Source organism: Triturus cristatus, chromosome 4_1, assembly GCF_964204655.1.
Source record: "Triturus cristatus chromosome 4_1, aTriCri1.1, whole genome shotgun sequence".
Lineage (NCBI taxonomy): Eukaryota > Metazoa > Chordata > Amphibia > Caudata > Salamandridae > Triturus > Triturus cristatus.
The window spans coordinates 1229587736-1230741168 of record NC_140585.1 but is presented as its reverse complement, the minus strand read 5'-3'; the positions used below and the strand labels follow the sequence as shown (position 1 = coordinate 1230741168).

At 43.8% G+C, this 1153433-nt stretch overlaps 1 long non-coding RNA gene and 1 other non-coding gene across 4 annotated transcripts; one reads left to right on the top strand and one right to left on the bottom strand.

Moving 5' to 3' along the window:
* Window positions 1-656519: 656519 nt before the first annotated feature.
* On the bottom strand, window positions 656520-1133588 carry LOC146856464 (uncharacterized). 3 transcript variants are annotated; one of them, XR_014981489.1, is made up of 9 exons: window positions 1133503-1133588; window positions 1118050-1118118; window positions 884338-884627; window positions 669366-669700; window positions 668753-668801; window positions 668044-668087; window positions 662443-662583; window positions 657013-657101; window positions 656520-656619 (listed from the first exon to the last, which is right to left on the bottom strand). It is a non-coding gene; the product is annotated as an uncharacterized LOC146856464 (long non-coding RNA). The 3 variants fall into 3 exon arrangements; XR_014981487.1 differs by lacking the exons at window positions 884338-884627; window positions 1118050-1118118; window positions 1133503-1133588 and adding an exon at window positions 670088-670320; XR_014981488.1 differs by lacking the exons at window positions 656520-656619; window positions 657013-657101; window positions 884338-884627; window positions 1118050-1118118; window positions 1133503-1133588 and adding exons at window positions 662096-662185; window positions 670088-670320.
* LOC146856465 (U6 spliceosomal RNA) lies at window positions 733948-734053 on the top strand. Its single transcript, XR_014958927.1, has one exon. It is a non-coding gene; the product is annotated as a U6 spliceosomal RNA (small nuclear RNA).
* Window positions 1133589-1153433: the final 19845 nt, after the last annotated feature.

Here is a 1153433-nt window from a genome sequence, read left to right as displayed (position 1 = left end):
AGCTCACCTGTATCCAGTATGTATTTCCAATACTAAGTGTCCCACCAGTGTAGCTCACCTGTATCCAGTATGTATTTCCAATACTAAGTGCCCCACTAGTGTAGCTCACCTGTAGCCAGTATGTATTTCCAATACTAAGTGCCCCACTAGTGTATCTCACCTGTAGCCAGTATGTATTTCCAATACTAAGTGTCCCACCAGTGTGGCTCACCTGTATCCAGTATGTATTTCCAATACTAAGTGTCACACTAGTGTAGCTCACCTGTATCCAGTATGTATTTCCAATACTAGGTGTAGCTCACCTGTATCCAGTATGTATTTCCAATACTAAGTGTCCCACACCTGTATGTATTTCCAATGCTAAGTGTCCCACTAGTGTAGCTCACCTGTATGTATTTCCAATACTAAGTGTCACACTAGTGTAGCTCACCTGTAGCCAGTATGTATTTCCAATACTAAGTGCCCCACTAGTGTATCTCACCTGTAGCCAGTATGTATTTCCAATACTAAGTGCCCCACTAGTGTAGCTCACCTGTATCCAGTATGTATTTCCAATACTAAGTGTCCCACCAGTGTAGCTCACCTGTATCCAGTATGTATTTCCAATACTAAGTGTCCCACACCTGTATCCAGTATGTATTTCCAATACTAGGTGTAGCTCACCTGTATCCAGTATGTATTTCCAATACTAAGTGCCCCACTAGTGTATCTCACCTGTAGCCAGTATGTATTTCCAATACTAAGTGTCCCACCAGTGTGGCTCACCTGTATGTATTTCCAATACTAAGTGTCCCACTAGTGTAGCTCACCTGTATGTATTTCCAATACTAAGTGCCACACTAGTGTAGCTCACCTGTATTCAGTATGTATTTTCAATACTAAGTGTCCCACACCTGTATCCAGTATGTATTTCCAATACTAGGTGTAGCTCACCTGTATCCAGTATGTATTTCCAATACTAAGTGTCCCACTAGTGTAGCTCACCTGTATCCAGTATGTATTTTCAATACTAAGTGCCCCACTAGTGTAGCTCACCTGTAGCCAGTATGTATTTCCAATACTAAGTGCCCCACTAGTGTATCTCACCTGTAGCCAGTATGTATTTCCAATACTAAGTGCCCCACTAGTGTAGCTCACCTGTATCCAGTATGTATTTCCAATACTAAGTGCCCCACTAGTGTAGCTCACCTGTAGCCAGTATGTATTTCCAATACTAAGTGTCCCACTAGTGTAGCTCACCTGTATCTAGTATGTATTTCCAAGCCTAAGTGTCCCACTAGTGTAGCTCACCTGTATCCAGTATGTATTTCCAATACTAAGTGTCCCACCAGTGTGGCTCACCTGTATGTATTTCCAATACTAAGTGTAGCTCACCTGTATTCAGTATGTATTTTCAATACTAAGTGTCCCACTAGTGTAGCTCACCTGTATCCCACCAGTGTAGCTCACCTGTATGTATTTCCAATACTAAGTGTCCCACACCTGTATCCAGTATGTATTTCCAATACTAAGTGTCCCACTAGTGTAGCTCACCTGTATCCAGTATGTATTTCCAATACTAAGTGTCCCACCAGTGTGGCTCACCTGTATGTATTTCCAATACTAAGTGTAGCTCACCTGTATCCAGTATGTATTTCCAATACTAAGTGCCCCACTAGTGTATCTCACCTGTAGCCAGTATGTATTTCCAATACTAAGTGCCCCACTAGTGTATCTCACCTGTAGCCAGTATGTATTTCCAATACTAAGTGTCCCACTAGTGTAGCTCACCTGTATCCAGTATGTATTTCCAATACTAAGTGCCCCACTAGTGTAGCTCACCTGTAGCCAGTATGTATTTCCAATACTAAGTTTCCCACTAGTGTATCTCACCTGTAGCCAGTATGTATTTCCAATACTAAGTGTCCCACCAGTGTGGCTCACCTGTATGTATTTCCAATACTAAGTGTAGCTCACCTGTAGCCAGTATGTATTTCCAATACTAAGTGTCCCACCAGTGTGGCTCACCTGTATGTATTTCCAATACTAAGTGTAGCTCACCTGTATTTTCAATACTAAGTGTCCCACTAGTGTAGCTCACCTGTATCCAGTATGTATTTCCAATACTAAGTGCCCCACTAGTGTAGCTCACCTGTAGCCAGTATGTATTTCCAATACTAAGTGCCCCACTAGTGTATCTCACCTGTAGCCAGTATGTATTTCCAATACTAAGTGTCCCACTAGTGTAGCTCACCTGTATTCAGTATGTATTTCCAAGCCTAAGTGTCCCACTAGTGTATCTCACCTGTATCCAGTATGTATTTCCAATACTAAGTGTCCCACTAGTGTAGCTCACCTGTATCCAGTATGTATTTTCAATACTAAGTGTCCCACTAGTGTAGCTCACCTGTATCCAGTATGTATTTCCAATACTAAGTGTAGCTCACCTGTATCCAGTATGTATTTCCAATACTAAGTGTAGCTAACCTGTATTCAGTATGTATTTTCAATACTAAGTGTCCCACTAGTGTAGCTCACCTGTATTCAGTATGTATTTCCAAGCCTAAGTGTCCCACTAGTGTAGCTCACCTGTATCCAGTATGTATTTCCAATACTAAGTGTCACACTAGTGTAGCTCACCTGTATCCAGTATGTATTTCCAATACTAAGTGTCCCACTAGTGTAGCTCACCTGTATCCCACCTGTATGTATTTCCAATACTAAGTGCCCCACTAGTGTATCTCACCTGTATGTATTTCCAATACTAAGTGTCCCACTAGTGTATCTCACCTGTATCCAGTATGTATTTCCAATACTAAAAGTGTCCCACTAGTGTAGCTCACCTGTATCTAGTATGTATTTCCAAGCCTAAGTGTCCCACTAGTGTATCTCACCTGTATCCAGTATGTATTTCCAATACTAAGTGCCCCACTAGTGTAGCTCACCTGTAGCCAGTATGTATTTCCAATACTAAGTGCCCCACTAGTGTATCTCACCTGTAGCCAGTATGTATTTCCAATACTAAGTGTCCCACCAGTGTGGCTCACCTGTATCCAGTATGTATTTCCAATACTAAGTGTCCCACTAGTGTAGCTCACCTGTATCCCACCAGTGTAGCTCACCTGTATCCAGTATGTATTTCCAATACTAAGTGTCCCACCAGTGTAGCTCACCTGTATCCAGTATGTATTTCCAATACTAAGTGTCCCACACCTGTATCCAGTATGTATTTCCAATACTAGGTGTAGCTCACCTGTATCCAGTATGTATTTCCAATACTAAAAGTGTCCCACTAGTGTAGCTAGTATGTATTTCCAATACTAAGTGCCCCACTAGTGTAGCTCACCTGTAGCCAGTATGTATTTCCAATACTAAGTGTCCCACCAGTATGTATTTCCAATACTAAGTGTAGCTCACCTGTATTTTCAATACTAAGTGCCCCACCAGTGTAGCTCACCTGTATCCAGTATGTATTTCCAATACTAAGTGTCCCACCAGTGTAGCTCACCTGTATCCAGTATGTATTTCCAATACAAAGTGTCCCACTAGTGTAGCTCACCTGTATCCAGTATGTATTTCCAAGCCTAAGTGTCCCACTAGTGTATCTCACCTGTATCCAGTATGTATTTCCAATACTAAGTGTCCCACTAGTGTAGCTCACCTGTATCCAGTATGTATTTCCAATACTAAGTGTCCCACCAGTGTGGCTCACCTGTATGTATTTCCAATACTAAGTGTAGCTCACCTGTATCCAGTATGTATTTCCAATACTAAGTGTCCCACTAGTGTAGCTCACCTGTATCCAGTATGTATTTCCAATACTAAGTGCCCCACTAGTGTATCTCACCTGTATGTATTTTCAATACTAAGTGTCCCACTAGTGTATCTCACCTGTATCCAGTATGTATTTCCAATACTAAGTGTCCCACCAGTGTGGCTCACCTGTATGTATTTCCAATACTAAGTGTCCCACTAGTGTAGCTCACCTGTATGTATTTCCAATACTAAGTGCCACACTAGTGTAGCTCACCTGTATTCAGTATGTATTTTCAATACTAAGTGTCCCACACCTGTATCCAGTATGTATTTCCAATACTAGGTGTAGCTCACCTGTATCCAGTATGTATTTCCAATACTAAGTGTCCCACTAGTGTAGCTCACCTGTATCCAGTATGTATTTTCAATACTAAGTGCCCCACTAGTGTAGCTCACCTGTAGCCAGTATGTATTTCCAATACTAAGTGCCCCACTAGTGTATCTCACCTGTAGCCAGTATGTATTTCCAATACTAAGTGCCCCACTAGTGTAGCTCACCTGTATCCAGTATGTATTTCCAATACTAAGTGCCCCACTAGTGTAGCTCACCTGTAGCCAGTATGTATTTCCAATACTAAGTGTCCCACTAGTGTAGCTCACCTGTATCTAGTATGTATTTCCAAGCCTAAGTGTCCCACTAGTGTAGCTCACCTGTATCCAGTATGTATTTCCAATACTAAGTGTCCCACCAGTGTGGCTCACCTGTATGTATTTCCAATACTAAGTGTAGCTCACCTGTATTCAGTATGTATTTTCAATACTAAGTGTCCCACTAGTGTAGCTCACCTGTATCCCACCAGTGTAGCTCACCTGTATGTATTTCCAATACTAAGTGTCCCACACCTGTATCCAGTATGTATTTCCAATACTAAGTGTCCCACTAGTGTAGCTCACCTGTATCCAGTATGTATTTCCAATACTAAGTGTCCCACCAGTGTGGCTCACCTGTATGTATTTCCAATACTAAGTGTAGCTCACCTGTATCCAGTATGTATTTCCAATACTAAGTGTCCCACTAGTGTAGCTCACCTGTATCCCACCAGTGTAGCTCACCTGTATCCAGTATGTATTTCCAATACTAAGTGTCCCACCAGTGTAGCTCACCTGTATCCAGTATGTATTTCCAATACTAAGTGTCCCACACCTGTATCCAGTATGTATTTCCAATACTAGGTGTAGCTCACCTGTATCCAGTATGTATTTCCAATACTAAAAGTGTCCCACTAGTGTAGCTAGTATGTATTTCCAATACTAAGTGCCCCAGTAGTGTAGCTCACCTGTAGCCAGTATGTATTTCCAATACTAAGTGTCCCACCAGTATGTATTTCCAATACTAAGTGTAGCTCACCTGTATTTTCAATACTAAGTGCCCCACCAGTGTAGCTCACCTGTATCCAGTATGTATTTCCAATACTAAGTGTCCCACCAGTGTAGCTCACCTGTATCCAGTATGTATTTCCAATACAAAGTGTCCCACTAGTGTAGCTCACCTGTATCCAGTATGTATTTCCAAGCCTAAGTGTCCCACTAGTGTATCTCACCTGTATCCAGTATGTATTTCCAATACTAAGTGTCCCACTAGTGTAGCTCACCTGTATCCAGTATGTATTTCCAATACTAAGTGTCCCACCAGTGTGGCTCACCTGTATGTATTTCCAATACTAAGTGTAGCTCACCTGTATCCAGTATGTATTTCCAATACTAAGTGTCCCACTAGTGTAGCTCACCTGTATCCAGTATGTATTTCCAATACTAAGTGCCCCACTAGTGTATCTCACCTGTATGTATTTTCAATACTAAGTGTCCCACTAGTGTATCTCACCTGTATCCAGTATGTATTTCCAATACTAAAAGTGTCCCACTAGTGTAACTCACCTGTATCCAGTATGTATTTCCAATACTAAGTGTCCCACACCTGTATGTATTTCCAATACTAAGTGTCCCACTAGTGTAGCTCACCTGTATCCCACCAGTGTAGCTCACCTGTATGTATTTCCAATACTAAGTGCCCCACTAGTGTATCTCACCTGTATCCAGTATGTATTTTCAATACTAAGTGTCCCACTAGTGTAGCTCACCTGTAGCCAGTATGTATTTCCAATACTAAGTGTCCCACTAGTGTAGCTCACCTGTAGCCAGTATGTATTTCCAATACTAAGTGTCCCACTAGTGTAGCTCACCTGTATTCAGTATGTATTTTCAATACTAAGTGTCCCACTAGTGTATCTCACCTGTATCCAGTATGTATTTCCAATACTAAAAGTGTCCCACTAGTGTAGCTCACCTGTATCCAGTATGTATTTCCAAGCCTAAGTGTCCCACTAGTGTATCTCACCTGTATCCAGTATGTATTTCCAATACTAAGTGCCCCACTAGTGTATCTCACCTGTAGCCAGTATGTATTTCCAATACTAAGTGTCCCACCAGTGTGGCTCACCTGTATGTATTTCCAATACTAAGTGTAGCTCACCTGTATTTTCAATACTAAGTGTCACACTAGTGTAGCTCACCTGTATGTATTTCCAATACTAAGTGCCCCACTAGTGTAGCTCACCTGTATCCAGTATGTATTTCCAATACTAAGTGCCCCACTAGTGTAGCTCACCTGTAGCCAGTATGTATTTTCAATACTAAGTGTCCCACACCTGTATCCAGTATGTATTTCCAATACTAGGTGTAGCTCACCTGTATCCAGTATGTATTTCCAATACTAAGTGTCCCACTAGTGTAGCTCACCTGTATCCAGTATGTATTTTCAATACTAAGTGCCCCACTAGTGTAGCTCACCTGTAGCCAGTATGTATTTCCAATACTAAGTGCCCCACTAGTGTATCTCACCTGTAGCCAGTATGTATTTCCAATACTAAGTGCCCCACTAGTGTAGCTCACCTGTATCCAGTATGTATTTCCAATACTAAGTGTCCCACACCTGTATGTATTTCCAATACTAAGTGTCCCACCAGTGTAGCTCACCTGTATCCAGTATGTATTTCCAATACAAAGTGTCCCACTAGTGTAACTCACCTGTATCCAGTATGTATTTCCAATACTAAGTGTCCCACTAGTGTGGCTCACCTGTATGTATTTCCAATACTAAGTGTAGCTCACCTGTATTCAGTATGTATTTTCAATACTAAGTGTCCCACCAGTGTAGCTCACCTGTATCCAGTATGTATTTCCAATACTAGGTGTAGCTCACCTGTATCCAGTATGTTTTTCCAATACTAAGTGTCCCACTAGTGTAGCTCACCTGTATCTAGTATGTATTTCCAAGCCTAAGTGTCCCACCAGTGTAGCTCACCTGTATCCAGTATGTATTTCCAATACTAAGTGTCCCACCAGTGTAGCTCACCTGTATCCAGTATGTATTTCCAATACAAAGTGTCCCACTAGTGTAGCTCACCTGTATGTATTTCCAATACTAAGTGTCACACTAGTGTAGCTCACCTGTATTCAGTATGTATTTCCAAGCCTAAGTGTCCCACTAGTGTATCTCACCTGTATCCAGTATGTATTTCCAATACTAAAAGTGTCCCACTAGTGTAGCTCACCTGTATCCAGTATGTATTTCCAATACTAAGTGTCCCACTAGTGTAGCTCACCTGTATCCCACCAGTGTAGCTCACCTGTATGTATTTCCAATACTAAGTGTCCCACACCTGTATCCAGTATGTATTTCCAATACTAGGTGTAGCTCACCTGTATCCAGTATGTATTTCCAATACTAAGTGTCCCACCAGTGTAGCTCACCTGTATCCAGTATGTATTTCCAATACTAAGTGCCCCACTAGTGTAGCTCACCTGTAGCCAGTATGTATTTCCAATACTAAGTGCCCCACTAGTGTATCTCACCTGTAGCCAGTATGTATTTCCAATACTAAGTGTCCCACCAGTGTGGCTCACCTGTATCCAGTATGTATTTCCAATACTAAGTGTCACACTAGTGTAGCTCACCTGTATCCAGTATGTATTTCCAATACTAGGTGTAGCTCACCTGTATCCAGTATGTATTTCCAATACTAAGTGTCCCACACCTGTATGTATTTCCAATGCTAAGTGTCCCACTAGTGTAGCTCACCTGTATGTATTTCCAATACTAAGTGTCACACTAGTGTAGCTCACCTGTAGCCAGTATGTATTTCCAATACTAAGTGCCCCACTAGTGTATCTCACCTGTAGCCAGTATGTATTTCCAATACTAAGTGCCCCACTAGTGTAGCTCACCTGTATCCAGTATGTATTTCCAATACTAAGTGTCCCACCAGTGTAGCTCACCTGTATCCAGTATGTATTTCCAATACTAAGTGTCCCACACCTGTATCCAGTATGTATTTCCAATACTAGGTGTAGCTCACCTGTATCCAGTATGTATTTCCAATACTAAGTGCCCCACTAGTGTATCTCACCTGTAGCCAGTATGTATTTCCAATACTAAGTGTCCCACCAGTGTGGCTCACCTGTATGTATTTCCAATACTAAGTGTCCCACTAGTGTAGCTCACCTGTATGTATTTCCAATACTAAGTGCCACACTAGTGTAGCTCACCTGTATTCAGTATGTATTTTCAATACTAAGTGTCCCACACCTGTATCCAGTATGTATTTCCAATACTAGGTGTAGCTCACCTGTATCCAGTATGTATTTCCAATACTAAGTGTCCCACTAGTGTAGCTCACCTGTATCCAGTATGTATTTTCAATACTAAGTGCCCCACTAGTGTAGCTCACCTGTAGCCAGTATGTATTTCCAATACTAAGTGCCCCACTAGTGTATCTCACCTGTAGCCAGTATGTATTTCCAATACTAAGTGCCCCACTAGTGTAGCTCACCTGTATCCAGTATGTATTTCCAATACTAAGTGCCCCACTAGTGTAGCTCACCTGTAGCCAGTATGTATTTCCAATACTAAGTGTCCCACTAGTGTAGCTCACCTGTATCTAGTATGTATTTCCAAGCCTAAGTGTCCCACTAGTGTAGCTCACCTGTATCCAGTATGTATTTCCAATACTAAGTGTCCCACCAGTGTGGCTCACCTGTATGTATTTCCAATACTAAGTGTAGCTCACCTGTATTCAGTATGTATTTTCAATACTAAGTGTCCCACTAGTGTAGCTCACCTGTATCCCACCAGTGTAGCTCACCTGTATGTATTTCCAATACTAAGTGTCCCACACCTGTATCCAGTATGTATTTCCAATACTAAGTGTCCCACTAGTGTAGCTCACCTGTATCCAGTATGTATTTCCAATACTAAGTGTCCCACCAGTGTGGCTCACCTGTATGTATTTCCAATACTAAGTGTAGCTCACCTGTATCCAGTATGTATTTCCAATACTAAGTGCCCCACTAGTGTATCTCACCTGTAGCCAGTATGTATTTCCAATACTAAGTGCCCCACTAGTGTATCTCACCTGTAGCCAGTATGTATTTCCAATACTAAGTGTCCCACTAGTGTAGCTCACCTGTATCCAGTATGTATTTCCAATACTAAGTGCCCCACTAGTGTAGCTCACCTGTAGCCAGTATGTATTTCCAATACTAAGTTTCCCACTAGTGTATCTCACCTGTAGCCAGTATGTATTTCCAATACTAAGTGTCCCACCAGTGTGGCTCACCTGTATGTATTTCCAATACTAAGTGTAGCTCACCTGTAGCCAGTATGTATTTCCAATACTAAGTGTCCCACCAGTGTGGCTCACCTGTATGTATTTCCAATACTAAGTGTAGCTCACCTGTATTTTCAATACTAAGTGTCCCACTAGTGTAGCTCACCTGTATCCAGTATGTATTTCCAATACTAAGTGCCCCACTAGTGTAGCTCACCTGTAGCCAGTATGTATTTCCAATACTAAGTGCCCCACTAGTGTATCTCACCTGTAGCCAGTATGTATTTCCAATACTAAGTGTCCCACTAGTGTAGCTCACCTGTATTCAGTATGTATTTCCAAGCCTAAGTGTCCCACTAGTGTATCTCACCTGTATCCAGTATGTATTTCCAATACTAAGTGTCCCACTAGTGTAGCTCACCTGTATCCAGTATGTATTTTCAATACTAAGTGTCCCACTAGTGTAGCTCACCTGTATCCAGTATGTATTTCCAATACTAAGTGTAGCTCACCTGTATCCAGTATGTATTTCCAATACTAAGTGTAGCTAACCTGTATTCAGTATGTATTTTCAATACTAAGTGTCCCACTAGTGTAGCTCACCTGTATTCAGTATGTATTTCCAAGCCTAAGTGTCCCACTAGTGTAGCTCACCTGTATCCAGTATGTATTTCCAATACTAAGTGTCACACTAGTGTAGCTCACCTGTATCCAGTATGTATTTCCAATACTAAGTGTCCCACTAGTGTAGCTCACCTGTATCCCACCTGTATGTATTTCCAATACTAAGTGCCCCACTAGTGTATCTCACCTGTATGTATTTCCAATACTAAGTGTCCCACTAGTGTATCTCACCTGTATCCAGTATGTATTTCCAATACTAAAAGTGTCCCACTAGTGTAGCTCACCTGTATCTAGTATGTATTTCCAAGCCTAAGTGTCCCACTAGTGTATCTCACCTGTATCCAGTATGTATTTCCAATACTAAGTGCCCCACTAGTGTAGCTCACCTGTAGCCAGTATGTATTTCCAATACTAAGTGCCCCACTAGTGTATCTCACCTGTAGCCAGTATGTATTTCCAATACTAAGTGTCCCACCAGTGTGGCTCACCTGTATCCAGTATGTATTTCCAATACTAAGTGTCCCACTAGTGTAGCTCACCTGTATCCCACCAGTGTAGCTCACCTGTATCCAGTATGTATTTCCAATACTAAGTGTCCCACCAGTGTAGCTCACCTGTATCCAGTATGTATTTCCAATACTAAGTGTCCCACACCTGTATCCAGTATGTATTTCCAATACTAGGTGTAGCTCACCTGTATCCAGTATGTATTTCCAATACTAAAAGTGTCCCACTAGTGTAGCTAGTATGTATTTCCAATACTAAGTGCCCCACTAGTGTAGCTCACCTGTAGCCAGTATGTATTTCCAATACTAAGTGTCCCACCAGTATGTATTTCCAATACTAAGTGTAGCTCACCTGTATTTTCAATACTAAGTGCCCCACCAGTGTAGCTCACCTGTATCCAGTATGTATTTCCAATACTAAGTGTCCCACCAGTGTAGCTCACCTGTATCCAGTATGTATTTCCAATACAAAGTGTCCCACTAGTGTAGCTCACCTGTATCCAGTATGTATTTCCAAGCCTAAGTGTCCCACTAGTGTATCTCACCTGTATCCAGTATGTATTTCCAATACTAAGTGTCCCACTAGTGTAGCTCACCTGTATCCAGTATGTATTTCCAATACTAAGTGTCCCACCAGTGTGGCTCACCTGTATGTATTTCCAATACTAAGTGTAGCTCACCTGTATCCAGTATGTATTTCCAATACTAAGTGTCCCACTAGTGTAGCTCACCTGTATCCAGTATGTATTTCCAATACTAAGTGCCCCACTAGTGTATCTCACCTGTATGTATTTTCAATACTAAGTGTCCCACTAGTGTATCTCACCTGTATCCAGTATGTATTTCCAATACTAAAAGTGTCCCACTAGTGTAACTCACCTGTATCCAGTATGTATTTCCAATACTAAGTGTCCCACACCTGTATGTATTTCCAATACTAAGTGTCCCACTAGTGTAGCTCACCTGTATCCCACCAGTGTAGCTCACCTGTATGTATTTCCAATACTAAGTGCCCCACTAGTGTATCTCACCTGTATCCAGTATGTATTTTCAATACTAAGTGTCCCACTAGTGTAGCTCACCTGTAGCCAGTATGTATTTCCAATACTAAGTGTCCCACTAGTGTAGCTCACCTGTAGCCAGTATGTATTTCCAATACTAAGTGTCCCACTAGTGTAGCTCACCTGTATTCAGTATGTATTTTCAATACTAAGTGTCCCACTAGTGTATCTCACCTGTATCCAGTATGTATTTCCAATACTAAAAGTGTCCCACTAGTGTAGCTCACCTGTATCCAGTATGTATTTCCAAGCCTAAGTGTCCCACTAGTGTATCTCACCTGTATCCAGTATGTATTTCCAATACTAAGTGCCCCACTAGTGTATCTCACCTGTAGCCAGTATGTATTTCCAATACTAAGTGTCCCACCAGTGTGGCTCACCTGTATGTATTTCCAATACTAAGTGTAGCTCACCTGTATTTTCAATACTAAGTGTCACACTAGTGTAGCTCACCTGTATGTATTTCCAATACTAAGTGCCCCACTAGTGTAGCTCACCTGTATCCAGTATGTATTTCCAATACTAAGTGCCCCACTAGTGTAGCTCACCTGTAGCCAGTATGTATTTTCAATACTAAGTGTCCCACACCTGTATCCAGTATGTATTTCCAATACTAGGTGTAGCTCACCTGTATCCAGTATGTATTTCCAATACTAAGTGTCCCACTAGTGTAGCTCACCTGTATCCAGTATGTATTTTCAATACTAAGTGCCCCACTAGTGTAGCTCACCTGTAGCCAGTATGTATTTCCAATACTAAGTGCCCCACTAGTGTATCTCACCTGTAGCCAGTATGTATTTCCAATACTAAGTGCCCCACTAGTGTAGCTCACCTGTATCCAGTATGTATTTCCAATACTAAGTGTCCCACACCTGTATGTATTTCCAATACTAAGTGCCCCACTAGTGTAGCTCACCTGTAGCCAGTATGTATTTCCAATACTAAGTGTCCCACTAGTGTAGCTCACCTGTATCTAGTATGTATTTCCAAGCCTAAGTGTCCCACTAGTGTAGCTCACCTGTATCCAGTATGTATTTCCAATACTAAGTGTCCCACCAGTGTGGCTCACCTGTATGTATTTCCAATACTAAGTGTAGCTCACCTGTATTCAGTATGTATTTTCAATACTAAGTGTCCCACCAGTGTAGCTCACCTGTATCCAGTATGTATTTCCAATACTAGGTGTAGCTCACCTGTATCCAGTATGTTTTTCCAATACTAAGTGTCCCACTAGTGTAGCTCACCTGTATCCCACCAGTGTAGCTCACCTGTATGTATTTCCAATACTAAGTGTCCCACACCTGTATCCAGTATGTATTTCCAATACTAAGTGTCCCACTAGTGTAGCTCACCTGTATCCAGTATGTATTTCCAATACTAAGTGTCCCACCAGTGTGGCTCACCTGTATGTATTTCCAATACTAAGTGTAGCTCACCTGTATCCAGTATGTATTTCCAATACTAAGTGCCCCACTAGTGTATCTCACCTGTAGCCAGTATGTATTTCCAATACTAAGTGCCCCACTAGTGTATCTCACCTGTAGCCAGTATGTATTTCCAAGCCTAAGTGTCCCACCAGTGTAGCTCACCTGTATCCAGTATGTATTTCCAATACTAAGTTTCCCACTAGTGTATCTCACCTGTAGCCAGTATGTATTTCCAATACAAAGTGTCCCACTAGTGTAGCTCACCTGTATGTATTTCCAATACTAAGTGTCACACTAGTGTAGCTCACCTGTATTCAGTATGTATTTCCAAGCCTAAGTGTCCCACTAGTGTATCTCACCTGTATCCAGTATGTATTTCCAATACTAAGTGTCCCACACCTGTATCCAGTATGTATTTCCAATACTAGGTGTAGCTCACCTGTATCCAGTATGTATTTCCAATACTAAGTGTCCCACTAGTGTAGCTCACCTGTATCCAGTATGTATTTTCAATACTAAGTGCCCCACTAGTGTATCTCACCTGTAGCCAGTATGTATTTCCAATACTAAGTGCCCCACTAGTGTATCTCACCTGTAGCCAGTATGTATTTCCAATACTAAGTGTCCCACTAGTGTAGCTCACCTGTATCCAGTATGTATTTCCAATACTAAGTGCCCCACCAGTGTGGCTCACCTGTATGTATTTCCAATACTAAGTGTAGCTCACCTGTATCCAGTATGTATTTCCAATACTAAGTGTCCCACCAGTGTGGCTCACCTGTATGTATTTCCAATACTAAGTGTCCCACCAGTGTAGCTCACCTGTATCCTTTATGTATTTCCAATACTAGGTGTAGCTCACCTGTAGCCAGTATGTATTTCCAATACTAAGTGTCCCACCAGTGTGGCTCACCTGTATGTATTTCCAATACTAAGTGTAGCTCACCTGTAGCCAGTATGTATTTCCAATACTAAGTGTCCCACCAGTGTGGCTCACCTGTATGTATTTCCAATACTAAGTGTAGCTCACCTGTATTTTCAATACTAAGTGCCCCACTAGTGTAGCTCACCTGTATCCAGTATGTATTTCCAATACTAAGTGTCCCACTAGTGTAGCTCACCTGTATCCAGTATGTATTTTCAATACTAAGTGTCCCACTAGTGTAGCTCACCTGTATCCAGTATGTATTTCCAATACTAAGTGCCCCACTAGTGTAGCTCACCTGTATGTATTTCCAATACTAGGTGTAGCTCACCTGTATCCAGTATGTATTTCCAATACTAAGTGTAGCTCACCTGTATCCCACCTGTATGTATTTCCAATACTAAGTGCCCCACTAGTGTATCTCACCTGTATGTATTTCCAATACTAAAAGTGTCCCACTAGTGTAGCTCACCTGTATCTAGTATGTATTTCCAAGCCTAAGTGTCCCACTAGTGTAGCTCACCTGTATCCAGTATGTATTTCCAATACTAAGTGCCCCACTAGTGTAGCTCACCTGTAGCCAGTATGTATTTCCAATACTAAGTGCCCCACTAGTGTATCTCACCTGTAGCCAGTATGTATTTCCAATACTAAGTGTCCCACCAGTGTGGCTCACCTGTATCCAGTATGTATTTCCAATACTAAGTGCCCCACTAGTGTATCTCACCTGTATGTATTTTCAATACTAAGTGTCCCACTAGTGTAGCTCACCTGTATCCCACCAGTGTAGCTCACCTGTATCCAGTATGTATTTCCAATACTAAGTGTCCCACCAGTGTAGCTCACCTGTATCCAGTATGTATTTCCAATACTAAGTGTCCCACACCTGTATCCAGTATGTATTTCCAATACTAAAAGTGTCCCACTAGTGTAGCTAGTATGTATTTCCAATACAAAGTGTCCCACTAGTGTAGCTCACCTGTAGCCAGTATGTATTTCCAATACTAAGTGTCCCACCAGTGTGGCTCACCTGTATGTATTTCCAATACTAAGTGTAGCTCACCTGTATCCAGTATGTATTTCCAAGCCTAAGTGTCCCACTAGTGTAGCTCACCTGTATCCAGTATGTATTTCCAATACAAAGTGTCCCACTAGTGTAGCTCACCTGTATCCAGTATGTATTTCCAAGCCTAAGTGTCCCACTAGTGTATCTCACCTGTATCCAGTATGTATTTCCAATACTAAGTGTCCCACTAGTGTAGCTCACCTGTATCCAGTATGTATTTCCAATACTAAGTGTCCCACTAGTGTAGCTCACCTGTATTCAGTATGTATTTCCAATACTAAGTGTCCCACACCTGTATTCAGTATGTATTTCCAATACTAAGTGTCCCACACCTGTATCCAGTATGTATTTCCAATACTAAGTGTCACACTAGTGTAGCTCACCTGTATCCAGTATGTATTTCCAATACTAAGTGTCCCACACCTGTATGTATTTCCAATGCTAAGTGTCCCACTAGTGTAGCTCACCTGTATCCCACCAGTGTAGCTCACCTGTATGTATTTCCAATACTAAGTGTCACACTAGTGTAGCTCACCTGTAGCCAGTATGTATTTCCAATACTAAGTGTCCCACCAGTGTGGCTCACCTGTATGTATTTCCAATACTAAGTGTAGCTCACCTGTATCCAGTATGTATTTCCAATACTAAGTGTCCCACTAGTGTAGCTCACCTGTATCCAGTATGTATTTCCAATACTAAGTGCCCCACTAGTGTATCTCACCTGTATGTATTTTCAATACTAAGTGTCCCACTAGTGTATCTCACCTGTATCCAGTATGTATTTCCAATACTAAAAGTGTCCCACTAGTGTAACTCACCTGTATCCAGTATGTATTTCCAATACTAAGTGTCCCACTAGTGTGGCTCACCTGTATGTATTTCCAATACTAAGTGTAGCTCACCTGTATTCAGTATGTATTTTCAATACTAAGTGTCCCACCAGTGTAGCTCACCTGTATCCAGTATGTATTTCCAATACAAAGTGTCCCACTAGTGTAGCTAGTATGTATTTCCAATACAAAGTGTCCCACTAGTGTAGCTCACCTGTAGCCAGTATGTATTTCCAATACTAAGTGTCCCACCAGTGTGGCTCACCTGTATCCAGTATGTATTTCCAATACTAAGTGCCCCACTAGTGTATCTCACCTGTATGTATTTTCAATACTAAGTGTCCCACTAGTGTAGCTCACCTGTATCCCACCAGTGTAGCTCACCTGTATCTAGTATGTATTTCCAAGCCTAAGTGTCCCACTAGTGTAGCTCACCTGTATCCAGTATGTATTTCCAATACTAAAAGTGTCCCACTAGTGTAGCTCACCTGTATCCAGTATGTATTTCCAAGCCTAAGTGTCCCACTAGTGTATCTCACCTGTATCCAGTATGTATTTCCAATACTAAGTGCCCCACTAGTGTATCTCACCTGTAGCCAGTATGTATTTCCAATACTAAGTGTCCCACCAGTGTGGCTCACCTGTATGTATTTCCAATACTAAGTGTAGCTCACCTGTATTTTCAATACTAAGTGTCACACTAGTGTAGCTCACCTGTATGTATTTCCAATACTAAGTGCCCCACTAGTGTAGCTCACCTGTATCCAGTATGTATTTCCAATACTAAGTGCCCCACTAGTGTAGCTCACCTGTAGCCAGTATGTATTTTCAATACTAAGTGTCCCACACCTGTATCCAGTATGTATTTCCAATACTAGGTGTAGCTCACCTGTATCCAGTATGTATTTCCAATACTAAGTGTCCCACTAGTGTAGCTCACCTGTATCCAGTATGTATTTTCAATACTAAGTGCCCCACTAGTGTAGCTCACCTGTAGCCAGTATGTATTTCCAATACTAAGTGTCCCACTAGTGTAGCTCACCTGTATCCAGTATGTATTTTCAATACTAAGTGTCCCACTAGTGTAGCTCACCTGTATCCAGTATGTATTTCCAATACTAAGTGCCCCACTAGTGTAGCTCACCTGTATCCAGTATGTATTTCCAATACTAAGTGTCCCACACCTGTATTCAGTATGTATTTCCAATACTAAGTGCCCCACCAGTGTGGCTCACCTGTATGTATTTCCAATACTAAGTGTCACACTAGTGTAGCTCACCTGTATCCTTTATGTATTTCCAATACTAGGTGTAGCTCACCTGTATCCAGTATGTATTTCCAATACTAAGTGTCCCACCAGTGTAGCTCACCTGTATCCAGTATGTATTTCCAATACTAAGTGTCCCACCAGTGTAGCTCACCTGTATCCAGTATGTATTTCCAATACTAAGTGCCCCACTAGTGTAGCTCACCTGTAGCCAGTATGTATTTCCAATACTAAGTGCCCCACTAGTGTATCTCACCTGTAGCCAGTATGTATTTCCAATACTAAGTGTCCCACCAGTGTGGCTCACCTGTATCCAGTATGTATTTCCAATACTAAGTGTCCCACACCTGTATCCAGTATGTATTTCCAATACTAAAAGTGTCCCACTAGTGTAGCTCACCTGTATCCAGTATGTATTTCCAATACTAAGTGTCCCACTAGTGTAGCTCACCTGTATCCAGTATGTATTTTCAATACTAAGTGTCCCACTAGTGTAGCTCACCTGTATCCAGTATGTATTTCCAATACTAAGTGCCCCACTAGTGTAGCTCACCTGTATCCCACCAGTGTAGCTCACCTGTATGTATTTCCAATACTAAGTGTAGCTCACCTGTATTCAGTATGTATTTTCAATACTAAGTGTCCCACTAGTGTAGCTCACCTGTATCCAGTATGTATTTCCAATACTAAGTGTCCCACCAGTGTGGCTCACCTGTATGTATTTCCAATACTAAGTGTAGCTCACCTGTATTCAGTATGTATTTCCAATACTAAGTGCCCCACTAGTGTAGCTCACCTGTATCCAGTATGCATTTCCAATACTAAGTGTCCCACACCTGTATCCAGTATGTATTTCCAATACTAGGTGTAGCTCACCTGTATCCAGTATGTATTTCCAATACTAAAAGTGTCCCACTAGTGTAGCTAGTATGTATTTCCAATACAAAGTGTCCCACTAGTGTAGCTCACCTGTAGCCAGTATGTATTTCCAATACTAAGTGTCCCACCAGTGTGGCTCACCTGTATGTATTTCCAATACTAAGTGTAGCTCACCTGTATTCAGTATGTATTTCCAATACTAAGTGCCCCACTAGTGTAGCTCACCTGTATCCAGTATGCATTTCCAATACTAAGTGTCCCACACCTGTATCCAGTATGTATTTCCAATACTAGGTGTAGCTCACCTGTATCCAGTATGTATTTCCAATACTAAAAGTGTCCCACTAGTGTAGCTAGTATGTATTTCCAATACAAAGTGTCCCACTAGTGTAGCTCACCTGTATCCAGTATGTATTTCCAATACTAAGTGTCCCACCAGTGTGGCTCACCTGTATCCAGTATGTATTTTCAATACTAAGTGTCCCACTAGTGTAGCTCACCTGTATCCAGTATGTATTTCCAATACTAAGTGTCCCACCAGTGTGGCTCACCTGTATCCAGTATGTATTTCCAATACTAAGTGTCCCACACCTGTATCCAGTATGTATTTCCAATACTAAGTGTCCCACCAGTGTGGCTCACCTGTATGTATTTCCAATACTAAGTGTAGCTCACCTGTATTTTCAATACTAAGTGTCCCACTAGTGTAGCTCACCTGTATCCCACCAGTGTAGCTCACCTGTATCTAGTATGTATTTCCAAGCCTAAGTGTCCCACTAGTGTAGCTCACCTGTATCCAGTATGTATTTCCAATACTAAAAGTGTCCCACTAGTGTAGCTCACCTGTATCCAGTATGTATTTCCAAGCCTAAGTGTCCCACTAGTGTATCTCACCTGTATCCAGTATGTATTTCCAATACTAAGTGTCCCACTAGTGTAGCTCACCTGTATTCAGTATGTATTTCCAATACTAAGTGTCCCACACCTGTATTCAGTATGTATTTCCAATACTAGGTGTAGCTCACCTGTATCCAGTATGTATTTCCAATACTAAAAGTGTCCCACTAGTGTAGCTAGTATGTATTTCCAATACAAAGTGTCCCACTAGTGTAGCTCACCTGTAGCCAGTATGTATTTCCAATACTAAGTGTCCCACCAGTGTGGCTCACCTGTATGTATTTCCAATACTAAGTGTAGCTCACCTGTATTCAGTATGTATTTCCAATACTAAGTGCCCCACTAGTGTAGCTCACCTGTATCCAGTATGCATTTCCAATACTAAGTGTCCCACACCTGTATCCAGTATGTATTTCCAATACTAGGTGTAGCTCACCTGTATCCAGTATGTATTTCCAATACTAAAAGTGTCCCACTAGTGTAGCTAGTATGTATTTCCAATACAAAGTGTCCCACTAGTGTAGCTCACCTGTATCCAGTATGTATTTCCAATACTAAGTGTCCCACCAGTGTGGCTCACCTGTATCCAGTATGTATTTTCAATACTAAGTGTCCCACTAGTGTAGCTCACCTGTATCCAGTATGTATTTCCAATACTAAGTGTCCCACTAGTGTAGCTCACCTGTAGCCAGTATGTATTTCCAATACTAAGTGCCCCACTAGTGTAGCTCACCTGTAGCCAGTATGTATTTCCAATACTAAGTGTCCCACACCTGTATGTATTTCCAATACTAAGTGTCCCACTAGTGTAGCTCACCTGTATCCCACCAGTGTAGCTCACCTGTATGTATTTCCAATACTAAGTGTAGCTCACCTGTATCTAGTATGTATTTCCAAGCCTAAGTGTCCCACTAGTGTATCTCACCTGTATCCAGTATGTATTTCCAATACTAAGTGTCCCACCAGTGTGGCTCACCTGTATGTATTTCCAATACTAAGTGTAGCTCACCTGTATTTTCAATACTAAGTGCCCCACTAGTGTAGCTCACCTGTATCCAGTATGTATTTCCAATACTAAGTGCCCCACTAGTGTATCTCACCTGTAGCCAGTATGTATTTCCAATACTAAGTGCCCCACTAGTGTATCTCACCTGTAGCCAGTATGTATTTCCAAGCCTAAGTGTCCCACCAGTGTAGCTCACCTGTATCCAGTATGTATTTCCAATACTAAGTGTCCCACCAGTGTGGCTCACCTGTATGTATTTCCAATACTAAGTGTAGCTCACCTGTATCCAGTATGTATTTCCAATACTAAGTGTCCCACCAGTGTGGCTCACCTGTATGTATTTTCAATACTAAGTGTCCCACTAGTGTATCTCACCTGTATCCAGTATGTATTTCCAATACTAAGTGTCCCACTAGTGTAGCTCACCTGTATCCAGTATGTATTTCCAATACTAAGTGCCCCACTAGTGTATCTCACCTGTATGTATTTTCAATACTAAGTGTCCCACTAGTGTATCTCACCTGTATCCAGTATGTATTTCCAATACTAAGTGCCCCACTAGTGTAGCTCACCTGTATTCAGTATGTATTTCCAAGCCTAAGTGTCCCACTAGTGTATCTCACCTGTATCCAGTATGTATTTCCAATACTAAGTGTCCCACCAGTGTGGCTCACCTGTATGTATTTCCAATACTAAGTGTAGCTCACCTGTATCCAGTATGTATTTCCAATACTAAGTGTCCCACCAGTGTGGCTCACCTGTATGTATTTCCAATACTAAGTGTAGCTCACCTGTATTTTCAATACTAAGTGCCCCACTAGTGTAGCTCACCTGTATCCAGTATGTATTTCCAATACTAAGTGCCCCACTAGTGTAGCTCACCTGTAGCCAGTATGTATTTCCAATACTAAGTGCCCCACTAGTGTATCTCACCTGTAGCCAGTATGTATTTCCAATACTAAGTGTCCCACTAGTGTAGCTCACCTGTATTCAGTATGTATTTCCAAGCCTAAGTGTCCCACTAGTGTATCTCACCTGTATCCAGTATGTATTTCCAATACTAAGTGTCCCACCAGTGTGGCTCACCTGTATCCAGTATGTATTTCCAATACTAAGTGTCACACTAGTGTAGCTCACCTGTATTCAGTATGTATTTCCAAGCCTAAGTGTCCCACTAGTGTATCTCACCTGTATCCAGTATGTATTTCCAATACTAAGTGTCCCACCAGTGTGGCTCACCTGTATGTATTTCCAATACTAAGTGTAGCTCACCTGTATCCAGTATGTATTTCCAATACTAAGTGTCCCACCAGTGTGGCTCACCTGTATGTATTTCCAATACTAAGTGTAGCTCACCTGTATTCAGTATGTATTTCCAATACTAAGTGCCCCACTAGTGTAGCTCACCTGTATCCAGTATGCATTTCCAATACTAAGTGCCCCACTAGTGTAGCTCACCTGTATCCAGTATGTATTTCCAAGCCTAAGTGTCCCACTAGTGTAGCTCACCTGTATCCAGTATGTATTTCCAATACTAAGTGTCCCACTAGTGTGGCTCACCTGTATGTATTTCCAATACTAAGTGTAGCTCACCTGTATTCAGTATGTATTTTCAATACTAAGTGTCCCACCAGTGTAGCTCACCTGTATCCAGTATGTATTTCCAATACTAGGTGTAGCTCACCTGTATCCAGTATGTATTTCCAATACTAAGTGTCCCACTAGTGTAGCTCACCTGTATCCAGTATGTATTTTCAATACTAAGTGCCCCACTAGTGTAGCTCACCTGTAGCCAGTATGTATTTCCAATACTAAGTGCCCCACTAGTGTATCTCACCTGTAGCCAGTATGTATTTCCAATACTAAGTGCCCCACTAGTGTAGCTCACCTGTATCCAGTATGTATTTCCAATACTAAGTGTCCCACACCTGTATGTATTTCCAATACTAAGTGCCCCACTAGTGTAGCTCACCTGTAGCCAGTATGTATTTCCAATACTAAGTGTCCCACTAGTGTAGCTCACCTGTATCTAGTATGTATTTCCAAGCCTAAGTGTCCCACTAGTGTAGCTCACCTGTATCCAGTATGTATTTCCAATACTAAGTGTCCCACCAGTGTGGCTCACCTGTATGTATTTCCAATACTAAGTGTAGCTCACCTGTATTCAGTATGTATTTTCAATACTAAGTGTCCCACCAGTGTAGCTCACCTGTATCCAGTATGTATTTCCAATACTAGGTGTAGCTCACCTGTATCCAGTATGTTTTTCCAATACTAAGTGTCCCACTAGTGTAGCTCACCTGTATCCCACCAGTGTAGCTCACCTGTATGTATTTCCAATACTAAGTGTCCCACACCTGTATCCAGTATGTATTTCCAATACTAAGTGTCCCACTAGTGTAGCTCACCTGTATCCAGTATGTATTTCCAATACTAAGTGTCCCACCAGTGTGGCTCACCTGTATGTATTTCCAATACTAAGTGTAGCTCACCTGTATCCAGTATGTATTTCCAATACTAAGTGCCCCACTAGTGTATCTCACCTGTAGCCAGTATGTATTTCCAATACTAAGTGCCCCACTAGTGTATCTCACCTGTAGCCAGTATGTATTTCCAAGCCTAAGTGTCCCACCAGTGTAGCTCACCTGTATCCAGTATGTATTTCCAATACTAAGTTTCCCACTAGTGTATCTCACCTGTAGCCAGTATGTATTTCCAATACAAAGTGTCCCACTAGTGTAGCTCACCTGTATGTATTTCCAATACTAAGTGTCACACTAGTGTAGCTCACCTGTATTCAGTATGTATTTCCAAGCCTAAGTGTCCCACTAGTGTATCTCACCTGTATCCAGTATGTATTTCCAATACTAAGTGTCCCACACCTGTATCCAGTATGTATTTCCAATACTAGGTGTAGCTCACCTGTATCCAGTATGTATTTCCAATACTAAGTGTCCCACTAGTGTAGCTCACCTGTATCCAGTATGTATTTTCAATACTAAGTGCCCCACTAGTGTATCTCACCTGTAGCCAGTATGTATTTCCAATACTAAGTGCCCCACTAGTGTATCTCACCTGTAGCCAGTATGTATTTCCAATACTAAGTGTCCCACTAGTGTAGCTCACCTGTATCCAGTATGTATTTCCAATACTAAGTGCCCCACCAGTGTGGCTCACCTGTATGTATTTCCAATACTAAGTGTAGCTCACCTGTATCCAGTATGTATTTCCAATACTAAGTGTCCCACCAGTGTGGCTCACCTGTATGTATTTCCAATACTAAGTGTCCCACCAGTGTAGCTCACCTGTATCCTTTATGTATTTCCAATACTAGGTGTAGCTCACCTGTAGCCAGTATGTATTTCCAATACTAAGTGTCCCACCAGTGTGGCTCACCTGTATGTATTTCCAATACTAAGTGTAGCTCACCTGTAGCCAGTATGTATTTCCAATACTAAGTGTCCCACCAGTGTGGCTCACCTGTATGTATTTCCAATACTAAGTGTAGCTCACCTGTATTTTCAATACTAAGTGCCCCACTAGTGTAGCTCACCTGTATCCAGTATGTATTTCCAATACTAAGTGTCCCACTAGTGTAGCTCACCTGTATCCAGTATGTATTTTCAATACTAAGTGTCCCACTAGTGTAGCTCACCTGTATCCAGTATGTATTTCCAATACTAAGTGCCCCACTAGTGTAGCTCACCTGTATGTATTTCCAATACTAGGTGTAGCTCACCTGTATCCAGTATGTATTTCCAATACTAAGTGTAGCTCACCTGTATCCCACCTGTATGTATTTCCAATACTAAGTGCCCCACTAGTGTATCTCACCTGTATGTATTTCCAATACTAAAAGTGTCCCACTAGTGTAGCTCACCTGTATCTAGTATGTATTTCCAAGCCTAAGTGTCCCACTAGTGTAGCTCACCTGTATCCAGTATGTATTTCCAATACTAAGTGCCCCACTAGTGTAGCTCACCTGTAGCCAGTATGTATTTCCAATACTAAGTGCCCCACTAGTGTATCTCACCTGTAGCCAGTATGTATTTCCAATACTAAGTGTCCCACCAGTGTGGCTCACCTGTATCCAGTATGTATTTCCAATACTAAGTGCCCCACTAGTGTATCTCACCTGTATGTATTTTCAATACTAAGTGTCCCACTAGTGTAGCTCACCTGTATCCCACCAGTGTAGCTCACCTGTATCCAGTATGTATTTCCAATACTAAGTGTCCCACCAGTGTAGCTCACCTGTATCCAGTATGTATTTCCAATACTAAGTGTCCCACACCTGTATCCAGTATGTATTTCCAATACTAAAAGTGTCCCACTAGTGTAGCTAGTATGTATTTCCAATACAAAGTGTCCCACTAGTGTAGCTCACCTGTAGCCAGTATGTATTTCCAATACTAAGTGTCCCACCAGTGTGGCTCACCTGTATGTATTTCCAATACTAAGTGTAGCTCACCTGTATCCAGTATGTATTTCCAAGCCTAAGTGTCCCACTAGTGTAGCTCACCTGTATCCAGTATGTATTTCCAATACAAAGTGTCCCACTAGTGTAGCTCACCTGTATCCAGTATGTATTTCCAAGCCTAAGTGTCCCACTAGTGTATCTCACCTGTATCCAGTATGTATTTCCAATACTAAGTGTCCCACTAGTGTAGCTCACCTGTATCCAGTATGTATTTCCAATACTAAGTGTCCCACTAGTGTAGCTCACCTGTATTCAGTATGTATTTCCAATACTAAGTGTCCCACACCTGTATTCAGTATGTATTTCCAATACTAAGTGTCCCACACCTGTATCCAGTATGTATTTCCAATACTAAGTGTCACACTAGTGTAGCTCACCTGTATCCAGTATGTATTTCCAATACTAAGTGTCCCACACCTGTATGTATTTCCAATGCTAAGTGTCCCACTAGTGTAGCTCACCTGTATCCCACCAGTGTAGCTCACCTGTATGTATTTCCAATACTAAGTGTCACACTAGTGTAGCTCACCTGTAGCCAGTATGTATTTCCAATACTAAGTGTCCCACCAGTGTGGCTCACCTGTATGTATTTCCAATACTAAGTGTAGCTCACCTGTATCCAGTATGTATTTCCAATACTAAGTGTCCCACTAGTGTAGCTCACCTGTATCCAGTATGTATTTCCAATACTAAGTGCCCCACTAGTGTATCTCACCTGTATGTATTTTCAATACTAAGTGTCCCACTAGTGTATCTCACCTGTATCCAGTATGTATTTCCAATACTAAAAGTGTCCCACTAGTGTAACTCACCTGTATCCAGTATGTATTTCCAATACTAAGTGTCCCACACCTGTATGTATTTCCAATACTAAGTGTCCCACTAGTGTAGCTCACCTGTATCCCACCAGTGTAGCTCACCTGTATGTATTTCCAATACTAAGTGTAGCTCACCTGTATCCAGTATGTATTTCCAATACTAAGTGCCCCACTAGTGTATCTCACCTGTATCCAGTATGTATTTCCAATACTAAGTGTCCCACTAGTGTAGCTCACCTGTAGCCAGTATGTATTTCCAATACTAAGTGTCCCACTAGTGTAGCTCACCTGTATCCAGTATGTATTTCCAATACTAAGTGCCCCACTAGTGTATCTCACCTGTATGTATTTTCAATACTAAGTGTCCCACTAGTGTATCTCACCTGTATCCAGTATGTATTTCCAATACTAAAAGTGTCCCACTAGTGTAACTCACCTGTATCCAGTATGTATTTCCAATACTAAGTGTCCCACACCTGTATGTATTTCCAATACTAAGTGCCCCACTAGTGTAGCTCACCTGTAGCCAGTATGTATTTCCAATACTAAGTGTAGCTCACCTGTATTTTCAATACTAAGTGTCCCACTAGTGTAGCTCACCTGTATCCCACCAGTGTAGCTCACCTGTATGTATTTCCAATACTAAGTGCCCCACTAGTGTATCTCACCTGTATCCAGTATGTATTTTCAATACTAAGTGTCCCACTAGTGTAGCTCACCTGTAGCCAGTATGTATTTCCAATACTAAGTGCCCCACTAGTGTAGCTCACCTGTAGCCAGTATGTATTTCCAATACTAAGTGTCCCACTAGTGTAGCTCACCTGTATTCAGTATGTATTTTCAATACTAAGTGTCCCACTAGTGTATCTCACCTGTATCCAGTATGTATTTCCAATACTAAAAGTGTCCCACTAGTGTAGCTCACCTGTATGTATTTCCAATACTAAGTGTAGCTCACCTGTATTTTCAATACTAAGTGCCCCACTAGTGTAGCTCACCTGTAGCCAGTATGTATTTCCAATACTAAGTGCCCCACTAGTGTATCTCACCTGTATCCAGTATGTATTTCCAATACTAAGTGCCCCACTAGTGTATCTCACCTGTAGCCAGTATGTATTTCCAATACTAAGTGTCCCACTAGTGTAGCTCACCTGTATCCAGTATGTATTTCCAATACTAAGTGCCCCACTAGTGTAGCTCACCTGTAGCCAGTATGTATTTCCAATACTAAGTGCCCCACTAGTGTATCTCACCTGTAGCCAGTATGTATTTCCAATACTAAGTGTCCCACCAGTGTGGCTCACCTGTATGTATTTCCAATACTAAGTGTAGCTCACCTGTATTTTCAATACTAAGTGTCACACTAGTGTAGCTCACCTGTATGTATTTCCAATACTAAGTGCCCCACTAGTGTATCTCACCTGTAGCCAGTATGTATTTCCAATACTAAGTGCCCCACTAGTGTATCTCACCTGTAGCCAGTATGTATTTCCAAGCCTAAGTGTCCCACCAGTGTAGCTCACCTGTATCCAGTATGTATTTCCAATACTAAGTGTCCCACCAGTGTAGCTCACCTGTATCCAGTATGTATTTCCAATACAAAGTGTCCCACTAGTGTAGCTCACCTGTATGTATTTCCAATACTAAGTGCCCCACTAGTGTATCTCACCTGTAGCCAGTATGTATTTCCAATACTAAGTGCCCCACTAGTGTATCTCACCTGTAGCCAGTATGTATTTCCAAGCCTAAGTGTCCCACTAGTGTATCTCACCTGTATCCAGTATGTATTTCCAATACTAAAAGTGTCCCACTAGTGTAGCTCACCTGTATCCAGTATGTATTTCCAATACTAAGTGTCCCACTAGTGTAGCTCACCTGTATCCCACCAGTGTAGCTCACCTGTATGTATTTCCAATACTAAGTGTCCCACACCTGTATCCAGTATGTATTTCCAATACTAGGTGTAGCTCACCTGTATCCAGTATGTATTTCCAATACTAAGTGCCCCACTAGTGTAGCTCACCTGTAGCCAGTATGTATTTCCAATACTAAGTGCCCCACTAGTGTATCTCACCTGTAGCCAGTATGTATTTCCAATACTAAGTGTCCCACCAGTGTGGCTCACCTGTATCCAGTATGTATTTCCAATACTAAGTGTCACACTAGTGTAGCTCACCTGTATCCAGTATGTATTTCCAATACTAGGTGTAGCTCACCTGTATCCAGTATGTATTTCCAATACTAAGTGTCCCACACCTGTATGTATTTCCAATGCTAAGTGTCCCACTAGTGTAGCTCACCTGTATGTATTTCCAATACTAAGTGTCACACTAGTGTAGCTCACCTGTAGCCAGTATGTATTTCCAATACTAAGTGCCCCACTAGTGTATCTCACCTGTAGCCAGTATGTATTTCCAATACTAAGTGTCCCACCAGTGTAGCTCACCTGTATCCAGTATGTATTTCCAATACTAGGTGTAGCTCACCTGTATCCAGTATGTTTTTCCAATACTAAGTGTCCCACTAGTGTAGCTCACCTGTATCTAGTATGTATTTCCAAGCCTAAGTGTCCCACCAGTGTAGCTCACCTGTATCCAGTATGTATTTCCAATACTAAGTGTCCCACTAGTGTAGCTCACCTGTATCCAGTATGTATTTCCAATACTAAGTGTAGCTCACCTGTATCCAGTATGTATTTCCAATACTAAGTGTCCCACACCTGTATCCAGTATGTATTTCCAATACTAGGTGTAGCTCACCTGTATCCAGTATGTATTTCCAATACTAAAAGTGTCCCACTAGTGTAGCTAGTATGTATTTCCAATACTAAGTGCCCCACTAGTGTAGCTCACCTGTAGCCAGTATGTATTTCCAATACTAAGTGTAGCTCACCTGTATTTTCAATACTAAGTGCCCCACCAGTGTAGCTCACCTGTATCCAGTATGTATTTCCAATACTAAGTGTCCCACCAGTGTAGCTCACCTGTATCCAGTATGTATTTCCAATACTAAGTGTCCCACTAGTGTAGCTCACCTGTATCCAGTATGTATTTCCAATACTAAGTGCCCCACTAGTGTATCTCACCTGTAGCCAGTATGTATTTCCAATACTAAGTGTCCCACCAGTGTGGCTCACCTGTATCCAGTATGTATTTCCAATACTAAGTGTCACACTAGTGTAGCTCACCTGTATCCAGTATGTATTTCCAATACTAGGTGTAGCTCACCTGTATCCAGTATGTATTTCCAATACTAAGTGTCCCACACCTGTATGTATTTCCAATGCTAAGTGTCCCACTAGTGTAGCTCACCTGTATGTATTTCCAATACTAAGTGTCCCACTAGTGTAGCTCACCTGTATGTATTTCCAATACTAAGTGCCACACTAGTGTAGCTCACCTGTATTCAGTATGTATTTTCAATACTAAGTGTCCCACACCTGTATCCAGTATGTATTTCCAATACTAGGTGTAGCTCACCTGTATCCAGTATGTATTTCCAATACTAAGTGTCCCACTAGTGTAGCTCACCTGTATCCAGTATGTATTTCCAATACTAAGTGTCCCACACCTGTATCCAGTATGTATTTCCAGTACTAGGTGTAGCTCACCTGTATCCAGTATGTATTTCCAATACTAAGTGCCCCACTAGTGTATCTCACCTGTATCCAGTATGTATTTCCAATACTAAGTGTCCCACCAGTGTAGCTCACCTGTATCCAGTATGTATTTCCAATACAAAGTGTCCCACTAGTGTAGCTCACCTGTATCCAGTATGTATTTCCAATACTAAGTGTCCCACTAGTGTAGCTCACCTGTATGTATTTCCAATACTAAGTGTAGCTCACCTGTATTCAGTATGTATTTCCAATACTAAGTGTCCCACCAGTGTAGCTCACCTGTATCCAGTATGTATTTCCAATACTAGGTGTAGCTCACCTGTATCCAGTATGTATTTCCAATACTAAGTGTAGCTCACCTGTATTCAGTATGTATTTTCAATACTAAGTGTCCCACTAGTGTAGCTCACCTGTATTCAGTATGTATTTCCAAGCCTAAGTGTCCCACTAGTGTAGCTCACCTGTATCCAGTATGTATTTTCAATACTAAGTGTCACACTAGTGTAGCTCACCTGTATCCAGTATGTATTTTCAATACTAAGTGTCCCACTAGTGTAGCTCACCTGTATGTATTTCCAAGCCTAAGTGTCCCACTAGTGTAGCTCACCTGTATCCAGTATGTATTTCCAATACTAAGTGTAGCTCACCTGTATCCAGTATGTATTTTCAATACTAAGTGTCCCACTAGTGTAGCTCACCTGTATCCAGTATGTATTTTCAATACTAAGTGTCCCACTAGTGTAGCTCACCTGTAGCCAGTATGTATTTCCAATACTAAGTGTAGCTCACCTGTATCCAGTATGTATTTTCAATACTAAGTGTCCCACTAGTGTAGCTCACCTGTATCCAGTATGTATTTCCAATACTAAGTGTCCCACTAGTGTAGCTCACCTGTAGCCAGTATGTATTTCCAATACTAAGTGCCCCACTAGTGTATCTCACCTGTAGCCAGTATGTATTTCCAATACTAAGTGTCCCACTAGTGTAGCTCACCTGTATCCAGTATGTATTTCCAATACTAAGTGTCCCACCAGTGTAGCTCACCTGTATGTATTTCCAATACTAAGTGTCCCACTAGTGTGGCTCACCTGTATGTATTTCCAATACTAAGTGTAGCTCACCTGTATTCAGTATGTATTTTCAATACTAAGTGTCCCACTAGTGTAGCTCACCTGTATCCCACCAGTGTAGCTCACCTGTATGTATTTCCAATACTAAGTGTAGCTCACCTGTATTCAGTATGTATTTTCAATACTAAGTGTCCCACTAGTGTAGCTCACCTGTATCCAGTATGTATTTCCAATACTAAGTGTCCCACCAGTGTGGCTCACCTGTATGTATTTCCAATACTAAGTGTAGCTCACCTGTATTCAGTATGTATTTCCAATACTAAGTGCCCCACTAGTGTAGCTCACCTGTATCCAGTATGTATTTCCAATACTAAGTGCCCCACTAGTGTAGCTCACCTGTAGCCAGTATGTATTTCCAATACTAAGTGCCCCACTAGTGTATCTCACCTGTAGCCAGTATGTATTTCCAATACTAAGTGCCCCACTAGTGTAGCTCACCTGTAGCCAGTATGTATTTCCAATACTAAGTGTCCCACCAGTGTGGCTCACCTGTATGTATTTCCAATACTAAGTGTCCCACCAGTGTGGCTCACCTGTATGTATTTCCAATACTAAGTGTCACACTAGTGTAGCTCACCTGTATGTATTTCCAATACTAAGTGTCCCACACCTGTATGTATTTCCAATACTAAGTGTCCCACCAGTGTAGCTCACCTGTATCCAGTATGTATTTCCAATACAAAGTGTCCCACACCTGTATGTATTTCCAATGCTAAGTGTCCCACTAGTGTAGCTCACCTGTATTCAGTATGTATTTCCAAGCCTAAGTGTCCCACTAGTGTATCTCACCTGTATCCAGTATGTATTTCCAATACTAAAAGTGTCCCACTAGTGTAGCTCACCTGTATCCAGTATGTATTTTCAATACTAAGTGTCCCACTAGTGTAGCTCACCTGTATCCAGTATGTATTTCCAATACTAAGTGTCCCACTAGTGTAGCTCACCTGTATCCCACCAGTGTAGCTCACCTGTATGTATTTCCAATACTAAGTGTCCCACACCTGTATCCAGTATGTATTTCCAATACTAGGTGTAGCTCACCTGTATCCAGTATGTATTTCCAATACTAAGTGTCCCACCAGTGTAGCTCACCTGTATGTATTTCCAATACTAAGTGTCCCACTAGTGTGGCTCACCTGTATGTATTTCCAATACTAAGTGTAGCTCACCTGTATTCAGTATGTATTTCCAATACTAAGTTTCCCACTAGTGTATCTCACCTGTAGCCAGTATGTATTTCCAATACTAAGTGCCCCACTAGTGTAGCTCACCTGTAGCCAGTATGTATTTCCAATACTAAGTGCCCCACTAGTGTATCTCACCTGTAGCCAGTATGTATTTCCAATACTAAGTGTCCCACTAGTGTAGCTCACCTGTATTCAGTATGTATTTCCAAGCCTAAGTGTCCCACTAGTGTATCTCACCTGTATCCAGTATGTATTTCCAATACTAAGTGTCCCACTAGTGTAGCTCACCTGTATCCAGTATGTATTTTCAATACTAAGTGTCCCACTAGTGTAGCTCACCTGTATCCAGTATGTATTTCCAATACTAAGTGTAGCTCACCTGTATCCAGTATGTATTTCCAATACTAAGTGTCCCACTGGCGTAGCTCACCTGTATGTATTTCCAATACTAAGTGTAGCTCACCTGTATTCAGTATGTATTTTCAATACTAAGTGTCCCACTAGTGTAGCTCACCTGTATCCAGTATGTATTTCCAATACTAAGTGTAGTTCACCTGTATCCAGTATGTATTTTCAATACTAAGTGTCCCACTAGTGTAGCTCACCTGTATCCAGTATGTATTTTCAATACTAAGTGTCCCACTAGTGTAGCTCACCTGTATCCAGTATGTATTTCCAATACTAAGTGTAGCTCACCTGTATCCAGTATGTATTTTCAATACTAAGTGTCCCACTAGTGTAGCTCACCTGTAGCCAGTATGTATTTCCAATACTAAGTGTCCCACCTGTATGTATTTCCAATACTAAGTGTCCCACTAGTGTAGCTCACCTGTATCCAGTATGTATTTCCAATACTAAGTGTCCCACTAGTGTAGCTCACCTGTATCCCACCAGTGTAGCTCACCTGTATGTATTTCCAATACTAAGTGCCCCACTAGTGTATCTCACCTGTATCCAGTATGTATTTCCAATACTAAGTGTCCCACTAGTGTAGCTCACCTGTATGTATTTCCAATACTAAGTTTCCCACTAGTGTATCTCACCTGTATCCAGTATGTATTTCCAATACTAAGTGTCCCACTAGTGTAGCTCACCTGTATCCAGTATGTATTTCCAATACTAAGTGTCCCACCAGTGTAGCTCACCTGTATCCCACCAGTGTAGCTCACCTGTATGTATTTCCAATACTAAGTGTCCCACACCTGTATCCAGTATGTATTTCCAATACTAAGTGTCCCACTAGTGTAGCTCACCTGTATCCAGTATGTATTTCCAATACTAAGTGTCCCACCAGTGTGGCTCACCTGTATGTATTTCCAATACTAAGTGTAGCTCACCTGTATTCAGTATGTATTTTCAATACTAAGTGTCCCACTAGTGTAGCTCACCTGTATCCCACCAGTGTAGCTCACCTGTATGTATTTCCAATACTAAGTGTCCCACACCTGTATCCAGTATGTATTTCCAATACTAAGTGTCCCACTAGTGTAGCTCACCTGTATCCAGTATGTATTTCCAATACTAAGTGTCCCACCAGTGTGGCTCACCTGTATGTATTTCCAATACTAAGTGTAGCTCACCTGTATTCAGTATGTATTTCCAATACTAAGTGCCCCACTAGTGTAGCTCACCTGTATCCAGTATGTATTTCCAATACTAAGTGCCCCACTAGTGTATCTCACCTGTAGCCAGTATGTATTTCCAATACTAAGTGCCCCACTAGTGTATCTCACCTGTAGCCAGTATGTATTTCCAATACTAAGTGTCCCACTAGTGTATCTCACCTGTATCCAGTATGTATTTCCAATACTAAGTGTCCCACTAGTGTAGCTCACCTGTAGCCAGTATGTATTTCCAATACTAAGTTTCCCACTAGTGTATCTCACCTGTATCCAGTATGTATTTCCAATACTAAGTGTCCCACTAGTGTAGCTCACCTGTATCCAGTATGTATTTCCAATACTAAGTGTCCCACCAGTGTAGCTCACCTGTATGTATTTCCAATACTAAGTGTCCCACTAGTGTGGCTCACCTGTATGTATTTCCAATACTAAGTGTAGCTCACCTGTATTCAGTATGTATTTTCAATACTAAGTGTCCCACTAGTGTAGCTCACCTGTATCCCACCAGTGTAGCTCACCTGTATGTATTTCCAATACTAAGTGTAGCTCACCTGTATTCAGTATGTATTTTCAATACTAAGTGTCCCACTAGTGTAGCTCACCTGTATCCAGTATGTATTTCCAATACTAAGTGTCCCACCAGTGTGGCTCACCTGTATGTATTTCCAATACTAAGTGTAGCTCACCTGTATTCAGTATGTATTTCCAATACTAAGTGCCCCACTAGTGTAGCTCACCTGTATCCAGTATGCATTTCCAATACTAAGTGCCCCACTAGTGTAGCTCACCTGTAGCCAGTATGTATTTCCAATACTAAGTGCCCCACTAGTGTATCTCACCTGTAGCCAGTATGTATTTCCAATACTAAGTGCCCCACTAGTGTAGCTCACCTGTAGCCAGTATGTATTTCCAATACTAAGTGTCCCACCAGTGTGGCTCACCTGTATGTATTTCCAATACTAAGTGTCCCACCAGTGTGGCTCACCTGTATGTATTTCCAATACTAAGTGTCACACTAGTGTAGCTCACCTGTATGTATTTCCAATACTAAGTGTCCCACACCTGTATGTATTTCCAATACTAAGTGTCCCACCAGTGTAGCTCACCTGTATCCAGTATGTATTTCCAATACAAAGTGTCCCACACCTGTATGTATTTCCAATGCTAAGTGTCCCACTAGTGTAGCTCACCTGTATTCAGTATGTATTTCCAAGCCTAAGTGTCCCACTAGTGTATCTCACCTGTATCCAGTATGTATTTCCAATACTAAAAGTGTCCCACTAGTGTAGCTCACCTGTATCCAGTATGTATTTTCAATACTAAGTGTCCCACTAGTGTAGCTCACCTGTATCCAGTATGTATTTCCAATACTAAGTGTCCCACTAGTGTAGCTCACCTGTATCCCACCAGTGTAGCTCACCTGTATGTATTTCCAATACTAAGTGTCCCACACCTGTATCCAGTATGTATTTCCAATACTAGGTGTAGCTCACCTGTATCCAGTATGTATTTCCAATACTAAGTGTCCCACCAGTGTAGCTCACCTGTATGTATTTCCAATACTAAGTGTCCCACTAGTGTGGCTCACCTGTATGTATTTCCAATACTAAGTGTAGCTCACCTGTATTCAGTATGTATTTCCAATACTAAGTTTCCCACTAGTGTATCTCACCTGTAGCCAGTATGTATTTCCAATACTAAGTGCCCCACTAGTGTAGCTCACCTGTAGCCAGTATGTATTTCCAATACTAAGTGCCCCACTAGTGTATCTCACCTGTAGCCAGTATGTATTTCCAATACTAAGTGTCCCACTAGTGTAGCTCACCTGTAGCCAGTATGTATTTCCAATACTAAGTGTCCCACCAGTGTGGCTCACCTGTATGTATTTCCAATACTAAGTGTAGCTCACCTGTATTTTCAATACTAAGTGTCACACTAGTGTAGCTCACCTGTATGTATTTCCAATACTAAGTGCCCCACTAGTGTAGCTCACCTGTATCCAGTATGTATTTCCAATACTAAGTGCCCCACTAGTGTAGCTCACCTGTAGCCAGTATGTATTTTCAATACTAAGTGTCCCACACCTGTATCCAGTATGTATTTCCAATACTAGGTGTAGCTCACCTGTATCCAGTATGTATTTCCAATACTAAGTGTCCCACTAGTGTAGCTCACCTGTATCCAGTATGTATTTTCAATACTAAGTGCCCCACTAGTGTAGCTCACCTGTAGCCAGTATGTATTTCCAATACTAAGTGCCCCACTAGTGTATCTCACCTGTAGCCAGTATGTATTTCCAATACTAAGTGCCCCACTAGTGTAGCTCACCTGTATCCAGTATGTATTTCCAATACTAAGTGCCCCACTAGTGTAGCTCACCTGTAGCCAGTATGTATTTCCAATACTAAGTGTCCCACTAGTGTAGCTCACCTGTATCTAGTATGTATTTCCAAGCCTAAGTGTCCCACCAGTGTAGCTCACCTGTATCCAGTATGTATTTCCAATACTAAGTGTCCCACACCTGTATGTATTTCCAATACTAAGTGTCCCACCAGTGTAGCTCACCTGTATCCAGTATGTATTTCCAATACAAAGTGTCCCACTAGTGTAACTCACCTGTATCCAGTATGTATTTCCAATACTAAGTGTAGCTCACCTGTATTCAGTATGTATTTTCAATACTAAGTGTCCCACCAGTGTAGCTCACCTGTATCCAGTATGTATTTCCAATACTAGGTGTAGCTCACCTGTATCCAGTATGTATTTTCAATACTAAGTGTCCCACCAGTGTAGCTCACCTGTATGTATTTCCAATACTAAGTGTCCCACACCTGTATCCAGTATGTATTTCCAATACTAGGTGTAGCTCACCTGTATCCAGTATGTATTTTCAATACTAAGTGTCACACTAGTGTAGCTCACCTGTATGTATTTCCAATACTAAGTGCCCCACTAGTGTAGCTCACCTGTATCTAGTATGTATTTCCAAGCCTAAGTGTCCCACTAGTGTAGCTCACCTGTATCCAGTATGTATTTCCAATACTAAGTGTCCCACCAGTGTAGCTCACCTGTATCCAGTATGTATTTCCAATACTAAGTGTCCCACCAGTGTAGCTCACCTGTATCCAGTATGTATTTCCAATACTAAGTGTCCCACACCTGTATGTATTTCCAATGCTAAGTGTCCCACTAGTGTAGCTCACCTGTATGTATTTCCAATACTAAGTGTCACACTAGTGTAGCTCACCTGTAGCCAGTATGTATTTCCAATACTAAGTGCCCCACTAGTGTATCTCACCTGTAGCCAGTATGTATTTCCAATACTAAGTGCCCCACTAGTGTAGCTCACCTGTATCCAGTATGTATTTCCAATACTAAGTGTCCCACCAGTGTAGCTCACCTGTATCCAGTATGTATTTCCAATACTAAGTGTCCCACACCTGTATCCAGTATGTATTTCCAATACTAGGTGTAGCTCACCTGTATCCAGTATGTATTTCCAATACTAAGTGCCCCACTAGTGTATCTCACCTGTAGCCAGTATGTATTTCCAATACTAAGTGTCCCACCAGTGTGGCTCACCTGTATGTATTTCCAATACTAAGTGTCCCACTAGTGTAGCTCACCTGTATGTATTTCCAATACTAAGTGCCACACTAGTGTAGCTCACCTGTATTCAGTATGTATTTTCAATACTAAGTGTCCCACACCTGTATCCAGTATGTATTTCCAATACTAGGTGTAGCTCACCTGTATCCAGTATGTATTTCCAATACTAAGTGTCCCACTAGTGTAGCTCACCTGTATCCAGTATGTATTTTCAATACTAAGTGCCCCACTAGTGTAGCTCACCTGTAGCCAGTATGTATTTCCAATACTAAGTGCCCCACTAGTGTATCTCACCTGTAGCCAGTATGTATTTCCAATACTAAGTGCCCCACTAGTGTAGCTCACCTGTATCCAGTATGTATTTCCAATACTAAGTGCCCCACTAGTGTAGCTCACCTGTAGCCAGTATGTATTTCCAATACTAAGTGTCCCACTAGTGTAGCTCACCTGTATCTAGTATGTATTTCCAAGCCTAAGTGTCCCACTAGTGTAGCTCACCTGTATCCAGTATGTATTTCCAATACTAAGTGTCCCACCAGTGTGGCTCACCTGTATGTATTTCCAATACTAAGTGTAGCTCACCTGTATTCAGTATGTATTTTCAATACTAAGTGTCCCACTAGTGTAGCTCACCTGTATCCCACCAGTGTAGCTCACCTGTATGTATTTCCAATACTAAGTGTCCCACACCTGTATCCAGTATGTATTTCCAATACTAAGTGTCCCACTAGTGTAGCTCACCTGTATCCAGTATGTATTTCCAATACTAAGTGTCCCACCAGTGTGGCTCACCTGTATGTATTTCCAATACTAAGTGTAGCTCACCTGTATCCAGTATGTATTTCCAATACTAAGTGCCCCACTAGTGTATCTCACCTGTAGCCAGTATGTATTTCCAATACTAAGTGTCCCACTAGTGTAGCTCACCTGTATCCAGTATGTATTTCCAATACTAAGTGCCCCACTAGTGTAGCTCACCTGTAGCCAGTATGTATTTCCAATACTAAGTGCCCCACTAGTGTAGCTCACCTGTATCCAGTATGTATTTCCAATACTAAGTGTCCCACCAGTGTGGCTCACCTGTATGTATTTCCAATACTAAGTGTAGCTCACCTGTATTTTCAATACTAAGTGTCACACTAGTGTAGCTCACCTGTATGTATTTCCAATACTAAGTGCCCCACTAGTGTAGCTCACCTGTATCCAGTATGTATTTCCAATACTAAGTGCCCCACTAGTGTAGCTCACCTGTAGCCAGTATGTATTTTCAATACTAAGTGTCCCACACCTGTATCCAGTATGTATTTCCAATACTAGGTGTAGCTCACCTGTATCCAGTATGTATTTCCAATACTAAGTGTCCCACTAGTGTAGCTCACCTGTATCCAGTATGTATTTTCAATACTAAGTGCCCCACTAGTGTAGCTCACCTGTAGCCAGTATGTATTTCCAATACTAAGTGCCCCACTAGTGTATCTCACCTGTAGCCAGTATGTATTTCCAATACTAAGTGCCCCACTAGTGTAGCTCACCTGTATCCAGTATGTATTTCCAATACTAAGTGTCCCACACCTGTATGTATTTCCAATACTAAGTGTCCCACCAGTGTAGCTCACCTGTATCCAGTATGTATTTCCAATACAAAGTGTCCCACTAGTGTAACTCACCTGTATCCAGTATGTATTTCCAATACTAAGTGTCCCACTAGTGTGGCTCACCTGTATGTATTTCCAATACTAAGTGTAGCTCACCTGTATTCAGTATGTATTTTCAATACTAAGTGTCCCACCAGTGTAGCTCACCTGTATCCAGTATGTATTTCCAATACTAGGTGTAGCTCACCTGTATCCAGTATGTATTTTCAATACTAAGTGTCCCACCAGTGTAGCTCACCTGTATGTATTTCCAATACTAAGTGTCCCACACCTGTATCCAGTATGTATTTCCAATACTAGGTGTAGCTCACCTGTATCCAGTATGTATTTTCAATACTAAGTGTCACACTAGTGTAGCTCACCTGTATGTATTTCCAATACTAAGTGCCCCACTAGTGTAGCTCACCTGTATCTAGTATGTATTTCCAAGCCTAAGTGTCCCACTAGTGTAGCTCACCTGTATCCAGTATGTATTTCCAATACTAAGTGTCCCACTAGTGTAGCTCACCTGTATCCAGTATGTATTTCCAATACTAAGTGTCCCACCAGTGTGGCTCACCTGTATGTATTTCCAATACTAAGTGTAGCTCACCTGTATTTCCAATACTAAGTGTCCCACTAGTGTATCTCACCTGTATCCAGTATGTATTTCCAATACTAAGTGTCCCACTAGTGTAGCTCACCTGTATCCAGTATGTATTTCCAATACTAAGTGTCCCACCAGTGTGGCTCACCTGTATGTATTTCCAATACTAAGTGTAGCTCACCTGTAGCCAGTATGTATTTCCAATACTAAGTGTCCCACCAGTGTGGCTCACCTGTATGTATTTCCAATACTAAGTGTAGCTCACCTGTATTTTCAATACTAAGTGCCCCACTAGTGTAGCTCACCTGTATCCAGTATGTTTTTCCAATACTAAGTGTCCCACTAGTGTAGCTCACCTGTATCTAGTATGTATTTCCAAGCCTAAGTGTCCCACCAGTGTAGCTCACCTGTATCCAGTATGTATTTCCAATACTAAGTGTCCCACCAGTGTAGCTCACCTGTATCCAGTATGTATTTCCAATACAAAGTGTCCCACTAGTGTAGCTCACCTGTATGTATTTCCAATACTAAGTGTCACACTAGTGTAGCTCACCTGTATTCAGTATGTATTTCCAAGCCTAAGTGTCCCACTAGTGTATCTCACCTGTATCCAGTATGTATTTCCAATACTAAAAGTGTCCCACTAGTGTAGCTCACCTGTATCCAGTATGTATTTCCAATACTAAGTGTCCCACTAGTGTAGCTCACCTGTATCCCACCAGTGTAGCTCACCTGTATGTATTTCCAATACTAAGTGTCCCACACCTGTATCCAGTATGTATTTCCAATACTAGGTGTAGCTCACCTGTATCCAGTATGTATTTCCAATACTAAGTGTCCCACCAGTGTAGCTCACCTGTATCCAGTATGTATTTCCAATACTAAGTGTCCCACCAGTGTAGCTCACCTGTATCCAGTATGTATTTCCAATACTAAGTGCCCCACTAGTGTAGCTCACCTGTAGCCAGTATGTATTTCCAATACTAAGTGCCCCACTAGTGTATCTCACCTGTAGCCAGTATGTATTTCCAATACTAAGTGTCCCACCAGTGTGGCTCACCTGTATCCAGTATGTATTTCCAATACTAAGTGTCACACTAGTGTAGCTCACCTGTATTCAGTATGTATTTCCAAGCCTAAGTGTCCCACTAGTGTATCTCACCTGTATCCAGTATGTATTTCCAATACTAAGTGTCCCACCAGTGTGGCTCACCTGTATGTATTTCCAATACTAAGTGTAGCTCACCTGTATCCAGTATGTATTTTCAATACTAAGTGTCCCACTAGTGTAGCTCACCTGTATCCAGTATGTATTTCCAATACTAAGTGCCCCACTAGTGTATCTCACCTGTATCCAGTATGTATTTTCAATACTAAGTGTCACACTAGTGTAGCTCACCTGTATGTATTTCCAATACTAAGTGCCCCACTAGTGTAGCTCACCTGTATCCAGTATGTTTTTCCAATACTAAGTGTCCCACCAGTGTAGCTCACCTGTATCCAGTATGTATTTCCAATACTAAGTGTCCCACACCTGTATGTATTTCCAATGCTAAGTGTCCCACTAGTGTAGCTCACCTGTATGTATTTCCAATACTAAGTGTCACACTAGTGTAGCTCACCTGTATCCCACCAGTGTAGCTCACCTGTATCCAGTATGTATTTCCAATACTAAGTGTCCCACCAGTGTAGCTCACCTGTATCCAGAATGTATTTCCAATACTAAGTGTCCCACACCTGTATCCAGTATGTATTTCCAATACTAGGTGTAGCTCACCTGTATCCAGTATGTATTTCCAATACTAAGTGCCCCACTAGTGTATCTCACCTGTAGCCAGTATGTATTTCCAATACTAAGTGTCCCACCAGTGTGGCTCACCTGTATGTATTTCCAATACTAAGTGTAGCTCACCTGTATTTCCAATACTAAGTGTCCCACTAGTGTATCTCACCTGTATCCAGTATGTATTTCCAATACTAAGTGTCCCACTAGTGTAGCTCACCTGTATCCAGTATGTATTTCCAATACTAAGTGTCCCACCAGTGTGGCTCACCTGTATGTATTTCCAATACTAAGTGTCCCACACCTGTATCCAGTATGTATTTCCAATACTAGGTGTAGCTCACCTGTATCCAGTATGTATTTCCAATACTAAGTGCCCCACTAGTGTATCTCACCTGTAGCCAGTATGTATTTCCAATACTAAGTGTCCCACCAGTGTGGCTCACCTGTATGTATTTCCAATACTAAGTGTAGCTCACCTGTATTTCCAATACTAAGTGTCCCACTAGTGTATCTCACCTGTATCCAGTATGTATTTCCAATACTAAGTGTCCCACTAGTGTAGCTCACCTGTATCCAGTATGTATTTCCAATACTAAGTGTCCCACCAGTGTGGCTCACCTGTATGTATTTCCAATACTAAGTGTAGCTCACCTGTAGCCAGTATGTATTTCCAATACTAAGTGTCCCACCAGTGTGGCTCACCTGTATGTATTTCCAATACTAAGTGTAGCTCACCTGTATTTTCAATACTAAGTGCCCCACTAGTGTAGCTCACCTGTATCCAGTATGTATTTCCAATACTAAGTGCCCCACTAGTGTAGCTCACCTGTAGCCAGTATGTATTTCCAATACTAAGTGCCCCACTAGTGTATCTCACCTGTAGCCAGTATGTATTTCCAATACTAAGTGTCCCACTAGTGTAGCTCACCTGTATTCAGTATGTATTTCCAAGCCTAAGTGTCCCACTAGTGTATCTCACCTGTATCCAGTATGTATTTCCAATACTAAGTGTCCCACTAGTGTAGCTCACCTGTATCCAGTATGTATTTTCAATACTAAGTGTCCCACTAGTGTAGCTCACCTGTATCCAGTATGTATTTCCAATACTAAGTGTAGCTCACCTGTATCCAGTATGTATTTCCAATACTAAGTGTAGCTCACCTGTATTCAGTATGTATTTTCAATACTAAGTGTCCCACTAGTGTAGCTCACCTGTATTCAGTATGTATTTCCAAGCCTAAGTGTCCCACTAGTGTAGCTCACCTGTATCCAGTATGTATTTCCAATACTAAGTGTCACACTAGTGTAGCTCACCTGTATCCAGTATGTATTTCCAATACTAAGTGTCCCACTAGTGTAGCTCACCTGTATCCCACCTGTATGTATTTCCAATACTAAGTGCCCCACTAGTGTATCTCACCTGTATGTATTTCCAATACTAAGTGTCCCACTAGTGTATCTCACCTGTATCCAGTATGTATTTCCAATACTAAAAGTGTCCCACTAGTGTAGCTCACCTGTATCTAGTATGTATTTCCAAGCCTAAGTGTCCCACTAGTGTATCTCACCTGTATCCAGTATGTATTTCCAATACTAAGTGCCCCACTAGTGTAGCTCACCTGTAGCCAGTATGTATTTCCAATACTAAGTGCCCCACTAGTGTATCTCACCTGTAGCCAGTATGTATTTCCAATACTAAGTGTCCCACCAGTGTGGCTCACCTGTATCCAGTATGTATTTCCAATACTAAGTGTCCCACTAGTGTAGCTCACCTGTATCCCACCAGTGTAGCTCACCTGTATCCAGTATGTATTTCCAATACTAAGTGTCCCACCAGTGTAGCTCACCTGTATCCAGTATGTATTTCCAATACTAAGTGTCCCACACCTGTATCCAGTATGTATTTCCAATACTAGGTGTAGCTCACCTGTATCCAGTATGTATTTCCAATACTAAAAGTGTCCCACTAGTGTAGCTAGTATGTATTTCCAATACTAAGTGCCCCAGTAGTGTAGCTCACCTGTAGCCAGTATGTATTTCCAATACTAAGTGTCCCACCAGTATGTATTTCCAATACTAAGTGTAGCTCACCTGTATTTTCAATACTAAGTGCCCCACCAGTGTAGCTCACCTGTATCCAGTATGTATTTCCAATACTAAGTGTCCCACCAGTGTAGCTCACCTGTATCCAGTATGTATTTCCAATACAAAGTGTCCCACTAGTGTAGCTCACCTGTATCCAGTATGTATTTCCAAGCCTAAGTGTCCCACTAGTGTATCTCACCTGTATCCAGTATGTATTTCCAATACTAAGTGTCCCACTAGTGTAGCTCACCTGTATCCAGTATGTATTTCCAATACTAAGTGTCCCACCAGTGTGGCTCACCTGTATGTATTTCCAATACTAAGTGTAGCTCACCTGTATCCAGTATGTATTTCCAATACTAAGTGTCCCACTAGTGTAGCTCACCTGTATCCAGTATGTATTTCCAATACTAAGTGCCCCACTAGTGTATCTCACCTGTATGTATTTTCAATACTAAGTGTCCCACTAGTGTATCTCACCTGTATCCAGTATGTATTTCCAATACTAAAAGTGTCCCACTAGTGTAACTCACCTGTATCCAGTATGTATTTCCAATACTAAGTGTCCCACACCTGTATGTATTTCCAATACTAAGTGTCCCACTAGTGTAGCTCACCTGTATCCCACCAGTGTAGCTCACCTGTATGTATTTCCAATACTAAGTGCCCCACTAGTGTATCTCACCTGTATCCAGTATGTATTTTCAATACTAAGTGTCCCACTAGTGTAGCTCACCTGTAGCCAGTATGTATTTCCAATACTAAGTGTCCCACTAGTGTAGCTCACCTGTAGCCAGTATGTATTTCCAATACTAAGTGTCCCACTAGTGTAGCTCACCTGTATTCAGTATGTATTTTCAATACTAAGTGTCCCACTAGTGTATCTCACCTGTATCCAGTATGTATTTCCAATACTAAAAGTGTCCCACTAGTGTAGCTCACCTGTATCCAGTATGTATTTCCAAGCCTAAGTGTCCCACTAGTGTATCTCACCTGTATCCAGTATGTATTTCCAATACTAAGTGCCCCACTAGTGTATCTCACCTGTAGCCAGTATGTATTTCCAATACTAAGTGTCCCACCAGTGTGGCTCACCTGTATGTATTTCCAATACTAAGTGTAGCTCACCTGTATTTTCAATACTAAGTGTCACACTAGTGTAGCTCACCTGTATGTATTTCCAATACTAAGTGCCCCACTAGTGTAGCTCACCTGTATCCAGTATGTATTTCCAATACTAAGTGCCCCACTAGTGTAGCTCACCTGTAGCCAGTATGTATTTTCAATACTAAGTGTCCCACACCTGTATCCAGTATGTATTTCCAATACTAGGTGTAGCTCACCTGTATCCAGTATGTATTTCCAATACTAAGTGTCCCACTAGTGTAGCTCACCTGTATCCAGTATGTATTTTCAATACTAAGTGCCCCACTAGTGTAGCTCACCTGTAGCCAGTATGTATTTCCAATACTAAGTGCCCCACTAGTGTATCTCACCTGTAGCCAGTATGTATTTCCAATACTAAGTGCCCCACTAGTGTAGCTCACCTGTATCCAGTATGTATTTCCAATACTAAGTGTCCCACACCTGTATGTATTTCCAATACTAAGTGTCCCACCAGTGTAGCTCACCTGTATCCAGTATGTATTTCCAATACAAAGTGTCCCACTAGTGTAACTCACCTGTATCCAGTATGTATTTCCAATACTAAGTGTCCCACTAGTGTGGCTCACCTGTATGTATTTCCAATACTAAGTGTAGCTCACCTGTATTCAGTATGTATTTTCAATACTAAGTGTCCCACCAGTGTAGCTCACCTGTATCCAGTATGTATTTCCAATACTAGGTGTAGCTCACCTGTATCCAGTATGTTTTTCCAATACTAAGTGTCCCACTAGTGTAGCTCACCTGTATCTAGTATGTATTTCCAAGCCTAAGTGTCCCACCAGTGTAGCTCACCTGTATCCAGTATGTATTTCCAATACTAAGTGTCCCACCAGTGTAGCTCACCTGTATCCAGTATGTATTTCCAATACAAAGTGTCCCACTAGTGTAGCTCACCTGTATGTATTTCCAATACTAAGTGTCACACTAGTGTAGCTCACCTGTATTCAGTATGTATTTCCAAGCCTAAGTGTCCCACTAGTGTATCTCACCTGTATCCAGTATGTATTTCCAATACTAAAAGTGTCCCACTAGTGTAGCTCACCTGTATCCAGTATGTATTTCCAATACTAAGTGTCCCACTAGTGTAGCTCACCTGTATCCCACCAGTGTAGCTCACCTGTATGTATTTCCAATACTAAGTGTCCCACACCTGTATCCAGTATGTATTTCCAATACTAGGTGTAGCTCACCTGTATCCAGTATGTATTTCCAATACTAAGTGTCCCACCAGTGTAGCTCACCTGTATCCAGTATGTATTTCCAATACTAAGTGCCCCACTAGTGTAGCTCACCTGTAGCCAGTATGTATTTCCAATACTAAGTGCCCCACTAGTGTATCTCACCTGTAGCCAGTATGTATTTCCAATACTAAGTGTCCCACCAGTGTGGCTCACCTGTATCCAGTATGTATTTCCAATACTAAGTGTCACACTAGTGTAGCTCACCTGTATCCAGTATGTATTTCCAATACTAGGTGTAGCTCACCTGTATCCAGTATGTATTTCCAATACTAAGTGTCCCACACCTGTATGTATTTCCAATGCTAAGTGTCCCACTAGTGTAGCTCACCTGTATGTATTTCCAATACTAAGTGTCACACTAGTGTAGCTCACCTGTAGCCAGTATGTATTTCCAATACTAAGTGCCCCACTAGTGTATCTCACCTGTAGCCAGTATGTATTTCCAATACTAAGTGCCCCACTAGTGTAGCTCACCTGTATCCAGTATGTATTTCCAATACTAAGTGTCCCACCAGTGTAGCTCACCTGTATCCAGTATGTATTTCCAATACTAAGTGTCCCACACCTGTATCCAGTATGTATTTCCAATACTAGGTGTAGCTCACCTGTATCCAGTATGTATTTCCAATACTAAGTGCCCCACTAGTGTATCTCACCTGTAGCCAGTATGTATTTCCAATACTAAGTGTCCCACCAGTGTGGCTCACCTGTATGTATTTCCAATACTAAGTGTCCCACTAGTGTAGCTCACCTGTATGTATTTCCAATACTAAGTGCCACACTAGTGTAGCTCACCTGTATTCAGTATGTATTTTCAATACTAAGTGTCCCACACCTGTATCCAGTATGTATTTCCAATACTAGGTGTAGCTCACCTGTATCCAGTATGTATTTCCAATACTAAGTGTCCCACTAGTGTAGCTCACCTGTATCCAGTATGTATTTTCAATACTAAGTGCCCCACTAGTGTAGCTCACCTGTAGCCAGTATGTATTTCCAATACTAAGTGCCCCACTAGTGTATCTCACCTGTAGCCAGTATGTATTTCCAATACTAAGTGCCCCACTAGTGTAGCTCACCTGTATCCAGTATGTATTTCCAATACTAAGTGCCCCACTAGTGTAGCTCACCTGTAGCCAGTATGTATTTCCAATACTAAGTGTCCCACTAGTGTAGCTCACCTGTATCTAGTATGTATTTCCAAGCCTAAGTGTCCCACTAGTGTAGCTAACCTGTATCCAGTATGTATTTCCAATACTAAGTGTCCCACCAGTGTGGCTCACCTGTATGTATTTCCAATACTAAGTGTAGCTCACCTGTATTCAGTATGTATTTTCAATACTAAGTGTCCCACTAGTGTAGCTCACCTGTATCCCACCAGTGTAGCTCACCTGTATGTATTTCCAATACTAAGTGTCCCACACCTGTATCCAGTATGTATTTCCAATACTAAGTGTCCCACTAGTGTAGCTCACCTGTATCCAGTATGTATTTCCAATACTAAGTGTCCCACCAGTGTGGCTCACCTGTATGTATTTCCAATACTAAGTGTAGCTCACCTGTATCCAGTATGTATTTCCAATACTAAGTGCCCCACTAGTGTATCTCACCTGTAGCCAGTATGTATTTCCAATACTAAGTGCCCCACTAGTGTATCTCACCTGTAGCCAGTATGTATTTCCAATACTAAGTGTCCCACTAGTGTAGCTCACCTGTATCCAGTATGTATTTCCAATACTAAGTGCCCCACTAGTGTAGCTCACCTGTAGCCAGTATGTATTTCCAATACTAAGTTTCCCACTAGTGTATCTCACCTGTAGCCAGTATGTATTTCCAATACTAAGTGTCCCACCAGTGTGGCTCACCTGTATGTATTTCCAATACTAAGTGTAGCTCACCTGTAGCCAGTATGTATTTCCAATACTAAGTGTCCCACCAGTGTGGCTCACCTGTATGTATTTCCAATACTAAGTGTAGCTCACCTGTATTTTCAATACTAAGTGCCCCACTAGTGTAGCTCACCTGTATCCAGTATGTATTTCCAATACTAAGTGCCCCACTAGTGTAGCTCACCTGTAGCCAGTATGTATTTCCAATACTAAGTGCCCCACTAGTGTATCTCACCTGTAGCCAGTATGTATTTCCAATACTAAGTGTCCCACTAGTGTAGCTCACCTGTATTCAGTATGTATTTCCAAGCCTAAGTGTCCCACTAGTGTATCTCACCTGTATCCAGTATGTATTTCCAATACTAAGTGTCCCACTAGTGTAGCTCACCTGTATCCAGTATGTATTTTCAATACTAAGTGTCCCACTAGTGTAGCTCACCTGTATCCAGTATGTATTTCCAATACTAAGTGTAGCTCACCTGTATCCAGTATGTATTTCCAATACTAAGTGTAGCTAACCTGTATTCAGTATGTATTTTCAATACTAAGTGTCCCACTAGTGTAGCTCACCTGTATTCAGTATGTATTTCCAAGCCTAAGTGTCCCACTAGTGTAGCTCACCTGTATCCAGTATGTATTTCCAATACTAAGTGTCACACTAGTGTAGCTCACCTGTATCCAGTATGTATTTCCAATACTAAGTGTCCCACTAGTGTAGCTCACCTGTATCCCACCTGTATGTATTTCCAATACTAAGTGCCCCACTAGTGTATCTCACCTGTATGTATTTCCAATACTAAGTGTCCCACTAGTGTATCTCACCTGTATCCAGTATGTATTTCCAATACTAAAAGTGTCCCACTAGTGTAGCTCACCTGTATCTAGTATGTATTTCCAAGCCTAAGTGTCCCACTAGTGTATCTCACCTGTATCCAGTATGTATTTCCAATACTAAGTGCCCCACTAGTGTAGCTCACCTGTAGCCAGTATGTATTTCCAATACTAAGTGCCCCACTAGTGTATCTCACCTGTAGCCAGTATGTATTTCCAATACTAAGTGTCCCACCAGTGTGGCTCACCTGTATCCAGTATGTATTTCCAATACTAAGTGTCCCACTAGTGTAGCTCACCTGTATCCCACCAGTGTAGCTCAGCTGTATCCAGTATGTATTTCCAATACTAAGTGTCCCACCAGTGTAGCTCACCTGTATCCAGTATGTATTTCCAATACTAAGTGTCCCACACCTGTATCCAGTATGTATTTCCAATACTAGGTGTAGCTCACCTGTATCCAGTATGTATTTCCAATACTAAAAGTGTCCCACTAGTGTAGCTAGTATGTATTTCCAATACTAAGTGCCCCACTAGTGTAGCTCACCTGTAGCCAGTATGTATTTCCAATACTAAGTGTCCCACCAGTATGTATTTCCAATACTAAGTGTAGCTCACCTGTATTTTCAATACTAAGTGCCCCACCAGTGTAGCTCACCTGTATCCAGTATGTATTTCCAATACTAAGTGTCCCACCAGTGTAGCTCACCTGTATCCAGTATGTATTTCCAATACAAAGTGTCCCACTAGTGTAGCTCACCTGTATCCAGTATGTATTTCCAAGCCTAAGTGTCCCACTAGTGTATCTCACCTGTATCCAGTATGTATTTCCAATACTAAGTGTCCCACTAGTGTAGCTCACCTGTATCCAGTATGTATTTCCAATACTAAGTGTCCCACCAGTGTGGCTCACCTGTATGTATTTCCAATACTAAGTGTAGCTCACCTGTATCCAGTATGTATTTCCAATACTAAGTGTCCCACTAGTGTAGCTCACCTGTATCCAGTATGTATTTCCAATACTAAGTGCCCCACTAGTGTATCTCACCTGTATGTATTTTCAATACTAAGTGTCCCACTAGTGTATCTCACCTGTATCCAGTATGTATTTCCAATACTAAAAGTGTCCCACTAGTGTAACTCACCTGTATCCAGTATGTATTTCCAATACTAAGTGTCCCACACCTGTATGTATTTCCAATACTAAGTGTCCCACTAGTGTAGCTCACCTGTATCCCACCAGTGTAGCTCACCTGTATGTATTTCCAATACTAAGTGCCCCACTAGTGTATCTCACCTGTATCCAGTATGTATTTTCAATACTAAGTGTCCCACTAGTGTAGCTCACCTGTAGCCAGTATGTATTTCCAATACTAAGTGTCCCACTAGTGTAGCTCACCTGTAGCCAGTATGTATTTCCAATACTAAGTGTCCCACTAGTGTAGCTCACCTGTATTCAGTATGTATTTTCAATACTAAGTGTCCCACTAGTGTATCTCACCTGTATCCAGTATGTATTTCCAATACTAAAAGTGTCCCACTAGTGTAGCTCACCTGTATCCAGTATGTATTTCCAAGCCTAAGTGTCCCACTAGTGTATCTCACCTGTATCCAGTATGTATTTCCAATACTAAGTGCCCCACTAGTGTATCTCACCTGTAGCCAGTATGTATTTCCAATACTAAGTGTCCCACCAGTGTGGCTCACCTGTATGTATTTCCAATACTAAGTGTAGCTCACCTGTATTTTCAATACTAAGTGTCACACTAGTGTAGCTCACCTGTATGTATTTCCAATACTAAGTGCCCCACTAGTGTAGCTCACCTGTATCCAGTATGTATTTCCAATACTAAGTGCCCCACTAGTGTAGCTCACCTGTAGCCAGTATGTATTTTCAATACTAAGTGTCCCACACCTGTATCCAGTATGTATTTCCAATACTAGGTGTAGCTCACCTGTATCCAGTATGTATTTCCAATACTAAGTGTCCCACTAGTGTAGCTCACCTGTATCCAGTATGTATTTTCAATACTAAGTGCCCCACTAGTGTAGCTCACCTGTAGCCAGTATGTATTTCCAATACTAAGTGCCCCACTAGTGTATCTCACCTGTAGCCAGTATGTATTTCCAATACTAAGTGCCCCACTAGTGTAGCTCACCTGTATCCAGTATGTATTTCCAATACTAAGTGTCCCACACCTGTATGTATTTCCAATACTAAGTGCCCCACTAGTGTAGCTCACCTGTAGCCAGTATGTATTTCCAATACTAAGTGTCCCACTAGTGTAGCTCACCTGTATCTAGTATGTATTTCCAAGCCTAAGTGTCCCACTAGTGTAGCTCACCTGTATCCAGTATGTATTTCCAATACTAAGTGTCCCACCAGTGTGGCTCACCTGTATGTATTTCCAATACTAAGTGTAGCTCACCTGTATTCAGTATGTATTTTCAATACTAAGTGTCCCACCAGTGTAGCTCACCTGTATCCAGTATGTATTTCCAATACTAGGTGTAGCTCACCTGTATCCAGTATGTTTTTCCAATACTAAGTGTCCCACTAGTGTAGCTCACCTGTATCCCACCAGTGTAGCTCACCTGTATGTATTTCCAATACTAAGTGTCCCACACCTGTATCCAGTATGTATTTCCAATACTAAGTGTCCCACTAGTGTAGCTCACCTGTATCCAGTATGTATTTCCAATACTAAGTGTCCCACCAGTGTGGCTCACCTGTATGTATTTCCAATACTAAGTGTAGCTCACCTGTATCCAGTATGTATTTCCAATACTAAGTGCCCCACTAGTGTATCTCACCTGTAGCCAGTATGTATTTCCAATACTAAGTGCCCCACTAGTGTATCTCACCTGTAGCCAGTATGTATTTCCAAGCCTAAGTGTCCCACCAGTGTAGCTCACCTGTATCCAGTATGTATTTCCAATACTAAGTTTCCCACTAGTGTATCTCACCTGTAGCCAGTATGTATTTCCAATACAAAGTGTCCCACTAGTGTAGCTCACCTGTATGTATTTCCAATACTAAGTGTCACACTAGTGTAGCTCACCTGTATTCAGTATGTATTTCCAAGCCTAAGTGTCCCACTAGTGTATCTCACCTGTATCCAGTATGTATTTCCAATACTAAGTGTCCCACACCTGTATCCAGTATGTATTTCCAATACTAGGTGTAGCTCACCTGTATCCAGTATGTATTTCCAATACTAAGTGTCCCACTAGTGTAGCTCACCTGTATCCAGTATGTATTTCCAATACTAAGTGTCCCACCAGTGTGGCTCACCTGTATGTATTTCCAATACTAAGTGTAGCTCACCTGTATCCAGTATGTATTTTCAATACTAAGTGCCCCACTAGTGTAGCTCACCTGTAGCCAGTATGTATTTCCAATACTAAGTGCCCCACTAGTGTATCTCACCTGTAGCCAGTATGTATTTCCAATACTAAGTGTCCCACTAGTGTAGCTCACCTGTATCCAGTATGTATTTCCAATACTAAGTGCCCCACCAGTGTGGCTCACCTGTATGTATTTCCAATACTAAGTGTAGCTCACCTGTATCCAGTATGTATTTCCAATACTAAGTGTCCCACCAGTGTGGCTCACCTGTATGTATTTCCAATACTAAGTGTCCCACCAGTGTAGCTCACCTGTATCCTTTATGTATTTCCAATACTAGGTGTAGCTCACCTGTAGCCAGTATGTATTTCCAATACTAAGTGTCCCACCAGTGTGGCTCACCTGTATGTATTTCCAATACTAAGTGTAGCTCACCTGTAGCCAGTATGTATTTCCAATACTAAGTGTCCCACCAGTGTGGCTCACCTGTATGTATTTCCAATACTAAGTGTAGCTCACCTGTATTTTCAATACTAAGTGCCCCACTAGTGTAGCTCACCTGTATCCAGTATGTATTTCCAATACTAAGTGTCCCACTAGTGTAGCTCACCTGTATCCAGTATGTATTTTCAATACTAAGTGTCCCACTAGTGTAGCTCACCTGTATCCAGTATGTATTTCCAATACTAAGTGCCCCACTAGTGTAGCTCACCTGTATGTATTTCCAATACTAGGTGTAGCTCACCTGTATCCAGTATGTATTTCCAATACTAAGTGTAGCTCACCTGTATCCCACCTGTATGTATTTCCAATACTAAGTGCCCCACTAGTGTATCTCACCTGTATGTATTTCCAATACTAAAAGTGTCCCACTAGTGTAGCTCACCTGTATCTAGTATGTATTTCCAAGCCTAAGTGTCCCACTAGTGTAGCTCACCTGTATCCAGTATGTATTTCCAATACTAAGTGCCCCACTAGTGTAGCTCACCTGTAGCCAGTATGTATTTCCAATACTAAGTGCCCCACTAGTGTATCTCACCTGTAGCCAGTATGTATTTCCAATACTAAGTGTCCCACCAGTGTGGCTCACCTGTATCCAGTATGTATTTCCAATACTAAGTGCCCCACTAGTGTATCTCACCTGTATGTATTTTCAATACTAAGTGTCCCACTAGTGTAGCTCACCTGTATCCCACCAGTGTAGCTCACCTGTATCCAGTATGTATTTCCAATACTAAGTGTCCCACCAGTGTAGCTCACCTGTATCCAGTATGTATTTCCAATACTAAGTGTCCCACACCTGTATCCAGTATGTATTTCCAATACTAAAAGTGTCCCACTAGTGTAGCTAGTATGTATTTCCAATACAAAGTGTCCCACTAGTGTAGCTCACCTGTAGCCAGTATGTATTTCCAATACTAAGTGTCCCACCAGTGTGGCTCACCTGTATGTATTTCCAATACTAAGTGTAGCTCACCTGTATCCAGTATGTATTTCCAAGCCTAAGTGTCCCACTAGTGTAGCTCACCTGTATCCAGTATGTATTTCCAATACAAAGTGTCCCACTAGTGTAGCTCACCTGTATCCAGTATGTATTTCCAAGCCTAAGTGTCCCACTAGTGTATCTCACCTGTATCCAGTATGTATTTCCAATACTAAGTGTCCCACTAGTGTAGCTCACCTGTATCCAGTATGTATTTCCAATACTAAGTGTCCCACTAGTGTAGCTCACCTGTATTCAGTATGTATTTCCAATACTAAGTGTCCCACACCTGTATTCAGTATGTATTTCCAATACTAAGTGTCCCACACCTGTATCCAGTATGTATTTCCAATACTAAGTGTCACACTAGTGTAGCTCACCTGTATCCAGTATGTATTTCCAATACTAAGTGTCCCACACCTGTATGTATTTCCAATGCTAAGTGTCCCACTAGTGTAGCTCACCTGTATCCCACCAGTGTAGCTCACCTGTATGTATTTCCAATACTAAGTGTCACACTAGTGTAGCTCACCTGTAGCCAGTATGTATTTCCAATACTAAGTGTCCCACCAGTGTGGCTCACCTGTATGTATTTCCAATACTAAGTGTAGCTCACCTGTATCCAGTATGTATTTCCAATACTAAGTGTCCCACTAGTGTAGCTCACCTGTATCCAGTATGTATTTCCAATACTAAGTGCCCCACTAGTGTATCTCACCTGTATGTATTTTCAATACTAAGTGTCCCACTAGTGTATCTCACCTGTATCCAGTATGTATTTCCAATACTAAAAGTGTCCCACTAGTGTAACTCACCTGTATCCAGTATGTATTTCCAATACTAAGTGTCCCACACCTGTATGTATTTCCAATACTAAGTGTCCCACTAGTGTAGCTCACCTGTATCCCACCAGTGTAGCTCACCTGTATGTATTTCCAATACTAAGTGTAGCTCACCTGTATCCAGTATGTATTTCCAATACTAAGTGCCCCACTAGTGTATCTCACCTGTATCCAGTATGTATTTCCAATACTAAGTGTCCCACTAGTGTAGCTCACCTGTAGCCAGTATGTATTTCCAATACTAAGTGTCCCACTAGTGTAGCTCACCTGTATCCAGTATGTATTTCCAATACTAAGTGCCCCACTAGTGTATCTCACCTGTATGTATTTTCAATACTAAGTGTCCCACTAGTGTATCTCACCTGTATCCAGTATGTATTTCCAATACTAAAAGTGTCCCACTAGTGTAACTCACCTGTATCCAGTATGTATTTCCAATACTAAGTGTCCCACACCTGTATGTATTTCCAATACTAAGTGCCCCACTAGTGTAGCTCACCTGTAGCCAGTATGTATTTCCAATACTAAGTGTAGCTCACCTGTATTTTCAATACTAAGTGTCCCACTAGTGTAGCTCACCTGTATCCCACCAGTGTAGCTCACCTGTATGTATTTCCAATACTAAGTGCCCCACTAGTGTATCTCACCTGTATCCAGTATGTATTTTCAATACTAAGTGTCCCACTAGTGTAGCTCACCTGTAGCCAGTATGTATTTCCAATACTAAGTGCCCCACTAGTGTAGCTCACCTGTAGCCAGTATGTATTTCCAATACTAAGTGTCCCACTAGTGTAGCTCACCTGTATTCAGTATGTATTTTCAATACTAAGTGTCCCACTAGTGTATCTCACCTGTATCCAGTATGTATTTCCAATACTAAAAGTGTCCCACTAGTGTAGCTCACCTGTATGTATTTCCAATACTAAGTGTAGCTCACCTGTATTTTCAATACTAAGTGCCCCACTAGTGTAGCTCACCTGTAGCCAGTATGTATTTCCAATACTAAGTGCCCCACTAGTGTATCTCACCTGTATCCAGTATGTATTTCCAATACTAAGTGCCCCACTAGTGTATCTCACCTGTAGCCAGTATGTATTTCCAATACTAAGTGTCCCACTAGTGTAGCTCACCTGTATCCAGTATGTATTTCCAATACTAAGTGCCCCACTAGTGTAGCTCACCTGTAGCCAGTATGTATTTCCAATACTAAGTGCCCCACTAGTGTATCTCACCTGTAGCCAGTATGTATTTCCAATACTAAGTGTCCCACCAGTGTGGCTCACCTGTATGTATTTCCAATACTAAGTGTAGCTCACCTGTATTTTCAATACTAAGTGTCACACTAGTGTAGCTCACCTGTATGTATTTCCAATACTAAGTGCCCCACTAGTGTATCTCACCTGTAGCCAGTATGTATTTCCAATACTAAGTGCCCCACTAGTGTATCTCACCTGTAGCCAGTATGTATTTCCAAGCCTAAGTGTCCCACCAGTGTAGCTCACCTGTATCCAGTATGTATTTCCAATACTAAGTGTCCCACCAGTGTAGCTCACCTGTATCCAGTATGTATTTCCAATACAAAGTGTCCCACTAGTGTAGCTCACCTGTATGTATTTCCAATACTAAGTGCCCCACTAGTGTATCTCACCTGTAGCCAGTATGTATTTCCAATACTAAGTGCCCCACTAGTGTATCTCACCTGTAGCCAGTATGTATTTCCAAGCCTAAGTGTCCCACTAGTGTATCTCACCTGTATCCAGTATGTATTTCCAATACTAAAAGTGTCCCACTAGTGTAGCTCACCTGTATCCAGTATGTATTTCCAATACTAAGTGTCCCACTAGTGTAGCTCACCTGTATCCCACCAGTGTAGCTCACCTGTATGTATTTCCAATACTAAGTGTCCCACACCTGTATCCAGTATGTATTTCCAATACTAGGTGTAGCTCACCTGTATCCAGTATGTATTTCCAATACTAAGTGCCCCACTAGTGTAGCTCACCTGTAGCCAGTATGTATTTCCAATACTAAGTGCCCCACTAGTGTATCTCACCTGTAGCCAGTATGTATTTCCAATACTAAGTGTCCCACCAGTGTGGCTCACCTGTATCCAGTATGTATTTCCAATACTAAGTGTCACACTAGTGTAGCTCACCTGTATCCAGTATGTATTTCCAATACTAGGTGTAGCTCACCTGTATCCAGTATGTATTTCCAATACTAAGTGTCCCACACCTGTATGTATTTCCAATGCTAAGTGTCCCACTAGTGTAGCTCACCTGTATGTATTTCCAATACTAAGTGTCACACTAGTGTAGCTCACCTGTAGCCAGTATGTATTTCCAATACTAAGTGCCCCACTAGTGTATCTCACCTGTAGCCAGTATGTATTTCCAATACTAAGTGTCCCACCAGTGTAGCTCACCTGTATCCAGTATGTATTTCCAATACTAGGTGTAGCTCACCTGTATCCAGTATGTTTTTCCAATACTAAGTGTCCCACTAGTGTAGCTCACCTGTATCTAGTATGTATTTCCAAGCCTAAGTGTCCCACCAGTGTAGCTCACCTGTATCCAGTATGTATTTCCAATACTAAGTGTCCCACTAGTGTAGCTCACCTGTATCCAGTATGTATTTCCAATACTAAGTGTAGCTCACCTGTATCCAGTATGTATTTCCAATACTAAGTGTCCCACACCTGTATCCAGTATGTATTTCCAATACTAGGTGTAGCTCACCTGTATCCAGTATGTATTTCCAATACTAAAAGTGTCCCACTAGTGTAGCTAGTATGTATTTCCAATACTAAGTGCCCCACTAGTGTAGCTCACCTGTAGCCAGTATGTATTTCCAATACTAAGTGTAGCTCACCTGTATTTTCAATACTAAGTGCCCCACCAGTGTAGCTCACCTGTATCCAGTATGTATTTCCAATACTAAGTGTCCCACCAGTGTAGCTCACCTGTATCCAGTATGTATTTCCAATACTAAGTGTCCCACTAGTGTAGCTCACCTGTATCCAGTATGTATTTCCAATACTAAGTGCCCCACTAGTGTATCTCACCTGTAGCCAGTATGTATTTCCAATACTAAGTGTCCCACCAGTGTGGCTCACCTGTATCCAGTATGTATTTCCAATACTAAGTGTCACACTAGTGTAGCTCACCTGTATCCAGTATGTATTTCCAATACTAGGTGTAGCTCACCTGTATCCAGTATGTATTTCCAATACTAAGTGTCCCACACCTGTATGTATTTCCAATGCTAAGTGTCCCACTAGTGTAGCTCACCTGTATGTATTTCCAATACTAAGTGTCCCACTAGTGTAGCTCACCTGTATGTATTTCCAATACTAAGTGCCACACTAGTGTAGCTCACCTGTATTCAGTATGTATTTTCAATACTAAGTGTCCCACACCTGTATCCAGTATGTATTTCCAATACTAGGTGTAGCTCACCTGTATCCAGTATGTATTTCCAATACTAAGTGTCCCACTAGTGTAGCTCACCTGTATCCAGTATGTATTTCCAATACTAAGTGTCCCACACCTGTATCCAGTATGTATTTCCAATACTAGGTGTAGCTCACCTGTATCCAGTATGTATTTCCAATACTAAGTGCCCCACTAGTGTATCTCACCTGTATCCAGTATGTATTTCCAATACTAAGTGTCCCACCAGTGTAGCTCACCTGTATCCAGTATGTATTTCCAATACAAAGTGTCCCACTAGTGTAGCTCACCTGTATCCAGTATGTATTTCCAATACTAAGTGTCCCACTAGTGTAGCTCACCTGTATGTATTTCCAATACTAAGTGTAGCTCACCTGTATTCAGTATGTATTTCCAATACTAAGTGTCCCACCAGTGTAGCTCACCTGTATCCAGTATGTATTTCCAATACTAGGTGTAGCTCACCTGTATCCAGTATGTATTTCCAATACTAAGTGTAGCTCACCTGTATTCAGTATGTATTTTCAATACTAAGTGTCCCACTAGTGTAGCTCACCTGTATTCAGTATGTATTTCCAAGCCTAAGTGTCCCACTAGTGTAGCTCACCTGTATCCAGTATGTATTTTCAATACTAAGTGTCACACTAGTGTAGCTCACCTGTATCCAGTATGTATTTTCAATACTAAGTGTCCCACTAGTGTAGCTCACCTGTATGTATTTCCAAGCCTAAGTGTCCCACTAGTGTAGCTCACCTGTATCCAGTATGTATTTCCAATACTAAGTGTAGCTCACCTGTATCCAGTATGTATTTTCAATACTAAGTGTCCCACTAGTGTAGCTCACCTGTATCCAGTATGTATTTTCAATACTAAGTGTCCCACTAGTGTAGCTCACCTGTAGCCAGTATGTATTTCCAATACTAAGTGTAGCTCACCTGTATCCAGTATGTATTTTCAATACTAAGTGTCCCACTAGTGTAGCTCACCTGTAGCCAGTATGTATTTCCAATACTAAGTGCCCCACTAGTGTAGCTCACCTGTAGCCAGTATGTATTTCCAATACTAAGTGCCCCACTAGTGTATCTCACCTGTAGCCAGTATGTATTTCCAATACTAAGTGTCCCACTAGTGTAGCTCACCTGTATCCAGTATGTATTTCCAATACTAAGTGTCCCACCAGTGTAGCTCACCTGTATGTATTTCCAATACTAAGTGTCCCACTAGTGTGGCTCACCTGTATGTATTTCCAATACTAAGTGTAGCTCACCTGTATTCAGTATGTATTTTCAATACTAAGTGTCCCACTAGTGTAGCTCACCTGTATCCCACCAGTGTAGCTCACCTGTATGTATTTCCAATACTAAGTGTAGCTCACCTGTATTCAGTATGTATTTTCAATACTAAGTGTCCCACTAGTGTAGCTCACCTGTATCCAGTATGTATTTCCAATACTAAGTGTCCCACCAGTGTGGCTCACCTGTATGTATTTCCAATACTAAGTGTAGCTCACCTGTATTCAGTATGTATTTCCAATACTAAGTGCCCCACTAGTGTAGCTCACCTGTATCCAGTATGTATTTCCAATACTAAGTGCCCCACTAGTGTAGCTCACCTGTAGCCAGTATGTATTTCCAATACTAAGTGCCCCACTAGTGTATCTCACCTGTAGCCAGTATGTATTTCCAATACTAAGTGCCCCACTAGTGTAGCTCACCTGTAGCCAGTATGTATTTCCAATACTAAGTGTCCCACCAGTGTGGCTCACCTGTATGTATTTCCAATACTAAGTGTCCCACCAGTGTGGCTCACCTGTATGTATTTCCAATACTAAGTGTCACACTAGTGTAGCTCACCTGTATGTATTTCCAATACTAAGTGTCCCACACCTGTATGTATTTCCAATACTAAGTGTCCCACCAGTGTAGCTCACCTGTATCCAGTATGTATTTCCAATACAAAGTGTCCCACACCTGTATGTATTTCCAATGCTAAGTGTCCCACTAGTGTAGCTCACCTGTATTCAGTATGTATTTCCAAGCCTAAGTGTCCCACTAGTGTATCTCACCTGTATCCAGTATGTATTTCCAATACTAAAAGTGTCCCACTAGTGTAGCTCACCTGTATCCAGTATGTATTTTCAATACTAAGTGTCCCACTAGTGTAGCTCACCTGTATCCAGTATGTATTTCCAATACTAAGTGTCCCACTAGTGTAGCTCACCTGTATCCCACCAGTGTAGCTCACCTGTATGTATTTCCAATACTAAGTGTCCCACACCTGTATCCAGTATGTATTTCCAATACTAGGTGTAGCTCACCTGTATCCAGTATGTATTTCCAATACTAAGTGTCCCACCAGTGTAGCTCACCTGTATGTATTTCCAATACTAAGTGTCCCACTAGTGTGGCTCACCTGTATGTATTTCCAATACTAAGTGTAGCTCACCTGTATTCAGTATGTATTTCCAATACTAAGTTTCCCACTAGTGTATCTCACCTGTAGCCAGTATGTATTTCCAATACTAAGTGCCCCACTAGTGTAGCTCACCTGTAGCCAGTATGTATTTCCAATACTAAGTGCCCCACTAGTGTATCTCACCTGTAGCCAGTATGTATTTCCAATACTAAGTGTCCCACTAGTGTAGCTCACCTGTATTCAGTATGTATTTCCAAGCCTAAGTGTCCCACTAGTGTATCTCACCTGTATCCAGTATGTATTTCCAATACTAAGTGTCCCACTAGTGTAGCTCACCTGTATCCAGTATGTATTTTCAATACTAAGTGTCCCACTAGTGTAGCTCACCTGTATCCAGTATGTATTTCCAATACTAAGTGTAGTTCACCTGTATCCAGTATGTATTTCCAATACTAAGTGTCCCACCAGTGTAGCTCACCTGTATCCAGTATGTATTTCCAATACTAAGTGCCCCACTAGTGTATCTCACCTGTATGTATTTTCAATACTAAGTGTCCCACTAGTGTAGCTCACCTGTATCCCACCAGTGTAGCTCACCTGTATCCAGTATGTATTTCCAATACTAAGTGTCCCACCAGTGTAGCTCACCTGTATCCAGTATGTATTTCCAATACTAAGTGTCCCACACCTGTATCCAGTATGTATTTCCAATACTAAAAGTGTCCCACTAGTGTAGCTAGTATGTATTTCCAATACAAAGTGTCCCACTAGTGTAGCTCACCTGTAGCCAGTATGTATTTCCAATACTAAGTGTCCCACTAGTGTAGCTCACCTGTATCCAGTATGTATTTTCAATACTAAGTGTCCCACTAGTGTAGCTCACCTGTATCCAGTATGTATTTCCAATACTAAGTGTAGCTCACCTGTATCCAGTATGTATTTCCAATACTAAGTGTCCCACTGGCGTAGCTCACCTGTATGTATTTCTAATACTAAGTGTAGCTCACCTGTATTCAGTATGTATTTTCAATACTAAGTGTCCCACTAGTGTATCTCACCTGTATCCAGTATGTATTTCCAATACTAGGTGTAGCTCACCTGTATCCAGTATGTATTTCCAATACTAAGTGTCCCACCAGTGTAGCTCACCTGTATGTATTTCCAATACTAAGTGTCCCACACCTGTATCCAGTATGTATTTCCAATACTAGGTGTAGCTCACCTGTATCCAGTATGTATTTCCAATACTAAGTGTCCCACCAGTGTAGCTCACCTGTATGTATTTCCAATACTAAGTGTCCCACACCTGTATCCAGTATGTATTTCCAATACTAGGTGTAGCTCACCTGTATCCAGTATGTATTTTCAATACTAAGTGTAGCTCACCTGTATTCAGTATGTATTTTCAATACTAAGTGTCCCACTAGTGTAGCTCACCTGTATTCAGTATGTATTTCCAAGCCTAAGTGTCCCACTAGTGTAGCTCACCTGTATCCAGTATGTATTTCCAATACTAAGTGTCACACTAGTGTATCTCACCTGTAGCCAGTATGTATTTCCAATACTAAGTGCCCCACTAGTGTATCTCACCTGTAGCCAGTATGTATTTCCAATACTAAGTGTAGCTCACCTGTATCCAGTATGTATTTCCAATACAAAGTGTCCCACCAGTGTAGCTCACCTGTATCCAGTATGTATTTCCAATACTAAGTGTCCCACCAGTGTAGCTCACCTGTAGCCAGTATGTATTTCCAATACTAAGTGTCCCACACCTGTATGTATTTCCAATACTAAGTGCCCCACTAGTGTATCTCACCTGTAGCCAGTATGTATTTCCAATACTAAGTGTCCCACCAGTGTGGCTCACCTGTATGTATTTTCAATACTAAGTGTCCCACTAGTGTATCTCACCTGTATCCAGTATGTATTTCCAATACTAAAAGTGTCCCACTAGTGTAGCTCACCTGTATCCAGTATGTATTTCCAAGCCTAAGTGTCCCACTAGTGTATCTCACCTGTATCCAGTATGTATTTCCAATACTAAGTGTCACACTAGTGTAGCTCACCTGTATCCAGTATGTATTTCCAATACTAAGTGCCCCACTAGTGTATCTCACCTGTATGTATTTTCAATACTAAGTGTCCCACTAGTGTAGCTCACCTGTATCCAGTATGTATTTCCAATACAAAGTGTCCCACACCTGTATGTATTTCCAATGCTAAGTGTCCCACTAGTGTAGCTCACCTGTATTCAGTATGTATTTCCAAGCCTAAGTGTCCCACTAGTGTATCTCACCTGTATCCAGTATGTATTTCCAATACTAAAAGTGTCCCACTAGTGTAGCTCACCTGTATCCAGTATGTATTTTCAATACTAAGTGTCCCACTAGTGTAGCTCACCTGTATCCAGTATGTATTTCCAATACTAAGTGTCCCACTAGTGTAGCTCACCTGTATCCCACCAGTGTAGCTCACCTGTATGTATTTCCAATACTAAGTGTCCCACACCTGTATCCAGTATGTATTTCCAATACTAGGTGTAGCTCACCTGTATCCAGTATGTATTTCCAATACTAAGTGTCCCACCAGTGTAGCTCACCTGTATGTATTTCCAATACTAAGTGTCCCACTAGTGTAGCTCACCTGTAGCCAGTATGTATTTCCAATACTAAGTGTCCCACTAGTGTAGCTCACCTGTATTCAGTATGTATTTTCAATACTAAGTGTCCCACTAGTGTATCTCACCTGTATCCAGTATGTATTTCCAATACTAAAAGTGTCCCACTAGTGTAGCTCACCTGTATCCAGTATGTATTTCCAATACTAAGTGTCCCACTAGTGTAGCTCACCTGTAGCCAGTATGTATTTCCAATACTAAGTGCCCCACTAGTGTATCTCACCTGTAGCCAGTATGTATTTCCAATACTAAGTGCCCCACTAGTGTAGCTCACCTGTATCCAGTATGTATTTCCAATACTAAGTGCCCCACTAGTGTAGCTCACCTGTAGCCAGTATGTATTTCCAATACTAAGTGTCCCACACCTGTATGTATTTCCAATACTAAGTGCCCCACTAGTGTATCTCACCTGTAGCCAGTATGTATTTCCAATACTAAGTGTCCCACCAGTGTAGCTCACCTGTATCCAGTATGTATTTCCAATACAAAGTGTCCCACTAGTGTAGCTCACCTGTAGCCAGTATGTATTTCCAATACTAAGTGCCCCACTAGTGTATCTCACCTGTAGCCAGTATGTATTTCCAATACTAAGTGTCCCACTAGTGTAGCTCACCTGTATCCAGTATGTATTTCCAATACTAAGTGTCCCACTAGTGTATCTCACCTGTATCCAGTATGTATTTCCAATACTAAGTGCCCCACTAGTGTATCTCACCTGTATGTATTTTCAATACTAAGTGTCCCACTAGTGTAGCTCACCTGTATCCAGTATGTATTTCCAATACAAAGTGTCCCACACCTGTATGTATTTCCAATGCTAAGTGTCCCACTAGTGTAGCTCACCTGTATTCAGTATGTATTTCCAAGCCTAAGTGTCCCACTAGTGTATCTCACCTGTATCCAGTATGTATTTCCAATACTAAAAGTGTCCCACTAGTGTAGCTCACCTGTATCCAGTATGTATTTCCAATACTAAGTGTCCCACCAGTGTAGCTCACCTGTATCCCACCAGTGTAGCTCACCTGTATGTATTTCCAATACTAAGTGTCCCACACCTGTATCCAGTATGTATTTCCAATACTAAGTGTCCCACTAGTGTAGCTCACCTGTATCCAGTATGTATTTCCAATACTAAGTGTCCCACCAGTGTGGCTCACCTGTATGTATTTCCAATACTAAGTGTAGCTCACCTGTATTCAGTATGTATTTTCAATACTAAGTGTCCCACTAGTGTAGCTCACCTGTATCCCACCAGTGTAGCTCACCTGTATGTATTTCCAATACTAAGTGTCCCACACCTGTATCCAGTATGTATTTCCAATACTAAGTGTCCCACTAGTGTAGCTCACCTGTATCCAGTATGTATTTCCAATACTAAGTGTCCCACCAGTGTGGCTCACCTGTATGTATTTCCAATACTAAGTGTAGCTCACCTGTATTCAGTATGTATTTCCAATACTAAGTGCCCCACTAGTGTAGCTCACCTGTATCCAGTATGTATTTCCAATACTAAGTGCCCCACTAGTGTATCTCACCTGTAGCCAGTATGTATTTCCAATACTAAGTGCCCCACTAGTGTATCTCACCTGTAGCCAGTATGTATTTCCAATACTAAGTGTCCCACTAGTGTATCTCACCTGTATCCAGTATGTATTTCCAATACTAAGTGTCCCACTAGTGTAGCTCACCTGTAGCCAGTATGTATTTCCAATACTAAGTTTCCCACTAGTGTATCTCACCTGTATCCAGTATGTATTTCCAATACTAAGTGTCCCACTAGTGTAGCTCACCTGTATCCAGTATGTATTTCCAATACTAAGTGTCCCACCAGTGTAGCTCACCTGTATGTATTTCCAATACTAAGTGTCCCACTAGTGTGGCTCACCTGTAGCCAGTATGTATTTCCAATACTAAGTGTCCCACCAGTGTAGCTCACCTGTATGTATTTCCAATACTAAGTGCCCCACTAGTGTAGCTCACCTGTAGCCAGTATGTATTTCCAATACTAAGTGTCCCACCAGTGTGGCTCACCTGTATGTATTTCCAATACTAAGTGTCCCACCAGTGTGGCTCACCTGTATGTATTTCCAATACTAAGTGTCACACTAGTGTAGCTCACCTGTATGTATTTCCAATACTAAGTGTCCCACACCTGTATGTATTTCCAATACTAAGTGTAGCTCACCTGTATTCAGTATGTATTTTCAATACTAAGTGTCCCACTAGTGTAGCTCACCTGTATCCCACCAGTGTAGCTCACCTGTATGTATTTCCAATACTAAGTGTAGCTCACCTGTATTCAGTATGTATTTTCAATACTAAGTGTCCCACTAGTGTAGCTCACCTGTATCCAGTATGTATTTCCAATACTAAGTGTCCCACCAGTGTGGCTCACCTGTATGTATTTCCAATACTAAGTGTAGCTCACCTGTATTCAGTATGTATTTCCAATACTAAGTGCCCCACTAGTGTAGCTCACCTGTATCCAGTATGTATTTCCAATACTAAGTGCCCCACTAGTGTAGCTCACCTGTAGCCAGTATGTATTTCCAATACTAAGTGCCCCACTAGTGTATCTCACCTGTAGCCAGTATGTATTTCCAATACTAAGTGCCCCACTAGTGTAGCTCACCTGTAGCCAGTATGTATTTCCAATACTAAGTGTCCCACCAGTGTGGCTCACCTGTATGTATTTCCAATACTAAGTGTCCCACCAGTGTGGCTCACCTGTATGTATTTCCAATACTAAGTGTCACACTAGTGTAGCTCACCTGTATGTATTTCCAATACTAAGTGTCCCACACCTGTATGTATTTCCAATACTAAGTGTCCCACCAGTGTAGCTCACCTGTATCCAGTATGTATTTCCAATACAAAGTGTCCCACTAGTGTAGCTCACCTGTATCCAGTATGTATTTTCAATACTAAGTGTCCCACTAGTGTAGCTCACCTGTATCCAGTATGTATTTCCAATACTAAGTGTCCCACTAGTGTAGCTCACCTGTATCCCACCAGTGTAGCTCACCTGTATGTATTTCCAATACTAAGTGTCCCACACCTGTATCCAGTATGTATTTCCAATACTAGGTGTAGCTCACCTGTATCCAGTATGTATTTCCAATACTAAGTGTCCCACCAGTGTAGCTCACCTGTATGTATTTCCAATACTAAGTGTCCCACTAGTGTGGCTCACCTGTATGTATTTCCAATACTAAGTGTAGCTCACCTGTATTCAGTATGTATTTCCAATACTAAGTTTCCCACTAGTGTATCTCACCTGTAGCCAGTATGTATTTCCAATACTAAGTGCCCCACTAGTGTAGCTCACCTGTAGCCAGTATGTATTTCCAATACTAAGTGCCCCACTAGTGTATCTCACCTGTAGCCAGTATGTATTTCCAATACTAAGTGTCCCACTAGTGTAGCTCACCTGTAGCCAGTATGTATTTCCAATACTAAGTGTCCCACCAGTGTGGCTCACCTGTATGTATTTCCAATACTAAGTGTAGCTCACCTGTATTTTCAATACTAAGTGTCACACTAGTGTAGCTCACCTGTATGTATTTCCAATACTAAGTGCCCCACTAGTGTAGCTCACCTGTATCCAGTATGTATTTCCAATACTAAGTGCCCCACTAGTGTAGCTCACCTGTAGCCAGTATGTATTTTCAATACTAAGTGTCCCACACCTGTATCCAGTATGTATTTCCAATACTAGGTGTAGCTCACCTGTATCCAGTATGTATTTCCAATACTAAGTGTCCCACTAGTGTAGCTCACCTGTATCCAGTATGTATTTTCAATACTAAGTGCCCCACTAGTGTAGCTCACCTGTAGCCAGTATGTATTTCCAATACTAAGTGCCCCACTAGTGTATCTCACCTGTAGCCAGTATGTATTTCCAATACTAAGTGCCCCACTAGTGTAGCTCACCTGTATCCAGTATGTATTTCCAATACTAAGTGCCCCACTAGTGTAGCTCACCTGTAGCCAGTATGTATTTCCAATACTAAGTGTCCCACTAGTGTAGCTCACCTGTATCTAGTATGTATTTCCAAGCCTAAGTGTCCCACCAGTGTAGCTCACCTGTATCCAGTATGTATTTCCAATACTAAGTGTCCCACACCTGTATGTATTTCCAATACTAAGTGTCCCACCAGTGTAGCTCACCTGTATCCAGTATGTATTTCCAATACAAAGTGTCCCACTAGTGTAACTCACCTGTATCCAGTATGTATTTCCAATACTAAGTGTAGCTCACCTGTATTCAGTATGTATTTTCAATACTAAGTGTCCCACCAGTGTAGCTCACCTGTATCCAGTATGTATTTCCAATACTAGGTGTAGCTCACCTGTATCCAGTATGTATTTTCAATACTAAGTGTCCCACCAGTGTAGCTCACCTGTATGTATTTCCAATACTAAGTGTCCCACACCTGTATCCAGTATGTATTTCCAATACTAGGTGTAGCTCACCTGTATCCAGTATGTATTTTCAATACTAAGTGTCACACTAGTGTAGCTCACCTGTATGTATTTCCAATACTAAGTGCCCCACTAGTGTAGCTCACCTGTATCTAGTATGTATTTCCAAGCCTAAGTGTCCCACTAGTGTAGCTCACCTGTATCCAGTATGTATTTCCAATACTAAGTGTCCCACCAGTGTAGCTCACCTGTATCCAGTATGTATTTCCAATACTAAGTGTCCCACCAGTGTAGCTCACCTGTATCCAGTATGTATTTCCAATACTAAGTGTCCCACACCTGTATGTATTTCCAATGCTAAGTGTCCCACTAGTGTAGCTCACCTGTATGTATTTCCAATACTAAGTGTCACACTAGTGTAGCTCACCTGTAGCCAGTATGTATTTCCAATACTAAGTGCCCCACTAGTGTATCTCACCTGTAGCCAGTATGTATTTCCAATACTAAGTGCCCCACTAGTGTAGCTCACCTGTATCCAGTATGTATTTCCAATACTAAGTGTCCCACCAGTGTAGCTCACCTGTATCCAGTATGTATTTCCAATACTAAGTGTCCCACACCTGTATCCAGTATGTATTTCCAATACTAGGTGTAGCTCACCTGTATCCAGTATGTATTTCCAATACTAAGTGCCCCACTAGTGTAGCTCACCTGTATCCAGTATGTATTTCCAATACTAAGTGCCCCACTAGTGTAGCTCACCTGTAGCCAGTATGTATTTTCAATACTAAGTGTCCCACACCTGTATCCAGTATGTATTTCCAATACTAGGTGTAGCTCACCTGTATCCAGTATGTATTTCCAATACTAAGTGTCCCACTAGTGTAGCTCACCTGTATCCAGTATGTATTTTCAATACTAAGTGCCCCACTAGTGTAGCTCACCTGTAGCCAGTATGTATTTCCAATACTAAGTGCCCCACTAGTGTAGCTCACCTGTAGCCAGTATGTATTTTCAATACTAAGTGTCCCACACCTGTATCCAGTATGTATTTCCAATACTAGGTGTAGCTCACCTGTATCCAGTATGTATTTCCAATACTAAAAGTGTCCCACTAGTGTAGCTCACCTGTATCCAGTATGTATTTCCAATACTAAGTGTCCCACTAGTGTAGCTCACCTGTATCCCACCAGTGTAGCTCACCTGTATGTATTTCCAATACTAAGTGTCCCACACCTGTATCCAGTATGTATTTCCAATACTAGGTGTAGCTCACCTGTATCCAGTATGTATTTCCAATACTAAGTGTCCCACCAGTGTAGCTCACCTGTATGTATTTCCAATACTAAGTGTCCCACACCTGTATCCAGTATGTATTTCCAATACTAGGTGTAGCTCACCTGTATCCAGTATGTATTTTCAATACTAAGTGTCACACTAGTGTAGCTCACCTGTATGTATTTCCAATACTAAGTGCCCCACTAGTGTAGCTCACCTGTATCTAGTATGTATTTCCAAGCCTAAGTGTCCCACTAGTGTAGCTCACCTGTATCCAGTATGTATTTCCAATACTAAGTGTCCCACCAGTGTAGCTCACCTGTATCCAGTATGTATTTCCAATACTAAGTGTCCCACCAGTGTAGCTCACCTGTATCCAGTATGTATTTCCAATACTAAGTGTCCCACACCTGTATGTATTTCCAATGCTAAGTGTCCCACTAGTGTAGCTCACCTGTATGTATTTCCAATACTAAGTGTCACACTAGTGTAGCTCACCTGTAGCCAGTATGTATTTCCAATACTAAGTGCCCCACTAGTGTATCTCACCTGTAGCCAGTATGTATTTCCAATACTAAGTGCCCCACTAGTGTAGCTCACCTGTATCCAGTATGTATTTCCAATACTAAGTGTCCCACCAGTGTAGCTCACCTGTATCCAGTATGTATTTCCAATACTAAGTGTCCCACACCTGTATCCAGTATGTATTTCCAATACTAGGTGTAGCTCACCTGTATCCAGTATGTATTTCCAATACTAAGTGCCCCACTAGTGTATCTCACCTGTAGCCAGTATGTATTTCCAATACTAAGTGTCCCACCAGTGTGGCTCACCTGTATGTATTTCCAATACTAAGTGTCCCACTAGTGTAGCTCACCTGTATGTATTTCCAATACTAAGTGCCACACTAGTGTAGCTCACCTGTATTCAGTATGTATTTTCAATACTAAGTGTCCCACACCTGTATCCAGTATGTATTTCCAATACTAGGTGTAGCTCACCTGTATCCAGTATGTATTTCCAATACTAAGTGTCCCACTAGTGTAGCTCACCTGTATCCAGTATGTATTTTCAATACTAAGTGCCCCACTAGTGTAGCTCACCTGTAGCCAGTATGTATTTCCAATACTAAGTGCCCCACTAGTGTATCTCACCTGTAGCCAGTATGTATTTCCAATACTAAGTGCCCCACTAGTGTAGCTCACCTGTATCCAGTATGTATTTCCAATACTAAGTGCCCCACTAGTGTAGCTCACCTGTAGCCAGTATGTATTTCCAATACTAAGTGTCCCACTAGTGTAGCTCACCTGTATCTAGTATGTATTTCCAAGCCTAAGTGTCCCACTAGTGTAGCTCACCTGTATCCAGTATGTATTTCCAATACTAAGTGTCCCACCAGTGTGGCTCACCTGTATGTATTTCCAATACTAAGTGTAGCTCACCTGTATTCAGTATGTATTTTCAATACTAAGTGTCCCACTAGTGTAGCTCACCTGTATCCCACCAGTGTAGCTCACCTGTATGTATTTCCAATACTAAGTGTCCCACACCTGTATCCAGTATGTATTTCCAATACTAAGTGTCCCACTAGTGTAGCTCACCTGTATCCAGTATGTATTTCCAATACTAAGTGTCCCACCAGTGTGGCTCACCTGTATGTATTTCCAATACTAAGTGTAGCTCACCTGTATCCAGTATGTATTTCCAATACTAAGTGCCCCACTAGTGTATCTCACCTGTAGCCAGTATGTATTTCCAATACTAAGTGTCCCACTAGTGTAGCTCACCTGTATCCAGTATGTATTTCCAATACTAAGTGCCCCACTAGTGTAGCTCACCTGTAGCCAGTATGTATTTCCAATACTAAGTGCCCCACTAGTGTAGCTCACCTGTATCCAGTATGTATTTCCAATACTAAGTGTCCCACCAGTGTGGCTCACCTGTATGTATTTCCAATACTAAGTGTAGCTCACCTGTATTTTCAATACTAAGTGTCACACTAGTGTAGCTCACCTGTATGTATTTCCAATACTAAGTGCCCCACTAGTGTAGCTCACCTGTATCCAGTATGTATTTCCAATACTAAGTGCCCCACTAGTGTAGCTCACCTGTAGCCAGTATGTATTTTCAATACTAAGTGTCCCACACCTGTATCCAGTATGTATTTCCAATACTAGGTGTAGCTCACCTGTATCCAGTATGTATTTCCAATACTAAGTGTCCCACTAGTGTAGCTCACCTGTATCCAGTATGTATTTTCAATACTAAGTGCCCCACTAGTGTAGCTCACCTGTAGCCAGTATGTATTTCCAATACTAAGTGCCCCACTAGTGTATCTCACCTGTAGCCAGTATGTATTTCCAATACTAAGTGCCCCACTAGTGTAGCTCACCTGTATCCAGTATGTATTTCCAATACTAAGTGTCCCACACCTGTATGTATTTCCAATACTAAGTGTCCCACCAGTGTAGCTCACCTGTATCCAGTATGTATTTCCAATACAAAGTGTCCCACTAGTGTAACTCACCTGTATCCAGTATGTATTTCCAATACTAAGTGTCCCACTAGTGTGGCTCACCTGTATGTATTTCCAATACTAAGTGTAGCTCACCTGTATTCAGTATGTATTTTCAATACTAAGTGTCCCACCAGTGTAGCTCACCTGTATCCAGTATGTATTTCCAATACTAGGTGTAGCTCACCTGTATCCAGTATGTATTTTCAATACTAAGTGTCCCACCAGTGTAGCTCACCTGTATGTATTTCCAATACTAAGTGTCCCACACCTGTATCCAGTATGTATTTCCAATACTAGGTGTAGCTCACCTGTATCCAGTATGTATTTTCAATACTAAGTGTCACACTAGTGTAGCTCACCTGTATGTATTTCCAATACTAAGTGCCCCACTAGTGTAGCTCACCTGTATCTAGTATGTATTTCCAAGCCTAAGTGTCCCACTAGTGTAGCTCACCTGTATCCAGTATGTATTTCCAATACTAAGTGTCCCACCAGTGTGGCTCACCTGTATGTATTTCCAATACTAAGTGTAGCTCACCTGTATTTCCAATACTAAGTGTCCCACTAGTGTATCTCACCTGTATCCAGTATGTATTTCCAATACTAAGTGTCCCACTAGTGTAGCTCACCTGTATCCAGTATGTATTTCCAATACTAAGTGTCCCACCAGTGTGGCTCACCTGTATGTATTTCCAATACTAAGTGTAGCTCACCTGTAGCCAGTATGTATTTCCAATACTAAGTGTCCCACCAGTGTGGCTCACCTGTATGTATTTCCAATACTAAGTGTAGCTCACCTGTATTTTCAATACTAAGTGCCCCACTAGTGTAGCTCACCTGTATCCAGTATGTTTTTCCAATACTAAGTGTCCCACTAGTGTAGCTCACCTGTATCTAGTATGTATTTCCAAGCCTAAGTGTCCCACCAGTGTAGCTCACCTGTATCCAGTATGTATTTCCAATACTAAGTGTCCCACCAGTGTAGCTCACCTGTATCCAGTATGTATTTCCAATACAAAGTGTCCCACTAGTGTAGCTCACCTGTATGTATTTCCAATACTAAGTGTCACACTAGTGTAGCTCACCTGTATTCAGTATGTATTTCCAAGCCTAAGTGTCCCACTAGTGTATCTCACCTGTATCCAGTATGTATTTCCAATACTAAAAGTGTCCCACTAGTGTAGCTCACCTGTATCCAGTATGTATTTCCAATACTAAGTGTCCCACTAGTGTAGCTCACCTGTATCCCACCAGTGTAGCTCACCTGTATGTATTTCCAATACTAAGTGTCCCACACCTGTATCCAGTATGTATTTCCAATACTAGGTGTAGCTCACCTGTATCCAGTATGTATTTCCAATACTAAGTGTCCCACCAGTGTAGCTCACCTGTATCCAGTATGTATTTCCAATACTAAGTGTCCCACCAGTGTAGCTCACCTGTATCCAGTATGTATTTCCAATACTAAGTGCCCCACTAGTGTAGCTCACCTGTAGCCAGTATGTATTTCCAATACTAAGTGCCCCACTAGTGTATCTCACCTGTAGCCAGTATGTATTTCCAATACTAAGTGTCCCACCAGTGTGGCTCACCTGTATCCAGTATGTATTTCCAATACTAAGTGTCACACTAGTGTAGCTCACCTGTATTCAGTATGTATTTCCAAGCCTAAGTGTCCCACTAGTGTATCTCACCTGTATCCAGTATGTATTTCCAATACTAAGTGTCCCACCAGTGTGGCTCACCTGTATGTATTTCCAATACTAAGTGTAGCTCACCTGTATCCAGTATGTATTTTCAATACTAAGTGTCCCACTAGTGTAGCTCACCTGTATCCAGTATGTATTTCCAATACTAAGTGCCCCACTAGTGTATCTCACCTGTATCCAGTATGTATTTTCAATACTAAGTGTCACACTAGTGTAGCTCACCTGTATGTATTTCCAATACTAAGTGCCCCACTAGTGTAGCTCACCTGTATCCAGTATGTTTTTCCAATACTAAGTGTCCCACCAGTGTAGCTCACCTGTATCCAGTATGTATTTCCAATACTAAGTGTCCCACACCTGTATGTATTTCCAATGCTAAGTGTCCCACTAGTGTAGCTCACCTGTATGTATTTCCAATACTAAGTGTCACACTAGTGTAGCTCACCTGTATCCCACCAGTGTAGCTCACCTGTATCCAGTATGTATTTCCAATACTAAGTGTCCCACCAGTGTAGCTCACCTGTATCCAGAATGTATTTCCAATACTAAGTGTCCCACACCTGTATCCAGTATGTATTTCCAATACTAGGTGTAGCTCACCTGTATCCAGTATGTATTTCCAATACTAAGTGCCCCACTAGTGTATCTCACCTGTAGCCAGTATGTATTTCCAATACTAAGTGTCCCACCAGTGTGGCTCACCTGTATGTATTTCCAATACTAAGTGTAGCTCACCTGTATTTCCAATACTAAGTGTCCCACTAGTGTATCTCACCTGTATCCAGTATGTATTTCCAATACTAAGTGTCCCACTAGTGTAGCTCACCTGTATCCAGTATGTATTTCCAATACTAAGTGTCCCACCAGTGTGGCTCACCTGTATGTATTTCCAATACTAAGTGTCCCACACCTGTATCCAGTATGTATTTCCAATACTAGGTGTAGCTCACCTGTATCCAGTATGTATTTCCAATACTAAGTGCCCCACTAGTGTATCTCACCTGTAGCCAGTATGTATTTCCAATACTAAGTGTCCCACCAGTGTGGCTCACCTGTATGTATTTCCAATACTAAGTGTAGCTCACCTGTATTTCCAATACTAAGTGTCCCACTAGTGTATCTCACCTGTATCCAGTATGTATTTCCAATACTAAGTGTCCCACTAGTGTAGCTCACCTGTATCCAGTATGTATTTCCAATACTAAGTGTCCCACCAGTGTGGCTCACCTGTATGTATTTCCAATACTAAGTGTAGCTCACCTGTAGCCAGTATGTATTTCCAATACTAAGTGTCCCACCAGTGTGGCTCACCTGTATGTATTTCCAATACTAAGTGTAGCTCACCTGTATTTTCAATACTAAGTGCCCCACTAGTGTAGCTCACCTGTATCCAGTATGTATTTCCAATACTAAGTGCCCCACTAGTGTAGCTCACCTGTAGCCAGTATGTATTTCCAATACTAAGTGCCCCACTAGTGTATCTCACCTGTAGCCAGTATGTATTTCCAATACTAAGTGTCCCACTAGTGTAGCTCACCTGTATTCAGTATGTATTTCCAAGCCTAAGTGTCCCACTAGTGTATAACACCTGTATCCAGTATGTATTTCCAATACTAAGTGTCCCACTAGTGTAGCTCACCTGTATCCAGTATGTATTTTCAATACTAAGTGTCCCACTAGTGTAGCTCACCTGTATCCAGTATGTATTTCCAATACTAAGTGTAGCTCACCTGTATCCAGTATGTATTTCCAATACTAAGTGTAGCTCACCTGTATTCAGTATGTATTTTCAATACTAAGTGTCCCACTAGTGTAGCTCACCTGTATTCAGTATGTATTTCCAAGCCTAAGTGTCCCACTAGTGTAGCTCACCTGTATCCAGTATGTATTTCCAATACTAAGTGTCACACTAGTGTAGCTCACCTGTATCCAGTATGTATTTCCAATACTAAGTGTCCCACTAGTGTAGCTCACCTGTATCCCACCTGTATGTATTTCCAATACTAAGTGCCCCACTAGTGTATCTCACCTGTATGTATTTCCAATACTAAGTGTCCCACTAGTGTATCTCACCTGTATCCAGTATGTATTTCCAATACTAAAAGTGTCCCACTAGTGTAGCTCACCTGTATCTAGTATGTATTTCCAAGCCTAAGTGTCCCACTAGTGTATCTCACCTGTATCCAGTATGTATTTCCAATACTAAGTGCCCCACTAGTGTAGCTCACCTGTAGCCAGTATGTATTTCCAATACTAAGTGCCCCACTAGTGTATCTCACCTGTAGCCAGTATGTATTTCCAATACTAAGTGTCCCACCAGTGTGGCTCACCTGTATCCAGTATGTATTTCCAATACTAAGTGTCCCACTAGTGTAGCTCACCTGTATCCCACCAGTGTAGCTCACCTGTATCCAGTATGTATTTCCAATACTAAGTGTCCCACCAGTGTAGCTCACCTGTATCCAGTATGTATTTCCAATACTAAGTGTCCCACACCTGTATCCAGTATGTATTTCCAATACTAGGTGTAGCTCACCTGTATCCAGTATGTATTTCCAATACTAAAAGTGTCCCACTAGTGTAGCTAGTATGTATTTCCAATACTAAGTGCCCCAGTAGTGTAGCTCACCTGTAGCCAGTATGTATTTCCAATACTAAGTGTCCCACCAGTATGTATTTCCAATACTAAGTGTAGCTCACCTGTATTTTCAATACTAAGTGCCCCACCAGTGTAGCTCACCTGTATCCAGTATGTATTTCCAATACTAAGTGTCCCACTAGTGTAGCTCACCTGTATCCAGTATGTATTTCCAATACTAAGTGTCCCACCAGTGTGGCTCACCTGTATGTATTTCCAATACTAAGTGTCCCACACCTGTATCCAGTATGTATTTCCAATACTAGGTGTAGCTCACCTGTATCCAGTATGTATTTCCAATACTAAGTGCCCCACTAGTGTATCTCACCTGTAGCCAGTATGTATTTCCAATACTAAGTGTCCCACCAGTGTGGCTCACCTGTATGTATTTCCAATACTAAGTGTAGCTCACCTGTATTTCCAATACTAAGTGTCCCACTAGTGTATCTCACCTGTATCCAGTATGTATTTCCAATACTAAGTGTCCCACTAGTGTAGCTCACCTGTATCCAGTATGTATTTCCAATACTAAGTGTCCCACCAGTGTGGCTCACCTGTATGTATTTCCAATACTAAGTGTAGCTCACCTGTAGCCAGTATGTATTTCCAATACTAAGTGTCCCACCAGTGTGGCTCACCTGTATGTATTTCCAATACTAAGTGTAGCTCACCTGTATTTTCAATACTAAGTGCCCCACTAGTGTAGCTCACCTGTATCCAGTATGTATTTCCAATACTAAGTGCCCCACTAGTGTAGCTCACCTGTAGCCAGTATGTATTTCCAATACTAAGTGCCCCACTAGTGTATCTCACCTGTAGCCAGTATGTATTTCCAATACTAAGTGTCCCACTAGTGTAGCTCACCTGTATTCAGTATGTATTTCCAAGCCTAAGTGTCCCACTAGTGTATAACACCTGTATCCAGTATGTATTTCCAATACTAAGTGTCCCACTAGTGTAGCTCACCTGTATCCAGTATGTATTTTCAATACTAAGTGTCCCACTAGTGTAGCTCACCTGTATCCAGTATGTATTTCCAATACTAAGTGTAGCTCACCTGTATCCAGTATGTATTTCCAATACTAAGTGTAGCTCACCTGTATTCAGTATGTATTTTCAATACTAAGTGTCCCACTAGTGTAGCTCACCTGTATTCAGTATGTATTTCCAAGCCTAAGTGTCCCACTAGTGTAGCTCACCTGTATCCAGTATGTATTTCCAATACTAAGTGTCACACTAGTGTAGCTCACCTGTATCCAGTATGTATTTCCAATACTAAGTGTCCCACTAGTGTAGCTCACCTGTATCCCACCTGTATGTATTTCCAATACTAAGTGCCCCACTAGTGTATCTCACCTGTATGTATTTCCAATACTAAGTGTCCCACTAGTGTATCTCACCTGTATCCAGTATGTATTTCCAATACTAAAAGTGTCCCACTAGTGTAGCTCACCTGTATCTAGTATGTATTTCCAAGCCTAAGTGTCCCACTAGTGTATCTCACCTGTATCCAGTATGTATTTCCAATACTAAGTGCCCCACTAGTGTAGCTCACCTGTAGCCAGTATGTATTTCCAATACTAAGTGCCCCACTAGTGTATCTCACCTGTAGCCAGTATGTATTTCCAATACTAAGTGTCCCACCAGTGTGGCTCACCTGTATCCAGTATGTATTTCCAATACTAAGTGTCCCACTAGTGTAGCTCACCTGTATCCCACCAGTGTAGCTCACCTGTATCCAGTATGTATTTCCAATACTAAGTGTCCCACCAGTGTAGCTCACCTGTATCCAGTATGTATTTCCAATACTAAGTGTCCCACACCTGTATCCAGTATGTATTTCCAATACTAGGTGTAGCTCACCTGTATCCAGTATGTATTTCCAATACTAAAAGTGTCCCACTAGTGTAGCTAGTATGTATTTCCAATACTAAGTGCCCCAGTAGTGTAGCTCACCTGTAGCCAGTATGTATTTCCAATACTAAGTGTCCCACCAGTATGTATTTCCAATACTAAGTGTAGCTCACCTGTATTTTCAATACTAAGTGCCCCACCAGTGTAGCTCACCTGTATCCAGTATGTATTTCCAATACTAAGTGTCCCACCAGTGTAGCTCACCTGTATCCAGTATGTATTTCCAATACAAAGTGTCCCACTAGTGTAGCTCACCTGTATCCAGTATGTATTTCCAAGCCTAAGTGTCCCACTAGTGTATCTCACCTGTATCCAGTATGTATTTCCAATACTAAGTGTCCCACTAGTGTAGCTCACCTGTATCCAGTATGTATTTCCAATACTAAGTGTCCCACCAGTGTGGCTCACCTGTATGTATTTCCAATACTAAGTGTAGCTCACCTGTATCCAGTATGTATTTCCAATACTAAGTGTCCCACTAGTGTAGCTCACCTGTATCCAGTATGTATTTCCAATACTAAGTGCCCCACTAGTGTATCTCACCTGTATGTATTTTCAATACTAAGTGTCCCACTAGTGTATCTCACCTGTATCCAGTATGTATTTCCAATACTAAAAGTGTCCCACTAGTGTAACTCACCTGTATCCAGTATGTATTTCCAATACTAAGTGTCCCACACCTGTATGTATTTCCAATACTAAGTGTCCCACTAGTGTAGCTCACCTGTATCCCACCAGTGTAGCTCACCTGTATGTATTTCCAATACTAAGTGCCCCACTAGTGTATCTCACCTGTATCCAGTATGTATTTTCAATACTAAGTGTCCCACTAGTGTAGCTCACCTGTAGCCAGTATGTATTTCCAATACTAAGTGTCCCACTAGTGTAGCTCACCTGTAGCCAGTATGTATTTCCAATACTAAGTGTCCCACTAGTGTAGCTCACCTGTATTCAGTATGTATTTTCAATACTAAGTGTCCCACTAGTGTATCTCACCTGTATCCAGTATGTATTTCCAATACTAAAAGTGTCCCACTAGTGTAGCTCACCTGTATCCAGTATGTATTTCCAAGCCTAAGTGTCCCACTAGTGTATCTCACCTGTATCCAGTATGTATTTCCAATACTAAGTGCCCCACTAGTGTATCTCACCTGTAGCCAGTATGTATTTCCAATACTAAGTGTCCCACCAGTGTGGCTCACCTGTATGTATTTCCAATACTAAGTGTAGCTCACCTGTATTTTCAATACTAAGTGTCACACTAGTGTAGCTCACCTGTATGTATTTCCAATACTAAGTGCCCCACTAGTGTAGCTCACCTGTATCCAGTATGTATTTCCAATACTAAGTGCCCCACTAGTGTAGCTCACCTGTAGCCAGTATGTATTTTCAATACTAAGTGTCCCACACCTGTATCCAGTATGTATTTCCAATACTAGGTGTAGCTCACCTGTATCCAGTATGTATTTCCAATACTAAGTGTCCCACTAGTGTAGCTCACCTGTATCCAGTATGTATTTTCAATACTAAGTGCCCCACTAGTGTAGCTCACCTGTAGCCAGTATGTATTTCCAATACTAAGTGCCCCACTAGTGTATCTCACCTGTAGCCAGTATGTATTTCCAATACTAAGTGCCCCACTAGTGTAGCTCACCTGTATCCAGTATGTATTTCCAATACTAAGTGTCCCACACCTGTATGTATTTCCAATACGAAGTGTCCCACCAGTGTAGCTCACCTGTATCCAGTATGTATTTCCAATACAAAGTGTCCCACTAGTGTAACTCACCTGTATCCAGTATGTATTTCCAATACTAAGTGTCCCACTAGTGTGGCTCACCTGTATGTATTTCCAATACTAAGTGTAGCTCACCTGTATTCAGTATGTATTTTCAATACTAAGTGTCCCACCAGTGTAGCTCACCTGTATCCAGTATGTATTTCCAATACTAGGTGTAGCTCACCTGTATCCAGTATGTTTTTCCAATACTAAGTGTCCCACTAGTGTAGCTCACCTGTATCTAGTATGTATTTCCAAGCCTAAGTGTCCCACCAGTGTAGCTCACCTGTATCCAGTATGTATTTCCAATACTAAGTGTCCCACCAGTGTAGCTCACCTGTATCCAGTATGTATTTCCAATACAAAGTGTCCCACTAGTGTAGCTCACCTGTATGTATTTCCAATACTAAGTGTCACACTAGTGTAGCTCACCTGTATTCAGTATGTATTTCCAAGCCTAAGTGTCCCACTAGTGTATCTCACCTGTATCCAGTATGTATTTCCAATACTAAAAGTGTCCCACTAGTGTAGCTCACCTGTATCCAGTATGTATTTCCAATACTAAGTGTCCCACTAGTGTAGCTCACCTGTATCCCACCAGTGTAGCTCACCTGTATGTATTTCCAATACTAAGTGTCCCACACCTGTATCCAGTATGTATTTCCAATACTAGGTGTAGCTCACCTGTATCCAGTATGTATTTCCAATACTAAGTGTCCCACCAGTGTAGCTCACCTGTATCCAGTATGTATTTCCAATACTAAGTGCCCCACTAGTGTAGCTCACCTGTAGCCAGTATGTATTTCCAATACTAAGTGCCCCACTAGTGTATCTCACCTGTAGCCAGTATGTATTTCCAATACTAAGTGTCCCACCAGTGTGGCTCACCTGTATCCAGTATGTATTTCCAATACTAAGTGTCACACTAGTGTAGCTCACCTGTATCCAGTATGTATTTCCAATACTAGGTGTAGCTCACCTGTATCCAGTATGTATTTCCAATACTAAGTGTCCCACACCTGTATGTATTTCCAATGCTAAGTGTCCCACTAGTGTAGCTCACCTGTATGTATTTCCAATACTAAGTGTCACACTAGTGTAGCTCACCTGTAGCCAGTATGTATTTCCAATACTAAGTGCCCCACTAGTGTATCTCACCTGTAGCCAGTATGTATTTCCAATACTAAGTGCCCCACTAGTGTAGCTCACCTGTATCCAGTATGTATTTCCAATACTAAGTGTCCCACCAGTGTAGCTCACCTGTATCCAGTATGTATTTCCAATACTAAGTGTCCCACACCTGTATCCAGTATGTATTTCCAATACTAGGTGTAGCTCACCTGTATCCAGTATGTATTTCCAATACTAAGTGCCCCACTAGTGTATCTCACCTGTAGCCAGTATGTATTTCCAATACTAAGTGTCCCACCAGTGTGGCTCACCTGTATGTATTTCCAATACTAAGTGTCCCACTAGTGTAGCTCACCTGTATGTATTTCCAATACTAAGTGCCACACTAGTGTAGCTCACCTGTATTCAGTATGTATTTTCAATACTAAGTGTCCCACACCTTTATCCAGTATGTATTTCCAATACTAGGTGTAGCTCACCTGTATCCAGTATGTATTTCCAATACTAAGTGTCCCACTAGTGTAGCTCACCTGTATCCAGTATGTATTTTCAATACTAAGTGCCCCACTAGTGTAGCTCACCTGTAGCCAGTATGTATTTCCAATACTAAGTGCCCCACTAGTGTATCTCACCTGTAGCCAGTATGTATTTCCAATACTAAGTGCCCCACTAGTGTAGCTCACCTGTATCCAGTATGTATTTCCAATACTAAGTGCCCCACTAGTGTAGCTCACCTGTAGCCAGTATGTATTTCCAATACTAAGTGTCCCACTAGTGTAGCTCACCTGTATCTAGTATGTATTTCCAAGCCTAAGTGTCCCACTAGTGTAGCTCACCTGTATCCAGTATGTATTTCCAATACTAAGTGTCCCACCAGTGTGGCTCACCTGTATGTATTTCCAATACTAAGTGTAGCTCACCTGTATTCAGTATGTATTTTCAATACTAAGTGTCCCACTAGTGTAGCTCACCTGTATCCCACCAGTGTAGCTCACCTGTATGTATTTCCAATACTAAGTGTCCCACACCTGTATCCAGTATGTATTTCCAATACTAAGTGTCCCACTAGTGTAGCTCACCTGTATCCAGTATGTATTTCCAATACTAAGTGTCCCACCAGTGTGGCTCACCTGTATGTATTTCCAATACTAAGTGTAGCTCACCTGTATCCAGTATGTATTTCCAATACTAAGTGCCCCACTAGTGTATCTCACCTGTAGCCAGTATGTATTTCCAATACTAAGTGCCCCACTAGTGTATCTCACCTGTAGCCAGTATGTATTTCCAATACTAAGTGTCCCACTAGTGTAGCTCACCTGTATCCAGTATGTATTTCCAATACTAAGTGCCCCACTAGTGTAGCTCACCTGTAGCCAGTATGTATTTCCAATACTAAGTTTCCCACTAGTGTATCTCACCTGTAGCCAGTATGTATTTCCAATACTAAGTGTCCCACCAGTGTGGCTCACCTGTATGTATTTCCAATACTAAGTGTAGCTCACCTGTAGCCAGTATGTATTTCCAATACTAAGTGTCCCACCAGTGTGGCTCACCTGTATGTATTTCCAATACTAAGTGTAGCTCACCTGTATTTTCAATACTAAGTGTCCCACTAGTGTAGCTCACCTGTATCCAGTATGTATTTCCAATACTAAGTGCCCCACTAGTGTAGCTCACCTGTAGCCAGTATGTATTTCCAATACTAAGTGCCCCACTAGTGTATCTCACCTGTAGCCAGTATGTATTTCCAATACTAAGTGTCCCACTAGTGTAGCTCACCTGTATTCAGTATGTATTTCCAAGCCTAAGTGTCCCACTAGTGTATCTCACCTGTATCCAGTATGTATTTCCAATACTAAGTGTCCCACTAGTGTAGCTCACCTGTATCCAGTATGTATTTTCAATACTAAGTGTCCCACTAGTGTAGCTCACCTGTATCCAGTATGTATTTCCAATACTAAGTGTAGCTCACCTGTATCCAGTATGTATTTCCAATACTAAGTGTAGCTAACCTGTATTCAGTATGTATTTTCAATACTAAGTGTCCCACTAGTGTAGCTCACCTGTATTCAGTATGTATTTCCAAGCCTAAGTGTCCCACTAGTGTAGCTCACCTGTATCCAGTATGTATTTCCAATACTAAGTGTCACACTAGTGTAGCTCACCTGTATCCAGTATGTATTTCCAATACTAAGTGTCCCACTAGTGTAGCTCACCTGTATCCCACCTGTATGTATTTCCAATACTAAGTGCCCCACTAGTGTATCTCACCTGTATGTATTTCCAATACTAAGTGTCCCACTAGTGTATCTCACCTGTATCCAGTATGTATTTCCAATACTAAAAGTGTCCCACTAGTGTAGCTCACCTGTATCTAGTATGTATTTCCAAGCCTAAGTGTCCCACTAGTGTATCTCACCTGTATCCAGTATGTATTTCCAATACTAAGTGCCCCACTAGTGTAGCTCACCTGTAGCCAGTATGTATTTCCAATACTAAGTGCCCCACTAGTGTATCTCACCTGTAGCCAGTATGTATTTCCAATACTAAGTGTCCCACCAGTGTGGCTCACCTGTATCCAGTATGTATTTCCAATACTAAGTGTCCCACTAGTGTAGCTCACCTGTATCCCACCAGTGTAGCTCACCTGTATCCAGTATGTATTTCCAATACTAAGTGTCCCACCAGTGTAGCTCACCTGTATCCAGTATGTATTTCCAATACTAAGTGTCCCACACCTGTATCCAGTATGTATTTCCAATACTAGGTGTAGCTCACCTGTATCCAGTATGTATTTCCAATACTAAAAGTGTCCCACTAGTGTAGCTAGTATGTATTTCCAATACTAAGTGCCCCACTAGTGTAGCTCACCTGTAGCCAGTATGTATTTCCAATACTAAGTGTCCCACCAGTATGTATTTCCAATACTAAGTGTAGCTCACCTGTATTTTCAATACTAAGTGCCCCACCAGTGTAGCTCACCTGTATCCAGTATGTATTTCCAATACTAAGTGTCCCACCAGTGTAGCTCACCTGTATCCAGTATGTATTTCCAATACAAAGTGTCCCACTAGTGTAGCTCACCTGTATCCAGTATGTATTTCCAAGCCTAAGTGTCCCACTAGTGTATCTCACCTGTATCCAGTATGTATTTCCAATACTAAGTGTCCCACTAGTGTAGCTCACCTGTATCCAGTATGTATTTCCAATACTAAGTGTCCCACCAGTGTGGCTCACCTGTATGTATTTCCAATACTAAGTGTAGCTCACCTGTATCCAGTATGTATTTCCAATACTAAGTGTCCCACTAGTGTAGCTCACCTGTATCCAGTATGTATTTCCAATACTAAGTGCCCCACTAGTGTATCTCACCTGTATGTATTTTCAATACTAAGTGTCCCACTAGTGTATCTCACCTGTATCCAGTATGTATTTCCAATACTAAAAGTGTCCCACTAGTGTAACTCACCTGTATCCAGTATGTATTTCCAATACTAAGTGTCCCACACCTGTATGTATTTCCAATACTAAGTGTCCCACTAGTGTAGCTCACCTGTATCCCACCAGTGTAGCTCACCTGTATGTATTTCCAATACTAAGTGCCCCACTAGTGTATCTCACCTGTATCCAGTATGTATTTTCAATACTAAGTGTCCCACTAGTGTAGCTCACCTGTAGCCAGTATGTATTTCCAATACTAAGTGTCCCACTAGTGTAGCTCACCTGTAGCCAGTATGTATTTCCAATACTAAGTGTCCCACTAGTGTAGCTCACCTGTATTCAGTATGTATTTTCAATACTAAGTGTCCCACTAGTGTATCTCACCTGTATCCAGTATGTATTTCCAATACTAAAAGTGTCCCACTAGTGTAGCTCACCTGTATCCAGTATGTATTTCCAAGCCTAAGTGTCCCACTAGTGTATCTCACCTGTATCCAGTATGTATTTCCAATACTAAGTGCCCCACTAGTGTATCTCACCTGTAGCCAGTATGTATTTCCAATACTAAGTGTCCCACCAGTGTGGCTCACCTGTATGTATTTCCAATACTAAGTGTAGCTCACCTGTATTTTCAATACTAAGTGTCACACTAGTGTAGCTCACCTGTATGTATTTCCAATACTAAGTGCCCCACTAGTGTAGCTCACCTGTATCCAGTATGTATTTCCAATACTAAGTGCCCCACTAGTGTAGCTCACCTGTAGCCAGTATGTATTTTCAATACTAAGTGTCCCACACCTGTATCCAGTATGTATTTCCAATACTAGGTGTAGCTCACCTGTATCCAGTATGTATTTCCAATACTAAGTGTCCCACTAGTGTAGCTCACCTGTATCCAGTATGTATTTTCAATACTAAGTGCCCCACTAGTGTAGCTCACCTGTAGCCAGTATGTATTTCCAATACTAAGTGCCCCACTAGTGTATCTCACCTGTAGCCAGTATGTATTTCCAATACTAAGTGCCCCACTAGTGTAGCTCACCTGTATCCAGTATGTATTTCCAATACTAAGTGTCCCACACCTGTATGTATTTCCAATACTAAGTGCCCCACTAGTGTAGCTCACCTGTAGCCAGTATGTATTTCCAATACTAAGTGTCCCACTAGTGTAGCTCACCTGTATCTAGTATGTATTTCCAAGCCTAAGTGTCCCACTAGTGTAGCTCACCTGTATCCAGTATGTATTTCCAATACTAAGTGTCCCACCAGTGTGGCTCACCTGTATGTATTTCCAATACTAAGTGTAGCTCACCTGTATTCAGTATGTATTTTCAATACTAAGTGTCCCACCAGTGTAGCTCACCTGTATCCAGTATGTATTTCCAATACTAGGTGTAGCTCACCTGTATCCAGTATGTTTTTCCAATACTAAGTGTCCCACTAGTGTAGCTCACCTGTATCCCACCAGTGTAGCTCACCTGTATGTATTTCCAATACTAAGTGTCCCACACCTGTATCCAGTATGTATTTCCAATACTAAGTGTCCCACTAGTGTAGCTCACCTGTATCCAGTATGTATTTCCAATACTAAGTGTCCCACCAGTGTGGCACACCTGTATGTATTTCCAATACTAAGTGTAGCTCACCTGTATCCAGTATGTATTTCCAATACTAAGTGCCCCACTAGTGTATCTCACCTGTAGCCAGTATGTATTTCCAATACTAAGTGCCCCACTAGTGTATCTCACCTGTAGCCAGTATGTATTTCCAAGCCTAAGTGTCCCACCAGTGTAGCTCACCTGTATCCAGTATGTATTTCCAATACTAAGTTTCCCACTAGTGTATCTCACCTGTAGCCAGTATGTATTTCCAATACAAAGTGTCCCACTAGTGTAGCTCACCTGTATGTATTTCCAATACTAAGTGTCACACTAGTGTAGCTCACCTGTATTCAGTATGTATTTCCAAGCCTAAGTGTCCCACTAGTGTATCTCACCTGTATCCAGTATGTATTTCCAATACTAAGTGTCCCACACCTGTATCCAGTATGTATTTCCAATACTAGGTGTAGCTCACCTGTATCCAGTATGTATTTCCAATACTAAGTGTCCCACTAGTGTAGCTCACCTGTATCCAGTATGTATTTTCAATACTAAGTGCCCCACTAGTGTATCTCACCTGTAGCCAGTATGTATTTCCAATACTAAGTGCCCCACTAGTGTATCTCACCTGTAGCCAGTATGTATTTCCAATACTAAGTGTCCCACTAGTGTAGCTCACCTGTATCCAGTATGTATTTCCAATACTAAGTGCCCCACCAGTGTGGCTCACCTGTATGTATTTCCAATACTAAGTGTAGCTCACCTGTATCCAGTATGTATTTCCAATACTAAGTGTCCCACCAGTGTGGCTCACCTGTATGTATTTCCAATACTAAGTGTCCCACCAGTGTAGCTCACCTGTATCCTTTATGTATTTCCAATACTAGGTGTAGCTCACCTGTAGCCAGTATGTATTTCCAATACTAAGTGTCCCACCAGTGTGGCTCACCTGTATGTATTTCCAATACTAAGTGTAGCTCACCTGTAGCCAGTATGTATTTCCAATACTAAGTGTCCCACCAGTGTGGCTCACCTGTATGTATTTCCAATACTAAGTGTAGCTCACCTGTATTTTCAATACTAAGTGCCCCACTAGTGTAGCTCACCTGTATCCAGTATGTATTTCCAATACTAAGTGTCCCACTAGTGTAGCTCACCTGTATCCAGTATGTATTTTCAATACTAAGTGTCCCACTAGTGTAGCTCACCTGTATCCAGTATGTATTTCCAATACTAAGTGCCCCACTAGTGTAGCTCACCTGTATGTATTTCCAATACTAGGTGTAGCTCACCTGTATCCAGTATGTATTTCCAATACTAAGTGTAGCTCACCTGTATCCCACCTGTATGTATTTCCAATACTAAGTGCCCCACTAGTGTATCTCACCTGTATGTATTTCCAATACTAAAAGTGTCCCACTAGTGTAGCTCACCTGTATCTAGTATGTATTTCCAAGCCTAAGTGTCCCACTAGTGTAGCTCACCTGTATCCAGTATGTATTTCCAATACTAAGTGCCCCACTAGTGTAGCTCACCTGTAGCCAGTATGTATTTCCAATACTAAGTGCCCCACTAGTGTATCTCACCTGTAGCCAGTATGTATTTCCAATACTAAGTGTCCCACCAGTGTGGCTCACCTGTATCCAGTATGTATTTCCAATACTAAGTGCCCCACTAGTGTATCTCACCTGTATGTATTTTCAATACTAAGTGTCCCACTAGTGTAGCTCACCTGTATCCCACCAGTGTAGCTCACCTGTATCCAGTATGTATTTCCAATACTAAGTGTCCCACCAGTGTAGCTCACCTGTATCCAGTATGTATTTCCAATACTAAGTGTCCCACACCTGTATCCAGTATGTATTTCCAATACTAAAAGTGTCCCACTAGTGTAGCTAGTATGTATTTCCAATACAAAGTGTCCCACTAGTGTAGCTCACCTGTAGCCAGTATGTATTTCCAATACTAAGTGTCCCACCAGTGTGGCTCACCTGTATGTATTTCCAATACTAAGTGTAGCTCACCTGTATCCAGTATGTATTTCCAAGCCTAAGTGTCCCACTAGTGTAGCTCACCTGTATCCAGTATGTATTTCCAATACAAAGTGTCCCACTAGTGTAGCTCACCTGTATCCAGTATGTATTTCCAAGCCTAAGTGTCCCACTAGTGTATCTCACCTGTATCCAGTATGTATTTCCAATACTAAGTGTCCCACTAGTGTAGCTCACCTGTATCCAGTATGTATTTCCAATACTAAGTGTCCCACTAGTGTAGCTCACCTGTATTCAGTATGTATTTCCAATACTAAGTGTCCCACACCTGTATTCAGTATGTATTTCCAATACTAAGTGTCCCACACCTGTATCCAGTATGTATTTCCAATACTAAGTGTCACACTAGTGTAGCTCACCTGTATCCAGTATGTATTTCCAATACTAAGTGTCCCACACCTGTATGTATTTCCAATGCTAAGTGTCCCACTAGTGTAGCTCACCTGTATCCCACCTGTATGTATTTCCAATACTAAGTGTCACACTAGTGTAGCTCACCTGTAGCCAGTATGTATTTCCAATACTAAGTGTCCCACCAGTGTGGCTCACCTGTATGTATTTCCAATACTAAGTGTAGCTCACCTGTATCCAGTATGTATTTCCAATACTAAGTGTCCCACTAGTGTAGCTCACCTGTATCCAGTATGTATTTCCAATACTAAGTGCCCCACTAGTGTATCTCACCTGTATGTATTTTCAATACTAAGTGTCCCACTAGTGTATCTCACCTGTATCCAGTATGTATTTCCAATACTAAAAGTGTCCCACTAGTGTAACTCACCTGTATCCAGTATGTATTTCCAATACTAAGTGTCCCACACCTGTATGTATTTCCAATACTAAGTGTCCCACTAGTGTAGCTCACCTGTATCCCACCAGTGTAGCTCACCTGTATGTATTTCCAATACTAAGTGTAGCTCACCTGTATCCAGTATGTATTTCCAATACTAAGTGCCCCACTAGTGTATCTCACCTGTATCCAGTATGTATTTCCAATACTAAGTGTCCCACTAGTGTAGCTCACCTGTATCCAGTATGTATTTCCAATACTAAGTGTCCCACTAGTGTAGCTCACCTGTATCCAGTATGTATTTCCAATACTAAGTGTCCCACACCTGTATCCAGTATGTATTTCCAATACTAGGTGTAGCTCACCTGTATCCAGTATGTATTTCCAATACTAAGTGCCCCACTAGTGTATCTCACCTGTATCCAGTATGTATTTCCAATACTAAGTGCCCCACTAGTGTAGCCAGTATGTATTTCCAATACTAAGTGTCCCACTAGTGTAGCTCACCTGTATGTATTTCCAATACTAAGTGTAGCTCACCTGTATTCAGTATGTATTTCCAATACTAAGTGTCCCACCAGTGTAGCTCACCTGTATCCAGTATGTATTTCCAATACTAGGTGTAGCTCACCTGTATCCAGTATGTATTTCCAATACTAAGTGTAGCTCACCTGTATTCAGTATGTATTTTCAATACTAAGTGTCCCACTAGTGTAGCTCACCTGTATTCAGTATGTATTTCCAAGCCTAAGTGTCCCACTAGTGTAGCTCACCTGTATCCAGTATGTATTTTCAATACTAAGTGTCACACTAGTGTAGCTCACCTGTATCCAGTATGTATTTTCAATACTAAGTGTCCCACTAGTGTAGCTCACCTGTATGTATTTCCAAGCCTAAGTGTCCCACTAGTGTAGCTCACCTGTATCCAGTATGTATTTCCAATACTAAGTGTAGCTCACCTGTATCCAGTATGTATTTTCAATACTAAGTGTCCCACTAGTGTAGCTCACCTGTATCCAGTATGTATTTTCAATACTAAGTGTCCCTCACCTGTAGCCAGTATGTATTTCCAATACTAAGTGTAGCTCACCTGTATCCAGTATGTATTTTCAATACTAAGTGTCCCACTAGTGTAGCTCACCTGTAGCCAGTATGTATTTCCAATACTAAGTGCCCCACTAGTGTAGCTCACCTGTAGCCAGTATGTATTTCCAATACTAAGTGCCCCACTAGTGTATCTCACCTGTAGCCAGTATGTATTTCCAATACTAAGTGTCCCACTAGTGTAGCTCACCTGTATCCAGTATGTATTTCCAATACTAAGTGTCCCACCAGTGTAGCTCACCTGTATGTATTTCCAATACTAAGTGTCCCACTAGTGTGGCTCACCTGTATGTATTTCCAATACTAAGTGTAGCTCACCTGTATTCAGTATGTATTTTCAATACTAAGTGTCCCACTAGTGTAGCTCACCTGTATCCCACCAGTGTAGCTCACCTGTATGTATTTCCAATACTAAGTGTAGCTCACCTGTATTCAGTATGTATTTTCAATACTAAGTGTCCCACTAGTGTAGCTCACCTGTATCCAGTATGTATTTCCAATACTAAGTGTCCCACCAGTGTGGCTCACCTGTATGTATTTCCAATACTAAGTGTCCCACCAGTGTGGCTCACCTGTATGTATTTCCAATACTAAGTGTCACACTAGTGTAGCTCACCTGTATGTATTTCCAATACTAAGTGTCCCACACCTGTATGTATTTCCAATACTAAGTGTCCCACCAGTGTAGCTCACCTGTATCCAGTATGTATTTCCAATACAAAGTGTCCCACACCTGTATGTATTTCCAATGCTAAGTGTCCCACTAGTGTAGCTCACCTGTATTCAGTATGTATTTCCAAGCCTAAGTGTCCCACTAGTGTATCTCACCTGTATCCAGTATGTATTTCCAATACTAAAAGTGTCCCACTAGTGTAGCTCACCTGTATCCAGTATGTATTTTCAATACTAAGTGTCCCACTAGTGTAGCTCACCTGTATCCAGTATGTATTTCCAATACTAAGTGTCCCACTAGTGTAGCTCACCTGTATCCCACCAGTGTAGCTCACCTGTATGTATTTCCAATACTAAGTGTCCCACACCTGTATCCAGTATGTATTTCCAATACTAGGTGTAGCTCACCTGTATCCAGTATGTATTTCCAATACTAAGTGTCCCACCAGTGTAGCTCACCTGTATGTATTTCCAATACTAAGTGTCCCACTAGTGTGGCTCACCTGTATGTATTTCCAATACTAAGTGTAGCTCACCTGTAGCCAGTATGTATTTCCAATACTAAGTGTCCCACTAGTGTAGCTCACCTGTATCCAGTATGTATTTCCAATACTAAGTGTCCCACCAGTGTAGCTCACCTGTATGTATTTCCAATACTAAGTGTCCCACTAGTGTGGCTCACCTGTATGTATTTCCAATACTAAGTGTAGCTCACCTGTATTCAGTATGTATTTTCAATACTAAGTGTCCCACTAGTGTAGCTCACCTGTATCCCACCAGTGTAGCTCACCTGTATGTATTTCCAATACTAAGTGTAGCTCACCTGTATTCAGTATGTATTTTCAATACTAAGTGTCCCACTAGTGTAGCTCACCTGTATCCAGTATGTATTTCCAATACTAAGTGTCCCACCAGTGTGGCTCACCTGTATGTATTTCCAATACTAAGTGTCCCACCAGTGTGGCTCACCTGTATGTATTTCCAATACTAAGTGTCACACTAGTGTAGCTCACCTGTATGTATTTCCAATACTAAGTGTCCCACACCTGTATGTATTTCCAATACTAAGTGTCCCACCAGTGTAGCTCACCTGTATCCAGTATGTATTTCCAATACAAAGTGTCCCACACCTGTATGTATTTCCAATGCTAAGTGTCCCACTAGTGTAGCTCACCTGTATTCAGTATGTATTTCCAAGCCTAAGTGTCCCACTAGTGTATCTCACCTGTATCCAGTATGTATTTCCAATACTAAAAGTGTCCCACTAGTGTAGCTCACCTGTATCCAGTATGTATTTTCAATACTAAGTGTCCCACTAGTGTAGCTCACCTGTATCCAGTATGTATTTCCAATACTAAGTGTCCCACTAGTGTAGCTCACCTGTATCCCACCAGTGTAGCTCACCTGTATGTATTTCCAATACTAAGTGTCCCACACCTGTATCCAGTATGTATTTCCAATACTAGGTGTAGCTCACCTGTATCCAGTATGTATTTCCAATACTAAGTGTCCCACCAGTGTAGCTCACCTGTATGTATTTCCAATACTAAGTGTCCCACTAGTGTGGCTCACCTGTATGTATTTCCAATACTAAGTGTAGCTCACCTGTATTCAGTATGTATTTCCAATACTAAGTTTCCCACTAGTGTATCTCACCTGTAGCCAGTATGTATTTCCAATACTAAGTGCCCCACTAGTGTAGCTCACCTGTAGCCAGTATGTATTTCCAATACTAAGTGCCCCACTAGTGTATCTCACCTGTAGCCAGTATGTATTTCCAATACTAAGTGTCCCACTAGTGTAGCTCACCTGTATTCAGTATGTATTTCCAAGCCTAAGTGTCCCACTAGTGTATCTCACCTGTATCCAGTATGTATTTCCAATACTAAGTGTCCCACTAGTGTAGCTCACCTGTATCCAGTATGTATTTTCAATACTAAGTGTCCCACTAGTGTAGCTCACCTGTATCCAGTATGTATTTCCAATACTAAGTGTAGTTCACCTGTATCCAGTATGTATTTCCAATACTAAGTGTCCCACCAGTGTAGCTCACCTGTATCCAGTATGTATTTCCAATACTAAGTGCCCCACTAGTGTATCTCACCTGTATGTATTTTCAATACTAAGTGTCCCACTAGTGTAGCTCACCTGTATCCCACCAGTGTAGCTCACCTGTATCCAGTATGTATTTCCAATACTAAGTGTCCCACCAGTGTAGCTCACCTGTATCCAGTATGTATTTCCAATACTAAGTGTCCCACACCTGTATCCAGTATGTATTTCCAATACTAAAAGTGTCCCACTAGTGTAGCTAGTATGTATTTCCAATACAAAGTGTCCCACTAGTGTAGCTCACCTGTAGCCAGTATGTATTTCCAATACTAAGTGTCCCACTAGTGTAGCTCACCTGTATCCAGTATGTATTTTCAATACTAAGTGTCCCACTAGTGTAGCTCACCTGTATCCAGTATGTATTTCCAATACTAAGTGTAGCTCACCTGTATCCAGTATGTATTTCCAATACTAAGTGTCCCACTGGCGTAGCTCACCTGTATGTATTTCCAATACTAAGTGTAGCTCACCTGTATCCAGTATGTATTTCCAATACTAAGTGTCCCACACCTGTATGTATTTCCAATACTAAGTGTCCCACTAGTGTAGCTCACCTGTATCCCACCAGTGTAGCTCACCTGTATGTATTTCCAATACTAAGTGCCCCACTAGTGTATCTCACCTGTATCCAGTATGTATTTTCAATACTAAGTGTCCCACTAGTGTAGCTCACCTGTAGCCAGTATGTATTTCCAATACTAAGTGTCCCACTAGTGTAGCTCACCTGTAGCCAGTATGTATTTCCAATACTAAGTGTCCCACTAGTGTAGCTCACCTGTATTCAGTATGTATTTTCAATACTAAGTGTCCCACTAGTGTATCTCACCTGTATCCAGTATGTATTTCCAATACTAAAAGTGTCCCACTAGTGTAGCTCACCTGTATCCAGTATGTATTTCCAAGCCTAAGTGTCCCACTAGTGTATCTCACCTGTATCCAGTATGTATTTCCAATACTAAGTGCCCCACTAGTGTATCTCACCTGTAGCCAGTATGTATTTCCAATACTAAGTGTCCCACCAGTGTGGCTCACCTGTATGTATTTCCAATACTAAGTGTAGCTCACCTGTATTTTCAATACTAAGTGTCACACTAGTGTAGCTCACCTGTATGTATTTCCAATACTAAGTGCCCCACTAGTGTAGCTCACCTGTATCCAGTATGTATTTCCAATACTAAGTGCCCCACTAGTGTAGCTCACCTGTAGCCAGTATGTATTTTCAATACTAAGTGTCCCACACCTGTATCCAGTATGTATTTCCAATACTAGGTGTAGCTCACCTGTATCCAGTATGTATTTCCAATACTAAGTGTCCCACTAGTGTAGCTCACCTGTATCCAGTATGTATTTTCAATACTAAGTGCCCCACTAGTGTAGCTCACCTGTAGCCAGTATGTATTTCCAATACTAAGTGCCCCACTAGTGTATCTCACCTGTAGCCAGTATGTATTTCCAATACTAAGTGCCCCACTAGTGTAGCTCACCTGTATCCAGTATGTATTTCCAATACTAAGTGTCCCACACCTGTATGTATTTCCAATACTAAGTGCCCCACTAGTGTAGCTCACCTGTAGCCAGTATGTATTTCCAATACTAAGTGTCCCACTAGTGTAGCTCACCTGTATCTAGTATGTATTTCCAAGCCTAAGTGTCCCACTAGTGTAGCTCACCTGTATCCAGTATGTATTTCCAATACTAAGTGTCCCACCAGTGTGGCTCACCTGTATGTATTTCCAATACTAAGTGTAGCTCACCTGTATTCAGTATGTATTTTCAATACTAAGTGTCCCACCAGTGTAGCTCACCTGTATCCAGTATGTATTTCCAATACTAGGTGTAGCTCACCTGTATCCAGTATGTTTTTCCAATACTAAGTGTCCCACTAGTGTAGCTCACCTGTATCCCACCAGTGTAGCTCACCTGTATGTATTTCCAATACTAAGTGTCCCACACCTGTATCCAGTATGTATTTCCAATACTAAGTGTCCCACTAGTGTAGCTCACCTGTATCCAGTATGTATTTCCAATACTAAGTGTCCCACCAGTGTGGCTCACCTGTATGTATTTCCAATACTAAGTGTAGCTCACCTGTATCCAGTATGTATTTCCAATACTAAGTGCCCCACTAGTGTATCTCACCTGTAGCCAGTATGTATTTCCAATACTAAGTGCCCCACTAGTGTATCTCACCTGTAGCCAGTATGTATTTCCAAGCCTAAGTGTCCCACCAGTGTAGCTCACCTGTATCCAGTATGTATTTCCAATACTAAGTTTCCCACTAGTGTATCTCACCTGTAGCCAGTATGTATTTCCAATACAAAGTGTCCCACTAGTGTAGCTCACCTGTATGTATTTCCAATACTAAGTGTCACACTAGTGTAGCTCACCTGTATTCAGTATGTATTTCCAAGCCTAAGTGTCCCACTAGTGTATCTCACCTGTATCCAGTATGTATTTCCAATACTAAGTGTCCCACACCTGTATCCAGTATGTATTTCCAATACTAGGTGTAGCTCACCTGTATCCAGTATGTATTTCCAATACTAAGTGTCCCACTAGTGTAGCTCACCTGTATCCAGTATGTATTTTCAATACTAAGTGCCCCACTAGTGTATCTCACCTGTAGCCAGTATGTATTTCCAATACTAAGTGCCCCACTAGTGTATCTCACCTGTAGCCAGTATGTATTTCCAATACTAAGTGTCCCACTAGTGTAGCTCACCTGTATCCAGTATGTATTTCCAATACTAAGTGCCCCACCAGTGTGGCTCACCTGTATGTATTTCCAATACTAAGTGTAGCTCACCTGTATCCAGTATGTATTTCCAATACTAAGTGTCCCACCAGTGTGGCTCACCTGTATGTATTTCCAATACTAAGTGTCCCACCAGTGTAGCTCACCTGTATCCTTTATGTATTTCCAATACTAGGTGTAGCTCACCTGTAGCCAGTATGTATTTCCAATACTAAGTGTCCCACCAGTGTGGCTCACCTGTATGTATTTCCAATACTAAGTGTAGCTCACCTGTAGCCAGTATGTATTTCCAATACTAAGTGTCCCACCAGTGTGGCTCACCTGTATGTATTTCCAATACTAAGTGTAGCTCACCTGTATTTTCAATACTAAGTGCCCCACTAGTGTAGCTCACCTGTATCCAGTATGTATTTCCAATACTAAGTGTCCCACTAGTGTAGCTCACCTGTATCCAGTATGTATTTTCAATACTAAGTGTCCCACTAGTGTAGCTCACCTGTATCCAGTATGTATTTCCAATACTAAGTGCCCCACTAGTGTAGCTCACCTGTATGTATTTCCAATACTAGGTGTAGCTCACCTGTATCCAGTATGTATTTCCAATACTAAGTGTAGCTCACCTGTATCCCACCTGTATGTATTTCCAATACTAAGTGCCCCACTAGTGTATCTCACCTGTATGTATTTCCAATACTAAAAGTGTCCCACTAGTGTAGCTCACCTGTATCTAGTATGTATTTCCAAGCCTAAGTGTCCCACTAGTGTAGCTCACCTGTATCCAGTATGTATTTCCAATACTAAGTGCCCCACTAGTGTAGCTCACCTGTAGCCAGTATGTATTTCCAATACTAAGTGCCCCACTAGTGTATCTCACCTGTAGCCAGTATGTATTTCCAATACTAAGTGTCCCACCAGTGTGGCTCACCTGTATCCAGTATGTATTTCCAATACTAAGTGCCCCACTAGTGTATCTCACCTGTATGTATTTTCAATACTAAGTGTCCCACTAGTGTAGCTCACCTGTATCCCACCAGTGTAGCTCACCTGTATCCAGTATGTATTTCCAATACTAAGTGTCCCACCAGTGTAGCTCACCTGTATCCAGTATGTATTTCCAATACTAAGTGTCCCACACCTGTATCCAGTATGTATTTCCAATACTAAAAGTGTCCCACTAGTGTAGCTAGTATGTATTTCCAATACAAAGTGTCCCACTAGTGTAGCTCACCTGTAGCCAGTATGTATTTCCAATACTAAGTGTCCCACCAGTGTGGCTCACCTGTATGTATTTCCAATACTAAGTGTAGCTCACCTGTATCCAGTATGTATTTCCAAGCCTAAGTGTCCCACTAGTGTAGCTCACCTGTATCCAGTATGTATTTCCAATACAAAGTGTCCCACTAGTGTAGCTCACCTGTATCCAGTATGTATTTCCAAGCCTAAGTGTCCCACTAGTGTATCTCACCTGTATCCAGTATGTATTTCCAATACTAAGTGTCCCACTAGTGTAGCTCACCTGTATCCAGTATGTATTTCCAATACTAAGTGTCCCACTAGTGTAGCTCACCTGTATTCAGTATGTATTTCCAATACTAAGTGTCCCACACCTGTATTCAGTATGTATTTCCAATACTAAGTGTCCCACACCTGTATCCAGTATGTATTTCCAATACTAAGTGTCACACTAGTGTAGCTCACCTGTATCCAGTATGTATTTCCAATACTAAGTGTCCCACACCTGTATGTATTTCCAATGCTAAGTGTCCCACTAGTGTAGCTCACCTGTATCCCACCAGTGTAGCTCACCTGTATGTATTTCCAATACTAAGTGTCACACTAGTGTAGCTCACCTGTAGCCAGTATGTATTTCCAATACTAAGTGTCCCACCAGTGTGGCTCACCTGTATGTATTTCCAATACTAAGTGTAGCTCACCTGTATCCAGTATGTATTTCCAATACTAAGTGTCCCACTAGTGTAGCTCACCTGTATCCAGTATGTATTTCCAATACTAAGTGCCCCACTAGTGTATCTCACCTGTATGTATTTTCAATACTAAGTGTCCCACTAGTGTATCTCACCTGTATCCAGTATGTATTTCCAATACTAAAAGTGTCCCACTAGTGTAACTCACCTGTATCCAGTATGTATTTCCAATACTAAGTGTCCCACACCTGTATGTATTTCCAATACTAAGTGTCCCACTAGTGTAGCTCACCTGTATCCCACCAGTGTAGCTCACCTGTATGTATTTCCAATACTAAGTGTAGCTCACCTGTATCCAGTATGTATTTCCAATACTAAGTGCCCCACTAGTGTATCTCACCTGTATCCAGTATGTATTTCCAATACTAAGTGTCCCACTAGTGTAGCTCACCTGTAGCCAGTATGTATTTCCAATACTAAGTGTCCCACTAGTGTAGCTCACCTGTATCCAGTATGTATTTCCAATACTAAGTGCCCCACTAGTGTATCTCACCTGTATGTATTTTCAATACTAAGTGTCCCACTAGTGTATCTCACCTGTATCCAGTATGTATTTCCAATACTAAAAGTGTCCCACTAGTGTAACTCACCTGTATCCAGTATGTATTTCCAATACTAAGTGTCCCACACCTGTATGTATTTCCAATACTAAGTGCCCCACTAGTGTAGCTCACCTGTAGCCAGTATGTATTTCCAATACTAAGTGTAGCTCACCTGTATTTTCAATACTAAGTGTCCCACTAGTGTAGCTCACCTGTATCCCACCAGTGTAGCTCACCTGTATGTATTTCCAATACTAAGTGCCCCACTAGTGTATCTCACCTGTATCCAGTATGTATTTTCAATACTAAGTGTCCCACTAGTGTAGCTCACCTGTAGCCAGTATGTATTTCCAATACTAAGTGCCCCACTAGTGTAGCTCACCTGTAGCCAGTATGTATTTCCAATACTAAGTGTCCCACTAGTGTAGCTCACCTGTATTCAGTATGTATTTTCAATACTAAGTGTCCCACTAGTGTATCTCACCTGTATCCAGTATGTATTTCCAATACTAAAAGTGTCCCACTAGTGTAGCTCACCTGTATGTATTTCCAATACTAAGTGTAGCTCACCTGTATTTTCAATACTAAGTGCCCCACTAGTGTAGCTCACCTGTAGCCAGTATGTATTTCCAATACTAAGTGCCCCACTAGTGTATCTCACCTGTATCCAGTATGTATTTCCAATACTAAGTGCCCCACTAGTGTATCTCACCTGTAGCCAGTATGTATTTCCAATACTAAGTGTCCCACTAGTGTAGCTCACCTGTATCCAGTATGTATTTCCAATACTAAGTGCCCCACTAGTGTAGCTCACCTGTAGCCAGTATGTATTTCCAATACTAAGTGCCCCACTAGTGTATCTCACCTGTAGCCAGTATGTATTTCCAATACTAAGTGTCCCACCAGTGTGGCTCACCTGTATGTATTTCCAATACTAAGTGTAGCTCACCTGTATTTTCAATACTAAGTGTCACACTAGTGTAGCTCACCTGTATGTATTTCCAATACTAAGTGCCCCACTAGTGTATCTCACCTGTAGCCAGTATGTATTTCCAATACTAAGTGCCCCACTAGTGTATCTCACCTGTAGCCAGTATGTATTTCCAAGCCTAAGTGTCCCACCAGTGTAGCTCACCTGTATCCAGTATGTATTTCCAATACTAAGTGTCCCACCAGTGTAGCTCACCTGTATCCAGTATGTATTTCCAATACAAAGTGTCCCACTAGTGTAGCTCACCTGTATGTATTTCCAATACTAAGTGCCCCACTAGTGTATCTCACCTGTAGCCAGTATGTATTTCCAATACTAAGTGCCCCACTAGTGTATCTCACCTGTAGCCAGTATGTATTTCCAAGCCTAAGTGTCCCACTAGTGTATCTCACCTGTATCCAGTATGTATTTCCAATACTAAAAGTGTCCCACTAGTGTAGCTCACCTGTATCCAGTATGTATTTCCAATACTAAGTGTCCCACTAGTGTAGCTCACCTGTATCCCACCAGTGTAGCTCACCTGTATGTATTTCCAATACTAAGTGTCCCACACCTGTATCCAGTATGTATTTCCAATACTAGGTGTAGCTCACCTGTATCCAGTATGTATTTCCAATACTAAGTGCCCCACTAGTGTAGCTCACCTGTAGCCAGTATGTATTTCCAATACTAAGTGCCCCACTAGTGTATCTCACCTGTAGCCAGTATGTATTTCCAATACTAAGTGTCCCACCAGTGTGGCTCACCTGTATCCAGTATGTATTTCCAATACTAAGTGTCACACTAGTGTAGCTCACCTGTATCCAGTATGTATTTCCAATACTAGGTGTAGCTCACCTGTATCCAGTATGTATTTCCAATACTAAGTGTCCCACACCTGTATGTATTTCCAATGCTAAGTGTCCCACTAGTGTAGCTCACCTGTATGTATTTCCAATACTAAGTGTCACACTAGTGTAGCTCACCTGTAGCCAGTATGTATTTCCAATACTAAGTGCCCCACTAGTGTATCTCACCTGTAGCCAGTATGTATTTCCAATACTAAGTGTCCCACCAGTGTAGCTCACCTGTATCCAGTATGTATTTCCAATACTAGGTGTAGCTCACCTGTATCCAGTATGTTTTTCCAATACTAAGTGTCCCACTAGTGTAGCTCACCTGTATCTAGTATGTATTTCCAAGCCTAAGTGTCCCACCAGTGTAGCTCACCTGTATCCAGTATGTATTTCCAATACTAAGTGTCCCACTAGTGTAGCTCACCTGTATCCAGTATGTATTTCCAATACTAAGTGTAGCTCACCTGTATCCAGTATGTATTTCCAATACTAAGTGTCCCACACCTGTATCCAGTATGTATTTCCAATACTAGGTGTAGCTCACCTGTATCCAGTATGTATTTCCAATACTAAAAGTGTCCCACTAGTGTAGCTAGTATGTATTTCCAATACTAAGTGCCCCACTAGTGTAGCTCACCTGTAGCCAGTATGTATTTCCAATACTAAGTGTAGCTCACCTGTATTTTCAATACTAAGTGCCCCACCAGTGTAGCTCACCTGTATCCAGTATGTATTTCCAATACTAAGTGTCCCACCAGTGTAGCTCACCTGTATCCAGTATGTATTTCCAATACTAAGTGTCCCACTAGTGTAGCTCACCTGTATCCAGTATGTATTTCCAATACTAAGTGCCCCACTAGTGTATCTCACCTGTAGCCAGTATGTATTTCCAATACTAAGTGTCCCACCAGTGTGGCTCACCTGTATCCAGTATGTATTTCCAATACTAAGTGTCACACTAGTGTAGCTCACCTGTATCCAGTATGTATTTCCAATACTAGGTGTAGCTCACCTGTATCCAGTATGTATTTCCAATACTAAGTGTCCCACACCTGTATGTATTTCCAATGCTAAGTGTCCCACTAGTGTAGCTCACCTGTATGTATTTCCAATACTAAGTGTCACACTAGTGTAGCTCACCTGTAGCCAGTATGTATTTCCAATACTAAGTGCCCCACTAGTGTATCTCACCTGTAGCCAGTATGTATTTCCAATACTAAGTGTCCCACCAGTGTAGCTCACCTGTATCCAGTATGTATTTCCAATACTAGGTGTAGCTCACCTGTATCCAGTATGTTTTTCCAATACTAAGTGTCCCACTAGTGTAGCTCACCTGTATCTAGTATGTATTTCCAAGCCTAAGTGTCCCACCAGTGTAGCTCACCTGTATCCAGTATGTATTTCCAATACTAAGTGTCCCACTAGTGTAGCTCACCTGTATCCAGTATGTATTTCCAATACTAAGTGTAGCTCACCTGTATCCAGTATGTATTTCCAATACTAAGTGTCCCACACCTGTATCCAGTATGTATTTCCAATACTAGGTGTAGCTCACCTGTATCCAGTATGTATTTCCAATACTAAAAGTGTCCCACTAGTGTAGCTAGTATGTATTTCCAATACTAAGTGCCCCACTAGTGTAGCTCACCTGTAGCCAGTATGTATTTCCAATACTAAGTGTAGCTCACCTGTATTTTCAATACTAAGTGCCCCACCAGTGTAGCTCACCTGTATCCAGTATGTATTTCCAATACTAAGTGTCCCACCAGTGTAGCTCACCTGTATCCAGTATGTATTTCCAATACTAAGTGTCCCACTAGTGTAGCTCACCTGTATCCAGTATGTATTTCCAATACTAAGTGCCCCACTAGTGTATCTCACCTGTAGCCAGTATGTATTTCCAATACTAAGTGTCCCACCAGTGTGGCTCACCTGTATCCAGTATGTATTTCCAATACTAAGTGTCACACTAGTGTAGCTCACCTGTATCCAGTATGTATTTCCAATACTAGGTGTAGCTCACCTGTATCCAGTATGTATTTCCAATACTAAGTGTCCCACACCTGTATGTATTTCCAATGCTAAGTGTCCCACTAGTGTAGCTCACCTGTATGTATTTCCAATACTAAGTGTCCCACTAGTGTAGCTCACCTGTATGTATTTCCAATACTAAGTGCCACACTAGTGTAGCTCACCTGTATTCAGTATGTATTTTCAATACTAAGTGTCCCACACCTGTATCCAGTATGTATTTCCAATACTAGGTGTAGCTCACCTGTATCCAGTATGTATTTCCAATACTAAGTGTCCCACTAGTGTAGCTCACCTGTATCCAGTATGTATTTCCAATACTAAGTGTCCCACACCTGTATCCAGTATGTATTTCCAATACTAGGTGTAGCTCACCTGTATCCAGTATGTATTTCCAATACTAAGTGCCCCACTAGTGTATCTCACCTGTATCCAGTATGTATTTCCAATACTAAGTGTCCCACCAGTGTAGCTCACCTGTATCCAGTATGTATTTCCAATACAAAGTGTCCCACTAGTGTAGCTCACCTGTATCCAGTATGTATTTCCAATACTAAGTGTCCCACTAGTGTAGCTCACCTGTATGTATTTCCAATACTAAGTGTAGCTCACCTGTATTCAGTATGTATTTCCAATACTAAGTGTCCCACCAGTGTAGCTCACCTGTATCCAGTATGTATTTCCAATACTAGGTGTAGCTCACCTGTATCCAGTATGTATTTCCAATACTAAGTGTAGCTCACCTGTATTCAGTATGTATTTTCAATACTAAGTGTCCCACTAGTGTAGCTCACCTGTATTCAGTATGTATTTCCAAGCCTAAGTGTCCCACTAGTGTAGCTCACCTGTATCCAGTATGTATTTTCAATACTAAGTGTCACACTAGTGTAGCTCACCTGTATCCAGTATGTATTTTCAATACTAAGTGTCCCACTAGTGTAGCTCACCTGTATGTATTTCCAAGCCTAAGTGTCCCACTAGTGTAGCTCACCTGTATCCAGTATGTATTTCCAATACTAAGTGTAGCTCACCTGTATCCAGTATGTATTTTCAATACTAAGTGTCCCACTAGTGTAGCTCACCTGTATCCAGTATGTATTTTCAATACTAAGTGTCCCACTAGTGTAGCTCACCTGTAGCCAGTATGTATTTCCAATACTAAGTGTAGCTCACCTGTATCCAGTATGTATTTTCAATACTAAGTGTCCCACTAGTGTAGCTCACCTGTATCCAGTATGTATTTCCAATACTAAGTGTCCCACTAGTGTAGCTCACCTGTAGCCAGTATGTATTTCCAATACTAAGTGCCCCACTAGTGTATCTCACCTGTAGCCAGTATGTATTTCCAATACTAAGTGTCCCACTAGTGTAGCTCACCTGTATCCAGTATGTATTTCCAATACTAAGTGTCCCACCAGTGTAGCTCACCTGTATGTATTTCCAATACTAAGTGTCCCACTAGTGTGGCTCACCTGTATGTATTTCCAATACTAAGTGTAGCTCACCTGTATTCAGTATGTATTTTCAATACTAAGTGTCCCACTAGTGTAGCTCACCTGTATCCCACCAGTGTAGCTCACCTGTATGTATTTCCAATACTAAGTGTAGCTCACCTGTATTCAGTATGTATTTTCAATACTAAGTGTCCCACTAGTGTAGCTCACCTGTATCCAGTATGTATTTCCAATACTAAGTGTCCCACCAGTGTGGCTCACCTGTATGTATTTCCAATACTAAGTGTAGCTCACCTGTATTCAGTATGTATTTCCAATACTAAGTGCCCCACTAGTGTAGCTCACCTGTATCCAGTATGTATTTCCAATACTAAGTGCCCCACTAGTGTAGCTCACCTGTAGCCAGTATGTATTTCCAATACTAAGTGCCCCACTAGTGTATCTCACCTGTAGCCAGTATGTATTTCCAATACTAAGTGCCCCACTAGTGTAGCTCACCTGTAGCCAGTATGTATTTCCAATACTAAGTGTCCCACCAGTGTGGCTCACCTGTATGTATTTCCAATACTAAGTGTCCCACCAGTGTGGCTCACCTGTATGTATTTCCAATACTAAGTGTCACACTAGTGTAGCTCACCTGTATGTATTTCCAATACTAAGTGTCCCACACCTGTATGTATTTCCAATACTAAGTGTCCCACCAGTGTAGCTCACCTGTATCCAGTATGTATTTCCAATACAAAGTGTCCCACACCTGTATGTATTTCCAATGCTAAGTGTCCCACTAGTGTAGCTCACCTGTATTCAGTATGTATTTCCAAGCCTAAGTGTCCCACTAGTGTATCTCACCTGTATCCAGTATGTATTTCCAATACTAAAAGTGTCCCACTAGTGTAGCTCACCTGTATCCAGTATGTATTTTCAATACTAAGTGTCCCACTAGTGTAGCTCACCTGTATCCAGTATGTATTTCCAATACTAAGTGTCCCACTAGTGTAGCTCACCTGTATCCCACCAGTGTAGCTCACCTGTATGTATTTCCAATACTAAGTGTCCCACACCTGTATCCAGTATGTATTTCCAATACTAGGTGTAGCTCACCTGTATCCAGTATGTATTTCCAATACTAAGTGTCCCACCAGTGTAGCTCACCTGTATGTATTTCCAATACTAAGTGTCCCACTAGTGTGGCTCACCTGTATGTATTTCCAATACTAAGTGTAGCTCACCTGTATTCAGTATGTATTTCCAATACTAAGTTTCCCACTAGTGTATCTCACCTGTAGCCAGTATGTATTTCCAATACTAAGTGCCCCACTAGTGTAGCTCACCTGTAGCCAGTATGTATTTCCAATACTAAGTGCCCCACTAGTGTATCTCACCTGTAGCCAGTATGTATTTCCAATACTAAGTGTCCCACTAGTGTAGCTCACCTGTATTCAGTATGTATTTCCAAGCCTAAGTGTCCCACTAGTGTATCTCACCTGTATCCAGTATGTATTTCCAATACTAAGTGTCCCACTAGTGTAGCTCACCTGTATCCAGTATGTATTTTCAATACTAAGTGTCCCACTAGTGTAGCTCACCTGTATCCAGTATGTATTTCCAATACTAAGTGTAGCTCACCTGTATCCAGTATGTATTTCCAATACTAAGTGTCCCACTGGCGTAGCTCACCTGTATGTATTTCCAATACTAAGTGTAGCTCACCTGTATTCAGTATGTATTTTCAATACTAAGTGTCCCACTAGTGTAGCTCACCTGTATCCAGTATGTATTTCCAATACTAAGTGTAGTTCACCTGTATCCAGTATGTATTTTCAATACTAAGTGTCCCACTAGTGTAGCTCACCTGTATCCAGTATGTATTTTCAATACTAAGTGTCCCACTAGTGTAGCTCACCTGTATCCAGTATGTATTTCCAATACTAAGTGTAGCTCACCTGTATCCAGTATGTATTTTCAATACTAAGTGTCCCACTAGTGTAGCTCACCTGTAGCCAGTATGTATTTCCAATACTAAGTGTCCCACCTGTATGTATTTCCAATACTAAGTGTCCCACTAGTGTAGCTCACCTGTATCCAGTATGTATTTCCAATACTAAGTGTCCCACTAGTGTAGCTCACCTGTATCCCACCAGTGTAGCTCACCTGTATGTATTTCCAATACTAAGTGCCCCACTAGTGTATCTCACCTGTATCCAGTATGTATTTCCAATACTAAGTGTCCCACTAGTGTAGCTCACCTGTATGTATTTCCAATACTAAGTTTCCCACTAGTGTATCTCACCTGTATCCAGTATGTATTTCCAATACTAAGTGTCCCACTAGTGTAGCTCACCTGTATCCAGTATGTATTTCCAATACTAAGTGTCCCACCAGTGTGGCTCACCTGTATGTATTTCCAATACTAAGTGTAGCTCACCTGTATTCAGTATGTATTTTCAATACTAAGTGTCCCACTAGTGTAGCTCACCTGTATCCCACCAGTGTAGCTCACCTGTATGTATTTCCAATACTAAGTGTCCCACACCTGTATCCAGTATGTATTTCCAATACTAAGTGTCCCACTAGTGTAGCTCACCTGTATCCAGTATGTATTTCCAATACTAAGTGTCCCACCAGTGTGGCTCACCTGTATGTATTTCCAATACTAAGTGTAGCTCACCTGTATTCAGTATGTATTTCCAATACTAAGTGCCCCACTAGTGTAGCTCACCTGTATCCAGTATGTATTTCCAATACTAAGTGCCCCACTAGTGTATCTCACCTGTAGCCAGTATGTATTTCCAATACTAAGTGCCCCACTAGTGTATCTCACCTGTAGCCAGTATGTATTTCCAATACTAAGTGTCCCACTAGTGTATCTCACCTGTATCCAGTATGTATTTCCAATACTAAGTGTCCCACTAGTGTAGCTCACCTGTAGCCAGTATGTATTTCCAATACTAAGTTTCCCACTAGTGTATCTCACCTGTATCCAGTATGTATTTCCAATACTAAGTGTCCCACTAGTGTAGCTCACCTGTATCCAGTATGTATTTCCAATACTAAGTGTCCCACCAGTGTAGCTCACCTGTATGTATTTCCAATACTAAGTGTCCCACTAGTGTGGCTCACCTGTATGTATTTCCAATACTAAGTGTAGCTCACCTGTATTCAGTATGTATTTTCAATACTAAGTGTCCCACTAGTGTAGCTCACCTGTATCCCACCAGTGTAGCTCACCTGTATGTATTTCCAATACTAAGTGTAGCTCACCTGTATTCAGTATGTATTTTCAATACTAAGTGTCCCACTAGTGTAGCTCACCTGTATCCAGTATGTATTTCCAATACTAAGTGTCCCACCAGTGTGGCTCACCTGTATGTATTTCCAATACTAAGTGTAGCTCACCTGTATTCAGTATGTATTTCCAATACTAAGTGCCCCACTAGTGTAGCTCACCTGTATCCAGTATGTATTTCCAATACTAAGTGCCCCACTAGTGTAGCTCACCTGTAGCCAGTATGTATTTCCAATACTAAGTGCCCCACTAGTGTATCTCACCTGTAGCCAGTATGTATTTCCAATACTAAGTGCCCCACTAGTGTAGCTCACCTGTAGCCAGTATGTATTTCCAATACTAAGTGTCCCACCAGTGTGGCTCACCTGTATGTATTTCCAATACTAAGTGTCCCACCAGTGTGGCTCACCTGTATGTATTTCCAATACTAAGTGTCACACTAGTGTAGCTCACCTGTATGTATTTCCAATACTAAGTGTCCCACACCTGTATGTATTTCCAATACTAAGTGTCCCACCAGTGTAGCTCACCTGTATCCAGTATGTATTTCCAATACAAAGTTTCCCACACCTGTATGTATTTCCAATGCTAAGTGTCCCACTAGTGTAGCTCACCTGTATTCAGTATGTATTTCCAAGCCTAAGTGTCCCACTAGTGTATCTCACCTGTATCCAGTATGTATTTCCAATACTAAAAGTGTCCCACTAGTGTAGCTCACCTGTATCCAGTATGTATTTTCAATACTAAGTGTCCCACTAGTGTAGCTCACCTGTATCCAGTATGTATTTCCAATACTAAGTGTCCCACTAGTGTAGCTCACCTGTATCCCACCAGTGTAGCTCACCTGTATGTATTTCCAATACTAAGTGTCCCACACCTGTATCCAGTATGTATTTCCAATACTAGGTGTAGCTCACCTGTATCCAGTATGTATTTCCAATACTAAGTGTCCCACCAGTGTAGCTCACCTGTATGTATTTCCAATACTAAGTGTCCCACTAGTGTGGCTCACCTGTATGTATTTCCAATACTAAGTGTAGCTCACCTGTATTCAGTATGTATTTCCAATACTAAGTTTCCCACTAGTGTATCTCACCTGTAGCCAGTATGTATTTCCAATACTAAGTGCCCCACTAGTGTAGCTCACCTGTAGCCAGTATGTATTTCCAATACTAAGTGCCCCACTAGTGTATCTCACCTGTAGCCAGTATGTATTTCCAATACTAAGTGTCCCACTAGTGTAGCTCACCTGTAGCCAGTATGTATTTCCAATACTAAGTGTCCCACCAGTGTGGCTCACCTGTATGTATTTCCAATACTAAGTGTAGCTCACCTGTATTTTCAATACTAAGTGTCACACTAGTGTAGCTCACCTGTATGTATTTCCAATACTAAGTGCCCCACTAGTGTAGCTCACCTGTATCCAGTATGTATTTCCAATACTAAGTGCCCCACTAGTGTAGCTCACCTGTAGCCAGTATGTATTTTCAATACTAAGTGTCCCACACCTGTATCCAGTATGTATTTCCAATACTAGGTGTAGCTCACCTGTATCCAGTATGTATTTCCAATACTAAGTGTCCCACTAGTGTAGCTCACCTGTATCCAGTATGTATTTTCAATACTAAGTGCCCCACTAGTGTAGCTCACCTGTAGCCAGTATGTATTTCCAATACTAAGTGCCCCACTAGTGTATCTCACCTGTAGCCAGTATGTATTTCCAATACTAAGTGTCCCACCAGTGTGGCTCACCTGTATCCAGTATGTATTTCCAATACTAAGTGTCCCACTAGTGTAGCTCACCTGTATCCAGTATGTATTTTCAATACTAAGTGTCCCACTAGTGTAGCTCACCTGTATCCAGTATGTATTTCCAATACTAAGTGTCCCACTAGTGTAGCTCACCTGTATCCCACCAGTGTAGCTCACCTGTATGTATTTCCAATACTAAGTGTCCCACACCTGTATCCAGTATGTATTTCCAATACTAGGTGTAGCTCACCTGTATCCAGTATGTATTTCCAATACTAAGTGTCCCACCAGTGTAGCTCACCTGTATGTATTTCCAATACTAAGTGTCCCACTAGTGTGGCTCACCTGTATGTATTTCCAATACTAAGTGTAGCTCACCTGTATTCAGTATGTATTTCCAATACTAAGTTTCCCACTAGTGTATCTCACCTGTAGCCAGTATGTATTTCCAATACTAAGTGCCCCACTAGTGTAGCTCACCTGTAGCCAGTATGTATTTCCAATACTAAGTGCCCCACTAGTGTATCTCACCTGTAGCCAGTATGTATTTCCAATACTAAGTGTCCCACTAGTGTAGCTCACCTGTAGCCAGTATGTATTTCCAATACTAAGTGTCCCACCAGTGTGGCTCACCTGTATGTATTTCCAATACTAAGTGTAGCTCACCTGTATTTTCAATACTAAGTGTCACACTAGTGTAGCTCACCTGTATGTATTTCCAATACTAAGTGCCCCACTAGTGTAGCTCACCTGTATCCAGTATGTATTTCCAATACTAAGTGCCCCACTAGTGTAGCTCACCTGTAGCCAGTATGTATTTTCAATACTAAGTGTCCCACACCTGTATCCAGTATGTATTTCCAATACTAGGTGTAGCTCACCTGTATCCAGTATGTATTTCCAATACTAAGTGTCCCACTAGTGTAGCTCACCTGTATCCAGTATGTATTTTCAATACTAAGTGCCCCACTAGTGTAGCTCACCTGTAGCCAGTATGTATTTCCAATACTAAGTGCCCCACTAGTGTATCTCACCTGTAGCCAGTATGTATTTCCAATACTAAGTGTCCCACCAGTGTGGCTCACCTGTATCCAGTATGTATTTCCAATACTAAGTGTCCCACTAGTGTAGCTCACCTGTATCCCACCAGTGTAGCTCACCTGTATCCAGTATGTATTTCCAATACTAAGTGTCCCACCAGTGTAGCTCACCTGTATCCAGTATGTATTTCCAATACTAAGTGTCCCACACCTGTATCCAGTATGTATTTCCAATACTAGGTGTAGCTCACCTGTATCCAGTATGTATTTCCAATACTAAAAGTGTCCCACTAGTGTAGCTAGTATGTATTTCCAATACTAAGTGCCCCACTAGTGTAGCTCACCTGTAGCCAGTATGTATTTCCAATACTAAGTGTCCCACCAGTATGTATTTCCAATACTAAGTGTAGCTCACCTGTATTTTCAATACTAAGTGCCCCACCAGTGTAGCTCACCTGTATCCAGTATGTATTTCCAATACTAAGTGTCCCACCAGTGTAGCTCACCTGTATCCAGTATGTATTTCCAATACAAAGTGTCCCACTAGTGTAGCTCACCTGTATCCAGTATGTATTTCCAAGCCTAAGTGTCCCACTAGTGTATCTCACCTGTATCCAGTATGTATTTCCAATACTAAGTGTCCCACTAGTGTAGCTCACCTGTATCCAGTATGTATTTCCAATACTAAGTGTCCCACCAGTGTGGCTCACCTGTATGTATTTCCAATACTAAGTGTAGCTCACCTGTATCCAGTATGTATTTCCAATACTAAGTGTCCCACTAGTGTAGCTCACCTGTATCCAGTATGTATTTCCAATACTAAGTGCCCCACTAGTGTATCTCACCTGTATGTATTTTCAATACTAAGTGTCCCACTAGTGTATCTCACCTGTATCCAGTATGTATTTCCAATACTAAAAGTGTCCCACTAGTGTAACTCACCTGTATCCAGTATGTATTTCCAATACTAAGTGTCCCACACCTGTATGTATTTCCAATACTAAGTGTCCCACTAGTGTAGCTCACCTGTATCCCACCAGTGTAGCTCACCTGTATGTATTTCCAATACTAAGTGCCCCACTAGTGTATCTCACCTGTATCCAGTATGTATTTTCAATACTAAGTGTCCCACTAGTGTAGCTCACCTGTAGCCAGTATGTATTTCCAATACTAAGTGTCCCACTAGTGTAGCTCACCTGTAGCCAGTATGTATTTCCAATACTAAGTGTCCCACTAGTGTAGCTCACCTGTATTCAGTATGTATTTTCAATACTAAGTGTCCCACTAGTGTATCTCACCTGTATCCAGTATGTATTTCCAATACTAAAAGTGTCCCACTAGTGTAGCTCACCTGTATCCAGTATGTATTTCCAAGCCTAAGTGTCCCACTAGTGTATCTCACCTGTATCCAGTATGTATTTCCAATACTAAGTGCCCCACTAGTGTATCTCACCTGTAGCCAGTATGTATTTCCAATACTAAGTGTCCCACCAGTGTGGCTCACCTGTATGTATTTCCAATACTAAGTGTAGCTCACCTGTATTTTCAATACTAAGTGTCACACTAGTGTAGCTCACCTGTATGTATTTCCAATACTAAGTGCCCCACTAGTGTAGCTCACCTGTATCCAGTATGTATTTCCAATACTAAGTGCCCCACTAGTGTAGCTCACCTGTAGCCAGTATGTATTTTCAATACTAAGTGTCCCACACCTGTATCCAGTATGTATTTCCAATACTAGGTGTAGCTCACCTGTATCCAGTATGTATTTCCAATACTAAGTGTCCCACTAGTGTAGCTCACCTGTATCCAGTATGTATTTTCAATACTAAGTGCCCCACTAGTGTAGCTCACCTGTAGCCAGTATGTATTTCCAATACTAAGTGCCCCACTAGTGTATCTCACCTGTAGCCAGTATGTATTTCCAATACTAAGTGCCCCACTAGTGTAGCTCACCTGTATCCAGTATGTATTTCCAATACTAAGTGTCCCACACCTGTATGTATTTCCAATACTAAGTGCCCCACTAGTGTAGCTCACCTGTAGCCAGTATGTATTTCCAATACTAAGTGTCCCACTAGTGTAGCTCACCTGTATCTAGTATGTATTTCCAAGCCTAAGTGTCCCACTAGTGTAGCTCACCTGTATCCAGTATGTATTTCCAATACTAAGTGTCCCACCAGTGTGGCTCACCTGTATGTATTTCCAATACTAAGTGTAGCTCACCTGTATTCAGTATGTATTTTCAATACTAAGTGTCCCACCAGTGTAGCTCACCTGTATCCAGTATGTATTTCCAATACTAGGTGTAGCTCACCTGTATCCAGTATGTTTTTCCAATACTAAGTGTCCCACTAGTGTAGCTCACCTGTATCCCACCAGTGTAGCTCACCTGTATGTATTTCCAATACTAAGTGTCCCACACCTGTATCCAGTATGTATTTCCAATACTAAGTGTCCCACTAGTGTAGCTCACCTGTATCCAGTATGTATTTCCAATACTAAGTGTCCCACCAGTGTGGCTCACCTGTATGTATTTCCAATACTAAGTGTAGCTCACCTGTATCCAGTATGTATTTCCAATACTAAGTGCCCCACTAGTGTATCTCACCTGTAGCCAGTATGTATTTCCAATACTAAGTGCCCCACTAGTGTATCTCACCTGTAGCCAGTATGTATTTCCAAGCCTAAGTGTCCCACCAGTGTAGCTCACCTGTATCCAGTATGTATTTCCAATACTAAGTTTCCCACTAGTGTATCTCACCTGTAGCCAGTATGTATTTCCAATACAAAGTGTCCCACTAGTGTAGCTCACCTGTATGTATTTCCAATACTAAGTGTCACACTAGTGTAGCTCACCTGTATTCAGTATGTATTTCCAAGCCTAAGTGTCCCACTAGTGTATCTCACCTGTATCCAGTATGTATTTCCAATACTAAGTGTCCCACACCTGTATCCAGTATGTATTTCCAATACTAGGTGTAGCTCACCTGTATCCAGTATGTATTTCCAATACTAAGTGTCCCACTAGTGTAGCTCACCTGTATCCAGTATGTATTTTCAATACTAAGTGCCCCACTAGTGTATCTCACCTGTAGCCAGTATGTATTTCCAATACTAAGTGCCCCACTAGTGTATCTCACCTGTAGCCAGTATGTATTTCCAATACTAAGTGTCCCACTAGTGTAGCTCACCTGTATCCAGTATGTATTTCCAATACTAAGTGCCCCACCAGTGTGGCTCACCTGTATGTATTTCCAATACTAAGTGTAGCTCACCTGTATCCAGTATGTATTTCCAATACTAAGTGTCCCACCAGTGTGGCTCACCTGTATGTATTTCCAATACTAAGTGTCCCACCAGTGTAGCTCACCTGTATCCTTTATGTATTTCCAATACTAGGTGTAGCTCACCTGTAGCCAGTATGTATTTCCAATACTAAGTGTCCCACCAGTGTGGCTCACCTGTATGTATTTCCAATACTAAGTGTAGCTCACCTGTAGCCAGTATGTATTTCCAATACTAAGTGTCCCACCAGTGTGGCTCACCTGTATGTATTTCCAATACTAAGTGTAGCTCACCTGTATTTTCAATACTAAGTGCCCCACTAGTGTAGCTCACCTGTATCCAGTATGTATTTCCAATACTAAGTGTCCCACTAGTGTAGCTCACCTGTATCCAGTATGTATTTTCAATACTAAGTGTCCCACTAGTGTAGCTCACCTGTATCCAGTATGTATTTCCAATACTAAGTGCCCCACTAGTGTAGCTCACCTGTATGTATTTCCAATACTAGGTGTAGCTCACCTGTATCCAGTATGTATTTCCAATACTAAGTGTAGCTCACCTGTATCCCACCTGTATGTATTTCCAATACTAAGTGCCCCACTAGTGTATCTCACCTGTATGTATTTCCAATACTAAAAGTGTCCCACTAGTGTAGCTCACCTGTATCTAGTATGTATTTCCAAGCCTAAGTGTCCCACTAGTGTAGCTCACCTGTATCCAGTATGTATTTCCAATACTAAGTGCCCCACTAGTGTAGCTCACCTGTAGCCAGTATGTATTTCCAATACTAAGTGCCCCACTAGTGTATCTCACCTGTAGCCAGTATGTATTTCCAATACTAAGTGTCCCACCAGTGTGGCTCACCTGTATCCAGTATGTATTTCCAATACTAAGTGCCCCACTAGTGTATCTCACCTGTATGTATTTTCAATACTAAGTGTCCCACTAGTGTAGCTCACCTGTATCCCACCAGTGTAGCTCACCTGTATCCAGTATGTATTTCCAATACTAAGTGTCCCACCAGTGTAGCTCACCTGTATCCAGTATGTATTTCCAATACTAAGTGTCCCACACCTGTATCCAGTATGTATTTCCAATACTAAAAGTGTCCCACTAGTGTAGCTAGTATGTATTTCCAATACAAAGTGTCCCACTAGTGTAGCTCACCTGTAGCCAGTATGTATTTCCAATACTAAGTGTCCCACCAGTGTGGCTCACCTGTATGTATTTCCAATACTAAGTGTAGCTCACCTGTATCCAGTATGTATTTCCAAGCCTAAGTGTCCCACTAGTGTAGCTCACCTGTATCCAGTATGTATTTCCAATACAAAGTGTCCCACTAGTGTAGCTCACCTGTATCCAGTATGTATTTCCAAGCCTAAGTGTCCCACTAGTGTATCTCACCTGTATCCAGTATGTATTTCCAATACTAAGTGCCCCACTAGTGTAGCTCACCTGTATCCAGTATGTATTTCCAATACTAAGTGTCCCACTAGTGTAGCTCACCTGTATTCAGTATGTATTTCCAATACTAAGTGTCCCACACCTGTATTCAGTATGTATTTCCAATACTAAGTGTCCCACACCTGTATCCAGTATGTATTTCCAATACTAAGTGTCACACTAGTGTAGCTCACCTGTATCCAGTATGTATTTCCAATACTAAGTGTCCCACACCTGTATGTATTTCCAATGCTAAGTGTCCCACTAGTGTAGCTCACCTGTATCCCACCAGTGTAGCTCACCTGTATGTATTTCCAATACTAAGTGTCACACTAGTGTAGCTCACCTGTAGCCAGTATGTATTTCCAATACTAAGTGTCCCACCAGTGTGGCTCACCTGTATGTATTTCCAATACTAAGTGTAGCTCACCTGTATCCAGTATGTATTTCCAATACTAAGTGTCCCACTAGTGTAGCTCACCTGTATCCAGTATGTATTTCCAATACTAAGTGCCCCACTAGTGTATCTCACCTGTATGTATTTTCAATACTAAGTGTCCCACTAGTGTATCTCACCTGTATCCAGTATGTATTTCCAATACTAAAAGTGTCCCACTAGTGTAACTCACCTGTATCCAGTATGTATTTCCAATACTAAGTGTCCCACACCTGTATGTATTTCCAATACTAATTGTCCCACTAGTGTAGCTCACCTGTATCCCACCAGTGTAGCTCACCTGTATGTATTTCCAATACTAAGTGTAGCTCACCTGTATCCAGTATGTATTTCCAATACTAAGTGCCCCACTAGTGTATCTCACCTGTATCCAGTATGTATTTCCAATACTAAGTGTCCCACTAGTGTAGCTCACCTGTAGCCAGTATGTATTTCCAATACTAAGTGTCCCACTAGTGTAGCTCACCTGTATCCAGTATGTATTTCCAATACTAAGTGCCCCACTAGTGTATCTCACCTGTATGTATTTTCAATACTAAGTGTCCCACTAGTGTATCTCACCTGTATCCAGTATGTATTTCCAATACTAAAAGTGTCCCACTAGTGTAACTCACCTGTATCCAGTATGTATTTCCAATACTAAGTGTCCCACACCTGTATGTATTTCCAATACTAAGTGCCCCACTAGTGTAGCTCACCTGTAGCCAGTATGTATTTCCAATACTAAGTGTAGCTCACCTGTATTTTCAATACTAAGTGTCCCACTAGTGTAGCTCACCTGTATCCCACCAGTGTAGCTCACCTGTATGTATTTCCAATACTAAGTGCCCCACTAGTGTATCTCACCTGTATCCAGTATGTATTTTCAATACTAAGTGTCCCACTAGTGTAGCTCACCTGTAGCCAGTATGTATTTCCAATACTAAGTGCCCCACTAGTGTAGCTCACCTGTAGCCAGTATGTATTTCCAATACTAAGTGTCCCACTAGTGTAGCTCACCTGTATTCAGTATGTATTTTCAATACTAAGTGTCCCACTAGTGTATCTCACCTGTATCCAGTATGTATTTCCAATACTAAAAGTGTCCCACTAGTGTAGCTCACCTGTATGTATTTCCAATACTAAGTGTAGCTCACCTGTATTTTCAATACTAAGTGCCCCACTAGTGTAGCTCACCTGTAGCCAGTATGTATTTCCAATACTAAGTGCCCCACTAGTGTATCTCACCTGTATCCAGTATGTATTTCCAATACTAAGTGCCCCACTAGTGTATCTCACCTGTAGCCAGTATGTATTTCCAATACTAAGTGTCCCACTAGTGTAGCTCACCTGTATCCAGTATGTATTTCCAATACTAAGTGCCCCACTAGTGTAGCTCACCTGTAGCCAGTATGTATTTCCAATACTAAGTGCCCCACTAGTGTATCTCACCTGTAGCCAGTATGTATTTCCAATACTAAGTGTCCCACCAGTGTGGCTCACCTGTATGTATTTCCAATACTAAGTGTAGCTCACCTGTATTTTCAATACTAAGTGTCACACTAGTGTAGCTCACCTGTATGTATTTCCAATACTAAGTGCCCCACTAGTGTATCTCACCTGTAGCCAGTATGTATTTCCAATACTAAGTGCCCCACTAGTGTATCTCACCTGTAGCCAGTATGTATTTCCAAGCCTAAGTGTCCCACCAGTGTAGCTCACCTGTATCCAGTATGTATTTCCAATACTAAGTGTCCCACCAGTGTAGCTCACCTGTATCCAGTATGTATTTCCAATACAAAGTGTCCCACTAGTGTAGCTCACCTGTATGTATTTCCAATACTAAGTGCCCCACTAGTGTATCTCACCTGTAGCCAGTATGTATTTCCAATACTAAGTGCCCCACTAGTGTATCTCACCTGTAGCCAGTATGTATTTCCAAGCCTAAGTGTCCCACTAGTGTATCTCACCTGTATCCAGTATGTATTTCCAATACTAAAAGTGTCCCACTAGTGTAGCTCACCTGTATCCAGTATGTATTTCCAATACTAAGTGTCCCACTAGTGTAGCTCACCTGTATCCCACCAGTGTAGCTCACCTGTATGTATTTCCAATACTAAGTGTCCCACACCTGTATCCAGTATGTATTTCCAATACTAGGTGTAGCTCACCTGTATCCAGTATGTATTTCCAATACTAAGTGCCCCACTAGTGTAGCTCACCTGTAGCCAGTATGTATTTCCAATACTAAGTGCCCCACTAGTGTATCTCACCTGTAGCCAGTATGTATTTCCAATACTAAGTGTCCCACCAGTGTGGCTCACCTGTATCCAGTATGTATTTCCAATACTAAGTGTCACACTAGTGTAGCTCACCTGTATCCAGTATGTATTTCCAATACTAGGTGTAGCTCACCTGTATCCAGTATGTATTTCCAATACTAAGTGTCCCACACCTGTATGTATTTCCAATGCTAAGTGTCCCACTAGTGTAGCTCACCTGTATGTATTTCCAATACTAAGTGTCACACTAGTGTAGCTCACCTGTAGCCAGTATGTATTTCCAATACTAAGTGCCCCACTAGTGTATCTCACCTGTAGCCAGTATGTATTTCCAATACTAAGTGTCCCACCAGTGTAGCTCACCTGTATCCAGTATGTATTTCCAATACTAGGTGTAGCTCACCTGTATCCAGTATGTTTTTCCAATACTAAGTGTCCCACTAGTGTAGCTCACCTGTATCTAGTATGTATTTCCAAGCCTAAGTGTCCCACCAGTGTAGCTCACCTGTATCCAGTATGTATTTCCAATACTAAGTGTCCCACTAGTGTAGCTCACCTGTATCCAGTATGTATTTCCAATACTAAGTGTAGCTCACCTGTATCCAGTATGTATTTCCAATACTAAGTGTCCCACACCTGTATCCAGTATGTATTTCCAATACTAGGTGTAGCTCACCTGTATCCAGTATGTATTTCCAATACTAAAAGTGTCCCACTAGTGTAGCTAGTATGTATTTCCAATACTAAGTGCCCCACTAGTGTAGCTCACCTGTAGCCAGTATGTATTTCCAATACTAAGTGTAGCTCACCTGTATTTTCAATACTAAGTGCCCCACCAGTGTAGCTCACCTGTATCCAGTATGTATTTCCAATACTAAGTGTCCCACCAGTGTAGCTCACCTGTATCCAGTATGTATTTCCAATACTAAGTGTCCCACTAGTGTAGCTCACCTGTATCCAGTATGTATTTCCAATACTAAGTGCCCCACTAGTGTATCTCACCTGTAGCCAGTATGTATTTCCAATACTAAGTGTCCCACCAGTGTGGCTCACCTGTATCCAGTATGTATTTCCAATACTAAGTGTCACACTAGTGTAGCTCACCTGTATCCAGTATGTATTTCCAATACTAGGTGTAGCTCACCTGTATCCAGTATGTATTTCCAATACTAAGTGTCCCACACCTGTATGTATTTCCAATGCTAAGTGTCCCACTAGTGTAGCTCACCTGTATGTATTTCCAATACTAAGTGTCCCACTAGTGTAGCTCACCTGTATGTATTTCCAATACTAAGTGCCACACTAGTGTAGCTCACCTGTATTCAGTATGTATTTTCAATACTAAGTGTCCCACACCTGTATCCAGTATGTATTTCCAATACTAGGTGTAGCTCACCTGTATCCAGTATGTATTTCCAATACTAAGTGTCCCACTAGTGTAGCTCACCTGTATCCAGTATGTATTTCCAATACTAAGTGTCCCACACCTGTATCCAGTATGTATTTCCAATACTAGGTGTAGCTCACCTGTATCCAGTATGTATTTCCAATACTAAGTGCCCCACTAGTGTATCTCACCTGTATCCAGTATGTATTTCCAATACTAAGTGTCCCACCAGTGTAGCTCACCTGTATCCAGTATGTATTTCCAATACAAAGTGTCCCACTAGTGTAGCTCACCTGTATCCAGTATGTATTTCCAATACTAAGTGTCCCACTAGTGTAGCTCACCTGTATGTATTTCCAATACTAAGTGTAGCTCACCTGTATTCAGTATGTATTTCCAATACTAAGTGTCCCACCAGTGTAGCTCACCTGTATCCAGTATGTATTTCCAATACTAGGTGTAGCTCACCTGTATCCAGTATGTATTTCCAATACTAAGTGTAGCTCACCTGTATTCAGTATGTATTTTCAATACTAAGTGTCCCACTAGTGTAGCTCACCTGTATTCAGTATGTATTTCCAAGCCTAAGTGTCCCACTAGTGTAGCTCACCTGTATCCAGTATGTATTTTCAATACTAAGTGTCACACTAGTGTAGCTCACCTGTATCCAGTATGTATTTTCAATACTAAGTGTCCCACTAGTGTAGCTCACCTGTATGTATTTCCAAGCCTAAGTGTCCCACTAGTGTAGCTCACCTGTATCCAGTATGTATTTCCAATACTAAGTGTAGCTCACCTGTATCCAGTATGTATTTTCAATACTAAGTGTCCCACTAGTGTAGCTCACCTGTATCCAGTATGTATTTTCAATACTAAGTGTCCCACTAGTGTAGCTCACCTGTAGCCAGTATGTATTTCCAATACTAAGTGTAGCTCACCTGTATCCAGTATGTATTTTCAATACTAAGTGTCCCACTAGTGTAGCTCACCTGTATCCAGTATGTATTTCCAATACTAAGTGTCCCACTAGTGTAGCTCACCTGTAGCCAGTATGTATTTCCAATACTAAGTGCCCCACTAGTGTATCTCACCTGTAGCCAGTATGTATTTCCAATACTAAGTGTCCCACTAGTGTAGCTCACCTGTATCCAGTATGTATTTCCAATACTAAGTGTCCCACCAGTGTAGCTCACCTGTATGTATTTCCAATACTAAGTGTCCCACTAGTGTGGCTCACCTGTATGTATTTCCAATACTAAGTGTAGCTCACCTGTATTCAGTATGTATTTTCAATACTAAGTGTCCCACTAGTGTAGCTCACCTGTATCCCACCAGTGTAGCTCACCTGTATGTATTTCCAATACTAAGTGTAGCTCACCTGTATTCAGTATGTATTTTCAATACTAAGTGTCCCACTAGTGTAGCTCACCTGTATCCAGTATGTATTTCCAATACTAAGTGTCCCACCAGTGTGGCTCACCTGTATGTATTTCCAATACTAAGTGTAGCTCACCTGTATTCAGTATGTATTTCCAATACTAAGTGCCCCACTAGTGTAGCTCACCTGTATCCAGTATGTATTTCCAATACTAAGTGCCCCACTAGTGTAGCTCACCTGTAGCCAGTATGTATTTCCAATACTAAGTGCCCCACTAGTGTATCTCACCTGTAGCCAGTATGTATTTCCAATACTAAGTGCCCCACTAGTGTAGCTCACCTGTAGCCAGTATGTATTTCCAATACTAAGTGTCCCACCAGTGTGGCTCACCTGTATGTATTTCCAATACTAAGTGTCCCACCAGTGTGGCTCACCTGTATGTATTTCCAATACTAAGTGTCACACTAGTGTAGCTCACCTGTATGTATTTCCAATACTAAGTGTCCCACACCTGTATGTATTTCCAATACTAAGTGTCCCACCAGTGTAGCTCACCTGTATCCAGTATGTATTTCCAATACAAAGTGTCCCACACCTGTATGTATTTCCAATGCTAAGTGTCCCACTAGTGTAGCTCACCTGTATTCAGTATGTATTTCCAAGCCTAAGTGTCCCACTAGTGTATCTCACCTGTATCCAGTATGTATTTCCAATACTAAAAGTGTCCCACTAGTGTAGCTCACCTGTATCCAGTATGTATTTTCAATACTAAGTGTCCCACTAGTGTAGCTCACCTGTATCCAGTATGTATTTCCAATACTAAGTGTCCCACTAGTGTAGCTCACCTGTATCCCACCAGTGTAGCTCACCTGTATGTATTTCCAATACTAAGTGTCCCACACCTGTATCCAGTATGTATTTCCAATACTAGGTGTAGCTCACCTGTATCCAGTATGTATTTCCAATACTAAGTGTCCCACCAGTGTAGCTCACCTGTATGTATTTCCAATACTAAGTGTCCCACTAGTGTGGCTCACCTGTATGTATTTCCAATACTAAGTGTAGCTCACCTGTATTCAGTATGTATTTCCAATACTAAGTTTCCCACTAGTGTATCTCACCTGTAGCCAGTATGTATTTCCAATACTAAGTGCCCCACTAGTGTAGCTCACCTGTAGCCAGTATGTATTTCCAATACTAAGTGCCCCACTAGTGTATCTCACCTGTAGCCAGTATGTATTTCCAATACTAAGTGTCCCACTAGTGTAGCTCACCTGTATTCAGTATGTATTTCCAAGCCTAAGTGTCCCACTAGTGTATCTCACCTGTATCCAGTATGTATTTCCAATACTAAGTGTCCCACTAGTGTAGCTCACCTGTATCCAGTATGTATTTTCAATACTAAGTGTCCCACTAGTGTAGCTCACCTGTATCCAGTATGTATTTCCAATACTAAGTGTAGCTCACCTGTATCCAGTATGTATTTCCAATACTAAGTGTCCCACTGGCGTAGCTCACCTGTATGTATTTCCAATACTAAGTGTAGCTCACCTGTATTCAGTATGTATTTTCAATACTAAGTGTCCCACTAGTGTAGCTCACCTGTATCCAGTATGTATTTCCAATACTAAGTGTAGTTCACCTGTATCCAGTATGTATTTTCAATACTAAGTGTCCCACTAGTGTAGCTCACCTGTATCCAGTATGTATTTTCAATACTAAGTGTCCCACTAGTGTAGCTCACCTGTATCCAGTATGTATTTCCAATACTAAGTGTAGCTCACCTGTATCCAGTATGTATTTTCAATACTAAGTGTCCCACTAGTGTAGCTCACCTGTAGCCAGTATGTATTTCCAATACTAAGTGTCCCACCTGTATGTATTTCCAATACTAAGTGTCCCACTAGTGTAGCTCACCTGTATCCAGTATGTATTTCCAATACTAAGTGTCCCACTAGTGTAGCTCACCTGTATCCCACCAGTGTAGCTCACCTGTATGTATTTCCAATACTAAGTGCCCCACTAGTGTATCTCACCTGTATCCAGTATGTATTTCCAATACTAAGTGTCCCACTAGTGTAGCTCACCTGTATGTATTTCCAATACTAAGTTTCCCACTAGTGTATCTCACCTGTATCCAGTATGTATTTCCAATACTAAGTGTCCCACTAGTGTAGCTCACCTGTATCCAGTATGTATTTCCAATACTAAGTGTCCCACCAGTGTAGCTCACCTGTATCCCACCAGTGTAGCTCACCTGTATGTATTTCCAATACTAAGTGTCCCACACCTGTATCCAGTATGTATTTCCAATACTAAGTGTCCCACTAGTGTAGCTCACCTGTATCCAGTATGTATTTCCAATACTAAGTGTCCCACCAGTGTGGCTCACCTGTATGTATTTCCAATACTAAGTGTAGCTCACCTGTATTCAGTATGTATTTTCAATACTAAGTGTCCCACTAGTGTAGCTCACCTGTATCCCACCAGTGTAGCTCACCTGTATGTATTTCCAATACTAAGTGTCCCACACCTGTATCCAGTATGTATTTCCAATACTAAGTGTCCCACTAGTGTAGCTCACCTGTATCCAGTATGTATTTCCAATACTAAGTGTCCCACCAGTGTGGCTCACCTGTATGTATTTCCAATACTAAGTGTAGCTCACCTGTATTCAGTATGTATTTCCAATACTAAGTGCCCCACTAGTGTAGCTCACCTGTATCCAGTATGTATTTCCAATACTAAGTGCCCCACTAGTGTATCTCACCTGTAGCCAGTATGTATTTCCAATACTAAGTGCCCCACTAGTGTATCTCACCTGTAGCCAGTATGTATTTCCAATACTAAGTGTCCCACTAGTGTATCTCACCTGTATCCAGTATGTATTTCCAATACTAAGTGTCCCACTAGTGTAGCTCACCTGTAGCCAGTATGTATTTCCAATACTAAGTTTCCCACTAGTGTATCTCACCTGTATCCAGTATGTATTTCCAATACTAAGTGTCCCACTAGTGTAGCTCACCTGTATCCAGTATGTATTTCCAATACTAAGTGTCCCACCAGTGTAGCTCACCTGTATGTATTTCCAATACTAAGTGTCCCACTAGTGTGGCTCACCTGTATGTATTTCCAATACTAAGTGTAGCTCACCTGTATTCAGTATGTATTTTCAATACTAAGTGTCCCACTAGTGTAGCTCACCTGTATCCCACCAGTGTAGCTCACCTGTATGTATTTCCAATACTAAGTGTAGCTCACCTGTATTCAGTATGTATTTTCAATACTAAGTGTCCCACTAGTGTAGCTCACCTGTATCCAGTATGTATTTCCAATACTAAGTGTCCCACCAGTGTGGCTCACCTGTATGTATTTCCAATACTAAGTGTAGCTCACCTGTATTCAGTATGTATTTCCAATACTAAGTGCCCCACTAGTGTAGCTCACCTGTATCCAGTATGTATTTCCAATACTAAGTGCCCCACTAGTGTAGCTCACCTGTAGCCAGTATGTATTTCCAATACTAAGTGCCCCACTAGTGTATCTCACCTGTAGCCAGTATGTATTTCCAATACTAAGTGCCCCACTAGTGTAGCTCACCTGTAGCCAGTATGTATTTCCAATACTAAGTGTCCCACCAGTGTGGCTCACCTGTATGTATTTCCAATACTAAGTGTCCCACCAGTGTGGCTCACCTGTATGTATTTCCAATACTAAGTGTCACACTAGTGTAGCTCACCTGTATGTATTTCCAATACTAAGTGTCCCACACCTGTATGTATTTCCAATACTAAGTGTCCCACCAGTGTAGCTCACCTGTATCCAGTATGTATTTCCAATACAAAGTGTCCCACACCTGTATGTATTTCCAATGCTAAGTGTCCCACTAGTGTAGCTCACCTGTATTCAGTATGTATTTCCAAGCCTAAGTGTCCCACTAGTGTATCTCACCTGTATCCAGTATGTATTTCCAATACTAAAAGTGTCCCACTAGTGTAGCTCACCTGTATCCAGTATGTATTTTCAATACTAAGTGTCCCACTAGTGTAGCTCACCTGTATCCAGTATGTATTTCCAATACTAAGTGTCCCACTAGTGTAGCTCACCTGTATCCCACCAGTGTAGCTCACCTGTATGTATTTCCAATACTAAGTGTCCCACACCTGTATCCAGTATGTATTTCCAATACTAGGTGTAGCTCACCTGTATCCAGTATGTATTTCCAATACTAAGTGTCCCACCAGTGTAGCTCACCTGTATGTATTTCCAATACTAAGTGTCCCACTAGTGTGGCTCACCTGTATGTATTTCCAATACTAAGTGTAGCTCACCTGTATTCAGTATGTATTTCCAATACTAAGTTTCCCACTAGTGTATCTCACCTGTAGCCAGTATGTATTTCCAATACTAAGTGCCCCACTAGTGTAGCTCACCTGTAGCCAGTATGTATTTCCAATACTAAGTGCCCCACTAGTGTATCTCACCTGTAGCCAGTATGTATTTCCAATACTAAGTGTCCCACTAGTGTAGCTCACCTGTAGCCAGTATGTATTTCCAATACTAAGTGTCCCACCAGTGTGGCTCACCTGTATGTATTTCCAATACTAAGTGTAGCTCACCTGTATTTTCAATACTAAGTGTCACACTAGTGTAGCTCACCTGTATGTATTTCCAATACTAAGTGCCCCACTAGTGTAGCTCACCTGTATCCAGTATGTATTTCCAATACTAAGTGCCCCACTAGTGTAGCTCACCTGTAGCCAGTATGTATTTTCAATACTAAGTGTCCCACACCTGTATCCAGTATGTATTTCCAATACTAGGTGTAGCTCACCTGTATCCAGTATGTATTTCCAATACTAAGTGTCCCACTAGTGTAGCTCACCTGTATCCAGTATGTATTTTCAATACTAAGTGCCCCACTAGTGTAGCTCACCTGTAGCCAGTATGTATTTCCAATACTAAGTGCCCCACTAGTGTATCTCACCTGTAGCCAGTATGTATTTCCAATACTAAGTGCCCCACTAGTGTAGCTCACCTGTATCCAGTATGTATTTCCAATACTAAGTGCCCCACTAGTGTAGCTCACCTGTAGCCAGTATGTATTTCCAATACTAAGTGTCCCACTAGTGTAGCTCACCTGTATCTAGTATGTATTTCCAAGCCTAAGTGTCCCACCAGTGTAGCTCACCTGTATCCAGTATGTATTTCCAATACTAAGTGTCCCACACCTGTATGTATTTCCAATACTAAGTGTCCCACCAGTGTAGCTCACCTGTATCCAGTATGTATTTCCAATACAAAGTGTCCCACTAGTGTAACTCACCTGTATCCAGTATGTATTTCCAATACTAAGTGTAGCTCACCTGTATTCAGTATGTATTTTCAATACTAAGTGTCCCACCAGTGTAGCTCACCTGTATCCAGTATGTATTTCCAATACTAGGTGTAGCTCACCTGTATCCAGTATGTATTTTCAATACTAAGTGTCCCACCAGTGTAGCTCACCTGTATGTATTTCCAATACTAAGTGTCCCACACCTGTATCCAGTATGTATTTCCAATACTAGGTGTAGCTCACCTGTATCCAGTATGTATTTTCAATACTAAGTGTCACACTAGTGTAGCTCACCTGTATGTATTTCCAATACTAAGTGCCCCACTAGTGTAGCTCACCTGTATCTAGTATGTATTTCCAAGCCTAAGTGTCCCACTAGTGTAGCTCACCTGTATCCAGTATGTATTTCCAATACTAAGTGTCCCACCAGTGTAGCTCACCTGTATCCAGTATGTATTTCCAATACTAAGTGTCCCACCAGTGTAGCTCACCTGTATCCAGTATGTATTTCCAATACTAAGTGTCCCACACCTGTATGTATTTCCAATGCTAAGTGTCCCACTAGTGTAGCTCACCTGTATGTATTTCCAATACTAAGTGTCACACTAGTGTAGCTCACCTGTAGCCAGTATATATTTCCAATACTAAGTGCCCCACTAGTGTATCTCACCTGTAGCCAGTATGTATTTCCAATACTAAGTGCCCCACTAGTGTAGCTCACCTGTATCCAGTATGTATTTCCAATACTAAGTGTCCCACCAGTGTAGCTCACCTGTATCCAGTATGTATTTCCAATACTAAGTGTCCCACACCTGTATCCAGTATGTATTTCCAATACTAGGTGTAGCTCACCTGTATCCAGTATGTATTTCCAATACTAAGTGCCCCACTAGTGTATCTCACCTGTAGCCAGTATGTATTTCCAATACTAAGTGTCCCACCAGTGTGGCTCACCTGTATGTATTTCCAATACTAAGTGTCCCACTAGTGTAGCTCACCTGTATGTATTTCCAATACTAAGTGCCACACTAGTGTAGCTCACCTGTATTCAGTATGTATTTTCAATACTAAGTGTCCCACACCTGTATCCAGTATGTATTTCCAATACTAGGTGTAGCTCACCTGTATCCAGTATGTATTTCCAATACTAAGTGTCCCACTAGTGTAGCTCACCTGTATCCAGTATGTATTTTCAATACTAAGTGCCCCACTAGTGTAGCTCACCTGTAGCCAGTATGTATTTCCAATACTAAGTGCCCCACTAGTGTATCTCACCTGTAGCCAGTATGTATTTCCAATACTAAGTGCCCCACTAGTGTAGCTCACCTGTATCCAGTATGTATTTCCAATACTAAGTGCCCCACTAGTGTAGCTCACCTGTAGCCAGTATGTATTTCCAATACTAAGTGTCCCACTAGTGTAGCTCACCTGTATCTAGTATGTATTTCCAAGCCTAAGTGTCCCACTAGTGTAGCTCACCTGTATCCAGTATGTATTTCCAATACTAAGTGTCCCACCAGTGTGGCTCACCTGTATGTATTTCCAATACTAAGTGTAGCTCACCTGTATTCAGTATGTATTTTCAATACTAAGTGTCCCACTAGTGTAGCTCACCTGTATCCCACCAGTGTAGCTCACCTGTATGTATTTCCAATACTAAGTGTCCCACACCTGTATCCAGTATGTATTTCCAATACTAAGTGTCCCACTAGTGTAGCTCACCTGTATCCAGTATGTATTTCCAATACTAAGTGTCCCACCAGTGTGGCTCACCTGTATGTATTTCCAATACTAAGTGTAGCTCACCTGTATCCAGTATGTATTTCCAATACTAAGTGCCCCACTAGTGTATCTCACCTGTAGCCAGTATGTATTTCCAATACTAAGTGTCCCACTAGTGTAGCTCACCTGTATCCAGTATGTATTTCCAATACTAAGTGCCCCACTAGTGTAGCTCACCTGTAGCCAGTATGTATTTCCAATACTAAGTGCCCCACTAGTGTAGCTCACCTGTATCCAGTATGTATTTCCAATACTAAGTGTCCCACCAGTGTGGCTCACCTGTATGTATTTCCAATACTAAGTGTAGCTCACCTGTATTTTCAATACTAAGTGTCACACTAGTGTAGCTCACCTGTATGTATTTCCAATACTAAGTGCCCCACTAGTGTAGCTCACCTGTATCCAGTATGTATTTCCAATACTAAGTGCCCCACTAGTGTAGCTCACCTGTAGCCAGTATGTATTTTCAATACTAAGTGTCCCACACCTGTATCCAGTATGTATTTCCAATACTAGGTGTAGCTCACCTGTATCCAGTATGTATTTCCAATACTAAGTGTCCCACTAGTGTAGCTCACCTGTATCCAGTATGTATTTTCAATACTAAGTGCCCCACTAGTGTAGCTCACCTGTAGCCAGTATGTATTTCCAATACTAAGTGCCCCACTAGTGTATCTCACCTGTAGCCAGTATGTATTTCCAATACTAAGTGCCCCACTAGTGTAGCTCACCTGTATCCAGTATGTATTTCCAATACTAAGTGTCCCACACCTGTATGTATTTCCAATACTAAGTGTCCCACCAGTGTAGCTCACCTGTATCCAGTATGTATTTCCAATACAAAGTGTCCCACTAGTGTAACTCACCTGTATCCAGTATGTATTTCCAATACTAAGTGTCCCACTAGTGTGGCTCACCTGTATGTATTTCCAATACTAAGTGTAGCTCACCTGTATTCAGTATGTATTTTCAATACTAAGTGTCCCACCAGTGTAGCTCACCTGTATCCAGTATGTATTTCCAATACTAGGTGTAGCTCACCTGTATCCAGTATGTATTTTCAATACTAAGTGTCCCACCAGTGTAGCTCACCTGTATGTATTTCCAATACTAAGTGTCCCACACCTGTATCCAGTATGTATTTCCAATACTAGGTGTAGCTCACCTGTATCCAGTATGTATTTCCAATACTAAGTGTCCCACCAGTGTAGCTCACCTGTATGTATTTTCAATACTAAGTGTCCCACCAGTGTAGCTCACCTGTATGTATTTCCAATACTAAGTGTCCCACACCTGTATCCAGTATGTATTTCCAATACTAGGTGTAGCTCACCTGTATCCAGTATGTATTTTCAATACTAAGTGTCACACTAGTGTAGCTCACCTGTATGTATTTCCAATACTAAGTGCCCCACTAGTGTAGCTCACCTGTATCTAGTATGTATTTCCAAGCCTAAGTGTCCCACTAGTGTAGCTCACCTGTATCCAGTATGTATTTCCAATACTAAGTGTCCCACTAGTGTAGCTCACCTGTATCCAGTATGTATTTCCAATACTAAGTGTCCCACCAGTGTGGCTCACCTGTATGTATTTCCAATACTAAGTGTAGCTCACCTGTATTTCCAATACTAAGTGTCCCACTAGTGTATCTCACCTGTATCCAGTATGTATTTCCAATACTAAGTGTCCCACTAGTGTAGCTCACCTGTATCCAGTATGTATTTCCAATACTAAGTGTCCCACCAGTGTGGCTCACCTGTATGTATTTCCAATACTAAGTGTAGCTCACCTGTAGCCAGTATGTATTTCCAATACTAAGTGTCCCACCAGTGTGGCTCACCTGTATGTATTTCCAATACTAAGTGTAGCTCACCTGTATTTTCAATACTAAGTGCCCCACTAGTGTAGCTCACCTGTATCCAGTATGTTTTTCCAATACTAAGTGTCCCACTAGTGTAGCTCACCTGTATCTAGTATGTATTTCCAAGCCTAAGTGTCCCACCAGTGTAGCTCACCTGTATCCAGTATGTATTTCCAATACTAAGTGTCCCACCAGTGTAGCTCACCTGTATCCAGTATGTATTTCCAATACAAAGTGTCCCACTAGTGTAGCTCACCTGTATGTATTTCCAATACTAAGTGTCACACTAGTGTAGCTCACCTGTATTCAGTATGTATTTCCAAGCCTAAGTGTCCCACTAGTGTATCTCACCTGTATCCAGTATGTATTTCCAATACTAAAAGTGTCCCACTAGTGTAGCTCACCTGTATCCAGTATGTATTTCCAATACTAAGTGTCCCACTAGTGTAGCTCACCTGTATCCCACCAGTGTAGCTCACCTGTATGTATTTCCAATACTAAGTGTCCCACACCTGTATCCAGTATGTATTTCCAATACTAGGTGTAGCTCACCTGTATCCAGTATGTATTTCCAATACTAAGTGTCCCACCAGTGTAGCTCACCTGTATCCAGTATGTATTTCCAATACTAAGTGTCCCACCAGTGTAGCTCACCTGTATCCAGTATGTATTTCCAATACTAAGTGCCCCACTAGTGTAGCTCACCTGTAGCCAGTATGTATTTCCAATACTAAGTGCCCCACTAGTGTATCTCACCTGTAGCCAGTATGTATTTCCAATACTAAGTGTCCCACCAGTGTGGCTCACCTGTATCCAGTATGTATTTCCAATACTAAGTGTCACACTAGTGTAGCTCACCTGTATTCAGTATGTATTTCCAAGCCTAAGTGTCCCACTAGTGTATCTCACCTGTATCCAGTATGTATTTCCAATACTAAGTGTCCCACCAGTGTGGCTCACCTGTATGTATTTCCAATACTAAGTGTAGCTCACCTGTATCCAGTATGTATTTTCAATACTAAGTGTCCCACTAGTGTAGCTCACCTGTATCCAGTATGTATTTCCAATACTAAGTGCCCCACTAGTGTATCTCACCTGTATCCAGTATGTATTTTCAATACTAAGTGTCACACTAGTGTAGCTCACCTGTATGTATTTCCAATACTAAGTGCCCCACTAGTGTAGCTCACCTGTATCCAGTATGTTTTTCCAATACTAAGTGTCCCACCAGTGTAGCTCACCTGTATCCAGTATGTATTTCCAATACTAAGTGTCCCACACCTGTATGTATTTCCAATGCTAAGTGTCCCACTAGTGTAGCTCACCTGTATGTATTTCCAATACTAAGTGTCACACTAGTGTAGCTCACCTGTATCCCACCAGTGTAGCTCACCTGTATCCAGTATGTATTTCCAATACTAAGTGTCCCACCAGTGTAGCTCACCTGTATCCAGAATGTATTTCCAATACTAAGTGTCCCACACCTGTATCCAGTATGTATTTCCAATACTAGGTGTAGCTCACCTGTATCCAGTATGTATTTCCAATACTAAGTGCCCCACTAGTGTATCTCACCTGTAGCCAGTATGTATTTCCAATACTAAGTGTCCCACCAGTGTGGCTCACCTGTATGTATTTCCAATACTAAGTGTAGCTCACCTGTATTTCCAATACTAAGTGTCCCACTAGTGTATCTCACCTGTATCCAGTATGTATTTCCAATACTAAGTGTCCCACCAGTGTGGCTCACCTGTATGTATTTCCAATACTAAGTGTAGCTCACCTGTATCCAGTATGTATTTTCAATACTAAGTGTCACACTAGTGTAGCTCACCTGTATGTATTTCCAATACTAAGTGTCCCACACCTGTATCCAGTATGTATTTCCAATACTAAGTGTCCCACTAGTGTAGCTCACCTGTATCCAGTATGTATTTCCAATACTAAGTGTCCCACCAGTGTGGCTCACCTGTATGTATTTCCAATACTAAGTGTCCCACACCTGTATCCAGTATGTATTTCCAATACTAGGTGTAGCTCACCTGTATCCAGTATGTATTTCCAATACTAAGTGCCCCACTAGTGTATCTCACCTGTAGCCAGTATGTATTTCCAATACTAAGTGTCCCACCAGTGTGGCTCACCTGTATGTATTTCCAATACTAAGTGTAGCTCACCTGTATTTCCAATACTAAGTGTCCCACTAGTGTATCTCACCTGTATCCAGTATGTATTTCCAATACTAAGTGTCCCACTAGTGTAGCTCACCTGTATCCAGTATGTATTTCCAATACTAAGTGTCCCACCAGTGTGGCTCACCTGTATGTATTTCCAATACTAAGTGTAGCTCACCTGTAGCCAGTATGTATTTCCAATACTAAGTGTCCCACCAGTGTGGCTCACCTGTATGTATTTCCAATACTAAGTGTAGCTCACCTGTATTTTCAATACTAAGTGCCCCACTAGTGTAGCTCACCTGTATCCAGTATGTATTTCCAATACTAAGTGCCCCACTAGTGTAGCTCACCTGTAGCCAGTATGTATTTCCAATACTAAGTGCCCCACTAGTGTATCTCACCTGTAGCCAGTATGTATTTCCAATACTAAGTGTCCCACTAGTGTAGCTCACCTGTATTCAGTATGTATTTCCAAGCCTAAGTGTCCCACTAGTGTATCTCACCTGTATCCAGTATGTATTTCCAATACTAAGTGTCCCACTAGTGTAGCTCACCTGTATCCAGTATGTATTTTCAATACTAAGTGTCCCACTAGTGTAGCTCACCTGTATCCAGTATGTATTTCCAATACTAAGTGTAGCTCACCTGTATCCAGTATGTATTTCCAATACTAAGTGTAGCTCACCTGTATTCAGTATGTATTTTCAATACTAAGTGTCCCACTAGTGTAGCTCACCTGTATTCAGTATGTATTTCCAAGCCTAAGTGTCCCACTAGTGTAGCTCACCTGTATCCAGTATGTATTTCCAATACTAAGTGTCACACTAGTGTAGCTCACCTGTATCCAGTATGTATTTCCAATACTAAGTGTCCCACTAGTGTAGCTCACCTGTATCCCACCTGTATGTATTTCCAATACTAAGTGCCCCACTAGTGTATCTCACCTGTATGTATTTCCAATACTAAGTGTCCCACTAGTGTATCTCACCTGTATCCAGTATGTATTTCCAATACTAAAAGTGTCCCACTAGTGTAGCTCACCTGTATCTAGTATGTATTTCCAAGCCTAAGTGTCCCACTAGTGTATCTCACCTGTATCCAGTATGTATTTCCAATACTAAGTGCCCCACTAGTGTAGCTCACCTGTAGCCAGTATGTATTTCCAATACTAAGTGCCCCACTAGTGTATCTCACCTGTAGCCAGTATGTATTTCCAATACTAAGTGTCCCACCAGTGTGGCTCACCTGTATCCAGTATGTATTTCCAATACTAAGTGTCCCACTAGTGTAGCTCACCTGTATCCCACCAGTGTAGCTCACCTGTATCCAGTATGTATTTCCAATACTAAGTGTCCCACCAGTGTAGCTCACCTGTATCCAGTATGTATTTCCAATACTAAGTGTCCCACACCTGTATCCAGTATGTATTTCCAATACTAGGTGTAGCTCACCTGTATCCAGTATGTATTTCCAATACTAAAAGTGTCCCACTAGTGTAGCTAGTATGTATTTCCAATACTAAGTGCCCCAGTAGTGTAGCTCACCTGTAGCCAGTATGTATTTCCAATACTAAGTGTCCCACCAGTATGTATTTCCAATACTAAGTGTAGCTCACCTGTATTTTCAATACTAAGTGCCCCACCAGTGTAGCTCACCTGTATCCAGTATGTATTTCCAATACTAAGTGTCCCACCAGTGTAGCTCACCTGTATCCAGTATGTATTTCCAATACAAAGTGTCCCACTAGTGTAGCTCACCTGTATCCAGTATGTATTTCCAAGCCTAAGTGTCCCACTAGTGTATCTCACCTGTATCCAGTATGTATTTCCAATACTAAGTGTCCCACTAGTGTAGCTCACCTGTATCCAGTATGTATTTCCAATACTAAGTGTCCCACCAGTGTGGCTCACCTGTATGTATTTCCAATACTAAGTGTAGCTCACCTGTATCCAGTATGTATTTCCAATACTAAGTGTCCCACTAGTGTAGCTCACCTGTATCCAGTATGTATTTCCAATACTAAGTGCCCCACTAGTGTATCTCACCTGTATGTATTTTCAATACTAAGTGTCCCACTAGTGTATCTCACCTGTATCCAGTATGTATTTCCAATACTAAAAGTGTCCCACTAGTGTAACTCACCTGTATCCAGTATGTATTTCCAATACTAAGTGTCCCACACCTGTATGTATTTCCAATACTAAGTGTCCCACTAGTGTAGCTCACCTGTATCCCACCAGTGTAGCTCACCTGTATGTATTTCCAATACTAAGTGCCCCACTAGTGTATCTCACCTGTATCCAGTATGTATTTTCAATACTAAGTGTCCCACTAGTGTAGCTCACCTGTAGCCAGTATGTATTTCCAATACTAAGTGTCCCACTAGTGTAGCTCACCTGTAGCCAGTATGTATTTCCAATACTAAGTGTCCCACTAGTGTAGCTCACCTGTATTCAGTATGTATTTTCAATACTAAGTGTCCCACTAGTGTATCTCACCTGTATCCAGTATGTATTTCCAATACTAAAAGTGTCCCACTAGTGTAGCTCACCTGTATCCAGTATGTATTTCCAAGCCTAAGTGTCCCACTAGTGTATCTCACCTGTATCCAGTATGTATTTCCAATACTAAGTGCCCCACTAGTGTATCTCACCTGTAGCCAGTATGTATTTCCAATACTAAGTGTCCCACCAGTGTGGCTCACCTGTATGTATTTCCAATACTAAGTGTAGCTCACCTGTATTTTCAATACTAAGTGTCACACTAGTGTAGCTCACCTGTATGTATTTCCAATACTAAGTGCCCCACTAGTGTAGCTCACCTGTATCCAGTATGTATTTCCAATACTAAGTGCCCCACTAGTGTAGCTCACCTGTAGCCAGTATGTATTTTCAATACTAAGTGTCCCACACCTGTATCCAGTATGTATTTCCAATACTAGGTGTAGCTCACCTGTATCCAGTATGTATTTCCAATACTAAGTGTCCCACTAGTGTAGCTCACCTGTATCCAGTATGTATTTTCAATACTAAGTGCCCCACTAGTGTAGCTCACCTGTAGCCAGTATGTATTTCCAATACTAAGTGCCCCACTAGTGTATCTCACCTGTAGCCAGTATGTATTTCCAATACTAAGTGCCCCACTAGTGTAGCTCACCTGTATCCAGTATGTATTTCCAATACTAAGTGTCCCACACCTGTATGTATTTCCAATACTAAGTGTCCCACCAGTGTAGCTCACCTGTATCCAGTATGTATTTCCAATACAAAGTGTCCCACTAGTGTAACTCACCTGTATCCAGTATGTATTTCCAATACTAAGTGTCCCACTAGTGTGGCTCACCTGTATGTATTTCCAATACTAAGTGTAGCTCACCTGTATTCAGTATGTATTTTCAATACTAAGTGTCCCACCAGTGTAGCTCACCTGTATCCAGTATGTATTTCCAATACTAGGTGTAGCTCACCTGTATCCAGTATGTTTTTCCAATACTAAGTGTCCCACTAGTGTAGCTCACCTGTATCTAGTATGTATTTCCAAGCCTAAGTGTCCCACCAGTGTAGCTCACCTGTATCCAGTATGTATTTCCAATACTAAGTGTCCCACCAGTGTAGCTCACCTGTATCCAGTATGTATTTCCAATACAAAGTGTCCCACTAGTGTAGCTCACCTGTATGTATTTCCAATACTAAGTGTCACACTAGTGTAGCTCACCTGTATTCAGTATGTATTTCCAAGCCTAAGTGTCCCACTAGTGTATCTCACCTGTATCCAGTATGTATTTCCAATACTAAAAGTGTCCCACTAGTGTAGCTCACCTGTATCCAGTATGTATTTCCAATACTAAGTGTCCCACTAGTGTAGCTCACCTGTATCCCACCAGTGTAGCTCACCTGTATGTATTTCCAATACTAAGTGTCCCACACCTGTATCCAGTATGTATTTCCAATACTAGGTGTAGCTCACCTGTATCCAGTATGTATTTCCAATACTAAGTGTCCCACCAGTGTAGCTCACCTGTATCCAGTATGTATTTCCAATACTAAGTGCCCCACTAGTGTAGCTCACCTGTAGCCAGTATGTATTTCCAATACTAAGTGCCCCACTAGTGTATCTCACCTGTAGCCAGTATGTATTTCCAATACTAAGTGTCCCACCAGTGTGGCTCACCTGTATCCAGTATGTATTTCCAATACTAAGTGTCACACTAGTGTAGCTCACCTGTATCCAGTATGTATTTCCAATACTAGGTGTAGCTCACCTGTATCCAGTATGTATTTCCAATACTAAGTGTCCCACACCTGTATGTATTTCCAATGCTAAGTGTCCCACTAGTGTAGCTCACCTGTATGTATTTCCAATACTAAGTGTCACACTAGTGTAGCTCACCTGTAGCCAGTATGTATTTCCAATACTAAGTGCCCCACTAGTGTATCTCACCTGTAGCCAGTATGTATTTCCAATACTAAGTGCCCCACTAGTGTAGCTCACCTGTATCCAGTATGTATTTCCAATACTAAGTGTCCCACCAGTGTAGCTCACCTGTATCCAGTATGTATTTCCAATACTAAGTGTCCCACACCTGTATCCAGTATGTATTTCCAATACTAGGTGTAGCTCACCTGTATCCAGTATGTATTTCCAATACTAAGTGCCCCACTAGTGTATCTCACCTGTAGCCAGTATGTATTTCCAATACTAAGTGCCCCACTAGTGTAGCTCACCTGTATCCAGTATGTATTTCCAATACTAAGTGCCCCACTAGTGTAGCTCACCTGTAGCCAGTATGTATTTCCAATACTAAGTGTCCCACTAGTGTAGCTCACCTGTATCTAGTATGTATTTCCAAGCCTAAGTGTCCCACTAGTGTAGCTCACCTGTATCCAGTATGTATTTCCAATACTAAGTGTCCCACCAGTGTGGCTCACCTGTATGTATTTCCAATACTAAGTGTAGCTCACCTGTATTCAGTATGTATTTTCAATACTAAGTGTCCCACCAGTGTAGCTCACCTGTATCCAGTATGTATTTCCAATACTAGGTGTAGCTCACCTGTATCCAGTATGTTTTTCCAATACTAAGTGTCCCACTAGTGTAGCTCACCTGTATCCCACCAGTGTAGCTCACCTGTATGTATTTCCAATACTAAGTGTCCCACACCTGTATCCAGTATGTATTTCCAATACTAAGTGTCCCACTAGTGTAGCTCACCTGTATCCAGTATGTATTTCCAATACTAAGTGTCCCACCAGTGTGGCTCACCTGTATGTATTTCCAATACTAAGTGTAGCTCACCTGTATCCAGTATGTATTTCCAATACTAAGTGCCCCACTAGTGTATCTCACCTGTAGCCAGTATGTATTTCCAATACTAAGTGCCCCACTAGTGTATCTCACCTGTAGCCAGTATGTATTTCCAAGCCTAAGTGTCCCACCAGTGTAGCTCACCTGTATCCAGTATGTATTTCCAATACTAAGTTTCCCACTAGTGTATCTCACCTGTAGCCAGTATGTATTTCCAATACAAAGTGTCCCACTAGTGTAGCTCACCTGTATGTATTTCCAATACTAAGTGTCACACTAGTGTAGCTCACCTGTATTCAGTATGTATTTCCAAGCCTAAGTGTCCCACTAGTGTATCTCACCTGTATCCAGTATGTATTTCCAATACTAAGTGTCCCACACCTGTATCCAGTATGTATTTCCAATACTAGGTGTAGCTCACCTGTATCCAGTATGTATTTCCAATACTAAGTGTCCCACTAGTGTAGCTCACCTGTATCCAGTATGTATTTCCAATACTAAGTGTCCCACCAGTGTAGCTCACCTGTATCCCACCAGTGTAGCTCACCTGTATGTATTTCCAATACTAAGTGTCCCACACCTGTATCCAGTATGTATTTCCAATACTAAGTGTCCCACTAGTGTAGCTCACCTGTATCCAGTATGTATTTCCAATACTAAGTGTCCCACCAGTGTGGCTCACCTGTATGTATTTCCAATACTAAGTGTAGCTCACCTGTATTCAGTATGTATTTCCAATACTAAGTGCCCCACTAGTGTAGCTCACCTGTATCCAGTATGTATTTCCAATACTAAGTGCCCCACTAGTGTATCTCACCTGTAGCCAGTATGTATTTCCAATACTAAGTGCCCCACTAGTGTATCTCACCTGTAGCCAGTATGTATTTCCAATACTAAGTGTCCCACTAGTGTATCTCACCTGTATCCAGTATGTATTTCCAATACTAAGTGTCCCACTAGTGTAGCTCACCTGTAGCCAGTATGTATTTCCAATACTAAGTTTCCCACTAGTGTATCTCACCTGTATCCAGTATGTATTTCCAATACTAAGTGTCCCACTAGTGTAGCTCACCTGTATCCAGTATGTATTTCCAATACTAAGTGTCCCACCAGTGTAGCTCACCTGTATGTATTTCCAATACTAAGTGTCCCACTAGTGTGGCTCACCTGTATGTATTTCCAATACTAAGTGTAGCTCACCTGTATTCAGTATGTATTTTCAATACTAAGTGTCCCACTAGTGTAGCTCACCTGTATCCCACCAGTGTAGCTCACCTGTATGTATTTCCAATACTAAGTGTAGCTCACCTGTATTCAGTATGTATTTTCAATACTAAGTGTCCCACTAGTGTAGCTCACCTGTATCCAGTATGTATTTCCAATACTAAGTGTCCCACCAGTGTGGCTCACCTGTATGTATTTCCAATACTAAGTGTAGCTCACCTGTATTCAGTATGTATTTCCAATACTAAGTGCCCCACTAGTGTAGCTCACCTGTATCCAGTATGTATTTCCAATACTAAGTGCCCCACTAGTGTAGCTCACCTGTAGCCAGTATGTATTTCCAATACTAAGTGCCCCACTAGTGTATCTCACCTGTAGCCAGTATGTATTTCCAATACTAAGTGCCCCACTAGTGTAGCTCACCTGTAGCCAGTATGTATTTCCAATACTAAGTGTCCCACCAGTGTGGCTCACCTGTATGTATTTCCAATACTAAGTGTCCCACCAGTGTGGCTCACCTGTATGTATTTCCAAAACTAAGTGTCACACTAGTGTAGCTCACCTGTATGTATTTCCAATACTAAGTGTCCCACACCTGTATGTATTTCCAATACTAAGTGTCCCACCAGTGTAGCTCACCTGTATCCAGTATGTATTTCCAATACAAAGTGTCCCACACCTGTATGTATTTCCAATGCTAAGTGTCCCACTAGTGTAGCTCACCTGTATTCAGTATGTATTTCCAAGCCTAAGTGTCCCACTAGTGTATCTCACCTGTATCCAGTATGTATTTCCAATACTAAAAGTGTCCCACTAGTGTAGCTCACCTGTATCCAGTATGTATTTTCAATACTAAGTGTCCCACTAGTGTAGCTCACCTGTATCCAGTATGTATTTCCAATACTAAGTGTCCCACTAGTGTAGCTCACCTGTATCCCACCAGTGTAGCTCACCTGTATGTATTTCCAATACTAAGTGTCCCACACCTGTATCCAGTATGTATTTCCAATACTAGGTGTAGCTCACCTGTATCCAGTATGTATTTCCAATACTAAGTGTCCCACCAGTGTAGCTCACCTGTATGTATTTCCAATACTAAGTGTCCCACTAGTGTGGCTCACCTGTATGTATTTCCAATACTAAGTGTAGCTCACCTGTATTCAGTATGTATTTCCAATACTAAGTTTCCCACTAGTGTATCTCACCTGTAGCCAGTATGTATTTCCAATACTAAGTGCCCCACTAGTGTAGCTCACCTGTAGCCAGTATGTATTTCCAATACTAAGTGCCCCACTAGTGTATCTCACCTGTAGCCAGTATGTATTTCCAATACTAAGTGTCCCACTAGTGTAGCTCACCTGTAGCCAGTATGTATTTCCAATACTAAGTGTCCCACCAGTGTGGCTCACCTGTATGTATTTCCAATACTAAGTGTAGCTCACCTGTATTTTCAATACTAAGTGTCACACTAGTGTAGCTCACCTGTATGTATTTCCAATACTAAGTGCCCCACTAGTGTAGCTCACCTGTATCCAGTATGTATTTCCAATACTAAGTGCCCCACTAGTGTAGCTCACCTGTAGCCAGTATGTATTTTCAATACTAAGTGTCCCACACCTGTATCCAGTATGTATTTCCAATACTAGGTGTAGCTCACCTGTATCCAGTATGTATTTCCAATACTAAGTGTCCCACTAGTGTAGCTCACCTGTATCCAGTATGTATTTTCAATACTAAGTGCCCCACTAGTGTAGCTCACCTGTAGCCAGTATGTATTTCCAATACTAAGTGCCCCACTAGTGTATCTCACCTGTAGCCAGTATGTATTTCCAATACTAAGTGTCCCACCAGTGTGGCTCACCTGTATCCAGTATGTATTTCCAATACTAAGTGTCCCACTAGTGTAGCTCACCTGTATCCCACCAGTGTAGCTCACCTGTATCCAGTATGTATTTCCAATACTAAGTGTCCCACCAGTGTAGCTCACCTGTATCCAGTATGTATTTCCAATACTAAGTGTCCCACACCTGTATCCAGTATGTATTTCCAATACTAGGTGTAGCTCACCTGTATCCAGTATGTATTTCCAATACTAAAAGTGTCCCACTAGTGTAGCTAGTATGTATTTCCAATACTAAGTGCCCCACTAGTGTAGCTCACCTGTAGCCAGTATGTATTTCCAATACTAAGTGTCCCACCAGTATGTATTTCCAATACTAAGTGTAGCTCACCTGTATTTTCAATACTAAGTGCCCCACCAGTGTAGCTCACCTGTATCCAGTATGTATTTCCAATACTAAGTGTCCCACCAGTGTAGCTCACCTGTATCCAGTATGTATTTCCAATACAAAGTGTCCCACTAGTGTAGCTCACCTGTATCCAGTATGTATTTCCAAGCCTAAGTGTCCCACTAGTGTATCTCACCTGTATCCAGTATGTATTTCCAATACTAAGTGTCCCACTAGTGTAGCTCACCTGTATCCAGTATGTATTTCCAATACTAAGTGTCCCACCAGTGTGGCTCACCTGTATGTATTTCCAATACTAAGTGTAGCTCACCTGTATCCAGTATGTATTTCCAATACTAAGTGTCCCACTAGTGTAGCTCACCTGTATCCAGTATGTATTTCCAATACTAAGTGCCCCACTAGTGTATCTCACCTGTATGTATTTTCAATACTAAGTGTCCCACTAGTGTATCTCACCTGTATCCAGTATGTATTTCCAATACTAAAAGTGTCCCACTAGTGTAACTCACCTGTATCCAGTATGTATTTCCAATACTAAGTGTCCCACACCTGTATGTATTTCCAATACTAAGTGTCCCACTAGTGTAGCTCACCTGTATCCCACCAGTGTAGCTCACCTGTATGTATTTCCAATACTAAGTGCCCCACTAGTGTATCTCACCTGTATCCAGTATGTATTTTCAATACTAAGTGTCCCACTAGTGTAGCTCACCTGTAGCCAGTATGTATTTCCAATACTAAGTGTCCCACTAGTGTAGCTCACCTGTAGCCAGTATGTATTTCCAATACTAAGTGTCCCACTAGTGTAGCTCACCTGTATTCAGTATGTATTTTCAATACTAAGTGTCCCACTAGTGTATCTCACCTGTATCCAGTATGTATTTCCAATACTAAAAGTGTCCCACTAGTGTAGCTCACCTGTATCCAGTATGTATTTCCAAGCCTAAGTGTCCCACTAGTGTATCTCACCTGTATCCAGTATGTATTTCCAATACTAAGTGCCCCACTAGTGTATCTCACCTGTAGCCAGTATGTATTTCCAATACTAAGTGTCCCACCAGTGTGGCTCACCTGTATGTATTTCCAATACTAAGTGTAGCTCACCTGTATTTTCAATACTAAGTGTCACACTAGTGTAGCTCACCTGTATGTATTTCCAATACTAAGTGCCCCACTAGTGTAGCTCACCTGTATCCAGTATGTATTTCCAATACTAAGTGCCCCACTAGTGTAGCTCACCTGTAGCCAGTATGTATTTTCAATACTAAGTGTCCCACACCTGTATCCAGTATGTATTTCCAATACTAGGTGTAGCTCACCTGTATCCAGTATGTATTTCCAATACTAAGTGTCCCACTAGTGTAGCTCACCTGTATCCAGTATGTATTTTCAATACTAAGTGCCCCACTAGTGTAGCTCACCTGTAGCCAGTATGTATTTCCAATACTAAGTGCCCCACTAGTGTATCTCACCTGTAGCCAGTATGTATTTCCAATACTAAGTGCCCCACTAGTGTAGCTCACCTGTATCCAGTATGTATTTCCAATACTAAGTGTCCCACACCTGTATGTATTTCCAATACTAAGTGCCCCACTAGTGTAGCTCACCTGTAGCCAGTATGTATTTCCAATACTAAGTGTCCCACTAGTGTAGCTCACCTGTATCTAGTATGTATTTCCAAGCCTAAGTGTCCCACTAGTGTAGCTCACCTGTATCCAGTATGTATTTCCAATACTAAGTGTCCCACCAGTGTGGCTCACCTGTATGTATTTCCAATACTAAGTGTAGCTCACCTGTATTCAGTATGTATTTTCAATACTAAGTGTCCCACCAGTGTAGCTCACCTGTATCCAGTATGTATTTCCAATACTAGGTGTAGCTCACCTGTATCCAGTATGTTTTTCCAATACTAAGTGTCCCACTAGTGTAGCTCACCTGTATCCCACCAGTGTAGCTCACCTGTATGTATTTCCAATACTAAGTGTCCCACACCTGTATCCAGTATGTATTTCCAATACTAAGTGTCCCACTAGTGTAGCTCACCTGTATCCAGTATGTATTTCCAATACTAAGTGTCCCACCAGTGTGGCTCACCTGTATGTATTTCCAATACTAAGTGTAGCTCACCTGTATCCAGTATGTATTTCCAATACTAAGTGCCCCACTAGTGTATCTCACCTGTAGCCAGTATGTATTTCCAATACTAAGTGCCCCACTAGTGTATCTCACCTGTAGCCAGTATGTATTTCCAAGCCTAAGTGTCCCACCAGTGTAGCTCACCTGTATCCAGTATGTATTTCCAATACTAAGTTTCCCACTAGTGTATCTCACCTGTAGCCAGTATGTATTTCCAATACAAAGTGTCCCACTAGTGTAGCTCACCTGTATGTATTTCCAATACTAAGTGTCACACTAGTGTAGCTCACCTGTATTCAGTATGTATTTCCAAGCCTAAGTGTCCCACTAGTGTATCTCACCTGTATCCAGTATGTATTTCCAATACTAAGTGTCCCACACCTGTATCCAGTATGTATTTCCAATACTAGGTGTAGCTCACCTGTATCCAGTATGTATTTCCAATACTAAGTGTCCCACTAGTGTAGCTCACCTGTATCCAGTATGTATTTTCAATACTAAGTGCCCCACTAGTGTATCTCACCTGTAGCCAGTATGTATTTCCAATACTAAGTGCCCCACTAGTGTATCTCACCTGTAGCCAGTATGTATTTCCAATACTAAGTGTCCCACTAGTGTAGCTCACCTGTATCCAGTATGTATTTCCAATACTAAGTGCCCCACCAGTGTGGCTCACCTGTATGTATTTCCAATACTAAGTGTAGCTCACCTGTATCCAGTATGTATTTCCAATACTAAGTGTCCCACCAGTGTGGCTCACCTGTATGTATTTCCAATACTAAGTGTCCCACCAGTGTAGCTCACCTGTATCCTTTATGTATTTCCAATACTAGGTGTAGCTCACCTGTAGCCAGTATGTATTTCCAATACTAAGTGTCCCACCAGTGTGGCTCACCTGTATGTATTTCCAATACTAAGTGTAGCTCACCTGTAGCCAGTATGTATTTCCAATACTAAGTGTCCCACCAGTGTGGCTCACCTGTATGTATTTCCAATACTAAGTGTAGCTCACCTGTATTTTCAATACTAAGTGCCCCACTAGTGTAGCTCACCTGTATCCAGTATGTATTTCCAATACTAAGTGTCCCACTAGTGTAGCTCACCTGTATCCAGTATGTATTTTCAATACTAAGTGTCCCACTAGTGTAGCTCACCTGTATCCAGTATGTATTTCCAATACTAAGTGCCCCACTAGTGTAGCTCACCTGTATGTATTTCCAATACTAGGTGTAGCTCACCTGTATCCAGTATGTATTTCCAATACTAAGTGTAGCTCACCTGTATCCCACCTGTATGTATTTCCAATACTAAGTGCCCCACTAGTGTATCTCACCTGTATGTATTTCCAATACTAAAAGTGTCCCACTAGTGTAGCTCACCTGTATCTAGTATGTATTTCCAAGCCTAAGTGTCCCACTAGTGTAGCTCACCTGTATCCAGTATGTATTTCCAATACTAGGTGTAGCTCACCTGTATCCAGTATGTATTTCCAATACTAAAAGTGTCCCACTAGTGTAGCTAGTATGTATTTCCAATACTAAGTGCCCCAGTAGTGTAGCTCACCTGTAGCCAGTATGTATTTCCAATACTAAGTGTCCCACCAGTATGTATTTCCAATACTAAGTGTAGCTCACCTGTATTTTCAATACTAAGTGCCCCACCAGTGTAGCTCACCTGTATCCAGTATGTATTTCCAATACTAAGTGTCCCACCAGTGTAGCTCACCTGTATCCAGTATGTATTTCCAATACAAAGTGTCCCACTAGTGTAGCTCACCTGTATCCAGTATGTATTTCCAAGCCTAAGTGTCCCACTAGTGTATCTCACCTGTATCCAGTATGTATTTCCAATACTAAGTGTCCCACTAGTGTAGCTCACCTGTATCCAGTATGTATTTCCAATACTAAGTGTCCCACCAGTGTGGCTCACCTGTATGTATTTCCAATACTAAGTGTAGCTCACCTGTATCCAGTATGTATTTCCAATACTAAGTGTCCCACTAGTGTAGCTCACCTGTATCCAGTATGTATTTCCAATACTAAGTGCCCCACTAGTGTATCTCACCTGTATGTATTTTCAATACTAAGTGTCCCACTAGTGTATCTCACCTGTATCCAGTATGTATTTCCAATACTAAAAGTGTCCCACTAGTGTAACTCACCTGTATCCAGTATGTATTTCCAATACTAAGTGTCCCACACCTGTATGTATTTCCAATACTAAGTGTCCCACTAGTGTAGCTCACCTGTATCCCACCAGTGTAGCTCACCTGTATGTATTTCCAATACTAAGTGCCCCACTAGTGTATCTCACCTGTATCCAGTATGTATTTTCAATACTAAGTGTCCCCTAGTGTAGCTCACCTGTAGCCAGTATGTATTTCCAATACTAAGTGTCCCACTAGTGTAGCTCACCTGTAGCCAGTATGTATTTCCAATACTAAGTGTCCCACTAGTGTAGCTCACCTGTATTCAGTATGTATTTTCAATACTAAGTGTCCCACTAGTGTATCTCACCTGTATCCAGTATGTATTTCCAATACTAAAAGTGTCCCACTAGTGTAGCTCACCTGTATCCAGTATGTATTTCCAAGCCTAAGTGTCCCACTAGTGTATCTCACCTGTATCCAGTATGTATTTCCAATACTAAGTGCCCCACTAGTGTATCTCACCTGTAGCCAGTATGTATTTCCAATACTAAGTGTCCCACCAGTGTGGCTCACCTGTATGTATTTCCAATACTAAGTGTAGCTCACCTGTATTTTCAATACTAAGTGTCACACTAGTGTAGCTCACCTGTATGTATTTCCAATACTAAGTGCCCCACTAGTGTAGCTCACCTGTATCCAGTATGTATTTCCAATACTAAGTGCCCCACTAGTGTAGCTCACCTGTAGCCAGTATGTATTTTCAATACTAAGTGTCCCACACCTGTATCCAGTATGTATTTCCAATACTAGGTGTAGCTCACCTGTATCCAGTATGTATTTCCAATACTAAGTGTCCCACTAGTGTAGCTCACCTGTATCCAGTATGTATTTTCAATACTAAGTGCCCCACTAGTGTAGCTCACCTGTAGCCAGTATGTATTTCCAATACTAAGTGCCCCACTAGTGTATCTCACCTGTAGCCAGTATGTATTTCCAATACTAAGTGCCCCACTAGTGTAGCTCACCTGTATCCAGTATGTATTTCCAATACTAAGTGTCCCACACCTGTATGTATTTCCAATACTAAGTGTCCCACCAGTGTAGCTCACCTGTATCCAGTATGTATTTCCAATACAAAGTGTCCCACTAGTGTAACTCACCTGTATCCAGTATGTATTTCCAATACTAAGTGTCCCACTAGTGTGGCTCACCTGTATGTATTTCCAATACTAAGTGTAGCTCACCTGTATTCAGTATGTATTTTCAATACTAAGTGTCCCACCAGTGTAGCTCACCTGTATCCAGTATGTATTTCCAATACTAGGTGTAGCTCACCTGTATCCAGTATGTTTTTCCAATACTAAGTGTCCCACTAGTGTAGCTCACCTGTATCTAGTATGTATTTCCAAGCCTAAGTGTCCCACCAGTGTAGCTCACCTGTATCCAGTATGTATTTCCAATACTAAGTGTCCCACCAGTGTAGCTCACCTGTATCCAGTATGTATTTCCAATACAAAGTGTCCCACTAGTGTAGCTCACCTGTATGTATTTCCAATACTAAGTGTCACACTAGTGTAGCTCACCTGTATTCAGTATGTATTTCCAAGCCTAAGTGTCCCACTAGTGTATCTCACCTGTATCCAGTATGTATTTCCAATACTAAAAGTGTCCCACTAGTGTAGCTCACCTGTATCCAGTATGTATTTCCAATACTAAGTGTCCCACTAGTGTAGCTCACCTGTATCCCACCAGTGTAGCTCACCTGTATGTATTTCCAATACTAAGTGTCCCACACCTGTATCCAGTATGTATTTCCAATACTAGGTGTAGCTCACCTGTATCCAGTATGTATTTCCAATACTAAGTGTCCCACCAGTGTAGCTCACCTGTATCCAGTATGTATTTCCAATACTAAGTGCCCCACTAGTGTAGCTCACCTGTAGCCAGTATGTATTTCCAATACTAAGTGCCCCACTAGTGTATCTCACCTGTAGCCAGTATGTATTTCCAATACTAAGTGTCCCACCAGTGTGGCTCACCTGTATCCAGTATGTATTTCCAATACTAAGTGTCACACTAGTGTAGCTCACCTGTATCCAGTATGTATTTCCAATACTAGGTGTAGCTCACCTGTATCCAGTATGTATTTCCAATACTAAGTGTCCCACACCTGTATGTATTTCCAATGCTAAGTGTCCCACTAGTGTAGCTCACCTGTATGTATTTCCAATACTAAGTGTCACACTAGTGTAGCTCACCTGTAGCCAGTATGTATTTCCAATACTAAGTGCCCCACTAGTGTATCTCACCTGTAGCCAGTATGTATTTCCAATACTAAGTGCCCCACTAGTGTAGCTCACCTGTATCCAGTATGTATTTCCAATACTAAGTGTCCCACCAGTGTAGCTCACCTGTATCCAGTATGTATTTCCAATACTAAGTGTCCCACACCTGTATCCAGTATGTATTTCCAATACTAGGTGTAGCTCACCTGTATCCAGTATGTATTTCCAATACTAAGTGCCCCACTAGTGTATCTCACCTGTAGCCAGTATGTATTTCCAATACTAAGTGCCCCACTAGTGTAGCTCACCTGTATCCAGTATGTATTTCCAATACTAAGTGCCCCACTAGTGTAGCTCACCTGTAGCCAGTATGTATTTCCAATACTAAGTGTCCCACTAGTGTAGCTCACCTGTATCTAGTATGTATTTCCAAGCCTAAGTGTCCCACTAGTGTAGCTCACCTGTATCCAGTATGTATTTCCAATACTAAGTGTCCCACCAGTGTGGCTCACCTGTATGTATTTCCAATACTAAGTGTAGCTCACCTGTATTCAGTATGTATTTTCAATACTAAGTGTCCCACCAGTGTAGCTCACCTGTATCCAGTATGTATTTCCAATACTAGGTGTAGCTCACCTGTATCCAGTATGTTTTTCCAATACTAAGTGTCCCACTAGTGTAGCTCACCTGTATCCCACCAGTGTAGCTCACCTGTATGTATTTCCAATACTAAGTGTCCCACACCTGTATCCAGTATGTATTTCCAATACTAAGTGTCCCACTAGTGTAGCTCACCTGTATCCAGTATGTATTTCCAATACTAAGTGTCCCACCAGTGTGGCTCACCTGTATGTATTTCCAATACTAAGTGTAGCTCACCTGTATCCAGTATGTATTTCCAATACTAAGTGCCCCACTAGTGTATCTCACCTGTAGCCAGTATGTATTTCCAATACTAAGTGCCCCACTAGTGTATCTCACCTGTAGCCAGTATGTATTTCCAAGCCTAAGTGTCCCACCAGTGTAGCTCACCTGTATCCAGTATGTATTTCCAATACTAAGTTTCCCACTAGTGTATCTCACCTGTAGCCAGTATGTATTTCCAATACAAAGTGTCCCACTAGTGTAGCTCACCTGTATGTATTTCCAATACTAAGTGTCACACTAGTGTAGCTCACCTGTATTCAGTATGTATTTCCAAGCCTAAGTGTCCCACTAGTGTATCTCACCTGTATCCAGTATGTATTTCCAATACTAAGTGTCCCACACCTGTATCCAGTATGTATTTCCAATACTAGGTGTAGCTCACCTGTATCCAGTATGTATTTCCAATACTAAGTGTCCCACTAGTGTAGCTCACCTGTATCCAGTATGTATTTCCAATACTAAGTGTCCCACCAGTGTAGCTCACCTGTATCCCACCAGTGTAGCTCACCTGTATGTATTTCCAATACTAAGTGTCCCACACCTGTATCCAGTATGTATTTCCAATACTAAGTGTCCCACTAGTGTAGCTCACCTGTATCCAGTATGTATTTCCAATACTAAGTGTCCCACCAGTGTGGCTCACCTGTATGTATTTCCAATACTAAGTGTAGCTCACCTGTATTCAGTATGTATTTCCAATACTAAGTGCCCCACTAGTGTAGCTCACCTGTATCCAGTATGTATTTCCAATACTAAGTGCCCCACTAGTGTATCTCACCTGTAGCCAGTATGTATTTCCAATACTAAGTGCCCCACTAGTGTATCTCACCTGTAGCCAGTATGTATTTCCAATACTAAGTGTCCCACTAGTGTATCTCACCTGTATCCAGTATGTATTTCCAATACTAAGTGTCCCACTAGTGTATCTCACCTGTATCCAGTATGTATTTCCAATACTAAGTTTCCCACTAGTGTATCTCACCTGTATCCAGTATGTATTTCCAATACTAAGTGTCCCACTAGTGTAGCTCACCTGTATCCAGTATGTATTTCCAATACTAAGTGTCCCACCAGTGTAGCTCACCTGTATGTATTTCCAATACTAAGTGTCCCACTAGTGTGGCTCACCTGTATGTATTTCCAATACTAAGTGTAGCTCACCTGTATTCAGTATGTATTTTCAATACTAAGTGTCCCACTAGTGTAGCTCACCTGTATCCCACCAGTGTAGCTCACCTGTATGTATTTCCAATACTAAGTGTAGCTCACCTGTATTCAGTATGTATTTTCAATACTAAGTGTCCCACTAGTGTAGCTCACCTGTATCCAGTATGTATTTCCAATACTAAGTGTCCCACCAGTGTGGCTCACCTGTATGTATTTCCAATACTAAGTGTAGCTCACCTGTATTCAGTATGTATTTCCAATACTAAGTGCCCCACTAGTGTAGCTCACCTGTATCCAGTATGTATTTCCAATACTAAGTGCCCCACTAGTGTAGCTCACCTGTAGCCAGTATGTATTTCCAATACTAAGTGCCCCACTAGTGTATCTCACCTGTAGCCAGTATGTATTTCCAATACTAAGTGCCCCACTAGTGTAGCTCACCTGTAGCCAGTATGTATTTCCAATACTAAGTGTCCCACCAGTGTGGCTCACCTGTATGTATTTCCAATACTAAGTGTCCCACCAGTGTGGCTCACCTGTATGTATTTCCAATACTAAGTGTCACACTAGTGTAGCTCACCTGTATGTATTTCCAATACTAAGTGTCCCACACCTGTATGTATTTCCAATACTAAGTGTCCCACCAGTGTAGCTCACCTGTATCCAGTATGTATTTCCAATACAAAGTGTCCCACACCTGTATGTATTTCCAATGCTAAGTGTCCCACTAGTGTAGCTCACCTGTATTCAGTATGTATTTCCAAGCCTAAGTGTCCCACTAGTGTATCTCACCTGTATCCAGTATGTATTTCCAATACTAAAAGTGTCCCACTAGTGTAGCTCACCTGTATCCAGTATGTATTTTCAATACTAAGTGTCCCACTAGTGTAGCTCACCTGTATCCAGTATGTATTTCCAATACTAAGTGTCCCACTAGTGTAGCTCACCTGTATCCCACCAGTGTAGCTCACCTGTATGTATTTCCAATACTAAGTGTCCCACACCTGTATCCAGTATGTATTTCCAATACTAGGTGTAGCTCACCTGTATCCAGTATGTATTTCCAATACTAAGTGTCCCACCAGTGTAGCTCACCTGTATGTATTTCCAATACTAAGTGTCCCACTAGTGTGGCTCACCTGTATGTATTTCCAATACTAAGTGTAGCTCACCTGTATTCAGTATGTATTTCCAATACTAAGTTTCCCACTAGTGTATCTCACCTGTAGCCAGTATGTATTTCCAATACTAAGTGCCCCACTAGTGTAGCTCACCTGTAGCCAGTATGTATTTCCAATACTAAGTGCCCCACTAGTGTATCTCACCTGTAGCCAGTATGTATTTCCAATACTAAGTGTCCCACTAGTGTAGCTCACCTGTAGCCAGTATGTATTTCCAATACTAAGTGTCCCACCAGTGTGGCTCACCTGTATGTATTTCCAATACTAAGTGTAGCTCACCTGTATTTTCAATACTAAGTGTCACACTAGTGTAGCTCACCTGTATGTATTTCCAATACTAAGTGCCCCACTAGTGTAGCTCACCTGTATCCAGTATGTATTTCCAATACTAAGTGCCCCACTAGTGTAGCTCACCTGTAGCCAGTATGTATTTTCAATACTAAGTGTCCCACACCTGTATCCAGTATGTATTTCCAATACTAGGTGTAGCTCACCTGTATCCAGTATGTATTTCCAATACTAAGTGTCCCACTAGTGTAGCTCACCTGTATCCAGTATGTATTTTCAATACTAAGTGCCCCACTAGTGTAGCTCACCTGTAGCCAGTATGTATTTCCAATACTAAGTGCCCCACTAGTGTATCTCACCTGTAGCCAGTATGTATTTCCAATACTAAGTGTCCCACCAGTGTGGCTCACCTGTATCCAGTATGTATTTCCAATACTAAGTGTCCCACTAGTGTAGCTCACCTGTATCCCACCAGTGTAGCTCACCTGTATCCAGTATGTATTTCCAATACTAAGTGTCCCACCAGTGTAGCTCACCTGTATCCAGTATGTATTTCCAATACTAAGTGTCCCACACCTGTATCCAGTATGTATTTCCAATACTAGGTGTAGCTCACCTGTATCCAGTATGTATTTCCAATACTAAAAGTGTCCCACTAGTGTAGCTAGTATGTATTTCCAATACTAAGTGCCCCACTAGTGTAGCTCACCTGTAGCCAGTATGTATTTCCAATACTAAGTGTCCCACCAGTATGTATTTCCAATACTAAGTGTAGCTCACCTGTATTTTCAATACTAAGTGCCCCACCAGTGTAGCTCACCTGTATCCAGTATGTATTTCCAATACTAAGTGTCCCACCAGTGTAGCTCACCTGTATCCAGTATGTATTTCCAATACAAAGTGTCCCACTAGTGTAGCTCACCTGTATCCAGTATGTATTTCCAAGCCTAAGTGTCCCACTAGTGTATCTCACCTGTATCCAGTATGTATTTCCAATACTAAGTGTCCCACTAGTGTAGCTCACCTGTATCCAGTATGTATTTCCAATACTAAGTGTCCCACCAGTGTGGCTCACCTGTATGTATTTCCAATACTAAGTGTAGCTCACCTGTATCCAGTATGTATTTCCAATACTAAGTGTCCCACTAGTGTAGCTCACCTGTATCCAGTATGTATTTCCAATACTAAGTGCCCCACTAGTGTATCTCACCTGTATGTATTTTCAATACTAAGTGTCCCACTAGTGTATCTCACCTGTATCCAGTATGTATTTCCAATACTAAAAGTGTCCCACTAGTGTAACTCACCTGTATCCAGTATGTATTTCCAATACTAAGTGTCCCACACCTGTATGTATTTCCAATACTAAGTGTCCCACTAGTGTAGCTCACCTGTATCCCACCAGTGTAGCTCACCTGTATGTATTTCCAATACTAAGTGCCCCACTAGTGTATCTCACCTGTATCCAGTATGTATTTTCAATACTAAGTGTCCCACTAGTGTAGCTCACCTGTAGCCAGTATGTATTTCCAATACTAAGTGTCCCACTAGTGTAGCTCACCTGTAGCCAGTATGTATTTCCAATACTAAGTGTCCCACTAGTGTAGCTCACCTGTATTCAGTATGTATTTTCAATACTAAGTGTCCCACTAGTGTATCTCACCTGTATCCAGTATGTATTTCCAATACTAAAAGTGTCCCACTAGTGTAGCTCACCTGTATCCAGTATGTATTTCCAAGCCTAAGTGTCCCACTAGTGTATCTCACCTGTATCCAGTATGTATTTCCAATACTAAGTGCCCCACTAGTGTATCTCACCTGTAGCCAGTATGTATTTCCAATACTAAGTGTCCCACCAGTGTGGCTCACCTGTATGTATTTCCAATACTAAGTGTAGCTCACCTGTATTTTCAATACTAAGTGTCACACTAGTGTAGCTCACCTGTATGTATTTCCAATACTAAGTGCCCCACTAGTGTAGCTCACCTGTATCCAGTATGTATTTCCAATACTAAGTGCCCCACTAGTGTAGCTCACCTGTAGCCAGTATGTATTTTCAATACTAAGTGTCCCACACCTGTATCCAGTATGTATTTCCAATACTAGGTGTAGCTCACCTGTATCCAGTATGTATTTCCAATACTAAGTGTCCCACTAGTGTAGCTCACCTGTATCCAGTATGTATTTTCAATACTAAGTGCCCCACTAGTGTAGCTCACCTGTAGCCAGTATGTATTTCCAATACTAAGTGCCCCACTAGTGTATCTCACCTGTAGCCAGTATGTATTTCCAATACTAAGTGCCCCACTAGTGTAGCTCACCTGTATCCAGTATGTATTTCCAATACTAAGTGTCCCACACCTGTATGTATTTCCAATACTAAGTGCCCCACTAGTGTAGCTCACCTGTAGCCAGTATGTATTTCCAATACTAAGTGTCCCACTAGTGTAGCTCACCTGTATCTAGTATGTATTTCCAAGCCTAAGTGTCCCACTAGTGTAGCTCACCTGTATCCAGTATGTATTTCCAATACTAAGTGTCCCACCAGTGTGGCTCACCTGTATGTATTTCCAATACTAAGTGTAGCTCACCTGTATTCAGTATGTATTTTCAATACTAAGTGTCCCACCAGTGTAGCTCACCTGTATCCAGTATGTATTTCCAATACTAGGTGTAGCTCACCTGTATCCAGTATGTTTTTCCAATACTAAGTGTCCCACTAGTGTAGCTCACCTGTATCCCACCAGTGTAGCTCACCTGTATGTATTTCCAATACTAAGTGTCCCACACCTGTATCCAGTATGTATTTCCAATACTAAGTGTCCCACTAGTGTAGCTCACCTGTATCCAGTATGTATTTCCAATACTAAGTGTCCCACCAGTGTGGCTCACCTGTATGTATTTCCAATACTAAGTGTAGCTCACCTGTATCCAGTATGTATTTCCAATACTAAGTGCCCCACTAGTGTATCTCACCTGTAGCCAGTATGTATTTCCAATACTAAGTGCCCCACTAGTGTATCTCACCTGTAGCCAGTATGTATTTCCAAGCCTAAGTGTCCCACCAGTGTAGCTCACCTGTATCCAGTATGTATTTCCAATACTAAGTTTCCCACTAGTGTATCTCACCTGTAGCCAGTATGTATTTCCAATACAAAGTGTCCCACTAGTGTAGCTCACCTGTATGTATTTCCAATACTAAGTGTCACACTAGTGTAGCTCACCTGTATTCAGTATGTATTTCCAAGCCTAAGTGTCCCACTAGTGTATCTCACCTGTATCCAGTATGTATTTCCAATACTAAGTGTCCCACACCTGTATCCAGTATGTATTTCCAATACTAGGTGTAGCTCACCTGTATCCAGTATGTATTTCCAATACTAAGTGTCCCACTAGTGTAGCTCACCTGTATCCAGTATGTATTTTCAATACTAAGTGCCCCACTAGTGTATCTCACCTGTAGCCAGTATGTATTTCCAATACTAAGTGCCCCACTAGTGTATCTCACCTGTAGCCAGTATGTATTTCCAATACTAAGTGTCCCACTAGTGTAGCTCACCTGTATCCAGTATGTATTTCCAATACTAAGTGCCCCACCAGTGTGGCTCACCTGTATGTATTTCCAATACTAAGTGTAGCTCACCTGTATCCAGTATGTATTTCCAATACTAAGTGTCCCACCAGTGTGGCTCACCTGTATGTATTTCCAATACTAAGTGTCCCACCAGTGTAGCTCACCTGTATCCTTTATGTATTTCCAATACTAGGTGTAGCTCACCTGTAGCCAGTATGTATTTCCAATACTAAGTGTCCCACCAGTGTGGCTCACCTGTATGTATTTCCAATACTAAGTGTAGCTCACCTGTAGCCAGTATGTATTTCCAATACTAAGTGTCCCACCAGTGTGGCTCACCTGTATGTATTTCCAATACTAAGTGTAGCTCACCTGTATTTTCAATACTAAGTGCCCCACTAGTGTAGCTCACCTGTATCCAGTATGTATTTCCAATACTAAGTGTCCCACTAGTGTAGCTCACCTGTATCCAGTATGTATTTTCAATACTAAGTGTCCCACTAGTGTAGCTCACCTGTATCCAGTATGTATTTCCAATACTAAGTGCCCCACTAGTGTAGCTCACCTGTATGTATTTCCAATACTAGGTGTAGCTCACCTGTATCCAGTATGTATTTCCAATACTAAGTGTAGCTCACCTGTATCCCACCTGTATGTATTTCCAATACTAAGTGCCCCACTAGTGTATCTCACCTGTATGTATTTCCAATACTAAAAGTGTCCCACTAGTGTAGCTCACCTGTATCTAGTATGTATTTCCAAGCCTAAGTGTCCCACTAGTGTAGCTCACCTGTATCCAGTATGTATTTCCAATACTAAGTGCCCCACTAGTGTAGCTCACCTGTAGCCAGTATGTATTTCCAATACTAAGTGCCCCACTAGTGTATCTCACCTGTAGCCAGTATGTATTTCCAATACTAAGTGTCCCACCAGTGTGGCTCACCTGTATCCAGTATGTATTTCCAATACTAAGTGCCCCACTAGTGTATCTCACCTGTATGTATTTTCAATACTAAGTGTCCCACTAGTGTAGCTCACCTGTATCCCACCAGTGTAGCTCACCTGTATCCAGTATGTATTTCCAATACTAAGTGTCCCACCAGTGTAGCTCACCTGTATCCAGTATGTATTTCCAATACTAAGTGTCCCACACCTGTATCCAGTATGTATTTCCAATACTAAAAGTGTCCCACTAGTGTAGCTAGTATGTATTTCCAATACAAAGTGTCCCACTAGTGTAGCTCACCTGTAGCCAGTATGTATTTCCAATACTAAGTGTCCCACCAGTGTGGCTCACCTGTATGTATTTCCAATACTAAGTGTAGCTCACCTGTATCCAGTATGTATTTCCAAGCCTAAGTGTCTCACTAGTGTAGCTCACCTGTATCCAGTATGTATTTCCAATACAAAGTGTCCCACTAGTGTAGCTCACCTGTATCCAGTATGTATTTCCAAGCCTAAGTGTCCCACTAGTGTATCTCACCTGTATCCAGTATGTATTTCCAATACTAAGTGTCCCACTAGTGTAGCTCACCTGTATCCAGTATGTATTTCCAATACTAAGTGTCCCACTAGTGTAGCTCACCTGTATTCAGTATGTATTTCCAATACTAAGTGTCCCACACCTGTATTCAGTATGTATTTCCAATACTAAGTGTCCCACACCTGTATCCAGTATGTATTTCCAATACTAAGTGTCACACTAGTGTAGCTCACCTGTATCCAGTATGTATTTCCAATACTAAGTGTCCCACACCTGTATGTATTTCCAATGCTAAGTGTCCCACTAGTGTAGCTCACCTGTATCCCACCAGTGTAGCTCACCTGTATGTATTTCCAATACTAAGTGTCACACTAGTGTAGCTCACCTGTAGCCAGTATGTATTTCCAATACTAAGTGTCCCACCAGTGTGGCTCACCTGTATGTATTTCCAATACTAAGTGTAGCTCACCTGTATCCAGTATGTATTTCCAATACTAAGTGTCCCACTAGTGTAGCTCACCTGTATCCAGTATGTATTTCCAATACTAAGTGCCCCACTAGTGTATCTCACCTGTATGTATTTTCAATACTAAGTGTCCCACTAGTGTATCTCACCTGTATCCAGTATGTATTTCCAATACTAAAAGTGTCCCACTAGTGTAACTCACCTGTATCCAGTATGTATTTCCAATACTAAGTGTCCCACACCTGTATGTATTTCCAATACTAAGTGTCCCACTAGTGTAGCTCACCTGTATCCCACCAGTGTAGCTCACCTGTATGTATTTCCAATACTAAGTGTAGCTCACCTGTATCCAGTATGTATTTCCAATACTAAGTGCCCCACTAGTGTATCTCACCTGTATCCAGTATGTATTTCCAATACTAAGTGTCCCACTAGTGTAGCTCACCTGTAGCCAGTATGTATTTCCAATACTAAGTGTCCCACTAGTGTAGCTCACCTGTATCCAGTATGTATTTCCAATACTAAGTGCCCCACTAGTGTATCTCACCTGTATGTATTTTCAATACTAAGTGTCCCACTAGTGTATCTCACCTGTATCCAGTATGTATTTCCAATACTAAAAGTGTCCCACTAGTGTAACTCACCTGTATCCAGTATGTATTTCCAATACTAAGTGTCCCACACCTGTATGTATTTCCAATACTAAGTGCCCCACTAGTGTAGCTCACCTGTAGCCAGTATGTATTTCCAATACTAAGTGTAGCTCACCTGTATTTTCAATACTAAGTGTCCCACTAGTGTAGCTCACCTGTATCCCACCAGTGTAGCTCACCTGTATGTATTTCCAATACTAAGTGCCCCACTAGTGTATCTCACCTGTATCCAGTATGTATTTTCAATACTAAGTGTCCCACTAGTGTAGCTCACCTGTAGCCAGTATGTATTTCCAATACTAAGTGCCCCACTAGTGTAGCTCACCTGTAGCCAGTATGTATTTCCAATACTAAGTGTCCCACTAGTGTAGCTCACCTGTATTCAGTATGTATTTTCAATACTAAGTGTCCCACTAGTGTATCTCACCTGTATCCAGTATGTATTTCCAATACTAAAAGTGTCCCACTAGTGTAGCTCACCTGTATGTATTTCCAATACTAAGTGTAGCTCACCTGTATTTTCAATACTAAGTGCCCCACTAGTGTAGCTCACCTGTAGCCAGTATGTATTTCCAATACTAAGTGCCCCACTAGTGTATCTCACCTGTATCCAGTATGTATTTCCAATACTAAGTGCCCCACTAGTGTATCTCACCTGTAGCCAGTATGTATTTCCAATACTAAGTGTCCCACTAGTGTAGCTCACCTGTATCCAGTATGTATTTCCAATACTAAGTGCCCCACTAGTGTAGCTCACCTGTAGCCAGTATGTATTTCCAATACTAAGTGCCCCACTAGTGTATCTCACCTGTAGCCAGTATGTATTTCCAATACTAAGTGTCCCACCAGTGTGGCTCACCTGTATGTATTTCCAATACTAAGTGTAGCTCACCTGTATTTTCAATACTAAGTGTCACACTAGTGTAGCTCACCTGTATGTATTTCCAATACTAAGTGCCCCACTAGTGTATCTCACCTGTAGCCAGTATGTATTTCCAATACTAAGTGCCCCACTAGTGTATCTCACCTGTAGCCAGTATGTATTTCCAAGCCTAAGTGTCCCACCAGTGTAGCTCACCTGTATCCAGTATGTATTTCCAATACTAAGTGTCCCACCAGTGTAGCTCACCTGTATCCAGTATGTATTTCCAATACAAAGTGTCCCACTAGTGTAGCTCACCTGTATGTATTTCCAATACTAAGTGCCCCACTAGTGTATCTCACCTGTAGCCAGTATGTATTTCCAATACTAAGTGCCCCACTAGTGTATCTCACCTGTAGCCAGTATGTATTTCCAAGCCTAAGTGTCCCACTAGTGTATCTCACCTGTATCCAGTATGTATTTCCAATACTAAAAGTGTCCCACTAGTGTAGCTCACCTGTATCCAGTATGTATTTCCAATACTAAGTGTCCCACTAGTGTAGCTCACCTGTATCCCACCAGTGTAGCTCACCTGTATGTATTTCCAATACTAAGTGTCCCACACCTGTATCCAGTATGTATTTCCAATACTAGGTGTAGCTCACCTGTATCCAGTATGTATTTCCAATACTAAGTGCCCCACTAGTGTAGCTCACCTGTAGCCAGTATGTATTTCCAATACTAAGTGCCCCACTAGTGTATCTCACCTGTAGCCAGTATGTATTTCCAATACTAAGTGTCCCACCAGTGTGGCTCACCTGTATCCAGTATGTATTTCCAATACTAAGTGTCACACTAGTGTAGCTCACCTGTATCCAGTATGTATTTCCAATACTAGGTGTAGCTCACCTGTATCCAGTATGTATTTCCAATACTAAGTGTCCCACACCTGTATGTATTTCCAATGCTAAGTGTCCCACTAGTGTAGCTCACCTGTATGTATTTCCAATACTAAGTGTCACACTAGTGTAGCTCACCTGTAGCCAGTATGTATTTCCAATACTAAGTGCCCCACTAGTGTATCTCACCTGTAGCCAGTATGTATTTCCAATACTAAGTGTCCCACCAGTGTAGCTCACCTGTATCCAGTATGTATTTCCAATACTAGGTGTAGCTCACCTGTATCCAGTATGTTTTTCCAATACTAAGTGTCCCACTAGTGTAGCTCACCTGTATCTAGTATGTATTTCCAAGCCTAAGTGTCCCACCAGTGTAGCTCACCTGTATCCAGTATGTATTTCCAATACTAAGTGTCCCACTAGTGTAGCTCACCTGTATCCAGTATGTATTTCCAATACTAAGTGTAGCTCACCTGTATCCAGTATGTATTTCCAATACTAAGTGTCCCACACCTGTATCCAGTATGTATTTCCAATACTAGGTGTAGCTCACCTGTATCCAGTATGTATTTCCAATACTAAAAGTGTCCCACTAGTGTAGCTAGTATGTATTTCCAATACTAAGTGCCCCACTAGTGTAGCTCACCTGTAGCCAGTATGTATTTCCAATACTAAGTGTAGCTCACCTGTATTTTCAATACTAAGTGCCCCACCAGTGTAGCTCACCTGTATCCAGTATGTATTTCCAATACTAAGTGTCCCACCAGTGTAGCTCACCTGTATCCAGTATGTATTTCCAATACTAAGTGTCCCACTAGTGTAGCTCACCTGTATCCAGTATGTATTTCCAATACTAAGTGCCCCACTAGTGTATCTCACCTGTAGCCAGTATGTATTTCCAATACTAAGTGTCCCACCAGTGTGGCTCACCTGTATCCAGTATGTATTTCCAATACTAAGTGTCACACTAGTGTAGCTCACCTGTATCCAGTATGTATTTCCAATACTAGGTGTAGCTCACCTGTATCCAGTATGTATTTCCAATACTAAGTGTCCCACACCTGTATGTATTTCCAATGCTAAGTGTCCCACTAGTGTAGCTCACCTGTATGTATTTCCAATACTAAGTGTCCCACTAGTGTAGCTCACCTGTATGTATTTCCAATACTAAGTGCCACACTAGTGTAGCTCACCTGTATTCAGTATGTATTTTCAATACTAAGTGTCCCACACCTGTATCCAGTATGTATTTCCAATACTAGGTGTAGCTCACCTGTATCCAGTATGTATTTCCAATACTAAGTGTCCCACTAGTGTAGCTCACCTGTATCCAGTATGTATTTCCAATACTAAGTGTCCCACACCTGTATCCAGTATGTATTTCCAATACTAGGTGTAGCTCACCTGTATCCAGTATGTATTTCCAATACTAAGTGCCCCACTAGTGTATCTCACCTGTATCCAGTATGTATTTCCAATACTAAGTGTCCCACCAGTGTAGCTCACCTGTATCCAGTATGTATTTCCAATACAAAGTGTCCCACTAGTGTAGCTCACCTGTATCCAGTATGTATTTCCAATACTAAGTGTCCCACTAGTGTAGCTCACCTGTATGTATTTCCAATACTAAGTGTAGCTCACCTGTATTCAGTATGTATTTCCAATACTAAGTGTCCCACCAGTGTAGCTCACCTGTATCCAGTATGTATTTCCAATACTAGGTGTAGCTCACCTGTATCCAGTATGTATTTCCAATACTAAGTGTAGCTCACCTGTATTCAGTATGTATTTTCAATACTAAGTGTCCCACTAGTGTAGCTCACCTGTATTCAGTATGTATTTCCAAGCCTAAGTGTCCCACTAGTGTAGCTCACCTGTATCCAGTATGTATTTTCAATACTAAGTGTCACACTAGTGTAGCTCACCTGTATCCAGTATGTATTTTCAATACTAAGTGTCCCACTAGTGTAGCTCACCTGTATGTATTTCCAAGCCTAAGTGTCCCACTAGTGTAGCTCACCTGTATCCAGTATGTATTTCCAATACTAAGTGTAGCTCACCTGTATCCAGTATGTATTTTCAATACTAAGTGTCCCACTAGTGTAGCTCACCTGTATCCAGTATGTATTTTCAATACTAAGTGTCCCACTAGTGTAGCTCACCTGTAGCCAGTATGTATTTCCAATACTAAGTGTAGCTCACCTGTATCCAGTATGTATTTTCAATACTAAGTGTCCCACTAGTGTAGCTCACCTGTATCCAGTATGTATTTCCAATACTAAGTGTCCCACTAGTGTAGCTCACCTGTAGCCAGTATGTATTTCCAATACTAAGTGCCCCACTAGTGTATCTCACCTGTAGCCAGTATGTATTTCCAATACTAAGTGTCCCACTAGTGTAGCTCACCTGTATCCAGTATGTATTTCCAATACTAAGTGTCCCACCAGTGTAGCTCACCTGTATGTATTTCCAATACTAAGTGTCCCACTAGTGTGGCTCACCTGTATGTATTTCCAATACTAAGTGTAGCTCACCTGTATTCAGTATGTATTTTCAATACTAAGTGTCCCACTAGTGTAGCTCACCTGTATCCCACCAGTGTAGCTCACCTGTATGTATTTCCAATACTAAGTGTAGCTCACCTGTATTCAGTATGTATTTTCAATACTAAGTGTCCCACTAGTGTAGCTCACCTGTATCCAGTATGTATTTCCAATACTAAGTGTCCCACCAGTGTGGCTCACCTGTATGTATTTCCAATACTAAGTGTAGCTCACCTGTATTCAGTATGTATTTCCAATACTAAGTGCCCCACTAGTGTAGCTCACCTGTATCCAGTATGTATTTCCAATACTAAGTGCCCCACTAGTGTAGCTCACCTGTAGCCAGTATGTATTTCCAATACTAAGTGCCCCACTAGTGTATCTCACCTGTAGCCAGTATGTATTTCCAATACTAAGTGCCCCACTAGTGTAGCTCACCTGTAGCCAGTATGTATTTCCAATACTAAGTGTCCCACCAGTGTGGCTCACCTGTATGTATTTCCAATACTAAGTGTCCCACCAGTGTGGCTCACCTGTATGTATTTCCAATACTAAGTGTCACACTAGTGTAGCTCACCTGTATGTATTTCCAATACTAAGTGTCCCACACCTGTATGTATTTCCAATACTAAGTGTCCCACCAGTGTAGCTCACCTGTATCCAGTATGTATTTCCAATACAAAGTGTCCCACACCTGTATGTATTTCCAATGCTAAGTGTCCCACTAGTGTAGCTCACCTGTATTCAGTATGTATTTCCAAGCCTAAGTGTCCCACTAGTGTATCTCACCTGTATCCAGTATGTATTTCCAATACTAAAAGTGTCCCACTAGTGTAGCTCACCTGTATCCAGTATGTATTTTCAATACTAAGTGTCCCACTAGTGTAGCTCACCTGTATCCAGTATGTATTTCCAATACTAAGTGTCCCACTAGTGTAGCTCACCTGTATCCCACCAGTGTAGCTCACCTGTATGTATTTCCAATACTAAGTGTCCCACACCTGTATCCAGTATGTATTTCCAATACTAGGTGTAGCTCACCTGTATCCAGTATGTATTTCCAATACTAAGTGTCCCACCAGTGTAGCTCACCTGTATGTATTTCCAATACTAAGTGTCCCACTAGTGTGGCTCACCTGTATGTATTTCCAATACTAAGTGTAGCTCACCTGTATTCAGTATGTATTTCCAATACTAAGTTTCCCACTAGTGTATCTCACCTGTAGCCAGTATGTATTTCCAATACTAAGTGCCCCACTAGTGTAGCTCACCTGTAGCCAGTATGTATTTCCAATACTAAGTGCCCCACTAGTGTATCTCACCTGTAGCCAGTATGTATTTCCAATACTAAGTGTCCCACTAGTGTAGCTCACCTGTATTCAGTATGTATTTCCAAGCCTAAGTGTCCCACTAGTGTATCTCACCTGTATCCAGTATGTATTTCCAATACTAAGTGTCCCACTAGTGTAGCTCACCTGTATCCAGTATGTATTTTCAATACTAAGTGTCCCACTAGTGTAGCTCACCTGTATCCAGTATGTATTTCCAATACTAAGTGTAGCTCACCTGTATCCAGTATGTATTTCCAATACTAAGTGTCCCACTGGCGTAGCTCACCTGTATGTATTTCCAATACTAAGTGTAGCTCACCTGTATTCAGTATGTATTTTCAATACTAAGTGTCCCACTAGTGTAGCTCACCTGTATCCAGTATGTATTTCCAATACTAAGTGTAGTTCACCTGTATCCAGTATGTATTTTCAATACTAAGTGTCCCACTAGTGTAGCTCACCTGTATCCAGTATGTATTTTCAATACTAAGTGTCCCACTAGTGTAGCTCACCTGTATCCAGTATGTATTTCCAATACTAAGTGTAGCTCACCTGTATCCAGTATGTATTTTCAATACTAAGTGTCCCACTAGTGTAGCTCACCTGTAGCCAGTATGTATTTCCAATACTAAGTGTCCCACCTGTATGTATTTCCAATACTAAGTGTCCCACTAGTGTAGCTCACCTGTATCCAGTATGTATTTCCAATACTAAGTGTCCCACTAGTGTAGCTCACCTGTATCCCACCAGTGTAGCTCACCTGTATGTATTTCCAATACTAAGTGCCCCACTAGTGTATCTCACCTGTATCCAGTATGTATTTCCAATACTAAGTGTCCCACTAGTGTAGCTCACCTGTATGTATTTCCAATACTAAGTTTCCCACTAGTGTATCTCACCTGTATCCAGTATGTATTTCCAATACTAAGTGTCCCACTAGTGTAGCTCACCTGTATCCAGTATGTATTTCCAATACTAAGTGTCCCACCAGTGTAGCTCACCTGTATCCCACCAGTGTAGCTCACCTGTATGTATTTCCAATACTAAGTGTCCCACACCTGTATCCAGTATGTATTTCCAATACTAAGTGTCCCACTAGTGTAGCTCACCTGTATCCAGTATGTATTTCCAATACTAAGTGTCCCACCAGTGTGGCTCACCTGTATGTATTTCCAATACTAAGTGTAGCTCACCTGTATTCAGTATGTATTTTCAATACTAAGTGTCCCACTAGTGTAGCTCACCTGTATCCCACCAGTGTAGCTCACCTGTATGTATTTCCAATACTAAGTGTCCCACACCTGTATCCAGTATGTATTTCCAATACTAAGTGTCCCACTAGTGTAGCTCACCTGTATCCAGTATGTATTTCCAATACTAAGTGTCCCACCAGTGTGGCTCACCTGTATGTATTTTCAATACTAAGTGTAGCTCACCTGTATTCAGTATGTATTTCCAATACTAAGTGCCCCACTAGTGTAGCTCACCTGTATCCAGTATGTATTTCCAATACTAAGTGCCCCACTAGTGTATCTCACCTGTAGCCAGTATGTATTTCCAATACTAAGTGCCCCACTAGTGTATCTCACCTGTAGCCAGTATGTATTTCCAATACTAAGTGTCCCACTAGTGTATCTCACCTGTATCCAGTATGTATTTCCAATACTAAGTGTCCCACTAGTGTAGCTCACCTGTAGCCAGTATGTATTTCCAATACTAAGTTTCCCACTAGTGTATCTCACCTGTATCCAGTATGTATTTCCAATACTAAGTGTCCCACTAGTGTAGCTCACCTGTATCCAGTATGTATTTCCAATACTAAGTGTCCCACCAGTGTAGCTCACCTGTATGTATTTCCAATACTAAGTGTCCCACTAGTGTGGCTCACCTGTATGTATTTCCAATACTAAGTGTAGCTCACCTGTATTCAGTATGTATTTTCAATACTAAGTGTCCCACTAGTGTAGCTCACCTGTATCCCACCAGTGTAGCTCACCTGTATGTATTTCCAATACTAAGTGTAGCTCACCTGTATTCAGTATGTATTTTCAATACTAAGTGTCCCACTAGTGTAGCTCACCTGTATCCAGTATGTATTTCCAATACTAAGTGTCCCACCAGTGTGGCTCACCTGTATGTATTTCCAATACTAAGTGTAGCTCACCTGTATTCAGTATGTATTTCCAATACTAAGTGCCCCACTAGTGTAGCTCACCTGTATCCAGTATGTATTTCCAATACTAAGTGCCCCACTAGTGTAGCTCACCTGTAGCCAGTATGTATTTCCAATACTAAGTGCCCCACTAGTGTATCTCACCTGTAGCCAGTATGTATTTCCAATACTAAGTGCCCCACTAGTGTAGCTCACCTGTAGCCAGTATGTATTTCCAATACTAAGTGTCCCACCAGTGTGGCTCACCTGTATGTATTTCCAATACTAAGTGTCCCACCAGTGTGGCTCACCTGTATGTATTTCCAATACTAAGTGTCACACTAGTGTAGCTCACCTGTATGTATTTCCAATACTAAGTGTCCCACACCTGTATGTATTTCCAATACTAAGTGTCCCACCAGTGTAGCTCACCTGTATCCAGTATGTATTTCCAATACAAAGTGTCCCACACCTGTATGTATTTCCAATGCTAAGTGTCCCACTAGTGTAGCTCACCTGTATTCAGTATGTATTTCCAAGCCTAAGTGTCCCACTAGTGTATCTCACCTGTATCCAGTATGTATTTCCAATACTAAAAGTGTCCCACTAGTGTAGCTCACCTGTATCCAGTATGTATTTTCAATACTAAGTGTCCCACTAGTGTAGCTCACCTGTATCCAGTATGTATTTCCAATACTAAGTGTCCCACTAGTGTAGCTCACCTGTATCCCACCAGTGTAGCTCACCTGTATGTATTTCCAATACTAAGTGTCCCACACCTGTATCCAGTATGTATTTCCAATACTAGGTGTAGCTCACCTGTATCCAGTATGTATTTCCAATACTAAGTGTCCCACCAGTGTAGCTCACCTGTATGTATTTCCAATACTAAGTGTCCCACTAGTGTGGCTCACCTGTATGTATTTCCAATACTAAGTGTAGCTCACCTGTATTCAGTATGTATTTCCAATACTAAGTTTCCCACTAGTGTATCTCACCTGTAGCCAGTATGTATTTCCAATACTAAGTGCCCCACTAGTGTAGCTCACCTGTAGCCAGTATGTATTTCCAATACTAAGTGCCCCACTAGTGTATCTCACCTGTAGCCAGTATGTATTTCCAATACTAAGTGTCCCACTAGTGTAGCTCACCTGTAGCCAGTATGTATTTCCAATACTAAGTGTCCCACCAGTGTGGCTCACCTGTATGTATTTCCAATACTAAGTGTCCCACTAGTGTGGCTCACCTGTATGTATTTCCAATACTAAGTGTAGCTCACCTGTATTCAGTATGTATTTCCAATACTAAGTTTCCCACTAGTGTATCTCACCTGTAGCCAGTATGTATTTCCAATACTAAGTGCCCCACTAGTGTAGCTCACCTGTAGCCAGTATGTATTTCCAATACTAAGTGTCCCACTAGTGTATCTCACCTGTAGCCAGTATGTATTTCCAATACTAAGTGTCCCACTAGTGTAGCTCACCTGTAGCCAGTATGTATTTCCAATACTAAGTGTCCCACTAGTGTAGCTCACCTGTAGCCAGTATGTATTTCCAATACTAAGTGTCCCACTAGTGTAGCTCACCTGTATTCAGTATGTATTTTCAATACTAAGTGTCCCACTAGTGTATCTCACCTGTATCCAGTATGTATTTCCAATACTAAAAGTGTCCCACTAGTGTAGCTCACCTGTATCCAGTATGTATTTCCAAGCCTAAGTGTCCCACTAGTGTATCTCACCTGTATCCAGTATGTATTTCCAATACTAAGTGCCCCACTAGTGTATCTCACCTGTAGCCAGTATGTATTTCCAATACTAAGTGTCCCACCAGTGTGGCTCACCTGTATGTATTTCCAATACTAAGTGTAGCTCACCTGTATTTTCAATACTAAGTGTCACACTAGTGTAGCTCACCTGTATGTATTTCCAATACTAAGTGCCCCACTAGTGTAGCTCACCTGTATCCAGTATGTATTTCCAATACTAAGTGCCCCACTAGTGTAGCTCACCTGTAGCCAGTATGTATTTTCAATACTAAGTGTCCCACACCTGTATCCAGTATGTATTTCCAATACTAGGTGTAGCTCACCTGTATCCAGTATGTATTTCCAATACTAAGTGTCCCACTAGTGTAGCTCACCTGTATCCAGTATGTATTTTCAATACTAAGTGCCCCACTAGTGTAGCTCACCTGTAGCCAGTATGTATTTCCAATACTAAGTGCCCCACTAGTGTATCTCACCTGTAGCCAGTATGTATTTCCAATACTAAGTGCCCCACTAGTGTAGCTCACCTGTATCCAGTATGTATTTCCAATACTAAGTGTCCCACACCTGTATGTATTTCCAATACTAAGTGTCCCACCAGTGTAGCTCACCTGTATCCAGTATGTATTTCCAATACAAAGTGTCCCACTAGTGTAACTCACCTGTATCCAGTATGTATTTCCAATACTAAGTGTCCCACTAGTGTGGCTCACCTGTATGTATTTCCAATACTAAGTGTAGCTCACCTGTATTCAGTATGTATTTTCAATACTAAGTGTCCCACCAGTGTAGCTCACCTGTATCCAGTATGTATTTCCAATACTAGGTGTAGCTCACCTGTATCCAGTATGTTTTTCCAATACTAAGTGTCCCACTAGTGTAGCTCACCTGTATCTAGTATGTATTTCCAAGCCTAAGTGTCCCACCAGTGTAGCTCACCTGTATCCAGTATGTATTTCCAATACTAAGTGTCCCACCAGTGTAGCTCACCTGTATCCAGTATGTATTTCCAATACAAAGTGTCCCACTAGTGTAGCTCACCTGTATGTATTTCCAATACTAAGTGTCACACTAGTGTAGCTCACCTGTATTCAGTATGTATTTCCAAGCCTAAGTGTCCCACTAGTGTATCTCACCTGTATCCAGTATGTATTTCCAATACTAAAAGTGTCCCACTAGTGTAGCTCACCTGTATCCAGTATGTATTTCCAATACTAAGTGTCCCACTAGTGTAGCTCACCTGTATCCCACCAGTGTAGCTCACCTGTATGTATTTCCAATACTAAGTGTCCCACACCTGTATCCAGTATGTATTTCCAATACTAGGTGTAGCTCACCTGTATCCAGTATGTATTTCCAATACTAAGTGTCCCACCAGTGTAGCTCACCTGTATCCAGTATGTATTTCCAATACTAAGTGCCCCACTAGTGTAGCTCACCTGTAGCCAGTATGTATTTCCAATACTAAGTGCCCCACTAGTGTATCTCACCTGTAGCCAGTATGTATTTCCAATACTAAGTGTCCCACCAGTGTGGCTCACCTGTATCCAGTATGTATTTCCAATACTAAGTGTCACACTAGTGTAGCTCACCTGTATCCAGTATGTATTTCCAATACTAGGTGTAGCTCACCTGTATCCAGTATGTATTTCCAATACTAAGTGTCCCACACCTGTATGTATTTCCAATGCTAAGTGTCCCACTAGTGTAGCTCACCTGTATGTATTTCCAATACTAAGTGTCACACTAGTGTAGCTCACCTGTAGCCAGTATGTATTTCCAATACTAAGTGCCCCACTAGTGTATCTCACCTGTAGCCAGTATGTATTTCCAATACTAAGTGCCCCACTAGTGTAGCTCACCTGTATCCAGTATGTATTTCCAATACTAAGTGTCCCACCAGTGTAGCTCACCTGTATCCAGTATGTATTTCCAATACTAAGTGTCCCACACCTGTATCCAGTATGTATTTCCAATACTAGGTGTAGCTCACCTGTATCCAGTATGTATTTCCAATACTAAGTGCCCCACTAGTGTATCTCACCTGTAGCCAGTATGTATTTCCAATACTAAGTGCCCCACTAGTGTAGCTCACCTGTATCCAGTATGTATTTCCAATACTAAGTGCCCCACTAGTGTAGCTCACCTGTAGCCAGTATGTATTTCCAATACTAAGTGTCCCACTAGTGTAGCTCACCTGTATCTAGTATGTATTTCCAAGCCTAAGTGTCCCACTAGTGTAGCTCACCTGTATCCAGTATGTATTTCCAATACTAAGTGTCCCACCAGTGTGGCTCACCTGTATGTATTTCCAATACTAAGTGTAGCTCACCTGTATTCAGTATGTATTTTCAATACTAAGTGTCCCACCAGTGTAGCTCACCTGTATCCAGTATGTATTTCCAATACTAGGTGTAGCTCACCTGTATCCAGTATGTTTTTCCAATACTAAGTGTCCCACTAGTGTAGCTCACCTGTATCCCACCAGTGTAGCTCACCTGTATGTATTTCCAATACTAAGTGTCCCACACCTGTATCCAGTATGTATTTCCAATACTAAGTGTCCCACTAGTGTAGCTCACCTGTATCCAGTATGTATTTCCAATACTAAGTGTCCCACCAGTGTGGCTCACCTGTATGTATTTCCAATACTAAGTGTAGCTCACCTGTATCCAGTATGTATTTCCAATACTAAGTGCCCCACTAGTGTATCTCACCTGTAGCCAGTATGTATTTCCAATACTAAGTGCCCCACTAGTGTATCTCACCTGTAGCCAGTATGTATTTCCAAGCCTAAGTGTCCCACCAGTGTAGCTCACCTGTATCCAGTATGTATTTCCAATACTAAGTTTCCCACTAGTGTATCTCACCTGTAGCCAGTATGTATTTCCAATACAAAGTGTCCCACTAGTGTAGCTCACCTGTATGTATTTCCAATACTAAGTGTCACACTAGTGTAGCTCACCTGTATTCAGTATGTATTTCCAAGCCTAAGTGTCCCACTAGTGTATCTCACCTGTATCCAGTATGTATTTCCAATACTAAGTGTCCCACACCTGTATCCAGTATGTATTTCCAATACTAGGTGTAGCTCACCTGTATCCAGTATGTATTTCCAATACTAAGTGTCCCACTAGTGTAGCTCACCTGTATCCAGTATGTATTTCCAATACTAAGTGTCCCACCAGTGTGGCTCACCTGTATGTATTTCCAATACTAAGTGTAGCTCACCTGTATCCAGTATGTATTTTCAATACTAAGTGCCCCACTAGTGTAGCTCACCTGTAGCCAGTATGTATTTCCAATACTAAGTGCCCCACTAGTGTATCTCACCTGTAGCCAGTATGTATTTCCAATACTAAGTGTCCCACTAGTGTAGCTCACCTGTATCCAGTATGTATTTCCAATACTAAGTGCCCCACCAGTGTGGCTCACCTGTATGTATTTCCAATACTAAGTGTAGCTCACCTGTATCCAGTATGTATTTCCAATACTAAGTGTCCCACCAGTGTGGCTCACCTGTATGTATTTCCAATACTAAGTGTAGCTCACCTGTAGCCAGTATGTATTTCCAATACTAAGTGTCCCACCAGTGTGGCTCACCTGTATGTATTTCCAATACTAAGTGTAGCTCACCTGTATTTTCAATACTAAGTGCCCCACTAGTGTAGCTCACCTGTATCCAGTATGTATTTCCAATACTAAGTGTCCCACTAGTGTAGCTCACCTGTATCCAGTATGTATTTTCAATACTAAGTGTCCCACTAGTGTAGCTCACCTGTATCCAGTATGTATTTCCAATACTAAGTGCCCCACTAGTGTAGCTCACCTGTATGTATTTCCAATACTAGGTGTAGCTCACCTGTATCCAGTATGTATTTCCAATACTAAGTGTAGCTCACCTGTATCCCACCTGTATGTATTTCCAATACTAAGTGCCCCACTAGTGTATCTCACCTGTATGTATTTCCAATACTAAAAGTGTCCCACTAGTGTAGCTCACCTGTATCTAGTATGTATTTCCAAGCCTAAGTGTCCCACTAGTGTAGCTCACCTGTATCCAGTATGTATTTCCAATACTAAGTGCCCCACTAGTGTAGCCAGTATGTATTTCCAATACTAAGTGCCCCACTAGTGTATCTCACCTGTAGCCAGTATGTATTTCCAATACTAAGTGTCCCACCAGTGTGGCTCACCTGTATCCAGTATGTATTTCCAATACTAAGTGCCCCACTAGTGTATCTCACCTGTATGTATTTTCAATACTAAGTGTCCCACTAGTGTAGCTCACCTGTATCCCACCAGTGTAGCTCACCTGTATCCAGTATGTATTTCCAATACTAAGTGTCCCACCAGTGTAGCTCACCTGTATCCAGTATGTATTTCCAATACTAAGTGTCCCACACCTGTATCCAGTATGTATTTCCAATACTAAAAGTGTCCCACTAGTGTAGCTAGTATGTATTTCCAATACAAAGTGTCCCACTAGTGTAGCTCACCTGTAGCCAGTATGTATTTCCAATACTAAGTGTCCCACCAGTGTGGCTCACCTGTATGTATTTCCAATACTAAGTGTAGCTCACCTGTATCCAGTATGTATTTCCAAGCCTAAGTGTCCCACTAGTGTAGCTCACCTGTATCCAGTATGTATTTCCAATACAAAGTGTCCCACTAGTGTAGCTCACCTGTATCCAGTATGTATTTCCAAGCCTAAGTGTCCCACTAGTGTATCTCACCTGTATCCAGTATGTATTTCCAATACTAAGTGTCCCACTAGTGTAGCTCACCTGTATCCAGTATGTATTTCCAATACTAAGTGTCCCACTAGTGTAGCTCACCTGTATTCAGTATGTATTTCCAATACTAAGTGTCCCACACCTGTATTCAGTATGTATTTCCAATACTAAGTGTCCCACACCTGTATCCAGTATGTATTTCCAATACTAAGTGTCACACTAGTGTAGCTCACCTGTATCCAGTATGTATTTCCAATACTAAGTGTCCCACACCTGTATGTATTTCCAATGCTAAGTGTCCCACTAGTGTAGCTCACCTGTATCCCACCTGTATGTATTTCCAATACTAAGTGTCACACTAGTGTAGCTCACCTGTAGCCAGTATGTATTTCCAATACTAAGTGTCCCACCAGTGTGGCTCACCTGTATGTATTTCCAATACTAAGTGTAGCTCACCTGTATCCAGTATGTATTTCCAATACTAAGTGTCCCACTAGTGTAGCTCACCTGTATCCAGTATGTATTTCCAATACTAAGTGCCCCACTAGTGTATCTCACCTGTATGTATTTTCAATACTAAGTGTCCCACTAGTGTATCTCACCTGTATCCAGTATGTATTTCCAATACTAAAAGTGTCCCACTAGTGTAACTCACCTGTATCCAGTATGTATTTCCAATACTAAGTGTCCCACACCTGTATGTATTTCCAATACTAAGTGTCCCACTAGTGTAGCTCACCTGTATCCCACCAGTGTAGCTCACCTGTATGTATTTCCAATACTAAGTGTAGCTCACCTGTATCCAGTATGTATTTCCAATACTAAGTGCCCCACTAGTGTATCTCACCTGTATCCAGTATGTATTTCCAATACTAAGTGTCCCACTAGTGTAGCTCACCTGTATCCAGTATGTATTTCCAATACTAAGTGTCCCACTAGTGTAGCTCACCTGTATCCAGTATGTATTTCCAATACTAAGTGTCCCACACCTGTATCCAGTATGTATTTCCAATACTAGGTGTAGCTCACCTGTATCCAGTATGTATTTCCAATACTAAGTGCCCCACTAGTGTATCTCACCTGTATCCAGTATGTATTTCCAATACTAAGTGCCCCACTAGTGTAGCCAGTATGTATTTCCAATACTAAGTGTCCCACTAGTGTAGCTCACCTGTATGTATTTCCAATACTAAGTGTAGCTCACCTGTATTCAGTATGTATTTCCAATACTAAGTGTCCCACCAGTGTAGCTCACCTGTATCCAGTATGTATTTCCAATACTAGGTGTAGCTCACCTGTATCCAGTATGTATTTCCAATACTAAGTGTAGCTCACCTGTATTCAGTATGTATTTTCAATACTAAGTGTCCCACTAGTGTAGCTCACCTGTATTCAGTATGTATTTCCAAGCCTAAGTGTCCCACTAGTGTAGCTCACCTGTATCCAGTATGTATTTTCAATACTAAGTGTCCCACTAGTGTAGCTCACCTGTATCCAGTATGTATTTTCAATACTAAGTGTCACACTAGTGTAGCTCACCTGTATCCAGTATGTATTTCCAATACTAAGTGTCCCACTAGTGTAGCTCACCTGTATCCAGTATGTATTTCCAATACTAAGTGTCCCACCAGTGTGGCTCACCTGTATGTATTTCCAATACTAAGTGTAGCTCACCTGTATCCAGTATGTATTTTCAATACTAAGTGCCCCACTAGTGTAGCTCACCTGTAGCCAGTATGTATTTCCAATACTAAGTGCCCCACTAGTGTATCTCACCTGTAGCCAGTATGTATTTCCAATACTAAGTGTCCCACTAGTGTAGCTCACCTGTATCCAGTATGTATTTCCAATACTAAGTGCCCCACCAGTGTGGCTCACCTGTATGTATTTCCAATACTAAGTGTAGCTCACCTGTATCCAGTATGTATTTCCAATACTAAGTGTCCCACCAGTGTGGCTCACCTGTATGTATTTCCAATACTAAGTGTCCCACCAGTGTAGCTCACCTGTATCCTTTATGTATTTCCAATACTAGGTGTAGCTCACCTGTAGCCAGTATGTATTTCCAATACTAAGTGTCCCACCAGTGTGGCTCACCTGTATGTATTTCCAATACTAAGTGTAGCTCACCTGTAGCCAGTATGTATTTCCAATACTAAGTGTCCCACCAGTGTGGCTCACCTGTATGTATTTCCAATACTAAGTGTAGCTCACCTGTATTTTCAATACTAAGTGCCCCACTAGTGTAGCTCACCTGTATCCAGTATGTATTTCCAATACTAAGTGTCCCACTAGTGTAGCTCACCTGTATCCAGTATGTATTTTCAATACTAAGTGTCCCACTAGTGTAGCTCACCTGTATCCAGTATGTATTTCCAATACTAAGTGCCCCACTAGTGTAGCTCACCTGTATGTATTTCCAATACTAGGTGTAGCTCACCTGTATCCAGTATGTATTTCCAATACTAAGTGTAGCTCACCTGTATCCCACCTGTATGTATTTCCAATACTAAGTGCCCCACTAGTGTATCTCACCTGTATGTATTTCCAATACTAAAAGTGTCCCACTAGTGTAGCTCACCTGTATCTAGTATGTATTTCCAAGCCTAAGTGTCCCACTAGTGTAGCTCACCTGTATCCAGTATGTATTTCCAATACTAAGTGCCCCACTAGTGTAGCCAGTATGTATTTCCAATACTAAGTGCCCCACTAGTGTATCTCACCTGTAGCCAGTATGTATTTCCAATACTAAGTGTCCCACCAGTGTGGCTCACCTGTATCCAGTATGTATTTCCAATACTAAGTGCCCCACTAGTGTATCTCACCTGTATGTATTTTCAATACTAAGTGTCCCACTAGTGTAGCTCACCTGTATCCCACCAGTGTAGCTCACCTGTATCCAGTATGTATTTCCAATACTAAGTGTCCCACCAGTGTAGCTCACCTGTATCCAGTATGTATTTCCAATACTAAGTGTCCCACACCTGTATCCAGTATGTATTTCCAATACTAAAAGTGTCCCACTAGTGTAGCTAGTATGTATTTCCAATACAAAGTGTCCCACTAGTGTAGCTCACCTGTAGCCAGTATGTATTTCCAATACTAAGTGTCCCACCAGTGTGGCTCACCTGTATGTATTTCCAATACTAAGTGTAGCTCACCTGTATCCAGTATGTATTTCCAAGCCTAAGTGTCCCACTAGTGTAGCTCACCTGTATCCAGTATGTATTTCCAATACAAAGTGTCCCACTAGTGTAGCTCACCTGTATCCAGTATGTATTTCCAAGCCTAAGTGTCCCACTAGTGTATCTCACCTGTATCCAGTATGTATTTCCAATACTAAGTGTCCCACTAGTGTAGCTCACCTGTATCCAGTATGTATTTCCAATACTAAGTGTCCCACTAGTGTAGCTCACCTGTATTCAGTATGTATTTCCAATACTAAGTGTCCCACACCTGTATTCAGTATGTATTTCCAATACTAAGTGTCCCACACCTGTATCCAGTATGTATTTCCAATACTAAGTGTCACACTAGTGTAGCTCACCTGTATCCAGTATGTATTTCCAATACTAAGTGTCCCACACCTGTATGTATTTCCAATGCTAAGTGTCCCACTAGTGTAGCTCACCTGTATCCCACCTGTATGTATTTCCAATACTAAGTGTCACACTAGTGTAGCTCACCTGTAGCCAGTATGTATTTCCAATACTAAGTGTCCCACCAGTGTGGCTCACCTGTATGTATTTCCAATACTAAGTGTAGCTCACCTGTATCCAGTATGTATTTCCAATACTAAGTGTCCCACTAGTGTAGCTCACCTGTATCCAGTATGTATTTCCAATACTAAGTGCCCCACTAGTGTATCTCACCTGTATGTATTTTCAATACTAAGTGTCCCACTAGTGTATCTCACCTGTATCCAGTATGTATTTCCAATACTAAAAGTGTCCCACTAGTGTAACTCACCTGTATCCAGTATGTATTTCCAATACTAAGTGTCCCACACCTGTATGTATTTCCAATACTAAGTGTCCCACTAGTGTAGCTCACCTGTATCCCACCAGTGTAGCTCACCTGTATGTATTTCCAATACTAAGTGTAGCTCACCTGTATCCAGTATGTATTTCCAATACTAAGTGCCCCACTAGTGTATCTCACCTGTATCCAGTATGTATTTCCAATACTAAGTGTCCCACTAGTGTAGCTCACCTGTATCCAGTATGTATTTCCAATACTAAGTGTCCCACTAGTGTAGCTCACCTGTATCCAGTATGTATTTCCAATACTAAGTGTCCCACACCTGTATCCAGTATGTATTTCCAATACTAGGTGTAGCTCACCTGTATCCAGTATGTATTTCCAATACTAAGTGCCCCACTAGTGTATCTCACCTGTATCCAGTATGTATTTCCAATACTAAGTGCCCCACTAGTGTAGCCAGTATGTATTTCCAATACTAAGTGTCCCACTAGTGTAGCTCACCTGTATGTATTTCCAATACTAAGTGTAGCTCACCTGTATTCAGTATGTATTTCCAATACTAAGTGTCCCACCAGTGTAGCTCACCTGTATCCAGTATGTATTTCCAATACTAGGTGTAGCTCACCTGTATCCAGTATGTATTTCCAATACTAAGTGTAGCTCACCTGTATTCAGTATGTATTTTCAATACTAAGTGTCCCACTAGTGTAGCTCACCTGTATTCAGTATGTATTTCCAAGCCTAAGTGTCCCACTAGTGTAGCTCACCTGTATCCAGTATGTATTTTCAATACTAAGTGTCACACTAGTGTAGCTCACCTGTATCCAGTATGTATTTTCAATACTAAGTGTCCCACTAGTGTAGCTCACCTGTATGTATTTCCAAGCCTAAGTGTCCCACTAGTGTAGCTCACCTGTATCCAGTATGTATTTCCAATACTAAGTGTAGCTCACCTGTATCCAGTATGTATTTTCAATACTAAGTGTCCCACTAGTGTAGCTCACCTGTATCCAGTATGTATTTTCAATACTAAGTGTCCCTCACCTGTAGCCAGTATGTATTTCCAATACTAAGTGTAGCTCACCTGTATCCAGTATGTATTTTCAATACTAAGTGTCCCACTAGTGTAGCTCACCTGTAGCCAGTATGTATTTCCAATACTAAGTGCCCCACTAGTGTAGCTCACCTGTAGCCAGTATGTATTTCCAATACTAAGTGCCCCACTAGTGTATCTCACCTGTAGCCAGTATGTATTTCCAATACTAAGTGTCCCACTAGTGTAGCTCACCTGTATCCAGTATGTATTTCCAATACTAAGTGTCCCACCAGTGTAGCTCACCTGTATGTATTTCCAATACTAAGTGTCCCACTAGTGTGGCTCACCTGTATGTATTTCCAATACTAAGTGTAGCTCACCTGTATTCAGTATGTATTTTCAATACTAAGTGTCCCACTAGTGTAGCTCACCTGTATCCCACCAGTGTAGCTCACCTGTATGTATTTCCAATACTAAGTGTAGCTCACCTGTATTCAGTATGTATTTTCAATACTAAGTGTCCCACTAGTGTAGCTCACCTGTATCCAGTATGTATTTCCAATACTAAGTGTCCCACCAGTGTGGCTCACCTGTATGTATTTCCAATACTAAGTGTCCCACCGGTGTGGCTCACCTGTATGTATTTCCAATACTAAGTGTCACACTAGTGTAGCTCACCTGTATGTATTTCCAATACTAAGTGTCCCACACCTGTATGTATTTCCAATACTAAGTGTCCCACCAGTGTAGCTCACCTGTATCCAGTATGTATTTCCAATACAAAGTGTCCCACACCTGTATGTATTTCCAATGCTAAGTGTCCCACTAGTGTAGCTCACCTGTATTCAGTATGTATTTCCAAGCCTAAGTGTCCCACTAGTGTATCTCACCTGTATCCAGTATGTATTTCCAATACTAAAAGTGTCCCACTAGTGTAGCTCACCTGTATCCAGTATGTATTTTCAATACTAAGTGTCCCACTAGTGTAGCTCACCTGTATCCAGTATGTATTTCCAATACTAAGTGTCCCACTAGTGTAGCTCACCTGTATCCCACCAGTGTAGCTCACCTGTATGTATTTCCAATACTAAGTGTCCCACACCTGTATCCAGTATGTATTTCCAATACTAGGTGTAGCTCACCTGTATCCAGTATGTATTTCCAATACTAAGTGTCCCACCAGTGTAGCTCACCTGTATGTATTTCCAATACTAAGTGTCCCACTAGTGTGGCTCACCTGTATGTATTTCCAATACTAAGTGTAGCTCACCTGTAGCCAGTATGTATTTCCAATACTAAGTGTCCCACTAGTGTAGCTCACCTGTATCCAGTATGTATTTCCAATACTAAGTGTCCCACCAGTGTAGCTCACCTGTATGTATTTCCAATACTAAGTGTCCCACTAGTGTGGCTCACCTGTATGTATTTCCAATACTAAGTGTAGCTCACCTGTATTCAGTATGTATTTTCAATACTAAGTGTCCCACTAGTGTAGCTCACCTGTATCCCACCAGTGTAGCTCACCTGTATGTATTTCCAATACTAAGTGTAGCTCACCTGTATTCAGTATGTATTTTCAATACTAAGTGTCCCACTAGTGTAGCTCACCTGTATCCAGTATGTATTTCCAATACTAAGTGTCCCACCAGTGTGGCTCACCTGTATGTATTTCCAATACTAAGTGTCCCACCAGTGTGGCTCACCTGTATGTATTTCCAATACTAAGTGTCACACTAGTGTAGCTCACCTGTATGTATTTCCAATACTAAGTGTCCCACACCTGTATGTATTTCCAATACTAAGTGTCCCACCAGTGTAGCTCACCTGTATCCAGTATGTATTTCCAATACAAAGTGTCCCACACCTGTATGTATTTCCAATGCTAAGTGTCCCACTAGTGTAGCTCACCTGTATTCAGTATGTATTTCCAAGCCTAAGTGTCCCACTAGTGTATCTCACCTGTATCCAGTATGTATTTCCAATACTAAAAGTGTCCCACTAGTGTAGCTCACCTGTATCCAGTATGTATTTTCAATACTAAGTGTCCCACTAGTGTAGCTCACCTGTATCCAGTATGTATTTCCAATACTAAGTGTCCCACTAGTGTAGCTCACCTGTATCCCACCAGTGTAGCTCACCTGTATGTATTTCCAATACTAAGTGTCCCACACCTGTATCCAGTATGTATTTCCAATACTAGGTGTAGCTCACCTGTATCCAGTATGTATTTCCAATACTAAGTGTCCCACCAGTGTAGCTCACCTGTATGTATTTCCAATACTAAGTGTCCCACTAGTGTGGCTCACCTGTATGTATTTCCAATACTAAGTGTAGCTCACCTGTATTCAGTATGTATTTCCAATACTAAGTTTCCCACTAGTGTATCTCACCTGTAGCCAGTATGTATTTCCAATACTAAGTGCCCCACTAGTGTAGCTCACCTGTAGCCAGTATGTATTTCCAATACTAAGTGCCCCACTAGTGTATCTCACCTGTAGCCAGTATGTATTTCCAATACTAAGTGTCCCACTAGTGTAGCTCACCTGTATTCAGTATGTATTTCCAAGCCTAAGTGTCCCACTAGTGTATCTCACCTGTATCCAGTATGTATTTCCAATACTAAGTGTCCCACTAGTGTAGCTCACCTGTATCCAGTATGTATTTTCAATACTAAGTGTCCCACTAGTGTAGCTCACCTGTATCCAGTATGTATTTCCAATACTAAGTGTAGTTCACCTGTATCCAGTATGTATTTCCAATACTAAGTGTCCCACCAGTGTAGCTCACCTGTATCCAGTATGTATTTCCAATACTAAGTGCCCCACTAGTGTATCTCACCTGTATGTATTTTCAATACTAAGTGTCCCACTAGTGTAGCTCACCTGTATCCCACCAGTGTAGCTCACCTGTATCCAGTATGTATTTCCAATACTAAGTGTCCCACCAGTGTAGCTCACCTGTATCCAGTATGTATTTCCAATACTAAGTGTCCCACACCTGTATCCAGTATGTATTTCCAATACTAAAAGTGTCCCACTAGTGTAGCTAGTATGTATTTCCAATACAAAGTGTCCCACTAGTGTAGCTCACCTGTAGCCAGTATGTATTTCCAATACTAAGTGTCCCACTAGTGTAGCTCACCTGTATCCAGTATGTATTTTCAATACTAAGTGTCCCACTAGTGTAGCTCACCTGTATCCAGTATGTATTTCCAATACTAAGTGTAGCTCACCTGTATCCAGTATGTATTTCCAATACTAAGTGTCCCACTGGCGTAGCTCACCTGTATGTATTTCTAATACTAAGTGTAGCTCACCTGTATTCAGTATGTATTTTCAATACTAAGTGTCCCACTAGTGTATCTCACCTGTATCCAGTATGTATTTCCAATACTAGGTGTAGCTCACCTGTATCCAGTATGTATTTCCAATACTAAGTGTCCCACCAGTGTAGCTCACCTGTATGTATTTCCAATACTAAGTGTCCCACACCTGTATCCAGTATGTATTTCCAATACTAGGTGTAGCTCACCTGTATCCAGTATGTATTTCCAATACTAAGTGTCCCACCAGTGTAGCTCACCTGTATGTATTTCCAATACTAAGTGTCCCACACCTGTATCCAGTATGTATTTCCAATACTAGGTGTAGCTCACCTGTATCCAGTATGTATTTTCAATACTAAGTGTAGCTCACCTGTATTCAGTATGTATTTTCAATACTAAGTGTCCCACACCTGTATGTATTTCCAATGCTAAGTGTCCCACTAGTGTAGCTCACCTGTATCCAGTATGTATTTCCAATACTAAGTGTCACACTAGTGTATCTCACCTGTAGCCAGTATGTATTTCCAATACTAAGTGCCCCACTAGTGTATCTCACCTGTAGCCAGTATGTATTTCCAATACTAAGTGTAGCTCACCTGTATCCAGTATGTATTTCCAAGCCTAAGTGTCCCACTAGTGTAGCTCACCTGTATCCAGTATGTATTTCCAATACAAAGTGTCCCACTAGTGTAGCTCACCTGTATCCAGTATGTATTTCCAAGCCTAAGTGTCCCACTAGTGTATCTCACCTGTATCCAGTATGTATTTCCAATACTAAGTGTCCCACTAGTGTAGCTCACCTGTATCCAGTATGTATTTCCAATACTAAGTGTCCCACTAGTGTAGCTCACCTGTATTCAGTATGTATTTCCAATACTAAGTGTCCCACACCTGTATTCAGTATGTATTTCCAATACTAAGTGTCCCACACCTGTATCCAGTATGTATTTCCAATACTAAGTGTCACACTAGTGTAGCTCACCTGTATCCAGTATGTATTTCCAATACTAAGTGTCCCACACCTGTATGTATTTCCAATGCTAAGTGTCCCACTAGTGTAGCTCACCTGTATCCCACCTGTATGTATTTCCAATACTAAGTGTCACACTAGTGTAGCTCACCTGTAGCCAGTATGTATTTCCAATACTAAGTGTCCCACCAGTGTGGCTCACCTGTATGTATTTCCAATACTAAGTGTAGCTCACCTGTATCCAGTATGTATTTCCAATACTAAGTGTCCCACTAGTGTAGCTCACCTGTATCCAGTATGTATTTCCAATACTAAGTGCCCCACTAGTGTATCTCACCTGTATGTATTTTCAATACTAAGTGTCCCACTAGTGTATCTCACCTGTATCCAGTATGTATTTCCAATACTAAAAGTGTCCCACTAGTGTAACTCACCTGTATCCAGTATGTATTTCCAATACTAAGTGTCCCACACCTGTATGTATTTCCAATACTAAGTGTCCCACTAGTGTAGCTCACCTGTATCCCACCAGTGTAGCTCACCTGTATGTATTTCCAATACTAAGTGTAGCTCACCTGTATCCAGTATGTATTTCCAATACTAAGTGCCCCACTAGTGTATCTCACCTGTATCCAGTATGTATTTCCAATACTAAGTGTCCCACTAGTGTAGCTCACCTGTATCCAGTATGTATTTCCAATACTAAGTGTCCCACTAGTGTAGCTCACCTGTATCCAGTATGTATTTCCAATACTAAGTGTCCCACACCTGTATCCAGTATGTATTTCCAATACTAGGTGTAGCTCACCTGTATCCAGTATGTATTTCCAATACTAAGTGCCCCACTAGTGTATCTCACCTGTATCCAGTATGTATTTCCAATACTAAGTGCCCCACTAGTGTAGCCAGTATGTATTTCCAATACTAAGTGTCCCACTAGTGTAGCTCACCTGTATGTATTTCCAATACTAAGTGTAGCTCACCTGTATTCAGTATGTATTTCCAATACTAGGTGTAGCTCACCTGTATCCAGTATGTATTTCCAATACTAAGTGTAGCTCACCTGTATTCAGTATGTATTTTCAATACTAAGTGTCCCACTAGTGTAGCTCACCTGTATTCAGTATGTATTTCCAAGCCTAAGTGTCCCACTAGTGTAGCTCACCTGTATCCAGTATGTATTTTCAATACTAAGTGTCACACTAGTGTAGCTCACCTGTATCCAGTATGTATTTTCAATACTAAGTGTCCCACTAGTGTAGCTCACCTGTATGTATTTCCAAGCCTAAGTGTCCCACTAGTGTAGCTCACCTGTATCCAGTATGTATTTCCAATACTAAGTGTAGCTCACCTGTATCCAGTATGTATTTTCAATACTAAGTGTCCCACTAGTGTAGCTCACCTGTATCCAGTATGTATTTTCAATACTAAGTGTCCCTCACCTGTAGCCAGTATGTATTTCCAATACTAAGTGTAGCTCACCTGTATCCAGTATGTATTTTCAATACTAAGTGTCCCACTAGTGTAGCTCACCTGTAGCCAGTATGTATTTCCAATACTAAGTGCCCCACTAGTGTAGCTCACCTGTAGCCAGTATGTATTTCCAATACTAAGTGCCCCACTAGTGTATCTCACCTGTAGCCAGTATGTATTTCCAATACTAAGTGTCCCACTAGTGTAGCTCACCTGTATCCAGTATGTATTTCCAATACTAAGTGTCCCACCAGTGTAGCTCACCTGTATGTATTTCCAATACTAAGTGTCCCACTAGTGTGGCTCACCTGTATGTATTTCCAATACTAAGTGTAGCTCACCTGTATTCAGTATGTATTTTCAATACTAAGTGTCCCACTAGTGTAGCTCACCTGTATCCAGTATGTATTTCCAATACTAAGTGTCCCACCAGTGTGGCTCACCTGTATGTATTTCCAATACTAAGTGTCCCACCAGTGTGGCTCACCTGTATGTATTTCCAATACTAAGTGTCACACTAGTGTAGCTCACCTGTATGTATTTCCAATACTAAGTGTCCCACACCTGTATGTATTTCCAATACTAAGTGTCCCACCAGTGTAGCTCACCTGTATCCAGTATGTATTTCCAATACAAAGTGTCCCACACCTGTATGTATTTCCAATGCTAAGTGTCCCACTAGTGTAGCTCACCTGTATTCAGTATGTATTTCCAAGCCTAAGTGTCCCACTAGTGTATCTCACCTGTATCCAGTATGTATTTCCAATACTAAAAGTGTCCCACTAGTGTAGCTCACCTGTATCCAGTATGTATTTTCAATACTAAGTGTCCCACTAGTGTAGCTCACCTGTATCCAGTATGTATTTCCAATACTAAGTGTCCCACTAGTGTAGCTCACCTGTATCCCACCAGTGTAGCTCACCTGTATGTATTTCCAATACTAAGTGTCCCACACCTGTATCCAGTATGTATTTCCAATACTAGGTGTAGCTCACCTGTATCCAGTATGTATTTCCAATACTAAGTGTCCCACCAGTGTAGCTCACCTGTATGTATTTCCAATACTAAGTGTCCCACTAGTGTGGCTCACCTGTATGTATTTCCAATACTAAGTGTAGCTCACCTGTAGCCAGTATGTATTTCCAATACTAAGTGTCCCACTAGTGTAGCTCACCTGTATCCAGTATGTATTTCCAATACTAAGTGTCCCACCAGTGTAGCTCACCTGTATGTATTTCCAATACTAAGTGTCCCACTAGTGTGGCTCACCTGTATGTATTTCCAATACTAAGTGTAGCTCACCTGTATTCAGTATGTATTTTCAATACTAAGTGTCCCACTAGTGTAGCTCACCTGTATCCCACCAGTGTAGCTCACCTGTATGTATTTCCAATACTAAGTGTAGCTCACCTGTATTCAGTATGTATTTTCAATACTAAGTGTCCCACTAGTGTAGCTCACCTGTATCCAGTATGTATTTCCAATACTAAGTGTCCCACCAGTGTGGCTCACCTGTATGTATTTCCAATACTAAGTGTCCCACCAGTGTGGCTCACCTGTATGTATTTCCAATACTAAGTGTCACACTAGTGTAGCTCACCTGTAGCCAGTATGTATTTCCAATACTAAGTGCCCCACTAGTGTAGCTCACCTGTAGCCAGTATGTATTTCCAATACTAAGTGCCCCACTAGTGTATCTCACCTGTAGCCAGTATGTATTTCCAATACTAAGTGTCCCACTAGTGTAGCTCACCTGTATTCAGTATGTATTTCCAAGCCTAAGTGTCCCACTAGTGTATCTCACCTGTATCCAGTATGTATTTCCAATACTAAGTGTCCCACTAGTGTAGCTCACCTGTATCCAGTATGTATTTTCAATACTAAGTGTCCCACTAGTGTAGCTCACCTGTATCCAGTATGTATTTCCAATACTAAGTGTAGTTCACCTGTATCCAGTATGTATTTCCAATACTAAGTGTCCCACCAGTGTAGCTCACCTGTATCCAGTATGTATTTCCAATACTAAGTGCCCCACTAGTGTATCTCACCTGTATGTATTTTCAATACTAAGTGTCCCACTAGTGTAGCTCACCTGTATCCCACCAGTGTAGCTCACCTGTATCCAGTATGTATTTCCAATACTAAGTGTCCCACCAGTGTAGCTCACCTGTATCCAGTATGTATTTCCAATACTAAGTGTCCCACACCTGTATCCAGTATGTATTTCCAATACTAAAAGTGTCCCACTAGTGTAGCTAGTATGTATTTCCAATACAAAGTGTCCCACTAGTGTAGCTCACCTGTAGCCAGTATGTATTTCCAATACTAAGTGTCCCACTAGTGTAGCTCACCTGTATCCAGTATGTATTTTCAATACTAAGTGTCCCACTAGTGTAGCTCACCTGTATCCAGTATGTATTTCCAATACTAAGTGTAGCTCACCTGTATCCAGTATGTATTTCCAATACTAAGTGTCCCACTGGCGTAGCTCACCTGTATGTATTTCTAATACTAAGTGTAGCTCACCTGTATTCAGTATGTATTTTCAATACTAAGTGTCCCACTAGTGTATCTCACCTGTATCCAGTATGTATTTCCAATACTAGGTGTAGCTCACCTGTATCCAGTATGTATTTCCAATACTAAGTGTCCCACCAGTGTAGCTCACCTGTATGTATTTCCAATACTAAGTGTCCCACACCTGTATCCAGTATGTATTTCCAATACTAGGTGTAGCTCACCTGTATCCAGTATGTATTTCCAATACTAAGTGTCCCACCAGTGTAGCTCACCTGTATGTATTTCCAATACTAAGTGTCCCACACCTGTATCCAGTATGTATTTCCAATACTAGGTGTAGCTCACCTGTATCCAGTATGTATTTTCAATACTAAGTGTAGCTCACCTGTATTCAGTATGTATTTTCAATACTAAGTGTCCCACACCTGTATGTATTTCCAATGCTAAGTGTCCCACTAGTGTAGCTCACCTGTATCCAGTATGTATTTCCAATACTAAGTGTCACACTAGTGTATCTCACCTGTAGCCAGTATGTATTTCCAATACTAAGTGCCCCACTAGTGTATCTCACCTGTAGCCAGTATGTATTTCCAATACTAAGTGTAGCTCACCTGTATCCAGTATGTATTTCCAATACAAAGTGTCCCACCAGTGTAGCTCACCTGTATCCAGTATGTATTTCCAATACTAAGTGCCCCACTAGTGTAGCTCACCTGTATCCAGTATGTATTTCCAATACTAAGTGTCCCACCAGTGTAGCTCACCTGTATCCAGTATGTATTTCCAATACTAAGTGTCACACTAGTGTAGCTCACCTGTATCCAGTATGTATTTTCAATACTAAGTGTCCCACTAGTGTAGCTCACCTGTAGCCAGTATGTATTTCCAATACTAAGTGTCCCACCAGTGTGGCTCACCTGTATCCAGTATGTATTTCCAATACTAGGTGTAGCTCACCTGTATCCAGTATGTATTTCCAATACTAGGTGTAGCTCACCTGTATCCAGTATGTATTTCCAATACTAAGTGTCCCACACCTGTATGTATTTCCAATGCTAAGTGTCCCACTAGTGTAGCTCACCTGTATCCAGTATGTATTTCCAATACTAAAAGTGTCCCACTAGTGTAGCTCACCTGTATCCAGTATGTATTTCCAATACTAAGTGTCCCACTAGTGTAGCTCACCTGTATCCCACCAGTGTAGCTCACCTGTATCCAGTATGTATTTCCAATACTAAGTGTCCCACCAGTGTAGCTCACCTGTATCCAGTATGTATTTCCAATACTAAGTGTCCCACCAGTGTAGCTCACCTGTAGCCAGTATGTATTTCCAATACTAAGTGTCCCACCAGTGTGGCTCACCTGTATGTATTTTCAATACTAAGTGTCCCACTAGTGTATCTCACCTGTATCCAGTATGTATTTCCAATACTAAAAGTGTCCCACTAGTGTAGCTCACCTGTATCCAGTATGTATTTCCAAGCCTAAGTGTCCCACTAGTGTATCTCACCTGTATCCAGTATGTATTTCCAATACTAAGTGTCCCACTAGTGTAGCTCACCTGTATCCAGTATGTATTTCCAATACAAAGTGTCCCACACCTGTATGTATTTCCAATGCTAAGTGTCCCACTAGTGTAGCTCACCTGTATTCAGTATGTATTTCCAAGCCTAAGTGTCCCACTAGTGTATCTCACCTGTATCCAGTATGTATTTCCAATACTAAAAGTGTCCCACTAGTGTAGCTCACCTGTATCCAGTATGTATTTCCAATACTAAGTGTCCCACTAGTGTAGCTCACCTGTATCCCACCAGTGTAGCTCACCTGTATGTATTTCCAATACTAAGTGTCCCACACCTGTATCCAGTATGTATTTCCAATACTAGGTGTAGCTCACCTGTATCCAGTATGTATTTCCAATACTAAGTGTAGCTCACCTGTATTCAGTATGTATTTCCAATACTAAGTGTCCCACTAGTGTAGCTCACCTGTAGCCAGTATGTATTTCCAATACTAAGTGTCCCACTAGTGTAGCTCACCTGTATTCAGTATGTATTTTCAATACTAAGTGTCCCACTAGTGTATCTCACCTGTATCCAGTATGTATTTCCAATACTAAGTGCCCCACTAGTGTATCTCACCTGTAGCCAGTATGTATTTCCAATACTAAGTGTCCCACTAGTGTAGCTCACCTGTATCCAGTATGTATTTCCAAGCCTAAGTGTCCCACCAGTGTATCTCACCTGTATCCAGTATGTATTTCCAATACTAAGTGTCACACTAGTGTAGCTCACCTGTATCCAGTATGTATTTCCAATACTAAGTGCCCCACTAGTGTATCTCACCTGTATGTATTTTCAATACTAAGTGTCCCACTAGTGTAGCTCACCTGTATCCAGTATGTATTTCCAATACAAAGTGTCCCACACCTGTATGTATTTCCAATGCTAAGTGTCCCACTAGTGTAGCTCACCTGTATTCAGTATGTATTTCCAAGCCTAAGTGTCCCACTAGTGTATCTCACCTGTATCCAGTATGTATTTCCAATACTAAAAGTGTCCCACTAGTGTAGCTCACCTGTATCCAGTATGTATTTCCAATACTAAGTGTCCCACTAGTGTAGCTCACCTGTATCCCACCAGTGTAGCTCACCTGTATGTATTTCCAATACTAAGTGTCCCACACCTGTATCCAGTATGTATTTCCAATACTAGGTGTAGCTCACCTGTATCCAGTATGTATTTCCAATACTAAGTGTAGCTCACCTGTATTCAGTATGTATTTCCAATACTAAGTGTCCCACTAGTGTAGCTCACCTGTAGCCAGTATGTATTTCCAATACTAAGTGTCCCACTAGTGTAGCTCACCTGTATTCAGTATGTATTTTCAATACTAAGTGTCCCACTAGTGTATCTCACCTGTATCCAGTATGTATTTCCAATACTAAAAGTGTCCCACTAGTGTAGCTCACCTGTATCCAGTATGTATTTCCAATACTAAGTGTCCCACTAGTGTAGCTCACCTGTAGCCAGTATGTATTTCCAATACTAAGTGCCCCACTAGTGTATCTCACCTGTAGCCAGTATGTATTTCCAATACTAAGTGCCCCACTAGTGTAGCTCACCTGTATCCAGTATGTATTTCCAATACTAAGTGCCCCACTAGTGTAGCTCACCTGTAGCCAGTATGTATTTCCAATACTAAGTGTCCCACACCTGTATGTATTTCCAATACTAAGTGCCCCACTAGTGTATCTCACCTGTAGCCAGTATGTATTTCCAATACTAAGTGTCCCACTAGTGTAGCTCACCTGTATCCAGTATGTATTTTCAATACTAAGTGTCCCACTAGTGTAGCTCACCTGTATGTATTTCCAATACTAAGTGTCCCACCAGTGTAGCTCACCTGTAGCCAGTATGTATTTCCAATACTAAGTGTAGCTCACCTGTATCCAGTATGTATTTCCAATACTAAGTGTCCCACTAGTGTATCTCACCTGTATCCAGTATGTATTTCCAATACTAAGTGCCCCACTAGTGTATCTCACCTGTATCCAGTATGTATTTCCAATACTAAGTGTCCCACCAGTGTGGCTCACCTGTATGTATTTCCAATACTAAGTGTAGCTCACCTGTATCCAGTATGTATTTCCAATACTAAGTGTCCCACCAGTGTGGCTCACCTGTATGTATTTCCAATACTAAGTGTCCCACACCTGTATCCAGTATGTATTTCCAATACTAAGTGTAGCTCACCTGTATGTATTTCCAATACCAAGTGCCCCACTAGTGTAGCTCACCTGTATCCAGTATGTATTTCCAATACTAAGTGCCCCACTAGTGTATCTCACCTGTATGTATTTTCAATACTAAGTGTCCCACTAGTGTAGCTCACCTGTATCCAGTATGTATTTCCAATACTAAGTGTCCCACCAGTGTGGCTCACCTGTATGTATTTCCAATACTAAGTGTAGCTCACCTGTATCCAGTATGTATTTCCAATACTAAGTGTCCCACCAGTGTGGCTCACCTGTATGTATTTCCAATACTAAGTGTCCCACTAGTGTATCTCACCTGTATCCAGTATGTATTTCCAATACTAAAAGTGTCCCACTAGTGTAGCTCACCTGTATCCAGTATGTATTTCCAATACTAAGTGTCCCACTAGTGTAGCTCACCTGTATCCCACCAGTGTAGCTCACCTGTATGTATTTCCAATACTAAGTGTCCCACACCTGTATCCAGTATGTATTTCCAATACTAAGTGCCCCACTAGTGTAGCTCACCTGTATCCCACCTGTATGTATTTCCAATACTAAGTGCCCCACTAGTGTATCTCACCTGTAGCCAGTATGTATTTCCAATACTAAGTGTCCCACTAGTGTATCTCACCTGTATCCAGTATGTATTTCCAATACTAAAAGTGTCCCACTAGTGTAGCTCACCTGTATCCAGTATGTATTTCCAAGACTAAGTGTCACACTAGTGTAGCTCACCTGTATCCAGTATGTATTTCCAATACTAAGTGCCCCACTAGTGTATCTCACCTGTATGTATTTTCAATACTAAGTGTCCCACTAGTGTAGCTCACCTGTATCCAGTATGTATTTCCAATACTAAGTGTCCCACCTGTATGTATTTCCAATACTAAGTGTAGCTCACCTGTATCCAGTATGTATTTCCAATACTAAGTGTCCCACCAGTGTGGCTCACCTGTATGTATTTCCAATACTAAGTGTAGCTCACCTGTATCCAGTATGTATTTCCAATACTAAGTGTCCCACCAGTGTGGCTCACCTGTATGTATTTCCAATACTAAGTGTCCCACACCTGTATCCAGTATGTATTTCCAATACTAAGTGTAGCTCACCTGTATGTATTTCCAATACCAAGTGCCCCACTAGTGTAGCTCACCTGTAGCCAGTATGTATTTCCAATACTAAGTGTCCCACTAGTGTAACTCACCTGTATCCAGTATGTATTTCCAATACTAAGTGTCCCACACCTGTATGTATTTCCAATACTAAGTGCCCCACTAGTGTATCTCACCTGTATCCAGTATGTATTTCCAATACTAAGTGTCCCACTAGTGTAGCTCACCTGTATGTATTTCCAATACTAAGTTTCCCACTAGTGTATCTCACCTGTATCCAGTATGTATTTCCAATACTAAGTGTCCCACCAGTGTAGCTCACCTGTATCCAGTATGTATTTCCAATACTAAGTGTCCCACACCTGTATCCAGTATGTATTTCCAATACTAAGTGCCCCACTAGTGTAGCTCACCTGTATCCAGTATGTATTTTCAATACTAAGTGTCCCACTAGTGTAGCTCACCTGTATCCAGTATGTATTTCCAATACTAAGTGTAGCTCACCTGTATCCAGTATGTATTTCCAATACTAAAAGTGTCCCACTAGTGTAGCTCACCTGTATCCAGTATGTATTTCCAAGCCTAAGTGTCCCACTAGTGTATCTCACCTGTATCCAGTATGTATTTCCAATACTAAGTGCCCCACTAGTGTATCTCACCTGTAGCCAGTATGTATTTCCAATACTAAGTGCCCCACTAGTGTAGCTCACCTGTATCCAGTATGTATTTCCAATACTAAGTGTCCCACTAGTGTAGCTCACCTGTATCCAGTATGTATTTCCAATACTAAGTGCCCCACTAGTGTATCTCACCTGTATGTATTTTCAATACTAAGTGTCCCACTAGTGTAGCTCACCTGTATCCAGTATGTATTTCCAATACAAAGTGTCCCACTAGTGTAGCTCACCTGTATGTATTTCCAATACTAAGTGTCCCACTAGTGTGGCTCACCTGTATGTATTTCCAATACTAAGTGTAGCTCACCTGTAGCCAGTATGTATTTCCAATACTAAGTGTCCCACTAGTGTAGCTCACCTGTATCCAGTATGTATTTCCAATACTAAGTGTCCCACCAGTGTAGCTCACCTGTATGTATTTCCAATACTAAGTGTCCCACTAGTGTGGCTCACCTGTATGTATTTCCAATACTAAGTGTAGCTCACCTGTATTCAGTATGTATTTTCAATACTAAGTGTCCCACTAGTGTAGCTCACCTGTATCCCACCAGTGTAGCTCACCTGTATGTATTTCCAATACTAAGTGTAGCTCACCTGTATTCAGTATGTATTTTCAATACTAAGTGTCCCACTAGTGTAGCTCACCTGTATCCAGTATGTATTTCCAATACTAAGTGTCCCACCAGTGTGGCTCACCTGTATGTATTTCCAATACTAAGTGTCCCACCAGTGTGGCTCACCTGTATGTATTTCCAATACTAAGTGTCACACTAGTGTAGCTCACCTGTAGCCAGTATGTATTTCCAATACTAAGTGCCCCACTAGTGTAGCTCACCTGTAGCCAGTATGTATTTCCAATACTAAGTGCCCCACTAGTGTATCTCACCTGTAGCCAGTATGTATTTCCAATACTAAGTGTCCCACTAGTGTAGCTCACCTGTATTCAGTATGTATTTCCAAGCCTAAGTGTCCCACTAGTGTATCTCACCTGTATCCAGTATGTATTTCCAATACTAAGTGTCCCACTAGTGTAGCTCACCTGTATCCAGTATGTATTTTCAATACTAAGTGTCCCACTAGTGTAGCTCACCTGTATCCAGTATGTATTTCCAATACTAAGTGTAGTTCACCTGTATCCAGTATGTATTTCCAATACTAAGTGTCCCACCAGTGTAGCTCACCTGTATCCAGTATGTATTTCCAATACTAAGTGCCCCACTAGTGTATCTCACCTGTATGTATTTTCAATACTAAGTGTCCCACTAGTGTAGCTCACCTGTATCCCACCAGTGTAGCTCACCTGTATCCAGTATGTATTTCCAATACTAAGTGTCCCACCAGTGTAGCTCACCTGTATCCAGTATGTATTTCCAATACTAAGTGTCCCACACCTGTATCCAGTATGTATTTCCAATACTAAAAGTGTCCCACTAGTGTAGCTAGTATGTATTTCCAATACAAAGTGTCCCACTAGTGTAGCTCACCTGTAGCCAGTATGTATTTCCAATACTAAGTGTCCCACTAGTGTAGCTCACCTGTATCCAGTATGTATTTTCAATACTAAGTGTCCCACTAGTGTAGCTCACCTGTATCCAGTATGTATTTCCAATACTAAGTGTAGCTCACCTGTATCCAGTATGTATTTCCAATACTAAGTGTCCCACTGGCGTAGCTCACCTGTATGTATTTCTAATACTAAGTGTAGCTCACCTGTATTCAGTATGTATTTTCAATACTAAGTGTCCCACTAGTGTATCTCACCTGTATCCAGTATGTATTTCCAATACTAGGTGTAGCTCACCTGTATCCAGTATGTATTTCCAATACTAAGTGTCCCACCAGTGTAGCTCACCTGTATGTATTTCCAATACTAAGTGTCCCACACCTGTATCCAGTATGTATTTCCAATACTAGGTGTAGCTCACCTGTATCCAGTATGTATTTCCAATACTAAGTGTCCCACTAGTGTAGCTCACCTGTATCCAGTATGTATTTCCAATACTAAGTGTAGCTCACCTGTATCCAGTATGTATTTCCAATACTAAGTGTAGCTCACCTGTATTCAGTATGTATTTTCAATACTAAGTGTCCCACTAGTGTAGCTCACCTGTATTCAGTATGTATTTCCAAGCCTAAGTGTCCCACTAGTGTAGCTCACCTGTATCCAGTATGTATTTCCAATACTAAGTGTCACACTAGTGTAGCTCACCTGTATCCAGTATGTATTTCCAATACTAAGTGTCCCACTAGTGTAGCTCACCTGTATCCCACCTGTATGTATTTCCAATACTAAGTGCCCCACTAGTGTATCTCACCTGTATGTATTTCCAATACTAAGTGTCCCACTAGTGTATCTCACCTGTATCCAGTATGTATTTCCAATACTAAAAGTGTCCCACTAGTGTAGCTCACCTGTATCTAGTATGTATTTCCAAGCCTAAGTGTCCCACTAGTGTATCTCACCTGTATCCAGTATGTATTTCCAATACTAAGTGCCCCACTAGTGTAGCTCACCTGTAGCCAGTATGTATTTCCAATACTAAGTGCCCCACTAGTGTATCTCACCTGTAGCCAGTATGTATTTCCAATACTAAGTGTCCCACCAGTGTGGCTCACCTGTATCCAGTATGTATTTCCAATACTAAGTGTCCCACTAGTGTAGCTCACCTGTATCCCACCAGTGTAGCTCACCTGTATCCAGTATGTATTTCCAATACTAAGTGTCCCACCAGTGTAGCTCACCTGTATCCAGTATGTATTTCCAATACTAAGTGTCCCACACCTGTATCCAGTATGTATTTCCAATACTAGGTGTAGCTCACCTGTATCCAGTATGTATTTCCAATACTAAAAGTGTCCCACTAGTGTAGCTAGTATGTATTTCCAATACTAAGTGCCCCAGTAGTGTAGCTCACCTGTAGCCAGTATGTATTTCCAATACTAAGTGTCCCACCAGTATGTATTTCCAATACTAAGTGTAGCTCACCTGTATTTTCAATACTAAGTGCCCCACCAGTGTAGCTCACCTGTATCCAGTATGTATTTCCAATACTAAGTGTCCCACCAGTGTAGCTCACCTGTATCCAGTATGTATTTCCAATACAAAGTGTCCCACTAGTGTAGCTCACCTGTATCCAGTATGTATTTCCAAGCCTAAGTGTCCCACTAGTGTATCTCACCTGTATCCAGTATGTATTTCCAATACTAAGTGTCCCACTAGTGTAGCTCACCTGTATCCAGTATGTATTTCCAATACTAAGTGTCCCACCAGTGTGGCTCACCTGTATGTATTTCCAATACTAAGTGTAGCTCACCTGTATCCAGTATGTATTTCCAATACTAAGTGTCCCACTAGTGTAGCTCACCTGTATCCAGTATGTATTTCCAATACTAAGTGCCCCACTAGTGTATCTCACCTGTATGTATTTTCAATACTAAGTGTCCCACTAGTGTATCTCACCTGTATCCAGTATGTATTTCCAATACTAAAAGTGTCCCACTAGTGTAACTCACCTGTATCCAGTATGTATTTCCAATACTAAGTGTCCCACACCTGTATGTATTTCCAATACTAAGTGTCCCACTAGTGTAGCTCACCTGTATCCCACCAGTGTAGCTCACCTGTATGTATTTCCAATACTAAGTGCCCCACTAGTGTATCTCACCTGTATCCAGTATGTATTTTCAATACTAAGTGTCCCACTAGTGTAGCTCACCTGTAGCCAGTATGTATTTCCAATACTAAGTGTCCCACTAGTGTAGCTCACCTGTAGCCAGTATGTATTTCCAATACTAAGTGTCCCACTAGTGTAGCTCACCTGTATTCAGTATGTATTTTCAATACTAAGTGTCCCACTAGTGTATCTCACCTGTATCCAGTATGTATTTCCAATACTAAAAGTGTCCCACTAGTGTAGCTCACCTGTATCCAGTATGTATTTCCAAGCCTAAGTGTCCCACTAGTGTATCTCACCTGTATCCAGTATGTATTTCCAATACTAAGTGCCCCACTAGTGTATCTCACCTGTAGCCAGTATGTATTTCCAATACTAAGTGTCCCACCAGTGTGGCTCACCTGTATGTATTTCCAATACTAAGTGTAGCTCACCTGTATTTTCAATACTAAGTGTCACACTAGTGTAGCTCACCTGTATGTATTTTCAATACTAAGTGTCCCACACCTGTATCCAGTATGTATTTCCAATACTAGGTGTAGCTCACCTGTATCCAGTATGTATTTCCAATACTAAGTGTCCCACTAGTGTAGCTCACCTGTATCCAGTATGTATTTTCAATACTAAGTGCCCCACTAGTGTAGCTCACCTGTAGCCAGTATGTATTTCCAATACTAAGTGCCCCACTAGTGTATCTCACCTGTAGCCAGTATGTATTTCCAATACTAAGTGCCCCACTAGTGTAGCTCACCTGTATCCAGTATGTATTTCCAATACTAAGTGTCCCACACCTGTATGTATTTCCAATACTAAGTGTCCCACCAGTGTAGCTCACCTGTATCCAGTATGTATTTCCAATACAAAGTGTCCCACTAGTGTAACTCACCTGTATCCAGTATGTATTTCCAATACTAAGTGTCCCACTAGTGTGGCTCACCTGTATGTATTTCCAATACTAAGTGTAGCTCACCTGTATTCAGTATGTATTTTCAATACTAAGTGTCCCACCAGTGTAGCTCACCTGTATCCAGTATGTATTTCCAATACTAGGTGTAGCTCACCTGTATCCAGTATGTTTTTCCAATACTAAGTGTCCCACTAGTGTAGCTCACCTGTATCTAGTATGTATTTCCAAGCCTAAGTGTCCCACCAGTGTAGCTCACCTGTATCCAGTATGTATTTCCAATACTAAGTGTCCCACCAGTGTAGCTCACCTGTATCCAGTATGTATTTCCAATACAAAGTGTCCCACTAGTGTAGCTCACCTGTATGTATTTCCAATACTAAGTGTCACACTAGTGTAGCTCACCTGTATTCAGTATGTATTTCCAAGCCTAAGTGTCCCACTAGTGTATCTCACCTGTATCCAGTATGTATTTCCAATACTAAAAGTGTCCCACTAGTGTAGCTCACCTGTATCCAGTATGTATTTCCAATACTAAGTGTCCCACTAGTGTAGCTCACCTGTATCCCACCAGTGTAGCTCACCTGTATGTATTTCCAATACTAAGTGTCCCACACCTGTATCCAGTATGTATTTCCAATACTAGGTGTAGCTCACCTGTATCCAGTATGTATTTCCAATACTAAGTGTCCCACCAGTGTAGCTCACCTGTATCCAGTATGTATTTCCAATACTAAGTGCCCCACTAGTGTAGCTCACCTGTAGCCAGTATGTATTTCCAATACTAAGTGCCCCACTAGTGTATCTCACCTGTAGCCAGTATGTATTTCCAATACTAAGTGTCCCACCAGTGTGGCTCACCTGTATCCAGTATGTATTTCCAATACTAAGTGTCACACTAGTGTAGCTCACCTGTATCCAGTATGTATTTCCAATACTAGGTGTAGCTCACCTGTATCCAGTATGTATTTCCAATACTAAGTGTCCCACACCTGTATGTATTTCCAATGCTAAGTGTCCCACTAGTGTAGCTCACCTGTATGTATTTCCAATACTAAGTGTCACACTAGTGTAGCTCACCTGTAGCCAGTATGTATTTCCAATACTAAGTGCCCCACTAGTGTATCTCACCTGTAGCCAGTATGTATTTCCAATACTAAGTGCCCCACTAGTGTAGCTCACCTGTATCCAGTATGTATTTCCAATACTAAGTGTCCCACCAGTGTAGCTCACCTGTATCCAGTATGTATTTCCAATACTAAGTGTCCCACACCTGTATCCAGTATGTATTTCCAATACTAGGTGTAGCTCACCTGTATCCAGTATGTATTTCCAATACTAAGTGCCCCACTAGTGTATCTCACCTGTAGCCAGTATGTATTTCCAATACTAAGTGCCCCACTAGTGTAGCTCACCTGTATCCAGTATGTATTTCCAATACTAAGTGCCCCACTAGTGTAGCTCACCTGTAGCCAGTATGTATTTCCAATACTAAGTGTCCCACTAGTGTATCTCACCTGTATCCAGTATGTATTTCCAATACTAAAAGTGTCCCACTAGTGTAGCTCACCTGTATCCAGTATGTATTTCCAAGACTAAGTGTCACACTAGTGTAGCTCACCTGTATCCAGTATGTATTTCCAATACTAAGTGCCCCACTAGTGTATCTCACCTGTATGTATTTTCAATACTAAGTGTCCCACTAGTGTAGCTCACCTGTATCCAGTATGTATTTCCAATACTAAGTGTCCCACCTGTATGTATTTCCAATACTAAGTGTAGCTCACCTGTATCCAGTATGTATTTCCAATACTAAGTGTCCCACCAGTGTGGCTCACCTGTATGTATTTCCAATACTAAGTGTAGCTCACCTGTATCCAGTATGTATTTCCAATACTAAGTGTCCCACCAGTGTGGCTCACCTGTATGTATTTCCAATACTAAGTGTCCCACACCTGTATCCAGTATGTATTTCCAATACTAAGTGTAGCTCACCTGTATGTATTTCCAATACCAAGTGCCCCACTAGTGTAGCTCACCTGTAGCCAGTATGTATTTCCAATACTAAGTGTCCCACTAGTGTAACTCACCTGTATCCAGTATGTATTTCCAATACTAAGTGTCCCACACCTGTATGTATTTCCAATACTAAGTGCCCCACTAGTGTATCTCACCTGTATCCAGTATGTATTTCCAATACTAAGTGTCCCACTAGTGTAGCTCACCTGTATGTATTTCCAATACTAAGTTTCCCACTAGTGTATCTCACCTGTATCCAGTATGTATTTCCAATACTAAGTGTCCCACCAGTGTAGCTCACCTGTATCCAGTATGTATTTCCAATACTAAGTGTCCCACACCTGTATCCAGTATGTATTTCCAATACTAAGTGCCCCACTAGTGTAGCTCACCTGTATCCAGTATGTATTTTCAATACTAAGTGTCCCACTAGTGTAGCTCACCTGTATCCAGTATGTATTTCCAATACTAAGTGTAGCTCACCTGTATCCAGTATGTATTTCCAATACTAAAAGTGTCCCACTAGTGTAGCTCACCTGTATCCAGTATGTATTTCCAAGCCTAAGTGTCCCACTAGTGTATCTCACCTGTATCCAGTATGTATTTCCAATACTAAGTGCCCCACTAGTGTATCTCACCTGTAGCCAGTATGTATTTCCAATACTAAGTGCCCCACTAGTGTAGCTCACCTGTATCCAGTATGTATTTCCAATACTAAGTGTCCCACTAGTGTAGCTCACCTGTATCCAGTATGTATTTCCAATACTAAGTGCCCCACTAGTGTATCTCACCTGTATGTATTTTCAATACTAAGTGTCCCACTAGTGTAGCTCACCTGTATCCAGTATGTATTTCCAATACAAAGTGTCCCACTAGTGTAGCTCACCTGTATGTATTTCCAATACTAAGTGTCCCACTAGTGTGGCTCACCTGTATGTATTTCCAATACTAAGTGTAGCTCACCTGTAGCCAGTATGTATTTCCAATACTAAGTGTCCCACTAGTGTAGCTCACCTGTATCCAGTATGTATTTCCAATACTAAGTGTCCCACCAGTGTAGCTCACCTGTATGTATTTCCAATACTAAGTGTCCCACTAGTGTGGCTCACCTGTATGTATTTCCAATACTAAGTGTAGCTCACCTGTATTCAGTATGTATTTTCAATACTAAGTGTCCCACTAGTGTAGCTCACCTGTATCCCACCAGTGTAGCTCACCTGTATGTATTTCCAATACTAAGTGTAGCTCACCTGTATTCAGTATGTATTTTCAATACTAAGTGTCCCACTAGTGTAGCTCACCTGTATCCAGTATGTATTTCCAATACTAAGTGTCCCACCAGTGTGGCTCACCTGTATGTATTTCCAATACTAAGTGTCCCACCAGTGTGGCTCACCTGTATGTATTTCCAATACTAAGTGTCACACTAGTGTAGCTCACCTGTAGCCAGTATGTATTTCCAATACTAAGTGCCCCACTAGTGTAGCTCACCTGTAGCCAGTATGTATTTCCAATACTAAGTGCCCCACTAGTGTATCTCACCTGTAGCCAGTATGTATTTCCAATACTAAGTGTCCCACTAGTGTAGCTCACCTGTATTCAGTATGTATTTCCAAGCCTAAGTGTCCCACTAGTGTATCTCACCTGTATCCAGTATGTATTTCCAATACTAAGTGTCCCACTAGTGTAGCTCACCTGTATCCAGTATGTATTTTCAATACTAAGTGTCCCACTAGTGTAGCTCACCTGTATCCAGTATGTATTTCCAATACTAAGTGTAGTTCACCTGTATCCAGTATGTATTTCCAATACTAAGTGTCCCACCAGTGTAGCTCACCTGTATCCAGTATGTATTTCCAATACTAAGTGCCCCACTAGTGTATCTCACCTGTATGTATTTTCAATACTAAGTGTCCCACTAGTGTAGCTCACCTGTATCCCACCAGTGTAGCTCACCTGTATCCAGTATGTATTTCCAATACTAAGTGTCCCACCAGTGTAGCTCACCTGTATCCAGTATGTATTTCCAATACTAAGTGTCCCACACCTGTATCCAGTATGTATTTCCAATACTAAAAGTGTCCCACTAGTGTAGCTAGTATGTATTTCCAATACAAAGTGTCCCACTAGTGTAGCTCACCTGTAGCCAGTATGTATTTCCAATACTAAGTGTCCCACTAGTGTAGCTCACCTGTATCCAGTATGTATTTTCAATACTAAGTGTCCCACTAGTGTAGCTCACCTGTATCCAGTATGTATTTCCAATACTAAGTGTAGCTCACCTGTATCCAGTATGTATTTCCAATACTAAGTGTCCCACTGGCGTAGCTCACCTGTATGTATTTCTAATACTAAGTGTAGCTCACCTGTATTCAGTATGTATTTTCAATACTAAGTGTCCCACTAGTGTATCTCACCTGTATCCAGTATGTATTTCCAATACTAGGTGTAGCTCACCTGTATCCAGTATGTATTTCCAATACTAAGTGTCCCACCAGTGTAGCTCACCTGTATGTATTTCCAATACTAAGTGTCCCACACCTGTATCCAGTATGTATTTCCAATACTAGGTGTAGCTCACCTGTATCCAGTATGTATTTCCAATACTAAGTGTCCCACTAGTGTAGCTCACCTGTATCCAGTATGTATTTCCAATACTAAGTGTAGCTCACCTGTATCCAGTATGTATTTCCAATACTAAGTGTAGCTCACCTGTATTCAGTATGTATTTTCAATACTAAGTGTCCCACTAGTGTAGCTCACCTGTATTCAGTATGTATTTCCAAGCCTAAGTGTCCCACTAGTGTAGCTCACCTGTATCCAGTATGTATTTCCAATACTAAGTGTCACACTAGTGTAGCTCACCTGTATCCAGTATGTATTTCCAATACTAAGTGTCCCACTAGTGTAGCTCACCTGTATCCCACCTGTATGTATTTCCAATACTAAGTGCCCCACTAGTGTATCTCACCTGTATGTATTTCCAATACTAAGTGTCCCACTAGTGTATCTCACCTGTATCCAGTATGTATTTCCAATACTAAAAGTGTCCCACTAGTGTAGCTCACCTGTATCTAGTATGTATTTCCAAGCCTAAGTGTCCCACTAGTGTATCTCACCTGTATCCAGTATGTATTTCCAATACTAAGTGCCCCACTAGTGTAGCTCACCTGTAGCCAGTATGTATTTCCAATACTAAGTGCCCCACTAGTGTATCTCACCTGTAGCCAGTATGTATTTCCAATACTAAGTGTCCCACCAGTGTGGCTCACCTGTATCCAGTATGTATTTCCAATACTAAGTGTCCCACTAGTGTAGCTCACCTGTATCCCACCAGTGTAGCTCACCTGTATCCAGTATGTATTTCCAATACTAAGTGTCCCACCAGTGTAGCTCACCTGTATCCAGTATGTATTTCCAATACTAAGTGTCCCACACCTGTATCCAGTATGTATTTCCAATACTAGGTGTAGCTCACCTGTATCCAGTATGTATTTCCAATACTAAAAGTGTCCCACTAGTGTAGCTAGTATGTATTTCCAATACTAAGTGCCCCAGTAGTGTAGCTCACCTGTAGCCAGTATGTATTTCCAATACTAAGTGTCCCACCAGTATGTATTTCCAATACTAAGTGTAGCTCACCTGTATTTTCAATACTAAGTGCCCCACCAGTGTAGCTCACCTGTATCCAGTATGTATTTCCAATACTAAGTGTCCCACCAGTGTAGCTCACCTGTATCCAGTATGTATTTCCAATACAAAGTGTCCCACTAGTGTAGCTCACCTGTATCCAGTATGTATTTCCAAGCCTAAGTGTCCCACTAGTGTATCTCACCTGTATCCAGTATGTATTTCCAATACTAAGTGTCCCACTAGTGTAGCTCACCTGTATCCAGTATGTATTTCCAATACTAAGTGTCCCACCAGTGTGGCTCACCTGTATGTATTTCCAATACTAAGTGTAGCTCACCTGTATCCAGTATGTATTTCCAATACTAAGTGTCCCACTAGTGTAGCTCACCTGTATCCAGTATGTATTTCCAATACTAAGTGCCCCACTAGTGTATCTCACCTGTATGTATTTTCAATACTAAGTGTCCCACTAGTGTATCTCACCTGTATCCAGTATGTATTTCCAATACTAAAAGTGTCCCACTAGTGTAACTCACCTGTATCCAGTATGTATTTCCAATACTAAGTGTCCCACACCTGTATGTATTTCCAATACTAAGTGTCCCACTAGTGTAGCTCACCTGTATCCCACCAGTGTAGCTCACCTGTATGTATTTCCAATACTAAGTGCCCCACTAGTGTATCTCACCTGTATCCAGTATGTATTTTCAATACTAAGTGTCCCACTAGTGTAGCTCACCTGTAGCCAGTATGTATTTCCAATACTAAGTGTCCCACTAGTGTAGCTCACCTGTAGCCAGTATGTATTTCCAATACTAAGTGTCCCACTAGTGTAGCTCACCTGTATTCAGTATGTATTTTCAATACTAAGTGTCCCACTAGTGTATCTCACCTGTATCCAGTATGTATTTCCAATACTAAAAGTGTCCCACTAGTGTAGCTCACCTGTATCCAGTATGTATTTCCAAGCCTAAGTGTCCCACTAGTGTATCTCACCTGTATCCAGTATGTATTTCCAATACTAAGTGCCCCACTAGTGTATCTCACCTGTAGCCAGTATGTATTTCCAATACTAAGTGTCCCACCAGTGTGGCTCACCTGTATGTATTTCCAATACTAAGTGTAGCTCACCTGTATTTTCAATACTAAGTGTCACACTAGTGTAGCTCACCTGTATGTATTTTCAATACTAAGTGTCCCACACCTGTATCCAGTATGTATTTCCAATACTAGGTGTAGCTCACCTGTATCCAGTATGTATTTCCAATACTAAGTGTCCCACTAGTGTAGCTCACCTGTATCCAGTATGTATTTTCAATACTAAGTGCCCCACTAGTGTAGCTCACCTGTAGCCAGTATGTATTTCCAATACTAAGTGCCCCACTAGTGTATCTCACCTGTAGCCAGTATGTATTTCCAATACTAAGTGCCCCACTAGTGTAGCTCACCTGTATCCAGTATGTATTTCCAATACTAAGTGTCCCACACCTGTATGTATTTCCAATACTAAGTGTCCCACCAGTGTAGCTCACCTGTATCCAGTATGTATTTCCAATACAAAGTGTCCCACTAGTGTAACTCACCTGTATCCAGTATGTATTTCCAATACTAAGTGTCCCACTAGTGTGGCTCACCTGTATGTATTTCCAATACTAAGTGTAGCTCACCTGTATTCAGTATGTATTTTCAATACTAAGTGTCCCACCAGTGTAGCTCACCTGTATCCAGTATGTATTTCCAATACTAGGTGTAGCTCACCTGTATCCAGTATGTTTTTCCAATACTAAGTGTCCCACTAGTGTAGCTCACCTGTATCTAGTATGTATTTCCAAGCCTAAGTGTCCCACCAGTGTAGCTCACCTGTATCCAGTATGTATTTCCAATACTAAGTGTCCCACCAGTGTAGCTCACCTGTATCCAGTATGTATTTCCAATACAAAGTGTCCCACTAGTGTAGCTCACCTGTATGTATTTCCAATACTAAGTGTCACACTAGTGTAGCTCACCTGTATTCAGTATGTATTTCCAAGCCTAAGTGTCCCACTAGTGTATCTCACCTGTATCCAGTATGTATTTCCAATACTAAAAGTGTCCCACTAGTGTAGCTCACCTGTATCCAGTATGTATTTCCAATACTAAGTGTCCCACTAGTGTAGCTCACCTGTATCCCACCAGTGTAGCTCACCTGTATGTATTTCCAATACTAAGTGTCCCACACCTGTATCCAGTATGTATTTCCAATACTAGGTGTAGCTCACCTGTATCCAGTATGTATTTCCAATACTAAGTGTCCCACCAGTGTAGCTCACCTGTATCCAGTATGTATTTCCAATACTAAGTGCCCCACTAGTGTAGCTCACCTGTAGCCAGTATGTATTTCCAATACTAAGTGCCCCACTAGTGTATCTCACCTGTAGCCAGTATGTATTTCCAATACTAAGTGTCCCACCAGTGTGGCTCACCTGTATCCAGTATGTATTTCCAATACTAAGTGTCACACTAGTGTAGCTCACCTGTATCCAGTATGTATTTCCAATACTAGGTGTAGCTCACCTGTATCCAGTATGTATTTCCAATACTAAGTGTCCCACACCTGTATGTATTTCCAATGCTAAGTGTCCCACTAGTGTAGCTCACCTGTATGTATTTCCAATACTAAGTGTCACACTAGTGTAGCTCACCTGTAGCCAGTATGTATTTCCAATACTAAGTGCCCCACTAGTGTATCTCACCTGTAGCCAGTATGTATTTCCAATACTAAGTGCCCCACTAGTGTAGCTCACCTGTATCCAGTATGTATTTCCAATACTAAGTGTCCCACCAGTGTAGCTCACCTGTATCCAGTATGTATTTCCAATACTAAGTGTCCCACACCTGTATCCAGTATGTATTTCCAATACTAGGTGTAGCTCACCTGTATCCAGTATGTATTTCCAATACTAAGTGCCCCACTAGTGTATCTCACCTGTAGCCAGTATGTATTTCCAATACTAAGTGCCCCACTAGTGTAGCTCACCTGTATCCAGTATGTATTTCCAATACTAAGTGCCCCACTAGTGTAGCTCACCTGTAGCCAGTATGTATTTCCAATACTAAGTGTCCCACTAGTGTAGCTCACCTGTATCTAGTATGTATTTCCAAGCCTAAGTGTCCCACTAGTGTAGCTCACCTGTATCCAGTATGTATTTCCAATACTAAGTGTCCCACCAGTGTGGCTCACCTGTATGTATTTCCAATACTAAGTGTAGCTCACCTGTATTCAGTATGTATTTTCAATACTAAGTGTCCCACCAGTGTAGCTCACCTGTATCCAGTATGTATTTCCAATACTAGGTGTAGCTCACCTGTATCCAGTATGTTTTTCCAATACTAAGTGTCCCACTAGTGTAGCTCACCTGTATCCCACCAGTGTAGCTCACCTGTATGTATTTCCAATACTAAGTGTCCCACACCTGTATCCAGTATGTATTTCCAATACTAAGTGTCCCACTAGTGTAGCTCACCTGTATCCAGTATGTATTTCCAATACTAAGTGTCCCACCAGTGTGGCTCACCTGTATGTATTTCCAATACTAAGTGTAGCTCACCTGTATCCAGTATGTATTTCCAATACTAAGTGCCCCACTAGTGTATCTCACCTGTAGCCAGTATGTATTTCCAATACTAAGTGCCCCACTAGTGTATCTCACCTGTAGCCAGTATGTATTTCCAAGCCTAAGTGTCCCACCAGTGTAGCTCACCTGTATCCAGTATGTATTTCCAATACTAAGTTTCCCACTAGTGTATCTCACCTGTAGCCAGTATGTATTTCCAATACAAAGTGTCCCACTAGTGTAGCTCACCTGTATGTATTTCCAATACTAAGTGTCACACTAGTGTAGCTCACCTGTATTCAGTATGTATTTCCAAGCCTAAGTGTCCCACTAGTGTATCTCACCTGTATCCAGTATGTATTTCCAATACTAAGTGTCCCACACCTGTATCCAGTATGTATTTCCAATACTAGGTGTAGCTCACCTGTATCCAGTATGTATTTCCAATACTAAGTGTCCCACTAGTGTAGCTCACCTGTATCCAGTATGTATTTCCAATACTAAGTGTCCCACCAGTGTGGCTCACCTGTATGTATTTCCAATACTAAGTGTAGCTCACCTGTATCCAGTATGTATTTTCAATACTAAGTGCCCCACTAGTGTAGCTCACCTGTAGCCAGTATGTATTTCCAATACTAAGTGCCCCACTAGTGTATCTCACCTGTAGCCAGTATGTATTTCCAATACTAAGTGTCCCACTAGTGTAGCTCACCTGTATCCAGTATGTATTTCCAATACTAAGTGCCCCACCAGTGTGGCTCACCTGTATGTATTTCCAATACTAAGTGTAGCTCACCTGTATCCAGTATGTATTTCCAATACTAAGTGTCCCACCAGTGTGGCTCACCTGTATGTATTTCCAATACTAAGTGTAGCTCACCTGTATTTTCAATACTAAGTGCCCCACTAGTGTAGCTCACCTGTATCCAGTATGTATTTCCAATACTAAGTGTCCCACTAGTGTAGCTCACCTGTATCCAGTATGTATTTTCAATACTAAGTGTCCCACTAGTGTAGCTCACCTGTATCCAGTATGTATTTCCAATACTAAGTGCCCCACTAGTGTAGCTCACCTGTATGTATTTCCAATACTAGGTGTAGCTCACCTGTATCCAGTATGTATTTCCAATACTAAGTGTAGCTCACCTGTATCCCACCTGTATGTATTTCCAATACTAAGTGCCCCACTAGTGTATCTCACCTGTATGTATTTCCAATACAAAGTGTCCCACTAGTGTAGCTCACCTGTATGTATTTCCAATACTAAGTGTCACACTAGTGTAGCTCACCTGTATTCAGTATGTATTTCCAAGCCTAAGTGTCCCACTAGTGTATCTCACCTGTATCCAGTATGTATTTCCAATACTAAGTGTCCCACACCTGTATCCAGTATGTATTTCCAATACTAGGTGTATCTCACCTGTATCCAGTATGTATTTCCAATACAAAGTGTCCCACTAGTGTAGCTCACCTGTATCCAGTATGTATTTCCAATACTAAGTGCCCCACTAGTGTAGCCAGTATGTATTTCCAATACTAAGTGCCCCACTAGTGTATCTCACCTGTAGCCAGTATGTATTTCCAATACTAAGTGTCCCACCAGTGTGGCTCACCTGTATCCAGTATGTATTTCCAATACTAAGTGCCCCACTAGTGTATCTCACCTGTATGTATTTTCAATACTAAGTGTCCCACTAGTGTAGCTCACCTGTATCCCACCAGTGTAGCTCACCTGTATCCAGTATGTATTTCCAATACTAAGTGTCCCACCAGTGTAGCTCACCTGTATCCAGTATGTATTTCCAATACTAAGTGTCCCACACCTGTATCCAGTATGTATTTCCAATACTAAAAGTGTCCCACTAGTGTAGCTAGTATGTATTTCCAATACAAAGTGTCCCACTAGTGTAGCTCACCTGTAGCCAGTATGTATTTCCAATACTAAGTGTCCCACCAGTGTGGCTCACCTGTATGTATTTCCAATACTAAGTGTAGCTCACCTGTATCCAGTATGTATTTCCAAGCCTAAGTGTCCCACTAGTGTAGCTCACCTGTATCCAGTATGTATTTCCAATACAAAGTGTCCCACTAGTGTAGCTCACCTGTATCCAGTATGTATTTCCAAGCCTAAGTGTCCCACTAGTGTATCTCACCTGTATCCAGTATGTATTTCCAATACTAAGTGTCCCACTAGTGTAGCTCACCTGTATCCAGTATGTATTTCCAATACTAAGTGTCCCACTAGTGTAGCTCACCTGTATTCAGTATGTATTTCCAATACTAAGTGTCCCACACCTGTATTCAGTATGTATTTCCAATACTAAGTGTCCCACACCTGTATCCAGTATGTATTTCCAATACTAAGTGTCACACTAGTGTAGCTCACCTGTATCCAGTATGTATTTCCAATACTAAGTGTCCCACACCTGTATGTATTTCCAATGCTAAGTGTCCCACTAGTGTAGCTCACCTGTATCCCACCTGTATGTATTTCCAATACTAAGTGTCACACTAGTGTAGCTCACCTGTAGCCAGTATGTATTTCCAATACTAAGTGTCCCACCAGTGTGGCTCACCTGTATGTATTTCCAATACTAAGTGTAGCTCACCTGTATCCAGTATGTATTTCCAATACTAAGTGTCCCACTAGTGTAGCTCACCTGTATCCAGTATGTATTTCCAATACTAAGTGCCCCACTAGTGTATCTCACCTGTATGTATTTTCAATACTAAGTGTCCCACTAGTGTATCTCACCTGTATCCAGTATGTATTTCCAATACTAAAAGTGTCCCACTAGTGTAACTCACCTGTATCCAGTATGTATTTCCAATACTAAGTGTCCCACACCTGTATGTATTTCCAATACTAAGTGTCCCACTAGTGTAGCTCACCTGTATCCCACCAGTGTAGCTCACCTGTATGTATTTCCAATACTAAGTGTAGCTCACCTGTATCCAGTATGTATTTCCAATACTAAGTGCCCCACTAGTGTATCTCACCTGTATCCAGTATGTATTTCCAATACTAAGTGTCCCACTAGTGTAGCTCACCTGTATCCAGTATGTATTTCCAATACTAAGTGTCCCACTAGTGTAGCTCACCTGTATCCAGTATGTATTTCCAATTCTAAGTGTCCCACACCTGTATCCAGTATGTATTTCCAATACTAGGTGTAGCTCACCTGTATCCAGTATGTATTTCCAATACTAAGTGCCCCACTAGTGTATCTCACCTGTATCCAGTATGTATTTCCAATACTAAGTGCCCCACTAGTGTAGCCAGTATGTATTTCCAATACTAAGTGTCCCACTAGTGTAGCTCACCTGTATGTATTTCCAATACTAAGTGTAGCTCACCTGTATTCAGTATGTATTTCCAATACTAAGTGTCCCACCAGTGTAGCTCACCTGTATCCAGTATGTATTTCCAATACTAGGTGTAGCTCACCTGTATCCAGTATGTATTTCCAATACTAAGTGTAGCTCACCTGTATTCAGTATGTATTTTCAATACTAAGTGTCCCACTAGTGTAGCTCACCTGTATTCAGTATGTATTTCCAAGCCTAAGTGTCCCACTAGTGTAGCTCACCTGTATCCAGTATGTATTTTCAATACTAAGTGTCACACTAGTGTAGCTCACCTGTATCCAGTATGTATTTTCAATACTAAGTGTCCCACTAGTGTAGCTCACCTGTATGTATTTCCAAGCCTAAGTGTCCCACTAGTGTAGCTCACCTGTATCCAGTATGTATTTCCAATACTAAGTGTAGCTCACCTGTATCCAGTATGTATTTTCAATACTAAGTGTCCCACTAGTGTAGCTCACCTGTATCCAGTATGTATTTTCAATACTAAGTGTCCCACTAGTGTAGCTCACCTGTAGCCAGTATGTATTTCCAATACTAAGTGTAGCTCACCTGTATCCAGTATGTATTTTCAATACTAAGTGTCCCACTAGTGTAGCTCACCTGTATCCAGTATGTATTTCCAATACTAAGTGTCCCACTAGTGTAGCTCACCTGTAGCCAGTATGTATTTCCAATACTAAGTGCCCCACTAGTGTATCTCACCTGTAGCCAGTATGTATTTCCAATACTAAGTGTCCCACTAGTGTAGCTCACCTGTATCCAGTATGTATTTCCAATACTAAGTGTCCCACCAGTGTAGCTCACCTGTATGTATTTCCAATACTAAGTGTCCCACTAGTGTGGCTCACCTGTATGTATTTCCAATACTAAGTGTAGCTCACCTGTATTCAGTATGTATTTTCAATACTAAGTGTCCCACTAGTGTAGCTCACCTGTATCCCACCAGTGTAGCTCACCTGTATGTATTTCCAATACTAAGTGTAGCTCACCTGTATTCAGTATGTATTTTCAATACTAAGTGTCCCACTATTGTAGCTCACCTGTATCCAGTATGTATTTCCAATACTAAGTGTCCCACCAGTGTGGCTCACCTGTATGTATTTCCAATACTAAGTGTAGCTCACCTGTATTCAGTATGTATTTCCAATACTAAGTGCCCCACTAGTGTAGCTCACCTGTATCCAGTATGTATTTCCAATACTAAGTGCCCCACTAGTGTAGCTCACCTGTAGCCAGTATGTATTTCCAATACTAAGTGCCCCACTAGTGTATCTCACCTGTAGCCAGTATGTATTTCCAATACTAAGTGCCCCACTAGTGTAGCTCACCTGTAGCCAGTATGTATTTCCAATACTAAGTGTCCCACCAGTGTGGCTCACCTGTATGTATTTCCAATACTAAGTGTCCCACCAGTGTGGCTCACCTGTATGTATTTCCAATACTAAGTGTCACACTAGTGTAGCTCACCTGTATGTATTTCCAATACTAAGTGTCCCACACCTGTATGTATTTCCAATACTAAGTGTCCCACCAGTGTAGCTCACCTGTATCCAGTATGTATTTCCAATACAAAGTGTCCCACACCTGTATGTATTTCCAATGCTAAGTGTCCCACTAGTGTAGCTCACCTGTATTCAGTATGTATTTCCAAGCCTAAGTGTCCCACTAGTGTATCTCACCTGTATCCAGTATGTATTTCCAATACTAAAAGTGTCCCACTAGTGTAGCTCACCTGTATCCAGTATGTATTTTCAATACTAAGTGTCCCACTAGTGTAGCTCACCTGTATCCAGTATGTATTTCCAATACTAAGTGTCCCACTAGTGTAGCTCACCTGTATCCCACCAGTGTAGCTCACCTGTATGTATTTCCAATACTAAGTGTCCCACACCTGTATCCAGTATGTATTTCCAATACTAGGTGTAGCTCACCTGTATCCAGTATGTATTTCCAATACTAAGTGTCCCACCAGTGTAGCTCACCTGTATGTATTTCCAATACTAAGTGTCCCACTAGTGTGGCTCACCTGTATGTATTTCCAATACTAAGTGTAGCTCACCTGTATTCAGTATGTATTTCCAATACTAAGTTTCCCACTAGTGTATCTCACCTGTAGCCAGTATGTATTTCCAATACTAAGTGCCCCACTAGTGTAGCTCACCTGTAGCCAGTATGTATTTCCAATACTAAGTGCCCCACTAGTGTATCTCACCTGTAGCCAGTATGTATTTCCAATACTAAGTGTCCCACTAGTGTAGCTCACCTGTATTCAGTATGTATTTCCAAGCCTAAGTGTCCCACTAGTGTATCTCACCTGTATCCAGTATGTATTTCCAATACTAAGTGTCCCACTAGTGTAGCTCACCTGTATCCAGTATGTATTTTCAATACTAAGTGTCCCACTAGTGTAGCTCACCTGTATCCAGTATGTATTTCCAATACTAAGTGTAGCTCACCTGTATCCAGTATGTATTTCCAATACTAAGTGTCCCACTGGCGTAGCTCACCTGTATGTATTTCCAATACTAAGTGTAGCTCACCTGTATTCAGTATGTATTTTCAATACTAAGTGTCCCACTAGTGTAGCTCACCTGTATCCAGTATGTATTTCCAATACTAAGTGTAGTTCACCTGTATCCAGTATGTATTTTCAATACTAAGTGTCCCACTAGTGTAGCTCACCTGTATCCAGTATGTATTTTCAATACTAAGTGTCCCACTAGTGTAGCTCACCTGTATCCAGTATGTATTTCCAATACTAAGTGTAGCTCACCTGTATCCAGTATGTATTTTCAATACTAAGTGTCCCACTAGTGTAGCTCACCTGTAGCCAGTATGTATTTCCAATACTAAGTGTCCCACCTGTATGTATTTCCAATACTAAGTGTCCCACTAGTGTAGCTCACCTGTATCCAGTATGTATTTCCAATACTAAGTGTCCCACTAGTGTAGCTCACCTGTATCCCACCAGTGTAGCTCACCTGTATGTATTTCCAATACTAAGTGCCCCACTAGTGTATCTCACCTGTATCCAGTATGTATTTCCAATACTAAGTGTCCCACTAGTGTAGCTCACCTGTATGTATTTCCAATACTAAGTTTCCCACTAGTGTATCTCACCTGTATCCAGTATGTATTTCCAATACTAAGTGTCCCACTAGTGTAGCTCACCTGTATCCAGTATGTATTTCCAATACTAAGTGTCCCACCAGTGTAGCTCACCTGTATCCCACCAGTGTAGCTCACCTGTATGTATTTCCAATACTAAGTGTCCCACACCTGTATCCAGTATGTATTTCCAATACTAAGTGTCCCACTAGTGTAGCTCACCTGTATCCAGTATGTATTTCCAATACTAAGTGTCCCACCAGTGTGGCTCACCTGTATGTATTTCCAATACTAAGTGTAGCTCACCTGTATTCAGTATGTATTTTCAATACTAAGTGTCCCACTAGTGTAGCTCACCTGTATCCCACCAGTGTAGCTCACCTGTATGTATTTCCAATACTAAGTGTCCCACACCTGTATCCAGTATGTATTTCCAATACTAAGTGTCCCACTAGTGTAGCTCACCTGTATCCAGTATGTATTTCCAATACTAAGTGTCCCACCAGTGTGGCTCACCTGTATGTATTTCCAATACTAAGTGTAGCTCACCTGTATTCAGTATGTATTTCCAATACTAAGTGCCCCACTAGTGTAGCTCACCTGTATCCAGTATGTATTTCCAATACTAAGTGCCCCACTAGTGTATCTCACCTGTAGCCAGTATGTATTTCCAATACTAAGTGCCCCACTAGTGTATCTCACCTGTAGCCAGTATGTATTTCCAATACTAAGTGTCCCACTAGTGTATCTCACCTGTATCCAGTATGTATTTCCAATACTAAGTGTCCCACTAGTGTAGCTCACCTGTAGCCAGTATGTATTTCCAATACTAAGTTTCCCACTAGTGTATCTCACCTGTATCCAGTATGTATTTCCAATACTAAGTGTCCCACTAGTGTAGCTCACCTGTATCCAGTATGTATTTCCAATACTAAGTGTCCCACCAGTGTAGCTCACCTGTATGTATTTCCAATACTAAGTGTCCCACTAGTGTGGCTCACCTGTATGTATTTCCAATACTAAGTGTAGCTCACCTGTATTCAGTATGTATTTTCAATACTAAGTGTCCCACTAGTGTAGCTCACCTGTATCCCACCAGTGTAGCTCACCTGTATGTATTTCCAATACTAAGTGTAGCTCACCTGTATTCAGTATGTATTTTCAATACTAAGTGTCCCACTAGTGTAGCTCACCTGTATCCAGTATGTATTTCCAATACTAAGTGTCCCACCAGTGTGGCTCACCTGTATGTATTTCCAATACTAAGTGTAGCTCACCTGTATTCAGTATGTATTTCCAATACTAAGTGCCCCACTAGTGTAGCTCACCTGTATCCAGTATGTATTTCCAATACTAAGTGCCCCACTAGTGTAGCTCACCTGTAGCCAGTATGTATTTCCAATACTAAGTGCCCCACTAGTGTATCTCACCTGTAGCCAGTATGTATTTCCAATACTAAGTGCCCCACTAGTGTAGCTCACCTGTAGCCAGTATGTATTTCCAATACTAAGTGTCCCACCAGTGTGGCTCACCTGTATGTATTTCCAATACTAAGTGTCCCACCAGTGTGGCTCACCTGTATGTATTTCCAATACTAAGTGTCACACTAGTGTAGCTCACCTGTATGTATTTCCAATACTAAGTGTCCCACACCTGTATGTATTTCCAATACTAAGTGTCCCACCAGTGTAGCTCACCTGTATCCAGTATGTATTTCCAATACAAAGTGTCCCACACCTGTATGTATTTCCAATGCTAAGTGTCCCACTAGTGTAGCTCACCTGTATTCAGTATGTATTTCCAAGCCTAAGTGTCCCACTAGTGTATCTCACCTGTATGTATTTCCAATACTAAGTGTAGCTCACCTGTATTCAGTATGTATTTTCAATACTAAGTGTCCCACTAGTGTAGCTCACCTGTATCCCACCAGTGTAGCTCACCTGTATGTATTTCCAATACTAAGTGTAGCTCACCTGTATTCAGTATGTATTTTCAATACTAAGTGTCCCACTAGTGTAGCTCAGCAAAAAGCTGGAAAGACTCTGGCGAAAAAACTACAACGAGGAGGACAGGAAACGTCTCAACGCAGAGTTGAAAAGGTACAAACTCGCGATTCAAGAGGCCAAACAGGAGCATTATACGCAACGCATCAAGGATGCCAGTAATTCCTCTAAGGAATTATTTCGCACAGTATCATCCCTGGCTGCCCCTAAACCTGCAGAGATACCACCTAGTCGCAAACTATGCGAAGATCTGGCGAAATTCTTCCAGGAAAAGGTAGAAAACATCTTTCTTGCACTTGACCCCCAAGTCAAGGCTGCCGCTTCTGAATCTAATCTGGAGGCAGACAGGAATCCTGCGAAGCTACTTAATTTCCCTCCCATTCGAGAGGAGGAGGTCGAGATCAGATTACGACGGATAAAATCAGGCTCCCCTAAGGACCCGTGTCCGGCTAGCGTAGCCAAACTAGCCGCACCGGCCTTGGCAGCAGGACTTACCCCGCTGTTCAACGCCATGCTGGACTGCGGAGAGTTTCCTCTGCGTTGGAAACAGACCTCCATTCTACCACTATTGAAGAAACCTAATTTAGATGTAACGGACCTGTGCAATTTTCGGCCAATCGCCAGGCTACCCCTGCCGGCAAAAGTTTTCGAAGGCATCCTGAACGCACAGCTGAGTGTCTTCTTGGGCGCAGGCCATAGCCTGGACACATCTCAACATGGATTCAGAGCAGGGCACAGCACGGAATCGGCTTTGATTAGATCAACAGAAGATCTAAGAACTGTGATGGATACAGGGGGCAGAGCCGCCTTGATCCTGCTGGACTTGTCTGCGGCCTTTGATACGGTCCATCATAAGATACTTGTGGACCGGCTAAGGGCCTGTGGGATTCAAGGAAAGGCGCTTAAAATCCTTCACGCCTTCCTTTCCGGCAGGACGCAGAAGGTGGCACTAGGCGATTTTGAATCAGACCCATTCGTGCTCCCCTGTGGAGTTCCTCAGGGGTCTTCCCTGAGCCCTACTCTTTTTAACGTATATGTCTCTACCTTAGCACCTGTTATTAGATCCTTCGGCTTCAACTTAACATCGTACGCGGATGACACTCAGATAGTGGTATCACTGATGCCGGGGGAAACAGACAGCGCGGCAGAAAGGTTCAGAGGCTGCATGCGGGAAGTCAGTAACTGGATGGCGGAAAACTGTCTTAAATTAAATACAGCGAAAACAGAGGTGTTACTCTTTGGATCCAGAGACAACTTCTGGTCTCCACGCTGGTGGCCGGAGGAAATGGGCTCCCCCCCAACTCCGGTCCCGAAGGTTAGAAACCTGGGCGTACTAATGGACGATTCACTGTCCTTTAGGCCTCATGTCAATGCTATCACCTCAGCTACCCATTTCGTCCTAAAAACCATCCGGAAAGTGCTGCCGTTTCTAGCCAACGAGTACAAGAAGACAGTGGTGACAGGACTAGTGATGCCCCGTCTGGACTATTGCAACAGCCTTCTGATGAATGCCCAAAAGGGGCTCCTCAACAGGCTCCAAATTCTGCAAAATGCAGCAGCTCGTCTGATTACAAGCACACCCAAATTTGCCTCGGTATCGCGAGATTTGGCGAAGCTGCACTGGCTACCTGTACGCAAAAGAATTACTTTTAAATCGTTATGTGTAACATTTAAAGCTTTGCATGGCTTAGGGCCCCGTTGCATGACCCAACTTTTCCAATGGCATAGACCGACTAGATTGCTGAGGTCTGCTGAACTGAGCCTGGTAGTTGTCCCCAGAGTTAGGAAGGCTCGGTGGGGAGGTAGGAGTTTCTCTCTGGGCGCAGCAAAGGCTTGGAACGCACTGCCACTCAACATCAGACAACTCCCCGACCTCCTGTCTTTCAGGAGAGCACTCAAGACGTGGCTCTTCACACAGTAATCTTTCTGCCCTCACACTTTGGCAATCAGCGCCAGGACACCTCAGGGTAACAGTGCGCTCTATAAATGTGAAAAATAAATAAATATCCAGTATGTATTTCCAATACTAAAAGTGTCCCACTAGTGTAGCTCACCTGTATCCAGTATGTATTTTCAATACTAAGTGTCCCACTAGTGTAGCTCACCTGTATCCAGTATGTATTTCCAATACTAAGTGTCCCACTAGTGTAGCTCACCTGTATCCCACCAGTGTAGCTCACCTGTATGTATTTCCAATACTAAGTGTCCCACACCTGTATCCAGTATGTATTTCCAATACTAGGTGTAGCTCACCTGTATCCAGTATGTATTTCCAATACTAAGTGTCCCACCAGTGTAGCTCACCTGTATGTATTTCCAATACTAAGTGTCCCACTAGTGTGGCTCACCTGTATGTATTTCCAATACTAAGTGTAGCTCACCTGTATTCAGTATGTATTTCCAATACTAAGTTTCCCACTAGTGTATCTCACCTGTAGCCAGTATGTATTTCCAATACTAAGTGCCCCACTAGTGTAGCTCACCTGTAGCCAGTATGTATTTCCAATACTAAGTGCCCCACTAGTGTATCTCACCTGTAGCCAGTATGTATTTCCAATACTAAGTGTCCCACTAGTGTAGCTCACCTGTAGCCAGTATGTATTTCCAATACTAAGTGTCCCACCAGTGTGGCTCACCTGTATGTATTTCCAATACTAAGTGTAGCTCACCTGTATTTTCAATACTAAGTGTCACACTAGTGTAGCTCACCTGTATGTATTTCCAATACTAAGTGCCCCACTAGTGTAGCTCACCTGTATCCAGTATGTATTTCCAATACTAAGTGCCCCACTAGTGTAGCTCACCTGTAGCCAGTATGTATTTTCAATACTAAGTGTCCCACACCTGTATCCAGTATGTATTTCCAATACTAGGTGTAGCTCACCTGTATCCAGTATGTATTTCCAATACTAAGTGTCCCACTAGTGTAGCTCACCTGTATCCAGTATGTATTTTCAATACTAAGTGCCCCACTAGTGTAGCTCACCTGTAGCCAGTATGTATTTCCAATACTAAGTGCCCCACTAGTGTATCTCACCTGTAGCCAGTATGTATTTCCAATACTAAGTGTCCCACCAGTGTGGCTCACCTGTATCCAGTATGTATTTCCAATACTAAGTGTCCCACTAGTGTAGCTCACCTGTATCCCACCAGTGTAGCTCACCTGTATCCAGTATGTATTTCCAATACTAAGTGTCCCACCAGTGTAGCTCACCTGTATCCAGTATGTATTTCCAATACTAAGTGTCCCACACCTGTATCCAGTATGTATTTCCAATACTAGGTGTAGCTCACCTGTATCCAGTATGTATTTCCAATACTAAAAGTGTCCCACTAGTGTAGCTAGTATGTATTTCCAATACTAAGTGCCCCACTAGTGTAGCTCACCTGTAGCCAGTATGTATTTCCAATACTAAGTGTCCCACCAGTATGTATTTCCAATACTAAGTGTAGCTCACCTGTATTTTCAATACTAAGTGCCCCACCAGTGTAGCTCACCTGTATCCAGTATGTATTTCCAATACTAAGTGTCCCACCAGTGTAGCTCACCTGTATCCAGTATGTATTTCCAATACAAAGTGTCCCACTAGTGTAGCTCACCTGTATCCAGTATGTATTTCCAAGCCTAAGTGTCCCACTAGTGTATCTCACCTGTATCCAGTATGTATTTCCAATACTAAGTGTCCCACTAGTGTAGCTCACCTGTATCCAGTATGTATTTCCAATACTAAGTGTCCCACCAGTGTGGCTCACCTGTATGTATTTCCAATACTAAGTGTAGCTCACCTGTATCCAGTATGTATTTCCAATACTAAGTGTCCCACTAGTGTAGCTCACCTGTATCCAGTATGTATTTCCAATACTAAGTGCCCCACTAGTGTATCTCACCTGTATGTATTTTCAATACTAAGTGTCCCACTAGTGTATCTCACCTGTATCCAGTATGTATTTCCAATACTAAAAGTGTCCCACTAGTGTAACTCACCTGTATCCAGTATGTATTTCCAATACTAAGTGTCCCACACCTGTATGTATTTCCAATACTAAGTGTCCCACTAGTGTAGCTCACCTGTATCCCACCAGTGTAGCTCACCTGTATGTATTTCCAATACTAAGTGCCCCACTAGTGTATCTCACCTGTATCCAGTATGTATTTTCAATACTAAGTGTCCCACTAGTGTAGCTCACCTGTAGCCAGTATGTATTTCCAATACTAAGTGTCCCACTAGTGTAGCTCACCTGTAGCCAGTATGTATTTCCAATACTAAGTGTCCCACTAGTGTAGCTCACCTGTATTCAGTATGTATTTTCAATACTAAGTGTCCCACTAGTGTATCTCACCTGTATCCAGTATGTATTTCCAATACTAAAAGTGTCCCACTAGTGTAGCTCACCTGTATCCAGTATGTATTTCCAAGCCTAAGTGTCCCACTAGTGTATCTCACCTGTATCCAGTATGTATTTCCAATACTAAGTGCCCCACTAGTGTATCTCACCTGTAGCCAGTATGTATTTCCAATACTAAGTGTCCCACCAGTGTGGCTCACCTGTATGTATTTCCAATACTAAGTGTAGCTCACCTGTATTTTCAATACTAAGTGTCACACTAGTGTAGCTCACCTGTATGTATTTCCAATACTAAGTGCCCCACTAGTGTAGCTCACCTGTATCCAGTATGTATTTCCAATACTAAGTGCCCCACTAGTGTAGCTCACCTGTAGCCAGTATGTATTTTCAATACTAAGTGTCCCACACCTGTATCCAGTATGTATTTCCAATACTAGGTGTAGCTCACCTGTATCCAGTATGTATTTCCAATACTAAGTGTACCACTAGTGTAGCTCACCTGTATCCAGTATGTATTTTCAATACTAAGTGCCCCACTAGTGTAGCTCACCTGTAGCCAGTATGTATTTCCAATACTAAGTGCCCCACTAGTGTATCTCACCTGTAGCCAGTATGTATTTCCAATACTAAGTGCCCCACTAGTGTAGCTCACCTGTATCCAGTATGTATTTCCAATACTAAGTGTCCCACACCTGTATGTATTTCCAATACTAAGTGCCCCACTAGTGTAGCTCACCTGTAGCCAGTATGTATTTCCAATACTAAGTGTCCCACTAGTGTAGCTCACCTGTATCTAGTATGTATTTCCAAGCCTAAGTGTCCCACTAGTGTAGCTCACCTGTATCCAGTATGTATTTCCAATACTAAGTGTCCCACCAGTGTGGCTCACCTGTATGTATTTCCAATACTAAGTGTAGCTCACCTGTATTCAGTATGTATTTTCAATACTAAGTGTCCCACCAGTGTAGCTCACCTGTATCCAGTATGTATTTCCAATACTAGGTGTAGCTCACCTGTATCCAGTATGTTTTTCCAATACTAAGTGTCCCACTAGTGTAGCTCACCTGTATCCCACCAGTGTAGCTCACCTGTATGTATTTCCAATACTAAGTGTCCCACACCTGTATCCAGTATGTATTTCCAATACTAAGTGTCCCACTAGTGTAGCTCACCTGTATCCAGTATGTATTTCCAATACTAAGTGTCCCACCAGTGTGGCTCACCTGTATGTATTTCCAATACTAAGTGTAGCTCACCTGTATCCAGTATGTATTTCCAATACTAAGTGCCCCACTAGTGTATCTCACCTGTAGCCAGTATGTATTTCCAATACTAAGTGCCCCACTAGTGTATCTCACCTGTAGCCAGTATGTATTTCCAAGCCTAAGTGTCCCACCAGTGTAGCTCACCTGTATCCAGTATGTATTTCCAATACTAAGTTTCCCACTAGTGTATCTCACCTGTAGCCAGTATGTATTTCCAATACAAAGTGTCCCACTAGTGTAGCTCACCTGTATGTATTTCCAATACTAAGTGTCACACTAGTGTAGCTCACCTGTATTCAGTATGTATTTCCAAGCCTAAGTGTCCCACTAGTGTATCTCACCTGTATCCAGTATGTATTTCCAATACTAAGTGTCCCACACCTGTATCCAGTATGTATTTCCAATACTAGGTGTAGCTCACCTGTATCCAGTATGTATTTCCAATACTAAGTGTCCCACTAGTGTAGCTCACCTGTATCCAGTATGTATTTTCAATACTAAGTGCCCCACTAGTGTATCTCACCTGTAGCCAGTATGTATTTCCAATACTAAGTGCCCCACTAGTGTATCTCACCTGTAGCCAGTATGTATTTCCAATACTAAGTGTCCCACTAGTGTAGCTCACCTGTATCCAGTATGTATTTCCAATACTAAGTGCCCCACCAGTGTGGCTCACCTGTATGTATTTCCAATACTAAGTGTAGCTCACCTGTATCCAGTATGTATTTCCAATACTAAGTGTCCCACCAGTGTGGCTCACCTGTATGTATTTCCAATACTAAGTGTCCCACCAGTGTAGCTCACCTGTATCCTTTATGTATTTCCAATACTAGGTGTAGCTCACCTGTAGCCAGTATGTATTTCCAATACTAAGTGTCCCACCAGTGTGGCTCACCTGTATGTATTTCCAATACTAAGTGTAGCTCACCTGTAGCCAGTATGTATTTCCAATACTAAGTGTCCCACCAGTGTGGCTCACCTGTATGTATTTCCAATACTAAGTGTAGCTCACCTGTATTTTCAATACTAAGTGCCCCACTAGTGTAGCTCACCTGTATCCAGTATGTATTTCCAATACTAAGTGTCCCACTAGTGTAGCTCACCTGTATCCAGTATGTATTTTCAATACTAAGTGTCCCACTAGTGTAGCTCACCTGTATCCAGTATGTATTTCCAATACTAAGTGCCCCACTAGTGTAGCTCACCTGTATGTATTTCCAATACTAGGTGTAGCTCACCTGTATCCAGTATGTATTTCCAATACTAAGTGTAGCTCACCTGTATCCCACCTGTATGTATTTCCAATACTAAGTGCCCCACTAGTGTATCTCACCTGTATGTATTTCCAATACTAAAAGTGTCCCACTAGTGTAGCTCACCTGTATCTAGTATGTATTTCCAAGCCTAAGTGTCCCACTAGTGTAGCTCACCTGTATCCAGTATGTATTTCCAATACTAAGTGCCCCACTAGTGTAGCTCACCTGTAGCCAGTATGTATTTCCAATACTAAGTGCCCCACTAGTGTATCTCACCTGTAGCCAGTATGTATTTCCAATACTAAGTGTCCCACCAGTGTGGCTCACCTGTATCCAGTATGTATTTCCAATACTAAGTGCCCCACTAGTGTATCTCACCTGTATGTATTTTCAATACTAAGTGTCCCACTAGTGTAGCTCACCTGTATCCCACCAGTGTAGCTCACCTGTATCCAGTATGTATTTCCAATACTAAGTGTCCCACCAGTGTAGCTCACCTGTATCCAGTATGTATTTCCAATACTAAGTGTCCCACACCTGTATCCAGTATGTATTTCCAATACTAAAAGTGTCCCACTAGTGTAGCTAGTATGTATTTCCAATACAAAGTGTCCCACTAGTGTAGCTCACCTGTAGCCAGTATGTATTTCCAATACTAAGTGTCCCACCAGTGTGGCTCACCTGTATGTATTTCCAATACTAAGTGTAGCTCACCTGTATCCAGTATGTATTTCCAAGCCTAAGTGTCCCACTAGTGTAGCTCACCTGTATCCAGTATGTATTTCCAATACAAAGTGTCCCACTAGTGTAGCTCACCTGTATCCAGTATGTATTTCCAAGCCTAAGTGTCCCACTAGTGTATCTCACCTGTATCCAGTATGTATTTCCAATACTAAGTGTCCCACTAGTGTAGCTCACCTGTATCCAGTATGTATTTCCAATACTAAGTGTCCCACTAGTGTAGCTCACCTGTATTCAGTATGTATTTCCAATACTAAGTGTCCCACACCTGTATTCAGTATGTATTTCCAATACTAAGTGTCCCACACCTGTATCCAGTATGTATTTCCAATACTAAGTGTCACACTAGTGTAGCTCACCTGTATCCAGTATGTATTTCCAATACTAAGTGTCCCACACCTGTATGTATTTCCAATGCTAAGTGTCCCACTAGTGTAGCTCACCTGTATCCCACCAGTGTAGCTCACCTGTATGTATTTCCAATACTAAGTGTCACACTAGTGTAGCTCACCTGTAGCCAGTATGTATTTCCAATACTAAGTGTCCCACCAGTGTGGCTCACCTGTATGTATTTCCAATACTAAGTGTAGCTCACCTGTATCCAGTATGTATTTCCAATACTAAGTGTCCCACTAGTGTAGCTCACCTGTATCCAGTATGTATTTCCAATACTAAGTGCCCCACTAGTGTATCTCACCTGTATGTATTTTCAATACTAAGTGTCCCACTAGTGTATCTCACCTGTATCCAGTATGTATTTCCAATACTAAAAGTGTCCCACTAGTGTAACTCACCTGTATCCAGTATGTATTTCCAATACTAAGTGTCCCACACCTGTATGTATTTCCAATACTAAGTGTCCCACTAGTGTAGCTCACCTGTATCCCACCAGTGTAGCTCACCTGTATGTATTTCCAATACTAAGTGTAGCTCACCTGTATCCAGTATGTATTTCCAATACTAAGTGCCCCACTAGTGTATCTCACCTGTATCCAGTATGTATTTCCAATACTAAGTGTCCCACTAGTGTAGCTCACCTGTAGCCAGTATGTATTTCCAATACTAAGTGTCCCACTAGTGTAGCTCACCTGTATCCAGTATGTATTTCCAATACTAAGTGCCCCACTAGTGTATCTCACCTGTATGTATTTTCAATACTAAGTGTCCCACTAGTGTATCTCACCTGTATCCAGTATGTATTTCCAATACTAAAAGTGTCCCACTAGTGTAACTCACCTGTATCCAGTATGTATTTCCAATACTAAGTGTCCCACACCTGTATGTATTTCCAATACTAAGTGCCCCACTAGTGTAGCTCACCTGTAGCCAGTATGTATTTCCAATACTAAGTGTAGCTCACCTGTATTTTCAATACTAAGTGTCCCACTAGTGTAGCTCACCTGTATCCCACCAGTGTAGCTCACCTGTATGTATTTCCAATACTAAGTGCCCCACTAGTGTATCTCACCTGTATCCAGTATGTATTTTCAATACTAAGTGTCCCACTAGTGTAGCTCACCTGTAGCCAGTATGTATTTCCAATACTAAGTGCCCCACTAGTGTAGCTCACCTGTAGCCAGTATGTATTTCCAATACTAAGTGTCCCACTAGTGTAGCTCACCTGTATTCAGTATGTATTTTCAATACTAAGTGTCCCACTAGTGTATCTCACCTGTATCCAGTATGTATTTCCAATACTAAAAGTGTCCCACTAGTGTAGCTCACCTGTATGTATTTCCAATACTAAGTGTAGCTCACCTGTATTTTCAATACTAAGTGCCCCACTAGTGTAGCTCACCTGTAGCCAGTATGTATTTCCAATACTAAGTGCCCCACTAGTGTATCTCACCTGTATCCAGTATGTATTTCCAATACTAAGTGCCCCACTAGTGTATCTCACCTGTAGCCAGTATGTATTTCCAATACTAAGTGTCCCACTAGTGTAGCTCACCTGTATCCAGTATGTATTTCCAATACTAAGTGCCCCACTAGTGTAGCTCACCTGTAGCCAGTATGTATTTCCAATACTAAGTGCCCCACTAGTGTATCTCACCTGTAGCCAGTATGTATTTCCAATACTAAGTGTCCCACCAGTGTGGCTCACCTGTATGTATTTCCAATACTAAGTGTAGCTCACCTGTATTTTCAATACTAAGTGTCACACTAGTGTAGCTCACCTGTATGTATTTCCAATACTAAGTGCCCCACTAGTGTATCTCACCTGTAGCCAGTATGTATTTCCAATACTAAGTGCCCCACTAGTGTATCTCACCTGTAGCCAGTATGTATTTCCAAGCCTAAGTGTCCCACCAGTGTAGCTCACCTGTATCCAGTATGTATTTCCAATACTAAGTGTCCCACCAGTGTAGCTCACCTGTATCCAGTATGTATTTCCAATACAAAGTGTCCCACTAGTGTAGCTCACCTGTATGTATTTCCAATACTAAGTGCCCCACTAGTGTATCTCACCTGTAGCCAGTATGTATTTCCAATACTAAGTGCCCCACTAGTGTATCTCACCTGTAGCCAGTATGTATTTCCAAGCCTAAGTGTCCCACTAGTGTATCTCACCTGTATCCAGTATGTATTTCCAATACTAAAAGTGTCCCACTAGTGTAGCTCACCTGTATCCAGTATGTATTTCCAATACTAAGTGTCCCACTAGTGTAGCTCACCTGTATCCCACCAGTGTAGCTCACCTGTATGTATTTCCAATACTAAGTGTCCCACACCTGTATCCAGTATGTATTTCCAATACTAGGTGTAGCTCACCTGTATCCAGTATGTATTTCCAATACTAAGTGCCCCACTAGTGTAGCTCACCTGTAGCCAGTATGTATTTCCAATACTAAGTGCCCCACTAGTGTATCTCACCTGTAGCCAGTATGTATTTCCAATACTAAGTGTCCCACCAGTGTGGCTCACCTGTATCCAGTATGTATTTCCAATACTAAGTGTCACACTAGTGTAGCTCACCTGTATCCAGTATGTATTTCCAATACTAGGTGTAGCTCACCTGTATCCAGTATGTATTTCCAATACTAAGTGTCCCACACCTGTATGTATTTCCAATGCTAAGTGTCCCACTAGTGTAGCTCACCTGTATGTATTTCCAATACTAAGTGTCACACTAGTGTAGCTCACCTGTAGCCAGTATGTATTTCCAATACTAAGTGCCCCACTAGTGTATCTCACCTGTAGCCAGTATGTATTTCCAATACTAAGTGTCCCACCAGTGTAGCTCACCTGTATCCAGTATGTATTTCCAATACTAGGTGTAGCTCACCTGTATCCAGTATGTTTTTCCAATACTAAGTGTCCCACTAGTGTAGCTCACCTGTATCTAGTATGTATTTCCAAGCCTAAGTGTCCCACCAGTGTAGCTCACCTGTATCCAGTATGTATTTCCAATACTAAGTGTCCCACTAGTGTAGCTCACCTGTATCCAGTATGTATTTCCAATACTAAGTGTAGCTCACCTGTATCCAGTATGTATTTCCAATACTAAGTGTCCCACACCTGTATCCAGTATGTATTTCCAATACTAGGTGTAGCTCACCTGTATCCAGTATGTATTTCCAATACTAAAAGTGTCCCACTAGTGTAGCTAGTATGTATTTCCAATACTAAGTGCCCCACTAGTGTAGCTCACCTGTAGCCAGTATGTATTTCCAATACTAAGTGTAGCTCACCTGTATTTTCAATACTAAGTGCCCCACCAGTGTAGCTCACCTGTATCCAGTATGTATTTCCAATACTAAGTGTCCCACCAGTGTAGCTCACCTGTATCCAGTATGTATTTCCAATACTAAGTGTCCCACTAGTGTAGCTCACCTGTATCCAGTATGTATTTCCAATACTAAGTGCCCCACTAGTGTATCTCACCTGTAGCCAGTATGTATTTCCAATACTAAGTGTCCCACCAGTGTGGCTCACCTGTATCCAGTATGTATTTCCAATACTAAGTGTCACACTAGTGTAGCTCACCTGTATCCAGTATGTATTTCCAATACTAGGTGTAGCTCACCTGTATCCAGTATGTATTTCCAATACTAAGTGTCCCACACCTGTATGTATTTCCAATGCTAAGTGTCCCACTAGTGTAGCTCACCTGTATGTATTTCCAATACTAAGTGTCCCACTAGTGTAGCTCACCTGTATGTATTTCCAATACTAAGTGCCACACTAGTGTAGCTCACCTGTATTCAGTATGTATTTTCAATACTAAGTGTCCCACACCTGTATCCAATATGTATTTCCAATACTAGGTGTAGCTCACCTGTATCCAGTATGTATTTCCAATACTAAGTGTCCCACTAGTGTAGCTCACCTGTATCCAGTATGTATTTCCAATACTAAGTGTCCCACACCTGTATCCAGTATGTATTTCCAATACTAGGTGTAGCTCACCTGTATCCAGTATGTATTTCCAATACTAAGTGCCCCACTAGTGTATCTCACCTGTATCCAGTATGTATTTCCAATACTAAGTGTCCCACCAGTGTAGCTCACCTGTATCCAGTATGTATTTCCAATACAAAGTGTCCCACTAGTGTAGCTCACCTGTATCCAGTATGTATTTCCAATACTAAGTGTCCCACTAGTGTAGCTCACCTGTATGTATTTCCAATACTAAGTGTAGCTCACCTGTATTCAGTATGTATTTCCAATACTAAGTGTCCCACCAGTGTAGCTCACCTGTATCCAGTATGTATTTCCAATACTAGGTGTAGCTCACCTGTATCCAGTATGTATTTCCAATACTAAGTGTAGCTCACCTGTATTCAGTATGTATTTTCAATACTAAGTGTCCCACTAGTGTAGCTCACCTGTATTCAGTATGTATTTCCAAGCCTAAGTGTCCCACTAGTGTAGCTCACCTGTATCCAGTATGTATTTTCAATACTAAGTGTCCCACTAGTGTAGCTCACCTGTATGTATTTCCAAGCCTAAGTGTCCCACTAGTGTAGCTCACCTGTATCCAGTATGTATTTCCAATACTAAGTGTAGCTCACCTGTATCCAGTATGTATTTTCAATACTAAGTGTCCCACTAGTGTAGCTCACCTGTATCCAGTATGTATTTTCAATACTAAGTGTCCCACTAGTGTAGCTCACCTGTAGCCAGTATGTATTTCCAATACTAAGTGTAGCTCACCTGTATCCAGTATGTATTTTCAATACTAAGTGTCCCACTAGTGTAGCTCACCTGTATCCAGTATGTATTTCCAATACTAAGTGTCCCACTAGTGTAGCTCACCTGTAGCCAGTATGTATTTCCAATACTAAGTGCCCCACTAGTGTATCTCACCTGTAGCCAGTATGTATTTCCAATACTAAGTGTCCCACTAGTGTAGCTCACCTGTATCCAGTATGTATTTCCAATACTAAGTGTCCCACCAGTGTAGCTCACCTGTATGTATTTCCAATACTAAGTGTCCCACTAGTGTGGCTCACCTGTATGTATTTCCAATACTAAGTGTAGCTCACCTGTATTCAGTATGTATTTTCAATACTAAGTGTCCCACTAGTGTAGCTCACCTGTATCCCACCAGTGTAGCTCACCTGTATGTATTTCCAATACTAAGTGTAGCTCACCTGTATTCAGTATGTATTTTCAATACTAAGTGTCCCACTAGTGTAGCTCACCTGTATCCAGTATGTATTTCCAATACTAAGTGTCCCACCAGTGTGGCTCACCTGTATGTATTTCCAATACTAAGTGTAGCTCACCTGTATTCAGTATGTATTTCCAATACTAAGTGCCCCACTAGTGTAGCTCACCTGTATCCAGTATGTATTTCCAATACTAAGTGCCCCACTAGTGTAGCTCACCTGTAGCCAGTATGTATTTCCAATACTAAGTGCCCCACTAGTGTATCTCACCTGTAGCCAGTATGTATTTCCAATACTAAGTGCCCCACTAGTGTAGCTCACCTGTAGCCAGTATGTATTTCCAATACTAAGTGTCCCACCAGTGTGGCTCACCTGTATGTATTTCCAATACTAAGTGTCCCACCAGTGTGGCTCACCTGTATGTATTTCCAATACTAAGTGTCACACTAGTGTAGCTCACCTGTATGTATTTCCAATACTAAGTGTCCCACACCTGTATGTATTTCCAATACTAAGTGTCCCACCAGTGTAGCTCACCTGTATCCAGTATGTATTTCCAATACAAAGTGTCCCACACCTGTATGTATTTCCAATGCTAAGTGTCCCACTAGTGTAGCTCACCTGTATTCAGTATGTATTTCCAAGCCTAAGTGTCCCACTAGTGTATCTCACCTGTATCCAGTATGTATTTCCAATACTAAAAGTGTCCCACTAGTGTAGCTCACCTGTATCCAGTATGTATTTTCAATACTAAGTGTCCCACTAGTGTAGCTCACCTGTATCCAGTATGTATTTCCAATACTAAGTGTCCCACTAGTGTAGCTCACCTGTATCCCACCAGTGTAGCTCACCTGTATGTATTTCCAATACTAAGTGTCCCACACCTGTATCCAGTATGTATTTCCAATACTAGGTGTAGCTCACCTGTATCCAGTATGTATTTCCAATACTAAGTGTCCCACCAGTGTAGCTCACCTGTATGTATTTCCAATACTAAGTGTCCCACTAGTGTGGCTCACCTGTATGTATTTCCAATACTAAGTGTAGCTCACCTGTATTCAGTATGTATTTCCAATACTAAGTTTCCCACTAGTGTATCTCACCTGTAGCCAGTATGTATTTCCAATACTAAGTGCCCCACTAGTGTAGCTCACCTGTAGCCAGTATGTATTTCCAATACTAAGTGCCCCACTAGTGTATCTCACCTGTAGCCAGTATGTATTTCCAATACTAAGTGTCCCACTAGTGTAGCTCACCTGTATTCAGTATGTATTTCCAAGCCTAAGTGTCCCACTAGTGTATCTCACCTGTATCCAGTATGTATTTCCAATACTAAGTGTCCCACTAGTGTAGCTCACCTGTATCCAGTATGTATTTTCAATACTAAGTGTCCCACTAGTGTAGCTCACCTGTATCCAGTATGTATTTCCAATACTAAGTGTAGCTCACCTGTATCCAGTATGTATTTCCAATACTAAGTGTCCCACTGGCGTAGCTCACCTGTATGTATTTCCAATACTAAGTGTAGCTCACCTGTATTCAGTATGTATTTTCAATACTAAGTGTCCCACTAGTGTAGCTCACCTGTATCCAGTATGTATTTCCAATACTAAGTGTAGTTCACCTGTATCCAGTATGTATTTTCAATACTAAGTGTCCCACTAGTGTAGCTCACCTGTATCCAGTATGTATTTTCAATACTAAGTGTCCCACTAGTGTAGCTCACCTGTATCCAGTATGTATTTCCAATACTAAGTGTAGCTCACCTGTATCCAGTATGTATTTTCAATACTAAGTGTCCCACTAGTGTAGCTCACCTGTAGCCAGTATGTATTTCCAATACTAAGTGTCCCACCTGTATGTATTTCCAATACTAAGTGTCCCACTAGTGTAGCTCACCTGTATCCAGTATGTATTTCCAATACTAAGTGTCCCACTAGTGTAGCTCACCTGTATCCCACCAGTGTAGCTCACCTGTATGTATTTCCAATACTAAGTGCCCCACTAGTGTATCTCACCTGTATCCAGTATGTATTTCCAATACTAAGTGTCCCACTAGTGTAGCTCACCTGTATGTATTTCCAATACTAAGTTTCCCACTAGTGTATCTCACCTGTATCCAGTATGTATTTCCAATACTAAGTGTCCCACTAGTGTAGCTCACCTGTATCCAGTATGTATTTCCAATACTAAGTGTCCCACCAGTGTAGCTCACCTGTATCCCACCAGTGTAGCTCACCTGTATGTATTTCCAATACTAAGTGTCCCACACCTGTATCCAGTATGTATTTCCAATACTAAGTGTCCCACTAGTGTAGCTCACCTGTATCCAGTATGTATTTCCAATACTAAGTGTCCCACCAGTGTGGCTCACCTGTATGTATTTCCAATACTAAGTGTAGCTCACCTGTATTCAGTATGTATTTTCAATACTAAGTGTCCCACTAGTGTAGCTCACCTGTATCCCACCAGTGTAGCTCACCTGTATGTATTTCCAATACTAAGTGTCCCACACCTGTATCCAGTATGTATTTCCAATACTAAGTGTCCCACTAGTGTAGCTCACCTGTATCCAGTATGTATTTCCAATACTAAGTGTCCCACCAGTGTGGCTCACCTGTATGTATTTCCAATACTAAGTGTAGCTCACCTGTATTCAGTATGTATTTCCAATACTAAGTGCCCCACTAGTGTAGCTCACCTGTATCCAGTATGTATTTCCAATACTAAGTGCCCCACTAGTGTATCTCACCTGTAGCCAGTATGTATTTCCAATACTAAGTGCCCCACTAGTGTATCTCACCTGTAGCCAGTATGTATTTCCAATACTAAGTGTCCCACTAGTGTATCTCACCTGTATCCAGTATGTATTTCCAATACTAAGTGTCCCACTAGTGTAGCTCACCTGTAGCCAGTATGTATTTCCAATACTAAGTTTCCCACTAGTGTATCTCACCTGTATCCAGTATGTATTTCCAATACTAAGTGTCCCACTAGTGTAGCTCACCTGTATCCAGTATGTATTTCCAATACTAAGTGTCCCACCAGTGTAGCTCACCTGTATGTATTTCCAATACTAAGTGTCCCACTAGTGTGGCTCACCTGTATGTATTTCCAATACTAAGTGTAGCTCACCTGTATTCAGTATGTATTTTCAATACTAAGTGTCCCACTAGTGTAGCTCACCTGTATCCCACCAGTGTAGCTCACCTGTATGTATTTCCAATACTAAGTGTAGCTCACCTGTATTCAGTATGTATTTTCAATACTAAGTGTCCCACTAGTGTAGCTCACCTGTATCCAGTATGTATTTCCAATACTAAGTGTCCCACCAGTGTGGCTCACCTGTATGTATTTCCAATACTAAGTGTAGCTCACCTGTATTCAGTATGTATTTCCAATACTAAGTGCCCCACTAGTGTAGCTCACCTGTATCCAGTATGTATTTCCAATACTAAGTGCCCCACTAGTGTAGCTCACCTGTAGCCAGTATGTATTTCCAATACTAAGTGCCCCACTAGTGTATCTCACCTGTAGCCAGTATGTATTTCCAATACTAAGTGCCCCACTAGTGTAGCTCACCTGTAGCCAGTATGTATTTCCAATACTAAGTGTCCCACCAGTGTGGCTCACCTGTATGTATTTCCAATACTAAGTGTCCCACCAGTGTGGCTCACCTGTATGTATTTCCAATACTAAGTGTCACACTAGTGTAGCTCACCTGTATGTATTTCCAATACTAAGTGTCCCACACCTGTATGTATTTCCAATACTAAGTGTCCCACCAGTGTAGCTCACCTGTATCCAGTATGTATTTCCAATACAAAGTGTCCCACACCTGTATGTATTTCCAATGCTAAGTGTCCCACTAGTGTAGCTCACCTGTATTCAGTATGTATTTCCAAGCCTAAGTGTCCCACTAGTGTATCTCACCTGTATCCAGTATGTATTTCCAATACTAAAAGTGTCCCACTAGTGTAGCTCACCTGTATCCAGTATGTATTTTCAATACTAAGTGTCCCACTAGTGTAGCTCACCTGTATCCAGTATGTATTTCCAATACTAAGTGTCCCACTAGTGTAGCTCACCTGTATCCCACCAGTGTAGCTCACCTGTATGTATTTCCAATACTAAGTGTCCCACACCTGTATCCAGTATGTATTTCCAATACTAGGTGTAGCTCACCTGTATCCAGTATGTATTTCCAATACTAAGTGTCCCACCAGTGTAGCTCACCTGTATGTATTTCCAATACTAAGTGTCCCACTAGTGTGGCTCACCTGTATGTATTTCCAATACTAAGTGTAGCTCACCTGTATTCAGTATGTATTTCCAATACTAAGTTTCCCACTAGTGTATCTCACCTGTAGCCAGTATGTATTTCCAATACTAAGTGCCCCACTAGTGTAGCTCACCTGTAGCCAGTATGTATTTCCAATACTAAGTGCCCCACTAGTGTATCTCACCTGTAGCCAGTATGTATTTCCAATACTAAGTGTCCCACTAGTGTAGCTCACCTGTAGCCAGTATGTATTTCCAATACTAAGTGTCCCACCAGTGTGGCTCACCTGTATGTATTTCCAATACTAAGTGTAGCTCACCTGTATTTTCAATACTAAGTGTCACACTAGTGTAGCTCACCTGTATGTATTTCCAATACTAAGTGCCCCACTAGTGTAGCTCACCTGTATCCAGTATGTATTTCCAATACTAAGTGCCCCACTAGTGTAGCTCACCTGTAGCCAGTATGTATTTTCAATACTAAGTGTCCCACACCTGTATCCAGTATGTATTTCCAATACTAGGTGTAGCTCACCTGTATCCAGTATGTATTTCCAATACTAAGTGTCCCACTAGTGTAGCTCACCTGTATCCAGTATGTATTTTCAATACTAAGTGCCCCACTAGTGTAGCTCACCTGTAGCCAGTATGTATTTCCAATACTAAGTGCCCCACTAGTGTATCTCACCTGTAGCCAGTATGTATTTCCAATACTAAGTGCCCCACTAGTGTAGCTCACCTGTATCCAGTATGTATTTCCAATACTAAGTGCCCCACTAGTGTAGCTCACCTGTAGCCAGTATGTATTTCCAATACTAAGTGTCCCACTAGTGTAGCTCACCTGTATCTAGTATGTATTTCCAAGCCTAAGTGTCCCACCAGTGTAGCTCACCTGTATCCAGTATGTATTTCCAATACTAAGTGTCCCACACCTGTATGTATTTCCAATACTAAGTGTCCCACCAGTGTAGCTCACCTGTATCCAGTATGTATTTCCAATACAAAGTGTCCCACTAGTGTAACTCACCTGTATCCAGTATGTATTTCCAATACTAAGTGTAGCTCACCTGTATTCAGTATGTATTTTCAATACTAAGTGTCCCACCAGTGTAGCTCACCTGTATCCAGTATGTATTTCCAATACTAGGTGTAGCTCACCTGTATCCAGTATGTATTTTCAATACTAAGTGTCCCACCAGTGTAGCTCACCTGTATGTATTTCCAATACTAAGTGTCCCACACCTGTATCCAGTATGTATTTCCAATACTAGGTGTAGCTCACCTGTATCCAGTATGTATTTTCAATACTAAGTGTCACACTAGTGTAGCTCACCTGTATGTATTTCCAATACTAAGTGCCCCACTAGTGTAGCTCACCTGTATCTAGTATGTATTTCCAAGCCTAAGTGTCCCACTAGTGTAGCTCACCTGTATCCAGTATGTATTTCCAATACTAAGTGTCCCACCAGTGTAGCTCACCTGTATCCAGTATGTATTTCCAATACTAAGTGTCCCACCAGTGTAGCTCACCTGTATCCAGTATGTATTTCCAATACTAAGTGTCCCACACCTGTATGTATTTCCAATGCTAAGTGTCCCACTAGTGTAGCTCACCTGTATGTATTTCCAATACTAAGTGTCACACTAGTGTAGCTCACCTGTAGCCAGTATGTATTTCCAATACTAAGTGCCCCACTAGTGTATCTCACCTGTAGCCAGTATGTATTTCCAATACTAAGTGCCCCACTAGTGTAGCTCACCTGTATCCAGTATGTATTTCCAATACTAAGTGTCCCACCAGTGTAGCTCACCTGTATCCAGTATGTATTTCCAATACTAAGTGTCCCACACCTGTATCCAGTATGTATTTCCAATACTAGGTGTAGCTCACCTGTATCCAGTATGTATTTCCAATACTAAGTGCCCCACTAGTGTATCTCACCTGTAGCCAGTATGTATTTCCAATACTAAGTGTCCCACCAGTGTGGCTCACCTGTATGTATTTCCAATACTAAGTGTCCCACTAGTGTAGCTCACCTGTATGTATTTCCAATACTAAGTGCCACACTAGTGTAGCTCACCTGTATTCAGTATGTATTTTCAATACTAAGTGTCCCACACCTGTATCCAGTATGTATTTCCAATACTAGGTGTAGCTCACCTGTATCCAGTATGTATTTCCAATACTAAGTGTCCCACTAGTGTAGCTCACCTGTATCCAGTATGTATTTTCAATACTAAGTGCCCCACTAGTGTAGCTCACCTGTAGCCAGTATGTATTTCCAATACTAAGTGCCCCACTAGTGTATCTCACCTGTAGCCAGTATGTATTTCCAATACTAAGTGCCCCACTAGTGTAGCTCACCTGTATCCAGTATGTATTTCCAATACTAAGTGCCCCACTAGTGTAGCTCACCTGTAGCCAGTATGTATTTCCAATACTAAGTGTCCCACTAGTGTAGCTCACCTGTATCTAGTATGTATTTCCAAGCCTAAGTGTCCCACTAGTGTAGCTCACCTGTATCCAGTATGTATTTCCAATACTAAGTGTCCCACCAGTGTGGCTCACCTGTATGTATTTCCAATACTAAGTGTAGCTCACCTGTATTCAGTATGTATTTTCAATACTAAGTGTCCCACTAGTGTAGCTCACCTGTATCCCACCAGTGTAGCTCACCTGTATGTATTTCCAATACTAAGTGTCCCACACCTGTATCCAGTATGTATTTCCAATACTAAGTGTCCCACTAGTGTAGCTCACCTGTATCCAGTATGTATTTCCAATACTAAGTGTCCCACCAGTGTGGCTCACCTGTATGTATTTCCAATACTAAGTGTAGCTCACCTGTATCCAGTATGTATTTCCAATACTAAGTGCCCCACTAGTGTATCTCACCTGTAGCCAGTATGTATTTCCAATACTAAGTGTCCCACTAGTGTAGCTCACCTGTATCCAGTATGTATTTCCAATACTAAGTGCCCCACTAGTGTAGCTCACCTGTAGCCAGTATGTATTTCCAATACTAAGTGCCCCACTAGTGTAGCTCACCTGTATCCAGTATGTATTTCCAATACTAAGTGTCCCACCAGTGTGGCTCACCTGTATGTATTTCCAATACTAAGTGTAGCTCACCTGTATTTTCAATACTAAGTGTCACACTAGTGTAGCTCACCTGTATGTATTTCCAATACTAAGTGCCCCACTAGTGTAGCTCACCTGTATCCAGTATGTATTTCCAATACTAAGTGCCCCACTAGTGTAGCTCACCTGTAGCCAGTATGTATTTTCAATACTAAGTGTCCCACACCTGTATCCAGTATGTATTTCCAATACTAGGTGTAGCTCACCTGTATCCAGTATGTATTTCCAATACTAAGTGTCCCACTAGTGTAGCTCACCTGTATCCAGTATGTATTTTCAATACTAAGTGCCCCACTAGTGTAGCTCACCTGTAGCCAGTATGTATTTCCAATACTAAGTGCCCCACTAGTGTATCTCACCTGTAGCCAGTATGTATTTCCAATACTAAGTGCCCCACTAGTGTAGCTCACCTGTATCCAGTATGTATTTCCAATACTAAGTGTCCCACACCTGTATGTATTTCCAATACTAAGTGTCCCACCAGTGTAGCTCACCTGTATCCAGTATGTATTTCCAATACAAAGTGTCCCACTAGTGTAACTCACCTGTATCCAGTATGTATTTCCAATACTAAGTGTCCCACTAGTGTGGCTCACCTGTATGTATTTCCAATACTAAGTGTAGCTCACCTGTATTCAGTATGTATTTTCAATACTAAGTGTCCCACCAGTGTAGCTCACCTGTATCCAGTATGTATTTCCAATACTAGGTGTAGCTCACCTGTATCCAGTATGTATTTTCAATACTAAGTGTCCCACCAGTGTAGCTCACCTGTATGTATTTCCAATACTAAGTGTCCCACACCTGTATCCAGTATGTATTTCCAATACTAGGTGTAGCTCACCTGTATCCAGTATGTATTTCCAATACTAAGTGTCCCACCAGTGTAGCTCACCTGTATGTATTTTCAATACTAAGTGTCCCACCAGTGTAGCTCACCTGTATGTATTTCCAATACTAAGTGTCCCACACCTGTATCCAGTATGTATTTCCAATACTAGGTGTAGCTCACCTGTATCCAGTATGTATTTTCAATACTAAGTGTCACACTAGTGTAGCTCACCTGTATGTATTTCCAATACTAAGTGCCCCACTAGTGTAGCTCACCTGTATCTAGTATGTATTTCCAAGCCTAAGTGTCCCACTAGTGTAGCTCACCTGTATCCAGTATGTATTTCCAATACTAAGTGTCCCACTAGTGTAGCTCACCTGTATCCAGTATGTATTTCCAATACTAAGTGTCCCACCAGTGTGGCTCACCTGTATGTATTTCCAATACTAAGTGTAGCTCACCTGTATTTCCAATACTAAGTGTCCCACTAGTGTATCTCACCTGTATCCAGTATGTATTTCCAATACTAAGTGTCCCACTAGTGTAGCTCACCTGTATCCAGTATGTATTTCCAATACTAAGTGTCCCACCAGTGTGGCTCACCTGTATGTATTTCCAATACTAAGTGTAGCTCACCTGTAGCCAGTATGTATTTCCAATACTAAGTGTCCCACCAGTGTGGCTCACCTGTATGTATTTCCAATACTAAGTGTAGCTCACCTGTATTTTCAATACTAAGTGCCCCACTAGTGTAGCTCACCTGTATCCAGTATGTTTTTCCAATACTAAGTGTCCCACTAGTGTAGCTCACCTGTATCTAGTATGTATTTCCAAGCCTAAGTGTCCCACCAGTGTAGCTCACCTGTATCCAGTATGTATTTCCAATACTAAGTGTCCCACCAGTGTAGCTCACCTGTATCCAGTATGTATTTCCAATACAAAGTGTCCCACTAGTGTAGCTCACCTGTATGTATTTCCAATACTAAGTGTCACACTAGTGTAGCTCACCTGTATTCAGTATGTATTTCCAAGCCTAAGTGTCCCACTAGTGTATCTCACCTGTATCCAGTATGTATTTCCAATACTAAAAGTGTCCCACTAGTGTAGCTCACCTGTATCCAGTATGTATTTCCAATACTAAGTGTCCCACTAGTGTAGCTCACCTGTATCCCACCAGTGTAGCTCACCTGTATGTATTTCCAATACTAAGTGTCCCACACCTGTATCCAGTATGTATTTCCAATACTAGGTGTAGCTCACCTGTATCCAGTATGTATTTCCAATACTAAGTGTCCCACCAGTGTAGCTCACCTGTATCCAGTATGTATTTCCAATACTAAGTGTCCCACCAGTGTAGCTCACCTGTATCCAGTATGTATTTCCAATACTAAGTGCCCCACTAGTGTAGCTCACCTGTAGCCAGTATGTATTTCCAATACTAAGTGCCCCACTAGTGTATCTCACCTGTAGCCAGTATGTATTTCCAATACTAAGTGTCCCACCAGTGTGGCTCACCTGTATCCAGTATGTATTTCCAATACTAAGTGTCACACTAGTGTAGCTCACCTGTATTCAGTATGTATTTCCAAGCCTAAGTGTCCCACTAGTGTATCTCACCTGTATCCAGTATGTATTTCCAATACTAAGTGTCCCACCAGTGTGGCTCACCTGTATGTATTTCCAATACTAAGTGTAGCTCACCTGTATCCAGTATGTATTTTCAATACTAAGTGTCCCACTAGTGTAGCTCACCTGTATCCAGTATGTATTTCCAATACTAAGTGCCCCACTAGTGTATCTCACCTGTATCCAGTATGTATTTTCAATACTAAGTGTCACACTAGTGTAGCTCACCTGTATGTATTTCCAATACTAAGTGCCCCACTAGTGTAGCTCACCTGTATCCAGTATGTTTTTCCAATACTAAGTGTCCCACCAGTGTAGCTCACCTGTATCCAGTATGTATTTCCAATACTAAGTGTCCCACACCTGTATGTATTTCCAATGCTAAGTGTCCCACTAGTGTAGCTCACCTGTATGTATTTCCAATACTAAGTGTCACACTAGTGTAGCTCACCTGTATCCCACCAGTGTAGCTCACCTGTATCCAGTATGTATTTCCAATACTAAGTGTCCCACCAGTGTAGCTCACCTGTATCCAGAATGTATTTCCAATACTAAGTGTCCCACACCTGTATCCAGTATGTATTTCCAATACTAGGTGTAGCTCACCTGTATCCAGTATGTATTTCCAATACTAAGTGCCCCACTAGTGTATCTCACCTGTAGCCAGTATGTATTTCCAATACTAAGTGTCCCACCAGTGTGGCTCACCTGTATGTATTTCCAATACTAAGTGTAGCTCACCTGTATTTCCAATACTAAGTGTCCCACTAGTGTATCTCACCTGTATCCAGTATGTATTTCCAATACTAAGTGTCCCACCAGTGTGGCTCACCTGTATGTATTTCCAATACTAAGTGTAGCTCACCTGTATCCAGTATGTATTTTCAATACTAAGTGTCACACTAGTGTAGCTCACCTGTATGTATTTCCAATACTAAGTGTCCCACACCTGTATCCAGTATGTATTTCCAATACTAAGTGTCCCACTAGTGTAGCTCACCTGTATCCAGTATGTATTTCCAATACTAAGTGTCCCACCAGTGTGGCTCACCTGTATGTATTTCCAATACTAAGTGTCCCACACCTGTATCCAGTATGTATTTCCAATACTAGGTGTAGCTCACCTGTATCCAGTATGTATTTCCAATACTAAGTGCCCCACTAGTGTATCTCACCTGTAGCCAGTATGTATTTCCAATACTAAGTGTCCCACCAGTGTGGCTCACCTGTATGTATTTCCAATACTAAGTGTAGCTCACCTGTATTTCCAATACTAAGTGTCCCACTAGTGTATCTCACCTGTATCCAGTATGTATTTCCAATACTAAGTGTCCCACTAGTGTAGCTCACCTGTATCCAGTATGTATTTCCAATACTAAGTGTCCCACCAGTGTGGCTCACCTGTATGTATTTCCAATACTAAGTGTAGCTCACCTGTAGCCAGTATGTATTTCCAATACTAAGTGTCCCACCAGTGTGGCTCACCTGTATGTATTTCCAATACTAAGTGTAGCTCACCTGTATTTTCAATACTAAGTGCCCCACTAGTGTAGCTCACCTGTATCCAGTATGTATTTCCAATACTAAGTGCCCCACTAGTGTAGCTCACCTGTAGCCAGTATGTATTTCCAATACTAAGTGCCCCACTAGTGTATCTCACCTGTAGCCAGTATGTATTTCCAATACTAAGTGTCCCACTAGTGTAGCTCACCTGTATTCAGTATGTATTTCCAAGCCTAAGTGTCCCACTAGTGTATCTCACCTGTATCCAGTATGTATTTCCAATACTAAGTGTCCCACTAGTGTAGCTCACCTGTATCCAGTATGTATTTTCAATACTAAGTGTCCCACTAGTGTAGCTCACCTGTATCCAGTATGTATTTCCAATACTAAGTGTAGCTCACCTGTATCCAGTATGTATTTCCAATACTAAGTGTAGCTCACCTGTATTCAGTATGTATTTTCAATACTAAGTGTCCCACTAGTGTAGCTCACCTGTATTCAGTATGTATTTCCAAGCCTAAGTGTCCCACTAGTGTAGCTCACCTGTATCCAGTATGTATTTCCAATACTAAGTGTCACACTAGTGTAGCTCACCTGTATCCAGTATGTATTTCCAATACTAAGTGTCCCACTAGTGTAGCTCACCTGTATCCCACCTGTATGTATTTCCAATACTAAGTGCCCCACTAGTGTATCTCACCTGTATGTATTTCCAATACTAAGTGTCCCACTAGTGTATCTCACCTGTATCCAGTATGTATTTCCAATACTAAAAGTGTCCCACTAGTGTAGCTCACCTGTATCTAGTATGTATTTCCAAGCCTAAGTGTCCCACTAGTGTATCTCACCTGTATCCAGTATGTATTTCCAATACTAAGTGCCCCACTAGTGTAGCTCACCTGTAGCCAGTATGTATTTCCAATACTAAGTGCCCCACTAGTGTATCTCACCTGTAGCCAGTATGTATTTCCAATACTAAGTGTCCCACCAGTGTGGCTCACCTGTATCCAGTATGTATTTCCAATACTAAGTGTCCCACTAGTGTAGCTCACCTGTATCCCACCAGTGTAGCTCACCTGTATCCAGTATGTATTTCCAATACTAAGTGTCCCACCAGTGTAGCTCACCTGTATCCAGTATGTATTTCCAATACTAAGTGTCCCACACCTGTATCCAGTATGTATTTCCAATACTAGGTGTAGCTCACCTGTATCCAGTATGTATTTCCAATACTAAAAGTGTCCCACTAGTGTAGCTAGTATGTATTTCCAATACTAAGTGCCCCAGTAGTGTAGCTCACCTGTAGCCAGTATGTATTTCCAATACTAAGTGTCCCACCAGTATGTATTTCCAATACTAAGTGTAGCTCACCTGTATTTTCAATACTAAGTGCCCCACCAGTGTAGCTCACCTGTATCCAGTATGTATTTCCAATACTAAGTGTCCCACCAGTGTAGCTCACCTGTATCCAGTATGTATTTCCAATACAAAGTGTCCCACTAGTGTAGCTCACCTGTATCCAGTATGTATTTCCAAGCCTAAGTGTCCCACTAGTGTATCTCACCTGTATCCAGTATGTATTTCCAATACTAAGTGTCCCACTAGTGTAGCTCACCTGTATCCAGTATGTATTTCCAATACTAAGTGTCCCACCAGTGTGGCTCACCTGTATGTATTTCCAATACTAAGTGTAGCTCACCTGTATCCAGTATGTATTTCCAATACTAAGTGTCCCACTAGTGTAGCTCACCTGTATCCAGTATGTATTTCCAATACTAAGTGCCCCACTAGTGTATCTCACCTGTATGTATTTTCAATACTAAGTGTCCCACTAGTGTATCTCACCTGTATCCAGTATGTATTTCCAATACTAAAAGTGTCCCACTAGTGTAACTCACCTGTATCCAGTATGTATTTCCAATACTAAGTGTCCCACACCTGTATGTATTTCCAATACTAAGTGTCCCACTAGTGTAGCTCACCTGTATCCCACCAGTGTAGCTCACCTGTATGTATTTCCAATACTAAGTGCCCCACTAGTGTATCTCACCTGTATCCAGTATGTATTTTCAATACTAAGTGTCCCACTAGTGTAGCTCACCTGTAGCCAGTATGTATTTCCAATACTAAGTGTCCCACTAGTGTAGCTCACCTGTAGCCAGTATGTATTTCCAATACTAAGTGTCCCACTAGTGTAGCTCACCTGTATTCAGTATGTATTTTCAATACTAAGTGTCCCACTAGTGTATCTCACCTGTATCCAGTATGTATTTCCAATACTAAAAGTGTCCCACTAGTGTAGCTCACCTGTATCCAGTATGTATTTCCAAGCCTAAGTGTCCCACTAGTGTATCTCACCTGTATCCAGTATGTATTTCCAATACTAAGTGCCCCACTAGTGTATCTCACCTGTAGCCAGTATGTATTTCCAATACTAAGTGTCCCACCAGTGTGGCTCACCTGTATGTATTTCCAATACTAAGTGTAGCTCACCTGTATTTTCAATACTAAGTGTCACACTAGTGTAGCTCACCTGTATGTATTTCCAATACTAAGTGCCCCACTAGTGTAGCTCACCTGTATCCAGTATGTATTTCCAATACTAAGTGCCCCACTAGTGTAGCTCACCTGTAGCCAGTATGTATTTTCAATACTAAGTGTCCCACACCTGTATCCAGTATGTATTTCCAATACTAGGTGTAGCTCACCTGTATCCAGTATGTATTTCCAATACTAAGTGTCCCACTAGTGTAGCTCACCTGTATCCAGTATGTATTTTCAATACTAAGTGCCCCACTAGTGTAGCTCACCTGTAGCCAGTATGTATTTCCAATACTAAGTGCCCCACTAGTGTATCTCACCTGTAGCCAGTATGTATTTCCAATACTAAGTGCCCCACTAGTGTAGCTCACCTGTATCCAGTATGTATTTCCAATACTAAGTGTCCCACACCTGTATGTATTTCCAATACTAAGTGTCCCACCAGTGTAGCTCACCTGTATCCAGTATGTATTTCCAATACAAAGTGTCCCACTAGTGTAACTCACCTGTATCCAGTATGTATTTCCAATACTAAGTGTCCCACTAGTGTGGCTCACCTGTATGTATTTCCAATACTAAGTGTAGCTCACCTGTATTCAGTATGTATTTTCAATACTAAGTGTCCCACCAGTGTAGCTCACCTGTATCCAGTATGTATTTCCAATACTAGGTGTAGCTCACCTGTATCCAGTATGTTTTTCCAATACTAAGTGTCCCACTAGTGTAGCTCACCTGTATCTAGTATGTATTTCCAAGCCTAAGTGTCCCACCAGTGTAGCTCACCTGTATCCAGTATGTATTTCCAATACTAAGTGTCCCACCAGTGTAGCTCACCTGTATCCAGTATGTATTTCCAATACAAAGTGTCCCACTAGTGTAGCTCACCTGTATGTATTTCCAATACTAAGTGTCACACTAGTGTAGCTCACCTGTATTCAGTATGTATTTCCAAGCCTAAGTGTCCCACTAGTGTATCTCACCTGTATCCAGTATGTATTTCCAATACTAAAAGTGTCCCACTAGTGTAGCTCACCTGTATCCAGTATGTATTTCCAATACTAAGTGTCCCACTAGTGTAGCTCACCTGTATCCCACCAGTGTAGCTCACCTGTATGTATTTCCAATACTAAGTGTCCCACACCTGTATCCAGTATGTATTTCCAATACTAGGTGTAGCTCACCTGTATCCAGTATGTATTTCCAATACTAAGTGTCCCACCAGTGTAGCTCACCTGTATCCAGTATGTATTTCCAATACTAAGTGCCCCACTAGTGTAGCTCACCTGTAGCCAGTATGTATTTCCAATACTAAGTGCCCCACTAGTGTATCTCACCTGTAGCCAGTATGTATTTCCAATACTAAGTGTCCCACCAGTGTGGCTCACCTGTATCCAGTATGTATTTCCAATACTAAGTGTCACACTAGTGTAGCTCACCTGTATCCAGTATGTATTTCCAATACTAGGTGTAGCTCACCTGTATCCAGTATGTATTTCCAATACTAAGTGTCCCACACCTGTATGTATTTCCAATGCTAAGTGTCCCACTAGTGTAGCTCACCTGTATGTATTTCCAATACTAAGTGTCACACTAGTGTAGCTCACCTGTAGCCAGTATGTATTTCCAATACTAAGTGCCCCACTAGTGTATCTCACCTGTAGCCAGTATGTATTTCCAATACTAAGTGCCCCACTAGTGTAGCTCACCTGTATCCAGTATGTATTTCCAATACTAAGTGTCCCACCAGTGTAGCTCACCTGTATCCAGTATGTATTTCCAATACTAAGTGTCCCACACCTGTATCCAGTATGTATTTCCAATACTAGGTGTAGCTCACCTGTATCCAGTATGTATTTCCAATACTAAGTGCCCCACTAGTGTATCTCACCTGTAGCCAGTATGTATTTCCAATACTAAGTGCCCCACTAGTGTAGCTCACCTGTATCCAGTATGTATTTCCAATACTAAGTGCCCCACTAGTGTAGCTCACCTGTAGCCAGTATGTATTTCCAATACTAAGTGTCCCACTAGTGTAGCTCACCTGTATCTAGTATGTATTTCCAAGCCTAAGTGTCCCACTAGTGTAGCTCACCTGTATCCAGTATGTATTTCCAATACTAAGTGTCCCACCAGTGTGGCTCACCTGTATGTATTTCCAATACTAAGTGTAGCTCACCTGTATTCAGTATGTATTTTCAATACTAAGTGTCCCACCAGTGTAGCTCACCTGTATCCAGTATGTATTTCCAATACTAGGTGTAGCTCACCTGTATCCAGTATGTTTTTCCAATACTAAGTGTCCCACTAGTGTAGCTCACCTGTATCCCACCAGTGTAGCTCACCTGTATGTATTTCCAATACTAAGTGTCCCACACCTGTATCCAGTATGTATTTCCAATACTAAGTGTCCCACTAGTGTAGCTCACCTGTATCCAGTATGTATTTCCAATACTAAGTGTCCCACCAGTGTGGCTCACCTGTATGTATTTCCAATACTAAGTGTAGCTCACCTGTATCCAGTATGTATTTCCAATACTAAGTGCCCCACTAGTGTATCTCACCTGTAGCCAGTATGTATTTCCAATACTAAGTGCCCCACTAGTGTATCTCACCTGTAGCCAGTATGTATTTCCAAGCCTAAGTGTCCCACCAGTGTAGCTCACCTGTATCCAGTATGTATTTCCAATACTAAGTTTCCCACTAGTGTATCTCACCTGTAGCCAGTATGTATTTCCAATACAAAGTGTCCCACTAGTGTAGCTCACCTGTATGTATTTCCAATACTAAGTGTCACACTAGTGTAGCTCACCTGTATTCAGTATGTATTTCCAAGCCTAAGTGTCCCACTAGTGTATCTCACCTGTATCCAGTATGTATTTCCAATACTAAGTGTCCCACACCTGTATCCAGTATGTATTTCCAATACTAGGTGTAGCTCACCTGTATCCAGTATGTATTTCCAATACTAAGTGTCCCACTAGTGTAGCTCACCTGTATCCAGTATGTATTTCCAATACTAAGTGTCCCACCAGTGTAGCTCACCTGTATCCCACCAGTGTAGCTCACCTGTATGTATTTCCAATACTAAGTGTCCCACACCTGTATCCAGTATGTATTTCCAATACTAAGTGTCCCACTAGTGTAGCTCACCTGTATCCAGTATGTATTTCCAATACTAAGTGTCCCACCAGTGTGGCTCACCTGTATGTATTTCCAATACTAAGTGTAGCTCACCTGTATTCAGTATGTATTTCCAATACTAAGTGCCCCACTAGTGTAGCTCACCTGTATCCAGTATGTATTTCCAATACTAAGTGCCCCACTAGTGTATCTCACCTGTAGCCAGTATGTATTTCCAATACTAAGTGCCCCACTAGTGTATCTCACCTGTAGCCAGTATGTATTTCCAATACTAAGTGTCCCACTAGTGGATCTCACCTGTATCCAGTATGTATTTCCAATACTAAGTGTCCCACTAGTGTAGCTCACCTGTAGCCAGTATGTATTTCCAATACTAAGTTTCCCACTAGTGTATCTCACCTGTATCCAGTATGTATTTCCAATACTAAGTGTCCCACTAGTGTAGCTCACCTGTATCCAGTATGTATTTCCAATACTAAGTGTCCCACCAGTGTAGCTCACCTGTATGTATTTCCAATACTAAGTGTCCCACTAGTGTGGCTCACCTGTATGTATTTCCAATACTAAGTGTAGCTCACCTGTATTCAGTATGTATTTTCAATACTAAGTGTCCCACTAGTGTAGCTCACCTGTATCCCACCAGTGTAGCTCACCTGTATGTATTTCCAATACTAAGTGTAGCTCACCTGTATTCAGTATGTATTTTCAATACTAAGTGTCCCACTAGTGTAGCTCACCTGTATCCAGTATGTATTTCCAATACTAAGTGTCCCACCAGTGTGGCTCACCTGTATGTATTTCCAATACTAAGTGTAGCTCACCTGTATTCAGTATGTATTTCCAATACTAAGTGTCCCACTAGTGTAGCTCACCTGTATCCCACCAGTGTAGCTCACCTGTATGTATTTCCAATACTAAGTGTCCCACACCTGTATCCAGTATGTATTTCCAATACTAGGTGTAGCTCACCTGTATCCAGTATGTATTTCCAATACTAAGTGTCCCACCAGTGTAGCTCACCTGTATCCAGTATGTATTTCCAATACTAAGTGCCCCACTAGTGTAGCTCACCTGTAGCCAGTATGTATTTCCAATACTAAGTGTCCCACACCTGTATCCAGTATGTATTTCCAATACTAGGTGTAGCTCACCTGTATCCAGTATGTATTTCCAATACTAAGTGTCCCACTAGTGTAGCTCACCTGTATCCAGTATGTATTTCCAATACTAAGTGTCCCACCAGTGTAGCTCACCTGTATCCCACCAGTGTAGCTCACCTGTATGTATTTCCAATACTAAGTGTCCCACACCTGTATCCAGTATGTATTTCCAATACTAAGTGTCCCACTAGTGTAGCTCACCTGTATCCAGTATGTATTTCCAATACTAAGTGTCCCACCAGTGTGGCTCACCTGTATGTATTTCCAATACTAAGTGTAGCTCACCTGTATTCAGTATGTATTTCCAATACTAAGTGCCCCACTAGTGTAGCTCACCTGTATCCAGTATGTATTTCCAATACTAAGTGCCCCACTAGTGTATCTCACCTGTAGCCAGTATGTATTTCCAATACTAAGTGCCCCACTAGTGTATCTCACCTGTAGCCAGTATGTATTTCCAATACTAAGTGTCCCACTAGTGTATCTCACCTGTATCCAGTATGTATTTCCAATACTAAGTGTCCCACTAGTGTAGCTCACCTGTAGCCAGTATGTATTTCCAATACTAAGTTTCCCACTAGTGTATCTCACCTGTATCCAGTATGTATTTCCAATACTAAGTGTCCCACTAGTGTAGCTCACCTGTATCCAGTATGTATTTCCAATACTAAGTGTCCCACCAGTGTAGCTCACCTGTATGTATTTCCAATACTAAGTGTCCCACTAGTGTGGCTCACCTGTATGTATTTCCAATACTAAGTGTAGCTCACCTGTATTCAGTATGTATTATCAATACTAAGTGTCCCACTAGTGTAGCTCACCTGTATCCCACCAGTGTAGCTCACCTGTATGTATTTCCAATACTAAGTGTAGCTCACCTGTATTCAGTATGTATTTTCAATACTAAGTGTCCCACTAGTGTAGCTCACCTGTATCCAGTATGTATTTCCAATACTAAGTGTCCCACCAGTGTGGCTCACCTGTATGTATTTCCAATACTAAGTGTAGCTCACCTGTATTCAGTATGTATTTCCAATACTAAGTGCCCCACTAGTGTAGCTCACCTGTATCCAGTATGTATTTCCAATACTAAGTGCCCCACTAGTGTAGCTCACCTGTAGCCAGTATGTATTTCCAATACTAAGTGCCCCACTAGTGTATCTCACCTGTAGCCAGTATGTATTTCCAATACTAAGTGCCCCACTAGTGTAGCTCACCTGTAGCCAGTATGTATTTCCAATACTAAGTGTCCCACCAGTGTGGCTCACCTGTATGTATTTCCAATACTAAGTGTCCCACCAGTGTGGCTCACCTGTATGTATTTCCAATACTAAGTGTCACACTAGTGTAGCTCACCTGTATGTATTTCCAATACTAAGTGTCCCACACCTGTATGTATTTCCAATACTAAGTGTCCCACCAGTGTAGCTCACCTGTATCCAGTATGTATTTCCAATACAAAGTGTCCCACACCTGTATGTATTTCCAATGCTAAGTGTCCCACTAGTGTAGCTCACCTGTATTCAGTATGTATTTCCAAGCCTAAGTGTCCCACTAGTGTATCTCACCTGTATCCAGTATGTATTTCCAATACTAAAAGTGTCCCACTAGTGTAGCTCACCTGTATCCAGTATGTATTTTCAATACTAAGTGTCCCACTAGTGTAGCTCACCTGTATCCAGTATGTATTTCCAATACTAAGTGTCCCACTAGTGTAGCTCACCTGTATCCCACCAGTGTAGCTCACCTGTATGTATTTCCAATACTAAGTGTCCCACACCTGTATCCAGTATGTATTTCCAATACTAGGTGTAGCTCACCTGTATCCAGTATGTATTTCCAATACTAAGTGTCCCACCAGTGTAGCTCACCTGTATGTATTTCCAATACTAAGTGTCCCACTAGTGTGGCTCACCTGTATGTATTTCCAATACTAAGTGTAGCTCACCTGTATTCAGTATGTATTTCCAATACTAAGTTTCCCACTAGTGTATCTCACCTGTAGCCAGTATGTATTTCCAATACTAAGTGCCCCACTAGTGTAGCTCACCTGTAGCCAGTATGTATTTCCAATACTAAGTGCCCCACTAGTGTATCTCACCTGTAGCCAGTATGTATTTCCAATACTAAGTGTCCCACTAGTGTAGCTCACCTGTAGCCAGTATGTATTTCCAATACTAAGTGTCCCACCAGTGTGGCTCACCTGTATGTATTTCCAATACTAAGTGTAGCTCACCTGTATTTTCAATACTAAGTGTCACACTAGTGTAGCTCACCTGTATGTATTTCCAATACTAAGTGCCCCACTAGTGTAGCTCACCTGTATCCAGTATGTATTTCCAATACTAAGTGCCCCACTAGTGTAGCTCACCTGTAGCCAGTATGTATTTTCAATACTAAGTGTCCCACACCTGTATCCAGTATGTATTTCCAATACTAGGTGTAGCTCACCTGTATCCAGTATGTATTTCCAATACTAAGTGTCCCACTAGTGTAGCTCACCTGTATCCAGTATGTATTTTCAATACTAAGTGCCCCACTAGTGTAGCTCACCTGTAGCCAGTATGTATTTCCAATACTAAGTGCCCCACTAGTGTATCTCACCTGTAGCCAGTATGTATTTCCAATACTAAGTGTCCCACCAGTGTGGCTCACCTGTATCCAGTATGTATTTCCAATACTAAGTGTCCCACTAGTGTAGCTCACCTGTATCCCACCAGTGTAGCTCACCTGTATCCAGTATGTATTTCCAATACTAAGTGTCCCACCAGTGTAGCTCACCTGTATCCAGTATGTATTTCCAATACTAAGTGTCCCACACCTGTATCCAGTATGTATTTCCAATACTAGGTGTAGCTCACCTGTATCCAGTATGTATTTCCAATACTAAAAGTGTCCCACTAGTGTAGCTAGTATGTATTTCCAATACTAAGTGCCCCACTAGTGTAGCTCACCTGTAGCCAGTATGTATTTCCAATACTAAGTGTCCCACCAGTATGTATTTCCAATACTAAGTGTAGCTCACCTGTATTTTCAATACTAAGTGCCCCACCAGTGTAGCTCACCTGTATCCAGTATGTATTTCCAATACTAAGTGTCCCACCAGTGTAGCTCACCTGTATCCAGTATGTATTTCCAATACAAAGTGTCCCACTAGTGTAGCTCACCTGTATCCAGTATGTATTTCCAAGCCTAAGTGTCCCACTAGTGTATCTCACCTGTATCCAGTATGTATTTCCAATACTAAGTGTCCCACTAGTGTAGCTCACCTGTATCCAGTATGTATTTCCAATACTAAGTGTCCCACCAGTGTGGCTCACCTGTATGTATTTCCAATACTAAGTGTAGCTCACCTGTATCCAGTATGTATTTCCAATACTAAGTGTCCCACTAGTGTAGCTCACCTGTATCCAGTATGTATTTCCAATACTAAGTGCCCCACTAGTGTATCTCACCTGTATGTATTTTCAATACTAAGTGTCCCACTAGTGTATCTCACCTGTATCCAGTATGTATTTCCAATACTAAAAGTGTCCCACTAGTGTAACTCACCTGTATCCAGTATGTATTTCCAATACTAAGTGTCCCACACCTGTATGTATTTCCAATACTAAGTGTCCCACTAGTGTAGCTCACCTGTATCCCACCAGTGTAGCTCACCTGTATGTATTTCCAATACTAAGTGCCCCACTAGTGTATCTCACCTGTATCCAGTATGTATTTTCAATACTAAGTGTCCCACTAGTGTAGCTCACCTGTAGCCAGTATGTATTTCCAATACTAAGTGTCCCACTAGTGTAGCTCACCTGTAGCCAGTATGTATTTCCAATACTAAGTGTCCCACTAGTGTAGCTCACCTGTATTCAGTATGTATTTTCAATACTAAGTGTCCCACTAGTGTATCTCACCTGTATCCAGTATGTATTTCCAATACTAAAAGTGTCCCACTAGTGTAGCTCACCTGTATCCAGTATGTATTTCCAAGCCTAAGTGTCCCACTAGTGTATCTCACCTGTATCCAGTATGTATTTCCAATACTAAGTGCCCCACTAGTGTATCTCACCTGTAGCCAGTATGTATTTCCAATACTAAGTGTCCCACCAGTGTGGCTCACCTGTATGTATTTCCAATACTAAGTGTAGCTCACCTGTATTTTCAATACTAAGTGTCACACTAGTGTAGCTCACCTGTATGTATTTCCAATACTAAGTGCCCCACTAGTGTAGCTCACCTGTATCCAGTATGTATTTCCAATACTAAGTGCCCCACTAGTGTAGCTCACCTGTAGCCAGTATGTATTTTCAATACTAAGTGTCCCACACCTGTATCCAGTATGTATTTCCAATACTAGGTGTAGCTCACCTGTATCCAGTATGTATTTCCAATACTAAGTGTCCCACTAGTGTAGCTCACCTGTATCCAGTATGTATTTTCAATACTAAGTGCCCCACTAGTGTAGCTCACCTGTAGCCAGTATGTATTTCCAATACTAAGTGCCCCACTAGTGTATCTCACCTGTAGCCAGTATGTATTTCCAATACTAAGTGCCCCACTAGTGTAGCTCACCTGTATCCAGTATGTATTTCCAATACTAAGTGTCCCACACCTGTATGTATTTCCAATACTAAGTGCCCCACTAGTGTAGCTCACCTGTAGCCAGTATGTATTTCCAATACTAAGTGTCCCACTAGTGTAGCTCACCTGTATCTAGTATGTATTTCCAAGCCTAAGTGTCCCACTAGTGTAGCTCACCTGTATCCAGTATGTATTTCCAATACTAAGTGTCCCACCAGTGTGGCTCACCTGTATGTATTTCCAATACTAAGTGTAGCTCACCTGTATTCAGTATGTATTTTCAATACTAAGTGTCCCACCAGTGTAGCTCACCTGTATCCAGTATGTATTTCCAATACTAGGTGTAGCTCACCTGTATCCAGTATGTTTTTCCAATACTAAGTGTCCCACTAGTGTAGCTCACCTGTATCCCACCAGTGTAGCTCACCTGTATGTATTTCCAATACTAAGTGTCCCACACCTGTATCCAGTATGTATTTCCAATACTAAGTGTCCCACTAGTGTAGCTCACCTGTATCCAGTATGTATTTCCAATACTAAGTGTCCCACCAGTGTGGCTCACCTGTATGTATTTCCAATACTAAGTGTAGCTCACCTGTATCCAGTATGTATTTCCAATACTAAGTGCCCCACTAGTGTATCTCACCTGTAGCCAGTATGTATTTCCAATACTAAGTGCCCCACTAGTGTATCTCACCTGTAGCCAGTATGTATTTCCAAGCCTAAGTGTCCCACCAGTGTAGCTCACCTGTATCCAGTATGTATTTCCAATACTAAGTTTCCCACTAGTGTATCTCACCTGTAGCCAGTATGTATTTCCAATACAAAGTGTCCCACTAGTGTAGCTCACCTGTATGTATTTCCAATACTAAGTGTCACACTAGTGTAGCTCACCTGTATTCAGTATGTATTTCCAAGCCTAAGTGTCCCACTAGTGTATCTCACCTGTATCCAGTATGTATTTCCAATACTAAGTGTCCCACACCTGTATCCAGTATGTATTTCCAATACTAGGTGTAGCTCACCTGTATCCAGTATGTATTTCCAATACTAAGTGTCCCACTAGTGTAGCTCACCTGTATCCAGTATGTATTTTCAATACTAAGTGCCCCACTAGTGTATCTCACCTGTAGCCAGTATGTATTTCCAATACTAAGTGCCCCACTAGTGTATCTCACCTGTAGCCAGTATGTATTTCCAATACTAAGTGTCCCACTAGTGTAGCTCACCTGTATCCAGTATGTATTTCCAATACTAAGTGCCCCACCAGTGTGGCTCACCTGTATGTATTTCCAATACTAAGTGTAGCTCACCTGTATCCAGTATGTATTTCCAATACTAAGTGTCCCACCAGTGTGGCTCACCTGTATGTATTTCCAATACTAAGTGTCCCACCAGTGTAGCTCACCTGTATCCTTTATGTATTTCCAATACTAGGTGTAGCTCACCTGTAGCCAGTATGTATTTCCAATACTAAGTGTCCCACCAGTGTGGCTCACCTGTATGTATTTCCAATACTAAGTGTAGCTCACCTGTAGCCAGTATGTATTTCCAATACTAAGTGTCCCACCAGTGTGGCTCACCTGTATGTATTTCCAATACTAAGTGTAGCTCACCTGTATTTTCAATACTAAGTGCCCCACTAGTGTAGCTCACCTGTATCCAGTATGTATTTCCAATACTAAGTGTCCCACTAGTGTAGCTCACCTGTATCCAGTATGTATTTTCAATACTAAGTGTCCCACTAGTGTAGCTCACCTGTATCCAGTATGTATTTCCAATACTAAGTGCCCCACTAGTGTAGCTCACCTGTATGTATTTCCAATACTAGGTGTAGCTCACCTGTATCCAGTATGTATTTCCAATACTAAGTGTAGCTCACCTGTATCCCACCTGTATGTATTTCCAATACTAAGTGCCCCACTAGTGTATCTCACCTGTATGTATTTCCAATACTAAAAGTGTCCCACTAGTGTAGCTCACCTGTATCTAGTATGTATTTCCAAGCCTAAGTGTCCCACTAGTGTAGCTCACCTGTATCCAGTATGTATTTCCAATACTAAGTGCCCCACTAGTGTAGCTCACCTGTAGCCAGTATGTATTTCCAATACTAAGTGCCCCACTAGTGTATCTCACCTGTAGCCAGTATGTATTTCCAATACTAAGTGTCCCACCAGTGTGGCTCACCTGTATCCAGTATGTATTTCCAATACTAAGTGCCCCACTAGTGTATCTCACCTGTATGTATTTTCAATACTAAGTGTCCCACTAGTGTAGCTCACCTGTATCCCACCAGTGTAGCTCACCTGTATCCAGTATGTATTTCCAATACTAAGTGTCCCACCAGTGTAGCTCACCTGTATCCAGTATGTATTTCCAATACTAAGTGTCCCACACCTGTATCCAGTATGTATTTCCAATACTAAAAGTGTCCCACTAGTGTAGCTAGTATGTATTTCCAATACAAAGTGTCCCACTAGTGTAGCTCACCTGTAGCCAGTATGTATTTCCAATACTAAGTGTCCCACCAGTGTGGCTCACCTGTATGTATTTCCAATACTAAGTGTAGCTCACCTGTATCCAGTATGTATTTCCAAGCCTAAGTGTCTCACTAGTGTAGCTCACCTGTATCCAGTATGTATTTCCAATACAAAGTGTCCCACTAGTGTAGCTCACCTGTATCCAGTATGTATTTCCAAGCCTAAGTGTCCCACTAGTGTATCTCACCTGTATCCAGTATGTATTTCCAATACTAAGTGTCCCACTAGTGTAGCTCACCTGTATCCAGTATGTATTTCCAATACTAAGTGTCCCACTAGTGTAGCTCACCTGTATTCAGTATGTATTTCCAATACTAAGTGTCCCACACCTGTATTCAGTATGTATTTCCAATACTAAGTGTCCCACACCTGTATCCAGTATGTATTTCCAATACTAAGTGTCACACTAGTGTAGCTCACCTGTATCCAGTATGTATTTCCAATACTAAGTGTCCCACACCTGTATGTATTTCCAATGCTAAGTGTCCCACTAGTGTAGCTCACCTGTATCCCACCAGTGTAGCTCACCTGTATGTATTTCCAATACTAAGTGTCACACTAGTGTAGCTCACCTGTAGCCAGTATGTATTTCCAATACTAAGTGTCCCACCAGTGTGGCTCACCTGTATGTATTTCCAATACTAAGTGTAGCTCACCTGTATCCAGTATGTATTTCCAATACTAAGTGTCCCACTAGTGTAGCTCACCTGTATCCAGTATGTATTTCCAATACTAAGTGCCCCACTAGTGTATCTCACCTGTATGTATTTTCAATACTAAGTGTCCCACTAGTGTATCTCACCTGTATCCAGTATGTATTTCCAATACTAAAAGTGTCCCACTAGTGTAACTCACCTGTATCCAGTATGTATTTCCAATACTAAGTGTCCCACACCTGTATGTATTTCCAATACTAAGTGTCCCACTAGTGTAGCTCACCTGTATCCCACCAGTGTAGCTCACCTGTATGTATTTCCAATACTAAGTGTAGCTCACCTGTATCCAGTATGTATTTCCAATACTAAGTGCCCCACTAGTGTATCTCACCTGTATCCAGTATGTATTTCCAATACTAAGTGTCCCACTAGTGTAGCTCACCTGTAGCCAGTATGTATTTCCAATACTAAGTGTCCCACTAGTGTAGCTCACCTGTATCCAGTATGTATTTCCAATACTAAGTGCCCCACTAGTGTATCTCACCTGTATGTATTTTCAATACTAAGTGTCCCACTAGTGTATCTCACCTGTATCCAGTATGTATTTCCAATACTAAAAGTGTCCCACTAGTGTAACTCACCTGTATCCAGTATGTATTTCCAATACTAAGTGTCCCACACCTGTATGTATTTCCAATACTAAGTGCCCCACTAGTGTAGCTCACCTGTAGCCAGTATGTATTTCCAATACTAAGTGTAGCTCACCTGTATTTTCAATACTAAGTGTCCCACTAGTGTAGCTCACCTGTATCCCACCAGTGTAGCTCACCTGTATGTATTTCCAATACTAAGTGCCCCACTAGTGTATCTCACCTGTATCCAGTATGTATTTTCAATACTAAGTGTCCCACTAGTGTAGCTCACCTGTAGCCAGTATGTATTTCCAATACTAAGTGCCCCACTAGTGTAGCTCACCTGTAGCCAGTATGTATTTCCAATACTAAGTGTCCCACTAGTGTAGCTCACCTGTATTCAGTATGTATTTTCAATACTAAGTGTCCCACTAGTGTATCTCACCTGTATCCAGTATGTATTTCCAATACTAAAAGTGTCCCACTAGTGTAGCTCACCTGTATGTATTTCCAATACTAAGTGTAGCTCACCTGTATTTTCAATACTAAGTGCCCCACTAGTGTAGCTCACCTGTAGCCAGTATGTATTTCCAATACTAAGTGCCCCACTAGTGTATCTCACCTGTATCCAGTATGTATTTCCAATACTAAGTGCCCCACTAGTGTATCTCACCTGTAGCCAGTATGTATTTCCAATACTAAGTGTCCCACTAGTGTAGCTCACCTGTATCCAGTATGTATTTCCAATACTAAGTGCCCCACTAGTGTAGCTCACCTGTAGCCAGTATGTATTTCCAATACTAAGTGCCCCACTAGTGTATCTCACCTGTAGCCAGTATGTATTTCCAATACTAAGTGTCCCACCAGTGTGGCTCACCTGTATGTATTTCCAATACTAAGTGTAGCTCACCTGTATTTTCAATACTAAGTGTCACACTAGTGTAGCTCACCTGTATGTATTTCCAATACTAAGTGCCCCACTAGTGTATCTCACCTGTAGCCAGTATGTATTTCCAATACTAAGTGCCCCACTAGTGTATCTCACCTGTAGCCAGTATGTATTTCCAAGCCTAAGTGTCCCACCAGTGTAGCTCACCTGTATCCAGTATGTATTTCCAATACTAAGTGTCCCACCAGTGTAGCTCACCTGTATCCAGTATGTATTTCCAATACAAAGTGTCCCACTAGTGTAGCTCACCTGTATGTATTTCCAATACTAAGTGCCCCACTAGTGTATCTCACCTGTAGCCAGTATGTATTTCCAATACTAAGTGCCCCACTAGTGTATCTCACCTGTAGCCAGTATGTATTTCCAAGCCTAAGTGTCCCACTAGTGTATCTCACCTGTATCCAGTATGTATTTCCAATACTAAAAGTGTCCCACTAGTGTAGCTCACCTGTATCCAGTATGTATTTCCAATACTAAGTGTCCCACTAGTGTAGCTCACCTGTATCCCACCAGTGTAGCTCACCTGTATGTATTTCCAATACTAAGTGTCCCACACCTGTATCCAGTATGTATTTCCAATACTAGGTGTAGCTCACCTGTATCCAGTATGTATTTCCAATACTAAGTGCCCCACTAGTGTAGCTCACCTGTAGCCAGTATGTATTTCCAATACTAAGTGCCCCACTAGTGTATCTCACCTGTAGCCAGTATGTATTTCCAATACTAAGTGTCCCACCAGTGTGGCTCACCTGTATCCAGTATGTATTTCCAATACTAAGTGTCACACTAGTGTAGCTCACCTGTATCCAGTATGTATTTCCAATACTAGGTGTAGCTCACCTGTATCCAGTATGTATTTCCAATACTAAGTGTCCCACACCTGTATGTATTTCCAATGCTAAGTGTCCCACTAGTGTAGCTCACCTGTATGTATTTCCAATACTAAGTGTCACACTAGTGTAGCTCACCTGTAGCCAGTATGTATTTCCAATACTAAGTGCCCCACTAGTGTATCTCACCTGTAGCCAGTATGTATTTCCAATACTAAGTGTCCCACCAGTGTAGCTCACCTGTATCCAGTATGTATTTCCAATACTAGGTGTAGCTCACCTGTATCCAGTATGTTTTTCCAATACTAAGTGTCCCACTAGTGTAGCTCACCTGTATCTAGTATGTATTTCCAAGCCTAAGTGTCCCACCAGTGTAGCTCACCTGTATCCAGTATGTATTTCCAATACTAAGTGTCCCACTAGTGTAGCTCACCTGTATCCAGTATGTATTTCCAATACTAAGTGTAGCTCACCTGTATCCAGTATGTATTTCCAATACTAAGTGTCCCACACCTGTATCCAGTATGTATTTCCAATACTAGGTGTAGCTCACCTGTATCCAGTATGTATTTCCAATACTAAAAGTGTCCCACTAGTGTAGCTAGTATGTATTTCCAATACTAAGTGCCCCACTAGTGTAGCTCACCTGTAGCCAGTATGTATTTCCAATACTAAGTGTAGCTCACCTGTATTTTCAATACTAAGTGCCCCACCAGTGTAGCTCACCTGTATCCAGTATGTATTTCCAATACTAAGTGTCCCACCAGTGTAGCTCACCTGTATCCAGTATGTATTTCCAATACTAAGTGTCCCACTAGTGTAGCTCACCTGTATCCAGTATGTATTTCCAATACTAAGTGCCCCACTAGTGTATCTCACCTGTAGCCAGTATGTATTTCCAATACTAAGTGTCCCACCAGTGTGGCTCACCTGTATCCAGTATGTATTTCCAATACTAAGTGTCACACTAGTGTAGCTCACCTGTATCCAGTATGTATTTCCAATACTAGGTGTAGCTCACCTGTATCCAGTATGTATTTCCAATACTAAGTGTCCCACACCTGTATGTATTTCCAATGCTAAGTGTCCCACTAGTGTAGCTCACCTGTATGTATTTCCAATACTAAGTGTCCCACTAGTGTAGCTCACCTGTATGTATTTCCAATACTAAGTGCCACACTAGTGTAGCTCACCTGTATTCAGTATGTATTTTCAATACTAAGTGTCCCACACCTGTATCCAGTATGTATTTCCAATACTAGGTGTAGCTCACCTGTATCCAGTATGTATTTCCAATACTAAGTGTCCCACTAGTGTAGCTCACCTGTATCCAGTATGTATTTCCAATACTAAGTGTCCCACACCTGTATCCAGTATGTATTTCCAATACTAGGTGTAGCTCACCTGTATCCAGTATGTATTTCCAATACTAAGTGCCCCACTAGTGTATCTCACCTGTATCCAGTATGTATTTCCAATACTAAGTGTCCCACCAGTGTAGCTCACCTGTATCCAGTATGTATTTCCAATACAAAGTGTCCCACTAGTGTAGCTCACCTGTATCCAGTATGTATTTCCAATACTAAGTGTCCCACTAGTGTAGCTCACCTGTATGTATTTCCAATACTAAGTGTAGCTCACCTGTATTCAGTATGTATTTCCAATACTAAGTGTCCCACCAGTGTAGCTCACCTGTATCCAGTATGTATTTCCAATACTAGGTGTAGCTCACCTGTATCCAGTATGTATTTCCAATACTAAGTGTAGCTCACCTGTATTCAGTATGTATTTTCAATACTAAGTGTCCCACTAGTGTAGCTCACCTGTATTCAGTATGTATTTCCAAGCCTAAGTGTCCCACTAGTGTAGCTCACCTGTATCCAGTATGTATTTTCAATACTAAGTGTCACACTAGTGTAGCTCACCTGTATCCAGTATGTATTTTCAATACTAAGTGTCCCACTAGTGTAGCTCACCTGTATGTATTTCCAAGCCTAAGTGTCCCACTAGTGTAGCTCACCTGTATCCAGTATGTATTTCCAATACTAAGTGTAGCTCACCTGTATCCAGTATGTATTTTCAATACTAAGTGTCCCACTAGTGTAGCTCACCTGTATCCAGTATGTATTTTCAATACTAAGTGTCCCACTAGTGTAGCTCACCTGTAGCCAGTATGTATTTCCAATACTAAGTGTAGCTCACCTGTATCCAGTATGTATTTTCAATACTAAGTGTCCCACTAGTGTAGCTCACCTGTATCCAGTATGTATTTCCAATACTAAGTGTCCCACTAGTGTAGCTCACCTGTAGCCAGTATGTATTTCCAATACTAAGTGCCCCACTAGTGTATCTCACCTGTAGCCAGTATGTATTTCCAATACTAAGTGTCCCACTAGTGTAGCTCACCTGTATCCAGTATGTATTTCCAATACTAAGTGTCCCACCAGTGTAGCTCACCTGTATGTATTTCCAATACTAAGTGTCCCACTAGTGTGGCTCACCTGTATGTATTTCCAATACTAAGTGTAGCTCACCTGTATTCAGTATGTATTTTCAATACTAAGTGTCCCACTAGTGTAGCTCACCTGTATCCCACCAGTGTAGCTCACCTGTATGTATTTCCAATACTAAGTGTAGCTCACCTGTATTCAGTATGTATTTTCAATACTAAGTGTCCCACTAGTGTAGCTCACCTGTATCCAGTATGTATTTCCAATACTAAGTGTCCCACCAGTGTGGCTCACCTGTATGTATTTCCAATACTAAGTGTAGCTCACCTGTATTCAGTATGTATTTCCAATACTAAGTGCCCCACTAGTGTAGCTCACCTGTATCCAGTATGTATTTCCAATACTAAGTGCCCCACTAGTGTAGCTCACCTGTAGCCAGTATGTATTTCCAATACTAAGTGCCCCACTAGTGTATCTCACCTGTAGCCAGTATGTATTTCCAATACTAAGTGCCCCACTAGTGTAGCTCACCTGTAGCCAGTATGTATTTCCAATACTAAGTGTCCCACCAGTGTGGCTCACCTGTATGTATTTCCAATACTAAGTGTCCCACCAGTGTGGCTCACCTGTATGTATTTCCAATACTAAGTGTCACACTAGTGTAGCTCACCTGTATGTATTTCCAATACTAAGTGTCCCACACCTGTATGTATTTCCAATACTAAGTGTCCCACCAGTGTAGCTCACCTGTATCCAGTATGTATTTCCAATACAAAGTGTCCCACACCTGTATGTATTTCCAATGCTAAGTGTCCCACTAGTGTAGCTCACCTGTATTCAGTATGTATTTCCAAGCCTAAGTGTCCCACTAGTGTATCTCACCTGTATCCAGTATGTATTTCCAATACTAAAAGTGTCCCACTAGTGTAGCTCACCTGTATCCAGTATGTATTTTCAATACTAAGTGTCCCACTAGTGTAGCTCACCTGTATCCAGTATGTATTTCCAATACTAAGTGTCCCACTAGTGTAGCTCACCTGTATCCCACCAGTGTAGCTCACCTGTATGTATTTCCAATACTAAGTGTCCCACACCTGTATCCAGTATGTATTTCCAATACTAGGTGTAGCTCACCTGTATCCAGTATGTATTTCCAATACTAAGTGTCCCACCAGTGTAGCTCACCTGTATGTATTTCCAATACTAAGTGTCCCACTAGTGTGGCTCACCTGTATGTATTTCCAATACTAAGTGTAGCTCACCTGTATTCAGTATGTATTTCCAATACTAAGTTTCCCACTAGTGTATCTCACCTGTAGCCAGTATGTATTTCCAATACTAAGTGCCCCACTAGTGTAGCTCACCTGTAGCCAGTATGTATTTCCAATACTAAGTGCCCCACTAGTGTATCTCACCTGTAGCCAGTATGTATTTCCAATACTAAGTGTCCCACTAGTGTAGCTCACCTGTATTCAGTATGTATTTCCAAGCCTAAGTGTCCCACTAGTGTATCTCACCTGTATCCAGTATGTATTTCCAATACTAAGTGTCCCACTAGTGTAGCTCACCTGTATCCAGTATGTATTTTCAATACTAAGTGTCCCACTAGTGTAGCTCACCTGTATCCAGTATGTATTTCCAATACTAAGTGTAGCTCACCTGTATCCAGTATGTATTTCCAATACTAAGTGTCCCACTGGCGTAGCTCACCTGTATGTATTTCCAATACTAAGTGTAGCTCACCTGTATTCAGTATGTATTTTCAATACTAAGTGTCCCACTAGTGTAGCTCACCTGTATCCAGTATGTATTTCCAATACTAAGTGTAGTTCACCTGTATCCAGTATGTATTTTCAATACTAAGTGTCCCACTAGTGTAGCTCACCTGTATCCAGTATGTATTTTCAATACTAAGTGTCCCACTAGTGTAGCTCACCTGTATCCAGTATGTATTTCCAATACTAAGTGTAGCTCACCTGTATCCAGTATGTATTTTCAATACTAAGTGTCCCACTAGTGTAGCTCACCTGTAGCCAGTATGTATTTCCAATACTAAGTGTCCCACCTGTATGTATTTCCAATACTAAGTGTCCCACTAGTGTAGCTCACCTGTATCCAGTATGTATTTCCAATACTAAGTGTCCCACTAGTGTAGCTCACCTGTATCCCACCAGTGTAGCTCACCTGTATGTATTTCCAATACTAAGTGCCCCACTAGTGTATCTCACCTGTATCCAGTATGTATTTCCAATACTAAGTGTCCCACTAGTGTAGCTCACCTGTATGTATTTCCAATACTAAGTTGCCCACTAGTGTATCTCACCTGTATCCAGTATGTATTTCCAATACTAAGTGTCCCACTAGTGTAGCTCACCTGTATCCAGTATGTATTTCCAATACTAAGTGTCCCACCAGTGTAGCTCACCTGTATCCCACCAGTGTAGCTCACCTGTATGTATTTCCAATACTAAGTGTCCCACACCTGTATCCAGTATGTATTTCCAATACTAAGTGTCCCACTAGTGTAGCTCACCTGTATCCAGTATGTATTTCCAATACTAAGTGTCCCACCAGTGTGGCTCACCTGTATGTATTTCCAATACTAAGTGTAGCTCACCTGTATTCAGTATGTATTTTCAATACTAAGTGTCCCACTAGTGTAGCTCACCTGTATCCCACCAGTGTAGCTCACCTGTATGTATTTCCAATACTAAGTGTCCCACACCTGTATCCAGTATGTATTTCCAATACTAAGTGTCCCACTAGTGTAGCTCACCTGTATCCAGTATGTATTTCCAATACTAAGTGTCCCACCAGTGTGGCTCACCTGTATGTATTTCCAATACTAAGTGTAGCTCACCTGTATTCAGTATGTATTTCCAATACTAAGTGCCCCACTAGTGTAGCTCACCTGTATCCAGTATGTATTTCCAATACTAAGTGCCCCACTAGTGTATCTCACCTGTAGCCAGTATGTATTTCCAATACTAAGTGCCCCACTAGTGTATCTCACCTGTAGCCAGTATGTATTTCCAATACTAAGTGTCCCACTAGTGTATCTCACCTGTATCCAGTATGTATTTCCAATACTAAGTGTCCCACTAGTGTAGCTCACCTGTAGCCAGTATGTATTTCCAATACTAAGTTTCCCACTAGTGTATCTCACCTGTATCCAGTATGTATTTCCAATACTAAGTGTCCCACTAGTGTAGCTCACCTGTATCCAGTATGTATTTCCAATACTAAGTGTCCCACCAGTGTAGCTCACCTGTATGTATTTCCAATACTAAGTGTCCCACTAGTGTGGCTCACCTGTATGTATTTCCAATACTAAGTGTAGCTCACCTGTATTCAGTATGTATTTTCAATACTAAGTGTCCCACTAGTGTAGCTCACCTGTATCCCACCAGTGTAGCTCACCTGTATGTATTTCCAATACTAAGTGTAGCTCACCTGTATTCAGTATGTATTTTCAATACTAAGTGTCCCACTAGTGTAGCTCACCTGTATCCAGTATGTATTTCCAATACTAAGTGTCCCACCAGTGTGGCTCACCTGTATGTATTTCCAATACTAAGTGTAGCTCACCTGTATTCAGTATGTATTTCCAATACTAAGTGCCCCACTAGTGTAGCTCACCTGTATCCAGTATGTATTTCCAATACTAAGTGCCCCACTAGTGTAGCTCACCTGTAGCCAGTATGTATTTCCAATACTAAGTGCCCCACTAGTGTATCTCACCTGTAGCCAGTATGTATTTCCAATACTAAGTGCCCCACTAGTGTAGCTCACCTGTAGCCAGTATGTATTTCCAATACTAAGTGTCCCACCAGTGTGGCTCACCTGTATGTATTTCCAATACTAAGTGTCCCACCAGTGTGGCTCACCTGTATGTATTTCCAATACTAAGTGTCACACTAGTGTAGCTCACCTGTATGTATTTCCAATACTAAGTGTCCCACACCTGTATGTATTTCCAATACTAAGTGTCCCACCAGTGTAGCTCACCTGTATCCAGTATGTATTTCCAATACAAAGTGTCCCACACCTGTATGTATTTCCAATGCTAAGTGTCCCACTAGTGTAGCTCACCTGTATTCAGTATGTATTTCCAAGCCTAAGTGTCCCACTAGTGTATCTCACCTGTATCCAGTATGTATTTCCAATACTAAAAGTGTCCCACTAGTGTAGCTCACCTGTATCCAGTATGTATTTTCAATACTAAGTGTCCCACTAGTGTAGCTCACCTGTATCCAGTATGTATTTCCAATACTAAGTGTCCCACTAGTGTAGCTCACCTGTATCCCACCAGTGTAGCTCACCTGTATGTATTTCCAATACTAAGTGTCCCACACCTGTATCCAGTATGTATTTCCAATACTAGGTGTAGCTCACCTGTATCCAGTATGTATTTCCAATACTAAGTGTCCCACCAGTGTAGCTCACCTGTATGTATTTCCAATACTAAGTGTCCCACTAGTGTGGCTCACCTGTATGTATTTCCAATACTAAGTGTAGCTCACCTGTATTCAGTATGTATTTCCAATACTAAGTTTCCCACTAGTGTATCTCACCTGTAGCCAGTATGTATTTCCAATACTAAGTGCCCCACTAGTGTAGCTCACCTGTAGCCAGTATGTATTTCCAATACTAAGTGCCCCACTAGTGTATCTCACCTGTAGCCAGTATGTATTTCCAATACTAAGTGTCCCACTAGTGTAGCTCACCTGTAGCCAGTATGTATTTCCAATACTAAGTGTCCCACCAGTGTGGCTCACCTGTATGTATTTCCAATACTAAGTGTCCCACTAGTGTGGCTCACCTGTATGTATTTCCAATACTAAGTGTAGCTCACCTGTATTCAGTATGTATTTCCAATACTAAGTTTCCCACTAGTGTATCTCACCTGTAGCCAGTATGTATTTCCAATACTAAGTGCCCCACTAGTGTAGCTCACCTGTAGCCAGTATGTATTTCCAATACTAAGTGTCCCACTAGTGTATCTCACCTGTAGCCAGTATGTATTTCCAATACTAAGTGTCCCACTAGTGTAGCTCACCTGTAGCCAGTATGTATTTCCAATACTAAGTGTCCCACTAGTGTAGCTCACCTGTAGCCAGTATGTATTTCCAATACTAAGTGTCCCACTAGTGTAGCTCACCTGTATTCAGTATGTATTTTCAATACTAAGTGTCCCACTAGTGTATCTCACCTGTATCCAGTATGTATTTCCAATACTAAAAGTGTCCCACTAGTGTAGCTCACCTGTATCCAGTATGTATTTCCAAGCCTAAGTGTCCCACTAGTGTATCTCACCTGTATCCAGTATGTATTTCCAATACTAAGTGCCCCACTAGTGTATCTCACCTGTAGCCAGTATGTATTTCCAATACTAAGTGTCCCACCAGTGTGGCTCACCTGTATGTATTTCCAATACTAAGTGTAGCTCACCTGTATTTTCAATACTAAGTGTCACACTAGTGTAGCTCACCTGTATGTATTTCCAATACTAAGTGCCCCACTAGTGTAGCTCACCTGTATCCAGTATGTATTTCCAATACTAAGTGCCCCACTAGTGTAGCTCACCTGTAGCCAGTATGTATTTTCAATACTAAGTGTCCCACACCTGTATCCAGTATGTATTTCCAATACTAGGTGTAGCTCACCTGTATCCAGTATGTATTTCCAATACTAAGTGTCCCACTAGTGTAGCTCACCTGTATCCAGTATGTATTTTCAATACTAAGTGCCCCACTAGTGTAGCTCACCTGTAGCCAGTATGTATTTCCAATACTAAGTGCCCCACTAGTGTATCTCACCTGTAGCCAGTATGTATTTCCAATACTAAGTGCCCCACTAGTGTAGCTCACCTGTATCCAGTATGTATTTCCAATACTAAGTGTCCCACACCTGTATGTATTTCCAATACTAAGTGTCCCACCAGTGTAGCTCACCTGTATCCAGTATGTATTTCCAATACAAAGTGTCCCACTAGTGTAACTCACCTGTATCCAGTATGTATTTCCAATACTAAGTGTCCCACTAGTGTGGCTCACCTGTATGTATTTCCAATACTAAGTGTAGCTCACCTGTATTCAGTATGTATTTTCAATACTAAGTGTCCCACCAGTGTAGCTCACCTGTATCCAGTATGTATTTCCAATACTAGGTGTAGCTCACCTGTATCCAGTATGTTTTTCCAATACTAAGTGTCCCACTAGTGTAGCTCACCTGTATCTAGTATGTATTTCCAAGCCTAAGTGTCCCACCAGTGTAGCTCACCTGTATCCAGTATGTATTTCCAATACTAAGTGTCCCACCAGTGTAGCTCACCTGTATCCAGTATGTATTTCCAATACAAAGTGTCCCACTAGTGTAGCTCACCTGTATGTATTTCCAATACTAAGTGTCACACTAGTGTAGCTCACCTGTATTCAGTATGTATTTCCAAGCCTAAGTGTCCCACTAGTGTATCTCACCTGTATCCAGTATGTATTTCCAATACTAAAAGTGTCCCACTAGTGTAGCTCACCTGTATCCAGTATGTATTTCCAATACTAAGTGTCCCACTAGTGTAGCTCACCTGTATCCCACCAGTGTAGCTCACCTGTATGTATTTCCAATACTAAGTGTCCCACACCTGTATCCAGTATGTATTTCCAATACTAGGTGTAGCTCACCTGTATCCAGTATGTATTTCCAATACTAAGTGTCCCACCAGTGTAGCTCACCTGTATGTATTTCCAATACTAAGTGTCCCACTAGTGTGGCTCACCTGTATGTATTTCCAATACTAAGTGTAGCTCACCTGTATTCAGTATGTATTTCCAATACTAAGTTTCCCACTAGTGTATCTCACCTGTAGCCAGTATGTATTTCCAATACTAAGTGCCCCACTAGTGTAGCTCACCTGTAGCCAGTATGTATTTCCAATACTAAGTGCCCCACTAGTGTATCTCACCTGTAGCCAGTATGTATTTCCAATACTAAGTGTCCCACTAGTGTAGCTCACCTGTAGCCAGTATGTATTTCCAATACTAAGTGTCCCACCAGTGTGGCTCACCTGTATGTATTTCCAATACTAAGTGTAGCTCACCTGTATTTTCAATACTAAGTGTCACACTAGTGTAGCTCACCTGTATGTATTTCCAATACTAAGTGCCCCACTAGTGTAGCTCACCTGTATCCAGTATGTATTTCCAATACTAAGTGCCCCACTAGTGTAGCTCACCTGTAGCCAGTATGTATTTTCAATACTAAGTGTCCCACACCTGTATCCAGTATGTATTTCCAATACTAGGTGTAGCTCACCTGTATCCAGTATGTATTTCCAATACTAAGTGTCCCACTAGTGTAGCTCACCTGTATCCAGTATGTATTTTCAATACTAAGTGCCCCACTAGTGTAGCTCACCTGTAGCCAGTATGTATTTCCAATACTAAGTGCCCCACTAGTGTATCTCACCTGTAGCCAGTATGTATTTCCAATACTAAGTGTCCCACCAGTGTGGCTCACCTGTATCCAGTATGTATTTCCAATACTAAGTGTCCCACTAGTGTAGCTCACCTGTATCCCACCAGTGTAGCTCACCTGTATCCAGTATGTATTTCCAATACTAAGTGTCCCACCAGTGTAGCTCACCTGTATCCAGTATGTATTTCCAATACTAAGTGTCCCACACCTGTATCCAGTATGTATTTCCAATACTAGGTGTAGCTCACCTGTATCCAGTATGTATTTCCAATACTAAAAGTGTCCCACTAGTGTAGCTAGTATGTATTTCCAATACTAAGTGCCCCACTAGTGTAGCTCACCTGTAGCCAGTATGTATTTCCAATACTAAGTGTCCCACCAGTATGTATTTCCAATACTAAGTGTAGCTCACCTGTATTTTCAATACTAAGTGCCCCACCAGTGTAGCTCACCTGTATCCAGTATGTATTTCCAATACTAAGTGTCCCACCAGTGTAGCTCACCTGTATCCAGTATGTATTTCCAATACAAAGTGTCCCACTAGTGTAGCTCACCTGTATCCAGTATGTATTTCCAAGCCTAAGTGTCCCACTAGTGTATCTCACCTGTATCCAGTATGTATTTCCAATACTAAGTGTCCCACTAGTGTAGCTCACCTGTATCCAGTATGTATTTCCAATACTAAGTGTCCCACCAGTGTGGCTCACCTGTATGTATTTCCAATACTAAGTGTAGCTCACCTGTATCCAGTATGTATTTCCAATACTAAGTGTCCCACTAGTGTAGCTCACCTGTATCCAGTATGTATTTCCAATACTAAGTGCCCCACTAGTGTATCTCACCTGTATGTATTTTCAATACTAAGTGTCCCACTAGTGTATCTCACCTGTATCCAGTATGTATTTCCAATACTAAAAGTGTCCCACTAGTGTAACTCACCTGTATCCAGTATGTATTTCCAATACTAAGTGTCCCACACCTGTATGTATTTCCAATACTAAGTGTCCCACTAGTGTAGCTCACCTGTATCCCACCAGTGTAGCTCACCTGTATGTATTTCCAATACTAAGTGCCCCACTAGTGTATCTCACCTGTATCCAGTATGTATTTTCAATACTAAGTGTCCCACTAGTGTAGCTCACCTGTAGCCAGTATGTATTTCCAATACTAAGTGTCCCACTAGTGTAGCTCACCTGTAGCCAGTATGTATTTCCAATACTAAGTGTCCCACTAGTGTAGCTCACCTGTATTCAGTATGTATTTTCAATACTAAGTGTCCCACTAGTGTATCTCACCTGTATCCAGTATGTATTTCCAATACTAAAAGTGTCCCACTAGTGTAGCTCACCTGTATCCAGTATGTATTTCCAAGCCTAAGTGTCCCACTAGTGTATCTCACCTGTATCCAGTATGTATTTCCAATACTAAGTGCCCCACTAGTGTATCTCACCTGTAGCCAGTATGTATTTCCAATACTAAGTGTCCCACCAGTGTGGCTCACCTGTATGTATTTCCAATACTAAGTGTAGCTCACCTGTATTTTCAATACTAAGTGTCACACTAGTGTAGCTCACCTGTATGTATTTCCAATACTAAGTGCCCCACTAGTGTAGCTCACCTGTATCCAGTATGTATTTCCAATACTAAGTGCCCCACTAGTGTAGCTCACCTGTAGCCAGTATGTATTTTCAATACTAAGTGTCCCACACCTGTATCCAGTATGTATTTCCAATACTAGGTGTAGCTCACCTGTATCCAGTATGTATTTCCAATACTAAGTGTCCCACTAGTGTAGCTCACCTGTATCCAGTATGTATTTTCAATACTAAGTGCCCCACTAGTGTAGCTCACCTGTAGCCAGTATGTATTTCCAATACTAAGTGCCCCACTAGTGTATCTCACCTGTAGCCAGTATGTATTTCCAATACTAAGTGCCCCACTAGTGTAGCTCACCTGTATCCAGTATGTATTTCCAATACTAAGTGTCCCACACCTGTATGTATTTCCAATACTAAGTGCCCCACTAGTGTAGCTCACCTGTAGCCAGTATGTATTTCCAATACTAAGTGTCCCACTAGTGTAGCTCACCTGTATCTAGTATGTATTTCCAAGCCTAAGTGTCCCACTAGTGTAGCTCACCTGTATCCAGTATGTATTTCCAATACTAAGTGTCCCACCAGTGTGGCTCACCTGTATGTATTTCCAATACTAAGTGTAGCTCACCTGTATTCAGTATGTATTTTCAATACTAAGTGTCCCACCAGTGTAGCTCACCTGTATCCAGTATGTATTTCCAATACTAGGTGTAGCTCACCTGTATCCAGTATGTTTTTCCAATACTAAGTGTCCCACTAGTGTAGCTCACCTGTATCCCACCAGTGTAGCTCACCTGTATGTATTTCCAATACTAAGTGTCCCACACCTGTATCCAGTATGTATTTCCAATACTAAGTGTCCCACTAGTGTAGCTCACCTGTATCCAGTATGTATTTCCAATACTAAGTGTCCCACCAGTGTGGCTCACCTGTATGTATTTCCAATACTAAGTGTAGCTCACCTGTATCCAGTATGTATTTCCAATACTAAGTGCCCCACTAGTGTATCTCACCTGTAGCCAGTATGTATTTCCAATACTAAGTGCCCCACTAGTGTATCTCACCTGTAGCCAGTATGTATTTCCAAGCCTAAGTGTCCCACCAGTGTAGCTCACCTGTATCCAGTATGTATTTCCAATACTAAGTTTCCCACTAGTGTATCTCACCTGTAGCCAGTATGTATTTCCAATACAAAGTGTCCCACTAGTGTAGCTCACCTGTATGTATTTCCAATACTAAGTGTCACACTAGTGTAGCTCACCTGTATTCAGTATGTATTTCCAAGCCTAAGTGTCCCACTAGTGTATCTCACCTGTATCCAGTATGTATTTCCAATACTAAGTGTCCCACACCTGTATCCAGTATGTATTTCCAATACTAGGTGTAGCTCACCTGTATCCAGTATGTATTTCCAATACTAAGTGTCCCACTAGTGTAGCTCACCTGTATCCAGTATGTATTTTCAATACTAAGTGCCCCACTAGTGTATCTCACCTGTAGCCAGTATGTATTTCCAATACTAAGTGCCCCACTAGTGTATCTCACCTGTAGCCAGTATGTATTTCCAATACTAAGTGTCCCACTAGTGTAGCTCACCTGTATCCAGTATGTATTTCCAATACTAAGTGCCCCACCAGTGTGGCTCACCTGTATGTATTTCCAATACTAAGTGTAGCTCACCTGTATCCAGTATGTATTTCCAATACTAAGTGTCCCACCAGTGTGGCTCACCTGTATGTATTTCCAATACTAAGTGTCCCACCAGTGTAGCTCACCTGTATCCTTTATGTATTTCCAATACTAGGTGTAGCTCACCTGTAGCCAGTATGTATTTCCAATACTAAGTGTCCCACCAGTGTGGCTCACCTGTATGTATTTCCAATACTAAGTGTAGCTCACCTGTAGCCAGTATGTATTTCCAATACTAAGTGTCCCACCAGTGTGGCTCACCTGTATGTATTTCCAATACTAAGTGTAGCTCACCTGTATTTTCAATACTAAGTGCCCCACTAGTGTAGCTCACCTGTATCCAGTATGTATTTCCAATACTAAGTGTCCCACTAGTGTAGCTCACCTGTATCCAGTATGTATTTTCAATACTAAGTGTCCCACTAGTGTAGCTCACCTGTATCCAGTATGTATTTCCAATACTAAGTGCCCCACTAGTGTAGCTCACCTGTATGTATTTCCAATACTAGGTGTAGCTCACCTGTATCCAGTATGTATTTCCAATACTAAGTGTAGCTCACCTGTATCCCACCTGTATGTATTTCCAATACTAAGTGCCCCACTAGTGTATCTCACCTGTATGTATTTCCAATACTAAAAGTGTCCCACTAGTGTAGCTCACCTGTATCTAGTATGTATTTCCAAGCCTAAGTGTCCCACTAGTGTAGCTCACCTGTATCCAGTATGTATTTCCAATACTAAGTGCCCCACTAGTGTAGCTCACCTGTAGCCAGTATGTATTTCCAATACTAAGTGCCCCACTAGTGTATCTCACCTGTAGCCAGTATGTATTTCCAATACTAAGTGTCCCACCAGTGTGGCTCACCTGTATCCAGTATGTATTTCCAATACTAAGTGCCCCACTAGTGTATCTCACCTGTATGTATTTTCAATACTAAGTGTCCCACTAGTGTAGCTCACCTGTATCCCACCAGTGTAGCTCACCTGTATCCAGTATGTATTTCCAATACTAAGTGTCCCACCAGTGTAGCTCACCTGTATCCAGTATGTATTTCCAATACTAAGTGTCCCACACCTGTATCCAGTATGTATTTCCAATACTAAAAGTGTCCCACTAGTGTAGCTAGTATGTATTTCCAATACAAAGTGTCCCACTAGTGTAGCTCACCTGTAGCCAGTATGTATTTCCAATACTAAGTGTCCCACCAGTGTGGCTCACCTGTATGTATTTCCAATACTAAGTGTAGCTCACCTGTATCCAGTATGTATTTCCAAGCCTAAGTGTCTCACTAGTGTAGCTCACCTGTATCCAGTATGTATTTCCAATACAAAGTGTCCCACTAGTGTAGCTCACCTGTATCCAGTATGTATTTCCAAGCCTAAGTGTCCCACTAGTGTATCTCACCTGTATCCAGTATGTATTTCCAATACTAAGTGTCCCACTAGTGTAGCTCACCTGTATCCAGTATGTATTTCCAATACTAAGTGTCCCACTAGTGTAGCTCACCTGTATTCAGTATGTATTTCCAATACTAAGTGTCCCACACCTGTATTCAGTATGTATTTCCAATACTAAGTGTCCCACACCTGTATCCAGTATGTATTTCCAATACTAAGTGTCACACTAGTGTAGCTCACCTGTATCCAGTATGTATTTCCAATACTAAGTGTCCCACACCTGTATGTATTTCCAATGCTAAGTGTCCCACTAGTGTAGCTCACCTGTATCCCACCAGTGTAGCTCACCTGTATGTATTTCCAATACTAAGTGTCACACTAGTGTAGCTCACCTGTAGCCAGTATGTATTTCCAATACTAAGTGTCCCACCAGTGTGGCTCACCTGTATGTATTTCCAATACTAAGTGTAGCTCACCTGTATCCAGTATGTATTTCCAATACTAAGTGTCCCACTAGTGTAGCTCACCTGTATCCAGTATGTATTTCCAATACTAAGTGCCCCACTAGTGTATCTCACCTGTATGTATTTTCAATACTAAGTGTCCCACTAGTGTATCTCACCTGTATCCAGTATGTATTTCCAATACTAAAAGTGTCCCACTAGTGTAACTCACCTGTATCCAGTATGTATTTCCAATACTAAGTGTCCCACACCTGTATGTATTTCCAATACTAAGTGTCCCACTAGTGTAGCTCACCTGTATCCCACCAGTGTAGCTCACCTGTATGTATTTCCAATACTAAGTGTAGCTCACCTGTATCCAGTATGTATTTCCAATACTAAGTGCCCCACTAGTGTATCTCACCTGTATCCAGTATGTATTTCCAATACTAAGTGTCCCACTAGTGTAGCTCACCTGTAGCCAGTATGTATTTCCAATACTAAGTGTCCCACTAGTGTAGCTCACCTGTATCCAGTATGTATTTCCAATACTAAGTGCCCCACTAGTGTATCTCACCTGTATGTATTTTCAATACTAAGTGTCCCACTAGTGTATCTCACCTGTATCCAGTATGTATTTCCAATACTAAAAGTGTCCCACTAGTGTAACTCACCTGTATCCAGTATGTATTTCCAATACTAAGTGTCCCACACCTGTATGTATTTCCAATACTAAGTGCCCCACTAGTGTAGCTCACCTGTAGCCAGTATGTATTTCCAATACTAAGTGTAGCTCACCTGTATTTTCAATACTAAGTGTCCCACTAGTGTAGCTCACCTGTATCCCACCAGTGTAGCTCACCTGTATGTATTTCCAATACTAAGTGCCCCACTAGTGTATCTCACCTGTATCCAGTATGTATTTTCAATACTAAGTGTCCCACTAGTGTAGCTCACCTGTAGCCAGTATGTATTTCCAATACTAAGTGCCCCACTAGTGTAGCTCACCTGTAGCCAGTATGTATTTCCAATACTAAGTGTCCCACTAGTGTAGCTCACCTGTATTCAGTATGTATTTTCAATACTAAGTGTCCCACTAGTGTATCTCACCTGTATCCAGTATGTATTTCCAATACTAAAAGTGTCCCACTAGTGTAGCTCACCTGTATGTATTTCCAATACTAAGTGTAGCTCACCTGTATTTTCAATACTAAGTGCCCCACTAGTGTAGCTCACCTGTAGCCAGTATGTATTTCCAATACTAAGTGCCCCACTAGTGTATCTCACCTGTATCCAGTATGTATTTCCAATACTAAGTGCCCCACTAGTGTATCTCACCTGTAGCCAGTATGTATTTCCAATACTAAGTGTCCCACTAGTGTAGCTCACCTGTATCCAGTATGTATTTCCAATACTAAGTGCCCCACTAGTGTAGCTCACCTGTAGCCAGTATGTATTTCCAATACTAAGTGCCCCACTAGTGTATCTCACCTGTAGCCAGTATGTATTTCCAATACTAAGTGTCCCACCAGTGTGGCTCACCTGTATGTATTTCCAATACTAAGTGTAGCTCACCTGTATTTTCAATACTAAGTGTCACACTAGTGTAGCTCACCTGTATGTATTTCCAATACTAAGTGCCCCACTAGTGTATCTCACCTGTAGCCAGTATGTATTTCCAATACTAAGTGCCCCACTAGTGTATCTCACCTGTAGCCAGTATGTATTTCCAAGCCTAAGTGTCCCACCAGTGTAGCTCACCTGTATCCAGTATGTATTTCCAATACTAAGTGTCCCACCAGTGTAGCTCACCTGTATCCAGTATGTATTTCCAATACAAAGTGTCCCACTAGTGTAGCTCACCTGTATGTATTTCCAATACTAAGTGCCCCACTAGTGTATCTCACCTGTAGCCAGTATGTATTTCCAATACTAAGTGCCCCACTAGTGTATCTCACCTGTAGCCAGTATGTATTTCCAAGCCTAAGTGTCCCACTAGTGTATCTCACCTGTATCCAGTATGTATTTCCAATACTAAAAGTGTCCCACTAGTGTAGCTCACCTGTATCCAGTATGTATTTCCAATACTAAGTGTCCCACTAGTGTAGCTCACCTGTATCCCACCAGTGTAGCTCACCTGTATGTATTTCCAATACTAAGTGTCCCACACCTGTATCCAGTATGTATTTCCAATACTAGGTGTAGCTCACCTGTATCCAGTATGTATTTCCAATACTAAGTGCCCCACTAGTGTAGCTCACCTGTAGCCAGTATGTATTTCCAATACTAAGTGCCCCACTAGTGTATCTCACCTGTAGCCAGTATGTATTTCCAATACTAAGTGTCCCACCAGTGTGGCTCACCTGTATCCAGTATGTATTTCCAATACTAAGTGTCACACTAGTGTAGCTCACCTGTATCCAGTATGTATTTCCAATACTAGGTGTAGCTCACCTGTATCCAGTATGTATTTCCAATACTAAGTGTCCCACACCTGTATGTATTTCCAATGCTAAGTGTCCCACTAGTGTAGCTCACCTGTATGTATTTCCAATACTAAGTGTCACACTAGTGTAGCTCACCTGTAGCCAGTATGTATTTCCAATACTAAGTGCCCCACTAGTGTATCTCACCTGTAGCCAGTATGTATTTCCAATACTAAGTGTCCCACCAGTGTAGCTCACCTGTATCCAGTATGTATTTCCAATACTAGGTGTAGCTCACCTGTATCCAGTATGTTTTTCCAATACTAAGTGTCCCACTAGTGTAGCTCACCTGTATCTAGTATGTATTTCCAAGCCTAAGTGTCCCACCAGTGTAGCTCACCTGTATCCAGTATGTATTTCCAATACTAAGTGTCCCACTAGTGTAGCTCACCTGTATCCAGTATGTATTTCCAATACTAAGTGTAGCTCACCTGTATCCAGTATGTATTTCCAATACTAAGTGTCCCACACCTGTATCCAGTATGTATTTCCAATACTAGGTGTAGCTCACCTGTATCCAGTATGTATTTCCAATACTAAAAGTGTCCCACTAGTGTAGCTAGTATGTATTTCCAATACTAAGTGCCCCACTAGTGTAGCTCACCTGTAGCCAGTATGTATTTCCAATACTAAGTGTAGCTCACCTGTATTTTCAATACTAAGTGCCCCACCAGTGTAGCTCACCTGTATCCAGTATGTATTTCCAATACTAAGTGTCCCACCAGTGTAGCTCACCTGTATCCAGTATGTATTTCCAATACTAAGTGTCCCACTAGTGTAGCTCACCTGTATCCAGTATGTATTTCCAATACTAAGTGCCCCACTAGTGTATCTCACCTGTAGCCAGTATGTATTTCCAATACTAAGTGTCCCACCAGTGTGGCTCACCTGTATCCAGTATGTATTTCCAATACTAAGTGTCACACTAGTGTAGCTCACCTGTATCCAGTATGTATTTCCAATACTAGGTGTAGCTCACCTGTATCCAGTATGTATTTCCAATACTAAGTGTCCCACACCTGTATGTATTTCCAATGCTAAGTGTCCCACTAGTGTAGCTCACCTGTATGTATTTCCAATACTAAGTGTCCCACTAGTGTAGCTCACCTGTATGTATTTCCAATACTAAGTGCCACACTAGTGTAGCTCACCTGTATTCAGTATGTATTTTCAATACTAAGTGTCCCACACCTGTATCCAGTATGTATTTCCAATACTAGGTGTAGCTCACCTGTATCCAGTATGTATTTCCAATACTAAGTGTCCCACTAGTGTAGCTCACCTGTATCCAGTATGTATTTCCAATACTAAGTGTCCCACACCTGTATCCAGTATGTATTTCCAATACTAGGTGTAGCTCACCTGTATCCAGTATGTATTTCCAATACTAAGTGCCCCACTAGTGTATCTCACCTGTATCCAGTATGTATTTCCAATACTAAGTGTCCCACCAGTGTAGCTCACCTGTATCCAGTATGTATTTCCAATACAAAGTGTCCCACTAGTGTAGCTCACCTGTATCCAGTATGTATTTCCAATACTAAGTGTCCCACTAGTGTAGCTCACCTGTATGTATTTCCAATACTAAGTGTAGCTCACCTGTATTCAGTATGTATTTCCAATACTAAGTGTCCCACCAGTGTAGCTCACCTGTATCCAGTATGTATTTCCAATACTAGGTGTAGCTCACCTGTATCCAGTATGTATTTCCAATACTAAGTGTAGCTCACCTGTATTCAGTATGTATTTTCAATACTAAGTGTCCCACTAGTGTAGCTCACCTGTATTCAGTATGTATTTCCAAGCCTAAGTGTCCCACTAGTGTAGCTCACCTGTATCCAGTATGTATTTTCAATACTAAGTGTCACACTAGTGTAGCTCACCTGTATCCAGTATGTATTTTCAATACTAAGTGTCCCACTAGTGTAGCTCACCTGTATGTATTTCCAAGCCTAAGTGTCCCACTAGTGTAGCTCACCTGTATCCAGTATGTATTTCCAATACTAAGTGTAGCTCACCTGTATCCAGTATGTATTTTCAATACTAAGTGTCCCACTAGTGTAGCTCACCTGTATCCAGTATGTATTTTCAATACTAAGTGTCCCACTAGTGTAGCTCACCTGTAGCCAGTATGTATTTCCAATACTAAGTGTAGCTCACCTGTATCCAGTATGTATTTTCAATACTAAGTGTCCCACTAGTGTAGCTCACCTGTATCCAGTATGTATTTCCAATACTAAGTGTCCCACTAGTGTAGCTCACCTGTAGCCAGTATGTATTTCCAATACTAAGTGCCCCACTAGTGTATCTCACCTGTAGCCAGTATGTATTTCCAATACTAAGTGTCCCACTAGTGTAGCTCACCTGTATCCAGTATGTATTTCCAATACTAAGTGTCCCACCAGTGTAGCTCACCTGTATGTATTTCCAATACTAAGTGTCCCACTAGTGTGGCTCACCTGTATGTATTTCCAATACTAAGTGTAGCTCACCTGTATTCAGTATGTATTTTCAATACTAAGTGTCCCACTAGTGTAGCTCACCTGTATCCCACCAGTGTAGCTCACCTGTATGTATTTCCAATACTAAGTGTAGCTCACCTGTATTCAGTATGTATTTTCAATACTAAGTGTCCCACTAGTGTAGCTCACCTGTATCCAGTATGTATTTCCAATACTAAGTGTCCCACCAGTGTGGCTCACCTGTATGTATTTCCAATACTAAGTGTAGCTCACCTGTATTCAGTATGTATTTCCAATACTAAGTGCCCCACTAGTGTAGCTCACCTGTATCCAGTATGTATTTCCAATACTAAGTGCCCCACTAGTGTAGCTCACCTGTAGCCAGTATGTATTTCCAATACTAAGTGCCCCACTAGTGTATCTCACCTGTAGCCAGTATGTATTTCCAATACTAAGTGCCCCACTAGTGTAGCTCACCTGTAGCCAGTATGTATTTCCAATACTAAGTGTCCCACCAGTGTGGCTCACCTGTATGTATTTCCAATACTAAGTGTCCCACCAGTGTGGCTCACCTGTATGTATTTCCAATACTAAGTGTCACACTAGTGTAGCTCACCTGTATGTATTTCCAATACTAAGTGTCCCACACCTGTATGTATTTCCAATACTAAGTGTCCCACCAGTGTAGCTCACCTGTATCCAGTATGTATTTCCAATACAAAGTGTCCCACACCTGTATGTATTTCCAATGCTAAGTGTCCCACTAGTGTAGCTCACCTGTATTCAGTATGTATTTCCAAGCCTAAGTGTCCCACTAGTGTATCTCACCTGTATCCAGTATGTATTTCCAATACTAAAAGTGTCCCACTAGTGTAGCTCACCTGTATCCAGTATGTATTTTCAATACTAAGTGTCCCACTAGTGTAGCTCACCTGTATCCAGTATGTATTTCCAATACTAAGTGTCCCACTAGTGTAGCTCACCTGTATCCCACCAGTGTAGCTCACCTGTATGTATTTCCAATACTAAGTGTCCCACACCTGTATCCAGTATGTATTTCCAATACTAGGTGTAGCTCACCTGTATCCAGTATGTATTTCCAATACTAAGTGTCCCACCAGTGTAGCTCACCTGTATGTATTTCCAATACTAAGTGTCCCACTAGTGTGGCTCACCTGTATGTATTTCCAATACTAAGTGTAGCTCACCTGTATTCAGTATGTATTTCCAATACTAAGTTTCCCACTAGTGTATCTCACCTGTAGCCAGTATGTATTTCCAATACTAAGTGCCCCACTAGTGTAGCTCACCTGTAGCCAGTATGTATTTCCAATACTAAGTGCCCCACTAGTGTATCTCACCTGTAGCCAGTATGTATTTCCAATACTAAGTGTCCCACTAGTGTAGCTCACCTGTATTCAGTATGTATTTCCAAGCCTAAGTGTCCCACTAGTGTATCTCACCTGTATCCAGTATGTATTTCCAATACTAAGTGTCCCACTAGTGTAGCTCACCTGTATCCAGTATGTATTTTCAATACTAAGTGTCCCACTAGTGTAGCTCACCTGTATCCAGTATGTATTTCCAATACTAAGTGTAGCTCACCTGTATCCAGTATGTATTTCCAATACTAAGTGTCCCACTGGCGTAGCTCACCTGTATGTATTTCCAATACTAAGTGTAGCTCACCTGTATTCAGTATGTATTTTCAATACTAAGTGTCCCACTAGTGTAGCTCACCTGTATCCAGTATGTATTTCCAATACTAAGTGTAGTTCACCTGTATCCAGTATGTATTTTCAATACTAAGTGTCCCACTAGTGTAGCTCACCTGTATCCAGTATGTATTTTCAATACTAAGTGTCCCACTAGTGTAGCTCACCTGTATCCAGTATGTATTTCCAATACTAAGTGTAGCTCACCTGTATCCAGTATGTATTTTCAATACTAAGTGTCCCACTAGTGTAGCTCACCTGTAGCCAGTATGTATTTCCAATACTAAGTGTCCCACCTGTATGTATTTCCAATACTAAGTGTCCCACTAGTGTAGCTCACCTGTATCCAGTATGTATTTCCAATACTAAGTGTCCCACTAGTGTAGCTCACCTGTATCCCACCAGTGTAGCTCACCTGTATGTATTTCCAATACTAAGTGCCCCACTAGTGTATCTCACCTGTATCCAGTATGTATTTCCAATACTAAGTGTCCCACTAGTGTAGCTCACCTGTATGTATTTCCAATACTAAGTTTCCCACTAGTGTATCTCACCTGTATCCAGTATGTATTTCCAATACTAAGTGTCCCACTAGTGTAGCTCACCTGTATCCAGTATGTATTTCCAATACTAAGTGTCCCACCAGTGTAGCTCACCTGTATCCCACCAGTGTAGCTCACCTGTATGTATTTCCAATACTAAGTGTCCCACACCTGTATCCAGTATGTATTTCCAATACTAAGTGTCCCACTAGTGTAGCTCACCTGTATCCAGTATGTATTTCCAATACTAAGTGTCCCACCAGTGTGGCTCACCTGTATGTATTTCCAATACTAAGTGTAGCTCACCTGTATTCAGTATGTATTTTCAATACTAAGTGTCCCACTAGTGTAGCTCACCTGTATCCCACCAGTGTAGCTCACCTGTATGTATTTCCAATACTAAGTGTCCCACACCTGTATCCAGTATGTATTTCCAATACTAAGTGTCCCACTAGTGTAGCTCACCTGTATCCAGTATGTATTTCCAATACTAAGTGTCCCACCAGTGTGGCTCACCTGTATGTATTTCCAATACTAAGTGTAGCTCACCTGTATTCAGTATGTATTTCCAATACTAAGTGCCCCACTAGTGTAGCTCACCTGTATCCAGTATGTATTTCCAATACTAAGTGCCCCACTAGTGTATCTCACCTGTAGCCAGTATGTATTTCCAATACTAAGTGCCCCACTAGTGTATCTCACCTGTAGCCAGTATGTATTTCCAATACTAAGTGTCCCACTAGTGTATCTCACCTGTATCCAGTATGTATTTCCAATACTAAGTGTCCCACTAGTGTAGCTCACCTGTAGCCAGTATGTATTTCCAATACTAAGTTTCCCACTAGTGTATCTCACCTGTATCCAGTATGTATTTCCAATACTAAGTGTCCCACTAGTGTAGCTCACCTGTATCCAGTATGTATTTCCAATACTAAGTGTCCCACCAGTGTAGCTCACCTGTATGTATTTCCAATACTAAGTGTCCCACTAGTGTGGCTCACCTGTATGTATTTCCAATACTAAGTGTAGCTCACCTGTATTCAGTATGTATTTTCAATACTAAGTGTCCCACTAGTGTAGCTCACCTGTATCCCACCAGTGTAGCTCACCTGTATGTATTTCCAATACTAAGTGTAGCTCACCTGTATTCAGTATGTATTTTCAATACTAAGTGTCCCACTAGTGTAGCTCACCTGTATCCAGTATGTATTTCCAATACTAAGTGTCCCACCAGTGTGGCTCACCTGTATGTATTTCCAATACTAAGTGTAGCTCACCTGTATTCAGTATGTATTTCCAATACTAAGTGCCCCACTAGTGTAGCTCACCTGTATCCAGTATGTATTTCCAATACTAAGTGCCCCACTAGTGTAGCTCACCTGTAGCCAGTATGTATTTCCAATACTAAGTGCCCCACTAGTGTATCTCACCTGTAGCCAGTATGTATTTCCAATACTAAGTGCCCCACTAGTGTAGCTCACCTGTAGCCAGTATGTATTTCCAATACTAAGTGTCCCACCAGTGTGGCTCACCTGTATGTATTTCCAATACTAAGTGTCCCACCAGTGTGGCTCACCTGTATGTATTTCCAATACTAAGTGTCACACTAGTGTAGCTCACCTGTATGTATTTCCAATACTAAGTGTCCCACACCTGTATGTATTTCCAATACTAAGTGTCCCACCAGTGTAGCTCACCTGTATCCAGTATGTATTTCCAATACAAAGTGTCCCACACCTGTATGTATTTCCAATGCTAAGTGTCCCACTAGTGTAGCTCACCTGTATTCAGTATGTATTTCCAAGCCTAAGTGTCCCACTAGTGTATCTCACCTGTATCCAGTATGTATTTCCAATACTAAAAGTGTCCCACTAGTGTAGCTCACCTGTATCCAGTATGTATTTTCAATACTAAGTGTCCCACTAGTGTAGCTCACCTGTATCCAGTATGTATTTCCAATACTAAGTGTCCCACTAGTGTAGCTCACCTGTATCCCACCAGTGTAGCTCACCTGTATGTATTTCCAATACTAAGTGTCCCACACCTGTATCCAGTATGTATTTCCAATACTAGGTGTAGCTCACCTGTATCCAGTATGTATTTCCAATACTAAGTGTCCCACCAGTGTAGCTCACCTGTATGTATTTCCAATACTAAGTGTCCCACTAGTGTGGCTCACCTGTATGTATTTCCAATACTAAGTGTAGCTCACCTGTATTCAGTATGTATTTCCAATACTAAGTTTCCCACTAGTGTATCTCACCTGTAGCCAGTATGTATTTCCAATACTAAGTGCCCCACTAGTGTAGCTCACCTGTAGCCAGTATGTATTTCCAATACTAAGTGCCCCACTAGTGTATCTCACCTGTAGCCAGTATGTATTTCCAATACTAAGTGTCCCACTAGTGTAGCTCACCTGTAGCCAGTATGTATTTCCAATACTAAGTGTCCCACCAGTGTGGCTCACCTGTATGTATTTCCAATACTAAGTGTCCCACTAGTGTGGCTCACCTGTATGTATTTCCAATACTAAGTGTAGCTCACCTGTATTCAGTATGTATTTCCAATACTAAGTTTCCCACTAGTGTATCTCACCTGTAGCCAGTATGTATTTCCAATACTAAGTGCCCCACTAGTGTAGCTCACCTGTAGCCAGTATGTATTTCCAATACTAAGTGTCCCACTAGTGTATCTCACCTGTAGCCAGTATGTATTTCCAATACTAAGTGTCCCACTAGTGTAGCTCACCTGTAGCCAGTATGTATTTCCAATACTAAGTGTCCCACTAGTGTAGCTCACCTGTAGCCAGTATGTATTTCCAATACTAAGTGTCCCACTAGTGTAGCTCACCTGTATTCAGTATGTATTTTCAATACTAAGTGTCCCACTAGTGTATCTCACCTGTATCCAGTATGTATTTCCAATACTAAAAGTGTCCCACTAGTGTAGCTCACCTGTATCCAGTATGTATTTCCAAGCCTAAGTGTCCCACTAGTGTATCTCACCTGTATCCAGTATGTATTTCCAATACTAAGTGCCCCACTAGTGTATCTCACCTGTAGCCAGTATGTATTTCCAATACTAAGTGTCCCACCAGTGTGGCTCACCTGTATGTATTTCCAATACTAAGTGTAGCTCACCTGTATTTTCAATACTAAGTGTCACACTAGTGTAGCTCACCTGTATGTATTTCCAATACTAAGTGCCCCACTAGTGTAGCTCACCTGTATCCAGTATGTATTTCCAATACTAAGTGCCCCACTAGTGTAGCTCACCTGTAGCCAGTATGTATTTTCAATACTAAGTGTCCCACACCTGTATCCAGTATGTATTTCCAATACTAGGTGTAGCTCACCTGTATCCAGTATGTATTTCCAATACTAAGTGTCCCACTAGTGTAGCTCACCTGTATCCAGTATGTATTTTCAATACTAAGTGCCCCACTAGTGTAGCTCACCTGTAGCCAGTATGTATTTCCAATACTAAGTGCCCCACTAGTGTATCTCACCTGTAGCCAGTATGTATTTCCAATACTAAGTGCCCCACTAGTGTAGCTCACCTGTATCCAGTATGTATTTCCAATACTAAGTGTCCCACACCTGTATGTATTTCCAATACTAAGTGTCCCACCAGTGTAGCTCACCTGTATCCAGTATGTATTTCCAATACAAAGTGTCCCACTAGTGTAACTCACCTGTATCCAGTATGTATTTCCAATACTAAGTGTCCCACTAGTGTGGCTCACCTGTATGTATTTCCAATACTAAGTGTAGCTCACCTGTATTCAGTATGTATTTTCAATACTAAGTGTCCCACCAGTGTAGCTCACCTGTATCCAGTATGTATTTCCAATACTAGGTGTAGCTCACCTGTATCCAGTATGTTTTTCCAATACTAAGTGTCCCACTAGTGTAGCTCACCTGTATCTAGTATGTATTTCCAAGCCTAAGTGTCCCACCAGTGTAGCTCACCTGTATCCAGTATGTATTTCCAATACTAAGTGTCCCACCAGTGTAGCTCACCTGTATCCAGTATGTATTTCCAATACAAAGTGTCCCACTAGTGTAGCTCACCTGTATGTATTTCCAATACTAAGTGTCACACTAGTGTAGCTCACCTGTATTCAGTATGTATTTCCAAGCCTAAGTGTCCCACTAGTGTATCTCACCTGTATCCAGTATGTATTTCCAATACTAAAAGTGTCCCACTAGTGTAGCTCACCTGTATCCAGTATGTATTTCCAATACTAAGTGTCCCACTAGTGTAGCTCACCTGTATCCCACCAGTGTAGCTCACCTGTATGTATTTCCAATACTAAGTGTCCCACACCTGTATCCAGTATGTATTTCCAATACTAGGTGTAGCTCACCTGTATCCAGTATGTATTTCCAATACTAAGTGTCCCACCAGTGTAGCTCACCTGTATCCAGTATGTATTTCCAATACTAAGTGCCCCACTAGTGTAGCTCACCTGTAGCCAGTATGTATTTCCAATACTAAGTGCCCCACTAGTGTATCTCACCTGTAGCCAGTATGTATTTCCAATACTAAGTGTCCCACCAGTGTGGCTCACCTGTATCCAGTATGTATTTCCAATACTAAGTGTCACACTAGTGTAGCTCACCTGTATCCAGTATGTATTTCCAATACTAGGTGTAGCTCACCTGTATCCAGTATGTATTTCCAATACTAAGTGTCCCACACCTGTATGTATTTCCAATGCTAAGTGTCCCACTAGTGTAGCTCACCTGTATGTATTTCCAATACTAAGTGTCACACTAGTGTAGCTCACCTGTAGCCAGTATGTATTTCCAATACTAAGTGCCCCACTAGTGTATCTCACCTGTAGCCAGTATGTATTTCCAATACTAAGTGCCCCACTAGTGTAGCTCACCTGTATCCAGTATGTATTTCCAATACTAAGTGTCCCACCAGTGTAGCTCACCTGTATCCAGTATGTATTTCCAATACTAAGTGTCCCACACCTGTATCCAGTATGTATTTCCAATACTAGGTGTAGCTCACCTGTATCCAGTATGTATTTCCAATACTAAGTGCCCCACTAGTGTATCTCACCTGTAGCCAGTATGTATTTCCAATACTAAGTGCCCCACTAGTGTAGCTCACCTGTATCCAGTATGTATTTCCAATACTAAGTGCCCCACTAGTGTAGCTCACCTGTAGCCAGTATGTATTTCCAATACTAAGTGTCCCACTAGTGTAGCTCACCTGTATCTAGTATGTATTTCCAAGCCTAAGTGTCCCACTAGTGTAGCTCACCTGTATCCAGTATGTATTTCCAATACTAAGTGTCCCACCAGTGTGGCTCACCTGTATGTATTTCCAATACTAAGTGTAGCTCACCTGTATTCAGTATGTATTTTCAATACTAAGTGTCCCACCAGTGTAGCTCACCTGTATCCAGTATGTATTTCCAATACTAGGTGTAGCTCACCTGTATCCAGTATGTTTTTCCAATACTAAGTGTCCCACTAGTGTAGCTCACCTGTATCCCACCAGTGTAGCTCACCTGTATGTATTTCCAATACTAAGTGTCCCACACCTGTATCCAGTATGTATTTCCAATACTAAGTGTCCCACTAGTGTAGCTCACCTGTATCCAGTATGTATTTCCAATACTAAGTGTCCCACCAGTGTGGCTCACCTGTATGTATTTCCAATACTAAGTGTAGCTCACCTGTATCCAGTATGTATTTCCAATACTAAGTGCCCCACTAGTGTATCTCACCTGTAGCCAGTATGTATTTCCAATACTAAGTGCCCCACTAGTGTATCTCACCTGTAGCCAGTATGTATTTCCAAGCCTAAGTGTCCCACCAGTGTAGCTCACCTGTATCCAGTATGTATTTCCAATACTAAGTTTCCCACTAGTGTATCTCACCTGTAGCCAGTATGTATTTCCAATACAAAGTGTCCCACTAGTGTAGCTCACCTGTATGTATTTCCAATACTAAGTGTCACACTAGTGTAGCTCACCTGTATTCAGTATGTATTTCCAAGCCTAAGTGTCCCACTAGTGTATCTCACCTGTATCCAGTATGTATTTCCAATACTAAGTGTCCCACACCTGTATCCAGTATGTATTTCCAATACTAGGTGTAGCTCACCTGTATCCAGTATGTATTTCCAATACTAAGTGTCCCACTAGTGTAGCTCACCTGTATCCAGTATGTATTTCCAATACTAAGTGTCCCACCAGTGTGGCTCACCTGTATGTATTTCCAATACTAAGTGTAGCTCACCTGTATCCAGTATGTATTTTCAATACTAAGTGCCCCACTAGTGTAGCTCACCTGTAGCCAGTATGTATTTCCAATACTAAGTGCCCCACTAGTGTATCTCACCTGTAGCCAGTATGTATTTCCAATACTAAGTGTCCCACTAGTGTAGCTCACCTGTATCCAGTATGTATTTCCAATACTAAGTGCCCCACCAGTGTGGCTCACCTGTATGTATTTCCAATACTAAGTGTAGCTCACCTGTATCCAGTATGTATTTCCAATACTAAGTGTCCCACCAGTGTGGCTCACCTGTATGTATTTCCAATACTAAGTGTCCCACCAGTGTAGCTCACCTGTATCCTTTATGTATTTCCAATACTAGGTGTAGCTCACCTGTAGCCAGTATGTATTTCCAATACTAAGTGTCCCACCAGTGTGGCTCACCTGTATGTATTTCCAATACTAAGTGTAGCTCACCTGTAGCCAGTATGTATTTCCAATACTAAGTGTCCCACCAGTGTGGCTCACCTGTATGTATTTCCAATACTAAGTGTAGCTCACCTGTATTTTCAATACTAAGTGCCCCACTAGTGTAGCTCACCTGTATCCAGTATGTATTTCCAATACTAAGTGTCCCACTAGTGTAGCTCACCTGTATCCAGTATGTATTTTCAATACTAAGTGTCCCACTAGTGTAGCTCACCTGTATCCAGTATGTATTTCCAATACTAAGTGCCCCACTAGTGTAGCTCACCTGTATGTATTTCCAATACTAGGTGTAGCTCACCTGTATCCAGTATGTATTTCCAATACTAAGTGTAGCTCACCTGTATCCCACCTGTATGTATTTCCAATACTAAGTGCCCCACTAGTGTATCTCACCTGTATGTATTTCCAATACTAAAAGTGTCCCACTAGTGTAGCTCACCTGTATCTAGTATGTATTTCCAAGCCTAAGTGTCCCACTAGTGTAGCTCACCTGTATCCAGTATGTATTTCCAATACTAAGTGCCCCACTAGTGTAGCCAGTATGTATTTCCAATACTAAGTGCCCCACTAGTGTATCTCACCTGTAGCCAGTATGTATTTCCAATACTAAGTGTCCCACCAGTGTGGCTCACCTGTATCCAGTATGTATTTCCAATACTAAGTGCCCCACTAGTGTATCTCACCTGTATGTATTTTCAATACTAAGTGTCCCACTAGTGTAGCTCACCTGTATCCCACCAGTGTAGCTCACCTGTATCCAGTATGTATTTCCAATACTAAGTGTCCCACCAGTGTAGCTCACCTGTATCCAGTATGTATTTCCAATACTAAGTGTCCCACACCTGTATCCAGTATGTATTTCCAATACTAAAAGTGTCCCACTAGTGTAGCTAGTATGTATTTCCAATACAAAGTGTCCCACTAGTGTAGCTCACCTGTAGCCAGTATGTATTTCCAATACTAAGTGTCCCACCAGTGTGGCTCACCTGTATGTATTTCCAATACTAAGTGTAGCTCACCTGTATCCAGTATGTATTTCCAAGCCTAAGTGTCCCACTAGTGTAGCTCACCTGTATCCAGTATGTATTTCCAATACAAAGTGTCCCACTAGTGTAGCTCACCTGTATCCAGTATGTATTTCCAAGCCTAAGTGTCCCACTAGTGTATCTCACCTGTATCCAGTATGTATTTCCAATACTAAGTGTCCCACTAGTGTAGCTCACCTGTATCCAGTATGTATTTCCAATACTAAGTGTCCCACTAGTGTAGCTCACCTGTATTCAGTATGTATTTCCAATACTAAGTGTCCCACACCTGTATTCAGTATGTATTTCCAATACTAAGTGTCCCACACCTGTATCCAGTATGTATTTCCAATACTAAGTGTCACACTAGTGTAGCTCACCTGTATCCAGTATGTATTTCCAATACTAAGTGTCCCACACCTGTATGTATTTCCAATGCTAAGTGTCCCACTAGTGTAGCTCACCTGTATCCCACCTGTATGTATTTCCAATACTAAGTGTCACACTAGTGTAGCTCACCTGTAGCCAGTATGTATTTCCAATACTAAGTGTCCCACCAGTGTGGCTCACCTGTATGTATTTCCAATACTAAGTGTAGCTCACCTGTATCCAGTATGTATTTCCAATACTAAGTGTCCCACTAGTGTAGCTCACCTGTATCCAGTATGTATTTCCAATACTAAGTGCCCCACTAGTGTATCTCACCTGTATGTATTTTCAATACTAAGTGTCCCACTAGTGTATCTCACCTGTATCCAGTATGTATTTCCAATACTAAAAGTGTCCCACTAGTGTAACTCACCTGTATCCAGTATGTATTTCCAATACTAAGTGTCCCACACCTGTATGTATTTCCAATACTAAGTGTCCCACTAGTGTAGCTCACCTGTATCCCACCAGTGTAGCTCACCTGTATGTATTTCCAATACTAAGTGTAGCTCACCTGTATCCAGTATGTATTTCCAATACTAAGTGCCCCACTAGTGTATCTCACCTGTATCCAGTATGTATTTCCAATACTAAGTGTCCCACTAGTGTAGCTCACCTGTATCCAGTATGTATTTCCAATACTAAGTGTCCCACTAGTGTAGCTCACCTGTATCCAGTATGTATTTCCAATACTAAGTGTCCCACACCTGTATCCAGTATGTATTTCCAATACTAGGTGTAGCTCACCTGTATCCAGTATGTATTTCCAATACTAAGTGCCCCACTAGTGTATCTCACCTGTATCCAGTATGTATTTCCAATACTAAGTGCCCCACTAGTGTAGCCAGTATGTATTTCCAATACTAAGTGTCCCACTAGTGTAGCTCACCTGTATGTATTTCCAATACTAAGTGTAGCTCACCTGTATTCAGTATGTATTTCCAATACTAAGTGTCCCACCAGTGTAGCTCACCTGTATCCAGTATGTATTTCCAATACTAGGTGTAGCTCACCTGTATCCAGTATGTATTTCCAATACTAAGTGTAGCTCACCTGTATTCAGTATGTATTTTCAATACTAAGTGTCCCACTAGTGTAGCTCACCTGTATTCAGTATGTATTTCCAAGCCTAAGTGTCCCACTAGTGTAGCTCACCTGTATCCAGTATGTATTTTCAATACTAAGTGTCACACTAGTGTAGCTCACCTGTATCCAGTATGTATTTTCAATACTAAGTGTCCCACTAGTGTAGCTCACCTGTATGTATTTCCAAGCCTAAGTGTCCCACTAGTGTAGCTCACCTGTATCCAGTATGTATTTCCAATACTAAGTGTAGCTCACCTGTATCCAGTATGTATTTTCAATACTAAGTGTCCCACTAGTGTAGCTCACCTGTATCCAGTATGTATTTTCAATACTAAGTGTCCCTCACCTGTAGCCAGTATGTATTTCCAATACTAAGTGTAGCTCACCTGTATCCAGTATGTATTTTCAATACTAAGTGTCCCACTAGTGTAGCTCACCTGTAGCCAGTATGTATTTCCAATACTAAGTGCCCCACTAGTGTAGCTCACCTGTAGCCAGTATGTATTTCCAATACTAAGTGTCCCACTAGTGTGGCTCACCTGTATGTATTTCCAATACTAAGTGTAGCTCACCTGTATTCAGTATGTATTTTCAATACTAAGTGTCCCACTAGTGTAGCTCACCTGTATCCCACCAGTGTAGCTCACCTGTATGTATTTCCAATACTAAGTGTAGCTCACCTGTATTCAGTATGTATTTTCAATACTAAGTGTCCCACTAGTGTAGCTCACCTGTATCCAGTATGTATTTTCAATACTAAGTGTCCCACTAGTGTAGCTCACCTGTATCCAGTATGTATTTCCAATACTAAGTGTAGCTCACCTGTATCCAGTATGTATTTCCAATACTAAGTGTCCCACTGGCGTAGCTCACCTGTATGTATTTCTAATACTAAGTGTAGCTCACCTGTATTCAGTATGTATTTTCAATACTAAGTGTCCCACTAGTGTATCTCACCTGTATCCAGTATGTATTTCCAATACTAGGTGTAGCTCACCTGTATCCAGTATGTATTTCCAATACTAAGTGTCCCACCAGTGTAGCTCACCTGTATGTATTTCCAATACTAAGTGTCCCACACCTGTATCCAGTATGTATTTCCAATACTAGGTGTAGCTCACCTGTATCCAGTATGTATTTCCAATACTAAGTGTCCCACCAGTGTAGCTCACCTGTATGTATTTCCAATACTAAGTGTCCCACACCTGTATCCAGTATGTATTTTCAATACTAAGTGTAGCTCACCTGTATTCAGTATGTATTTTCAATACTAAGTGTCCCACACCTGTATGTATTTCCAATGCTAAGTGTCCCACTAGTGTAGCTCACCTGTATCCAGTATGTATTTCCAATACTAAGTGTCACACTAGTGTATCTCACCTGTAGCCAGTATGTATTTCCAATACTAAGTGCCCCACTAGTGTATCTCACCTGTAGCCAGTATGTATTTCCAATACTAAGTGTAGCTCACCTGTATCCAGTATGTATTTCCAAGCCTAAGTGTCCCACTAGTGTAGCTCACCTGTATCCAGTATGTATTTCCAATACAAAGTGTCCCACTAGTGTAGCTCACCTGTATCCAGTATGTATTTCCAAGCCTAAGTGTCCCACTAGTGTATCTCACCTGTATCCAGTATGTATTTCCAATACTAAGTGTCCCACTAGTGTATCTCACCTGTATCCAGTATGTATTTCCAATACTAAGTGTCCCACTAGTGTAGCTCACCTGTATTCAGTATGTATTTCCAATACTAAGTGTCCCACACCTGTATTCAGTATGTATTTCCAATACTAAGTGTCCCACACCTGTATCCAGTATGTATTTCCAATACTAAGTGTCACACTAGTGTAGCTCACCTGTATCCAGTATGTATTTCCAATACTAAGTGTCCCACACCTGTATGTATTTCCAATGCTAAGTGTCCCACTAGTGTAGCTCACCTGTATCCCACCTGTATGTATTTCCAATACTAAGTGTCACACTAGTGTAGCTCACCTGTAGCCAGTATGTATTTCCAATACTAAGTGTCCCACCAGTGTGGCTCACCTGTATGTATTTCCAATACTAAGTGTAGCTCACCTGTATCCAGTATGTATTTCCAATACTAAGTGTCCCACTAGTGTAGCTCACCTGTATCCAGTATGTATTTCCAATACTAAGTGCCCCACTAGTGTATCTCACCTGTATGTATTTTCAATACTAAGTGTCCCACTAGTGTATCTCACCTGTATCCAGTATGTATTTCCAATACTAAAAGTGTCCCACTAGTGTAACTCACCTGTATCCAGTATGTATTTCCAATACTAAGTGTCCCACACCTGTATGTATTTCCAATACTAAGTGTCCCACTAGTGTAGCTCACCTGTATCCCACCAGTGTGGCTCACCTGTATGTATTTCCAATACTAAGTGTAGCTCACCTGTATTCAGTATGTATTTTCAATACTAAGTGTCCCACTAGTGTAGCTCACCTGTATCCAGTATGTATTTCCAATACTAAGTGTCCCACCAGTGTGGCTCACCTGTATGTATTTCCAATACTAAGTGTCCCACACCTGTATCCAGTATGTATTTCCAATACTAAGTGTAGCTCACCTGTATGTATTTCCAATACCAAGTGCCCCACTAGTGTAGCTCACCTGTATCCAGTATGTATTTCCAATACTAAGTGTCCCACCAGTGTAGCTCACCTGTATCCAGTATGTATTTCCAATACTAAGTGTCCCACACCTGTATCCAGTATGTATTTCCAATACTAAGTGCCCCACTAGTGTAGCTCACCTGTATCCAGTATGTATTTCCAATACTAAGTGTCCCACTAGTGTAGCTCACCTGTATCCAGTATGTATTTCCAATACTAAGTGTCCCACTAGTGTAGCTCACCTGTATCCAGTATGTATTTCCAATACTAAGTGTCCCACACCTGTATCCAGTATGTATTTCCAATACTAGGTGTAGCTCACCTGTATCCAGTATGTATTTCCAATACTAAGTGCCCCACTAGTGTATCTCACCTGTATCCAGTATGTATTTCCAATACTAAGTGCCCCACTAGTGTAGCCAGTATGTATTTCCAATACTAAGTGTCCCACCAGTGTAGCTCACCTGTATCCAGTATGTATTTCCAATACTAGGTGTAGCTCACCTGTATCCAGTATGTATTTCCAATACTAAGTGTAGCTCACCTGTATTCAGTATGTTTTTTCAATACTAAGTGTCCCACTAGTGTAGCTCACCTGTATTCAGTATGTATTTCCAAGCCTAAGTGTCCCACTAGTGTAGCTCACCTGTATCCAGTATGTATTTTCAATACTAAGTGTCACACTAGTGTAGCTCACCTGTATCCAGTATGTATTTTCAATACTAAGTGTCCCACTAGTGTAGCTCACCTGTATGTATTTCCAAGCCTAAGTGTCCCACTAGTGTAGCTCACCTGTATCCAGTATGTATTTCCAATACTAAGTGTAGCTCACCTGTATCCAGTATGTATTTTCAATACTAAGTGTCCCACTAGTGTAGCTCACCTGTATCCAGTATGTATTTTCAATACTAAGTGTCCCTCACCTGTAGCCAGTATGTATTTCCAATACTAAGTGTAGCTCACCTGTATCCAGTATGTATTTTCAATACTAAGTGCCCCACTAGTGTAGCTCACCTGTAGCCAGTATGTATTTCCAATACTAAGTGCCCCACTAGTGTAGCTCACCTGTAGCCAGTATGTATTTCCAATACTAAGTGCCCCACTAGTGTATCTCACCTGTAGCCAGTATGTATTTCCAATACTAAGTGTCCCACTAGTGTAGCTCACCTGTATCCAGTATGTATTTCCAATACTAAGTGTCCCACCAGTGTAGCTCACCTGTATGTATTTCCAATACTAAGTGTCCCACTAGTGTGGCTCACCTGTATGTATTTCCAATACTAAGTGTAGCTCACCTGTATCCAGTATGTATTTCCAAGCCTAAGTGTCCCACTAGTGTAGCTCACCTGTATCCAGTATGTATTTCCAATACTAAGTGTCCCACACCTGTATTCAGTATGTATTTCCAATACTAAGTGTCCCACACCTGTATCCAGTATGTATTTCCAATACTAAGTGTCACACTAGTGTAGCTCACCTGTATCCAGTATGTATTTCCAATACTAAGTGTCCCACTAGTGTAGCTCACCTGTATCCCACCAGTGTAGCTCACCTGTATGTATTTCCAATACTAAGTGTCCCACACCTGTATCCAGTATGTATTTCCAATACTAGGTGTAGCTCACCTGTATCCAGTATGTATTTCCAATACTAAGTGTCCCACCAGTGTAGCTCACCTGTATCCAGTATGTATTTCCAATACTAGGTGTAGCTCACCTGTATCCAGTATGTATTTCCAATACTAAGTGTAGCTCACCTGTATTCAGTATGTATTTTCAATACTAAGTGTCCCACTAGTGTAGCTCACCTGTATTCAGTATGTATTTCCAAGCCTAAGTGTCCCACTAGTGTAGCTCACCTGTATCCAGTATGTATTTTCAATACTAAGTGTCACACTAGTGTAGCTCACCTGTATCCAGTATGTATTTTCAATACTAAGTGTCCCACTAGTGTAGCTCACCTGTATGTATTTCCAAGCCTAAGTGTCCCACTAGTGTAGCTCACCTGTATCCAGTATGTATTTCCAATACTAAGTGTAGCTCACCTGTATCCAGTATGTATTTTCAATACTAAGTGTCCCACTAGTGTAGCTCACCTGTATCCAGTATGTATTTTCAATACTAAGTGTCCCTCACCTGTAGCCAGTATGTATTTCCAATACTAAGTGTAGCTCACCTGTATCCAGTATGTATTTTCAATACTAAGTGTCCCACTAGTGTAGCTCACCTGTAGCCAGTATGTATTTCCAATACTAAGTGCCCCACTAGTGTAGCTCACCTGTAGCCAGTATGTATTTCCAATACTAAGTGCCCCACTAGTGTATCTCACCTGTAGCCAGTATGTATTTCCAATACTAAGTGTCCCACTAGTGTAGCTCACCTGTATCCAGTATGTATTTCCAATACTAAGTGTCCCACCAGTGTAGCTCACCTGTATCCAGTATGTATTTCCAATACTAAGTGTCCCACTAGTGTAGCTCACCTGTATCCAGTATGTATTTCCAATACTAAGTGTCCCACCAGTGTGGCTCACCTGTATCCAGTATGTATTTCCAATACTAAGTGTCCCACTAGTGTGGCTCACCTGTATGTATTTCCAATACTAAGTGTAGCTCACCTGTATTCAGTATGTATTTTCAATACTAAGTGTCCCACTAGTGTAGCTCACCTGTATCCCACCAGTGTAGCTCACCTGTATGTATTTCCAATACTAAGTGTAGCTCACCTGTATTCAGTATGTATTTTCAATACTAAGTGTCCCACTAGTGTAGCTCACCTGTATCCAGTATGTATTTCCAATACTAAGTGTCCCACCAGTGTGGCTCACCTGTATGTATTTCCAATACTAAGTGTCCCACCAGTGTGGCTCACCTGTATGTATTTCCAATACTAAGTGTCACACTAGTGTAGCTCACCTGTATGTATTTCCAATACTAAGTGTCCCACACCTGTATGTATTTCCAATACTAAGTGTCCCACCAGTGTAGCTCACCTGTATCCAGTATGTATTTCCAATACAAAGTGTCCCACACCTGTATGTATTTCCAATGCTAAGTGTCCCACTAGTGTAGCTCACCTGTATTCAGTATGTATTTCCAAGCCTAAGTGTCCCACTAGTGTATCTCACCTGTATCCAGTATGTATTTCCAATACTAAAAGTGTCCCACTAGTGTAGCTCACCTGTATCCAGTATGTATTTTCAATACTAAGTGTCCCACTAGTGTAGCTCACCTGTATCCAGTATGTATTTCCAATACTAAGTGTCCCACTAGTGTAGCTCACCTGTATCCCACCAGTGTAGCTCACCTGTATGTATTTCCAATACTAAGTGTCCCACACCTGTATCCAGTATGTATTTCCAATACTAGGTGTAGCTCACCTGTATCCAGTATGTATTTCCAATACTAAGTGTCCCACCAGTGTAGCTCACCTGTATGTATTTCCAATACTAAGTGTCCCACTAGTGTGGCTCACCTGTATGTATTTCCAATACTAAGTGTAGCTCACCTGTAGCCAGTATGTATTTCCAATACTAAGTGTCCCACTAGTGTAGCTCACCTGTATCCAGTATGTATTTCCAATACTAAGTGTCCCACCAGTGTAGCTCACCTGTATGTATTTCCAATACTAAGTGTCCCACTAGTGTGGCTCACCTGTATGTATTTCCAATACTAAGTGTAGCTCACCTGTATTCAGTATGTATTTTCAATACTAAGTGTCCCACTAGTGTAGCTCACCTGTATCCCACCAGTGTAGCTCACCTGTATGTATTTCCAATACTAAGTGTAGCTCACCTGTATTCAGTATGTATTTCCAATACTAAGTGCCCCACTAGTGTAGCTCACCTGTATCCAGTATGTATTTCCAATACTAAGTGTCCCACCAGTGTGGCTCACCTGTATGTATTTCCAATACTAAGTGTCCCACCAGTGTGGCTCACCTGTATGTATTTCCAATACTAAGTGTCACACTAGTGTAGCTCACCTGTATGTATTTCCAATACTAAGTGTCCCACACCTGTATGTATTTCCAATACTAAGTGTCCCACCAGTGTAGCTCACCTGTATCCAGTATGTATTTCCAATACAAAGTGTCCCACACCTGTATGTATTTCCAATGCTAAGTGTCCCACTAGTGTAGCTCACCTGTATTCAGTATGTATTTCCAAGCCTAAGTGTCCCACTAGTGTATCTCACCTGTATCCAGTATGTATTTCCAATACTAAAAGTGTCCCACTAGTGTAGCTCACCTGTATCCAGTATGTATTTTCAATACTAAGTGTCCCACTAGTGTAGCTCACCTGTATCCAGTATGTATTTCCAATACTAAGTGTCCCACTAGTGTAGCTCACCTGTATCCCACCAGTGTAGCTCACCTGTATGTATTTCCAATACTAAGTGTCCCACACCTGTATCCAGTATGTATTTCCAATACTAGGTGTAGCTCACCTGTATCCAGTATGTATTTCCAATACTAAGTGTCCCACCAGTGTAGCTCACCTGTATGTATTTCCAATACTAAGTGTCCCACTAGTGTGGCTCACCTGTATGTATTTCCAATACTAAGTGTAGCTCACCTGTATTCAGTATGTATTTCCAATACTAAGTTTCCCACTAGTGTATCTCACCTGTAGCCAGTATGTATTTCCAATACTAAGTGCCCCACTAGTGTAGCTCACCTGTAGCCAGTATGTATTTCCAATACTAAGTGCCCCACTAGTGTATCTCACCTGTAGCCAGTATGTATTTCCAATACTAAGTGTCCCACTAGTGTAGCTCACCTGTATTCAGTATGTATTTCCAAGCCTAAGTGTCCCACTAGTGTATCTCACCTGTATCCAGTATGTATTTCCAATACTAAGTGTCCCACTAGTGTAGCTCACCTGTATCCAGTATGTATTTTCAATACTAAGTGTCCCACTAGTGTAGCTCACCTGTATCCAGTATGTATTTCCAATACTAAGTGTAGTTCACCTGTATCCAGTATGTATTTCCAATACTAAGTGTCCCACCAGTGTAGCTCACCTGTATCCAGTATGTATTTCCAATACTAAGTGCCCCACTAGTGTATCTCACCTGTATGTATTTTCAATACTAAGTGTCCCACTAGTGTAGCTCACCTGTATCCCACCAGTGTAGCTCACCTGTATCCAGTATGTATTTCCAATACTAAGTGTCCCACCAGTGTAGCTCACCTGTATCCAGTATGTATTTCCAATACTAAGTGTCCCACACCTGTATCCAGTATGTATTTCCAATACTAAAAGTGTCCCACTAGTGTAGCTAGTATGTATTTCCAATACAAAGTGTCCCACTAGTGTAGCTCACCTGTAGCCAGTATGTATTTCCAATACTAAGTGTCCCACTAGTGTAGCTCACCTGTATCCAGTATGTATTTTCAATACTAAGTGTCCCACTAGTGTAGCTCACCTGTATCCAGTATGTATTTCCAATACTAAGTGTAGCTCACCTGTATCCAGTATGTATTTCCAATACTAAGTGTCCCACTGGCGTAGCTCACCTGTATGTATTTCTAATACTAAGTGTAGCTCACCTGTATTCAGTATGTATTTTCAATACTAAGTGTCCCACTAGTGTATCTCACCTGTATCCAGTATGTATTTCCAATACTAGGTGTAGCTCACCTGTATCCAGTATGTATTTCCAATACTAAGTGTCCCACCAGTGTAGCTCACCTGTATGTATTTCCAATACTAAGTGTCCCACACCTGTATCCAGTATGTATTTCCAATACTAGGTGTAGCTCACCTGTATCCAGTATGTATTTCCAATACTAAGTGTCCCACCAGTGTAGCTCACCTGTATGTATTTCCAATACTAAGTGTCCCACACCTGTATCCAGTATGTATTTTCAATACTAAGTGTAGCTCACCTGTATTCAGTATGTATTTTCAATACTAAGTGTCCCACACCTGTATGTATTTCCAATGCTAAGTGTCCCACTAGTGTAGCTCACCTGTATCCAGTATGTATTTCCAATACTAAGTGTCACACTAGTGTATCTCACCTGTAGCCAGTATGTATTTCCAATACTAAGTGCCCCACTAGTGTATCTCACCTGTAGCCAGTATGTATTTCCAATACTAAGTGTAGCTCACCTGTATCCAGTATGTATTTCCAAGCCTAAGTGTCCCACTAGTGTAGCTCACCTGTATCCAGTATGTATTTCCAATACAAAGTGTCCCACTAGTGTAGCTCACCTGTATCCAGTATGTATTTCCAAGCCTAAGTGTCCCACTAGTGTATCTCACCTGTATCCAGTATGTATTTCCAATACTAAGTGTCCCACTAGTGTATCTCACCTGTATCCAGTATGTATTTCCAATACTAAGTGTCCCACTAGTGTAGCTCACCTGTATCCAGTATGTATTTCCAATACTAAGTGTAGCTCACCTGTATTCAGTATGTATTTTCAATACTAAGTGTCCCACTAGTGTAGCTCACCTGTATTCAGTATGTATTTCCAAGCCTAAGTGTCCCACTAGTGTAGCTCACCTGTATCCAGTATGTATTTTCAATACTAAGTGTCACACTAGTGTAGCTCACCTGTATCCAGTATGTATTTTCAATACTAAGTGTCCCACTAGTGTAGCTCACCTGTATGTATTTCCAAGCCTAAGTGTCCCACTAGTGTAGCTCACCTGTATCCAGTATGTATTTCCAATACTAAGTGTAGCTCACCTGTATCCAGTATGTATTTTCAATACTAAGTGTCCCACTAGTGTAGCTCACCTGTATCCAGTATGTATTTTCAATACTAAGTGTCCCACTAGTGTAGCTCACCTGTAGCCAGTATGTATTTCCAATACTAAGTGTAGCTCACCTGTATCCAGTATGTATTTTCAATACTAAGTGTCCCACTAGTGTAGCTCACCTGTATCCAGTATGTATTTCCAATACTAAGTGTCCCACTAGTGTAGCTCACCTGTAGCCAGTATGTATTTCCAATACTAAGTGCCCCACTAGTGTATCTCACCTGTAGCCAGTATGTATTTCCAATACTAAGTGTCCCACTAGTGTAGCTCACCTGTATCCAGTATGTATTTCCAATACTAAGTGTCCCACCAGTGTAGCTCACCTGTATGTATTTCCAATACTAAGTGTCCCACTAGTGTGGCTCACCTGTATGTATTTCCAATACTAAGTGTAGCTCACCTGTATTCAGTATGTATTTTCAATACTAAGTGTCCCACTAGTGTAGCTCACCTGTATCCCACCAGTGTAGCTCACCTGTATGTATTTCCAATACTAAGTGTAGCTCACCTGTATTCAGTATGTATTTTCAATACTAAGTGTCCCACTAGTGTAGCTCACCTGTATCCAGTATGTATTTCCAATACTAAGTGTCCCACCAGTGTGGCTCACCTGTATGTATTTCCAATACTAAGTGTAGCTCACCTGTATTCAGTATGTATTTCCAATACTAAGTGCCCCACTAGTGTAGCTCACCTGTATCCAGTATGTATTTCCAATACTAAGTGCCCCACTAGTGTAGCTCACCTGTAGCCAGTATGTATTTCCAATACTAAGTGCCCCACTAGTGTATCTCACCTGTAGCCAGTATGTATTTCCAATACTAAGTGCCCCACTAGTGTAGCTCACCTGTAGCCAGTATGTATTTCCAATACTAAGTGTCCCACCAGTGTGGCTCACCTGTATGTATTTCCAATACTAAGTGTCCCACCAGTGTGGCTCACCTGTATGTATTTCCAATACTAAGTGTCACACTAGTGTAGCTCACCTGTATGTATTTCCAATACTAAGTGTCCCACACCTGTATGTATTTCCAATACTAAGTGTCCCACCAGTGTAGCTCACCTGTATCCAGTATGTATTTCCAATACAAAGTGTCCCACACCTGTATGTATTTCCAATGCTAAGTGTCCCACTAGTGTAGCTCACCTGTATTCAGTATGTATTTCCAAGCCTAAGTGTCCCACTAGTGTATCTCACCTGTATCCAGTATGTATTTCCAATACTAAAAGTGTCCCACTAGTGTAGCTCACCTGTATCCAGTATGTATTTTCAATACTAAGTGTCCCACTAGTGTAGCTCACCTGTATCCAGTATGTATTTCCAATACTAAGTGTCCCACTAGTGTAGCTCACCTGTATCCCACCAGTGTAGCTCACCTGTATGTATTTCCAATACTAAGTGTCCCACACCTGTATCCAGTATGTATTTCCAATACTAGGTGTAGCTCACCTGTATCCAGTATGTATTTCCAATACTAAGTGTCCCACCAGTGTAGCTCACCTGTATGTATTTCCAATACTAAGTGTCCCACTAGTGTGGCTCACCTGTATGTATTTCCAATACTAAGTGTAGCTCACCTGTATTCAGTATGTATTTCCAATACTAAGTTTCCCACTAGTGTATCTCACCTGTAGCCAGTATGTATTTCCAATACTAAGTGCCCCACTAGTGTAGCTCACCTGTAGCCAGTATGTATTTCCAATACTAAGTGCCCCACTAGTGTATCTCACCTGTAGCCAGTATGTATTTCCAATACTAAGTGTCCCACTAGTGTAGCTCACCTGTATTCAGTATGTATTTCCAAGCCTAAGTGTCCCACTAGTGTATCTCACCTGTATCCAGTATGTATTTCCAATACTAAGTGTCCCACTAGTGTAGCTCACCTGTATCCAGTATGTATTTTCAATACTAAGTGTCCCACTAGTGTAGCTCACCTGTATCCAGTATGTATTTCCAATACTAAGTGTAGCTCACCTGTATCCAGTATGTATTTCCAATACTAAGTGTCCCACTGGCGTAGCTCACCTGTATGTATTTCCAATACTAAGTGTAGCTCACCTGTATTCAGTATGTATTTTCAATACTAAGTGTCCCACTAGTGTAGCTCACCTGTATCCAGTATGTATTTCCAATACTAAGTGTAGTTCACCTGTATCCAGTATGTATTTTCAATACTAAGTGTCCCACTAGTGTAGCTCACCTGTATCCAGTATGTATTTTCAATACTAAGTGTCCCACTAGTGTAGCTCACCTGTATCCAGTATGTATTTCCAATACTAAGTGTAGCTCACCTGTATCCAGTATGTATTTTCAATACTAAGTGTCCCACTAGTGTAGCTCACCTGTAGCCAGTATGTATTTCCAATACTAAGTGTCCCACCTGTATGTATTTCCAATACTAAGTGTCCCACTAGTGTAGCTCACCTGTATCCAGTATGTATTTCCAATACTAAGTGTCCCACTAGTGTAGCTCACCTGTATCCCACCAGTGTAGCTCACCTGTATGTATTTCCAATACTAAGTGCCCCACTAGTGTATCTCACCTGTATCCAGTATGTATTTCCAATACTAAGTGTCCCACTAGTGTAGCTCACCTGTATGTATTTCCAATACTAAGTTTCCCACTAGTGTATCTCACCTGTATCCAGTATGTATTTCCAATACTAAGTGTCCCACTAGTGTAGCTCACCTGTATCCAGTATGTATTTCCAATACTAAGTGTCCCACCAGTGTAGCTCACCTGTATCCCACCAGTGTAGCTCACCTGTATGTATTTCCAATACTAAGTGTCCCACACCTGTATCCAGTATGTATTTCCAATACTAAGTGTCCCACTAGTGTAGCTCACCTGTATCCAGTATGTATTTCCAATACTAAGTGTCCCACCAGTGTGGCTCACCTGTATGTATTTCCAATACTAAGTGTAGCTCACCTGTATTCAGTATGTATTTTCAATACTAAGTGTCCCACTAGTGTAGCTCACCTGTATCCCACCAGTGTAGCTCACCTGTATGTATTTCCAATACTAAGTGTCCCACACCTGTATCCAGTATGTATTTCCAATACTAAGTGTCCCACTAGTGTAGCTCACCTGTATCCAGTATGTATTTCCAATACTAAGTGTCCCACCAGTGTGGCTCACCTGTATGTATTTCCAATACTAAGTGTAGCTCACCTGTATTCAGTATGTATTTCCAATACTAAGTGCCCCACTAGTGTAGCTCACCTGTATCCAGTATGTATTTCCAATACTAAGTGCCCCACTAGTGTATCTCACCTGTAGCCAGTATGTATTTCCAATACTAAGTGCCCCACTAGTGTATCTCACCTGTAGCCAGTATGTATTTCCAATACTAAGTGTCCCACTAGTGTATCTCACCTGTATCCAGTATGTATTTCCAATACTAAGTGTCCCACTAGTGTAGCTCACCTGTAGCCAGTATGTATTTCCAATACTAAGTTTCCCACTAGTGTATCTCACCTGTATCCAGTATGTATTTCCAATACTAAGTGTCCCACTAGTGTAGCTCACCTGTATCCAGTATGTATTTCCAATACTAAGTGTCCCACCAGTGTAGCTCACCTGTATGTATTTCCAATACTAAGTGTCCCACTAGTGTGGCTCACCTGTATGTATTTCCAATACTAAGTGTAGCTCACCTGTATTCAGTATGTATTTTCAATACTAAGTGTCCCACTAGTGTAGCTCACCTGTATCCCACCAGTGTAGCTCACCTGTATGTATTTCCAATACTAAGTGTAGCTCACCTGTATTCAGTATGTATTTTCAATACTAAGTGTCCCACTAGTGTAGCTCACCTGTATCCAGTATGTATTTCCAATACTAAGTGTCCCACCAGTGTGGCTCACCTGTATGTATTTCCAATACTAAGTGTAGCTCACCTGTATTCAGTATGTATTTCCAATACTAAGTGCCCCACTAGTGTAGCTCACCTGTATCCAGTATGTATTTCCAATACTAAGTGCCCCACTAGTGTAGCTCACCTGTAGCCAGTATGTATTTCCAATACTAAGTGCCCCACTAGTGTATCTCACCTGTAGCCAGTATGTATTTCCAATACTAAGTGCCCCACTAGTGTAGCTCACCTGTAGCCAGTATGTATTTCCAATACTAAGTGTCCCACCAGTGTGGCTCACCTGTATGTATTTCCAATACTAAGTGTCCCACCAGTGTGGCTCACCTGTATGTATTTCCAATACTAAGTGTCACACTAGTGTAGCTCACCTGTATGTATTTCCAATACTAAGTGTCCCACACCTGTATGTATTTCCAATACTAAGTGTCCCACCAGTGTAGCTCACCTGTATCCAGTATGTATTTCCAATACAAAGTGTCCCACACCTGTATGTATTTCCAATGCTAAGTGTCCCACTAGTGTAGCTCACCTGTATTCAGTATGTATTTCCAAGCCTAAGTGTCCCACTAGTGTATCTCACCTGTATCCAGTATGTATTTCCAATACTAAAAGTGTCCCACTAGTGTAGCTCACCTGTATCCAGTATGTATTTTCAATACTAAGTGTCCCACTAGTGTAGCTCACCTGTATCCAGTATGTATTTCCAATACTAAGTGTCCCACTAGTGTAGCTCACCTGTATCCCACCAGTGTAGCTCACCTGTATGTATTTCCAATACTAAGTGTCCCACACCTGTATCCAGTATGTATTTCCAATACTAGGTGTAGCTCACCTGTATCCAGTATGTATTTCCAATACTAAGTGTCCCACCAGTGTAGCTCACCTGTATGTATTTCCAATACTAAGTGTCCCACTAGTGTGGCTCACCTGTATGTATTTCCAATACTAAGTGTAGCTCACCTGTATTCAGTATGTATTTCCAATACTAAGTTTCCCACTAGTGTATCTCACCTGTAGCCAGTATGTATTTCCAATACTAAGTGCCCCACTAGTGTAGCTCACCTGTAGCCAGTATGTATTTCCAATACTAAGTGCCCCACTAGTGTATCTCACCTGTAGCCAGTATGTATTTCCAATACTAAGTGTCCCACTAGTGTAGCTCACCTGTAGCCAGTATGTATTTCCAATACTAAGTGTCCCACCAGTGTGGCTCACCTGTATGTATTTCCAATACTAAGTGTCCCACTAGTGTGGCTCACCTGTATGTATTTCCAATACTAAGTGTAGCTCACCTGTATTCAGTATGTATTTCCAATACTAAGTTTCCCACTAGTGTATCTCACCTGTAGCCAGTATGTATTTCCAATACTAAGTGCCCCACTAGTGTAGCTCACCTGTAGCCAGTATGTATTTCCAATACTAAGTGTCCCACTAGTGTATCTCACCTGTAGCCAGTATGTATTTCCAATACTAAGTGTCCCACTAGTGTAGCTCACCTGTAGCCAGTATGTATTTCCAATACTAAGTGTCCCACTAGTGTAGCTCACCTGTAGCCAGTATGTATTTCCAATACTAAGTGTCCCACTAGTGTAGCTCACCTGTATTCAGTATGTATTTTCAATACTAAGTGTCCCACTAGTGTATCTCACCTGTATCCAGTATGTATTTCCAATACTAAAAGTGTCCCACTAGTGTAGCTCACCTGTATCCAGTATGTATTTCCAAGCCTAAGTGTCCCACTAGTGTATCTCACCTGTATCCAGTATGTATTTCCAATACTAAGTGCCCCACTAGTGTATCTCACCTGTAGCCAGTATGTATTTCCAATACTAAGTGTCCCACCAGTGTGGCTCACCTGTATGTATTTCCAATACTAAGTGTAGCTCACCTGTATTTTCAATACTAAGTGTCACACTAGTGTAGCTCACCTGTATGTATTTCCAATACTAAGTGCCCCACTAGTGTAGCTCACCTGTATCCAGTATGTATTTCCAATACTAAGTGCCCCACTAGTGTAGCTCACCTGTAGCCAGTATGTATTTTCAATACTAAGTGTCCCACACCTGTATCCAGTATGTATTTCCAATACTAGGTGTAGCTCACCTGTATCCAGTATGTATTTCCAATACTAAGTGTCCCACTAGTGTAGCTCACCTGTATCCAGTATGTATTTTCAATACTAAGTGCCCCACTAGTGTAGCTCACCTGTAGCCAGTATGTATTTCCAATACTAAGTGCCCCACTAGTGTATCTCACCTGTAGCCAGTATGTATTTCCAATACTAAGTGCCCCACTAGTGTAGCTCACCTGTATCCAGTATGTATTTCCAATACTAAGTGTCCCACACCTGTATGTATTTCCAATACTAAGTGTCCCACCAGTGTAGCTCACCTGTATCCAGTATGTATTTCCAATACAAAGTGTCCCACTAGTGTAACTCACCTGTATCCAGTATGTATTTCCAATACTAAGTGTAGCTCACCTGTATTCAGTATGTATTTTCAATACTAAGTGTCCCACCAGTGTAGCTCACCTGTATCCAGTATGTATTTCCAATACTAGGTGTAGCTCACCTGTATCTAGTATGTATTTCCAAGCCTAAGTGTCCCACCAGTGTAGCTCACCTGTATCCAGTATGTATTTCCAATACTAAGTGTCCCACCAGTGTAGCTCACCTGTATCCAGTATGTATTTCCAATACAAAGTGTCCCACTAGTGTAGCTCACCTGTATGTATTTCCAATACTAAGTGTCACACTAGTGTAGCTCACCTGTATTCAGTATGTATTTCCAAGCCTAAGTGTCCCACTAGTGTATCTCACCTGTATCCAGTATGTATTTCCAATACTAAAAGTGTCCCACTAGTGTAGCTCACCTGTATCCAGTATGTATTTCCAATACTAAGTGTCCCACTAGTGTAGCTCACCTGTATCCCACCAGTGTAGCTCACCTGTATGTATTTCCAATACTAAGTGTCCCACACCTGTATCCAGTATGTATTTCCAATACTAGGTGTAGCTCACCTGTATCCAGTATGTATTTCCAATACTAAGTGTCCCACCAGTGTAGCTCACCTGTATCCAGTATGTATTTCCAATACTAAGTGCCCCACTAGTGTAGCTCACCTGTAGCCAGTATGTATTTCCAATACTAAGTGCCCCACTAGTGTATCTCACCTGTAGCCAGTATGTATTTCCAATACTAAGTGTCCCACCAGTGTGGCTCACCTGTATCCAGTATGTATTTCCAATACTAAGTGTCACACTAGTGTAGCTCACCTGTATCCAGTATGTATTTCCAATACTAGGTGTAGCTCACCTGTATCCAGTATGTATTTCCAATACTAAGTGTCCCACACCTGTATGTATTTCCAATGCTAAGTGTCCCACTAGTGTAGCTCACCTGTATGTATTTCCAATACTAAGTGTCACACTAGTGTAGCTCACCTGTAGCCAGTATGTATTTCCAATACTAAGTGCCCCACTAGTGTATCTCACCTGTAGCCAGTATGTATTTCCAATACTAAGTGCCCCACTAGTGTAGCTCACCTGTATCCAGTATGTATTTCCAATACTAAGTGTCCCACCAGTGTAGCTCACCTGTATCCAGTATGTATTTCCAATACTAAGTGTCCCACACCTGTATCCAGTATGTATTTCCAATACTAGGTGTAGCTCACCTGTATCCAGTATGTATTTCCAATACTAAGTGCCCCACTAGTGTATCTCACCTGTAGCCAGTATGTATTTCCAATACTAAGTGCCCCACTAGTGTAGCTCACCTGTATCCAGTATGTATTTCCAATACTAAGTGCCCCACTAGTGTAGCTCACCTGTAGCCAGTATGTATTTCCAATACTAAGTGTCCCACTAGTGTAGCTCACCTGTATCTAGTATGTATTTCCAAGCCTAAGTGTCCCACTAGTGTAGCTCACCTGTATCCAGTATGTATTTCCAATACTAAGTGTCCCACCAGTGTGGCTCACCTGTATGTATTTCCAATACTAAGTGTAGCTCACCTGTATTCAGTATGTATTTTCAATACTAAGTGTCCCACCAGTGTAGCTCACCTGTATCCAGTATGTATTTCCAATACTAGGTGTAGCTCACCTGTATCCAGTATGTTTTTCCAATACTAAGTGTCCCACTAGTGTAGCTCACCTGTATCCCACCAGTGTAGCTCACCTGTATGTATTTCCAATACTAAGTGTCCCACACCTGTATCCAGTATGTATTTCCAATACTAAGTGTCCCACTAGTGTAGCTCACCTGTATCCAGTATGTATTTCCAATACTAAGTGTCCCACCAGTGTGGCTCACCTGTATGTATTTCCAATACTAAGTGTAGCTCACCTGTATCCAGTATGTATTTCCAATACTAAGTGCCCCACTAGTGTATCTCACCTGTAGCCAGTATGTATTTCCAATACTAAGTGCCCCACTAGTGTATCTCACCTGTAGCCAGTATGTATTTCCAAGCCTAAGTGTCCCACCAGTGTAGCTCACCTGTATCCAGTATGTATTTCCAATACTAAGTTTCCCACTAGTGTATCTCACCTGTAGCCAGTATGTATTTCCAATACAAAGTGTCCCACTAGTGTAGCTCACCTGTATGTATTTCCAATACTAAGTGTCACACTAGTGTAGCTCACCTGTATTCAGTATGTATTTCCAAGCCTAAGTGTCCCACTAGTGTATCTCACCTGTATCCAGTATGTATTTCCAATACTAAGTGTCCCACACCTGTATCCAGTATGTATTTCCAATACTAGGTGTAGCTCACCTGTATCCAGTATGTATTTCCAATACTAAGTGTCCCACTAGTGTAGCTCACCTGTATCCAGTATGTATTTCCAATACTAAGTGTCCCACCAGTGTGGCTCACCTGTATGTATTTCCAATACTAAGTGTAGCTCACCTGTATCCAGTATGTATTTTCAATACTAAGTGCCCCACTAGTGTAGCTCACCTGTAGCCAGTATGTATTTCCAATACTAAGTGCCCCACTAGTGTATCTCACCTGTAGCCAGTATGTATTTCCAATACTAAGTGTCCCACTAGTGTAGCTCACCTGTATCCAGTATGTATTTCCAATACTAAGTGCCCCACCAGTGTGGCTCACCTGTATGTATTTCCAATACTAAGTGTAGCTCACCTGTATCCAGTATGTATTTCCAATACTAAGTGTCCCACCAGTGTGGCTCACCTGTATGTATTTCCAATACTAAGTGTCCCACCAGTGTAGCTCACCTGTATCCTTTATGTATTTCCAATACTAGGTGTAGCTCACCTGTAGCCAGTATGTATTTCCAATACTAAGTGTCCCACCAGTGTGGCTCACCTGTATGTATTTCCAATACTAAGTGTAGCTCACCTGTAGCCAGTATGTATTTCCAATACTAAGTGTCCCACCAGTGTGGCTCACCTGTATGTATTTCCAATACTAAGTGTAGCTCACCTGTATTTTCAATACTAAGTGCCCCACTAGTGTAGCTCACCTGTATCCAGTATGTATTTCCAATACTAAGTGTCCCACTAGTGTAGCTCACCTGTATCCAGTATGTATTTCCAATACTAAGTGCCCCACTAGTGTAGCTCACCTGTATGTATTTCCAATACTAGGTGTAGCTCACCTGTATCCAGTATGTATTTCCAATACTAAGTGTAGCTCACCTGTATCCCACCTGTATGTATTTCCAATACTAAGTGCCCCACTAGTGTATCTCACCTGTATGTATTTCCAATACTAAAAGTGTCCCACTAGTGTAGCTCACCTGTATCTAGTATGTATTTCCAAGCCTAAGTGTCCCACTAGTGTAGCTCACCTGTATCCAGTATGTATTTCCAATACTAAGTGCCCCACTAGTGTAGCCAGTATGTATTTCCAATACTAAGTGCCCCACTAGTGTATCTCACCTGTAGCCAGTATGTATTTCCAATACTAAGTGTCCCACCAGTGTGGCTCACCTGTATCCAGTATGTATTTCCAATACTAAGTGCCCCACTAGTGTATCTCACCTGTATGTATTTTCAATACTAAGTGTCCCACTAGTGTAGCTCACCTGTATCCCACCAGTGTAGCTCACCTGTATCCAGTATGTATTTCCAATACTAAGTGTCCCACCAGTGTAGCTCACCTGTATCCAGTATGTATTTCCAATACTAAGTGTCCCACACCTGTATCCAGTATGTATTTCCAATACTAAAAGTGTCCCACTAGTGTAGCTAGTATGTATTTCCAATACAAAGTGTCCCACTAGTGTAGCTCACCTGTAGCCAGTATGTATTTCCAATACTAAGTGTCCCACCAGTGTGGCTCACCTGTATGTATTTCCAATACTAAGTGTAGCTCACCTGTATCCAGTATGTATTTCCAAGCCTAAGTGTCCCACTAGTGTAGCTCACCTGTATCCAGTATGTATTTCCAATACAAAGTGTCCCACTAGTGTAGCTCACCTGTATCCAGTATGTATTTCCAAGCCTAAGTGTCCCACTAGTGTATCTCACCTGTATCCAGTATGTATTTCCAATACTAAGTGTCCCACTAGTGTAGCTCACCTGTATCCAGTATGTATTTCCAATACTAAGTGTCCCACTAGTGTAGCTCACCTGTATTCAGTATGTATTTCCAATACTAAGTGTCCCACACCTGTATTCAGTATGTATTTCCAATACTAAGTGTCCCACACCTGTATCCAGTATGTATTTCCAATACTAAGTGTCACACTAGTGTAGCTCACCTGTATCCAGTATGTATTTCCAATACTAAGTGTCCCACACCTGTATGTATTTCCAATGCTAAGTGTCCCACTAGTGTAGCTCACCTGTATCCCACCTGTATGTATTTCCAATACTAAGTGTCACACTAGTGTAGCTCACCTGTAGCCAGTATGTATTTCCAATACTAAGTGTCCCACCAGTGTGGCTCACCTGTATGTATTTCCAATACTAAGTGTAGCTCACCTGTATCCAGTATGTATTTCCAATACTAAGTGTCCCACTAGTGTAGCTCACCTGTATCCAGTATGTATTTCCAATACTAAGTGCCCCACTAGTGTATCTCACCTGTATGTATTTTCAATACTAAGTGTCCCACTAGTGTATCTCACCTGTATCCAGTATGTATTTCCAATACTAAAAGTGTCCCACTAGTGTAACTCACCTGTATCCAGTATGTATTTCCAATACTAAGTGTCCCACACCTGTATGTATTTCCAATACTAAGTGTCCCACTAGTGTAGCTCACCTGTATCCCACCAGTGTAGCTCACCTGTATGTATTTCCAATACTAAGTGTAGCTCACCTGTATCCAGTATGTATTTCCAATACTAAGTGCCCCACTAGTGTATCTCACCTGTATCCAGTATGTATTTCCAATACTAAGTGTCCCACTAGTGTAGCTCACCTGTATCCAGTATGTATTTCCAATACTAAGTGTCCCACTAGTGTAGCTCACCTGTATCCAGTATGTATTTCCAATACTAAGTGTCCCACACCTGTATCCAGTATGTATTTCCAATACTAGGTGTAGCTCACCTGTATCCAGTATGTATTTCCAATACTAAGTGCCCCACTAGTGTATCTCACCTGTATCCAGTATGTATTTCCAATACTAAGTGCCCCACTAGTGTAGCCAGTATGTATTTCCAATACTAAGTGTCCCACTAGTGTAGCTCACCTGTATGTATTTCCAATACTAAGTGTAGCTCACCTGTATTCAGTATGTATTTCCAATACTAAGTGTCCCACCAGTGTAGCTCACCTGTATCCAGTATGTATTTCCAATACTAGGTGTAGCTCACCTGTATCCAGTATGTATTTCCAATACTAAGTGTAGCTCACCTGTATTCAGTATGTATTTTCAATACTAAGTGTCCCACTAGTGTAGCTCACCTGTATTCAGTATGTATTTCCAAGCCTAAGTGTCCCACTAGTGTAGCTCACCTGTATCCAGTATGTATTTTCAATACTAAGTGTCACACTAGTGTAGCTCACCTGTATCCAGTATGTATTTTCAATACTAAGTGTCCCACTAGTGTAGCTCACCTGTATGTATTTCCAAGCCTAAGTGTCCCACTAGTGTAGCTCACCTGTATCCAGTATGTATTTCCAATACTAAGTGTAGCTCACCTGTATCCAGTATGTATTTTCAATACTAAGTGTCCCACTAGTGTAGCTCACCTGTATCCAGTATGTATTTTCAATACTAAGTGTCCCTCACCTGTAGCCAGTATGTATTTCCAATACTAAGTGTAGCTCACCTGTATCCAGTATGTATTTTCAATACTAAGTGTCCCACTAGTGTAGCTCACCTGTAGCCAGTATGTATTTCCAATACTAAGTGCCCCACTAGTGTAGCTCACCTGTAGCCAGTATGTATTTCCAATACTAAGTGTCCCACTAGTGTGGCTCACCTGTATGTATTTCCAATACTAAGTGTAGCTCACCTGTATTCAGTATGTATTTTCAATACTAAGTGTCCCACTAGTGTAGCTCACCTGTATCCCACCAGTGTAGCTCACCTGTATGTATTTCCAATACTAAGTGTAGCTCACCTGTATTCAGTATGTATTTTCAATACTAAGTGTCCCACTAGTGTAGCTCACCTGTATCCAGTATGTATTTTCAATACTAAGTGTCCCACTAGTGTAGCTCACCTGTATCCAGTATGTATTTCCAATACTAAGTGTAGCTCACCTGTATCCAGTATGTATTTCCAATACTAAGTGTCCCACTGGCGTAGCTCACCTGTATGTATTTCTAATACTAAGTGTAGCTCACCTGTATTCAGTATGTATTTTCAATACTAAGTGTCCCACTAGTGTATCTCACCTGTATCCAGTATGTATTTCCAATACTAGGTGTAGCTCACCTGTATCCAGTATGTATTTCCAATACTAAGTGTCCCACCAGTGTAGCTCACCTGTATGTATTTCCAATACTAAGTGTCCCACACCTGTATCCAGTATGTATTTCCAATACTAGGTGTAGCTCACCTGTATCCAGTATGTATTTCCAATACTAAGTGTCCCACCAGTGTAGCTCACCTGTATGTATTTCCAATACTAAGTGTCCCACACCTGTATCCAGTATGTATTTTCAATACTAAGTGTAGCTCACCTGTATTCAGTATGTATTTTCAATACTAAGTGTCCCACACCTGTATGTATTTCCAATGCTAAGTGTCCCACTAGTGTAGCTCACCTGTATCCAGTATGTATTTCCAATACTAAGTGTCACACTAGTGTATCTCACCTGTAGCCAGTATGTATTTCCAATACTAAGTGCCCCACTAGTGTATCTCACCTGTAGCCAGTATGTATTTCCAATACTAAGTGTAGCTCACCTGTATCCAGTATGTATTTCCAAGCCTAAGTGTCCCACTAGTGTAGCTCACCTGTATCCAGTATGTATTTCCAATACAAAGTGTCCCACTAGTGTAGCTCACCTGTATCCAGTATGTATTTCCAAGCCTAAGTGTCCCACTAGTGTATCTCACCTGTATCCAGTATGTATTTCCAATACTAAGTGTCCCACTAGTGTATCTCACCTGTATCCAGTATGTATTTCCAATACTAAGTGTCCCACTAGTGTAGCTCACCTGTATTCAGTATGTATTTCCAATACTAAGTGTCCCACACCTGTATTCAGTATGTATTTCCAATACTAAGTGTCCCACACCTGTATCCAGTATGTATTTCCAATACTAAGTGTCACACTAGTGTAGCTCACCTGTATCCAGTATGTATTTCCAATACTAAGTGTCCCACACCTGTATGTATTTCCAATGCTAAGTGTCCCACTAGTGTAGCTCACCTGTATCCCACCTGTATGTATTTCCAATACTAAGTGTCACACTAGTGTAGCTCACCTGTAGCCAGTATGTATTTCCAATACTAAGTGTCCCACCAGTGTGGCTCACCTGTATGTATTTCCAATACTAAGTGTAGCTCACCTGTATCCAGTATGTATTTCCAATACTAAGTGTCCCACTAGTGTAGCTCACCTGTATCCAGTATGTATTTCCAATACTAAGTGCCCCACTAGTGTATCTCACCTGTATGTATTTTCAATACTAAGTGTCCCACTAGTGTATCTCACCTGTATCCAGTATGTATTTCCAATACTAAAAGTGTCCCACTAGTGTAACTCACCTGTATCCAGTATGTATTTCCAATACTAAGTGTCCCACACCTGTATGTATTTCCAATACTAAGTGTCCCACTAGTGTAGCTCACCTGTATCCCACCAGTGTGGCTCACCTGTATGTATTTCCAATACTAAGTGTAGCTCACCTGTATTCAGTATGTATTTTCAATACTAAGTGTCCCACTAGTGTAGCTCACCTGTATCCAGTATGTATTTCCAATACTAAGTGTCCCACCAGTGTGGCTCACCTGTATGTATTTCCAATACTAAGTGTCCCACACCTGTATCCAGTATGTATTTCCAATACTAAGTGTAGCTCACCTGTATGTATTTCCAATACCAAGTGCCCCACTAGTGTAGCTCACCTGTATCCAGTATGTATTTCCAATACTAAGTGTCCCACCAGTGTAGCTCACCTGTATCCAGTATGTATTTCCAATACTAAGTGTCCCACACCTGTATCCAGTATGTATTTCCAATACTAAGTGCCCCACTAGTGTAGCTCACCTGTATCCAGTATGTATTTCCAATACTAAGTGTCCCACTAGTGTAGCTCACCTGTATCCAGTATGTATTTCCAATACTAAGTGTCCCACTAGTGTAGCTCACCTGTATCCAGTATGTATTTCCAATACTAAGTGTCCCACACCTGTATCCAGTATGTATTTCCAATACTAGGTGTAGCTCACCTGTATCCAGTATGTATTTCCAATACTAAGTGCCCCACTAGTGTATCTCACCTGTATCCAGTATGTATTTCCAATACTAAGTGCCCCACTAGTGTAGCCAGTATGTATTTCCAATACTAAGTGTCCCACCAGTGTAGCTCACCTGTATCCAGTATGTATTTCCAATACTAGGTGTAGCTCACCTGTATCCAGTATGTATTTCCAATACTAAGTGTAGCTCACCTGTATTCAGTATGTTTTTTCAATACTAAGTGTCCCACTAGTGTAGCTCACCTGTATTCAGTATGTATTTCCAAGCCTAAGTGTCCCACTAGTGTAGCTCACCTGTATCCAGTATGTATTTTCAATACTAAGTGTCACACTAGTGTAGCTCACCTGTATCCAGTATGTATTTTCAATACTAAGTGTCCCACTAGTGTAGCTCACCTGTATGTATTTCCAAGCCTAAGTGTCCCACTAGTGTAGCTCACCTGTATCCAGTATGTATTTCCAATACTAAGTGTAGCTCACCTGTATCCAGTATGTATTTTCAATACTAAGTGTCCCACTAGTGTAGCTCACCTGTATCCAGTATGTATTTTCAATACTAAGTGTCCCTCACCTGTAGCCAGTATGTATTTCCAATACTAAGTGTAGCTCACCTGTATCCAGTATGTATTTTCAATACTAAGTGCCCCACTAGTGTAGCTCACCTGTAGCCAGTATGTATTTCCAATACTAAGTGCCCCACTAGTGTAGCTCACCTGTAGCCAGTATGTATTTCCAATACTAAGTGCCCCACTAGTGTATCTCACCTGTAGCCAGTATGTATTTCCAATACTAAGTGTCCCACTAGTGTAGCTCACCTGTATCCAGTATGTATTTCCAATACTAAGTGTCCCACCAGTGTAGCTCACCTGTATGTATTTCCAATACTAAGTGTCCCACTAGTGTGGCTCACCTGTATGTATTTCCAATACTAAGTGTAGCTCACCTGTATCCAGTATGTATTTCCAAGCCTAAGTGTCCCACTAGTGTAGCTCACCTGTATCCAGTATGTATTTCCAATACTAAGTGTCCCACACCTGTATTCAGTATGTATTTCCAATACTAAGTGTCCCACACCTGTATCCAGTATGTATTTCCAATACTAAGTGTCACACTAGTGTAGCTCACCTGTATCCAGTATGTATTTCCAATACTAAGTGTCCCACTAGTGTAGCTCACCTGTATCCCACCAGTGTAGCTCACCTGTATGTATTTCCAATACTAAGTGTCCCACACCTGTATCCAGTATGTATTTCCAATACTAGGTGTAGCTCACCTGTATCCAGTATGTATTTCCAATACTAAGTGTCCCACCAGTGTAGCTCACCTGTATCCAGTATGTATTTCCAATACTAGGTGTAGCTCACCTGTATCCAGTATGTATTTCCAATACTAAGTGTAGCTCACCTGTATTCAGTATGTATTTTCAATACTAAGTGTCCCACTAGTGTAGCTCACCTGTATTCAGTATGTATTTCCAAGCCTAAGTGTCCCACTAGTGTAGCTCACCTGTATCCAGTATGTATTTTCAATACTAAGTGTCACACTAGTGTAGCTCACCTGTATCCAGTATGTATTTTCAATACTAAGTGTCCCACTAGTGTAGCTCACCTGTATGTATTTCCAAGCCTAAGTGTCCCACTAGTGTAGCTCACCTGTATCCAGTATGTATTTCCAATACTAAGTGTAGCTCACCTGTATCCAGTATGTATTTTCAATACTAAGTGTCCCACTAGTGTAGCTCACCTGTATCCAGTATGTATTTTCAATACTAAGTGTCCCTCACCTGTAGCCAGTATGTATTTCCAATACTAAGTGTAGCTCACCTGTATCCAGTATGTATTTTCAATACTAAGTGTCCCACTAGTGTAGCTCACCTGTAGCCAGTATGTATTTCCAATACTAAGTGCCCCACTAGTGTAGCTCACCTGTAGCCAGTATGTATTTCCAATACTAAGTGCCCCACTAGTGTATCTCACCTGTAGCCAGTATGTATTTCCAATACTAAGTGTCCCACTAGTGTAGCTCACCTGTATCCAGTATGTATTTCCAATACTAAGTGTCCCACCAGTGTAGCTCACCTGTATCCAGTATGTATTTCCAATACTAAGTGTCCCACTAGTGTAGCTCACCTGTATCCAGTATGTATTTCCAATACTAAGTGTCCCACCAGTGTGGCTCACCTGTATCCAGTATGTATTTCCAATACTAAGTGTCCCACTAGTGTGGCTCACCTGTATGTATTTCCAATACTAAGTGTAGCTCACCTGTATTCAGTATGTATTTTCAATACTAAGTGTCCCACTAGTGTAGCTCACCTGTATCCCACCAGTGTAGCTCACCTGTATGTATTTCCAATACTAAGTGTAGCTCACCTGTATTCAGTATGTATTTTCAATACTAAGTGTCCCACTAGTGTAGCTCACCTGTATCCAGTATGTATTTCCAATACTAAGTGTCCCACCAGTGTGGCTCACCTGTATGTATTTCCAATACTAAGTGTCCCACCAGTGTGGCTCACCTGTATGTATTTCCAATACTAAGTGTCACACTAGTGTAGCTCACCTGTATGTATTTCCAATACTAAGTGTCCCACACCTGTATGTATTTCCAATACTAAGTGTCCCACCAGTGTAGCTCACCTGTATCCAGTATGTATTTCCAATACAAAGTGTCCCACACCTGTATGTATTTCCAATGCTAAGTGTCCCACTAGTGTAGCTCACCTGTATTCAGTATGTATTTCCAAGCCTAAGTGTCCCACTAGTGTATCTCACCTGTATCCAGTATGTATTTCCAATACTAAAAGTGTCCCACTAGTGTAGCTCACCTGTATCCAGTATGTATTTTCAATACTAAGTGTCCCACTAGTGTAGCTCACCTGTATCCAGTATGTATTTCCAATACTAAGTGTCCCACTAGTGTAGCTCACCTGTATCCCACCAGTGTAGCTCACCTGTATGTATTTCCAATACTAAGTGTCCCACACCTGTATCCAGTATGTATTTCCAATACTAGGTGTAGCTCACCTGTATCCAGTATGTATTTCCAATACTAAGTGTCCCACCAGTGTAGCTCACCTGTATGTATTTCCAATACTAAGTGTCCCACTAGTGTGGCTCACCTGTATGTATTTCCAATACTAAGTGTAGCTCACCTGTAGCCAGTATGTATTTCCAATACTAAGTGTCCCACTAGTGTAGCTCACCTGTATCCAGTATGTATTTCCAATACTAAGTGTCCCACCAGTGTAGCTCACCTGTATGTATTTCCAATACTAAGTGTCCCACTAGTGTGGCTCACCTGTATGTATTTCCAATACTAAGTGTAGCTCACCTGTATTCAGTATGTATTTTCAATACTAAGTGTCCCACTAGTGTAGCTCACCTGTATCCCACCAGTGTAGCTCACCTGTATGTATTTCCAATACTAAGTGTAGCTCACCTGTATTCAGTATGTATTTCCAATACTAAGTGCCCCACTAGTGTAGCTCACCTGTATCCAGTATGTATTTCCAATACTAAGTGTCCCACCAGTGTGGCTCACCTGTATGTATTTCCAATACTAAGTGTCCCACCAGTGTGGCTCACCTGTATGTATTTCCAATACTAAGTGTCACACTAGTGTAGCTCACCTGTATGTATTTCCAATACTAAGTGTCCCACACCTGTATGTATTTCCAATACTAAGTGTCCCACCAGTGTAGCTCACCTGTATCCAGTATGTATTTCCAATACAAAGTGTCCCACACCTGTATGTATTTCCAATGCTAAGTGTCCCACTAGTGTAGCTCACCTGTATTCAGTATGTATTTCCAAGCCTAAGTGTCCCACTAGTGTATCTCACCTGTATCCAGTATGTATTTCCAATACTAAAAGTGTCCCACTAGTGTAGCTCACCTGTATCCAGTATGTATTTTCAATACTAAGTGTCCCACTAGTGTAGCTCACCTGTATCCAGTATGTATTTCCAATACTAAGTGTCCCACTAGTGTAGCTCACCTGTATCCCACCAGTGTAGCTCACCTGTATGTATTTCCAATACTAAGTGTCCCACACCTGTATCCAGTATGTATTTCCAATACTAGGTGTAGCTCACCTGTATCCAGTATGTATTTCCAATACTAAGTGTCCCACCAGTGTAGCTCACCTGTATGTATTTCCAATACTAAGTGTCCCACTAGTGTGGCTCACCTGTATGCATTTCCAATACTAAGTGTAGCTCACCTGTATTCAGTATGTATTTCCAATACTAAGTTTCCCACTAGTGTATCTCACCTGTAGCCAGTATGTATTTCCAATACTAAGTGCCCCACTAGTGTAGCTCACCTGTAGCCAGTATGTATTTCCAATACTAAGTGCCCCACTAGTGTATCTCACCTGTAGCCAGTATGTATTTCCAATACTAAGTGTCCCACTAGTGTAGCTCACCTGTATTCAGTATGTATTTCCAAGCCTAAGTGTCCCACTAGTGTATCTCACCTGTATCCAGTATGTATTTCCAATACTAAGTGTCCCACTAGTGTAGCTCACCTGTATCCAGTATGTATTTTCAATACTAAGTGTCCCACTAGTGTAGCTCACCTGTATCCAGTATGTATTTCCAATACTAAGTGTAGTTCACCTGTATCCAGTATGTATTTCCAATACTAAGTGTCCCACCAGTGTAGCTCACCTGTATCCAGTATGTATTTCCAATACTAAGTGCCCCACTAGTGTATCTCACCTGTATGTATTTTCAATACTAAGTGTCCCACTAGTGTAGCTCACCTGTATCCCACCAGTGTAGCTCACCTGTATCCAGTATGTATTTCCAATACTAAGTGTCCCACCAGTGTAGCTCACCTGTATCCAGTATGTATTTCCAATACTAAGTGTCCCACACCTGTATCCAGTATGTATTTCCAATACTAAAAGTGTCCCACTAGTGTAGCTAGTATGTATTTCCAATACAAAGTGTCCCACTAGTGTAGCTCACCTGTAGCCAGTATGTATTTCCAATACTAAGTGTCCCACTAGTGTAGCTCACCTGTATCCAGTATGTATTTTCAATACTAAGTGTCCCACTAGTGTAGCTCACCTGTATCCAGTATGTATTTCCAATACTAAGTGTAGCTCACCTGTATCCAGTATGTATTTCCAATACTAAGTGTCCCACTGGCGTAGCTCACCTGTATGTATTTCTAATACTAAGTGTAGCTCACCTGTATTCAGTATGTATTTTCAATACTAAGTGTCCCACTAGTGTATCTCACCTGTATCCAGTATGTATTTCCAATACTAGGTGTAGCTCACCTGTATCCAGTATGTATTTCCAATACTAAGTGTCCCACCAGTGTAGCTCACCTGTATGTATTTCCAATACTAAGTGTCCCACACCTGTATCCAGTATGTATTTCCAATACTAGGTGTAGCTCACCTGTATCCAGTATGTATTTCCAATACTAAGTGTCCCACCAGTGTAGCTCACCTGTATGTATTTCCAATACTAAGTGTCCCACACCTGTATCCAGTATGTATTTTCAATACTAAGTGTAGCTCACCTGTATTCAGTATGTATTTTCAATACTAAGTGTCCCACACCTGTATGTATTTCCAATGCTAAGTGTCCCACTAGTGTAGCTCACCTGTATCCAGTATGTATTTCCAATACTAAGTGTCACACTAGTGTATCTCACCTGTAGCCAGTATGTATTTCCAATACTAAGTGCCCCACTAGTGTATCTCACCTGTAGCCAGTATGTATTTCCAATACTAAGTGTAGCTCACCTGTATCCAGTATGTATTTCCAAGCCTAAGTGTCCCACTAGTGTAGCTCACCTGTATCCAGTATGTATTTCCAATACAAAGTGTCCCACTAGTGTAGCTCACCTGTATCCAGTATGTATTTCCAAGCCTAAGTGTCCCACTAGTGTATCTCACCTGTATCCAGTATGTATTTCCAATACTAAGTGTCCCACTAGTGTATCTCACCTGTATCCAGTATGTATTTCCAATACTAAGTGTCCCACTAGTGTAGCTCACCTGTATTCAGTATGTATTTCCAATACTAAGTGTCCCACACCTGTATTCAGTATGTATTTCCAATACTAAGTGTCCCACACCTGTATCCAGTATGTATTTCCAATACTAAGTGTCACACTAGTGTAGCTCACCTGTATCCAGTATGTATTTCCAATACTAAGTGTCCCACACCTGTATGTATTTCCAATGCTAAGTGTCCCACTAGTGTAGCTCACCTGTATCCCACCTGTATGTATTTCCAATACTAAGTGTCACACTAGTGTAGCTCACCTGTATCCAGTATGTATTTCCAATACTAAGTGCCCCACTAGTGTATCTCACCTGTATGTATTTTCAATACTAAGTGTCCCACTAGTGTATCTCACCTGTATCCAGTATGTATTTCCAATACTAAAAGTGTCCCACTAGTGTAACTCACCTGTATCCAGTATGTATTTCCAATACTAAGTGTCCCACTAGTGTAGCTCACCTGTATTCAGTATGTATTTCCAAGCCTAAGTGTCCCACTAGTGTATCTCACCTGTATCCAGTATGTATTTCCAATACTAAAAGTGTCCCACTAGTGTAACTCACCTGTATCCAGTATGTATTTCCAATACTAAGTGTCCCACACCTGTATGTATTTCCAATACTAAGTGTCCCACTAGTGTAGCTCACCTGTATCCCACCAGTGTGGCTCACCTGTATGTATTTCCAATACTAAGTGTAGCTCACCTGTATTCAGTATGTATTTTCAATACTAAGTGTCCCACTAGTGTAGCTCACCTGTATCCAGTATGTATTTCCAATACTAAGTGTCCCACCAGTGTGGCTCACCTGTATGTATTTCCAATACTAAGTGTCCCACACCTGTATCCAGTATGTATTTCCAATACTAAGTGTAGCTCACCTGTATGTATTTCCAATACCAAGTGCCCCACTAGTGTAGCTCACCTGTATCCAGTATGTATTTCCAATACTAAGTGTCCCACCAGTGTAGCTCACCTGTATCCAGTATGTATTTCCAATACTAAGTGTCCCACACCTGTATCCAGTATGTATTTCCAATACTAAGTGCCCCACTAGTGTAGCTCACCTGTATCCAGTATGTATTTCCAATACTAAGTGTCCCACTAGTGTAGCTCACCTGTATCCAGTATGTATTTCCAATACTAAGTGTCCCACTAGTGTAGCTCACCTGTATCCAGTATGTATTTCCAATACTAAGTGTCCCACACCTGTATCCAGTATGTATTTCCAATACTAGGTGTAGCTCACCTGTATCCAGTATGTATTTCCAATACTAAGTGCCCCACTAGTGTATCTCACCTGTATCCAGTATGTATTTCCAATACTAAGTGCCCCACTAGTGTAGCCAGTATGTATTTCCAATACTAAGTGTCCCACCAGTGTAGCTCACCTGTATCCAGTATGTATTTCCAATACTAGGTGTAGCTCACCTGTATCCAGTATGTATTTCCAATACTAAGTGTAGCTCACCTGTATTCAGTATGTATTTTCAATACTAAGTGTCCCACTAGTGTAGCTCACCTGTATTCAGTATGTATTTCCAAGCCTAAGTGTCCCACTAGTGTAGCTCACCTGTATCCAGTATGTATTTTCAATACTAAGTGTCACACTAGTGTAGCTCACCTGTATCCAGTATGTATTTTCAATACTAAGTGTCCCACTAGTGTAGCTCACCTGTATGTATTTCCAAGCCTAAGTGTCCCACTAGTGTAGCTCACCTGTATCCAGTATGTATTTCCAATACTAAGTGTAGCTCACCTGTATCCAGTATGTATTTTCAATACTAAGTGTCCCACTAGTGTAGCTCACCTGTATCCAGTATGTATTTTCAATACTAAGTGTCCCTCACCTGTAGCCAGTATGTATTTCCAATACTAAGTGTAGCTCACCTGTATCCAGTATGTATTTTCAATACTAAGTGCCCCACTAGTGTAGCTCACCTGTAGCCAGTATGTATTTCCAATACTAAGTGCCCCACTAGTGTAGCTCACCTGTAGCCAGTATGTATTTCCAATACTAAGTGCCCCACTAGTGTATCTCACCTGTAGCCAGTATGTATTTCCAATACTAAGTGTCCCACTAGTGTAGCTCACCTGTATCCAGTATGTATTTCCAATACTAAGTGTCCCACTAGTGTAGCTCACCTGTAGCCAGTATGTATTTCCAATACTAAGTGTCCCACCAGTGTGGCTCACCTGTATCCAGTATGTATTTCCAATACTAGGTGTAGCTCACCTGTATCCAGTATGTATTTCCAATACTAGGTGTAGCTCACCTGTATCCAGTATGTATTTCCAATACTAAGTGTCCCACACCTGTATGTATTTCCAATGCTAAGTGTCCCACTAGTGTAGCTCACCTGTATCCAGTATGTATTTCCAATACTAAAAGTGTCCCACTAGTGTAGCTCACCTGTATCCAGTATGTATTTCCAATACTAAGTGTCCCACTAGTGTAGCTCACCTGTATCCCACCAGTGTAGCTCACCTGTATCCAGTATGTATTTCCAATACTAAGTGTCCCACCAGTGTAGCTCACCTGTATCCAGTATGTATTTCCAATACTAAGTGTCCCACCAGTGTAGCTCACCTGTAGCCAGTATGTATTTCCAATACTAAGTGTCCCACCAGTGTGGCTCACCTGTATGTATTTTCAATACTAAGTGTCCCACTAGTGTATCTCACCTGTATCCAGTATGTATTTCCAATACTAAAAGTGTCCCACTAGTGTAGCTCACCTGTATCCAGTATGTATTTCCAAGCCTAAGTGTCCCACTAGTGTATCTCACCTGTATCCAGTATGTATTTCCAATACTAAGTGTCACACTAGTGTAGCTCACCTGTATGTATTTCCAAGCCTAAGTGTCCCACTAGTGTAGCTCACCTGTATCCAGTATGTATTTCCAATACTAAGTGTAGCTCACCTGTATCCAGTATGTATTTTCAATACTAAGTGTCCCACTAGTGTAGCTCACCTGTATCCAGTATGTATTTTCAATACTAAGTGTCCCTCACCTGTAGCCAGTATGTATTTCCAATACTAGGTGTAGCTCACCTGTATCCAGTATGTATTTCCAATACTAAGTGTAGCTCACCTGTATTCAGTATGTATTTCCAATACTAAGTGTCCCACTAGTGTAGCTCACCTGTAGCCAGTATGTATTTCCAATACTAAGTGTCCCACTAGTGTAGCTCACCTGTATTCAGTATGTATTTTCAATACTAAGTGTCCCACTAGTGTATCTCACCTGTATCCAGTATGTATTTCCAATACTAAGTGCCCCACTAGTGTATCTCACCTGTAGCCAGTATGTATTTCCAATACTAAGTGTCCCACTAGTGTAGCTCACCTGTATCCAGTATGTATTTCCAAGCCTAAGTGTCCCACCAGTGTATCTCACCTGTATCCAGTATGTATTTCCAATACTAAGTGTCACACTAGTGTAGCTCACCTGTATCCAGTATGTATTTCCAATACTAAGTGCCCCACTAGTGTATCTCACCTGTATGTATTTTCAATACTAAGTGTCCCACTAGTGTAGCTCACCTGTATCCAGTATGTATTTCCAATACAAAGTGTCCCACACCTGTATGTATTTCCAATGCTAAGTGTCCCACTAGTGTAGCTCACCTGTATTCAGTATGTATTTCCAAGCCTAAGTGTCCCACTAGTGTATCTCACCTGTATCCAGTATGTATTTCCAATACTAAAAGTGTCCCACTAGTGTAGCTCACCTGTATCCAGTATGTATTTCCAATACTAAGTGTCCCACTAGTGTAGCTCACCTGTATCCCACCAGTGTAGCTCACCTGTATGTATTTCCAATACTAAGTGTCCCACACCTGTATCCAGTATGTATTTCCAATACTAGGTGTAGCTCACCTGTATCCAGTATGTATTTCCAATACTAAGTGTAGCTCACCTGTATTCAGTATGTATTTCCAATACTAAGTGTCCCACTAGTGTAGCTCACCTGTAGCCAGTATGTATTTCCAATACTAAGTGTCCCACTAGTGTAGCTCACCTGTATTCAGTATGTATTTTCAATACTAAGTGTCCCACTAGTGTATCTCACCTGTATCCAGTATGTATTTCCAATACTAAGTGTCCCACTAGTGTAGCTCACCTGTAGCCAGTATGTATTTCCAATACTAAGTGCCCCACTAGTGTATCTCACCTGTAGCCAGTATGTATTTCCAATACTAAGTGCCCCACTAGTGTAGCTCACCTGTATCCAGTATGTATTTCCAATACTAAGTGCCCCACTAGTGTAGCTCACCTGTAGCCAGTATGTATTTCCAATACTAAGTGTCCCACACCTGTATGTATTTCCAATACTAAGTGCCCCACTAGTGTATCTCACCTGTAGCCAGTATGTATTTCCAATACTAAGTGTCCCACTAGTGTAGCTCACCTGTATCCAGTATGTATTTTCAATACTAAGTGTCCCACTAGTGTAGCTCACCTGTATGTATTTCCAATACTAAGTGTCCCACCAGTGTAGCTCACCTGTAGCCAGTATGTATTTCCAATACTAAGTGTCCCACTAGTGTATCTCACCTGTATCCAGTATGTATTTCCAATACTAAGTGCCCCACTAGTGTATCTCACCTGTATCCAGTATGTATTTCCAATACTAAGTGTCCCACCAGTGTGGCTCACCTGTATGTATTTCCAATACTAAGTGTAGCTCACCTGTATCCAGTATGTATTTCCAATACTAAGTGTCCCACCAGTGTGGCTCACCTGTATGTATTTCCAATACTAAGTGTCCCACACCTGTATCCAGTATGTATTTCCAATACTAAGTGTAGCTCACCTGTATGTATTTCCAATACCAAGTGCCCCACTAGTGTAGCTCACCTGTATCCAGTATGTATTTCCAATACTAAGTGCCCCACTAGTGTATCTCACCTGTATGTATTTTCAATACTAAGTGTCCCACTAGTGTAGCTCACCTGTATCCAGTATGTATTTCCAATACTAAGTGTCCCACCAGTGTGGCTCACCTGTATGTATTTCCAATACTAAGTGTCCCACTAGTGTATCTCACCTGTATCCAGTATGTATTTCCAATACTAAAAGTGTCCCACTAGTGTAGCTCACCTGTATCCAGTATGTATTTCCAATACTAAGTGTCCCACTAGTGTAGCTCACCTGTATCCCACCAGTGTAGCTCACCTGTATGTATTTCCAATACTAAGTGTCCCACACCTGTATCCAGTATGTATTTCCAATACTAAGTGCCCCACTAGTGTAGCTCACCTGTATCCCACCTGTATGTATTTCCAATACTAAGTGCCCCACTAGTGTATCTCACCTGTAGCCAGTATGTATTTCCAATACTAAGTGTCCCACTAGTGTATCTCACCTGTATCCAGTATGTATTTCCAATACTAAAAGTGTCCCACTAGTGTAGCTCACCTGTATCCAGTATGTATTTCCAAGACTAAGTGTCACACTAGTGTAGCTCACCTGTATCCAGTATGTATTTCCAATACTAAGTGCCCCACTAGTGTATCTCACCTGTATGTATTTTCAATACTAAGTGTCCCACTAGTGTAGCTCACCTGTATCCAGTATGTATTTCCAATACTAAGTGTCCCACCTGTATGTATTTCCAATACTAAGTGTAGCTCACCTGTATCCAGTATGTATTTCCAATACTAAGTGTCCCACCAGTGTGGCTCACCTGTATGTATTTCCAATACTAAGTGTAGCTCACCTGTATCCAGTATGTATTTCCAATACTAAGTGTCCCACCAGTGTGGCTCACCTGTATGTATTTCCAATACTAAGTGTCCCACCAGTGTGGCTCACCTGTATGTATTTCCAATACTAGGTGTAGCTCACCTGTATCCAGTATGTATTTCCAATACTAAGTGCCCCACTAGTGTATCTCACCTGTAGCCAGTATGTATTTCCAATACTAAGTGCCCCACTAGTGTAGCTCACCTGTATCCAGTATGTATTTCCAATACTAAGTGCCCCACTAGTGTAGCTCACCTGTAGCCAGTATGTATTTCCAATACTAAGTGTCCCACTAGTGTAGCTCACCTGTATCTAGTATGTATTTCCAAGCCTAAGTGTCCCACTAGTGTAGCTCACCTGTATCCAGTATGTATTTCCAATACTAAGTGTCCCACCAGTGTGGCTCACCTGTATGTATTTCCAATACTAAGTGTAGCTCACCTGTATTCAGTATGTATTTTCAATACTAAGTGTCCCACCAGTGTAGCTCACCTGTATCCAGTATGTATTTCCAATACTAGGTGTAGCTCACCTGTATCCAGTATGTTTTTCCAATACTAAGTGTCCCACTAGTGTAGCTCACCTGTATCCCACCAGTGTAGCTCACCTGTATGTATTTCCAATACTAAGTGTCCCACACCTGTATCCAGTATGTATTTCCAATACTAAGTGTCCCACTAGTGTAGCTCACCTGTATCCAGTATGTATTTCCAATACTAAGTGTCCCACCAGTGTGGCTCACCTGTATGTATTTCCAATACTAAGTGTAGCTCACCTGTATCCAGTATGTATTTCCAATACTAAGTGCCCCACTAGTGTATCTCACCTGTAGCCAGTATGTATTTCCAATACTAAGTGCCCCACTAGTGTATCTCACCTGTAGCCAGTATGTATTTCCAAGCCTAAGTGTCCCACCAGTGTAGCTCACCTGTATCCAGTATGTATTTCCAATACTAAGTTTCCCACTAGTGTATCTCACCTGTAGCCAGTATGTATTTCCAATACAAAGTGTCCCACTAGTGTAGCTCACCTGTATGTATTTCCAATACTAAGTGTCACACTAGTGTAGCTCACCTGTATTCAGTATGTATTTCCAAGCCTAAGTGTCCCACTAGTGTATCTCACCTGTATCCAGTATGTATTTCCAATACTAAGTGTCCCACACCTGTATCCAGTATGTATTTCCAATACTAGGTGTAGCTCACCTGTATCCAGTATGTATTTCCAATACTAAGTGTCCCACTAGTGTAGCTCACCTGTATCCAGTATGTATTTCCAATACTAAGTGTCCCACCAGTGTGGCTCACCTGTATGTATTTCCAATACTAAGTGTAGCTCACCTGTATCCAGTATGTATTTTCAATACTAAGTGCCCCACTAGTGTAGCTCACCTGTAGCCAGTATGTATTTCCAATACTAAGTGCCCCACTAGTGTATCTCACCTGTAGCCAGTATGTATTTCCAATACTAAGTGTCCCACTAGTGTAGCTCACCTGTATCCAGTATGTATTTCCAATACTAAGTGCCCCACCAGTGTGGCTCACCTGTATGTATTTCCAATACTAAGTGTAGCTCACCTGTATCCAGTATGTATTTCCAATACTAAGTGTCCCACCAGTGTGGCTCACCTGTATGTATTTCCAATACTAAGTGTCCCACCAGTGTAGCTCACCTGTATCCTTTATGTATTTCCAATACTAGGTGTAGCTCACCTGTAGCCAGTATGTATTTCCAATACTAAGTGTCCCACCAGTGTGGCTCACCTGTATGTATTTCCAATACTAAGTGTAGCTCACCTGTAGCCAGTATGTATTTCCAATACTAAGTGTCCCACCAGTGTGGCTCACCTGTATGTATTTCCAATACTAAGTGTAGCTCACCTGTATTTTCAATACTAAGTGCCCCACTAGTGTAGCTCACCTGTATCCAGTATGTATTTCCAATACTAAGTGTCCCACTAGTGTAGCTCACCTGTGTCCAGTATGTATTTTCAATACTAAGTGTCCCACTAGTGTAGCTCACCTGTATCCAGTATGTATTTCCAATACTAAGTGCCCCACTAGTGTAGCTCACCTGTATGTATTTCCAATACTAGGTGTAGCTCACCTGTATCCAGTATGTATTTCCAATACTAAGTGTAGCTCACCTGTATCCCACCTGTATGTATTTCCAATACTAAGTGCCCCACTAGTGTATCTCACCTGTATGTATTTCCAATACTAAAAGTGTCCCACTAGTGTAGCTCACCTGTATCTAGTATGTATTTCCAAGCCTAAGTGTCCCACTAGTGTAGCTCACCTGTATCCAGTATGTATTTCCAATACTAAGTGCCCCACTAGTGTAGCCAGTATGTATTTCCAATACTAAGTGCCCCACTAGTGTATCTCACCTGTAGCCAGTATGTATTTCCAATACTAAGTGTCCCACCAGTGTGGCTCACCTGTATCCAGTATGTATTTCCAATACTAAGTGCCCCACTAGTGTATCTCACCTGTATGTATTTTCAATACTAAGTGTCCCACTAGTGTAGCTCACCTGTATCCCACCAGTGTAGCTCACCTGTATCCAGTATGTATTTCCAATACTAAGTGTCCCACCAGTGTAGCTCACCTGTATCCAGTATGTATTTCCAATACTAAGTGTCCCACACCTGTATCCAGTATGTATTTCCAATACTAAAAGTGTCCCACTAGTGTAGCTAGTATGTATTTCCAATACAAAGTGTCCCACTAGTGTAGCTCACCTGTAGCCAGTATGTATTTCCAATACTAAGTGTCCCACCAGTGTGGCTCACCTGTATGTATTTCCAATACTAAGTGTAGCTCACCTGTATCCAGTATGTATTTCCAAGCCTAAGTGTCCCACTAGTGTAGCTCACCTGTATCCAGTATGTATTTCCAATACAAAGTGTCCCACTAGTGTAGCTCACCTGTATCCAGTATGTATTTCCAAGCCTAAGTGTCCCACTAGTGTATCTCACCTGTATCCAGTATGTATTTCCAATACTAAGTGTCCCACTAGTGTAGCTCACCTGTATCCAGTATGTATTTCCAATACTAAGTGTCCCACTAGTGTAGCTCACCTGTATTCAGTATGTATTTCCAATACTAAGTGTCCCACACCTGTATTCAGTATGTATTTCCAATACTAAGTGTCCCACACCTGTATCCAGTATGTATTTCCAATACTAAGTGTCACACTAGTGTAGCTCACCTGTATCCAGTATGTATTTCCAATACTAAGTGTCCCACACCTGTATGTATTTCCAATGCTAAGTGTCCCACTAGTGTAGCTCACCTGTATCCCACCTGTATGTATTTCCAATACTAAGTGTCACACTAGTGTAGCTCACCTGTAGCCAGTATGTATTTCCAATACTAAGTGTCCCACCAGTGTGGCTCACCTGTATGTATTTCCAATACTAAGTGTAGCTCACCTGTATCCAGTATGTATTTCCAATACTAAGTGTCCCACTAGTGTAGCTCACCTGTATCCAGTATGTATTTCCAATACTAAGTGCCCCACTAGTGTATCTCACCTGTATGTATTTTCAATACTAAGTGTCCCACTAGTGTATCTCACCTGTATCCAGTATGTATTTCCAATACTAAAAGTGTCCCACTAGTGTAACTCACCTGTATCCAGTATGTATTTCCAATACTAAGTGTCCCACACCTGTATGTATTTCCAATACTAAGTGTCCCACTAGTGTAGCTCACCTGTATCCCACCAGTGTAGCTCACCTGTATGTATTTCCAATACTAAGTGTAGCTCACCTGTATCCAGTATGTATTTCCAATACTAAGTGCCCCACTAGTGTATCTCACCTGTATCCAGTATGTATTTCCAATACTAAGTGTCCCACTAGTGTAGCTCACCTGTATCCAGTATGTATTTCCAATACTAAGTGTCCCACTAGTGTAGCTCACCTGTATCCAGTATGTATTTCCAATACTAAGTGTCCCACACCTGTATCCAGTATGTATTTCCAATACTAGGTGTAGCTCACCTGTATCCAGTATGTATTTCCAATACTAAGTGCCCCACTAGTGTATCTCACCTGTATCCAGTATGTATTTCCAATACTAAGTGCCCCACTAGTGTAGCCAGTATGTATTTCCAATACTAAGTGTCCCACTAGTGTAGCTCACCTGTATGTATTTCCAATACTAAGTGTAGCTCACCTGTATTCAGTATGTATTTCCAATACTAAGTGTCCCACCAGTGTAGCTCACCTGTATCCAGTATGTATTTCCAATACTAGGTGTAGCTCACCTGTATCCAGTATGTATTTCCAATACTAAGTGTAGCTCACCTGTATTCAGTATGTATTTTCAATACTAAGTGTCCCACTAGTGTAGCTCACCTGTATTCAGTATGTATTTCCAAGCCTAAGTGTCCCACTAGTGTAGCTCACCTGTATCCAGTATGTATTTTCAATACTAAGTGTCACACTAGTGTAGCTCACCTGTATCCAGTATGTATTTTCAATACTAAGTGTCCCACTAGTGTAGCTCACCTGTATGTATTTCCAAGCCTAAGTGTCCCACTAGTGTAGCTCACCTGTATCCAGTATGTATTTCCAATACTAAGTGTAGCTCACCTGTATCCAGTATGTATTTTCAATACTAAGTGTCCCACTAGTGTAGCTCACCTGTATCCAGTATGTATTTTCAATACTAAGTGTCCCTCACCTGTAGCCAGTATGTATTTCCAATACTAAGTGTAGCTCACCTGTATCCAGTATGTATTTTCAATACTAAGTGTCCCACTAGTGTAGCTCACCTGTAGCCAGTATGTATTTCCAATACTAAGTGCCCCACTAGTGTAGCTCACCTGTAGCCAGTATGTATTTCCAATACTAAGTGCCCCACTAGTGTATCTCACCTGTAGCCAGTATGTATTTCCAATACTAAGTGTCCCACTAGTGTAGCTCACCTGTATCCAGTATGTATTTCCAATACTAAGTGTCCCACCAGTGTAGCTCACCTGTATGTATTTCCAATACTAAGTGTCCCACTAGTGTGGCTCACCTGTATGTATTTCCAATACTAAGTGTAGCTCACCTGTATTCAGTATGTATTTTCAATACTAAGTGTCCCACTAGTGTAGCTCACCTGTATCCCACCAGTGTAGCTCACCTGTATGTATTTCCAATACTAAGTGTAGCTCACCTGTATTCAGTATGTATTTTCAATACTAAGTGTCCCACTAGTGTAGCTCACCTGTATCCAGTATGTATTTCCAATACTAAGTGTCCCACCAGTGTGGCTCACCTGTATGTATTTCCAATACTAAGTGTCCCACCAGTGTGGCTCACCTGTATGTATTTCCAATACTAAGTGTCACACTAGTGTAGCTCACCTGTATGTATTTCCAATACTAAGTGTCCCACACCTGTATGTATTTCCAATACTAAGTGTCCCACCAGTGTAGCTCACCTGTATCCAGTATGTATTTCCAATACAAAGTGTCCCACACCTGTATGTATTTCCAATGCTAAGTGTCCCACTAGTGTAGCTCACCTGTATTCAGTATGTATTTCCAAGCCTAAGTGTCCCACTAGTGTATCTCACCTGTATCCAGTATGTATTTCCAATACTAAAAGTGTCCCACTAGTGTAGCTCACCTGTATCCAGTATGTATTTTCAATACTAAGTGTCCCACTAGTGTAGCTCACCTGTATCCAGTATGTATTTCCAATACTAAGTGTCCCACTAGTGTAGCTCACCTGTATCCCACCAGTGTAGCTCACCTGTATGTATTTCCAATACTAAGTGTCCCACACCTGTATCCAGTATGTATTTCCAATACTAGGTGTAGCTCACCTGTATCCAGTATGTATTTCCAATACTAAGTGTCCCACCAGTGTAGCTCACCTGTATGTATTTCCAATACTAAGTGTCCCACTAGTGTGGCTCACCTGTATGTATTTCCAATACTAAGTGTAGCTCACCTGTAGCCAGTATGTATTTCCAATACTAAGTGTCCCACTAGTGTAGCTCACCTGTATCCAGTATGTATTTCCAATACTAAGTGTCCCACCAGTGTAGCTCACCTGTATGTATTTCCAATACTAAGTGTCCCACTAGTGTGGCTCACCTGTATGTATTTCCAATACTAAGTGTAGCTCACCTGTATTCAGTATGTATTTTCAATACTAAGTGTCCCACTAGTGTAGCTCACCTGTATCCCACCAGTGTAGCTCACCTGTATGTATTTCCAATACTAAGTGTAGCTCACCTGTATTCAGTATGTATTTTCAATACTAAGTGTCCCACTAGTGTAGCTCACCTGTATCCAGTATGTATTTCCAATACTAAGTGTCCCACCAGTGTGGCTCACCTGTATGTATTTCCAATACTAAGTGTCCCACCAGTGTGGCTCACCTGTATGTATTTCCAATACTAAGTGTCACACTAGTGTAGCTCACCTGTATGTATTTCCAATACTAAGTGTCCCACACCTGTATGTATTTCCAATACTAAGTGTCCCACCAGTGTAGCTCACCTGTATCCAGTATGTATTTCCAATACAAAGTGTCCCACACCTGTATGTATTTCCAATGCTAAGTGTCCCACTAGTGTAGCTCACCTGTATTCAGTATGTATTTCCAAGCCTAAGTGTCCCACTAGTGTATCTCACCTGTATCCAGTATGTATTTCCAATACTAAAAGTGTCCCACTAGTGTAGCTCACCTGTATCCAGTATGTATTTTCAATACTAAGTGTCCCACTAGTGTAGCTCACCTGTATCCAGTATGTATTTCCAATACTAAGTGTCCCACTAGTGTAGCTCACCTGTATCCCACCAGTGTAGCTCACCTGTATGTATTTCCAATACTAAGTGTCCCACACCTGTATCCAGTATGTATTTCCAATACTAGGTGTAGCTCACCTGTATCCAGTATGTATTTCCAATACTAAGTGTCCCACCAGTGTAGCTCACCTGTATGTATTTCCAATACTAAGTGTCCCACTAGTGTGGCTCACCTGTATGTATTTCCAATACTAAGTGTAGCTCACCTGTATTCAGTATGTATTTCCAATACTAAGTTTCCCACTAGTGTATCTCACCTGTAGCCAGTATGTATTTCCAATACTAAGTGCCCCACTAGTGTAGCTCACCTGTAGCCAGTATGTATTTCCAATACTAAGTGCCCCACTAGTGTATCTCACCTGTAGCCAGTATGTATTTCCAATACTAAGTGTCCCACTAGTGTAGCTCACCTGTATTCAGTATGTATTTCCAAGCCTAAGTGTCCCACTAGTGTATCTCACCTGTATCCAGTATGTATTTCCAATACTAAGTGTCCCACTAGTGTAGCTCACCTGTATCCAGTATGTATTTTCAATACTAAGTGTCCCACTAGTGTAGCTCACCTGTATCCAGTATGTATTTCCAATACTAAGTGTAGTTCACCTGTATCCAGTATGTATTTCCAATACTAAGTGTCCCACCAGTGTAGCTCACCTGTATCCAGTATGTATTTCCAATACTAAGTGCCCCACTAGTGTATCTCACCTGTATGTATTTTCAATACTAAGTGTCCCACTAGTGTAGCTCACCTGTATCCCACCAGTGTAGCTCACCTGTATCCAGTATGTATTTCCAATACTAAGTGTCCCACCAGTGTAGCTCACCTGTATCCAGTATGTATTTCCAATACTAAGTGTCCCACACCTGTATCCAGTATGTATTTCCAATACTAAAAGTGTCCCACTAGTGTAGCTAGTATGTATTTCCAATACAAAGTGTCCCACTAGTGTAGCTCACCTGTAGCCAGTATGTATTTCCAATACTAAGTGTCCCACTAGTGTAGCTCACCTGTATCCAGTATGTATTTTCAATACTAAGTGTCCCACTAGTGTAGCTCACCTGTATCCAGTATGTATTTCCAATACTAAGTGTAGCTCACCTGTATCCAGTATGTATTTCCAATACTAAGTGTCCCACTGGCGTAGCTCACCTGTATGTATTTCTAATACTAAGTGTAGCTCACCTGTATTCAGTATGTATTTTCAATACTAAGTGTCCCACTAGTGTATCTCACCTGTATCCAGTATGTATTTCCAATACTAGGTGTAGCTCACCTGTATCCAGTATGTATTTCCAATACTAAGTGTCCCACCAGTGTAGCTCACCTGTATGTATTTCCAATACTAAGTGTCCCACACCTGTATCCAGTATGTATTTCCAATACTAGGTGTAGCTCACCTGTATCCAGTATGTATTTCCAATACTAAGTGTCCCACCAGTGTAGCTCACCTGTATGTATTTCCAATACTAAGTGTCCCACACCTGTATCCAGTATGTATTTCCAATACTAGGTGTAGCTCACCTGTATCCAGTATGTATTTTCAATACTAAGTGTAGCTCACCTGTATTCAGTATGTATTTTCAATACTAAGTGTCCCACACCTGTATGTATTTCCAATGCTAAGTGTCCCACTAGTGTAGCTCACCTGTATCCAGTATGTATTTCCAATACTAAGTGTCACACTAGTGTATCTCACCTGTAGCCAGTATGTATTTCCAATACTAAGTGCCCCACTAGTGTATCTCACCTGTAGCCAGTATGTATTTCCAATACTAAGTGTAGCTCACCTGTATCCAGTATGTATTTCCAAGCCTAAGTGTCCCACTAGTGTAGCTCACCTGTATCCAGTATGTATTTCCAATACAAAGTGTCCCACTAGTGTAGCTCACCTGTATCCAGTATGTATTTCCAAGCCTAAGTGTCCCACTAGTGTATCTCACCTGTATCCAGTATGTATTTCCAATACTAAGTGTCCCACTAGTGTAGCTCACCTGTATCCAGTATGTATTTCCAATACTAAGTGTCCCACTAGTGTAGCTCACCTGTATTCAGTATGTATTTCCAATACTAAGTGTCCCACACCTGTATTCAGTATGTATTTCCAATACTAAGTGTCCCACACCTGTATCCAGTATGTATTTCCAATACTAAGTGTCACACTAGTGTAGCTCACCTGTATCCAGTATGTATTTCCAATACTAAGTGTCCCACACCTGTATGTATTTCCAATGCTAAGTGTCCCACTAGTGTAGCTCACCTGTATCCCACCTGTATGTATTTCCAATACTAAGTGTCACACTAGTGTAGCTCACCTGTAGCCAGTATGTATTTCCAATACTAAGTGTCCCACCAGTGTGGCTCACCTGTATGTATTTCCAATACTAAGTGTAGCTCACCTGTATCCAGTATGTATTTCCAATACTAAGTGTCCCACTAGTGTAGCTCACCTGTATCCAGTATGTATTTCCAATACTAAGTGCCCCACTAGTGTATCTCACCTGTATGTATTTTCAATACTAAGTGTCCCACTAGTGTATCTCACCTGTATCCAGTATGTATTTCCAATACTAAAAGTGTCCCACTAGTGTAACTCACCTGTATCCAGTATGTATTTCCAATACTAAGTGTCCCACACCTGTATGTATTTCCAATACTAAGTGTCCCACTAGTGTAGCTCACCTGTATCCCACCAGTGTAGCTCACCTGTATGTATTTCCAATACTAAGTGTAGCTCACCTGTATCCAGTATGTATTTCCAATACTAAGTGCCCCACTAGTGTATCTCACCTGTATCCAGTATGTATTTCCAATACTAAGTGTCCCACTAGTGTAGCTCACCTGTATCCAGTATGTATTTCCAATACTAAGTGTCCCACTAGTGTAGCTCACCTGTATCCAGTATGTATTTCCAATACTAAGTGTCCCACACCTGTATCCAGTATGTATTTCCAATACTAGGTGTAGCTCACCTGTATCCAGTATGTATTTCCAATACTAAGTGCCCCACTAGTGTATCTCACCTGTATCCAGTATGTATTTCCAATACTAAGTGCCCCACTAGTGTAGCCAGTATGTATTTCCAATACTAAGTGTCCCACTAGTGTAGCTCACCTGTATGTATTTCCAATACTAAGTGTAGCTCACCTGTATTCAGTATGTATTTCCAATACTAAGTGTCCCACCAGTGTAGCTCACCTGTATCCAGTATGTATTTCCAATACTAGGTGTAGCTCACCTGTATCCAGTATGTATTTCCAATACTAAGTGTAGCTCACCTGTATTCAGTATGTATTTTCAATACTAAGTGTCCCACTAGTGTAGCTCACCTGTATTCAGTATGTATTTCCAAGCCTAAGTGTCCCACTAGTGTAGCTCACCTGTATCCAGTATGTATTTTCAATACTAAGTGTCACACTAGTGTAGCTCACCTGTATCCAGTATGTATTTTCAATACTAAGTGTCCCACTAGTGTAGCTCACCTGTATGTATTTCCAAGCCTAAGTGTCCCACTAGTGTAGCTCACCTGTATCCAGTATGTATTTCCAATACTAAGTGTAGCTCACCTGTATCCAGTATGTATTTTCAATACTAAGTGTCCCACTAGTGTAGCTCACCTGTATCCAGTATGTATTTTCAATACTAAGTGTCCCTCACCTGTAGCCAGTATGTATTTCCAATACTAAGTGTAGCTCACCTGTATCCAGTATGTATTTTCAATACTAAGTGTCCCACTAGTGTAGCTCACCTGTAGCCAGTATGTATTTCCAATACTAAGTGCCCCACTAGTGTAGCTCACCTGTAGCCAGTATGTATTTCCAATACTAAGTGCCCCACTAGTGTATCTCACCTGTAGCCAGTATGTATTTCCAATACTAAGTGTCCCACTAGTGTAGCTCACCTGTATCCAGTATGTATTTCCAATACTAAGTGTCCCACCAGTGTAGCTCACCTGTATGTATTTCCAATACTAAGTGTCCCACTAGTGTGGCTCACCTGTATGTATTTCCAATACTAAGTGTAGCTCACCTGTATTCAGTATGTATTTTCAATACTAAGTGTCCCACTAGTGTAGCTCACCTGTATCCAGTATGTATTTCCAATACTAAGTGTCCCACCAGTGTGGCTCACCTGTATGTATTTCCAATACTAAGTGTCCCACCAGTGTGGCTCACCTGTATGTATTTCCAATACTAAGTGTCACACTAGTGTAGCTCACCTGTATGTATTTCCAATACTAAGTGTCCCACACCTGTATGTATTTCCAATACTAAGTGTCCCACCAGTGTAGCTCACCTGTATCCAGTATGTATTTCCAATACAAAGTGTCCCACACCTGTATGTATTTCCAATGCTAAGTGTCCCACTAGTGTAGCTCACCTGTATTCAGTATGTATTTCCAAGCCTAAGTGTCCCACTAGTGTATCTCACCTGTATCCAGTATGTATTTCCAATACTAAAAGTGTCCCACTAGTGTAGCTCACCTGTATCCAGTATGTATTTTCAATACTAAGTGTCCCACTAGTGTAGCTCACCTGTATCCAGTATGTATTTCCAATACTAAGTGTCCCACTAGTGTAGCTCACCTGTATCCCACCAGTGTAGCTCACCTGTATGTATTTCCAATACTAAGTGTCCCACACCTGTATCCAGTATGTATTTCCAATACTAGGTGTAGCTCACCTGTATCCAGTATGTATTTCCAATACTAAGTGTCCCACCAGTGTAGCTCACCTGTATGTATTTCCAATACTAAGTGTCCCACTAGTGTGGCTCACCTGTATGTATTTCCAATACTAAGTGTAGCTCACCTGTAGCCAGTATGTATTTCCAATACTAAGTGTCCCACTAGTGTAGCTCACCTGTATCCAGTATGTATTTCCAATACTAAGTGTCCCACCAGTGTAGCTCACCTGTATGTATTTCCAATACTAAGTGTCCCACTAGTGTGGCTCACCTGTATGTATTTCCAATACTAAGTGTAGCTCACCTGTATTCAGTATGTATTTTCAATACTAAGTGTCCCACTAGTGTAGCTCACCTGTATCCCACCAGTGTAGCTCACCTGTATGTATTTCCAATACTAAGTGTAGCTCACCTGTATTCAGTATGTATTTTCAATACTAAGTGTCCCACTAGTGTAGCTCACCTGTATCCAGTATGTATTTCCAATACTAAGTGTCCCACCAGTGTGGCTCACCTGTATGTATTTCCAATACTAAGTGTCCCACCAGTGTGGCTCACCTGTATGTATTTCCAATACTAAGTGTCACACTAGTGTAGCTCACCTGTAGCCAGTATGTATTTCCAATACTAAGTGCCCCACTAGTGTAGCTCACCTGTAGCCAGTATGTATTTCCAATACTAAGTGCCCCACTAGTGTATCTCACCTGTAGCCAGTATGTATTTCCAATACTAAGTGTCCCACTAGTGTAGCTCACCTGTATTCAGTATGTATTTCCAAGCCTAAGTGTCCCACTAGTGTATCTCACCTGTATCCAGTATGTATTTCCAATACTAAGTGTCCCACTAGTGTAGCTCACCTGTATCCAGTATGTATTTTCAATACTAAGTGTCCCACTAGTGTAGCTCACCTGTATCCAGTATGTATTTCCAATACTAAGTGTAGTTCACCTGTATCCAGTATGTATTTCCAATACTAAGTGTCCCACCAGTGTAGCTCACCTGTATCCAGTATGTATTTCCAATACTAAGTGCCCCACTAGTGTATCTCACCTGTATGTATTTTCAATACTAAGTGTCCCACTAGTGTAGCTCACCTGTATCCCACCAGTGTAGCTCACCTGTATCCAGTATGTATTTCCAATACTAAGTGTCCCACCAGTGTAGCTCACCTGTATCCAGTATGTATTTCCAATACTAAGTGTCCCACACCTGTATCCAGTATGTATTTCCAATACTAAAAGTGTCCCACTAGTGTAGCTAGTATGTATTTCCAATACAAAGTGTCCCACTAGTGTAGCTCACCTGTAGCCAGTATGTATTTCCAATACTAAGTGTCCCACTAGTGTAGCTCACCTGTATCCAGTATGTATTTTCAATACTAAGTGTCCCACTAGTGTAGCTCACCTGTATCCAGTATGTATTTCCAATACTAAGTGTAGCTCACCTGTATCCAGTATGTATTTCCAATACTAAGTGTCCCACTGGCGTAGCTCACCTGTATGTATTTCTAATACTAAGTGTAGCTCACCTGTATTCAGTATGTATTTTCAATACTAAGTGTCCCACTAGTGTATCTCACCTGTATCCAGTATGTATTTCCAATACTAGGTGTAGCTCACCTGTATCCAGTATGTATTTCCAATACTAAGTGTCCCACCAGTGTAGCTCACCTGTATGTATTTCCAATACTAAGTGTCCCACACCTGTATCCAGTATGTATTTCCAATACTAGGTGTAGCTCACCTGTATCCAGTATGTATTTCCAATACTAAGTGTCCCACCAGTGTAGCTCACCTGTATGTATTTCCAATACTAAGTGTCCCACACCTGTATCCAGTATGTATTTCCAATACTAGGTGTAGCTCACCTGTATCCAGTATGTATTTTCAATACTAAGTGTAGCTCACCTGTATTCAGTATGTATTTTCAATACTAAGTGTCCCACACCTGTATGTATTTCCAATGCTAAGTGTCCCACTAGTGTAGCTCACCTGTATCCAGTATGTATTTCCAATACTAAGTGTCACACTAGTGTATCTCACCTGTAGCCAGTATGTATTTCCAATACTAAGTGCCCCACTAGTGTATCTCACCTGTAGCCAGTATGTATTTCCAATACTAAGTGTAGCTCACCTGTATCCAGTATGTATTTCCAATACAAAGTGTCCCACCAGTGTAGCTCACCTGTATCCAGTATGTATTTCCAATACTAAGTGCCCCACTAGTGTAGCTCACCTGTATCCAGTATGTATTTCCAATACTAAGTGTCCCACCAGTGTAGCTCACCTGTATCCAGTATGTATTTCCAATACTAAGTGTCACACTAGTGTAGCTCACCTGTATCCAGTATGTATTTTCAATACTAAGTGTCCCACTAGTGTAGCTCACCTGTAGCCAGTATGTATTTCCAATACTAAGTGTCCCACCAGTGTGGCTCACCTGTATCCAGTATGTATTTCCAATACTAGGTGTAGCTCACCTGTATCCAGTATGTATTTCCAATACTAGGTGTAGCTCACCTGTATCCAGTATGTATTTCCAATACTAAGTGTCCCACACCTGTATGTATTTCCAATGCTAAGTGTCCCACTAGTGTAGCTCACCTGTATCCAGTATGTATTTCCAATACTAAAAGTGTCCCACTAGTGTAGCTCACCTGTATCCAGTATGTATTTCCAATACTAAGTGTCCCACTAGTGTAGCTCACCTGTATCCCACCAGTGTAGCTCACCTGTATCCAGTATGTATTTCCAATACTAAGTGTCCCACCAGTGTAGCTCACCTGTATCCAGTATGTATTTCCAATACTAAGTGTCCCACCAGTGTAGCTCACCTGTAGCCAGTATGTATTTCCAATACTAAGTGTCCCACCAGTGTGGCTCACCTGTATGTATTTTCAATACTAAGTGTCCCACTAGTGTATCTCACCTGTATCCAGTATGTATTTCCAATACTAAAAGTGTCCCACTAGTGTAGCTCACCTGTATCCAGTATGTATTTCCAAGCCTAAGTGTCCCACTAGTGTATCTCACCTGTATCCAGTATGTATTTCCAATACTAAGTGTCACACTAGTGTAGCTCACCTGTATCCAGTATGTATTTCCAATACTAAGTGCCCCACTAGTGTATCTCACCTGTATGTATTTTCAATACTAAGTGTCCCACTAGTGTAGCTCACCTGTATCCAGTATGTATTTCCAATACAAAGTGTCCCACACCTGTATGTATTTCCAATGCTAAGTGTCCCACTAGTGTAGCTCACCTGTATTCAGTATGTATTTCCAAGCCTAAGTGTCCCACTAGTGTATCTCACCTGTATCCAGTATGTATTTCCAATACTAAAAGTGTCCCACTAGTGTAGCTCACCTGTATCCAGTATGTATTTCCAATACTAAGTGTCCCACTAGTGTAGCTCACCTGTATCCCACCAGTGTAGCTCACCTGTATGTATTTCCAATACTAAGTGTCCCACACCTGTATCCAGTATGTATTTCCAATACTAGGTGTAGCTCACCTGTATCCAGTATGTATTTCCAATACTAAGTGTAGCTCACCTGTATTCAGTATGTATTTCCAATACTAAGTGTCCCACTAGTGTAGCTCACCTGTAGCCAGTATGTATTTCCAATACTAAGTGTCCCACTAGTGTAGCTCACCTGTATTCAGTATGTATTTTCAATACTAAGTGTCCCACTAGTGTATCTCACCTGTATCCAGTATGTATTTCCAATACTAAGTGCCCCACTAGTGTATCTCACCTGTAGCCAGTATGTATTTCCAATACTAAGTGTCCCACTAGTGTAGCTCACCTGTCTCCAGTATGTATTTCCAAGCCTAAGTGTCCCACCAGTGTATCTCACCTGTATCCAGTATGTATTTCCAATACTAAGTGTCACACTAGTGTAGCTCACCTGTATCCAGTATGTATTTCCAATACTAAGTGCCCCACTAGTGTATCTCACCTGTATGTATTTTCAATACTAAGTGTCCCACTAGTGTAGCTCACCTGTATCCAGTATGTATTTCCAATACAAAGTGTCCCACACCTGTATGTATTTCCAATGCTAAGTGTCCCACTAGTGTAGCTCACCTGTATTCAGTATGTATTTCCAAGCCTAAGTGTCCCACTAGTGTATCTCACCTGTATCCAGTATGTATTTCCAATACTAAAAGTGTCCCACTAGTGTAGCTCACCTGTATCCAGTATGTATTTCCAATACTAAGTGTCCCACTAGTGTAGCTCACCTGTATCCCACCAGTGTAGCTCACCTGTATGTATTTCCAATACTAAGTGTCCCACACCTGTATCCAGTATGTATTTCCAATACTAGGTGTAGCTCACCTGTATCCAGTATGTATTTCCAATACTAAGTGTAGCTCACCTGTATTCAGTATGTATTTCCAATACTAAGTGTCCCACTAGTGTAGCTCACCTGTAGCCAGTATGTATTTCCAATACTAAGTGTCCCACTAGTGTAGCTCACCTGTATTCAGTATGTATTTTCAATACTAAGTGTCCCACTAGTGTATCTCACCTGTATCCAGTATGTATTTCCAATACTAAAAGTGTCCCACTAGTGTAGCTCACCTGTATCCAGTATGTATTTCCAATACTAAGTGTCCCACTAGTGTAGCTCACCTGTAGCCAGTATGTATTTCCAATACTAAGTGCCCCACTAGTGTATCTCACCTGTAGCCAGTATGTATTTCCAATACTAAGTGCCCCACTAGTGTAGCTCACCTGTATCCAGTATGTATTTCCAATACTAAGTGCCCCACTAGTGTAGCTCACCTGTAGCCAGTATGTATTTCCAATACTAAGTGTCCCACACCTGTATGTATTTCCAATACTAAGTGCCCCACTAGTGTATCTCACCTGTAGCCAGTATGTATTTCCAATACTAAGTGTCCCACTAGTGTAGCTCACCTGTATCCAGTATGTATTTTCAATACTAAGTGTCCCACTAGTGTAGCTCACCTGTATGTATTTCCAATACTAAGTGTCCCACCAGTGTAGCTCACCTGTAGCCAGTATGTATTTCCAATACTAAGTGTAGCTCACCTGTATCCAGTATGTATTTCCAATACTAAGTGTCCCACTAGTGTATCTCACCTGTATCCAGTATGTATTTCCAATACTAAGTGCCCCACTAGTGTATCTCACCTGTATCCAGTATGTATTTCCAATACTAAGTGTCCCACCAGTGTGGCTCACCTGTATGTATTTCCAATACTAAGTGTAGCTCACCTGTATCCAGTATGTATTTCCAATACTAAGTGTCCCACCAGTGTGGCTCACCTGTATGTATTTCCAATACTAAGTGTCCCACACCTGTATCCAGTATGTATTTCCAATACTAAGTGTAGCTCACCTGTATGTATTTCCAATACCAAGTGCCCCACTAGTGTAGCTCACCTGTATCCAGTATGTATTTCCAATACTAAGTGCCCCACTAGTGTATCTCACCTGTATGTATTTTCAATACTAAGTGTCCCACTAGTGTAGCTCACCTGTATCCAGTATGTATTTCCAATACTAAGTGTCCCACCAGTGTGGCTCACCTGTATGTATTTCCAATACTAAGTGTAGCTCACCTGTATCCAGTATGTATTTCCAATACTAAGTGTCCCACCAGTGTGGCTCACCTGTATGTATTTCCAATACTAAGTGTCCCACTAGTGTATCTCACCTGTATCCAGTATGTATTTCCAATACTAAAAGTGTCCCACTAGTGTAGCTCACCTGTATCCAGTATGTATTTCCAATACTAAGTGTCCCACTAGTGTAGCTCACCTGTATCCCACCAGTGTAGCTCACCTGTATGTATTTCCAATACTAAGTGTCCCACACCTGTATCCAGTATGTATTTCCAATACTAAGTGCCCCACTAGTGTAGCTCACCTGTATCCCACCTGTATGTATTTCCAATACTAAGTGCCCCACTAGTGTATCTCACCTGTAGCCAGTATGTATTTCCAATACTAAGTGTCCCACTAGTGTATCTCACCTGTATCCAGTATGTATTTCCAATACTAAAAGTGTCCCACTAGTGTAGCTCACCTGTATCCAGTATGTATTTCCAAGACTAAGTGTCACACTAGTGTAGCTCACCTGTATCCAGTATGTATTTCCAATACTAAGTGCCCCACTAGTGTATCTCACCTGTATGTATTTTCAATACTAAGTGTCCCACTAGTGTAGCTCACCTGTATCCAGTATGTATTTCCAATACTAAGTGTCCCACCTGTATGTATTTCCAATACTAAGTGTAGCTCACCTGTATCCAGTATGTATTTCCAATACTAAGTGTCCCACCAGTGTGGCTCACCTGTATGTATTTCCAATACTAAGTGTAGCTCACCTGTATCCAGTATGTATTTCCAATACTAAGTGTCCCACCAGTGTGGCTCACCTGTATGTATTTCCAATACTAAGTGTCCCACCAGTGTGGCTCACCTGTATGTATTTCCAATACTAGGTGTAGCTCACCTGTATCCAGTATGTATTTCCAATACTAAGTGCCCCACTAGTGTATCTCACCTGTAGCCAGTATGTATTTCCAATACTAAGTGCCCCACTAGTGTAGCTCACCTGTATCCAGTATGTATTTCCAATACTAAGTGCCCCACTAGTGTAGCTCACCTGTAGCCAGTATGTATTTCCAATACTAAGTGTCCCACTAGTGTAGCTCACCTGTATCTAGTATGTATTTCCAAGCCTAAGTGTCCCACTAGTGTAGCTCACCTGTATCCAGTATGTATTTCCAATACTAAGTGTCCCACCAGTGTGGCTCACCTGTATGTATTTCCAATACTAAGTGTAGCTCACCTGTATTCAGTATGTATTTTCAATACTAAGTGTCCCACCAGTGTAGCTCACCTGTATCCAGTATGTATTTCCAATACTAGGTGTAGCTCACCTGTATCCAGTATGTTTTTCCAATACTAAGTGTCCCACTAGTGTAGCTCACCTGTATCCCACCAGTGTAGCTCACCTGTATGTATTTCCAATACTAAGTGTCCCACACCTGTATCCAGTATGTATTTCCAATACTAAGTGTCCCACTAGTGTAGCTCACCTGTATCCAGTATGTATTTCCAATACTAAGTGTCCCACCAGTGTGGCTCACCTGTATGTATTTCCAATACTAAGTGTAGCTCACCTGTATCCAGTATGTATTTCCAATACTAAGTGCCCCACTAGTGTATCTCACCTGTAGCCAGTATGTATTTCCAATACTAAGTGCCCCACTAGTGTATCTCACCTGTAGCCAGTATGTATTTCCAAGCCTAAGTGTCCCACCAGTGTAGCTCACCTGTATCCAGTATGTATTTCCAATACTAAGTTTCCCACTAGTGTATCTCACCTGTAGCCAGTATGTATTTCCAATACAAAGTGTCCCACTAGTGTAGCTCACCTGTATGTATTTCCAATACTAAGTGTCACACTAGTGTAGCTCACCTGTATTCAGTATGTATTTCCAAGCCTAAGTGTCCCACTAGTGTATCTCACCTGTATCCAGTATGTATTTCCAATACTAAGTGTCCCACACCTGTATCCAGTATGTATTTCCAATACTAGGTGTAGCTCACCTGTATCCAGTATGTATTTCCAATACTAAGTGTCCCACTAGTGTAGCTCACCTGTATCCAGTATGTATTTCCAATACTAAGTGTCCCACCAGTGTGGCTCACCTGTATGTATTTCCAATACTAAGTGTAGCTCACCTGTATCCAGTATGTATTTTCAATACTAAGTGCCCCACTAGTGTAGCTCACCTGTAGCCAGTATGTATTTCCAATACTAAGTGCCCCACTAGTGTATCTCACCTGTAGCCAGTATGTATTTCCAATACTAAGTGTCCCACTAGTGTAGCTCACCTGTATCCAGTATGTATTTCCAATACTAAGTGCCCCACCAGTGTGGCTCACCTGTATGTATTTCCAATACTAAGTGTAGCTCACCTGTATCCAGTATGTATTTCCAATACTAAGTGTCCCACCAGTGTGGCTCACCTGTATGTATTTCCAATACTAAGTGTCCCACCAGTGTAGCTCACCTGTATCCTTTATGTATTTCCAATACTAGGTGTAGCTCACCTGTAGCCAGTATGTATTTCCAATACTAAGTGTCCCACCAGTGTGGCTCACCTGTATGTATTTCCAATACTAAGTGTAGCTCACCTGTAGCCAGTATGTATTTCCAATACTAAGTGTCCCACCAGTGTGGCTCACCTGTATGTATTTCCAATACTAAGTGTAGCTCACCTGTATTTTCAATACTAAGTGCCCCACTAGTGTAGCTCACCTGTATCCAGTATGTATTTCCAATACTAAGTGTCCCACTAGTGTAGCTCACCTGTATCCAGTATGTATTTTCAATACTAAGTGTCCCACTAGTGTAGCTCACCTGTATCCAGTATGTATTTCCAATACTAAGTGCCCCACTAGTGTAGCTCACCTGTATGTATTTCCAATACTAGGTGTAGCTCACCTGTATCCAGTATGTATTTCCAATACTAAGTGTAGCTCACCTGTATCCCACCTGTATGTATTTCCAATACTAAGTGCCCCACTAGTGTATCTCACCTGTATGTATTTCCAATACTAAAAGTGTCCCACTAGTGTAGCTCACCTGTATCTAGTATGTATTTCCAAGCCTAAGTGTCCCACTAGTGTAGCTCACCTGTATCCAGTATGTATTTCCAATACTAAGTGCCCCACTAGTGTAGCCAGTATGTATTTCCAATACTAAGTGCCCCACTAGTGTATCTCACCTGTAGCCAGTATGTATTTCCAATACTAAGTGTCCCACCAGTGTGGCTCACCTGTATCCAGTATGTATTTCCAATACTAAGTGCCCCACTAGTGTATCTCACCTGTATGTATTTTCAATACTAAGTGTCCCACTAGTGTAGCTCACCTGTATCCCACCAGTGTAGCTCACCTGTATCCAGTATGTATTTCCAATACTAAGTGTCCCACCAGTGTAGCTCACCTGTATCCAGTATGTATTTCCAATACTAAGTGTCCCACACCTGTATCCAGTATGTATTTCCAATACTAAAAGTGTCCCACTAGTGTAGCTAGTATGTATTTCCAATACAAAGTGTCCCACTAGTGTAGCTCACCTGTAGCCAGTATGTATTTCCAATACTAAGTGTCCCACCAGTGTGGCTCACCTGTATGTATTTCCAATACTAAGTGTAGCTCACCTGTATCCAGTATGTATTTCCAAGCCTAAGTGTCCCACTAGTGTAGCTCACCTGTATCCAGTATGTATTTCCAATACAAAGTGTCCCACTAGTGTAGCTCACCTGTATCCAGTATGTATTTCCAAGCCTAAGTGTCCCACTAGTGTATCTCACCTGTATCCAGTATGTATTTCCAATACTAAGTGTCCCACTAGTGTAGCTCACCTGTATCCAGTATGTATTTCCAATACTAAGTGTCCCACTAGTGTAGCTCACCTGTATTCAGTATGTATTTCCAATACTAAGTGTCCCACACCTGTATTCAGTATGTATTTCCAATACTAAGTGTCCCACACCTGTATCCAGTATGTATTTCCAATACTAAGTGTCACACTAGTGTAGCTCACCTGTATCCAGTATGTATTTCCAATACTAAGTGTCCCACACCTGTATGTATTTCCAATGCTAAGTGTCCCACTAGTGTAGCTCACCTGTATCCCACCTGTATGTATTTCCAATACTAAGTGTCACACTAGTGTAGCTCACCTGTAGCCAGTATGTATTTCCAATACTAAGTGTCCCACCAGTGTGGCTCACCTGTATGTATTTCCAATACTAAGTGTAGCTCACCTGTATCCAGTATGTATTTCCAATACTAAGTGTCCCACTAGTGTAGCTCACCTGTATCCAGTATGTATTTCCAATACTAAGTGCCCCACTAGTGTATCTCACCTGTATGTATTTTCAATACTAAGTGTCCCACTAGTGTATCTCACCTGTATCCAGTATGTATTTCCAATACTAAAAGTGTCCCACTAGTGTAACTCACCTGTATCCAGTATGTATTTCCAATACTAAGTGTCCCACACCTGTATGTATTTCCAATACTAAGTGTCCCACTAGTGTAGCTCACCTGTATCCCACCAGTGTAGCTCACCTGTATGTATTTCCAATACTAAGTGTAGCTCACCTGTATCCAGTATGTATTTCCAATACTAAGTGCCCCACTAGTGTATCTCACCTGTATCCAGTATGTATTTCCAATACTAAGTGTCCCACTAGTGTAGCTCACCTGTATCCAGTATGTATTTCCAATACTAAGTGTCCCACTAGTGTAGCTCACCTGTATCCAGTATGTATTTCCAATACTAAGTGTCCCACACCTGTATCCAGTATGTATTTCCAATACTAGGTGTAGCTCACCTGTATCCAGTATGTATTTCCAATACTAAGTGCCCCACTAGTGTATCTCACCTGTATCCAGTATGTATTTCCAATACTAAGTGCCCCACTAGTGTAGCCAGTATGTATTTCCAATACTAAGTGTCCCACTAGTGTAGCTCACCTGTATGTATTTCCAATACTAAGTGTAGCTCACCTGTATTCAGTATGTATTTCCAATACTAAGTGTCCCACCAGTGTAGCTCACCTGTATCCAGTATGTATTTCCAATACTAGGTGTAGCTCACCTGTATCCAGTATGTATTTCCAATACTAAGTGTAGCTCACCTGTATTCAGTATGTATTTTCAATACTAAGTGTCCCACTAGTGTAGCTCACCTGTATTCAGTATGTATTTCCAAGCCTAAGTGTCCCACTAGTGTAGCTCACCTGTATCCAGTATGTATTTTCAATACTAAGTGTCACACTAGTGTAGCTCACCTGTATCCAGTATGTATTTTCAATACTAAGTGTCCCACTAGTGTAGCTCACCTGTATGTATTTCCAAGCCTAAGTGTCCCACTAGTGTAGCTCACCTGTATCCAGTATGTATTTCCAATACTAAGTGTAGCTCACCTGTATCCAGTATGTATTTTCAATACTAAGTGTCCCACTAGTGTAGCTCACCTGTATCCAGTATGTATTTTCAATACTAAGTGTCCCTCACCTGTAGCCAGTATGTATTTCCAATACTAAGTGTAGCTCACCTGTATCCAGTATGTATTTTCAATACTAAGTGTCCCACTAGTGTAGCTCACCTGTAGCCAGTATGTATTTCCAATACTAAGTGCCCCACTAGTGTAGCTCACCTGTAGCCAGTATGTATTTCCAATACTAAGTGCCCCACTAGTGTATCTCACCTGTAGCCAGTATGTATTTCCAATACTAAGTGTCCCACTAGTGTAGCTCACCTGTATCCAGTATGTATTTCCAATACTAAGTGTCCCACCAGTGTAGCTCACCTGTATGTATTTCCAATACTAAGTGTCCCACTAGTGTGGCTCACCTGTATGTATTTCCAATACTAAGTGTAGCTCACCTGTATTCAGTATGTATTTTCAATACTAAGTGTCCCACTAGTGTAGCTCACCTGTATCCCACCAGTGTAGCTCACCTGTATGTATTTCCAATACTAAGTGTAGCTCACCTGTATTCAGTATGTATTTTCAATACTAAGTGTCCCACTAGTGTAGCTCACCTGTATCCAGTATGTATTTCCAATACTAAGTGTCCCACCAGTGTGGCTCACCTGTATGTATTTCCAATACTAAGTGTCCCACCAGTGTGGCTCACCTGTATGTATTTCCAATACTAAGTGTCACACTAGTGTAGCTCACCTGTATGTATTTCCAATACTAAGTGTCCCACACCTGTATGTATTTCCAATACTAAGTGTCCCACCAGTGTAGCTCACCTGTATCCAGTATGTATTTCCAATACAAAGTGTCCCACACCTGTATGTATTTCCAATGCTAAGTGTCCCACTAGTGTAGCTCACCTGTATTCAGTATGTATTTCCAAGCCTAAGTGTCCCACTAGTGTATCTCACCTGTATCCAGTATGTATTTCCAATACTAAAAGTGTCCCACTAGTGTAGCTCACCTGTATCCAGTATGTATTTTCAATACTAAGTGTCCCACTAGTGTAGCTCACCTGTATCCAGTATGTATTTCCAATACTAAGTGTCCCACTAGTGTAGCTCACCTGTATCCCACCAGTGTAGCTCACCTGTATGTATTTCCAATACTAAGTGTCCCACACCTGTATCCAGTATGTATTTCCAATACTAGGTGTAGCTCACCTGTATCCAGTATGTATTTCCAATACTAAGTGTCCCACCAGTGTAGCTCACCTGTATGTATTTCCAATACTAAGTGTCCCACTAGTGTGGCTCACCTGTATGTATTTCCAATACTAAGTGTAGCTCACCTGTAGCCAGTATGTATTTCCAATACTAAGTGTCCCACTAGTGTAGCTCACCTGTATCCAGTATGTATTTCCAATACTAAGTGTCCCACCAGTGTAGCTCACCTGTATGTATTTCCAATACTAAGTGTCCCACTAGTGTGGCTCACCTGTATGTATTTCCAATACTAAGTGTAGCTCACCTGTATTCAGTATGTATTTTCAATACTAAGTGTCCCACTAGTGTAGCTCACCTGTATCCCACCAGTGTAGCTCACCTGTATGTATTTCCAATACTAAGTGTAGCTCACCTGTATTCAGTATGTATTTTCAATACTAAGTGTCCCACTAGTGTAGCTCACCTGTATCCAGTATGTATTTCCAATACTAAGTGTCCCACCAGTGTGGCTCACCTGTATGTATTTCCAATACTAAGTGTCCCACCAGTGTGGCTCACCTGTATGTATTTCCAATACTAAGTGTCACACTAGTGTAGCTCACCTGTATGTATTTCCAATACTAAGTGTCCCACACCTGTATGTATTTCCAATACTAAGTGTCCCACCAGTGTAGCTCACCTGTATCCAGTATGTATTTCCAATACAAAGTGTCCCACACCTGTATGTATTTCCAATGCTAAGTGTCCCACTAGTGTAGCTCACCTGTATTCAGTATGTATTTCCAAGCCTAAGTGTCCCACTAGTGTATCTCACCTGTATCCAGTATGTATTTCCAATACTAAAAGTGTCCCACTAGTGTAGCTCACCTGTATCCAGTATGTATTTTCAATACTAAGTGTCCCACTAGTGTAGCTCACCTGTATCCAGTATGTATTTCCAATACTAAGTGTCCCACTAGTGTAGCTCACCTGTATCCCACCAGTGTAGCTCACCTGTATGTATTTCCAATACTAAGTGTCCCACACCTGTATCCAGTATGTATTTCCAATACTAGGTGTAGCTCACCTGTATCCAGTATGTATTTCCAATACTAAGTGTCCCACCAGTGTAGCTCACCTGTATGTATTTCCAATACTAAGTGTCCCACTAGTGTGGCTCACCTGTATGTATTTCCAATACTAAGTGTAGCTCACCTGTATTCAGTATGTATTTCCAATACTAAGTTTCCCACTAGTGTATCTCACCTGTAGCCAGTATGTATTTCCAATACTAAGTGCCCCACTAGTGTAGCTCACCTGTAGCCAGTATGTATTTCCAATACTAAGTGCCCCACTAGTGTATCTCACCTGTAGCCAGTATGTATTTCCAATACTAAGTGTCCCACTAGTGTAGCTCACCTGTATTCAGTATGTATTTCCAAGCCTAAGTGTCCCACTAGTGTATCTCACCTGTATCCAGTATGTATTTCCAATACTAAGTGTCCCACTAGTGTAGCTCACCTGTATCCAGTATGTATTTTCAATACTAAGTGTCCCACTAGTGTAGCTCACCTGTATCCAGTATGTATTTCCAATACTAAGTGTAGTTCACCTGTATCCAGTATGTATTTCCAATACTAAGTGTCCCACCAGTGTAGCTCACCTGTATCCAGTATGTATTTCCAATACTAAGTGCCCCACTAGTGTATCTCACCTGTATGTATTTTCAATACTAAGTGTCCCATTAGTGTAGCTCACCTGTATCCCACCAGTGTAGCTCACCTGTATCCAGTATGTATTTCCAATACTAAGTGTCCCACCAGTGTAGCTCACCTGTATCCAGTATGTATTTCCAATACTAAGTGTCCCACACCTGTATCCAGTATGTATTTCCAATACTAAAAGTGTCCCACTAGTGTAGCTAGTATGTATTTCCAATACAAAGTGTCCCACTAGTGTAGCTCACCTGTAGCCAGTATGTATTTCCAATACTAAGTGTCCCACTAGTGTAGCTCACCTGTATCCAGTATGTATTTTCAATACTAAGTGTCCCACTAGTGTAGCTCACCTGTATCCAGTATGTATTTCCAATACTAAGTGTAGCTCACCTGTATCCAGTATGTATTTCCAATACTAAGTGTCCCACTGGCGTAGCTCACCTGTATGTATTTCTAATACTAAGTGTAGCTCACCTGTATTCAGTATGTATTTTCAATACTAAGTGTCCCACTAGTGTATCTCACCTGTATCCAGTATGTATTTCCAATACTAGGTGTAGCTCACCTGTATCCAGTATGTATTTCCAATACTAAGTGTCCCACCAGTGTAGCTCACCTGTATGTATTTCCAATACTAAGTGTCCCACACCTGTATCCAGTATGTATTTCCAATACTAGGTGTAGCTCACCTGTATCCAGTATGTATTTCCAATACTAAGTGTCCCACCAGTGTAGCTCACCTGTATGTATTTCCAATACTAAGTGTCCCACACCTGTATCCAGTATGTATTTCCAATACTAGGTGTAGCTCACCTGTATCCAGTATGTATTTTCAATACTAAGTGTAGCTCACCTGTATTCAGTATGTATTTTCAATACTAAGTGTCCCACACCTGTATGTATTTCCAATGCTAAGTGTCCCACTAGTGTAGCTCACCTGTATCCAGTATGTATTTCCAATACTAAGTGTCACACTAGTGTATCTCACCTGTAGCCAGTATGTATTTCCAATACTAAGTGCCCCACTAGTGTATCTCACCTGTAGCCAGTATGTATTTCCAATACTAAGTGTAGCTCACCTGTATCCAGTATGTATTTCCAAGCCTAAGTGTCCCACTAGTGTAGCTCACCTGTATCCAGTATGTATTTCCAATACAAAGTGTCCCACTAGTGTAGCTCACCTGTATCCAGTATGTATTTCCAAGCCTAAGTGTCCCACTAGTGTATCTCACCTGTATCCAGTATGTATTTCCAATACTAAGTGTCCCACTAGTGTAGCTCACCTGTATCCAGTATGTATTTCCAATACTAAGTGTCCCACTAGTGTAGCTCACCTGTATTCAGTATGTATTTCCAATACTAAGTGTCCCACACCTGTATTCAGTATGTATTTCCAATACTAAGTGTCCCACACCTGTATCCAGTATGTATTTCCAATACTAAGTGTCACACTAGTGTAGCTCACCTGTATCCAGTATGTATTTCCAATACTAAGTGTCCCACACCTGTATGTATTTCCAATGCTAAGTGTCCCACTAGTGTAGCTCACCTGTATCCCACCTGTATGTATTTCCAATACTAAGTGTCACACTAGTGTAGCTCACCTGTAGCCAGTATGTATTTCCAATACTAAGTGTCCCACCAGTGTGGCTCACCTGTATGTATTTCCAATACTAAGTGTAGCTCACCTGTATCCAGTATGTATTTCCAATACTAAGTGTCCCACTAGTGTAGCTCACCTGTATCCAGTATGTATTTCCAATACTAAGTGCCCCACTAGTGTATCTCACCTGTATGTATTTTCAATACTAAGTGTCCCACTAGTGTATCTCACCTGTATCCAGTATGTATTTCCAATACTAAAAGTGTCCCACTAGTGTAACTCACCTGTATCCAGTATGTATTTCCAATACTAAGTGTCCCACACCTGTATGTATTTCCAATACTAAGTGTCCCACTAGTGTAGCTCACCTGTATCCCACCAGTGTAGCTCACCTGTATGTATTTCCAATACTAAGTGTAGCTCACCTGTATCCAGTATGTATTTCCAATACTAAGTACCCCACTAGTGTATCTCACCTGTATCCAGTATGTATTTCCAATACTAAGTGTCCCACTAGTGTAGCTCACCTGTATCCAGTATGTATTTCCAATACTAAGTGTCCCACTAGTGTAGCTCACCTGTATCCAGTATGTATTTCCAATACTAAGTGTCCCACACCTGTATCCAGTATGTATTTCCAATACTAGGTGTAGCTCACCTGTATCCAGTATGTATTTCCAATACTAAGTGCCCCACTAGTGTATCTCACCTGTATCCAGTATGTATTTCCAATACTAAGTGCCCCACTAGTGTAGCCAGTATGTATTTCCAATACTAAGTGTCCCACTAGTGTAGCTCACCTGTATGTATTTCCAATACTAAGTGTAGCTCACCTGTATTCAGTATGTATTTCCAATACTAAGTGTCCCACCAGTGTAGCTCACCTGTATCCAGTATGTATTTCCAATACTAGGTGTAGCTCACCTGTATCCAGTATGTATTTCCAATACTAAGTGTAGCTCACCTGTATTCAGTATGTATTTTCAATACTAAGTGTCCCACTAGTGTAGCTCACCTGTATTCAGTATGTATTTCCAAGCCTAAGTGTCCCACTAGTGTAGCTCACCTGTATCCAGTATGTATTTTCAATACTAAGTGTCACACTAGTGTAGCTCACCTGTATCCAGTATGTATTTTCAATACTAAGTGTCCCACTAGTGTAGCTCACCTGTATGTATTTCCAAGCCTAAGTGTCCCACTAGTGTAGCTCACCTGTATCCAGTATGTATTTCCAATACTAAGTGTAGCTCACCTGTATCCAGTATGTATTTTCAATACTAAGTGTCCCACTAGTGTAGCTCACCTGTATCCAGTATGTATTTTCAATACTAAGTGTCCCTCACCTGTAGCCAGTATGTATTTCCAATACTAAGTGTAGCTCACCTGTATCCAGTATGTATTTTCAATACTAAGTGTCCCACTAGTGTAGCTCACCTGTAGCCAGTATGTATTTCCAATACTAAGTGCCCCACTAGTGTAGCTCACCTGTAGCCAGTATGTATTTCCAATACTAAGTGCCCCACTAGTGTATCTCACCTGTAGCCAGTATGTATTTCCAATACTAAGTGTCCCACTAGTGTAGCTCACCTGTATCCAGTATGTATTTCCAATACTAAGTGTCCCACCAGTGTAGCTCACCTGTATGTATTTCCAATACTAAGTGTCCCACTAGTGTGGCTCACCTGTATGTATTTCCAATACTAAGTGTAGCTCACCTGTATTCAGTATGTATTTTCAATACTAAGTGTCCCACTAGTGTAGCTCACCTGTATCCAGTATGTATTTCCAATACTAAGTGTCCCACCAGTGTGGCTCACCTGTATGTATTTCCAATACTAAGTGTCCCACCAGTGTGGCTCACCTGTATGTATTTCCAATACTAAGTGTCACACTAGTGTAGCTCACCTGTATGTATTTCCAATACTAAGTGTCCCACACCTGTATGTATTTCCAATACTAAGTGTCCCACCAGTGTAGCTCACCTGTATCCAGTATGTATTTCCAATACAAAGTGTCCCACACCTGTATGTATTTCCAATGCTAAGTGTCCCACTAGTGTAGCTCACCTGTATTCAGTATGTATTTCCAAGCCTAAGTGTCCCACTAGTGTATCTCACCTGTATCCAGTATGTATTTCCAATACTAAAAGTGTCCCACTAGTGTAGCTCACCTGTATCCAGTATGTATTTTCAATACTAAGTGTCCCACTAGTGTAGCTCACCTGTATCCAGTATGTATTTCCAATACTAAGTGTCCCACTAGTGTAGCTCACCTGTATCCCACCAGTGTAGCTCACCTGTATGTATTTCCAATACTAAGTGTCCCACACCTGTATCCAGTATGTATTTCCAATACTAGGTGTAGCTCACCTGTATCCAGTATGTATTTCCAATACTAAGTGTCCCACCAGTGTAGCTCACCTGTATGTATTTCCAATACTAAGTGTCCCACTAGTGTGGCTCACCTGTATGTATTTCCAATACTAAGTGTAGCTCACCTGTAGCCAGTATGTATTTCCAATACTAAGTGTCCCACTAGTGTAGCTCACCTGTATCCAGTATGTATTTCCAATACTAAGTGTCCCACCAGTGTAGCTCACCTGTATGTATTTCCAATACTAAGTGTCCCACTAGTGTGGCTCACCTGTATGTATTTCCAATACTAAGTGTAGCTCACCTGTATTCAGTATGTATTTTCAATACTAAGTGTCCCACTAGTGTAGCTCACCTGTATCCCACCAGTGTAGCTCACCTGTATGTATTTCCAATACTAAGTGTAGCTCACCTGTATTCAGTATGTATTTTCAATACTAAGTGTCCCACTAGTGTAGCTCACCTGTATCCAGTATGTATTTCCAATACTAAGTGTCCCACCAGTGTGGCTCACCTGTATGTATTTCCAATACTAAGTGTCCCACCAGTGTGGCTCACCTGTATGTATTTCCAATACTAAGTGTCACACTAGTGTAGCTCACCTGTAGCCAGTATGTATTTCCAATACTAAGTGCCCCACTAGTGTAGCTCACCTGTAGCCAGTATGTATTTCCAATACTAAGTGCCCCACTAGTGTATCTCACCTGTAGCCAGTATGTATTTCCAATACTAAGTGTCCCACTAGTGTAGCTCACCTGTATTCAGTATGTATTTCCAAGCCTAAGTGTCCCACTAGTGTATCTCACCTGTATCCAGTATGTATTTCCAATACTAAGTGTCCCACTAGTGTAGCTCACCTGTATCCAGTATGTATTTTCAATACTAAGTGTCCCACTAGTGTAGCTCACCTGTATCCAGTATGTATTTCCAATACTAAGTGTAGTTCACCTGTATCCAGTATGTATTTCCAATACTAAGTGTCCCACCAGTGTAGCTCACCTGTATCCAGTATGTATTTCCAATACTAAGTGCCCCACTAGTGTATCTCACCTGTATGTATTTTCAATACTAAGTGTCCCACTAGTGTAGCTCACCTGTATCCCACCAGTGTAGCTCACCTGTATCCAGTATGTATTTCCAATACTAAGTGTCCCACCAGTGTAGCTCACCTGTATCCAGTATGTATTTCCAATACTAAGTGTCCCACACCTGTATCCAGTATGTATTTCCAATACTAAAAGTGTCCCACTAGTGTAGCTAGTATGTATTTCCAATACAAAGTGTCCCACTAGTGTAGCTCACCTGTAGCCAGTATGTATTTCCAATACTAAGTGTCCCACTAGTGTAGCTCACCTGTATCCAGTATGTATTTCCAATACTAAGTGTAGCTCACCTGTATCCAGTATGTATTTCCAATACTAAGTGTCCCACTGGCGTAGCTCACCTGTATGTATTTCTAATACTAAGTGTAGCTCACCTGTATTCAGTATGTATTTTCAATACTAAGTGTCCCACTAGTGTATCTCACCTGTATCCAGTATGTATTTCCAATACTAGGTGTAGCTCACCTGTATCCAGTATGTATTTCCAATACTAAGTGTCCCACCAGTGTAGCTCACCTGTATGTATTTCCAATACTAAGTGTCCCACACCTGTATCCAGTATGTATTTCCAATACTAGGTGTAGCTCACCTGTATCCAGTATGTATTTCCAATACTAAGTGTCCCACCAGTGTAGCTCACCTGTATGTATTTCCAATACTAAGTGTCCCACACCTGTATCCAGTATGTATTTCCAATACTAGGTGTAGCTCACCTGTATCCAGTATGTATTTTCAATACTAAGTGTAGCTCACCTGTATTCAGTATGTATTTTCAATACTAAGTGTCCCACACCTGTATGTATTTCCAATGCTAAGTGTCCCACTAGTGTAGCTCACCTGTATCCAGTATGTATTTCCAATACTAAGTGTCACACTAGTGTATCTCACCTGTAGCCAGTATGTATTTCCAATACTAAGTGCCCCACTAGTGTATCTCACCTGTAGCCAGTATGTATTTCCAATACTAAGTGTAGCTCACCTGTATCCAGTATGTATTTCCAATACAAAGTGTCCCACCAGTGTAGCTCACCTGTATCCAGTATGTATTTCCAATACTAAGTGCCCCACTAGTGTAGCTCACCTGTATCCAGTATGTATTTCCAATACTAAGTGTCCCACCAGTGTAGCTCACCTGTATCCAGTATGTATTTCCAATACTAAGTGTCACACTAGTGTAGCTCACCTGTATCCAGTATGTATTTTCAATACTAAGTGTCCCACTAGTGTAGCTCACCTGTAGCCAGTATGTATTTCCAATACTAAGTGTCCCACCAGTGTGGCTCACCTGTATCCAGTATGTATTTCCAATACTAGGTGTAGCTCACCTGTATCCAGTATGTATTTCCAATACTAGGTGTAGCTCACCTGTATCCAGTATGTATTTCCAATACTAAGTGTCCCACACCTGTATGTATTTCCAATGCTAAGTGTCCCACTAGTGTAGCTCACCTGTATCCAGTATGTATTTCCAATACTAAAAGTGTCCCACTAGTGTAGCTCACCTGTATCCAGTATGTATTTCCAATACTAAGTGTCCCACTAGTGTAGCTCACCTGTATCCCACCAGTGTAGCTCACCTGTATCCAGTATGTATTTCCAATACTAAGTGTCCCACCAGTGTAGCTCACCTGTATCCAGTATGTATTTCCAATACTAAGTGTCCCACCAGTGTAGCTCACCTGTAGCCAGTATGTATTTCCAATACTAAGTGTCCCACCAGTGTGGCTCACCTGTATGTATTTTCAATACTAAGTGTCCCACTAGTGTATCTCACCTGTATCCAGTATGTATTTCCAATACTAAAAGTGTCCCACTAGTGTAGCTCACCTGTATCCAGTATGTATTTCCAAGCCTAAGTGTCCCACTAGTGTATCTCACCTGTATCCAGTATGTATTTCCAATACTAAGTGTCACACTAGTGTAGCTCACCTGTATCCAGTATGTATTTCCAATACTAAGTGCCCCACTAGTGTATCTCACCTGTATGTATTTTCAATACTAAGTGTCCCACTAGTGTAGCTCACCTGTATCCAGTATGTATTTCCAATACAAAGTGTCCCACACCTGTATGTATTTCCAATGCTAAGTGTCCCACTAGTGTAGCTCACCTGTATTCAGTATGTATTTCCAAGCCTAAGTGTCCCACTAGTGTATCTCACCTGTATCCAGTATGTATTTCCAATACTAAAAGTGTCCCACTAGTGTAGCTCACCTGTATCCAGTATGTATTTCCAATACTAAGTGTCCCACTAGTGTAGCTCACCTGTATCCCACCAGTGTAGCTCACCTGTATGTATTTCCAATACTAAGTGTCCCACACCTGTATCCAGTATGTATTTCCAATACTAGGTGTAGCTCACCTGTATCCAGTATGTATTTCCAATACTAAGTGTAGCTCACCTGTATTCAGTATGTATTTCCAATACTAAGTGTCCCACTAGTGTAGCTCACCTGTAGCCAGTATGTATTTCCAATACTAAGTGTCCCACTAGTGTAGCTCACCTGTATTCAGTATGTATTTTCAATACTAAGTGTCCCACTAGTGTATCTCACCTGTATCCAGTATGTATTTCCAATACTAAGTGCCCCACTAGTGTATCTCACCTGTAGCCAGTATGTATTTCCAATACTAAGTGTCCCACTAGTGTAGCTCACCTGTCTCCAGTATGTATTTCCAAGCCTAAGTGTCCCACCAGTGTATCTCACCTGTATCCAGTATGTATTTCCAATACTAAGTGTCACACTAGTGTAGCTCACCTGTATCCAGTATGTATTTCCAATACTAAGTGCCCCACTAGTGTATCTCACCTGTATGTATTTTCAATACTAAGTGTCCCACTAGTGTAGCTCACCTGTATCCAGTATGTATTTCCAATACAAAGTGTCCCACACCTGTATGTATTTCCAATGCTAAGTGTCCCACTAGTGTAGCTCACCTGTATTCAGTATGTATTTCCAAGCCTAAGTGTCCCACTAGTGTATCTCACCTGTATCCAGTATGTATTTCCAATACTAAAAGTGTCCCACTAGTGTAGCTCACCTGTATCCAGTATGTATTTCCAATACTAAGTGTCCCACTAGTGTAGCTCACCTGTATCCCACCAGTGTAGCTCACCTGTATGTATTTCCAATACTAAGTGTCCCACACCTGTATCCAGTATGTATTTCCAATACTAGGTGTAGCTCACCTGTATCCAGTATGTATTTCCAATACTAAGTGTAGCTCACCTGTATTCAGTATGTATTTCCAATACTAAGTGTCCCACTAGTGTAGCTCACCTGTAGCCAGTATGTATTTCCAATACTAAGTGTCCCACTAGTGTAGCTCACCTGTATTCAGTATGTATTTTCAATACTAAGTGTCCCACTAGTGTATCTCACCTGTATCCAGTATGTATTTCCAATACTAAAAGTGTCCCACTAGTGTAGCTCACCTGTATCCAGTATGTATTTCCAATACTAAGTGTCCCACTAGTGTAGCTCACCTGTAGCCAGTATGTATTTCCAATACTAAGTGCCCCACTAGTGTATCTCACCTGTAGCCAGTATGTATTTCCAATACTAAGTGCCCCACTAGTGTAGCTCACCTGTATCCAGTATGTATTTCCAATACTAAGTGCCCCACTAGTGTAGCTCACCTGTAGCCAGTATGTATTTCCAATACTAAGTGTCCCACACCTGTATGTATTTCCAATACTAAGTGCCCCACTAGTGTATCTCACCTGTAGCCAGTATGTATTTCCAATACTAAGTGTCCCACTAGTGTAGCTCACCTGTATCCAGTATGTATTTTCAATACTAAGTGTCCCACTAGTGTAGCTCACCTGTATGTATTTCCAATACTAAGTGTCCCACCAGTGTAGCTCACCTGTAGCCAGTATGTATTTCCAATACTAAGTGTAGCTCACCTGTATCCAGTATGTATTTCCAATACTAAGTGTCCCACTAGTGTATCTCACCTGTATCCAGTATGTATTTCCAATACTAAGTGCCCCACTAGTGTATCTCACCTGTATCCAGTATGTATTTCCAATACTAAGTGTCCCACCAGTGTGGCTCACCTGTATGTATTTCCAATACTAAGTGTAGCTCACCTGTATCCAGTATGTATTTCCAATACTAAGTGTCCCACCAGTGTGGCTCACCTGTATGTATTTCCAATACTAAGTGTCCCACACCTGTATCCAGTATGTATTTCCAATACTAAGTGTAGCTCACCTGTATGTATTTCCAATACCAAGTGCCCCACTAGTGTAGCTCACCTGTATCCAGTATGTATTTCCAATACTAAGTGCCCCACTAGTGTATCTCACCTGTATGTATTTTCAATACTAAGTGTCCCACTAGTGTAGCTCACCTGTATCCAGTATGTATTTCCAATACTAAGTGTCCCACCAGTGTGGCTCACCTGTATGTATTTCCAATACTAAGTGTAGCTCACCTGTATCCAGTATGTATTTCCAATACTAAGTGTCCCACCAGTGTGGCTCACCTGTATGTATTTCCAATACTAAGTGTCCCACTAGTGTATCTCACCTGTATCCAGTATGTATTTCCAATACTAAAAGTGTCCCACTAGTGTAGCTCACCTGTATCCAGTATGTATTTCCAATACTATGTGTCCCACTAGTGTAGCTCACCTGTATCCCACCAGTGTAGCTCACCTGTATGTATTTCCAATACTAAGTGTCCCACACCTGTATCCAGTATGTATTTCCAATACTAAGTGCCCCACTAGTGTAGCTCACCTGTATCCCACCTGTATGTATTTCCAATACTAAGTGCCCCACTAGTGTATCTCACCTGTAGCCAGTATGTATTTCCAATACTAAGTGTCCCACTAGTGTATCTCACCTGTATCCAGTATGTATTTCCAATACTAAAAGTGTCCCACTAGTGTAGCTCACCTGTATCCAGTATGTATTTCCAAGACTAAGTGTCACACTAGTGTAGCTCACCTGTATCCAGTATGTATTTCCAATACTAAGTGCCCCACTAGTGTATCTCACCTGTATGTATTTTCAATACTAAGTGTCCCACTAGTGTAGCTCACCTGTATCCAGTATGTATTTCCAATACTAAGTGTCCCACCTGTATGTATTTCCAATACTAAGTGTAGCTCACCTGTATCCAGTATGTATTTCCAATACTAAGTGTCCCACCAGTGTGGCTCACCTGTATGTATTTCCAATACTAAGTGTAGCTCACCTGTATCCAGTATGTATTTCCAATACTAAGTGTCCCACCAGTGTGGCTCACCTGTATGTATTTCCAATACTAAGTGTCCCACACCTGTATCCAGTATGTACTTCCAATACTAAGTGTAGCTCACCTGTATGTATTTCCAATACCAAGTGCCCCACTAGTGTAGCTCACCTGTAGCCAGTATGTATTTCCAATACTAAGTGTCCCACTAGTGTAACTCACCTGTATCCAGTATGTATTTCCAATACTAAGTGTCCCACACCTGTATGTATTTCCAATACTAAGTGCCCCACTAGTGTATCTCACCTGTATCCAGTATGTATTTCCAATACTAAGTGTCCCACTAGTGTAGCTCACCTGTATGTATTTCCAATACTAAGTTTCCCACTAGTGTATCTCACCTGTATCCAGTATGTATTTCCAATACTAAGTGTCCCACCAGTGTAGCTCACCTGTATCCAGTATGTATTTCCAATACTAAGTGTCCCACACCTGTATCCAGTATGTATTTCCAATACTAAGTGCCCCACTAGTGTAGCTCACCTGTATCCAGTATGTATTTTCAATACTAAGTGTCCCACTAGTGTAGCTCACCTGTATCCAGTATGTATTTCCAATACTAAGTGTAGCTCACCTGTATCCAGTATGTATTTCCAATACTAAAAGTGTCCCACTAGTGTAGCTCACCTGTATCCAGTATGTATTTCCAAGCCTAAGTGTCCCACTAGTGTATCTCACCTGTATCCAGTATGTATTTCCAATACTAAGTGCCCCACTAGTGTATCTCACCTGTAGCCAGTATGTATTTCCAATACTAAGTGCCCCACTAGTGTAGCTCACCTGTATCCAGTATGTATTTCCAATACTAAGTGTCCCACTAGTGTAGCTCACCTGTATCCAGTATGTATTTCCAATACTAAGTGCCCCACTAGTGTATCTCACCTGTATGTATTTTCAATACTAAGTGTCCCACTAGTGTAGCTCACCTGTATCCAGTATGTATTTCCAATACAAAGTGTCCCACTAGTGTAGCTCACCTGTATGTATTTCCAATACTAAGTGTCCCACTAGTGTGGCTCACCTGTATGTATTTCCAATACTAAGTGTAGCTCACCTGTAGCCAGTATGTATTTCCAATACTAAGTGTCCCACTAGTGTAGCTCACCTGTATCCAGTATGTATTTCCAATACTAAGTGTCCCACCAGTGTAGCTCACCTGTATGTATTTCCAATACTAAGTGTCCCACTAGTGTGGCTCACCTGTATGTATTTCCAATACTAAGTGTAGCTCACCTGTATTCAGTATGTATTTTCAATACTAAGTGTCCCACTAGTGTAGCTCACCTGTATCCCACCAGTGTAGCTCACCTGTATGTATTTCCAATACTAAGTGTAGCTCACCTGTATTCAGTATGTATTTTCAATACTAAGTGTCCCACTAGTGTAGCTCACCTGTATCCAGTATGTATTTCCAATACTAAGTGTCCCACCAGTGTGGCTCACCTGTATGTATTTCCAATACTAAGTGTCCCACCAGTGTGGCTCACCTGTATGTATTTCCAATACTAAGTGTCACACTAGTGTAGCTCACCTGTAGCCAGTATGTATTTCCAATACTAAGTGCCCCACTAGTGTAGCTCACCTGTAGCCAGTATGTATTTCCAATACTAAGTGCCCCACTAGTGTATCTCACCTGTAGCCAGTATGTATTTCCAATACTAAGTGTCCCACTAGTGTAGCTCACCTGTATTCAGTATGTATTTCCAAGCCTAAGTGTCCCACTAGTGTATCTCACCTGTATCCAGTATGTATTTCCAATACTAAGTGTCCCACTAGTGTAGCTCACCTGTATCCAGTATGTATTTTCAATACTAAGTGTCCCACTAGTGTAGCTCACCTGTATCCAGTATGTATTTCCAATACTAAGTGTAGTTCACCTGTATCCAGTATGTATTTCCAATACTAAGTGTCCCACCAGTGTAGCTCACCTGTATCCAGTATGTATTTCCAATACTAAGTGCCCCACTAGTGTATCTCACCTGTATGTATTTTCAATACTAAGTGTCCCACTAGTGTAGCTCACCTGTATCCCACCAGTGTAGCTCACCTGTATCCAGTATGTATTTCCAATACTAAGTGTCCCACCAGTGTAGCTCACCTGTATCCAGTATGTATTTCCAATACTAAGTGTCCCACACCTGTATCCAGTATGTATTTCCAATACTAAAAGTGTCCCACTAGTGTAGCTAGTATGTATTTCCAATACAAAGTGTCCCACTAGTGTAGCTCACCTGTAGCCAGTATGTATTTCCAATACTAAGTGTCCCACTAGTGTAGCTCACCTGTATCCAGTATGTATTTTCAATACTAAGTGTCCCACTAGTGTAGCTCACCTGTATCCAGTATGTATTTCCAATACTAAGTGTAGCTCACCTGTATCCAGTATGTATTTCCAATACTAAGTGTCCCACTGGCGTAGCTCACCTGTATGTATTTCTAATACTAAGTGTAGCTCACCTGTATTCAGTATGTATTTTCAATACTAAGTGTCCCACTAGTGTATCTCACCTGTATCCAGTATGTATTTCCAATACTAGGTGTAGCTCACCTGTATCCAGTATGTATTTCCAATACTAAGTGTCCCACCAGTGTAGCTCACCTGTATGTATTTCCAATACTAAGTGTCCCACACCTGTATCCAGTATGTATTTCCAATACTAGGTGTAGCTCACCTGTATCCAGTATGTATTTCCAATACTAAGTGTCCCACTAGTGTAGCTCACCTGTATCCAGTATGTATTTCCAATACTAAGTGTAGCTCACCTGTATCCAGTATGTATTTCCAATACTAAGTGTAGCTCACCTGTATTCAGTATGTATTTTCAATACTAAGTGTCCCACTAGTGTAGCTCACCTGTATTCAGTATGTATTTCCAAGCCTAAGTGTCCCACTAGTGTAGCTCACCTGTATCCAGTATGTATTTCCAATACTAAGTGTCACACTAGTGTAGCTCACCTGTATCCAGTATGTATTTCCAATACTAAGTGTCCCACTAGTGTAGCTCACCTGTATCCCACCTGTATGTATTTCCAATACTAAGTGCCCCACTAGTGTATCTCACCTGTATGTATTTCCAATACTAAGTGTCCCACTAGTGTATCTCACCTGTATCCAGTATGTATTTCCAATACTAAAAGTGTCCCACTAGTGTAGCTCACCTGTATCTAGTATGTATTTCCAAGCCTAAGTGTCCCACTAGTGTATCTCACCTGTATCCAGTATGTATTTCCAATACTAAGTGCCCCACTAGTGTAGCTCACCTGTAGCCAGTATGTATTTCCAATACTAAGTGCCCCACTAGTGTATCTCACCTGTAGCCAGTATGTATTTCCAATACTAAGTGTCCCACCAGTGTGGCTCACCTGTATCCAGTATGTATTTCCAATACTAAGTGTCCCACTAGTGTAGCTCACCTGTATCCCACCAGTGTAGCTCACCTGTATCCAGTATGTATTTCCAATACTAAGTGTCCCACCAGTGTAGCTCACCTGTATCCAGTATGTATTTCCAATACTAAGTGTCCCACACCTGTATCCAGTATGTATTTCCAATACTAGGTGTAGCTCACCTGTATCCAGTATGTATTTCCAATACTAAAAGTGTCCCACTAGTGTAGCTAGTATGTATTTCCAATACTAAGTGCCCCAGTAGTGTAGCTCACCTGTAGCCAGTATGTATTTCCAATACTAAGTGTCCCACCAGTATGTATTTCCAATACTAAGTGTAGCTCACCTGTATTTTCAATACTAAGTGCCCCACCAGTGTAGCTCACCTGTATCCAGTATGTATTTCCAATACTAAGTGTCCCACCAGTGTAGCTCACCTGTATCCAGTATGTATTTCCAATACAAAGTGTCCCACTAGTGTAGCTCACCTGTATCCAGTATGTATTTCCAAGCCTAAGTGTCCCACTAGTGTATCTCACCTGTATCCAGTATGTATTTCCAATACTAAGTGTCCCACTAGTGTAGCTCACCTGTATCCAGTATGTATTTCCAATACTAAGTGTCCCACCAGTGTGGCTCACCTGTATGTATTTCCAATACTAAGTGTAGCTCACCTGTATCCAGTATGTATTTCCAATACTAAGTGTCCCACTAGTGTAGCTCACCTGTATCCAGTATGTATTTCCAATACTAAGTGCCCCACTAGTGTATCTCACCTGTATGTATTTTCAATACTAAGTGTCCCACTAGTGTATCTCACCTGTATCCAGTATGTATTTCCAATACTAAAAGTGTCCCACTAGTGTAACTCACCTGTATCCAGTATGTATTTCCAATACTAAGTGTCCCACACCTGTATGTATTTCCAATACTAAGTGTCCCACTAGTGTAGCTCACCTGTATCCCACCAGTGTAGCTCACCTGTATGTATTTCCAATACTAAGTGCCCCACTAGTGTATCTCACCTGTATCCAGTATGTATTTTCAATACTAAGTGTCCCACTAGTGTAGCTCACCTGTAGCCAGTATGTATTTCCAATACTAAGTGTCCCACTAGTGTAGCTCACCTGTAGCCAGTATGTATTTCCAATACTAAGTGTCCCACTAGTGTAGCTCACCTGTATTCAGTATGTATTTTCAATACTAAGTGTCCCACTAGTGTATCTCACCTGTATCCAGTATGTATTTCCAATACTAAAAGTGTCCCACTAGTGTAGCTCACCTGTATCCAGTATGTATTTCCAAGCCTAAGTGTCCCACTAGTGTATCTCACCTGTATCCAGTATGTATTTCCAATACTAAGTGCCCCACTAGTGTATCTCACCTGTAGCCAGTATGTATTTCCAATACTAAGTGTCCCACCAGTGTGGCTCACCTGTATGTATTTCCAATACTAAGTGTAGCTCACCTGTATTTTCAATACTAAGTGTCACACTAGTGTAGCTCACCTGTATGTATTTTCAATACTAAGTGTCCCACACCTGTATCCAGTATGTATTTCCAATACTAGGTGTAGCTCACCTGTATCCAGTATGTATTTCCAATACTAAGTGTCCCACTAGTGTAGCTCACCTGTATCCAGTATGTATTTTCAATACTAAGTGCCCCACTAGTGTAGCTCACCTGTAGCCAGTATGTATTTCCAATACTAAGTGCCCCACTAGTGTATCTCACCTGTAGCCAGTATGTATTTCCAATACTAAGTGCCCCACTAGTGTAGCTCACCTGTATCCAGTATGTATTTCCAATACTAAGTGTCCCACACCTGTATGTATTTCCAATACTAAGTGTCCCACCAGTGTAGCTCACCTGTATCCAGTATGTATTTCCAATACAAAGTGTCCCACTAGTGTAACTCACCTGTATCCAGTATGTATTTCCAATACTAAGTGTCCCACTAGTGTGGCTCACCTGTATGTATTTCCAATACTAAGTGTAGCTCACCTGTATTCAGTATGTATTTTCAATACTAAGTGTCCCACCAGTGTAGCTCACCTGTATCCAGTATGTATTTCCAATACTAGGTGTAGCTCACCTGTATCCAGTATGTTTTTCCAATACTAAGTGTCCCACTAGTGTAGCTCACCTGTATCTAGTATGTATTTCCAAGCCTAAGTGTCCCACCAGTGTAGCTCACCTGTATCCAGTATGTATTTCCAATACTAAGTGTCCCACCAGTGTAGCTCACCTGTATCCAGTATGTATTTCCAATACAAAGTGTCCCACTAGTGTAGCTCACCTGTATGTATTTCCAATACTAAGTGTCACACTAGTGTAGCTCACCTGTATTCAGTATGTATTTCCAAGCCTAAGTGTCCCACTAGTGTATCTCACCTGTATCCAGTATGTATTTCCAATACTAAAAGTGTCCCACTAGTGTAGCTCACCTGTATCCAGTATGTATTTCCAATACTAAGTGTCCCACTAGTGTAGCTCACCTGTATCCCACCAGTGTAGCTCACCTGTATGTATTTCCAATACTAAGTGTCCCACACCTGTATCCAGTATGTATTTCCAATACTAGGTGTAGCTCACCTGTATCCAGTATGTATTTCCAATACTAAGTGTCCCACCAGTGTAGCTCACCTGTATCCAGTATGTATTTCCAATACTAAGTGCCCCACTAGTGTAGCTCACCTGTAGCCAGTATGTATTTCCAATACTAAGTGCCCCACTAGTGTATCTCACCTGTAGCCAGTATGTATTTCCAATACTAAGTGTCCCACCAGTGTGGCTCACCTGTATCCAGTATGTATTTCCAATACTAAGTGTCACACTAGTGTAGCTCACCTGTATCCAGTATGTATTTCCAATACTAGGTGTAGCTCACCTGTATCCAGTATGTATTTCCAATACTAAGTGTCCCACACCTGTATGTATTTCCAATGCTAAGTGTCCCACTAGTGTAGCTCACCTGTATGTATTTCCAATACTAAGTGTCACACTAGTGTAGCTCACCTGTAGCCAGTATGTATTTCCAATACTAAGTGCCCCACTAGTGTATCTCACCTGTAGCCAGTATGTATTTCCAATACTAAGTGCCCCACTAGTGTAGCTCACCTGTATCCAGTATGTATTTCCAATACTAAGTGTCCCACCAGTGTAGCTCACCTGTATCCAGTATGTATTTCCAATACTAAGTGTCCCACACCTGTATCCAGTATGTATTTCCAATACTAGGTGTAGCTCACCTGTATCCAGTATGTATTTCCAATACTAAGTGCCCCACTAGTGTATCTCACCTGTAGCCAGTATGTATTTCCAATACTAAGTGCCCCACTAGTGTAGCTCACCTGTATCCAGTATGTATTTCCAATACTAAGTGCCCCACTAGTGTAGCTCACCTGTAGCCAGTATGTATTTCCAATACTAAGTGTCCCACTAGTGTAGCTCACCTGTATCTAGTATGTATTTCCAAGCCTAAGTGTCCCACTAGTGTAGCTCACCTGTATCCAGTATGTATTTCCAATACTAAGTGTCCCACCAGTGTGGCTCACCTGTATGTATTTCCAATACTAAGTGTAGCTCACCTGTATTCAGTATGTATTTTCAATACTAAGTGTCCCACCAGTGTAGCTCACCTGTATCCAGTATGTATTTCCAATACTAGGTGTAGCTCACCTGTATCCAGTATGTTTTTCCAATACTAAGTGTCCCACTAGTGTAGCTCACCTGTATCCCACCAGTGTAGCTCACCTGTATGTATTTCCAATACTAAGTGTCCCACACCTGTATCCAGTATGTATTTCCAATACTAAGTGTCCCACTAGTGTAGCTCACCTGTATCCAGTATGTATTTCCAATACTAAGTGTCCCACCAGTGTGGCTCACCTGTATGTATTTCCAATACTAAGTGTAGCTCACCTGTATCCAGTATGTATTTCCAATACTAAGTGCCCCACTAGTGTATCTCACCTGTAGCCAGTATGTATTTCCAATACTAAGTGCCCCACTAGTGTATCTCACCTGTAGCCAGTATGTATTTCCAAGCCTAAGTGTCCCACCAGTGTAGCTCACCTGTATCCAGTATGTATTTCCAATACTAAGTTTCCCACTAGTGTATCTCACCTGTAGCCAGTATGTATTTCCAATACAAAGTGTCCCACTAGTGTAGCTCACCTGTATGTATTTCCAATACTAAGTGTCACACTAGTGTAGCTCACCTGTATTCAGTATGTATTTCCAAGCCTAAGTGTCCCACTAGTGTATCTCACCTGTATCCAGTATGTATTTCCAATACTAAGTGTCCCACACCTGTATCCAGTATGTATTTCCAATACTAGGTGTAGCTCACCTGTATCCAGTATGTATTTCCAATACTAAGTGTCCCACTAGTGTAGCTCACCTGTATCCAGTATGTATTTCCAATACTAAGTGTCCCACCAGTGTGGCTCACCTGTATGTATTTCCAATACTAAGTGTAGCTCACCTGTATCCAGTATGTATTTTCAATACTAAGTGCCCCACTAGTGTAGCTCACCTGTAGCCAGTATGTATTTCCAATACTAAGTGCCCCACTAGTGTATCTCACCTGTAGCCAGTATGTATTTCCAATACTAAGTGTCCCACTAGTGTAGCTCACCTGTATCCAGTATGTATTTCCAATACTAAGTGCCCCACCAGTGTGGCTCACCTGTATGTATTTCCAATACTAAGTGTAGCTCACCTGTATCCAGTATGTATTTCCAATACTAAGTGTAGCTCACCTGTATCCCACCTGTATGTATTTCCAATACTAAGTGTAGCTCACCTGTATTTTCAATACTAAGTGCCCCACTAGTGTAGCTCACCTGTATCCAGTATGTATTTCCAATACTAAGTGTCCCACTAGTGTAGCTCACCTGTATCCAGTATGTATTTTCAATACTAAGTGTCCCACTAGTGTAGCTCACCTGTATCCAGTATGTATTTCCAATACTAAGTGCCCCACTAGTGTAGCTCACCTGTATGTATTTCCAATACTAGGTGTAGCTCACCTGTATCCAGTATGTATTTCCAATACTAAGTGTAGCTCACCTGTATCCCACCTGTATGTATTTCCAATACTAAGTGCCCCACTAGTGTATCTCACCTGTATGTATTTCCAATACAAAGTGTCCCACTAGTGTAGCTCACCTGTATGTATTTCCAATACTAAGTGTCACACTAGTGTAGCTCACCTGTATTCAGTATGTATTTCCAAGCCTAAGTGTCCCACTAGTGTATCTCACCTGTATCCAGTATGTATTTCCAATACTAAGTGTCCCACACCTGTATCCAGTATGTATTTCCAATACTAGGTGTATCTCACCTGTATCCAGTATGTATTTCCAATACAAAGTGTCCCACTAGTGTAGCTCACCTGTATCCAGTATGTATTTCCAATACTAAGTGCCCCACTAGTGTAGCCAGTATGTATTTCCAATACTAAGTGCCCCACTAGTGTATCTCACCTGTAGCCAGTATGTATTTCCAATACTAAGTGTCCCACCAGTGTGGCTCACCTGTATCCAGTATGTATTTCCAATACTAAGTGCCCCACTAGTGTATCTCACCTGTATGTATTTTCAATACTAAGTGTCCCACTAGTGTAGCTCACCTGTATCCCACCAGTGTAGCTCACCTGTATCCAGTATGTATTTCCAATACTAAGTGTCCCACCAGTGTAGCTCACCTGTATCCAGTATGTATTTCCAATACTAAGTGTCCCACACCTGTATCCAGTATGTATTTCCAATACTAAAAGTGTCCCACTAGTGTAGCTAGTATGTATTTCCAATACAAAGTGTCCCACTAGTGTAGCTCACCTGTAGCCAGTATGTATTTCCAATACTAAGTGTCCCACCAGTGTGGCTCACCTGTATGTATTTCCAATACTAAGTGTAGCTCACCTGTATCCAGTATGTATTTCCAAGCCTAAGTGTCCCACTAGTGTAGCTCACCTGTATCCAGTATGTATTTCCAATACAAAGTGTCCCACTAGTGTAGCTCACCTGTATCCAGTATGTATTTCCAAGCCTAAGTGTCCCACTAGTGTATCTCACCTGTATCCAGTATGTATTTCCAATACTAAGTGTCCCACTAGTGTAGCTCACCTGTATCCAGTATGTATTTCCAATACTAAGTGTCCCACTAGTGTAGCTCACCTGTATTCAGTATGTATTTCCAATACTAAGTGTCCCACACCTGTATTCAGTATGTATTTCCAATACTAAGTGTCCCACACCTGTATCCAGTATGTATTTCCAATACTAAGTGTCACACTAGTGTAGCTCACCTGTATCCAGTATGTATTTCCAATACTAAGTGTCCCACACCTGTATGTATTTCCAATGCTAAGTGTCCCACTAGTGTAGCTCACCTGTATCCCACCTGTATGTATTTCCAATACTAAGTGTCACACTAGTGTAGCTCACCTGTAGCCAGTATGTATTTCCAATACTAAGTGTCCCACCAGTGTGGCTCACCTGTATGTATTTCCAATACTAAGTGTAGCTCACCTGTATCCAGTATGTATTTCCAATACTAAGTGTCCCACTAGTGTAGCTCACCTGTATCCAGTATGTATTTCCAATACTAAGTGCCCCACTAGTGTATCTCACCTGTATGTATTTTCAATACTAAGTGTCCCACTAGTGTATCTCACCTGTATCCAGTATGTATTTCCAATACTAAAAGTGTCCCACTAGTGTAACTCACCTGTATCCAGTATGTATTTCCAATACTAAGTGTCCCACACCTGTATGTATTTCCAATACTAAGTGTCCCACTAGTGTAGCTCACCTGTATCCCACCAGTGTAGCTCACCTGTATGTATTTCCAATACTAAGTGTAGCTCACCTGTATCCAGTATGTATTTCCAATACTAAGTGCCCCACTAGTGTATCTCACCTGTATCCAGTATGTATTTCCAATACTAAGTGTCCCACTAGTGTAGCTCACCTGTATCCAGTATGTATTTCCAATACTAAGTGTCCCACTAGTGTAGCTCACCTGTATCCAGTATGTATTTCCAATACTAAGTGTCCCACACCTGTATCCAGTATGTATTTCCAATACTAGGTGTAGCTCACCTGTATCCAGTATGTATTTCCAATACTAAGTGCCCCACTAGTGTATCTCACCTGTATCCAGTATGTATTTCCAATACTAAGTGCCCCACTAGTGTAGCCAGTATGTATTTCCAATACTAAGTGTCCCACTAGTGTAGCTCACCTGTATGTATTTCCAATACTAAGTGTAGCTCACCTGTATTCAGTATGTATTTCCAATACTAAGTGTCCCACCAGTGTAGCTCACCTGTATCCAGTATGTATTTCCAATACTAGGTGTAGCTCACCTGTATCCAGTATGTATTTCCAATACTAAGTGTAGCTCACCTGTATTCAGTATGTATTTTCAATACTAAGTGTCCCACTAGTGTAGCTCACCTGTATTCAGTATGTATTTCCAAGCCTAAGTGTCCCACTAGTGTAGCTCACCTGTATCCAGTATGTATTTTCAATACTAAGTGTCACACTAGTGTAGCTCACCTGTATCCAGTATGTATTTTCAATACTAAGTGTCCCACTAGTGTAGCTCACCTGTATGTATTTCCAAGCCTAAGTGTCCCACTAGTGTAGCTCACCTGTATCCAGTATGTATTTCCAATACTAAGTGTAGCTCACCTGTATCCAGTATGTATTTTCAATACTAAGTGTCCCACTAGTGTAGCTCACCTGTATCCAGTATGTATTTTCAATACTAAGTGTCCCTCACCTGTAGCCAGTATGTATTTCCAATACTAAGTGTAGCTCACCTGTATCCAGTATGTATTTTCAATACTAAGTGTCCCACTAGTGTAGCTCACCTGTAGCCAGTATGTATTTCCAATACTAAGTGCCCCACTAGTGTAGCTCACCTGTAGCCAGTATGTATTTCCAATACTAAGTGCCCCACTAGTGTATCTCACCTGTAGCCAGTATGTATTTCCAATACTAAGTGTCCCACTAGTGTAGCTCACCTGTATCCAGTATGTATTTCCAATACTAAGTGTCCCACCAGTGTAGCTCACCTGTATCCAGTATGTATTTCCAATACTAAGTGTCCCACTAGTGTAGCTCACCTGTATCCAGTATGTATTTCCAATACTAAGTGTCCCACCAGTGTGGCTCACCTGTATCCAGTATGTATTTCCAATACTAAGTGTCCCACTAGTGTGGCTCACCTGTATGTATTTCCAATACTAAGTGTAGCTCACCTGTATTCAGTATGTATTTTCAATACTAAGTGTCCCACTAGTGTAGCTCACCTGTATCCCACCAGTGTAGCTCACCTGTATGTATTTCCAATACTAAGTGTAGCTCACCTGTATTCAGTATGTATTTTCAATACTAAGTGTCCCACTAGTGTAGCTCACCTGTATCCAGTATGTATTTCCAATACTAAGTGTCCCACCAGTGTGGCTCACCTGTATGTATTTCCAATACTAAGTGTCCCACCAGTGTGGCTCACCTGTATGTATTTCCAATACTAAGTGTCACACTAGTGTAGCTCACCTGTATGTATTTCCAATACTAAGTGTCCCACACCTGTATGTATTTCCAATACTAAGTGTCCCACCAGTGTAGCTCACCTGTATCCAGTATGTATTTCCAATACAAAGTGTCCCACACCTGTATGTATTTCCAATGCTAAGTGTCCCACTAGTGTAGCTCACCTGTATTCAGTATGTATTTCCAAGCCTAAGTGTCCCACTAGTGTATCTCACCTGTATCCAGTATGTATTTCCAATACTAAAAGTGTCCCACTAGTGTAGCTCACCTGTATCCAGTATGTATTTTCAATACTAAGTGTCCCACTAGTGTAGCTCACCTGTATCCAGTATGTATTTCCAATACTAAGTGTCCCACTAGTGTAGCTCACCTGTATCCCACCAGTGTAGCTCACCTGTATGTATTTCCAATACTAAGTGTCCCACACCTGTATCCAGTATGTATTTCCAATACTAGGTGTAGCTCACCTGTATCCAGTATGTATTTCCAATACTAAGTGTCCCACCAGTGTAGCTCACCTGTATGTATTTCCAATACTAAGTGTCCCACTAGTGTGGCTCACCTGTATGTATTTCCAATACTAAGTGTAGCTCACCTGTAGCCAGTATGTATTTCCAATACTAAGTGTCCCACTAGTGTAGCTCACCTGTATCCAGTATGTATTTCCAATACTAAGTGTCCCACCAGTGTAGCTCACCTGTATGTATTTCCAATACTAAGTGTCCCACTAGTGTGGCTCACCTGTATGTATTTCCAATACTAAGTGTAGCTCACCTGTATTCAGTATGTATTTTCAATACTAAGTGTCCCACTAGTGTAGCTCACCTGTATCCCACCAGTGTAGCTCACCTGTATGTATTTCCAATACTAAGTGTAGCTCACCTGTATTCAGTATGTATTTTCAATACTAAGTGTCCCACTAGTGTAGCTCACCTGTATCCAGTATGTATTTCCAATACTAAGTGTCCCACCAGTGTGGCTCACCTGTATGTATTTCCAATACTAAGTGTCCCACCAGTGTGGCTCACCTGTATGTATTTCCAATACTAAGTGTCACACTAGTGTAGCTCACCTGTATGTATTTCCAATACTAAGTGTCCCACACCTGTATGTATTTCCAATACTAAGTGTCCCACCAGTGTAGCTCACCTGTATCCAGTATGTATTTCCAATACAAAGTGTCCCACACCTGTATGTATTTCCAATGCTAAGTGTCCCACTAGTGTAGCTCACCTGTATTCAGTATGTATTTCCAAGCCTAAGTGTCCCACTAGTGTATCTCACCTGTATCCAGTATGTATTTCCAATACTAAAAGTGTCCCACTAGTGTAGCTCACCTGTATCCAGTATGTATTTTCAATACTAAGTGTCCCACTAGTGTAGCTCACCTGTATCCAGTATGTATTTCCAATACTAAGTGTCCCACTAGTGTAGCTCACCTGTATCCCACCAGTGTAGCTCACCTGTATGTATTTCCAATACTAAGTGTCCCACACCTGTATCCAGTATGTATTTCCAATACTAGGTGTAGCTCACCTGTATCCAGTATGTATTTCCAATACTAAGTGTCCCACCAGTGTAGCTCACCTGTATGTATTTCCAATACTAAGTGTCCCACTAGTGTGGCTCACCTGTATGTATTTCCAATACTAAGTGTAGCTCACCTGTATTCAGTATGTATTTCCAATACTAAGTTTCCCACTAGTGTATCTCACCTGTAGCCAGTATGTATTTCCAATACTAAGTGCCCCACTAGTGTAGCTCACCTGTAGCCAGTATGTATTTCCAATACTAAGTGCCCCACTAGTGTATCTCACCTGTAGCCAGTATGTATTTCCAATACTAAGTGTCCCACTAGTGTAGCTCACCTGTATTCAGTATGTATTTCCAAGCCTAAGTGTCCCACTAGTGTATCTCACCTGTATCCAGTATGTATTTCCAATACTAAGTGTCCCACTAGTGTAGCTCACCTGTATCCAGTATGTATTTTCAATACTAAGTGTCCCACTAGTGTAGCTCACCTGTATCCAGTATGTATTTCCAATACTAAGTGTAGTTCACCTGTATCCAGTATGTATTTCCAATACTAAGTGTCCCACCAGTGTAGCTCACCTGTATCCAGTATGTATTTCCAATACTAAGTGCCCCACTAGTGTATCTCACCTGTATGTATTTTCAATACTAAGTGTCCCACTAGTGTAGCTCACCTGTATCCCACCAGTGTAGCTCACCTGTATCCAGTATGTATTTCCAATACTAAGTGTCCCACCAGTGTAGCTCACCTGTATCCAGTATGTATTTCCAATACTAAGTGTCCCACACCTGTATCCAGTATGTATTTCCAATACTAAAAGTGTCCCACTAGTGTAGCTAGTATGTATTTCCAATACAAAGTGTCCCACTAGTGTAGCTCACCTGTAGCCAGTATGTATTTCCAATACTAAGTGTCCCACTAGTGTAGCTCACCTGTATCCAGTATGTATTTTCAATACTAAGTGTCCCACTAGTGTAGCTCACCTGTATCCAGTATGTATTTCCAATACTAAGTGTAGCTCACCTGTATCCAGTATGTATTTCCAATACTAAGTGTCCCACTGGCGTAGCTCACCTGTATGTATTTCTAATACTAAGTGTAGCTCACCTGTATTCAGTATGTATTTTCAATACTAAGTGTCCCACTAGTGTATCTCACCTGTATCCAGTATGTATTTCCAATACTAGGTGTAGCTCACCTGTATCCAGTATGTATTTCCAATACTAAGTGTCCCACCAGTGTAGCTCACCTGTATGTATTTCCAATACTAAGTGTCCCACACCTGTATCCAGTATGTATTTCCAATACTAGGTGTAGCTCACCTGTATCCAGTATGTATTTCCAATACTAAGTGTCCCACCAGTGTAGCTCACCTGTATGTATTTCCAATACTAAGTGTCCCACACCTGTATCCAGTATGTATTTTCAATACTAAGTGTAGCTCACCTGTATTCAGTATGTATTTTCAATACTAAGTGTCCCACACCTGTATGTATTTCCAATGCTAAGTGTCCCACTAGTGTAGCTCACCTGTATCCAGTATGTATTTCCAATACTAAGTGTCACACTAGTGTATCTCACCTGTAGCCAGTATGTATTTCCAATACTAAGTGCCCCACTAGTGTATCTCACCTGTAGCCAGTATGTATTTCCAATACTAAGTGTAGCTCACCTGTATCCAGTATGTATTTCCAAGCCTAAGTGTCCCACTAGTGTAGCTCACCTGTATCCAGTATGTATTTCCAATACAAAGTGTCCCACTAGTGTAGCTCACCTGTATCCAGTATGTATTTCCAAGCCTAAGTGTCCCACTAGTGTATCTCACCTGTATCCAGTATGTATTTCCAATACTAAGTGTCCCACTAGTGTATCTCACCTGTATCCAGTATGTATTTCCAATACTAAGTGTCCCACTAGTGTAGCTCACCTGTATTCAGTATGTATTTCCAATACTAAGTGTCCCACACCTGTATTCAGTATGTATTTCCAATACTAAGTGTCCCACACCTGTATCCAGTATGTATTTCCAATACTAAGTGTCACACTAGTGTAGCTCACCTGTATCCAGTATGTATTTCCAATACTAAGTGTCCCACACCTGTATGTATTTCCAATGCTAAGTGTCCCACTAGTGTAGCTCACCTGTATCCCACCTGTATGTATTTCCAATACTAAGTGTCACACTAGTGTAGCTCACCTGTAGCCAGTATGTATTTCCAATACTAAGTGTCCCACCAGTGTGGCTCACCTGTATGTATTTCCAATACTAAGTGTAGCTCACCTGTATCCAGTATGTATTTCCAATACTAAGTGTCCCACTAGTGTAGCTCACCTGTATCCAGTATGTATTTCCAATACTAAGTGCCCCACTAGTGTATCTCACCTGTATGTATTTTCAATACTAAGTGTCCCACTAGTGTATCTCACCTGTATCCAGTATGTATTTCCAATACTAAAAGTGTCCCACTAGTGTAACTCACCTGTATCCAGTATGTATTTCCAATACTAAGTGTCCCACACCTGTATGTATTTCCAATACTAAGTGTCCCACTAGTGTAGCTCACCTGTATCCCACCAGTGTGGCTCACCTGTATGTATTTCCAATACTAAGTGTAGCTCACCTGTATTCAGTATGTATTTTCAATACTAAGTGTCCCACTAGTGTAGCTCACCTGTATCCAGTATGTATTTCCAATACTAAGTGTCCCACCAGTGTGGCTCACCTGTATGTATTTCCAATACTAAGTGTCCCACACCTGTATCCAGTATGTATTTCCAATACTAAGTGTAGCTCACCTGTATGTATTTCCAATACCAAGTGCCCCACTAGTGTAGCTCACCTGTATCCAGTATGTATTTCCAATACTAAGTGTCCCACCAGTGTAGCTCACCTGTATCCAGTATGTATTTCCAATACTAAGTGTCCCACACCTGTATCCAGTATGTATTTCCAATACTAAGTGCCCCACTAGTGTAGCTCACCTGTATCCAGTATGTATTTCCAATACTAAGTGTCCCACTAGTGTAGCTCACCTGTATCCAGTATGTATTTCCAATACTAAGTGTCCCACTAGTGTAGCTCACCTGTATCCAGTATGTATTTCCAATACTAAGTGTCCCACACCTGTATCCAGTATGTATTTCCAATACTAGGTGTAGCTCACCTGTATCCAGTATGTATTTCCAATACTAAGTGCCCCACTAGTGTATCTCACCTGTATCCAGTATGTATTTCCAATACTAAGTGCCCCACTAGTGTAGCCAGTATGTATTTCCAATACTAAGTGTCCCACCAGTGTAGCTCACCTGTATCCAGTATGTATTTCCAATACTAGGTGTAGCTCACCTGTATCCAGTATGTATTTCCAATACTAAGTGTAGCTCACCTGTATTCAGTATGTATTTTCAATACTAAGTGTCCCACTAGTGTAGCTCACCTGTATTCAGTATGTATTTCCAAGCCTAAGTGTCCCACTAGTGTAGCTCACCTGTATCCAGTATGTATTTTCAATACTAAGTGTCACACTAGTGTAGCTCACCTGTATCCAGTATGTATTTTCAATACTAAGTGTCCCACTAGTGTAGCTCACCTGTATGTATTTCCAAGCCTAAGTGTCCCACTAGTGTAGCTCACCTGTATCCAGTATGTATTTCCAATACTAAGTGTAGCTCACCTGTATCCAGTATGTATTTTCAATACTAAGTGTCCCACTAGTGTAGCTCACCTGTATCCAGTATGTATTTTCAATACTAAGTGTCCCTCACCTGTAGCCAGTATGTATTTCCAATACTAAGTGTAGCTCACCTGTATCCAGTATGTATTTTCAATACTAAGTGCCCCACTAGTGTAGCTCACCTGTAGCCAGTATGTATTTCCAATACTAAGTGCCCCACTAGTGTAGCTCACCTGTAGCCAGTATGTATTTCCAATACTAAGTGCCCCACTAGTGTATCTCACCTGCAGCCAGTATGTATTTCCAATACTAAGTGTCCCACTAGTGTAGCTCACCTGTATCCAGTATGTATTTCCAATACTAAGTGTCCCACCAGTGTAGCTCACCTGTATGTATTTCCAATACTAAGTGTCCCACTAGTGTGGCTCACCTGTATGTATTTCCAATACTAAGTGTAGCTCACCTGTATCCAGTATGTATTTCCAAGCCTAAGTGTCCCACTAGTGTAGCTCACCTGTATCCAGTATGTATTTCCAATACTAAGTGTCCCACACCTGTATTCAGTATGTATTTCCAATACTAAGTGTCCCACACCTGTATCCAGTATGTATTTCCAATACTAAGTGTCACACTAGTGTAGCTCACCTGTATCCAGTATGTATTTCCAATACTAAGTGTCCCACTAGTGTAGCTCACCTGTATCCCACCAGTGTAGCTCACCTGTATGTATTTCCAATACTAAGTGTCCCACACCTGTATCCAGTATGTATTTCCAATACTAGGTGTAGCTCACCTGTATCCAGTATGTATTTCCAATACTAAGTGTCCCACCAGTGTAGCTCACCTGTATCCAGTATGTATTTCCAATACTAGGTGTAGCTCACCTGTATCCAGTATGTATTTCCAATACTAAGTGTAGCTCACCTGTATTCAGTATGTATTTTCAATACTAAGTGTCCCACTAGTGTAGCTCACCTGTATTCAGTATGTATTTCCAAGCCTAAGTGTCCCACTAGTGTAGCTCACCTGTATCCAGTATGTATTTTCAATACTAAGTGTCACACTAGTGTAGCTCACCTGTATCCAGTATGTATTTTCAATACTAAGTGTCCCACTAGTGTAGCTCACCTGTATGTATTTCCAAGCCTAAGTGTCCCACTAGTGTAGCTCACCTGTATCCAGTATGTATTTCCAATACTAAGTGTAGCTCACCTGTATCCAGTATGTATTTTCAATACTAAGTGTCCCACTAGTGTAGCTCACCTGTATCCAGTATGTATTTTCAATACTAAGTGTCCCTCACCTGTAGCCAGTATGTATTTCCAATACTAAGTGTAGCTCACCTGTATCCAGTATGTATTTTCAATACTAAGTGTCCCACTAGTGTAGCTCACCTGTAGCCAGTATGTATTTCCAATACTAAGTGCCCCACTAGTGTAGCTCACCTGTAGCCAGTATGTATTTCCAATACTAAGTGCCCCACTAGTGTATCTCACCTGTAGCCAGTATGTATTTCCAATACTAAGTGTCCCACTAGTGTAGCTCACCTGTATCCAGTATGTATTTCCAATACTAAGTGTCCCACCAGTGTAGCTCACCTGTATCCAGTATGTATTTCCAATACTAAGTGTCCCACTAGTGTAGCTCACCTGTATCCAGTATGTATTTCCAATACTAAGTGTCCCACCAGTGTGGCTCACCTGTATCCAGTATGTATTTCCAATACTAAGTGTCCCACTAGTGTGGCTCACCTGTATGTATTTCCAATACTAAGTGTAGCTCACCTGTATTCAGTATGTATTTTCAATACTAAGTGTCCCACTAGTGTAGCTCACCTGTATCCCACCAGTGTAGCTCACCTGTATGTATTTCCAATACTAAGTGTAGCTCACCTGTATTCAGTATGTATTTTCAATACTAAGTGTCCCACTAGTGTAGCTCACCTGTATCCAGTATGTATTTCCAATACTAAGTGTCCCACCAGTGTGGCTCACCTGTATGTATTTCCAATACTAAGTGTCCCACCAGTGTGGCTCACCTGTATGTATTTCCAATACTAAGTGTCACACTAGTGTAGCTCACCTGTATGTATTTCCAATACTAAGTGTCCCACACCTGTATGTATTTCCAATACTAAGTGTCCCACCAGTGTAGCTCACCTGTATCCAGTATGTATTTCCAATACAAAGTGTCCCACACCTGTATGTATTTCCAATGCTAAGTGTCCCACTAGTGTAGCTCACCTGTATTCAGTATGTATTTCCAAGCCTAAGTGTCCCACTAGTGTATCTCACCTGTATCCAGTATGTATTTCCAATACTAAAAGTGTCCCACTAGTGTAGCTCACCTGTATCCAGTATGTATTTTCAATACTAAGTGTCCCACTAGTGTAGCTCACCTGTATCCAGTATGTATTTCCAATACTAAGTGTCCCACTAGTGTAGCTCACCTGTATCCCACCAGTGTAGCTCACCTGTATGTATTTCCAATACTAAGTGTCCCACACCTGTATCCAGTATGTATTTCCAATACTAGGTGTAGCTCACCTGTATCCAGTATGTATTTCCAATACTAAGTGTCCCACCAGTGTAGCTCACCTGTATGTATTTCCAATACTAAGTGTCCCACTAGTGTGGCTCACCTGTATGTATTTCCAATACTAAGTGTAGCTCACCTGTAGCCAGTATGTATTTCCAATACTAAGTGTCCCACTAGTGTAGCTCACCTGTATCCAGTATGTATTTCCAATACTAAGTGTCCCACCAGTGTAGCTCACCTGTATGTATTTCCAATACTAAGTGTCCCACTAGTGTGGCTCACCTGTATGTATTTCCAATACTAAGTGTAGCTCACCTGTATTCAGTATGTATTTTCAATACTAAGTGTCCCACTAGTGTAGCTCACCTGTATCCCACCAGTGTAGCTCACCTGTATGTATTTCCAATACTAAGTGTAGCTCACCTGTATTCAGTATGTATTTTCAATACTAAGTGTCCCACTAGTGTAGCTCACCTGTATCCAGTATGTATTTCCAATACTAAGTGTCCCACCAGTGTGGCTCACCTGTATGTATTTCCAATACTAAGTGTCCCACCAGTGTGGCTCACCTGTATGTATTTCCAATACTAAGTGTCACACTAGTGTAGCTCACCTGTATGTATTTCCAATACTAAGTGTCCCACACCTGTATGTATTTCCAATACTAAGTGTCCCACCAGTGTAGCTCACCTGTATCCAGTATGTATTTCCAATACAAAGTGTCCCACACCTGTATGTATTTCCAATGCTAAGTGTCCCACTAGTGTAGCTCACCTGTATTCAGTATGTATTTCCAAGCCTAAGTGTCCCACTAGTGTATCTCACCTGTATCCAGTATGTATTTCCAATACTAAAAGTGTCCCACTAGTGTAGCTCACCTGTATCCAGTATGTATTTTCAATACTAAGTGTCCCACTAGTGTAGCTCACCTGTATCCAGTATGTATTTCCAATACTAAGTGTCCCACTAGTGTAGCTCACCTGTATCCCACCAGTGTAGCTCACCTGTATGTATTTCCAATACTAAGTGTCCCACACCTGTATCCAGTATGTATTTCCAATACTAGGTGTAGCTCACCTGTATCCAGTATGTATTTCCAATACTAAGTGTCCCACCAGTGTAGCTCACCTGTATGTATTTCCAATACTAAGTGTCCCACTAGTGTGGCTCACCTGTATGTATTTCCAATACTAAGTGTAGCTCACCTGTATTCAGTATGTATTTCCAATACTAAGTTTCCCACTAGTGTATCTCACCTGTAGCCAGTATGTATTTCCAATACTAAGTGCCCCACTAGTGTAGCTCACCTGTAGCCAGTATGTATTTCCAATACTAAGTGCCCCACTAGTGTATCTCACCTGTAGCCAGTATGTATTTCCAATACTAAGTGTCCCACTAGTGTAGCTCACCTGTATTCAGTATGTATTTCCAAGCCTAAGTGTCCCACTAGTGTATCTCACCTGTATCCAGTATGTATTTCCAATACTAAGTGTCCCACTAGTGTAGCTCACCTGTATCCAGTATGTATTTTCAATACTAAGTGTCCCACTAGTGTAGCTCACCTGTATCCAGTATGTATTTCCAATACTAAGTGTAGTTCACCTGTATCCAGTATGTATTTCCAATACTAAGTGTCCCACCAGTGTAGCTCACCTGTATCCAGTATGTATTTCCAATACTAAGTGCCCCACTAGTGTATCTCACCTGTATGTATTTTCAATACTAAGTGTCCCACTAGTGTAGCTCACCTGTATCCCACCAGTGTAGCTCACCTGTATCCAGTATGTATTTCCAATACTAAGTGTCCCACCAGTGTAGCTCACCTGTATCCAGTATGTATTTCCAATACTAAGTGTCCCACACCTGTATCCAGTATGTATTTCCAATACTAAAAGTGTCCCACTAGTGTAGCTAGTATGTATTTCCAATACAAAGTGTCCCACTAGTGTAGCTCACCTGTAGCCAGTATGTATTTCCAATACTAAGTGTCCCACTAGTGTAGCTCACCTGTATCCAGTATGTATTTTCAATACTAAGTGTCCCACTAGTGTAGCTCACCTGTATCCAGTATGTATTTCCAATACTAAGTGTAGCTCACCTGTATCCAGTATGTATTTCCAATACTAAGTGTCCCACTGGCGTAGCTCACCTGTATGTATTTCTAATACTAAGTGTAGCTCACCTGTATTCAGTATGTATTTTCAATACTAAGTGTCCCACTAGTGTATCTCACCTGTATCCAGTATGTATTTCCAATACTAGGTGTAGCTCACCTGTATCCAGTATGTATTTCCAATACTAAGTGTCCCACCAGTGTAGCTCACCTGTATGTATTTCCAATACTAAGTGTCCCACACCTGTATCCAGTATGTATTTCCAATACTAGGTGTAGCTCACCTGTATCCAGTATGTATTTCCAATACTAAGTGTCCCACCAGTGTAGCTCACCTGTATGTATTTCCAATACTAAGTGTCCCACACCTGTATCCAGTATGTATTTTCAATACTAAGTGTAGCTCACCTGTATTCAGTATGTATTTTCAATACTAAGTGTCCCACACCTGTATGTATTTCCAATGCTAAGTGTCCCACTAGTGTAGCTCACCTGTATCCAGTATGTATTTCCAATACTAAGTGTCACACTAGTGTATCTCACCTGTAGCCAGTATGTATTTCCAATACTAAGTGCCCCACTAGTGTATCTCACCTGTAGCCAGTATGTATTTCCAATACTAAGTGTAGCTCACCTGTATCCAGTATGTATTTCCAAGCCTAAGTGTCCCACTAGTGTAGCTCACCTGTATCCAGTATGTATTTCCAATACAAAGTGTCCCACTAGTGTAGCTCACCTGTATCCAGTATGTATTTCCAAGCCTAAGTGTCCCACTAGTGTATCTCACCTGTATCCAGTATGTATTTCCAATACTAAGTGTCCCACTAGTGTATCTCACCTGTATCCAGTATGTATTTCCAATACTAAGTGTCCCACTAGTGTAGCTCACCTGTATTCAGTATGTATTTCCAATACTAAGTGTCCCACACCTGTATTCAGTATGTATTTCCAATACTAAGTGTCCCACACCTGTATCCAGTATGTATTTCCAATACTAAGTGTCACACTAGTGTAGCTCACCTGTATCCAGTATGTATTTCCAATACTAAGTGTCCCACACCTGTATGTATTTCCAATGCTAAGTGTCCCACTAGTGTAGCTCACCTGTATCCCACCTGTATGTATTTCCAATACTAAGTGTCACACTAGTGTAGCTCACCTGTAGCCAGTATGTATTTCCAATACTAAGTGTCCCACCAGTGTGGCTCACCTGTATGTATTTCCAATACTAAGTGTAGCTCACCTGTATCCAGTATGTATTTCCAATACTAAGTGTCCCACTAGTGTAGCTCACCTGTATCCAGTATGTATTTCCAATACTAAGTGCCCCACTAGTGTATCTCACCTGTATGTATTTTCAATACTAAGTGTCCCACTAGTGTATCTCACCTGTATCCAGTATGTATTTCCAATACTAAAAGTGTCCCACTAGTGTAACTCACCTGTATCCAGTATGTATTTCCAATACTAAGTGTCCCACACCTGTATGTATTTCCAATACTAAGTGTCCCACTAGTGTAGCTCACCTGTATCCCACCAGTGTGGCTCACCTGTATGTATTTCCAATACTAAGTGTAGCTCACCTGTATTCAGTATGTATTTTCAATACTAAGTGTCCCACTAGTGTAGCTCACCTGTATCCAGTATGTATTTCCAATACTAAGTGTCCCACCAGTGTGGCTCACCTGTATGTATTTCCAATACTAAGTGTCCCACACCTGTATCCAGTATGTATTTCCAATACTAAGTGTAGCTCACCTGTATGTATTTCCAATACCAAGTGCCCCACTAGTGTAGCTCACCTGTATCCAGTATGAATTTCCAATACTAAGTGTCCCACCAGTGTAGCTCACCTGTATCCAGTATGTATTTCCAATACTAAGTGTCCCACACCTGTATCCAGTATGTATTTCCAATACTAAGTGCCCCACTAGTGTAGCTCACCTGTATCCAGTATGTATTTCCAATACTAAGTGTCCCACTAGTGTAGCTCACCTGTATCCAGTATGTATTTCCAATACTAAGTGTCCCACTAGTGTAGCTCACCTGTATCCAGTATGTATTTCCAATACTAAGTGTCCCACACCTGTATCCAGTATGTATTTCCAATACTAGGTGTAGCTCACCTGTATCCAGTATGTATTTCCAATACTAAGTGCCCCACTAGTGTATCTCACCTGTATCCAGTATGTATTTCCAATACTAAGTGCCCCACTAGTGTAGCCAGTATGTATTTCCAATACTAAGTGTCCCACCAGTGTAGCTCACCTGTATCCAGTATGTATTTCCAATACTAGGTGTAGCTCACCTGTATCCAGTATGTATTTCCAATACTAAGTGTAGCTCACCTGTATTCAGTATGTATTTTCAATACTAAGTGTCCCACTAGTGTAGCTCACCTGTATTCAGTATGTATTTCCAAGCCTAAGTGTCCCACTAGTGTAGCTCACCTGTATCCAGTATGTATTTTCAATACTAAGTGTCACACTAGTGTAGCTCACCTGTATCCAGTATGTATTTTCAATACTAAGTGTCCCACTAGTGTAGCTCACCTGTATGTATTTCCAAGCCTAAGTGTCCCACTAGTGTAGCTCACCTGTATCCAGTATGTATTTCCAATACTAAGTGTAGCTCACCTGTATCCAGTATGTATTTTCAATACTAAGTGTCCCACTAGTGTAGCTCACCTGTATCCAGTATGTATTTTCAATACTAAGTGTCCCTCACCTGTAGCCAGTATGTATTTCCAATACTAAGTGTAGCTCACCTGTATCCAGTATGTATTTTCAATACTAAGTGCCCCACTAGTGTAGCTCACCTGTAGCCAGTATGTATTTCCAATACTAAGTGCCCCACTAGTGTAGCTCACCTGTAGCCAGTATGTATTTCCAATACTAAGTGCCCCACTAGTGTATCTCACCTGTAGCCAGTATGTATTTCCAATACTAAGTGTCCCACTAGTGTAGCTCACCTGTATCCAGTATGTATTTCCAATACTAAGTGTCCCACCAGTGTAGCTCACCTGTATGTATTTCCAATACTAAGTGTCCCACTAGTGTGGCTCACCTGTATGTATTTCCAATACTAAGTGTAGCTCACCTGTATCCAGTATGTATTTCCAAGCCTAAGTGTCCCACTAGTGTAGCTCACCTGTATCCAGTATGTATTTCCAATACAAAGTGTCCCACTAGTGTAGCTCACCTGTAGCCAGTATGTATTTCCAATACTAAGTGCCCCACTAGTGTATCTCACCTGTAGCCAGTATGTATTTCCAATACTAAGTGTCCCACTAGTGTAGCTCACCTGTATCCAGTATGTATTTCCAATACTAAGTGTCCCACTAGTGTATCTCACCTGTAGCCAGTATGTATTTCCAATACTAAGTGTCCCACCAGTGTGGCTCACCTGTATCCAGTATGTATTTCCAATACTAGGTGTAGCTCACCTGTATCCAGTATGTATTTCCAATACTAGGTGTAGCTCACCTGTATCCAGTATGTATTTCCAATACTAAGTGTCCCACACCTGTATGTATTTCCAATGCTAAGTGTCCCACTAGTGTAGCTCACCTGTATCCAGTATGTATTTCCAATACTAAAAGTGTCCCACTAGTGTAGCTCACCTGTATCCAGTATGTATTTCCAATACTAAGTGTCCCACTAGTGTAGCTCACCTGTATCCCACCAGTGTAGCTCACCTGTATCCAGTATGTATTTCCAATACTAAGTGTCCCACCAGTGTAGCTCACCTGTATCCAGTATGTATTTCCAATACTAAGTGTCCCACCAGTGTAGCTCACCTGTAGCCAGTATGTATTTCCAATACTAAGTGTCCCACCAGTGTGGCTCACCTGTATGTATTTTCAATACTAAGTGTCCCACTAGTGTATCTCACCTGTATCCAGTATGTATTTCCAATACTAAAAGTGTCCCACTAGTGTAGCTCACCTGTATCCAGTATGTATTTCCAAGCCTAAGTGTCCCACTAGTGTATCTCACCTGTATCCAGTATGTATTTCCAATACTAAGTGTCACACTAGTGTAGCTCACCTGTATGTATTTCCAAGCCTAAGTGTCCCACTAGTGTAGCTCACCTGTATCCAGTATGTATTTCCAATACTAAGTGTAGCTCACCTGTATCCAGTATGTATTTTCAATACTAAGTGTCCCACTAGTGTAGCTCACCTGTATCCAGTATGTATTTTCAATACTAAGTGTCCCTCACCTGTAGCCAGTATGTATTTCCAATACTAGGTGTAGCTCACCTGTATCCAGTATGTATTTCCAATACTAAGTGTAGCTCACCTGTATTCAGTATGTATTTCCAATACTAAGTGTCCCACTAGTGTAGCTCACCTGTAGCCAGTATGTATTTCCAATACTAAGTGTCCCACTAGTGTAGCTCACCTGTATTCAGTATGTATTTTCAATACTAAGTGTCCCACTAGTGTATCTCACCTGTATCCAGTATGTATTTCCAATACTAAGTGCCCCACTAGTGTATCTCACCTGTAGCCAGTATGTATTTCCAATACTAAGTGTCCCACTAGTGTAGCTCACCTGTATCCAGTATGTATTTCCAAGCCTAAGTGTCCCACCAGTGTATCTCACCTGTATCCAGTATGTATTTCCAATACTAAGTGTCACACTAGTGTAGCTCACCTGTATCCAGTATGTATTTCCAATACTAAGTGCCCCACTAGTGTATCTCACCTGTATGTATTTTCAATACTAAGTGTCCCACTAGTGTAGCTCACCTGTATCCAGTATGTATTTCCAATACAAAGTGTCCCACACCTGTATGTATTTCCAATGCTAAGTGTCCCACTAGTGTAGCTCACCTGTATTCAGTATGTATTTCCAAGCCTAAGTGTCCCACTAGTGTATCTCACCTGTATCCAGTATGTATTTCCAATACTAAAAGTGTCCCACTAGTGTAGCTCACCTGTATCCAGTATGTATTTCCAATACTAAGTGTCCCACTAGTGTAGCTCACCTGTATCCCACCAGTGTAGCTCACCTGTATGTATTTCCAATACTAAGTGTCCCACACCTGTATCCAGTATGTATTTCCAATACTAGGTGTAGCTCACCTGTATCCAGTATGTATTTCCAATACTAAGTGTAGCTCACCTGTATTCAGTATGTATTTCCAATACTAAGTGTCCCACTAGTGTAGCTCACCTGTAGCCAGTATGTATTTCCAATACTAAGTGTCCCACTAGTGTAGCTCACCTGTATTCAGTATGTATTTTCAATACTAAGTGTCCCACTAGTGTATCTCACCTGTATCCAGTATGTATTTCCAATACTAAGTGTCCCACTAGTGTAGCTCACCTGTAGCCAGTATGTATTTCCAATACTAAGTGCCCCACTAGTGTATCTCACCTGTAGCCAGTATGTATTTCCAATACTAAGTGCCCCACTAGTGTAGCTCACCTGTATCCAGTATGTATTTCCAATACTAAGTGCCCCACTAGTGTAGCTCACCTGTAGCCAGTATGTATTTCCAATACTAAGTGTCCCACACCTGTATGTATTTCCAATACTAAGTGCCCCACTAGTGTATCTCACCTGTAGCCAGTATGTATTTCCAATACTAAGTGTCCCACTAGTGTAGCTCACCTGTATCCAGTATGTATTTTCAATACTAAGTGTCCCACTAGTGTAGCTCACCTGTATGTATTTCCAATACTAAGTGTCCCACCAGTGTAGCTCACCTGTAGCCAGTATGTATTTCCAATACTAAGTGTAGCTCACCTGTATCCAGTATGTATTTCCAATACTAAGTGTCCCACTAGTGTATCTCACCTGTATCCAGTATGTATTTCCAATACTAAGTGCCCCACTAGTGTATCTCACCTGTATCCAGTATGTATTTCCAATACTAAGTGTCCCACCAGTGTGGCTCACCTGTATGTATTTCCAATACTAAGTGTAGCTCACCTGTATCCAGTATGTATTTCCAATACTAAGTGTCCCACCAGTGTGGCTCACCTGTATGTATTTCCAATACTAAGTGTCCCACACCTGTATCCAGTATGTATTTCCAATACTAAGTGTAGCTCACCTGTATGTATTTCCAATACCAAGTGCCCCACTAGTGTAGCTCACCTGTATCCAGTATGTATTTCCAATACTAAGTGCCCCACTAGTGTAGCTCACCTGTATCCAGTATGTATTTTCAATACTAAGTGCCCCACTAGTGTAGCTCACCTGTAGCCAGTATGTATTTCCAATACTAAGTGTCCCACACCTGTATGTATTTCCAATGCTAAGTGTCCCACTAGTGTAGCTCACCTGTATCCCACCTGTATGTATTTCCAATACTAAGTGTCACACTAGTGTAGCTCACCTGTAGCCAGTATGTATTTCCAATACTAAGTGTCCCACCAGTGTGGCTCACCTGTATGTATTTCCAATACTAAGTGTAGCTCACCTGTATCCAGTATGTATTTCCAATACTAAGTGTCCCACCAGTGTGGCTCACCTGTATGTATTTCCAATACTAAGTGTCCCACACCTGTATCCAGTATGTATTTCCAATACTAAGTGTAGCTCACCTGTATGTATTTCCAATACCAAGTGCCCCACTAGTGTAGCTCACCTGTATCCAGTATGTATTTCCAATACTAAGTGCCCCACTAGTGTAGCTCACCTGTATCCAGTATGTATTTTCAATACTAAGTGCCCCACTAGTGTAGCTCACCTGTAGCCAGTATGTATTTCCAATACTAAGTGTCCCACACCTGTATGTATTTCCAATGCTAAGTGTCCCACTAGTGTAGCTCACCTGTATCCAGTATGTATTTTCAATACTAAGTGCCCCACTAGTGTAGCTCACCTGTAGCCAGTATGTATTTCCAATACTAAGTGCCCCACTAGTGTATCTCACCTGTAGCCAGTATGTATTTCCAATACTAAGTGCCCCACTAGTGTAGCTCACCTGTATCCAGTATGTATTTCCAATACTAAGTGTCCCACACCTGTATGTATTTCCAATACTAAGTGTCCCACCAGTGTAGCTCACCTGTATCCAGTATGTATTTCCAATACAAAGTGTCCCACTAGTGTAACTCACCTGTATCCAGTATGTATTTCCAATACTAAGTGTCCCACTAGTGTGGCTCACCTGTATGTATTTCCAATACTAAGTGTAGCTCACCTGTATTCAGTATGTATTTTCAATACTAAGTGTCCCACCAGTGTAGCTCACCTGTATCCAGTATGTATTTCCAATACTAGGTGTAGCTCACCTGTATCCAGTATGTTTTTCCAATACTAAGTGTCCCACTAGTGTAGCTCACCTGTATCTAGTATGTATTTCCAAGCCTAAGTGTCCCACCAGTGTAGCTCACCTGTATCCAGTATGTATTTCCAATACTAAGTGTCCCACCAGTGTAGCTCACCTGTATCCAGTATGTATTTCCAATACAAAGTGTCCCACTAGTGTAGCTCACCTGTATGTATTTCCAATACTAAGTGTCACACTAGTGTAGCTCACCTGTATTCAGTATGTATTTCCAAGCCTAAGTGTCCCACTAGTGTATCTCACCTGTATCCAGTATGTATTTCCAATACTAAAAGTGTCCCACTAGTGTAGCTCACCTGTATCCAGTATGTATTTCCAATACTAAGTGTCCCACTAGTGTAGCTCACCTGTATCCCACCAGTGTAGCTCACCTGTATGTATTTCCAATACTAAGTGTCCCACACCTGTATCCAGTATGTATTTCCAATACTAGGTGTAGCTCACCTGTATCCAGTATGTATTTCCAATACTAAGTGTCCCACCAGTGTAGCTCACCTGTATCCAGTATGTATTTCCAATACTAAGTGCCCCACTAGTGTAGCTCACCTGTAGCCAGTATGTATTTCCAATACTAAGTGCCCCACTAGTGTATCTCACCTGTAGCCAGTATGTATTTCCAATACTAAGTGTCCCACCAGTGTGGCTCACCTGTATCCAGTATGTATTTCCAATACTAAGTGTCACACTAGTGTAGCTCACCTGTATCCAGTATGTATTTCCAATACTAGGTGTAGCTCACCTGTATCCAGTATGTATTTCCAATACTAAGTGTCCCACACCTGTATGTATTTCCAATGCTAAGTGTCCCACTAGTGTAGCTCACCTGTATGTATTTCCAATACTAAGTGTCACACTAGTGTAGCTCACCTGTAGCCAGTATGTATTTCCAATACTAAGTGCCCCACTAGTGTATCTCACCTGTAGCCAGTATGTATTTCCAATACTAAGTGCCCCACTAGTGTAGCTCACCTGTATCCAGTATGTATTTCCAATACTAAGTGTCCCACCAGTGTAGCTCACCTGTATCCAGTATGTATTTCCAATACTAAGTGTCCCACACCTGTATCCAGTATGTATTTCCAATACTAGGTGTAGCTCACCTGTATCCAGTATGTATTTCCAATACTAAGTGCCCCACTAGTGTATCTCACCTGTAGCCAGTATGTATTTCCAATACTAAGTGCCCCACTAGTGTAGCTCACCTGTATCCAGTATGTATTTCCAATACTAAGTGCCCCACTAGTGTAGCTCACCTGTAGCCAGTATGTATTTCCAATACTAAGTGTCCCACTAGTGTAGCTCACCTGTATCTAGTATGTATTTCCAAGCCTAAGTGTCCCACTAGTGTAGCTCACCTGTATCCAGTATGTATTTCCAATACTAAGTGTCCCACCAGTGTGGCTCACCTGTATGTATTTCCAATACTAAGTGTAGCTCACCTGTATTCAGTATGTATTTTCAATACTAAGTGTCCCACCAGTGTAGCTCACCTGTATCCAGTATGTATTTCCAATACTAGGTGTAGCTCACCTGTATCCAGTATGTTTTTCCAATACTAAGTGTCCCACTAGTGTAGCTCACCTGTATCCCACCAGTGTAGCTCACCTGTATGTATTTCCAATACTAAGTGTCCCACACCTGTATCCAGTATGTATTTCCAATACTAAGTGTCCCACTAGTGTAGCTCACCTGTATCCAGTATGTATTTCCAATACTAAGTGTCCCACCAGTGTGGCTCACCTGTATGTATTTCCAATACTAAGTGTAGCTCACCTGTATCCAGTATGTATTTCCAATACTAAGTGCCCCACTAGTGTATCTCACCTGTAGCCAGTATGTATTTCCAATACTAAGTGCCCCACTAGTGTATCTCACCTGTAGCCAGTATGTATTTCCAAGCCTAAGTGTCCCACCAGTGTAGCTCACCTGTATCCAGTATGTATTTCCAATACTAAGTTTCCCACTAGTGTATCTCACCTGTAGCCAGTATGTATTTCCAATACAAAGTGTCCCACTAGTGTAGCTCACCTGTATGTATTTCCAATACTAAGTGTCACACTAGTGTAGCTCACCTGTATTCAGTATGTATTTCCAAGCCTAAGTGTCCCACTAGTGTATCTCACCTGTATCCAGTATGTATTTCCAATACTAAGTGTCCCACACCTGTATCCAGTATGTATTTCCAATACTAGGTGTAGCTCACCTGTATCCAGTATGTATTTCCAATACTAAGTGTCCCACTAGTGTAGCTCACCTGTATCCAGTATGTATTTCCAATACTAAGTGTCCCACCAGTGTGGCTCACCTGTATGTATTTCCAATACTAAGTGTAGCTCACCTGTATCCAGTATGTATTTTCAATACTAAGTGCCCCACTAGTGTAGCTCACCTGTAGCCAGTATGTATTTCCAATACTAAGTGCCCCACTAGTGTATCTCACCTGTAGCCAGTATGTATTTCCAATACTAAGTGTCCCACTAGTGTAGCTCACCTGTATCCAGTATGTATTTCCAATACTAAGTGCCCCACCAGTGTGGCTCACCTGTATGTATTTCCAATACTAAGTGTAGCTCACCTGTATCCAGTATGTATTTCCAATACTAAGTGTCCCACCAGTGTGGCTCACCTGTATGTATTTCCAATACTAAGTGTCCCACCAGTGTAGCTCACCTGTATCCTTTATGTATTTCCAATACTAGGTGTAGCTCACCTGTAGCCAGTATGTATTTCCAATACTAAGTGTCCCACCAGTGTGGCTCACCTGTATGTATTTCCAATACTAAGTGTAGCTCACCTGTAGCCAGTATGTATTTCCAATACTAAGTGTCCCACCAGTGTGGCTCACCTGTATGTATTTCCAATACTAAGTGTAGCTCACCTGTATTTTCAATACTAAGTGCCCCACTAGTGTAGCTCACCTGTATCCAGTATGTATTTCCAATACTAAGTGTCCCACTAGTGTAGCTCACCTGTATCCAGTATGTATTTTCAATACTAAGTGTCCCACTAGTGTAGCTCACCTGTATCCAGTATGTATTTCCAATACTAAGTGCCCCACTAGTGTAGCTCACCTGTATGTATTTCCAATACTAGGTGTAGCTCACCTGTATCCAGTATGTATTTCCAATACTAAGTGTAGCTCACCTGTATCCCACCTGTATGTATTTCCAATACTAAGTGCCCCACTAGTGTATCTCACCTGTATGTATTTCCAATACTAAAAGTGTCCCACTAGTGTAGCTCACCTGTATCTAGTATGTATTTCCAAGCCTAAGTGTCCCACTAGTGTAGCTCACCTGTATCCAGTATGTATTTCCAATACTAAGTGCCCCACTAGTGTAGCCAGTATGTATTTCCAATACTAAGTGCCCCACTAGTGTATCTCACCTGTAGCCAGTATGTATTTCCAATACTAAGTGTCCCACCAGTGTGGCTCACCTGTATCCAGTATGTATTTCCAATACTAAGTGCCCCACTAGTGTATCTCACCTGTATGTATTTTCAATACTAAGTGTCCCACTAGTGTAGCTCACCTGTATCCCACCAGTGTAGCTCACCTGTATCCAGTATGTATTTCCAATACTAAGTGTCCCACCAGTGTAGCTCACCTGTATCCAGTATGTATTTCCAATACTAAGTGTCCCACACCTGTATCCAGTATGTATTTCCAATACTAAAAGTGTCCCACTAGTGTAGCTAGTATGTATTTCCAATACAAAGTGTCCCACTAGTGTAGCTCACCTGTAGCCAGTATGTATTTCCAATACTAAGTGTCCCACCAGTGTGGCTCACCTGTATGTATTTCCAATACTAAGTGTAGCTCACCTGTATCCAGTATGTATTTCCAAGCCTAAGTGTCCCACTAGTGTAGCTCACCTGTATCCAGTATGTATTTCCAATACAAAGTGTCCCACTAGTGTAGCTCACCTGTATCCAGTATGTATTTCCAAGCCTAAGTGTCCCACTAGTGTATCTCACCTGTATCCAGTATGTATTTCCAATACTAAGTGTCCCACTAGTGTAGCTCACCTGTATCCAGTATGTATTTCCAATACTAAGTGTCCCACTAGTGTAGCTCACCTGTATTCAGTATGTATTTCCAATACTAAGTGTCCCACACCTGTATTCAGTATGTATTTCCAATACTAAGTGTCCCACACCTGTATCCAGTATGTATTTCCAATACTAAGTGTCACACTAGTGTAGCTCACCTGTATCCAGTATGTATTTCCAATACTAAGTGTCCCACACCTGTATGTATTTCCAATGCTAAGTGTCCCACTAGTGTAGCTCACCTGTATCCCACCTGTATGTATTTCCAATACTAAGTGTCACACTAGTGTAGCTCACCTGTAGCCAGTATGTATTTCCAATACTAAGTGTCCCACCAGTGTGGCTCACCTGTATGTATTTCCAATACTAAGTGTAGCTCACCTGTATCCAGTATGTATTTCCAATACTAAGTGTCCCACTAGTGTAGCTCACCTGTATCCAGTATGTATTTCCAATACTAAGTGCCCCACTAGTGTATCTCACCTGTATGTATTTTCAATACTAAGTGTCCCACTAGTGTATCTCACCTGTATCCAGTATGTATTTCCAATACTAAAAGTGTCCCACTAGTGTAACTCACCTGTATCCAGTATGTATTTCCAATACTAAGTGTCCCACACCTGTATGTATTTCCAATACTAAGTGTCCCACTAGTGTAGCTCACCTGTATCCCACCAGTGTAGCTCACCTGTATGTATTTCCAATACTAAGTGTAGCTCACCTGTATCCAGTATGTATTTCCAATACTAAGTGCCCCACTAGTGTATCTCACCTGTATCCAGTATGTATTTCCAATACTAAGTGTCCCACTAGTGTAGCTCACCTGTATCCAGTATGTATTTCCAATACTAAGTGTCCCACTAGTGTAGCTCACCTGTATCCAGTATGTATTTCCAATACTAAGTGTCCCACACCTGTATCCAGTATGTATTTCCAATACTAGGTGTAGCTCACCTGTATCCAGTATGTATTTCCAATACTAAGTGCCCCACTAGTGTATCTCACCTGTATCCAGTATGTATTTCCAATACTAAGTGCCCCACTAGTGTAGCCAGTATGTATTTCCAATACTAAGTGTCCCACTAGTGTAGCTCACCTGTATGTATTTCCAATACTAAGTGTAGCTCACCTGTATTCAGTATGTATTTCCAATACTAAGTGTCCCACCAGTGTAGCTCACCTGTATCCAGTATGTATTTCCAATACTAGGTGTAGCTCACCTGTATCCAGTATGTATTTCCAATACTAAGTGTAGCTCACCTGTATTCAGTATGTATTTTCAATACTAAGTGTCCCACTAGTGTAGCTCACCAGTATTCAGTATGTATTTCCAAGCCTAAGTGTCCCACTAGTGTAGCTCACCTGTATCCAGTATGTATTTTCAATACTAAGTGTCACACTAGTGTAGCTCACCTGTATCCAGTATGTATTTTCAATACTAAGTGTCCCACTAGTGTAGCTCACCTGTATGTATTTCCAAGCCTAAGTGTCCCACTAGTGTAGCTCACCTGTATCCAGTATGTATTTCCAATACTAAGTGTAGCTCACCTGTATCCAGTATGTATTTTCAATACTAAGTGTCCCACTAGTGTAGCTCACCTGTATCCAGTATGTATTTTCAATACTAAGTGTCCCTCACCTGTAGCCAGTATGTATTTCCAATACTAAGTGTAGCTCACCTGTATCCAGTATGTATTTTCAATACTAAGTGTCCCACTAGTGTAGCTCACCTGTAGCCAGTATGTATTTCCAATACTAAGTGCCCCACTAGTGTAGCTCACCTGTAGCCAGTATGTATTTCCAATACTAAGTGCCCCACTAGTGTATCTCACCTGTAGCCAGTATGTATTTCCAATACTAAGTGTCCCACTAGTGTAGCTCACCTGTATCCAGTATGTATTTCCAATACTAAGTGTCCCACCAGTGTAGCTCACCTGTATGTATTTCCAATACTAAGTGTCCCACTAGTGTGGCTCACCTGTATGTATTTCCAATACTAAGTGTAGCTCACCTGTATTCAGTATGTATTTTCAATACTAAGTGTCCCACTAGTGTAGCTCACCTGTATCCCACCAGTGTAGCTCACCTGTATGTATTTCCAATACTAAGTGTAGCTCACCTGTATTCAGTATGTATTTTCAATACTAAGTGTCCCACTAGTGTAGCTCACCTGTATCCAGTATGTATTTCCAATACTAAGTGTCCCACCAGTGTGGCTCACCTGTATGTATTTCCAATACTAAGTGTCCCACCAGTGTGGCTCACCTGTATGTATTTCCAATACTAAGTGTCACACTAGTGTAGCTCACCTGTATGTATTTCCAATACTAAGTGTCCCACACCTGTATGTATTTCCAATACTAAGTGTCCCACCAGTGTAGCTCACCTGTATCCAGTATGTATTTCCAATACAAAGTGTCCCACACCTGTATGTATTTCCAATGCTAAGTGTCCCACTAGTGTAGCTCACCTGTATTCAGTATGTATTTCCAAGCCTAAGTGTCCCACTAGTGTATCTCACCTGTATCCAGTATGTATTTCCAATACTAAAAGTGTCCCACTAGTGTAGCTCACCTGTATCCAGTATGTATTTTCAATACTAAGTGTCCCACTAGTGTAGCTCACCTGTATCCAGTATGTATTTCCAATACTAAGTGTCCCACTAGTGTAGCTCACCTGTATCCCACCAGTGTAGCTCACCTGTATGTATTTCCAATACTAAGTGTCCCACACCTGTATCCAGTATGTATTTCCAATACTAGGTGTAGCTCACCTGTATCCAGTATGTATTTCCAATACTAAGTGTCCCACCAGTGTAGCTCACCTGTATGTATTTCCAATACTAAGTGTCCCACTAGTGTGGCTCACCTGTATGTATTTCCAATACTAAGTGTAGCTCACCTGTAGCCAGTATGTATTTCCAATACTAAGTGTCCCACTAGTGTAGCTCACCTGTATCCAGTATGTATTTCCAATACTAAGTGTCCCACCAGTGTAGCTCACCTGTATGTATTTCCAATACTAAGTGTCCCACTAGTGTGGCTCACCTGTATGTATTTCCAATACTAAGTGTAGCTCACCTGTATTCAGTATGTATTTTCAATACTAAGTGTCCCACTAGTGTAGCTCACCTGTATCCCACCAGTGTAGCTCACCTGTATGTATTTCCAATACTAAGTGTAGCTCACCTGTATTCAGTATGTATTTTCAATACTAAGTGTCCCACTAGTGTAGCTCACCTGTATCCAGTATGTATTTCCAATACTAAGTGTCCCACCAGTGTGGCTCACCTGTATGTATTTCCAATACTAAGTGTCCCACCAGTGTGGCTCACCTGTATGTATTTCCAATACTAAGTGTCACACTAGTGTAGCTCACCTGTATGTATTTCCAATACTAAGTGTCCCACACCTGTATGTATTTCCAATACTAAGTGTCCCACCAGTGTAGCTCACCTGTATCCAGTATGTATTTCCAATACAAAGTGTCCCACACCTGTATGTATTTCCAATGCTAAGTGTCCCACTAGTGTAGCTCACCTGTATTCAGTATGTATTTCCAAGCCTAAGTGTCCCACTAGTGTATCTCACCTGTATCCAGTATGTATTTCCAATACTAAAAGTGTCCCACTAGTGTAGCTCACCTGTATCCAGTATGTATTTTCAATACTAAGTGTCCCACTAGTGTAGCTCACCTGTATCCAGTATGTATTTCCAATACTAAGTGTCCCACTAGTGTAGCTCACCTGTATCCCACCAGTGTAGCTCACCTGTATGTATTTCCAATACTAAGTGTCCCACACCTGTATCCAGTATGTATTTCCAATACTAGGTGTAGCTCACCTGTATCCAGTATGTATTTCCAATACTAAGTGTCCCACCAGTGTAGCTCACCTGTATGTATTTCCAATACTAAGTGTCCCACTAGTGTGGCTCACCTGTATGTATTTCCAATACTAAGTGTAGCTCACCTGTATTCAGTATGTATTTCCAATACTAAGTTTCCCACTAGTGTATCTCACCTGTAGCCAGTATGTATTTCCAATACTAAGTGCCCCACTAGTGTAGCTCACCTGTAGCCAGTATGTATTTCCAATACTAAGTGCCCCACTAGTGTATCTCACCTGTAGCCAGTATGTATTTCCAATACTAAGTGTCCCACTAGTGTAGCTCACCTGTATTCAGTATGTATTTCCAAGCCTAATTGTCCCACTAGTGTATCTCACCTGTATCCAGTATGTATTTCCAATACTAAGTGTCCCACTAGTGTAGCTCACCTGTATCCAGTATGTATTTTCAATACTAAGTGTCCCACTAGTGTAGCTCACCTGTATCCAGTATGTATTTCCAATACTAAGTGTAGTTCACCTGTATCCAGTATGTATTTCCAATACTAAGTGTCCCACCAGTGTAGCTCACCTGTATCCAGTATGTATTTCCAATACTAAGTGCCCCACTAGTGTATCTCACCTGTATGTATTTTCAATACTAAGTGTCCCACTAGTGTAGCTCACCTGTATCCCACCAGTGTAGCTCACCTGTATCCAGTATGTATTTCCAATACTAAGTGTCCCACCAGTGTAGCTCACCTGTATCCAGTATGTATTTCCAATACTAAGTGTCCCACACCTGTATCCAGTATGTATTTCCAATACTAAAAGTGTCCCACTAGTGTAGCTAGTATGTATTTCCAATACAAAGTGTCCCACTAGTGTAGCTCACCTGTAGCCAGTATGTATTTCCAATACTAAGTGTCCCACTAGTGTAGCTCACCTGTATCCAGTATGTATTTTCAATACTAAGTGTCCCACTAGTGTAGCTCACCTGTATCCAGTATGTATTTCCAATACTAAGTGTAGCTCACCTGTATCCAGTATGTATTTCCAATACTAAGTGTCCCACTGGCGTAGCTCACCTGTATGTATTTCTAATACTAAGTGTAGCTCACCTGTATTCAGTATGTATTTTCAATACTAAGTGTCCCACTAGTGTATCTCACCTGTATCCAGTATGTATTTCCAATACTAGGTGTAGCTCACCTGTATCCAGTATGTATTTCCAATACTAAGTGTCCCACCAGTGTAGCTCACCTGTATGTATTTCCAATACTAAGTGTCCCACACCTGTATCCAGTATGTATTTCCAATACTAGGTGTAGCTCACCTGTATCCAGTATGTATTTCCAATACTAAGTGTCCCACCAGTGTAGCTCACCTGTATGTATTTCCAATACTAAGTGTCCCACACCTGTATCCAGTATGTATTTCCAATACTAGGTGTAGCTCACCTGTATCCAGTATGTATTTTCAATACTAAGTGTAGCTCACCTGTATTCAGTATGTATTTTCAATACTAAGTGTCCCACACCTGTATGTATTTCCAATGCTAAGTGTCCCACTAGTGTAGCTCACCTGTATCCAGTATGTATTTCCAATACTAAGTGTCACACTAGTGTATCTCACCTGTAGCCAGTATGTATTTCCAATACTAAGTGCCCCACTAGTGTATCTCACCTGTAGCCAGTATGTATTTCCAATACTAAGTGTAGCTCACCTGTATCCAGTATGTATTTCCAAGCCTAAGTGTCCCACTAGTGTAGCTCACCTGTATCCAGTATGTATTTCCAATACAAAGTGTCCCACTAGTGTAGCTCACCTGTATCCAGTATGTATTTCCAAGCCTAAGTGTCCCACTAGTGTATCTCACCTGTATCCAGTATGTATTTCCAATACTAAGTGTCCCACTAGTGTAGCTCACCTGTATCCAGTATGTATTTCCAATACTAAGTGTCCCACTAGTGTAGCTCACCTGTATTCAGTATGTATTTCCAATACTAAGTGTCCCACACCTGTATTCAGTATGTATTTCCAATACTAAGTGTCCCACACCTGTATCCAGTATGTATTTCCAATACTAAGTGTCACACTAGTGTAGCTCACCTGTATCCAGTATGTATTTCCAATACTAAGTGTCCCACACCTGTATGTATTTCCAATGCTAAGTGTCCCACTAGTGTAGCTCACCTGTATCCCACCTGTATGTATTTCCAATACTAAGTGTCACACTAGTGTAGCTCACCTGTAGCCAGTATGTATTTCCAATACTAAGTGTCCCACCAGTGTGGCTCACCTGTATGTATTTCCAATACTAAGTGTAGCTCACCTGTATCCAGTATGTATTTCCAATACTAAGTGTCCCACTAGTGTAGCTCACCTGTATCCAGTATGTATTTCCAATACTAAGTGCCCCACTAGTGTATCTCACCTGTATGTATTTTCAATACTAAGTGTCCCACTAGTGTATCTCACCTGTATCCAGTATGTATTTCCAATACTAAAAGTGTCCCACTAGTGTAACTCACCTGTATCCAGTATGTATTTCCAATACTAAGTGTCCCACACCTGTATGTATTTCCAATACTAAGTGTCCCACTAGTGTAGCTCACCTGTATCCCACCAGTGTAGCTCACCTGTATGTATTTCCAATACTAAGTGTAGCTCACCTGTATCCAGTATGTATTTCCAATACTAAGTGCCCCACTAGTGTATCTCACCTGTATCCAGTATGTATTTCCAATACTAAGTGTCCCACTAGTGTAGCTCACCTGTATCCAGTATGTATTTCCAATACTAAGTGTCCCACTAGTGTAGCTCACCTGTATCCAGTATGTATTTCCAATACTAAGTGTCCCACACCTGTATCCAGTATGTATTTCCAATACTAGGTGTAGCTCACCTGTATCCAGTATGTATTTCCAATACTAAGTGCCCCACTAGTGTATCTCACCTGTATCCAGTATGTATTTCCAATACTAAGTGCCCCACTAGTGTAGCCAGTATGTATTTCCAATACTAAGTGTCCCACTAGTGTAGCTCACCTGTATGTATTTCCAATACTAAGTGTAGCTCACCTGTATTCAGTATGTATTTCCAATACTAAGTGTCCCACCAGTGTAGCTCACCTGTATCCAGTATGTATTTCCAATACTAGGTGTAGCTCACCTGTATCCAGTATGTATTTCCAATACTAAGTGTAGCTCACCTGTATTCAGTATGTATTTTCAATACTAAGTGTCCCACTAGTGTAGCTCACCTGTATTCAGTATGTATTTCCAAGCCTAAGTGTCCCACTAGTGTAGCTCACCTGTATCCAGTATGTATTTTCAATACTAAGTGTCACACTAGTGTAGCTCACCTGTATCCAGTATGTATTTTCAATACTAAGTGTCCCACTAGTGTAGCTCACCTGTATGTATTTCCAAGCCTAAGTGTCCCACTAGTGTAGCTCACCTGTATCCAGTATGTATTTCCAATACTAAGTGTAGCTCACCTGTATCCAGTATGTATTTTCAATACTAAGTGTCCCACTAGTGTAGCTCACCTGTATCCAGTATGTATTTTCAATACTAAGTGTCCCTCACCTGTAGCCAGTATGTATTTCCAATACTAAGTGTAGCTCACCTGTATCCAGTATGTATTTTCAATACTAAGTGTCCCACTAGTGTAGCTCACCTGTAGCCAGTATGTATTTCCAATACTAAGTGCCCCACTAGTGTAGCTCACCTGTAGCCAGTATGTATTTCCAATACTAAGTGCCCCACTAGTGTATCTCACCTGTAGCCAGTATGTATTTCCAATACTAAGTGTCCCACTAGTGTAGCTCACCTGTATCCAGTATGTATTTCCAATACTAAGTGTCCCACCAGTGTAGCTCACCTGTATGTATTTCCAATACTAAGTGTCCCACTAGTGTGGCTCACCTGTATGTATTTCCAATACTAAGTGTAGCTCACCTGTATTCAGTATGTATTTTCAATACTAAGTGTCCCACTAGTGTAGCTCACCTGTATCCAGTATGTATTTCCAATACTAAGTGTCCCACCAGTGTGGCTCACCTGTATGTATTTCCAATACTAAGTGTCCCACCAGTGTGGCTCACCTGTATGTATTTCCAATACTAAGTGTCACACTAGTGTAGCTCACCTGTATGTATTTCCAATACTAAGTGTCCCACACCTGTATGTATTTCCAATACTAAGTGTCCCACCAGTGTAGCTCACCTGTATCCAGTATGTATTTCCAATACAAAGTGTCCCACACCTGTATGTATTTCCAATGCTAAGTGTCCCACTAGTGTAGCTCACCTGTATTCAGTATGTATTTCCAAGCCTAAGTGTCCCACTAGTGTATCTCACCTGTATCCAGTATGTATTTCCAATACTAAAAGTGTCCCACTAGTGTAGCTCACCTGTATCCAGTATGTATTTTCAATACTAAGTGTCCCACTAGTGTAGCTCACCTGTATCCAGTATGTATTTCCAATACTAAGTGTCCCACTAGTGTAGCTCACCTGTATCCCACCAGTGTAGCTCACCTGTATGTATTTCCAATACTAAGTGTCCCACACCTGTATCCAGTATGTATTTCCAATACTAGGTGTAGCTCACCTGTATCCAGTATGTATTTCCAATACTAAGTGTCCCACCAGTGTAGCTCACCTGTATGTATTTCCAATACTAAGTGTCCCACTAGTGTGGCTCACCTGTATGTATTTCCAATACTAAGTGTAGCTCACCTGTAGCCAGTATGTATTTCCAATACTAAGTGTCCCACTAGTGTAGCTCACCTGTATCCAGTATGTATTTCCAATACTAAGTGTCCCACCAGTGTAGCTCACCTGTATGTATTTCCAATACTAAGTGTCCCACTAGTGTGGCTCACCTGTATGTATTTCCAATACTAAGTGTAGCTCACCTGTATTCAGTATGTATTTTCAATACTAAGTGTCCCACTAGTGTAGCTCACCTGTATCCCACCAGTGTAGCTCACCTGTATGTATTTCCAATACTAAGTGTAGCTCACCTGTATTCAGTATGTATTTTCAATACTAAGTGTCCCACTAGTGTAGCTCACCTGTATCCAGTATGTATTTCCAATACTAAGTGTCCCACCAGTGTGGCTCACCTGTATGTATTTCCAATACTAAGTGTCCCACCAGTGTGGCTCACCTGTATGTATTTCCAATACTAAGTGTCACACTAGTGTAGCTCACCTGTAGCCAGTATGTATTTCCAATACTAAGTGCCCCACTAGTGTAGCTCACCTGTAGCCAGTATGTATTTCCAATACTAAGTGCCCCACTAGTGTATCTCACCTGTAGCCAGTATGTATTTCCAATACTAAGTGTCCCACTAGTGTAGCTCACCTGTATTCAGTATGTATTTCCAAGCCTAAGTGTCCCACTAGTGTATCTCACCTGTATCCAGTATGTATTTCCAATACTAAGTGTCCCACTAGTGTAGCTCACCTGTATCCAGTATGTATTTTCAATACTAAGTGTCCCACTAGTGTAGCTCACCTGTATCCAGTATGTATTTCCAATACTAAGTGTAGTTCACCTGTATCCAGTATGTATTTCCAATACTAAGTGTCCCACCAGTGTAGCTCACCTGTATCCAGTATGTATTTCCAATACTAAGTGCCCCACTAGTGTATCTCACCTGTATGTATTTTCAATACTAAGTGTCCCACTAGTGTAGCTCACCTGTATCCCACCAGTGTAGCTCACCTGTATCCAGTATGTATTTCCAATACTAAGTGTCCCACCAGTGTAGCTCACCTGTATCCAGTATGTATTTCCAATACTAAGTGTCCCACACCTGTATCCAGTATGTATTTCCAATACTAAAAGTGTCCCACTAGTGTAGCTAGTATGTATTTCCAATACAAAGTGTCCCACTAGTGTAGCTCACCTGTAGCCAGTATGTATTTCCAATACTAAGTGTCCCACTAGTGTAGCTCACCTGTATCCAGTATGTATTTTCAATACTAAGTGTCCCACTAGTGTAGCTCACCTGTATCCAGTATGTATTTCCAATACTAAGTGTAGCTCACCTGTATCCAGTATGTATTTCCAATACTAAGTGTCCCACTGGCGTAGCTCACCTGTATGTATTTCTAATACTAAGTGTAGCTCACCTGTATTCAGTATGTATTTTCAATACTAAGTGTCCCACTAGTGTATCTCACCTGTATCCAGTATGTATTTCCAATACTAGGTGTAGCTCACCTGTATCCAGTATGTATTTCCAATACTAAGTGTCCCACCAGTGTAGCTCACCTGTATGTATTTCCAATACTAAGTGTCCCACACCTGTATCCAGTATGTATTTCCAATACTAGGTGTAGCTCACCTGTATCCAGTATGTATTTCCAATACTAAGTGTCCCACCAGTGTAGCTCACCTGTATGTATTTCCAATACTAAGTGTCCCACACCTGTATCCAGTATGTATTTCCAATACTAGGTGTAGCTCACCTGTATCCAGTATGTATTTTCAATACTAAGTGTAGCTCACCTGTATTCAGTATGTATTTTCAATACTAAGTGTCCCACACCTGTATGTATTTCCAATGCTAAGTGTCCCACTAGTGTAGCTCACCTGTATCCAGTATGTATTTCCAATACTAAGTGTCACACTAGTGTATCTCACCTGTAGCCAGTATGTATTTCCAATACTAAGTGCCCCACTAGTGTATCTCACCTGTAGCCAGTATGTATTTCCAATACTAAGTGTAGCTCACCTGTATCCAGTATGTATTTCCAATACAAAGTGTCCCACCAGTGTAGCTCACCTGTATCCAGTATGTATTTCCAATACTAAGTGCCCCACTAGTGTAGCTCACCTGTATCCAGTATGTATTTCCAATACTAAGTGTCCCACCAGTGTAGCTCACCTGTATCCAGTATGTATTTCCAATACTAAGTGTCACACTAGTGTAGCTCACCTGTATCCAGTATGTATTTTCAATACTAAGTGTCCCACTAGTGTAGCTCACCTGTAGCCAGTATGTATTTCCAATACTAAGTGTCCCACCAGTGTGGCTCACCTGTATCCAGTATGTATTTCCAATACTAGGTGTAGCTCACCTGTATCCAGTATGTATTTCCAATACTAGGTGTAGCTCACCTGTATCCAGTATGTATTTCCAATACTAAGTGTCCCACACCTGTATGTATTTCCAATGCTAAGTGTCCCACTAGTGTAGCTCACCTGTATCCAGTATGTATTTCCAATACTAAAAGTGTCCCACTAGTGTAGCTCACCTGTATCCAGTATGTATTTCCAATACTAAGTGTCCCACTAGTGTAGCTCACCTGTATCCCACCAGTGTAGCTCACCTGTATCCAGTATGTATTTCCAATACTAAGTGTCCCACCAGTGTAGCTCACCTGTATCCAGTATGTATTTCCAATACTAAGTGTCCCACCAGTGTAGCTCACCTGTAGCCAGTATGTATTTCCAATACTAAGTGTCCCACCAGTGTGGCTCACCTGTATGTATTTTCAATACTAAGTGTCCCACTAGTGTATCTCACCTGTATCCAGTATGTATTTCCAATACTAAAAGTGTCCCACTAGTGTAGCTCACCTGTATCCAGTATGTATTTCCAAGCCTAAGTGTCCCACTAGTGTATCTCACCTGTATCCAGTATGTATTTCCAATACTAAGTGTCACACTAGTGTAGCTCACCTGTATCCAGTATGTATTTCCAATACTAAGTGCCCCACTAGTGTATCTCACCTGTATGTATTTTCAATACTAAGTGTCCCACTAGTGTAGCTCACCTGTATCCAGTATGTATTTCCAATACAAAGTGTCCCACACCTGTATGTATTTCCAATGCTAAGTGTCCCACTAGTGTAGCTCACCTGTATTCAGTATGTATTTCCAAGCCTAAGTGTCCCACTAGTGTATCTCACCTGTATCCAGTATGTATTTCCAATACTAAAAGTGTCCCACTAGTGTAGCTCACCTGTATCCAGTATGTATTTCCAATACTAAGTGTCCCACTAGTGTAGCTCACCTGTATCCCACCAGTGTAGCTCACCTGTATGTATTTCCAATACTAAGTGTCCCACACCTGTATCCAGTATGTATTTCCAATACTAGGTGTAGCTCACCTGTATCCAGTATGTATTTCCAATACTAAGTGTAGCTCACCTGTATTCAGTATGTATTTCCAATACTAAGTGTCCCACTAGTGTAGCTCACCTGTAGCCAGTATGTATTTCCAATACTAAGTGTCCCACTAGTGTAGCTCACCTGTATTCAGTATGTATTTTCAATACTAAGTGTCCCACTAGTGTATCTCACCTGTATCCAGTATGTATTTCCAATACTAAGTGCCCCACTAGTGTATCTCACCTGTAGCCAGTATGTATTTCCAATACTAAGTGTCCCACTAGTGTAGCTCACCTGTATCCAGTATGTATTTCCAAGCCTAAGTGTCCCACCAGTGTATCTCACCTGTATCCAGTATGTATTTCCAATACTAAGTGTCACACTAGTGTAGCTCACCTGTATCCAGTATGTATTTCCAATACTAAGTGCCCCACTAGTGTATCTCACCTGTATGTATTTTCAATACTAAGTGTCCCACTAGTGTAGCTCACCTGTATCCAGTATGTATTTCCAATACAAAGTGTCCCACACCTGTATGTATTTCCAATGCTAAGTGTCCCACTAGTGTAGCTCACCTGTATTCAGTATGTATTTCCAAGCCTAAGTGTCCCACTAGTGTATCTCACCTGTATCCAGTATGTATTTCCAATACTAAAAGTGTCCCACTAGTGTAGCTCACCTGTATCCAGTATGTATTTCCAATACTAAGTGTCCCACTAGTGTAGCTCACCTGTATCCCACCAGTGTAGCTCACCTGTATGTATTTCCAATACTAAGTGTCCCACACCTGTATCCAGTATGTATTTCCAATACTAGGTGTAGCTCACCTGTATCCAGTATGTATTTCCAATACTAAGTGTAGCTCACCTGTATTCAGTATGTATTTCCAATACTAAGTGTCCCACTAGTGTAGCTCACCTGTAGCCAGTATGTATTTCCAATACTAAGTGTCCCACTAGTGTAGCTCACCTGTATTCAGTATGTATTTTCAATACTAAGTGTCCCACTAGTGTATCTCACCTGTATCCAGTATGTATTTCCAATACTAAAAGTGTCCCACTAGTGTAGCTCACCTGTATCCAGTATGTATTTCCAATACTAAGTGTCCCACTAGTGTAGCTCACCTGTAGCCAGTATGTATTTCCAATACTAAGTGCCCCACTAGTGTATCTCACCTGTAGCCAGTATGTATTTCCAATACTAAGTGCCCCACTAGTGTAGCTCACCTGTATCCAGTATGTATTTCCAATACTAAGTGCCCCACTAGTGTAGCTCACCTGTAGCCAGTATGTATTTCCAATACTAAGTGTCCCACACCTGTATGTATTTCCAATACTAAGTGCCCCACTAGTGTATCTCACCTGTAGCCAGTATGTATTTCCAATACTAAGTGTCCCACTAGTGTAGCTCACCTGTATCCAGTATGTATTTTCAATACTAAGTGTCCCACTAGTGTAGCTCACCTGTATGTATTTCCAATACTAAGTGTCCCACCAGTGTAGCTCACCTGTAGCCAGTATGTATTTCCAATACTAAGTGTAGCTCACCTGTATCCAGTATGTATTTCCAATACTAAGTGTCCCACTAGTGTATCTCACCTGTATCCAGTATGTATTTCCAATACTAAGTGCCCCACTAGTGTATCTCACCTGTATCCAGTATGTATTTCCAATACTAAGTGTCCCACCAGTGTGGCTCACCTGTATGTATTTCCAATACTAAGTGTAGCTCACCTGTATCCAGTATGTATTTCCAATACTAAGTGTCCCACCAGTGTGGCTCACCTGTATGTATTTCCAATACTAAGTGTCCCACACCTGTATCCAGTATGTATTTCCAATACTAAGTGTAGCTCACCTGTATGTATTTCCAATACCAAGTGCCCCACTAGTGTAGCTCACCTGTATCCAGTATGTATTTCCAATACTAAGTGCCCCACTAGTGTATCTCACCTGTATGTATTTTCAATACTAAGTGTCCCACTAGTGTAGCTCACCTGTATCCAGTATGTATTTCCAATACTAAGTGTCCCACCAGTGTGGCTCACCTGTATGTATTTCCAATACTAAGTGTAGCTCACCTGTATCCAGTATGTATTTCCAATACTAAGTGTCCCACCAGTGTGGCTCACCTGTATGTATTTCCAATACTAAGTGTCCCACTAGTGTATCTCACCTGTATCCAGTATGTATTTCCAATACTAAAAGTGTCCCACTAGTGTAGCTCACCTGTATCCAGTATGTATTTCCAATACTAAGTGTCCCACTAGTGTAGCTCACCTGTATCCCACCAGTGTAGCTCACCTGTATGTATTTCCAATACTAAGTGTCCCACACCTGTATCCAGTATGTATTTCCAATACTAAGTGCCCCACTAGTGTAGCTCACCTGTATCCCACCTGTATGTATTTCCAATACTAAGTGCCCCACTAGTGTATCTCACCTGTAGCCAGTATGTATTTCCAATACTAAGTGTCCCACTAGTGTATCTCACCTGTATCCAGTATGTATTTCCAATACTAAAAGTGTCCCACTAGTGTAGCTCACCTGTATCCAGTATGTATTTCCAAGACTAAGTGTCACACTAGTGTAGCTCACCTGTATCCAGTATGTATTTCCAATACTAAGTGCCCCACTAGTGTATCTCACCTGTATGTATTTTCAATACTAAGTGTCCCACTAGTGTAGCTCACCTGTATCCAGTATGTATTTCCAATACTAAGTGTCCCACCTGTATGTATTTCCAATACTAAGTGTAGCTCACCTGTATCCAGTATGTATTTCCAATACTAAGTGTCCCACCAGTGTGGCTCACCTGTATGTATTTCCAATACTAAGTGTAGCTCACCTGTATCCAGTATGTATTTCCAATACTAAGTGTCCCACCAGTGTGGCTCACCTGTATGTATTTCCAATACTAAGTGTCCCACACCTGTATCCAGTATGTATTTCCAATACTAAGTGTAGCTCACCTGTATGTATTTCCAATACCAAGTGCCCCACTAGTGTAGCTCACCTGTAGCCAGTATGTATTTCCAATACTAAGTGTCCCACTAGTGTAACTCACCTGTATCCAGTATGTATTTCCAATACTAAGTGTCCCACACCTGTATGTATTTCCAATACTAAGTGCCCCACTAGTGTATCTCACCTGTATCCAGTATGTATTTCCAATACTAAGTGTCCCACTAGTGTAGCTCACCTGTATGTATTTCCAATACTAAGTTTCCCACTAGTGTATCTCACCTGTATCCAGTATGTATTTCCAATACTAAGTGTCCCACCAGTGTAGCTCACCTGTATCCAGTATGTATTTCCAATACTAAGTGTCCCACACCTGTATCCAGTATGTATTTCCAATACTAAGTGCCCCACTAGTGTAGCTCACCTGTATCCAGTATGTATTTTCAATACTAAGTGTCCCACTAGTGTAGCTCACCTGTATCCAGTATGTATTTCCAATACTAAGTGTAGCTCACCTGTATCCAGTATGTATTTCCAATACTAAAAGTGTCCCACTAGTGTAGCTCACCTGTATCCAGTATGTATTTCCAAGCCTAAGTGTCCCACTAGTGTATCTCACCTGTATCCAGTATGTATTTCCAATACTAAGTGCCCCACTAGTGTATCTCACCTGTAGCCAGTATGTATTTCCAATACTAAGTGCCCCACTAGTGTAGCTCACCTGTATCCAGTATGTATTTCCAATACTAAGTGTCCCACTAGTGTAGCTCACCTGTATCCAGTATGTATTTCCAATACTAAGTGCCCCACTAGTGTATCTCACCTGTATGTATTTTCAATACTAAGTGTCCCACTAGTGTAGCTCACCTGTATCCAGTATGTATTTCCAATACAAAGTGTCCCACTAGTGTAGCTCACCTGTATGTATTTCCAATACTAAGTGTCCCACTAGTGTGGCTCACCTGTATGTATTTCCAATACTAAGTGTAGCTCACCTGTAGCCAGTATGTATTTCCAATACTAAGTGTCCCACTAGTGTAGCTCACCTGTATCCAGTATGTATTTCCAATACTAAGTGTCCCACCAGTGTAGCTCACCTGTATGTATTTCCAATACTAAGTGTCCCACTAGTGTGGCTCACCTGTATGTATTTCCAATACTAAGTGTAGCTCACCTGTATTCAGTATGTATTTTCAATACTAAGTGTCCCACTAGTGTAGCTCACCTGTATCCCACCAGTGTAGCTCACCTGTATGTATTTCCAATACTAAGTGTAGCTCACCTGTATTCAGTATGTATTTTCAATACTAAGTGTCCCACTAGTGTAGCTCACCTGTATCCAGTATGTATTTCCAATACTAAGTGTCCCACCAGTGTGGCTCACCTGTATGTATTTCCAATACTAAGTGTCCCACCAGTGTGGCTCACCTGTATGTATTTCCAATACTAAGTGTCACACTAGTGTAGCTCACCTGTAGCCAGTATGTATTTCCAATACTAAGTGCCCCACTAGTGTAGCTCACCTGTAGCCAGTATGTATTTCCAATACTAAGTGCCCCACTAGTGTATCTCACCTGTAGCCAGTATGTATTTCCAATACTAAGTGTCCCACTAGTGTAGCTCACCTGTATTCAGTATGTATTTCCAAGCCTAAGTGTCCCACTAGTGTATCTCACCTGTATCCAGTATGTATTTCCAATACTAAGTGTCCCACTAGTGTAGCTCACCTGTATCCAGTATGTATTTTCAATACTAAGTGTCCCACTAGTGTAGCTCACCTGTATCCAGTATGTATTTCCAATACTAAGTGTAGTTCACCTGTATCCAGTATGTATTTCCAATACTAAGTGTCCCACCAGTGTAGCTCACCTGTATCCAGTATGTATTTCCAATACTAAGTGCCCCACTAGTGTATCTCACCTGTATGTATTTTCAATACTAAGTGTCCCACTAGTGTAGCTCACCTGTATCCCACCAGTGTAGCTCACCTGTATCCAGTATGTATTTCCAATACTAAGTGTCCCACCAGTGTAGCTCACCTGTATCCAGTATGTATTTCCAATACTAAGTGTCCCACACCTGTATCCAGTATGTATTTCCAATACTAAAAGTGTCCCACTAGTGTAGCTAGTATGTATTTCCAATACAAAGTGTCCCACTAGTGTAGCTCACCTGTAGCCAGTATGTATTTCCAATACTAAGTGTCCCACTAGTGTAGCTCACCTGTATCCAGTATGTATTTTCAATACTAAGTGTCCCACTAGTGTAGCTCACCTGTATCCAGTATGTATTTCCAATACTAAGTGTAGCTCACCTGTATCCAGTATGTATTTCCAATACTAAGTGTCCCACTGGCGTAGCTCACCTGTATGTATTTCTAATACTAAGTGTAGCTCACCTGTATTCAGTATGTATTTTCAATACTAAGTGTCCCACTAGTGTATCTCACCTGTATCCAGTATGTATTTCCAATACTAGGTGTAGCTCACCTGTATCCAGTATGTATTTCCAATACTAAGTGTCCCACCAGTGTAGCTCACCTGTATGTATTTCCAATACTAAGTGTCCCACACCTGTATCCAGTATGTATTTCCAATACTAGGTGTAGCTCACCTGTATCCAGTATGTATTTCCAATACTAAGTGTCCCACTAGTGTAGCTCACCTGTATCCAGTATGTATTTCCAATACTAAGTGTAGCTCACCTGTATCCAGTATGTATTTCCAATACTAAGTGTAGCTCACCTGTATTCAGTATGTATTTTCAATACTAAGTGTCCCACTAGTGTAGCTCACCTGTATTCAGTATGTATTTCCAAGCCCAAGTGTCCCACTAGTGTAGCTCACCTGTATCCAGTATGTATTTCCAATACTAAGTGTCACACTAGTGTAGCTCACCTGTATCCAGTATGTATTTCCAATACTAAGTGTCCCACTAGTGTAGCTCACCTGTATCCCACCTGTATGTATTTCCAATACTAAGTGCCCCACTAGTGTATCTCACCTGTATGTATTTCCAATACTAAGTGTCCCACTAGTGTATCTCACCTGTATCCAGTATGTATTTCCAATACTAAAAGTGTCCCACTAGTGTAGCTCACCTGTATCTAGTATGTATTTCCAAGCCTAAGTGTCCCACTAGTGTATCTCACCTGTATCCAGTATGTATTTCCAATACTAAGTGCCCCACTAGTGTAGCTCACCTGTAGCCAGTATGTATTTCCAATACTAAGTGCCCCACTAGTGTATCTCACCTGTAGCCAGTATGTATTTCCAATACTAAGTGTCCCACCAGTGTGGCTCACCTGTATCCAGTATGTATTTCCAATACTAAGTGTCCCACTAGTGTAGCTCACCTGTATCCCACCAGTGTAGCTCACCTGTATCCAGTATGTATTTCCAATACTAAGTGTCCCACCAGTGTAGCTCACCTGTATCCAGTATGTATTTCCAATACTAAGTGTCCCACACCTGTATCCAGTATGTATTTCCAATACTAGGTGTAGCTCACCTGTATCCAGTATGTATTTCCAATACTAAAAGTGTCCCACTAGTGTAGCTAGTATGTATTTCCAATACTAAGTGCCCCAGTAGTGTAGCTCACCTGTAGCCAGTATGTATTTCCAATACTAAGTGTCCCACCAGTATGTATTTCCAATACTAAGTGTAGCTCACCTGTATTTTCAATACTAAGTGCCCCACCAGTGTAGCTCACCTGTATCCAGTATGTATTTCCAATACTAAGTGTCCCACCAGTGTAGCTCACCTGTATCCAGTATGTATTTCCAATACAAAGTGTCCCACTAGTGTAGCTCACCTGTATCCAGTATGTATTTCCAAGCCTAAGTGTCCCACTAGTGTATCTCACCTGTATCCAGTATGTATTTCCAATACTAAGTGTCCCACTAGTGTAGCTCACCTGTATCCAGTATGTATTTCCAATACTAAGTGTCCCACCAGTGTGGCTCACCTGTATGTATTTCCAATACTAAGTGTAGCTCACCTGTATCCAGTATGTATTTCCAATACTAAGTGTCCCACTAGTGTAGCTCACCTGTATCCAGTATGTATTTCCAATACTAAGTGCCCCACTAGTGTATCTCACCTGTATGTATTTTCAATACTAAGTGTCCCACTAGTGTATCTCACCTGTATCCAGTATGTATTTCCAATACTAAAAGTGTCCCACTAGTGTAACTCACCTGTATCCAGTATGTATTTCCAATACTAAGTGTCCCACACCTGTATGTATTTCCAATACTAAGTGTCCCACTAGTGTAGCTCACCTGTATCCCACCAGTGTAGCTCACCTGTATGTATTTCCAATACTAAGTGCCCCACTAGTGTATCTCACCTGTATCCAGTATGTATTTTCAATACTAAGTGTCCCACTAGTGTAGCTCACCTGTAGCCAGTATGTATTTCCAATACTAAGTGTCCCACTAGTGTAGCTCACCTGTAGCCAGTATGTATTTCCAATACTAAGTGTCCCACTAGTGTAGCTCACCTGTATTCAGTATGTATTTTCAATACTAAGTGTCCCACTAGTGTATCTCACCTGTATCCAGTATGTATTTCCAATACTAAAAGTGTCCCACTAGTGTAGCTCACCTGTATCCAGTATGTATTTCCAAGCCTAAGTGTCCCACTAGTGTATCTCACCTGTATCCAGTATGTATTTCCAATACTAAGTGCCCCACTAGTGTATCTCACCTGTAGCCAGTATGTATTTCCAATACTAAGTGTCCCACCAGTGTGGCTCACCTGTATGTATTTCCAATACTAAGTGTAGCTCACCTGTATTTTCAATACTAAGTGTCACACTAGTGTAGCTCACCTGTATGTATTTTCAATACTAAGTGTCCCACACCTGTATCCAGTATGTATTTCCAATACTAGGTGTAGCTCACCTGTATCCAGTATGTATTTCCAATACTAAGTGTCCCACTAGTGTAGCTCACCTGTATCCAGTATGTATTTTCAATACTAAGTGCCCCACTAGTGTAGCTCACCTGTAGCCAGTATGTATTTCCAATACTAAGTGCCCCACTAGTGTATCTCACCTGTAGCCAGTATGTATTTCCAATACTAAGTGCCCCACTAGTGTAGCTCACCTGTATCCAGTATGTATTTCCAATACTAAGTGTCCCACACCTGTATGTATTTCCAATACTAAGTGTCCCACCAGTGTAGCTCACCTGTATCCAGTATGTATTTCCAATACAAAGTGTCCCACTAGTGTAACTCACCTGTATCCAGTATGTATTTCCAATACTAAGTGTCCCACTAGTGTGGCTCACCTGTATGTATTTCCAATACTAAGTGTAGCTCACCTGTATTCAGTATGTATTTTCAATACTAAGTGTCCCACCAGTGTAGCTCACCTGTATCCAGTATGTATTTCCAATACTAGGTGTAGCTCACCTGTATCCAGTATGTTTTTCCAATACTAAGTGTCCCACTAGTGTAGCTCACCTGTATCTAGTATGTATTTCCAAGCCTAAGTGTCCCACCAGTGTAGCTCACCTGTATCCAGTATGTATTTCCAATACTAAGTGTCCCACCAGTGTAGCTCACCTGTATCCAGTATGTATTTCCAATACAAAGTGTCCCACTAGTGTAGCTCACCTGTATGTATTTCCAATACTAAGTGTCACACTAGTGTAGCTCACCTGTATTCAGTATGTATTTCCAAGCCTAAGTGTCCCACTAGTGTATCTCACCTGTATCCAGTATGTATTTCCAATACTAAAAGTGTCCCACTAGTGTAGCTCACCTGTATCCAGTATGTATTTCCAATACTAAGTGTCCCACTAGTGTAGCTCACCTGTATCCCACCAGTGTAGCTCACCTGTATGTATTTCCAATACTAAGTGTCCCACACCTGTATCCAGTATGTATTTCCAATACTAGGTGTAGCTCACCTGTATCCAGTATGTATTTCCAATACTAAGTGTCCCACCAGTGTAGCTCACCTGTATCCAGTATGTATTTCCAATACTAAGTGCCCCACTAGTGTAGCTCACCTGTAGCCAGTATGTATTTCCAATACTAAGTGCCCCACTAGTGTATCTCACCTGTAGCCAGTATGTATTTCCAATACTAAGTGTCCCACCAGTGTGGCTCACCTGTATCCAGTATGTATTTCCAATACTAAGTGTCACACTAGTGTAGCTCACCTGTATCCAGTATGTATTTCCAATACTAGGTGTAGCTCACCTGTATCCAGTATGTATTTCCAATACTAAGTGTCCCACACCTGTATGTATTTCCAATGCTAAGTGTCCCACTAGTGTAGCTCACCTGTATGTATTTCCAATACTAAGTGTCACACTAGTGTAGCTCACCTGTAGCCAGTATGTATTTCCAATACTAAGTGCCCCACTAGTGTATCTCACCTGTAGCCAGTATGTATTTCCAATACTAAGTGCCCCACTAGTGTAGCTCACCTGTATCCAGTATGTATTTCCAATACTAAGTGTCCCACCAGTGTAGCTCACCTGTATCCAGTATGTATTTCCAATACTAAGTGTCCCACACCTGTATCCAGTATGTATTTCCAATACTAGGTGTAGCTCACCTGTATCCAGTATGTATTTCCAATACTAAGTGCCCCACTAGTGTATCTCACCTGTAGCCAGTATGTATTTCCAATACTAAGTGCCCCACTAGTGTAGCTCACCTGTATCCAGTATGTATTTCCAATACTAAGTGCCCCACTAGTGTAGCTCACCTGTAGCCAGTATGTATTTCCAATACTAAGTGTCCCACTAGTGTAGCTCACCTGTATCTAGTATGTATTTCCAAGCCTAAGTGTCCCACTAGTGTAGCTCACCTGTATCCAGTATGTATTTCCAATACTAAGTGTCCCACCAGTGTGGCTCACCTGTATGTATTTCCAATACTAAGTGTAGCTCACCTGTATTCAGTATGTATTTTCAATACTAAGTGTCCCACCAGTGTAGCTCACCTGTATCCAGTATGTATTTCCAATACTAGGTGTAGCTCACCTGTATCCAGTATGTTTTTCCAATACTAAGTGTCCCACTAGTGTAGCTCACCTGTATCCCACCAGTGTAGCTCACCTGTATGTATTTCCAATACTAAGTGTCCCACACCTGTATCCAGTATGTATTTCCAATACTAAGTGTCCCACTAGTGTAGCTCACCTGTATCCAGTATGTATTTCCAATACTAAGTGTCCCACCAGTGTGGCTCACCTGTATGTATTTCCAATACTAAGTGTAGCTCACCTGTATCCAGTATGTATTTCCAATACTAAGTGCCCCACTAGTGTATCTCACCTGTAGCCAGTATGTATTTCCAATACTAAGTGCCCCACTAGTGTATCTCACCTGTAGCCAGTATGTATTTCCAAGCCTAAGTGTCCCACCAGTGTAGCTCACCTGTATCCAGTATGTATTTCCAATACTAAGTTTCCCACTAGTGTATCTCACCTGTAGCCAGTATGTATTTCCAATACAAAGTGTCCCACTAGTGTAGCTCACCTGTATGTATTTCCAATACTAAGTGTCACACTAGTGTAGCTCACCTGTATTCAGTATGTATTTCCAAGCCTAAGTGTCCCACTAGTGTATCTCACCTGTATCCAGTATGTATTTCCAATACTAAGTGTCCCACACCTGTATCCAGTATGTATTTCCAATACTAGGTGTAGCTCACCTGTATCCAGTATGTATTTCCAATACTAAGTGTCCCACTAGTGTAGCTCACCTGTATCCAGTATGTATTTCCAATACTAAGTGTCCCACCAGTGTGGCTCACCTGTATGTATTTCCAATACTAAGTGTAGCTCACCTGTATCCAGTATGTATTTTCAATACTAAGTGCCCCACTAGTGTAGCTCACCTGTAGCCAGTATGTATTTCCAATACTAAGTGCCCCACTAGTGTATCTCACCTGTAGCCAGTATGTATTTCCAATACTAAGTGTCCCACTAGTGTAGCTCACCTGTATCCAGTATGTATTTCCAATACTAAGTGCCCCACCAGTGTGGCTCACCTGTATGTATTTCCAATACTAAGTGTAGCTCACCTGTATCCAGTATGTATTTCCAATACTAAGTGTCCCACCAGTGTGGCTCACCTGTATGTATTTCCAATACTAAGTGTAGCTCACCTGTATTTTCAATACTAAGTGCCCCACTAGTGTAGCTCACCTGTATCCAGTATGTATTTCCAATACTAAGTGTCCCACTAGTGTAGCTCACCTGTATCCAGTATGTATTTTCAATACTAAGTGTCCCACTAGTGTAGCTCACCTGTATCCAGTATGTATTTCCAATACTAAGTGCCCCACTAGTGTAGCTCACCTGTATGTATTTCCAATACTAGGTGTAGCTCACCTGTATCCAGTATGTATTTCCAATACTAAGTGTAGCTCACCTGTATCCCACCTGTATGTATTTCCAATACTAAGTGCCCCACTAGTGTATCTCACCTGTATGTATTTCCAATACAAAGTGTCCCACTAGTGTAGCTCACCTGTATGTATTTCCAATACTAAGTGTCACACTAGTGTAGCTCACCTGTATTCAGTATGTATTTCCAAGCCTAAGTGTCCCACTAGTGTATCTCACCTGTATCCAGTATGTATTTCCAATACTAAGTGTCCCACACCTGTATCCAGTATGTATTTCCAATACTAGGTGTATCTCACCTGTATCCAGTATGTATTTCCAATACAAAGTGTCCCACTAGTGTAGCTCACCTGTATCCAGTATGTATTTCCAATACTAAGTGCCCCACTAGTGTAGCCAGTATGTATTTCCAATACTAAGTGCCCCACTAGTGTATCTCACCTGTAGCCAGTATGTATTTCCAATACTAAGTGTCCCACCAGTGTGGCTCACCTGTATCCAGTATGTATTTCCAATACTAAGTGCCCCACTAGTGTATCTCACCTGTATGTATTTTCAATACTAAGTGTCCCACTAGTGTAGCTCACCTGTATCCCACCAGTGTAGCTCACCTGTATCCAGTATGTATTTCCAATACTAAGTGTCCCACCAGTGTAGCTCACCTGTATCCAGTATGTATTTCCAATACTAAGTGTCCCACACCTGTATCCAGTATGTATTTCCAATACTAAAAGTGTCCCACTAGTGTAGCTAGTATGTATTTCCAATACAAAGTGTCCCACTAGTGTAGCTCACCTGTAGCCAGTATGTATTTCCAATACTAAGTGTCCCACCAGTGTGGCTCACCTGTATGTATTTCCAATACTAAGTGTAGCTCACCTGTATCCAGTATGTATTTCCAAGCCTAAGTGTCCCACTAGTGTAGCTCACCTGTATCCAGTATGTATTTCCAATACAAAGTGTCCCACTAGTGTAGCTCACCTGTATCCAGTATGTATTTCCAAGCCTAAGTGTCCCACTAGTGTATCTCACCTGTATCCAGTATGTATTTCCAATACTAAGTGTCCCACTAGTGTAGCTCACCTGTATCCAGTATGTATTTCCAATACTAAGTGTCCCACTAGTGTAGCTCACCTGTATTCAGTATGTATTTCCAATACTAAGTGTCCCACACCTGTATTCAGTATGTATTTCCAATACTAAGTGTCCCACACCTGTATCCAGTATGTATTTCCAATACTAAGTGTCACACTAGTGTAGCTCACCTGTATCCAGTATGTATTTCCAATACTAAGTGTCCCACACCTGTATGTATTTCCAATACTAAGTGTCCCACACCTGTATCCAGTATGTATTTCCAATACTAGGTGTAGCTCACCTGTATCCAGTATGTATTTCCAATACTAAAAGTGTCCCACTAGTGTAGCTAGTATGTATTTCCAATACTAAGTGCCCCAGTAGTGTAGCTCACCTGTAGCCAGTATGTATTTCCAATACTAAGTGTCCCACCAGTATGTATTTCCAATACTAAGTGTAGCTCACCTGTATTTTCAATACTAAGTGCCCCACCAGTGTAGCTCACCTGTATCCAGTATGTATTTCCAATACTAAGTGTCCCACCAGTGTAGCTCACCTGTATCCAGTATGTATTTCCAATACAAAGTGTCCCACTAGTGTAGCTCACCTGTATCCAGTATGTATTTCCAAGCCTAAGTGTCCCACTAGTGTATCTCACCTGTATCCAGTATGTATTTCCAATACTAAGTGTCCCACTAGTGTAGCTCACCTGTATCCAGTATGTATTTCCAATACTAAGTGTCCCACCAGTGTGGCTCACCTGTATGTATTTCCAATACTAAGTGTAGCTCACCTGTATCCAGTATGTATTTCCAATACTAAGTGTCCCACTAGTGTAGCTCACCTGTATCCAGTATGTATTTCCAATACTAAGTGCCCCACTAGTGTATCTCACCTGTATGTATTTTCAATACTAAGTGTCCCACTAGTGTATCTCACCTGTATCCAGTATGTATTTCCAATACTAAAAGTGTCCCACTAGTGTAACTCACCTGTATCCAGTATGTATTTCCAATACTAAGTGTCCCACACCTGTATGTATTTCCAATACTAAGTGTCCCACTAGTGTAGCTCACCTGTATCCCACCAGTGTAGCTCACCTGTATGTATTTCCAATACTAAGTGCCCCACTAGTGTAGCTCACCTGTAGCCAGTATGTATTTCCAATACTAAGTGTCCCACTAGTGTAGCTCACCTGTAGCCAGTATGTATTTCCAATACTAAGTGTCCCACTAGTGTAGCTCACCTGTATTCAGTATGTATTTTCAATACTAAGTGTCCCACTAGTGTATCTCACCTGTATCCAGTATGTATTTCCAATACTAAAAGTGTCCCACTAGTGTAGCTCACCTGTATCCAGTATGTATTTCCAAGCCTAAGTGTCCCACTAGTGTATCTCACCTGTATCCAGTATGTATTTCCAATACTAAGTGCCCCACTAGTGTATCTCACCTGTAGCCAGTATGTATTTCCAATACTAAGTGTCCCACCAGTGTGGCTCACCTGTATGTATTTCCAATACTAAGTGTAGCTCACCTGTATTTTCAATACTAAGTGTCACACTAGTGTAGCTCACCTGTATGTATTTTCAATACTAAGTGTCCCACACCTGTATCCAGTATGTATTTCCAATACTAGGTGTAGCTCACCTGTATCCAGTATGTATTTCCAATACTAAGTGTCCCACTAGTGTAGCTCACCTGTATCCAGTATGTATTTTCAATACTAAGTGCCCCACTAGTGTAGCTCACCTGTAGCCAGTATGTATTTCCAATACTAAGTGCCCCACTAGTGTATCTCACCTGTAGCCAGTATGTATTTCCAATACTAAGTGCCCCACTAGTGTAGCTCACCTGTATCCAGTATGTATTTCCAATACTAAGTGTCCCACACCTGTATGTATTTCCAATACTAAGTGTCCCACCAGTGTAGCTCACCTGTATCCAGTATGTATTTCCAATACAAAGTGTCCCACTAGTGTAACTCACCTGTATCCAGTATGTATTTCCAATACTAAGTGTCCCACTAGTGTGGCTCACCTGTATGTATTTCCAATACTAAGTGTAGCTCACCTGTATTCAGTATGTATTTTCAATACTAAGTGTCCCACCAGTGTAGCTCACCTGTATCCAGTATGTATTTCCAATACTAGGTGTAGCTCACCTGTATCCAGTATGTTTTTCCAATACTAAGTGTCCCACTAGTGTAGCTCACCTGTATCTAGTATGTATTTCCAAGCCTAAGTGTCCCACCAGTGTAGCTCACCTGTATCCAGTATGTATTTCCAATACTAAGTGTCCCACCAGTGTAGCTCACCTGTATCCAGTATGTATTTCCAATACAAAGTGTCCCACTAGTGTAGCTCACCTGTATGTATTTCCAATACTAAGTGTCACACTAGTGTAGCTCACCTGTATTCAGTATGTATTTCCAAGCCTAAGTGTCCCACTAGTGTATCTCACCTGTATCCAGTATGTATTTCCAATACTAAAAGTGTCCCACTAGTGTAGCTCACCTGTATCCAGTATGTATTTCCAATACTAAGTGTCCCACTAGTGTAGCTCACCTGTATCCCACCAGTGTAGCTCACCTGTATGTATTTCCAATACTAAGTGTCCCACACCTGTATCCAGTATGTATTTCCAATACTAGGTGTAGCTCACCTGTATCCAGTATGTATTTCCAATACTAAGTGTCCCACCAGTGTAGCTCACCTGTATCCAGTATGTATTTCCAATACTAAGTGCCCCACTAGTGTAGCTCACCTGTAGCCAGTATGTATTTCCAATACTAAGTGCCCCACTAGTGTATCTCACCTGTAGCCAGTATGTATTTCCAATACTAAGTGTCCCACCAGTGTGGCTCACCTGTATCCAGTATGTATTTCCAATACTAAGTGTCACACTAGTGTAGCTCACCTGTATCCAGTATGTATTTCCAATACTAGGTGTAGCTCACCTGTATCCAGTATGTATTTCCAATACTAAGTGTCCCACACCTGTATGTATTTCCAATGCTAAGTGTCCCACTAGTGTAGCTCACCTGTATGTATTTCCAATACTAAGTGTCACACTAGTGTAGCTCACCTGTAGCCAGTATGTATTTCCAATACTAAGTGCCCCACTAGTGTATCTCACCTGTAGCCAGTATGTATTTCCAATACTAAGTGCCCCACTAGTGTAGCTCACCTGTATCCAGTATGTATTTCCAATACTAAGTGTCCCACCAGTGTAGCTCACCTGTATCCAGTATGTATTTCCAATACTAAGTGTCCCACACCTGTATCCAGTATGTATTTCCAATACTAGGTGTAGCTCACCTGTATCCAGTATGTATTTCCAATACTAAGTGCCCCACTAGTGTATCTCACCTGTAGCCAGTATGTATTTCCAATACTAAGTGCCCCACTAGTGTAGCTCACCTGTATCCAGTATGTATTTCCAATACTAAGTGCCCCACTAGTGTAGCTCACCTGTAGCCAGTATGTATTTCCAATACTAAGTGTCCCACTAGTGTAGCTCACCTGTATCTAGTATGTATTTCCAAGCCTAAGTGTCCCACTAGTGTAGCTCACCTGTATCCAGTATGTATTTCCAATACTAAGTGTCCCACCAGTGTGGCTCACCTGTATGTATTTCCAATACTAAGTGTAGCTCACCTGTATTCAGTATGTATTTTCAATACTAAGTGTCCCACCAGTGTAGCTCACCTGTATCCAGTATGTATTTCCAATACTAGGTGTAGCTCACCTGTATCCAGTATGTTTTTCCAATACTAAGTGTCCCACTAGTGTAGCTCACCTGTATCCCACCAGTGTAGCTCACCTGTATGTATTTCCAATACTAAGTGTCCCACACCTGTATCCAGTATGTATTTCCAATACTAAGTGTCCCACTAGTGTAGCTCACCTGTATCCAGTATGTATTTCCAATACTAAGTGTCCCACCAGTGTGGCTCACCTGTATGTATTTCCAATACTAAGTGTAGCTCACCTGTATCCAGTATGTATTTCCAATACTAAGTGCCCCACTAGTGTATCTCACCTGTAGCCAGTATGTATTTCCAATACTAAGTGCCCCACTAGTGTATCTCACCTGTAGCCAGTATGTATTTCCAAGCCTAAGTGTCCCACCAGTGTAGCTCACCTGTATCCAGTATGTATTTCCAATACTAAGTTTCCCACTAGTGTATCTCACCTGTAGCCAGTATGTATTTCCAATACAAAGTGTCCCACTAGTGTAGCTCACCTGTATGTATTTCCAATACTAAGTGTCACACTAGTGTAGCTCACCTGTATTCAGTATGTATTTCCAAGCCTAAGTGTCCCACTAGTGTATCTCACCTGTATCCAGTATGTATTTCCAATACTAAGTGTCCCACACCTGTATCCAGTATGTTTTCCAATACTAGGTGTAGCTCACCTGTATCCAGTATGTATTTCCAATACTAAGTGTCCCACTAGTGTAGCTCACCTGTATCCAGTATGTATTTCCAATACTAAGTGTCCCACCAGTGTGGCTCACCTGTATGTATTTCCAATACTAAGTGTAGCTCACCTGTATCCAGTATGTATTTTCAATACTAAGTGCCCCACTAGTGTAGCTCACCTGTAGCCAGTATGTATTTCCAATACTAAGTGCCCCACTAGTGTATCTCACCTGTAGCCAGTATGTATTTCCAATACTAAGTGTCCCACTAGTGTAGCTCACCTGTATCCAGTATGTATTTCCAATACTAAGTGCCCCACCAGTGTGGCTCACCTGTATGTATTTCCAATACTAAGTGTAGCTCACCTGTATCCAGTATGTATTTCCAATACTAAGTGTCCCACCAGTGTGGCTCACCTGTATGTATTTCCAATACTAAGTGTAGCTCACCTGTATTTTCAATACTAAGTGCCCCACTAGTGTAGCTCACCTGTATCCAGTATGTATTTCCAATACTAAGTGTCCCACTAGTGTAGCTCACCTGTATCCAGTATGTATTTTCAATACTAAGTGTCCCACTAGTGTAGCTCACCTGTATCCAGTATGTATTTCCAATACTAAGTGCCCCACTAGTGTAGCTCACCTGTATGTATTTCCAATACTAGGTGTAGCTCACCTGTATCCAGTATGTATTTCCAATACTAAGTGTAGCTCACCTGTATCCCACCTGTATGTATTTCCAATACTAAGTGCCCCACTAGTGTATCTCACCTGTATGTATTTCCAATACAAAGTGTCCCACTAGTGTAGCTCACCTGTATGTATTTCCAATACTAAGTGTCACACTAGTGTAGCTCACCTGTATTCAGTATGTATTTCCAAGCCTAAGTGTCCCACTAGTGTATCTCACCTGTATCCAGTATGTATTTCCAATACTAAGTGTCCCACACCTGTATCCAGTATGTATTTCCAATACTAGGTGTATCTCACCTGTATCCAGTATGTATTTCCAATACAAAGTGTCCCACTAGTGTAGCTCACCTGTATCCAGTATGTATTTCCAATACTAAGTGCCCCACTAGTGTAGCCAGTATGTATTTCCAATACTAAGTGCCCCACTAGTGTATCTCACCTGTAGCCAGTATGTATTTCCAATACTAAGTGTCCCACCAGTGTGGCTCACCTGTATCCAGTATGTATTTCCAATACTAAGTGCCCCACTAGTGTATCTCACCTGTATGTATTTTCAATACTAAGTGTCCCACTAGTGTAGCTCACCTGTATCCCACCAGTGTAGCTCACCTGTATCCAGTATGTATTTCCAATACTAAGTGTCCCACCAGTGTAGCTCACCTGTATCCAGTATGTATTTCCAATACTAAGTGTCCCACACCTGTATCCAGTATGTATTTCCAATACTAAAAGTGTCCCACTAGTGTAGCTAGTATGTATTTCCAATACAAAGTGTCCCACTAGTGTAGCTCACCTGTAGCCAGTATGTATTTCCAATACTAAGTGTCCCACCAGTGTGGCTCACCTGTATGTATTTCCAATACTAAGTGTAGCTCACCTGTATCCAGTATGTATTTCCAAGCCTAAGTGTCCCACTAGTGTAGCTCACCTGTATCCAGTATGTATTTCCAATACAAAGTGTCCCACTAGTGTAGCTCACCTGTATCCAGTATGTATTTCCAAGCCTAAGTGTCCCACTAGTGTATCTCACCTGTATCCAGTATGTATTTCCAATACTAAGTGTCCCACTAGTGTAGCTCACCTGTATCCAGTATGTATTTCCAATACTAAGTGTCCCACTAGTGTAGCTCACCTGTATTCAGTATGTATTTCCAATACTAAGTGTCCCACACCTGTATTCAGTATGTATTTCCAATACTAAGTGTCCCACACCTGTATCCAGTATGTATTTCCAATACTAAGTGTCACACTAGTGTAGCTCACCTGTATCCAGTATGTATTTCCAATACTAAGTGTCCCACACCTGTATGTATTTCCAATGCTAAGTGTCCCACTAGTGTAGCTCACCTGTATCCCACCTGTATGTATTTCCAATACTAAGTGTCACACTAGTGTAGCTCACCTGTAGCCAGTATGTATTTCCAATACTAAGTGTCCCACCAGTGTGGCTCACCTGTATGTATTTCCAATACTAAGTGTAGCTCACCTGTATCCAGTATGTATTTCCAATACTAAGTGTCCCACTAGTGTAGCTCACCTGTATCCAGTATGTATTTCCAATACTAAGTGCCCCACTAGTGTATCTCACCTGTATGTATTTTCAATACTAAGTGTCCCACTAGTGTATCTCACCTGTATCCAGTATGTATTTCCAATACTAAAAGTGTCCCACTAGTGTAACTCACCTGTATCCAGTATGTATTTCCAATACTAAGTGTCCCACACCTGTATGTATTTCCAATACTAAGTGTCCCACTAGTGTAGCTCACCTGTATCCCACCAGTGTAGCTCACCTGTATGTATTTCCAATACTAAGTGTAGCTCACCTGTATCCAGTATGTATTTCCAATACTAAGTGCCCCACTAGTGTATCTCACCTGTATCCAGTATGTATTTCCAATACTAAGTGTCCCACTAGTGTAGCTCACCTGTATCCAGTATGTATTTCCAATACTAAGTGTCCCACTAGTGTAGCTCACCTGTATCCAGTATGTATTTCCAATACTAAGTGTCCCACACCTGTATCCAGTATGTATTTCCAATACTAGGTGTAGCTCACCTGTATCCAGTATGTATTTCCAATACTAAGTGCCCCACTAGTGTATCTCACCTGTATCCAGTATGTATTTCCAATACTAAGTGCCCCACTAGTGTAGCCAGTATGTATTTCCAATACTAAGTGTCCCACTAGTGTAGCTCACCTGTATGTATTTCCAATACTAAGTGTAGCTCACCTGTATTCAGTATGTATTTCCAATACTAAGTGTCCCACCAGTGTAGCTCACCTGTATCCAGTATGTATTTCCAATACTAGGTGTAGCTCACCTGTATCCAGTATGTATTTCCAATACTAAGTGTAGCTCACCTGTATTCAGTATGTATTTTCAATACTAAGTGTCCCACTAGTGTAGCTCACCTGTATTCAGTATGTATTTCCAAGCCTAAGTGTCCCACTAGTGTAGCTCACCTGTATCCAGTATGTATTTTCAATACTAAGTGTCACACTAGTGTAGCTCACCTGTATCCAGTATGTATTTTCAATACTAAGTGTCCCACTAGTGTAGCTCACCTGTATGTATTTCCAAGCCTAAGTGTCCCACTAGTGTAGCTCACCTGTATCCAGTATGTATTTCCAATACTAAGTGTAGCTCACCTGTATCCAGTATGTATTTTCAATACTAAGTGTCCCACTAGTGTAGCTCACCTGTATCCAGTATGTATTTTCAATACTAAGTGTCCCTCACCTGTAGCCAGTATGTATTTCCAATACTAAGTGTAGCTCACCTGTATCCAGTATGTATTTTCAATACTAAGTGTCCCACTAGTGTAGCTCACCTGTAGCCAGTATGTATTTCCAATACTAAGTGCCCCACTAGTGTAGCTCACCTGTAGCCAGTATGTATTTCCAATACTAAGTGCCCCACTAGTGTATCTCACCTGTAGCCAGTATGTATTTCCAATACTAAGTGTCCCACTAGTGTAGCTCACCTGTATCCAGTATGTATTTCCAATACTAAGTGTCCCACCAGTGTAGCTCACCTGTATCCAGTATGTATTTCCAATACTAAGTGTCCCACTAGTGTAGCTCACCTGTATCCAGTATGTATTTCCAATACTAAGTGTCCCACCAGTGTGGCTCACCTGTATCCAGTATGTATTTCCAATACTAAGTGTCCCACTAGTGTGGCTCACCTGTATGTATTTCCAATACTAAGTGTAGCTCACCTGTATTCAGTATGTATTTTCAATACTAAGTGTCCCACTAGTGTAGCTCACCTGTATCCCACCAGTGTAGCTCACCTGTATGTATTTCCAATACTAAGTGTAGCTCACCTGTATTCAGTATGTATTTTCAATACTAAGTGTCCCACTAGTGTAGCTCACCTGTATCCAGTATGTATTTCCAATACTAAGTGTCCCACCAGTGTGGCTCACCTGTATGTATTTCCAATACTAAGTGTCCCACCAGTGTGGCTCACCTGTATGTATTTCCAATACTAAGTGTCACACTAGTGTAGCTCACCTGTATGTATTTCCAATACTAAGTGTCCCACACCTGTATGTATTTCCAATACTAAGTGTCCCACCAGTGTAGCTCACCTGTATCCAGTATGTATTTCCAATACAAAGTGTCCCACACCTGTATGTATTTCCAATGCTAAGTGTCCCACTAGTGTAGCTCACCTGTATTCAGTATGTATTTCCAAGCCTAAGTGTCCCACTAGTGTATCTCACCTGTATCCAGTATGTATTTCCAATACTAAAAGTGTCCCACTAGTGTAGCTCACCTGTATCCAGTATGTATTTTCAATACTAAGTGTCCCACTAGTGTAGCTCACCTGTATCCAGTATGTATTTCCAATACTATGTGTCCCACTAGTGTAGCTCACCTGTATCCCACCAGTGTAGCTCACCTGTATGTATTTCCAATACTAAGTGTCCCACACCTGTATCCAGTATGTATTTCCAATACTAGGTGTAGCTCACCTGTATCCAGTATGTATTTCCAATACTAAGTGTCCCACCAGTGTAGCTCACCTGTATGTATTTCCAATACTAAGTGTCCCACTAGTGTGGCTCACCTGTATGTATTTCCAATACTAAGTGTAGCTCACCTGTAGCCAGTATGTATTTCCAATACTAAGTGTCCCACTAGTGTAGCTCACCTGTATCCAGTATGTATTTCCAATACTAAGTGTCCCACCAGTGTAGCTCACCTGTATGTATTTCCAATACTAAGTGTCCCACTAGTGTGGCTCACCTGTATGTATTTCCAATACTAAGTGTAGCTCACCTGTATTCAGTATGTATTTTCAATACTAAGTGTCCCACTAGTGTAGCTCACCTGTATCCCACCAGTGTAGCTCACCTGTATGTATTTCCAATACTAAGTGTAGCTCACCTGTATTCAGTATGTATTTTCAATACTAAGTGTCCCACTAGTGTAGCTCACCTGTATCCAGTATGTATTTCCAATACTAAGTGTCCCACCAGTGTGGCTCACCTGTATGTATTTCCAATACTAAGTGTCCCACCAGTGTGGCTCACCTGTATGTATTTCCAATACTAAGTGTCACACTAGTGTAGCTCACCTGTATGTATTTCCAATACTAAGTGTCCCACACCTGTATGTATTTCCAATACTAAGTGTCCCACCAGTGTAGCTCACCTGTATCCAGTATGTATTTCCAATACAAAGTGTCCCACACCTGTATGTATTTCCAATGCTAAGTGTCCCACTAGTGTAGCTCACCTGTATTCAGTATGTATTTCCAAGCCTAAGTGTCCCACTAGTGTATCTCACCTGTATCCAGTATGTATTTCCAATACTAAAAGTGTCCCACTAGTGTAGCTCACCTGTATCCAGTATGTATTTTCAATACTAAGTGTCCCACTAGTGTAGCTCACCTGTATCCAGTATGTATTTCCAATACTAAGTGTCCCACTAGTGTAGCTCACCTGTATCCCACCAGTGTAGCTCACCTGTATGTATTTCCAATACTAAGTGTCCCACACCTGTATCCAGTATGTATTTCCAATACTAGGTGTAGCTCACCTGTATCCAGTATGTATTTCCAATACTAAGTGTCCCACCAGTGTAGCTCACCTGTATGTATTTCCAATACTAAGTGTCCCACTAGTGTGGCTCACCTGTATGTATTTCCAATACTAAGTGTAGCTCACCTGTATTCAGTATGTATTTCCAATACTAAGTTTCCCACTAGTGTATCTCACCTGTAGCCAGTATGTATTTCCAATACTAAGTGCCCCACTAGTGTAGCTCACCTGTAGCCAGTATGTATTTCCAATACTAAGTGCCCCACTAGTGTATCTCACCTGTAGCCAGTATGTATTTCCAATACTAAGTGTCCCACTAGTGTAGCTCACCTGTATTCAGTATGTATTTCCAAGCCTAAGTGTCCCACTAGTGTCTCTCACCTGTATCCAGTATGTATTTCCAATACTAAGTGTCCCACTAGTGTAGCTCACCTGTATCCAGTATGTATTTTCAATACTAAGTGTCCCACTAGTGTAGCTCACCTGTATCCAGTATGTATTTCCAATACTAAGTGTAGTTCACCTGTATCCAGTATGTATTTCCAATACTAAGTGTCCCACCAGTGTAGCTCACCTGTATCCAGTATGTATTTCCAATACTAAGTGCCCCACTAGTGTATCTCACCTGTATGTATTTTCAATACTAAGTGTCCCACTAGTGTAGCTCACCTGTATCCCACCAGTGTAGCTCACCTGTATCCAGTATGTATTTCCAATACTAAGTGTCCCACCAGTGTAGCTCACCTGTATCCAGTATGTATTTCCAATACTAAGTGTCCCACACCTGTATCCAGTATGTATTTCCAATACTAAAAGTGTCCCACTAGTGTAGCTAGTATGTATTTCCAATACAAAGTGTCCCACTAGTGTAGCTCACCTGTAGCCAGTATGTATTTCCAATACTAAGTGTCCCACTAGTGTAGCTCACCTGTATCCAGTATGTATTTTCAATACTAAGTGTCCCACTAGTGTAGCTCACCTGTATCCAGTATGTATTTCCAATACTAAGTGTAGCTCACCTGTATCCAGTATGTATTTCCAATACTAAGTGTCCCACTGGCGTAGCTCACCTGTATGTATTTCTAATACTAAGTGTAGCTCACCTGTATTCAGTATGTATTTTCAATACTAAGTGTCCCACTAGTGTATCTCACCTGTATCCAGTATGTATTTCCAATACTAGGTGTAGCTCACCTGTATCCAGTATGTATTTCCAATACTAAGTGTCCCACCAGTGTAGCTCACCTGTATGTATTTCCAATACTAAGTGTCCCACACCTGTATCCAGTATGTATTTCCAATACTAGGTGTAGCTCACCTGTATCCAGTATGTATTTCCAATACTAAGTGTCCCACCAGTGTAGCTCACCTGTATGTATTTCCAATACTAAGTGTCCCACACCTGTATCCAGTATGTATTTTCAATACTAAGTGTAGCTCACCTGTATTCAGTATGTATTTTCAATACTAAGTGTCCCACACCTGTATGTATTTCCAATGCTAAGTGTCCCACTAGTGTAGCTCACCTGTATCCAGTATGTATTTCCAATACTAAGTGTCACACTAGTGTATCTCACCTGTAGCCAGTATGTATTTCCAATACTAAGTGCCCCACTAGTGTATCTCACCTGTAGCCAGTATGTATTTCCAATACTAAGTGTAGCTCACCTGTATCCAGTATGTATTTCCAAGCCTAAGTGTCCCACTAGTGTAGCTCACCTGTATCCAGTATGTATTTCCAATACAAAGTGTCCCACTAGTGTAGCTCACCTGTATCCAGTATGTATTTCCAAGCCTAAGTGTCCCACTAGTGTATCTCACCTGTATCCAGTATGTATTTCCAATACTAAGTGTCCCACTAGTGTATCTCACCTGTATCCAGTATGTATTTCCAATACTAAGTGTCCCACTAGTGTAGCTCACCTGTATTCAGTATGTATTTCCAATACTAAGTGTCCCACACCTGTATTCAGTATGTATTTCCAATACTAAGTGTCCCACACCTGTATCCAGTATGTATTTCCAATACTAAGTGTCACACTAGTGTAGCTCACCTGTATCCAGTATGTATTTCCAATACTAAGTGTCCCACACCTGTATGTATTTCCAATGCTAAGTGTCCCACTAGTGTAGCTCACCTGTATCCCACCTGTATGTATTTCCAATACTAAGTGTCACACTAGTGTAGCTCACCTGTAGCCAGTATGTATTTCCAATACTAAGTGTCCCACCAGTGTGGCTCACCTGTATGTATTTCCAATACTAAGTGTAGCTCACCTGTATCCAGTATGTATTTCCAATACTAAGTGTCCCACTAGTGTAGCTCACCTGTATCCAGTATGTATTTCCAATACTAAGTGCCCCACTAGTGTATCTCACCTGTATGTATTTTCAATACTAAGTGTCCCACTAGTGTATCTCACCTGTATCCAGTATGTATTTCCAATACTAAAAGTGTCCCACTAGTGTAACTCACCTGTATCCAGTATGTATTTCCAATACTAAGTGTCCCACACCTGTATGTATTTCCAATACTAAGTGTCCCACTAGTGTAGCTCACCTGTATCCCACCAGTGTGGCTCACCTGTATGTATTTCCAATACTAAGTGTAGCTCACCTGTATTCAGTATGTATTTTCAATACTAAGTGTCCCACTAGTGTAGCTCACCTGTATCCAGTATGTATTTCCAATACTAAGTGTCCCACCAGTGTGGCTCACCTGTATGTATTTCCAATACTAAGTGTCCCACACCTGTATCCAGTATGTATTTCCAATACTAAGTGTAGCTCACCTGTATGTATTTCCAATACCAAGTGCCCCACTAGTGTAGCTCACCTGTATCCAGTATGTATTTCCAATACTAAGTGTCCCACCAGTGTAGCTCACCTGTATCCAGTATGTATTTCCAATACTAAGTGTCCCACACCTGTATCCAGTATGTATTTCCAATACTAAGTGCCCCACTAGTGTAGCTCACCTGTATCCAGTATGTATTTCCAATACTAAGTGTCCCACTAGTGTAGCTCACCTGTATCCAGTATGTATTTCCAATACTAAGTGTCCCACTAGTGTAGCTCACCTGTATCCAGTATGTATTTCCAATACTAAGTGTCCCACACCTGTATCCAGTATGTATTTCCAATACTAGGTGTAGCTCACCTGTATCCAGTATGTATTTCCAATACTAAGTGCCCCACTAGTGTATCTCACCTGTATCCAGTATGTATTTCCAATACTAAGTGCCCCACTAGTGTAGCCAGTATGTATTTCCAATACTAAGTGTCCCACCAGTGTAGCTCACCTGTATCCAGTATGTATTTCCAATACTAGGTGTAGCTCACCTGTATCCAGTATGTATTTCCAATACTAAGTGTAGCTCACCTGTATTCAGTATGTTTTTTCAATACTAAGTGTCCCACTAGTGTAGCTCACCTGTATTCAGTATGTATTTCCAAGCCTAAGTGTCCCACTAGTGTAGCTCACCTGTATCCAGTATGTATTTTCAATACTAAGTGTCACACTAGTGTAGCTCACCTGTATCCAGTATGTATTTTCAATACTAAGTGTCCCACTAGTGTAGCTCACCTGTATGTATTTCCAAGCCTAAGTGTCCCACTAGTGTAGCTCACCTGTATCCAGTATGTATTTCCAATACTAAGTGTAGCTCACCTGTATCCAGTATGTATTTTCAATACTAAGTGTCCCACTAGTGTAGCTCACCTGTATCCAGTATGTATTTTCAATACTAAGTGTCCCTCACCTGTAGCCAGTATGTATTTCCAATACTAAGTGTAGCTCACCTGTATCCAGTATGTATTTTCAATACTAAGTGCCCCACTAGTGTAGCTCACCTGTAGCCAGTATGTATTTCCAATACTAAGTGCCCCACTAGTGTAGCTCACCTGTAGCCAGTATGTATTTCCAATACTAAGTGCCCCACTAGTGTATCTCACCTGTAGCCAGTATGTATTTCCAATACTAAGTGTCCCACTAGTGTAGCTCACCTGTATCCAGTATGTATTTCCAATACTAAGTGTCCCACCAGTGTAGCTCACCTGTATGTATTTCCAATACTAAGTGTCCCACTAGTGTGGCTCACCTGTATGTATTTCCAATACTAAGTGTAGCTCACCTGTATCCAGTATGTATTTCCAAGCCTAAGTGTCCCACTAGTGTAGCTCACCTGTATCCAGTATGTATTTCCAATACTAAGTGTCCCACACCTGTATTCAGTATGTATTTCCAATACTAAGTGTCCCACACCTGTATCCAGTATGTATTTCCAATACTAAGTGTCACACTAGTGTAGCTCACCTGTATCCAGTATGTATTTCCAATACTAAGTGTCCCACTAGTGTAGCTCACCTGTATCCCACCAGTGTAGCTCACCTGTATGTATTTCCAATACTAAGTGTCCCACACCTGTATCCAGTATGTATTTCCAATACTAGGTGTAGCTCACCTGTATCCAGTATGTATTTCCAATACTAAGTGTCCCACCAGTGTAGCTCACCTGTATCCAGTATGTATTTCCAATACTAGGTGTAGCTCACCTGTATCCAGTATGTATTTCCAATACTAAGTGTAGCTCACCTGTATTCAGTATGTATTTTCAATACTAAGTGTCCCACTAGTGTAGCTCACCTGTATTCAGTATGTATTTCCAAGCCTAAGTGTCCCACTAGTGTAGCTCACCTGTATCCAGTATGTATTTTCAATACTAAGTGTCACACTAGTGTAGCTCACCTGTATCCAGTATGTATTTTCAATACTAAGTGTCCCACTAGTGTAGCTCACCTGTATGTATTTCCAAGCCTAAGTGTCCCACTAGTGTAGCTCACCTGTATCCAGTATGTATTTCCAATACTAAGTGTAGCTCACCTGTATCCAGTATGTATTTTCAATACTAAGTGCCCCACTAGTGTAGCTCACCTGTATCCAGTATGTATTTTCAATACTAAGTGTCCCTCACCTGTAGCCAGTATGTATTTCCAATACTAAGTGTAGCTCACCTGTATCCAGTATGTATTTTCAATACTAAGTGTCCCACTAGTGTAGCTCACCTGTAGCCAGTATGTATTTCCAATACTAAGTGCCCCACTAGTGTAGCTCACCTGTAGCCAGTATGTATTTCCAATACTAAGTGCCCCACTAGTGTATCTCACCTGTAGCCAGTATGTATTTCCAATACTAAGTGTCCCACTAGTGTAGCTCACCTGTATCCAGTATGTATTTCCAATACTAAGTGTCCCACCAGTGTAGCTCACCTGTATCCAGTATGTATTTCCAATACTAAGTGTCCCACTAGTGTAGCTCACCTGTATCCAGTATGTATTTCCAATACTAAGTGTCCCACCAGTGTGGCTCACCTGTATCCAGTATGTATTTCCAATACTAAGTGTCCCACTAGTGTGGCTCACCTGTATGTATTTCCAATACTAAGTGTAGCTCACCTGTATTCAGTATGTATTTTCAATACTAAGTGTCCCACTAGTGTAGCTCACCTGTATCCCACCAGTGTAGCTCACCTGTATGTATTTCCAATACTAAGTGTAGCTCACCTGTATTCAGTATGTATTTTCAATACTAAGTGTCCCACTAGTGTAGCTCACCTGTATCCAGTATGTATTTCCAATACTAAGTGTCCCACCAGTGTGGCTCACCTGTATGTATTTCCAATACTAAGTGTCCCACCAGTGTGGCTCACCTGTATGTATTTCCAATACTAAGTGTCACACTAGTGTAGCTCACCTGTATGTATTTCCAATACTAAGTGTCCCACACCTGTATGTATTTCCAATACTAAGTGTCCCACCAGTGTAGCTCACCTGTATCCAGTATGTATTTCCAATACAAAGTGTCCCACACCTGTATGTATTTCCAATGCTAAGTGTCCCACTAGTGTAGCTCACCTGTATTCAGTATGTATTTCCAAGCCTAAGTGTCCCACTAGTGTATCTCACCTGTATCCAGTATGTATTTCCAATACTAAAAGTGTCCCACTAGTGTAGCTCACCTGTATCCAGTATGTATTTTCAATACTAAGTGTCCCACTAGTGTAGCTCACCTGTATCCAGTATGTATTTCCAATACTAAGTGTCCCACTAGTGTAGCTCACCTGTATCCCACCAGTGTAGCTCACCTGTATGTATTTCCAATACTAAGTGTCCCACACCTGTATCCAGTATGTATTTCCAATACTAGGTGTAGCTCACCTGTATCCAGTATGTATTTCCAATACTAAGTGTCCCACCAGTGTAGCTCACCTGTATGTATTTCCAATACTAAGTGTCCCACTAGTGTGGCTCACCTGTATGTATTTCCAATACTAAGTGTAGCTCACCTGTAGCCAGTATGTATTTCCAATACTAAGTGTCCCACTAGTGTAGCTCACCTGTATCCAGTATGTATTTCCAATACTAAGTGTCCCACCAGTGTAGCTCACCTGTATGTATTTCCAATACTAAGTGTCCCACTAGTGTGGCTCACCTGTATGTATTTCCAATACTAAGTGTAGCTCACCTGTATTCAGTATGTATTTTCAATACTAAGTGTCCCACTAGTGTAGCTCACCTGTATCCCACCAGTGTAGCTCACCTGTATGTATTTCCAATACTAAGTGTAGCTCACCTGTATTCAGTATGTATTTCCAATACTAAGTGCCCCACTAGTGTAGCTCACCTGTATCCAGTATGTATTTCCAATACTAAGTGTCCCACCAGTGTGGCTCACCTGTATGTATTTCCAATACTAAGTGTCCCACCAGTGTGGCTCACCTGTATGTATTTCCAATACTAAGTGTCACACTAGTGTAGCTCACCTGTATGTATTTCCAATACTAAGTGTCCCACACCTGTATGTATTTCCAATACTAAGTGTCCCACCAGTGTAGCTCACCTGTATCCAGTATGTATTTCCAATACAAAGTGTCCCACACCTGTATGTATTTCCAATGCTAAGTGTCCCACTAGTGTAGCTCACCTGTATTCAGTATGTATTTCCAAGCCTAAGTGTCCCACTAGTGTATCTCACCTGTATCCAGTATGTATTTCCAATACTAAAAGTGTCCCACTAGTGTAGCTCACCTGTATCCAGTATGTATTTTCAATACTAAGTGTCCCACTAGTGTAGCTCACCTGTATCCAGTATGTATTTCCAATACTAAGTGTCCCACTAGTGTAGCTCACCTGTATCCCACCAGTGTAGCTCACCTGTATGTATTTCCAATACTAAGTGTCCCACACCTGTATCCAGTATGTATTTCCAATACTAGGTGTAGCTCACCTGTATCCAGTATGTATTTCCAATACTAAGTGTCCCACCAGTGTAGCTCACCTGTATGTATTTCCAATACTAAGTGTCCCACTAGTGTGGCTCACCTGTATGTATTTCCAATACTAAGTGTAGCTCACCTGTATTCAGTATGTATTTCCAATACTAAGTTTCCCACTAGTGTATCTCACCTGTAGCCAGTATGTATTTCCAATACTAAGTGCCCCACTAGTGTAGCTCACCTGTAGCCAGTATGTATTTCCAATACTAAGTGCCCCACTAGTGTATCTCACCTGTAGCCAGTATGTATTTCCAATACTAAGTGTCCCACTAGTGTAGCTCACCTGTATTCAGTATGTATTTCCAAGCCTAAGTGTCCCACTAGTGTATCTCACCTGTATCCAGTATGTATTTCCAATACTAAGTGTCCCACTAGTGTAGCTCACCTGTATCCAGTATGTATTTTCAATACTAAGTGTCCCACTAGTGTAGCTCACCTGTATCCAGTATGTATTTCCAATACTAAGTGTAGTTCACCTGTATCCAGTATGTATTTCCAATACTAAGTGTCCCACCAGTGTAGCTCACCTGTATCCAGTATGTATTTCCAATACTAAGTGCCCCACTAGTGTATCTCACCTGTATGTATTTTCAATACTAAGTGTCCCACTAGTGTAGCTCACCTGTATCCCACCAGTGTAGCTCACCTGTATCCAGTATGTATTTCCAATACTAAGTGTCCCACCAGTGTAGCTCACCTGTATCCAGTATGTATTTCCAATACTAAGTGTCCCACACCTGTATCCAGTATGTATTTCCAATACTAAAAGTGTCCCACTAGTGTAGCTAGTATGTATTTCCAATACAAAGTGTCCCACTAGTGTAGCTCACCTGTAGCCAGTATGTATTTCCAATACTAAGTGTCCCACTAGTGTAGCTCACCTGTATCCAGTATGTATTTTCAATACTAAGTGTCCCACTAGTGTAGCTCACCTGTATCCAGTATGTATTTCCAATACTAAGTGTAGCTCACCTGTATCCAGTATGTATTTCCAATACTAAGTGTCCCACTGGCGTAGCTCACCTGTATGTATTTCTAATACTAAGTGTAGCTCACCTGTATTCAGTATGTATTTTCAATACTAAGTGTCCCACTAGTGTATCTCACCTGTATCCAGTATGTATTTCCAATACTAGGTGTAGCTCACCTGTATCCAGTATGTATTTCCAATACTAAGTGTCCCACCAGTGTAGCTCACCTGTATGTATTTCCAATACTAAGTGTCCCACACCTGTATCCAGTATGTATTTCCAATACTAGGTGTAGCTCACCTGTATCCAGTATGTATTTCCAATACTAAGTGTCCCACCAGTGTAGCTCACCTGTATGTATTTCCAATACTAAGTGTCCCACACCTGTATCCAGTATGTATTTTCAATACTAAGTGTAGCTCACCTGTATTCAGTATGTATTTTCAATACTAAGTGTCCCACACCTGTATGTATTTCCAATGCTAAGTGTCCCACTAGTGTAGCTCACCTGTATCCAGTATGTATTTCCAATACTAAGTGTCACACTAGTGTATCTCACCTGTAGCCAGTATGTATTTCCAATACTAAGTGCCCCACTAGTGTATCTCACCTGTAGCCAGTATGTATTTCCAATACTAAGTGTAGCTCACCTGTATCCAGTATGTATTTCCAAGCCTAAGTGTCCCACTAGTGTAGCTCACCTGTATCCAGTATGTATTTCCAATACAAAGTGTCCCACTAGTGTAGCTCACCTGTATCCAGTATGTATTTCCAAGCCTAAGTGTCCCACTAGTGTATCTCACCTGTATCCAGTATGTATTTCCAATACTAAGTGTCCCACTAGTGTATCTCACCTGTATCCAGTATGTATTTCCAATACTAAGTGTCCCACTAGTGTAGCTCACCTGTATTCAGTATGTATTTCCAATACTAAGTGTCCCACACCTGTATTCAGTATGTATTTCCAATACTAAGTGTCCCACACCTGTATCCAGTATGTATTTCCAATACTAAGGGTCACACTAGTGTAGCTCACCTGTATCCAGTATGTATTTCCAATACTAAGTGTCCCACACCTGTATGTATTTCCAATGCTAAGTGTCCCACTAGTGTAGCTCACCTGTATCCCACCTGTATGTATTTCCAATACTAAGTGTCACACTAGTGTAGCTCACCTGTATCCAGTATGTATTTCCAATACTAAGTGCCCCACTAGTGTATCTCACCTGTATGTATTTTCAATACTAAGTGTCCCACTAGTGTATCTCACCTGTATCCAGTATGTATTTCCAATACTAAAAGTGTCCCACTAGTGTAACTCACCTGTATCCAGTATGTATTTCCAATACTAAGTGTCCCACTAGTGTAGCTCACCTGTATTCAGTATGTATTTCCAAGCCTAAGTGTCCCACTAGTGTATCTCACCTGTATCCAGTATGTATTTCCAATACTAAAAGTGTCCCACTAGTGTAACTCACCTGTATCCAGTATGTATTTCCAATACTAAGTGTCCCACACCTGTATGTATTTCCAATACTAAGTGTCCCACTAGTGTAGCTCACCTGTATCCCACCAGTGTGGCTCACCTGTATGTATTTCCAATACTAAGTGTAGCTCACCTGTATTCAGTATGTATTTTCAATACTAAGTGTCCCACTAGTGTAGCTCACCTGTATCCAGTATGTATTTCCAATACTAAGTGTCCCACCAGTGTGGCTCACCTGTATGTATTTCCAATACTAAGTGTCCCACACCTGTATCCAGTATGTATTTCCAATACTAAGTGTAGCTCACCTGTATGTATTTCCAATACCAAGTGCCCCACTAGTGTAGCTCACCTGTATCCAGTATGTATTTCCAATACTAAGTGTCCCACCAGTGTAGCTCACCTGTATCCAGTATGTATTTCCAATACTAAGTGTCCCACACCTGTATCCAGTATGTATTTCCAATACTAAGTGCCCCACTAGTGTAGCTCACCTGTATCCAGTATGTATTTCCAATACTAAGTGTCCCACTAGTGTAGCTCACCTGTATCCAGTATGTATTTCCAATACTAAGTGTCCCACTAGTGTAGCTCACCTGTATCCAGTATGTATTTCCAATACTAAGTGTCCCACACCTGTATCCAGTATGTATTTCCAATACTAGGTGTAGCTCACCTGTATCCAGTATGTATTTCCAATACTAAGTGCCCCACTAGTGTATCTCACCTGTATCCAGTATGTATTTCCAATACTAAGTGCCCCACTAGTGTAGCCAGTATGTATTTCCAATACTAAGTGTCCCACCAGTGTAGCTCACCTGTATCCAGTATGTATTTCCAATACTAGGTGTAGCTCACCTGTATCCAGTATGTATTTCCAATACTAAGTGTAGCTCACCTGTATTCAGTATGTATTTTCAATACTAAGTGTCCCACTAGTGTAGCTCACCTGTATTCAGTATGTATTTCCAAGCCTAAGTGTCCCACTAGTGTAGCTCACCTGTATCCAGTATGTATTTTCAATACTAAGTGTCACACTAGTGTAGCTCACCTGTATCCAGTATGTATTTTCAATACTAAGTGTCCCACTAGTGTAGCTCACCTGTATGTATTTCCAAGCCTAAGTGTCCCACTAGTGTAGCTCACCTGTATCCAGTATGTATTTCCAATACTAAGTGTAGCTCACCTGTATCCAGTATGTATTTTCAATACTAAGTGTCCCACTAGTGTAGCTCACCTGTATCCAGTATGTATTTTCAATACTAAGTGTCCCTCACCTGTAGCCAGTATGTATTTCCAATACTAAGTGTAGCTCACCTGTATCCAGTATGTATTTTCAATACTAAGTGCCCCACTAGTGTAGCTCACCTGTAGCCAGTATGTATTTCCAATACTAAGTGCCCCACTAGTGTAGCTCACCTGTAGCCAGTATGTATTTCCAATACTAAGTGCCCCACTAGTGTATCTCACCTGTAGCCAGTATGTATTTCCAATACTAAGTGTCCCACTAGTGTAGCTCACCTGTATCCAGTATGTATTTCCAATACTAAGTGTCCCACTAGTGTAGCTCACCTGTAGCCAGTATGTATTTCCAATACTAAGTGTCCCACCAGTGTGGCTCACCTGTATCCAGTATGTATTTCCAATACTAGGTGTAGCTCACCTGTATCCAGTATGTATTTCCAATACTAGGTGTAGCTCACCTGTATCCAGTATGTATTTCCAATACTAAGTGTCCCACACCTGTATGTATTTCCAATGCTAAGTGTCCCACTAGTGTAGCTCACCTGTATCCAGTATGTATTTCCAATACTAAAAGTGTCCCACTAGTGTAGCTCACCTGTATCCAGTATGTATTTCCAATACTAAGTGTCCCACTAGTGTAGCTCACCTGTATCCCACCAGTGTAGCTCACCTGTATCCAGTATGTATTTCCAATACTAAGTGTCCCACCAGTGTAGCTCACCTGTATCCAGTATGTATTTCCAATACTAAGTGTCCCACCAGTGTAGCTCACCTGTAGCCAGTATGTATTTCCAATACTAAGTGTCCCACCAGTGTGGCTCACCTGTATGTATTTTCAATACTAAGTGTCCCACTAGTGTATCTCACCTGTATCCAGTATGTATTTCCAATACTAAAAGTGTCCCACTAGTGTAGCTCACCTGTATCCAGTATGTATTTCCAAGCCTAAGTGTCCCACTAGTGTATCTCACCTGTATCCAGTATGTATTTCCAATACTAAGTGTCACACTAGTGTAGCTCACCTGTATGTATTTCCAAGCCTAAGTGTCCCACTAGTGTAGCTCACCTGTATCCAGTATGTATTTCCAATACTAAGTGTAGCTCACCTGTATCCAGTATGTATTTTCAATACTAAGTGTCCCACTAGTGTAGCTCACCTGTATCCAGTATGTATTTTCAATACTAAGTGTCCCTCACCTGTAGCCAGTATGTATTTCCAATACTAGGTGTAGCTCACCTGTATCCAGTATGTATTTCCAATACTAAGTGTAGCTCACCTGTATTCAGTATGTATTTCCAATACTAAGTGTCCCACTAGTGTAGCTCACCTGTAGCCAGTATGTATTTCCAATACTAAGTGTCCCACTAGTGTAGCTCACCTGTATTCAGTATGTATTTTCAATACTAAGTGTCCCACTAGTGTATCTCACCTGTATCCAGTATGTATTTCCAATACTAAGTGCCCCACTAGTGTATCTCACCTGTAGCCAGTATGTATTTCCAATACTAAGTGTCCCACTAGTGTAGCTCACCTGTATCCAGTATGTATTTCCAAGCCTAAGTGTCCCACCAGTGTATCTCACCTGTATCCAGTATGTATTTCCAATACTAAGTGTCACACTAGTGTAGCTCACCTGTATCCAGTATGTATTTCCAATACTAAGTGCCCCACTAGTGTATCTCACCTGTATGTATTTTCAATACTAAGTGTCCCACTAGTGTAGCTCACCTGTATCCAGTATGTATTTCCAATACAAAGTGTCCCACACCTGTATGTATTTCCAATGCTAAGTGTCCCACTAGTGTAGCTCACCTGTATTCAGTATGTATTTCCAAGCCTAAGTGTCCCACTAGTGTATCTCACCTGTATCCAGTATGTATTTCCAATACTAAAAGTGTCCCACTAGTGTAGCTCACCTGTATCCAGTATGTATTTCCAATACTAAGTGTCCCACTAGTGTAGCTCACCTGTATCCCACCAGTGTAGCTCACCTGTATGTATTTCCAATACTAAGTGTCCCACACCTGTATCCAGTATGTATTTCCAATACTAGGTGTAGCTCACCTGTATCCAGTATGTATTTCCAATACTAAGTGTAGCTCACCTGTATTCAGTATGTATTTCCAATACTAAGTGTCCCACTAGTGTAGCTCACCTGTAGCCAGTATGTATTTCCAATACTAAGTGTCCCACTAGTGTAGCTCACCTGTATTCAGTATGTATTTTCAATACTAAGTGTCCCACTAGTGTATCTCACCTGTATCCAGTATGTATTTCCAATACTAAAAGTGTCCCACTAGTGTAGCTCACCTGTATCCAGTATGTATTTCCAATACTAAGTGTCCCACCAGTGTGGCTCACCTGTATGTATTTCCAATACTAAGTGTAGTTCACCTGTATCCAGTATGTATTTCCAATACTAAGTGTCCCACCAGTGTAGCTCACCTGTATCCAGTATGTATTTCCAATACTAAGTGCCCCACTAGTGTATCTCACCTGTAGCCAGTATGTATTTCCAATACTAAGTGCCCCACTAGTGTAGCCAGTATGTATTTCCAATACTAAGTGTCCCACCAGTGTAGCTCACCTGTATCCAGTATGTATTTCCAATACTAAGTGCCCCACTAGTGTATCTCACCTGTATGTATTTTCAATACTAAGTGTCCCACTAGTGTAGCTCACCTGTATCCCACCAGTGTAGCTCACCTGTATCCAGTATGTATTTCCAATACTAAGTGTCCCACCAGTGTAGCTCACCTGTATCCAGTATGTATTTCCAATACTAAGTGTCCCACACCTGTATCCAGTATGTATTTCCAATACTAAAAGTGTCCCACTAGTGTAGCTCACCTGTATCCAGTATGTATTTCCAATACTAAGTGTCCCACCAGTGTGGCTCACCTGTATGTATTTCCAATACTAAGTGTAGTTCACCTGTATCCAGTATGTATTTCCAATACTAAGTGTCCCACCAGTGTAGCTCACCTGTATCCAGTATGTATTTCCAATACTAAGTGTCCCACACCTGTATCCAGTATGTATTTCCAATACTAGGTGTAGCTCACCTGTATCCAGTATGTATTTCCAATACTAAGTGCCCCACTAGTGTATCTCACCTGTATCCAGTATGTATTTCCAATACTAAGTGTCCCACTAGTGTAGCTCACCTGTATCCCACCAGTGTAGCTCACCTGTATGTATTTCCAATACTAAGTGTCCCACACCTGTATCCAGTATGTATTTCCAATACTAGGTGTAGCTCACCTGTATCCAGTATGTATTTCCAATACTAAGTGTCCCACCAGTGTAGCTCACCTGTATGTATTTCCAATACTAAGTGTCCCACTAGTGTGGCTCACCTGTATGTATTTCCAATACTAAGTGTAGCTCACCTGTATTCAGTATGTATTTCCAATACTAAGTTTCCCACTAGTGTATCTCACCTGTAGCCAGTATGTATTTCCAATACTAAGTGCCCCACTAGTGTAGCTCACCTGTATTCAGTATGTATTTCCAAGCCTAAGTGCCCCACTAGTGTATCTCACCTGTAGCCAGTATGTATTTCCAATACTAAGTGTCCCACCAGTGTGGCTCACCTGTATGTATTTCCAATACTAAGTGTCCCACCAGTGTGGCTCACCTGTATGTATTTCCAATACTAAGTGTCACACTAGTGTAGCTCACCCGTATGTATTTCCAATACTAAGTGTCCCACCAGTGTGGCTCACCTGTATGTATTTCCAATACTAAGTGTCCCACCAGTGTGGCTCACCTGTATGTATTTCCAATACTAAGTGTCACACTAGTGTAGCTCACCTGTATGTATTTCCAATACTAAGTGTCCCACACCTGTATGTATTTCCAATACTAAGTGTCCCACCAGTGTAGCTCACCTGTATCCAGTATGTATTTCCAATACTAAGTGTCCCACCAGTGTGGCTCACCTGTATGTATTTCCAATACTAAGTGCCCCACTAGTGTAGCTCACCTGTATCCAGTATGTATTTCCAATACTAAGTGTCCCACCAGTGTGGCTCACCTGTATGTATTTCCAATACTAAGTGTCCCACCAGTGTGGCTCACCTGTATGTATTTCCAATACTAAGTGTCCCACCAGTGTGGCTCACCTGTATGTATTTCCAATACTAAGTGTCCCACCAGTGTGGCTCACCTGTATGTATTTCCAATACTAAGTGTCACACTAGTGTAGCTCACCTGTATGTATTTCCAATACTAAGTGTCCCACACCTGTATGTATTTCCAATACTAAGTGTCCCACCAGTGTAGCTCACCTGTATCCAGTATGTATTTCCAATACTAAGTGTCCCACCAGTGTGGCTCACCTGTATGTATTTCCAATACTAAGTGCCCCACTAGTGTAGCTCACCTGTATCCAGTATGTATTTCCAATACTAAGTGTCCCACCAGTGTGGCTCACCTGTATGTATTTCCAATACTAAGTGTCCCACCAGTGTGGCTCACCTGTATGTATTTCCAATACTAAGTGTCACACTAGTGTAGCTCACCTGTATGTATTTCCAATACTAAGTGTCCCACACCTGTATGTATTTCCAATACTAAGTGTCCCACCAGTGTAGCTCACCTGTATCCAGTATGTATTTCCAATACAAAGTGTCCCACACCTGTATGTATTTCCAATGCTAAGTGTCCCACTAGTGTAGCTCACCTGTATTCAGTATGTATTTCCAAGCCTAAGTGTCCCACTAGTGTATCTCACCTGTATCCAGTATGTATTTCCAATACTAAAAGTGTCCCACTAGTGTAGCTCACCTGTATCCAGTATGTATTTTCAATACTAAGTGTCCCACTAGTGTAGCTCACCTGTATCCAGTATGTATTTCCAATACTAAGTGTCCCACTAGTGTAGCTCACCTGTATCCCACCAGTGTAGCTCACCTGTATGTATTTCCAATACTAAGTGTCCCACACCTGTATCCAGTATGTATTTCCAATACTAGGTGTAGCTCACCTGTATCCAGTATGTATTTCCAATACTAAGTGTCCCACCAGTGTAGCTCACCTGTATGTATTTCCAATACTAAGTGTCCCACCAGTGTGGCTCACCTGTATGTATTTCCAATACTAAGTGTCACACTAGTGTAGCTCACCTGTATGTATTTCCAATACTAAGTGTCCCACACCTGTATGTATTTCCAATACTAAGTGTCCCACCAGTGTAGCTCACCTGTATCCAGTATGTATTTCCAATACAAAGTGTCCCACACCTGTATGTATTTCCAATGCTAAGTGTCCCACTAGTGTAGCTCACCTGTATTCAGTATGTATTTCCAAGCCTAAGTGTCCCACTAGTGTATCTCACCTGTATCCAGTATGTATTTCCAATACTAAAAGTGTCCCACTAGTGTAGCTCACCTGTATCCAGTATGTATTTTCAATACTAAGTGTCCCACTAGTGTAGCTCACCTGTATCCAGTATGTATTTCCAATACTAAGTGTCCCACTAGTGTAGCTCACCTGTATCCCACCAGTGTAGCTCACCTGTATGTATTTCCAATACTAAGTGTCCCACACCTGTATCCAGTATGTATTTCCAATACTAGGTGTAGCTCACCTGTATCCAGTATGTATTTCCAATACTAAGTGCCCCACTAGTGTATCTCACCTGTAGCCAGTATGTATTTCCAAGCCTAAGTGTCCCACCAGTGTAGCTCACCTGTATCCAGTATGTATTTCCAATACTAAGTTTCCCACTAGTGTATCTCACCTGTAGCCAGTATGTATTTCCAATACAAAGTGTCCCACTAGTGTAGCTCACCTGTATGTATTTCCAATACTAAGTGTCACACTAGTGTAGCTCACCTGTATTCAGTATGTATTTCCAAGCCTAAGTGTCCCACTAGTGTATCTCACCTGTATCCAGTATGTATTTCCAATACTAAGTGTCCCACACCTGTATCCAGTATGTATTTCCAATACTAGGTGTAGCTCACCTGTATCCAGTATGTATTTCCAATACTAAGTGTCCCACTAGTGTAGCTCACCTGTATCCAGTATGTATTTCCAATACTAAGTGTCCCACCAGTGTGGCTCACCTGTATGTATTTCCAATACTAAGTGTAGCTCACCTGTATCCAGTATGTATTTTCAATACTAAGTGCCCCACTAGTGTAGCTCACCTGTAGCCAGTATGTATTTCCAATACTAAGTGCCCCACTAGTGTATCTCACCTGTAGCCAGTATGTATTTCCAATACTAAGTGTCCCACTAGTGTAGCTCACCTGTATCCAGTATGTATTTCCAATACTAAGTGCCCCACCAGTGTGGCTCACCTGTATGTATTTCCAATACTAAGTGTAGCTCACCTGTATCCAGTATGTATTTCCAATACTAAGTGTCCCACCAGTGTGGCTCACCTGTATGTATTTCCAATACTAAGTGTAGCTCACCTGTATTTTCAATACTAAGTGCCCCACTAGTGTAGCTCACCTGTATCCAGTATGTATTTCCAATACTAAGTGTCCCACTAGTGTAGCTCACCTGTATCCAGTATGTATTTTCAATACTAAGTGTCCCACTAGTGTAGCTCACCTGTATCCAGTATGTATTTCCAATACTAAGTGCCCCACTAGTGTAGCTCACCTGTATGTATTTCCAATACTAGGTGTAGCTCACCTGTATCCAGTATGTATTTCCAATACTAAGTGTAGCTCACCTGTATCCCACCTGTATGTATTTCCAATACTAAGTGCCCCACTAGTGTATCTCACCTGTATGTATTTCCAATACAAAGTGTCCCACTAGTGTAGCTCACCTGTATGTATTTCCAATACTAAGTGTCACACTAGTGTAGCTCACCTGTATTCAGTATGTATTTCCAAGCCTAAGTGTCCCACTAGTGTATCTCACCTGTATCCAGTATGTATTTCCAATACTAAGTGTCCCACACCTGTATCCAGTATGTATTTCCAATACTAGGTGTATCTCACCTGTATCCAGTATGTATTTCCAATACAAAGTGTCCCACTAGTGTAGCTCACCTGTATCCAGTATGTATTTCCAATACTAAGTGCCCCACTAGTGTAGCCAGTATGTATTTCCAATACTAAGTGCCCCACTAGTGTATCTCACCTGTAGCCAGTATGTATTTCCAATACTAAGTGTCCCACCAGTGTGGCTCACCTGTATCCAGTATGTATTTCCAATACTAAGTGCCCCACTAGTGTATCTCACCTGTATGTATTTTCAATACTAAGTGTCCCACTAGTGTAGCTCACCTGTATCCCACCAGTGTAGCTCACCTGTATCCAGTATGTATTTCCAATACTAAGTGTCCCACCAGTGTAGCTCACCTGTATCCAGTATGTATTTCCAATACTAAGTGTCCCACACCTGTATCCAGTATGTATTTCCAATACTAAAAGTGTCCCACTAGTGTAGCTAGTATGTATTTCCAATACAAAGTGTCCCACTAGTGTAGCTCACCTGTAGCCAGTATGTATTTCCAATACTAAGTGTCCCACCAGTGTGGCTCACCTGTATGTATTTCCAATACTAAGTGTAGCTCACCTGTATCCAGTATGTATTTCCAAGCCTAAGTGTCCCACTAGTGTAGCTCACCTGTATCCAGTATGTATTTCCAATACAAAGTGTCCCACTAGTGTAGCTCACCTGTATCCAGTATGTATTTCCAAGCCTAAGTGTCCCACTAGTGTATCTCACCTGTATCCAGTATGTATTTCCAATACTAAGTGTCCCACTAGTGTAGCTCACCTGTATCCAGTATGTATTTCCAATACTAAGTGTCCCACACCTGTATGTATTTCCAATACTAAGTGTCCCACACCTGTATCCAGTATGTATTTCCAATACTAGGTGTAGCTCACCTGTATCCAGTATGTATTTCCAATACTAAAAGTGTCCCACTAGTGTAGCTAGTATGTATTTCCAATACTAAGTGCCCCAGTAGTGTAGCTCACCTGTAGCCAGTATGTATTTCCAATACTAAGTGTCCCACCAGTATGTATTTCCAATACTAAGTGTAGCTCACCTGTATTTTCAATACTAAGTGCCCCACCAGTGTAGCTCACCTGTATCCAGTATGTATTTCCAATACTAAGTGTCCCACCAGTGTAGCTCACCTGTATCCAGTATGTATTTCCAATACAAAGTGTCCCACTAGTGTAGCTCACCTGTATCCAGTATGTATTTCCAAGCCTAAGTGTCCCACTAGTGTATCTCACCTGTATCCAGTATGTATTTCCAATACTAAGTGTCCCACTAGTGTAGCTCACCTGTATCCAGTATGTATTTCCAATACTAAGTGTCCCACCAGTGTGGCTCACCTGTATGTATTTCCAATACTAAGTGTAGCTCACCTGTATCCAGTATGTATTTCCAATACTAAGTGTCCCACTAGTGTAGCTCACCTGTATCCAGTATGTATTTCCAATACTAAGTGCCCCACTAGTGTATCTCACCTGTATGTATTTTCAATACTAAGTGTCCCACTAGTGTATCTCACCTGTATCCAGTATGTATTTCCAATACTAAAAGTGTCCCACTAGTGTAACTCACCTGTATCCAGTATGTATTTCCAATACTAAGTGTCCCACACCTGTATGTATTTCCAATACTAAGTGTCCCACTAGTGTAGCTCACCTGTATCCCACCAGTGTAGCTCACCTGTATGTATTTCCAATACTAAGTGCCCCACTAGTGTATCTCACCTGTATCCAGTATGTATTTTCAATACTAAGTGTCCCACTAGTGTAGCTCACCTGTAGCCAGTATGTATTTCCAATACTAAGTGTCCCACTAGTGTAGCTCACCTGTAGCCAGTATGTATTTCCAATACTAAGTGTCCCACTAGTGTAGCTCACCTGTATTCAGTATGTATTTTCAATACTAAGTGTCCCACTAGTGTATCTCACCTGTATCCAGTATGTATTTCCAATACTAAAAGTGTCCCACTAGTGTAGCTCACCTGTATCCAGTATGTATTTCCAAGCCTAAGTGTCCCACTAGTGTATCTCACCTGTATCCAGTATGTATTTCCAATACTAAGTGCCCCACTAGTGTATCTCACCTGTAGCCAGTATGTATTTCCAATACTAAGTGTCCCACCAGTGTGGCTCACCTGTATGTATTTCCAATACTAAGTGTAGCTCACCTGTATTTTCAATACTAAGTGTCACACTAGTGTAGCTCACCTGTATGTATTTTCAATACTAAGTGTCCCACACCTGTATCCAGTATGTATTTCCAATACTAGGTGTAGCTCACCTGTATCCAGTATGTATTTCCAATACTAAGTGTCCCACTAGTGTAGCTCACCTGTATCCAGTATGTATTTTCAATACTAAGTGCCCCACTAGTGTAGCTCACCTGTAGCCAGTATGTATTTCCAATACTAAGTGCCCCACTAGTGTATCTCACCTGTAGCCAGTATGTATTTCCAATACTAAGTGCCCCACTAGTGTAGCTCACCTGTATCCAGTATGTATTTCCAATACTAAGTGTCCCACACCTGTATGTATTTCCAATACTAAGTGTCCCACCAGTGTAGCTCACCTGTATCCAGTATGTATTTCCAATACAAAGTGTCCCACTAGTGTAACTCACCTGTATCCAGTATGTATTTCCAATACTAAGTGTCCCACTAGTGTGGCTCACCTGTATGTATTTCCAATACTAAGTGTAGCTCACCTGTATTCAGTATGTATTTTCAATACTAAGTGTCCCACCAGTGTAGCTCACCTGTATCCAGTATGTATTTCCAATACTAGGTGTAGCTCACCTGTATCCAGTATGTTTTTCCAATACTAAGTGTCCCACTAGTGTAGCTCACCTGTATCTAGTATGTATTTCCAAGCCTAAGTGTCCCACCAGTGTAGCTCACCTGTATCCAGTATGTATTTCCAATACTAAGTGTCCCACCAGTGTAGCTCACCTGTATCCAGTATGTATTTCCAATACAAAGTGTCCCACTAGTGTAGCTCACCTGTATGTATTTCCAATACTAAGTGTCACACTAGTGTAGCTCACCTGTATTCAGTATGTATTTCCAAGCCTAAGTGTCCCACTAGTGTATCTCACCTGTATCCAGTATGTATTTCCAATACTAAAAGTGTCCCACTAGTGTAGCTCACCTGTATCCAGTATGTATTTCCAATACTAAGTGTCCCACTAGTGTAGCTCACCTGTATCCCACCAGTGTAGCTCACCTGTATGTATTTCCAATACTAAGTGTCCCACACCTGTATCCAGTATGTATTTCCAATACTAGGTGTAGCTCACCTGTATCCAGTATGTATTTCCAATACTAAGTGTCCCACCAGTGTAGCTCACCTGTATCCAGTATGTATTTCCAATACTAAGTGCCCCACTAGTGTAGCTCACCTGTAGCCAGTATGTATTTCCAATACTAAGTGCCCCACTAGTGTATCTCACCTGTAGCCAGTATGTATTTCCAATACTAAGTGTCCCACCAGTGTGGCTCACCTGTATCCAGTATGTATTTCCAATACTAAGTGTCACACTAGTGTAGCTCACCTGTATCCAGTATGTATTTCCAATACTAGGTGTAGCTCACCTGTATCCAGTATGTATTTCCAATACTAAGTGTCCCACACCTGTATGTATTTCCAATGCTAAGTGTCCCACTAGTGTAGCTCACCTGTATGTATTTCCAATACTAAGTGTCACACTAGTGTAGCTCACCTGTAGCCAGTATGTATTTCCAATACTAAGTGCCCCACTAGTGTATCTCACCTGTAGCCAGTATGTATTTCCAATACTAAGTGCCCCACTAGTGTAGCTCACCTGTATCCAGTATGTATTTCCAATACTAAGTGTCCCACCAGTGTAGCTCACCTGTATCCAGTATGTATTTCCAATACTAAGTGTCCCACACCTGTATCCAGTATGTATTTCCAATACTAGGTGTAGCTCACCTGTATCCAGTATGTATTTCCAATACTAAGTGCCCCACTAGTGTATCTCACCTGTAGCCAGTATGTATTTCCAATACTAAGTGCCCCACTAGTGTAGCTCACCTGTATCCAGTATGTATTTCCAATACTAAGTGCCCCACTAGTGTAGCTCACCTGTAGCCAGTATGTATTTCCAATACTAAGTGTCCCACTAGTGTAGCTCACCTGTATCTAGTATGTATTTCCAAGCCTAAGTGTCCCACTAGTGTAGCTCACCTGTATCCAGTATGTATTTCCAATACTATGTGTCCCACCAGTGTGGCTCACCTGTATGTATTTCCAATACTAAGTGTAGCTCACCTGTATTCAGTATGTATTTTCAATACTAAGTGTCCCACCAGTGTAGCTCACCTGTATCCAGTATGTATTTCCAATACTAGGTGTAGCTCACCTGTATCCAGTATGTTTTTCCAATACTAAGTGTCCCACTAGTGTAGCTCACCTGTATCCCACCAGTGTAGCTCACCTGTATGTATTTCCAATACTAAGTGTCCCACACCTGTATCCAGTATGTATTTCCAATACTAAGTGTCCCACTAGTGTAGCTCACCTGTATCCAGTATGTATTTCCAATACTAAGTGTCCCACCAGTGTGGCTCACCTGTATGTATTTCCAATACTAAGTGTAGCTCACCTGTATCCAGTATGTATTTCCAATACTAAGTGCCCCACTAGTGTATCTCACCTGTAGCCAGTATGTATTTCCAATACTAAGTGCCCCACTAGTGTATCTCACCTGTAGCCAGTATGTATTTCCAAGCCTAAGTGTCCCACCAGTGTAGCTCACCTGTATCCAGTATGTATTTCCAATACTAAGTTTCCCACTAGTGTATCTCACCTGTAGCCAGTATGTATTTCCAATACAAAGTGTCCCACTAGTGTAGCTCACCTGTATGTATTTCCAATACTAAGTGTCACACTAGTGTAGCTCACCTGTATTCAGTATGTATTTCCAAGCCTAAGTGTCCCACTAGTGTATCTCACCTGTATCCAGTATGTATTTCCAATACTAAGTGTCCCACACCTGTATCCAGTATGTATTTCCAATACTAGGTGTAGCTCACCTGTATCCAGTATGTATTTCCAATACTAAGTGTCCCACTAGTGTAGCTCACCTGTATCCAGTATGTATTTCCAATACTAAGTGTCCCACCAGTGTGGCTCACCTGTATGTATTTCCAATACTAAGTGTAGCTCACCTGTATCCAGTATGTATTTTCAATACTAAGTGCCCCACTAGTGTAGCTCACCTGTAGCCAGTATGTATTTCCAATACTAAGTGCCCCACTAGTGTATCTCACCTGTAGCCAGTATGTATTTCCAATACTAAGTGTCCCACTAGTGTAGCTCACCTGTATCCAGTATGTATTTCCAATACTAAGTGCCCCACCAGTGTGGCTCACCTGTATGTATTTCCAATACTAAGTGTAGCTCACCTGTATCCAGTATGTATTTCCAATACTAAGTGTCCCACCAGTGTGGCTCACCTGTATGTATTTCCAATACTAAGTGTAGCTCACCTGTATTTTCAATACTAAGTGCCCCACTAGTGTAGCTCACCTGTATCCAGTATGTATTTCCAATACTAAGTGTCCCACTAGTGTAGCTCACCTGTATCCAGTATGTATTTTCAATACTAAGTGTCCCACTAGTGTAGCTCACCTGTATCCAGTATGTATTTCCAATACTAAGTGCCCCACTAGTGTAGCTCACCTGTATGTATTTCCAATACTAGGTGTAGCTCACCTGTATCCAGTATGTATTTCCAATACTAAGTGTAGCTCACCTGTATCCCACCTGTATGTATTTCCAATACTAAGTGCCCCACTAGTGTATCTCACCTGTATGTATTTCCAATACAAAGTGTCCCACTAGTGTAGCTCACCTGTATGTATTTCCAATACTAAGTGTCACACTAGTGTAGCTCACCTGTATTCAGTATGTATTTCCAAGCCTAAGTGTCCCACTAGTGTATCTCACCTGTATCCAGTATGTATTTCCAATACTAAGTGTCCCACACCTGTATCCAGTATGTATTTCCAATACTAGGTGTATCTCACCTGTATCCAGTATGTATTTCCAATACAAAGTGTCCCACTAGTGTAGCTCACCTGTATCCAGTATGTATTTCCAATACCAAGTGCCCCACTAGTGTAGCCAGTATGTATTTCCAATACTAAGTGCCCCACTAGTGTATCTCACCTGTAGCCAGTATGTATTTCCAATACTAAGTGTCCCACCAGTGTGGCTCACCTGTATCCAGTATGTATTTCCAATACTAAGTGCCCCACTAGTGTATCTCACCTGTATGTATTTTCAATACTAAGTGTCCCACTAGTGTAGCTCACCTGTATCCCACCAGTGTAGCTCACCTGTATCCAGTATGTATTTCCAATACTAAGTGTCCCACCAGTGTAGCTCACCTGTATCCAGTATGTATTTCCAATACTAAGTGTCCCACACCTGTATCCAGTATGTATTTCCAATACTAAAAGTGTCCCACTAGTGTAGCTAGTATGTATTTCCAATACAAAGTGTCCCACTAGTGTAGCTCACCTGTAGCCAGTATGTATTTCCAATACTAAGTGTCCCACCAGTGTGGCTCACCTGTATGTATTTCCAATACTAAGTGTAGCTCACCTGTATCCAGTATGTATTTCCAAGCCTAAGTGTCCCACTAGTGTAGCTCACCTGTATCCAGTATGTATTTCCAATACAAAGTGTCCCACTAGTGTAGCTCACCTGTATCCAGTATGTATTTCCAAGCCTAAGTGTCCCACTAGTGTATCTCACCTGTATCCAGTATGTATTTCCAATACTAAGTGTCCCACTAGTGTAGCTCACCTGTATCCAGTATGTATTTCCAATACTAAGTGTCCCACTAGTGTAGCTCACCTGTATTCAGTATGTATTTCCAATACTAAGTGTCCCACACCTGTATTCAGTATGTATTTCCAATACTAAGTGTCCCACACCTGTATCCAGTATGTATTTCCAATACTAAGTGTCACACTAGTGTAGCTCACCTGTATCCAGTATGTATTTCCAATACTAAGTGTCCCACACCTGTATGTATTTCCAATGCTAAGTGTCCCACTAGTGTAGCTCACCTGTATCCCACCTGTATGTATTTCCAATACTAAGTGTCACACTAGTGTAGCTCACCTGTAGCCAGTATGTATTTCCAATACTAAGTGTCCCACCAGTGTGGCTCACCTGTATGTATTTCCAATACTAAGTGTAGCTCACCTGTATCCAGTATGTATTTCCAATACTAAGTGTCCCACTAGTGTAGCTCACCTGTATCCAGTATGTATTTCCAATACTAAGTGCCCCACTAGTGTATCTCACCTGTATGTATTTTCAATACTAAGTGTCCCACTAGTGTATCTCACCTGTATCCAGTATGTATTTCCAATACTAAAAGTGTCCCACTAGTGTAACTCACCTGTATCCAGTATGTATTTCCAATACTAAGTGTCCCACACCTGTATGTATTTCCAATACTAAGTGTCCCACTAGTGTAGCTCACCTGTATCCCACCAGTGTAGCTCACCTGTATGTATTTCCAATACTAAGTGTAGCTCACCTGTATCCAGTATGTATTTCCAATACTAAGTGCCCCACTAGTGTATCTCACCTGTATCCAGTATGTATTTCCAATACTAAGTGTCCCACTAGTGTAGCTCACCTGTATCCAGTATGTATTTCCAATACTAAGTGTCCCACTAGTGTAGCTCACCTGTATCCAGTATGTATTTCCAATACTAAGTGTCCCACACCTGTATCCAGTATGTATTTCCAATACTAGGTGTAGCTCACCTGTATCCAGTATGTATTTCCAATACTAAGTGTCCCACTAGTGTAGCTCACCTGTATCCAGTATGTATTTCCAATACTAAGTGCCCCACTAGTGTATCTCACCTGTATGTATTTCCAATACTAAGTGTCCCACTAGTGTAGCTCACCTGTATGTATTTCCAATACTAAGTGTAGCTCACCTGTATTCAGTATGTATTTCCAATACTAAGTGTCCCACCAGTGTAGCTCACCTGTATCCAGTATGTATTTCCAATACTAGGTGTAGCTCACCTGTATCCAGTATGTATTTCCAATACTAAGTGTAGCTCACCTGTATTCAGTATGTATTTTCAATACTAAGTGTCCCACTAGTGTAGCTCACCTGTATTCAGTATGTATTTCCAAGCCTAAGTGTCCCACTAGTGTAGCTCACCTGTATCCAGTATGTATTTTCAATACTAAGTGTCACACTAGTGTAGCTCACCTGTATCCAGTATGTATTTTCAATACTAAGTGTCCCACTAGTGTAGCTCACCTGTATGTATTTCCAAGCCTAAGTGTCCCACTAGTGTAGCTCACCTGTATCCAGTATGTATTTCCAATACTAAGTGTAGCTCACCTGTATCCAGTATGTATTTTCAATACTAAGTGTCCCACTAGTGTAGCTCACCTGTATCCAGTATGTATTTTCAATACTAAGTGTCCCTCACCTGTAGCCAGTATGTATTTCCAATACTAAGTGTAGCTCACCTGTATCCAGTATGTATTTTCAATACTAAGTGTCCCACTAGTGTAGCTCACCTGTAGCCAGTATGTATTTCCAATACTAAGTGCCCCACTAGTGTAGCCAGTATGTATTTCCAATACTAAGTGCCCCACTAGTGTATCTCACCTGTAGCCAGTATGTATTTCCAATACTAAGTGTCCCACTAGTGTAGCTCACCTGTATCCAGTATGTATTTCCAATACTAAGTGTCCCACCAGTGTAGCTCACCTGTATCCAGTATGTATTTCCAATACTAAGTGTCCCACTAGTGTAGCTCACCTGTATCCAGTATGTATTTCCAATACTAAGTGTCCCACCAGTGTGGCTCACCTGTATCCAGTATGTATTTCCAATACTAAGTGTCCCACTAGTGTGGCTCACCTGTATGTATTTCCAATACTAAGTGTAGCTCACCTGTATTCAGTATGTATTTTCAATACTAAGTGTCCCACTAGTGTAGCTCACCTGTATCCCACCAGTGTAGCTCACCTGTATGTATTTCCAATACTAAGTGTAGCTCACCTGTATTCAGTATGTATTTTCAATACTAAGTGTCCCACTAGTGTAGCTCACCTGTATCCAGTATGTATTTCCAATACTAAGTGTCCCACCAGTGTGGCTCACCTGTATGTATTTCCAATACTAAGTGTCCCACCAGTGTGGCTCACCTGTATGTATTTCCAATACTAAGTGTCACACTAGTGTAGCTCACCTGTATGTATTTCCAATACTAAGTGTCCCACACCTGTATGTATTTCCAATACTAAGTGTCCCACCAGTGTAGCTCACCTGTATCCAGTATGTATTTCCAATACAAAGTGTCCCACACCTGTATGTATTTCCAATGCTAAGTGTCCCACTAGTGTAGCTCACCTGTATTCAGTATGTATTTCCAAGCCTAAGTGTCCCACTAGTGTATCTCACCTGTATCCAGTATGTATTTCCAATACTAAAAGTGTCCCACTAGTGTAGCTCACCTGTATCCAGTATGTATTTTCAATACTAAGTGTCCCACTAGTGTAGCTCACCTGTATCCAGTATGTATTTCCAATACTAAGTGTCCCACTAGTGTAGCTCACCTGTATCCCACCAGTGTAGCTCACCTGTATGTATTTCCAATACTAAGTGTCCCACACCTGTATCCAGTATGTATTTCCAATACTAGGTGTAGCTCACCTGTATCCAGTATGTATTTCCAATACTAAGTGTCCCACCAGTGTAGCTCACCTGTATGTATTTCCAATACTAAGTGTCCCACTAGTGTGGCTCACCTGTATGTATTTCCAATACTAAGTGTAGCTCACCTGTAGCCAGTATGTATTTCCAATACTAAGTGTCCCACTAGTGTAGCTCACCTGTATCCAGTATGTATTTCCAATACTAAGTGTCCCACCAGTGTAGCTCACCTGTATGTATTTCCAATACTAAGTGTCCCACTAGTGTGGCTCACCTGTATGTATTTCCAATACTAAGTGTAGCTCACCTGTATTCAGTATGTATTTTCAATACTAAGTGTCCCACTAGTGTAGCTCACCTGTAGCCAGTATGTATTTCCAATACTAAGTGCCCCACTAGTGTAGCTCACCTGTAGCCAGTATGTATTTCCAATACTAAGTGCCCCACTAGTGTATCTCACCTGTAGCCAGTATGTATTTCCAATACTAAGTGTCCCACTAGTGTAGCTCACCTGTATCCAGTATGTATTTCCAATACTAAGTGTCCCACCAGTGTAGCTCACCTGTATCCAGTATGTATTTCCAATACTAAGTGTCCCACTAGTGTAGCTCACCTGTATCCAGTATGTATTTCCAATACTAAGTGTCCCACCAGTGTGGCTCACCTGTATCCAGTATGTATTTCCAATACTAAGTGTCCCACTAGTGTGGCTCACCTGTATGTATTTCCAATACTAAGTGTAGCTCACCTGTATTCAGTATGTATTTTCAATACTAAGTGTCCCACTAGTGTAGCTCACCTGTATCCCACCAGTGTAGCTCACCTGTATGTATTTCCAATACTAAGTGTAGCTCACCTGTATTCAGTATGTATTTTCAATACTAAGTGTCCCACTAGTGTAGCTCACCTGTATCCAGTATGTATTTCCAATACTAAGTGTCCCACCAGTGTGGCTCACCTGTATGTATTTCCAATACTAAGTGTCCCACCAGTGTGGCTCACCTGTATGTATTTCCAATACTAAGTGTCACACTAGTGTAGCTCACCTGTATGTATTTCCAATACTAAGTGTCCCACACCTGTATGTATTTCCAATACTAAGTGTCCCACCAGTGTAGCTCACCTGTATCCAGTATGTATTTCCAATACAAAGTGTCCCACACCTGTATGTATTTCCAATGCTAAGTGTCCCACTAGTGTAGCTCACCTGTATTCAGTATGTATTTCCAAGCCTAAGTGTCCCACTAGTGTATCTCACCTGTATCCAGTATGTATTTCCAATACTAAAAGTGTCCCACTAGTGTAGCTCACCTGTATCCAGTATGTATTTTCAATACTAAGTGTCCCACTAGTGTAGCTCACCTGTATCCAGTATGTATTTCCAATACTAAGTGTCCCACTAGTGTAGCTCACCTGTATCCCACCAGTGTAGCTCACCTGTATGTATTTCCAATACTAAGTGTCCCACACCTGTATCCAGTATGTATTTCCAATACTAGGTGTAGCTCACCTGTATCCAGTATGTATTTCCAATACTAAGTGTCCCACCAGTGTAGCTCACCTGTATGTATTTCCAATACTAAGTGTCCCACTAGTGTGGCTCACCTGTATGTATTTCCAATACTAAGTGTAGCTCACCTGTATTCAGTATGTATTTCCAATACTAAGTTTCCCACTAGTGTATCTCACCTGTAGCCAGTATGTATTTCCAATACTAAGTGCCCCACTAGTGTAGCTCACCTGTAGCCAGTATGTATTTCCAATACTAAGTGCCCCACTAGTGTATCTCACCTGTAGCCAGTATGTATTTCCAATACTAAGTGTCCCACTAGTGTAGCTCACCTGTATTCAGTATGTATTTCCAAGCCTAAGTGTCCCACTAGTGTATCTCACCTGTATCCAGTATGTATTTCCAATACTAAGTGTCCCACTAGTGTAGCTCACCTGTATCCAGTATGTATTTTCAATACTAAGTGTCCCACTAGTGTAGCTCACCTGTATCCAGTATGTATTTCCAATACTAAGTGTAGTTCACCTGTATCCAGTATGTATTTCCAATACTAAGTGTCCCACCAGTGTAGCTCACCTGTATCCAGTATGTATTTCCAATACTAAGTGCCCCACTAGTGTATCTCACCTGTATGTATTTTCAATACTAAGTGTCCCACTAGTGTAGCTCACCTGTATCCCACCAGTGTAGCTCACCTGTATCCAGTATGTATTTCCAATACTAAGTGTCCCACCAGTGTAGCTCACCTGTATCCAGTATGTATTTCCAATACTAAGTGTCCCACACCTGTATCCAGTATGTATTTCCAATACTAAAAGTGTCCCACTAGTGTAGCTAGTATGTATTTCCAATACAAAGTGTCCCACTAGTGTAGCTCACCTGTAGCCAGTATGTATTTCCAATACTAAGTGTCCCACTAGTGTAGCTCACCTGTATCCAGTATGTATTTTCAATACTAAGTGTCCCACTAGTGTAGCTCACCTGTATCCAGTATGTATTTCCAATACTAAGTGTAGCTCACCTGTATCCAGTATGTATTTCCAATACTAAGTGTCCCACTGGCGTAGCTCACCTGTATGTATTTCTAATACTAAGTGTAGCTCACCTGTATTCAGTATGTATTTTCAATACTAAGTGTCCCACTAGTGTATCTCACCTGTATCCAGTATGTATTTCCAATACTAGGTGTAGCTCACCTGTATCCAGTATGTATTTCCAATACTAAGTGTCCCACCAGTGTAGCTCACCTGTATGTATTTCCAATACTAAGTGTCCCACACCTGTATCCAGTATGTATTTCCAATACTAGGTGTAGCTCACCTGTATCCAGTATGTATTTCCAATACTAAGTGTCCCACCAGTGTAGCTCACCTGTATGTATTTCCAATACTAAGTGTCCCACACCTGTATCCAGTATGTATTTTCAATACTAAGTGTAGCTCACCTGTATTCAGTATGTATTTTCAATACTAAGTGTCCCACACCTGTATGTATTTCCAATGCTAAGTGTCCCACTAGTGTAGCTCACCTGTATCCAGTATGTATTTCCAATACTAAGTGTCACACTAGTGTATCTCACCTGTAGCCAGTATGTATTTCCAATACTAAGTGCCCCACTAGTGTATCTCACCTGTAGCCAGTATGTATTTCCAATACTAAGTGTAGCTCACCTGTATCCAGTATGTATTTCCAAGCCTAAGTGTCCCACTAGTGTAGCTCACCTGTATCCAGTATGTATTTCCAATACAAAGTGTCCCACTAGTGTAGCTCACCTGTATCCAGTATGTATTTCCAAGCCTAAGTGTCCCACTAGTGTATCTCACCTGTATCCAGTATGTATTTCCAATACTAAGTGTCCCACTAGTGTATCTCACCTGTATCCAGTATGTATTTCCAATACTAAGTGTCCCACTAGTGTAGCTCACCTGTATTCAGTATGTATTTCCAATACTAAGTGTCCCACACCTGTATTCAGTATGTATTTCCAATACTAAGTGTCCCACACCTGTATCCAGTATGTATTTCCAATACTAAGTGTCACACTAGTGTAGCTCACCTGTATCCAGTATGTATTTCCAATACTAAGTGTCCCACACCTGTATGTATTTCCAATGCTAAGTGTCCCACTAGTGTAGCTCACCTGTATCCCACCTGTATGTATTTCCAATACTAAGTGTCACACTAGTGTAGCTCACCTGTAGCCAGTATGTATTTCCAATACTAAGTGTCCCACCAGTGTGGCTCACCTGTATGTATTTCCAATACTAAGTGTAGCTCACCTGTATCCAGTATGTATTTCCAATACTAAGTGTCCCACTAGTGTAGCTCACCTGTATCCAGTATGTATTTCCAATACTAAGTGCCCCACTAGTGTATCTCACCTGTATGTATTTTCAATACTAAGTGTCCCACTAGTGTATCTCACCTGTATCCAGTATGTATTTCCAATACTAAAAGTGTCCCACTAGTGTAACTCACCTGTATCCAGTATGTATTTCCAATACTAAGTGTCCCACACCTGTATGTATTTCCAATACTAAGTGTCCCACTAGTGTGGCTCACCTGTATGTATTTCCAATACTAAGTGTAGCTCACCTGTATTCAGTATGTATTTTCAATACTAAGTGTCCCACTAGTGTAGCTCACCTGTATCCAGTATGTATTTCCAATACTAAGTGTCCCACCAGTGTGGCTCACCTGTATGTATTTCCAATACTAAGTGTCCCACACCTGTATCCAGTATGTATTTCCAATACTAAGTGTAGCTCACCTGTATGTATTTCCAATACCAAGTGCCCCACTAGTGTAGCTCACCTGTATCCAGTATGTATTTCCAATACTAAGTGTCCCACCAGTGTAGCTCACCTGTATCCAGTATGTATTTCCAATACTAAGTGTCCCACACCTGTATCCAGTATGTATTTCCAATACTAAGTGCCCCACTAGTGTAGCTCACCTGTATCCAGTATGTATTTCCAATACTAAGTGTCCCACTAGTGTAGCTCACCTGTATCCAGTATGTATTTCCAATACTAAGTGTCCCACTAGTGTAGCTCACCTGTATCCAGTATGTATTTCCAATACTAAGTGTCCCACACCTGTATCCAGTATGTATTTCCAATACTAGGTGTAGCTCACCTGTATCCAGTATGTATTTCCAATACTAAGTGCCCCACTAGTGTATCTCACCTGTATCCAGTATGTATTTCCAATACTAAGTGCCCCACTAGTGTAGCCAGTATGTATTTCCAATACTAAGTGTCCCACCAGTGTAGCTCACCTGTATCCAGTATGTATTTCCAATACTAGGTGTAGCTCACCTGTATCCAGTATGTATTTCCAATACTAAGTGTAGCTCACCTGTATTCAGTATGTTTTTTCAATACTAAGTGTCCCACTAGTGTAGCTCACCTGTATTCAGTATGTATTTCCAAGCCTAAGTGTCCCACTAGTGTAGCTCACCTGTATCCAGTATGTATTTTCAATACTAAGTGTCACACTAGTGTAGCTCACCTGTATCCAGTATGTATTTTCAATACTAAGTGTCCCACTAGTGTAGCTCACCTGTATGTATTTCCAAGCCTAAGTGTCCCACTAGTGTAGCTCACCTGTATCCAGTATGTATTTCCAATACTAAGTGTAGCTCACCTGTATCCAGTATGTATTTTCAATACTAAGTGTCCCACTAGTGTAGCTCACCTGTATCCAGTATGTATTTTCAATACTAAGTGTCCCTCACCTGTAGCCAGTATGTATTTCCAATACTAAGTGTAGCTCACCTGTATCCAGTATGTATTTTCAATACTAAGTGCCCCACTAGTGTAGCTCACCTGTAGCCAGTATGTATTTCCAATACTAAGTGCCCCACTAGTGTAGCTCACCTGTAGCCAGTATGTATTTCCAATACTAAGTGCCCCACTAGTGTATCTCACCTGTAGCCAGTATGTATTTCCAATACTAAGTGTCCCACTAGTGTAGCTCACCTGTATCCAGTATGTATTTCCAATACTAAGTGTCCCACCAGTGTAGCTCACCTGTATGTATTTCCAATACTAAGTGTCCCACTAGTGTGGCTCACCTGTATGTATTTCCAATACTAAGTGTAGCTCACCTGTATCCAGTATGTATTTCCAAGCCTAAGTGTCCCACTAGTGTAGCTCACCTGTATCCAGTATGTATTTCCAATACTAAGTGTCCCACACCTGTATTCAGTATGTATTTCCAATACTAAGTGTCCCACACCTGTATCCAGTATGTATTTCCAATACTAAGTGTCACACTAGTGTAGCTCACCTGTATCCAGTATGTATTTCCAATACTAAGTGTCCCACTAGTGTAGCTCACCTGTATCCCACCAGTGTAGCTCACCTGTATGTATTTCCAATACTAAGTGTCCCACACCTGTATCCAGTATGTATTTCCAATACTAGGTGTAGCTCACCTGTATCCAGTATGTATTTCCAATACTAAGTGTCCCACCAGTGTAGCTCACCTGTATCCAGTATGTATTTCCAATACTAGGTGTAGCTCACCTGTATCCAGTATGTATTTCCAATACTAAGTGTAGCTCACCTGTATCCAGTATGTATTTCCAATACTAAGTGCCCCACTAGTGTATCTCACCTGTAGCCAGTATGTATTTCCAATACTAAGTGTCCCACTAGTGTAGCTCACCTGTATCCAGTATGTATTTCCAATACTAAGTGTCCCACCAGTGTAGCTCACCTGTATCCAGTATGTATTTCCAATACTAAGTGTCCCACTAGTGTAGCTCACCTGTATCCAGTATGTATTTCCAATACTAAGTGTCCCACCAGTGTGGCTCACCTGTATCCAGTATGTATTTCCAATACTAAGTGTCCCACTAGTGTGGCTCACCTGTATGTATTTCCAATACTAAGTGTAGCTCACCTGTATTCAGTATGTATTTTCAATACTAAGTGTCCCACTAGTGTAGCTCACCTGTATCCCACCAGTGTAGCTCACCTGTATGTATTTCCAATACTAAGTGTAGCTCACCTGTATTCAGTATGTATTTTCAATACTAAGTGTCCCACTAGTGTAGCTCACCTGTATCCAGTATGTATTTCCAATACTAAGTGTCCCACCAGTGTGGCTCACCTGTATGTATTTCCAATACTAAGTGTCCCACCAGTGTGGCTCACCTGTATGTATTTCCAATACTAAGTGTCACACTAGTGTAGCTCACCTGTATGTATTTCCAATACTAAGTGTCCCACACCTGTATGTATTTCCAATACTAAGTGTCCCACCAGTGTAGCTCACCTGTATCCAGTATGTATTTCCAATACAAAGTGTCCCACACCTGTATGTATTTCCAATGCTAAGTGTCCCACTAGTGTAGCTCACCTGTATTCAGTATGTATTTCCAAGCCTAAGTGTCCCACTAGTGTATCTCACCTGTATCCAGTATGTATTTCCAATACTAAAAGTGTCCCACTAGTGTAGCTCACCTGTATCCAGTATGTATTTTCAATACTAAGTGTCCCACTAGTGTAGCTCACCTGTATCCAGTATGTATTTCCAATACTAAGTGTCCCACTAGTGTAGCTCACCTGTATCCCACCAGTGTAGCTCACCTGTATGTATTTCCAATACTAAGTGTCCCACTAGTGTGGCTCACCTGTATGTATTTCCAATACTAAGTGTAGCTCACCTGTAGCCAGTATGTATTTCCAATACTAAGTTTCCCACTAGTGTATCTCACCTGTAGCCAGTATGTATTTCCAATACTAAGTGCCCCACTAGTGTAGCTCACCTGTAGCCAGTATGTATTTCCAATACTAAGTGCCCCACTAGTGTATCTCACCTGTAGCCAGTATGTATTTCCAATACTAAGTGTCCCACTAGTGTAGCTCACCTGTATCCAGTATGTATTTTCAATACTAAGTGTCCCACTAGTGTAGCTCACCTGTATCCAGTATGTATTTCCAATACTAAGTGTAGTTCACCTGTATCCAGTATGTATTTCCAATACTAAGTGTCCCACCAGTGTAGCTCACCTGTATCCAGTATGTATTTCCAATACTAAGTGCCCCACTAGTGTATCTCACCTGTATGTATTTTCAATACTAAGTGTCCCACTAGTGTAGCTCACCTGTATCCCACCAGTGTAGCTCACCTGTATCCAGTATGTATTTCCAATACTAAGTGTCCCACCAGTGTAGCTCACCTGTATCCAGTATGTATTTCCAATACTAAGTGTCCCACACCTGTATCCAGTATGTATTTCCAATACTAAAAGTGTCCCACTAGTGTAGCTAGTATGTATTTCCAATACAAAGTGTCCCACTAGTGTAGCTCACCTGTAGCCAGTATGTATTTCCAATACTAAGTGTCCCACTAGTGTAGCTCACCTGTATCCAGTATGTATTTTCAATACTAAGTGTCCCACTAGTGTAGCTCACCTGTATCCAGTATGTATTTCCAATACTAAGTGTAGCTCACCTGTATCCAGTATGTATTTCCAATACTAAGTGTCCCACTGGCGTAGCTCACCTGTATGTATTTCTAATACTAAGTGTAGCTCACCTGTATTCAGTATGTATTTTCAATACTAAGTGTCCCACTAGTGTATCTCACCTGTATCCAGTATGTATTTCCAATACTAGGTGTAGCTCACCTGTATCCAGTATGTATTTCCAATACTAAGTGTCCCACCAGTGTAGCTCACCTGTATGTATTTCCAATACTAAGTGTCCCACACCTGTATGTATTTTCAATACTAAGTGTAGCTCACCTGTATTCAGTATGTATTTTCAATACTAAGTGTCCCACACCTGTATGTATTTCCAATGCTAAGTGTCCCACTAGTGTAGCTCACCTGTATCCAGTATGTATTTCCAATACTAAGTGTCACACTAGTGTATCTCACCTGTAGCCAGTATGTATTTCCAATACTAAGTGCCCCACTAGTGTATCTCACCTGTAGCCAGTATGTATTTCCAATACTAAGTGTAGCTCACCTGTATCCAGTATGTATTTCCAAGCCTAAGTGTCCCACTAGTGTAGCTCACCTGTATCCAGTATGTATTTCCAATACAAAGTGTCCCACTAGTGTAGCTCACCTGTATCCAGTATGTATTTCCAAGCCTAAGTGTCCCACTAGTGTATCTCACCTGTATCCAGTATGTATTTCCAATACTAAGTGTCCCACTAGTGTATCTCACCTGTATCCAGTATGTATTTCCAATACTAAGTGTCCCACTAGTGTAGCTCACCTGTATTCAGTATGTATTTCCAATACTAAGTGTCCCACACCTGTATCCAGTATGTATTTCCAATACTAAGTGTCACACTAGTGTAGCTCACCTGTATCCAGTATGTATTTCCAATACTAAGTGTCCCACACCTGTATGTATTTCCAATGCTAAGTGTCCCACTAGTGTAGCTCACCTGTATCCCACCTGTATGTATTTCCAATACTAAGTGTCACACTAGTGTAGCTCACCTGTATCCAGTATGTATTTCCAATACTAAGTGCCCCACTAGTGTATCTCACCTGTATGTATTTTCAATACTAAGTGTCCCACTAGTGTATCTCACCTGTATCCAGTATGTATTTCCAAGCCTAAGTGTCCCACTAGTGTATCTCACCTGTATCCAGTATGTATTTCCAATACTAAGTGTCCCACACCTGTATGTATTTCCAATACTAAGTGTCCCACTAGTGTAGCTCACCTGTATTCAGTATGTATTTCCAAGCCTAAGTGTCCCACTAGTGTATCTCACCTGTATCCAGTATGTATTTCCAATACTAAAAGTGTCCCACTAGTGTAACTCACCTGTATCCAGTATGTATTTCCAATACTAAGTGTCCCACACCTGTATGTATTTCCAATACTAAGTGTCCCACTAGTGTAGCTCACCTGTATCCCACCAGTGTGGCTCACCTGTATGTATTTCCAATACTAAGTGTAGCTCACCTGTATTCAGTATGTATTTTCAATACTAAGTGTCCCACTAGTGTAGCTCACCTGTATCCAGTATGTATTTCCAATACTAAGTGTCCCACCAGTGTGGCTCACCTGTATGTATTTCCAATACTAAGTGTCCCACACCTGTATCCAGTATGTATTTCCAATACTAAGTGTAGCTCACCTGTATGTATTTCCAATACCAAGTGCCCCACTAGTGTAGCTCACCTGTATCCAGTATGTATTTCCAATACTAAGTGTCCCACCAGTGTAGCTCACCTGTATCCAGTATGTATTTCCAATACTAAGTGTCCCACACCTGTATCCAGTATGTATTTCCAATACTAAGTGCCCCACTAGTGTAGCTCACCTGTATCCAGTATGTATTTCCAATACTAAGTGTCCCACTAGTGTATCTCACCTGTATCCAGTATGTATTTCCAATACTAAGTGTCCCACTAGTGTAGCTCACCTGTATTCAGTATGTATTTCCAATACTAAGTGTCCCACACCTGTATTCAGTATGTATTTCCAATACTAAGTGTCCCACTAGTGTAGCTCACCTGTATCCAGTATGTATTTCCAATACTAAGTGTCCCACACCTGTATCCAGTATGTATTTCCAATACTAGGTGTAGCTCACCTGTATCCAGTATGTATTTCCAATACTAAGTGCCCCACTAGTGTATCTCACCTGTATCCAGTATGTATTTCCAATACTAAGTGCCCCACTAGTGTAGCCAGTATGTATTTCCAATACTAAGTGTCCCACCAGTGTAGCTCACCTGTATCCAGTATGTATTTCCAATACTAAGTGTCCCACTAGTGTAGCTCACCTGTATCCAGTATGTATTTCCAATACTAAGTGTCCCACACCTGTATCCAGTATGTATTTCCAATACTAGGTGTAGCTCACCTGTATCCAGTATGTATTTCCAATACTAAGTGCCCCACTAGTGTATCTCACCTGTATCCAGTATGTATTTCCAATACTAAGTGCCCCACTAGTGTAGCCAGTATGTATTTCCAATACTAAGTGTCCCACCAGTGTAGCTCACCTGTATCCAGTATGTATTTCCAATACTAGGTGTAGCTCACCTGTATCCAGTATGTATTTCCAATACTAAGTGTAGCTCACCTGTATTCAGTATGTATTTTCAATACTAAGTGTCCCACTAGTGTAGCTCACCTGTATTCAGTATGTATTTCCAAGCCTAAGTGTCCCACTAGTGTAGCTCACCTGTATCCAGTATGTATTTTCAATACTAAGTGTCACACTAGTGTAGCTCACCTGTATCCAGTATGTATTTTCAATACTAAGTGTCCCACTAGTGTAGCTCACCTGTATGTATTTCCAAGCCTAAGTGTCCCACTAGTGTAGCTCACCTGTATCCAGTATGTATTTCCAATACTAAGTGTAGCTCACCTGTATCCAGTATGTATTTTCAATACTAAGTGTCCCACTAGTGTAGCTCACCTGTATCCAGTATGTATTTTCAATACTAAGTGTCCCTCACCTGTAGCCAGTATGTATTTCCAATACTAAGTGTAGCTCACCTGTATCCAGTATGTATTTTCAATACTAAGTGCCCCACTAGTGTAGCTCACCTGTAGCCAGTATGTATTTCCAATACTAAGTGCCCCACTAGTGTAGCTCACCTGTAGCCAGTATGTATTTCCAATACTAAGTGCCCCACTAGTGTATCTCACCTGTAGCCAGTATGTATTTCCAATACTAAGTGTCCCACTAGTGTAGCTCACCTGTATCCAGTATGTATTTCCAATACTAAGTGTCCCACTAGTGTAGCTCACCTGTAGCCAGTATGTATTTCCAATACTAAGTGTCCCACCAGTGTGGCTCACCTGTATCCAGTATGTATTTCCAATACTAGGTGTAGCTCACCTGTATCCAGTATGTATTTCCAATACTAGGTGTAGCTCACCTGTATCCAGTATGTATTTCCAATACTAAGTGTCCCACACCTGTATGTATTTCCAATGCTAAGTGTCCCACTAGTGTAGCTCACCTGTATCCAGTATGTATTTCCAATACTAAAAGTGTCCCACTAGTGTAGCTCACCTGTATCCAGTATGTATTTCCAATACTAAGTGTCCCACTAGTGTAGCTCACCTGTATCCCACCAGTGTAGCTCACCTGTATCCAGTATGTATTTCCAATACTAAGTGTCCCACCAGTGTAGCTCACCTGTATCCAGTATGTATTTCCAATACTAAGTGTCCCACCAGTGTAGCTCACCTGTAGCCAGTATGTATTTCCAATACTAAGTGTCCCACCAGTGTGGCTCACCTGTATGTATTTTCAATACTAAGTGTCCCACTAGTGTATCTCACCTGTATCCAGTATGTATTTCCAATACTAAAAGTGTCCCACTAGTGTAGCTCACCTGTATCCAGTATGTATTTCCAAGCCTAAGTGTCCCACTAGTGTATCTCACCTGTATCCAGTATGTATTTCCAATACTAAGTGTCACACTAGTGTAGCTCACCTGTATGTATTTCCAAGCCTAAGTGTCCCACTAGTGTAGCTCACCTGTATCCAGTATGTATTTCCAATACTAAGTGTAGCTCACCTGTATCCAGTATGTATTTTCAATACTAAGTGTCCCACTAGTGTAGCTCACCTGTATCCAGTATGTATTTTCAATACTAAGTGTCCCTCACCTGTAGCCAGTATGTATTTCCAATACTAGGTGTAGCTCACCTGTATCCCACCTGTATGTATTTCCAATACTAAGTGCCCCACTAGTGTATCTCACCTGTAGCCAGTATGTATTTCCAATACTAAGTGTCCCACTAGTGTATCTCACCTGTATCCAGTATGTATTTCCAATACTAAAAGTGTCCCACTAGTGTAGCTCACCTGTATCCAGTATGTATTTCCAAGACTAAGTGTCACACTAGTGTAGCTCACCTGTATCCAGTATGTATTTCCAATACTAAGTGCCCCACTAGTGTATCTCACCTGTATGTATTTTCAATACTAAGTGTCCCACTAGTGTAGCTCACCTGTATGTATTTCCAATACTAAGTGTCCCACTAGTGTATCTCACCTGTATCCAGTATGTATTTCCAATACTAAGTGCCCCACTAGTGTAGCTCACCTGTATCCAGTATGTATTTCCAATACTAAGTGTAGCTCACCTGTATTCAGTATGTATTTCCAATACTAAGTGTCCCACTAGTGTAGCTCACCTGTAGCCAGTATGTATTTCCAATACTAAGTGCCCCACTAGTGTAGCTCACCTGTAGCCAGTATGTATTTCCAATACTAAGTGTCCCACTAGTGTAGCTCACCTGTATCCAGTATGTATTTCCAATACTAAGTGCCCCACTAGTGTATCTCACCTGTAGCCAGTATGTATTTCCAATACTAAGTGTCCCACTAGTGTAGCTCACCTGTATCCAGTATGTATTTCCAAGCCTAAGTGTCCCACCAGTGTATCTCACCTGTATCCAGTATCTATTTCCAATACTAAGTGTCACACTAGTGTAGCTCACCTGTATCCAGTATGTATTTCCAATACTAAGTGCCCCACTAGTGTATCTCACCTGTATGTATTTCCAATGCTAAGTGTCCCACTAGTGTAGCTCACCTGTATTCAGTATGTATTTCCAAGCCTAAGTGTCCCACTAGTGTATCTCACCTGTATCCAGTATGTATTTCCAATACTAAAAGTGTCCCACTAGTGTAGCTCACCTGTATCCAGTATGTATTTCCAATACTAAGTGTCCCACTAGTGTAGCTCACCTGTATCCCACCAGTGTAGCTCACCTGTATGTATTTCCAATACTAAGTGTCCCACACCTGTATCCAGTATGTATTTCCAATACTAGGTGTAGCTCACCTGTATCCAGTATGTATTTCCAATACTAAGTGTAGCTCACCTGTATTCAGTATGTATTTCCAATACTAAGTGTCCCACTAGTGTAGCTCACCTGTAGCCAGTATGTATTTCCAATACTAAGTGTCCCACTAGTGTAGCTCACCTGTATTCAGTATGTATTTTCAATACTAAGTGTCCCACTAGTGTATCTCACCTGTATCCAGTATGTATTTCCAATACTAAGTGTCCCACTAGTGTAGCTCACCTGTAGCCAGTATGTATTTCCAATACTAAGTGCCCCACTAGTGTATCTCACCTGTAGCCAGTATGTATTTCCAATACTAAGTGCCCCACTAGTGTAGCTCACCTGTAGCCAGTATGTATTTCCAATACTAAGTGTCCCACACCTGTATGTATTTCCAATACTAAGTGCCCCACTAGTGTATCTCACCTGTAGCCAGTATGTATTTCCAATACTAAGTGTCCCACTAGTGTAGCTCACCTGTATCCAGTATGTATTTTCAATACTAAGTGTCCCACTAGTGTAGCTCACCTGTATGTATTTCCAATACTAAGTGTCCCACACCTGTATCCAGTATGTATTTCCAATACTAGGTGTAGCTCACCTGTATCCAGTATGTATTTCCAATACTAAGTGTCCCACCAGTGTAGCTCACCTGTATTCAGTATGTATTTTCAATACTAAGTGTCCCACTAGTGTAGCTCACCTGTATGTATTTCCAATACTAAGTGTCCCACCAGTGTAGCTCACCTGTAGCCAGTATGTATTTCCAATACTAAGTGTCCCACTAGTGTATCTCACCTGTATCCAGTATGTATTTCCAATACTAAGTGCCCCACTAGTGTAGCTCACCTGTATCCAGTATGTATTTCCAATACTAAGTGTAGCTCACCTGTATTCAGTATGTATTTCCAATACTAAGTGTCCCACTAGTGTAGCTCACCTGTAGCCAGTATGTATTTCCAATACTAAGTGTCCCACTAGTGTAGCTCACCTGTATTCAGTATGTATTTTCAATACTAAGTGTCCCACTAGTGTATCTCACCTGTATCCAGTATGTATTTCCAATACTAAGTGTCCCACTAGTGTAGCTCACCTGTAGCCAGTATGTATTTCCAATACTAAGTGCCCCACTAGTGTATCTCACCTGTAGCCAGTATGTATTTCCAATACTAAGTGCCCCACTAGTGTAGCTCACCTGTAGCCAGTATGTATTTCCAATACTAAGTGTCCCACACCTGTATGTATTTCCAATACTAAGTGCCCCACTAGTGTATCTCACCTGTAGCCAGTATGTATTTCCAATACTAAGTGTCCCACTAGTGTAGCTCACCTGTATCCAGTATGTATTTTCAATACTAAGTGTCCCACTAGTGTAGCTCACCTGTATGTATTTCCAATACTAAGTGTCCCACACCTGTATCCAGTATGTATTTCCAATACTAGGTGTAGCTCACCTGTATCCAGTATGTATTTCCAATACTAAGTGTCCCACCAGTGTAGCTCACCTGTATTCAGTATGTATTTTCAATACTAAGTGTCCCACTAGTGTAGCTCACCTGTATCCAGTATGTATTTCCAATACTAAGTGCCCCACTAGTGTATCTCACCTGTATCCAGTATGTATTTCCAATACTAAGTGTCCCACCAGTGTGGCTCACCTGTATGTATTTCCAATACTAAGTGTAGCTCACCTGTATCCAGTATGTATTTCCAATACTAAGTGTCCCACCAGTGTGGCTCACCTGTATGTATTTCCAATACTAAGTGTCCCACACCTGTATCCAGTATGTATTTCCAATACTAAGTGTAGCTCACCTGTATGTATTTCCAATACCAAGTGCCCCACTAGTGTAGCTCACCTGTATCCAGTATGTATTTCCAATACTAAGTGCCCCACTAGTGTATCTCACCTGTATGTATTTTCAATACTAAGTGCCCCACTAGTGTAGCTCACCTGTATCCAGTATGTATTTCCAATACTAAGTGTAGCTCACCTGTATTCAGTATGTATTTCCAATACTAAGTGCCCCACTAGTGTAGCTCACCTGTATCCAGTATGTATTTCCAATACTAAGTGTAGCTCACCTGTATTCAGTATGTATTTCCAATACTAAGTGTCCCACTAGTGTAGCTCACCTGTAGCCAGTATGTATTTCCAATACTAAGTGTCCCACTAGTGTAGCTCACCTGTATTCAGTATGTATTTTCAATACTAAGTGTCCCACTAGTGTATCTCACCTGTATCCAGTATGTATTTCCAATACTAAGTGTCCCACTAGTGTAGCTCACCTGTAGCCAGTATGTATTTCCAATACTAAGTGCCCCACTAGTGTATCTCACCTGTAGCCAGTATGTATTTCCAATACTAAGTGCCCCACTAGTGTAGCTCACCTGTAGCCAGTATGTATTTCCAATACTAAGTGTCCCACACCTGTATGTATTTCCAATACTAAGTGCCCCACTAGTGTATCTCACCTGTAGCCAGTATGTATTTCCAATACTAAGTGTCCCACTAGTGTAGCTCACCTGTATCCAGTATGTATTTTCAATACTAAGTGTCCCACTAGTGTAGCTCACCTGTATGTATTTCCAATACTAAGTGTCCCACACCTGTATCCAGTATGTATTTCCAATACTAGGTGTAGCTCACCTGTATCCAGTATGTATTTCCAATACTAAGTGTCCCACCAGTGTAGCTCACCTGTATTCAGTATGTATTTTCAATACTAAGTGTCCCACTAGTGTAGCTCACCTGTATCCAGTATGTATTTCCAATACTAAGTGCCCCACTAGTGTATCTCACCTGTATCCAGTATGTATTTCCAATACTAAGTGTCCCACCAGTGTGGCTCACCTGTATGTATTTCCAATACTAAGTGTAGCTCACCTGTATCCAGTATGTATTTCCAATACTAAGTGTCCCACCAGTGTGGCTCACCTGTATGTATTTCCAATACTAAGTGTCCCACACCTGTATCCAGTATGTATTTCCAATACTAAGTGTAGCTCACCTGTATGTATTTCCAATACCAAGTGCCCCACTAGTGTAGCTCACCTGTATCCAGTATGTATTTCCAATACTAAGTGCCCCACTAGTGTATCTCACCTGTATGTATTTTCAATACTAAGTGCCCCACTAGTGTAGCTCACCTGTATCCAGTATGTATTTCCAATACTAAGTGTCCCACCAGTGTGGCTCACCTGTATGTATTTCCAATACTAAGTGTCCCACTAGTGTATCTCACCTGTATCCAGTATGTATTTCCAATACTAAAAGTGTCCCACTAGTGTAGCTCACCTGTATCCAGTATGTATTTCCAATACTAAGTGTCCCACTAGTGTAGCTCACCTGTATCCCACCAGTGTAGCTCACCTGTATGTATTTCCAATACTAAGTGTCCCACACCTGTATCCAGTATGTATTTCCAATACTAAGTGCCCCACTAGTGTAGCTCACCTGTATCCCACCTGTATGTATTTCCAATACTAAGTGCCCCACTAGTGTATCTCACCTGTAGCCAGTATGTATTTCCAATACTAAGTGTCCCACTAGTGTATCTCACCTGTATCCAGTATGTATTTCCAATACTAAAAGTGTCCCACTAGTGTAGCTCACCTGTATCCAGTATGTATTTCCAAGACTAAGTGTCACACTAGTGTAGCTCACCTGTATCCAGTATGTATTTCCAATACTAAGTGTCCCACACCTGTATCCAGTATGTTTTCCAATACTAGGTGTAGCTCACCTGTATCCAGTATGTATTTCCAATACTAAGTGTCCCACTAGTGTAGCTCACCTGTATCCAGTATGTATTTCCAATACTAAGTGTCCCACCAGTGTGGCTCACCTGTATGTATTTCCAATACTAAGTGTAGCTCACCTGTATCCAGTATGTATTTTCAATACTAAGTGCCCCACTAGTGTAGCTCACCTGTAGCCAGTATGTATTTCCAATACTAAGTGCCCCACTAGTGTATCTCACCTGTAGCCAGTATGTATTTCCAATACTAAGTGTCCCACTAGTGTAGCTCACCTGTATCCAGTATGTATTTCCAATACTAAGTGCCCCACCAGTGTGGCTCACCTGTATGTATTTCCAATACTAAGTGTAGCTCACCTGTATCCAGTATGTATTTCCAATACTAAGTGTCCCACCAGTGTGGCTCACCTGTATGTATTTCCAATACTAAGTGTAGCTCACCTGTATTTTCAATACTAAGTGCCCCACTAGTGTAGCTCACCTGTATCCAGTATGTATTTCCAATACTAAGTGTCCCACTAGTGTAGCTCACCTGTATCCAGTATGTATTTTCAATACTAAGTGTCCCACTAGTGTAGCTCACCTGTATCCAGTATGTATTTCCAATACTAAGTGCCCCACTAGTGTAGCTCACCTGTATGTATTTCCAATACTAGGTGTAGCTCACCTGTATCCAGTATGTATTTCCAATACTAAGTGTAGCTCACCTGTATCCCACCTGTATGTATTTCCAATACTAAGTGCCCCACTAGTGTATCTCACCTGTATGTATTTCCAATACAAAGTGTCCCACTAGTGTAGCTCACCTGTATGTATTTCCAATACTAAGTGTCACACTAGTGTAGCTCACCTGTATTCAGTATGTATTTCCAAGCCTAAGTGTCCCACTAGTGTATCTTACCTGTATCCAGTATGTATTTCCAATACTAAGTGTCCCACACCTGTATCCAGTATGTATTTCCAATACTAGGTGTATCTCACCTGTATCCAGTATGTATTTCCAATACAAAGTGTCCCACTAGTGTAGCTCACCTGTATCCAGTATGTATTTCCAATACTAAGTGCCCCACTAGTGTAGCCAGTATGTATTTCCAATACTAAGTGCCCCACTAGTGTATCTCACCTGTAGCCAGTATGTATTTCCAATACTAAGTGTCCCACCAGTGTGGCTCACCTGTATCCAGTATGTATTTCCAATACTAAGTGCCCCACTAGTGTATCTCACCTGTATGTATTTTCAATACTAAGTGTCCCACTAGTGTAGCTCACCTGTATCCCACCAGTGTAGCTCACCTGTATCCAGTATGTATTTCCAATACTAAGTGTCCCACCAGTGTAGCTCACCTGTATCCAGTATGTATTTCCAATACTAAGTGTCCCACACCTGTATCCAGTATGTATTTCCAATACTAAAAGTGTCCCACTAGTGTAGCTAGTATGTATTTCCAATACAAAGTGTCCCACTAGTGTAGCTCACCTGTAGCCAGTATGTATTTCCAATACTAAGTGTCCCACCAGTGTGGCTCACCTGTATGTATTTCCAATACTAAGTGTAGCTCACCTGTATCCAGTATGTATTTCCAAGCCTAAGTGTCCCACTAGTGTAGCTCACCTGTATCCAGTATGTATTTCCAATACAAAGTGTCCCACTAGTGTAGCTCACCTGTATCCAGTATGTATTTCCAAGCCTAAGTGTCCCACTAGTGTATCTCACCTGTATCCAGTATGTATTTCCAATACTAAGTGTCCCACTAGTGTAGCTCACCTGTATCCAGTATGTATTTCCAATACTAAGTGTCCCACTAGTGTAGCTCACCTGTATTCAGTATGTATTTCCAATACTAAGTGTCCCACACCTGTATTCAGTATGTATTTCCAATACTAAGTGTCCCACACCTGTATCCAGTATGTATTTCCAATACTAAGTGTCACACTAGTGTAGCTCACCTGTATCCAGTATGTATTTCCAATACTAAGTGTCCCACACCTGTATGTATTTCCAATGCTAAGTGTCCCACTAGTGTAGCTCACCTGTATCCCACCTGTATGTATTTCCAATACTAAGTGTCACACTAGTGTAGCTCACCTGTAGCCAGTATGTATTTCCAATACTAAGTGTCCCACCAGTGTGGCTCACCTGTATGTATTTCCAATACTAAGTGTAGCTCACCTGTATCCAGTATGTATTTCCAATACTAAGTGTCCCACTAGTGTAGCTCACCTGTATCCAGTATGTATTTCCAATACTAAGTGCCCCACTAGTGTATCTCACCTGTATGTATTTTCAATACTAAGTGTCCCACTAGTGTATCTCACCTGTATCCAGTATGTATTTCCAATACTAAAAGTGTCCCACTAGTGTAACTCACCTGTATCCAGTATGTATTTCCAATACTAAGTGTCCCACACCTGTATGTATTTCCAATACTAAGTGTCCCACTAGTGTAGCTCACCTGTATCCCACCAGTGTAGCTCACCTGTATGTATTTCCAATACTAAGTGTAGCTCACCTGTATCCAGTATGTATTTCCAATACTAAGTGCCCCACTAGTGTATCTCACCTGTATCCAGTATGTATTTCCAATACTAAGTGTCCCACTAGTGTAGCTCACCTGTATCCAGTATGTATTTCCAATACTAAGTGTCCCACTAGTGTAGCTCACCTGTATCCAGTATGTATTTCCAATACTAAGTGTCCCACACCTGTATCCAGTATGTATTTCCAATACTAGGTGTAGCTCACCTGTATCCAGTATGTATTTCCAATACTAAGTGCCCCACTAGTGTATCTCACCTGTATCCAGTATGTATTTCCAATACTAAGTGCCCCACTAGTGTAGCCAGTATGTATTTCCAATACTAAGTGTCCCACTAGTGTAGCTCACCTGTATGTATTTCCAATACTAAGTGTAGCTCACCTGTATTCAGTATGTATTTCCAATACTAAGTGTCCCACCAGTGTAGCTCACCTGTATCCAGTATGTATTTCCAATACTAGGTGTAGCTCACCTGTATCCAGTATGTATTTCCAATACTAAGTGTAGCTCACCTGTATTCAGTATGTATTTTCAATACTAAGTGTCCCACTAGTGTAGCTCACCTGTATTCAGTATGTATTTCCAAGCCTAAGTGTCCCACTAGTGTAGCTCACCTGTATCCAGTATGTATTTTCAATACTAAGTGTCACACTAGTGTAGCTCACCTGTATCCAGTATGTATTTTCAATACTAAGTGTCCCACTAGTGTAGCTCACCTGTATGTATTTCCAAGCCTAAGTGTCCCACTAGTGTAGCTCACCTGTATCCAGTATGTATTTCCAATACTAAGTGTAGCTCACCTGTATCCAGTATGTATTTTCAATACTAAGTGTCCCACTAGTGTAGCTCACCTGTATCCAGTATGTATTTTCAATACTAAGTGTCCCTCACCTGTAGCCAGTATGTATTTCCAATACTAAGTGTAGCTCACCTGTATCCAGTATGTATTTTCAATACTAAGTGTCCCACTAGTGTAGCTCACCTGTAGCCAGTATGTATTTCCAATACTAAGTGCCCCACTAGTGTAGCTCACCTGTAGCCAGTATGTATTTCCAATACTAAGTGCCCCACTAGTGTATCTCACCTGTAGCCAGTATGTATTTCCAATACTAAGTGTCCCACTAGTGTAGCTCACCTGTATCCAGTATGTATTTCCAATACTAAGTGTCCCACCAGTGTAGCTCACCTGTATCCAGTATGTATTTCCAATACTAAGTGTCCCACTAGTGTAGCTCACCTGTATCCAGTATGTATTTCCAATACTAAGTGTCCCACCAGTGTGGCTCACCTGTATCCAGTATGTATTTCCAATACTAAGTGTCCCACTAGTGTGGCTCACCTGTATGTATTTCCAATACTAAGTGTAGCTCACCTGTATTCAGTATGTATTTTCAATACTAAGTGTCCCACTAGTGTAGCTCACCTGTATCCCACCAGTGTAGCTCACCTGTATGTATTTCCAATACTAAGTGTAGCTCACCTGTATTCAGTATGTATTTTCAATACTAAGTGTCCCACTAGTGTAGCTCACCTGTATCCAGTATGTATTTCCAATACTAAGTGTCCCACCAGTGTGGCTCACCTGTATGTATTTCCAATACTAAGTGTCCCACCAGTGTGGCTCACCTGTATGTATTTCCAATACTAAGTGTCACACTAGTGTAGCTCACCTGTATGTATTTCCAATACTAAGTGTCCCACACCTGTATGTATTTCCAATACTAAGTGTCCCACCAGTGTAGCTCACCTGTATCCAGTATGTATTTCCAATACAAAGTGTCCCACACCTGTATGTATTTCCAATGCTAAGTGTCCCACTAGTGTAGCTCACCTGTATTCAGTATGTATTTCCAAGCCTAAGTGTCCCACTAGTGTATCTCACCTGTATCCAGTATGTATTTCCAATACTAAAAGTGTCCCACTAGTGTAGCTCACCTGTATCCAGTATGTATTTTCAATACTAAGTGTCCCACTAGTGTAGCTCACCTGTATCCAGTATGTATTTCCAATACTAAGTGTCCCACTAGTGTAGCTCACCTGTATCCCACCAGTGTAGCTCACCTGTATGTATTTCCAATACTAAGTGTCCCACACCTGTATCCAGTATGTATTTCCAATACTAGGTGTAGCTCACCTGTATCCAGTATGTATTTCCAATACTAAGTGTCCCACCAGTGTAGCTCACCTGTATGTATTTCCAATACTAAGTGTCCCACTAGTGTGGCTCACCTGTATGTATTTCCAATACTAAGTGTAGCTCACCTGTAGCCAGTATGTATTTCCAATACTAAGTGTCCCACTAGTGTAGCTCACCTGTATCCAGTATGTATTTCCAATACTAAGTGTCCCACCAGTGTAGCTCACCTGTATGTATTTCCAATACTAAGTGTCCCACTAGTGTGGCTCACCTGTATGTATTTCCAATACTAAGTGTAGCTCACCTGTATTCAGTATGTATTTTCAATACTAAGTGTCCCACTAGTGTAGCTCACCTGTATCCCACCAGTGTAGCTCACCTGTATGTATTTCCAATACTAAGTGTAGCTCACCTGTATTCAGTATGTATTTTCAATACTAAGTGTCCCACTAGTGTAGCTCACCTGTATCCAGTATGTATTTCCAATACTAAGTGTCCCACCAGTGTGGCTCACCTGTATGTATTTCCAATACTAAGTGTCCCACCAGTGTGGCTCACCTGTATGTATTTCCAATACTAAGTGTCACACTAGTGTAGCTCACCTGTATGTATTTCCAATACTAAGTGTCCCACACCTGTATGTATTTCCAATACTAAGTGTCCCACCAGTGTAGCTCACCTGTATCCAGTATGTATTTCCAATACAAAGTGTCCCACACCTGTATGTATTTCCAATGCTAAGTGTCCCACTAGTGTAGCTCACCTGTATTCAGTATGTATTTCCAAGCCTAAGTGTCCCACTAGTGTATCTCACCTGTATCCAGTATGTATTTCCAATACTAAAAGTGTCCCACTAGTGTAGCTCACCTGTATCCAGTATGTATTTTCAATACTAAGTGTCCCACTAGTGTAGCTCACCTGTATCCAGTATGTATTTCCAATACTAAGTGTCCCACTAGTGTAGCTCACCTGTATCCCACCAGTGTAGCTCACCTGTATGTATTTCCAATACTAAGTGTCCCACACCTGTATCCAGTATGTATTTCCAATACTAGGTGTAGCTCACCTGTATCCAGTATGTATTTCCAATACTAAGTGTCCCACCAGTGTAGCTCACCTGTATGTATTTCCAATACTAAGTGTCCCACTAGTGTGGCTCACCTGTATGTATTTCCAATACTAAGTGTAGCTCACCTGTATTCAGTATGTATTTCCAATACTAAGTTTCCCACTAGTGTATCTCACCTGTAGCCAGTATGTATTTCCAATACTAAGTGCCCCACTAGTGTAGCTCACCTGTAGCCAGTATGTATTTCCAATACTAAGTGCCCCACTAGTGTATCTCACCTGTAGCCAGTATGTATTTCCAATACTAAGTGTCCCACTAGTGTAGCTCACCTGTATTCAGTATGTATTTCCAAGCCTAAGTGTCCCACTAGTGTATCTCACCTGTATCCAGTATGTATTTCCAATACTAAGTGTCCCACTAGTGTAGCTCACCTGTATCCAGTATGTATTTTCAATACTAAGTGTCCCACTAGTGTAGCTCACCTGTATCCAGTATGTATTTCCAATACTAAGTGTAGTTCACCTGTATCCAGTATGTATTTCCAATACTAAGTGTCCCACCAGTGTAGCTCACCTGTATCCAGTATGTATTTCCAATACTAAGTGCCCCACTAGTGTATCTCACCTGTATGTATTTTCAATACTAAGTGTCCCACTAGTGTAGCTCACCTGTATCCCACCAGTGTAGCTCACCTGTATCCAGTATGTATTTCCAATACTAAGTGTCCCACCAGTGTAGCTCACCTGTATCCAGTATGTATTTCCAATACTAAGTGTCCCACACCTGTATCCAGTATGTATTTCCAATACTAAAAGTGTCCCACTAGTGTAGCTAGTATGTATTTCCAATACAAAGTGTCCCACTAGTGTAGCTCACCTGTAGCCAGTATGTATTTCCAATACTAAGTGTCCCACTAGTGTAGCTCACCTGTATCCAGTATGTATTTTCAATACTAAGTGTCCCACTAGTGTAGCTCACCTGTATCCAGTATGTATTTCCAATACTAAGTGTAGCTCACCTGTATCCAGTATGTATTTCCAATACTAAGTGTCCCACTGGCGTAGCTCACCTGTATGTATTTCTAATACTAAGTGTAGCTCACCTGTATTCAGTATGTATTTTCAATACTAAGTGTCCCACTAGTGTATCTCACCTGTATCCAGTATGTATTTCCAATACTAGGTGTAGCTCACCTGTATCCAGTATGTATTTCCAATACTAAGTGTCCCACCAGTGTAGCTCACCTGTATGTATTTCCAATACTAAGTGTCCCACACCTGTATCCAGTATGTATTTCCAATACTAGGTGTAGCTCACCTGTATCCAGTATGTATTTCCAATACTAAGTGTCCCACCAGTGTAGCTCACCTGTATGTATTTCCAATACTAAGTGTCCCACACCTGTATCCAGTATGTATTTTCAATACTAAGTGTAGCTCACCTGTATTCAGTATGTATTTTCAATACTAAGTGTCCCACACCTGTATGTATTTCCAATGCTAAGTGTCCCACTAGTGTAGCTCACCTGTATCCAGTATGTATTTCCAATACTAAGTGTCACACTAGTGTATCTCACCTGTAGCCAGTATGTATTTCCAATACTAAGTGCCCCACTAGTGTATCTCACCTGTAGCCAGTATGTATTTCCAATACTAAGTGTAGCTCACCTGTATCCAGTATGTATTTCCAAGCCTAAGTGTCCCACTAGTGTAGCTCACCTGTATCCAGTATGTATTTCCAATACAAAGTGTCCCACTAGTGTAGCTCACCTGTATCCAGTATGTATTTCCAAGCCTAAGTGTCCCACTAGTGTATCTCACCTGTATCCAGTATGTATTTCCAATACTAAGTGTCCCACTAGTGTATCTCACCTGTATCCAGTATGTATTTCCAATACTAAGTGTCCCACTAGTGTAGCTCACCTGTATTCAGTATGTATTTCCAATACTAAGTGTCCCACACCTGTATTCAGTATGTATTTCCAATACTAAGTGTCCCACACCTGTATCCAGTATGTATTTCCAATACTAAGTGTCACACTAGTGTAGCTCACCTGTATCCAGTATGTATTTCCAATACTAAGTGTCCCACACCTGTATGTATTTCCAATGCTAAGTGTCCCACTAGTGTAGCTCACCTGTATCCCACCTGTATGTATTTCCAATACTAAGTGTCACACTAGTGTAGCTCACCTGTAGCCAGTATGTATTTCCAATACTAAGTGTCCCACCAGTGTGGCTCACCTGTATGTATTTCCAATACTAAGTGTAGCTCACCTGTATCCAGTATGTATTTCCAATACTAAGTGTCCCACTAGTGTAGCTCACCTGTATCCAGTATGTATTTCCAATACTAAGTGCCCCACTAGTGTATCTCACCTGTATGTATTTTCAATACTAAGTGTCCCACTAGTGTATCTCACCTGTATCCAGTATGTATTTCCAATACTAAAAGTGTCCCACTAGTGTAACTCACCTGTATCCAGTATGTATTTCCAATACTAAGTGTCCCACACCTGTATGTATTTCCAATACTAAGTGTCCCACTAGTGTAGCTCACCTGTATCCCACCAGTGTGGCTCACCTGTATGTATTTCCAATACTAAGTGTAGCTCACCTGTATTCAGTATGTATTTTCAATACTAAGTGTCCCACTAGTGTAGCTCACCTGTATCCAGTATGTATTTCCAATACTAAGTGTCCCACCAGTGTGGCTCACCTGTATGTATTTCCAATACTAAGTGTCCCACACCTGTATCCAGTATGTATTTCCAATACTAAGTGTAGCTCACCTGTATGTATTTCCAATACCAAGTGCCCCACTAGTGTAGCTCACCTGTATCCAGTATGTATTTCCAATACTAAGTGTCCCACCAGTGTAGCTCACCTGTATCCAGTATGTATTTCCAATACTAAGTGTCCCACACCTGTATCCAGTATGTATTTCCAATACTAAGTGCCCCACTAGTGTAGCTCACCTGTATCCAGTATGTATTTCCAATACTAAGTGTCCCACTAGTGTAGCTCACCTGTATCCAGTATGTATTTCCAATACTAAGTGTCCCACTAGTGTAGCTCACCTGTATCCAGTATGTATTTCCAATACTAAGTGTCCCACACCTGTATCCAGTATGTATTTCCAATACTAGGTGTAGCTCACCTGTATCCAGTATGTATTTCCAATACTAAGTGCCCCACTAGTGTATCTCACCTGTATCCAGTATGTATTTCCAATACTAAGTGCCCCACTAGTGTAGCCAGTATGTATTTCCAATACTAAGTGTCCCACCAGTGTAGCTCACCTGTATCCAGTATGTATTTCCAATACTAGGTGTAGCTCACCTGTATCCAGTATGTATTTCCAATACTAAGTGTAGCTCACCTGTATTCAGTATGTTTTTTCAATACTAAGTGTCCCACTAGTGTAGCTCACCTGTATTCAGTATGTATTTCCAAGCCTAAGTGTCCCACTAGTGTAGCTCACCTGTATCCAGTATGTATTTTCAATACTAAGTGTCACACTAGTGTAGCTCACCTGTATCCAGTATGTATTTTCAATACTAAGTGTCCCACTAGTGTAGCTCACCTGTATGTATTTCCAAGCCTAAGTGTCCCACTAGTGTAGCTCACCTGTATCCAGTATGTATTTCCAATACTAAGTGTAGCTCACCTGTATCCAGTATGTATTTTCAATACTAAGTGTCCCACTAGTGTAGCTCACCTGTATCCAGTATGTATTTTCAATACTAAGTGTCCCTCACCTGTAGCCAGTATGTATTTCCAATACTAAGTGTAGCTCACCTGTATCCAGTATGTATTTTCAATACTAAGTGCCCCACTAGTGTAGCTCACCTGTAGCCAGTATGTATTTCCAATACTAAGTGCCCCACTAGTGTAGCTCACCTGTAGCCAGTATGTATTTCCAATACTAAGTGCCCCACTAGTGTATCTCACCTGTAGCCAGTATGTATTTCCAATACTAAGTGTCCCACTAGTGTAGCTCACCTGTATCCAGTATGTATTTCCAATACTAAGTGTCCCACCAGTGTAGCTCACCTGTATGTATTTCCAATACTAAGTGTCCCACTAGTGTGGCTCACCTGTATGTATTTCCAATACTAAGTGTAGCTCACCTGTATCCAGTATGTATTTCCAAGCCTAAGTGTCCCACTAGTGTAGCTCACCTGTATCCAGTATGTATTTCCAATACTAAGTGTCCCACACCTGTATTCAGTATGTATTTCCAATACTAAGTGTCCCACACCTGTATCCAGTATGTATTTCCAATACTAAGTGTCACACTAGTGTAGCTCACCTGTATCCAGTATGTATTTCCAATACTAAGTGTCCCACTAGTGTAGCTCACCTGTATCCCACCAGTGTAGCTCACCTGTATGTATTTCCAATACTAAGTGTCCCACACCTGTATCCAGTATGTATTTCCAATACTAGGTGTAGCTCACCTGTATCCAGTATGTATTTCCAATACTAAGTGTCCCACCAGTGTAGCTCACCTGTATCCAGTATGTATTTCCAATACTAGGTGTAGCTCACCTGTATCCAGTATGTATTTCCAATACTAAGTGTAACTCACCTGTATTCAGTATGTATTTTCAATACTAAGTGTCCCACTAGTGTAGCTCACCTGTATTCAGTATGTATTTCCAAGCCTAAGTGTCCCACTAGTGTAGCTCACCTGTATCCAGTATGTATTTTCAATACTAAGTGTCACACTAGTGTAGCTCACCTGTATCCAGTATGTATTTTCAATACTAAGTGTCCCACTAGTGTAGCTCACCTGTATGTATTTCCAAGCCTAAGTGTCCCACTAGTGTAGCTCACCTGTATCCAGTATGTATTTCCAATACTAAGTGTAGCTCACCTGTATCCAGTATGTATTTTCAATACTAAGTGTCCCACTAGTGTAGCTCACCTGTATCCAGTATGTATTTTCAATACTAAGTGTCCCTCACCTGTAGCCAGTATGTATTTCCAATACTAAGTGTAGCTCACCTGTATCCAGTATGTATTTTCAATACTAAGTGTCCCACTAGTGTAGCTCACCTGTAGCCAGTATGTATTTCCAATACTAAGTGCCCCACTAGTGTAGCTCACCTGTAGCCAGTATGTATTTCCAATACTAAGTGCCCCACTAGTGTATCTCACCTGTAGCCAGTATGTATTTCCAATACTAAGTGTCCCACTAGTGTAGCTCACCTGTATCCAGTATGTATTTCCAATACTAAGTGTCCCACCAGTGTAGCTCACCTGTATCCAGTATGTATTTCCAATACTAAGTGTCCCACTAGTGTAGCTCACCTGTATCCAGTATGTATTTCCAATACTAAGTGTCCCACCAGTGTGGCTCACCTGTATCCAGTATGTATTTCCAATACTAAGTGTCCCACTAGTGTGGCTCACCTGTATGTATTTCCAATACTAAGTGTAGCTCACCTGTATTCAGTATGTATTTTCAATACTAAGTGTCCCACTAGTGTAGCTCACCTGTATCCCACCAGTGTAGCTCACCTGTATGTATTTCCAATACTAAGTGTAGCTCACCTGTATTCAGTATGTATTTTCAATACTAAGTGTCCCACTAGTGTAGCTCACCTGTATCCAGTATGTATTTCCAATACTAAGTGTCCCACCAGTGTGGCTCACCTGTATGTATTTCCAATACTAAGTGTCCCACCAGTGTGGCTCACCTGTATGTATTTCCAATACTAAGTGTCACACTAGTGTAGCTCACCTGTATGTATTTCCAATACTAAGTGTCCCACACCTGTATGTATTTCCAATACTAAGTGTCCCACCAGTGTAGCTCACCTGTATCCAGTATGTATTTCCAATACAAAGTGTCCCACACCTGTATGTATTTCCAATGCTAAGTGTCCCACTAGTGTAGCTCACCTGTATTCAGTATGTATTTCCAAGCCTAAGTGTCCCACTAGTGTATCTCACCTGTATCCAGTATGTATTTCCAATACTAAAAGTGTCCCACTAGTGTAGCTCACCTGTATCCAGTATGTATTTTCAATACTAAGTGTCCCACTAGTGTAGCTCACCTGTATCCAGTATGTATTTCCAATACTAAGTGTCCCACTAGTGTAGCTCACCTGTATCCCACCAGTGTAGCTCACCTGTATGTATTTCCAATACTAAGTGTCCCACACCTGTATCCAGTATGTATTTCCAATACTAGGTGTAGCTCACCTGTATCCAGTATGTATTTCCAATACTAAGTGTCCCACCAGTGTAGCTCACCTGTATGTATTTCCAATACTAAGTGTCCCACTAGTGTGGCTCACCTGTATGTATTTCCAATACTAAGTGTAGCTCACCTGTAGCCAGTATGTATTTCCAATACTAAGTGTCCCACTAGTGTAGCTCACCTGTATCCAGTATGTATTTCCAATACTAAGTGTCCCACCAGTGTAGCTCACCTGTATGTATTTCCAATACTAAGTGTCCCACTAGTGTGGCTCACCTGTATGTATTTCCAATACTAAGTGTAGCTCACCTGTATTCAGTATGTATTTTCAATACTAAGTGTCCCACTAGTGTAGCTCACCTGTATCCCACCAGTGTAGCTCACCTGTATGTATTTCCAATACTAAGTGTAGCTCACCTGTATTCAGTATGTATTTTCAATACTAAGTGTCCCACTAGTGTAGCTCACCTGTATCCAGTATGTATTTCCAATACTAAGTGTCCCACCAGTGTGGCTCACCTGTATGTATTTCCAATACTAAGTGTCCCACCAGTGTGGCTCACCTGTATGTATTTCCAATACTAAGTGTCACACTAGTGTAGCTCACCTGTATGTATTTCCAATACTAAGTGTCCCACACCTGTATGTATTTCCAATACTAAGTGTCCCACCAGTGTAGCTCACCTGTATCCAGTATGTATTTCCAATACAAAGTGTCCCACACCTGTATGTATTTCCAATGCTAAGTGTCCCACTAGTGTAGCTCACCTGTATTCAGTATGTATTTCCAAGCCTAAGTGTCCCACTAGTGTATCTCACCTGTATCCAGTATGTATTTCCAATACTAAAAGTGTCCCACTAGTGTAGCTCACCTGTATCCAGTATGTATTTTCAATACTAAGTGTCCCACTAGTGTAGCTCACCTGTATCCAGTATGTATTTCCAATACTAAGTGTCCCACTAGTGTAGCTCACCTGTATCCCACCAGTGTAGCTCACCTGTATGTATTTCCAATACTAAGTGTCCCACACCTGTATCCAGTATGTATTTCCAATACTAGGTGTAGCTCACCTGTATCCAGTATGTATTTCCAATACTAAGTGTCCCACCAGTGTAGCTCACCTGTATGTATTTCCAATACTAAGTGTCCCACTAGTGTGGCTCACCTGTATGTATTTCCAATACTAAGTGTAGCTCACCTGTATTCAGTATGTATTTCCAATACTAAGTTTCCCACTAGTGTATCTCACCTGTAGCCAGTATGTATTTCCAATACTAAGTGCCCCACTAGTGTAGCTCACCTGTAGCCAGTATGTATTTCCAATACTAAGTGCCCCACTAGTGTATCTCACCTGTAGCCAGTATGTATTTCCAATACTAAGTGTCCCACTAGTGTAGCTCACCTGTATTCAGTATGTATTTCCAAGCCTAAGTGTCCCACTAGTGTATCTCACCTGTATCCAGTATGTATTTCCAATACTAAGTGTCCCACTAGTGTAGCTCACCTGTATCCAGTATGTATTTTCAATACTAAGTGTCCCACTAGTGTAGCTCACCTGTATCCAGTATGTATTTCCAATACTAAGTGTAGTTCACCTGTATCCAGTATGTATTTCCAATACTAAGTGTCCCACCAGTGTAGCTCACCTGTATCCAGTATGTATTTCCAATACTAAGTGCCCCACTAGTGTATCTCACCTGTATGTATTTTCAATACTAAGTGTCCCACTAGTGTAGCTCACCTGTATCCCACCAGTGTAGCTCACCTGTATCCAGTATGTATTTCCAATACTAAGTGTCCCACCAGTGTAGCTCACCTGTATCCAGTATGTATTTCCAATACTAAGTGTCCCACACCTGTATCCAGTATGTATTTCCAATACTAAAAGTGTCCCACTAGTGTAGCTAGTATGTATTTCCAATACAAAGTGTCCCACTAGTGTAGCTCACCTGTAGCCAGTATGTATTTCCAATACTAAGTGTCCCACTAGTGTAGCTCACCTGTATCCAGTATGTATTTTCAATACTAAGTGTCCCACTAGTGTAGCTCACCTGTATCCAGTATGTATTTCCAATACTAAGTGTAGCTCACCTGTATCCAGTATGTATTTCCAATACTAAGTGTCCCACTGGCGTAGCTCACCTGTATGTATTTCTAATACTAAGTGTAGCTCACCTGTATTCAGTATGTATTTTCAATACTAAGTGTCCCACTAGTGTATCTCACCTGTATCCAGTATGTATTTCCAATACTAGGTGTAGCTCACCTGTATCCAGTATGTATTTCCAATACTAAGTGTCCCACCAGTGTAGCTCACCTGTATGTATTTCCAATACTAAGTGTCCCACACCTGTATCCAGTATGTATTTCCAATACTAGGTGTAGCTCACCTGTATCCAGTATGTATTTCCAATACTAAGTGTCCCACCAGTGTAGCTCACCTGTATGTATTTCCAATACTAAGTGTCCCACACCTGTATCCAGTATGTATTTTCAATACTAAGTGTAGCTCACCTGTATTCAGTATGTATTTTCAATACTAAGTGTCCCACACCTGTATGTATTTCCAATGCTAAGTGTCCCACTAGTGTAGCTCACCTGTATCCAGTATGTATTTCCAATACTAAGTGTCACACTAGTGTATCTCACCTGTAGCCAGTATGTATTTCCAATACTAAGTGCCCCACTAGTGTATCTCACCTGTAGCCAGTATGTATTTCCAATACTAAGTGTAGCTCACCTGTATCCAGTATGTATTTCCAAGCCTAAGTGTCCCACTAGTGTAGCTCACCTGTATCCAGTATGTATTTCCAATACAAAGTGTCCCACTAGTGTAGCTCACCTGTATCCAGTATGTATTTCCAAGCCTAAGTGTCCCACTAGTGTATCTCACCTGTATCCAGTATGTATTTCCAATACTAAGTGTCCCACTAGTGTATCTCACCTGTATCCAGTATGTATTTCCAATACTAAGTGTCCCACTAGTGTAGCTCACCTGTATTCAGTATGTATTTCCAATACTAAGTGTCCCACACCTGTATTCAGTATGTATTTCCAATACTAAGTGTCCCACACCTGTATCCAGTATGTATTTCCAATACTAAGTGTCACACTAGTGTAGCTCACCTGTATCCAGTATGTATTTCCAATACTAAGTGTCCCACACCTGTATGTATTTCCAATGCTAAGTGTCCCACTAGTGTAGCTCACCTGTATCCCACCTGTATGTATTTCCAATACTAAGTGTCACACTAGTGTAGCTCACCTGTAGCCAGTATGTATTTCCAATACTAAGTGTCCCACCAGTGTGGCTCACCTGTATGTATTTCCAATACTAAGTGTAGCTCACCTGTATCCAGTATGTATTTCCAATACTAAGTGTCCCACTAGTGTAGCTCACCTGTATCCAGTATGTATTTCCAATACTAAGTGCCCCACTAGTGTATCTCACCTGTATGTATTTTCAATACTAAGTGTCCCACTAGTGTATCTCACCTGTATCCAGTATGTATTTCCAATACTAAAAGTGTCCCACTAGTGTAACTCACCTGTATCCAGTATGTATTTCCAATACTAAGTGTCCCACACCTGTATGTATTTCCAATACTAAGTGTCCCACTAGTGTGGCTCACCTGTATGTATTTCCAATACTAAGTGTAGCTCACCTGTATTCAGTATGTATTTTCAATACTAAGTGTCCCACTAGTGTAGCTCACCTGTATCCAGTATGTATTTCCAATACTAAGTGTCCCACCAGTGTGGCTCACCTGTATGTATTTCCAATACTAAGTGTCCCACACCTGTATCCAGTATGTATTTCCAATACTAAGTGTAGCTCACCTGTATGTATTTCCAATACCAAGTGCCCCACTAGTGTAGCTCACCTGTATCCAGTATGTATTTCCAATACTAAGTGTCCCACCAGTGTAGCTCACCTGTATCCAGTATGTATTTCCAATACTAAGTGTCCCACACCTGTATCCAGTATGTATTTCCAATACTAAGTGCCCCACTAGTGTAGCTCACCTGTATCCAGTATGTATTTCCAATACTAAGTGTCCCACTAGTGTAGCTCACCTGTATCCAGTATGTATTTCCAATACTAAGTGTCCCACTAGTGTAGCTCACCTGTATCCAGTATGTATTTCCAATACTAAGTGTCCCACACCTGTATCCAGTATGTATTTCCAATACTAGGTGTAGCTCACCTGTATCCAGTATGTATTTCCAATACTAAGTGCCCCACTAGTGTATCTCACCTGTATCCAGTATGTATTTCCAATACTAAGTGCCCCACTAGTGTAGCCAGTATGTATTTCCAATACTAAGTGTCCCACCAGTGTAGCTCACCTGTATCCAGTATGTATTTCCAATACTAGGTGTAGCTCACCTGTATCCAGTATGTATTTCCAATACTAAGTGTAGCTCACCTGTATTCAGTATGTTTTTTCAATACTAAGTGTCCCACTAGTGTAGCTCACCTGTATTCAGTATGTATTTCCAAGCCTAAGTGTCCCACTAGTGTAGCTCACCTGTATCCAGTATGTATTTTCAATACTAAGTGTCACACTAGTGTAGCTCACCTGTATCCAGTATGTATTTTCAATACTAAGTGTCCCACTAGTGTAGCTCACCTGTATGTATTTCCAAGCCTAAGTGTCCCACTAGTGTAGCTCACCTGTATCCAGTATGTATTTCCAATACTAAGTGTAGCTCACCTGTATCCAGTATGTATTTTCAATACTAAGTGTCCCACTAGTGTAGCTCACCTGTATCCAGTATGTATTTTCAATACTAAGTGTCCCTCACCTGTAGCCAGTATGTATTTCCAATACTAAGTGTAGCTCACCTGTATCCAGTATGTATTTTCAATACTAAGTGCCCCACTAGTGTAGCTCACCTGTAGCCAGTATGTATTTCCAATACTAAGTGCCCCACTAGTGTAGCTCACCTGTAGCCAGTATGTATTTCCAATACTAAGTGCCCCACTAGTGTATCTCACCTGTAGCCAGTATGTATTTCCAATACTAAGTGTCCCACTGGTGTAGCTCACCTGTATCCAGTATGTATTTCCAATACTAAGTGTCCCACCAGTGTAGCTCACCTGTATGTATTTCCAATACTAAGTGTCCCACTAGTGTGGCTCACCTGTATGTATTTCCAATACTAAGTGTAGCTCACCTGTATCCAGTATGTATTTCCAAGCCTAAGTGTCCCACTAGTGTAGCTCACCTGTATCCAGTATGTATTTCCAATACTAAGTGTCCCACACCTGTATTCAGTATGTATTTCCAATACTAAGTGTCCCACACCTGTATCCAGTATGTATTTCCAATACTAAGTGTCACACTAGTGTAGCTCACCTGTATCCAGTATGTATTTCCAATACTAAGTGTCCCACTAGTGTAGCTCACCTGTATCCCACCAGTGTAGCTCACCTGTATGTATTTCCAATACTAAGTGTCCCACACCTGTATCCAGTATGTATTTCCAATACTAGGTGTAGCTCACCTGTATCCAGTATGTATTTCCAATACTAAGTGTCCCACCAGTGTAGCTCACCTGTATCCAGTATGTATTTCCAATACTAGGTGTAGCTCACCTGTATCCAGTATGTATTTCCAATACTAAGTGTAGCTCACCTGTATCCAGTATGTATTTCCAATACTAAGTGCCCCACTAGTGTATCTCACCTGTAGCCAGTATGTATTTCCAATACTAAGTGTCCCACTAGTGTAGCTCACCTGTATCCAGTATGTATTTCCAATACTAAGTGTCCCACCAGTGTAGCTCACCTGTATCCAGTATGTATTTCCAATACTAAGTGTCCCACTAGTGTAGCTCACCTGTATCCAGTATGTATTTCCAATACTAAGTGTCCCACCAGTGTGGCTCACCTGTATCCAGTATGTATTTCCAATACTAAGTGTCCCACTAGTGTGGCTCACCTGTATGTATTTCCAATACTAAGTGTAGCTCACCTGTATTCAGTATGTATTTTCAATACTAAGTGTCCCACTAGTGTAGCTCACCTGTATCCCACCAGTGTAGCTCACCTGTATGTATTTCCAATACTAAGTGTAGCTCACCTGTATTCAGTATGTATTTTCAATACTAAGTGTCCCACTAGTGTAGCTCACCTGTATCCAGTATGTATTTCCAATACTAAGTGTCCCACCAGTGTGGCTCACCTGTATGTATTTCCAATACTAAGTGTCCCACCAGTGTGGCTCACCTGTATGTATTTCCAATACTAAGTGTCACACTAGTGTAGCTCACCTGTATGTATTTCCAATACTAAGTGTCCCACACCTGTATGTATTTCCAATACTAAGTGTCCCACCAGTGTAGCTCACCTGTATCCAGTATGTATTTCCAATACAAAGTGTCCCACACCTGTATGTATTTCCAATGCTAAGTGTCCCACTAGTGTAGCTCACCTGTATTCAGTATGTATTTCCAAGCCTAAGTGTCCCACTAGTGTATCTCACCTGTATCCAGTATGTATTTCCAATACTAAAAGTGTCCCACTAGTGTAGCTCACCTGTATCCAGTATGTATTTTCAATACTAAGTGTCCCACTAGTGTAGCTCACCTGTATCCAGTATGTATTTCCAATACTAAGTGTCCCACTAGTGTAGCTCACCTGTATCCCACCAGTGTAGCTCACCTGTATGTATTTCCAATACTAAGTGTCCCACTAGTGTGGCTCACCTGTATGTATTTCCAATACTAAGTGTAGCTCACCTGTAGCCAGTATGTATTTCCAATACTAAGTTTCCCACTAGTGTATCTCACCTGTAGCCAGTATGTATTTCCAATACTAAGTGCCCCACTAGTGTAGCTCACCTGTAGCCAGTATGTATTTCCAATACTAAGTGCCCCACTAGTGTATCTCACCTGTAGCCAGTATGTATTTCCAATACTAAGTGTCCCACTAGTGTAGCTCACCTGTATCCAGTATGTATTTTCAATACTAAGTGTCCCACTAGTGTAGCTCACCTGTATCCAGTATGTATTTCCAATACTAAGTGTAGTTCACCTGTATCCAGTATGTATTTCCAATACTAAGTGTCCCACCAGTGTAGCTCACCTGTATCCAGTATGTATTTCCAATACTAAGTGCCCCACTAGTGTATCTCACCTGTATGTATTTTCAATACTAAGTGTCCCACTAGTGTAGCTCACCTGTATCCCACCAGTGTAGCTCACCTGTATCCAGTATGTATTTCCAATACTAAGTGTCCCACCAGTGTAGCTCACCTGTATCCAGTATGTATTTCCAATACTAAGTGTCCCACACCTGTATCCAGTATGTATTTCCAATACTAAAAGTGTCCCACTAGTGTAGCTAGTATGTATTTCCAATACAAAGTGTCCCACTAGTGTAGCTCACCTGTAGCCAGTATGTATTTCCAATACTAAGTGTCCCACTAGTGTAGCTCACCTGTATCCAGTATGTATTTTCAATACTAAGTGTCCCACTAGTGTAGCTCACCTGTATCCAGTATGTATTTCCAATACTAAGTGTAGCTCACCTGTATCCAGTATGTATTTCCAATACTAAGTGTCCCACTGGCGTAGCTCACCTGTATGTATTTCTAATACTAAGTGTAGCTCACCTGTATTCAGTATGTATTTTCAATACTAAGTGTCCCACTAGTGTATCTCACCTGTATCCAGTATGTATTTCCAATACTAGGTGTAGCTCACCTGTATCCAGTATGTATTTCCAATACTAAGTGTCCCACCAGTGTAGCTCACCTGTATGTATTTCCAATACTAAGTGTCCCACACCTGTATGTATTTTCAATACTAAGTGTAGCTCACCTGTATTCAGTATGTATTTTCAATACTAAGTGTCCCACACCTGTATGTATTTCCAATGCTAAGTGTCCCACTAGTGTAGCTCACCTGTATCCAGTATGTATTTCCAATACTAAGTGTCACACTAGTGTATCTCACCTGTAGCCAGTATGTATTTCCAATACTAAGTGCCCCACTAGTGTATCTCACCTGTAGCCAGTATGTATTTCCAATACTAAGTGTAGCTCACCTGTATCCAGTATGTATTTCCAAGCCTAAGTGTCCCACTAGTGTAGCTCACCTGTATCCAGTATGTATTTCCAATACAAAGTGTCCCACTAGTGTAGCTCACCTGTATCCAGTATGTATTTCCAAGCCTAAGTGTCCCACTAGTGTATCTCACCTGTATCCAGTATGTATTTCCAATACTAAGTGTCCCACTAGTGTATCTCACCTGTATCCAGTATGTATTTCCAATACTAAGTGTCCCACTAGTGTAGCTCACCTGTATTCAGTATGTATTTCCAATACTAAGTGTCCCACACCTGTATCCAGTATGTATTTCCAATACTAAGTGTCACACTAGTGTAGCTCACCTGTATCCAGTATGTATTTCCAATACTAAGTGTCCCACACCTGTATGTATTTCCAATGCTAAGTGTCCCACTAGTGTAGCTCACCTGTATCCCACCTGTATGTATTTCCAATACTAAGTGTCACACTAGTGTAGCTCACCTGTATCCAGTATGTATTTCCAATACTAAGTGCCCCACTAGTGTATCTCACCTGTATGTATTTTCAATACTAAGTGTCCCACTAGTGTATCTCACCTGTATCCAGTATGTATTTCCAAGCCTAAGTGTCCCACTAGTGTATCTCACCTGTATCCAGTATGTATTTCCAATACTAAGTGTCCCACACCTGTATGTATTTCCAATACTAAGTGTCCCACTAGTGTAGCTCACCTGTATTCAGTATGTATTTCCAAGCCTAAGTGTCCCACTAGTGTATCTCACCTGTATCCAGTATGTATTTCCAATACTAAAAGTGTCCCACTAGTGTAACTCACCTGTATCCAGTATGTATTTCCAATACTAAGTGTCCCACACCTGTATGTATTTCCAATACTAAGTGTCCCACTAGTGTAGCTCACCTGTATCCCACCAGTGTGGCTCACCTGTATGTATTTCCAATACTAAGTGTAGCTCACCTGTATTCAGTATGTATTTTCAATACTAAGTGTCCCACTAGTGTAGCTCACCTGTATCCAGTATGTATTTCCAATACTAAGTGTCCCACCAGTGTGGCTCACCTGTATGTATTTCCAATACTAAGTGTCCCACACCTGTATCCAGTATGTATTTCCAATACTAAGTGTAGCTCACCTGTATGTATTTCCAATACCAAGTGCCCCACTAGTGTAGCTCACCTGTATCCAGTATGTATTTCCAATACTAAGTGTCCCACCAGTGTAGCTCACCTGTATCCAGTATGTATTTCCAATACTAAGTGTCCCACACCTGTATCCAGTATGTATTTCCAATACTAAGTGCCCCACTAGTGTAGCTCACCTGTATCCAGTATGTATTTCCAATACTAAGTGTCCCACTAGTGTATCTCACCTGTATCCAGTATGTATTTCCAATACTAAGTGTCCCACTAGTGTAGCTCACCTGTATTCAGTATGTATTTCCAATACTAAGTGTCCCACACCTGTATTCAGTATGTATTTCCAATACTAAGTGTCCCACTAGTGTAGCTCACCTGTATCCAGTATGTATTTCCAATACTAAGTGTCCCACACCTGTATCCAGTATGTATTTCCAATACTAGGTGTAGCTCACCTGTATCCAGTATGTATTTCCAATACTAAGTGCCCCACTAGTGTATCTCACCTGTATCCAGTATGTATTTCCAATACTAAGTGCCCCACTAGTGTAGCCAGTATGTATTTCCAATACTAAGTGTCCCACCAGTGTAGCTCACCTGTATCCAGTATGTATTTCCAATACTAAGTGTCCCACTAGTGTAGCTCACCTGTATCCAGTATGTATTTCCAATACTAAGTGTCCCACACCTGTATCCAGTATGTATTTCCAATACTAGGTGTAGCTCACCTGTATCCAGTATGTATTTCCAATACTAAGTGCCCCACTAGTGTATCTCACCTGTATCCAGTATGTATTTCCAATACTAAGTGCCCCACTAGTGTAGCCAGTATGTATTTCCAATACTAAGTGTCCCACCAGTGTAGCTCACCTGTATCCAGTATGTATTTCCAATACTAGGTGTAGCTCACCTGTATCCAGTATGTATTTCCAATACTAAGTGTAGCTCACCTGTATTCAGTATGTATTTTCAATACTAAGTGTCCCACTAGTGTAGCTCACCTGTATTCAGTATGTATTTCCAAGCCTAAGTGTCCCACTAGTGTAGCTCACCTGTATCCAGTATGTATTTTCAATACTAAGTGTCACACTAGTGTAGCTCACCTGTATCCAGTATGTATTTTCAATACTAAGTGTCCCACTAGTGTAGCTCACCTGTATGTATTTCCAAGCCTAAGTGTCCCACTAGTGTAGCTCACCTGTATCCAGTATGTATTTCCAATACTAAGTGTAGCTCACCTGTATCCAGTATGTATTTTCAATACTAAGTGTCCCACTAGTGTAGCTCACCTGTATCCAGTATGTATTTTCAATACTAAGTGTCCCTCACCTGTAGCCAGTATGTATTTCCAATACTAAGTGTAGCTCACCTGTATCCAGTATGTATTTTCAATACTAAGTGCCCCACTAGTGTAGCTCACCTGTAGCCAGTATGTATTTCCAATACTAAGTGCCCCACTAGTGTAGCTCACCTGTAGCCAGTATGTATTTCCAATACTAAGTGCCCCACTAGTGTATCTCACCTGTAGCCAGTATGTATTTCCAATACTAAGTGTCCCACTAGTGTAGCTCACCTGTATCCAGTATGTATTTCCAATACTAAGTGTCCCACTAGTGTAGCTCACCTGTAGCCAGTATGTATTTCCAATACTAAGTGTCCCACCAGTGTGGCTCACCTGTATCCAGTATGTATTTCCAATACTAGGTGTAGCTCACCTGTATCCAGTATGTATTTCCAATACTAGGTGTAGCTCACCTGTATCCAGTATGTATTTCCAATACTAAGTGTCCCACACCTGTATGTATTTCCAATGCTAAGTGTCCCACTAGTGTAGCTCACCTGTATCCAGTATGTATTTCCAATACTAAAAGTGTCCCACTAGTGTAGCTCACCTGTATCCAGTATGTATTTCCAATACTAAGTGTCCCACTAGTGTAGCTCACCTGTATCCCACCAGTGTAGCTCACCTGTATCCAGTATGTATTTCCAATACTAAGTGTCCCACCAGTGTAGCTCACCTGTATCCAGTATGTATTTCCAATACTAAGTGTCCCACCAGTGTAGCTCACCTGTAGCCAGTATGTATTTCCAATACTAAGTGTCCCACCAGTGTGGCTCACCTGTATGTATTTTCAATACTAAGTGTCCCACTAGTGTATCTCACCTGTATCCAGTATGTATTTCCAATACTAAAAGTGTCCCACTAGTGTAGCTCACCTGTATCCAGTATGTATTTCCAAGCCTAAGTGTCCCACTAGTGTATCTCACCTGTATCCAGTATGTATTTCCAATACTAAGTGTCACACTAGTGTAGCTCACCTGTATGTATTTCCAAGCCTAAGTGTCCCACTAGTGTAGCTCACCTGTATCCAGTATGTATTTCCAATACTAAGTGTAGCTCACCTGTATCCAGTATGTATTTTCAATACTAAGTGTCCCACTAGTGTAGCTCACCTGTATCCAGTATGTATTTTCAATACTAAGTGTCCCTCACCTGTAGCCAGTATGTATTTCCAATACTAGGTGTAGCTCACCTGTATCCCACCTGTATGTATTTCCAATACTAAGTGCCCCACTAGTGTATCTCACCTGTAGCCAGTATGTATTTCCAATACTAAGTGTCCCACTAGTGTATCTCACCTGTATCCAGTATGTATTTCCAATACTAAAAGTGTCCCACTAGTGTAGCTCACCTGTATCCAGTATGTATTTCCAAGACTAAGTGTCACACTAGTGTAGCTCACCTGTATCCAGTATGTATTTCCAATACTAAGTGCCCCACTAGTGTATCTCACCTGTATGTATTTTCAATACTAAGTGTCCCACTAGTGTAGCTCACCTGTATGTATTTCCAATACTAAGTGTCCCACTAGTGTATCTCACCTGTATCCAGTATGTATTTCCAATACTAAGTGCCCCACTAGTGTAGCTCACCTGTATCCAGTATGTATTTCCAATACTAAGTGTAGCTCACCTGTATTCAGTATGTATTTCCAATACTAAGTGTCCCACTGGCGTAGCTCACCTGTATGTATTTCTAATACTAAGTGTAGCTCACCTGTATTCAGTATGTATTTTCAATACTAAGTGTCCCACTAGTGTATCTCACCTGTATCCAGTATGTATTTCCAATACTAGGTGTAGCTCACCTGTATCCAGTATGTATTTCCAATACTAAGTGTCCCACCAGTGTAGCTCACCTGTATGTATTTCCAATACTAAGTGTCCCACACCTGTATGTATTTTCAATACTAAGTGTAGCTCACCTGTATTCAGTATGTATTTTCAATACTAAGTGTCCCACACCTGTATGTATTTCCAATGCTAAGTGTCCCACTAGTGTAGCTCACCTGTATCCAGTATGTATTTCCAATACTAAGTGCCCCACTAGTGTATCTCACCTGTAGCCAGTATGTATTTCCAATACTAAGTGTAGCTCACCTGTATCCAGTATGTATTTCCAAGCCTAAGTGTCCCACTAGTGTAGCTCACCTGTATCCAGTATGTATTTCCAATACAAAGTGTCCCACTAGTGTAGCTCACCTGTATCCAGTATGTATTTCCAAGCCTAAGTGTCCCACTAGTGTATCTCACCTGTATCCAGTATGTATTTCCAATACTAAGTGTCCCACTAGTGTATCTCACCTGTATCCAGTATGTATTTCCAATACTAAGTGTCCCACTAGTGTAGCTCACCTGTATTCAGTATGTATTTCCAATACTAAGTGTCCCACACCTGTATCCAGTATGTATTTCCAATACTAAGTGTCACACTAGTGTAGCTCACCTGTATCCAGTATGTATTTCCAATACTAAGTGTCCCACACCTGTATGTATTTCCAATGCTAAGTGTCCCACTAGTGTAGCTCACCTGTATCCCACCTGTATGTATTTCCAATACTAAGTGTCACACTAGTGTAGCTCACCTGTATCCAGTATGTATTTCCAATACTAAGTGCCCCACTAGTGTATCTCACCTGTATGTATTTTCAATACTAAGTGTCCCACTAGTGTATCTCACCTGTATCCAGTATGTATTTCCAAGCCTAAGTGTCCCACTAGTGTATCTCACCTGTATCCAGTATGTATTTCCAATACTAAGTGTCCCACACCTGTATGTATTTCCAATACTAAGTGTCCCACTAGTGTAGCTCACCTGTATTCAGTATGTATTTCCAAGCCTAAGTGTCCCACTAGTGTATCTCACCTGTATCCAGTATGTATTTCCAATACTAAAAGTGTCCCACTAGTGTAACTCACCTGTATCCAGTATGTATTTCCAATACTAAGTGTCCCACACCTGTATGTATTTCCAATACTAAGTGTCCCACTAGTGTAGCTCACCTGTATCCCACCAGTGTGGCTCACCTGTATGTATTTCCAATACTAAGTGTAGCTCACCTGTATTCAGTATGTATTTTCAATACTAAGTGTCCCACTAGTGTAGCTCACCTGTATCCAGTATGTATTTCCAATACTAAGTGTCCCACCAGTGTGGCTCACCTGTATGTATTTCCAATACTAAGTGTCCCACACCTGTATCCAGTATGTATTTCCAATACTAAGTGTAGCTCACCTGTATGTATTTCCAATACCAAGTGCCCCACTAGTGTAGCTCACCTGTATCCAGTATGTATTTCCAATACTAAGTGTCCCACCAGTGTAGCTCACCTGTATCCAGTATGTATTTCCAATACTAAGTGTCCCACACCTGTATCCAGTATGTATTTCCAATACTAAGTGCCCCACTAGTGTAGCTCACCTGTATCCAGTATGTATTTCCAATACTAAGTGTCCCACTAGTGTATCTCACCTGTATCCAGTATGTATTTCCAATACTAAGTGTCCCACTAGTGTAGCTCACCTGTATTCAGTATGTATTTCCAATACTAAGTGTCCCACACCTGTATTCAGTATGTATTTCCAATACTAAGTGTCCCACTAGTGTAGCTCACCTGTATCCAGTATGTATTTCCAATACTAAGTGTCCCACACCTGTATCCAGTATGTATTTCCAATACTAGGTGTAGCTCACCTGTATCCAGTATGTATTTCCAATACTAAGTGCCCCACTAGTGTATCTCACCTGTATCCAGTATGTATTTCCAATACTAAGTGCCCCACTAGTGTAGCCAGTATGTATTTCCAATACTAAGTGTCCCACCAGTGTAGCTCACCTGTATCCAGTATGTATTTCCAATACTAAGTGTCCCACTAGTGTAGCTCACCTGTATCCAGTATGTATTTCCAATACTAAGTGTCCCACACCTGTATCCAGTATGTATTTCCAATACTAGGTGTAGCTCACCTGTATCCAGTATGTATTTCCAATACTAAGTGCCCCACTAGTGTATCTCACCTGTATCCAGTATGTATTTCCAATACTAAGTGCCCCACTAGTGTAGCCAGTATGTATTTCCAATACTAAGTGTCCCACCAGTGTAGCTCACCTGTATCCAGTATGTATTTCCAATACTAGGTGTAGCTCACCTGTATCCAGTATGTATTTCCAATACTAAGTGTAGCTCACCTGTATTCAGTATGTATTTTCAATACTAAGTGTCCCACTAGTGTAGCTCACCTGTATTCAGTATGTATTTCCAAGCCTAAGTGTCCCACTAGTGTAGCTCACCTGTATCCAGTATGTATTTTCAATACTAAGTGTCACACTAGTGTAGCTCACCTGTATCCAGTATGTATTTTCAATACTAAGTGTCCCACTAGTGTAGCTCACCTGTATGTATTTCCAAGCCTAAGTGTCCCACTAGTGTAGCTCACCTGTATCCAGTATGTATTTCCAATACTAAGTGTAGCTCACCTGTATCCAGTATGTATTTTCAATACTAAGTGTCCCACTAGTGTAGCTCACCTGTATCCAGTATGTATTTTCAATACTAAGTGTCCCTCACCTGTAGCCAGTATGTATTTCCAATACTAAGTGTAGCTCACCTGTATCCAGTATGTATTTTCAATACTAAGTGCCCCACTAGTGTAGCTCACCTGTAGCCAGTATGTATTTCCAATACTAAGTGCCCCACTAGTGTAGCTCACCTGTAGCCAGTATGTATTTCCAATACTAAGTGCCCCACTAGTGTATCTCACCTGTAGCCAGTATGTATTTCCAATACTAAGTGTCCCACTAGTGTAGCTCACCTGTATCCAGTATGTATTTCCAATACTAAGTGTCCCACTAGTGTAGCTCACCTGTAGCCAGTATGTATTTCCAATACTAAGTGTCCCACCAGTGTGGCTCACCTGTATCCAGTATGTATTTCCAATACTAGGTGTAGCTCACCTGTATCCAGTATGTATTTCCAATACTAGGTGTAGCTCACCTGTATCCAGTATGTATTTCCAATACTAAGTGTCCCACACCTGTATGTATTTCCAATGCTAAGTGTCCCACTAGTGTAGCTCACCTGTATCCAGTATGTATTTCCAATACTAAAAGTGTCCCACTAGTGTAGCTCACCTGTATCCAGTATGTATTTCCAATACTAAGTGTCCCACTAGTGTAGCTCACCTGTATCCCACCAGTGTAGCTCACCTGTATCCAGTATGTATTTCCAATACTAAGTGTCCCACCAGTGTAGCTCACCTGTATCCAGTATGTATTTCCAATACTAAGTGTCCCACCAGTGTAGCTCACCTGTAGCCAGTATGTATTTCCAATACTAAGTGTCCCACCAGTGTGGCTCACCTGTATGTATTTTCAATACTAAGTGTCCCACTAGTGTATCTCACCTGTATCCAGTATGTATTTCCAATACTAAAAGTGTCCCACTAGTGTAGCTCACCTGTATCCAGTATGTATTTCCAAGCCTAAGTGTCCCACTAGTGTATCTCACCTGTATCCAGTATGTATTTCCAATACTAAGTGTCACACTAGTGTAGCTCACCTGTATGTATTTCCAAGCCTAAGTGTCCCACTAGTGTAGCTCACCTGTATCCAGTATGTATTTCCAATACTAAGTGTAGCTCACCTGTATCCAGTATGTATTTTCAATACTAAGTGTCCCACTAGTGTAGCTCACCTGTATCCAGTATGTATTTTCAATACTAAGTGTCCCTCACCTGTAGCCAGTATGTATTTCCAATACTAGGTGTAGCTCACCTGTATCCCACCTGTATGTATTTCCAATACTAAGTGCCCCACTAGTGTATCTCACCTGTAGCCAGTATGTATTTCCAATACTAAGTGTCCCACTAGTGTATCTCACCTGTATCCAGTATGTATTTCCAATACTAAAAGTGTCCCACTAGTGTAGCTCACCTGTATCCAGTATGTATTTCCAAGACTAAGTGTCACACTAGTGTAGCTCACCTGTATCCAGTATGTATTTCCAATACTAAGTGCCCCACTAGTGTATCTCACCTGTATGTATTTTCAATACTAAGTGTCCCACTAGTGTAGCTCACCTGTATGTATTTCCAATACTAAGTGTCCCACTAGTGTATCTCACCTGTATCCAGTATGTATTTCCAATACTAAGTGCCCCACTAGTGTAGCTCACCTGTATCCAGTATGTATTTCCAATACTAAGTGTAGCTCACCTGTATTCAGTATGTATTTCCAATACTAAGTGTCCCACTAGTGTAGCTCACCTGTAGCCAGTATGTATTTCCAATACTAAGTGCCCCACTAGTGTAGCTCACCTGTAGCCAGTATGTATTTCCAATACTAAGTGTCCCACTAGTGTAGCTCACCTGTATCCAGTATGTATTTCCAATACTAAGTGCCCCACTAGTGTATCTCACCTGTAGCCAGTATGTATTTCCAATACTAAGTGTCCCACTAGTGTAGCTCACCTGTATCCAGTATGTATTTCCAAGCCTAAGTGTCCCACCAGTGTATCTCACCTGTATCCAGTATGTATTTCCAATACTAAGTGTCACACTAGTGTAGCTCACCTGTATCCAGTATGTATTTCCAATACTAAGTGCCCCACTAGTGTATCTCACCTGTATGTATTTCCAATGCTAAGTGTCCCACTAGTGTAGCTCACCTGTATTCAGTATGTATTTCCAAGCCTAAGTGTCCCACTAGTGTATCTCACCTGTATCCAGTATGTATTTCCAATACTAAAAGTGTCCCACTAGTGTAGCTCACCTGTATCCAGTATGTATTTCCAATACTAAGTGTCCCACTAGTGTAGCTCACCTGTATCCCACCAGTGTAGCTCACCTGTATGTATTTCCAATACTAAGTGTCCCACACCTGTATCCAGTATGTATTTCCAATACTAGGTGTAGCTCACCTGTATCCAGTATGTATTTCCAATACTAAGTGTAGCTCACCTGTATTCAGTATGTATTTCCAATACTAAGTGTCCCACTAGTGTAGCTCACCTGTAGCCAGTATGTATTTCCAATACTAAGTGTCCCACTAGTGTAGCTCACCTGTATTCAGTATGTATTTTCAATACTAAGTGTCCCACTAGTGTATCTCACCTGTATCCAGTATGTATTTCCAATACTAAGTGTCCCACTAGTGTAGCTCACCTGTAGCCAGTATGTATTTCCAATACTAAGTGCCCCACTAGTGTATCTCACCTGTAGCCAGTATGTATTTCCAATACTAAGTGCCCCACTAGTGTAGCTCACCTGTAGCCAGTATGTATTTCCAATACTAAGTGTCCCACACCTGTATGTATTTCCAATACTAAGTGCCCCACTAGTGTATCTCACCTGTAGCCAGTATGTATTTCCAATACTAAGTGTCCCACTAGTGTAGCTCACCTGTATCCAGTATGTATTTTCAATACTAAGTGTCCCACTAGTGTAGCTCACCTGTATGTATTTCCAATACTAAGTGTCCCACACCTGTATCCAGTATGTATTTCCAATACTAGGTGTAGCTCACCTGTATCCAGTATGTATTTCCAATACTAAGTGTCCCACCAGTGTAGCTCACCTGTATTCAGTATGTATTTTCAATACTAAGTGTCCCACTAGTGTAGCTCACCTGTATGTATTTCCAATACTAAGTGTCCCACCAGTGTAGCTCACCTGTAGCCAGTATGTATTTCCAATACTAAGTGTCCCACTAGTGTATCTCACCTGTATCCAGTATGTATTTCCAATACTAAGTGCCCCACTAGTGTAGCTCACCTGTATCCAGTATGTATTTCCAATACTAAGTGTAGCTCACCTGTATTCAGTATGTATTTCCAATACTAAGTGTCCCACTAGTGTAGCTCACCTGTAGCCAGTATGTATTTCCAATACTAAGTGTCCCACTAGTGTAGCTCACCTGTATTCAGTATGTATTTTCAATACTAAGTGTCCCACTAGTGTATCTCACCTGTATCCAGTATGTATTTCCAATACTAAGTGTCCCACTAGTGTAGCTCACCTGTAGCCAGTATGTATTTCCAATACTAAGTGCCCCACTAGTGTATCTCACCTGTAGCCAGTATGTATTTCCAATACTAAGTGCCCCACTAGTGTAGCTCACCTGTAGCCAGTATGTATTTCCAATACTAAGTGTCCCACACCTGTATGTATTTCCAATACTAAGTGCCCCACTAGTGTATCTCACCTGTAGCCAGTATGTATTTCCAATACTAAGTGTCCCACTAGTGTAGCTCACCTGTATCCAGTATGTATTTTCAATACTAAGTGTCCCACTAGTGTAGCTCACCTGTATGTATTTCCAATACTAAGTGTCCCACACCTGTATCCAGTATGTATTTCCAATACTAGGTGTAGCTCACCTGTATCCAGTATGTATTTCCAATACTAAGTGTCCCACCAGTGTAGCTCACCTGTATTCAGTATGTATTTTCAATACTAAGTGTCCCACTAGTGTAGCTCACCTGTATCCAGTATGTATTTCCAATACTAAGTGCCCCACTAGTGTATCTCACCTGTATCCAGTATGTATTTCCAATACTAAGTGTCCCACCAGTGTGGCTCACCTGTATGTATTTCCAATACTAAGTGTAGCTCACCTGTATCCAGTATGTATTTCCAATACTAAGTGTCCCACCAGTGTGGCTCACCTGTATGTATTTCCAATACTAAGTGTCCCACACCTGTATCCAGTATGTATTTCCAATACTAAGTGTAGCTCACCTGTATGTATTTCCAATACCAAGTGCCCCACTAGTGTAGCTCACCTGTATCCAGTATGTATTTCCAATACTAAGTGCCCCACTAGTGTATCTCACCTGTATGTATTTTCAATACTAAGTGCCCCACTAGTGTAGCTCACCTGTATCCAGTATGTATTTCCAATACTAAGTGTCCCACCAGTGTGGCTCACCTGTATGTATTTCCAATACTAAGTGTCCCACTAGTGTATCTCACCTGTATCCAGTATGTATTTCCAATACTAAAAGTGTCCCACTAGTGTAGCTCACCTGTATCCAGTATGTATTTCCAATACTAAGTGTCCCACTAGTGTAGCTCACCTGTATCCCACCAGTGTAGCTCACCTGTATGTATTTCCAATACTAAGTGTCCCACACCTGTATCCAGTATGTATTTCCAATACTAAGTGCCCCACTAGTGTAGCTCACCTGTATCCCACCTGTATGTATTTCCAATACTAAGTGCCCCACTAGTGTATCTCACCTGTAGCCAGTATGTATTTCCAATACTAAGTGTCCCACTAGTGTATCTCACCTGTATCCAGTATGTATTTCCAATACTAAAAGTGTCCCACTAGTGTAGCTCACCTGTATCCAGTATGTATTTCCAAGACTAAGTGTCACACTAGTGTAGCTCACCTGTATCCAGTATGTATTTCCAATACTAAGTGTCCCACACCTGTATCCAGTATGTTTTCCAATACTAGGTGTAGCTCACCTGTATCCAGTATGTATTTCCAATACTAAGTGTCCCACTAGTGTAGCTCACCTGTATCCAGTATGTATTTCCAATACTAAGTGTCCCACCAGTGTGGCTCACCTGTATGTATTTCCAATACTAAGTGTAGCTCACCTGTATCCAGTATGTATTTTCAATACTAAGTGCCCCACTAGTGTAGCTCACCTGTAGCCAGTATGTATTTCCAATACTAAGTGCCCCACTAGTGTATCTCACCTGTAGCCAGTATGTATTTCCAATACTAAGTGTCCCACTAGTGTAGCTCACCTGTATCCAGTATGTATTTCCAATACTAAGTGCCCCACCAGTGTGGCTCACCTGTATGTATTTCCAATACTAAGTGTAGCTCACCTGTATCCAGTATGTATTTCCAATACTAAGTGTCCCACCAGTGTGGCTCACCTGTATGTATTTCCAATACTAAGTGTAGCTCACCTGTATTTTCAATACTAAGTGCCCCACTAGTGTAGCTCACCTGTATCCAGTATGTATTTCCAATACTAAGTGTCCCACTAGTGTAGCTCACCTGTATCCAGTATGTATTTTCAATACTAAGTGTCCCACTAGTGTAGCTCACCTGTATCCAGTATGTATTTCCAATACTAAGTGCCCCACTAGTGTAGCTCACCTGTATGTATTTCCAATACTAGGTGTAGCTCACCTGTATCCAGTATGTATTTCCAATACTAAGTGTAGCTCACCTGTATCCCACCTGTATGTATTTCCAATACTAAGTGCCCCACTAGTGTATCTCACCTGTATGTATTTCCAATACAAAGTGTCCCACTAGTGTAGCTCACCTGTATGTATTTCCAATACTAAGTGTCACACTAGTGTAGCTCACCTGTATTCAGTATGTATTTCCAAGCCTAAGTGTCCCACTAGTGTATCTTACCTGTATCCAGTATGTATTTCCAATACTAAGTGTCCCACACCTGTATCCAGTATGTATTTCCAATACTAGGTGTATCTCACCTGTATCCAGTATGTATTTCCAATACAAAGTGTCCCACTAGTGTAGCTCACCTGTATCCAGTATGTATTTCCAATACTAAGTGCCCCACTAGTGTAGCCAGTATGTATTTCCAATACTAAGTGCCCCACTAGTGTATCTCACCTGTAGCCAGTATGTATTTCCAATACTAAGTGTCCCACCAGTGTGGCTCACCTGTATCCAGTATGTATTTCCAATACTAAGTGCCCCACTAGTGTATCTCACCTGTATGTATTTTCAATACTAAGTGTCCCACTAGTGTAGCTCACCTGTATCCCACCAGTGTAGCTCACCTGTATCCAGTATGTATTTCCAATACTAAGTGTCCCACCAGTGTAGCTCACCTGTATCCAGTATGTATTTCCAATACTAAGTGTCCCACACCTGTATCCAGTATGTATTTCCAATACTAAAAGTGTCCCACTAGTGTAGCTAGTATGTATTTCCAATACAAAGTGTCCCACTAGTGTAGCTCACCTGTAGCCAGTATGTATTTCCAATACTAAGTGTCCCACCAGTGTGGCTCACCTGTATGTATTTCCAATACTAAGTGTAGCTCACCTGTATCCAGTATGTATTTCCAAGCCTAAGTGTCCCACTAGTGTAGCTCACCTGTATCCAGTATGTATTTCCAATACAAAGTGTCCCACTAGTGTAGCTCACCTGTATCCAGTATGTATTTCCAAGCCTAAGTGTCCCACTAGTGTATCTCACCTGTATCCAGTATGTATTTCCAATACTAAGTGTCCCACTAGTGTAGCTCACCTGTATCCAGTATGTATTTCCAATACTAAGTGTCCCACTAGTGTAGCTCACCTGTATTCAGTATGTATTTCCAATACTAAGTGTCCCACACCTGTATTCAGTATGTATTTCCAATACTAAGTGTCCCACACCTGTATCCAGTATGTATTTCCAATACTAAGTGTCACACTAGTGTAGCTCACCTGTATCCAGTATGTATTTCCAATACTAAGTGTCCCACACCTGTATGTATTTCCAATGCTAAGTGTCCCACTAGTGTAGCTCACCTGTATCCCACCTGTATGTATTTCCAATACTAAGTGTCACACTAGTGTAGCTCACCTGTAGCCAGTATGTATTTCCAATACTAAGTGTCCCACCAGTGTGGCTCACCTGTATGTATTTCCAATACTAAGTGTAGCTCACCTGTATCCAGTATGTATTTCCAATACTAAGTGTCCCACTAGTGTAGCTCACCTGTATCCAGTATGTATTTCCAATACTAAGTGCCCCACTAGTGTATCTCACCTGTATGTATTTTCAATACTAAGTGTCCCACTAGTGTATCTCACCTGTATCCAGTATGTATTTCCAATACTAAAAGTGTCCCACTAGTGTAACTCACCTGTATCCAGTATGTATTTCCAATACTAAGTGTCCCACACCTGTATGTATTTCCAATACTAAGTGTCCCACTAGTGTAGCTCACCTGTATCCCACCAGTGTAGCTCACCTGTATGTATTTCCAATACTAAGTGTAGCTCACCTGTATCCAGTATGTATTTCCAATACTAAGTGCCCCACTAGTGTATCTCACCTGTATCCAGTATGTATTTCCAATACTAAGTGTCCCACTAGTGTAGCTCACCTGTATCCAGTATGTATTTCCAATACTAAGTGTCCCACTAGTGTAGCTCACCTGTATCCAGTATGTATTTCCAATACTAAGTGTCCCACACCTGTATCCAGTATGTATTTCCAATACTAGGTGTAGCTCACCTGTATCCAGTATGTATTTCCAATACTAAGTGCCCCACTAGTGTATCTCACCTGTATCCAGTATGTATTTCCAATACTAAGTGCCCCACTAGTGTAGCCAGTATGTATTTCCAATACTAAGTGTCCCACTAGTGTAGCTCACCTGTATGTATTTCCAATACTAAGTGTAGCTCACCTGTATTCAGTATGTATTTCCAATACTAAGTGTCCCACCAGTGTAGCTCACCTGTATCCAGTATGTATTTCCAATACTAGGTGTAGCTCACCTGTATCCAGTATGTATTTCCAATACTAAGTGTAGCTCACCTGTATTCAGTATGTATTTTCAATACTAAGTGTCCCACTAGTGTAGCTCACCTGTATTCAGTATGTATTTCCAAGCCTAAGTGTCCCACTAGTGTAGCTCACCTGTATCCAGTATGTATTTTCAATACTAAGTGTCACACTAGTGTAGCTCACCTGTATCCAGTATGTATTTTCAATACTAAGTGTCCCACTAGTGTAGCTCACCTGTATGTATTTCCAAGCCTAAGTGTCCCACTAGTGTAGCTCACCTGTATCCAGTATGTATTTCCAATACTAAGTGTAGCTCACCTGTATCCAGTATGTATTTTCAATACTAAGTGTCCCACTAGTGTAGCTCACCTGTATCCAGTATGTATTTTCAATACTAAGTGTCCCTCACCTGTAGCCAGTATGTATTTCCAATACTAAGTGTAGCTCACCTGTATCCAGTATGTATTTTCAATACTAAGTGTCCCACTAGTGTAGCTCACCTGTAGCCAGTATGTATTTCCAATACTAAGTGCCCCACTAGTGTAGCTCACCTGTAGCCAGTATGTATTTCCAATACTAAGTGCCCCACTAGTGTATCTCACCTGTAGCCAGTATGTATTTCCAATACTAAGTGTCCCACTAGTGTAGCTCACCTGTATCCAGTATGTATTTCCAATACTAAGTGTCCCACCAGTGTAGCTCACCTGTATCCAGTATGTATTTCCAATACTAAGTGTCCCACTAGTGTAGCTCACCTGTATCCAGTATGTATTTCCAATACTAAGTGTCCCACCAGTGTGGCTCACCTGTATCCAGTATGTATTTCCAATACTAAGTGTCCCACTAGTGTGGCTCACCTGTATGTATTTCCAATACTAAGTGTAGCTCACCTGTATTCAGTATGTATTTTCAATACTAAGTGTCCCACTAGTGTAGCTCACCTGTATCCCACCAGTGTAGCTCACCTGTATGTATTTCCAATACTAAGTGTAGCTCACCTGTATTCAGTATGTATTTTCAATACTAAGTGTCCCACTAGTGTAGCTCACCTGTATCCAGTATGTATTTCCAATACTAAGTGTCCCACCAGTGTGGCTCACCTGTATGTATTTCCAATACTAAGTGTCCCACCAGTGTGGCTCACCTGTATGTATTTCCAATACTAAGTGTCACACTAGTGTAGCTCACCTGTATGTATTTCCAATACTAAGTGTCCCACACCTGTATGTATTTCCAATACTAAGTGTCCCACCAGTGTAGCTCACCTGTATCCAGTATGTATTTCCAATACAAAGTGTCCCACACCTGTATGTATTTCCAATGCTAAGTGTCCCACTAGTGTAGCTCACCTGTATTCAGTATGTATTTCCAAGCCTAAGTGTCCCACTAGTGTATCTCACCTGTATCCAGTATGTATTTCCAATACTAAAAGTGTCCCACTAGTGTAGCTCACCTGTATCCAGTATGTATTTTCAATACTAAGTGTCCCACTAGTGTAGCTCACCTGTATCCAGTATGTATTTCCAATACTAAGTGTCCCACTAGTGTAGCTCACCTGTATCCCACCAGTGTAGCTCACCTGTATGTATTTCCAATACTAAGTGTCCCACACCTGTATCCAGTATGTATTTCCAATACTAGGTGTAGCTCACCTGTATCCAGTATGTATTTCCAATACTAAGTGTCCCACCAGTGTAGCTCACCTGTATGTATTTCCAATACTAAGTGTCCCACTAGTGTGGCTCACCTGTATGTATTTCCAATACTAAGTGTAGCTCACCTGTAGCCAGTATGTATTTCCAATACTAAGTGTCCCACTAGTGTAGCTCACCTGTATCCAGTATGTATTTCCAATACTAAGTGTCCCACCAGTGTAGCTCACCTGTATGTATTTCCAATACTAAGTGTCCCACTAGTGTGGCTCACCTGTATGTATTTCCAATACTAAGTGTAGCTCACCTGTATTCAGTATGTATTTTCAATACTAAGTGTCCCACTAGTGTAGCTCACCTGTATCCCACCAGTGTAGCTCACCTGTATGTATTTCCAATACTAAGTGTAGCTCACCTGTATTCAGTATGTATTTTCAATACTAAGTGTCCCACTAGTGTAGCTCACCTGTATCCAGTATGTATTTCCAATACTAAGTGTCCCACCAGTGTGGCTCACCTGTATGTATTTCCAATACTAAGTGTCCCACCAGTGTGGCTCACCTGTATGTATTTCCAATACTAAGTGTCACACTAGTGTAGCTCACCTGTATGTATTTCCAATACTAAGTGTCCCACACCTGTATGTATTTCCAATACTAAGTGTCCCACCAGTGTAGCTCACCTGTATCCAGTATGTATTTCCAATACAAAGTGTCCCACACCTGTATGTATTTCCAATGCTAAGTGTCCCACTAGTGTAGCTCACCTGTATTCAGTATGTATTTCCAAGCCTAAGTGTCCCACTAGTGTATCTCACCTGTATCCAGTATGTATTTCCAATACTAAAAGTGTCCCACTAGTGTAGCTCACCTGTATCCAGTATGTATTTTCAATACTAAGTGTCCCACTAGTGTAGCTCACCTGTATCCAGTATGTATTTCCAATACTAAGTGTCCCACTAGTGTAGCTCACCTGTATCCCACCAGTGTAGCTCACCTGTATGTATTTCCAATACTAAGTGTCCCACACCTGTATCCAGTATGTATTTCCAATACTAGGTGTAGCTCACCTGTATCCAGTATGTATTTCCAATACTAAGTGTCCCACCAGTGTAGCTCACCTGTATGTATTTCCAATACTAAGTGTCCCACTAGTGTGGCTCACCTGTATGTATTTCCAATACTAAGTGTAGCTCACCTGTATTCAGTATGTATTTCCAATACTAAGTTTCCCACTAGTGTATCTCACCTGTAGCCAGTATGTATTTCCAATACTAAGTGCCCCACTAGTGTAGCTCACCTGTAGCCAGTATGTATTTCCAATACTAAGTGCCCCACTAGTGTATCTCACCTGTAGCCAGTATGTATTTCCAATACTAAGTGTCCCACTAGTGTAGCTCACCTGTATTCAGTATGTATTTCCAAGCCTAAGTGTCCCACTAGTGTATCTCACCTGTATCCAGTATGTATTTCCAATACTAAGTGTCCCACTAGTGTAGCTCACCTGTATCCAGTATGTATTTTCAATACTAAGTGTCCCACTAGTGTAGCTCACCTGTATCCAGTATGTATTTCCAATACTAAGTGTAGTTCACCTGTATCCAGTATGTATTTCCAATACTAAGTGTCCCACCAGTGTAGCTCACCTGTATCCAGTATGTATTTCCAATACTAAGTGCCCCACTAGTGTATCTCACCTGTATGTATTTTCAATACTAAGTGTCCCACTAGTGTAGCTCACCTGTATCCCACCAGTGTAGCTCACCTGTATCCAGTATGTATTTCCAATACTAAGTGTCCCACCAGTGTAGCTCACCTGTATCCAGTATGTATTTCCAATACTAAGTGTCCCACACCTGTATCCAGTATGTATTTCCAATACTAAAAGTGTCCCACTAGTGTAGCTAGTATGTATTTCCAATACAAAGTGTCCCACTAGTGTAGCTCACCTGTAGCCAGTATGTATTTCCAATACTAAGTGTCCCACTAGTGTAGCTCACCTGTATCCAGTATGTATTTTCAATACTAAGTGTCCCACTAGTGTAGCTCACCTGTATCCAGTATGTATTTCCAATACTAAGTGTAGCTCACCTGTATCCAGTATGTATTTCCAATACTAAGTGTCCCACTGGCGTAGCTCACCTGTATGTATTTCTAATACTAAGTGTAGCTCACCTGTATTCAGTATGTATTTTCAATACTAAGTGTCCCACTAGTGTATCTCACCTGTATCCAGTATGTATTTCCAATACTAGGTGTAGCTCACCTGTATCCAGTATGTATTTCCAATACTAAGTGTCCCACCAGTGTAGCTCACCTGTATGTATTTCCAATACTAAGTGTCCCACACCTGTATCCAGTATGTATTTCCAATACTAGGTGTAGCTCACCTGTATCCAGTATGTATTTCCAATACTAAGTGTCCCACCAGTGTAGCTCACCTGTATGTATTTCCAATACTAAGTGTCCCACACCTGTATCCAGTATGTATTTTCAATACTAAGTGTAGCTCACCTGTATTCAGTATGTATTTTCAATACTAAGTGTCCCACACCTGTATGTATTTCCAATGCTAAGTGTCCCACTAGTGTAGCTCACCTGTATCCAGTATGTATTTCCAATACTAAGTGTCACACTAGTGTATCTCACCTGTAGCCAGTATGTATTTCCAATACTAAGTGCCCCACTAGTGTATCTCACCTGTAGCCAGTATGTATTTCCAATACTAAGTGTAGCTCACCTGTATCCAGTATGTATTTCCAAGCCTAAGTGTCCCACTAGTGTAGCTCACCTGTATCCAGTATGTATTTCCAATACAAAGTGTCCCACTAGTGTAGCTCACCTGTATCCAGTATGTATTTCCAAGCCTAAGTGTCCCACTAGTGTATCTCACCTGTATCCAGTATGTATTTCCAATACTAAGTGTCCCACTAGTGTATCTCACCTGTATCCAGTATGTATTTCCAATACTAAGTGTCCCACTAGTGTAGCTCACCTGTATTCAGTATGTATTTCCAATACTAAGTGTCCCACACCTGTATTCAGTATGTATTTCCAATACTAAGTGTCCCACACCTGTATCCAGTATGTATTTCCAATACTAAGTGTCACACTAGTGTAGCTCACCTGTATCCAGTATGTATTTCCAATACTAAGTGTCCCACACCTGTATGTATTTCCAATGCTAAGTGTCCCACTAGTGTAGCTCACCTGTATCCCACCTGTATGTATTTCCAATACTAAGTGTCACACTAGTGTAGCTCACCTGTAGCCAGTATGTATTTCCAATACTAAGTGTCCCACCAGTGTGGCTCACCTGTATGTATTTCCAATACTAAGTGTAGCTCACCTGTATCCAGTATGTATTTCCAATACTAAGTGTCCCACTAGTGTAGCTCACCTGTATCCAGTATGTATTTCCAATACTAAGTGCCCCACTAGTGTATCTCACCTGTATGTATTTTCAATACTAAGTGTCCCACTAGTGTATCTCACCTGTATCCAGTATGTATTTCCAATACTAAAAGTGTCCCACTAGTGTAACTCACCTGTATCCAGTATGTATTTCCAATACTAAGTGTCCCACACCTGTATGTATTTCCAATACTAAGTGTCCCACTAGTGTAGCTCACCTGTATCCCACCAGTGTGGCTCACCTGTATGTATTTCCAATACTAAGTGTAGCTCACCTGTATTCAGTATGTATTTTCAATACTAAGTGTCCCACTAGTGTAGCTCACCTGTATCCAGTATGTATTTCCAATACTAAGTGTCCCACCAGTGTGGCTCACCTGTATGTATTTCCAATACTAAGTGTCCCACACCTGTATCCAGTATGTATTTCCAATACTAAGTGTAGCTCACCTGTATGTATTTCCAATACCAAGTGCCCCACTAGTGTAGCTCACCTGTATCCAGTATGTATTTCCAATACTAAGTGTCCCACCAGTGTAGCTCACCTGTATCCAGTATGTATTTCCAATACTAAGTGTCCCACACCTGTATCCAGTATGTATTTCCAATACTAAGTGCCCCACTAGTGTAGCTCACCTGTATCCAGTATGTATTTCCAATACTAAGTGTCCCACTAGTGTAGCTCACCTGTATCCAGTATGTATTTCCAATACTAAGTGTCCCACTAGTGTAGCTCACCTGTATCCAGTATGTATTTCCAATACTAAGTGTCCCACACCTGTATCCAGTATGTATTTCCAATACTAGGTGTAGCTCACCTGTATCCAGTATGTATTTCCAATACTAAGTGCCCCACTAGTGTATCTCACCTGTATCCAGTATGTATTTCCAATACTAAGTGCCCCACTAGTGTAGCCAGTATGTATTTCCAATACTAAGTGTCCCACCAGTGTAGCTCACCTGTATCCAGTATGTATTTCCAATACTAGGTGTAGCTCACCTGTATCCAGTATGTATTTCCAATACTAAGTGTAGCTCACCTGTATTCAGTATGTTTTTTCAATACTAAGTGTCCCACTAGTGTAGCTCACCTGTATTCAGTATGTATTTCCAAGCCTAAGTGTCCCACTAGTGTAGCTCACCTGTATCCAGTATGTATTTTCAATACTAAGTGTCACACTAGTGTAGCTCACCTGTATCCAGTATGTATTTTCAATACTAAGTGTCCCACTAGTGTAGCTCACCTGTATGTATTTCCAAGCCTAAGTGTCCCACTAGTGTAGCTCACCTGTATCCAGTATGTATTTCCAATACTAAGTGTAGCTCACCTGTATCCAGTATGTATTTTCAATACTAAGTGTCCCACTAGTGTAGCTCACCTGTATCCAGTATGTATTTTCAATACTAAGTGTCCCTCACCTGTAGCCAGTATGTATTTCCAATACTAAGTGTAGCTCACCTGTATCCAGTATGTATTTTCAATACTAAGTGCCCCACTAGTGTAGCTCACCTGTAGCCAGTATGTATTTCCAATACTAAGTGCCCCACTAGTGTAGCTCACCTGTAGCCAGTATGTATTTCCAATACTAAGTGCCCCACTAGTGTATCTCACCTGTAGCCAGTATGTATTTCCAATACTAAGTGTCCCACTAGTGTAGCTCACCTGTATCCAGTATGTATTTCCAATACTAAGTGTCCCACCAGTGTAGCTCACCTGTATGTATTTCCAATACTAAGTGTCCCACTAGTGTGGCTCACCTGTATGTATTTCCAATACTAAGTGTAGCTCACCTGTATCCAGTATGTATTTCCAAGCCTAAGTGTCCCACTAGTGTAGCTCACCTGTATCCAGTATGTATTTCCAATACTAAGTGTCCCACACCTGTATTCAGTATGTATTTCCAATACTAAGTGTCCCACACCTGTATCCAGTATGTATTTCCAATACTAAGTGTCACACTAGTGTAGCTCACCTGTATCCAGTATGTATTTCCAATACTAAGTGTCCCACTAGTGTAGCTCACCTGTATCCCACCAGTGTAGCTCACCTGTATGTATTTCCAATACTAAGTGTCCCACACCTGTATCCAGTATGTATTTCCAATACTAGGTGTAGCTCACCTGTATCCAGTATGTATTTCCAATACTAAGTGTCCCACCAGTGTAGCTCACCTGTATCCAGTATGTATTTCCAATACTAGGTGTAGCTCACCTGTATCCAGTATGTATTTCCAATACTACGTGTAGCTCACCTGTATTCAGTATGTATTTTCAATACTAAGTGTCCCACTAGTGTAGCTCACCTGTATTCAGTATGTATTTCCAAGCCTAAGTGTCCCACTAGTGTAGCTCACCTGTATCCAGTATGTATTTTCAATACTAAGTGTCACACTAGTGTAGCTCACCTGTATCCAGTATGTATTTTCAATACTAAGTGTCCCACTAGTGTAGCTCACCTGTATGTATTTCCAAGCCTAAGTGTCCCACTAGTGTAGCTCACCTGTATCCAGTATGTATTTCCAATACTAAGTGTAGCTCACCTGTATCCAGTATGTATTTTCAATACTAAGTGTCCCACTAGTGTAGCTCACCTGTATCCAGTATGTATTTTCAATACTAAGTGTCCCTCACCTGTAGCCAGTATGTATTTCCAATACTAAGTGTAGCTCACCTGTATCCAGTATGTATTTTCAATACTAAGTGTCCCACTAGTGTAGCTCACCTGTAGCCAGTATGTATTTCCAATACTAAGTGCCCCACTAGTGTAGCTCACCTGTAGCCAGTATGTATTTCCAATACTAAGTGCCCCACTAGTGTATCTCACCTGTAGCCAGTATGTATTTCCAATACTAAGTGTCCCACTAGTGTAGCTCACCTGTATCCAGTATGTATTTCCAATACTAAGTGTCCCACCAGTGTAGCTCACCTGTATCCAGTATGTATTTCCAATACTAAGTGTCCCACTAGTGTAGCTCACCTGTATCCAGTATGTATTTCCAATACTAAGTGTCCCACCAGTGTGGCTCACCTGTATCCAGTATGTATTTCCAATACTAAGTGTCCCACTAGTGTGGCTCACCTGTATGTATTTCCAATACTAAGTGTAGCTCACCTGTATTCAGTATGTATTTTCAATACTAAGTGTCCCACTAGTGTAGCTCACCTGTATCCCACCAGTGTAGCTCACCTGTATGTATTTCCAATACTAAGTGTAGCTCACCTGTATTCAGTATGTATTTTCAATACTAAGTGTCCCACTAGTGTAGCTCACCTGTATCCAGTATGTATTTCCAATACTAAGTGTCCCACCAGTGTGGCTCACCTGTATGTATTTCCAATACTAAGTGTCCCACCAGTGTGGCTCACCTGTATGTATTTCCAATACTAAGTGTCACACTAGTGTAGCTCACCTGTATGTATTTCCAATACTAAGTGTCCCACACCTGTATGTATTTCCAATACTAAGTGTCCCACCAGTGTAGCTCACCTGTATCCAGTATGTATTTCCAATACAAAGTGTCCCACACCTGTATGTATTTCCAATGCTAAGTGTCCCACTAGTGTAGCTCACCTGTATTCAGTATGTATTTCCAAGCCTAAGTGTCCCACTAGTGTATCTCACCTGTATCCAGTATGTATTTCCAATACTAAAAGTGTCCCACTAGTGTAGCTCACCTGTATCCAGTATGTATTTTCAATACTAAGTGTCCCACTAGTGTAGCTCACCTGTATCCAGTATGTATTTCCAATACTAAGTGTCCCACTAGTGTAGCTCACCTGTATCCCACCAGTGTAGCTCACCTGTATGTATTTCCAATACTAAGTGTCCCACACCTGTATCCAGTATGTATTTCCAATACTAGGTGTAGCTCACCTGTATCCAGTATGTATTTCCAATACTAAGTGTCCCACCAGTGTAGCTCACCTGTATGTATTTCCAATACTAAGTGTCCCACTAGTGTGGCTCACCTGTATGTATTTCCAATACTAAGTGTAGCTCACCTGTAGCCAGTATGTATTTCCAATACTAAGTGTCCCACTAGTGTAGCTCACCTGTATCCAGTATGTATTTCCAATACTAAGTGTCCCACCAGTGTAGCTCACCTGTATGTATTTCCAATACTAAGTGTCCCACTAGTGTGGCTCACCTGTATGTATTTCCAATACTAAGTGTAGCTCACCTGTATTCAGTATGTATTTTCAATACTAAGTGTCCCACTAGTGTAGCTCACCTGTATCCCACCAGTGTAGCTCACCTGTATGTATTTCCAATACTAAGTGTAGCTCACCTGTATTCAGTATGTATTTCCAATACTAAGTGCCCCACTAGTGTAGCTCACCTGTATCCAGTATGTATTTCCAATACTAAGTGTCCCACCAGTGTGGCTCACCTGTATGTATTTCCAATACTAAGTGTCCCACCAGTGTGGCTCACCTGTATGTATTTCCAATACTAAGTGTCACACTAGTGTAGCTCACCTGTATGTATTTCCAATACTAAGTGTCCCACACCTGTATGTATTTCCAATACTAAGTGTCCCACCAGTGTAGCTCACCTGTATCCAGTATGTATTTCCAATACAAAGTGTCCCACACCTGTATGTATTTCCAATGCTAAGTGTCCCACTAGTGTAGCTCACCTGTATTCAGTATGTATTTCCAAGCCTAAGTGTCCCACTAGTGTATCTCACCTGTATCCAGTATGTATTTCCAATACTAAAAGTGTCCCACTAGTGTAGCTCACCTGTATCCAGTATGTATTTTCAATACTAAGTGTCCCACTAGTGTAGCTCACCTGTATCCAGTATGTATTTCCAATACTAAGTGTCCCACTAGTGTAGCTCACCTGTATCCCACCAGTGTAGCTCACCTGTATGTATTTCCAATACTAAGTGTCCCACACCTGTATCCAGTATGTATTTCCAATACTAGGTGTAGCTCACCTGTATCCAGTATGTATTTCCAATACTAAGTGTCCCACCAGTGTAGCTCACCTGTATGTATTTCCAATACTAAGTGTCCCACTAGTGTGGCTCACCTGTATGTATTTCCAATACTAAGTGTAGCTCACCTGTATTCAGTATGTATTTCCAATACTAAGTTTCCCACTAGTGTATCTCACCTGTAGCCAGTATGTATTTCCAATACTAAGTGCCCCACTAGTGTAGCTCACCTGTAGCCAGTATGTATTTCCAATACTAAGTGCCCCACTAGTGTATCTCACCTGTAGCCAGTATGTATTTCCAATACTAAGTGTCCCACTAGTGTAGCTCACCTGTATTCAGTATGTATTTCCAAGCCTAAGTGTCCCACTAGTGTATCTCACCTGTATCCAGTATGTATTTCCAATACTAAGTGTCCCACTAGTGTAGCTCACCTGTATCCAGTATGTATTTTCAATACTAAGTGTCCCACTAGTGTAGCTCACCTGTATCCAGTATGTATTTCCAATACTAAGTGTAGTTCACCTGTATCCAGTATGTATTTCCAATACTAAGTGTCCCACCAGTGTAGCTCACCTGTATCCAGTATGTATTTCCAATACTAAGTGCCCCACTAGTGTATCTCACCTGTATGTATTTTCAATACTAAGTGTCCCACTAGTGTAGCTCACCTGTATCCCACCAGTGTAGCTCACCTGTATCCAGTATGTATTTCCAATACTAAGTGTCCCACCAGTGTAGCTCACCTGTATCCAGTATGTATTTCCAATACTAAGTGTCCCACACCTGTATCCAGTATGTATTTCCAATACTAAAAGTGTCCCACTAGTGTAGCTAGTATGTATTTCCAATACAAAGTGTCCCACTAGTGTAGCTCACCTGTAGCCAGTATGTATTTCCAATACTAAGTGTCCCACTAGTGTAGCTCACCTGTATCCAGTATGTATTTTCAATACTAAGTGTCCCACTAGTGTAGCTCACCTGTATCCAGTATGTATTTCCAATACTAAGTGTAGCTCACCTGTATCCAGTATGTATTTCCAATACTAAGTGTCCCACTGGCGTAGCTCACCTGTATGTATTTCTAATACTAAGTGTAGCTCACCTGTATTCAGTATGTATTTTCAATACTAAGTGTCCCACTAGTGTATCTCACCTGTATCCAGTATGTATTTCCAATACTAGGTGTAGCTCACCTGTATCCAGTATGTATTTCCAATACTAAGTGTCCCACCAGTGTAGCTCACCTGTATGTATTTCCAATACTAAGTGTCCCACACCTGTATCCAGTATGTATTTCCAATACTAGGTGTAGCTCACCTGTATCCAGTATGTATTTCCAATACTAAGTGTCCCACCAGTGTAGCTCACCTGTATGTATTTCCAATACTAAGTGTCCCACACCTGTATCCAGTATGTATTTTCAATACTAAGTGTAGCTCACCTGTATTCAGTATGTATTTTCAATACTAAGTGTCCCACACCTGTATGTATTTCCAATGCTAAGTGTCCCACTAGTGTAGCTCACCTGTATCCAGTATGTATTTCCAATACTAAGTGTCACACTAGTGTATCTCACCTGTAGCCAGTATGTATTTCCAATACTAAGTGCCCCACTAGTGTATCTCACCTGTAGCCAGTATGTATTTCCAATACTAAGTGTAGCTCACCTGTATCCAGTATGTATTTCCAAGCCTAAGTGTCCCACTAGTGTAGCTCACCTGTATCCAGTATGTATTTCCAATACAAAGTGTCCCACTAGTGTAGCTCACCTGTATCCAGTATGTATTTCCAAGCCTAAGTGTCCCACTAGTGTATCTCACCTGTATCCAGTATGTATTTCCAATACTAAGTGTCCCACTAGTGTATCTCACCTGTATCCAGTATGTATTTCCAATACTAAGTGTCCCACTAGTGTAGCTCACCTGTATTCAGTATGTATTTCCAATACTAAGTGTCCCACACCTGTATTCAGTATGTATTTCCAATACTAAGTGTCCCACACCTGTATCCAGTATGTATTTCCAATACTAAGTGTCACACTAGTGTAGCTCACCTGTATCCAGTATGTATTTCCAATACTAAGTGTCCCACACCTGTATGTATTTCCAATGCTAAGTGTCCCACTAGTGTAGCTCACCTGTATCCCACCTGTATGTATTTCCAATACTAAGTGTCACACTAGTGTAGCTCACCTGTATCCAGTATGTATTTCCAATACTAAGTGCCCCACTAGTGTATCTCACCTGTATGTATTTTCAATACTAAGTGTCCCACTAGTGTATCTCACCTGTATCCAGTATGTATTTCCAATACTAAAAGTGTCCCACTAGTGTAACTCACCTGTATCCAGTATGTATTTCCAATACTAAGTGTCCCACTAGTGTAGCTCACCTGTATTCAGTATGTATTTCCAAGCCTAAGTGTCCCACTAGTGTATCTCACCTGTATCCAGTATGTATTTCCAATACTAAAAGTGTCCCACTAGTGTAACTCACCTGTATCCAGTATGTATTTCCAATACTAAGTGTCCCACACCTGTATGTATTTCCAATACTAAGTGTCCCACTAGTGTAGCTCACCTGTATCCCACCAGTGTGGCTCACCTGTATGTATTTCCAATACTAAGTGTAGCTCACCTGTATTCAGTATGTATTTTCAATACTAAGTGTCCCACTAGTGTAGCTCACCTGTATCCAGTATGTATTTCCAATACTAAGTGTCCCACCAGTGTGGCTCACCTGTATGTATTTCCAATACTAAGTGTCCCACACCTGTATCCAGTATGTATTTCCAATACTAAGTGTAGCTCACCTGTATGTATTTCCAATACCAAGTGCCCCACTAGTGTAGCTCACCTGTATCCAGTATGTATTTCCAATACTAAGTGTCCCACCAGTGTAGCTCACCTGTATCCAGTATGTATTTCCAATACTAAGTGTCCCACACCTGTATCCAGTATGTATTTCCAATACTAAGTGCCCCACTAGTGTAGCTCACCTGTATCCAGTATGTATTTCCAATACTAAGTGTCCCACTAGTGTAGCTCACCTGTATCCAGTATGTATTTCCAATACTAAGTGTCCCACTAGTGTAGCTCACCTGTATCCAGTATGTATTTCCAATACTAAGTGTCCCACACCTGTATCCAGTATGTATTTCCAATACTAGGTGTAGCTCACCTGTATCCAGTATGTATTTCCAATACTAAGTGCCCCACTAGTGTATCTCACCTGTATCCAGTATGTATTTCCAATACTAAGTGCCCCACTAGTGTAGCCAGTATGTATTTCCAATACTAAGTGTCCCACCAGTGTAGCTCACCTGTATCCAGTATGTATTTCCAATACTAGGTGTAGCTCACCTGTATCCAGTATGTATTTCCAATACTAAGTGTAGCTCACCTGTATTCAGTATGTATTTTCAATACTAAGTGTCCCACTAGTGTAGCTCACCTGTATTCAGTATGTATTTCCAAGCCTAAGTGTCCCACTAGTGTAGCTCACCTGTATCCAGTATGTATTTTCAATACTAAGTGTCACACTAGTGTAGCTCACCTGTATCCAGTATGTATTTTCAATACTAAGTGTCCCACTAGTGTAGCTCACCTGTATGTATTTCCAAGCCTAAGTGTCCCACTAGTGTAGCTCACCTGTATCCAGTATGTATTTCCAATACTAAGTGTAGCTCACCTGTATCCAGTATGTATTTTCAATACTAAGTGTCCCACTAGTGTAGCTCACCTGTATCCAGTATGTATTTTCAATACTAAGTGTCCCTCACCTGTAGCCAGTATGTATTTCCAATACTAAGTGTAGCTCACCTGTATCCAGTATGTATTTTCAATACTAAGTGCCCCACTAGTGTAGCTCACCTGTAGCCAGTATGTATTTCCAATACTAAGTGCCCCACTAGTGTAGCTCACCTGTAGCCAGTATGTATTTCCAATACTAAGTGCCCCACTAGTGTATCTCACCTGTAGCCAGTATGTATTTCCAATACTAAGTGTCCCACTAGTGTAGCTCACCTGTATCCAGTATGTATTTCCAATACTAAGTGTCCCACTAGTGTAGCTCACCTGTAGCCAGTATGTATTTCCAATACTAAGTGTCCCACCAGTGTGGCTCACCTGTATCCAGTATGTATTTCCAATACTAGGTGTAGCTCACCTGTATCCAGTATGTATTTCCAATACTAGGTGTAGCTCACCTGTATCCAGTATGTATTTCCAATACTAAGTGTCCCACACCTGTATGTATTTCCAATGCTAAGTGTCCCACTAGTGTAGCTCACCTGTATCCAGTATGTATTTCCAATACTAAAAGTGTCCCACTAGTGTAGCTCACCTGTATCCAGTATGTATTTCCAATACTAAGTGTCCCACTAGTGTAGCTCACCTGTATCCCACCAGTGTAGCTCACCTGTATCCAGTATGTATTTCCAATACTAAGTGTCCCACCAGTGTAGCTCACCTGTATCCAGTATGTATTTCCAATACTAAGTGTCCCACCAGTGTAGCTCACCTGTAGCCAGTATGTATTTCCAATACTAAGTGTCCCACCAGTGTGGCTCACCTGTATGTATTTTCAATACTAAGTGTCCCACTAGTGTATCTCACCTGTATCCAGTATGTATTTCCAATACTAAAAGTGTCCCACTAGTGTAGCTCACCTGTATCCAGTATGTATTTCCAAGCCTAAGTGTCCCACTAGTGTATCTCACCTGTATCCAGTATGTATTTCCAATACTAAGTGTCACACTAGTGTAGCTCACCTGTATGTATTTCCAAGCCTAAGTGTCCCACTAGTGTAGCTCACCTGTATCCAGTATGTATTTCCAATACTAAGTGTAGCTCACCTGTATCCAGTATGTATTTTCAATACTAAGTGTCCCACTAGTGTAGCTCACCTGTATCCAGTATGTATTTTCAATACTAAGTGTCCCTCACCTGTAGCCAGTATGTATTTCCAATACTAGGTGTAGCTCACCTGTATCCAGTATGTATTTCCAATACTAAGTGTAGCTCACCTGTATTCAGTATGTATTTCCAATACTAAGTGTCCCACTAGTGTAGCTCACCTGTAGCCAGTATGTATTTCCAATACTAAGTGTCCCACTAGTGTAGCTCACCTGTATTCAGTATGTATTTTCAATACTAAGTGTCCCACTAGTGTATCTCACCTGTATCCAGTATGTATTTCCAATACTAAGTGCCCCACTAGTGTATCTCACCTGTAGCCAGTATGTATTTCCAATACTAAGTGTCCCACTAGTGTAGCTCACCTGTATCCAGTATGTATTTCCAAGCCTAAGTGTCCCACCAGTGTATCTCACCTGTATCCAGTATGTATTTCCAATACTAAGTGTCACACTAGTGTAGCTCACCTGTATCCAGTATGTATTTCCAATACTAAGTGCCCCACTAGTGTATCTCACCTGTATGTATTTTCAATACTAAGTGTCCCACTAGTGTAGCTCACCTGTATCCAGTATGTATTTCCAATACAAAGTGTCCCACACCTGTATGTATTTCCAATGCTAAGTGTCCCACTAGTGTAGCTCACCTGTATTCAGTATGTATTTCCAAGCCTAAGTGTCCCACTAGTGTATCTCACCTGTATCCAGTATGTATTTCCAATACTAAAAGTGTCCCACTAGTGTAGCTCACCTGTATCCAGTATGTATTTCCAATACTAAGTGTCCCACTAGTGTAGCTCACCTGTATCCCACCAGTGTAGCTCACCTGTATGTATTTCCAATACTAAGTGTCCCACACCTGTATCCAGTATGTATTTCCAATACTAGGTGTAGCTCACCTGTATCCAGTATGTATTTCCAATACTAAGTGTAGCTCACCTGTATTCAGTATGTATTTCCAATACTAAGTGTCCCACTAGTGTAGCTCACCTGTAGCCAGTATGTATTTCCAATACTAAGTGTCCCACTAGTGTAGCTCACCTGTATTCAGTATGTATTTTCAATACTAAGTGTCCCACTAGTGTATCTCACCTGTATCCAGTATGTATTTCCAATACTAAAAGTGTCCCACTAGTGTAGCTCACCTGTATCCAGTATGTATTTCCAATACTAAGTGTCCCACCAGTGTGGCTCACCTGTATGTATTTCCAATACTAAGTGTAGTTCACCTGTATCCAGTATGTATTTCCAATACTAAGTGTCCCACCAGTGTAGCTCACCTGTATCCAGTATGTATTTCCAATACTAAGTGCCCCACTAGTGTATCTCACCTGTAGCCAGTATGTATTTCCAATACTAAGTGCCCCACTAGTGTAGCCAGTATGTATTTCCAATACTAAGTGTCCCACCAGTGTAGCTCACCTGTATCCAGTATGTATTTCCAATACTAAGTGCCCCACTAGTGTATCTCACCTGTATGTATTTTCAATACTAAGTGTCCCACTAGTGTAGCTCACCTGTATCCCACCAGTGTAGCTCACCTGTATCCAGTATGTATTTCCAATACTAAGTGTCCCACCAGTGTAGCTCACCTGTATCCAGTATGTATTTCCAATACTAAGTGTCCCACACCTGTATCCAGTATGTATTTCCAATACTAAAAGTGTCCCACTAGTGTAGCTCACCTGTATCCAGTATGTATTTCCAATACTAAGTGTCCCACCAGTGTGGCTCACCTGTATGTATTTCCAATACTAAGTGTAGTTCACCTGTATCCAGTATGTATTTCCAATACTAAGTGTCCCACCAGTGTAGCTCACCTGTATCCAGTATGTATTTCCAATACTAAGTGTCCCACACCTGTATCCAGTATGTATTTCCAATACTAGGTGTAGCTCACCTGTATCCAGTATGTATTTCCAATACTAAGTGCCCCACTAGTGTATCTCACCTGTATCCAGTATGTATTTCCAATACTAAGTGTCCCACTAGTGTAGCTCACCTGTATCCCACCAGTGTAGCTCACCTGTATGTATTTCCAATACTAAGTGTCCCACTAGTGTAGCTCACCTGTATTCAGTATGTATTTTCAATACTAAGTGTCCCACTAGTGTAGCTCACCTGTATTCAGTATGTATTTCCAAGCCTAAGTGTCCCACTAGTGTATCTCACCTGTATCCAGTATGTATTTCCAATACTAAAAGTGTCCCACTAGTGTAGCTCACCTGTATCCAGTATGTATTTCCAATACTAAGTGTCCCACTAGTGTAGCTCACCTGTATCCCACCAGTGTAGCTCACCTGTATGTATTTCCAATACTAAGTGTCCCACCAGTGTGGCTCACCTGTATGTATTTCCAATACTAAGTGTCACACTAGTGTAGCTCACCTGTATGTATTTCCAATACTAAGTGTCCCACACCTGTATGTATTTCCAATACTAAGTGTCCCACCAGTGTAGCTCACCTGTATCCAGTATGTATTTTCAATACTAAGTGTCCCACTAGTGTAGCTCACCTGTATCCCACCAGTGTAGCTCACCTGTATCCAGTATGTATTTCCAATACTAAGTGTCCCACCAGTGTAGCTCACCTGTATCCAGTATGTATTTCCAATACTAAGTGTCCCACACCTGTATCCAGTATGTATTTCCAATACTAAAAGTGTCCCACTAGTGTAGCTAGTATGTATTTCCAATACAAAGTGCCCCACTAGTGTAGCTCACCTGTATGTATTTCCAATACTAGGTGTAGCTCACCTGTATCCAGTATGTATTTCCAATACTAAGTGTAGCTCACCTGTATCCCACCTGTATGTATTTCCAATACTAAGTGCCCCACTAGTGTATCTCACCTGTATGTATTTCCAATACTAAGTGTCCCACCAGTGTGGCTCACCTGTATGTATTTCCAATACTAAGTGTCCCACTAGTGTAGCTCACCTGTATCCCACCAGTGTAGCTCACCTGTATGTATTTCCAATACTAAGTGTCCCACACCTGTATCCAGTATGTATTTCCAATACTAGGTGTAGCTCACCTGTATCCAGTATGTATTTCCAATACTAAGTGTCCCACCAGTGTGGCTCACCTGTATGTATTTCCAATACTAAGTGCCCCACTAGTGTAGCTCACCTGTAGCCAGTATGTATTTCCAATACTAAGTGCCCCACTAGTGTATCTCACCTGTAGCCAGTATGTATTTCCAATACTAAGTGTCCCACCAGTGTGGCTCACCTGTATCCAGTATGTATTTCCAATACTAAGTGTCACACTAGTGTAGCTCACCTGTATCCAGTATGTATTTCCAATACTAGGTGTAGCTCACCTGTATCCAGTATGTATTTCCAATACTAAGTGTCCCACTAGTGTAGCTCACCTGTATCCCACCAGTGTAGCTCACCTGTATGTATTTCCAATACTAAGTGTCCCACACCTGTATCCAGTATGTATTTCCAATACTAGGTGTAGCTCACCTGTATCCAGTATGTATTTCCAATACTAAGTGTCCCACCAGTGTAGCTCACCTGTATGTATTTCCAATACTAAGTGTCCCACTAGTGTGGCTCACCTGTATGTATTTCCAATACTAAGTGTAGCTCACCTGTATTCAGTATGTATTTCCAATACTAAGTTTCCCACTAGTGTATCTCACCTGTAGCCAGTATGTATTTCCAATACTAAGTGCCCCACTAGTGTAGCTCACCTGTATTCAGTATGTATTTCCAAGCCTAAGTGCCCCACTAGTGTATCTCACCTGTAGCCAGTATGTATTTCCAATACTAAGTGTCCCACCAGTGTGGCTCACCTGTATGTATTTCCAATACTAAGTGTCCCACCAGTGTGGCTCACCTGTATGTATTTCCAATACTAAGTGTCACACTAGTGTAGCTCACCCGTATGTATTTCCAATACTAAGTGTCCCACCAGTGTGGCTCACCTGTATGTATTTCCAATACTAAGTGTCCCACCAGTGTGGCTCACCTGTATGTATTTCCAATACTAAGTGTCACACTAGTGTAGCTCACCTGTATGTATTTCCAATACTAAGTGTCCCACACCTGTATGTATTTCCAATACTAAGTGTCCCACCAGTGTAGCTCACCTGTATCCAGTATGTATTTCCAATACTAAGTGTCCCACCAGTGTGGCTCACCTGTATGTATTTCCAATACTAAGTGCCCCACTAGTGTAGCTCACCTGTATCCAGTATGTATTTCCAATACTAAGTGTCCCACCAGTGTGGCTCACCTGTATGTATTTCCAATACTAAGTGTCCCACCAGTGTGGCTCACCTGTATGTATTTCCAATACTAAGTGTCCCACCAGTGTGGCTCACCTGTATGTATTTCCAATACTAAGTGTCCCACCAGTGTGGCTCACCTGTATGTATTTCCAATACTAAGTGTCACACTAGTGTAGCTCACCTGTATGTATTTCCAATACTAAGTGTCCCACACCTGTATGTATTTCCAATACTAAGTGTCCCACCAGTGTAGCTCACCTGTATCCAGTATGTATTTCCAATACTAAGTGTCCCACCAGTGTGGCTCACCTGTATGTATTTCCAATACTAAGTGCCCCACTAGTGTAGCTCACCTGTATCCAGTATGTATTTCCAATACTAAGTGTCCCACCAGTGTGGCTCACCTGTATGTATTTCCAATACTAAGTGTCCCACCAGTGTGGCTCACCTGTATGTATTTCCAATACTAAGTGTCACACTAGTGTAGCTCACCTGTATGTATTTCCAATACTAAGTGTCCCACACCTGTATGTATTTCCAATACTAAGTGTCCCACCAGTGTAGCTCACCTGTATCCAGTATGTATTTCCAATACAAAGTGTCCCACACCTGTATGTATTTCCAATGCTAAGTGTCCCACTAGTGTAGCTCACCTGTATTCAGTATGTATTTCCAAGCCTAAGTGTCCCACTAGTGTATCTCACCTGTATCCAGTATGTATTTCCAATACTAAAAGTGTCCCACTAGTGTAGCTCACCTGTATCCAGTATGTATTTTCAATACTAAGTGTCCCACTAGTGTAGCTCACCTGTATCCAGTATGTATTTCCAATACTAAGTGTCCCACTAGTGTAGCTCACCTGTATCCCACCAGTGTAGCTCACCTGTATGTATTTCCAATACTAAGTGTCCCACACCTGTATCCAGTATGTATTTCCAATACTAGGTGTAGCTCACCTGTATCCAGTATGTATTTCCAATACTAAGTGTCCCACCAGTGTAGCTCACCTGTATGTATTTCCAATACTAAGTGTCCCACCAGTGTGGCTCACCTGTATGTATTTCCAATACTAAGTGTCACACTAGTGTAGCTCACCTGTATGTATTTCCAATACTAAGTGTCCCACACCTGTATGTATTTCCAATACTAAGTGTCCCACCAGTGTAGCTCACCTGTATCCAGTATGTATTTCCAATACAAAGTGTCCCACACCTGTATGTATTTCCAATGCTAAGTGTCCCACTAGTGTAGCTCACCTGTATTCAGTATGTATTTCCAAGCCTAAGTGTCCCACTAGTGTATCTCACCTGTATCCAGTATGTATTTCCAATACTAAAAGTGTCCCACTAGTGTAGCTCACCTGTATCCAGTATGTATTTTCAATACTAAGTGTCCCACTAGTGTAGCTCACCTGTATCCAGTATGTATTTCCAATACTAAGTGTCCCACTAGTGTAGCTCACCTGTATCCCACCAGTGTAGCTCACCTGTATGTATTTCCAATACTAAGTGTCCCACACCTGTATCCAGTATGTATTTCCAATACTAGGTGTAGCTCACCTGTATCCAGTATGTATTTCCAATACTAAGTGCCCCACTAGTGTATCTCACCTGTAGCCAGTATGTATTTCCAAGCCTAAGTGTCCCACCAGTGTAGCTCACCTGTATCCAGTATGTATTTCCAATACTAAGTTTCCCACTAGTGTATCTCACCTGTAGCCAGTATGTATTTCCAATACAAAGTGTCCCACTAGTGTAGCTCACCTGTATGTATTTCCAATACTAAGTGTCACACTAGTGTAGCTCACCTGTATTCAGTATGTATTTCCAAGCCTAAGTGTCCCACTAGTGTATCTCACCTGTATCCAGTATGTATTTCCAATACTAAGTGTCCCACACCTGTATCCAGTATGTATTTCCAATACTAGGTGTAGCTCACCTGTATCCAGTATGTATTTCCAATACTAAGTGTCCCACTAGTGTAGCTCACCTGTATCCAGTATGTATTTCCAATACTAAGTGTCCCACCAGTGTGGCTCACCTGTATGTATTTCCAATACTAAGTGTAGCTCACCTGTATCCAGTATGTATTTTCAATACTAAGTGCCCCACTAGTGTAGCTCACCTGTAGCCAGTATGTATTTCCAATACTAAGTGCCCCACTAGTGTATCTCACCTGTAGCCAGTATGTATTTCCAATACTAAGTGTCCCACTAGTGTAGCTCACCTGTATCCAGTATGTATTTCCAATACTAAGTGCCCCACCAGTGTGGCTCACCTGTATGTATTTCCAATACTAAGTGTAGCTCACCTGTATCCAGTATGTATTTCCAATACTAAGTGTCCCACCAGTGTGGCTCACCTGTATGTATTTCCAATACTAAGTGTAGCTCACCTGTATTTTCAATACTAAGTGCCCCACTAGTGTAGCTCACCTGTATCCAGTATGTATTTCCAATACTAAGTGTCCCACTAGTGTAGCTCACCTGTATCCAGTATGTATTTTCAATACTAAGTGTCCCACTAGTGTAGCTCACCTGTATCCAGTATGTATTTCCAATACTAAGTGCCCCACTAGTGTAGCTCACCTGTATGTATTTCCAATACTAGGTGTAGCTCACCTGTATCCAGTATGTATTTCCAATACTAAGTGTCCCACCAGTGTGGCTCACCTGTATGTATTTCCAATACTAAGTGTAGCTCACCTGTATCCCACCTGTATGTATTTCCAATACTAAGTGCCCCACTAGTGTATCTCACCTGTATGTATTTCCAATACAAAGTGTCCCACTAGTGTAGCTCACCTGTATGTATTTCCAATACTAAGTGTCACACTAGTGTAGCTCACCTGTATTCAGTATGTATTTCCAAGCCTAAGTGTCCCACTAGTGTATCTCACCTGTATCCAGTATGTATTTCCAATACTAAGTGTCCCACACCTGTATCCAGTATGTATTTCCAATACTAGGTGTATCTCACCTGTATCCAGTATGTATTTCCAATACAAAGTGTCCCACTAGTGTAGCTCACCTGTATCCAGTATGTATTTCCAATACTAAGTGCCCCACTAGTGTAGCCAGTATGTATTTCCAATACTAAGTGCCCCACTAGTGTATCTCACCTGTAGCCAGTATGTATTTCCAATACTAAGTGTCCCACCAGTGTGGCTCACCTGTATCCAGTATGTATTTCCAATACTAAGTGCCCCACTAGTGTATCTCACCTGTATGTATTTTCAATACTAAGTGTCCCACTAGTGTAGCTCACCTGTATCCCACCAGTGTAGCTCACCTGTATCCAGTATGTATTTCCAATACTAAGTGTCCCACCAGTGTAGCTCACCTGTATCCAGTATGTATTTCCAATACTAAGTGTCCCACACCTGTATCCAGTATGTATTTCCAATACTAAAAGTGTCCCACTAGTGTAGCTAGTATGTATTTCCAATACAAAGTGTCCCACTAGTGTAGCTCACCTGTAGCCAGTATGTATTTCCAATACTAAGTGTCCCACCAGTGTGGCTCACCTGTATGTATTTCCAATACTAAGTGTAGCTCACCTGTATCCAGTATGTATTTCCAAGCCTAAGTGTCCCACTAGTGTAGCTCACCTGTATCCAGTATGTATTTCCAATACAAAGTGTCCCACTAGTGTAGCTCACCTGTATCCAGTATGTATTTCCAAGCCTAAGTGTCCCACTAGTGTATCTCACCTGTATCCAGTATGTATTTCCAATACTAAGTGTCCCACTAGTGTAGCTCACCTGTATCCAGTATGTATTTCCAATACTAAGTGTCCCACACCTGTATGTATTTCCAATACTAAGTGTCCCACACCTGTATCCAGTATGTATTTCCAATACTAGGTGTAGCTCACCTGTATCCAGTATGTATTTCCAATACTAAAAGTGTCCCACTAGTGTAGCTAGTATGTATTTCCAATACTAAGTGCCCCAGTAGTGTAGCTCACCTGTAGCCAGTATGTATTTCCAATACTAAGTGTCCCACCAGTATGTATTTCCAATACTAAGTGTAGCTCACCTGTATTTTCAATACTAAGTGCCCCACCAGTGTAGCTCACCTGTATCCAGTATGTATTTCCAATACTAAGTGTCCCACCAGTGTAGCTCACCTGTATCCAGTATGTATTTCCAATACTAAGTGTCCCACTAGTGTAGCTCACCTGTATCCAGTATGTATTTCCAATACTAAGTGTCCCACCAGTGTGGCTCACCTGTATGTATTTCCAATACTAAGTGTAGCTCACCTGTATCCAGTATGTATTTCCAATACTAAGTGTCCCACTAGTGTAGCTCACCTGTATCCAGTATGTATTTCCAATACTAAGTGCCCCACTAGTGTATCTCACCTGTATGTATTTTCAATACTAAGTGTCCCACTAGTGTATCTCACCTGTATCCAGTATGTATTTCCAATACTAAAAGTGTCCCACTAGTGTAACTCACCTGTATCCAGTATGTATTTCCAATACTAAGTGTCCCACACCTGTATGTATTTCCAATACTAAGTGTCCCACTAGTGTAGCTCACCTGTATCCCACCAGTGTAGCTCACCTGTATGTATTTCCAATACTAAGTGCCCCACTAGTGTATCTCACCTGTATCCAGTATGTATTTTCAATACTAAGTGTCCCACTAGTGTAGCTCACCTGTAGCCAGTATGTATTTCCAATACTAAGTGTCCCACTAGTGTAGCTCACCTGTAGCCAGTATGTATTTCCAATACTAAGTGTCCCACTAGTGTAGCTCACCTGTATTCAGTATGTATTTTCAATACTAAGTGTCCCACTAGTGTATCTCACCTGTATCCAGTATGTATTTCCAATACTAAAAGTGTCCCACTAGTGTAGCTCACCTGTATCCAGTATGTATTTCCAAGCCTAAGTGTCCCACTAGTGTATCTCACCTGTATCCAGTATGTATTTCCAATACTAAGTGCCCCACTAGTGTATCTCACCTGTAGCCAGTATGTATTTCCAATACTAAGTGTCCCACCAGTGTGGCTCACCTGTATGTATTTCCAATACTAAGTGTAGCTCACCTGTATTTTCAATACTAAGTGTCACACTAGTGTAGCTCACCTGTATGTATTTTCAATACTAAGTGTCCCACACCTGTATCCAGTATGTATTTCCAATACTAGGTGTAGCTCACCTGTATCCAGTATGTATTTCCAATACTAAGTGTCCCACTAGTGTAGCTCACCTGTATCCAGTATGTATTTTCAATACTAAGTGCCCCACTAGTGTAGCTCACCTGTAGCCAGTATGTATTTCCAATACTAAGTGCCCCACTAGTGTATCTCACCTGTAGCCAGTATGTATTTCCAATACTAAGTGCCCCACTAGTGTAGCTCACCTGTATCCAGTATGTATTTCCAATACTAAGTGTCCCACACCTGTATGTATTTCCAATACTAAGTGTCCCACCAGTGTAGCTCACCTGTATCCAGTATGTATTTCCAATACAAAGTGTCCCACTAGTGTAACTCACCTGTATCCAGTATGTATTTCCAATACTAAGTGTCCCACTAGTGTGGCTCACCTGTATGTATTTCCAATACTAAGTGTAGCTCACCTGTATTCAGTATGTATTTTCAATACTAAGTGTCCCACCAGTGTAGCTCACCTGTATCCAGTATGTATTTCCAATACTAGGTGTAGCTCACCTGTATCCAGTATGTTTTTCCAATACTAAGTGTCCCACTAGTGTAGCTCACCTGTATCTAGTATGTATTTCCAAGCCTAAGTGTCCCACCAGTGTAGCTCACCTGTATCCAGTATGTATTTCCAATACTAAGTGTCCCACCAGTGTAGCTCACCTGTATCCAGTATGTATTTCCAATACAAAGTGTCCCACTAGTGTAGCTCACCTGTATGTATTTCCAATACTAAGTGTCACACTAGTGTAGCTCACCTGTATTCAGTATGTATTTCCAAGCCTAAGTGTCCCACTAGTGTATCTCACCTGTATCCAGTATGTATTTCCAATACTAAAAGTGTCCCACTAGTGTAGCTCACCTGTATCCAGTATGTATTTCCAATACTAAGTGTCCCACTAGTGTAGCTCACCTGTATCCCACCAGTGTAGCTCACCTGTATGTATTTCCAATACTAAGTGTCCCACACCTGTATCCAGTATGTATTTCCAATACTAGGTGTAGCTCACCTGTATCCAGTATGTATTTCCAATACTAAGTGTCCCACCAGTGTAGCTCACCTGTATCCAGTATGTATTTCCAATACTAAGTGCCCCACTAGTGTAGCTCACCTGTAGCCAGTATGTATTTCCAATACTAAGTGCCCCACTAGTGTATCTCACCTGTAGCCAGTATGTATTTCCAATACTAAGTGTCCCACCAGTGTGGCTCACCTGTATCCAGTATGTATTTCCAATACTAAGTGTCACACTAGTGTAGCTCACCTGTATCCAGTATGTATTTCCAATACTAGGTGTAGCTCACCTGTATCCAGTATGTATTTCCAATACTAAGTGTCCCACACCTGTATGTATTTCCAATGCTAAGTGTCCCACTAGTGTAGCTCACCTGTATGTATTTCCAATACTAAGTGTCACACTAGTGTAGCTCACCTGTAGCCAGTATGTATTTCCAATACTAAGTGCCCCACTAGTGTATCTCACCTGTAGCCAGTATGTATTTCCAATACTAAGTGCCCCACTAGTGTAGCTCACCTGTATCCAGTATGTATTTCCAATACTAAGTGTCCCACCAGTGTAGCTCACCTGTATCCAGTATGTATTTCCAATACTAAGTGTCCCACACCTGTATCCAGTATGTATTTCCAATACTAGGTGTAGCTCACCTGTATCCAGTATGTATTTCCAATACTAAGTGCCCCACTAGTGTATCTCACCTGTAGCCAGTATGTATTTCCAATACTAAGTGCCCCACTAGTGTAGCTCACCTGTATCCAGTATGTATTTCCAATACTAAGTGCCCCACTAGTGTAGCTCACCTGTAGCCAGTATGTATTTCCAATACTAAGTGTCCCACTAGTGTAGCTCACCTGTATCTAGTATGTATTTCCAAGCCTAAGTGTCCCACTAGTGTAGCTCACCTGTATCCAGTATGTATTTCCAATACTATGTGTCCCACCAGTGTGGCTCACCTGTATGTATTTCCAATACTAAGTGTAGCTCACCTGTATTCAGTATGTATTTTCAATACTAAGTGTCCCACCAGTGTAGCTCACCTGTATCCAGTATGTATTTCCAATACTAGGTGTAGCTCACCTGTATCCAGTATGTTTTTCCAATACTAAGTGTCCCACTAGTGTAGCTCACCTGTATCCCACCAGTGTAGCTCACCTGTATGTATTTCCAATACTAAGTGTCCCACACCTGTATCCAGTATGTATTTCCAATACTAAGTGTCCCACTAGTGTAGCTCACCTGTATCCAGTATGTATTTCCAATACTAAGTGTCCCACCAGTGTGGCTCACCTGTATGTATTTCCAATACTAAGTGTAGCTCACCTGTATCCAGTATGTATTTCCAATACTAAGTGCCCCACTAGTGTATCTCACCTGTAGCCAGTATGTATTTCCAATACTAAGTGCCCCACTAGTGTATCTCACCTGTAGCCAGTATGTATTTCCAAGCCTAAGTGTCCCACCAGTGTAGCTCACCTGTATCCAGTATGTATTTCCAATACTAAGTTTCCCACTAGTGTATCTCACCTGTAGCCAGTATGTATTTCCAATACAAAGTGTCCCACTAGTGTAGCTCACCTGTATGTATTTCCAATACTAAGTGTCACACTAGTGTAGCTCACCTGTATTCAGTATGTATTTCCAAGCCTAAGTGTCCCACTAGTGTATCTCACCTGTATCCAGTATGTATTTCCAATACTAAGTGTCCCACACCTGTATCCAGTATGTATTTCCAATACTAGGTGTAGCTCACCTGTATCCAGTATGTATTTCCAATACTAAGTGTCCCACTAGTGTAGCTCACCTGTATCCAGTATGTATTTCCAATACTAAGTGTCCCACCAGTGTGGCTCACCTGTATGTATTTCCAATACTAAGTGTAGCTCACCTGTATCCAGTATGTATTTTCAATACTAAGTGCCCCACTAGTGTAGCTCACCTGTAGCCAGTATGTATTTCCAATACTAAGTGCCCCACTAGTGTATCTCACCTGTAGCCAGTATGTATTTCCAATACTAAGTGTCCCACTAGTGTAGCTCACCTGTATCCAGTATGTATTTCCAATACTAAGTGCCCCACCAGTGTGGCTCACCTGTATGTATTTCCAATACTAAGTGTAGCTCACCTGTATCCAGTATGTATTTCCAATACTAAGTGTCCCACCAGTGTGGCTCACCTGTATGTATTTCCAATACTAAGTGTAGCTCACCTGTATTTTCAATACTAAGTGCCCCACTAGTGTAGCTCACCTGTATCCAGTATGTATTTCCAATACTAAGTGTCCCACTAGTGTAGCTCACCTGTATCCAGTATGTATTTTCAATACTAAGTGTCCCACTAGTGTAGCTCACCTGTATCCAGTATGTATTTCCAATACTAAGTGCCCCACTAGTGTAGCTCACCTGTATGTATTTCCAATACTAGGTGTAGCTCACCTGTATCCAGTATGTATTTCCAATACTAAGTGTAGCTCACCTGTATCCCACCTGTATGTATTTCCAATACTAAGTGCCCCACTAGTGTATCTCACCTGTATGTATTTCCAATACAAAGTGTCCCACTAGTGTAGCTCACCTGTATGTATTTCCAATACTAAGTGTCACACTAGTGTAGCTCACCTGTATTCAGTATGTATTTCCAAGCCTAAGTGTCCCACTAGTGTATCTCACCTGTATCCAGTATGTATTTCCAATACTAAGTGTCCCACACCTGTATCCAGTATGTATTTCCAATACTAGGTGTATCTCACCTGTATCCAGTATGTATTTCCAATACAAAGTGTCCCACTAGTGTAGCTCACCTGTATCCAGTATGTATTTCCAATACTAAGTGCCCCACTAGTGTAGCCAGTATGTATTTCCAATACTAAGTGCCCCACTAGTGTATCTCACCTGTAGCCAGTATGTATTTCCAATACTAAGTGTCCCACCAGTGTGGCTCACCTGTATCCAGTATGTATTTCCAATACTAAGTGCCCCACTAGTGTATCTCACCTGTATGTATTTTCAATACTAAGTGTCCCACTAGTGTAGCTCACCTGTATCCCACCAGTGTAGCTCACCTGTATCCAGTATGTATTTCCAATACTAAGTGTCCCACCAGTGTAGCTCACCTGTATCCAGTATGTATTTCCAATACTAAGTGTCCCACACCTGTATCCAGTATGTATTTCCAATACTAAAAGTGTCCCACTAGTGTAGCTAGTATGTATTTCCAATACAAAGTGTCCCACTAGTGTAGCTCACCTGTAGCCAGTATGTATTTCCAATACTAAGTGTCCCACCAGTGTGGCTCACCTGTATGTATTTCCAATACTAAGTGTAGCTCACCTGTATCCAGTATGTATTTCCAAGCCTAAGTGTCCCACTAGTGTAGCTCACCTGTATCCAGTATGTATTTCCAATACAAAGTGTCCCACTAGTGTAGCTCACCTGTATCCAGTATGTATTTCCAAGCCTAAGTGTCCCACTAGTGTATCTCACCTGTATCCAGTATGTATTTCCAATACTAAGTGTCCCACTAGTGTAGCTCACCTGTATCCAGTATGTATTTCCAATACTAAGTGTCCCACTAGTGTAGCTCACCTGTATTCAGTATGTATTTCCAATACTAAGTGTCCCACACCTGTATTCAGTATGTATTTCCAATACTAAGTGTCCCACACCTGTATCCAGTATGTATTTCCAATACTAAGTGTCACACTAGTGTAGCTCACCTGTATCCAGTATGTATTTCCAATACTAAGTGTCCCACACCTGTATGTATTTCCAATGCTAAGTGTCCCACTAGTGTAGCTCACCTGTATCCCACCTGTATGTATTTCCAATACTAAGTGTCACACTAGTGTAGCTCACCTGTAGCCAGTATGTATTTCCAATACTAAGTGTCCCACCAGTGTGGCTCACCTGTATGTATTTCCAATACTAAGTGTAGCTCACCTGTATCCAGTATGTATTTCCAATACTAAGTGTCCCACTAGTGTAGCTCACCTGTATCCAGTATGTATTTCCAATACTAAGTGCCCCACTAGTGTATCTCACCTGTATGTATTTTCAATACTAAGTGTCCCACTAGTGTATCTCACCTGTATCCAGTATGTATTTCCAATACTAAAAGTGTCCCACTAGTGTAACTCACCTGTATCCAGTATGTATTTCCAATACTAAGTGTCCCACACCTGTATGTATTTCCAATACTAAGTGTCCCACTAGTGTAGCTCACCTGTATCCCACCAGTGTAGCTCACCTGTATGTATTTCCAATACTAAGTGTAGCTCACCTGTATCCAGTATGTATTTCCAATACTAAGTGCCCCACTAGTGTATCTCACCTGTATCCAGTATGTATTTCCAATACTAAGTGTCCCACTAGTGTAGCTCACCTGTATCCAGTATGTATTTCCAATACTAAGTGTCCCACTAGTGTAGCTCACCTGTATCCAGTATGTATTTCCAATACTAAGTGTCCCACACCTGTATCCAGTATGTATTTCCAATACTAGGTGTAGCTCACCTGTATCCAGTATGTATTTCCAATACTAAGTGTCCCACTAGTGTAGCTCACCTGTATCCAGTATGTATTTCCAATACTAAGTGCCCCACTAGTGTATCTCACCTGTATGTATTTCCAATACTAAGTGTCCCACTAGTGTAGCTCACCTGTATGTATTTCCAATACTAAGTGTAGCTCACCTGTATTCAGTATGTATTTCCAATACTAAGTGTCCCACCAGTGTAGCTCACCTGTATCCAGTATGTATTTCCAATACTAGGTGTAGCTCACCTGTATCCAGTATGTATTTCCAATACTAAGTGTAGCTCACCTGTATTCAGTATGTATTTTCAATACTAAGTGTCCCACTAGTGTAGCTCACCTGTATTCAGTATGTATTTCCAAGCCTAAGTGTCCCACTAGTGTAGCTCACCTGTATCCAGTATGTATTTTCAATACTAAGTGTCACACTAGTGTAGCTCACCTGTATCCAGTATGTATTTTCAATACTAAGTGTCCCACTAGTGTAGCTCACCTGTATGTATTTCCAAGCCTAAGTGTCCCACTAGTGTAGCTCACCTGTATCCAGTATGTATTTCCAATACTAAGTGTAGCTCACCTGTATCCAGTATGTATTTTCAATACTAAGTGTCCCACTAGTGTAGCTCACCTGTATCCAGTATGTATTTTCAATACTAAGTGTCCCTCACCTGTAGCCAGTATGTATTTCCAATACTAAGTGTAGCTCACCTGTATCCAGTATGTATTTTCAATACTAAGTGTCCCACTAGTGTAGCTCACCTGTAGCCAGTATGTATTTCCAATACTAAGTGCCCCACTAGTGTAGCCAGTATGTATTTCCAATACTAAGTGCCCCACTAGTGTATCTCACCTGTAGCCAGTATGTATTTCCAATACTAAGTGTCCCACTAGTGTAGCTCACCTGTATCCAGTATGTATTTCCAATACTAAGTGTCCCACCAGTGTAGCTCACCTGTATCCAGTATGTATTTCCAATACTAAGTGTCCCACTAGTGTAGCTCACCTGTATCCAGTATGTATTTCCAATACTAAGTGTCCCACCAGTGTGGCTCACCTGTATCCAGTATGTATTTCCAATACTAAGTGTCCCACTAGTGTGGCTCACCTGTATGTATTTCCAATACTAAGTGTAGCTCACCTGTATTCAGTATGTATTTTCAATACTAAGTGTCCCACTAGTGTAGCTCACCTGTATCCCACCAGTGTAGCTCACCTGTATGTATTTCCAATACTAAGTGTAGCTCACCTGTATTCAGTATGTATTTTCAATACTAAGTGTCCCACTAGTGTAGCTCACCTGTATCCAGTATGTATTTCCAATACTAAGTGTCCCACCAGTGTGGCTCACCTGTATGTATTTCCAATACTAAGTGTCCCACCAGTGTGGCTCACCTGTATGTATTTCCAATACTAAGTGTCACACTAGTGTAGCTCACCTGTATGTATTTCCAATACTAAGTGTCCCACACCTGTATGTATTTCCAATACTAAGTGTCCCACCAGTGTAGCTCACCTGTATCCAGTATGTATTTCCAATACAAAGTGTCCCACACCTGTATGTATTTCCAATGCTAAGTGTCCCACTAGTGTAGCTCACCTGTATTCAGTATGTATTTCCAAGCCTAAGTGTCCCACTAGTGTATCTCACCTGTATCCAGTATGTATTTCCAATACTAAAAGTGTCCCACTAGTGTAGCTCACCTGTATCCAGTATGTATTTTCAATACTAAGTGTCCCACTAGTGTAGCTCACCTGTATCCAGTATGTATTTCCAATACTAAGTGTCCCACTAGTGTAGCTCACCTGTATCCCACCAGTGTAGCTCACCTGTATGTATTTCCAATACTAAGTGTCCCACACCTGTATCCAGTATGTATTTCCAATACTAGGTGTAGCTCACCTGTATCCAGTATGTATTTCCAATACTAAGTGTCCCACCAGTGTAGCTCACCTGTATGTATTTCCAATACTAAGTGTCCCACCAGTGTAGCTCACCTGTATGTATTTCCAATACTAAGTGTCCCACTAGTGTGGCTCACCTGTATGTATTTCCAATACTAAGTGTAGCTCACCTGTAGCCAGTATGTATTTCCAATACTAAGTGTCCCACTAGTGTAGCTCACCTGTATCCAGTATGTATTTCCAATACTAAGTGTCCCACCAGTGTAGCTCACCTGTATGTATTTCCAATACTAAGTGTCCCACTAGTGTGGCTCACCTGTATGTATTTCCAATACTAAGTGTAGCTCACCTGTATTCAGTATGTATTTTCAATACTAAGTGTCCCACTAGTGTAGCTCACCTGTAGCCAGTATGTATTTCCAATACTAAGTGCCCCACTAGTGTAGCTCACCTGTAGCCAGTATGTATTTCCAATACTAAGTGCCCCACTAGTGTATCTCACCTGTAGCCAGTATGTATTTCCAATACTAAGTGTCCCACTAGTGTAGCTCACCTGTATCCAGTATGTATTTCCAATACTAAGTGTCCCACCAGTGTAGCTCACCTGTATCCAGTATGTATTTCCAATACTAAGTGTCCCACTAGTGTAGCTCACCTGTATCCAGTATGTATTTCCAATACTAAGTGTCCCACCAGTGTGGCTCACCTGTATCCAGTATGTATTTCCAATACTAAGTGTCCCACTAGTGTGGCTCACCTGTATGTATTTCCAATACTAAGTGTAGCTCACCTGTATTCAGTATGTATTTTCAATACTAAGTGTCCCACTAGTGTAGCTCACCTGTATCCCACCAGTGTAGCTCACCTGTATGTATTTCCAATACTAAGTGTAGCTCACCTGTATTCAGTATGTATTTTCAATACTAAGTGTCCCACTAGTGTAGCTCACCTGTATCCAGTATGTATTTCCAATACTAAGTGTCCCACCAGTGTGGCTCACCTGTATGTATTTCCAATACTAAGTGTCCCACCAGTGTGGCTCACCTGTATGTATTTCCAATACTAAGTGTCACACTAGTGTAGCTCACCTGTATGTATTTCCAATACTAAGTGTCCCACACCTGTATGTATTTCCAATACTAAGTGTCCCACCAGTGTAGCTCACCTGTATCCAGTATGTATTTCCAATACAAAGTGTCCCACACCTGTATGTATTTCCAATGCTAAGTGTCCCACTAGTGTAGCTCACCTGTATTCAGTATGTATTTCCAAGCCTAAGTGTCCCACTAGTGTATCTCACCTGTATCCAGTATGTATTTCCAATACTAAAAGTGTCCCACTAGTGTAGCTCACCTGTATCCAGTATGTATTTTCAATACTAAGTGTCCCACTAGTGTAGCTCACCTGTATCCAGTATGTATTTCCAATACTAAGTGTCCCACTAGTGTAGCTCACCTGTATCCCACCAGTGTAGCTCACCTGTATGTATTTCCAATACTAAGTGTCCCACACCTGTATCCAGTATGTATTTCCAATACTAGGTGTAGCTCACCTGTATCCAGTATGTATTTCCAATACTAAGTGTCCCACCAGTGTAGCTCACCTGTATGTATTTCCAATACTAAGTGTCCCACTAGTGTGGCTCACCTGTATGTATTTCCAATACTAAGTGTAGCTCACCTGTATTCAGTATGTATTTCCAATACTAAGTTTCCCACTAGTGTATCTCACCTGTAGCCAGTATGTATTTCCAATACTAAGTGCCCCACTAGTGTAGCTCACCTGTAGCCAGTATGTATTTCCAATACTAAGTGCCCCACTAGTGTATCTCACCTGTAGCCAGTATGTATTTCCAATACTAAGTGTCCCACTAGTGTAGCTCACCTGTATTCAGTATGTATTTCCAAGCCTAAGTGTCCCACTAGTGTATCTCACCTGTATCCAGTATGTATTTCCAATACTAAGTGTCCCACTAGTGTAGCTCACCTGTATCCAGTATGTATTTTCAATACTAAGTGTCCCACACCTGTATCCAGTATGTATTTCCAATACTAAGTGTAGCTCACCTGTATGTATTTCCAATACCAAGTGCCCCACTAGTGTAGCTCACCTGTATCCAGTATGTATTTCCAATACTAAGTGTCCCACCAGTGTAGCTCACCTGTATCCAGTATGTATTTCCAATACTAAGTGTCCCACACCTGTATCCAGTATGTATTTCCAATACTAAGTGCCCCACTAGTGTAGCTCACCTGTATCCAGTATGTATTTCCAATACTAAGTGTCCCACTAGTGTAGCTCACCTGTATCCAGTATGTATTTCCAATACTAAGTGTCCCACTAGTGTAGCTCACCTGTATCCAGTATGTATTTCCAATACTAAGTGTCCCACTAGTGTAGCTCACCTGTATCCAGTATGTATTTCCAATACTAAGTGTCCCACCAGTGTGGCTCACCTGTATCCAGTATGTATTTTCAATACTAAGTGTCCCACTAGTGTAGCTCACCTGTATCCAGTATGTATTTCCAATACTAAGTGTCCCACTAGTGTAGCTCACCTGTATCCAGTATGTATTTCCAATACTAAGTGTCCCACACCTGTATCCAGTATGTATTTCCAATACTAGGTGTAGCTCACCTGTATCCAGTATGTATTTCCAATACTAAGTGCCCCACTAGTGTATCTCACCTGTATCCAGTATGTATTTCCAATACTAAGTGCCCCACTAGTGTAGCCAGTATGTATTTCCAATACTAAGTGTCCCACCAGTGTAGCTCACCTGTATCCAGTATGTATTTCCAATACTAGGTGTAGCTCACCTGTATCCAGTATGTATTTCCAATACTAAGTGTAGCTCACCTGTATTCAGTATGTTTTTTCAATACTAAGTGTCCCACTAGTGTAGCTCACCTGTATTCAGTATGTATTTCCAAGCCTAAGTGTCCCACTAGTGTAGCTCACCTGTATCCAGTATGTATTTTCAATACTAAGTGTCACACTAGTGTAGCTCACCTGTATCCAGTATGTATATTCAATACTAAGTGTCCCACTAGTGTAGCTCACCTGTATCCAGTATGTATTTCCAATACTAAGTGTCCCACACCTGTATCCAGTATGTATTTTCAATACTAAGTGTCCCACTAGTGTAGCTCACCTGTATGTATTTCCAAGCCTAAGTGTCCCACTAGTGTAGCTCACCTGTATCCAGTATGTATTTCCAATACTAGGTGTAGCTCACCTGTATCCAGTATGTATTTCCAATACTAAGTGTCCCACTAGTGTGGCTCACCTGTATGTATTTCCAATACTAAGTGTAGCTCACCTGTATTCAGTATGTATTTTCAATACTAAGTGTCCCACTAGTGTAGCTCACCTGTATCCCACCAGTGTAGCTCACCTGTATGTATTTCCAATACTAAGTGTAGCTCACCTGTATTCAGTATGTATTTTCAATACTAAGTGTCCCACTAGTGTAGCTCACCTGTATCCAGTATGTATTTCCAATACTAAGTGTCCCACCAGTGTGGCTCACCTGTATGTATTTCCAATACTAAGTGTCCCACCAGTGTGGCTCACCTGTATGTATTTCCAATACTAAGTGTCACACTAGTGTAGCTCACCTGTATGTATTTCCAATACTAAGTGTCCCACACCTGTATGTATTTCCAATACTAAGTGTCCCACCAGTGTAGCTCACCTGTATCCAGTATGTATTTCCAATACAAAGTGTCCCACACCTGTATGTATTTCCAATGCTAAGTGTCCCACTAGTGTAGCTCACCTGTATTCAGTATGTATTTCCAAGCCTAAGTGTCCCACTAGTGTATCTCACCTGTATCCAGTATGTATTTCCAATACTAAAAGTGTCCCACTAGTGTAGCTCACCTGTATCCAGTATGTATTTTCAATACTAAGTGTCCCACTAGTGTAGCTCACCTGTATCCAGTATGTATTTCCAATACTAAGTGTCCCACTAGTGTAGCTCACCTGTATCCCACCAGTGTAGCTCACCTGTATGTATTTCCAATACTAAGTGTCCCACACCTGTATCCAGTATGTATTTCCAATACTAGGTGTAGCTCACCTGTATCCAGTATGTATTTCCAATACTAAGTGTCCCACCAGTGTAGCTCACCTGTATGTATTTCCAATACTAAGTGTCCCACTAGTGTGGCTCACCTGTATGTATTTCCAATACTAAGTGTAGCTCACCTGTATTCAGTATGTATTTCCAATACTAAGTTTCCCACTAGTGTATCTCACCTGTAGCCAGTATGTATTTCCAATACTAAGTGCCCCACTAGTGTAGCTCACCTGTAGCCAGTATGTATTTCCAATACTAAGTGCCCCACTAGTGTATCTCACCTGTAGCCAGTATGTATTTCCAATACTAAGTGTCCCACTAGTGTAGCTCACCTGTATTCAGTATGTATTTCCAAGCCTAAGTGTCCCACTAGTGTATCTCACCTGTATCCAGTATGTATTTCCAATACTAAGTGTCCCACTAGTGTAGCTCACCTGTATCCAGTATGTATTTTCAATACTAAGTGTCCCACTAGTGTAGCTCACCTGTATCCAGTATGTATTTCCAATACTAAGTGTAGTTCACCTGTATCCAGTATGTATTTCCAATACTAAGTGTCCCACCAGTGTAGCTCACCTGTATCCAGTATGTATTTCCAATACTAAGTGCCCCACTAGTGTATCTCACCTGTATGTATTTTCAATACTAAGTGTCCCACTAGTGTAGCTCACCTGTATCCCACCAGTGTAGCTCACCTGTATCCAGTATGTATTTCCAATACTAAGTGTCCCACCAGTGTAGCTCACCTGTATCCAGTATGTATTTCCAATACTAAGTGTCCCACACCTGTATCCAGTATGTATTTCCAATACTAAAAGTGTCCCACTAGTGTAGCTAGTATGTATTTCCAATACAAAGTGTCCCACTAGTGTAGCTCACCTGTAGCCAGTATGTATTTCCAATACTAAGTGTCCCACTAGTGTAGCTCACCTGTATCCAGTATGTATTTTCAATACTAAGTGTCCCACTAGTGTAGCTCACCTGTATCCAGTATGTATTTCCAATACTAAGTGTAGCTCACCTGTATCCAGTATGTATTTCCAATACTAAGTGTCCCACTGGCGTAGCTCACCTGTATGTATTTCTAATACTAAGTGTAGCTCACCTGTATTCAGTATGTATTTTCAATACTAAGTGTCCCACTAGTGTATCTCACCTGTATCCAGTATGTATTTCCAATACTAGGTGTAGCTCACCTGTATCCAGTATGTATTTCCAATACTAAGTGTCCCACCAGTGTAGCTCACCTGTATGTATTTCCAATACTAAGTGTCCCACACCTGTATCCAGTATGTATTTCCAATACTAGGTGTAGCTCACCTGTATCCAGTATGTATTTCCAATACTAAGTGTCCCACCAGTGTAGCTCACCTGTATGTATTTCCAATACTAAGTGTCCCACACCTGTATCCAGTATGTATTTTCAATACTAAGTGTAGCTCACCTGTATTCAGTATGTATTTTCAATACTAAGTGTCCCACACCTGTATGTATTTCCAATGCTAAGTGTCCCACTAGTGTAGCTCACCTGTATCCAGTATGTATTTCCAATACTAAGTGTCACACTAGTGTATCTCACCTGTAGCCAGTATGTATTTCCAATACTAAGTGCCCCACTAGTGTATCTCACCTGTAGCCAGTATGTATTTCCAATACTAAGTGTAGCTCACCTGTATCCAGTATGTATTTCCAAGCCTAAGTGTCCCACTAGTGTAGCTCACCTGTATCCAGTATGTATTTCCAATACAAAGTGTCCCACTAGTGTAGCTCACCTGTATCCAGTATGTATTTCCAAGCCTAAGTGTCCCACTAGTGTATCTCACCTGTATCCAGTATGTATTTCCAATACTAAGTGTCCCACTAGTGTATCTCACCTGTATCCAGTATGTATTTCCAATACTAAGTGTCCCACTAGTGTAGCTCACCTGTATTCAGTATGTATTTCCAATACTAAGTGTCCCACACCTGTATTCAGTATGTATTTCCAATACTAAGTGTCCCACACCTGTATCCAGTATGTATTTCCAATACTAAGTGTCACACTAGTGTAGCTCACCTGTATCCAGTATGTATTTCCAATACTAAGTGTCCCACACCTGTATGTATTTCCAATGCTAAGTGTCCCACTAGTGTAGCTCACCTGTATCCCACCTGTATGTATTTCCAATACTAAGTGTCACACTAGTGTAGCTCACCTGTAGCCAGTATGTATTTCCAATACTAAGTGTCCCACCAGTGTGGCTCACCTGTATGTATTTCCAATACTAAGTGTAGCTCACCTGTATCCAGTATGTATTTCCAATACTAAGTGTCCCACTAGTGTAGCTCACCTGTATCCAGTATGTATTTCCAATACTAAGTGCCCCACTAGTGTATCTCACCTGTATGTATTTTCAATACTAAGTGTCCCACTAGTGTATCTCACCTGTATCCAGTATGTATTTCCAATACTAAAAGTGTCCCACTAGTGTAACTCACCTGTATCCAGTATGTATTTCCAATACTAAGTGTCCCACACCTGTATGTATTTCCAATACTAAGTGTCCCACTAGTGTAGCTCACCTGTATCCCACCAGTGTGGCTCACCTGTATGTATTTCCAATACTAAGTGTAGCTCACCTGTATTCAGTATGTATTTTCAATACTAAGTGTCCCACTAGTGTAGCTCACCTGTATCCAGTATGTATTTCCAATACTAAGTGTCCCACCAGTGTGGCTCACCTGTATGTATTTCCAATACTAAGTGTCCCACACCTGTATCCAGTATGTATTTCCAATACTAAGTGTAGCTCACCTGTATGTATTTCCAATACCAAGTGCCCCACTAGTGTAGCTCACCTGTATCCAGTATGTATTTCCAATACTAAGTGTCCCACCAGTGTAGCTCACCTGTATCCAGTATGTATTTCCAATACTAAGTGTCCCACACCTGTATCCAGTATGTATTTCCAATACTAAGTGCCCCACTAGTGTAGCTCACCTGTATCCAGTATGTATTTCCAATACTAAGTGTCCCACTAGTGTAGCTCACCTGTATCCAGTATGTATTTCCAATACTAAGTGTCCCACTAGTGTAGCTCACCTGTATCCAGTATGTATTTCCAATACTAAGTGTCCCACACCTGTATCCAGTATGTATTTCCAATACTAGGTGTAGCTCACCTGTATCCAGTATGTATTTCCAATACTAAGTGCCCCACTAGTGTATCTCACCTGTATCCAGTATGTATTTCCAATACTAAGTGCCCCACTAGTGTAGCCAGTATGTATTTCCAATACTAAGTGTCCCACCAGTGTAGCTCACCTGTATCCAGTATGTATTTCCAATACTAGGTGTAGCTCACCTGTATCCAGTATGTATTTCCAATACTAAGTGTAGCTCACCTGTATTCAGTATGTTTTTTCAATACTAAGTGTCCCACTAGTGTAGCTCACCTGTATTCAGTATGTATTTCCAAGCCTAAGTGTCCCACTAGTGTAGCTCACCTGTATCCAGTATGTATTTTCAATACTAAGTGTCACACTAGTGTAGCTCACCTGTATCCAGTATGTATTTTCAATACTAAGTGTCCCACTAGTGTAGCTCACCTGTATGTATTTCCAAGCCTAAGTGTCCCACTAGTGTAGCTCACCTGTATCCAGTATGTATTTCCAATACTAAGTGTAGCTCACCTGTATCCAGTATGTATTTTCAATACTAAGTGTCCCACTAGTGTAGCTCACCTGTATCCAGTATGTATTTTCAATACTAAGTGTCCCTCACCTGTAGCCAGTATGTATTTCCAATACTAAGTGTAGCTCACCTGTATCCAGTATGTATTTTCAATACTAAGTGCCCCACTAGTGTAGCTCACCTGTAGCCAGTATGTATTTCCAATACTAAGTGCCCCACTAGTGTAGCTCACCTGTAGCCAGTATGTATTTCCAATACTAAGTGCCCCACTAGTGTATCTCACCTGTAGCCAGTATGTATTTCCAATACTAAGTGTCCCACTAGTGTAGCTCACCTGTATCCAGTATGTATTTCCAATACTAAGTGTCCCACCAGTGTAGCTCACCTGTATGTATTTCCAATACTAAGTGTCCCACTAGTGTGGCTCACCTGTATGTATTTCCAATACTAAGTGTAGCTCACCTGTATCCAGTATGTATTTCCAAGCCTAAGTGTCCCACTAGTGTAGCTCACCTGTATCCAGTATGTATTTCCAATACTAAGTGTCCCACACCTGTATTCAGTATGTATTTCCAATACTAAGTGTCCCACACCTGTATCCAGTATGTATTTCCAATACTAAGTGTCACACTAGTGTAGCTCACCTGTATCCAGTATGTATTTCCAATACTAAGTGTCCCACTAGTGTAGCTCACCTGTATCCCACCAGTGTAGCTCACCTGTATGTATTTCCAATACTAAGTGTCCCACACCTGTATCCAGTATGTATTTCCAATACTAGGTGTAGCTCACCTGTATCCAGTATGTATTTCCAATACTAAGTGTCCCACCAGTGTAGCTCACCTGTATCCAGTATGTATTTCCAATACTAGGTGTAGCTCACCTGTATCCAGTATGTATTTCCAATACTAAGTGTAGCTCACCTGTATTCAGTATGTATTTTCAATACTAAGTGTCCCACTAGTGTAGCTCACCTGTATTCAGTATGTATTTCCAAGCCTAAGTGTCCCACTAGTGTAGCTCACCTGTATCCAGTATGTATTTTCAATACTAAGTGTCACACTAGTGTAGCTCACCTGTATCCAGTATGTATTTTCAATACTAAGTGTCCCACTAGTGTAGCTCACCTGTATGTATTTCCAAGCCTAAGTGTCCCACTAGTGTAGCTCACCTGTATCCAGTATGTATTTCCAATACTAAGTGTAGCTCACCTGTATCCAGTATGTATTTTCAATACTAAGTGTCCCACTAGTGTAGCTCACCTGTATCCAGTATGTATTTTCAATACTAAGTGTCCCTCACCTGTAGCCAGTATGTATTTCCAATACTAAGTGTAGCTCACCTGTATCCAGTATGTATTTTCAATACTAAGTGTCCCACTAGTGTAGCTCACCTGTAGCCAGTATGTATTTCCAATACTAAGTGCCCCACTAGTGTAGCTCACCTGTAGCCAGTATGTATTTCCAATACTAAGTGCCCCACTAGTGTATCTCACCTGTAGCCAGTATGTATTTCCAATACTAAGTGTCCCACTAGTGTAGCTCACCTGTATCCAGTATGTATTTCCAATACTAAGTGTCCCACCAGTGTAGCTCACCTGTATCCAGTATGTATTTCCAATACTAAGTGTCCCACTAGTGTAGCTCACCTGTATCCAGTATGTATTTCCAATACTAAGTGTCCCACCAGTGTGGCTCACCTGTATCCAGTATGTATTTCCAATACTAAGTGTCCCACTAGTGTGGCTCACCTGTATGTATTTCCAATACTAAGTGTAGCTCACCTGTATTCAGTATGTATTTTCAATACTAAGTGTCCCACTAGTGTAGCTCACCTGTATCCCACCAGTGTAGCTCACCTGTATGTATTTCCAATACTAAGTGTAGCTCACCTGTATTCAGTATGTATTTTCAATACTAAGTGTCCCACTAGTGTAGCTCACCTGTATCCAGTATGTATTTCCAATACTAAGTGTCCCACCAGTGTGGCTCACCTGTATGTATTTCCAATACTAAGTGTCCCACCAGTGTGGCTCACCTGTATGTATTTCCAATACTAAGTGTCACACTAGTGTAGCTCACCTGTATGTATTTCCAATACTAAGTGTCCCACACCTGTATGTATTTCCAATACTAAGTGTCCCACCAGTGTAGCTCACCTGTATCCAGTATGTATTTCCAATACAAAGTGTCCCACACCTGTATGTATTTCCAATGCTAAGTGTCCCACTAGTGTAGCTCACCTGTATTCAGTATGTATTTCCAAGCCTAAGTGTCCCACTAGTGTATCTCACCTGTATCCAGTATGTATTTCCAATACTAAAAGTGTCCCACTAGTGTAGCTCACCTGTATCCAGTATGTATTTTCAATACTAAGTGTCCCACTAGTGTAGCTCACCTGTATCCAGTATGTATTTCCAATACTAAGTGTCCCACTAGTGTAGCTCACCTGTATCCCACCAGTGTAGCTCACCTGTATGTATTTCCAATACTAAGTGTCCCACACCTGTATCCAGTATGTATTTCCAATACTAGGTGTAGCTCACCTGTATCCAGTATGTATTTCCAATACTAAGTGTCCCACCAGTGTAGCTCACCTGTATGTATTTCCAATACTAAGTGTCCCACTAGTGTGGCTCACCTGTATGTATTTCCAATACTAAGTGTAGCTCACCTGTAGCCAGTATGTATTTCCAATACTAAGTGTCCCACTAGTGTAGCTCACCTGTATCCAGTATGTATTTCCAATACTAAGTGTCCCACCAGTGTAGCTCACCTGTATGTATTTCCAATACTAAGTGTCCCACTAGTGTGGCTCACCTGTATGTATTTCCAATACTAAGTGTAGCTCACCTGTATTCAGTATGTATTTTCAATACTAAGTGTCCCACTAGTGTAGCTCACCTGTATCCCACCAGTGTAGCTCACCTGTATGTATTTCCAATACTAAGTGTAGCTCACCTGTATTCAGTATGTATTTCCAATACTAAGTGCCCCACTAGTGTAGCTCACCTGTATCCAGTATGTATTTCCAATACTAAGTGTCCCACCAGTGTGGCTCACCTGTATGTATTTCCAATACTAAGTGTCCCACCAGTGTGGCTCACCTGTATGTATTTCCAATACTAAGTGTCACACTAGTGTAGCTCACCTGTATGTATTTCCAATACTAAGTGTCCCACACCTGTATGTATTTCCAATACTAAGTGTCCCACCAGTGTAGCTCACCTGTATCCAGTATGTATTTCCAATACAAAGTGTCCCACACCTGTATGTATTTCCAATGCTAAGTGTCCCACTAGTGTAGCTCACCTGTATTCAGTATGTATTTCCAAGCCTAAGTGTCCCACTAGTGTATCTCACCTGTATCCAGTATGTATTTCCAATACTAAAAGTGTCCCACTAGTGTAGCTCACCTGTATCCAGTATGTATTTTCAATACTAAGTGTCCCACTAGTGTAGCTCACCTGTATCCAGTATGTATTTCCAATACTAAGTGTCCCACTAGTGTAGCTCACCTGTATCCCACCAGTGTAGCTCACCTGTATGTATTTCCAATACTAAGTGTCCCACACCTGTATCCAGTATGTATTTCCAATACTAGGTGTAGCTCACCTGTATCCAGTATGTATTTCCAATACTAAGTGTCCCACCAGTGTAGCTCACCTGTATGTATTTCCAATACTAAGTGTCCCACTAGTGTGGCTCACCTGTATGTATTTCCAATACTAAGTGTAGCTCACCTGTATTCAGTATGTATTTCCAATACTAAGTTTCCCACTAGTGTATCTCACCTGTAGCCAGTATGTATTTCCAATACTAAGTGCCCCACTAGTGTAGCTCACCTGTAGCCAGTATGTATTTCCAATACTAAGTGCCCCACTAGTGTATCTCACCTGTAGCCAGTATGTATTTCCAATACTAAGTGTCCCACTAGTGTAGCTCACCTGTATTCAGTATGTATTTCCAAGCCTAAGTGTCCCACTAGTGTATCTCACCTGTATCCAGTATGTATTTCCAATACTAAGTGTCCCACTAGTGTAGCTCACCTGTATCCAGTATGTATTTTCAATACTAAGTGTCCCACTAGTGTAGCTCACCTGTATCCAGTATGTATTTCCAATACTAAGTGTAGTTCACCTGTATCCAGTATGTATTTCCAATACTAAGTGTCCCACCAGTGTAGCTCACCTGTATCCAGTATGTATTTCCAATACTAAGTGCCCCACTAGTGTATCTCACCTGTATGTATTTTCAATACTAAGTGTCCCACTAGTGTAGCTCACCTGTATCCCACCAGTGTAGCTCACCTGTATCCAGTATGTATTTCCAATACTAAGTGTCCCACCAGTGTAGCTCACCTGTATCCAGTATGTATTTCCAATACTAAGTGTCCCACACCTGTATCCAGTATGTATTTCCAATACTAAAAGTGTCCCACTAGTGTAGCTAGTATGTATTTCCAATACAAAGTGTCCCACTAGTGTAGCTCACCTGTAGCCAGTATGTATTTCCAATACTAAGTGTCCCACTAGTGTAGCTCACCTGTATCCAGTATGTATTTTCAATACTAAGTGTCCCACTAGTGTAGCTCACCTGTATCCAGTATGTATTTCCAATACTAAGTGTAGCTCACCTGTATCCAGTATGTATTTCCAATACTAAGTGTCCCACTGGCGTAGCTCACCTGTATGTATTTCTAATACTAAGTGTAGCTCACCTGTATTCAGTATGTATTTTCAATACTAAGTGTCCCACTAGTGTATCTCACCTGTATCCAGTATGTATTTCCAATACTAGGTGTAGCTCACCTGTATCCAGTATGTATTTCCAATACTAAGTGTCCCACCAGTGTAGCTCACCTGTATGTATTTCCAATACTAAGTGTCCCACACCTGTATCCAGTATGTATTTCCAATACTAGGTGTAGCTCACCTGTATCCAGTATGTATTTCCAATACTAAGTGTCCCACCAGTGTAGCTCACCTGTATGTATTTCCAATACTAAGTGTCCCACACCTGTATCCAGTATGTATTTTCAATACTAAGTGTAGCTCACCTGTATTCAGTATGTATTTTCAATACTAAGTGTCCCACACCTGTATGTATTTCCAATGCTAAGTGTCCCACTAGTGTAGCTCACCTGTATCCAGTATGTATTTCCAATACTAAGTGTCACACTAGTGTATCTCACCTGTAGCCAGTATGTATTTCCAATACTAAGTGCCCCACTAGTGTATCTCACCTGTAGCCAGTATGTATTTCCAATACTAAGTGTAGCTCACCTGTATCCAGTATGTATTTCCAAGCCTAAGTGTCCCACTAGTGTAGCTCACCTGTATCCAGTATGTATTTCCAATACAAAGTGTCCCACTAGTGTAGCTCACCTGTATCCAGTATGTATTTCCAAGCCTAAGTGTCCCACTAGTGTATCTCACCTGTATCCAGTATGTATTTCCAATACTAAGTGTCCCACTAGTGTATCTCACCTGTATCCAGTATGTATTTCCAATACTAAGTGTCCCACTAGTGTAGCTCACCTGTATTCAGTATGTATTTCCAATACTAAGTGTCCCACACCTGTATTCAGTATGTATTTCCAATACTAAGTGTCCCACACCTGTATCCAGTATGTATTTCCAATACTAAGTGTCACACTAGTGTAGCTCACCTGTATCCAGTATGTATTTCCAATACTAAGTGTCCCACACCTGTATGTATTTCCAATGCTAAGTGTCCCACTAGTGTAGCTCACCTGTATCCCACCTGTATGTATTTCCAATACTAAGTGTCACACTAGTGTAGCTCACCTGTATCCAGTATGTATTTCCAATACTAAGTGCCCCACTAGTGTATCTCACCTGTATGTATTTTCAATACTAAGTGTCCCACTAGTGTATCTCACCTGTATCCAGTATGTATTTCCAATACTAAAAGTGTCCCACTAGTGTAACTCACCTGTATCCAGTATGTATTTCCAATACTAAGTGTCCCACTAGTGTAGCTCACCTGTATTCAGTATGTATTTCCAAGCCTAAGTGTCCCACTAGTGTATCTCACCTGTATCCAGTATGTATTTCCAATACTAAAAGTGTCCCACTAGTGTAACTCACCTGTATCCAGTATGTATTTCCAATACTAAGTGTCCCACACCTGTATGTATTTCCAATACTAAGTGTCCCACTAGTGTAGCTCACCTGTATCCCACCAGTGTGGCTCACCTGTATGTATTTCCAATACTAAGTGTAGCTCACCTGTATTCAGTATGTATTTTCAATACTAAGTGTCCCACTAGTGTAGCTCACCTGTATCCAGTATGTATTTCCAATACTAAGTGTCCCACCAGTGTGGCTCACCTGTATGTATTTCCAATACTAAGTGTCCCACACCTGTATCCAGTATGTATTTCCAATACTAAGTGTAGCTCACCTGTATGTATTTCCAATACCAAGTGCCCCACTAGTGTAGCTCACCTGTATCCAGTATGTATTTCCAATACTAAGTGTCCCACCAGTGTAGCTCACCTGTATCCAGTATGTATTTCCAATACTAAGTGTCCCACACCTGTATCCAGTATGTATTTCCAATACTAAGTGCCCCACTAGTGTAGCTCACCTGTATCCAGTATGTATTTCCAATACTAAGTGTCCCACTAGTGTAGCTCACCTGTATCCAGTATGTATTTCCAATACTAAGTGTCCCACTAGTGTAGCTCACCTGTATCCAGTATGTATTTCCAATACTAAGTGTCCCACACCTGTATCCAGTATGTATTTCCAATACTAGGTGTAGCTCACCTGTATCCAGTATGTATTTCCAATACTAAGTGCCCCACTAGTGTATCTCACCTGTATCCAGTATGTATTTCCAATACTAAGTGCCCCACTAGTGTAGCCAGTATGTATTTCCAATACTAAGTGTCCCACCAGTGTAGCTCACCTGTATCCAGTATGTATTTCCAATACTAGGTGTAGCTCACCTGTATCCAGTATGTATTTCCAATACTAAGTGTAGCTCACCTGTATTCAGTATGTATTTTCAATACTAAGTGTCCCACTAGTGTAGCTCACCTGTATTCAGTATGTATTTCCAAGCCTAAGTGTCCCACTAGTGTAGCTCACCTGTATCCAGTATGTATTTTCAATACTAAGTGTCACACTAGTGTAGCTCACCTGTATCCAGTATGTATTTTCAATACTAAGTGTCCCACTAGTGTAGCTCACCTGTATGTATTTCCAAGCCTAAGTGTCCCACTAGTGTAGCTCACCTGTATCCAGTATGTATTTCCAATACTAAGTGTAGCTCACCTGTATCCAGTATGTATTTTCAATACTAAGTGTCCCACTAGTGTAGCTCACCTGTATCCAGTATGTATTTTCAATACTAAGTGTCCCTCACCTGTAGCCAGTATGTATTTCCAATACTAAGTGTAGCTCACCTGTATCCAGTATGTATTTTCAATACTAAGTGCCCCACTAGTGTAGCTCACCTGTAGCCAGTATGTATTTCCAATACTAAGTGCCCCACTAGTGTAGCTCACCTGTAGCCAGTATGTATTTCCAATACTAAGTGCCCCACTAGTGTATCTCACCTGTAGCCAGTATGTATTTCCAATACTAAGTGTCCCACTAGTGTAGCTCACCTGTATCCAGTATGTATTTCCAATACTAAGTGTCCCACTAGTGTAGCTCACCTGTAGCCAGTATGTATTTCCAATACTAAGTGTCCCACCAGTGTGGCTCACCTGTATCCAGTATGTATTTCCAATACTAGGTGTAGCTCACCTGTATCCAGTATGTATTTCCAATACTAGGTGTAGCTCACCTGTATCCAGTATGTATTTCCAATACTAAGTGTCCCACACCTGTATGTATTTCCAATGCTAAGTGTCCCACTAGTGTAGCTCACCTGTATCCAGTATGTATTTCCAATACTAAAAGTGTCCCACTAGTGTAGCTCACCTGTATCCAGTATGTATTTCCAATACTAAGTGTCCCACTAGTGTAGCTCACCTGTATCCCACCAGTGTAGCTCACCTGTATCCAGTATGTATTTCCAATACTAAGTGTCCCACCAGTGTAGCTCACCTGTATCCAGTATGTATTTCCAATACTAAGTGTCCCACCAGTGTAGCTCACCTGTAGCCAGTATGTATTTCCAATACTAAGTGTCCCACCAGTGTGGCTCACCTGTATGTATTTTCAATACTAAGTGTCCCACTAGTGTATCTCACCTGTATCCAGTATGTATTTCCAATACTAAAAGTGTCCCACTAGTGTAGCTCACCTGTATCCAGTATGTATTTCCAAGCCTAAGTGTCCCACTAGTGTATCTCACCTGTATCCAGTATGTATTTCCAATACTAAGTGTCACACTAGTGTAGCTCACCTGTATGTATTTCCAAGCCTAAGTGTCCCACTAGTGTAGCTCACCTGTATCCAGTATGTATTTCCAATACTAAGTGTAGCTCACCTGTATCCAGTATGTATTTTCAATACTAAGTGTCCCACTAGTGTAGCTCACCTGTATCCAGTATGTATTTTCAATACTAAGTGTCCCTCACCTGTAGCCAGTATGTATTTCCAATACTAGGTGTAGCTCACCTGTATCCAGTATGTATTTCCAATACTAAGTGTAGCTCACCTGTATTCAGTATGTATTTCCAATACTAAGTGTCCCACTAGTGTAGCTCACCTGTAGCCAGTATGTATTTCCAATACTAAGTGTCCCACTAGTGTAGCTCACCTGTATTCAGTATGTATTTTCAATACTAAGTGTCCCACTAGTGTATCTCACCTGTATCCAGTATGTATTTCCAATACTAAGTGCCCCACTAGTGTATCTCACCTGTAGCCAGTATGTATTTCCAATACTAAGTGTCCCACTAGTGTAGCTCACCTGTATCCAGTATGTATTTCCAAGCCTAAGTGTCCCACCAGTGTATCTCACCTGTATCCAGTATGTATTTCCAATACTAAGTGTCACACTAGTGTAGCTCACCTGTATCCAGTATGTATTTCCAATACTAAGTGCCCCACTAGTGTATCTCACCTGTATGTATTTTCAATACTAAGTGTCCCACTAGTGTAGCTCACCTGTATCCAGTATGTATTTCCAATACAAAGTGTCCCACACCTGTATGTATTTCCAATGCTAAGTGTCCCACTAGTGTAGCTCACCTGTATTCAGTATGTATTTCCAAGCCTAAGTGTCCCACTAGTGTATCTCACCTGTATCCAGTATGTATTTCCAATACTAAAAGTGTCCCACTAGTGTAGCTCACCTGTATCCAGTATGTATTTCCAATACTAAGTGTCCCACTAGTGTAGCTCACCTGTATCCCACCAGTGTAGCTCACCTGTATGTATTTCCAATACTAAGTGTCCCACACCTGTATCCAGTATGTATTTCCAATACTAGGTGTAGCTCACCTGTATCCAGTATGTATTTCCAATACTAAGTGTAGCTCACCTGTATTCAGTATGTATTTCCAATACTAAGTGTCCCACTAGTGTAGCTCACCTGTAGCCAGTATGTATTTCCAATACTAAGTGTCCCACTAGTGTAGCTCACCTGTATTCAGTATGTATTTTCAATACTAAGTGTCCCACTAGTGTATCTCACCTGTATCCAGTATGTATTTCCAATACTAAAAGTGTCCCACTAGTGTAGCTCACCTGTATCCAGTATGTATTTCCAATACTAAGTGTCCCACCAGTGTGGCTCACCTGTATGTATTTCCAATACTAAGTGTAGTTCACCTGTATCCAGTATGTATTTCCAATACTAAGTGTCCCACCAGTGTAGCTCACCTGTATCCAGTATGTATTTCCAATACTAAGTGCCCCACTAGTGTATCTCACCTGTAGCCAGTATGTATTTCCAATACTAAGTGCCCCACTAGTGTAGCCAGTATGTATTTCCAATACTAAGTGTCCCACCAGTGTAGCTCACCTGTATCCAGTATGTATTTCCAATACTAAGTGCCCCACTAGTGTATCTCACCTGTATGTATTTTCAATACTAAGTGTCCCACTAGTGTAGCTCACCTGTATCCCACCAGTGTAGCTCACCTGTATCCAGTATGTATTTCCAATACTAAGTGTCCCACCAGTGTAGCTCACCTGTATCCAGTATGTATTTCCAATACTAAGTGTCCCACACCTGTATCCAGTATGTATTTCCAATACTAAAAGTGTCCCACTAGTGTAGCTCACCTGTATCCAGTATGTATTTCCAATACTAAGTGTCCCACCAGTGTGGCTCACCTGTATGTATTTCCAATACTAAGTGTAGTTCACCTGTATCCAGTATGTATTTCCAATACTAAGTGTCCCACCAGTGTAGCTCACCTGTATCCAGTATGTATTTCCAATACTAAGTGTCCCACACCTGTATCCAGTATGTATTTCCAATACTAGGTGTAGCTCACCTGTATCCAGTATGTATTTCCAATACTAAGTGCCCCACTAGTGTATCTCACCTGTATCCAGTATGTATTTCCAATACTAAGTGTCCCACTAGTGTAGCTCACCTGTATCCCACCAGTGTAGCTCACCTGTATGTATTTCCAATACTAAGTGTCCCACACCTGTATCCAGTATGTATTTCCAATACTAGGTGTAGCTCACCTGTATCCAGTATGTATTTCCAATACTAAGTGTCCCACCAGTGTAGCTCACCTGTATGTATTTCCAATACTAAGTGTCCCACTAGTGTGGCTCACCTGTATGTATTTCCAATACTAAGTGTAGCTCACCTGTATTCAGTATGTATTTCCAATACTAAGTTTCCCACTAGTGTATCTCACCTGTAGCCAGTATGTATTTCCAATACTAAGTGCCCCACTAGTGTAGCTCACCTGTATTCAGTATGTATTTCCAAGCCTAAGTGCCCCACTAGTGTATCTCACCTGTAGCCAGTATGTATTTCCAATACTAAGTGTCCCACCAGTGTGGCTCACCTGTATGTATTTCCAATACTAAGTGTCCCACCAGTGTGGCTCACCTGTATGTATTTCCAATACTAAGTGTCACACTAGTGTAGCTCACCCGTATGTATTTCCAATACTAAGTGTCCCACCAGTGTGGCTCACCTGTATGTATTTCCAATACTAAGTGTCCCACCAGTGTGGCTCACCTGTATGTATTTCCAATACTAAGTGTCACACTAGTGTAGCTCACCTGTATGTATTTCCAATACTAAGTGTCCCACACCTGTATGTATTTCCAATACTAAGTGTCCCACCAGTGTAGCTCACCTGTATCCAGTATGTATTTCCAATACTAAGTGTCCCACCAGTGTGGCTCACCTGTATGTATTTCCAATACTAAGTGCCCCACTAGTGTAGCTCACCTGTATCCAGTATGTATTTCCAATACTAAGTGTCCCACCAGTGTGGCTCACCTGTATGTATTTCCAATACTAAGTGTCCCACCAGTGTGGCTCACCTGTATCCAGTATGTATTTTCAATACTAAGTGTCCCACTAGTGTAGCTCACCTGTATCCAGTATGTATTTCCAATACTAAGTGTCCCACTAGTGTAGCTCACCTGTATCCAGTATGTATTTCCAATACTAAGTGTCCCACACCTGTATCCAGTATGTATTTCCAATACTAGGTGTAGCTCACCTGTATCCAGTATGTATTTCCAATACTAAGTGCCCCACTAGTGTATCTCACCTGTATCCAGTATGTATTTCCAATACTAAGTGCCCCACTAGTGTAGCCAGTATGTATTTCCAATACTAAGTGTCCCACCAGTGTAGCTCACCTGTATCCAGTATGTATTTCCAATACTAGGTGTAGCTCACCTGTATCCAGTATGTATTTCCAATACTAAGTGTAGCTCACCTGTATTCAGTATGTTTTTTCAATACTAAGTGTCCCACTAGTGTAGCTCACCTGTATCCCACCAGTGTAGCTCACCTGTATGTATTTCCAATACTAAGTGTAGCTCACCTGTATTCAGTATGTATTTTCAATACTAAGTGTCCCACTAGTGTAGCTCACCTGTATCCAGTATGTATTTCCAATACTAAGTGTCCCACCAGTGTGGCTCACCTGTATGTATTTCCAATACTAAGTGTCCCACCAGTGTGGCTCACCTGTATGTATTTCCAATACTAAGTGTCACACTAGTGTAGCTCACCTGTATGTATTTCCAATACTAAGTGTCCCACACCTGTATGTATTTCCAATACTAAGTGTCCCACCAGTGTAGCTCACCTGTATCCAGTATGTATTTCCAATACAAAGTGTCCCACACCTGTATGTATTTCCAATGCTAAGTGTCCCACTAGTGTAGCTCACCTGTATTCAGTATGTATTTCCAAGCCTAAGTGTCCCACTAGTGTATCTCACCTGTATCCAGTATGTATTTCCAATACTAAAAGTGTCCCACTAGTGTAGCTCACCTGTATCCAGTATGTATTTTCAATACTAAGTGTCCCACTAGTGTAGCTCACCTGTATCCAGTATGTATTTCCAATACTAAGTGTCCCACTAGTGTAGCTCACCTGTATCCCACCAGTGTAGCTCACCTGTATGTATTTCCAATACTAAGTGTCCCACACCTGTATCCAGTATGTATTTCCAATACTAGGTGTAGCTCACCTGTATCCAGTATGTATTTCCAATACTAAGTGTCCCACCAGTGTAGCTCACCTGTATGTATTTCCAATACTAAGTGTCCCACTAGTGTGGCTCACCTGTATGTATTTCCAATACTAAGTGTAGCTCACCTGTATTCAGTATGTATTTCCAATACTAAGTTTCCCACTAGTGTATCTCACCTGTAGCCAGTATGTATTTCCAATACTAAGTGCCCCACTAGTGTAGCTCACCTGTAGCCAGTATGTATTTCCAATACTAAGTGCCCCACTAGTGTATCTCACCTGTAGCCAGTATGTATTTCCAATACTAAGTGTCCCACTAGTGTAGCTCACCTGTATTCAGTATGTATTTCCAAGCCTAAGTGTCCCACTAGTGTATCTCACCTGTATCCAGTATGTATTTCCAATACTAAGTGTCCCACTAGTGTAGCTCACCTGTATCCAGTATGTATTTTCAATACTAAGTGTCCCACTAGTGTAGCTCACCTGTATCCAGTATGTATTTCCAATACTAAGTGTAGTTCACCTGTATCCAGTATGTATTTCCAATACTAAGTGTCCCACCAGTGTAGCTCACCTGTATCCAGTATGTATTTCCAATACTAAGTGCCCCACTAGTGTATCTCACCTGTATGTATTTTCAATACTAAGTGTCCCACTAGTGTAGCTCACCTGTATCCCACCAGTGTAGCTCACCTGTATCCAGTATGTATTTCCAATACTAAGTGTCCCACCAGTGTAGCTCACCTGTATCCAGTATGTATTTCCAATACTAAGTGTCCCACACCTGTATCCAGTATGTATTTCCAATACTAAAAGTGTCCCACTAGTGTAGCTAGTATGTATTTCCAATACAAAGTGTCCCACTAGTGTAGCTCACCTGTAGCCAGTATGTATTTCCAATACTAAGTGTCCCACTAGTGTAGCTCACCTGTATCCAGTATGTATTTTCAATACTAAGTGTCCCACTAGTGTAGCTCACCTGTATCCAGTATGTATTTCCAATACTAAGTGTAGCTCACCTGTATCCAGTATGTATTTCCAATACTAAGTGTCCCACTGGCGTAGCTCACCTGTATGTATTTCTAATACTAAGTGTAGCTCACCTGTATTCAGTATGTATTTTCAATACTAAGTGTCCCACTAGTGTATCTCACCTGTATCCAGTATGTATTTCCAATACTAGGTGTAGCTCACCTGTATCCAGTATGTATTTCCAATACTAAGTGTCCCACCAGTGTAGCTCACCTGTATGTATTTCCAATACTAAGTGTCCCACACCTGTATCCAGTATGTATTTCCAATACTAGGTGTAGCTCACCTGTATCCAGTATGTATTTCCAATACTAAGTGTCCCACCAGTGTAGCTCACCTGTATGTATTTCCAATACTAAGTGTCCCACACCTGTATCCAGTATGTATTTTCAATACTAAGTGTAGCTCACCTGTATTCAGTATGTATTTTCAATACTAAGTGTCCCACACCTGTATGTATTTCCAATGCTAAGTGTCCCACTAGTGTAGCTCACCTGTATCCAGTATGTATTTCCAATACTAAGTGTCACACTAGTGTATCTCACCTGTAGCCAGTATGTATTTCCAATACTAAGTGCCCCACTAGTGTATCTCACCTGTAGCCAGTATGTATTTCCAATACTAAGTGTAGCTCACCTGTATCCAGTATGTATTTCCAAGCCTAAGTGTCCCACTAGTGTAGCTCACCTGTATCCAGTATGTATTTCCAATACAAAGTGTCCCACTAGTGTAGCTCACCTGTATCCAGTATGTATTTCCAAGCCTAAGTGTCCCACTAGTGTATCTCACCTGTATCCAGTATGTATTTCCAATACTAAGTGTCCCACTAGTGTATCTCACCTGTATCCAGTATGTATTTCCAATACTAAGTGTCCCACTAGTGTAGCTCACCTGTATTCAGTATGTATTTCCAATACTAAGTGTCCCACACCTGTATTCAGTATGTATTTCCAATACTAAGTGTCCCACACCTGTATCCAGTATGTATTTCCAATACTAAGTGTCACACTAGTGTAGCTCACCTGTATCCAGTATGTATTTCCAATACTAAGTGTCCCACACCTGTATGTATTTCCAATGCTAAGTGTCCCACTAGTGTAGCTCACCTGTATCCCACCTGTATGTATTTCCAATACTAAGTGTCACACTAGTGTAGCTCACCTGTAGCCAGTATGTATTTCCAATACTAAGTGTCCCACCAGTGTGGCTCACCTGTATGTATTTCCAATACTAAGTGTAGCTCACCTGTATCCAGTATGTATTTCCAATACTAAGTGTCCCACTAGTGTAGCTCACCTGTATCCAGTATGTATTTCCAATACTAAGTGCCCCACTAGTGTATCTCACCTGTATGTATTTTCAATACTAAGTGTCCCACTAGTGTATCTCACCTGTATCCAGTATGTATTTCCAATACTAAAAGTGTCCCACTAGTGTAACTCACCTGTATCCAGTATGTATTTCCAATACTAAGTGTCCCACACCTGTATGTATTTCCAATACTAAGTGTCCCACTAGTGTAGCTCACCTGTATCCCACCAGTGTGGCTCACCTGTATGTATTTCCAATACTAAGTGTAGCTCACCTGTATTCAGTATGTATTTTCAATACTAAGTGTCCCACTAGTGTAGCTCACCTGTATCCAGTATGTATTTCCAATACTAAGTGTCCCACCAGTGTGGCTCACCTGTATGTATTTCCAATACTAAGTGTCCCACACCTGTATCCAGTATGTATTTCCAATACTAAGTGTAGCTCACCTGTATGTATTTCCAATACCAAGTGCCCCACTAGTGTAGCTCACCTGTATCCAGTATGTATTTCCAATACTAAGTGTCCCACCAGTGTAGCTCACCTGTATCCAGTATGTATTTCCAATACTAAGTGTCCCACACCTGTATCCAGTATGTATTTCCAATACTAAGTGCCCCACTAGTGTAGCTCACCTGTATCCAGTATGTATTTCCAATACTAAGTGTCCCACTAGTGTAGCTCACCTGTATCCAGTATGTATTTCCAATACTAAGTGTCCCACTAGTGTAGCTCACCTGTATCCAGTATGTATTTCCAATACTAAGTGTCCCACACCTGTATCCAGTATGTATTTCCAATACTAGGTGTAGCTCACCTGTATCCAGTATGTATTTCCAATACTAAGTGCCCCACTAGTGTATCTCACCTGTATCCAGTATGTATTTCCAATACTAAGTGCCCCACTAGTGTAGCCAGTATGTATTTCCAATACTAAGTGTCCCACCAGTGTAGCTCACCTGTATCCAGTATGTATTTCCAATACTAGGTGTAGCTCACCTGTATCCAGTATGTATTTCCAATACTAAGTGTAGCTCACCTGTATTCAGTATGTTTTTTCAATACTAAGTGTCCCACTAGTGTAGCTCACCTGTATTCAGTATGTATTTCCAAGCCTAAGTGTCCCACTAGTGTAGCTCACCTGTATCCAGTATGTATTTTCAATACTAAGTGTCACACTAGTGTAGCTCACCTGTATCCAGTATGTATTTTCAATACTAAGTGTCCCACTAGTGTAGCTCACCTGTATGTATTTCCAAGCCTAAGTGTCCCACTAGTGTAGCTCACCTGTATCCAGTATGTATTTCCAATACTAAGTGTAGCTCACCTGTATCCAGTATGTATTTTCAATACTAAGTGTCCCACTAGTGTAGCTCACCTGTATCCAGTATGTATTTTCAATACTAAGTGTCCCTCACCTGTAGCCAGTATGTATTTCCAATACTAAGTGTAGCTCACCTGTATCCAGTATGTATTTTCAATACTAAGTGCCCCACTAGTGTAGCTCACCTGTAGCCAGTATGTATTTCCAATACTAAGTGCCCCACTAGTGTAGCTCACCTGTAGCCAGTATGTATTTCCAATACTAAGTGCCCCACTAGTGTATCTCACCTGTAGCCAGTATGTATTTCCAATACTAAGTGTCCCACTAGTGTAGCTCACCTGTATCCAGTATGTATTTCCAATACTAAGTGTCCCACCAGTGTAGCTCACCTGTATGTATTTCCAATACTAAGTGTCCCACTAGTGTGGCTCACCTGTATGTATTTCCAATACTAAGTGTAGCTCACCTGTATCCAGTATGTATTTCCAAGCCTAAGTGTCCCACTAGTGTAGCTCACCTGTATCCAGTATGTATTTCCAATACTAAGTGTCCCACACCTGTATTCAGTATGTATTTCCAATACTAAGTGTCCCACACCTGTATCCAGTATGTATTTCCAATACTAAGTGTCACACTAGTGTAGCTCACCTGTATCCAGTATGTATTTCCAATACTAAGTGTCCCACTAGTGTAGCTCACCTGTATCCCACCAGTGTAGCTCACCTGTATGTATTTCCAATACTAAGTGTCCCACACCTGTATCCAGTATGTATTTCCAATACTAGGTGTAGCTCACCTGTATCCAGTATGTATTTCCAATACTAAGTGTCCCACCAGTGTAGCTCACCTGTATCCAGTATGTATTTCCAATACTAGGTGTAGCTCACCTGTATCCAGTATGTATTTCCAATACTAAGTGTAGCTCACCTGTATTCAGTATGTATTTTCAATACTAAGTGTCCCACTAGTGTAGCTCACCTGTATTCAGTATGTATTTCCAAGCCTAAGTGTCCCACTAGTGTAGCTCACCTGTATCCAGTATGTATTTTCAATACTAAGTGTCACACTAGTGTAGCTCACCTGTATCCAGTATGTATTTTCAATACTAAGTGTCCCACTAGTGTAGCTCACCTGTATGTATTTCCAAGCCTAAGTGTCCCACTAGTGTAGCTCACCTGTATCCAGTATGTATTTCCAATACTAAGTGTAGCTCACCTGTATCCAGTATGTATTTTCAATACTAAGTGTCCCACTAGTGTAGCTCACCTGTATCCAGTATGTATTTTCAATACTAAGTGTCCCTCACCTGTAGCCAGTATGTATTTCCAATACTAAGTGTAGCTCACCTGTATCCAGTATGTATTTTCAATACTAAGTGTCCCACTAGTGTAGCTCACCTGTAGCCAGTATGTATTTCCAATACTAAGTGCCCCACTAGTGTAGCTCACCTGTAGCCAGTATGTATTTCCAATACTAAGTGCCCCACTAGTGTATCTCACCTGTAGCCAGTATGTATTTCCAATACTAAGTGTCCCACTAGTGTAGCTCACCTGTATCCAGTATGTATTTCCAATACTAAGTGTCCCACCAGTGTAGCTCACCTGTATCCAGTATGTATTTCCAATACTAAGTGTCCCACTAGTGTAGCTCACCTGTATCCAGTATGTATTTCCAATACTAAGTGTCCCACCAGTGTGGCTCACCTGTATCCAGTATGTATTTCCAATACTAAGTGTCCCACTAGTGTGGCTCACCTGTATGTATTTCCAATACTAAGTGTAGCTCACCTGTATTCAGTATGTATTTTCAATACTAAGTGTCCCACTAGTGTAGCTCACCTGTATCCCACCAGTGTAGCTCACCTGTATGTATTTCCAATACTAAGTGTAGCTCACCTGTATTCAGTATGTATTTTCAATACTAAGTGTCCCACTAGTGTAGCTCACCTGTATCCAGTATGTATTTCCAATACTAAGTGTCCCACCAGTGTGGCTCACCTGTATGTATTTCCAATACTAAGTGTCCCACCAGTGTGGCTCACCTGTATGTATTTCCAATACTAAGTGTCACACTAGTGTAGCTCACCTGTATGTATTTCCAATACTAAGTGTCCCACACCTGTATGTATTTCCAATACTAAGTGTCCCACCAGTGTAGCTCACCTGTATCCAGTATGTATTTCCAATACAAAGTGTCCCACACCTGTATGTATTTCCAATGCTAAGTGTCCCACTAGTGTAGCTCACCTGTATTCAGTATGTATTTCCAAGCCTAAGTGTCCCACTAGTGTATCTCACCTGTATCCAGTATGTATTTCCAATACTAAAAGTGTCCCACTAGTGTAGCTCACCTGTATCCAGTATGTATTTTCAATACTAAGTGTCCCACTAGTGTAGCTCACCTGTATCCAGTATGTATTTCCAATACTAAGTGTCCCACTAGTGTAGCTCACCTGTATCCCACCAGTGTAGCTCACCTGTATGTATTTCCAATACTAAGTGTCCCACACCTGTATCCAGTATGTATTTCCAATACTAGGTGTAGCTCACCTGTATCCAGTATGTATTTCCAATACTAAGTGTCCCACCAGTGTAGCTCACCTGTATGTATTTCCAATACTAAGTGTCCCACTAGTGTGGCTCACCTGTATGTATTTCCAATACTAAGTGTAGCTCACCTGTAGCCAGTATGTATTTCCAATACTAAGTGTCCCACTAGTGTAGCTCACCTGTATCCAGTATGTATTTCCAATACTAAGTGTCCCACCAGTGTAGCTCACCTGTATGTATTTCCAATACTAAGTGTCCCACTAGTGTGGCTCACCTGTATGTATTTCCAATACTAAGTGTAGCTCACCTGTATTCAGTATGTATTTTCAATACTAAGTGTCCCACTAGTGTAGCTCACCTGTATCCCACCAGTGTAGCTCACCTGTATGTATTTCCAATACTAAGTGTAGCTCACCTGTATTCAGTATGTATTTCCAATACTAAGTGCCCCACTAGTGTAGCTCACCTGTATCCAGTATGTATTTCCAATACTAAGTGTCCCACCAGTGTGGCTCACCTGTATGTATTTCCAATACTAAGTGTCCCACCAGTGTGGCTCACCTGTATGTATTTCCAATACTAAGTGTCACACTAGTGTAGCTCACCTGTATGTATTTCCAATACTAAGTGTCCCACACCTGTATGTATTTCCAATACTAAGTGTCCCACCAGTGTAGCTCACCTGTATCCAGTATGTATTTCCAATACAAAGTGTCCCACACCTGTATGTATTTCCAATGCTAAGTGTCCCACTAGTGTAGCTCACCTGTATTCAGTATGTATTTCCAAGCCTAAGTGTCCCACTAGTGTATCTCACCTGTATCCAGTATGTATTTCCAATACTAAAAGTGTCCCACTAGTGTAGCTCACCTGTATCCAGTATGTATTTTCAATACTAAGTGTCCCACTAGTGTAGCTCACCTGTATCCAGTATGTATTTCCAATACTAAGTGTCCCACTAGTGTAGCTCACCTGTATCCCACCAGTGTAGCTCACCTGTATGTATTTCCAATACTAAGTGTCCCACACCTGTATCCAGTATGTATTTCCAATACTAGGTGTAGCTCACCTGTATCCAGTATGTATTTCCAATACTAAGTGTCCCACCAGTGTAGCTCACCTGTATGTATTTCCAATACTAAGTGTCCCACTAGTGTGGCTCACCTGTATGTATTTCCAATACTAAGTGTAGCTCACCTGTATTCAGTATGTATTTCCAATACTAAGTTTCCCACTAGTGTATCTCACCTGTAGCCAGTATGTATTTCCAATACTAAGTGCCCCACTAGTGTAGCTCACCTGTAGCCAGTATGTATTTCCAATACTAAGTGCCCCACTAGTGTATCTCACCTGTAGCCAGTATGTATTTCCAATACTAAGTGTCCCACTAGTGTAGCTCACCTGTATTCAGTATGTATTTCCAAGCCTAAGTGTCCCACTAGTGTATCTCACCTGTATCCAGTATGTATTTCCAATACTAAGTGTCCCACTAGTGTAGCTCACCTGTATCCAGTATGTATTTTCAATACTAAGTGTCCCACTAGTGTAGCTCACCTGTATCCAGTATGTATTTCCAATACTAAGTGTAGTTCACCTGTATCCAGTATGTATTTCCAATACTAAGTGTCCCACCAGTGTAGCTCACCTGTATCCAGTATGTATTTCCAATACTAAGTGCCCCACTAGTGTATCTCACCTGTATGTATTTTCAATACTAAGTGTCCCACTAGTGTAGCTCACCTGTATCCCACCAGTGTAGCTCACCTGTATCCAGTATGTATTTCCAATACTAAGTGTCCCACCAGTGTAGCTCACCTGTATCCAGTATGTATTTCCAATACTAAGTGTCCCACACCTGTATCCAGTATGTATTTCCAATACTAAAAGTGTCCCACTAGTGTAGCTAGTATGTATTTCCAATACAAAGTGTCCCACTAGTGTAGCTCACCTGTAGCCAGTATGTATTTCCAATACTAAGTGTCCCACTAGTGTAGCTCACCTGTATCCAGTATGTATTTTCAATACTAAGTGTCCCACTAGTGTAGCTCACCTGTATCCAGTATGTATTTCCAATACTAAGTGTAGCTCACCTGTATCCAGTATGTATTTCCAATACTAAGTGTCCCACTGGCGTAGCTCACCTGTATGTATTTCTAATACTAAGTGTAGCTCACCTGTATTCAGTATGTATTTTCAATACTAAGTGTCCCACTAGTGTATCTCACCTGTATCCAGTATGTATTTCCAATACTAGGTGTAGCTCACCTGTATCCAGTATGTATTTCCAATACTAAGTGTCCCACCAGTGTAGCTCACCTGTATGTATTTCCAATACTAAGTGTCCCACACCTGTATCCAGTATGTATTTCCAATACTAGGTGTAGCTCACCTGTATCCAGTATGTATTTCCAATACTAAGTGTCCCACCAGTGTAGCTCACCTGTATGTATTTCCAATACTAAGTGTCCCACACCTGTATCCAGTATGTATTTTCAATACTAAGTGTAGCTCACCTGTATTCAGTATGTATTTTCAATACTAAGTGTCCCACACCTGTATGTATTTCCAATGCTAAGTGTCCCACTAGTGTAGCTCACCTGTATCCAGTATGTATTTCCAATACTAAGTGTCACACTAGTGTATCTCACCTGTAGCCAGTATGTATTTCCAATACTAAGTGCCCCACTAGTGTATCTCACCTGTAGCCAGTATGTATTTCCAATACTAAGTGTAGCTCACCTGTATCCAGTATGTATTTCCAAGCCTAAGTGTCCCACTAGTGTAGCTCACCTGTATCCAGTATGTATTTCCAATACAAAGTGTCCCACTAGTGTAGCTCACCTGTATCCAGTATGTATTTCCAAGCCTAAGTGTCCCACTAGTGTATCTCACCTGTATCCAGTATGTATTTCCAATACTAAGTGTCCCACTAGTGTATCTCACCTGTATCCAGTATGTATTTCCAATACTAAGTGTCCCACTAGTGTAGCTCACCTGTATTCAGTATGTATTTCCAATACTAAGTGTCCCACACCTGTATTCAGTATGTATTTCCAATACTAAGTGTCCCACACCTGTATCCAGTATGTATTTCCAATACTAAGTGTCACACTAGTGTAGCTCACCTGTATCCAGTATGTATTTCCAATACTAAGTGTCCCACACCTGTATGTATTTCCAATGCTAAGTGTCCCACTAGTGTAGCTCACCTGTATCCCACCTGTATGTATTTCCAATACTAAGTGTCACACTAGTGTAGCTCACCTGTATCCAGTATGTATTTCCAATACTAAGTGCCCCACTAGTGTATCTCACCTGTATGTATTTTCAATACTAAGTGTCCCACTAGTGTATCTCACCTGTATCCAGTATGTATTTCCAATACTAAAAGTGTCCCACTAGTGTAACTCACCTGTATCCAGTATGTATTTCCAATACTAAGTGTCCCACTAGTGTAGCTCACCTGTATTCAGTATGTATTTCCAAGCCTAAGTGTCCCACTAGTGTATCTCACCTGTATCCAGTATGTATTTCCAATACTAAAAGTGTCCCACTAGTGTAACTCACCTGTATCCAGTATGTATTTCCAATACTAAGTGTCCCACACCTGTATGTATTTCCAATACTAAGTGTCCCACTAGTGTAGCTCACCTGTATCCCACCAGTGTGGCTCACCTGTATGTATTTCCAATACTAAGTGTAGCTCACCTGTATTCAGTATGTATTTTCAATACTAAGTGTCCCACCAGTGTAGCTCACCTGTATCCAGTATGTATTTCCAATACTAGGTGTAGCTCACCTGTATCCAGTATGTTTTTCCAATACTAAGTGTCCCACTAGTGTAGCTCACCTGTATTCAGTATGTATTTCCAAGCCTAAGTGTCCCACTAGTGTAGCTCACCTGTATCCAGTATGTATTTTCAATACTAAGTGTCACACTAGTGTAGCTCACCTGTATCCAGTATGTATTTTCAATACTAAGTGTCCCACTAGTGTAGCTCACCTGTATGTATTTCCAAGCCTAAGTGTCCCACTAGTGTAGCTCACCTGTATCCAGTATGTATTTCCAATACTAAGTGTAGCTCACCTGTATCCAGTATGTATTTTCAATACTAAGTGTCCCACTAGTGTAGCTCACCTGTATCCAGTATGTATTTTCAATACTAAGTGTCCCTCACCTGTAGCCAGTATGTATTTCCAATACTAAGTGTAGCTCACCTGTATCCAGTATGTATTTTCAATACTAAGTGCCCCACTAGTGTAGCTCACCTGTAGCCAGTATGTATTTCCAATACTAAGTGCCCCACTAGTGTAGCTCACCTGTAGCCAGTATGTATTTCCAATACTAAGTGCCCCACTAGTGTATCTCACCTGTAGCCAGTATGTATTTCCAATACTAAGTGTCCCACTAGTGTAGCTCACCTGTATCCAGTATGTATTTCCAATACTAAGTGTCCCACTAGTGTAGCTCACCTGTAGCCAGTATGTATTTCCAATACTAAGTGTCCCACCAGTGTGGCTCACCTGTATCCAGTATGTATTTCCAATACTAGGTGTAGCTCACCTGTATCCAGTATGTATTTCCAATACTAGGTGTAGCTCACCTGTATCCAGTATGTATTTCCAATACTAAGTGTCCCACACCTGTATGTATTTCCAATGCTAAGTGTCCCACTAGTGTAGCTCACCTGTATCCAGTATGTATTTCCAATACTAAAAGTGTCCCACTAGTGTAGCTCACCTGTATCCAGTATGTATTTCCAATACTAAGTGTCCCACTAGTGTAGCTCACCTGTATCCCACCAGTGTAGCTCACCTGTATCCAGTATGTATTTCCAATACTAAGTGTCCCACCAGTGTAGCTCACCTGTATCCAGTATGTATTTCCAATACTAAGTGTCCCACCAGTGTAGCTCACCTGTAGCCAGTATGTATTTCCAATACTAAGTGTCCCACCAGTGTGGCTCACCTGTATGTATTTTCAATACTAAGTGTCCCACTAGTGTATCTCACCTGTATCCAGTATGTATTTCCAATACTAAAAGTGTCCCACTAGTGTAGCTCACCTGTATCCAGTATGTATTTCCAAGCCTAAGTGTCCCACTAGTGTATCTCACCTGTATCCAGTATGTATTTCCAATACTAAGTGTCACACTAGTGTAGCTCACCTGTATGTATTTCCAAGCCTAAGTGTCCCACTAGTGTAGCTCACCTGTATCCAGTATGTATTTCCAATACTAAGTGTAGCTCACCTGTATCCAGTATGTATTTTCAATACTAAGTGTCCCACTAGTGTAGCTCACCTGTATCCAGTATGTATTTTCAATACTAAGTGTCCCTCACCTGTAGCCAGTATGTATTTCCAATACTAGGTGTAGCTCACCTGTATCCCACCTGTATGTATTTCCAATACTAAGTGCCCCACTAGTGTATCTCACCTGTAGCCAGTATGTATTTCCAATACTAAGTGTCCCACTAGTGTATCTCACCTGTATCCAGTATGTATTTCCAATACTAAAAGTGTCCCACTAGTGTAGCTCACCTGTATCCAGTATGTATTTCCAAGACTAAGTGTCACACTAGTGTAGCTCACCTGTATCCAGTATGTATTTCCAATACTAAGTGCCCCACTAGTGTATCTCACCTGTATGTATTTTCAATACTAAGTGTCCCACTAGTGTAGCTCACCTGTATGTATTTCCAATACTAAGTGTCCCACTAGTGTATCTCACCTGTATCCAGTATGTATTTCCAATACTAAGTGCCCCACTAGTGTAGCTCACCTGTATCCAGTATGTATTTCCAATACTAAGTGTAGCTCACCTGTATTCAGTATGTATTTCCAATACTAAGTGTCCCACTAGTGTAGCTCACCTGTAGCCAGTATGTATTTCCAATACTAAGTGCCCCACTAGTGTAGCTCACCTGTAGCCAGTATGTATTTCCAATACTAAGTGTCCCACTAGTGTAGCTCACCTGTATCCAGTATGTATTTCCAATACTAAGTGCCCCACTAGTGTATCTCACCTGTAGCCAGTATGTATTTCCAATACTAAGTGTCCCACTAGTGTAGCTCACCTGTATCCAGTATGTATTTCCAAGCCTAAGTGTCCCACCAGTGTATCTCACCTGTATCCAGTATGTATTTCCAATACTAAGTGTCACACTAGTGTAGCTCACCTGTATCCAGTATGTATTTCCAATACTAAGTGCCCCACTAGTGTATCTCACCTGTATGTATTTCCAATGCTAAGTGTCCCACTAGTGTAGCTCACCTGTATTCAGTATGTATTTCCAAGCCTAAGTGTCCCACTAGTGTATCTCACCTGTATCCAGTATGTATTTCCAATACTAAAAGTGTCCCACTAGTGTAGCTCACCTGTATCCAGTATGTATTTCCAATACTAAGTGTCCCACTAGTGTAGCTCACCTGTATCCCACCAGTGTAGCTCACCTGTATGTATTTCCAATACTAAGTGTCCCACACCTGTATCCAGTATGTATTTCCAATACTAGGTGTAGCTCACCTGTATCCAGTATGTATTTCCAATACTAAGTGTAGCTCACCTGTATTCAGTATGTATTTCCAATACTAAGTGTCCCACTAGTGTAGCTCACCTGTAGCCAGTATGTATTTCCAATACTAAGTGTCCCACTAGTGTAGCTCACCTGTATTCAGTATGTATTTTCAATACTAAGTGTCCCACTAGTGTATCTCACCTGTATCCAGTATGTATTTCCAATACTAAGTGTCCCACTAGTGTAGCTCACCTGTAGCCAGTATGTATTTCCAATACTAAGTGCCCCACTAGTGTATCTCACCTGTAGCCAGTATGTATTTCCAATACTAAGTGCCCCACTAGTGTAGCTCACCTGTAGCCAGTATGTATTTCCAATACTAAGTGTCCCACACCTGTATGTATTTCCAATACTAAGTGCCCCACTAGTGTATCTCACCTGTAGCCAGTATGTATTTCCAATACTAAGTGTCCCACTAGTGTAGCTCACCTGTATCCAGTATGTATTTTCAATACTAAGTGTCCCACTAGTGTAGCTCACCTGTATGTATTTCCAATACTAAGTGTCCCACACCTGTATCCAGTATGTATTTCCAATACTAGGTGTAGCTCACCTGTATCCAGTATGTATTTCCAATACTAAGTGTCCCACCAGTGTAGCTCACCTGTATTCAGTATGTATTTTCAATACTAAGTGTCCCACTAGTGTAGCTCACCTGTATGTATTTCCAATACTAAGTGTCCCACCAGTGTAGCTCACCTGTAGCCAGTATGTATTTCCAATACTAAGTGTCCCACTAGTGTATCTCACCTGTATCCAGTATGTATTTCCAATACTAAGTGCCCCACTAGTGTAGCTCACCTGTATCCAGTATGTATTTCCAATACTAAGTGTAGCTCACCTGTATTCAGTATGTATTTCCAATACTAAGTGTCCCACTAGTGTAGCTCACCTGTAGCCAGTATGTATTTCCAATACTAAGTGTCCCACTAGTGTAGCTCACCTGTATTCAGTATGTATTTTCAATACTAAGTGTCCCACTAGTGTATCTCACCTGTATCCAGTATGTATTTCCAATACTAAGTGTCCCACTAGTGTAGCTCACCTGTAGCCAGTATGTATTTCCAATACTAAGTGCCCCACTAGTGTATCTCACCTGTAGCCAGTATGTATTTCCAATACTAAGTGCCCCACTAGTGTAGCTCACCTGTAGCCAGTATGTATTTCCAATACTAAGTGTCCCACACCTGTATGTATTTCCAATACTAAGTGCCCCACTAGTGTATCTCACCTGTAGCCAGTATGTATTTCCAATACTAAGTGTCCCACTAGTGTAGCTCACCTGTATCCAGTATGTATTTTCAATACTAAGTGTCCCACTAGTGTAGCTCACCTGTATGTATTTCCAATACTAAGTGTCCCACACCTGTATCCAGTATGTATTTCCAATACTAGGTGTAGCTCACCTGTATCCAGTATGTATTTCCAATACTAAGTGTCCCACCAGTGTAGCTCACCTGTATTCAGTATGTATTTTCAATACTAAGTGTCCCACTAGTGTAGCTCACCTGTATCCAGTATGTATTTCCAATACTAAGTGCCCCACTAGTGTATCTCACCTGTATCCAGTATGTATTTCCAATACTAAGTGTCCCACCAGTGTGGCTCACCTGTATGTATTTCCAATACTAAGTGTAGCTCACCTGTATCCAGTATGTATTTCCAATACTAAGTGTCCCACCAGTGTGGCTCACCTGTATGTATTTCCAATACTAAGTGTCCCACACCTGTATCCAGTATGTATTTCCAATACTAAGTGTAGCTCACCTGTATGTATTTCCAATACCAAGTGCCCCACTAGTGTAGCTCACCTGTATCCAGTATGTATTTCCAATACTAAGTGCCCCACTAGTGTATCTCACCTGTATGTATTTTCAATACTAAGTGCCCCACTAGTGTAGCTCACCTGTATCCAGTATGTATTTCCAATACTAAGTGTCCCACCAGTGTGGCTCACCTGTATGTATTTCCAATACTAAGTGTCCCACTAGTGTATCTCACCTGTATCCAGTATGTATTTCCAATACTAAAAGTGTCCCACTAGTGTAGCTCACCTGTATCCAGTATGTATTTCCAATACTAAGTGTCCCACTAGTGTAGCTCACCTGTATCCCACCAGTGTAGCTCACCTGTATGTATTTCCAATACTAAGTGTCCCACACCTGTATCCAGTATGTATTTCCAATACTAAGTGCCCCACTAGTGTAGCTCACCTGTATCCCACCTGTATGTATTTCCAATACTAAGTGCCCCACTAGTGTATCTCACCTGTAGCCAGTATGTATTTCCAATACTAAGTGTCCCACTAGTGTATCTCACCTGTATCCAGTATGTATTTCCAATACTAAAAGTGTCCCACTAGTGTAGCTCACCTGTATCCAGTATGTATTTCCAAGACTAAGTGTCACACTAGTGTAGCTCACCTGTATCCAGTATGTATTTCCAATACTAAGTGTCCCACACCTGTATCCAGTATGTTTTCCAATACTAGGTGTAGCTCACCTGTATCCAGTATGTATTTCCAATACTAAGTGTCCCACTAGTGTAGCTCACCTGTATCCAGTATGTATTTCCAATACTAAGTGTCCCACCAGTGTGGCTCACCTGTATGTATTTCCAATACTAAGTGTAGCTCACCTGTATCCAGTATGTATTTTCAATACTAAGTGCCCCACTAGTGTAGCTCACCTGTAGCCAGTATGTATTTCCAATACTAAGTGCCCCACTAGTGTATCTCACCTGTAGCCAGTATGTATTTCCAATACTAAGTGTCCCACTAGTGTAGCTCACCTGTATCCAGTATGTATTTCCAATACTAAGTGCCCCACCAGTGTGGCTCACCTGTATGTATTTCCAATACTAAGTGTAGCTCACCTGTATCCAGTATGTATTTCCAATACTAAGTGTCCCACCAGTGTGGCTCACCTGTATGTATTTCCAATACTAAGTGTAGCTCACCTGTATTTTCAATACTAAGTGCCCCACTAGTGTAGCTCACCTGTATCCAGTATGTATTTCCAATACTAAGTGTCCCACTAGTGTAGCTCACCTGTATCCAGTATGTATTTTCAATACTAAGTGTCCCACTAGTGTAGCTCACCTGTATCCAGTATGTATTTCCAATACTAAGTGCCCCACTAGTGTAGCTCACCTGTATGTATTTCCAATACTAGGTGTAGCTCACCTGTATCCAGTATGTATTTCCAATACTAAGTGTAGCTCACCTGTATCCCACCTGTATGTATTTCCAATACTAAGTGCCCCACTAGTGTATCTCACCTGTATGTATTTCCAATACAAAGTGTCCCACTAGTGTAGCTCACCTGTATGTATTTCCAATACTAAGTGTCACACTAGTGTAGCTCACCTGTATTCAGTATGTATTTCCAAGCCTAAGTGTCCCACTAGTGTATCTTACCTGTATCCAGTATGTATTTCCAATACTAAGTGTCCCACACCTGTATCCAGTATGTATTTCCAATACTAGGTGTATCTCACCTGTATCCAGTATGTATTTCCAATACAAAGTGTCCCACTAGTGTAGCTCACCTGTATCCAGTATGTATTTCCAATACTAAGTGCCCCACTAGTGTAGCCAGTATGTATTTCCAATACTAAGTGCCCCACTAGTGTATCTCACCTGTAGCCAGTATGTATTTCCAATACTAAGTGTCCCACCAGTGTGGCTCACCTGTATCCAGTATGTATTTCCAATACTAAGTGCCCCACTAGTGTATCTCACCTGTATGTATTTTCAATACTAAGTGTCCCACTAGTGTAGCTCACCTGTATCCCACCAGTGTAGCTCACCTGTATCCAGTATGTATTTCCAATACTAAGTGTCCCACCAGTGTAGCTCACCTGTATCCAGTATGTATTTCCAATACTAAGTGTCCCACACCTGTATCCAGTATGTATTTCCAATACTAAAAGTGTCCCACTAGTGTAGCTAGTATGTATTTCCAATACAAAGTGTCCCACTAGTGTAGCTCACCTGTAGCCAGTATGTATTTCCAATACTAAGTGTCCCACCAGTGTGGCTCACCTGTATGTATTTCCAATACTAAGTGTAGCTCACCTGTATCCAGTATGTATTTCCAAGCCTAAGTGTCCCACTAGTGTAGCTCACCTGTATCCAGTATGTATTTCCAATACAAAGTGTCCCACTAGTGTAGCTCACCTGTATCCAGTATGTATTTCCAAGCCTAAGTGTCCCACTAGTGTATCTCACCTGTATCCAGTATGTATTTCCAATACTAAGTGTCCCACTAGTGTAGCTCACCTGTATCCAGTATGTATTTCCAATACTAAGTGTCCCACTAGTGTAGCTCACCTGTATTCAGTATGTATTTCCAATACTAAGTGTCCCACACCTGTATTCAGTATGTATTTCCAATACTAAGTGTCCCACACCTGTATCCAGTATGTATTTCCAATACTAAGTGTCACACTAGTGTAGCTCACCTGTATCCAGTATGTATTTCCAATACTAAGTGTCCCACACCTGTATGTATTTCCAATGCTAAGTGTCCCACTAGTGTAGCTCACCTGTATCCCACCTGTATGTATTTCCAATACTAAGTGTCACACTAGTGTAGCTCACCTGTAGCCAGTATGTATTTCCAATACTAAGTGTCCCACCAGTGTGGCTCACCTGTATGTATTTCCAATACTAAGTGTAGCTCACCTGTATCCAGTATGTATTTCCAATACTAAGTGTCCCACTAGTGTAGCTCACCTGTATCCAGTATGTATTTCCAATACTAAGTGCCCCACTAGTGTATCTCACCTGTATGTATTTTCAATACTAAGTGTCCCACTAGTGTATCTCACCTGTATCCAGTATGTATTTCCAATACTAAAAGTGTCCCACTAGTGTAACTCACCTGTATCCAGTATGTATTTCCAATACTAAGTGTCCCACACCTGTATGTATTTCCAATACTAAGTGTCCCACTAGTGTAGCTCACCTGTATCCCACCAGTGTAGCTCACCTGTATGTATTTCCAATACTAAGTGTAGCTCACCTGTATCCAGTATGTATTTCCAATACTAAGTGCCCCACTAGTGTATCTCACCTGTATCCAGTATGTATTTCCAATACTAAGTGTCCCACTAGTGTAGCTCACCTGTATCCAGTATGTATTTCCAATACTAAGTGTCCCACTAGTGTAGCTCACCTGTATCCAGTATGTATTTCCAATACTAAGTGTCCCACACCTGTATCCAGTATGTATTTCCAATACTAGGTGTAGCTCACCTGTATCCAGTATGTATTTCCAATACTAAGTGCCCCACTAGTGTATCTCACCTGTATCCAGTATGTATTTCCAATACTAAGTGCCCCACTAGTGTAGCCAGTATGTATTTCCAATACTAAGTGTCCCACTAGTGTAGCTCACCTGTATGTATTTCCAATACTAAGTGTAGCTCACCTGTATTCAGTATGTATTTCCAATACTAAGTGTCCCACCAGTGTAGCTCACCTGTATCCAGTATGTATTTCCAATACTAGGTGTAGCTCACCTGTATCCAGTATGTATTTCCAATACTAAGTGTAGCTCACCTGTATTCAGTATGTATTTTCAATACTAAGTGTCCCACTAGTGTAGCTCACCTGTATTCAGTATGTATTTCCAAGCCTAAGTGTCCCACTAGTGTAGCTCACCTGTATCCAGTATGTATTTTCAATACTAAGTGTCACACTAGTGTAGCTCACCTGTATCCAGTATGTATTTTCAATACTAAGTGTCCCACTAGTGTAGCTCACCTGTATGTATTTCCAAGCCTAAGTGTCCCACTAGTGTAGCTCACCTGTATCCAGTATGTATTTCCAATACTAAGTGTAGCTCACCTGTATCCAGTATGTATTTTCAATACTAAGTGTCCCACTAGTGTAGCTCACCTGTATCCAGTATGTATTTTCAATACTAAGTGTCCCTCACCTGTAGCCAGTATGTATTTCCAATACTAAGTGTAGCTCACCTGTATCCAGTATGTATTTTCAATACTAAGTGTCCCACTAGTGTAGCTCACCTGTAGCCAGTATGTATTTCCAATACTAAGTGCCCCACTAGTGTAGCTCACCTGTAGCCAGTATGTATTTCCAATACTAAGTGCCCCACTAGTGTATCTCACCTGTAGCCAGTATGTATTTCCAATACTAAGTGTCCCACTAGTGTAGCTCACCTGTATCCAGTATGTATTTCCAATACTAAGTGTCCCACCAGTGTAGCTCACCTGTATCCAGTATGTATTTCCAATACTAAGTGTCCCACTAGTGTAGCTCACCTGTATCCAGTATGTATTTCCAATACTAAGTGTCCCACCAGTGTGGCTCACCTGTATCCAGTATGTATTTCCAATACTAAGTGTCCCACTAGTGTGGCTCACCTGTATGTATTTCCAATACTAAGTGTAGCTCACCTGTATTCAGTATGTATTTTCAATACTAAGTGTCCCACTAGTGTAGCTCACCTGTATCCCACCAGTGTAGCTCACCTGTATGTATTTCCAATACTAAGTGTAGCTCACCTGTATTCAGTATGTATTTTCAATACTAAGTGTCCCACTAGTGTAGCTCACCTGTATCCAGTATGTATTTCCAATACTAAGTGTCCCACCAGTGTGGCTCACCTGTATGTATTTCCAATACTAAGTGTCCCACCAGTGTGGCTCACCTGTATGTATTTCCAATACTAAGTGTCACACTAGTGTAGCTCACCTGTATGTATTTCCAATACTAAGTGTCCCACACCTGTATGTATTTCCAATACTAAGTGTCCCACCAGTGTAGCTCACCTGTATCCAGTATGTATTTCCAATACAAAGTGTCCCACACCTGTATGTATTTCCAATGCTAAGTGTCCCACTAGTGTAGCTCACCTGTATTCAGTATGTATTTCCAAGCCTAAGTGTCCCACTAGTGTATCTCACCTGTATCCAGTATGTATTTCCAATACTAAAAGTGTCCCACTAGTGTAGCTCACCTGTATCCAGTATGTATTTTCAATACTAAGTGTCCCACTAGTGTAGCTCACCTGTATCCAGTATGTATTTCCAATACTAAGTGTCCCACTAGTGTAGCTCACCTGTATCCCACCAGTGTAGCTCACCTGTATGTATTTCCAATACTAAGTGTCCCACACCTGTATCCAGTATGTATTTCCAATACTAGGTGTAGCTCACCTGTATCCAGTATGTATTTCCAATACTAAGTGTCCCACCAGTGTAGCTCACCTGTATGTATTTCCAATACTAAGTGTCCCACTAGTGTGGCTCACCTGTATGTATTTCCAATACTAAGTGTAGCTCACCTGTAGCCAGTATGTATTTCCAATACTAAGTGTCCCACTAGTGTAGCTCACCTGTATCCAGTATGTATTTCCAATACTAAGTGTCCCACCAGTGTAGCTCACCTGTATGTATTTCCAATACTAAGTGTCCCACTAGTGTGGCTCACCTGTATGTATTTCCAATACTAAGTGTAGCTCACCTGTATTCAGTATGTATTTTCAATACTAAGTGTCCCACTAGTGTAGCTCACCTGTATCCCACCAGTGTAGCTCACCTGTATGTATTTCCAATACTAAGTGTAGCTCACCTGTATTCAGTATGTATTTTCAATACTAAGTGTCCCACTAGTGTAGCTCACCTGTATCCAGTATGTATTTCCAATACTAAGTGTCCCACCAGTGTGGCTCACCTGTATGTATTTCCAATACTAAGTGTCCCACCAGTGTGGCTCACCTGTATGTATTTCCAATACTAAGTGTCACACTAGTGTAGCTCACCTGTATGTATTTCCAATACTAAGTGTCCCACACCTGTATGTATTTCCAATACTAAGTGTCCCACCAGTGTAGCTCACCTGTATCCAGTATGTATTTCCAATACAAAGTGTCCCACACCTGTATGTATTTCCAATGCTAAGTGTCCCACTAGTGTAGCTCACCTGTATTCAGTATGTATTTCCAAGCCTAAGTGTCCCACTAGTGTATCTCACCTGTATCCAGTATGTATTTCCAATACTAAAAGTGTCCCACTAGTGTAGCTCACCTGTATCCAGTATGTATTTTCAATACTAAGTGTCCCACTAGTGTAGCTCACCTGTATCCAGTATGTATTTCCAATACTAAGTGTCCCACTAGTGTAGCTCACCTGTATCCCACCAGTGTAGCTCACCTGTATGTATTTCCAATACTAAGTGTCCCACACCTGTATCCAGTATGTATTTCCAATACTAGGTGTAGCTCACCTGTATCCAGTATGTATTTCCAATACTAAGTGTCCCACCAGTGTAGCTCACCTGTATGTATTTCCAATACTAAGTGTCCCACTAGTGTGGCTCACCTGTATGTATTTCCAATACTAAGTGTAGCTCACCTGTATTCAGTATGTATTTCCAATACTAAGTTTCCCACTAGTGTATCTCACCTGTAGCCAGTATGTATTTCCAATACTAAGTGCCCCACTAGTGTAGCTCACCTGTAGCCAGTATGTATTTCCAATACTAAGTGCCCCACTAGTGTATCTCACCTGTAGCCAGTATGTATTTCCAATACTAAGTGTCCCACTAGTGTAGCTCACCTGTATTCAGTATGTATTTCCAAGCCTAAGTGTCCCACTAGTGTATCTCACCTGTATCCAGTATGTATTTCCAATACTAAGTGTCCCACTAGTGTAGCTCACCTGTATCCAGTATGTATTTTCAATACTAAGTGTCCCACTAGTGTAGCTCACCTGTATCCAGTATGTATTTCCAATACTAAGTGTAGTTCACCTGTATCCAGTATGTATTTCCAATACTAAGTGTCCCACCAGTGTAGCTCACCTGTATCCAGTATGTATTTCCAATACTAAGTGCCCCACTAGTGTATCTCACCTGTATGTATTTTCAATACTAAGTGTCCCACTAGTGTAGCTCACCTGTATCCCACCAGTGTAGCTCACCTGTATCCAGTATGTATTTCCAATACTAAGTGTCCCACCAGTGTAGCTCACCTGTATCCAGTATGTATTTCCAATACTAAGTGTCCCACACCTGTATCCAGTATGTATTTCCAATACTAAAAGTGTCCCACTAGTGTAGCTAGTATGTATTTCCAATACAAAGTGTCCCACTAGTGTAGCTCACCTGTAGCCAGTATGTATTTCCAATACTAAGTGTCCCACTAGTGTAGCTCACCTGTATCCAGTATGTATTTTCAATACTAAGTGTCCCACTAGTGTAGCTCACCTGTATCCAGTATGTATTTCCAATACTAAGTGTAGCTCACCTGTATCCAGTATGTATTTCCAATACTAAGTGTCCCACTGGCGTAGCTCACCTGTATGTATTTCTAATACTAAGTGTAGCTCACCTGTATTCAGTATGTATTTTCAATACTAAGTGTCCCACTAGTGTATCTCACCTGTATCCAGTATGTATTTCCAATACTAGGTGTAGCTCACCTGTATCCAGTATGTATTTCCAATACTAAGTGTCCCACCAGTGTAGCTCACCTGTATGTATTTCCAATACTAAGTGTCCCACACCTGTATCCAGTATGTATTTCCAATACTAGGTGTAGCTCACCTGTATCCAGTATGTATTTCCAATACTAAGTGTCCCACCAGTGTAGCTCACCTGTATGTATTTCCAATACTAAGTGTCCCACACCTGTATCCAGTATGTATTTTCAATACTAAGTGTAGCTCACCTGTATTCAGTATGTATTTTCAATACTAAGTGTCCCACACCTGTATGTATTTCCAATGCTAAGTGTCCCACTAGTGTAGCTCACCTGTATCCAGTATGTATTTCCAATACTAAGTGTCACACTAGTGTATCTCACCTGTAGCCAGTATGTATTTCCAATACTAAGTGCCCCACTAGTGTATCTCACCTGTAGCCAGTATGTATTTCCAATACTAAGTGTAGCTCACCTGTATCCAGTATGTATTTCCAAGCCTAAGTGTCCCACTAGTGTAGCTCACCTGTATCCAGTATGTATTTCCAATACAAAGTGTCCCACTAGTGTAGCTCACCTGTATCCAGTATGTATTTCCAAGCCTAAGTGTCCCACTAGTGTATCTCACCTGTATCCAGTATGTATTTCCAATACTAAGTGTCCCACTAGTGTATCTCACCTGTATCCAGTATGTATTTCCAATACTAAGTGTCCCACTAGTGTAGCTCACCTGTATTCAGTATGTATTTCCAATACTAAGTGTCCCACACCTGTATTCAGTATGTATTTCCAATACTAAGTGTCCCACACCTGTATCCAGTATGTATTTCCAATACTAAGTGTCACACTAGTGTAGCTCACCTGTATCCAGTATGTATTTCCAATACTAAGTGTCCCACACCTGTATGTATTTCCAATGCTAAGTGTCCCACTAGTGTAGCTCACCTGTATCCCACCTGTATGTATTTCCAATACTAAGTGTCACACTAGTGTAGCTCACCTGTAGCCAGTATGTATTTCCAATACTAAGTGTCCCACCAGTGTGGCTCACCTGTATGTATTTCCAATACTAAGTGTAGCTCACCTGTATCCAGTATGTATTTCCAATACTAAGTGTCCCACTAGTGTAGCTCACCTGTATCCAGTATGTATTTCCAATACTAAGTGCCCCACTAGTGTATCTCACCTGTATGTATTTTCAATACTAAGTGTCCCACTAGTGTATCTCACCTGTATCCAGTATGTATTTCCAATACTAAAAGTGTCCCACTAGTGTAACTCACCTGTATCCAGTATGTATTTCCAATACTAAGTGTCCCACACCTGTATGTATTTCCAATACTAAGTGTCCCACTAGTGTAGCTCACCTGTATCCCACCAGTGTGGCTCACCTGTATGTATTTCCAATACTAAGTGTAGCTCACCTGTATTCAGTATGTATTTTCAATACTAAGTGTCCCACTAGTGTAGCTCACCTGTATCCAGTATGTATTTCCAATACTAAGTGTCCCACCAGTGTGGCTCACCTGTATGTATTTCCAATACTAAGTGTCCCACACCTGTATCCAGTATGTATTTCCAATACTAAGTGTAGCTCACCTGTATGTATTTCCAATACCAAGTGCCCCACTAGTGTAGCTCACCTGTATCCAGTATGTATTTCCAATACTAAGTGTCCCACCAGTGTAGCTCACCTGTATCCAGTATGTATTTCCAATACTAAGTGTCCCACACCTGTATCCAGTATGTATTTCCAATACTAAGTGCCCCACTAGTGTAGCTCACCTGTATCCAGTATGTATTTCCAATACTAAGTGTCCCACTAGTGTAGCTCACCTGTATCCAGTATGTATTTCCAATACTAAGTGTCCCACTAGTGTAGCTCACCTGTATCCAGTATGTATTTCCAATACTAAGTGTCCCACACCTGTATCCAGTATGTATTTCCAATACTAGGTGTAGCTCACCTGTATCCAGTATGTATTTCCAATACTAAGTGCCCCACTAGTGTATCTCACCTGTATCCAGTATGTATTTCCAATACTAAGTGCCCCACTAGTGTAGCCAGTATGTATTTCCAATACTAAGTGTCCCACCAGTGTAGCTCACCTGTATCCAGTATGTATTTCCAATACTAGGTGTAGCTCACCTGTATCCAGTATGTATTTCCAATACTAAGTGTAGCTCACCTGTATTCAGTATGTTTTTTCAATACTAAGTGTCCCACTAGTGTAGCTCACCTGTATTCAGTATGTATTTCCAAGCCTAAGTGTCCCACTAGTGTAGCTCACCTGTATCCAGTATGTATTTTCAATACTAAGTGTCACACTAGTGTAGCTCACCTGTATCCAGTATGTATTTTCAATACTAAGTGTCCCACTAGTGTAGCTCACCTGTATGTATTTCCAAGCCTAAGTGTCCCACTAGTGTAGCTCACCTGTATCCAGTATGTATTTCCAATACTAAGTGTAGCTCACCTGTATCCAGTATGTATTTTCAATACTAAGTGTCCCACTAGTGTAGCTCACCTGTATCCAGTATGTATTTTCAATACTAAGTGTCCCTCACCTGTAGCCAGTATGTATTTCCAATACTAAGTGTAGCTCACCTGTATCCAGTATGTATTTTCAATACTAAGTGCCCCACTAGTGTAGCTCACCTGTAGCCAGTATGTATTTCCAATACTAAGTGCCCCACTAGTGTAGCTCACCTGTAGCCAGTATGTATTTCCAATACTAAGTGCCCCACTAGTGTATCTCACCTGTAGCCAGTATGTATTTCCAATACTAAGTGTCCCACTAGTGTAGCTCACCTGTATCCAGTATGTATTTCCAATACTAAGTGTCCCACCAGTGTAGCTCACCTGTATGTATTTCCAATACTAAGTGTCCCACTAGTGTGGCTCACCTGTATGTATTTCCAATACTAAGTGTAGCTCACCTGTATCCAGTATGTATTTCCAAGCCTAAGTGTCCCACTAGTGTAGCTCACCTGTATCCAGTATGTATTTCCAATACTAAGTGTCCCACACCTGTATTCAGTATGTATTTCCAATACTAAGTGTCCCACACCTGTATCCAGTATGTATTTCCAATACTAAGTGTCACACTAGTGTAGCTCACCTGTATCCAGTATGTATTTCCAATACTAAGTGTCCCACTAGTGTAGCTCACCTGTATCCCACCAGTGTAGCTCACCTGTATGTATTTCCAATACTAAGTGTCCCACACCTGTATCCAGTATGTATTTCCAATACTAGGTGTAGCTCACCTGTATCCAGTATGTATTTCCAATACTAAGTGTCCCACCAGTGTAGCTCACCTGTATCCAGTATGTATTTCCAATACTAGGTGTAGCTCACCTGTATCCAGTATGTATTTCCAATACTAAGTGTAGCTCACCTGTATTCAGTATGTATTTTCAATACTAAGTGTCCCACTAGTGTAGCTCACCTGTATTCAGTATGTATTTCCAAGCCTAAGTGTCCCACTAGTGTAGCTCACCTGTATCCAGTATGTATTTTCAATACTAAGTGTCACACTAGTGTAGCTCACCTGTATCCAGTATGTATTTTCAATACTAAGTGTCCCACTAGTGTAGCTCACCTGTATGTATTTCCAAGCCTAAGTGTCCCACTAGTGTAGCTCACCTGTATCCAGTATGTATTTCCAATACTAAGTGTAGCTCACCTGTATCCAGTATGTATTTTCAATACTAAGTGTCCCACTAGTGTAGCTCACCTGTATCCAGTATGTATTTTCAATACTAAGTGTCCCTCACCTGTAGCCAGTATGTATTTCCAATACTAAGTGTAGCTCACCTGTATCCAGTATGTATTTTCAATACTAAGTGTCCCACTAGTGTAGCTCACCTGTAGCCAGTATGTATTTCCAATACTAAGTGCCCCACTAGTGTAGCTCACCTGTAGCCAGTATGTATTTCCAATACTAAGTGCCCCACTAGTGTATCTCACCTGTAGCCAGTATGTATTTCCAATACTAAGTGTCCCACTAGTGTAGCTCACCTGTATCCAGTATGTATTTCCAATACTAAGTGTCCCACCAGTGTAGCTCACCTGTATCCAGTATGTATTTCCAATACTAAGTGTCCCACTAGTGTAGCTCACCTGTATCCAGTATGTATTTCCAATACTAAGTGTCCCACCAGTGTGGCTCACCTGTATCCAGTATGTATTTCCAATACTAAGTGTCCCACTAGTGTGGCTCACCTGTATGTATTTCCAATACTAAGTGTAGCTCACCTGTATTCAGTATGTATTTTCAATACTAAGTGTCCCACTAGTGTAGCTCACCTGTATCCCACCAGTGTAGCTCACCTGTATGTATTTCCAATACTAAGTGTAGCTCACCTGTATTCAGTATGTATTTTCAATACTAAGTGCCCCACTAGTGTAGCTCACCTGTATCCAGTATGTATTTCCAATACTAAGTGTCCCACCAGTGTGGCTCACCTGTATGTATTTCCAATACTAAGTGTCCCACCAGTGTGGCTCACCTGTATGTATTTCCAATACTAAGTGTCACACTAGTGTAGCTCACCTGTATGTATTTCCAATACTAAGTGTCCCACACCTGTATGTATTTCCAATACTAAGTGTCCCACCAGTGTAGCTCACCTGTATCCAGTATGTATTTCCAATACAAAGTGTCCCACACCTGTATGTATTTCCAATGCTAAGTGTCCCACTAGTGTAGCTCACCTGTATTCAGTATGTATTTCCAAGCCTAAGTGTCCCACTAGTGTATCTCACCTGTATCCAGTATGTATTTCCAATACTAAAAGTGTCCCACTAGTGTAGCTCACCTGTATCCAGTATGTATTTTCAATACTAAGTGTCCCACTAGTGTAGCTCACCTGTATCCAGTATGTATTTCCAATACTAAGTGTCCCACTAGTGTAGCTCACCTGTATCCCACCAGTGTAGCTCACCTGTATGTATTTCCAATACTAAGTGTCCCACACCTGTATCCAGTATGTATTTCCAATACTAGGTGTAGCTCACCTGTATCCAGTATGTATTTCCAATACTAAGTGTCCCACCAGTGTAGCTCACCTGTATGTATTTCCAATACTAAGTGTCCCACTAGTGTGGCTCACCTGTATGTATTTCCAATACTAAGTGTAGCTCACCTGTAGCCAGTATGTATTTCCAATACTAAGTGTCCCACTAGTGTAGCTCACCTGTATCCAGTATGTATTTCCAATACTAAGTGTCCCACCAGTGTAGCTCACCTGTATGTATTTCCAATACTAAGTGTCCCACTAGTGTGGCTCACCTGTATGTATTTCCAATACTAAGTGTAGCTCACCTGTATTCAGTATGTATTTTCAATACTAAGTGTCCCACTAGTGTAGCTCACCTGTATCCCACCAGTGTAGCTCACCTGTATGTATTTCCAATACTAAGTGTAGCTCACCTGTATTCAGTATGTATTTTCAATACTAAGTGTCCCACTAGTGTAGCTCACCTGTATCCAGTATGTATTTCCAATACTAAGTGTCCCACCAGTGTGGCTCACCTGTATGTATTTCCAATACTAAGTGTCCCACCAGTGTGGCTCACCTGTATGTATTTCCAATACTAAGTGTCACACTAGTGTAGCTCACCTGTATGTATTTCCAATACTAAGTGTCCCACACCTGTATGTATTTCCAATACTAAGTGTCCCACCAGTGTAGCTCACCTGTATCCAGTATGTATTTCCAATACAAAGTGTCCCACACCTGTATGTATTTCCAATGCTAAGTGTCCCACTAGTGTAGCTCACCTGTATTCAGTATGTATTTCCAAGCCTAAGTGTCCCACTAGTGTATCTCACCTGTATCCAGTATGTATTTCCAATACTAAAAGTGTCCCACTAGTGTAGCTCACCTGTATCCAGTATGTATTTTCAATACTAAGTGTCCCACTAGTGTAGCTCACCTGTATCCAGTATGTATTTCCAATACTAAGTGTCCCACTAGTGTAGCTCACCTGTATCCCACCAGTGTAGCTCACCTGTATGTATTTCCAATACTAAGTGTCCCACACCTGTATCCAGTATGTATTTCCAATACTAGGTGTAGCTCACCTGTATCCAGTATGTATTTCCAATACTAAGTGTCCCACCAGTGTAGCTCACCTGTATGTATTTCCAATACTAAGTGTCCCACTAGTGTGGCTCACCTGTATGTATTTCCAATACTAAGTGTAGCTCACCTGTATTCAGTATGTATTTCCAATACTAAGTTTCCCACTAGTGTATCTCACCTGTAGCCAGTATGTATTTCCAATACTAAGTGCCCCACTAGTGTAGCTCACCTGTAGCCAGTATGTATTTCCAATACTAAGTGCCCCACTAGTGTATCTCACCTGTAGCCAGTATGTATTTCCAATACTAAGTGTCCCACTAGTGTAGCTCACCTGTATTCAGTATGTATTTCCAAGCCTAAGTGTCCCACTAGTGTATCTCACCTGTATCCAGTATGTATTTCCAATACTAAGTGTCCCACTAGTGTAGCTCACCTGTATCCAGTATGTATTTTCAATACTAAGTGTCCCACTAGTGTAGCTCACCTGTATCCAGTATGTATTTCCAATACTAAGTGTAGTTCACCTGTATCCAGTATGTATTTCCAATACTAAGTGTCCCACCAGTGTAGCTCACCTGTATCCAGTATGTATTTCCAATACTAAGTGCCCCACTAGTGTATCTCACCTGTATGTATTTTCAATACTAAGTGTCCCACTAGTGTAGCTCACCTGTATCCCACCAGTGTAGCTCACCTGTATCCAGTATGTATTTCCAATACTAAGTGTCCCACCAGTGTAGCTCACCTGTATCCAGTATGTATTTCCAATACTAAGTGTCCCACACCTGTATCCAGTATGTATTTCCAATACTAAAAGTGTCCCACTAGTGTAGCTAGTATGTATTTCCAATACAAAGTGTCCCACTAGTGTAGCTCACCTGTAGCCAGTATGTATTTCCAATACTAAGTGTCCCACTAGTGTAGCTCACCTGTATCCAGTATGTATTTTCAATACTAAGTGTCCCACTAGTGTAGCTCACCTGTATCCAGTATGTATTTCCAATACTAAGTGTAGCTCACCTGTATCCAGTATGTATTTCCAATACTAAGTGTCCCACTGGCGTAGCTCACCTGTATGTATTTCTAATACTAAGTGTAGCTCACCTGTATTCAGTATGTATTTTCAATACTAAGTGTCCCACTAGTGTATCTCACCTGTATCCAGTATGTATTTCCAATACTAGGTGTAGCTCACCTGTATCCAGTATGTATTTCCAATACTAAGTGTCCCACCAGTGTAGCTCACCTGTATGTATTTCCAATACTAAGTGTCCCACACCTGTATCCAGTATGTATTTCCAATACTAGGTGTAGCTCACCTGTATCCAGTATGTATTTCCAATACTAAGTGTCCCACCAGTGTAGCTCACCTGTATGTATTTCCAATACTAAGTGTCCCACACCTGTATCCAGTATGTATTTTCAATACTAAGTGTAGCTCACCTGTATTCAGTATGTATTTTCAATACTAAGTGTCCCACACCTGTATGTATTTCCAATGCTAAGTGTCCCACTAGTGTAGCTCACCTGTATCCAGTATGTATTTCCAATACTAAGTGTCACACTAGTGTATCTCACCTGTAGCCAGTATGTATTTCCAATACTAAGTGCCCCACTAGTGTATCTCACCTGTAGCCAGTATGTATTTCCAATACTAAGTGTAGCTCACCTGTATCCAGTATGTATTTCCAAGCCTAAGTGTCCCACTAGTGTAGCTCACCTGTATCCAGTATGTATTTCCAATACAAAGTGTCCCACTAGTGTAGCTCACCTGTATCCAGTATGTATTTCCAAGCCTAAGTGTCCCACTAGTGTATCTCACCTGTATCCAGTATGTATTTCCAATACTAAGTGTCCCACTAGTGTATCTCACCTGTATCCAGTATGTATTTCCAATACTAAGTGTCCCACTAGTGTAGCTCACCTGTATTCAGTATGTATTTCCAATACTAAGTGTCCCACACCTGTATTCAGTATGTATTTCCAATACTAAGTGTCCCACACCTGTATCCAGTATGTATTTCCAATACTAAGTGTCACACTAGTGTAGCTCACCTGTATCCAGTATGTATTTCCAATACTAAGTGTCCCACACCTGTATGTATTTCCAATGCTAAGTGTCCCACTAGTGTAGCTCACCTGTATCCCACCTGTATGTATTTCCAATACTAAGTGTCACACTAGTGTAGCTCACCTGTAGCCAGTATGTATTTCCAATACTAAGTGTCCCACCAGTGTGGCTCACCTGTATGTATTTCCAATACTAAGTGTAGCTCACCTGTATCCAGTATGTATTTCCAATACTAAGTGTCCCACTAGTGTAGCTCACCTGTATCCAGTATGTATTTCCAATACTAAGTGCCCCACTAGTGTATCTCACCTGTATGTATTTTCAATACTAAGTGTCCCACTAGTGTATCTCACCTGTATCCAGTATGTATTTCCAATACTAAAAGTGTCCCACTAGTGTAACTCACCTGTATCCAGTATGTATTTCCAATACTAAGTGTCCCACACCTGTATGTATTTCCAATACTAAGTGTCCCACTAGTGTAGCTCACCTGTATCCCACCAGTGTGGCTCACCTGTATGTATTTCCAATACTAAGTGTAGCTCACCTGTATTCAGTATGTATTTTCAATACTAAGTGTCCCACTAGTGTAGCTCACCTGTATCCAGTATGTATTTCCAATACTAAGTGTCCCACCAGTGTGGCTCACCTGTATGTATTTCCAATACTAAGTGTCCCACACCTGTATCCAGTATGTATTTCCAATACTAAGTGTAGCTCACCTGTATGTATTTCCAATACCAAGTGCCCCACTAGTGTAGCTCACCTGTATCCAGTATGTATTTCCAATACTAAGTGTCCCACCAGTGTAGCTCACCTGTATCCAGTATGTATTTCCAATACTAAGTGTCCCACACCTGTATCCAGTATGTATTTCCAATACTAAGTGCCCCACTAGTGTAGCTCACCTGTATCCAGTATGTATTTCCAATACTAAGTGTCCCACTAGTGTAGCTCACCTGTATCCAGTATGTATTTCCAATACTAAGTGTCCCACTAGTGTAGCTCACCTGTATCCAGTATGTATTTCCAATACTAAGTGTCCCACACCTGTATCCAGTATGTATTTCCAATACTAGGTGTAGCTCACCTGTATCCAGTATGTATTTCCAATACTAAGTGCCCCACTAGTGTATCTCACCTGTATCCAGTATGTATTTCCAATACTAAGTGCCCCACTAGTGTAGCCAGTATGTATTTCCAATACTAAGTGTCCCACCAGTGTAGCTCACCTGTATCCAGTATGTATTTCCAATACTAGGTGTAGCTCACCTGTATCCAGTATGTATTTCCAATACTAAGTGTAGCTCACCTGTATTCAGTATGTTTTTTCAATACTAAGTGTCCCACTAGTGTAGCTCACCTGTATTCAGTATGTATTTCCAAGCCTAAGTGTCCCACTAGTGTAGCTCACCTGTATCCAGTATGTATTTTCAATACTAAGTGTCACACTAGTGTAGCTCACCTGTATCCAGTATGTATTTTCAATACTAAGTGTCCCACTAGTGTAGCTCACCTGTATGTATTTCCAAGCCTAAGTGTCCCACTAGTGTAGCTCACCTGTATCCAGTATGTATTTCCAATACTAAGTGTAGCTCACCTGTATCCAGTATGTATTTTCAATACTAAGTGTCCCACTAGTGTAGCTCACCTGTATCCAGTATGTATTTTCAATACTAAGTGTCCCTCACCTGTAGCCAGTATGTATTTCCAATACTAAGTGTAGCTCACCTGTATCCAGTATGTATTTTCAATACTAAGTGCCCCACTAGTGTAGCTCACCTGTAGCCAGTATGTATTTCCAATACTAAGTGCCCCACTAGTGTAGCTCACCTGTAGCCAGTATGTATTTCCAATACTAAGTGCCCCACTAGTGTATCTCACCTGTAGCCAGTATGTATTTCCAATACTAAGTGTCCCACTAGTGTAGCTCACCTGTATCCAGTATGTATTTCCAATACTAAGTGTCCCACCAGTGTAGCTCACCTGTATGTATTTCCAATACTAAGTGTCCCACTAGTGTGGCTCACCTGTATGTATTTCCAATACTAAGTGTAGCTCACCTGTATCCAGTATGTATTTCCAAGCCTAAGTGTCCCACTAGTGTAGCTCACCTGTATCCAGTATGTATTTCCAATACTAAGTGTCCCACACCTGTATTCAGTATGTATTTCCAATACTAAGTGTCCCACACCTGTATCCAGTATGTATTTCCAATACTAAGTGTCACACTAGTGTAGCTCACCTGTATCCAGTATGTATTTCCAATACTAAGTGTCCCACTAGTGTAGCTCACCTGTATCCCACCAGTGTAGCTCACCTGTATGTATTTCCAATACTAAGTGTCCCACACCTGTATCCAGTATGTATTTCCAATACTAGGTGTAGCTCACCTGTATCCAGTATGTATTTCCAATACTAAGTGTCCCACCAGTGTAGCTCACCTGTATCCAGTATGTATTTCCAATACTAGGTGTAGCTCACCTGTATCCAGTATGTATTTCCAATACTAAGTGTAGCTCACCTGTATTCAGTATGTATTTTCAATACTAAGTGTCCCACTAGTGTAGCTCACCTGTATTCAGTATGTATTTCCAAGCCTAAGTGTCCCACTAGTGTAGCTCACCTGTATCCAGTATGTATTTTCAATACTAAGTGTCACACTAGTGTAGCTCACCTGTATCCAGTATGTATTTTCAATACTAAGTGTCCCACTAGTGTAGCTCACCTGTATGTATTTCCAAGCCTAAGTGTCCCACTAGTGTAGCTCACCTGTATCCAGTATGTATTTCCAATACTAAGTGTAGCTCACCTGTATCCAGTATGTATTTTCAATACTAAGTGTCCCACTAGTGTAGCTCACCTGTATCCAGTATGTATTTTCAATACTAAGTGTCCCTCACCTGTAGCCAGTATGTATTTCCAATACTAAGTGTAGCTCACCTGTATCCAGTATGTATTTTCAATACTAAGTGTCCCACTAGTGTAGCTCACCTGTAGCCAGTATGTATTTCCAATACTAAGTGCCCCACTAGTGTAGCTCACCTGTAGCCAGTATGTATTTCCAATACTAAGTGCCCCACTAGTGTATCTCACCTGTAGCCAGTATGTATTTCCAATACTAAGTGTCCCACTAGTGTAGCTCACCTGTATCCAGTATGTATTTCCAATACTAAGTGTCCCACCAGTGTAGCTCACCTGTATCCAGTATGTATTTCCAATACTAAGTGTCCCACTAGTGTAGCTCACCTGTATCCAGTATGTATTTCCAATACTAAGTGTCCCACCAGTGTGGCTCACCTGTATCCAGTATGTATTTCCAATACTAAGTGTCCCACTAGTGTGGCTCACCTGTATGTATTTCCAATACTAAGTGTAGCTCACCTGTATTCAGTATGTATTTTCAATACTAAGTGTCCCACTAGTGTAGCTCACCTGTATCCCACCAGTGTAGCTCACCTGTATGTATTTCCAATACTAAGTGTAGCTCACCTGTATTCAGTATGTATTTTCAATACTAAGTGTCCCACTAGTGTAGCTCACCTGTATCCAGTATGTATTTCCAATACTAAGTGTCCCACCAGTGTGGCTCACCTGTATGTATTTCCAATACTAAGTGTCCCACCAGTGTGGCTCACCTGTATGTATTTCCAATACTAAGTGTCACACTAGTGTAGCTCACCTGTATGTATTTCCAATACTAAGTGTCCCACACCTGTATGTATTTCCAATACTAAGTGTCCCACCAGTGTAGCTCACCTGTATCCAGTATGTATTTCCAATACAAAGTGTCCCACACCTGTATGTATTTCCAATGCTAAGTGTCCCACTAGTGTAGCTCACCTGTATTCAGTATGTATTTCCAAGCCTAAGTGTCCCACTAGTGTATCTCACCTGTATCCAGTATGTATTTCCAATACTAAAAGTGTCCCACTAGTGTAGCTCACCTGTATCCAGTATGTATTTTCAATACTAAGTGTCCCACTAGTGTAGCTCACCTGTATCCAGTATGTATTTCCAATACTAAGTGTCCCACTAGTGTAGCTCACCTGTATCCCACCAGTGTAGCTCACCTGTATGTATTTCCAATACTAAGTGTCCCACACCTGTATCCAGTATGTATTTCCAATACTAGGTGTAGCTCACCTGTATCCAGTATGTATTTCCAATACTAAGTGTCCCACCAGTGTAGCTCACCTGTATGTATTTCCAATACTAAGTGTCCCACTAGTGTGGCTCACCTGTATGTATTTCCAATACTAAGTGTAGCTCACCTGTAGCCAGTATGTATTTCCAATACTAAGTGTCCCACTAGTGTAGCTCACCTGTATCCAGTATGTATTTCCAATACTAAGTGTCCCACCAGTGTAGCTCACCTGTATGTATTTCCAATACTAAGTGTCCCACTAGTGTGGCTCACCTGTATGTATTTCCAATACTAAGTGTAGCTCACCTGTATTCAGTATGTATTTTCAATACTAAGTGTCCCACTAGTGTAGCTCACCTGTATCCCACCAGTGTAGCTCACCTGTATGTATTTCCAATACTAAGTGTAGCTCACCTGTATTCAGTATGTATTTCCAATACTAAGTGCCCCACTAGTGTAGCTCACCTGTATCCAGTATGTATTTCCAATACTAAGTGTCCCACCAGTGTGGCTCACCTGTATGTATTTCCAATACTAAGTGTCCCACCAGTGTGGCTCACCTGTATGTATTTCCAATACTAAGTGTCACACTAGTGTAGCTCACCTGTATGTATTTCCAATACTAAGTGTCCCACACCTGTATGTATTTCCAATACTAAGTGTCCCACCAGTGTAGCTCACCTGTATCCAGTATGTATTTCCAATACAAAGTGTCCCACACCTGTATGTATTTCCAATGCTAAGTGTCCCACTAGTGTAGCTCACCTGTATTCAGTATGTATTTCCAAGCCTAAGTGTCCCACTAGTGTATCTCACCTGTATCCAGTATGTATTTCCAATACTAAAAGTGTCCCACTAGTGTAGCTCACCTGTATCCAGTATGTATTTTCAATACTAAGTGTCCCACTAGTGTAGCTCACCTGTATCCAGTATGTATTTCCAATACTAAGTGTCCCACTAGTGTAGCTCACCTGTATCCCACCAGTGTAGCTCACCTGTATGTATTTCCAATACTAAGTGTCCCACACCTGTATCCAGTATGTATTTCCAATACTAGGTGTAGCTCACCTGTATCCAGTATGTATTTCCAATACTAAGTGTCCCACCAGTGTAGCTCACCTGTATGTATTTCCAATACTAAGTGTCCCACTAGTGTGGCTCACCTGTATGTATTTCCAATACTAAGTGTAGCTCACCTGTATTCAGTATGTATTTCCAATACTAAGTTTCTCACTAGTGTATCTCACCTGTAGCCAGTATGTATTTCCAATACTAAGTGCCCCACTAGTGTAGCTCACCTGTAGCCAGTATGTATTTCCAATACTAAGTGCCCCACTAGTGTATCTCACCTGTAGCCAGTATGTATTTCCAATACTAAGTGTCCCACTAGTGTAGCTCACCTGTATTCAGTATGTATTTCCAAGCCTAAGTGTCCCACTAGTGTATCTCACCTGTATCCAGTATGTATTTCCAATACTAAGTGTCCCACTAGTGTAGCTCACCTGTATCCAGTATGTATTTTCAATACTAAGTGTCCCACTAGTGTAGCTCACCTGTATCCAGTATGTATTTCCAATACTAAGTGTAGTTCACCTGTATCCAGTATGTATTTCCAATACTAAGTGTCCCACCAGTGTAGCTCACCTGTATCCAGTATGTATTTCCAATACTAAGTGCCCCACTAGTGTATCTCACCTGTATGTATTTTCAATACTAAGTGTCCCACTAGTGTAGCTCACCTGTATCCCACCAGTGTAGCTCACCTGTATCCAGTATGTATTTCCAATACTAAGTGTCCCACCAGTGTAGCTCACCTGTATCCAGTATGTATTTCCAATACTAAGTGTCCCACACCTGTATCCAGTATGTATTTCCAATACTAAAAGTGTCCCACTAGTGTAGCTAGTATGTATTTCCAATACAAAGTGTCCCACTAGTGTAGCTCACCTGTAGCCAGTATGTATTTCCAATACTAAGTGTCCCACTAGTGTAGCTCACCTGTATCCAGTATGTATTTTCAATACTAAGTGTCCCACTAGTGTAGCTCACCTGTATCCAGTATGTATTTCCAATACTAAGTGTAGCTCACCTGTATCCAGTATGTATTTCCAATACTAAGTGTCCCACTGGCGTAGCTCACCTGTATGTATTTCTAATACTAAGTGTAGCTCACCTGTATTCAGTATGTATTTTCAATACTAAGTGTCCCACTAGTGTATCTCACCTGTATCCAGTATGTATTTCCAATACTAGGTGTAGCTCACCTGTATCCAGTATGTATTTCCAATACTAAGTGTCCCACCAGTGTAGCTCACCTGTATGTATTTCCAATACTAAGTGTCCCACACCTGTATCCAGTATGTATTTCCAATACTAGGTGTAGCTCACCTGTATCCAGTATGTATTTCCAATACTAAGTGTCCCACCAGTGTAGCTCACCTGTATGTATTTCCAATACTAAGTGTCCCACACCTGTATCCAGTATGTATTTTCAATACTAAGTGTAGCTCACCTGTATTCAGTATGTATTTTCAATACTAAGTGTCCCACACCTGTATGTATTTCCAATGCTAAGTGTCCCACTAGTGTAGCTCACCTGTATCCAGTATGTATTTCCAATACTAAGTGTCACACTAGTGTATCTCACCTGTAGCCAGTATGTATTTCCAATACTAAGTGCCCCACTAGTGTATCTCACCTGTAGCCAGTATGTATTTCCAATACTAAGTGTAGCTCACCTGTATCCAGTATGTATTTCCAAGCCTAAGTGTCCCACTAGTGTAGCTCACCTGTATCCAGTATGTATTTCCAATACAAAGTGTCCCACTAGTGTAGCTCACCTGTATCCAGTATGTATTTCCAAGCCTAAGTGTCCCACTAGTGTATCTCACCTGTATCCAGTATGTATTTCCAATACTAAGTGTCCCACTAGTGTATCTCACCTGTATCCAGTATGTATTTCCAATACTAAGTGTCCCACTAGTGTAGCTCACCTGTATTCAGTATGTATTTCCAATACTAAGTGTCCCACACCTGTATTCAGTATGTATTTCCAATACTAAGTGTCCCACACCTGTATCCAGTATGTATTTCCAATACTAAGTGTCACACTAGTGTAGCTCACCTGTATCCAGTATGTATTTCCAATACTAAGTGTCCCACACCTGTATGTATTTCCAATGCTAAGTGTCCCACTAGTGTAGCTCACCTGTATCCCACCTGTATGTATTTCCAATACTAAGTGTCACACTAGTGTAGCTCACCTGTATCCAGTATGTATTTCCAATACTAAGTGCCCCACTAGTGTATCTCACCTGTATGTATTTTCAATACTAAGTGTCCCACTAGTGTATCTCACCTGTATCCAGTATGTATTTCCAATACTAAAAGTGTCCCACTAGTGTAACTCACCTGTATCCAGTATGTATTTCCAATACTAAGTGTCCCACTAGTGTAGCTCACCTGTATTCAGTATGTATTTCCAAGCCTAAGTGTCCCACTAGTGTATCTCACCTGTATCCAGTATGTATTTCCAATACTAAAAGTGTCCCACTAGTGTAACTCACCTGTATCCAGTATGTATTTCCAATACTAAGTGTCCCACACCTGTATGTATTTCCAATACTAAGTGTCCCACTAGTGTAGCTCACCTGTATCCCACCAGTGTGGCTCACCTGTATGTATTTCCAATACTAAGTGTAGCTCACCTGTATTCAGTATGTATTTTCAATACTAAGTGTCCCACTAGTGTAGCTCACCTGTATCCAGTATGTATTTCCAATACTAAGTGTCCCACCAGTGTGGCTCACCTGTATGTATTTCCAATACTAAGTGTCCCACACCTGTATCCAGTATGTATTTCCAATACTAAGTGTAGCTCACCTGTATGTATTTCCAATACCAAGTGCCCCACTAGTGTAGCTCACCTGTATCCAGTATGTATTTCCAATACTAAGTGTCCCACCAGTGTAGCTCACCTGTATCCAGTATGTATTTCCAATACTAAGTGTCCCACACCTGTATCCAGTATGTATTTCCAATACTAAGTGCCCCACTAGTGTAGCTCACCTGTATCCAGTATGTATTTCCAATACTAAGTGTCCCACTAGTGTAGCTCACCTGTATCCAGTATGTATTTCCAATACTAAGTGTCCCACTAGTGTAGCTCACCTGTATCCAGTATGTATTTCCAATACTAAGTGTCCCACACCTGTATCCAGTATGTATTTCCAATACTAGGTGTAGCTCACCTGTATCCAGTATGTATTTCCAATACTAAGTGCCCCACTAGTGTATCTCACCTGTATCCAGTATGTATTTCCAATACTAAGTGCCCCACTAGTGTAGCCAGTATGTATTTCCAATACTAAGTGTCCCACCAGTGTAGCTCACCTGTATCCAGTATGTATTTCCAATACTAGGTGTAGCTCACCTGTATCCAGTATGTATTTCCAATACTAAGTGTAGCTCACCTGTATTCAGTATGTATTTTCAATACTAAGTGTCCCACTAGTGTAGCTCACCTGTATTCAGTATGTATTTCCAAGCCTAAGTGTCCCACTAGTGTAGCTCACCTGTATCCAGTATGTATTTTCAATACTAAGTGTCACACTAGTGTAGCTCACCTGTATCCAGTATGTATTTTCAATACTAAGTGTCCCACTAGTGTAGCTCACCTGTATGTATTTCCAAGCCTAAGTGTCCCACTAGTGTAGCTCACCTGTATCCAGTATGTATTTCCAATACTAAGTGTAGCTCACCTGTATCCAGTATGTATTTTCAATACTAAGTGTCCCACTAGTGTAGCTCACCTGTATCCAGTATGTATTTTCAATACTAAGTGTCCCTCACCTGTAGCCAGTATGTATTTCCAATACTAAGTGTAGCTCACCTGTATCCAGTATGTATTTTCAATACTAAGTGCCCCACTAGTGTAGCTCACCTGTAGCCAGTATGTATTTCCAATACTAAGTGCCCCACTAGTGTAGCTCACCTGTAGCCAGTATGTATTTCCAATACTAAGTGCCCCACTAGTGTATCTCACCTGTAGCCAGTATGTATTTCCAATACTAAGTGTCCCACTAGTGTAGCTCACCTGTATCCAGTATGTATTTCCAATACTAAGTGTCCCACTAGTGTAGCTCACCTGTAGCCAGTATGTATTTCCAATACTAAGTGTCCCACCAGTGTGGCTCACCTGTATCCAGTATGTATTTCCAATACTAGGTGTAGCTCACCTGTATCCAGTATGTATTTCCAATACTAGGTGTAGCTCACCTGTATCCAGTATGTATTTCCAATACTAAGTGTCCCACACCTGTATGTATTTCCAATGCTAAGTGTCCCACTAGTGTAGCTCACCTGTATCCAGTATGTATTTCCAATACTAAAAGTGTCCCACTAGTGTAGCTCACCTGTATCCAGTATGTATTTCCAATACTAAGTGTCCCACTAGTGTAGCTCACCTGTATCCCACCAGTGTAGCTCACCTGTATCCAGTATGTATTTCCAATACTAAGTGTCCCACCAGTGTAGCTCACCTGTATCCAGTATGTATTTCCAATACTAAGTGTCCCACCAGTGTAGCTCACCTGTAGCCAGTATGTATTTCCAATACTAAGTGTCCCACCAGTGTGGCTCACCTGTATGTATTTTCAATACTAAGTGTCCCACTAGTGTATCTCACCTGTATCCAGTATGTATTTCCAATACTAAAAGTGTCCCACTAGTGTAGCTCACCTGTATCCAGTATGTATTTCCAAGCCTAAGTGTCCCACTAGTGTATCTCACCTGTATCCAGTATGTATTTCCAATACTAAGTGTCACACTAGTGTAGCTCACCTGTATGTATTTCCAAGCCTAAGTGTCCCACTAGTGTAGCTCACCTGTATCCAGTATGTATTTCCAATACTAAGTGTAGCTCACCTGTATCCAGTATGTATTTTCAATACTAAGTGTCCCACTAGTGTAGCTCACCTGTATCCAGTATGTATTTTCAATACTAAGTGTCCCTCACCTGTAGCCAGTATGTATTTCCAATACTAGGTGTAGCTCACCTGTATCCAGTATGTATTTCCAATACTAAGTGTAGCTCACCTGTATTCAGTATGTATTTCCAATACTAAGTGTCCCACTAGTGTAGCTCACCTGTAGCCAGTATGTATTTCCAATACTAAGTGTCCCACTAGTGTAGCTCACCTGTATTCAGTATGTATTTTCAATACTAAGTGTCCCACTAGTGTATCTCACCTGTATCCAGTATGTATTTCCAATACTAAGTGCCCCACTAGTGTATCTCACCTGTAGCCAGTATGTATTTCCAATACTAAGTGTCCCACTAGTGTAGCTCACCTGTATCCAGTATGTATTTCCAAGCCTAAGTGTCCCACCAGTGTATCTCACCTGTATCCAGTATGTATTTCCAATACTAAGTGTCACACTAGTGTAGCTCACCTGTATCCAGTATGTATTTCCAATACTAAGTGCCCCACTAGTGTATCTCACCTGTATGTATTTTCAATACTAAGTGTCCCACTAGTGTAGCTCACCTGTATCCAGTATGTATTTCCAATACAAAGTGTCCCACACCTGTATGTATTTCCAATGCTAAGTGTCCCACTAGTGTAGCTCACCTGTATTCAGTATGTATTTCCAAGCCTAAGTGTCCCACTAGTGTATCTCACCTGTATCCAGTATGTATTTCCAATACTAAAAGTGTCCCACTAGTGTAGCTCACCTGTATCCAGTATGTATTTCCAATACTAAGTGTCCCACTAGTGTAGCTCACCTGTATCCCACCAGTGTAGCTCACCTGTATGTATTTCCAATACTAAGTGTCCCACACCTGTATCCAGTATGTATTTCCAATACTAGGTGTAGCTCACCTGTATCCAGTATGTATTTCCAATACTAAGTGTAGCTCACCTGTATTCAGTATGTATTTCCAATACTAAGTGTCCCACTAGTGTAGCTCACCTGTAGCCAGTATGTATTTCCAATACTAAGTGTCCCACTAGTGTAGCTCACCTGTATTCAGTATGTATTTTCAATACTAAGTGTCCCACTAGTGTATCTCACCTGTATCCAGTATGTATTTCCAATACTAAAAGTGTCCCACTAGTGTAGCTCACCTGTATCCAGTATGTATTTCCAATACTAAGTGTCCCACCAGTGTGGCTCACCTGTATGTATTTCCAATACTAAGTGTAGTTCACCTGTATCCAGTATGTATTTCCAATACTAAGTGTCCCACCAGTGTAGCTCACCTGTATCCAGTATGTATTTCCAATACTAAGTGCCCCACTAGTGTATCTCACCTGTAGCCAGTATGTATTTCCAATACTAAGTGCCCCACTAGTGTAGCCAGTATGTATTTCCAATACTAAGTGTCCCACCAGTGTAGCTCACCTGTATCCAGTATGTATTTCCAATACTAAGTGCCCCACTAGTGTATCTCACCTGTATGTATTTTCAATACTAAGTGTCCCACTAGTGTAGCTCACCTGTATCCCACCAGTGTAGCTCACCTGTATCCAGTATGTATTTCCAATACTAAGTGTCCCACCAGTGTAGCTCACCTGTATCCAGTATGTATTTCCAATACTAAGTGTCCCACACCTGTATCCAGTATGTATTTCCAATACTAAAAGTGTCCCACTAGTGTAGCTCACCTGTATCCAGTATGTATTTCCAATACTAAGTGTCCCACCAGTGTGGCTCACCTGTATGTATTTCCAATACTAAGTGTAGTTCACCTGTATCCAGTATGTATTTCCAATACTAAGTGTCCCACCAGTGTAGCTCACCTGTATCCAGTATGTATTTCCAATACTAAGTGTCCCACACCTGTATCCAGTATGTATTTCCAATACTAGGTGTAGCTCACCTGTATCCAGTATGTATTTCCAATACTAAGTGCCCCACTAGTGTATCTCACCTGTATCCAGTATGTATTTCCAATACTAAGTGTCCCACTAGTGTAGCTCACCTGTATCCCACCAGTGTAGCTCACCTGTATGTATTTCCAATACTAAGTGTCCCACTAGTGTAGCTCACCTGTATTCAGTATGTATTTTCAATACTAAGTGTCCCACTAGTGTAGCTCACCTGTATTCAGTATGTATTTCCAAGCCTAAGTGTCCCACTAGTGTATCTCACCTGTATCCAGTATGTATTTCCAATACTAAAAGTGTCCCACTAGTGTAGCTCACCTGTATCCAGTATGTATTTCCAATACTAAGTGTCCCACTAGTGTAGCTCACCTGTATCCCACCAGTGTAGCTCACCTGTATGTATTTCCAATACTAAGTGTCCCACCAGTGTGGCTCACCTGTATGTATTTCCAATACTAAGTGTCACACTAGTGTAGCTCACCTGTATGTATTTCCAATACTAAGTGTCCCACACCTGTATGTATTTCCAATACTAAGTGTCCCACCAGTGTAGCTCACCTGTATCCAGTATGTATTTTCAATACTAAGTGTCCCACTAGTGTAGCTCACCTGTATCCCACCAGTGTAGCTCACCTGTATCCAGTATGTATTTCCAATACTAAGTGTCCCACCAGTGTAGCTCACCTGTATCCAGTATGTATTTCCAATACTAAGTGTCCCACACCTGTATCCAGTATGTATTTCCAATACTAAAAGTGTCCCACTAGTGTAGCTAGTATGTATTTCCAATACAAAGTGCCCCACTAGTGTAGCTCACCTGTATGTATTTCCAATACTAGGTGTAGCTCACCTGTATCCAGTATGTATTTCCAATACTAAGTGTAGCTCACCTGTATCCCACCTGTATGTATTTCCAATACTAAGTGCCCCACTAGTGTATCTCACCTGTATGTATTTCCAATACTAAGTGTCCCACCAGTGTGGCTCACCTGTATGTATTTCCAATACTAAGTGTCCCACTAGTGTAGCTCACCTGTATCCCACCAGTGTAGCTCACCTGTATGTATTTCCAATACTAAGTGTCCCACACCTGTATCCAGTATGTATTTCCAATACTAGGTGTAGCTCACCTGTATCCAGTATGTATTTCCAATACTAAGTGTCCCACCAGTGTGGCTCACCTGTATGTATTTCCAATACTAAGTGCCCCACTAGTGTAGCTCACCTGTAGCCAGTATGTATTTCCAATACTAAGTGCCCCACTAGTGTATCTCACCTGTAGCCAGTATGTATTTCCAATACTAAGTGTCCCACCAGTGTGGCTCACCTGTATCCAGTATGTATTTCCAATACTAAGTGTCACACTAGTGTAGCTCACCTGTATCCAGTATGTATTTCCAATACTAGGTGTAGCTCACCTGTATCCAGTATGTATTTCCAATACTAAGTGTCCCACTAGTGTAGCTCACCTGTATCCCACCAGTGTAGCTCACCTGTATGTATTTCCAATACTAAGTGTCCCACACCTGTATCCAGTATGTATTTCCAATACTAGGTGTAGCTCACCTGTATCCAGTATGTATTTCCAATACTAAGTGTCCCACCAGTGTAGCTCACCTGTATGTATTTCCAATACTAAGTGTCCCACTAGTGTGGCTCACCTGTATGTATTTCCAATACTAAGTGTAGCTCACCTGTATTCAGTATGTATTTCCAATACTAAGTTTCCCACTAGTGTATCTCACCTGTAGCCAGTATGTATTTCCAATACTAAGTGCCCCACTAGTGTAGCTCACCTGTATTCAGTATGTATTTCCAAGCCTAAGTGCCCCACTAGTGTATCTCACCTGTAGCCAGTATGTATTTCCAATACTAAGTGTCCCACCAGTGTGGCTCACCTGTATGTATTTCCAATACTAAGTGTCCCACCAGTGTGGCTCACCTGTATGTATTTCCAATACTAAGTGTCACACTAGTGTAGCTCACCCGTATGTATTTCCAATACTAAGTGTCCCACCAGTGTGGCTCACCTGTATGTATTTCCAATACTAAGTGTCCCACCAGTGTGGCTCACCTGTATGTATTTCCAATACTAAGTGTCACACTAGTGTAGCTCACCTGTATGTATTTCCAATACTAAGTGTCCCACACCTGTATGTATTTCCAATACTAAGTGTCCCACCAGTGTAGCTCACCTGTATCCAGTATGTATTTCCAATACTAAGTGTCCCACCAGTGTGGCTCACCTGTATGTATTTCCAATACTAAGTGCCCCACTAGTGTAGCTCACCTGTATCCAGTATGTATTTCCAATACTAAGTGTCCCACCAGTGTGGCTCACCTGTATGTATTTCCAATACTAAGTGTCCCACCAGTGTGGCTCACCTGTATGTATTTCCAATACTAAGTGTCCCACCAGTGTGGCTCACCTGTATGTATTTCCAATACTAAGTGTCCCACCAGTGTGGCTCACCTGTATGTATTTCCAATACTAAGTGTCACACTAGTGTAGCTCACCTGTATGTATTTCCAATACTAAGTGTCCCACACCTGTATGTATTTCCAATACTAAGTGTCCCACCAGTGTAGCTCACCTGTATCCAGTATGTATTTCCAATACTAAGTGTCCCACCAGTGTGGCTCACCTGTATGTATTTCCAATACTAAGTGCCCCACTAGTGTAGCTCACCTGTATCCAGTATGTATTTCCAATACTAAGTGTCCCACCAGTGTGGCTCACCTGTATGTATTTCCAATACTAAGTGTCCCACCAGTGTGGCTCACCTGTATGTATTTCCAATACTAAGTGTCACACTAGTGTAGCTCACCTGTATGTATTTCCAATACTAAGTGTCCCACACCTGTATGTATTTCCAATACTAAGTGTCCCACCAGTGTAGCTCACCTGTATCCAGTATGTATTTCCAATACAAAGTGTCCCACACCTGTATGTATTTCCAATGCTAAGTGTCCCACTAGTGTAGCTCACCTGTATTCAGTATGTATTTCCAAGCCTAAGTGTCCCACTAGTGTATCTCACCTGTATCCAGTATGTATTTCCAATACTAAAAGTGTCCCACTAGTGTAGCTCACCTGTATCCAGTATGTATTTTCAATACTAAGTGTCCCACTAGTGTAGCTCACCTGTATCCAGTATGTATTTCCAATACTAAGTGTCCCACTAGTGTAGCTCACCTGTATCCCACCAGTGTAGCTCACCTGTATGTATTTCCAATACTAAGTGTCCCACACCTGTATCCAGTATGTATTTCCAATACTAGGTGTAGCTCACCTGTATCCAGTATGTATTTCCAATACTAAGTGTCCCACCAGTGTAGCTCACCTGTATGTATTTCCAATACTAAGTGTCCCACCAGTGTGGCTCACCTGTATGTATTTCCAATACTAAGTGTCACACTAGTGTAGCTCACCTGTATGTATTTCCAATACTAAGTGTCCCACACCTGTATGTATTTCCAATACTAAGTGTCCCACCAGTGTAGCTCACCTGTATCCAGTATGTATTTCCAATACAAAGTGTCCCACACCTGTATGTATTTCCAATGCTAAGTGTCCCACTAGTGTAGCTCACCTGTATTCAGTATGTATTTCCAAGCCTAAGTGTCCCACTAGTGTATCTCACCTGTATCCAGTATGTATTTCCAATACTAAAAGTGTCCCACTAGTGTAGCTCACCTGTATCCAGTATGTATTTTCAATACTAAGTGTCCCACTAGTGTAGCTCACCTGTATCCAGTATGTATTTCCAATACTAAGTGTCCCACTAGTGTAGCTCACCTGTATCCCACCAGTGTAGCTCACCTGTATGTATTTCCAATACTAAGTGTCCCACACCTGTATCCAGTATGTATTTCCAATACTAGGTGTAGCTCACCTGTATCCAGTATGTATTTCCAATACTAAGTGCCCCACTAGTGTATCTCACCTGTAGCCAGTATGTATTTCCAAGCCTAAGTGTCCCACCAGTGTAGCTCACCTGTATCCAGTATGTATTTCCAATACTAAGTTTCCCACTAGTGTATCTCACCTGTAGCCAGTATGTATTTCCAATACAAAGTGTCCCACTAGTGTAGCTCACCTGTATGTATTTCCAATACTAAGTGTCACGCTAGTGTAGCTCACCTGTATTCAGTATGTATTTCCAAGCCTAAGTGTCCCACTAGTGTATCTCACCTGTATCCAGTATGTATTTCCAATACTAAGTGTCCCACACCTGTATCCAGTATGTATTTCCAATACTAGGTGTAGCTCACCTGTATCCAGTATGTATTTCCAATACTAAGTGTCCCACTAGTGTAGCTCACCTGTATCCAGTATGTATTTCCAATACTAAGTGTCCCACCAGTGTGGCTCACCTGTATGTATTTCCAATACTAAGTGTAGCTCACCTGTATCCAGTATGTATTTTCAATACTAAGTGCCCCACTAGTGTAGCTCACCTGTAGCCAGTATGTATTTCCAATACTAAGTGCCCCACTAGTGTATCTCACCTGTAGCCAGTATGTATTTCCAATACTAAGTGTCCCACTAGTGTAGCTCACCTGTATCCAGTATGTATTTCCAATACTAAGTGCCCCACCAGTGTGGCTCACCTGTATGTATTTCCAATACTAAGTGTAGCTCACCTGTATCCAGTATGTATTTCCAATACTAAGTGTCCCACCAGTGTGGCTCACCTGTATGTATTTCCAATACTAAGTGTAGCTCACCTGTATTTTCAATACTAAGTGCCCCACTAGTGTAGCTCACCTGTATCCAGTATGTATTTCCAATACTAAGTGTCCCACTAGTGTAGCTCACCTGTATCCAGTATGTATTTTCAATACTAAGTGTCCCACTAGTGTAGCTCACCTGTATCCAGTATGTATTTCCAATACTAAGTGCCCCACTAGTGTAGCTCACCTGTATGTATTTCCAATACTAGGTGTAGCTCACCTGTATCCAGTATGTATTTCCAATACTAAGTGTCCCACCAGTGTGGCTCACCTGTATGTATTTCCAATACTAAGTGTAGCTCACCTGTATCCCACCTGTATGTATTTCCAATACTAAGTGCCCCACTAGTGTATCTCACCTGTATGTATTTCCAATACAAAGTGTCCCACTAGTGTAGCTCACCTGTATGTATTTCCAATACTAAGTGTCACACTAGTGTAGCTCACCTGTATTCAGTATGTATTTCCAAGCCTAAGTGTCCCACTAGTGTATCTCACCTGTATCCAGTATGTATTTCCAATACTAAGTGTCCCACACCTGTATCCAGTATGTATTTCCAATACTAGGTGTATCTCACCTGTATCCAGTATGTATTTCCAATACAAAGTGTCCCACTAGTGTAGCTCACCTGTATCCAGTATGTATTTCCAATACTAAGTGCCCCACTAGTGTAGCCAGTATGTATTTCCAATACTAAGTGCCCCACTAGTGTATCTCACCTGTAGCCAGTATGTATTTCCAATACTAAGTGTCCCACCAGTGTGGCTCACCTGTATCCAGTATGTATTTCCAATACTAAGTGCCCCACTAGTGTATCTCACCTGTATGTATTTTCAATACTAAGTGTCCCACTAGTGTAGCTCACCTGTATCCCACCAGTGTAGCTCACCTGTATCCAGTATGTATTTCCAATACTAAGTGTCCCACCAGTGTAGCTCACCTGTATCCAGTATGTATTTCCAATACTAAGTGTCCCACACCTGTATCCAGTATGTATTTCCAATACTAAAAGTGTCCCACTAGTGTAGCTAGTATGTATTTCCAATACAAAGTGTCCCACTAGTGTAGCTCACCTGTAGCCAGTATGTATTTCCAATACTAAGTGTCCCACCAGTGTGGCTCACCTGTATGTATTTCCAATACTAAGTGTAGCTCACCTGTATCCAGTATGTATTTCCAAGCCTAAGTGTCCCACTAGTGTAGCTCACCTGTATCCAGTATGTATTTCCAATACAAAGTGTCCCACTAGTGTAGCTCACCTGTATCCAGTATGTATTTCCAAGCCTAAGTGTCCCACTAGTGTATCTCACCTGTATCCAGTATGTATTTCCAATACTAAGTGTCCCACTAGTGTAGCTCACCTGTATCCAGTATGTATTTCCAATACTAAGTGTCCCACACCTGTATGTATTTCCAATACTAAGTGTCCCACACCTGTATCCAGTATGTATTTCCAATACTAGGTGTAGCTCACCTGTATCCAGTATGTATTTCCAATACTAAAAGTGTCCCACTAGTGTAGCTAGTATGTATTTCCAATACTAAGTGCCCCAGTAGTGTAGCTCACCTGTAGCCAGTATGTATTTCCAATACTAAGTGTCCCACCAGTATGTATTTCCAATACTAAGTGTAGCTCACCTGTATTTTCAATACTAAGTGCCCCACCAGTGTAGCTCACCTGTATCCAGTATGTATTTCCAATACTAAGTGTCCCACCAGTGTAGCTCACCTGTATCCAGTATGTATTTCCAATACAAAGTGTCCCACTAGTGTAGCTCACCTGTATCCAGTATGTATTTCCAAGCCTAAGTGTCCCACTAGTGTATCTCACCTGTATCCAGTATGTATTTCCAATACTAAGTGTCCCACTAGTGTAGCTCACCTGTATCCAGTATGTATTTCCAATACTAAGTGTCCCACCAGTGTGGCTCACCTGTATGTATTTCCAATACTAAGTGTAGCTCACCTGTATCCAGTATGTATTTCCAATACTAAGTGTCCCACTAGTGTAGCTCACCTGTATCCAGTATGTATTTCCAATACTAAGTGCCCCACTAGTGTATCTCACCTGTATGTATTTTCAATACTAAGTGTCCCACTAGTGTATCTCACCTGTATCCAGTATGTATTTCCAATACTAAAAGTGTCCCACTAGTGTAACTCACCTGTATCCAGTATGTATTTCCAATACTAAGTGTCCCACACCTGTATGTATTTCCAATACTAAGTGTCCCACTAGTGTAGCTCACCTGTATCCCACCAGTGTAGCTCACCTGTATGTATTTCCAATACTAAGTGCCCCACTAGTGTATCTCACCTGTATCCAGTATGTATTTTCAATACTAAGTGTCCCACTAGTGTAGCTCACCTGTAGCCAGTATGTATTTCCAATACTAAGTGTCCCACTAGTGTAGCTCACCTGTAGCCAGTATGTATTTCCAATACTAAGTGTCCCACTAGTGTAGCTCACCTGTATTCAGTATGTATTTTCAATACTAAGTGTCCCACTAGTGTATCTCACCTGTATCCAGTATGTATTTCCAATACTAAAAGTGTCCCACTAGTGTAGCTCACCTGTATCCAGTATGTATTTCCAAGCCTAAGTGTCCCACTAGTGTATCTCACCTGTATCCAGTATGTATTTCCAATACTAAGTGCCCCACTAGTGTATCTCACCTGTAGCCAGTATGTATTTCCAATACTAAGTGTCCCACCAGTGTGGCTCACCTGTATGTATTTCCAATACTAAGTGTAGCTCACCTGTATTTTCAATACTAAGTGTCACACTAGTGTAGCTCACCTGTATGTATTTTCAATACTAAGTGTCCCACACCTGTATCCAGTATGTATTTCCAATACTAGGTGTAGCTCACCTGTATCCAGTATGTATTTCCAATACTAAGTGTCCCACTAGTGTAGCTCACCTGTATCCAGTATGTATTTTCAATACTAAGTGCCCCACTAGTGTAGCTCACCTGTAGCCAGTATGTATTTCCAATACTAAGTGCCCCACTAGTGTATCTCACCTGTAGCCAGTATGTATTTCCAATACTAAGTGCCCCACTAGTGTAGCTCACCTGTATCCAGTATGTATTTCCAATACTAAGTGTCCCACACCTGTATGTATTTCCAATACTAAGTGTCCCACCAGTGTAGCTCACCTGTATCCAGTATGTATTTCCAATACAAAGTGTCCCACTAGTGTAACTCACCTGTATCCAGTATGTATTTCCAATACTAAGTGTCCCACTAGTGTGGCTCACCTGTATGTATTTCCAATACTAAGTGTAGCTCACCTGTATTCAGTATGTATTTTCAATACTAAGTGTCCCACCAGTGTAGCTCACCTGTATCCAGTATGTATTTCCAATACTAGGTGTAGCTCACCTGTATCCAGTATGTTTTTCCAATACTAAGTGTCCCACTAGTGTAGCTCACCTGTATCTAGTATGTATTTCCAAGCCTAAGTGTCCCACCAGTGTAGCTCACCTGTATCCAGTATGTATTTCCAATACTAAGTGTCCCACCAGTGTAGCTCACCTGTATCCAGTATGTATTTCCAATACAAAGTGTCCCACTAGTGTAGCTCACCTGTATGTATTTCCAATACTAAGTGTCACACTAGTGTAGCTCACCTGTATTCAGTATGTATTTCCAAGCCTAAGTGTCCCACTAGTGTATCTCACCTGTATCCAGTATGTATTTCCAATACTAAAAGTGTCCCACTAGTGTAGCTCACCTGTATCCAGTATGTATTTCCAATACTAAGTGTCCCACTAGTGTAGCTCACCTGTATCCCACCAGTGTAGCTCACCTGTATGTATTTCCAATACTAAGTGTCCCACACCTGTATCCAGTATGTATTTCCAATACTAGGTGTAGCTCACCTGTATCCAGTATGTATTTCCAATACTAAGTGTCCCACCAGTGTAGCTCACCTGTATCCAGTATGTATTTCCAATACTAAGTGCCCCACTAGTGTAGCTCACCTGTAGCCAGTATGTATTTCCAATACTAAGTGCCCCACTAGTGTATCTCACCTGTAGCCAGTATGTATTTCCAATACTAAGTGTCCCACCAGTGTGGCTCACCTGTATCCAGTATGTATTTCCAATACTAAGTGTCACACTAGTGTAGCTCACCTGTATCCAGTATGTATTTCCAATACTAGGTGTAGCTCACCTGTATCCAGTATGTATTTCCAATACTAAGTGTCCCACACCTGTATGTATTTCCAATGCTAAGTGTCCCACTAGTGTAGCTCACCTGTATGTATTTCCAATACTAAGTGTCACACTAGTGTAGCTCACCTGTAGCCAGTATGTATTTCCAATACTAAGTGCCCCACTAGTGTATCTCACCTGTAGCCAGTATGTATTTCCAATACTAAGTGCCCCACTAGTGTAGCTCACCTGTATCCAGTATGTATTTCCAATACTAAGTGTCCCACCAGTGTAGCTCACCTGTATCCAGTATGTATTTCCAATACTAAGTGTCCCACACCTGTATCCAGTATGTATTTCCAATACTAGGTGTAGCTCACCTGTATCCAGTATGTATTTCCAATACTAAGTGCCCCACTAGTGTATCTCACCTGTAGCCAGTATGTATTTCCAATACTAAGTGCCCCACTAGTGTAGCTCACCTGTATCCAGTATGTATTTCCAATACTAAGTGCCCCACTAGTGTAGCTCACCTGTAGCCAGTATGTATTTCCAATACTAAGTGTCCCACTAGTGTAGCTCACCTGTATCTAGTATGTATTTCCAAGCCTAAGTGTCCCACTAGTGTAGCTCACCTGTATCCAGTATGTATTTCCAATACTATGTGTCCCACCAGTGTGGCTCACCTGTATGTATTTCCAATACTAAGTGTAGCTCACCTGTATTCAGTATGTATTTTCAATACTAAGTGTCCCACCAGTGTAGCTCACCTGTATCCAGTATGTATTTCCAATACTAGGTGTAGCTCACCTGTATCCAGTATGTTTTTCCAATACTAAGTGTCCCACTAGTGTAGCTCACCTGTATCCCACCAGTGTAGCTCACCTGTATGTATTTCCAATACTAAGTGTCCCACACCTGTATCCAGTATGTATTTCCAATACTAAGTGTCCCACTAGTGTAGCTCACCTGTATCCAGTATGTATTTCCAATACTAAGTGTCCCACCAGTGTGGCTCACCTGTATGTATTTCCAATACTAAGTGTAGCTCACCTGTATCCAGTATGTATTTCCAATACTAAGTGCCCCACTAGTGTATCTCACCTGTAGCCAGTATGTATTTCCAATACTAAGTGCCCCACTAGTGTATCTCACCTGTAGCCAGTATGTATTTCCAAGCCTAAGTGTCCCACCAGTGTAGCTCACCTGTATCCAGTATGTATTTCCAATACTAAGTTTCCCACTAGTGTATCTCACCTGTAGCCAGTATGTATTTCCAATACAAAGTGTCCCACTAGTGTAGCTCACCTGTATGTATTTCCAATACTAAGTGTCACACTAGTGTAGCTCACCTGTATTCAGTATGTATTTCCAAGCCTAAGTGTCCCACTAGTGTATCTCACCTGTATCCAGTATGTATTTCCAATACTAAGTGTCCCACACCTGTATCCAGTATGTATTTCCAATACTAGGTGTAGCTCACCTGTATCCAGTATGTATTTCCAATACTAAGTGTCCCACTAGTGTAGCTCACCTGTATCCAGTATGTATTTCCAATACTAAGTGTCCCACCAGTGTGGCTCACCTGTATGTATTTCCAATACTAAGTGTAGCTCACCTGTATCCAGTATGTATTTTCAATACTAAGTGCCCCACTAGTGTAGCTCACCTGTAGCCAGTATGTATTTCCAATACTAAGTGCCCCACTAGTGTATCTCACCTGTAGCCAGTATGTATTTCCAATACTAAGTGTCCCACTAGTGTAGCTCACCTGTATCCAGTATGTATTTCCAATACTAAGTGCCCCACCAGTGTGGCTCACCTGTATGTATTTCCAATACTAAGTGTAGCTCACCTGTATCCAGTATGTATTTCCAATACTAAGTGTCCCACCAGTGTGGCTCACCTGTATGTATTTCCAATACTAAGTGTAGCTCACCTGTATTTTCAATACTAAGTGCCCCACTAGTGTAGCTCACCTGTATCCAGTATGTATTTCCAATACTAAGTGTCCCACTAGTGTAGCTCACCTGTATCCAGTATGTATTTTCAATACTAAGTGTCCCACTAGTGTAGCTCACCTGTATCCAGTATGTATTTCCAATACTAAGTGCCCCACTAGTGTAGCTCACCTGTATGTATTTCCAATACTAGGTGTAGCTCACCTGTATCCAGTATGTATTTCCAATACTAAGTGTAGCTCACCTGTATCCCACCTGTATGTATTTCCAATACTAAGTGCCCCACTAGTGTATCTCACCTGTATGTATTTCCAATACAAAGTGTCCCACTAGTGTAGCTCACCTGTATGTATTTCCAATACTAAGTGTCACACTAGTGTAGCTCACCTGTATTCAGTATGTATTTCCAAGCCTAAGTGTCCCACTAGTGTATCTCACCTGTATCCAGTATGTATTTCCAATACTAAGTGTCCCACACCTGTATCCAGTATGTATTTCCAATACTAGGTGTATCTCACCTGTATCCAGTATGTATTTCCAATACAAAGTGTCCCACTAGTGTAGCTCACCTGTATCCAGTATGTATTTCCAATACTAAGTGCCCCACTAGTGTAGCCAGTATGTATTTCCAATACTAAGTGCCCCACTAGTGTATCTCACCTGTAGCCAGTATGTATTTCCAATACTAAGTGTCCCACCAGTGTGGCTCACCTGTATCCAGTATGTATTTCCAATACTAAGTGCCCCACTAGTGTATCTCACCTGTATGTATTTTCAATACTAAGTGTCCCACTAGTGTAGCTCACCTGTATCCCACCAGTGTAGCTCACCTGTATCCAGTATGTATTTCCAATACTAAGTGTCCCACCAGTGTAGCTCACCTGTATCCAGTATGTATTTCCAATACTAAGTGTCCCACACCTGTATCCAGTATGTATTTCCAATACTAAAAGTGTCCCACTAGTGTAGCTAGTATGTATTTCCAATACAAAGTGTCCCACTAGTGTAGCTCACCTGTAGCCAGTATGTATTTCCAATACTAAGTGTCCCACCAGTGTGGCTCACCTGTATGTATTTCCAATACTAAGTGTAGCTCACCTGTATCCAGTATGTATTTCCAAGCCTAAGTGTCCCACTAGTGTAGCTCACCTGTATCCAGTATGTATTTCCAATACAAAGTGTCCCACTAGTGTAGCTCACCTGTATCCAGTATGTATTTCCAAGCCTAAGTGTCCCACTAGTGTATCTCACCTGTATCCAGTATGTATTTCCAATACTAAGTGTCCCACTAGTGTAGCTCACCTGTATCCAGTATGTATTTCCAATACTAAGTGTCCCACTAGTGTAGCTCACCTGTATTCAGTATGTATTTCCAATACTAAGTGTCCCACACCTGTATTCAGTATGTATTTCCAATACTAAGTGTCCCACACCTGTATCCAGTATGTATTTCCAATACTAAGTGTCACACTAGTGTAGCTCACCTGTATCCAGTATGTATTTCCAATACTAAGTGTCCCACACCTGTATGTATTTCCAATGCTAAGTGTCCCACTAGTGTAGCTCACCTGTATCCCACCTGTATGTATTTCCAATACTAAGTGTCACACTAGTGTAGCTCACCTGTAGCCAGTATGTATTTCCAATACTAAGTGTCCCACCAGTGTGGCTCACCTGTATGTATTTCCAATACTAAGTGTAGCTCACCTGTATCCAGTATGTATTTCCAATACTAAGTGTCCCACTAGTGTAGCTCACCTGTATCCAGTATGTATTTCCAATACTAAGTGCCCCACTAGTGTATCTCACCTGTATGTATTTTCAATACTAAGTGTCCCACTAGTGTATCTCACCTGTATCCAGTATGTATTTCCAATACTAAAAGTGTCCCACTAGTGTAACTCACCTGTATCCAGTATGTATTTCCAATACTAAGTGTCCCACACCTGTATGTATTTCCAATACTAAGTGTCCCACTAGTGTAGCTCACCTGTATCCCACCAGTGTAGCTCACCTGTATGTATTTCCAATACTAAGTGTAGCTCACCTGTATCCAGTATGTATTTCCAATACTAAGTGCCCCACTAGTGTATCTCACCTGTATCCAGTATGTATTTCCAATACTAAGTGTCCCACTAGTGTAGCTCACCTGTATCCAGTATGTATTTCCAATACTAAGTGTCCCACTAGTGTAGCTCACCTGTATCCAGTATGTATTTCCAATACTAAGTGTCCCACACCTGTATCCAGTATGTATTTCCAATACTAGGTGTAGCTCACCTGTATCCAGTATGTATTTCCAATACTAAGTGTCCCACTAGTGTAGCTCACCTGTATCCAGTATGTATTTCCAATACTAAGTGCCCCACTAGTGTATCTCACCTGTATGTATTTCCAATACTAAGTGTCCCACTAGTGTAGCTCACCTGTATGTATTTCCAATACTAAGTGTAGCTCACCTGTATTCAGTATGTATTTCCAATACTAAGTGTCCCACCAGTGTAGCTCACCTGTATCCAGTATGTATTTCCAATACTAGGTGTAGCTCACCTGTATCCAGTATGTATTTCCAATACTAAGTGTAGCTCACCTGTATTCAGTATGTATTTTCAATACTAAGTGTCCCACTAGTGTAGCTCACCTGTATTCAGTATGTATTTCCAAGCCTAAGTGTCCCACTAGTGTAGCTCACCTGTATCCAGTATGTATTTTCAATACTAAGTGTCACACTAGTGTAGCTCACCTGTATCCAGTATGTATTTTCAATACTAAGTGTCCCACTAGTGTAGCTCACCTGTATGTATTTCCAAGCCTAAGTGTCCCACTAGTGTAGCTCACCTGTATCCAGTATGTATTTCCAATACTAAGTGTAGCTCACCTGTATCCAGTATGTATTTTCAATACTAAGTGTCCCACTAGTGTAGCTCACCTGTATCCAGTATGTATTTTCAATACTAAGTGTCCCTCACCTGTAGCCAGTATGTATTTCCAATACTAAGTGTAGCTCACCTGTATCCAGTATGTATTTTCAATACTAAGTGTCCCACTAGTGTAGCTCACCTGTAGCCAGTATGTATTTCCAATACTAAGTGCCCCACTAGTGTAGCCAGTATGTATTTCCAATACTAAGTGCCCCACTAGTGTATCTCACCTGTAGCCAGTATGTATTTCCAATACTAAGTGTCCCACTAGTGTAGCTCACCTGTATCCAGTATGTATTTCCAATACTAAGTGCCCCACTAGTGTATCTCACCTGTAGCCAGTATGTATTTCCAATACTAAGTGTCCCACTAGTGTAGCTCACCTGTATCCAGTATGTATTTCCAATACTAAGTGCCCCACCAGTGTGGCTCACCTGTATGTATTTCCAATACTAAGTGTAGCTCACCTGTATCCAGTATGTATTTCCAATACTAAGTGTCCCACCAGTGTGGCTCACCTGTATGTATTTCCAATACTAAGTGTAGCTCACCTGTATTTTCAATACTAAGTGCCCCACTAGTGTAGCTCACCTGTATCCAGTATGTATTTCCAATACTAAGTGTCCCACTAGTGTAGCTCACCTGTATCCAGTATGTATTTTCAATACTAAGTGTCCCACTAGTGTAGCTCACCTGTATCCAGTATGTATTTCCAATACTAAGTGCCCCACTAGTGTAGCTCACCTGTATGTATTTCCAATACTAGGTGTAGCTCACCTGTATCCAGTATGTATTTCCAATACTAAGTGTAGCTCACCTGTATCCCACCTGTATGTATTTCCAATACTAAGTGCCCCACTAGTGTATCTCACCTGTATGTATTTCCAATACAAAGTGTCCCACTAGTGTAGCTCACCTGTATGTATTTCCAATACTAAGTGTCACACTAGTGTAGCTCACCTGTATTCAGTATGTATTTCCAAGCCTAAGTGTCCCACTAGTGTATCTCACCTGTATCCAGTATGTATTTCCAATACTAAGTGTCCCACACCTGTATCCAGTATGTATTTCCAATACTAGGTGTATCTCACCTGTATCCAGTATGTATTTCCAATACAAAGTGTCCCACTAGTGTAGCTCACCTGTATCCAGTATGTATTTCCAATACTAAGTGCCCCACTAGTGTAGCCAGTATGTATTTCCAATACTAAGTGCCCCACTAGTGTATCTCACCTGTAGCCAGTATGTATTTCCAATACTAAGTGTCCCACCAGTGTGGCTCACCTGTATCCAGTATGTATTTCCAATACTAAGTGCCCCACTAGTGTATCTCACCTGTATGTATTTTCAATACTAAGTGTCCCACTAGTGTAGCTCACCTGTATCCCACCAGTGTAGCTCACCTGTATCCAGTATGTATTTCCAATACTAAGTGTCCCACCAGTGTAGCTCACCTGTATCCAGTATGTATTTCCAATACTAAGTGTCCCACACCTGTATCCAGTATGTATTTCCAATACTAAAAGTGTCCCACTAGTGTAGCTAGTATGTATTTCCAATACAAAGTGTCCCACTAGTGTAGCTCACCTGTAGCCAGTATGTATTTCCAATACTAAGTGTCCCACCAGTGTGGCTCACCTGTATGTATTTCCAATACTAAGTGTAGCTCACCTGTATCCAGTATGTATTTCCAAGCCTAAGTGTCCCACTAGTGTAGCTCACCTGTATCCAGTATGTATTTCCAATACAAAGTGTCCCACTAGTGTAGCTCACCTGTATCCAGTATGTATTTCCAAGCCTAAGTGTCCCACTAGTGTATCTCACCTGTATCCAGTATGTATTTCCAATACTAAGTGTCCCACTAGTGTAGCTCACCTGTATCCAGTATGTATTTCCAATACTAAGTGTCCCACTAGTGTAGCTCACCTGTATTCAGTATGTATTTCCAATACTAAGTGTCCCACACCTGTATTCAGTATGTATTTCCAATACTAAGTGTCCCACACCTGTATCCAGTATGTATTTCCAATACTAAGTGTCACACTAGTGTAGCTCACCTGTATCCAGTATGTATTTCCAATACTAAGTGTCCCACACCTGTATGTATTTCCAATGCTAAGTGTCCCACTAGTGTAGCTCACCTGTATCCCACCTGTATGTATTTCCAATACTAAGTGTCACACTAGTGTAGCTCACCTGTAGCCAGTATGTATTTCCAATACTAAGTGTCCCACCAGTGTGGCTCACCTGTATGTATTTCCAATACTAAGTGTAGCTCACCTGTATCCAGTATGTATTTCCAATACTAAGTGTCCCACTAGTGTAGCTCACCTGTATCCAGTATGTATTTCCAATACTAAGTGCCCCACTAGTGTATCTCACCTGTATGTATTTTCAATACTAAGTGTCCCACTAGTGTATCTCACCTGTATCCAGTATGTATTTCCAATACTAAAAGTGTCCCACTAGTGTAACTCACCTGTATCCAGTATGTATTTCCAATACTAAGTGTCCCACACCTGTATGTATTTCCAATACTAAGTGTCCCACTAGTGTAGCTCACCTGTATCCCACCAGTGTAGCTCACCTGTATGTATTTCCAATACTAAGTGTAGCTCACCTGTATCCAGTATGTATTTCCAATACTAAGTGCCCCACTAGTGTATCTCACCTGTATCCAGTATGTATTTCCAATACTAAGTGTCCCACTAGTGTAGCTCACCTGTATCCAGTATGTATTTCCAATACTAAGTGTCCCACTAGTGTAGCTCACCTGTATCCAGTATGTATTTCCAATACTAAGTGTCCCACACCTGTATCCAGTATGTATTTCCAATACTAGGTGTAGCTCACCTGTATCCAGTATGTATTTCCAATACTAAGTGTCCCACTAGTGTAGCTCACCTGTATCCAGTATGTATTTCCAATACTAAGTGCCCCACTAGTGTATCTCACCTGTATGTATTTCCAATACTAAGTGTCCCACTAGTGTAGCTCACCTGTATGTATTTCCAATACTAAGTGTAGCTCACCTGTATTCAGTATGTATTTCCAATACTAAGTGTCCCACCAGTGTAGCTCACCTGTATCCAGTATGTATTTCCAATACTAGGTGTAGCTCACCTGTATCCAGTATGTATTTCCAATACTAAGTGTAGCTCACCTGTATTCAGTATGTATTTTCAATACTAAGTGTCCCACTAGTGTAGCTCACCTGTATTCAGTATGTATTTCCAAGCCTAAGTGTCCCACTAGTGTAGCTCACCTGTATCCAGTATGTATTTTCAATACTAAGTGTCACACTAGTGTAGCTCACCTGTATCCAGTATGTATTTTCAATACTAAGTGTCCCACTAGTGTAGCTCACCTGTATGTATTTCCAAGCCTAAGTGTCCCACTAGTGTAGCTCACCTGTATCCAGTATGTATTTCCAATACTAAGTGTAGCTCACCTGTATCCAGTATGTATTTTCAATACTAAGTGTCCCACTAGTGTAGCTCACCTGTATCCAGTATGTATTTTCAATACTAAGTGTCCCTCACCTGTAGCCAGTATGTATTTCCAATACTAAGTGTAGCTCACCTGTATCCAGTATGTATTTTCAATACTAAGTGTCCCACTAGTGTAGCTCACCTGTAGCCAGTATGTATTTCCAATACTAAGTGCCCCACTAGTGTAGCCAGTATGTATTTCCAATACTAAGTGCCCCACTAGTGTATCTCACCTGTAGCCAGTATGTATTTCCAATACTAAGTGTCCCACTAGTGTAGCTCACCTGTATCCAGTATGTATTTCCAATACTAAGTGTCCCACCAGTGTAGCTCACCTGTATCCAGTATGTATTTCCAATACTAAGTGTCCCACTAGTGTAGCTCACCTGTATCCAGTATGTATTTCCAATACTAAGTGTCCCACCAGTGTGGCTCACCTGTATCCAGTATGTATTTCCAATACTAAGTGTCCCACTAGTGTGGCTCACCTGTATGTATTTCCAATACTAAGTGTAGCTCACCTGTATTCAGTATGTATTTTCAATACTAAGTGTCCCACTAGTGTAGCTCACCTGTATCCCACCAGTGTAGCTCACCTGTATGTATTTCCAATACTAAGTGTAGCTCACCTGTATTCAGTATGTATTTTCAATACTAAGTGTCCCACTAGTGTAGCTCACCTGTATCCAGTATGTATTTCCAATACTAAGTGTCCCACCAGTGTGGCTCACCTGTATGTATTTCCAATACTAAGTGTCCCACCAGTGTGGCTCACCTGTATGTATTTCCAATACTAAGTGTCACACTAGTGTAGCTCACCTGTATGTATTTCCAATACTAAGTGTCCCACACCTGTATGTATTTCCAATACTAAGTGTCCCACCAGTGTAGCTCACCTGTATCCAGTATGTATTTCCAATACAAAGTGTCCCACACCTGTATGTATTTCCAATGCTAAGTGTCCCACTAGTGTAGCTCACCTGTATTCAGTATGTATTTCCAAGCCTAAGTGTCCCACTAGTGTATCTCACCTGTATCCAGTATGTATTTCCAATACTAAAAGTGTCCCACTAGTGTAGCTCACCTGTATCCAGTATGTATTTTCAATACTAAGTGTCCCACTAGTGTAGCTCACCTGTATCCAGTATGTATTTCCAATACTAAGTGTCCCACTAGTGTAGCTCACCTGTATCCCACCAGTGTAGCTCACCTGTATGTATTTCCAATACTAAGTGTCCCACACCTGTATCCAGTATGTATTTCCAATACTAGGTGTAGCTCACCTGTATCCAGTATGTATTTCCAATACTAAGTGTCCCACCAGTGTAGCTCACCTGTATGTATTTCCAATACTAAGTGTCCCACCAGTGTAGCTCACCTGTATGTATTTCCAATACTAAGTGTCCCACTAGTGTGGCTCACCTGTATGTATTTCCAATACTAAGTGTAGCTCACCTGTAGCCAGTATGTATTTCCAATACTAAGTGTCCCACTAGTGTAGCTCACCTGTATCCAGTATGTATTTCCAATACTAAGTGTCCCACCAGTGTAGCTCACCTGTATGTATTTCCAATACTAAGTGTCCCACTAGTGTGGCTCACCTGTATGTATTTCCAATACTAAGTGTAGCTCACCTGTATTCAGTATGTATTTTCAATACTAAGTGTCCCACTAGTGTAGCTCACCTGTAGCCAGTATGTATTTCCAATACTAAGTGCCCCACTAGTGTAGCTCACCTGTAGCCAGTATGTATTTCCAATACTAAGTGCCCCACTAGTGTATCTCACCTGTAGCCAGTATGTATTTCCAATACTAAGTGTCCCACTAGTGTAGCTCACCTGTATCCAGTATGTATTTCCAATACTAAGTGTCCCACCAGTGTAGCTCACCTGTATCCAGTATGTATTTCCAATACTAAGTGTCCCACTAGTGTAGCTCACCTGTATCCAGTATGTATTTCCAATACTAAGTGTCCCACCAGTGTGGCTCACCTGTATCCAGTATGTATTTCCAATACTAAGTGTCCCACTAGTGTGGCTCACCTGTATGTATTTCCAATACTAAGTGTAGCTCACCTGTATTCAGTATGTATTTTCAATACTAAGTGTCCCACTAGTGTAGCTCACCTGTATCCCACCAGTGTAGCTCACCTGTATGTATTTCCAATACTAAGTGTAGCTCACCTGTATTCAGTATGTATTTTCAATACTAAGTGTCCCACTAGTGTAGCTCACCTGTATCCAGTATGTATTTCCAATACTAAGTGTCCCACCAGTGTGGCTCACCTGTATGTATTTCCAATACTAAGTGTCCCACCAGTGTGGCTCACCTGTATGTATTTCCAATACTAAGTGTCACACTAGTGTAGCTCACCTGTATGTATTTCCAATACTAAGTGTCCCACACCTGTATGTATTTCCAATACTAAGTGTCCCACCAGTGTAGCTCACCTGTATCCAGTATGTATTTCCAATACAAAGTGTCCCACACCTGTATGTATTTCCAATGCTAAGTGTCCCACTAGTGTAGCTCACCTGTATTCAGTATGTATTTCCAAGCCTAAGTGTCCCACTAGTGTATCTCACCTGTATCCAGTATGTATTTCCAATACTAAAAGTGTCCCACTAGTGTAGCTCACCTGTATCCAGTATGTATTTTCAATACTAAGTGTCCCACTAGTGTAGCTCACCTGTATCCAGTATGTATTTCCAATACTAAGTGTCCCACTAGTGTAGCTCACCTGTATCCCACCAGTGTAGCTCACCTGTATGTATTTCCAATACTAAGTGTCCCACACCTGTATCCAGTATGTATTTCCAATACTAGGTGTAGCTCACCTGTATCCAGTATGTATTTCCAATACTAAGTGTCCCACCAGTGTAGCTCACCTGTATGTATTTCCAATACTAAGTGTCCCACTAGTGTGGCTCACCTGTATGTATTTCCAATACTAAGTGTAGCTCACCTGTATTCAGTATGTATTTCCAATACTAAGTTTCCCACTAGTGTATCTCACCTGTAGCCAGTATGTATTTCCAATACTAAGTGCCCCACTAGTGTAGCTCACCTGTAGCCAGTATGTATTTCCAATACTAAGTGCCCCACTAGTGTATCTCACCTGTAGCCAGTATGTATTTCCAATACTAAGTGTCCCACTAGTGTAGCTCACCTGTATTCAGTATGTATTTCCAAGCCTAAGTGTCCCACTAGTGTATCTCACCTGTATCCAGTATGTATTTCCAATACTAAGTGTCCCACTAGTGTAGCTCACCTGTATCCAGTATGTATTTTCAATACTAAGTGTCCCACACCTGTATCCAGTATGTATTTCCAATACTAAGTGTAGCTCACCTGTATGTATTTCCAATACCAAGTGCCCCACTAGTGTAGCTCACCTGTATCCAGTATGTATTTCCAATACTAAGTGTCCCACCAGTGTAGCTCACCTGTATCCAGTATGTATTTCCAATACTAAGTGTCCCACACCTGTATCCAGTATGTATTTCCAATACTAAGTGCCCCACTAGTGTAGCTCACCTGTATCCAGTATGTATTTCCAATACTAAGTGTCCCACTAGTGTAGCTCACCTGTATCCAGTATGTATTTCCAATACTAAGTGTCCCACTAGTGTAGCTCACCTGTATCCAGTATGTATTTCCAATACTAAGTGTCCCACTAGTGTAGCTCACCTGTATCCAGTATGTATTTCCAATACTAAGTGTCCCACCAGTGTGGCTCACCTGTATCCAGTATGTATTTTCAATACTAAGTGTCCCACTAGTGTAGCTCACCTGTATCCAGTATGTATTTCCAATACTAAGTGTCCCACTAGTGTAGCTCACCTGTATCCAGTATGTATTTCCAATACTAAGTGTCCCACACCTGTATCCAGTATGTATTTCCAATACTAGGTGTAGCTCACCTGTATCCAGTATGTATTTCCAATACTAAGTGCCCCACTAGTGTATCTCACCTGTATCCAGTATGTATTTCCAATACTAAGTGCCCCACTAGTGTAGCCAGTATGTATTTCCAATACTAAGTGTCCCACCAGTGTAGCTCACCTGTATCCAGTATGTATTTCCAATACTAGGTGTAGCTCACCTGTATCCAGTATGTATTTCCAATACTAAGTGTAGCTCACCTGTATTCAGTATGTTTTTTCAATACTAAGTGTCCCACTAGTGTAGCTCACCTGTATTCAGTATGTATTTCCAAGCCTAAGTGTCCCACTAGTGTAGCTCACCTGTATCCAGTATGTATTTTCAATACTAAGTGTCACACTAGTGTAGCTCACCTGTATCCAGTATGTATATTCAATACTAAGTGTCCCACTAGTGTAGCTCACCTGTATCCAGTATGTATTTCCAATACTAAGTGTCCCACACCTGTATCCAGTATGTATTTTCAATACTAAGTGTCCCACTAGTGTAGCTCACCTGTATGTATTTCCAAGCCTAAGTGTCCCACTAGTGTAGCTCACCTGTATCCAGTATGTATTTCCAATACTAGGTGTAGCTCACCTGTATCCAGTATGTATTTCCAATACTAAGTGTCCCACTAGTGTGGCTCACCTGTATGTATTTCCAATACTAAGTGTAGCTCACCTGTATTCAGTATGTATTTTCAATACTAAGTGTCCCACTAGTGTAGCTCACCTGTATCCCACCAGTGTAGCTCACCTGTATGTATTTCCAATACTAAGTGTAGCTCACCTGTATTCAGTATGTATTTTCAATACTAAGTGTCCCACTAGTGTAGCTCACCTGTATCCAGTATGTATTTCCAATACTAAGTGTCCCACCAGTGTGGCTCACCTGTATGTATTTCCAATACTAAGTGTCCCACCAGTGTGGCTCACCTGTATGTATTTCCAATACTAAGTGTCACACTAGTGTAGCTCACCTGTATGTATTTCCAATACTAAGTGTCCCACACCTGTATGTATTTCCAATACTAAGTGTCCCACCAGTGTAGCTCACCTGTATCCAGTATGTATTTCCAATACAAAGTGTCCCACACCTGTATGTATTTCCAATGCTAAGTGTCCCACTAGTGTAGCTCACCTGTATTCAGTATGTATTTCCAAGCCTAAGTGTCCCACTAGTGTATCTCACCTGTATCCAGTATGTATTTCCAATACTAAAAGTGTCCCACTAGTGTAGCTCACCTGTATCCAGTATGTATTTTCAATACTAAGTGTCCCACTAGTGTAGCTCACCTGTATCCAGTATGTATTTCCAATACTAAGTGTCCCACTAGTGTAGCTCACCTGTATCCCACCAGTGTAGCTCACCTGTATGTATTTCCAATACTAAGTGTCCCACACCTGTATCCAGTATGTATTTCCAATACTAGGTGTAGCTCACCTGTATCCAGTATGTATTTCCAATACTAAGTGTCCCACCAGTGTAGCTCACCTGTATGTATTTCCAATACTAAGTGTCCCACTAGTGTGGCTCACCTGTATGTATTTCCAATACTAAGTGTAGCTCACCTGTATTCAGTATGTATTTCCAATACTAAGTTTCCCACTAGTGTATCTCACCTGTAGCCAGTATGTATTTCCAATACTAAGTGCCCCACTAGTGTAGCTCACCTGTAGCCAGTATGTATTTCCAATACTAAGTGCCCCACTAGTGTATCTCACCTGTAGCCAGTATGTATTTCCAATACTAAGTGTCCCACTAGTGTAGCTCACCTGTATTCAGTATGTATTTCCAAGCCTAAGTGTCCCACTAGTGTATCTCACCTGTATCCAGTATGTATTTCCAATACTAAGTGTCCCACTAGTGTAGCTCACCTGTATCCAGTATGTATTTTCAATACTAAGTGTCCCACTAGTGTAGCTCACCTGTATCCAGTATGTATTTCCAATACTAAGTGTAGTTCACCTGTATCCAGTATGTATTTCCAATACTAAGTGTCCCACCAGTGTAGCTCACCTGTATCCAGTATGTATTTCCAATACTAAGTGCCCCACTAGTGTATCTCACCTGTATGTATTTTCAATACTAAGTGTCCCACTAGTGTAGCTCACCTGTATCCCACCAGTGTAGCTCACCTGTATCCAGTATGTATTTCCAATACTAAGTGTCCCACCAGTGTAGCTCACCTGTATCCAGTATGTATTTCCAATACTAAGTGTCCCACACCTGTATCCAGTATGTATTTCCAATACTAAAAGTGTCCCACTAGTGTAGCTAGTATGTATTTCCAATACAAAGTGTCCCACTAGTGTAGCTCACCTGTAGCCAGTATGTATTTCCAATACTAAGTGTCCCACTAGTGTAGCTCACCTGTATCCAGTATGTATTTTCAATACTAAGTGTCCCACTAGTGTAGCTCACCTGTATCCAGTATGTATTTCCAATACTAAGTGTAGCTCACCTGTATCCAGTATGTATTTCCAATACTAAGTGTCCCACTGGCGTAGCTCACCTGTATGTATTTCTAATACTAAGTGTAGCTCACCTGTATTCAGTATGTATTTTCAATACTAAGTGTCCCACTAGTGTATCTCACCTGTATCCAGTATGTATTTCCAATACTAGGTGTAGCTCACCTGTATCCAGTATGTATTTCCAATACTAAGTGTCCCACCAGTGTAGCTCACCTGTATGTATTTCCAATACTAAGTGTCCCACACCTGTATCCAGTATGTATTTCCAATACTAGGTGTAGCTCACCTGTATCCAGTATGTATTTCCAATACTAAGTGTCCCACCAGTGTAGCTCACCTGTATGTATTTCCAATACTAAGTGTCCCACACCTGTATCCAGTATGTATTTTCAATACTAAGTGTAGCTCACCTGTATTCAGTATGTATTTTCAATACTAAGTGTCCCACACCTGTATGTATTTCCAATGCTAAGTGTCCCACTAGTGTAGCTCACCTGTATCCAGTATGTATTTCCAATACTAAGTGTCACACTAGTGTATCTCACCTGTAGCCAGTATGTATTTCCAATACTAAGTGCCCCACTAGTGTATCTCACCTGTAGCCAGTATGTATTTCCAATACTAAGTGTAGCTCACCTGTATCCAGTATGTATTTCCAAGCCTAAGTGTCCCACTAGTGTAGCTCACCTGTATCCAGTATGTATTTCCAATACAAAGTGTCCCACTAGTGTAGCTCACCTGTATCCAGTATGTATTTCCAAGCCTAAGTGTCCCACTAGTGTATCTCACCTGTATCCAGTATGTATTTCCAATACTAAGTGTCCCACTAGTGTATCTCACCTGTATCCAGTATGTATTTCCAATACTAAGTGTCCCACTAGTGTAGCTCACCTGTATTCAGTATGTATTTCCAATACTAAGTGTCCCACACCTGTATTCAGTATGTATTTCCAATACTAAGTGTCCCACACCTGTATCCAGTATGTATTTCCAATACTAAGTGTCACACTAGTGTAGCTCACCTGTATCCAGTATGTATTTCCAATACTAAGTGTCCCACACCTGTATGTATTTCCAATGCTAAGTGTCCCACTAGTGTAGCTCACCTGTATCCCACCTGTATGTATTTCCAATACTAAGTGTCACACTAGTGTAGCTCACCTGTAGCCAGTATGTATTTCCAATACTAAGTGTCCCACCAGTGTGGCTCACCTGTATGTATTTCCAATACTAAGTGTAGCTCACCTGTATCCAGTATGTATTTCCAATACTAAGTGTCCCACTAGTGTAGCTCACCTGTATCCAGTATGTATTTCCAATACTAAGTGCCCCACTAGTGTATCTCACCTGTATGTATTTTCAATACTAAGTGTCCCACTAGTGTATCTCACCTGTATCCAGTATGTATTTCCAATACTAAAAGTGTCCCACTAGTGTAACTCACCTGTATCCAGTATGTATTTCCAATACTAAGTGTCCCACACCTGTATGTATTTCCAATACTAAGTGTCCCACTAGTGTAGCTCACCTGTATCCCACCAGTGTGGCTCACCTGTATGTATTTCCAATACTAAGTGTAGCTCACCTGTATTCAGTATGTATTTTCAATACTAAGTGTCCCACTAGTGTAGCTCACCTGTATCCAGTATGTATTTCCAATACTAAGTGTCCCACCAGTGTGGCTCACCTGTATGTATTTCCAATACTAAGTGTCCCACACCTGTATCCAGTATGTATTTCCAATACTAAGTGTAGCTCACCTGTATGTATTTCCAATACCAAGTGCCCCACTAGTGTAGCTCACCTGTATCCAGTATGTATTTCCAATACTAAGTGTCCCACCAGTGTAGCTCACCTGTATCCAGTATGTATTTCCAATACTAAGTGTCCCACACCTGTATCCAGTATGTATTTCCAATACTAAGTGCCCCACTAGTGTAGCTCACCTGTATCCAGTATGTATTTCCAATACTAAGTGTCCCACTAGTGTAGCTCACCTGTATCCAGTATGTATTTCCAATACTAAGTGTCCCACTAGTGTAGCTCACCTGTATCCAGTATGTATTTCCAATACTAAGTGTCCCACACCTGTATCCAGTATGTATTTCCAATACTAGGTGTAGCTCACCTGTATCCAGTATGTATTTCCAATACTAAGTGCCCCACTAGTGTATCTCACCTGTATCCAGTATGTATTTCCAATACTAAGTGCCCCACTAGTGTAGCCAGTATGTATTTCCAATACTAAGTGTCCCACCAGTGTAGCTCACCTGTATCCAGTATGTATTTCCAATACTAGGTGTAGCTCACCTGTATCCAGTATGTATTTCCAATACTAAGTGTAGCTCACCTGTATTCAGTATGTTTTTTCAATACTAAGTGTCCCACTAGTGTAGCTCACCTGTATTCAGTATGTATTTCCAAGCCTAAGTGTCCCACTAGTGTAGCTCACCTGTATCCAGTATGTATTTTCAATACTAAGTGTCACACTAGTGTAGCTCACCTGTATCCAGTATGTATTTTCAATACTAAGTGTCCCACTAGTGTAGCTCACCTGTATGTATTTCCAAGCCTAAGTGTCCCACTAGTGTAGCTCACCTGTATCCAGTATGTATTTCCAATACTAAGTGTAGCTCACCTGTATCCAGTATGTATTTTCAATACTAAGTGTCCCACTAGTGTAGCTCACCTGTATCCAGTATGTATTTTCAATACTAAGTGTCCCTCACCTGTAGCCAGTATGTATTTCCAATACTAAGTGTAGCTCACCTGTATCCAGTATGTATTTTCAATACTAAGTGCCCCACTAGTGTAGCTCACCTGTAGCCAGTATGTATTTCCAATACTAAGTGCCCCACTAGTGTAGCTCACCTGTAGCCAGTATGTATTTCCAATACTAAGTGCCCCACTAGTGTATCTCACCTGTAGCCAGTATGTATTTCCAATACTAAGTGTCCCACTAGTGTAGCTCACCTGTATCCAGTATGTATTTCCAATACTAAGTGTCCCACCAGTGTAGCTCACCTGTATGTATTTCCAATACTAAGTGTCCCACTAGTGTGGCTCACCTGTATGTATTTCCAATACTAAGTGTAGCTCACCTGTATCCAGTATGTATTTCCAAGCCTAAGTGTCCCACTAGTGTAGCTCACCTGTATCCAGTATGTATTTCCAATACTAAGTGTCCCACACCTGTATTCAGTATGTATTTCCAATACTAAGTGTCCCACACCTGTATCCAGTATGTATTTCCAATACTAAGTGTCACACTAGTGTAGCTCACCTGTATCCAGTATGTATTTCCAATACTAAGTGTCCCACTAGTGTAGCTCACCTGTATCCCACCAGTGTAGCTCACCTGTATGTATTTCCAATACTAAGTGTCCCACACCTGTATCCAGTATGTATTTCCAATACTAGGTGTAGCTCACCTGTATCCAGTATGTATTTCCAATACTAAGTGTCCCACCAGTGTAGCTCACCTGTATCCAGTATGTATTTCCAATACTAGGTGTAGCTCACCTGTATCCAGTATGTATTTCCAATACTAAGTGTAGCTCACCTGTATTCAGTATGTATTTTCAATACTAAGTGTCCCACTAGTGTAGCTCACCTGTATTCAGTATGTATTTCCAAGCCTAAGTGTCCCACTAGTGTAGCTCACCTGTATCCAGTATGTATTTTCAATACTAAGTGTCACACTAGTGTAGCTCACCTGTATCCAGTATGTATTTTCAATACTAAGTGTCCCACTAGTGTAGCTCACCTGTATGTATTTCCAAGCCTAAGTGTCCCACTAGTGTAGCTCACCTGTATCCAGTATGTATTTCCAATACTAAGTGTAGCTCACCTGTATCCAGTATGTATTTTCAATACTAAGTGTCCCACTAGTGTAGCTCACCTGTATCCAGTATGTATTTTCAATACTAAGTGTCCCTCACCTGTAGCCAGTATGTATTTCCAATACTAAGTGTAGCTCACCTGTATCCAGTATGTATTTTCAATACTAAGTGTCCCACTAGTGTAGCTCACCTGTAGCCAGTATGTATTTCCAATACTAAGTGCCCCACTAGTGTAGCTCACCTGTAGCCAGTATGTATTTCCAATACTAAGTGCCCCACTAGTGTATCTCACCTGTAGCCAGTATGTATTTCCAATACTAAGTGTCCCACTAGTGTAGCTCACCTGTATCCAGTATGTATTTCCAATACTAAGTGTCCCACCAGTGTAGCTCACCTGTATCCAGTATGTATTTCCAATACTAAGTGTCCCACTAGTGTAGCTCACCTGTATCCAGTATGTATTTCCAATACTAAGTGTCCCACCAGTGTGGCTCACCTGTATCCAGTATGTATTTCCAATACTAAGTGTCCCACTAGTGTGGCTCACCTGTATGTATTTCCAATACTAAGTGTAGCTCACCTGTATTCAGTATGTATTTTCAATACTAAGTGTCCCACTAGTGTAGCTCACCTGTATCCCACCAGTGTAGCTCACCTGTATGTATTTCCAATACTAAGTGTAGCTCACCTGTATTCAGTATGTATTTTCAATACTAAGTGTCCCACTAGTGTAGCTCACCTGTATCCAGTATGTATTTCCAATACTAAGTGTCCCACCAGTGTGGCTCACCTGTATGTATTTCCAATACTAAGTGTCCCACCAGTGTGGCTCACCTGTATGTATTTCCAATACTAAGTGTCACACTAGTGTAGCTCACCTGTATGTATTTCCAATACTAAGTGTCCCACACCTGTATGTATTTCCAATACTAAGTGTCCCACCAGTGTAGCTCACCTGTATCCAGTATGTATTTCCAATACAAAGTGTCCCACACCTGTATGTATTTCCAATGCTAAGTGTCCCACTAGTGTAGCTCACCTGTATTCAGTATGTATTTCCAAGCCTAAGTGTCCCACTAGTGTATCTCACCTGTATCCAGTATGTATTTCCAATACTAAAAGTGTCCCACTAGTGTAGCTCACCTGTATCCAGTATGTATTTTCAATACTAAGTGTCCCACTAGTGTAGCTCACCTGTATCCAGTATGTATTTCCAATACTAAGTGTCCCACTAGTGTAGCTCACCTGTATCCCACCAGTGTAGCTCACCTGTATGTATTTCCAATACTAAGTGTCCCACACCTGTATCCAGTATGTATTTCCAATACTAGGTGTAGCTCACCTGTATCCAGTATGTATTTCCAATACTAAGTGTCCCACCAGTGTAGCTCACCTGTATGTATTTCCAATACTAAGTGTCCCACTAGTGTGGCTCACCTGTATGTATTTCCAATACTAAGTGTAGCTCACCTGTAGCCAGTATGTATTTCCAATACTAAGTGTCCCACTAGTGTAGCTCACCTGTATCCAGTATGTATTTCCAATACTAAGTGTCCCACCAGTGTAGCTCACCTGTATGTATTTCCAATACTAAGTGTCCCACTAGTGTGGCTCACCTGTATGTATTTCCAATACTAAGTGTAGCTCACCTGTATTCAGTATGTATTTTCAATACTAAGTGTCCCACTAGTGTAGCTCACCTGTATCCCACCAGTGTAGCTCACCTGTATGTATTTCCAATACTAAGTGTAGCTCACCTGTATTCAGTATGTATTTCCAATACTAAGTGCCCCACTAGTGTAGCTCACCTGTATCCAGTATGTATTTCCAATACTAAGTGTCCCACCAGTGTGGCTCACCTGTATGTATTTCCAATACTAAGTGTCCCACCAGTGTGGCTCACCTGTATGTATTTCCAATACTAAGTGTCACACTAGTGTAGCTCACCTGTATGTATTTCCAATACTAAGTGTCCCACACCTGTATGTATTTCCAATACTAAGTGTCCCACCAGTGTAGCTCACCTGTATCCAGTATGTATTTCCAATACAAAGTGTCCCACACCTGTATGTATTTCCAATGCTAAGTGTCCCACTAGTGTAGCTCACCTGTATTCAGTATGTATTTCCAAGCCTAAGTGTCCCACTAGTGTATCTCACCTGTATCCAGTATGTATTTCCAATACTAAAAGTGTCCCACTAGTGTAGCTCACCTGTATCCAGTATGTATTTTCAATACTAAGTGTCCCACTAGTGTAGCTCACCTGTATCCAGTATGTATTTCCAATACTAAGTGTCCCACTAGTGTAGCTCACCTGTATCCCACCAGTGTAGCTCACCTGTATGTATTTCCAATACTAAGTGTCCCACACCTGTATCCAGTATGTATTTCCAATACTAGGTGTAGCTCACCTGTATCCAGTATGTATTTCCAATACTAAGTGTCCCACCAGTGTAGCTCACCTGTATGTATTTCCAATACTAAGTGTCCCACTAGTGTGGCTCACCTGTATGTATTTCCAATACTAAGTGTAGCTCACCTGTATTCAGTATGTATTTCCAATACTAAGTTTCCCACTAGTGTATCTCACCTGTAGCCAGTATGTATTTCCAATACTAAGTGCCCCACTAGTGTAGCTCACCTGTAGCCAGTATGTATTTCCAATACTAAGTGCCCCACTAGTGTATCTCACCTGTAGCCAGTATGTATTTCCAATACTAAGTGTCCCACTAGTGTAGCTCACCTGTATTCAGTATGTATTTCCAAGCCTAAGTGTCCCACTAGTGTATCTCACCTGTATCCAGTATGTATTTCCAATACTAAGTGTCCCACTAGTGTAGCTCACCTGTATCCAGTATGTATTTTCAATACTAAGTGTCCCACTAGTGTAGCTCACCTGTATCCAGTATGTATTTCCAATACTAAGTGTAGTTCACCTGTATCCAGTATGTATTTCCAATACTAAGTGTCCCACCAGTGTAGCTCACCTGTATCCAGTATGTATTTCCAATACTAAGTGCCCCACTAGTGTATCTCACCTGTATGTATTTTCAATACTAAGTGTCCCACTAGTGTAGCTCACCTGTATCCCACCAGTGTAGCTCACCTGTATCCAGTATGTATTTCCAATACTAAGTGTCCCACCAGTGTAGCTCACCTGTATCCAGTATGTATTTCCAATACTAAGTGTCCCACACCTGTATCCAGTATGTATTTCCAATACTAAAAGTGTCCCACTAGTGTAGCTAGTATGTATTTCCAATACAAAGTGTCCCACTAGTGTAGCTCACCTGTAGCCAGTATGTATTTCCAATACTAAGTGTCCCACTAGTGTAGCTCACCTGTATCCAGTATGTATTTTCAATACTAAGTGTCCCACTAGTGTAGCTCACCTGTATCCAGTATGTATTTCCAATACTAAGTGTAGCTCACCTGTATCCAGTATGTATTTCCAATACTAAGTGTCCCACTGGCGTAGCTCACCTGTATGTATTTCTAATACTAAGTGTAGCTCACCTGTATTCAGTATGTATTTTCAATACTAAGTGTCCCACTAGTGTATCTCACCTGTATCCAGTATGTATTTCCAATACTAGGTGTAGCTCACCTGTATCCAGTATGTATTTCCAATACTAAGTGTCCCACCAGTGTAGCTCACCTGTATGTATTTCCAATACTAAGTGTCCCACACCTGTATCCAGTATGTATTTCCAATACTAGGTGTAGCTCACCTGTATCCAGTATGTATTTCCAATACTAAGTGTCCCACCAGTGTAGCTCACCTGTATGTATTTCCAATACTAAGTGTCCCACACCTGTATCCAGTATGTATTTTCAATACTAAGTGTAGCTCACCTGTATTCAGTATGTATTTTCAATACTAAGTGTCCCACACCTGTATGTATTTCCAATGCTAAGTGTCCCACTAGTGTAGCTCACCTGTATCCAGTATGTATTTCCAATACTAAGTGTCACACTAGTGTATCTCACCTGTAGCCAGTATGTATTTCCAATACTAAGTGCCCCACTAGTGTATCTCACCTGTAGCCAGTATGTATTTCCAATACTAAGTGTAGCTCACCTGTATCCAGTATGTATTTCCAAGCCTAAGTGTCCCACTAGTGTAGCTCACCTGTATCCAGTATGTATTTCCAATACAAAGTGTCCCACTAGTGTAGCTCACCTGTATCCAGTATGTATTTCCAAGCCTAAGTGTCCCACTAGTGTATCTCACCTGTATCCAGTATGTATTTCCAATACTAAGTGTCCCACTAGTGTATCTCACCTGTATCCAGTATGTATTTCCAATACTAAGTGTCCCACTAGTGTAGCTCACCTGTATTCAGTATGTATTTCCAATACTAAGTGTCCCACACCTGTATTCAGTATGTATTTCCAATACTAAGTGTCCCACACCTGTATCCAGTATGTATTTCCAATACTAAGTGTCACACTAGTGTAGCTCACCTGTATCCAGTATGTATTTCCAATACTAAGTGTCCCACACCTGTATGTATTTCCAATGCTAAGTGTCCCACTAGTGTAGCTCACCTGTATCCCACCTGTATGTATTTCCAATACTAAGTGTCACACTAGTGTAGCTCACCTGTATCCAGTATGTATTTCCAATACTAAGTGCCCCACTAGTGTATCTCACCTGTATGTATTTTCAATACTAAGTGTCCCACTAGTGTATCTCACCTGTATCCAGTATGTATTTCCAATACTAAAAGTGTCCCACTAGTGTAACTCACCTGTATCCAGTATGTATTTCCAATACTAAGTGTCCCACTAGTGTAGCTCACCTGTATTCAGTATGTATTTCCAAGCCTAAGTGTCCCACTAGTGTATCTCACCTGTATCCAGTATGTATTTCCAATACTAAAAGTGTCCCACTAGTGTAACTCACCTGTATCCAGTATGTATTTCCAATACTAAGTGTCCCACACCTGTATGTATTTCCAATACTAAGTGTCCCACTAGTGTAGCTCACCTGTATCCCACCAGTGTGGCTCACCTGTATGTATTTCCAATACTAAGTGTAGCTCACCTGTATTCAGTATGTATTTTCAATACTAAGTGTCCCACTAGTGTAGCTCACCTGTATCCAGTATGTATTTCCAATACTAAGTGTCCCACCAGTGTGGCTCACCTGTATGTATTTCCAATACTAAGTGTCCCACACCTGTATCCAGTATGTATTTCCAATACTAAGTGTAGCTCACCTGTATGTATTTCCAATACCAAGTGCCCCACTAGTGTAGCTCACCTGTATCCAGTATGTATTTCCAATACTAAGTGTCCCACCAGTGTAGCTCACCTGTATCCAGTATGTATTTCCAATACTAAGTGTCCCACACCTGTATCCAGTATGTATTTCCAATACTAAGTGCCCCACTAGTGTAGCTCACCTGTATCCAGTATGTATTTCCAATACTAAGTGTCCCACTAGTGTAGCTCACCTGTATCCAGTATGTATTTCCAATACTAAGTGTCCCACTAGTGTAGCTCACCTGTATCCAGTATGTATTTCCAATACTAAGTGTCCCACACCTGTATCCAGTATGTATTTCCAATACTAGGTGTAGCTCACCTGTATCTAGTATGTATTTCCAATACTAAGTGCCCCACTAGTGTATCTCACCTGTATCCAGTATGTATTTCCAATACTAAGTGCCCCACTAGTGTAGCCAGTATGTATTTCCAATACTAAGTGTCCCACCAGTGTAGCTCACCTGTATCCAGTATGTATTTCCAATACTAGGTGTAGCTCACCTGTATCCAGTATGTATTTCCAATACTAAGTGTAGCTCACCTGTATTCAGTATGTATTTTCAATACTAAGTGTCCCACTAGTGTAGCTCACCTGTATTCAGTATGTATTTCCAAGCCTAAGTGTCCCACTAGTGTAGCTCACCTGTATCCAGTATGTATTTTCAATACTAAGTGTCACACTAGTGTAGCTCACCTGTATCCAGTATGTATTTTCAATACTAAGTGTCCCACTAGTGTAGCTCACCTGTATGTATTTCCAAGCCTAAGTGTCCCACTAGTGTAGCTCACCTGTATCCAGTATGTATTTCCAATACTAAGTGTAGCTCACCTGTATCCAGTATGTATTTTCAATACTAAGTGTCCCACTAGTGTAGCTCACCTGTATCCAGTATGTATTTTCAATACTAAGTGTCCCTCACCTGTAGCCAGTATGTATTTCCAATACTAAGTGTAGCTCACCTGTATCCAGTATGTATTTTCAATACTAAGTGCCCCACTAGTGTAGCTCACCTGTAGCCAGTATGTATTTCCAATACTAAGTGCCCCACTAGTGTAGCTCACCTGTAGCCAGTATGTATTTCCAATACTAAGTGCCCCACTAGTGTATCTCACCTGTAGCCAGTATGTATTTCCAATACTAAGTGTCCCACTAGTGTAGCTCACCTGTATCCAGTATGTATTTCCAATACTAAGTGTCCCACTAGTGTAGCTCACCTGTAGCCAGTATGTATTTCCAATACTAAGTGTCCCACCAGTGTGGCTCACCTGTATCCAGTATGTATTTCCAATACTAGGTGTAGCTCACCTGTATCCAGTATGTATTTCCAATACTAGGTGTAGCTCACCTGTATCCAGTATGTATTTCCAATACTAAGTGTCCCACACCTGTATGTATTTCCAATGCTAAGTGTCCCACTAGTGTAGCTCACCTGTATCCAGTATGTATTTCCAATACTAAAAGTGTCCCACTAGTGTAGCTCACCTGTATCCAGTATGTATTTCCAATACTAAGTGTCCCACTAGTGTAGCTCACCTGTATCCCACCAGTGTAGCTCACCTGTATCCAGTATGTATTTCCAATACTAAGTGTCCCACCAGTGTAGCTCACCTGTATCCAGTATGTATTTCCAATACTAAGTGTCCCACCAGTGTAGCTCACCTGTAGCCAGTATGTATTTCCAATACTAAGTGTCCCACCAGTGTGGCTCACCTGTATGTATTTTCAATACTAAGTGTCCCACTAGTGTATCTCACCTGTATCCAGTATGTATTTCCAATACTAAAAGTGTCCCACTAGTGTAGCTCACCTGTATCCAGTATGTATTTCCAAGCCTAAGTGTCCCACTAGTGTATCTCACCTGTATCCAGTATGTATTTCCAATACTAAGTGTCACACTAGTGTAGCTCACCTGTATGTATTTCCAAGCCTAAGTGTCCCACTAGTGTAGCTCACCTGTATCCAGTATGTATTTCCAATACTAAGTGTAGCTCACCTGTATCCAGTATGTATTTTCAATACTAAGTGTCCCACTAGTGTAGCTCACCTGTATCCAGTATGTATTTTCAATACTAAGTGTCCCTCACCTGTAGCCAGTATGTATTTCCAATACTAGGTGTAGCTCACCTGTATCCAGTATGTATTTCCAATACTAAGTGTAGCTCACCTGTATTCAGTATGTATTTCCAATACTAAGTGTCCCACTAGTGTAGCTCACCTGTAGCCAGTATGTATTTCCAATACTAAGTGTCCCACTAGTGTAGCTCACCTGTATTCAGTATGTATTTTCAATACTAAGTGTCCCACTAGTGTATCTCACCTGTATCCAGTATGTATTTCCAATACTAAGTGCCCCACTAGTGTATCTCACCTGTAGCCAGTATGTATTTCCAATACTAAGTGTCCCACTAGTGTAGCTCACCTGTATCCAGTATGTATTTCCAAGCCTAAGTGTCCCACCAGTGTATCTCACCTGTATCCAGTATGTATTTCCAATACTAAGTGTCACACTAGTGTAGCTCACCTGTATCCAGTATGTATTTCCAATACTAAGTGCCCCACTAGTGTATCTCACCTGTATGTATTTTCAATACTAAGTGTCCCACTAGTGTAGCTCACCTGTATCCAGTATGTATTTCCAATACAAAGTGTCCCACACCTGTATGTATTTCCAATGCTAAGTGTCCCACTAGTGTAGCTCACCTGTATTCAGTATGTATTTCCAAGCCTAAGTGTCCCACTAGTGTATCTCACCTGTATCCAGTATGTATTTCCAATACTAAAAGTGTCCCACTAGTGTAGCTCACCTGTATCCAGTATGTATTTCCAATACTAAGTGTCCCACTAGTGTAGCTCACCTGTATCCCACCAGTGTAGCTCACCTGTATGTATTTCCAATACTAAGTGTCCCACACCTGTATCCAGTATGTATTTCCAATACTAGGTGTAGCTCACCTGTATCCAGTATGTATTTCCAATACTAAGTGTAGCTCACCTGTATTCAGTATGTATTTCCAATACTAAGTGTCCCACTAGTGTAGCTCACCTGTAGCCAGTATGTATTTCCAATACTAAGTGTCCCACTAGTGTAGCTCACCTGTATTCAGTATGTATTTTCAATACTAAGTGTCCCACTAGTGTATCTCACCTGTATCCAGTATGTATTTCCAATACTAAAAGTGTCCCACTAGTGTAGCTCACCTGTATCCAGTATGTATTTCCAATACTAAGTGTCCCACCAGTGTGGCTCACCTGTATGTATTTCCAATACTAAGTGTAGTTCACCTGTATCCAGTATGTATTTCCAATACTAAGTGTCCCACCAGTGTAGCTCACCTGTATCCAGTATGTATTTCCAATACTAAGTGCCCCACTAGTGTATCTCACCTGTAGCCAGTATGTATTTCCAATACTAAGTGCCCCACTAGTGTAGCCAGTATGTATTTCCAATACTAAGTGTCCCACCAGTGTAGCTCACCTGTATCCAGTATGTATTTCCAATACTAAGTGCCCCACTAGTGTATCTCACCTGTATGTATTTTCAATACTAAGTGTCCCACTAGTGTAGCTCACCTGTATCCCACCAGTGTAGCTCACCTGTATCCAGTATGTATTTCCAATACTAAGTGTCCCACCAGTGTAGCTCACCTGTATCCAGTATGTATTTCCAATACTAAGTGTCCCACACCTGTATCCAGTATGTATTTCCAATACTAAAAGTGTCCCACTAGTGTAGCTCACCTGTATCCAGTATGTATTTCCAATACTAAGTGTCCCACCAGTGTGGCTCACCTGTATGTATTTCCAATACTAAGTGTAGTTCACCTGTATCCAGTATGTATTTCCAATACTAAGTGTCCCACCAGTGTAGCTCACCTGTATCCAGTATGTATTTCCAATACTAAGTGTCCCACACCTGTATCCAGTATGTATTTCCAATACTAGGTGTAGCTCACCTGTATCCAGTATGTATTTCCAATACTAAGTGCCCCACTAGTGTATCTCACCTGTATCCAGTATGTATTTCCAATACTAAGTGTCCCACTAGTGTAGCTCACCTGTATCCCACCAGTGTAGCTCACCTGTATGTATTTCCAATACTAAGTGTCCCACACCTGTATCCAGTATGTATTTCCAATACTAGGTGTAGCTCACCTGTATCCAGTATGTATTTCCAATACTAAGTGTCCCACCAGTGTAGCTCACCTGTATGTATTTCCAATACTAAGTGTCCCACTAGTGTGGCTCACCTGTATGTATTTCCAATACTAAGTGTAGCTCACCTGTATTCAGTATGTATTTCCAATACTAAGTTTCCCACTAGTGTATCTCACCTGTAGCCAGTATGTATTTCCAATACTAAGTGCCCCACTAGTGTAGCTCACCTGTATTCAGTATGTATTTCCAAGCCTAAGTGCCCCACTAGTGTATCTCACCTGTAGCCAGTATGTATTTCCAATACTAAGTGTCCCACCAGTGTGGCTCACCTGTATGTATTTCCAATACTAAGTGTCCCACCAGTGTGGCTCACCTGTATGTATTTCCAATACTAAGTGTCACACTAGTGTAGCTCACCCGTATGTATTTCCAATACTAAGTGTCCCACCAGTGTGGCTCACCTGTATGTATTTCCAATACTAAGTGTCCCACCAGTGTGGCTCACCTGTATGTATTTCCAATACTAAGTGTCACACTAGTGTAGCTCACCTGTATGTATTTCCAATACTAAGTGTCCCACACCTGTATGTATTTCCAATACTAAGTGTCCCACCAGTGTAGCTCACCTGTATCCAGTATGTATTTCCAATACTAAGTGTCCCACCAGTGTGGCTCACCTGTATGTATTTCCAATACTAAGTGCCCCACTAGTGTAGCTCACCTGTATCCAGTATGTATTTCCAATACTAAGTGTCCCACCAGTGTGGCTCACCTGTATGTATTTCCAATACTAAGTGTCCCACCAGTGTGGCTCACCTGTATCCAGTATGTATTTTCAATACTAAGTGTCCCACTAGTGTAGCTCACCTGTATCCAGTATGTATTTCCAATACTAAGTGTCCCACTAGTGTAGCTCACCTGTATCCAGTATGTATTTCCAATACTAAGTGTCCCACACCTGTATCCAGTATGTATTTCCAATACTAGGTGTAGCTCACCTGTATCCAGTATGTATTTCCAATACTAAGTGCCCCACTAGTGTATCTCACCTGTATCCAGTATGTATTTCCAATACTAAGTGCCCCACTAGTGTAGCCAGTATGTATTTCCAATACTAAGTGTCCCACCAGTGTAGCTCACCTGTATCCAGTATGTATTTCCAATACTAGGTGTAGCTCACCTGTATCCAGTATGTATTTCCAATACTAAGTGTAGCTCACCTGTATTCAGTATGTTTTTTCAATACTAAGTGTCCCACTAGTGTAGCTCACCTGTATCCCACCAGTGTAGCTCACCTGTATGTATTTCCAATACTAAGTGTAGCTCACCTGTATTCAGTATGTATTTTCAATACTAAGTGTCCCACTAGTGTAGCTCACCTGTATCCAGTATGTATTTCCAATACTAAGTGTCCCACCAGTGTGGCTCACCTGTATGTATTTCCAATACTAAGTGTCCCACCAGTGTGGCTCACCTGTATGTATTTCCAATACTAAGTGTCACACTAGTGTAGCTCACCTGTATGTATTTCCAATACTAAGTGTCCCACACCTGTATGTATTTCCAATACTAAGTGTCCCACCAGTGTAGCTCACCTGTATCCAGTATGTATTTCCAATACAAAGTGTCCCACACCTGTATGTATTTCCAATGCTAAGTGTCCCACTAGTGTAGCTCACCTGTATTCAGTATGTATTTCCAAGCCTAAGTGTCCCACTAGTGTATCTCACCTGTATCCAGTATGTATTTCCAATACTAAAAGTGTCCCACTAGTGTAGCTCACCTGTATCCAGTATGTATTTTCAATACTAAGTGTCCCACTAGTGTAGCTCACCTGTATCCAGTATGTATTTCCAATACTAAGTGTCCCACTAGTGTAGCTCACCTGTATCCCACCAGTGTAGCTCACCTGTATGTATTTCCAATACTAAGTGTCCCACACCTGTATCCAGTATGTATTTCCAATACTAGGTGTAGCTCACCTGTATCCAGTATGTATTTCCAATACTAAGTGTCCCACCAGTGTAGCTCACCTGTATGTATTTCCAATACTAAGTGTCCCACTAGTGTGGCTCACCTGTATGTATTTCCAATACTAAGTGTAGCTCACCTGTATTCAGTATGTATTTCCAATACTAAGTTTCCCACTAGTGTATCTCACCTGTAGCCAGTATGTATTTCCAATACTAAGTGCCCCACTAGTGTAGCTCACCTGTAGCCAGTATGTATTTCCAATACTAAGTGCCCCACTAGTGTATCTCACCTGTAGCCAGTATGTATTTCCAATACTAAGTGTCCCACTAGTGTAGCTCACCTGTATTCAGTATGTATTTCCAAGCCTAAGTGTCCCACTAGTGTATCTCACCTGTATCCAGTATGTATTTCCAATACTAAGTGTCCCACTAGTGTAGCTCACCTGTATCCAGTATGTATTTTCAATACTAAGTGTCCCACTAGTGTAGCTCACCTGTATCCAGTATGTATTTCCAATACTAAGTGTAGTTCACCTGTATCCAGTATGTATTTCCAATACTAAGTGTCCCACCAGTGTAGCTCACCTGTATCCAGTATGTATTTCCAATACTAAGTGCCCCACTAGTGTATCTCACCTGTATGTATTTTCAATACTAAGTGTCCCACTAGTGTAGCTCACCTGTATCCCACCAGTGTAGCTCACCTGTATCCAGTATGTATTTCCAATACTAAGTGTCCCACCAGTGTAGCTCACCTGTATCCAGTATGTATTTCCAATACTAAGTGTCCCACACCTGTATCCAGTATGTATTTCCAATACTAAAAGTGTCCCACTAGTGTAGCTAGTATGTATTTCCAATACAAAGTGTCCCACTAGTGTAGCTCACCTGTAGCCAGTATGTATTTCCAATACTAAGTGTCCCACTAGTGTAGCTCACCTGTATCCAGTATGTATTTTCAATACTAAGTGTCCCACTAGTGTAGCTCACCTGTATCCAGTATGTATTTCCAATACTAAGTGTAGCTCACCTGTATCCAGTATGTATTTCCAATACTAAGTGTCCCACTGGCGTAGCTCACCTGTATGTATTTCTAATACTAAGTGTAGCTCACCTGTATTCAGTATGTATTTTCAATACTAAGTGTCCCACTAGTGTATCTCACCTGTATCCAGTATGTATTTCCAATACTAGGTGTAGCTCACCTGTATCCAGTATGTATTTCCAATACTAAGTGTCCCACCAGTGTAGCTCACCTGTATGTATTTCCAATACTAAGTGTCCCACACCTGTATCCAGTATGTATTTCCAATACTAGGTGTAGCTCACCTGTATCCAGTATGTATTTCCAATACTAAGTGTCCCACCAGTGTAGCTCACCTGTATGTATTTCCAATACTAAGTGTCCCACACCTGTATCCAGTATGTATTTTCAATACTAAGTGTAGCTCACCTGTATTCAGTATGTATTTTCAATACTAAGTGTCCCACACCTGTATGTATTTCCAATGCTAAGTGTCCCACTAGTGTAGCTCACCTGTATCCAGTATGTATTTCCAATACTAAGTGTCACACTAGTGTATCTCACCTGTAGCCAGTATGTATTTCCAATACTAAGTGCCCCACTAGTGTATCTCACCTGTAGCCAGTATGTATTTCCAATACTAAGTGTAGCTCACCTGTATCCAGTATGTATTTCCAAGCCTAAGTGTCCCACTAGTGTAGCTCACCTGTATCCAGTATGTATTTCCAATACAAAGTGTCCCACTAGTGTAGCTCACCTGTATCCAGTATGTATTTCCAAGCCTAAGTGTCCCACTAGTGTATCTCACCTGTATCCAGTATGTATTTCCAATACTAAGTGTCCCACTAGTGTATCTCACCTGTATCCAGTATGTATTTCCAATACTAAGTGTCCCACTAGTGTAGCTCACCTGTATTCAGTATGTATTTCCAATACTAAGTGTCCCACACCTGTATTCAGTATGTATTTCCAATACTAAGTGTCCCACACCTGTATCCAGTATGTATTTCCAATACTAAGTGTCACACTAGTGTAGCTCACCTGTATCCAGTATGTATTTCCAATACTAAGTGTCCCACACCTGTATGTATTTCCAATGCTAAGTGTCCCACTAGTGTAGCTCACCTGTATCCCACCTGTATGTATTTCCAATACTAAGTGTCACACTAGTGTAGCTCACCTGTAGCCAGTATGTATTTCCAATACTAAGTGTCCCACCAGTGTGGCTCACCTGTATGTATTTCCAATACTAAGTGTAGCTCACCTGTATCCAGTATGTATTTCCAATACTAAGTGTCCCACTAGTGTAGCTCACCTGTATCCAGTATGTATTTCCAATACTAAGTGCCCCACTAGTGTATCTCACCTGTATGTATTTTCAATACTAAGTGTCCCACTAGTGTATCTCACCTGTATCCAGTATGTATTTCCAATACTAAAAGTGTCCCACTAGTGTAACTCACCTGTATCCAGTATGTATTTCCAATACTAAGTGTCCCACACCTGTATGTATTTCCAATACTAAGTGTCCCACTAGTGTAGCTCACCTGTATCCCACCAGTGTGGCTCACCTGTATGTATTTCCAATACTAAGTGTAGCTCACCTGTATTCAGTATGTATTTTCAATACTAAGTGTCCCACTAGTGTAGCTCACCTGTATCCAGTATGTATTTCCAATACTAAGTGTCCCACCAGTGTGGCTCACCTGTATGTATTTCCAATACTAAGTGTCCCACACCTGTATCCAGTATGTATTTCCAATACTAAGTGTAGCTCACCTGTATGTATTTCCAATACCAAGTGCCCCACTAGTGTAGCTCACCTGTATCCAGTATGTATTTCCAATACTAAGTGTCCCACCAGTGTAGCTCACCTGTATCCAGTATGTATTTCCAATACTAAGTGTCCCACACCTGTATCCAGTATGTATTTCCAATACTAAGTGCCCCACTAGTGTAGCTCACCTGTATCCAGTATGTATTTCCAATACTAAGTGTCCCACTAGTGTAGCTCACCTGTATCCAGTATGTATTTCCAATACTAAGTGTCCCACTAGTGTAGCTCACCTGTATCCAGTATGTATTTCCAATACTAAGTGTCCCACACCTGTATCCAGTATGTATTTCCAATACTAGGTGTAGCTCACCTGTATCCAGTATGTATTTCCAATACTAAGTGCCCCACTAGTGTATCTCACCTGTATCCAGTATGTATTTCCAATACTAAGTGCCCCACTAGTGTAGCCAGTATGTATTTCCAATACTAAGTGTCCCACCAGTGTAGCTCACCTGTATCCAGTATGTATTTCCAATACTAGGTGTAGCTCACCTGTATCCAGTATGTATTTCCAATACTAAGTGTAGCTCACCTGTATTCAGTATGTTTTTTCAATACTAAGTGTCCCACTAGTGTAGCTCACCTGTATTCAGTATGTATTTCCAAGCCTAAGTGTCCCACTAGTGTAGCTCACCTGTATCCAGTATGTATTTTCAATACTAAGTGTCACACTAGTGTAGCTCACCTGTATCCAGTATGTATTTTCAATACTAAGTGTCCCACTAGTGTAGCTCACCTGTATGTATTTCCAAGCCTAAGTGTCCCACTAGTGTAGCTCACCTGTATCCAGTATGTATTTCCAATACTAAGTGTAGCTCACCTGTATCCAGTATGTATTTTCAATACTAAGTGTCCCACTAGTGTAGCTCACCTGTATCCAGTATGTATTTTCAATACTAAGTGTCCCTCACCTGTAGCCAGTATGTATTTCCAATACTAAGTGTAGCTCACCTGTATCCAGTATGTATTTTCAATACTAAGTGCCCCACTAGTGTAGCTCACCTGTAGCCAGTATGTATTTCCAATACTAAGTGCCCCACTAGTGTAGCTCACCTGTAGCCAGTATGTATTTCCAATACTAAGTGCCCCACTAGTGTATCTCACCTGTAGCCAGTATGTATTTCCAATACTAAGTGTCCCACTAGTGTAGCTCACCTGTATCCAGTATGTATTTCCAATACTAAGTGTCCCACCAGTGTAGCTCACCTGTATGTATTTCCAATACTAAGTGTCCCACTAGTGTGGCTCACCTGTATGTATTTCCAATACTAAGTGTAGCTCACCTGTATCCAGTATGTATTTCCAAGCCTAAGTGTCCCACTAGTGTAGCTCACCTGTATCCAGTATGTATTTCCAATACTAAGTGTCCCACACCTGTATTCAGTATGTATTTCCAATACTAAGTGTCCCACACCTGTATCCAGTATGTATTTCCAATACTAAGTGTCACACTAGTGTAGCTCACCTGTATCCAGTATGTATTTCCAATACTAAGTGTCCCACTAGTGTAGCTCACCTGTATCCCACCAGTGTAGCTCACCTGTATGTATTTCCAATACTAAGTGTCCCACACCTGTATCCAGTATGTATTTCCAATACTAGGTGTAGCTCACCTGTATCCAGTATGTATTTCCAATACTAAGTGTCCCACCAGTGTAGCTCACCTGTATCCAGTATGTATTTCCAATACTAGGTGTAGCTCACCTGTATCCAGTATGTATTTCCAATACTAAGTGTAGCTCACCTGTATTCAGTATGTATTTTCAATACTAAGTGTCCCACTAGTGTAGCTCACCTGTATTCAGTATGTATTTCCAAGCCTAAGTGTCCCACTAGTGTAGCTCACCTGTATCCAGTATGTATTTTCAATACTAAGTGTCACACTAGTGTAGCTCACCTGTATCCAGTATGTATTTTCAATACTAAGTGTCCCACTAGTGTAGCTCACCTGTATGTATTTCCAAGCCTAAGTGTCCCACTAGTGTAGCTCACCTGTATCCAGTATGTATTTCCAATACTAAGTGTAGCTCACCTGTATCCAGTATGTATTTTCAATACTAAGTGTCCCACTAGTGTAGCTCACCTGTATCCAGTATGTATTTTCAATACTAAGTGTCCCTCACCTGTAGCCAGTATGTATTTCCAATACTAAGTGTAGCTCACCTGTATCCAGTATGTATTTTCAATACTAAGTGTCCCACTAGTGTAGCTCACCTGTAGCCAGTATGTATTTCCAATACTAAGTGCCCCACTAGTGTAGCTCACCTGTAGCCAGTATGTATTTCCAATACTAAGTGCCCCACTAGTGTATCTCACCTGTAGCCAGTATGTATTTCCAATACTAAGTGTCCCACTAGTGTAGCTCACCTGTATCCAGTATGTATTTCCAATACTAAGTGTCCCACCAGTGTAGCTCACCTGTATCCAGTATGTATTTCCAATACTAAGTGTCCCACTAGTGTAGCTCACCTGTATCCAGTATGTATTTCCAATACTAAGTGTCCCACCAGTGTGGCTCACCTGTATCCAGTATGTATTTCCAATACTAAGTGTCCCACTAGTGTGGCTCACCTGTATGTATTTCCAATACTAAGTGTAGCTCACCTGTATTCAGTATGTATTTTCAATACTAAGTGTCCCACTAGTGTAGCTCACCTGTATCCCACCAGTGTAGCTCACCTGTATGTATTTCCAATACTAAGTGTAGCTCACCTGTATTCAGTATGTATTTTCAATACTAAGTGTCCCACTAGTGTAGCTCACCTGTATCCAGTATGTATTTCCAATACTAAGTGTCCCACCAGTGTGGCTCACCTGTATGTATTTCCAATACTAAGTGTCCCACCAGTGTGGCTCACCTGTATGTATTTCCAATACTAAGTGTCACACTAGTGTAGCTCACCTGTATGTATTTCCAATACTAAGTGTCCCACACCTGTATGTATTTCCAATACTAAGTGTCCCACCAGTGTAGCTCACCTGTATCCAGTATGTATTTCCAATACAAAGTGTCCCACACCTGTATGTATTTCCAATGCTAAGTGTCCCACTAGTGTAGCTCACCTGTATTCAGTATGTATTTCCAAGCCTAAGTGTCCCACTAGTGTATCTCACCTGTATCCAGTATGTATTTCCAATACTAAAAGTGTCCCACTAGTGTAGCTCACCTGTATCCAGTATGTATTTTCAATACTAAGTGTCCCACTAGTGTAGCTCACCTGTATCCAGTATGTATTTCCAATACTAAGTGTCCCACTAGTGTAGCTCACCTGTATCCCACCAGTGTAGCTCACCTGTATGTATTTCCAATACTAAGTGTCCCACACCTGTATCCAGTATGTATTTCCAATACTAGGTGTAGCTCACCTGTATCCAGTATGTATTTCCAATACTAAGTGTCCCACCAGTGTAGCTCACCTGTATGTATTTCCAATACTAAGTGTCCCACTAGTGTGGCTCACCTGTATGTATTTCCAATACTAAGTGTAGCTCACCTGTAGCCAGTATGTATTTCCAATACTAAGTGTCCCACTAGTGTAGCTCACCTGTATCCAGTATGTATTTCCAATACTAAGTGTCCCACCAGTGTAGCTCACCTGTATGTATTTCCAATACTAAGTGTCCCACTAGTGTGGCTCACCTGTATGTATTTCCAATACTAAGTGTAGCTCACCTGTATTCAGTATGTATTTTCAATACTAAGTGTCCCACTAGTGTAGCTCACCTGTAGCCAGTATGTATTTCCAATACTAAGTGCCCCACTAGTGTAGCTCACCTGTAGCCAGTATGTATTTCCAATACTAAGTGCCCCACTAGTGTATCTCACCTGTAGCCAGTATGTATTTCCAATACTAAGTGTCCCACTAGTGTAGCTCACCTGTATCCAGTATGTATTTCCAATACTAAGTGTCCCACCAGTGTAGCTCACCTGTATCCAGTATGTATTTCCAATACTAAGTGTCCCACTAGTGTAGCTCACCTGTATCCAGTATGTATTTCCAATACTAAGTGTCCCACCAGTGTGGCTCACCTGTATCCAGTATGTATTTCCAATACTAAGTGTCCCACTAGTGTGGCTCACCTGTATGTATTTCCAATACTAAGTGTAGCTCACCTGTATTCAGTATGTATTTTCAATACTAAGTGTCCCACTAGTGTAGCTCACCTGTATCCCACCAGTGTAGCTCACCTGTATGTATTTCCAATACTAAGTGTCCCACTAGTGTGGCTCACCTGTAGCCAGTATGTATTTCCAATACTAAGTGCCCCACCAGTGTAGCTCACCTGTATGTATTTCCAATACTAAGTGCCCCACTAGTGTATCTCACCTGTATGTATTTTCAATACTAAGTGTCCCACTAGTGTAGCTCACCTGTATCCCACCAGTGTAGCTCACCTGTATCCAGTATGTATTTCCAATACTAAGTGTCCCACCAGTGTAGCTCACCTGTATCCAGTATGTATTTCCAATACTAAAAGTGTCCCACTAGTGTAGCTCACCTGTATCCAGTATGTATTTCCAATACTAAGTGTCCCACCAGTGTGGCTCACCTGTATGTATTTCCAATACTAAGTGTAGTTCACCTGTATCCAGTATGTATTTCCAATACTAAGTGTCCCACCAGTGTAGCTCACCTGTATCCAGTATGTATTTCCAATACTAAGTGCCCCACTAGTGTATCTCACCTGTATGTATTTTCAATACTAAGTGTCCCACTAGTGTAGCTCACCTGTATCCCACCAGTGTAGCTCACCTGTATTCAGTATGTATTTCCAATACTAAGTGTCCCACCAGTGTAGCTCACCTGTATCCAGTATGTATTTCCAATACTAAGTGTCCCACACCTGTATCCAGTATGTATTTCCAATACTAAAAGTGTCCCACTAGTGTAGCTAGTATGTATTTCCAATACAAAGTGTCCCACTAGTGTAGCTCACCTGTAGCCAGTATGTATTTCCAATACTAAGTGTCCCACTAGTGTAGCTCACCTGTATCCAGTATGTATTTTCAATACTAAGTGTCCCACTAGTGTAGCTCACCTGTATCCAGTATGTATTTCCAATACTAAGTGTCCCACCAGTGTAGCTCACCTGTATGTATTTCCAATACTAAGTGTCCCACTAGTGTGGCTCACCTGTATGTATTTCCAATACTAAGTGTAGCTCACCTGTATTCAGTATGTATTTCCAATACTAAGTTTCCCACTAGTGTATCTCACCTGTAGCCAGTATGTATTTCCAATACTAAGTGCCCCACTAGTGTAGCTCACCTGTATTCAGTATGTATTTCCAAGCCTAAGTGCCCCACTAGTGTATCTCACCTGTAGCCAGTATGTATTTCCAATACTAAGTGTCCCACACCTGTATGTATTTCCAATACTAAGTGTAGCTCACCTGTAGCCAGTATGTATTTCCAATACTAAGTGCCCCACTAGTGTAGCTCACCTGTAGCCAGTATGTATTTCCAATACTAAGTGCCCCACTAGTGTATCTCACCTGTAGCCAGTATGTATTTCCAATACTAAGTGTCCCACTAGTGTAGCTCACCTGTATCCAGTATGTATTTTCAATACTAAGTGTCCCACTAGTGTAGCTCACCTGTATGTATTTCCAATACTAAGTGTCCCACACCTGTATCCAGTATGTATTTCCAATACTAGGTGTAGCTCACCTGTAGCCAGTATGTATTTCCAATACTAAGTGCCCCACTAGTGTAGCTCACCTGTAGCCAGTATGTATTTCCAATACTAAGTGTCCCACACCTGTATGTATTTCCAATACTAAGTGTCCCACTAGTGTAGCTCACCTGTATTCAGTATGTATTTTCAATACTAAGTGTCCCACTAGTGTATCTCACCTGTATCCAGTATGTATTTCCAATACAAAGTGTCCCACACCTGTATGTATTTCCAATGCTAAGTGTCCCACTAGTGTAGCTCACCTGTATTCAGTATGTATTTCCAAGCCTAAGTGTCCCACTAGTGTAGCTCACCTGTATCCAGTATGTATTTCCAATACTAAGTGTCCCACTAGTGTAGCTCACCTGTATCCCACCAGTGTAGCTCACCTGTATGTATTTCCAATACTAAGTGTCCCACACCTGTATCCAGTATGTATTTCCAATACTAGGTGTAGCTCACCTGTATCCAGTATGTATTTTCAATACTAAGTGTCCCACTAGTGTAGCTCACCTGTATCCCACCAGTGTAGCTCACCTGTATGTATTTCCAATACTAAGTGTAGCTCACCTGTATTCAGTATGTATTTTCAATACTAAGTGTCCCACTAGTGTAGCTCACCTGTATCCAGTATGTATTTCCAATACTAAGTGTCCCACCAGTGTAGCTCACCTGTATGTATTTCCAATACTAAGTGTCCCACTAGTGTGGCTCACCTGTATGTATTTCCAATACTAAGTGTAGCTCACCTGTATGTATTTCCAATACTAAGTGTCCCACACCTGTATCCAGTATGTATTTCCAATACTAGGTGTAGCTCACCTGTATCCAGTATGTATTTCCAATACTAAGTGTCCCACCAGTGTAGCTCACCTGTATGTATTTCCAATACTAAGTGTCCCACCAGTGTGGCTCACCTGTATGTATTTCCAATACTAAGTGCCCCACTAGTGTATCTCACCTGTAGCCAGTATGTATTTCCAATACTAAGTGCCCCACTAGTGTAGCTCACCTGTAGCCAGTATGTATTTCCAAGCCTAAGTGTCCCACTAGTGTATCTCACCTGTATCCAGTATGTATTTCCAATACTAAAAGTGTCCCACTAGTGTAGCTCACCTGTATCCAGTATGTATTTCCAATACTAAGTGTAGCTCACCTGTATCCAGTATGTATTTTCAATACTAAGTGTCCCACTAGTGTAGCTCACCTGTATCCAGTATGTATTTCCAATACTAAGTGTCCCACCAGTGTGGCTCACCTGTATGTATTTCCAATACTAAGTGTCCCACCAGTGTGGCTCACCTGTATGTATTTCCAATACTAAGTGTCACACTAGTGTAGCTCACCTGTATGTATTTCCAATACTAAGTGTCCCACACCTGTATGTATTTCCAATACTAAGTGTCCCACCAGTGTAGCTCACCTGTATCCAGTATGTATTTCCAATACAAAGTGTCCCACACCTGTATGTATTTCCAATGCTAAGTGTCCCACTAGTGTAGCTCACCTGTATTCAGTATGTATTTCCAAGCCTAAGTGTCCCACTAGTGTATCTCACCTGTATCCAGTATGTATTTCCAATACTAAAAGTGTCCCACTAGTGTAGCTCACCTGTATCCAGTATGTATTTTCAATACTAAGTGTCCCACTAGTGTAGCTCACCTGTATCCAGTATGTATTTCCAATACTAAGTGTCCCACTAGTGTAGCTCACCTGTATCCCACCAGTGTAGCTCACCTGTATGTATTTCCAATACTAAGTGTCCCACACCTGTATCCAGTATGTATTTCCAATACTAGGTGTAGCTCACCTGTATCCAGTATGTATTTCCAATACTAAGTGTCCCACCAGTGTAGCTCACCTGTATGTATTTCCAATACTAAGTGTCCCACTAGTGTGGCTCACCTGTATGTATTTCCAATACTAAGTGTAGCTCACCTGTATTCAGTATGTATTTCCAATACTAAGTTTCCCACTAGTGTATCTCACCTGTAGCCAGTATGTATTTCCAATACTAAGTGCCCCACTAGTGTATCTCACCTGTAGCCAGTATGTATTTCCAATACTAAGTGTCCCACTAGTGTAGCTCACCTGTATTCAGTATGTATTTCCAAGCCTAAGTGTCCCACTAGTGTATCTCACCTGTATCCAGTATGTATTTCCAATACTAAGTGCCCCACTAGTGTATCTCACCTGTAGCCAGTATGTATTTCCAATACTAAGTGTCCCACTAGTGTAGCTCACCTGTATTCAGTATGTATTTCCAAGCCTAAGTGTCCCACTAGTGTATCTCACCTGTATCCAGTATGTATTTCCAATACTAAGTGTCCCACTAGTGTAGCTCACCTGTATCCAGTATGTATTTTCAATACTAAGTGTCCCACACCTGTATCCAGTATGTATTTCCAATACTAAGTGTAGCTCACCTGTATGTATTTCCAATACCAAGTGCCCCACTAGTGTAGCTCACCTGTATCCAGTATGTATTTCCAATACTAAGTGTCCCACCAGTGTAGCTCACCTGTATCCAGTATGTATTTCCAATACTAAGTGTCCCACACCTGTATCCAGTATGTATTTCCAATACTAAGTGCCCCACTAGTGTAGCTCACCTGTATCCAGTATGTATTTCCAATACTAAGTGTCCCACTAGTGTAGCTCACCTGTATCCAGTATGTATTTCCAATACTAAGTGTCCCACTAGTGTAGCTCACCTGTATCCAGTATGTATTTCCAATACTAAGTGTCCCACCAGTGTGGCTCACCTGTATCCAGTATGTATTTTCAATACTAAGTGTCCCACTAGTGTAGCTCACCTGTATCCAGTATGTATTTCCAATACTAAGTGTCCCACTAGTGTAGCTCACCTGTATCCAGTATGTATTTCCAATACTAAGTGTCCCACACCTGTATCCAGTATGTATTTCCAATACTAGGTGTAGCTCACCTGTATCCAGTATGTATTTCCAATACTAAGTGCCCCACTAGTGTATCTCACCTGTATCCAGTATGTATTTCCAATACTAAGTGCCCCACTAGTGTAGCCAGTATGTATTTCCAATACTAAGTGTCCCACCAGTGTAGCTCACCTGTATCCAGTATGTATTTCCAATACTAGGTGTAGCTCACCTGTATCCAGTATGTATTTCCAATACTAAGTGTAGCTCACCTGTATTCAGTATGTTTTTTCAATACTAAGTGTCCCACTAGTGTAGCTCACCTGTATTCAGTATGTATTTCCAAGCCTAAGTGTCCCACTAGTGTAGCTCACCTGTATCCAGTATGTATTTTCAATACTAAGTGTCACACTAGTGTAGCTCACCTGTATCCAGTATGTATTTTCAATACTAAGTGTCCCACTAGTGTAGCTCACCTGTATGTATTTCCAAGCCTAAGTGTCCCACTAGTGTAGCTCACCTGTATCCAGTATGTATTTCCAATACTAAGTGTAGCTCACCTGTATCCAGTATGTATTTTCAATACTAAGTGTCCCACTAGTGTAGCTCACCTGTATCCAGTATGTATTTTCAATACTAAGTGTCCCTCACCTGTAGCCAGTATGTATTTCCAATACTAAGTGTAGCTCACCTGTATCCAGTATGTATTTTCAATACTAAGTGCCCCACTAGTGTAGCTCACCTGTAGCCAGTATGTATTTCCAATACTAAGTGCCCCACCTGTAGCCAGTATGTATTTCCAATACTAAGTGTCCCACTAGTGTAGCTCACCTGTATCCAGTATGTATTTCCAATACTAAGTGTCCCACCAGTGTAGCTCACCTGTATGTATTTCCAATACTAAGTGTCCCACTAGTGTGGCTCACCTGTATGTATTTCCAATACTAAGTGTAGCTCACCTGTATCCAGTATGTATTTCCAAGCCTAAGTGTCCCACTAGTGTAGCTCACCTGTATCCAGTATGTATTTCCAATACTAAGTGTCCCACACCTGTATCCAGTATGTATTTCCAATACTAAGTGTCCCACTAGTGTAGCTCACCTGTATCCCACCAGTGTAGCTCACCTGTATGTATTTCCAATACTAAGTGTCCCACACCTGTATCCAGTATGTATTTCCAATACTAGGTGTAGCTCACCTGTATCCAGTATGTATTTCCAATACTAAGTGTCCCACCAGTGTAGCTCACCTGTATCCAGTATGTATTTCCAATACTAGGTGTAGCTCACCTGTATCCAGTATGTATTTCCAATACTAAGTGTAGCTCACCTGTAGCCAGTATGTATTTCCAATACTAAGTGCCCCACTAGTGTATCTCACCTGTAGCCAGTATGTATTTCCAATACTAAGTGTCCCACTAGTGTAGCTCACCTGTATCCAGTATGTATTTCCAATACTAAGTGTCCCACCAGTGTAGCTCACCTGTATCCAGTATGTATTTCCAATACTAAGTGTCCCACTAGTGTAGCTCACCTGTATCCAGTATGTATTTCCAATACTAAGTGTCCCACCAGTGTGGCTCACCTGTATCCAGTATGTATTTTCAATACTAAGTGTCCCACTAGTGTAGCTCACCTGTATCCCACCAGTGTAGCTCACCTGTATGTATTTCCAATACTAAGTGTAGCTCACCTGTATTCAGTATGTATTTTCAATACTAAGTGTCCCACTAGTGTAGCTCACCTGTATCCAGTATGTATTTCCAATACTAAGTGTCCCACCAGTGTGGCTCACCTGTATGTATTTCCAATACTAAGTGTCCCACCAGTGTGGCTCACCTGTATCCAGTATGTATTTCCAATACTAAGTGTCCCACTAGTGTAGCTCACCTGTATCCAGTATGTATTTCCAATACTAAGTGTCCCACTAGTGTAGCTCACCTGTATCCAGTATGTATTTCCAATACTAAAAGTGTCCCACTAGTGTAGCTCACCTGTATCCAGTATGTATTTCCAATACTAAGTGTCCCACTAGTGTGGCTCACCTGTATGTATTTCCAATACTAAGTGTAGCTAGTATGTATTTCCAATACTAAGTTTCCCACTAGTGTATCTCACCTGTAGCCAGTATGTATTTCCAATACTAAGTGCCCCACTAGTGTAGCTCACCTGTAGCCAGTATGTATTTCCAATACTAAGTGCCCCACTAGTGTATCTCACCTGTAGCCAGTATGTATTTTCAATACTAAGTGTCCCACCAGTGTGGCTCACCTGTATGTATTTCCAATACTAAGTGTCCCACACCTGTATGTATTTCCAATACTAAGTGTCCCACCAGTGTAGCTCACCTGTATCCAGTATGTATTTCCAATACAAAGTGTCCCACACCTGTATGTATTTCCAATGCTAAGTGTCCCACTAGTGTAGCTCACCTGTATTCAGTATGTATTTCCAAGCCTAAGTGTCCCACTAGTGTATCTCACCTGTATCCAGTATGTATTTCCAATACTAAAAGTGTCCCACTAGTGTAGCTCACCTGTATCCAGTATGTATTTTCAATACTAAGTGTCCCACTAGTGTAGCTCACCTGTATCCAGTATGTATTTCCAATACTAAGTGTCCCACTAGTGTAGCTCACCTGTATCCCACCAGTGTAGCTCACCTGTATGTATTTCCAATACTAAGTGTCCCACACCTGTATCCAGTATGTATTTCCAATACTAGGTGTAGCTCACCTGTATCCAGTATGTATTTCCAATACTAAGTGTCCCACCAGTGTAGCTCACCTGTATGTATTTCCAATACTAAGTGTCCCACTAGTGTGGCTCACCTGTATGTATTTCCAATACTAAGTGTAGCTCACCTGTATTCAGTATGTATTTCCAATACTAAGTTTCCCACTAGTGTATCTCACCTGTAGCCAGTATGTATTTCCAATACTAAGTGCCCCACTAGTGTAGCTCACCTGTAGCCAGTATGTATTTCCAATACTAAGTGCCCCACTAGTGTATCTCACCTGTAGCCAGTATGTATTTCCAATACTAAGTGTCCCACTAGTGTATCTCACCTGTATCCAGTATGTATTTCCAATACTAAGTGTCCCACTAGTGTAGCTCACCTGTATCCAGTATGTATTTTCAATACTAAGTGTCCCACACCTGTATCCAGTATGTATTTCCAATACTAAGTGTAGCTCACCTGTATGTATTTCCAATACCAAGTGCCCCACTAGTGTAGCTCACCTGTATCCAGTATGTATTTCCAATACTAAGTGTCCCACCAGTGTAGCTCACCTGTATCCAGTATGTATTTCCAATACTAAGTGTCCCACACCTGTATCCAGTATGTATTTCCAATACTAAGTGCCCCACTAGTGTAGCTCACCTGTATCCAGTATGTATTTCCAATACTAAGTGTCCCACTAGTGTAGCTCACCTGTATCCAGTATGTATTTCCAATACTAAGTGTCCCACTAGTGTAGCTCACCTGTATCCAGTATGTATTTCCAATACTAAGTGTCCCACTAGTGTAGCTCACCTGTATCCAGTATGTATTTCCAATACTAAGTGTCCCACCAGTGTGGCTCACCTGTATCCAGTATGTATTTTCAATACTAAGTGTCCCACTAGTGTAGCTCACCTGTATCCAGTATGTATTTCCAATACTAAGTGTCCCACTAGTGTAGCTCACCTGTATCCAGTATGTATTTTCAATACTAAGTGTCACACTAGTGTAGCTCACCTGTATCCAGTATGTATTTTCAATACTAAGTGTCCCACTAGTGTAGCTCACCTGTATGTATTTCCAAGCCTAAGTGTCCCACTAGTGTAGCTCACCTGTATCCAGTATGTATTTCCAATACTAAGTGTAGCTCACCTGTATCCAGTATGTATTTTCAATACTAAGTGCCCCACTAGTGTAGCTCACCTGTAGCCAGTATGTATTTCCAATACTAAGTGCCCCACCTGTAGCCAGTATGTATTTCCAATACTAAGTGTCCCACTAGTGTAGCTCACCTGTATCCAGTATGTATTTCCAATACTAAGTGTCCCACCAGTGTAGCTCACCTGTATGTATTTCCAATACTAAGTGTCCCACTAGTGTGGCTCACCTGTATGTATTTCCAATACTAAGTGTAGCTCACCTGTATCCAGTATGTATTTCCAAGCCTAAGTGTCCCACTAGTGTAGCTCACCTGTATCCAGTATGTATTTCCAATACTAAGTGTCCCACACCTGTATTCAGTATGTATTTCCAATACTAAGTGTCCCACACCTGTATCCAGTATGTATTTCCAATACTAAGTGTCACACTAGTGTAGCTCACCTGTATCCAGTATGTATTTCCAATACTAAGTGTCCCACTAGTGTAGCTCACCTGTATCCCACCAGTGTAGCTCACCTGTATGTATTTCCAATACTAAGTGTCCCACACCTGTATCCAGTATGTATTTCCAATACTAGGTGTAGCTCACCTGTATCCAGTATGTATTTCCAATACTAAGTGTCCCACCAGTGTAGCTCACCTGTATCCAGTATGTATTTCCAATACTAGGTGTAGCTCACCTGTATCCAGTATGTATTTCCAATACTAAGTGTAGCTCACCTGTAGCCAGTATGTATTTCCAATACTAAGTGTCCCACTAGTGTAGCTCACCTGTATCCAGTATGTATTTCCAATACTAAGTGTCCCACCAGTGTAGCTCACCTGTATCCAGTATGTATTTCCAATACTAAGTGTCCCACTAGTGTAGCTCACCTGTATCCAGTATGTATTTCCAATACTAAGTGTCCCACCAGTGTGGCTCACCTGTATCCAGTATGTATTTTCAATACTAAGTGTCCCACTAGTGTAGCTCACCTGTATCCCACCAGTGTAGCTCACCTGTATGTATTTCCAATACTAAGTGTCCCACTAGTGTAGCTCACCTGTATCCAGTATGTATTTCCAATACTAAGTGTCCCACCAGTGTGGCTCACCTGTATGTATTTCCAATACTAAGTGTCCCACCAGTGTGGCTCACCTGTATCCAGTATGTATTTCCAATACTAAGTGTCCCACTAGTGTAGCTCACCTGTATCCAGTATGTATTTCCAATACTAAGTGTCCCACTAGTGTAGCTCACCTGTATCCAGTATGTATTTCCAATACTAAAAGTGTCCCACTAGTGTAGCTCACCTGTATCCAGTATGTATTTCCAATACTAAGTGTCCCACTAGTGTGGCTCACCTGTATGTATTTCCAATACTAAGTGTAGCTAGTATGTATTTCCAATACTAAGTTTCCCACTAGTGTATCTCACCTGTATTCAGTATGTATTTCCAATACTAAGTGTCCCACACCTGTATCCAGTATGTATTTCCAATACTAAGTGTCACACTAGTGTAGCTCACCTGTATCCAGTATGTATTTCCAATACTAAGTGTCCCACTAGTGTAGCTCACCTGTATCCCACCAGTGTAGCTCACCTGTATGTATTTCCAATACTAAGTGTCCCACACCTGTATCCAGTATGTATTTCCAATACTAGGTGTAGCTCACCTGTATTCAGTATGTATTTCCAATACTAAGTGCCCCACTAGTGTAGCTCACCTGTAGCCAGTATGTATTTCCAATACTAAGTGCCCCACTAGTGTAGCTCACCTGTAGCCAGTATGTATTTCCAATACTAAGTGTCCCACTAGTGTAGCTCACCTGTATCCAGTATGTATTTCCAATACTAAGTGCCCCACTAGTGTATCTCACCTGTAGCCAGTATGTATTTCCAATACTAAGTGTCCCACTAGTGTAGCTCACCTGTATCCAGTATGTATTTCCAAGCCTAAGTGTCCCACCAGTGTATCTCACCTGTATCCAGTATGTATTTCCAATACTAAGTGCCCCACTAGTGTATCTCACCTGTATGTATTTCCAATGCTAAGTGTCCCACTAGTGTAGCTCACCTGTATTCAGTATGTATTTCCAAGCCTAAGTGTCCCACTAGTGTATCTCACCTGTATCCAGTATGTATTTCCAATACTAAAAGTGTCCCACTAGTGTAGCTCACCTGTATCCAGTATGTATTTCCAATACTAAGTGTCCCACTAGTGTAGCTCACCTGTATCCCACCAGTGTAGCTCACCTGTATGTATTTCCAATACTAAGTGTCCCACACCTGTATGTATTTCCAATACTAAGTGCCCCACTAGTGTATCTCACCTGTAGCCAGTATGTATTTCCAATACTAAGTGTCCCACTAGTGTAGCTCACCTGTATCCAGTATGTATTTCCAATACTAGGTGTAGCTCACCTGTATCCAGTATGTATTTCCAATACTAAGTGTAGCTCACCTGTATTCAGTATGTATTTCCAATACTAAGTGTCCCACTAGTGTAGCCAGTATGTATTTCCAATACTAAGTGTCCCACTAGTGTAGCTCACCTGTATTCAGTATGTATTTTCAATACTAAGTGTCCCACTAGTGTATCTCACCTGTATCCAGTATGTATTTCCAATACTAAGTGTCCCACTAGTGTAGCTCACCTGTAGCCAGTATGTATTTCCAATACTAAGTGCCCCACTAGTGTATCTCACCTGTAGCCAGTATGTATTTCCAATACTAAGTGCCCCACTAGTGTAGCTCACCTGTAGCCAGTATGTATTTCCAATACTAAGTGTCCCACACCTGTATGTATTTCCAATACTAAGTGCCCCACTAGTGTATCTCACCTGTAGCCAGTATGTATTTCCAATACTAAGTGTCCCACTAGTGTAGCTCACCTGTATCCAGTATGTATTTTCAATACTAAGTGTCCCACTAGTGTAGCTCACCTGTATGTATTTCCAATACTAAGTGTCCCACACCTGTATCCAGTATGTATTTCCAATACTAGGTGTAGCTCACCTGTATCCAGTATGTATTTCCAATACTAAGTGTCCCACCAGTGTGGCTCACCTGTATGTATTTCCAATACTAAGTGTAGCTCACCTGTATCCAGTATGTATTTCCAATACTAAGTGTCCCACCAGTGTGGCTCACCTGTATGTATTTCCAATACTAAGTGTCCCACACCTGTATCCAGTATGTATTTCCAATACTAAGTGTAGCTCACCTGTATGTATTTCCAATACCAAGTGCCCCACTAGTGTAGCTCACCTGTATCCAGTATGTATTTCCAATACTAAGTGCCCCACTAGTGTATCTCACCTGTATGTATTTTCAATACTAAGTGCCCCACTAGTGTAGCTCACCTGTATCCAGTATGTATTTCCAATACTAAGTGTCCCACCAGTGTGGCTCACCTGTATGTATTTCCAATACTAAGTGTCCCACTAGTGTATCTCACCTGTATCCAGTATGTATTTCCAATACTAAAAGTGTCCCACTAGTGTATCTCACCTGTATCCAGTATGTATTTCCAATACTAAAAGTGTCCCACTAGTGTAGCTCACCTGTATCCCACCAGTGTAGCTCACCTGTATGTATTTCCAATACTAAGTGTCCCACACCTGTATCCAGTATGTATTTCCAATACTAAGTGCCCCACTAGTGTAGCTCACCTGTATCCCACCTGTATGTATTTCCAATACTAAGTGCCCCACTAGTGTATCTCACCTGTAGCCAGTATGTATTTCCAATACTAAGTGTCCCACTAGTGTATCTCACCTGTATCCAGTATGTATTTCCAATACTAAAAGTGTCCCACTAGTGTAGCTCACCTGTATCCAGTATGTATTTCCAAGACTAAGTGTCACACTAGTGTAGCTCACCTGTATCCAGTATGTATTTCCAATACTAAGTGCCCCACTAGTGTATCTCACCTGTATGTATTTCCAATACTAAGTGTCCCACTAGTGTAGCTCACCTGTATCCAGTATGTATTTCCAATACTAAGTGCCCCACTAGTGTAGCTCACCTGTATCCCACCTGTATGTATTTCCAATACTAAGTGCCCCACTAGTGTATCTCACCTGTAGCCAGTATGTATTTCCAATACTAAGTGTCCCACTAGTGTATCTCACCTGTATCCAGTATGTATTTCCAATACTAAAAGTGTCCCACTAGTGTAGCTCACCTGTATCCAGTATGTATTTCCAATACTAAGTGCCCCACTAGTGTATCTCACCTGTATGTATTTTCAATACTAAGTGTCCCACTAGTGTAGCTCACCTGTATGTATTTCCAATACTAAGTGTCCCACTAGTGTATCTCACCTGTATCCAGTATGTATTTCCAATACTAGGTGTAGCTCACCTGTATCCAGTATGTATTTCCAATACTAAGTGTCCCACTAGTGTAGCTCACCTGTATCCAGTATGTATTTTCAATACTAAGTGCCCCACTAGTGTAGCTCACCTGTATCCAGTATGTATTTCCAATACTAAGTGTCCCACACCTGTATGTATTTCCAATACTAAGTGCCCCACTAGTGTATCTCACCTGTATCCAGTATGTATTTCCAATACTAAGTGTCCCACTAGTGTAGCTCACCTGTAGCCAGTATGTATTTCCAATACTAAGTGTCCCACCAGTGTGGCTCACCTGTATGTATTTCCAATACTAAGTGTCCCACACCTGTATCCAGTATGTATTTCCAATACTAAGTGTAGCTCACCTGTATGTATTTCCAATACCAAGTGCCCCACTAGTGTAGCTCACCTGTAGCCAGTATGTATTTCCAATACTAAGTGTCCCACTAGTGTAACTCACCTGTATCCAGTATGTATTTCCAATACTAAGTGTCCCACACCTGTATGTATTTCCAATACTAAGTGCCCCACTAGTGTATCTCACCTGTATCCAGTATGTATTTCCAATACTAAGTGTCCCACTAGTGTAGCTCACCTGTATGTATTTCCAATACTAAGTGTCCCACCAGTGTAGCTCACCTGTATCCAGTATGTATTTCCAATACTAAGTGTCCCACACCTGTATCCAGTATGTATTTCCAATACTAAGTGTCACACTAGTGTAGCTCACCTGTATCCAGTATGTATTTCCAATACTAAGTGCCCCACTAGTGTAGCTCACCTGTATCCAGTATGTATTTTCAATACTAAGTGTCCCACTAGTGTAGCTCACCTGTATCCAGTATGTATTTCCAATACTAAGTGTAGCTCACCTGTATCCAGTATGTATTTCCAATACTAAAAGTGTCCCACTAGTGTAGCTCACCTGTATCCAGTATGTATTTCCAAGCCTAAGTGTCCCACTAGTGTATCTCACCTGTATCCAGTATGTATTTCCAATACTAAGTGCCCCACTAGTGTATCTCACCTGTAGCCAGTATGTATTTCCAATACTAAGTGCCCCACTAGTGTAGCTCACCTGTATCCAGTATGTATTTCCAATACTAAGTGTAGCTCACCTGTATCCAGTATGTATTTCCAATACTAAGTGTCACACTACTGTAGCTCACCTGTACCCAACAAAGGCAGATCCCACATTGCAGTTAACTAGTTGTCCTTTCTAAGGGACGTGTTCTGACCCTTGTTCAGTAATACATTTCTCCAGTTAAGATACAGGCAATGAAGAATATCATCTTTGGCAGCAGACTTTAGAAATGCACAGTCACATGTTTCGTATTAATTGCCTTTATTGATCACACAAACAGCTTAGTGATTACTTTAGTCTATAATTAACAATTCTCCAAAGACTTCCAGAATGTCCAAAGCCATCTGTAAGAAAGAAGACGTGTGGGTTAGGTAAGTCAAGGTACAAAACACAATAATAGATTCAAGCCAACAAACAGTTAAGGATGAACTATTTCCATGGCAAGCATGGTCAGGCCTCTGTCCAAAGTTGCAAAGTAGGTGAATAGCAACAGGTTTGAATTCTAACCAGTAACACTGTCATTTAAGATCCTATGAAGCACTACTCCACCATCTTGTATACAGGTATTTTTCCTAAACAATCTGGAATGCTTACAATTCACATTGTTAAACTAGACTATTCACAGTGAAATTAAAGCTTCAACGGTATGACAATTAGACATTCATCCACACTAAATCACTGTGTCCCTCCCAAGTCCACATGCAAGTCCCTGTTGAGATAATGTAAAGCATGCTTACCCTTTGACAGTGCAGCTTTGAGGAGTGCATTTCAAGGAGCGGGTCCATTCAGCATGTGCAACAAGTCAGTCCATCCAGAAATCAGCCATCTGAAAAATTAAAGCAGAAAATATATGGTAATGTTGACAAACTTTCACGCAATGTAAAAATAGTTTCTGCTAAAACTGCCCAAATGTCCGCTTGAAGAGAAAAAAAAAAATACTATGTTAAATACTGATTATAAACCTGCTGCACATACGCCACCAAATCAGTAATATAGACCTGAAGAACATTGTAGGCTTTACACCATTTTAAAATCTTATTTTGTATAAGATTACAAACAATCAACTGCATAATTGTGTTTAATATGTTTAAGGCATGTCCCTGCATAACCAAGTTCAGTCTTGGATTTCTATTCACTGAGTGAACCATCCACCATGCCAACATAGCTGTTCTAATCAGGCCTCCTTCAGGATGCACAGACATTCTCACGCCAGACTCTCAGCTTTCTGAAGCATCCTTACACGAGTGCCTAAGTAGGTAAAATGTTTTTTTTGCTTCCCATAATGAAAAGGTATTCACAGTATGAACTGGTCCATTGAACCGACATCCTCCGTTTGTTGAGGAGCAAAGGGGCCTAACATGTACTTTGAGTGCTGAAGGTACAGGGAATTAAGCGTTTCATACCATTCTTAGATTTTACTTCTTTGGTGACAGCCTCAAGTTTCTTGTACCAAGAGCCCATTGGATTTTGGACGGTGACAATGCATTGAATCATAAGGAGGATTAGAGTCTTCATACGTAAAGGTTCCTGACTGCATACATTCTCCTCTTTGGAAAAGGCATGGGTGTGAGTTTCCCCTTAATAAGCGAGGGTTAGCTATAAGCTATGCTACCCTTAGGATGACTGGTCACATGCAGCACTTGATTTGATAAAGGACTCACTGGGTGCCACCAAGAAAGATCAATTCACATTGTACACCAGCCCTGCTCTGGTACAGAAAGTGGCCTCAGATTCCAAACAGGGTTCCGCGGAGCGGAACAGAAGAATTGTTGCAGACTAGGAAGCTGAATGAGATTAAGCATGGAGAAGTACTCCTAACTGGATGAATGACCCTGGCCTTCAGTAGACCTTGCTAATCAACTTTGATTATTAACAAGGGCCTATGGTAATGCTAGAAATGACACTGGTTTCACAGAGAACTAAGCTGAAGGTCATGTAAAAGGTTTGCTGTATAGATGTCAGCGATTGGTCCAATTGTTGTAGCTAAAAAAGGTGATCAATTGGCCTGTGCATAGGTATAAGGGCAATAAATATAGGTGTCAGTAGACAAGTATCCCTTGCCAAACATCACATACATGATGATTAGAGTGGCAGGTGCCAGGGTTTGCGCAACCTGGCATCCATGTATTATCAAGTTTCATCCAGACTCTAAGGATCTAAGGGTGTTAAACCCATACAGATTTAAAATGGATGCTGTACAAGCTGGTCTCTGCAGCAGAGGTATTCTAGAGGGTCATGACAAGCATGTTGCAATGCATATTCTACTACAAAGTTTAGGTTTTAATATTTGGTGAAGATAATCTACAACACAATTAAAGATACAGGTTTTTTTAAAAGATTTCAGTAGCAGGACCTCACAAGTTTAAGTTAGATTTGAGGGTTTTTTTTTTTTAGGACACATGATCACAGCGGATAGCATCTTGCCCAAAAATGAAACCCGGAACCACCTACACACAAGGATGAGATGAAGTACTTTGAGGAAACGCTTGAATTCTATTGCAAATTCGTTGACAAGCTTGCAGGTGAACATTTTAAATTGACTACTTACTAAAGAATGAGATACTATTCAGGTTGGAGGACAATATCAAGTCAGCATTAGCAAGTGCACCCAATATGAAGACTTTCATTCAAGAGACATTGTGATCTCCACAGATTCTAGCTCCAGAGGCTTAGATGCAGTTTTAAGACAAGAGGGAGAAAAAGGGGTAGAGACTATTGCATTTGGCTCGCACTCATGACATCAGGCAGGAGTCAATTACACAGGGATAGAGAACAAGGAACTGGCAGCACACTGGGCAAACTAATTCAGAAATTGTGTGGGGAACAAAATTTGGCTTTAAAACAGACCAGCAACTTATTAAAATGTTCACTAAGAAACAGCTGGAATCCTTAGTCCGGAAGTGGGTTGTGAGTCTGCAGGAGTATGTTTGGGGTGGAGTATGTGCCAGGAATAACAAACTATGCTGCAGATGGTCACAGGTGGCAGAATTATAAGGGGAGTGTGCCATAAAACGGGCCGCAGTTGAGAAAGGATTCTTAGAGGATTTGTAGAAAAAGAACGAGGGTGAGCATGTTGAGCGCCATGAGGAAATACTCAAGCCTTATTGGACAGTGCATAGTCAGTAGCAAATGGGAGTATGTCCAGGGCATGAAACATATCCCACCCATAGTCTCAAGAGACAAGTTCCTCAACTTGGCTCATGAAGGACATATCTAGATCGCAGAGACTAAGTTTGGACTTTTGCTGGCCCAGAATAGACTCCAACATTGAGAAAAAAATAGGTACGGGAGTTTATACCCAGCTCCACTAGTGACCATGCTTAAACTGGAAACAACGCCTATGCACTGTAGACCGCCACAAGAGGGACCATGGGCAGTTATTGTAGGTCCTGTAACAGGAGAGAAGCAGTTTTCCCCCACCCCTACAAAAGTGTCCGTGGATCTTTTCACATTGACAACTAAAGTCGGTCAGGTATCAGCACCAAGACTTATCAATTTCATGTTAGAGGTGTTGCGCAGCTCTGTTAAGAGCAACAATTGTGCACAGTTCTACTTCCAGAAATGAAAGCGTTCATACACTGCAACAGACAGATTAAGTGCATTATACCATCCCGAAACAAATGGAATGGTGGAGGGATTGACTAAGATCAAGGAATTCAATTGGCCAGAGCCAGCTGTTTGAGTGTGAGAGGGGTAATCATGAAACAACTAGAAGCAGATTGACTCCATACCAAACTATTAAAGTCACACCGTTCAAGCTCTTAAATTGAGACTAGTGGGTTAGATGAAGTGGCACAAGGGTTGTTTGGACTTTGAGGTCAAACATTAACGCACAAGTTACTTAACTAATGTTTCTTCCAGATAGAAACATGGAATCGATACCTTTGGTAACTTTCAGATAAAAGGAACAGAGTCAAAGCTGAGAAGAAAATACATGGATTAAGACCTGGTTATGGTATCCACAGGCAGAGCAATGTGGATCCGGCTTCAGCAAACACATGACACTTGAAAAGTAAAGACTACAACTCCCACTGCACCAGACAGAGATGACCGGGCTCCGATCAGGAGATTATGCCGCCCACATTTTCTCAGATTATGTAGCAAGCCCAATTTGAATTTTCTCCTACGGTTTCATCAGGCAGCATTGAGGTTGTTGTTTATTGTATAAATCTTTGTTTTACTCAGTTTCTCCCCCTCAAATACTCTCATTTTAAGGGGGGGGGGGGGGGGGAGATGTGTGGCATCTCCCAGCTTTTTTTTGGGGAGGGGGAAAGAGGTGTGGCATCTCCCAGCTTTTTGGGGGGGGGGGGGGGGGGGAACTACTCTACATCAGGAACATCCATAGATCGTTAATCTTCAAGAAAGGCGCGCGCGCCCCCCCCCCCCAAATTTGCGTTCAGCTACTAACTCATCCAGCCTCAAAGGGTCTGTTGATACAAAAGCCAGCTGTGGGCAGAGTAATTGACTTCCAAGTTCATCCACCAGATACAACTGCCCCGGCAGCTACAGAATTTAGCAGACATTCAGGTAAGGATCCTAAACATTCTACCTTTAGCTTCGATGAACACCTTTAAAAGTGACCTGTTAGGGACAGTATTGTTAAACACTAGTGTTCGGCAAGATGGCACATGCATCCAGCACACTTGCAAGAACGCTTGGCTCACTTGGATTTAAGTTAAGGGAAGATTTAATGGCTAGAGAAGCAGATGCCAGAGTAGGTCAAACAGTCTCAATGGCATGTGAGCAGTGGTGACTACAGCAATATTCTTAGCTGGGAACCTAGAAAACAGGTAGTTACTAATATGAACCATAGTTACAAACACCCAAACTGATCATCCCAGTACTCACTAACCAGGGGCACTGGTGTTAGTGCTTCTATTGGACTTCCTCCCCCTAGAAGGTAGCACCTCACTTCACAGGAGGTTAGTCATGTGCAAGACACCCCATTAAAAGATTTCACTGTAAAAGTCATTGTATGGGAGAGACTGCAACCTACAGGATAAGCAAATTAGCAATGCGGAAACTTGCAATTTAAGAATGGGGCTAGACTGCCATCGTGCAAGGCAGTTAGGTGATCACGTAAAGCTCAGAAATCTAGCACGTTGTGTCACACAAAGGCATTAGAGCACAGCTTAACCCCACCCCTTTATTACTGCAGAAATCACATTAAACTCACTTATCAGACACCAAACACTAGACTGTCAACAGGCAAAGTAATTCCTCCTGTACGAGAAACTAGAATTTTTTTTTTATATCGGTAATTTTAACCCCAAGAAACAGCTCCCTCACCTCCCACCAATGACAGCTATTCCACTGCCCATAAGTTTCTGTAAATGCTCAGCTGTAACCAGTATTTCCAATCCCAAGTGACCTCAGGCACACTAGTCACCTCTATGTCCAATTATAGCAAGTCTCCCACTAGGACAGCATTTTCATAATGTTGACCCTGCAATGAAGCTCCCCTGAAAACATTCAGTAGAAGCATCAAGGATGCAATGTTTACAAAACTAGTTCACATGTCGGTCTGATCAATAGTTATACATTTGGCAGACGAGCTGATCTATCCACAAACTCAGCATAAGCAGGGGTTTGTACCACATAGTTCTTATGGTGGACACAAGAAGCCTCATGAACAGAAGAATAAAAGCTCTCTCCTGAACCACAAGGGCAGACCTCACATTGTAGTGAACTAGTGGTCCCTCCTAAACTCCTCACTCTGGTGCCCAGGCAGTATTCCATCACTCCAGTATAGGTCCACAGGCACTGAAGCCTCATCCCCGGCTGCAGACTTTAGAAATGCAGACTCACATGTTTAGGAGTAATTGCCTTTATTGATCTGACAAACAGCTTAATAGAAAATGTGAGTCCATAAAACAATAATCAGAAAACGTTCAGAATGTCCCAAGTCATCTGCAAGAAATAAGACACAGGAGTGGTGGGTTAGGCAAGTCAATGTCCACAAGTCTCTGCAACATATCAACAGATCAAGCAGTTCGGGATGGACTATTCCCATGGCAAGCATGGTCAGACTGTCTAAAGTTGCAAAGTGAAAAGCAACATGCTACCCACATCTGGAATCCTACTCAACATTTAGCAAGTGGTATATTACACTCCTCTGTGCACCCAATCTACTTTCAGCATTAAGCAAAGAAGACGAGTTTACTTACATTTTGATTACGCACAGCTTTCAAGATTCACCACAAGGAGTCGTGCAGGAAGCCTCAGAAGATTCACCAAGCCACAAGAGGACAGAGCACCAGTCTGCAGCTGTATTCTCTTCCAGGATTGGAAAGTAGTACAAGTCAATTCTGAAACAAGACCATAACAATGAAGTATACCATCTTGCAGGCATGCTCCTATACTAAGGACACAAGACAGAGCAATATTACAATAATTCATACTAACCAGATGAATGATCTCTAGCATCACATCTGCTTCTTTACCCTCCTGAAGGCTGCATTTGAGCTGCTACATTGCTTTAGTAAGACTTCACTGCAAAATTTCAGAATGGATGCCTGGAGTGGCTTTCGATGGGACACCCTTTGGAGCCAGCTCTCAGGCTATCTCGAGAGATTGACGGACAGAGCTCCGCTCCATCAATCTCTCTATGCCGTCAGCAGTACAGCCGGATCACCCAGTGGGAACACCCAAATAAAGAACGGGTGGCCCACATGGGGACCCGGCTGAAGTGCTGAGGGCTGGCTTAAAATTAAGCCATTTGATAATTTCATTATTCATCACAGAAGATTATTAGGTAAAGAATTGATAGGGAGAAGGACAGAAGCCAGAAAATATAGATGAAAAACACAAAAACGGACAATACAAGTCCTCAATTCTTATAAATTAAGGTAACATGGTTCCTTCTAACAAACTTCTGAAAGGCTAGAAACCGGTTCTTATGGTGTGAGACTAAGTCACCATGATTAAATGTTCCCTCGGGTCATCTTGGTTCATTTTCATGCCAATTGTTTACGTGTCACGCCAATACACAACTACACTTTTTCCAGTATTAAAAGCAAATTTGCGCGCCATGAAATGGCAGACTAAACCTATAGGACTCCACAACATGACAGTCCAGGTGTATTATACAAAATGCTGCCTGCAGCCTTAAAGTTAAGTTGCTGCTCTGCGTGATAGACGGATAGAAATGTTGACACAAGCTGGTGGCGGAAACGGCATGCTTGATTTTGTTCAGAAGTTTCAGGTTGTACAAGGCACCCTTCACATTGTTCTTAATATGCTTTTTCATGGTCAGTTTGCAGTCCAGGGTGATCCCTAAAGATGACAGTTTTGTCTAATCAGTAGTGAGTCAAAGGAGTTTACCCATTTCAGTATTTGGGTGGAGCGCTCCATTTGGTAAGAGCAGAATAGGTGTCTTGTTTGAGTTTCAGGTGGTTGCAAGATAGCCAGGGTCGACCTAGAGGGTGGCATTTAATATAGCTGAATCAAGTGAAAGATTTCCATGTAGAGCTGGGTGTCACCTGCATATAAATGCAAGATTAGTTGGTTATGGACAGCGGTGAGAAGTTCCATATAAATAGTGAGGGCAAGAGAACAACCCCCCCCTCCCCCCCCCCCTTTTTCTGGTCTGAAGTTATTGAGGTCATTCGGGTAAGCTCCCGTTTGTTTTTTCAACTTCTTAGTATGACTTGATAAGAGTTTGAGACAGTCAGGCAGCACTCCAGTTTTCAGGAAGCAATTTACTATCTTATTCCAGAGGGGTGTTCGGACATGGTGGAGTTTTTTTGCAAGAGAGACTAGGAGTGGGTCCTCAAAGTGGTAGGAGGGTTTGGACGTAGCCAGCAGAGAAAGTCTCCCTCCATGAGCAAGTTGAAAATCTTCCAGCTTCTCCGGTTCGTGGAACCCTGGGGTTTGGATGCTCAATGTTGTGCTGAGGGGTGATCATTGCTGAGGGTGTCTATTTGTTGAATATTAGTTTCCAGTGAGTAGACTGGACCTCCAATCAGTAGCAGTCCTTAGACATGCATATACATTCTTAAGTATTGACTTGGCTCAAAATGTTAGTAGTTGTATCCAATCCAGCCAGGTGTACATACTACCAAAGCCAGTGATGGTTGGCATTTCAGATTGCGGTTCAAAATGCCACAATTTGGAGACACCAAAGAGATGGATGTCAAGCTTCCCAAAGTACTACTATAGATGGATCCTAGCACATGTTGCTCTCCACTTAAATATATCCGACTTATTGAGTTTACAACAAAGTCAAGCATATTACTCAAAACGGAGCGAGTTGCGCATAATTACTACAGTCCCCTATCTTGACAAGATGTTTCAGTCCAGGTCACTTCTCAAAAAAAGGAGAACTTCGGGTGGAGCAGCAGCCATATACGTAAATATGTAATGTTAATGTACCTCTTGTGGGTTTCAAAAGTTCCATCTAATTGGTCCTCAAAGCAACAGAAGGAACCAAGGTAAAAAGGCACTGTGGCAATAGACTGACCCAGCCCAATCACAGATGCCAGTTTGACAAACATGGGAAGGTAAGGTGGCGACACCTCGTTCCAGCAGGCCCTGTAGGTCGTCACTAGGACCAAAGACGACTAAAAACTAAACGAAAACTCAGTAAGAAACAGGTAATGCTTCAGGCCAGATGTGTGTGTGTGGGGGGGGGGGGGGGGGTAAAGACTTACAAATCAAGCAGTGACAGACCAGTAGCTTCCTTAACTACTGGTCTGGCATTGTAGCTGCAACAAGGTCCAGGATCAGCAATAAACAGCACTATGGTTTGTGTTATTCATTGCAAAACATTAAAAAGTTTCCAGCTGATACCATTCCTGCTGAAAATACATCCTTGTCCTAAAAGACAACTGCCACTCCGGATCACTTGCAAGTAGTTACTTCTCTCTCCACAGAAACACTAAATTATATAACAGTCCTGGTGACTAAAGTCAATTTTTAGTACAGGTGGTGCAGTTGGTTCCATACTCAAGCAGATGCTGCAGCTTCTTGCATTCTGTGAAAGCCACATCAATGATCTTGTGGTTGCACAGACAAAAAAAAAACACTGATCCAGCTGGACTTAGTTGGGCCCAGGCCCCTTTCAAAAGGACTGAAGTCTCAGCTGAGCCATGATGGAAAGTTTAGGTCTCTGAAGAGGTATTTTTAATTATCTTAAGGTCACAATTCCATGCATGAGTCTATTCCAGATCTCCCATCACCCTGCATGAACCTGCCTCTGGTTGAAGCAGACCAGTGGGCTCAACCCTGCAATGCCAGCCCAGAGGATCAGACCATTACTGGTTTGGGGGCTTGTATTTTTTTTTACTAATTCTTAAATTATTCCACACCAACTGGAGCCAGGTAAGAGCTTTAAAAAGGCAGGACGGTATGCTTCAATTTAAGTTTAAGAAGTTTAGGTGTCTGTCCACAGAGTTTGTAAGTACATGGGATTTCTTGGGCCTGCATAGATAGTTTAGTAATGCAGAATCACAAAGACAAATGACTTGCATATAGTGAGCCAACTGAATGAGTATCATGATCCTGCTCAGAAGACACTGGTAAAAGTTGGTTTAACCACAGTTGGAATTCGACGGCTAAAAGATCGATCAAACCGCAAACTCAGATGGGGTGTGGTTGTTCCCAGTTCCTTCAGTCAGTTGAATTGCTGTTGTGGTATTGCACCCACTGAGGATTTGAGCATCTGGAAGACAAGGAAGCAGCGCCCCTTCTTGCAGGTATACGCTCTTCAGGAATGGGAGGAGTTTGAGCAACCCCAAAGACCATCACAATCAGGGTGGAGTTGGAGGTCACCTGCTTTTACTTCAAACTGTAGTGAGCTTACCCTTTTCAACCAGCTCACTAACAATTATGAGAACCCAGTAGGGCCCACACAAGACAGTTAACTTGGAGAAAAGCGGAATGGATTAGAATGTGCAGCCTACAATGGGATGGGAATTAATGGCAGCACTAAAGAAGACTCCCGCGCACCAAGGAACGCTGACTGCATGCACACTGTGGGGGTTGAGACTCTTGTACTTTGTGACGGTAAAGTACCAACATTCAGCCTCAACAGGAAGACTAAGGGGTTTGCTGCTGCTTCCAAAATGAATGCAACATCATGCAGCCAAAGAAGGGGTTTCAAAACAGTTGCATTCTACAGTAAGTTTGTGCCACCCAACACTATTAGCAGGAACTGATAAACATATGTTACAGTAGAAAGAAGGCCCCAGTGAACAAGGAACCATGGTTCTGCAAGCCACAACCACTGGACAGTCCTTAATGCATGCTTTCTGCCACACATGGAGAACCACTTCTCAAAGTCCCGTTTCATCTGAGCCAACAATGGATCCAAGTTGTCTGAGATCATCCCCTCCAAACCTCTATTGACCAGGATCCCCAAGTATTTGAGCAGCGAGGGCTGCCAATGTAAAGTGTAGCCATGGATGGCCTTCTGTGTTTAGCTACAAGTGGGAAGGCCTTGTCCCAATTCACCTTGTAACCAGACAGGGCTGCAAATCCATGAATAATTCCAGCAGGGCCGGTTGGAAGCAGTTGAGGTCTGTTACAGTAAACAGGACATCATCCACCTAGAAATACATTTTGGAGAAGCCATTCAGGGGCAGGGCACCCACAATACTGGGTGAATCACGAATAGTAGAGGCCAAGGATGCCATGACTAGAACAAACAAGGGGGTCATCCCTAGTGGGTGCCCCTCCGGATCAGGAAAGGGTCTGAAAGGACCCACCCCCCTGCCCACACCAGTTAACTTGAGCTGTTAGACAATACAGCAGTCGCATTTCGGCAATGAATTGGTATCCCAGGCCTAATCGTTCCAGCGTGGCTAAGAGCTAGTCCGAGTCAATGTGGCTGAACGCTTTTTCGGCGTGTGGAGAAGAGGAACCTCACAGCAACCTTGAGATCCTTGGCTGTCCAAAGGGTGTGGGCCAGGTTGCATAGGTATATCCTGGAGGAGCAGCCCGACATTAAACCAACCTGCATGTGGTGAATCAGGGAGGGTATGACCTTGCCTAGGTGCATTGCCAAAGACGCTAGACAGGATTGTAGTTTTGCAGTTTAGCTAAGAGATAAGCCTATAGCTGCCACACAGGAGAAGACCTCTCCCAGGTTTCGGAAGAACCACGATCACCACCTTGTTGGAGAGGGACCCCTCCCGAAAGGCGACGGGGAGGGTGTCATCCACCTCCTCACCTGACTAATATTCCACTGGGGAGCCATCCTCGCCCGGCATCTTGATATGGCAGTTTGAAGATGGCAAGTGCTCTCTCCCCCACCAGGAGCCCCCCCCCCCACCCATGTCTGACAAGACAGGGGAGGCCCGCTCCCCTCAAGGTGGCGATGCAGCCAACACCAGCAAGTTATAGACTTCTGAGTTAATGCACCACATACAGCCCAAGAGGCTAGAGATTTGAGCAGACTTTCAGGTAAGGAACCTAAACATACAATCTTGAGCCTTTAAACACCCAATGAGTGCCTTCGGTAATGGCCAGTGTTACATTAAATCAAATGCTCAGTAAAATGATGCACGCATCCAGCCTGCTTACTACTTGCTAAGCTTGGCTCACTTCAATCCAAGTTAATATTTGATGGCTAGAGGAGCAGATGCCAGAGTAGGTCGATCAGTCTAAATAGCATGTGGACAGAAGGGATTACAGCGAGAATCCTAGCTGGGACCTCGACAGGTTACTACTAATGTGGACCCACGTTAGACACACCCATCAAACGCATCTTCCCAGGGTTAATGGTATCCAGGTGCTTCGAATGGTTCCAGAAAAAATAAAATACATACTTCAGATTTCAGTGTGGAAGACAGTGTAAAGGAGACTCTGCAACCTACAAGACAAGAAAAACATTAGCAAAGCAGAAGACAGCCATTCGCAAGTAAGAGATCGAGCACCCTCACACAAGGATTTTAGGACGACACAAGTTTCAGAAACCTAGCACGTTTTGTCAAAAAAAATATCTACCGAGCACAGCTATACCAAACCTTCTATTCCTGTGGAAAATCCCGTTATACTCCTTGATCAAACACCAAATGCGAGACTGTCAACTGGAATTGTAATTCCTCTTAGAAGTCAGCTTCAAATAAATAAAAAAAAGTCGATTATAAGCCGAAACAGCATTGTAAACACTCACCTTCAACTAATGACAGACCATTGTTTCACTGCCCATAAGGAAACGGGGGCAAGGCATGCCTCACACTCGAACCACTGCTGAACCTATTAAAATCCCACTGTATTTCCATCTCGGGGGAAAACTGGAGCTCTCCCAAATAATAACCTCCTTGTTACCAGTTCTCCCAAAACTAACCGACCTGGCCGTGGATTCTTAACACCAAGGAAAGGAACAATAAATGCCTCCAGCCATACTCCTCCCGTCTCCCACCCATTACAGTTATAAACTGTCACATTACAAGCGAATCTCTGAAGCAGGGACCCTGGTAACCCATCATTCAATAAAAGGATTTTTAAAAAAAAAAAAAAAATCAAACCCCTCACAGAAGCGTCCAGCCTGAACGTCCCGGGCGTCTGAACACGCCATGCTGCTCTGCAGAAACGAGATTGGAAGAAAAACAGGGTCAGAACAAATCACATTTGACACAGCCATCAAAAGACTCTGCAGGCGCCATAAGAGAACCTAGTTTAATTGCAGCTTCCCTTATTAGTAGGCACGCCCAAACTCAATGCCTCTGTTGAAGTGCTTTTAATTTTATATATGGAAAGTGTCGGTGGCCTGGAGGAAAACCCAGTCATTAACCTCCCTTGCTGCCCTCGAGACTGCGATCCATGCTCCGTGAAGAGTGCATTTAGAGCAACCCGCTCCCATAACTTTGAAACCAGCGTTTCCGGATGTCACCCGCCTCTAGGATCGAAGCGGGCGGCGGGCCAGTATAAGAAAATGCTTAGAACAGATCTCTAGACTAGGCCCAACATGCCCGAACAAATGTTAAAAATTAACACGTTCAGACTTCTCTGAAGACCCCGCAATAAAAAGGACTCCATCTCCCAGAAACCTTACGGATGGCGTTTGTAAAACGGTAGAATATTTTTTATTAGTGTTGCCAAACCCACCCTTTAACGCATGGCCAGGGACAGAGTGAGGTGGGCTCACCTGCTGCTTCACCGCGTTCTGTATATGCGCCCAACACCAGTCAAAGAGCAGAACATCCCTGTAAGTCTCAGATGACCCACTAGTTAAGAGGGGAGGCAATATTCCATGGGTAAACTTATGTTTGGTGTCTTACTTACCGTGGGAGGGTACCATAAGCCGTGGCTTCGCAAAAAAACGCCTGCAGACACCGGGAAGGAAGCGCGAGAACAGCTGCCATTGCATCGGTCAGTTTAGGGGCCCCGTGGAACGCCTACGGACGCCCCTTCTAGAAGGTTCTTATTGGGTGTCGGCGGGAGGAGGACTTTCTCTGGTAACGGGACCACCAGCGGACAACACTGCAATTGAAACAAGTCGAATAAGTATTCACGGTATAACAAAAGTACTGGCGAAAGCATATTCCCTGTAACCTCCCAACAGGTATTCCCACACTGCACTTAAACGCATTCCGAGAGATAAGCACCACTTGCATATACAAAAATCCTGAACATTGTTTTAAATTAGTCATGCGTGCATTCCGGAAATAAGTATTTTCCAAGCGTGGCTAACTAGAAAGTTAAGAATTGGAAAAGATAGAGAAATATCTAACGGTGCACTAGAAAAATTAAAAAGGAAGCGTCAGCCACCCACCCACCACCACCGAAACATACAGCGCTTTTAATTCAGACGTGCAAAGCAAAAAAAAAACACTAACCCCAGAACTAGAGAGAGTAAAAGTAACTTACCCTCGATCACCGAGCATAATGGAAAACAACAGCTTTAAAAGATGCTCGCTAAATACTTCTCCAAACACCTACTGCGCTTGAAACAACCGAATACTACTACTCAAACAGAATCAACCGTAAACTCTCCTACAACATCAAACGAACCCTCTCCCAACCCTTCTTAAATACAATGTTCAGTAACACCCAGCGGCCACATGGCAACGTCTGAACCAATCATACGCCATTTCGCGGTAACAAGCCACAACTCGCTGGGCCAGTTGACCAATGCATTGCCAATTAGCCCCTATGAATATATTGGTTCGCCATGGTCACCCGACACCACTCAGCCAATCAGAGTCCATCTGGATAATGAGCCCCACGTGTTATGGCCAGCAGACCACGCTTCAGCCAACATCTGATCGCTCTTCAGCCAATAACTTGATGACCATCCTTCAGCGAATCAAACTCACTAGGGGGGTAACAAGCCACGCTTGTGATGGGTCCTTGAACACTCCAGCCAATCACAGGCCGCACGGAATACCAAGCTATGATCCTCTGACAACTGGACTATTCTCAGGAACTCAGGCAATGCTGTGACACAGGCCTGCTCTGTTTAAATACTATTGGCGCAAAACCAAGACTAGTTCAAGTCGCCCTCGTGACGCAGGGCAAATCGACAGCTATGCAGTGGCGTGGTAGGGTCGAATGATGGGGCCCACGGCAGTACGTGAAGAGGGGCCCCGAGGCTCTCATATCACAGATATTCATTGGTCCTAGGGTGAGAGGGGCCCCGCCGCGCCGTAGGGGGTGTTCTGCCCATAGAGCTAAGCACACACTGATAACCTATGCACTACTACAACCCTGCCTCCAGCAGTCACTACTGTTCCACTATTGACAATCACGCAGCACTGCACACTTATTTACAAGCGCCTTGCGCCGCCCGCGCGTCATGTTTAATATGGGGAAAAGTGATGAACCGGCGGCGCAAAGGGCTTGTACGTAAGCCCCTGAGTTTAAAGCACCAGGAACCACACAAAGCTCTAACAATGCAAATCCCTGCTGGCCCACAGCACTGAATGGTGTCACTGGCACAAATTAAGTACCCGTAAAGTGGAATGCCGCAGGTTGAAGCCAAGCTGCCACAAAGACAGTACTGATATGTATAGAGTGCATTAAGACACATCAGAGGGACCCACCCCACCCCCGAAGTCTGACTACTGCATTGCCCCACAATCCTGCATAGACGTCATCATTCAGATGACCCTGCAGATAGAGGGACTGGCTGCCCTTGCCCACTGGCACTCCATGCCTGTGCCATCCTTTCTTCACGTGCGGGCCTACAGCTTAAGTGACCCCCTCACTCCAGATCATTACGAACCATGCCCTAAACCTTACAGTCGCTGAATTCAGGTGTGTTCATCTACCGTGTTAAATGGGTGTAAAAACCAGACTACAATACCCAGAATGCATTAGGCTATCACACGAAGGGCCAAGTCTGGAAACTGGGTGTAATGCCTGGGCAGAGGTGGTGACCATACCTATGTCACCACAACCCTGCTCCCCTCGATCAAAACCTATATTAGTCAGGGAAGCTCGATATACAACAGTTTTTGGACTTCTTAAGACCTTAGTCTGATGAATGCGTGGAGTGTTTGGTCTGTGTCCACTGAGCTGAAGAGTTCTTTCTGATATAGGTTATTTATGTGAATGTCTGTAACATTGAAGTGTAAATATTTTCATATCATGACCTTGTGTGTGATCGGCCAGAGCAGGTTCTCGTCGATGTCCACCACTCCTGGGCCTGATGCTCCCCCGCATGTAACTTACCAGTGATGGCATAGCAGGCCTTCTCTTCGATGAACACCGGTGATGGCATAGCAGGCCTTCTCTTGGATGAACACCAGTGATGGCATAGCAGGCCTTCTCTTCGATGAACACCAGTGATGGCATTGCAGGCCTTCTCTTCGATGAACACCGGTGATGGCATAGCAGGCCTTCTCTTCGATGAACACCGGTGATGGCATTGCAGGCCTTCTCTTCGATGAACACCAGTGATGGCACAGCAGGCCTTCTCTTCGATGAACACCAGTGATGGCACAGCAGGCCTTCTCTTCGATGAACACCAGTGATGGCATTGCAGGCCTTCTCTTCGATGAACACCGGTGATGGCATAGCAGGCCTTCTCTTCGATGAACACCAGTGATGGCATTGCAGGCCTTCTCTTCGATGAACACCAGTGATGGCACAGCAGGCCTTCTCTTCGATGAACACCAGTGATGGCATAGCATGCCTTCTCTTCGATGAACACCAGTGATGGCATAGCAGGCCTTGTCTTCGATGAACACAAAGGCACTTTAACATTAATAAGAGCTAAAGTACTGCATCGCTGTTAAGGAGTGGGCGAGGGAGTCACGGAACACGAAGCATTTACTCCCTCTACCAGTCGTTGTCCATTGGCGTTCATCGCGCTGCATTGTGCACAATGATGTAAGCACGGCACACCGATTCACTTTTAGGAAAATGGAGGGCGGCCTCATGAGATTACCATTCCCCTGGTGAAGGGCACTGTGGAGAAATGGTTTCTTTACACTACATACACTCTACATCCCGACACACATTTCCCCCTCTCACATACGCTCTACACTACGCCATAGAACCTTAGCACATGTTCTCACTTGTCAATCATCCACATCACTCATGCACCATTCACAGCAGGACGTCCCTGTTGCTCCTCCACCGCTGGCTTCCTCCATTTCCCCAGTGACAGGTCAATGAATGAATGAATCAATAATTTGTAAAGCGCACTACATACCCGTGAGGGTTTCAAGGCGCTTGGGGAGCGGGGGAGGGGGGGGGGGCATGCTACTGTTATTGGTCGAAGAGCCAGGTCTTGAGTTGTCTCCTAAAGGTCAGCAAGTCTTCGGTTTGTCGCAGGTAGAGGGAAGGGTGTTCCAGGTTCTAGCGGCTCGATGGGAGAAGGATCTGCCTCCGGAAGTGGCTCTCCGGATGCGTGGTACCGTGGCCAGAGCGTGGTCAGCGGAGCGGAGTTTCCTGTTGGGTACGTAGAAGGAGAGCCGACTGTTGAGATAGGCTGGATCGGTTTTGTGGAGAGCTTTGTGTGCGTGGATCAGGAGCTTGAAGGAGATTCTTTTGTCGACTGGGAGCCAATGCAGGTTCCTCAGGTGGGGGGTGATGTGGTCGCGGCGCGCGACGTTGAGGATCAGGCATGCAGAGGCGTTCTGGATTCTCTGTAGTCTGTTGATGAGCTTAGCCGAGGCTCCGGCGTAGAGGGCGTTTCCGTAGTCGAGTCTGCTGCTGACTAGGGCCTGGGTGACAGTCTTCCTCGTGTTTGTCGGGATCCATCTGTAGATCTTGCGAAGCATGCAGAGGGTGTTGAAGCAGGTGGAGGAGACTGCGTTGACTTGTTTGGCCATGGAGAGTTTCGAGTCGAGGATGACTCCCAGGTTGCGTGCATAGTCGGTGGGTGCCGGGGGGGACCCCAGTGACGTGGACCACCAGGAGTCGTACCAGGCGGAGGGGTTGGACCCGAGGATGAGGATTTCCGTCTTGTCTGTGTTCAGTTTGAGGCAGCTGTCCTCCATCCAGTCTGCAACGGCATTCATTCCCAGGTGGAGGTTGGATTTGGCGGTGAGGGGGTCCTTGGTGAGGGAGAGGATCAGCTGAGTATCGTCGGCGTAGGAGATTATGTTGAGGTCGTGTTGTCGAGCGATGCGTGCCAGTGGAGCCATCTAGACGTTGAACAGCGTCGGGCTGAGGGAAGATCCCTGAGGGACTCCGCAGATGATCTTGAAGGCATCCGATCGGTACGGGGGAGGCGGACTCTGAGTTCTGCCGGAGAGGAAGGAGGTGGTCCAGTCTCCAGCCTTGTCTCGGATTCCTGTGTCGTGGAGGCGCGAGCGTAGTGTGCGGTGGCAAACGGTGTCGAAGGCGGCGGAGAGGTGGCGGACAGGTGGCTACAGAACTTCCCGCCACACACTGCTACCTAACCTTCACTCCCCTTAAGTACGCTTAGGTACCTTACATACACCATCGCTTCACAAATACACTAACACAACCCCCCACACTACTACCAAGACTCAAAAACTTATACTACCTATAGCACCGATAGTTTACACCACAAACTATACACTAACGCAATTATACACATAACATACATGTTAGTTCTTCCCCGTCACGGCACCACTGAGGCCAGGAGGCAGCACTCCCAATAACCTACAATATTGCTACAAAACATTTAGCTTTCTCCCATTCACTCTAAGTCACCACCACATTACTACCTTAGAAGTCCAAGAGCACCAGATTTGAAATGAAATGAAATGTATAAAGCGCTCCATTACCCAGAGACTTCTAGGCACTAGCCTAAAAAAGAGAAAGCCTACCAGATGGAGTGGTGGATTAGCCCAAGTCCTGAGTCTATTGGTTGAAAAGCCGCGTGTTGAATGCCTTGCTGAAAGCCAGCCGATCAGTCTTCATTTTAAGATGGAGGGGCATCGAGTTCCACAAGCTTGCCGTGCAGGTCACAAAACCGCTGCCACCCCCGTTTGAGCTCTTGAACTTGGGAATCACAAGGTTGTAAGCAGAAGCTGATCGAAGAGGTCTGACTGGAGTGTAAAGCTGAAACTGTCAATTGAGATATTCAAGACTTGTACTGTGAAAAGACTTGGGGTCAGATGTATGAAATTGTGTGTTTGCAATGATCTAATAGTACATTTTAGCTGTTCACTATTAGGAAATCACAAACTGCTTTATACAACAGTGTGTTTGACATTGTTAGCGATTCGCAGTGGGTCGCAAATGGACCTGCCTCATCCATATTCATGAGGCAGGTCATCGTTAATGGCTACAATTTCAGGGACAGTGGCCTGCGGTAGTCAGCAGAGAACCATGAGTGTGATTGCTTTTTAAATAAACCTATTTTTTTTGTAATGTAGCCCATTTTCCCTAAAGGAAAACGGGATGCATTTAAAAAAGAAAAATGAAAAGCTACCTTTTCATTTTTAGGTCTCACCTACGCAGCGCGCATGTGCTGCATGGGAGGACCTTTAGCCGTCGCTCTGCTCTTTTTCAAGCACATACTCGTGCTTGTGGCGGCATCCACCTTGCGGGAACGAGCAGCAGCGCGCATGTTAATTGGCTGTTGCTCACTCCCGCAAGGCGGATGGTGCCACAAGCACGAGAGTGCTTGAAAACAGCTGCTGTCACACGAGCGCACGCGCACCACGCAGCTCGCATGTTGGTGACTTGTTTTTCTCTTGTTTCTCATTATCTTTCTTTTATAGTTCTTCAGCTGCACCCTCTCTTTTCTCTTTCAGTCTCCGTTTCCTCTCTCTTCTCCTGCTTTCGCTGGCTCACTTTCTTATTTCACCTCTCTAATGTATTGTACTGTATTTATGTAGCGCCTACTGCCCTGATGTGGGGCGCTTCAGCGTGCACCTACATAGAGAGCATGGTACAGCATGTAGGATGGGTGGCTAGAAGTGTTTTGACTTTGTTGTGATACTATGTGGGAAGTGATTCAGATCACGTAATGAGCACCACTGACCTCTGACCTGGCCATAGCAACACATGCCTCTGCTGACTCCAGAATTATTTTGCCCTCTGAAGTTTACCCTCCCAAGTTAACAAATCTGGTTTTGGCAAAGCCAGTTGTTCTTGCCTTTTTGACCCAATTGCTTCTCCAGTCCTTTTCGCTGAAGTTGTGCAGCATGCGTGCAAAAGAACGGAAGGAGAAGAGGATGCGATGACGTGTACGCCTGCATGTGTGTTTAGAGTGAACCGCTTAAGAAGACTTTCAAGGGTAATATTTGTTTTACGTAATAATGTAAAGAACTGGAACAACGTGGGGGCTCACAGCACTTCAGCGTGTGGGCTTCGCGTTTTGAGTGTGTCAGCCGCAGAGGCAATTGATGACAGTGGGCACCATGGCGGCTAAGTACACCTATGCTCAGAGATAAGAAGCCAGAATTCTCAGTGTAAGCACCATACATACAGCCAGGCATATGAACGGCTAATAATGAAAGCAAATTGGCTCCTTCTTTCTTTCTTCCTGGCAGGCTGTGTTAGAGCCGAGTACATCTGCCCCGAGCTCATAGGCAAAGGAGGCCGCCTGTCCTGTGACCCCACCCAAGTCCAGTTCAGCCCTCCTACCTACACATTTGTCTTTGACTGCCGCGGCCAGCCTCAATTTTCTCAGCCACACACCCTCAACTCTCCAGCCATACCCACAGCCCTGCCCCCTCCGGCACTGCCTTCTTCTTTTCAGTTCTGTCTCCGGCCTTTGCCTCATAATCTGAGTACTCGTTAGGTCTCGCCTGACCCAGCGCATGCGCTGGTCTGGCGAGACTTATTGAGAGGGCTCCAAAAAGTGCTACCAGGCCAGCCTAGAGCTACAGTGCATGTGTGCGGGTGCGCTTTGATGTTTGATCGTGATTGCAATCACTTTCACTTTCGCGGCCGCACGGCCGCTTTGCATAGCCAATAGGTCTCGCTTTTGGGACCTTATAAGTATTTAGTTTTGCAACTGTTGCATGGCTAAACACTTATAAGGTCCCAAAGGCGAGACCTATTGGCTATGCCAATGCTTGTTTTTCATTCTCTCAACCCCGCCCTCTTTAGTGGTATTTCCCTCCCACTACTATTTCTCCCCCCTCACTTCTCCCCGCAACCCTGGCTCTGGCAGTAGCAGGTTGTTCTTTGTTCCTGAGAAGGACGGACAAAACACACATTCGCAGGATTTGAGAGTCACTGAAGCTATAGTAGCATGTAATGAAACGATCCACTGCCCGGGTCTAAAGGTGTGCTCATTTTATCCATGCACAGCGCTTGCACTGAGCTTATAATCATGTTTACTCTGCACAGCGCTCGCGCTGTGTGGACTTAAATGTTTACTCTGAGGAGCCGCCACAGTAACGTTGAGAGTGACTTTACAACGCATATAAGCTCTTGCTGCAGGCCATATTTGGGGGAATTGTATTTACATTTAAACTGCACAGGGCATGTGCTGTGCCTATTTGCCATGCACAGAGCAAGCACTGTGCTTATTTGAATGTTTACTCTGCACAGAGCAAGCCCTGCGCTTATTTGAATGTTTACTCTGCACAGAGCAAGCGCTGCGCTTATTTGAATGTTTACTCTGCACAGAGCAAGCGCTGCGCTTATTTGAATGTTTACAACTGCACAGAGCAAGCGCTGCGCTTATTTGAATGTTTACTCTGCACAGAGCAAGCGCTGCGCTTATTTGAATGTTTACTCTGCACAGAGCAAGCACTGCGCCTATTTGAATGTTTACTCTGCACAGAGCAAGCGCTGCGCCTATTTGAATGTTTACTCTTATTTTAAGGTTTACTCTGCACAGTGCTTGCTTTATTGTGTTTTTTTGTGGAGCCACGGTAGTGCCGTTGAGAGTGGCTTTACGATGCAACGCCACCGGCATTAAAGCTTTTGCCACTGGCCCGTTCTTTCCTTGGAACAGGAAGTGCTGCTTGCGGAATATCGGGTGAGGGATTGCGGGGTATGTTCCTGCTAGAACTTGACCTGTCACTTGATGATCTATTGACCATACCTGGTCGCTGCAGAAGGTGATGTTTGTTGGAGATCTTCGGCGGGCCATTAATCCCCCGGTTAGGAGGAATGCTCCTGTCTGAGAATGAGTGGCAAACGCTGTAATTAAAAGTACATGTGCGTTTAAATCTGACTTTGGGTGTTTATATATGTGTAAATAGTTTCACATATGCTCATACTTAGAACGTCAGTTTTACGCATGGAAAACAAACATGCAGACTCGTGCAAGGCCTCAAACAAACCGTGCTTTGCAGGGAAAGGCAGATAAACAAGTAAATGTACATGTCACGGTGCAGTGTCTGTTCCATGTTGTTTCTTAGCACATTCAACAACTTCGGTGGTGGTGCCAGGACCAGTACAGCTGGGGCATGAGCTTCAGATGGTCCACATCCAGCGAATTCACTGCTCATTTTTAGGCCCGAGAGGGCGCACAAGCTAAATGCTGTGCATGTTCACGTTTCTCTCTGTTACATGAGTAGCTTGCTACTTTCATTGTTTTAAGGCATTCCCTACCAACCTCTTTAATGTGGCAAGCAGGTATTAGGTGCTTAACCTATACTTCATCACAGTTGGGTGGAGGAGGGGTTATCTGATTAAACACTGCTTATCAGTATTTTCTTCAACCATCTTTTAACATAGGGTGGAATAATTTTAATTACACAAGTCTTATTAAAAGGGTCCTGGTTACACGTTTTAGTTCAATCAAATAATTCTCATTAAGATTCCGTGGTGTGTTTCTTTGCCCCCACCTTGCAGTGTTTATAATGTAATTTTCTGGTGCTTGAATTTTGGTTTTAACAATGGAAAAGCAGGACTACACATCCAGAATACAAACAAAAACACAACGTGTGATAAGACACCCACACTATATGTTTCATTGGGTCTCTAAAACCTTCTAAAATGTAATAATGTGCACTGCATCTAAAATAGTGAGATTTTATTGTCTTATGTTTGTAACAAAAACAGCTTATTATTAATCACATACGCGAAACCTAATTGCATTTACCAATGCATTTTTTTATGGCACTATCAAATTTCCTAGTATATGTCAAGACTGTTCCATATATGAAGTCCCTTTCATCTCTTAAGAAGTTGATCCTTTTTAGGTCGAGCCCAATTAATCCCTTTAGATTAATTGATATTGTAAGTGTCTCAAAAGTTAATTTATTGCTTGCTGTGCCTCAGCTTATGAAGTGAATGAATTATGCTGAAATGTGGTCGGAAGGAAGGCCATGGGATGTTGATCACCCTCAATAGATCTGACACTTGTCTTTGCTGTCTCTGTTTTTTCTATTACCTCTGTCTTTATATTCCCTCCCATAAAGTGTAGCTATGGGTTCCGTCTCTTTTGCCAGCATGTATGTTCTTGACCTGACCAATCTCTTAGAGGCTAGTTGCTGGGCAAAGCAGAAGAGACCAGAAGTGATAAGGAAGAGTAGAGGGTCTAGGGTGTACACATATTACGTTTCCCCTAAGGAGTCTCCCAGTGATTTTGTTTGCTCTGCAAAGCCATCTTGGTTGCTTAATGCATATGGTTAGAAACATATTTTTGACCTTATTGTGCTTGAGATGCACTAGTTTGGGGTGCTGTTCAGGATATGGTCAAGATGTTGATGCTGGATGTGTGTGTGTGGGTATGTAATAAGTGGAGACATCAAACAGCTCATCCAAGGTACCTTGGGACCTCTCAAAGTAAGGAGGGTAACAGGGTAACAGAAAATATGAATAATTATTAAAATATGATAATAAAGTAGCAGGAAAGGTGAAAACAATGAACAAGGCACTTTTTTTTTGTCTGAGTGTAAAAAAACTTCTTTTTGTTGCAGCTCTTTCTCTTTTAGAACAGCAGGAAGAAGTTGCCAGTATTGCAAGTACAAAAAAACTAGAAGACATGGTATGTGTTAATTCTGTTTTAAATAGGGTCGCTCATTTGTACATAATGTCACTTGGTTATATCTAAGGTAAAAAAAATGCTTATATCACTTTATTATAACTTTTCGATATGCTGCACAGCAGCCACACTGCTCTACAACATAGCTTAAAGACATTGGCAAAGTCAATTGCCCTGGCTAAACACTTATAAGGTCCCAAAGGCAAGACCTATTGGCTATGCCAATGCTTGTTTAAGAGTAGACAGTGGTCCGTGGAACCACTGCCTGCTCTTAAAAATGTTGGCACCCACATTCACAAAGGGGAAGGGCTCTCTTGGGGATCCCTTCCCCTTTGTGAATGGGTTACCACCACCTTGAAGTTCATGGTAACTGCGAATGTTTTGAGACATACCAGTGCAGTTCGCTATTAGGAAGGGATGGCCTTAACAAGCCCCTTCCTAATAGCAACTTCCAAACCCTATTTTGCGAGTGGGTAATAGGTTACCAACTCACAAAAAAGGGTAGTGCATTCCAAAAAACATTTTACTGGTCGCAAAATTTGCGACTGGTGCAGGCCGTTTGCGATCGGTAAAATGTTCATACATCTGACCCTTGAAGGCAATACAAAGAGCCTTGAAGTCAATTCAGTTCTTCATAGGAAGACATTGAAACTGTGCCAAGGCTACTGACACAGATTTGTGTTTAGGTATGTCTAAAAGCAGGCAGACCGCCGCATTCTGTAAAATCTGTAGCTTGTTTAAAAATCCTTTCTCAATGTTGGTGAAAAGTGTGTTACAGTAGCCCAATTTAGAGACAATTAGAGCGGAAACTGCTGCTTTCTGCAGTTCCTGTGTGATGAAAGGAAGAACTTTCTTGAGCAGTTTTAATATATAGGAGGAGGAGGAAGTAATGTGGTTGATCTGGCCTTCAAAGGACAGTTTACTATCAAAGAGAACCTTTGTTACCAGGGACGGGCAGAGGGCCAAGTTTCTGAGGCCACCTGCTTGGAGACCAAAAGGCCAAGTTTCTGCCAAATAACAAAACCTCTGTTTTGGTGGAGTTCAACATATACCTAATCATAAGCAATGGTACACTGACTGGTTCTTTCCAAGTATCTAATGAAAATAGCATTTTGCAAGTAACCAGAGTTTTGCAAAAGACTACTGAAACTCTACATGCACCACAGTGGTGTAACTATCATTCAAAGATGGGCAAGAAAAGAATGCCAGTAAAGTGAGCTAAAAAAATAACTGCAGTCTCCCAGGAATGCCATTCTGCAGTCTTAGCTTCACAAAAGTTTACCTACTCTGTATTTAGGAATTAGTGTCAAGCAGTATCCTACAAAGTATGGACAAAGCTGAAGCACATATCTTGTGTAGGTAAAGAATTGATCTTTTAAGCATGCCATCTAATGATCTTGTTTACAATACATAGGTGTAGGAAAGTAGGATCTGCTTCTTATGGTTACCCCCACTTTTCGCTTGATGTGATGCTGTTTTTGACTAGTCTGACTGGGATCCTGCTAATCAGGGCCCCAGTCTATCTGCTTTCTCCTTAAACTGTTATGTTATTGTTGGACTTGGCCCTTTTTGCAGGGTCATCCTTGAACTTTTTGCCTTCCCCCTAGCCTTTTTCTGACATTGTGTTGGTGGTTTTAGGACTCTGGGCACTTTAGCACTGCTGTCCATTGTAAAGTGTATGTGCTCTCTGTGGTAAACATGGTAAGATTGGTCTACACCAGTTTGGCGTATTTAATTTACCTGTCAGTCCCCATTAAGGTGGTATCTAGTATACCCAGGGCCAGTAAATTAAATGCTACTGCTGGGCTTGCAGCGCTGCTTGCACCACCCACCAAAGTAGCCTTTCAAACCTGTCCCAGGCTTCTGCCATTGCAGAGCCCGTGTACACTGTTTACTGCCGCTGTGACGTAGCATGCAAAGTGGTTGCCACGTCTGTGACCCCCCCTTTTACTGCATGTCAGTCATCCCTAAGGCAGGCCCTAGCTAGCCATATGGGCAGGGTGCATTGTAGGTAAAAGGTAGAACATGTATCTTAAATGTGTGACATGTCCTGGTAGTGACAAACAGCCATTTTGTTTTCTCACTGTTATGAGGCTGCCCTCGCATAGGAATGCATTGGGGATTCCCTGGTAAGTGTTTCAGTGGTAATTCCTGATATGAGAGGGGCAGCGTGGTCCAGTTGGTTATGTTTGAAATAGTGATAATAAATGCTGCATAATGGTGTGCGCAGATTTATGATCACTATTTTAGAAATGCCACTTTTAGAAGTTGGCATTTCTGTGTGCTATGTGTCTTTGCCTGCCTGATGTGTATTGCATGTCTGGCTCTGGTGTGACCGGGCTGGGATGGTGTGTGGCTCCAGAGGGGCAAGGTGAGTCAGTGCTAGGCTGAATAGGAAGATCTGCATTTGGAGTGGTGGGAGGAGTAGCCCCTGACCCTGAATAGGTCTGTGCCTGCCTGATTCAATGCTGGCTCCGCCCCCCTGTGGTGTGTGAGGACAGAGCCCCACCTGACAAAGGAGAGAGTAGAAGCACTGTAAACAGAGTGATTTAGTACCCCCCAGAACCAGTTGAGACTGGTTCCCCAAGCCCTGTGCCAGGGTAGAACAAAGACAACCCTAGTATAAATATTGGGGCTGTGACCCCTATGTCTGGTGTGCTGTTTTGGGTGGTTGGTTGTACCTGCTGGCCCCAGGAGGAACCGCCAGGTGGGACTGCCCCTCTGCTGGAAGGCCCTGTGAGCTGGCCTGCCTGGGCCCAGCTTTGCCCGGTATGTCCTTGGACCCAGCGTGGGGTCCTTGCAAGATTCACCCCTTTGCCTTAGGGAGAACGCTGCACGGTCCTGCTGTTGTGGACCAGCTGGATGCTGCTGGGGCCACTTATACCGTGAGGAGCACCTCGGAAGCTCTTGCTCCCAAAAATGCAGGACCACACATTTACGTGAGTAAACCCAGATGTGGGGATTCCCCCATGCTGCAGGAAGGTGGAGTGGGAGTCCACCCCGCATTTTTGTGGTTCCGAGAAGCGCCGCACCACGAGGGGGTTCCCGGAAGTCAGGCAAGCTGCCTGGTTGTGGGCGGGGACCGTGTTCGTATACCCCAAAACAATCCCGACGGACATAGCTGCCGGAAGTCAAGCCCGAGTGAGCCTGGAGGTGGGTGGGGCCCCTGTGTGCTGGTGGGAGCCCTGCCTGCGGCCCGGAGAGAAGAAGGGGATCGACGGAGACTCCGCTCCATGCTGAGGGATCCCACGTGTTGTTGCAGGAGAGTGAGACCGGTGTCTGAAGAGCCAGAGCCTCGTGGGCTCGGCCAGCGGTCACAGAGAAGGACCGGAGCCTCACGGGCTCCTGGCCTAAGTCCTACAGATCCCAGAAGGAGTTTGAAAAGGCCCCGGTGAGTGGGGTCTGTGCGAAGCACTGTGGTTGCCGTTGTTTTCTCCAGAGAAGAGCCCCGGCGAAGGGGACCTTCAAAGCACGGTTGGTGCCAGTACTTTTTCTGCCCCAGCTGCAAACGCAAAAGCGCGGGCAGCTGCAACAAGGAGGCACTTGCTTAAAAGTCCCTGGGTGGGGCTTCAGAGGCACAGTGGTGCCAAGGCTTATTTTCTAAGCTGCACTGCGAGGGCTGCTGCAACGATAGGGGCATTTCTTTGTTGGCAACAGAGGAACCAGGGTGAGTGGCACCTTCGCCCCATTTAGCGCCCTGACTTTTGGACAGAGGGCATTTGGGACAGCCCAGACGGGCCCCAAGGAAGGCCAGTTGGCCTGGGCTCATTTTTGTGGTGTTAGTAGGGCGCAGGCCCTAAAATGATGCATTATGTGGTTTATGCCTGAGGTGATGTATGCACCTAGGGAGTGTTACTACGGTGCATTTCTAAATGTGATTTATGCCTAATGTGTTTATGCATGAAATGTCTCAGCTAAGTACAGTATTCTAGCAGTAGTTGCTGGTTGTTTTACATTTACTACATGTGCTTTCTTATGGTTTTGACAGTGGCCCGATTGACCATGTCTTGTATATAATCCCCTGTGAAGTATTGCCTAGTGCCAGGTGGCACAGCGTACATTTGTGATTATGGTTCTAATGTGTTTATGATAATACAAAGGCTATTTTTAATATAACCTTGTGTGGAGTTTCTTTTGTAGTGTGCCTAGTGTGTCGCTGCTGTGTGTGTGTGTTGAGCAAACGCTTTACACATTGCCTCTGGGGTAAGCCTGACTGCTCGTGCCAAGCTACTAAGGGGGTGAGCAGGGGTTATCTTCAGCGTGTAACTCCCTTGCCCTGACTGGAGTGGTGGTTTCTGCCTGGCTTAGGCGCATGCCCTAGCCAAGCAGAAATCCCATTTCTAACAGTTATGTACTTAGGTACACCCCAGATTGGATACTGGGGTACCCTTGTCAGTCCCTAGTATATGGTACCCATGTACCCAGGACATAGGTACCCCAAAGGTCTCCCATGGGCTGCAGCATGTTTTGTGTCACCCATGAGAGACCATTCAACATGGAACTACAGGCCTGCCATTGCTGCCTGTGTAAGTTGGTGCATGCATCACTTACAAATAATATAGGTTCCCTATATCTAAGGGTCACTGTGCTTAAAACCTATAAGTAACCCCTCTAGCATGTCTTTACAATCCTGAGGGCAGGGTGCTTGGTTCTAAGTGAGAGGGTGCCCCTGCATGCGCAGGACACCACTGCAGCCTACGGAGTCCATTCTTCCCGGTTGTCAGTGAAGCAGCCACATACTATATAAAGGGGCATTGCGTGACCACACGATGACCTTCTTGAAAACGGCTGCAACGAATCCTATCATGTTTGGTATCAAACATGTTGGAATCATACCTCCACACAGTAAACAGTATGGGAGGTATGATTCCAAGTACTGGAAGAGCCCTTTGTTAGGCTTTCAGTGTTCCCGGTACCAGCCTCCTAGTCCCAGACAGCACAAAATGGTTGCTGCCAACCAGAGACATATTTCTGCCCTCCTGCTGCTGAGCCAAGCTCGAGCAGGGGAAAGCAGAACAATAGGCATCCTGTCACAGTGAGGTGTGATCACCTCCCAGACAGGATTTAGTGTATTAGGGCTAGGTGGGTGTGCTTGCCAGTGCCTGAAAGTCTGCATGAGGGGCACATTTGGGGTCCCTTTGCATAGTTCAGTTCAAACCAGTCTTGGGAGCCGTTTGCTCCCGCTCTGGCGTGAAACTGGACATAGGACATGAGAGTAACCTCCCCCCTGTCCAGACCCTCACCTGGGAGGATCACCTGAATCTTCCCACCCCTTTCCTTTGGGCACTTAAGGGCATACCTGGGTGTAGGTCCCTAGATTCATCATGGACAAGATTCAATTCAATTGTAAAACTTTATTTCGATCAGTTTGATCATAAAAGCATTTGGACCACATCTGACAATTCATTTATAATACAACAATATTAAAAAAATATACAGTCATCTTATGGAATTGTACACTACATAATGCACACTTAAGATATCTAAAATGCAGTCAGTCCTGGGTCTACCATGTGCATTTAGATACGTATGCAAGGCATGGGTACGGTTTTATATTAACAAGGGTTTTCCCGCTCTATGCTCTATCTCTCAGAACAACCGGTCAACAAAAGATATCTGCTTGTATAAAGTGCTTGTTCAGAACTGAAACCACTGCACTTCTACCGTCTGGGCATTCTGGACTTCGTTTGGGCCTGACTTCGTTTCCCTTTCAGTATGCTGCATCGTCTGTGCCTCTGCACCATACAGGATCCGTGCAGGACCTGTGGAGCATCCAAGACACTTGAAGATAATCTCCCTTGAAGTGAAGGAGTAACTTCCCTGCATTCACAGGCACCTCATCACTGCTGAACGGTTTGCTGATCCCAAGCTCCTGCGGACTCCAAAGGGTTCAACAACACAGGTGGTGGTTATCTACGTCTCCCGAGGCCCGAGCTGCTGTCACCAAGTCTGATATCAGAATCCCTTGTGGGGGCTGCATTAACCGAACCCCTGTGCACCATGTACTTTTGCAAGTGCATATGCTTGTTGGCAACTATGAAACAAGATCTTCAGCCACACTGCCTTGTGGCCTCTGTGGCCTGCTCCTGGTGGTGAGCTGCTCGAGGTCATCTCACGACTCCTGTGCCTCCGGCCTGTGGGTCCATTTGAGGGTCACCTTTGTTTTCCCTGGGCTCCCCTGATTTCTCGGGACTTGCCCTGACTCCCCTGCTTGTGGTGAGTCTCCTGGACCTTGCTGGTCCCAACCGTGCACCTTCTTGATTTCCTGCTTGGGTTGCATTTGCCAAGGCTTGTTGGTGTTCCCACCAGACACCGACCCCTCAGCACTCGACATCCTTCCTGGGACAGCTCGTACCTGCGTCCTGGTCGTCCTCAGCATTGCCTGGTCCTCGCAGCTGCAGAGTCAAGGTCACCGTCATCCTACCTGAAGCACCCAACATCAGAGGGCATTCGTCTCCTGGTCACCCCTGAGTGAAATAGACTCTGTCCCCTCTGCTTTCATTTACTCCTCTTCAAGAGTCCATGTTTAGATTCCTCCGGACACTTTCTTCTCTTCCAGCAGCAGCACTCTCCTGAAGTCCTCCACTGGGTTCGACGGCGGTTTCCGACGCCACTTCACCCCTATGCACCTGGCTTCCCTGGGATAGGTAACTTGGGTACCACAGTATCCACGGGTGGTGGTGGCTCTCCAACCTTCTGTCTTCCATGGGGTTTCTTTAGGGTCCACTGGGAAGGGTCCCTAATCTTTAAAATTCCAACCGCAACTTGCACATAGACTTGTACGGAGCACGCAATCTTGTTCACACACTGCAAATGCTCTCTGTGAGGTCCCTATCTACTTACCCTGGGTGGTTCTGTTGGTCCACGGCAATTCTATGTCCTCTCGACATTGTCCTGACTAGACTCGTGGTTCTTATATCACTTTCTTAGTGTATGGTTTGGTTCCCCCTGGGGCCCACTGTGTATTAGTGCTATTTACATAGATTTATTTGCTAAAGTATTGTGTGCTTTGTGTCTATCTCCGTGTAGGAGATACTGCAACGTACTAGAGAGTGTTCTATAATAAATACATAGTGTTATACATACTTTGTGTGGTTCCCTTTCCATTTAATCTATACTATATGTGAGAAGTTGGCCTGGCATATGCTGGTCACTAGTTATAGTGGCCACCTTGCACCAGTCCAATTCGACTCTTATGGTAGATTTAAGAAAGCTATCCTAGTGGTAGCTGTGGAGAGCAGCCTTCAGGCTAAGTCTCAGAGGAATGTAAAGCAGCTTGTTTTACCTTATAATCTCTTGAATTACCAAATGAAAGGACACCACACAGGTATATATATCAAATATATATGTATTTATTACTAGACACACTCTACTAATCACTTTATGAGATTAGAAGTCAGGAACATATGCAAATATCAACGTTTCACAATAAGTTAAGCACAAATATGGCTTGGGCCCTAGGGGCGTACCAGACCATATACTAAAAAAAGAGGTTTAGGAAAGTCGACTTGCAAGGGGACAAGGCCTAGGGCCTGTAGAATCGCTGGGGCTTCACTAATTCACCCAAGGCAGGTAAGTAAAAGACCCACGGGAGATGCGTGCAGTGTGAGAACACAGCAGCGGGTTCCCTATTGATTTCAATGGAGCAAGTCGCGGTTGGATTTTTAAAGTTTAAGGGTACTTCTAGGAAGTCTACAAGCAAGTCACTTACAAGGTAAGCAGTTCGAGGGCCAACACCCACTGGAGCACCGGAGTGCACGAGTTACCTCACCCAGGGAAGCCGGGTGCATAGGTGTCTTTTGGTGTCGGGTCGCGTCAAAGTTTTCTATGGTAGCCGAAGAAGTTTTGCTGCTTGTGAAGACTGAAGAAGTGTCCGGTGGAATCCAAGGCTGGATTCAAGATGAAGAAGACCTGAAAGCAGAAGGGACAGTGTTTACAGTCACTTGCCAGTGACCCGGGGCCAGGAAGAGGGATGCCCACGGAAGTCGGGTGATTTCAGGTGTCAAGGGTGTTTTGACTCATCAGCCACGAGGTCCAGGAGGCGCCGAGGACGACCAGGAGCTGGATTCGGAGTGTCCCACGAAGTCTGCAGCTTACTGAGGTGTCGGCAACCGGATTGGAGCCAACAAGCCTTGGCAACAGCAAGTCTCGTGGAAATTGAAGAAAGTCAGCGGTGCAGACCAGCAAGGTCTGAGGGACTCACCCAGCGAAGGTAAGTGAGGGCAGGCCTGGAGCAACCAGGGGAGCCCTTTGGTTTGATGAAGTCTTCAGGGGACCCACAAGCCAACGGGCAAGGGATCACGAAGACGCCTCATGAGGATTCACTTCACAGGAGCCCACGGTCACTCGGGACTAGGTAGGCCTCTGATTTTCGAGGGAAATCCTGCTGCAGGCTTGGACCACACGTGGTCCAATGCACAAGTTCGTAGAACGTCGTGAAGGGGTTGCACTCTACAATAGTGCACGGTACCCAGGTATTGCTGTTCCTCGTCACTCGTGGGGTCCACTCGCCTCAGCTTCGCTGGGGACTCACAATGGCAGTCGAGAAGTCAGGAAATCCACTTCCGGGGCTGCAGGGGCTTCGAACTCCAGCGGCAGCGGGAAAGTTTGCGACCGTTGATTCAAGTTTTTGGTGCCTGCCAAGTAGGGGAGTCACTCCTTGACTCCAAGGGAGATTCCTCCGTCTTCCAAAGGTAGTAGAACGTCGAAGGACCAGGATTCTTCTTGTAAAGCGTCGTCCAGGGATATCTAACTTGCAATGGCAAGGGTTCCCTATCTTATACTAAAAGAAAGGGAGGGACTAGCTCTAGGACCACTCCTCTGGGAGGGTCAGGGTAGGGGGTGGTTACACCCACTTCCCTTTGTCCAGTTTCGCACCAGAGCAGGGACAGGTAGTCCCTGAACCGGTTTGAGCTGGCATATGCACAGAGGAGCCTACTGCTCCCCTAGTGCAGGACTTCAAAGCACTCTAGGAGTGCACCCACCCAGCCCCAATACACTAAATCCTGTCTGGAAGGTGGTGACACCTCCCTGTGACAGGATGCCTATTGTTGGGCCTCCTCCACTGCGAGTTTCAGTCAGCAGCAGGAGGGCAGCCCAGTGTCTGTGCTGGTGGCATCCATTTTGAGATGCCAGGGTTCTTTCAGATTTCTACCATGTTTCCACAGTGGGTACATGTCGTCCCCTCTAGAAGGGTGGGATCATACTCCCACACCAGCTACTGGTGTGGGGGTATGATTCCAAGTTGTTTGACACCAAACACGACGATGTTTTGATGCAGTCATTCCAAAGTTAGCATTTACCAGGAGGTTATAATGCACTTAAGAGTATATGGTTTAAACGCATCCACAAACAGCCACAGAGGATAGACTCTGCCAGCTGCAGAGGGGTCCTGCTCATGCAGACGCACCCCCTCACATTGTTAACCAAGCACCCTGCCCTCAGGATTGATAGGGCCTGCCTTAGGGGTGACTGATAGGTTTATATGTGTGTGTATGGTGAGATATAGGAACGTATACCTCAGTGAGGAGTGCTAGCACTACCTCACCCAGGCTGCAGTAGCAGGCCTGTGGTGTCAGATTTAGTCTGCTTCCCAGGGTTGGTATAATACATGCTTCAGCCCCTGGTAGGCCTGTGAAGTACCTATGCCCTTGTTACCTAAGGTACCATATACTAGGGGCTCATAAGGTACCACAGTATCCATTAACTAGTGCATCTAATATGCACACCAGTCATTTAAGGGAGTAAGCAGATAGGCTGGGGTCCTGGATAGCAGGATCCCAGCCAGACTAGTCAAAAACCATTCAAACACCATGAAAAAAGTGGGGGCAACCATGTAGTCAGATTCCACCCTCCTACACTATAACATTGCATTCTGGTAAAACAAGCTGCTTTACACTCCTTCAAGACAAAGCTTGAAGGTTGCTCTCCACAGCTACCACTTGGATAGCTTTCTAAGGTTGCCTGAGACCTCTTAAATCACCATAAGGGTTGTCTGGACTGGTGCAAGGTTCCCATTTACATTAGTGGACATCATATACCAGGCCAGCTTCTCACAGTAGGCTTTTCTTGTTTGTCAGCTTAGCTCTATCAGCAGTCATGAAAATGTGGCCTCCTGTTGTTTACACTGTGCGTTCGCTGGTACCTGTTTGAAATGTTTGTGCTACTGATTCCCTACTATACCTTTCTGTGTGAATAAAGCTTGCACTGTAGCCCTGCCCGTGCTGCACCTGTGTTGTGTGTGCTAGTGAAGCTTGAGAAAACCTTTTCACTATACAAAACTATCTTACTTACCAGTGTTCCTTTTTAGAAAGAGGGGGGTGTAATAAGGGCTTTGGACACACACAAAAAACAGGTGTGAGGAAACAGCTTATGTTCAATGCAGCCAAATGCAAAGTCATGCTCTGAGGGCATGTTAGAACTGGGGGTATCTAGTTGGCAGAGGTAGGTACCTTTGACCAAATAGGAACCCTTGCTTCAAGTCAGGGTAAGGGGGTACACTCCTAAAATAACCCCTGCTCACCCCCTTGGTAGCTTGGCACGAGTAGACAGGCTTATCTCAGAGGCAGTGCGTAAAGCATTTGTGAACACATACAGTAACCCAGTGACAACACTACAGATGGACACCACACAAGTTGTAGTTTAACAATAAGTATTTTTATATAGACTTATCACAAGACCATTGTTAGAACTGGGGTCACCAATTCCGACGTGGTAGCCTGGCGAGCGGTAGGAAGGCACCCGAAGGCACTGTGTAAAGCACTGGTGCAGCACTCACTCATACGGATTCCACCATGCGCACACAATGAAGGACACCACTACAGGTTGTTTGGTAAAAACAAGATTCTTTATCTTCTTCAAATCGGGGTGAATCAAGTCATTTCAGGAATAAAACAGTTACGATTGCAATAACCTTGAATTCATTTACGTAAATGTTCCAGATAACGGCAGGGCAACAGTTAATTTATCACAGTAAATTTTAGGAGAACAGTCAATTCATTTAGTAACTAAACAGATGTACGCAATTCATTCAGTTAAATAGGACAGGGCATTGCAGGGCACCAATTAATTCGTTCCTGTAATGAAGCAATGCATGTCAAGGCCACCATCAATTCACTTGAGTCAAACTGGTGGAAATTCATTCATGGGGTTAGCGCCAACAACCTCAGGGCAATCGTAACTTAGGGGAGTACATCAGGGCATGGACCGGACAATCGCACCCCCTCTGGGGTGGGAAAGAATCAGGCAGGCACCATTCCCCGTAGGGTCTTGCTCCCTTTGGTGTCACTTCACAGCCCCACTACCGGTCACCACCCCCTCCCCTTTCCGGGCAGGGAGGAATGTTCACATGCGCCCAGGGGCACAGGGGTCTCGGGGCCAGTCCCAGCTTCCCCCCGGGACACACCTTCAGCAGTTTCCGTGAACTCCGGCGCTAACGAGCGCCTCACGCCCCTACCCCCCAGCCGGCCCGCTCCACTCTTCTCTTGGGGCCTCGCCAGGGGCGGAACACTTTGTGGACCGGCAGAAAGCTTCCCAGGGCTTCGGCCCTGCCGCGCCGCCTCTCCGAGGGCTCCGGGCTTCCCTCTCCGCCCTGGGCCCGGGAGCCAATCCGGAGGCAGCGTGAAGGGGGGGCGCGGCCGATGATGCGGCCGACGCCCACATTGCTGGGCAACGTGCGCCCACGCAGCCGGGGCCTAGCGCGACCTTCTCCTTACCGCGGCGCGGCCCTCCCCAGACTCCGGGGGCCGCAGCAGCGAAGTCAAACGGGGACCCGCTTCAGGATGACAGGCGCCGGGGCCGCGGTGGTGAATCTCGGGCCCACAGCACACCTGGTGACAGTGCCCCCTGGAGGCTCACACGATGGCGGCGCAGACGGTGCCTCCGCCTTCCCAGCGCCCCGGCCCCAGCGGTGATCCCCGACAGTTGGGCGCTTCCAGGACCTAGTGCCAGCTTACAGGTACCGGGCTGTGGCGGTGATGGGGGCAGTCGGCGCTTAGTGCTTCCAGCGCTAGGGGGGAATACACCGCATGCAAAGGCGCACTGTCGTGGGTCCACCCAAGCCTGGGCGGCAGCGGTGATTTGGGAGCTGGCAGCCACAACTCAGAGGGGTCAGGTAGCCATAGGGCTGTGTGGTTTACAGCGCTTGCAACTTTAAACAGGCAGGGCCACAGCAGCCCTACACATTGATCGCACAGGGGGGCACAGTTCAGGTGCTTTAGCGCTTAGTGGGCGTAGCGCGTTACCAGTAGATCCTGCTCAGCGGCGCCCACAGCAGGCAGTCCCCCTCTCCTTCCATCGCCTGGATGGCACTGCGCTTATCTTGGGGGCAGTAGCGGGATGGCCTAAGTTGCAGGTCTTTGGGGGGAGTATGGGGGTTTGAGTTGGCAGGCATCAGATGCAGGGTGGGTCCCTGCAGCACACTGGAGATGGTCCCCTGGGTTGCCTCCTCACCAGGCAAGATGAGCAGGCAGGCAGAGTCCCTCATCTAACTTGGGTACAGCAGGGCCTAGACTCAGTCAGTCCCAGTAGTGCAGGTTTCTCCCCTAGGCCCAACCGCCTACGTTCCGGCAGAGGTTCCCCCAGGTCCAGTGGTGCCCCAGCTGACTAGTCAGGTTTCCCTCCTTTCCTCTTATACCCCCAGGTCAGGTGACCCTCCTGCAAAGGCGGGAAAGCATAATCCCTCCCAGGGCTGGAAGGTTCCAGGAGCTTCCACATAATAGTCTATGGGACAAAAAGGCGGGATGGAAAAAGATTCTGTATCAGAATGTCCCAGCCTGCTCCTAACCTCTAGTGTGTGTATGCAATGGCCACGCAGTAACAGGGGCCTGTGGCAGCCATGTTGTTAGGAGACAGCACCTGCACCTGCACCTCAGCACTGTTTAGCAGTGGTAAGGCGCCCAGAGACCTAGGGCAAACAAAAAGATGGCGGAAAAAATGAGGCAACAAGGGCATAAAAATGGGTAGACCACCCTAGGGCTAACAGGTCTAACAACCATAAATGACAAAAATCCACAATACTGTACTTTAAAAATGGTAGAAATAGCTCAGTTATCTTAAGATGTAAAATGCGACACTTTGAGTTCAATGTACCTTAGGATGCGTAACGCTATACAACGAAAGTGTTGCAGGGAAGATGATGCGTCGGTTCCTTACACGCAAGTACGGTGATGCGTCGGGTCCTTACTGATGCGTAGGGGATGCATTGGTTCTTCTCTGCGAGGGGAGGTGATGCGTCGGTTTATCACTGCGCTTCTGTGGCGATGCGGCCCGCAACGCTGTGATGCGATGAAGATCCAGTGCAATGCGACAAAGATGGCGTCTTCTTCTTGAGGCGACACGATGCGTGCACACCCGACGGCCGTGCGGCGACTCAACTATTCTTCTGAGCAGTGACAGGCCCTGCGACACGCTTCCCGGTGATGCGGCGGCATCTGATGCAACGTCGATCCTCTTCTCCAGCGATGCGAGGCGCTTTGGCAACGATGCAACAACTGCAGAGGTGACACGCTTTCCCAGCGATGCGACGACAGCAGCTGCGGCACGCTTCTCCAATGATGCGGTGGCGTATGGTGCGACGTCAATCCTCTTCGGCGATGCGAGGCGCTTTCGCGTTGTGAAGCGACAGCGGCAGTTCGGCAACACGCTTCTTCGTCGTGCGTCGCACTTCCAGCTCCTTGTGACACGCAGTCCCTCAGAAATCCCAACACAACTGCAGGCACTTCCAAAGAACTCTTGGGGAGCTGGTGGGTGAAGTCTGTTGTCCCTGAGACTTCAGCAGGAGGCAAGCTCTTTCTCAAGCCCTTGGAGATCCTTCACAAGTTGATGAAAGTACACACAAAGTTCCTCTCTCCTTTCTTTGGCATCAGGCAACCACTGCAGGCCAATCCTTCAAGCTTAGGGATAGTGTCTCCTCAGTCTCTCTGGTTCCTCTCCTCAGCAAAGGTTTCTTCTTGTTTCCCAAAAGTGATCTAAAGTTCTGGGGTCTGGGTCCCCATTTTTATACACAGTTTCTCTTTGGTCTCTGAAGGCAGAGAGGCCTTTGCCTAGTCCAAATCAGTTTTGGTCAGTCCTGGAGCACTTTGTTTACATGACTCCTTCTTTCCTTTCACAGTGTAGGCCAGGGACATCAGACACACCACAGGAGGTGGAGCCAGCATTGTGGAGGGAAGGCACAGCCCTATTCAGGTCCCAGGTGCAACTCCTCCCACCCATCTACATGCAGATCTCTCTATTCAGACATGTGCTGACTCACCCTGTCTCCTGGAATCCCCCCAGCCCCTGTCACTCAAAATCCAGACAAGGAATACACAACCTAGCAGAGGCAGGCTTGGATGGTTCGACAAGAAAATACCTACTTTCTTAAAGTGGTATTTTCAAACACAGAATGTTAAAACCAACGCCTCTAAAAAATGCATTTTATCATTCTGCATTCAGGCATACTAAACTCGAATTTCTACCTAGTTCCCCGAGTCAGTTAGGATTATAAGATGTAATAATCAAACTGCCCATTCTGGCCTATGGGGAACAGGTAGCCTTTCAATAGTGAAACACGAAAATGGCTGTAATTCACTATTAGGACATGCCACACATATCATGGCATGTCCTACCTTATACTTACAATGCACCCTGCACGTGGGCCTACCAAAGGGGTGTCTGATATGAAGAAAAGGGAAGGTTTAGGGACTGGCAAGTAGGTGCACTTGCCCAGTCAACAGGACAGTACCAGACTGCACACAGGCTCTGCAATGGCAGACCTGAGACACACTTTTACAGGCTGCTTCTGTGGGTGGCACAACCAGTGCTGCAAGCCCACCAGCAGCATTTGGTTTACAAGCCCTGGGCACACTCAGTGCACTGTACTAGGGTCTGACAAGTAAACTAAACCAGCCAATCATGGAATCACTAATCTATACATCAATTTACCATAGGGAGCACTGTGGCACTGGACAGCAGTGGCACAGTGCCCAAAGCATCTAACACCAGCAAAAACACATGAGGCAACAGCAAAAAATGGAAGGGAGACCCACGCCAAGGTGCCAGGTCTAACAGGGCACAAAACTCCAGAGTCGCAGCATAGGTGAAGGACGTGAGGGAGAATTAGGGCATCCAGGTCTAGAGGTTTAATAGGGAATTAAGAACTACACTTTGTAAATTCAAGTTAGACCACACTCTGCTGTATTGGAGGTCACATCACAAAACAAGTACTGAGTTGGTATCCCGAGGGACCCAGTGCACCTACACAGGAAGCAGTAGTATTGTGATAAGGGGGTTTCACATTTGTATGAAAGATATTTGCATCTGCAAATGCTACTCTGTGAAAAGTGCCATACAAAAGTGTAGTAAACAAAATGTGAGTAGCAATTAGCATGCAATCCCAATGCACCCGTTGCAAGGGGAAGGGAAGGTCTTAGCAAAATACATATTCTGTAAGACAGGTTTTAAATACACTACATATATGAAAAGAGGACCACTGCTAGATTATAAAATGTCTGTACTTTAGTTTATTTCCAAACCATAAACCCGAGAAGCAGAGGGAAAACCACTTTAAACTTAAAACATGTGCATAATAAATGTATACGCATCCAAGTAACAACATCCACATGATATGCTTCATGTATGGTATCATATCCGTTTATTACAACATCATTCACATTGTCATCTCAATACTTCACACTGTGGCAAAACCAGGGATGTACCCAGTGATACACAATACAGGGAGAGCCACCTCACACGCTTCTCAGCACATGAAAATACCAGCATGCCAACCTTAACTCCAAGCCAGTCCCAAACACACATCAGAGTAACTTCCATAATAGTTTGAATCCAGAGAAGGAACCATGTCACTGTCCACCATCTTTGTTGTTCAGTCTTTCCTGCCCACACTCTTGTGAACCACTATTGGAAAGTCATCCTGTGCCCTGAGCACCCCCCAACCTTTTGCTGACTGTACCGGTGGTAACTGACTGTGACTGACCCTGGGCTCTGCCTAACCAGGCCCAGGGCCAGTGCTATGCTGAAAGAGACACATTTATAATACAGTAAAAACACCTACATACATTAGGGTACACTATGGGCTGGGGTACCCCTGTGGTTGGCATGATCGACCCTCTAAGGCCCTAGTACATAATAGGGCGGGGGGATTGAAACTACCTATCAGTCCCTAGTATATGATAGGGCATGGCAGTTTAGAGGCCAGCAACCCTTTCTGCACCTGAATGTGTGCACTGCTGTAGCCTGAGGTCAGTTTAAAAGTGGCTCTGTGTTGCAGGACTGCGCTCAAAAAGTAAATTGTGCCCAAACTTGACTTTGGTGTTTGGGGCACTTAAAATGGATAACCTACAAAGTGGGGGGATATTAGGTACCCCAGGGTCTCCCCTAGGTGCCCTAGGGGTGGGGGATCAGGTATATATAAGGAGGACCCTCATAAAATTAGTTTTATATGCCCTGGGTTTAGTGAAATGGCACATTTCACTCCCCACATTGTGATAAGGTGCTGCCCAACATCGACTTTGGTGGGAGGAGCACTGTGGAGGGAGGATCTGCAATATTTATTACATATTCAGAACCCCTAAAGTCTCCACTAGGTATTCCTGGGGTGGGGGGGCCTGTAGATATATGTAGTGTATTTATAAAATATGTTTTTATAAGCCCTGGTGCTTGAAAAATGGCCCAAGTCTTTTGTCTCATTGCAAATCCCATGCCACATAGGTTAACATGGCAAGACATTACTAACTAATAACTCTTGATAGGAAAAGACTAAAAATACCATTCAAAGACTCCCTAGAATGGTATTAATAAATCCAACAATATTATATTGTTGAATTTCTCCTAAAATGTACATACAAGAAGTCTGTCCTGGTTGGTGAAAGATAAGTGGATTAGCCAGGCTTCTTAGAAGAGGTGATAAAGAGCCTCTGGGGTTGATCAGCTCTGCTGGGAGGGCAGTGTCCTGTTGCACAGGAATGCCAGAGCAGGGGGAGGAGTCGTAAACAATGGACTTCAATGGAAGGGGAAGACATCAGTGTAATTTACAACTCCACTCTTTTGACCCCAGCCAGATGCTAGGATTACGGAATGAATGAGCAGATGCAAGGGGGAGAGACCATGGAGATTAAACATCCTAGGGGTGAATTTTGCCAGTTCTTCTCTCCATGCTGGAAATTCAGCCATTATGAATTTGGAAGAATTGGTGCCCTCTGGGACAAAATAGTGCCCCACTCTGCAGGAAGTGGTCAGGCCTCCGGGTGGTACCCTGCAGCCCATTGGACAGGAGTGACCTCCTCCTTGACCCAGAGAAATTGGAATAAGTATCTGAGAAGGGCAGAGCCCCTCAGATCTGCTGCTTGAATTTTGAGAAAGCAAGACGGGCCATGCTGAGAAGTTTGATGTGTATTTCCTAAGGCCTGCACTGTGAAGATTGCACCTTCTGCACCTTATACAACTACAGCCCTGTAGATTACCTTGCTGTGAAAGGACTAAAGAGTGGACTCCCTGCAAACTACAGGTTAACAGAGTTCACCTGGAACATCATCACCAAGAATCCTCAACCAGGATTACTACCAGTGGATTTGTAAGTGTTTTGTCCAAGTGGATTGTGGGAATTGAAGTCTCACACTTTCAAAGACGCTCTTGGAGATTCCAGAACCTTGGATTGTGTGTTGGACACTTTGGGACCTGCAAGAGGAACTTCAGGAAGGAGTTCTAACAGGATCCAGCCTGCTGGAGGGGGCTGCACAAGACTGGTGAGAGATCCTCCAGAACAATTGCTAAATGTGAATGTGTCCCTGTCAGAGGCAACAAAATGACTAAAAGGGGCACTGTTGTTTTTTAAGCACTAGAAAGTTACTAATCTTTACAAAATCATATCTCTGGTTCCCTACAGTGGATTTTTTCTGTTTTGCTGTCATTTAAAATATAAAAATATTTCCTATTTTTATAAATTGGTGTTGGATTTTTATTTTGTGTTTTGTCTTAATTATTTACAGATTTTTTTTAATGCTTTACATACCTGTCTTTGAAGTTGAGCCTGCCTGCTCGCAGCCAAGCTACCAAGGGTTGAGAATAGGAATAATTTTCTAAGACCTATTCTGAGCCCTATACTGTGTTAGCGGCCTTATTGCCAGTGGCAGATATACATTTGCCTCTACTAATAATCTACTTTCCAAACGCCACTTAATATGGTTGTATGAAGCAAGGCGCTTAGAAGGAAGCGTGCCCAGCTCTGGCTGGGGCCACCAATAATAATAGGTACTGCGTGCTTGAAAAAGTGCCTAGTTCAAGTATACCTGAGAAGAAAGAAGAATTATAACGCCACTCACAGTCTAGCCATTTGTATGAACATTGACATTGTTGTTTATTAGTTGTTCTTCTGAAGAATTAATACACAACGTCTCAAACACAAGACAGGCTGTCTATTGTTGGATGGATGTTGGAAGAAGGTGCCTATTCGCTCCACCTATAAACTGTCTGGTTTGAATGAAATTCATTAATAAACACCCTCAACATCATACAAACGGTTGAACTTCATTTGAACGGCCCCTTAATCCACTTTTCATCTCAAGAGCCAGAAAATACATGGATGGTGAGGTGCAAATCTCCCCTCCTTGAGGCGAAGGACACAAACGAGACAACGAGTGCTGCCCATGGGTACTTCGGGCTTCTAAGTGTCCCCAGCTGCCCACCTGGGAACCGTTCCTAGGCTGTATCACAGTATATCAAATACCCACCCTTCCCCAGGTCCACAAAGTGCCCCTTTCATCAACATCATTCTGAAGAATAAATTGACATTGCAAAGTAGGGGCGGCTGTCTCCACAGAGAGGAGGCGAAGAGTCCCACAAGAAGAAAATTAGTATTTAGGAAAGCATCAATTTGTTTTTCACCTCTGTTCCTTCTCTCATTAGTGCTGTGTTGGGGTTAGAAAGAAACTACACTGGAAGATCAAGGGGGATATTTGCTAAGCTTTCACGCAACGCAGGGCAGCAAGCAAAGTTGCTGCACTGTGTGAAAAGGAGAGATCAGAAATGTGCCAAATCTACTCAGGTATGGCACACTTCTGTTCCCTCCTTGTGCTAGCGCAGTTTCAAGCCTTGCGCCAAAGTAAGGACCCATGCTGCAAAGGTACTTGCGTTACAAGCAGGGTTATTTTTGTGCACAAAAACAATCCTTTGAGGCATTTTCTTTTATTTATGTGTGCTACAGAATGCAGCACACTTAGAAAGAGAAAAAAAGGAAGAAAAAAAGATTTTCCTCTTTGTTAAGCCATCCTCTGGGAGCCTCACAGATTTCACGAAGTCCCAGGATTACAAAGCTTTGTTAATCTTGGATTGCGTGAAGTCTATGGATGAATGCACGGGAACACATTTGCTCCATCCAAGGAATGCCTCCAAGAACGAAATGTAACACACTGCAAGCTGCTGTATTGTTTAATTTCTTTACAAAGCCACGCAAGGCAGCGCAAATCGCCCCTTGCGTGGATTTGTATATATCTTCAAGCATTTTATGTCATAGTGCAGTCATGACGTAAACGTTAGTACGGCCTCAAGTGTCTCTAGTATTAAAGAGCGAATATCTTCATTACTATTAGCTGGTAATTCTCTCGTCTCCCAAGAGAGAGGCCCCTAGTTCTGGGAAAAGGGTGTGCCACAGCATCACTTTTTCGCCAGAATGGAAAACTGAGAGGGCATATTTACAAGGGCATTGCGTCACTCTTATTGACTTTTCTGTAGCGCAATGCCCAGCTTCATATTTACAAAGTGAGGTTAAGCCACCTTTGGTGGCTTAACGCCGCTTTGTAAATATGGTACCCTTTCACGCAGATATCTACGTGAAAGGGGCGTGCAACGGGTGTTGCTGTGGGCGTTCCACCGCAACACCCATTGCTTTTTGACGCTGCCCCAGATTTATAAGGATCTGCACATCAGAGGCAGCGCCAAAAACGAACACCACGCAAGAGCAGGCATTAGAATGGCAAAACGAGGAAAAATACCTTTATTTCTCCTCGTTTTTGCTTTTTCTATGTGAGCTGCCTTCTGCAGCGCACATAGAAAAAGCAAAACGCCAATAATGATTGTTTATGTGCAGGAAGGTCTCCTTTCCTGCACATAAACAATCATTAAATAATGACAATTTGCTACTTCTATGTATGCAGCACACATAGAAGTAACAAATAGCCATTATGGATAGTATATGTGCAGGAAGGGACACTTTCCTGCACATTAACAGTCATTCCCTGCAACGCAGGTAACTATGGTGCAAGGGTCCCTGCCTTGGTGCTAGGCAGCTCATTTTAGCACTAGTGCTAGGGAAAACACAGGGGTGCGCCATATTGTGGTAAATAGGGCACATCCCGGCATTTTGGAAAGTCGGAGTGTGGCATTGCAAATTTGGCGCAGCTCTGCGAACCGACATTTTGTTGTAAACATCCCCCTGGGTCTTACCATAAAACGATATGCCTGCCTTGGTGCATATAGCGACTCCTTCACAGAGATGCACGGGGCATGCACCTATACCATAGACACACGCTGGCTAGCGCATGCCGTTCTTTTACAATCGATTAGGCTACCCATTTGTCAATATAAGCTAAAAATACCATCACCAAGGGCAACAGAAATAAAGGGATGTGTCCTGAGATGCAGAGATGGGCCTGTCTCGGTTAAATAATTTCAGCAAGAAGGTAATTAAGGAAAGCTGGCACCAGTTTGGACGTGCAGCACTTCAGGGAACAGGTGGGTTACATTCCTTCGCTTGCCAAATTCCAGACCTGTCAGCCGGGCTTCGCCTCCTGCTGGCAGGCAGGTGGCTTACTGGGCTGTATTTATTTTTTCTTCTTCTGTGCTTTCTTTTGTTCCAGACCTGCCTGCAGAGCGTGTAATGGCAGCGACGCTGTGGAGCTCAGGCCGGCGGTGACACGGATCTGGCAAAGCAGCAAAAAGATAGGAGAACCCTGCTGCCTGGCACAATAGAGGGATTACAGCGTGGCTGCCTGCCTCTGACTGGGTCGGGGAGCTCGCTCGCAGTCGATGAGATGGTGCACGAATTTGATATTGGCGGCCCTGATCTTCCCTTTGGCTGTGCATATTGCAAACTCTGCACGTCACAAGTTTGAATACTACGATGGGTAACTCAACCTTGCGTCTTTCTAGGTCTATAAAATGACCGGAACGAACCACAATTAACTCTCCAAAAGTGTGAAAAAGGCCGCTTTATTGAAGACAGGTGCACCTCACAAAACATAACCTTGGCCTTTGCCTCACAACTATACAAACTTCATCTACGTATCCTCCTCCCCCCACCCCTAAGTATTCCCCAAACACAATTGCAATTTATTTAACAGACCCCAACTTGATCAATAACTTTGGCCCCTTTAAAACCTTGTAGCCTCTTCTCAACCTGTCTAAAGATCTATCTACTCGATCAATAACTGTTAACCCTTTAAACCCTGTAAACTAGTCTCTACCTGTCTAAAAATCTATCTACTAAGTATAACCTATCCTAACCTCATTACCTGCTTGACCCTAACCATAAAATGAAACAGTAAAAACTAGCCAAAAATAGCTAACCGACGCCATTCAGAAATAGTCCCTACGACTTTTCTGACACCCCAACCTCCAGGCCACTTCTAGGATAAAGGCGTATATCCAGGGATAAATCTAAGACTTCCTTTATTTGAATCAAGTACAGCTCCACCCTGAAGCAAGACAAATGCACCCCATCAGCCCTGAAAAGAAAATTTGCCGAATATTTTTGCTGTGGGAGATCCCCCAGCCAATATTTTAGTTTTGGATGCTGTACCTTGCCAAGACCTGCTTCTCAGCAAAACACACTCATTTCCCTGTTTACCTTCCTCCTGGCCTTATCAATGGCAACAGGCTTCTCGGCCCCCCTCCAATGCCTTCTGGGAATAAATTCACTCCACACCACGAAGCACCCACTGCCTCCTTATCTCCCGCAAATCCCTTTTCATCTGCTTCAGAAGAGACAGCCCCTTACACACCACTAAATCATTCTCCCCCAAGTGAATTAACAACAAATCCGGACAAACATGGCGGCGAAGTAACTTATTTAAATGGGGGAAAAGCTTGTGCCAACGCATGCCCCCTATTCTGTACCAACTGACTTTAAACAAACCCAGGTCCAATCCTAGGTTTACGCCTTTTCCTTTTTTCTGTTTTCACAAAAGAATAATAACAATAATAATAATCCACATTTGTAAAGCGTGAACAATCGCCTGTAAGGGTCTCTAGGCGCTGGGGGCCGTCGGGAAGATTAAGCAAGCTATTGCCCAGAGCCACATGGTGCTGGTCTAATCTGCCGCCAGCGCCGGGGATCGAACCGTGATCCCCAGATTCCGGCATTAGTCACCCTGGCCGCGGCGCCACACCTCTTGCCCGACTATCCAGATTGCGAGCGCCTCTGACTCTGGCCTTGCTACTGCACCCGAAAAGACACATGTGTGAGAAAAATTCACATTACCACCTTCCTCCCAACCCCTCTCCACTTTAATATAGCCTTTATAACAATCTGTTGACCAACCCATCTTCGCCGCATCAGAAGTCACCCCAATCCTGAAAGAATGAGTGCCAAACGCCTCAGGCACCTCCCCCAGTAATTTTAATGCCTGCCTCATGACCCATAGAAGCTGTGCCGCCGTGACTTCCCACCCCTAGGTTCTGTAAAAAACATTCCCCACTTCCCTCATTGTCCCTCCCAGCAAAAGGCACCCTCCCCCATTGTACCGAGCAGATCATGGGATTCTCCCTAGCCCACAGCGCCACTGACTTCCCCGTCCCCCTTTGATCTGTCTTCGAGCGCCTGAGGAAGATGGAGACTGCATCATTCCATTTTTTCACATCTCTGTACTTCCTTCCATTGCAGCCCTGGTGCCCATTCCTTCCGAACAGCTCTGAAACTTGGAATGCACCGCAATATAACCAAGACATTAAAGCCGCAAACAATATCGCCTCCTGCCGGCTGCAACATACCTTTGGCAAAACCTCTATTATTCTGCCCAACAGCACATTATTCACCAGTAACCTGACCTGCTGTCCTCTACCCGTCTCCCTGGCCCAACCCTCTGGTAACCTCTTACCCAGCTCACCTGCCATTGGGGAACATACCCACACTAACTTGTCCATGAAGGCTATCCCTGCCAGTTTTGCTGCTATGGTAACCTTCCACAAATCCTTCTCAATCAAGTCCAAAATGAATTGAATGATGTCCTCTTCCCAGACCCACGTCTCAGGCCTCCTCTTCGCACCTCCCTGCAGAAATTCCTGCCACGCTAGTCCGTAGGCCTTCCTGGTGGAAAGCGCTAATGACCCTACCACCAGTTGCAGCATCATTTTTCTCCTACGGACCACATCCCTTCGGGCACTGGCGTCTTGTGAGTTTCCGCTTCCGTGGCCAGCCCATGGAACCTCTCCCATTGCAAACGAGACAAACCATCCGCAATGTCATTGTCTACGCCCGGGACGTGCTTCGCTCTGAACTGAATGTTGTACTTTAAGCAACTCAACATGAATATTCTCAATAACTTTTAAGACCTGCTCGTCCCTTGCGGACTGCCTGTTGACCACCTGCACCACTGCCATGTTGTCTACCCTGAGAGTGACCCTTTTGTGCGCTAGCCTCCGCCCCCACAATGTGACCACAACTACTAGGGGAAAGAATTCAAGGAAAGCAATGCTCCTGCCCCCATTCTTTCAATGATGTGGCCACTCTTCTGCACACCATTTTCCCTGCCAGTACAAACTGAACCCGCCTGCTCCGCCAGCGTTCGAAAATATCTGAGCATCCCACTCCCACTCTTCTGGAGTGGACATGGGTATTCCATTGAATCCTCCAAGAACCTGCACCACATTCTTAAGTCTTCCTTTGTCCCTGTCGACAAACTCATGTGGTGGTGTGGTAGCATGAGGCCTGCCAGTGACCTGCTCAGTCTCCTGCAAAATATCCGTCCCGCTCTCAATACTCTGCATGCGAAATTTAAATGCCCCAGTAACACTTGTACCATCCTTACTGTCACTTTCTTTCTGGCCAGCATGTCATTGATCAACAACCTCATGTGCAGGTTTTTTATCCACTGGCAACCTGGCCTCCATAGCCACGGAATCTAGTTCAATCCCCTGAAACAACTGATTTGTGAGCCGCCACTGACTTCAGGTTCTTTGCGCATCTTGCCAATCTCGGTCCCTCATACCGCAAAGCCTTCTCTGAAACCCGTACAGAGAATTTACACTTGCTGTTCACGTGGGTAATGTGCTAGCCAGGCCTCTAAGCAGTCCAGCTTAATGGGTGTATGAGCCTTTGCCCATATAACCCTGCACCCCTTGTCCTCACCTGCTGTCCTCTATTGGCATTCTGATGTTGCAGCCCCTGCCCCCCTGCCAGGCCCTTCGTACCCTGGTTCAAAGCATTGAACCAGTGGATGCCTTCCAGAGCATTTTGAGCATTCGTGCTGAAATCTGCATTACTACCTGGCACATGTGCCTTTGTTATAGTCCCAACAGGCCCCTGGACCTACCCCTGCCAGCTTCGGAGTGTATCCCAAACCCCCGCCGCGGGTGGGACAACTTTGAAAGGGGCGATAGAGTAACGGCAACACACTGGCAGTGTACGTTGTCTTCCCAAATTTTACTGCCCTCATCGTCTGCTGGTACAGATCCGTGTCGATCTCCCCCCAATTTGTCTCAGGGTGCCATGCTAGTCTGGCACAGAACTCCTCATCATAGTGTGACCACGCATAACCCCCGTAATTCAGATGTGTCCTCCTCACTACATCCATATATTTAAACAGAGCTACTGACCTATCCGGGTATTTATCGCAGTACACACTTGCAAAAATTAAAAAGGGTGCCGTCCACTTCTTTATTGTCATGGGCACCCTAGGCCGTCGGGATCCCTCCTTGGATCGTGATTCTCTATGCAGCAGCTTCAACAAGTCTACATACTCACCCTTCCATATTTTTTCCTTCGTGGCTAACATGAGGTGTGCTCCTAATGGTTTTGTCCCTCCCATGTACGGCATTTTTGGTAATCTGACTTCCTTACTCTCTTTGCTCTCCATCAACTGACCAGAACCCCCTTCGCTTTTGTCTTCCCCTGAACCCTTAGTCGCGTCAGAGTCCCTCTGTGCCTTGTCATCCGTCGTCCCCCCTAACTTACCCTTTTCTGCCTCCTTTTCCGTCTTCTGCCCCTCTGTACCTATCCCGTGCCTCTAATGTATCTTACCTTGCATAATTTTAACCCAATATCCCCCTCATCCCCTCTGGCATCCGTCCCTGTGGAAACCCTCAGTTTTGGGCTAGCCGCACTACCCCTCCCCCGTTTCTTACCTGGCATCAAGGTCTGTATCCTCACTGGATCCAACCGCCTAACCAGTGTCGCAGAGGGTTGAGTCATCTGAGGCGTAGCCGTGTACTCCGCATCCTGTCCCGCCTCTTGTAACACACTAGGCACAAAATTACTTGTCCCCCCCCCTTTCTTCGTCCACTATCTCCCACTCTTCCAAACTATCATCCTCATAATCTAATGGGATGTAATCCCACTCCCCCTTTTCTTCTATTCTTGTTACCCACGTGTGCCTTGCCTCTTGCAACAATCTGTCTATCGTGGCCTCGACTTTCCTTTTCTGCCCATACTCTGTCACCGCCGCCCTGGAGGGCACCTCTGCCACTCCGGGCTGTCGCCCAGATGTGACCATTTCACTGTGTACCAACCTTACTGTTACCAATTTTTCTAACGTGCTGCCCGGCGCAGCCTTCCCTTTTATTGCGCCCGCTGTCACCGCCGCCCTAGTGGGCACCTCCGCCACACTGGGCTGTTGCCCAGCCGTGACCCTTTCAGACCTTCGGTCGTCTTTGCCACTATGGTCCCTCGAAGTGCTCCAGCTGGCCGCCCTGGACCCTGCCTTCACTTCTTCCCGGTAGCGAGGAGCCGCATGCGACTCGCCTGCAGTGTGCGCGCCCCGCGCAAGCTGATCCTGCAAAGAAAAACTGGAGGTCCGGCATGCCCTGGTTAGTGTCCCTATCTGTCCCTGGTCCGGGCACCACTGCCAATACCCCCATACCTGTGGCCCCAAAGGGAGCCTGCAGAAACCCCCCTGCATTGCCCCCCACTCCGACCCCTCCCCTGCCTGGCCCTGCCAAGTGACCCCCCCTTGTTGCTAGGCCAACCCCCCTCCTGTACCCTCCTGTCCCCTTTACGCCCGTATACCCAGGACGGCGGGGATCTCTCCCCCTCCTCTCAGGCCCCTCCTCTTCCCCCTCGCTCCACTCTAGCAGGAGAACTGGCCTCTACCCCCCAGTCCGGACACCGAGGCCTCCATCCCTCCCCCCCAGGCACCCCTCCGCCCCCCGGAGCCCCTTGCACCCACCCCCCTTCCACTGACCACTTGCCCCTCACCCGCCAGGGGGCCCTGTCTAACCACCCTCTAATGTCCAGGGCCCCCACAGCTTCCTCCTTGGACCCCCCTCCTCACCGTCGTCCTCCACACTCACAGCTTGGGGCTGCCCCAGTATCGCCCCCGGCATCCACCTGCCTGCCCTTAACCCCTTTCCTCCCCAAACCCCCCTACCCAAGCCCAGGAGCTGCCTTTGCGACCCTCTGTGCCTTCTCCCCAAACCTCTCCTGGCCCCCCAACTCAGAGACACCCACCACTGGCCCAGACCCCCCATGAGCCCAGAAAGATTCCTGGTCATATGTGGCACCCACAACGAAAACCGCGGTGGGGCCCTCATTGCGCTTGTTTTCGTGCACTGCCCCCCCTTTCCCTCCAGAAATGCCAGGGGGGGTGCCTTGTTGCGCACCTCCCCATTTTCCCGCTTCGCGGGGGCCGCCTAAGCTCTGTGGCCCCCGCCACATACCTCCTCATTCTTCCTTTTATTGCCGCCACCGCGATGAACATACTAGGATTGTGGAGTCCAAGCCCACCGCCCGCGGCGGCCGGGTGTGTGTTCTACCGGGCCTCGGATGAAGTCCATGTGGCCGGCATCTGCCAGGAGCATCATGGCCTCCTGAACCCTCGCGTCGTTGCGTGCCATGTGTAAATGCCACACGAAGAAACCAGACGATTCCATCTAAATACAGAATAAAACTTTCCCTGATCTGAAAAACGTTCAAAATGGTGACACGGCTCACGAAATAGCCGCATAACTACTCCCCGCCCAGAGCCCAAAAGAAGCCCAAAACGAGCCCAATTGGGCCCGGACCGCACCACCCGGCCCAAAAACCCCGAGGGTGCGAGCCTCCCTGCTGGTCGGCCTCCCCCCCACAGCCCCATTGCACAGAATGTGTCAAGCTCAGGTTGAACACACTGCAATGCTGGGCTCCAATTAAGACCTTCCCACGACACTGTAGGTGGCTCCAGATTAGTTTGTTCTTGCTGTGGGGAAAGGTAGATAGGACAGAGTAGCACCAGGGCACAAACTCTCATTCTTCATGGTCAAACCACTATCCATGGCTACGCCCCTGTCCAAGGCCCTGCTCTTTCTCCATGTACGATCACACAGTGAAAATGATCAGGCAGGATGGTGCATCTAAGAAAACACTGGAAACTATTATAGTGTGAAAAAGGCCACTTTAATGAGACCAATGCACCATTCTTGATCCAACAAATGCTGGCGCTAAGTCATAGATTCTACAAATAAACCCGGCCTCACTATGCATAATAACAACTATCAATCCTCCTCCCCTTCTCCCCTAAGTTACTCTAAAATCCCATCACTACTTTCCTCACTCAAACTTCACGCATCCAAATATCCTGCATGCCCACTGTTGCCTTCTTGTTGCCTTCAAAGTGCCCCCCCCCCCCAAGCATCCTCGACTTGGTCTCAACATGACTAACTTTTCTTGTAATAAGTTAAACATATTTTAACCAACCGCCAAAGAACCAGCTCATTTTCAGCAACAAATCTTCATACCCACAAATGCTCACCAGTCCCATCAAAAGCAGCCTAAAACAAGTCGCTATCTAATGCAAATCTGCCCAAACATGAAGAAACCCAGACGACCATCCAGGACCAAAAATATGTAAAAACAAGAAAAAAGTCTCCCCTCTCCCCAACAGTATTTCTTAGGGTGGAAGGGAAGAGGAAAAAACATGGAAATCGGTCCCAGCCAACCGGTGTGTGTCACTACTAGCGACAAAATGGCTTCAGGTGGCCAGATGTCTCTGTCCTTGTGTCCATAATCTCCACCGCACTACTCTGGTCAATAACCTTTTCCTATGTCTTTGGACCCTAGCGCCCGTCCAAAGCTTCTGGGAGGGAGGCAGGGAATGCTGCCCCCCCCCCCCAGACACCCATTGGGTGGGATGGTGCATCCAAGAAAACACTGGAAACCATTATAGGGCGATTTAATGAGACAGGTGCACCATTCTTAATACAACAAACCTGGTGTAGGAAAGTTCCCCTTTTTGCATGGTTACCCCCCACGTTTTGCCTTACATCTGATGCAACCTGACTTGATGTGCCCTGGGTCCCTGCCAATCAGGTTCCCAGGGCTTGTGTCTTTCCCAAAACTGTACCTTTATACCCACAATTGGCACATCTCTGGCCACTAGTAAGCCCCTTGTAAAAGGTACCATGGGTACCAAGGGCACTGTGACCAGGGAAGGCCTCTAAGGGCTGCAGCACCTATTGTGCCACCCTTAGAGGCCCTGTACCTTAACACTCGCTGTTAGAATCCGGGGTCTCTGGTTGGCGCAGGTATGCACTTGCGACAAGCAGGGACCCTTTCCTCTAAGTCAGGGCAAAGGATTACTCTTGAAAAATAACCCCTGCTCACCCTCTAGGTAACGTGGCGCGAGCAGTCAGGCTAGATTCCAGAGGGCATGAGGTTAAGCATTTAGGGTGTCCCACAACAACCACCAACCCACCACACAGAGACACAAGACTATATTATCAAAAATAAGCTCTTTATATAAAAGACTCTTCAAGCAGGCTTCAAAATACAGGGCTTCACTTTAAAAGAGGATTCCAGTCACTTGTTATCAATGTTCAGGAGGCAACAGGTCGAAAAGGCACACTTTGGGGACAATATTCACTTTCTTGGGGCCTGTGCGCGTCGGAGCGCCTTTCGTACGGTTCGTACGGGTGTTGGTACGCGTCGTACCACTCTTCGTACGGGCCGTACTCTCTTCGGGACGCTTCCTGTCTTTGCTCACGCTTCCTGCGTGAATCGACGTACGCTGTACGGACCGTACAGACGAAGGTACGTGTCGTACACCCAAGGCCGCTTCCCCTGCGCTTCCTCACGCTTCCCGCTGGGATCAGCGTACGGGAAAGTCAGTCCGGGCCGAAAGTACGGGCCGTACAGAGGTTAGTACGCTCCGTACACTCAGGGCCACACAATGGAAGTACGCGTCGTACAGGGGCGCACGGTACCTTTTTTCTTTAACAGGGAGTTGGCGGAGGCCTCAGCAGTCTTCAGAGGGGCGTCCCGCGTCGCGTTGCAGTCCCGCTTGGTCAGAGGACGGCGATGCTTCGTGGGGCGCCTCAGGACTTCCACAGCTCACCACGAGGTGCGAGGAAGGAGGGGCGGCTCGGGGTGAATTCAGCACGCAGCGCTGCCACGTCGTCCAGCGATGGCGAACCGGTGGGCGTCAGTCTTTGCGGTGGGCTCTACAGCTCGGGGGCCACAGAGCCTCGGTGCTCAGAGTCAGACAGTCTTTCTTCACGTTGTGAGCTCCGGCTCGAGGGGGCAGCAGTTCACGTTGCTCAGGCCAGGCAGGGCAGGCCGTCACGGTGCTCACAGCAGCACAGTCGGGTGGAGGTCGCGGTGCTCGGAGAGATGGGGACACACAGGTTCTCTGGAGTCAGGAGGGCAATTCACCAGCAGCAGCTTCCTTTTCCTCTTGGGGGGGTAGCGCCCACTGTTCCTGGGGTGCAGTTCAGGGGGCAAGTTCACAAGCAAGCCCTTGGAGATTGTTCACACAGCACAAGTTGATTCAAAAGTCTTTCTCAGTCTTTTCCTCTCCTTCTTGCAGCAAGGCACCCACCACAGCCAGTCTCTCAGGCTTAGAGACAGTACTCCTCCATGCAGCTTTCCCAGGTCCTTCTCTTCAGGCAGAGTTTCTTCTTGGCGTAAACAGGATCTGATTTCTTAGGAGCAGGACTCCTTCTTTTATACACAGTTTCTTTTGTTCTTTGTCGCCAGGGGGCCTGTGCCTGGCTCAGTCCGGTTTTGGAGCACTTTGTTGTGGTGACTCTGCTCTTTCCTTTCAGTGCACAGGGCAGAGACATCAGCCGCTCCACAGGGGGCGGAGCCAGCATTGTGGTGGCAGAGCACAGGTCTATTCAGAGTCAAGGTGTACTCCTCCCACACATCCTGGTGTAATCTCTCTACCCACCACCTGGCAGCCAGCCTGTCTCCTGGAATTCCCCAGCCCTGCCCCTCACTGAAACTAGGCAGCACACACACACAAAGCAGAGGCGGACTGAAATGGCTAAGCAAGTAAATACAAACTTTCTAAAAGTAGTATTTACAAACACAGGATATTAAAATAAACTTTACTAAAAGAAGTATTTTATTATTCTGAGTTCAGGCATACTAAACTTGACTTTCTACCATGATCTCTGAGTCCGCTGGGATTATAGAGTGTAATAATTCCAGCAGCCCATTCTGGCCTATGGAGAGCAGGTAGCCTTCAATAGTGAAAAACGAAAATGGCTGTAATTCACTATTAGGACATGCCACACACATCAGGGCATGTCCTACCTTATGCCTACAATGCACCCTGCCCTTGGGCCTACCAGAGGGGTGACTAATATGTAGTTAAGGGAAGGTTTAGGGACTGGCAAGTAGGTGCACTTGCGCAGTCAGCATGACAGTACCAGACTGCACGCAGGTTCTGCAATGGCAGACCCTAGACACATTTTACTAGGCCGCTTCTGTGGGTGGCACAACCAGTGCTGCAAGCCCACCAGCAGCATTTGCATTTACAAGTCCTGGCACTCCTGGTGCACTTTACTAGGGGCTGATAGTAAATCACATAAGCCAAACATGGACACCAATCAATGTATACACTTTTCAAAGGGAGCACTTGCACTGTGGCACTGATTAGCAGTGGCACAGTGCCCTGAGCAGCTAACACCAACAAAACACATCAGGCACATCAGCAAAAAGTGGAAGCGAAACTCACGCCAAGGTGCCAGGTCTAACACGTGTCCCCTCCAGCTGAAATGTGGGGGAACTACCCTACCCCAGGGAGTTCCTCTTCACTAAGGCGGAAAAACCTGGACAGACCGTCAGCATTGGTGTGATCTGTGCCAGGGCGATGCTCCACCGTTACGTCCATACCCTGTAGGGAGATGGACCACCTCAACAGTTTTGGGTTCTCACCCCTCATTTGCATCAACCATCTGAGGGGCCTGTGGTCGGTCTGAACCCGGAAGTGAGACACAAACAAGTAGGGTCTTAGCTTCTTCAGCGCCCAGACCACAGCAAATGCTTCTCGCTCGATTGCACTCCACCTTTGTTCCCGTGGAAGTAACCTCCTACTAATGAAGGCTACAGGTTGGTCCCAGCCCTCCTCAGTCATCTGTGAGAGAACAGCCCCTACACCATGCTCTGATGCGTCTGTCTGCACTAGGAATTCTTTGGAGAAGTCAGGAGCCAAGAGCACGGGCGCCGTGCACATGGCAGTCTTCAGGGTGTCAAAAGCCTTCTGACAGGTGTCAGTCCAGATCACTTTCCTGGGCTGCTTCTTCGAAGTCAGCTCTGTCAAGGGGGCAACAATGCTGCCATACCCCTTGACAAACCTCCTGTAGTACCCTGTGAGTCCTAAAAAGGCCCTCACCTCTGTCTGGGTCTTTGGGGGCTCCCAAGCCAGGATGGTTTCAATCTTGGGTTGGAGGGGTGCCACCTGGCCGCTCCCCACTTGGTGTCCCAAGTACACCACGGAACCCTGCCCGATCTGACACTTGCTTGCCTTGATCGTGAGGCCTGCCTTGCGCAGCGCCATCAACACTTCCCAGAGGTGGTGCAGGTGTTCTTTCCATGTGCCACTGAACACCGCGATGTCATCCAGGTAGGTGGCGCTGAACTCGGTCAGCCCAGCCAATACCTGGTTGACCAATCTCTGGAAGGTGGCAGGGGCATTCTTTATCCCAAATGGCATAACCCGGAACTGGAAATGCCCATCTGGTGTGGAAAATGCTGACCTCTTCTGGCCCCATCAGTTAAGGCGATCTGCCAGTACCCAGACGTCAAATCAAAAGTGCTGAGGTACCGGGCAGCCCCTAATCGATCGATGAGCTCATTAGCTCTGGGGATGGGGTGCGCGTCAGTCTTCGTGACTGAATTGAGTCCTCTGTAGTCCACACAGAACCGGAGTTCGTGTGTGGCCCCCGGCGCTGCAGCCTTTGGGACCAAGACCACTGGGCTGGCCCAAGGACTGCTGGAGGACTCAACCACCCCTAGAGCAAGCATCTTTGAGACCTCCTCTTTGATGCAGGCTCTTACCCTGTCAGTTACTCTGTAAGCCTTGTGCTTCACAGGCAAACTGTCTCCTGTGTCCACATCATGGACGCACCAATCTGTGACACCAGGAACCAGGGAGAACAGGTCAGGAAACTGCCCCAGCAACTGGCGGCAGTCATCCTGTTGCTCAGGGGTCAGGGTGGGTGAGAGGTTAACTCCATCCACTGACCCCTCTTGCTCTGAGGCTACCAGGAGGTCAGGAAGAGGCTCAGACTCTTCTTCCGCCCCATCATCTGTGGCCAAGAGCATGCCCACTTCGGACCTCTCCAAGTGGGGCTTTAGTCGGTTGACATGTAGGACCCTCAAGGGGTTCCTGGGAGACTGCAAGTCCACCAAGTAGGTGACAGAACTCTTGCGCTCCACAATCTCAAAGGGTCCGGTCCACTTGTCTTGGAGTGCACAAGGCTCCACAGGGGCCAGGACCCATACCTTTTGCCCAGGTTGAAGCTCAACCAGAGTGGCGTTTTGGTCGTACCACCGCTTCATTTCCTCCTGGCTGGCTTCCAGATTTGCCTCAGCAAGTTGCCTGAAACGCCTAGTCTGGTTCCTGAAGGCCAGCATGTAACTGTATACATTCTGGGGAGGTTTCCTGGGAGATTGCTCCCAGCCTTCCTTGACCAGACTAAGAGGTCTTCGTACACGGTGGCCATACAGGAGCTCAAAGGGACTGAACCCTAGAGACTTCTGTGGCACCTCACGGTACGCAAAGAGAAGGCATGGTAAGAGGATGTCCCACTTACGCCTCATGGGTAACTCAAGACCCATAATAATGCCCTTTAGGGTTCGGTTGAATCTCTCAACCAACCTGTTTCCTTGGGGATGGTAAGGGGTGGTGAACTTGTAGGTTACACCACACTCTTGCCAAAGGGATTTCATATATTTCGATATGAAATTGGTGCCCCTGTCAGACACCACCTCTAGAGGGATTCCTTCTCGTGAGAAAATTCCCATCAGGGCCCGTCCCACCACGGGGGCTGTCACTGTCCTCAGATGGATGGCTTCAGGGTACCGGGTGGCATGGTCCACCAAGACCAGGATAAACCTGTTGCCCATGGCTGTCTTGGGGTCCAGTGGCCCCACAATGTCAATCCCCACTCGCTGGAATGGGGTACTGACCACAGGGAAAGGTTGGAGTGGAGCCTTTTGCTTCCTCCCACTCTTACCACTTGCCTGGCAAGTCTGGCAGGTCCTACAATGAGCATCCGAGCTCTTGTGCATTTGAGGCCAATAAAAGTGGGTGACAAGCCTTTCATAGGTCTTGTCCTGCCCCAAATGCCCTGCTAACGGCACATCGTGAGCCAGCCCCAGTAGGAAGGCTCTGAACTTCTGGGGTACCACCAGCGCACGGGCTGACCCAGGTTTAGCAACCTTAGGCTCTGAGTATAGGAGGTCGTTCTCCCAGTAGATGAAATGTGTACCGGACTGATCACCATTGGCCTGGGCTGCAGCCTGCTGCCGCATACCCATGAGAGAGGGGCATTCTTTCTGCTCCCTGCAGAATTCCTCCCTGGAGGGGCCTCCTTCCTGCTGCCAATGGGTCAGCTCAGGCAGGTCCCCCAGTTCGGCTATCTGTTCCCCGGTAGGCTCCAGGGCATCCCCCTCAAGGTCTGCTTCCTCCTGGGCCGTGGGAGCTTTAGGGGCCGGTTTCCCGCGCCTCCTACGCCCTCTCCCTAAGGCCGGTTCCTGGGCCTTACCCTCAGGCTCCAGGTTCTCTTGAACACCCCTACTGGCTGCCATTGACCGGGTGGTCACGCACGCCCAATCAGGTAACCCCACCATCCGCAGGTGAGCTGTCTTCTCCACCTTTTCCCAAGGGGAGCTCTCCAAATCATTTCCTAGGAGACAGTCTACAGGCAGGGCAGTTCTCACAGCGACTTGCAGAGTACCAGAGACCCCCCCCCCCCCACTCAAAGGGAACTTGAGCCATTGGACAACGGCTCTCTGTGTTTTATTTTTTTAAATTTTTTTTTAATTTATTTTTTTTGTCCTCATTTACAACCCAGTCAGGCTTGTCCATGCTGAAGATTATTGAGAAAAAGCAACCGTCTCAGGACAATGGATCTGCTGCCTTATGACCTATTTGGGCCAATCAAACGAACAAGAGTTTGCTCAACCTCACTGGATGATAAACAGACTGAATCTTTATAATAATTAACCCTCGAGGTCGCTCAGGCTGGACCATAGGAAAGAAGGGGGGAGGAGGACACCAAATATATGATCAAAATTTACAATGTTTATTGATAGTTTAGTAGGTGTATATTGAAAAAATAAGATATACAAACACCACGGAATACAATAATTCAAAGAATATTTACAATATCGGAACTGGACCCCACAGAGAAATCACCAAGGGGTATGTCGAATATAATCTCACATTCATATTAACACTACATCACATTCAAACCATTCATAACCAGCAATTGTACTACACATTCGTCTACTACACATAAAAAATATTCGAACAGAGATCCTCTCAACAATTGGTTGGTATACAATGTTGGTATGTGTATCAATCAACCAAACAAAACAGTAGGACATGCCAACGCGCGTTTCGGTGCAATCACCCAATGATGTGGGTGCCACCTTCTTCAGGGCTTGAGTTTTATAAAATTCTGTGCTCCGTGGGGCCAAGGCTAGGTCGTATTGTGAACCAGAAAGGTAGTCATCAACAAACAAGATCGGTGTTGGATGTATACGATCACTCTGAGAACTGGCACACGATAAGATGGTAACTAATGTTGGGCGGCGCCAAACAAGAAGATGTCAAGCTACGAGTCGTCGGGATTACGCATTGGATACAGGTAGATTCTTTAGATATCTTCCAACTTTTGGTCTTGTGCGGAGATCGAAGAATGGCCGGGCAAAACTTTCGAGGCGGGAACAATGGAAACAATGTAACACTGATCCCAAGCAGGTACGATAATAAGTCCGTATAGTTATAGCGATGTTTCTGATATAAACATTCTTAGAGGGCAACAAATAAGCCTCGATGGTAACGTCCTGATAAGAAGGAAATAACTCTTTGGGCCAAGACTGCCGGTGCTATCTCGGTCAACAGCTTAGGAGCAATGCCAGCTTGGGGTACCCATCGCTCAACTTAGATCACTAAAGCGTCTCAATCAAATCCTTAAAAGGGGTAAAGGATAAGCAAGAGAAAGAGGGTTGTGTAATCCTTGGACTAGGGGAAACAAAAAAAAAACAAAAAAACCCCTAGCTCCATCCCAACAAGTTCCAAAACTCCCGCTTCTTCATGCTTCCTGCCCTTGAGAGGTCTAACCTCGACGTTTTTAATAGAGAGGACAGCCAGTCTTGGTGCGTGGGTGGCAGCGTGTCTTTCCATTTGATGCAGATCTTGTCTGGCAAGCAAGATAGCATAAAATAGGATTTTCTCAGCTGCCCATTCTAGATCATTTGCAAGGCCAAACACCAGCAAAGGCAAGTTAACAATAATGTGTGACCTCAAAGCTCTAGAAAGTGTATTATTCACTGCTTGCCAGAAGCCAGCAAGGGCGGGACAGTAAAGAAACATATGGATGTTGCTTCTGCTGCCCCGCACTTTGCACAGCATACTGGTGGCCCATTTGAAAATGTAGTTAGCCTCAGTGGAGAGTAATAGGCTCTGTGTATTGTAAATAGATGATTCCTTCGAACCCAAGCTGGTTTTACAATGTCATATAGCATTTTGCAGGATTTTAGCCATAGTGACTAAAGGTCTTGCCATGGGATACTGCTCTCCCAAAGAAAGATGGGTAGTAGAAATTCGCCGTCCTGCCCTTCCATAATAGATCGGTACGAAATCACCACCTCTTTCCTTGCTGGAGGTTTATGTAAGACCAGATGTTCAAATTGATTTATACCACCCATTACATGTTTGTTGTGGGAAGGTTGAACAGCATTAGCCCAGCTGGTTAGTTGGAGATATTTAAATCTGGAGAGGGAAGGACCGACTATATCTCTAAGGGCCTCCCAGGGAACCAGGGTACCCTCCACGAAAAGGTCTCCCCATCTCTCGATGCCAGCCACCCTGAGGGGAGTTGATAACCTATCTAACAAACACTACGGCTCTCTGTGTTGTCAGCATTGACAACCCGACAATAGGCATGGGGTACAACCTGCTCTTGAGATACCAGGTGCTGCCGCACTGCAGTCACACTGGCGCCTGTGTCTCGAAGAGCCTCTACCTTCTTCCCATTGACGGTCACCACTTGCCCATATTTCTTAGTGTTGGAGGGCAAGTAGGTTTCAGGGACCATTTCACTGTCTCCCAATGAGACTAGGGTCAGCTGGACGGGGTCCCACCCACCTTGGACTTCTACCTCCTCCCCAAAGGCTACTGTAGCCACTTGCCTGGGGAAAGCACCAGTGGGTGCTGGTTTTACATACTGGCGACACTTGGGATCACTGGCAAAGTGACCCAGCTCACCACATTTATAACACTGTGGGGGCCCCTTGGGAACAGGTTTAACTGTCGGGCCCCTGTCTGCTTCGGGGGTGGGGGAGGCTGAGAACCTTTCTGCTGGTTCCCTTGGGTATTACTTTGGGGACCTTTTGGAAACCCTTTCTGTTTTCCTTTGTCCCCCCCACTCTTCTGCTGGGGACCCTGCCCACCCTTGGCGGAGTCTCCCACTTGACCCTTGTGGACCCTGGTGCTGACCCAGCGGCCCGCCTCTTCAGCAAGCTTCCTAGGTTTAGTCAGCTTGCTATCGATCAGGTGTTGGCGTAGCTCAGGAAAACAATTAAGGGACAAGTGCTCCCATGCAATTAAATCAAAGAGACCTTGGTAATCATTCACTTTGCTACCCTTCCCCAGCCATCCAGTGCTCTGCAGAAAAAGGTTACATACTCCACATACGTACTCCCAGCAATCTTGGTACACCCCCTGAACCTCTGTCTATATAATTCAGGAGTTAGCCCATACCTGGTCATTAAAGCTTCCTTCATGTGGGGGTAAAAATTATACATGTCAGAGGGCAAATCTAAGAGTGTGTCCCGCCCCTCACTGAGGAACCACCCCCACAACCCCGCTCCCCAATCTCTCTCAGGGACCCGGTGGGAAGACATGGCTACCTCATAGGCCTTGAACCATTGCCCTACGTCATAATTCTTAAAGTACTCTTTAACTACATCTTTTGGCATGTACACCCTTGACTCTACCTGCACCGGCGTTGCGCTGCCACCAGAGGGAGGGTTTTCCAAACTTTTGGCTTTTATCTCCAACTCCCTCATTTTCATGTTGTGCTCCATCTGAATTTTTCTTTCTTCCAGAGCCATCTTCTTGCTCTCTAGCTCCAATTGGCCATATTATTTCAGCTTTGCCAATGTTATCTCATGATCCCTGGTGGCCTGTCTGTCTGCCAGCTCCTCTGGCGACAGGCCTCTGCCAAAACTATGGACGCTCTCCGCTGGTTCCACTAGTACAATCCCCTCAGTTGCATTCCTTGATTCAATCCAGGCTTTCAGCGCCTTGTAGAGATCTGTTTTGTTCCTGCATCCTGCATGTGGAACCTTGAACTTCTTGCAGAAGTGCTTGAGTTCAACTTTTGTGTAGCTGTCCAGTTTTGACTCATCCTATTCAATCTCTCCAGCCTCTGAGGCTTCAGATGCTGTTTTCTCTATGCTGTTTGGGCCAGGCATGACTCCAAACACAAGGGATCTTCCTTCTTGGCAAGCAAAATTAAATTAAAAGTTCTATGGCTTAAGCTACTAGACTGTCCTCACTGTGTAATGGCTAGTAATCACTGCGCAGACACCAAAAATGCAAATCCGTAGATCCCCACCGCTGCCACCAATGTTAGAATCCGGGGTCTCTGGTTGGTGCAGGTATGCACTTGCGACAAGCAGGGACCCTTTCCTCTAAGTCAGGGCAAAGGATTACTCTTGAAAAAGAACCCCTGCTCACCCTCTAGGTAACGTGGCGCGAGCAGTCAGCGTCGTACAGGGGCGCACAGTACCTTTTTTCTTTAATGGGGAGTTCGCGGTGGCCTCAGCAGTCTTCAGAGGGGCGTCCCGCGTCGCGTTGCAGTCCCGCTTGGTCAGAGGACGGCGATGCTTCGTGGGGCGCCTCAGGACTTCCACAGCTCACCTCGAGGTGCGAGGAAGGAGGGGCAGCTCGGGGGTGAATTCAGCGCGCAGCGCTGCCACGTTGTCCAGCGATGGTGAACCGGTGGGCGTCAGTCTTTGCGGTGGGCTCTACAGCTCGGGGGCCACAGAGCCTCGGTGCTCAGAGTCAGACAGTCTTTCTCCACGTTGCGAGCTTCGGCTCGAGGGGGCAGCAGTTCACGTTGCTCAGGCCAGGCAGGGCAGGCCGTCACGGTGCTCACAGCAGCACAGTCGGGTGGAGGTCGCGGTGCTCGGAGAGATGGGGACACACAGGTTCTCTGGAGTCAGGAGGGCCATTCACCAGCAGCAGCTTCCTTTTCCTATTGGGGGGGGTAGAACCCACTGTTCCTGGGGCGCAGTTCAGGGGGCAAGTTCACAAGCAAGCCCTTGGAGATTGTTCACACAGCACAAGTTGATTCAAAAGTCTTTCTCAGTCTTTTCCTCTCCTACTTGCAGCAAGGCACCCACCACAGGCCAGTCTCTCAGGCTTAGAGACAGTACTCCTCCATGCAGCTTTCCCAGGTCCTTCTCTTCAGGCAGAGTTTCTTCTTGGCGTAAACAGGATCTGATTTCTTAGGAGCAGGGCTCCTTATTTTATACACAGTTTCTTTTGTTCTTTGTCGCCAGGGGGCCTGTGCCTGGCTCAGTCCGGTTTTGGAGCACTTTGTTGTGGTGACTCTGCTCTTTCCTTTCAGTGCACAGGGCAGAGACATCAGCCGCTCCACAGGGGGCGGAGCCAGCATTGTGGTGGCAGAGCACAGGTCTATTCAGAGTCAAGGTGTACTCCTGCCACCCATCCTGGTGTAATCTCTCTACCCACCACCTGGCAGCCAGCCTGTCTCCTGGAATTCCCTAGCCCTGCCCCTCACTGAAACTAAGCAGCACACACACACAAAGCAGAGGCGGACTGAAATGGCTAAGCAAGTAAATACTAACTTTCTAAAAGTAGTATTTACAAACACAGGATATTAAAATAAACTTTACTAAAAGAAGTATTTTATTATTCTGAGTTCAGGCATACTAAACTTGACTTTCTACCATGCTCTCTGAGTCCGCTGGGATTATAGAGTGTAATAATTCCAGCAGCCCATTCTGGCCTATGGAGAGCAGGTAGCTTTCAATAGTGAAAAAATGAAAATGGCTGTAATTCACTATTAGGACATGCCACACACATCAGGGCATGTCCTACCTTATGCCTACAATGCACCCTGCCCTTGGGCCTACCAGAGGGGTTGACTAATATGTAGTTAAGGGAAGGTTTAGGGACTGGCAAGTAGGTGCACTTGCGCAGTCAGCATGACAGTACCAGACTGCACGCAGGTTCTGCAATGGCAGACCCTAGACACATTTTACTAGGCCGCTTCTGTGGGTGGCACAACCAGTGCTGCAAGCCCACCAGCAGCATTTGCATTTACAAGCCCTGGCACTCCTGGTGCACTTTACTAGGGGCTGATAGTAAATCACATAAGCCAAACATGGACACCAATCAATGTATACACTTTTCAAAGGGAGCACTTGCACTGTGGGACTTATTAGCAGTGGCACAGTGCCCTGAGCAGCTAACACCAACAAACAACATGAGGCACATCAGCAAAAAGTGGAAGGGAAACTCACGCCAAGGTGCCAGGTCTAACACCCGCACACTGCGATTGCATGCTGCGTGTTTTGGTGTAGAGAAAAGTGAAAGTGAAGAATCAACATGGCTCACATCCCTGTGCGCCATGCCTACAACCTACTGCCTGAGGCCTAGGTAAGCCACCCCTCTAGCAGAGTGCACCGACCCTCAGGTGAGGGTATAGAGGCATGAGCCCTGTACCCCTACAGTGTCTAAGTGCATTCTTAGACATTGTAAGTGTAGTAAAGCCATAAAGAGTATATGGTCTGGCAGTTGGTCATTCCGAACTCCACAGCTCCATAATGGCTTTACTAAAACCTGGGAAGTTTGGTAGCAAACTTCTCAGCACATTAAACCCACACTGATGCCAGTGTGGGATGTCATGTAAAATGCACTCAGAGGACCCCTGTACCCTGCACCCGGCCGCCCCAGTGCCGCTGGTTGTGCAACTTGTGTGCCTAGCTAGACCTTGGGGAACCTTGGTCCTAACCCTCAAAACGAAGACGTTTACTTACCTGTGAAACTGATAACCATTTTTCTTCCATAGGAACCCATGTTATGAGATTTTGGGCCTAAAATGTTCTGTGTTGAACAGTTGTTTTATATAGAGAAAATAGCAAGTATAACTCGAGCCATGAAAAGTCGTACTTACCTTGTATTGTGAGATCCTTAGGTGAGGTATCTAAGCATACCGCCCCCAGTACTCAATGTAATCTGAAAGTAATCAAAAAGTATTCTAAAAGTAATTACTGTGTAATATAACCTGCTTTTTAAAAAAGCCATATCAACCCATAACAACAACAAATCCATTCCCAATTGCATTCCTGTGTAAAGGGTAACAATCGAAAGTATATTTTGCCTACCTATACCAACTCCTTCTTGGTTCTAGAAATAAAATACAAGTATACCTTTTTTATGCTTACCCAATTGGTCTGGATTCTGTCTCTGAATGTGTGTGCGATCAAACCTTGAGTGAGTGATTACAATAAATGCTTAACACACCCTCTGGATAAGCCTAACTGCTCTCCCACACTACCACAAAGAGAGCTATTAGTACCTACCTAATTTAGCCTCTGCTATACCTCTGGGGGCTCCCTGGACTCTGTGCACACTAGACCTTACTTTTGTATGGTATATACAGAGCCAGCTTCCTACACCTGGCACTCAGGCATACATACTACAATTAAACCTGGCCTCCCTATACATAATAATAACTATCCATCTTCCTCCCCCTGCTTGAAGTTACCCCAAAATCCCATCACAACTTTCCTCACTTAAACTTTACACATAATAATAATAATAATAATAATAATAATAATACTACTAGTGGTATTTGTAAAGCACAAACAGTTACCTCAAACTGAGGTGTCCCGGTGCTATGCGGAAGTCAGGTATGGAGACTGGGGTCTAGGAGCTATCCTTGACTGAAGAGCCAGGTCTTTAAGATCTTTCTGAACTCGGGTTCTGTGTCCACCATGCGCAAATGCTGTAGTAAGGAATTCCATAGTATTGCTGTCCTAACTGTGAAGGACCTTCCTCCCCTTCCGGCTTTTGCAAAGCAAGGAACGCAAAGTAGGTGCTGGGAATTAGATCTCAGCTTTCGATTAGGTTGGTATGAGCGAGCCTGTGTGTGAGGTATCTCGGTCCTTTGTTGCGCATGGCCTGAAAAGCTAAGGTCAGGGACTTGTATTCTATTCGTTTTGCAACTGGGAGCCAATGAAGAAACCTGATATGCGCGGAGATGTGATAACAGAACGGCACCAGTCAGATAAGTCTTGCTGCCACATTTTGAACCATCTGCAGTCTGTGAATCAGGTACATTGGTAGTCCCAGGTACAGACTGTTGGCATAGTCCAGCTGAGATGTCACAGTAGCATGAACTACTACCCTGCGACTATCCTCCGGTAACAGGTGCAAGAATTTCTTTAAGGTTTTCAATTTCCCAAAACAGACCAACGAGAGATGGCGGATTTGAGTTTCAAAGGATAGGTCTGAGTCCCACTTGGCGCCTAGATTCCTAGCCGTCTTTGCTGGAATTGGAGGTGAGCCCAGCTCAGCAGGCCACCAAAGTCCTGTAGGCAGGGAAGAGATCTGGCCAAAGAACAGGACCTCCGTCTTGTCTGCATTCAGTTTCAGTTTGTTAATATTTATTTAGCAGGCGATGACCTTCAGGCACCCCATTAATCTAGCAAACAAGTCCTTAAAATGATCCTCAGAAGAGAACACCAGCTGGGTGCCGTCTGCTTACGAGACAGCCTTCACTTCCCAGGTGGCAATGAGAAAAATCCTGCATGCCCACTGTTGCCTTCTTGTTGCTTTCAAACTCTCCCATTTCTTTCCCCCGCATCCTCATCTGGGTCTCAATATGAGCAACTTTTCCTGTAAAAAGTTAAAACTAGTATAATCAACTACCACCAGAAAAACCCAAAGAGTTTTTCGGTGCCCCTTCTTCCCCCTCCCCCTTTTCTGCATAATCATTGAGGCACCCCCAAATGGACCTGCAAGTACAGCAGTTGTGCTAAACAACACCTCAACTACATTAAATACAATTTCATGTCAGGACCGGAGGCGAGGATTACGCTGTTCTTTCTTCACTTTAATTTTTTAACAGCAGCCATATTAGAACCATAATAACAACAAACTCAATTACCCATGAGCCATTGAGAAAGAAAAGAACTTCAGTCCAACCAATCGGCAGTCAGGATCTCCCTTAATTATCCCATATACACACTACTGCCCCCTGCTCCAGCAGCCACCAGATAAGTGAACCCGGCCTCTGTGCCATATATTATTTGTTTTGCTTATTGTTTCCGTACTGATTGGTGTTTATGCACCATGTTCTTGTAGCGCGGTGCAGGAACACTAAGGCACTCCTTTACGGCTGCTCTCATGACATATTTTGCTTCATTAGGGGGCGAGGGGCTAAAGAAGCAGTTCAGTCTTCTGGATGCTAGAGGGTGCCACACCCACAATCATCACACTCAGTACCTCTCTTTCCTCTCTCAGCCGGTCGGACATGCTAGACCCCGAAGACTTAATGCACCCCACTTGGCAGAGTGGCTCAGAAACCCCCATGACAAGGAGATACAGAACTCTCTTCAGGCAGAGGGCCCATGTCCATCAGTGGCGGGAAAGTAGCACTAACTCTAGAGATTGACGCCAGGATAGCCACTCTCTTGGCCACATACATCCATCTTGTGCAGGGACTAATCATTAATTGCTTGGATTATGGTAATACACTGTTCGCATCCATAAACGAAAAACTTTTGACAAAGCTTCAGGTTCTGCAGAACACCCCTGCAAGGCTGGTCTTAAATCTTAAATCCCCCCCCCCCCCCCCATGATCTCCATCGGCTCCCAGTCTGAAGACCCTCCACTGGCTCCCTATACACAAAACACAAAATAATAATGGACCATCATATTTAGCAAAGAAACTGACTAAACACCAGCCAGATAGAACCCTCCGCTCCGCCAGTAAACATCTTTTAACCATCCCCAAGGTCCGCACTGTAAAAAATGGAGGCCGGTCCTTTTCCAGAACTGCACCTGAGCTATGGAATTCACTGCCGGTAGAGCTTCACCTGGTAACAGACCACAAAAAATTCCGTAAAGCCCTCAAAACGTGGTTATTCTAACACTCTGCCCTGCCCTGTTTTTTAGCTTCTGTTTTTCGGCGAAGCGCTATGAGACCTAAGGGTGATATATGCTCTCAATAAATACCAAATACATACATACATCCGGTAACCTAAAAAAGGAATAGCCCGATCCTGACACCCCTGTCGGGATAAGCTCCAAGATCTTTCTGACTCCCTTTCAAGATCTTTGATGTCGCTGAAGACGCCAAGGCATCTGGCTCTCTAATCTCCCTGGAAACCCTATTGGGCTGGGCCCAAAGGGCCATTATATTTCTAGGAAATGCTAACTGTACCATCTCCACTGAGTGGCGCAGGTCTCTGCTCATTAAGATAGACCCGAAGAAGGCCAAGGCAGATCTGGCGCGATGGCAAACACTCCCGCTCAACCCGCTGGGGAGGGTGGCGCTCTACAAAATTATGATTCTCCCCCGGTTCCTCTATGTACTGCAGAACACCCCTGTGTCCTTTCCAAGGCCGTGGTTTCGCGAGCTGGACGGGCTGGCCACCAAATTTCTCTGGGGTGGTGGGAGGCCATGTTTGGCCCTGCCAATATGCCGCCTGCCCACCTTTGATGGGGGGCTCGGTATGACCAACCTCTATCTTTACTACCTGGCCACCCGCCTCCTGGTCATTCACGATTGGTTTGGGGGGGATGGTCTGACCCGGCCTACAGAGTGGAACTGGAAGACCTGGGTTTCTCCTGCGTTCAGGACCGCCTGTACGGCGCCCCCATCCCCGCCTCCTGCCCAGACATCACCAAGGCGATCTTCCTGGCCTGGCGAGCGGCGCTCCGCTACACTCAGTGGACTGGGAGGCTGACGCGCGCCACCCCCCTCTGGCACGGGACATGGTTGCGGGACGTTGTGGGATTGGAGGGTTTTAGATCATGGGATTTGCTCGGCATCTCCCAGCTGGGAGACGTCTGGCGGGGGGGACGCATGTGCTCGTACTCGAAAATGCAGGCGCGCTTCTCCCTCCATTCATCCCAATTCTATAGGTACCTCCAGTTGCGACACGCTATACGCACACACCCCACTGGACATTAGGCTGCCGGACCACAGCCCCCCGGAGGCTCAGGTCATGCTGGGTAACCTGGGGAGGGGGGGCATATCCAGAATATATCGCTCTCTTGTTAATAATACCCCTGCACCCCGGGATGGGCTGAAGGAGCGGTGGGAGGAGTGGGTTGGTCCTCTGGACGAGGTTGATTGGCGGGATGCCCTTATGGCCCCCAGGCTGGTGACGGCCTCCGCCAAACTGCGGCTTATTCAGATCTACTACCTCCACACGGCCTACCTCACGCCGGCTCGTCTGCACCGTGCGGGCCTCTCCACTGACGCAGCTTGTCCACGCTGTGGCTTCGATCCGGCTGACTTCATCCACATGGTGTGGTCTTGCCCGGAACTGGGGGGGTACTGGAGGGGCATAGAAGTCGATCTCACGGAGGTCCTGGGGTGGGAAGTGCCACATGACCCTAAGCACACCTTACTGGGCATCACTGAAGGCCTGGATGGCACTCGTGCTGAGAAATTGTTTCTCATGACAGCGTTAATGGTGGCGAAGCGAGATATTGCGGCGGCCTGGAAGCAACCGCAGCCGCCTAGTTTGGCCAAATGGGGCAACGGAGTGGACTGGTGTGCGGCACAGGAACGAACCCTCTACGAAGCGAGGGGCTGCCACAAAAAGTACCGGAGGGTCTGGGGGAAATGGTTAGGCAATGTATTGTGAGCATGTGGTCGGGGGGGGGGCTTCAGGGGGGGGCGAAGAGGTAGTGCGAGTTTAAGCGGCGCTTTGGTGCGACGGTGGTCCAACGGGCTCACTGTTTTTTCTGTTGTGTCATGTAAAACAATAAAAACTTGTTTATCAAAAAAAAAAGATAGACCCGAAACTGGGAGACTTGGCGAACTCCAAAATGGGCCTTAGCTCCAAGTGGGACTTTTCGGGGACCCATTTATAAGAAAGTTAGGGAAATTTGTAGCCACATTTAATTCCCTTGACAAGGCTCAGGCTTCCATAAAGAGAATCTTTACCCCTTGGATTTTCACCGAGCTGGTCGTGGCAGGGAGGCTCGGCCAGCAACCCCAGTATCAAGCCCCCTCCAATGGTCACAGCATCAAACAAGGACGGTGGCAGGACCCTGTCAGATTTTAATGTTTTTACCCCACTAGAGGCTAACACTGCCAACAAGGCTCCAAAGGGATCTCTGGGGGTAGTGGTAGCCACAGTTCCTCTCAAGGTAAGTGTACACCTCATCTCACAAGTAAGACTGGGGGAGGACTGGAGAATTTGGCTCACAATTGGAGGATTATTACATTGGACTCCTGGGTCCTTCAAACAATTTGAGGCTTCCTAATAGAATTCTGCGGATCCCTGTGCAGATCTTCCCTGCCCCACTTCTTCTCCTTCTCAGAATTAGACGCTGCTCTAGTAGATGCAGAAGTCACAGATCTGCTCTGGAAAGGGGCATATCCCGGGCATCCCCCTCCCCCTCACCGGATTTCTCAACAACCTCTTCCTAGTGAAGAAGAGGGATGGGGCATAACATCCAGTCATTAACCTCAAGGAATTCAGCGAGTGTATGGTCTTTGGCCACTTCAAAATGGAGGGTATCCATCTCCTGCAAGACCTTCCAAGACCCAAGGACTGGATGGTACACCTGGACTTAAGGGACGTGTACCTTATGATCCTGATCTACCCACCAAACATTTGCTTCCCGCACTTTTAGTGGCGGCTCCAGACCTTTGAGTTTACGACTCTTCCCTTCGGATTGTCCTCGATACCGTGGTGCTTTACCAAGGTCATAATCCGGCGGGGGAACACCCAAAGCCAGGGGCATGCATCTCATAATGTACTTGGATGACATCCTACTCATGAATCAATGCTCAAGGAAGCTGTCAGAACAATTGCAGGCAACTGTCGGCCTCTTGAAATCCCTGGGTTTCATAATTAACGTGAGCAAGTCCATACTGTCTTCGATACAATCCTTTTTCTTGCTGGGTTTCATGGAAGACTCAGTCAGAGCCACCTTGAGTCTTCCCTCTCAGAAACTAACCAAGATCAAATACGAATTGCAAAAAATGGTGGACCAACTGTTCAACTCCCTCAGGCACACTGCACAAATAGTTAGGCTCTTAATGTCCTTGATACAGGCCATCTTTCTAGTAACCGTGCACTATCGGACCCCACAGCGCCTAAAAACATTTCAACTTCGACAAGGACTAATTACTCTCAGACATTTCCCTTATCCAACGAGGCCAGAGAAGAGATGAGTTGATGGATCACCCACATGGAAGCCTAGAATGGGCAAACCATCTTTGACTCCTAACCGAATCTGATTATCAATTCTGATGCCAGTGGCACAGGCTGGGAGGCACGATGTGGAGAGTTCGCCACCAGCTAAATATGGTCCTCTGCCGAAAAACCTCTTCATATCAACTGTCTCGAACTAATGGTAGGCTTGTTCATGGTGAAGTGTTTAATCAAAGACAATATTTAGTGCTGCATCCTTCTGAAGATGGACAACGTAGCAGCGGTCCGATCTATGAACCACCTGGAAGTCACGAGATCCTGAGACCTTTCAGATTTGACTCAGAGCTTCTGGGAATACTGTCTCGAGAACCCCATCTCTGTGATGGCAGAGCACCTCCCAGGGAAAGATAATCAAGAAGCAAATTGGCAATCCACAGCAGGATGTGAATCTGTCGGTGTTAGGTCCACTGGTTTTCCAAGAACTCCTGACCAGGTGAGGCCCGTTCCTGGTAGACTTTTTGGCATCTCACCTGGGCAATCAACTGCTTCGGTATTTCAGCTGGAGGCTAGACCCCAATGCAGTGGCAATGGACGCCTTCCTACAGGATTGGCGAACGGAAACGGGGTATGCTTTTCCCCCATTCGCAATGATAATGTGGCCGTCCATGCATGTTTTGGAGAGAGCAAGAGGACCTGGTGGTCGTGACCCCGATGTGGAGATCTCAAGTGTGGTATCTGGTTCTGATGCCACATTACTGGGATTCTCCAATCTGTCTGCCACTGTTTCGAAGTCTCCTCAAGGTTACCAAGGGGAATCCTCACTGTCTGGCACACTGCATCTTATGGCAAAGAGGATTACAGGGAAAGCTGGAAAGTCCCAGGACTTTCGCGGCAAGCTACATCACTACTCTCAAAATTCTAGGCTGATAACACGATCAAGTGTTACAGATCAGCCTGGTCTTTATAGTTGGGTTGGTGTCAACAGAGACATCTGGATCCTGTGGGGACAGATGTTGTCCAGATCCTGAATATCCTCGCTACCCTGGCCTCGGACGGCATGGCGTAAAAGTCCATCAACACCTTCCGGTCAGCCACCTCGGCAGGGCATTCCCACATCGGAGATCACCTGGTGTACACACACCATCTAGTCTGAAAACCCCTCAGGGGTATGCTTTTGTCCCTTCCACTGGAACCTAAGTATTCCACTCTTTGGGATATTAATAAGGTCCTAAGTCTTTTCCTCTCTCGGGCCTCCAATAAATACCTACTCGAGGAAGGAGATGTCAGCAAAATGGCTACACTGCTGTGTCTAGTGTCCTGTTGCAGGATGTCAGACATCAGAGCTCTGGACATAACAGGTAGAGTATACACCCAGGAAGCGGTTACTTTCCATATCCAGAAGAATAAATTCCCGTATTGTATCATACCCAGTCTTCCCAGACTCTCCCAAGCTATGTGTGGTTCGTAGTATTGGGGTCTACGAGGCTTTGACGGAAAAGGTCCTCCGGCCCCGAAGGAAGGGCAATTGCTCATTGCTCTTTGGAAGCCTCAAAAGGCAGTCTCTTCCCCTACCATTGCTAGATGGGTCAGATGGGCCATGCAGGAAGCTGGCTTTGACACTAACATGTTTGGGGCGCATACTATCCAAGGAGCGATGGCATCCAAAACATTTACCATGAAGGCACTTCTGGAGGACATCCACAATGCGGCGGACTGGTTGACGGATAGAAATCATCGAGGTAATGAGTCACGATCTCCTTCCCCACAAAATAACAAAACAACTTCTGTAAGAAGGAACTCAAAACTTCAAACAACAAACAAGAAATAGAAAAGCCCATTGGCAATGCTTTGTCCACAAAGAGAAAACCTGCAGACTACATGCCGAGCAAGTCAAAATCAAAGGGGCGAAAGAGAAGCAAACGAAAGGCCAATTTAACATCACAATTTGCCAACACTGCTCCTTGACTTGCTCAATTAACCAGTTCTATGGCCTTATTCACGGAGGCGTAGCAAACTTTACTGTACATCTCTGAAATAATGTAATTGAATGGCATGCCCTCTGGCCAGGACAAATGTTGAATCAGATGATATTCCCCTGGTTCTTTTCTAGGAACCACACCAATCGGGCACACCCTCAATTTCTGTAAAGACGAATTGTCAAACGGTCCTTCCATGCGCCCTTCACCTACGTCCTTCAAAAGTTTACTCCAAACCAAATATTCATGGCCCTTGACAGACTTTACATTTTCTGCCCATCTCCTTTCCCTCGGCCCTTCATAGCACAACCAAAAACCATGCCCAAATCAATTAAACAACTATTTCTTATCCCTTTGAGTAGCCACCTTTGTCAACCAATGCCTAAGCCTGTGCAAAATCAACTGGCATATGCACCTTTTCCAAAAGGATTCTGTCCCCCTCTGCCCCTTTCTCTCTTGCCATTACCCTGCCACTGACCCCCGGCCCCACTCTGCTGCCTAAAACTGCTCCTTTGAGGCCCACATTGGGTGACCATGTGCCTCACCCACACATTAAGCACTTATGTCAATATCTGTAATACTCCTGCAAGCACTGTGCCCTGTTGTATGACCAACACACACCACTAGTTCTTGCCTGCCCTCAACCTGCTGCACTCACCCCTGACTGGGTGGGACACCACGAAAGGGCTTGCATATCACCGGCCACCCACTTGCTGTGTACGTGGAGGGAGCTGGTCTCTGAGGTGTCATTGTTTGTAAAAACAATTCATTGTCAAACTGTCCCCACACCCCATCCGCATACTCTGACGAACTGGCCCTAAACTCCTCATTGTACCTAACCCAAGCCCAACCTCCAAAAGTGATATGCGCCTTTATCACCACATCAATGTACTTAAATAGGGCCATACAGAATTCAGGGAATTTCTCGTAATAAACACTCTCATAAATCAAACATGCAGCTGTCTAATGTCCTATGTTGACTGGCACACTCGGATGGAGGGACAACTCTTATTCCTCCTGCTTAGAGCCCTCCCTTTGCCCTTACCTCTCTGTGCAGTAATTTGAACACCTCTATGTAATCTCCTTTGGATTTGCGCTCTTTCGTTGCCAGCATTAAATGGGCTCCCATTGGTTTATTAATCCCAATGTACGGTAGTTTCTTATGTTTTATTTCCTTGCTTTCTTTCTTACCGAATAGTGTCCTTGTCCCCATCTGTTGTATAGCTTCCACTTTCTCAGTAGGAACTGTGCGCTTGTTGGTTAACATAAATGTTGCGATGGTGCCAGACTAATTCGATGCACCCCCTCAAGATATGTTGGCATGTAGTCCTGCTAGCTCAAAGTGCCACCATAAATACTCCTAAACCTGAGAAGGTAACAAATGGATTGGGTAACCTCAGAACATGACAAACATGACTCCCCAAGGAACCATAGTAACCGATTTATAACCTTTTCACTCTTGCATAACCAAAGAGATACACAAGAAATATACAAAGGGGCGTTTCAATATTTATTGAACTATTGTGATTCTGGTGTAAAATGTATGCGCTTTATTGATTAATAGACAGAAGCAGATGAGAGTGATTAGCAATATGAGAACAGTAAAAAGGATAAACAATTCCACATAATGCTAAAGAAGTGTATATATGCTGGCATATGAGTACGGTGTGTAGAGTACTCCTACTATGCGCTCCCTAACCTAGTTGCCTAGGGTGGGTGATCTGCCAAAATCCCTCACTGGATGATCTAACTCCCCATTACCTGTGGGTGAATGTGTTTAATTCCCCGTCTTGGTCACAAGTTGGACATCCCTCCTCTGAGAGGGAAAACAGGAATCAGCTGGGTTGAGACTTCAACAAACAGCGACCTTGCAGTGACAGCAGAGTGCTCCTCTGATTTCAACACGGAAATTCGTGTGTGTATATATAATACCAGCATCCATGCTTCCATGCGCAGGCCTCAACCAGGCTGTCATTGTTTATCTGCCTGTGAGAGCCATGTCGCCTTAAGGACGAATAACAACAACATTTGCACAATGTATGTTAAGGCCTTGTACTAAATGTTCAAGGTGTCGTTATAGTGTGCCTACAAAGTGGAAATGTAAGCAATGTGATTTCAGAGAAACTAATCCTGCACTGTCGTGCAAACAAACATTTGTCAAAAGTCATACTGTAGAAAAGAAGGCAACTTAAGAAACGTGTGCTTGTAAAATGGCAGTGTTTCTTACAGGGCCTAACTCAGCCATGTGACACATCCTTATCCCCCCAAGGCCTCTACGTCCTCTGGCACCCCTCTGCCGCAACGTCCATACTGATCCCTTGTTCTTGTACATACTCATCCTGGGATCGGCAAAGCCTTGTGTCAGTCAGGTCCTTTAACTCCTCCCTGATGGGCTGCATCTCAGCCCCAACTCTCCCTTTATATTCCCCCTCTAGAGATTTCTTTCCTTGCCTCAAGGTCAGGGCCCGCTCTACAGCTGTCCTTTCCAATGCCGATCTCACCCCTGTCTGACTAGACACCGCTCTTGGGTTGCCAGAACCAGCCCCCATTGCCTGTAAAACACCAAACTCACGCTCTGGTTAATATCGCTTCACCCTGACGCGAATCAGTAAGGCACAGTCCACAAATCATGTTCCACTTTTGTGACTTCCACAATCTCCCTTCCTCGGCCGCCTCCTCATCATAATCCAACACCCACTCCTTCTCACCATCTGACAATCCCCCCATCGCCACTCATACTAGGTACCTCACCATCACCATTTCCAACACCACCATCTCCAAATTGCTCCTCATACAGTCTTGGTATGAATCTTAATCCTGCAAGGCCACCGCCAAGCCCCATTCTTGTGCCTGCTACTATTGGTCCACCGTTGTCCCAGAGCCGCTTACAAAGACGCAAGCTCCCTATTTGGATTTGGGTTGACGGTTTTCACTAGACCCTCTTGACTGCCCGTGCTGTCGACCTTGTGCCACCTGCCCTGCCTATCTGGCCCACCTGGTTGGTGCCATGCTATCCCTGCCCTGTCAACTTAACTTGGCCCCGGCACCCACCCCCACTTCCCCGAGCCCCCTATTCCCTCCTTCCCACCCCCAAACTGTCTTGTCTAATATCCCATTACACTACTATCTCTGTCTTTCTGGCTGACCACACACCCCTCCCCAACCCCACCCTCCATCCAACATTTGTCCTTTACATACTGCATCCCCATCACCCTCAGGGCTTGCCTGTCTTCATTGCTGACTTCTAGGGAAGAAAACACTGGTGTGTATATCCCCCCTGCTCTGTCTGGAGGCTACCAGCATCCTCACTTGCCCCCCCATCCCCCGTTGCGGGGCCAGCATGCGCAGACTAGACAAATCAGGCTTGTGATGTCCTTGACTCCAACACTGCACTACTATGCCCTGCCACCTGGTGGACACCATGTTCAAAACCAGGCTACACAGGTAAGGCAGCTCCCTGCTGTGCCCCCTACCACATGCATTATCTCATGTCCCAAATCTCTCAGCCAATCCAGGGCTTATTTGGGCCAGCTAGCCCAGCCCACCCACAATGGGCCTCGGCTCTGAAGCTGTCTGTGGCAGCCCAACACAACTTTAAGCTTGAGCCAATTGCCCACATGCTCCTTCCCTGCCCCCTGCGGGCCCCTCAAGCCTTGAACAGCCGTTTGTGTCCAACTATCACCGTGTGGAGGGCCTACCTCGATCACTACCTCCCATATTCGCCTCACTGTAACTTTTGGGCCGTACTTTAGCTTGGGCTTTGGGGGGTAGCAAGCTACCAGCCCCCCCCCCCACCCCCGACCTAACATCCTCAGAGGCCTCAGTCTCTGGGGCACCCACGCTTGCTGCAGAACCCCCGGCTGCAGCAAATCAGCCTTGCTTGCCTCTTCCACGGTTAAAATAGCCTCTAGAACTTTTTATTTAATTCACTTTCTATGACTACCAACATGTACTGATCTACCTGAAAAAAAGTGGGACTCTCTTCCAACCAGTGTCAGGTGACCACATGCCCCTGTCCTTGTTAAACTCGGCCTGCGCTACACTAACCAATAGCCCTTTCCTAGATCCTTGGATCCTACCACCCGCAAAAAGCTCCCAGTGGGGCAGGGCAATCTGTCCACCCCCACAAAACCCCATTCTCAGGTTGGCAGGTCTAGTAACATTTGTGAACAATTGGGCTCTCCAGTGGGGTGCCACTTCTCAACATCTGCGAGCCAGTTTCTCTGGGTGCTGAACTACTATTGAAGCAGAGAGAGGGCATGGAGGACCAGAAAAGCAATCTTGTAAAGTAGATTATGAAAATGTAAGGTCAGATTAATGGTAAATGTACATGTTTCCTCATGATGGCAAAGCCAAAACAGACTAGCTTGCACAGAAAAGAAAAGTTCCCCTTAAGTTCACCTTTACGAAAAAGGCAAACCCGAATTGCGAAACTTTGAGGAGACACTAGTTTGAGGACTGAATGTTTCTTCTATCGGTGCACCTCTCCCCTTCATTGACTATGAAGGTCAGAGCAGGTCAGTGACAAATGGAGTGACTTTGTGTTTCAATCACAATGAACACATCTCCGTTAGAGTACATCCATACCAGAAACCTAATTTGCCAGACCAGGGCAGCCAATGGAAGAGTCAGTGCAGCAGAGGGGCAATGGGGGAGATATGCTCCTACATAAGTCTTTCTGACCTTCCCTATAATACCGCGGAAATGATTCCTCAGAGGTGTGCTCCCACCTTTCCTTTAGCACCCTCACAGACTTGGGGAGGTCATCGATGGCCAGGGGTGGGTTTCCACCAACTTTGGGATCGCTTGCTATATCAAAGATACCATTCCCCATAAAAGCTACACTCAAAAATCCTATCCTATTTCAGTTTTCCACGACATAAGATAGTGCATGGTTGTATTGTCTTGTTGGCCCATCACTCCCACAATAAGTTGTAGTAAACAGTTCACTCCATCTGTAACCAGTCTTTTCTTTGTGTAATGCCTGTGGTCACTCCATAAGTGGCTCGCCCAACCAAAGCTATAATTTGGTGGTTGCATCAGGAGGAGACCAAAACAACCTCCAGGAGTCATCACCTGTAGGACACTCGCATCACCAGACGCTTGTTTGACGGCGTAGTGACAAGTATTCTGGGTCTCATGTATTAATGGGATGCAGACCTGATTTCCCCAAATACCATTTTTTTTAAAATCTGATATCCTAAGTTAATTGTGAAGTAGCCTTTATTAGTACTTAAGTGTATTATGCATTCTCAAGAGTATATATTTTTTTTAAAAGAAGAAAATAGCATCTAATTCCGTGCTTTTTTGTCAAAATATTATGTTCAGGTCAAGCATCTATTATCATTTCCCCCAGGGGATCACTTCAGGAGCACATGTACTAAGATTGGAATGATACAGAGAATGTTATCATGGCACCCGCAAAGCATAACCTGCAAATTAATGGAGTGTTTCTTATTTTCATGGCAAAGATACAAACAGTATCCCTTTTGTAGGTTCTATAAAGGAATTTTTATCATGCTGTCAATCCAACAAAGGTATGGCTAGTCTGAAGTTTTCTTGAAATCTATCTGCAACCAGTTTAAATTTCTTAAAAAGGAGTCATGTTTTGGACATCACTGGTATGATTGCACCTACAGTGCAGGCTTCCTGAGATAATTGGTGGTTTAAGGTTTTATCCCAAGTCTCATGGCTGTTTCGTCAGCCATATGGAAACAGAGGGCACATCACTTGTTCAAGCACTTCACCTTGGTCAGGGACACTTAGCATTTCTTATAGATAGAAATTAAAGGGGCACATGCATCAAACTCCTCATTTGCGATTACCAAATAGCGATTTGTAAGGAATCGCCATTTGGTAATTGCAAATGCCTATGCATGTAGGAATTGCAATAAAATGTGTGATTCCTTAACATTAGCTAAAAGCGATTCAGAAACTGTGAATTGCTATTAGCTAATGTGAGTCCATTCATTCCTATGCGCCTATAGGCCCATAGGAATCAATGGTAATGCATTCACAAATTGCGATTACCAAATTGGTAATTGCAAAATGTGAATGCAAATCCAAGGGTGCCCGGGGACCTAAGGCCCCCCTGAAGCACCCCCCAAAAAAGGTAAGTGTGCACATGTGAAGCACACACATGCCTTAAGGGCATGTGTGCGCTATATGGCACTTTGAAAAATCAATTTTGGTAAATTTTTCAAAGCATGCACAAATTACCATCACCTTGAAGTTGAAGGTAATTAGTGTTTCCTAACTGTACAGTTTGCATTTGGGAAAGGCTACATACACCGGCACATAGGGAATCACAATTTGCGATTCCCTAAATGCATTCGCAATTTAGGTAATCGCAAAAAATTGCGTTTACCTAACTTGCGAATGACAAAAGGTACATGCATCTGAAAAGGCCTTTTTCCTTTCGCAAACGGGCTGATTCTGCGAATGGGCCCGTTTGCGAATAGAAAAAGGCTTGATGCACGTGCCCCAAAGTGTTTCTTTCGGAAGCCTTTATCCTATTGGCACGTTGCTCACAAGGCATACGCACACTGGCTACCTGGTAATATAAAAGACTATTGACTATCGTGGACCTCTTCCCCACAAAGTAGAATGAGTGTTCTGTTTTTTGTATGAATTAGTAGTTCACAAAGGTTTTTTCTATGACCATCAAAACGAAATGAGCCAGTTTAATTACTGGGTTTTTCTCCATTGCCAATTGTTTTACTTTCTGAAGTCTATTCGCTGAGAAACTGGTCTTAAATTCAGGAAGACCAATTAATACATAAACATTGATGGGACGTCTAGGGACTTTATACTAGTGAATTGTTACTCATCCACATGTATTCAAGCATCTCAGAGTTACGATTGAATGGCTCTCTATGCTTGTGAGGCTCCAGTCGGAACCAATGGAGAAAAATATTATTTTCCCATGAATCGTCTTTCGTTCCATTGGGCTTAGAGGGTTAATCTTAAACACCCAAAGCACAATTAAAAGTTCCAGTTGGGCTTGGTAAGTGTTTTGGTCATGGGTTGTATCGTCTTTGCTTACAGAAATCTGGCACCATCCAAAGATGTGTCCCATGACTTCCAGTGAACATCTAGGACTAGCTTGCTTTGGTGAGCCTTTATAGGGTTGGCCCTATAAAATTGAACTCCAGGCATTTTCAGATTGGTTGAAGATTCCAACTGATGATCTAGAAATCAAAATCTTTTTCTACTGCACTATGAATTGCGATGATTATAAGCGGGGGCTAATTTCTGCATCTTCCACAGCTTTGGAAAATACATTGCTCATCTAAGAGTCCAGAATAAGCGTTGCTCAGTCAATCCCTTCTCCTACCCCAGTTTGTCATAGTGTGCTTTTTTGACTGCCATTCCCTTCCAGGTTTGATTATCATATTCTGTCTGTGATTAACTCAAATTTGAAAATTAACGGTGTCTCAAGCACTGCAAGGATAGTCCATACTAATGTCTGTAAAACTCTGAGGTAATTGCTATTTTTTCTCTTTGAATCTAGTTTTCCAGCTGAAAGCTACTAGAATGGGTCAGGGCTTTCATAGCGTGTTACTACAACCTTCCTCTATTTGTGAATACTCGTGCCGCTAACGGTCTCTACAATGAGCACCCGCTGCCATAGATGAAGGTAAAGTATTACAGTTATGCCAGACAGTAAGGTATATGGCAGAAAGTCCACAAATACAACATTTGACTTGAAATAATTTCCTCAGATCTAGTACTCCATCCTGGGTGTGTGCCTGCCTACACATAACACTCATTGTAAACAGTGCAATATTTATAGCCTATTTGTATCGTTGGGCTAGCTGCACTAAGAATGTAATCCAAACAATGCAGTGCTGATAGCATCTCTGCCTAAATAAACACTTTAAAACATTCTTTGTTTACAGCCTGTCCAATACACAATGTAAATCCAAAAAAGCAATGGAAAAGGGGAGGCAAGACACATTAAAAGGAGTGCAATGCAATAGGTCTCGCAATGTTTTTTCACTTTTGTATGTAGTGGAATGATGTTATTTGCACAGTGCTATTGTTATTTGTATGACGTCATTGCGCTGTAGAACCTGAAAATTGGAAATAAGGTATAAGGGAGGGGAGACAAGAGTAATATGCTGCTTGGGGGAAAAAAGTAACAACAATGGAATTATATTCTCCTGAAGCCACAAGTTTTTAAAGAGGACTATGTATTTTATAAATAAGACACATAACCTACAACCTACTGGATAATCTTAGATTACAACAACAAATAGATCGCAGCTTAAACGAAGACAAAAAATAAGGCATGACACATGGTGCTGGACACTGGCATGTTCTCTCCAAAGTTTAATATGTCACTGTACAGTTGGTGATTGTTGAATTTAAGTATTAAAGTGCTACTATTGAGGTTAATATTTTCCGCAGCCAGAAGTTGTTGTCACAGTTATTGTTTTTAGTAAAGCACTCTAAACAACCCCCTGGACTTTTATTGCATTAAAAAACCTTCAAAATAAACATAGATGCACAGATAGACACACATAAACGTGCAAACACAGATACAAAGAAACACACATACACAGACACAAACGCACACATAGACAGACACACATTTGGAAACAGCCACCTGCAGCTGCATACACAGATAGATGCAACCATATAAGCATACATACATATAGTCATGCACACATACGCATGCAGGTACGAGCACATATAAACATAGTCACACGCACACATAGATATGCACATGAGGAAGCATGCACATCCATACACAGCATTACCAAGAATGGGATATATTTACACACTGACACACATGCACATATATACAAGCATACACACACAGGCATTCCTAAATATCTACGCATATGTGCACACTTAGACATGCATGCATATATAAATGCACAAACTCTGTCTTTTGTCTCACCCATGCTTGGATTACATGAACAGTTAAACTCTTTACGGTGCGGAGCGGAACTGAACTGAACCGCACCTTCTGCGCAAAACAGCACTTCCAGGGCTGTTAACGTGGCTTGAGTCCTGTAATTCATGTTTTCCAGTTAAAGAGTTGATCCAGGGGCTAGCCCCTGTGGGTTTCGCAGCGAGGTAGACAATTTGCTGTAGTGGGTTAACTGGGGGCAGGGAGGGGTGGCATCACTTAGTTATGAGGTGTTACTGCTTGGCTCTTTTTCGGCAGTACAGAATAAGGAGTTCCAACCAGTGCAGTGTGCTACCTATTTAGCGCACCACATGGGGTAGTAACCTTAGCTTAAAGTACTGAGCCACCTTGCTGAAAAAAAATGGAATGGCTGAAGGAAAGAGAACAGACATCCGTTGGAGAAAGATGGAATTTGGAGAGAGAGGGAGAAACAGAGAGAAAATAGGAGGCAGGGAGAGGGACTTGAGAACGTAGAGAAGAGGAAAAATGTGTAGAAGAGCGAGACACGATGGAGACTGCGGATCTGGCAGAAGCACCCCCCAACTACGTACTGCATCCGCTGGCTAGGCGTGTCGAGGTGACAAAGCCCCTTTCCCACATCCCTATGCCAAGGAAGCCTCACCTGAGTATGCCGCTGTTGCTTCCTGTGAGGGCCTCTTTTTGCACGCTCAGAGGCTGCGCCGGAAAACAGGGAAGGAGTTTACTTGAAGTGCAGCCCGGGCCACCGCAGCACTGTGGAGGCCACAGCCCGAGCACAGCGAGCCACGGAGGTGGCAAGTGAAAGCCCAGGGGAGGGAGGGACACGAGGGAAGCACCGAAGTGGCATGGGGCTGGCAAACAGCGAGGAGGGTAAACCTTCCACCTAGGAAAAGCGAGCGCAGCTGCAGAAATTGAAACAAGACTGCTGTTTTTTTAAATATAAAAAGCTATTAGAGAGAATGAGAAGCAAACACTTTCTGGCTCGAAATGCCAATAGCCCATTTAGTGACGTTTGCCGATTGGATATTTATGACGCGCAGTGAAAGATATTTACTTTTAATTTGAACAAACCCATACCACACTTTAAGAATGTTTGATGTCTGTGAATAGGCAAATGATTTGAAGATAAAGACATTTCTTTCAGACCTCAAATTCACGAGACACTGCCAACCACTCACCTTTTTATATCCCTTAAAATAGGTACGACCAGGGAAAGCGCTGATGCTTCAGGCTAGCAAACAATCTCTTCTCTTGCGGAACAACGTGCAGCAACCACTGGGCGTCGCCATATTTGACTACAAGCCTCACCGTATGACCCAGCGCGGAAGCCACAATAGTGGAGTGAGTTTCCGGCCCTCCAGATTACCACAGAGGGATGTATGATGTTACAACGCATACATTTACATCGCGGTACACTACATCGCGGTGTTGACAACGCAAGTCGTTACAACGACTTGCGCTAGATGGCGCTCTAGGACAAGGAATAGGACTTAGGAGTAGTATAATTTACTATTCCAACTCCAGTCTACGTACAGTAGGGAAGGTGTTGGATAGTAAATTATACTATTCCTTGTCCTAGAGCGCCATCTAGCGCAAGTCGTTGTAACGACTTGCGTTGTAAAAGCCGCGATGTAATGGCATCGCGATGTAATCCCCGCGTTGTAAACGATGTTTCCCCCATAGAGAGCTGCAGCGTCGCTCATTGCATTGAAATAAAAGAAGGATGACGTGTGCGTTCTCATTCATATGGAAAATGTCGGCCATTTCGGAATAATAATTGCACGATATTAGATGTTATTTTAGTTAGATAATATGAACATCTACAAAATATACAATGTGTGGCCAGAAAAAAGCATATATATTGCATGACATTTTGAATTGGAGAGTCCGACAGCTGCTTTAAATAATTAGCCAAATTGAACACTTCAGCAGAATACTTCTATGGTTACTTACTCGAGGGATATAGCACAATAAATGATGAGGTCTTGCCACATCACTTTAGCTGCGTGTCAAAGCCTCATGTCACTTCCTCGCGCACCATAAACAAGTGCAGACACGCCCACCGCCTCGTGAGAAGGGAGAAGCATGATGAGCAACAGACGACGAGTCCAGTCTGGGTGGGCGGGGCCTAAGGGAGACAGGGCGGTCACCAACCCCACTTCCAGAGAAGCCCGACAGAAAACCAACGTCTATAGATCTCACAAGCGAGCAGTGCATGCGCTGCAACGCAGGCGAGACCTAAAAATAAACAGAGGAAAAAGCAGAAAAGAAACAGGATTACCATTGGAAAAATGCAGAAAGGGTGAATGAGGTAAAGAGAGAAAAGCAAGAGGAAAGATTAACTGAGAAAAAAGGAGGATAGAAATTCTAGACATGAGAGTGATGGTAGGTAAAGGCCAGAAAAAAACAGAAAGAAAGGAATATTAGAAAAGAACAGCGAAAGAAGATAAATTGGCATATTTGGAGCTCGAATGACAGAGTACTCTCCCACAGATGTGGAGAGTACCCTGACGTCTAACTCTCCATTCGCCCACTCTACTTAGAGTAAGTTGAATCGTCATGTTTCAGTCGAAGGAGCCTCCACTACCACCAGCACTGTTGGAAACTTCAGACTGACTGCCTCGAAAGTATTTCAGAAGATCCACCTATCACGGGCAAACCGGACATTGTCACTTTTTTCCTGTTCTGGACTCCCAGGGAAAGACTAGCGGTTCAAACAGGAAAACAAGAAAGTGTCCCCACAAGATGGGTGAAAACTCTGTGTGTCAGGGACTTTTGTTTTACAAAATCAAACTTCTGTTTTGGGAGCACTACACATGACACCCACACAGCAACGCTTCAGTGCCTTCAGCTCCTCTGAAGGTACAGAGATCTCAGCCAGGAAGGAGAGGGTCTCTAAATATGGTTGGCTGTAGTCTGACAGGGCAACAGAGTACATCCCTATGCTGACCTGGAATGGAATACAGGATAGGGAGGGCCATCAAAAACAGAGAGTAAAAAGATATAATAACTAAGAGAATGCTCGAGAGAAACAAAGTATAGAGAGCATAAGACAAAGAAGCGGTAAAGAGGGGCAGAAAAAAGATATACAGAGGGAGTTATTAAAGAGAAAGATTAATAGAGTGTGAATAAGTAGACAGAGATGAAGAATGAAATGAATAGACCGGGAGAAAGAATAGATTTATTGAAAAAGAACAAGAAGAGGTGGTAAAGAGAAAATGAGAGAAGGTGGTGCAGATGAAGTGATAGAAAGGTAGAGGGTAACAAGGATTGCTAGCATAGAAGTGGGCAGGAAGAGAGCAAAACAGTAGTAATCTATATGAACTGAAAGAGGTAGAAGGGAAAGAAGATGAGAAAATGAAACCTACTGGGTTTGCCAATACATAACAGCATTGGTAAAAAAGCAATGTTGTTTGCTGGTGCTACTTAGTATTGGCAAAACAAAAGGCATGATGACATGTCTGCTCTTGGCGATCATGCCATTCTCTAGCATCACGCATGCCCACACTTAGAAAATGGTGCCCACATCATTTGGTATCATTATTTTATTGACCTATCTAAGATAGTGGGCAGCACTTACAATGGCATTTTGTGGAGGGCCGGCAGAACTTTGCTAATTGGCTCTCCATAAAAAAATATGCTTAAAAAATATTTTAAAAAGGTGGTCGAGCAGGTGGAGGAGCAGATGGGGGAAGCAACGGGTAGTGGGCGGGGGCATGACTGAGAGAGCAATATGGGAGCGGGGGCTGATGAGTGGCGAGATTGAGCAGCAGAGTGAGAGAGCTGCAAAAGCATGCACCCTTATGGAGCGCTTAAACAAAGACACAATAAGCTGTTCCCGAAAAGTGAGCAGTGGATGGACACAAGTCCGCCACCCAAGAGGATGGTAAAGAGGCTGTGCTCCAGGTGAGGTACAATATACAAGCTGGATAAGTGGATAAGGAAAGCTATCAAATAAGAAACAAGTAAAGGAGAGCGACAATAAAGCCAACCATCGATAGGCAAAGGGCTGGCTGTAAGGGCCTGTACATTTGTGGTAAACAACCCCCCACCTCCACCCACGACCCTTCAAGTCCCCAACAACAGGTCTTTTGAAAGCAGGCTGTCTGGTCTGGTAGGCTCGACCCAAAAAAATTACATTAGACGACCAAATGGGGAGAGAAGGGCTCTAAGAAACATAGGAAGTAAAAGAAAAGTCTCTAGATGCGTAGGTCGAGAACAGATTGATAAACACGTGTAGGATGAGACCAGATTGATGATGAGGAAATGAGAAAAGGAAAACAAATGGAGAGCAAAGGTTATAAAAAGAAGGGATAAAGGGGTTAAGAGACAAGGAGGGAAAATGGCACAGAAAGAAAAAATAAATATCTGTTGGAATAAAGGGAGACATAATTGATACAGAAACAAACAATGGAGACAGTGAAAAAAGAAAGAATGAAATAATTGGGTGAAACGATTAAAATAAATAATGACTATGAAAAGTGAGAAAGAAGAAAAAAAAGGACAGATCTAAAGAGAAAGGATGACTAGAGAACAATGATAATTGAAAAGAAAGATTGGTAGGCATAAGAAAAAGAAAGACGGTTTAGGGAGAGAGATAAAGGCGACACCGAGAACGAAGAGAAAAAATACGCCTTTATATATACATGGAGAGAGAAAGCATTTGAGAGAGAGAATTGCTCTACAGAGCTAGAGCCCAGCAGTCTGTCTTCCGCTGCCTGCGGAGGCCCAGGAGTGCATTATAAGCAATACCATCATCCTCCCTACCTTGCTAGATGGGTTATTTGTTCTGAGCTCTTTCTGTCGCAGTTTTAATTTGCCGTCAGAGAACCGCCGGCTATGACCATCTGTCCATGCCGCCGTCTCAGGTAGCTCATCCGGAACTGGAGCGCAGAGCGTGCGCGAGCGGCGTGCCGAAGGCCTAAGAAAAAGCCCATCCGGGTCGCCAGATGTTAGTTTCTCACTGATAGGCACTAGGTCGTTTGTCTCGGAGTACCTTCGTCACTCCTCTACAAAGCGCACTCCCAGGTATCTGGAGATGGCCAGGGGTAATTGTAAGAGCAGAGAGCAGGAGTGCCACATTTGTATTACTCACCCAATCTCTTCCTGGTCCCCCCGTCCCCCCTCCTCCGAAAAACAGCCGAGACCGGTGTGAGCAGAAAACAAAGGCGATGTCATTTTACCATCACCAGGGCCTCTTGAATTATGTGGCACTAGTGGACAAGATTATGCAGCAGAGTTGACTAAATTATGTGGGAAGAAAAGGCAAATGATGTGACATAATGATGAAGGTTTTGTGGTAGTATTACTTCCTAATTTTGTCATTTTTACACGTTAACGCTGTCTGGACAAAGGTTTTACCCCACTAGTACCAGTTTACTTACGTAATACAGTAATAAGCAATGGAAAGGTGATCCATTTTTGCATAGAAATTTCCACTGTGTGACATCGGGTTGCCCCAGTTTTAGTAACTTTTAATCCGTTTGAACTAGAAACAGCGTTTTTATTAAAATCTGCAGATTGTGCAGAAGATGACAGATTCTGTGGCAAATGCATCAAATCCATAATTATGTATAAAGCTGAACACTAGGGGGGATATTTACAAAGAAGTGGAAGTGAGGCGTTAGGCGTAATGGCTTACCGCCTCACTCTGCAACTTCAAAAATGCAAGGCTGTACCATATTTACAAGGATATGGTGCAGCCTTGCATTTCCCCCTCCGCTGGCACTACACTTAGCAGTGTAGCGCCAACGCAGGCACCCTTTCACCATAGTGCAAGGGTGTCTGCATGCAGGTAAAGATTGTTTTCTGTACAGGAAGGTCCCCCTACCTGCACATAAACAATCTTGAAATGCAATTTTGTCACTTCTACGTGTGCTGCTTGATGCAGCACACACGGTAGTTACAAAATGTCATTTTTTTAAAGGATTGTTTATATGCAGGAAGGGTCACCTTCCTGTACATGAACAAACCAAGGTGTTTTGCTTTTTCTATATGTGCTGCACAAGGCAGCACACATGGAAAAAGCAAAAACGTGGCGAAATAAAGCATTTCTCCTCGTTTTGCCAAGTTAAGACTAGGTTTTCCCTGGTTTTAATTTTGGCGCTGCCTCCTATTTACGCTGCCCTTGTAAATAGGGGGCAGCGTCAAAATCAACGGGTGTTGTGGTGGACCGCAAACCGCAACACCCACTGCGCAACCCTTTCATGCTAAGCATAGCGTGAGGCTGTCCGAGGCCCCTGCAGGGGGCCAATACAGAGGGCGGCCCTTTAGTGCCATTTTGGGCACCACTCACCCCGTTCTAGTGGTTGGGGGCTCCAGCAGGAGCCCACTCGCCCAGTCGCCACAGTGGTGTCAGTTCCGGTGTGCCAGGTGGGGGGAGGGCATATAAGCCTCCCCGCCCCTCCTGGCAGCCTCTGTCCATCAGTCATGCCGTTGTGTCGCGTCGTTCGCTGGACTCGTCATCGGTCGGGGATCTGCGATTGCATGGTGAGTCCCCCCCCCCCCCCTCCACCCCGATCCCAATCGCAGGCCTCCAGTGGTAACCTCGTCCCAGTGGTATTTACCCCCACCCCTGGTGTTGTCGTGCGGCACCGCGGGGTGGCAAGGGCCTGCGTGCAGAGTGGGATCGGCCGGAGGTCTGGGGGAGGGCCCTCGACCGGCGGGCCTGCCTTACCGACCGGCTGACCTGGTTGAGTGATTGCGTGGTGCCCTGAACCCAAATGCATGGGTTCGATGCAATAAGGCCACGTTAGTGTCGTCCCGAACTCCCCTGTGGCCAGCCTCACCCACTTCAGTGTTTAACTCGCGCCGTACTAGGCAGGCATTCCGCCTCCCGCCCCGACGGTGCTGGCAGCGCTAATGCCCCACTGCTGTGCAGCCTGGCGCGACGTACCCAGGGTGGGGGTCGAGCCGCGTGGTTGGAGGACCGAGCCTCCGCACCCTCGGTTTCTGGGTACATCTCTCCCTTCACGGGCCCAGACTGTCCCGGGGGACAAGGCGCATAGATTAGATGGGCAGCGCGTCTAGGGAGGCTTTTCCATCCACGGCGTTCCTGGGGGCGGGCGCGGATACATTGTTGCTCGTTCCAGCATTCAACGCCTACCACCACGCGATCTATATTGCGAAAACCCCCCCCTTGTGTGCGCGATGCTACTCGCGGCCCATGTAGCTTAAGGGTTAATAGCAATGCGCGGGTGTACCATGGTTGATCGTCCGTTCCAGGGGCATAGCCGCTCCGCCTAGTGCATATCACCGCGTGACCAGACTGCGACCCCCCCCCCCCTTTGTGCGGAATGCTGCTCGTGGCCCGTGTAGCTTTGAGGTTGGTAGCAATGCGCCGGTAATCAATGATGATGGGCCTATCCTCGCCCGGGCTTCCTGGCAGCTGGATTGGGGCGTGAGGCCCGGGTTCACCCCCCCCCCATACCACCCGTATTCGGAGGATGCCTCTGACGGAGAGAGTGGCCCTACGCGCTGGCCTGCAGGGCTGTGTCGCGTGCAGATTGGTGTCCGGGGCATGCTAGCAGGGTTTTGCTGAGTCAGCGGTGTAGGGAGTGTCCGCCGGCCAAACGGCTCAGGCTTGGGACATGTGATGACGGCCTGTTTCACCGGTGCTTCCCGGCAGCAAGACGGGGGTTAGGACCCGGCGCGGGGCCCCGGGGTCACCTCCCCTACCACCCGATTTTGGGGGTTGCATCTGACGGCGAGACGGGCGCTCCGCGAGGGCCGGCAGTGTCGCGACGCGGACTGGGTGTGTTCTGGTGCACGTTGGCGAGGGTTTGCAGGGCCAGCGGGGTGGGGATGGCCCGCTGCCCGAGCGGCCTGGGCTTGGGACGTTGAGGATGACGCCCTGCTTGCTAGCGTCCCCCCCTTCCCCCTCCACCCCCGGCACCAAAATGGGTGCTAGTGCACCACTGACAGGGGTGCAAGGGGGGGTGTTACCGCCCACCACAGGCAGGGCAGTTGCACCTGATTTGCGGTGCACCATCACCGGTGGCACCGGTAGGTTTATAGGGGACTGTTCGCTGAATAAGAAGGCAATAGGTATAAGCCGGTGCCTGATTTTCAACCCTATTACACCTGATGCATTCTGGGTACATGAGGCCTCCTCCCTCATATTCACAGATTAGAAAGGTCAATGCCTGGGTCTACTCACAGTGACAAGCTGGTATCATTACTGGAAACCGTGAGAACTAAATCCAACTACAGCAGCAGCACCACAAGAAGCTTCGGGGTGCTAATAAGGCAGGAAGATAATTGTTATTTTCATAAGCAATAACAAATCTGCTTTTGCTGGTTGGGGGCAGAGTTAAGGCAGGACAGCGAGGTTATCATCGGGGGCGAATAGAATAATGCGGCAGCGTTATGGGTGATGTTACCCCTGTAGGCTTTTTAACAGCCACCCAACGCCCCCCCCCCCAACCTCCAATATGGTACTTATCCAGATGGCCTAGTAGTGGTATATTTGGCCCTCATCCCCCCTAAAGTTATGTTTCAATCATGTTTCTGTGGTGACGTTTTGTTATGTGACTCAAGACGGAGTCCATGATGCTGCTATGCCTAACAAAACACGCTGTCTTTGCCACCCCCCACAGATTAACGTCAAGTGCAACGTGTGGATGCTACAGGTACGGGCGAACAACCTAAGGCAAGGCAGAAAGCAGGACAGAGCAGCACACGCACAGAGGTATTTGCAGAGTGGAAGGGGTCAGCCATGGTGTGGGGGACACCAAGGGGTGATGGGAGTCACAGCATAGAAGTTCATGCAAGGGTGCGCCAAAACAGGGGGGCACCAAGACGGCACCGGCAGGGACGTAACCTCTGTCAATTTTCTCACCAAGGTTACGGACAAATCGCCCAAGCCCCGATCAAGAGGACGGATGGAGGCCACCGGGCCGCGCAAGCGTCGGAATCAGAAGTTGTCGTTGACGCTTCACCCCCGCAAGCGCGCCGACCACCCACCGCTCCGACACATCTTCCCACGACCGTTCAAAAGTTTAGGTGTCAGGAATCCAAAAGTGAAGTAAGTACTGGGGCACGTGTGGGTTGGACACGCGTCGGGGAAGGGAAACGGGGCTCCCTGCGGCCCAGCTGTGTGGACGTACCCTCAGGAATGGAAGTGGTTTGTGGTGAAGTGTCTCATTTTACTATTTGAATTGCAGCAACCATCCCGTTTAGATTACGGAAATGTCCTTTACTTAGGATCAAATAAGGCTAACCTCCATCGTCTACAGATGGCCCAAAACGCGGCAGTCAGATTACTATGCAAGGTACCAAAAAGGGAATCAGTCTCTGCATTCCGACGTAAACTTCATTGGCTCAATATTGAAAATTGAGTGAAATTTAAAGCCCTCACCTATATGTATAAAATAAAAGCCAACACAGCCCCGAAGTACCTCTGCTCACTGGTAAATACATATATCCCATCCAGGAACCTCAGATCAGCCACTCAGGGCCGTTTTAGGATCCCTAAATTTAAGCGCACTCGCATAGGAGGTAAATCCTTTGCCTACTTAGGCCCGTCTCACTGGAACTCTCTCCCCATTTCACTGAGAAATGCGCCTAACTACTCCAGTTTTCGAAAGTTGCTAAAAACCTGGCTATTCGATAAATAAGACTTTTCTCTCCATCTGTGACAGCAAAGATACGCCGGGAAACCCTTTTTGGGAAGCCGATGCGCAGTACAAGTGCAAACAAAATAAAAATAAATAAAATAAATAACCTGATCACCTTGGTTCCGTTGTCGTGGGCGCTCCGCTCCCACAAGTGCGCCGACTACCCACTGCTCCGACCGTCCTTCCGGCGACCGTTCAAGCATTTAGGTGTCAGGAATCTAGAAGTGAAGTAAGTACCAGGGCACGAGCGGGTTGGACACACGCCGGGGATTCGGAAACGGGGCTCCCTGCGGCCCAGCAGTGGGGCGGCACCCTCAGGAATAGGTGGGGCACGTACATACAATTTTCTCTCCCCCCAGGGCATGACTAGGCAGTCAAACATCAATATATAACATACATTTAATAGTTGGTAAAAAAGATCATTAAGTACTATTCCAATAATGAATTAAACTTAATAGATAAATATGATGGGAGGAGAAAAATGATATAATATGTGATGTCACCGAATTGGAATAAAAAGGATGAATAGTGTCGATAGGAAAGAGAGGAAAGCACATCGAGGGAGTAAAAAAAGGATACGATGAAGTAGAAAACCCAGTGAAGATAAATGTATGAAAGTCAAGTCCAAACCTTGAAAAGAGTATAAAAAACTATAGGGAGTTAAGGGAAATTAAATAAAAGGCAATACGAATACTATGAAGTGTGCATAAAGGAAGATGCTACTTTCATAAAAATAGAAGAACAAATCGGACTATTCTAATAATTAAGAATCAAATTAAAAACAAGGGAAAAAGAATAAATGTCACATAGAGCTTCCTATAATAGTTATATAAACTGATCAGATATGAGGTAAATATAAAGTTCAAAAGACTCACCAAATTCTTATTAGTATCTATTAGCGTATCATGTAAGTCAAAGAACCAGAACCGCAACGTCTGTAATCCTACAATTAAAGGGTTCAATAACTAAAGTTACAAAATAACAATAATTAAGTAACCACTAGACAAGTGGCATTCGCTAATAAAGAGCATACCTAGTAAAATCGTGAGCTGGAAAGCTCCAATCTGGTTATCTTTCAATATATCTCTAATAGGTAATCAGCTCTAGGTATCAGCCATGTATCCTGAAACAAAAATTAGAACTAAGCTTCACTGAGTGAACGATAATAGTAATCAGCAATAAATTGAGTAGAAATAAAACATAAGTACCAAACTCACTAGGAACGATAACCCTAATGTACATAGTGCCTTTCTCAACAGTAAGCTAACTACGATCATGAAAACTAAAATAAGTAAAGCAAGTAGCGTGAACTGGTGGACAAAAGAAATAACAAGAACCGAATTGAATCGTATCAGAGTTCAAATCGTTGATACATTGTCGGGCTATAAAATTCATACTAATACTCACTCTGTTAAGTAAATTAATAGATTCAAATAGGTAACAAAAAGTATAAGCAGTAATGACCTAGCGTATACTAGTATAGTAACGGGCAAACAGAATAGCGGCTCTCTAACGTCAGCCTATAAATGAATTATATTAACCAAAGTATACCAATATAAATTAAAAGACCTCAGTCTGCAACGATCAAATTAATATGTATCCGGTAGGACAACCGGACATAATTCCCGCAAATACCTTTAAAGTAACCGGATAGGGTCCACTATCTAGACCACTCGTGGTATCCTCGGCGTCTGTAATACGCGCCATCTTGGAAAGGGAATATATAACCCCTTCAGAAAACGGACTATGTAGGTCAAAGTTAACACCACCAGTAAGCGCCATATTGGAATAGTGATTATATTCGTAGGATAAACAAAGTAAAAAGTCAATTTGTGTAGTTTATATAACTATTATAGGAAGCTCTATATGACATTTATTCTTTTTCCCTTGTTTTTAATTTGATTCTTAATTATTAGAATAGTCCGATTTGTTCTTCTATTTTTATGAAAGTAGCATCTTCCTTTATGCACACTTCATAGTATTCGTATTGCCTTTTATTTAATTTCCCTTAACTCCCTATAGTTTTTTATACTCTTTTCAAGGTTTGGACTTGACTTTCATACATTTATCTTCACTGGGTTTTCTACTTCATCTTATCCTTTTTTTACTCCCTCGATGTGCTTTCCTCTCTTTCCTATCGACACTATTCATCCTTTTTATTCTAATTCGGTGACATCACATATTATATCATTTTTCTCCTCCCATCATATTTATCTATTAAGTTTAATTCATTATTGGAATAGTACTTAATGATCTTTTTTACCAACTATTAAATGTATGTTATATATTGATGTTTGAATATTTACACGCAACTTTTGTTGTTATCAGTATGTATTTGTGAAATTCAGTTATTTTGTTTTGCCTTTAGCCCTGATGAAGTCCATGACTTATTAATGTCAGGACGAAACACGTGTTGGCTTGCAGTGGGCTCGCAGCGAAGAGTGTATCACGGAATAAAGACAAGATATGAACATTTGGCATTTAAACTAAGGACTTCTTTTGTGATGTGTACTTAAACAATCATATGTGCTTTACCTTTGAACCCATTTGCTCGGTCTACAAAGTTTGTTCAAGTTTGAGGTGAACTTAGTTTACCTAAATTACGACGCTGGTGGTCGTCGTATTGTTTACTTTGTAGCAAGGGTTCTAGTTTGTTTTCAGTACTAATATTTTCACTTCCCAGCGCAAATTGTCTCTACCACTGTGTTTTTTGTAGCATGACTAGGCAGTCGCCTAGATAATATGGTGACATGGACAGCCAGGGAACTCCCGCCCCACTGTTCTCACAGATCAGCTGTGTAGATGAGTCCCAGCCCAGCACGTCGCAGGAGGCACTATGGGAGAACTTCATGGCCATGGGCAAGGCTAAAGGACCGGAATGGGCACAAGGATTCCTCGACGCCCGAGGGCAGGAGGATTCCGGGGTGGTGGCTGACATCCCGCAGGTGACACAGGCGGGGCTCGTGGATCAAGGACCAGCCAGATCTAAGCGTGTGCGCAAGAACACCCCGCCAGAACCAGAACCCTCAGGGGTACCGGCGGCCGTACCGAACACTATCGCAGCAGACGCCGAGAACTTTGAGAAAATGGGTAAGGTGATGGACAATATGCTGATGTTAATGGGGCAATTTCAGACGCGGCTTGATGCCATGGCACCGACACCTCCATTGCTGGCTGTAGCGTCCGTGGCACCGGGGGCACCAACAGTATGGCAGGTTTGGGGGGGCCTGGCAAGTTGCGCGAACACAGCCGCCAGGGTGGTGAGGTCTAGGGCCACTACGGGGCTTGGGCCAGGGTCTGACGCAGTGTTGGTGCCAGACCCCACGCCAACAGCCATTTCTGCCACCGGTCAAGGGGACAGCCAACTGGCGACACCACCAGCAGATGCCGTGTTACGACAACCAAATCTCCAGCGGTGGCGGCATTCCGGCCACCCGTCACGGTGGCACCCTTGGCCTCGGGGCGTTGCTCTCTGTCTTGGCAAGTGCTCCAGGCGGCCAATGAGGGGATATGGAGACGGGAATTTATTGATATCCTGACCCTACTCATGCACGGGGCAGAAGGGGCAGACACTAGGAAAATGGGAGGAAAAGAGGCGGAGAAGAAAGTGAGGTACCAACGCTGGCCCGAGAAAACGATTGAGAACTGGGTTGAGGCGTTCACCATACTGTCGGCAGTAATTATGGAGAAGTATCCAGAGCAGGGGGAGGCGCTAATGCAATATTCTCACACCATACAGCATGAGGCTAAAGTGATAGGAGGGGTTGGGTGGTTCAACTATGATCAGGATTTCCGTAAGCGAATGGCCATATGCCCGGAGTTAGGGTGGGATCAAAAAGAGATCCAGCTCTGGGTTCAACACGTGTAAATTTTCCGCTGAACACAAGGATGGGGTTGCCAAGAACCAGAAGCAGGGGGACAATCAGAAAGGGACCAAGCAGACTGGTAAACGCCCCTTCAAACAGCCTTTTCGAGGGAGCCAGGGAGGGGGATGGAAGCAAGGGAGCAGGAAATTTAACTCCGGCTCCTGCAGGCTGTACAATTCGGGGTCCTGCTCATGGGGCAAGGCCTGTAAGTTTGCCCACAACTGCAGCAAGTGTGGAGCTACACACCCGGCCGTATCATGCACAGTTAGGCGAGAGGGTACCCCGCCTCACAAGGGCAGACAAGATAGCTAGAAACATAAAGGAGATAGAACTGCCTGCTGCCTCCCACCCCCTCCCCCCCTTGCCCATCCCCCAATGCCAGCAAGCGCCATCCTGCCAACCTCCAACGTCAAGGGGCCCTCCCCCATCATCATACGCAACCTCCTCCCCCTGCTCAGAGCCTACCCCAATTCCAAAGACAGATTGCTCTTAGCCAACGGCTTCATTGAAGGGTTTAAAAGATTCCATACCAGGGCCCCCTGGGCTGCAGGGATGCAGAGAACCTCAAGTCAGCCAGGGACTTGCCAGGGGTAGTAAGGGAGAAGGTCCGGAAGGAAGTGGCACTGGGCAGAGTAGCGGGTCCCTTCAATCACACCCCCCTGGAGCACTTTCTAATCTCCCCACTGGGTGTGGTCCCCAAGAAGGAGCCTGGGGCTTACCGATTGATCCACCACCTGTCCTACCCTGAGGGCGACTCGGTGAACCACTGGTTGGAAGAAGGGTCATGCTCAGTCTCTTACTGCTCCCTGACAGCCAGCACCTCTTGGGGTTCAAATGGCAGGGTGAAGTGTTCTTTGACCGTTGCATGCCCATGGGCTGTGCAGTATCCTGCGCATTCTTCGAGGCTGCAGCTCGTTCCTCCAGTGGGTGCTCTCCTGGGCTTACAGCATAGAAGGAGTTACACACTACCTGGATGACTTCCTGTTCATAGGGGGTTTAGGGACCCAGGAGTGCAGTGAGGGATTGCAGTGTTTCCAAGATCTGGCGGGGCATCTGGGGGTCCCCCTGGCACTGGGTAAAACCGAGGGTCCGACCCAGGTTCTCACGTTTTTGGGCATCGATCTGGACACCATCAAGGTCGAGTCCAGGCTCCCTGCCGAGAAGGTGGAGGATCTGCGGCAGGATATCCAGGCGCTACTGGGAAAGGACAAGGCCACCCTGGGCGCGGTCCAGAATCTCCTGGGAAAACTGAATTTCGCAGCGAGAGTTATCCCAGCTGGGAGAGTATTTTCCAGAAGGCTAGCTAGAGCTACTGTCAAGGTACATAAGAAACATCACCTGGTGAGGCTAGGCAATGGACTGAAGGAGGACTTATCAATGTGGTTTGAGTTCCTACTCGACTTCAATGGGACAGTCATATGGAGAGCCCCCTGGGCAGGCAGCCCCGAACTGTGCCTCTTCACAGACGCTTCAGGGAGAGAGGGTTTCGGTGCCATAATGGGGGCGGAATGGTGTGCCCAGAAGTGGCCTAATGCATGGCGGCAGCGTAAGATAACCTCGAACATCACGGTACTCGAGTTGTTACCCATTGTGATTGCCCGGCATCTGTGGCCCAAAGCGTTGGTGGACAGGAAGGTAATTTTCTGGTCCGACAACATGGCTGTTGGGCAGGCAATCAATGGCCAGACAGCGAGGTGCCACCTGGTGCTGTGCTTATTGAGAGAACTGGTCAGGGCCGGCTTGCGCAGCAACATCGAGTTTAGGGCTAAGCACATCAAAGGGGTAAAAAATGTGCCAGCTGACGCTCTCCCTCGTTTTCAGTGGCTCCGTTTCCGGGAGGCCTGGCTGCGAGCGAGAGCGGAGATGACACCCTTCCCAGCACAACTATGGCGCATCCTGCACTGGAGCAGCGGCTGAGATCGTTGGGTGAACACTCCTTGGCACCGGGCACCAGGAAGAAGAACAAGGCCCATCTGGACACATTCTTAAGCGTTACAGAGACTCTGAGCACAGGCTCGCTTGCCTTGGACCAGCAGGTTCAGGCGTTTGTTTTATGGGCCAAAGATCAGGAGAAGAGCCACTCGTGGGCCTGTGGCCACCTGGCAGTAGTGAGCCACGACACCAAGCTGAAGGGGGGGGCAGAACCAAACCAAGTCTTTCTTGATCAGAGGGGCCCTCAAGGGATGAGGTTTGGACCCTGGACTCTAGGGGCCCCATTGACTTTCATACCTTACAGGGGATGCTAGACGTAGTAACCCAGGTCACCCACTCGCAATTTGAGGCCAAGCTATTCTCGGCTGCATTCTGCCTAGCCTTCTTTGGGGCGTTCAGGATGGGCGAATTGGTAGCCAGATCAAAAACAGACATGTCTGGTGCCACCTTGAGCAACCAGGATGTCAAACTAACAGACAAGCTAGTGATACGTATCAGGAGGACCAAAACAGATCAGGCAGGGCGTGGGGCGGATGTGGTTCTGGAACCGCTAGGAGACCCTTGGTATTGCCCAGTGGCCAGAGTTAGGGATTACATGTCCGTGCGCCCGGCGGCACAAGGGTACTTCCTGATACATGCAGACTTGGGTCCCCTGACTAAATTCCAGATCGACCGGATCATGGGCGCCTGCCTGGCTCGCTCGGGCCTTGCCTGCCCCGACAAAAAGTGTTCCAGCCACTTATTTAGAATTGGGGTGACTACAGCAGCATTCAAGGCGGGCATGGAGCCGAAGGACATAAAGAGGGTTGGGAGCTGGCAATCGCGCTGCTTTGAGCGTTACATCCGCCCATACAGGCTCAGCATGTAAATATAATTTTGAGTGCCGTGGTTTGTAGTGATCTTGATAAAGTGTGATTCAATAGATACTAAACAAGTTTGTACAAAATGACGTCCGTTTGTTCACTAGGTTCCCGAGTGTGGGTGATCGGCCATTCATTCATTGCCAGGAAGGCTCAGTGGGCGGTGCGCAGGAATTGGAAGCGGGGGTTTGCGCAGACACAGTTTGTATGGATTGGCTTCCCTGGAATGAGATGGAGCAGCATCACTAACAGACTTGAGCAACGACTGGCCCTAAGGGGCGCCCTCCCCAGTATTTTGGTGATCCACCTGGGGGGCAACGACCTTATTCCCATGGGAAGGAGGGCTCTACTACAAACCATGAAGTCTGATTTGGCGGAAATCAGCAAACGCATGGGACGATGCGAACTCTGGTGGTCAGAAATCATCCCTCGCAGAAACTGGCACGGGGCCAGGTCCAGCGAGGCGGTGGAACATTCTCGTAAGAGGGTTAATGGTGCCAGGCGTCAGTTCACAGACCAGAGGGGTCTGGGTTTCATCAGGCACAAACTGATTCAGTCCAGAGTCGAGGGATACTTTGAGAAGGACGGGGTCCACTTATCTCCTGCGGGGATGGACATGTTCCTGCCGAAATTGCAGGAGGCATTGGAAATAGCAGGTTGCAAATAACAGTATAGCTTGTGTGTGGGGGGCTCTGGCGGCGACAGTGGCCGCCTACAGAGCTGTGGCAGAGTTACAGGGTGATCTGGAAGCAGACTGGTACAGTAAGGGTACCTCGGCGGCAGACCAGTACAGTAAGGGTACCTCTGCACGGCACAGTAGGGGTGCCAGAGCCAAAGACCAGGAGCCTCAGGGCAGGTTCATGGAAAACCGCGACGGTGCCCGGTTAGTCCTTTGGGCGGTTGGGGGCCTGACCAACCGGGAGTTTGCCCTGCTACACTCCGCCCTGCAAAGGGCGTGAGTAGAAGAGACCAACGTGTCACATGATCTGGAAGAGGATCATTAAAGGTATCACTGACTGGGTGTCCCACAGTGCCGCCGGCTCACCAGGCGGGCGGGGGCAGCATAGGTTGGTACAGTTGCCCGCCCTTGGATCGCCCGTAAGATAACCCACATATTGCATACTCATTTATGGAATAAACCTACAGCAATATTTCCCAAAACAAAAGTTGTCTTGTGTATTTATTGATCCGTGCATGCTCAGACCAGGGGTGGGGGAAGTTGCCGGTAATGCCACTATGCAGCTGTCTGAGGCCCCCGCAGGGGGCCAATGCAGAGGGCGGCCATTTAGTGCCATTTTGGGCACCACTCACCCCGTTCTAGTGGTTGGGGGCTCCAGCAGGAGCCCACTCGCCATGTTGCCACAGTGGCGTCAGTCCCGGTGTGCCAGGTGGGGGGAGGGCATTTAAGCCTCCCCGCCCCTCCTGGCGGCCTCTGACCACCAGCTACGCCATCTCCCACCCTACCTCTTACCCGGTGTCTCGACTGGTGGACAGGGTACTCAGAATGTTTTAATGTTTTCTTTTGTGTTGCAGGTGGAGTTACAGGGCGATCTGGAAGCAGACTGGTTAGTAAGGGTACCTCTGCGGCAGACCGGTACAGCAAGGGTACCTCTGCGCAGCACAGTAGGGGTGCCAGAGCCAAAGACCAGGAGCCTCAGGGCAGGTTCCTGGAAAACTGTGACGGCACCCCGTTAGTCCTTCGGGCGGTTGGGGTCCTGACCAACCGGGGGTTTGTCCTGCTACGCTCTGCCCTGGAAAGGGCATGAGTAGAATAGACCAACATGTCACGTGATCCGGAAGAGGATCATCAAAGGTAGCACTGACTGGGTGTCCCACAGTGCCGCTAGCTCACCAGGCGGGTGGGGGCAGCATAGGTTGGTACAGCTGGCCGCCCTTGGATCGCCCATAAGATAACCCACATATTGCATACTCTTGTATGGAATAAACCTGCAGCAATATTTTCCGAGAACAAAAGTTGTCTTGTGTATTTATTCATACGTGAATACTCAGACCGGGGGTGGGGGAAGTTGCCGGTAATGGCACTATGAAAGGGGGCCTTAATTACAAGGCAGCGTTAAGCCACATTAAGTGGCTTAACGCTGCCTTGTAAATAAGGCGAAGCCTCTATAGCCAGAAATGTCATGGCGATAGGGGCTTGTAAATATTTCCCAGGGTGTTAACGAAGGTAAAGAAAAGCAAATGTTAACCTATGGAAAGTAATGAGTAAGTGTGATACGTGAGTCAGGTTGGTATGCAATTTGCAGAAGTATTAAATGTGAATATTTTTATTCGGCATATCTCCCAGTAACAGTTGCAGTTTTGTTTACCTTAATTTAACCCCAGCATCTCAAACAACAGTTTTAAAAGTCTGTTTTGCAATGTCTAGAAATCTGTGAGTAGTCGGTCTGGGTGACTCCTGCAGTTGACGCTGCGTTGTGGAAGGTTAGAGACAGTGATAGATCGTAAACTATGCTAAATAAAGCCACCATCAAGGGATGCGTTCCATCTTTTTCACAAATTGCAAAGTGTTTGGGGAGTGTTTGAAATAAGGCATGCTTTGTTTTGTTTTTTTGCGTTCACAGGCAGTCTTGTTCAAAGAGGTCAGGTTGACACTTTCAAGAAGAAAAGAGATCTCGAGGCGAAGAGTCCAGAGCTGGATGACCTGGGAGCTGAGAAGAGTTCAATCCCGGCCACAGCCGCCGAAAATTCGTTTAGTGGCAACGCTCGACAGTGTGCACTTTTTGAACATTACGTTGAGGGATTAAACTGGGCTTTGCTTAGAAACTGTCTAACCAAACTTTAGCATCACAAACATGACCTCTGTGTTGCTGCATGTGTTCACTTAGGAGCAGCAGAAGCTAGGCTAGTGTCGATCCTGTAGCAGGGGAGGTGCTGCGCTACCCCCGCTTAGGCCTCACTCGCAGTGGCGCTGAATAGAATACTTGCACACTCAGTGGTTCAATGCCCGTGAAGACCTGTGCGATCATAAGGCCGTTTATCTACTCGAGCTGCGCCCCTGGCCCGGGGAGTGTTACAGGTAGCCACATATTATTACAGAGGCCGGATGGTGTAGGAAACTGGCTCTATAACTCTCTATTTGTGGTAGAGTGGTCGAGCAGTAAGGCAGTATCAGAGGACAGTGTTAAGAATTTGATGTACACACCCAGTCATCAAATGAATTCACACTCAAGAACTGAACTCTAGGCCAATTGTTTTTGTATATAAAAAATATACTGTTATTTTATTTTAGAACCAAGCAAGCCTGGCACAGGTAAGCATGAAATACTTTTCAGTAATAAGTTGATGATTATAGAACAATTTGGAAATGCAATAGAAATTGTACTTTGTTTGATTTACAGGGGATGCAGTAGGTTGCAACACTTAGCAAATACAGTAAATTGAAAGGAATAGGCGTTTTCAGTAAATTACAGGTAAGTTACTTTTTACGTTACTTTTCTAACTCAGTGCTCGATACCTAGATTCAGCACTGGGACATTTCCTGCAAACAGGTAAGTAAATACGTTTCGGTTATTTGTGCGATTTTTAAAGAATATTTTTAGGTTTCAAAACTCCACACAAAAAGTTTTCACAGAAAAACAATCAATATAATCCTATGGAGGAAATTAGTGTTTACAGGTTACTTTTGAGATTACTTTTCTTACCCAGTGTAGTCTACCTGGATACTACACTGGGACATCACCTGCAAACAGGTAAGTAAAATCGTTTTTATTAATTGGTACAATTTTAAAGAATTTCTTTAGGTTTTCAAACTCCACACTTAAAAACTTTTCCAAGAAAAACAGTCAATGTTATCCTATGGAGGAAAATAGGGTTATCAGTTTGGAGTTAAGTAATCGGTTTCTGGAGTTGAGGTTCTGGGGTTAGACTCAGGGGTCCCCCAGGGTCAGTGATGCACTGTTGTTGCACCCTCAGCGGCACTAGGGCGACCGGGTGCAGAGTTTTAAGGCCCAATGTTATCCTATGGAGGATAGGGGGTCTCCGGTTGGTGGCTGCGAGCAAGCAGGCCACTGGGCTGTGGGAGCAAAGCTCCTAGGGTCTAGGTCAGGGCAAATAGGGAAACAAATTAGAACAAAAGGTGCGCCCTCAGCGGCACTGGGGCAGCCGGGTGCATGGTGCTGTTTCGAGGTTGAGTGCCCTGTTGATTTCAATGGAGAACCTCTGGTTTGCAAAAGCACTGCAGGCAGGGAGACGAAGGACTTCTGAGTGCGACCACCACTTCGAGAGGTAAGTTGGGAAGTTAAGGGTTGGTTAGGCACCATCGGTTTCGGCACACAAGGCCGTGGGGCGCCAGGGGCAGGGGTGCCTTTTGGAGTCGGATCTTTTTACCAGCTCCGGGTCGCGGTCAGGGGGGCCATCAGGATTTAGGCTGCAGGCGTCGGCTTGAGGCAGGTCAGGGGTTGCCGGATCTTGGGTCAGGATCGCCAGGGTGACCTCCTCGTGGTGTTTTCCCACTCCAGCTCGGGCCGGGTTCGGCGGGTGCAGAGTGGGCTGGATTCGAGGTCTCTGGCTGCTGCCAGAGGATGCAGTTGAACAAATCCGGTGTTCACGGGAGAAGTAGTCTTTGGAAGGAAGGCAGGCAGGTCCTCCAGGGTTTTTGAGGTTGCTGGCTGCAGGACACACTGGGATTTTGCAGGAGCAGGTTCTAGGGGAGACAGGCCGGTAGGGCTGGTGCCAAGTCAGTGGGCGTCTTCCTCTTGCTAGCTGGCTGTACGGCTGTTCGGTCCTTCTTCTTTTCTTGTTGTTGTCAGGCTGGATCTGAGGAAGCAAGGTTCAAGGTGCCCCTAAATACTAGATTTAAGGGTGTTACAGGTAGGTAAAGGGCAGGGACCAATGGGTCCCTTCCCTGGGGTGGGTACACCCCCTATCGTGCCACCCTCCAGTGGGCGGGGTCAGGAGACTGTCCCTGGTTGGTTGGGTCCCCCCATCCTCAAGAAGTGGGGGACTTGGAGTTGTGCTTCACCTCACCTCCCCCACCTGAGGGGTGGAGTTGACAGAGGTGGGCACACCTCTTTTCCTCACTTGTTTTTCCCGCCGGTTCTCCCATACAAAGTGGGAGGTAGAACCAGTGGGGACCAGTTGCTGAAAGCAGCAAATGGTCTGGGGCGGCTCACAAAGGTGGCATGCCTTTGAAGCTTCCCCTTCGTGAACCCTGCCCATCCTGGGGAGGAGGCTTGGCAACTTGTCCCAGGATGTGCATTGTTTCAGGCCCCAGAGAGCAGCGGCTCTCGACCCAGGGGTCCAGAAACATGTCTGGAGGTGGCAGCTGAAAGCAGCCACTCAGCCTGGACACTAGTGGTGGGTTAGTTTTCAGGGGGCATCTCTGAGATGCCCTCTGTGTGCATTTTTCATTAAATCCCACACTGGCATCAGTGTGGGTTAAATGTGCTGAGAAGTTTGATACCAAACTCCTCAGTTTTCAGTGTAGCCATTATGGTGCTGTGGAGTTCGTAATGACAAGCTCCCAGCACCATGTACTTTTAATGGCAGCACTGCACTTACAATGTCTAAGAATGACGTAGACACTGTAGGGGTACAGGGTTCATGCACCTGTACCCTCCCCACTGGCATAGGGCACCCAGCTAGGGGGTTGACTGATCTATGCCAGGGCAGTGGGTTGTAGGTATGGCACACAGAGATGTGTGCCATGTTGACTCTTCACTTTGTTCTGCACCAAAACACGCAGCCTGCAAAGGCAGTGTGTGAGTGTAGTGGTACAGGACCTCTAATGGTGGCACAATAAGTGCTGCATCCCTTAGAAGCCTTCTTTGGTCACAGTGCCCTTGGTACCTGTGGTACCATTTACCAGGGGCTGACCTGTGGCCAGAGATGCCAATTGGGTTTGTTTTGGGGAAAGAACACAAGCCCTGGGAACCTGATTGGCAGGGACCCAGGGCACACCAAGTAAAAGTGCATCAATAGTCTGGCAAAAAGTGTGGGGGGTTACTGCAACAGAAACCCACTTTCCTACAGAATCCCCCCCCCCAACCCCAAGCCCAAAGGTCAGAAGACTCTGCCAAAGCTTTCAGGCGAGGAAGAGTAGAGGAAGTGGTTTGAAAGTTGCAAGGCCTACTATGCCTTACATCCTTCTGTCCAGGTCAGTCCCTTTGGGGAGCTGACTTATCTCAACAGTTTCAGGACCTAATTCCAAATGCTCCTTTCCTAGCTCTTTAGTGTCTTCACCCCATCGTTTTAGTTTGGGTTCAAAGGTGCCCACCTCTGTAAATTCTAACTTAGCAGGGCAAAGCCCAGCTTACCCAAAGAGGTCAGCCACAGCTTGAACAACGCCACCATGACCAATAGGGTCAGGGGGCCTAACCTGCTATTTGGCAGGGGGCTAGACCACCATGCCAAGGACAGTGCTGCCATAAAGGCTAACACACAGCAGAGGCTACTGACAGCTGTCAGTGCCCAGAACCACACCTTCAGCTCCTCACTAGTACGTGAAGGGGCTACCTTATAGGCTTCTTGTGGTTCTGGTTGCCTATCTGCTGTTTTAGGGTGGGAGGGTCACTAAACTTGGTAGTGAACACCCTTCCTCCACCCTCTGTTCTACCAGCTGAGGAGCCACCAACTCAGGCTGGACAGTTGCCTGACTAGTCAGGTCTTTTTGTTGGCTAGGAGGGACTTTACCAGTGCCACTTTTGGAGTTCTCCCTTACTCGGATAGAATCTACCTGGCCCACTGGAACTGTGGCTAACAGTTGCCCACCTTTCCTACACTGTTTCTTCTTTTCCTTTTGAGCTTAGCTGCACTAACTGCAGGTTGAGCAAATACTTATAAAACTGGGAGGGGTGCAGGAAATAACGATTGCGCATATCTTGGAAGGAAAGCATTTGGTCCCCAACCCAGACGTCCCCAAGCTGTGATATGCCTATGAGGTCCCAGGCTTTGAACCCCTGCATACCACTCACTCCCCATAGCCAAGCCCCTTGCCAGAGGGGGGTGCATTGGGTCAATTTGCCGGTCCAACCGGTGTGGTGCAGCGAAGCCCACCAAGCCAGGAATACCAAACGCGTCACTTCTGGCAGCTGAAGCGGGACGGGTCCCCCATACAACATGGCCTGTACTTTAGAAAATCCCAGTTCGCACAGCTCCAGCCGATAGGCCGGGTCGGACCATCCCCCGCTAAACCAATCGTGGACCACCAGCAAGCGTGTGGCCAAAAAGTAGAGGTACAGATGCGTCATGGCCATGCCCCCATCGAAGGAAGGGATCCGACATGTGGAGAGAGCCAGACGCGACCTCCCACGCCCCATAAAAAATTGGTAAATAGTCCGTCCAACTCCTTAAACCAGGGTCTGGAAAAACAGAACGGGTGTTCTGGAGGACATAAAGGATCAACATTTTAAACAAGGCAACCCGGCCCAGAGGGTTCCGGGGCAACGTCCTCCATTTCTGAAGGTCTTCTTTAGCTTTTTTGACCAAAGGGGTTACGTTGAGGGACCAGCCCAGCTTCGGGAGTATGGTAATCCATATTCCCAGGAATTTAAAGGAGTTATGCCGGATTGGAATATTAGACTGCCAGTCATAACAGTCCCTTGACAGGTGAAGTGGGACCAATACAGATTTCCCGGGGTTCAGCCGAAGACCTGACGCTTGCCCAAACGCACGCAACAACCAGAGACAATGCAGCCCAGAGGAAGCGGGCTCCGCCAGAAAGAGCAGGACGTCGTCCGCGTAGAGCGCGATCTTGTCCGTTTCGGTGCCTGGCCACTCCCATCCCTTAACATGGATATCAGCCTGCACCAGGACCTCCAAGGTTTCCATTGCCAGGGCAAACAACAGGGGCGAAAGGGGGCAACCCTGCCGCATACCCCTTGCTATGGGAAAGGCCTCAGACAGGACGCCATTCAACAGCACCCGTGCCCGCGGCTGCGCGTACAGTACTCGGACCAGTGCCCGAACCGGGGCCCAAATCCCATCTCAGCCAACACATCTTGGAGATATACCCAATCCTCCGAATTAAAAGCTTTTTCGAAATCTATAAGGAGGAGGGCCAAATAGGGAGTAAGTAAGTGTTGGTGGGCCAAAGCCAGCTGCACCTTCCGAAGACAATGCCGGGTCACACGGGCGGACATAAAGCCACATTGGTCCGGATGTACCAGCTTAGGGAGATATGGCTTTAGCCGTTGGGCCACAATGGTGGCATAGAGTTTGATTTCGGTATTGAGGAGAGATATGGGATGATATTCCGCACAGTGACGGGAGGGAGGCTGGAAGTTCGGAAGGACCACAATAGAGATAATGTCCGTCTCCGGCAGGAAGGAGCCCCGATCGAGGGCTTCTTGAAAAAGGCCAGCCAAGTGGGGCACCAATGTGTCACGATAAGCCGCGTAGTATTCTTGGGGGAGACCATCTGGTCCCAGAATCTTGCCCGGGGACGTGAGAGAAATGGCTTCCTCAATTTCTTTCTTAAAGAGGGGGCGGTCTAGATCTTCCCGGGCTGCCGTCTCTAACTGGGGGAGACTGACGTGGCTCTTTCCAAGGAGAACACGGAGCGATGATTCGGGGGTTTGTGTGGCATACAAGCGCCGATAGTAGCTGGCGAACGTGCTTGCCATCACTGAGGGGGCGTTGCATACCAAACCCTGATCATCCACCACTTTCGGAATTATTCGGTTCGCCCTGGGGAAAGTAGCCAGCCTGTGTAAAATCGTGCCATTTTTGTCACCCCAGCCATAGATTCTTGCCACTGAGGACCTCCATAGTAGCTTGGCCGCGTCTATAGATAGTTGTCTAATCTCGGACCGGAGAAGGGCTAGTTGTCGGCTTTGGACAGCGTCGTCAAGCCGGGAAAGGGACTGCTCCAAACAAAGCGCCTGCGCCTCTTTTGCGGTGATTTCCCGGTGTTGTTCCTGCCTCTGCTTTTTAAGTTGCCCTTTCGCGAAACCCTGAATGGTTGCCTTCCCTGCCTCCCATAGGGTCCCGGGGGAGGATACGGAGCCCTCGTTGGTGAGGAAGTAATGCTCGAGCTCCTTCCCTACCGCCTTCTGAAATGCTTTATCCTGGAGGAACCATGCATTCATCCTCCACTTTTGACGGGCCGAGGGAGGGGGAGTCCCCGTACTGAGGAGTACCAGCGAGTGGTCTGAAATTCCCCTGGGTAGGATACGAGCATCTACAACTGTCAAGCAGTCAGTGGCAGGGAGAAAGATCATGTCTATGCGTTCCTGCTTGTGGTGGGCTGTGGAGGTGTGAGTAAAATGGGTGGCGCACGGGTGCCACGTGCGCCACGCATCACAGAGGCCCAGTGACTCGGACCAAGACCTCAATTGTTTGGCTTGTGCAATGCGGACAGCGGAAGGAGGGCCGGTTGTGTCTACGGCCGGATTGGAGACCGCATTGAAATCGCCACCCACAACGGTGACGCCCAGGGGGAGAGAGGTTAGGAGGGTGGAAGTCTGTGCCAGTGTAGAGGTAAGCAACGAGGGAGGCGATTATAGGGACACAAGGTTGAGCGAGAGCCGGCCAAAGAGCCGCATACCATCACATATGTGCCGTGAGGGTCATGGATCACCCAGGACAGAACGAAGGGTAAGCTGCATCGCATGAGGATAGCCACCCCCCGGGAACCCCTGGAGAAGCCAGAGTGCCACACTCTGTCGTACCCATTACGGGCAAGAAAGTGGCAACAGTTACCCAATAAGTGTGTCTCCTGAAGGAGAAGGATATCGATAAGGAGGCGTTGTGCGTAGCGCAGGACAGCGGTGCGCTTCAGCCTGTCCAAGAGACCGTTAACGTTCCAGGACAGGACATGGAGGGAAGCCCTGGTCACGGTGTCGTCAGTCATGGCAGATGGAGCCTGGGGCTAGGCCGTGCCGCCGCACTGAGCAGTATGAGTGCAAGCTGGGGCCGATGCGTGTGCGGTTGGTCGCGATCGCTAAGAGATAGTGCTATCTCTGCAGAGAAGGCATATATCTGTCCGTGAAGGCTGAAACAGTAAAACAAATAAAAGAACAACAACAAAGGAAGAACCCAATCCCAAACCAATCCCCATCCCCCTCCCCCCACCCTACACTTCAAGAACGGAAGCATCTGTCGACCCCTTAATCAACTAAACCAAACTAAAACGCTTGGATCGGTAGCGTGGAGGACCCCTCCAGAAGAACGGATTAATTTGAGCCTCGGCATAAAGAAATATAAATGAGCATACAAGTCCATCAAAGTCCGATGACCTACCCCCCCCCCCCCCCCACCCCGGATGAGGCGCTGCACCCCGATGGCGGTCCGGCGTCCAGACCTGAGTGCATGGCAACTAAAAGGTGGGAGTACGAGAAAGGTCCGAGTCCACCTGGGCCCACGGTGGGGGCGATCCTGTTAAGTCTTCTACTTCGCAGCGCCTGCTTCGCGGCGGAGAGCCTGATTGACTGAAGGAGTCGCGGCGGTCAGGGGCCACCCCACTGAGGGATCGGGTTGTCGAAGCACGTAGTTGGCGCCCCTTACGGGACCTTGTGTGACGCCGCCGTTGGGGTCCCTGCGATCTCAGCCCCACAGGCTGCGATCCCGTGTGTTCTGAGGAGTCTTTGTGCCGAGGGCGGAGGGGACGTTCCTCTGTCAGCCATGTCCACGCCGCCTGGGGAGATTAGAAAAAGTGTGTTTTGCACTGAAAAATAACTCGAAGGCAAAGGGAATTGGAGCTGATATCGCATGCCCAGAGTGCGCAGCTTCTTAACCTCCGTGTAGGTGCGCCGGAGGTCCTGAACTTCCCTGGTGTAGTCTGGGACTACCATAAAAACATGATTTTGGAACCCAAGGGGACCTCTCGCCCTGGCCGCCCGTAGGATGGCATCACGGTCTTTGAAGTTGAGGATTTTAAGGATGATGGGGCGGGGCGGGGCACCGGGAGGAGGCCTGGGCGCCAAGGACCTATGGGCCCTCTCTACAACAAACCAAGTCGACAGAGCATCTCCCGGCATCCAGGACTGAAACCATTGTTCAGCGAAAGTGGCCGCTTGTCCCGCTTCCACCCCCTCGGGAAACCCAACCAGGCGAAGGTTGTTACGATGTGCGCGGTTCTCAGCATCCTCTGCACGCCTGTGGAGCTCCCCGGTACGAGCACGAAGTTGGGCCACCTGATCCTTAAGTTGGGAAATGTCGTCCTCGGTTGTGGAGATACGGGATTCGGCCTCTGTCAGACGGGCGAAGGTCCTGTCTGAGGAGGGACACGTCCACCTTGATTTCCCCAATCTTCCCCTCTACGGATGCCTGAGAGGCACTAATAGCCAGGAGGATGGTGGCCAGATCCTTGTCTTGAGGGGGGGATCCCCCTGCCGACCCCCAGGAGGTTCTGACTCGGAAGTAGCAAACCAGTCCATTTTGGTCTGTGTGGAAGCCGCCGTTGGCTTGGGGCCCTTATCCCTCCCCATGGCCAGGGGCCAGTCCCAATGTCACTGTGGCCGCAAGAGTCCCTGAGAGGATGAAAGATCAGTGAGGGTGGAGGGGATCCAGGGACCTGCAGGCATGTGAAATGCCCACGAGCCACACGAGGACCTTGACAGAAGAAATTAGTCCGTGGATACCGTCAACTGTAGGGGCGCGGCAACAACAACGTGGATCCCGGATCCCTAGGGGCCCCCACGGCTCGTCGGAGCCCGGGGGCATGACCCCAGACCCACGTACGGAGCCGGGTACCTCCGCTGCCGTCCCTGGGGTCCCTCGAGCGACCAGTCGATCCGGACGTTACCCACTCTACAGACAGCCGGAGGACGCCGAGACCCCCAGTGCCACCCGATATGGTGGTCAAAAAGTCCCCCCTTCTAGAGCCTGACCCACCGCTGGACAGGCAGGCCCGGACTGACCCCCACTACAGCCGTGGTCTGCCAACCGCTGCCTGGGAGCACTGGCAAGTGGGAGCCCAACGATGTCCTAAGATCAGGTGGGTAGGAGGGGCCACCCCGTCAAGGCCTACCTGCAAGGGAGCGTCCGCCGCCACCCAGTAAGATGGCCGATTATGCCCAGCGCAGGACGGATCTAGCCACCACCACAGCTCCTTATGCCAGCCCACGCCGGCACAGAACCAACAGTGCCGGTGGAGAAGGGGGCTCAGTGCTGCGGCCAGTCGCTGCCCGATAGGACAGCCGATCCCTACCCTCCGCCGTGAGATAAGGAGGGGTGAAGATAACAGTCCTTGCCAGACACAGGGAGTAGATATGGGGTGGGGGGGCACGCACCAACACCCGCACCGCTGCCCGGACCGACAGCCGGCCCCCCCACTCACTGCACAAGTCCGCCAGCCGACTCCCCAGCCGCACTCCGCAGTAGGCCGCCGCTCGCACAATGCCTCCTCTGGTGCGGCGCCGGCCGATGTGCCAGCCGAGTTCCCACCAAAGGCCCCGCCAGCCGCAGGGCCACCACTGCCCGGGACCGCAGGTCAGCCAGCGTCACTCGTCTCAAGCGCCGCAGTCAGCCACCACTCTGCAGCGCCCGCAGCACCCGCCGTCACCTGGTCACACAGACGGGGGCTGCGAGGCCCTGACCAGCCGGATCATGCAGGAGGCCTTACAGGGGAACGCGGAGGGGGGGGCCGCAACTCGCACCTTCGCTACTTCGTTGCTGACAGCCGGGCCCCACACCGCCATGAGTATGTATGCATTTTTTGATAGGCAATGTTGATGTTGCCTCACTACGTTTTGGGCACTTGCCTGTCGCGGGTACTTGGGCCTCCCACACAAGTGAGGCACTATTTTTACCGGGAGACCCGGAGGAACGCTGGGTGGTGGGAAATTTGAGTGAGCCCAGTGATGCCACAACTTTCCCACACAAAAAAGTGTGAAAAATGTGATTTTCTCAGCTAAAATTGAGGTTTGCAGGGGATTCTGGGTAAGGAAACTTTGGGGGATCCATGCAAGCCATACCTCCCTGGAAGCCCCCGGGTGTCTAGTTTTCAGAAATGTATGGGTTTGGTAGGTTTCCCTAGATGGCCGCCGAGCACCGGCCCAAAAACCCAAGTGACCCCCCTTGCAAAACCAGGAGGTTTTGAGATAGGCAATTTTGATGTCGCCTCACTACGTTTTGGGCCCTTGCCTGTCGCGGGTACTTGGGCCTCCCACACAAGTGAGGCACCATTTTTACCGGGAGACCCGGGGGAACGCTGGGTGGTGGGAAATTTGAGTGTGCCCGGTGATGCCACAACTTTCCCACACAAAAATGTGTGAAAAATTTGATTTTTCAGCTAAAATTGAGGTTTGCAGGGGATTCTGGGTAAGGAAACATTGGGGGATCCACGCAAGCCATACCTCCCAGGAAGCCCACAGGTGTCTTGTTTTCAGAAATGTATAAGTTTGCTAGGTTTCCCAAGGAGCCCGCAGAGCTAGGGATCAAAAACTACAGCTAGGCACTTTACCAAAAAAGGGTCATTTTCACTGCGAAATTGAGGTGTGACCACGTTGGGTTTAGCGCCGTTTCCTGTCACGAGCACTAGATCGACCCGCACAAGTGAGGTACCATTTTTCTCGTAAGACTTTGGGGAACGCGGGGTGGGTGGAAATATGTGGATCTACGCAGATTGCGGAACTTTCCACCACAGAAATGTGGGGTAAATGTGGTTTTTTTGACAATTTTTTAGGTTTGCAAGGGATTCTGGGTAACAGACCCTGGTGGGAGGCAGTCAAGTCACCCCATCCTGGATTCCCCTGGGTGTCTAGTTTTCAAACATGTATAGGTTTGCTAGGTTTCACAAGGTGCCCGCAGAGCTAGGGTTCAAAAACTACAGCTAGGCACTTTGCCAAAAAAGGGTCATTTTTCACTGCGAAATTGAGGTGTGACCACGTTGGGTTTTGCGCCGTTTCCTGTCACGAGCACTAGGCCGACCCGCACAAGTGAGGTACCATTTTTCTCGTAAGACTTTGGGGAACGCGGGGTGGGTGGAAATATGTGGTTCTACGCAGATTCCAGAATTTTCCACCACAGAAATGTGGGGAAAATTTGTTTTTTTTGACAATTGTTTAGGTTTGCAAGGGATTCTGGGTAACAGACCCTGGTGGGAGGCAGTCAAGTCACCCCATCCTGGATTCCCCTGGGTGTCTAGTTTTCAAACATGTATAGGTTTGCTAGGTTTCCCAAGGTGCCCACAGAGCTAGGGTTCATAAACTACAGCTAGGCACTCTGCCAAAAAAGGGTCATTTTTCACTGCGAAATTGAGGTGTGACCACGTTGTGTTTTGCGCCGTTTCCTGTCGCGGGCACTAGGCTGACCCGCACAAGTGAGGTATCATTTTTCTCGTAAGACATTGGGGAACGCGGGGTGGGTGTAAATTTGTGGATCCACGCAGATTCCGGAACTTTTCCGCCACAGAAATGTGGGGAAAATGTGTTTTTTTGGACAATTTTTTAGGTTTGCAAGGGATTCTGGGTAACAGACCCTGGTGGGAGGCAGTCAAGTCACCCCATCCTGGATTCCCCTGGGTGTCTAGTTTTAAACAATGTATAGGTTTGCTAGGTTTCACAAGGTGCCCGCAGAGCTAGGGTTCAAAAACTACAGCTAGGCACGTTGCCAAAAAAGGGTCATTTTTCACTGCGAAATTGAGGTGTGACCACGTTGTGTTTTGCGCCGTTTCCTGTCGCGAGCACTAGGCCGACCCGCACAAGTGAGGTACCATTTTTATTGGGAGACTTGCAGTAATTCAGATTTGTAAAGCAACTGTTATTACCTATTGATTTTTGATGCATTTCTGCCTTCCAAATGAAAGACTTTGTGTAAGAAAAGAAGTCAGTTTGAAAAATTACTGATAATTCTCATGCTAGTATGAGTATTCCCAATTTCGAAAATGTGCAAATATGTACTGTTTCTAAACTCTATAATTTTTTCCCATTTCAGAAATACATAGGTGTCTTTCATACCGATTTTTCCATGTATACATTTTCCCACAATAATTGCTATATACCCGGAACATAATAAAAAACCATTGCAAATTGCTGCTCAGTTTTTGACTCTGGGTTCGTCGGGTTCTTGGTGAACCTACAAGTCCTATATATCCCCACAACCAGGAAGGTCTAGCGGATGTAACGGTATATTGCTTTCAAAGAGCTGTCATAATTAGAAGAAGTTACAGGTAAAAACGTTGACACAAAAGGCTGTTTTTTTCAAATCATTTTCATTTCTTCCTATAATTAACTGTTAGTTTCTATAAAGAAACCTTAATGGATCTACACAAATGACCCCTTGCTGAATTCAGACTTTTGTCTACTTTTCATAAATGTATAGCTTTCCAGGATCCATTATTGCTTTCAGACCCATTTCTACCATTAACTGGAAGAAGATTGAAAGCACAAAAAATAGCAAAAGTAGGCTATGTCCCAGAAAAATGCCAAAACTGTGTAAAAAATGTTGGTTTTCTGACAAAAGTCTGTAATTCCCTAAAAGCGGTGAAAATTATGATTTCAGCCCAACAAACCCTTTTTTGATACTATTTGCAGAGAAAAACCCAGACGCTTTCATTTGCAGCCCGTTTTTCTCATTTTCCCAAAAAAGAACAAGGTTTTGCTGTATTTTGGCTAATTTCTGGGACCCCTCCAGGAGAATCCACAAACCCTGGGTACCTTTAGAATACCCATGATGTTGCAAGAAAAGGACGCAAATTTGGCGTGGATACCTTACGTGGTCAAAATGTTACAGGGGCCTAAGCACGCACTACCCCAAATAGCCCAAAAAAGGCTTAGCACAGGGGGTGAAAAGGCCTAGCAGCAAAGGGGTTAAGATGCCCGTACATAGGTTTCCCTGAATAATGTCCTTATATAGGCACAATTTGCATTGCCCTTATTTAGGCATAGAATTCTAGTCCTTATTTAGGCATTAGCCATGCTAACCAAATACAGGCATGGTCACCTACATCCGTCCAGCCCACGTCACAACGAGCTCTTAGAAACCAGACCCTTAAGCCATCAGGACTTTACCTAGCTAAGATTATTGATTTCTCCAAGAACTCATCTATTATGCATGAACTACTATTCCTTCGGGGTTCATTCATGACGTCTTCCACTGCCCGACTTTACGTCAATGCTAGCATTCCTAAGCACCTTCCAGGTATAAAAATACCTTCCCTTACCATGGCAAACCACGGCACAGCTCGGCACGACTTGACTGCACGGTTCGCCACGGCAAGTTCGGAAGAGACCATATCCCGGCCTGACGCACTGACCAGACGCTGTCATCCCTGCTCGCAGAGAATCCAGCTTCCAGTATTCTGACTCCCTTCGCAGGGTGTTAGCGTTTGAGACCTGGAAAGAGATTCCCACCTCTCTCATTCTAAAGGTTTGGAGCTGACTAGAACCTAGAAGGACTCTTGGCATACAAACTTAGTATGTACCATACTATAGAAAACAGCACCTACTCTTACCTTGTACTACACTTAGGTTAGGTACACTGGGGTAGAACTATTTAGAAGCATCAGACGAGTATTCACTTTTTAGCCTGTGTTATTTATGTATGTATATATGAATATATGTCATAGCTAAAATACAATGCTATTGCAGTATTATTTCTTCTTACTGCTTACGCTGTGCGTATTATATCTTGCTTACTGTCTAATGATTGTAACAGCTCATATCTCTTACACGAGAAACAAGACTGTTCAATAAATCCCTTTTATTGAAACGCCCGTCTATCTATTTCTGTGTAACACTGAAGAAACTAAGCATGCACGATTGACTGAGTGAAACTGTTATCTATTGTTTCCATGATTCTGAGACGCGTTCCGATTCTAAGGGAAACAAAGTTGTCATGTTTATGCGGTTGTCAGAAACTAATCCCCTCTTGTTTATTCGAGAAGTTCTAGTGACCTCTGAGTTAGCTGGCACACACAAGTAATTAAGTTTAATGTACTCGATAGGAGCATACTGACCTTAGTCCTATGCAAAAACTATAGTGTGTCTTATTCCAATGTGCAGAGCCTATAAGGGAAATAGGAACTACACTACAGCATGACACCTGGTGATGTGTGAGGACAGTCATTCACTTTTTGTGAGATGCCAGCATTCTCAGCTAATACCTGAAAATGTTTTTGGTCATTATCTTAGGAGCAGCTTCTATTGTGGAATCAACTTTGTGAATGTCCCAGACTAAGGAGCCCCTCATGCCCAGCCAATAGCATCTCAAAGATTTACAGATTCAGGCCCCAGAAAATGAAAATAACACATGGCCAGGTTCGAATGTCAAAAGCGCATCCTGGTAGATTATGGAGAGACAACCATGGTGGAGTGGCTGCCCCGAAAGTATAACTCTGGAATCTAGCCCACTTGTTTCATGGCTTTGAACATGTCGGTAAAGAAGGTGTGCTCATTGCTGCTACCACTCATTGGTTTGCAACTTAACTTTCCTTCCATTGCTCAACAATACTGCCATATGTATACTGTCAAACCTACAGTGCTGGCAAAGGTATCAAGACCACCACAACTGCACACCCTGCTTTACAGGATCCTTTTCTTGACCTACAGGGTGATTTCATTCAGATGCTCTGGTATCGTTCTTAAGTCTGTGTGAGTCCTAGCGTGTATGGTTTCTGGGTGGAGTGAGGCATACCCTTTTGCTCAAGCTTACACTATTACTGTAGCAAAAAACTATTACGAGGGTTTATTCCCCAGTTTGTTATACTCGGGAATAAAATCAGAAGTAATAAAAGAACTCACTTTGTGCCCTGCGTAGCTCAGGAACTATGCAAGGCCTTATGGACTCAAAAACATTGCCAATGTACGTATCATCTTGAACCCAGAGGTAGAACAGTGCAATTGAACACTGAAAAATGAAATATCTGAGATATGCAAGGAAACCATATTTAAGTACCCTTAGCACTTATGTCTATCAGAGCTATCCGTAGCCAGACCACTAAGTTGAGTAGAGTTTATGTGAAACCATAATAGGCAGACTGAAAAGTTATCCTACTACCCCTCCTGTGTCTCCAGCTTTACTTGATTTGAATTTGCCAAGAATTCTACAGAAAACTGCAACTGATCCACAGTCTCAACAGCTTCCATTCTCGTGTTCAAGCTGCAATGTCTATCAGTACAACTGAAGTCTGCTACGATCCACAGCCCACAAACTGGTACAAATCAAAATCTACCCGCTGGAGTCAACACCTCCGTCAAGGTCCATATCAAGACCTGCTCATCACCAACACTGCTGTGAAGTACTGAGGACTGCCCATCTAGAGTCATGTCTCACACTGCAGGCGGACCACTGAATCGAAAGATATTTGACCTGTTGACTGAAGCGGTCTTTGCCACGAAGATATCATCAAGATACAGCTGCTCCTCCTGTTCATGGTCAAGGCCTACAACCCCAGTAGTAGGAAGACCCCTATCTATCTGAGGGCCTCGTCAGCACTCTTTGCTGCAAATCTGTTTGATTGGACCGTTGTGTGGCTATGTCTAATGGAAGAGGGCTGGAAACAGCCAACTAGGTGGAGTCCACTTCCCAATCCTTGACAAATACTCAATCCACAAAGTTCTGATCTTTCTTCCTGCTGGCTGCGCTCCTTTGCGCCAAATCACTCCATTGGGGGTGTACCAAAGATCCTGGTTTCTTTAAAAGAGTAAGGAGCAATGTGGTGACAAACACTCTGCATGGACATTTTTTTCCTGAATGTGAAAACTACGCCAACCAATTAACTGCTGCCGATCTGACAGTCATTACCCAAATCAATAGATTTTGCCCCCTTCTGTACATCATCCTTCTGCTGCCCAAGGATTGGTATGAGGGGTCAGAAACAACAGGATCTTCATGAGACAGAGTGAGTAGTGTGTCCATCCCCAAATGTACTGCCCAAATACCTAATTTAAATTTCCACAATCCTTCCTTCTGGTGTACTAATCACCCGCAGTGACACTGTAGATCAGACTGGAACATAATATACGATTGCGCAGCAGGGCTTATGCGTGCCTGCCCAAGGACTGATCTGGTTTTTGTTATCCTACAAATGTTATGCCCACTATCAGACATGTCCTTGCTTGACCTCCTACCCTGCATGGAAGATGGACAAGAGTTATTTTAGAAACTTCCAAATGCTTTGCCATCTTGATGCTAGAGAATGGGACCCTCCATCTATGAGATATATTGAGTTGCCAAACTATCTGGGGAGTTAGCAAATTCCTCTGGAAAATGCACTAGAGTTAATTACAGCCCAAATAATGGCCCAGTGAACTGTGATACTGCAAAACTGAATTCCTCTTGATTTTGTCATGGCTACTAAAGGAGGCGTTTACTCTATAATCGGAGCTGAATGCTGCAAATTTATCCTGAACATTCCAGTTGTCGTTCATGAACAGATTGATAAAACATGTGAAAGGGTTAAGGATTTGCATACTTTATATGATGGGATGAGTTATGAAGGCTGGAAACTCTGGTCGTGGATGGAAATTATTTTTGGAGGATGGGGTATGAAAATACTAAAGGTTTTGTTGAACATTTTCTTTGCTCTCTCACTGTTTAGATCCTTGTCTGAAGCAGTACTGCTTCTATGTTAAAATGCACTTAAGGCAAGTGTATTTCACCATCTTAACCACTGACACTTTAGGATAATGACGATGATTGTGATAATTGGAAATGTAATTATTGTAACTTTGAACATTTTGAAAATAGCATAGAGGGAGAAGTGTATTGAATATTGAGTGTCAGTGTCTTCAATTGAACAAGATGTAATGCAAGAGAAAGGGATTGTGGAACACGTAAACATGCACTTGCAGTCCTTTATTTGAGTAGCTAACCTGCTTCACCATATTTCCTTGCTCAGGCTAACATTTCTCTTAGGAAGTGCCCATCTCTGACTTTGGGGCACTTGCACTTTGACTCTCAATGTGTGAAAATGAGGTAGCTTGCTCGACAGAAATCTGTTTAAGCCTGCGTTACTTGCAAAGGTAGTTCTCTTATTCTCATGAGCTGAACTGGGCGCTTGCTCGTAGTCTCTGTGAGAATTCTATCATTTGACTGTTCAAAGAAACTTGTGTATATTAGGATATGTGACCCTGCTCTTTCTTCTTTAAACTAGTCTCCAGCAATAATGTTGGCGATACCGCTAGTTATTTGACTGTGATCCAAAGACTATTAATGTTTCTTTTGTTAATAAACCACTTCAGACTCCAAACTCAGCGTACAAGGAGATTTCTTTGACAGGGCTCAATGTTAAACTAAATTGATACCAAAACACTACGGAGACGTTTGGGGTTGTATCTTTGTGCAATAGGCAGCTAGCCTCTTCTAGTTTTTGTTTTATTCCTGTAGCTGCCCTAAAGTAATTACCTGTCTATAAAGTCCTGTTCTTCTTTGAAGCTGCAGTACAGACTATATATTCAGTTTATTATGTGTTACCCAGGCCTACAGTATCCTAAAAGCTCTGCTTTTGGCCACCACCTGTGGTAAGCCCCAATTGATTGACTTCTCTGCTCCAACAGAATCCAGTGCCCAAAGGAAGTAAACTGGTTATCCAATTGGAATGCGTCACCACCGGTGGCCTCTAGACACCAGTTGTAATTGACGGAATGCATAGATTGTCCATGAGCCCGACAACACAGGCCTCACAGGATACTGGAATTCTTGCACCGGCTCTGATTGGTTAATCAATTCAAGTCTCTTGGAATTCACGAAAGCCTGATGAGGTAAGTTGACAGGGCTCTTTAACCTGAAAAATAGATCTTCAACACTGCACTGTATGAGACAAAACTAGGTTTTGACTTGACACTGAAATGCAGAACTGTCCCCTCCAGATCCATAAACAACTCTGATGGCCGATCATCCCGCAGCACCCTTTACCATACTCTGACCTGTAGGAGGCGCTGCTGCACTGGAGTCACGTCGGTTGCCTCCTTCTGGAGATACACGCACTACAAGACACCTTGTGGCTCCAAAGCAGAGTACAGTCTGGCCATTCCTGGACCACTGAAAATGCCACATAATTAGATATCAATGATACATTTGGATGGCCTGATCCTGTCTCTCAGGTAGTACTTTACACACCTCTGCCCTGCGGATAAATCAGGACTTCCTGGGCCCACTGAACTTACAGTAAAACGAATCAAACAACCCGTAAAAAATCACGCATTCATCTTGTGCAGCAGAGATTCACACAGGCTGTATTTGTTTCTGAAGTAGGGCTCCTCTGCGCTAACCTTAAGAACTGGTCATCAAGGGACAAATCCCGTCCGGCATTCGGGGTCCTCATGTATATTCATGACGGAAATTTCCATCCGAGGGCCTGTTTGCATATTCATTGGTTGTACGAGTCCCTGCCTCGGTGCGGCCCTCGAGGACTCTTGGCAGGTACCACCCCCGTGTGTGCTGCACGAGATGAATTCTTTCCCTTTTGTTTTCAGACGACGGCGACCGAGGCGGTCCAGGCGGCCGGAAAGCCATTCTCCGAGCAGGGCTTTGCCCCTCCCCTGTCTCGGTAATTGTCTAGGCCCAAAGCCTAGATGTAATTCTTCGGCGCGGATCCGCGCGCTCCCTTGCTGGAATCTAATTTGAAAACTCTTTGCCGTGCTCGTTAAAGGGGTCTCGACTGAGCCGGCGCGGCCGTCTGAGCAGCTCTACCGGAAACTAATAATCTTAATAATAATAATAAGGCGGGGCGGGGGCGGCGAGGTGAGGCCCGAGTTTAACGCTCCGTGCCCAGCGGCGGCCATTACAGGCCGCTTGATGTATGAAAGGCGATCACAAGGAACGAACTTTTCCTCTTCTCTCTTCCCGGATATTTTAGTGTATTAAAATCAGTTAACGGGCCTCATCATTCGGTCCACGCGGCCTGAAAAATGAGATCAGCAATGTAAAACATGGGCGGCGAGGTGAGGTGCCGGAAGGCCAGGGCGAGGGTGGAGAAGGGGCAGGCGCATAGCCAGTGTGCAAAGGGCCCCAGTACACGAAATGCCCCCCCCCCCCTCCTCCCCCTAGAAGTCGGTAGAACATAATAATCAGGGCAGGAGTCCTAAAAAAAGAATTGGGGGACTTAACAAGTTGGGCAGTATGCAAGCAACATCATGGCGCATGGCATCACCTTGCGTGACATCCCGGTGCATGACATCACACATAGAATCCCAGGCAGTGGCATCACAGCCCATGACATCACAAGAAGTGACCTCTGCTCTTAAGGCCTCACACATGTTTAGCAGGTCTATCATGAGTACATTTGAGCACATTACAAAATTTAACATATTCGATTTTGTGTAGACGTTGTGGCAAAAAAGTGATGCAACCCCAACACAAAATCTAGGCCTCAACTTCTACATCTATTTTTTAAAACCCTGCCACAAAGAGAGTGGGAACAAGGAGAAATGTAGCAGTAAATATGTTCTGCTTAATTGGTTGCAAAGTATGCATTTTCAAATTTCTTATGGCGTTAAGGCAGCTGCTGCAGAGATCTTTGTGTGCCACCTAAATCTCAGCGAATAATAATAAGGGTAAGCTAACTCTGGAGGTTAATGCATTTGCTGGAGAGATCGGTGTTTTATCTAGTCCCAGATTTGAATAAAAATATGCATAGAGGGTTAAAGTGTCTGCTGCAAAGCACATCATGTAACATGCAGATGGCACATTTTTATTTTATGTAGATCAGTAAGTGGGTTACTGCTTTCAACACTGAGATCCTTTTGTTACTTGCAGTTCATAAATTGTAATCCTTCTAATATAGCACTGTGAGCTATGAAGGAAATTTGGCTCCTACACCTATTAATCACAAGCATTTGCATAGCCAATAGGTCTCGCTTTTGGGACCTTCTAAGCATTTAGTTATGCAACACAATATCCTTGGTGCAACCACAACAACTGTTGCGTGGCTAAACACTTATTAGGTCCCAAAGGCGAGAACTACTGGCTATGCCAATGCTTGTTATGTTAACTAGTGTCACTGTATTGTCTGTCCTGACCATCACATAACACCCCAACAGGACATCCTGAAAATGCAACAGAGCTCGCTTGACTGCCATCAAATCCCTCCAGTTGGAAGACTGCCTGCTCTCCTCCAGAGACCAACGAGATTGTGTGGAGGACATCTACAGAGTTGCACCTCATCCAAAAGAGCTGCTGTCCATCATCAGAATCTAAGGGAGGTCTGGTTGTGGCTCTATCCCCCTAAATAATGACTCCAGCAGAAGCCACCAAGACCGATATTCCTTAATCTCAGGAGACAGAGTGAAAATCATGTCATAGTCCCCTGAAGAAAGAACCCGGAAATGTATGAAGGTGGCTCGAAAGAGGAAGAAGATGGAATCTGGCCTAAGGGACTGTAAAGACAGAAGCTGCAATATGACCCTGAGGATGCAGCCGATGACGAACAGATAGAGGCTGAATTTGAATAGCCTTGGACACCAAAGGGCATATTTACTAGTAAAGTGGCGAAGCGTGCCTTGTAATCCGGGGTACTTAAAAAGACCTAATATCCAAGCGTACAACATACAACATATTTGGAATTTAATTATTGTCCATACTGGAGTAAGCCACTAACTGAGGTGCTATAATTGCTTTTCGTTTACTGGCTATTTCTACATCACTCGCTTGGCTATGAAAAATCAGTATCGCACTGACTTGTTGGGCACTCTGGCACTGGCAGATGACCCAGCTTTAAAGGGCTAGGGTTTATTTGTTGGTCCTATCACAGCCCTCGAAACTAGAAAAAGACTTTCGCACTTGCCCTGCTGGTAGTACCAGAATTCTAGAATGCCCAGTGCTGTAGAAAATATACCACGGTAGTTCAGTGGAATGTGGAAATCAGTGGATTCGACACAGCAGTGTCTGTCTGGCATAGAGAGACTAGGGGGGTCATTGCTGAACATACACTGTACCTCCACATAGGCACACAACTGATCGGTTTGCTTGTTTGTAATGAAATCCTGCTTTTGAATACTGCGAGCATGTTCTAACTCAGCAGCAGTGCAGGTTAGAGCATGGTCTGCACAAAGCACAGCGCCTTTATGTTCAGGAGTGAGACACACCTACTCATGGAAAAAAGCGCTGTGATTTGGGCTCAGTGGGCTTTCCCAGTGCTTAAAGAAGCAGTCGAGATTTCTGACTCTAGTGGGAAACTCGCGTCATTGATTTCAAACAATATTCATGCAGTGTTTGCATTCTTTAAACTCGACTCAATCTGAGGTAAAGACCACTTGCGTAGTGGGCCCTGGTGCCAGCCAACAAATAACAGGCCTTTTTATTGCTGTTGGGGTAGTAACATGTAGCAATGTTCAAGGTTCAATGGTTCCCGGTGCCACTGCACCTGCTACACAAATGTTAGCTACACTCCTGATGATGACGGCAACCATGGAAGGCGAGTTCTGTATTTTCTTATTTAAACACACTGGCCATTGCGCATGCGCCCGCTTTCCCTGACATTCAGATCGGAGGCCAGTACAAGGGACCACGCTACTCCTAGGTTGAACGCAACACAGCCGAAGCTTCGCGTCGCCAAGAAATGATGAACGGTGACAAACAGGAGAGAGGGACATTGATGAATGACCCGAATAATGTTTTTGGATACAAACTACCCACTCACAAATAATACGAATGGATAGATGCCACTTAACTAAATGAAAGCCCTTCTCATTACACTGATGCCTGAAAAGTAGTCACACATGATCACCGTAAAGCGAAAGTCATCGCGATCACTCGGAAAGCGAAAGTGATCCCGATCGCGATGGGATGCGCGCGCAGCAGCGGGGGGGAGGGGTATGGTGCTGAAGGCTGGCGCAGGATGGCTGGGCGAGAAGGGAGGGGGTATGCGGGGAGCAGCTGTGCACGCCATCGTGCACTGACGCTTGTAGCCAGCACAAAAATGTGGGTTGCACTTTCCAAACCCACATACTAAATGTCTCGCCAGACCAGCGCATGCGCTGGGTCAGGCGAGACCTAAAAAAGGAGGGACGTAGGGCTTTTAGTAAGGTCCAGCATACATACCCGGGCAGTATACAAGAGAAAAGGAACTGCATACCCTTTCCTACACCTTCTAACCCTCACTGTCTTATTAACACATCCTGTATACTGATTTACTACCAAACAACTCCTCAACCGTCTCCTAACCATCCAGACTTTGGCGGCGAGACTCATCCTAAACCTTCCCAGAAGATCCAGCATCACCCTGGCTCCCTGTTCAGGAAAGATGCCTCTTCAAGCTCCTCACGCACGCCTACAAAGCCCTCCACAATACCAGACCCACCTACATCCCCATCAGCGTGACCTTCCACCGACCGATCAGACAGCTCCACTCCTCCACCCTTGAGTTTGCTCACATCCCAAGCATCCGTTGCAGCCAATGCAGCGGCCGCTCCTTTTCCTACTACGCAGCCAAGTCTTGGAATGACCTCCACCTGCGCACCTCTCCCTCTCTGAAGGAATTCAGGAACCAGCTGAAGCCTAGGCTCTTTGACCTCCACCTCACTCTGACCGAGGATCACTCACACCTCACAGCGCTTGGAGCCCCCCGGGGTGACAAACCGCGATATACAAGCCCGCTGATTGATTGATTTATACCCATATTTATTGTCAATGTATAATGTTTATGTGTGATGTTAAGTGCTCTGACACCCTGCACTGGGATGAGTAGCGCTATTAATGAAATAAAACAAAATAGTGGTATTTAAATTGTAAATACTGGGACAAACCAACAGATCTGACATTCTTACAGTGCATGCATATATCCTATATACAGGGATTACACTAAATCAAAAGCTTGCCTCTCAAGTACTTGTGAAGTGATAAGCTGTGTGCCTTTGTTTCCCTCCATTGCATTTAGAGGTGAGGTTCCTGATAGCTCCCCAACAAAAGGATGCCTGATGGCCCCTTAACTCCGGCCTTTGTTAGTGGCCCAGCTGGAATATGATAAGGCCCGCCTGCACTTTGCTGATCCGAAAGCAGACAACATGCAGGTGTTGCTGAATGTGTCCCGTTGTCTGAAAATTACACCAAGACAAGTTTAGCATATTTCTGTGGGACCCAACCTGATGGCAGGGTAGACGACATCTACCCTGTGAAAATAGTGGGTAGACACCGTCTACCCGCGTGTACCCTTCGACTCGTGCCCTGATAATCCGGTTTCAGTGGGCCCCACCGACCAATGGGCCCCACATCAATGGGCCCGGGTGACACTGCGTCTACTGCACCAAAAGAAGCTACGCCCCTGACAAGGAGCTGGGAAGCTGAAAGGCGGATCGGCATGTTGGGTCGCCAAGGTGGAAGGAAAGGTCAAAAGGCAGAAGGAGGAGAAAGGGGCCTGAAATTAGAATTTATGAGGGAGGGATACAGGGAATGATTGGAAGAGAAAGCAAAAGGGTGATGGGACTATGGAGCAGGTGCTTGGTGAGGGGTAGAGAGGGGATTGTCAAGAGAAATGTGGAAAGGGAAGATGAAAGAGAAGGCAAGGGCAAGAGGAACTAAGGAAATGTCACCAATTATTGCTAAAAGGGGGGCGTGGCCAGGCTGGATGGCCGACAGGTTGCGTTAACGGAGAGCTCCTCCACGCCCAGCCGTAATCCTGATGCATCCTCTGCATTTTAAAGGTGCTGTGGCCTTCTGAACCCCTGCACAGGCACCCACTCTGGGGGCAAACATGACGAGCCCCCTGAGGAACAGTTAGGCCGAGATGGCCTGTTGTGGCTGCTCCCAGTCTTGGCCGGCTGGGGAATGGCGAGGCAGTGAATGACGCGGCCCAGCTGACTGAGGGACACTACTGCTGCGGCTGTGTCAAGAGCTGGTGAGTGGATGTTGGGCCCTGCGACGACAGGGATCACTGTGTGGTATTTTGGCACTGAAGTCTAACTCTGCGGGCTCCAGAGATCAAGTATTGGGCGGCCCACATGGTGGTATGGATGTTGTAGCTTGGCTCTGTAATGTTGTAGGGCCCTAAGCCCTCATGCATGCATAATAATGACTCAGACACGGATAGTTGGTTGGTAGAACTGGCCCAGGGCACGTGCGCCCGGCCCCTTTAATTGGCAGGGTCACATGTCCAGTGACACCTGTGCTGGATGGGTGTGGGGTGGGATGTAAGCCAGCCCTCTGGGACTGGCTATCACATTGGAACACTAGACCAGTGATCAGCAGATCACTACAGGCTCGAGGCCCACCCAGGAGATTGACAGAGGCCTCCCTCTCCCTGCTGCAGGGTGACTGGAGCACTGATGTCTGGGGCCTTGATGTACGAGGTCCTACGGCAGCAGATACCATGCTCTCAGACAGAGGCAACCTGAGAGGCTGTGAGAGTTACAGGCCGCCTCTGAGAGCGAGGCCTGATGCTGGGGGAAGCTGAGGCTGCAGGGGAACCGCCGCAAATTGCTGTAGTTGACAGCTGGGACCCCGGAGATCACTGAGACCTCCCCACGCACCCCTCATTTTTTCTCTATGGGGATGGACCCTCATTTCTGCTTGCTGGGTACAAAGGAGCACAGGGCCCCCAAGACAGATGGGGTGCCCTGTTAGGAACACCAGGAAGCGCTTGGACACTGCAGTGCGATAGGGGGACACGCAGGAGGACCCCAAATTTTGACAGTGCACCTCCCATAGAGACTGGGGGCTGTGTGTGGCTCCACTTTTCTTGCCAGTGACCGGGGGGCTACGGATGGGACTGGCATCAGAGGCCTTCCCTTGCTTTTATTGGTAAGGCTGGCACGTCACACCCAGGGTGCAGGGGGCTATGCCTCTCTCCAAACAGGTACTGATTGCTGCCCCTCCCTGTGGCGGCCCTGGGCAGCTGATGGTGGTCGCCCTGGTGGAATCTGGATGATTGGTGTACGCCGAAACTGACGCCTATGGCCTCTGGGAGTGGGTCTAGCCCACGTGGGGATTGCTTCTACAATACACCTGCCCCAAGGGCCCTGCCGGGAAGGCAGGATGATGGGCAAGCCCAGGGTGCCGGACACTGGCGTGGCCCTTGCTTCGCAGGGACCACCCATGACCGCTGACTTGCAATCCCAAAACAGTGGAGATTAGATGTTTCCTGCCCTCCGGCTGACTCTTGACAAGATCTTAGCTGCCTTTGTGGATTCTAAGACCTCCCTGCAGCTGCAGATTGGCAGCATCTCAGAGGAGTTGGGCCTCCCACAGGCAGACCACTGCAAACTGACTGATAGGGTCAAGGAGACAGAGGTGATTGTTGTGGAGCTGGAACCAGCCCAGTGGTCCCTGCGGCTGCAGGTGAAGGACTTTATTGATCGAGTGAAAACCCTGGAAAACATAGCAGAAGATGTGGAGGGCCACGACCGGCGTAACAAGGTGCAAATAGTGGGGCTACCTGAGGACATGGAGCCGGTGGACATCATTGCATGGCTAGAAGGCTGGATGAAGGCACTTGTGGCCCCTGTGGAACTTACCCCTTCTTTGCCCTTGACCGCGCACACGGAGTCCCTGTGAGGCGCCGTCCCCCACATCCGGTGGTGGCTAGGCTGTTGCACCATCGAGAACGCAATATGCTACTTCAGAAAGATCGTATGAATGGCCCTTTTAGAGTGGATGGTGCAGCGGGGACTCTGTTCCCCTAGTTTACCAAGGCTGTGCAAATTAAAAGAGTGTCCTTCCTGTAGGTGAAACGTGAGTTGCGGGAAGCTGGTCTCCGCTATTCCCTCCTGTTCTCAGCTAAGTTGCAGGTTTTGCTTGATGACAATATGCACTTCTTTCACTTGGGAATGGCTGTACAAATACCGGTCAGAGGATAGGACACGTGGTGCACTAAAGAGAAACCTTCTATCAATGCGACACCTGAGAAAAAGGCACGGGGAATGATCCTCTGCGGGCCCTGTGCGGAGTCCCACTGGGGCCCAAGCTGAGCAGGATAGGGTAGTGGCACTACTGGTGGAGACAGGTCTTACCTGCAAACCCACATCGGACTTGTATACGGGGCCCAAACAGACAAACATTCTGTAGACTATACAATAGAGGACACTTTGCTAGACCAGCAAATATGCCACTTGTGACACCACAGACGGTGGATGGTTTGATCTGAACTTATTTCTGTGGGTTGGTAAGGCTGACGTATGGTGATGTGATGGTGCTCATTGTGTTGCGGGGAACCCAGTGGAATGGGACGTTTGCAGTGCTACCGAGTGACTGTGGGGAAATCCTCCTGGCAGTGGTTCAAGCAGCTCTGACTCTACTGTGTTGTTGCCATTATAGCTGTGATGTATGCTGTGGCCTGAAGGCTCTGAGGGTGGGAACATAGTCTTCTACCCCTGCCTTGGCTGCCTGGGGAATAACCGATGACGGTCGTGGTGGAAGCTTAATTGACTCCTCCTCCACCCTGTGATGACAGTACGACTGGTACAACTGGCTAGATGTGAGAAGGTAGTAATGGAGTGGTTGTTGATGAGTATTGCTTGTGTGGATTGCTCACCCCCCACATGGGCACCCATATCTACTGAATAGCAGGTGATGGCTACGTGTTACACGTTTTGCTTTTTGTAATGACTGAGTTTGGGTGGCTGGCCGTTGCCAGACCGCACGGGGCAAGGGGAGTTTGGGGTTTCTGTTTCAGTTCTGTGGGTTCCGGGCGGACTCGACTTTTTTCCGGTTTTACGAATGGGTTCGGTACAGAGGGGCTGTACCTGGGTTTCATTAAATGCCTAGGACCATGGCACATATGGAGTTGAAACTTCTGACCTCGAATACTAGGGGCATGGGTACGGCATTTCAAATATATCCAGCAACCCTGTTGCGAATTAACAGTGGGGAGTACTCGTGGTAAAACAGCATGGGTACGGCAGCCAGGAGGCACAAAATACATACAAACCTCAAATGGAGGGCTGTCCACATAGCTCTTTTACAAGAGATGCATCTTACCACTGTGTAAGTGCATCTCCTCCAGAGGCATTGGAGGGGTTAGATTTATGCCACAGGGTACTCAGCGTACTCCCGGGGCACTTTGATTTGAGTGCGGGCAGGCGTTCCCTTTGAGGCTACCAGGTGTGTGTAGACAGAAAAGGCAGATACATCATAGTAGATGGGAGGTTAGATGGCATACCCTTGAGACTTAGCTGTGTGTATGCTCCCAACCAGGATCAATTATTGTTCCTGAGCTGCCTGTTGGCTCAGCTGGGTTGTTTCCATGGCAGAGATTAGATCCTTGGAGGGGAATTTAACTGTGTTGCTAATCTCACACTAGTTCGCTTGACCCCACCGCTCCCAGGGGTGCCGGCACATAAGGTGGCAAGAGGGTTTTCGGACTGGGTTGCCAGTTGGAGACGTTTGGAGGGCGCAACATAATGAGGAGCGGGACCATTCTTTTTATTCCAGCCCTTATGCCCCCATGTCTGTTTGGCTCTCCTCTGCCGATGTATTTACCATACTGAGTACCTTGGTCGCACTATTTTGGACCATAACCCACTGATGTTGGGCATTCAATTGGGCACGTCTAGGCTGGCAATCCCCATGTGGCATCTTTGTCCCAGTGGCTTGGAGGATGACACTTAATGGGAGTGCCACTTGGAGGCCATTTCACGCTATTTTAAGCACAAGTTGGGGACGGCTACTGACTGTCATGTAGAATGGGAGGCTTTTAAGGTGGTCATCCACAGGCACTGAAGGGGGACGACAGTGGGTGCCCAGAAGGAATTGGACCGTGAACTGATGGCGCTCAATGGGACCCTACATGAACAGGGTAACTGTGTGGACATTGACTCAGATGCAAGTTTGCGCCTGGCGGAGGCCAAGGTAAGATAGAACGTTCTTCTGGAAAAGTTCCACTGCCAAAATTATAAGGACTATATAGTCAGGGTCCATGAAGGTGAGGGTAAAGCGGGGACGCTACTGGCCTAGTTGGTGCGCCCTCAGTTGCGGGGTAACCAATACCTTGCCTGACACGACCCGATGGCCGTCAGGTACACTCCCAGGTGGAAATTACTGATACTTTAGGGAGTATTGTTCGGGGCTCTACGGGGCACATCCTGATGCTCCAGGGAACACATGGAGGGCTTACTAGCCCCATTGACGCTATGGAGCCTGCCCACTGCCGCTGCAGCAGGGCTGGTGGGTCCCATTATGCGATAGGATAGCAAGGGTGCCATTAAGCACATGTTGCGGGGATCGCTCCTGAATGGGAGGATAGGGCCCGGGCAGGTCCGAAGGCTGTTGACCTCGAAAAGGCTTTTGATACAGTCCGCTGGCTTACCTGGATGCAGTCATGCACCAAATGCAGTTGGGAGCCTCGGGGGAGGTGTGGGTCCGTCTTTTGTAAACTAAACCTACTGCGAGGGTCCGGACGGGCCAGACTGTATCAGACTCCGAGGTATGCAGAGGCACTAGGGAGGGGTGCCCACTGTCCCCGCTCTTGTTTGCCCTTGCCATCGAGCTGTTGGCGGAGCTGTTCAAGCTGAGGGGGCAGGGTAGGGGTATCCAGGTGGCTGGTTCAGAACCATTAGTATCGCTGTACGCTGATGACCTCCTATTGTACATGTCAGATGTAGCTACAGATGTGAGGCCCATGTTACAACTCTTGCATGAGTTTGGTGAGATCTATGGCCTCAGGGTCAAGCTGGCTAAGATCCGAGTCTGGTGCTTGGTTTGGACCACGCAGGGGCCCTACCATCGGACCTTAGCTGGTTCTCCTCCACGTTTTGCTATCTTGGTATTCAGATTCACCATACACAGGAGGACATATGGGAGGGCAATGTAGGAGTGGTTCTCTGTTCCTTGAAGGGCTGCATGGCACTCGCTCAATCTCCCTCTCACGGCACATATAGATTTGGCCAAAATGGATATGCTCCCCCAGCTGCTTTATCACTTTACCAATCTTCTGGGTTGGCTCCCTGCCTTGTGGTTCAAACGTTTAGATTCATGTCTAAGAGAGCTTATCCTTGGACACTCCTAGACGACCTATCCTGGAAGGGAGACTGTGGATCCCTGACATTGAATTGTGCTACTTAGCAGCCCAGCTGCAGAGGATTACCCTTTGGTTTGAGGGTGCAAACTTGACTGACCTGGGACTCATGGGGACTGTGCCTAATCAGAGAGCTCTTCTGGCCCACCTGCTTGGGGGGGGGGGGACAGCATGCTCTTGGACACAATGCTCTGATGCTGGAGGTGCTGCAGATGGCAGACACGAGACTGACCATTGTATACCCCTTCACTGCCTCTGGTAGAACTCCAGAACGGGGCCCCCCCCCCCCAACCTTCACAGAGGGACAAATGGCTACCTGGACAGAGGTAGGGTTGGTGCTTGTTATGAGGCCTCCATGTTGATACCCATGGAGGTCCTCATTGACAATCATAGCCGACCTTCTGGTCAGTTTCTCACCTATGAGATACTGGCCCAGACGTTTGCAGCTCTTTTGGGAGCAGGAGGGGAAGAACCCCAGACACATATTGTTTTACACCTGCTGCTGGCTGGAAGGCACCTGGTTCAATGGCTGTATGGCGCACTCAACAGGATGGTCCGGAAGGCTTGGACTGCCTCCAACAAAAATAGGAGGACCTGCTGGGTAGGGAGGTATGGAATCGAGAATAGACAAAAATGCTGGCTTATCCACAAAAAGTATCCAGGGAAACCCGTTTTAAGGCAATCCAGTTTAATTACCTCCATATGACTTACCTCTATCCAAAAAAGTTGGATGCGATATATATGAAGGTGAGACTAAGGGCTGCTCCCACTGCACCCTGGTAGAGGCAGATTTCTGCCACATGACTTGGTCCTGTGCCATGTGCAAGTGTTTTGGACTTCAGTGGTACAAAGGATGGGTGAGACACTGGGTCGTGTGCTTCCGTGTAAATTGGAGATGTGTCTGTTAGGCTTGTTCCCCTGACCTGTAGCTAAAAAAGTGGAGAACCGCTTCCTGGATATGGACTTCGTGTTGGCCAAGAAGCAAATCGCCATGAATTGGAAAGCGACAGCTGGCCCAATGTTGGTGAGATGGGAAGCGGCTGTTAAAGATTGGGCTCGGGCAGAGGACCTGGTACTTACTACGCCGGGAGGAAACGAGGGGTGTGTGGAGATGCCCGATGGCCCCACTCTGGATGGAAGTGCTGGATGCTTTTGCGAACCCTGGGGGCCTCGCTCACCCATCTTTGAAAGGTGCGAGAGTGAGGTGGACAGCTCAGAGCATGCATTGCAGTTGTACTGGAGGAGAGTGACGGCGTGAGGGCAACTGGAGCGAGTGGACCCCCTGGGGCCCCATTCCTGGTTTACTGCTGCCAACATGCTGCACAGGCTTACACCCAGCGGGATTTGTTAATTTGAGAAATGCGTCCAGCAGACTCCTTCTAGTATTTTGCGAGTTAAGTTAGCATTTGCGGCACCATTTTGTACTCAGCCGCCATTTTGTGTCATGATCGAAATGAAGCTTCCGTCTCATACTGGCTGCTGCAGCAGAAATCCGTCTCGTTTGTTTCTCTTTATCATTCAAGGTTGAATTTCGCTGCACTAATGAATAGCTCGTTCTGTAGCTGCATGCCTTTACCAGTAGGTAGACCTGCTCCCACTCTCAGAGAGTCGGGCCAGGGCAGAATAACCTTGAAGCTGAGATAGCATGTACCTGGTCCCAGGAGTGTAGCTCATCCTTCTGTGCCTCCCCTGCTCCAACTGGAAATTTCCAGACTGGGCGGGTTCTGTTGGGTATTGTAAATGTATAATATCTGATGTTATGTTGGTGAGGGGGGAAACAACCATTACAACGCATGCGATTACAATGCGGTCGTTACAACAACCGTGTGGTTACATCACAGTACATTAAAATGCAAGTCATTACATCGACGACTTGCTGTAGGGGGCGCGCTAACATAAGGAATAGTATAATTTACTATTCCAACACCTTCCCTACTGTTGCGCACACTGGAATTGGAAAAGTAAATTTTACTATGTCCAGAGCCCCCCCCTACAGCAAGTCGATGTAACGACTTGCGTTGTAAAGTACTGCGATGTAAAAACGCGGTCTTTGTAACTGCATGCGTTGTAAAGGTTATTGCTTACGCTGACGACACCCAACTTCTGTTCACGTGGGAGAAGCAGGGGGCCTCGGTAGACTTCGTGCAGAGGTGTCTTTCCTCGGTTTTCAAGTGGCTGGCAGCTGCCCAGCTAAAGTGTAATGAGGACAAATCAGAGGTTCTATTGTTTGGTGACTTCCCCCTCGGATTTAGAGAGTCGCTCTGGCCTCCTGGTTTCCCTCTGCCCTCCTCCACGAGTCAGACCGTAAAGAACCTAGGGGTTTATTTTGATTGTAACCTCTCCTTTGCTAGTCAGGTTAAGCGTCTGACCGGCTGTTGTTTCGGCCTCCTCAGAATCTTGAGAAGATTCCTTCCGCTTCTTCCGCAAGCTGCCAGGGAAGCGGTGGTTCGGGCTCTGATTCTATCCAGACTTGACTATGCCAACGCTCTTTATGCTGGGATCCCTGCCTACACTCTTAACAAGCTTCAGGTGACCCAGAATGCGGCGGTCCGCCTGTTGGGGGGCTTGGCGCCCAGGCAGAGCGTGAATGATTGCCGCCGTTCCCTTCATTGGCTACCGGTCGGGGCTCGTGTGGTATTCAAAGCCCTCACTATGGCCCATCGTGCTCTACATGGTCAAGGCCCCGGTTACCTGCAGAGACGCTTTTCGTTCTATGCGCCGGGGAGAGCCTTACGCTCCTCTTCATTAAGGTTGATGAAGATACCTAGATTTCAGCGTCATAGGCTTGGTGGCTCCTCCTTGGTTGTGTTCGCTGGGCGCGCCTGGAATGCGCTTCCACTTTCGCTTCGCTTTACTGATGACCTTGGAGTTTTTAAGAAACTGTTAAAAACATATCTCTTCTCTTAAGGTCTGGTTATGATGTTGTCTCCTCTTGGGCCGCACCGGGACACTCTTCGGAGTAGCCGCGCGCGTTATAAATGCAGATAACATAGGGTCAACAGAACAGCACCCTCCAAACAATTGCTTAAGAAGGTTTATTGGCTCTGGGTGGATAATGAGAGGTTGCGTAACCCTAATCATTGCAAATCTGTCGCCCAGTTTCTGCTAGTTAAGGAGATCCCTTTCAGAGAACCTTACCTGGATTCAATCCCCAACCCGGGTGACAGAGCACTATACTTTAAATTCAGGGTGGGTGTTCTTCCTCTAGGATTCTTCACGTCTACTTGGAAACCTCCATTCCAAACCATTCCTTATTGCCCCTTTTGTGACTCAAGGGTGGAGTCTATAGCTCATTTGTTGTTTGAGTGCCATGCTTATTCTGTGCCCAGGTCGAGATGGTTGAAGCCTTTATGTAGGAGTCTAGGCACAAGATCACATTTGGAAGCTCTACGCATATTGCGCTCAGATGCCTGTCCCTTTTTTGCCTGTTGTATGGCTAAATTTTTGGGTTGGGCTTGGAGGATAAGAACTGCAAGGAAACAGTTGTTACAGTAATGTGTTTTTCTTATAAACTTTTAGATATCAGACAGTATATGGAATTTAATAAGCTTTTATCTTGTAATTGTATTGTACTATGTGTTATTTATTGTGCGATATGTGTTGTATTGTTGTGCTTTTATGACAAACTGTCGAAATAAAGCTTTTTGATGATGATGATGATGATAACATAACATAAACACATGCGATGAAAAGTGTCCTATTCAACTTTGGTTTGTATTCTCTACTGTCTTACCGACTCTCCATTTGTATGGAAGGCTGAGAGGTGGTCACAAGTGACCCGGGTTACCCTAAGCGAGTCACTTCCTTCAACTCTTCTGTTTAGATTTCTGGACAATTGCCAATCCGGAACCATTTCTGTGTCTTGCCTATGTTTTTAATAGTTTACTTGTTTCAACATCATTGTATGTACACTGCACACTTGATTGCTCCCCTTTGTGAATTTTGAGAACTGTTGAGGGTCAGGAATAGAGGGGTGAGCGAAATGTCTTTGACTGAAAACCAGTTCCAACTATGGGTACAATTGGTGTTTTCCAGGCAACACTCCCTGTACAGGCATGATGGTAACAGGTACAATTAATAAACTATACTGCTTGTATGTGTGCAGTGTTTTAAAATGTGAGTAAAAACAAATTAAAAAAACTGTTACTGCTAAAAGAGGACAAATGGAGAGCAGATATGGGAGTAAATTAAACTGAGGAGGAAAGCAGGGAGAACGAGAGAAAATTATAGATGGAACAGGGCACACAAAATGAGAAGTTGAGGTAATTTAAGAGTACGATGGGAAAACAGAAGAAAAGGAGGTGGTGTGATTGCTTTGGGGGTTACGATAGACAAGAAGAGAGATGAAAGACTGTGAGGAACAATTGATGTTGTGGTAAAAAAAAAATCAAAGACATTAAGGGCCTAATTTATGAATGGCCTCCGCCCTCGTGATTGAGACCCCGCAGTCATGGAGGGACCTCCATACTGCAGTAACCCATTGCGGGGCCTCACCACAAGTGCAGGCCACCCTGCCACGACTTTGGGGCCTCCACCATGAGTGTGGAGGCCCGTTATGAATCGGACCCTACGGTAATCGAAGAAAGAAGGTGAGAGAGACCTGAAAGAGGATAAAAAAAGACAGACAGGGCAGTAGGTTTGTGTTTGCTTTGGTATTCATTTGATAAGTAAAAGCACTGCACTTCCCCTGAAGGGAAGAAAATGCCTACTGGGCTTAGGTGACCTGGGATCTGAGCAGTCATGAATAAAATGTGCAAGGCCTCCAATCGTTGTCTAGTTTACCTTCTTTAAATAGAAAATGGAATTCGGGTAGGTGGGTGTGCCCTATCCAGCAGATGGACTTCTGAGACGTGGTGTAGTGGACACCTAAAATGGAAGGCAATACGGGTACTTTAGGAGAATGACAACATACTTGTCCAAACAGATTTAACACACTTTGGACATTGTGTCTCATTTGCTTAGATTGGGATAGCAACCTAAATCACCTTCTCGAACAAACACAGTACAGCCATATATTTAGTAACACTCCTAGATGGGACAAGAAGAGCTTATTTGAAACCATATAGAGATTTCCCTGGAATAACTCAAGGGGCGTGTGAAGAAAGAACAAGCACAGTTCTGCATATGTAACACAGTGGTCCACATCATTAATTCTTAGGAAAAGCACACTCCTATAAGATCTGACATCCTTGGCATGGTATTCCCCCAAACGTTTTGCCTTCACCACACCTGTTTTGCTGAATTTGCTTTTTTTGGCTTCAGGACTCTGTACTTTCTACAACTGCTAACCAGTGCTTGTGCTCTCTTCTTCTAACGGGGCAAAATTTGTTTACACCAAGTTGGCACATTTACTTACTTTAATCCCCTCAGAACTGGTACTACATGTACCCAGGGCCAGTAAATTAAATGCTACTAGTTGGCTGCATTGCTCATTGTGCCCCCACTACAGTAGCCTTTTACATTTCTCAGGCCTGTCCCTACAGCCTGTGGTGCAGTTTTAGACTGCCGTTTTGACCTGGCAATATAAACCTTTTGCCAGGCCTACACCTTCCTCATTATTACATATAAGTCACCCCTAAGTTAGGCGCTACAGGATTATAGGGCCCACATAAATTTCAAAGCGCTTTGCCTCTTGCTCACAGAAATGAATATGACACGAGGCCTGCCCTGTACTTTGTCAACCCACACAGTTTGGAGCCTTGACATGGGAAGGTGGAAGAACATTCCAGCCAAGATGTGGGGGTTGGACTTCCAGAGTCATTCTTCAGAACACTCAAGTACCTGTGGAAGTTACAGAAGAAGGTCTGTCCTGCTGCCAGACTGCCCTGCTGCTTGAAGGACTGCCTTGCTGTCTGAGAAGGAAGACTGGACATGCTTGCCTTCATCCCAGGCTACCCAGAGTGGCTCCAAGGGTCAGGTGGTTTATCTGTATGAGCTACAGGGACGAAACAAACTTTCGAGACCTCCCTGCAACTGCCCCGCTGACCCGCTGCACCTGACATGCAACTAGACCTGCCTGAGCCCTGCTGCTGGTCTCTGCCTGGAGTGAGTCCTAATCCTCAAGAGGTGTCCCCCAGGTCCTGTACCCTTGGCTGGCATCAAAATGTAGTTCTCCCTGCCTAACTGTGGATTCCATCAAATCAGACACAGCAAGGTGTAGCTTGACAGATGACCTTGCATTGCACCTCCTCACAGCTCCTGATCAGCGGCTTCTTCAGAACTAACACAGCATGATGCCACTTGTTGCAGGACCTCGCATCGCAGCCATTGTACGTCCTCATCAGAGCCAATGAAGCAACTCAATCTAGCACCTTGCATCACAACTCTTGCAGCTCCTGATCGGAACAGACGGAGAACGACGCAACTCAATGCAAGGCCTTGCATCGTATCACTGCAATCAATCAATCAATCAGACGTATTTCTAGGGCGCGCTACTCACCCGCAAGGGTCTCAGGCGCTGGGGGGGGGGGGTGAGCAGCCACTGCTCGAAAAGCCAGGTCTTGAGGTGCTTCCTGAAGGAGAGATGGTCCTGGGTCAGTCGCAGGTGGGTGGGGAGGGAGTTCCACGTCTTGGCCGCCAGGTAGGAGAAAGTTCTTCCTCCGGTGGTGGATCTGCGAATCCGTGGGACGGTGGCGTGGGCGAGGCTGGTGGAGCGGAGCTGGCGGGTGGGTGTGTAGAAGGTGAGGCGGGTTTTGAGGTATTCGGGGCCCATGCCGTGGAGCGCCTTGTGTGTGTGGGTGAGGAGTCTGAAGGTGATCCTCTTGCTGACGGGGAGCCAGTGCAGGTCTCTCAGGTGTGCTGAGATGTGGCTGTGTCGAGGGATGTCCAGGATGAGTCGTGCCGATGCGTTCTGTATGCGCTGGAGTCTCTTCTGTAGTTTGGCGGTGGTCCCAGCGTAGAGGGTGTTCCCGTAGTCCAGTCGGCTGGTGACGAGGGCCTGGGTGACCGTCTTCCTGGTTTCAGTGGGGATCCATCGGAAGATCTTACGGAGCATGCGGAGGGTGTTGAAGCAGGAAGAAGTAACAGCGTTGACTTGCTTGGTCATCGTGAGGGAGGAGTCAAGGATGAAGCCCAGGTTGCGTGCGTGGTCTGCGGGCTTGGGGGCGGCGCCCAGAGCAGGGGGCCACCAGGAGTTGTCCCAGGCGGAGGGGGATGGTCCAAGGATGAGGACTTCCGTCTTGTCTGAGTTCAGCTTCAGACGGCTGAGCTTCATCCATTCCGCGATGTCTTTCATACCCTCCTGGAAGCTGGCTCTGGCGGTGGTGGGGTCGTTGGTGAGGGAGAGGATCAGTTGGGTGTCGTCGGCGTAGGAGATGATGTTGAAGTTGTGTTTGCGTGTGATGGCTGCGAGGGGGCTAATGTAGACATTGAAGAGGGTGGGGCTGAGCGAGGATCCTTGGGGAACGCCGCAGATGATGTTGGTGGCCGCTGCGCGGAAGGGCGGGAGGCAAACTCTCTGGGTTCTGTCGGAGAGGAAGGAGGTGAGCCACTCCAGGGCCTTTCTTTGAATCCCGGCGTGGTGGAGGCGGGTTGTCAGGGTGCGGTGGCAGACAGTGTCGAATGCGGCCGACAGGTCGAGGAGGATGAGGGCGGCAGTCTCACCGTTGTCCAGCAGGGACCTGATGTCGTCGGTGGCTGCGATGAGGGCGGTCTCGGTGCTGTGGTTCGCTCGGGATCCGGACTGTGACGGGTCGAGGGAGCCGTTCGTCTCGAGGAAAGCGGTCAGCTGAGTGTTGACGGTCTTCTTGATGACTTTAGCAGAGAAGGGGAGGAGCGAGATGGGGCGGAAGTTCTTGAGGTCTGTGGGGTCCGCAGTGGGTTTCTTCAGGAGGGCGCTGATCTCCGCATGCTTCCAGCTTTCCGGGAAGGTGGCAGTTGCGAAGGAGTTGTTGATGATGTTCCGGAGGTGTGTGGTGCGATGATGGAGTCGGCTTTGTTGAAGATGTGGTGTGGGCAGGGGTCGGCTGGGGAGGCGGAGTGGATGGTGTTCATTACGTGGATGGTGTCTTCCATGCTGGCGGGGTTCCAGGCGCGGAGGGTGGTGGTGGGGGGCGTTGGTTCGGTGGATGGGTATGTGGTCTGGGCGCTGAAGCTGTTGTGTATGTCGGCGATCTTGCGGTGGAAGAACGTGGCGAGTGAGTCGCAGAGGTCTTGTGATGGTGTGATGTCGTTGTTGCTGGCGCTGGGGTTGGAGAGCTCTTTAACGATGCTGAAGAGTTCTTTACTGTTGTGGGTGGTGTTGTCCAGTCGTTCTCTGAATGATGTCCTTTTGATGGTGCGGATCAGCTGGTGGTGTTTGCGGATGGCATGCTTGAGGGCAGTCATGTTTCCTGCTGACTGGTCGTGACGCCAAGCTCTTTCGAGGGTACGGCAGGATTTCTTGGAGTCTTTGAGATCGTCGGTGAACCATGAGGCTTTCTTGCTGTCGGGGTTGCTAGGAGGGTTCTTCAGTGGTGCAAGGGCATCGGCGCAGTTGGTGATCCATTGTGTGAGGTGATCCATTGTGTGAGGTCGCGGGCCGCTATGTTGGGGTCCGTAGTGATGGTGGGTGGGTTTTGGCTCAGGGATGTGGTGAGCTGGTCGGTGGTAATCTTGCTCCAGCATCTTCGGGGGGCTTGTTTCGGGCGGTGGTGAGTCGTGGTTTTCCTGAAGTTGAAATGGACGCATTGTGGTCGGTCCAGTGATGTCCGGTGGTGTGGCTGAAGGAGATGTGTTTGCTGGAGGAGAAGACGGGGTCAAGCGTGTGGCCAGCGAGGTGGGTGGGGGAGTTGACCAGTCTCGATCAAAAACGATTCATCTTTCAGGCTTACAGTGTGCTAGCACTCACACAGAATCCGTAGCTAGCCTCATGGGATATTCTAAAAACATTCCTTTACTGCCTTGCTCGTTCATCTGGACTGAAGCATCCCCCACTGCGAAGCTCTTCAGTCAAATCTCTGTGAACATGGCTACCTACTCGATCCACGTGCAAGTGTCTGCAAGAACATCAACCTGGAATTCAACAGTACAAGCCTAATCCAGGCAGCATATCAGCAAGTGTAGGGTTCCCTGTACACACCCACACTGATCTTCAGTAACACATCTGTATAACACAGTCAGACACTCCCAGCCCCTCATGGAGGCGGAGATTTCTACTGCCCCAGCATATGTTCTCCTGTGATACAACTTGGAACCCTGAAAGGGAGGGTTAAAGCATATCAATTGCTGCAGTGGCATTCCACTGGTGAGAAACATGGGGAACAGCGCCATGACAGATAAAAGGAGAAGGTGAAGTTACGAGAGGTGGAGGGGGGAGGCAGAATACAATTCTGAAATAATGAGAGCGAAGAGGGAGACCAGAAAGAGAAATGAGAGATGGAAGCAAAGAGAAAGGTTAAATTAGTAAGCCCGAGAGATGCAGCAATGACATGTGGATTCGAGCAAAGAGTGAGACAATGATAATAGAGTGAGACAATGATAATTTGAGGTAGGGTGAGAGGAGTGAGGCAGAACGAGGGGAGTGGTAATGAGAGATGGAAAGGGACTAAGGCAGAATGATAACCATAGGTCACGAGGAAGAGATGGAGAGACAGGAAAGTAAGCAGGGGTAATGGAGAGGTGGAATCAGAGAAGTTTGGTAAGAGATGAGAGAGAGGAAAATCAGATGATCAATATGTGGGGTCTTAACGGGATATGGCATTGATGAGGTAAGAAAATAATAGTTGTTGAAAGAATTGAATGGGAGACAAACCAGAAGGGAGGGGTAAGAGAAGAAGAGAAAGACAACAAAGGGATGCTGTGGCAATTAATAGAGCGATTTGCCCAAAGAGACAGAAAGGAAGTGGCATAGTGAGAAAGGTTAGTGGACGGCGATGACAGAGTGGAAGAAAGTGCGACAGCAGAACAGACAGGATGAGAAAAGCAAACTGATTAGAAGAAAGGCAAGGGAGTACGAGCTACATAAGATGACAACGTAAAAAAGTGTGTGGGAGTAATTTAAAAGGAAGGCGGGTAGGAAGGAAGGCAGAAGTTGAGGCAGAGCAGAGCATTTCACTTCACATTTTTTTGCCTCGTTTTGAGTGGCCAAGATTTTAATCCTGTTTAATGCAAACACTATTCTGCATTTCCCACGGGGCCAGAAACATTTGCATTTGTTAAATCTCTTACCAGCGTTAAACATATTATGGTAATCGGTGCGGTATGTACAGAGTCCGCTCCTCCAGGTGCTTGCCTTTCACACTGCTCTCCAGTCGCTCTCGCTTGCCTCTGTCACTCTCTCTCTCTCTCTTGATTTCTGTAACCTTTCATATCCCTGTTTCTTGCAGTGATTTTTCTCCCTCCCCTTCCCCCTCGTTTACCTTACTTTGCCTGGGGCATCTTTCACTATTCATTTGTCCGTCAATTTCCCCCATTTATTTTTCGACTCTTGCCCCATATCTACCACAGTCTCTCCTACAATCCTTATCTTTCACTACCCATGCCTTTCAGTATTTTGACTCCTTGGCCTCATCTGAGATCTTTTGCACTTTCTTACATCAGGCGCCGAGAAGCATAGCCCTGCACGCCTTTAAAAAGCTGTGCTGCCCTGTCCTTGTATGTTTTATCCAGCTGTGTGTTTTTCACCCCTTGGTTTCAACCACCGTGCGTTTCAAGTTTCGTCAACACCACACTTGTGCTGTGGGTGTCCTTTGGAGCATGGGTGGCTCCCGCCATTCCAGCCCATGCTATGCAGTGACTGACGGTAGGGGCATCGCAGGTATAGGCAGGGGCACAGGCCTTTGTACTTCCTGTCTAAGGGCACGGAATGGTGGCTCCCTCAGTAAAAGACGAGTTTAGCTCCCAAACGAATCGGCCCGTTTGCCAATGCAACAAATGCTTTTCAGATGCAGAAAACCCTATTTTGTGATTCGGGAACCTGTTACTGAATCGCAAAATGGGTTTGCGATTCTCTATTAGGAAGGGGCATGTTTAGGGTGTCCCTTCCTAATACCGAATCGTATCGGTATGTAGGAATGTTTTGTGACCGAAATGCGGTCGCAAAACATTTGCATTTTACCACCTACTTTAAGTAGGTGGTAACCCATTCGCAAATGGGAAGGTGTCCCCAAAAACCCCTTCCCCTTAGTGAATGTTTATTACAGAGTTTTTTAAGAGCAGGCAGTGGTCCACCTACTCTTAAAAAATGAAAAGAAAACTTTTCATTTTTGTTTTAGAACCGCATCCTGTTTTGCTTTAAGGAAAAATGGGCTGCATTTGAAAAAAAAGAGCTTTATTTAAAAGCAATCACAGACATGGTGGTCTGCTGACCCCAGCAGGATATCAACCATGTGATTTGTGCGATTCTTAGGGGGTCGCAAATTGTTACCTACCTTATCAATATTCATGAGGTAGGTCATTTGAGATCCCATAGGAATCACAAAAAGTCAACACACTTTCATGAATGCCGTTTTGCAATTTCCTAATTGCGAGTCGCAAGTATTTGCAAGTAGGAAATCGCAAAACGGTTTCTTCATGCATCTGGTCCTTTGTCTCCTATATGGGACGTGTAGGCGTGAGGTATGCTGCATGGGTAGGAATGTGTGTTGTGAAGGAACAACCAATAATTACTCTCAATACTGTTGAAGGGTCATTCATCTGTACTGAAGATGGTCTAGTGGATGCAAACAATTATAGACCGAAACGTTGACAATTTCATGGATCATTGTATCAAAGGCAAAGTTGTCTGTAGAATCTAGTTACATTGCCGTAGAAATATCTGTGAAGAGGTGTTCACAATTGTAACGAGGAAGGATATATATGATAATGACTTCAGGTTACTTTGTGTTTTGTATGATTTTTGTACCCTTTTTAATTCATGAAATTTGATTAATGTAAAATTCAATCTTTGAATATATACACCTGTGTGATAAATCTTTCTTTGATGATTTGTTCATATGTAAATAATTGGAATTTGATTTTGAAAATTCAAATTGCAAACTACTTTGATAGTGCTTGCTAACATTGAATGCAGTAATTATATAAGTATTTGATCCAACATATCCCTTGTAGGCTCATTTACCCGCTAATGTCTGCTGCTCTGGCATTTCAGGCGAGGGGGCTGCTTTCAGAGCAGGATGGGCTCTTATGACCCAACCATGTCCACATTCTGTTTGCAGCATTCTTCAGAGTGTGGGTGGTTTGGGCCTTTTTTGCCAGGCTGGTTTTGGTTTCTGTTCTGGCCTTGCAGCCTAGAGCGAGTTGAGTGCCTATAGGGACTCTCTAGGCTATCCAGTTTGGAGTTTACCAGCTAATTGTTCCCTGGGCACTGCTATAAATGTCACTGCCCCGTAACCTCTGCCTGCCCCAGGACACCAAAGAAAGATCCTAAGACCAAGTGTCTTTCAGGATATTTGTGCCTATCAGTCTCTTTACTCTGAGCCTCCTCTGCCCTGTTCTATTGCACTTTCCCTCTTACAGTGTGGCTTTCACTGCTTCTTTCGTCTGCTCCAGATCCACCTATTTCTCTCCTAAAATAAACATCTTTCACAGTTCATGCTCCTGTTCCTGCCCTTACTATTTGTCTATTCTGCCACATTATTAAGCACACTTTCTTAAAATATATATAATTCACTATGCATGTGTACTTCTGTCTCTTTGTTCTTCCCCCCTTCTGCACTGCTACTACCCTGGTATTACTCTACGCTCTCTTATTTTCACTAGGTATCTTTCACCCCCCACGTTACTCAGAGTCCCCATCCTTTACAGGCCGCGTTCTGTACATTTGTCTCTGTCTTGTTTTTCTTTTTTTACTATCTTTTGTTGAATTTCCCTAGTCTTTGCTTTATTCTTTGCCTCTTCGGCCATTGGTTTGACATCTCCTTTTCATTAACTTCTTTTAGGTTCTACTCTATTTGGTGCATCGTTGTACATTTTCGTTCAGTTCTTATTATCTTACTCTTAATGTAATTTTCTTTTACACTTTAATTTGTATATCTTACTAACTCATTTCGACTTTCTTTTCAGTCTTGTTTTCTTTTCATTTGCTCATTCCCTCTCACCACTTTCTCTCGTTATGGCTTCCATTACCCTTAGTGCCATTATCGGCAACTTACTCCCACCCACCGTCTGAGCATGCATGAATAAATAAATACACAAGACAACTTTTGTTCTGGGAAAATATTGCTGCAGGTTTATTCCATACAAAGTATACAATATGGTGGGTTATCTTACGGGCGATCCAAGGGCGGGCAGCTGTACCAACCTATGCTGCCCCCGCCCGCCTGATGAACCAGCACTGTGGGATACCAAAACAGTGCTACATCTTTGGTGATCCTCTTCTGGATCACGTGACATGTTGGTCTCGTATTACTCACGTCCTTTCCGGGGCGGAGCGTAGCAGGGCAAACCCCCGGTTGGTCAGGCCTCCAACCGCCCGAAGGCCTAACGGAGCGCCGTCGCGGTTTTCCAGTAACCTGCCCTGAGGCTCCTGGTCTTTGGCTCTGGCACCCTTACTGTGCCGCGCAGAGGTACCCTTACTGTACCCGTCTGCTTCCAGATCGCCCTGTAACTCCGCCACAGCTCTGGAGGCGGCCCCCGTCGCCGCCAGAGCCCCCCCCCACCAAAACAGCTGATTTCTGACCTGCAACCTGCTTTCTAGGGCCTCGTGCATGTCCAGTGGAAAGTGTCCATGCTCACCTGTGACAAATGCACCGCATGTATGCCAACCTAACCTAGGCGTACACCTGGATGGCAATGGTGACAATGGACCCCATCTTTAGCAAAGTAGCCTTTAACATTAGCCTGAATCAGCTTGTGTCTGATGAAACCCAAGCCCCTCTGGTCTGTGAACTTAGGCCATTAACAGTTCCTTCTTACAGGGATGTTCAACGGCCTCCTCAGACTTAGCTCCGACCTCTGCGGGGGATCATCTCAGACCACCAGAGCTCACCTTGACCCAAGTAGTTGCTGATCTCACCAAAACAGTGCATTTCTGACCTACAAACGCTCATTCCCAGGCCTCCTGCAAATGTAAGGGAAGAGATCCCTCCCTACTGGTGATGGATGAACCCCATCTATATCACAATAGCCCTTGACATTGGCCTGGATCAGCTGGTGTCCGATGAAACCAAAGACCCTTCTGGCCTGTGAACCTGTGCCAAGAACTATTCATGCGGGAAAGTTCCACTGCCTCACATGACCTAGCCCGTGCCAACGCTGGGTGGGACGGTTTCAGACACCAAGGCTCACATTGCCCCATCTATTTGCTTATCTCACCTAGTTGCCTCCTTTTTGCACTGTGTGTACCTGAACACCTGTGTCTCCCATCTCTGGAACAGCAGCTCACTTGTTAGAAGACCGCTCCTTCACCCGCCTGCCTACTTTGGCTATTAAGGCGAAAAGGATTATACTTAACATTTGCACCGTCCCAAGCTTGCTAAATCATGACGCACAGGAATGTTCATAGCTGGGCGAATGTGACAATGAGCAAGGATGCCCTCCAGCACTTCCCCTGCACCTTGTTACCCCCATTATTGGGACGGCAGCACACTATGTCAGCTGACCACGTCCACACCAAGCGTGGCTAATATAGCTGACCGTGCGGGGCTTTTGAGCTCAACTGCAGTAACCGGTCACCTACCCTTGGCTCTGGGGTGCACTTCCTTCACCCCGTTGATCAGACAATTGAACAGACCCCTTTGGGTGCTAACCCTGGTGAACACCTTATTGGTGTGAAATCTGGTTTGCCCATATTTGTGTTATGCCCGCTATTGTAGACATCTCACCCTTTCGTGTATCGACAACTTACGCAGTGCACCTCGCTTGCTTAACTGCCGTTGGATCCCAGATGCCAGTACCTGCTAACCGTCTCTGACCCTGGATGCTTAAACTCGCAAAAGTGTCGGAATCCCAGATTCCCAGTATCATGTTAGCTGCAGTACACTTTCAGTGGATATTTACTGGTTTTTGCCACTTGGCACCCTTCTGGTTGCAGTTCCGTGTTTTTGTAAAACGCGCGTGCCCCACGGGGCACGATGTCACTGAATAGCTGGTGTATGTTACCCACTCGCTGCTACCTATTTATCGCTAACTGCCCTTATTTGGATTGAACATTCTGTGCAAATACCTGCCCTCCTTTCCTGAATATTGGGAATGCCAAAAGGTCTATAATACCCTGTCGCCATCTGGCTCTAACGCAGTGCTTACCAAACTTTTTTTTTTTTTTGCACCGCAGCACACTTGTTAGCTGACAACTACCACCACCCGCCTGCTGCCCTGGCTAAAGCGCGGGTGAATATGTTTTAACTTAAGCAACCTGAAACCTGCCCTTGGTTGCAGAGGAATGCCCACCCAGTGTACATGGTACCTGATTCTATATGGTGCCAGCAATGTTCCTCATAAAGGCCCTCGTAGCCAATTGCACAATGCAGTCTCAGCCTTTCGCAGCGCCTCTCTTTGCGTTGTAATTTCCAGAGTAAGTGTAAAATGATACTTTCCCACCATTGGGCTGGTAACCGGTAGCAAAAGCAGACAGAACCTGGGCATAAGATCACAGTTTCCTAGAGTAAAACAGTAATTATTCCGCACCATTATCACAGGCAGTGAGTGTGCCCCATGAGACACCCCCCAGTTCAGAGTGCTACCAACCCTAGCGCACCGTGTGCCAGTTTGTGCATATCATTCTAGGGTGACTAAGCCCTAATGTGCCCCCCTCCCTGGATGATCCCCAGTACGGGAGTACAGACTGATGACCGTGTGCTGAGTCAGTGAAACCACTACAGGGTGGCATGCCAAGCTAAGCCCACCCAGAATTCGCCTGCCAATGCGAGAGGATCAATCATTCATCGCTTCTTAAGCCATCACTGTCGATGGTAGGCACGCCCAGCCGGAGAGACCACTCTACATGGGCAACGGTTCTCTCACACAAGGCCTGTTTTACCTCAGTCTCGGTCCTCCTGCCGCACATGGTCGGTCAAAGCAATCTCGGAATGGCTGACCCGTACGTTGGCATTTAGTGCTAAGCTTAGTGTGCCGCCGGCTGGTATTTTGTGGCTTCCGTCATTGCCTCTGGATATATAGTACAAAACCATAATACACCTACAACACACCAGTACTATTGGCTTTAACAATGCTGGTTAGTTGTATAAGATAACTGAAGCCACAATTCTGGCTTCACTGCGTGGCATATTGAAAATGCTTCCATTCTGAAATGGTGGGACTGTCACCCTTATGTGTTGAACATTGCATTAAATGTCTCCCTTCAATGAGTATCAAGCTCAACCGCAAGTCAGACCATTACACTAAGCAACACCACCAATCAACTGAAATCAACCATACCACCCTGTAAACAGGTCAATTGTGTGTAAACCCAGCCATAGCCAGACAAAACCAATAGAGGCAGTTTCTCTGGGGCATTGTAGAGACGTAACCAATACTTGACAACCTGTCCCTTCTATCTGAAACCCGATAATCATTACCAGAATGCCAAGTGACTTAAAAGAGGCACATCAAGTGTAACCACTCCATGTGGCGCAAAGGGTCTTGCTATAAGAGGGAACCTCAAATAAGGTGCTTTCTTTACCTGCCTTCGCATAATCTGCAGTCATGTGACCTTGGCTGTCGGCAAGCCATACCTGACCATAACGGAAAATGAAAACTCTGGATCTGTAGACATGAAGGCTAATTAAATGAAGACCACTGAAATGAGGCAACTCCTCAGGAGTTTGTCCTCGCAAAGCTGAAGTCATGAGACTGACGCATTTGTGTTTGTAACCTTGGGGGCTCACCCTACTGAATACATGCAGCAGGGCACATATCATGATTACTGCCTGTCCTAAATAGGCATGTGGAGGTCCCCACGATTGAGGCCGGTTCGGCAGGCCTAACAACTCTGCACTATGCTCATTGCATAGAGTTTTAGACCTCCCTAATTGTCTGAATAGTAATCGCAACGTGCTAAGGCAGTGTTAATTTACTGTTTTAAAGCGTTACAAAGACACCAGATCTCTTGTTACTGTCGTGAAACCTGGCCAACTTATTAATTGCTGCCCTCCGAAAGCTGAAAGAGAAACTTACAGCACCAGCTGGCTGATACCACGCTACAGGGATACAGATCCCTGCCCCAGACCAGCACATAGGCAGCGAGCATGTCAGGAACCAGGACATCATACCTGCCCTGCACCCAGCGACAAGCTAACCAAAATATATACCAAGCACAAGGCAGCAGGCGCGCACAACCCGCCACCAGGAACGTGGCTCCTTCAGGGCACACAACAGGCCTACCAGGCAAGAGAGTCGCCAGCATCACCAGACGACCTCAGAACCAGAGCAGCGCCCTTCTACAAGTGCAAGCATGGTACCAAAAGCGAGGCCCGAGGTGCGCCTTTTAAATCATTGCAGGAGAAACCCATTGAATGGGGAACACTGGAGGGTACTTATATGGTGCAGGCTAGCAATGCCCTCTAGTGGCCTGAATGCATATGGCTGGCCCGCAGTGGGCTCCGTGCTTTCTGTGAAAACATGCTACATAGATTCAAATAAAGGCTTCGACCTCAGGCCCTGCAAAAGCATCGAGACAGCCTTTAAAAGTAGACAACTCATGATACACCTTCGTCGGCAAATAGCTGGGGAATAGAGTCGCAATGCCCTCTAGTGGCCTGGATGCATAAAAGCTGAACCGCGGTGGGCTCCGTGCTTTCTGTGGAAACCTGATAGATAGATCCAACATAAAATCTTCAACATCAGGCGCTGCAAGAGCATTGAGACAGTCATTAACAGTGTTGTCTAGTTGGTACAATGTGAGCCACCCGCCTAAATTGGGAACGTAGTCACGTAGGTGGCTTTAAATATCTTAGTATAACTGTTTGCATGTTTAACCAGGGCTGTGTGCATAAACAAGCACCCGCAGCGATTGCACCAGAGTCTGACCTCAGACAGAAAGCACTTGCGATCATCGATGCATCGACCATTCCCACTCAGCGCTGCCAACAACCACCCGCAGTTACACCTCCCGCGAGAGGCGGCCGCCAATGTTTCCTGCCCGGTCAAAAACTGCAAGCTCCCGCTACGCCGCCGTAGGCCCTCGGTTACCATATCATCCTTAGCTCCCTCATCGGCCTTGGCTAGCCCAACATGCCTGCAGCTGGAAAATAAAAAAAACAAGCAGACCTGGCGCTGCGGGAAACTCGCCAAAATTGCCATGCCGGACTCCTTCCTTAGAATAAAAGCGCTCAAAACGGTTTTAATTAGCCGTCAACATTTATGCACCTCCTCTAATAATACACCCTTTTTGCTTGCGTCTGCTCCTATTCAAAACAGTACCCCTGCTGCGCAACCGAAGAGCGATCGCGCTACTTCCGATTACCATGCAGCGATCCATTACTACCACCACCATCCATCCGCCAGGCTTCACACCCCTCAAACGCTGCGCACACCACTCTTGAGTGATGCAACCGAGGAAACCAAAAGCGTATTTACCGTACATCTCAGCACATTAAATACATGTTTACCATGGATAAGAGCACATGAGCATGTCCGTCACTCACTGCTCCACAGTTGCCGCCATGCCTGTAAGAGGGATAAGTCGTCCCCCTGAGCCCGAGTTAACAAAACACGGTATACACCCAGCAATGCGCTTAGTATCACATTTAGAACAGCTCGCGGCTCATAAGTCGCTGCGACCAGACCTGCACCACAACCATGCTGGGGGGAGGGCAAAACCATACAACATACTCGCCCCACGTGCGCCAGCACAACCGCGCAGCCGGATTTCACGCCACCCGCTAGCGTCGCCCGCGAGGTACCCTGGGTTATCCAAGGGGGGGGGGGGGGCGCACCGCCCCCTGCCAACCTCTAACACAAATCGGCCACGCCCAACCGGACCCAGGGACTCAACGGTAGCACCCACTATGTTAGCGCAGTGAGGCGGGCTATAAGCAGCCGGCCGTGAGGCAGCAACCCTGCCCACGGATCCAGGATAGTCGCAGTAATAATTTTAAGCCATAAAATGCTCATACTGAATTATTTTTCATTACCTCTTCATAATTTCGAATGACCACAATGTAAGTCTGTATGGTTGGCCATGGAAAAAGGAACAGATTCAGTGCTGGAGCATGTCCTTACACGCTGTCCTACACCAAACTACCCGCCGGATACCCCACGTGCTGATCTGATTAACCATTCCGACACGGGGCACACAGCCAGACAAAGCGCAACAATGCCTCTAATTCTGTCTTTCACGGGGGTAGGAAAGCTCCTGGGGGGCACATGCGGCCAGCGCCCTCCCACGCACTCAGCGCTGGCCAGGAACCGGCCCTGCTTGGGCCCTGGTTGATGTCAGGGGTGTGAGGGGGAGCCAACGAGTGTAGCGAGGCTCCCCTCCTTCCGTCCGTTTCAGGGCAGCGGAGCAGGGTCAGGCCGGTGAGAGACCGGATGGATGAGAGTGCAGGAAATCTGTTGGATACTGTCTCGTCACGTGTTGGTGGGGGGGAGTCTGGCCTGCCCGCATAGAGCCCCTCCCCATGCCCTATTGGTCGCCCCGAAGAACGGGTGAAAGAGGATGCGTTTTCACTGACCTCAGTATACTGGCTCCTTTACGTCTGTGACCTAGGGCGGAGTTAATCAGCCTACATGAAGATAATGCCTATGCTATTTTTATTCGCCTCATTCATGCGTGGAAAACTTAACCGCTAACCACTGCGGTGAAGAAAGACCCAGGGGCCCGAGCAGCTGCGGCAGAGATGGGTGCCGACTCCCAATGCGGGCCACCGGCCACTGCATCCACTCCACGTGCAATGCGGAACCTACCTGCCCTGGGCTGGTCCCCAAACCTACGGACCATATCTATACTGGTCCCAATTGAGGTAGGTGAGTGCCCAATACAACCGCAGTTCACCCCGTGTGCCGATCCGTATACCCACTCCGTCCCTTGCCCAAAAGACGGACACCGCGCAGCAATGCCCCGATGAGCAGTGGCGGCTGGTATTAATGGGCGAAAGGGGCGTTGCCCCACTAGCATCCGCGAGAAGACGAGAGAGTCAGAGAAAATGTGTACACAGGAGCAGCTTTAAATTAAGCGCTCAGTCACTGCTTGCTTCGTGCTATGTCAATTCTAGTTTCTTTTTTTTTTAAGGAAGGGGTGCCGGTGCAGTCAGAGAGAGTCCTCCTGCGCATGTGCTGGCCGGGGGCGATGGCTATTGCTTGCCCTTGAGGCACACACCAGGAGGGTGATGAAAGCATGATGGGAGTGGCCGGAGGAAGCGACAATAATTTACTTTTGAATGAGGCGCTTATGCTGTTGCCCAGGCGTTTTCTGCAAAGCGCCATTGAACTCCATGGTAAGGGGCAGGGCTGGCCTACATGGATGAAGTGAAGTGAGGGGTAACACTGAGGCACTCCCTTCATGTTTGCGCCTCCTGATTGGGCAATGGAAGCTGGGGGAGTGGGCTGTGCAGCGTCTACGGAGCTTGTGCCGGCCGGCACACCAAGGGTTAATGTTGTGAAGCTGCGGACAGAAAATACAATGGAGCCCCTGGGGGGAGACTTCTAGACTGTGCCCGAAGCATGCGCGGGTCCTTGGGGGATGAGGACGAGGATACGGTGGACGAGATGGAGAACGAGGAACTGTCAGGTAGGAGATCATGTGCTCACAGTCCGGGGAGGTGGGGGATGCCCAGCTCTGACTGAGCGGGAAGAAAAGTGCAAACTGGTCGGCTCACTGGGCCGGCCCTTGGCACCCCAGGGCCTCCCCACAGACGCGTGAGCTAGAGGGAGCAGCCTCAGATGTCAGAGCAGAGGGCAGAACCTGCCTTGCACGCCGTGGAACAGGCAGAGAATGTATACAAAGGCAAGCCTATTGGACTAATTCTATACAACAGTAGTTCATGAAGCGCGGCTTGGTTTTCTAATAACTTCCGCTGAAGGCAAACACTTTTCTACCAAGTGGAGAAAGGAGCATTGGTCAGCAGGCCAGGAAGGCTGTCAGCCAGAATCACACTGCACGCCCTCGAAACACGAGTACCCGGGCCTCATCACTTCACTCTCCTGAGAACCCCTGTTGGACCTGTCAGCCCTAGGGTGGTCTCCCCTTCCATTTTTGATCGTGCCTCATTTTTTCCACCCTCATTTTTATGTTGGACTAGGTCTCCGGGCGCCTTTTCATTGCCAATCAGTGTTAAGGTGCAGGTGCTCCCTTCTCCCAAGATGGCTGCCACAGACCCCTGCTACTGCAGAGTGGTCTTTCATAGTAGCACCCTAGCTGCCAGGAGCTGGCTGGAACCCCACAACAATGTTGCGACACCAGCCCGCCTTTTTGTCCCATAGGTAGAGTGGGGAAGCTCCTGGAAAGTGCTGGAACCTTCTAGAAGGGAGGTGTGGTTTTTCTTTTGCCGCCTTGGATAGAGGTCACCTGACCTAGGGCTACTTAAGTGAGGGAGGGAACTTTTTGTGTTGAGTTGGCCAGTGGGGTGAAGCAGAGCTGGAAGAATCCACCAGGAGTGTAGGCGGTAGGGCCTAGCCAGGGACTTATGCCTCTGAGAGTGACAGGATTTAGGTGCTGCCTCTTAAGTGAGTGAGGGACCCTGTGAAACCCACTGATATTGCCCAGCAGTAGGAGGACCCAGAGAACCTCTGCCCAGCCTGACTAGGAAGGACCTAGTCGCCTTCTCCATCCCTACCCCCCTGTAACAGAACCCCTGAAGGGCGCCAGATACATCTGCGCCAACAAGACTTCACCTAACATCTGAGAACAGAAACTTATATGCCAAGCACTGAGACTGCGTGTCCAGATTGAACTCTAAACTTATATGCCAAGCACTGAGACTGCGTGTCCAGGTTGAACTCTAAACCTATATGCCAAGCGCTGAGACTGCGTGTCCAGACTGACCCCTGAAGCAGAATGCAAAGCAGATTGAAGAGCCACCGGGGATCGACCAGGTATTAGCGCTGTGACCCCTGCGCTCTCTGACCTGGTCTGGGACCCCCGGCAGCGTGCTCCGCTGAGCGCGGAACCCCCATCCTTAACTTGAGCACCCCCCTGTGACGTGGAAGCCAGCGCGCTCACCGCCGCGGCCCGGAGGCCGGAAGAAGTGCCCTGCAGAGTCGCGAGGCCCGTGAGAAGCCCGGGGCCCCGCCGCTGCCGTCGCAGCTGCGTGAGAAGGTGCGCGAGGCCTGGGCCGAGTTTCCCCATCGTCGCTGGAGCGGACGCCTTCCGACGCCGAGAACGAGGTAAGCCCGGAGGCTGGGATTGCCCCTGGTGCGCCCCCTACTGGTTGGGAGCCACACCGAACCCTCAGCCCGGGTTCCCTCTCCGTGGGAGTCCCCCTTGTCTTCGCGACAGAGAGACCCCGCCGAGGGATCCCTCCCTGGTGCCCCCGTGACTGCACTGAAGCGCGGTGCCCTACGAACTGCACCGGAGCCCGAGAGACTCGCTCCGCAAGTCCCGTGCACTCCCTGCTGACAGCCCCGTGGGAAGCCTTGACTGTCCTTGAGTACGAGTGGCGCTCTGATATCCCTGCTCCGTTCTGAAGTGCTAAATGTCATCGCTTACGAGCAGCGCTATGTTAGTTATGCTCCGTAGGGAAATGCTAAATGTAATTGATTACGAGTAGCGCTCTGTTATTCATGTTCCATATTGAAGTGCTACGTGCTATTGATTACGAGTAGCGCTCTGTTATTCATGTGCCATATTGAAGCGCCACGTGCTATTGATTACGAGTAGCGCTCTGTTATTCATGTGCCATATTGAAGTGCTACGTGCTATTGATTACGAGTAGCGCTCTGTTATTCATGTGCCATATTGAAGTGCTACGTGCTATTGATTACGAGTAGCTCTCTGTTATTCATGTCCCATATTGAAGTGCTACGTGCTATTGATTACGAGTAGCGCTCTGTTATTCATGTGCCATATTGAAGTGCTACGTGCTATTGATTACGAGTAGCTCTCTGTTATTCATGTTCCATATTGAAGTGCTACATGCTATTGATTACGAGTAGCGCTCTGTTATTCACGTTCTATATTGAAGTGCTAAATGTCCTTGATTACGAGTAGCTCTCTGTGCTAGATGCCCCGTTCTGAGGTCGTCACTAGTTAGCGCGCATAGCGCCATAATCACCCCCCTAAGGCGCTACAGGAAAGTGAAGTGCGCGGGTACATCTACGTGAAGGGTAATTGTATCTCAGGCAATACTGATATGTCATGAATTGCATTTATGGTATGACCAACTTTTATAGCTCCTGACTGACATGTATATCGCTAGGAATTGTGTTATCAGCTTATGAAATGTACTGCTACCTCATGAACTGCATCTAACGTGATCTACTTGGATAAACTTGAGTATTTACATAACTCCTACAGTGTGGCGTCACTTATTGTGTGTGTTCCTCGTCCCATGTGAGGTGCGTGTTGTATGGTTGCTTTACACACAGACCTTTGGTGGCCCGACCGCTCGTGTCACGTTACCGCCCCATAGGGCCTGGAGACCCCAGGTCCTACAACCCCTATCTGAAGAATTGATGATGTAGATGTTAATCCTAAAGCAACAAGGGCAGGGCTTTAAGGGGGCCAGGACCCTCCAGGTCTGAGATCCGGTAGAAAAAGGAGAGACAAAAGCCGAGATGGTCCCCATCGGGCCTTCTAGTCAGGTTCTTAGTTGTAACTGGTCGAATACTTAATAATGTAAAGCGGTAAGGTAATGCCAGTGATTTAGTTCCATTTATATTTCACTATTTTTACTTGTTCTTGCATTCACTATTTCAGACATATGCAATGAAAGGGAGTTCAGAATGAGAATATGTAGACGTCCGAGACAATGCTGAGAAAGGAAAGAGAAGGGTGGAGCGGGGGCAATGTAAAGAGGAGTGGAGTGTGCCGATGCAGAGGGCGAGTAGAAGAGTTAACCACGAGTAGGGGTTGACACTATACACGGGTCATGTGTAGGGGAGGTGGTGGTAAAGGCAGCATTCGTATGAAAAGCTTCTCTGCTTTGCGTTGTAAAAGGTCTTATTTTATGATGCACTTTCATAGGACCTGCAGCTGCAATATATAATGTGGTTCTAAAGCTGAAATATAACTAAAGTCGGTACGATGAACCCGCTGAGAGCAAAGCCCTGTGCCCCTCGGATCTCCATACCCCTTCCCTGGCTTCTGAACCCTTTACAGTCACACCTCCTTGCTTCCTTTCACCTTGTGTGTGCCTCGGGACAAGATGGCAGCGCAGTGGCATCCCTCTTCTCAGTTCACTTGCACTCACGATATGACAGCACACACATAGAAAAGTTAATTTTGCATTGCGTATGGATATCGGCTGCCTAAATATTTGGCATTGAATGTAATTTATATGGACAATACTTGCAATCGCTGTATATCATTATCAGATTAATATGGTGTTCTGTGATGGGTGTGAAATGCAAGTTTTTTTTTACTTATCTGTGTGGCAGGAGATATAAGGTCGGGCATGTCCACAAAGAGCATTTGTTGCACCCAATAGCCCCTTAAGTCTTAGTACATAGTTAGAACAATACATTTGTGCCGCTATAGTGCAATGTCAATGGTTTGTCAGTTTGTTTCTGATATTAAAAACCTGGACACAAATTAGCTTGTCTGTAGGTATGTAGCAGCAAAAATGGTTATAGTCAAATTGACTTTGGGAAGACTGAGTCAGCCTTGCAGTGATTCGAACATCTAACACACTGATCACAGCAACATTTGCTCAACCCCCTGAGCTAAGGGGTGGTGCATGCTTTTTGCCCTGAGTTTCACTCTTTTCAGGTCAGCAGGTGCATGCATGGCTGCACTAAAGTGGCAGGAGAGGATGCACACATTGCTTTCTGAAATATGCTTGAGAATGCACCATTTGCTCCCACCTTTTTCAAAATTTGCTCATGGGACTTCCCGAATCCCCCCATACAATGGACAGGCTCGCTTGCTCGCTCCGCTTGTCCGCCACCAAGCACTTATCCCAAAAGGCCGTGACCCTCCAACCACAGGGTGTGCATGGATGAAGGGAATTCTTACCCTCCTCCGAGATAATGCCATTAGTTTGCTCTATGCCGCTCCCACCCTTCCTGCCACTGCAAGCACCGCGGGACCAGCCTGTGACTGCATCGTGCCCAGAGAGAGCATATGCACCCGACGAGGCTGCGAGTCACCTTCAATATCCCGCTCCATTGCTCCCACCGGACACCAGACGGGAGGCATGACAACTTGCCCCAGTGTTGCAGAAATTAATGTAACCATCAAACCACCAAACTCACAGCAACAACAACGGTGAAACGCCATCCCGACCTGGACCAGACATGCCTGCCACCAGACACTGGTGGGGGAGAAAGAGACAGCGCGGGGATCCCGGCACAACCAAACGGCATCAGTGCAGTGGGAAAAGACAGTGTGTCTGGCGCAAAGAGGACGCCAGAGAGGTTGGGGGAGGTATAAGTACCCTCCCCCGACCTCTGTCCGCAGGAAGTGACGCGCCTAGAACGCCAAGGCGAAGGACTCAATACTGAGTCCAACCCTTGGCCAGTGGGTGGCGTGTGCCCAAATGGCACTAAAGGGCTGTCCGTTGGGATGGCCCCCCCCGGGGGCCGCGGACAGCCGCATTCCCTCCACAGATGCCCTCTTTCATGGCACTGTTCCCTCTGTCTCTCTCTGTTTCTCCATCTTCCTTCCCTTGTTACCCACACGCCTTTCACCTTTCTGTGCCCCCTGCCGTACGCGTTTTCTCCTCTCTGTTGAACTTCTATTCCTGGATACTGTGTTTTGCTTCCTCGCTAAAACGTTTCCTCCGCCTTTCTTTCCCAAACTGTTTCTATTTCCTCTTCCTGACTTCCTTTTAACCTCTCGCTCTACCTCCCGCCACCAATTCTGCCATCTCCCCAACCCCTTTCCTCCCCTCACTGCCCTCCATGATTTTCTTTCGCACTCTGATGATGCTTAATTTGGGCTCCACTCACAGTGGGGGTCAGCTAGCCACCCCACCTAGAAGACACCACCCTTCCCGGTCTATTGACTGTGTGTGCCTGTAATTTCCATAAACGCATCTCTATGTTTACAAACCCACTTTTCTCATACAACCTACAGATTAGATACGAAGCGAAACACTAAACCAATTTGTTGTCGCTTCTGACAAACAAGAGGGGAAAATCGTATGCAGCACAGGCTTGGGGCGGCCAGGGTACTGCAGAGAGTATTTTAAAAACAAATGGCAACTGGGAAACTAAAGCCCTGAAGCGGGGAACGAGGCCTGTGATTTGGGGAAATAGAGTATGTCATTCATAGAGCGCCAAAACTCTGGGTGCAACAGGGGCATAACACATGACCCTGCAGTCCATCTTGTGTAAGGGGACCCACCCTAGGCCCAGTCAACCTAAGGTGTCTCTGCAAGACACAGAAGACCCAGCTGTCCAAGCCCCCAGTGGTCTGAAGGGGGACTGCGGATTCCTTTAATGTTACACCTCTGGGGTGCAAATGTACACGTGCAATACCGAGAGAGGAAGCGATGCCTTTAAGCCTGTGAAGGACAGAATGACAGACAGTCTGTGAAAAAGGCAAGGAGAGGCGCGACAGCCTGCGACAGATGGCAGCAAAGGAGGGGAGTCTGTGAGGAATACGTACATAGGATATGAAAGCGGAGACATGGAGCCTGTGAGGTAAGGTTTGGACAGTGGGTGAAGGTAGAGACAGAGATCCAGAGAACGAAAGAGTGAGGAAGAACAAGTTACTTACCTTCGGTAACACATTATCTGGTAGAGACTCTATTTAGCTGCAGATTCCTTACCTTTGAATTCCCCAGGCATCAGGCTGGAACACGAAACATTTGCTCGAGCAATACCCCTTGTGTGCGCCATCAGGTGGCTCCATTTAGCTCCACGTGACATCGGCGGCGGCGTTAGCGTTCGTTATGACTTCGCGGTCACCTATGTAGGTGCCACCCAGGCGTGCGGGCGCCAGTACTTTTCATTTTTTCCAAGCCTAACCACAGAGCCACAAAGTAACTGACATAATCGTTTGCAAAACTAGGGCCCTAAAAAGGGAGTAATCCTAGCCCTAACAAAATCAGTCCGCAAAGCGGAGAGACATGGATGGGCCTGTAAGGAATCTACAGTTAGATACTGTCTCTACCAGATAATGCGTTACAGAAGGTAAGTAACTCATTCATCTGATAGAGACTTTTAGCTGCAGATTCCTTACCTTTGAATTAGATACCCAAGCCATACACTCCCGGCGGTGGGTTGCGGACCAACTCCTCACACTAGGAAGTCCTGCAGGAATGAACGAGCAAAATGCCCGTCCCTGCAGACCTGACTATCCAGGCAGTAGTGCTTGGCAAATGTGTGCAAAGATGCCTACGTTGCTGCCTGACAGATGTCCAGGACTGGGACACCCCGAGCCAAGGCCATAGTCGCAGCCTTTCCCCTGGTGAAATGGGCCCTTAATCACTCAGGGAGCTGTTTCTTAGCCAGGGCATAGCAGATCTTAATGCAGGGAACGACTCAGTGAGAGATGGTCCTTTTCTGCACTGCCCGACCCTTCTTAGCTCCCACATACCCCACAAAGAGTTGGGCATCCACCGGAACTCTTTTGTGCGGTCAAGGTAGAACGTCAACATTCTTTTTGAGTCCAGGCAGTGGAGGCACACCTCTTCCTTAGAGGGATGCAAGGGAGCAAAGAAGATGACCCTGATGGAATGGGGTCACCACCTTCAGCAAGAATGAAGCACAGGTGCGTAGCAGCACTTGTCAGGAAAGGACATCATGTAGTGAGGCATACAAGATAGTGCCTGCAACTCACTCACCCTTTAAGCAGATGTTATCGCTACCAGAACAGCTGTCTTGATGGTAAGCAGCTAGAGGGAACAATTGTGCAGAGGTTCAAAAGGAGCACACATAAGAAAAGTGAGGACCAAATTAAGGTCCCACTGCGGCATAACAAAGGGCATGGGCGGGAACAAGTGAGCCAGCCCCTTCAAAACATTATTTACAATCGGACACCTAAAGAGATGGGGTTGGTATCTCAGCCGAAAAAAACCAAAGCATAAAGATATCCCTTAAAAGTACCCAAAGCAGAGTCCTACTGGGCTAGGGTTAGAATGAATAGGAGAATAGTGGAAAAAAAAAGCAGAAAGAGGCTCAATAGACCTTTCTGTACAGTACAATACAAACGTCTGCCAAAGGCAGGTGTATACCGTCTTAGTGGAGGGCCGCCTGGCTGCCAAAATAACGTTGCATACTTCAGGAGGAAGGTCAAAAGCCATCAACTGCCTCCGCTCAATCTCCACGCATGGAGGCGAAGGGTTGACAGGTTCGGGTGGTGGACCTCCCCTGCTGCTGCGACAGAAGATTCTCCTGAAGGGGCAGCCTGATCGGAGGATCGATGCTCATTTTCAGAAGCTCTGGATACCAGATTCTCCTTGCCCAGTCCAGAGCCACCAGAATGACTTGGGCCTGGTTGTTCCTGATCTTCTTCAGAACCCTGGGCAGGAGTGATATGGGTGGAAAGGCGTACAGCAGGCCTGAGTTTCACTCGCGACAAAATGCATCGGCAAGCGATAGCCACATTGGAAACTCCAGCGCACAATCTTGCTGACACTGTACGTTTTCTTCGGAGGCAAACAGATTTAACCAAGGATCTCCCAAGTGTTGAAAGAGTTCTTGCACGACCTCCGACTGTAGACATCATTCATGATCCGCTAGGCATCGATGGCTGACTTCGTCCACCCTGGCGTTCAGGGAACCTGCCAGGTGTTGAACCACCAGGATTATGCCCTGCAGTTCCAGCCACGTCCAGAGTCGCAGGGCCTCTTGACAAAGGGTCCATGACCCCACCCCACCTTGCTTGTTGCAGTACCACATGGCAGTGGTGTTGTCCATGAACACTTGCACTAACTTCACTTTGACAGAGGGAAGAAATGCCTTCAATACCAACCGAATCGCTAAAAGCTCCAACAAATAGATGTGGAGCCCTGACTCTACCAGGGACCAGTGTCCCTTCATCTCCACCTCTCCCAGATGGCCACCCCATCCCAGAAGTGACACATCTGTCATGACTGTGAGATCAGGTTGGGGAAGGGGGAGGGGTCTGCAGTTGACCCAATCGCAGTTCGTCAACCACCACTACAGATCTCTTACAAGTTCCTTCTGAGATCTGGACCACGTCGGTGAGATTTCCCCATTGCTGCACCCACTGGAACTTCAGGTCCCACTGCAGAGCCTGCATATGCCATATGCCACTAGCAGGATGCAGGAAGCCATGAGTCCCAACAGCCTCAGAGTCAATCTCACCAAAATCCAGGATAGAGGCAGAAACATCGGAACATTGGATGTAAGAACTCTTGCATTGATTTAATCAATGCCCATCTGCAGGCAGTGCTATGGCACCAAAAAGAAAAAGCGGAGTAAGCAAAGAAGGCATCGTAGGTGAATATGAGGCAGGTGCTCTCACCGAATCATTCGTCACATTGCAGTTCTGATGTGACTCCGAACCAGAAGCCCATCAAGCACCTGCAGTCATGCTGTTGTTGGGTGTCGAAGGCTACTCCTGCTGGTACCTTGGCAACTACTTTACTTGAAACCCTACTTTTGTAAACTAGGCAGAGGGGCCAGGCCCTTGGCACCTGTAGAAGCCCTGTGGCCATCTCAGTGTCTGGCTAAGTGTGTTACATGACCAGGGGCCTTGTAACAGACCAGGCTAAGAATGTGATTCTCCCATCTCAAAACTTAGATGAAGCAAAATTGCTAAGTGAACTCTTCTCACGCGTGACACCTTCAGCCAGTCCTGTTTTTTAGTCTGCAGAATTTTGAATGCTGGGATTTTTAAACCCACACTTACAGATGTCAAAAGTGAAGCAACAAGCTCCAGGATGCAGCTTAATGTTGACTAAAACATAATGTGGGGTTAACCTGAAGGTATGCTTGGAGGATCTAACATCCTAATTTGCCAACAAACTAGGTAGACATTGGAAAGCTTACTATGGGCGATAGAGTAAGAAAATGTATATAAAAATGAATTCACAAAAATGATACCTTGTCGTCGGTATTAACATGAACATTAACTTTAAAAATGGCATGTAGTCAAAATGTGCTAAAGGCACCAGGCATCCATTTCACATGTAGACTGCCGTTAGATTTTCCTTTAACCAACAGAGACTTTAGAAATTGCTGAACCATGCACAAATGTATTTGATGGCTTGACCTTAATGTGACTTGCTGAGATTTTGTCATAGCTTCAGAATGTTCTGAGTTTATAAAATGTATTCCTTCCTTAAGCTACATTTTCTAGGTGTACAAAGCTTGAACTTCCTATCGAGCTCATGTTCACATAATACTGAGTAGAGAATCACACATATGAACAAAGATGCTTACATATATGAAATATGAAAGCCATTATTTAAGTAGAAATCTGCAAGTAAATGTTTCCATCTATAGTGTAGTTCATTGTTACTCAGTGAAACATTGAATAAAGGATAGAATAGACACTGCAATTAACTTCCCTGGGATCCAAGGGTAGATATTTCCAGCTATACGAAAGTTTAATAATGTCTGTTACATATTTGATAGAAGACTGTGGACTCCGTGTGTTTTCCGTGGGAAAGGAAGAATGAAGCTACTCACCATCAAAAGATGTCTTCTCATTGGGCTAGAGTGACCTGATCTGCAACATTGTTGTCTGCATGTTTTCTTGTCTTTTATGTTAATGTGTGTTTCTATTTAGTACACTGTCTCACTCTCACTTTCCCATGCACCCAGAACATTTCCTTTATAGGAACTGCAATTTGCTGTAAGCTACTGCTGACGGCGATTACATTTGCCTACCACTTTGAAGGTGACACTACCTTATACGTTTCTATCCTGACGGATGTAGCTACTGCTGCATCTGTTTCCCCTATATCACTCTTGAGGTTTATTTTTGGGCAGTTTGGTACTGTAACTGTATGCTGATGCTTTTTAGGGTTTGAGACTCGGCTGAGTTTCATGAGCTACTCTTAATGGGGAGTTCAACTACTAAAATTTTAACTTCAAATTTGATGCTATTTTGATCTCAGTCCTTTCCTGAACTCTTCATGAGTTCCGTAAGCTTTTGTTTCTATTAGTTAGAATAGGGACTAATTGCTTTATGGAACACGCTTGTCAATTTGTAATACTGATGACTCTAACCATATTTTTCTTTGATCATTTCTGTAAATGGATTTATCTGATTTACTAATTGAATAAAAAGACCAAAAATAATTATCCCTTTAAGAGAGTAAAGGTTTTAAAACCAATTTAAAACTCTCGTCATTGACTAAACGTAAGATTAAGATTCCATTCAAAAATGGTGGCAGAGATCTGTCGCCTAGAAGAAGATTTAGCGCAGAGTTGGTGACCATTCTTGCATTTCACAGGTTGAACTGGAACTGAAGAGTAAATATTGGACTCTTTCCACATTATCATGGGCAACCACCTGTTGTGCATTGGCTACACCCAAAGTTCAACAGCCCTAGCCTTGCTGTAGGCCGAAATACATCAATGTCAATTAAGGGTAAACTGGGTAGGAGCTTTTACACTTGGCTTGCCCTTAGGTACTGCTGGTCTGAGGATGACACATACAGGAAGCGCCCTGTTGAATTTCTGTAGTGTCCATTTCTTGACCTTCTCTCTGCCCTTCAGCAGCACAACTGAGGCTGTTGTGGTTAAAGGTTGGAACAAAGCATATCTCTGTGATGTCATAAGTGACTTTGATATCAATTCCTCTAGTGCTTATATGTTAATGAACTTGCCCAATCATTAATCAGAATAGATACACAAACATAGGTCTCATCAGCTCCAAAACAACCATCACCAGCCAGTGAGAATAGGATGCAAAAACATTTTGTTATGTATGCCCCTCATAGAGAACCTTTATCGTTAATTTCAGTTTCTAAATGTCAAAACTCACTTTGATGCCACTGAAAACCCCTTATTGAAAAACATCCCCATAATTCACTGCTACCCATCTATAATTCTATATGTTATGTAAGGCATTCAGTGGGACCCATTAACCTGAACACCGGCTTCTAAATCTGGTTATTCACTGCTACGACATAGTAACAGTGGATAACAAAAGTTGTTACTCACTGTTTCTATGTTGTTAAGGAATTCCAGGCTGCTCTTAAAGGCCTCCTTGAGAACCTGTGTGTGCAACGTTGGCTCTCTGCTGTGATTAAGGGCACATCTTCAGGAGTGGAGGGTCACCATGGCAGAAAGGATGGTGGGTTGGATGGCTGTAGGCCAGTAATTTTTTTAATTTTTATTTGGGACATGGAGGAGAAACCATGTTATGTATAGCTCCCCATTACTCACATGCCCCTGTGTAGCAGTTGTAAGCAGGAGCAGCCTATTTTGGGGGACATAAATAACATAACGTTATACCTGGGTAAATAATGGGCATGTTTTTCACTTTGTGTATCTGAGCGACATCATAGACAACTTGAGCTTTGCTTTCATTGGCAATATGATGTCGGTAAAAAACATTTCCGTTATTCCCTGTTACTCATCTAAAATCTGTTTGTTATGGTATTGCTAAAATTATACGTTTGTCACTGCACCGAGCCTAAAAGGAGTAAAATCACCCTGTTATAAAAACTAAAAACACAATGTATACGATAAAGATTATCCTAACTACGTACCCTTCTTAAATCTCAAAAGAGAAGCACAATTCTTGGGAAGGGAGGTAACCAACCAACCTCAATGCTGCAGTAAGCAAGTGACCCACATGCATGACTGTTAGTCTAGTTTCAGGCTGGTCGTGGAGCAGGGAACACAATGATTGACATATGCAATGGACCTGGGAGCTCTGGATAAGAGAAAATTGCTGCTCTGAACAGAACGCAGACCTGAACACACCATTATACTTCAACAAGGAAATTACCTTTACAGCGTGAGCTGAGCCACGCATGCCGTTTCCTCGCAAGCGTAAACACGCTTGCCTGAAGCATGCATCTGCCTTAACCACGCATATGTGTGGTTAAGGCAGATAGCGGTATAGTATTTAGATGGGTGGGGAGAAGAAGAGGAAGCGTCAAAATAGGAATCTCCCAACACAGACAGGTAAGTGGGGCTGGTGCCTGGTTTGGGGCGGGGGTCAGTTTTAGGGATCAGGGCGAGGGGTGTCAGGTAGTTTTTGGAAGGGGGCAGGGTTTTAGCACTCAGGGCGGGGGGAGGGGGTTGGGGTAGTTTTAAGGGCGGGGGTTGGGGGAGTGTTTAGGGGTGGGATTGGTTTTAGGAATCAGGGTGGGGGTAGGGGTAGTTTTTGGATCGGGCAGGGTTTTAGGGCTCGGTGGGAGCAGGGGTAGTTTTAATGGCTGTGTTTGAAGGGAGTTTCTTAGGGTGGGGGTCGGTTTTTAGAGCTCAAACCAGGGGGAGGGGGTAGTTTATTTAATGGGGGGCAGGGTTTTAGGCCTCAGGACAATGGAAGGGGTAGGGGTAGTATTAAGGACAGCGCCGGGTAAGTTCTAGGGTCAGGGTGGGGGAGGTGATGGGCTCGGAGTTGTTTTTGGTAGGGGAAAGGGTTTTAGGCCTCAGGGCAGGGGGAGGGGAAGGGGTAGTTTTAAGAGAGAGGAAATGGTAGGCTTTAGGCCCCAGGGCGAGAGGGCAAGGGAGGGAGATAGGATTTTAGGGCTTAGGGAGGGGAGGGTGGTCTGGGTAGTGGCAATCTTTACCACACATATCCCTTTATCAATCACTCATTTACCACAAAATTGCATGGTAAAGGAATGCGTGGTTATATGCATTCGTGGTTAGGACGGCTCTGTAGAGGCAAGCCTTGTTCAACCATGCATGCTTCTGTCATTAAACCACTTCAACAACTTCAGGATCACACGGGGCTTGCTGGCATAGCCATTCTGTATTCTATCTTATTTTAAAAGAGATGCGCGAACTAATAAAACAAGACCTGTTATTCTCAACCTCAACAAATTCTGTGTGACTCCTCAAAATAAGGCCCTTCCTCCACAACTATTCAGGAGTATAGGCGCACACTGCCAAGCAATCCAAACATGCAATATCCCCTGTAAGAACGCAGGAAGCCAGCTTCACAAATATTACTTCGGTTGTAGTCTGGAAAAGCAGAGAATAGTCTGCAGTAACAATGGCTGCCATCGAGTTGAAAAGGCGGGAAACCACCAAGAAAGGAATACATAATTAATCTAAATCATCTCAGTAGTAGCCGTACCCTGCAAAAACGACTACAACAATTCACTAGGCGTCAAGAACTCCCTCGAGCGGTTAAAACAAATTACTTCGAAGTGAGAGGCTTATTACTGTGGTCCACAGGCCAGTGAATTCAGAATCGCAAGAACAAGGCTCGGGAAGGGATCATAAGAAGGGAACAGTTCAAAGAAAATATATGTTACTTTGAGAAAATAAAATATTCTCGATGAGCCCAACAACTGTGCTGAATGCGTGTTCACAGGGAGCATCTACACCCTGACAGACGGTATTTCAGTCCTCTTGCAGGGATGTAAATACCCATCCATGTAGAAGGAACACCAGCCAATGCAACCGGTTCTCCACATGAATGCAAGACATATAGCATAAACAAGATGCAAACAGCATCAGTTCAAACAATCACTGACGTCTCAAAGCCATCACAAGAGGCACAAGACCCAGGCAAATACAACATGTAGCTCAGAGGTACTTAAGGAACACCACCTGCAGGAAAGTAACCAAAAGTAGAGATTCAGCGTGGGGATCAAAGTAAAACTGAATCTTACATTAAGAGAAACTTCACACCCTCAGTAAAAAGCCAAACGAGCAAGCACTGCCTAAGGATCCCACTGTGAAAACAGAAGAAAACAAGGTAAGAGAGACCAAAGACATATTTCCCCAAGAGAGTGGGTACAAAAAACTCTTAATCCCGGTGTCCTGAACTTTCACCCAAACAGTTCCAGTAACCAGAGGCATCTAAATATTTTAGGTGCTCAAAGAGAATCAGAAAATCAAATGCAAAGGAAGAAAGGAAGAAGAAACAAAAACATGAAGTTGTTGAACTGAAGGTTTGGTCCAAAATAGTTTAATTACTGGGAAACCCACCCACAGTGCCATAAATATTCTATGTTAGAACGAAGTAGCCCTTGGTGAAAACGCAGTCCATCACAACCTCAACGATTTCCAATAGCTATAGGACATCATCGTACTCCAATAAACAGGGCAGACTACATTATGAGAACTTGAAGGACATCAAGCCATATGCAATCAGTACAGTCACAAAATATGAGGACTGAAGTCTGGAGGTGCTAAATGAGCTGTAGCTGACAAAATCCAGACAATGGTACATGTACCATCCACAAGCAAGGAATTACTGGTCACAGATTTCTCATAACCACTAACAAGTCTTGAATAAGACCGATAAAACTCTATACAAACACCCAGGATCTGAAGACCTAGAAGTTCTACCACTACAAATTAGAAATCTAACAGGCAATCTCTCACTAACCTTGTAGTAGCAGGTGAATACAATGCCAAAATTAGTCCAGAGGGATGTTTTAAAGAGGGACACCTGAAACGAAAACGAGTGGTTTGCACTGTTACGCTAAATTCCAGTCTGTTAATGGTGAAATCCTCCGTCCATCAATGGAAGGTTGAGAAATCATGAACAAACCAATATCCGCAATAGACAGGCTGAGTAAGTAATTGCTCAAAATCAAAATGTAAATCAACCACTCAAAAGGCACATCAAATGAGACTACATTCCACTGGCAGCCCTGATGGAAGAATAACCGTATAACGAACTCCAGCAGCATAAATGTGTGAGAATTACACAAAATAAAGATTAGCAGCAGAAAATTCCACCTGACAGAGCTCTGCCGAGAAGAGGTATTAGAAACTAGGACTAACAGCTTCCATAAAACCAAGTCCAACAATAAATACATCCTCCCACCACATATGACAGTTACCATCAGGAGTAGGAATTATTCACCCAGAAGGGGATGCCTCATAAAGAAATGCTAACCCCTTACCTACCTGGTGGACCTCCAAAACACCAAAAGGCTTAGAGAATTTCCCCTAGCGACAGCAAACGGATGGCACACAAACGCCTTGTGAAACACAGCCACCAAGACACTTCAGCAGCTTACATGTGTGCCAGAAAAACAACAGAAAACATACAACATCTCTTTCATCTTTTAAACAGTACAACACATGCCTCACATATAAGGACCAGGCAAGAAATTACAGTGTTTATTTTGATACTTCAGTTTTGCTGAAATCCAGTGGAAAGCCACGTGATGATAAGAAAGTCCAATCTGCAACAATCTTCAAGTGTTCAGTGTGATCTACCAAACATAAAAAACAACATATTCACCAGAATATGGCCATCCACAAACAGATGAAAGATAGCGAAATTAAACTAGCGGACGAATAACTTAACTAACCCATTATCTGTAACTGGTGGAGTCTTACCTGCAAAAGAAATGGGTATAGCAGTAACACCATGCAATTGCTTGTTTGAAAATTGTTCACACCGGTGTTTTACTGAACACACCCACAAACCAGTTTCCTCACGAGGAACAAAAATGTTTTAAACTGCAAGATAACGTTGACTGATACACACAAGCACTCAGGTGGTTCTACTCCCAAGCAACTGCACTATTTCACTAACACCATCTCTTCTATCGTGCTCTTCGGCACCCAAGACTAAAAAAAAAAACACCAGCCAACCCTTGTATTCCCCCCATTGCCTGATTCCAGGTCCTTTTCTTACGTGTGGGGCAGACTTCTCACTTAAGCCTTCATAACTTTTTTCCACAAAAGAAATCCAGACAAAAAGTGTGTCTTTTGGGTTTGGGGCTTCCTAGGATAGAACGGAGAAAACAGCCAAAGTGTAGCAAATTTTGTTTTTGAAAAATAGGGAAAAATGTTTTTCATCTTTCTGGGGATGTGGGTAGCTGTGTTATTTGGGACAAAGGTCAGGCAAGAACTATACCAACCCATACATTTCTGAAAACTAGACATCCAGGGCAGTCCAGGGTGCTGTGGCTTGCATGAATCACTCTACTTGTACTTATACAGAATGCCTTGCAACGCTAAAATTTGGCTAAAACCACAACAATTGTTCACTTTGCTGTGAAAGAAAGGTCTGGAATCCTTTGAATTGATATAAGCCCAACTGTCTCCTGATAAAAAGGGCACCCAATTTGATTGGGTGGGTCTCTTGTTCACAACAGGAACCAATCAAAACTTGGACCGTGTGAAGTCAATTTAATTTGAATATAGTCTTCAAATGGTTGCAGTTTTGGTTCATTCCTATGGTGTATATTTGGTCCACCCACACACATAAAGCAACATTTTTATTGGGAAAAGCGTGGGAAAGCGGGATGGTAAGCAGAAGTGTTTGCATGTAAGGCACATAAATATGGGGAAATAGTTTTATTTGACCCATAATTTGATATTCACAAGGCATTATGGCTATGAAAATGTGCCAGGCTCCATGCAAGCCACATCACCCTGGATTTCCCTTGGTTTCTAAGTTTCAGAAATGCCTTGGGTTAGTAGGATTCTGTCAGTGCTGGTGGACCCAGGACTGCTATGTTACAGCCATCCCCAGTTGAAAGAAGAGAGGAAATTGGGTGTTATAGGCATATTTGTGACGTTTGCAGGTTATTCTAGGTAAGAAAGCATACTGGCATCCAGGCAAGCCACATACCCTGAAGTCCCCCGAGTCTCTAAATTAAAAAAATGCCCAGGGTGGTAGGGTTCCCTAGGTGCCAGATGGCCCACAGCCCAAATACTGCAGCCATTCCCATGGCAAGTGAGGAAATTGGGATTTCTTTGGGAATAGTTTTGACATATGGGCTGACAGAGAGGGGGTAAATCCCCATTCTGCCTCCCACTGGAGAACGAAATACTGTCTGGTGCCTTGATGTGGGTCCAGATGCCAAGACAGTTCAGTGTCCCACCTGACTAAGATGCAAAATGTCCCTATGGCAGTGCCAGTATGGGTTGGGGTCTACTACATAGCAGGTCAGATATACAGATTACTAACAAACAAATATATAGACAGAGCAATACTGAATCTTTCATGTGTCCTGATTTCCCGGTCGCAGAGATGGGATTATACATGGACTGGGAGACCCGAGGGCACTGATCCACAATAACCGGGAGCCAGGGAAGAGGCTGACTCGGAGATAGTGAAACACAAACGAAAGTAGTCTTAGGGTCAGGAAGACACCAGGACAGGCGACACACATAGATTGGAAAACTTTGACACAAAATGTCATCAGCTCCTGAAAATACTAGACACAATGACAGCTGGAGTGAGAGACCTAGAGTAGAGTGTGAAGGGGGCAGTTGATATTAAATGCAACAAGACAGGCAATCTGGACGTAGGGGATCAATAGTAATGCTATGAACTATTTCATGAACTAGAGACCCCAGACACAAAATCAGATGATTCACAAAGACTGTCAGACATGGATTAGGACAACAGGCAGTGACATGGAAGAGTTTAAAAACCCCTGTTCATACAGAAGACCTGCCCTGATTCCAAAAATGACACCCAACACAGTCTTAATGGACATGATTTGGGGAAAAGGGCATAAGAACAACACCTTTTGGAACATGTGCAAGGAAGGGCTGAGACATAGTTGACACTCACAGGGCAAGGTGGACGGAATTTAGATCCTCAGCTTGAATCCCTGAACACAGCACCTCTGTAGGTAAAATACACCCTATAAATACCAGGGAACAGAGAACCCAAAGGCAGAAATCCACGAACCACAGACCTTAGTGTGCCCATGTACACCTAAAGCACAAAGAAAGAAAAAACTGCTCCACTACACTGACTACCAAAGACAATAACACACACACACAGAGATGATAACAAGAGCATGCTTCACCTACAGAAACCATCCAAGCACTGGGGCTCGCCTTACAACACTCACGAACAGATAAGTAAAAGCGAACAGTTTTTTAATTGAATCGAGTCTGAAATATGGTGGCCAATCCAAGCAAGAATTGGGGCAAGATAACTGTTTTCACTTAAAGTTAAATGGACAAATTATATGCGTTTCTGACAGATTCATTTCCTTTGTGAAGATACTTAAATGCATTAGGTCATAACAACAGAAATACTGCATAAAAATGATGAATGCTTAGGGAAAATGTTTATTGAAAAACAAATTAAATTAGGCTCACACTGATTCCAAGTAATATGAATAAAAATGAATGATCAAATCCATAAACAAATGTAACAGGTCGAAATAAAAGTATTTTTTCACACCAAGGGCTTGATTACAACTGACCTGTTAAATTGCAATTCCTGGGATAGCAGTTACAAGTGGTGCCCCGTTAATCACACCTTACACCAAGCAGCTACCAGGTGCGATAAAGATGGCGAACTTAATTACATTTCGGCAACACAAACCTACTGGAATTTAACAAGGAGAAAATGAATAGAATTTACCAGCACATGCGGAGTTTGGTGCCGAAAGCACCAAATGTGCATCTTATTTCCCAAAATCTCATAATATGGGATAATTATCACGGGCAATACATTCTGAACACCTCTGTTTTAGGTTTTATCAGATGCAATAATTATCACAGCCGACAGGCGCCACTCATAATTAGTAAGGGTGGGCGGAATTTGCGAAAGTGCCTTTCGCAAAATATCGCGAAACGGCAAAAAATCGCTGCAATCACGCGAAATTTCGCGTGATTGCGGAGATTTTTTGCTGATTAATGCGTTACTGAATTTGACCTTCAACTCGGGCACCTGCTTTATTTATATCTGTAAGACTTACAGATATAAATAAAGCAGGTGCCCGAGTTGAAGGTCAAATTCAGTATAAGTGCTTCCTGTTGAGGTTTAATTTTTGTGACAGGAGCATCGTGCCAGAATGAATCCTGCCCTGCATATTTATTCAAGTAGATGCAACCGTTTTGTGCAATACCTCTACTTAACGACGCAACACACAAACACCGCCTTTGGCAGTGCTGAAAATCAAGCCTTCATTCAATCAGAGATCACGTTTGACTGGTTATACAACCTTAAAGATGCGTTGAAGTCCTTACAATGAAGCAGGCACTGGGGCTCACATATTCAGGCTCACATATTCATGGTTTAGGAAACTATTCCGTCCGAAGCAAAATATCGCCCGCTTGGCATTTTGGCAAAGTACAAAATGCCCAGAGAAAACACAAATTATACACTACACAATACACATTCCATAACTGTAAAAATATTTGAAACTATTCTGTGGATTGCGTTTCTACAATACCCACAACTGAGTGGGACAAAGCACATGCTCTTTCAGAACCCTCTCGGCAGCTCGGTGCTTGTATTGTGCCCCCTGGCTTCCTAAATGGTAATGAAGCCCAGACTGTGGCAGGTGAAGAGGGGACAGACTGCCAGTTCTGCTCCCCCTTAGAAGAAAGAACAGGGTTCCGTGTAAGTGTAGGTTTGGAGGAGTAGCACGTCACACTCACCGGCGGGCCAGCCCTGCTGAGTTGTGTTGTGAGAGCACGGCAGAAGCGCTAATGACACAAGCGACCCTACAGTGGCAGCAGAGTGACAGGGCCGTGTAGAAAGTGTGATGGTGCCGCTAGCGCTGTTGGAGGCCCTCGCTGCGCACGCTCGCAGCCGCAAGAAAGGACACCACACTCCGTGCCTGGGTCTCGGCGCCCGACTGCCTCAGCAGGCCGCGCCCCTTTATTATATACATTGGCGTACGCCACGAACGTGGCGTACGCATTGCGTAATATCCTCTTGCGCTCTAGCGTCTAACGCTAGAGCGCTAACTGTAACATCCCTTCCCAACTTGGATAACAAAATAAACTGAAGTCCATAACAGTCACTCACTTGCTTGGCAGGCAAAGTCTTTAAGGCAGCTGCTTGGCGTGGGGTTCTCTCTCAGACTATACCTTGCGATGGCACGAGTGCCGGAGCTGGTTGGGTGGCTGTTCGGGGCTTCACCTTCCGCCGGGGCCTGATGGCTCTGCTCTGGGGCGCTGCTGGCTCCGCTGGGCGTCAGTCCAGGTTCCAGCTCTGGGGTTGAGATCTCTTCCTCCCCTCCGTTCAGCCCCCTCTGGCCGCGGTCAGTGGCCTCCAGAATGCGTTTGAACCACGAGATGTTCCTGGTGGTCGACTCCACCCCTCTTTCCGCTGTGATCATTGTACCCCGCCTCTGTGCCACAGTCCAACTACCTGGTTCATATCGGGGTCTGAATTTTCCTCCCGGCCTTCGATCCTTCACGAGGACGCTGTCCCCTGGTCTGATGTCGCGGTCTCGACTGCCTCTGGCCCGGCTCACTTGCCGGTTTCGGTGTGCTCGTCGTTGAAAAGCCTGCTCCGCTTCGAACGGTGGGGGCGCCCACCCAGGGACTGTGGGTAGCCCATCGCGGCGGGTGCCATTGAGCATGAGAGACCACGGGGCTTGTTTGGTAGAGCAGTGGGGCGTGCTCCGATATTCTCCCAGGAATCGCTGGATTTCCCTTTCGGGGTCTAGTTGCTCCACGCCAGCTATTCGAATCACTTTATTCAGGGTCCTCATGAATCGTTCTACTTCTCCGTTGGCTTGTGGCCACTGAGGGGTGATTCGCCGGTGTTGTATTCCCTGGTGCTGGAGGAACTCCCGGAATTCGTGACCGTGGAAGGGTGGCCCGCTGTCGCTCTTCAGCTCCGAGGGGCGCCCAAACATGGTGAATATTTTCTCCAGCGCTGGCCCCACAAACATGAAGGCTGTGGACGGTAGAACTTCCACCACGGGATATTTCGAGAAGCTGTCAATAACCACCAGCGACACTTTTCCGTTTGGGAGGCTTCCGAAATCTATACTAATCTTGTCCCATGGGTACCTTCCTGGTTCTTCTGTCACGATGGGGGCCGGAGGCTCCGGGCCGCTCGTCACCTGGCACGCGGAGCAGCTTCTTACCACATCGTCCACCATGCCATCCAGCCCCGGGAACCATATCTTCGCCCTCATCCTGGTCTTCATCTTCTCCGTCCCTTGATGGCCGTTGTGAGCAATGATCGTGGCTTGATGGCGTAGTGCGGTCGGCATGACGATCTTGGACCCTCGCAGGACGACACCATCGCGGGTCATACTTAGTTCATTTCGCACTCGCCACATCTGCTGCAAATCCTTCTTCTCCTCGTCTGCCCACGAGTTGGCGGTGTGTAGGAAATCAGCCCATGACCCTTTCTGAAGAGCTCCCCGTGTCCTTGCCAACACGGCGTCGTGCTCCCCGGCTTGTATGATCTCCTGGATTGTCAGTACCCGAGGGCAGGTCAGAGCGGCCAGGAGGTCGATGTGTGCTTCGGTTTCATCTTCCTCTTCTTTCCCGATCGGGGACGTCACCCCACTTTCCGGGTGTCGCGACAGAAAGTCCGCCGGGTTTTTCGCACCTGGCCGATATGTCACCTCCATCTGGTATTGTTGTAGTCCGATGGCCCACCTTTCGATCCTCGGGGGGGGGGTGGGGCGCTTTCCCCTTGAACAGGGGCACCAATGGTTGGTGGTCTGTCACCACAGTAAAAGGGTGCCCGCAGACGTAGAGGTGGAAGTGACGGCAGCCCCATCGAATGGCTAGTGCTTCGCGTTCAATCTGAGAATACCTCTGTTCAGTGGCGGTGAGTGACTTGCTGGCGTAGGCCAGGGTGGCCCATCTCCCCGGTTCTTGCTCTTGTGTGAGGACTGCGCCCAGCCCCACCGGACTGGCGTCGACAAGCAGTTCGGTCTTCCTGGTCGGATCAAAGTAGACCAGAGTAGCTTGGTCCAGCAGTGTGGTCTTGATAGCGTGGAATGCATCCTCTTCCTCTTGCCCCCAGCGCCACAGGGTGTCTGTCTTTGTGAGGCGTCTGAGAGGTTCAGCCGTGGTAGCCAAATTTGGGATGAACCGCCCACAGTACGTGGCCATCCCGAGAAAACTGCGGACTTCCGACGCGGAAGTCGGTGCTGGGGCGTTTTTGATAGCTTGGGATTTCCTCGGGTCCACTTGAATGCCATGATTGGTAAACGTGTATCCGAAGAACTCGATGCTTTGCTGAAAGAACTGGCACTTCTCTTTGTGCAACGTGACCCCAAACTCCCTCAGCCTCGTCAGTGTAGACCGGACCCGTCGGTAGTGCTCATCCACCGTTGTGGCGTGTATCAGTATGTCATCACTGACGTTTAGTACCCCCGGTAGCCCCTGCAAAATGTCTCTGATAGTGTTCTGAAATATTTCGGCTGCCGAGGAGATGCCAAAGTTAAGGCGTCGGTACCTTCGCAGCCCCAGGTGCGTGCTGAAGGTAGTTATATATCTGCTCTCTTCGGCCAGCGTTAGTTGGTGGTACCCCGCATTGAGGTCCAGTTTGGAGAACCACCGAGCTCCGTTAAGGTCTGCGATTATGTCATCCATCGTGGGCGTGATGTGTCTCTCCCTTTTGATGGCCTTGTTGGGCAGCCTCATGTCGATGCACACCCGAATCTTGCCTGGTTGCCGGGGCTTTTCCGCTATCACCATGGGTGATACCCAGGGGGTGGGTCCTGTCACTGTCTCGATGACGCCTTGCTCCTCCAGCCTCCTCAGCTCCTCTTCTACTAGCGGGCGTAGGTGGAATGGAATCCTCCTGTGTTTTAACGCTGTGGGTGTGACTGAACGGTCAATGTGGAGCTTGACCGGCGGTCGTCGGATGTTCCCCAGGCCAGTGAACAGCTCCGGGAACTGGTCCAGCAGGGTAGTCGTCTGGGACTCTTGTACCTTCCGGAGGAATGCGATCAGCCCTAGGTCTTCGGCTGCGTGCCCGCTTAGGAGGGTGTCTGCCTCCTGATTGATCACATGTATGTCAATCGTTATCTCTGCGTCATCCGACTTCACAGGCACCGTCATCTTTCCTGCCAGGGGCAGCGGTGTGTCACTTCCGTAGGCATAAATCTGGGCTTTTGACCGTCGGAGCTCGGGCTTGGGTCGGAGGCGATTGTACTGTTGCACTCCCATCACGGTGACTGACGCCCCCGTGTCAATCACGGCGTTTATCCGGGATCCAGCGACTAGGACGTCGCACCTCGGTTGTGGTCTTCTCGAGCTCTTGAGGGCTCTGGTGAATGAAATCAGGTATGTTTCCCCCTCGTCATCATCGGACTCCATTGCTTCTTCCCGCAGGGCCTGTGCTTGCTTGCGCCCTGAGTTGGTGGGGGAAGACAACGACAGCTGGGATAGCTGTCTCACCATGGTCTTCTCTGGCCTCTTTCCCCTTCGGTCTCGTTGCGTGGATCGTTTGCGGCAAACAGACGCAAAATGGTTCATCACGCCGCAGTTGTCACACGCTTTTCCTTTTGCGGGGCACGTCCTGCCCCCGTGCTCGTCATACCCGCAGTACCCACACGGGGCCGCAGGCTTCTTTGCCGCCGGTCGGCGGGGTGCTTCACGCGTCTGTACTGCGTCGGCCCGCTCCGTTTTGACTGTCACTCCTGACCCGGCCCCTCGTGTGAGCGCCATCTCCATCTCCTCCGCGCGGGCGTCGGATAGATCATGGGACCGTGCCAACACTAGAATGTCCGCCATCGGGATGTTTGGTTGGCGGAGGATGAGTGTTCGTAACTTTTTGCTTCGTATGCCGCAGATTATCTGTGCTCTGATCTCTTCCTTGGCTCTATCACCGACGAGGTGCGTGTCTGCCAGCACCCTCAGTCGAGCGTGGAATGCATCCACCGACTCCCCTTCCCTTTGCCTCGCTTGGCGCAATTTGAAGTGTTCAAAATCCGGGTTCAACTCGGGGTCGAAATGTGCATTGAGGGCCCTCACGGCCGCATCATAGTCGTCTGCGTTCCCGGTGTTAGGGAGATGCTTGAATAGGAGATATACTTCCTCCCCTGCATAGTGGAGTAGTAGGGACCTCTTCACGGTGCCATCTGTCTCTCTGGTGCCAGCGAAATAATTATCGAGTCGGCCAATCCACGTTTGCCAGCGTGGGGCGGCAGTGGCAGGGTCAGCAGCCTCACTGAAGGGCGGCAGGACGCCGGACGCGGGGTGCAGTGGCACCGCCTGGGCGGGGCGCTCATCATCACCCATGGCTCCCTGGGGCACAGCACAGCAGGAGAGGCGGGAGCAGACAGAGGAGGCCGCAGTAGCAAAAGATCCCCACACCCGGGATGGATAGAGGGCTTCAGGGCCCAGCCAGGGCACAGCTGCTAAACAGAGTCACTCAGTCAGGAGGCAGGAATGTTCATCTGCCGAAATGGGCGTGATTCGGTGCACACGTGCACTCACCGGTGGTCGTGTCAGACACGAGGGGCCCAGCTGCACTGCCTGCGGGAGAAGGAGCCGGTTCCAGTCGGGCCGTCAGGTCCACGTGCGTGCGCGCGGGACTGCCGCGGGGCGCGTATAACAGTTGGGGCACACGGGGTCGATTTCCCGTACTCGTCGCCAGTGTGATGGTGCCGCTAGCGCTGGTGGAGGCCCTCGCTGCGCACGCTCGCAGCCGCAAGAAAGGACACCACACTCCGTGCCTGGGTCTCGGCGCCCGACTGCCTCAGCAGGCCGCGCCCCTTTATTACATACATTGGCGTACGCCATGAACGTGGCGTACGCATTGCGTAATATCCTCTTGCGCTCTAGCGTCTAACGCTAGAGCGCTAACTGTAACAGAAAGGAGGATGGCCGCAGGAGGCGACACGCTTGTGACGCAGGTTACAGACCGAGTGGCTCTCGGCAACATAAGTCTGTTTTCCTCATCCTCACTAGCCCTGTTACCACTGATTATATATAACTTACTGTCAAAGTCAACCAGTGGAGCCAGGGAGCCAGTCTACGGAAGAAAGTCGGGTAGTGCAGCAGGTTTATTCTCTGCCAGAGGCGCGGGTACTATGTAAGGGTGGCCGACAATTTCCGTTCCCTCGCGTATCGCGGAAGTTTCGACATTTTCACGTTCCGCGCGGAATGCGAAAATGTCGAATTTTAGCAATTTCCGCAAGCGGACTGGAAATTGTCGCCCACCCTTAATAATTAGGTCTCCCATTTTTCCGTTTCTACAGATAAATACAGACGGAAAACTATTTATTTTCTTGCCTGTATTTATTTTTAACTACAGAAAAATATGGAAAACAGGCCTTCTTTGGATGATTTTTTTTACTGTCAATCTTGAGTGCCAGGTCAGTAAGTGTACAGATTGAGAGTTAGTGGAGATGAAAAAAGACCATAGATTTCCTAATTAAGCTTCATTAAGTACGGATTCTATCAGGGGCAAATAGCGTCAGTGTGAAAAGTATCACACCACTCTAGTTTGCACAGAGATCAGAGTCCCTCCATAACTGAACAGTAGTAAAAAGAGCACATCTTTCCAATAACGTGCTCAGCGACGTCAAATCTATGCTTAGCTTCCAGCACATGCCTCAGTGCTAGTGTGCTGAGACTTTGCATTAGCACAGTGCTCACCTCTTGAGGTACAACAGTGAAACTACTTTAGGTCTACTCGCCTACTAAGAAAAACAATGACACAATCTTAGCTTAATGCAATAGCACGTCCTCTCATCTCCTGAAGAAGACAATGAAATCCCTGCAACTAGGTCGAAACAATGCTTAATCAGACCTAAAAAAACAAAAGATGCTAGTCATTGTGTCCAGAATACTTGGGCATGCTGGGCTACTACTACAGGCTGACTTGCAACCTGAGACTACCCGCCGGTTGTCTAGATCTCCCAGCATCCTTTAACAAAAAGGTCTACCTAACTCTTTCAGGCTATGAAAGAAATCAGTCTTTTAAAACTTCTAATTGTTTGTCAGTTTTATTATGGACTGCAAATAAAGAGGTTTTAAAGTAATACTTCAGTCTTTTTCCACGGATTTTTTTGTAAGAATATTTTATCTTGGCTCCAATCTGAATGTGGCATTCGTGGTCTGTACCTTGTATTAAAAAGAAGTTTAATAAAGATTTTTTTTAGGAGGAAAGAGATGTAAAATCGACGGCATTTCTACATATAATACTAGAAATGAAAACCATATTTTGAACCCAGAAAATACCCATCAAGTGGCTATATTCGTGACCCTATTTCTTCATCTAACATTTAGGTCTTATACACAGACAAGGAATGTTGCACACAAAGGCTTTAGATCCATTTCCACAGGAAACGAATGTTACATTAAGTTAAGGCGAATGGTGGGGTGCCGGCCGTGCTATCGAAGAGCTGTGGGGTGTCAAAAACAGCGAGCAGAATTGATATGGTGACAGAAAGTTTTTTTTGACTATGGAGGCCTTTATTGTTTTCCTAAACTGAAGGTTATTTTCAGTTTAGCCAAGGTGGCAGTAGGTTCCAGTGCAAGGCTGCCAAAACCGAATATGCATGGTCTCTTCTAGTATCTTTTATGGTACTGGGGGACTCACAAGAAAAGCCCGAGTGAAGGACAAGGGGTACGGAGAAGGTTTAGCTGTTTGGTGGAACAATGACAAGAGACAGTTGGGCTTTGGCTCTGTTGAGCAATTCGATTGGGAAACAGCCATTACAACGCGGGCCTTACCATGTATTATCTTTACAAAGCACCGTTACAACGTGAGTGCCATTACCACACATTATCAATACCAAGCAGGATTTTACAATTCATATTCCTTTACCACGCATGCTTTAGAACGAATTTCATTGTAAAGGCATGAATGTTAAAGGCAAATGCGTTTTAAATGTAAGTATTAGGTAAGCATTAAGCAAAAAAAATAAAAAAAATAAAAATAAAATATATATATATATATACCGTAATTTTAAAAACCATAAAGTATGTCTTATGCAATCTTACAAGCATTGGCGACTGCGTTGAAGCCTATTACCAGGCAATTGGAGAGGTTCGCGAAGCATCATGGCTTCACTACCCCAGCAGGGGTTCCATCAGAAGGCCCACAGCCCAAGCCTTGGCCTCATTCTGCCTCTTACTCTTCACTTCCGCTCCCTGATACGGAAAAAGAGAGGGTTCAGGATACCGATTCGGAACCTGGTTCCTCCGAATCTGACCCCCCAGATGATTCCCCTCCTAAGAAGAAAACTAGGAAGGCGAAGAATGTGGAAACTCCACAGACGGTCCCTACTCCTTTTACGTTTAACCCCTCGGACATTGTTCATCCTAGGTCCTCTGATTGGCTGCCCGCCCCAGAGGTGGGGGCGTACCTGCATGAAAATTTGCGCAAAAGTTTTGACAAAGAGGTGCGCAACAGACTGCGGTCTGAATGTCCCCGGCCGCATCTCTCGGACAAGGTGGCCGAAACGCCTGAAATTGACTCCAGCCTATTAACTTTCCTTAAAAAGTTTGCTAAGGACCCTAAGAAGGGTATAGATCGCGCCTGGCGATGGTGTCAAGACAAGCTTCTTGATGTGGTCGGTCCTTTGGCCAAGATCTTGGAGATGGCTCTGGAGGCGCAAGAATCGGGAACCACCATTGACTCTCATGTGTTGGCGGGCTGGACCCAGCGGGCCATCTGCCTCTTAGGTAATGCCAACTGCGCAATTTCCACGGAGTGCCGAAAGTCCATTCTTATGCGCATGGACTCTAATCTAACGGAGTTGGCGGCAGCAGAGCCTGGGCCATTGGCGGACGGAAACCTCTTTGGAGACCGTTTCGTCAAAGATGTGGCGAAATACGTGGGCACCTTCACGACCCTGGATAAAGCGCAGGCAGGAATCAAATGTGTGTTTCAAGCTGGGGTTTTCAACAGGGCCGGACGAGGCCGGGCACGCTCGTTTGGCCGTCAGTTCTCCCAAAGTCCTCAGCGAGGAGATTTCGGTCGCGGCAGGGGAGAGTGGGACTCTACCCGCGGCGGCACCTTCTACCCCACCAGGCAGCGCTTCAACAAGCGACACTTTAATAAAGGCTCCTATCGGGGAGGATTCCAGAACACCGAGTCTTCAGGTGAGCGCTCCAGACTTATTCCTTCTTCCCTTGGGGGGACGTATTCAGCAGTTTTATCACAATTGGGTTCAACTATCGCAGGATGCCTGGGTTTTGCAGACAGTTCAGGGGTTTCATCTAGATTTCTTTCAGACTCCTTATCAGGTTCATCGGCCCAGACAGCTTTCTTTTTCCCGACTAGAGTGCGATTTCATAGATTCAGAAATAGAAGGATTGCTGCAGAAACACGCGATAGCACCTTGCGACGAGGGCCCTCGCGGTTTCTGCAGCAATATTTTTCTGGTGCAGGAGAAGGGCGGTGGTTACAGGTTGGTACTCAATTTGGAGGATTTCAACCAGTACATGACTTACAAGCACTTCAAGATGGAGGGCATCCATCTGTTGGCCGACCTTCTGAAGCAGGGGGACTGGTTGGTCCGTCTGGACCTGAAGGACGCCGATCTGTCCATCCCCATATTTTGACCACATCGCAGATTCCTTCAATTTCAATGGCGGAACCGGTGGTACGAATATTTGGTCCTTCCTTTCGGACTTTCCTCAGCACCGTGGTGCATTCACCAAGGTTCTGAAACCTGTAGTAGCTTACCTCAGGGAACAAGTGGTTCGCATGATTGTCTATCTAGACGACATGCTCATCATGGCGCAGTCCCAGACGTTGGCGGTTCAGCACTTGCGCATGACCATTCGTATCTTGCAGAACCTGGGGTTTGTGATCAACGAACCGAAGTCGGGTTTGTGCCCCACGCAGACGATAGACTTTTTGGGGTTCGTCATAAACTCTCAGACGGCCCAGCTCAGTCTTCCACGTTCCAAACTTCGGGATATCAAAAAGGAGCTTCGCTCCCTCTTAACCAAACAAATGGTCTCTCTCAGGGTGATTGCCCTTCATTGTAAACTTCCTATCCGAAAAAGCGTCGGAGGGTTTAGCGTATCGATCAGATAATAATTTCCGTTCCGCCATATCGGCGGGCCACTCTCCAACTGAGGGCAAACCTGTCGGTATGCATCCCCCCATATGCAAGCTTTTAAAGGGTATCAGAGTAGCTAATCCACCCAAGCCGAAATATTCTTCTCTGTGATATGTCTCGCTGGTTCTTTCCCTGTTTAACAGATGGCCCAACAACAATATGCTGTCTAGGAAACAATTGTCAGCCAAACTAGCCATGTTGTTATGCCTGGCGGCTTGTAGACGTTCTTTGGATGTTAAGGCTCTCGATATTACAGGTAGAGTATTTACTCCAGAGGGAGTTTCTTTTAATATCACGTCTAGAACTAAAACTATGTCACGCAATGTAGACTATCATGCTTTTCCTGACAATGCTAAGCTCTGTGTGGTTCAATGTCTTAAGGCTTATGAAGAATGTACCAGGCCTACTAGGCCTGATGGTGTGGTACAATTATTGATTGCTTTACAGAAACCTTACAAACCTGTTACTGCGGCTACTATAGCCAGATGGTTAAAAAATGTTATGCAGGAAGCAGGTATTGATACTCAAGTCTTTGGTGCACATTCTGTTCGGGGCGCTATGGCCTCTAAGACCTTCATGTTGGGGTCCACTGTTCAAGATATCATGCATTCTGCGGATTGGTCATCTGAGTCAACATTTAAACAGTTTTATTATAAACCGGTGGGTGACATATCCTCTGTGGTTTTTAATCAGCGTTAAACTAGCATAATACGAAGCCTCCGGTCCTGTAATAGAATAAAAATTTTGCTAGCATTCGCACCAAGAATTTTCAATTCTATTAAGGACACGGAGGCGAGGATTATCCCACCCGGTTTAATTACAGTATTGTAATTCTTGCCCACCGGTTTGCATATGTATTCTGGTTATACAGAGGTTACGGGTTGTTCTATCTCTGATTTTTTCAGGATCCGACAAGAAGATGGATTAGACGTAATCCTGTTTGAAGTTGACGTTCCTCCCAGCTGGTCTGATTCTTTCACGTTGGAGGCTGTTATTGGACTTTTTGTTGATATAGTTGGACTTTGATGTTCGAAGCAAAGAAAGAGGACAGGTTCCGGTATTGCTGGCTCTTATGGGGCATTGCAGGAAGTGATGTGGTGCATGCATCATGGGAAATGTAGTTTGTTTTTACACAATACAAGTTTCATTGGCTGCTGTGGGTAGCAATAAATAAGAAAGAGAAGCATAATCCTCGCCTCCGTGTCCTTAATAGAATTGAAAATTCTTGGCGCGAATGCTAGCTAATTTTTTATTCAACAGTGGTCGGTATCCGTCTTTTTTTCGGAGAAAGAACTGACGAAGTGGAGTATTTCATATATTGGGCCGGTACGACTTCCTCAACTCTTTTAGAACCTCCTCTCTATGGTTGGCCAGGCAAAATGAAGTCATATCCGACGAACGGCTGAGGCGGTGAATCAGAAGTGAAAGTCTGTTTCGGAAGAAGCAACCGGGGTGGCCCCCTGACAGCGTGAAGTATTTTCCTCTGCGGTGTGCAGTGTGACTTGAGTCAGTGGACCCGAGGACGCCGATAACTACAGAGGTACAGCAAAAGCGAAAGTCAGGTTGGGAGGTGTGCGACGGGTGGAGAATTTCCATTGAAGCAATATTCCCACACCTGCCAAATGAACGAGACATTATAGGACAATGTCTGTCAACACGCTGCGGAATAGGAAGGCAGCAGCGGATGAGATGCTTGATAATTCCCCCACACAGGGCGCACATGTACAGGCACCTAGTGGGACAGCATGAGAGAGTTCCGGTAACATTAACGCGCTATACAAAACCGTCTAAATAAATAAATAAATAAAATTAAGGATTAATTACGGAAAATGGAGAAACTAATGAAACAGGAACAATCTAGATGGTGGGAACATAAGTCCCTACAACGTTTTTTATATGTAGGAAGGATCCTGAGGGGTTTGAGAATCATGATAGCCCCGAGTTATGAGAACCCAACCCTAAGATGATGGAAGAATGGACAGAGTGCAATTTAGAATCACCTAGGAGGCTGGTCCAAATATCAGTAAAATATGCAGAGATGATTGGACTGAACTGTAAAAACAAATAGATATAATCAATGAGGAACTTGAAAAAATGGGGCCCATCCAGGCACTACCAAAGTTGCGGGAAGAAATGATGGGTAGACAGCGCAGAGAAGAGGATAAATCGAGGATAGGCAATCATACAAGTTTCAGTGTGATAAAGCTGACTACGAGAATTGGCACATTTTTACCTTCACAAAGAAATATGATTCTTTAAAAATTTTGAAATCACGTGAAAAAAGTGACAACTCAGATGATCTGCCCAGTAATAAGGTCTCACAAGCTACTACGTCAGCATCGGATCTGTGCTCTGTATTGGAGAGTGAGTCGGAGCCAGAAATAAATCAAAGTAAAGCTTGTCAAACTAAACAAAAATTATCCTTAGCAGATGAACTTGATTTGTTACGCCAGGATAGAAGACAAACCTTGCGTCAGAGAAGCATCAAAACTGGCAGAGGCGAAACAAAAAACGTCACGAAAGGAGAAAATTATGCCAGAAATGAAGTAAGCAAGAAGCCAGAAACAGTCAGTTGGAGACACAAATGAGACTTAATCCTCCAGATGCCAAAACGATAATCAACTTGGCACAAATCAATTTAAACAAAGCTGAAACACCACTACTTTCATTAGGTTTGTCATACTGTCCTCAAACGAGCTTCAATTATGCTCGTTTTTTTATTTATACGTAAATTGAAGCTAAAAAAATATCATCTTTTACGCAAAGTTAACAGCAATTCAAGTTCCGGACAGGCTGAAGATGTTGCTTCAGACGCAATGAATTTGAGGATAGGTGATTTGCCACTGCTTAAGGATCTCAAGGATTTGCAGGATGAGAATTTGGGTGAAACCTGTACAAATGAGGCAACAATGATGTGTACAACCTTAACTACATCATCCCCTGCAGATTCAATTGCAGGAACTTATACACCCTTCAAGCCAAAGTCCACTTTTAATCCTATCATGCCGCAATTCCTTAGACATTTTTAATGAACAGGTTGTAGCCCAGATAAAATAATTGAACTATGGTCTTCAAAGAACCAGACCCAAACTTAGAGTGGCAATATCGTCAATTGATATCCAAGTTACAGAAAAACAAGCAAATAGTGATCAGAAACTCAGACAAAGGTGGGAACATTGTCATCTGTCCAAAAACAGATTATAAGGAGGAGGCATTATCTCAATTGAATGATAGCTAATGCTTCAAAATAAGTTTTTGCTCAAGCGGTTCGAGTGACATACAATGAATTTTATGCAAAATTATTGGCCTGGAAAAGTGCCGATCTTTTGAGTATGGATGAATTTAAATATCTTAAAAACGAGCACCCAGTCATGTCGGTAATATATTTCATACCAAAGTTAAACAAGAACCCACATTGACCTCCAGGCCTCCAGGCAGACCAATAATATCTGCATATAATGGCCTATTAGAGAATACGTCACGTTACATTGATTATTTTGTGCAAGATTATGTGAAAGGCCTACCTTCCTTTATCCAAGATACGAGTGACTTCCTGCGGAGGATACACAATATAGGTTGGCAAGATGACTACGTCCTCATGTCACTTGACGTTACATCGCTCTATACAAGTATCAGACATAAGGGACGGTATTCGAGCATTGGAACACTATCTAAGTAACAGATCGATCTATTTATTGCAACATAGCAAAATGTTAATATGACTTTCTTTTGTCTGGAAAACAACCTGTTTATGTTTCAAAATTAAATCTATCAGCAGACACGAGGTGTTGCCAATGGGGCCAGCTTCTCTCCCAGCTTTCCGTGTTTACACATGGGCTGGTGGGAGGATTTGGTCCTCAGGGTAAAATATGGGGCCATACTGAATGAACATGTAGTGACGTGGCTAAGATTCATTGATGATTTGTTTATCATTTTGCGAGGCAAAAAGGATAGTGCCTTGGAGTTTGTGTCTATGATTAATGAAAATGATATCAATCTAAATTTTACAGCAACAGTTAGCTCACACACAGTTAATTTTCTAGATGTGCAGATCAGTATCATAAACAGCAAACTAGTGACTTCGTTACATTGTAAGGAAACAGCAGAGAACTCAGTAATGCATGCCACCAGCTCCCATCTAAATCGCCTGATCCAAAGCATACGCTATGGGGGAATGCTTAGATTGAGACGTATATGCAGCAATAATGCGGATTTGGTAAAGCTGCAACACGAGAGTGAATTGAGATTTTTAGCAAGGGGCTATACCAACAAGACGTTAGATACAGCAATTGTGAAATCAAAATTACGAAACAGATATGAGCTACTGTTTGGCAATATTAGATGTGACACAGTTGGCCAGCCCTTACACATAAGACATGATTTAGATCAAACTAGATTGATTTTCACATACAGCAAACAGGAAAAACAATTGAGGAACATCATCAGGCGCAAATGGCCACTAGTATTGGATGATCCCATTTTGGTCACACACTGCCCAAAATCCCCCACATTACACACACCAAATCTGCCTTTGTGCGTGATGCTCTGGTTAAAAGCAGTCCAGAGGTAGGGGAAAGGGGGACTTGGTTATCCAGTAGAAAAGGCCTTTTTAAATGTACCACGTGCCGCACGTGCACATTTTTGGAAAACAAAGCCTCATATTCAACCCCTTTCTGTGATAAAGTAACTAATATTACCAAAGTTCCTACATGTAAAACAGATTACGTAATTTATGTTTTGGAATGCAGTTGTGGACTCTGGTACATTGGGAGTCCTAAACTACAGGCCCACAAACGCATATTACAGCACATCAGGGCTATCACAAACTCAGATCCCACCTACCCTGTTGCCCGCAACTTCAAAGAGAAACATGAGAATAATTTGAAACATCAGAGGTATTATCTATTAGATGCAGTCCCACATCTTAGAAGAGGAGGCAGCAGAGATACATTGTTAAGAAAATTGGAAACTGATTAAGATCTTGTCTGCCAAAATATAAATCCCATAGGATATAATGGGATTTGAATTTTGGCAGACGGGATATCCATCACTGTTGTGACGGAGTAACCAGTCGGCCGAAATCTAAATCAGGCCCATTGTCATCTGCCAAGCAGTCAGATGGGCTGTGTGAGAAGGGGAAGCTCTGCAAGACTTCTGGCTGTGACTAGGACTTGGGGCCCAGACCTACTAATCTCCCTGCTGGGTTAAGGGCCATCAACCAGGGAAAACCAAGATCACTTGCCCAGGAGAAGCAATGCCTGCCTGCTTGCCAAGACCAGTGTGCATGGTGAGAAAGAGGAGAGCGTTGGAGGGTGTGAGGTCCAGTGGTGAGCCCTATAGAGAGGACTCAGTGAGTGAGCTGTGAAAAGAATGGCTGTGCACATCGATCAGGTCATCGCCCGTGTGTAGAAACGTGCCGGTAAACCCCGTATGCCAGAAGAGGGTCGCTGTAATCTAAGCCATGTGAGCAGCACCGTGAAGAAAGCGCCAAGTCCACACTGCCTCACTGTGGTTACCCCGTATGCCAGAGGGGGCCACCGTTGAACTTATTTGGACCAGGAGCTTGAGACTTGTGTCTGCGGAGATCAACAATCCCGTATTCAATGAGGGGCCGCCATAGTGAGGGCAATCACGCTGGAAGAGTCTGCACCCAGATTGAGAGTAATGTGGCAACCCAGTATGCCAGGAGGGGCTGGCTGCTGATGCCACTGTGGCCAAGGGTTCTGATAGTGGCCCGAATGTGAGGTTTTCTGCCCTTACTGGTGGGTCACGCCCGCACACTGTGATCTACACAAGATTGATTCCACGATGACTGCAAAGACCCCACCGAAGACGTTGCACCCTCCCTGTGTTCCAGTTGGGAGCCGGAGCATATGCACTCCTGACCCCCCCCCCTTCCCCTCCCTATTTGGGAAAGAGTGAATTACCTTGCGTTTACCGAGCTGGAGCAGCTCAGATTGCTGGAACGAACCGTAAGCGCTGCTCCGAGGAGAGAGCTTGTGCCTGCATGGTTCTGCCGCGTGAACTGTGCGCAGCCATTTTCACCAAACAGGATCTGGGCTCAGGAGCACCTGCAGAGAGGGCACTCGCTGCAGCACTGAATGCTTCCGTACCGCCGGAGAGGGTAAGACTGCAGCTGGGGTAGTAGGGTCCAGGGGACTAGCTGCTAACGGTGCTGCAGCACCATAGACACTTTTCACTAAGTAGTCAAAGGGGAACTCTTGAGTACAGCCTACTAATAAGTATTCCTTGGATGCGGCTACCAGTAAATGGCGAATAACCCAGAACACGTTACAAGGAAGTGGGAGGGACAGGGATTTGCCAGATAACCACTAGAACCCCGACCTCAAGGGGAGTGTGTTGTTGCTTCTGAACGCAGTTACTCCTTTGCATGTGTAGACCAGGAAATAACTATTTTTCTTATACAACAAAGTATTGGACTGGACACTGATATATTGTTTGACTGTGTACACTTTTAGAGTTTTGGGGCGAGTTCACCTACTTGTATCTACACTTCCCCATAAAGGAAGCCTTTGACTGCTAGTCCACAGCTACCACTGAGAGTCAAGTGCTGAAGGGATACTTGGACCAGTTGCTCAGGAGCCATAGTAGGTCGGGCCCTGGGACACCAGGAGTAAAAGGCCTCAACCACCACAGTTGGGCCCAGTAGCCCCTGTGCACCCCGTGGCCCTTTGAAAGGGTTCTGACAAATACATTATGAAATTAACCTTATACAAATTATATATTTGGTTACATAGTATACCTTAGTGCATGACAACTGCATGATAAACCACAGGAAAAACTGTAACCATTATGTATAACCTAAACTCTTAACACTTGGTACCAAAAGAGTAACAAGGTGCCTGTACTCAAAGCACTTTAGCGTCTTGTCAGTGGCAGTAAACGGTTAATAAATGCACATACCATACTATCATACTATACTATACCATCTAATGAAGACTGTAAGGGGAGCAGTTGAGCCCTTCTAGGACTGGTCACATTTTGCATGCCTCTGGTAAACAATTAACCCATTACAAAAGTGTGCTGTGCATTTAAAAGGATACTGCCACCGACCTACATTTCAAATATGATGCTGCAAGCTGGACCCATCCCAGCATTGGCATTGGGCTATGCTGTATGGTCGAATCTGGGAGAAAAGTTGCATTTTATTTTATCCAATAACCGGACACAGGAGAAGGAGCCAGTAGTGTAGTGAGTGTATCGGGCCCTAGTGCAAGGACGGAAAAGGGCCCCATGGCTGCTGTTTGAATTATAATATACAGCAATAATCAGGATTCGGTAGGCCCCTCTTACCCTTGGACCCCAGTCCTACTGCACCTGCTGCACCAATTGAAGATAAGCCCATGGCAGGAACTGCCTCACAAACTCGAGAGACCTGTGACGTCATGAAGGCTAGCTCAATGCGGCAGGCGAACAAATCATGAGATGGCCGACCCCGCGAGACCACCCGCGGCTTCCCTCCCTTGACCGCTCAGCATCTCAGCTGTCTGTCCCACGCCTCTCGAAATTCATTTAAAGTGCACAACCAACAGGGGGCAGGCGGGGATGCGAGCCCCACATCCCCGATCCCAGGGGGTGTTTCCACCGAGCCACAGATCAGCTGCGGCTCCAGCCGCAGCAAAGAATTAAATGAGAAGGGAAGGGAAGGCCCTGCATCAGGCAGGCAGGGGAATTAGCAAAATGCAAATTATGCAAATGAGACATCAGGCATTCCGAGCAGGAAACGGGATTAACATGAAGAAGTTTTAGTAGAGGGAGCCGCAGTACAAGTACACTGGGGTAGTTTGAGGAGAGGTTAAAGTACTTAATTTTTTGTACAAAAAAAAAGTACGTGCCAGGGCTCTCGGCAAGAGGCCACTGCAGCCTCCACCACACACTGCACTGCCATGCTGCCAGTGATAGTAACAACCCATCTACTGACCATCACACTCTTACAAGTGTGACAATTCTGGCTATTTCCGGCCCCCAAAGCTAGAAGAATTCCTTGGGAGGCAGGCAATAGTTATTTTTAATGAATATAGCAATAATAATTAACTGCTGTTGTGGTTATCTCTAAATTAGCTAGACAGCGCCATCTTGTGGCAAGCTGTCACAAGTGCCAGTGCTGACAATTAAATACCCGTGCCGAGCACCGGATACCACCGGCTCAAATTAAGCACTGAGAGGTTGGGACCCTTAAAGAGGCCGGGACCACTTGCAACCCAGGAGGGTTAGACGTGGGCAATCTAAGGCCGAGCATCAGCTAAGCTCGCCTTGCACAACGATACCCTGCGCTGCTTGTGTTTGTGATTTCGGCCGTGAGTGCCTTTGTCAGCAGTGCTGGAATTAAAAAAATATATATTCCAGGAGCTCCTACATTGGGGGTCAAGGTGTGGCAAAGGAAAGGGGCGGAGTCATGAAGGGCAGAGTCTGACAGTCAACTTATGCTTTTATATTATTTAAAAAAACTGCTGCAATGACAATGGCAACAGGATAAATGCGACAGTAAATCTGTTCTAGCTTACTTCATTGGTCAGAAATAGGCTGCATTTTAAAATATCTTGCAGCATTACGACACCTGCTGCAGAGAACTTTGTATGTCCAACAATGTTTAGGGGGTTATAGTAGTAAGATAACTCTGGTGGCTGGTGCAGTTCTGGGAGAGTTCTGTGTTTTGTCCAGTCAGAGTTTTGACACATAGTGTAGCATAAAGAGTTAATGTGCCTGCTGTAAAGCAAATTGCGTAAACTGCAAATCATAGATTGGTAAAATATGCCTGCTGTAAAGCAAATTGCGTAAACTGCAAATCATAGATTGGTATTTTATGTAGCTAGGTAGGTCAGCTACTGCTTTTGACACTGAGATCACTTTGTTGCTTCCAGTTCATAAGTTGTGATGCTTCTAATATAGCGCAGTGATCTATTTACCACCATCAAGGAGCTGCATTCAAACTGCAAGTCATGGGTTTAGATCCTTACTGTTTTCTTCTCAATCTGTTGTCATTGTAAGAATGCAAGAAGGGTTTCTTTGGGAAGTAATAAATTATTACTAGCGCACACATCCCCAATCACTGAGTTACGTTTTATGTACAGACTCTGTGTTTCTCCAACCAGTCACATGTAACATATAATGTCTACAAGTATGGATGATATGTGATTCCTACACCTTATAACCTTCATTGTCCTAGGTACCATTTCCTGTACATTGATGTAGGCACTGACACCCAACACGGGGAGTAGTGCTATAAATAACGTCAATAAAAAAAATAGAAAAAAATAGAAGGTGCTGTTTTATCAATTAAACACAGATACCTCTGGCATTCTTACAATGCATGCACATTTCCTACATGGGGGATGAACAAAGTTAAACAAGCATTGGCATAGCCAATAGGTCTCGCCTTCGGCGTCCTTATAAGTGTTTACCCAGAGCTATTGGCTTTGCCAATGTCTTTAAGCTGTGTTGTAGAGCAGTGTGGCTGTTGTGCAGCATGTTGAAAAGTTATATAAACAATGTGTTATAAGCATTTTTGTTACCTTATATATAACCAAGAAGACATTATGTACAACTGAACAACCCTATTAAAAAATAATTAACATAAAAAATATATCTGGCTGAGTTCTGGGACTTTATGCCCAAGGCATCCCGCCCGAAAGCTATTTGGGAGCCATTCATGACCTGGCTTAGGGAAAAGACATGGTAACACCAGAAGCTTCCGCGTCAGCCACATAATCAATAACTCAATCCCATTCGTCGACAAGGAATACACCTCCATCTGCACAAAACCTTTGCAGGTGCTGTACATCCAAATTTGTCACACTCTTGTGCCAAAAGATAACGTTGTATGCTTTTATATGATAATTTAATGCCCGACAAGGTTCATACGGTCTTAGAGATTATCCCAAAACATTGAAATTATGTTAAATTAAGTTCCAATCTTCGTAAAAAGGCTCAAGGGGTTATGCGCTGACTGCAAAGAGTTGCGTGTTACATCCACAGCCTAAATATGAATCTTTGCATATTTCAACTCGATATTTCATTCTTCTATAATTGATCACATACGTGACATTGAGTTAGTAGGGAGAAATAAACATTCAGTTGCACAAACACTTGTTAGTTTCGTTTGTGATGCAAAAGATTATTATTAGGGTAATCACGCCATAAATTAACATATCAGACGTACAAAAGCAGCTGCGGAAAGTAAGCTCCTGTCTTTCAACCTAGCTCTTCAGCAGCTTTTGAAGCAAAAAAAACCAAGGCGATGGACGGAGCACTGGACATTTTTACACACTCACCCCCTGAGGTGGCATGGAGAGCAAAAGACCGATGGGTTGGGATGCTACCCCGAGAGATTGCCAGTGGTTAGACACATTGCAAGCTTTCTCCTATCACCTTCTGCGTGTTTCAGGCCATGTACTTGCCCAATGTTGGCACTTCATGGCCCGTGGACCGGTCTGACGCACAGCCTTTTTCTGGATTGACAAAGCAGCTGTACATTGCCTATTGTTAGCAATTCTTCAACACACACATTAAGTGGGCTGTGGCTCCACTCTGAGGAGTGTTACTCACTCCCGGCATGCTGGTGAATGTTCAGTGCATTGCCCTCCCTTCTGTGGAGGCACCATTTTACATCTGAAAAGTACACCAAAACATCACGGGTTAAATTCTTTAAAGCATAAATACATTGCAGAAAGCGATTGTGTTTTCTATCTTTTCACTACAGCAGGCTTTTCCTTAATGTTTTAGTCAAGAAACCAAATGAAAGCTAGACCTAGCTTTGCTAGTGCTTGTTCTGTCTAGGAAAGCTAACCAGCATTGCACAGTAGGAGCCAGGATGAATGCAAGAATTTTCGAAGCCCCAGGTAAAATAACATTCTGCCATTGGAGCACTCCTGCCACCTGTTGGGATTTTCAATGGGTTCCTCAAAAATACAAATGTCCACATATTTGGTGCATTAACAGTCCTTAAAGACCTAGAGTGACATTGGGACGATTTCCCAACTGGAAGTGCCTTTGATGGCCCTACATGATTGGATAAAGTCATCCATCTGACAAGTGTGCCGACATACAATAAAATGACTCTGCTACTAGCCTTCATACCATGTACAGAACACGCACTCAAGATATGGACTCTTCCCCAGCCCTATCGGCTTGCACTCTGCCTACTCATCTAGATTTTAGTGAGTGTATCTAGAGAACTCCCCACTGTTCTTATCTATCATAGCCGTAAAATGGTGCAGTGAGTTAAACACTTGCTTCTGATGTAGGCAGTGATCTGCAAGTTAATAGTTTGGATCTTGGCAAATGTCACTCGGGCTTCCATCCTTCCCAGGTCCATGATTGGAGCTCCATTAAACCTTAGGTGAAAGTGCCGCTGGTTGTGTTGGTTAAAGTGCTTAGAAACGGTACATAGAAACAGATCAGTATCGTTGGTACAGGAGGTACCGTGGCACCGCGGCTCAGTGCATCCTAAATAGGTCTGCCTTTTACAACCGGGAATCAAAGTGGTTGTCTGCATTCGAGCCCGAGGCACAGTACACCTGTAGTCGAGGGCGCTAGAGTGCTACATTGAAGGCCTCTCCGAGGGAGCGGCTGTGCTACCCTGTACACGGCTCGTTAAAGGTGACCTTTCACTCAGGCCTCTCTGACGTGCTTATCACTCTGCGCCACTCAGGCGCATGTATGTGAGTGGTTTTTTTTTTTGCTCTAAGACCTCCCGCCTCAATGAGCGCTCCACTCTGCCAAAAAATGCCGAACATTTCAAACCCATCATTGAAGAATAAAAGGCTGTCAGAGTGGCCCAGGGAGGTAGAACACACCCGACTCCCCCTCTTGCTGAAGGGGGGAGCCTGTAAACACCCTCAGAGCTCTCCTCGATGGCCCCCTCCCAAAGCACCGGATAGCGCCAACAAGCTGGAACCAACTACCCTGCGAAAAAATGGAGTGGTTTGTGTGCGAGTTTTAATGTCGGGCAGTAGTTAACCCACGGGTAATTGGCATTTCAGGTGCGCCCCAGACTGTTTTACACGGGGTGGGAAGAGGGGCTTTGTAGTATTTTTATGCAGGGTCACGCGGTGCTTGGGCGAGGGTGGTTAGCACGAAAACGAGGGCGGGAGCTAATGTGTTGCTAAGGTCCATTTGCACTTGCACTCTACGCAACAGAATACTTTACAAATGGAATAACAACTCCCGTTGTTGTCCCACGTCAAATGTGAGGTGTCATTTCTTAACCCCCCATCCTTAAAACGTTCATTGTTTTACTCCGGTCAAGCCTGATTAATTCTACATTATTAGGCTGGGAAACAATTTTCAAAGAATTTACAATGCCCACGATGCTGCAGGTTCACAAGTGTTCACCAGTGTTTGCAGGTGGACTCACCCTGGAGCGCAAACAGCCGCGTGGAAAGTCCACCCCATGCCGGTATTTCCCAGTGAGTGGATTCCAGTTTTGAGGGCTGAACAACTCCAACTACTAGTGATTCTTTGAACCAGGAACGGACCCACGGCCTTCTGAACTGATTTTTTTTGTATAAATAATGCAAACACAAGTTTGAACAAGCAATGCTCGCGGGAAGCCTCGCACCAGCTCCTGGGGTCGAGCGGTGGCTGCGCGCGAGCATGCCGCCATGCACGCGTAGGGACAAAAAAATGCGCGCGAGTGTGCACATAGATAGCGTCGGGCTGTCCACATGTGCGTACATTTTTTTGTCCCTATGCGTGCATGCTTAGCTTTGCAGATGGCGAGAGCAGCCATCTTTGTCCTTTTCGTTTCGACGCGCGTGTATTCAGCTTTGGCTGAATCGATTCCAAAAGGTCCTCTTCATGGCGAGAGCAACGCATGCGCTGCTTTTGCTAGGCGAGACCTAAAAACTGCATCCAATATTTTTCGCTAAGCACTTGAAAGAGATAACAAGCTGCACCATTGTTTCCTTTTATTGCATTGGCGTCCATGTGTTAGGCTCGAGATGTCTGCCAGCCAGGATGATACTTCTACAAAGGAAGGGCTGATGGTCCTTTAAATCAGGCCTTTTCTTTGGGCCCATCTGGAAATTAAAATAAGAAAGCCTCTTGCCATCTGCAGGTTATTGCTCCAAACGGAAGGAAAGCAGATAGCATGCGGGCACTGCTAAATTGTGTTCTGTGTCGAAGAATGACACCAGACAAATTCAGCATATTTCCCTGGGTCGACAAGATCCCAGATCTGGCCCAGAAATAGCTACCGGCAGCAGCGGCCTCTGCAGGTAAGATCAGTGGGGCCAGGTGGGGGGGGGTGAGAGGGGGGGATTTCGACATTCAACCACAAGGGAAAATTAATTATTGATTTAATTTTCCCTAGTGGTCGTATGTTGAAATCCTCTCCCCTCACCCAGCCCCAACGCTCTTACCTGCACAGGCCGCGGCTGGCTGCCGGAACCGAGTTCCCCTTGCTTACCAGCTCTGTTTGTCAAAGTTAATGAATGACTGAGTGAGTGAATGCTGAATGATTAAAGATGTGAGTGAGACTGTCAGAATGAGTTTCTGAGTCTGTGCGCATGCAAGTCTCTGTGTGAGTATGTATGTGAATCCATGCAAGAGTAAATAGGTAAATTCATCAATGAAGTATATAAGTGAGAAGGCAAATCCATTAATAAGCATGACGTAATGTTATCCCAAAAGGAAGTGTGAGTTGATCAAAATGTTATTAAGAACTTACGTGCCTGAGGGGGTCAGTGCGAGTGAGCGTTTATAAGTGACTGACCGAATAAGTGCACTAGTGAATGCGTGCATGTTTGAATGGATCCGGGAGATTGTTCACTGCATGCATGCATGCAAACATTTTCAAGTAAGTTAGATGGTGATTGTTTTAAAAAACGGATGACTACATTTTCCCCAAAGACTTTCATAGAAGCTGAAGCAATTTCAGGCAGGAGACTACCAAAATAAATCCGTTTTTGTCTTTAAAGAATCGAGTCTTCCGTCTGAATTGGGTTTGTTGGCATGTATATCACTGACTAGCCTGGGAGATACCCTTCACACGCACAGCTAAAGTAGTGGTGACCGGTGAATACCGCAGCAAACCTGTGTTCATTGTGACCTGCGATGGCCGTTGTGCCTTGGAACGTTTCAGTGGAGTCTGGAACCTTCTATATGAATTTGTGATGTTACTTCCGGTATCAGCGGGGTGGACTTGCTAAGAGGTTTGGCCATTGGGGGTGGATTTATCAGGGATAAGGTTCAGTCAAGCACAGTTGCCAGTTCATGGTGGGACTGTTAGGCTCTCCTTGTGGAACAGATAGCTCAGCAGGTAAAACGTAAACGGTAAAGCCCATTTCATCCATGGGCTGTCACTTATGAGGTTGTTTGAGGGCCTACCAGATTTCTGTGCTGATGATGGAATGGAGAGGTTAAATATGATTGCACGATGGTCAATCGGTGACCGAGATGCGAGGCAAACATTGCATCAAGCTTTTGCCCGGCTGTATGCGACAGCCCAGAGACCAGTTGGAGAAAGTTAATTGGATGTAGAGTACAAAGGCATTTTGCGCAATATGAGATTCACACTTGTTGAACTCTGATTGTGCACAATCTGGGATGCTTTAATGTAGTCCCCACAATGAATTGCAGGTTTTATGGTGGGAGGCTGTAGAGCAGGAGAGTAGTGCAAATACAGGTTTGCAAAGGAGAGCGCTGGAAAAGAAGAGCTTCACACCCAGGAGCTGTATTTATCTACACATTTTGCCAGGAGGGTGGTTTTGTTAATAGTGGTTAGACCTGGGCCAGTCTATTTGGGCAAATTTTTTTTTAGGTTACGTATAGCCCTGTGGGGCTGGTCTCACGAAGACATGCTTGTGATGAACAGTAGTAGATTAGACCTAGGTTCCGGTATTAGCTCATAGATGTTTAGACAGTTTTTAGGTCTCGGCTAGCGAAGGCTGCGCTTGCGCAGTCTCGCTTGCGAGATTTAATGATTTCAGTATGGGGCTTGAACCCGCCCCTCTTCTCCATTGGCTGGCTTCCTAAACGGAGGCCAGCCATTGGAGGAGAGGGGCGTCTGTCCGTTTAAGCCCGTCTTTTTCGGATTCGGGGGCGTGTTTTTTCGATTCTTTCGGTCCTCTGGAATGTAAACATTCCAGCCAATGGCAAGAGGAGAGAAAGAAAAACACGCCCCCCAATCCGAAAACTGGTAAGATTGCAAAACGGATTGGAGCTATCCACGGTGCTGAAATATCGTGCACGCGACAGCAACAGGGTTTAGAGCATCCAGCGCGTAACCTGGGAGGGGCGAGGCACCCACACAGCTCCTGATTCTACTACTCTACATTCAAAGGAAACAAAAAAGGACGAAGGGCTGCGAGCTTACCTGTGAGGTTACTGGGAGACTCTCGAAACCCCTGGGAGAAGGGCGGGGGCACGTTAGTCGTGTAAACTGCATTAGCGACTTCAGGTTCAAGCGAGCAGCAACAGGAAAGCAACTGTGTGTTAAACGTCTTATTGTTTCGAACTTATAATCATGATAACTAATTCATATTGTAGTACTCACTGCAAACAAATGTTAAATTCAATGTCATTTAACAAACTAAATTACCAAAATGAAAATCCTGTTCAGGCGCATTTTCTTTTTAATTACAACTTTTGACGACTCTCTACCACATCCTCGCATAGGATTTTGACAAGCCACTACTGTCCAAGATGGCCAACGAAGCTACACAAATCTCTATGAGAAGGACACGGTCATTCATGATCATTGAATATGTAAGCGAATACACCTTTCTCGAAATCGAAAGAACAGAAACAGTCCGCCAACCCTACATGCAGACTATTAATGATATCATAATATGACCTACCCTACTTGAACATTTGACCTTTTACTGGCCAATGGTTACACTAAGCCTGTACCCAAAATGGCAAGCAGCAAGGACACTGCCCCGCCCCAGAACAGTTGTAATTCAAGGCGCGTGAACTCGCGTTCCGTTGCTGTCTTACACGGCGCGCGCTCTCTGTAAGAGTGACAATGTTCGACTGGCACGCGCTGTGGAGGCGCGTGCTCGGGCTCGAGTCAGAGCCGGCGGGGCGGGCGGATGGAACGTTGCTGCTGGTGACTCCCATTGAGAGGCAGCGGCTGGAGGCGGTGCCCGTGCGAACAGCGGCGTAGCCCAGTATCCCCGCACAGTATCGTAACCTGCCGCTCGCACCCTAAAGACCAAGGGATAGCCCCCGCGGCCTCGAACCTGGCCATACCAGTGCCCCACTATCAGGGTCTCCCGTTCCTAGAGGCTGTCCTTGGCGGGCTGTGCCATCTTTGTCCCTTCGAGCATGGCACCTGACGGCTGTCACTCCCTTTCTCAGCTCTGTAGAAACATGCACTGCCCCACCGGTATTTCTATGGGCAGCTTTCTGTGGCTTAAGGGTTCCACTAGGGGCTTTGTGCATCTCACAGACCCTCCTCTCTTTCCTCACCACACCTTAGGGCAGAGGCAGGGTATATTCCGTGCTCCTGGCATTGGAATGGGGTGCAGGCTCTGCGCGACACTTGTTTCAAATAGCTAGTGAAGCCTTCTGCCCATCCACATTTGTCCCAGGCAGGGCCACTGTATGCAGTTCATCACCACGATCAGTCTACCCTCCTCTTCGATAGATGCCATCGTATGAGTGCACCTGCAGCCCCCCAATTTGTGTGCAGTCTCATTTCCCATTGATGTGTGTGACTGACAGACCAGTCCCCACCGGCACCGCTCTCCTCCCTCACCCCTGTGTCTGTGTCACCCTTATGCCCACGATATGTGAGGGAAATATATGGCTGAACGAAGGTAAGGATGACCGGCAGTTTGATTCTGCTCGCCAGGATATACAGGCCAGATGTGCTTCCTGATTGCTCAAGTTGGCCAATCCCACCGTCAGGATTAGTAACTTTTCCAACTTAAAATTCTGCCGCTGACCCCCCTCTGTTACTGAAGCAGCATAGGCTATAGTCGTGGCCAGTGATACAAGCGTGCTAGCTGACCTGCCTCTGCCCCACCCAGCCTTGCACACCAGATGTACCGCTAAGCCGCTGTTGCTGCCAGAAGGGTGCACAAGCAAGGCCTCTCACAACCCATTGGGTTCGGGGGTTGAGGCACTTCACGACGAGGCTTGCGTGACTGGTCTGTCCATGTGGTAAAACCACAGTCAGGCGAGACACATGGATGAAGGAAAGGAGGAATGAAGGCAGTCAGTGGCTATTTGTGTGTGGGTTGCTCTATGTGAGTGGCTCTGTGGGTGGCTCTGTGTGTGTGGGTGGCTTTGTGTGTGTGGGTGAAAATGCAATAGGTCTCACATTTGAGAGTGATTAAGCTATTGACATTGTAAATAACAATGCTGTTTCTATAAATGTTTTAATAACAAAAACATAAACAAAAATAATGTCATGAGCAATGCCAATAGCTCTAACTTTAACAATGCCGAGACCGTTGCATTGTAAATGCTTGTTACTCATGGATCTAGTGTTAAGGAGTCTACCGGAGGGGAAGTGAAAGATTTCAGAGGTAGAGGGGAGTGTATGTTGCATTGATGGGATTTTGTCCTAAGCATGTCAGTTTCCTTAAAACTAGTAAACCCTGAAATAAAAACTGTGAAAAACAGCAAATACCAGTTGCGCAGCGCAAATGGCTTGAGAAGAATAAATCGGCAGCACTTTTCCAGTGTGTGAAATTTTCCATTCCAAGACTACCTCCAAAGATATCTGAACTCTAAGAGCTGCAATCAGCTGCCTTTGCCATGTTAGTGACATTGGATCTCAGCCATGAAGAGGCATATATCACTAAGCTCTACCTCCGAGTGCCTCAGACAAAAAGTTAGAAGGTTCTTATAATCTTAGAGTGATTAGATTTAATAAAATAATTATTTTCCATTTTGATTGGGTTGCCTGCACTTTGCTTATCTCACCCAATGGGGATTCAAGCTAGCCTGGCTGATGAGGGGTGTTAGCCTGAAACTGGTTCCAGGATGCTTGCTTCTGGTCCAGGGAAGACCTGGCTTGCCAATTCGACCGGCAATGTTCCCATGAGGCACAGGGTCAAGACTGATTTGCATATAGCTGGGTCTGAACTGGGGTGGAGAAGTGAGCTAAAGAACGATGATGGATTCAACCCAGATCTGTGACAGGGGGTGAGTATCTGAAAAGTTTCAGCGCTCGGTTCATCATCTTCTTGTGTTAACAAAATGAATGTGTCCATCTGTAACGTAACTGGTGCTCATGTAAAGTGCTCTGATACCCCCGGGTTCTAGTTTGCGCTATATACAACTCTCCCCCCAAAAAAAGTCATAGCCTCAAGAATGGCAAAGAACTGTGCAGACACTTGAACCCTAGGTGAGAATATGCATGTTTCCATGATTTCAGGGACTTTTCCCTAGACATTTAAAACCTGCCCTACGCAGGTGGTAAAAGACACCTGGGGAGGAGGAGCAAAGAGGGCAGGAGGCAGGGACATGGAGGGCTTCTGGGATCGTGGCAGTTTGGCCTGGCTTAAGGGCCATAGGGCGGGGGGACTGCCTGCTTCACACATGGTGTGGGGGGCTGGCTGGGGGCCAGGCTGTGCAAGTGACTACAACCTCTGCCTGAAGAACCCATGGCTTTACCAAGTGCAGATCCGCAGTCTGTGAACCTGGTGCCGGTGTTCTCACATCTGGAAATCACAGATAGGGGAACACCAGGCCACTAGTCATTGGCGGAACAGTATCCTTCCCTAGCCCCCCCTACTCCTCAGGGACACCCCTCTGCCAGGCTTGTTAACGAGGGCCTTCATCCATTAACACTAAATGCAGGTTTGGCACGAGATATGATGCAGAGCTTGTCAAGCCCAAATCAACCTCCTGTTTACAAAGGCTTCATATATCTTTTTTGAATGAGTAAGTGTCTTGAGTTATGGGAGTAACGTACTATAGAGGAATGAGGAAAATTAAAATACAGAAGACTTAACTTTATCATTCAGATAGACTTAGGAACTAAAGGAAAACGTTTATGAATGGAAGGTAATGGGAACCAGATAGGCAGTGCTTGATTTACAAAAAAATAAGCAACATGGCTCCATCAGGAGGCCACTGCAGCTTGCGCCACACACTGTACCCGCCATGCTACCAAAGATTGTAACATCACAACTACTAACCATCACACTCCTACAAGTGTGACAATTGGGACTATTCAAGGACCCTAGAGCTAAAAATAAATGGCTTGGGCAGCAGGGAACAATTTTTTTTTTTTATGTTTATTGAATTCAAAATTAACTGTTGTGGTCATCTCTAAATTAGCCAGACAGTGCCATCTTGTGGCAGACTCTCACAAGCGCTGGTGTTGACAATTAAGTAAAAACACAAGAACTACAGTGGTGAGAGGTACATCCCTCTTCGACCTCCCGCTCAGAGAATGAATATCACAAAAAGAAGAGGGATACAAAAACATATGTTATGTGGAGACCAAAAGGTGAGTGGGGGATACACCAAAATTGAAAAAACTGCCCTCACACACAGCAAGCTGTGTCATGCTTCATCATAGGGCTGCTTCCACACCTCCGTGTCAGCCAAACGCTTGGAGGTGGAGCAATAGGGAAGGGGAAAACAACACATACAAACAAAAAGATTTTTTGTGAGAACTAACGGTGAGTTGAAAGTGCAGAACCAGTGATAGACAGTGAAAAACCAAAACTGGGACTACCTTGATCCAATTTTAATATTAGGTGCCCAGTTTTGGATTTAGATTTAGAAAAATCGTGGGTGTTGGGTTTGGAGAGCTTATGATGAGGTTCCAACCCCACTCCAACAATACAGGCTAAGTAGTCGGCTTCTCCCCTCGGGCTATCCAACCCACTACTCGATCCCGTACCTGTCCTAGCCACGCTCCTCCCCTGGGAGCGTGGCGGGGCGCCTCGCGGGATCCTGGGCCTCCTGGCCATCCGTCGTCTGGTTCTCTGCGTCCTCGTCCGTCCTCCTCGTGACCTCTTCTCTCCGCTCCTCCTCTGCCTCCGCTCGCCTCTTCTCCTGCTCTCCTTTCGTCACCGCTGCTCCTCGGGGAATCGCCGTCCCTCCATTGCTGGTTCTTGCTTCCTTTTGATGTCGCCTGCGCCGTGACGTCACTCAGGGGCGTTTCCGAGGTCTCGTCGGGAATCCAGTTAAAGGGCTCCGCTCCTTCCGGGTATATTCGCCTCGTATGTTCAGGTGATGGGAGCCACTCTCCTTGCTGTGGGGGGACAAGAGGGGGTGAAAACGGTACGTGTATCCACCATTCCCTAACGTCTTTGAGCTCCACTGATCCCGCTCCGTCACATCCACCTCAAGCGTTTGGCTGATGCGGAGGTGTAGAAGCAGCCCTATGATGAAGCATGACACAGCTTGCTGTGTGTGAGGGCAGTTTTACAATTTTGGTGTATCCCCCACTCACCTTTTGGTCTCCACATAACATATGTTTTTTTATCCCTCTTCTTTTAGTGATATTCGTTGACAATTAAGTGCCAGTACTGAGCAATGGAAACCACCGGCTCAAAATAAGCACTTCAGAACTGTTTAACAACACTCATTCTTAACTTATAGTGCTGGATTTAATTCTGTTGTAGTATAGATTGTGAATTTGCAATTATTTTATGCTGTAGTCTACATCGGCTCTCTTCAATTGTGAATAAAAAGTTATAAACATGGGGCGTGGCCAAGCGGCGAACCAAGATGGCCGCTGGTTAGAGTCGCTCCGTAACCGACTCTCCCTTCCCGCAATATCTGTTCTACTAATCCGGTGGAATTCTGTTTGCGGACACACAGCGGAGCAGATTGAGCCCAAGCTCGAGTCGCTAGGACCAGGAGTTCCAAATATACGGCTGCAGCGAGCAGTAGCCTACAAGTCCACAGAAGCCGGGACTTCGAGTGGCACGGAGGCCCAGGGAGGCGCAGCGGCTGGCGGACTACGCTTAATAACTATCCGGAAACCTAACCGGCTGCCGAAGCAGGGCCAAGAAATATCGCACGGAAACTCCATGACATCAGTCGGAGCAACGACTCGGGGGAAACACCCTACCGCGACATAGCCGGCAGGCTGCACCTGACTCAGAGGTGCGCATCCCGGAGGGCGGACCGGACGAAGGAGACCTGAGCCCCGAGGGGTACAACGGCTGGAGTACACCCCACAAATTAAGACAAGCCTAATGCTGACAAGTCAGGAGCGCAGGATCAGTAATATCGACCGGGGATTAGAGATCCTTGACAGCGTGAGCTTGCGAGTAAGGAAGGGACCTGGGGTGGTGTGGACTCTCTCCGGCGCTTTACTGCCATCTATCAGACGGCCGGGCTGGAGACTCCAGGAGACCAGGATGCAGAGACTAGACACACCTGCAATAGACATACACCCCTTGAAAGGGGCTCATGGCCTCAATCTACCTCACATCAGAGAAAGGGCCTACTTCTGCGGTAGCTACCACACGGAGTCTGTCACTAACGTATCCACAAATGAGCGGTGGGGCCACTGCAGCCCGACGGGTGGCCCCCGGACAGGTGGCCCCGAACAACAGCAACCCCCACAGAAAACTACAACACTGGGACCACTGGTAGCACGGGGACGCCGGAGTGACACCCTCCCACTAACATACTAGGCCCCAGTGGCGCAGTTCGGAAGACGAGTGTGGCCACCATTTTGGATCTCCTGTCCTCCAGAGGTGCCCGGAGAGGTTACGAAGGTGGGACCAGATCTGCTAAAATGTCGGACACCAGGGGCCCCAAGTCCACTCAAACCAACAAATTGGACAAATACACCTGCTCGAAGGGATCTCTGACCCAACAACACACACCCAGAAACAAATCGCCAGGAGGATCTGATGGTGGTCCCCCAGAACATACATTGAAAGATGTCATGGCAGCCCTTGGCGAAATTTGTGCATCGCTGGAGCAGAGGATGGACACGATCTACTCTTAAGTAATGTTAATTAGAGCGGACCTGGCTACGAACAGAGAAAAGGTCAAACAGCTAGAAATCACCATGACAAGCCTAGTGGACGACACCAACCAGCTACAACTCGAGATCAGGGAGCTGCACGCATTTCGTAAGTTCGCCGTAGGCAAACTGGACGACTATGAAGGTCGCTCTAGGCGCAACAACGTGCGCATCCTAGGAGTGCCGGAAAAGGCGGAGGGACAATCGATGGATCTCTTCATCGAGAACCTAATCACTACCCAACTACAGCCGAAAGGTCTCTCTAACATCTTTGTGGTGGAAAGAGTCCATAGGGCACCTGGGGGAAGACCGAGGCCAGGAGCCCCTCTTCCCATATTGGCCAGACTCTTGAACTACCATGATAGGGACGTCATCCTACAAACGGCCAGAGTAGCACCCCCGATCCATATAGAGAACACTATCATCACATTCTTTCCGGACTTCACCCAGGCAGTTCAAAAACAGCGCCGATCGTTTCTTGCGATCAAAAGACTGAGAGACAAAGGCCTAAAGAATGCTATGTTGTTCCCAGTGTGGCTTCGAGTGGAGGCTGGGGGAAAAAACAGCTCCTTCGATGTTCTGGAGGAGGCTGCAGACTGGCTGGATGGTTGGAGGGGATCGGCGGAACACAACTCTCAACCTGAATAAGAGGTACGGGGGCACCCGGAGATCTCTGCACTGACACTAAAGTCCAGGCGACACCATTGACTATCATCTGCCTGGTGTTAATGGGCAACTTACAACATGGCTAGGGTGGATTTGGACCGGGTGGCTCGCCCTGCCCACTGTGTAACAGTACAAAGCCAGCCTCACTCTGGGTGAATCTATAAGAGTGTATCTGGGGAGGGAGGGGACGGGTGGAGATTCCCCCCAAATTCTCTTCTTTTAGTTTAACTCTAGGGCAACAGGCAATCTGCATTGTTAGTATCATGGGCAGTTCCAGGTCCAGAGTGCAGGGGAGCAGGGTGGGGTTCATGTGTTATGGTATGTTTGTTTTATTTAATCAACAAGACATCATGGTTTTGACGCGAAGGAAAACTGGTAATTACTCAAGATGACACAATGGGATAAGAGCTTTAAATTGATGAGCTGGAGTGTGAATGGTCTGGGGGACAAAGTTAAACGCACTGTCATGCTACAAAATATCAAACGCCATGCCCCAGACGTGGTATTGCTTCAAGAAACACATCTGGTGGGAAACACATGTAGAGCCCTTAATCGGTGGGGTTATAAGCTAGTCGCACACTCTGGGTCCACCTCGGGGTCGAGGGGCACAGGTATACTATTGAGGAACTCCTTCCCTATGGTGGTGAGGTCCACTTGGGTGGATACATGGGGGAGATACATTGGTATCACGGGACAATGGGAGGGAACACGCTGACGCTTTTGTCGGTATATGTGCCACCAGGCCTCCATCGCCTTGCATTCAAAGACTTGAGCTCCATTCTACTGACGGTGCCGGATGGTCTCCTGACGGTGGGAGGGGATTTGAACTCTGTGGTCTCCGGTACCCTTGTTAGACACCCTCCGCGAGACCTCCGCCCATCGAGCCGTTGGTTCCCGAATTTTTTGGAAGCACTGGGACTGCTAGACACATGGAGAGCGTATCACCCCGATAAATACAACACACTTTTCACTCGGGCGCTCATAATAGCCAGTCGAGAATCGACTATTTGCTGACCCCACCAGATCAGCTTGCACACATTTGGGAAATCAGACACATGGCGAGGAGGATATCTGACCACTCCCCATTGTGGGCCCAATTCGTTATCGGCCAACGCAGGGTGGGACAGATCGCACCAATCAACCCCTGGTATCTCCGAAACCCAGGAATACGTAAAGCACTACATGACTCAATAAAGCAGTACTTCCAGAACAATGAGGGTTCTGTGTGCTCCCACCAAACATTGTGGGAAGCGTTCAAAACAGTAATAAGATGACAAACGCTTTCTCAAATAGCAGGAGTGAAGAAAGAAAAAGCAAAAGAGGAGGTTGCACTAGAGGAGGAAATCCTCCGCTTGGAGGAAGAAACAGCAGGGAATCCCACCTCGGATAAGGCCTATCTCTTGCAACTGAAAAGGGACGACTGCAAGGCCTTAGTGACGAACAAAGCGAAGGAAATGGGGAGAGAAACACAGGGTAGAATCTATGACCACGGGGACAAAGCAGGGAAACTAATCGCATGGCTAGATAAAAAAGAACTAGCGAGCAGACTGGTGCCTGAATTGATGGACAGGGAGAGGCGAACAATCATAGACCCCCAAGAGATCGCCAACACATTCGCAACCCACTTCGCGGAAATATATTCTTCGCATACACCTTATACAAGACAAGACTCCCATGGTCTCTTACGAGATATTACGTTACCAAAACTCTCGGCCCCAAAGTTAGAATATCTGGAGGGCTCTCTCACAACTGATGAGATAGCACAGGCGATTAGAGGCCTAAACTCTGGGAAAGCATCGAGTCCCAATGGCTTGCCGATAGAACTCTACAAACTTAGACCTGATATACTTGCCCCACACTTGCGAGCAATGTTTGAAGAGAGCAAAGACAGGGGGGAATTGCCACGGGACCAAAGAATAGCAACTTTAGTGATGATCCATAAGGAGGGTAAGTCCTGGACGGAGTGTACTTCTAGGCCAATTTCTCTACTGAACGTAGAACCAAAAAGCTTGGCTAAGCTATTAGCCACGTGACTGGTCAAAGTAATCAGTAATTTGGTACATCCAGACCAATCACGCTTTATGCCTCAGCATAACACAGGTTTGAACCTGCGCAGAGTACACAGAGTATTGGGGAGAGCAGCCATCATTCAAGAAGTGGAGGTACTTGTGTCATTAGACGCGACGATGACATTCAATATGCTCGAATGGCCTTACCTCTTCGCTGTCCTTGACAAAATGGGATTTGGCCCCCAATTTATCCAATGGGTACAACTCCTCTATTCACAGCCCCTAGCCCAAGTTGTCGTAAACAACAAAAAATCAGAAGTTTTCCCCTTGAGTAAAGGAACTCGGCAGGGATGCCCTCTTTCCCCTCTTTTGTTTGCTCTGGCCCTAGAGCCCCTGGCATCCTGGATACGGAGGGACCTGGTAATACGAGGACTAAAGTGGGCACACACATGGGAGGACCGCATCTCCTTATATGCTGACGATGTCCTCCTTTACTTAGCCTCCCCAAAGGCATCCCTCATAGCTGTACTGGACATCTTTGCAATATTCGGCAGATTTTCCAGTTATTCGATCAACTGGAGTAAATCCATATTATACGTCCTCAAGGGACCCCCTCCGGACCTTCCCAGGGGCTGTCCGGTGCAAATCACCACAGAGGGCTTTAAATACCTAGGTATCTATGTCACAACCGACGACACAGGCAAATTTGCCCATAACCTCCTCTCACCCCTACAGAGACTAAAGAGGGACACGGAGCACTGGAAGACACTTCCGCTTTCATTGCTAGGTAGAGCGTCCCTATTTAAAATGATGTCCTTGCCCCGTTTCTCTACGTGTTGCAGAATTCCTCGGACCTAGTCCCAGCGAGCTATTTTAAAGAAGTTGAAAGTTTGCAAAGGAGTCTGCTTTGGTGTGGGAAGCCTCGTATAGCGCTCTCCAAACTCAACCTCACCTGATACGATGGCAGTATTGGTCTCCCCGACCTTAAAAAGTATTACTGGGCAGCACATCTAGCTGCCATAAATCATGGCATGTACAGGCGAGCCGATGATCCGGGCTACGCAATGGACCGATGGCTACTCCCAGGAGGGAACTTTAACAGGGCCCTTTACACGAAAGCAGGGAAACGGTATATGACAGGACAAACTAAACACTCTGTACAGGTTTGGCATGCAGTCACCTGAAGCTTGGGATGGGAGCGTAGAGTGACTCTAGCCACCCCACTGTGGGACTCCGATTTGCTTGGCAACCTGTGGAAATCGAGATGCTTTAACAAATGGGACCTCATCGGGATATCCAAGATAGGTGACCTTTGGGTTAAGAGGAACGTTAGACCATTTTCCTCCTTACAACAGGAACACGAATTGACCAACACTGAACACTTCAGATATATGCAGGTGCGACATGCATTACAGACATGCCTCCAGAAGGGCGATGCCCCTCCGGAATCCTCGCCTCTCGTGGACAGACTTTTGGATGGGTACTTGCCAACAAAAGCTATCTCCCTCACTTATAAAAAGTTAGTAAACAATTCCGGTGACTCTCTCCAACAGCTAAAAGAACAAGCGGCACAGAATGAGGTGTCAGCGCAGACCAAGTTGAGAAAAACAGAATACGAAGCATTATAGGGCAATTTAAAGTAACTTTAGATGTAGTGATAAAGCGCAGACCAACATTAGGAAAACTGAACACGAACCATTAAAGGGCAATTTAAAGTAACTGAGCGCACAATGTTATGTTGTCTGCACTACGCAGTATGGCCTGTTAGTAAACTCTTGCTGTGTATTATATTTTAAATAAAATAGCACACAGGAGTACTTTTATGAAATAGCCTCTGTTCTTTGTTCGCTTAATTGTGCAGTTTTGTGTGTGGTCCTGTGGTTCAAAAATTAAAGCCCGAGAAATAGGAAGATGGTGCCCAAAAACCCGGAGATTGACAGCCAAGCGCTATAGGTTTTGCACAGGTTCTGGTGGAAGGGGCACACTTTCTGCGTTATATCTGTACATCATGAGGTGCTAGTATTTTATTTATTTATTTTTCACTTCTTTTGTCCCACTTCATTATTTCCACTTAATAAAGTGGTTTCTAAAATAAAAAAATTAAAATATTAAACGTGTTGTCTAGTATCGCCAACAGCAGCTGCTCCAGAATGGCCCGTTGTAATATGATGTCTGGCAGAGTTTTTGCATTGAAGAATCCTACTTTCCTTAATGATATCTGCTTGAGTTTGAGGGCTACTACTGCATCATTCAATGCACTCCTTTAAATACCAGGACACACAGATCACCTACTCTACAGTAGCCTCTTGGACCTGCTCCGCTCAGGCATGTCTTCAGACACCTAGCATGTTACTCTCGTGCATACCTTTCAGGCACCCAGCATCACAATCCGACAAGCCTTCAGACACCCAGCGTCTTACTCTCTAGCATCCCTTCAGACACCTAGAATGTTACACTCGGTCATGTTTTGAGACACCCAGCGTGTCACACTCGGGCATGCCTTCAGACACCCAGCATGTTACTCTCGGACATGCCTTGAGAAATCTAGCATGTTACTCTTGAGCATTCCTTCAGACCCCCAGTGTGTCACACTCTGGCATAAGAATGTCGCCACCCAAGGTAATGCAGAGCAGCAAAGGGAATTATGCGCTGAAAAGTTGCTCTTTCTTCAGCTCAAAAAGTGCATTGCTCAGCTGTGCAGCATTTTGCCTCACGGGGTTGTTACTGGGGCAACTCCCAGACACACACAGTAACAACATCCATGCTGCAAACAGAGTGTAAGGCCATGCAATAATACCAAAGGAAGTATGTACACACCACTCCCAGACACACAAACACACAGCCACACACAATAACAACACCCAAGCTGCAAACATAGTGTAAGGCCATGCAATAACACCAAAGGAAGGATATACACACAACTCCCAGACACACACAAACACAATAACAATATCCATGCTGCAAGTAGTGTATAACAGCATTCATGCTGCTAACACAGTAGAGGTCCATGCAATGACACCAAAGGGTAGATATACACACAGTAATCATTACAGACGAGCAGGTACGCCCTATGCACAGGAGGCAAGGGTAGAAAATTGGACTATATAAACCAGGCTGAAAAAAACTAGAGACACTGAATTGCGAGATGAAAATATAAATTGAAGGCATCAAAAACCACCAACCACTTTCTGTCCTACATAGAATCATCTGCAATTTACTAAACAAGGGGTAAAAAAGAGAAACGAGGGGAACACACACAAACGTATAAGATGCCCAAAAAGTACAACGCTAAAAAGACCAACATACTGACACTCCAAATTCCGTCAATGCTTCCAAGGACCTACTCCGCTGGTATCCAAGGGTTACTTTGAGTGATGTCACTGATGTCAGTTTGAGGGGTACAAACCCTTCAACGAAGTCCAATAGTAGCGGAAAGGGGGTTAACGTTTACATGTCCACCAATGTGCGGTTAATGTGTTGAGTGCTATACTTAGCAGTAGCTGGGTGAAAAAGTGTGCGATAAAGGTGTGCAGTTTACAGTTTTTGGCCATCTGGTATCTTTGCTCAGCTATGCATGCCCCTTTTTGGTATTTTTTATGATCGCATTCCACTAAGTTGTTTACTGCATAGGGTTGTCTATTATGATATTTTTAAGTTTATGGTCTTGAGCAGGCATAAGAGGGAGAGATAGTCAGTAAATCTGGGATGCACTTTGTTGCAATCATCCCTTATGTGAATGATGGCATTATGCAATGTCAATAATTGGTCTTCTTACGTGGGTAGCTGGGACCAACAGTGCTGTACTAAATTGCAGCCCACCCGAGACCAGTAGAATGTGGGAAATCTCTTCACTTATAATTTGCCTCTTCAAATGATGATGAGTGGTTTGTTGTGCACTTGTACAGTACTGGATGACAGACATGAGGGATCCGAGGATGGTGAGGGGCTCACGACCTCTTCCTCACTATGACAACTCCCACAAGGTGCTTCAGGCAAGCACCTGCGCCATCATACGAGAGCAATCATCCCCGGACACCAAACTCGGCCCATTCAAGCCTCGGAGACAATAGGACAGGTGGGGACGAACACCTCAGGCTCATCAATGTTAGCAGACGTGCCCAGCTCTCTGCCCCTGCAGGAGTCGCTGCCCTGGGGGCTGCTCACATGTCACATTTCACCCGGATAAAGTCACGCCGTGGCATGCCGGGTTCTCGTCTCCCAGAACGTGGCATGTCGTAATACAGAGGGGCGACAAATCATGTGTAGAGTACTTGCTGCGGGGAGGGGGGCGGAAGTCACAGCTCCAGTGCTAGACGCAGGGAGGAGAGGCTTGTGCCCTTGTGGGGGCTGTTCAGACCACGTGGCAGGACCGGGGGTAGTGGGCACTGGAGCCCTCCTCCCCGGGAGTCTGATAGAGCTCTTTGTGCTGCATGGAAGCTCGGCACAGAATGACACCGCAGGAGGTGGGGCGGCTCAGCGTCCATTTTAGAGCCATTAGGAGCAGATCCTCCCCCTCCCACCCAAATCACAGCCGACCCAATAGGAGGAAGACAAAAGGCAAAGTAAGAAGCCAACAAGTAAGCAAGGCAAGGTAAAACATTAAACACGGCATGGAGCGCCTTTTGAGCCTTGAGGGGACATTTTAGCCTTAAACCTCCTTCCTATAAAAAACAAGCGGGAGTGGAAAAAACAAACAAACACGCCCGTGAGTGGTGCACGGGCGCGGCACATGTGTTTTCAATTATCGCGCCCGTGTCTGGGCACGATAATTGAAACCCCATGGCCTATTGGTGTCTATCACGCGCAATAAGCGTGTAATAGACACCAATAGGCCATGGGCGGAGCAATGCGCCCGCCTTTGGCCAATTGCGTGCAGTCTTTTATAAAAAGATGCACGCAAAGGCCAATCGGGTAGCACAAAAGGAAAAGCACACGCACGAGAGTGTGCGATTCCTAGGTCAGTGCTGAAACCCCGTTTTCCCTTACTAAATGTCTCGCGCTGCGCAAACAGTGCTGTGCACTGCAACGCTAGGCGCGAGACCTACAAATGGGAAAGGGATGGTATCATCATTGATGACGAAGATTGTGTACTCGCGTTCACATCCCCATGAGAAGTGGCAGTCTTGGCTAGACTAAGACTAATACAACTCAAAATACTGCACCGCATCTATTATAAAAGGACCATGCCTAATACGAATGGGGAGAGCAGTAGACGGCGCATGCAGGAGGAACTGTGGTAGTGAGGGAACATTCGTGCATATACTCTGAGGGTGCGCACACATACAGAGATACTGGCAGAAAATACACAAGGTCAAGGGTGAGGTACTTGGACAGACTATTACCTTGGAGGCCAAATAATGTCTCCTTAATGTATGGGAACCCACAGATTTAAATAACAAAAGGGTAACGTGGGTCACACTGGGACTAATGGTGGCAAAACGCATTATTGCCCAACTATGGGGGGCAACTCAGGCCCCGACTGTATCAGCTTGGAAGAGGGATATGGACTGGTGCATGTTCCAGTAAAAAACTGTATATGTAGCGAGGGAGAGTCAGAAAAAGTGGTCTATCTTCTGGAATGACTGGAATGTATATAGAGGTGAAATCTGTAACCCCCCCCCCGCCGGGACATCACCAGCTCAGGATGATCCAGTAATGCCATAAGATGAGTGACTAATAATATGTAACAATTATGATGTATTCGGGACCAGTGATATCGCGCCAGGGAACATTATTACAAAAAAAAGTTATAAACATGCCTGAGAGTTACAAAGTGTATGTGCATGGTCGTGTAGAACCCTCACTACGGGGACAAGACTAACTGGCTGAATGACAGATGAACGAAACCTGTATGAGGACCACGGCGCTACAAGAACTCGTCTTTTTAGGTATTTTGAGCGAGTGTTTTTATAATGTTAAAGTGCAGAAACATTTACTTTGGTCCTCTGAACAACTAACCCAGCATCAAACTGCACGCAGAGGTGTTATGATAAATAGACATTTGATTAAAGTCATTTGCTGATCCTCTTAAATATAAATCATCCTCCCACCAAAAGTAAAGTAATTGAGAAGGGAAATCAGTTGGAATCTCATAAATTGCACAGAATGTAAAATGTATTAAGCTCGGGTACTTGAACTTAAGAATTGTTTCCAGGCGGTAGATTTTTATGACAAAATGTGCTTTCTTGAGTGTATTTAAAGAGCTCAGGTAATGCACTTCTAACTACGACAGTAAAAAGATCCACCAAAAAATAAAATTCTACTATATGGATCATTACACAGTATTCTATTATAAAAGCCGATATTTTGATATGCAGCAAAAAAGAAGGGAGTTCCTTAAGATGGATACAGATATGGCCCATCTCTGGAAGAGCCTTTACAAATCACTTTTAAAAGGGCCAGATATCTGCAGCTCACCCCCAGCCCAAGCACGTCTGCATGTCACCAACTGCAACCTTAAACATTTTTTTGTCTGCTGTATTGCACTATGACTTACAAAGGTATCAATAAACACCTTCTGTTAAAATATTAGCAGATGATCTCTCATATTAATTGCAACATCTATACATTTATTTTTTAAAGTGTTTAAGAAAAGATTTATGTAGGCAGTACAGTTAGAACGCTTCTGAGGAGGTTATTGGAGCATCGCAGGGCGATCGCTGATTGGTTGTGTTCACTGTTAGCTTTACATTTCTTTGACATCATCCTGGAAAGTACGTGTTTGCATTCTTTAGGGATAGAACATTTACCACAAACAACATGGAGATTCAAAATAATTCTTGGGCTAACATAATGTGACATTAGGTGGCTAGCTAGATTAAAAGTGGTGGAATGTGGTCTAAACGAATGTATATCCCGCATTCTTTTCCCCTGCAGGGAATCACAACGCAGTTGTTACAACGACTGCGTTGTGATTCCGCATACCATTACTCCGTAAGTCGGAACAACGACTTGCGGAGGGGGGGCGCTGGATGTTGGAATAGTATAATTTACTATTCCAACTCCAGTCTGTGCGGACAATAGGGAAGGTGTTTGATTTTAAATCTAACACCTCCCCCCCCCCCCACCCCCCTCCGCAAGTCGTTGTTCCGACTTGCGGAGTTATGGTATGCGGAATCACAACGCGTTCGTTGTAACGACCGCGTTGTGATTCCCTGCGGGAAAAAGATTTGTGGTAAACGTTGTTTACCGGTCTAAATACTGGCACAGAAAGGTATGTTTTTGTGAATCTAGCAGTGATTATAGTGGAATGGAATCTACTGAATCTAGTCCTGAGGTACATTGGTGGTTATGTTACTATGGGGTCTTGGAATGATGAACAAAATATAAGGTATATTAACTTTAATGTATAATTCCATTTATAGGGTGAAAACAGTCAATTATAGCACTCTATGATACTTTGTTTGATTTGACCATTCAAACTTTGGTTAATATGCTGAATGTTCTTTCTGAAGTCTATGCAGCAGCAGAAACCCCTCTGTTCTTGTCCATTTTTCATTTCCAATGTTAAACCACATACTTCTTGCCTAAATAGAAGTTTAAACAGGCACTGGCCAAGCTAACAGGCCTGGCCGTGGAGCACTGGTGCTATGGTTCCATAAAAAAAATATTGTTGCAAACATATACCACAAAAACTGAAAGAAGAAAAACATGTGCCTGCGTAAATGTGGAAGCTATATGCTTGCAATAAAAAATACATTTAAAAAATATATTCCATATAATTTTAATAGAACAGTAAGGGTGCTTCGTAGCAGGAAGGTGTTCGTAGACTAGAAATGGATAGCCTATCAGTTTTAATTCACATCACAGGAATATATGATTCTTTTTGGCACCAAGAAAATGCACGATAGCCTTTGAAATATTGCAACCTGAAAACACAAATTACACACACACACACAAAGATGGCAAAAAAGGATCAAGAATGGAAAGAAAAAAGCATTGACAAAGTAAAGTAATGGCCCACCGACCCTGGCACTGAAGCAATTCTTTTTAGCTGGCTGTGCACATGTGGTCTGGCTAAATGCCATCACTTACAGCTCAAATGTGCCAATGACTGAAGTAGGCTGTCCTACTGCTCCATGCTGTATGCTGTGGTGGGCGGAAGTAAAGTGTGCATGAACGCCAACCAGACCAATGGATGTACGTATTCTTTGTGATTTGTTTTTTCTTATATGAGGCTGATGAGACAGATGAAGCTGTCTCTAGTCCAAACTTAGGACTGGTGCTCGGGAAAGATGCCAACTTTTACTGATGCTACATCATACTGCTGTAACACAATTTAAACTGATTTAGTAGGTAAACTGTGTTTCATCTTTAATGCTGCTTAGTAGTTAGGTTGGTTTCTATCTTTGCCAAGACTACTTTACGGGGGTGAGACATTGGGGTAATTCCTGCTTAGGTAAATGGATGCTTTCGTGTCTATCTTGTGTACCTGGTGAAGCCAGTCACTGGCATATCCTGTGAGCAGGCGATTTCCATGAATGGCTGAGATTTGAAAGAAGACCTTGGCTCTGTCAAGTCTGGTACAGGAGGCAAACTGCCCAACATTTTTTAAAGATAAAAGTTATGAGTCAGCAAACGCAAAACCGAAAAAGGCCTGAAGTACACCAGTTATGATGTGCAACGCACAATGTACACCATAACTTGCACCCTGCTGAGTTTTGTTAATTGTAGATTGCCTTTTTAATTTTTTTTATATGCCAAGACATACAAATCATGGCAGGGGCATGAGTTATGGTGTGCATTATGTATTGAGCACCATAACTGAAATATTTAAGAGTTTATTTGAGTTTTGCTTACAGAAGCCCTAACTAACCTTTAACTGTGTTTTTTGTCAGGGAATCTCATGTTTTTGATGATGTGCCCCATCCACCTGCATTGTATACATTCTGTGTTGGGAACTGCCTTTAATTAGGCAGTATGCCCAACCCCTTTTCGGCCACAAGCAGCGCTTGTTCGCAGGGATTGGATGGCTAGCACTGGGCTTAAGTCCCTAGCTGTCTGCCAATTTTTACACAGATTCACCAAACAGTGGCAAAGTTACTACTGAATGAATCCTTTATTGCCCCCTGTATCTTCGCCTCTCATTGACAGAGAGACTCAAATCTTGACAAAACCAACAGAACGCTAAGCCTGCTAAATGCCTGCCACATTTAGGGCCTCATGTAGGTAAATAAATTTTACCGGTTCTTAAATACCGAGCCGTACCGAATCGGTAAATTAGAATCGGTAAGTTATATGTAGGTAAAAATTCGGTAACAGTTACCGATTCGGTAACATTCGGTAAATACGAATCGGAATTCACCGAATCGGTAAATACCGAGGTGATAATTACCGATTCGGAAAATACCGAGGTGGTATCTACCGATTCGGAAAATACCGAGGTGGTATCCACCGAATCGGAAAATACCGAATCGGTATGTACGGATTCGGTAAATAACATCACATGACTTGACGAAACAGCTAATCCTGTGCAACGACAGCCCACCCAACCAGGAACTGCCCACACCCAGGCAGGTGTACACAATTAGCCGACGTGGCCACACCCAGGCAGGTGTACATAATTAGCCGACCCTGGAGAGGCTTGGAGTGCAGAGGAGAGGCAGGGAGCAGTTGCATGTGCGAGCGGGAAACGAACAGCATGTCCAGCCAGAGAACACAGAAAGACGGAGGGGAAAGGAGGAGGAAGCTCAAATTCAGCCCCAAGGAACTCCAGGTGCTGGTGGAGGAGGTGGTGAAGCAGCACCAGAAGCTGTTTGGGAGGCAATCCCTGCAAGTGCCTGAGGCTGAAAAGCGCAACATATGGCTGGCCATCCAGGCGCAGGTCAATGCTGTGGGAGTGACCCACAGGGACATTGAGGTCCTCAAAAAGCGCTGGTATGACCTGAGGATTGTGACCAAGAGGAAGATGGGCGACATCCAGAAGGAGGCCAGCCAGACCGGAGGTGGAACCAACAGGGCACCTGCCCTCACCGAACTGGAGGAGCTGGTGGCGGCCACAATCGAGCAAGAGAGCGTCGTGGGTCTTGGGGACGCCGACAGCTCTGCCAGAGCCGCAACACACCAAGGTAAGACGAAAGCACAGCAATGTAGCCCCCCCTACCCCTATCCCACATCCCCCATTGTGAAACGAGAATCACACTGCAGTCCACACGTGTCAGTGCAGACAGGCAATGCATTCCGGGAGATGTAGTCAGGGCAACACTAACCATGACGTAAATGTCACAGGGCAACAGGGCATGTCACGCACTCGAGGCACAAGGAGACAGAGGACAGATTGGAATGTGAAATGATTTATTGTGACGCTTGCAATGCAGCCCTTCGGGGACACTGAGCCAATGTTGTTTTTCTGTCCACAGATGTGACATCATGCAGTACAGGGCATGCTGCAGGGGAGACGGCACACCTGCCACAAAAATCACCTCTAGCCAGCACGAGTTCAGACCAGGGAGCAGGCCCACTGGCAGCCGCACCACCAACACAGCCAGCCTCGCCGCACACAGAGCCAGCATCACCTCACCGAGAGCCAGCATCACCACAACCACAGCCAGCATCGCCACTCATGTTCGAATCACCGGCCACATCTCCGCTTGCAGGTGTGAGAATGAGGAGGCGTCCAGCAGCCAGGCTACGGGCCTTCGACACCTCGTCAGACGACAGCATGGGCCCAGAAGACCGCACCGGGCACCAGGAAGGGAGCCATCCCACTGTGCCCCACACCTCACAGGCAGCACAGACGGGAGCAAGAGGGCGCCGCAGGTCGCGTGTCCAGAGTCCACCAGCACCCACTGACGGCCATGGTGTCTTCTTGGGGCTCGAGGGCCAAATGTTGAAGCAACAGCGCCTGCAATCAAAGGCAGTTATGTCAGTCCAGAGGCACATGCGGGTGATGAAGACAAGCTTAGTCAACATGGACACAAACATTGGCGGCATGGCTGCGGGCATTCGGGACATGTCCCAGTCAATCCAGCAGTTGTGCAGCAAATTAGATGCTGACATCGAAGCACGGCGCCGGGAACGCCAGAGAAGGGACACTACCAGCAGGGCACTCAACCGTCTGGCAACTGCGACTTCCCTACTTTGCCGGCGCTCTGTGACGATGCAGGAGGGCCTAACACAGTGCTGCAGCGACCTGTCTCGGGGGATGGTGCAGGTGACAAGTGCACTAGGGGTGCTATTGAGTAGTCAGGCGTCGACAACTGCTGAAGGGGATGCTGCGGAGCGCATCGACACCAGCAGCAGCATCACACCCCCCGTCCCAGAAGCACGCAGGAGCAGCAGGCGGCTTGGGGTTGGCTCTAGTGAGGATGCACAGGCCGTGCAATCCACCACTGCAGCGCGTATGCGCAAACATTGATGTGGCCCTGCTTAGCCACTTCCCATTGGGTGACGTAACCCTGGACATACTCCTTGTATAGATGGTATATTGCCAGATTGGCCTGTTCATGTGTTCATGGCGTGGTGCCACATTAAACTACGTCATGACTTCTCACAACTCGCTGTGTCCCCTCACTTACTCAGAAATAGTTGCATGTGATCTCTGCCCGTCTCTCTCTCCCATCGATTGCAGTTGGCACTCTAGCTGCGCTGCCCTCTGGCTGGCCTGACTCATCCTCGTTGTCCTCAACATATGTTAGTTCCACATCTGTACCTTTTTTCGTGGCAAGGTTGTGCAGCATTGCACAAGTGGCAATAATCTTGCAGCAGGTGATGGGTTTGTACTGGCGTGCGCCTCCGCTCTTGTGGAGGCAGCGGAACCTGCTCTTCAGTAGTCCAAACGTGCGCTCCACCACATTGCGTGTTGTTTTGTGGGCCACGTTGTATCGTCTCTCACTCTGGGTTGCTGGGTGTAGGTAGGGAGTGAGGATGAATGAACGGCATGCATATGCACTGTCGCCTGGATGAGTAAGAGGGAACCATCAGTTACATGCCTCTATACACTCTGATTTGCAGGTTTCAAGGGGCGTCACTGTTACTTACCCAGCAGGTATCCCTCTCCGAATTCGCCGGCACTCAGTCGTGTGTAGATCCCACTATTCTGGAAGATGTATGAGTCGTGGGTGCTCCCAGGAAACTTTGCAACAATATCTGTGATGATGTTCCCTGCATCACAGATCACCTGCACATTGATGGAGTGGGTGGACTTCCTGTTCCTGTAGATGTGCTCTGTATCAGCTGGTGGACAGATTGGGATGTGTGTACCATCAATACAGCCGATGACATGGGGGAACTGTGCCATGTGATAAAAGTCTGTTTTTGTTTTCTGCAGTGCAGCCTGTGTGTTTGGGAAGCTGATGTAGTGGTGCATTCTCTGCATCATGGCATCCAGGAACTTCCTGAAGAAACGGGACAGGCAACTCTGGGATACACCACCCACCGCAGCTATCACCACCTGATAACTGCCGGATGCCAGTAGATGTAGGCTGCAGAGCACCTGCACATGTGGTGGTATGGCGTGCGCCCTTCTTGTTGGCTGGTCCAGGAGTGGGTGCAGGTCCCTTATCAGGTCCATGATGGTTTCGGGGTGTAGCCTGTACCTCTCATGTATCTCTGCATCAGTCAGCTGTAATAGTGTGATGCGCTGTCTGTAGATTTGTTCCTCCCGTCGCCACACCCTCAGTCCTGCTGCCTGTAGACGTAGGCGCCTTGCAATGACGTACATGGCGGCCATGTTGTCCACGCTGTTGCATTTTGGGATTGCTTATGTGCATTGTTGATGGTTACCACCTGCTTTCAATCCGTGTTAATTACCGACTCTTATTTACCGATTTTCCTGGATTTCTTAATTACCGACTGCTCCTACATGTCATTTTAAATTTTTACCACTTCATATTTACCACTTCATATTTACCGATTCGTTAATTATGTATTCGGTAAACATGAATCGGTATTTTGGAATTCGGTAACTATGAATCGGTATTTACCGCCTCATATTTACCGAAAAGTGGTTTTTGGACTCCTACATCTCACTTGTCTGAATACCGGTCGGTAACGGCATATTTACCGAAAATCGGCCGTTACCGACCGGTATTTCGCTACCTACATGAGGCCCCTGGTGTGTATTCACCAAACGGTGCCAAATTTATCAGCACATCAAGAATTATTTGACCCTCACTTTTAAATCTGCAGACCCTTGAAAGTCTATGCCAAAGTTCATGCAGATCCATCATATGATGTCAAAGTTATTAGCAAATCAAAAATGTCCCTCTTTCCACTCTGCTCCCCGCCTAAATTAATCTGCAGGAAACCTGAAGTGTCTGCATTGGGTATAACTTGGCAACTGCTTGCCACATTTGATGCTGACTCTTTAACCAGTGCCAAAGTCATACGTGAATGGAAAATGTACTGCCTCATTAATAGACTGGCACAAAACTTGACATACCAAAAGAAAATGAACTCTTACAGTTTCTGCCAAATTTAGAGAAGTTTCATCACAGCGTCAAACATATTGCCAAATTAACACTTTTTGCACCACCCTTCTTTTAAATGAGCCCGCTGTTATGAATCTGAATGACTTTGGAGTAGCGGTGTAGCTAGATCTTTGGCTGCCCCTGCGTTTGCCGCCCTGTGGTGGCCGCATGTAAGAGGGGGGGTTGTGCTGGCGATTCCTGCGCTTGCTGCCCCGCGATGGCCGCAGGTAAGAGTGGGGAAAGGGGGTAGGTGTTGGCTGCCACCCCCAAAACTCGTGCTGCCTGGGGCTGACCACCCCCCTTGCTACGCCACTGCTTTGAAGATACCAGGAGTAATTTCAACATGCTATCAAGTTTCATGCATTTATGCACATTCATCAAATGGTGGCAAGGATACACATATCAACAAATGGTTATTCAACTGATAAAATATACTAAAGTGTTTACCATTTTAAGCCAGTTGTTCACGGGAAACAGCGGTCTCAACGTAGGTAATACCACGTGGGTAGGTTACAACACGGACGTTACATTGTCCGCGTTGTTACCACGCATGGCATTACATCGCAAGTCGTTTCAACGACTTGCACTAGATGGCGCGCAACACCAGGGAATGTGTTGGATTTTAAATCCAACACATTCCCCGCTGTTGCGCTAACTGGAGTAGGAATAGTAATTTATATTATTCCTAAGTCCAGCGCGCCATCTAGTTCAAGTCGTAGAAACGACTTGCGATGTAAAGACATGCGTGGTAACAACGCGCACGTTACAACGCGGACGATGTAACGTCCACGTTGTAACCTACCGCATGGTATTTGCTCGCGGTGTAAAGAGACATATTCGTTGTTCCCAAACTGTGCACCGTGGCTCCCTGGGTAGCCGTCAAACCTAGCCAGGGGAGCGGCGCACCAAGCACTTTAATGCATTTTTAGGGGCAGATGTACGACTGTTTTTTGCTGTAGCAAAGGGGAATTTGGCCCCTTTGAGTCTGCAAAAAACATCTGCCCAATGTACTAACCCTATTTTGCGAGTTGCTAACCTATTAGCGACTTGCAAAATATGGTTAGCGATTCGCTATTAGGAAGGGGTGTGCCAAGGGCGTTCCTTCCTAATAGCGAGTGCAATTGCCATGTACCATTGTTTTGCGACTGCATTTGCGGTCGTAAAACAGTCGCAGTTTACCACCCGTAAGCCACTCACAAAATGGAAGGGGTGACCAGGGGACCCCTTCCCCTTTATGAATGGGTTTGCAAATATTTGTTAAGAGCAGGCAAAGGTCCCAGGGACCACTACCTGCCCTTCAAAAATGAAACTGAAATGTTTCATTTTTTTTTTTTTAATGCATCCCGGTTTCCTTTAAGGAAAATGGGCTCTATTTTTTTTTAAAAGCTGCTTTATTAAAAAAGCAGACACAGACATGGTGGTCTGCTCACCCCAGCAGGCCACCATCCCTGGGAGTGCTAGCCATTCCCAATGGGGTGGCAAATTGCGACAGCCTCATTAATATTTATGAGGCATGCAATTTGCAACCCCACTGGGAATCGTAAACAGTGTCTGAGACACTGTTGTACATTAAGTTTAGCGAGGAGCAAATTGCGAGTCGCAATTTTGCGCAATTTGCAACTCGCTAATCTTAATGGTCGTACATCTAGCCCATAATGTTGAAGGGTTGTTGGCTTCAGTTAAACTAATAAGACTTAAACACATGATGTCGATGCTTTGTAAGTGGCAAAAAAGTCAAAAGCCAGGCTTTTGACTTTTTTGCAATTTATACCCGCCGTTCCAACCCAGGAAGCACCCCATTGATAAAAGGAGTAACAACGCACTTATGCTTTGAAATTCACGTCAAAGGCAGTTCACCTGAGTTACCAACAAGAAAGAACAGCTATACATATATTATTCATTGGATTTGTTTAGAGTTTGATAAGCACCAACGTTGTTTGTCTATTTCATTGTTTATTTGTTGCACTGATATGGCATTTGAGTTTGGTTTGTTTTGGATAATCATGAGAGCAGCATTATATTTTCAAAGTTTTAATGGGATTTAGGTGCGAGAGGGGAGGTTTCTTTAAACACGAGTTGCATAAATACTGATTCACAGGTGGGGCGGGTTTAATGGACTTAAAAAAGCTCTCGGGTTTAGTGAAGGCGGTTGTTGAATGGGAACGAACAGAGCAGGTATGCATTTGAGGTGTTAAACATAAGCGGGAAAGTTTGTAGAAACTCAGGGGCAGTTGGGGGATCACAGGCTTAGTGTGGTTAATACAGGGTTGGTGGTGTCAGGTTTTTTATAACTTGTTGAAATTTTAATATTGTTTAGTACACAGAGAGGTTGGGCAGTTCACTCGTTTTGTTAAATTACAGATTGGGGTGTTGGGAAGACTGTATGATTTATGATTTATTATTTGTGTGACAATCATTGTGAGTTCATCATAAATAGGTCTGAAATATGCATTTTTTTATATAAAATTGCAGATACCCCTGAGGAAGGTCACACCAGGACCGAAATGCATTGGGTGCCACATGTTCGTAATTATCTGGAGGATTTGAAATTTCCAATGTTCATGAATAGGCCTGGATGGGCAATTCTGGAATATATAATATGCTAAAATATATAGAAGTTTCATTCCTTTGGCGTGATGGATGAATTTGGAAAATTATTGGCGAAATAAAAAGGAAAAAATTGGATTACTATGGTTGAAGTGAATAAAAATGAACACTCATGTGCAGAAGGCTGTGCAACCCGTTTGTGTTTCGCATGTGCGAGTCACCATTTTGTGATGCTTTGTAAGTGACATGCCTAAAGCTGTAAACGTGGTGCTTAATTGATGGCATGTCGAGGAGATGACCTCCATATTTCACTGGATCTCCAAGTTCCAACACTCCAAAAGTACGTGGAGGATTCCTGGCTTATTTAGTTAGATTCGTTAACAATTTACTTTTTTTCCAAATGCATTTAACACCAATGCAAGTTATCATGAAAGTACAGTTGTCCTGTCTATTCAACACATTAAGTATTATTAAGTATTGACACTTGTACTCGAACCATAGGTACTTCCATTACACATTTCTTTCAGTACCTACACATTTCTAGACAGGCCTGCTCTCTCCTTGAGCACAAGGAAGTCAAACACCATATACGGCATAATGCCACCATTTAGATGCAAGTAAGAGAGACGTTTCAAAAAACAAATCTGAGGAATTTATTTGGCTTGCATTGATTTGGAGGCAAATTTAGGGAGGAGACAGCGAAAATAAAGCTATATGTGGTTTAAAAAATCATGAGTCACCCTGCTGAGACAGGTGTGTTGGCAGCTATGACATGGGTAGAAATGGAAGTGCATGCAAATATTCTTCAAGCGCAAAAACACTTTGGCAATGGGGCCTACATGCATAGGGGTGCTATCTAGCACTGTAAGTGGGATAAAAACGTTTTAGAGGGTACTCTAAAAAAGTCATGGGCAAAGAAGTGTAACTAGGAATATTTTGTTAGAGGAGCCGCCTTAGGAATACGAAACACCCTGCGCATATGATTATAATGCCTTTATCAGCTTCATCCCAATTATTTTCAGGGAGAAAAAACTAGTACTCTAGAGGCCGGGCTTATATCCCCCACCCTCCAAAAAAAGTAACATTGGGGAGCCACGACCTGCAATGGGTCCAGGGAGCCGCGAGTCGAAAAAGTTTGGGAACCACTGATGTTAAGCCAACCTGGCACCTTCTTCAAACACTGATACCTCAAAAACTACTGAATAGTTTACACAAAACGAGGAAAAGCACACTTTCTGAATAAAGTTCAACTTTCATGTCATGTTAGGTGTAAATCAGTTCAGCAGTGTGTACTGTAGTTATGAGAAAAATCCCTACAGGATTCTAAATGAGAAAACATAATTTTATTAACAATTCCAATTTAATTGGTTAGTCCCTGCATGAAAGGGCACAAAACTTGGGATGCGGTACTTTCCGGCACATGCTAATCAAGTGCGAAATGCGGTGTAGATCTTTCCACACAGGCCAAAGTTATAGGCTTATCAAAAATACTTTTTCAATGGAAAGGGTGTCTGAGCCACAACTACACTATGGCGACAGCCACAGTGTAACATAACACATTTTTAGATTAATTATATTTGGAAATCCATTGAGACAGAACCAATATTTTGCAGCAATGCATGAAATTGTTTCCATTTTTCACCGAAAGCAAATTATAATGACAACCCCTCCAGACTTTCATAATTTCCCATTGTTTAATTAGACACTTCTTGATTAAAAACCAAAGCAAAACCTGAACATTCAAATTACAATCACAGCCCATTGTTAGCTGAACATTAGTGAAGATGCTTGAACTATATCTAAGCTAAGTCATTGCTCTTCTTTAATTAGCATTCTCTTTGTGAAAGCTAATTAACACCTGAACGCTATAAACACAATCAAAGCCTATTATTAACTGAACATTGCAGGAGTATCATTAACAAATCTCAGCATTGCCACTACATATAATTTACTCAACAGTCCATGGCTGAACATTCTAATAATAACCAAGCCCCACTGTTAGCTCTGCCTTTCTGACAGTGGCTTCGACAAGTACTGATTTCTAGAGCAACAATGTGGGGTTTTTTTAATAACAGATTTTATTTGTCAAGTATCCAATATAATGCAGAGCTCTGTACCCCCAGAGGACTTCTACCACAATAAACTGACATGGTCATGACTTTGACATTTAGATTATATGTTCAAGAAGAAATGAAAGGAAATACATACCAAAGAACCACAACATGTGGACCCCTCTCCCATTGCACTATAACCTTCCCATAGCCTACTCGCCACTCCTACATCTGCACCAGCATATAAAATATATTGCCACACCTTTGGTTCCTTGTTGCGTATGGTTGAGTAGTTAACCTGGGTCCGTGGCCCCTGCAGTAGATGAGGGCTCCAACTGCAGGCCCGATAATCCGCCCATCGTTTCCAAATTTTAAAGTGTTTTTTCGGGCATCCCCTTGCCGTGAAGATTGGGATTTTCAACCCCATTCAGAAGTCCTGGCCATTCTTCCATGCAGACAGAGAAGGCGCAACAGATGCTTTCCATAACCTTGCATTGTCTCTTTTTGCCAGTGTGAATTCCAATAACATGAGATGGTGTTTATAGATGTTGCCCCCAACCTCTTCCATAATATGTAAGAGTACCAGCCGTGGTGAAGAGGGGAGGTCCCAGCCCAATACTTCTGTGAGACAAGCCATAACGCCTCTCCAAAACTTTGCACGGGCGGTGCAGTGCCATATCGTGTGCATTAGAGTTCCCTCCTTCCGCTCGTACCGTAAGCATACAGGGGAGGCCACAAGGCCAGCCTTCCAGAGCCTGACTCTAGTATAATATACACGATGAAGGTACTTGAACTGAATGAGGCGCAGGCGCACCGTAATTGCAGCCTCCCGCGGGGAGGCAAACGCCTCTGTCCAGTCCTCCCCTTCCAATGGGCCTAGATCCCCCTCCCAAGCCTCTCTGAGTTTCTGGACCGTGGTGGAACTATGTGTAACAGTGATTGATACATTTTGGAGATTTTATGGTCTTGGAGATATTCCATAAACACTTTAGCTTCGACTGGGCTGAATTCAGGAAGGGTCTCCAATCCTGCAAGACTGTGGAAGATTGCATGCCGGAATTGAAGGTATCTGTAAAATTGAGTCTGGAAGTCCCGCTGAAGATCTTGAAGGGACTTCAGGACTGTACCCCGCATTACATCTCCCAGCATCGAGATACCAATTTTGTCCCAACCGCGGAATCCCGACAGGGGAGCCAACTGTGGCAATCACCCCTTATGCCACAGGGGGTCTCCCTCGTCAATCTGTCCCACCACCCCATCTTGCAGAGGGCCTGTTTCCATATCTGAAACACAACCCTAGTGACAGGTGGCATGGAGTTACGCAGGGGTGCTGAATATAAGATAGTGTGTAAGGTAGAGTCCCACATATACCGCCGCTCAACTGCATACGCGGGGTCTGCTCTATCTCCATACCACCATTTGTTCAATACAAGCAGGTGCGAGGACATATAATATGATTGAATATCCGAGGTGGCCAGCCCCCCACAGTACGTTGACTGGAAACACGTCCGCAACGCAACCCTAGACGCTCCTCCCGCCCACAGAAATTGCCCCAGGGCTGCATTAACCTGCTGGAACCATTCGGAAGGGACCGGATGCGGATAATTTTGTAGTTGATACAGCAGGCATAGCAGCTAAACCATCTTAAAAATGGCCGATCTACCGTAAATAGACAAAGGTATGTGTGACCAGGTGAAATAGTGCAATGAGAAAACAAAAACAACCCAACTGCCCCCACCCTATACCTCAAAACCACTGAAGTATCTGTTGCGACAGGGGTGACTTGCGGACCCCAACAGGAGTACCCGGCCAACCCCCGCCAATGGATCCAACTTCCAGCCCATTATCAGCAGGCGTTCCCTCTGTCAAGCAAGGTCCAGCAAAGGTACTGGCTCTCATTCGTGCACCACCAGTCTGGGCAAGTAGTGTTCGATTCCCCTCCGCCCTTGGGGGGTCCCAGCAATGTCTATGACGCTGAGGTCCCCTGCTGAGGCATCGAAACTGCCCTGGTAGGATCATTGCAGGTTTGGGATCGATGTCTGGACCTGAAGCGTCTATTTCTTTTTGGTTTAGGCTTTGGCGGCTTCTGAACCACATCACTGGACGAGGAGTCCGATTCTCTCCTGGGCGGTGTATGAGGTTGAACTTTAACCATCTCATCTGTCCAGTGAAAGACATCCTCGGGCGAATCAAAAAATCACACACAGCCTGGCCTGGTATAGCAAGGCGTAAGGGAGCTTCAAATCCCGTAAACGAGCCTTAGCTGCCAAAGATTACTATCTCTTTTGTTGAAGCAGCCTCGTGTAATCTGGAAACACAAGAATACGGACATTGTCATGCATCAATGGCTCTTTAGCTCTGGCCTGCTTCAGGATAACATCACGGTCATGATAGTTCAATATTTTGGCTATGACAGGCCTCGGCCGAGCCCCCGGTGGCGGCTTCTGAGTCAGGGCTCTATGGTCACGCTCCACCACAAAGCAGCGGGACAAGGACTCCGGGGGAAGCCAGCTCTCAAAGCCAGAGGGTGGGAAACTGTTCCATGTCTCCCCCCTCGCAGCCCTCGGGGAAACCTACAAAGTGGAGATTATTCCGACTGGCTCTGACCTCTGCATCCTCCCCTCGTGTCGCCAGGCCCCATGAGCTGCTTCCAACAAGGCAACTTTTTTCTGTAGAGTAGCGACGGTATCCTCCACCCCAGAAATCCTGGTCTCAGCCTCCGTGATGCGCCCCACCGCATCAAGAATGTGTTTTTAAGGAAGCACAACCTGTTTTATAGGAAATCCTCTACATTTAAAAGCATAATTATTTTTTGTATTTTTGACTACAGTTTAGTCAAGTTGCGGTTGCTGTTGCAATAAACTTTTCACTGTATAAAACATGTATAGTTTTCTTGCTAATTGCACCAAAATAGACGTTACAGAAAAAAATGTAACAAGTAACATGCATAATATGTTCCTAAATATACATTTATGTTTCATAATCAGTAGCTCTGGCGATTTTTAGTTTGCTTATAGCTTCAGCACTGTTTGACGAGTCTGCACAAAACTACCAAAAAGTTTCAGCAGTGAGGTTTGGTCACATCAATAAGGGTGGATTTAAATTGTCTTTCCCATTTCAACTACCTCAAGGAACTTTGTTCTCTGTGAGAGAAATAAAACCTGATCAGACCTCAACAAACTTGGAATGAAATGAGAACTTTACTCAGAGGACTTCCTTTGCTTAGAGTGGTTAAATCTGTTAAGTAGTTTTGGAAAAATTTGTGTTAAAAAAATTTGTCTGGTGGGGTTCAAATGGTTACATTATAGATATTTCGCTGTGAGCCGCAAACAGTTACCAAACCTTGATTCGAGCACTGTTTCCAGATCACATTTAAAAAAATTAATTCATCCTACTGAACAATGGAACTTTTTAGGTCTCACCTAGCGAAAGCAGCACATGCGCTGCTCTCACTATTGCAAGTACCTTTTGGAATCGACTCTGCGGAGGGCTTGCATGCACACAACTGCATGGACAAACATGGCTGCTCTTGCCATTAGTCCATAGCAAACAGCATGCACGTGTCTGTAGGGACTGTGGACAGCCCGACGCCATTTTGCATTTTGGTGTCCTAGCAACGGAAGCGTGGAAGGTGTACTATCAACGAAAATGCTGTTTCCCGTGAAACTTGGTGCGTGCTGCTTTCACTACGCAGCTTGATGTTATTATTTATTCTTATGGTTACCTGTTGTTATTTAAAAATGCCGCTTTCAGTACGCAGCTTGTCATTAATATTTATTAATGGGAAGCTCTTTCGGGTGGGTGTTGCAAGCATGATATAGCCAAGTCCAGCGTGCCTTACACCCCAGTGCTTCCTTCAGGGCGGCCTCAATATGGCGAGCCTGGGCTATGCCCAGGGCGCTGACACACTGGGGCGTGTGGAGCTGTCTGCATGCAGGGCTTACAGCAGACACCTGCCTACCTGGCTCCAGAGAAACGTGCTCTTAAACGTGGTAGACGCCTGCACCTGTCCGTCCGCCGCTCAGCCCTAAAGACTCAGGGAGTAAGGAAGCTGTTGGACCATCTCACCCTCGAAACAAGCAGAGGGCAAGAGAAATATGTTTTAGTGAAAGGTGGGTGAGGTAGTGGAGGGGGTTCGAGTTTCACCCGGAACGCCAGGAGAGCAAAGGCCAGCCCAGGGTGCCTTGATGAGGAAGCGAAAGGGTTTTGGGAAACAGGCACATTTCAGTATTGTGAATCCCTCTGTTCTGACTTAGGGTTGAGATATGCTTTTGTTTTCAATACTAGTTCTTTCTGTGGAGGGACCAGAGGTCTACAATCATCCCGTAAGGGGCAGCACAAGCCTGCAGCGGGGTACAAAGACCACATTGTGTTGCACCGGGCCGCCATTGTTGAGTGGAGTGGTAGCAGATTTTTGTCCCTGTTGAAACCAAAGAAAAAAAACAGACGACTTGGATAAATAAGCTTTCTGGAAAAAATGCTTTAGATCTTATTGTTTCACGCAGCGGGTTACAAAGACCACATTGTGTTGCACCGGGCCGCCATTGTGGAGTGGAGTGGTAGCAGATTTTTGTCCCTGTTGAAACCAAAGAAAACAAGCATTGGCATAGCCATTTAGGTCTCGCCATTGGGGCCTTATAAGTGTTTAGCCATGCAACAGTTGATGTTGTTGCACCAAGGATATTGTGCTGAATAACTAAACACTTATAAGGTTCCAAAGGCGAGACCTATTGGCTATGCCAATGCTTGTTCCTCTTGTTATTCATTTCAGGTTCCACCAGCCTGAGCGATCTGGCTAGCAGCGACTGAAACATTTCTGTTACAGATGCATTACAAGTTGAAAGGCGAGTCCCTGCTTCTGTAAAAAAAGTAAAAGGCCACAAAAGGGGTCAGTGGAACTAGGCCCTCACCCACAGACCTTTGAGGGGTGCAAAAGACCACCTATGAAGTTCTAATTACATTTTTAAAAATGCAGATTTTCACATTGGTTTTGGAGGCTGAGTATATATGTCCACAACCCCAACATGAAAGCACTGCAGACATATACATAGATTTACGAAATCATGTACATTGTTTGGACCACCATACAGAAAAAAAGTTTGCAAACCCCAAACAAATGTCAAATTGCAAACAGGAAGCCTAGCCTCAAAACGTTATCAGCAAAGGCGGGACATCTTATCTGGAGTTCAAAGGCTTCCGCTTCCAGGAACACGTGCTTATGTCTTTCAAGACAACAGCTGTAAATTATATGAAACATACTTTTTAAATTGCATTTAATGTTTAAGCCAATCATGGGGTCAGGATATATTTATTACTGCTTAACTGGGCGAAGTGTCCTCAGAACGAGAAAAGATGATGCTGGAAGGTGGAAGCTCACAAGCTGCAAACTGACAGTTCCACCTTAACACGTCACCATGTTCCAGGCCCGGGAGGTCTGAAAATTGCATTTTATGGATCTGCTCAACACTTGGCAGACACTTTCCATGTTCAGTTTACTCATAATATTTTCAGTTTCATGCAACCCCCCGAAAATGGGGGTGAACACTTAAAGGGTGGTCAAAAAGCTGCATTTCATATTTAACTCCCATAAGATCCTTGCTTTTCACTACATAAAGAAACATTCGGTGGAATTATAGAAAACCAGCATGAAACTAAACCTTTACTCAGGGGAGTGCAGTTGCTTGGCCTGGTGTAAATCTGTTCAGTAGCTTTCAAGAAATTAGCTGTCCAACAATGTGTCTATGGGACTGAAATGGTTAAAAGTTAGAGATATCCGGACTGCGGACACTTCACAACCCCAAGTTTGTAGACATTCTGTGGATTTAAAAAAAATTAAAATACCCTCCGCTTCCCACTGGACAAGAAAGCTTTTAGCTCCTGTTGTCCTATTTAAGTCTGCATTACCAAGGTTTAGTCTGCCAAAACTTTTAAAAAGGGTCCTTGAACCCTGAAAAATGTTTGACAACCATACACAGTGAGGGTCTGCAGTCTATAAGAGGTTAGAAAATTATTAGCAATTAACAAATTATTAGCAAATAGTCTGACCCATTTCTTCCCTCGTAACATTTCCTGATGTTTGTCTTTTTAGCTCTTTTCCCCTCCATGGCTGAATGCTGTGAAATAAATCACATCTCTGATATGTGTCCGCGCACATAGCACCCGTCACATCCTATTGGTTCAGACTCAAACCACAACCTGTATGGCTATCCCAAAAATTGCCATTTTCCTATTGGTTAAGTTCAATGCATCATCTCTTTTTTACAGCTTCATAAATGCAAGAAATTTGACAACTGGACAACCTTTTAAGCAGACCGCAGGATACAAACCCTTAACCCCCAGATTGAGGGCTTATACATTTACCATTTGGCCATAAATTCTTCATTCTAAAAGCTCTTTTTATTTAAAAGGAAAAACCCTAAAAGCATCTCACACTCGACTAGGCTTCCTACCAGGGCTGAAGCTGCTGTCTGTCTCCTCCTGCTACACCAGGCACCGGCTTCCATGAAAGCTCCCATACACTCCATAAGCAGGCCTGTAGTTTGACGTCACATCCGCATTAGTAACAGCGCATCATCGTCCTTTTGTTCCTCGTTGAAAAGCACATATGCAGGTCCCCAAACTTTCACTAGATGGGTCAGCATTCACCCAGTGACCGTGGTGTTTGCTTCTCTGCTGCACCACACTGCATGGCCTCTGCAATACCAGCAAGGTGAGACGGTTCCTCATACCTTTTCAAGCCCTGCAGAGGAAGGAAAGAAGTAGAGGCACTTTATATACTATTTACCAAATAAAACTGCACCAATAAAAAACAGAAGTAAATCATTGAATTAAAAATGGGTCCCTGCTCTGCGGATGCGTCTGTTGAAGGCAGACAAAAAAAAACACAAGAACTTATTTTGTTGGCTGCGTCCTTTTTAGTTAGAGGGTATCATCCTGCGTTGTTTAATTCAAAACAGAAATAGGATTATAGTGGGTTTGTGGGAAGAGATGAACGCCTCATAAAGAAATGACTGGAACGAGGAAGGGGACGAGGAGGTAATCCGGTAATCTTGTAACTGCATCTGTTTCAATAAGGGTGAGGTCACGGGCAGTGTATTTAGTGTGTGAGGCCTTGGGCTCTGCCCTTAATGGGGCAGAGCTGTGGGTCTTTGATAATATCAACAGATTAACTAAATCAGAAAACATTTTTTTAAGAACTATTGCCCACTTGCCACCCAGTACACCTCTACAGCCTTTGACCTTGGATAAGGGCGTTAAACGGATAGAGGGTAAATGTAGATTTCGCCCACTGTTGTTTTGGAGACGCCTTTGGTCAACGCCAGAGTTGACTCATTTCTCTACTTAACTCCAGGATGTAATTTAGTCAGACCATTTGCATTAGATTCATTGGCTTAATCATATTAAGCAGTCTTTTGCTTCCTTAGGACTAAGCGAGCTATGGCAGAGCCCTCGGGAGTGCCCTCAGGAGTGCCCTCGAGAGTGCCCTCGGGAGTGCCCTCAGGAGTGCCCTCGAGAGTGCCCTCGGGAGTGCCCTCGGGAGTGCCCTCGGGAGTGCCCTCGGGAGTGCCCTCAGGAGTGCCCTCGGGAGTGCCCTCGGGAGTGCCCTCAGGAGTGCCCTCGGGAGTGCCCTCGGGAGTGCCCTCGGGAGTGCCCTCAGGAGTGCCCTCGGGAGTGCCCTCAGGAGTGCCCTCAGGAGTGCCCTCGGGAGTGCCCTCAGGAGTGCCCTCAGGAGTGCTCTCGGGAGTGCCCTCGGGAGTGCCCTCGGGAGTGCCCTCAGGAGTGCCCTCGGGAGTGCCCTCAGGAGTGCCCTCAGGAGTGCCCTTATTCCTTCTAAAGAAACTATGAAGAGGCTTTACTGGGGACAGACGCGGTCTGATGAGGCTCAAAAGCTGCTAGCTGTACCTTAATTAGTGAATTTCTTGATTTTAAACCATCATGGGCTTACAAGCAGTTTTGGGACATTATCACAGTACCGTCAGATACAACATTTTATTTTCAATTCACAGTGGGCACCCTGCCGCTGAAACAGATCACTTGCAATTGGGTAGTCGCAGAATCTTCAACTTGCCCTGCGTGTAACTCCTTTAAGGAATCTATAGCCCATGTTTTTTTGTGTGTCCCACGTATGCACATGCTCATTGGCTCTTGCCCATATGTGAAGAGCTAGAGACTAGAAGCCACAGCACTGCCCTTCGTATTCTTAAAACTGACTCTCGGCTATTATGTGCGTGTGCTGTCGCTAAATTCATGGGTGCCGTGTGGCTGGTGCATAGGAGGGCTCGTTTTCCACACATACGATTGCTCCTTACCGCATTTCTTTTTTTTTTTTTTTGCACTATCTCCCCCCCTTTGAGTGTTGTCTTTCTGGTATTTTTAAAAGGTTTTTATATGAATTGTGTTTTTAACTTTTTATATCACTTAATGTGTTTTGTGTATTTATATTTGGTTTATTCTGTGTTTTTCACATACTTTTATGGCTTTTCTTAGCCGAAATAAAGTTGTTTTGAACTAGTGTGTGAGTTTTGGTTTGCATCCCAGGACCTGCTGCATACCAACCATGTGGTTTACATGGCAAGTCAAGCCCTGTGGTCAACTCAGGTTGCACACAGCTGTGAAGGCCATACCCAGCAGTGTTGGCTGCCTCGGAGGGTGGGGCAAAGGGTCTGGTCATAGGTTGTACACTGCAGCCAACCCATGCTGCACATGGCTAATGGTCATGTGCTGCAAGCCGGGATTGTCTGCCCACAGGAGCTTGTTACAAGGCCTGCAGCCAGCCCTACTGACACAGCCAAAGTCCAAGTGCAATGAGGATAAACAGAAGGTGAGGTACCCGCAGAATACGACTGCAAAATTCAGAAATGCAGTGAAAAACTCACAAAGGTTGATGTGAATTTACAGTTAGCTTTGCTAGTATGTTTAAAACCTTTGAAATTCACTGAAAAATCAGTTAAGGTGCACTTGGAGTGTCATCAATGACATCATTTAACATGCCATGAGTGATGTAATATGCGAATCATAAGCAGTGTACGATGGGGGAGGGAAGACTGGGGGGGAACAAGTAATGGTCAGTTTACAGTGTTTTTTAGGTTTCGCTTTGTAACCATAACTACCCTTTAACTGTGCTTTTTAAATGATATATCTATTTATATAGGGCTTTCTAGCCCTGATAAATATATGGTATTTGCTGCTGCAAAACTTTCATTCTGGAGGATGCATTGTGTGTACCTGGTGGGGCCATTAGCAGGGTGGTCAGTGGTCATGCTGAGTGGGTCTTTGTAAAAGACATTTTCTTCTCCGATATTTACTTGTAATCATTGTTGAGGAGATCCAAAGGTTCATTGGTTCAATGGAAGCAGCACTTTGCGATTGGACAGACTGGTGTAGGTAGATATAGCGGTCTGCAAGGCCTTGCCTTTTGATTTACTAGAGACTTAGGCCATCCTGCATCAGTGCATTTTTTCATAGACACAAAATGGGTAAAACCCTTTGATACACCAGTCCATTACTTGTGGATCAGGTGCTAAAACATGGGTGGGTGCAGAATATGTCAAGTTGTGTGCAGTTGAGTAAGTGAACTTAGTTATGTTGTACTGCGTCAGAAATGTGTGATTTTCTAGAATTTGTCCATCATTAAGTCTCGGCTGTCGACAGCACATGTGCTGAAGATGCCAGGGGTATTGCTTCCTATAATGGGCTTGGAGCCTACTTGTTGCTTACAATTTGTTGACTTACTTGCCACTCTTCTCTGCTGCCTCCTAATTAGTCAGCGCATGTCGGCACAACTCCCACTTCTTTCGTGTGGAGCAGGGACCAACTACTGATTGATTTACCTTGATTAGTGTCCTTCCTCTTTCCATCCACTGCTCATGCTGTGAATATGGTACTATTTTCTTTATTTGCTTCTTACCCTCCCAACACCTCCACCCGCTATCTGTGTTGCTTCTTCCCCTCTCACCCTGCTCCTTGTTGCTTCTTTCTCACCTAACCCCCTGCCTTGTGTTGCTTCTTCACCTCCCAGCCCGTGTTCCGTGTTGCTTTTTCCCCTTACCCCATGCTCCTGTAGCTTCTTCCCCTCCCATCTCCGTGTTGCTCGATTCCCCTACCCCCAATGTCCATACTGCTTCATCCCTCCCACCCTCACATTGTCCGACTTCCCCCCTACCATAACAAAAAAGTGCTTAATGCGGCTAGCACTGGTCGCGCCATAGCGCTGCTTTTTGCCGTCCCGTTCCTTTCCTTGCCCATACCCTCCCTACTACCCTCCTTTCTGTTGTCTGTCTTGCCAACACAGACCCGGCAGAAGATTAAAAATGTAGTATGACGCAGCCAGCATGCTGAACAACCATGCTACTGTTCAACATGGCTAAAAGACATCAGCAACGCTAGTAGCTCTTGCATAGGTGAGACATTTTGGCTTTGCCAATGCTTATTTCTGGAAGCTAGTGCTTTCATAGGCTGTATGGGCGAATGAAAGCTTGCATAAGTTGTTGATTAAGGGTTTTTGTTTATGTTCCTGTGTTATGACTGCTGGTGTATAGTCAGCGTTACCAGTGTGACGTGAGGTAGGTTGAGAGTTTGTGCAGGGGGGGCCTCTTCCCATTCTTACATTGCTAAAGGCAGCATGGGCTTTGGAGCTGCTTTGGTAATACTGTGTCATCTTCAAAAGAGGGATGGGAGAGTTTCTTGATTTTCTAAGGTAGTGCGGAGTTGTAGGTATGCAAAGAGAATAATGGGATGAGGTCTGGGAATGAGAAAGCCGTTGTGGTGTACATGCTTGCCCTGAGTAGGGGTGGGCGGAATTTTGAATTCCGCCGGTGGAATTGGAGGAATTTGGTAATTCCACGTTACTCTTGTAATGCGAAATTACTAATAGATTTCGCCAGTGGAATTAATCTGCAGTGTTTGTTTTTTAAACAGGGCTGGAAGAGGGAGCATGTTGCATCCTTGTGTTTAGAAACTACTAAAGATTACGTTTTTATTTGAAGTGATTTTTAAACATAGAGGAACAGCTCCCCCTTCTGGTCCTGTTTAAAAACCACTGACTGCACTGATGTGCATACTCCTCAGCACCCTTACATACTCAGAGTATATAGGGCTTATGTCCTTTGAGTATCTAAGGGCACTGTGGGGTATGCACAGCAGTGCATACTCTCCGCGCCCTTCCTTACTCTTCAGTAATCACTGCAGAGTATGGAAGGGTGGCGAGGGTATGCACTTCCGTGCATACCCCTTGGGGCTCTTACACACTCTACATACTCTGCAGTGATTACTACAGAACATATAAGGGCACCGAGGGGTATGCACAGCAGTGCCAAATAACAAATGCATACAGTGCATAACGCTTGGCGCCCTCAGCTACTCTGCAGTAATCACTACAGAGTATGTAAGGGCACCGAGGGCTATGCACTGCAGTTCATTTAGTATTTGGCAGCGCTATTTCTTAGTATAAAATGCATCCTCACATCCATTTTTGGATGCAAGGGTGCATTTTGTACTAAGAAAATAGTGTCAAATGCCCAGTCCGCCCCCTTGTGGAATTCCACAGAATCCCACGGAGTTTTAATGTAATTCAGCAGAATCAAATTCCACCAATTCCGTCCACCTTTCGTCCTAAGCGGAGTGAGGATCATGGGTCACTTGGTTGAATGCTGTATTAAGGCAATGATGAGACTTGTAATTAAGGATGGAACTGTAAAGGTGCATGGCCAAGATGGTGGCAGAAGCAGTCGCTTAAACACGAGCTCCGTCCTGGCACCCAGGGCTTTAAGTGGGCCGGGTCTCACCGGGTCTGAGCACCGGCAGTTTTTTTAAGGGGGCCTCGAAACGGATCTCTGTCGGGCTCTGTTTTGTGCCCTGGCACATGCGGTCCGTTTTTTTCAGGACTGCAGTGACAGCAGTCTGCTGTCACTGCCGTCCGAAAAAAAGTGCCAGGGCACAAAACAGAGCACTATAGAGATCCGTTTCGAGACAGCAGGCACGTCGATGTACCCAGCTCACACGCGGAGAAGTTACGGCATGAGGTCATGCCAGGTGAGCGTTGTAGGAGGAAGGGAAGTCCTTTAAAGAGACATTTTGTCTCTGGATTTCCCTTCTCTTTATGAAACGCAAATGCAGCAACATTGCTGTGGTGTCACCAGGGCTTTAAGTGGAACCTTTTTCAATATTCTATACAAGCCATAGTTGCTGCGTATTTATCTCATGCAACTAACAACCATTGACAAAGCCAATAGTCCTGACTTGTGGGTAGGATGTTACTTGATGTATCATATCTGGATGCAATGACAGAAACAGCAAAATATAAGTCGGGTAGCACACTATGCTAAGCACAGATTTTTCGCTTACGTGTTTTTTAAGCCACGCCCTTAATTGAATTGGCCACGCCCCTTTGAGAGCCCCTCCCCCCCTAGTTTTTTCATCCCACTTAAAGCCCTGCTGGCACCTACTATATATCCTGCAGATATCTGGGCTGAGGATCCTCCACCCTAATAAAAACCAAATGACTGAAGGCGAGTATACCTGCCCCCTGTGGCACCCAAGGATTTGGGAGACTGCGGTACAGCGCTGCAGCCTGAGGCTATGGCGATAAAAAGAGGCTCTATCGCAGGTGTGGCGGGGTCGGCCGGACCCCGAACCCGGCGTAATGGTGCCTGCTTCGGCATCAGAGCGATGTGTGGGGCTGACGGCTGAGATGACGCCGTGGAGGTGACGGCAGAGACGCCGTGGAGGTGACGGCAGAGATAAAAGTCCGATTGGCCGCACTCTGCTCGTCCTACCAGCGTGTTACCCCAAAGCATTGTGGTCCATGAAGTAGCGTCAGCGAGTACGCCTATGCCAAAGTTTAAAGTGAAAATGAGTGTCGCGTTAGCCATCCCTGGACACGTGTTTCGAGGTAGTTGCCTCTTGTCAGCAGGGAGTAGGTATGTGTGTGGGGTTGCTGCATAGGCTGCCATAAAAAGTATTCTCAGGTAAAGTACCACTCAAGGCGCGCAGGTGCGTAGCCATGGGCTCGTCAGCCCCACCGGCTCAAGGGAGCCTGAATATAAACAAAAGTCCGATTGGCCGCACTCTGCTCGTCCTACCAGCGTGTTACCCCAAAGCATTGTGGTCCATGAAGTAGCGTCAGCGAGTACGCCTATGCCAAAGTTTAAAGTGAAAATGAGTGTCGCGTTAGCCATCCCTGGACACATGTTTCGAGGTAGTTGCCTCTCGTCAGAAGGGAGTAGGTATGTGTGTGGGGTTGCTGCATAGGCTGCCATAAAAAGTATTCTCAGGTAAAGTACCACTCAAGGCGCGCAGGTGCGTAGCCATGGGCTCGTCAGCCCCACCGGCTCAAGGGAGCCTGAATATAAACAAAAGTCCGATTGGCCGCACTCTGCTCGTCCTACCAGCGTGTTACACCAAAGCATTGTGGTCCATGAAGTAGCGTCAGCGAGTACGCCTATGCCAAAGTTTAAAGTGAAAATGAGTGTCGCGTTAGCCATCCCTGGACACGTGTTTCGAGGTAGTTGCCTCTCGTCAGCAGGGAGTAGGTATGTGTGTGGGGTTGCTGCATAGGCTGCCATAAAAAGTATTCTCAGGTAAAGTACCACTCAAGGCGCGCAGGTGCGTAGCCATGCGCTCGTCAGCCCCACCGGCTCAAGGGAGCCTGAATATAAACAAAAGTCCGATTGGCCGCACTCTGCTCGTCCTACCAGCGTGTTACCCCAAAGCATTGTGGTCCATGAAGTAGCGTCAGCGAGTACGCCTATGCCAAAGTTTAAAGTGAAAATGAGTGTCGCGTTAGCCATCCCTAGACACGTGTTTCGAGGTAGTTGCCTCTCGTCAGCAGGGAGTAGGTATGTGTGTGGGGTTGCTGCATAGGCTGCCATAAAAAGTATTCTCAGGTAAAGTACCACTCAAGGCGCACAGGTGCGTAGCCATGGGCTTGTCAGCCCCACCGGCTCAAGGGAGCCTGAATATAAACAAAAGTCCGATTGGCCGCACTCTGCTCGTCCTACCAGCGTGTTACCCCAAAGCAGTGTGGTCCATGAAGTAGCGTTAGCGAGTACGGCTATGCCAAAGTTTAAAGTGAAAATGAGTGTCGCGTTAGCCATCCCTGGACACGTGTTTCGAGGTAGTTGCCTCTCGTCAGCAGGGAGTAGGTATGTGTGTGGGGTTGCTGCATAGGCTGCCATAAAAAGTATTCTCAGGTAAAGTACCACTCAAGGCGCGCAGGTGCGTAGCCATGGGCTCGTCAGCCCCACCGGCTCAAGGGAGCCTGAATATAAACAAAAGTCCGATTGGCCGCACTCTGCTCGTCCTACCAGCGTGTTACCCCAAAGCATTGTGGTCCATGAAGTAGCGTCAGCGAGTGGCTAACACGACACTTATTTTCATTTTAATGTTTTGGCATAGGCGTACCCGCCGACGCTACTTCATGGACCACAATTCTTTGGGGTAACACGCTGGTAGGACTAGCAGAGTGCGGCCAATCGGATTTTTGTTTACATTCAGGCTCCCTTGAGCCGGTGGGGCTGACGAGCCCATGGCTACGCACCTGCGCGCCTTGAGTGGTACTTTACCTGAGAATATTTTTTGGCAGCCTACGCAGCAACCCTACACACATACCTACTCCCTGCTGACGAGAGGCAACTACCTCGAAACACGTGTCCAGGGATGGCTAACGCGACACTTATTTTCATTTTAATGTTTTGGCATAGGCGTACCCGCCGACGCTACTTCATGGACCACAATTCTTTGGGGTAACACGCTGGTAGGACTAGCAGAGTGCGGCCAATCGGATTTTTGTTTACATTCAGGCTCCCTTGAGCCGGTGGGGCTGACGAGCCCATGGCTACGTACCTGCGCGCCTTGAGTGGTACTTTACCTGAGAATATTTTTTGGCAGCCTACGCAGCAACCCTACACACATACCTACTCCCTGCTGACGAGAGGCAACTACCTCGAAACACGTGTCCAGGGATGGCTAACGCGACACTTATTTTCATTTTAATGTTTTGGCATAGGCGTACCCGCCGACGCTACTTCATGGACTACAATTCTTTGGGGTAACACGCTGGTAGGACTAGCAGAGTGCGGCCAATCGGATTTTTGCTTACATTCAGGCTCCCTTGAGCCGGTGGGGCTGACGAGCCCATGGCTACGCACCTGCGCGCCTTGAGTGGTACTTTACCTGAGAATATTTTTTGGCAGCCTACGCAGCAACCCTACACACATACCTACTCCCTGCTGACGAGAGGCAACTACCTCGAAACACATGTCCAGGGATGGCTAACACGACACTTATTTTCATTTTAATGTTTTGGCATAGGCGTACCCGCCGACGCTACTTCATGGACCACAATTCTTTGGGGTAACACGCTGGTAGGACTAGCAGAGTGCGGCCAATCGGATTTTTGTTTACATTCAGGCTCCCTTGAGCCGGTGGGGCTGACGAGCCCATGGCTACGCACCTGCGCGCCTTGAGTGGTACTTTACCTGAGAATATTTTTTGGCAGCCTACGCAGCAACCCTACACACATACCTACTCCCTGCTGACGAGAGGCAACTACCTCGAAACACGCGTCCAGGGATGGCTAACGCGACACTTATTTTCATTTTAATGTTTTGGCATAGGCGTACCCGCCGACGCTACTTCATGGACCACAATTCTTTGGGGTAACACGCTGGTAGGACTAGCAGAGTGCGGCCAATCGGATTTTTGGTGACGGCAGAGATGACGCCCTGGAGGTCACGACAGAGATAGCCACCCGGCCCATCCGCAAACCAGCAGCACTGGGAGGCCCCACTGTCTGCTGCGGCTGACTGGCATGGGCAGGAGAGAACGGTGGATTACACGAAGCCCTGTTGGGGGATCCGTGGGGGCCAAATTCAAGTGGTGTTTTGGCAGGTGATTGCCTGACCCATTAAGGAAATTGGTGAGTGCTCCAACCGCGAGGGGGAGCCACTGCGGCTAGGGCCGAGCGGCGTACGCGGGCCCTTCTAGCCAGTGGGCTTCAGGTGAGTCCTACATGACTACAGAGACTGGGCGAGACCGGCACACGGGGCTTGGGTGCCCCTGGAGGTGCGAGGGGGGCACCAGGAGCGCTCCACAGGTGTCATTACCTTCTGGTGCTCTTTCCCTAGCGTGGGGGCCCAGAGAGACAGGCCCATGAGGAGGACGGGCCTGATGATCCCCCGGAGGCTGGAGACAGAGCCCCTGAAGGTCCGGTCTGGGGCTTTAGGCAGAACAGGCGAAGGGCCTGCCGGAAGACGGAGCCCACGCTGCAACCCTAACGAGGGTCTCAGCTTAGCCCTGAGCTCACCCCTCTCACCATCATTTATCGCAATGCAGGGCAGCGGGGAACCCGGCGGGGCCTGGCAGGTCCATCAGAGGCGCCGGAGACGGGTCGAGGACACCTGAGACCCCGATGGGATTTTTTGGCTCTGGCCAGTCACTGGGAGAAGGATGGGGATTCCTACACATAGCAGTGCACTGTCAGCCTGACTGGCCTGGGGTCTGCGCGGCTTCCTGTGCTGGCCGTGGCTGCCCATAGACGAACGCTCAATGGCACGATCCGGAGGCGTGACCACGAACATTGAACAATACTGGACTGGCCGGGGAGGGCTTGGGGGTGCCTGCTGGGGATACCTTAGCTCCACTCGTGGGAGGCTCTAGCACTGCCATCCTTGAGAGACATGGTCAAGAGACTGTTAGCTGTGTTTTGGGGTGAAGGTGCACCTGCGGCCATTCCATGTTCCTCGGACCACCTACCACTTATGGGCTGCCAGCCTATCGCCAGACAGAGGGTAGCAACCCTGGGAGAATCTGCAATGAGGCGGTGCACCAGCGAGACCGGTGCATAGGGCACTGTGAGGAACCTGCAAACTGCGGGTACGCCGACAGGACCAAGAGGAGACCCTCAAACATTTGGCACGCAATGATGGTGCAGCAGAAAGGCACTAAAGCGGGTGACTCCCTTGAGTGAAGTACACCCTACCCAGGCAGGGTGTCCCTCAGTGCGGCACATGTGGTGCAGGACACCAATGCAAAATTCATTGAACTACTCCCCGTGGTGCAAAACCTGAAGACCTCATTGGGACCTAAACTAGACACGTTGATTATTAATATGGGGCACATGTGGGATGAACACAACACGCTTACGGCAAAGGTATCCACAAAGGAGACTCCTATTTCAGAACTGCAGCCTGCGGAGTCTACAAAGCAGATGCAGATGATGGCCTTCTATCTAGAAGTAGAGCTACTGCGTTGGATGGCGGACAATGCGGTGGATAGATCCTGCCACCACATCAGAGTAGTGGGATTGCCCGAATAGTTGGTACGAGGGGGGGACCTCAACCTTTTCTCTGCTTCACCCCCCCCCCCCCACCCCCGCCAGGGGCACCTCCGCACCCAGTAGTGGCAGACTCTTTAATTATTGTGACACAGACAGCATTGTACAGATTGCACGCGCCAAAGGCCCATTGCAGGTGGAGAACCAGGCTGTCATGATCTTCCCAGATTACATGACGGATGTGAAGAAACCGAGAGCTTCATATTACACAGCAGAGCAGAAACCTTGATGTTCCTGGCTAACCTCAAGGTCCTGCATTACTCTATGATACCTTCGGGTCTAGTTAGCGATATATAAAACCTATAAATAAATAAGGTCCTGGAGGGCGACAGGGCAGCTGCCTGGAGGTCAGAGGGAGCACCCAACCACAATCTCTTGAGACCGGCGGGGGGTGGTGCAGAACAGGCTCAGGACGGTCTGAAGATCATGGGCCAACTAAGGAACAGGCAGCACAGGAGCATGCACAGGTGGTGGCAGAACTGGAAAGGACTGGCTCCCCTGACTCAGATGCTGATGGCCCAAATGGGGTTGGGACGCCCTTGATGTGCAGTTCCATCTCGAATGAGATAGCTTAGGTCCTTCTGGATGTCCCCAGGTCACACTGATGACAGCTGACCTCCTGTGAAGCCTTCAGACTCTGTAGTATCCTTTTTACTGACACCTCGGGGCATGTAGTGCTGTTAGCTCTGTTGCTATACCTGGCACCACTGGGGGTTTGATCTGGTGGGGTGGAGGGATCCACATACTAGCCACTGAACTTTCTTTTCTGTTTGCTATTTTCGTAGGATTGGTGGGCGACCACTGCATGGTTGTGTAGCAGCCTGGGGATGGGAGTTCAGGGGAACCGTTTTATTTTCTAGCTTATGTGTGTAGTTGGCAGAGATGGCCCACCCCCCCTGCACCTAGGAATACACTGGGAGCGCAAACACAAGGATGCAACATGACCTCACTGAGCTTTAATCTGCTCACGTGGAAGATGAGAGGCATGGATTCATTTCTCAAGCGCCATAGGGTATATGCCTACCTACGGAGGCGAAGAATAAATGTTGCATGTCTACAAGAGACACACCTCACAGCAGCGGAACTTTTTAAACTATGTAGACGCTGGAGGGACAGTGCTTTCGGCATGACATTCTCAGGCTATACCAGGGGAGTGTTGGTATGGGTGGCACCGGGAGTTCTCTTCACAGTATCCCGCACCATGATGGATCCTGTGGCCGGTTTGCAGTCATGGGGGATGCCAGATGGACTGCCATTGACGCTAGTGGCAGTCTATGCTCTTAATATAGGACAGGCGGCTTTTTATGCAACCATGACACCCACCCTATTGGCAGATCTGGCAGACCCCCAAAATGCGGTGCAGTGACTTTAATGGGGTAATGGACTTGGGCAAACAGCCATGGTCTCTCAATAGTTGTATACATGAGCACCTAACATGCAGACAGGGGACCTCTGGAGGTTATTCCACCACTCTGACAGGGAATACTCTCATGACTCACCGGTACACGTGCTCCATTCCAGGTTGGACATGGTGTTTGGCTCCACTGCCCTGATCTCATAGTGCATGCATACACGCATTCGGAATATTTGGTGTGTACCGTATCAGATCATTACCCCTGCTGATATTGCTCAAGTGGGGTAGGCCCAGACAGACATTTCCTACCTGGTGCTTGCCCACATTGGTACTGGCAGATGTGGGCTTCACAGCACAAATAGGTGAAGGCATCGAACACTACTGCCAAGAACATGAGGGGACTGCGTCGGAAGCGCTAATTGAATGGGATGCATTAAACGTGGTCATGGGGGGACTGTGTATATAAACAGTATACGAGGGCGGAAAGGCCTGGCAGTGGAAGTGCTTGCTGCAGAAGACTGCATCAGGGTACTTGTAAAAACATAGCGTGAGCAACATTGCCAATTAGCAAAGACTGACAGAAGAATACCAGGTGGTAATGGGCAGACTATCCCACTTTGACTGCAAGTCTTACCTCCAGCGGCAACATGAACAGGGAGATAAGGCTGAGCGGAATACCCAAGTTGCTCGATTGCAGCTCTCGGTCGGAACTTTGAGCAGGTGGTAACCTCACAAGCTGAGATCAATGCTGCCTTTGAGAATTATTATTAGGATCTATATAGGAGAATGCTGATTTGGTCCAATCTTTCTCAAATGGGTTATGCTAATGCATAAGGGGCCAGTTGCCTGGGTTCGTATGGGGGGAGTAAAATTCGATCCATTCTCCATAGCCCAGGGGACGAGATGGGGTGCCAGTTTTCCCTGTTATTGTTCGCTTTGGCGATGGAGCCACTGGCATGACGGTTGCAGAACCGAGAGCAATGGTGTGGCAGTCACAGATTATTTACCGTTATGCCGAAGATGCGCTTGTGTACCTGAGAAGGGACCCAACTTGTTATGTTGGTGCTGGAGGACTTTGGGAGTATATTTGGACTTCGAATCAACTGGAATAAGTCCTGCCCGTTCCCCTTGACACCACTGACGGATTCACTACTAGATGTTGGGCTGCAGGGGCAGTTTGACAATATGAAATATCTGGGGGTTCAAGTGTACCATGCCGAGACTGCCTTGTTTGAAAGGAACCTGGGTAGAATAATGTCGTCAATTCGCCGGTCGCTCGCCTTCTGGCCCAGCTTGCCACTGTCCCCAGTGGATAGGATTGCCATTTCTATAATGCTAGAGTTGCCCAGGCTGGTGTACTACTTCTTAGCCATCCCATTAGTCCTGAGGAAGTCCTTCTTTAGGGAATTTCAGGGACTGCTAACACAACTAAAATGGGGCAATGGTAGGCATAGAGTAGCCCTTAGAAAGTTAGAAAGCTTAATGCACCACTGGAAGAGGGTGGTTTAGGCGCAACGAATTATGAACTGTATTATGCTGCAGCCCAGCTGCAATGGCCAATGCGGTGGCTGGCTTCTGCTCCGCAGCAGTAACACTCGAATGTACTACATGAATTAGGCGTTGTTACACAGGTTGCTGGATCCCACTCCTGCCAGAGCCTTAGATGGAATACTGCTACGAGTGGTCACACACATGTGGAAGCGTTACACCTGCAGGGATGCACACCATACACCCCTAGTCTACCGCTGTGGGCAATACCGGAATGTGCGGGCTTGCGAGTGACATATAGGACCCGGGACTGGCAGGAAGTGGGGATTCATATGTGGGTGGATGTGTTGTCGGATGAGGGTCTCCGTGCCTTTGAGGAACTGATGTTAGAATATGGACTTGGCCAAGAACAGTTCTTGCTCTACTCCGCCCTTTGGGGCATGATGAGGAAAACGTGGCGTTCTGAAGGGAACCTCTGCCACAGGGAACCCCAATGGCTGCAGTCTAGACCGGGGGATTACTCTAAAGCCATCACCTACCAGTATACCACACTGCGGCAGCACTACACCGGGGAGACTGTATCATTGAGGGATTGACGGAGGGTGACCTTGACTATCGATATATCACAAGGTGTGGTCTCTTTGCCTGCAATCAATCAAGCAGGTGATGCGGAATGCACGGTTCCAATTTATCCAGCTCCAATACTTGCATCGTGCATACCTGACACTGAGGAGGATTATCCAAATGGATCCAGGAGCAGCTAATGAGTGCCCCAGGTGTGGGGTAGAGGAGGCAGACTTTGTGCATATGATATGGTCATGTATGGTAATCTCCCCCTTCCGGCAGCAAGTCACGCACGGATCGAAGGGAAGATCTGTTACATCGCTAGGATACTTACCTGGAAAAGTTATAAACACACTCAGATGAACATCCGCCTTGACGCTGCAGTAGAACAGGATAGGGCATTGGTTTGATCTAGGGCAGCATGCACTGAGCGGGACCATTTACTGCATAGAGAGTTGAGCGGAATGGCAGCCTTGGTGAGAAGGAGACATTGGGAAGTATCCCACCTGTAATGGCGAATGAGGAGATGTATTCACATTCAATTGCTACATCAGGGTAGAAACGAGGGTTGTATGGGGGACCGAATCAGAGTGGTGGGAGGGACACACACTTGTTCAGTTATGGTTGCTGATCTTGTTTGATGTTTTTTGTACTGCACATTTTGTGACATGAAACAGTAACTGACCTTTCTCCATTGAACCGGAGCATTCTTGTACAATATGTGTGAATTTGTTTTACCTATGAAACCGTATAAATACATTTACAAAAAAAATGATAGAACAGTAATCCAAGGACTGGCGACGACTTTTCCAGGCGAGAATTGTGATACATTAAGCAGAGAGATGCATGTATTTGGTTCTGTGTGGCACTAGCTTGTTTCTTGGCTTGTTTGAAAGGAGGCTGTTTTGTCTTTTTGCTGGCTATACATTGAAGCAGGTTTCGGAGTGGCAGTGGTGAAGGTGCTTGCTTCTATATTCTGGGCAGATAAGAAAGATGGCCTGTGCCGGTGACTGATGTGGTGTGTGTACGGATGGGAAGTCAGCGGAGGACAGAGAGTTTGATTTAGGAAGGAGAGAGTTAAAGATAATGGACTGTCGAGTAATGTGTAAGTTATCAGAGATCTTTATGTAAGGCTAGCAATATTGGTTTTGAATTCAAAGATATTTTTCCCATGCGGAAATCCGCAATTTTGGACAAATATGAGGCATTCCATTATTTGTTTGTGTGTCTGCAAGTAGGGGCTGAGGAAGAAGTCAGTCTTAATAAAGCAATATTTGGGCTATAATATTTATCTGGTATCGGTCTGGGAGTAGATGTGCGTTTCAGGGTTTCAAGACTTGCTTTTTAGGTCTCGCCTGGCGTTAGCAGTGCGCATGCACTGCTCTCGCTATGCGAGGGCCTTTTGGAATCAATACGATTTCAGACGGGTGCTTTAAGCCACGCTCTTCTTTTCGATTGGCTCGCGCCCTCGTTTATGTTAAACGAGGGCGCGTGATTGGCAAGCGGGGTTTTTGGTTTCCGTCTTGTCCACTTTTAGGACAGCCCATTTCGACTGGCCGACGCCATCTTTGTTCCTGTGACATAGGACGGTCACGCGTGCGCTTGTTTTTCTTTCTCTCATTCCCCTGCGAGCATTTGGCTTTCACCCAGCACCAAACCGATGGCTCGCTCTGCGTGGCATTTGCTCTGGACAAAACTTAGTTCTGAATATGAAAGCGCTCTTACCAGGCTCACGTGCGCTGAATATAATGCGGAATGTTAGCTGACGTTCTCATCCCCACCACACGGCATAAAGAGTTCAGTGAAACAAGGAGATTTACACCACTCCCATGGTCGTAACGCTTAGAGCCCCTCGCTGCTTGTTTTTTTTTCCCTTCGTGTGCATATCTGCTTTACAGAGAAGGTTCTTCTTGCTGTGACCTCGCCCACTTTATTCAGCCTTTTTATTTCACGCAACCTTTCAACTTCCGCTCGCAGTGCCCAGACAAAGCGTTGCGCCGCTGGCTCTCTGCCCCTCCTCACCCTCCCGCTGCCCTCATTCTGGCCTCCACATTCGCACTGTTCTCTCGCTCTCTCAAATCCAGGCTAAAGTGGAGTTGCCAGGCCCAGATTCCCAGCCTTCTCGCTCCCAGGTGTTTGTTTTCCATTGTGGAATGAGATAGAGCATTGTCTGTAATGTCTGAAGGTCTGAGAGGGAAAAGAAACACGCTGACCATCCCGACTGAACTGTCTTGCACGTTCTTAAATTGGAAACTATTTAATGTGTTCCAGATTCTCTCTCCCAGCTACCCGATTTTCCTCCTTCATTTTTTTATTAATTTAGTTTAAGACCTGTACTCCTAATATCGGAAGCGTTAGTCTCTTTTTCCATCTTAAATCCTTCAGCTATTCCCTTCATTGTGTAAAATGTTTTTGCTTCTAGCCATTATTATTTATTTTTTCAGATTGAGAGCCCCCCAGCTTCACCAACAATGTTTTGTAAAAAACACAAACAAACATTAACAAAGGCAAAAGGCTGATCACCAACGTCAGACTTACTGGCTTTGTCAGTTGCACTTTTGCTTTGCCAGTGTTTTTGATTATTTCTGCCTGCTTCCTCTCACCTTGCTGCCTTACCCTCATCTCACAGCCCCTTACACCCTGTTCCCAATTGTTCGCCCCCGGGCTCCTTCCTCAGCTCCCTGCTCCACCTCATGTTTCCAAACTGGGGGCCTTGCTTTCCTCCCTGGTGCGGCTCATTCTGCTGTTCCCCAACGCAGAGCCTTTTACTCTCCCTATACCATCCACTCTCCCCCATATCTTTTTTTTTTCTCGCACCTTTAGTCTCCACTAAGACTATGAACTACCCCGCCTAAATTGTATTCTCCTCCAAAATACATGCCTTGTGCTTTCTTTCCCTAATATGTTCGGGCCTCACCCACCCCTTGCCTCTTGTTTACCTCACTGACCCTAATGGCCCATGTGCTTAGTCCATTATGCTATACAGACCAAGCCTTGAACTGCCCCAGTGCCTACCTTGCTTATGCCACTACCCACTCCTTTACCTCATGTGCTTAGGCCCCTAAGCCAAGTATTTGCGTGGCCTGCTTATGTACCCTCATCACCAATCACTTCCATTACATGGTGTGTTTGGACACTCCCACTTACCCTTATTTGCCTGGGGTATTCCTAATGTTTCCCTTCACATGCGCCCTGATAGTCATCCTAACTTGATGCATGTGTCGGTCACCCTTAACTTGTGCATTACTCCCTGTGTGAAAGCACCGGTCGCATGACCTTCTTTACTGCCACCACGAGCAATATTCTTCAGGGTTTCCTGTTCCTCCAGGTGATCCTCTAGGCCTGACTGAGAATGCCCATAAACAGATGGCTATTGCGTGGCAGTGGGATGCTGAAAGTGTACCTTCATGTCACAAACCATGTACCTGGACATCTTTTTAGATGAATTCAGGAGCTGATCCTCTTCATGTGGACCTGCATTCTATTATGTCCTTATTTTAATTAATATATTTGCAAAGCACAAACCTTGCTTTAAGTAAACAGCGCTGTACAGAACATGGCGTGCTGCATGACACAGAAATAAAATCTCTAGGGGGGAAAAAAGCATTGGCAAAGCCAACAGGTCTCGCCTATACGTGATCTATTGGCCTTGTCAATGTTTTTAGCCATGTTGCACAGGAGAGCAGTAAAGAAACTACAAGTGCTATAACGCAGCTTGTGTTGACCGCATCATATTGCTTTTTTCTCTTTTTACTTTCAGCCATAATGCACAGCGGCAAGGCCAATACTGTACAGCAGGTCTTAAAATTTGGGGGAAAAAGTTTTATGACATGGCCAATGAAAGGGGGAGTAACAAGGACACATGAAGGGGTGGGAGGTACAGGGGAAAGCAATAGGAAAGCCGAAGGGGTAGGATCAACCAACAACTATGCGGGATGGGGTGGGAAGGACAGGGCAACCAATCACATTGCCAGAGTGGGTGGGAGGGGCAGGGACAAGCCGCTAACACATGCACTCTTTTGGAGTGCTAGCCTAATAATAACAAGCATTTGCAATGCAATAGGTCTCACATTTACGTGAGTTTAAGCTATTGGCATTGTAAATGACAGTGCCTTTTATTCATGTTTTTAAAACGAAAACAAAAATAAAAGGCAATGTTATTTGCAATGCCAATAGCTCAAACTCGCGTAAATGCGAGACCTATTGCATTGCAAATGCTTTTTTTTTCTTTGTGTGACCTTCCTGTGACGGGCCGATGTTGCGCTCCGGGAGAGAGGGGTGCGGGGTAAAGAAGATGGGGGTTGCCAGTGTGGCCAAGACAGGTAGAGTTGCTAGTGACCATTGAAAATTAGTTTAAATCAAGAATTTAGCTAGCTAGATTCATAAATTGTTGTGTTAATGTCAAAGTGATTTAGTCTCACAATAAGAAATGGGGCAGTTTTTCAATCGAAGGACAAGGTAGGAAATGTGTGAAGGGGAAACATGGAAATAATGGCCGAACGAGGGATGTAAAGGAGGCCAAGTGGGAGTAGGAAGTGGATAAATTAAATTAGGAAACAAGACAGAGTAGGCAGGAGGATGGAAGAAAGACGGGGGGAAAGGTGGTGGAGGGACAGGAGGAAAGTAAGGAACAAGGAAAGGAGGCGAGACATGAGGAAAGAACGAGGACTGAGGGAAAGGAGGAGGGTGGACGAAAGGAGGGAAGCACGGAAAGAGAAAACTAGAAAGTAAATAAGAAGAACAAGTGTCAATTCGTTGGAAGAGAAAACCACAGGGGAAGCAGCCGGGAGGCAATACAGGGCACGAGACGGAGGGGAGAGGGGGCGGAGCGGCGGGGAGAGGCCCAGCCGTGCCCGGGGAGGCCTCCGGTGCTCATCCATATCATTTGAGGCTGACAGCGGAATCAGTTCCAATAAAGGGCCGGGCGGCCAGTAATGAACCTGACAGAGCTCGTTATGGGCTCAGCTTCCCGGCAGATTGAGAGTGATGTCGATGAAGCGCACCTATCCCTGAATCATCTCCAGGCGCTAACAAGCGCGCGCGCGGAGCATAATTCCCCATTTGCTGAAGCGGGACGTCGCGCGGCACGGCTAAGTGCGACATACGACGGTACGAGGATTACATATGGAGGAGGGCCCCTGGTGCCCGTAAAGAGGGGTGTGCATGCTCTGAGTACGCGCAGCACGCGGGCATTACTGACACCTAGCGGCTACTCAAAATGCAGCCGGAAGCAGGGACACCCGTGACTCTTGTGGAAGCGCAAGAGACAGGGCTGACCTTTGCCCGGATAGCACCCTGTTCGAGACAAACCCCCCCACCCCTTACCCCCGTCTTCAAGGTTCCTACAGAAATACTCCATCGGCCACCTGCTTGTGTGAAGGTTTAGACTCTCATACGACGCCCGTACTCCCTGCTTCACCTACATCACCCAGAAATTAGTTCCTATCAGGCACAAAATGGAGGGCATGGGTGTTATGTAGGAAAACCCGCCGCGACGCCCATGGAACACCTCCTGAGCGCAGAGTAAGGCGGCTCTTTGCCCTGCCTTGCCTTACTCCATATCTATGAGGCCATCCAATGCAATGCACAGTGGCTTTGCGAGGCCTCACAGATATGAATTTGCAATCTGCGCTGCCAGAGCGCCATAAGATGTGGCGCTCCAGCAGCGTAGGGGGCTCGTAAATAAGCCCCTAAGAGGTCCTGCGACGGGTAGTGGTAAGGAGTATACAAACGCAACCTAGCATAGTATACATGGTAAGTGTGTGCACCTTCTCACTGACACTCTGCAGCAGCCAGACCACTTGAGCGTGCACTCCATGTTAACACATTTTCAGTGCTGTGCTGCCCCTGTCTGGGTTCAGAGCTGGTGCGCAAAACCGAACACAAAAGTTCCCAAGTTAAAGCGTATATGCAGAGAGAAAAAAAGGCTACTCACTGGGCCAGATCATTCCTAAGAGTAATAAATCTTATTAAGAAAATCTCTTTTTTTCCAGTGAGACCCACTATCTAAAAAGACCTTTAAGTAACTCTTATTTGCGGTAACACAGTACAACATGTGGTTTCAAAAACACACTATTCAATACAATCACGTTTAAAACAACAATTTATTATACACAGAAATATATCGTATTACATATTCAGTCGAAATACTATATGTGGCCTTCCTCCCACTATAGGTTACAATCTAATGCTAAAAACGTTAAAAACATTTTTTTTAAAACAGTCGACGCGGCGTTTTGGTGGTTAGTTCTATGTTTTCACCTTCTTCAGGACAAAGAGTTTTCATAAAATCTTAATTGTGCGGTAGATTATGTTTATTCAATTACATAATCTTGTGGAGGCACCTTTTTCACCACCATTAGGGTCTCAATATAGGGTGCTCTATTAAAGTGTAGTTGCTTTACTTAATATCCGTTGACGCCACCGTATTATATTTTGAGGTGGAAAAATTCTATTGATCCAAATTCCTTTATATAGGGGATTCTATTCAAATGGCAGAGCAGGCACTTTGTTCCTTTTCAACCGTAGCTTTTTAAAAATTTGCCTATATTATTACGTACTCCTCGTAGTACCGTATTTTCGCTTCTGTGCGTACGGATGCGGCCTCCCTGCGTCAGCGGATATCCGGGATTCAGTCCTACGAACTCCATTGAGGGCAGGATTCCGTTTGCTCATGTATTTGGAGGATCATCAGTCTTTTCACAGCAGTCTTGAGCACATGTTTTCCAGTGCAGCCACAATGTTGAGCAGCTGCGGTCCATGCAGGTAACAGAGGTGGGGTTTGGGATTCTGACAGATGATGATGGGGGATCATTGATTATTTATTTAATTTTCCCTCTGCATCGTCCCTCGAAATCCCCCCCCACACCCGGCCCCACTGCTGTTCCCTGCATGGACCACGGCTGATGCTGTGTATGCATTCGATTTGCTGTAGGGCTGGACAGCTGCTTCTTTCTGGTTTCTAATGCTATGACCATCAATGCGCGGCCACTGCGCTCAGACCTCAGCAACTGTCGAGGGAGGAGGCGGGTCATAAGGAACCCTGTGGTCAGACAGATGGGATACAGGCTCTGGTACCTATAATCAAGCAAAAGACATACAATGTTTTTGCATTTGTTTTTGCACTTGTACCTGTAATGGTAGCTCTTGTATAGCACATTTGACGCCAAGCAGGGTCATTCTGGTTAAGGCTCCTCCCCCAGTTCCCTTCATTAGAGGGTTTCCTCTACTTCCTAAAACATCAGGGGCGTGGGAACTGAGGGAGAGACTTTGCTTTGAAGGAGATGGCATTTCTTTCATTCAGGAGGTTGGATAAATCACTTGCCTCCTCTTCCTTTCACACGCAGCAGGGAGTACCTTCCTAGGCAGGAGCAGTGAGGCAGATAGGGCTGTGTGGCAAACGAGAATGCAGTGTGGGCAGTAGGTGGACAACCCGAGATAAGAAAACAGAAAATTATAGTGCTTTTTAAACTATTTCAGTCAAAACAAAAGTTAATTTGAAGATAAATCTAAAGGAAGATAGAAGCATTTCACCAATGGGGTTTTCTCAAAAGTTGTGGCGAATGTTGAATCTCAAACCACTATGGGGAAGTAACATTGGTCAAAAGTTGCAAAAGCATAAATACAACTTTAGAGTGTATTTGGAGATTCTCCCACGAAGACGTTTTGAGAAATTGCTTATAAATAGACAGTAAATTGTTAAAATTGTAATGGATTAAAAGATTGTTATATCAGCACTTTCCCAAGAAATATGTGGGTAAAATACATAGCAAGAGGTGCACATTTGTAAAATATGGCCCTGTAAAACTGGTTTCCGCATCAATTCAAAATAAGATTTATTAAAGCTCTGACAAAAATGGATGTGCATGATACATGTCAATATCACCTCCACATTTTGGGACATATAAAAAATGTTCTGTTGTGTATACTTGGGTTGGTGGGAGAGATCTAGGAAAATGCTGGAGTGCGGAAAGATAGTCACAGAAAGCAGGAGGCAGTGACAAAGAAATGCAAACTAAAGAGTGAACAGGCAAACAACAGTCTTTGTTACAGCTGCAAGCATGTTGAGAGATCATGCTGTTCTGTTTTAGAGATCACTTCACCAAAAGCAGATTATTTTAATATTTCTGCCAGTCACAGAGAATAGGACTGCCATGAAAATGACAGGATCTAGCCTCCATTATAATGCACAACTAGTCTATTCTAAACTAGCCTGCAGCTGTCCAGTATGACACACCTCTAAGTAATATGAAACACTACAGAAATGCAATGTCAATAAACCACTTTGACTCCAGTCAAACAGTACCGCATAACCAAACAAGTTACTTACCTTCGGTAACGATGTATCTGGTAGAGACACAGTCTAGCCGCAGATTCCTTAACTTGGAATATCCACCAGGCACCAGTCTGGATCCAGAGATTTTTCAGCAGTACCTCTGTGCGCCGGGGGACGGTGTTGCATGGCTCTGCCCTGACATTTTCCACGGATATGACGTCAGTGGACCCATATAAGTCCCTCCTGGCTCGCTGACGTCAGTTTTCTACTGTGAAGTTTTCCATGCCACAAAGCGGAGCCACTATTAAAACTGTGAGTGTGGGAACAGTGTGTCAAAATAGATAAAAAATCATTGAAGCAACCATGACAATAGGAATTGTGGTACTGTAAATTTCGGAACCATGTTGGATGCATGGCCCTACCATGCCGATTTCAGTATCAGCGAACCGCAAATGTCAAATGCGGTATGTATGAGTGTTTTCGTCATGTTTCACTGATGAATTCACCGTGCATACGATACCACATATTGAACCCTTGGGTTCCATTTTAGAACAGTAGCCATTTTGTGGTTGCCCTCACATAGGCTGCGCACTAAGGCCATGCCTAGGCCTAAAGGACACGTACACCTTCTGTGACTTCTCTCTGACCTGTGCAAACTGACTCCACTGCCCGAGGTCAATCCTGTCCGGCCAGTTCCTTTCCTCGCGGCCTAATGTGATTAGCATCAGGGCTCGACCCATCATAAAGTCCTTGTTCGCACACGATCTCTGACTAAGCTATTTCACACCTGACTCTGTTTCCTACTTTATGACTTGTTTTACGAGCAGGAGGTGCCCGTTTTATTGGGGTCCGCTGTTATCTGATGAGGGTTCTGAGCCTTGCTGGGTAAAATGATTGTGTGCTTAACGAACTGAAATGTGGGATTGTCATTATAGCTCTGCTGTTTCTTTGAAACGAAAATAAGTGAATGACCACTTGTAAAATAGGGGCGGTGTTGCCCAGAAGCGTAATATTCTGTATATAAGAAAAGACTGATTTTTGGTTCAGCAGCAGTCTCCTGAGAACATACATCGTGTTGTACTTCTCGGATACCTGTGATTGGTCTGCAGCCAATAAATATGATCTTTGGTTTCATCTAGAAGACTCTGTGTTTCTGTGGGTCTGAAACAGGAAGAACCCGAAGTCTTAGGGTGTGTTCCCCTGCACCGCTGGGTTCTAAAAACCCGGTACTTCAGTTGGCGCCCAACTCGGGGCGATTTCAGAGGTACCGGTCCAAGCCAGAGGTTCGTGAGGAGCTTCGTGTGGAAATTCTGGAGGAAGGCCGCCACTTCATCGACCCCTGCATGTCGACGTGGTCCGAAAGTCTTTTCTGCGAGGTTCTCCGCGTCCCGACGGCTACGAAGGACTGCTGCCCTGACTATCGCCCTGTTTTGGACCCTTGACGATTTGGTAGAGCGAAACAATTGAGAGAGTCTTCTGGTGAAGTCATCGATACCTCAGTTAAGTATAAGTGGAGCGTCTCCCAGTTTGTTTGGTATCCTTCGGGATTTTGGTATCCTTCGGGATCGCTTTGATTTGGAACTTGCAAGTGCCAAAGCCGAAGGACTCGTGTATTCACGAGACTATCGTATTCGATAATCCTTTGAAGTTTGAAACTAGACTAGTGAGCAAGATGCCTGGTTCTAGTATATTTGGAAATTTGTTTTGTTTTGGTTGTAAAAGGGATTCCCGATTAGAGGATTCGTGTCCGGTTCCTCCAATTGGAACTCCAACTTATGAGCTTTATGTGAAACATGGCGTGGGCCCCATTACGTATAATGAAGTATGGACCCGATACACCAGGAAGGATGGTGTTTTAAAATGGCCCCAAAATGGTAGTTTCGACACAGAAATCCTAGATAACTTAGAAGTTAAATTATTTAAGAAGAAAGCCCGGCCGGCGATGTTTGATTCTTTCCGCCTATGGCGAAAGGAAGCCAAACAGAAAGAAATTAAATTAGCAAAGAAAAATAAAAGAGAGAGAGGTATGTCGATAATGCAAGCAGCTTTGCAGTTTAAAGATAATGAAGAGGACCAAATGAATGAGCAGTTGCACAGGCAACGCAAACTAGTCATTGATAAATGTTACCCAGTTTTGCCACCCCTTCAACAAGATGCGTCAAAAGAAAAAGAGAAAGATTCCCTAATGTCACATTTGCTAAGTTCGCCACCCCCGTATGCGCAAAATGCTACAGCGCCTCCGCAACCCTTAAATGTACAGCCTCCAGCTAATGCACCGCAAGCTTTCCCGCAGCCGCCAGCTCTTCCTCAGCCGGCTCCTATCCCTGCAGCACAGCCTTCCCAAGGGACGCCAATTTTGCTACCTACCTCTTCTGCGCTCCCTGCGACTTTCCCTAGCACATCAGCTGCCTCCCTTGGTGCACTACCTGCTACTACTCCTGTACCTATATCTGCACCCGTTTTTCTTCCCTCTGTTTTACCCCCGGTTCTTGCCTCAACGTCTCCTTCTACACGACAACGAATAGCTAGTGCAGTCACTAGCCTTATATTACCTCTCTTTGTGTCATCTAGTACGACCCCTGGTCCACAACGTAAGCAGTTACGTAGTCAAATACCTGGCCCGAGAGAGAAAGAAGAACTGGACCACATGGCACGTAGATGGATTGCTTATCCTTCTAGATATGATGTAGAGTCTGTTGTGAATGTTTTTCATCAATGGGAAGCACCGCAACAAAGATACGTCTTCGAGAAAATGTGTGAATTCCTCTGTGAGGAATTGGAAGATAATGGTTTAGACTTAAGCCCGCAGGAGTTGTGTCGAGTAAGGTTTGAATTTGGAAAAGGCGCGATTGTGGGTTCTGATGTTGAGAAAGCAGTAGCGACATTGCTGTCTTTCAGGAATGGGGATTGTCAGCAGTAGTTGTTTGAACAGGAATTCCCTGTAGGGAAACAGGTAAAAGCGCGACAATACCCGATGCGTGAGGTTCCTCCAGTTTGGAGACCTGGTGATGCACAGGCTAATCCACCTGTTCTGCCACATTTTCAGCGTGTTTGGGTACATGTTCCCTGGAAGCGATCGGAAGTTTTAGCCCTTAAGCAGACTCTGCCTGACCCCCGTAAAAACCCTGCAGGATATTATAAGGAGTTATCACAGACTGCAGAATCGTGTGTCATGAACCTAGCTGACATAGATATGTTGTTCGGGAATGTTGTTCCGCAGCCTTTATGGGGATTGATTCGTAATGCAGATCATGCTGCAGAACTAGGTGACACATGGGCTAATATCATTAATGCAGACAACAGACAGGTTGGTGGTGCCAAGCCTGAGCCCGCTGTAGCAGAACTCCCTGGTAGAATAATTAACTATATGAAAACTTTAATGCCCGCAATGCGTGTGAATTGGGATAAATTATCCGCGTGCAAACAGAAGAAAGATGAAACAGTGTTCAATTTCTTCACCAGGTTTGAAGAAACATTTATCGACCACAGTGGTCAAGACATGAGTACAGAAGGTGATCAACGGTTATTTGTTGATACATTTGTGCACAATTTGCTTCCAGAGTTGTGTAAAAAATTGAAAGATTCGGAGAGTTCTTGGGCCGTTTCCTCTTCAGCGCAAATACTGGCTACTGCACAGTATTACGAAAATAGGGATAAAGATGAGAAGGATAGAACAGAGAAGAAAACGAAAGAATTAAAAACGAAGGTTCTTTTACAGCAGGCTTATCCGCCACGTGGAGGTCAGAATAATTATAGGCAAAACCAGGGTATCTATCAGCAACCCCAACAGTTTCAGAATAATCAGCAAATGTATGGGTATTATCAACCACGTGTCCCTATAGGTCCCAATCAGTGTTCATATTGCAAGGAGGAAGGTCACTTTAAAAATAACTGTCTTAGATTGTTGCAGCGCACGAATAATGCTTATGGCGCAAAAGGTAGAGGTGGCCAGCAAGCTCCAAGAGGTAGAGGGCGTGGAAATGTTCCCCAGAACGCGCGTCCTCTTCCGCCTCAAAATACGATAAATAGTTTTGACCAGCAAGCCAATGCAACTGGCAAGACAGCTCAGTACTATAATAATGACTATTATGCAGAAGATGAAAATGCGGAAGGTAAGTATTAGGACAGCCATGGACAGAGAGAGGGAGTTGTTTCAGTGCCAGTGGATCAGAGCGGACCGTATGTTAAGGTGACTACAGCGGGTGTAACAGAGCCCTTTCTGCTGGATACTGGTGCTGCAAAGAGTTCTATTATGTGCTTAAAACTCCCTGGCGCGCCTTTGTCTGGCGAAATGAATGTTTCAGTAGGTTTTTCTGGCGCCCCGGTTAGGAACCCGATCTCAAGTCCTATGGCCCTTTCTGTTGGACCTTGTGAGCTGAAAGCACCCCTTATCCTAACGACAGGATGTGGTGAAAATCTGTTAGGATTGGATTTGTTAAAGAGATTACATGCGACATTATATTGTTCCCCCTCGGGAGTACAACTTACACTGGGTAGGGAAGTGATTTCTCCCATGTATTTGTCGAAGAATAAACTGCCAGCTGAATTGTCGTCTCTTCCTGATGCCCTTTGGGCCACTGGCCCTAATGATGTGGGCCTTTTGGAAATACCGCCGTATGTTGTCACTTTGAAAGCCAATGTTAGATTGCCACGCATTCCCCAGTACAAGATCTCTAATGAAGGTGAGAAAGCGTTGTTAGCAATTATCTGTGATTTAATTAAGAAGGATGTAATTGAAGAGACAAGAGGCAACGTTTGCAATAGTCCGGGGTTCTGCCTGTTTTAAAACGTACTGACCCTTCTCAGCCACCTGTTTACAGGTTTGTGATTGATCTTAGAGAGGTCAATAAGATAGTTGTGCCACAGTTTCCAGTCGTCCCTGATATAACTGCCTTGTTAACTATGATCCCAGCTTCCGCTGCTTGGTTCTCAGTGATCGATTTAAAGAATGCTTTCTTTAGTATCCCGATTGCAGAGGAGAGCAGGGATATTTTTGGGTTTTGTTTAGGAGGTCGCAGTTTCCGTTTTAAACGCGCTCCACAGGGCTACTGTGAAAGTCCATCAATATACAGCCAGGCTTTAAAAGCGCAGCTTGATGCACTTGTTTTACCTAGTGGTGCTACCCTTATTCAGTATGTTGACGACTTATTAATCGCCGCAGATACTGAGGAGATTTGTAAAGGAGCTACAACGTCATTGTTGCATCATTTGTCTGCCTTTCATCACAAAGTGTCTCTCTCTAAACTGCAATATTGTCGACAAGAAGTGACCTATTTAGGTCATCTCTTATCGAAGGAGGGAAGGAAGCTGACCCCAGAATGAATCCAGGCCATTGCACAATTATGTGTGCCAAGGACACAGAGAGAAGTGCGTGCTTTCTTGGGCATTACTTCATACTGTAGGCACTGGATCCCGAGTTTTTCTTTGCTGGCAAAACCTTTGATAGCATTAACATGTAAAGATACACCGAATCCTGTCCCATGGTCTGAAGAGTGTCAGAAAAGTTTTTTGGAATTGCGCAAGGCATTATGTTCAGCTCCTGTGTTGGGTACCCCCGACTACAGCAAGCCTTTTACATTGTATGTTCATGAAAAGGAAGGTTGCGCATTGTCAGTGTTAACACAGCCTTTTGGAGACAGACCGCGTCCATGCGCGTATTTTTCGTCGACTTTGGACCCGGTAGCGAGGGCATTGCCAAGTTGTTTGAGAGCTACAGCCGCAGCAGCTATGTCTATTCGGCAGTCTGCTGGATTAGTGATGAATAACACATTGATTGTAATGGTTCCACATGCTGTGGACACATTGTTAAACAGGACCAAGACACAGCACTTAACTAGTGCTCGATTGTCAGGGTATGAATTGACACTGTTAGCAAACCATGTACACATAAAGAGGTGCAACACGTTGAATCCAGCTACATTATTGCCGATTCCAACAGACACAGATGAGATTGAGCAGCATGATTGTCTGTTCAGAACAGAAGAAGAGACAAAAGGGAGAGTTGATCTTAAAGATACTCCCCTGGTTGAATGTGATGGTACCTTATGGGTGGATGGTTCGTGCTTCAAGCTTCCGAATGGTGATACGACTGCCGCATATGCTATCACGACTTTGCACACGATTGTTGAAACTGCACGCATACCACATAATTCAGCTCAAGCAGCAGAATTGATTGCACTTACAAGAGCATGCGTGTTGTCGAAAGGAATGAAAGTGAATATATATACTGACAGCCAGTATGCCTTTGGCGTGACCCATAGTTTTGGGCGCTTGTGGAAAGAACGTGGGTTCCTGACGTCGCATGGAACTAAGATTCAGAATGGTCAGTTGGTGAATGATCTCCTTGAGTCATTAACCTTACTGTTACAAGTTGCGATTGTGAAATGCAGTGCCCACAAGAAAATTACCGATGATGTTGGTCGTGGTAATGCATTTGCTGACGAAATCGCGAAAGAAACAGCAAAAGATGTGACAACTCGAATGTATGTTGCAGGCCCTGCAAGATGGGTTGGTGATGTTGGAATGTGTGAAGACACGATAGAGAGTGTGGAGTCCCTTCAAGCTGAAGCCACAGAGAAAGAATTGAGTATGTGGAAAGAAAGTAAGGGTAAATTGGATGAAAATGGTTGTTGGGTTGATTTGTCAGAACACCGGCGATGGTTGTTACCTGATGCATATGTGCTTCCAGTGGTTACGATGGCACATGGAATGGCACATATCAGTGTGAAAGGGATTTGTAAGTTGTTGGCTCCAGTATGGCAGAATGCTGGAATTCCCAAATGTGCGGAGAATGTGGTCAAAAATTGCATGGTATGTCTGAAATACAATCCTGGTAGGGGAACCCCAACTCCAGCTGGTCATTTTGCACCCCCATCATATCCATTTGAGGTTCTGCAACTAGATTTCATCCACATGGAAAGGTGCAACAATTTGAAATATGTACTGGTTGTTGTTTGCGCTTTTTCAAGATGGATAGAAGCATATCCCCTAAAAGACAACACTGCTTTATCAACAGCTAAAGCCCTTGTGAAATAATTTTTCCCTAGGTTTGGAATGCCGAGAATGGTATGGAGTGATAATGGGAGTGAATTTGTGGGACGAGTGATGAAGAATGTATGCGAAGGATTAGGTATTAAGCAGAAGTTCCACGCTGCAAATCTACCCCAATCAGCTGGATTAGTAGAGTGCTATAATGGCACTTTGAAACTTAAGTTGGCCAAAATTCAGGCGAGCTCCGGTCTTAAATGGCCTGACGCTCTGCCCTTAGCACTCCTATCAACAAGAATGACTGTGCATTCGCGAGTGGGACTTAGTCCCTATGAAATTGTGTTTGGCCGCCCGGCCAATGTATGGGGTGTGCCAAGACCAACAAAATTCAGTGAAATCGAACATCCAGTACTGCTTGATTATCTGTATGAATTGACGGCTAAATTGCGTGTCTTACACCAACAGGTTCACGATACTCTGCCCCAGGCCTCTGAAGCTCCAGGACACCCTATTAATCCTGGATCGTGGGTGCTGATTAAAAATTTTCAACGTACGAAAAATGATGAGCCCCGTTGGATCGGCCCCCACCTCGTCCTTCTATCGACAAGATCAGCGGTTCGAGTGAAAGGGAAAACGAAATGGATACACGGCATACATTGCAAGAGGATCCCTTTGCCCCTACCGTATGATCGGTGGGTCCAGGAGGGGATCGCTGACTCTGAGGCTGAGACTGTGCCTCGTTTTGTGCCTTTTAGCGATGCACGTGTAAAGGGAAAAATTTCAGAACAAGAGGACGACGACATTCTGCAGGAAGCTGTGCCGCCATCAAGCCGATTGGACACCACAGAGCCTGAACTCTTGTTTCAAGACCAGACAGTACCTGGCAGAAGTCGCTATAATTTAAGGCCAAGAACTATGGACAAATAAAAATTATTTTTCTTTACTATTTTCGAAAGTGCAGCTCTCTCATCTGAGAAACTTTTTGATTTTTTGTTTTTCGAACCACCATCCGGGTTCAGCTGCAGGGTCGCGGTGCCAAGACTTTGGGGTACAAGCCGAAGACGGTAGGTCAACGGTTCTGGTTGGTCTAGGGCGTTCCCTGGACTGACAGGTGTACTCCTTAGCAGAAGATACTCATCCGCCGCGAGCAGCACGATTAGAGGATGGAGTTTTTCAAGATGGAGAGGCCCACCGAGGAAATAAATTTCAAGAGCAGAATATGTAAAATAATGAATAGCAAACGTTTTGTAATATTGTGTCTGTTTGTACTATTTAGCATAATGATGTTTTCTGTAGGTTGTGTATTATTATCTTTCCAAGTGTCATTTGCACCCACTGTACAGCCCACACCTCCTACTACTGTTTTCCCACACTCTTTCCACCCTCTGCCAGAACACGAACAAGCTAGACGTTCTGAGTTCGTGAACAATTCGTTCATTCAACTCCTGCACCAGCACCAACTAGTTATGAATACAACAAATTGCTGGGTGTGTGGTTTGATGCCGCATACCATTAATAAGGGTATCCCATATCTAGTACTGCCGTTTAGCTATAATGGGTCATCATGGGCATTCCAGACTATGTTTCTTTTTGCGCTTGAAACCTACTCCCCGCGACCACCGCGTTCCACTAGACTTAACTCGAACAATAAAGCCTTGATGAGAGGAGTTGCAGATATGAGTAGAGATATCGATGCATATACATCTATTCCCAAGGATGAGTTGCGAGCTTATGTAGGTTGGAACGCGACGGGGTATAACATTAGTTTGGGCAAAAAACAGCGCAAAAGTTCATCTCCGATTTGGGTTGTACCCCACATAGGCCGGTTCTGTCTACAAGGCAATGGTCAGAATCCAAGAGCTCAACTAGGGAAGAGTGACTGTACGGAAACATACACTTTTCCATCACAGTTTTCCCCTGCGTTTTTGGCTGCCAAGGGTACATACTTTGTTTGTAATGATCGAGCATATACATGGTTGCCCCCTGATTTCTCGGGCACGTGTTATGTTGCAAATTTGCTACCGCCGACATTTACTGCCACCTCTGATTATCACAAGACCAGAGTTGTGAGAGGCGTGGTTAGTGAGGAGGATACTGCCGGTCAGGAAGCAGGAGACTTTTTCTTGGGTTTCCTGCCGTTTTGGGGACCAATGGTCAATAGTAGGAACCTGAGACAACTGACTCGTGTAGTGGAAACCACTGTTAATGTAACGGCTGGTACCCTTGGTAACTTGACAGCTGAGCTCCAAGCGGATCGCCTCATGACGTTGCAGAACCGCATGGTTCTAGATGTTATACTTGCAGACCGTGGTGGGGTATGCAAGGTTATCCAATCGAGCTGTTGTATTTTCATACCAGATAACGCTCCGACAGTATACCAGGCCATTTCCAAACTACATAAGATTTCCGAATCCATTCACGTGGATAAAGGAGATTGGTCAATGATGGGGTGGTTCTGGGGACTGATATCAGCTTGGGGATGGAATATTCTAATAGTCATTGGGATGATCTTAGCCATTCTTTTCATGTTTTGTCTATGTATACAGTGCGCTCCTGTAATGTGTAGCCTCTGTGTTACATCATGTATAAAGGAAGCCTGTATCAAGGGACGAGCTAAGCAACAGGATGATGCTACAGCAACATCTCCATGACTTTATGAATGTAGACCTGGATTCAGATTAGTATAGTTATTGCCTATGTAAGGGCAAAAGGAGGGTCTGTGGTACTGTAAATTTCGGAACCATGTTGGATGCATGGCCCTACCATGCCGATTTTAGTATCAGCGAACCGCAAATGTCAAATGCGGTATGTATGAGTGTTTTCGTCATGTTTCACTGATGAATTCACCGTGCATACGATACCACATATTGAACCCTTGGGTTCCATTTTAGAACAGTAGCCATTTTGTGGTTGCCCTCACATAGGCTGCGCACTAAGGCCATGCCTAGGCCTAAAGGACACGTACACCTTCTGTGACTTCTCTCTGACCTGTGCAAACTGACTCCGCTGCCCGAGGTCAATCCTGTCCGGCCAGTTCCTTTCCTCGCGGCCTAATGTGATTAGCATCAGGGCTCAACCCATCATAAAGTCCTTGTTCGCACACGATCTCTGACTAAGCTATTTCACACCTGACTCTGTTTCCTACTTTATGGCTTGTTTTACGAGCAGGAGGTGCCCGTTTTATTGGGGTCCGCTGTTATCTGATGAGGGTTCTGAGCCTTGCTGGGTAAGATTGTGTGCTTAACGAACTGAAATGTGGGATTGTCATTATGGCTCTGCTGTTTCTTTGAAACGAAAATATGTGAATGACCACTTGTAAAATAGGGGCGGTGTTGCCCAGAAGCGTAATATTCTGTATATAAGAAAAGACTGATTTTTGGTTCAGCAGCAGTCTCCTGAGAACATACATCGTGTTGTACTTCTCGGATACCTGTGATTGGTCTGCAGCCAATAAATATGATCTTTGGTTTCATCTAGAAGACTCTGTGTTTCTATGGGTCTGAAACAGGAAGAACCCGAAGTCTTAGGGTGTGTTCCCCTGCACCGCTGGGTTCTAAAAACCCAGTACTTCAGAATAAAGTGATGAGAAACATCACAATGCATGTCAAAGAAAAGCACTTCATACTGTAAGAGACTGAGGGGAGAGAGCATAGTACTTGCACCTAGAAGCAATCTCGCACAAGCGAAGAACCATACCCTCCTATGAGGCAAAACAGCAATGGAAATTAATGCTATGGTAAACGACAAGCAGTCAGCAACACATGAATGTTGTGGCAATGGACAACAAGACTTTAACAACATGACTGTTCAGTCAATTGACAAAATTTCTGCAACAACAGAGAATGTGCAACCATATATACTATACATATGACAAATCGACTTGTATCATAGTCGAATAGATCCCAAACGTATCGAGAAAAGTATCCGGGGGAGGGAGAGAAGAAGGAGATGACCAAACTCCACACTGGAAAAGAACCAGGGTGCAAGAGCGTGGGTGGATAAGAGAGCCCACCACCCAAAGCGAGAATGGGTGGAGAAGCAACAGGTTAAACGGAATAAAACATCCTGACATGGGAAGGATGTGAAGTAGACTAACACGCATGAAGACAGAAACCACTGGTAGAAAGACCAATGGGTAAGACCCCAACCTGAAAAGGTCCTCGCAGAGCGGAGAGGATGGGTGGGCGTTAAGAAATCTGTGGCTAGACTGTGTCTCTACCAGATACATCGTTACCGAAGGTAAGTAACTTGTTAATCTGATAGAGACATCTAGCTGCAGATTCCTTAACTTAGAATAGATACCAAAGCTATACCCCATTGGAGGAGGGTCTACGACTGAACCCCACTAAGTTCCAAAGAGAAATAATCCGTCAATAAAGATTGACTAAAACAGGTGGAGACAGCAAGCGTGGCTGACACTAGACCCCTAAAGCTCTGAAAAGGAGCATGGACAACGTAAGGCAATGGCACCACAGTCCATCAGAGGACAGCCCAAGACTCTCACCGTCCAGGAAGGGACGAAGGGAAATCACAGAAACCAGAACGGCCAGTGCATAGTAGAAGAAAATCCATAAGCTTCTGTAAGAAGAATAGAAGCAGAACTGTGTGCAGGATCCCATGGATCTGCAAAAAGTAAATGTTTCAGAAGAAGGACAAAACAGCATATCAGAGTTAGAGCATACAAACTGAGCATGCACAACAGTGGATGCCAAAAGTGACAAGTGCAGAGACTGATAGCACCCATGTAGAGATATACAAAACCATGACTACAAGGAGATACTTGGATGTGGACAATAGGGATACCCATATGCAGACAGTGTGGACCGTGGGAGCCACACCACACACAAGCAAAATCCTATGAAATGGAGCAGCGACAGCACACATCCGGTAACAGAAAGACACAGGACGTATCATCAGGTAGTCATACTGACCGGCCATACACAAGGGTAAATTGGTCAAAGGATACCGTCAGAAGCCGGACACAAACAGAGGGCTCGCTCTCAAGCAAGGGAGAGAGAGAGAATCTGGGGCAAGAAACCCAAGATACTGCAACAGGGAAAAAAAACCTGCATGTGTACTCTCTCGCAGTTAGTATGCATATATGATATATATATATATATATGTATACATATACATACATAGATACATAGAAATGCCCATATACATATATATACAGATACACATCCAAATATATACATATATATTCTTTGATAAAGCTGAGACCAGCCAAAACGCTTCAGGGGGCAAATACGCAGTTATTTTGAATAAATAAAGGAATATTTCTTACCCCCGTCTGGAGTGCCCACTGTGTTCTCATGCTTCGAGAGGTTGGGGTTGATATATAAATATATTGTGTAAAGGTTTTTTTTCTTTTTTCAAAAGACAAGGGAAATTCAAAGGGCATGCCCAAGACAAATACAGCAGCCCACACAATATGTACGTACAGCACTGATGTGAACCATAGCAGGACATAACATATGTCAAAACACAGTAAATTACACACATACAGTCAGAAACATGTATATATCTCCATATACAGACACTGTATAATCCACCATGAGCATCTTGAAACAGAGAGACTTCTAAGGATAACATCGGCAAAGACCAGGAGCAGAGGGACTTGAGCCCCTGCGTGGCAAAGAGCAGAGAGAAGACCAAGGACATAAGGGCTTCCCAACACCAGAGATTGAAGAGCAGACAATACCACAAAGATGAGAACGCAGCCAACGCTGTGGCGCAAGATGGGCCAGCAGGCACCAAGTGCCTGTGAATGTACCTAGTGTGTACCCACATACGTGCCAGAACTGAAAGCGGAGAGTAACTGTCTGGAAGTGGATCAGAAAAACATGCTCACATGAGCCACTGCCTAATGGCTGAGACAGCCAAAATAGGCAACAGAGGGCGGTAACACAGCGAAACGCTTGAGAGACAGCCAAAGGCAAAAAATGATAGGTAAACACGCCGGGACGAGCCTTTCGTGGCGTAAACCCAACAATACTCTGGAGAGGTCCGCATCCTCAGAGGCAGGTGAGAACTACGGACCAACCGTAAAAGACAAGCATGTACCACCATGAGAGAGCTACGCCACAATGTAAACTCCAAAGAGAACTACTTTACTTGTGTGTGTCTTCCCAGAGGAGAAGTCCCACAACAGTAGGGAGAGGGAGAAGAAGCAAAAACCATATCGCGAGAAGCCCACAGCATGAACTATTAAAAAGTTTCCCAGAGGGAAATAAGCTAACAACCTTGAGAGAACCTTGCAGCCTCAGGAAGGACCTACACCATCCAGGAAGAACCGTTCCTGGAACATTATACACACACCACCCAGGAAGAACACTGCCTGTGGTAACGTAGAATGGCTAAACAATAACCAACAAAAACCCTACATAGGGTATGTCACATCCCTATAAAAGCAAGGGAACACCTCTTGAGACTAGCTCTTAGGCAGAGGAGACGAAAATAATGGGAGAAACAGCTGTATAGCTGCACCGTCTGTCTGGGAAATAGCGTGAACCCAGAGAAAAACAGTGACAATACTGCAACCAGTGCAAACAAGACTGCAACAATGGCCTTAAAACAATGTCAATTACGGGAAGTTAGACATGAGACGCTGGACCACTTAGTCTGCATGACTGTCAAAAAGATGGGCCCCATCAAAGGGCAAATCTCGGAGACGCTCCTGAACATTTTCAGGAAAACTGCCATCAAGCAGACAAGCATGGCGACGCAGAGCAACTGACCTGGCCATAGCCCAACTCACCGAGTCAGTGGTGTCCACGGCTGATCGAATCGAACATTTTGCCAGCTGACGACCATCTTGGAGTACCAGAGTCAGGTCAGCCCAAGGGCCTTCTGGAAGAGAGGGAAGGAGGCGCTCAATCGAGTCCCGGAGGTCGAAAGTAGCTCATGCAAACACGCAGGCCATGTTCAAGGCCCGAGCTCACGAACGCAAACAGTTGTCTACCACATGTCTCCAACCAGCGAGATTCCCTAGTAGGAGGGAGTAGCGGAGGAGAGTACAACGGCAGCAAAGCTGAGGCTGCCTGGATAACAAGCCTTTGAGCCCTAGGGTGTAAGGACAGACAGACAGGGTCATCTGAAGCCGGGCTATGATGATGTAGGGTTCCCCGAGGAGGGCATCGCCCAGGTCCCCAGAAAAATGTCGTACAACGACGTGCCAAACAGCAGCAAGGGATCAACATCCGCGTTTCCCTGGTGGAGCAGTTCCAACAAGGAATCAGAAGGTAGAGAGACTGATAGAGGCTGGAACTGTAAAATGTCAGCAGCTTTGCGAACAACTCGTGCAAACACTGCACTAGCCTCCGTGGCCATTCTAGGTGACGACAGAAGATCGTAATTTGGGTACAGTTGCAGGCTAACACGTCCACCAAAAGCCAAAGGCTCTGTATCCCGCGGATGCCCAAGGGCCTGCAGATGCTCCACATCAACATGTTCCGAGGGACGTGCAGGCAACACTGGGGGAAATGAATCCCCAGGGGCCTCATACACCATTAGCAAAGGAGGAGGAAAGGCCGTCCCCGGTGTTGAACGACGTCGAGACGGCGCCGCATGGACGTCGACGAACGCCAAAGGAGACTCCGATGACCGGTGTCGGGCCAGCGTCGACCTGACATCCACTGCGATGGGAGACTGCAGAGTGGGACGGTGTCGACTCTGCTGCGGCGGCATCAGATGTCATCGCAGCGAGCCCCCGGCTGTATCCGGACACTGTAGGTGACTGCGACTCGATGTGTGAATGGGAAGCTCCATCGGGCTGACTCCCGACGTCGCAGCAACTCCGACACCGGAGTCAGGGTACTCGATTAGCGCCAAGGGCGAACCTGCCGGTGAGCTCCCAACCTGAGTCCCTACCACCTCTGTGAGGCCCGAAGGCGCGCCAGAGAGAGGGGTCAACCCAAAGATGGCCTGCAATGCCTGGTAATAGGCTTCCATCTGGGTCCTAGTCACCCCAACGCCAGGAAATGAAGTGTAGGCGGGGGTCGACTGTTGCAGGGCAGTGTCCGGTAAAGACCGAGAGCAGCGGGTACTGACGTCACGACAATGTGAGGCCGACAGCAGCCGTGACTTCTTCTTGTGCTTACCTGAGGAAGGCGAGCGACGTCCTCGGGAACAACTCGGAGACCTGCCCCGGACAGGAGCCTCAGCTAGAGACGGAGACCAGCGACGCTTGTACTCTGAACGGGACATCTGGGCGGACAACAATTTCATCGTATGTTCCCGCAGTGACTTCGGCTTCAGCTTCAGACAGGCGTCACACTCCTCGTAGTCGTGGTGCTCACCCAAGCCCCACATACAGATCGCGTACAGATAAATTGCCGACAAGGCCCAAAAACTGAAACAGGCCAGAGGAACTGCTTCTCCTGGATCCGCGTCGCAGCCGCGGAAAAGAAGAAAACTAACGTCAGCACACCGGAAGGGACTTATATGGCTCCACTGACATCATATCCATGGATAATGTCAGGGCGGAGCCATGCAACGCCTTTCCCCATCGTGTAGAGGTACTGCTGAAAAATCTCTGGATTCAGACTGGCGCATGGGGAATATTCTATGTTAAGGAATCTGCGGCTAGATGTCTCTATCACATATAAAGGTTACCCAGATTCCCACTGTGTTACGGGACCATACTCATGGCAGTAAGTGGTACACAAATGCACATAATATAACAACGCCCCCTTGGCACAAAGATGGAGGAGATCTTACTTTTATGTTGAGAGGCCAGACCTGCCTCATTTTTAGCTCCACTGAGACATCATAGATCTGTCTTCCTGTGATCACAGAAAGGAGTGCCTGTCAAAGTGCTAAAAAATGTCCTGCTCAGGATAGAAAAAGTGTCTATATGAGATGTCATGAAGACAGAGTGAAGGAGGCGGTCTTAAAAAGAACAGTAAGAACTACAGATTTTGAATTAAAATCATCAGTGATGGACTCTCAATTATCTTACTAAGAACATTCAAGTATTCAATAATATAACATGCCTATCTTATAAAGCTTTCTCCCCAAACCTAAAACTATAATTTTCTCCAGAAAATGGCAGATTTTCAGTTGCTACTGTGCTCCAAATGAGGCCCTGCAAGGCCATATAGTAAAGGTTAGTTGCCTGCGATGAATGTATTACTATAAAGAACAGCCAGACCGGCATGGCTCTTTGGGAATGAATGAAGAAGAAAACTTCAATCAGTAGAGGGATACCAGCTCCAGAGTTTTAGAGCATTTCATAAAAAGTATTAGTTGTGCCATTTCTAAATGATATGTGTCACTGCCCAAATGCAATGGTACTCAACAATTCCCAGAAGATAAAAGGTTAAGGTTGCCCTGTCAGCGATTCGAACCCAATACCTGCTTCCAATTCCTTATAATGCTAAGTACAACAGGAACTCTTTTTTTCCATTCCAACAAAGTAATTGATCAAGAGTTTTGTTCGAATGATGCACTCGCAGAAGGTGACCATAGTGACTGGACTCATTAACAGACATCGACAAAATAAAGTAGGGGCCCTTAGGAAAGGAGGAGAACCCTACAGTGGACAAAGACAAGCACATCTAAAACAAAGCTTAAGGTAGAAGAAATGCCCTTCAACAGAACGCAGTAAGAGACAAAGAGTAAATTAGACTGAAGATATATGAACTCCTAATACATTAAAACACATAGGGCCCTAATACTGCAGCCCCTGAAAATCCAAATACTTAAAAGAGGCAAAAGCTATGTTTCGAGGGAAGTCTATCCAAGCTGGCAATATTTAAAACAAATACCACATCCCCTTGACTGACCCGAGTCCCTTGATTGGTACTATCTATGCAATGGCAAACCATTAGAAAGCCAGTGACTTGGTGTGACACTCTTATGACCTATGAACTGGCTGCTAATTTCCAGTCCTATGATAGTCTGCACGTTCTGTGGATATCACTGGCCACACATTTTAGATTTGTGTATAAATCTGGCGGAGTGGAAGGGAAGAAGACGTAAGGCCCTAATTAGAGTTTGGTAAATGTAATACTCTGTCACAAATGTGACAGATTTCCCGTCTACCACATTACAAGTGGATCCAGTAGTAATAGAGACATATGGCACTTGTAATAAAGTGGATGGGATATCGGTCACATTTTGACAGAGTATCCCATCCATACAAAAACAACAGGAGGGAACCCCTACCCTGCTCAGCCTATCTCTCCAAACCACCCCAAGAGGAGCACCCTATGGTACTGGTATGGAGAGATAGGCTCGGCGCAGAAGGGGTTCCCTCCTGTTGCGTTTGTGTGGTTAAATGTTTGGGAAGGTGACCGAACTCTGTATCACTTCTCACTCCCTCCTTCTTGGAATACAGAGTATCCCGTCCTCCAAAATTAAATAAGGTGATTATATAAGAGGAAGGGTTTTGAGACAATAACAATTTGTAATGAGGATAGTTGCTATGTGTGAATCTGGACATATGCAGGTTCATTTACCACTACAGCAATTTAGAATAGCTTACACCCATCAAAGGCCAATAACAAGCATCTTAATTTTCACGTAGTTATTATAGTTGTCACTAAACTATATTTTGTAAAGCGATGTGATGTTTACAAAAGCCGTGAAGCAGTGTATTCAGTCACCCTATGGCCCCTTTGGGTCTATGAATATTCTAATAGGACAGCCTGGACGTTGACCTGCTGCACTAAAGTCATTAGGACTGATACCTTAAAGGTTTATAGTCATTTGTGATCATATGTCCTGATCATCATATGTTCCGATCATATCCATCCATGCTCACCAAATCTATAATGGCTTAATGATGACATTATAGCATCTTGTTACATATTCAGAAAGACTGGCTCTGTTTTTGTAGGAGCCCTGCAATGCTGATACAGAAATGTAGCCTCACTATAGCCAGACATCTTAGCTGCCTTTTCCTGGAACCCAATGCCCAATGGAAGGGTGTAAACGAATGTACGGTTCAGCTACCGATATCTTACACAGAGTGACACGGCCTCATTAGTAACAAAACCAATGTTCACTCTCTTTCCAACCCCTAACCCAGAGATCTCCAGGTGTCCCATATCAGGCAAGCTATTTCAGTCCTGTTCTTATCATTTGCAGAATAAGACTTGTACAATTGAATAAAGAACACTACAGAAGCAGAATGAAAAGAATAACATTTAGAACTGAGCAACTTGCTCGCACCTGACTATCTCTTGTAATCTGGTCCGCCTACCTCTCGTAATCTTAACTCCAAGCAGGAGATTGCATCAACAGACTCTATGACTGTGGAAGCAGGGGTCATCAGGATCTCAGTGAACAGCTGGACAACAAGCAAAGGGCATCGTGGCCTGAATTAGTTAAGCAGACCTGCCCTGGTCTTCTAATCATGCGCTGCTGTCTGTCGACAAGGCAGCTCATTTCACCATCCTATGTCAAGTGTGACTCAGATAACATCAACAGACTCTATGACTGTGGAAGCAGGGGTCATCAGGATCTCAGTAAACAGCTGGACAACAAGCAAAGGGCATCGTGGCCAGAATTAGTTAAGCAGACCTACCCTGGTCTTCTAAGCATGCACTGCTGTCTGTCGACAAGGCAGCTCATTTCACCATCCTATGTCAAGTGTGACTCAGATAACATCAACAGACTCTATGACTGTGGAAGCAGGGGTCATCAGGATCTCAGTGAACAGCTGGACAACAAGCAAAGGGCATCGTGGCCAGAATTAGTTAAGCAGACCTGCCCTGGTCTTCTAAGCATGCACTGCTGTCTGTCGACAAGGCAGCTCATTTCACCATCCTATGTCAAGTGTGACTCAGATAACATCAACAGACTCTATGACTGTGGAAGCAGGGGTCATCAGGATCTCAGTGAACAGCTGGACAACAAGCAAAGGGCATCGTGGCCAGAATTAGTTAAGCAGACCTGCCCTGGTCTTCTAATCATGCGCTGCTGTCTGTCGACAAGGCAGCTCATTTCACCATCCTATGTCAAGTGTGACTCAGATAACATCAACAGACTCTATGTCTGTGGAAGCAGGGGTCATCAGGATCTCAGTGAACAGCTGGACAACAAGCAAAGGGCATCGTGGCCAGAATTAGTTAAGCAGACCTGCCCTGGTCTTCTAAGCATGCACTGCTGTCTGTCGACAAGGCAGCTCATTTCACCATCCTATGTCAAGTGTGACTCAGATAACATCAACAGACTCTATGACTGTGGAAGCAGGGGTCATCAGGATCTCAGTGAACAGCTGGACAACAAGCAAAGGGCATCGTGGCCAGAATTAGTTAAGCAGACCTGCCCTGGTCTTCTAAGCATGCACTGCTGTCTGTCGACAAGGCAGCTCATTTCACCATCCCATGTCAAGTGTGACTCAGATAACATCAACAGACTCTATGACTGTGGAAGCAGGGGTCATCAGGATCTCAGTGAACAGCTGGACAACAAGCAAAGGGCATCGTGGCCAGAATTAGTTAAGCAGACCTGCCCTGGTCTTCTAAGCATGCGCTGCTGTCTGTCGACAAGGCAGCGCATTTCACCATCCTATGTCAAGTGTGACTCAGATAACATCAACAGACTCTATGACTGTGGAAGCAGGGGTCATCAGGATCTCAGTGAACAGCTGGACAACAAGCAAAGGGCATCGTGGCCAGAATTAGTTAAGCAGACCTGCCCTGGTCTTCTAAGCATGCGCTGCTGTCTGTCGACAAGGCAGCTCATTTCACCATCCTATGTCAAGTGTGACTCAGATAACATCAACAGACTCTATGACTGTGGAAGCAGGGGTCATCAGGATCTCAGTGAACAGCTGGACAACAAGCAAAGGGCATCGTGGCCAGAATTAGTTAAGCAGACCTGCCCTGGTCTTCTAAGCATGCACTGCTGTCTGTCGACAAGGCAGCTCATTTCACCATCCTATGTCAAGTGTGACTCAGATAACATCAACAGACTCTATGACTGTGGAAGCAGGGGTCATCAGGATCTCAGTGAACAGCTGGACAACAAGCAAAGGGCATCGTGGCCAGAATTAGTTAAGCAGACCTGCCCTGGTCTTCTAAGCATGCACTGCTGTCTGTCGACAAGGCAGCTCATTTCACCATCCTATGTCAAGTGTGACTCGCTCACCCAGTCCTGGATTCCACTTTGCATTCTGGGTACTGACAGTGTTGCATACATTTGGTCCTATTCACAAAGGTAAACCAGGTCATAGAAATAGAGGTATGACTGACTTTTCCTTCTTTACACCTGCAATGAATTCAGAAAGGAATTCCTAATATGCCTAAACCCATTTACGAAGGCAATCCCATTAAAGGGGTGAGAAGTGGTTGTTTTATGGGATGGCATGCCTTGGAACTATGGGAACGCCCACAAACATGTGCATTTGTGTGCATTCTCGAACTCCTACCTGATGTTTTCCCACCCCGAAAATGCCAGAGATGTATTTACTTCATAACAGGGCTGGAGTAACTCCCATTCCAGGGTGAGAGGAGGGATCGATCACCTACAGGTTTGGCTGAACTGTCGGGGAAGGGATTTCCCAGGCTGCAGAGAACAATAAATATGCATTTGAATAGGGGAACCTATTCCACCTGTGGAAGGTTCTCCATAATGGAAAACTCTAAGAGCAGCAATCCCAGCCCACTCCAAAGGTCACTTGACCATACCAGGAGTACACCAGAAGATCTGCGTCTGTCATAGCTTTGCAGACGTACTACTGGAAATGTTGATGAATTGCAAAAATTAGGAAAATTATACTGTAGCACATAATCTAAGGCTGTATTGTTCCTACTTTATGTGAACAGGTATTCTGATTGGAAAAAAAACATAACAGTATGAGAAAACAAAGTGAAAGCTTGGACTAGATGAACTACTAATGCCCGACTATGGGCAACTTGGCCCACAGGCACTGCCCACCCTGGGTTGGTTTTGGTGACATCTGTGCCTCAGATACAGGCCACTTTTCAGAGCAGATACTGCTCTATCGGTGAGACTGTGCACCAAGTCTGGGCAGCTCAGCACAAGTCATCTTATCACATGATCTGCCCCACATTCTGCAAACTTCGGAGGAAGGAAGAGCAAAACTCAGGGAATGCCCCTGACCTGCTATGGCGCACATATGCGACCCATCACCAACACGAATTGCACACCGCAGCAGCTGGAAACAGACACAAAAATGCACAAGTTGCTTAGCTATCAAGTTTTCATTTTGCTTATGTGTGACATTTCCATGGTCTCAAACTGCTTATTTGTGACCTTTGAATGCCTTATGAGTGGCACTGCAAGTGACATCCTATCATGAGCAGAAGAACGCAGTTACATTCATGTAACAAGACATTTCAGAAAGAGCTTTCAAACATCTACTACGGTCCTCAAGTGCTTATCTGAAGTAAGCAGAGCTCTCAAGTTTCCAGCTTTCAAGTGTGATTATCTGATCCAATCCGCTTTTTGCATTCTGGGAATTGTAGTGCTGTTGAGCCCATTATAAAATCATAACTGCACGTCCCAAGACGCGGACTGGATGAGATACGCGTGCACGGAATTAGAAGACGTGAATGCTGTCAATCAGTGAGCTCCTTCACTTTTCTAGCATGATCAACCTAGAAGCAAAATAAAAGATACTAACTTTGTAAGAAATTGAGCTTGGTTAAGGTCCATCTTGTAATGATGATTGAACTTGGACTCATTTGAAAATGCGATCATTACCTGTGTATAGTAGTCAGTAAAACCACTGGCTCTTTGGCCAGTGGCATATGGGAGATATTTGAAAATAGCATACTGCAGCCGCAGCTTTAAAACACCTTACAACCTACCTCTTTTATTCTAATAGGTGGTGAAAGTATTCTCCCCTCTCCAAAATGAGTCTTTAACCTACACAACAGGCCAGTATTCCTTATGTTGACAGGATGCCAGATATACAGACTGAAGTACAGCCACAGACTTACCTGGCAAGTGACTTGGGAGTCAATTGATAAGTGGTGTAGAGACTTAAACCGCAGAGCCAGTGTGTTCTCTGTACTCTAATGGTGCGGGCGAGGGTAGGGGGAAGAATTGAGGGTAATATTTTTGTTTCCAACTATTTAGCAATAAGGGAACCATTGGGCAAAAGCTATGCAAACACACAACTAAAAGGATTTGAAATTGTTGCCCAGATTTACCAAATTCTCATGCGGCTCAGCAGCCAAAAATGCTGCGCTGTGTGCAAGAAGGAGAGAGCAGGAGAGCACCATATCTACAGAGGTGTGGCTATCTCTTCTCCTCTCCCTAGCCCAGCGCAATTTGCTTCCGAGCTCCATGCACACACCTTTGTGCCATCGCGCGAGGGTGTGTGCTTGAGTCTAGGTTGCCCTTCCAGTACAAAATACTATGCTTAGACTACACTTACACCTTTTTCTACTTTGCATTTGTGCCGTACAGTGCAGCACACATGCATCGTAGGAAAAGAAAGGAGCAATGAAAACATTTCTCCTGTTAACGCCTGATTTCAAATGGCATTATTTTTTGGCGCAAAACTCTGTCTCAAATGTTTTGGTAGATAGGGTTTTGATGCGGAAACCACGAAGGGTTGCATGTCAATGCCCATGTACCACTCATGGAATGCCCCCTTGGCGCTAAGGAATGCAAACCAGTGCAGGGCGCTGCTTTGCATTACTTTTAGGCAATTATACAGGGCAAAACAAGCTTTGCGCTAAAAATGTAAATAACAAATAAAAAACTTTTTGCGCTGGTTTGTGTCACTTTAGTGAGGCACACAGCGCAAAATATTGCGAAATCTGCTCCTGCGTGTGTTGTATTATTGAGCACCCAGTAGCAAAACACATTTTGATGTCTTCGTAAACATCACAAGTCAAGCGGTGCTATTATTCAAAATGTAAAACGTTATTGATCTCATGGGTTAACAAGAATTCATTTTTACTGGGGAAGGTCACACTTCGCATTCGTGGCAATGTAATATTACATTGATTTGTGAGGAATATGTGACCCTTGCACAAACTGTTGCCAGTATTCAGAGCTAGCAGGCCTGGCGATTGATGACCAGCCTGTTTCAGATGTCCTCTCAGGGACAGGAAGGGAGGGGGTGGGGTTAGGTTGTTGGGGCATATTTTGAGGCTCACTCACAGCTCTTCAGTGCAGTGCTCTAAGATTGCAAAACCTTTACCTCGGTCAGAGCATGTTCCCAATGTAGTCCACTCAGAGCTCACTATCTGCATGGCTGAGAGTTTCTGTCCGCCTCAGCCACAATGGGTGGGGGCAAGAAGTAGGGCCTCCTTCACTAGCCCTAGAGGGGACCGAGGTCTCCTACCATCAATAAATGCAGACAGTGCTCGCGGAGTAGCCCAGAACCATGAGCATTCATACTTCAATCACTGTCCCGAGATCACTTCTTTTCCAGATCTCCACTACATCTCGTCACAAAATGAGCACTGACGCTTTCACAACGTCGCCCTCTTAGACTAGACTCCAGTGCTGGCAGCATTTGCCCCTCTCTTTGAAAGGTACCTGGGCATGATTTAGCAGATTGTCCACTAGTTTGCATTTATTGACTCGAGACCCGTGGGTGGTTGCCGGGTGCTCGTACGAGACACAGAAAACAGCGGGGTAGGACCAGGGGGCAACCAATTAGGGGAGAGGATGTGGTCTCACGGCCAGAGCTGCCGACTTTGGAGCTGGGGAACCAGGTTCGAGTTTCAGCATCGGCTCAACATCATGTGATTCTAGGCAAATCACTTAATCTCCCCACAGCTACCAAAAAATGAATGTGACTTGTGTAACTTAACTGGTGCTCAAGTAAAGCGCTCCAATACCTTCGGGTCAAGTTCACACCCCCCCAAAAAAACAATGTGAATATCAGGCATACGCAGGGGCCGGGGTATCCCTCACAATGACCATTATCTCTCTCCTGATTGACTGCCTGCGCAAGCTGGTACCAGGAGCGCAGTCTATAAACACAGAAGAGAAATTGTGTTTTCTTTTAAACAACGTGCTCTCAGCTTCCGATTTGTGTGTGCATTCTGAATGCTTTAGGCTAAACCCTGATTTGTGGCACTTCGCTGGGCTTCATAACTCATCATTAGGCAATAAAATTCAGCATGTGATATGGGTTGGGCCTGGACAAAATACAGAACTGGCTGTTTTATTGTAACCATAAGTCACAAAAAGAATAAATGCAGCCATCTAAAGGTGTCTGTCACATGCTTGCAATAAACATTTCACATTTACTGCGGCGCTTCTGCTAGCAGACATTGATAAGGCGTTTGACTCCTTAAGTTGGACATACCTCTTCAAACTCCTCCGTGCCCTAAACCTAGGCCCCCGCTTTTTAGCATACACCCAGCTACTGTATATGGATCTCTCGGCATCCGTGCGCGTTGCAGGACACCGGTTGACCTCCTTCCCTATACATCGCGGCACACAACAGGGTTGCCCCCTGTCTCCATTGCTTTTTGCTCTCGCCATCGAGCCCTTGGAGGTGTGGATCCGGCAAGACCCGCTGATTCGCGGGTTTGAATGGACACAGGAATGTTCTAACAGAATCGCACTTTAAGCCGACGATGCCTTAGTCTTCCTGACAGATTCATGGTCATCGGGACCTCGTGTCCTTCAGATACTCCGAGCTCGGAACCAACCCCTCTAAATCTATTTTATTTCCTGTATGCGGTGACCAGAGGCGTCAGGCCTGGGCCTCACAATTATCCAACGCCACAGATGGTTTTAAATATCTGGGAGTGTTTATATCGTCGTGTCCCTCAATTTCTTGGTCACATAATATAGCTCCATTGCTCCCTGCTGTTCGCAATGAGACTACTGTATGGTCCCAGTCACCCCTCTCTCTTTATGGGTGTTCAGCCATCTTTAAAATGATATACCTACCACGATTGATGTATCGACTACAAAACTTTCCATATATCTCCCCCGCCTGGTTCACGCAATTAAACGCGATCCTGTATAGGTTTTTGTGGCAAGGTGTGGCGATTCGGGTTGCACTTCACATATGTACGCAGTCAACCTACTGTGGCGGCATCGTGGCTGCAGATCTGTATGCATATTATTCTGCCTCCCATCTCCTTGTTATTAACGAGTGGTGGTATTGTTCCAAGTCAGATCCAGCATATGCAGTGGAGCGGCTAGCTATGTCTGGCAGTCCTCCTCTATAGCCGGGCCAGTCTTGCCACCCTTCCCCCAGCTTGCAGAACGGTCATGCAATTATGGAGATGTACAGTGAAATCCATGGGCTGGTGGGAGAAGTTGACACAAACTACCCCCCTCTGGCAAGGCATGTATTTGCACCCCGTCTCAGCTCTGGTCGGCTTCCGCAGGTGGGATCTCATCGGAATTTCTACGCTAGGGGACATCATGCAGGGCACCACACTTAAGTAATTTCAGCAGTTACAGACTGAGTTCCACCTGCACAAATCCCAGTTTCACCGCTGCTTACAACTGCAACATGCCATAGATCCTCACATCCGTAACTAAGAGACACTTCCAGAATTTCACCCTCTAGAGGGTCGGTTATTAATGGGCGACATTGGGACACACATGATTAAACAGATCTATGAACGGTTAACTAGTCATACACGCAACACGTTACACAAGACGAGAGCAGCGTGGGAAGCAGACTTGCCGGCTCTGACGGACGATGACTAGACAGAGGCTCTAGCTAGTCCCCGATATGCGGCGGTGTCCTGGCGCTACTGCCTCATTCAGTTTAAGTACCTACACCGGGTATATTACACACGATACCGGCTGTGGAAGATGGGAGCCATTCAGTCCCCCCAATGTCTCTGCTGTACTACGGAAGAGGGCTCCTTCTTACACAGAGTCTGGAGCTGTGTCAGGATACAACCATTCTGGGAGAAGGTGGCGTCATGTCTGGGCCAGGTGCTGGCTTGGACCATTCCACTTGACCCTCGACTGTTTCTTCTTCATAGCATGGACGAGATAGGGGGGAACCGCTACAAGCAGCACCTCCTATTCTTTGGTCTGACCATAACTAAGAGGAACATAGCATAGAGTTGGAAGTCGTCTTCTCCACCAAGTGTGGGAGCTGGAAGAGGGAATGGACAGGTGCATGGGAGAAGAAATTGTGGTCTTTGAAGCGAGGGGGTGCCCGCAGAAGCACATGAACATTTGGACTCGCTGGACGACTTATAGGGGCATCAACCTACCCCCTGTACCGCACTCAGACTTGCATGATCCCAAGGTATGATTCACAAACCCAATTCTAATACCATAGCAAGACACATGGTTTACCAACAGTCTTATTTTTTCTTTTATCTTTTAACAGCTTCCATGTATGTATATTTGGATGGGTTCGGTGTCATTTGTTGCTCATTCGGCCTGGTGTTCTACAGGCCAACTTGTTATGGGACGATAAAACCGGGTACTGTATAACCCTGCATCATTTGTAATATACTTGCCACGCATTGCCCACTTTGTACCTTCGAAAATGAATAAAATTAGTTGTGGGAAAAAAAATGTCACATTTAAATAAACAATTTTAATAGTGATGTTTTTTTAGATAACAAGCCTTTCAGTCGAGCCATGCATTTTTAATTATCTTTACCTGCATTTAGTGGTTACAAAGTTATCAGCATCATATCACAGTCATGCCACTGTCGCTTGCAAGAAGATCAAATGTATAGGTTTGGTGAGGTGCTCATGTTGTAACTTTCAGTTGAAAGATAGCAACCAACAGTTTCTTAATCCTGCCCTTCCCTCCACCCAAAAGCAATAGGAATCTTAAGTGAGCCATAGCACATCCTCCTGCCAAAATCTTTAACTCTTTCAAGGCTCCTAAGAGTGTTACCAAACAGTCCCACAATCTCCCACCCAATCAAACATTCTAACAGCTCAATCTGGGGTCAGTGGAGGACACGTCACCTCTTTCTGATCTCCCCCAATATGTCTCAGGGCAGTAAGCCAAACTGCCAGGAAAGTGTGCCATGCATGCTATTATTATTGGCAAGAATAAATCCCCGCCTTAGCAAGAGCTCAAACTGCAATCATCTACAATGTCACTTAAACACTCTTCCAAGAGCATCATTAGGAGATGAAAAAAAATCACCATCTAACTGGGCACCCGTAGTGCAGGTAAAATAAATCGCTGGTATTTAAAGTTAATATTGAAGAATAAAATAAAACCCACTTGGAGCAATATTTGTCACTAAAGCGAAATGAACTATTTGTGGGCGGATGTGAACAATGTGCACAGGCTTTTTGCAGTCATTCAGAGTGGGAAGGATTAAATGAATAAAGGGAATTAACCTACTAACCCATGATGTATGCTGTGGAAGATGGAAACAGAATGTGAATGACAATTTAACAGACCAATGGATGAAGCCTGCTGACCGGAAGCCCTGCTATTTGTTATGTATGGCATTTTCATGGAAAATGGTAGTCCGGCAAAGCAGTTAAAGCTGTCCAAAGGGCCAAACCCAAAACGACTCTACATAGACAACTCTACAGCCTGCCGGGAATGGCGCATTGAACGTCGACGGCACAGGATTTCAATACAATTCGTAAAAAGTGAGCAAATAATTCCCTGTGCCAGTCACAAAGAAACATGTACATTGTAATTGTCAAATTAGTGTGTAGAATGACAAACAAATTATCTAGAGATTGCAAATATGTGACCATGGATGATTACGTTCAATCATTTCTCCCACTTCCTCCTGAGAATGTATGGATCGTGCCTGCAATAGCAATTTCACGCAAGGACCCAGAACTTTGAGAGGCACTGAATCTAAAGGACCCACACAATACACCAGACAGGATGTCTTGTGAGCATATTGTGCAGTGAATGGGTGAACAGGGAAGAGTGTGCCGGTAAGAACTCTCAGATACACAGTCTTTGGCCGGGTCTGGTGGCTCAGTGGACTAATGCATCCACTGCAGGGGCATGTGTTTGACCTCATGGTCACAGGTTCAAATCCCGGTGGGCCCACTCAGCCTTTGATCCTTTGAGGTGGATAAAATGAGTACCATTGAGTTGGATAACAATAAACATCAGTTATTCAGCGCCAAGATGCCCCGTTGGCGGTGAACGTGCGCTTTACAAATACACATGTTATGTTATGTCACCATTATGATACTTGGAAACTAACAGATGAGTGAACTATCATTATGTTGTCCTCCGCTGACAAGAGCTTGTAAGATTAGACAACCATTGGCATAGCCAATAGGTCTCGCCTTTGGGACCTTATAAGTGTTTAGCCATGCAACAGTTGCATAACTAAATACTTGTAAGGTCCCAAAAGCGAGACCTATTGGCTATGCCAAGCAGCCGTGCGGCCGCGAATGTGATCGCGATCGTGATCAAACATCAAAGCGGCCGCGAAAGTGAAAGTAAGCTCGGTCAAGCGCGGCGCGCATACCCGCGCACATGCACTGTAGCTCTAGGCTGGCCTGGTAGCACTTTTTTGAGCCCTCACAAAATGTCTCGCCAGACCAGCGCATGCGCTGGGTCAGGCGAGACCCAATAAAAATGCGTGCTACTGTAAGTGTAAACAAGCATGTCCCATTTTGAAACTACAGTGAAAGACTTCAGAAGGATAAATTGCAATTGATTCCTAAACTTTTGCCACACTATGTCTTGGGAGTAAGGGTTGTAAACTTCTGAGTATGTGGGTGGCAGAATGGGTTTGTCTCGGCCATAAAATGGAACAGTTTCCCAAACAAAATGCTTCCAGTCAGACAATTTCCTAAGCTAGCTGGTGAATAAGCATTGCCAAAGCCAATAGGTCACACCTATGCAAGAGCTATTGGCTTTGTCAATATTTGTATTTATTTTTCAGCCATGTTGTACAGCAGCAGCATGGCTGAAAAAAGTGCAATGATGCTGTCAGCACTGGTTGCGCCATAGAGCTTTTATTAAATGTTCAGTCCTGCTGCATGAAAGCTGCACTGCTGTACATTATGGCTAAAAAAACATTGACAAAGCCGATAGCTCTTACATAGGTGAGACCTATTGGCTTTGCCAATGCTTTTTTCCTACAGAGACCTGAGGGGGCAAGCAATAACGTTGAAGGGTGGTAGGGGGCAATTAACAATGTGGGACAGGGCAGGAGGATTACGGGAGCAACAACAGTGGAGGGGGCAAGCAACAATGTGGAACAGAATGGTGGGAAGGGGCAAGCAAAATGGAATGGGAGAGGGCAAGCAACGCGGGAGATGGCAAGCAGGGCGCCGCAGCTAAAGACCAAAAAAGGTAAACGTTGGAAAAAAAAGTCCTCTGATGCAGCCAATTCTGGCCGCATAAATGCCTTTTTGTCTTAATAGCAGGTGGTGAGGGGCCAACACTGACAGAGAGAAGTGCTGGAGGGGTTAGGCAACACAACAGACAGGGAGAAGAGGGCAGCAGGCAGCACAGAACATGATGGACAGCAGGAGGAGGGCAGGAGGGGGGCCAGCAACTCGACAGACAGTGGGAGGGGGAAGCAACAAGCCAAACAGCAGGAGGAGTGCGGGAAGGGCAAGCTACACAACGGCCAGTGCAAACACATGCACTCTTATGGAGTGTTTCCACAACAAGCAAAAAGTAGCTCCGAAAGTGTGTGCAGTGGAATGACGCTTTGCAAGGAAGTAGTACTTGGACCACCCTCCAGGGGTGGGCCAAACACAAGAAGAGGAAGTGAAGCTGGAATGGGCTGACCAAAGAGAAGTAAGCAAATGAAAGTGACAATGATGAAGTCAATCAATGGTAAGCAATGGGTGGGCTCTAAGCCACCTGTGAGTAAACAAACTGTCTTGCAGGTGACAGAGCAAGCACTGTCTCAGGCGAGACCAAAAACATTTATAGAAGATGGATCAAGAAGGCACAGGTAGCTTTGAGTGTTGGGATAGAAGGGCCATCAAAGCAATGTAGTGAAAGTCCAAGGCACAAAACAATAACCAATGCAAATGGATTTTGGTGGAGGAGACGAATGGAGAATTAACCCAGCAGTGGCAACACAGCTATGAGCCAGGGGCATTAGAATGGGCATTAGAGGATGGAATTATCCCCAGGCCTCATACTTTTTCAACGCTCCACATCATGCTAGAAAATGTATTTATAGATTTTGAAGCAAGCCTGCCCTGTTTATGAATGAAAAGACAGCTACCACAGCTATACCACTAGATTATGCCAAATGCTGTAATATCTGTTGTTTGTTTCCTTGGAGAATATTTGTTTTAACCTAGACACAGGTGGCCATGCTGTGTGGGACTTGCGTAAAAATGTTGACCCAGGCACTGCAACAACTAGCTTCCAACATGACTGATATCAGTTACACACCCTGCCCTTTCTGAAATAGATCTGATGAAATCATCTCAATTAAAGCCAACAATAATTAGGGAAATCTAACTATTTTTTTCACTCCCTCAACTGTTGCAACCCCTGCTCCACTCCTTTGCCATTCGTAAAATGTCTGTACATCTCAAGTGAAATGGCAAACACTATCTAAACAAAATATTCCAAGAATTGAGTCCTCAAATGTTGTCTACAGTGTATAGCCTAATGGCTTCCTGTATCTGTGGTTCTGTAGGGGTAGGCCCCATGTAGGAGAGTAGGATCTGCTTCTTATGGTTACCCCCACTTTTTGCTGATTTTTCACTGTTTTTCAACTATAGTCTGGCTGGGGCCCTGCTATTCAGGACCCCAGCCTAGCTGCTTCCTCTCTAAATTGATTCCTAGTACCTTAGGTACACCACAGATTGGATTCTGGGGTGTCCTTATAGTCTCTAGTATATGGTATACTATGTACCCAGGGCATAGGTACCCCAGAGGCCTACCAGGGGCTGCAGCAAGTATTATGCCACCCCTGGGAAGCCCTCCAAAATTACACCACAGGTCTGCTACTGCAGCCTGGGTAAGGTGGTGCATGCACCCCTTACTGAGATATAGGTTCACTGTACCTCACCTATCACTCCACATATAAACCTATCAGTCACCCCTATGGCAGGCCTTATCAATCCTGAAGGCAGGGTGCTTGGTTTTGTGTGAGAGGGTGCCCATGCATGAACAGAGCCCCTATACTCTTAAGTGCATTATAACCAAACGGTAAATGCTAACTTTGGACTGGCTGCCCGGAAACATGTCGTGTTTGGTGTCAAACACCTTGGAATCATAACCCCACACCAGTAACTGGTGTGGGAGTATGATCCCACCCTTCTACAGGGAGAGACATGACAGCACAGGTATACCCGGTACCAGCTAACAGAGCCCTGGCATCACAAAATGGATGTTGCCAGCCACAGACACGGGTCTGGCCTCCTACTACTGACTGAAACTCTGGCAGGGGAGGCCTGGACAATAGGTTTCCTCTCACCTCCCAGACAGGCCTTAGTGGATTAGGGCTGGGTGGGAGCACTCCAGGAGTGCTTTGAAGTCTGCACTGGGAGCACATTTGGTGTCCCTGTGCATAGTCCAGCTCAAACCGGTTGCAGGGGCTACCAGCCCCTGCTCTGGCGCGAAACTGGACAAAGGAAATGGGTGTAGCCACCCCTCTTTCCAAACCCTACAATAGGTGGGTTCCCAGAGTAAGTTCAACCCCTTCCTTGGGTATAAAGAAGGAACCCCTGACTACAGGACTTTAGATTCCACCTGGACGAAACTCTGCTACAGAAATCCCGGAACTTCGACGATCTACACAACTCGATGACTGAAGAATCTCCCTTGGAGTAAAGGAGTTACTCCCCTGCTTGGCAGGCACCAAAGACGCATCAGACCGGTCTGCATCTCCGAAGCTTCCGCCGGACGCCGAAGACTTTGCAGCCCAGGAGGTGGATTTCCCGACTTCCCAGAGGCTGACCCGAGTCCCCAGCAAAGTTGAGACCCGTAGCCCTCGTGGGTACCGTGGAACCAGAACCCCTGGACACAGTGCACATTTGCAAGTGCATCAGCTTCTCGACGTCCTTTGAGGCTGTGGATTGGGTTACTTGTAGCCCAGACCCCGAGCACCTTTTTCACCGAAGATTGCAGGCCTACACTCCATGAGTGTTCCGTGAGCCCGCCCTTTGTGTGTTCGCTTGAGGCTCCTTCGCGATCCCTGGTCCGTTGACTGGTGGGTCCCTGTGAAGGCAACTCTAACTTTAATTGGGCTTCCCTGGTTGCTCCAGACGTGCCCTGACTCTCCATCGCTTGGGGAGTCCCCAGGACCTAGCTGGTCCACACCAAAGTATTTCTTCTCTTTCTGTGTGGGTTGCTGTTGCCAAGGCTTATTGTGTCCAATCCGGGCACCGACGCTGCAGCACTCGACATCCTTCATGGGACAGCCCGAATCCAGCTCCTGGTCATCCTCGATGCTTCCTGGCCCTCGTGGCTGAAGAGTCACGCTTCCCCTCTTCTCACCTAAAGCAACCGACATCAGTGGGCATTCGTCTATCGTGTCACTGGCAAGTGACCCAGACTCTGTCCCCTCTGCTTTCAAGTTCTTCACATCTTCGATCCAGGCTTGGATCTCTTCGGACACTTCTCCTCTTCCTGGAATCAGCACTTTTCAGTCTCCTGCCATTGAAAATGATGAAGCGACCCGACACCATTTGACACCTATGTACCCGGCTTCCCTGGGTGAGGTAACACGAGTACTTCGGTGCTCCAGTGGGTGTTGGCCCTAGAACCATCTTTGTCCAAAAGGGTTTGTTCCTAGTCCACCTCTAAGTGTCCTTAAACTTTGAAATTCTAACCACGACTTTCCCAATAGAAGCTAATGGTAGTTCGCGGCTGTGTTCTCACACTGCACACGGCCCCCGTGGGTCCCCTTTGTCACTACCTTGAGTGGTTCCTTGGGATCCCAGCGATTCTACAGGCTCTAGGCCTTGTGACTAGTCAAGTCGTGGTTCTTATACCACTTTCTTAGTATATGGTTTGGTCCGCCCCTAGGGCCTAACGTGTATTGTGCTAATTTACTGTAATATTTGAAGTGTAACATATGTGCTTTTACCTCTAGCCTCATAAAGAAACTAGTAGGGTGTGTTTAGGAATAAATACATATCTTTTATATATATACCTGGTGTGGTCTCCTTTCATTTAGCCACTCAAGAGATTATAGACTGGTAAAACAAGCTGCTTTACATTCCTTCAAGACTTAGCCTGAAAGCTGCTCTCCATAGCTACCACTAGGATAGCTTTCAAATAAGGTTGTCTTTAACCTATCATCAATAAGGGGTTGTTTGGACTGGTGCAAGGTGCCCAGTATAACTAGTGGACAGCATATACCAGGCCAACTTCTCACACTCCATACCACTTTATCGTGTGATAGGCTGGGCCATGCAGTCTGGCTCCCCAAATCTCCCACTGCTAAAACAATGGTCAGTGATTATAACACTGGATGTGGGCAGTGAAGAGAGTTAGCGCTTTAGAAAATGAATAAATTTACCATTTAGTCTTTCTAGGAGAGAGGGAAACGTTCCTACACGACCAAGGAGTCATTAGCCAGATTAAAGGCAAAGAGACACACAGACAACATGAAGTGTGGGAGGCACTCTTTAGAGATGCTCTCTGTAAGTGTAACTGTCACAACAGTCTCGGAGGCAGATAGACAATTTGTAAAAATAACAGGCATTGGCAAAGCCAATAGGTTTTGCCTTTAATATCTATTGGCTTTGTCAATGCTTTTTAGTTATGCTGTCCAGCATCCCCGATGCTGTGTAACATGGCTAAATAAGTATAAAAAAAAGTCTATAAAATCATTTTGTATGTACACGCACCACACATGCACAAGCCTACACATTTTTAGGTCTCGCCTAGGCGTCTCTTCGAGACATGCTGTATCTAAGATATGGGTTTGAAAAAACGCCCATCTTTTTCATTGGTTCTGTAGCTATCTTTTAGAAATGCAGGCTTTTCAATGAAGAATACACTTAGTAGTCTTTCCTTTTGGAATTTTGTATCCTTCCATGAGGACTTCCCCTCTTACATGTATTCTTATTGTTCCGGTTATTTTTATTTACAGAGAACTCTTTTTTTAGATGGCCAGCCTCTTTTCTCCTTAACTGTTCTGTTTACTTATGCAATTAAACTTCCGTTGCTCAATTTACTTGTCGTCCTTTTATCTCCCCATGCCTCCCCCTCACACAACACTGCTTTGGTCGCTTCATGTCCCTTAATCTCTCTGTGCCGATTCATGTCGCTTAATCTTCCCGTGCGTTCCCCCTCCCATACCACTGCTTGCAGGCCCCCACCCCCCTCCGAGGCCACTGCTGTTTTGCTCGTTTTTTAATTTCATTACTTTATGCATATTTTGCAGTGCCCTTGTTTAATATCCCTTTGCCGTTTGACCCCACCAGCACAACACTTTTTGCCTACCCCCAAGATCAATGCTTTAAATTCTTATGTTATTTTACATTAGTCGCTTTTATTTATATAGTGCACCTAACCATGGGCTTGGGAAATTAAATAACCCATTATCACAGGATGTTGACTTGAGCCGACACCAGATACTGATCCCCAGCTCATCAGTCAGCAGCTCTCACCGCTGCACCATATCCTTTCCCTAGCTATATTGCACGGTGCAGTACCATATGTGACCAAAAGAGGTCCAATGGGACACCTAGTGACAGCATGTGGTACTGCACCCTAAAAACACTGCTTGCTTTAATGTGGAGTCGGAACTCCCACTTACTTAGTTAGCGTGTGAGTGAAGAAACACAGAGGATGCCGGGGGGGGGGGGGGGGGGGGGGGACAGGCGAGAGGGAAAGCAACATGGAGCTGGGGGGGAAGTAGAGGCACACAGGCAAGTAATCACTACAGTCACACAAAATAAATGAGAGGCAACACAACTCCAGTCAGCCCTGTTCAGTAGAAAACAAAATTTCAAATAGGCTCGACAAGTTAGTCCATAACTTCCAGTTTTGGTAGAATATTATTTTTTTATTCTTTTAGTTACTCCGATATTCTTCTTTAATCTTTTCAGACTTTAAGGTTATGATACATACGAATGCAACCAACACGTTTTGCCGCAGACAAGGGCTTCTTCAGGGCACTATAGCTATTTTGTAGATACTGATCAACCTAAAAGTAGCCAGAGTCCTGCACAGACTCCAAGTTCCTTGTCACCTTCAACAGAGAGTCCTTCAATAACTGCAGTCACACACTTGAGAATCATGGTATTCTGATCTTTTCGGTCAGACCATGTGTCTCTTTAGCTACAGCTCTCCACGTACATGTAGACATACGTGGTCCCAACAACAAGAGTACTTATTTCGGCGATGCCATTTGACCTGCCACGTTTCCATTCACGCCATTAATCACTACAGGAAGGTGAGCAGTCAAGGGCATGCACATCACGGGGGCGGGAGGGGCACATGGGTGACAGAAATGCTGAGAAGAGAGGGAAAGAGAAGCACACTAGGGACTCAACTACAAAAAATACATGCCGTCTTGTAGAGTGCTTAAACAAAAGAAAAAAGTAGCGCCTGAAAAGGGACAGTTTAAGGACACAAAGATGTGTCTATGCTCTAGATTTTACTTTTGTTGAGAAGGGATTCAGAGGAGAGTGTCCATAGAATAAGTCTCAAGGAGCAGGCAACTTAGTCAATACTACAGTTTTATCCGAGTTAGATTTCAGAAATACCCATTAATGGTGGCTAATAAGCAATAAGTGAAATAATAATAGTTATATAGCATGCTGGTGCAGGTGCATGACAAGTTGAACATTATCCCAGCAGGCAAGACAGCCCACAGCCAGATTATCTGAACAGGGTGTCTGATGGTTGAACACACACATTAATTAGAAGGAGGGGAGGTATATGTTGGGTTTATAATTTATTTTTTAGTTCTTGAAATAAGCCCTTGACATTCTGGGCAGAAAGTGGCAGAGTGCTTTACAGAAATAGCATCAAATAATAATGAACAAACAGATACAGATCCTTAGACAGCAGATGAAGGTCCTCAGATGGATTGTGATATCTCTGTGTGACAAGCTTGAGACATGAAGCTCAGAGGATGCAGACTCCGGAAAGTTAAGTTCCAGTGTGCTAAGTGTAGGTAGGATATGTTATGGCGCTCTAACTATGTTGTTTGTTTCATTTTTAAAATACATATTCATTTGGTGCAACACACTAAACATATATAAGTTACATGATTTTATAATTACCAAAGGCCTTGGAAATGTCCTTTTTTATCAACATAATAGGGTTTTATGCCATTCTGAAGGTTCCCATATGTGGCACTGAGGACAACGCTTAGGTTAACCGCAAAGAAGCACCGCCTAACTTTTCACACACTCACCAGGATGGCCATTGTTTTCAGTTCTGTACACTGGAAAACCTGCTGCATATGCACTGTAGCCACTTGGAAAATCCAGCTAATACAATTAAAAAGTGTCCGCACTAAAGCTAATTCGTTGATAATAGCCCTGAAAAACAGCTCCCTCAGCCCTGGCAAATATCACAGACCCATATGAGATGTGCTGCTCCAGTTCCATATTTTTTCCTTTGAATTATGGGACTTGTAGTCTTGTTTATTCTACTACAAATCAGGATTACAATCTCCAGAATGTAGAGAAACAAACCTGGACTGGACCAGCACATCACACATAGATCATGAAAATTTGGCAGCTGTGCCCCATAAATCTCCTGCACGTAATAAAAGAGGCGTTGTTCACAGGCCGTCCTATGCAAATTGAGAATTTCAAAGCGGCCCCTCGGACACTTGCCTGGATGTCCATGTAATCCACAGCCCACTGTTGGATAAGGCACCCAGAGAGAATGGTAGCATTGTCCTGCCCTTCCCAGTGGGATGGGGGGAGGTGAGCATGGGCCCTGCAGTTCAGTCGAAGAGCCAGGTCTTGACTTCCTTCCTGAATTGAGGGTGTGAAGGGATTGCCTGAGATGTAGAGGTAGGGGGTGCCAGGTCTTCGCAGGAGAAGGATCTTCCTCCAGATGAGGTCTTGCAGATTCGAGGGATAGTGGCCAGGGCCAGTTGGGCGGAGCGGAGATCTCTGGTGAGTGTGTAGAAGAAGAGCTGGTGGTTGAGGTATGCAGGTCCGGTGTTGTGGAGGGCTTTGTAGGCATGTGTGCGGAGCATGAAGGGGATTCTTCTATTGATTGGGAGCCAGTGAAGGTCTTGCAGGTGACCAGAGATGTGGCTATGGCGAGGGATTTCCAGGATGAGTCTGGCGGAGCCGGGGCGGCTCCTCAGCTAAGGCGGAGGAGCGTCACCCCACTGCTTTTCAGCACTGCAAAAAAGGAAAAGTAAAATGATTGTAACGCAATAATATTATAATTTTATTTTTCTGTGCTGAGGCAGTTTTGCGGGCTGGGCTGGGCGGAGCAAGGGGGCTCCCAGTCACCATCTGAGTGCTGAACCGCGGTGCTCAGACCAATCACAACACTGCTGTCATGATGTCAGCAGCATCCTGATTGGTTTAGAGGAGCCTGGGTGCTTCCTGCTTCCTGTTCACTCAGAAGGAAGAGGACAGAGAGGATGGAGGAGAGGCAGCGGCCGGCCAGTTGGCCGGCCAGCAGGTAAGTGATCTTTTTTTTTTTAAGCCCCCCCTACTACTACTGCCCGGGGCACTCGCCACTGTTTTGGGGTGGTGTTGGCATAGAGTGCGTTGCCGTAGTCAAGCTTGCTGCTGAACAGCACCTCAGTGACCGTTCCCCTGGACTCAGTGGGGATTCACTTGAAAATCTTCCAAAAGCTGGCAGGGCGTGTGGAAGTAGGAGGATGAGACACCATTGTTTTGGCGGTTCATTGAGAGCGAGAAATCCTGCCAATGTTGCGTGTGTGGTTGATGGGTGTGGGGGGGTTCCAAGTGCTGCGGGTCACCAGGAGTAATCCCAGGCGGAAGGACTGGTGCCCAGGATGAGGACTTCGGTTTTGCAAGACTTGAGTTTGAGGCAGGTGTCCTTCATCCAGGCGGCAACTGCCTTCATCCCGTTCTGAAAGTTGCTCTTACCGGCTTTAGGTTCGTCGGTGAGGGAGAGAATCAGCTGGGTGTCATCGGCATAGGAGACAATGTTGAGTCAGTGGTTTCTGACGATGGCTGCAAGCGGACCATGTAGAAGAGGGTTGGGCTCGGAGAGGAATCCTGAGGATCTCCACAGCTGATCCCTGTAGGTTCTGAGCAGAACGGTGGGTGCTTGACTCTCTGATACTCGGCTGGTAAGGATCCACTCTAAGGCTTTGCCACAGATGCTGGCGTCATGGAGTCTTGTGCAGAGGGTGTGGTGGGAGACAGTGTTGATGGTGGCAGAAAGGTACAGGAGGATGAGGGCTGGGGTTTTGCCTCAGTCGAGGAGAGTGTGGATGTTGTCTGTTGTGGCGAGGAGTGCAGTCTCTGTGCTGTGGTTGCTTCTGAAGCCTGATTAGGGTCCAGGGTGTGGTTTGTTTCAATGAATTCGGTGAGTTGGTCATTGATGACCTTCTCGATGACTTTGGCTGAGAAGGGGAGCAGATAGATGGGTCTGTAATTGTTTAGGTCCGTCAGGTCGGCAGAGGGTTTCTTCAGCAGGGGGTTGATCTGTGCATGTTGCCAGTCTTCAGGGAAGATAGCAGACTCGATGGAGCAGTGAATGGTGCAGCAGAGTTCAGGGGCGATGGTGGTGCTGGATCGGTTGAAAATTTGATGGGGGCAGGGCTCCAAGGGGGCTCCAGAGTGGATGGTTTTCATGATCCCTAGGGTGTTGTCAGTGGTGAGGGTGGTCTAGTTGAGCAGGGTCGGCTGGGGTCTGGAGCATTTGGGTGTGGTGGTTGTGGGTGGGGTGGTTGGGTCCTGGGTTCTGAAGCTGTCCTAGATATCTATGATCTTGCAGTGAAAGATGTTGGTGAGGTTGTCGCAGAGGTCTTGGGAGGGGGGATGTCTGTGGCATTTGTGCTGGGTTTGGCTAATTCTTTGATCACGGTGAAGAGCTCTTTGCTGTTGTGTACGTTGGAGTTGATACGTTCCTGTATGGCAGTTTTCTTTGTTGATTCTGATGAGGTGGTGGTGTGTTGTGATGGTGGTTTTGAAGGCTGCGTGGTCTTGCTGCTCCTCCATCTTCTCTTGAGCTGTCTGCAGGTGCGCCTGCAATTTTGGAGGGTGGGGGAGAACCAACTGACTTTCTGGGAGGGCAGCTTGCTGAAGGGTTGTCTGAGGGGAGCCACTGTGTTGGTGCAGTCGGAGATCCATTGATGGAGGTTGCGTTCTGTGACGTTGGTGTCCGTGGTGGTCGACGGTGGGGTTTTATGGAGGGAGGTGGCAAGCTGGTCTTCGGAGACCTTGTTCCAGCTTCTGCGCGGGTAGCGGTGGGCACAGGAAACTGTAGAGTAAAATACCTCGTTTCATGTTTATAATAGGACTTATTATTATAGAACTCAATGGGGCCAATGTTTCCACAGGAAAGCTAGAGTTAGCTGATTATATAATGGTCTCCAAGAAGTAGCGTAGCTTGAAATTTCATTCCGCTAATCCTGGATTATAGGAACTAGATTTCAAATAAAGAGAATTGGACTACTTACTCGCACTTGAAATGAAACAACCTTTGCTGTGTTAAATTGCACCCAAATACTCCATGAAATGGATGACAAATACACAGAGTACTCACGTTTCCGAGGCTCACATGCATGTAGCTCATCCAGTCCTGATTTAACTTTGCATTCTGGGGCTCGTAGTCCTAGTGCTATTGTGTCGTAAACGTGATTATAAGTGTCAGAATGCAAAACAACTGGGCTGGATGAGCTACTCACAAGTCATACTTTCTAGCCAAGTGGCTTGGAATCATTGTTTTACTGCCACTTGGCCAGAATTCTGAGGTTTCAGTCTTGTCCATACAGTTACTTTTTTCCCGTGTCGTTACTGGCGCTGAGGGCAATTCCTGCCCCTTTGTATTTCAATAACCTGCAGAAGTCTGTTTGGACTTCTTCAGCTTCGTTTACATCCAGTTTGTTTTGCTTTTGTATCCTCAGAGTAATTACTGGAGCTGCAGACAGTAGCACCAGAGGGCGAACAAAAGATTGTACTAGCATTGCTTTAATTGGGCCGGGGCCGTGTAGGTCTCAGACCTGGTAGTAATTGAAACTCGGTGGACCTGAAACGGCCCCTTTCAGGCCTTATGCTCATGTCCTTAGCCTTACGAGCAAAAATAATGATACATTTCTGAACAATGAATGCAAAAATCGTTAAAGTAATGCATGTCCGCAATTTAGTTCCGGTTTATGTTTTTAAATTTTTAACACTCTTAGGGAATGCAAGATAAAGTAAAATGTTGTGTTTCTGTAATTTTTTCGTGTAGGATATTACTCTTGTATAGTGCATAGATAGACTCCAGGTGTTTATAAAGGTTAATGATTTCTCTGGAGTTGTGACTGAAGGCGGTTTCAGTTTCTTTCTCACAGTGCCTGTCAGTGGGTCCAAAAATATGTTCAGAATACATGGTCCTCCAATCCTTAACCTCTCTCCAGAGCACACGGAGCAATGGTGACGTATCCCAGATGCATTTGTGATTTTGTGCAAACGTTTGCAAAGTAGCTTCATAGTTATCAAACTATTGACAAAGGCAAAAATCACAGAAACTGCAGTGCTAAAAGATGGGTGGGTGGGTGTGTTGTGTATTTGTGGGGGGGGGGTGAAGTGAAGGAGATGCGAAGAAGTGCATTAAGAGGAAAGAGGGTGCTGAAGAGGAAAAATTATGTGTAAGATTTGTGGATCGAGGAGATGTGTACAGAAAAAGGGTGTACATGTCTAACATAGCGTGAACATAGCTGGAGTGATTGAGATACTCAGAAGACCAACCACTTCCACAGGCCTCAGTACTGTTTAATTAAGTCATCTCAATTTTAGAATTGAAACATTCTAAATATTATTTACAACAAAATCATTGTTGCTGCTCATTTATCTTAAACATCTAACAACCAGTGACAAAGCCAATAGTCCTGGCTAGTGACATAGATGTATGCCTGTTGAGTTATACATCTGGATGCAATGACAGAAAGTTCACAGGGGCACAAAAATACCCGTCGGGTGGCATGCTATGGGAATCACTGAAATTGTTCATGTGTTTAAGCCAATGTTTTAATTACACAGGCCACATCCCTTTTAGGGACCCCTCACTTTTTTCATCCTACTTAGAGCCCCGAGTACATGGTTTAATTCATTTTGGGGAGTCTGGGTTGAGATTGCATGAGACACCACACTCCTCGCATAAAGGCTTCTTCTCTGTGCCCTTGGTTGTCCTATAAACCAACAACAGGCCCAAAAAATCAGAGCAGGTTGCAAGGACTGAGGGGAGGGAAGCAACATGAAGGGCGCGGGAGCAGAGAAGATACGGGACGGAGGGGAACGGAGAGAGCAAGGGCTGGGTGAGAAGCCCATAGTCAGAGAGGATGTGGCTATGGTCAGAGCTGCCGAATTTGGCACTGGAGAGCCAGGTTCGAGGCGCAGCGTTGGCTCAACATCCTGTAGTTCTGAACAAATCAAAAAAATGAATCCAAGCTTGTTTAATGTAACTGGTGTGGTGCTCCTGTAAAGCATTCCAGTGCCCTTGGCCTAAGCTTGTGCTATGTAAAACTAAGGAAGAAAATGGTAAAGTAATTTGTGTATGTGAAAATAATAGAAAGCATGAATGAGAGAGTACCAAATAAATAGCGATCTGCAAAAAGACGAGGAATAACACATGTACTTGGGCCATGCTCCAGGGAGGAGCTAACAAGAGCTAAGCAATCTAAAGATAGCAAATGAGAGTGACAACGAAGACAACCGATTGTATGCTGTGAGTGGGTTGTAAGGTCACTGAATAGTAAACAAAACGTCTTGCAGCACAGTGCATGTGCTGTAGTAGACAAGACCTAAACGTTTGGGCAGGAGCGGCTCCTCCACTAGGGCGGAGGAGGGTCGCCCCACTGCTTTCTCGCAGTGTGAGAAGCAGAAACATCAAATGGTAATAACTACCATTTTATGTTTCTGCTTCTCGCAAAGCGAGAAAGCAGAAGGGTTTGGTTGTGAGTGGGCGGGGCTGCTCTGCGAGCAGGTCTGGGAAGGGGAGGAGTGGTGTGCCCACTCCTGAGGGCGCAATGACTGTTTGGTCAACCTTCTGGGGCCGCCAAAACCAGTCATGCACACTTTGCCCTTTTTCCATGCAGGCTGCAATGCAGCCTACCTGGAGATAATGGCCTCCCCATAAGCCACTGGCTGGGCGGCGTCCCCACCAATCATAACGCTGCCACTGCAGCTTTGCGATTGGCTTAGGGGAGGTGAGGGAGGCTGCCTGCTTCCTGTTCCTGCCGGAGCCAAGAGGCAGGAGAGCCGGAGCTGAGAAAACGGGGGACCCGGCCGGCAGACCTGTAAGTTTTTTTAATTTATTATTAAAATTTACCCCACCCCCTCCTCCCCGCCCGCGATTAATACCGGCCACGACTGCGTTTGGGGCATGCAATACATCTCACTGGAAAGATACTTAAGGCAGGATGAACACTAGTGAGGTCAAAGGTTTATACCTCGATGAGCCTATATTCCGAAGAAGGCATGAAAACTAGTGAGGTCAAAGGGTTATACCTCGATGGGCCAATATTCCGAAGAAGGCATGAACACTAGTGAGGTCAAAGGGTTATACCTCGATGGGCCAATATTCCGAAGAAGGCATGAACACTAGTGAGGTCAAAGGGTTATACCTCGATGGGCCTATATTCCGAAGAAGGCATGAACACTAGTGAGGTCAAAGGGTTATACCTCGATGGGCCTATATTCCGAAGAAGGCATGAACACTAGTGAGGTCAAAGGGTTATACCTCGATGGGCCTATATTCCGAAGAAGGCATGAACACTAGTGAGGTCAAAGGGTTATACCTCGATGGGCCAATATTCCGAAGAAGGCATGAACACTAGTGAGGTCAAAGGGTTATACCTCGATGGGCCTATATTCCGAAGAAGGCATGAACACTAGTGAGGTCAAAGGGTTATACCTCGATGGGCCAATATTCCGAAGAAGGCATGAACACTAGTGAGGTCAAAGGGTTATACCTCGATGGGCCTATATTCCGAAGAAGGCATGAACACTAGTGAGGTCAAAGGGTTATACCTCAATGGGCCTATATTCCGAAGAAGGCATAAACACTAGTGAGGTCAAAGGGTTATACCTCGATGGGCCTATATTCCGAAGAAGGCATGAACACTAGTGAGGTCAAAGGGTTATACCTCGATGGGCTTATATTCCGAAGAAGGCATGAACACTAGTGAGGTCAAAGGGTTATACCTCGATGGGCCTATATTCCGAAGAAGGCATGAACACTAGTGAGGTCAAAGGGTTATACCTCGATGGGCCTATATTCCGAAGAAGGCATGAACACTAGTGAGGTCAAAGGGTTATACCTCGATGGGCCTATATTCCGAAGAAGGCATGAACACTAGTGAGGTCAAAGGGTTATACCTCGATGGGCCTATATTCCGAAGAAGGCATGAACACTAGTGAGGTCAAAGGGTTATACCTCGATGGGCCAATATTCCGAAGAAGGCATGAACACTAGTGAGGTCAAAGGGTTATACCTCGATGGGCCTATATTCCGAAGAAGGCATGAACACTAGTGAGGTCAAAGGGTTATACCTCGATGGGCTTATATTCCGAAGAAGGCATGAACACTAGTGAGGTCAAAGGGTTATACCTCGATGGGCCTATATTCCGAAGAAGGCATGAACACTAGTGAGGTCAAAGGGTTATACCTCGATGGGCCAATATTCCGAAGAAGGCATGAACACTAGTGAGGTCAAAGGGTTATACCTCGATGGGCCTATATTCCGAAGAAGGCATAAACACTAGTGAGGTCAAAGGGTTATACCTCGATGGGCCTATATTCCGAAGAAGGCATGAACACTAGTGAGGTCAAAGGGTTATACCTCGATGGGCCAATATTCCGAAGAAGGCATGAACACTAGTGAGGTCAAAGGGTTATACCTCGATGGGCCTATATTCCGAAGAAGGCATAAACACTAGTGAGGTCAAAGGGTTATACCTCGATGGGCCTATATTCCGAAGAAGGCATGAACACTAGTGAGGTCAAAGGGTTATACCTTGATGGGCCTATATTCCGAAGAAGGCATGAACACTAGTGAGGTCAAAGGGTTATACCTCGATGGGCCTATATTCCGAAGAAGGCATGAACACTAGTGAGGTCAAAGGGTTATACCTCGATGGGCTTATATTCCGAAGAAGGCATGAACACTAGTGAGGTCAAAGGGTTATACCTCGATGGGCCAATATTCCGAAGAAGGCATGAACACTAGTGAGGTCAAAGGGTTATACCTCGATGGGCCTATATTCCGAAGAAGGCATAAACACTAGTGAGGTCAAAGGGTTATACCTCGATGGGCCTATATTCCGAAGAAGGCATGAACACTAGTGAGGTCAAAGGGTTATACCTTGATGGGCCTATATTCCGAAGAAGGCATGAACACTAGTGAGGTCAAAGGGTTATACCTCGATGGGCCTATATTCCGAAGAAGGCATGAACACTAGTGAGGTCAAAGGGTTATACCTCGATGGGCTTATATTCCGAAGAAGGCATGAACACTAGTGAGGTCAAAGGGTTATACCTCGATGGGCCAATATTCCGAAGAAGGCATGAACACTAGTGAGGTCAAAGGGTTATACCTCGATGGGCCTATATTCCGAAGAAGGCAGTATTCGCGAGATTTCCACAAAATCATAGGGACCTCTGATCTCAGGAAGTGACAGCACGTTTCCTTTGGTCCTGATAAATACCACAAAGCTCTTAAAGATGATCAACTTCAAAATATAAATTAGTTAACACATGTGCCCTTATTAGCGTGGGGAGGGTCACAGTGCACCCCCGAAGAAACGTAAAGGACGCCTCTGTAATACAAAAATTACAGTGTAACAGAATGCTTGGAGGTCACGATCGAGGTGCAAAAACATCTCTGCCATGGAAGCAACAGGGACTTTTGCGATGGAAGCCAAATGAGGAGGCCGGGAGAGGCTGAATGGCTCGTGGTTATAGCCAGCAGGGCTGGGGAACAGTCACTCGCATGTGAGGCTAGTGTCGTGTAATTTTTACTGCATCAGCAGCAGATTTTGATCACAAGCACGCGATTCCTGCTTTTTAAAGTAAAAACAATACCACGCGACCTTTGACATAAGTGACGCAACGGTCTCGCGGAGAGCCATTCGGGATTCGAAGCTGTTCGCCTCGGGTAATAAATGATGTCAGTCAGTGTGGCATTAACACCGCCTTTGTCCCCAAACCTATGCTTGGGACGGACGGAGGGAATCTCAATGCCTATACTTAGTGCTTCTAATCAGCACAAAATTCAGCCATGGCCCAGAGGCGCCGGCTCAAACAACAAATGGAAAAGCAGGTTATTTTGATTTTTTTATATATTTATTTTTTCCACAAGGTTTAATAAAGAGCCGGCCAAGTTGCAAGCGAGCAGACAGGCGATCTTGATGAACCGCTGCTCGGGCAAGATTGATGCCGGGAAAATACAAGGCGGGGTGGGAGGAATACGCACCGCTATCTCCGGGAAGATTGCCTGCGAGACCGCGCCAGCGCGCGCTGCCCATTTTCTATTCATTTATTACAAGTCTGGCGCGCCACGGCCGGGCACTCTTGGCGCATTCGGCGGGGCGCGTCGTGTCGAAATTGTCTGCCCCGCATCTATAACTACCCCGCCCCAACACGCACACACAAATCAGATCTTATTTTAATGCGTCACCTTCAGAATGTCAAGGGCACGCAGGAATATCTCTGCTCACCTGTTTGCGAACCACAGATAAGCGGGGCAACGGGGTTTGCTATGTTATGTCTGTAGATATTTATACAGCGCTACATGACACTGGTTAAGGCCTCTGAAGAGAACTTTGCAATGCCCCATAATTTGCATGTATGAAATAACATTGCCGGTCTGTGGCTATCCACTGGATGACATTGTTATTTATACCAGCTGGGCATCCTCGAGGACCTTAGTTGGTGCTGTACCTTGATCGGCCACTGGGTGTCACTGTTGCAGGATCTCCAAGAGAGCTGATTTCACCAGCAGGATAAACATGAGTGTAATTCTGAGTCGAGCTTTTCTAGATTTAGAGGTGGAGTGGAGGCATGGGGAGGTTCTACAATTTTCTTGGATATGTGATAGTTTACAATAATAATTAATACACCTAGCACAGGGTTCAGTTGGATTACAGGGGCCTCCAATGAAATTCCAAAGAGTGCCTGGCTCCACTGTGAAAGCTGCAAGGGTCCGCCACCTTCAAAGTTCCATTCTTTTTTGTTTACTTTTTTGCAGTTTTATTCGGCGTGAACTCAACCCAAGGGCATTGTAGCACTAAACATGAGCACTGGATTACATTACACGAGGTCAGATTAATTTTTTTCAGTTCGGTGGTGTCACTGTATGAAGAGAGGGGAAGTACAGGCTTCAGTAGAGCAGGCCCTGTGCTGAAAGGCCAACCAGCACAGGGGCTGTTGACTTCATCTCTGACGGAGATAGGAGGCTGTGCTGCTGGGCAACTAAAAGCGGTGACTAGGTCAATATCTGCTACCAGGATTTTTTTTACATAAATCCCTAACATGTTATGTTGTGTGCATTTGTAGAGCACACTTATCGCCCGGGAGGGTATCCAGGTGTTGAAAGTGGGTGCTGGACTAGCTTAGCCTGGGGCTGGCGAGAAGGGGTTTGTTTGAGGAGCCGTCTTTCATTTCTGGGGAACTCGAGGCCTGAAGAGGCAGCTGTGATGTGTAACAGCAGGTCGTTTCAGGCCTTCTCAGGCGTGACAGCAGACTCGGGTTCTGCATATGCATGGGGTGCGTGCCAGCTGCAGTCCTCTGTAACTGTGCAGTCCATAGAGAGTGAAAAGGGACGGCGTCCAGTTATAGAGAACAGCAAATGTGGAGGCTGGTGTCAGACCCTGGGCATTAGTGAGAGCACATACAGCATAACAAGGTGCTGGGGGTCGTGCCCCGAGAGCTCATAGGTTTGGACACAACACCTTGATAAATAATCAGCAGGATTCTGAGTTCCAGGGCGGTACAAAACAGGAAAATGGTACTCTTGTAGCTGTAAAATTCACTTCTCGATTCTCAGTGGGGGCTTTGAGGATGATTCCATGAGCATCAGACTGAGGGGTTTGTGATCCGTATGAACAAAAAAAGGCTGGCCATATAGATATAGGTGTAAATTGCTGCATCCCCAGTGCACAGCAATGGCCTCCTTTTCAATGTGGGAATAGCGTTGTTCAGTCTCCCTCAGCACACGGCTGGCAAACGCCACTGGAGCCCATTGTTCGGCTTTTGCGGCAATACTGCACAGAGGCCAGTGGGGCTGGCACCCACCAACAGTTCTTACTCACAAGCAGGGCTGAAGTACATCAGAGTGGTGTCAGCTGGGAATGCTAGCTTTGTTTCTTGGAAGGCCTTTTCCTGATTACATCTCCAGTTCAATATTGTGTTTGTTTTCGTTAGGTCTCTCAACGGGGCTGTAAAGTCCATCGAGTTTCGCTTGAATCGACCACAGTATGTAACCCTACCAAAGAAACTTCTCATTACTGTAACGGTGGTGGGCGCCGGTGATGCCTGAATGTCCTGGACTTTCATTGAGTCAGGTAGTACTCCATTCTGGGAGAATCGATAACCAAAGAATGCTACATCCTTCTGGAGCAAAGTACACTTTTCTCTGTGAAGCGTGAGACTATTAGCATGCAAGTGTTGGAAGGTGGCTCTCAATCGATCAAGGTGATCTTCCAGTGTGTGGGCGTGTACTAAGATGTCATCACTGACGTTGAGGACTCCTTCAAGACCAGCCAGCATGCTCTTTATGGTGTCCTGGAATACCTCCTCTGCACTGGAAACACCAAAGCTAAGGCACTTGTATCTTCTTTGGTCCACATGGCTGAAGAAGGGGTTTTTGGCCCGAGACTCAGGATCCAGCATCAGCTGGTGATATCTGGCCTACAGATAAATCTTGGAGCTAGAGCCACTTACTTCTGCCACGATGTCGTCGATGGATGGTGTCAGATGATGTTCTCGCTTGATGGCTAGATTGAGTAGGCGCATATCAACACATGTTCGAACTTCCCCAGGTTATTTGGGTTTGCATGCTACAATATTTGGGGAGAACCACTATGTAAGTCCATCAACCCTCTCAATGATATCGGCCTGTTCTAATGTGTTCAGTTCTTCTTCCACCTTTGGCCTTAGGTGGAAAGCCGCTCTATGGTGTTTCAATCCAACAGGCTGGATCGAGTCCTTAACATGGAGGCATATCAGACGGTCTTTAAGGCACTCTATGCCTTCAAAAAGAGGTGCAAATGTGGTTACCAGGTCATCCACACTTTCCTGATGTACGCTGAAGGCGACAAGCTGAACATGCTCCGGAGTTCAACTGCTAAGCTACGTCCCTGAGCCACCTTTGGAAACATACACTTTGGTGCAAATGGAGTGAGATTCACGGGCAAATTCTTTCATAAATACTCTGTACAGTGGGGGTGGAGATTTCGACCCATATGTGATCACCTACGTAGAGGTGGGACATAAGGTGGACTGCACTGGAAGTTTCTGCATTACTGAATGCGCCATGATATTGATGAATGCTCCTGTGTCGATCAGCGCTTGCACTTGATGACACTTCAGGATGTGTTTTTTCAGGGGGCTTCCCTCTGGCCGCATGGTATGAATGACGTGGACTGCCCCTTCAATATCATCATCATCAATAACTCCCTTGTCCTCTGGGATGTGCAAGGCTTGCAGGGTATTAACTAATTTCGTCTTCTGATCCCTTCTGAGGCTTTGAGGAGCGGCATACCTTTGCAGAATGGTTCAGTTTGTTGCACGCAGAGCATCTTTTTCCTTGTGCTGGACATGGTCCTTGGTGTGGAATGAACCTCCATATCCATATCATGTTTTAAGCGCAGGACTGGGCTTACTGTGCATTTTTCTTTTTTTCAGGGTTTCCAGTAGCAACTGCGTTGACTGGTTCCATCTTGACTTGGCATTACAATGCTGCTTCCATGTGTGTTGCTCTCACCTTGGACAGCTCTTTGGACCTACCCATCGTCAGCATGCCCGCTATTGGCATTCTTGGGACATAAAGGATGTTTTCTCTCAGCTTTACAGATGAACACCCCTGGATGAATTGGGCTCGAATTTCATAATTTGTATCTGGTAGCATGCACGTGCTGGCTTGATCCCTCAAATGCAAAAGGAACGATTGATGGACGGAATGCTGAACAATGCAAACATTCACCCACAGTCACAAAGATCTGGTCTAGACCCAGCCATTTGCAAATCAGTCTTGACCCTGTCCCTCATGGGAACAGTCCAGCCCAAACTGCTGAGCCAGGTCCTCTCTGGACCAGATACAAGCATACTGGGACCGGTTCCGGGCATTACCCCTCATCTGTCAGGCTAGCTTGAATCCAGTGGCAGTGAGCAAGGGACCCACGTCTGGGCATACACTTCCCACTTAGGGCGGCCAATGCAAAAGGAACAATTAATGGACAGAATGCTGAACAATGCAAGCATTCACCCCCAGTCACAAAGATCTGGGTTTAATCCATCGTTCTTTTGCTCACCACGCCACCCCAGTTTGGACCCAGCCATATGCAAATCAGTCTTGACCTTGCTCCCGATGGGAACAGTCAACAATTGATGGACAGAATGCTGTGAGTTGAAGGTGTCTACTGACTCATCAGGTAGTTAGTTGTCTGGCTTGGCATAGTAGGAAATGCTCATAGCCAGGGTTTGTGAGTGGCTCAAAGTGGGCCGTTAGTGCTCGTTTCAGGGTACCACATATGAACGGTGGTCCGTCTTCTGCGACATATTTTCCCAGCTTGCGGATGGCTGCACCCTTCACAAATGCAGAAGCATGGGACGTCGTCTGTCGTCCTCTAATGCCACAGCTGCAAAGTAGGAGCAGATGGTGGACCATCGACTAGGAATGGCTCAAAGGGGGGTATGGCTGAGATGGGGTTTTCCGTGGGTCACTAGGGTGGTTATTCAATGAGCTACGGCATGTGCTCACCTCCCATTTCCCCACCAGCAATCTTCAGGATGGAACCCCACCACCACTGTAACAGCTGTTTAATGTGCAGCAGGCAATATCCATGTACAGGAGGCTTCCTGTATGCCCTAAAACCCACAATGTTCCTTTGTCTTGAGCAGAAACAGATATCTTAAACCGGGGTAAAGGGCTTCGCATGGAGTACACACAGGCAGAGGAATACACTGGACTGGCTGGCCATAGACAGGACATACAGGGCACCGCAGGAGTGTTAACACGACTCACTCACTGCCTCAGGGCTGCAGATCTTATCTCGTGCTGCGGGACGCTGTCTTCACCAGGCCCAACGTGAGGTCAGCAGCAGGTGGGTCGACACCAGGCGATTCACGGTGGGGGCCACAGAGAGCTTTCGATGCATAGTCAATAAGCGCGCCAGCAGGTTGCAGCCGAGCTCGAGGCAGTTTGAGCGTGTGCCATAGGGAGCCAGAATCAGGAGCAGGAGGCTGCAGAGTGCAGGACAGGCTGATGGGCCGCCCTCCTGTACAGCCAGCACGCTGGGCTGTCGGAGACAGCAACAGCACACGGTGAGGCAGCGGGTCATCTCACCTCATCGCCAGTTGTTGCGAGGCGGGGCGGTGAGCCCTGCAATGGCGGGAAGTGCTGCGAGGACACAAATGCACGGACACTCTGGTGTATGGGTGAAATGACCATGATGTGTGTGCCTCAGGCCCATTTATTTATTGCGGTCCCGACGTCACGGCCTAGACCATGGGGAACTTGGTTGTAGGGTTTATCGTGGGTTCACCCTTCCCTTTTGTTACACAGTGGGCTTGCCCACTAACCAAAACATACCAGCACTCAGGTGTTTCCAGGTATGGGCCCTCCATAGCAACTTTTTAAAATGTATTTCTATTTTTGTGACTTTATATAGCATGAACAGGGCCCAATGGCCAACAATGATTGTGAGAATACACTTGAGACAGCGCAGGTTGAAGTAATAAAAAAACTGACATTCATGAGTGTGTGAGAGATCATAGATTGAACCCAAGTGACTTTCAAAGAGAAGAGTTTTAAGTTTAAAGGTAGCAAGAACAGTGCGAGTCTGAGATCCCACTCCCCGGGGATGGACCTACCACAAGGAAGCCGAGGATCTGATCAGACCCAGAGAGTTCTGCGGTGTGGAGAAACATGGCCCATCCAGGCCTCAAGCCCCTGCTCTGTAAAGAGCACAGGAGATGCTGAGCGGTGGGGCATAAAGTTCGCAGGTACTCAAATACCACATGAAACTAGGACCGGGGGATTCCTGGAGGGATCCCACCGGGCTCACGCAGTAACGCTAGGACTGGGATCAGACCGAGAGCCGCAAGGTTTGCAGATGGCAGCCGATCTGAAACTGGGGTCGGTGCTGACAGTTCTCCGGTAGGGAAATGCACCAGTAAATCTTGATGCTGAGGTCAGACGTCGGGGTTTCTACGGCACGAAGGAAGGACACTGCTGTCAGACTCGGAGAGTACAGGACATCCCGGACGGATCCAGACTCCGAGGTTTCCCAGGACTGGAGATCGGGTTACCTCCTGTCCGCATATTGCACGTTTATATGTAAACTTCAGCCCTTGAAACAGGGTTCTTCCATGTCTCGTGAGCACCACCTTGTGGCGGAAAAGTATGTGCACCACTTCTCGACGATTTCCGACAACTCTTTCTTTCATTTCAGAGGAAGGCAATTCCCTATGACTGAAAATGTAGATTATGCCGCTCTTCTGTAAACCGCCGCACACACTAGTATGTCCAACATTATGGGGCAAGTATCTTCCACGACAAAAAAAAAAGAAACTCGGTATGAGTTCGATCCTCGAGGTCGCGTCCACATCCTGTGATTCTGGGCAAATCACTTAATCTCCCTGTGCCTGAATATGTAATGTAAATACGGTGCTCATGTACAGCGCTCCAATACCTTCGGGTCGAGTTCGCGCTATATAAAAGATGCAAAAAAAACAAAAAAAATGAGGCACGAGTCAGAAACCGCCTGCCATACATATTCGGCGGTTTAAATATAAAGGGGCTTATTTGCAAGCCCTGTGCGCCGCCGGTGCGTCACTTTTCCCCATTTTTAGGTGTTGCATGCGCTGCTTCGCCTCGGCGAGATCTATTGTTGTTGCTTCTGTGTCCGGATTCTGTGGAAGGGGGGTTGGTGTCCGCCCTGTCGGCATTAGGCCCCGCCCACCCGGACGAGGTCTATGCTTACAGCACTGCTTTAAATGGGCCGGTACTCACCGGTACTGAGTACCGGCACTTCCGATTTTTTCTGCACTCATTACCGGCACTTCTCTGTAGCCAGGGAGAGTACCGGTACCCTGATCCACAGCACGGCAGGCGCTGGTTAGGTTTCTCCTCCAGGACAGATTTCGCTCTGCTTTGGAGCAGCATGTAATTATGTGTAGTGGGTTAATCTGTTTTAGTGCCATAAACGCATTTCTCGTCTGTTTTGACATGTGCTGCATCTGCTACAGAAGTCATTAGGTACGATCATATATTGTTCTTCGCCCCGCCCACTTGCCACGCCTCTATTCTAATGGGTACCTGCACTTATTTTTTCCCATTTAAAGCACTGGCTTACAGTAATACCTGTTTTGGGGTGTTTTTTGCTGCAGTATTTTCTTTTAAAGTTCTAAATGTGGAATATGCACATATCTGTAAATGATCCTGTCAGGTGCTCTCTGACCCAGCTCAAACAGGCTGTGTTTTTCTTTCGTGGATGCTCAGCCTGGCGGGCAGGATTATCTGTATTCCATGTAATTAGATTTTCTGCTAGAAGATCCGACAATAGGAATTACATCTCATTCCCAAATTGAAGTGTGTTCATGTGCTGTGGTGTTTTAGATGGGTTGTTTACAGCACCATTATTAGCATAATATTATGATTTCTTTGATAAAAGTCAAAATAAAAGCAACATGCTGGAACTCAACCCCTCCCCTCCATCCAGGCTTGGAGCATATATGTAACTGGAACATTCTGCTCTTCTTTCAAATGTTGCCCTGTCAGGCCTGTGACGGGAATATAGCCCAACCAGACAACCTCTGTTGTACTGCGGCAGATAAATGACCCCAGCGGTCAGCCTCCATTCACTCTGGGAAAACTAGCACAGTCTTGCAAGCTTGTGTTTGTCCTGATGGAATGCTCTTACATCACACTGTGTTACTACTGCCAACGAACCTGTTTGTAGGCTTGCACCCCCGTTTACTCACCATAAAGAGGTGCAAGAGGTACTGTATTGAAGTTTAAAAAAATGTATTGTTGGTATTTAATATCACCTAATACCAAGCAGGTATGAGTTAGTTGCCTACCCGGTGAAACTGATTCAGTTGCCATTTTAATCATTGTCCAGTTGATATAATGGGGTATTTTTTTTTGTTGCACTATGTATAATTCAATAAATATTTTAAAAGGAAAAATACCTATCTGCCCATTTCTAGAACCCTTGTAAACTCATGACAGAACACATTGGGAGACAAATATTACGTTTACATTTAGGCTGCTTCTAATGCTTTGGTCCTTAGCCCGGAGCCTGGCAGAGAGAGCTGTTCACTTGGACCATGATTTTTCCCAGTCATGGCGTCCAGGTATAGATGTTAAGGTCTAGCCTAGACAGTGCATGTTGTGACCTTTTTTTCCTAACAGTGGGCTTAGAGGCCGTTCACAGCTTACCATTGTTTGGCTTCATTGTGACTTTGAAGCTGAGTGAACCGGGTTCTTGTCTGGCGGGAGGCTTATGCTTAGACAGTGATTTTGGGCAAAACACTCTGAGCCTAAAAATGAATGTGTTCGTCTGTAAAGCAACTGGTGCTTATGTAAAGCGCTCTAATATCTTCGGGTTGAGTTTGCGCTGATTAAACCTGCAACAAAAAAAGCCCAAAGACCACGTAGTATTGCCTATTTTCAACTTTATAATCGTCAAATGTTTAAAAAAAAAAGTTAATACAAGAGGGTTTGAGGGGGCTTTAGAAAAAGTACTAAAACACAATGATGATTATAGTATATATCTCCTTTCCAAATATAGCCCAGTATTGCAAACTTGTAGATTGTTGTGTTTTTCTGTTTTCGATTAAACCCTGCCATGTCTCTGTGCGCCCCTCATGCAAACCACATTTTAAACGCTGGGACTCACGCGCATCTCTCCCTCATGTGAGTCACCCTGTACAGGAAATCAGTTGTATTGTCAATGGATGAGTGGCAAAAACCTGAGATTTTTACTCTGCATTTGCATCGTGTCTCGGTGACTCACTTCAGCTGCAGCAGCGTTGTGTGAAGTTTGCTTTGCTCGGCCTGCCCCCAGCAGGGAGGGGGGGTGGAGCCTTTTCTTCGTCGTCAAGTCAGTGCCCTTTCATGTCGGGCTGTAAAAGCTTCTTGTTGAACTGTATGGCAAAGCATTCCCCCACACCGAGGACAGCAACGTCACTGCCAGGGAGACAAAAATCCAGCTTTCACCAAGCCGCCCTCTTAACAAGCATTTGCAATACAATAGGTCTCGCATTTAGGGGAGTTTAAGCTATTGGCATTGTAAATGACAATGCCTTTTATTTATGTTTTAAAAACGAAAATAAAAAGCATTGTCATTTGCAATGTCAATAGTTCAAACTCGCGTAAATGCGAGACCTATTGCATTGCAAATGCTTGTTTTGTTGTTGTTGCAGATTTATATAGCGCGAACTCCACCCGAAAGTATTGGAGCGCTTTACATGAGCACCAGTTATGCTACACAAGGACACATTCATTTTTGGTCTTTTCATATTAAAAGCGACGCACTGGCGGTGCAAGGAGCTTGAAAATAAGCCCCATAGAAGGCAGACAGACAGACGTGCACTCCGCTTATACCTATAATAAAACATTAAAATAAATAAATATTGAAATAAATAACTGATTACCAGTTAGGTATAGGCACGTGGAATAGCACCACTCAATGGCAGTGGTCAAAGTGTGTTTAAAAAACAGTATGAAAACTCTGAGGCTGCGCACAAAGGGGGTTGGGTGAGCGAGCCTGGTGGTGTGTTCAAAGGCATGGCTAAATATCAAAATATTCTGTAACTTTTTTTGTCCCTTTTACCTTCTGGTAACTACATATAAAATACCAGAGAGCCTAAATAACAAGCATTTGCAATGCAATAGGTCTCGTATTAACGTGAGTTTAAGGTATTGACATTGTCAATGACAATGCCTTTTATTTATGTTTTAAAAACAAAAAACAAAATAAAAGGCATTGTTATTTGCAATACCAATAGCTCAAACTTGCATAAATGCGATACCTACTGCCCTGAGCCCACCTCTCCTCCTGTTCCGGATTGCCCCACCTTAAATATTCAGCGGCGGCTCTGGAGTAAAATAAAATGATAATAAAGCAGTTTAACTGCTTTATTAACATGTTATTTTACATGTGTCTGCTGGTTGAAGCAGTGGGGCGACACTCCTTCGCTATAACAGAGGAGCTGCCCCTGCACAAATATACCCTGACAATATATATACCTTTAGGGTATGCAGAGGTGGAGTTGTTAATAGTAAACATATTTGTGTGTGTATACTTACCTTCACATATTTTCCTAGACAGTATTCTAGCTACGACATTTTTGAAGCACAATATGTTTGCGCTTCACATTCTGACCTATATTGTAACAGTCAGATTCAATGTGCATTAATCAAGTGTCATTCCTCAGATGCATCCAGAAATGCACGAGGTCGGTGTCAAGTTATGGTTAGGGAGGGTAATTCTTAAGCGCTGATTGTTTGCCTCTAAGGAATGACCTAGAAACCAACTCAGTTACCACTTGAAATATATCTGACTGCAAGAATAGCGCAATCCTGAAGTGAACTAATAGCTGAAAGAATTTTGAGGACAGATGTATTCCTTGAAGCTTCTATGGCAAGCTATAATTGAAGAGAACCTCTAACTTAAAAATAAAAAATAACCCCTCCTACACGATCCCACCTCCAGATTCAAGCAGGGACACAATGCCTTGGTAGCAGCTGAGTGCTGGAGAATATCTGGTAGCTGTAATAAACCAAAGCAAGGCTTCCAAGGAAGGCCTAATTTGCAATTTTCCCATAAGTTCCTGTGCAATACTGAGATGTGACTTACTTATGCATTCTATGACAAAGACATGCTTATCCACAGAACAAGCATTGGCAAAGTCAATAGGTCTAACCCTGGAGAGATTGCATTTTTTTTTTGTTTACTTATGCAATAGACAGTAAAAATGTAAACGAAAGAAAATGTAAAACTACCAATGTCTAAAGATGGCATGAATGTTTGTAAAAAAAGAAAAATGCAAGTAAAAAATGAACCATTGTAGGAATACATTTTGTAAAACGAAAAAGCAAGTAAAAAGTGAACTATTGTAAGAATAACATTTGTAAAAAAAAAAAAATTAAAAAGCAGTAAAAAATGAACTACTGTTAAGAATAAATCTAAAAAATATTAAATGATTGCAGAACTTGGGATACCGGCCCAGGCACTGAAGTGGACGACTTGTAAAGTAGATATTTACATGTGCAGAAGCAAAATCCTGTCACTTACACTGGAAAGACCCAATGGCTTAAGTGGTATGACACATTGCCTTATGCCGTAGGCTGTGGAAGGGGAGCAGGCCAATGGATTAGGAGAGTTGACCAAAAGGCCCACTAAGTTTGCAAATGTATACTTTTAATTGTATTATGATGTTTTTTAAATGTGATGCTATCATGAAAGCTAAAGAGGTCTCTAGGCCAGACCTCAAAATAGGTTTTGTGATTAAGAACGTTTTTTTCTGAGAAAACATGTTTCATAATACTCAATTAAGCCACATCTAAGCGTCTATTGCGATGGCAAACACAAGTATACATAGAAAAAAAGCGTTATAAATTGGCTGTGAGTTATCAAAAGCGGCGCTCTTCTATCCCCGTTTCCGTGCTTACGTGAGAGGGCCAGGGAAAAGGAAACACATTAAACAAGACAAGCCCGGTGGAGCGTGGCGCGCGTTCTGAGAAAACATGTTTCATAATACTCAATTAAGCCACATCTAAGCGTCTATTGCAGCATATATACTCAGAAAAACTACTTTGTATGCCAGCCTGAATATAGGTGTAATTCATATCTAAAAATGATGGCAAACACAAGTATACATAGAAAAAAAGCGTTATAAATTGGCTGTGAGTTATCAAAAGCTGCGCTCTTCTATCCCCGTTTCCGTGCTTACGTGAGAGGGCCAGGGAGAAGGAAACACATTAAACAAGACAAGCCCGGCGGAGCGTGGCGCGCGCGCTTGGCGGGGGCAGGGGAGCGTATTCCAGGCGGGGGACCCTTTGAAGTACGATGCCAAACGGATTGCATGGCGGCACAATGCACGTGATTGTGCACGTGCTCGCCATGTAATCCACTTTTGGGAGCACTTTTGGGAGCCCCTTACTATAGTCTCGCATAGCGATTGCTACGCAATAGCTAGGCGAGACCTAAAAATTAAATGCAATTATGTTAATCAGTTGGAAACGCACTATTGTACATTATGACACTTCTTTTAGTTAATGCACTGCACCAGAGAGCCACAGAATTTAATTGTGATTGGTGCAGTGGAGAATAGTGTCTTGTGTATGTTTAGTGCTACAACGTCCCAGTCAGTAAGAGAAAGCACTGTGAACTGTAAGTCATTATTTTAAACTTACATTACACACAGTATAGGATAGGCTGCTACAAAATGCACAAAAAGGTTGAAGATAAAAAATGAGCTTTCAAAATATAGATTTTAGTAATACCCAGACTGTATGTAGTGCAATTTCTTTTTTATAACTGCCTTTTGAAAGCACACACTTCACACATTAACTAGTATCTCTCGTACAATATCTCTGAAAAGAATAAATGGGTCATAAGGAAGCAATTTTTTATAACTGTCTTTTAAAAGCACACACTTCACAGCTTAGCTGGTTGCTCCCTTACAATACCTCTCAAAAAGAATAAATGTGCGTCGAGAGGAAGCTTCCAGTAATTCACCAATCAAAGCCAATACTGGCTTCCAAGCACCTTTTACATTTGCAGATTGACCAATTGCAAACATTTACATTTCTTTCAGAGAAGCAGGCATCCTGGCAAGGCTTGTTTACCTGTCTGCCACTCCTTCGGTTTCACAGCACGGGAGACTTCCTGTATTTCAACTTTCGCAATCAACCGTACCTGAATGGTTGTCTTTTCACAAAAAGTAGGGAACTGTTTTTATAAAACTAAAAAAGTATGGGCATGTTGTGTCCCTCAGATCCCACCCCCTTTTTGACTACTGCTCAATGGTACAAAGAAGCACAAAATAAGAGTCCAGACACTGGAACATGACGAGAATCAGTCAGAGTCGACCGTGCACAGCTACCGGCGTCTTTTTTATTAATCCCCTGACATTGAAGACGTGTCTGCCTGGGGAAATGAAGCAAACGCACTGTGTCACCTGAAACACTAAATTTCTCATCCACTTTTCTCTTGCTTCCTAAACAGGAGGAAACTGCCCAAAGTGATTTAACGGGTACCACCCAACTATGGATAAATGGTCAATCTTAACAAGTCTCTAACATACATAGTTCTGCAACTTAAAAGGTGTCTGGGGGAGGACTACCTGGCAGGATCCAGGGTGTGTCCTTTCCTCTGACATGGTTTGCCTTGTGCTTTCACTTGGCACACCAGATAAACAATTATCTAGGAGTTTTGGCCACACTCTTTCAGGCTAATCCAGGGTGGCATCCTCGTCGGTCTCTGGATGCTCCCCTTGACACTTCTTGAAGGCAGACACGTTGTGAGTGATCTAGCCTCGCTTTCGCACGCGGTGACCTAGGTGCTATGTCTCCAGGTGACAAGAAATAAGGCTCTTTCAAGTGGGAGGTGAAACTTACCCCTTGGTAGTGGTTGCAAACCAACACCCAGTCACCAACTTTTATGTTTGAATCCCTGGATCCTCTGGCATTTCTGGATTGTTCATCATTGTACCTCCTCCGCTGCTGGTCGGCTGAGGTGTCAAATGGCATTGATGCCCACGTGGAGGCCTGGGGAAATCCATCCTTCACAGCTCGACAAAACATGATGTCTGCTGGGTATGAGAAAGTGCCATCTTTCTTGCATGGTATGCCCCCACTTTTTGCTGAATTGCTGATGTACTTTGACTGAGTGTGCCCTGGGCTCCTGCCAATCAGGTGCCCAGGGCCTCTGTTCCTTCCCTAAAACTGCATTGAAGCCTAAACCCAATTGGCATCTCGGCCACATGTCAGCCCCTGCTAAATGGTACCATAGGTACCCAGGGCACTGTGACCAGAGAAGGCCCCTAACGGCTGCAGCACGTATTGTGCCACCCTTAGAGGCACTGTACCCTGAAACACACACACTGCCTTTGCAGGCTGAGTGTCTTGGTGCAGAACAAAACAGAGAGTCGACATGGCACACATCCCTGTGTGCCATGCCCACATACACAATGCCCTGGCATACCTCAGTCACCCCTCTAGCTGGATGCACTATGCCAGTGGTGAGGGTATAGGTGCATGAGCCCTGTACCCCTACAGTACCCAGGTCCATTTCTGAGCACTGTAAGTGCAGTGCTGCCGTTAAGAGTATATGGTGCTGGGAGGTCGTCATCACGAACTCCACAGCACCATGATGGCTACACTGAAGACTGATAAGTTTGGTATCAAACTTCTCAGCACATTAAACCCACACTTATGCCAGTGTGGGAGTTAATGTAAGATGCACGACAGAGGGAAACTTAGAGTTGCCACCTGAACCTAATCCACAATCCACATCCTGCCTGAGAGGCTGCCTAGGCTGCCACCCAGCAGACATGTTGCTGGACCCCTTGGTAGAGAGCCATCCGCTCTCCTGGGCCTGCATGCCGCCTTTGTGAGCCTTCCCAGACCACTTGCTGTACTCAGCAACTGGTCCCCACCGGTTCTAGCCCCCACTCTGGCGGGAAGACTGGCAGGAAACCCCAAGTGAGGAAAGGGGGTGTTCCAGCCTCTACCAACCCCACCCCTCAGGTGGGGGAGGCGAGGTGAAGCACATCTCCGGCCTCTCGCCATCTTGAAGATGGGGAGCCCTGCCCAATCAGGACTAGGCTCCTGCCCCCTCCCACTGGAGAGTGACAGGATAGGGGGTGTAACCACCCCAGGGAGGGGACCCATTGGTCCCTGCCCTTTACCTACCTGTAACGCCCCTAAATTTAGTATTTAGGGGCACCCTGAACCTTCCTTCTCAGATCCCGAATCCAAAACAAGCAAGAAGAACAAGAAGAAAGAAGACCTGCCATGCAGCTGCTAACAAGACGATGACAGCAACTGACTTGGCCCCAGCCCTACAGGCTTGTCGACCCTCGAACCTGCTGCTGCTAAAACCCGGCATCTCCAGTGGTGATCAACCTCGAAAACCCCGGAGGACCGGACTGCCTTGTGACTCTAAAAGACTGGGACTCCCACAAGCAGTGGTTCTGCTCAAAGCAAGCAACAAACCCCTGGTGCCATCCAGGAACCGCGACTCCTGCACACTCTGCACCCGCCGAGCCCGGCCTGTGCCTGAGTGGACAAAGACCACGAGGACGTCCTCCCCCCCCGGCGACTGTGACCCAGAATCCAGCACCCAAGCACCCTCCTTGACGCTCCTGACGATGCCTGCAGCCTCAGAGCCAGGGACCCCTCCAACCGCGAACAGCAAAGGGTAAGATTTCCCGACGCAAAAATTCACCCCTGCACCCGGCGCCCTGCGCCCCCTGTGCCCTGCTCCTGGGTGCCTACCTAACCTACAGCTTTCCAACTTACCTCTTGAAAGTGGTGGTCGCACCTGAAGAATCTCCGTCCCCGAGCTTGCAGCCTTTGTTCATCTGGTAGCTTCTCCATTGAAATACATTGAGTGCCCGACGGCTCAAAAGCACCCTGCACCCAGTCACCCGAGTGCCCCTGGAAGTGCAACATCTATCCTATTCTACTTCCCCACTTGCCCTGTGTAAGTGACCAGAAGCCCAGCTCCCACAGCCGCGTGGCCTGCATGCTAGCAGCCACCAACCAAGGCCCCCCTGCCCGCCATAGGCTAACTTTGGGCCTAACTCTCTCTGCACCCGGCTGCCCCTGTGCCGCTGAGGGTGTACCACCTGTACCTACCTGACCCTGGGAGACCCCTGAGTCTATGCCCAGAACCTTAACTCTGCCAGTCGAGTTCTTACCTGAAAGCCGATAACCTACATTTTCTCCCTAGGGTAACATTGACTGGTCTCACTTGGAAATTAGTGTCGAGTTTTGAAACTTTAAAATATTCACTAAAAATCAGCCGATCAACGAAAACGAAATTACTCACCTGTTATCAGGAGAGATCCCAGTGCTGGATCTTGGCGCCCAGAACTGACCCCGAAAAGTAATTACAACTGTACTTACCGCTAACTTGATTTTCCTCCATAGGATAACATTGCCTGGTTTTTGCCAGAAATTCTTCGGTGTAATACCTTTGACAAACCTCTCCTGACCAGCATCTATATCATATCTTAAACATATTTACTGGTTTTGCCACTTGGCACCCTTCTGGTTGGTGATATGGAACCTCGTACCCAGCATAAGCTGACAGTCTTGCGTTGCCGTCACACCACCTGTGTCCCTTGAATCACCCGCCATCCTCGTGCAATAATCATACTGCTAAGTGGGCAATCAATTCAACATCCCTCCTTTCCTGACAGACTGTTGCCTGTTCAGTTTAACCTATGGTGACTGCACCCAGACTTCCCAGGCAGCTTTGTTGCTGACAATGTGAGCAGTTGCTGACATTGAGGGAATCTCACGCTTGCAACATGCATCTACAGCGATTATTTAAATTAATATGATACTGTGTATCTGAATGAACTATGCACGGGTAGTTGACACTCTCCCACATGCAGTTGCTGTGAAACATTTGGACTAGTACATCAAATTCAGCCAGCCACCCCCTTAGGTGGAGTCTTGTACTCCCAAACTTCTGCTAGTGTAAACCACGGTCACGCCTCCTGTTCAGATGAATTTAGTAATTCACAACGCTGACAACCACAGGGGCCCAATACTGGGCTGTGTAAATGCGGCCCAAGATGACCTTAAACAATCGGCTTGGTGTGGATGGGTGTTAACATTGCCTGGCTGAAGTGCAATACCTTTGACAATCACTCCTGACAAGATGTGCCAATGCAGGTAGAAGTAAGAATTATCAAGCCCCCCTTACTTCCTTTCCCAGTTATCTGTGTACAGCGCTTGTTGGAGCATGACGCTTGTGTATTTTTGAAGTGCAATTGTTCCCATAGGCATGTTGCCACTGAATCAGAGATATTTCTTACCCCGCTTACTGAGATTCATTTTAACAACCACAGAAGGAAGAAAGGCTGATTGAACACAACAGGGTTAGATCCTAAGACCATGAAGTCAAACCACCACCAGACCCAAAAGCTGAATCGGTCCAGGATTTTCTTTGCCATAACCCCTCCTGTGCACTTTGAACTCACCTTTAAACCTGTAAGTGGCAATTGGCTGACACACCAGCGGGACCTGGCAGTCGTATTTAACCTTTATATCCTTACAGCATAGCAACACTCACCGCTGCAAAATGCCTTGGTGCGTGAAGGTCCGCTGGTCGCACTAGTCAATACAGTGTTTATTTAAATTAATAATACTGTGTATATGAATAAAACTATGCACAGGCAGCTGAAAATGTCACGTTATTAAATGTGAAACATTTTGGATTTGTCCATCGAATTAAGCCAGTCACCACCCTAGGTGAAGTCTTGCCCTCCCAAACTTCTGCTAGTATACCCGGGAGCAGACAAGACAGTGGGAACAGGAGGGAAACAATTTGCATCATCACTATTTGTGCCTTAACTTTAACTTATTGCTCCAACCCAGTTTGACCCTAAAACTTTTGGGACAACTTTGGTAGTAACATGCCCTTAATGGTATGTGACATTCTACAAGCACTGCGCAGAAATCCCCACTTTGACCTGCTCGAACCTGTGGCCATTCTGCTGATAGCCCTATGGGCCTGGGGAAGGGGCACTCAGGAAGCATCCCTCACTGCTGCAGGTGCCCCAAAGCATTCATTATAAAACATTTAATGGGTAACAACCCGGTTTACGCCCGCCTCAATGTGCCATGCTGTGAGCAATTATGTCCCCCACATATCTCTTCCCTATGAAAAGATTCAACAAACCGGCAAAGCACAATGCACAGGCAGTGAGAGTGCCCAATGAGACACCCCCAGTTCTGTGTGATATAAATCCTAACGCACCGTGTGCCAGTTTGTGCATATCATTTTGGGGTGACTAAGCCCTAATGTGCCCCCTTACCTGGATGATCCCCAGTACGAGGGTACAGACTGATGACCAAGTGCTGCGCCAGCCAATAAACACGTAGACACGGAGTGAATTTACGCTATCTTACCCACCTGGCCTAAACCAAGACAAGGGTGGATCAACATGTCCTTATTGCCTGCAAACCCATCCGTCATCTTCACTGATTGATGCTGTGTGGCCATGCTGGCATCCCTCACCCAGCATATGTATCCCATAGCCACTTTTGCTAAGGTATCCCAGAGTGCCAAAAGGTTAGCCAATGTATTTGGATATGAGGACAGGGAGTAAAACACGAGCAACTATACCTGCCCCTTCTGTAATAAAAATGCCAACTGTACAGGTAATTGTTGGCATTTGTGCTCCAACCACATCTCTCCAGACTGTTGAAAAACAGCACACCTTTCATGAAGCTCCTGGGATGGTGAGAACAAAAGTACCTCCCCTACCCTTTCTTTAATTGGGGGCCTGCCCCATGACCAGTGAATTGCAGCCCATGTGCTGTAACCCAGAGATACCCAAAACATATAGAACATAGCATAGCATCGCCATACACCCCTTCAGAATAGCAGTGGGATGCACTGTCAGCCACCGGCCCAAATAAAACAGAACAAGGGAAAGAGTCAGATCCCGACCTGCGCTCAACCAGATCCAAACATTTAAGCAACATTAGTAATTCTTTGCAAGTCTGCTTGTTTAACATTCACTATTTACCCAAAAAGTGCAAAGTGTCATTGGTTGTCTTTCTCAGTTCTATCTAACACATACTTGAGCTGATGGTATCAGAGCGCCTTACCTGCGCACCCATTACAATATACAAGGACTTACGCCACCTTACCGGCACAGAGAGATTTACTTGGCCCCGCTAATTATTGTTTTGCCCAGAACCACAGGATTTCGGCCGACGCCGGCACGAGGACCTTGTCCCTCAGCTCCAAAGTCTCTGACTTTCGCCATTACACCAAGCACTGCCTCAAAGATGAAGTTAGATCTGCTTTCGCAAGATCACACCATTCTCTTAAGCGAGAAATCTGGGAATGGAACTCCTGATTCCACATTCAATACTCAGTGTCTCCACCCCATTGCCCCCTATTTGGCCATGGTAAACCCGGCGATGCATCTACATTCCTGGTCTTACCCTTTTGAAAGGCGTTTTCCATTTGGTTTCACAGTTTAGTGCAAACCAGACAAAATATTTGGCCACTGAGGAAATCAGGCGAGGACGTCTTTAAACAGGAAAATGTTCCCGCCTTTGCGATCGCCAGTCTGGATGCGCGCCTGTGTCCATGGGCTTATCCCCCTGTTTATTTTATGTTATTTGTTGGCATAACTGTCTTACTACTGTTTCGACCTGGAATATATCCTTGTGGGGAGTGAATTATTACAGACCCGTGCCCTGTGCTGTATTTTATCATTTATTCTTTGTACAGGTGCTGTTTGGTTCCCACCAACTTGCAAACAAACGTCATTGGCACCGGGGCAGTTGTTAGTTCAGTAGCTGACATTGTACAGGTGCAACTAGGCTAGGATTTCTCACCTCCGGTCCGAAGAAAGCAGAAAGTTGTGGATTTTTGCTGGACAAAACCTTCACGCAACCACTTCAACTTTTCTATCATGTGGTAAGACTTAAGGGATGCGAACTAGCAAAGCATAACTCTTTCATTATCGGATCACGGAATCACTGGCATATTTTATATTATACCCTTGATTATATATATAAAATTGCCTATTTAATATCCCAGCCCTCTCCAGTCAAGCGAACACAATTATTATAACAAACGTATGTGCAACCTTTGCACAGGCCTCTACATGGTTTCCAGAGAAACTGTGTTCCTCGATCCTCACCCCTCCTGCTATCAAACCACCCACCCTCATGGGAACAGTCCAGCCCGAACTGCCAAACCAGGTCCTCCCTGGACCGGAAACAAGCATCCTAGGACCGGTTTGGGGGTTTCACCCCTCTTCAGCATGGATAGATTGAGTCCAGTGGCACAGTGAGCCCAGGACTCACGTCTGAGCATACCTGGCGCACTTAGGGCAAGAATGCTAAAGACACAAAATTGATGGACGGAATGCAGAACAAATCCAAACATTTACCCCCAGTCAAGAGATCTGGGTTAAATCCATCATTCTTTTGCTCACCATGCCACCCCAGGTTAGACCTGGCCATATGCAAATCAGTCTTGACCCTGTGCCTCATGGGAACAGTCCAGCCCGAACTACAAAGCCAGGTCCTCCCTGGACCGGAAACAAGCATCCTAGGACCGGTTTCGGGGTTTCACCCCTCTTCAGCCAGGATAGCTTGATTCCAGTGGTACAGTGAGCCTAGGACTCACGTCTGAGCATACCTGGCGCACTTAGGGCAAGAAAGCAAAAGACACACAATTGATGGACGGAATGCAGAACAAATCAAAACATTCACCCCCAGTCAAGAGATCTGGGTTAATTCCATCATTCTTTCGCTCATCATGCCACCCCAGTTTAGACCTGGCCATATGCAAATCAGTCTTGACCCTGTGCCTCACCGGTCCTAGGATGCTTTTTTCCAGTCCAGGGAGGACCTAGCTTGGCAGTTCGGGCTGGACTGTTCCCATGAAGCACAGGGTCAAGACTGATTTACATATGGCTGGGTTCAAACTGGAATGGCATGGTGAGCAAAAAAACGATGGATTTAGGCCCAGATCTCTGTACTGGGGTGAATGTATGACATTGTTCTGCATTCTGTCCATCAACTGTTGTTTTTGCATTTGTCGACCCAGCGGCAAGAGGCAGCGCTGTACAGCAGGCATGTTAACCGTTGGAGCCAGCAGCTGAATTCAAGCATGAACCTGCAGCTTGTAACACAGGTCTCCGCTGCATTAGAGGGCCCCTTCGGCACTGTGCATGATGTGCACTTCATGGGGGCAGACATGGGAGTCTGTAGTCAAAACCAAAGAAATGAGCACTCTATGCCATCCTGGAATTAGCCTCACACAGCACAGCGCGACGGCAATTTACAGCCATTACGCACTTGTACTTGCCAGTCCAGGTAATTATTATTTGAGTAATGGAGGGCTGCATGTGTAGCCATACCACGCTTTAGAAATGCGACAAGCATTAGCTCTCGGTAGGGAACACAGATATGAGTCTAGTGGATTAGCGGGCTAAGGCATCCAGTGTGGGGGCTTGTAGTTGACCTCAGAGTCACAGGTTCACATGATGGCAGGTCTACTCAGCCTTTCATTCAACTGAGGTTGATAAAATGAGTACCATTGAATTTGGTATCAAGAAACATTGGTATTCAGTGCCAAGACAAGTTAGGTCACAAACCGTCAGCAGAAACTAGTGTGGGGCCGGTCCCCACCTCATAGTTTAGAAATTCACCTGGGTGACTATGACCTCACGGGGGCATTGCAGGCTAATGAAGTCAATTAAATTTGCCTTGGGTGAAACCAGCAATGCATGGGGTACTGCGAGATATGGCGGCCCCTTGATGCTGTTTGGCGAGATTAACCTGCACAGTGTATGGCTTGAAGCCAGGTTCGGAGAGGTCACCGAACATTCGAACAGAAGGGTAAATAAAGTCATGTGCAAGCTCATCAATCAGAAGGGCTTGTACAAATCAAATTCAAAATAAAATAGGATGGGCTTAGTTAAATAGGGCATGGCCTCATTAGTGCAAACACCACAGGGTACTCTAAATGAGGAGGGTACACCTGCCAGAGGTGGATAGGGACTTGGTCTGGCTAGAAGGACTGGTAACTGCAGGTTGCAGGAGGTTATGGAGCCTGCCATGGCGGGGGGTGCCCTGATATGATGGCAGCCACATCCAGGGCGGAGTTACAGGGCTATCCAGATGCTGATTGGTACATAGGGGTACACTCTCAAGGAGCACAGCAGGGGTGCTCTATGCCAAACCCCAGGAGCTTTACGGCAGGACCCTGGATGGAAATGTCGGTGTTCCGCTAGTCCTTCGTGCGGTTGTAATCCTGAGCAACCAGGGGCTTGCCTTGCAACCCTCCTCCCCTAAAACGGCGTGAGTAAAGTCATGGACTGGTGGTCCACGGTATTTAAGGGGGAAAATCCTCAGCTAAAAGGTAGCACTGATTGAGTTGGCCACTGTGCCGTTTAGCTCATAAGGCGGGTGAGCAGCTTGGGTTACTCATCGCTGCCTGCCCTTGGATCGCCCGTAAGGTAACCCACCACATTGTCATACTTAATGTATCAAATAACACTTCAGCAAACTATTCTCCAGCAAACTTTATGTGGCGGGATTATTTATTGCAGTGTTTACTAAGTACCTTACTATGCTTCAGGGGAGGGTTGCCGATATCGGCACTATGAGATGGAACTCGAAAACAATGATACAAGAGAATGAGCACTGAAAAGGTCCAGCACAGAAAGCAAGACAGAAAGTACTGATGGGAAGCAGCATTGAGGGTAAATCAGAAGAAGCAGAGACGAGAAGCTGGAAGACAACAATAAGAAAAAGAGTGGGATGCCATGTACGCCAAGGATAGGAGAGGCTGCTCGGGTGAGAAACAACGTTGAGAACAAGCGCTAGAGAGAAATGACATGACCGGGGGCAATAGTACAAATACAGATAATAGAAAGCACAGAGAATGAAGGAAAGAACCTTCAAGACAAATACAGAGCTATCCTAGGACAACAGAGGGAAAACAAGAATGCATAGGTGAGGCAATAAAAGCTGGCTAGCCCTGGGGCACCAAGAGGGAGCACACCACGCAGCAGTCACCCCAAACCAGGTAATCTAAAGCGGAACTGAGGTCAGTTGCTTCAGACCGTTTTTCAGCAGATGGGCCGATGTTGGCCCACAGCCCATTCATACGGCCACGGAATCTGTGTGGATGTAGAGCAAGAGTGTGTTCCTGGTCCCACAATGATGGCAGACAGTGATCCAGGATCTGCTGTGTAGGGTAGGAGCTCTTTGGTACATACGCGAAGCACAGGATTATGTTGTACCTGCTGCTCAGCCAGAGTGAGTGTGGTGTGGAATGCTGGTGCGTGATGATGCTGTGGAATGTTGGATGAGTGAGGCTTGAACCAACTACTTGAATAAATACCATCTTAAGCTACCCTGGAGCTGGATCCTCGTTTCTTTACAACAGATTACCTAGATGGTGCATGTTATCTAGGAACCTCTCAGAGGCAGCTGCTAGCCCAGAGGACGGTGATGTCATTGGTAGGTAAGTAAGCAGTAGACGAGACAGAATGTGCGGTGCTGGGTTGACGATGGGCCAGTGATCCTCAAGGCAGGAGGTAATGTAGTCCAGGGCGTCCCTGTCGGATGAGATTTGCTGGTCACTCATTCCAGATAGAGCGTTCACTGTGCTCAAAGTGTCCAGAAAAAAGCACATTTCATAAACAGTTTGTACGTATCGAGTTAACAGGTGCTTTGTGCGTCACTGAACATTTTTTTTGATTGTTACAACTTTTTCACATTTATGTTGGAATAATGGGAGCAGTTTATTCAATAATCGTTTTTCTGAGTTTGTTAGAAAGTGCTACTCTTAGTGTCACACTCAAGACATGCGAATGCCACGCTGCAAGCTCGGAAATGTCTGCCATTTGCAAAGTGACAGCTTGACGGCTCTGCTGCGCCATCCTGCTGCCATGGAGACGCCCTGGTCCGGATGGAACACTACGCTGCAGGATCTGATTGGACGCCTGGGGCGGAGGGTTCCTTTTAAGCAGTTGGCTGGTGGTTCCCTCTCTGCTGGGGTGTGTCTATTACATTTCTACTAATCACCTTCATCCTCAGGGAGGAGACGAGCTCTGGGAAGCAGCTAAGACTCCTCAAAGAGGGCAGTAGCTACTTCGTGTTGGAATGAGCACACCCGCTGCTCCAGGAAAAGTACACTGCGCAAGCAGGAACCCCGTGCTGCCAGGAGTGGCTTTTGTTAGACTTTTACCAGCCCTCCTCTCTCTGCTGTCGCTGGCGAGATTTATTTAATTTATACTTGTTTTTATTCAGTTATTTAACAAAACATAGCCATCATTGCAATGGTACATCTCATGAGCTTGATACAATACCCAGAGCTTGAAATGGAAACATGGAGGTGCAGGCACACTGCACCAGAGTACTTGCTTGTTTCTGACAAGTGCCAGTGCTGGAGCAGGGTTTTCTATTGAAAATTTATTGAGATTTAAACTCCAGTTTATGTTATATGTCATGATTAAAATTACTAATTTATAATCATTAATATTAATTTTGTTGAAAGTCTTGATTAACCAACATTACTAATGAAGAGAAAATTACACGCGGGAATGCATATATGTTGCTCTATTAATACGTGAACTAAATTGGTGAGCAAATTAATTAAATGGGTGTCGCAAAAGTGCTATTTGTTTCGTGTTCGCGCTTTTAAATAACGTGCTCTAATGCTTCTTTGTGTTGCAGACGGCTAGATAATTACATACACATAAGGGTATTAGTGGGGATTAACACTGTATAATCATTACGATGTGGTAATGTTGTTTTGTGTTTCTTTAAATTAAGATGGTCCGTTTGGCCTAAACCAAGATGGCCGCTATTTACAGCCTGCACTCGAGTGATTGAGATTTGACAAGAGGCCTTGCTGAACATGGTTGGAAGTCACCTGACCACAGCCTCTGTCTGAATTAAAAGTTTCCGTGAGGACAGCAGCTCCGGGTTGCTTCCATTTGCCCTTGAAAAAGAATAAAGCCACAATGAACTGAGATAACTTGCGGTGGCTTCACTATGGTACCAAGGAAGAGCATTCATAAATGTATCGTTCCCTCAGCTCGAGTTTCCTTCTTCCGTGTTTTTATTTTTGTGATTTTTTCTGAGCGGAGGTTTTCTAAATGTTGCCAAGCGACATCCTTTCCTGCTCGCTATGCTCAACGGCTCAACGGACATTCAGAGTTTGTTTGTTACTTTTATTTTGCAAGTTTTATTATAAATAATGTTAGACTAGGGAGGGTCTAAGGCCACTTCTTCCTGAACCTATGTTCGTGAGGATCGATGCTGATCGTGAGGACGGCAACTCGGGAGACTTTACTGAGAGACCTGTCCTGACCCATTTAGCTAGAATAGGTAACTATGAGAATAATGATTTTGCTATTGATTGACTTTCATTTGAACTAATTTAGATAAACAACCATTTGTTTGAATTCCAGTGTCGGGTGGTTATTTCATTTGTCATTTATTGAGTTTCAAATGTATTTCCTATGTTTAAAATCATGACTCAGGACAATTTCTTTATGGTCGCATTGACCTCGCACTAGATGCAGATTGGTTTAGGTTTCTCTCATATATTCAATGTGGATAGAGTAATAGAATGAATGTCAGTGTGATGGGCCCTAGCGTATGATGAGTGTATGTGCGTGCAACTGTGAATTTACTCTGTCCGTGGAAGTAGGGAGATTTTATATGCGCCGATCTGCAGCAGTTTCCTGGTAGCAGTATGATGGTTTTAGATTATTGTCTTGATCTGATAGATTGCTTGTACATAGGCTTTTGGATTTATTGATTTATTGATTGATGTTGGTATATGTCAGGGGTCTCCAACGAGTAGCTCGGGAGCTACTGGTAGCTCGCCAGTACCTTCAAAGTAGCTCTCTGAGGTGAAGCCAAGCCCAGTATCAATTTCAGCGAGTAGGTGCCTATTAAAGAAGGCAGCACTGATCATCTCAAGACCCTAAGAGTGACAGCTAGCCAAACGTATCACAGTAACTCATGCTAACACTCAAACACACACTGTGCCAGCTTATAGGACCTGCTACATGACAGTCTGTATCCAATCTCAATATAATTAAGCCACAAGGAGATTGACCATGTTGTAGTCCCTCCTTTATCAGTCACAACATGTGTGTGAACAGGGCACCATCAAAAAAGTATGGCAGCAGTAGACCGAGCTGTAATCAGTGCTGACCCACCAAAGTGCGGGACTGCAGGAGTCAGAGTGAAAATGTGTCAGTTAGATGCATGATCAGCTCAAGACCTGAGGAGAACAGGGTATGATCCAGACCAGAGAAAATTAAGAGATTCCTCAACATTTATGTGTGCCTATAATAAACACTATTGCTTCCTGAAACTATGCCAGGTGCCAAGAACCGCCAAATATATATGCTAGCCCCATCATAAGAGTGTTATATTTGGCATAATTGTGTCCATTCCTGACATAATAGTGCCAATGGCATAATAATGGTCATCCTTGACTATTTTAGTATTTTTGGTCTAGTTGTGGTATGCTGGCAGCCATCACAGACCTACTCTGAGCATGACTGGCCTATATGTACCTATTCCTGGCATATTAATGGTCATGACTGATATGTAGTCTTATCCCTAATCCTTCTGGTTTCCTGCCTTGGCACAACTGTGGCCCTAGTATAATGGTGGGCATTACTGGCATAATCCAGGCATTTGTGGTGCCTTGGTGAGCATCCATTATGATATAATAGGGTAACCCACAATTGTCCACGGACCTGGGTAATGATTGGTATAGGAAACAATGGTCCGACCTAGACTTCTTTAAAGCTACAATTCAGTTACAAAAACCATTCATTAGTCAAAGGGCATCCGGTACATATAGAATTAGCATTGTATCATTAATGTACCATCATTTTATTTACAATGCAAACAATTATATCCTGAAAAGACACAAAGGCACAAAGTATTGCTTCAATACTGACTGTTTATTATCTAGTTACTTTTATAACAGATCACCATATTCAATGCTTCAAATAGAAAAAGAGGTTGCTCCAAGGGGAGTGTGAAAAAGGAAAGTGCTCGGGAGGTAGGACAGATATAAAGGAGGGGAATCCAAAAGGCAAATTCAGTAACCAATCAATTACACATTCTGGTATCCTTAGTAAAACTGGTCGTGGTTCATAGTGGCACCAGTTTTATAGATAGGTTTGTCCCTTATGGATTTACAAATATTTAATGATTTTCTGATGACGCACAGAGAACATTCATCTGTGAAAAGGCAGGCTGGGATGATATAGGGGAGAGTGTCGATGTTTCGACCCTGGTGCAATGACGATAATTTATATCCTTTGCAGGCGGGTCTTCCGCAGGGGCAGTACCCTGACTTTACCTCACCCTAGGTTGCCTCCCCTCCCCCAGTCCTGAGGAAGACCCGCAAGTCCACAAGTCTTTACTTACGACGATAATCCAAGGACAGGTTTGTCATGATCTGGAGAAAGTGATCACAGAAAGGGAAGCTGTATGATTTGTGGTGTTCAAAACTAGTAATTAACCGAGGGATACATACCACTCGGTTGTTTTTTTTTATACATTCGCCTGACCATGGACTAAACGATCGGACTCATCGATATTTTTTAGCCTTGAGAAAGTCCGTTTGGACGAAACACGTGTCGACTGTTTTGTACATATACTTTGTTTATAAAAGAAAAAAGAAAAGAAGTATGGAAAGAAAATCCTGAAGCAACTTGTGGACTCCAATTGATATACGCAAAAAAACTATGGAAGCCAGCTTCACTGGTTTAGAAATCATTTTGCATGCCTCTCCAAGTTCGTGGTACCATTGGAGCGATATGTTGTGCCTTTGTGTCTTTTGAGGATATACTTGTTTGTATTGTAAAGAAAATGGTGGTACATTAATGATACAATGCTAATTCTATATGTACCAGATGCCCTTTGACTAATGAATGTTTTTCATAACTGAATTGTTGCTTTAAAGAAGTCTAGGACCATTGTTTCCTATACCACTGGTGAGCATCCATGGCATATGACCGTAATACCTGGGAATTCAAAGTAGGCTGTCCATATGAGGCATTTGTACATGGGAGTACATGATGACAATGACAAGCTGATGTTTTGAGACTGTGCATTTCTCAAAAACTGAAAACTGATATCTTAAAAGCAGTTTTAGTTTTCAAAAATGGGGCTTCTTCTGGAAAATTTAGTTTGTTTGCCCACAGTGGAAAGTAGTATTAGATAGAAAAATGTGCATTTTCAGAAACTGGTGAATGATAATTCAAGCTGAGCTGGAGAGACGTACTGCTGTGCTGATGTCCTTTGTGCCACTGGGCATGTCAAGATTTGAATGTTACTTCATACGTCAAGGGGAGGCATTTAATATTGAAGAACTTTTTCAAAGCATTTCTGCTGGTAACCGCACTTGGTATACTTGGGTGGTAACTACCGAAAATCTTGCTTTGGGTGGTCATAGTGTAGTCACTATTTTACAGGTATAAAATTTCCTAGTAGCTCAGGAAGACTTTCCTTGAGCAGAAGTAGCTCTCACTACAGAAAAGGTTGGAGACCCCTGGTATATGTACTAATACTATATGTTGAGGTCGTCGTATTGAGTTCTATGTAGTGTGTACGGCTTCTGGAACGTGGGGAGCTGGTGACGGTTCCGTAGTAGGGCAGAGGGAAGTGAGTGCTGCTCTCGGGAAAGACGGGATTGTTGGCCCTGTACGTATGCGGGGAAAAACGTGTGACAATTGAAGTTGCGCGTCACATTGTCTGGGTTCGGAATCAGTGACATCGTCGAGTGTTACTATTAGGGACATATTTTCAGTATAAAAGGAGTGTGTATGGTAGCGAAGGTTATTTGTGAAACTCTGGTCTTAAGTCCCAGGGATCCGTAAGGTTCGCCGTTAAAGCTTATCGCTGGAGGAGTAATAGGTATTCTCTGAGCTTGTCTGTAGGACTGGGCAGAGGTAAGCGCTGCTTGGTTAACGCGTGTTATAATTCTGTAGTGGGACAGACTGTTCGCTGTTCTCGGGAAAGGCAGGATTCTGTGTGCATGTGCTACATTTTCTGGTGTGAAAGTGCGTGAATGTATGAGCATTTAATTGATTGTGAGATTTTTAGGAGCAGTCCTAGAGGAAACAGTTAATGGATGCATGTTAGAAGGGCAGAGTAGAGGGATGTGCTACTGTGTCAACGAAAGTAATTATTCCGTGGTAGAGCAGAGGCAAGCGCTGTTCTAGAGAGAAGCGGGATTCTTGTGAAAAATACTTTTCTTTACTATTCTGTGGTTAGCGAAGCAGACAATGGAGATGTTTATATGTTGTAACTAAAATAGATTTTGTAGAATCTGAAACGAAGTCTACTGAGAAGGTTTTGTAAAGGAGGGGTAGACGAGTGACAGGAGACAGAGCAGAAGCGTCATACAGACCGCGCTGTGATTGGGCAGTGGATCAGAACAGTGCTCGCGCTAGGATTGGTGCGTTGGTGTGAGCCGCGCAGGGATTGGAAGGAGTACAGGGTGACGTAGACGCTCCAAGATTGGTGCGTTGGTGTGAGTCGCGCTTTTATTGGACAAGAGATCGTACAGTTGCGGAAAGGACTAGAGGGTTGTAGTGAACGCGAAAATGTATTATTAACCGGAGGAAAAGAAAAAGAAATCCTTGTTCGGTAAAATTAAAAGGTGGTTCGACAAGGATAAGAATATAATAACTAGAGAAGGTGAATTGCTACCTCCGACAAGAACTCCTGCATCCTTCATAGTTGCGAAATATGGGTATCATACCTGTATATGGTTAGATAACTGGGCTAAGTATACTAAAGAGGATGGTGTCTTAGCGTTCCCGGAACATGGTTCATTTAATTTGGCCGTGTTGAGAAATTTACGGGAAAAAATGATGTGTCTAGAGCCTAGACCAAGGCCGACACAGTTCGAGGCGTTGGTGGAATAGGAAGATGAGGTGCATGAGCGAGAAAAGCAGAGGAGTGGAGGCAATTATAGGTATATGTTCGGGAGGAAATATGATCGTGAGACTCATCATGATCGAATGAGGAGATGGCGTGATGCTAGTATGTCAGAGGGATTATATCCTATGAGAACTGTTGAAGAAGTGGAAGGGAGGAAAGGTGCAGAAAAGATGCCTGATACAGAAGTGAGAAGGTATGGGGCTAATGATTATGAGGATGAGGTCTTGGATGACATGATTTACAAGAGACCACCTCCATATAGACCAGAACCAGAAGAGAGCACGCCAGTTGCTACTCCAATAAGAGATACTTTATGAATTGTTAAAACTGAGGTTGTGACAACCTGATCTGAAAAGTGGTAGCTCTTTCACGGAAAGGGAGAGAGAGAGAGAGCGGGAGAGAGAGAATCGAATCGGTGATGAGAAAACAAGAGAATTAGCCAGAACCACATCTGAGCTGACTGAGAAAATTAGAGAGTTGACGAAAAATCTTGAAGCAGTTACAGTGCCTGTAACAATTGGTCCGGTTGTGCCTATTTTTGATAAACAAAGAATGGGTGAAAATGGTTTGACAGTTCCCTATGTAGGTAATGGTTTGGTTGGTTCTTGCACTTTGGAGGAATCAAGAATGAGGACTGGTGAAAATAATTTGAGGCAGTCGAGACATGACACATGTAGTGGAGGATCAGATGTGCAGCCTAATTCAGGATTGAATACTGGTTGTTTGGGAGGAACGATTTTGGAACCACAGAGGATGGCAGAACAAGTGGGTGCAGTGAAAAAGTCTACTGAAATAACAGCTGAGGATTTGAATGATTGGTTGAAAGTTCTTCAAAAGAAGGATAAAGATTCACAGGCAATTGATGTAGCCAGGTTGCGCATAGAATTGGAGGAGCTTATTGCAGGAACAATTCCTACAGAAATATTAAAAAACCATCATGATGGAGAGTTGTTATTCATGTGCAAGAGTATCACCTGGAGGGCTAAAAGTACACATGACAGGTTAAAAACAATAGCGAGTGAACAAGGAGTTGACATGGATAAGGTGAAAGCCTTACAGGGTGGATTTCACTGACAAGGACATTGAGAATCTAAATGGTGTTGGCAGAACAGGGCAGATTAAGGAAATGATTGCCTTATTGCGAAAATGGGGTGATGTGGAAAAATGGAAGGATAGGTGGTACAAGAAAAGGGAAGATTCAGTGGACAGGACTTACTCAGCTTTTCCCATGAGAGAAAAAGAGAAAACAGTGGATGCTTATCCTATGAGAGAGATTCCTGGAGGAGGAGGATATGTACATGTCCCATGGACAGGATATTTTGTCATTTACGAATGATTTCCCTCGATTGAGAGAAAAGCCCGTCGAGTGGTATAGGCAGGTAGACAGGTTTGTGAAATTGTCAAAAGTGCTGTGGATTGACCTGAATAGTCTGTTTGATATAATTGTTCCAGCAGACTTGTGGGCAGAGTGTAAAATAGTTGTAGTTTGGCCTGCAAAGGAGTATCCAAGAGATCCGAAAACGGGAGCACCAGACCCAGAGGTTATGAAGAAGTACGAGCAGGTAATTGTGTTCCTGAAAAATAAGGTACCCCCAAAAGAGACAGACTGGGTTAAAATAGATCGAACACATCAAGAAGCAAAAGAATCAGTTCATGCTTTTTACGAAAGGCTGATACTGGCTTTCAAACAGTTCAGTGGAGATGAACATCTGGGTGACAAGGATTTGAGTCATTTTGTATACAGATTTGTATATGGCCTGAGACCTGAAATCAGTGAAAGAATACGTGAGCATACAGTTGATTGGCAGAGTAAAAAGATTGATGAAATCTTGAGACATGCAAAGTACTTTAGTGATGAGATTGAGGCAAAACAGAGAAAGCTGAAGGAGAAAGCAATGTGGGCACAGGTGAAGGTTGCTGAAAGACAAGAAGCACAGATGGTGGAACAAGCGAGTAATCAAGGAAATAGACCCAGATATGCAGGAAAAGGGAAAGGGAATCTAGAAGAGGCAAAGAAAAAGTTCCCTTGTCACAACTGTGGACAATTGGGGCATTGGAGATCCGAGTGTACCAATCCACCATTAGTGAGTAATGAGAATAAACCCTTGAATCAACAGGTGCAGAACGAGGGGTGTAATCAACAGCAGCAACAGCAGAAGGTTGTCAGACAACAGAGCCAAGAGCCAAAACCGCCCTTGCCGCAGAATAGAGGGTCCCAAAAGTATAACCAGGACTCAGGATTCTACAATGATGAGCAGGTAAACAAACCGAGACGTTGTAACCTGGTACAGCAGTACTGGTTAAAGAATGAGGGGAGTGAGTCTGAAGGGGACTACTGACGGTGCCGAAGAGAGGAGGAAGAGTGCATACTTGGTGCAACTCTAGAAATAGACCAGGCAGGACCATTTGTAGATGGGAAAATAAATGGGGAGAGTGTTACTTTTTTGGCAGACACAGGAGCGACGAGATCAACTGTCAGGTCAGCAGATATTAGAAATCTTCCTCTCTCGGACGAGGCAATCCAAGTGGTTGGTGTAGCCAATACACAGATTAAGACTCGTCTTACTGAACCAGTAAGGGTAAGAATAGGGAAATTTTCAGACATGCACAGGTTCGTAGTCTGTGACACTAGTCCAGTGAACTTGTTAGGTAGGGACCTATTGTGCAAGATGAATTGTACAATTTTCTGTACTCCGGATGGAATAGCTTTTGAGACACCAGATGAGGATGTCTTGTACAGGATGACTCTAGACAATAGAGAGAGTGAGATTGTTGGTGCGTATGCTGTGTTTAATCCAGATGATTTTCCTCAGGAGTTGAGACACACAGTAAAAACAGCGGTTTGGGATTTTACTGGAGAAGATGTGGGATTGATGAATAATGTAGATCCAGTGAATATTTCAGTGAAAGAGGGGATTGTTTATCCTAATATCCCACAGTACAGATTGACACCAGAGATTATTGAAGGAATAACTCCTATAATTGACAAGATGATTCAACAGGGTGTTTTGAGAGAGTTACTGAGTAGCCCGTGTAATTCACCAATAATGGGGCTAAAGAAACCTAATGGAAAGTTCAGGATTGTACAAGATTTGAGAAAAGTTAACAAAATTGTGGTGGCATGTTGTCCCATTGTGCCAAATCCTTCAGTGATTTTGTACCAGATTCCTCATGACGCTGAATGGTATACGGTGATTGATTTGTGTCATGCTTTCTTTTCAATTCCATTGCATCATGACAGCCAGCCGATTTTTGCATTTCGGTTCGGACAGCGTATTTTAGCATGGTGTCGTATCCCACAGGGGTATACGGAGAGTCCTTCGATATTCAATCAGTTGTTGAAAAAATCATTGGATAGTTTGATCATGCCTGAGAGCTCAGTACTAGTACAGTACATCGATGACCTACTTGTGGCATCGAAGACACGTGAAGCTTGTGAAGTAGATACCATAGCTTTACTGCATCATCTGGCAGATGGAGGGTTAAAGGTATCTCCAGCCAAACTGCAGTTTTGCAAGAAAGAGGTGCATTATCTTGGACACAATATTGAAAAGGGTCTGAGAAAGGTGACTGATGACAGGATCAAAATTATCAGAGGTATGAGAGCCCCAATGACCCAGAGAGAAGTGAGGATGTTTTTGGGGATGGTGGGTTATTGTCGTCAGTGGATAAGTAATTTCTCCCTGATAGCAAAGCCACTGATTAAACTGACCAAAAGTGAAGTGAAAGACCCATTGGAATTGGATGCAGAACAAATGGCAGCATTTGAAGAGTTAAAGAGCAGAATGTGTGAAGCCCCTGCTTTGGGAATGCCAGACTATGAGAAAGAGTTTGAGTTGTACTGCAGTGAGAGAAATGGATGTGCACTTTCAGTGTTAATTCAGAAACATGGACAACTGAGAAGGCCAATTGCGTACTTCTCATCGACACTTGATCCCGTAGCTGTGGGTTTGCCAGGTTGCCTGAAAGCAGTAGCTGCTACATGCAGAAGCTTGGAACAGAGTGAGGGTATAATAATGGGATATCCTGTACGGGTATTCGTACCTCATGATGTGGCAATTCTTTTGACAAGAAGCAGGACTCAATATATGTCACACAGTCGGCTGACTAAATATGAGAAAATCATTCTGGGAGCATCAAACGTGACTCTCGAGAGATGTGTGAATGTGAATCCAGCGACTCTGTTGCCAGATGCTGACAATGTGAATGTGGGAGATGATGTTGATCATGATTGTTTGGATGTGCTTGACTACTGCACAAAACCTAGACCAGACATAAGAGACTTGCCATTGCCTGAGAGTGATCATGTGTTGTTTGTGGATGGATCATGTCTGAGAACTGATGATGGTGTGCTGAGTGCAGCATATGCGGTGTGCAAGGTTTCAGAAGTTATGGAAGCTTCGTCTTTGAAAGGAGTAAGATCTGCTCAAGTGGCTGAATTGGTGGCATTGATGAAAGCTTGCAAGATTGGGAAGAATCTGAGAGTGACTGTGATGACTGATAGTCAGTATGGATTTGGAGTTGTTCATGATTTTGGCCAACTTTGGCTTCAGAGAGGTTTCTTGACGTCGAGTGGGACTCCAATAAAGAATGCTGAGGTGATTGGGAAGTTGCTTGAGGCGATACAGCTGCCTAAAGAGCTAGCAGTTGTGAAATGTGCTGCTCATGGACAAGGAGATGATTTTGTTACTCTTGGTAATCGTTTTGCCAATGACATAGCACAGTATTGTGCAAAGAACAATAATTCGATTAACAAGGGACGAGAAAAGGAGATGTCTTTTTGTTCTGTGATGTTTACTAATGTCCTAGAAACGTGGGATGAAGTGAAACAGTTGCAGGATGAAGCAGGAGATGAGGAAATGAGAGATTGGATCAAGGCAGGTTGTGCCCCAAGAGAGACAGATCATGTTTGGATCTATAGAGATGGTAGACCAGTCATGCCGAATAGCATGCTGTCAACAATGGCAAGGATGTACCATGGTCAGGGACATCTGGGGAGGGACGCAATGATTAGGTCATTCAAGCAAACCTGGTACAATGCAAAGTTCAGGCTAATTGCAGAAAGCATCTGTCAAAGATGTTTGATTTGTCAGCAGTTCAATACTGGGAAAAAGACAGTGGTGAGCCTAGGAACAATAGGCAGAGAAGGAGGTCCTTTTACCAGAATGCAAATAGATTTCATTGAAATGCCTCAAGTGAACAGATTGAGGTATGTTCTAGTGGTAGTCTGTTTGTTCTCAAGATGGGTGGAGGCCTATCCGACTAGGAGGAATGATGGAATAACAGTTGCAAAGTTACTGTTAAGAGAGTTGATTCCTAGGTACGGGTTCCCAGTGACAATTGACACAGACAGAGGTGGACACTTCTACAATGAGCTCATGGGTTTAATTTGTGAAGCATTGAGCATACAGCAGAAGCTACATTGTGCATACAGACCAGAGACTTCTGGTGTCGTTGAACAGATGAACGGCACAATCAAAAACCGAATTGGTAAGATGTGTTTAGCCACTGGAATGAAATGGCCTGATGTCTTGCCTCTAGTGCTAATGACTATTAGGTCTACTCCAGATAGAACCACAGGGTTGAGTCCACATGAAATATTAATGGGACGTGCGATGAGACATGCATTCGTGCCTGTCAATAAGTTGATGACAATAACTGATGACATGATTTTGTATTACTGTAAAGGCCTGGCTGACGCAGTTCATTCTGTGTTTCACGAGGTTGGAGAAGACGCTACCACACTTGAGAAGAAGCAAGCCCATGATCTGAGTCCAGGGGACTGGGTGAGGGTTAAGGTGCACAGGAGAAGAAATTGCTTGGTTCCAAGGTGAGGAAGGCCAAGACAAGTCATTCTGACTACGACAACTGCAGTGAAGTGTGCTGGTGTGAAGAACTGGGTTCATGCAAGTCATACTCTGAGAGTTCCAAATCCAAAGGATGGGACTGGGAAGGAATATTTTGAAGAGTCAGATTCCAGTGATGATGCAGAAACTGAACCAGTGAGAAGAAAAAAGAATCCTGAAAGGGGGGAAGGAGAAAGAGAGTCAGGTAATTCTTTTTTCTTTCCGAGAGAGGCTTCAAGAGAAACATTGAGAGTCTCAGAGGAGAGATCAGATTCTGTGAGAGTGCCTGAAGTTCCAACGAACAGTGGAGAAGAAAGAGGAGAAGAGAGCAATTCCACAGGGACTACACCTGAATCAGATGAGGAGGTTGAAAATCCACTTGAGATTGTACCTGAAGAAGCAGGGTCAGTAGAAGATAGAGAGGGACAGATTGCGGAAGACCCCCGAGGAGGTGTAGGGAACATTCCTGATAAGCTAGGTGAAGGGATAAGTAGACAGCAAGAAGATTGCGTGTCGGAGACCCGAGGAGGGACAGAATTAGGGAAATCTCAATCAGTGGTGGAAAAGACTGTGGAGCAAAGGAGAATTGTTCATGGACAAGAGGCATATGAGACAGAATCAGATGAGAGTGAGACTGAGAAATCAGAGGGTCGAGTTCTGAGATAGAGAACTTGGATTGGAGAGAGAAATAATAAAGAAGTGAGACCGAAGAGGAGTGTAAGAGGAGATCTTTGGCCTAACAGAATAAAGAGGCTAAGGTACAGACTGACACGAGCAAGTGCAAGTTTAAGTTCATCGAAAGCTGAACAGGTGAACGAGGTGTCCAGTCAGAATCAAGCAAAAGGTGAAAAACAAAAGGTCTCAAAAGAACCAGAGGAGATCAAGAGAATCAGAAAACCTAACCAGAAGTATAGGTCACCGGAATGGACGTACGTGGCACTGTCTGAAGGTGAAGAGGCAGAGAGTCAAGGAAATCCAAAGGGGACCGTACGAGAAGTGGTTGAGGAGGAGAAAACTGTTGGAATCCTGAAAGTTATCCTGACTGACATTGGAGAAGAGTCGGATGCACAGGATGTTGTTGAAGATCAGATACAATTTGATGTTGCTGAAGAAGAAGTGAAAAGTGATGAAAATCCAAACTGAGTGAACTGAAGGAGTCATTTGGAGAAAAGTGAAAAGAAAGAGTCTGAAATTAGCTGTTTACAATAATCTAGAGTTCTAAAACTCAGTAGTGGAGTAGAAGAGGCTAAGTCAAAAGACACTGCCAAAGTAGTAAAATGGCTAACAAAGTAAATAATCAAAGTAGATGTGCCTTCTTGAAAAGATGGTGTAGAATGTGCTGCTGCTGTATTGGATTATTAATGCTGTTATGGGGTGTACTAGCTTTATTAGTTACTTTTAGGGTTACAATAGACACTTTTGCGATGCATACTGAGAATATAACTAACATAGAGAAGAATTCACAGAAAGTAGTTCCAACTAGAAGTAGTAACATTTACATACATAAAGATAGGTCAAATAATGATTTTTCTAGCAATGGTTTTTCAAAGTTGTTGTACGAATACGTAAAGACAATGGAAGTTAGGGATTGCTACGTTTGTATGCAATTACCTGCATCCGTTTCAGAGGGTGTTACTTATCACCATTTACCAGCTACGTATGGAATTTCATGTAGTGTGCTAAGTAGTGTTTTTTATTTGTTAGGGAAAATAGATTATGAGATGTCTCACAAAGATAACATTTTTGGGCAATTACCTATGGATAAGAAGCTGAATCCAGCTAAAGAAGCTAACATTTTGGTGAGATTTTTATTGAGGCAGAAGAATTAACATTAGATTACATTTTTAGAAACAATTTAACTTGCAGTTTGAAAGAAGAGGAAAAGGCTTTCCTAGATTTGGTAGAGGAAAGGAGAGTGAGCATGCATGAGAAGGCAGGGAAATATGAAGTGAGTGAGACAGTATGGGATATTGAGATGGGAAAAGAGTTGAAGGATGGGGCCAGTCCAACTTTGGCTTTAGATGCACCACAGAAGGGTAAACTATGCATTACCAGAAGGAGATCCCAATATGATAGTTATTTTGTTGGGACTAGTGAGTGTCATGATACATACTTTATTGCAACAGGATGGGGTTTTAAAGGTGGTGAAGATCCAGTTTTCCCGGGAGTGTATTATATTTGTGGGAACAGGGCTTATTACAGGTTGCCTGACCATTGGTATGGCACGTGTTATGTTGGCCTGGTCTTTCCAAAGATTTTTCATATAGATAGGATAGAAGATGTAGAACACATTAATCTACTAACACGCTTTAAGAGAGAAACTTGGTCAGAAATTGTAGGTGATATCTATGGAGCTTTAATTCCAGCAGTGGGAATTTCTTTAAATGCATATGGGATTCGGAAACTGTCAACAGTGGTGGATCGCTTATCGACAAGTACCGCTGGAGGGTTTCTTTTGGTAAATACGGAGCTAATTGCCGTACGTGCCATGTCTATGCAAAATCGACTTGCCCTTGATATTCTTTTGGCCAAGGAGGGTGGAGTTTGTGGAATGCTGAAAGTTCAACATTGTTGTACTTACATTCCTGACGAAAGCAGAGATCTAAAGGTCTATATCAAAAATATTACTGATTTGCATGAAGAATTAGTACCACTGGAAGCTGAAAGTATCTGGACTAAAATGGCTAATAAGCTACTAGCTGTTAAGAGTTTTATTGCTAAGATAGGTAGTACTATTATTGGTAAGATATTATTTTCTTTGACATGTGTGATTGTTGCTTTATTGCTGCTCAGATTGGGGTGTTTGTGTAAAAACAGGGGAGGGAAAAAGAGAATAATTGGAGGAAATACTGCAAAGAAACAAAAGAGGTCAAAGAGAGACCCACAAGAAATAGAATTAGAAGAATTGAGGGAGAGTGTTTACTTGGAGTCAAAGAGGGATGATGAAAGAGAATCTGGTGTTTAATGTTGTGTCATAAAAGACATTTTCGATTTCTCCTAAAATTGGGCCTAAATTTTTTTTTGGGTTGTTTTTTTGTGGTGATATATATCACCAAAGGGGGGATTGCTGGAGCAGGTTTTTCTATTGAAAATTTATTGAGATTTAAACTCCAGTTTATGTTATATGTCATGATTAAAATTACTAATTTATAATCATTAATATTAATTTTGTTGAAAGTCTTGATTAACCAACATTACTAATGAAGAGAAAATTACACGCGGGAATGCATATATGTTGCTCTATTAATACGTGAACTAAATTGGTGAGCAAATTAATTAAATGGGTGTCGCAAAAGTGCTATTTGTTTCGTGTTCGCGCTTTTAAATAACGTGCTCTAATGCTTCTTTGTGTTGCAGACGGCTAGATAATTACATACACATAAGGGTATTAGTGGGGATTAACACTGTATAATCATTACGATGTGGTAATGTTGTTTTGTGTTTCTTTTAATTAAGATGGTCCGTTTGGCCTAAACCAAGATGGCCGCTATTTACAGCCTGCACTCGAGTGATTGAGATTTGACAAGAGGCCTTGCTGAACATGGTTGGAAGTCACCTGACTACAGCCTCTGTCTGAATTAAAAGTTTCCGTGAGGACAGCAGCTCCGGGTTGCTTCCATTTGCCCTTGAAAAAGAATAAAGCCACAATGAACTGAGATAACTTGCGGTGGCTTCACTATGGTACCAAGGAAGAGCATTCATAAATGTATCGTTCCCTCAGCTCGAGTTTCCTTCTTCCGTGTTTTTATTTTTGTGATTTTTTCTGAGCGGAGGTTTTCTAAATGTTGCCAAGCGACATCCTTTCCTGCTCGCTCTGCTCAACGGCTCAACGGACATTCAGAGTTTGTTTGTTACTTTTATTTTGCAAGTTTTATTATAAATAATGTTAGACTAGGGAGGGTCTAAGGCCACTTCTTCCTGAACCTATGTTCGTGAGGATCGATGCTGATCGTGAGGACGGCAACTCGGGAGACTTTACTGAGAGACCTGTCCTGACCCATTTAGCTAGAATAGGTAACTATGAGAATAATGATTTTGCTATTGATTGACTTTCATTTGAACTAATTTAGATAAACAACCATTTGTTTGAATTCCAGTGTCGGGTGGTTATTTCCTTTGTCATTTATTGAGTTTCAAATGTATTTCCTATGTTTAAAATCATGACTCAGGACAATTTCTTTATGGTCGCATTGACCTCGCACTAGATGCAGATTGGTTTAGGTTTCTCTCATATATTCAGTGTGGATAGAGTAATAGAATGAATGTCAGTGTGATGGGCCCTAGCGTATGATGAGTGTATGTGCGTGCGACTGTGAATTTACTCTGTCCGTGGAAGTAGGGAGATTTTATATGCGCCGATCTGCAGCACCAGTACTCTCCAATTAAAGGTATTATGTCTCTCCACAGAAGTGCAGGTACTCTCCCTCTCAAAATAAAAAAGTGCCGATACTCAGTACCGGACATTACCAGCTCATTTAACAATGGTGAGGCAACAATGTACAAATGCACATGGTTCATATTAAGGGAACAGGAGTGCAAAAAAGGAGTAGCATAAGGAGAAAAAAGACAAAAAGGAAGGAACAAACAAGAGAGGACCCTAGAGCAGAGCTTGGATACCCATCAATTGTCTATGTGATCAATCCTATCATCTGGTCATCCAATCCAAAGAAAGATATATCTCTTGATCATAGAGATTATCTTATAAGGATTGAGCCCACTCAATCAGGTCCAAGAACATCAAAGGATCGGAGAGAGGAGATCATATATATCTAATTATAGATCAAATGAGAGATTAGTGCAGTGCTTTGAAAAGAATCATGTGGTGTATTAAAATAGAGTTATGAGAAAAAACTACTAGTTTAATGTAAAGAAAAAATCTCACACTCTAAATAAAAACAACAGTGCAACAAGCAGTGTTCAACAAATAACTGCTGTATAAGAAGGTCGACATGTTTCAGCCATGCGGGAACTATTTCTCCCTAAGGCTTTCTTCAGGACCCCAGTTGTCAAATCTATGCTACTGCATTAGTGTATCAAAGAAAAATAAATTGTGCTTATATCACTACTATTAGGTTGGACTTAATACAACCTTAATGTGATCCTCCGCCTCAAAGGATGCAGTGGGCATCTGTCAAAAAAACACACGCATAGACATTGTCTTAATCTCCAAATGATATCATCCAAATAATTTTACTCCAAGAGATTAGGGCAAATAACCATATAGCCCTAAATCAACACACCTATTGTATGTTAATGCTTACCCATTTTGATCGAGAGATGGACCTCACCTCGCCTGGAACCTTACTCAGGACTAAGAGGCCCGCGCTATATAGAGAAGACAAAAGTCGCTTACAGTAATCAAACTCTTTTAGTAACATAAGAAGACTGTTCGACTTATACAGGGTGCTCGCTAGGCAAAGTACTAGCACCTCTATATCTCGTATGTATATTCTCAGTTTTCACAAACATACAAATAAGTGTAAGAAAACTCACTCAGTCTTAGTGCAATCATCATTAACTAATAATGATTAGAAGTGTGGTAAGCTGGCCACATTTTGTTAAGGAAAATAATAATAGTGGAATGCCGAATGTTGATGTAAGGACAAAGAGAAAAGCACTTGTACATTGATTAATGTGCGCAAAAAACGGGACGATAAGCCCCACTATTCTGTTTGTTATATGCGCTTTGTTCGTGAGTTATAAGACCAACAAAGAGCTAACTCTCCATAGCCTCTGTGCTCCAAATATCCAAGATAGCGTGTCTATGCTATACTTGATCGGTATGGATAATGGTTTGGTTAAAAATCGTGCAAGGGGGACCTAGGACAGATTTAGTCAGCACAGCAAAAAGGTATCTCCACTCCAGGGAGTCGAAGGTTATCTCCAGGTCCAGTACCAGGCAGCCGGATCATGGCCAGTGGCCTGGCGTCTGCTTCAGAACCCGGAAGAGGTGGTGGAGATTCAGAGACGTGCTGCGGCCCGGAACAAAGACATTTAGGTCTTTATGGACCAACTGCTAAATCACTGGCGCCAAGCGATCCGCCAGGATTTGATTGTCCACATTGAGCATCACCAAGGGTCAGTAGGAACCAAGATTGAATGGGTCACGCCCCGGCTTAGTTATGGAAACAATCAGTGACTCCCATAGGGACTACGCGAGGCAGGAGTAAGAAAGGGCTCCACTGTACAGGGCTTGAATGTGAGGGACTAGCAGGGTGGCATATGTTTTGTATAACTGATGGAGCCCGTCGGGCACTGGGGTTTCACCTCACACCAGCAACTGGATGGCCTCGCGGATCTCAAAGGGAGTAATTTCTGCATTGAGTTACAGCGCCAGATCAAGTGGGATCCATGGCAGGTTCCCACTTGATAAGAAAGCCTCAACAGCCAAGTCAGAAATCCCCACCGCTGGCGTGTGAAGGCACTCATAGTAATGAGTAAGGGCTGCATATCTCACGCTGCGTATGTAGGTCCGTGACCACAGTGATAGATAGTATAGGGCATTGTGGGCTGTCACCAGTTCGGCAGGGCGCCAGATTTGTCTGCTCCAGAATGGGTCTGGGCAGACTGCGTCGGCGCTCCAGCAGTGTTGTGTGTTCTCGCCTTGCCTTGGTGAGTTGCCGCCTGCCCTCGGCTGAGGTGACAGCCAGCGCCTCGAGGAGAAGGTAGTGAAAGTGCTGCATCCTCTAGCGCCTCAGGGAGGAAGTGCCATGTTGGCACAGGAGGGAGTGCGGTGTACCAACAGGCCTGCATGCACTGGGGATTGTGGCTGGGGTGCATCCTCCCCAAGTAGTCTGTGTGTGTCATGAGTTCGGCTAGTTCTGTGGACAAACAACGCAGTTGCGGCATACGTGGAGGGCATGGAGATGGGAGTAAAAGGAATACACTCTATCCTTCATAAGCCATTGATGCCATTTGTCCACCAACGCCCAGTAATGTAGCCAAGTTCCCAGGTGTATGGCATTGGAATGCGTGGGTGACTGAGAGAGCGGGAATAGGACCAGTCCATCTTTGAGACTAGGACACTGTTGAAGTCCCCCCCAATAATCATGGAGTGCCTCCCCAATGTGATAGGACCCCTAGAGCTGATCAAGGAAAGCAGGTTGCTCCGTGCTTGGGCATATATGGTTCCGAGCAGCAAGCGGCGTCCATCCAGTGCACCCTCTACAAAGAGGTAATGGCCTTCAGGGTCCACAGCGAAGTCGATGGCCATGAAAGGAGTCCCGGCTCTGATACAGATTATTAGCCTCCCCGAGGAGGTGCGTGGCCTCTATCTGGGTGATATCTGTTTCCTGTAGAAATGCTATGTTGGCACTACGGCGGTGTAGATAAGAGTGTGTCAAGTATCACCTGGACGGGGTGTGCATCCCCCTAATGTTCCATGTGATCAGATTATGGTCAGGTGAGGAGAGTATCAGGTTGGAGTGATGAGTTGGGACCAGCTACTGTATGGGTGACTGAGACCTGGTGGAGAGTGTGTGAATGCCGGTGTGTGAGGGCCATTGTGCAGTCTAGAGCAATAGAACAGGGTAAGAATATGGTGGGCAGGTCACAAATGGCGCCCCATATAAACTTAGCGTGACTATACACCATGTAAACAGTATGATGTGGGATTTCTGGCTGCAGCAGGGGCAGTAAATGCGGCTGCCCGAGGCCCCGCAGGGGGCCACTAAGGGGGCAGCCCTCTAGTGCCACCGGGGCACCCCAGACCCCTCTCAAGGGCAGGGACTCATTGAGGAGTCCCCCCCCCAGCCTTGTTGCGGCGCGCTAGGCGAGCATCGCTTCCTGTGCGCGAGGACAGGGGGAGGTGTCTATATGCCTCCCCCACTATCTGGACGTCCTCTTTTGTGCGCCGGACACACCGTTTGGACACATTGTTCAGGCTCGCCGGGGTCATCGTCGTGCCATCGGGTTATTAAGGTGAGTCAGGGTTTGTGTGCCGCCCCTGCCTCTCTCGGTGTATCGCCGGCTGTTGTGGCGTTAGGCTGTACTGTATATCGGCCGTGGTGGCGTGGCACCTGAGACCCTGGTGGTGACCCTGATGGTATTGGTGTGTCCGGGAACCAGTCAGGCAGTGTGCGTGGATTGTTCCCTGGTGCAGAGGGGGTGGGGATGTAGAGGCATTCCATCTTGATTTCGCCTGGCTGGTACCCCGTGAAACTTATTGTGTCGTAACAGCAGCGGGGCTGTCACCTGCCCCGAGCGTAGCGGTGACCGTGGGGTTTGTGTTCTGGAGGCCTGTGGCGCGTTTTCCCCGGATGTGGGGTTGTTTGTGGCTGTGGTCCTGACTGTGTTAGCGTGGGCCACCACTTATGAGAAACTCCCCCCGCACCACACCTCCCGGCATATTTTGACTGCCACAGACATGCCAACCCTCCCGATTCAGCATTGGTTGGCGGCTCCGATCCCGCTTGAAGGGGCACTACTTAGTAAACCTGAAACTCAGGCTGCATACCAAACACCTATCTCCAGCTCCGTACTAGCCTGGCGGCATATTGCAAAAAAAAGTCCAGAGATCGCAAATTTATTCCCCATTGCTCCCACTGGCGTATCACCCTTCCGTACCCCTGATGCAGGAACAACTGTTTAAAAATCTTATGACCAAACTTAAAATTAAGACATGGGGGGGATCTTTACCAGGGGGGCGGTTTTCGTTCCAAGGCGCATATGTTCGGGGATCAGACACCTACACCTTTAGACACATTTTTATACATCCGCCTACGCTGTGGAATCCAAGCGGTGACTGAGACGTTCCCTACCGAACCACCCGCGTTGGAGCCGCTGCACCAGCTTCTCCGGGTTGACTCCCCTGCACACGCAGTCTCTAAACTTTATCACTTAGTGCACACCTCACTAGTTCATGAGCCCTGTAAAGCGCGCACTAGATGGGAGGAGGGGCATACCCATAGAGGACGACCTCTGGAATTTCTGCTGCCTGCAAACCGAGCAGATCTCTTCCAGTAGCAGATTCAGGATTATTCATTATAAATTCTTGCACAGACTTTATTATACTCCCGCTCAGCTGTGCAGATTTGGTCTTAGGGGGGATGACCTCTGTGGGCGTTGCCGTACGGCAGCAGCAGTTTTTTTACATTTGGCTTGGGGATGCCGTGGTGTTGCTGGATATTGGCAGCAGGTCTACGCGGGCCTGACACCCCGCTGAGCCCAACCCAGGCATTACTGGGTTATACCAAAACATTACGAAGGCCGTACCGCAGATTCATAACTATTGCTCTTCTGTTGGCGAAAAGACGAGTTGCATGCCGTTGGGGGAGAGGTAGAACCCCAAAATTCAAAGAATGGGTACAGGACATGATACACTGTCAGGACACGCTACTTAGAGACGCGGAGCTTCTCCCCACTGCCTCCAAACAAGTGATGTTTGGGGTCCCCTATAGGGCTATCTTCTGTCACACCCCACTGTGCACACTGACATCGCCGACGATGCTAATACCGGGTCCGCTACTTAATCCTAGCTGGTGGCGAGGGGGCCGGCCTTGATCAGTCCCGCTTCTCTATGATTTAGACTGTGCGTGTGTGGGAAGCTGGGATGCCAGAGAGAGTGCGAAGATGGTCTCTTATATTATAAGGATATGTATGTCACGTCCAATGCTGATGGGACGTCTGCTACTGCCTGGCTCCGATGGGCCTGCATGGAGGGAGTTGCCCAACTGTTGTCGTGAGTCATTCCTTTCACACACATATGAATATATCACTGTTATCCTTTGCATGACCTAATGAGATAATATGATGTTGGGAAGCACTGTCAACGTGTTGCACGCTATGTGTCAATTTCGAACCTTGTAATGCCAGCCTATGCTACAGTTATGTATGTGTCCTTTTCGGAAAATGAATAAATAAAGTTTTTTAACAAACAACAAAAGAAACAAAAACCCTCCCGATTCAGGCGGGAGACTACCGATTTCAAGGCTAGTCTCCCGCCTCCCGATTCAAGCATCCCGAAACCCGATTCCACGTGGTTTCATCTGACAGGGCTTGGTATTGTGTAACGTGCTTATTCTTCCAGCAACAGTCAGAGTGGCGATGCAGGGGCTCTAGAAGGTGTGACAAACCAAAGTCAAAGTCAAAGTCAAAAGGTTTGCTTTATTCGGTTAGTATTTAAAACCATCAAAGCACGGTACAATAATTCATGGTACGGGCAGGTACAAAAGAATTTCACAAGAAATATAATACAAAACATTGGCGTAAAACACAATAAAAGTATGTCCAATAAATAAATCTAATTAATTACAATTCTCTAAAATCATTTCTACATCACATTCCAAATATCATAATTAAAAGACGGTACTCCGAAGGCCTGAAGATCATTACTAATAGGATTAAACCCTATTTCTGCGCCTAATGGCACCTGTAATGAAGCTTGCTACCCCAAAACATACCACAGGGGAGTCAAGCATTTGTAAATATACCAATGCAGGCCTCACTTGCACAAAGTTTTGCTTCTTCAGGATAGGCACAATGTATTTTTTACGGAGTAAAGAGTAAAATTCACAAAAGAAAACCATGTGCAACAAGTTTTGTTCGGAAGTATTATCACAGGGGCAAAGCCCCAGGGTTCCTTCTTTGAAAAAACCCTTAGGGTGAGCTAAAAGCCAGGGAAGCATGCCATGTTTAAACCTTATTAACAAAAACAAATGAAAAGGTTTGTTTATAAAAGTCAGGTAAAATTGAGTCCCTCTGACTGTACTTAGCATGACAAACCTCCTAACTGTCGGCTTTCCCAATTCTTCTACTTCCCTTAGTGACATGGCTTTGCTCAAGAATTGACTCTTCACGGATTTTATTTTCATTTTACTCAATGCACATGGCCTATCAAACAATTCAGGGCACCCAAGTGACTTCAGATTATTTCTAACGTACCTAAACCAAGGGATAGACATAGCCCCTTCAAGGGACAGGCAATCTTGTACAATAAGTTGACCTAAATTTGGGGGTTGCTGGGCCCACACTCTAAGCCAACCTAGTAATGGGGCAACAGAAATCTCATCATTGAGATAACCCATCCCGAGATCTTCGTGAATATTAAAAATTGGAGTGGAAGGAGGAAGGGACAGCAGTTTACGGAAAAAACTATTTTCCACTATTTGCATTTCTGCCGAGGTCTTATAACCCCATACCTCACTACCATATAGGGCCATGGGTATACACTTAGCTCTATAAATTTTCAATAATGCAGGTAGTGGTCTACACCCCAGACGCTTTGCAAAACCCAACAACGCTCCTGTGGCTCTAGCAAAAATATTCTTTTTTTGGGAGCGTTGCATAACCCAGGAACTATTATCATCAAATACGACCCCCAAATATGGGAAAGTCTGTACTTTTGTAAGTTCCTGGCCATTACAATAGAATTTAACCCTTTTGGCTCTTCCCGCACCTATTGTCATGGAATGAGATTTTTTAAAATTAATTAATAAGTCTAAAGAGACCATAAAATCATTAAATCCATTTAAAAGCGCTTGCAAACCTCTTGCTGTTCTCGCCAGTAAAACAGTATCGTCAGCATATAGTAACGCGGGAATCAATTTTGAGCCGGCTCTAGGAATGTCTGTATTGATTGAACTTAAAACCTCACCCAAATTGTTGATGTAGAGCGAGAAAAGCAGGGGAGCAAGAATGCACCCCTGTCTAACCCCTCGCTTCACCTGCCAGGCATTTGATAGACTCCCATCTTCACTATAGCGGACGACAGCAGTAGTGTCCTCATGCATAACGGCCAGGAAGGATATCAATACTGGGTCTAGCCCCAGAACACCCAATAATGCCCATAATTTTTGCCGGTTCACAAGGTCGAAAGCAGTGGACAAATCCATAAAAGCTAGGTGAAGGTCCCCCTGCTTCGCGACCGTGTATTTCCCGATAATAAGGTGCAAATTAAGGCATTGACCCACTGTACCCTTTCCCGGTCTAAACCCGTATTGAAGGTCGGAAATTATAGACTTATCATCCAACCAATTTGTTATACGAGCAAGGACAACTTTACCCATTATTTTCATGGCGGAATCCAGAAGAGAAATGGGCCGGTAACATGCCGAATCTTCTCTAGATCCTTTCTTAAATAGTGGAACAATCACGGCTTTGCCCCATGATTTAGGTACACCAGCTTTAGAAGCGGCATTAAAAACAACAGTTAAAAGTTTTGCCCAGAACCCTGGGTCTGCCCGATAAATATCCGCGGGAACGCCATCTGGACCTGGAGCTTTACCTTTGGCCATTGTATTGATAGCTTTTGTCACTTCTTCAACATTAAAAAGAATTTTTGAGGCTACAATGATATTCGCGTAGTTCACAGTGTCAGGGTCATCAATTTCTGAATAAAGGGCACTAAAATGGTCCACCCTTCTCTCTGGTGGGATTAAACAATCCTTATTAGTATTCTCCAGTTCATTGAAAAGTGGGCTGTTAATCACCTTCCAGAATTGAGTACTACTTGTCAGAACACTAGCGTCTGTCAGTTCATCCCAGGCCAGATTTCTTAACTGGGTTTTCCTGAGCTTTATAGATTTTTTATACGCCCTTCTTGCCTCTACAATGTTTTTTGGATCTTTGTCTCTTTCTTTCAATACTAACAAAAGCGCGGAGTGGGCACTGGAACAGGCATGGTCAAACCAGCTTTTAAATTTCTTGGGCCTTGGTTTCCCATGGGATAACAAATTACCTGAAACTTGTTTCGTTATCCTATCGAAGGCATAAAGAACTTCCGTAGGAAGCGACTCAGTCGACAAACACAAACTAAAATCCTCATTATTGTTATTATATAAATTCTCAAGGAAAGCGACCGGAGTAATAACGTCCCATCTCAAGCGCCTACCATGACTAGAAGAGACTAGATTTGTATTGGATGTCAAAGGCAATAAAATTTCCTTTGCTAATGCATTCACTTTAAGTTCCATTTTAAGCGGATTGTGATCGCTTAAAGGATTTTCAATAACACAAAAGGAACCTACCAAGTCCCTCAACGGATATGGTAAAAAAATGTAATCAATAGTACTATAATGACCCTGACCAGTGAATGTAGGAACACAAGACAAAGAATCTTGGTCCGGAGTATATAAGTGAAGAGCAGAAATAATACTCTCCAGATATATCCCACCCTTAGAATGTTCAAAGTGAATAGCCTCCTGTCCACATATATCATAATTACTAAAACCATGACAATTAAGATGACATACATGAATGTTAAAATCGCCAAAAAGTAAAAGAGAATAAGGTGTGACTCTTCCTGTGTCATACTCGTCCAGGAAAATGTTCAGCGCTTTCAGGTGCTCTAATTCATCAGACCTGACAAATGAATTATAAAAATTTACCACTAAAAAAGAGGGCAAATTGGGCCCTTCAAGTTTTACTGCCAAAATTTGTGGAGAATTGGTCACTATCAATTCAACCTTATATAAAAGCTTTAAACTAAATAGTAACAATAAACCCCCTCGGGCTCTCCCCATAGCGGAAGGGACTGCATATTTAATAAAAGACTGGAACCCATCCAGATAATATGGGTCATTCGCCTCCCAGGTTTCTTGAAGGGCAATAATATGATACGATGAAAGAAAGTCCCTCCAATTTTTGTCCTCTCTTTTCGAACGCAAACCAGCTATGTTCCATGAGAGTATGGTGATTTTCTCCGTTACTGAAATACCTCCCCCGCTATCTAACTCTTGTGTTGGGAAATTATCTATATGAGGTAATAAAAAATGAGAATCAACTTCCCCACTCTGATCGGGCACTGCAACATTCAGGTTCCCAATAACATCAGCAGGAACTATACTACTCCTTGTCAGCAGAACAGTATGAGATACCCCCTGCACATTTCCTACCTGTTTAACAACCTGATCAGGTAAAGAGGTATCCAACAAATCACCACTGTCCTCCCCATGTACCATAATAGACATTGGCAATAAAGATCCAAGGTGTTTAGATGGAACAACGCTGGCTGGATCATTAAGTGTATTAGAACTAACCAGACTAAGTCAGTCATTGGTGTCCAAGGAACTAAGTACCTCGTATCTATTGCTTAAGGTCAATGATTTACTTACAGGAATTAGATGCGAAATATGCTCTCTAGATCTTACCAACCCTTGAATGTGAGGTGGGTAAAAGAAACCCAACGGGAGAACATTAACATAATCCTGATGCAATCTACTTGACCCTGCCTGTCTCAAAATAAGGTCTACTATGTCGGGAGAATTAAAATTCACTACGACACAGTCACCGTTGAGTGACTTATTAGACTTCCCCACCCATGGAACCCTTCTAACCATTTTAAAGCTTTCATAAAGACGGCTCCCCAAAACAGTCTTGCCAGCCAAATAATGAAGGGCTTTATTTTTTAAAGAAGACCAGTGCTCGTCCCTCCCATCAGACAATTTTGGAACATTAGCTAAAATGACAGTATAAGGGCAAGCCTCTGGCGGTAAGTGCAAAGAAAATTCCTTACGTATACCCTCTACCGGAGGACATGGTTTTTCAATCAGCCCACTCATCCCCACATTAATACCATTATTTGTTCCCAAAACCACTGGGGGTGGATTTATGTTACCTACAATAGGGGCCGTCATGGATTCAACCAACTCCGAGACTCTTGAAGTAGCTACATTAAGAGAATGGAGTTCAGATGCGTTTTGCCTTGATGACGAAACGTTTTGCCCCACTATGTGGCGTTCGATCATAACCAATCTATCATTAATCTTGCTTAGACTGTCCATAACTGGCGAAATAATCGCTCTCAGACGCTCATCCATTAGCTTAATCAAATCATCTGATCTATCCCCTGTTATAGCAACTTCCCCTTGGGCAGAGTGCACATGACAACCGTTTCCCTTATTCCCCATTTGCTGATCCACAGGCCGGTTTTCCTGGCAATCCGTCCCCAGGGCAGAATCTTTAAGCCTGGGTAACTTAGCCTGTTGACGGCAACCTTTAGGGACATTATTTGCTTTTCTCTTTCCTTTAGAAGTTTTAACCGGTGCAACCGGAGGGAGCTTTAACTGCCTGGTACGTGTCACAGGAGGGGAAAAAAGGGGGGTCGGTACATTGATGAGAGGGGGCATAAGAACAGGGGTGGGTTCTGGTACAGAGCCCTGCGGGAGCGGATATATAACTGGGTCCCCGCCTGAACCTACAGTAGAATCGCCAATTTGTAACTCCGGGTTAGGCTGGATTACAGGCTCTAAAGATAGCCTCCTTTCCACCATTTCAATTTCCCTAGAAACAGCATATTCAACTTTTTTTAAGTAGGCATCTAGTGTCCCAGAGCCCCCTATGACAGAACCCTTGCTAATATTTTTAGCCATGACCTACTCAAATTAAATGTCCCAAGTACACTTCCAGCAACGATACAAATCAGCAATAGTCCACAAAAGTCGATACCTCCAAGTTCAAATAATCACAGGCAAAGCTCCAACCAACAAGTCACTCTTACCAAATGTAAAGAGGATAGCCCTGCCCTGCCACGGACGGCCACAGACGGCCCGCCCTTTGCCCGGGCTTCGCCCGGCGCGTCCCGCACGCGTCCCGCAAAGCGGGCCTCTTCCCGATTTGTAGACGCCTCCTGGCGCTGTCGCGGTGTCAGGTCGACGCGCCGCCGCTGGGGCTGCCAGGAGTTGTAGTCCCGGGGCGGCGACGCGAGAGATGAGGCTTCCCTGACGCTGGCGCTCTGCTCCCCTGGACTCTCGGCGGTGGCGGTGTCAGCGCGGACCAAGGGTCAAATGGCAAGTCACGGTGGTGAGTAGCTGGTTCCCCCAAACCAACAAAGCCTCATTAACAAGAGTATGGTCCTTAAAAGACCTGTGAAATACTCAGGGGCGGCTGTGTGTGTGCCCGGGAAGCTGTTTCAGCCCGGGCTGCCACACAGGGGGGGGGCGGGGTGTATGCACTGCCCGCAACCTGCCAGGCCAGTGCATAACACTTGCATCACCCTCTTTCTGCTTGCCATTGCGCTCCATGCTTCTGAAAGGTAAGAAAAACACGTGCATTTGCGTTTCAAATGTCCGATCCTGCAGCAGCTCACTTCCATAGCCCATACATGACAGTATCCCGATTCAAGGCCCCATTCTCTCGATTTTTTCTAAAAAATCTCCCACTTTGCTCCTCTGAAATGTTGGCATGTATGCTGCCAGCAGATCTGGTTTTGGTCCGCTGCGTGTAGACAGTCTTCTCTGAGAGGTTCAGTCCCAGCACTGACGGCAAGATACCTTCGCGGCTGCCAAGTCATTCAAATAGGGGGGGGGGGGGAGGGGGGGCTTGCGAACTGAGCTGCGGACCATAGTGGGGGGCGCTTAAACGATGCCGGTGGCGCAGTGGGCGGCTGCTCAAGGCGGTGAGTCCATGCACTTAGGGCTTTTTTCTGCCCCGACTTAGACATTGTTTTGGGTCGAGTCTAGGGGTCGAAATCAGTCTCTCCGGTATCATCCCCCCCTCCTCTTTCTTAACACTAGCTAATAGGGTGAAGGGGGCAACCTGGCGGTCCCAATTCAAAATGGCCACAACATGGATATAACAGGGACCTTAAATGCTTGTAATTGATTTTGGACACTAATTTTTATCCAGCCCTTGGCCTTTCCCCCCCCTCCCCCCCCCCCCCCCATCTCTGTCCTGCACCTTATTGGTAGGCTTATAGATTAAGACTATAGACTCTAAACTGAGTTAAGGGATTTCGCCATTTCAAGATGGCCGCTACCGGCGCCGTCCCGAAAATACGGCATCTAATATAAGAGCGAGGGCAATAGCGATCCAAAACGTAATATATACCCGCCGCTCGAATGCTCCTACACATATGCCATTAAAACATAAGCAGGCGTATTATTGAATTTAGATTCCTGAACCGTGGTTGAGCTATGAGAATCAGCCACTACAAGATGGCTGCTGCTGGCGCCGTCCCGAAAACACGGCACCCAATGTAAGAGCGAGGGTAATAGCGGATCAGACACGTTATCTATACCCGCCGCTCGAATGCTCCTCCACACAAAGGCCATTAAAACATAAGTAGGCGTATTATTATATTCAGATTCCTGAACCAGTGTTGAGCTATGTGAAATAGCCACTACAAGATGGCCGCTGCTAGCGCCGTCTCGAAATTCCGACATTTATCATAAAAGCGACGGATCAAAAATGTGATTTAGTCCGCTGTTCAACTGCTCCCCCACCTATATGTATCCATAAAAGAAGTGGACATATTTTTAAGTGAGAGTTATATTTTGACCACTACAACATGGCGGCCGAGAGGTCTTTCTTCCCTTTCTTCGCTATGGATAGCCAGGTATAAATGAGCTAGATCCTGTTCCATCTGTTGGCTCGATTAATTCAGCTGAGCACACTGCGTGGAGAACACTTATCGACCGTGGTGCTATCAAGTAAGTTGCCCCCCAGGCCTAGAGGGCTTTATATATATACCTTTGTAGTGAGCATTATGAGGGACATGTTTTAATTCATGAATACCCTCGTCTCTTACAGAACACTGCCTTATTGATTATACAGAAGAACCGTTATTGAGTATATGAGTTCCTCTGACACTGAATATGTAAGTAGATTGAGTGATCTTCAATTGGACTATCCCCTTTCCCCACCTCTGTCTGTTCCGTTGCCATATGGATATTGACCATGTATTTTTTAATTTTTCAATACGTTCCAGAAGTGTCATACCAACACTCTAAATCTCCCATTATACCTGGAGTAGTACTGCCTCTTATCTTTGGAGGATAGAAAAGAACCTAAGTAAGTGCATTACACTATACACTTGGGTGATAATACAGAATAATTGAGACTGTGTCTTTACTAAATGAGTATCCCTTACTTATAGGTTTGGATACAATTGTCATCCATCTCATCTCTATACATACTGGATCCTACATGGACAACTGTATGTTTTAAACCGGTAAGCCAAGAAATTGTAAGTCTTGTAGGTGACCCTTCTTAAACAAATTAGCATATGACTTGGAGTATAGTTATTTTCTTTCTTCTCTCTTAGCCCCTAGAATTACAGTCCTGATGAGACCCGGTATTTCAAAGTGGGTCGAAACGCCGTCGACAACAAAATAAGAGACAGCCTAGACTGAATCACTGTATATTGTATATAAACTGTCCTTATATATGTTTTTTCCAATAACCTTTCACCAATCTTTTTTGTTCTGTCACATTGTATAAGGTTATGGTTTGTTTCACTGGGGCTCACCATTCACTGTAAATATAAGAGAGATTTTGTGTATATATAAAATGTGGTTTTATTTGTGATATAAAAAAGTGATTAATAAATAAAGACCTCGGCTGAGGCTTAGTAGATTTCAGTAGTGTAACAAGGTTGCTGTGCAGACTTACTGTGTTGACTAATGATTTGCTCTCTTTTGAAATAATTGAGTTTCTTCATTTCTTGACTTCTTGGTATGAGATTAATTTCAAGGCAATCATTGAGATTGTACTTTATTGAAAAAATTTGTAAATGAGTTCCTTGTGAACGTTGTCTTACAGCACATTGTACTTACCCGGTTCGCAGGGACACAAGGGTCGCTCTTGTAAACTCCAAATATTGATTGTGCAGTTCTTCTGCAAGAGCTTTATTATATATTGCTTCTACCCAATTGTTGGGTTGTTTGTTTGTAATTGTTTTTTGTGTTTTTAAAAAAAAAATTTCTTTGAGATTGTGAATAGTTGACAAATCGAAGGGTTGTATATAAAAGGATGTCAACAGGAGAGGCACCTCTCTACACTGAGGAATACATTGCAAAGGTCATTAGTGGTCCTTCACTCTTTTCCACTACCACACAACCTACCAGTACCAATCCTAGAGTAGTTCTACTAGATACATTAGAACGGGCTAAAAAGAAACATGTCCGTACAGAACTACATGCTCGCATGTTAACCGAGTATTTAAGAGCTAATATTATTCCACAGGGTCTAGTAGTGAGGAACGTTCCAGGTATTTTCAGAGACGACAAAAAATTCAAAGGAGGTTTCTCTCATATTTCAATCACGTGCTCAAGACACTGGATGGTCCTGGGCATTGAAACAGCCTTAGAACATAGTAGGCAGGAATTGATTGAAATTGAAAATTTGGAAAAAGAGCTGTTTGGCTGCGATAACATTGAAGAATCGAAAGCAGCGTTAGAGAAATTGAATAAAACTATACAAGAGTTCAATTCCTTTGAATTAAAGAAAAAAGCGGATAAGGTCCAGAAAGATATTAACGCCTACAGTAAAGAGAAAGCGTTTCCTTATCTGGTAGAGGACTTTTACGTCCAACCGCAACAATTCAAAAAGAACGTCACCTGGGGACGTTTCAAAAATAACAATCTGGTTGGTTTTTCGGAGTCATCAGCAGGGTCGGAATCCTCAGACGACGCAGGAGAAGGCACTAGTGCACAAGCAAGGCAACAACAGCAACCTTTTTTAGGACAGGCCCAGAGAGGAAGGGGGTCCAATCGGAATCAAAGAAGGGTCTGGCACCAATTTGCCGGAGAAAGGCAAACGCGCCGCCAATACTACACATGGGGCCCCAACAACTAATAAACTCGGACAGTGGAATAACACAGAACATTGACATCGAACACATGACGGACATGTACACTGGAGATTGTGATCCATATTTGGATCATGAAGTGGAGGCAGGACCAACTAATATTGATATTACTATATCAACTGAAACAGTAATTTCAGAAAAAGACAAGGAATGTATACCAATTTTTAATCTGACCACACATGTTATGAACATCCATGAACTATCACTCCTGAACAAGGGTTTGTCTTTTGTTTTGACTGAACCAACCAACTTTTTCCAGCTACAGACGGAATTGCATAAGTTTTTTAGATCCTTACGTCTCAGAGTCTTCTTCAATGACCGTGAAGAAACTCCTACTCCTCCCAGATCGCAGATGCGCCCAAAATCCACCTTTATTCCAACCAACAATATGATGCCACCGGAAATCTTGGCATTTGAAAAGGGTGTTTTGGAAGATATCTCTAAATTGAAAGATCAGAAGAAATTCACCCCTTACAACATCTCTAAATCCGAACGCAATGCCTTGATTTCCTTAAAAAATAATGATGATATCATTCTGAAACCCGCGGATAAGGGGGGTGGGATTGTCATCCAGGAAAGAGCCAAATATGAGGCTGAAATAATGAGACAAATAAACAATGAAGAGCACTACAAAAGACTTCCCCGCGATCCCTTAAAAGACATCCAAAAATTGATCGAATCTATAACAGTGAAGGGATTGGAAGATGGTTTCCTGACGAAACATGAATTTGATTATTTGAATAAATGCTGCCCAAGAACTCCGGTTCTTTATACTTTACCGAAAGTACATAAAGATTTGGAGAATCCTCCGGGACGACCAATCCTTTCTGGCTGTGGATCGGTAATGGAACCATTGGGACAGTATATCGACAGCTTTATAAAAGAATACGTTCCTGTTTTACCTACATATGTCAGAGACAGTACACATATGATCAATTTGATCGAAAACATGGAGTACAACCCAGAGAGAGAGACTCTTGTTACAATGGATATTAATTCATTATATACAAACATCCCTCAATTAGAAAGCATTGAGGTTATCAAAGAGATCTTGGAGAAAAGACCAGCACCGATAGAGGTTCCTACAGAATTCATCATTGATTTACTGAATGTAGCTCTGACCAAAAATTACTTCAGGTTCAACTCTGATTATTACCAGCAATGCTCAGGTACATCTATGGGCGCAATGTTTGCCCCAAATTTGGCAAATCTTTATGTGGGAAACCTAGAAGAGAAATACATCAACAATATCAGTAATCCCTTCCACACTAACATCAAGTGTTGGAAGAGATATATAGACGACATTTTCTTTGTTTGGGTCGGCGAAGAGAAAAACCTGGACTCATTCATAACATATCTCCACACATGTCAGTCCTCTCTCACTTTCACATATTGTAAAAACAAAGAAATGGTACCGTTTCTAGATCTCAAGATTAGATGCCGGGATGATCATTTAAATGTTACATTGTACCGAAAACCTACGGATAGGAATACATTATTGCAGTATAACAGCTTCCACCCCAGGTCCCTCAGAGATGGCCTACCATACGGCCAGTTTCTGAGGTTAAGACGGAACTGCACAGAAAAACATGATTTCTTCCTGGAGGCAAACCTTTTAAGTTCTAGGTTGCGTGAAAGAGGATACCCAAAAAGGTTGGTGAAAACCTCAATGAAGAGAGCCTGGTTTAGCCCACGAGAGGTTCTATTAGAAAAAACAGTGCGTGAACCAATGAAAAAAGCCGTTTGTGTTACTACCTTCTGTCCTTGGAGTACACAGATACAGCGGATAATCAAAAAACATTGGTCCACTTTAAACACCATGGATTGCTGTAAAGAACTGCCCCTGTTTTCTTTTAAAAAAGGAAAAAACATCAGAGATCACCTGGTACATTCAGACACAAGCCTGTATCAGAATGAAAGGACTATACAGGAGCTTTGGTCACTACCGGCTATAACAGGACATTACAAATGCGGCAACTGTGTGGCCTGTAGCTTGACAAAAGAAACCAAATTCTTTGAACATGGCAACATCAAGGCAAAACTGTACGACCATACCAACTGTTCTACATCGCACGTCATCTACTGTATTTGGTGTCCCTGTAATTTAATCTATATAGGACAGACCACACAGCCAGTTAAGGCAAGGATCGGCCAACACAGGAGCCGTATCCGTTGCAAAGTGAGGAATGCCCCCCTGGTTGATCATTTTATTGAAAAGGATCATACGTACAATGATTTGACCTGGCAAGTGGTTGAAAAAGCTAGGCTTCCACGTAGGGGTGGTGACATCTCTCTCATTCTCCAATCCCTTGAATGCAAATGGATAGACAAGTGTGGGTCCATTACGAATGGGTTAAATAGCCTTGAGGAATGGCGGAAATTCATTAGTTTACATTAATCCACATCAATGTGACTTGCCTGATTATCTTTAGATAGCTATGTATTTGACAGGGCTCTGTCATACAGTAGACTATTGAAAAGGATTGATCTATGGATCACATGCTGAAATATTTCAATTTTCAATTGGAACATTCTTAAATAAAATGACCCTTCCCTCCCACTTCCATTCACTTCCTTCTTTCCCGCCCTTTTTACCCCCACCCCACAACAACCCCCCCCCCCCCTTTCCGTGCAGTAAACCCGAGGTTTATGATACTCTCCTGTGTTGAAAACTAGATGTTTCATTTGGTATAATGGTGCCATACAGAGAAATTAATTGTCTATGGATGGATGCGCTATGACTAAAGTCTGAACTATGTAATGCAATGTTCAGTAATGTATCATGATCATGTCATCAGAAAGGATGCTATGTCATACTATCATGTGTTCTTTGGAAAGACTCTATATAATTTATTATGTATTGTAGGGTTGTATTTTCCTCCTATACAGTGTTTCCCTTTTCTCTCCCCCTTTTTTCCACCCCTCTCTCACCCCCCCCGCCCCCCCCACCCCCCCTCCCCCCCCCCCCTTTGAATTCCGGGTCAACAGATGTTTTTTCTGTACAGTATGCTCATTGTTTTGTAAAACGAGACAAAGATGTATGTCTTAGTATAATGTTACCCAATGGCATTAACTGGATTTATACCATAAACAGCACTGACCATTTTGCACAACTAGTGGTATCGAAATTGTGACCTTTCCTACCTCAATATTAGATGTCAAACATTTATATATGTGTGATTTGTCACGTTCGACTACTGTCTTGAATCAATTAAGTGACTGGCCATTTGACCTTTAGATATAGACTAAACTCTGTATGAAGTATATTGGTCCCAATTCAAAATGGCCACAACATGGATATAACAGGGACCTTAAATGCTTGTAATTGATTTTGGACACTAATTTTTATCCAGCCCTTGGCCTTTCCCCCCCCCCCTTCCCCCCCCCCCCCCCCATCTCTGTCCTGCACCTTATTGGTAGGCTTATAGATTAAGACTATAGACTCTAAACTGAGTTAAGGGATTTCGCCATTTCAAGATGGCCGCTACCGGCGCCGTCCCGAAAATACGGCATCTAATATAAGAGCGAGGGCAATAGCGATCCAAAACGTAATATATACCCGCCGCTCGAATGCTCCTACACATATGCCATTAAAACATAAGCAGGCGTATTATTGAATTTAGATTCCTGAACCGTGGTTGAGCTATGAGAATCAGCCACTACAAGATGGCTGCTGCTGGCGCCGTCCCGAAAACACGGCACCCAATGTAAGAGCGAGGGTAATAGCGGATCAGACACGTTATCTATACCCGCCGCTCGAATGCTCCTCCACACAAAGGCCATTAAAACATAAGTAGGCGTATTATTATATTCAGATTCCTGAACCAGTGTTGAGCTATGTGAAATAGCCACTACAAGATGGCCGCTGCTAGCGCCGTCTCGAAATTCCGACATTTATCATAAAAGCGACGGATCAAAAATGTGATTTAGTCCGCTGTTCAACTGCTCCCCCACCTATATGTATCCATAAAAGAAGTGGACATATTTTTAAGTGAGAGTTATATTTTGACCACTACAACATGGCGGCCGAGAGGTCTTTCTTCCCTTTCTTCGCTATGGATAGCCAGGTATAAATGAGCTAGATCCTGTTCCATCTGTTGGCTCGATTAATTCAGCTGAGCACACTGCGTGGAGAACACTTATCGACCGTGGTGCTATCAAGTAAGTTGCCCCCCAGGCCTAGAGGGCTTTATATATATACCTTTGTAGTGAGCATTATGAGGGACATGTTTTAATTCATGAATACCCTCGTCTCTTACAGAACACTGCCTTATTGATTATACAGAAGAACCGTTATTGAGTATATGAGTTCCTCTGACACTGAATATGTAAGTAGATTGAGTGATCTTCAATTGGACTATCCCCTTTCCCCACCTCTGTCTGTTCCGTTGCCATATGGATATTGACCATGTATTTTTTAATTTTTCAATACGTTCCAGAAGTGTCATACCAACACTCTAAATCTCCCATTATACCTGGAGTAGTACTGCCTCTTATCTTTGGAGGATAGAAAAGAACCTAAGTAAGTGCATTACACTATACACTTGGGTGATAATACAGAATAATTGAGACTGTGTCTTTACTAAATGAGTATCCCTTACTTATAGGTTTGGATACAATTGTCATCCATCTCATCTCTATACATACTGGATCCTACATGGACAACTGTATGTTTTAAACCGGTAAGCCAAGAAATTGTAAGTCTTGTAGGTGACCCTTCTTAAACAAATTAGCATATGACTTGGAGTATAGTTATTTTCTTTCTTCTCTCTTAGCCCCTAGAATTACAGTCCTGATGAGACCCGGTATTTCAAAGTGGGTCGAAACGCCGTCGACAACAAAATAAGAGACAGCCTAGACTGAATCACTGTATATTGTATATAAACTGTCCTTATATATGTTTTTTCCAATAACCTTTCACCAATCTTTTTTGTTCTGTCACATTGTATAAGGTTATGGTTTGTTTCACTGGGGCTCACCATTCACTGTAAATATAAGAGAGATTTTGTGTATATATAAAATGTGGTTTTATTTGTGATATAAAAAAGTGATTAATAAATAAAGACCTCGGCTGAGGCTTAGTAGATTTCAGTAGTGTAACAAGGTTGCTGTGCAGACTTACTGTGTTGATTAATGATTTGCTCTCTTTTGAAATAATTGAGTTTCTTCATTTCTTGACTTCTTGGTATGAGATTAATTTCAAGGCAATCATTGAGATTGTACTTTATTGAAAAAATTTGTAAATGAGTTCCTTGTGAACGTTGTCTTACAGTACATGGCGGTGCTTTCAAGCGGGCCGGACCGGTTACTGCCAGGCAGAGGGGGTGGCTAGAAGTTGTCTTGTAGGAGGCGGTCCTAGGCACAAGAGCACAGCATGGTGGTTCGCGGCCTGGTGGCGCCTCTCTCAACGTCTGCCAGTTCCAGAGCTCCACGGGGTCGCGGTGTACTTTGATCCACCCTGTATAAGGTTGCTCGCCCCTTAACGGTCCAGTTGTGGATTAGTCGTGAGGATGTGTCTCTACCTGCCAGCTTCGGAATTTTTGGCTCTCACGGCACGTTACACAGAAAAACTGAGGAGCTTGTATGGCGTCGGTGGTTTGGTGGCTGCACCACGGGCATCCTCCATCGTGTGGTGGCGGATGTGTGGTGGCGCTGACCGGCCTCTTCCGTTGTGGTGACTGTGTCTGGACCCCTGCCGGCCATGAGTCCGAGTCACTGGTCGAACGGGCACATATGTGTGGCCTTGGGTGGGCTGGGTGGTGCGATAGGCACAATGTTTCCCTGTCCGGCCTGAGGCGAGCCGCAGGCTTGGTCACGGGCACCTGGAATGTTAACAAGGTTTACATGGATGTAACAGGGAGTCGATCATTTTACCTGTTCTTTTCCCTAGCCATGATTAAATGCCCTGTTAAGCGAACATAATCCAGCCCTTCTGCGTGCTTAAATTTTCTTTTTCGAAAGCATGATGCAAATATTAAAGTATGACAGACTGTCTGAGTGGAAACACATACTGTTGCATCTTGTTTAAGTTTACACGTTTGCTTCTGCAGAGAAACAAACTGCGTGGTATGTTGTGTTACATCTGGTATCGGTACATGGTTAGCATCTGAGAGAGACACACCGATATCATTTTGATCTCTAGCCTTTTTTGTGTCTTTGAACTCTCCTGTTATTCAGACAGGCGCCGGTGTACAAATATAGAAATCGGGTGCTGACCCCAGGTCAGTAGCCCTTTACAGACTCGTGTGAACAGCCACATGGCTGGTCTACGATTCACAATTTCACTTATGTGTGAAAATGCACGCTTGTTTCCCACCACTCGATCTCGTGTATGTGAGTTTGTGTACATGCTCATTTGATTTGGTTTGCTGTGCTGCATATTTATGAGTCGGATATTATGTAGCATTGGGACCAGGTTGGAAACCCTTTGATTTCTAAAACAGAGGACTTGATCATTAAAACACAATTTTGTATTTACTAAACAGGTTTATCGAGTAGGTAAAGTGTTTCCAAATCTGTTTAGGAATTACAACTGGCTAGCTGCACAGTTCATCCGCGCGCCTGCCCCAGATATGTCCTACACCCCCTTACGACTGCGGGGCACAGGAGCTGCCGTGAAATTTATACTGTGATAAATTGTGTTTCCCTGGCGCGTGTGCTCTTCAATGTGAGAGCGGGAGGGGCTGCGGGTCTCTGGTGGCTTCTATCTCCCCGCTGCTTTGTGTTATTGTGGTGGTTATGAAAACGGTAAATACAGAGCTTTGTATTTTGGAAATTGGAAATGCGCACATTTCAAGAGAGGCACATCGAGTCCTTCGCTGCATTGTTCTGTTGAGAATGATGTTTAGGGCAGTGCAGCAACATTGTCATGGTGTCGGCGGCGTTAAGTGAAAGCTTTTCAATATTATATACAAGCCACAGTGCTGTTTATTTATCTTAGGCAACTAACAACCAGTGACAGAGCCAAGAACCCTGACATGCTGCAGGTATGATGTTCTTGCTTTATCATATACCTGGAATGCAAGGGCAGAAACAGTAACATACCAGTCGGGCGACACAACTGCTATGCAAAGAATTTTGCTTGCACGGGTTAGCCATACCCTTTACCCTCGTTACGGAGGAGAGAAGGTTTTGCTGCTACTGCCTCTGAGGGGCTTTTGATGTTTAGTTATCGTATCGCAGTAAATGTTGATGGTCGGCTGGGGAAACACAGTCGTGCCTGATGTTGCCGGGGCGCACATTGATTGATTAACACCTTCTCCCTGTTGGCAATGCACAGCCTTCTTCAGGATGTGTGGGGGGCTCTGGCGAGTTTAACACATCATTTTGAAGGTTGAGGTCAGGAGTGCATTCTCATGCACAACAGCACATGCGGCAGTATTAGCAGCTGCCCTAGGTAGAAACTTATTTGGGGGCCCCTGTTTGGAACAGCGTTGAATTTGATACAGTTCAGCTTTTTTATGCCCACTTTGGGAAAGTTACTGACAGTGCACAGACACACTCTTCCAATTTCTAAATGTGTTTGCATACAATTTTCAGGGATGGTGATGTGTTTTCAATACGGTAACACAGCAGCTGCACACTATTATTACTGAAAATAATAGGTGACTCTACCACTTAGCATATAGGAGGTTCTGTTTTGATCTAAAAGAAACCTTTTCGTGATGTTGTAAGTGTGGAACACATGGCCCAAACGGCGCCTGGTGAAACTTTGCAGGTAGGCATACCGGGGTCGGTAATCGGAGTGCTGTGGGTCGGTAGTGCGACCGTTGATGTTAGTTTTTCTCCCACATGTTGAGAAGAATAAAAAGAAACTAGTTCTTAGTTGGCGCAAATTTGATGAAGGACTGTGTGCTTTGCAAGCACATGGAGTTGGCTAACCGGTGGGTGGCTAACAGATAATCAAGGGACCATTCATAAATGTGCGCAATTCCAAAGGTGGTCCAAGCATCCTTATGCATCATAGGTTTAAAGCATTCAAGAAGGCTATTAAGGGATCATTTTGAACATGCTCTGGTACCCCTAAAAGTGTCGATTGTCTCATGACTTCAGCTTTGCGAGTATAAACTCCTGAGGAGTTGCCTCGGTTCACTGGTCTTCATTTAATTAGCTTTCATGGCTGCAGTTCCAGAGTTTTCATTTTCCGTTAGGTTCAGGTATAGCTCGCCACCAGCCAAGGTCACATGACCGCAGATTATACGAAGGCAGGTAAAGAAAGCACCTTATTTGAGGTTCCCTCTTATAGCAAGAGCCTTTGCACTGCGGGGAGCTGGTACAGTGATATGCCTCTTTTAAGTCACCTTGCATTCTGTTAATGATTATAGAGTTTCAGTTAGAAGGGACAGGTTGTCTAGTATTGGTTACGTCTCTACAATGCCCCAGATAAACTACTTCTATGGTTTCGTCTGGCTATGGCTGGGTTTCACACACATTTGACCTGTTTTACAGGGGGTATGGTAGATTTCCATTGATTGGTGGTGTTGCTTAGTGTAATGGTCCCATTTGCGGTTGAGCTTGCTATTCATTGCGGCATTGTTCAGGGGTGGATCCTTCAGCAGTGCCTTGGTGAGTGACTTGCGCAGGTTGTTGGGTTTGTGGTGCCTTTCCTTTGGAGTTGGGATGTTCGGTGTAAACCTCGGTGTCCTGTTTGGCACCGGGGGGGAAAGTGCGCCGTGAGAAGTCTGTTTCGTATTATTGCATTGAGCGAAGATTTTGCTGCTTGGCCAACAGGAGTTATGCATGTGGCCCTTTTCAATGTCTTATTGATGTATGTGCTACTGATGACAAATGGTAAAATGGTTGTCGGTTTTGGCCGGGGCTCGGCAAGTATGGTTTCATCTTTCTCACCTAACACTTGTGCATTATCGGCCTGGAAGCCAAGTATACTTCATGGGGCTCTGCTCACACCAAAGTGGGCCAAGATCCCACAAAGCACAGGATGAGAGTGCGGTGTCAGTCATATATGGCGAATTATGAGAAATATGCCAGAGGTAGCATATATGACATCTCAGACTTGTTCAGTGACATTATCATGGTTCATCCTTTGTCCCAGTATAGACAAAAGTTACGGACAGGCTCTGTTTTGCAAAGAATAGTTATTTTGTCTCCGCATGTGCCTCTTTCGCAGTACAACGAGGTCAATTTTGTCTCCAACGCGGGGATTGTGCGCCGCTATTCCGTTTCCAAAGGGCTCCCGCTTTCTGCTTTTGGCACCTGGCTTATGTGCAAGTGACCTGTCTGGCTGTTGCGAAAGCTGATTAGTGTAATGGTCCCATTTGCGGTTGAGCTTGCTATTCATCGAAGGGAGACATTTAATGAATGTTCAACACGTTAAGGTGACAGTCCCACCAGTTCAGAATGGAAGCATTTTCAATATGCTACGCAGGGAAGCCAGAATTGTGGCTTCAGTTATCTTATAAAACTAACAAGCATTGTTAAAGCCAAGGGTACTGGCGTGTTGTAGGTACTGTGGTTTTGTAGTATATATCCGGAGGCAATGTTAGAAGCCACAAAATAACAGTCTGCCTTTGCCACCGGTTACCAACCCAATGGTGGGAAAGTATCATTTTACACTTACTCAGGAAATTTCAACGCAAAGAGAGGCACTGCGAAATACTGAGACTGCATTGTGCAATTGACTACGAGGGCCTTCATGGGGAACACCTGCGGGCACCATATAGAATCAGGTACCATGTACACTGGGTGAGCATTCCCCTGCACCCAAGGGCCAGAATCAGGTAGCTTCAGTTAAGACATATTCACCCGCCCTTTAACCGGGGCAGCAGCCGGGTGGTGGTAGTTGTCAGCTAACAAGTGTGCTGTAGCGCAGAAAAGTTTGGTATACACTGCGTTAGTGCCAAACGGTGACAGGGTATTATCGACCTTTTGGCCCTCCCAAAATTCAGGAAAGGGCAGGTATTTGCACATAACTTTCCCCTCTGGCTCCACAGACTTGTCTGCCCCCCTGGGTTATCCTTCTGCGGGCTAGAACCAGACAATAGAATGGGCATCTTTTGGGACTGGGGTCCCTAACACATTGATAGTCTAGCGCTGGGGTAGATGTACCATGAAAGTCTTCAGTCCTTGGGTAGCATCCAGCAACCCTTCAATCCAAGAAAGGGCAGTTAGGGATAGATAAGTATCAGCGAGTGGGTAACATACACTGGCTAGTCAGCGACATCGTGCCCCGAGGGCATGCGCGCTTTACAAATACACAGAGCTGCAACCAGAAGGGTGCAAAGTGGCAAAAAAACAGTAAAGAGGTTTAAGATGTGTGTCTCTGGTGTTACAGCTGGGTGGAGCCAGTCCCATTTAGAGGTACGCCCGGGGGAATATGGGGTGCTCCTTTAGGTTCCCATGACCTAGGCGGTGTGTGGCATCTCCCACATCAAATGTTAGGCACTAGATTACAGACAGTGCGCCCTGTATCGAATCAGACAGATTCTCTAAGCGGGTATGCCTAGGGGGCTTCACCAGAGGGAGCTGAGCGGTCGAAAGTCCCATAAAGAATAAGGGATGCAGGGCAAGTGCTGGAGGGCAGCCGTGCTCATTGTCTCATACGCCTAGTTATGGACATTGCTGTGCGCATGGATTTAGCAGGTAAAGGGACTGTGCCATGGTTAAGTATAATCCTTCTCGCCCTAATAGCCTATGCTGGCAAGCGGGGGTAAGAACGGTCTCCTAACAAGTGAGCTGCTGTCCCAGAGATGGGAGACACATGTGTCCAGACACACACGGTGCTAGATGGGCGGCAGCCAGTGTGATCAGCAAATAGGTGGGGCATCGTGAGCCAGGGTGTCTGAAACTGTCCCGCCCAGAGTTGGGACGGGGCAGAGTCATGTGACGCAGTGGAACTTTTCTGCGTGAGGTGAATAGCGCTTGGCACAACTTCACTGGCCAAAAGGGCGTTTTGTTTCATAAGACACTAGCTGATCCAAGCTAACGTCAAGGGCATACTGCTTAAATCAGACAGATTCTCCAAGCCGTATGCCTAGGGGGTTCCACCACAGGGGGAACAGAACAGTCAAATTCCCATAAGGGATACATGGCAAGGGCAGGAGGGCCCCTTGCCCATTGTCACACACTTCTAGTTATGAACACTCCTGTGCATCATGATTTAGCAAGCATAAGGGACTGTTCAAAGGTTAAGTATAATCCTTCTCGCCACAATAGCCAAAGCAGGCAGGCGGGTTGGGGAGCGGTCACCTAGCAAGTGGGCGGCTGTCCCATAGATGGGCCACGCAGAGGTTCAGGCACACACGGTGCTTGAAGGACGGCAGCTAGGTGAGATCAGAAAATCGATGGGGCAATCTGACCCATGGTGTCTGCAATCGTCCCGCCCAGCGTTGGCACGGGGCTGAGTCATGTGATGTAGTGGAACTTTCCCGCACGGGGTGAATAGTTCTTGGCACAACTTCACAGGCCAAAAGGGCCTTTTGTTTCATCAGACACCAGCTGATCCAGGCTAACGTCAAGGGCTATTGGGATATAGATGGGGCATCTATAACCAGTAGGGATCTTCTCTTTCATATAGATTTGCAGGAGGCGCTAGACAGGAGAGTTTGCGGGTAGGACTAGAGCTGTTTTGGTGGGGGGCTCTGGTGGCGACGGTGGCCACCTCCAGAGCTGTGGTAGAGTTACAGGGCGAGCTGGAAGCAAATGGGTACAGAAGGGTACCTCTGCGCTGCACCATAGGGGGTGCCAGAGCCAAAGCCCAGGAGCCTCATGGGAGGTTCCTGGAAAACCATGTCGGCGCCCCGTTAGTCCTTCGGGCGGTTGTGGGCCTGAACAACCGGGGGCTTGCCTTGCTACGCTCCGCACTGAAAAGGGCGTGAGTAATAAGGGACCATGTGTCACGTGATCCGGGAAGAGGATCACCAAAAGGGGCAGCACAGATGGGGTTCGCCCCAGTGCTGCTTGGCTCATCAGGCGGGCAGGCGGCCCAGATGGTGGCCTGCCCTTGGATCGCCCGTAAGATACCCACCATATTACATAACGGTGTATGTAATAAACCTGCAGCAGTTTTACCCAAACAAAAATTGGGTGGTGTGTTTATTTATTAGCATGCATGATATGTGTGGTGGGGTGGGTAGTGTTGCCAATGGTGGTGCTAGGAGGATTCCATGCCGGAACTCGTGTGAGGATAGCAATCATGCAGGAATCCAGCAGCACTGGGCCATGACTGCTAGGGGAAGGAAGGGTAAGTGGCAGGGGACGCACAGCTCAAGCAGGGTCACGGCTGAAGCAGAGAGGGAGTGAGTGGCGCCCCACTTAGCGCAGCATTGGGTCATGTGGTGAGAGAGAGAGAAGGTGGGGGGAACCATGGTCTGCTTAGTGGGGCACATAGTGCTCAGAGGCCGGCATGCAAGAGCTAGGTACCTCAAGTCATTGACTGATGTAGGTGAGCAGGCCTGCAAGGGGGGCAGAGGGGAAGTGAGTCACCCAGTAGTGCAGGGGGGAAAGGAAGAAAAGCAGAATGGCTTTAGAAGTTAAAAATAGAGGGGAGTAACAAGACGAGCATGCAACCAGGTCAAATGATATCATCTGCTGTATGTGGCATAACTGCTGGGCATGTGATTGAGCTCCACTAGGGGGAGCAGGCCCTCGATAAACCAATGTTAGTCCTGGAGGAGCGCTGGGGGCCGGTATCGGAGTCCGTGGTCCTGTCATCATGGATGGACGCCACTGCCTCTAGAGCCCGTGTCCCTTCACAGATCACCTTCTCCAGGTCAGATGTTTGTGGTGATTGTCATCTCCGAGAAGCCTTGCAGTGGGTGCGTGCTCGCTGCCGCCTGGGAGGCACAGTGGCCCAGCCTGAGGCCAGTGGGGGAGGGGGGGGGGTTGCATTGTGTCATGGCCCAGCAGAGGGGGCGCTGCAGAGCAGGTACGGAATGAGCTGTGTGACTGGGGGGCTTAGAAACTACAATTCCCAGGATGCATTGGGAGGAATAAGCATTACGTATATAAGCCCCGCCCATAGGAAAATCCGTGCTTGTCACTCGAGTTCCCGAGACCCTGAGAGAAGCCACGTCGTACTTCCGTAGTCGGATTCCCGCTAAACCAACCTCCGTGCTGAGCGTTGCAAAAGAACTTACTGAAAGCCACCGCGACATCCCAGAAGTATTTACGGACTGTTCCAGCAGAGAGAGAGAGCGGCGTTGCAGATATCACAGCGGGCCAGCGCGACGCACGCACAACCTGAAAACCGTCGCAGGCTTTTGAGAGAGAGAGAGCTGCGCATTCAACCCGTCCGCTCAATTACTCCGCTACCTCCTCAGTGCTAATGCGGAAGTAGAGGGGTGAGGCGACCTAGTCTTTTTGCGCGTTGTATCAGCGCACTGGTTGTTTTCCCCGCAGTATCGGCACCAGGTCCTAAAGAGAGACTGCTGTAAACTTTTAGTTAGTATTGCTTTACCGCACGCCATAGCGGCGCAGCACCGAGGCTGCTCGCCGAGACTATCACCACGTCAGACCAGGCACTGCTCAAAAAGGTCTTCATATCCAGAGTGGAGTTAACTCTGGGCCAGGAACTGGAGGCTTGTTCCCTCGCGCGCTTATGATAGCGCTGGATACCAAACCATCCTCTTTACTCGGATTGCTTCACAGAACAGGAAGGCCAGGAAGGCACTTCCCTGCCTCTTCTTGGCGTGCTTACCTCTCGTTGTGAAAGAACTGCCTGCCAACCACCGGACGGATAAGTATCATTTTCAATCTCTATTTACAAGACTGAGTGCTAGAACTTAAAAACCTAAATAGGTTTCATTGTTTTGTGACTCACCTGTTTCTCCAAGCATCCGCCCTGCCTATATATATATGTAAGTGACAGCTTATAGATTAAGTACGGGTAGGGGGTTAGGAAGTGCATAGCCTCGTACCTTATGGAATGTATGTTGTGTTTTCCTTACAGGGCATAGGGAGAGAATCCAGAAGAGAGGGGTCCTCACCTTTATTTTCATGCCGGTCCAAGTGTTGGAGGCAACACTGTTTTTGTTTCCTTTGTCCCTTTTTTCCCTTCCCCGGTAGAGGTGTCATCTGTGCCGTTTTAAAACAATCTGCGCGCAGGTGTCACCTCTTAGGGGAGGAGATTATCTAGCATCGTTCCTGCTGTACCCGGCTTCCAGGTTAGTGGCACTCTCTGTAACCTAGACCGCGACAGAGTGACAAGCCCACGGTTACATACAGCCTGAACGATGGACACTCACACCGTCCTAACGTCGGTGTTAGAAACACTGACTGCCCTAAGGATGGAAGTAGATGCGTTTAGGGGTAACGCGCTGGAACTGCGTAACGAGATGAGCACTATGCGACGTGAGGTGGCTGGGTTATCCCACCCTGGTTCCAGCGAACCGAGAGGAGCGCATTACATTAGACAGTGGACGTTACCCCCACCGAACACTAGCAGTCCCAATCTAGGACATACCCCTCAGGCCGGAGGAGGCAGTGTAGGACCTTCAACTATACAGGTCATTCAGCCCGCACATTTACCTTTAGCACCCCCTGAGCGATTCTTTGGAGACCCGAAGAAATTTGGCATTTTCCTAGGGCAGTGTAAACTGCATTTCATGTGTAAACCAGCTGTATTCCCCGATGACCAGACTAAAACTGCCTTCGTAATGTCCTATCTGGGAGGTGACGCTGCTAGTTGGTCTTTCCCCCTTATTGAAAGGAACGACCCGGCCTTGCGCGACTTTGACACATTCTGCGAGGAAATGCGCAAGTTGTTCGACCGGAAGGCTCACTCCCTCTCCTTAGACCGAGAACTAATTACCTTGAAACAGGGGAATCAAGAATTATTAACGTATATCACCTTGTTTAATAGACTGGTCTCTGAAACGGATTGGCCGCAAGAGAAACGCACTTCTTTATACTACCAAGGTTTAAGAGGCGAGTTAAAAGATGTCCTCGCGCAGGTGGTGCACCTCCCTACCTCCTGCGATGAACTCATAGACCTCACAGTCCAATTGGATCACCGGTTACAAGAACGGAGAGGGGACAAAACGCGTATGGAAAACCGTTACACCACCCCCCGATCTCGACCTAGCAGTAACGCTCCTTCCCCTGTGGTTGAAGGGGTAGAACCCATGCAAATAAGTGGGATCCGTGGGCCGTTAAATCAGGAAGAACGAGAAAGAAGGAGGAAGCAACGCTTGTGCCTATATTGTGGGAAATCTGGACATATTATCAAAGAGTGTAAGGCCAGATCCCGGGCTCCATACAGAGAGGTGAAAGGAACACAGAAGGTGAACGCTACAGACTCCTTGTCCGAGGCTTCGGAAAACTAGAGCGCTCAGACGAGAATCAGACCCCTTGTTTGAGGCCAGGTAAGAAAGAGGTCTGTCCTGCCTTGGTAAATACAATCCAGAGCGCGGTGGCACATATGAACGTGTGCGTGAAAATAACCGCAACCAACGTCGGGTTGGTGTCAGTACACGCCTTACTAGATTCCGGTGCTACCGGCAACTTCATGGATCAAACCTATGCAAAAGAAGTGGGCATCCAGAAGGTCAAAAAGACAATCGCAGAGATGGTGAAGGCGGTGGATGGCACTGAACTAACGTCCGGGCCTGTAGAATACCACACGCGATCTCTCCTGATGACAGTAGGAGAAAACCATAGCGAATACATCCAGTTCGACCTGATAGATGCCCCTCAGTTCACCTTGATATTGGGAATGCCCTGGCTAACCCTCCATGACCCTCTTATCCAATGGGCAGCTCGTACCATCACCTTGAATTCCCCTTATTGTCAGGAACACTGCACTCTCAGCCAGAGAGAAGAGCACGATAAGAAGGAAAACCCAGCGGCGTTTTTGGCCAGTGGCAGTGACCTCAAGAACGTGGGATGTACATCAATGTTACCTCCGGAATATCTGACATATCAAGATGTGTTCAACGAACAAGAAGCAAATAGGCTACCTCCTCACAGGGCCTACGATTGCGTTATTGACTTGAAACCAGGGGCCAGCATACTATGCCCTCACCGAAGCGGAAACGACCTACTTACAGCAATACCTCAGTTCGTTATTGGCCAATGGATTCATTAGGCATTCATCCTCGCCTGCGTCATCTCCTCTATTTTTCATTCCGAAGCGTGAGGGAGGATTACGGGCCTACATAGATTATCGAGCCCTAAATCGAATTACCAAGAAGAACAGGTATCCACTTCCCCTCATCCCGGTATTATTAGATCAACTAAAAGGAGCCAAAGTCTTCACGAAATTGGATCTCCGTGGAGCATATCATCTGGTCAGAGTGCGGCAGGGGGATGAGTGGAAGACGGCGTTTAGAACGAAATTCGGCTTGTATGAATACCAAGTAATGCCTTTCGGTCTTTGTAATGCCCCTGCCGCCTTCCAATACTTCATGGATGAAGTATTGAGGGGCCTACTTGACGTATCCTGCATCGTTTACATCGATGACATCCTGATCTACTCCTCTTCCATCGAAGAACACATACACCACGTAGCGGCTGTATTAGAGAGGCTCCAGCGCTATTCGCTTTACGCCAAGTTGGAGAAATGCTTTTTTCACACACCAGAGGTTGAATTCTTAGGGTATGTCATTGGCCCCGATGGGGTGTGTATGGATACAAAGAAAACGCAGGCCATCCAGGAATGGAAGTCACCTTCTAGCGTAAAAGCCCTACAGAGTTTCTTGGGGTTTGCAAATTTTTATAGAAGATTCATACAAAACTTCTCTACCCGCATCCACCCAATGACATATCTACTGAAGAAAGGAGCAACATTCAAGTGGACCATAGAAGCTGAAGAAGCCTTTCAAGATCTCAAGAGGTGTTTTTCCGAAGCTCCTATCTTAAGACATCCAGATGCATCCCTGCCTTTCATGCTAGAGACGGACGCGTCTTACTACGCGTTAGGAGGAATACTTTCCCAGCGACATCCAGACACAGGGCAGCTCCACCCTGTAGCCTTCTTCTCGAAGAAGTTAACAAGCTGCGAAATAAACTATAGCACCGCAGACAAGGAACTGTTGGCCATAAAACGAGCGTGTGAGGAGTAGAGACAGCATCTACTAGGGGCTAGACATACCGTTGAAATATATACGGACCATCGAAATCTGCTGTTCTTGAAGAGTGCACGGGCCTTAACACCCCGTCAACTACGATGGTCGCTGTTCTTCGCTGATTTTGATTTTATTATTAAATATCGCCCAGGACCACAAAATGGAAAGGCTGACGCGCTGTCAAGACCCGTACCTGATTGTTCCCCAGCTACCGAGATAGAAGAGGAACCTCCTATAATCCTGCAGAAGGCCGCTTTCCCTACTAAGGCAATGGCATCGATATCCACTGAGTTCTTTCTTACCGAAGTAAAACAACAGGTAACAACTATGGACACAATAGCCTGGGTTCAGGAAGAGCCTCAACAGAGAACCCTCAAAGAAGGACTATTGTTTCATGACAACAAATTATACGTTCCCAGCGAGACATTGCAACAACAAGCGTTACAATGGATCCACGACACTACCTTAGCCGGTCATGTAGGAAGACAGAAAACCGAACAAGCATTCTTGCGATATGTTTGGTGGGAAGACTTGAGACAAGACACCGCCACCTACGTAGCAGATTGTGCCATCTGCACTCAAGCAAAGGCCTCTCACCAAAGACCCAGCGGTCTCCTTAGACCAATTCCTACTCCCTGGCACACCATTTCCATGGACTTCATAGTGGAAATGCCTCCTAGTTGTAAGAACAATACTATTCTGGTAATCGTAGACCATCTGACCAAAATGGGGCACTTAATTGCACTTACCAAGCTACCCACGGCCGCAGAAGTTGCCAGAATCTTCTTGCAACAGGTGATAAAGTTGCATGGAGTACCAGCCGTTGTTATCACAGACTGAGGGACCCAATTCACTTCCAGGTTCTGGAAAGAACTGTGTGGAATCATGAAGGTGGATGCACGGTTATCCACCAGCTATTATCCTCAAACGGATGGGAAAACTGAAAGGCTCAATCAAACCTTGGAGCAATACCTCCGATGCTTTACATTGATGCATGCAGACGAATGGAGTACACTATTATGGACTGCTGAATTTGCATACAATAACGCCAACCATTCGTCCTTGGGATGCTCTCCTTTCTTTTGTCTCTTTGGTTTCCATCCCAATATGCTGCCTTTCGAGCACCCCATTGTCTCAAAACTCCCTTCCATTCAGGAACACCACGCACATCTCAAAACCGTGTTAGACACAGCTAAAGTACATCTCGAAGAAGCTCGAGCAAGAGACAAAACACAGGCAGACAAAAGACGTTCCCCAGAACCCACATACAGTGTAGGTGATACAGTCTGGTTAAGCACAAAAAACCTACAACTCAAGGGAAACACTAGACTACAGCCCAAATACATAGGTCCCTATCCTATAATCAAGATCATTAATCCTGTGGCTATGAAACTCACGTTGCCACCCACCTGGCATATCCACCCGGTGTTTCATGTGTCACTCCTGAAACCTTGCCGCACGATCACACGCCTACCAGTTAGACCCCCCGCAATAGAAATAGAAGGGGAGAAAGAATATGAGGTACAGGCTATTTTAGATTCCAAGATGCGCAGAGGTCAGATACACTACCTAGTAGATTGGAAGTGTTATGGGCCAGAAGAAAGGTCATGGGAACCAAAGGGCAACATACATTGCCCCAGTCTTGTGAGACGTTTCCATGCACAACACCCTTCTAAGCCAGGAGGTCCGCCGAGACGACGGACGTTGAGAGGGGGTACTGTCATGGCCCAGCAGAGGGGGCGCTGCAGAGCAGGTACGGAATGAGCTGTGTGACTGGGGGGCTTAGAAACTACAATTCCCAGGATGCATTGGGAGGAATAAGCATTACGTATATAAGCCCCGCCCATAGGAAAATCCGTGCTTGTCACTTGAGTTCCCGAGACCCTGAGGGGGTGCCAGAGCCAAAGCCCAGGAGCCTCATGGGAGGTTCCTGGAAAACCATGTCGGCGCCCCGTTAGTCCTTCGGGCGGTTGTGGGCCTGAACAACCGGGGGCTTGCCTTGCTACGCTCCGCACTGAAAGGGGCGTGAGTAATAAGGGACCATGTGTCACGTGATCCGGGAAGAGGATCACCAGAAGGGGCAGCACAGATGGGGTTCGCCCCAGTGCTGCTTGGCTCATCAGGCGGGCAGGCGGCCCAGATGGTGGCCTGCCCTTGGATCGCCCGTAAGATACCCACCATATTACATAACGGTGTATGTAATAAACCTGCAGCAGTTTTACCCAAACAAAAATTGTGTGGTGTGTTTATTTATTAGCATGCATGATATGTGTGGTGGGGTGGGTAGTGTTGCCAATGGTGGTGCTAGGAGGCTTCCAAGCCGGAACTCGTGTGAGGATGGCAATCATGCAGGAATCCAGCAGCACTGGGCCATGACTGCTAGGGGCAGGAAGGGTAAGTGGCAGGAGATGCACAGCTCAAGCAGGGTCACGGCTGAAGCAGAGAGGGAGTGAGTGGCGCCCCACTTAGCGCAGCATTGGGTCATGTGGTGAGAGGGAGAGAAGGTGAGGGGAACCATGGTCTGCTTAGTGGGGCACATAGTGCTCAGAGGCCGGCATGCAAGAGCTAGGTACCTCAAGTCATTGACTGATGTAGGTGAGCAGGCCTGCAAGGGGGGCAGAGGGGAAGTGAGTCACCCAGTAGTGCAGGGGGGAAAGGAAGAAAAGCAGAATGGCTTTAGAAGTTAAAAATAGAGGGGAGTAACAAGACGAGCATGCAACCAGGTCAAATGATATCATCTGCTGTATGTGGCGTAACTGCTGGGCATGTGATTGAGCTCCATTAGGGGGAGCAGGCCCTCGATAAACCAATGTTAGTCCTGGAGGAGCGCTGGGGGCCGGTATCGGAGTCCGTGGTCCTGTCATCATGGATGGACGCCACTGCCTCTAGAGCCCGTGTCCCTTCACAGATCACCTGCTCCAGGTCAGATGTTTGTGGTGATTGTCATTTCCGAGAAGCCTTGCAGTGGGTGCGTGCTCGCTGCCGCCTGGGAGGCACAGTGGCCCAGTCTGAGGCCAGTGGGGGAGGGGGGGGTTGCATTGTGTCATGGCCCAGCAGAGGGGGCGCTGCAGAGCAGGTACGGAATGAGCTGTGTGACTGGGGGGCTTAGAAACTACAATTCCCAGGATGCATTGGGAGGAATAAGCATTACGTATATAAGCCCCGCCCATAGGAAAATCCGTGCTTGTCACTCGAGTTCCCGAGACCCTGAGAGAAGCCACGTCGTACTTCCGTAGTCGGATTCCCGCTAAACCAACCTCCGTGCTGAGCGTTGCAAAAGAACTTACTGCGAGCCACCGCAACATCCCAGAAGTATTTACGGACTGTTCCAGCAGAGAGAGAGAGCGGCGTTGCAGATATCACAGCGGGCCAGCGCGACGCACGCACAACCTGAAAACCGTTGCAGGCTTTTGAGAGAGAGAGAGCTGCGCATTCAACCCGTCCGCTCCATTACTCCGCTACCTCCTCAGTGCTAATGCGGAAGTAGAGGGGTGAGGCGACCTAGTCTTTTTGCGCGTTGTATCGGCGCACTGGTTGTTTTCCCAGCAGTATCGGCACCAGGTCCTAAAGAGAGACTGCTGTAAACTTTTAGTTAGTATTGCTTTACCGCACGCCATAGCGGCGCAGCACCGAGGCTGCCCGCCGAGACTATCACCACGTCAGACCAGGCACTGCTCAAAAAGGTCTTCATATCCAGAGTGGAGTTAACTCTGGGCCAGGAACTGGAGGCTTGTTCCCTCGCGCGCTTATGATAGCGCTGGATACCAAACCATCCACTTTACTCGGATTGCTTCACAGAACAGGAAGGCCAGGAAGGCACTTCCCTGCCTCTTCTCGGTGTGCTTACCTCTCGTTGTGAAAGAACTGCCTGCCAACCACCGGACGGATAAGTATCATTTTCAATCTCTATTTACAAGACTGAGTGCTAGAACTTAAAACCTAAATAGGTTTCATTGTTTTGTGACTCACCTGTTTCTCCAAGCATCCGCCCTGCCTATATATATATGTAAGTGACAGCTTATAGATTAAGTACGGGTAGGGGGTTAGGAAGTGCATAGCCTCGTACCTTATTGAATGTATGTTGTGTTTTCCTTACAGGGCATAGGGAGAGAATCCAGAAGAGAGGGGTCCTCACCTTTATTTTCATGCCGGTCCAAGTGTTGGAGGCAACACTGTTTTTGTTTCCTTTGTCCCTTTTTTCCCTTCCCCGGTAGAGGTGTCATCTGTGCCGTTTTAAAACAATCTGCGCGCAGGTGTCACCTCTTAGGGGAGGAGATTATCTAGCATCGTTCCTGTTGTACCCGGCTTCCAGGTTAGTGGCACTCTCTGTAACCTAGACCGCGACAGAGTGACAAGCCCACGGTTACATACAGCCTGAACGATGGACACTCACACCGTCCTAACGTCGGTGTTAGAAACACTGACTGCCCTAAGGATGGAAGTAGATGCGTTTAGGGGTGATGCGCTGGAACTGCGTAACGAGATGAGCACTATGCGACGTGAGGTGGCTGGGTTATCCCGTCCTGGTTCCAGCGAACCGAGAGGAGCGCATTACATTAGACAGTGGACGTTACCCCCACCGAACACTAGCAGTCCCAATCTAGGACATACCCCTCAGGCCGGAGGAGGCAGTGTAGGACCTTCAACTATACAGGTCATTCAGCCCGCACATTTACCTTTAGCACCCCCTGAGCGATTCTTTGGAGACCCGAAGAAATTTGGCATTTTCCTAGGGCAGTGTAAACTGCATTTCATGTGTAAACCAGCTGTATTCCCCGATGACCAGACTAAAACTGCCTTCGTAATGTCCTATCTGGGAGGTGACGCTGCTAGTTGGTCTTTCCCCCTTATTGAAAGGAACGACCCGGCCTTGCGCGACTTTGACACATTCTGCGAGGAAATGCGCAAGTTGTTCGACCGGAAGGCTCACTCCCTCTCCTTAGACCGAGAACTAATTACCTTGAAACAGGGGAATCAAGAATTATTAACGTATATCACCTCGTTTAATAGACTGGTCTCTGAAACGGATTGGCCGCAAGAGAAACGCACTTCTTTATACTACCAAGGTTTAAGAGGCGAGTTAAAAGATGTCCTCGCGCAGGTGGTGCACCTCCCTACCTCCTGCGATGAACTCATAGACCTCACAGTCCAATTGGATCACCGGTTACAAGAACGGAGAGGGGACAAAACGCGTATGGAAAACCGTTACACCACCCCCCGATCTCGACCTAGCAGTAACGCTCCTTCCCCTGTGGTTGAAGGGGTAGAACCCATGCAAATAAGTGGGATCCGTGGGCCGTTAAATCAGGAAGAACGAGAAAGAAGGAGGAAGCAACGCTTGTGCCTATATTGTGGGAAATCTGGACATATTATCAAAGAGTGTAAGGCCAGATCCCGGGCTCCATACAGAGAGGTGAAAGGAACACAGAAGGTGAACGCTACAGACTCCTTGTCCGAGGCTTCGGAAAACTAGAGTGCTCAGACGAGAATCAGACCCCTTGTTTGAGGCCAGGTGAGAAAGAGGTCTGTCCTGCCTTGGTAAATACAATCCAGAGCGCGGTGGCACATATGAACGTGTGCGTGAAAATAACCGCAACCAACGTCGGGTTGGTGTCAGTACACGCCTTACTAGATTCCGGTGCTACCGGCAACTTCATGGATCAAACCTATGCAAAAGAAGTGGGCATCCAGAAGGTCAAAAAGACAATCCCAGAGATGGTGAAGGCGGTGGATGGCACTGAACTAACGTCCGGGCCTGTAGAATACCACACGCGATCTCTCCTGATGACAGTAGGAGAAAACCATAGAGAATACATCCAGTTCGACCTGATAGATGCCCCTCAGTTCACCTTGATATTGGGAATGCCCTGGCTAACCCTCCATGACCCTCTTATCCAATGGGCAGCTCGTACCATCACCTTGAATTCCCCTTATTGTCAGGAACACTGCACTCTCAACCAGAGAGAAGAGCACGATAAGAAGGAAAACCCAGCGGCGTTTTTGGCCAGTGGCAGTTACCTCAAGAACGTGGGATGTACATCAACGTTACCTCCGGAATATCTGACATATCAAGATGTGTTCAACGAACAAGAAGCAAATAGGCTACCTCCTCACAGGGCCTACGATTGCGTTATTGACTTGGAACCAGGGGCCAGCATACCATGTAGCCGCATCTATGCCCTCAGCGAAGCGGAAACGACCTACTTACAGCAATACCTCAGTTCGTTATTGGCCAATGGATTCATTAGGCATTCATCCTCGCCTGCGTCATCTCCTCTATTTTTCATTCCGAAGCGTGAGGGAGGATTACGGGCCTGCATAGATTATCGAGCCCTAAATCGAATTACCAAGAAGCACAGGTATCCACTTCCCCTCATCCCGGTATTATTAGATCAACTAAAAGGAGCCAAAGTCTTCACGAAATTGGATCTCCGTGGAGCATATCATCTGGTCAGAGTGCGGCAGGGGAATGAGTGGAAGACGGCGTTTAGAACGAAATTCGGCTTGTATGAATACCAAGTAATGCCTTTCGGTCTTTGTAATGCCCCTGCCGCCTTCCAATACTTTATGGATGAAGTATTGAGGGGCCTACTTGACGTATCCTGCATCGTTTACATCGATGACATCCTGATCTACTCCTCTTCCATCGAAGAACACATACATCACGTAGCGGCTGTATTAGAGAGGCTCCAGCGCTATTCGCTTTACGCCAAGTTGGAGAAATGCTTTTTTCACACACCAGAGGTTGAATTCTTAGAGTATGTCATTGGCCCCGATGGGGTGTGTATGGATACAAAGAAAACGCAGGCCATCCAGGAATGGAAGTCACCTTCTAGCGTAAAAGCCCTACAGAGTTTCTTGGGGTTTGCAAATTTTTATAGAAGATTCATACAAAACTTCTCTACCCACATCCACCCAATGACATATCTACTGAAGAAAGGAGCAACATTCAAGTGGACCATAGAAGCTGAAGAAGCCTTTCAAGATCTCAAGAGGTGTTTTTCCGAAGCTCCTATCTTTAGACATCCAGATGCATCCCTGCCTTTCATGCTAGAGACGGACGCGTCTTACTACGCGTTAGGAGGAATACTTTCCCAGCGACATCCAGACACAGGGCAGCTCCACCCTGTCGCCTTCTTCTCGAAGAAGTTAACAAGCTGCGAAATAAACTATAGCACCACAGACAAGGAACTGTTGGCCATAAAACGAGCATGTGAGGAGTGGAGACACCATCTACTAGGGGCTAGACATACCGTTGAAATATATACGGACCATCGAAATCTGCTGTTCTTGAAGAGTGCATGGGCCTTAACACCCCGTCAACTACGATGGTCGCTGTTCTTCGCTGATTTTGATTTTATTATTAAATATCGCCCAGGACCACAAAATGGCTGACGCGCTGTCAAGACCCGTACCTGATTGTTCCCCAGCTACCGAGATAGAAGAAGAACCTCCTATAATCCTGCAGAAGGCCGCTTTCCCTACTAAGGCAATGGCATCGATCTCCACTGAGTTCTTTCTTACCGAAGTAAAACAACAGGCAACAACTATGGACACAATAGCCTGGGTTCAGGAAGAGCCTCAACAGAGAACCCTCAAAGAAGGACTATTGTTTCATGACAACAAATTATACGTTCCCAGCGAGACATTGCAACAACAAGCGTTACAATGGATACACGACACTACCTTAGCCGGTCATGTAGGAAGACAGAAAACCGAACAAGCATTGTTGCGATATTTTTGGTGGGAAAACTTGAGACAAGACACCGCCACCTACGTAGCAGATTGTGCCATCTGCACTCAAGCAAAGGCCTCTCACCAAAGACCCAGCGGTCTCCTTAGACCAATTCCTACTCCCCCGGCTCCCTGGCACACCATTTCCATGGACTTCATAGTGGAAATGCCTCCTAGTTGTAAGAACAATACTATTCTGGTAATCGTAGACCATCTGACCAAAATGGGGCACTTAATTGCACTTACCAAGCTACCCACGGCCACAGAAGTTGCCAGAATCTTCTTGCAACAGGTGATAAAGTTGCATGGAGTACCAGCCGTTGTTATCACAGACCGAGGGACCCAATTCACTTCCAGGTTCTGGAAAGAACTGTGTGGAATCATGAAGGTGGACGCACGGTTATCCACCAGCTATCATCCTCAAACGGATGGGAAAACTGAAAGGCTCAATCAAACCTTGGAGCAATACCTCCGATGCTTTACATTGATGCATACAGACGAATGGAGTACACTATTATGGACTGCTGAATTTGCATACAATAACGCCAACCATTCGTCCTTGGGATGCTCTCCTTTCTTTTGTCTCTTTGGTTTCCATCCCAATATGCTGCCTTTCGAGCACCCCATTGTCTCAAAACTCCCTTCCATACAGGACCACCACGCACATCTCAAAACCGTGTTAGACACAGCTAAAGTACATCTCGAAAAAGCTCGAGCAAGAGACAAAACACAGGCAGACAAAAGACGTTCCCCAGAACCCACATACAGTGTAGGTGATACAGTCTGGTTAAGCACAAAAAACCTACAACTCAAGGGAAACACTAGACTACAGCCCAAATACATAGGTCCCTATCCTATAATCAAGATCATTAATCCTGTGGCTATGAAACTCACGTTGCCACCCACCTGGCAAATCCACCCGGTGTTTCATGTGTCACTCCTGAAACCTTGCCGCACGAGCACACGCCTACCAGTTAGACCCCCCGCAATAGAAATAGAAGGGGAGAAAGAATATGAGGTACAGGCTATTTTAGATTCCAAGATGTGCAGAGGTCAGATACACTACCTAGTAGATTGGAAGGGTTATGGGCCAGAAGAAAGGTCATGGGAACCAAAGGGCAACCTACATTGCCCCAGTCTTGTGAGACGTTTCCATGCACAACACCCTTCTAAGCCAGGAGGTCCGCCGAGACGACGGACGTTGAGAGGGGGTACTGTCATGGCCCAGCAGAGGGGGCGCTGCAGAGCAGGTACGGAATGAGCTGTGTGACTGGGGGGCTTAGAAACTACAATTCCCAGGATGCATTGGGAGGAATAAGCATTACGTATATAAGCCCCGCCCATAGGAAAATCCGTGCTTGTCACTCGAGTTCCCGAGACCCTGAGAGAAGCCACGTCGTACTTCCGTAGTCGGATTCCCGCTAAACCAACCTCCGTGCTGAGCGTTGTAAAAGAACTTACTGCGGTCCACCGCGACATCCCAGAAGTATTTACGGACTGTTCCAGCAGAGAGAGAGAGCGGCGTTGCAGATATCACAGCGGGCCAGCGCGACGCACGCACAACCTGAAAACCGTCGCAGGCTTTTGAGAGAGAGAGAGCTGCGCATTCAACCCGTCCGCTCCATTACTCCGCTACCTCCTCAGTGCTAATGCGGAAGTAGAGGGGTGAGGCGACCTAGTCTTTTTGCGAGTTGTATCGGCGCACTGGTTGTTTTCCCCGCAGTATCGGCACCAGGTCCTAAAGAGAGACTGCTGTAAACTTTTAGTTAGTATTGCTTTACCGCACGCCATAGCGGCGCAGCACCGAGGCTGCTCGCCGAGACTATCACCACGTCAGACCAGGCACTGCTCAAAAAGGTCTTCATATCCAGAGTGGAGTTAACTCTGGGCCAGGAACTGGAGGCTTGTTCCCTCGCGCGCTTATGATAGCGCTGGATACCAAACCATCCTCTTTACTCGGATCGCTTCACAGAACAGGAAGGCCAGGAAGGCACTTCCCTGCCTCTTCTTGGCGTGCTTACCTCTCGTTGTGAAAGAACTGCCTGCCAACCACCGGACGGATAAGTATCATTTTCAATCTCTATTTACAAGACTGAGTGCTAGAACTTAAAACCTAAATAGGTTTCATTGTTTTGTGACTCACCTGTTTCTCCAAGCATCCGCCCTGCCTATATATATATGTAAGTGACAGCTTATAGATTAAGTACGAGTAGGGGGTTAGGAAGTGCATAGCCTCGTACCTTATTGAATGTATGTTGTGTTTTCCTTACAGGGCATAGGGAGAGAATCCAGAAGAGAGGGGTCCTCACCTTTATTTTCATGCCAGTCCAAGTGTTGGAGGCAACACTGTTTTTGTTTCCTTTGTCCCTTTTTTCCTTTCCCCGGTAGGGGTGTCATCTGTGCCGTTTTAAAACAATCTGCGCGCAGGTGTCACCTCTTAGGGGAGGAGATTATCTAGCATCGTTCCTGCTGTACCCGGCTTCCAGGTTAGTGGCACTCTCTGTAACCTAGACCGCGACACATTGTGACTAGCGTCTCTCTCTGTGTCAGGCCGCTGCCAGCTCAGTGAAGAAGAAGGATTTCCCATTGAGTAATACCTGCAAGCAGCCAGAGAAGAGCAAAGAGGATTGGGGAGGAGCTCTTGCAGCTTTCACTTGACATGCTGGAATGTGGCCTTTTGGTGCTGTACCACCGGTGTGTAGTCCGGAAATAGCACCACGTGGTGATTATCAACCATCAAGGGGCCTGCGGGTCAGCTAGTCAGAGAATGGAGTCTCTGTCCCTAAAATGCATGAGCTTGAGGACCACAGGGCGTGGGAGGGTCCCTGGTGGAGGCCGACTAGCAGGCACCCTATGCACCCTCCCAATAGAGAAGAAAGGAGACAAGGCGTCAGAGAGCGTGAACGATCGTAGCCAATCTTCCATGTAGGTCACTGCGTCTGGTTAAGCACAAAAAACCTACAACTCAAGGGAAACACTAGACTACAGCCCAAATACATAGGTCCCTATCCTATAATCAAGATCATTAATCCTGTGGCTATGAAACTCACGTTGCCACCCACCTGGCATATCCACCCGGTGTTTCATGTGTCACTCCTGAAACCTTGCCGCACGAGCACACGCCTACCAGTTAGACCACCCGCAATAGAAATAGAAGGGGAGAAAGAATATGAGGTACAGGCTATTTTAGATTCCAAGATGTGCAGAGGTCAGATACACTACCTAGTAGATTGGAAGGGTTATGGGCCAGAAGAAAGGTCATGGGAACCAAAGGGCAACCTACATTGCCCCAGTCTTGTGAGACGTTTCCATGCACAACACCCTTCTAAGCCAGGAGGTCCGCCGAGACGACGGACGTTGAGAGGGGGTACTGTCATGGCCCAGCAGAGGGGGCGCTGCAGAGCAGGTACGGAATGAGCTGTGTGACTGGGGGGCTTAGAAACTACAATTCCCAGGATGCATTGGGAGGAATAAGCATTACGTATATATGCCCCGCCCATAGGAAAATCCGTGCTTGTCACTCGAGTTCCCGAGACCCTGAGAGAAGCCACGTCGTACTTCCGTAGTCGGATTCCCGCTAAACCAACCTCCGTGCTGAGCGTTGTAAAAGAACTTACTGCGGGCCACCGCGACATCCCAGAAGTATTTACGGACTGTTCCAGCAGAGAGAGAGAGAGCGGCGTTGCAGATATCACAGCGGGCCAGCGCGACGCACGCACAACCTGAAAACCGTCGCAGGCTTTTGAGAGAGAGAGAGCTGCGCATTCAACCCGTCCGCTCCATTACTCCGCTACCTCCTCAGTGCTAATGCGGAAGTAGAGGGGTGAGGCGACCTAGTCTTTTTGCGCGTTGTATCGGCGCACTGGTTGTTTTCCCCGCAGTATCGGCACCAGGTCCTAAAGAGAGACTGCTGTAAACTTTTAGTTAGTATTGCTTTACCGCACGCCATAGCGGCGCAGCACCGAGGCTGCTCGCCGAGACTATCACCACGTCAGACCAGGCACTGCTCAAAAAGGTCTTCATATCCAGAGTGGAGTTAACTCTGGGCCAGGAACTGGAGGCTTGTTCCCTCGCGCGCTTATGATAGCGCTGGATACCAAACCATCCACTTTACTCGGATTGCTTCACAGAAGGAAGGCCAGGAAGGCACTTCCCTGCCTCTTCTTGGCGTGCTTACCTCTCATTGTGAAAGAACTGCCTGCCAACCACCGGACGGATAAGTATCATTTTCAATCTCTATTTACAAGACTGAGTGCTAGAACTTAAAACCTAAATAGGTTTCATTGTTTTGTGACTCACCTGTTTCTCCAAGCATCCGCCCTGCCTATATATATATGTAAGTGACAGCTTATAGATTAAGTACGGGTAGGGGGTTAGGAAGTGCATAGCCTCGTACCTTATTGAATGTATGTTGTGTTTTCCTTACAGGGCATAGGGAGAGAATCCAGAAGAGAGGGGTCCTCACCTTTATTTTCATGCCAGTCCAAGTGTTGGAGGCAACACTGTTTTTGTTTCCTTTGTCCCTTTTTTCCCTTCCCCGGTAGGGGTGTCATCTGTGCCGTTTTAAAACAATCTGCGCGCAGGTGTCACCTCTTAGGGGAGGAGATTATCTAGCATCGTTCCTGCTGTACCCGGCTTCCAGGTTAGTGGCACTCTCTGTAACCTAGACCGCGACACATTGTGACTAGCGTCTCTCTCTGTGTCAGGCCGCTGCCAGCTCAGTGAAGAAGAAGGATTTCCCATTGAGTAATACCTGCAAGCAGCCAGAGAAGAGCAAAGAGGATTGGGGAGGAGCTCTTGCAGCTTTCACTTGACATGCTGGAATGTGGCCTTTTGGTGCTGTACCACCGGTGTGTAGTCCGGAAATAGCACCACGTGGTGATTATCAACCATCAAGGGGCCTGCGGGTCAGCTAGTCAGAGAATGGAGTCTCTGTCCCTAAAATGCATGAGCTTGAGGACCTCAGGGCGTGGGAGGGTCCCTGGTGGAGGCCGACTAGCAGGCACCCTGTGCACCCTCCCAATAGAGAAGAAAGGAGACAAGGCGTCAGAGAGCGTGAACGATCGTAGCCAATCTTCCATGTAGGTCACTGCATCTCGCCCTCTGCAGTTTAAGGAAGGCCCACAATATGCAGGTTGCTTCTCTGCAAGCAATCCTCTGCATCGTCTGCTCAAGCTCCAAGTTGTTTAACATGTTCCTGTAGAGCTTGAAAGGTCTTATGAGTGGCCTCGGATGTGGAATGAAAATCAGCCAGTTTGCCTTCAGTGCCAGCCACTTTGTAAGCCAGTTTTCTGTGATTGTCACACAGGATGTTGAAGTCCACTGTCAAGGAACTGCTTTTTGTTTTCCATAGAGGCATGCAACCTCTCAATTGCTACCAGTAAGATGTCCAGTTTATCCTCATCAGGCAGGTGCGTTGTCTGCTCACAGCTGGGAGGATCAGTTATCACCTATGTGGTTATGCAATCTGTGGTGCGTAGGGTCTGCGATGGTGCAGTGGCTCGGAGGCGCCGCATTAAAGAATTTTGCAGTGTCCTGCAGGCAGGTGAAAGCAGAGAAGCACCTGGAGGGTGGTTTGGCAGGGTTCCCAGATGCCAGGCAGAGATGTTCCCTGCTGCCGCAGGTGAGGGGTCTCTGCAGAGCAGCCAACGCAAGAGGCCAGCAGCTGCAACAGTTGCAATAGGTCTGGCCGAGGTCACTCCTCTCAAGCCACACCAGGCTGCAGGATAAATAATGGGCGTTTGAAGGCCAGAGGCAAATCCTCTCATTGCTGGGTCAGCTTCAGGGCAGGAGGAGTGTGACAATCTACTGGTTGCCAGAGCCCTGGCCCCTACAGGTACCTCAGCAATTAGCCCAGATCCAGCAGCTCTGCTTCCTCAGGCTGCGGCCAGCAACATAGAGGCTGGAGAAAAGTTGGGGGGGGGAGGGAAGGAGGAAAGGCAGTAACCAGCCCCAAGTCAGGTGGCAGCTCCAGGGTCAGCAGGCGGGATGAGGGTCACCTCCCCTCCCCGAGAACTATCCCATGTCAAATCGCTCCTTCAGCGGGTCTTTGGCTGTCTCTGGCCCAGGAAGCTAGATTTTGGTCCAGAAAGTGTGCTTTTTGTTACTTGATGTAAATTCATTCAGTAATTTAGTAGAAATTAAGGTACAAAAATATTTGTATATCTGGACAGTTGGGTTCGAGAAACTATTGTGAGAGTTCTGCAAGCTGAATTGTAAAAAATAGAGCGTTCTTGGCCTAGGGAGCTTTTTTTTCTCCTTGAGCCATCTTGTGCCCATGGAAGTGAAGGTCTCGCAGGAGTGAGTGTATTAATTGGCTTGCCACAGTAACTATAACTTGTGCCATGAAGTAACTATAACTAGCACCCTTGCCATGCACTGCTAATTACCCCACATATTACATCACTCATGACATCTTCAATAACATCACTGCAAAATTCGAAACAACACCATTGATGACAAAACTGTGCATGGCGGGGGCACGAGTTATAGTTACTTTAGGGCTCACAAGCTAAACTGGTGGTCTTGGTGATGTGGGGGGGCTGGAGGAGGGCATAGGGTGGATGTGACCTCATACATGGATTTATAAGACGAACTGTGGGAGGGGGTGGAGACTGGAGGGAGAGAAAGAGAGCAAGGAAACAGGGTTGGGACAAGAATAAGAGAAAGTACAGAGATTCTCACGTTTTACTGTAAATTGATATTTATTTTGTCACAACACTTTAAGAAAAACTTTTCATCGGATAAAAAAGAATAAAAAGAATATGCAATGGTGACCCAACATCCATCCCTATCTTTTGCCTTGTTGTCTTTCTCACCCACCCCCTTCACTGCTGTCACAGAAAGTGTTGGCACAGGGGGCCGCAGCTTCCGGCCTACTAGTAAAGTACAGGAGACAACTGGATGGTGCCCACTGCTGACTTTTGGCCCCTAAACATATGTCTAACACCTCAAGAAACACCTGTGACCAAGACACCCTTATTGGAAATGAGTTTTAAAACACTTTAAATACACAGCGCTTTTATGGAAGACGTTTATAAATCACTTTACAGTCAACGTGTTTGTAATTCAACCCGTCACCGTCTTCAACTAATGTTATCGTCGCAGTGTCTTTCTTTCAGTCCAAGTTTGTGTAAAGAACTTGAGAGACGGAGCATCGTTCACAGAAAAACGGACTTCGAAGTGCTCTGCACAAACGCCTAACATGAAACCGTATAAAGCACTTTTAACAGGCTATTTTCACCTGGTCAGTTTAGAGACGCATTGACACAAACTGTCCGCAGAGTCCTTTAGAGTTATAGCATCTTTCACACAAATGTGTCCAAACCTACAACTCCTTTTATACAAACTATTTAAAGCACTTTAAGATTCCATGCGCCCAAGTGGTGTTGCTTTAAGCATTTTAGACCTATAACGGACTTTTTTAATAAAAAGTAACAGCAAAGAACTTCAGAGACACTGCACCTTTCACGCATTATTAGCATTCACAAATTTCAGACATGTTTCCTTTAATAGACACTCCTCCCAAACACCTCACAGACTCAGGGTCTTTTATACAAACTGTAGAAAGCACTTTAAAGGCATTGCTGTCTGCAGGGAAAACGGAAAAGGCAACACACAGAAAACAAGCAGTGTTGTGAGGGTAGAGTACCACAGGCTGTTACTAGTTGTCCCTTGGGACCTCTTTTGGCCACATATGGTACTGCAACATGGTTTGGCAAAGGAGATGGTGCAGTGGTGAGAGCTGCTGATTGGTAAGATGGGGATCCTGGTTCGAGTCTGCTGTGATAATGTGCTGATTGTTTCATTTCCCCGAGCTCATGGCTAGATGAGCTATATAAATAAAGCCTTTTTAAAGTAAAAAAACAAGCAACATAAGCAGTGGGCTCAGAGGGGCCATGGGGGCCTGCAGGCAGTGTTGTGGGGGGGAAGGGGAGATTAAGCGATATCAAGCAACTGAAGCAGTGTTGTAGGAGAGGTGAGAGGGAGGCATAGGACATAAAGCGACAGCAAGCAAATTATGCGACAGAAGTTTCACTGCACAAATAAACAGAACAGTTAACGAGCAAAGAGGCAGGCCTACTAAAAAAAGAGTTCTCTCTAAGTATAAATAACCTGAACAGTAAGAACACATGTAAAAGGGGCAGTCCTCATGGTGGATACAAAATTCCAAGAGGAGGGACTACTAAGTGTATTCACCAATGAAAAGCCAGCATTTCTAAAGGACAGCAACAGAAACCAATGAAAAAGATGGGCGTTTTTTCAAACCCACATCCTAGATACAGCATGTCTCAAAGAGAAAGCGCAAGTGCTAAATAGGCAGACTGAAAATCACAGGGGTGGTGGCCTGCAGGGGTCAGTAGACCATCATGTCTGTGATTGCTTTTCAATACAGCTGTTTTTTTCAAATGTTGCCCATTTTCCTTAAAGTAAAACAGGATGGGTTTAAAAAAAAACAAGCATTGGCATAGCCAATAGGTCTCGCCTTTGGGACCTTATAAGTGTTTAGCCATGCAACAGTTGATGTTGTTGCACCAAGGATATTGTGCTGCATAACTAAACACTCATAAGGTCCCAAAGGTGAGACCTATTGGCTATGCCAATGCATGTTATGATATTTAGGATACAATAGTTGGCCCAGAGAAGGTTGCCCTCATCACATCCGATATATTCCAGCACTGCAGGTATTGTAAGTCAACAGTTGCAATAAACAGTATCAATTTGTATTGCCTGAATAATGGAGCATTACGTATGGATGTTCAATGCCTTCTGCACCAAAATCTCCATGTCCTGTTTGATATACCCCCTGGTCAATTTCTGTACGATTAGCTGCCCGATATTGAAAAGGGGAAAACTGTGGGTGGGTAGTGCTCGCCACACAACTCATATGTCTAATATTAATTACAGGCCAACTGTGATTTAAGGTGTTAGAAGGAAATGTCTACCTTCACGCTCAAGAAGGTTAGAAGCACACCAGGTACAGTTTAGAAACAAAAGCCGGGAAGAGAAAGAAGGAGGTGTGCTGATGGAGCTGAAACTTTGGGCCAGGCAGTGGATCCAGTTTCTCTGGATTTGGAGCCTTGCGGAAGAGAGACAGGGGTCAATGCCTGGGAGAACTTTCACCTGTGTGTGAGAGCTCCAGAAATGCTGTTTGTTCTGTCTCTCCTGTCAACATGAATGTCAGTAGACTTTGAACGTGGCATGACCAATATCTACAAGTGTTAACACAAAACAAACACACCAACAATGACCACCACTGATAGTCCACACAAAAATAAAACTGTTGGGCACAAAAAACAAAAAATCAGGAGGTACCAGAGCAACCAAATTGGATACATACTGCTGTTGGTGGTGGTAAAAGTGCTTGTGACGTCATTTTCCTAAGGGATAGAAAAACTGAACTCTTAAGCAAAACCTTGCAATGCAGACTACTTTTTAATTTATAGGTATTAAAGTGATTTTTAAAACGTATGGAGCTTGCTGTTATCAAACACCACACAAGGAATGTACCTTAATTTGTATGGACTACAAATGATATTCCAGCAAAACTTCGGATGTGAAACCTGTTGCTGTTCAGTGCATTTTATACTGTTTACAAAACAAGCGTTTCCAGCCCAGAAGACAGCAGTTTCAGATTTGTGTACACGATACAGTGAGTATTTGTAATATTACTGAACCACTTCATTGCGTGGATTAACACTCACCTCACACCAAGGCATGGCACTCGGAATTAATACACTGGGGCACTGCAGAGAGTACAACACTGCACAGGGAAGAGCTCAAGGGGTTGCGGAAAGTACCAATAGCATTAGAGTGGGATGCTCTATTAGAAGCGCTAAAGTCCATAGCGGCAGCTGAAAATACACTGTAAATGTCACAGCATAACCCACACAAAGAACTGTGCCCTAAAGCCAATGTATATGCAGGAGGTATCATGACACAAGAACGCGATCGGGAAGCAAGCACAGGCCGAAGTCCACACTCACAAGACTGTAAGGAGAGGTATGCATGAGACCGGGGAGGGTGGGAAGAGGGGAGTTCTGGATAATTAGTATTAATATTGCAGTAAAATGTTCGTCACAAATGTTCACTCGTTTCCTTGCTGTTTAAATCATTGTTAGACAATGCACCAGCTGTACCGCGATGTTGTAAATACCTGGATTGCGGAGGAGAGCTGCAAAGGATTAATGTATACAGGACTGGATGTATTATATGTTACAGGCTATGCATATTGTAATGATGTACATGAAACTAAGAAATGCAATAAAATATGTTTAAAAAAAAAAACACTCACCTCACACTAACCATCCAGCTACACTCACAGCTCTTGTAAAACGCCCTTTCCAAGAAAAAACAACCCCTTTTAAAAAGCGTTCTGCAAATGATTCTCCTCCGCTCTCGAAAATACGTAGGCGCCTGCCTCCCCGTCAAAACTTGGCATTGTTTGTGCGCATAAAAACAACCATACAAGGGCCCCTTAAAAGTGCACGTGAAACTAAACAAAGGGGTTCTCTGTGGAAATGTCTGTGTTTGGGAAAGGCCAGAATGTGCGTTTCTTTGTTGCATGTATTTTTTCGGCAGCTCTTTTGCGAGCCCACTTGGACAGGCTGTGAAGCACTGCTACTTTTATTTCACATAATTACATGACAGCTCAGAAGCAAGGTTTTCTGAAGGGAAACCTGTAATCAGCAGGTCCGCGCAGCATTAAAACAAAACTGACACGCACACTGAAAGGGTAATGTACATGCAGCAAGTATGTTAAGAGTAGTTTTGAAAGAAAGGAGCATAAAAAATCTAGTTTAGAGTAAACCACGTTTACGATGCCAGCGTTTACCAAGAAAATCACATCGGCAATAGTTACAGTAATTGATTAAATTATAGATTGTTTTCTTGAAATAGCCAGTAGAAAAAGCATTAGGCTCACCACGGACGGGGGGACGGACAGACAGACAGACAGAGACACACGCACACACACAAACCCGCCCGCGCCCCCCCCCCGATGGCGCTGAAAGCTGGCGCCGTAACCGCAAGCGCTAGGCCAGCAAAAGCGTGTGGTAGCACTTTTAAAAGCCCACTTACTAGGTCTTGCCTGAGCCAGCGCATGCGCTGCTCTGGCGAGACATTTAGTGAGTGGGCTTTCAAAAGTCCGACCACAGCTTTTGGGGTGGCATAGAGCATCCGGTTATGCGCACAATGACGAGCAGAGGCGCCATCTGGCTTTCCTCTCTCGTCATGGTGCGTGCACATCGCTCGCGATCACTCTTACTTTTGCCGCGCGCGCACCACTTGCAGGCTCACCTCCTGCTCCCCCTCTCAGTTAACAGCCCCTCCCCCACCACAGAGCGCGTTTTTTGTTTGCCCCATTACATTCAAGTCCCACCCGTCCCCTCCCTGTCCCTAGGATGACGCACGACAAAAGTCAGTCCTTATTCATAATATTGTTTCTTGTCGGAGACGGATCTTTAATGGAATTTCAAGCACTGCGTGGTGTTGTAAATCATGTTTCAATCTAGTCTTCAAATTGTGTGCTTATTTTAAAGCATAGTGTGTTATCCAAATCTTTTCTGATTTATTTTTTCCGATTTACTGTCACTGTTTCTCTCTTTTAAAACAGAGTGTTGCCCAATTGCTTTGCAAAATACTTTTATGTCAGTTATATCTTTTTTAAGCCTTGTGCGTTTAAAACCTTTAGGGTTACTGTTTATTTATTTTACAATGAAGCGTGTTGGTTAATTTTCTTTCATTAACGTAGCGCTTGTGTGTGTATATGTAAACACGGCTGTCAATCTTGTTATCTCCTCACATTTGCTGTGGAGGCCACCACTTCCAATCCTGACGCACTTCGATGGCCTGTTTTAGAGATGGCAGAACCACTTCATATTTCATAGTTGACAGGCAGAAATAACCAGTCAAGAAGGCAGCGTCTATGAGGCTTAACTAAAAGAGGTCAGCGCTTTGGTCTGTCTTTTCTCTTTTTTTCAGTTGTGTCACTTCCCGGTTCGGCCGACATCTTTCTTGATGGTGCACATAGCAGCTGGCAGAGAAGCATTTTATCCTTTCCCAATCAGTTAACCGCCGCAGTGGACTTTGTGACCTTGGAGCACTATTTGGCAACAGCACTGACATCGGTAGGAAAGTTTGTGTTAAAACCTTCAATAATGTTAACAAATGATTTGCATGTTCCATTCAGCTAATCGTAGTAGGCGCATGCCCCTCCCAGTTCATTAAACGGACTTGCACATTACCCTGGGATTATAGGGTCCTCTGCAGGAAATGTTTTATCCCACTGACCTTTCGTACTTGGATAAAAGCTTGTATTTTCTTTCCCTGCTGTGGGTGTCTTTGATGTTTGCTGTCCTCCACTTACTCTGTTGTTGCTGCTTAGGTGCTAAGAAACGTAATTAATAAGTGTGAGTTTTCCATGGAGTTGCATCGTTCTGAAATATAACATACACTTTTTGTGAGGATGAAAGGGTACATATGCTTGTGTGTTTTAGTATATTTCTTTTCTAATGTGCACATTGGCAAAGGCCATCTAGTAGTGCTCCATTGTTTGCATGTTCATTTTCAACACCAGTCTTGGGGCCCATTCACTCAGAAGTAGATCAGTGATTGTTTATGGAGCCTCTGTGATGCCCGCAAATCTAGTACGGACTGGTATAATTTAATTAGTATATTTACGTTTTGCAATCCTTTTTGATTCGTCCGTCATCGAGGATATTTGTTACTTCTTATTCTGCCTCAGATTTATTATTAGGTTTGATTTCTTATGCCATATTCCTGCCTCTCTCATATGGCGAACTTCAGCTCTACAAACCCAGGTTCTATCCCGTCACTTTTCAAAGTTTCTGTCCCTCAAACCCACCCTCTCGGTCACCTCCTCTTCTTAGGGTTTCTTCTGCATACACAGCAACCTCCCTTGTTGTGTCTATGGCCTGCTCGCACGTTCTTTCTATCTTTCTCACACACTATTGCTGCTCCTGTCTCATGTTCAATAACTACTTCCTACACAAACTACCTATCCCTTTCATTCCTACTTTCTGCAGCTCTCACCACTATCTATTCACCATGTCACGCAATTCTACCACACAAATACACTACACAACTCCACACCACAAAAATTGCACAACGAACAATTCCAAGACAGCCCACATAATTCCACTCCCCACTACATACATCCACTACACTCCAAAACATAACACATAGGTAAAAAACATAATTTACAACGCCAATAGCTCTAACTCTCACAAATGAGACATATTGCATTGCAAATGCTTGTTTTAAAATTGAACAAGCATTCATATGTTGGCAGTCTAAAGGATGCTTTTGGAGGTGGTGTAAGTTTAGGACACAGTTTCTCATCTCTAAATGTAAGCTTACCTTGATAAAACAAACTACATGGGAAAAACAAAACAGCTCTTTGTTCATTTTTGCCAAATCAGGCAGGGTCAAGGCACATCCAATCAATCTATTGCTACACAGATAGTAGCTTGTATCACTTTATTATCAATTTTTACAAAGTACGCTCTTCACACTCAAGACTAAGTTTTGTTCTGTTTCTTCCTGCTGCCCAACAGTAACCTGCTAGAAAAATAGCTTACAACTCTAACATTTAGGCGATCAATGAAGATCCAACAATGCAGAAGAGGTGCTTACTTGCAGTAACAAATAAGGGGACAGGTTGGGTATTGGAAAACAGATACATCACATATTTAACCAGGAAAAAGAAGCATCTGTGGGCAACTGCCAGTAGAGTATGTAATGGGATGGGGAAGCCCCAGGAGTCTTAGAGACAAGACACTTTTCTCAGCTTTCAACACAAGCCTATGAAGCTGCATTTCGTTACATTTTATACATTTCACCCATTTCTTGTTCATCAGATGCGGCAATAAAGTCCGTAAATGTCAAAAAAGTGGTTGAGTTTATTTCCAGGAAAAAATGCCTCTAATAAGCTTACAGCGTGCTGCTCATCATAAGGATAGACAGAAAATGACTATGTGATATTTCAATGCAAAGACTCTGAAAGGTTTACAATCCATTTCAGGATTCCTGAATTTGGGCAGAACATACATTTTGCAGCGAAAGTAAAACCTTTCTACGACCTAATCAAACCTGATTTATCAGTCCAACATTGGACACAGGAACATACAGAAATTCTCTGTTCCGTACAAGCAGACATGATCGCCTCCAACACCTTTACACACGTGTAAATACCAAATCTCTCTCTCTCTCTCTAAATCTCTCTCTCTCTAAATCTCTCTCTCTCTCACTCTGGTTGGTTGACATGCTAGCTGTCTATTTGGGAGTAGGACGTAGCTGATACGCAACAGTTACTATGTAAACAAGCATTGGCATAGCCAATAGGTCTCGCTTTTGGAACCTTATAAGTGTTTAGCCATGCAACAGTTGATGTTGTTGCACCAAGGATATTGTGCTGCATAACTAAATACTTATAAGGTCCCAAAAGCGAGACCTATTGGCTATGCCAATGCTTGTTTACATAGTAACTGTTGAGTATCAGCTAAGTCCTACATTAACAAAAGGGTAGGGGTCCCTTGGGAGCCCTATCCCATTTACAAATGGGTTACTACCAACTTGTAGGTTAATAAAAAATGTTTTGCCAACGTATTTCGGTCATAAAACATGCATACATGCCATTTCGATTCGTTATTAGGAAGGGACGCCCTAAACACGCCCCCTCTTAATACTGAATCACAAACCCAAATCGCGATTCGGTAACAGGTTACCAAATTGCAATTAGATCTTTGTACATTTGAAAATGCCTTTTGGGTCCGCAAACAGTCCGATTCTGCGATTCAGGATGTTGCGAACGTAAAAAAGCTTTGTACATCTGGCCTTACAAGTGGTCAAACAAGTGTCCTTTGCGGTCAGTGGTGAGGTGCTTTTCCACCGGTGTTCCTTAACTCAGATCAAACAACACGCCCATTCAGTCCTTGGCCTCTCACATAGAATTCCAGTAAAGGGGTTTATAAATGTCAGTGTCAATCCTTGGGCCCTCCCATAGAATTCACTAAAGGGGTTTATAAAGGTCAGTGTCAAATGCAAATGTCTAATGGCTATTGGGCGGCGACCCCAGTTCACTGCACACGTAGAACCGGGTGCAATCCCTCGTTGCGTGCTCTATCTGTACGTGTTTTGATTTGGTGGGCTGACCTTGAGTTGACTTTAGCGGGTGCAGGGAGCAGGTAGATTGGATGCTGATTGTTTTTTGTGTCTGTTATACGTGTTTCCTGCTTTGAAGTTAGCGGCTGGACAGAAATCACATTTTCTGATGCAATCCCAGGTTCAGCGTCTGTGAGCCCTGGGGGCATGCTGCCGAAACGTATCTGTCGGTGTCCGTGTGAGGGAGACAAGCAGGGGAGGGGAGTGACATAAAGAAATGCGGAAGAGAAGGGAGGCCGCGAGGGAATGAGTGAGGGCGGAAAAGAATCAAGGAGTGAGAGAAAAGGGAAGGACTGCAGTAGAGATGATAGAGAGAAATGAGGCAGAAAGACGACAAAAGAGAAGTTAGAATGGGAGAATGGGTGAGGGAGTAAGGGGTGAGTGAGAACAAGGAATGTGGGGGAAGAGAAAAAGTGGAGACAAGGGGTAGGTAGTTAAGGAGAAGAAGCGAAGAAAAAGGGAAGGGAACAAATTAAAGAAAGAGGGAACAAATGAAGCATAGAAGGAGAGAGGTAGAAAAGATACGAAGGAGCGCGAGAGAAGAAGGAAAGGAGAATGTGAGACTAAAGGACGAAGGGAAGGCAGGGGGAAACGAGAAAAAAGAACTGGAGCTGAATGAAATGGAAAATACAAGAAGGAAGGAAAAGAAAAAAGGAAGGGATTGCAATAATTTTGAGAGGAGGTCAATCATGTCAAAATGGATTACAGAAAAAGAAAGGAGGAAACGTGAGAACGGTAGAAAGAGAAAGGGGTAAAATTAAGGACACACTGAAACAACGGAATGGGCGATGGGGAAAACAAATAAATTGTTGCGTTAACCAACATAAGGGATGCGTAAAAGAGAGAAGGGAAGAAAGGAAAAGAATGAAAGATGAACCGCGCAGAATGAAGAGAGAAAGAAGCCGCAAGAGAGAGAACATCGGTTATATTCAAACAATTTCATCTGTGCCACCACCGTGTTGCTAAATCGACCCCACTACATTCAAGTGCCTGGACAACCCATGTTAAGGTGCTTTAATAATAAAAACAATCGCCGGAGAGACCTGTCGACGCTCATGTATGCAGAGCAGCATACGAGTGAGACAAGCACCAATAACAGTCCACGTGAAACGGCTCGATTTTGACCTATTTTCAACTTTATTCAGATTTCTCGAGAATTTGCCTTTATGCTCAGGAGGATGTAAGAGCGCGCCTCACTGTCGCCTGGAGACAAAGCCTGCTCCCCTTCTCAGTCGCCGGTCGTGATAAAATATTTAAGCGCTAAAGCGAGGTGAGGTGACGGGGCGCCGCGCGGCAGAGCCCGCCCGACCTTTGATCACACGCGGCTTGTACAAACCAATTCTTCAAGGCGCGCTCCGGTTCAAAGGCGACGAGGCCCAGCGCGGGCTCGGCTGGCACCGCCCTCTCTGGCCTTGTTAGCAGAGCGAGAGGCAGCGGGAGAACGGGCCCTGACTGCCGTTGCCATGGTTCTCGTGCAGCGGTGCCCGCCGAGGAGACACGCTAGGGGGTGGCAGTTCACACGGCAGGGCCTGCCTCGGTGAGTGGGCGAGCCTGATGGGTGCCTCTGGCTCACCTCGAGGTCCTCCTACAACATGGAGCCCAAAAGGATCCAAGCTTCCATGGAGTTGATATGGCCTACAGTTCCCCCACCATGTAACATGGGGAACCAGATTTGAACCCCGACCTCGGCTCAGCAGCCCGTGAATCCCAGCAAATGTCCTTGTGTCAAAAATAACTTATACTATGTTTGTTGTATAAGGCTCTTATGCCCAGTGCAAGGTTTGTGCTGTGTACAACTGACAAACAAGCATTTGCAATGCACTAGGTCTCGCATTTGTGAGAGTTTAAGCTATTGGTATTTTAAATGACAATGCCTTTTATTTATCTGTTTTGCTAATTAACACATATATAAACAGCATTGTCATTTACAATGCCAATAGCTCAAACTCTTGTAAATGTGACACCTATTCAAATAAGCAGCCGCCATTGTCCCGGGTTACTTGGAGAGTTAAAGCGCACATGGCGCACTGAATGTTGCAGGAAAGCATGTCATGTCTGCAGTAGGAGAAACTCATTAAAGAAAATAAAGCTTACAGACTAAAAAAGACTACACTGTAACAACCAAAGTAAAAGGGGAAGTCCTCATTGGAGTTTACAAATGAAGACAAGGCGGTACTAAGGAGGGACTAACATGCCTATTAACGAATCAGAAGACAGAATTTATGAAAGGCAATCACACAAGCCAATGACAAATATGGGCGAAGAGTGGGCAGGGCTTCAATTCCATACCCAAATACAGCATGCTGCAGAGCAGCGCATGCGCTGCTCAGGCTCGACCTAAAAATATGTGGTTTCCGTTGGTCACCCTCGTCCTAATCTCAGACACCAACAATTAAATACCTTTGATTGTGGCTGAATACCAGTGTGAAACCGGAAATTTGGGATTGATCTGGCTTCCATACCTGAACAAATTGTGGGATCCTAGGCAACCACTTTATTTTATCTAGCCTCCTTTTTGTTCATATTTAGTCCTGGAAATGGTAAAACATTACTCTGGGAGCCCAGAAATTGTTGGTGAAGGTGTGGCAGAGGAAAAGAGGTGGAGCCACGTGGGGGGAGTTTTAAAAGCAGGGTCAGACAGTCAACTTCATGGACGTCATTTAGGGGTCACAAGTGGTTAAGTTGTAAAAAATAACTGCAGGGTCTCTTGTCAGGCGGCAGCTTGCACCAGCCCATTTCTCCTGTTAGCGCTACCAAATAAGAATCGATTACTGACCATGAAAGTGTGGAGAGGATGTGGCGTAATAGTCAGAGCTGCCGACTTTGGAGCTGGAGAACCAGGTTTGAGTCTTGGTATCGGCTCAATATCCTGTGATTCTGGGCAAATCACTTAATTTCACCCTAAATTAATGTGTCCTTAACTGGTGCTCATGAAAAAGCCCCGGTGTTGATGATTAACTGCCGATGCTGAGCACCAGAAACCACTGGCTCAAATTAAGCACTGGCAGATGCGACCCACAGCTTGCCCCTTCTACCCCTGGCACTGCCTTTGCGACCCCTTGCTTCAGAGGTGGCAAAATCAGTGCCAGAACACAAGGGTGTCTCGCATTATCATAGTCAGGCTCTAACCTTGTTTTCTGCTAATTTTTATTAAATTAATAGTGGATAATAGTTTATTATTCACTATTAGTGTAATAAAAAGTGGAGCAGCAACATCTGGAGCTTCACTGGCATCTTAGGTAAGAAAAATAAAATGGCTTTAAATGTATGTTGTGTGCATGCATGTGGGTGAGAGTGAGTTTGTTTGAGAGCGTGCATATGGTTGAGCATGTATGTTTGTATGTGAGATCGTTGTTGTGTGTGTGTTAAAATGAGTGAGTAAATATAAGTTAGTAAGGATAAGTGAGAGAGTGCGAATGTGTGATTCAGGGTGAGAGTGAATGCAAAAGACTAGCTGAAAATGAATGAGCCCGCAATCTCTGCAACCGCCTCCGCCTGTCAGGGGAACTCCAGCCCCCATAACACACTGCGCCAGGAGGCGCCATCGTGAGGACACAAGCGCCCGGAGGCGATCAAAACCAGCACGGGTCTCCCGCTGCGGGGACGCACGCGGGCGTGCCTGTGCCAAGGGCAGGCCCGTCTGCACCCACCCGAGGCCGGGCTGGGCCACTCCTCTTGGCCCCATCAGTTGACGCGCCAGTAATTTTCAAGTAAGGAGGTGTGAGGGTATGCGAATAAGAATCAATCTCTCCCTCTTGCCTTTAAAATTTTGTCTTTGTGTGTATTCAAGTACTTTTGTTTTGTCATGGGGAGGAAGAAACCTACGCCCGCTGCTAAAAGTACAGATGCTACTTTAGATGGTTTCCTACAGAAGGCCATGGGGGCTATTAATAAGGAAATTGGCCTCGCCGAAAGTAGACTTTCGTTAGCCCAACCACCCCCCCTGTTGTTTTGAACACTCAGTCTGCCCAACCTGCCACTTCAACTTCCACGGAGGTTCCCAATATAACAACACCTGCCACATCCCCTTACTCTGTGGCACAACCCTTACTCCCTCTTTCACTTATCACCATTATCCTGAGCCAGGGTACCTCGGAGTGAGCGCCAAAGGGTGTAGAAGCTGCAATATGTACAACTACGGGGGACCAGAGTATGGCGGGGGGTAAAAGGAAGCGCATCGACCTTATTGGGACTGACCAACGTGCAATGGGCCATCTGCCAAGGGTCAAGAGACCAAAGCAAAATCCACCAGGAACTGTGGGAAGACCCCGTGGGGAAGGCGGGCTCACTAGGTCTCAGACTGAAATGGACTCGGTGTTAGACCGAATTGGTAAAATAGTGTCGGTCTCCCTAGAGCCTATTTTATCCCGTCTGGGCCGTATAGAGGAGCAGCTTGGTCAATTATTGTTGGACTCAGGGAACTCAGCCGAGCAAAGTAAGCAAAGGGGAAGGTGTGTTTTAGCTAATGTCACTAGTGATAGAGGAGATAATGCTTCCTTTAGCGCTCCCGAGGGTAGGAGGGCCATAATATTAAATGGGCCCATAGACACACGCAATGCGATCAATCCACTAGATCTTCCAGGGAAAGGGATAATTGCATTGACCACCCAACGGTGCCGGTAGTTATTGCACCCGGTCATGATGCGAGCCTTAACAGTGATCGAGGGGCTACCAATCCTCTAAGATCTGATAGGCATAGCGGGGTGAGCTCATTGAAGGGGAAAAGGCCCATAACTGGTTCCGCTACTGGTCTGCCAAGCAGGCAGGATGATAACACCATTTTAAACTTACCCCGGAGTTTACACCCTATACCATGGTCTTGACAGGGGTTACATACCCCCACCAGGCCACCACGAAAGTTGCCAGAGCCTTATTAATAAATCTGCCCATTGGTGTACAAGTAAAATCCAGTCCCAGATAAATTGGCACAAACATATTATCATGGCAAGGTGGGTGAGTTGGTTGGGAAAAACTCCTAAAAACAGGGAAGGAGATTGTTTGGTGTTGAATTTTAACAACAGGATGTGCGCTGACCTTGCTCTGCAACGCCTTAGAGATTCCCCTTCGGAGCAGATACAGGCCCGTCCCTTGGGTTTCTTCTACCCTTACCATCGGGGGGCTTCTAAGAGCCTATAGCCATGTCCGCAATTTGTGAATAGATACCCCCTTTACCAGCCCTTCACATGGCTTCACCCTAACCGCTTTGAGGTACTCTCTGGCCTAACAGATATAGACTGACTACCCTTCGACCTAAATAGTCCAGATGAGACGGTAACAATAGGTGGGCTAGTAGGGAGAGACCCAGACGAAACAGCTAGAATAATAGGGAATGGGTTGGATGAAAATTGCGTGGATTACTCTTCACATAAAACATCTATTACTCATAGTAACACATATGAAACAGAGACCGAATTGATACACCTATCCCATTATTTACACTCAATTCTGAAGCGGAGGGGCATGCCTTGGATTTCTTGCCTGCCAGGTTCGCCACTATTAGCAATGTGGAGGATCCAGTGACAAGGAGCCATAAAGCCCGCTCTCTCAGAATTGTCTCCTGGAATATTGCAGGCATCCGCCCGAAATTAGAGGATCTGGTGTGGGTAAAGAATGTTAAGGCCTTTGATATCATTTGTGTACAGGAAACATGGTATAGGGAGAATATTGGGTTAGATGGGTATTGTTCTTTTAATGTCCATGCAATTGCTTCACCAGCAGGAAGGGCAAAAGGAGGGTTGGCGACACTGATTTCTGTCACATACGGGTCCATTAAGGCAGAGACCATTGTTGATTCTCCCTGGAATCCACTTATTTTGACCTCTAACCTGCTTCAGGCCAAGACGTAATTGATTAATTGGTATTATAACATATTTGACCAAAACAGCTGTGATATTATTGTCACACTTAAGGACGCAATTGATAAGATTACGGGGAAGTGGCTGCCCCTGTGTATTTATTGGGTAGGGGATTTTAATTGCACTTTATGTCAGCACAGTTCACGCCGAGTGTGTGGGCTTTTGGACACTGAGGGTCAACCACTGACGCATTTTACACACACCCCGCAGGGTGACGCCTTAAACGCCATTATTATTGTAAATGACCTGTTTTTGGTTGATACCCTGGTTAGCAGTCCCCAAATACAGTACCCTTCCTTTATGGGCAGAGGTAGGGAACGCGTCATCAACTTCATGTTAATATCTAGAAAATTTGCTTCCTGGGTTGACAGCTTTGAGGTGGATCCTAATAATGCCAGCGACCATAACCCCCTCACTGCCTCCCTGATTTTAACTACCCAGGAGGAGGAAGGTGATGGTCGCCCGCTCCAGTATAATTTAAATCAAGGGGTGAGATTGAAATGGAGCAAAATTAATTCCTCCCAATACGAGGAGAATATCGTTAAAGATAACTTAAATTCCATCCTTTAATGTTTAGATCAAGACCCCCCCAGATATGGTTATACAGGGCTTCCAACTAATCTGTAGGGACGTAGCCAAGAACTTGACAAAGTCAATAGGAAGAAAGGAAGCCCAGGAGACAAAATGGTTTAATGCTGAGTGTGTAAGGGCCCAAAGAGACCTCAAGAAGGCACTCCATATAATCCCTCGAGATAAAACCCTAATTAAAAATGCGAGGCAGGTTTACAAAAGCACAATCAACCAGAGGAAAGAAGAACTGAGAAAGTTAGCTTGGGAAGATCTACAGCATGGGTACTCACAAACTGTCTCTCGGGGACCAAATTTACAGTGTGGTTTGTGACCGAGGGCCGCACCGGTGGGGGCGGGGTCAGTGGGGGAGGGAGACAGGGCTAGAGCAAAAAAAAAACTGGGACCATGAGGTTGAACGCAGCCCCCTACAGCGGACGCATTCGTCCACTGAGCCACTAGACCCGGCATACACACATCTCTCTATCTCTCTTTCTCTCTCTCTCTCTCTCTCTCTCTCTCTCTGTCTCCTTCTCTCCCTCTCCCTCCCTCTTTCTCTCCCTCTGTCTGTCTCCCTGTCTCCCTCCCTCCCTCTCCCTCCCTCTTCCTCCCGCTCTCTCTCCCTCTGTCTCCCTCCCTCCCGCCCTCCCTCCCTCTGTCTGTCTCCCTCCCTCTGTCTCCCTGCGTCCATCTCCCTCTGTCTGTCTCCCTCTCTGTCTCCCTCCCTCTCTGTGTCCCTTCCTCTGTCTCCCTCTCTCTCTGTCTCCCTCCCTCCCTCTCTCTCTCTCTCTGTCTGTCTCTCTGTCTCTCTCTCTCTCTGTCTGTCTGTCTCTCTCTCTCTCTCTCTCTCTCTGTCTCCCTCCCTCTCTCTCTCCCTGTCTCCCTCCCTCTCTCTCTCCCTCTGTCTGTCTTCCTCTGTCTGTCTCCCTCCTCCCTCTGTCTGTCTCCTTCTGTCTCCCTCCCTCTGTCCCCCTCTGTCTGTCTCCCTCCCTCTGTCTCCCTGCGTCCGTCTCCCTCTGTCTGTCTCGCTCCTCCCTCTGTCTCCCTCCCTCTGTCTGTCTGTCTCCCTCCTCCCTCTGTCTGTCTCCCTCTGTCCCCCTCTGTCTGTCTCCCTCCCTATGTCTCCCTGCGTCCGTCTCCCTCATCCCTCTGTCTGTCTCCCTCCGTCTGTCTCCTATGTCTCCATCCCTCTGTCTCCCTCTGTCTGTCTCCCTCTGTCTCCCTCTCCATCTCCCTGTCTGTCTCTTTGTCTGTCTCTATCTGTCTGTCCCTGTCTCTGCCTCTATCTGTCTCTGCCTCTATCTCTATCTCTGTCTCCATCTCTGTCTGTCTCTGTCTCTCTGTCTCTGTCTCTCTGCCTCTGTCTCTCTGCCTCTGTCTCTGCCTCTATCTGTCTCTGTTTCTATCTGTCTCTGCCTCTATCTGTCTCTGCCTCTATCTGTCTGTCTGTCTCTGCCTCTATCTGTCTCTGTCTGTCCCTGCCTTTATCTGTCTCTGCCTCTACCTGTCTCTGCCTCTACCTGTCTCTGCCTATCTCTATCTGTCTCTATCTCTGTCTCAATCTGTCTCCCTCTTTCTCTGCCTCTGTCTGTCTCTATCTGGCTCTGTCTCTATCTATCCCTGTCTCTATCTGTCTATCTCGCTCTGTCTCTATCTGTCCCTGTCTCCGTCTGTCCCCGTCTCTATCTGTGTCTGTCCCTGTCTCTATCTCTGGCTGCCTCTGTCTGTTTCTGTCTCTATCTGTCTCTGTGTCTCTATCTGTATTTGTGTCTCTATCTGTCTCTGTGTCTCTGCCTCTATCTGTCGCCTCTATCTGTCTCTGTGTCTCTATCAGTCTCTGTCCAAACAGGAAGCTTCCCAAAACGCCCTTTTAAAAGTCAACTGGGAAAGCGCTTACAGCTGACTTTTAAAGGGCCTTTTGGGAAGCTTTCTGAAGGTGCCCTTATGTCACAGAGGCGGGCAGTAAACACAGAAGATGGCCGCAGGAGCATACGTAGTGAATACCTATGTAATACGTATTCACTACGTATGCTCCTGCGGTCATCTTCTGTGTTTACTGCCGGCCGTGGAAACTGCAAGGCAAGGTCCAGGGGCTGCCAGTGAAGGTGTGTCGGGCCGCTGGCGGCCCGTGGGCCATACTATGAGTACTAGTGACCTAGAGAGAGCAAGTGCACTTAAAGACTCTAAGAGTTTTTGGGAGGTAATAAACCGCCCTCTATTTATGAAGGACGCAAGGGGTATGTACTCAATGATTCTGGGGAAAGTTTGGGAATCTAATTTCACGCACATATTTAACCCAAATTGAATTACATCTCAGGAGACTTGCCTAGTCATCCCAATAGACCCAATTATCGCGCACCAACTGAGCTCCTCTCTGACAGTGAGCGAGGCCGAGGACGCCGTTGCGAAGAGGATAGGCCAGAAAGCCCCAGGCGCTGATGGGGTTCCTCTAGATTTATTTAAGAGCAATCCTCAACTCTGGGCACCCCTCTTGACTAGCGTCTTTAGAGCAGCAATAACTGGGCCCATCCCATTGTCTTGGAAAGAGGCCATAATGGTACCTGTGTATAAAAAGGGAAATAAGGATGACCTGGCCTGTTATAGGCCTATTTCTCTAATTGACGCTACTGTCAAGGTGTTGGGGAGGGTTATATTAGCGCGTCTTGAGACCTGGGCAAATACCTCCAGGCTCATGTCCCAAACACAATATGGTTTCAGGAGGGAAATGGGGACGAACGAACAGTGCCTCAATTTGTCAGTGATCATGGGCAAGCACATGAGGGCAAGGAAGGGGTCAATTCTCCTTGCCTTCATGGACTTGTCCAGTGCTTTTGACACGGTCAACAGGGAGAAATTATGAGATCAGATGGGGAAAATGGGCTTTGCGGAATCACCAATCATCCTCCTGCGTAGGCTGCACGCGTCCACCACTGTAGCCATTTGATTTGGCCCTGGGGGAGAGAGGACTGGGCCTGTTGTCTCTACAGAGGGAGTCCGCCAGGGGTGCATTCTGGCCCCTTTTCTTTTCCTTCTGTACACAAATGGCCTAGAGTCATCTCTAATTGACCACAAGAAAGGAAGGTGCACTCTAAGTGAGGTCAGTCAGAAAGCGAACGTTATCCACAAATCTTCTCTTTATTTATGTAGTTTGGTTAAAACCGACAAACAGCCAAGGCGTTTCGTTCCCTAGTGCCACGGGAACTTCGTCAGGGCTTATTCGTGATGTATCAGGACGTCTGTAGCCTAAATACAGCACCGATTGTCATCAATGTGCAACGTCTCCAAATAGGATTGTCTCTAAGGTATAATCCATTAAGAGCTCAAGTGTAGTTCACTCCTTCGAAACTTCAATGTTAAAAGCGTATATCATCATACGAACGCTATACCATGGTTCCCCTGGATTCGTATCAAAATTATGTGTGTCCACTTGTATGGGAAACTCCAGGACGCGCGCAATGGTTCTCTGTTCTGGACACGGGACTATGAGAAAGGCGTATGTAGATGATATTCCTTGTAATATATATAGAGGGTCCCAATTAGCAAATGAACCAGAGAGCCCCAGGGCGTTCAGAATTCCTTAATGCGCAGTATTTTGCTATATCGGCAAATGAAGGTTCCAAATGGCATGTTAACCTAGGAGCCCCAACATGTCCTCTTGTTACTAGTAAAAGGTCCCGGACGGCATGGTGACCGGTGAAAGGGTAATACGAATATCATCTACATACGCCTTTCTCATAGTCCTGTGTCCAGAACAGAGCACCATTGCGCGCGTCCTGGAGTTTCCCATACATGTGGACACACATAATTTTGATACGAACCCAGGGGAACCACGGTATAGCGTTCGTATGATGATATGCGCTTTTAACATTGACGTTTCGAAGGAGTGAACTACACTTGAGATCTTACTGGATTATACCTTAGAAACAATCCTATTTGGAGACATTGCACATTGATGACAATTGGTGCTGCACTTAGGCTACATACATCCTGATACATCACGAATAAGCCCTGACGAAATTCCTGTGGCACTAGGGAACGAAACGCGTTGGCTGTGTGCTGGTTTTAACCAAACTACATAAATAAAGAGAAGATTTGTGGATAACGTTCGCTTTCCGACTGACCTCACTTAAAGTGCACCTTCCTTTCTTGTGGACTTTCTCTGAAATTGACATCTCACAGCAGCGGATGCCGGAAGTGGTTGCACTCGTCCAAAAATATATGAAACTGGTGGGACTTAATGTGCTTGACCTTGGTCTGCTGCTGTATGCTTTTTTGTGTTTTGTCTTCTCTAATAGAGCAGGCATTAACCCTATCCCTTTATTGTTGTATGCGGACGATACGGTCTTAATGGCCTTTAGCGCCAATAGCCTAAAGAAATCTTTGAATATTTTTACTGATTTTATGTTAGCATTGGACCTAAAAGTGAATTTTACAAAATCTTATATCATTGTGTGTGGCTCGAGTCAAACCAAAACAATTAAATTTACCGTAAAGGGCAAGACCATTGATAAGGTGTCCAATTTTACATAATTGGGGAATGTTTTTAACAATAAACTGAATTGGAACCAACTTGTTACAGTTAGGGCACAGCATATTAGCCGCGTAGTAGAGGGACTATTCCGCCTCACTTGTAAGCTGGGCCATAAGCCGGTAGCGGAATTAATCACTTTATACAAATCTAAATGCTTGTCTGTTGCAACATACGGGGCAGGGGTGTGGGGACACCACACAAGCACACAATTACAAATCTTGGAAAACAAGTTCATAAAAAGATTGCTGATGACCCCAAAAAGTGCTCCCATAGCCTTTTGTCACTCTGAGGTAGGGTTGGATTTCATAGAGGCCCAAATTAACATCACCCCACTGATCCTTTGGGCTAAAATCTGGCTGTTAGAGGACCTAAAGTTCAACGGGAAATTATCAAGGATTGTATGACCCTTGATAATGCCTCGGCTATTCCATGGCTACGATTTGTGAAAGAAAAATGTAATGAAATAGGTCTGGGGCATTATTATGATAACCCGGCAAGCATTCATATAAATATGAAAATGATTATAAAAGAAGCATATTTCGCTATGTCGACCAATGGCCGGCGGCATTCAGGATTACAATATCATTTTAATCGGTCCCTTTTACAACCACAATTTTACCTGTCTTTTACCACAAATGTATAGTTCCGATTTCTTATGACTAGGCTTCGTCTTCGCACATTGCACTTTATTGTGGCCTTCCCTAAACAGGCTGGATGGTGCGAGAATCTTATTCCCTGTCCTTGCAATAATGTAGCCCAACAAAGCACCTTGCACTTTATGCTGTTTTGCACACTTTACTAATAGCCAAGGGCAAGGTTCCTTACCCCAATCCTAAGAGAAATTCGCCCTTGAACCTATCAGGAGGATTTTGATTTCTTATGCTCCTTGTCCACTGCTGTTACATGCATTGCTGTACTAAACTTTATCAGAACTGCACGCTCAATAAGGAAACGGTATGAACTGTAAATGGAATTGGTTTTTAAGTAGTTTAAAAAAAAATCCTTTTAATCTTGTTTTTAAGTGCTGAGCTTTAGAGTTATGAGTTATATTAGTGTATAAAACGGACATGATAATTTTAAGTATTTCTTTTGTATGTTACACTTCTATGGTCCATTTGAACCGAATAAAGTTATTTTGACTTGACTTGAATGAGTTCAAGTGTGTTCTAATGAGAGAATGAATATGAGTAAGTGAATGTAAGTAAGTCTGTATTTTTATGCTTCCAAATCCGGTTGGACCTAGCATGCCTCTTGACGTATAGAAGCACCCATGTTGGCACTGGCATACTGGAGATAATACTTGCATATGGGATACCCCCAGGAAAATGCCAGTGCTGTTACACTGTAGGTACATTTTGGTACGGGGCACCCATGAAAAACTGCCAGTGCTGGCCTAATGGAGAAAATTCTTGGAATTGGTTACGCCTCTGGCAAATTGCTGGTGATGGCACATTGGAGGACATTCTTGGCATATGGGAAGACAACTGTAGCAAGGTCATGGGACCATCTATGACACAATGCGGACCACAACATATTAGACATAAGCTTTGACATAAGGGACATTCAAAGAGCAAGAGAAGCAGTATTAGGACAATTCTACTACTGGCATATTGTATGTAATGTTTGGGCAAAGTTGTCCACCATAGCAAAATGCTGATCCTAGCAATGGAGGTAATTTTTGACATAGGGGCTACCCATAGGGCATTTTAAGAACATAATTGGGTGAACTCATGGGGACTGTCAGGTTTCATTAACTTAGCACGCCATGAAAGGACTTGAATATTTAGTGAATGTATTTTCAGAACCTATGGCTTTTTAGCAAATTTATATAAAAACTGTGCATTAAAGTGCACAAGTAAAGCTAACTTTTTTCAAAATTTTCTCAGGAAAGAGAAACCCCCACCCTCTGTTCTCCCCTCGAAGAATATTAATGGTGGAATTATTATGTAGCTACAGTAATGTTAATTATTATGATGTCATCAGGATTAGAGTCATGTGACATCTCTTCTTGGGACGAATCAGGGTCAAATGTCATACCTGTGACATCATTAAGATCAAAGGGTATATTATGTCACTTACGCTACCCCTAGGATTTTTGTGAATCGACATCCATGCTCATATATTTATTTTACAAAAAAAAGCAACTGCAAAGAAACTGGCCTCAAGCACAAATGTGACAGTAAATCTGTTCTAGCTTACTTAATTGGTCACAAAGAGGCTGCATTTGAACATTTCTTACAGGATTAAGACATCTGATTCAGAGGTCTTTGTGTGCCCAGCAATTTTGAGGGGATTATTATAATAGATGTCGGATGACTCTGGTGGCTAATGTAGGTTTGAGAGAATTCTGTGTTTTGTTCAATCACAGGGTTGACTAATTAAGTAGCATAGAGGGCTAATGTGTCTGATGCAAATCACATTGTCGAACATGAGGATTGCAGATTTGTATTTTATCTACATTGGTAAGCGGACTAATGTTTTTCACACTGAGATCATTTTGTCACTTCTATTTAATAAGTTGCATTCCTTCTACTATGGCACAGTGATATTTTTAGCGGCAAAATTGAGATGCATCTAAATTGGGTTTAGATCATTATTGTTTTTTTCATCATTTTATTTTATTTTAGTTTATTTATCAATATGTTATTATAAGATTGCAAACAAAGGACCCTCTGGAAATGAATAAAATCTTCATAATCATAAAACTTTATACAAAAATGCATATAAATGCCTCATTACATATTTATTATTCATACATTGAACTGCGACATCAGACAATGTATTTTTTAAATGAGCCTGCCACCAAACAAACCTCATCACATAGTAACTGATATACAACTTCTAAGGTTTCCCAGTTTTAAAATAAGAATGAAAAACCCTTTGGTGTAAAATGTATAACATCTACAAAAGAATGTAACGTGCAGCAACGTCTGTTTTGAGGTGCCATTACACAGGCAACTATTAATGCTGTCTATGCATAATGGCCCAAAGGGAAAGAAACCCAACAGGGTTTGGAATGTGTTTGGCCTAAATCTACATAACAGAGCATGATCCCAGTGTCCAATATTGCACAAGAGATAGGGCTCTGTGTATAGTATGGTCTTAAGCGCAAGGTATTGCCTAATACTGGACTTAAATAATTCAGTATGATCACACTCAGAGCGTTTTTAAGCTAGAACAGTGCTCTTGGCCCTTGCTATGTCCTCTTTGCATATGGAGGTGAAATGGTCAAAGAAATCATTTCTACCAATAAGGATGCAGTTCTGCTTTACATAAGGAGGGATGTTAAACCAATAGTTACATCTTAAACAATCTCTAATTACCGTGTGGTTAAATCAGGCACGCACATGGGTTAGAACATGTTGTCTGTAATGAGAAAATGGTACCACACCATGCATACTTCACTGTACTCTGCACCACTTCACGTCACTGCACTCTACTTTGCACCACTCCATTCCACTGCACTCTACTCCACTCTGCACCGATCTACTCTATGTCGCTTCACTCTATGCCACTTCACTCTATGCTTCTCTGCTCTACTCTGCATCACTCTACTCTATGCCTTTGCAGTCTACGCCATTCTACTCTACACCACTGCACTCTGCACCACTCTAGTCTAGGCCACTCTACTCTACTCTGCACAACTCTACCCTATGCCACTCTGCAACACTGTACTAAATGCTACTGCACTCCACTCTGTACCTCAAGACTCTACGCCTCTGCACTCTATGCCAATCCACTGTACCCTACTCTATTCTACGCTGCTCCGCTGCACTCTATAACACTTTACTCTACACCATTACATTCTACGCCACTCTACTCCATGTTACTGCACTCTACCATGCAACACTCCACTTTAAGCCACTTCACTCTACTCTATGCAACTGCACACTACTCTGCACCACTGTACTCTATGCCACAGCTCTCTATGCCACATTACTCTATGCCATAATGGCCCAAAGGGAAAGAAACCCAACAGGGTTTGGAATGTGTTTGGCCTAAATCTACATAACAGTGCATGATCCCAGTGTCCAATATTGCACAAGAGATAGGGCTCTGTGTATAGTATGGTCTTAAGCGCAAGGTATTGCCTAATACTGGACTTAAATAATTCAGTATGATCACACTCAGAGCGTTTTTAAGCTAGAACAGTGCTCTTGGCCCTTGCTATGTCCTCTTTGCATATGGAGGTGAAATAGTCAAAGAAATCTTTTCTACCAATAAGGATGCAGTTCTGCTTTACATAAGGAGGGATGTTAAACCAATAGTTACATCTTAAACAATCTCTAATTACCGTGTGGTTAAATCAGGCACGCACATGGGTTAGAACATGTTGTCTGTAATGAGAAAATGGTACCACACCATGCATACTTCACTGTACTCTGCACCACTTCACGTCACTGCACTCTACTTTGCACCACTCCATTCCACTGCACTCTACTCCACTCTGCACCGATCTACTCTATGTCGCTTCACTCTATGCCACTTCACTCTATGCTTCTCTACTCTACTCTGCATCACTCTACTCTATGCCTTTGCAGTCTACGCCATTCTACTCTACACCACTGCACTCTGCACCACTCTAGTCTAGGCCACTCTACTCTACTCTGCACAACTCTACCCTATGCCACTCTGCAACACTGTACTAAATGCTACTGCACTCCACTCTGTACCTCAAGACTCTACGCCTCTGCACTCTATGCCAATCCACTGTACCCTACTCTATTCTACGCTGCTCCGCTGCACTCTATAACACTTTACTCTACACCATTACATTCTACGCCACTCTACTCCATGTTACTGCACTCTACCATGCAACACTCCACTTTAAGCCACTTCACTCTACTCTATGCAACTGCACACTACTCTGCACCACTGTACTCTATGCCACAGCTCTCTATGCCACATTACTCTATGCCATAATGGCCCAAAGGGAAAGAAACCCAACAGGGTTTGGAATGTGTTTGGCCTAAATCTACATAACAGTGCGTGATCCCAGTGTCCAATATTGCACAAGAGATAGTGCTCTGTGTATAGTATGGTCTTAAGCGCAAGGTATTGCCTAATACTGGACTTAAATAATTCAGTATGATCACACTCAGAGCGTTTTTAAGGTAGAAAAGTGCTCTTGGCCCTTGCTATGTCCTCTTTGCATATGGATGTGAAATGGTCAAAGAAATCTTTTCTACCAATAAGGATGCAGTTCTGCTTTACATAAGGTGGGATGTTAAACCAATAGTTACATCTTAAACAATCTCTAATTACCGTGTGGTTAAATGAGGCACGCACATGGGTTAGACTGGATGGATAGCCAAAGCAGCAAGGGAGCTAACTTAACTAGGTCCTCAATATATTAAAGACCCAGCTCCTCTTGGCAAATATAATTTGAGCTACTGGGGAGAGTGGAAATGAGGCACAGACAAAAACAGTTTTCATCCGTTTGTAGTACTGTGATATTTAAGTACCCCTATATTCAGGTAGGTGGTGATATATGGGCACTGCGTTTTGTAGATTTTGAGAAAGGGTATTAGCGGTTTCCCACCCACTGAGGGTGTAAGGCTGAATAATGACCCTACAGATAGAGATACCAAAATTGAATTACTGATGTACAAGTGGTGGGCACATTAAAAAAAACATAACACCTAAGTAGAGGAAGCTTGATACCATCGTTAACTTATTCTCCCTGATCAAAATGGGGCACATGTACACTCTCGGCAAACTCATCTCCCTGATATCTTCTTAACAACACAACAAAGAGACCCTTCTTTAGTCTTTCCATTGCAGTGTCTTCGGCAGGGTAATCTAGTCAGGGTAATCTAGTGGTGGTCAACACCCGTTTCGGTGGCATAGACTACTAGTACCTTCTTCAGGACTTCTCATTTAGTGTCCTTTTCCAGGCCGACAAAATCGCCAATGGAAGAGTTTGTTGAGCATGTGCTTGTGTTGGTGCCTCCTATGGAATTGATTGGGGTTTGTTTTGTTCTGTTTAAAAAAAAAAATTGTGGGGATGAAATAGTTATGATGAAATATTATATAAATTCCATTTATAAAGCGCCTGGTTACACCCAACTGTGTGTCTCCACGCTCGGATAGAGAGCCCCAGAGGAAGAAGAAAGGGAGCACATCCTATGCTAACAGGAGAGCAGATTACTAAGGGGACAAACAGAAACTCCCTAATTAGAGTTGAAATAACCAGGTTTTTAGTTGCTTGCGAAAATTGCTTTCAGTAGGTTAAGCTCTCAAAGTCAGTGGTACAGCATTCCACTTTTTGGCAGCCAGATAGCCAAAAGAGCGTGCTCCCAACCTGGCCTGTTGGATTTTAAGCACCTTGACCAAGAAGGCTCCCGTAGATCTAAGATTGCGGGCAGGAGAGTGAGGGGTTATCATCGAGCGGAGGTAGCAATGTCCTTTTTTTCCACATTATTCTGTGGCAGTAGAACATAGCTTTATAGGTAATCCGCCAATGGAGAGTGGACAGAGCTTTAGTAGTGGATGCTCTTCTGGGCATACTCAGTACTAAGCGTGCAGCAGCATTCTGGATGCGTTGAAGTTTACTAAGGTTTTTTTTGGAACACCTAGATAGAGAATGTTTCCATAATCTATCTGTGAAGTGAGTAGAGCGTGCTCAATGTTTTTCTAGCCGCAGTCGGTATTAGATCTAGGAGTTTCCTTAGGACTTTGAAGTTTCCAAAGCATTTTCCAGCTATCTTCCTTATTTAGTTATCAAATGAAAGTTTAGGGTCAAACCAGACCCCCAGATTTTTTGTTTCTGCTTTAGGGACCAGCATTTGGTCAGGGTCTAGGGCCACCAAGCCGATGACCAGATAGAAGGTGTTTTCCCAACTATAATCACTTCAGTTTTATTGCCATTTAGTTTAAGGCAATTGTTGGACATCCATGAGGCGAGATCTTTAAGACAGGTTACGAACTGATTAGCAGCAGTCTCTGTATCCTGAGACAGGGTGACAATAAGTTGTGTGTCATCCGCATATGACACCATGGTTACATTGTATTTATCTACAATTTCAGCAAGGGGGCCAATATAAAGATTGAATAAAGTGGGGCTAAGTATGGAACCCTAAGGGTCCCCTTGCAAGAGGGGAATGCTCTTTGATAGGTGAGGGTGTTCTGCAACTTGGAAACTGCGAGAGAGGAGGAAAGACTTCATCCAACAGAGAGCAGAGCCCCTAACCCTACACAGCCTAAGTCTATGAAGAAGTAGGCTGTGTGATTCAGTGTTGAATGCTGCACTCAGGTCCAGTAGGATCAGTGCCGCAGTATGTTCTGATGTCCTGCGTCGGCGCATTTCCTCAGAGTTTCTGTTGCAAATAGTAGGGCAGACTCCATAGAGTGAGAGGTTCTGAAACCGGATTGAGATGGGTGAAATAGATTATTTAAATTGATATGATTCACAAGTTGATTTTTCACCACTTTCTCTGCAATTTTGTCACAGAATAGTAGAAAGGATATTGGGCGTTTGTTTTCTAGCAACATGGGTCAGCGGAAGGTTGTTTCTGCAGAGGGATAACTACTGCTTGTTTCCATTTCAGTGGAACTTCGCTTGAGCGGAAAGATATATCTATTAGCTGCTGAACATAGGGCAGAAAGGGGTCCATTCCTAGCATCAGAATGTTAGGCGAAAAGGGATCAAGAGGGGAGCCCGATTTAATACTCATGGCCAGGCCCTTCAGATCATCAAGCATAGCATAGGGGTCTTGAATCCAGAGAGACCAGTCCCCCCAAAAGCTGCGTCACAGGAGGTGTCCAGCTCGATACAGCTACGTGCTTCTGACGGGAATGGAAATATTGTGGGCGTTTTTTGCAATAAAGAAGAAAATAACTATGTTAATGCATAGATTAATTATGTTTCTAATGTCAATAATATAAGTGATTTGAGCTTAACTACAGTTTATGCAATAAATACATGTTTTAAAGAAATTGGTGGGTTGGTAGTGATTGAGGACTTATTCCCTGCAAGAATTACATAGGCTAATGGGACTTATTTGTGATGTTTGACTAAATTATGCACCAAGAAAAGGCAAATTATGCAACCTAATACGGCACATTTTGAGAGAGTATTACTTCATAATGTTATCTTTTTTTCATACGTTAACACTGCCTGGCAAAAGTTTCATCACATTATTGTCTTGTACTGCAACATTGTTACAGCCCTTACTACTCTTAAGTGGGGCTCTGAAGGCGCTTGCCTACATGGGTGGCACGCTACGCTGTGTGGGGGGTTTGATTAGAAATGTGTTGTCTTCGTTTTGATCCTTTGTAGGAAGTGTTTCCATGTTGTGCATGAGGGCCAGCAAGGTTCAGGTATCGTGGTAAAGGATACAGCGTTTAGCAGTGTGATAAATAAAGAAGTGTGAGAGACAAGCTTACAGTTTATGGTTTTCAGTAAGCCGGCAGCTTTAAGCAGCTCAGCAGGTCTGTTTTTTTAGGTCGAAGCCTAGCAGACAGCGCAGCTGTCTGGTATGCTAAAGATATCTTGGGGATATTCAGAAACCTTTACTGGGAATGTATTCGGTCTGTTGCTTACCATTGGCTTTGTGGTCACATTTTCTGGCTTTCTATTTGCTGGCTTTATTTGTTGTATGCTGTCCAGTGTGAGTTTGTCCCTCACAATGAGTATAGCCTTCTCACACTACCTCTCCTTCTATCCTTCCATGAGTGCTCCTTTCTGTAAACTGCAAAAGGACAATGTCCCAACTGGTAAATCATGTAAGGGAGCTGTTAAGCACGAGAATTAATCACATAGCACAGGAAAGGGACAAGGGAGACCAAGAGGACGGTGAAGGGTTGTTATTTGTAGATAGAAGCACAGAATACAACTAAGTTACAGTAACCATAACAACCAGATATGCACTGGGGGTGTCGTGGTTGGTGAACGGCGCAGTGACACAAGTGATTAGGCAACAACGTGGAGCGGCGAAAAAGCAAATAAACAATGTGGGTCAAACAAAAGTATTTACAATTACAAACATAATTCCATTATTTGTGAATGACCCTTTAAATGCTGCAATTGGCGTTGTAGAGTCGACGGCGTTTCGACCTCTTTAGCTTGAGGTCATCATCAGGACTATGGTGACACGTGACGGCCCCTCCACTCTACGCTACTTCACTCTACACCACTCCACTTTGCACCACTCTATGCTGCTGCACTCTTTGCCACTCGAGTCTACACTACTACACTCTACACCTCTGTGCTCTACTCCACCTCACTCTTTGCCACTCTACTTTGCACTCTAATCTATGCCACTGCATTCTACAATGCTGCATTGTACGCTGCTGAATTTCATGCTGCTGCACTCTACGCTGCTATACTCTGTAATACTGTATGCCAATGCCCACTATACCAGTCCACTCTACTCTATGCCTCTCCACACCCCTGCATTCTACTCTGCACCGCTCCCCTCCACTGCACTTTATTCTGCACAACTATACACAATACCGCTGCACTCTAAACCACTCTACTACCACTGTGCTCTCCGCCACTGCACTCTGACACGCTATTCTGCCACACTGGCACTCTGCAACACTCCACTTTGCACTACTGCATTCTATGCCAAAGTACTCTACGCCACTGCACTTTACTTTGCATCACTCTACTCTACACCACTGCACTCTATGCTACTCTACTCTGCGCCACTCCACTCTGCACCACTGCACTCTATGCCACTGCACTCTACTATGGCACTGCTTTTTACGACGCTGCATTGTACGCTATGCCAGTGCACTCTATGCCACTATACAGAAAGTTCTCCTTCCTGAAAGATCCCGGAACAGTAATATTCTCAAAAAGTGCCACCATAGAAGGGTTGCAATCTCCTCTTTTACCCCTAGTTCCACACAGCCTTGATCAAAAACTACAACTACTGGCAGCGAACAAAACCGTTGCACAAATTTATCCTAATGGCAAACTTCAAGTAAGTCCTCAATCCAAAACCAAGGGCAACTACGACGTAAGGCAAGCAGTCGAAGAATCAAACACACCATGCACAAATAAGGAGTATGATTGTGACCAATTGGAACACCAACTTGCTCATCAGATGGACACCAAAAATGAGCATGCCACCTCCTTACAAAATAACCCATTAGTTTATGCAACGCTCAAAATACTACCTTGTACTCTCATCTATTTAGGCCAGCATCCGAGGATCCATTAGAGTCAGCAACTTCAATACCTGACCAGCAAGCGGGATCAACATCAGGTTCAGACCCTCAGAATCCTCAACCTTCCCCTTATACTGCTGAGACTACTCTAGGAGAGGGTGCTTACACTTCACTTCAACAGATGAGGTCTGACATGGGACTTGCATAAAGCTTCATCAATGCCTCTCACTAGCAGTAGACCAGTTGGAGGAGCATAAACCAAGGAAACCGGCATTACAACTAAATAACTCTCTCCTTCAACCCTTATCGGCCACTAGTTCGGATGAAATATTGCCAGTGGCAGGCTTGTTGGTATCTGGTAAACCTAATGAAACATCACATTCAGTGCAAGAACAGCCGCCCCCAAATGAAGACCAGTCTCCTTCCAATGGCGACATGTCCTTCCTAGCCTCCCAAGAGTAAGAGGAACTAGTCGTCTCTTACAGTCATGACTCCAGTAACCTCCCAAAAATTGTGCAGACAGGAAGAAGCAATATTAGTCACTATAACAAAATTCTAATTTGTGAATCGTTACTAAGCACCATGCAATACTCAACTGTTGCTTTGCAATATCAATCTCACAAAATGGACCTTCAGCTCACAGTTTTACAAACTCTAGCTGACTTCACTTAAGGGATTGATAGGAAGCTAGCCGACTTGAATGGCCTAATAAAGAGAGGGCAGGAAGCGGCCTCTAAAACACAGCCCGTGCAACAAGAATGTTCTTGCGCCCCAATTGTGGACAAATTACAAATGCTTCCGATAATACTGGGTGACTTGCTGACCACCCTGAAATTAACAGCTATAACCCACAACACTGATATTAACAACAACTTGACGGCAGACGAGACAGCAGTGGGCCCACAACTAACAGGGCCGACATCATTATGCAGCAAATTTTTATCAGAAGGAAGTAGTCCTTCACAAGGCATAAAAACCGATTCATTATACAAAAATGATTTATCAAAAAAATCTGGACGCAAGCAAAAAAGGAACGGTAGGAACAAGAAACCAACAGTCCAAGTCCAACATTCGGCCACCTATCTCCAGCCTGGCTCAGCCACAACTCATTTAACAAGCGATGAAATATTAAACACAGTAATGCCAGCACTGGCAAAATGCACAAAGATCTCGATCACAAGACCCAACCCCACAAAGCCGCAGCAAAGGATTTCTTGCCCTTCAGACAGTGTTAGCAATAATCGAGAGGACAAGAATAAATTATCAGGGAAACCGTCAGGCAGCAGCTCCTCCTTAAGTCTCTCTATTAAGGAGAAGAATCTGGCAAGCACTAACTCAAGGCAAGAGGCACCTACAACTATCTCAGACAGAAAGGTGCCTACTGAAGGAACACAAATAATAACACCAAAATTAGGCTCAGATTCGCAGGATTCTTAAAAAGAGCATCCACTACCCTCAAGTCAAAATCATGAGCAAGATGCCAGAGCGCATGACACAGCTCGGTTCTCATGTGACCAACTGATATTTCCACATAACAATCACAACCCAGAAACAACCAAAGCATATTCTCCTCATCAAGGGATTTTTGTCTACACTGCAAATAACAACACTGGTTCACTGTACCAAAATCGGGACTCAATGGCCCACACAGCAACTATCAGTGATGGCACGCAGCTTCAAGATCAGGACTCAACCGAGGCAGAAGAGGCTGACACTATAATATTCCATCCTCATTATAAATCACGAGGTCGTGTGGACATATTGAATAAAGGGAATATTTTGTGTCTCTTACATTCCAAAACACGCCTAGCCAACATCGAAACTTTTGACTAATTGTCAATAGAATTCTTGCCACCCAACACTAGCCAGAGCCCTGAAGTGACCAGAACAAGATGGCGAACCTCAGAGGTTGCAGGCAGAAACTTACGGGAAAGAAACAGAATTCAAAACTGTAGGATAACCCTGAAATCAATCCCAAAACCATTATATCCAACACCTTTCCTTAGCACAGACGCAAACAATCTAAGTCTGAGAACCTTTTCAGTTTTGAAAGGATCAAGGAGCAGAACACCAGGCACAACAACTGAGGCCAACCTGACAATCTCCTTGTTACCAACTCAAAGTCTCCCTGTCCCATTGCATCCCCCAACAAGTAACAACTAGACAGGAACACATCGGCTGATAACATCTGTATGTCCAAATTGACAGGCGACGGTTGTAGCACAGCCACCGCAAACAGAACGAGACGGAACCTCCATATGTGTCTGGAACATTAATGGCTTAGCCTCTAAAATGTATGATGAGGAGATTCTAAACTATCTAAAAACCTTTGACATAATCCTGCTTCAGGAGACCTGGGAAGACAAGCCCTTTGATCTGCAAGGTTACACCTCCCACTCACTTCCGGCGACCAAGTGATCTGTCTTTGGCCGCCGTTTGTGAGGCTTATTGTTTCTAGCCTCAATAACTGAAATAGGAGAGTTTCTCCCTGTAACAATACATTTAACACCTCCAAGCTGTATCCAGGCTGCAAAAGTAACGGTCATGCCTAATCAGCTCAAACAGGATATTATAATAATAAATGTTTATGTGCACCCTAAACAAAAATCAAAAGCAGTGAAGGAGCTGTTAACGGAGCTACAGAGAGTAACGGAAGAGGAGGCAACTGACCTCATCATCCTGGCTGGAGATTTTAATATGTATCTCCTAGGGTTTGCTCTCTGGCGCATGGGGTATCCCAATGCAAAGTCTAATACAGAGCATCAAGCCTTCAAGGATTGCGAAGAACCTGCTCCGGGAATTGGAGCACTTAAATATGAGAGCTCTAAATGGTCGGCTTAAAGTTGCAACCCACCAGTAGCTACGTATCATTCGACTACAGTATCATATCACTTAGATTACACCTTTGCGACTCACTCTGTTCAATAAAATTGTTACCTTCAAGATTGGCAATAACAAATTTAGCGATCATTTGCCACAAGAGTTGTGTCTTCAAACAAGACCTTGCCAAATACCAGAAACTAGCAACTCTATTGTGCTGGATGAAACCAGTAATCCTAAAAGAATAAGGTGCAACTCTAACAACATAGAGGAAATAACATCAACAGCTAAAGCTCTATACAGACAAGGAAGAGCTTAACCTAGCCCAGCCCTTGGAAAGCTGGGAAATGTTTGTTACATCCCTAGGAGAAAAATTCTCTAATAGCCAAGACCGGAAAAAAAGGAAAGTAATTGCTACTCTAACCAATGCGGCAAAGAGCTCTGTCTCAAAAAAATTGAACCATAAACCGAATCTTAAAGCAACAACGTAAATCACCAAACAACCAGAGCCTGCAAGGAACTCTCCGCGAATTAAAGACATCATTAAAACGGAGGAGATGGGTAAACAAAATAGGAAAGGAAAACAAATTATGGGCAAAACTTCTCCATGGTGCAAATCAAAAAAAGAGCGCCAAATTCTGGCAAACAGTCAACAAACTGCAGCGGCCTAATCACCCTGGTATAGACTCTAACATCACTGAAGCTACCTGGGTTGACTATCTCTTCAAACACTTTAACGATCAGGAAACAGTCACTCCTCTAGTCTATTCGGGAAACGTTTGTATCAACAATTTAATAAGGGCAGGAACAAATCAGCACCACCCAAGCGATGTCGACAGCGGACAACCCAAGCAGATGCAGCTGGAGATGGCACTGCCATCAAGCCCACACTGCTTACTAAGTGCAACAGACAAGCGAAATGGATCGTTGGCTATTGCAATAAGGAAACAAATAGCCAGAGGTAGACAGGCGGGAGCACCCGGCCCAAACGGCATACCACCAATGTTGTACAAACAGGATCCTGAATTTTGGTGCAACGCACTAGCTCCTGTGATAGGACATGCTCTAAGAACTACAACATTACTGGAGTCATGGAGAGGCTCAATTTTTAGCCTTATATATAAGCAAGGAGCAAGGTCTGCTCCAAACAATTACCGCCTGATAGCCCTTATAGATACTGAGGCCAAATACTATGCGGGGATTATATTAAACGATCTGGTTAGCTGGTCTTCCACGAACCACAATATACCAATAACGCAAACAGGTTTCCGTCAAGGGCATGGAACAATGACTAATATTATGGCATAACTATGCTTATGGATGCTGCACAGCAGGGCAAATACCCCCTATACCTCTGCTTCATAGATTACTCAGCAGCCTTCGATCCCGTTGACCGTGCCAGGCTCTGGCACAAGCTGAATAGATGGGGGATACCACCACCCCTCTTAGACCAACTTATACAACTACATACAAATACATGGATCAGAATTAAACTAGGCGCAGGGAAGCATCTTTCAAGCAGAATCACTACTACAATAGGGTTAAAGCAAAGATGCGTTTTAGCCCCCTTGTTATATAGCCTTTTTCTGGCGGACTTGCCGGAAGAACTGGACAGTTGCTCTTCACACGCCCGAAGCAAGGTGGCATGATATTGACAAACTTGCTATATGCTGATGACTTAGTTCTGATCAGTCAAACTCCTATTGGACTACAGCACCTCCTAGATGCAACCTACAAATTCTCGCAAGAGAATGCTCTAAAAATAAATTTCAAAAAATCCAAAATTATGGTAGTAAACCATCACAAGAAGGCAAACCCTAGCTGGTATTTGGCCGGTAAAAGTCTAGACCAAGTAACAAACTATAAATACCTGGGCGTGCTCTTAGATCAAAATAACTCCTTTAAGCCGCAGTTGGAATCCCTACGAAGGAAGTGAGCTATGACCTATTTAGCACTAAAACCTTTGAAGAAGTTGCTGCCGGACTTAACACTTGATCCCTTTTTAAAAGTCCTGCGAGCCAAATTGCAGCCTACGATCACCTATGGAAGCGAATCTCTGACTGGAAGAGATACAGCAATTATCGATAGCATAATAGCAACCTCTTACCGAGCGATTTTCCAGCTTCCCAAATATGTTTCACCGGCCCAAATTAGACTGGAATTTGGCCTCCAAAATCAGGCAATAGAAAGAAAGGGAGCCATTGTAAAAAGCTGGCATAAAATTAGAGCTGCTGATATAGGGTCCTTGAATAATCATCTCTGGGTTGAGCTGACCCGCACTGGAAAACTGCCAGCCAACGTGTACCAACAGGAATCTATTTACACTCTAGGTCTGATAGATGCCTGGAACACCTCAATGGGCCACTCGGTTTTTATAAAATTAGTAACAAAGTCAACATGCTCATATCAGCCATAGAGGACAAGAAAGCAATATCCAAACGAGCTCATGGCTTGGTTGTACTCAATAATTACGATGTCTTAAACCACAACCCTATCTCAAGGGCGGAAGTAAGATTGTGACTAAGGAAAAAGTCTTAGGACTCCGCTTGGGAGTCGGTTCAATCAATACGTTTTTACCGCCTTGGGAAAGAAGAGGATGAGACCAGCCTTGCCATCTATGCCCTTGCGACACGGAGAACCTCATTCACATCATATGTATCTGTAACAAGCTAAAGGGCATACGGAAAACTTTGTTAAAACCATTCTTTAACCAGCACTGAGTAAGGACCTGTAAGCAGGCGGTGATGCTGTGCTTTAACCCAACTTTAAGTACAGCTAAACTGCCGCCCTACAAAAGTTTTTGACTTAACAGCATTGCGACAAAAAAAAACTATTCTCAGAAGTTATTATCAAGCCCCGTACAATGGTTTTGGACACTATCTGAGCCAGTCCCGTAATGCTACACAACAGCTTTTTATAATGGCATCAGGAAGTTTCAATCGGGGGTAACAGGGTGCCGTTATTTGTTATTTGGGAACATTTCATCAGCTTAAACAGATAGCACTTATCAAATTGACTTTTAACAGACTGAGCAATAACTGTGTCAGTAAAGCAAGTACCTGCGAGATCAATTTTTAGTTCTTATGCACAAAACAAAGCTATTTATTTTAAACTTTGTAATTCTTGTATTAGTGCAATGTTCCTTGATTTTATTGCCAATGTACTGTATGCAATGGTTTTAATTAATCATGCATAATAAAATTTACTTACTTACTATGCCACTGTACTCTTCAAATCTATACACCAATGCACCCTACATCAGTCCACTCTACTCTGCGCCACTCCACTGTATGCAACTCCATTCTGTCACTCCAATACACAACACTCTATGCCACTCTACTCTACGACACTCTAATCCACTCTTTACTCTTCATCATTCAACTCTACAACACTGCATGCCACTCTCCTCTACACTGCTAACTTTCAGCCATGCTGAACAGCAGCCATGTTGGTGAACAACATGGCAAAACACATTGGCAAAGCAAATATCTCTTGAATAGGCAAGATCTATTGGCTTTGCCAATGCTTGTGGTATTCCTTATGTTAATAGTCCACTTAGCTGGTTACTGTACTGGTTGTCCATTCTGAGATAGGTTGTTTAAAGTTTATGGTCCCGAGTAGGCACAGGTTAGAGGGAGAAGTGGTGGGGAGATCAGCTGGGATGGACTTTGTTAATATGATCCCAATTCTGATTATTATTGTGAAATGCCAAGAAGTGGCCATAGTATGTTCCTAGTTGGGACCTGGAGTGTTGGACTAAATTAGAGTCCTCCATTGGCCAGCGGTATGTGGCAGATCTCTCCGGTTATTCTGTGTCTCTTGAGATGGTAATGTGTGGCTTGTTGCTGTGGACTGGTACAGTGCTGGGTGATGGATAAGACCCTTAGCAGTTATGTCTTATGTGAGTGTAACAGTGTCAAGCAGTAAAAGGAAATTATTCAGCATCATGTATGAACTACAACTGCCTGCCTGACTGATGAGTGTTATGGTATTAGTTTTAGTGTGGGTTACATATTGTGCACACTGGGATAGGATTTTAAATGTAAAAATGTTGAAAATATATTCTTAACTTCCTATTGCGCTTGAGTGTATCTATTCATGAATAAAGAGGGGTTGGGTTCCACTAACTAGTCCTGTGAGCTGCACTGTGCTTGTAATACTGTTATAAGGCTTTGTTGAGGTTATTAGCTGCAGTGCGTCCCACACCCTGTTTGCTTTGTATGGCTAGACTGAGGCAGTATTTTGTCCCCTCCCAGGTTTCTAGCTGCTCTGTGTTGCTCACTTGATCCTCAACCTCAGATTCAGGACCTAGGGCTGCCTCTTATTGGCTCTCTGTAGTAGTGCATCATAGGTCCCCACTAAGACCGCGCTGGAATGAACATTCCTCAAGGTACTTGTTTTCCATACTTATGCCCCATTAAATACTTTTACCTACTCATTCTGATGAACATTTTATACTGTAATCCAAATTGCCCTTTAATGATTAACATTGCATCGGCTCATGCGAGAGTCACCCTCTCAATTACAATTTTGTCTTTCAGTACCCGTTTTGCAATAAAACATCACATTGAAATTAAAGACATTCTACCTAACACTGATATTGGTATTTTCGTTGTATCGTTGTATTCAGGGCTGATTCCTTTAGATCTGCTAACCCAAAAGTTACTCACTACCAAGAAAGGACAGTGATAAAGAAGACCAAGTAGGACTTTTTAAAGACCCTTTTGCCCACTCAAATTTCTCCCTTTCTCCTTAATGGCTTAGGAGGAAATCACAGGCATTTCTATTCAGCTGTTCCCAACATTTAAGACAGCTGTCCACAGTCTAACTATGTGACTGCCCTCCAGGTCAGAAGAAGCAGCATATGAATTATTTCTTAGACATCTTCTGCACCGCATCACGTTACCCTTTTTTGATTATGTATGCGATTTTAATGCGTGGCTGGAATCAGATTCAGACTCCACTGACTATTCAACTTGTATACGGATTAGGTACCTATGCCTTACTATGAGCAAACACCGCCCACTCGTTAGACTGGCCATGCATTTGACACAATATTCTCTAAGAACGCAATTCTTTCAATTGTGTCTGTTAGTCTTTGTATCTGGTCAAGTAATTGTTTCTATTCCCTTACCCCCTTCATCTTTCCGATGCCTAAACATGCCCATCCTACTGTGAGCTAAGACCAGTAACTGCCTTTGTTGTATAATCTGTTTGTGGATATGAGTATGAACTCACCCGTGCATCTTCTCACATCTTCCATGAAATCTTTTATGATCAAGAATCCTCACTTGGAGCATCATATAAATCACATACAACTCCTCTGTTTATCGTACAATTTAAGGCCCTATAACAAAATTGTAGGTGAGTCAAAAAGGAAACAAATCGTAACAAATTGTATGTAGCATGCTATAAAATAGCATCTGAAATGGAAAAAAATCACACTAGAACCTAAAAATTGAAAAGGCACCTAACAACTCATGCTCACTGTTTCAGTTGCGTAAATTCAGTCTGTTCAATTCAGATACATCTAGTTCAGTCACACCATTTCAATTAACAATCTTAGTAAATCTTTCACCGATAACATCAACAAAATAAAGCTTTACTTGTCCATGGCTGATAAACAGCCATTGCATTTAAGTAATTCTTCAACAAGTAACTACTGCATGCGTTTTTTTCCTTACAATCTAATCTGAAACTTCCTGATCTTTAAGTGATCACTTGCCAACATCCACTGAGCTTTAGACCTGTACCATTGTATTTAGTTAATCCTTTTAAGATTTTAGTATTTAGGACCTCTTCTTCTCTCCCTCCCTGTTAGTAATTGGGTCTCTAGTTTGCAGAAATTTCCACTCCGTCCAAGTAGGGAGCACAATCCTAGTCAGGATAAGTCAGATACACAACCTAAATTAACCTGTGCTCACCCTTTGGTAGCTTGGCACAGAGCAGCCAGGCATAACTGAAGAGGAAATGTGTAAAGTATTTGTGCACACTTTAATTACAGTAGCACAAGACTCCACACCAGCTTAGAAAAATACGGAATATTTATCTGAGTAGCACAAGACCAAAATGATAAAAATCCAATAAGTAGAACTTGAGATGAATTATTCAAGATTGAACTGCAATATAGTGCTTAGAAGCAAATAGCACATAGGAGCTACTTGAGGTCACGCTAGACCAGGGAAAATACAAAGTTCAAACCAAACACAATGAAGAGCAGGTCGGCTACAAGGCCTACACAGGGCTCACTGAAAAAGTACCTTGGATGGAACAAGAGCCTCGCAGTCACATTGAACCTCGCCCTGCGTCGTCGTTGAGCCGTGCAAGGATGTTCTTGGATCGGCACTGCTTTGGCATTGAAGGGCACTGCGTTTGTTCCGTTCGGCGCAGAGATGACACAGCGTTGGTTTGGGAGCAAAACAGCTGCAGAACTCACTTCTGAGGCCCAGGACCGGAGGGACACCTCAGAAAAGGGAAGTCTCACAGATGGCAGAGTTCAGCAGCTGAAGCAGAGTTGAAGGAAATCTTTGATGGCCCTGAGACTTTAAGAACGGGGAGCAAGCCAGCAAGCCCTTGCAGAAACTTGGGTTCAAGGATGTAGAGCATGTAGGAGAGTAGTATCTGCTTCTTATAGTGACCCCCACTTTTTGCTGATGTTTCACTGTTTTCGACTTAGTCTGGCTGGGATCCTGCTATCCAGGACCCCAGCCTAGCTGCTTTCTCCTCTAAATTGATTTCATGTACTTTAGGTACACTCCAGATTGGATTCAGGGGTACCCTTATAAGTCCCTAGTATATGGTATACTAAATACCCAGGGCATAGGTACCCCAGAGGCCTCTCAGGGGCTGCAGCATGTATTATGCCACCCCTGGGAGACCATTCAAAATGACACAACAGGTCTTCTACAGCAGCCTGTGTAAGGTGGTGCATGCACCCCTTACTTAGATATAGGTTCACTATATCTATAAACCTATCAGTCACCCCTATGGCAGGCCTTATCAATCCTGAAGGCAGGGTGCTGGGTTTTATGTGAGAGGGTGCACCTGCATGAGCAGAACCCCTCTGCAGCCTTCGGAACCTCTATTCTGGGGTTGTTTGTGATGCAGCCAACCATATACTCTTGAGTGCATTATAACCTCGCGGTAAATGCTAACTTTAAAACGGCTGCATGGAAACATGTTGTTTTTGGTGTCAAACACCTTGGAATCATACCTCCACACCAGTAACTGGCGTGGGAGGTATGATTCCACCCTACTAGAGGGAGAAATATGACAACACGGGTACACCCGGTACCAGCTTTCTCGACCCTGGCATCACACGATGGATGCTGCCAGCCACAGACACGAGTGTGCCCTCCTGCTGCTGGATGAAACTCTGGCAGGGGACGGCTGGACAATAGGTTGCCTGTCACAGGGAGGTGTGACCACCTCCCAGTCAGGCTTTAGTGTATTGGGGCTGGGTGGGTGCACTCCAAGAGTGCTTTGATGTCAGCACTGGGGGCACATTTGGTGTCCCTGTGCATAGTCAAGCTCAAACCGGTTGCAGGAGCCATTTGCTCCTGCTCTGACGCAAAACTGGACAAAGGACATGTGTGTAGCCACCCCTCTGTCCTGACCCTCCCATAGGTGGGTCCCCAGAGTTTGTCCCACCCCTTCCTTGGGTATAAAGTAGGAACCCCTGGCTACAGGACTTTAGATTTACCTGGACGAAACTTTGCTACAGAAACCAAGTACTTCGACTATCTACACTTCGTTGGATGACTGAAGAATCTCCCTTGGGGTAAAGGAGTTACTCCCCTGCAAGGCAGGCCCCTGAAAGGCATTTATTTATTTATTTATTTAGGAGCTTATAAAGCGCACTAATACCCAAAGGTGTCCTGGTGCTGAAATGCTGAGCATCCCTGTAGAACGAGGGTCTAATCCCTGAACAACCAAGTCTTCAGCCCCCTCCTGAAAGACAGAAGTTCCTCCGCTTTCCTAATATGTGCTGGAAGGCAATTCCATGCTGTGGCCGCGCCATAGGAAAACATCTTTCCTCCCCAGCTGGCTTTTTTTATCCTGGGCACAACCACTAGATTGTTCTCCGCAGAGCGCAGTGCCCTCCCTGGCACATACCTCCTGAAACAATCCCTCAGGAACTCTGGGCCAATGCCTTTCAATCCCTTGAAAACCGTACACAGGGCCTTAAATTGAGAGCGTCTGTGTATCGGGAGCCAGTGGAGTTTCCTTATTCCTTCTCGAACTGAAACATACTTAGGAGAGCCTGTCAGCAGTCTTGCTGCCGCGTTTTGTATCATCTGCAATCTGTACAGATGTTTTTTTTTCAGATTGAAGTACAGACTATTACAATAGTCTAGACGCGACAGGATCAAAGCTGAGACTGCTAACCGGAAACCATCCGTAGGAAGAAATGTTTTTACTTTCCTCAGTATCCTGATGATATGAAAACATGAAGAAACCACTCCACTGACCTGTCCTCCAAAGTCCAGTTTCTGGTCCATAATAACACCCAGATTCCTAGCTTTTGGGGTAGGCACTGGCTGCTTCCCTAGTGCATCGGGCCACATAGCTGGCGACCAGATATTTGGATTATTTCCAAATATCATGACTTCAGTCTTACCGGCATTTAGTTTGAGACAGTTTGCGGCCATCCAACTTGCGATATCCTTAAGGCAATCATGACACCTAGTTATCATATCCACTTGGGACTCTCTTTGTATTGATAGCACGATTTGCGTGTCATCTGCATACGAGGTAAGTTGGAGTCCATAAGATCTAATCAAGGCTCCCAGCGGACTAACATAAATGTTAAAAAGAGTGGGGCTCAGGGAAGACCCTTGAGGAACCCCGCACGGGAGGGAAAAGGGTTTGGACACCTCGGCACCCAGCTCAACAGTCTGGGTTCTGTCAGCCAGAAAAGACTTAAGGAGACTCCAGGCCGTGCCTTCCACCCCTGCCTTTGCCAACCGGTCCATCATTACTCCATGATGCACCGTGTCGAACGCCGCCGACAGATCCAACAGAATCAGGATCGCCTCACCCCCCTGATCCACCGCCACTCTAATCTCCTCCGTCGCCTTAATCAGGGCCAGTTCCGTGCTATGTCCTGCGCGAAACCCAAACTGCGTGATATCAAGGGCCTTAGTTCTCTCCAAGAAGAAACTAAGTTGCCTGTTTATGGCCTTCTCAAATAATTTCGCCGGCAGAGGGAGCCGCGAAATTGGTCTATAGCTATTTGGGTCACTTTTTTCAAGAGTGGGTTTTTTAATTAAAGATAGGATAGAAGCAACGTTCCACCTCCTAGGATAAATACCTGACTCAATAATAGAGTTAAACAGTGGGGTAAGCGTGGTAGCAATCACTTCTGGGCAACTTTTAAGGACCGCCAACGGACACGGATCACTAGGGGTTCCCGAACAGGCAGCCAACAAATGACCAGTAACCTCCTCCGATTGTAGCGGGCTAAAGCCCCTTAATCTATCCTGCGACCAAACTGACCCGGCTTCCGCCCTTCGTGCTGCATCTCCCACCTCTCCATAAACTTCGGCAAAGGAGGAGAAAATCCCCGCCACTTTATTCTGAAAAAAGGTGGCTAAGGCCTCACACAGATCAGCACTAGTCGCTGGGATAGGTTCAGCTGGAATCGTAAGTTTGGTTATGGTCTTAAACAACTCTCTGGAGGATGAGCTTGCCCTCTCTATTTGCTCCGAGAAATACGTTTTTTTTGCTTCATTTATTAGGTTTTTATAAATAGAGAGGCTCTTTTTATATCTATCTTTCTTAGTTGGACATTACCCGTTCCGCCATTGTCTCTCCAATTTCTTACAGTCCGTTTCGGCGGTCTGCAGAGAATCTGAGAACCACGGCACCGAGGGCAAAGCCCTTCTGGGCGTGAAAGATTTTACTGGCGCAAAAATATCGCAGGCCCTCTCGACCCACTTGGAGTACAAGTCAACAGCTTTGTCCACGTCCAACGGGATACAGGGGGCATTAGACTTTAAGTAATTCCCCATCTCTACCCTATCTATCTTTTTCCATGCCCGGCTCACAATCTTACCCCTTGACTTGGAACTCGGCTGTGTCTGGGTCCCTAAGGAAAGTGTAAAAATTATAGCAGCATGATCGGACCAGGGGAGTGGCAGAATTTCTACAATATCAAGATCAGGATTGTTAGTAAAAATGCCATCCAGGGTGTGCCCTGCAGTATGCGAAGGTCCCACCACCCTTTGTTCCAGCCCTCCTGCAGCCATAAAGTCCGTGAGTTGCATACTGTCTGGGTCTGATTGATCATCCAGATAAAAATTAAAATCACCCATGACGGTGAACGAATGGGCACAAAGTCCATCCTCTACCAAAGTGCCGAATGCCTCCAAAAACGTGCTTCTGGGCCCCGGGGGACGGTAGAACAAAAGCGCTTTAAACGTATTATGGGGAGAAAGGCGTACATTGATAGATAGAGCCTCACACGCACAGTTGGAGGCTGTGGAGAATAAAGGCTCTAGGCTGTTGTGATAGATCACCGCCAGCCCACCCCCCCCTTCCTGAAGGTCGGTCCAACGTGAAGCAGAGAAAATTTGCAGGGAGGGCCTTCACAAAATCGGGGCCTGAGGAGTTATTTGTCCAAGCCTCAGTGAAAAAAGCAAGTTTAATCTGGTGCTGTTCCATGAACAGACTACATTCCAAGCTATGCTTGACCAGAGACCTCGCGTTCACTAGCAAACATTTCCATGGTTGGGCTCTATTCCCTCGAAAATGCGGGCCCTTCCTCTCTCTACCCCCTAATCTACCCTGCCATGCAAAGATATCTCGCAATGGGTACTGACAGCACGAACAGTCAGCATAAAGATCTTTAAGAGGCAACTCAGGATGGAGCCTAGGACATCCAGACTTCCCACCCTCTAGGTCCAAACCTCTGAGCTGGTCAGACGAGTACCTGATGCCCTCTGCTGTACCTGAACCAGGGTGACGTGCCCTGAGCCCGAACCGGGCACAGACGGGCTTGCCTTTGGCGCGCCTTCGGCGCGCCGGCTGCGCGCGTCCGCTGCGCGGTCGCGACCTGCTGGGAATTTAAGTCTCCTGCCCGCTCCAGCGCCCAATCAGAGCCCCGTTCCCACCTCCCTCTTCCACCAATGAGCCGCCTCTCACTCGGCGTCACTGGGGTAATCCGGGAGAATGAGCAGCTCGCACCCCAGCAACCCGGTAGGTTTGTGCAAAAATGCCTTTAGAAGCAGCGTCAGCGATGTTACACCAAAGTTAGCAGCAAGTAATGGCAAGTTAAAAATCAAATGCACAGCAGCAGTAAAATAAAATTACAGATAAAAGCTGGCTAAAATTAAAGAAGGAGCTTCACCTGGCGGGTATTGAACACAACCCGAACTCCAGGGATCAGCCCCGCGCGTAGAAACAGCTGGGAATTTAAGTCTCCTGCCCGCTCCAGCGCCCCGTTCCCACCTGCCTCTTCCACCAATGAGCCGCCTCTCACTCGGCGTCACCGGGGGAATCCGGGAGTATGAGCAGCTCGCACCCCAGCAACCCGTTTGACCATTTGCATCTACGCAGCTCCTGAAGGACTCTGAAGATTTTGCAACACAGGAGGTGGGTTCCCAAGCTTCCCCGAGGTTGACTAGTGCTCTCAGCAAACCTGAGACCCGCAGCCCTCGTGGGGACCGCGCAACCCGTACCTCTGGACACCGTGCACATTTGCAGCAGCATATGCTTTTTGGCAATCCCTGAGGCTGTGTTTTGGGCTACTTGTAGTCCAGACCCAGAGCAGTGATTCCACCGAAGATTACCGGCCTACACTCGATGAGTGTTCCGTGGGCTGGTGTTTTGTGATTTCTCTCAAGGTCCCTTCACGATCCCTGGTCCGTCGACCTGTGGGTCCCTGAGAAGGGAACTTTAACTTTCAGTGGGCATTCCTGGCGTGCCCTGACTCTCCATCGCTTGGGAAGTCCCCAGGATCTTGCTGGTCCTCACCGAAGCATCTATTCTCTGACCGCGTGTGTTGCAGTTGCCAAGGCTTGTTGGCCTCCAATCCAGACACTGACCCCCCAGCACTCGACATCCTTTGTGGGACAGTCCGCCTGCGGACTTTGGTCGTCGTCGACGTCTCCTGGTCCCCGTGGGCTGCAGAGTCAAGCTTCACCTCATCTCACCTGAAACACCCGACATCGGTGGGCATTCGTCTACCGAGCCCCTGGTCACCCTGAAGTGACCCAGACTCTGTCCCCTCTGCTTTCAGGTTCTTCTCAGCTCCGATCCAGGCTTGGATCACACCGGACACTTCTCATCTTCCCAGCAGTAGCACTTCTTCGCAACACGCCACTGAAATGAACGAGCGTTTCCGACACCACTTGACCCCTATGCACCTGGCTCTCCTGGGATAGGTAACATGGGTACCTCGGTACTCTCAAGACTGCTGGCCTTAGAACCTTCTATGTTCCAAAGGGTTTGCTTAAAGTCCTCTCCTAAGTGTCCTTAAACTTTAAAATTCCAACCGCGACTTTCTCATAGAATTGTACGGAGCTCGCGGCTGTGTTCTCACACTGCACGCGTCCCCCGTGGGTCCCCTGTGTCACTACCTTGGGTGGTTATTGGGGTCCCAGCGATTCTACGTGCTCTAGGCACTATGTCTAGTCAAGTCTTGGTTGTCATACCACTTTCTTAGTATATGGTTCGGTCTCCCCCTGGAGCCCGCTGTGTATTGTGCTATTTACTGTCGTTCTAGTGCTTTAATATTGTGTACCTTGTGCTCTAATCTGATAAAGAGGTTAGTAGAGAGTGTTTAGTAATAAATACACATATTTTATATATATCTTGTGTGGTTCTCCTTTCATTTGGTCATTCAGGAGTTTATAATCTTGTAAACCAAGCTGCTTTACATTCCTTTGAGATTTGTTATGTTAAGTGGGTTCGTATAGCGCATGGCTACCCCAGCAACAGGGCGTCCCACCGCTGGCAGACCGGAGACCAGAGGGGGGTGAAGCTAGATGGAAGCAAACAGCCAGGTTTTGATCAGTTTCCTGAAAGCCCAGAGGTCAGGTGTGCAGCAGGCATCCAGAGGGATGGAATTCTATAGTGCAGGGGCCAGATATTTAAAGGATCGACCCCCGGCTCTACAGCGGCGGACCTTAGCCTGAAGGCTGCTCTCCATAGCTACCACTAGCATAGCTTTCAATTAAGGCTGTCTTTAACCCAATCATTAATAAGGGTCATTTGGACTGGTGCAAGGTGCCCACTACAACTTGTGGACAGCATATACCAGGCCAACTTCTCACAGAGCGCAGGTGTCACGGTCACCAGGTTATCCTCAGGATCGGATTGAAGCTCAAAGGGGTCCACCTCTCGACAGCCCCAAGTCCGGATGGAATAAATCCTCGCGGACTAGTGGGATGGTGAAGCGAGGGAAGGAAAGGGTACGAACAGCGGGAAGGGAGACCTGAGAACAGACAAAGAGAGAAAACAGTTTTACTGTAAGGTCAATGATCTAACTCTACTACTATGTTATTTAAGGCCCTACAAGAGGGAAACCCACTCTACCTGTAAAGAAAACAAGGATGGCCTTATGCCGGGTTAACATCATTTCACGCTGTGGATGGAGAACCACACCCTTTTCTTAATGCAAGATAGTCCTGTTGAAATGTTCCTACCTTCGTATGGAATGTACTTGACCCCAACAGACAATGTCAGTTGAGTCCTGGACACCCTCATCAGATCTCCCCTACAAACGAGAGTATAACACAGAAGCCAATGTTAAAGGCAAGCCAAGATACATATAGTGTTCCTGGATTGACAATCAGCAATTCCAAAAGTTAACTAGCAGCTCTCCTCCATTACCCCACGATGAAGGAAAGTCAAACTCCAATATTAGGGAAGCCCTCAGCACACACCAGCATTCGGAGGATAGTATGAACTTCAGCCACCAAACAGCAATGCAGAAATTAAATAAATATATATTATGCACTCCCGCTTTTAAATCAAAGCCAGAGTGTCGATAGCTCCAAATCTCTTGTTTCATAGGAACAGTAACAGCTTAATGCGCTCCCGCTTTTGCATCAAAGCGAGTGTGTCAATAGCTCCAAACCATTTGTTTCATAGAAATAGTAACCACATTCCCTCCCGCATGAGACCGTAGAATTTAACGCGTCTCTCCAAAGGGAAGAACCGAGGAAACGTGCTCCGGAAGCCTCCGCAGCACAAAGCAGCAAAATAAGAGCAAAGCCGGTGCGAGACTGCACCTTTACCCGACCGTACTTCCTAGTACTCGGGGGTCCACAGGGTAATCGGCGTCTTCGTAAAGGCGCCATCTCCTGATATCCAGCTCCGCTGACGGCACGTCTGACAGCGTGCAACATCAGTGCGTGTGTTGACAACGCAAGCGGATGACAGGAACTGTAGTTTCTCATCCCGTTGAAACTCCGCGTCAGTGCGCTCACGCTCTGTGTGCCCTGACAGCAGGTCTAATCCTTCTCACTCTCAGGTTAGAAGCAGTACGCCAAAATAGCAAAGTAGTTGGCAAAGTGGCAGTCACTCCTGCAGCACAGCAGCTCTTCTTCCAGAATGTCCTTGGTTCCAGCAAAGTGCTGATTTGGTGGTGTCAGGGGTCCATTACTTATATTATACAGGGACTGAATTCAATGCAATATACAATTATTTAAAAAACTCACTTATACATCAACAAAGCAAAACAGAAGGAGTGAAAAAGTGTGATAGCTATCACCAATGATACCGGCCGCAGAGAGTAAGTGAGCCTGAATATTAACAACAGTCAGGCATACATCAGTCAGATTTGTAGAAATAGTGATCAGTGTTAAGGCACTTCCATATTTATATCATGATGATAATCACTGACAAATAGTACAATTAAACGCCAACACTAGTTTAGGTTCTTCCTTTGTTTTAGCTGATCCTTCTTCAGCACCAAACTGAGTATTGACATTGTTATGAATGTAAAGGTCTAGCTAACTTGCATTGCTATTGTTGGAACAGAGAAAAGCCCCATGCAGGGTTCTAGACAGCGTGCACCCTTTCTTCGAGTTACTGGTGAGATGGCGTTTTTGTCCCCCATATCAACGCACACAGCAATTACACGTGTACTAGAGGCCTTTGAAACCTGCACATGTGCACGGAGGACAAGGATTGCAACCCAGAGCATGTCTCTGGTCTGAAGGTGCACAACATGTGCACCCTCCATACTTAGCATGCCTAGCATCAACTCCCGGGCTTTGGAGAAATGGCAGTGGTGGCAGTGATAAGACTGTATTGGCAAGAAAATTCTTTCGATCTGTTTCTGCTAGGGGTGTTGCTTACGGTCGCTCCCACCATTTAAAAAAATGTATCTGCATGCCCCCTTCCCCCTCCATATGGGAAATTATTGATGCATGTGTATGCATACCTGAGTGTGTAGAGAGCTATCTTACAGGGGCAATGGGGGCCATTGAAAAGCAGATTTCTCCACTTGAAGAGACACAGAACTCAGAAAAACAGGGGGTATCTGGTAGATCAAATGAGGTAACATCTGTATTGGTTGACTCTTCCTCTGGGCCCTCAAAAGACATACCTCCCCAGAACGGCTGCCTCCAAAATGTGTCTGACCATCTAATACTTAGTGATCATGAATCTGACTCACAGCCCCCATTGAAACGCCGCTAGAAACCCGACAGTAGTGAGTAAGCCAAAGGCGGGTGCAGTTGAAAGCAAAAAAATTAGACACACGTTTAGGCAATAAGCGTGCTCTAACCTGTGTCTTACTAAACACTAGATCGCTTCCTAAGCATAAATATGAACTCGCAGTTTTTTTCGAACAATACACGCCAGATATACTGTTCCTCACAGAGACATGGACCTATAGGTCCTCCGAACCTGATTTAAACACAGCCATACCACCTGGCTATGACTTGTTTAAAATCGACAAAGGACAACGAGGTGGGGGGTGGCCAATGTTCACCGGTCTCACATTAAAGCTACCTTCTCAAACATTCCACAATTGAAGGAAAAAGCCATTTTGTTCACCTTCAAATGTAACAATACTTCTGTCTTTAACGGACTATTAGTTTATAGACCACCTGGGCCTAGAAACCCTTTCATTGAATCCATACCCATAGTTATGGAGTCCTGTATGGAATACTCCAATTTTTTCCATACTGGGGGATTTTAACTTTCATTTAGAATCCAACGAAAGCGCCGACACCAACAACTTAATAGACAGACTAAATAGCTTAGACTTAAAGAAAATTGTCACTGAGCCTACCCAAACTGGAAAACGCACCTTTGATGGTATCTTTACCAACTACGCACAGACAAAATTTAAAAACACATTAACTATGTCCTGGACTGATCACAGCGCTGTCTTCTTTGAAGTACACATAAACGGACCTCCCATTAGAGCTCAGAATAAAACCAAAGGACAGGTGTAGCACCCCCCTGGAGGCAAATAAATATCCCAAACCTGGAAACTGCTTTACATTCTCACAGCCCTCACATAGGTACCGATCCTGATCAAGCAGCACTCAATTGTAACAGCTGGATTGATCAGGCAGTAACAAAACTAGCTCCAGAAATGCATACACATATGGGGAATAGATTATCATCAGCCCCCAGTACACCGTGGAGCTAAAAGAATTAAAGAAAATTTGTAGTGCTAAAGAAAGCAAGTGGAGGAAGGAATACTCCGAATCCGACAAAAAACAGTACAACGAAGGCACTAAAAAAGTACAAAGAAGCCATATAGCTGCAAAGTCCAGCTTCTTTACTGAGAAAATTACGGCCTCTAAAAATACTGCCAGAGAACTTTTTAAGACAATTTCTAGCTTAGCCAAATTCGAATACAGCAAACAGTTCAGTCCAACTAGGCAGTTTTGCGATAAACTAGCCAAGTTTTTTCATGATAAAGTGGTTTAAGTTTATGATGAGTTCTCCAAAAACAAAGTTGGAATCAGGTCAGATGAGCCTAATAACGACAGGACAAATACGCAAGTCTACTTACAAGAATTTAGTCCCCTAACACCTGATAGAGTTGAGAGGATTATAGTGTCAACCAAGTCGGGCTCCCCTCTGGACCCTTGCCCTGCCACGCTTCTCCACATGATCCCCAGCATAATTGCCAAACAACTAACTCCTATTCTAAACAACATTCTTGACACAGGACATTTTCCTGTTATTTGGAAAAAATCCCTGGTTAAACCTATCTTGAAAAGCCAACCTTTGACCCCACGGAGGTCGGCAACTACCGGCCTATTTCCTGCCTACCACTTCCATCGCAAATCCTGAAAAAAGCCCTCAATTAACAACTGCTGTCATTCATCGAGGCGAATGATAAACTTGATTCAGCGCAACACGGTTTTCGACCGTGGCACAGTACTGAATCAGCACTGATTGCCGCCACAGAAGACATACGTGTCCAACTTGACCGGGGGGCGGGAAGACATACTGATTCTACTTGACCTATCGGCTGCATTTGATACGGTTAATCACCATATACTTATGCAGCGACTGGCTGAAATAGGGATTGTAGACAAAGCCTCAAACATTCTTCGGTCGTACGTAACTGACAGAGAACAATCAATGATGGAAGAGCATAAATCGCACCCCTACGCTTTGCCGCGTGGAGTGCCCCAGGGATCATCACTTTCTCCAACCCTGTTTAACGTGTACGTCACTCCACTGGCTAAACTCATACGCTCCCATGGCTTCACTGCCATTTGTTACGCTGACGACACGCAAATAGTCATCTCCTTATCCTCCAACCCGGAGACTGTGGCAGTTAGTTTCAATGTCTGCATGAGCCATATCATCAGGTGGATGCAAGATAATTGCTTGAAGTTAAACACCGGTAAAACGGAATTGGTTATGTTCAGAAGGGATACTTCCCTTTGGAATTCTACATGGTGGCCGGATATAGCAGGGCCCTGCCCTCAGCCGGTAAAAAAGGTTAAAAAGCTTGGTATTATGATAGATGACCATCTTTCATTATCAGATCAGGTCAATAGCATTACTTCCTCCTGCTTTCACACTTTAAAAATCCTTCGAAAGATTCTACCTTTCATCCCCATGGCCCTCAAAAAAACAGTAATCATTGCCTTGATACTACCAAAAATTGCCTACTGTAACGCACTCTACCTGGGACCAGAAAAGAGCGTGATACATAAGATGCAGACCTTACAGAATGCTGCTGCTCGCTTGCTGCTTAAGATTCCAAAATTAAGCCCAATTAGTCAAGCCATTCGGGATCTGCACTGGCTACCTGTCCTGGCAAGGATCCAATTAAAATCCATGTTCATTGTGCATAAGACTCTATATGGGGCTGGACCTGCCCAACTTAGTCACCACATCCAGCACTACACTCCTCAGCGAAGCCTTAGATCATCATCGGCCTCTCTACTGGTAGTTCCTAGAGTAAAGACCCTGAAATGGGGTGGCAGAAGTTTCTGCTACCAGGCCCCTAAATTATGGAATTCGTTGCCCATCCATCTTAGAAGTCAAACAAATCTACTGTTATTCAGGAAAGAATTGAAAACATGGTAATTTCTCCCCAAACCATAGCCGCTCTAGCTCTCCCACTGCAATAATCAATGGCAGTTAGCGCCAAGACGCCATGGCATACACGCGCTTTACAAAAACCCTCATTTCATTTCATTATGGCAAATAGGTCTACACCACCCAAACCTCGTAAAAAACTGACCAAATCTATTAAAACAACCGCCCCACCAGATGTAGGAAACAGGCCTAAGTCTCATTCTAAATTGCAAACTATTAATACCTCTAACGAACTTGGGAATCTCACCTCACTAGGGGAAAAACTAGACATATTTCTAAGAAATTCACTGGCCACATTAGTCGAAAGAGTCACTCAGATAGATGCAAGACTGAACGACTCCCTGGCCACGGAAGAGCCGGCTAACCATATAATTAATCCCTGTAGAAAAAGAAGGCATAGGAGAATCCAAAAGGTCAGAGAGATAAGAAATCATAGTGACCAGTTAAACGCCATATCAAAGAGTATGGAAATAGGGATTCAATCTACCAACTCTCACACACACACCGTGCTAGGTACCTCAATAACTCCCCTCATGACCTCTTTGGTTAACCACCAATCCAACGCTAAGATAGGCATGGGTAGCAATGGTACTGATACACGATCAGATAGTTCTAGCCAGACAACCAACAATTACCGCTATGTGCCTTTATCCACCATGACAGCTTCATCTGAATCGAATTGCTTGGACTTACCACCAGCCGTTACCCCATATACAGTCATTCTTGCAAATGTACCCAGACTGATGACGCAGGAAACAGAATCTTGGGATTCACTGACAAACAAGTAACTGCACTGACTGGGTACTGAGACAGGGGTAACGGAAGTACTTTTCATGGAGTTCAAGATGGCTCGAAGAGTTATTTGGCTCGATAGAGACCGCAAAATCCTACCAGGGGACTGTGAGGTATTAACATTTAAGACACCCCAGCTAGTGGAAAACATTTTCTAGAGAGAAGGTAATAACACAGTAACAACACATGGTATTAACATACTACCTCTGGGCTTTTTTTATTAGCCACCCTCTAATTCGGGTTTGAGAATTAATAGAAGGGCTATAAACAATAGAAATCATTACACATACAATGTTGCGATGAAAAACCGATTCGAACACCTCCCTACACTAGACGAGGTAGACTGACTAAATGAACACGCCTCAAGTGAAATAACTAGAGTAATAGATTACACATTAACAGCCCCCAAAGCCATTGGCCCTAATCCTAAGCAGGAACTTCCTGTAGATAGGGGCACAGGCAAAGACTATAGAGATAGTTCAGCAGAAAACATCTCCATCAGACCTGATACTCCCATCTGTAGGCGGGAGGTAGGACCCACTCAAGACACGGGCCAGAGACATAAGGTATCCTCGTCTACTACTGAATTAAATTGCAGGACAAGTGAGGACAGTGACAAGCTGTACAGTATTTCTGTTTTATTTGGGAACATTTCAGGGCTACGATCCAAGCTAATAAATCCCCTCTGGCAAGAATTTGTTGGAAAATTTAACGTACCCTGCATTCAAGAAACTTGGGCAGTGGACGTAATCTATATCAATGGTTTTAAGACTTTTCATACCCCAGCAGTTCCGTCTATACATGGGAGGCCCAAGAGTGGTCTCAGTATATACGTGCCAAACACGGTGAATGTTTTTAAAGTATCTTTAATGATAAGAGACCTATTATCAAATTGCGACCATGCACACGGACAAACAAAACTGCATTGTATTGATACATTTTAATAACAATGCCCCGAAGGATCTAGTGGTAGTAATTCTGAAACAATTAATGAACAACTTGAATAAGCTTCAGAATGAATGCGCTGAGGATGTTTTCTTTGTATGGGGCGGGGACTTTAATACTGCTATGTGTACATTAAGCGGAGACGCAACTTGTAGTTTATAAGATGATGATAACAGCACTTACCCCCATTTCCCTCACTCAACCTATGGGGACTCTTTAAATGAGATGTTATTTGCCTTCGATTTAGGTTTTACTTATGAATTATTTTCCCCACCAATCCCCTTCACCCAGACATTTAACGGGAGAGGGTTGAGCACAATCATAGATTTTATAATTATACCTAATAGATATGCGACACATCTTTTAGGCTACAGAACACCTAAGAATGCCATGAGCGACCATTTCCCTTTGAGTGTGATTTTATCCATCCCCAAAAAAGCGCGAAAATCTCAGCATAAGCTAGTCCACGTGGCCCAGAATATAGTAGTGGACAAAATAAATGGCTACTATCTAAAGTGGGATAAGGAAGAACCGATTGAGTTTACCAAGAAAGTCGTGGCAAACAGCTACAAATCCATCCTAACTTGCTTGGATGAGACCATGCTACATGTCGGTATTTTGGAATCTTACGCACAGATCACAGGGGAAATTAGTAACGCCCTAAAGGTGGAGTCCAATAAAGCACAAGGGAACAAGCAAGGGTGGTTTGACTCCAGATGTACAAAGGCTCATTCAAAATTTTAAAAAAGTGTTACATAACCCAGTAAGAAACAGAATTGAAATCATGGAGTGAAGGAAGGAATTCAACCGTGCTCTGAAACTTAGTAAAGGTGAATTAAAAGATAAGGCTTGGGCCAACCTGCACGAGGCTAGTCTGAACAGAGATAGTACAGCATTTTGGTGTGCAGTGAAAGATCCTTTTCTTACAGTTCAAAACACACCAACTATAGAGATTGCTATAGCTGAAGGGGAATGGGTGGAGTATTTTTCTAATACGTAAAGACAAGAACAGGTGGTGAGTGGCATGGACACCTCTTTAATATTGCAAGTAATAACCCCCCGGCAACCTACCCATTAGCTCGACTTTTTACCCTAGATCTGGTAAATCGTGCAATAAAAGTTAGAAAGGGAGGAAAGGTTCCCCGCCCATATGGAGTACCAATAGATCTTTTTAAATTCAACCTAGATTTATGGGGGCCACATTTAACACAGGTCTTAGCAGCCTGCTGTACAACTGGATTAATAAAGACCCGGTTGGAATCAATTGTGGTCCCAATATATAAAAAAGGTGACCTCCCAATATCATTGCAGGATTCCTTGGTTAAGGTGGCGGGCCGAATAGTGCTCAACCAGCCCCAGGAATGGGGGGAAGATAACAACGTCTTATCAAGTCTACAGTTTGGATTCCGTGAGGGCTTGGGCTCAGTTGAACAAGGACTCAATCTCAACATCTTATTAGGAAAGTATATGTTGTCAAAAAAGGGAAGATTATACTTGGCTTTCGTAGACCTTACAGCAGCCTTTGATTGTGTAGTCCATGGCAAATTATGGAACATCCTAGCTGACATGGGGGTGGAAGCAGCACTAATACACTTTATAAGGCAGCTGTACAGCAACGCGAAAGCCAGGGTCCGGTTCGGAGCCAAAGGAGAATGTACTGCGTTGTTCAACGTGGAGATGGGGGTTAGAAAGGGCTGTGTCCTGGCACCTTTTTTATTCACCCTCTCCACTAAGGGTTTGGGGCAAACCATGGTAGAGAAGTGCAGGGACCTGCCACAAATAAACAACCGCCCTCTACCTGCTCTTCTCTATGCGGATGACACAGTACTAATGGCCCAAACGCAACTGGGTCTTCAACGGGCACTGACCATCTACACTGAATATATGAAAAACTTAGGTCTGAAAGTGAACACTACAAAAACTTTTATAATAAAGTGCGGGAATGGCAGTGCGAAATGCAGGGATATTTTTATTGATAGTAAAAGGGGGAAACCACCACCACATACCCCTATTTAGGCATATTATTCAAACACATGGGATCATGGTGCCAGGCTGTCAAGACTAGAATACTACTCTTTATGAAAACCACGGCAGCTCTTGTTAACTTTGCTAAGAAACTAGGAAGAAGACCCCCAAGCGAGATGCTGCACATTTATCAAGCTAAATGCGTCAGGAATGCCATATATGGCGCCGGCATATGGGGATACTGCGATGTAAAACCCATCCGGCAGGTCGAGAACGCCTTTTTAAGATTACTGCTGGAAGTTCCTTGTAGCACTTCAACTTACATTTGCCACGTAGAACTAGGGATCCCGCATATTACAGACCTAATAAACGCCCAACCGATTCTCTTCTGGCATCGGATCTGGTCCACAACTAAAACTTCCTTCAACCGAGACGTTATAAAATATAGCCTTAAACTTGACCGAGTATTAGAGATTTGCTGGCTAAAATACATAATAAAAGACTTCATGACCAATCTTGGCCGTCCAGAATACTATGACGACCCTGTTTCTATGTGTTCTATTTCCAGAAACATTGTATGACACATTTGGAGGCAATCAGGTTCGCCGATGAGGCATCCCGACCATCGGTACAATCCAATCAATTGATTCTAAGTACACTCGGTATTCAGCCTTATTTATCCAACATACCGAGTGGGTACGACAGATTTGTACTGACTCGCCTCAGACTTGGTATCTTCCATCGTTTGGTAAGCTTCCCTCCATAAACGATTGGTCAAAAAAATTGAGTAACTGTCCGGGCGACGAATTGTCTCCACAATCGTCAATGCATGTAGTTTTATTTTGTAAATTTTATATTACACAAAGGAGGAGGAGGATTATACCCATTCTAAAATTGTGGGGCTTGAGGCAATGCAGACCAGCCTTTTTGGCAATGCAACTACCAGAAAATGAATGATTCTCAAGATCTATTGCACTATTTTTAAAAAGCACAATTAAGTGCAGGAAAGCCATCTCTATATGAAATTGTGTAATGTAACTTGGTCGGAAAGTGTTTTAAGTGCTTTTAATCACTATTTGTTTAGTAGATTATCCTGATACCAATCTTAATTCGGTACTGTATATGTGTTTTTGTTTTAAACTGGACGCTTTTATGTTTTTTTATCCAAAAATCTAATACAGCTCGTTTGATTGATTGATTGTGTAGAGGGTGTATGTGTGGACAGTGTGTAACACACATGGTTGTAGCTACTACTCTGAAATGCATGTTATTTACACACATGACAGTGGTACCAAAATGGACGGTGGAGAAATCCCCAGACAGCAGTGTGAACTGAGGGCTACTCAGGACATTCCAGAGATCTTTGTAGTGGTTTAGACTTTTAAGTGTGGAGGAGTTTCCGATGCCCCCTCCAACCCAACTGTCAATTGGAAGAGCTATCCCCCAAAGATTTAAAGGTATTTAGGAGGTCTGTTGTACCCTTGCTCTGGGGCTCACCTAACAGGTGACACCGAACTCCACTCCACCTTTCTTAAACACCAAGCAATAAAGAATATAGCTGGACCAGTATCAGTGGAATAAGCCAAAGGGCAGAAACTGCCTAGAACCAGTGTCAGAGCTAACTGTGAGAAAACACAAATGCTGTCAACATATTTAGTATAAAGATGGAACAAAAAGTTCCAGCCAGTTTGGCAAGATTTGTGGGGTCTCTACACCAGTGGCGACCACAACACTCTCTGTACTGTCTGTACTGGAAACTTGGGGTAACTTCCTCCAATTCTTCTTGCAAGGTAGTTCTACTAAACCTCACAGGATAGGCTGCTTGCTATTGCCTCAAGGGAGAGAAATAACAGACCCTCAGGAGGGGCGTCAGAGGTGCCCATGCGTAAGGAGAACGCTACTCATAAGGATGCAAAGGAGCTAAACTGAAACTGTCTGCTGCAATTTGGGAAGGACCTGCACTGCTCTACTGAGGATGCCCAGGAACATCACTACATCATACACTCAAACCTGTGCACCTGGAACCCAAGGGTGCCACAGAAACTGACACACCGAGAGTTCTGCTGGAGTGATCGACCACAAGAAGTCTTGAGATCCTAGACAGACCTTAACATATCCTGCAGTCTCCTAAGTAAAGATCTGGAGTGCTGGAAGACGGTCTATGGCAACAGAGGGGACTGTAACCGGTCTGAAATACTCAGCTCTTTGAACTAGCTGTTTTAGGTGGTGGGTATACGTTAGTCAAAGAGCCCAGAAAGAACACAAGCAGCAAGACCTATTGGTCCACAAGCACCAAGACCCAGCTGCAGCCTCCTCTTCAACTTCTACTGGCGTTAGCACAACCTCAGATTACAGCAGTGGTTCCCAAACTCTATCGACCCGCGGCTCCCTTGACCAATTGGCCATTCACTGTGGCTCCCTATTACATCACTTCTTTTGGTGGGGGGTTGCAGGCGGGAGGGGGGGGTTGTAAGATGTAAGACCAGACTCTGTAGTACTTCCATTTTAGTCTCTGAAGAAAATTAGGATGAAGGTATGGAGAACAGGCATGCAATGCAAGGATATGCCTACTCTCTCTTTTCACAATATTTGTGTGCTCTCGGGCCAAGTAGTGACTGCATCTGTTTGCTTGTTGTGCACACTCAGCCTGGAGCACGGCACATCCAGCTAAAATCAGCCATAGGCACTGGAGTGCCACGGTGTACAGTTTGGGAACCTCTGCCCTATGAAATGGTTCCTACCCTCAATATCTGCAGGTGATATTCTCCAATTTGTCAAAAATCCAGGTAAGAACCTGGCACACACAATAGAGGACGTGATCAGATTTGGGGAATACTTTGGTATCAGATCAAATGGAGCAAGTCGGAGATGTTACCACTCCCAAAACTCTACTAGGATGGTGCCGCACTTTCCTTTGACTTGGAGGAACGAGTGAAATATCTGGGTATCGTCATCAATAGAAACAGCTCTTAGAGACTGTTATGGACTGATGACTGAAAAACATGCCACGAAGGTAGAGAGATGGATTCAACTACGCCTAGCTCTGGGAGGCAGAATCATGCTTGCTAAAGTGGTAGGACTGCTCAAAAGTTTGCATTTGTACATGCATATACCCATACCTCCAAGTTATCATACTATCGACTTCGAGCACTGCCGACTAAATTCGCACAGAGATGGAAGAGTCTGTGACTAAGACGGGAATGGCTTACTCAAGCACACAAGGCCGGCCTATTTACTATGACTGACCTCAAACAAAACTTATTTCCGCACAATAGCGCCCCTCGAGAGAGCTCAAGGTGCTTGGGACACTAAGTATTGTGTGAGTCTCTAAGTCAGTGTCTAAGATATAAAGTCATTCAAACAGTCAACTGTACACACTGGGCTATATGATGGTTGCTAATATGGCACGAAAAACAAACATTTATTCTCTGAAATGCTCATTGCATATAGTCTTGCCTCAATCATTGGATACATCAATAAATGCAACACTATGCCGGCTACAGCTGCACAAGATGGGACAACTATTCCCTAATGGTTGTTTTATAATCGAGCAGTTTTGTGAAACTGGCACAGTCAATGCACAAGTCATATTTGCATTCATCCAAATCAAACAGGTGGCCTTAGAATGTCAATTACAACTGAAACGTAATGAAAGTTCTGCAATTAAAAATATTCTTCCTGAATACAGAGAGCAAGTCTTGAGGTGTGAGCTCATACTGGCATCTAGTGGCAACTATAAGAACTGCAGTTTGTTGAAACGGTCTAGATTCACTGCTGAAGAATAATATTGATACCGCAGATTATGGATTCTCCTCAGCAACTGGGACTGTGGCGTCCCTGGTTGATTTTGGTGGCATTGCAGGGTGCCACAGTGCACAGTTTGGTAACTCCTGCCATTAGTTGTGATTTTAAATTGGGAGCCCAGAGACACCAAATGGCAAATCTCTATATTTTCCCAATCGTACATTACACTTAAAAGATGTTTTAAGGCAATCCCAATGTTAACCTATGGGAGAGATACGCCTTGCAGTATTGTAGCAGTTTTTCACTACCAGGACATGTAAAAGTTAAATGTACATGTCCTACCTTTTAAATACACTGCTCACTGCTCATAGGGATGCCTAGGGCTTACCTAAGGGGTGATTTACATGTAATAAAAGGAAAGGTGTGGGCCTGAAAAGTAGGTTAACTTGCCAGGTCGAAATGTCAGTTTACACTGCACACCCAGGCTCTGCAGTGGCAGGCCTGAGTCTTGTTTAAAGGGCTACTGAAGTGGGTGGCACAATCAGTGCTACTGGCCCACTAGTAGCATTTATTTTACAGGCCTTGGGCAAATATAGTGCATTTTACTAGGGATTTATAAGTAAATAAATATGCCAATTGTGGAAAAGCCAATATTACCAAGTTTTAAGCATATCCACTTTAGCACTGGTTAGCAGTGGTAAAGTGCCCAGAATCTTAAAGCCAGCAAAACAGGAGTTCGGAAGACAAAAAGTCTGGGGAAACCACTGCAAGGATGCCAGGTTTAACATGAGTCCACCCCAGCTGAAGGTGGGAAGAGCTACCCAACTCCTTTGGAGTTCTCTTCACTAAGGCGATACAACCTGGAGAGACCATCAGCATTGGCGTGGTCTGTTCCAGGACGGTGTTCCACCATAAAGCCCATTCCCTCTAGGGAGATGGACCATCCCAACAGTTTGGGATTCTCACCCCTCATATGCATTACCATCTGAGGGGCCTGTGATCTGTCTGAAACCAGAAGTGAGTGCCAAACAGGTATTACCATAGCTTTCCAGCACCCAGACCACAGCAAAGGCTTACCTTTCGATTGCACTCCACTATGTTCACTTGGAAGTAGCCTCCTGCTGATGAAGGGTACAGGCTGATCCAGGCCCTCTTAATTTAGCTGTGAGAATATGACCCCTATGTCATGCTCTGAGGCGTCAGTCTGCACAACAAACTCTCGGGAGAAATCGGTGGGCCTGGAGCCCAGGTGACGTGCACATGGCTTCGTTAGGGTGTAAAAGCTTTCTGGCACACTTCTGTCCAGATCACCTGATGTGGCTGCTTCTTGGAACTCAGTTCTGATGGGCCAACAATGGTGCCATATCCCTTGATGAATCTCCTGTAATATCCAGTGAGACCTAAAAAGGCTCTCACTTTATCTAGTCCTTGGTGGATTGCCAAGTCAGAATGGCGTCAATTTCGGACTGCAAGGGCTGAACCTTGCCACCTCCTACTTGGTGTCCCAAGTAGAACACAGAACGCTGCTCTATTTGGCCCTTACTGGCCTTGATAGTCAGACCTGTGCTCTTCAGAGCCCAAAGAACTTCCTGGAGGTCGTTCAAGAGGTCCTCCCAACTAGACCTGAAGACCACAATGACGTCAAGGTAAGCGGCACTGAAGTTCTCCAACCCAGCCAGGACCTGATTGACCAGCCTCTGGAAGGTGGCAGGGGTGTTCTTCACACCAAAAGGGAATGACCCGGGACTGGAGGTGCCCTTTTAGTGTTGAGAATACTGACCTTTCTTCACCTTCCTCAGTCAAGGCAATCTGCCAGTACCCAGACGTTAAGCTAAACATGCTGAGGAATTTGGCAGCTCCAAGCTGATGAATTAGCTCATCAGCCCTGGGGATGGGGTGTGCATCAGTCCTGGTGACTGCATTGAGCCCACATTAGTCCACACAGAGCCTAAGTTCAGGTGTGACACCTGAAGGGGCAGCCGTAGGAACCAACACCACTGAGCTAGACCAAGGGCTATTTGGGGGCTCAATAACCCCTAACGCCAGCATCTTGGAGACCTTGCCCTTAATGCTGCCTCTCACCTTATCAGACAACCTGTAAATGTTGTTCTTCACTGGTATTCTGTCCCCAATATCAATATCATGGGTACACCATGTAGTAAGTCGTGGGGTAAAGAAGAACAAAGAGGCAAACTGCTCCAGCAACTGTCAGGCTAGGGTCAGTGTAAGTGAGAGGCTGACACCCTCCACTGAGCCATCCTGCTGCTTGGAAGATAGAAGGTCTGTGAGAGGTTCACTCTCCTCTTCCACCCAATCATCAGTAACTAGGAGCTATTGCATGAAAATCTATACCACACCTAGTGTGTGTGCTGTATAGAGGGCTCCAGCCAAGCCCAATACGATGGATATAAAGAAACCTAGAACAGATGTCCTAGGACCCAACAGCAAGCAATACAGTGCCCTTAGGCTACCTAGTAATCAAATGTATCACTTGTAAATTAAAGTCCAAAACACAAACCCAATGATGGTCTTTCAAAGTAAATCGTAGTTTGGTGAACTTATAGGTCACCCCTCACTCCTTCCACATGGCCTTCATTTAACTGGACACGAAGTTGGTACCCTGGTCTGATACCACCTGCAGGAAAGTGCCCCTTTTTGACACGGTCACCCACACTTTTATCCTGGTATCTGATGCAATGTTTACAGAAGTACACTAGGTTCCTGTTATCCAGGCCCCCAGTACCAGATCTCTTTCCCTAAAACTGTACAATTGTTCCCCCAATTGGCAATACCTTTAGCACCTCCTGTAAGTCCCTAGCAAATGGCACCCCGGTACCTAGGGCACTGAAGCTAAAGAGGGTCTCTAAGGGTTGCAGCATGTATTGTGCCACCCTAAGAGACCCCTCAGCACCTCACATGGAAACTGCCATTGCAGGCTGCGCACAATGGTGCAGACAAAAGTGAAGACATGACACAGCGCACTCCTGTGAGCCATGCCTGAAGACACTACATGCAGTATAGGTAAGTCACCCCTACGGCAGGCCTTACAGCCCTATGGCTGGGTGACCTATGCTACTTGTGTTGACATATCTGCATGAGCAGATATGCCCTTGTGACGTCTAAGTCGATTCTTAGATATTACAAGTGAACATGGAAGACATTTTGAGTACATGTGCTGTACACTTGAGTTCCCCAACAACATCATGGTTTCACTGAAACTAGACATGTTTGGCATAAAACATCTCCCATTAATAATCCCACACTGATTCTAGTGATGGATTTATCAATACATGCACCCAGAGCGCACCTTAGAGGTCACCCTGAAATCCTACCAACTACATGTGTACTGCCTGACTGGTGCAGACCAGCCTGTCACCACAGACAGGTTTCTGACCCACTGCAGGTGAGAGCCTGCGCTCTCTGAGGGCAGAAATGATGCCTGCTCTGGCCGTAGGTGTTGACACCTCCTCTAAGCACAATGGCTAAGTAGTCAGCATATCAAGGCAGGAGTCTTCAAAGGCCACTGCCGCCTTTGATATGCAATCCCAAGGCTTCCCTAGACTGGGGAAATGCCACTCCCTGCCCTGGGCCTATTTGGCACCAGGACAGTTGGGAAAATTAGCTAGTCAGGAGGCGTGTTCCCTTCTCAGGCTAGTACCACTGCTAAGGTGGGCTACCAGAAGTGAACACGACTTTTAGAATTCCACCATCTAGTTTTAGCAGAATTAGGCTCTCTGGATCGGGGTTCTGCCCACTTCCCACGGGAAGCGGTCATATAGAGGGTGGACACACCCTAAAGGTAAGTAGCCTATTGACCAACCTGTCACTCCCCGTAACATCCCTAAATTAAGTATTTAGGTGGCGCCCTTGACACCAGGAACTTAGATACGACAGATCAAAAAGAGAGGACAAAGAAGAGCCACAAGAAAAGAGAGAACAGAAGACTGATTGTTGACTTTTGGTGCCAAACTTTGCCTGCCTGCACCAAGTCTCGACAATCATGACCTGCAACTTGTCCTGTAGCTGACCAGCTTCCAAGAACCCTGGAAGACTGCCAGTCCTTTGAAAATAGCCAGCAATCTCCCTTGGAGTAGAAGAGGTATTCCCCTGTAGTCCACAGGCACCAAAAAGCAATGTCTGGTACACTAAATTGCTGCTCACCGGCCAGCCCGACACCGCGGCCCCCACTTGTGCTTCTGAAGATCAGGTCTGTTCCCCCACCAAGTGAGAGGACACCAGGACCAAACCGAGCCACACAGAGCCACAACCCAGGGTACTGGACCCCTTGCAGCAAACAAAGACTGTAAGAGTCCTGTCCAGACTTCAACAAAACCGCGACCAAGCATCCATCAAGGGATGTCAGCATCGCAGAGGCCCACTTCCAGAGTGACTCCAGCTGTCCTGAGTTTTGCAAAATATTTTTCTAAATTGGTCTCGGATTTGTACTTGGGTGTCTGTCTCATTCATTGCCTCTGTGACTACATCAAATGCTTAGCACAATACTCTGATACGCCTAACTGCTTGCCCACTCTACTACAGTGGCGGCCGGCATGGCTCACAGATGGTGCGGCAGGTCGCGGGCGTGAGGAGGTTACGGGGGGGAGGATGCGCAAAACAAATACCTTTTTCTTTTTAATTCACTTATGTTCCCGCTGGGTCCCGCGTAGTTGCCTACGCCTCAGGAATCAGGAAGCACATCCACACCCCACTGACCAATCACAACGCTGCAATGCAGCATTGTGATTGGTAGGCACCCATGCTCCCCTGACCAATCACGCGTCCTGATTTGCATGTTCTCCAAGCAGGCTGTAATGCAGCCTGCATGGAGAAGGGGGAAAGTGTGCATTACTGGTTTGGGCAGCCCGAGAGGGCCGACCAAACAGTCATTGCGCACATAGGAGAGGGTAAGCCACTCCTCCCCTGTCCTAGTCCGAGAGCAGAGCAGCCCCGCCTACCCGCAAAGCAGCACAAAACACATAAAATGATACTAACTGAAAGTTATTATCATTTTATGTTTTCTCTTCTCGCACTGCTTGAAGGCAGTGGGGCAACGCTCCTCAGCCATGGTGGAGGAGCCATCACTGCTCTACTACAAAAGAGAGCATTTGGGATCTCATTTGTGCCTCTGTAAACCAATTGGGGGTTGCCTGGACTCTTTGCACAGCGTACCTCGTTTTGGTCCACTATATAAAGAGCCAGCTTCCTACATCACCTCCTTGGGTTCCCCACATGGGTAGGGAACCCCATCAGTGCCCTGATCATGACAGGTGCAGTCACTGTCCTCAGAGGGATAGCTTCCAGAAACCAGGTGGCATGATACACCAAAACCAGAATGAATCTGTTGTCCATGACTGTCTTGGGATTCAGAGGCACCACAGTGTCGATGCCAACCTGCTCAAAAGGGGTGCTAGCGACAGGGAAAGGTTGCAGGGGGGCCTTACACTTCCCATCTGACTTTCCACTCTTCCGGCAGGTAGGACAGTACCCACAAAACACATCTGAGGCCTTACTCATTTGAGGTCAATAGAAGTGGGTGACAAGCCAGTCAAAGGTCTTGTTGTGCCCCAGATGACCTACCAGTGGCACATCATGAGCCAGACCCAGTAGAAAGATCCTGAAGCACTGGGGTACCATCAATACACATGATGCACCAGGCTCAGGAGCCTCAGGGTCACTATACAGGAGATCATTCTACCAATAAATCAGGTGTTTGCCAGAGATCTCACCAGCTGCCTGGGCGTTGGCCTGCTGCAGAAGACCCACAAGAGTAGAGCACTCTTTCTGCACCTCGCAGAACTCTTCCCTGGAGGGACCTCCATCCTGCTGCCAGGCCAGGTGGTCAGATTAGGAAGGTTTTAGAGTTCAGCCACATCTTCTGTAGGTGCCTTGGCATCCCCTTCAGGTTCAGTCTCCCCCAGACTGTGGGAACCTCCGGAGTGGGGTTTACACGCCCCTTGCCCTTTCTCTTTTTGACAAATACCTGGGCCTCTCTTCCAGGCTCCAGGTCCTCTTGACAACCCTGTCGGGCTGCCATGGAACGTGTGGTCAGGAATACCTACTCAGGAAATTCCATCATCTCCAAATGTGGCCTGAGCTCCACCTCCTTCCAGATGGTATGCTCCAGGCTGTTGCCCAGCAGAGAATTCACAGGCATGGATGGACTCACAGCTACCTTAAGCAGACCTGAGACCCCGTTCCCCCTCCCCAACCCCACTCAAAAGGAACCAGAGCCTCTGGGTTGTGGCTCTCATGGTTGTCGGCAGCATCAACTTGGTGGAATGTATTTGGGACTACCTGCTCTAAAGACACCAGATGACACATCATGGTGGTCATGCTGGCTCCTGTGTTTCTCAGAGCCTCCATCCTCAGCCCACGGATTGACACCCACTGACTGCACTTCCTAGTATTGTCAGGCATGTGGGTTCTCTGTACCATCTCTCCATCACCCAGTGACACTAGGGTCAAATCTATATACCCCCAAATCCATCTGGGGCAATCTCCTCCCTAAGCGTTACACTAGCCAACCCCAGTGACTGCCTACCGATAGGAGGCTGTTCCCGCTTGGGACACCTGGCATCCCCCTTTCTTGCTGTCAGTCATAACACGTCACGGGATCGTTCCCTGCAGACTTATTCTCAGGGAGCCATTTCTTTTTCTTATCAGGAGGGGAAAGGGAACCGTGACCAACAGAACTAGTTTGTGGCCCTTTAGAGATCTCCTTGTTCTTTTTGTTCCCCCACTCCTTCTGGTGATGAGACTGCCCACCATTGTGTTGATCCCCCCAGATACTTTCCTGTGGACCCTGGTGCTAACCCAATAGTCCGCCTCCTTAGGAAGCTCTCTGAGGTCAGTGAGCTTACTATCGACTAAGTGTTGGTGCAGATCTGGAAAGCAAAGGCTGAACATATTCTCAGTTGGAAACAAATTATACAGCCCCAGATAATCGTTTACCTCACATCCCTTCACCCAACCCTCCAGTGGCTTGCAAAAGGAATCCACACAATCCACCCAGGTCTGTTGGGAAAGCTTCTAACTAGCCCTGAATTTTTGTCTATATTTGTCTGGTGTCAAAGCAAACTTCCTGATTGGGGCCTCCTTCATGGGGGGGTACCTCATCCTGTCACTCCCCTTTAGGGCTAGTAGACTGTCCCTCACTAGGAATAAGTCTCCAAAGACTAGCCCCACAATCTGCCTCAGGGACCTTATGCATTTGGATATCAATTTCATAGGCCTTAAACCACCTATGTCATCTCCCACTACAAAATCTGACACCAGTCCCTTAGCTATGTGGACCCTCCGGTCAGAGGGCATGGAAGAAATGCTGCCACCATCACTGTTGGACTCCACCTGTCTGGCATAGGTGTCCATCTCTCCCATGCTCAGTCCTGAGACAACATCATTTTCGTCTCCTCCAAGGCCAACCTTTTCCTTTTCTCTTCTTCCTCTATGGCCAGTTGCTTTTGTTTTTCCTCAAATTTCAGTTTGGCCAGCTCCAATCTGAACTTTCTCTCCTCCCTCCTGTCCTCCAGCTCCTCTATGGACAGGCCTTTGGATGATACACTGCTCCCTGCCCTGGACGGAATCACCACTCCTGACAGTAAGTTTCCCTCCTCCTCCAAAGACAGCAGCCCAAGGCCTCTTCTTAGGCCCTGGTCCAAATCCTTTTCCTCATCTAGCTTCTCCTCATCCTCCTCTGGGGTCTCATTCAATGCAGCATGGGCTACACACCAGGCTACCAGTGCGTTTTGCAGATCCACCGTCCTGGTGATGCTCTTTACAGGAAGCCCAAAGTCCTTGTAGAAATCCTTGAGCTGGGCCACAGTGTAATCCTCAAGTTTGGCCAGCTCAAACTCCATTCTTGCAGATGCAGAAGCACAGCCTCCATTTAAAGACACAATTTTAGGAAAAAACAAAAATGCCAATCAGGGAGAATTGAAAAATTAAAAATGCCAGTTCAAGAGAGCAGAAAAAAATGCCAATGGGGATCAGAGACAATCGATTCAAATTGGTCTAGATGTGGATAGTAGTGTAAACCAAAGTACTATAAGTTGCTGCACAAACGCAAGTCCTTACTCACAGCTGATCATCAATGTTAGAAATTGGGTCTCTAGTTGACAGTTGTTTGCACCCTGTCCAAGTAGGGACCACAATCCTAGTCAGGGTAAGTCAGATACACAACCTACATTTTATTTTTGATAAACCGATTTTATTGATTTTTTCACAAGGAAATGTGAACAATATGGCACACACTTGATTTGTCAGATAAAATTACATAGAGCGATTGCAAAGCACTGGCATTCAGTTGGTATAATACAGCTTTACAAAATAACAACAACAGCAACATCTATGTTCTCAGGCAGTATCATGGACTCATTGACCCCGCCATTTCCCCACACTCGGTCGGATTGACGGGGGCAGCCCATGACCTCATAGACTGTTTTTTTCTGCATCCCACACCAGTCCACCCCTCTGCACTATTGTTTGTGGAAGAGTGGGAGGAGAAGGGAATTTCCATTGGGCTGCGATTTCGCGTTTAGCCAAGATAAGGGCCGTCCCCAGAAATGAGCGGTCAGCCCTCGTATCCACGATCCCTCAAGGACATCCAGCAGAAGTATTAGGAGAGAAAGCAGGACCTCCCAACCCAACAACGCAGCCAAATCCCCCACCACAGCAGATAAAAATGGTTGACTTGCAGGACACATCCAAACCATGTAATTAACAAGCATTTACAATGCAATGGTCTCGGCATTGTTAAAGTTAGAGCTATTAGCATTGCTCCACGCCTCACCTCGTACTCAGTTGTTTCTCTTAGTCTGGTAGTCTGTTCCTTTCCGTCACTCCTCGTCAGCAGTGAAACTGCATTAACACAGGTGAACTTTGTGCAGCTCTGTGCAGCGTTCCAGTTCACTTCTTAGCAATTATCCACAGGGTCAGTGCATTCCCTGAGAGCACTCACGAGCCTATGCAGCTTCAGGCCCATGAAAGGCAAGCGGAGAAGTAATGAAATGCTGGCCTCTGCCACTTGGTGGGGTGGCCAAATCGCCCCATGTTGACACAGCAGCATGCTTTCAGTGCTGGGCTTGCATTTAGCTTCCTGATGCACTCTGGGAGTTGTAGTCTTTGGATTAGCATGCACTATTTATTATAAAATTAAGTATCATCAGATCAATGAAAAGCAAAATGGAAAGTTTTAAAACGTTCATTAAAAGTGATGGCATTTGAAACTGAAAACTAAAAATTAAGTCCGTATTCTCTTTATCTGTGGTAGTAGAACAAGTGCAGCAAGCGGATTTCAAGTAGGGACGACTGGAGGCCTCAACCAAAGCAGCACTGCTGTGCGTTGACGAAAAGAGAGCATGCCTTATGGGGAAAAAAGACAACGTGAGATACTAGTGGCCAGTATGCTGCTTAGTGTTCTAGAAATAAAACTAGATTTGGAAAAGATTAAACGTTCGCATTAAAATTATAATTTTGATTCTCACGTTTATTTGTGAAATAAATAAAATGTTTCTTAATATGTGTGTGTTCGATGTATACTTGTTTCTGTATTTTGAGGTTCAAATTGTTTACGCGGGTGTCTCCGGCTTCCAGTAGTAATTAAGTGGGAGGCCACAGAAATCTACAAGTTAAGAATCGTTGACCTGTAGAATTAACATGCGGCTCCTGGCACACTGGTCACGTCTCTTCTTGTGTGGAGCTGAAATTCACCAAGCAACGGTAGGCAATCTCCGTACACGCCGCAGACCAAGGGTAACCGCACGTAATTCCCGGTATGAGGCCAGTCTGGGGACAAGCAGCCTATGGGTGCTGCATGCGGCGGGAAACGTGGCGTCGTGAATCGTGCTTTTGAGGGGAGCTGAATGGAGATGAGCACTTTGTGTCTGTTGGTGATGCTGGCTGTGGTAATGTGTGTGGGTGCGTGTGGTGGTGGGAGGGACAGATCACCACTAGGGGACTGTTATGTTTTACCTGGTGGACGATGGGTCATGTCTTCAAGGGAGGATCCTAGGTCTCGGGGAAGGGTGAGTGGTAGCTGTCACTGAGCCTTTGCTGTCTTGGGTCTGTCAGAAGAGGAGGGACGGTCTCTTTTCTCCACTGACAACTCTGTTCCAAAGAGGTGGTCCCCTCTTTCTACCAGACTAGTTGATTCTTCCTCTGGAGGTGGGCGCTATCGGAATATGCTTTACCTTCGGGGTCTCCCCTGAGAATCGCTGGCACGCGCTCCCACTACGGCAAGCTTTGTCTTGGTGTTATTGGATGGGGGGGGGTACTCTCCGTTGTACCTTACTCGTCTTTCTAATCTAGCGCTCTCTCTTTCCCGAAGGCCTGTCGCTCTCGGGTGGCGTATTTCGTCGCTACCAGCCACGCCCGGCGCTGCTCAGTAACGGTCACAAAGCCGATACAGCACGGGGCCGAATGGCAGAGGGTCCGGGGGTTGCGGGGAAGGAGGGGGCCGAGGCTATCCTCTGATGGCGTGGAGATACGAGGCAGTATGGAGATCCTTGACCAAAGGGACTGAGAGGGCTGCCTCTCGGGCTCTTCCCGATGGAGGGAGTCCAGTTGTGCCTGACGAGAGTTCACTTCGTGGGGCGGGGGCAATGGAAATTCCGTCTCTAGGCGCTACTTTCCCGAGCCTGGGGGTCGGGGGTGTTTGTCCTTGAGGGGTCCTTTCGCATCTGCTGCTGCTGCCTTCAGCTAACGATTGTAAGGTGATGGAGAGTGGGGCTACTAGTGGGGCCTCATGGCGGTGAGGATGCGGTGCGGGAGTATTCTCCGGAGTGCGGGGGCTCCTCTCGCCCCCAGACGCTACTCCTCCTTTACCGTGGTGGCAGGCGCACTCTGCCTGTTCCAGCATCCAGTCTGAGCAGTAGAGGCACAAAGCCTGCGGGGTCGGATGAAAGGGAGGAGTTTGCGGGGGCGGGAGGAGGAGTCTGCCGCCTGGACACTACCCACACACATAGAACCCGCAGACCTGCAGAAACCCCCCTTAATAATTACCCTTAGTCCTGTGTACCCCCACCGATCCCATATTGACACCCGGCGCCTTGCAGAGCCACCGCCCTCCATGTATACTTTCCCCCACCACATTGGGACCATAGCCACGCAGATACATTCTGCTTGTCAGCCTGGCCACTTCATAATATTAATTTGCTTAGGCGCTGAAAGTAGGGAAGCGAGGACGGCAGAGGCTCGAAGAGTGGCGGCGCTGAGCGGCTGTTTCTGTGAGCCGGAAATTAAGGTGACAGACTGCGGTGCCCTGAGCCTTGCTGCCTTTCTCCGAGGCGAAGCAGAAATGCCTCGGAGAAAGGCAGCGGCGTTTCCGGATTCGGGGCGTGTTTTGCTTTTCTCTCCTCTTGCCATTGGCTGGAGGAGATAATTAGAAAAGTTGCAAAAAACACGCCCCCGAATCCGAAAAGGACGGGGCCTGTTCGGAGTGACGGACCTCTTCTCCAATGGCTGGCCAGCATTCAAGAGGCCAGCCAATGGAGAAGAGGGGAGAAGAGGGGCGGGTTCAAGCCCCTCTTCTCCAAGTCATTATATCTCGCGAGCGAGACTGTGCAAGCGCAGCCTTCGCTAGCCGAGACCTAAAAATCAGTGGAGGCCTCTCTACAGCGGGGTCAAGTAGGTTTGGGCAGTAGTCCGACTCGGTGGAGCCTAGCTGGGGAGCGATAGGCCCCATATAAGTAGTATGTTTGAACCAATCGTAATTTAGAAGAGGTAGTAATCACCCTGGGTGCCGTCAGTGCATCACACCAATCATTGTCCTCCAGAGGACATAGCCATGTCTCCCATAGGGCTTTCAGGTGAGCCAAGATGCTAGTGTATTAATTATCAAGGTACAGTAGAGTTTGGAGGCTCCATCTTTGCCCAGATCAGCCATCAAAAGCTTAGCCTCTAACGGGCTGAACTCAGGGAGTGTGCCAATCTGAGGGAAGTGCGACTGAGGTCAAGTCTCAGTTGGAGGTATTTATAAAATTGTGTATGAGACAGTGCATTCATGGTGTGAATACACAACCTAAACTAACCTGTGCTCACCCTCTGGTAGCTTGGCACAGAGGAGTCAGGCTTAACTTAGGAGGCAATGTGAAAGGCCTTTGTGTGCACTTTATTTACAGTAACACAGTGAAAACACCACAAACGTCTCCACACCAGTTTAGTAAAATAGAGAATATGTATCTGAGTAAACCCAGACCTAAACAACACAATTCTAATAAGCAGAACTTGAGATATGATTTTTTCAAAGATTAAACTGCAACATAGTGCTTAGAAGGAAATCCAAAGTTCAGGCCGACCGCGATGGAGGGCAGGCTGGCTACAAGACCCACGCAGGGCCAGCTGAAAAAGTATCATGGACGAACCTCGCAGTCGGATCTAGAGTAGTCATCGAGGTGCGCAAGGATTTCCTCAGATCAGCACTGCGTCAGTTCCGATTAGCGCAGAGATGACGGTGCTTCGATTTTGGAGCAAAACAGCTGCAAAACCCACTTCTGAGGCCCATGACTGGAGAGGCACCTCAGGCAAGGGAGGAATCCCAGATGACAGAGTCCAGCAGTTGAAGCAGAGTTGAAAAGTCTTTGATATCCCTGAGACTTCAAGAACAGGGGGCAAGCCAGCAGGCCCTTGGAGAAACTTGGGTTCTAGGATGTAGAGAACAGGCCCAGTTCTTCTCACTCCCAGGCAAGAAACAGTAGGCAGCAGGCCAACACAGCAAAGCCTGAGCCTCCCCTACAGAACAGCAATCCTCAGCCAGCATGCCAACACAGCAAAGCAGTTCGCAAAGTGGCAGGCCCTTCTTCCAGGCAGAATGTCCTTGGTTCTCTGACATCACCTGATTTGGTAGTGTCAGGGGTCCAGTGCTTATACCCAGTTGTGTCTTTGAAGTGGGGGAGACTTCAAATAGGCAGTTGAAGATCACAAAGTCCATGCCTTTTCTGCCCTGGCTCCAGCCTCACTATAGTGGGTATACAGCTCTGTGTGTGGGGACAGGCCCTGCCCTATTCAGGTGCAAGTGTAAGCTCCTTTCTCCCAATGTACCTCAGGAAGGCCCTTCAGCCATGTGATGGACCATTAGGATGCAAATATCATTCTCCAGCTCCCTTTGTGTGTGACTGTCTAGAGGGAATGCACAAAGCCCAGCTGTAACCCAACCCAGATGTGTATTCAGAGACAGGCAGGGGCACAGAATGCTTAAAGTAAGAAAATGGCAACTTTCTAAAAAGTGGCATTTTCAGACTTACAATTTAAAACCCAACTTAACAATAAGTTGTGATTTTAAATTGTGAGTCCAGAGATACCAAAATCCAAATCTCTATCTTTTCCTAATTAGAAATTACACTTAAAAGATGTTTTAAGGCAATCTCAATGTTAACCTATGGGAGATATATACCTTGCAGTAGAGAAAAATGAATTCAGCGGTTTTTCACTACCAGGGCATGCAAAACTCAAAAGTATGTGTCCTACCTTTTAAATACACCCCACCCTGCCCATACGGCTGCCTATGGTCTACCTAAGGGGTGATTATTTGTAATAAAAGGGAAGCTTGGGCCTGGCAAGTAGGTTAACTTGCCAGGTAGAAATGGCAGTTTATCTTGCACACACTGGCTCTGCAATAGCAGTCCTGGGCCATGTTTAAAGGGCTACTGAAGTAGGTGGCACAATCAGAGCAACAAGTCCACTAGTAACATTTAATGTACAGGTCCTGGGCACACATCGTGGACTTTGCTAGGGTCTTATAAGTACATCAAATACGCCAATTGTAGAAAAGCCAATTTTACCATATTTTAGGTAGAAGGCCTATGCACTTTAGAATTGGTTAGAAGTGCCCAGAATCCTAAAGCCAGCGAAAGTGAAGTCATCAAAACAGGAGGTTAGAAGGCAAAAAGTTAGGGGAAACCACGACAAAGATGCCAGGTCTAAAACTCCCTGAAAAGAGGCTTAATAATCCCCTAATCAAAAAAATATATCATATCTTTGAGCAACCTTTTCAACTTTGCCCCACAACAAACTTACACATTTTGAATTAAAATTCTTAAAAGTGTAATCAACCCCTATCTACGGTATTTTTCAGATGAAATGAATATTCCACTCAGTTCAAACTCAGATAAGACCATGGGGCTGATTACAGTTTTCATGGCTTTTGGGATGATATCCTCGGCTTTATGGAGGAAGGTGTAGCCTCTATGCTGGTTATCTTTGGATCTGCTTCCAATGTCCTGGATCAAGTGATCCTACTGGATCACTCATCCTTTGTGTTCGAGCTGTATCCAACACGCTAGAATGGTTTCACTTGTTAGACCGCACGCAACAGGTTATATTGAGCCCTTGGCTCTCACAAACAACAACTATGAAATACCAATAGATTCCGCGCTCACTTGCATTATTTAACATCTGTTTAAGACCTATGTATAATCTCTGCTCAGAATGTGGGTGATACACAAATTTATATGAAATATACTTCAGATAATCAATCCCAGATTGTCATGAGTACTACAAGAAATCTAACATAGGATGTCACAAAATTACTCAAACTAAAACTGAGCTGATCATTTTTGGTATTAAGACCAGATCCACCATACGATCTTTGATCTTTCCTACCATCTCTCTTCTAGTGCTCCCCAAGCAACCAGGGTTTAAACCCTAGGGTTTATACTAGACATTGGGAGTTTTTTAGAACACCAACTTGGTGTAGTAACAGAAAAGTGCTTTTTAGCATAAACATGTACATCTTTCCTCCTAGTCCAACAAAATCAGACACTGGTGATTGGCTTTACTGTCAGATCACACTTCATTTACTGTAATACACAGTATTCAAGCAAGTCTACCTTAGTGTCTACTTAACAGATTTTCTTTGGTTTGAGAAGTTGAGGACACATTTCAAAGGGTTGTTGAGATTTACATTGTCACACAGTTCAGGAATACATTTCATTTAAGATCATGTGTATCATCTCTAAATGGTTTCATCAACAAGTACCAGCACATCTCACTGCCAGAATTGCTGAGCAAATCTGATGTGCTGACTTGTCCTCAAGTCAGACTGTAGGCACCCCGATAAAATATTGTCACATGTGTTGGCCACTCTGAAGTAGCTGTCCATCTCAAATCAAACAATGCACTACTTTGGTAGACGTTTAGGAAGAAGCTGTCTACCTACCTCATCAGTTAGACAGTTATAAGACCAGTGCCAGTAGTCTCCAGTGAGGTGGTTTGTGCTTTAAAAATGCTGTCACTCACTCACCTCAACACCTACTTAAATCCTCCTTCTAGAGCAGCCTGTGGGCATGTCCATATGAAAAAAGTGGAAAGGTTAAGGGTTTTTACCTGCAGTGTCTTCCCTGTTTGGGCGTGGCAGTAACTGTGAAGGCCCTATTGCTGGACCTCTCAATTCCCACTGAAGACGTACCTCAGGCTCTATAGATCTACGACTTTTTTCCTGGATAATGGCTTTCTGAAGACTACACATTCTGTTCCACAACAGCAGCCATTACGGAGCCCAAAAAACCTACTACTGGTGTGGTCATCCTTGGGTTGTGCCATCACCACCTCTGGGTTGACCTTTATAGTAATCAGTGGCTATTTGTTGTCTACAGTAGCGCTGCTACAATAATAAAAGAGGAATCCCGTAGCTAAATACATACTATTCCAGAATTACCCACCAGCATGTTTGGTGTCTGAGTGTGAGCTGGTAGCAGAGCTTTCAATGCTCTAGACTTAATATGCCACATAATGTTCTAAGTAGGATCTAGTGGCTAAGTCCCAGTGCCCCAGTCCTATTTACCAAAGCAAGCAGTCTCTTGAAGCTTAGCTTCTGCTTCTACAGACATAAACCTATCATTAAAAATAGCATATAAAACAGTAAACATGTAAGCATAAAAACAAACATTCCACAATAGTAAATGCATTATCGCCTTTTAAGATGAGCCAATGAGAAAAAAATCCCATCTTCTTGACCCACAACCTACCCTTTCAATGCGATCTTCTTTCTCACCTCCTCACCGACCCAACACCCTCATCTGTTCTTCGTGCTTGCAACCTCCAACGCACACGTTACCTAACTCTCTAAGTCCACTCAGCCTCCTCATACTACTAGCCAATCTTCCACTGCTTCCTACTCTGATCTTCTCCTACCAACCCCACCACCCCTCTTATTACATCTCTGCATCCAGTAAATACTTTAACTTATTTCAGTCCTGGAATGCAAATCCTCCTTTCTAAAATCCAAACCGGTCAATTATAGGGGGTCTTATAGGATGCTGTATAATCAGCTGAAGCGGCAGGATAAGGGAATTCCGCCAACACAATAGACAAGACAATACTCGAGTGGTAGTGCAAACTGATATGCTAGGTCACATACTAGGTTTCATGCAATGGAGTTGCATGCATTGGGATAGGCTTCAGCAGCACATCTTAGTAAGGTAGTCATCAATTCCAGGTAGGAGAGGAAGAGGTATTGTAAGTAAGTTACACATGATAAGCATGGCATCTAGAAAACTTTTTGTATTTGTTGAAAGACTCCTTTGCTTTGTACTAGTTTGCAGCCGTATTTAATATCCGTGAATTTTCTAATTTCTTTCCTTCTCCATTTCCTCTTCGGGCCTCAAGATTTGGTGCTTTGTTCATGTACCTTTCAGCTCACACAAAAAGACCCGCTATGGTGCCTAACTTGAGTCTATTTGACTTTTGAGATGGTAGCTATTCTCGGTGGCGAGTCACAGTCAACCCAGCACCACAGTCTCATTCACGCCCATCCCTTTCGCACTGCAGGCCTTCCCTTCAGCCAAACGTTTCATTTTCGGTCTGGGTCAGAGAAGGCAGGAATTAGCATTCTGCTTTATCCAGTCACAAACCTGACAGTTTGCCAGATAAACCTCAAGCTGATTGAACTTGGGTGGTAACCTCTTACAAGGAACGCCCAAGCCATTTCAAAGATCCAAGACAACCGTGAAACTGCAAGACATTGTAAGGCCTTTTCACTTGATCTAATCAAATGGTGGTTTCTGTTGCATCCACATGAACCCTCAGCTCTGCTGTTGTTTCTCTTCCTGACAAGAGTATGCAACAAAACATGTGCAGGATGAAGTTAATTCCTCAGCGTCCACAAAAACACAGTCCCTCATCAGTTTACATTTTTCTTCACTCCATGTAATCTATGCTTTCTATCCCGTTCACCTAAATTTCAGTCAGACCGTAACACAATAGCCCTAACCTGGGGTAACCCATTCATTCTTAACAATAGTGCTTGGCTTTCCAATTACGATAACTTCCTTGAAACATTTCGAGCTACCTTTGAGCAGTCTCACCGTTACAGGCTATTGACACTAAAGGATGGACACAATTTGGCTGCCATTATTGCCCACTATCAACAGTTGGTATCTGAAGCTGGGTGGACCAATGAGGCAAGAGCTGCGGCCTTTTATCAAGGCTTATAAGACGAACTTAAGGATGCCCTTCCTCTGCTGGTTAATCGTGCCACTATGTCCAGTGCTCTGATAGACTTGAGCCTGCAGACTGAGGCTCAGCAGAGAGAGCAAAAACCTGAAAAAAGATGGATTCCTCATAAAGATCCAGTTCTGAGGCATTTCCAAAATGCCCATATTCCCGAAAGTGGAATAGCGCCTCTGCAAATTGGCAATATTTGGAAACCACTGAGTCCTCAGAAGAAAGGGATGGAAGATGAAAAGTGAAGAGAAACTCTGTATTGTGGAAAGGCAGGACATTATGTAAGAATACCAGTTACTAGGAAACGAACTTTACTCAACCATAAAGGTCAACCCAAGGGCGAGTTAAAAAAAAAAAAAAACATTCGGAGGTTTTCCTAAATAAGTCACAAATTCCTTTGCCTGTACAACTTTCTACACCATTGTGCCCCAGTGGAATTACTAGCCTTCATAAGCTGTGGCACCATGGGGAGCTTCAATGATAACTTTTCAAGAAAGCGCAGGTATATCCTGTCAAATAAAGGCCGCAGTCAAAAGCATGGGTGTTGATGGAACCGTAATGACATTCAAAAAAGTGCATTTTTATTGGAAATCTGACTTTGAAATTTGATCTCATTGATGCCTCACCCTTGCGAACAACTTGGCAGATGCAATACCGATACCAACAATAACTGGGAACAGCAGGAGATGGCATTCAGTTCTCAGTGTTTTATTATAAAACACTGCTTTCCTCAGTGTAACTTACAACAGAAGCACAATTTGGTTTAGCTTTCGGGGTTTCTACACAATTGTTGCCGCATGTTCAATAGGAAGACTATCAAACTGTGCTCTGTAGAAAAGTGGCAAATTGCCTTCCTTCTTACTGAGAGAATGATTGTACAACAGATTAATTATCTACTGCGACGATCCTTCATGGGGGAACTTATACTCTTTAACAGTTTATGGAGATGCGGTTCTCAAGGAGCACTTAAAAGTGAAAAGGATTTATTCAACATAACCATTTTCTGAATCCCTAAATCTAATGGAGAACACAGACTCAGCACTATCATGAATTGAATGGCATCCCACGTTGAAATGGATATCCTCTCCATATTCTATATTTTATTAGGTTGACGGAAAGAAAACACAAAAATATTATCTAAATTGGATTTATGAGGAAAGTACAACATGTACGTATATGAGAAGGGAATGAGGGAAAGACAGCCTTCCTTAGTCGTTATGGCACATTGAATACCTGGTGATGTCCTTTGGGCTGTGTAATGTCCTAGCCACATTTCAGCATGTAGTAACATTTTCAGAGTCTTATTGGTGTATGGTATAAGGTCTCTGGAGGACATCTTGCTGTATTCCACTTCAATTGAAGAACATCAGGCACACATTAGAGAAGTATTCAGCACGCAGTGACAACATCAGCTATACACCAAACACGATGAATGTATATTTGAAGTCCTCAGTACCTCCTGAGGTTTCCAATTCACAGATTAAGGTTTCAAAATCACGGAACAAGGAATCTAAATGAACCCGAATACATTATTTGTAATTGGCCTACACCTAAAATGATTAAAGAAATACAAACGTTTTAGGTTTTGCCAATTTCTATGGACATTTTACCCAAGAAGTCTCTGGTATCACTAAACTGACAAAGAGGGGAATTTAATTTGCATGGGGTCTGGAGCAAGATAAGCCCTTAAGTATGTTAATGGACGATTTTAGCCTGTGCCTATTTTCGTCAGCCAAACTGAGACCTTCCTTCTATTGTTGAAATGCACATTGCATCCAGTGGCGTGCTATTCAGGCACACTATTGAATGCAGAAATAACTGTACAATATATGATAGAGAAATGGTCACTATTATATATGCTTTCAGTCAATGATGGCATTATTTAGAAGGAGACATAAATCCTATTGCTATGTGTACAGATCATAAGAACCCTGGTGTGACAGGAGGACTGAAGACTTATCGTAGTACAGGAGTTCCTGGTATCCCACTTGACGTCTCGGCAGGACTGGCCTGCCTAAAGGAGAAAGAGAGGTCCAATTAGAAACAAGAGAAGAAGGAAGTTACGAAATGGACAAGTGGAAGGGAGAAAGAAAACAGAGAAAGGACAAACATGGAAAAAAGGACTCGCCATGTATTTTATGTATTTCTAATTGTGTCATACCCATGTATTCCTATGTATTCCAATATTGTTTTTTAATATATATATGACCAAGATTGTATTAATATTTTATAATCAAATATGGATGTCTTTTCACATTAGTTTCAAATATTCAGATGCTATGAGCATGCTTGCTAATTTTTAGGGTTCAAGTAGTCCTGGAAGCCATGATTTAATGTTGTACATTTACACATTTCCAAGACGCGCAACCTCGCTTTCAAACCTGTCAAATGGAAGTGGGGTTTTAGGATGATAATGAGCCCAGTTTGTAGATATGAATATCTCCTCCTAAAAGACATACTGTGTTTTCTCGGGCAGAAGGCCCTGCCACCTGCTCATTGGAGAAGTGTTCTAAATTTCAGCTTTAAGTATTTTAGCTCTGTGTCCCAACTGGCCTTACTCTGGCACGAGCCCTGGTCAGTTGAAAGACAATTGTCCACAATCATGTTGCTGTGTTGCTTGCCATTGTGCATTAAACACTAGTTGGTCTTTAGGCTTCACGACATCTTGTGTTTTATTTTTACCAACTATGGATTCATTTTCCCAAATACCAATTCCGAAGTGAAAACAAGAAGTTTTGTGATAAAGAGAAGAAAAAATACATTTCTAAGCCCATATCTCAGTATATTGTGCTGATACCTAGCTGTAGCCAAAATAGATGATGTCTGATGAGAGATATTCTCAGTAACATTAATGGAGATTGTGGTATAACAATTAGTGAAGGGACAAAAGAAGATGGAATGAGTTCTGGAAAGATATTTGCAGTGCATAAATGGACGGGGATAACCTGGATCCATGGGAAGACCCGGAATTCTTATTTGTCAGCTTTGAGAGAATTGCACAAGAGCCATGGGGACATTACCTTGGCCCACTGTTAGTGGGTGACATACAGCTGCTTAACAAGCTGCCAGCCCTATGTGAAATATCCCATACCCTGAGATTAGGCAGATTTTGCATTGAGAATGAGACTTACTGGCTTTGTTTTAGGAAAGAGAGAGAATCCAGTAGAGACATGGAAGGGTTTTTTTTTTTTTAAATGAAATTTAGGACAAAGCAGATACATGGTTGTGTCATCTAAATGCCACTAAAGAGTAAATTATGTATACAATTTGTCTAAAAGAATTCTTGGAAGCATTACCATGATGAAATGAAGTTACTTGAGCCGGTTCTGATAAATCCGACTTGGTTTATTTACGATACAGTGAAACACCTCAGCCACCACGCTTACTTCTGCTCCAAACCTCTCCCCTCATTTGAATCTGCATCCCCTCACATTCTATGCTGACCTAGCGCTCCATGGATACCGGGCTCCACAAAGGTTCTATGGAGCACCGTGATGTATATATTCCACTGCCAGCAGGTACCATTAGACAGGTTAAGCATTACAAGAAGATACGCATTACAAGCAGATAAAAGCAGACATCAAACATCTTTTCCCCTCTTCTTATGAATGATTCATAAGAAGAGGAGACAAGAAAAGATAAGAGACTAAAAGAAAATAGAAAGGGGAAACAAATTATTTATTACCTGAGCTGTGCTGTTTCCTTTTGAGGGGCGCTGGTAGAGTATAGGAGTGGCCCGGGGAACTTGAACTACCTAGAAGAAAAGAAGAACATGAAGATGACAATTTGCGAATAACTAAATTGTTTGAGCTAGTTTTTCCACATGTCAAGCCTGAACTTAAACAAGCATTGGCAAAGGCCTATAAGTCTCGCCTTTGGGACCCATTGGATTTGCTCATGTGTTAGCCATGCTGTACAACATCCCTGAAGTTGTGCAGCATGGCTAAAAAGGAGAAAAAAAGTCATTTTATAGGCGCCTGCACGAAGCATGCAAACGCCTACAAAATGACCGATCTGAGTTGGATCATATACAAAAAGAAAATAAAAGTAGTAAAGTGAGTGGGGGAAAACAACACAGGTGGGGAAGCAACGCGGGGCGGACAGAAGCAACCAAAGGGGTCAGTTAGGAGGCAGCAACACAGAACTTAAGGGACGGGTAGGGAAGCTAAACAAAAGAGAGATAGGAAGTGGGAGAGGCACACTGAGGAGCGAGAGAGCATTGTGCACCACTGCACCTGTGGGAAGAAGCACATGGGCAGAAAAATAGAAACACCAGCGTGACCGAGAGGGTGCAGTGCACGAGGGAGACTCATCTGGAGGGCTTAAACAAAAAAGAAAAAGTAGCACCTGAAAAGTGAGTAGCATAAGGGCACAAGTAATACATTCATGCTCTAGGGGAGTGGCAAACATAGAAAGAGGAAGTAAAGCCCACACACGTTAATGAGCAAGATGGATGAAAATGAGAGTGACAATGAAGCAAACCAATTGTAAGCAATGGGCGGGTTCTAAGCTCATTGTAAGCTGACACTATGCTTCGCCCCAGACAGCACATGCGCGACCTAAAAAGGAAGTTTCATGAAAAGGGGGGAAACAAATACATTTCTAGGGCCATATACCAGTGTAGAGTGTTTGTGCCCGGCCATACTCACAACACCTGGCTTTACAACATGAAAGACATGATCAATGTATGTGCAAGAAGAACACTATTTTTGTCTCAGTTTCATTATACCATTCCTTCTCCTCCATTAAATCTTTATGTTAATGCTGATGCTGTCTCTCCACAAGGAGAAGAAAACGGACAAACAGCCCCAAGTCGAAGGCATTAGCTTTGAACACAACCTCACTGGGAGAAACATAAATATTTTTAGACTACCCCAAGAACATTACAAAACCATAAATTAAGCAGGTTGGTAGAGGAAAACCAAGAAAGTGGGATAATTGTACAAAATCTGTTTCTTTACAAAACCAACTCTGTGTGCCCAGCAAGCCCACTCAAGTGCAGGTACAGTGGTGTCATAACACCCCTACAGTGAGTCATCCAGGAACACACATGATGGCAGAATTGTTGGCGAGGAGGTTTTGGAAGCCACAGAGAAAGCGCAAATCCCTACTACATACCTTCATAATGAATAAAAAGCATCTGATCAAATTTCTGCACCTAGGCGAACCATTGTATCACACAAACGTGGTTAACCACTGCATCGTACAATCCTTGGTATCCACTAAGGCCTCATCTACTCTAGATAAATCATCCTTCAAAGATATAAAATATGTTTGAGAGATTGCCCATCGAAATAAACTGGCATGGGTCTAGCAATTGTTCTAAAAAAAAACCTTGATACCAAATGCATTTCTCTACTTGTCCAAAGCTTTGTATTGCAGACATATACAAAGATTTCCTGCCTGTGATCTACATACCCCCATCATAACACCCAACATTCACTGAAACACGCGTTCACCCTTCGCCTTGTGCACAAGCTCTAACGGAAGCAATGTTCTTATCCATCTCTCATTGTCCCCACCAATGACCACATATATTAATTAGAACATGAGAGTCAGTGGAAGAAACTCGGAAAGGGAATGGGATAAGAGAGAAAACAGAAACACAGAACTCCACACTCTGCCTTGTTACTTCTAGGATCAAAGAGGTCCACATGTTGTGGTGGAAATCTACAAGACAAGAGATGCTTTAACTACTTGTCAATGGAATACTGAACATAACTAGAATTATTAAATGACATACCTTAGTAACATTGTTGTGTAACTAACTCTCTATGCTTTGACAGGAAACCTGGAATTCCTGAAGACTAAACTAAAGGGTGGGGCGGGTTGGGCCGGGCATGTCAGGGAGGAGGAGTAGAATACACTCATGACTGCACATGTTTTCTTGGCCGGCCATCCTAGGCCGACCAAACACACATGCCCACTTATGTTTCTCCAACCCGGCTGTGTTACATAGCAAAGTTGGAGAAAAGTCACAGGCTCCCATGCACCGTCTGAGTGGCAAATAAGGCCGCTCAGACCAATCCTTGGGCTGCTCTCATGTGAGAGCAGCGGCTGGATTGGGTGTAGAGCATGTGGTCTTAGAGCCTATCCCCTTATGGCCTGACAGCTAAGAGAGGAGCAGCGAGGCGGCCATCAGCAGGAGCGGAGTGGCAGGTAAGTTTAATTTTTTTCTTTTATATTATTTCAAACCCGCCCCCCACTCCCCAAACCCCTGACCTGAACCACCCCCACCCACCACGGCCGCCCTACTGCTTCAGATAGGCGATGGCCCTATTGGCACTAAAGACGAGAATTTGAAAAATTGTGTGCTCGGGCGAAAACGGTATATATTTTTGTAACTCTTGATGGGTATTCTATTTCCAGACCTCTCATGAGTTCAGTGAGGCACCTTCTTGTGTTCACTGTGAGATTATTATTTAACCAATGATAAAAATCAGTATATAGTAGGGTATAAATCTGAGTCTTGCCTGTACGTAATGAGTTTGTCTCCACCAATGATTTCAGCGGGATCCCAACAGTCGTATTACACAAGTGCCCTGGGGTCATAAGGGGCTACAAATGCTTGTACGACCCCTTCTGTAATACAGATAGTGCTGGCATACATAGCACCATCGCTATCATTAGACGGTGTTCCCTCATTTGCATGGCGGCGTGGCCCCATGCAAATGATGGAATCACTTTGCCTCTGCGCCCGCGCCATATTAACAACGTGAGCGCAGAGGCAAACATGCCTTTAAAAGGTGCACTGAAAGTGTGACTCCTAAAGGTATCCATCTGGACGGATAAAAGGGGGTTCCATTGATCCCTCCCAGACACCCCCTTGCAGGCAAGTGCAGTGACTCACTGCACCCGCCTGCAAGGGGACAGGGATGTGAAATTCCTATAGCCCGACGCCCGGGACATATTGTTTGGGGTCAAGGGCAACATGTTTTCATGTGTATTTTGTCCTTGGGACAAGTAGGGCCAACGCCCTACAGCACAAACCCTTTGGCTGCCAGTTTACAGTCCCACATTATGGATCAGAGCAAGACATTTACTGCATTTAAGGTAATATTTGTGTCCATGTGTTAATGCTGTTCAAACTTGTATTTATGGCTCATTAATGCAAAGCCTTTATTATTAGGGTGAGCGCTCTAAGTAAATGTTGTAATCACAGACTGCACTACTGACAGAGGTTTCAGTATAAAAATGTGTACACACGTTTTCAATGTTTAGCAATATGAGGCTATGTATAATGCTCCCAGAATGCTCTCTGATTAGATGCAAATATCTGCAGAAGCTTGAAAGCAAGATTGATGCTTCTTTGCTTTCAAAATTCGCAAAAGTATTTAGCTAAACTACTGTCAAATTGTATACCATTTCTTTGCAGCATCATTTAGTAACATGTGTTGATGTGTGTTAGTATTTCCCAAAATTATTCATAATGAAAACTCGGTGTACCCAATTTTAATAAGATTATGGGAAACCCAGAAATAAAAAAGCACTGGTAAAGCCAATAGGTCTGAAATTGTTGATCAGCCTGTTGGTTCTGTCAATGCGTGACTTGTTCTGGCATGGTTTTTGCAAAACCTTATTGGTGTGGGAGCTGCCGGTCTCTTACCATTGTAACAAACATTGGCTAAAGCAAAAATTGTTTTGGTCTCAAAAGGAACACATTGGCACAGTAGTTCCTGGTACTTAACAAAACGACTGTGTGTCGATGTGCTCCTTGTGAAAGAACAGAATGATGTCACTCACAGTGGGGAGAGAGAGAGAGAGAGAGAGAGAGAGAGAGAGAGAGAGAGAGAGGGAGAATTTTAATAAACACAAAAGGTCATGGTTAACGCCAGACCTAATTAGTGGCCCAATTATTAAATAAAGTCTCAAAAGTGCACCCATGTCCTTGCATTAAGTGCGGATATATGGCTTATGTGAATTCACAAGACTTTACAGAAGCAAGCCAAGTAATAGTACTGCTAGAAGATATTTGTGAACTGCATTTTAACATGAGCAAATGTGCAGGTGTAGATTTGCTCATGCGAAAATCTTAGTGTTTGCAAGTTCACTTTCCTACCACCCACTTTTTTTTTCAACCCTGGAAGAAGTTTTAAGTCTGCCATTGTCAGTAGTAAATTTCCAACCTTTTTCAGTGTGGAAAGAGATTAGAGAAGAGTTGGTGCAAACCCTTAAAACATGCAAGTTAGTAGGTTTGCACAGACTCAAAAGGGCAGTCCAACCCTGGAACTGTTGCTTACCTTTACCATCAGACCCAGTATGTAGAACATAAGGGAATTTCTAGTATTCAACCCCTATTATGGTACGAGCCCTAGCATAATCAGAGAGGCTATTTCAGAGCTCCTATATAATGAGATTGCTGGCATAATTTGTCACTGCAGTACATGGCACAAAAGGGACAAGTGGATTTTGTTACAGGACAAGTAGATTTATGAAGCAACCTGCCCCATGGACAAGTAGATTTTTTATTAAATTCCACACCCCTGAAGGGGATCTCTAATCTTTCTGAAAAATGCAAGTGGATTGCCGCCTGCACAGAGAAACACTGAGCTTTTGAGTATTGATACAGTGCGCACACTGGAGTGTCTGTGTTTTCTATGAATTCGAGCACGGTGATGCGCACACCTTGTAACATATCTTCGGATCAGCGCACACACTGGTGGTGAGACATCATAATAGAACTGTGGATTGCATTGTGAAGGTACATTTTGACAACTCTGCTTACAGTGCGTTTCACAGTGATACGCACACTATTCTCTACACTTTCATAGTTTAAGAGGCAAGATGTACTCTGTGTAATACTGCACTTCTCAGTGACATGCATTCTGTTGTTTCAAGACAGCTGCTTTCTTCGTAGGTTATTGTTTTTTTTTTTTGGAGCGTGTATATTATGGAAGCTTCCGAAAGCAGTCGCAGAGAAGTAGCCCCAGTAACCTTATCTACACACATCTGTCAATCCACCACCTTGTTTCTTAATGCAACCAGGCCCTCCACCCATGTCTAGGGAGGATAGGGTGCTAATGTTTGTTAACTACATTCCTTAAGGCTTTAGATGGAGAAGGGTTTCGACCGCAAAGAGGGTCAATGGGTGTTTCGATACTTGCCCCTAGCTACAGAAGTGAATGCTCAACCTATCCATGATGTCTTTGAAGAATCCAGGCGCAGGTTAGATAGAAATTTGCTATGCCAAAGAGGAGAATCTTGTTATGAATAGGTATAGGTTCTATACGCAACATCAAAAACTGGGAACAGCAACAGGCCCTGGGAGCAGAGGGGGGGTGCTAGCAAGAGGCATCACTCCCGCTTTTGTTACAGGGAGCCGATATTGCAGCACTACTGCAAAACCGGCCCCTAGTGACAAAACTACCCCCCACGGGCACAAAACCAGCCCCCACCCCTCCAGCCTACCAGGGTTGCCCAGTGCCCCCTACAGCCAGTCCAGCCCTGATCAAAAGGTGGAGGAGACTATAGATGAGATTGTAGCTAGGTTGCGCGAGTTGTCTGCCAAGTGTCGTTTTGGAGCCATGACCAACAAACTTATTAGAGACCAACTTATTGTGCAGGGTAAAATCAAAGAAATACAGGAGAGGTTATGGGCGGCCAAGAACACCACGATAAGTGATGCCATAGGGATAGCCAAAGTGCTAGAGCAGTCAGATTTGTGCATGAAAGAACTGGAAAAGAAGAATCTGGGTGATGTCGTTTCTGACATTGGAGCTGTAGCTAGATTAGTAGGAGAGCCTTCTACCACTGTTAAGCCCAACAATACTAGGGGGAGGAGTTACGCACCATCTAAACATATGGCTCAAAGGCTGCAATAGTTGTGGGAGTGCAAGTCATGCTTCTGACTCGAAGTTTTGCTTTGCTAATAATAGATAATGCAGGAAATGTGGCTGCCTTGGCCACTTAGTGAGAATGTGTAGAGGAGTAGGTCATGGAAGGGTGGCCTGTGTCTCTGACATACCTATAGAATCAGCTGAGATGCCAGAAAGAATCTTGAGTGGTGGGGGGGGAAGCAGAACAACTAGACGACCTAGGTCACATAGTTCTGCCTCATGCTTACCCCTAAAAACTACAAACATCACAAATGTAAGTCCGTGGATGTCATATGTCTGCAATAATTTGAGATAGGCTGTAAGCCTGAAGATTTCAAGAGTCATATATACACAAACTCAATAACAAAAAAAGGAAAATATACACAGATAAGGTTTCAGAACCTTTAGATTGCTGTGTTTCTGAAACATGACAAAATAAATGGGCATCGTGGTAGTTGAAACCTTTGTGGACTTACTTAGTCACCCAATACTATGTCGTCAGTAAGATCCACAACTCTCCCCGGGCAGCAGCGTCACCACAAGTGGCGGTGAAAAAAAAAATAATGTAAAACCTTCCAGATGCAGCCTGGAACCAGGAATGGGTTCATAAAGTGGCATCTGCAGCAAGACGTCTCGACAACAAGCAAGTAAAGGACACACAATTACAGAGACATCAACACAGATCTGAAAACCCACTGCCACGTCATCAAAGGGGCCTTCTGAAATATTTTTTAAAGGATCATCGTCGGTGATTCAGGAGAGGACAGAAACTAGTGTTTTGAAATCTTTCCAAGTGTCAATGTGCTGTGTAAGAAATGACTAACATAACTTAAAATAACTATAGGCCACATGTACGAACATTTCATTTAGCGACTCGCAAACTAATTTTTAGCGACTCGCAATTTGCGAGTCACAAAATGAAATGTACTAATGTGTCTCAGACACATTTAGCGATTCCCAATTAGGTCGCAAATGACTTGCCTCATAATATTTGTGAGACAGATGCAATTTGCGATCCATTGAGAATGGGCAATAAAACAGGGATGGTGACCTGCTGGGGAGAGCAAACGATCATGTTTATGTTTGCTTTAAAATAAAGCAATTTTTTTTTATAATGCAGCCCGTTTTCCTCAAAGGAAAACGGGATGCATTTTAAAAAGAAAATTGAAACGTTTGTTTCATTTTTTAAGGACAGGCACTGGTCCGTGTGACCACTGCCTGCTCTTGAAAAAATGTTTTGCTACCCTTCACAAAGGGGAAGGGGTCCCCTGGAGACCGCTTTCCTTTTGAGACTGTATTACCACCTACTTGTAGTAGATGGTAAAGTGCAATTGTTATGCAAACACATTCCAGGTGCAAAACAATCGTACTTTCCCTTGCGACTCCCTTTTAGGGAGGGACGCCCTTGGCATGGCTTTTCCTAATAGCAACTCGCAAACTCTATTTTGCGAGTAAGTAACAGATTATTGACTTGCAAAATAGGGTTGGTGCATACAAACGTCATTTTAGCTATCACTTATGGACGATTCTCCGTTAGCGAGCGCTAAAAAAGGTCGTACATGTGACCCGCAATGTTTTTCTTTTCAATGGACTGCCACTGTAAAATGTTTACCAACATTTTAAACATTATTTTTTAGTTTTATAGCACGCAATTAGTATTGCAAACCAATTTTGTAGGTGTCACGGAGGTACAAGATACAACAGAAGCAACAGTATATATGATCAGGGTACAGGTTCCTTTCCAAAATCTCCATGCCCCGTAGCTATGTATGAATATACATTTGTATCATATATATGAAAAATCACTATATCCCCACCTACAATTTTCGGGGCAAACAAGGCATTGTTCTTGTACGCCGTCACCGGAAGAGGCGACATTGCAGATGGAGAGTATGCAGCATCTCTATAATTATTCATCTTCCTCCACCACTTGACTCTGTGTTTGGGAGGCATCACTATCCTTGCTGTGGCGTTTAGGCAAGTGATTATTTTGAATTATGGTGGCTAGCTGGAGATAGAGTATAAGTGTACCACACCAGCCAACTGGAATTTCAATCTGGCGGGGTACACCATAGCTTACTTTATCCCCATTGACTGTAGTTTCTTTTTCCACAAGGAGGAACTTAGTTTGGGCATCCATGACTGTTAGCGTAAAATCAGGCTCAAAGGCTAGGTTGGATCCTTTATAGATGATTTCCCCTTTATCACTAGCCATGGTAAGTACTGCACCCCAGTCTCTGTAATTTAGCTATCACTGGCCTTAGAGGTGCATCTGTCACTGGGTTAGGTGCAAGTGTCCTGTGAACCCGCTCCACTACAAGCATTTGCGTCAGTGATTCACGGGTAAATACCTTGCATAACATAGTCTCTACATCCAGTTTGGGTTTGTCCATAACAGTTGTTTCTGGCAGCCTCAGTATTCCGAGGTTGTTTCACCTGATCTGACCTCAAGGTCTTGATTTTGCATTTTTATTGTTTCCAACTTAATTGATATCAGCATTTCTTTTATCGCGAAATCGCTGACTCCATCCTCAGTTTCCCAGACACATCTCTCAGCAATGTGAAGTCACACCCCGTGCCTTTTGCTCACTCCTTTATTGCGTCTAGGTGGTGTGTTAGATCATGAATTTTCGTATCAATTGAAGTCAGACTACTTTACTTTATGTCGTATAGCAGGGATTTAATGTCTTGACCAGTTCGTAGCTCCGCATGTCTGTCCAGTGCTTCCTCTGCTGCTCATGATGATTCCTCTTTGTGGGATTTGGAGGACTTTTTGTTATTGAATTGCTGCTTTCGTTGCCAGGTTTGCCCCTCAGGGGAGCGATATGGGTGCGTTCTCCCTGCTCCTCCCAAGCAACGTCGTGCGTTGGGCCCCGGCGAGGTTCCACCGCCACTCTTGGTCCCCTTATGTCAAGGTGCTGTCGCCGGCCAGCCCATTATGTCTTAACTTCCTCAGGTTTGCAGCCAATAGGCTCTCATGTGGCGAACGTACACCAGTTACTGGGCTTCACCACAATCAAGATGTGTAGGGACTCTACCCATCGAGCTCGCACGGCCATCAGGGCTCACTGCAGCAATTGCACCACAGTGTTGGTTGCTGTGGCCTCAGCCATGAAAGGGATGCGGGGTGTCGGACCTCGCTATTTATTTTAGTGTTGTGCCAGGCTCGACCCAGGCAGGCCCACCAGCAACACAACAACGCCTGGGTTGTATCAGGCTGTTCCTCCGGTGTTCCCTGCTGCAGATCACCAAATTATGTTGGCCGCTCCGGTCTGCACTCTGTAGCCCTTAAGCCGTCTGCCTCTCACAGACGCGTGCTCCTCTCAAGCGCTGGCGGTGTCCCACTGCTTTTGGTCTGTTCCCACCCTCATTGCGTGCCAGCTTACTCTTGGTGGTACATGTAGTTCAGTGCACAGCCAAAGGATGGCCCTCGAGCACAGCCTCGGGTTCTGCGCTTATCCTAGTCGATCCTTCGGCAGTCTCCACTTCCTGTGACTGATGCACCGGCTTAACATTAGCACTCAGGAACGCCCGCTGTAGTTGGCCTCACCCACCTCGATATGGGAGCAGGCCGCAGGGGAGTGACTGGTCTTCCTCTGGTTCCTAATGGGTCCAAGGTGGTCGGCAGCTCGGTTTTCTCTAAGCCAACAGCCGCCCGGTGGTTTAGCAAGAGCCTCACCCTGCTTAAAAGTAATGACAGTCCATATTAAGGGTAATCTTATTGTATTTCGGACATTCTGGCTGCGAAAACCCTATCAGAGTGCAACCATCTTCTTTAGCAGCCTCTAGTGCCCTCCCCCCCCCACCACCACATCACCATGAATAGGGATTGCAGTCTGATGGTGTTGTCTGGATGGGGTTTGAGACTAATGTAGTGTGAAATGTAATGCTTTATAATCTTTCCTAATCAGATGTTAATCTGTGTGTTTATGTGTGACTGTGTACATATAAAGAAGCCACGCTTTATATAATTGAAGTATAATGATTAACCTATACTGTATTCATGTTAACCAAATGTGTATGCCTAAGAGTAGGCCTCTGTTGCTTAACACTTTTTTCTTTTGACATAATGTTGATTTCAAAATGTGCTATCACATTTTTCTTCTCGTTGCAGGAGCAAGATAACCTTTAATAACTAGAAGAGTAGCTCGTTGTTTTGCTTTTAGAAATGTTAGCCTAGATAATATTAATGTAGATATTCTGTTATGATGTACACTGTGTGTGGGAATGAGAAAGATCTTCATGTGCCATGCAGTCCGTACCACTGATACATTCAAAGTCATGCAGATCTAGCGAAAACCATAGAGAAATGTGTCTTACAACAACTCGACAGACACATTGACGAATACAACCTACTTGACTCCTTCCAAGCTGGTTACAGGTAAGGCTGCAGCACAGAAACTGCCATGCTCAACATTGCAGATGACATACATCGTTCCTTAGAGAATGGAGATGCCTGCCTTCTCATCCTACTGGACCTCTCAGCGGCTTTTGATACAGCCAACCACTCAGCCTTACTGGAATCTCTGAAGACACTCTCTGGTTTCAATGGCACAGTCCTAAAATGGTTCACTTCTTACCTTTGACATCGAACACAACAAATCAAAATTAAATCTTGCCTCTCTAATCCAATTCCCGTCTCTCTTGGTGTTCCCCAGGGATTCGTTCTCTCCCCCTTTCTCTTCAACCTCTTCATGGAACCCCTTACTATCATCCTGAAACAAGCAGGGATCAATTATCACCTCTATGAGGATGACAAGCAACTCTACTACAAAATCAAATCTCATAGTGACATCCTACATCTTAACATCACCTTGCGTAAGATTCAATCCTGGTTTTACTCTAACAATATAAAATTGAACCCCTACAAAACGGAAATCATCCTATTCTCCCCCACAAGTAACCACCTCCCAATAAAAGGCTCGATCATGGACCTCAAAGCCCTAAACTGTTTGCTCACTCTATCTGACCCAGCTAAATTCCTAGGCTTCACCTTGGACAAAGATTTGTCACTGAAGGACCATATCAAAAACTCAGTCAAAGGAGTGCTTTACACAGTTAAACACCTCAGAAAATTTAAATCTTACATTCCATCAAACGATTTCAAATGGGTTGTTCAATCGCTGGTCCTCTCTAAACTTGACTACGGGAAAGCTATACTCACCGGGACCCCGAAAACTCACCTCGCCCCCCTCAGATCTGTACTCAACAAGGCAGCCCAGCTTATAACAGACTGCATCACGCCTGCCCTCAAGTCCCTAAATTGGCTTCCCATTGAAGGAAGATGTATCTACAAGACCACCTCCATCACCCACAAAGCACTTCACACTCAGTTCCCTGACTATTTAGACAACAAACTCATGAGAGCAGGAAGTGCTAGACCTATTAGAAGCTCAACCGCTCTTCTCCTCGTACCTCCGAAACTAAAAAGGAAAACCACGCCATCTCGCTCCTTTTCAGGTAATGCTCGCAGCATCTGAAACTCCCTCCCAAGGGACATTCGATGCAACCCCTCCTACCCAGGCTTCAAAAGAGACCTGAAACGCCATCTCCTCAACAAATACTGGAGCCCATAAATCAATCTGAACATCACTTCTATTAGGCTCCTGTGAACTGTTCATACCTCTGTTAACTTGTTGGCCTTTCTTTCCTTGTGTACACAACTTTATTGTCTCGTGTTGTCCTTCTCTCCAAGGTCCCTTAATTCATTCTTGGTTTCTTTTACCTCATTTCAGTAATTTTCCATCCTTCATGGCCTTATAATTATTTCTACGTATACAGTAATGTGTTGCTCCTCTGTACATTTTTTACTTCCGTTATCTTATTTTTATTTAATTCTTGAACCTATGTTTGTAACCTTGCCCTTGATTCTGTACAGCGCTCTTATACCGCTGGATCCAGCCTAGTCAGTGCTTTATGGTCCCTCAATTGTAAATTGTTATTGACCTCATTTCAGTAATTCCATCCTTCTTGTACATAACTTGTTTCTTTGTATATATTATTGTGTGCTCCTCTGCTGACTTTCCCTTCACTCATTTTATAATTGTATGGAACCTTGAACCAATGTTTATTGCCTTGCTCGTAACTCTGTAGGGCGCTCCGATACCTAAGGGTCTAGCTAGCGCTATATAAAACCTTAAATAAAGAAATTAATATGTGTGCCTTTGTCCGATTATGGGAACATGGGTACTTCACATGCTCCAGGGAGACGGAGCAACATGATTGGTCCAAGTTTAGGGGAGTCGGTGGGAAAGAAGTTCTGGTGAGAATGCATTGTATTTTATCTGTGTATCTTAGAATAGTTTAGGAGATCTTGTCCTGATTTTGCTGAGGGAAGACCTTTCTCTAACTCTGCTACTTGAGGTTCCATATTTCTTGTTTCCTTGTTAGATTCTTGCTTATGTCCTTGTGCCCTGAACCTCAACATGGCTCATTTCAGGTTAGCAAATTCTGATTAGGATTTTCCCATTCTATATTTTGATGCTTTATTTAAATTACAAAAGTTGATTTATGGAGCCGATACTTCCTTTGTTCGGCATGTTGTACCTTAAAATGATGTGCGTTGTCATCTATCCGGTAGATATTGGTGGATTGATTAACAATACTGAATTGTATGCTTATATCATAAATTGATTTACTAAATGAATAAAGCCTGTAAGTTTGATGAATTTGCTAACAAACCTTTATGGTTTAGAAACCATCCTTAATGTCCTTCTTGTGCAGCCAAATGGGTTTCACTGTAATATGATTTGTTACACTGATATTAGCTCCCAGAATAAACATTCAGCTAATAACCAACGATCCGTACAACGGGTGGCACAATCTTTTTGATGAATACGCCAGTCTGAAGATAAAGAAACTTGCACTCTATCAAGACATAGTGCAACGTCCTGTGGTGACTCTTGAAGGGTCATTCGGAGCCATGTCTTTGAAAAGTAATAGTCCTTCATCTACATGCAGGAAAGGGTGAACTGTTTCCAGGGCCAGACTGGGAACCCAGAGCAGCCCTGGCAATTTTGTAGAACCAGCCCTTACCCTCCTCTCCCCCCTGGGAGAGGAGGAGCAGGGGTGGGGGTGCAAGAGTGAACCACTGCTACTTTTGTTAGTGGGGCTGATAATGCAGCACAGCTGCAAAACCGGCCCCCAGCAACAAAACAATGGCCCCCACAGCTGCAAAACTGCCCCCAGCCTCCCTGGAACAGGCCTGATGCCCGCTACAACCAGTCCGGCACTGACTGTTTAAAGACTGATGCACGAAATATGCCAAAAGATCCAAGATCCAAAGTACATCCACAGAAATGATTACAGCACTATATCGATATCCAGCCGCTGCCTTCAACACCAGATTATGGGTAAGAGGGAGACCAGTTGGGGGGATCAACCAATCTCAAATCAATGCGGGGGGACTGGTGCAGCAATAGGAGTGGCGTCTACAAACAAGCCCCATGAAGGATCCACACCTCAGGGGTGGTGTCTTGAAACTGGCTGGACACACTCGAGATGATCTGTTGGTAGGGCACACATGGGACTAGAGCCACTCACTGGAAAACAGCTAAACAGCTAGGACTAAGGGAATGGGATATGGGGTTGGTGTGCAAATGCAGCCTCAGAAAACGGCAACTGAGGAATTGTAAAGGACCAGAGAGAGAGAGTTATCACAGCTCCTGAATCAGGGTGATCAGTGACAGCCAGTAAGACTCTACCCCAAGGACGAGTATGAAGAAAGCCCATCTTTCTCTGTGGAGCTATTTACATCTACAAATGGGCTTCCTAGCAGTTCGAGATGGCACTAGTTGGTCAGTGCATATTCTGTGTTAAGGGAAATTCCAGTAACAGTCTGCTAATAAGGACTCAGCACATCTTCCCAGGCCTTTCTAAAAGGGCAGAGCCACAGTTTAACAGTTACCCTGTGTTACAGCTATGCAGATCGAATTGTGACGGAAGTCAGGTGCTCTCAACCAAGCCTCTCATGGGACTCCCAGCACAAGGCAGGAGAAGCCAGCTCTGATACTTTAGCAGGCAAATATTTTGTTGCCAACCAGAATTCTTAAGTGTTATAGGCTGAGCCCGCAAGGCAATGTACATGCAAGTTGTGACATCCTTAGGAGAGAGTCAACGCCATCTGTAAAGAAGCCATCATTGTGTAGCCACTGACCCGGACTTCTAGAGTACAACATTGACCCCGCACACAGTTTACCATGGGCACAGCCCACATAGGATTGTCACCTGACTGTTTTTCTACCAGCACCACCGTTATTATGACGTCCAGGTCGGTACAAAAATAGACAAAATCACCAAAGGCCGGTCTGTTTAACCTTTACCTGAAAATACTTCAAACAGCAAATATATATATAGAAATTACTTTTAAATTTGTTCTAGAGCGGAGTTGATGATCCATGTCTAATAATTAAAGTTAACAAAGGCAGAAAATTCATGTTACAAACGAATACATGCGATTAAAATTGTATTCAGTATCACGTCCCGGCATTTGCAGACTCTTAAAACAATAACAAATGGCCGGAATTTTCTCTTGGAAGGGTGGCAACTAAGCTCACATGAATAGGCCGCCGACCTATCACAAAACTTCACGAGCCTGGGCACGGCAGGGAAGTATTGGGGAGACAGCCCCACCAGGGGCGTAGGGCCCGGTAGAACGCCCCCCCCCCCCCCCTTTTAAGGTTAAAAAAAAAAAACAATCGCCCTGAGCTAAGATGACTCGAGGGGGGCAGTTGGCATCCCTTGATCTCTTCAAGTTTGATGACAACATTTTAATTTTGCACGAAATGAAGATCCCGAGAGGTTACAAAACTATAAAAAATAAAGGGGCATATTAACAAGCCAGGCGATAAAAGCGGCGATAATGGGCTTGATAATATGCTCCATGAAATTCCAATTGAAGCCCATGTTAGACGTCCTTCACATTTAACATGGGTTTCAATTGGAATTCCATAGAGCATATTATCAAGCCCATTATCGCCGCTTTAGCGGCAGTTTTCTGCCGCTAAAGCGGCGATAATTTTATCGCCTGGCTTGTTAAAATGCCCCATAGTTTTTTGAGCCAGAAACTCTGGAAATCCTTGAATTTTCCGGATGTAAAAATATCCTTGAGACTTTAAAAGTTAAAGGCGGCTAGGGTTGGAATCGGTTTACTAAATAGATCCCTGACTTAAACGTTACGGACTTATTTACGAGATCCCTGCGCCGCCAGTGTGTCACTTTTAATATGAGAAAAAGTGACGTCGCGACGGCATAAGGAGCTTATTTATAAGCCCCTTGTGTTTAACCCGAGTGACGTTCTCGTTGCAATCCATGTTTAAACGTACCTTTAAGCATTATTCCTGAGTTGCTTGACTCAAAGTGGGTGGCGTCACAACTGCGCGCCAGCCCCTTTAGAATCACACCTGTTCCGTGCTAGAGTTAATGATGCGGCCCCCGTGATCATAAAAAGTGAGCAATTGTACTGGTAGCGCGGTCCTACACTGACATCTAGTGGCCACTTTCAGCATGACTGTTTCACTAAAGAAAATACGTGACAACTGTAACGGAATTCACCACAGTATCAGTTCGAGCACAAAAGACTCTACTCGAAGAAACCTCGATTTTTTTTTTACCCCTAATAAATTGAAATACAAGTCAGGAATAATGTCACAGCTAATATAGTTATACAAACAATACTAATATTATTGGGTGTACAGCTCACAATGAGGCCCCACCGAATCACACTGTTTGCAACCAGGGTCAAACTATGGCAATCAGCCAGTGCCAAAAGGGCTGCTCTCACAGGTGAGTCAGTGTGTGGATCGTTTTTTGGCTGTTTATGGGTCTGTTATAGGCTACACTGGTCCTGTTTTTTACTGTTGATTTCCCTGACATTAAAAAAAATATTACCTGCAGCAAGCAAAAATCCATCCAGTCTCTCATACCTTGCAAAACTCTTATACAATGTGTCTTTACAAGTTCAAATTTGCCCCTATTTCCAAACATAGGCTTATTTTTTAGCTATCTAATTCACTAAAGAGGATCACTTTTATTTTGGTGCCTGGGTCTATTTTCTGTCCCCATGCCGTTTATAACACAGGATCCACTTGATAGTCAGTTTTTTTCCAAAGTCGAAAGTTTACATTTCTAGACTTCTGCGACTCAGGGTCAGCAGGTGCCACTGTCAAGATGCGGGGGATCCTATGAACAACGTAGGAGAAAGTCTTGTTTTTCATGGGAACCTGTCCTCTGTTATGTTTGTGAGCAGTCCCTGTGGCATGCAGAACTCATGGAAAATCTCCCTAAAAAGCCTAGTTTTCAAATGTCTTCTACATGATGTCAAATGTGATTACTTTCTCAGTTCTGGGCTTAGAGAGTTCAATAGCTTTTCAGCTAGAACTGTCCTTCCTCCAAGTGCCATTCGGGTGAATCTAGTTTGAGCAATATATCTGCTTTACTTTACCCAAAGCCAAGGCATGGTGCTTAGACAGAGCCACACTTGAATTATGCAAATCTGCAGCTCCAACTTTTTTTGCAAAATTATAGATTTGCTGCATTTGCCACATAATCTGCTGGATAATTTTCAGATTTCAGCCCCAAAAAAGTTTCTGGCTCAAAAGATTCTTTTTTTTGTCCTCATTCACCCCAGACTCAAAACGGTATCCCAACCTTTATTTTCGATTTGTGCTCTTGGCCAGGTGTGAGGTAGACAATTGCCCCAGGAGGTTGCGTCTTTCTCAAGATCCCCTGATTTCAGGAGACAAATTTTAAACGCAGCCAGGAGAGCTATATAGGTGTGATCATTAAACAAGAGATGTACTCTTTGCATGACCACCCACTTAACCCACCTTTGCCCCTGATCACTCTAGCACTGGTCTCCAGAAATTTGTCTTCTTGGATACTTTCCCTGCCAGATCCATTTTAGATATATAGAAAAGTGCATCAAACTACTCCGCATGCTAGCGGGGCGGGGAGGGGGGGCCTGTCACTCACCCATTTTCAACATATTTTCCTTCCCACCAGTACCATTAGATAGAAAAGAAGGTGTCTTGTATCTCCTTTCAACGTCTATGGACCCTCTACTACTCCAAAGATGCTCAAAGAAAGGCTTACCCTGACATGTACCCCCACAATGCTTGATACGGTCCTACCCACTTCTTCCCAAAACCTCTGCATTTCTGGGCATTCCATGAACATATGGATGTTTGTCGCCTTCTCTTATTCGCATATAGCACATTCGGCTACACTTCCTTTCCCCATCTTCGAAATTCTAGCTGGTGTCATGTAAGCTCTGTGAAGTGAAAAGAAATGATTTCTTCTTAAACAAGCATTGACATAGCCAATAGGTCTCGCTTTAGGGACCTTATAAGTGTTTAGCCATGTAACAGTTGCATAACTAAATACTTATAAGGTCCCAAAAGCGAGACCTATTGGCTATGCCAATGCTTGTTTCTGTTTATTACTGCTTTGTAGTAATGGCGGCACCCGTGCTTTAGCTTAAACATCTTAAGCTAAAGTCGGGTGCCGAGATTGCTTCAAAAGTAAAGAATTGTCTATTTCTTTGCTTTTGAAGCAATCTCAGCACCCGACTTTAGCCTAAAATGTTTAAGCTAAAGCATGGGTGCCGCCATTACTACATAGAAGTAATAAACAGAAAAAACAAAAAAGCAAGCGCCCGCTTCGAGAAATGACTGCCGTGGCGGGGCAAAATGCTACCACCGGCCACAGCTTGCAGTGCATGTGCACGAGTGGTGCGCGCCCAGCAGTAATCACGCCATATGGCGCCTCTGCTCTAGCGCGCGACCGCGCACATGCACTGCAAGCTGAAGCCGGCGGTAGCATTTTTTGAAGCCCTTACTTGAAGTCTCGCCAGACCAGCGCGAGCGCTAGGTCAGGCGAGACCTAAAAAGCAGGTTTGACAATAGAGAATAAAGTGTGCATCGATACTTGCCACATATTTAGTAACAGCTCCCTTGGCAAGCATCCTCCCCACAGTTCTTTTGCCAGGTTAAAGTCCCCGTCCAAGGTCGCTGAAAATTCCCAGTACCAGATTGATACTTCCTTAAGGACTGCCTACCCCATTTCTATATTTGTGTTCTCCTCCAAGTTCTCCAAGACCTGGATTCGGTTCTCCCCAGAGTTGACCATGTCACCTCCAGCTGCCATCCCTCCTGGGATTTTTTTCATTGATCCCATACCTACTTCTGGTTCTCTGGCTTGCTCCCTCGTGTCTACAAAAGTCGGCAGAACCTTAAAAAAGGACCGTAATGAGGGGGTGATTTTCAGCCATCTAGAATCTACAGTGTCTGTTTTTTTGCTAAGTCTCCCACTCCTCAGTGAGTTTTTTTTCCAAGAGTTCTTTAGGGACCCATACTAGGGGCCGGGGGTAATCCCCCACTACAGTAGTCTCTGATGACAGAAATAATGAGGGAAGTTGTTCAGAGGTATCTTGAAAGGGTTTCCCTTTAGAACTAGGTGATTTTCAGGGCCTACCTCTTGTTATAATTGTACAGTGCTCAATAACATGCTCAATTCCTAAACCTGCCCCTGCTCTCTGCCCTCTTCCCCTTACTTGTTTGACCTGTACATCTCTTGCCGCTTCTTAGGGTGCTTCTGGTTCTATACATTCACTTCTTCTGCCACGCATGTTCGCTCTTCCTCCACTGCCTCTTCTAGTACAGTGAGGGCTGCGCCTGTACAGGCGCTGCCACAGCTCCTCAGGAGGAGACCCCGTGCCGATGCCCTGTGGCTTTTCTGGAACTCCAGGGCAGGTTCAACCCAGTGTTTGCTCTCGCTTGGGCTGCTGAGTGCTCAAAGCCTCCTTCCTGGCCCACAGGAACCCCGCCCGGCATGGTAAGACGGCACATTTATTCAAAACGAAAATCCGCAGGGGGTTCCAAATTCAGTTCAGGAATTGACACACATCCCAAATGAAACAGACGCTCTAGCGACCTGCCGGAGTACCGGCCGCCATGTTCTCCCCTCCAAACGGCTCAAAAGTTACTAAAAATGCAGCCATTTGTTGCTGTGCAGCAGAAGGCACTTCGTGAAGGTTTGTTCACATTTAAGGTGCAAATTGCTGTATTTGGGTGTTAAACTAGTATTAGTAAGGTGAAAACCTTTGTCTACACAGTAATAACATGAATGAAAATGACTTGATAATGAACTGATACAAACACAAAATGTATCACATTATTAGCATATTCTTTTGGCTGCATAATTTAGTAAACCCTGCCACATATTTTGGTCCTCCTTTGCTGCATAATTCCATTGGCCCTGTGCATAGAGCAGAAACTAAGCACTGGTGACTTCAATCCAGTACCCCAACTAGAGCACTGAGGCAACCCAAAATTACATTTTTATAAATCATAAATTAGTGGTTGGTACATCTGCATCCTATTTCATAAAAGAGGACCCCCATGTGCCATACACACAGACTATTATTTGAACATAGACACAATACCCAAGTGAACATGTGCGGATATATCCATTTGTAATACATATGAATCTGTAATCCAGGGGTCTCCAACCTTTTCTGTAGTGAGAGCTACTTCTGCTCAAGGAAAGTCTTCCTGAGCTACTAGGAAATTTTATACCTGTAAAATAGTGACTACACTATGACCACCCAAAGCAAGATTTTCGGTAGTTACCACCCAAGTATACCAAGTGCGGTTACCAGCAGAAATGCTTTGAAAAAGTTCTTCAATATTAAATGCCTCCCCTTGACGTATGAAGTAACATTCAAATCTTGACATGCCCAGTGGCACAAAGGACATCAGCACAGCAGTACGTCTCTCCAGCTCAGCTTGAATTATCATTCACCAGTTTCTGAAAATGCACATTTTTCTATCTAATACTACTTTCCACTGTGGGCAAACAAACTAAATTTTCCAGAAGAAGCCCCATTTTTGAAAACTAAAACTGCTTTTAAGATATCAGTTTTCAGTTTTTGAGAAATGCACAGTCTCAAAACATCAGCTTGTCATTGTCATCATGTACTCCCATGTACAAATGCCTCATATGGACAGCCTACTTTGAATTCCCAGGTATTACGGTCATATGCCATGGATGCTCACCAGTGGTATAGGAAACAATGGTCCTAGACTTCTTTAAAGCAACAATTCAGTTATGAAAAACATTCATTAGTCAAAGGGCATCTGGTACATATAGAATTAGCATTGTATCATTAATGTACCACCATTTTCTTTACAATACAAACAAGTATATCCTCAAAAGACACAAAGGCACAACATATCGCTCCAATGGTACCACGAACTTGGAGAGGCATGCAAAATGATTTCTAAACCAGTGAAGCTGGCTTCCATAGTTTTTTTGCGTATATCAATTGGAGTCCACAAGTTGCTTCAGGATTTTCTTTCCATACTTCTTTTCTTTTTTCTTTTATAAACAAAGTATATGTACAAAACAGTCGACACGTGTTTCGTCCAAACGGACTTTCTCAAGGCTAAAAAATATCGATGAGTCCGATCGTTTAGTCCATGGTCAGGCGAATGTATAAAAAAAAACAACCGAGTGGTATGTATCCCTCGGTTAATTACTAGTTTTGAACACCACAAATCATACAGCTTCCCTTTCTGTGATCACTTTCTCCAGATCATGACAAACCTGTCCTTGGATTATCGTCGTAAGTAAAGACTTGTGGACTTGCGGGTCTTCCTCAGGACTGGGGGAGGGGAGGCAACCTAGGGTGAGGTAAAGTCAGGGTACTGCCCCTGCGGAAGACCCGCCTGCAAAGGATATAAATTATCGTCATTGCACCAGGGTCGAAACATCGACACTCTCCCCTATATCATCCCAGCCTGCCTTTTCACAGATGAATGTTCTCTGTGCGTCATCAGAAAATCATTAAATATTTGTAAATCCATAAGGGACAAACCTATCTATAAAACTGGTGCCACTATGAACCACGACCAGTTTTACTAAGGATACCAGAATGTGTAATTGATTGGTTACTGAATTTGCCTTTTGGATTCCCCTCCTTTATATCTGTCCTACCTCCCGAGCACTTTCCTTTTTCACACTCCCCTTGGAGCAACCTCTTTTTCTATTTGAAGCATTGAATATGGTGATCTGTTATAAAAGTAACTAGATAATAAACAGTCAGTATTGAAGCAATACTTTGTGCCTTTGTGTCTTTTCAGGATATAATTGTTTGCATTGTAAATAAAATGATGGTACATTAATGATACAATGCTAATTCTATATGTACCGGATGCCCTTTGACTAATGAATGGTTTTTGTAACTGAATTGTAGCTTTAAAGAAGTCTAGGTCGGACCATTGTTTCCTATACCAATCATTACCCAGGTCCGTGGACAATTGTGGGTTACCCTATTATATCATAATGGATGCTCACCAAGGCACCACAAATGCCTGGATTATGCCAGTAATGCCCACCATTATACTAGGGCCACAGTTGTGCCAAGGCAGGAAACCAGAAGGATTAGGGATAAGACTACATATCAGTCATGACCATTAATATGCCAGGAATAGGTACATATAGGCCAGTCATGCTCAGAGTAGGTCTGTGATGGCTGCCAGCATACCACAACTAGACCAAAAATACTAAAATAGTCAAGGATGACCATTATTATGCCATTGGCACTATTATGTCAGGAATGGACACAATTATGCCAAATATAACACTCTTATGATGGGGCTAGCATATATATTTGGCGGTTCTTGGCACCTGGCATAGTTTCAGGAAGCAATAGTGTTTATTATAGGCACACATAAATGTTGAGGAATCTCTTAATTTTCTCTGGTCTGGATCATACCCTGTTCTCCTCAGGTCTTGAGCTGATCATGCATCTAACTGACACATTTTCACTCTGACTCCTGCAGTCCCGCACTTTGGTGGGTCAGCACTGATTACAGCTCGGTCTACTGCTGCCATACTTTTTTGATGGTGCCCTGTTCACACACATGTTGTGACTGATAAAGGAGGGACTACAACATGGTCAATCTCCTTGTGGCTTAATTATATTGAGATTGGATACAGACTGTCATGTAGCAGGTCCTATAAGCTGGCACAGTGTGTGTTTGAGTGTTAGCATGAGTTACTGTGATACGTTTGGCTAGCTGTCACTCTTAGGGTCTTGAGATGATCAGTGCTGCCTTCTTTAATAGGCACCTACTCGCTGAAATTGATACTGGGCTTGGCTTCACCTCAGAGAGCTACTTTGAAGGTACTGGCGAGCTACCAGTAGCTCCCGAGCTACTCGTTGGAGACCCCTGCTGTAATCCCTGTATAAGCGTCAGTCACTAACTTCTTTATAATCAGTGACTTGTGACACATCAAGTCTCTGATTATAAAGAAAAGATGTCTGAACTTGCCTATTATATAAGGGATAAAGTATCCCCTGCTGTATATTATAAGGATTTTGCAAGTCATTGAGGAGTTCCATAACCATATAGCGGAATGAGGCCAAAGGCTGAGTTCCTTTATAAGGTTATGGAACTCCAAGGTGACTTGCAATATCTTTATCATGTACACCAGGGGGAATTATATCCCATATAAGATATGGTCACACCACCACCATTCCCACATACCACTTAAATCCTTGGAGCGTACCTCTTTCATTTGAAAGAGCGAGCATGTTTGCATACATGAAAAATAAGAATAAAGCCTCTAGTGCAAAATTAAATGCATCAAAAACCTGTTAGATATTTATTGCAAAAAGATATTGTAAATCGTTTTATACAAGTCAGTTCTTTAGAATAAAAATAAAAGCGGTGGTAGCTTGGAACGCGTAGAACCATGCAGAAAGATTCTAGATTTTCTCTGTCTAAGGAGTGCAAAAAATAAACATATTCACTCTGCTTGTCATTGTAAGTTATTAAAATAGAGCAGAAGATTAAAAAACACCATTTGTTTGTTGCTTTAAACAGCTGCCTAAATTATGTTTAGTGGCCTGACCTGCCTTTCACCTCAACTGTTGGCTCTGGCAGCAGGCATTGTGACATCAGAACTTGACTGTAATAACCTTATCATTAAGGGTGTATGAAAGTTGTTGAGTTTCACTCTGCAGAATTCTGCAGAGTTATTTAAAATACTCTAAGAGATTCCTCAGAGTTTTGCGAGTGGCAGGATTTGGTACATCACACTGATTTTTAGTAACAGGAGCTTGTCCCACACAGTGAAATCAGTGCATACGGCTCCATGCTGAACACTAGAGGGTGCTGCTTCTTCCTGCTGCTCAAGTAGATTTTCTACTCGAGTGGCAGCTTTCTAAATTTGAGTGGCAGCCACCTGGCGCGACCACCCGCATGGAGATATCTGGCCGGAAGGTTGTCTAATGACAGATTTTCGCGCTCGCCAACTTAACGTTGGTGAGCCGCATGTAAGAAAAAACTCCTCCATGCAGCAGGCAGAGTTTTTTCAGAACTCGGCACTCCAAGCAGAGCGGGCAAAACTCTATGAACTCCACCCAAGGAGCGGAATTTATGTCCTACCAGTCGAGTTCTGACGTCTTTTCTTTATAATTGGCGACTTGGTGTGTCACAAGTCGATGATTATAAAAAAATTAGAAACTGACTTTTATACAGGGATTACAGAACCTTTTGTATTAGAAGGTTATTACAGTTGAGCTCTGACGTCACAATGTCTGTAGCCAGACAATCAACCTGCAGGTCTGCTGCTGACAGCCAATCATCCTGCAAATCTATCACTGATAGCCAATCATCCTGCAAGTCCATCACTGACAGCCAATCATCCTGTAGGTCTAGTGCTAAAACTCAGCCATCATATAGGTTTATCACTGATGGAGTGATGTGTCTATATTGATGCAGGTAAGAGGGGATTCTTGTCTGCACCAGTAAAGTGCATTGCTTACTACATCCAAGCAGTTGCATTTAAAAAAACATATTTATAATGTGTCTCTGTTCTGCAGCATTCCTCTCTGTGTTCTTTTTCCTTTAGGGTGAAAAAATCCCATCAGCACAGGAAATGACATCACCCAGGACTCCTCTCTCCTCCAAGGACCTACTGAATGACAGCTTCAACACGGACGAGCAGCAGACATGCCTCTTGCACCCCAAAGGCAAGACCATCTGTGCCTGGACTGTGCCCCAAGCCAAAAACCCTGGTCCGATCCCACTCAGCGATACTCTGCAGCACTCCTTAGGTCACTTGACCCCAAACATCATTCACCCAACTTCTGTCCTGCTGTACCTCACACCACAGTAGAAGCTTTCATCTGTCACCACTGCAGGTCCTCCAGCAGCCACCCACCCACACATCTACTAACAATGCTGTCAACAACCTCTCCCAACACATACATCACACAAACACCAACAACGCCTACACTCCCCCCACACGACACCCCACACCACATGTCACAGCATGTACACACATCAATACACCCTTGCATGCATGCTTCTCAACAAATAATCACTCAGCAAACACACAAACAAAATACATGACCTTCTGAGCAGTGACACATCCGACATCTTCTTCAACACAGATACCTGGCTCAACCCCTCATCGGCTCCTGACATCACTATGGTAATCCCAGTAGGCCACAAGATCGCTCGACAGGACCGCCTTCATAAACCAAGAGTAGGACTCACAATCCTCTACAAGGAATCCATCAAATGCACAACATCCACAGAGAACCCCACTCCATTCATGGTACACCTGCACTTCAAACTGCAAATCTCTGAAAAATTCAATCTGAATGGAGCCCTCGCCTACCGTCCACCCGGACCTCAAGCCATCTTTACCAACCTCAACACTGATTTTTGATGCTCTGCTGCCCATTGATTTCAGTGCCTACATTCCCCTCGGTGACCTCAACTTACCTGGAAGACCGAAATGACGCCTGCTCCACAGCACTCCGCGAAAGCTTGAGCAACATCGAACTCATCCATCTCGTCACAGAACCAACACACACCACAGGACATACACTGGACACGATCTTCACTTCAAGTGACAGAATCAAATACAACTCCACCACACAGCTCACACGTACCGACCACTCCATCATCCACTTCCAAATCAACATACTTCAAGTCAATACCCCTACTAGGTTCAGCATTCCAAGTCCAGTTGGGGCAAAATCAAGAAGCAGACTGGTTCAACTCCCTCAGCACTGATCAGCCTAACCCCACAGGCCACATCGACAAGGACATCAACAACTTTAACAACTAGATGAAGAATTGCGCAGATTCCCTCGCACCTATCAAACCCAACAAGCATAGTAGAGCAAACAATAAGGGCAGCTGGTACACAGAAGACCTCTGATGTACCAACCAACACTGTTAACATCTAGAAAGGAAAAGGAGAGCTAGCCATGATACCACAGAAAGAACTGCCTACAAGGCTGTACTCAGATTCTGTCATCAGAAAATTACAGACACCATGAAAAAAGCACTAGTGGACCGCATCAAAGGAAGCTCTACCAGCTGTAAGGAAATCTTCTTGATTGTAAAGGATTTCACCTCGTCCTCAGCCACTGTAAACAACATTGCTTCCTTCCAACAATTCTGTGACAACCTATCCAACTTATTCCACAGCAAAATCGCAAACATCTACAGCAACTTCGCACACCAACTCAATCCCAGATAACTCATTGCTAACCTACTCACCACCAACCAAGAGGGCCACCTGACCGAATGGACACCACTCAGGGGACAATGTCCCTACCACATTTACAACCTGGGAACGTCACCAATCAGAACCACCCTGAACCACATCAACACCTGCATTACGTCCACCACTTTCCCAACGAATGGAAACTTGCAGAAATCAACACCCTCCTCAAGAGTCCCACAGCAGACCCAACGCAACTGAGCAACTGCTGACCCATCTCCCTGCTCCCCTATTCAGACAAAGTGATTGAGAAGGCTATTAACAAGCAACTCACAATCCACCCTGAACATCACCATCTTCTAGAAAACACAAAATCAGGATTCAGAAAAAAACAGCACACTGAAACAGCACTCATTACGGCCAATTATGACATTTGAAACATCCTAAACCAAGGAGAAACAGCGGCCCTCATCCTGCTCGACCTATCTGCAGCCTTCCACACTGTCTCCCACAATACCCTCATCAGAAGACTCCACAAAATGTGCATGCACGGATCTGCTCTCAAATGGATCTGTTCTCTCATCACTGGAAGAAACCAAAGAGTCAGACTGTCTCCCTTCACATCAGAGACCCAGAACCTGACATGCGGTGCCCCACAGGAATAGTCCATTTGCCCCACTCTTTTCAATATGTACATGACACCACTCGTCAACATCCTCTGATAAGAAGATATAATTGTCATTTCCTACGCTGATGACACCCAACTCATCCTCTCCCTGACAGACAAGACAAACGCCACCAGAACCAACTTCACCAACTGCATGATCATGGTAGCAGACTGAATGCGAACCAATTGCCTGAAGCTTAACTCCAACAAGACAGAAATACTGTTCTTCAGCAACAAGACCTCGCTATGGGATTCCACCTGGTGGCCATCAGAGCTAGGACCAACATTCACACCAACAGACCACACAAGAAATCTAGGGATCATCCTAGAGGACAAGCTTAACATGACATCTCAAGTCAATGCAGTGTGCACCTCCTGCTTCCACATTCTACACATGATGCGAAAGATTTTCAAATGGCTGGAAAAACACAGACTGTTTAATTTGACAGGACCCTAAATTTATCATTCAAGGCTCACAGACTGTATGTAAGGAGCATGGCTTCTTCAATGTCTTAGTGCCTAAGGAGATCTATGCTGCTTTAGAGTGAAATGCCTTTGGTTTTGGGAAGTGAACAAACACGATATCATCCTAGTGTCGCAACATTTTTTCACAAGCAAAATACGACAAAATAACCTCGCCTTTCAACCACTTCAAATCAATTGAGAAAGTGAAACAGTGGGAATCAACCAGCAGAGGCGTAGTTTCAGGGGTGGTATTTGGGTGTGACATCCCCTAAATAATTGCATTCTTGCATTGGTAGTTGGGTCAGGGTGCCCTGAGTTAGGTCTGCTATGTCTGTTTCGGATTTTCTCATTTTCATTTCACTAAGAGCTTTTAACTTGTCAATTTTTTAGGTCAGGATCTTAAATATATATATAGATATATAGTGACCGGTATAGCAAAAAAGAAATTCTGCAGCCACAGAAGTACTCCTTGAATGGGGGTGTAAATTTTGGGAATTCACAAACATTGGCAGTAGTAGGCAGGCATACTACTGGCAATCAAACACCCAAAAGGTGACGGTATGAATGCCTTCAAGTAGTCCGATCCATCGTTTTTCACCCAATGCGCCACTATAGACAGAGGCCCAACTAATGCCACTCAGTACAAACCCTGTTCCTCATGGAAACAGTCTATCCCGAACCTTGGTAATTTCACCCCTCCACCCTACAGCCCACTGCATTTTAGTTGGGACATTTATAGACCCCATCCCCCATATCTCAATGACTAAGCTACAACCCTGGAATCAGATCATACTCAACAATCCACTTGACAAGTTTGAAGGCTTCACAAGGCCACTAAGCCACAGAGAACCAGCATCAGGTAGGCCCTCAGACGCCTGCCAGACTTTCAAAAGGTGTCTTCAAGTTATTGTTGGGTGCGGATGGGGCACAAAGGGTAGGGCTTCTGTCTGCATTGGTGCGATGATGCCTGCTTCGATGATTGCCTGCTTTGATTAGGATGGAGGAGGAGCAAGGGGATTTGATGTGAATGGCTGTAGGGCACCACCGCCATTTAAGGAGTAAGTGGCTTACGATCAGGTTGAGAAATTGAGATATTTTGACTTTAAAAAATCTTTTCTTGGACATTTCATGAGATATTAAGTACATGATGGATAGGATGTTGAAAGAACAGATTTCAAGCAGGTTCAAGGACAAGTGTCCGCTGGTGCTGGAGGTACTGATTGCAGGCTAAGTTAGTTCTGCTAAATATTTTGCAGTTGTCTCATACATTTTCTGTATATGTTAAAGGAGTTTGAAAGGCTCCACCAATTTGGCACATCATTAAAAATGATTGGTGTTTGCCTCTGTGAAGAGACCGCAAAACACTGCTGCTTGTGGATGGCTACTTCTTGGTCCTTGTAAGGCGGTCCCACCATTCCTCGGGCTTCAAAGCAAAGAAGATACAGGGCCAATGTCCATCCCCTCAAGGAATATGGAACAAATGTGCATTATGCTATTAACGTAGGATGCACACACATATACACATACACACAAAAAGCACAGACATATAACTATATGCAGCCTGAAGCTAGTTTCAAAGAGCGGAACACAACTTTACAAATGTGTCCTAACAGTTGCAGCTTCGAGATTTCTTAAAAACAAGTCCTACCTGCTATTCTGAAGCTGAGGTGATGCACAACAGCCTGAACAGCAGACAAAAGAGGGATCCAAATTAAGGCAATGTTAACAGCCAGGCCCCCACCCCTCACCATGGCCGATAATACAAACTGTCTTATGGGGCAGTGTATTCTACATCTTTTTTTTGGCGTTGGTAAGATACAGTTAAGATGAAGTGAGCATAGACACCTAATAGATCTGGGGGACAGGCAGGAAGTAAGTCTTACATTTTTATCCTTGCTCTTTGTATGGAGCCAATAAAAGGTACATTGGGGACCTCTGTGATAGACTTACTATTCCATTAAGGGCATCCTTCTGACACCAACATTAATTAGAATGTACAGTGTCAGGCATGGTACAAAATAGTATTTCAAACCAAACAATTATCAAACTGGCAGTGGAAATAATGCAGTTAAAAGACCTTCTAAATAAGGTTTTGCAGGTGAGCAATGAAAGGCTGGGCCTACAGACCTTTTCAAGCCAGCACACAATCAATAAAGAAGGCCTACTGCATTTGGCAACACAGGAAACATGTTGGAAAGAAGGGTCTAAGCTTCACCATAACAATATTTACAATTTGTTAGAAAAATCCAGATTTATTATCTTTGGAACACTTTTCATAATATCATTTGACAATGAACATTTCACTCAAAAAGAACAGTTCACCAAAATGCACATTAGAACATGAAATTATATTCCTGCCTTTAATACTTGGGGGGCATATTCTCAAGGAGATATCGCCGAGTTATCAGCACTTTATCGCAGCCAAAGTCACGATAAAAATACCGCCCCATTCACAAGCTGGCGCTAACAGCCGTTACCACCAGTTTTCCGGCGATAGCACCCTCAACAAACATCGCCACAGCTGACCCTGGCAACTATCGGTAATGAGATGCAGAGTAGGCGTTCCCGAGCAAAAAGCCGTGACAACACCACACCTCAACATTCTCAATGACCAGCCATATGGGCGATAAGATCTCAAAACATGTGATAAGGCACGTTAGCAGCAGGAAACTAACACCTGCTCTGACCTGGTGCAAAGTCGGACGACAACCGGCACCAGACAAGGGAGCCCCGACCACAGCCACACCTGAAGAACAACAGATGCCATGGAGCCACTGATCATGCAGCTCGGACCCCCAACAGGGCCACTGCACCCTCCGCCACCCCCCCCGGGCCCCCCTGTCACAAACTCACATACAACATGCCAAACAACCTGCCCACGCACCAGATACGGTAGCACAACTTACTGTGGCAACCTGGGCTAGCCATGCACATAAGCCATCAATGGCTTGGCATCTCAGCCACACGATAGCAGATTGTGGGAAGAGGTGGGGACCAGGCATGTGCGAAGGAGGCAAGTGACCGATGAACGAGAATGTACAAAATGCCAAGTGTGGCGTGGATGCGATGGCCAGACTGCAGTATGCATAGCACACACATATCCATGTCGACATACATCGCTGGTGTTTGGAGAGTAGTGGACAGTGGACGCAACCATGTCACCCCAGCCAGTGGGGAAGATCCCAGAAATGTAGCTTGTTACGTCTCCCCTGTAAGCATGAGTGGAGTGGGCTGGCTCGGCGTACGCCAGACCAGCGTAGGGATGTGAATAAAAAGCACGTAGCCCTGGGCGTGGTTGTCTTCCGGATTGCCCAACGTCTCTGCCAGGGTGGCGCCCTCACCCCACCACGAGGCTGACATCGTCGCCATGAGCGGTGTTGCCTGCGATCCTGTGCGCCTGCTGCACCCCAGGCCGCAGGTCCCCGTACCAGTCCTGCCATGCCCTGCACACCCAGACCTCAATGTACACCTGCCGACACTGGCGTGTGTCGAAGAGGGCCCACCATGTACCAGTGCAAGCTCTAAGCCCGAGTGCCACGAACCTGGCAGCCCCCTCAGACCATCACGACCTCCGTGACACAGGCCCGCAGTACTCCCTTCTCGTTGAAGTACTCCACTGACATACACAGTGGACAAGTAGGTCACACATTTGGAACTGAGTCTTGATTACACTATGGCAGAGAACATCAATTATGACTGATTTTATCTCACTATACTCCCTTCGATGTGGTGACACCAAGTCTGTGCATAGCATTCCATCCACACGTGTCTGTGGGCCCAAACGGACTACTGACCTCGGGCCACGCTGCACTCGAGTCGGTCGCACATGTGGGACTGAGTCTTGATTTGTCAATGGCAGAGTACATATTATTGCACGCAAGGAGAGGTGTAAGAGGAAGACGTGTGTCAGTCAGGAGGAAAAAAGGATCATCGATACGGAGGTGATCAAACACTACCAACAACTGCCCTGGTGTTACTGACTCTGTGCATCGCAAGGCAATGACACATGGCTGTGGGCCCTTGCTGACCGCTGCCTCCGGCCTACACTGCAGGCGAGTAGGTCACACATTTGGGACTGAGTCTTGATCATACATTGTCCGAGTACACACATTAATGCAGCGTTTACATCACTGTACTCCCTTCGATGTGGTGATACCAAGTTTGTGCCTGGCATCCCAACCACACATGTCTGTGGGCCCTTGATGACTACGCCGTCGGCCTACACTGTGGTCCAGTAGGCCTCACGCCAATCTAATCTAGTCCGTACCAGGCAGGACACGTCATCATCGCTGACTGAACACCCGCTCAGCTCTGGTGCTTTTACCTCCGTAAACCACAAGTAACACCCAAATGCCATGCCAACGTTGTGTGTTAGAGTTCCAGGAGGAGCTCACGGAACCGCGTTTGGCCCGCGCTGACCGCTGCCTCGGGCCTACACTGTGGGGGAGTGGGTCACACATTTCAAAATCAGTCTTGATTTATTTATGGCTGACCTGATGTCATTGTACAGGCCTCATCGCAGACTGCATCCCCTTTCAGCTCCGGTGCCACTAATTCTGTGCCACAAGGTCCATGGACACTTTCTCTTCGAACCTTGGTGGAGACTGGGTCCATGGACTGGGGGTTGTCGTCACCGTCATGTCGGTTGTACTGACTTTGTGGGAAAAAGCAGGCAGTAGCATTCCATTCCTCCATTTGCTGCTTCCGGACGGCTTCCACCCTCTGCATCATGCCCTGGAGGACACCTTCCACTGACCCCAGCAACCCTCCACCACATTCACCTCGGACATCGATGAGGACCCGCTCAGCTTGCGTGGCCCATCTCACTGCACCGCAAGTCACCTTCCCGTGGCAGTGTGCCTGTGCCGGCTGCAGTGGATCCGGGGCCACTAACTCTGTGCAGCTCAAGTCAGGGGCCCTGGCTCCTGAAGTATTGGATGGCCTCTGAGACGATGGCCTTGGGGTCATCGAAGCCATGTGTATGTGGCCCTCTGCTGTCCGCTGCCTCCGGCATCAACTGCGTTGCACCAGGGTCCCCACATCAAATCGAGTTCTGACCGACCAAGACGAGGCATCACTGCAGGAGGCACACGCCACCACCGCCAGGTCCACCTCCAAACGCCAACTGCAAGAGTCGAAACAGTCATACGGGCAGACTAATGGAGTTGCTCACACCTGTGGTGGATGCCATCATCTGCCTGATACCCTACTCAGCACTCCAGGTGCCCCATCACCAGTGCACTGCAACTCACGGACACTTCTGTTTGCATTTTGGGTGACCTCTGTAATAGCTCCGGCTACCTCCATGATGCTCCGCAGTTGTCTCTGTTATGCTGGTATTATCTGTTTCCGTTTTACTACTGTTCACTGTTCAAGATTTTGCCAGCACCAACCACTCCTTGCGGGCTGGCTTACACTCACCCCCCACACATCCAGCACAGGTGTCACTGTACATGTGGCCCTGCCAATAAAGGGGTCGGGCGCACGTGCCCATGGCCAGTTCCATGAACTATCTGCGTGTGTCCTTGTGGTCATTATGTATGCATGAGGGCCCCGGGCTCGACAACATTACATTGTGTTGTGTACAGCGGACACCAACATGTCACCGCAGGCAGCGTGTTAGACCTTGGACATGTAGCTTTATCGTCACCCACTCAATACGCTAGAGGAGTCTACTGGGCCGTCGTACGCAGGTCCAGCGTGGGTGTGTAAATGATAATTGCGTGCCTCTATGCGTGGTTCAGTACTGGAAATGTGCATATGCATGTGTCTCTGTCGCAGTGTGGGTTTCCTTTGTGTGGTGTAGGTGGTCCCGGAGGGGAATTAGACACCCACGCATGTGATCCAGTTCGTATTCCATGGGTTTGCACCCCACTCGCACCTGTTCGGCCACCTCCGTTTGGCATCCTGACACCTGGCATTGGAATGCCATGTGTAGCTCGGTGAGGTGTTGGGAGCCAGCCGTGCTGGCGGGTGCTTCCTGCTGTGTGGTCTGTGCAGGGGCCGGGTTCTCTTCTATGTAGCTTGGCTGCCCTGGTGGTGGGTTGCCAGGGATGTCCATGAGCTGTTGTGGGGCTGCGGTGTTGAAGGTGTGGTGGTCCTCTCCAGCATCACTGGTGAGTTGTCTGGTCTGCTCTGCTGGAGGTGTTGTTTGTCCCTCTGCAATTGGGAGGGGAGATGCATGTTGACATTGTGTTGACATGTATGTTGGCGCATTGTTCTTGTTTACAGGCAGACTGTATGACTATGTACATTGTGACTGTTTGGGAGGTGCTGGATTTTGATGCGGGACAGTGGACCTTTGGACTACATGACGGATGTGAGGTTGTACACGTACATTTCCTTCTCACAGTGTCCTGCTCTGTTAGATGTGGTTCGCCTGTTTCAGCGCATGAGCGCAGCCAGTTGTGTCCTCTGTTCTGCAGTGTGGGTGTTGCACTTTGTGCCATATTGTCGTCAATGTGGATGTGCTGGTATTGCTGTGTGTGTGTGCTGCAGTGTGCCACGGGGATGAGGAACATGAACCACTTGCCCCATGCCTTCTCAAAAAGCTCGGGACAGCCCCGTGCCTCAAAGAGAGCCTCCTCTTGGGTACCGCACCAGTCCACTCCCCTTCTCCATTTCCGCCTAGTCGGCGGCTTGGCCTGGGACCAGAGCGCCGCTATATCCCTTTTCGCCAACGCTGTGCCCAGGAAGCGCTTATAGGCCCGAGATCCATCAACACCGTCAAACACACCCAAGATCAGGCGCACCGGGTCGTGAAGGACCTCCCATCCCAGGGTCTGCGTGAGTTCCAGCTCCACCCCCGCCCAAAAAGGCTCCAGGACGGGTCACTGCCAGATCATGTGATAGAAATCCGCAGGGGCGTGACTACCGCGCGCGCAAGATGGAGAAGACCGCAAACGGGCCCTGTACAGGCACGCTGGGGTAAGGTATGCCGCATGGAGAAAATAGAGTTGGACCAGACGCAGCTTGGAGGAGGCTGTCAGGGTCTTGGGAGCCATAAAAGCATCCCTCCAATCAGCGTCCTCTAGGGGACCCAACCACCCCTCCCAGCGGGCACACAGCGAGTCTAGGGATGCGGGCCATTGAGGACGAGGGAACAGTAGATGCGCGATACCCCCCTCTGCCCAGGTTCCCCATCATCACTTAGGCCTCGAGGGGACTGAATTCCGGAAAGGAGGTGGGAGACGGAATGTGCATTCTTAGGGCATGCCTTAATTGTAAGTATTTATAAAACTGGGATGAGTGGAGTGAGTAACGTTGTTGGAGATCCGCAAACGTACGGATGTGGTCCCCTACCCAAACGTCTCCGAGGCGTGAGATCCCGATGTGTTCCCAGCGACTGAAGCCTTGAAGGGACGAAGTTTCCTTCAACCAGGTGCCACTCCACAAGGGTTAAGCAGCTTTTACGGTAGTTATCACACGTTCTTGAGAATATCCCCCTTGGTTGCTTAACAACCTCTTAGGGCCCCTTCATAAAAGTCAACAGGCCTTTACACAGGCAAGGCCCCAGAAGCTATTGAAAGCACACCACAACTTTTTCAGGGGTCACTAAATCTACCTCCTGGGAGACCTACACTGCAAGACATTTCCTTCCCGAGCAAGGGAAAGGGGGGCGGAGGAGGAAGGAAGGGTGGTGCAGCTCCAAGCATACCCCAAAATGAAAGAACACTCCTGGTGGTGCAACATGAAACGCCTTGGCTGTGTCTGTTTTAAGTATGATGGAATAGGATACTTAATAAATAAGAACTTTATGGAAAAAGACACCAATGCCTGGAATTTATAGAAAAAAGAGAGATGGAAAATAATTTAAAACAAAAGAGTGATTACAGATACATGCAATTCGAATTGGAAAGTTCAATGTGAACAAGGAAATTAGGTTGCCCTCCTAATATTATGAAAACATTTACCAAGGATTGAGTTTTGTCAGAACTCCAGGAGTGGGCATAAGAGAACTATAAGATTGGGATATTTGACCAGTGCCGTCCAGAAACACCTATGCTGGCTGTCTTTTTGAAATCACTCTAACCAACAGTATCACCCTCCAGGGGCACCCTGACCCTCAGAATTTGACCGATCTTCAGGAAGGAGGGGTGGGGCACATAACAGGAAGTGTGTGGCAACACATGAGATGTGTTAAACTTTTTTTTTTTTGATAAACAAGTTTTTATTGTTTTAAACAGCACAACAACAGAAACAGTCTGGTATTCCGAAGCAGTACCACACAGCAATACATTAGGAAGCCCCCCCCGCTCCCCCCCGCCCCCAGAATCCCCCCTCCACCCCCCGAACCGCCCCTTTAAGGTATGTTGCCGAGCCATTTCCCCCAAACTTTCCGGTATTTCTTGGGGCATCCTCGTGCCCGATAGAGAGTCCGCTCCTGCGCCGCGCACCAGTCCACCCCAGCACCCCACTTAGCCACACTTGGCGGCAGCGGCTGCTTCCATGCCGCCGCAATGTCGCGCTTGGCCACCATCAAGGCCGTCATGAGAAACAACTGCTCTGAACGCGTGCCATCTAAGCCATCTGTGATGCCCAGCAGCGAGTGTCGTGGATCATGCGGCACCTCCCACCCCAGGACCTCCGTGA